Source organism: Ochotona princeps, chromosome 20, assembly GCF_030435755.1.
Source record: "Ochotona princeps isolate mOchPri1 chromosome 20, mOchPri1.hap1, whole genome shotgun sequence".
Classification (NCBI taxonomy): domain Eukaryota; kingdom Metazoa; phylum Chordata; class Mammalia; order Lagomorpha; family Ochotonidae; genus Ochotona; species Ochotona princeps.
The window spans coordinates 32,790,363-33,873,502 of record NC_080851.1 but is presented as its reverse complement, the minus strand read 5'-3'; the positions used below and the strand labels follow the sequence as shown (position 1 = coordinate 33,873,502).

At 40.9% G+C, this 1,083,140-nt stretch overlaps 3 protein-coding genes and 2 pseudogenes across 10 annotated transcripts; 3 read left to right on the top strand and 2 right to left on the bottom strand.

The window, feature by feature from the left end:
* Nucleotides 1-124,455: 124,455 nt before the first annotated feature.
* Nucleotides 124,456-959,132, top strand: HDAC9 (histone deacetylase 9). 8 transcript variants are annotated; one of them, XM_058677966.1, is made up of 27 exons: nucleotides 124,456-124,732; nucleotides 199,956-200,071; nucleotides 510,040-510,102; nucleotides 597,800-598,041; nucleotides 602,276-602,417; nucleotides 603,320-603,446; nucleotides 605,840-605,961; nucleotides 638,089-638,220; nucleotides 643,048-643,163; nucleotides 653,143-653,265; nucleotides 656,220-656,430; nucleotides 656,836-657,053; nucleotides 674,851-675,117; nucleotides 735,235-735,412; nucleotides 746,284-746,417; nucleotides 757,930-758,050; nucleotides 764,143-764,192; nucleotides 789,194-789,301; nucleotides 812,291-812,346; nucleotides 812,582-812,669; nucleotides 819,544-819,663; nucleotides 819,977-820,074; nucleotides 864,905-865,023; nucleotides 911,668-911,801; nucleotides 930,060-930,144; nucleotides 943,805-943,952; nucleotides 958,427-959,132. In XM_058677966.1, the coding sequence occupies exons 2-27, from the start codon at nucleotides 200,050-200,052 to the stop codon at nucleotides 958,464-958,466; spliced, it is 3,264 nt and encodes a 1,087-aa protein (XP_058533949.1). In that variant the 5' UTR covers nucleotides 124,456-124,732; nucleotides 199,956-200,049; the 3' UTR covers nucleotides 958,467-959,132. The 8 variants fall into 8 exon arrangements, with proteins under 8 accessions (XP_058533949.1, XP_058533952.1, XP_058533947.1 ...); XM_058677964.1 differs by having other exon boundaries at nucleotides 124,460-124,732; nucleotides 602,267-602,417; XM_058677969.1 differs by lacking the exon at nucleotides 638,089-638,220 and having other exon boundaries at nucleotides 124,457-124,732.
* LOC101533487 (chromobox protein homolog 3-like) lies at nucleotides 780,230-780,873 on the top strand (annotated as a pseudogene).
* A 71,553-nt stretch (nucleotides 959,133-1,030,685) lies between the features above and the next one.
* On the bottom strand, nucleotides 1,030,686-1,033,100 carry TWIST1 (twist family bHLH transcription factor 1). Its single transcript, XM_058678081.1, has 2 exons — nucleotides 1,031,922-1,033,100; nucleotides 1,030,686-1,031,407 (listed from the first exon to the last, which is right to left on the bottom strand). The coding sequence occupies exon 1, from the start codon at nucleotides 1,033,014-1,033,016 to the stop codon at nucleotides 1,031,964-1,031,966; it is 1,053 nt and encodes a 350-aa protein (XP_058534064.1). The 5' UTR covers nucleotides 1,033,017-1,033,100; the 3' UTR covers nucleotides 1,030,686-1,031,407; nucleotides 1,031,922-1,031,963.
* A 27,216-nt stretch (nucleotides 1,033,101-1,060,316) lies between these two features.
* On the bottom strand, nucleotides 1,060,317-1,060,823 carry FERD3L (Fer3 like bHLH transcription factor). The gene has a single exon (XM_004582566.2). It carries the CDS (start codon nucleotides 1,060,821-1,060,823, stop codon nucleotides 1,060,317-1,060,319), a length of 507 nt encoding a protein of 168 aa, XP_004582623.2.
* A 21,820-nt stretch (nucleotides 1,060,824-1,082,643) lies between these two features.
* LOC101532763 (ATP synthase F(0) complex subunit C3, mitochondrial-like) overlaps nucleotides 1,082,644-1,083,140 on the top strand; it is a 535-nt pseudogene continuing 38 nt past the window's right edge.

The window sequence follows — 1,083,140 nt, the reverse complement described above, 5'->3', positions numbered from 1 at the left end:
ATACACAACTGTACGATATATTGAAGTGAAACAATGAGGTGAATATGCAATTTTGTTCACATCTGTCTTCAATAAGAGCTTCACCATACACAGTTTTTTAAGTCTATATTACAAATACATAAAAGAGGCTTTCCTAGGTCAGTGACACCCCAGTAGAAAGTTTTTAAAACAATTTTTTTGCAATATTTAATTCACTGTTTTTCAATATTTAATTCATAATTATGGGTATTGTTTTGCAATACCTACAGTGGACCAGGCAATAAGAGGCCATGAGAGGTTTAGCAGCTCACCTAGGATCAAGGTCCATGCTGTCAGCTTGCCTGCTCGTTATTGACATTGACCTTTGTCACCTGACTAAGGTAGGGCTTGTCTGCTCCCCCCACTGTACAGTCACTCCTCCCCCTTCCACGCCATTCCTTCTGTAACAGTGCGACACCTCGCTGCTCTTGGCCTGCCGTCTGCTCATGTCAACGTTCCATTTCAGTATATTGCGCAGTTGTGTATAGTAGTAGTATGGCTGCAGCCCATACCTGGTTGGAAGCAAATTTATCAACTAGAATATCGTACCTCCATGCAGTTCCTTTTGCCTTTCTCTTCGGTGTTAGAATTCAGTCACTTCCAGTTACTTAGTTCAGCACCTTTTCCCCCTAACCTTTTCAGTATGGTGGTTTCATCCATTTTTAGTACAGTCTATTTTCCAGAGATCTGCTTACTCCTGAAATGATTTGATTTTTAAAATTAATTCATCGAATTTCACTCTGTGTTGAGAAGTTTTACAAATTTTCACAAATGCGTAATGTCATGTATCCACCAGTTTTAAAATATCACGGAGAATATTTTCACAGTCCTGAAACAGAGAAAAGGGAGTGTTTACTAAAAATTGCTTTCATATATTTGTAGACCGTAAACAACTAGCAATTTTATTGAATAAGCATTACTTCTATGCTGAGAAGTACTGAAAGATATGCGTATGAGTATATAAAATCTCAATCTCCATAATGCCTAATTACCTGGTATTTATTAAGTACTTACCATGTAGCAGGCTCTGTTTCAAGTACTTCACAACATTCCTATAGAACATGAACTATTACTGCTCTCATTTTACAAATGAGTAAACTGAAACCCAGTTAAATTTTTTGTCCAATTTACAGTTAATAGTAGAATCAGTATTCAAAGAAAAAGATAAATATCCAGGTACAATATAGATAGGTACACATACAAACACAAATATCTATATAGGTTTGTGTTATATACCATCTAAGTATGTAGTTAAGAGTTGTAAGTTAAGTAAGTTAAGCTAACTTTAAAAGTGGACAGGAGGGCCCAGCACACTAGCCCAGTGGCTAAAGTCTTCACCTTGCATGCCCAGAATCCCATATGGGTACCGGCTCATATCTTGGCTGCTCCACTTCTCATCCAGCTCCCTGCTTGTGGCCTGGGAAAGCAATGGAGGACAGCCCAAAGCCTTGGGACCCTGTACCCATGTGGGAGACCAAGAAACTCCTGGCTTCAGATCAGCTCAGCTCTGTTGTGCACTCTTGGGGAATGAACCAGTGGATGGAAAATCTCTGTGTAAATCTGACTTGCCAATAAAAATAAAGAAATCTTAAAATAAAAAGTGGACAGGTTTCAACCATCCCTGTCCCCAGGCTCATGTGACTCATAAATTGGACTTTAGTTAAAAGAGGAAACGAGACAAGGTTTCAGTACTCATGAACGGAGTGTCATCTCTGCCTGTTTCTAAAGCTTACCTCGGCTAGTTTCATTTTTACAGAGGAAGAGTGAAATCAAACACTGTCTTTATATTGCTTTCTATTTTACTGGCTTAACACCTAAGGTAAACAAATAAGATTATTCCAAGAACTGTTATTGTTTTTAAATAAGCACAAAGTTTATTTGACTTGCCTCTATCTTTGCATATGTGGTAGTTTTCAATAAGAAATTTAAATTCAAAAGTATTGGTAATAAATATACACACCATATATGCCCCATGATACTGGCTGTGGAATAAAAATGGGAGTTTGATAATACACACGTTGTGACTTTGCCTTTACTATTAAATAGGATTAAGCCTTTCCAGTGCAAACTTACCATTTGCTGATCTTCAGTTTCCTTTTCTGTGAAGTTAGGAGATGGAAATACATAATCAGATCAACACTAATCTGCTATCTACTTTAATACAATGGTTTATTATTATAATCACTGGACATCGCCCTGTGCCTCCAGATCAAATCCTTTGAAAGATTTCTTTCCATTTTAAAGCTATAATACATATGAATAACAAGTTAGGTGCTGGTTCGTTTTCCTCTCATTTTCCTTCTTAGTTCATCATCACCTTTTTACACAAACCTCCCTCCTGAAGGATGGTACACACTGCCATGAGCTATTCTGCATATGGTAATGAACTCCTTGAATTACCACCTTTGCACTTAAAATGAGACACCTCCAATCTTTGACGAACACTGTGTGGAAATACCCATGAACAAAGACATCAGTGGAAATGTCAAGAATGGATCTGGTGTAAATAAAAGCGAATACTCAAACAAGGGGCTTATAAGCTCATGCTGTTGTTAAAATCTATAGGATATGCACCTCGTTGGGATGGGTGAGATTTACACTGTTTTGTTCACTGGATCAGCAAAATGCTGAGGGCTTCACATTTTATTTTTAAAAATAGATGTCCTTTTTGGGTTTCACTGTTGCTGGGGAAGTGTTCTTTCTGTTGCTAACACAGGGCTGGATGTTCTGCTTCGAATGGGACGTGTTTGTTTTGATTGGTGGGAGTGGCAGAAGGATGAATGCAAGAATCTGTTTTCTGGACTTTTCGCAAGCAAGATATCTCCCTTCTGGGTGGAGGCAAATGATTGGCTCTTAACCAGAGAATCATGTGGTGGAATCATGGAATTTGCTGATTTGTTTACAGATTACTCATTAGATCTTAAATGGGCTACCTGTTCCAACTCAGAGATGATGGGGTTATGGAATTTAAGTAAGGAATACCTCGTATTTCAACACTTAGAGCTTCAAAGGCATAAAGGGGGCATTTCTGTCCTTTCTGTTTTTGCCTGATACAGTTAAGCCTCAAAAGGGGAAGAGAAACAGACGAGACCTGGATTCCCTTTCAATGCTGTGATCATATAATTAAAATCCAAGCCATCTGCTATTCATCTTTACACTATGTGCTCCGTTTACAGCAGGAAATCGATGGGGAAATTATCTCAAACAGCAGATTGAATAATACTTTGGCATACATTAGGCTGAAAACTCACTGAAACTGACTCTTCTGGCTGACCTAAGTCTAAGACAGGAACTACAGGTTTATTTTGACTATGATTGTAGTGATCAAAAATTAACTTCTGTGTCCTTATTATTTCAATTGTAGTCTCATACCCTGTGAAAGACCGTTAATTTCTTAAATTTAAAAAAGAAAATTAAAAAGCCTTTACTTTGATGCTTTATCCCTTCCTGTGGCTAAATCATGGATCTTTATGGTTGTACCAAAAATGTTGGTGATACGGTAAAAGCAGAATTGAGACTCTGCTGAATTCCGTATTTGTGTTCCCAAGCAGGGCACTGATGCATGAGCCGCTGGTTTGGGAAGAGGGGACATCTCATGAAGTGTATCTAACTCACCCGATGGCATGCCTAGGCTGTATGTTCGCTGATTCATTTCCCTCCTAGCGAAGTACATTTCATACTAGGTAGAGTTCTTCGGCTCAGACCAATGGAATGGAGCCGTCTTCCTTCCACCCTTGTTCTCCAAAGTGACTCTGAAAGTGACATTTTGAGATAACAGAAAGTGCAGAGAGGAGAGCTCACTCACAAGATGAGAAAAAGAACATCTTAACACTTCACTTGGGTTATAGTGAGAGCAGCCAACAATACACAGCCTGGATCCAACTGACTCTGCTTGCTGATGGTTCAAAGTGCCTAAACATGGGGCATGTTCACCCTCTTTGCTGTTGTTGATTTATCTCCTTAGAATGAAGGCATTGTTTTCAGTAAGGAGATCTCTGATTACACAGTTCGGAAAGGAGCGTTACTTTAATAAGCCACGGGCAGGGTGCTACAAATTGGACATACACATCATACACAGAGATGACATTCTTGGAAGAGGGTAAGTTTAGGATCTTACTCCTTCAAGACTTCTCTGCAAAGAGCACCCAGGAAAGAATGGGACGGGAAATAAGACTGCACAAGGGACTGGAGTGAATGAGAATCAGGGAGCAGTTACTCTGAAAATCCAGAGTTCTCCTTGCTGCCTCCCCAAGGATGTGGCCAAAAGAATTCAGGAAAGGAGTGTGGTGAGGTGGAGTCGGTCACCTGGCCTAGGCCAGGGCTTCCCTGTGGAAGCCTCACCTGTTCTCCTCACGTCTCACAGAGAAAGCCTCCCACACTGACCTGCTCACCAGAGCCAACAAGGAAAGTCATGTTCATTGAATGGCTCCTCTGTCCCAGCTGCATTCTGTACCTCGCTGCCTTTAAACCCCCAAGGGCAAGGTTGCTGGCTCCGGTTCTGAAATGAGGAAATTAAGACTCATTTGTATAATTTGCCTGAGAATCTCTGTTAAACAAATGCCAGAGCAATTTGAGTCAATGTTTCCAACTCAAAACTCTGGTTTTTTTTTTTTTTCTGGTAGACTTCTCACCCGCTCAGTCTCGGTTCTAAAAGTTAATACACCCTTTGGATGGCCAATTAAAACCTGTGTCCTTTTCCCAGGCATTAATTGCTGTTTATAAGCCATGTCTCATGAGAAGCTCCTGAAATAAACCATCGTTTGTGTAGTGGCGACTTGTCCTTCCTGTTTTCCCACTTTTTCCTCCTCTCCAATAAGAAAGACAGGAGCTTGAGCCAAGCAGAGTCACACCTGATCTCTTGATTCGTGGGAATCTAATTACAGTTCTCCAAACAAATTTTACATCTCCTGATTATAAACTGATAATCTCCTGGACTGTTTTTCTCACTGACATGACATTGTATGAAGAGATCTCAAGCAAGTTTGTTTAAAAATTGGAATTAAAAGTATAAATTCAGGTGCCTGCATTGTGACGCAGAAGGTTAAGTTGTTTGATTTTTAACCCAGCTCCCTTCAGATGCACCTGGGAAAACAGTAGAAGACCATACAAGTATTTCTTGGGTTCCTACCTCTCACATAGGAGATGAGGATGAAGTTCCAGGCTCCTGGTTTCAGCCTGGCTTAGCCCCAGCCATGGCAGCCATTTGGGGAGTGAGCTGGCCGATTGAAGATCTCTCTGTCTCTCTTTCCCTCTGTGTGTGTGTGTGTGTGTGTGTGTGTGTGTGTGTGTGTGTATGTGTGTCTCCTTTCTCTCTAACTCTGCCTTTCAAGTAAATAAGTCTTTTGTTTTAAAAAAATGAGTTTATTTTGGCGCAAAAAAACTTTTCTTATAAACAACAAAAATGCATATTATGAAAAAATGCTGCAGGGGATTTCAGAATTGTTCTTGTATGGAAGTGAGCTCATACTTCTTTAGCTCCAGTTCCTTGAACTTTCCAACGCTACCTGTACATTCAGTCAGTCTTACAAAGTCCACTTGGGACCTCTTTATCACTGATGTCAGCCACACTTGTATACTTTGGCCTAAAGTCACGTTATCCCTGCCTTGTGTGACTCCTGTTCGATATCAAGTCTGTCTTTTTATCCTGCCTCTCTTTCTAAGTGAGCTGCAAGACTTGGGCCAGCTTATCAGTTGTGTTCTTAGAAGCTAACTTTGCTAGATAAATGGCATCTGCCTCTCCTCCTGGTTCAGACCCTGCTAGCCTGTCATGAGCACATCCTGTTTCACCTTAGGCCAGCTCCTAGTACCCGATATGTCCCAGTATGGGCTCGGCCATGGGGCTCTGGACCGCGGAAAGGCAGAAAGGGAGGATCTGATGAGCTGCAACCACTAAGGGCACATCACAAAGTATGCACTCACTTCAGCAGCAACAGGTGGACGCTTCGTCAAGATCAAAGTCAATTCCCAGGCTTCTATCTGTTATCCCCAATGGAAATTTATTTTCATTCACATCTGATGCCTCTTTCCTGAGCTCTAGATGGCCGTGTTTACAAATGGGTGATACCTTAGAAACAGCTGAGTACACCAGATAATTATATGGCATGACTTTGACTTTTTGATGTCCAGCTGTGTTTTCTTCTTTTTTTTTTTTAAAGGTTTTATTTGAAAGGCAGATTTATGGAGAAAAGGGGAGACATATACAGAGAAAGAGAGATCTTCCATTTGTCGGTTTACTTCCCAAATGGATTAATTAATTATTAATTAAACTATGGCCAGAGCTGAGCCAATCCAAAACAAGGAGTCAGAAGCCTTTTCTGGATATTCCAAGTGGGTGCAGGGGCCCAAAGCATAACACACACTCTCTCTCTTTTATTTTTAATTTGCTTAGTTCAAGTTACAAATATTAAGGTTTAAAATACGTGCTTAGAAAACGAAGAGGTCTTAGGTATACCCTCTCTGGTCTGAAGACAGAGCCAGCAGAGTATCATCCCAGTCAATTGAAAGCTCCAACATACCATCAGCAAAAATTTACATCATTATGGAATTAATTGACATAGTAATGAGTAACTAAGAAGCCGTTGAACTTGACTGGACAATAAGATGCTGGACTCTATGTTTGGTATACGCTTGCAATGGGGGAATCTCAACTGAACTTGAACTGTGGTTATGCAACAAGGTGGAGGAATCCACCATGGTGGGAGGGTTTGGGGAGGGGTGGGAGAACCCAAGTATCTATGTATGTAACTGTGTCACATAATACAATGTAATTAATGAAGTTAAATAATAAATAATTAAAAAAAAAAAGAAAAGAAAACGAAGAGGTCTTACCCCTGTTTAGTGGTTTTTAAATGTTTGCAGCTTTACCTGTTTGAAAGAGAGAACATGCCTAGCTCGCGATGCATTTCCCAAATGCCCACAGTGGCCACAGACAGGCCATGCCCCAGGCAGGAGCAGGAAACTTAGTCCAGGTCTCCCACATTGTGCCACCCACCCATGCTGCCTCCCAGGTGCGCATTAGCAGGAAGCTAGAGTGAAGAACCAGGTGTGAAATTCGGATATTTCCACATGCCAGGTGAACTGTGAGGCTCAACACCCATGCCGGCACATTCTTTAAAAGTGGCAAATCTGAACTCTAAATCAAAAATAAATAACTATTAAATGACAAAACTACTGTCCAATTTCCAACTTCATTGGTTCTGCAGTTACCCTTATTGATCCAATTCTTTGTGTAGAATTTAGTGGCAGGAAAACCTCCAAGCCGACACTTCTGTAGTCACTGCCAGATACATAATATGAAGTTAAACAACAGATATTTCTCACTATCATTTACCTTAAGTCCTATTTCTCAGCAAAATAATATTCCCAAAAAGCTGTGTATCTGAAACAGATGGTATATGCTTAGTGTTCTTCATGACACTTTGTCTAGTGCAATTCTTTTTTTTTTCTCTTTTTTAATTATATTTTTGACAATCTTTACATAGTTAATTAGGGTTCAAGGGCTACAGGAAAGCAGGTAAGACTATTATTTCCATATTGTTTCCTTCATGTATCTGAGGTAAAGGGGGATATTAAGGGAGAAGCCCCACACAGTCTCCCGCCCACCCCAGGTCCCAGATGTGGGGCATGCTCCGAGATTCTTGCTCAAGTGGTTTTGATAGTTCAACAGTTATGAATTGCTGCTAATCTCACCACTCCAAGCACGATGAGGTCTTTGAGGAATCCACTGATTGACATAGTCCATCATAGAGTCTCCATTTGCCCAGTTTTTCTCTGCCAACATATAGCTGAGGTGGTTGATTGACTTGTTCTGTCTTCTGTCTTTCCATGGTTAGGGTTCTGAGTCTGGCATTTCGATTGGGGAAATCCCCAAAGAAACTTTGGGTGTTCCCAGACCAGATTCTTGTATGTACTAGCAAGTGCAGGGCCTGGCACAGTCCATCACCCCGATCAGCTGGTGGTTGCAATTTCTGGGTTGGTTCTGCTTTCAGCACCGAATTCCACTGGAACCAATGGGTGTTGCAGTCCAGCCTGGTTCTGCCCAGCCACACACTCGACCCTCACATAAACCAGTGGGAGCTACAGCCTAGTTGGAGCGACCCACAATAACCCCAACCCGGCCTGCTCCCTACCCTAGTTTGCCAGTATGTGTAGCAGACTAGTCCAGTCTGTCCCACACCCCATTCAGCTCTCATACTTGTCAATAGGTATTAAAGCTTAGTTCCATCTAACCAGCTCAACTATCCAGCCCTCACAGATGTTGAGTGCCTCTCTGTCTAGCCACCCCAGCCCCCATCCTAGTTCTCTTGCCCTCCCGTGGGAGTGGTAACCCAAGAGGGAGGTGCCCACTATTTCCCTCCCAGGTCTCTCTCACTCCCGGATTATGCACTCTTCGGGTGGTTCTGTGCTTTGACTTGACAGAATCAGCCCTCAGTGCCTGCTTCTGCCAGCTGATGCTGCGGATAAGCCCAACAACCCTCACCCACTCTAAGTTTGTGCTTGCACCAGTAGGAACAATCAGCCCAGCCTGACTTTTCCCTGATCTAGTCCACATGCAGCACACAGGTGTTGTAGCCCTGCTTAGTCTGGTCTGCCCCCATCCCATCTCATGCTCTCCAGCGGGAGTAGCTGTCCAGCAAGGGAACCCCCCCCCCATATTTCCCCTGCAGGCTCTGCTCCCACCCTTCCTGGTTCTCATGTGTGCTGGTTGGGCGCTTCAGTCACATCCAGTACAGGTAACCTCACCTTGGCATTCCGTATTGTGCACTGATTTTTGTCACGACCGAACCTGGCTCAACCCACACTCTGTTCTGGTGCTCGGATTTGCCAGTGGATGACATGAACTGATTCAGCCTGGTCTGCCCCCAACCCATGCCAAATGAATGCTAGTGGGAAACTTTCCATGGCCAGTTCTGGGCTGTTTCCTATCATGCTTCTTGTGCTTACCGGTAGCGTCTGTGTCCTGCCAGAGGAGTTGCCCAGGCTCCTCCATCAGAACCTCTCCCAATGCCAGAATTCGCGCATACCAGGGGGTCCATGAGCCAGCCCTACTCAGTTCACCTCCTGTCCTAGCAGGAACAGTGGCTTTTCCTGACTGGCCTTCAACCCAAGGTGGTTCTTGCTGTTGGATGTTTCAGCCCAGCCATGGCTAATCCATAACCACATACAGATCAAAAATGGCTCAGTAGGGGTTGAGACCTAGCCTAGTCCGTCCCACATCTACCCTGGTCCTCCAGGACACCAGATGGTGTTGGAGTCTGGCCCGACTTGGTGCGTCCAGTCCCAGTTCACACTTGTGCCAAAGGAGACTACAAACCGTATCCTGATTAGACCACAGCCTCCATTCCAGCCCAGGCGCCCCTTGGTGGGAACCCCAACCCAGTTAGGGTGTCCCCTTAGCTCCCCAACTTGGCCTGTTCCCAGCCATAGATCATGCACATGCCAGTGGTTGCTCTGACTCAGCTTGGCTCAGTCCCTTAACTGTCCCGACCCCTGCCTTAGACACTGTGGCTTAGCATCCCTGGCTCACACAGACCAGTAGGTGCAAGAGCCTAGCTCAGCATGACCTGTGCTCCGTCTAGTGCAATTGTTACAATATATTTAGAGGGTCGGGAGGATTCTGATAGAGTTTACACTATGAAGAATGAAAGTCAGACTTCAATCACACACACCAATGGGAGAGCACAAAAGGTTTCCAGCAAGTCTGCTTTGCTTCCTTCAATAGCTGAAACAAAAAGCTTATGGGAATTAGTTTTTCGTACAATCACTCTTCAATCATTTTCACTAATAAAAGAGAAAACGAACTTTGAAAATCCAATAGGTAGAACAGTCTAAAACATGTCAAAGCATGAAGTAAATCCATTCCAATTTGAGTGATTCTGGTCCTGGGTTTTCACCTACACAGGTTACTAATTTCATTGTGTTAAGCATATCATCATGATCCCTGGCAGAACTTCGACTTTGCATGCCAACCCCCCAACATCATTAACAAGAACTTCACATTACTGTTGTTTCAGTGACTTTATCTTCATCACAATCATGCAAACCATCTTAGTGTGCTGGGTTTAGTTTGGACTGGCACAGGTAAATAACTACTTAAAAATCTTCACTTCTGATGATTTGACTACTTTTTACTAGTTGTTCAGCAAAAATACTACAGAGTGGTGGACTTGACTCTATTTCATGGTGGGCTGTTAATAACTTGTCAGCCAGCATGCGAAAATTTACACTATGGAAGTTGGCAAGTACTAAAAATCAAGTCTTAAATTATTGTGTGTCTAGAACTTTTAAAACGACCAAGAAAATGCTGACGATGCATAGAAAATTTAGAAAATGTTATGACTGTTGTATTGTGAATAACAAAATAAAAAATTTAGGAACCTTGCTTCAAGGATTTCAAAACAATTATGCAATTCAGCCAACAGACTGCACACATGACAGGTGACATACTTGTCAATGAAAAAGAAACCAACCAATGTTGTTTGTTGATTGCAGCTATTAAGGATGCAAGAGCTCATCAGAAAGACAAGAACTTGCTATATAACAAAGTCATTAATATTGCATCATTTTCAATGAATTGCATACCACTCATTGCTTGTATCAGTAAAATACATGTTTAAGTTTTCATGCATATGCATTTTCCTCCACACTCTGACTTTGATTGGTTATGACCTAAAATTGTTCTCAGATAAAGGTTAAAAAAGAAAGAAACCTGCTTGTCACTCCCTCTGTTGCTTAGGATTCCTGATGCAAGCACCCATGGATGTTGGTCACAGTGTTTAAAACGGTCCATCGGCCTACCACCTTTCTTCCGGTTGCATGCTCCGCCTGCCTCTCTTACCTTCCTGCCAAGGAAGTAGCTTTGGAATTCACATTCGATTAATTTAGGCACCAATGATGACTGCATTAGCAGGTGACTCCTGCAGCAGGAGACCGTGACCAGGAAGGCGGAGCAGCAAGGACAGTGAGCAGCAGGCAGAGGGCACATCCTGGCGGCGTGGAGTCCGTGCTTTCTGCAGCCGCCGCACACTGCCTCCCCAGCTCCATGGGCCCAGCTATGGATTCATTTTCGCCTAAACACAACATAAAGTGCCTATTTCCTACTTGGGATTTTTTTTAAGATTTATTTTATTGTTATTGGAAAGTCACATATACAGAGAGGAGAAGAGACAGAGAGAAAAATCTTCCGTCCAATGATTCAATCCTCAAGTGACCGCAAATGGCCGGTGCTGTGCCGATCGAGGCCAGGAGCCAGGAACATCTTCCAGGTCTCCCACGGGTGCAGGGTCCCAAGGCTTTGGGTCATCCTTGACTGCTTTCTCAGATCAAAGCAGGGAGCTGGATGGGCAGTGCAGCTGCCGGGATTAGAACCGGCGACCATATGGGATCCTATCACTTTCATGGCGAGGACTTCAGCCACTAGGCAACCCCGCTGGGCCCATACTTGGGATTTAGACTCAAGGCAAAACACAGTGCCCTATTCAGTTCACAGGCTGGCTCCAGTGAACTTGGAAGCTTTTGGAACCTACCTGCAAGCTGTGCAGTTTGTCTTTAAGTCATATTTCCTCCCGGGAACAGAGTTCAAGGCTTCCCCGCTCCCCCGCCCCCACATCTCTCTCTCTCTTTCTCTCTCTCTCTCTCTCTCTCACACACACACACACACACACACACACACACACACTCTTAAACACAGAAAAGCCAAGTGAATTGTCTGTGTCAGAAGTTGCTCAGCCACCCTGTGGTGGTGCTCTGCATCCGGGCGGGTCTGAATGTGCAGTGTGCCATTGCCTGATGTCAACCTAGATTCCAAGGCTCCCTAAGAGTTTTAAATCCCCAGCTGCCTCAATTTTCATTTAATTTCTTCCTGGTTACCTTCTGGGTGTACTAGCCTATTTGTGTATGTGCGATATTGTTAGCACAGCTCTCAAGAGAAACTAAAAGGAGAAGCACTTGTTATTCACTTGACTTGGGTGATGGTGAGAAAGCTGAAAGTGGACTAAAAAAGCAGCATGCCTTCAGAGCCTGTTAAAGTGGCTGACATGTATCGTTAGCAATAACTTGCAAGGCCATAACAGTAGACATTACATTCAGATGTAATAACTACTAGATTCCAATATGATAAGCTATTTCTCAGATATTTTTCAGTTATTTAAAAAAAAAAAAAAGAAAACTTCTAGGTTAAGAGGCCAGTGAAATGAAGTTTCTGGATGGAAAGAATCTTTGCTGACGGTCAATTAAAACTGGACTCAGAATGAATAAGAAGATACTGAAATGCAAGAAACCTATCCTGTCCTCTTGTGATGTTGCTGTCAAGTGAAAAATAATTGCACTTGGTGAAAAGCAAGAGACAGTGTTCCCAGAGCCATGCATTCAATACATTTCCTTTAGAAAAAGCTAAAGCACTTCAGAGGGTGGTTTTGGGCTTAAAAAAAAAAAGTAAGTTATTGCTTGGACAAGCATGACCCAGAAAGCCAGGCAGGTCGCACTCACCTGCCTGAAGCAGTGCTGTCAGCTTCTGTAAGGGTTGTGGGTAACTGTGCCGATTGTACTACAGAGAACTCACTCGCGTTTCCTTTTAAGCCAAGTGCACACCATAGAGCAAAGTGGTGATTTCCTTGAGAATAAATTGACTTGGAAATTAAAATGTGGCATGTTTGAGTTACTGAAAAATAAAATTAAAAACTTGTATCACAGCCTGTATGTATAATATACATGTGTGTTATATATGGTGTGTATATATATGTTATATGGCATATAACATATATAGTATTTTATATATCGTTTATATATATACATTGTATATATTATACACATACATATGCATTATTTTGCTCTCTCGGGTGTATATATTATACACACACACACACACACACACATAATCCTGGCACGTTCAGGGTGAGGATCTAGTCATTGAGCCATCACGGCCAGTCTTTGTATTTCTTTTTTTATGTAAACCAATGAGTTTGTTGGCTTAGAATGTTTAGTCAGTACACAAAAAACAAAGTTGATCCTTATATCAATCCAGAGAAATTTCTATAGCTTCAGGGTCCAGTGCAAAGGCCCAGTGGCTAAATCCTTGCCTCCTATGCTTCAGGATCCCAAATGGGCTCTGATTGGTGTCCCGGCTGCTCCACTTTCCATCAAGCTCCTTGCTTGTGGTCTGGTAAATCAGTAAAAGATGACCCAAAGCCTGGGGACCCTGCACTCGCATAAGAGACTGGAAAAGGCTTTTTGCTCCTGGCCTCGGATCGGCTCAGCTCAGGCAGTGGTAGCCACTTGGGGAGTGAACCAATGGATGGAAAATCTTTCTCTCTGTCTTTCCTTCTTTTGGTAAAATCCACCTTGCCAATATAAATAAATAAGTAAATAATATTTTTTTTTTAAAAAAAGAAAGTTCTATGGCTTCACCAGTTATGCCTGCTGAACATAAACTTGGGCCAGTTTGAGCTTCAAGGTTAGTTCTGATGCTTGGAAGTTCTGTCTACACAAATATCTCTTGCACTATTGACTGCATTAATTCAAACTTGCTCATAAAAAGACATGGCACAGAAAGCTAAGAAATCCTTGCTCACCAAATTGTAACAGTACTTTGCCAGCCTTCACACAAATGTGTACTTGTATTGTATTTGTGGATGTATGTATTTCTGTGTATAGATATGTATTTGCTAAAAGAAAGGTTTGGATGCAATAAGATAAAGGAGTTGCCCCCTGAATATTCCTGATTACAGAACTCAGATTTTCAGGGTCATTAATTACAGCAGAAGTGCAAATAAACTTGGCCTGAAATATTCAGCTTCAAAAAGAAAAATGATATACAAAGAAATCTGGTTTGGAGTAAGAACCAAGTGAATCATTAATCTCACTCACTGAAATGATCTATGTCCTCCACAAGCCGTCTTACCCTACTGTAAGAAGTAGTCACACACCTCAGTTCAAGGAAGATACTGTATATAAGTCACTCTTCTGAAGGACATAGAGATGAAAGTTAAGAAGGCAGGATCCATGGCCAACACATGTGTGGCAGTAACTCCTACCAAGACTGTAGGCACTGAGATGTTCGTGAAACACCACCCACGCACAATGACACCTATTAGAGGATATTTTCACCTCTGTACTTCAAGGAGGAAATTACAAGCAGATGATAATGCAAGTGTGTTAATATATTCAATACACTAACTCCATAATATGTAGAAAAACTACCCAAAAAGAAATGATGGGAAGTATTCTAAGCATTTAAGTAGTTTGGGGTTTTTGTTTTTAAGATTTATTTCACAGAGACAGAGAGAAAGAGTTCTTCCACCCTCTGGTTCACTCACCAGATGGCCATTACTACCCAGGAGCTGGGCCAGACTAACGCCAGGAGCCTAGAACTCCCTACAGGTCTCCTATGTGAGTAGCAGCAGCCCAGGCACACGAGCCATCTTCTGCTGTTTTTCCAGGCATCTTAACAGGGAGTTGGCTCAGAAACAGAGCAGTGAAGCCTGAACCAATGTTCATATGGAATGAGTGTGTTACAAGGAGCAACTTTACTCTCTGTGCCACAACACTGGTACCAGCATTTAGGAAGTTAATATATTTTATGAGAGAAGTGATCAAACAGGACTGTCTACTTTATATATAATAATTAAGTATCTGCATGTTTTTCTTCCATATAGAAAAAACTGAAAATAACTCCATCCATATCTCCCATGTGAGTGGCAGGGACCCAAATATTTGAGCCATTATCCTGCTCTCAGGTGCATCAACAGGGAGCTGCATCAGAAACTGGGCAGCTGGCACACAATCTTGCCCTTCAGTAGGGGCTTTGGGCACCACAGGTAGTGGCTTAATTTGCTGCATAGATTTCTAATTTGTTGACACCAAAACAAACTTATTTCATTTTTAATAAGAACTCTTTGAAGCACCCTATCTATTTCTATAACATGATAAGTCAGAAGCATTTCTGCCAATGTGAGGAACAGATACAGGAGGATTACTGGAGCCACTGCTATTTAACTTCAAACAGAAGTATCAGCCAGTACAATCAAACAAGAGACAATAAGCAGAAATACTGGAACTGGAAAAGAAAAGGCAAAAACATCTAATAACATGTGATACATTGCTATATGTAGAACACAGAACAAAAATTAATGTCAAAAGTCACACAATTTATACCAGGGGAGTATAAATTAAGATATAAAAGTCAATAGCCTTCCCAGAAACCTTAATCACTTCAAATGTATCATGAAAGAGAAATGCTTACACTAAGAATAGAAAGGAAAATATCAAAATAATCTTAGCAAAAAAAATGTGCTAAACCTATATAAGCTTTAACATAAGCTTAAATTCAGAAAGTAGACTGAAGTGATGGAAAGACATCCCTTATTTTGGTGGGGTAGGGAGTGGGGAAGAACTCAGTAACATAAAGACATAAATTCTAAGTTAATATGTGAGTTTAATATGATTTCCATTAAAATTCCCTGAGCTGGCTGCTGTTATTTCATGAAGACAGGTTATTTTAAAGTTCACACAGAATAGGTAGGGAAACCCTATAACAGAAAACCTAATGAAGCTAACATTACATAAAACATACTAAAAAGTCTCTATAATTAAAAAGTAGGGTGTGGATGCACGAATAGAGAGACCAGAAGAAGAGAATTCCACATCTAGAAATAGATTCAAGTACATATGGAATTCAGTAAGTGATAAAGATGGCAGTTAAATCTCTGGAGGAAATGATGGATTTAAACAAAAATTAAATTCATGAGTGAGTTTTAGCCTGGTGTTTATTCTCTGGCTTATAGATGTTCACTTCCCATATGAGACCACCTGGGTTTTGATTCCGGCTTCCTGCTGATGTTCACCCTAGGAGGCAGCTGTTGATGGATCGAGTACTAGGGTCCCTACAAAGACTAGGACTGAGTTCTTGTCTCCTGATTTCAGCCTTAGCTATGGAAATTAGACAAGTGAACCAATGGAGAGAAGACCCATCTCTCTCATCCCCCTTTTTAGATAAATAAATAGATAAATATTAGATATAATATATCCAATTATAAAGCACTAGAAGAAAATGAATAAATTCACTTAAAAAAGGGGTGTGAAGAAACTTCCTAACTCTGACTTGAAACCTAGATTAGTAGGAAATATTTTACTCCACAGCTCTTACTACTATGGGAATCTGTATCCAATGAGAGAGTGAGCCCACCTTCCCTCCCCACCCCACAATGCCACAGCAGGAGAGATCAGCTCCAGTTGTGTGGGATGAATCTTGGAACCACAGGACCAGTACCCTCAAGGACCAGGGCAATCTGGGCGAAACTCTGCCCCTACAGTGCCACTTACCTCATTAAGCTGCAATTCTGCCTTTGCTTCCCTACCTGCTTGCATGCCACCACAGCTGGAGCCTTCTCTAATTCTAGAATTTACTGCCATCTTCCCACCAAAAGGTCACACTTCAACCTCCCACACCCTTGGGTATTGACTGGGGATCTTCTGTGAAAGACACATAATCAGAGTGCCAGCAGATTGTCGCTTGGTAGTTTCACTTCCCTGTACATATACCAGCTAGAATCGCATGTTAGATGGATCCCCTTGCATTGCCTGTTATGCCTATAATTACAGCGCCCACTGACTCTCTTTAAATAACCTCTCCTGGGAGAACCACGCCTCGGGTTTCTTTCAACTTTGCCCTTGGCTCCTGACCTGGTTTCCCTGGTGTCTTAGCTGCAAGCAGTTGCTCTTTGCAGTGACTTTCCTGTGCAGGCCTCCTTTCTACTTCCCATGCTCTAGTTGCTCCCTGACTACATCTGTGTCATCTAACCCTTGGCTTCACCATCAGATTACTTTCTGTTATGCCATAGCAGTCACTGCGGTAGAAATTAGCAGGACAAATAGTGGAACTAGGGGAGGAAGGTCGTTGTAGGCAACTACAACCAAGGCTCAGATCCACCCGTGGCTCACTGATGTCTAACACTATGCAAATTAGTACTTTGATATTGTGTTGGTCATAGGTTGGCCTACCACACTTCACTGCAGGCCAGTCAGTTGACAGGAAGTCAACTCAAATGATGAGTCGGTGCAAGATTTAAGGGTCATTATTGTTTTATTACTCTGTGTCCTGTTTACCTAGTCTGAAAGATGAAAGTACTGACCTAGTTAGTAGAGGTGTTGTAAGTACTGACCTAGTTAGTAGAAGGCTTCCTACTGATGTGTCTCAGAAAGATCCTGAGTTAAAAAAATGTCACATCAGACAGGACAAAACTTTGGTACATCTACTCCATGGAATATTATTCAGCCATTAAAAAGAATGAAATTATACAATTATACAATAGATGGTTCCAACTAGAGACCATTATGCTCAGCGAAATAAATCAATCATAAAAAGAGAAATACTACATGCTTTCTCTAATACAAGGAATCCATCACGCAAATTGGAATATATAGTGGTGGAGTAATGAAGACTACCATATCCAGAAGTGAGGACACAATGCAACATGCATTTCTGCTTCCAAACATAAGATGGACTCCCAACAAAAGTGTTGGATATAGCTAGACAATGGGATGATGGACTGTCTGACATTGTCTGTACTAGTATTGTCGGGGCACCCTTAAATAGCAGACTGATGGAATTGTAACCCCTTTTGAAGAGTGTGACATTATGGGAAAAATCAATCGTGGGATGGAAAATGGAGGAAGGGGAATCCCAGACTATGTAGAATTGTATGATGAATTTCAAAACTAAAAATTAAAAAGAAAGTTAACCATTGCTAGAAGGGGCTTCCAGGGAACAAGTACTCAGATGTTCCATTCTCCCTCTAAGCTTGTTAACATGTTGTGTTCCCACTTTATTTGATAGGCAGTGAAAGAGAAGGAGAGAGAGACATGTTCCATTCACTCATTCACTACCAAAATGCTTGCAACAGTCGGGACTGTGCCAGGCTAAGGCCAGCGACAGAATTTGTGCTGTGCAGATGGCTGACAGAAGCCAAATACTTGAACCCTCTTCTGTTGCCTCCCAGGGTACACATTAGTTGGAAGCTGGAATTGGAAGAACAGCCAGTACACACACCAGGCCCTCTGATAAGGGTTGTGGGTGTTGCCAGAGATAATGTAATTTGCCACACCCCTTCACTCTTTAAATTGAAATGCAGATGACAATGACAATTATAATGATGATGCGAGGAGACTTCTAATATGCAAATGCTATGTTCTGAAGCAATTCTAAATCCTTTTCTATGTATTCTGTTCAAATTCTCTAACCAACTTTGATTGCTATCCCTGACTAGGGCACAGAGAGCTTATGCTGTGGTCAGGGCCATTCAGGAACCTGAGTGGGTCACATCCATGGCATCCATGCAGCTCTGAGTACTGTCTGAAGTGAAAAAAAAAAAAAAATAGTGCCTTTCAAGGTTCTTGCCACACTTGGAATGAAAGTTGTGTGTTGAAATTAGAAGGTGAACTGTATAGAAAAATGAATATGAATTCTTTCACCCAAGCATTATTATCAACAGTACTACATTTATTCCAGCATCTCTTCAATGTCACAAGATATTTCCAGTGGGTTTTGGGAGAAGAACAATTGTGGCAATGAATATTTGAGGTACACAAGTGTTCCTGAAACTTCAGTCCCCATTTGATGCCACTTTCTAGAATTGAGACAGAAGTAGAAACATTGCTACAAGCTCCATTCCACTTCCTAGCCCTCATGTTTCTTTTTAACCCATGTTGGGATATGACATCAAACAACAGCACATGCTACGATAATCCCCAGCATCTCCTGTTTCCTCAGCATCTGAGGCATAAATGAGTTGATGTAGGGTTGGTCAGCACTATTGTGGTAACAGGTTAAACCAACCCCTATGGGTATGGGTTGGAGATCCAGCTGCTGTGAAAGCAGCAGAAGATGGCTCAAGTGCTTGGTCTGCCTGCAGCCACACGGGAACCTTGGAAGTTCTGGGCTCCTGGCTTCAGCATGGTAAAGGCTCCTGACCTTTGTGGACATTTGAGAAATGACCCAACAGATGGAAAAGCGTTCTCTTTCTCTTTGTCTCTCCCTCTCTCTGTGTAACTCTATCTTTCAAATAAACAAATCTTTCAAAAAAATTCTAATCTATGCATTAGGTAATCAATATTGGTATCTCTTAATTGCTTCTTTTACAGGATTTATTCTGAAGGTCTCATTCTATAGCATTAAAGCAAAGCTAATGGAGATCAAACTTAAATTACAACTGTGGTAAGAAGTATAATTTGTTAGATCTATCAAAAGACATAAAATTATGAAAGCAAGCATATCTACCTAAGCGGGTGTGTCCTATTACTTTTCTTCACATAGTACACAAGTCAGACTTTTTTTAAAAAGATGTATTTATTTGGGCCCGGCGCAGTAGCATAGTGGTTAAGGTCCTCGCCTTGCACCCGCTGGGATCCCATATGGGCACCAGTTCTAATCCCGGCACCCTGCTTCCCATTCAGCTCCCTGCCTGTGGCCTGGGAAAGCAGTGGAAGATGGCCCAAAGCTTTGGGACCCTGCACCAATGTGGGAGACCTAGAAGAGCTGCTGGCTCCCGGCTTTGGATTGGCTCAGCTCCAGCCATTGCGGCCACTTGGGGAGTGAATGAACGGACGGAAGATCTTCCTCTCTGTCTCTCCTCCTCTGTATATCTGCCTTTCCAATAAAAAGAAATAAATCTTAAAAAAAAAAAAAAGATGTTTTTATTTGGAAGGCAGAAGCAGAGAAAAAGAGGCAGCTCTTGTATCAGCTGGTTCACTTCCAGATGCCCAGAGCTGGGCTGGTCCAAAGCAAGAACCAGGAACTCCATCTGGGTCTTCCACAGGAACAGCAGGTACCCAGACACTTTGGTCATCACCAACTGCTTCCCAGGTGCCTTAGTAGGGACTGGATCCAAAATAGAGGCAGGACTGGATCCCAGGCACTCCAAAGTGGGGTGGGAGTACCATAAGGTGCCTTAACTTGTTGAGTTCCACCAAAGGACAATATTCATTATAAGAAAGTGGTAAAAAGGATTAATACTTAATGAGCACGTACCACGTGCCTAGCACTGGTCTCCTCTTGACCTCTGAAACTCTAGAGCCCTTCACTCTCTTTCCTTCCTTCCTTCCTTCCTTCCTTCCTTCCTTCCTTCCTTCCTTCCTTCCTTCCTTCCTTCCTTCCAGTAAGCCCCCCACTCCAGCCTTTAAGAGCAGCCACTTTAACAGTACTAAGTCATTTACGTTTGAGTTCCCCGGGTGCTACCACCATGTAACCTTGAATCACTTAAAGCAACATGTGCACAATATCCGCCTTATCATTTAGGTCCACACAGGGACCTGCCACACCCAGGAAGTGTCCTGGCTCTGTAGCCACATTTCTTTATTTTCTTTATTGAGCCTATAAAACTTTACCCATTCCCCCACCTGGGGAGACAGATTTGGATTTTACTTCTGCCTCTCTGATGGCCAACTACGGTGTATACAGCTTTTATTTTCCTAAAGACCAATGACAAAGATTGGTTTGGTAACAAATGTAACTTGCAGATTGACAGTGCTGCACTAAACATTTGATTTATATGATCTCAGATATGAGAAATATCCATGACTGCTCTTCTCTCGCTCTCTTTCACACACACACACACACACACACACACACACACACACATTAGGAACGATCTTCAAAAAGTTCAAGGGAAATTCACACCATCTTTAAATCTGTTTTTCACAAATTTTTGAAGTACCTTCAAATACAGTGTAAACAGTAGCCGATGATCAACATATATGTACATTAGCTCACTTTCCCATTACATAAAGAGCAGGACTTGTTGATGTGATTTTATGAAGGCTATAAAAAGTCTTCTAGCTTCCCTGCATCTACATCTCTTACAGAAAGTATCTTTGTTCTCCAAGTGTTTGCTCATTTCTCCAAGTGAGTTCTATCAAAAAAAAAAATTGGCCTGACCTTTAGCAGACTTCCATGCAAGTTAAAAATTGCTAGAACGAACAATTAGGAGAGATAAGAGGCAGAAGGGATGGACCTGGAGTGCAGAATCTCTATCACGATCCAATCAGCAGCTGGCCAAAAGGCAGACTAGATCAGAGGAGACACAATGGGGAGCCTAAAGGGAAGAAAGAAACAGATTTAACTTTGGTTTGGAATCTTAACACTGGTTACAGGCTACTGCCTTTCACACAAAAGGAACCCGGGAGGTAGCTAAGCGCTGGAAGGCACGCAGGTGGCAGAGCTGGGGATCCAGCCGCATTCCTTCGGATGCCAAGGCCTTTCCACCAGGGTGCCTAGAACGTTGGTGCTCTTCTACGGCACCTGTCTGTGATGAACTGATTTTATTAAGTTCTTGGGTTTTTTGTTTTTGTTTCTAAGATTTATTTTATTTATTTGAAAGGCAGAGTTAGAGAAGGAGAGACAGAAAGAGAGAGAGAAGTATCTTCTATTCACTGACCCAACTGCCCAAACGGCCACAATGACTAGGACTGGTCCAGGCTGAAGCCAAGAGCCAGGAGCTTCATCTAGCTCTCCTGTTTGGGTGCAGGGGTCCAAGAATATTGGCATTTTTTTCTGCTTTCTGAGGTGCATTAGCAGGAAGCTAGATGAGAAGCAGAACCGGTTGCTCATAGGGGCTTCACCATTTACACCACCACATGGACCCTTGTCAAGCTTTTCTTAAAGCAACCTAAATCTAGATTTTTTTTTTCACATCTCTTGAGATCCAAGGCTAGGAGGCGTGGACCATAGCAAGGAAAGTTGGGAAGGGCCAAGGCATGAAGCAGGACATGTGACTAGTGACTAAGCCTGTGGACTCTGGAGCCGCAGGTTTTGGCGTTCAAATTCCAGGTTACTCACTTATTGTTCCTTTAGACGAGTTCCTTAAACTCTTTATCTGCAATAAAGAAGGAATAAGAATACCTTCCTTGTTGAGCTTTTTCATAAAGTGAAGTCACATCTATTACAAAGCTTATGGAATAATGCCTTCCACACAGGGAATGACTCAAGTCAGGACTGAAGATAGTTCAACATAAGTGGTGAGACACCAATGTTGTGGTTGGACAGCAGGGTGAAAACCAAAGGAACAAAGATAATTAAAACCCTCAACAGCAGAGAAAAACAGCTTAATGGAAGAGGAAGTACTTGCCCACAGGTCGAATGAGTGTATAAGGAACAAATATCAAGTCGTCGATGAAAGAACATAGGATCACAGTCCAGGGAGGTCTAGGGAATAAGCAGGAAGTCTCCCTTGCTTTCTTGTGGGGTGGGGTAGCTGGACACTTTGGAGACTTCGAAGGGGAAGCTGTGCAGGTGCCACAACACCTGGCAAGAGCTGGGAGGAGATGGAAGAGAAACTATGGAAACAGATTGAAACACAAGACTGCCTTCAGGGATCCTGGCCTTAGGGGCACAAGAGAAGCAAGGCCATGGGAGAAGGAATGAGGAAAGGGCACTTTGTAGAAGGAAACGAAGATAATTTCTCCTGGAAAAGTGGGTGGGAGGATAAGAATGAGGAAATACTGGAGTAGAGGGAAGAAGCAGCATATTACAGGAGGCAGAAAGGTAAACCACATATTATTTTCCACGTGCCAAATGGCTTAACGACAAACCAGAAATGTGGCCAGGGTGGAAAAACAATTTTGCAGGAAAAGTGTTGGACGTCACTTATAACTTACAAACGCTCATCTCACCCTTGTTCTCTCACCCCCAAAAGCTAAACTCTTCCAAGGGCACACTCACACTCAAAGCTTGTGCCACGCTCAATGTGAGTGCTTAGGCTTTTGGAATCCCTTTCCCACTTGTGGCAGGTGTAGAAAAAACTAGGATGAGAGTAAACCGTTCACTGTATTATGGCTACTCCGTGAATTACAGGTGTTGTGACAAGGATATGATTTTTAGCAAGAGGAGTATGAGCCTTCTAGACCTTAGAACAATTACCTGCCCATCTAAACAGGAACGATTCATGCAGATTTTGACAGTGACCCCAGTGTGCGGTAGCAGCTCCCAGTGTAAATGAACATCAGTGTGGATATGCAGGAAGAGTGAGGCAGGAAGGAAAACAGATTATGACTGGAAGAACTGGGTTGAACATATTTTTATTCCAGGATCTTATAAGGCATTTCACCTGGTCCTTTGTTTATGGAAGTGTTGCATATGTTACTATGTTAAGTATGCTTTCCCAAAGCTGGTTTCTATAAATACAGGCAATAAATTATAGCTTGTTTTACTTCTAGTTGTGTTTTTCTCACGAATAATTACCTTTTTTTGTGTCATAAATGAATAAGTACCCTTTTTTCATAGACACCTGGAGTCTATACAAAAAGCACTAGATGGACTCCATAGCCAAAGTGTTTAGAACTCTCAGGCCGACAGGATTGTTATTTTACACATTGAACTACATTCACATTTCAACTCTAGGTGGCAGCCTACTCCATCATTTACTTCGGTTCTGTTGCTAAGCTGTAGATTCATTCACAGTTTTTCCATGAATGCATAATTTTGTGCAAAAATTAGTCCCTGGCTCTCAGTATCTTTTAAAAATAGATTTGATTTTAGGAATAAAATTATGGCTTGAGATCCAGGTTTCCCATATACCATTCCATTCTTGATTTCACTAAGTCGAGAGAAAAAAAAAGAATGAAGATGTACATTTTAGCCAACTTTTAAAAAAAAAATGAATATAATCCTCTTAATCAAGGCAAAAGTTCTACGACAAAGCTGTGTTTCTGTCATAAAGAGTAGCATTTTAGAATGAATGATTTTCCCATGAATATACTCATTTACAGAAGTATCAGCAATAGATAAGACTCTGGGTTTTCTGAGATTGCTAAAGAGTATTGATTCAGTTGAAGGAAAAGTGTCTCTAGAAGAAAGAAGTGATCATTATATGTTTCTTTGCAGCTCATTGATGAACATTGCCAGAGCCAGAACATCATTAGATCGCCAAGGCCCAAGATACTCAGGCTATCCATGAAAAACAATGCCTCACTCGACTGCTTACCCCCGAAACACACAGGAAATGTTCATGTTGTTGTTGCAAGGGCAGAAACAGGATACTCACAACTCCTGGGATCTCATCAAGCCAACACCTGTCACACTGCACATCGCACTTGCCTTTCATGTCTTAGTCCTAGCTGCAGGAAAGCGCATCAGGGAGTTGAGTTTCATTCTAAAGCTGAAGTTTTGTTTGTTTGTTTGTCACAGGTGCTAACAGTATCTGCTTCTCTGTGTTGTTGTGAGCAGGAAATAAGATAATGTGTCTGCACAGGGATGGGTAGCTGGCGCTGTCTCTACAAGTTAGTCTCATGTTTTTACTAACAAAGCTTGTCGAGCAGAATATCATAGAAACTAGTCAGTGATGAACTCACGAGGAGCCTGTCCCGTGGAGGGGCAGAGGCCTTTGGTCCTCCCCGGCATACCCATAATTTTCTTTGTTTAGAAGCAACACAGGAATGGCAATAGATGGCATGGGCGTGGCAGAGGGTGCTGGTGAGGACTTTAGTCACTGCAGTGTGAAAAACAACAGTTTCTAAAACGTGTCTAGTTGTTCATGAAAACGACCACAAAACCATTTTTACTAAAACTTGGAATGATTTCTGCATTTCTCCTTGATATATATGTGTGTTATATGTATTTATATATATGTGCATATGTATATGCACACATATATTTATAATACGTGTGATTGCAGAGAGAGGTGCATATTTCAATGTCATCACCATCTGAATAATGTATTGAACACTATTCTTCACAGTTTGTGTAGAAATCAAAGGACATGACCCCGATGACACAAACCCTTTCTTTGCTCAAGTTCTATTAACCAATTACTCCCAGTAAAGAGGCGCAAGGAAAAATATCTTCTGTGTTACCAGGGAATTGATCTCACGGCAGAGCTTCCTAACCAGCACGATGTGGATTAATCCTCCAAGCCTCAGGGTTCTTCCAGAAGAAGCCAGAAGCAGTTGCCAGGGGGTCCACTTGACCTGAGCAGTTTAGATCCTCCTGCAAGGTACTGCATCAGCATTTTCATTCTATTTGTCTTCTCATGGAGGGAAAAAAAGACTAGGAGGTATGGTCCTAGAAGCATGCGGTGTCTCATTGTCAAGGGCTGAGGCTATTCAGAACCAAATGCTCTCCTGGTAACCTTCTTTTTTTATTTTAAAGATTTATTCATTTTGCAAAGTCAGACATGCAGAGAGGAGGATGAACAAAGATCTTCCATCCACTCCCCAAGTGACTGCAATGGCCAGAGCTGCACTGATCTGAAGCCAGGAGCCAGGAACCTCCTCCAGGTCTCCCACGAGGGTGCAGGGTCCCAAGGCTTTGGGCCTTCCTTGACTGCCTTCCCAGGCCACAAGCAGGGAGCTGGATGGGAAGCGGGGCTGCCAGGATTATGGCACCCATATGGGATCCGGTGTGTTCAAGGTGAGAACTTCAGCCACTAGACCACCGCACCAGGCCGTCTTGGTAACCTTTCCAGAGAAGAATACTGATCTTTTACAGACGATTATTGTAATTTCTCCAGTAGAACAAAGCCCAATTCAAGCCCATATACCGCTGGGGCCCAGGCTACCCTCCTGGGCAGGTTGCCCACCACATCCGTGTGCATCTCACACTTTTCTTTCTCTTCCCTTTTGGAGATTCATTTCTTTAAAAGACAGAGTGAGTGAGCGAGAGAAAATGAACCTTCCATCTGTTGGCTCACTCTCCCAAAGCAGTCACAGTGTGTGTAGCTGGGACTGGGCAAGGCCCAAACCAGGAGCCGAGAGGCAAGAGCCTGGGATTCCATCTGCGTCTCTCTCCCTCTCTCTCCCACCTCTCCCTGCCTTCCTGACTGCATGCAAATGAACAAGTGCGTAAGTATTTTTGGAAAACAAATTTGGGAAGGATTTGTTCTGATTGGAGGACTCAAGAAAGCTGAAAAAAGATAATCACATTTGAATTAATGAAGTAAAGATAAAGTAGGCAAAGTGGGGGCTGTGGGAAAGTGTCATGGCATAGTAGTCTAAGACACTGCCTGTGGTGCCAGCATCCCATGTCAGAGTGCCAGTCTGAGTCCCGGCTACGCTGTTTCTGCCCAACTCCCTGCTCGTGTTTGGGAAAGCAGTGGAGCATTCCAGGGTCCCAGTTACAGCCCCCCCCCCTAGCCCCTGGAAGTATCTAGGGTATACAACAGTGGATGGGGGCTACTTCTTTCCCTCTCTGTTACTCTGCTTTTCAAACAGCTCTTCGTGAGTGATCATATCACTAGGGGATAAGGAAAGATAGAAGGCAATTATTAATCTCCATTTCATTTATCTGTGAGAAGTATATATTTTTTCTTTTTTAGAAAGGATTGTTTCTTTTTATTGGAAAGGCAGTCCACACAGAGAAGCAAAGACAGAAAGATCTTCTGTCCTATGGTTCACTCCCCTAAGTAGCTGTAATAGCCAGAGATTAGCTGAATGAAGCCAGGAGCCAGGAGCTTCTTCGTGGTGCAGGGTCCCAAAGCTTTGGGCCATCCTCTAAATTGCTTTCCAAGGCCATAAGCAAGAGTTTGGGACAGCTGGGACATGAAAAATTACCCGTATTGGATCCTGGTGGTTGCAAGGCGAGGATTTAGACACTAGGCTATTACACTGGGCCCAGTGTCAGCTTTTTCAAAGACCCATATTTGATACAACTTTAGAATTCTAGACTCAGGAAGACAGCATTGTACAGATTAATACTGGCTGAACAAATGCAGTAATAAAGAAAGTATGAGGTTATTAGCCAACCCCTTAGTTGATCTCATTACCTCAGGTGCCATTGAGTAATTAGCCAGAATATATCTGAAGTTGATCTTATTTTATTATGCCCACTTGGCAACACAATATTGAGAATGGAAGTTAATACCAAAATTTATACTTAGGGAAGTGAATTGAAAAGAACTCCGTGTAAGTGTTTGAAGCAATGGAAATCTGAAAATTGTATGTGCTGGATTTGTGTTAACAGCAGATTTTAACAGCATTGTTTGCTTGTTTGTTACTCCTCAGCTCCAATGACCCGGCAGGCATAGATTTGAAATTTGCAAATCTGAACTGTGCTGATCACGAGAGGTATTGGAGTTTTCAAGTGTCAATCAAAAGAAGAAATGTGGGGGCCCGGTGGCGTGGTCTAGTGGCTAAAGTCCTCGCCTTGAACGCCCCGGGATCCCATATGGGCGCCGGTTCTAATCCAGGCAGCTCCACTTCCCATCCAGCTCCCTGCTTGTGGCCTGGGAAAGCAGTCGAGGACGGCCCAATGCATTGGGACCCTGCACCTGCGTGGGAGACCTGGAAGAGGTTCCTGGTTCCCGGCATCGGATCAATGCGCACTGGCCCGTTGCGGCTCACTTGGGGATTGAATCATCGGAGGGAAGATCTTCTTCTCTGTCTCTCCTCCTCTCTCTGTATATCTGACTTTGTAATAAAAATAAATCTTTAAAAAAAAAAAAGAAGAAGAAATGTGGATCACATTTTTGTCCATTGCTCTCTGGGGCCAGTGGCAGCTTGTGTCATTTTGTCCCGAGAGCTCTTTGGATTTAAGGGAAGTTTCTAAAAATACACCCCTCCAACACCTCACCCCTACCCTCGCCAATGAATGATGTTGGTTTTGAAGGAATTAAAAGCTAACGCCTTACAGGTCACAGGTACACATTACAATTACAGTATGCTTTCCCAAGTTTCATCTGAGCCTGTGACCTGTGTTGAAATCCTGCTGAATTTCACTTTCTAGTTCTCGGCATAGGTTGTTGTTTAGGACTCTGGAACTTATATTGTGTTTCATGGGAAAGGTTAAAACATTTCCTTAACATCACACAGACTCATTCCTGGAAAGATGCACCTTGCATTTGGGCAAGAACAGAAAAGAGAAGAGGGAGAAGACACAAAATACTCTGGGATTTTAAAAAAAAGCTGCACCGCTGTCTCCTAAATGCTCTTGATAATGGCTACCATCTCCTAATTTTCTTTGATATCCTTTTATGTGCCTTGCCAAGGCTTTGGGACATCCTCTACTGCTTCTGTAGGCTATAAGCAGGGAGCTGAATGGAAAGTGGAGCAGCAGGGATACAAACTGGTGCGCATATGGAATCCCTGCTCTTACAGCGGGAGGATTAGCTGATTGCGCCATCACACCAGACCCCTTTGTATGCATTCTAAAAATAAAAATGCGATGACTTCATGCAAAGCAGAAACTTCAAAATCTGTGCTTGGAAATTCAGTACACAGCAAATTCCACACTGGCACATATTCCTAACGTGTATGTGAGATTTAGTGAGGCCACTAACAAGTCTCCTTGCTCCTCTGTTGTAATGCCCCCCAAACCCTTCTCTTGAACAGAGTTCTCCTCCTCCTCCTTCTTTTAAAACCATTTATTTACTTTTATCTGAAAGCAGATTTACAAACAGAAGGAAAGACAGAGAAGTCTTTTATCTGCTGGTTCACTCCCCAAATGGCCACAGTGGCTGCAGCGGGGCAGGTAGAAAACCAGGAGCCTGCAGCTTCCTCTGACTCTCCACATGCGTGTAGGGTCCCAAGCATTTGGGCATTCACCTGCTCCTTTCCCAGGCACATTTGCAGGGAGCTGGATCAGAAGTGGAGCAGTTGGAACTCAAACTGGAGATCATAGCGAACCGCGGGCAGCGCCACGGCATTGGCCCCTCTTCAGGCTGATTACGTAGAATTTTAAAAAAGAAATTGAACTGTCCAAAAACCCCACCATTCAATTGCAGATTCCTACGATCACTCTTTCCTGTTCTTGATTCTAAAACTGCCCATTATGGATGACTGGGCATGAAAGGAGGGTGAACAGGAGAGTGAAAGGAAAGTTGCGCGCCTGTCTAAAGCACTCAGCTCAAGAATGTTAGCCACGAACAGAGAAACTACCCGGAGGCTGTGAAACTATCGCCAGGACCACACTACATACTTAGTTCAGTCCAGATTCATCCCCATTTAGCAAATGCAGGTGCTGCTGATAGTTATGTTTGGTGAGGAATTTTCCATTTAGTAGTCAGTTTTCAAAATAGGCAATTCCTCCTAGTTTTTGAACACCTGTTTAACGTCCAATATCACTAACCTTTAATTCTGCAGTCAGTATTGTTACACTTTCACGGGAACTGAAAAGGGGAAGTCTAATTTTGTTGTTTCCCTGGAAGCAAGCCATGCTGGATGCCCCTTCACTCTTTTTGTGTTCTGCTTGGAGCCCGGTCACACCCGCTGTGCCATCGCTGTCTTGCTGCCCACAGCGCCCTCTTGAGGTCTCTCCACAGGCCCCTCCTACGCCCCATGGTGCCTGGAGTTTGCAGTTCTGCTGAGCCTGTTTGAATTCTGCCTTGGCGAGGAACGCTTTAGTTTCAACTTGTCGACATTATTAAAGCAGATCGCTCTACCTGCTGAGAACAGCTAATTGGAGGAATTTCATTCGGGACCACAAGAAAGAGATGAAATATGCAATTCTTACTATAAAATGAAAGAATTAAACTGGATAGCTTCTTCAAATTTGTTTTATCTTATCTATTGGAGAAACTAGAGATTTTTTTTTTTTCATCTGCTGATTCATTCCTCAAATGCTCACAGCTGGGGCTGACCCAGGCCAAAGCCAGAAACTAGAAATTCATTCTGGCTCTCCTGCCATCGAGAAACTCTAATACCTCACCCATCACTGTGCGTCTCCCAGGGTCTGTAAGAGCCAGAAACGAGTCAGGAGCCAGAACTAAGACAACTAATTACACCCCTCCATGTACAATTTCCAAATTTTTGTATTCACATCTTAGAAAGTACAAAGACACCAGTAAAATGCATCTTAATAATGTATTTCATTTAACACAATGCATGCAAAATATTCAACATGCAATTGATACAAAAATTACCAATTAATATTTCACATGATTGCATGAGCGTTGACATCCACGGTTTATTTTTATGCCTATTGCATGTCTCCATTCAGCCTTGCACATTTTGTGTGTTTTATAGTCGCACGTGGTCCATGGCTATCACTCTAGGACAAAACTCTCCACTTGGCAGCACACTGGAGTCATCCAGGGATATTTTGTGTCTTCAGTTTTAAAAATATTTATTTATTGTTATTGGAGAGGCAGATATACAGAGAGAAGGAGAGACAGAGAGGAAAAGATCTTCCTTCCACTGGTCCACTCCCCAAATGACAGCAATGGCTGGAGCTGAGCTGATCCTCAGCCAGGAGCCAGGAGCTTCTGCTGGATCTCCCTCATAAACTGCTGGGGCCCAAGCACTTAGGCCATCCTCCTCTGCTTTCCTAGGCACATTACCAGGAGCTGGAGGGAACGTGGAGCAGCTGGGACATGAACATGAAGGTGGAGGGTTAGCCCATTGAGCTGCAGAGCCAGTGCTGAATCCTCAGATTTTATAAATGAATCCTTGTTTCTGCTACCACTTAACACTCAGATAGCATTCGATTTCCACAGGCCCTAGAATGCTCTTCCATTTAGTGGTTCACTTCCAAATGTCCACAGGAGCCATGACTGGACCAGACTGAAGCCAGGATTGTGAAACTCAATCTGGATCTTCCACAAGGGAGGCAGGGACCCAGCTACCTGAACCATCACCATTGCTTCCCAGAGTGCCCATTAGGAGGAAGCTGGACTGGAGGGCAGAGCCAGAATTTGAACCCAGACCCTATGATAGGAACAGCAGGTATCCTTGGCGTTAGTTTAACCACTGTGCCAAACATCCACCCCAGGACAAGAGACATCTAACCAAAGCACACCTTCTGGACCAGCTCTGCCCTCTGCATACACTCCAAATGTAACTGGAGTCACTTAGAGGACAGAAGGGAAGAGCAAAGAAGAGGGGCAGGAAGGGAAAACAGAAAACAACAAAAAACAAAAGCTGTTAGTTTTTTAAAATTTATTTATTTTTATTGGAAAGTTAGATACACAGAGAGGAAGAGAGACACAGAGGAAGATCTTCCATCTGCTGATTCACTCGCCAAGTGGCTGCAACGGCTGGAGCTGAGCTGAACTGAAGCCAGGGGCCAGGAGCCTCTTCTGGGTCTCCCACGTGGGTGCAGGGTCTCAAGGCTTTGGGTCATCCATTACTGCTCTCCCAGGCCACAAGCAGGGAGCTGGATGGAAAGTGGGGCTGATGATACATGAACTGGTGCCCATATGGGATCCCTGCACGTGCAAGGCGAGGACTTGAGCCGCTAGGCTACTGTGCTGGGTTCAAAGCTGTTGTATTTTAAAGAAGAGTTGAGGATATTGAAGCATCAAGAGCATGCGACTATCATCCTGTCTGCACATTTGAGTAATGACTGCAAACGTCACACACACACTAAACACAGCTGCCAACGGGATGAGGTACCTGATTCCTCCTCTGTGCGAGCCTGCCAGTGTCCCTGGGTTTCTCATTGAGACAGAGGAGGCCGAAAAGTTTGGCATCCACTCTGCCTAATGTAACCTGGCACTGCCCACGGAGAGTCTTCTGAGACACCCCGGGCTTGCCTGCATAGCAGCCAGATGAAGGTAAAGGAGGGGACAATACTATTGCAGAGCACAGAGAAGCTGAAATGAAAAATTCAGCCAGCACCGTGGGGCAGAGCAGTGGTGAGAGTGGGGTCTCAGGAGAGGATTCTTGCAGTTTCTTATGGCGTGAGGATGGTACCATGAAAGGAGACCAGGGTGTGGCCAAGGAGAGAGACTGTGAGCTGACCAAGGACATCCGCTGCACAAGACACAGCCAAGGCACAAAAGCTAGTTCACGAGCTGGGTAGCAGCTGACACGGGGATTTATTTTATTTTTTTTTTCTGACAACATTTGAATTCTCGAGCAGCCCTACTTGTTCCCATGAACATATTGACTCTGTGGGGACAGAGCCCTCCTGAGGCTCCATTCTCATAAACCTCACTGCTGCCTCATCTCTGAGATTTTGACTCCTCATTTCCTGTCTGCTTTCTTTCAATTTCCTGGACACTTGCCTTTCCTTTCCACTTTCAGTTTACGCTGCCTCTGCCCACTGCACTCGCGTCTCTACCTCATAGCTGGTATCTCAGTAGCATCCTTAAGTGTTCCTTGGCTCTCTACACCTGCACACTTGAACTCTGGAATCAATTTCATAATATTTATTACTTACTTATTTAGATTATAAAGCATACATTTAAGTTGTTGTCTGGCTGCCTAGAATGAGGCCATTCTAAGAATAGATCGCCAATCTTAGTTTTCTTTTTAATTTTCTTCTTTATATAAATTTTATTTTTATGACGTTTACATAGCTGATTAGGGTGGCAACAGTCAAGGATTAGGGGAAAGCAGATAAAACCATTGCTTCCAAACTTTCGGATTCTTCTTCCTGTGTCTGGGGAAAGAGGTGAAAAGCGGGTGGGGGGCGCAGAAGCTGTACCCAGCCTCCCAACCATCTCAGTACCTGGGGTTTCCAAAGTGATTTAAATAATTCTGAAATGCTGTTGATCTCACCATGCCAAGGATGAGGAAGTCCTTCCAAGGTCCATTGGCTGACACAGTCCACCTTAGAGTCTCCATTTGCTCAGAAATTTGCTGTCGAGCTTCGCTGGGGGAGTTGACCAATTTGTTCGGTCCTCTTTCCTCTGCACTGGTAACAGATGTCCTCTGCAGTCCCCAGTGGACTGCTCCATATGCATCTGGTATCCATCCACTACTCTAAGACACTGAGGAAACTCAGTTCTGACACATGCATTCCACAGTCACACCACACATCTGACTTGTGTGTGTGTTTGTCAGTATGGAGTCCAGCTCAATCTGTCACCCACATTAGCCTATGTACACATTGGTAATTGTAATTACTGGTCAGTACTGTCTCCAGCCCCATCTCCTACATAAACCAAAGGTTGCTACAGCCCAGCCCAACCCTACCCACCACACACTCGACCCTCACGTTCAGCAGTGGGAACTGCAACCTAATCGGAGTGAACTCCAATAACCCTCCCCAGGTCCACCCTCAGCCCTGGTTCCTATGCTTGTCAGTATATGTGGCAGACTGGTCCAGTCTGTCCCACATCCCATTCAGCTCTCATGCACATCAGTGGGTGTTGAAGCCTAGCTCAACCAAACTGATCCCGCTATCCAGTCCTGCCTGTCTAGCCAGGCCTGTCACCAACCTTGGCTTCCATGCTCAGCAGTGGGAGTTGCAGCCCATCAGAGAGGTGCCCACAGTTTCTATTCTGGATCTACTTCCTGTCCTGGTTCTTACACTGATCAAGTGGTTTGACAGGATTTCCCCCAGTTGCAGTACTTGCCAGCTAATGCTGCAGCAAAGCCCAACCAACCTACACTTACTATGGCTTATGAATGCACCAGTGTGTATAGAATGTTAGCTCAACTTAGGTCTCCCCTTAACCCTGTTCACATGCAGGCCAACAGATGTTGTGGCCCTGCACAGCCTGGTCTGCCCTCATTCCCAGGTTTCATATTCACCAGTGGAAGCAGTGGTCCAGCAGGGGACCCTCTCATAGCTTCTCCACCAGGCTCACATCAACCCCGCATCCCTGGGTCTGGTGGGTGCTGCAGCCCCGTCTGGCATGGCCTATCTCACCTCGGCATTTGCCAGTGGGTGTTGTAGCCTGGCCAACCCAGTCTACCTCTGGTTCCAGCTCATGCTGGTGGGTGCTTCAGCCTAGTCCAGCCCAGCCAGCTACCAGTCCTGGCCCTAATCTAAACTGGACAGCCAGACCCAGCCTGCCCTGCACCCATCCTGGTTCTCAGATCTGCCAGTGGGCATTATGAACTGACCCAGCCCTGCCTGCCTCCAGCTCTGAGCCATACACATGCCGGTGAGTACCATAACCTAACCTGGTCTGAGCTGTTCCCACCCTTGGTTTTTGTGCTCAGCTGCTGAGACTGCGTCCTGACAAAGGAATTCCCCAAGCTCCTCCATCAGGTCTTCTTCCCATGGCAGATCTCACACACACCTGTGGGTCCTTAGCACAGGCTGACTTAGTTCGCTTCTTGTCCTGGCAGGAGCAGCGGCCCTGCCCAATTGGCACACACCCATTCTGGTTCTGACTATTGGGTGTTACAGCCCAGCCACACCTGGTCCGTGCCCTGACACAGCTTTCACATGGTTCAGCGAGAGCTGAGACCCAGCCCAGCCTGTCTCACATCCACCTTAGTTCTCATGAGCACCAGTGGGTGCTGGAGTCAAGCCCAGTCTGGCACGTCCTAGACCTTTTCCAGATCCATGTCAAGGGACACTGCAGTCTTGTCTAGTCCGACTAGACTGCTCCCATTCCAGCTCTTGCACTCACGAGCAGGAACCAACACCCAGCCAGGGCATCACCTTAGCTCCCCAGCCAGGCCCGTTCCCAACCACAGATCTTGTGCACATTAGTGGTTTATCTGACCCAGCTTGGCATAGCCCATCTCCCATCTTGGCTTCTGCCATTGGATGTTGCATCCCGGCCTGACTCAGCCTTCCCTCAGTCCCAACTCTTGCTTACAGATGCTGCAACCCAGCCCTGCCCAGTAAACTCCCATCCCTGGCTCATGCATCCCATCCCTAGCCCAGCATGACCTGCATTCCAGTCTGGCTGCTGCACATGCCAGCAAGCTAAGGTTGGCCTGGCCCTTCCTGTTCCCACCCCCTCCAGAACTAACCCATATACTTGCTGACAGGTGGAGCTACCTTGTCCAGCCTAACCAGCACCTAGGCCTGAACCACATGCTCATCAGAGGGAGCTATGACCCACCAGTAGCGTTTTCCTAGTTCCCCCAATAGGCTCATCTCAGGACCCAGATCTCACATGGGACAGCGGGTGCTAGGCCCCCACCCGGTGTAGTCTACCCCCGTTCTTCGTATGAGCTGGTGGATGTTGCGGCCCAGTCTGCCCCACACCCCACTGTTGGGAGTGTCTGTGTGTACCACATCTTGGACCAACACAGCCTGTTCCCAACCCCAGTATCCATGACTTTCAGAGGGTTCCACGCTAGCTCAGCCCATCGCTACTCCAAGTTCTTAATCAAACCAGCAGAAATTGCATTTCCACAGGGATGGGTCCACAAAGCCCCCACAGAATCTGTCCCTAGACCTAATTCTGTCATGTGCTGGTTAGTGTCATGGCCCAGCCTGACATTACCACCTCCTGTTCCAACACTCACCGGTGGGTACTATGATCCAGCCCTTCCAGGCAGATCTCCAGCCCTAGCTTTAGTGTGGGCCAGTGGGTGGTGGTCAGTGGTATTCGATGGTAGCTAGCCCAGTCAGATCTCCTATGTGGGCTGGAGCTTCAGTCTGACCCATAAAGGTTTTCCAGTTTTCCCCTCCACACTTCTAGACTTCAGTCCCATTTTTACCTGCAAGTGCAGTGACTGTGTCAGTGGAAGTTCCTCAGAAGTCACGCCTCACCTACAACATACTCTCTCGGTGACTCAGTGATCCTCCCTGCCACACATGCCCTGGCCCCTTCCCCTCATCAATCCGCGGCCCCTGTGCCCAGGAACTCTTGGGTTCCCCAGCCCAGCCTTCTTAAGCCTCATCTTCCACTGGGGTAGTATAATGGCCCAGAGCTCTGCCAGTCCACCAGAGTCCCAAGCTCTTGACATGTGTGCTGACCCAAGACCCTATGCTTTCACACATCCAAAACTCAGGTGCAATCAATCAGTGCTCCCCAAGTCAGTACAGGAGGCCAGCATGCTAACCTAGGTCTCTTCCCTCCTATCTCCCTTACTGCCCAGGAACAAAAAGACATGGAGAGATCCCCAGACTCACTCCGCCCAATTGGGTATGAGCCCCCAGGTCCTGCCACACCCCTACCAGCTCCATCCCCCAGGCCATCTGCAAACCTGGACCACCAGGTCCCCACACGCCTGCCACCCTCCTGCGTAGGCACCCATAGTTGTAAAAATATTATGTGCTGTTCTATATTCTACCTGAAGCTTCAGTGATCTGCCGGTCCTTCTATTTATATTCATATAATCCCTCATATTTATCAAGAACTTCTTGTGATAGGTGTTTTGTAAATACGATCTTACTTAACTCTCACAATCTCACGGCAGGTACCATCGCTCATCTTACAGGTTAGGAAATGTATGGTTTGACAAGGGTATGTGGCACAGTGGTAAGGCTGCTGTTTGGGAGGCTCACACTCCATAGTGGAGGGCCTCAGTTCGAATCTTGCCTGTGCTCCTAATTCAAGATTCCTGCTAAAGTGTGCCCTGGAAAGCAGCAGGTTGCAGCTCACAGCTCAAGCACTTGGGTTCCTGTCGCTCGGGCTTGAAGGTCCCACTCTCGGTGTTAGCCTGGCCTAACCTTGGCTGCTGTGGGCATTTGAGGTGTGAAGCAGCAGAAGAAAGAACTCATTCTGTCTTCTCAAAATAAACAAATACATAGATAGATAAATGAAAATACATTTTAGAAAGGATACTTAGGATTAGAGACATTGTCGTTTACTCCATGGCACAATGTAATGAGCCACAATTCAAAACAACTTCTAATTCCACAAAAAATGCACGTTTTAACCACCTGGAGGCATTGCATACTTCTCAAGGGCAAATCTAACTTTGACTGTTCTTTCTGTGGTTCTCCAGGATGCTTGTCTGCCAGGCTTTTGCAGGAGGTGGTCTTAACCTCCTATGGAGCCAGCTGCAGGTGTCAAGGATTGCCACCTGGAGCAGCTATTTGGTCACGCCTTGCTCTGCCACCATCTTTCCCACATGGGTGTGACAATTATGAAGTCCAGCCCCTCTTTTCTTCTTCTAGGAGTTATCATTTCAACTACTTATTATTCGTTTAACTACTTATCCACATTTTAACTACTATGTATCCTTTTACACTTGATCTTAGCCAAAAGGCCGAGAAGCGATACTACTATGTATCCTTTTAAGTGCTCCCTACTCCTTCTTCACAGGTTGTGAACATGATCAAACGTATAGAAAACAATAACAACTTGGGCACTCCCTCAAAAATCTTGCATTTTTTCCAAGCTGCAGGGATTACCTCTGGCTCATCTTTGAGATGATGAGACCCATGATGACACTGATGGCATTTATCTTGCATAACGCTTTACCCACCCAAACTTTCATGCAAAACAGTTCCTAAACAGAGAACTGTGAAATTTTGTGCAATGGATGAAAAGACACATGTACCCATGGAAGAAACAAATGTTTATCACTGATATGAGTTTGAAATCTTCAAAAGTTCTGTTTGATTTTAACCCAAACTCACCATCTTCTCTTCCCTGCCCTTCTCTATTTCCATAACTGCCTCCTCCCTTCTACTGTGCCTATGCACACACTACCAGGAGAGTGCATCGCATCAAAGGCACAGAATTGCAGAATAACAAGAAGAGCATCCTATTTATCCCCTCTGACTTTGAAGTATTTTCTCCGCTACCACTTTCACCTCATCTCTGGTTGAAATCTAGAGCCAGTCTCACCATGGCTGTTGAACCCTGAAGGTCCAGCTTTCCTCGGGCTGATCTAAAGCAGTCATTCCACAAGCAGGACTCTTCTTAAGGGAGATTGTTAGAACAATTCTACCTGTGTGTGTATGCACAGGTACACACACATGCATGCACATGTATGTGATACACATATTAAAATATGAAACTAACACAAATTGTCCATGGTTTGCCTATTCAAAAATATTTTAATATACAATATGATTACTGTTTATGATGTATTCTAGCTTCCTTGTTATCTGCCCTGACTATTTTGTGATAAGCCTTGCTTGCCTTGCTTATTTTTCTTGGCCCAGATCTTTTTTTTTTTTATTATTTATTTATTTATTTATTTTTATTATTATTGGAAAGCCGGATATACAGAGAGGAGGAGAGACAGAGAGGAAGATCTTCCGTCCGATGTTTCACTCCCCAAGTGAGCTGCAAAGGGCCAGTGCGCATTGATCCGATCTGAAGCCGGGAACCAGGAACCTCCTCCAGGTCTCCCACGCGGGTGCAGGGTCCCAAAGCTTTGGGTCATCCTCGACTGCTTTCCCAGGCCACAAGCAGGGAGCTGGATGGGAAGTGGAGCTTCCGGGATTAGAACCGGCGCCCATATGGGATCCTGGGGCGTTCAAGGCGAGGACTTTAGCCGCTAGGCCACGCCGCCGTTGGCCCAGATCTTATGGATGCATGGCTTTGATTTTTTTAAAAAAGATTTGTTGATTTATTTATATTGGAAAGGGAGATCTACAGAAACAGAGAGACAGACAAATCTCCCATCTGCTGGTTCACACCCCAAATGGCCATCATGGCCAGAGCTGAGCTGATCTGAAGCCAGGAACCAGGAGCTTCTTCTGGGTCTCCCACGTAGGTGGGAGATGACTGAAAAGTGGTCCCAAGATTATGGGTCATCCTCCTTTGCTTTCCCAGGCCACAAGCAGGGAGCTGTTGGGAAGAGGAGCAGCTGGGACACTGCTGGTGCCCATATGGGATCCAGGTGCTTGAAATGGAAGCATTAGCTAATGCCTTTGACTATGAACTCCACTGGAGAACTCTTCATGTGTCTACCTTGCCCTGTGAACCTGATTCCAATGTGTGGGCTCAGATCTGTATCTCCTGTAGGTGACAGATACCCATTAGGGAGGATTTGAAGGGTTTGAAGCACATGTTGCCCCCATTCACATACAGCCTTGATTAGGACCCAGTAAATACAGAATCCTAAACTATCAAACCACATATTTGGGGTCTAAAATGTTAGATTGTGAAATATCAGCTTAAACTCAGATCATCAAAACTTGAGCCACACAATTACATGCTCCATTGTCCCTGTAATAGAATGCCACAGAGTCAGTACCCTCACGTGTCATTACCAAACTCAAGAATTTCAATTGAGTTTTTGGGTTATCTCTCTCATCCCTTCCCCTAATAGCCACTGACGGGCTTCCTAGTTACTTCATGCCATGACTGCCCCTGCCTTTTTGGCCCCATTGCCACTCACTTTTCTGGCACCAGTCACTCGGCCTCTGTGCCTGGGTTCATTACGTGGCAGCTGTTTCCATTACCATCTCATTATTTCACTGAGGGGGAGATGTTTCCATGGTGATGCTGAACTGCATAAGTAGAGATTTTACTACACTGAGTTTTTTTTTTAGTCTACTCAGTGTATCAGTTCGAGGGGAACTGAACTCAAGCCTTCCCAAAAGGAAATGGGATTGTAAATATCTCTTTTACTTCCTGAATCTGTGCTTTTTGTCAATGGACATATGCTATAATTACGAATTCTTGATAGATGGGAGTCCATGAAGACAATCAATAGCTTTTTCTTTTTTATTCTAATTAACTTGCTTTTTTCACATATCCATGGAGACTTCCAGAATGGCACTACATAGAACAATTGACTGGCACTTTTTTTTTTTTTTTGAAACTCTACCAGGAAAACTGAATTCAAAGTCCCAGAAAAAAAAATCCAGGGTGAGAAGTGGTCCAATGACTAATATAATTATTGCTTAAACTGTAATACTGCATCAAGGTGGAGGAATCCACCAGGGGGGAGGGGAGGGCGAGGGGTGGGGGGATTCCCAGAGCCTATGAAACTGTCACATAATGCAAAATAATTAATAAAAAAAATTATTGCTTAAGCGTTGATTGCTTTTACTCTGGTGACTGCTTGATGTGGCAAAGGTCACAGCATCAATGAAGAGATTATATAACACTCCCTCCACATGTGATGAGCGATACTCAATTTTCATTAATTTCTTTGTGCTTCATCCTACATTTTCAGGAGGACTTTATTCATACAATTCCCCTTGCAGTAAGCCCTTCATACTTTGATGTGTCCTAAAAGTAAATCTGTCCATGGCAGCAAATTCTTTTTTATTTTTTAATTTTGCTTTTGGATACATAGCTAAATGACACATTTGTTATTTGGCATAGCAACACTGACTGAAATGCAAAGGCAATGAAAAAATTCTAACAGCATTGATATTGCCAGAATTATGAAAGACATCATTAACTGATGTAAGTACAGGCTGATGATTCAACCAGCGATGGTATGGAATTGAGGTTAATATAGATTCACTAGTGACTTGAGCCAATGGACTTTGATGACCAGAAGAATATTGTTCTCACAATATGCTAATATTGTTGCTGTGGACATTTTCCCCCAGTGGCAACTTTTCAACAAATGCAAACCAATAAACGTCAATAAACCAGGATTCTGTGTAACAGAACACTTCTTGAGAAATGGTTATGTGTTAGATTTCGTGATAGACCCTTTTTCCTGTAGTTTGTTTTTCTTGCTTGCAGCATCACAAGGTAAACATCATTATTCCAACTTCAATCATGAAGCCGAGGATTTTTAAGTAACTCTTTGAGCATCAAATGATCAATATTAGAACTGGGGTTCAAGTCTGTCATGTCTGTCATCTTCGTGGAAGGGATTATAGATTATGAAAGTAACTGTTCAAATCTAAGTAGAATAGGAAAATTTCAAGCAAGTTCTTTCTGAACAGTTACAGCATGAGAATATGATGGGAAAGTATAAAATAGGTAGCGAAAGCTAGCACAAACACCTGCTTTGATGAAGAATTCTATATATTAAGAAATAACAGCAAAATATTTTTAAAAGGTATATTTGTTATTTGAATGGCATAATGACAGAAGTCTTCCATCTGCGAGTTCACTTTCCACATGTCAGAGACCTCTGGGACTGGATGAGGCCAAAGCCAGCATTCCAGACATCCTGATATTCCAGACATCCTGATTCTCCCATCTTCGGGTCAACACAAGCAGCCATTCCCAGGCACACTGTCAGGAAGCTGGACTGAACTCTGAGAAGTCAGCATCCTAAACAGCATTCTATTGAGGGATGCTGACAACCCGGGCAAGGGCTTAATCCCCCAGGTCCCAGAGGCTGCCCCTTAGAAAATTATTATTATTATTATCTTTACAAATAAACCACACATTAAAATGCAAACAAAGTTTTTAGTACATGAGGACTGATTTGGTGGGAGGATCAAGCTTTATGTAGTTTCTCCTCTTCATGAAGCCTCATTTCAAATCCAAATAACTAGGGCGAGTGATGGGGTTCACTACTGGGGTGTCTGCATCCTGTGCCACAGTACTTAGTTCAAGCCATACATGGCTGGTCTGTTTTTCTGGTCTAGCTTCAGGCTAAAGTGACTGGTAGGCAGTGGATGATGACCCAGTTACTTGGGTCCTGTCGTTTGCGTGGGAGACCCAGACGCAAGTCTGTGCCCCTGTGTTGGGCCTGGCCCTGTCCAGTTGCTGGTATTTGAGGAGCAAACCTGCTGACGAATAGATGCTCTGTCTCTCTCTCTTTCAAATAAATTATTGTTATCCTTTTAAAATCAAAGCAACTTACAACTCTTCAGTACTGTTTATTCTATTCTGCAGGCACTTCAATTTTCTGAGTCCCATTTAGAGGAGAGTAACAGCTTCCTCTTCATGAGATACAATTCAAGTGTTCCTCCTCCCTGAAGTGATCAAGTATAATGCATAGAATAATGTATCTTATTCTAGTCCTGATGACCTTGTCTTACTATGCCATTTGGCATGCCCATTGCTATTTTATTAACCCACTGAGTTAGGTTAAGTGATTATGTCTTTCTTAGATGCTCTTATTTCTAGTCCCTGCAAAATTTTGATGTCTAAATTCTAAATTAAAGAGAAGTTTTGGAGGTAATAGTGAAGATGAAGAAAATGAAGGTACTGAAACGGGACTATTAGCCTTTCTTCCAGTTGAGATACTTCCAGAAAATGCTGCATGGAACTAACACAACCAAAGTGTTCACTGAAGTATTTGTGGAATTGAGTTTTTTGGAAATTGCCATTACAGACAACACAGAGCTCCGTTTGACTGCTAGCCAAGCATCACCTGGTACTATTTTGGTACAGTCTATTATTATCAAGAAATGTCTTCACAGAGAGTGAAAACATAATGACCTTTCAGTCCTCCGAGTGCGGCTCAGAGCTCAGTGTCAAAAGACATTGCTACGCCTCACCACATAGCTAGAAAGAAAATTAATCAAGATTTTATGTGCAGATGGAAATGCTTAAGCCAGTTTTATAAACCAATTACTATTCAGTTCCAAAAACCTGTAACTTGTTTGAGATTTAATACACACTGAACAGCCTCAGAACTCCTTGAAGTATAATAATTCAGACTTAATGTAGAATATACGTTGACTACTATTTCTATGTTCTTTGCTTTCTATATTTTTCAGTTAAGGTAAGTAGCGATTCAGGGCCATGCAGGAGATGCCTGTGTGAAATATGTTTTCTGCTGACTGGCCCCTTTACAAAGACTTATGCAGTATATCTCAGTGATATGGTAGTGTTGCTATAGGGCGCCTGATTCTGTATGCTTTGTTCACAATAACTGCCCTAACAATTTTACTCAAAGACAGCTGAACTGAGGATCAAATAGCGAAGTGTTAGTTCAGAATTGGTCATTGGTTAAGCCACCAGAATGATAATCAATGAATCAAACTTGCAGTGTTTTTGTTCTTTTTTGCTTGGTAAACCTATTAATATCAAGATTAATATACTTCACTGTTTGTCTTGAATTATTTTTTTTCTGATAGTATGAATAACATGTGCTCCCAGAATGAAGAGCTAAAACACTAAAATGAAAATAAAAATCACTCATGAGTCTACCCTGGGATTACCACCGTTGACATTTTAGTGTTTAATATTTATATTATAATCTAATTATTATATTTTAAATGTTTGACATAACATATTCATGCAAATGATAGTGATAACATTTTGGCACCTTCTGCTACATCTTTAAAACTTACAACGTATTATACTATGTAGTGTTAAATAGTGAGCAATATAATTTGAGTGTTTTCCACAATTTCAATACATAATAGTCATGAGAATATTACAGACCAAATATAAAGTGCACCATTTTATGGATCTGCACTGGTGCTGTTTTACTACACCCTAAAAATGTTTTGGAAAATTTAAACTCTCCATTGCTAATATTAGGACAACAATTAAGAGGCCATTGTTGGGCCTGGCGTAGTGGCCTAGCGGCTAAAGTCCTCGCCTTGAACGCCCCGGGATCCCATATGGGCGCCGGTTCTAATCCAGGCAGCTTCACTTCCCATCCAGCTCCCTGCTTGTGGCCTGGGAAAGCAGTTGAGGATGGCCAGAAGCTTTGGGACCCTGCACCCATATGAGAGACCCGGAAGAGGTTCCTGGTTTCCAGCTTCAGATCAGCGCAGCACCGGCCCGATGCGGCTCACTCAGGGAGTGAATCATCGGATGGAAGATCTTCCTTTCTGTCTCTCCTCCTCTCTGTATATACGGCTTTCCAATAATAATAAATCTTTTTTTTTTTTTTTTTTTAAAAAAAGGCCATTGTTGTGGCGGTGGATAAACTGTGACTCACATTGCCAGGATCCAATATGAGCTCAGGTTTGTGTGATAGGTGTTCTACTAGAGAGAGTTCCTACCTCCTAACTTTGGCCTGGCCCAGCCCCAGTTGTTGTCATCTTCTGGGGAGTGAACCAGCACTCTCCCTCTCTGTAACTTCATTTTTAAAATAAATAAATAAATAAATCTTTAAGAAATTAAGACAGTCACTAAAGAGTGTAAACTTATATGAGGCTTTTAACTAGTAATGGGGAAAACACAGCCTTTTTAAAGTTTAGCATGAATGAGAGCCCTGCCTTTCTTTCATAAAGTGGATGACGGTGGAAAAGGAAAAAAGGGCATGATATTTCAACTATGGAAGAAACATTCTCAGTTTCAGAGAAACAGTACATTTAAAAATTATTTAAGAAATCCTTTTTAAAAAAATATTTATGTTCATTTGAAAGACAGAGTTACAGAGAAGGAGAGACAGAGAGAGATTCCACCTGCTGATTCATTCCCCAGATGGCCACAATGGCCCCAGGTGGGCCAGCTCAAAACCAGAAGGAGCCTGGAGCTTTCTCCCGGTCTCCTACATGGGTGCAGGGACCCAAGGACTTGGATCAATCTCAGCTGCTTTCCCAGGGCATTAACAGGTAGCTGGATCAGAGTAAAGCCACTAGAACTTGAACTGGCACCCGCATGGGATGGTGGTATCAAAGGCAGAGGCTTAGCCTACTATGCCATAGTGCTAGCAGGAAAATTCTTTTTTAAGAATTAAGACGTCAAGGGCCCGGCGTGGTAGCCTATTGGCTAAAGTTCTCATCTTGCACATTCTGGGATCCCATAAAGGCACTGGTTCATGTCCCGGCAGCTCCGCTTTCCATTCAGCTCCCTGCTTGTTGCCTGGGATCCTGCATCCACATGGGAGGACCTGAAGAAGCTCCTGGTTCCTGGTTTCAGATCAGCCCAGCTCTGGCCATTGTGGCTACTTGGGGAATGAACCAGCATATGAAGATCTTTCTCTCTGTCTCTCTTCTCTGTATATCTGACTTTCCAATAAAAATAAATAAATCTTTTTTCTTTTTAAAGAGTTAAGATGTCAAAATTGCTTTTCACGAACTGTCCATACTTGTGTTCTATTTGGAACACCTTCAGGTAACTCCCAAAATATCTATACTTGGGTTGGACATCACATATACATTGGTTCCATAATAGTAAAGCACTGGTCCAAATAAGCTGACCTAACTGATTCCTACTAAGAAATATTTGCTTTTACAATGGTTACTCAGAGAAGAGAAACCAAGCAATCCTACATATACTTGTAAATATACTTGTATATATATTTAAGTAATCTTGTGATATCAGTTTGTTGATCGCAGAGAACAGGTGGCTCCCTGGGTTGCACATGGGAAGCAGAAAGGTCCAGAGAAGGAAATAATCCTTATATCACCTATGTACTCAAAAGACCCAGAGTACGTAGTGTTTGTTCTATGGACCCTAGAGTAATTCCATTCCTTTTATTCCTGCAAGTCCAGCCTTAACACAGTATTAAACTAAGAAAAAAAATTCCTAAGTTCCAGGTCTGGAGAACTCAGTGGTGAGGTTTGGTTTTGTAGCAGGCCCCTTTGGAGGAAATGGCATTCTCAGACCCTGGATCCTCTTAAACTCACCACATTTCTATTTTGCACGGCTGCTCTGTGAGCACCTGCTTCCTTGTTTGGTACGTTTGTCAGGTGCCCTCTTGATCTCTGCACTTGGTAGCTTCTGCTCCCTGGAAATAACTTCCTCACCATGAAGAATGCTTTCCTTGACAATTCTACTGGACCATCCTGGGCCTCCGGGCTTCTTCTCTATCCAAGGAAGTCCTGGGGATTCCCAATATGCTCTTGGAAAGTACCCGAAACGTCACGCCCTCATCCTGAAACCCCTTCTCTGTCTCTCCCATGATCTGCACCTACAATTCTCTTTTTCTGATCCCCGCATAGCATCCACTTACAAAACTGAAAAGTTTTAGCCTCCCTGCCTGATTTCTTCAGAACTCAGTAACAATTGCATCCAAGCAAGATACGGACTGAAACACACATTTTTCTTGGCTAGGGATTTTGGTGTCAAGTTATACTGAAGCTCTGACTAGCTCTTGGGATGGCTGATTGTAATTCAGACGCTTGATCTTGGTGCATTCGTATTTGGTGAAGGTCAGGGGTATGCCCTCCGAGGCAAGTGTGTGTCGCTTCAGCAAGAGCTGCAAGTAGAACACAAATTTTGTGGAGCATTGTCTTTCCCTTCAAAAATTTGTAAAAAAAATTTTTTAAAAGCTATTCCATATTTAATTTTTTTAAAGATTTATTTTATTTTCATTGGAAAGTCAGATATACAGAGAGGGGGGGAGACAGAAACATCTTCCGTCCAATGATTCACTCCCCAAGTGAGCGCAAATGGCTGGTGCTATACCGATCTGAAGCCAGGATCCAGGAACTTCTTCCAGGTCTCCCACGGGTGCAAGGTCCCAAGGCTTTGGGCCGTCCTCGACTGCTTTCCCAGGCCACAAGCAGGGAGCTGGATGGGAAGTGGAGCTGCCGGGATTAGAACCGGCGCCCATATGGGATCCTGGTGCGTTCAAGGTAAGGACTTTAGCCGCTAGGCCACTACACTGGGCCCCATATTTAAATGCTTAAAAATAAAGCATTATTTTGTAAACATCCTTTCATGATAATAAATTTTTTCTTCATATCACTTTAATGTGCTTGCTACCAAATAACAACACATATTGCACCTACTTAGCGTAAACAAATTACGACGCCTATCCCTCATGCCCAGAGGTTGTGATCTTACTGGTCAGAATGTAACTCGGTCTTTGAGTTTTTGACAGATCCTTAAATGTTCTCTATTCCATATACACTTAAAAACAACAAAAAAAAATTTAATGGCCACAAAGTGCAACTGCACGATAATTGACTTATTGAAAACCCTTGGAGATGTATTTCTGATTGGTAGTTAACTTTTCGTTGTTTGAAGCTACTCTGAAAATCCTTTCAGGAAAACTTACGAGCACATCTGTAGTAACTGGCACGCGTAGGGCCAATTCCAGCTGTTGCTTTTCTTGCACTAACCGGGAAGTTGAATTGTACACTTCCTCCGTTGATCTTGCACTAACTGGGAAGCTGAATTGCACACCTCCTCCATTGATCTTGCCTTTTTCTTGCTTCTTTTGTGATTTATACTTTCTTTGGGGGAGGAGGGCTTCATTTTTCTCTGAGGTGATTGCTTGTCTGATTTATTGATTTCTCCTGCAGACCCTTTGTTAGAGTTGCATGTGCTACATCAATATGTACGAATGCAGCTATTCATTATTATTTTGTCATACTTTTTAGTGAATTTTAATTTTTGTAATTGTTTCCCATTTAAAAAAAACCTTTCATGATTAATTTTTAAAAAGCATTTACTTGAAAGGCAGAATGACAGAGAAAGAAGAACAGAGGGGAGAGAGTTCTTCCATTTGGTGGTTTATTTGCCGGTTGTTCCCAATGACCAGGGCAATGGCAGGCCAAATCCAGGTCTCCTACATGGCTGCAGGGGCGCAAGTACTTTGACGATTATCTATTGCTTTCCAGGAACATCAGCAGGAAGCTGTAGCAGAAGTAGTTAGGACTTAAACTGGCACTTAGATCTGGGATATGGGCGTCCCAGGTGGCGGCTTAACGCGTTGTACCACAGCGCTTGCTTCATCATTGCCAATTTTCTAATCTTAAGAAAATGGCCTTTATAAACTTAACTTGTCTCTTAACTTTAAAGGGAAAAAATAGGAAAATTGAGTGTTGTCTTATGATCTTATGTCAGTAAATAAATAAGATCTAGATCAACAGGACTAATACATGTTACTGAACTGTTAGTTTTATACAAGTTTTACTGGAAGCATACAATGAAAAACAGAAACTACATGCCAAGCTTATCCTCACCCAAAGTTTTCCTTTTGTTCAGCTCCCCTGACACTGAGACCCTGGAATTTTCCTGAGTGTACAGAACCAAGAAGGCAATAATGAAGGCACAAGAAAGCCAGGTGGTATTCGACAGACTCATGGCTCATTTTATTTCACAATCAAATCCAAAACATAGAATTAAAAAATTCTAAAACATAGAGTTCAAAAAGGAGTGAGCTTCTCAGAGTGGGTAGCCTGATATTCATATTTGCTTGTAAAGTAATGAGAGACATAACTCTCAAATCCTGTGGAAAGTCAGCATTAAATTCCTGGCTAATGTTGCTCTGGAAGGATTGTGTTCATTGCCGCGTGTCTTTGAAGCAACTTGAATCTCCTTAGAGTTGTCCTTCAGTTTATGATGCTGAACGTATGGGGCTCTAGCTGTAAGAAAATAGCAGAGAGGAGATTGCCTTGTAGTCTCATTTAGGCAGTTAATTTTATCTTTGTTTTCTTAAGTCACATTTCATTGTGTTTCTCGATGGTGCAAAACTAATTGGCTCTTATCACAGTTACATTACCTTCAAAGGCAGATAAAATTAATGCAAAGTAAAAGATCACTACCATCTGAGAGATCTGGTTAAAAAGGAGACAGGCTTGCATAAAGTGCTGTACAATGCACTGAAAGCTCTGGCAGAATAATAAATCATGACTTTCTCCAGGTTTATCATCTTGGGCTCTAGTTCATTATTTTGTACCATTTGTTTTAACCTTGAGTTGTCCCTACTACATCTGCTCTGCTGTGATTAATTCTGCTGATGGAAATAAACTGTCGAAGGGCAATGCTATACCGCATGACTAATTAGCCTACCGAATTATGTTCATAAATTAACATTTTGTTTTTATGCATTTAAATAAATCAAAGTTGTCCAAACCTTTTTTGTGTAGATCATTTTCATATCCATTTATATTTGTAACCTTTTGCTGGGTCAATTCACTTAATTTGGGGTCAACTAATTCTTAAACAGTATCTTCACTTAAGTCTACTAAAAGCCCATAGCTTGGTTGTTGTCTGTTTGCCCTAGGAAGAATAAAACAGCTTATCTGCAGTAAGCGGTGCTTTCCAGCAGGGCCTCCTCAATAGCTAAGGCTTCTCAGGTCCTTGCAGCACTCAATCTGTCCCCTGATCCTCATCCTTTATGTGTGCAAATAATTGTGAAAAATTAAATCTTCTCATGAGAATCTTCCAGCGCCTTTACTAAAAGAGAAGGCTTCTTTAGGTATCAGAGGTCACTACTTTCCCCCCCTTTTTTTTCTTAGAGCAGTAATCAGAACCAAGGTGCTTGCAGTAAATTTTCAAAGTCCACTCAAGATCGCCATGTGAAAGAATATTAATTATAGGACCAAGATGATTTCAAGATCTGAGAAAGAATGGGAGATGTTTCCATAAATTCTGCAACAGCGGATTCGCTCTTTTCCAAAGACTATTTGAAGATGACTGACTTTCTGGAATACTAGTTCTCTGGTCTTGTTTTAATCAAAGCGGTTAGGCTCTTTTCAATAGGGGGTTCAATGCCTGCCACCTGCGGCAACAGAATAACATGAAAGAAGTCACAATCCCTTGTGTGAATATCCCAGAGTTTTCCTGGAGGCTGCTGTATGTATGTATGCCTCAGTCAGATCTTACTGGCGCCTGCGACTCAATCGTACGCAGCTGTTCTCAATTTGTATTCAGCAATGATACACTGGTAGCCTGAATTTGGCAATGGGTGTATTTATTGCAAGAAAATCTGCAAACACTACAAATCAGGGCTTTTGTTTTCTAGAGAGCTGGTTTGGTAAACAGTTTTCAGCACTCCACTGTTTATAAGCAAGGTAAATGACGCTAGGCAGGTCTCGCAGTAGTATTTAACTCTTAGCCACTTCCTAGCAGAAGAATCTGTGCATTTATGTTCTGGCGTCTCTCCCCCAACCCCACGCTTTACATCTCTTCAGTCCCCTGCTCTGGTGAAAACCAATAATCTTGGAAACTCCTGCATGAAGTAAATCTCTCAGCAAATCTGTCTGATGGAAACAATCAGTAGACAATTACCCCTGGGCCTTGCAACTCAGCTGAGTGAGGTGCCGTCCCATTTTCTACTCTGGGGTTCCCCAATTACTGCACCTGCTTCTGCTTTACAAAGGCGGGGTCACTTTATGTCTTCCCACATTCCCAGTCTTGACCAAGAAAAGCACCACATGGTCAAGTCATTATATAACACAGAACTGAAGCTCTCCGCAGCTCAGTGCCTAGTGTGCTTTCAAGGAGAATAAAAGAGTTGCACATAGGGCACTTCATGCATCCAAAATGCAGTCATTTTGTCTGCCTGTTTCATGCTTGCTGCTACTGTCCTAAGCACTGTGAGAAAGACAAGAGTGCAGAAAATGACTACTTCTTACAGAAAACTTAGAATCTTCTTGTGCATGCCTGGATTAATAAAGCATAGGAAGCAACTAGCAAAGAAGTAAGTACTACATTGTTAAAAACTTGGTTAATGTATCAAAGAGATGGATGAGTCAGGAAAGATGTTATGTAAGAATTTCTGCTGGAATCTGTCTTGGAGTATCACAGGCTATTTGGACAAGCCAAAAGACAGAAGCAGGGCAGTCTACAGAAAATCAACATCACAATCAAAGACATGGCTCAGAGCAAGTCATACATGACTCTTGGGGAATTATTGGGAAATCTGTACAGATGGCTCAATTCAAACAGTGAATTTATTAAATGCAGCAAGCAATGGGAAGCTATTATAGGTGGAGCATCCCGAATCAGAAAATCTGAAATCCAAATCGTCCCCAAATCAGAAACGTTTTGAGCACTGATGTAATTTCATAAGTGGAAAATTCCACACCTGACTTCTGGTGACAGTCACATGAAAAATACCATATAAATTTTCCTTCAGGCTGTGTGTAAGTTGCATTTGAAACCTATGATAAAACATTGTCCTCTTTTTAAAACTTTTGCATATGCATAAAGAGATATCTTGGTTGGGGGACCCAATGCTAAAGGTACGTTCTCTATGTTTATACTCAACTTGTATTGGGCTCTTGAGTCATAGGATAATATGAAATAATAGAAATATGCCAGTAAGATGAATCTATTCACATCATGTTAGAGAAATTGTGTGGGAAAAGATTATTGGCAAAGAAACAGACAGAAATAACTTAGGTGAACCTTTCAGAAGGCACTTGGAGATCTCAACAGGGAAGAACAGGGCAAGGCCAGATAAGAGATAAAGGATTCTGCCTTATCATTGGTGATATATATCTATATATCTATACATCTATATATCTAACGCTATAGAGCTATATCTATATAATGATATAGATATTTATCATTATTTCCATAACATTTGAAGATTGTAATTAACTAACAATCACTACTCTTTACTAAAAAAGCAGAAAGTATCATTCTTTATTACTTTCAGAAAGAAATATTTGTAAATGAGGTCCTAATTTCAGCGTGTTTTCTGACCACTTGCCATTGGATGTTACAGTGCAGTAGTAATGTTGACAGCCTGTTTCTTACGCATCTAGGGGCATACATTCACATGTCTAAAAATGGATTTTGCTTGCTTGAAGATAGATAAATTATTAAACTTTGAAATACACCATTTTAGAGGATTTCTTAAAAATTCCATGCTATATTAGTCAACTTCTGTGCCAGATTGGAGAATATATGAGAAAGCCCTATCTGTAAATCTATTCACGGAAGCAGAGTTCTGTCCTAAAGAAAAAAAGAAAATACAGGCTTTGGTGCATGGCCCCATCACAAGACCAAGCCATTTATGGTTGTAGCAAACTCTCACATGAAATGTTCAAATGAAAGCAATTGTATGAGGTTTTTGTCTTTTGGAGACAATCAGTGGTTCCAACATACACATTAACTGGCTAATAACACAGCTGGTTAAGTAGCATGGACAGGATTAAAGTTAAGCTCTCTTTCATTCTGAATCTCTAGTTTTGTTTTCACTGCTCCTTCACAAAGGTATCTGTATATATACTTTTTAGTGAAATGTGTAAAATCTATTTTCCTATGTACTGCTGTTGTGCAGTGTATATCAGTATATACTGCTGAGTCAACAAAAAGAGGCTAATGCTGTAGCTCTACCTCAAACAAAACTATTTAAAAATATATAATTAGTATGGTTTCCATTTAAAATGCCTCTGAGAAATCCTTTTGGTCTAGGGACAACTGTACAAGAAGAGTAGCCTTGAATCTCATCAACTGATGGCAGGTGCCTAGATGCCTGCATGGAGAAAGGAGTATGGAGGGACCTGCTAAAGTCCACAGAAGAAGTCCTTGGATCCCTCAGAGTGAAGGCCATGGTCACCTGAGGGCAAAGTGGACACATGCGTACCATATGTTAGCCAGAATTGCTACAAATGTTAGTAAGGTGGCATGGGATTTGGTAAGCTAGTTCTCAAGCCGGTTTTTTTTTTCTCTCAATTGTCTCTACTCATCTCACTTTTGAGGCTTAGTATTTCCTAAGTTTGCTTGATGATAAGAATCACTGAAATGAATTGTTAAAACTTTTGTTTCCCTGGTCAAATTTATCACGTTTGTAGATAACATGATATTATTCCTGAAGAAACCTGAACACTCCACCAAAAAGTTGTTAGAACTGATAATCCAAGTCAATAAAGTTACAGGCTACAAAGTAAATATACTGAAACATAGCTTTTTTGAATGCCAATGAACTCACAGGAAGAAAAATCAAGAAGAAATTCCATTCACAATAGCCACGAAACATTACATGCTTGGGGATAAATTTAAAGCAGTAAAAGAGCTCTGCAATGAGAATTATCAAGCATTGATGAAGAGACTCAATCAAGGACATAAAACAAGGGAAAGTTATTTCTTACTCATGGGTTGTCAAAATTGATGTAATTAAAGTATTTATACTACCTAAAGCAATTTACAGATTCAATGCAATCCCTAACAAGACCCCAATGACATTATTTCCAGAATTAGAAAAAGCAATTCCAAAATTCATATGGAATCACAGAACACCCAGAATAGCCAGAAATTGTAAGCAAGGACAATACAGGTGGAGGCATCACACATCATAATACCTGACTTTACAGTATGCTACAAAACTATAGTAAATAAAACAGCATGGTACTTGCACCAAAACCAACACACATCAGTGGAACAGAACAGGGAGCCCATAAATTAATTCATATACATACAGCCATCTGTTTTTTGACAAAAGTGCTCAAATCATACAATGGAGTAAGGACGGTCTCTTTAGCAAATGGTGCTGGCAAAATTTGATATGTATACATAGAGGAATAAAATTAGGTCCACACCTCTCATCACATACAAAAACCAAGTCAAGATAGACCAAACGTATACATTTAGTGTCTATGACTATGAAATTGCTATATGAAAACATAGGGGCAACATTACAAGACATTGATGTAGGAAGACTTCTTGAATAACATCCGGAAAGCACAGACACCAAAGCAAATGTGAACTAATGGGACTACATCACTTAGAAGCTTTTGCACAACACAGGAAGTGATCAGTAGAGTGGAGAGACATCCAACTGCATGAGAAAAATATTTGCAAACCACCTCTCTGATAAAGGATCTCCAAATCTATCAGCAATTTTAAAAACACAGCAAAAAATCCAAATGAGTGGTGGGCAAAGTACTTCAACAGACAGTTCTCAAAAGAAGAAATGTAAATTTCCAACAAAGAGATGAAACATGATTAGCACCGCTATGTATCAGGGAAATGGAAATCAAACCTGCCATATCACCTCCCCCCCATCAGAATGGTAATAATCCAGAACACAGAGAGTACAAATGCTGGAGAAGATGTGGGAAAGGGGACACTTATAAACTGTCAGTGGGAATGTAAATTAGTGCAACCACCGTGGAAAACAGTGCGGAGACTTCTTTACAAACTAGAAATAGACTTGCCATATGATCCAGCCCACTCATTACCAGATATATACCCACAAGATATGAACACAATGAATCAGAGATTCCTGTACCACCATGTTTACAGCAATTCCCGATAGTCAAAATTTGGAATCAATGAAGGCGTTGATCATCAAATGAATGGACAAAGAACATGTGATAAATAAACACACAGTAATGTTGTTCACACATACAAAAAGAAAATTCTATCATTTTCAGCAGGATGGGCTCACCTGGAGGGCATTATGGTGAATGAAACAAGCCAGACCAAGAAAGACAAATATTTCATGTCCTTCCTCATACGTGGGAGCTAAAATTTAAAAAGCAAGCACAAAACACACAAAGGAGTAAAAAGGAAGAAATGTCTGTGTATTTCTGTAATTAGTTTTGCAAGACTTCATTATTTTATAATTTTGTCAAACCAATGGTTAACAATGTTATACTACTACAGTTTTAATGATATGTGATTAATTTAAAAACTACTGTATCTGAGTGAAATGGTCATTTGTTTCATTCAATTATTGTTTATTGCCATTGCTTGTTGTCCCACTAACAAGTCTTTTTGCTTTTGAAAAAAATATATACTTTTTCCCAAGTTTCTCATTTAAAGTTTCAGGAGGCCAGGATTTTTTATGATCTGAAAACATTGGGAATAGATGAGTTAACATTGAATTCAGAAAGCTGCTGTGAATGACAAACATTAACTTATTTTTTGGTAATAATTCGTGACATGATCTTCAAATTAGACACTAGAGCATTCACCGGCAAGGAGCAAACTTTGGAAAATATGTATTTGATGGTGGCTGATTGGTAATTCGAGAAGTGTGAGCACTCCCCTACCTTATGTGACGCAGCCCAGTTTACTGATTTTGGTTCACTCAGCTACTATTCTCCTGCCCATTCTATAACTGGTTTCCCTTTGGATGCGCTAGTACATGATTGTTCCCACCCTGCAGCCACAGTTCTACTGCATCTAATGATTTCTGGCAATTACAGAGTAATCTCCCTATTCTTTTCCCCTAAGAAGTAAAGTTGTGAAAAGAAAAAGTTAAGTGATGTGCAAGAGGTAAAAAGAAATGCTCCATTTTCAGTGTATGAAAAAGATTTTCACTCATTGTTCGTCCCACAATCAGATACTTATTCATGTTCCACAGAGGAGATTCTTACCCGCTATACTGAGCAAAGTGTTATACTAGTAGTATGTAATAACTGCTGTGAAATCAGGGTTAACAATGGATGATATTTCTAGAAAATTAAAAAAAAAGACAGAGAGAGAGAATGGTAAGCATAAAAAATTACCAGAAGAAAGTTACTGGTTGCATAAGAATTAATCTGACTAAAATGCATTATTTAAGACCACTAAATCACAGTTTTATCTTTTCTGATTCACTCAGGGTACTAAGTATAATGACCTAACTGTATCTTCAAAATAGCATTAGGAGTTGGGAGGCATCTTAATAAACACTAACTGAAAGCCACTCTGACGAAAACATCATTAATCATGTCCTCTGATAAGAGGTATTGTCAGGGTTACATTTAGAAATTTAAACTCATACTAAATTCCTGTAAACAAACTGTGTGCTATGGGGATTAGGAAAATGAAGCCGCCTTTGTTTACTACAAATCTAAAAAATATAATCCTTAAGCCAAATTTCTCAAAATGGAACTCATCCAGATATATTTGGTTTCTTTGTTAGGGCAGCTTTCCAGTTAATTCCACTCTGTACAATGCTTTGAATCTCTCCAGAAAGTATTATTTTCATTGCATCATGTATTAAAATCTACTTAGATACTGCCTTGTTTATTCACCATTACATGAAGTTTATATCAATTTTAGAAAAATCAACAAAAGCGTGATAACTAGTACTTCATTATTCGATTCAGTTACTATTCTTACCTTCGAAAGTTGGTTGGATTAGTTAGTCTCAAACTTAAATTCTTTAGTGAAAGCTTATCCAGCCACACCTTGAACTACCCACCCTGAACTTGCTTTCCTAACACCGACTTTCCTATTTTTAGCATCCTTGCTCTCCGGAGAGCCTGAAGGACTACCATATTCTCAAGTACTGGCCTCTTCTTACATTACAGTTCCTCTCACAATCTTTCATCTGTTCTTTCTCATTTTACCATGAGCAGCAAAGAGGAACCAGACAATGTCTTCAACAGTCTCTTGGGAAATCTCAACTAAATATCCAACTTCAGATTCTGCTTCCATCCAAGGACAGAAGAAAACCCAACTGTGTTTTCTGCCACATTATAACAAAGATAGTCTCTTTGTTTCCAATGACATATTCCTCATTTCCTTTAAGACCTTTCACAAACCATATTTAATGTTTCTATCTCTACCAACGATCCACTCATTCTCTAGGATGACAGAAGCGTTCTCTAACCCCTCACCGCATTCTCCTTTAACAATTGTGCTTCTGCAATCTACTCAAAGAAATTTAAGCCCTTGCTATGATACACCTCAGCATTCTTTCAGCCTCTACTCATGAATCAATTCCAAAGTCACTTTTACATTTTTTTGATATTTGTTCCAGTAGCATTCCATTTCTTTTTTTTAAGGCAAAATTGATTTAAAATTTTTAAGAATTAATTCAAAAGTGAAAGAGAGATCTTCCATTGGCCTGTTTACTTTCCAGATACCTGAAACAATTGGAGATGGCTAGGGTAATGCTAGGAACTGACAACTAGGTCTCTGGTGTGGGTGGCAGTGCCCACTTACATGAGCCCTCCTTCATTGTCCTCCCATGGTACACATTCGCAGGGACTTGGAATCCAAACTGAAACTGAGACTCCAATCCAGGCACTCCAATTGGGATGCAGGTGCTCCAAGTGCCATTTTAAACCACTGTGCTAAATACCCATCACTTCTTAGTACTGAAATCCGAACTAGTTTCTTAGGGCTACAGCAATAAATCACTATAAGCAGAGAGCTTAAAGTAACAGAAGCTGGCTCTCAAACACAGTTGTAGAGGTCAAACCTCTAATATCAAGCATCCAGAGGGCTCCAAAGGACAGTCAGTTCCACCACCATTGCCTCTTTTGGCTGCTGGAGAAACTTGGTGATGTTTGGGTTGCAGACCCATAATTCCAATCTCACCTACCTTCTCTGTATCTCTGTCTCTAAACCCTTCCTCTGACTTTCCCTTGAAAGGACACCTATAATTATGGTTAAGGCTTAATCTATATCCAGCATGATTTCTTCCTAAAATCCTAAGTTCATTACAAAAACGTCTTATCCAAATAAGGCTCACAGGTTTGGGGGCTAAGATTTAACTATGCTTTTGGGGATCACAATTCAACCCAGGAAAATCTGCCATCTAGTTCCCTCAAATTCATGTCTGTCCAGATATAAAATACATTCACATTCCAACACCTCCAAAATGTCTCAGCTGTTACATTAGCTCCAAGTCCAAAATCTCACTGAAATATCAGTTCCAAATTCCATCATGTAAATCATCAGCATGAGTGACACTATGGTACAAATCCTCCCTGGTCAGAATTTCTGCTTCTGGATTCCTGAACATGGAAAACAAGTTATCTACTTTCAAAATAAAATTAGTGAGATAAGAATTGTCCCATGTGAAAAGGGAGAAGTTGGGATGATTAAAGGAGTTACTGGTCCTAATGTTGATATCGGGACAAATTCAATTAGGTTTCAAGGTCTGACAATAATCCCCTAAAACTTGATACTTGCTCTACACAAAATATTTGTGTCTCCCCCAAATTCACGTGTTGAGCTGTTTCCATTGTGATGGTGTTAGCAGGTGGAGTCTTTGGCCGTTATTAGGTCAGGACAGCAGAGCCCTCAGGCATGGGATTAGCTGCATTATGAACGAAATTCTCGAGGGTTTCTTCATCCCAGGCAGGAGAGGACATGGTCAAAGATAGCTGTCCTGGAGTCAGGAGGTAAGCCCATGGCAGACACAGGATCTGCTAACGTGTTGATCTTGGACTTCCCATCTTCCACCGTGTGATAACTAAGTTCCTGATGCCTATAAATCATTCAGCTAGGGTGGTTTGTATAACATTCTGAATGGACTAAGAAACTGCTCCTCCTGCTAAGACCTCAGGTCCAGCCTGTGGGCTTGCAGCAATGGCCTTTTGCTCCACCAGGCACAGGGCTTGTGGTGGCTGCTCAGGCTGCTCAGGCTGCCTCAGTTCCCCTCTGGCCTTTGCACGACTCTTGGAAGCATTGCTGTTATAGTAATTCTCCCTTCCCCTCAGCACACAGTGTGTATCCGTGGCCAAGTGTATCTGTCAGCTCACAAGCCATATCTCAAACTTTACCTTTGATTTGTTCCGAGTTTTATTATCCTACTCAAGAAGACCTTTTCCTCTGCCATGGTGTAAACATTATTCCATTTTTTGTCTAGTATTTTACAATTCTGTTTTTTCATAGCCAGCTTTTTGTGATTTATTTTATATTATGTAAGGATGAAATGAAGTTCTGTTTTCTCAGTTAACAGTTATCCAGCAGCATTGATTGATCAGTGTATTATATATCTACAAAATACTTTCTGCCATACATGTGGATTTAATTCCATTTTGATAGAATTATCTGTACACACATTCACATACAGTTGTCCCTTGACATAACAGGGGGTTGGTTTTAGGTTCCTGCTGTAATCATACAAAACACAGATGGGCAAATCCCTTGTATAAAAGGTATATATATGAATACTATTACTAGTATTTTAAGTCATTTTTAAACTATTTATGACTATTCATTTAGATGAATGATATGTAATTATTTATTATACTGCATTGCTTAGTGGATCAAGACAAGAAAAAGTCTGCACACAGTATGAGTTTTCTTCCTGAACATTTAAAAAAACTAACATCACGCATTCACACACTCATCTCCCCAGCTACTGGTCTACTGCCTAAATGCATGCTAGAAACTCAATCCAGGTCTTCCTTATACATGCAAGGAACCTGCTTATCTGAGCCATCACTGCTACTTCCCAACATCTGCATTAACAAGAAGCTGGAGTCAGGACTTGAGCAGAGGATAAAGCCAGCTTTTAACTACTAAGCTAAAATAGCCACCCCGTCAACATGTTCAATCCAAGTTTGGTTGAATCTGGAGGTAAGGAGAGCTAACTAACTTACACACACACACACACACACACACACACACACACACGTATAATTTATACATGTAATTTCCCCCTGCAGTCACTAAATATTGTGTTCTTCCACCCAATACAACAGCATACACTACAGATCCAGCTAAGGAGCCACTACCCAGCTACTCTGATGCGAATACAATCTGCAGAATGTATTATTTACTATCAGATAGTCTCTTGTTTGTGTTCTGGAGAGAATTTTGTCCAAATGATTGATTATGTGGATATAATGATGTTGGGTATGCTTTCTATCAAGAAGTATTACTTGAAGGGATTATATAGGCTTTGAGAGGCTTTTGTACTTTCCAGGATATAACTGAGGCATCAGAATGTTAAGATCATCAAGAAGTCAGACATTGATAAATGACAACTGACATGAAGAAGCCAACAGAAGCGTCAATACCATCTGGATTGGCCAGCAATTGTTTAAGGAAAATTATACAAAGAGCTACTGCAGAAGGCTCATTTCGGAGAACCCCTGGAGCCTGCAGGAGTAGTTGCCAAGGCATGATCTCAGAAACCTATCTCCACGGGGACTTGTGCTGGTAATTCACCTGTGGAGTTGATTCAGTTACACTGTCTTTTTCCCGTAACACAGTCCCTCTGTTAAACACAGTAGGTGTGTGCCAAATTCCTGTAAGTACGCATGGGTCTGTTTCAGGAATCTAAATTCTTAAATATTAATTGATGTGTCCATTCCTGCAACAATACCACATTTTTAACTCCGGAGCTTTATGATTAATATGTTGTAAGGAAAAAACATTTTCAAACAGATCTTGAATAGTTTTGCACATTTTCTCATATGCTTCCAGATGAATTTCAAGAAAGACTTGCTATATTGTTTCAATACCTATAAAGATTTTTTCAAATTCTCTCATTTTGAGAATACTGCTATTCTTACAAAATTGTTCTTCCTATCCAGTTTTTTCTAATGTCTTTATTCAGATAGTTCCTAATCTTCTAGTAAAATGATTTTCAGACAAGTTTGATCATTTGGGGGTTTGTTCCTGGTAATTTTGTAGATTTATTGTGTTATATTATGGAACCATTTTTTAAAATTACATTTTACATTATATTATATTATATTATATTTATGCAATTTCACTTTACTCTCTTCTCTTATGAATTCTGACGGACACATTTTTCAAACATTGAATTTTCAACTTTTATTTTTTTAAAGGAGAGAAGCAGAGACAAGAGATCATCCAGCTGTTGGTTTACTCACCAGATGTTACAACAGTTGGGGCTGGGCCAGGATGCAGCCTGGTGGGTGCCCAGAAATCAGTCGAAGACTTCAAGGTGAGTGAGTGACTCAGACCCTCCCATTGGAGTCATCACCTACTGCCTTCTGCTGTGCACGGATTGGAAGCTAAGGAAGGCTTGAACCCAGTCACTCTGGTACAGAATGAGACATGTCCCTGGGGAATAGCAGATGACAGCTCAAGTATGTAGGTCCTTGCCACTAGTGTTGGAGATCTGGACTGAGTTTCACATGCCTGGTTTGGGCCTGGCTCAGCCTTGGCTATTTCAGGCATTGGGAAGTAACCACTAAATATACCACACGCTCATGTACCACACGCTCACTGGTCCCTGGAAATCCTTTTATAATGATCACCTTTGGAATGGGGAATAGGTTGCTCAGAATTGATGATGATGGACCATGTTTTTTACTGCCCTCTACTAATGTGATATTTGAACTTCCATTATTTTTACAATAAAAAGACAAAACACATCAGGTAATTTAAGTGTTTTTTCACAGATGTCCAGTATACTGTCCCAGAATGTATTGGAGCATTGGACTGTTTCAGAATAATTATGGAAGCATCAGATATTGGTTATACATTTATATCTTGCTAAGGCTATCAGATATTTGGTTACTAAGATGTCTGTAATCTAAAATCAAAGTTTTGGATATTGTGAAATTTCAAAGTAATTATTGAACATATGTTTTCACCCAACTTCTGAGCTTTTCCAGTGGATGGTGTTCTTGGGTAGAATAAGCTCAGGAAGGGTAGATAACAGAATAGGTGAGATGCAGTAATGTCTGTGAAATACATTAATTGGCTATATAAAAGAAAGTACTTATTGCATGAGCTATTGATAAAATCATAAAAGTATTGTAAACATCTTACAATGGACCAGGCATTTGGCCTTGTAATTCAGATGCTGGTTAATATGCCCACATAACACACCCAAGTGCATGCCTCAACACCTGGCTCTGCTTCATTCCATTGCAGTCAAGAAAGATACATGTTATAATTTCATTTTTTTTTTTACTTGTTCAGAATTGGTTTATGGTCTCACAAAAAATGTATTCAACAGAAAGTTCCATGCACCAATGGAAAGAAATTGTATTCTGTTGCCTTGGGATGAAACTGTTTTGTAGATATCAATTAGGTCAATTTGGTGCATAGTATAGATAAGCTTTGTGGTTTCTTTGTAGATTTTTTTGTCTATTGAAATTCGACCTCCTATATGACCCAGCAATCCACTCAAGGGAATTTATCCAAATGAAATGAAAGCAGGATTTCAGAAAGTTATCAGTACTCTTATGTTTGTAGCAGCTCATGTGTACACACACACACATTTTGGAATACTACTAAGCCATACAAAGAATGAAATCCTATCTTTTGCAACAAAATGGATGTGATTAGAAACCTATATACCTAGAGAATAAGCCAGTCCCCAGAAGGAAAATATCAGGTTTTGCCTGATCTGTGGTAACTAATACAGAGTATAAAAAAGTATTATCTAAGTATGTAAGTATAAAAAAGGAATCTCAAAAATGACATTTTGAGATTTGATCACTGCTTCCAGCCTTATCTTACTCTTGAGGAACAGTTTTTCTTTTTTTTTTTTCCCCCTCCTTGCTGTTTGTTGAATTTTTACCTAATGGAGTGTCAAACCTGTAATTGTGAAGTGAACTGAAGGCATGTCTGTCCAAGTTAAAAAAAGGACACGAGGAAGGAGAAGGCAGGTGAAGAACATGGGCCGCAGGGAGGGTCAGATGGGAGTTGTCACCACGCTCCTGAATCAATTTAAAACAACAGCCTCTGGCCGGTGCATGCTAGGAAGATGCAGGTAAGTAGCTGGGATCCTGGCACCCAGGTTGGAGCCCTGGATGAGTTCCTGGTGCCGAGCTTTGGCCATGGGACAATCCTGGCTGTTGCTAAACATTTGGGAAGTAAATCAACAAACAGGAGCTTCCTGTGTGTCTCTTTCCATCACAATCTCCCAAATAAATAATCCTCCTGTACCCCCATCTTTTTAAAGTGAAGGCTTTTTTTTTTTTGAGGATTTTATTTACTTTCATTGGAAAGTCAGATTCATAGAGAAAAGGAGCTACAGAGAGGAAAGATTTTCTGTCTGATGATTCGCTCCCCAAGTGGCTGCAGCCAGAGCTGGGCCAATCTGAAGCCAGGAGCCAGGAGCATCTTCTGGGTCTCCCATGCAGGTGTAGGGTCCCAAGGCTTTGCGCTGTCCTCAACTGTTTTCCCAGGCCACAAGCAGGGAGCTGGATAGGAAGCAGGGCTGCCGGGATTAGAACCTGTGCCCATATGGGATCCCAGTGAATGCAAGGTGAGGCCTTTATCCACAAGACTACCACACCGGGCCCTCAAATAAGTAACTCCTTTTAAAAATGTGCATCAAAAGGAGTAGCTGCTAAGCCTATCACATCCCCTCTCTCCAACATCAAAATACTTTTTGGTTCAGGCTTTTCATGGTTGATATCCTGCTAGCGCTTTTATGTCCACAATTCAGTAAAATTCTTTCCTATCAAAAGATCAACAAACCACCTTAGACTTTAGTTCATCCTTAGATGAAGTACAGGGATTTATAAAAATTCTGTGACTTAATTTAGAAGCTCCAAAAAGTACTTGCAACATCAAACTGACTTTTCTTTTAGTATTCTCAATATGTCACACATGGTTTCAGTTTTTAAAGGAAAACAAAGCAGATTTTTAACTATCTTTAATATTACCTAATTAGGAACTGAATGTTAATGTAAACATTTAAAACCCATAGTTGTTGCATTTTTTTTGAGGTGTTAGGTAGGAGAAATTTTAGTCTTGCTGTTATTTTTTGCTCCTTAGTACTGGCTGTTGTTATACCTCACTATTGCAGGGATTCGTCCAGAATCAGAAAAAGTTACAGATGGAGATGGCCTGAGAGACCACCCACTGTGCTATCCTGGTTCACAGGGAACCAGGACCAGAGAAACAAAGCCGACTGGCCTGGAATCCATGTGCTAATTAGAATGTACATTAGAATATGGGATTCTTCAATTTACAAGGAGGAGCTTTTTTCTTTTTTTCCATTTATAAATTCTTGGACACTAATCAGAATAAAGAAAAAGATTAAAAATACAGCAGAAATATTGCTACAATTGTTTTCTCTTTTACCAAGCAACTACAACAAAGAACTCGAATCAGGAGACTAGAAAAGTCTTTTGCTTCAAAAGAAGATGGAAAACTTTGGCTGGTATTGTGGCACAGCAAGCTAGACCATCACTTGGGATAGCTACATTTTATAACAGAGTACCAGTTTGAGTCCTGGCTACTCCAATTCTGATTCAATTTCCTGCTAACATGCCTGGGAAGCAGAGGCTTAAGTCCAGGCCATCCATGTGGGAGACTAGGATGGAATTTCTGGTTTGGCCCAGCCTCTGACACTACAGCCATTTAGGGAGTGATAAGCTGATGGGACTTCTCCCTCCCTTTGTCTCTACATAACACTTCTTTTCTTTCAGAAACACAAATAAAACTATTTGTAGGAATCAATGAACCATGAGCAGTATTGTCAACCTTCTTCATTATTTTGATGTTTTGCTCTTTGGATCTGTGACATGAGAATTCCTTTTTTACTTTTTCTTTTGTTCTCTGTAGGTTGATGGAGACTTCTGTCTGCTCATCAAGCGTTTCTGACAAAAGTCAGACTGACACCTGTTGAGTAACACATTCTTTCCGTTTAGCATATCCATTCTTTTTTTTTTTTTTTTAGCATATCCATTCTTAATGAATTACTTTGGAAATGAAAACTGTGATGCAGAAAAATGCTTTCACTTTCTGTTTCCCAAGGCAAGTGCAGTCCAATGTTATCTCTACAAAGTTGTTGTGGTTTCAAAGTCTTTTAAGTCAATACCCGGAGTGTGTGTGTGTGTGTGTGTGTATTTCTTCAATAATAGTTTCTTGCTTTACTGGCTATTCTTTTACCCTTCAAAATTCTCCATAAATAATTCACAAAGAGCTGCAGTGGCGCACCTCGTTTGGCTAAGGAGAAAAGAGACACAGTCAAATTCTTTCTAACAGTAGAGAAAAATGGTTGTATTTTCAGGGAAATAAATGCTTTCACTACACACACTTTCAGTTGACAAAATGCTAGATGTTTAGGTGGCAATTATAGTTCTTTGATAAACTGTCAGATCTTGTCACAACACATGTTACAAACGAGGACAGATTTAAATGTCCTTTGTGACAGCTTTGTGTAGGTTGAGCATGTTTGTCAGTTAATTTCAAACAAGGAACATATTTTTCTTTCCAGCAGTTATCTGCTTGTTTATTAGGAAGAATCTTTGTGTCTTTAATCTCACTCATTTGACTCACAGTCCTAGATCATTATCGTACAATTACTGCACCTCATTTATTTTGTTCAGGCAGTCATCCACAATGCTGGGAAAAGCCTGTTTCCCACAGAGCTCTCCATCAGCACAAACGCTGTAAAGTTTGTTTTGTGATTGTTTACAGTTGGAGTTACTGTGTGTGTTTACTGAGCTTTTGGTTGGAAATCTGTCACTTCTTCTAATAGATGTGTGGAGAGGAACTAGGTAAACGAAGCTGAGTGAACACACAGGAGAACAGGAGAAAACTAATGGTTCAGAAATGGGATTTTAATTCTGAGGATTAAGTTAGACTAGTGAAGGCTTTTTTTCTTTTTCTTCTTTCTTTCTTTTTTTTTTTGCAATGCCCTTTGGAATTAAAAAAAAATCCCTGGTGAACTTCAAAAGTCCAATATAAAATAATAACCCTAGAATAGCAATGATGCTTTAAGAGCTGAAACACGTATCACTGTAGTGACAGAGCAGCAAACAGATTCTGTAACTAGCAAACTGCAAACAAGAAAGCAACTCTGTAATATTCATATGATATATTTGAGAGTACTTTAAAATAATTCTTGATCACAGAAATTGTCTTTCTCATGTAGAATATCAATTGCGTTAAATCAATAGAAAAAGTTACATTAATGTTATTGTGACAATGTAAACTCTAGGTATGTTATTTAAACCTCTTTTGAAGACTTTTTCTTTACTCTTGAGTGGTGACCATACTGATCATTGGTGCGGAGACCAAGTATCCATTCCCATGCACATGTTTTGAAATGGTTCTAGTATTCCTAAACATCAGGGACTTCAGGATCATGGGGACGACAACTTTGGACACACCGGCCAAGCACCATTTTAGAGTGCCCCATCCAGAGGCCCTTGGAAGCTCACACTTTTGAGTTTCTGCAGTCCAATGCTCTCCCACTGGGTTATACTCCCTCTATACTGTGAGTTTCTAACTGAGGCACCAGGAGATGGTGGCGCTGCTGTTTGGCAAACTATACTTGTGAGCCCACCTGTCAGTTCATTAGCTACATGCTGTCTCTAATATCCTCTTACTATTGTTTTTAATTTGGGAGGTAGAGAGACGTAGAGGGGGACAAAGACAAGGAGATAGAACTCTTACTACTGGTTCACTCCCCAAATAACTGTTAACACGTGGAACTTTGCTGGGTAGCAGCCTGGATTCCACGTGGGTGACAGGAACCTGGTTACTTGAGTCATTAAAATTGCCTCCCAGGGTCTGTTTTGGTGGGAAGCTGGAATTTGGAGTACAGGTAAGTAGAAAACCAGATATTTCAAATGTTTATTTATTTGAAAGGCAGTGTTACACACACACACACACACACACACACAGAAATCTATCTTCTGGTTCACTTCCAAATTCCAAATGGCCACAACAGGCTGGGCCATGTTGAAGCCAGGAGCCGTGTGGTTTTTCTGGATCTCCCACGTGGGTACAGAGATCCAAGAGAGATCCAAGCATCTACAGCATCTTCAACTGCCTTCTCAGGCATATTAGCAGGGATCTGAATTGGTAGCGGAGTAGCGGGGAACCCCAGCTGGCATCCATATGTGATGCCGATATCAAAGGCACTGGCTTAACCAGCTATGCCACATCACCAGCCCCACTATCATTTCAGAACCATGCTTTTCCACCCTAGGAATGCTCTTTTTCCCCTTAAGTTCTATTTTGTCTGTTAATAATACATTAGTTCTCTTTTAGACAGTCCTTGCTCATGTTCCTTTTAATTTTATATTGCCATTTATGTACTCTATTTGCTGCTTTAAGAGTGAGATCCAAACAGATCACATTTAGCTTGACTCTACCACAGTTATAAGTTAATGTAAAGCCTTACTCTCCTTGCAGGAAATACACAGCCTTTTCCTTCATTGCACATCATGCATCTTGACATGGATGTTATGGCAACGGATTATTATTTTGTTCCTTTTTCTTTTCTCTCCCTGCCCCCCAACAATCGCATTGTTTGTTTTATGTAATTGATGTTCATTAATATTTATCTAGCTTTGTTTCTGAAAATTAGATGCCCATGTCCCATATCACGGTACTTGAGTTTAATACTTGGGTTTAGCTTCCTTCTAGTGCACTCTGGGAGGCAGCAGGTGATGGACAAAGTAATTGGGTTCCTGCTACCACACGGGAGATCTTGCTGGGAAACCTCTGGGTTACTGAACCCAACTTGGTTCTGGCCTAGATCCATCCATTATAGGTGTTCTTGGGTAGAAGGTCTGTCTCGATTTCTCTTCATCTAGAGTCTCTCTTTTACTGTCTCTCAAATCAGTAAATAAATAAAATCAGAAAATGACAACATAATACCTGTTTGGTACGACACAGCTGGTCATTCCAGTATCCTAAGTATTTTGAAATCTCTGCTTTGTGTCTTTCTTTGCTCATAGTCACTTCTTCCTTCAAGCTAGTTTTTGCTTGTCTACTTTGATGATCAAAGAATGTTTTCTAGAAGATTTTTTGAAGTCTAGGTAGTTTCTTCTCACAGAGAGAAACTGTAGAACTTCTTCCTCTGACTGCAGGCTAGAATTGCTGCCAACTGGAAGCAGCACAGTCCCTTCATCACCCAAGAATATCTGGGTGACACTCTGCATAGACATCAGAACCGTGTGAGATTGACCTCAGGTAACACTGTCAGGAGCAGCCTCCCTACTCCCTCTCTATGGTTACCACTAGTTTTGCTCCCCGTGAGTCATTACTCTGTATTGTGGTCATGCAGGCTGCTTTTCCTCTGGCTCAGCCATTACCCTGAAAGTCCGAATTAACAGTTAGGCAGTGACCCCTTGCCTCAGACAAGCCCTGAGTCTTAACTTCCATCTCTGCTGGCCAACAACGTCTCTGAGTGATTATAGTTAAGTCTTAGTGCTTCTATCAAGACATGAGGATGGGGCCCGGCGGCATGGCTTAGTGGCTAAAAGTCCTCGCCTTGAACGCACCAGGATCCCATATGGGCGCCAGTTCTAGTCCCGGAGGCTTCACTTCCCATCCAGCTCCCTGCTTGTGGGCTGGGAAAGCAGTCGAGGACGGCCCAAGGATTTGGGACCCTGCACCCGTGTGGAAGACCTGGAAGAGGTTCCTGGTTCCCGGCTTCGGATCGGCACAGCACCGGCCATTGCGCTCACTTGGGGAATAAATCATCAGATGGAAGATCTTCCTCTCTGTCTCTCCTCTCTGTATATCTGACTTTGTAATAAAAATAAATAAATCTTAAAAAAAAACAAAAAACATGAGGATGAGGTTGTGCCCACATCCCCTTCCTGAGGGCTGCGTGGTGGGGGCAGGAGGCAGTCATGCCCCCAGCACACCTCCCCTGTGCCCAGGGGAGATGCCGTCAGAGAGCTGCCCGTGAAGCAGAGGCTGTGCTGCAGTGCAAAGAGGTTGCCTATCATGCGTGCCTGGGATCACGTGATAAATAGCAGCCAGTGCTCTGAGACCCCGTCAGAAATAGCTCTCTGTGGGACTCCGAGGGGGTTAATACTTAGAATTAGCTATTGTCAGCTTATGCCATTATAATTATACAGTATTTACAGTTCCGACTCCTTTTGGCTGTGCCTGATAGGCCCTTGGAAATGAAGGTTACGCTTGTGTTTCTGAGCTTCCCGGGTCAAAGGTAGCAGACACAAAATGCATATGACAACTGCGCACTGTATATGCTACCTTCTTGTAATTTGTCTTTAAAAACAGTACTTGTGATTATTGTTGACTTTGGCAGTTTACTCCAGTGACAGTCACTTTCTGGGTAAATACATTCTGCTTCATATTCTTATATGTTAATTTACTTCTTATCAATTCAATTCATGAGCTCTAGTTTCAAATAAACCACAGTGAAAAACAAGAAACAGCTTATTAGTGTCAATCTGTTTCATTCCTTTTGTAGGCATAAGAAAAAAGGTTTTGTCAGCAGTTAAGTGAATTCATGATTGTAAGCTAAGATTTTTTCTTTTAATGTTTGTTTATTTATTTATTTAATTTATTTGAAAGAGAGGGGAAACAGGAAGAGGAAAAGGGAGAGAGGAGAAAGAGGCCATGAGGGAGGGACGGGAATAGGGAGGTGGAAAGAGAGAGAGAAAGAGAAAGCTTCCATTTAGTGGCTCACTGCCAAATGTCCACACATCTAGGACAGGGACAGGCTGATGCCAGGATCCTGGAACTCCCTCTGGGTCTCCCACATGGGTGTCAGGACCCAGCTCTTTGAATTATCACTGTGACCTCCCAAGGCACCCAGGAACAGGAAGATGGTATCGGAATAGAACTAGAGTCTAACCCACACTCTCCAATATAGGATATGGACATCCTAAGCGGCCACTTCCATGTTGAATGCCAGTTCCTTTAAGCTAACATTTGGGTTCTTAAAAATTAGAGTTTTTAAGATGGAGTTCTCTTGTCTGAGGCCTAGAAAATGGTGATTAATGGTCTTTCCTAGTGTGAGTGGAACAGAGAGTTGATTTTTTTTTTTAATATATCTTCATGAAGTACAAGGTACCTGGACGTGGGATGCCTCATTGCCAGGGTTTGAGTCCTGTCTCAGTAGATTCAGATTTGAGTGGTTCTGAGTAAATTAACTAACACCTCTTTCCCCATCTGTGACATGAGTTAACAATAAGGGTTCCAACTTGTCAGAGTTGTGAGGATGAAATAAACCAAGGTGACTCATTAGGAGCCACTGATTGTGTGTCGATCACACTGACTTTAGAAACACAAGCAGTTTTTTTTATACAAGGTCCAGAAAGGTGTAGAAGATTTTGAAGAGAGGGAGCAAGAGCCCTGGAGGACAAGGGGCCCCATTTTAGGTTCTTACTTGCCTCCTACAGTGCTTGGTAATAGTGGTATAGTAGCTACATCCACAGGTGGGGCATGCTCATCTTTCATTGGATATCTTCATGCATTCTTATGCAACCACTTATCTTTGGTTATCTGGTTAGAATGAGGCCTCTACTAAAAATAAAGTTAACAGTGGGGGAGGGAGCAGTTAATGTAGCAGTTAAGACGTGGGTTAAAAAACCTGTGGGACACATGGGGGTAAGTTGGTTGGACACTTGGTTTCAGCTCTGGATTCTGGTTTCCTGCTAACGCAGACCTGGGGAGGCAGCAGGTGATACTGATTTGGTCCCTATTAGCCATTTGGAAGACCTAGACTAAGTCTTCAGTTTCAAGGTTCAGTCTTGCCCAGGCTTGGCTATTACAGGCATCTATGGAGTGAGTCATCGGACAGGAAGTCTCTCTCTTTTCAAATAAAAATTTAAAGTTCAGTAATGAAGTTATCTGGAAAACTATTATTTAACCAAAAAGAGAATGATTTCTCAGAGAATAAGTTTAGTTTTTAAACTACCAATCACACAACCTCCTACTTGCACATATAATTTTCATGACTATATATTACTTCCAGTTCTTATGTATTCCATAGCAACCAATGGTGACAGAGAAACACATTCTTTCCATTTTGAAATTCCATAATGAGCCTGCATTCCTCACAGCAAGACATCATGGACACATTCTGAAAAAGGATATATCTGCCTTACTTATAAATATCTCTGGAGAAGAAAGTTCTACAGACTCTTGGGATGATTTGTTTTTTTTTTAAGATTTATTTATTCTTTTTTTTTTTTTTGAAAGGTAAATTTTTATAGAGAAAAGGAGAGGGAGAGAGGGCTTCCATCTGCTGGTTCACTCCCCAAATGGCTACAACTGCTGCAGCTGAGCCTGTCCAAAGCCAGGAGCCAGGATCTTCTTCTGGGTGGCTCTCTCATGCAGGTGCAGGATCCCAAGGTTTTGGGCCATCCTCTGCTGCTTTTTCAAACCATAAACAGGGAAGTGGATAGGAAGGGGAGCAGCCGGGGCATGAACCACTGCCCATCTGGGATGCTAGCTGGCAGGCAGAGGATTAGCCTGTTGAGCTAGAATGCTGGTCCCCAATTTGTTCTTTTGGGACAGGCTCCTACACCTCATGTAAATTTCCCCATTACAGTTGAGTCTCATTCCTGCTTATTCAGGCCTCAGATAAGATAGTAGTTGAGAGCTTCCTCTTCAGACACTTGAGAGCCATTGTTCAAAAATCCTCTGTTTGGATAAACTCATCCTGTCAAGGCCTTCATTGTTGGTCCTATTTTTAAATCCTTTGATCTTTCCTACTGCTCTCCACATCTCTTAAACATCCGAGTCTAAACCATTGTGCTCCGTGGGTCTTACCAGCATGGCATTATACTGGATGTGTCACCTCACATGCCTAACACATAGATACTATTTATACATCTTAGTGCAACAGTTGGCCTTTGCGAGAATGATAAAAATGCTTCAATGAAGAGGCCAAATCATACCCTAGCATTTATCTATGTCCCAGGTAAGCTAAGACTATTAAAGAAAAAAATTTCTGTATACATACTCACAAACACAGTGTATTTTAATTATAAATCATTTATAATTAGACAAGTCCTTTCTAAAATAATTATTTAATTGATAGGCAGAGTTCCAGAGAGAGGGAGACAGAGAGAGAAAGAGAAAACTATCTTCTATCTGCTGGTTCCTTCCCCAGATGGTCAAGGCCAGGGCTGGGCCAGGCCATAGCCAGGAGCCAAGACTTCATCTGGGTGTCTCACAATGATACAACTACCAAGAACTTTGACCATTCTCCACTGCTTCCCCAGATGCATTAGCTTGGAGCTGGATTGGAAGTGGTGCAGCCAGGACTTGAACCGGGACTTATTTGGGCTTCTAGTGCTGCAGACTACAGCTTAACCTGCAGCACCCCCAGCACGAGCTCCAAACAAGTTCTTATCGTTTGAAAAAAGCACTGTGTTCCAGAACAATTTTGAGTTTATTATTACTTACTACTTGATCAAGAAAAAAGAAAAACCAGGGTGACAAAGGACATAAAGGACAGATTTGACACAATTAATTGAATAATATTTCTTTTAGAATGCCAATGGTTCTGAAATAAATACACAAGTCTTGAGTTGCCTTTATCTCACCAATAATATGCCATTAATCTTTCTCCTTATATTAAAGTCTGTATCTGTCTGGACAGCTAAACCAAACTGGGATGATTGCTATCAAACTAGAAACCAAACTGTCAAGATGATGAAACTGAAGAATCCTTGTTAATTCTCTTGGCCTATCAGATTATTGCTTAAATTTATGATTCAATCCAAAGAGTGCACAGCCCAGGTTTTCTCATTTTAATCTATGCTTGTTCATAGATTCATGATGTTGCTTGGCCCAATGACAGAATTTCACTTGCTGCTTTCATTTGTGGCTTTGTGTCTGTAAAGAGATCCTACAACTTTTTAAAAACATTGCAATCAGAGAGGATTTTCATTAAATCTTTCTTTCCATACTTACTCTCTCGTTTTACTGATTAAATCTTTACTTAATTGTTTTTTTTGGAATTGTAGGTGATAGCCAATCATTTAATCGTAATTTATTTATGACTCACAGCAAAAATAGGATCACAGATTAGTAAAACTGAACACTTGAAAAGTCCATTTATTTGCATGTTCTTGGATTATTATTTTTCTCAACAACTAAATTACAAATCACCGAGATGTGACTTATGTGCAAGTGCTGTACAGGGATTTCATGAATATTTAGTGCTTTGTTTCTATTTCTAAGTCTGTGAAGCTTCATAAATCAGCACTGTGTTTGCCTGGTGGCTACAGAGCTGTGATTTTTGTGCTGACTTTCACACAATTCTCATATGAAAATAATTCCTGGTAGGTAAAAGACAAGCTCATATGTTGCTTCCTTTTTTTTTAACCTTTCCAAAATTTTATTTTCATTTATTGAAAAGGCAAAGAAATAGAAAACATTCACTCTCGAAATACCTGCAATAACCAGAGGTGAACTGGGCCAAAATGAAGAACCTGGAATGTAACCCAAGCCATTTGAGTGGCAGGGACTGATGGATCTGAGCCATTATCTGCTGTCTTCAGGATGCTCATTAGCAAGGAGTGGGGCACAAACCCAGGCTCTCCCACATGGAACATAGGTGTTCTCGGTGATTGTTATACTAATCACTGTACCACATGCCCTCCCCTCAATTTTTAAGAGTTATGATTTTCAGTAAAACAGAAGGGGGAAATAAATATATTGTCACTAGCTAATAAATAGTGCGATCTTAGGAAGAAGTTATTTCAGGTCTCCTAATGTGGAAGCACTGCATTGCAACATGTTGCGCCAGCTATTTCTTCCACTTCCTGACTGCAAACACAGGCCCAAGGCTATTCCATGGGAGAGGCGCTCTGTTTCAAACCTGATTCTCAACATAGTCCATCGCCAATGTTTTGTAACTCTTTCCAGACTCAGTCCCAGAAAAGGTTTTCAGTAGTGTTAAGCTGGTGATTCTACTGTAGAGTGTTAGAGAGGTGACACTGGAAACAAGTGTAGGATGTTAGCAGGAATCTTCATGGACCAACCTGATGATATTTGCTCTCACTACGCTCTAGAAGTCACTGTGTTGAAGTCAGGGGTTTTTAAGCTGTCATCCTCCAATCAGATTGAGAACAATACAGAACAAAGTTTCCATGCATTCAATTAACTAAATTGCAGGAGGCAGGAAGGGAGTTTCCAGAGCCCAAAGTTTCCCTGTGGTTAATTAGTCTAAAGTAGCACAGTAGGAAACAAGAGGTCTGGGTAGTGGTTCACACTATTAACTTGAATGTAGTAGGGAGAAGAGATAAGAGGGTCAGTGTAGTGGAACTTGTTTCTCAGGTGTCAGTGCTACCAATTAATCCAGCCAGCTGGTGTTAGCTAATCAACCAGCTGCACCTCATGCCAGTTCTCAGCCTTGGCCGGACAGTACAATCACCTGGGCAAGAAATCCCTTACCCCAAGAATGTGCCCCTCCAATGTCCAATCATGGTGGAGACCTGTGGCTCTACATAATACATTTCCAGACCTGAAGTAACAATGTTTAGAGTTTCCTGCTGGGAAGATTAGTAAGCTGTACAAGTTGCCAATTTCATTACCAACCTCAGCCACTTTTCCCTTTTTCATGTTTAATGGCAGCCGGACTGTGGAAATCTTCAGGCAGGCTTTTGGCCCGGGCTTGTTTAAGTAGACAGTAGGCACACTGGAGTTCTTTGGGGGCACACAGAACAGAGGCCATGTTCCATCAGGTGGAGAGCACAAAGTCAGGCAGAGCAGGGTCAATGCCTTGCTTTCGCAGAGCCCCCAAATAACCAGGAATTCTACCCTAGCTGGAGTTGGCAGCAGATAACAACAACTACTTGCAAACTATATGGCAAAACAAAACAAAACAAAACAGAACAAAACAAACAAGCAAAAAACCACTACTTAGTGCTTCAGGTTTTCACAGGGCAGGAAAGGGCAGGCATGGGTGGTTAATCAATTTTCCCAGGATCATGGTGCTCCCATTCAGCAAAGGTTGGATTTAAACCCAGTCTGACTCCAGTGTCCCATGGTTGTTTGTGTTGCCAATTCACTAGCTAGTCTTTGCTTGTTGAATTTTCTATTGCCTGAATATACTGTTTTTCAAATATGGATTGTGGATAAACCCTTGAGTACACAACTAATGCAAGAAACTTCCCAATTCATCCCCTAAACGTTAAATGAATGTGTAGAAAAACTCCCATAAAATAGCCTTAAGACCTTAGATACCTGGTACCCATTGTAAAAAACAAAACAACAACAAAAACATCCTACAACACTTGGAACAAGGGAAAAGAGAATGGAGGCAGAGAGAAACAGCAAGGTGAATAAGGCACACCACTTCTAATGAGTGCGGAGGGCTGGGACTGCTCCTCAGCAAGTGCAATTGCCAACCTCATGGGATGGTGTCCCCAGATTCACACCACAGCTACATGCTGGAGCAGCCCATTACAGGGAGAAAAGTGACTTTCCACAGTGAACAAAACATACCCCACAGGTATGAAGCAAGTCAGTTTCAGAAAAGGAAGAACGCAAATTCTGATTCCGGGATAGGGGCACATGCACTCTGCTCTATGACAGCAGCACCAACATCAGAGAGCCAATGGGAGCTGCGTGCAGCAACTCAGGCCTCTTCCCTCAGTAAGTGAAACGAGAACAGGGCTCTCAAAGGAAACTGAATCCATTGCTCACCAGTGCGGTTTTTTGAATGTTGGGCGGGGTGTGTGTGTGGGGGGGCTGGGTGTGGGGGAGAAACAGAGAGAGAGAGAGAGAGAAACAGTGGGGATCAACAGAAGGAGACAACTTCACAGAGCATGACAGTCACCGAGAGTGGTCCCATTCACTTCTTTATTCTTAAAATGCTGACAAACAGGCAAGACTTGGCCAAGCCAAAGCGGCTGGGAGGCAGGTCACTCACCAGGTCTTGCATGTGATTGACAGGGTTCCAACTACTCGAGCCACTCCCTGCTTCCTTCTGGCAAGCACATTAGCACAAAGTGGGAATCAACAGCCAGAGTGGGGAATTCCAATCCAGGTGCTTTGATAGGAAATGAAAGCCTCTTAACCAGCTGTTTACCACCAGACCAACTCCCTGAGCAAGGCTTTGGCAAGCAAATAAAAATAACTTCTTAGAAAAAAGTTATATTTGAAAAAATATAAAAAGACAAATACACCGTCTTGTTATTTAATGTGCTAGATATAAAATGAGTCTGTCAAACTGCTGTCAGATTCTCTCTAAATTTTAATTTTCAGTGTCTATTGTCAGAAACTGACAGGAGGGGGTTTGTGGAACTGCACTGGTCCATGGACAAGACTTTGAGTGACACTTTCTTCAGAAGTGAGTCTGACTTTACCATTCTGGAAAGGTTGAACTTCATTAGCAGATGTAAGTATATTCTTCCTAGCAACATCCACCACTCAGTAGTATCTGGCTGAAATACTCCTTCATTTGTGAAAAATGTTGGTTTACAATGTCTCATGCGAGTAAAATGGAAACCACAACTTTTGAACTTGATTTGCTTTAACTTTGATATTTTTTGAAAATGCCAGGACTGGCTAGCTCCACACACCCCAACCTTCAGTGAAGGCTGAATGTCTGAAACAGGAGTAGACAGTGAGCTATTCTCCCATCTTCCTGCTCAGACCTTTCACTGAGACATTTTTCAATCAAAATCAGACAGGCAAGGGGGAGACAAGGGACCCCTCATTCGGGCCACGTGTCTGGTCAGACAGCACCCAAGGATTGCGTGTGATTGTGCTGAGTCAGTGTAAGGGGAAAGCAATATGAGAAGTTGAGTTGAAGGAGTGCAGGTGCAAAGATTGCCCTGTGAAAACTATATGAGGCTTTAATACAAATTTTGACTTATCTATTGAGAAAGAATACAGATGTTACTATTTCTCAAAATAGAAATGTTACTGGAAACTTCAAATAGCATGTAATGTGCATGTTGAGATGGGATACAGTTGATTGATTAGTTAGCACCCGTTTGCCAGGCTAATTGACATCATGGACAGTGCCAGAAATGGAGATTCCATGCCCTTCCTATCTCTTCCCGCGCCATTCAAGTTAATTGCACGAAACCAGTTCCGGAGGCTCCACGTGTGTACCCTGCCTCTCCTGCCTCCCAGGCCGTTCAGGTTCACTGACAGCTTGGAAATGGCTCCAGAGGTTCATGCACCTGACCCCATTTGCCTGCTACTTTAGATTAATAAACTACAGGGAAACTTAGAGCTTCGGCAGCTCCTTTCCTGCCTCCTGCCAATTAATTAATTAAGTGCATGGAAAGTTTGTTTGTCCTGTTTGGCTCTCAATTTAATTGGAGGATGAGAGCTTAAAAACCCCTGACTTCTGGGCCCAGCATGATAGCCTAGTGGCTAAATCCTGGACTTGATTCTGCCCAGGATGCCATATCGGTGCCAGTTTGTATCCCGGCTGCTCCACTTTCCATCCAGCTCCCTCTTTGTGGCCTGGGAATGCAGTCGAGGATGGCACAAAGCCTTGGCACCCTGCTCACAGGTGGGAGACCCAGTAGAAGCTCCTGGCTCCTGGCTTCAAGTTGGCCCAGCTCCAACTGTTAAGGCCTTTTGGGTAGTAAACCAGTGGGCCAAGAGCCTCCTCAGGTCCCCCATGTGAGTTCAAGGGCCAAAGGACTTGGGCCAGCCTCTGTTGCTTTCTCAGACCATTAGCAGGGAGTCAGATTGGAAATGGAGCAGCTGGACACAATCTAGCACCCACTTGGGATGCCTGTACAGCAGGCTGAGGCTTAGTGCACTGCACGACAAAACCAGTCCCAACCCTATAGTTTCAAAACTTGGAACCTCATTCACTGGATATAGAAAAAAAATCTAAAGATCTTTTATAACATCTGGATTTTACCTCTAAACATTGTCCTTTATGGAAGTTTTCTTACATTTTTCTTTGTTATCTATCTGTCACGAGAGTTCTGCATTATTTTATAACCAGATTCGCCATTATGCAAAGTTGACTTTTATGAGGTTCCTTGAAGGATATTTCTATCCTGATGGATGAGGAAACCCATATAATCTCTTAACAGTGTTGCTTGATCAAGATAAAATTTATTTCACTTTTGTGGGCATCACATTCTCATTTCAAAGTTAGATTTTAAATTATGCCTGTTTTATAGGGAAATTCTATTGATTCAATGAATTAGTATTTCTTAAGTGCTTAGAACAATGCCTGGGACCTAATAAATACTTAATAAGCTTTTACTATTGTTTTTAAAACTCTGAATTAGTGATTTTGGGGACTATTCTTATGTAAGTCTCTTCTTGTTTTGTTCATCAGAGGAACATTAGGGTCACAGCTCCTTCTAGTTACTGCTCATCATTCTTTTCTTCTCATATCCCCAATTCTTTATCAGTTCAGTCTTTCAAACACTTACTTATTGAAAGGCAGAGAGAAAGCAAGAGATTGCGATTTACTTCTTAATTATCTACAATGGCCAGAATTGGACCAAAGCAAAACCAGGAGCCAAGAACTCAATCCAGCCATATGCGCGGTAGCCATCAGTTTTGTTTCCAGGGCTCTCTATTAACAGAATGTTGGCTCGAGAGCACAGAAATAGTTATTGAATGCCTGTTCTCTGGTGGGGATTTGAGTATTCTAGGTCACATCCTAGGTATTAGGGTAAAAACCCACTCCCACCATCTTCTGCGTCTTGCTATTTACCTTCATAGCTATAGGTGGATCCATTTGCTTCAGGACAAATTGATGAACTCATCGGTTGGTCTCTTAAATTTTTTTATTCTAAGTCTATTGTTTCAAGGACAGTTTGGAACTGATTGGTGTAAAGCTGGCTTTTGAACCAGTAACTTAAAAAGAAGATAGATTACTCTTGGAGGGGCTTTAAAAAGTTCATGGAGGAGCTGGATTGAGTTCCAGCTCATGTTTTTCACTCCTGTTGCTGTATGCTGGCAGTGGAGTTGGGGGTCATTACAGACATGCAGGGGAATAAACGAAAAGATGGGAGTGATTTCTCTCTCTGGCTCTGTTTCTCTTTCTTTGTTCTTCAGACAGTATGTGTATGAAAATGGAATTTAAAGACAAAAAATACAAGCTTTGTTTGTTAATATAAGCTCCACTGATGCATTTTCATTAGGGATAAAACCAGTCATTTAGTCCTTCCTGGAAGAACTGAGAGTCCTGAGAATTCAGTCACGCCAATGCAACCTGTTTTTTACTTTTACATCATTAACTAAAGAAAAAGGAGCATCCTTTAAAGATATTATTAAGTTCTGTAAATAAGGTGTATGCCTAATGATACTCCATTCAGATACTAAGAAATGGCCCTTGTTTCTTGAGCAGAATGACTAGGGCCATTGCTGTAGTGGAGTTGAATTCCCTGGTGATAACTTCGCTGGTTGTGCTTCTGATAACACTTTAAATATCTTCCTCATCACACTCTCGTAAAATGTAGAAATTATTGCTCCTTTCAGTCTAGAAAGGCAACAAGTAGAATGCCTTAAGCATCTCCTGACCCATACACAATATTACCAAGACCTTTTGTCTTGACCAGCCTGCTTCGGTTCACACTGGGCCACGTCCACCTCCTGTTGGCCATTGCTTTGGTTGTGGTTTTACTTCTGGATGATCCTTGTAAAGCTGTGTTCATCTCCTGTGACAATTCTCAGAAGAAACACGGCAGGATCTTGCTCTTGCTTGTTCAAACATTCCAGTGAAAGCTCTGCTTTTGTTTTCAGCTGCCTTGAGCATAATAGTTTTGGCGGCCATAGAGCAGCAAGTTTGCCCTACTTTGATTTTCAGTTAGAGTTGTTTCAGCTGAGCCATTGGAAATGTTTATGATGTTGGCTGTTGTTTCTGCGGTGAAGCATCAGTCCTCTTTAATTAGGTCATGGGCAAGAGTAATGGTTTCATCCTTGCAGATCTATGTGGACAGTCTGCTGCTGTAGATTTCATCTTTAACATCATCTTGTCCCTGCTATAATGAGCTATCCATGTGTAAATGCTGGTCTCCTTGGTGCACTCTTCCTATAAACTGTTGGTAAAGTATCAGTGACTTTGCCATTCTTCCACCTAGGCCTCACCAGAAATTCAGTGTCTGTCCTTGCTTCAATTTTAGCAGAGTCCATGTTTCTCTGATAGGGGTTCTTTTCAAACTGATGCCCTATGCCTCAAACTAGACCCTGATCAGACAAGCTATTTATAATCAGTAAAATACAAATTTATGTTGATGTGAAGAAATTTGAAACCAATGCATAGTTTTTAAGTAATAGACATTTACAGGAATATGCTATTTCTTATGACTCAAAATAATCGTCAGTGTTACTTTCTGGGTTAAATAATAGGGGTCAATCTTGACATCAGTTACAGCGGAGAATCCTAAACAGGAAGGCATCTTACTCATGTTGACGTCCTCAGAGCCTGGCACAGTTTGTAGCATATAAAAATACACAATAGATGGATGATGAATGAGCAACTCATTCTTGCTTTGGTGCCACATTTCCATTTGGCAACATAACTAAAGGAAGGAACTTCAGGTGTAATTATTATTTCAAATGGAACTTTTATTTTCTGGAAATAAGAACTTCCTATCAACCCAAACATCAGGAAGTATTTTTTTTTTTTATGACTTAGTTCCCACTTCTGATTCATTTTGTGTCATTTTGTTGTGCTTACTGCTTGGTAGTATCAAATCGCTCGAAGGTCTCTGAAGCCAGTATACATGTTCACGCATGTTTGTTGCTGACTATCCTCTATGTAATAAAGTACTTATCCATTCTTTTCTTTTAAAGGTTCATTTACTTAGTTGAAAGAGTTAATAGAGAGAGAGAGAGAGAGAGAGAGAGAGAGAGATCTTCCATCTGCTAGTTCATTTCCCAAATGGTCACAGTGGTTAGTGATGAGCCGACCTGAAGCTGGAAGCCTGGAGTGTCTTCCAGTTTTCCCACGTGGTTGCAGGGGTCCAAGCACTTGCGCCATCTTCTGCGTCTTGTGCCAGGTATCTGTATCACAGGCAGTGGCTTTATTCACCAAGCCACAGAACTGGCCCTACTACCTGGCCTTTGGCTGTGGACCTCGGTCTCTATCTCTTTGTGGGGCTATTTTGTCGGTACTGACTCCATCATGTAGACCCTGAAGACCACCCCCTCATGTCCAATACACTCCTATATCTTCACTGGATCCCCAGACACTGCTTTTTATTACTTCGATGCTAACCCAGTGTGTGCCACAAAATAAGCCCAGATTCTCCAACCAGACAAAAATGGGATAGTTCCTGGCTCAGCCAAGTTTTACCTGTGTAACAAAGTCCTGTTACTTTTGCTGAAGCATGGGTAAGTTTTCCAATAAGAGTAGTATGGTCAACTTCACGTGTTGGTTTGAGGACCAAAATAGATAACACATTTGAAGGTTAAATATATAAAACTCTCCATGAATGGAATGTGGGTACACCCTCACTAAAATGGGTTCACTGATTTTTTCTGGCCAAAGGGATGATGACATAATAGGCTTATGCACATCGGTTTTGTCTTTTCTTTCTTTTATTAATCCAACATGAATTTTGTTTTAAGGCATTAGAGTTCTTAGAATTAAATTTGCTTGGGGATTATAAACATGAAAAGGGAAAAACTTCTAATTTGTTCTGGAATACCACATACTATTTTTTTTTTAGATTTATTGTATTTACTGAAAAGCATAGTGCCACAGAATGAGAGAGATTTTTTTCCTTCACCCCTTCAGCAGATTACTGCCCACTGACTGCAGTAGCCAGGGCTGGGCCTGGTTGAGTTGAGCCTCTCACACGAATGCCCGGGGCTTAACCTCTCGGGTGACCGCAGTAGCCAGGACTGGGTCTGATTGAGTTGAGCCTCTCACACGGATGCCCGGGACCTAGCCTCTTGGGTCATCATCTGGGCTTTCCCAGGTGCATAAGCAGGAAGCTGCATCAGAAGCAGAGCAATGCTTCTGATATCGATGCCGATATCACATGCTTAGTCCTCTGTGCCACACACTGACCCCACACACTGATGATCTGAACGATCAGCAAGTTATTTGCTTCCTTTCTTCCTAAGTATCTGTCAGGGTCAGATTTCAGAACAACAGACAATCAGTAGGATAATACAGAGTGCTCCCAAACCTCGCTAAAGCAAAGGCTTCCCGAGAAGGCTATTCTTGAAAGACTTAATTTAAGCTTTTCCACTTAGCATTTAATGTGACTTATTTTGTGCAATGACAAAGCTGCAGGTGTTAACAAAATCTAAGAGTTTAAAAATGTGCCTGTGGTATATTTAAAGTGACCAAAATAACTTTTTTTTAAGGTTCAAAAATAAACTGTTGACACAAATCACAGGAGAAAAAAACACACTGCTTAAGAAATAAGACTTGTAGCCTTTCATCATTTTTGTTCATAATTAAAGATCTCCCACATCTAGCTCTGATTGCCTTCCAGACTTTTCCAGGGCTCATCCCTCCTCCCAGAACCTCTACACAGACTTTAGCTTACAGAGAGATTTTTTTTTTTCCATTTCTACCTTTAATTTCTCCTTACTTCCTGACATATTTCAGCACATAGACAATACACCAAGTTCCAGCTTTTTTTTTTTTTATTGCAGCCACAGCTGCAGCTTAGGACTGGCAGGTGAATGGATTCTTGGCAAGCACTGGAGAACACACAGTGGGCAATACAAGGAGGAAACCCGCGTGGGGCAGAGACAGAGAGAGTGAGCTCATATCATCCTTGGTGAGATGGACTGAGAGCCCTGTGAGTTGGTGGAGTGGCTAGCTGGTCCCTCTAGGCTGGAACTTAAAGGTTGACCTCAGCTGTCCTGGCCATATGCCTGATGAAAATTAGCACATCCGGGGTGGCGGGCAGGCTGAGTTTTGCAGGTGCACTGGCTGAAGGTCAGCGTGGAGAGGAATCATGAGCCTCACACCTCACTGAGCCTTCAACCTGGCTCTTCTCTCCCCAGCTACTCCCTTTCTCAGGTTTTGGGGCCGAGCCCCCAGGGAGTGGTCTACAGAGAGGAGCTGAGGGGCACATGACGGAGAGCTCCAAGGTGGGCGGTAGACTCTCACTACAAGCCAGCAGGGCAGAGAGCTGGCCTCCTGGAGTCTGTGATGGGGGCAGCACGGCTGCAAGGCTGAATGGAAAAGTATTACTGTCCACACTTCCAAACTACCAAGTGTAAAGAAAGTTCCAGAATCTGGGCCTTTTCTTAGGGAAACAAGAGGATAGCATTTAAAATGTTTTGGAACTTGTTAGAAGAGATGAGTCTCCTTGGGGCCCTTCAGATGGAAGAAACCAAATTATGACTTTTCACAGTATGGGCAGGGGGAGGCACTTCCTTAATTGAGAAAATATTTCTATTTTCAGGGTGGATTTTGACTATACTATCCCCAAATTTAACATCTGTTCCTGGGAAAGAAAATGACTAGATGCAATTCCATTCTTTAAGGAATATTGTACCACCTTCATCTTTCCTTGTATCTTTCCCTTGATGAGCCTATGGAGAAGCAAAGATGACTTGGAATTCTCACAAACTAAGGATGACATAATATTCTTTCCACACAGACAAACTTATCTTTAGGCTGGTGTTGTGGTGCAGTGTGTTAAGCCTCAGCCTGCAATGCTTGCATTCTAGATTGGAGTCAACTCCCCAACTGTTCTATTACATCTGCTGATTCATTTCCCAAATGACTGTAATGACTGGAGCTGAGCCAACATGAAGCCAGGATCCAGGAGTATCTTGGGTCTCTCATGTGGGTGTGAGGGCCCAAGGACTTGGGCCATCTCCACTGTTTTCCCAGACTAGAAGAAGGGAGCTGGATCAGAATTAGAGAAGCTGAGCCTCAAACCGATGCCCATGTGGAATCCCAGCTTGCAGGTGGAGGTTTAACCGACAATGCCATGATGCCAGCCCCAGCTATTCCATTTCTGAACCAACCCCCTGTTAATGTTCCTAGGAAGGCAGCAGAAGATAGCACCTACCACCACAAGGGAGACCATTTTGGAGTTCTTGGCTCCTGGCTTAGGGCTGGATCTCTCTGCTTTTTGATTTTATTTAAAAGGCAGAGTGAAGACACACACACACACACACACACACACAAACACACACACACAGATGAGAAAGTCTTGTGATCCTCTGGTTCACTCCTCCAAATAGCCACAAAAGGCAGGTTTGGGCCAGGCCAAAGCCAGAAGTCAAAAGCCAGGAACCGTATCTGGATCTCCTACGTGGATGCAGGGGTCCATGTACTTGAGTTATCCTTTGCTGCTTTCACAGGCCACTAGCAGGGAGCTGGATCAGATGCAGAGCAGTGGGGACACAAACTGATTCCCATCTCAATATGTTGGCGGCATAGGCTGTAAGGCCACAAGGCCAGCCCCTCCACAACCTTTTTTTTTTTATGGTATCTGCTCCCTACCCCAGCACTATCACTTTCAGAAAGATGTAGCATCTATATGAATCATGGCAATAGAAGACTCTGTGAAAACAACAATTAAAAAATTGTGTCCTAGGGCTGGCACCAATGCATAGTAAGGCTAAGCTTCCACCTGTAGTTCTGGCTTCCCATACAGGCACCAGCTGGAGTCCTGGCTGCTCCACTACTAATCCAGCTCCTTGCTACAAGTCTGAGAATGCAGCAGAGGATAGCTCAAGTCCTTGAGACCCTGAGACCAACCTAGAAGAAGTTCCTAGCTCTTGGCTTAGCTCTGACTGTGGCAGCCATTTGGAGTGAACCAGCAGATGTCTCTCTGTGTCTCTCCTTCTCTCTGTAAATCTACCTTTCAAATAAAAATAAGTAAACCTTAAAATATTGGTCTTCCTAACAGCCCTGTGACCACCAACTGCCTGCAAAATGGGGCTCACAATATAAGATACAGAAAATGATTCTGTGTTAATTATGACTGCATGAAACACTGTCCCCACTGTCATTAAATACCTCCCATTTAAGTCCTACCCTTCCCTGCTCCAGTTTATTAAGCTTTGGTCAGTCTTGTAGCATCACCTTTTGTTTTTAAAATTATTTTATGATACAATTCCATAGGCTCTGGAATTTCTTACCCACTCCTCAAATCCCCTCCCCGCCGCTCCACCTCCCAACTGGTTTTCCCTCTAGTATTTTGATTAGTAGTACTTCGTGAATAGTCACAAGTCCATCATTCCACTATTGAAGTGTTTCTGGACAGTGTCAGAGAGTCCAGCACCCTACTGTCAAGAAATATTCAGCAGTTTCCCTGGGAGTCCATCTTTGGTCTGGGTGCAGAGAGATATACTGCACTATGTCTCCACATCTGGACATGTCAGTCTCGATTACACTTCTATTATACATACCCTTAAATACAAAGCCAGAAAACACTCATTAACAGGGAGAAAGACACAATATTTACGTCAACATGAAGCTAAGCAACATGCTACAGAATGATCAATGCATGACTGAAGTGATGAAAAAAAAATCAAAAACCTTTTTGTAGAAAATGCTACTGCATGACCTATGTGGCAGTGAAGAAATGACAATAAAAACAAGAATATCAATGCTCATGTGATGTAGGGTATCAAAAAACAGTGTTGAAAAGGACATTGATAGCAACAGGTACTTACAATCAAAGTGTCTTATATGAATGATCTATTAATGAATCACATGTTCAAAAAGTTACAAATGAATAGGAAGTCCAAAAAGGTACAATTTACAGCAAAAAATAATTGGATTTGGAACCAAAAAAACCCCTACAAATTGAAGCAAGAAAGAGCCATTCCAAACGATGATGAGCAAACAGCCTTTCAGCCTTATTAACAAAGAGCATCACAAGAGAACAACCACTTGAAATGATAGATGAAAAAGAAATGGCTCCAACTTTCTGCTCTTCACATGGGTCATGACACTGTTGGCATAGACAATAGTAGAAATTCTTTTTGTTGTGTAGGTATGTTTAGAAGCTTCATTGGGAGGTTACCTTTATTCCTTAGTAGAGAAGCATTCTGTTGATTTTCTTTGATTTCTGGTCTCCATTATATCCTTCCTTTATAGGGTTACACTTGTGTGTTTATTAACCTTTACTTTTTTGTTTTGTATTTTCAATGGAAGTTGTTTTACATTAGCGTGAACATATGACATCCATGCTTTTGGGGTTGCCACATTTCACTCAGTGGGACCTATCTGGATGCAAACACGACAATTTCATTCATTTTAACAGCTGAGTAGTATTTCATACAGTAGATGTAACACAATTTCTTTATCCAGTCCTCTTTCAATTGGCATCTGGGTTCTTTCCATGTTGTTTTTTTTAAAATATTTACTTTATTTTTATTGCCAAGTCAGATATGCAGAGAGGAGCAGAGACAGAGAGGAAGATCTTTTGTCCAATGATTCACTCCCCAAGTGAGCGTAATGGTTGGTGCTATACCGATCCAAAGCCAGGATCCAGGAACTTCTTCCAGGTCTCCAACGGGTGCAGGGTCCCAAGGCTTTAGGCCATCCTTGACTGCTTTCCCAGGCCACGGCAGGGAGCTGGATGGGAAGCGGGGCCGTCAGGATTGGAACCAGCACCCATATGGGATCCCAGCATGTTTAAGGCAAGGACTTGAACCGCTGGGCCACCACGCCAGGCTCTGTTTCCATGTTTTGTGATTGCTGATTGTGCTGCAATGAATACAAGAATGCAAGTTCCTTTCTCATGTGCATGTGTTAGATTTTTTGGATAAATTCCCCGGAATGGGATTGCTGGGTTGTATGGTAGGTGAATTTTCTGTTACCTGTATATTCTCCATACTGTCTCCCATAGTGGCTGCACCAGCCTGCAATCCCACCCAGAGTGGAGTAGGTTTCCCTTTTCCCCCACATTCTTGCCAGTAGGTGTTGCTGGTAGTTTTCTGTATGTAGGCCATTTTCACTGGAGTTAAGTGGAACCTCAGTGTTGTTTTTATTTTAATTTCCCTTATTGCTAGGGAACTTGAGCATTTTTTTTTACATGTCTGTTAGCCATTTGGATTTGTTCTTTTGAAAAGAGTCTCCTCACTTCCTTTGCCCATTTTTTAACTGGTTTGTTTGTTTTGTTGTTATGGTTTTTCTGGAGTTCTTTGCGTATTCTGGATATTAGCCCCCTGTCTGTTGTGTAGTGTGCAAAGATTTTCTCCAACTCTATTGGTTGCTTTTTTACTGTGTTCTTTATTTCCTCTGCTGTGCAGAAGCCTCTTAGTTTGCTGTAGTCCCATTTGTTTATTTTGGCCTTGGCTGCCTGTGCTTTTGATGATTTCTCTAGGAAGTCTTTACCTGTGCCTGTACCTTGTAGATTATTTCCCATGCTTTCTTCTAATAGTTTGATGGTTTATGGGTGTAAGTTTAGATCAATTATTCATTTATAATTATCTTTGTGTATGGTGAAAGGTGGGGGTCTTGTTCCTTACTTTTGCAGGCTACTATCCAATTGTCCAAACAGCATAATTTAAAAAAAAATTTAGTTTCACTGCCAATGTGCTTACTAAATAACAGTTTAATTCTGCCTACTTAGATCATCTCTAACCTCCGAATTTAGAATATTGTGATCTCAATTTCTATCATATTGTGACAAAGACACATCATGTGAAGAGTTAGTTTTGCATTAAAGACTTAGCCACAAATCTGTTCAGACCTGAGTTGGTCAGTCTCACAGCCACCTTAGAAGCTGGACCCCTGGGAGCTCAGGCCTTGGCACAAGTTCCCACGGTCACTTTCAAAAATAAATTCGTGAATACCTGGAACGAAATACCCACCACCAACACCATTTGACATCCTGCATCACATAATAGTATAGTGTATGTACCTGAATAGTATTCAGTGACAAGGGTTAACTCATAATACTTTTACATGGAGCTCCACACTTTCTGTGAAACTTAGTTTGTCTATTTCTTATTTTAAAATTAATAAATATTCATTGTTGAAATGTTCAAAACCACAAAGATGTCCAAATGAGTAGGAAACAGTCACTCAAGAATCCTACTACTAAACTGCCATATTCCCAATTTTTCCCTTTTTGCATACTAAAGACTTCATGATGCATACAATTTAATATTCTGAATTTATGTTTAATAAAAGTGCAAGAGATCTCCCTAGTCATTTAAAACATATAGTCAGTATAAATTTTAAACTCAAAATGAAAATGTCTTTGTTTCTTACTCTCATATGAATAATTCATTCTGGTTACAGAAATTCCAAATAATACGTAAGTGTATGTAGCAACAGTTATCCACCACACAGAAACAACTCCAGTCAAGTTTAGCATCTATCCTTCCAAATTTTTGCCCATGCATTTAAACATAAACTTGTATGCATATACACAGATAAATATACATATAAACCAGCAACATTGGGATTGCACATTGTATGCAGTTTGGCCATCTGCAGTCTCCACTTGATACATCTTGAATATCTTAACAACCTTTCATTTCTATATTTACTTATTCTTTATCTTTTAAACAGCTGCATAATATTGTATCCTAAAAAGGATCTTAATTGTTACATTAAAATTGCATTGAAACAATGCACTATAGTGTGGTCAACATGCCCTCTCTGCCCACTGTCATTCCTTCACTGTTGGAGATTTTGTTCATTTCATAACTTTCAAAATTAAGACCAATTTTAGACTGAAAATAATACTGTAATAATAAACTCTATCCAAAAACTCCACACGTAAAAATCAGCTCCTTGAGTTAAAGTTCTACTGCTTCGATCATTGATTCAAGATGTGAAAAAGCTTAAGACTTTTGATAACCGTTTTTGGTAACTCCTTGTTTTAGTTTTAACACCTCTTCTCTATTCTGTATTTTACATAAGATTCTTTTTTTTTTTTTAAAGATTTATTCATTTTATTACAGCCAGATATACACAGAGGAGGAGAGACAGAGAGGAAGATCTTCCATCCGATGTTTCACTCCCCAAGTGTGCCGCAATGGGCCGATGCGTGCTGATCCGATGCCGGGAATCTGGGACCTCTTCCGGGTCTCCCACGTGGGTGCAGGGTCCCAATGCATTGGGCCATCCTCAACTGCTTTCCCAGGCCACAAGCAGGGAGCTGGATGGGAGGTGGAGCTGCCGGGATTAGAACTGGCACCCATATGGGATCCCGGGGCTTTCAAGGCGAGGACTTTAGCCGCTAGGCCACGCCACCGGGCCCTTCACATAAGATTCTTACATCTTCCTTCTCACTACTTTTCAATACAAAAGTATCTTAAAAGTCTTATAAAATTTAAATTTGCAGAGCTCTCATTAATCATGAAGACAGGAGACTTGCTTTCATAAAATTTAGTTTGAATTTAAGAGAGTTGGGTACACAGCTGGTGCGCTTATAAAATATAGAGTTGATAGTGATTTCTAATCCAATCATTTTGTCATTTGTCAGCTTCTTTGGGAAAGGTTAGGACACAAAATGGGAGGTAGTATATTCAGACAGAGGAAATTGGTCTCCGGGAATGATATAAACTGCTTGCATTCTTTAGCAAAGCCTGATGTTTGTTGAAGTTTTCCATAGGAACCTGTGTGTGTCTGAAGTCCCTTGGAATTTTCCTCGAAATGTGTGCATTTGAAGTTGAAATTTCCTGAGATCTTTGTTCAAGGAATCACTTTCTACCTCAGTTCAGTGTTAATTTACTTGTAAGCAAACAGAATGTAGCAACACTATTTCTATCCTCAGAACATATGCATGTTGTTCCATTAGTAGTAATATTTTCATCAGAACATTGTTGAACAGTAGTAAGTGATAACATTTGTAGGCAGTGATCAGAGACTTGACAGCTTCCTTCCCTACTAACATTTTTCCTTTTAAGAAGCAAGAGACATCAATTGAATAGAAACTTAGGAAAATGATGCTCACTCCAGTACCAAGTTGGGGTTGAGTTACTGGTTTAAAACAAGACAAAGCGATCTTCAGATACTGCTGTATCCTTGGTGGCTCCAGCCTACAAGTGACAGTCATAACAGAGAAGAAAATAAAGTAGAACAATGCAAACTAAAGTAGAACTATTACTTTTTTATCACAGAGAAAGTAAGAATTGTCATGTGTGAATGTTTTCAGCGTCCTGCTACACTTCTAACACGAGTACAGCCCTTCCATGTTCTTTTTTTCTGTGTTGAAAGGAGACTCTTTTCTGTTGTTTCAAGCTAAGCCCAATGTTCCTATCACAAAGACATACATGGTAAATGTCTGGCGTGATGGCTATGCTCATTTATCCTGATCTGATCACTACTTATTGTATGCATGTGTTGAAATGTCAAATTATACCCTACAAACATGTACAGTTACTGTGAACAAGGGTTAGCATAGAGGATTAAGCTGATGTTTGAGATGTTCACGTGCCATATCTGAGGGCCAGTTTGAGTCTTGGCTGCTCCACTTCTGTTCCAGCTTCCTGCTAATGAGCCAGAAAAGCAGCAGATGATGCAACAAGCACTTTAGCCCGTCACCCAACAGGAAGATGCAGTTGGAGTTCCCACTCCCTGTCACTGGCCAGACCTAGTCCTTTAGCTGTTCACAGCTATGCCTAATTCCTGCCTCTCTGTATTCATCTGCCAACAGCACTCCTAAGAAACTGATGGAAGGCTCACTCTTTGCCTTCCCATGCCACAGCAACAGATGTACCCTGGGCCCATGCCCTCATTCCCTGGTGTAGTCATAAGGTAATTCTACCTAAATCAGTCTTCTGTGTTAGCACAATTATTTCTTATGCATTCTTTCCCTATCATTTAGTCAAATGGCAAAAAATATCTCGTTTGCTTGATGACTTTTTTGTGTGAACTAATTACTATTTCAATCCTAATCACCTTGCCAGTCATCCGAATTTCCTTTTTAAGGTGATGCTCAGCCACTTTTATCTCTTTAGTTTTAAAAATATTCATTTTTGGGCCCGGCGGCGTGGCCTAGCGGCTAAGGTCCTCGCCTTGAAAGCCCCGGGATCCCATATGGGCGCCGGTTCTAATCCCGGCAGCTCCACTTCCCATCCAGCTCTCTGCTTGTGGCCTGGGAAAGCAGTCGAAGACGGCCCAAAGCTTTGGGACTCTGCACCCGCGTGGGAGACCCGGAAGAGGTTCCAGGTTCCCGGCATCGGATCAGCACGCATCGGCCCATTGCGGCTCACTTGGGGAGTGAATCATCGGACGGAAGATCTTCCTCTCTGTCTCTCCTCTGTGTATATCTGGCTGTAATAAAATGAATAAATCTAAAAAAATATATATTCATTTTTAATATAGTTGAAAGGCAGAGACAGGGAGACAGAAAGAGACCTTCCAGCCAGTGGTTCACTTCTCAAATGTCTGCAATAAACAGGGTTGCACCAGGCCAAAGCCAGGAGCCCAGAATTCTACCTGGGTCTCACACCATGGGTGGCAGAAAGCTCAAGCACTGAGTGACAGCCTGCTGGCTCCTAAGTGCATTGCCACGAAGGTATGGAGTAGCACGGACTCCAGCTATCATCTCTCAGATATGGGGTGAAGGTGTCCCAAGCAACGCCTTAATCCAATGTACTACCACAACGTCCTCTTCGAGTTTCATCTACTTAAATCAGTATCTCCTGGTCATGGGTCATCTGGCCTGATGCCATCCTGGATTCTCATTTATGGCATCCGGGGATTTCCTTTGAACTGTCCCTGCATTGTCTGCTGTTTCCTATATGCCCTGGAATCCTCTTTCTTGATGTCACCTTGTATTTGAATGTCTGAAAATAATTTGTTCTATTTCTCATTTGTTTGATACCTTGGCTCACATGGAACCCTCGGTAATAATTTTATGTCCTAGTTTTGAAGACTTCCGATTTGCATGATTGGATTGAGAAGTGCAAGTCATTCTTGCTCCAGAATCCTTTGTATATAATGACCCCATGATCCATCCAGGTAACATCTGTTTTTGGCACCTGGTTTTGTATCATTTACTCATCATGCTGGGCATTCAGTGGTCCCTTTAAAATATGGAACTTACTGATTATTTTCTTCTTTCTTTTTCTGTCTCTTCCTCAATATGCTACTCCCCCACAGCCAGGTCACTCGGGGTCCTCTAACTTTTGCATCTTTTTCATCTGCTAGTTCCATCTTGTTAGCCTGGGGGTCTTTTGAGAAATTTCCTCAATTGTATTTCTCAGGTTTATTATAGAGGTTTTTTTTTCTTAATAGTTATTTTTATTTGAAAGGCACTGTGAGTGGTGATGTGTGGGGGAGTCACAGATAGAGCTTTCGCAACACTTCATTTCCTTAATGCTCCAATAACCGCAATGTCCAGGACTGGGCCAGTCTGGAGTCAGGCTTCCAGAATTCCAACTGGGTGTCCTACATGGTTGGCATTGGCCTAAGCAGTTGTGCCATTTTATGACGCCTTGCCTGGAGCACTGGAAGGGAACTAACTAGTTGACTGTGCTCATGTGGAATGCCAGCATTATAGGTGATGGCTAAACCTCTTGCGCTACAATGCTGGACCCTATCGCTGAATTTTTCATTTATGCTAGTGTATTTTTTATATCTGAGACATCTTATTTTTAAAATAAACAGCATCTTGTTTTTGTTCATGGTTACTCTGTCTCCTCACATTCCCCTGCAAATATTAATGAGGTATTGATAAATTTTGTTTTCCTGGAATCATTTTCTATAATACATTTTTGTTGTTTTATCTTGTGTTGTTATTATTATTATTGTTATTATTATTATATTAGAAAGGACTGGTCTGAGGTGTCTTTTAATCCTGGGTAATGTCACATTCATGGTAAGTATATGAAGATGCGACTGGAAATTTGAAGGAGATTCATCAACTGCACGGCTTCTTGAGAGGAGTTGAATTAGAAGGCCTGCAGGTGTAGAATTAGGGTTTTCTTCTTTCATTGGTGAAATACATTTAAGAATATTTTCCCAATCACCTTTCCAAGAGCGAAGAACTGACTGCTGGCCTCTAGGAATGCAAGCAGCATGGGAGAAGAAAACTAGGACTCTCAGTATTCACTCGACATGCAAGGACTTAGCTATTATTATCATTATTATTGTTGTTGTTATTGTTAATATTTTCAGAGTGAGGCACTCTCAGCTGAGCTCCCACATCTAAGTGTTTTTGTCTGAAAAAACAAATCCTTTCCATGCCATTCTGGTGAGGCTTAAAGAGAAAACAGAAAGAGAGGCTGTGTCTAATCTGTCCTCACTACCCACAAGTCTGTCCAGTCCTTCATGCCACTGAAACTGCTTTCATCGAAGTTATCGAATCTTTCCTATTGGATTCATTGAACCCTGTTGGCCTGTGCAACAATGCATAGATGTGCCCCCATTCAAGTGATCACAGCCCTGCTGTCTCTGGCTGTCTTCCTGTCGCTCTTGGCATCATCCTTGGTTCCTCCTCTGCCTTCATTTGAGACATCCAGTCAATCAGGTTCTGTCATGTCTATTGTCTAAGTAGTTCATGGATCGCTCTCTGATTGCTATATGATCTGATTTTCCTACATTCTAATATGATTTCACAATTTAGCCAGAAGGATAATATTATATAAATCTGATCATGCCACTTCTATGTGTAAAACGCTTCAGAGTTATTTATCAACATTAAGCCAGTGACTAAGATCCCTCAGCACTTTCTAAGAGGCCCTTTGTTATCTGGCCTCTATTTTTGTCTCTGGCTTCACTCCTTGGGTTGGCAAACTATGTTCTATTGCCACTGAGCTAAATAATAGTTCTCAGGGTATGTCAAATTCTCTTGATCTTTGCCCTGGCTTCCATTGTCTGGAATTCTCTTCTAATTTCCCATTTTTCCTGATCAACCTCACTGAGCAAGTGTGTTTGTTGTTGATTTTATGCATTTCTTTACTCAGAAGCTCTTCTCCATGCTGTCTGAATCAGATCAGGTGTCCTCCCATGTGCTCCAGGACATCCTGTGTTCACTTGGCCAAGCTGTCTTGTTTCTGTGCCCCCAAATTAGCGAGTCTGAGACTTGAATCACATTTGTTTTATTCACGTCTTCTCGAGTTGTCTGTTCATTCTCTGAGGGCAGTATTGCAATCTGTATGCAATTCATGTTATTCATTGCAACTACAATGCTTGAAACCTAGTAAGAGATGTGCCAGTTATCCTGGTTGTTGCCTTGCAGCCATCCCTCTCTTCCTACAAATTCATCAACCACCTTTTCTGCTTGGTTATATGCCCAGGAAAATGGCTCCACAGATATCTTGGCTCTGAGCCTTGTGTCTCTTGTTGAGTTTGGCCAATTAGAACACAGGAAAGTGGAAAAGTCTGTGTTTTTAGTCTCTACCTTCTACTTTCAGTCTTATCCTCCTCCATCCAGTGTACAGAACATGCTCTGTAACAACCACATCTTTGTGCTTCCTTCACTTTTTGCTTCCAGATGAGCCCCCAAAAAGCAGGAATCTCTCGGGTCTTAGAGAGGGCTGAGCTTGTTGTGTTTATTTCCTTGACTACCTTCCTGGGGCATCACCTTGGGGGATACAGCTTCTTGTGAGCTCTTCTGTCTGCAAGACTATTCTGCATGGCAGCAACTACCACCTAATCTGATTAAGGCTCCATGGTATCATCGTTCCTTTGCTACTAGCTCCAAAGAACTGTCCTATTCTACTTCTATAGATCAAGTAAAATTTAATCTTTCTGGAACATACAGGTCTGTTGGTCTTGGCAAATGCTTTCAGTTATGTATTCACCAACACAATCATGACTGTCATCACTGTTCCCCAGTTCTCTCACGCTCTCCCTTCGTGGTGAATTATTCTCTTCCACTTAAATTTCTGGTGTCTGCTGAGCTGGTTTTACTACCTAGAATTTGGCATTTTTCAACAAATATTATAAATTACTATTAAGTATGTAGCCTTTGAGGTCTAACCTCATTCACATGTTGCGTTGCGTGAATGTTTATCAATTCATTGGTTTAAGGATATTTGGATTGTTTTCTGTTTAAATTGATTATGAATAAGGCTACCACACACAAGTGTGTACAAGATTTTGTGTCAACTAAGGCACTCATTTCTCTTGAATAAATATTAATATTTTAAGATTAGTATTATCAATGTATCTGACTTGAGCCTTAAAGTTTTCTGAGTTCTGAATGTATAATGTTTGCAGTCTGCATAAGGGGGTTCCTGACTTTTAACTACAAATTTATCAAGTTGATAAACAGATTAGCCTAGCTGGGAGACTAGCATAGCTAGGGATCTGAGGCTAGGAGAGAATGCACTCCATGTATGGATCACATAGCCTGTGAATTTCCCTGTGGCCAGTGTGTGAGTCCAGTAGTTTGAAAGTCCCCCCAAAACTTGATCTGCAGAAACCTCTGACTTGCCTCTTTTGTGTGCCAGCCCGTACAGGATTAGGTGGAGTGTGTCACCTGCACCAGTCCATGCACATACCCATGGCTGCAGCTGCCTGGTCCTTTCCACCCCAGCCCAGCCAGCCTCATGCATATTAGAGTCTCTTCACATGTGGGAACTTGGGTAAAAAGCAGTCATATAACTTGCTTATTGAATCATAAGGGATGGAGCCCAAATTTGAATCCTGGGAAGGGAACACCTTACTGCATTCCTGCTCAAAGGGAAGAATGGAAGGATTGGTCACAAGTAACACTTTAGACTCCTGCCCTGCTACTGTTAGGAGGCGATAACCCACAGTCAGTGGGTTGTCCAGGTCTATATTCTAACTGTGAATACAAAATGTGCAAATTTATAAGGAGAATTTACCAGGTAGAAAGAAATACATACAATATTTTTTATGAAGGATGAATGAAGATGGGATTAATTCACAGAGGCCTTTGATGGTCCAACAGAATAATCTGTAGTTATAACATACTTGCTTTCTGTTACCTCAAATATAGTGTTGAAGCATAAGGAACACAATAAAACCCTTGACAGAAAATATAACAGCATTCCTTCTCTGTCCCTCTGTCTTTCCTTATAAACACAACATTTGCATGTATTTGTATATAGTTTCAGATAGTTATAAGGGTGCTTTAAAATTGTAATTATGGGCTGACTCAACTGGCTCACCCTCCACCTCTAAATGCCTGAATCCCATATAGGAGCCAGTTCATGTCCTGGCTGCTCTCTTTCTAATCGAGCTCCCTGCTCATGGACTGTGATGGCAACGAGGATAGGCCAATGCCTTGGAATCTTACACTCATGTGGCAGACCTGAAAAAGGCTGCTGGCTTTGGATCGGGGTTCAGTTCTGACTGTTGCAGCTTTTTGAGAAGTGAACCAGTGGATGGAAGATCTTTCTGTCTCTCCTTGTCTCTGTGAGTCTGTCTTTCCAATACAATAACTCTTTAAAAATGGTTGTAACTAAAGAAAAAGTGATATATATATATTTAATTAAAAAAAAGCCCCAGCTAAATTTTTGATCTGAATAAAATACGCTAATGGTAATGAAGTATTTTTTCCTCTTTGAAATTGCAACAGAACCAGGTCTGATACATGGGCTTAAGGGTCCTGTGTTGATTCCATAATAAAGAGAACAAGTTGTTTCTACATTGCTTGACAATTAGCTATGTGGAAATGAGCATTCTTCACTCCCTGAATGCCCTTGAAAATACTGACCTAAAAGAGTTTCAACAGTTTTCACAAAATCGTGTGACAATGTTCCCATCCCTAACACTTTGTGTATAGATGGTGTAAACATGTGTCTGGATTTCCTTTGAGTCACGACAAAGTCAGCAGCAGGGAAGCATGGATTACAGAGGACTGGTCATCCTCCCACCCTGGCCAGTGCTCCTTATTCTAGTCAGAAATGAGAAGGAGAGGAAGGAAACCATTGTGCACTTCTTTTTAGCTGATCACAGTGTGTGGACACTCACTGACTGACGGGGGAGCAATGATCGGTGTGCACTGGGAGTGCACTTTCCAACTCAATTGTTCTGTCTGGGGTGACTAAATCACAACCACAAATGCCACTTCCACAGCAAAGTGCGAAAGAACGATTTGGTTTGTAACATTATATATTTTTGATTGTTTTAGAATTTCCATTTTTAGATGAATTTCTCACTTATGTGAATTTATGAAAGGCAAATTATAACTTCCAGTGTTTTTCTCTCAAGCTACCCACTTACTTTTCCATTCTACCATCCCCAAATTATTTCATTCTATTTAGAAATGTTACGTTGCAACTCTGGGTTTAGGGAAGGTTTGGGGTTTGGGTTCTATATCACAAGCATCTCCTAAATTGCCCCTTAAATCATTGTAAAATTATGCTCAGTGGGTTACAGGCCTTATCAGTAAACCTGAGCAAATCAGATGCAAAAAATACTAGAAGTTGAACTGGTCAAATGAACTGTTTTATTTGCAGAGGTTTAATTAGAAGATATGCAGATGGGACATGATAACATCCTCAAAGATCAACATGACATTAACACTCTCAAATATTTGTAGTGTAAAATTGACTTATTAAATGCATTTATTTAATCAATGTCATCACATGTCTGTGTGCCAGGTGTGATTTTAGGCACTTGGGGACCTGACACCAAATGAAACAGAAACCTAAAACCTCATGAAGTTCGTGTCTTACGGGGATAGGGGAAGACATCATATTCTAATCGATTAGCTTAAAAATGGTAAATAAAATGGAAATAAGTAAGCACTTCTTTCACTGTCACTGAAATAAGCAGGGGAGGGCATAATGAGTGTCAGATGAGTGGCTTGTTTGCCGTGTTAAATAGGGGACTTGTAAATCAATACTAAACCGTCAGACGAGGTGAGCTGTGCCTATTTGGGAGAAGTACATTCTGACAGTGGATTTGGGTAGCAAGCACACAAGGTGGAACAAAGGTCGCAATCTGGGATAGGATACACACATGGAAGTCCTCCTATGCGATGTGGGAATTAAAGTGACAAGACCGGATGTGTTCACCAGGTCTCATTCCCAGTTCCAGAGCGCCTGTCTTTCCTCATGGTGATGGTGCCGATGGCTTGATTCTAGGTGTCCAGACATGCTAGGAGGGTGTCAGATGATAAGGCTAAGTGTAAGCACTTTTCTCTATTGTTACTTTCCATTGTTACTGTCATCTCAGTATGAGTACATCAGTGCCCGGTATGGCTGGCCAGGACTCTCAGGTGTACCAAGAGACAGTGCGCAAATGCCTTTTTCGTAATTCAAAACAAGGTAGAGCAGAAAACATCCAATTCCAGAATAGACTGATGAATAATGAAGAACTTATTAAAGTCATTATGATTTTACAGATAGGAACAATCGCAACTCACATTGATAAAATGTATTTCTTGGTTCTTTTCCCCAAAGTTCCTTTCGGACTACCAACTGAACACTTCCATTTCTTCCTCCTAGAACCTTTATTAACTCTCAGAATCCACTATAGAAGAAAAAAAACAGTTCATTTCTGGATGTAGGCTTTCTTAGCCTTGAACACTCCATAAATAAAACCTCTCCTGACATTGAACCAAATCCATGATTCTCACACGGCAGTTTAGCTTCTACTGTAACTGACTTATCCTCTAAGTGACCAGTCACTGACACCTAAGCACTTTTCCAAGTGTCTAACCAATAGCACAAGTTCCTTTTGACAGACTGTGTGTCACGGCAAGAGTAAGAAAGAGACGGAGAGACCAACAGGATGAGGGGACTTCCAAATTCACACACACTTGTTCTTGATCCTGGATAAGGACGACATGTAGGCTCAAAATGTATTCTTTTTATTTGGCCATAATTTACATAAAGAGAAATGTAAAATGCCAAGAACATGTTGATATATTTTCTTTTTTTTTTTTACTTGTTAGTTTTTTTTTATCTTTTTATGTTTTCATTTATGTTGATATATTTTCATAAGCCTTCTACTCATCTTTACCATCCAATTACTTACTCATGCTAATATAATTATTGCAAACTCTCTTTCCCCACCATATAAATCAGCATCATTGGATAACTGACTATAACTTGTGTCTTTTTAATTTCAACATCTTTCCCTATCCCAGTATTCTCCACTCTTGTGGATACTGTCCTGTGCTGAACAGATCTGACCTGGACAGAGGGACGTGGTCCTCAGCTGATGGGCAGGATTGTGTTCTGTTGAACACAGGCTCCTTGTCCAACTCCATGCCTACTTCTTTGGGCAACGGGCACCCCCTTGGTAGAACTCAGGGTAAAAATGGCTGAGACACCTGCGTGGAGGTTCACAGAGCACCTGGGAAGAGCCAGGCCAGCTCCAGAGCTCCAGAGCTCCTGTGGAGCCAGCCAAGGCCTTGCTGTTCCTACACTGCAGCCCAGCCTCTCCACTGACCACTCAGGCAGCCCTCCTCTTCCCTTTTGGTCCTTGAAATCAGCTTGATAAGCTGTCTGTTTACTAATCTTCACCTCAGAGTGCTATCTGGTGAAAACGACTACAATATATGCCAGTGCCACCTCCTCCTAGAAAACTCTAGAATATTCACAGTTCCTGAGCGGTCCAACCATCAACTGCTTCTCACATCTTCCACCTCCCTCTGCTGCATAGCATTTCCTGGAATTCTGCAATACCACTTTTTTCCAGCAGGCGCCTCTCTAGAGCACTATGTGTGGGGCAAGTGGCTCCTGTTCTTGTCTTCCCCACAGTATCACACACCCAGGCTTCATTCCGCAGGTGTCAGAATTACTGAAGCTATTACATACAACCAATGAAAACTGAATTCATAGTACAGGCAGGGAAGCACACAATGTTAAACCTCTCTTTGGAGGACCTTCACTGATACCATATGGGTCCGTCTTTAGTTCACTTTTTTTTTTTTAATTTTTAAATACCCCATAACATGATTTGTTTTCCAAGCATGTACCGTGTACGTCTTTCTATCATAGGACAATCACACCCTCAACACCCTCAACACGCGTTCTCTTGAATTGTGCCCGTTAGTCTGTCTCAGAATGTGTTATGCTAGTTGCTAAAGTCTGGGCATCCTTTGGACAATGGAGTATGGCGCTTCAAATCAATCCCTCGTGCGATATCCTTATCACTGAGATGGGAAGATCTGTCTCTGCAGTTTCCCCGCTCATTAGTACTGCTCTGTTAAATTGTCTCTAAAGGTAAATGAAGATTCTCAAAGCCAGGATGGCCCAGCCACACCTTCTAAACTAGGAGAGGTCCGTGAGGGCCTGAAACGTGCAAGCTCATCCTGGGGGATCCTGCATATTGCACTCTTTCTCCTCCCCTCTCCCTGTACTTTATCTTTTTATTGGAAAGGCAGATCTACAAAGAGAAGGAGAGACAGAAAGTTCTTCCATTTACTGGTTTGCTCCCCAAGTGGTCACAATGGCTGGAGCTGAGCCACCCCAAAGCCAGGAGCCAGGAACTTCTGGGTCTCCACATGTGGGTGCAGAATCCCAAGGCCTTGGGTCATCTTCTACTGCCTTCCCAGGCCACAAGCAGGGAGCTGGATGGGAATTGGACCAGCGGGGACACGAACTGGTGCCCATTTTGGATCCAAGCACATGCAGTCCGAGGGTTTAGCCACTGAGCCATCGTGCCAGCCCCACCCCCTCTTCACTTTTAAAAAGCACACTTTCCTCACAATTACTGAGTTACAAGTTGCTGTACAATACATCTTATTTTCCAGCCTCTGAAGCTGGGATGTTGTTTTCTTTGCTTTTATTCTTTTCCTTTTCAAGGATTTATGCTTTCTGAAAAACTGCCCTTGTTATTTTAATGGGGTTGTATTAGAAACCAAGATAAATAAATACATGTAAAATCCACTGTATTTAACTCCAGGTTCCCAACAAATATTCTCAAACAGTGGGTGTTTTTCTTTATAGATTCTAAGTTTGTATTAAAGTGTAGAAAAATCATAAATACGAAATTCACGAATTCTCTTCCAAAAGAATTTTTGCTGTAGCATCAATATTTTGTCTGCAAAATTGGGGCTAAATCAATTTGAATTAGGAGAAGAGAGTATTTCTTATAATTCCATATGAAATGTATTAAAGTAGCACTTCAATGTGAGGATTCATGAAGATGGTCTAACAATTGCCCTGTAATTCTCTAGTTCTCTCTGAGGGAGCCAGCTGTTTCATCCTCTCAGTGACGCAATCATACAGGAAAGAAATTTTCCCAGGAAAGCTTTTTTTTAGATTGAATTTATGCCTCTGGTGTTCTGTTTTTTATCCCAGTCTTTGTGAGGCTATAAAGTAACGTATTTTTTAAACTGTGGATGCACTTAAAAATGGTAAAATACGCTTTTCTTACTAGCAAGCCAGAGAGTTAGGGATGTAGCACTTCCTTCTTGAGTCTTAAATGGGTAAATTTGAAAAATGCACCCAAAGGGAGGACCATAAACATGTGGAGGAGCTCTGTTCCAAACTACAATGCCTTTTGAAAACACTGAAGTATGCAACTGGTATAAGGTAACGTTCCAGCAAACAGAGCTGCCGAATTCTGTGTGACAAGTGTTTTCAACTGACACTGGAAAGTTGTCCAAAAGACAGATCAAAGGCTCTTTCTGAGGAGTGTGGCGATGCTGTTGATGGCACCAGAGATTTACAGTTCTCTGGTTTCATCCAGAGAATATTGCTGGAAGGGAAAAAGATGACCAGAGCCTTCAGAGGCACAGTGCTGACACTGCCTTTAGGAAGGAAGCATAAATATCAACAGTGGAGAGAACACACTCAGTTGTGAGCCAACAGAATCAATTCAAACATTCCCTTACTGAACTTGGAGGCTAATCATCATTTACTGACTCCTGTGTCCTGCCGATTTTGCAGTCATCACAGCCTACTTTTATTTGCCATATTTTTTTTTCTAGAAAAACACATTTTTGTTCCAGTGTCTTATTGTTCTATTTTGAACAACCATCCTAATGAAATGACTCAGTAAGAGATGAACTCAATAGGAGATGACTCAAAAGGAGATTAAAAAAATCTTGCTTAATTTCTTTTGCTTTTTTAAAAAAATATATCCAATAGTTAGCCTCAGATCTAAGATTTCCTGTTCTTCCATTTCTCCTAACCCTTCATTTTTGTCTTGGATCATCTATCATGTTCTGAATGTGCACTGGTGGGAGTACCGAACATCCTCTTTTGAAGACGAACAGGAGTATTACAGCTTGAATATGAGGACACGAAATAATGCAAAGAATGCCACTCTGTGAAAAGTACTTCACAAATGAGTGACATTTTGTCCATAATTCGCATGGTTTATTTGGAGGACCCACGTGTGTGCCACCTGCTCTCTGTGATCATTAGCCTCACCCCTGCAGCTACGCACACCCATCCGAAGTGAAAACAGTCACCCCTTCTCACCTGTGGAGCTGGGGCCTAAGGAGCACAAGAACGTCCAGCTACCTTGGATTAAATTGAAGGGGACAATTCAGTGTTCCTAGGAAACCTTGTCGTTCTGGGCTCTGAGGTGCTTCCTCAAAGCAGTGATCCAATCCCACTCTCTCGATGCTAGACAGACAGGGCTGCTCAAGTCAGAGAACCCTGTATGGAGGAGTGATTGAAATCTCCCTCTGATTCTGGGTGAGATTAGGCTGCATCACAGTCCTGGCAGGAGCAAGATGGCAGACAATGGGATAAAGGGGTCTGAGCAACTACTTGGAGAAGTGTGCACAGGGCTCAAGGTGTCAGCAAGTAACTTGAGAAGAACCTGTGACTCTGGTTTTGACCACAAGCCCCTCCCAGGCAAGGAAAGGTAGCTCTCAAAGGCCAGGAATCCAATATGAGTTCATTTCCTTGCTCCCCTTGGTCTTGATCCTTGGTCTGTTTCAGTAATTATAATCTGTTTCACATCATCTTTATTGGTCTTCTTGGCCTCAGTCCCTAGGAATGTCTCTCTCTCTCTCTCTCTCTCTATGCTATTATGGATATTGCAAGGGATATATAGATTGCTTTTGCAAGTCATCAAGTTTATTGAATATGTGTATTACTAGAACTTGCTGACTTGGTGCTGGTGTCTTATGAGCTTCCTTTGTTTCTCTCATATTTCTCAACATTGCATCTTTTGTCTTCTGCATTCAGTAAACTATGGGATTGTTTTGTGTGTGTGTTGCAACTTCAGCACACTGGTTAGCAACTGAGCCCTGGAGTCAAGCTGCCTGTATCTGAATTAGGCTGCATTATTCATTCATTAGCTGTGGGATTTTTAGTGGTAATTAACTTTTCTCTGTCTCAGTTTCCTTTTCTTCAATGATGACAATTATTAGTTCCTAAATTATAGAGTTATGGTAAAAGTTAAATGGAATAATTTATGTATGGGCATCTAGCTTGGCATCTGGTATAGAAAAATTTTTAATAAATATTATTATACTATTATCAGTATTTCCTGAGATTTCTCCCCATAGGAGGACTATACTTTTCGCCTCATTAGGTGAGGCGTGGCCAAATGACTTGCTTCGGCCAGTGGAACAGAAGGGGAATTAATGGATGCGCCTTTTGAGTGGAACTTTTGGAGCCAGAGGACCTATTCCAATGCAGCATTGTTGTCCACGCTGTGCGGAAGTACCTGTAGCACAACTGTGCAAGTACGTGTCAAGGTTCTGGAACAGCAACATGTATCATAGAGGCGACATGCAGAGTCAGTTTCATGGGCATGAAGGATGCAAAATAAAATTTGAATGGGGGGTGCTGAGCGGGCATTTGTATATGTTAAAGGAAGCAAATGATCTCTGATCTCTTTGCCATCCAAATTCATTCTCAGGCAGCTACTGGCTTTTTGTCAGTGAATCTACACACCTTTGTTTATGATTACATTTCAAAGAAAGAAATATCTGTGGATAAATGCATTTACTTTCACAGTAGAGTTGGCCATTTGTTCAAAGACTTGACCCCCAAGCAGTGTCACCCTAAAACGAATCCATGCTACTCTATCATATGTTCCACTACTGATACCCTGTTCAGAGCAGCATAAAAATTTGTGTTTGTTTTACAATCTCTGTGTTTTACTTTTAAATATTTTCTACCAGGGCCTGGCACAATAGCATAGTGGTTAAAGTCTTGGCCTTGCATGCGCCAGAATCCCATCTGGGTGCCAGTTATAATCCCGGCGGCCCTGCTTCCCATCCAGCTCCCTGCTTGTGGCCTGGGAAAACAGTCGAGGACGGCCCAAAGCCTTGGGACCCTGTACCTGCATAGGAGACCTGGAAGAGCTCCTGGTTCCTGGCTTCGGATTAGCTCAGCTCCAGCCGTTGTGGCCGCTTGGGGGAGTGAACCATCGGACGGAAGATCTTCCTCTCTGTCTCTCCTCCTCTTTGTATATCTGCCTTTCCAATAAAAATAAATCTTTAAAAAAATAAAAATAAAAAAATAAATATTTTCTTCCAATGACAGATGATTCGAAAGTTGTTCTTTGCATTCTTTTGCACAGAACGCATAGTACTTACATATTTTATGTTTTAAAAATTATCTATTTGGAAGATAGACAGAGAGGGAAGTGAAAGAGGGAGGAAAGGATGAAAAGAGAGGGAGAGAGAGAGAGAGAGCCATCTACTGGTTCATCCCTCAACTGATGGCAGCAACCAAACTTGGGCCAAGCTTAAGTAATGAGGTCTATGCAGTACCCACACGAGTGGCAGGGACCCAAGAATTTGGTCGAGCTCCTTGTGCTGTTCCCAGTCTGTCAACAGAGAGCTGAGCCAGGAGCACAGCAGGCTGCTGGCATTGCAAGAGGGGACCTAACCTGCTGTACCACCATGCCAACCCAATACATCCATTTTACCAGGATTCTGTTCATATATCTATCTATATCTATCTATCTATCTATCTATCTATCTATCTATCTATCTATCTATCTATCGGTTAAGCATTTGGCTTTGCAGTGAAAATGCCACTTGGGATACTACAGCCAACATCAGAGTGCCTGGGTTTTAGTATTGGCTTCACTTCCAATTCCAACTTCCTGTTAATGTGCAGAAAGCAAGTGACAACTGAACTATCTGGATTTATAACACCCGTGTTGGAACTCCAATGGTGTTCCTGACGCCTGGCTTCAACCTGGTCCAGCCCTGGCATGTGGGGAGGGAATCAAAGTATGGATGATAGCTCCCTCTTTCCTTCTGCTGTTGAAATACAAACATGTGGGGCTCAAGGGTGAATAGGTCACTAAGTCAACAAGACAGCAGCTAATGGTCACCGGGTTACAGGTGGCGAATAAGACGGAGGCCAATGGAAGGGCTCTGGGCGTGAACCAGGGAGGGGGTCAAGTTGTTTTAAAGAAAGACTGATTGGCCAGGGCCATTTCACTCACCTGCCCCTGGCCTATGGGAGGTGGCCTCCACAGTCCTGCTGATGACAATTGGCTCCTAGATCTCCCTTCCTGAAATTCCTGGAAATCCTGGCCTGAGGCTGTTCACTGCTCCATATGAGAGTGTGTATTCCCCCAAATAACCTGGAACTGCTTAGAAGGAACCCCTGCCGTGTCTGTTTGTCTTTTGCGATCTGGGAGGCTGGGTGGTGGGCAGCAAGCCTATTCACTCATGGGGCACTAGAGGAATTTGTGGGGGAGACCCCGCACTAATAAATATGATGATTTTTAAAGATGATTTTTGTTAATCACTCCAAATTTGAGTTTTAGGATAATTTTCTGGATGTACGCTTTCTCCTGAGGCAGTCACAGAACTATAGAAAAGATTGTGTTTTGTCACACGCAATTATAATCATCTTTGGGGAAGGTACATCTCAGTGTCTTCATGTTCAGAAATAACAACTCCAGAATTGACAGCAGCAGGACTAGAATGGGGACAGCAACAACGGAGGGTTATAATGTAACCCTTTTTTACATACTAATCAAAACAACACAACACATACTAGAAAAATCTCTAGCATGTATTTGGGATTGTGGCATCAGAAGACAGAACGAGTTAAAGGAGGGTGGGAGGCATATTTATTCAGTAAACACAGCGCATGGGGGTGATATTGGGAGATCGGTGCTTGGTTAGATCAGAGTGCACTCCTAGTTCTGAAAGAACTAAGATTTGGCTATTGTATTGGGAAGCTTACTAAAAGCTTGGGAAATCTCGGCTTCCACATTTGTAAAAGCAAAGTTGGAGAAAATGCAGCCAAGTGGGAGCAGGTGTTTGGCCTGGGAGCTAAGACGCTTCTTCAGACATTCACATTCCGCGTAAGAGTACCGAGGTCCGCTATCTGGCCCGGGCTCCTCACTCCAGGCTCTGCTATTGCAGACCCTGGGGGCCCGTGGGACAGTTCAGGTGGTTGTTCCTGCCAGCCACATGGGTTTCTGGCTTTAGTCTCAGCCTAGCCTGGCTACTGTGGGTATTTGAGTAGTGAACCATATAGCTCTGATAAATACATTTATACAAATTTTAACTAAAACCAAGAAAATGAACTTCTGAAACAATATAATTCTCAAAAAAAACCCCAGATTTTTTTGAAAAATATTGGATACCACAATATTTTCAGTAGATTCAACTCAATATTTGGGGGGAAATTTGGGGGGGAATCATGGGATATATAATAGGTTAGTGGATTTATTCATTACAAGCCTCTTTCCCTTGTATTTCTGCAGTACAGGGGCTGGAAAAAAGAGCAATAAATAAAAATATTTATTTACTTATTTGAAAATGAAAACTAGATTTACCATCTGCTAGCCTTCTCCAGGTTTCCCAAATCAGTAGCAGGGGCCCAAACACTTGGGAGGGTTGTTGCTTTCTTAAGCCATTAGAAGGGAGCTGGCTCGTAAGAGGAGCAGCTAGGATGTGAACTGGCACCTATATGGAATGCTGGCATTGTAGGCAGCAGTTTTACCTGCTATGCTACAATGCCACATCCAGAATAAATACATTTTTTGGGGGAAAGATTTATTTTATTTTTCTTGGAAAGTCAGATATATGGAGAGGAGGAGAGACAGAAGAAGATATTCTGTCTGCTGATTCACTTCTCAAGTGGCTGCAACGGCCAGAGCTGAACTGATCCGAAGCCAGGAATCAGGAGCCTCTTCCAGGTCCCCCATGCAGATACAGGATCCTAAGGCTTTGGGCTGTCCTCGACTGCTTTCCCAGGCCACAGGCAGGTAGCATGGAGAGGAAGCAGGGCCGCCGGGATTAGAACCAGCACCTACATAGGATCCAAGTGCATGCAAGTCAAGGACTTTAGCCACTAGGCTATTTCGTTGGACCTCAGAACCAATACATTTTGCCATAGTCAATATGGTCTCATTTCTATTTCTCACAACTTAGTAAACTCTCTTAAAAGGGCTGTTTTTAAAAAAAAAAATCCTAAAATTTTCATATTTTTATTCATAGGGCAAAAAGTAGCTGATTCAGTGAGCAATTCAAATTCCAAAAGCCATGTTAACTGAGTCCTTAAAATTATAATGGTAACAGAGCTGAAATATAACCTAATGATTAATTTCAGCATGTTAAAAAGTAACCCACTGGTTCTGTTCTTTCTTGAAATTAATTGGGCTACTGGGAAAACAGTAGAGGATGGTCCAAGTTCTTGGGCTCTTGTACCCATGTCTGAAACTCAGAGGAAGCTCCTGCCTCCTGGCTTTGGGTAGGTCTAGCTCTGGATGTTGTGGCCATCAGGGGAATGAAGCAGAGAGTAGATGATCTCTCTGTCTCTCTCTGTTTCTCCTTCTCTCTCTATTGTAGCTCTGTCTTTCAAATTGAAAAAAAGAAATTATGTATATAAGCTATTTATGTATTTCCTGAGAGTTTTTTTTTAAGATTTATCTATTTTTATTGGAAATACAGATTTACAGAGAAAGATCTTCCATCTGCTGATTCACTCCCCAAGAGGCCACGACAGCTGGAGCTGAGCTGAACGGAAACCAGGAGCCAGCAGCCAGGAGCTTCTTCTGGGTCTCCCACTTGGGTGCTAGGTCCCATAGCTTTGGGCATCCTCTACTGCTTTCCTAGGCCACAAGCGGGAGCTGGATGGGAAATGGGGCTGATGGGACATGAATTGGCACCCATATGGGATCATGGTCCATACAAGGTGGGAATTTAGCCACTAGGCAACTGTGCCAGGCCCCTGATAGGGGGTTTAATTCACCACTTACTATTACATGTGTGAGTATAGACATACATATACCCAAACATAAACTCCAATTTTCAAATATTATCTTGCAGTATCAGCTGAATAGCTGTAGAAATGAGAGACACATATTTCCTAAGCTGGAAATATTTAAATAATGGGTACGAGCAGCTGTTGCGCTGCAGCAAACATGGTTGCCAATTGCGAGGCTGCCATTGGTGAAGCTGTCAGTGCTGGTGGGAGTACTGTTGCTTGGTTTCCAATCCAGCTCCCTGCGAAAGTGTCTGGAAACAAATCAGATGAAGACAGTCCAAATATTTGGGTCTTGGCCACCTGTATGGGAGCTTTGGATGGAGTTCTGGGCTCCTGGAGTTTGCTTTGACCATCCATGGCCACTGTGACCTTTTGGGGAATGCTACCGTGAAGGCAACATCCTTCTGTCTTTGTATATGCATCTCTACCTCCCTCGCGAACGCTCTATCAGGCAAGTAAACACATTTTTTTAAAAGTGGATTAAAAAACCTTCTTTTACAAGAAGCTCACCCTGAGAGCAGCTATGTATATGCAAAGGCTTTCTAAAAAACTGTTTCATAATTCAAAAACTGGGTTGATGAGAACTGCTCTCCATATTCTGATGTGACGAATTGGAGTTCAGAGCCTTTCACAAAAGAGCAATAAGTTGTGATTAAACCTTACCATAGCCCACACATTTCTGCATATGAAAAGAGTTATTAAAACAGAGGCAGCATATTCATTCTAGTTTCCATTCAAAATTTTAGCAAGGGAGAGAAATCCTTAATGGGCCCTGTTACAACCTCTATTACTGCACAGATCATTTTCTTCAGTGGGAATTTCTGAACAGCACAGTATCTGCTGATGCAGACCCAGAAACAGACAAAATTAATTGAAAAAAAAAAGATAGCTACTAAGCCTCCAGAGGAAGTATCAACAACCATGAGAAAAATTATTTCAAGGAAAGACTTTGAGGACATCATAGTCTCGGTGGAAACGGCAGCATTTCTGGAGAGCGTCTCCGTCAGATTCGCAGATGTCTCTGCGTATCAGACTGTGGGCATGCAGAAACCGCCAGTGCACACGGGGCAGTCTGAAGGGCCTGGGCCCCATGCTGCTCGCTCTCTGCTCCCTCCAATTACAGACTCACAAGCTAACTCACTGTTGAACCTCCTCGGGGCCCCAGAATTCGGCACCCTCCTTGCAGGAGCTCTGTTTCTGGGAGCTCGGAGGTACTGATTCTCTGCACATGTTCCTGTGTGACAGTGTTGTCCTTTCTCCTCAGGGCTCCTCTGGCTTCCTCTTGTCACACTCTCCTGTTCCGTAAGATGCGGGAAAGAGTCAGATTCGTTGACTCCTGAAGCCGGGATGTATCTAGGACTCCTTTCAAGTAAAAGAATACTAACTTAGGAATATCAAACCTTGGAATGCATCTGTGCAGACAAGGGTCCCCAAAGACTCAGTTCTACCTCAGCTTCATGGTAGATCGCACTTTGGTAGTATGCAGTGGGAGGAGGATGTCTTCTATCCCCGCATGAAAAAAGCATATTATGAAGAAACTATATATGGGTTTCAAAACTTTTTGTGCAAATATTAAATTTAAATTATACTTTCTTCTTTAAACACATTTATTCAACATTAAAGAATTATAGAGAAAGAGAGAGAGTAGGGAAGTAAAAAGAGCGAGAGAGAGAGAGAAAGAGAGAAAGAGAGAGAAATGTCTTCTACCTGCTGGTTCACTCTCCAAATGGCCACAGTGGAGCTAGGCTGATCCAAAGCTGGGAGCCTGGAGCTTCTTCTGGGTCTCCCACATGGGTGGAGGAGCTCAAAGCCTTGGATCATCCTCTGTTGCTTTCACAGGCTATTAGCACAGAGCTGGATCAGAAATGGAGAAGCCGGCACATGAATCAGCACCCATATGCGAAGCCAGCACAGTGAGGGTGGCTATGCCGCCACCCCGGCCCCTACATTTCACTTTCTATGCATGCTGCTTGTTTTGAATTACTTTCGCATAATTCCACCTGCATTTATTTATTTGTTTGAAAGGCAGAGTTACAAGGAGATAAGAGAGAGAGAAAGGGAGAGACAGAGAATGAGATTTTCTTTGGTTCACTCCACAAATGGCCTCCAAAGACTAGGACCAGGCCAGGTTGGAGGCAGGAGGTCTATTAGAACTTCTGACAAGGGCGATGGACTCAAGTATTTGTGTCAGTGTTATCTTCCCAGTCACGTTATCCAAAAACCAGATTAGGAGCACAGGAACCAGGACCAAATCAGCACTCTAACAAGCGCAGTTTCACTCATGGCACCGCACCACACCACCAGCCCTGCTAACTGTTCTACCTTTATTTTCCCAATGGCATCAGCCTAAAGTTCATATTCAGAGAGCTGGCTTACAGTGTTAGCCACAGTATTCTTCACACAGTGGGTGCCCAATTAATGTGAGTCATAATAAAAGATAGTTCCTTTTTTAAAATTCATACAGAACAATGTTTATTTTTGTACATAAGGGGAAAACAGTCTAAAACACAAACAGCTCCTAAAAGACCGCACCCCAAAGGTGCTGGCTGATGAGAATGGAGTCAGGCACAGCAGTTGGTGGTCCAATTTTAGGAACTCGGAAAGGATTTTGTAATCAGACTGGAGAGGTTAAGTGATGTTGTGTTAATAACAATTGCTCAGACCCCGGGTGATTTCTTGCTTGTGTTAATGTCCTTAGCGGCGTGGGGGCGGTTCTGCTCCAGGGTGTCTCTGTTCCTCCAGAAGTGAAGAGTTTTCTCTCATCTGGAAAACTGCTGATTTAGTAGCTGGGGGCAAAGAGGAATGGAGGACCGGGGCAGGGGGTGGGGCTGGCTGCTGAAGCCTCAGAGAGGCACACAGCACGCTCACTAACATTTCCCATGGCCCAGGCTGTGCCGGGTACCAGAGTAATGAGAAACATGACCCCTTCGGGGGTGCCCGGAATGATTTCAGATGGTAGAATTTGCATAGTAAGTTTTCCTAAAGCAAGCCAGGAGGTGTTTCAAAAAGTTCATGGAAAATGCATCTGATGACCAAGCTACTAAAATGTATTTTTTGGTTTTATTTTTCCCTGAACTTTTTGAAATACCTTTGCCTAAAACAATTACCATCACCTATCTGCCTACCATGGACAAATAGAAAGGAAATGTAGCATGCAGCATGCTTTCTCTGCTAAAATACAAAGACTATAATCAGCTTTATTTTTAAAATTAATTGATTTAATTGGCAAAATTATATATACATATTTCTTGGGTACAATATATTTTAAAATATGCATGTATTGTGGAAGGGCTATATTGAACTAATTAATATTTAGTACCAAACACTTTTATCATTTTTTGGTGGTGTGAACATTTAAAATTCACTCTCAGAAATTTTTAATAAATTTACAAACAATAAATTATAATGTTGTAACCTAGACTTCTTGAATTTTATTTTGCTATGTAAAAGAAATATTTTATTCTGTGATCAGCATCTTCTCATCTACTACTCCACGCCACCCATGGTAAACATCAATCCACTTTCTGCTTCTAGGAGTTCAATTTTGAAAAATTCCTTGTATTGATGATATTACGCTGTTTGTGTGTTTCTGTGCCTGGCTCATCTCACTTAGCCTACATCCTCATTGTTCACACCCATTGTTAAAAATAACAGAATTTCCTTCTTGGAAAAGGTTGAAGCATATTCCAGTGGTATGGCTATTATATTTTTTTATGCACTCACCCATTTATGGACACTTGGGTTGATTCTATCTCTTGACTGTTGAATGCTTCAAAATACAGACCTATTTTCTCTAGGCATACACCTGGTAATGGAATTGCTGGATCATAACGTAATTCTATTTTTAGTTTTATGAGCAATCTTACGCTATCTTAACTTAAACCACTGTCAACACTGTTAGTGTTTCTGCTTGTTGTTTACAATACTCTTCTATGTTTTTGAGAACAGCAATTCTAACAGGTGTGAGGTTGTTACTTCATTAAGGTTTTGATTTGCAAGGCCAGCATTATGGCATAGCACATAAAACCACCACTTACGGTGTCAGTTTCCAATAAGAGTACTTGTTTGTATCCTGGTTGCTCTGCTCTTGATCCCTATCCATGTGAGTGGCCTGAGAAAAGCAGTGGAAGATGGTCTTAAGTATTTGGTCCCCTGCCCATGTAGGAGACCTGGGTGAAGTTGCTGGTTCTTGGCTTGAGCCTGGCTTAGCCCTGGCTTTTGTAGTCATCTGGGGAGCGAACCAGAAAATGGAAGATGTCTCTGAGTCTCTCTGTCTCTCCATCTCTCTCTGATGCTTTCAAATACATATATAAATATTAAAAATCGGTTTTAATTTTTTTCTGAAAGTCAGAAATTCTGAACACTTTAAAAATGTATCTGTTGAACAACTTTTCTTTTTGAGAAATTTCTGTTCAGGTCCATTGCCCATTTTTACTTGGGTTATCTGCTTTGTTGCAATTGTTCCTATATTTTGGATATTAGCCCTTGCAAATATTTTCTCCAAGTATACAGGTTATCTGCTTTCTACTATTTGGCTGTACAGAAGAAGCTTTATAGATTGATTTAATGTTATTTATCTATTTTTGGAGGGAGTGCTTATGTTTTTTAGTTCTTGGGCTCTATTCGAGGGATGATTACCTAGATCAACAGCAAGGAAATTTTCTTTTATTTCCTTTTTAAAAAATTATTTATTTTTATTAGAAAGGCAGATTTACAGAAAGAAGGATATACAGAAAAAAATCTTTTGTCCACTGTTTCACTTCCCAAATGGCTGCAATGGCAGGAACTGAGCCAATCCCAAGCCAGGAGCCAGGAGCCTTTTCCGGTCTCTCATGTGGTGCAGAGTCCCAAGGGTTTGGGCCATCCTCTGTTGCCTTCCTAGAACACAAGAAGGGAGCTGGATGGGAAGTGGGGCAACAGAGATATGAATCAGCACCCATTGGGATCCAGGGTGTGCAAGGTGAGGATTTAGCCACTGAGCTATTGTGCCGGACCCTCTGCTTCCTTCTTGTAGTTTTACAGTTTCATGTGTTGTTTTTAGTAATTGAACTAGTCTGAATAGATTTTTGTTTAAGATATGAAGAAATGGACACAACTGGCGGATATCATGTTGAGTGAAATAAGTTGGATTCAGAAACACAAATACTGCATGTTTTCCCTTATATGCAGGTGCTAAAATTTAAGAAACAAACATACAAAAAAAACCCCCAAAAATGTGAGTATTTGTATCACTGTAGATAGAGATTTGCAAACTTTGGTTTGCTTTGTCAAATCAATGGTTAAGAATTCTATACTTCTGCAGTTTTAATGATCTGTAATTAACTTCAAAATTTACTGTATGTGGATGAAATGGGGGATTTATTACTATGAAAGAATATTTAATTCTGTGAAATGCTTTTTCTCATCTATTGTGATGATTGTATGGATTTTGCCTTCATTTTATTTGTGTAGTGTTTCACATTTGTAGGATTGCATGTTTATTTTATTTTATTATTAGATATTACTAATCTTATGCTACACTGAATTTATAAATTAAAGTTTTAAATAGGTATGTATGTATGTATAGAAAATGCATAGTATGTGTATGGTTCAGTGTTATCTGCAACTTCAGAAATCTAGGTTTTTGGAGTATACTCCATGCAGACTCTCAGTGGGTATAACATTGTATTGATTTTGAAATAGTCTGTCTACCAGTTTTGGGATTCTTTCCCCTATGTATGCAGTTCTGCTTTTGATGCTCTCTGTTGCATTTTTCTTTGTATTCATAGTGTTTTCCAGCTCTAGAATTTATGGTAGATTTTAGAGAACAATCTCTATTCAGTTCTCATTTGTGGTTATTTATTGACTTTCTGATTTTGCTAAATTGTTCCTGATGTTTTAATACGTTTCTGTCGCTGTCCCGCAGCGATGGACTTGGTGCACGGAGCCGATAATAACACGCGTGGACCCCTGACTGATGGTCAAAAGCCGAGGTTTATTAGTAGCATCAGACTTTATACTCTGAGGGTCATATAGGATAAGGGAGGAAGTGCTGAGCTTATCAACAAAACCATTAATACTTGTTTGGAACTCCTTTTGTCTTGTATATTCCACCAGGTGTTCTCATATACATATGCAGATGATATCCAATAAGGTATACAAAAGGTAGCCATTTGGTTATTCTCCTCCAAATATTATCCAACCAACTGTAGTCCTGTGCTCACTGACCTTTTCGGGTCACAATGTCCTCCTACAAAAGTTGTCGCTGTCCCGCAGCGATGGACTTGGTGCACGGAGCCGATAATAACACGCGTGGACCCCTGACTGATGGTCAAAAGCCGAGGTTTATTAGTAGCATCAGACTTTATACTCTGAGGGTCATATAGGATAAGGGAGGAAGTGCTGAGCTTATCAACAAAACCATTAATACTTGTTTGGAACTCCTTTTGTCTTGTATATTCCACCAGGTGTTCTCATATACATATGCAGATGATATCCAATAAGGTATACAAAAGGTAGCCATTTGGTTATTCTCCTCCAAATATTATCCAACCAACTGTAGTCCTGTGCTCACTGACCTTTTCGGGTCACAATGTCCTCCTACAAATCCCCCTTCTGTGTTTTGTAAAATTAGGCCTGAATGATGTATGTAGGGGAAACATGCTCTTGGGAGAGCAGAAAAATGGGGAGAAACAATATTATTTAACCGAAAGCAGAGTGGCACAGGAACAGTGTAAAGACCAACATTGACATACATAGCAGCTGAGTTCAAACATAACATCAAAGTTCTTTACAGTTACATATTGTTTAGCATTAACAGTTTTAAATTAATAAAAGCTTTTCAGGGAGATTCTTAACCCAATTTAAATTTTGCAGTTTATAGAGGTTAAGCACAGTTTTGCATTTAACAATTGAAGAATAGAAAAGTTTTAGGTAGGTGAGCAGGGAAATCCCCAACAACTTAGTGAGTGAGGAAGAATTGAACTCTACATGGGACTCACAAGCAACCCTGATGGTTGGTGTAAGAGAGGGCTGAGAGCCAAGGCTGGAACTAGTTAAGAACTAGAGGAAGCTCCTCCTACAATCCTTTTCTCTCTGAGTGCCTCCCGGGGCTCCTGGCTTAAGTTCCCAGGTCACCAGACCCTATGAGCAGGGTACTGGGCTGCTTCAATCCCTTGTGAGAAATCCAATAGGAAAGGACTGACCTCAGAGTTCTCGGCCTCCAAGGGCACTCATCTTCCTTGTGATCTCCTTGGCAGTCGGGATCCGGTTCTCGATGTCCTTGATGAGGCAGATATCCACTGCTTCTGCAGCGAAAGCACATGGGAGGCCTCCGGGGGTCTCCGGGACTAGGATAGAGGGCTCCTCTTATCCTCCTGCTCCACCCTGAGATCCCCCTTGCTCTATACACACAACCTCCTTTAAGAGGGTGTCAGAGTCGTCCTTGGATGCCACCACAAATTTCTATGGCTTTTCTAATGTCTAAGGTCATTAAAATCTATAAATAACAAGTTACACTTAAAGTCTTCCTCAAACATTCTAAGAAGGTGGAGAATTTCTCTGCACTCCTGACCTGTAGTAGAACCAGAGGAATATTAAACAAATTTAGCTTTTCAGTTCTTAGAGGCAGCTCCACTGGGGGTTCCATCTTCTCCAGGGGCAGTGTTGAGTTCAAGGGAGTTGCAGCACTTTCGAGGTCAGATGAGCCAGTTTTGAGGATCCATCAGGAAATTCTAGGGACAAGAGCATAACCTTTCCCACGGATTATTAGTGTTTATCAAATGCATCATAATGTCAAGGACAGTTGCGCTTGATGCACCAATCTCTTAGGATCCCTCACGTCACCCGGTGTTGGAAGGGGTCTGGCCTCCTCCTCCTCCTCCAATGTCTCCTTGATGGAGATGGATCTTTCAGAATGAAGTCGCAAATTTGTCTTACTGCAGGCGCTTCCTCCGCTGAATGGAGTCCAGGGCTTTACATTACCAGCTGGCACCCACACAGGCTGCAGCTCAGTTTCTGGAAAAACACAAACAAACCCTCTTCCCACAGTTAGCAAGGGGTCAGGACCTCTCCACTTGTGAGTGGCTGGGTTCCTCCATCAAACCAAAGGCATCTGTGTTGGGCCTGCAAGCAGCCTCTAGTGACGCAGAGCTGGTGCTCACCAGGAGACAAAATCTGAACAAAATTTAAGGTGAGTAAGACCAAATTAATGCATTTACAGGGGTAGCATATTCCCCCCTCTGCTTTTAAAGCATAACTTTAACATCTTTGTGATTTTACAATCCTATCAGAAAGCTCTGGGCGTGGCTGCAGGTTGCCACAGCCCCAAGGCAACCTGCTCTTGATAAACAAACAGCAACACATGATAACAATTTGAAACAACTTTTTACAAAGGACAAAATGTTAAGACACACATGTATGCGCGCACACACACAGACACACACACACACTTTTGGAGACTTGAAAATATTATTCTCAACCAAGCTTAGTAGTAGTGTTCACCAAAAACCAGTAAGTGAAACCATTAAGTCAATAGTTTTGAACTGAGAAACTCAGACAAAAACATTGATCATGCTATGAAATCCCTCCATCAATCTAAAATTGCAAATTTCAGTCTTCCCAGCAATACAGCCATGTTAAGAATACATAATTAGCAACGCAAACTAAAATTAAACCTTCACAACTCCATGGATGTATACAACGTTTTGACACAATAAAATTTTACTCCATTTGTTATTTGGCAATAATCTTAGTATAATCCAATAGCCTGGTCAACTGTCTCCACAAAACGGGAGATAGATCCGTTGGCATTCTTGAGGCCTCGTAAGAATACCAAGGGAATCCCTAGGATTTGAAACCTTTGAATTCTTAAATGCTTTTTTAAGGATAGCTAAAAATATCTGAAACAAGATTTGTTGTTGACATTAGCATAACATATGATAGATTACAATTGGTTATTGATGCGAGATCATCACTCAAATATCTTTAAAACAAATACAAAACCTTGACACATTAAAGGCAGTGAGAGATTTGATAACCAGCCAAAAACACAAGAATTACATTAATACATGCAATTAATACATGCAAACACTTTGTAGACAATGAATATCACATTAACTTATACCTTGAAATAATCAAATAGTGTTCGAGTTCAATTTTATACCAAATTATTTATGATAAAATTTCACATTTTTATTAAATGTCCCCCCAAAAAACCCTCAGGATTTACAAAAGCCTAGTATCTTCTTTGAATTCCAAGCTCCCAAAAGTTGCAATGGATATACAGATGAAGTCAGTTTGCTAAACATCTACCACAACAAAAGACCTTGAAATTGGTGATTATTGTGAAAGCTAGCCACTAAACTGAAGGCCAGCTTCCTCAGCATTATAAAATATTCCAAAAGACATGCGGTTACAACTCGGGTACATTAACAAACAAAACAGCAAACATTCACTTTATAATGATATAATGACATCACCCAAACACTCCTTAAAGCAAGAACATCGCTTTTGTTAATTTTAAACAATGAGAACATAATGAGGCAGTGAACATAAAAATTAACTTAATATAAAGACTTGTACTTAAAAATTAGTATACATGATTAAGCAATGCTGTATAGGAAAAAGCGCTATATGAATAACATGCATACACCACAACTGATTGGAATTTCAGCCTCCAGGATTTATACTTGCAGGGTGAGGAGCACAGGTGGGGCAATGAGACAGTGGCAGTTTTAAGTTTGTAGCTTCTCTGCAGATTCCCATTTTGTAAACCTGTGAATGTTTGGGACCTGGGGCTGACCCCTCCCAGAGTCTTCTGGCCACAGGCATCTGCCATCATGGTCAAATTTGGATTTACATTCTTTTTTCCAGTGTTGGCCTCTTTGGCACTTAGGACATATTCCAAGGGAGTGACTGTTAAAAGCATCCGCAGGGTATTTTTGAGTTGAAGGAAGCATTCGGCAATCTTTTCGAAGGTGTCCTGGCTTGCCACAATTAAAACATTTAGCCTTCATTTGTTTTTGAATAGCAAAAGTTTCAAGTGCTGCTAGGCGGGCACGGTGCTTAAATGTCCCTATGTTGCGACAGGCTTTCAGGTAACCCAGAAGATCCTCTCTTTCTTTTATAGGACGAATAACAGCCTGGCAGTCCTCATTCGCATTATCAAAGGCCAGTTGCTTTAACAACAATTTCCTAGTGCCTTCTCCCTTAACTTGTTTTTCTATAGAGTCTGTCAAACGTCTTACAAAATCAGCATAAGATTCTTTGGCTCCTTGAATGACTTTTGTATAACTGCCCGCAAATTCAGACCCAGTTTCGGTTTTCTCCCATGCCCACAATGCTACGTCTCGTATATGCATAAGCGCAGCTTGAGGTAGCTGTATCTGTTGCTCTGTAGTAACCCACTGTCCATCTCCAACCAACATATCATAAGTCAGTTGTCCTCCACCAGGGAGTTGCCGACCTGATGCTCCTAAGGACAGCAGTTTTTCTTTAGCCATATCGCTTCTCCACATTTTCCATTGTAAATATTGAGAAGGAGAAAACCCTATTTTTGCTATTACTTCAAAATCATAAGGAATCCAGTTTGCTCCCTGGCTCCAGCCATTTAAATATTCCCACACATAAGAAGAAGTAGGTCCGTAGGACACACAAGCCTTTTTAAAAGCTATGATGGCATTAACATCTAGGCTTTCATAGGTAGGTTGATTATTTTCTTGACTAAGTATGATTGGAAAAAGCAATCGGAATTCATGAGGTCTCCGGGGAACATCAGTCATTTGGAAACATTTTTGATCAGATTTAAGAGCAAGACGACATGGGCTGATATTTAACTGTTGCTTTATCCCAGCCTCATTTACCTCACTAGAGAAATCCTGTGGTTTAACACTGAAAATTTTCTTTTTCTTAGTTCTGATTTCATTTTCAGTCACATTGTGGTAACATCTTCCAAGTTTTCTTTTCCTAATTTCCCCGTCTGTAGTATAAGGCCTTTCTCTTTTAGCTGCATTACAGTGGCATCTCCTCGTGGGAGGGTCTCTCACACATTCTTTCTCATCTTCATCTGTAGTAGAAGCCATTTCTTTCCTAGCCACATTACGGTGGCGTCTCCCGTTAGGGAAATCTCTCACGGGCTCCTCTTTGCTGTCCTCCTCATCTGTACTATGAGGCGTTTCCTTTTTAGCCATATTACAGCGTCCTTTCCTGTTAGGTGGGCCTCTTAAGGATCCCCTTTCTCTTTCTTCCTTGTCCGTACTATGAAACACTTCTTTTTTAGCTACATTTTGGGGGTGTCTCCCCTTAGAGGAATTTCTTGCAGATTCCCCTTCTAAAATTATAATAATAGCTCTAATTAAAGCCGATATAATCCAAAAACTAACTTGAATATCTTCTATCCTTCCGACCTTTTCACCATTTTTCTGAGTAAAATTCTTAAGTCCAGTTTCTAGTGTCCATTCATCTGGAGACCAAGGATTATATTCACTAACAAGCTCTAAATAAGAATGCAATTGCTGCCTAGTTATCTTCGTTCCACTTTTCACTAAAAAATTCTGCATAAGAGAGATAAAAGACTGTGCCCTACACTGGTTCTGGCCCATTGTCCCACTCACCACTTTCTGTGGGGGTCTCCGCTGCACTTTCTCTTCTTCTTTCAAGTCCCCGTTCGGGCGCCAGTTGTCGCTGTCCCGCAGCGATGGACTTGGTGCACGGAGCCGATAATAACACGCGTGGACCCCTGACTGATGGTCAAAAGCCGAGGTTTATTAGTAGCATCAGACTTTATACTCTGAGGGTCATATAGGATAAGGGAGGAAGTGCTGAGCTTATCAACAAAACCATTAATACTTGTTTGGAACTCCTTTTGTCTTGTATATTCCACCAGGTGTTCTCATATACATATGCAGATGATATCCAATAAGGTATACAAAAGGTAGCCATTTGGTTATTCTCCTCCAAATATTATCCAACCAACTGTAGTCCTGTGCTCACTGACCTTTTCGGGTCACAATGTCCTCCTACAAAAGTTGTCGCTGTCCCGCAGCGATGGACTTGGTGCACGGAGCCGATAATAACACGCGTGGACCCCTGACTGATGGTCAAAAGCCGAGGTTTATTAGTAGCATCAGACTTTATACTCTGAGGGTCATATAGGATAAGGGAGGAAGTGCTGAGCTTATCAACAAAACCATTAATACTTGTTTGGAACTCCTTTTGTCTTGTATATTCCACCAGGTGTTCTCATATACATATGCAGATGATATCCAATAAGGTATACAAAAGGTAGCCATTTGGTTATTCTCCTCCAAATATTATCCAACCAACTGTAGTCCTGTGCTCACTGACCTTTTCGGGTCACAATGTCCTCCTACACGTTTCCTTAATGCAATCATTTGGAATTCTTTGTCATGCAGTTTGCAGGTTTCCTCCATTCCTTAGGGTAGGTTGCTGTTGTTTTGTTTCTTTAGCGGTGCATTTCCCGGATTACTTTTGAACCTTGTGTGTATGAATTGATTTCCACACATGTGAGTAAATAAGGTCTTACTGCAGTTTCTTCAGGATAGTCTTTCCTTTCACTAACCAGCTAAAATAGAGGGCCTGGTAGGCCAACTGATGTGAAACAAAGGCCAGTGTATTGCTGGTGTTCTCAGGTAAGCTGGCTTGGTTCTTAAGCTTGTGCGGCTGGGCTTGGAGTCTTGAGCCCTTGGGTGTGCCAGCGGATATAATTCTTAGCCTGGATCCTGGGCCTGTGAATGAATGGCTGAATCTTATATTCATGGCTGCCACCTGAAGCTTGCTTCTATAGGGGCTGACCCAGCACGGGGGTGGGCCTTAAGCCTGAAGCTGCAGTGGCTGGTTTGATGCTGGGATGTGTCTGTAACCTGGGTGGCATCTAAATCCAAGAGAATTGACTTAGACCTGGGGAAGCCTGGAGCCTGAGTGAGTGATGCTAGACTTGGATTCTGAGTGTGCAGAGTAGTTCTAGAGCCTTACTCCTTTGGCATCAGGTTCTACTGGATTCAGAATGGGCCCTGGGGAAAATGGAGCTTGGAACCTTAGGAATCAAATGGGAATTGGGGTGTAAACTTGATTCCATGGGGGTCCATCTGGATTCTAGAACCACAGGGGCTGGCTTGGTTACCACAGCCACAGGGGTTAGTCTAAAACCTGGAGCTATGAGGTCATGGGAGTGGTTTGCATTCTTGCTTGTGCAATCACCCAGTACCATGAGTCCTGAACCTGCTGGAGGATGGGTTCTATGTTGACCTGGAACAGGGAGTGAACCTGGATCCTGTGCCTGTAGGACTGGCATGGGGTGCCCTGGAGCCTGGAGTTGTGGGGACTGGCCCAGGTATCAACCATTTCACCCACATGCAGTACATTTTTAATTTAATCACAGATCACTAAAACTATAGAAGTATAACATTCTTTTTTTTTTTTTTTTTTAAGATTTTATTATTATTGGAAAGCCAGATATACACAGAGGAGGAGAGACAGAGAGGAAGATCTTCCATCCGATGTTTCACTCCCCAAGTGAGCCGCAACGGGCCGGTGCGTGCCGATCCGATGCCGGGAACCAGGAACCCCTTCCAGGTCTCCCACGCGGGTGCAGTGTCCCAATGCATTGGGTCGTCCTCGACTGCTTTCCCAGGCCACAAGCAGGGAGCTGGATGGGAAGTGGAGCTGCCGGGATTAGAACCGGCGCCCATATGGGATCCCGGGGCGTTCAAGGCGAGGACTTTAGCCGCTAGACCACGGCGCCGGGCCCTAACATTCTTTTTTTTTAAAGACTTATTTATTTTTATTGGAAAGGCAGATTTACAGAAAGAGAGACAAAGATCTTCCATCTACTGGTTTACTCTCCAAATGGCTGCAGCTGTTGGAATTGAGCAAATCTGAAGCCAGGATATAGGAACCTCTTCTGGTTCTCCCATGCGGGTGCAGAATCCCAAGGCTTTGGGCCATCCTCGACTGCTTTCCCAGGCCACAAACAGGGAGCTGGATGAGAAGTGTGGCATCTGGGACATGAAGTGGCACCCATATGGGATCCTAGCACTTGTAAAGTGAGGATTTAGCCACTGAGCCATTGTACTGGGCTCAGAAGTATAACATTTTTAAAAAATAATTTATTTGTTTTTATTGGAAAGTCAAATATACAGAGAGGAGAAGAGATAGAGAGGAAGATCTTCTGTTTGTTGATTCACTCCCCAAGTGGCCATAATGGTTGGAGCTGAGCTGATCTGAAGCCAGGAGCCAGGCGCTTCTTCTGGGTCTTCCATGCGGGTACAGGGTCCCAAGGCTTCGGGCCATCTTCAACTGCTTTCCCAGGCCACAAGCAGGGAGCATGGATGGGAAGTAGGGCCACCAGGATTGTAACTGGCTCCCTTAAGGGATCCTGGCACACGCAAGGGGAGGACTTTAGTCAGTAGGCTACCGCACTGGGGTCAGAAATATAACATTTTTAACCATTGGTTTGATAAAGGTATGAAAGTAAGTTTATAAAACTATACCATGTAGTGGCTTAGAATATCTGGAGAGGTACCCTGAGCTTGCCTCTATGAGGGCTTATCTAGACATTCAACCCAAGAATGCTGGGTCCCAGGGGCCTGTCCTGCACTGAGACCTACTGGGTAACCTGGTGTTGTATCTGAGGTAAAGTCTTGCTCTCAGCTCCCTTTCCTGTCTTCAAGCTCAGTGTGTCTCTCACTATGTTGTGTTGCTTGTGTAAAGTAGAGGCCTGGTGAGGTGGTAATGTTTGAGTGCTCCCACCAAAACTCACATTGAAATTGATTTTCCATGGCAAAGTATAAAGAAGGGATTCTGAGAAGTGATTAGGTCATGAGGAGTTGGTTGTAGGAAATGGATTTATACACTCATTGGTGAGTTGCTAATCACTCTCCTTAGGGGTTTCCTCCACTATATAATGTCCAATATGAAATCAATCAGTAGATATTAAACAGATATCGGTGCTATGTTCTTAAATTTCCGAAAATATGACTGAAATAAACCCCCTTTCTTTACACATTGCCCAGAGAGTAGGCCAACACACATGGGTAATGTGGAACTGGCTCTCTATGCTTTCCCTTGTCTTTCTTCTGCTGCCTGTGCTACACTCACATTCTATAGCAAGTCACCTGGCTTCCTTAGCTCTTGGGAAGCATAGTTATAGGGCAGAGGTGGGAATCATCAGGCCTGTGGGCTGTAGCCTGCAGTCTGGCCCTGCCATATAGTAAATGTAGGTGGGATTCAAAATGCAACAAAGTTATAACAGGCTATTTTTAATTTTTTTTTTTTTTTAAGATTTACTTATTTGGTTCACTTCTCCAGGGACTGCAACGGCTAGGGTTGTTCAAGTCAACCAGGAGCCAGGAACTCCATTTGAGCCTCTCCATTCAAATGGCAGGTGTCAACACTTGGCCATCTTCTGCTGATTTCCCAGGCTCATTACCAGGGAAACGGATCAGAAATGGAGCAGTCAGGACTGGAGCTGACACTCTGGGGAGATGCTGGTGTCACAGGTGGTGGCTTTGTCTGCAGTGCCACACCACTGGGCCCTCGGCTGATCATTTTGCATAGCCTGCAAATGATGTTATAAATATCCGAATGGCTCTTGGCAGTAAAATGTTTCCCCATCCTTGCCACAGGGGGACAAGTACTGGAAAGTCCTGTTCCACTCATCTTGTTGACTTTCTTAGGGAGAGGATTTTTTTTAGTCCCATTCTTGCATTCACACTTGTAAATAGCCTATGAAGTTGAAGGCACTATCCCATCTCAAAAATAACCAATGTACCACAGTAATGAAAGATGTTAACTACCAGAGAAAATGTGTGTGTAGCAGACTATTGGAATTCTTTATCGTCTTGCTTTCTCTGTAAATCTGAAATTGTTCCAAAAAAAATCCATCCAAAATCTGTTTTAAAAAACTACAAAAAAAAAAAAAAAAATGAATGAGTTATCTCTATTTAGAACTCAGTGAAAGAGAGAAAAAAAACAGAAAAAAAAATGATGTCATAAATGCTATGATATTGGTTTGAACCGCAAGTATAGGAACCCCATCAGGCCTTTTTAAAATGAAATGACAATCTTTTCTAGTAAATCATAACTTAAAACATTTGAGTCTCTAGTGGGATTGAGTGAGCACCTTGACCAAAGTCAGCCTTGATACATCTTAGGAGAAAGACAAGGACAGCTGCTTGAGGTGCAGCAACCTTGATGTAGTGTAAGTGAAAGCTAACTATTTCCTGTACCACCTCGCTACAAAGCAGAAGCATGTGTCAGTTCAATTTCTGTCACACACCTCTTCATTATACTAACATCTGTTTTGGATAGTTTGTCCAAACACTTGTGCTTTTGTGGTTTGCACCCACAATCACATGAAAGGTTTACTTGAGAGGCAATACAAGCGAAAGCATTTGCCTATTGTTAAGAGTCATTGTGGGCAAGGAAAATCACAAAGAAAAAAATGTGAAGGGTGGACTCGACAAGTTCAGGACACCATATGAAAAGGCAAAAGGTGAAAGGTCACTAGATATTTACACATCCATATACAGATATAAAATAGTTGTCAAGGCCATTGATTCCTGCTTCAGGCCGGTTGCCGCAGAACACAAAGGCAGAACTTCAAGCACTGACATCCTGACCACTGAAAGGGGTGTGCCTTCTAGATGAGGCAGAAGTCAAGTCCAAGTTCAGGCATCACATTGTTTCAACACACTGTGAATTCCAAAATATTTGAAATGAAGTGACAAGCACCTGACTGCCCTTTCATTCTGGTGTTACATGGCATTAATACTCGGTCTCCACCTGCCTTTTTATCTGACTGGCTGTCACCGTGAGGCCTCTGGGGCCCATTCTTTCTCCAGGCAACCAGAGAACTGGGTTAGATGTCTCTGGTTCTTTCTCCGTGTCATCAGTGAAACAGGCGTGTCTTAGCTGACCTAGAGGAACAGCCTAAATATATGGGTGCATGTACTAGCATTAATTCCTTTGAGGGTCTGAGCATGTTTAGGATTATACTAATTTGCATTTCTGTATCTTTTGTTACACTTTTTAAAAGACATTTGAAAGGTAGAGTGACACATGTACACCGATGTACCTTCCACCTGCTGGTGGTTCACACCCCAGATGGCGACTAGCTGGCCAGAGGGCTGTGAGACTCCATCCAGTGGCACAGACGCAAGCACCTGGACCATTATGTACCGTCTCTCAAGCTCATTAGCAGGAAGAGCAGTTGGAAATGGGGCCAGCACGCAGATGTAAGATGTTGACCATGTGGGGCCTTAACCTGCCGTTCTTTTACAAAGTAATCAGGATTAGTAGTACTGGTATGGGTCTCAGCATGCAGTGATTCAAACTTTCAAAGAGCACTGAAGGGGCTCATTTCACTATTTATTTCTTTCCTTCCTAAGAATTATTTTTCAACTTAAGATGGGAAGAGCAGGGGGGGGGGATGTGAGTCAGAAGGAATTGTCTTTGCTTTGCTGCCCAAGCAGAGGACACAGGCAGGGCCTGGACGCAAGGAGGACTCCCGTTGTGGTGGCGTGGCTTGGATCGTCACCTGCTGTCTTCCAGGGAGTGTGCACTTTAGCAGGAATGTTGTAGTTAGGAGACAGTGCCAGGCCTGGGAGCCGGCACTGCGCCCTGGGACGCACATATCCCAAGCAGCAGCTCTACCTGAGGTGCTAAATGGGCTTCCCTGCTTCCTTCTGTGCCTTGGGTTGTTTGGGCTCAGAGAATGCTCCCCGCCCAGCCTGAGGAAACAGCAACCCCCAGTCACCATATCCCCTCAGGTTTTCCTCAGGTTCCTAAACAAGCCAAACGGAGCATTTTCTTTTCCCAGAGCTCAAGCTCCAAGGCCAAGCGTGCACGTTCCGGGTTCCGCCTCACCTGGCGGACCATTCCCCCTCTCCGTCCCTTCCCCCGACCCCCCAACACCTCAGCTTCACCCGAAGGCCGGGCGCGCGCGACGGGAGCGGCCTGGCGCTGAGGCGCGCACCTGAGCCGCCCAGGACTCCGGGGACCCGGCGGGCGAGGCGGCGGCCACTGGGCTCCGCCTTCGCACCGGCCGCGGCCGCAGCCACCGGCCCAGTGGCCCGCCCATCACCGCGGCCTCGGTGCGCTCCTGCACCCACGGCCCTTCCCCTGGGGAGGCATCGCCAGCCCGGCCTCTCTGCCGCTCCCCGCCGCGGCCGCGCGCCCAGGTGTCCCCCTCACCCTCCTCAGCCCCGAGTCCCCAAGGCCTGCCGGGCTTCTCCACGCCGGGACCCGCCCGCCTTTCCCCGCGCGGCCCCGCCCAGCCTCCGCCGCGCAGGGGCTCCGGGCCGGGCCTCTCCGTCTCCCTCCCACCTCAGTCCCTCACTCCCCTCCCCAAGAAGTGCTATTTTTAGCCAGTCCTCGGCGCGCGCCGCCCCCCGCTCGGCTCGCCGCCGCCCGCGGCCGCCCTCCGAGCTCCCCCCTCCGCGCGGCGGCGGCGGCGGCGCGTCCCGCACCTCGCTCAGCGCGCACCTCGCCCGCCCCGCCGCGCCCGCCGCGCTCTCCCGCTCCCGCGCCCGGCGCGCCCGGTAAGTGCCTGCTGGACGAGCAGCCGCGGCTCCCTGAGTCAACTTTCATTCTCCCCATCAGCCCCCCCTCCCCAATCCCTTTTGGCTTCCTACCTCGCCATTCGTCGAGTGTCTTCGTCGAAAGATGGCTGTTTGGAGAAGGGAGAGAAGTTAGGGGTTCGCGGGCGCGGGGCGGCGGCGGCGGGCAAGGTGAGTGGCTCCCGAAGCCCGGCCCCGGTGTGCGCAAGCCGAAGCCGGTGGCGGGCTGCCGGAAGCTGCGGGGGCCGTGCTGCTGCTGTCCTGCGGATGCGCGGGGCTGCGCGCCGCCCGCCTCGCCAGGTGACAGCATCCCGGGCCGGACCCCGTCGCCGCGCGCCTCACAGACCCCGAGGCCAGGAGCGCGGGGTGCAGGGTGCGGGTGGGCAGCGTGGAGGGAGTCCTGGGTACAAAGCTGGGGGGCGAGGGATGGTTTGGGGGTCTTAGGAAGCCAGGAAAGACCCTGGCGTGGAGGCTGAGCGAGGGGTCGCGGGGCTTGATTCCTTCGCCGGCAGACCCAACACCCGCGAATCGCGTCGCTCCCGCCGAGCCTGACAGGAAAAGTTTGTTCTGCCAACGTGTTGCTTAAGGGAGGACGGCTTCGTTGGGGAGACCCCGGAGGTTCCTTGGTAGTGGCTGTTGGGGACACAAGTATCAAGTCTGAGTAGTAGGGGACTGGGATTCAGAGAAAAGTTCTGCACACTACTTGGGGGTGGTGGTGAGTTTTAGCCAGTGCTTTGCCCTGGCCGCGGGACAGAGAGCTGGCGAGGGGTTCCCGGTCCACCGGACGCCTCCCCAAGACGTGTGGCAGCGGGGACGCGGGAACGCTGTGACCCGGGGGCGTACCCCGAGCGCCCCGCTGCCTGCGCCCTGGTGGCCCTGCAGCCCAAGCTCACTCGTGCGCAAGGAGAGAAACGGGTGTCAGGGCCGAGTGTGAGTGTGGCCTGCGTGCAGCGCGCAGCCCTGGGTGCAGTTGCTCCGACGTGGACTTAGGAAGCGCTTTGGGGAGTTTTGGGAAATTTGTCGCGTTTGGCTTCCCTGCAGGTGTGTGTCCTCCTGTAAAGAACTTTTCCATTAACCATAGCTTCCCCCCCGCCCCTCGGACCTACTCGCCGAGTCTGTGAGAAATGGGACAGCTACAGGTATACATTCCACAGGACTGCTCTGTGTGTGTAAAATATTGGGGGGGCGAGTGAGGAGAGCTTAGAAGTTACACTTGTACCCGAGGAGAGGGTGACGAGTTAATTTCATGTCTCCCCCTCCCTCCACTGGAATCACATGTTTACCCGAATATAAAACCGTGAGTTTTTTTTTTTATCAAGAGTTAAGATTTGTGAATTGCAAATATAGAGTGTGCAATCGTGTTTTCAAATCTTGCTGGTGTTTTTGAAATCGAGGAGAAGGGCGTAAGCACCCCGAAAATGTAAATCAAAGGAAAGAAAACTCAGATCTTTGGAAAGGAAACCTTTGGACATTTGGAAAGGTCTGGATTTTATTTTCTGATGCCCCAGAAATCTTTTGAATCCTGTAATTAGCAACAGTGCAGAATAGGTTGCTGTGAATAAATAGGGACAAGTTTTACAAGTCGTCTTTGAAAACCCTGCCGTTTGGTACTTGGAATGTTTATTATGGAAATTATTGTGACTGAAAATTGGTTGATGAATGCATTTGCTTTTGACCACAGATAATTAGTCCTGCTTATTCTCTTCAACAACTGTTTCAGTTTGGACCAGTTTAATTGCCCAAACACAAGATCACTGATGGAAGCCGTTTGTATTTACAATGCTTAATATGAATATTGTATTTCTGAAAGGGCAGATTATTTTGGCAGTTGTAAACACTAGTCTGTAATTTATCCTCATCTGTTTTGTCTGAGTGGGCAGAACTCCAGATGAACTGCCATTTCTGGGAAGATGTCGCTTTCTGTGGGGTTGGGGGAGGAGCTCATGTGTTCACCTGTGTCAGCTGTGAGCAGGTGCATATGCCGGGTGGTACTCCTGAGTGGGACCTCTGGTGCTTGCCAGCAGCAGGGAGAGAGATGCTTTCCCAACTCTGTTCTGGGGTTGATCATTTTCACTGACCATGGATGTGATTACAGAAACAGAAACCTGTGCAGAGGCAAGTTATGGGTTTTAAGCTAAATACTGCTCGATTGATAGGATACAGAGTGTTTGTTTGTTTTGTTTTTTTCTTCCCTTCCTCAATGATGTCTTCCTGATTCTCTTTCTGCCTATCCGGCCAGACTTTATTGGGAAGTCTGACCAGTCTCTGGCTAGAGATTGCTTGGTATATGAAACTGCAGTTTTCTGTAAAAAATCATGTTGGCTCTTCCAAAATTAATTCTGTATGTTATATATGTGGGTACAGATTTTTATGATTGTTCTGTGGCCACATTAGCCATGGCTTTTATTAGAGTAGAAAGAGTTGTTTGGTGAAGTTACTGTCACCATATGTACATCATTACCTTGTGTGTCAGTGATACAGATGAACTTTTATTTGAAGTTTTAAAGAGTTTCCAATCTTAAGGCCAGTTGTAGATAAAAACCTGTTTAATTAACTACTTTAAGCAATACCTGTATTTCATTTTTTTTTTTTTTTTTTAGTTCTATCTGCATCCGGGGACTTGTAGGCTTATGTTTTCATTTCTTTTTATTAGGGTAACTTTTTTGAACTTATTACAGCATATGAAAATTTACAACTGCTCAGTGGGGAAGGTGTGGTTTAATTTTAACTAAGAGATGGAGAAATAGCTTACAAGGAGAGTCATTTGGTAAACATATGGACATCAGAAAATCCTTCTGTCCATAGCATCTGCACCTTCTCATTAGTGAAATATTGTAGTTATAGACTTTTTTTTGTTATCCAAATGTGATTTTTATTTTTGCTTCAGTGGACGTTTTGTTTGTGTGAAAATGTAGTTTATATTAATGTTTAAGTTGATGGGGGCTTTGATTGCCTGCAGCCCTTTCGTTCGGTAAAGACATCACGCCTGATTTTCCTTGCACACCTCTGCAGGTAGGCACGTTTGCTTTCTACCTTGCTGCATGGTAGCTCTGGATTCCTGAAAACATTTCAGAGGCAGGTAGGCTGACATGATGTTCTCACTTGAGGCTAAGGAAGCAGGTACACTGATAAACCCAAGATTCCACATGATCGGTCAACGTGAACTGAGGGTAGCTTTCATGTACGCTGCCTCCTAGGCCTAGTGCCAGCGGTTCCTACGGCTAACTGTGGACAGCTTCGTGGTGTGTGTGTGTGTGTGTGTGTGTACAGAAAGCAAGCTAACTTTTTATGTTCTTGTTTGTTTGTTTGAAAGGTAGAGTGACAGGCATTAGAGAAAGAGGGAGAGAGAGAGAAATGCTTCCATCATGTAGTTGCCTCCTAAAGTGTCTTCAGTCATCAGGACTGGGCCAGGCTGACACCAGAAGCTTGGACCTGTGGCACGGTCTCCCCCGGGAGAGGTAGGGATCTACAGCCCTGAGCCAGCGTTACTGCCTCTCAGCAGGTCATTAAAAAGCTGGAACGAAAGGGGAGCAGGTCGGACTGCATGCAGGCACTCTTGGCTTGCGCTGTGGCTCAGCTCAGTTTCTGTACATATTTATAGGTGTGAAGTTCAGATTTTTTTTTTTTAAGATTTATTTATATACAGTTAGAGTTACAAAGGAAGAAGGAGAGGCAGAGAGAGAGAGATCTCATTGGCTCACTCCCCAGGTTGGCCAGGCATATGCCAAGCTGAAGCCAGGAGTAGCAGCTTCGTCCCAGGTTCATAGCAGGGGTCCAAAGACTTGGGCCATCCTCTCTGCCTTTTTTTTTTTTAAAGATTTATTTTATTTTTATTACAAAGTCAGATATACTGAGAGGAGGAGAGATAGAGAGGAAGTGGAGCTGCCGGGATTAGAACCAGCGGCCATATGGGATCAAGGCGAGGACCTTAGCCACTAGGCCACGCTGCCGAGCCCCTCTCTGCCTTTTGTAGGCCATTAGCCGGGCGCTGGATTGGAAGTGGAGCAACAGGGAGTCAAACAGGTGACCACGCAGGAGAGCGTTGCTAGAGGACAGTGTTGGCATGACAAGTGGCTGCTTTACCTGCTTTGCTACAACATTGGTCCTTAAAATCTTTTAAATGAAAAAAAAAAAAAAGATTCTGTTTATTTGGAGACAGAGAGAGTGCATGGATGCCAGCCCACACTGTCATCTACTGGGTTATTCTCCCAACTTTTGACAGTGGTCAGGAGTGGGCTGGACAGAAGCCATGGGCCCAGGAACTCACAGAGGTCTCCTGGTTGGGTTTCAGGAACCCAGCGTTATTTGAACCATCACCCCTGAGTCCCAGGCATTGGTGAGCTGCTGGAGTCAGGAGTTGTACACAGATATTGAACCAGGTACACTGATCTGGGCTACAGGCTTCCTTACCACTGGGCTAATGACCTTAGATCACATTGTAACTTTCTTTATTTCCATGTGTTCACTCCCCAGATGCCAACAGTTACTTCAGCTGAAGCTGGAAGCTGGGAACCCTGTCCAGGTTTCCCACATGAGTGGCAAGGACTCAAAGTCTTCAGCCACCACTGCTTGCCTCCTAGGGTGCACATTAGCAGAAATCCAGAATTGGGAGTGGAGCTGGTAGCCCAAGCCCCCTGAGATGGGACACCATCATCATAACTGGTGTCTTACCCGCAAGACCACATCAGATTTTCAAGCAGGCAATACAATAATAATAGGGGGTAGACCCTGCTGCCTGTTGGTGGGAAAGAGCTGCAACTCCTGTGTGTAGTGCTCCACATGCACACACAAATACCTCCCCTGCCCCACACCCTCACATCAGAGTCTCCACTGTTGCAGGCAGTCAGTAGCCTATGCATTGTTCTGTGCCCTGCCCTCCCCTCACCTTAGCCACCTAGCGCAGTCCTTTCATTGATTTCAGCAGCCCGCAAGCTCCCAGCTTGGAAATCCAGAGACGGAAGGCAGAGCATAGTTTGAGGAAGAGAGTGTTGTTACAGGACAGTGGTGGGGAGTCCACTCCAGAGCCAGCCTGTCCCAGTCGGGGGCCGTGTTCTGGATGCCAGGACCCGCTCTTTCTATTAGTATGCTGCTGCTTCCTTTGAACTTTAAGATACCGAAGTAAGCAGAGGCTCTATGGGATCTTTAGCCATTTCTGCCCCTGTGGGTCTCAAAGCACAGCTACTCGTTTGTCTTTTTCTTCATCATCGCCCTAAATCCCTGCTCTTTCACATTCAGCAGAGTCTGTCAGGACAAAGTCCCCACAATCTGGAACAGCCAAGGTGATAGAGGTGCGCTGTTGCAGTGCGCGGTTTGGAAGTGGAAGGTATTCTCTGGGATGTGGAAGAAAGCCTTGTGCTTTCATGGAAAATGCTGACATGTGATCTTAGGGAAGCTCATGTGTATTTGAGGAAAAGATTTTTAGCATTTCCGAGTGAGCAGATAGCACTAGGAGCTTTTTATTAAGTCAATGTGTGTGCACATGTGGATATATCGTTTTAATATCACTCTCCTTCAGTGTCTGGTTTATAGGGACTCGTCCAAATCACTTTCGGTGCGAAATGCTGATTAAAAATAGGTGTCTCTCCAAGTGTGGTGTGCTGTTGACTACAATTGAATGCTATACGCAGTTTGAAAGAGAGGAAGCCTGTTCTTTGTTCTTTGCCGAAGCGGAAGCCGGCATGCCGCTGGTCAGGTGGAGGACAGGTGGGGTTGCTGGAGAGGGGGCCTTCTCCTGCCTACTGAAATCAGGGGAAGGGTGCGCACTGGCCTAGTTCAGCTGCAGGAGTGGTGAGTTCAGTCTGCAACGGCCGCTGAAAGGAGGGTGAGGCCTGCACTGGCTTGGGTCACTCAGGCGTTTGGAAACCGGTCCTGGGGACCAGTCAGTTAACTGAAGCCTTATGGGAAGTTACTAGAGGCTGTTGAGGACCCTGCTGAGGAATGCGCTGCAACAAATGGAGCAACTTGACTGCTATAGGTTTTTTTTCTTAAAGACTTCTTATTGTTATTTTTTATTGGAAAGTCAGATTTACAGAGAGAAGGAGATACAGAGAACAAGATCTTCCTTCCACTGTTTACTTCCCAAGTGGCCGCAACCACTGGAGCTGAGCTGATCCGAAGCCAGGAACTTCTTCCAGGTCTCCCACATGGGTGCAGGGTCCCAAGGACAGCTTTGGACCACCTGCAATCGCGTTCCCAGGCCATGAGCAGGGGCCTGGATGGGAAGTAGATCAACTGGGACAGAACTGGCAACCCTATGGGATACCCACTGTATGCAAGACAAGGACTTTAGCCACTAGGCTACCACTCCAGGCCCAAGACTGCTGTAGTTTTATTTGCTTCTGCTCGGGAGACCACCCCTGGCTCCCTTGGGTCCTTCGGCCTGTTGGTAAGGTCTCCTCCCCGGCTCAGCTGTGGGAAGTTGTGCTTCCAGGCCCCTGTATGTCAGCAGAGGGTCTCTCCTTGGGATTGTAGGACCAAGAAGACCTACAGAGCCGGAGAACACTCTGAGCTCCTGGAGGCTGTGTGTGCTGTGCCTGACAGTGGGACAACATGGTGGCTGAGGACAAGTCCCTCTTGCTCTGCTGTGGCAAGACAGAGTTGTATGCAGTGTAACTGAATGATGGGGGTGACATTGCATTTTATAGTGACATCATATTATACACCAAGGGAGTGACAGACCACCATTTCACCACATTCTGTGAGTTAGAAGCGAGTCATATGTTCTACCTCAACTTAAAAGGGATGGGCCTGAAAAAGGTCACAAGTCACTGAACGTCCCTGTAGGATGAGTCCATCTCATTGAGTTGTTTGTAGGATCTCTGGTGGGATGAGTAGACCTGATTATGGAACCATTTATTTTGGAGCCACTGTTGTAGTATAGTAGGTTAAGCCTTCACCTGCAGTGCTGGCATCCCATGTGGACGTTGGTTCAAGTGGGCCTCTCTGTTTCTGAACCAGCTCCCTGCTAAGGTGCCTGGAAAGCAGTGCTTGGGCCGCTGTATCCATGTGCGAGACCCAGCTGAAGCTTCTGGCTGCTGGTTTCAGGTCAGTTCAGCTCTGGCTGTTGAGGCCAGTTGAGGAATGAAATGGTGGATGGAAGCTCTCTCTCTCTGTAAATCTGCCTCCTGAATACTACTACTACTACTACTACTACTACTACTACTAATAGCAAACCATTTTCTAATAGGGCTCAAAGTCATTCTTCTGAACCAATTCTGTGAGACCCTGTTGCTGCTGACATGCCAGCCTCCATAGTGGAACCTGAAAGGGATGATTCTAAACACACACATACACACACACCAACGCACACACACACAAACATGCACACATGAACGCACACACATAAACACACACATAAATATGCGTGTGCACACATACACACGGGATTCACTTACTCATTGTGAAAAGTGAATGACGATTACTCATGGAGTGTGCGAATTTTTAACCAGCAGAGATCAGAATGAACTGGAAAGTGGTTGGAGACAGGCAGGGCTTGTGGGATTCAGGAGAGTTGCAGAAGTGAGCCCCCGAGTAGGAATGGTGGTGGTGAAAGCAGAGGGGCCAGCACCATGCCACATTAAGCCAGACCTCTGCCTGTATGGATGCTGGTTGGAGTTCCAGCTGCTCCTCTCCTGATCCAACACCCTACTAATGTTCCTGGCAAACCAGCAGAGGATGTCTCAAGTGCCCGGGCTCCTGCACCTACATGGGACACCAGCAAGAAGTTCCTGGATCCTGGCTTTGGATTGGCTGAGCTGTGGCCATTGTGGCCATCTGGGGAGAAAGCCAGCAGGGAGAATTCTCTGTCTCTCTCCTCTAGCGCTAATTCTGACTTTCGAAAATAGAAAGGAGTGGAGGCAAAGTTGAGTGAGGGCTGTGTGTTAGTCTAGGACGTGACGAAATCTCTGTTAAATTCCATGTGTGAGAAGCTTTCAGTGGCCTGTTCCCACCAGTCCTTGCCAGGACCCAGCACTGAGATTGGAACCCAAGGAGCATGTTTCCTGGTCTAGGATGGGAACAGAAGCAAGGGCAACTGCTGCTCATCTGCTACATGACTGATCGCACCGTGAGAAAAAATCATCTTGTGTGTCACTGTTCCTTCAGCTGAAGAAGTCCTGGGACTCAGAACCCACGGCAGCAAACCCTAAACTGACAGTTTGATCCACCTGTTACTGTGGCCCCAAAGACTGTGGGTCCTGGGGAGAGGTGTGGGAGCCCAGAGACTGGACATTTCGTAGGAACTGTTTTATCTAACCTCCGTGGCACCACTGGCAGCCTGGCACCTGTTGACCTCTTGCTCCCTTCTTTCCGCAGTCCCAGGTAAATGGGTCCTTGGGTCCTATTCCATCATCAGGGGCGTCGTCAGGATTTCTGTCCAGATCCTGTAGCAGACACCCTGTACTTCATCAGTAAGGTTTGGAGTTTCCAGGACTGAAGCCTGTTCATCCTTTAAAGTGTGTGCCAATGCCGTCCTGGGTTCTTAGGCTCCATCATCCTTCACTCAGAGACAACTGGATACTGGAAGGTGAGGGTTACAGGAGGAATGCGAGTGTGCTGTATCATACTGCCTTTTATTCCCCGCCCCCACAGGAAGTACATATTATAGATCTCTCTTAGATCTAAAAGTAAGAATAGGGAGTGGTGGCTAGGCGTTTTTATTTCTACTTATCATTTTGGTTGAAATGAAGAAAAAAAAAAAGAAACTCTGGCTCTCCTTTCTCTCCTGTATGTAGATTTCTGCTGCTGAGTTGAAGCAGGGAGCCTCTTTGGTCAGAGCGTTCTTTTTGTAGCTTTTTCCGTAGATGCCACTGTTCTGATCCACTTAAAAGATCTATTGAGACATTCTTCCTTTGTTCTGTTACTCCATCCCTCTTTCTACTCTGCGGTGCGTCTGCATTCTATTCATAGATATTCTACTTTTTTCCCCTGCTGTTTTATGTACTTAAATCTCTCCTTAAAATGGCTTTGGCTCCATTGATCAGAATCATTGGCCCAGATACCCTTGCTGCTCTCCTGTGAAATGTAAGTTTGGGGTGGGACCCAGGCAGTCTCCTAGCTTTTCTGTTAATTGTACTGAGCTGTGGACTGTGCATCCCAGCACAGCATGTATGGGAGCACCTTTGAAGATTTCCCTGAGTGTTTGATTCCCAAGGTACGCATTTTAAGGTGGACGCCTTAAGGAAGCACTGCGATCAGCCTCAGTGAGCTCAGGTGCATACCCACAGACCCCTTCATGTTCACAGGTGGACTGTCCTTTCTGGGCCCCGTGTCAGCCTCTTCCAAACAGTACCTTTCAAACAGGAAGAAGGAACTGCCCCCACCCCATGGGGCTTGAGCGCAGCCCAGAACATCCTGGGAAAACATTTTTCTTTATCCAGGCTGTAAATTTGTTGTCCTAGCTTAGGTCATATTGGACTCTAAAAACCCAAACCCCTTCATATGGCACCAGTTCTTTTGCTCTGCACGCAGCGCACCAATATTGCTGTAACCATTGGCCACTCCTGGGTTTGTACTTAGGAAATCTTCAAGAATTTCAGTGCTAGGCTTAGAGCTTGCAGGTGGCTTTTGCTCTAGAGAAATGGCAGGAGCCTGCCTGACAGAACAGATAGCCATGTAAAGAAAGTCAAGATAGGGGAGAGAGAAAAGTACCATGTTTCAGTTCCTGTATCCCACCTGTCTTGGAATCCCAGTTCCACCTCTGATTTGTCAGAGGCTCTTGGATGCTAACAATGAATATCAGTGGTTTCTGCTGCTTGTGATGTTAAGCATCCTGAATAGCATAGGTGTCTCCCATCCTGCCCTTCAGGTGCTTCTTCTGAATCTCTGGCCTCCAAGACTGGTTCTGTCAGAGTCAAAATGAGATGTTCATGTTTCTGGGGTTTTGTTTGGAGAGAGTGCCCATCATTGCTGTAACTTCTTTGCTCTGCTTTCCTCCTAGGTCCAGCTTCTGCCCCATTTTGATTGGTGATGCCTCCTCTGGTGACTGCAGCTCCCTGCATTCTTTCTCTTTCCTAGAGTGGTTAGGATGATCCCTGCAGTTCGCACAGGCTTACAGAATGAACTGGAGCACTATTTGAGAGAAGGTTGAATTAAAAAAGGTGTAAGATGTTTAAAGGCATCTGCGTTTTGTTATGCTTGAGTCCTGTAGTGGTATATTTAATGCACAGAATGATGTATAGAGATGTTTATGGTCTGTTAGTAATTAACTCCATGGTCCATCGTTGATTCCTAGATGAGGACATAGAGAAGATTCGGCTTCCCAACCAGAACTCTCTCCAGATACAATACTGATGGAAAGTGGGCTGATTTTGCCTAAGACTACCTTTCTGTGCTGTGTAAATTTTTTCTTTGAAGGTTTGTTTATTTATTTGGAAAGGCATAGTTTTACAGAGTGAGAAGGAGAGACAGAGAGAGAAATCTTTTATCTGCTGGTTCACTCCCCAAATGGCTGCAGTGCTGGAACTGAGTCAATCTAAAGCCAGGAATCAGGAGCCAGGAGCTTCTTGCAGGTCTCACACATGGGCACAGGGGCTCAAGGACTTCAGCTGTCTTCCGCTGTTTTCTTAGGCCATACCTAGGGAGTTGGATTGGAAGTGGAGTAGATGGGACACGAACCGGCGCCCATACGGGATGCCCGTGCTTGAAGGTAGAGGATTATCTTGCTGAGCCATGGTGCAGGCCCTGTGAACTTACTGTATTAAACATCTTAAGCAGGTGGAACAAAGGATCAAACATACATACATTTGCTTATCTGTTTCATAAGTTATAAAGCCAGATCCATGAAGAGATAAAAAATTATAAAACCCAAACCAATGGACAAATGTAAATGAAACAGCAGAAGTAATGAAATCAAACCGCACTAAGTTATGTGACAAGTGATTTTGCCTTGTCAAAATTACATATTGCATGCATTGCGTTTGAGAGTATAAAGATATAGCCTCAGATTCTGTTTATGTTTAATCTTTCTGTTTTTTAAATAAAACAAATGCAGAATACTTATTTATTTTTATTGCAAAATCAGATTATATATATATATATGTATATATATATATACAGGAAGAGAGACAGAGAGGAAGATCTTCCTAATGATGACTCACTCCCCAAGTGAACGCAATGGCTGGAGCTTCGCTGATCCGATGTCAGGAGCCAGGAGCTCTTCTGGGTCTCCCACGTGGGTGCAGGGTCCCAAGGCTTTGGGCCATCCTCGACTACTTTCCAAGGCCACAGGCAGGGAGCAGGATGGGAAGCGGGGCTGCCAGGATTAGAGCCAGCATCCATATGGGATCCCAGCGTGTTTAAGTCGGAGACTTCAGCCGCTAGGCCACTGTGCTGGGCCCAGAAAAATATTATTTTAAAATAGGTTAGCAGCAAACAAATTGTATTAACTGCAAGACTTGTTCTGCTGGTTCAGAGTAGTAGGACTTCATACATGACCAAGTTTCTCCCAGTATGTCAGATGTCAGCTTTTATAAACTATCACTGAGAACTCTAACACATCTTTCTTTTTTCTTTTGAAAATGTGATTAGCGTTGTGAAATGACTAAATTCTCAACCAAATGTGTAAGCTGTATCTAGCAATTGCTGGAATGAAGACAAGACTGTGAAATGACTAGACGGTGAGTGTGTGCTGATTTCAGCCACGGGTGCAGGGGTTGTCAAAGGCTTCCGCTACCCTGTGTGTTCTGCCGGAACTCACTACCTCTTTATTTGCTTAGCTGGCTGTGTTATTTGGTCTTCATCTAACACTTGTCTGATTGAACCCCCACCAAAAACTGACAGAATTATGACTTTTATGAAGGACTATACTATTGTAACAACGTGGGGAAAACCTGTTGGGGGATGGGAGTTTTCAGGGGGAGGAAATCCCAAATTTAAAAAAAAAAAACCACCAACAAAATGTGGAGTGAAAATTCAGTGGCAGTGTATGATTTTAAGCTACTGATTCAGAAATTAACTGGAAAGGAGAGCAGTTCCACATCAGACTCCTGCATGTCAGGGTCAGACACACAGGCCCAGCCTTCATGCCAGGGTATTAATAGTGGCATTTTCTATCTCGCACTGAGTCGTTGGCCAGTTTGGAGGCCCCTTGAGGTCAGAGAGAGCGTGCTTGCTATTCTCTGTTTTCTTAAGGGCATTTTGTACGGTTGGTTCCCAATAACAGCTTGCTAATTGGCCCAATACTTATATCTTGTTCTTTCCTATTGTGTTGAGCTCCTTTGATGCAGGGACTGAGAACTGTTCAATTAATGATCTGAATGAAAGGACGGATGGCTGTCTACTCTGAAATCTCATTGCGCATGTCCAGGGGCCTTCTCATAGTTGCATAGGCCACTGCTGTCCAAGAGAATTTTCTGGGATAAGGAAAATATTCCATGTCTGTGCTTTCCAGTACTGAAGCCACCAGGCACATACAGCTTCTGGGCTTTTAAAATGTAGCTGTTGGCACACAGGCCTCAATTTATTCCTTGATTTCGTCTGAATTGTTCAATAGCTTCACATTGCTAACTGACAGCACAGGGTCCTATTGCCTCTATTTGCAGACTCACTTGCTCACCTAACCAACATGGTGTGTGTGTGTGTGTGTGTGTGTGTGTGAAAGAGAGAGAGAGAGAGAGAGAAAGAGAGAAGTGGATGCTGCTGTTGGACTTTGCTATAATTGGCTGGTTGAAGACAAGGGCGCGGGGTATTCTATCAGATTTCTTTTGCTCATTTCCCAAAAGAGCAGCAGCATAGCCCAAGATCTCTTCCCATAACCTAACATCTGAAATGAGGGGTTTCATTTATTTTACAAAGTTTTACTTTCACTTCAAGAGCCACAGTTTCTTTGTGTTCCAGATAGTATCTCTGTTTTAACCCTAAGATTCTTAGTAGAATCGTCATCTTTAGCATTATTTCTGATACGTATGCTATTCTATTCTGTATGCTATTATGTGCTGATGTCAGGAGAAACTCGGAACAGATTTCAGATTTATTGTTTTCTTCCGAGTATCTGCAGTGATTCCTTCTGTCCTGTTGATTTATTTGTGTGCGTTGCTCTTTCCCCTGCTTGGTACAGAAGAAAAACAGAGGAACACCCCATGCATGTAAGTGTATCAAAACTCAGTTCTTACAAGAGGTAGAATCCCATTGTAAGTTTCACAGCTGTTGCCAAACTTCCTGAAATTCCCATCACTGGCTTAGTTGTTGTGTTGTGTATGCACTGTGTGGCTCTATGAGGGCAAGAACTGGATTCAAATTCATCTCCATATAATGGGCCTTGGTGTCGGATGTGTTCACATGTGTTCTCGTTGAATCCTTAGAACACTGAACCTAGTGACAGTGTAGGTGTTACGGAGGCCCACCATGTAGACCCGTTGAAATAAACACTGCTGATAATCAGACACTTTATGGAACCTGCAGTCATTTTGTGCTTCATGGCTGAGTCTTGATAGTAGTCAAACATGGCAAGCAGATGTTGAATTCTTCTGTTCGTCTGATAGGTGTGCAAGAGCACTCCTGCTCAGGGTGGTGTTCACAGAGAGCATATAGAATGAATGACTTACCCTCTTTTCCAGGCACTTTTGTGTGTACTGGATTTTCATCCTGGAACCTGCCCTTTTCCCACTAAACAAAACATGGCATCGCCTCCATATTTCTCCCTTTTCATGTTTATCCTCCTGTGACTTCTTGAGTGTAACTTGTGATGTGCTTTTTTTTATTAATTTATTATTATTATTTCATTTTATGACACAGTTCCATAGGCTCTGGGATTCTCCCAACCCCTCCCCAAGCCTTCCCCTCTTATTGAATTCCTCCATATTGTTACAGTGGTACAGCTTATTAACCAGTCATGATTCCATCTTTGCGGGCATGGACCATGCAGAGAGTCTTATTGACCAGATAAATTCAACAGTTTCATTGGGAGACCATCCTTGATCTGAAAGCAGAGCTGGCAGACTATCATCCCCTCCAATGAAAAGCCACAACACAAATTCAACAACAGGAAGAAACATGGAAATTTACAACCTCATGAAGTTAATTGACATGCTACTGAATGACCATTGTGCTAGAAAATGCAAGTTCTTAACCACATCCTGTAACTACTTCATTAACATCTCAATTTTAGTTTATACATAACCGACTGCTATCAAATTTAAAATGGTTATACGGTACTATTCAGCTGTCTCGTGTCTTTTTTTTCTTCATATTTATATTTAGCAGCTTATAGTATTCAAGCGTGATTTTTATTGAACTTGAACAGTTTCACCTAGTGGGAGGAAAACTCAGAAACAATCTATAGAATTTTTTTTTAAAGATTTTGTTATTATTATTGGAAAGCCGGATATACAGAGAGGAGGAGAGACAGAGAGGAAGATCTTCCATCCGATGTTTCACTCCCCAAGTGAGCCGCAAAGGGCCGGTACGCACCAATCCGAAGCCAGGAACCAGGAACCTCTTCTGGGTCTCCCACGCGGGTGCAGGGTCCCAAAGCCCTGGGCCGCCATCGACCGCCTTCCCAGGCCACAAGCAGGGAGCTGGATGGGAAGTGGAGCTGCCGGGATTAGAACCGGCGCCCACATGGGATCCCGGGGCATTCAAGGGGAGGACCCCAGCCACCAGGCCACGCCGCCGGGCCCAATCTATAGAATTTTATACTCAGGAGACCCCATTTGTTCTTTGATTTGTTACTGCATTCACCTGCCTCATAATGCTGAGGTGCCAGTAGTGCTTTTTGCTTTTTCCCCTAGCCTTTCTTGGTAGTCTTTCTCCTGACATGCCCCAGTGATGCATAGGAAGCTTGGAGCTCTATTTTGGCAAGTTGGGGAAGCAGCGAAGGGAACTGTGCTATGTGACATGTGCTTTAAATAAACAAACAAATAAATACACTTTTAGTTTCCTTAGCTTTTGAAACGATTTTTTGAAAATCTTGCATCAAAATAACTATGAGTGGTTTCACAGAATTTACTCTTGATTTCAAAGATAAACAAAGTTATTTACATTTGAGTTAACTTGCTGACTTTCAAGAACACCTTTTTGAAGTTACTTACTATTCTTCTCTATGGAAACCAGTATTACAAATCCCATTTAAATGATGTTTCTGTAAATGAAGTGGTAAGAAGTACTTAACCCAAATGGACAAATCTAAGTTGTATGGAATGGAGTTTCAGGATAATGGCTGCAAATTTAACTTTCCGGGCCCGGCGGCAAGGCCTAGCTGCTAAAGTCCTCGCCTTGAACGCCCCGGGATCCCATATGGGCACTGGTTCTAATCCCGGCCGCTCCACTTCCCATCCAGCTCCCTGCTTGTGGCCTGGGAAAGCAGTCGATGGTGGCCCAAAGCTTTGGGACCCTGCACCCGTGTAGGAGACCCGGAAGAGGTTCCAGGTTCCCGGCTTCGGATCGGCACGCACCGGCCCGTTGCGGCTCACTTGGGGAGTGAATCATCGGACAGAAGATCTTCCTCTCTGTCTCTCCTCCTCTCTGTATATCCGGCTTTCCAATAATAATAAATCTTTAAAAAAATGTTAACTTTCCAAAATAACAGATATGAAATATCTCTTTGTAAATTTGTAATTGTTGAAAAATTATTTAAAATCCATTAAGATTTATCTTGGACCTGGTGCTATGACCTAGTGCCTAAATCATTGCATGCTCAGGATCCCATATGGGTTCTTGTTCTTGCCGCTCTGCTTCCCATCCAGCTCCCTGCTTGTGCCCTAGGAAAGTGGTGGATTATGATCCTGCCCCCACATAGGGGACCTGGAAGAAGCTCCTGGCTCCTGGCTTTACACCGACTCAGCTCCAGCAGTACGGCCATTTGGGAAGTGAACCAGTGGATGGAAGATCTCTCTGTCTCTCCTTCTGTCCGTGGACCTGCCATTCCAAGAAAAATAAGTGCTCTGTTTCTCTTAATCTACACTGTTATTTTTGCCAAAGCATTAAGTAGAGGTGGGCTTTTGACGCAGTAAGCATGATACCACTTGGGGCAGTGGGTTGTATTCCATCATAGTCTTGGGGTCATGTCCCTGTTGTGCTTCTGATTTCTTTTTCTTGTTACTGAACATCCTAGGAGGTAGCAGATGCTTATGTGTCTCAGTTCTTGGTACCCTTGTGGGTAGCCAGAGATCATGAATACGTTCCTTCAGGCTGCTGGGGAGTGAACCGATTGATGGAAGACCTCTTTCTGCCATTCTGATAGATTTACAGAATTTTAAAAGGAGCAAAACATTTAAAGAGGTTTACACAATTAAAAATATATGGCTAACTTTGCTGTAGTCTATTCTTTCGTACATACACCTGGATTTCTGTCTGATACTACTTTCTCTTTTGGAGGACTTTATTTTTTAAAAAATATTTATTTTTATTATTTTTTATTGTAAAGTCAGAGATATATAGAGAAGGAGAGACAGAGAGGAAAATCTTCCATTCGATGATTTGCTCTGCAAGTGGCCGCTAAGGCTGGAATTGCGCCGATCTGAAGCCAGGAGACTGGAGCTTCATCCGGGTCTCCCACACGGGTACAGGTTCCCAAGGCTTTGGGCCGTCCTCGACTGAAATCTCAGGCCACAAGCAGGGAGTTGGATGGGAAGTGGGTCTGCCTGGATTAGAACCGGCAGCCATATGGGAATCCGGCATGATCAAAGCAAGGATTTTAGTTACTAGGCCGCCGTGCTGGGCCCATGGACTGTATCTTGACATTCTTGTAACACAGGTCTGCTGGTGGTGAATCCTTTCTGGTTTTTTATTTCTGCGATTATTTTTTAATATTCTTTTTTTGGTGAGATATTTATTGTATATAGAAGTGTAGCTTCGCATTGTTTTCTTTTAACACTTATGAATTTTTTACTCCGCTGTTTTCTTTCTTACGTTTTAAAAAAGGAAGTATCTGCTATCATATTTATCTTCTTTCTGTGTTCTAGATAATGTGTCCTGTGGCGTTTTCTCTTGTCCTTGGTTTTGGACAATTTGATCGTGTTCTTGTAGTTTTGTTTAGGTTTCATTGAGCTTCTCATGAGCCATACTGAATATGTAATGTCCCTCAGATTTGAGGACTTTTGGTCATTTCTCCAGGTTTTGGGGGATTCTTTCTCTCTTTGCCTCAGTTTTTCCATTTGCCTGTGTAGTAGGATCACTGATGCTTTGTTCATTTTTCATTCTCTTCTTTCTGTGTTTTTGATAGTTCCTGTGTCTTCAAAATCACCACTGGTAATCACATTTTCTGTGGTTTTTGTGTCCTGATTTATGTTTTTTCTTTTTTGGCGTTGAAAATGATAATGTAAGAAAAATTTCCTGTTCCTATTACTTTTTAACATATTGAATAAGTGTATAACCCTTACTAATGGCCTTGTATTCGCTCTGCTAATTGTAGCCTTGTTCTCAGTTCGTGCTCTGTTATTTTGGTTGACTTTTTGTCATTGCCATGATTTACACTTTCCTACTGCTTTGCATGCCTGGTAATTTTTGATTGATGGCAAACATTGTGGATTTTAACCTGTAGGGTGGTAGGTATTTTTATGTCTCAATAAATCTTCTCAATCACTTTTTTTTTTTCTGGAATGGAGTTAGCTACTTGGAAATACTTTGACCCTTTCTGATTTTTACTATTCATTTCTGAGTACTTTGTGCAACACTTGTAGACTATGAGGCTTCTTTTCTCAGCCGCCATGAATGCTGGCTTAGTTCCCCTGAACCTGTCAGGTGGCTCTGTCTCTGGTCCTCGGCTGTGTCCTCATACACCTGTGCTCATCTGTATCCTGCTGGACAGAGTCTGTATGTTGTCTGTAGATCTGTGTAGCTCTTTCTCCCGCAGTACTCCATCCTGTGATTTCTGGCTGTCTTCGCATATTTGTTTTCAGACATCCATCTTCTCAGTTCAGTTGTGCTGGGCTTTGCCTGTGTCTTTCCCGGGCAGTGACAAGGCTCATGTAATTGGTTGCCCATCTCTCAGTGATCATTATGTGCTATCTAGTGTCTTGAAAACATACTGCTGCTCATGTATTTTGTATTTTTCTGTGTATTTTTCTTGAGGTAGGAGGGCAGTTTTATTTCCTCTTACTCTATTTTGGTTAGAAATGGGTGTGTCCCATTCTTTGTCTCATCTGTGTCATATCTTGGTGGTGTTCAGGGTCATTTTGGTGATCACTCAAGTATCTAGTACTCAATTTTATATGGGTTATTATGATATTTTAATTTCTAAATTGCCTTTAGTGAATACTTGGTACAGTAAGCATATTTTTCAGTAAGTCGTTTCTTGGAAAGACACAGGAGAGAGATTGATTGGTTGATTTATTGATGGAGGGATAGATAGAGGACTTTCATCCACTGGTTCCTTCCCCAAATGCTTGCAACAGCTGGGGCTGCTGTAGTTTGTAGCCAGAGGCAGAAGCTAAACCCAGGTCTCCTGCATGGCAGCCTTTTTCTAAACTTTTCCATAGTTATTTCTGTTCTGTATTGTAATGCTTGATGATTTTACTACTGATCTAGCCATTTCTCACCATTCTTAAGGACAAGGTAGTCATAAGTAAAGTTAAATTTGTCGAACACGATAATTTACATGCTTTTAAGTGGGTAGGAGATGCTACTATAGGAAGTATCATGTTGTTTCAGAAAGGAATTGAAGCCAAGAAGCTTTGAAATGAAATACTCTTGAATCTAGTTGATGTGAATGATTGTGAAACAGCTCATAAATTATTGTATTTTAAATTGGAGCATTTTCTATGGTCTGTTCCTCTTTTATGTTGATTTAGCAAATTCTAAGTTCACGGGTGGGTCTTTAGAATGTTCATATACCAAGTAGTCGTGAACTGTGTGCTCTTAAATTGTATTTTTAATCCAGTGTTGTATTTGAATGATAAAATATAGCACTGTAAAGTAACATGAGAATATAAAGTGTCGAATTTCAGGAGCACATCTTGCTGTAGTGGGTACATCCTGTGACTTCAAGAGTCTCCTGGCAGTAAGGGCACAATTGACTGCAATAATTTAAAAGAATCTCTGAGGTAGTATAGTTCCATATGCTGTGAGAATGTCAATGATTTTTTAATTTCGTAATTTGAGTTTTTAATGTAGTCTTTTGAAAGCTGGTTGTTAAGCATGGCAAGAAGGCTCGAGTTGCTTTAGAATTCTTAGGAAAATAATTTTGTCAGAACAAATTGAAATTAACTTTAACTCTCTTCTGCACTGTTGTGAATATCAGTACTGTGAATCCAAAATTGTGGCAGTGTTACACTGCTGTGTTTCCAATATTTAAGTAGAAAGGTTAGGCTCGATTTATATTCTCTTGGAATATTGAACTGAAATGCAAATAATTCATAGACTTTTTAGGAATGAAATTTTAAAAAGACGAATGTGCTGGAAACTGTCAGGTGTCTTTCAGTGTCTCTTTCCCTGTTGTGTTCAGACAAAGAACCCCTGCATATTAGGAGAGGATGAGCCGCAAGAGAATGAAGAGAATATTTGCTAGCCTCTCTTGCAGCTAGGAATCATACCAGGTGACAAAACGCTGGCTGTAGAATGGAAGCTGGAGGGTTTTACTGGGCTTTGGATGGGTAGCTGGGACACGGGGCTGTGCTGGGTGCTTGCCCTTCTCTCTTGAAGGGTGTGGAGTTGATGGGGGTGGGGTGGGGAGCATTGTCTGAGACCCTGGAGGCCAGCAGCGTAAGGATGGCAGAACAGCAAGATTTTCCAAAGGCTGGGACCGTGATGATGATGATTCCTGGCAACAGAATCACCAAAACCACTTAGCGATACACGCTCTTTCCCCAGTTTTCTGTTGTTGTGGTCTGTAAGATATGTGAATAGCCACCTTTTAAAACCATAAGCGCAAGGGAACCAAGTGGTCATGCTTTGCAGAGACCTAAACTTTGAGGATCTTGTTTTTGTTTATTTTTTAAAAGACAGTACCATCATCTGAGGAAGACAGTACTGTTCAACCTGCCTGGGTCTTCATTGAGAAATTGTTAATAAACTTGTGCGTGCAGTTCCTTCAGGCAACTTTTAACAAATGTGGGGTTTGGGAAGAAATGAAAAGCTAAACTACTCAGCTTCTGCTTTGTTCATGTTCCATTTTGCTGCATTTGGAATGTCTTAGTTGTTAGACTGAGAGTCCCCTGTATTGGCTAGCTTACAAGGCAGCTCTGGGTCTGGGTGAGGTCGTCCCTGTGCCCTGAAGCCATGTGCCTTTGGAATCTCCTATTCTGTTCTTCTCTATTCTTGTTTCCCTCCCAGGTCCCCGCTGGTCTCCCCCTTGCTGGTGTTACATTCCCATCTTGACTTGCTGTTTACTGTCTATGGTGGAGGACACAGGCTGGCAGATTGTGGATGTATTTTTGTTGACAGCACACAGAATTTAAAGAAAGATCAAATTATCGAATTCCTTGGCAATATTTGAAAATCAGGGTATGTAACAAAGTCTAGAATTTGACTTCTTTTGAAATTTTTTTTTAATTTATTTTTATTGGAAAGTTTGAATTACAGAGAGAAGGAGAGACACAGAGAGCGATCTTCCATGTGCTGGTTCACTCCCCAAGTGACTGCAGTGGCTGGGTCAATCCAGGGCCAGGAGCTTCCTCTGGGTAACCCATGTGGGGGCAGGGCCCCAAGGCTTTGAGCCATCCTTGACTGCTTTCCCCATGCCACAGACAGGGAGCTGGATGGGAAGCAGGGCTGATGGGATTAGAATTGGCACCTGTATGGGATCTAGGCACATGCAAGGTGAGGACTTTGACCACTAGGCTACCACACTGGACCCACATTTTGGCTTTTGTGAAACAAAGCCGTATCCTGACTGCACTGCACATTTTACCTGTGGCATTCAGTGGCCGGAGTTGAGTTGAGCTCCTTTCTGCAGGTGAGTCATGTTGTTTCTCCTTCATCCTTGTAGCCACTGCTCCTGTTGCTGATGACTTTCATGTTTTGTATGGTTCTGATTTTGCCCAATATCTTAGTCATTTAAATGTATGGTAGTTGTTATCCTGTATAATTTAAGTTTTTACTTGATATTTTCTTAGATCTGTTTCCTTTTCTTGTTCTCTCCTCCTGAATTCTAGTTCATCCTTTCCATCCTCTCTACTGCTCTCATAATTGGGCAATCAGGCTGCCTTACCTGTATTCTTTTCAATATTAATTTATTTATTGAAAATTAGAGTAAGAGACAGAGCGAGATCTTCCATCTACTGGTTTTGCTCCCTGATTGGCTATAATGGCTGGAGTTGTGCTGATCCAAAGCTGGGAGCTAGGAACTTCTTCTGGGTCTTGCACATGGGTGCTGGGACTCAACACCTTGGGCCGTTTTTCGCTGTTGTCCTAGGCCATGAGCAGGGAGGAGAATCAGAAGTGGGGAAACTGGGACTCAAACCAGTGCCTACTTGGGATGATAGTACCAGAGGCAAAGGCCTACCCTGCTGTGCCCCATTACCTGGATTTCTTACATTGGGATTCTAATATGTCTCTCTTCTTAAATAACTTCTCTAGCTTCCACACTGCGTCTAGAATGAGGTTTCTATCTTCTAAAACAAGAAGCGGTAGAGAATGAGAGGGACAGAGAGAGAGAGAACAGACAGACAGAAAGAGAGAAAGGGAAACTGGTTCATCCCCAGATGCCTTGCAGCGAGGCCAGGACTCTGCTCACTCCAGGTGTCCCTTGTGGGTGGCGTGAACCCAGTCGACAGCTGCCTCCCATGGTGCACATCCGGGGAAGCTGCAGTGAGGAACCAGAGCCTGAAATGGAACCCAGGCTCATGGATATGGGATGCCAGTATTTTAACTGCTTGGCCATGTGTCCATCCTTGGAGTGGACTTTCTAAAATGAAAAGTTTTAGTATGTTTCTAAGTCAACATCAAGGTTTGCACAGCTTCTCTGCCTTCTAGATGGTTTCAAACTCTTCAGCATTGGTGTGAATGCAAAAGCACAGCCACCTTGAAACACAGTTTCACCTCAAAAAGTTAATCAGTGTTACTGTATACCCAGCAGTTGTAGTTTCACGCTGATGTCCAGTGAAATTCAAAATATGTTTGCAAACACAAATATAGTCTGATTTTCACAAGCATTTATAATATTCACCAAGTAGAAACAACTCAAATTTCTAGCACCCAGTGAACAAATATATGGTACAGCTGCATAGTGGAATATTACCGGCCCCTCAAAAGGAATGAAGTGCAGGCCCATGCTGTGCATTAATGAGCTTTACAGATAATCATGTTGAGAGAAAGATCGCACAGTTTGTGCTTCCATGCGTTTTGATATATCTAGAGTCGTGGGGTGGGCTACAGACTGGGTTTGATTCCTGGCACTGCTTTGCTTCTCATTCCAGCTTCCTGCTAATGGACACCCTAGGGACACAGTAAATGATGGCCTAAGTGCTTGGCTCCCTGCCATGCATATGGGAGACCTGGATGGGATTCCTGGTCCATGGCCTTGGCTTGTGTTATTCCTCACAGCTTCAGTCTTTTAGGGAGTGAACCATTGGCTGGAAGATTTCTCCTTGTCTCTGTCTGCCTTTTGACAGATATGACTAAATAAAATAGTTATACAGAGACAGGAAGTACTATAGTGGAGAAGAAATGGGATGTGACAAGTTCTGCGTATGGGATTTCATTTTGGAGTCATAAAAGCTTCCTGGAACCGTGTAGAGCTGATAGCTGTGCAAAAACTGTGGATGCTTTAAGAATTATTGATCTGCATGGGTTAATAGGGTGAATGTTTAGAGATATAAATTAATACTCGAGGAAAAAAATCAGGACAAAGAAGAAGACAAGAGAAAAAGCCCCTTCACACTGAAGGTCCATAAGGATCTGGCTTTCCTGGTACCATGGTCTTTGCTTGGCAGTTGAGTCTTCCAACCCCTCTCCCAGACCCTTCCCCCCCATCTCTTTGCTAAGATGGTGTTGTCACCTTCCGGCTGTTCCAGGAGTTGCCTGTTACCTATCGCTCTTACCTTTCACACAATTCTGCTACCAAAATCTTCCCCATACTTCCTTCCTGAGACCTGTTTCTTGAATCCCTGAGTTCTGTTTGAGTTCTCTTGGAACCCCACCTGCCCTGGAGTGCCCTCTTCCACCCAGGTGTTGGTTTCTTGGGAGTGGATCAGCTCAGTTCTGCAGGGCCAGGTGGGCACGCCTTGCAGGATGAGAAGAAATGAATGTAGATGAGCTTATGTGCAAGAGGAAAATCTAGAAAGTGGCTTTCTCATTCTCAGGGTTTATGCAAGTGTCATGAGTTATAGTTTTTCATGTTTTTTTTTATTGTAAATAAACCATGGCCAGCCAGGTGTGGGCAAGTATGATATTTTAGAAAAAGCATGTCAGTGTCTTTGAAGAGTGTTGATGTTTTGTTTATCTGAGAGGCAGTAAAGGGGACAATGAGATAGAGATGTTTTATTTACTGGTTCACTGCACAAATGTGTGCAGCAGCCAGGGAACTGGAAGTGAATCCAGATCTCCTTGAACAGTAGGGTTCAGGGTATTTGAGCCATCATCCGTTGCCTCTCAGGGTGCGCCTTAGCAGGAAGCAGTATCAGGAGCAGAAATGGGATGTGAACCCAGGTCTTCGTGTGTGGGATGAGTGTATCTCAAGCCCTGTCTGGACTCCTGTGCTGAACTGTTCCCCACTCTCCCCAGTGGGGGTCTACATTCAGCTCCACAGCCCCGCCTCTTGCCCTGGGCACAGGAGTTGCACAACCTAGGGTGTTTGTGTTTCCTGAAATCTTCTGGAAAACCTTGTGGTTCTAAATGTTGACCAGCTGGTTCTTTTTCTGTCTCCATCCAGAGTGGAGTGTCTTTGAGGTGAGCTCTTGTGCTTTTCATTCTTAAGCATCTGTTGAACTCAGTCCCACTAGTCTTCTGGAGAAAATGTCAGGGATGTTTTGAGTAGTGGAACGGTCCCCCTCAGTGATGTGCTATGTAGGCATGTGGGGGACAGACCTCTCTCCGTGTGTGTCTGTGGATGTGTGCTTCTCTCTCTCTGTCCCTCTGTCTGCTTTTCTCCTGTCCTGCCTCTTCCCCCTTTATAAAGGTATTTCAGGAAGAAGGAAAAAAAGTAGCATTTTTCACTTTTATCTGTCTAAGCACCTTAGGAAGGAATTAGATTGAAGACCCAAAGTGAGTATTACATGGCACTTTCTTTGAGAGATTTTTAAAATATTTTCTGGATCTTTAAAGACTGTCTTTTTCTTTCATATGAAGAAATGCCATAATAATTTATATTCTAACACTGACCGGCATTTTGGGTTTACTCACAATATGGTGACTGATCAATGTTTTTCATTTGAAAAAATGTAATTTTAATTCTTCATAAATTATTTCACCATTGGATTTTGCAAATAGACATTCATTTCTATCTTTTAAAATTAGTTTTATTTCTTTTTAATTTAGAGAAAGGCACAGAGAGAGCTTGATCTTCCTTCTGCTCTTTTACTCCCCAGATGTCTGTAAATGCTGGAGGAAGGCTTAACTAAAGCCAGCAGCCAGGAACTTCTGGGTCTCTCCCATGGCTGCGGGGGCCCTAGGACTTGGGTTGTCCCCTGCTGAGCTCCCAGGCCTTAAGCAGGAGGTGTATTGGAAATGGAGTACCCGGGACACAAACTGGCATCCTTGAGGGCTGCAGGCATCACAGGGGGTGGGTTCATCCTATCACAGCATAGCCTACTATGCCAACTTGTGCCATAGTGCCACCTCCCATTTCTTTTATCTTGTTTTCTTTGCATTTCCTGTGTTGGTTTCTGAGACAGACTTGAGTGTAGGTAGGTGATTTAGAAGGCAGAGTCAACATGAGAAGGAGTAGGACAGACAGTAAGTAAAGGATTTGTGTTAAGTTAGTTCTCTCTCTCTTTTTAAAATTTATTTTAGGGGCCAGCATTTTCACATAGTAAATTAAACCTCCATGTGAGTAGCTGGCATCCCATATGAGCACCAGTTTGAGTTCTGGCTGCTCCTCTTCCCAGCTTCCTGCTAATGCACCTGGGAAAGCAGCTGAAAGTGGCCTAAGTGCTTGAGCTCCTGCCAGCCACATGGGAGACTTGGGAAAAGCTTGTGGCTCCTGGGTTCATTGTGATTCGGCACTGGCTGTTGTGGCGATTTGGGGAGTGCACTGGCTAATGGAAAATCTTTCTCTCTCTCTCCTTCTCTTTACCCTCTACCCTATTTACTCTGTCTTTCAAATAAATAATTCTTAACAGAAGAAGAGATAGAGAAAGAGACTTTTTATCTGCTGGCTTACTCCCAAATGGATGTGCCAGAACCAAGAGCTCCATCCTGGTCTCCCTTGTAGGAGGTAGGTGTCCAAACACTTGGGGCATCTGTTGCCTTTTTTTTTTTTAGAATTTCTTTTTAAAGATTTATTTATTTTTATTGGACAGGCAGATCCATAGAGAGAAGGAGAGACAGAGAGAAAGATATTCTGTCCACTGGTTCATTCCCCAAGTGGACACAATGACCGGAGCTGAGCTGATCCAAAGCCAGGAGCCAGGAGCTTCTTCCAGGCATCACATGTGGGTGCAGGGTCACAAGGCTTTGGGTCATCCTCGACCGCTTTCCCAGACCATAGGTGAAGAGCTGCTGGATGGGAAGTGGAGCAGCTGGGCTTTGAAGCAGCGCCCATATGGGAGGTGCAAGGTGAAGATACAGCAATTGAGCTATCACATCAGGCCCTGGTATCTGTAATTTCAGGCTACAAGTCCTACAGCCTCAGGATGCACCCAGATTCAAGCAAAGCAAACGTTCTCAACGTATATGGGACATCATTTGCTTGGTATGTGCATGAAAAATGATTAGGGTGTGAAAAGAATTTGAGAAACTATCACAGGTGGGCTTTAGGACAAGTCATATTTAGATTTAACAGCTTTGAGAATCTGGGAGTAAATAACCTTGTTTTCACACATTGTTTAATACTTTCTATTAGTTTTTTCTGGTCATTGATTTCTTTCCCCCCTTTAATGACATTACATCTGTTTGCATTGAACATTTTTTGTGAAGTGCTAATGTGAAGAATTTCATGCAATCAACCAAGTGTATGACTGGTATATATCAAAGTAATCATATTAAGGACTTAGGAATATCTTTAAATAATATGAGCTTTTTTAACATTGTTTTCAGAGATTCATATTTTAGTCAAAAAGCTGAGTTAGTTTACCATATAAATCATTAAATGATCTTCTATGTATATCTTTCCTTATTTTCTAAGGAGAAGTATATCATTTAAAAATACTTACTTGTTTGAAATGCAGAGTGATACAGGGAGGGAGAGACAAAGTAAGAGGAGCCAGCCAGCCAGCCAGCCAGACCGACCGACTGACTGACTACCTACCTGTTTTGATCCATTGACTCACTACCCAAATTGCTGCAAGAGCTAAATCCGGGCCAGATTAAAACCAGAAGTGAGGAACTCCCTCCTGGTCTCCCATAAGGCTGGTGGAAGCTCAAGGTTTTGGGCCTTCTCATGTACATTGGTAGGAAGACAGATTAGAAACAAAGGAGTCAGAATTGGAACTGGTACAGACATGGCATGCTGATATTCCAAGTGGTGGCTTACCCTGCTGCACTGCAGTGCTGGCCTCAGATCTGTTCAGAATGGTGTATTTTTGGCCTCGCTTCAGGTAATGGAAAGAACATTTCCCAGACAATTCTCAAAGTCAACTTCCAAAAATACTTGGAGTAATGCCACTGTCATTACACTAAGTGGATCCCTTTCAAGGTGAGTCATTTACAGAGGGACAGAGACTCTGCTTAGGCATGTACTTCCTCTGCTGAGTGCTTAGTTTGCTGTTTCGAATGCAGGATTCTGAATTCCTGCTGTGTGCTTGTCCCTGTGGCAGTTGTACTTTCCTTGGGCAGACATTGAGAGTCCAGCACAGAAAGAATCAGTGGTCCTCATCAACCATGACAGCAGGGCCTCTATCAGGTGGGGGAGCTAGCTGAGTGTTGGGACAGTGCAGAGCACCCGTCTGCCTCAGTGTCAGCAAGAGCTCCACAGTGTGGAGATGCCTACAGCGAGCCTTGACAGCTGCAAGAACAAGAAAAAGTGTATTCCATGTCAGAGGTGAAGAGGCATGAAATAGTTCTTCCCTTGGGAACAGAAGTGGAAATGGAGACTGGGAAGAGGATAGCGTACTGACTGTCATGGGCTTTGTCTGGAACTTAGCTTTGAGTTGCTAGGCCTGATAGAGATAATTAAAGAGAGAAGTCCACTGTGGTTGTCATGGTTTGAAGAAGTTGGGTTTGTTGCACTGTACAGTTGGGCTGCGGTAGGAGACAAGAACAAGGTGTTTGGGAGGTGATTGGCTGAGCCTGAGCAGATGCGGTGGGCGTGGTGATGGAGGAACTGAGGGATCAGAAAGGTAATGGGGAGATGAGGGACGAGGGGGATAGAGGTCATCCAGTGCATAGGGGAACTGGGAGGGGAAGGGATTGTGAGAGCTTGGGATTCTCCTGCAGGAGCAGGGCTGTCTGGTGGTTCCATTCAGAAAGATTAGGATCTGCAGGAAAATAGGCTGTAGAGGGGATGTCCTGAGTTGGGTTTCCTACACCCAGTGTTCAAAATGCTTATTGTTCATTTGTAGCTTTAATTCCTAGAGTAACCACTCTTTGGTATATAGAATATTTGATTCCAAGGTTACAGCAAACAGTCAGGATGTTCTGTAAACCTGTGAAGCTTACAATCCAGGGAGAGAGGCAGACATAAATACTTTCTCAACTAATTTCTTAACCTGTAAGTAAGTAAGTAAGAGGAATTCTTGCTCCTAAGGGAGCATACCACCCCTACCACTGGGGGAGGCAAGTGGCTGGTTACTAACCCAAGATTTGGAGTTGGGTCCAGAGCTGCTAATTGAAGGCATGAATGAGACGACCTGGGCTGGGTTTGCAAAATGAGCAGGGAAAGGGGATTGAGTTTAGAGTATCATGGACATTTGAGGCAAATGCTAGGTGATTAAAGTCTTAAAAGGAAGCTTGAAAAGAATGGCAGAGAAGTTGAAAGACATATGGAGAAGGTTGGGAATGTTGCCGAGAGATCAAATAAAATAAACATAGAAAGTTCCATGGTTTTGGAACTACAAGACTGTAGAAAGTGCAGGTGTGGAGGAAGAGTAGGCATACTACCGTATTTCCCATTAGTGCACTAGATCTGGCTTAGGCTGGTTTGTATGAGCTGGATTGTTAAGTTGTGTAAACGGATTATTAAACAATGTCATTGAAATGGAATTATTCTACTTATATACATTATACTAAAACAAATCTAACACATTAAGAACTCGTCCCCCCTGATTATTTTATTGTGATTTTGTATAATCTGTACGTTTTAGGGTTATTTATGTGTATTTTAATTAGTGATGGATATATCATCGTGTTGCACATTTCTTTGCAAATCCTCACGGACTGACTTGATGTCAGAATCTTGAGATGAGTGTGTTGAGAGTACTTACACCACAGAAATGGTTAAATATTTGCTCTAGAGAGTTTGGTTGGTTGATCTTCTAGGCTTGAGAAATTGTTCAGGGCAGAAAATACCTAGGATTATGTTTACAGTAGTTACCATGCGCATGGCACTGAAGAAGTGTTCTTTTAGTATTTGTAAGCTATTACGCAGTTAAGAAAGAAGTTGCTCCTGTTACTGGTGGATGAGGGAACTTCTGATACAGTCATTGTGTTATTTTTGTCTTACTAATGCCAAAGAGACTCTCAGCCAACATTCAGAATGTATCAGATTTAGTATGATGAGAGCAGTGTGTAAGAAACAGTTGGTTCTATGGAATTTACGGTAAAGAACAGTATCTATTTTATGATTTATAAATTATGTGCTATTTTATATCACTTTAATTTGTAATGAACATACACCCATCAGTTTTCATACATACATGCTTCTGCTTCTATGAGAGCCAATTGCTGAACATTTACCAGCATTTAAAGGCTTTATATAGGGCTTGGCGGCATGGCCTAGTGGCTAAGGTCCTCGCCTTGATCCCATATGGCCGCTGGTTCTAATCCCGGCAGCTCCACTTCTTCTCTATCTCTCCTCCTCTCAGTATATCTGACTTTGTAATAAAAATAAAATAAATCTAAAAAAAAAAAAAAAAGGCTTTATATAGGAGTACTTTAAACATTTGTGAAAAAAATGGAACCAAAAGTTGAGTTTATTTCGGTGCAAAAGGACTTTAAAAATCTTTGTGTACTTTTTTCATAATATATATTTTCCATTATCTTTTCGAAGACAAATCTTTGTGTGACTGGATTTCAATATGTTTTGTACCCAAATAAAATTCCTTCTTCATTACAGTTTCCATGAACTTTTTCCAGTGTCCTTGCTTGGGGAACACAAGGAAGCAGGTCACATCTAGAGTATCGTAGCGAAGGGACATTTCCTAGATACTTGGTAGGTTGTCAGAAAGCGTTTGTGGATTTTGGGGTGTTTGTGTTTTATCTTAAAAGGATTTATAGCCCTTAAGTGAAGAGCCAGTAGATTCGAGATGGTCCAGGACAGGGTGAAAGTAAATGGTGCAGGAAGGTGACCAAAGACATGTGAGGTCACTGTTGCGGGAAAGGCAGTGATGAACACAGGGGGAACCCATTCCTGTGCAGGTGAGGTGTGTTCATGTCAGGTGTGGCGAGACCACATTCCTGCATATTACTGTCACTTAGCTCAGTGAATTGTAATGCGGGACTGAGGCCAGATGAGCACAAGGAACTCAGGGAGGTATCACGTTGATTAACCAGGGACTCCGTTACTGAGTAAGAGGTGAGCCCTGTGATGGGCCCAGGGCGAGTTTTCGCGGTGATTTCATCTCTGAAATAGTATGTTATATTTTTAGTCTGTTTTTCTAGGTTGAAATATTTCAATAAAAATGAGAGACAGTTTAAAGGCGCCTCATGCATTTAAATGCCAAGCATTATTTCTTAAGCTCTGCGATGTAATGCCGCATTTCCATGGACACGGATTGAGTTTCTCTGAGATGATCAGAAATGGTGTATAATTGGAGGTTGACTAAAGTGCCTTCATTGTACATGTGGATAGTTTGAACACAAGGTAAAATGTTATCCAGACTGCTGAAGAAAACAAGTCTTATTTTGGAACATGACTTTCTTCAGCTTTATAATTTATGACTTTTTCCCTTGGATTCTTGCTTTTTAACACACTCTTTATATATATATATATGCTTCAGTCAAAAGAACACATAACATTTTGCTTATCCTGCCTCAGCTCAGTCAGTTTTTCACTATTAAAGATTAAAGTTTATAGCCTCTGTTTTCCTCAACTGAAGGAGTGACTAAGGTACAGAGCTTTAGGATATTTGCACAGCCCTTCAATGCTTCAGATCTTTTTAGATCTTTTGTCCCAAATATGTGTTGATATTTTGGCGTTGGTGCTTAAATCTGCGTGATACTGAATACATGTGTCTCTGAGGTTGTCCTTGGTGTCCCCTACAATCATCTAGGTAAAGATCTCAAGACTTTAAAATAATATTCCGCTCTGTGTGTCTGTTTTTGGGGCTAGAACACATTCGTTATCCCGTGCAGGCGGTTAGTTTCTTTTTGTTGATACTACTGCTGGTCCAAACATCATATTCAAGGCAGAAACAAGAGGGGAGAGGGTTGGCCACAGGTGGGTCCTGTTTAATCCCAAAAGCAGAAGCTTTAGAGAGAGACTTCCTATTCTCTCTGGCTCCCACTGGCCAGCCTAGCTTTAAGAGACTTTGGGATCTCCAGTAGAAGACGGTCAAAGTGCAAATATAGAGAAAAGCTTTTGTCAACCAGGTCGTAGGATTTGCCAAAGGAGGTCATCCCAGGTTCTGTTTAGCCCCAGCCTTTGCTGGATACCTATATTTCTGTGGCCAATCTGAAGGCCTCATGATGAGTGAAGACTTGACACAATTTCTGCTGGAGAAGAGGATGCGTTCTTCAGTGTCCGTGGAACAGCCTAGCAGGTAAAGCACAGCTTTAGCTTACGTCCGTAGTCTGCACCAAGTGTAGCCACTAAGAAAGCCCCACCAAAAGAAGAAAGTCATCTGAGAATGTAACTGGTCACACCCTTCCTATCTGGATGACGTCATCAAGCAGAGCTGCATCCTATCCTGAGTTGCTTTCTGCTTTGTGTGGGACTAGGAATCAAGGCTTTTTATTTGAAATATGTTAGGCTCTTTGTAGCTAAGCAATGGTAGAGAAGAGTGAAACCGAAGGTAATTGTCTGTGACTCTGTGTAACCTTCAGAATAGATCTGACGTGAAGAAAGCTCAAAAATCCATGGGTGGCTTAATCTTTCATTATCCACACTTGCAGAAATATAACACATTGGACCCTCTGGGGCACAAAATAATTCTTTGTTTTAGGTTTATGAGGATAATTATTACATGACAAAATTTGTAAGAACATGTAAATGAAAAGCCAGTCATTAAGCTATTTGCAAAACTAAATTCTACCATGAAGATCTAATGAGATACACATTTTTCTGAGATCTTAACAAACCTTAGTGTTGGGCTAAGCTGTTCGTGTATGTTAGGTTATTGCTAGGGATTTGAATAGATATGGCTCTAAAGTACAGAAAGATATTTAATCTACAAAGTTGTAAGTGAATCTTATTTACAGGATAGAAACCTAATTCATTTGTTTTATTAGAGGGTGAGTCATGAGGCCGGTGCTGTGGCTCAGTAAGTTAGTCTTCCCCCACCAGGCACTGTGCTGGTTTGAGTCCCAACTGATCCACTTCTGATCCAGTGCTTTGCTTGTGGCCTGGGAAAGCAGAAGAGGATGACCAAGTCCTTGGGATCCTGCATTTGTGTGGGAGACCTCAAAGAAGCTCCTGGGTCCTGGCTTCAGATTGGTTCAGCTCTGGCCAGTATAGTCATTTGGAGAGTGAAATAGCAGATGAAAGATCTCTGTCAGTCCTCTTCTCTGTAGATCTGCCTAATAAAAATAAATCTTTAAAAAAAGAGACAGAGAAAAAAAATGAGCTAGGGGAGGTGTTATAGGCCCTTGGTGGTATGCTTTTGCAAGGTAGTTCTTGCAAAAAGGTTGCTTATAAAATTGTTTATAAAGTTGGGCCCCACTGCACCTGACACACCTCAGGGTGCTTCCCCTGCTTTCCCTGTGTCAGTGCAATTCCAATGCCCCACCAGCTGCCAAACCAGTGGCTTTCTTGGGTATTTGTTTACCTTTTCTGCCCTTGAGGAGTTCCTATTATTTCCCCTTTGGGGGAATTTCATGCTGAGAGAGGTTAAGTCGCTTGTCCCAAGGTTCAATGTCATTTGATACCAGGCACTTTGCCAACAGTGGCAGATGTAAACTTGTGCCCTTAAAAACAGGTAAGCATTATGCCAAAGATTTTATGGTCATTTAATCTACTGCTTATTAAAATCCTAGAAATTGATATCATTATCACATCCTAGTTGTATAGCTGAGAATAGTTAGAGACCAGTTGCTGCCTCAAGAAGAAGGCTCCCTGGCCAATCCCTGGCTCGGACCAGGTTGTGTGAATCCATGCAACAGCGTCGTCACCTTGTTGACCTGCAAGGGTGTAGTCAGTCACAAGTCTGACTTGTGTATCAGCAGTTCTTTATAAAATGCAAAGTTGGTTGCTAAGGAGAGTATTTCATTCACTTTGTGAAATTCCCGAAAAATCCTCCATGTTTCTCAGTGGTTTCATGCTGAGGCAATTCCCCTCTGGTGGATCTAATTTGGAAGTTATTTTTCTGGTGTATGTTAAAAGACTTGATACAAGTTGTTTTATTTCTAGCAGATAATATGGCTGGAGCTTAGATTATTTCCATTTTCAGGTGATTGGATTGAGTTTTCTAGCATGAAAAATAGCGAAATTTCCGTGGGAAAAAAATCCTGAGATGGGAGAATGTGACACCAGATTTCATCAACAATGAAAGATTATGGAAAGTTATGATATGTGTTATTTGCTCATGTCTCACATGAGCATTAGAATATCACATAAGAGTAAAATGAACAGTTGTATTCCTCAACTATCATTTTGCTTAAGGAATATTAATTGGAAGTACCGTGTGCCTCCTTTGTAGTGGTACTGTGAATTATGATTAGAAGGGAAATGGGTTTGCTGTTCATTCTCACAACTAATCTACCTCATTTCAGAAAAATTCATGTGAAGTTATAGTTCAATCATGATCAATAGTGCTTTGATTTTGCCTCATGTATATCAAACAAGATACTGAAAAGCTGTTACATGAAAAAGAAACAAAGCAACTCTTTTATTCTAAGCACGTTCTGTGGCCTCTCTTTTACCAAATTCAGTGCTCTATTTTGTAGTGATTAACTTACAGGGAAAAAAAATCTGCAACTTCTATCTTGCCTCATGACCTTGGGGAAAATTGGCTTAAATGTATGAAAGGATATTCCAGGCATTGACTCAGACTAAATAAATGTGCTAAATTTGATACAGCGAGTGGGAAATTTTTCTCACCACATGGAACTGCTAATGAGCTTGGGAAGTAAACATGGTTAAGTAGGCAGAGTTGCCGTTTTGTTGTAATAATTCTGAATTGGCCCATTAGTGTGAACAACATTTCCATGAGCTTCACACTTGTACCTTTAAGCCTGGCAGAAAAAACCAGACCTAACACTAGTAAAGTGTACTGTTTCTAGGTTGAAGCGTGTTCCTCCCAGAGATGTATGCTGCTAATACCTCAATTTCTGACTTGTAGCCTCCAGCGCTGGCAAAGAATCAATATCTGTGTTGTGAGGTCCCCAGTGCAGAAAGGTCAGAGTCGGGAGGCGACAGTCAGCAGCTGAGGTTGTGTTGAGCAGATCCGCTCTTGCTGCTCCACAGTCGGGTCTTAGTTGCTCCATGTGTATTACTGTCATGGACATTTGGAAGCTGGGTTCTGCTTTCCCTTTCACCCATCATCTTTGCCTCATGGCTTTCTTTCTCTGTGTCTCATTTGTCTCATCCGTGATGTATCTCAAACTCTTTTGTTTTGTTACATGAAGGAAAGGTACTCAGAATGGAGCGGGACTCTGTTTAGATGGTCCCAGTTTGGTTGGCAACATCAGCCGCAGCCACTTGTACACCACGCCTTCTCCCCACCAGTTTTGTTGAGGGTGTTCACATTGGCTACATCACTTTCACTGAATTCTTCACAGCTGGTTTGATCCAGTGCTTGTTGGCCTTGACATCCTCAGTAGGCTCCATGGATTGCTGTATTCTGTCTTTTTTGTGGCCCACCTAGTGGAGGAGGAAGCTGACAATGGTATGGCAGTTGACAATGGCCTGGGGGCGTCCTTTTCTGAGAGTTATCTGGGCTGTTCCTCTGAGTGCTGACATGTCTGGGACTATTGAAAATCAGATGACATACAGAGGCCTCTCCTTATCCATTTGAGGAGTGAACCAGCGCATGGAAGACCTCTCTCTATCTCTTCTTCACTCTTTGTAAAATCCGCCTTTAAAATAGGAGCCCAAGGACTTGGTCCATCCTCTGCTGCTTTTCCAGGTGTATTAGCGGGGAACTGGATCGGAAGTGGCACAGCCAGGACTCAAACTGGTAACCATATGAGATGTCAGTGCAGCAGGCAGTGGCTGATTCTACTACACTAAAGCACTGGCTCCCCCACATTTTTTATCTTAAAAACTCTCATTAGACTTAAAATTTGCTTAAAAATTTCTTTAATTCTGATTTTTTAAAGATTTGTTTTTTATTTGAAAGGCAGAGTTATACAAAGAAAGACATGGATACAGTATATTCTAGGCAAGGCATTACAAACAACAATTGGTGAGATGGATGGTATTATTATTTTTCATTTTACCATCCAAAGCTTCAGGAAATAGCACGACAAAATTACTAGTCCTCAAATCCAGGGTCTGTTTTACCTCCAAAGCCATTTTTTTTGGGTACATTTTTATTAGACAGAGCCCCGCTGCAGTTAGGTGGACTAATTTATGAGATTAATGATCAATTTGGAAGCTAGGCATTTAGGATCTAAGTGGATATTGGTCAGCATTGGGAGGCTGGTAAGTCAGGAGACACCTGAAAAATGATGTGTTGTGTGGGGATAGCCTTGGCTTGAAGATGAGGCACAGTCTGATGACCCTGGGATGTCAGCATGGCAGGGTCAGAGATGAAACAGTTTATGGCAATGTGTTTTTTATTTTTACGTTAAGTGCTTCTGTAGTTCAACTAATTTTTTTTTCATCCCCATAATTAAGGCCAAGTTTTTTTGGTTGCTTCTATTTGGTTTCAGAACAGGATAAAATCTTCACCATACTCTGTTACAACAATCAACAGTATACTCTAGGCTGAATAATACATTAAAGAACAAGTTCATATATCTCACAGTAGTGAAAACTGGAAGTTCAGAATTGGATGGCTCCATCAGTTCAGACCCTAGTGAGGGCCTTGTGGAGGGTGTCATTACAGGCCGTGAGCACGTGTGGAAGCGATCATGTGGTGAGCCAGAATGGAAGAGAGGTTCAGAAACCAGACTTGTTAACAGCCTACTTTTGCAAGAACTCCCTGAGGTCCTGTGTGAACTACATTAACATCTGCTAGGGTAGCACCCCTAGTGACATAAAGACCCACAATTAGAGTCTACCTTTCAACAGGCCCACCACTGCTCACATCTACAATGTGGACCAAACGTTCAGCACGTGTGCTTTTGGAGAAGTCAGTTCAAACAGCATTTGAATGTTGACCTTTCAGTAGATGGTAGGTTATAGATATTGAACGAACATGCTCCCTCAACTTGAAATGCATGATATGGCCATTCCATGGTGTTTCCTTGGAAGGCAGAAGATACTCTTACCTGACCCTGGCACTGAAAATGCCTCGAAATCGCAGCAAGCAGAAGTGTTTGAGTAGGTCTCAGAAGCAGATCTGATTTGACCAGGCAGTGTATGTTGGTTAGGTGAAATATGAAAGGCTGTCTGTTCTCTGTTAGCTGTGATGTTTGCCATAGAAAATGTTTGTCATGGCACCATGGAGAGGCTGAAGGTACTGGTTCCTCTCCGGTTAAATCTGTCTTGGTTAAATTTGTCTTCTAGACCCTCGGGAACTGTCAGTCTTCTGAAGACTGGGCAGTGGAGTGAGGGAAACAGGAAGAGAGTTGGAGGAGCTTAGCCAGTTGACCAGAGGGATTAAATGGAAAAACACACTTGGACAATGAACAGACACTGGAAAGTCTTACTGTCTAGTTTGGGTTTTCCCAGTAGACCAGTCATGGTGAAGTGAAATGTCTGTTGGACTCAGAGTAAGCATGTCAGTGTTTGGGTCACACCCCTGTGACAAGTAAATGTTATGACTGGGAAGTGATGCTTTGTGGCTCCAACTGTCTTCCTATGTCAGGTCGGTTGGTCTTCACCTTGCTTCTAACCCTTCCCAAACTCCTTTTCTATGTACAAGGCCGCAGGTATCCTACTGAGAAGGAATTTCTCCAACTGTTGATCATTCCTAGGGGGTGTTTGTCATGACATTGTCTTGCTTGTGGCTTTTTGAATTTGCCACTGGAGAACCTTTTCAGCAGGATCAATCAATCAATCAATCTATCTATCTATTTGCAATGCAGGTTACACATGGCTTTGATCTGGAAGTGGATGTATAGCAGGTGATGGTAGCGATGACTGCCATCTTTTCAACACGTATTACTGGCCACATGGCTCATTCACTGCAATGTAAGAAAAGGTTTTGCCTCTTTGTACAAGTGGTGGCAATGTGTGTAGATGTGAAGGCTTATTATTGCAGTGAGGAGGCGTGCTGTTCACATCAGGCTAATGAAAGCCAGGGATGCTGCTTTGTGCCCTGAAATGGACCAGCTCCCCATCAAGGGAAGCACTGCAGGAGTGTTGGGGTTGAGAAGTCTTGCGTTACAGCTGCCTGCTTGTGGAGTTAATGGATGTGCTGGCCAGAGAAGCCGTTATGTCTATCTTGTAACTAATGCCCAAAGATGAAGGCAGTCCTTCAGTGATGACAAATGCCAGCATTCCATCTCCGTGTCTCCATCCTAGTCTTCTTCACTTGAGGGGTGGTCTCCACCACAACTCCTCTTCCATTGAGCTACCCTGGGAAGGCTCCTTCTCCTTAATTTCATTTTTAACACGGAAGAGTTCCTGTCCTCTACCACAAAATTTAGTAGTATGTTTGGGTGGGGGTTAGTCAGTGGGGAGAAAAGATAAGAGGTATGGAGATTTTCAAAAAGTTGAGGTATTATGCTTAAATGTAATATTTTTGGCAAAAATATGTAGTCATAAGCAGTGTGGGTGAAATACAAAATGTATATTTAGACTTCAGTGTTGCTCATACATATGCATTGTTTTTAGATTAAGAATGAGAGCGCTTCATTTTTTTTTTTTTTTACATCTCTTTGTATCTTTCAAAAGCAATTTGATTTGTTCTTCTCCTAGGCATGATGGTGATTTGTAGAGCTTGCTGGTTGTGGAGAAATTGAGGCCTCTGTGGGTGCTTAGGCTGGGAGCTGTTTCTTGGATGATAGTAAGATGCGCCTGGGTGTTTGGGACTTCAAGCATTAGCACAAAATACAGCGATGTGAGAACGGCCAAACTGCACTTTAGGGAGAGATGTGTGAGAGCTCTGCTTTATTTACATCTCTGATCACTGATAAATTTTAAATTTGGGATAAAGTCTGACAGAATAAATGCAATTACTGAGGTTTAAATGGTGGGGGAAATGATTTAAATTATTTCATTTGAAAGCTTGCTTTTTTATGAGTGGAACATGCGGCTTAGGGGAGCTGACAAGACTTCTACCTATATAATGTTTTTTTGTTTTTTTGTTTTTTTTTTTGGAGCTGACTTTTGAATAGTCCATACTGTGACTTGTGTATTGAAGAATTAAGACGGATGCCCTGTGTCGGGTTTTATTTGTTGCTACAATTATACTCTTTTTTCTTGAAAAATTATTATTTATATTTGTTTGTAAAGCAGCGATGTAGGAAATTGGAGATCGCTCATCTGCTGCTTCCACTCCCAAGATGCCCCAACACTTTGAAGCCAGGAGCCAGGAAGTCAGTGCCAGTCCCTCCACAGTGGTGAAGCCCTAGGTGCTGTCACCTTGTGCCTTCCGAGGTGCACTTCTGTGGTGAGTTGGGAGTCGGGAGCAGACCTGGGACCCGTGGATGTGAGCCACCCTAAGTAACGTCTTCACTCCTAATGTCCCTATTGTACAGGGAGTCAGGTTTTGTCCTGTCAACTTGTAATCGTGGCTTCGGCTGCTTTGGCATCTTTTTGTTTTCTCCATATTCATTCTGTCGATAGGAGCACACCAGATGTGTAACTAACACGGTCGGGTACGGCGAGTATTAAGAATGTGCAGGGAAGGTATTAGGGTGTTCTGTAAAGGAGCTGAGAAGCGCTTGAGTCAGCATCTGAAACTCAAGCATTTGGAGGGAGCAGTGCACAGGATGCGCTCAGTGTGGCAGTGAAATTAATGCAAAGAATGGACTGCAGCCATTTAACGTTATCTGCAGAGAATTGAGACCACCGAGTGCCAGCCTTTACTGTTTGATATAAATGACAGTCACCATGATGTTTACAGGCATTTTCTGACCATTGCAATTTATATTTAAGAAGGAAAATATATTGTATTACTACGAGTGGTCTTGGGCACCAGAAATCATGCTTCATCAAACAAACAAACAAACAAACAAACAAAAAACAAAAAACTGATGAGGCCACTTGGAAGGAAAGAGGAGATCTTCTGTGTCAGATCATGCCTTTGATTTGAATTGTGACAGCTAGCTTATGTTGTTTTTCCTCCCTTTGAGGAGGTGAAACTGTCCCTGTATTTCTTCAGCATGCAGTTTTCCAAAGGCCAGCTTCCAAGTCCATGGTGTCAGAAGAATTTATGTATAATTTACAGTAATTACAGTAGGGAAATAGCCCCCATGGCTTTCAGTCAAAATATTTAAGGTAGCGAGAGATAAGTTAATTTTTTTTTAGCAGTTGAAACATTATGCTGGAAGAGACGGTTTGCACCGTTTGTTAAGAGACCGTATGCACATCCACTGATGGTATAACTGGTTGTCAGTCCTTTGTGTAGGTTAGTGAGTGTAGGTTGGCTATGCTACGGGAGGGCAGTATTCCTGTAGGAGCAGAAGGGAAGGGAAAATAGTGAGGCTTGTGGACCTAGGCAGAGTGCTGAGGGACGCTCGGCAGACAAGGGTCACGGGGGACCATATGCATAATTTTCACTTGTCCATGATGCAGGGAAATTAAGACGAGCACACTGACTTGGCAGAATAGTATAGTCATCTTCTGCTATACCTTCATCGGACTCTAGTGTCTCTAAAGAGAATAAGAAAAAGGACAGCTTTAGTTGCTGATTCGTTGAACCCTTGAATTCTGAGGATTTGTATCCATCATTAAATATGAATACTTCTGTAAATTTTTTTTTTTTTTTGCTAGAGAAGATTTTTTTTTCCTTTGGGAGGAAATTTTTCATGTCTGCAAAATGCTACCTTGAATAGTTTTCCATGGCCCTAAAGACTCCGTTGGCTACACTGATAAGTTTTTATACAATGGGTGATTATTTACTCATACAGAGCTCGATTATGATTTAATTCGTAAGGTGATTCCTTCCTCTGACTGGTGGCGCTTTCACATGGAATGCGGCCTGTGAACTCAGTTTTGATTCTGCGGTGTTGTCTGGAACTGTGACTGGTCACAGCTCCTTTTATTCCAAGTGTGTTAGCTGGAGTGGCAAAATACATCCGTCGGTTCAGAGGTGCAAGTCCAAGTGTGATTTTTGAAGCTAATAACTCAGTTTCATTTCTTCTTATTTTCATTATAAATAAGTATACAACCCCCCAATTTAAAATAGGTTGCATTCAAAAGTTCATTTGGAACAGAGTTGTTTGGAGTTTGAAACACTTTTCCATAGAAACAATGTTAGGTTTCCAGGCCAACACAGAAAAGCCAATTTAAACCATATTGCACTGTTTCTGCTCTGAAATCATGATGGGGCCCACACAATCTATATAATATTATTTCTACTGGGAGGTGGGAAAACAAATTTGGTCATTAGTGTGGAGTAGTCCACAACTTAATGGGTGGAGGAGAAGGGGATAGAATTTGGCATTTTAAAGCCACCTTATCATTTTGGCAATGACCCACCTTCCGCCCACCAGTTGTATCTGTGGTTCCTGTTACCTGGAGTGACTGCAACACGCAGAGGACTAAGGCAGGAAATATTGTCTTCCAGGAGTAGTTGTGCCATTCAGGCTGCAGGCTGGACACTACCCATCCTGGATAAGAAAGTTCATTCTTTCACATCAATTTTCATGAGGTGTCTCCAGCAGAGAGAGAGAGAGAGAGAGAGCTCAGTTAAGTCAGCATTCTGGGCTAGGGGAGTTTCTTTCAAATCTTCCTGTAACGTCATGGTTATGTGATGTGCATGCTAATCACAACTACAGCCTCCTCCAAAATATGGGAGAATGAGGAGTGGACTCCCAGAAGACCACCTTCCTAGCAAATTTCCAACAGTGGCCAGAACTCTGAATCCAAGGCTTGCTCTAAACTCATCACTCCACACAGCATTAGCTTCTCGGCCGTGCCTTACCCTTTAAGATTCAGGCAAATTATGGTTCCTCTTCCAGGGTGGACAGTTGGTCCATTTCTGAATATGTTTCTTGGCTAATTTGTGGGGTGTCTTGATGAAGAGGAGTTTTCTGTTAAGTGGACGTATTCCACATTGTCCATGTTGACTGTCCCCCTGGGTCCTTAGTGGTCTGGGGGAGAAAGGGCAGCATCATAAAACCTACATTTTTATTTTGGATTTTTGAACAAACTTTGTGATCTTGGAAAAAAAATGATGTGAATCCCCTCCTCAGACTTGAGTTTCTGTGCGATAAGGAGTGGGATGGATTTGTTTATTCTTCACTTTCCTCATTTAACAAGTGTTTGTGGAGTGCTTGCCTTGTTGCAAGCAGTGCGTTAGACACGGAGGATGCAGCAGCAAGCCAGCAGTACTCTCAGCCTTCTTGCGTGTCTGCATGATTCCCCGGGAGGGGTTCCGGTCCTGACATTTCCTGGGGCTTCGAAGGGATGTTGTATGTGCCAGGTGTTGGGGGAGTTTCTGGTTGTGGCCAGTTCCTGCCACTACTTTTCTTCTGAGAATCCAAGATACCGGTGTCCCTTCTGTCCTGGCTGAAGCGGATGCTTCTGTCAGGGTGTCTGTCTTTTCTGGAATATTCGACAATCTCACAGCCCCCGCCTCTCCCAAAAAGCAGATGACCTTGATCTTTCCTCAGGTTTCTACAGTTTTTCAGAAAAAAAAAATAGCGTTAGCAACAGAGGCAGCAGATGGTGATGGCTGGGGAGGTGGAAGTGGGGGAGAGCTCTGCTCTTCACCTTGCTTTTTGTCTTTTGTACCTGCAGAGAAAGATTGTGGCGCGTAAAGGTTGGAGTACCCTTTCCTCTAGTCTGAGGTCTGCTTGTGTTTTTGATAAGCACACAGCGTGGAGGAATGAGAACTTGGTTGGAGGAGGACGGGTTCCTGGAACAGGAGGTCGCTCTGTCTTCTGCGCTTTGTCTCAGATGCATTCTTTTCAGGGACGTGGCTCTAGACTGGCTGTAGGGTGGGTCAGAGCACAGAACTGGAGAGGAGAAGGACCTGGGAATGCAGCATCATGGGTGAAGAGCAGTGGAGATGGCACAGAACTTCTCATATGAGAGGAGTTTCTGGGCCTTTCCTGAATGTTTGATTTCCAAGAGGAAGTATATGCTTATTTTAGATACTACTATAAACATAGAAAAAAATATACATGAAATGTTGCAGTGAATGAGTACTGGTTTGTTTCTTAAATGATGACTCTACTTTGGAAGCAGACAGTATAGGATTATAGCTTGTGTAATTTTCTGTTCATCTGTCTGTCTGGGGTCGGTGTACCATTCATGCTTTCTCTGCAAGACATTGGATACTGTGGGCCTGATGGACAGTTTGTGGCACTGTTGTCTGTTCTTGTAGCAGAAGCATGGCCATGGACAGTGGCTAGGCTGTGTGGCTCTGTTCCACTCAGACTTTAACCTTTCGTGGTTCCTAAAGTTTCACATCATTTGTGTTACGGGGTACAGCCAGTGCTAGCCAGCACCTATTGACAGTGGGCAAATGAAATTTGGCTGTGTCCCCTACCCTCTTGACCTGAAGGTGGGTCCTAACAGCAATGGAATTCCATCCTCAACCACTCCCCCGTGTCCTAATTTAGCCAGGATATTGAATGCAGCTAAGTCCAATTAGTCTAGGTGTTTTTAGCTACAAGCCCAGTTCCTGTCCATCTCAACGAGCACTAATCAACTCCTTAGCCCACAACACATAGGTATTCGCTTCTACCCACCAATGACTCACCTATCAACTGAGAGTGCACGGTATTGCTTTGTTGTGTAACCACTCCCCTCACAAGCCCCTTTAAAAGGCCTGTGAAGGGCCCGGCGGCGTGGCCTAGTGGCTAAAGTCCTTGCCTTGAACGCCCCGGGATCCCATATGGGCTCCGGTTCTAATACCGGCAGCTCCACTTCCCATCCAGCTCCTTGCTTGTGGCCTGGGAAAGCAGTCGAGGACGGCCCAATGCATTGGGACCCTGCACCTGCGTGGGAGACCCGGAAGAGGTTCCTGGTTCCCGGCATCGGATCAGCGCACCGGCCCGTTGCGGCTCACTTGGGGAGTGAAACATCGGATGGAAGATCTTCCTCTCTATCTCTCCTCCTCTCTGTATATCCGGCTTTCCAATAATAATAATAATAATTAAAAAAAGCCTGTGAAGAGGTGGCTCACTCTCTCTCTCTGTCTCTCTCTCTCTCTCTCTTTCTGGTCAGGTGCTTCTGTTACTCTGGCACCAGGACTCTTGACTGACCCAGGACAGGTAATCCCCTGAGCATGGTCCATGTTTACTGCTTAGATGGGACAACGGATATAGTAATGTTGTTTCTGGTCTGTGCGCTGTCATGAGATCCAGGAGAGGTGAGGCCTAGCAGCAGTGGAGTGTGGGCAGAGAAGCCAGGGAAAGGTGAATGTCTGCAGCTTTGTAAGTGTGTCCAAGTTATTTGTTACATGTCTCTTAGGATAACTTACATTGTTGGGGAAGCTGGGACATAGGTCTTCAGCTTAAGGATGATGAGCATTTGTTCCTCTTTGGATTGTGTTTGGTTGGATTATGATTGGTTGGATTGACATATGGACTTGTGATCCCCAAGCTTGGTTAATAAAAACTCCTTTAATGAAACCTTAGACATGTCTGGTGTGATCTCGCTCCCATCCCGCAACAATTTGCATGTGTCGGGTCCTAGTTTTTCCCATTTTTTCCAACCATTGAAAAGTGGGGTAGCCTCTATGTCCGTGTGTGGCTGTGTGCAGCCAGAACCATGTGCTCAGGTTATCAGTCCTGAGTCAGTCTGACCAGCCCGAGCCTGTTGGTACACATTAGTCTTCTCCCTTGCCTGTTTCATTCTTGAGAAGGGAGCTCGTTCTATGATGTTCCTTCCCACGGCTGCTTTTTGATCCATTTAGTTAACTGCTCTAAACACTTACGAAAGACATAGAGAAAATAGCTGACTTGTCGGGTTTTTATTAGATTACTGTTTGGTTTCTGTGGTTGAAGTTAAATAAGCTTCAGATATTGTCAGGATTTTAAAATATCAGATTTGGCTTTCTGCTAATTGATATGGAATAATTTCTTTGTGAAATATTGCGTCTCGTTGTAAATTACCTTGGATCTTGTTGAGACATGAAAGCATCAGGTGGGTGTTAGTCTTGGGTCAGATTTTACCTCCACAATGAGGCACTTGCTGTTTGCATATCAGACGGGCAGGAATGGGATGACTGTACTACCATTTATGAGCCTTATCCTTTACTTCAAATCAAGTGTTTATTCTCCTCCTGAACTTAATTAGCAGCTAAGGGCTCTGTGCTTTGTATTTTAAGGAGGCATGTGATTTGTTCATTAATTCAAAAGCAAATTAATTATAACATCTTTAGTCACCATCTGTAAACACATGTATATTGGTGAGCTCTCTCCTGCTGAGTTACCTTGAAATGCCCTGTGGTGTTTTATTAGCTTTCAATTCTGTGTTTATTACAGTTGGCTGGAGATTTTTCAATTTACTTTATTGGCCACAGAAAGTCCAATCTTTATGTGGAAATTACCAATTGCTGAGTGAGTACGAGTGTGTGTGTGTGCGTGTGAAGTGCAGGTTATTAGTTTGCCCTAAATGTTTCCCTGCTGTAAGACTGTGTTTTCTATTTAAATGAAAGATGCTTGCAGTATGATTGTAAACTAAAGGTTTCAAGTACCCTATGAATTGTTTTGGTTTAAAGGAGGAATAATTGGGATTCAAATGAATAATCCCATAAAAAGTATTGTCCTAGTCCAAATCATGGCCAGAAAAAATTCAGTGTAGTTGCGTTAAGAGGATCAAGAGTCACTATGGAGGTGTAGGTGTTTTAGTATTCTCTATGTGGAGCCTTGCAGCAGCCTCTTTGGACTCCCAGTGACTCTCAGGGAGTTGGGGAGGTTTGCGTGAAGTCAGCGGTGGAGCTGGGGCAGCGGTCAAAGCCAGCGGCCCATGCCGTGTTTCACCGCTGTTGAAATCACCAGATAGAGTTCAGCTGGTCACAGTGCATCATCACATGATGATTCAGAGAAGCATGCTCCAAATATTGCACGGGATATATTTACAGTAAAAGCTTTGCAGTTCATCTGAAAGTTGCATATATCTGGGCTTCCTGTATTATGATGATGAGTATTGTTAGGACTTGCCGTCTTGTCATGTTCCTTGCTTCTCTCTTCTCTTCCCTGCCAGACACTCCCATGGCCTGTGTTTATTAGTCCCGTTTCCCTCCCCCGCCCATGTTTTTAAAAAGATCTACTTATATATTTTTTTTATTTGCAGAAGGTGCAGAAAGAGAAGATGAGACAGAGAGAAAAAGAGGAAGAGAGATAGAAATCTTTCATCTGCTGACTCACTGCTTAAGTGGCTGAAACAGCCAGAGCTAGGCTGTTCCGAAGACAGGAGCTAGGAAGCTTCTTCTGGGTCTCCCCTGTGGGTGCCGGGGCTCAAGGACTTGGTGTGTCTTCAGCTGCTTTCGAAGGCAAATGAACAAGGAGCGGATGGGAAATGGAGCAGTCAGCACATGCACCTTAGACAGAGGCTTAACATGATTTGCTGGGTTTAGTGCAAATCAAATTTTATGAATCAACTGCCCATTTAAAAAACATTTTATAGCCCAATTTGTTTTACAAAATTACCAAAACTATCTTCAAATTTTATGAAGTACATAGAATCAATAAACAAAACAAACCTTATGCTTAAAATAATCAGTTTTAAAATAATCAATTTTAAATGTAGAATGGCTGGAGAGCCAGAATTTCACATTCCAAGGAAACTTCCTCCAGGTCTCCCACACTGGTGCAGGATCCCAAAGCATTGGGCAGTCCTAGACTGCTTTTCCAGGCCACAAGCAGGGAGCTGGATGGGAAGTGAAGCTGCCGGGATTAGAACCGGTGCCCATATAGGATTCCTGGTGCGTTCGGGGCGAGGACTTTAGCCGCTAGGCCACACCGCCGGGCCCGTTTATGACATTTTTAAGAAGCATTATTTGAGTTCCCAATAGGGTACTTTAACAGTGGGGGTTGCTGTTGTGGTATATCAGGTGCAGCTGCTTTGGAACTCTTCTTACCCATATGGGAGACCAGGATGGGCTTCTATGGGGTTGACGTCTGCCTGGCCCAGACTTGGCTGTTGTAGCCATAGGGAGAGTGAACCAGCAGATGGGAGATGTATCTCTCTCTTTTTCTCTCTCCCTTTTTCTTCCCACCCCTTTCTCTCAGTTCTGCTGCTCAAATAAATAACTACATCGTTGAAAAGTATTTGTGGAAAAATTGAATTACATGATGAATTTATTTCAGTACACACATATTTTGAAACCCTTGTACAGTTTTTTAAAAATAATTTCCATTTTCCATGGACTTTGTAAATGCCACTGTGTAGTGGAAGAGATATTCTTTTCAGTATCCTGCAGTTTAACGGTACGCCAAGGTGGTAGCAGACCCAAGGCTTACCAGTGAAGTTAATCTAAACCAGAGCCTTCCATCCTATGCCAAAACTCTAGGAAATTTGTGTCTTTACCAAAAATGTCTCAAAGTCTGGACTGGAAAAATCACTGGTTGTACGTGGAGGTTTGTGGTCTAGTTTCCATGAGGATTTTGACTGGGACCCTAAACTCTTTTCAGACTGCTGAGCAAGGGTGTTGTGCTATCAGCTATGCTAGGGACCGGCCTGTTTCATGTCTGAGCTTCGGCTTTCTCCTCTGTAGAACCAAGCAGAATTCGGTTGGATTATCTCTGAGCTCATTTATGATTTTGTTATTGGTTCCAGTTGAGTTGGGAAGCCCTAATCTGTAAGAAACTTTTCCAGAAGTACTTGTCAGGACTCCTGGTAGTTAAGTGGTTCCAAGAACCGTTGCAGTGACCTTGTAGACCCATTCGAATAGAAGCAGCGGATCTGGATCGGCTGCCGTCCAGGCTCTGCAGTGAAAGGCACTTGAGTCTATAGCCACACCACCCTGAATGTGCCCAGTCTCTTCTGATCTTAGAAGTTAAGCAGGGTTGGGCCTGTTTAGTTCTTGGCTGGGAGAAATGCACTTAGGTGTGACTGTACATCAGATGGGACAATTTGCAAGATGGAGTAACTTGTTTTAGCTAAACAATGGGTTTAGGTCTTGGGCTACTTTCCATCTTTCTTATGATTATTACATCTGAATCTTGATTTCCTCATTTGGTTTTCTAGGCAGTTTTCACAAGATAGAATTTAAGCACGAGTCACTGGTTCTTAAAAAATGTATTGGGGGAGCATTAAGGTTTAAAGCCTATAGCCTCTTCTTGTTTATGATTTTTATGGCTTTCAGAGAAGTCACTGTATATACATTTATTTAGATCAAATGTTATTTTAAACTTACTAAACTCAGTTGTTTTAACCTTGGAAACATTACGGAGAAGCACTTCTTAATCTGGTACCTACTGTATAAATGATCCCTTATGTTCCTCAGTAGATTTTTTTCCTGTAATTCCAGAGTGCTTTTGTCATTCTGTTATGTTAGATTTCATTTCATTGGGAGAGGTTTTCCTTTATTCATCTTCCTAACCTCACGTGTTAGGACTATAGAACCCATAAATGAGCAAGCATTTAGCATGTTGCTGCTGTACGAATGTGTCTGAAGGAATACACGTGTAGGTTTGACTGGTTTTTATTTAAATTATGACTATCCACTTTTTAATATTAAAGTGTGAGGAAAGCACATTGTTCAGTTTTCAAATAATCTTCAGAAATTTGAGATGCAGAGAGAAGGGGCATAGGAGACAGGCAGGTAGACACACACAGATGTTCGTCCACCGGTTCAGTATCCAAAAGTCCACACTAGTAAGGCATGAGCTGGCCGAAGCCAGGAAGCTGGGAACTGCACCCCGCTATCCAGGCTGGGTGGCAGGGACCCAGCTGCTTGAGCCTTTGTCTTCTACTTTCTAGGGTACACAGGAGCAGTAATGGGGACTCAGTAGTGCGGCCTAGACTTGAAGCTAGGCACTCTAATATAGAATATGGGTGTCTCAATTGGCAGCTTAACAACTACGCCATATGCTTTCCCTGGAATATTAACTTTTATTTGATTAAATGTCTTCCTTTTTGTTTTTGCATAACAGAGTTGCTTGTAATTTCTGAAGTCTTGCAAGGCATTGATTGTAGTGTCCATTTGTTTATCCAGTAAATATTTACTTTCTTCATAAATTACTCCATGAATCGTGCTAGACACAAACAGACATGGCCCCTACCATTGTTAAGTTTATAGTATGTGAAAGAGAAGGAAATAAGAAATTAAACAAAGTTGGTGTAGACTTACACAGTCAGACAAGAGTTAGAAAGGAAAACATCAGATTTTGAATGAGAATAATAGTGTCACTCATTCTAGGTTGGATGTGTTTAAGAGGAACAGACATTTAAACAAACAGCTAAACTCTTGGTAATAAATAGTTCTTGCTGACACCAAAGCAAAGCAAAGAGTGAATAAGTATAATGCATGGAATGAATGTATGTATATGCATGTGTGTGTATATGTGTACATGTATTTGTGTGTATGGTGTAAGTGGAAATCAGCCATATGAACTCAAGGAACTGAAAACAAGCATGAGAACCTGTGTCATGAGAGGATGTGTTATCCTTTGTCCCCAGTTTCCCAAATGTCCTATTCACTTATAAATCAACTTCTTTGCAATGGGAGGGGTTTGTCACAGTGATTAATTTATTAGTTGGGACACTCATATTCCATAATGGGGGCTGTAGGTTTGAGTCCTTTATCTACTCTTTTTTAAGATTGCTATATTGTTACAGAGACCAGAGGGAGGGAAAGAGAAAGGATCACCTGTTGGAACATTCTTAGTCTATATCAGAGTTCCTGATTCAAGTCCTGACTATTCTATTTCCAACACAGCTTCTTGCTGTTGTCTATCCTGGTAGGTAGCAGGTAATGGGTCCAAAACTTGGATCCCTGTTACTCATGTGGGAGACTTTAATGGAGGTCCTGGGTCCTGGTTTACCTGGTCTGTACCTGGCTGTGGTGGGCTTCCTGGGGTGAACCAACAAATAAAACCAGTACCCCCTTCTGTCTCTGACTCTCTCTTACTCTGTGTGTGTGCGTGTGTGTGTGTGTGTGTGTGTGTGTGCTTGTGTCTCCCTGTCACTCCCCCTCCCTCACTACCATTTTGCCATTCAGCTAAAATGAAAACAAATATATAAGAAGAATAAAAGGCGAAAGATTTATACGATATGAAGAGAAACCACTGAACTTAAACCACTTTTTCATTATTATAATTATTTGTTTCAGTAAGGAAATGTATACATAATAGAATTATGTAGCTATCCCCCTAAAATGTGTATAGTCAGTTTTAAAGCTTCAGACTCCACACTGTGTGAAAATCTTCTTTGTCAGCATATTTTACTTGTGTGTCTTGTCTCTGCAAAGTATCTGCTGTTCTGGAGAAGATCACCATTTCTGATACACTATCAGATGAGCTATTCAAGTCTTCCAATTTAAAACATGAAAATTTAAGAATTGGAATATTCATTAGGAGGGAATAATATGTTTAAAATGTGGTTATGAACTTACAATAGGTTTAGCCTATTGTAGGTTAAAAGGAAGCATAAAATCAGTTCTCATAAAACATTTCATTTCAAGCAGCTTGGGATTTTTTAACTTATTACTGTATTTTCTTATCCAGAATTCCAATCCTCTCTTTTATAATGAAGTATTTAATTAAAAAAAAGAAGAAGAATAGTAACAATTTGGTGCTCAGTAGTTCTTTGTATGAAATTAGAGGTATTGACTTTTTGATGGATAGTTAATAGCACTATTTGATTGTTGTTTACATATCCCTAGTTGGTTGAAAATTAGACTGTTGTGATTTGAAAACTAGTGGCACTAATCAGAATCCTTAGTTTTTATGAAATTGGGAGATTGCTTCTTTCCTAATTAGGAAAGGAAATGGAATATTAATCTTCATTTATGTTTGACTAGATAGTTTGTGGGGTGGAACTGGGGATAGAAAGCACCTCTGGGAGGCAGAAAGGAAAAGTTAATATCTTTCCTGGGCCGTACTGGTGGCCATTGTTACTGCGCCAGTGCCCCCCATCCCCACCCCCAAAGGAAAGAAACTCTGGTCCTCCCCTGATAAGGAACGAAGGTGTGATGTTGGGAGCTAGTGAGGGGTGAGCGCCCGCTTGGCTGCCGCAGGGCTGTGACAAGGCTGGGTTTTTTGTCCTCAGAGGCGACATGTACCCCTGCTGTCACATTCGCTTGTCTTTGGTCACTTGTCCTTGGTCTTTGGACAAATGCAAACTAAATCATGGTTGCAGTGAAGAATGGTTGGAGTCATGATTGAAGACACTGCTTTCCCACTTCGTTGCAGGCCAGGGGATGTTGCCATCAAGACTTCAGGAGCTGTTAGTTAAGGCAGAAGAAAGAGAATGGAGAGTCATTGCCTGTTCTCCTGGCCAGGTGGTAATTACCCACACAGAGAGCTGAGGCTTGAACACGTTCCATTCTCTAACATCTCAGTGTCTCTCTTTAGCATTCTCCATAGCTGTTCATTTGCTTCCCTCCCCTTTGCTCTCAAGTCACAGCAATTAAGGGCTTTATCTTGCCTTCAGCGTGCCAATGTGTCTCAGTGACGTTCCTTCTCTTTTCTTCCAGCAATTAGTAGCTTCCAAAAGCCACAACACTTTCCAAATTGCTAACTATAGAAGTGCAGTGGAACTGTATTCAAGGTGTTTAGAAACTCTCACAAAAGATTCTAGTAGTATGAAGAGCAATCGGTAAAATATTTTGTCACACCTGAAGCTATTTAGAACTTGGATTGAAGTTTTCAACGTTTTGTGGGGATCAAGAATCTTAATATTTCTGAATTAAGTGGAAGCAATGAACAGTATTCCAAAAAGACTACCTGTTCCTTCAAGTAAGGAGAAAATTACATAAAGTCATTAAATGACTTTGGCTGAGTGCCTTGGACCAATGAGGCCTTAGTTTTCTTTTCCTTTCTTTTTTCCCTTTTTTTTTTTTTTTAAAAATATTACTTAGTTTTATTTGGAAGGCAGATTTATAGAGGGAAAGTGAGGCAGGATTGCTGTCACAGCTAGAGCTGAGCTGATCTGAAGCTGGGAGCCAGGAGCTTTTTCCAGGTCTCCCACATGGGCATTGGGTCCCAAAGACTAGGGCCATCCTCTGCTCCTTTCCCAGGCCGTAAGCAGAGACCTAGATTGAAAGTGGAGCATCCAAGACCAAACTGGTGCCCATTTGGGATCCATGCCAGCACCACAGCATGGAGGATTAGCTTACCTGGCCCCAAGGCCTTAGTTCTCTTATCCCAAAAAGCAAAACAAAACAAAAAAATAAAGAGCTTGGTCTGATTGAGCCATTAGTAAGACAAGGCTTGCAATGCTCACAGTGAAAAATGACCTTTCCAAATGATATTATTATTATTATCATTATTATTATTAATATCATTTGGTATCACAATCCCAGTGTACCTTCCTTTTGCCTCCAAATAGCATATTTTTCTTCTTTACAAGGAGTCTTCAAAATGTTCATGGGGAAGTACATATATTATAAAAAGTGACCACGCATGGAATTTAAATTTGGGGGGGACAAAAATAAACTTTAAATTCTGGTTTTACATGAATTTTTGGAAGTACCCTTGTATTTTGGTTCATTTTTTTGTATAGCTCCATAAGGCCAGTTGTCTTCAAAGCAAGTCTTAGAATTCACTCAAGTCTATTCAAGTGGACTTGGCTGTGAATGTTGAGTGCTAGCTCGGATGTGAGGTGTCTGGATGCTTGTGGGCATGAAACTGCTCAGCACGCCTGTGATCAGTACATCCAGGACAGTAGCTATGGAAGCATTGACACTTTTCCCTCAACTCTCCATCCTTAACTTTGTCCACACACTGCGCTGGGAATGAAGAACACCGAAGCATAAAGGAATGATTTCAAGTTCAAAAAATCGGCCATAGCATGACACAGTCTTTGGACATTATCACAACCTCACAGCATATTTAGAGCTGTTTCTTCTTCATATCACCCTGTTAAGGAGAAAAAAAATCCGCTGAGCTTCCTGCTAAGTCCTGGTGATATTCCACATGACATTTGAGAAGTCTTGTCAAGTAGCCGTGATTTGAAACTAGAAGCAGCAGCTTGACTTCTTGTCACGTTAGGGAGACTTCGGAGCTAAGTCTGGCAGCTTTGGCATCAGCTTATTTTTAGCAGTGTGTGATATCTGTTTTCTTGGTTATTATCACCGGGCTCAATTTTGCAATTCAAGGCTGCATCATGCAGTGGATCTGGCTGTCCGTGGATACCTTCCTGATGGGCTTGGGTTTTCTTCTTCATTTTGCATTGGCACTGGCACTTGAAACAGATGACCAAGAGCATAAAATTACGGGAAAAAAATGATGGTTGTAGGACAAAACAAAAAGGGAAGGCAACACGTCTTTGTAAATGCTTGCATGTTGGTTACTCAGAAAGAGCTTGTTGTGGGAAAGACGCAATGTTTCTGGGGTGTCATATCCTACATTCTTGTTTTCTTGCTTGAAGTTACTCACGTACAGAATGTCTACTGGTATCTCACCATATCTGTGTTTATGTCCTTATATGCTTGTGGACATATATACTTCTGTCTACATTCATCCATCTGGTTTTTTTTTTTTTTTTAATATCTTAGTGCCACTTCTTCAGCAGGCCCAACAGACTGAAACTTTGCGTTAATTATAACATTCACCCTCCTGGAATTGTTCCATTACAACCATTGTGTGAATAACCTTGTGGAAGTTTCCTGTAAATGTGCTGATCTGTTGGCACCGTCATGTTCTCTGTGTTCCTGCTGTGGGACTGCCTTAAAGTTCAAGTCTCCGTAGCAAAAGGCTTGGTATTTTAAAGACTAAATTCTCTGTGGCTGAGTAATACCAACCAAACCTGTTTTGTTCGTAGGTCGGCTGTGTAGGGTATTACTTTTCATTAATGTCACGGTGTATATTAATTAAGAAGTGTTAGGAAAGGACTACAAGGAAAAGACATGAACCTTTGGCTCACCATATGAATTTATTTTTAATTCTGATGGCTCAAGATCAGGGGAGCTCGTACTTAATTTCCAGCATTAGCTGTGTTTGTGTTTGGTCATTATCAAAATTCATGGGTTGAATGTGGCTTAAAGATGCTCATGCACGACCTTCTCTGAATCAATAGAAATTGCATGTGAATCTTCCGAGGTGTAAATTAGTGACGAGGACTGTACAGCAGGAACGAGAAGATGCATGGGGAGTTGTGAGCTCAGTGACGGGTGCTGCCCATTCAGAAGCAGTGAGAGAGAGTGTGAGTCACATTCAGGTTTCCATCGCCCACTTCACCAGCCCATCCCTGCCCTCACCTAAAAAATATTAGATTGAAACCAGACATATTCCTCTCTTTATTTTCTAGGGACTTCAGAGGGAATTCTTTTCATCCAGGGAGAATCAGGCCAGTTTTGAGAAGCTAAAAATACAGCTATGCAAAAATTGTTTTCAGAGTGGAATTCATTGGCATTTGTTTTTATGCATGACAAGCCCTGAGAATATAGTATTGAATCAAACTGTGATTCTGTCTTCAACGATTTTTGTCATTAGTTAAGAAGATCGACTGTAGATTTTCTTAGGTGGCTTGTAACTTTAAATCACAGTAGCATAATGGTAATAGTAATAAAGAAAATGATGGCCATTCTCCGTATTGAGTTTATGATGTGTGCCAGACTCTACTGAATTATTTCTCATCATTTTTCCCTTTAGATGCTCTTTATTACCTTTCCAAGGGCATACTATGAGCCTCATTTAAAATATAACAAGGTGGAAAACATCTTAGTGGTTTGACAAACATGATAAAAAAAAAATCTTAGGAAAAGCATTATGTCTGTCTGACTGTCTTGCTTTGGCTCTGGGGAACTGTGAAGCCCTGATCTGCCTGCATGCCTGCCTTTCTCCTTTCTAGGACCTTCTGTTGTCGCTACAACTGAGAGTTCAGAGAACCGGATTGGGAGCTGATGGTGGAAAGGAAGCATTTGAGTTCCTGGGTTTGTCTGACACGGAGAGGGGTAGGCTGGAGGTGCAAGCATGGTAAAGATGGGAAGGCAGAGAGCAGGAGGGCACGAGGCTTTGGGAAAGAGGAGAAAGACGCAGACCGACAGTGCATGTTCGGGCTCTTGACCTAAGAGATATGGTGCTAAAGAGAACCCACTAGCAGAGGATGGCAGGTGCACCCTCTCCAGGAACTGGGAGCAGAAGAGATGGAATTATTCTGGATTTTGCACCAGAAGCCAAAGGACGAGGGGCTCAAGTTCATTTCATTATGAATCCCGGTTAACAGGGAAGCACCCGGAGGTTTCTTTTACATCACACACTAGGAAATTGAGACTCAGGGCTTGACTGAAGTTGCTCACTTGCCTGGGTAAGGCTGAAGTCCACAGAGTGCTTGATTCTCTCTTCACACCTCCCTGGGACCCCCACAGTAGTGATTTCTGTTCCGAGACGTAGTTGAGTCCCAAGAGAGAACAATTTGAGCACAAGAATCTTCCACTGGTAAATTTTATGGTCCTTTGTTTTGAAAGTTTTTTTTTAAATGATATGCTTCATAAAGTAAAAAGTATGTTCAAGAATATTATTTAAGGGGCCTGGCATGATAGCCTAGTGGCTAAATCCTCGCCTCGCAACTGCCTGGATCCCATATGGGGACCTGTTCTAATCCTGGCAGCCCCACTTCTCATCCAGCTTCCTGCTTGTGGCCTGGGAAAGCAGTTGAGGACGGTCTAAAGCCTTGGGATCCTACACTCATGTGGGAGACCCTGAAAGAGACACCTGACTCCTGGCTTTGGATCAGCTCAGCTCTGCCATTGTGGCCACCTGAGGAGTGGATCAGTGAATGGAAGATATTTATCTGTGTCTCTTCCTTCTCTGTAAATCTACCTTTCCAATAAAAATAAAATAAATCTTAAAGTATATTATTTGTTTGAGTATTTTCACCATACCGATATGATCTAGAATTTGTATAACATTTTATTTTCCTCTGACTTGGAGCAACTATGGAGAGTTTGATGCTTTACTTATAATTCATGCAAATTACATTTTGCTGTTTCTTTGTGTTGTCAGAGTCAGGAAGAACTAAATTGGCAGGAATGGGTTGTATAAGACATCTGGAATAGGCTAAACCATGGCATCTTGTAGAACAACCATATTCTAATCTTCTGAAGTCCGTTGCCTTTTATATCTGAGGAGGAATTTTTTTTTTCAGATTTATCTGTTTGAAATACAGAATGACAGAGACGGAGGCTCACATATCTGTCATACCGATTATGATTTGTTGCGTACCCTGGTTAACTCGCCGAATTGCTGCCATGGCTTTGGGTGAACCAGGCTGAAGCTGGCAGTCTGGAATTCCTTCTGGGTCACCCAGATGAAAGCCATTGGAGCCTGCAATTCCTGGATTGCTATGTGAGAGGCAGGAACCCAAGATCGTGGACTGTTTCACAGGCACATTAGCAGGGAGCTGGGTTACAGGCAGAGAAGCCAGAACTGGTACTGGCACTATGTTTTGGAATGTTGCACTGCAATCCTAACTCAAGAGGATTTTTTGCCACTGTGAAATTAAGAACTTCAGATGGGGCGATGGTTCTGCTTACTGGGTGTTTTCTGAAGGCCCCCTGAACAGGATCATGTATGTCCTTAGGAGAGAGAGGGGGGAGGTTTGACATACTCACAGAGGCACTATGAACAAGAGGTGAAGACTGGAGCCACCTTGTCCCCGGAAGCTGACAGCTGTAGGGAACAGGTTCCTCTTCGCGGCCTCCAGAGGGAGCTTGGTTTTGCTGATACTTTGATTTGGGGGTTGTTAGGACAGTGACCTGACGTCTGGCCTGTAGAATAGTAGAGGTATGCATCAGTTCTGTTGCTTGAGTTTACCGAGGTGGCTGTCGAATGGCAGGCACGGGAGCAGAAGCCAACATCTTGTGCACAGCCAGCCACCCTTCCCCTGGAGAAGGAGCCTCTGAGGGTGACCCTGGGACAAGCAGGTCAGGCCCCTCTGTTGGGGATGCTGACAGCAGGAGTATGTTTTCTGTTTCCCAGGTAAAGGCAGATCTGGTCTAAAAAAGACATTAAAACATTGATGATTCTATTGCGTTTTTGAAAGCTGTCATACCTGTGGTCTGTGTTATTTTAGAGGGGTTTCCTGTTGAGCCTACCACAATAAGAGAAGTAATAAAATTTGTCACCTTCCACAGAAAAAAAATTACTCTTTGATTGAATCTAGAGAGCATCCCATTTCTTACTGCTTGTTTTAGTTCCAACAAACAAATTAGGAAATTGTATCAATGCCTTGTATTATGTAGGAGAAATTGCTAGTAATTATGTTTAGATAATAGATCGTTCAAGATTCTCTTTTTTATATAGCTGTGCAAGTAATTACATCTATCAAATTATAATAACTCGGATTAGTTTTTTAATTTGAAAGGCAGAGGGAGAGAGAGAGAGCACTAAGTGAGTGTGAGCTATGTAACCTGCTGAGTGAGCTCCTGTCTGCTGGTTCATTCCCCTCATTCCTGCAGTGTCTCTGGGATGAAGTGCTACAGCTCTGAGCTAGGAGCTCCATCTAGATCTCCCCCATGGGTGGCAGGGACCCAACTCCCTTAGCCGTCACCAGTGCCTCTCATGGTTGCTGTAGCAGGATCGTGGAATTGCAAGTGGAGCTGAGCATCAAGCCCAGTTACTCTGAAGTGAGCCATGGGCATTTAATTGGGTATCTTAGCTACCTCTTAGCCAAATGCCCACTTCCTAGCTTTTCTAAAATGCTATTACTTGGCATTGAATACCTTGGAAGATGTTCATTTCTTTCCAATATTAAGGATTGTAACCTAGAAATCTTTGCCGCTGAACAGATGTATCCTTTTCTTTCTTAAAAGAATTAATAATGAAATATCAATTTAACACCCAAGCAGTACCAGGAACACAGGATGTAATTTGGAGTTCGCTCATGTTTTGCATGGGAAGTCAGATGGCGAGGTTCTTTGTGACTGAGTAGCTACAAACACATTCGTCTTCCTGTCCCTTCCTAAAGCTGAAGTTCTGAATGAGCAGCGTTTTCCTTTGGACCGAGCCAGCCGCTGTGAAAAAGCAGCCTCAGCTGGTGGTGAGTGGTGTGTGCCCTGATTAGCAAGGAGACCACCCCAGGCTTCCAGCATGGTAAGGCTGAGCTCAGGGCGTTGCTGCCTCACAGTTTGTTTTGTTCCTGATGAGGATTTTGCAGCGTCCTTTCAAAAGTAAACGGCATTTTAAGGTATAGAGCAGCCGGTCCTGTATATGAACTAAAATTGAAATGTCAATGAGCTAATCATAGGTTGTGGCTAGGACTTGTTTTCCTTTTTTTTTTTTTTAATACACTGGTCACTCAAAACCATGTCAATTCCATAACATTGCAAATTGCTGTTGATGTTATATTGGGACTCTTAATTGACTGTGATGATATTCTGCCAGCTCAAACTTAAGACCAGAAAAGGTCTCCCCAAGAAACTGTTCAACCCATCTGGACAATAAGTAGCTGGACTCTATGCTTGGTATACGTTTGCAAGGAAAGAATCTTGATTGAATTTGAACTGTAATACTGCATCAAGGTGGAGGAATCCACCGGGGGGAGGGGAGGGGGAGGGATGGGGGGATTCCCAGAACCTATGAAACTGTCACATAATGCAAAATAATTAACAATAAAAAAAAAAAAACTCAAAAAAAAAAAAAAAAAGTAAACGGCATTGTACCCTTTCTGGCTCCACTTCATCTGAGCGAGGTGATTACAGCTTCTTAGAATGTACTTTCAGAACTGCTGGAAAATGATCTATTTGAAGAAAGATCTCCCCCCTACACACACACACACACACACACACACACACACACTATGTCTGGTGATAAATTTTAAAGCCTTGAATGTTTTCTGAGTGCACTGGCATGGGAGTTCAGAATGATCTGAGAATCCTGCCTTTAGTGCCAGGCACACAGGGTCTGAGAGCCCTCAGAGCTGAGCCACTGTGGGGACAGGAAGACATTTTGCATAGTAAATATTCTAAAACCGTGGTACTCAGAAAGGAATGTCAGATCCAGGGGAGAGCCAACAGCTCTGCATCCATAGGGCAGATTTTGACAAGGCCAAGGTCTTTGTTGACAGAGGCAGCCTGGTTCATCATCAAAAGGTTTAAACCGATGGGGCATTTGGGCTCTCAGAGGGTTGGGGGCAGGGGTGGGATTGGAATTCATTTTCTGCCTCCTGCTCTGTTCACAGAACCCTTCTTGGAGACTTGTAGCATTTTATTATTAAGTGGAAAGGACAGTGATGTTGGTTCTAAGATATATTTTATTGGAATATTTGCTCTGTGCACTTATCTTAAGGAAATGAGTGTTGCCTTCATTTGACGTATTTATTTGACAGTTAATATGGTAGTACAGAATGCTTCCCCAGAGTCTGTAGTGCTATGTGGCAGAGAACCTTATCAGAGATTAGAAAGAAAGCCCAGCAGGAAGTCTGAGTCCTCTTGATGGCTGGCTATACTTATGCCAAAAAAATGTCTAACGCTCTATCTAATATGTCACACCTGGGTTTGACTTTAGTAATGTTGAGGCTCCTAGGTGGGATGTTAATAAATAATAGTAAAGACAGGGTATCAGGAAATTTTGGAAAGAACACTTTCTGAATAATATGTGTGCATTTTAGAGAATTTGAGAATCAAAAGAAAGTCATCCTGAATATCGGCTCTCAGAGGGAAGCATGGACATTTTAATGCGTTCTGATTCCTTGGTTCCTAGAAAGGGAAGGCTTCCCCACTAATAGCTGTTTCTCATTTGTTCTTGTGGTTACTTGGCATGGAGGAAGGTTGACAACTAGGGAGAGAGAGAAAGAGAGAGGCAGAGAGTTCTGCCATCCTCTTGTTCATCCCACCCCTTCGGATGCATCCAGTGCCCGGGTCAGGCTGGAACTGAGAGCTGGGAACTCAGTCCAAGTCTCCCGTGTGTTTGGCTGCACAACCTTGACTCATGCCTGCTGCCACCCAGAGCCTGCATTAGCAGGATGCTGGATCCAGGGATGCCACCCAGGATTGCTGCTGGAGTGTACTCATTGGCATCTTGTCTGTTGGCTTAAACACCTGCCCTGTTATTATTCTCACTGGTTTCTGCGTTTGGGATCTCTTTCTGACCCACCAAGTCAGGAAGCTTGAGGTCATCATGGACCTTGTATGGTATTATTTATTAGAATATTGACTTGACTAACTTAGGATAACTGATGTTTGGGATCCAGGGAACCACATGATGGATAGAACCTGGGATGCCCTCATTCATTCATGGAGTTGTAATTTTTCTATGCAAGTATTTGAGTTCCTAATTCATGGGTTGACACTAGTTCTTTATTGTCTCAGAACCTTTTGCATTAACCCCCATTGTCTTTGGAGACTGTTGCTCCTGCTTTGAATGTCCTTCTGCCTCCTCCCCTATGTCCTAACCTCAACCCTGTTATGTAATTCAGTCTCCAGTTGTCTCTTATCTGGGGACGTGCGGCAGCTTCCTATCCAGTATGCATTCCTAGGCATACCCCACTCTGCTGTATGCACCATCTGGGACCAGCCTTTTCTTTGTTTTCTAAGTGGTATCCCAGTTACGCCACAGTCTTGTGGAAATCCATTCTATGTCTCTAACCACCTTCGTTTTCATGATGTGCCCTGACAGCTTCTCAGCCCCACTCCCACTGGTCCTCTCCCTTTCTCTCCCCAGTCTTGCTTTCAGCCGCTGGGCTGGCAGTTCCTAGACCATCCTCATATGTCCACAGTGGTTACACATGCTGAACCTTGTAGCTGCAGTACTGCTCAGGCTGTGTCCTGCAGTTCTCAAAACAGAACAGAGGGCCTCTGTGGCATTGCATACTTATTAGAAGCATGTATTTCCAGAGGTGGCACCTTTCTGTTCTCCTCTGGGACTCAGCTCATTGTCACCAACTCTGGGAATACTCGTCATCCTTCAAGACCAAGTTTCACATGTTTTGTCCTTCCACACTTAATGGACAATATTTAGATACTGACGAATTAGGTCAGTACATGATTCTGAATGTTTGTGCTGAGAAGCAATATTTTAGGTGGATTCTCTTTGAAAAGTCAGCAGTATTTTTGGACAGGCTTGTCTGTCCTGTGTCAGGCAGTGGTCTCTGCTTCCTGTGAGTTAGATATGGAGTTAAGTCTGGTTATAGGAGATGATCAATAGAAAGCAATGCATAAATATGCTCATTTCACATGGATGGTGCCAAGTAATTTGAAATAGCACACGCAGAGTGATGTGATCGGATTGGGTGCAGTCAGAATGCTTTGGATTAATAGCTGGTAGGGCCAGTGTGGTGTGTTGTACATGCCAGTGTGTTGTCCAGGTATATACTAATCATATTGTAAGTTAATGCTAGTTAGCAGCTAAAGGTAGTGGGATTCAAGCCTTATTTGAAGAATGGAAGGTGTAAATATTTGAAGGAGACTAGTACCCAAACAATTGGATGATAGTGTAGCATAATGAGAGTCTGAACCAGCTAGGAGACTGAAATAGAAGTTACAGAGGTTTTTGAATTCAGTACAGGAGATGATCTTCTAAATGCTTGTAATTTACTCAGCAGTAGAATGGATGTGGTGAATCGTTGAGAGATCTGTGTTCAGGTCCAGGTGATCTGTCACAGGAGGGTGGGAATTTCCTCTGTAGGAGGGATAGAAAGCTGTTTCTTTGGAGAAGGGTCACAAGGCAGACAGCACAGTCACACGGTTTACCAGCAGAAGATTCCTCCTGCTGATCTTCGGAAGAAATGGAAAGGGACAGGTTCTTACTGAGGAGTCTGATCTCTGTCAGGCGATTGTGGAATCATTAAGGCCTTATGTAGACACAGCCGCTCTCCTACAGCACTATTTCTCATGCGATAGTTCTTAATAATTCACACCTTTGATACTGTTACATAATGGGAGAGTCAGCGGATCACGCCTGTTAGGCATAAGGATGTGGCAGATTGTCATTGCAATACTCAGAGGTGGTGACTGAGACCTGGATGGTCAGGAAGACAACAGGTTTTCTTCAGAGCTGCTGTGACTGCCCTGCTCAGGGCTGGCATGTTGGTGGAACAGGCGTTACATTGTGTGCCACCCAGAACCAAATATAATTAACTTAGTTTTCTTAGGGTGAAAAGAGACCTAGGTTTTCTAAGAAATTAAGTAAGCTTTGTTAGACTAGCAATGGATTGTAATAGAACACTTTGGCCTTTATTTGTATCCCTGTCAAATGTGTTTATGTTACACATTATTCTAAGAACATTCTTGTGTTTATTTTTCTTTCTGGAAAAAAAACAAAAGCTTCGTTCCAGTATTTTTAAGTTATTAATGCTTGCTAGAAAAAGAGTTATAAAGTTTTCTGGCTCAGAAAGAAAAGTAATCAAAGTGGAAAACCCCTTTATTTTTAACATTTTCCCAAGAAGCAGAACAGTCATTTCCTAATCTTTACAGAATGCCCTGCAGGCATCAGACATTGCCAGTAAAAAAAAAAAGGAATTTCAGTGCATTTGATGAAATGATAAGTAAAAGAGGGGAAAATGCCCAACTAAAAAAAGCATGCAAGTTTCTCTAAATATTTACATCTTTTAAATAAATAGTAAAATAAATGGGTTTATTAATTCTCATTGGTACAGAAGTAGACAAAGACATGTAGAATTGTGTTTTGTCTAGATAAAACATTTTTAAAAAGGATTTATTTATTTTTACTGAAAAGGCAGACATACAGAGAGGAGGAGAGACAGAGGAAGATCTTCCGTCAGATGACTCACTCCCCAAGTGACTGCAACCGCCAGTGCTGAGCCAATCTGGAGCCAGGAACCAGGAGCTTCTTCTGGGTCTCCTACATGGGTGCAGGGTCCCAAGGATTTGGGCCATCCTCGACTGCTTTTCCAGGCCACAAGCAGGGAGCTGGATGGGAAGTGGAGCAGCCGGGATTAGAACTGGTGCTGATATGAGATTCCAGTGTGTTCAAAGCAAGGACTTTAGCCTCTAGGCTACGCCACGCCGGGTCCTATAAAACTTATTTAAACACTTGTTTTTCTAGCCGAGCCATCTCCGTTGTTGCTGTTGTCGGGAAGATGATGATGTATCTGCTGTGGTCCCTCTCATGAATATCCACTGGCAAACAGGCCTTTTCACACTTAGGTATGCATTTTTGAAGAATGCAAAAGAAATCCTCCTGATATGAATTAATTCTTGACTTTTTAGACCTTAGATGAAATTGCTTAGCAGGAAAAATAAAAACCTGCTGGTTTCAGTGTATATTGGGAAGGTTATGAAAATTGAGTTAAATATTGATGTTTGCTTTTTGGTATTATTATGGTCTTTTTACTGGCAAGTTGTCAGGGGCTACTTCTTGGGTCAGATCATTTTCTGTGAACTAAGGAAGAATCAGTTTGCCAGTGGACACCTGGAAAATACATCATGTGTGCATATATTGTTTATTTTTTAATATTTGAGCAATACAGAAAAATGTGATTATAACTAATGCTCCTCTGTGTGTCATGTGCTCGTGAGAGATCCTTGCATTTTATCTTGTTTACCTCATGACTTTTTTTTGGAATGACATTAGCTATTTAAGGTGGACTTCTGGCCTGATGGTTACGATGCCCATGTTCCCTCTGGCCTTTCTGGTTTTTATTCCTGGCTCTGGCTCCTGATCTCAGCAGTGTGCTAATGCAGACCCTGAGGGGGGTCATTGTTGGCCATATAGACAACTGGATTGAGTTCCTTGTTCCTGGCGGAGGCTGGCTAGGGTTGTCCATTATAGGCACTTGGGAAGTGAACTGTCTGATGGAAATTCTTTTTGTTTGTTTTTGTTTCTCAGTGACAACAACAGCAGTAGCAAAAAAATATATACGAACATGTGTGCATACATATGTAAATACTTATTTATATAAACACACGTACACACTTGATATACTCTTTATAATTCACTTGGTCTGCAGAATTTGCCAATATTCTGATTGTGTTGTTTACCATTCCTATTTATTTATTGTTTTAACTATTAATATTTATCCAATATGTTTTTGAACGTATCATAAAGTTCATTATTATCTGATCAATGGGCTGTAAGTGTGAGGGATAATTTGTGTTGTTACATACATTTTTGGGAGCTTTATGTTAGTATTATGTAGTATTCTGTTAATTTCTACAGTTTTCACATCCCCATCTTCATTTTCCTGTTGGACAATAAATTAGCTTTCAGGGTTTCAGTTCTTTAGAGTCTTGCTGTGACTACCTTTGTGACTTCTCTCAGGATGTGTAGGATATTTCCCTAGGGAGGAACTGCTGAGTCACCAATTAGTCTGCTGTTGCTGATAAAACAAATCACCCCAAGTGACTTAAAAATGGGACCCATTTTATTGTCTGACAGTTCTACAAATCAGAAGTCTGACACAGGTCTTACTGGACTAAAGTTGAGGTGTGGGCCAGCCTTTGCCCTGTAGCCCGCACTGGTGAATCCACTTGCAAGATCCTTAGGTGGGGGCCTTTCTCCTGAAACTTTCAAGTCTTTCTCTTACTCTATTGTCAGATTCCTCCTAGAGACTCTTCTGTCTCCTTCCAACTGGATCAAGTCCTGGGGAGTGAATTAAGCAGTCCTGAATGGTCTAGGACAATCTCCCAGTTCAAAAGTCATCTGTAACCTCAGTTCCACTGGCAGCCTTAGTTCCCTTTTGTGGGTAAGTGGGCCATTGTTCTGCCTACCCTAGGTCATAGACTACTGTGTATTGTCCGTGAATGTCTTGACCAAAAAGTCTTTAATTGCTGTTGTAAATGGTGTGTATGTGTATACACAAACACACATATGTGCATTTAGTCCCCTCTCGTAAAGTGATTTTGAGAATTCCAGTTTTCCCATTTGCTTGCTAATAGGATTGTAAACTTTAAAGTGTTATTTGATCTGAGAGGTATGATTTGATTTCTTATTGCGCATCTTATTGATTTCTGGCTACTGAGGTTTTCTTCTTGGTTTACTGCCTATTGCATTCGTTTTCTTATTTTTAAATTATTTTTGTGTTATTTTCTTGTTTATGGGTCTTCAAATAGTCTTATTACCAATTATTTAGATTGTATTTTTTTTCTTGGATGGGATTTACCTTTGTCCTTTATAAGGATTTGTTTTGAACACAGACTTTAATTTTGAACTTGTCAAAATCTGTTATTTTTAAAAATTATTTACTTGAAAGTTCAGGGGACAGAGAGAAGGTGAAAGAGAAGGGTGATCTTCCATCCACTTGTCTACTCTCCAGTTGGCCACACAACAGCCAGGGCTGAGGCAGGCTGAAGCCAGGAGCCAGGATACAGGAGCCTGAGCTTCAGCCAGTTCTCCCATGTGGGTGCAGGGCCTGAGGTCTTGAGCCATCTGCCACTGCTTTTGCCAGTCACATTAGCAGGGAGCTGTACCAGAAGTAGAGCAACCGGGACATGAATTTGTGCCCATTACCTACTGTGTCACAATGCCTGCCACAGAACCCGCGGTTTGTAACTTGGTCATAAAGATGCCTTTCTTGATTTCTTTAAATGTTTAACAGAACAAATTGTGCTTTTTAATAGTTTTGTTTGTCTCTAACATATTTCCACTTATCTTTTTGAGATGTAGCAGCAGAAAATTTAATTGTCTCAATTATATATAGTCTTAGAATTTAAAAAATGTGGGTTCATCAAATACTGTAGCTAGGGATAACTTTATAGCTGGCCTGAAGCCGATGCCCAGACTGAGAAAACCTTGCCCCCATGGACTGGCAAGAGCCACATTTCATTCTGTTGTTTTCATGGGCTTTGGAACCTGCCTTGACTTGGAAAGAAGTTTTATGCTGCTGGCACGTGACGTAACTCTTGGTAGAAACAGAATCATGGATGCTGTTTGTATTGAAGAAGGCAGAACAACATTTCCACGCCAGAAGTTCTCATGAGGAGGTGGAGAATCATGCTAATTAAGCAGGGGGGAAAGGGAGTTTGTACAGCAAGGAGTAGTTTACTGTGCCTGTAACGCCTGCTTAACCTTCAGTGTTGGAAGGGCATTTATACACGTAAGAATTTGATATCAACTCTGTTCATATATTTGTCTAAAGTGCCTCTGAAGGTCTTTGAAAAATCCATGCAAAAATGGGATAAAAATATGTGTTTATTTTAATACATTTTAAAAAATACTGGCATATGAGAGGGTCTTTAAAAGGTTTGTGGAGGTCCCGGCGGCGTGGCCTAGCGGCTAAAGTCCTCGCCTTGAAAGCCCCGGGATCCCATATGGGCGCAGGTTCTAATCCCGGCAGCTCCACTTCCCATCCAGCTCCCTGCTTGTGGCCTGGGAAAGCAGTTGAGGATGGCCCAATGCATTGGGACCCTGCACCCGCGTGGGAGACCCGGAAGAGGTTCCAGGTTCCTGGCTTTGGATCGGTGCACTGGCCCGTTGCGGCTCACTTGGGGAGTGAATCATCGGACAGAAGATCTTCCTCTCTGTCTCTCCTCCTCTGTGTATATCTGGCTGTAATAAAATGAATAAATCTTTCAAAAAAAAGTTTGTGGAAAATGCATACCATGAGAAAACTATATATGGAGGTCAGTTTTTTTTTTTTTAAACACAAAGTAATCTTACTTTTGAATTCCACTGTTTCCTCCTCATTGCTGAAGTAACCTCATATGGACCAAAGCCTGTCTGTGAGTTAGGTCTGTGCAGGAAAAGTCTTTAGAAAGAATCCACAGCTTTTCTCTCCGGGTTGCTGTCTATGGTGCTTCCTGTACCGCACACTGCTTCTTCTCTAACTGCCCAAAACATTTGGTTTTCTCAATTTAGTTGATTGTCAGACATGGAAACGCAGTGATAAGATTAAGTATATTACTTATGCCTGAAAGAAGTGTCTAAAGGTTTTGGTTTGCTATTTTTTCTGTTTCCCTTAACAGAGTATCGCAGAGGAACTTAAGAGAGAGTGACAGTTGACAGAAGATGTTGTTGCCTGGCAACTGGCAATTTAAGTATCTGGGAGCTGATATGATTTATCAACCTGATAAACAGCAGGGACTTTAATATGATCTAATGGACTGCTGCAGATGTTGCATTGAGCTATTTATAACTGCTGATCTCTCAGTCTATTTTAATATATTCATACACACACACACACACACACACTTTTTTTTTCTCTTGCAATCCTAGTATACAGAAAGCAAAGGCTCTATTGTTTCTTCTGTGTGGCATTAATAGAAGTCATCTGAAATAAAATGACTTGTTTTAGCTGTTTGTTTTTCTGTAGTTTCTAAGTTTCGAAGGAGGGAAAGAATGTCCTATGGATGAGGTACTGGTTGCGCTTTGAATTCAGACATTCTTTGTATTCTCATTATTACCTTTTAGCAGGTTATATTATGTGAAGTTCAAAGAGAGAGAGAGAGAGAGAGAGAGAGAGAGAGAGAGAGAGAGAAAGAGAGAGACAGAGTGTGTATGTGTGTGTTCCCATCCATCAGGTCACTCTCCATTGCCTGTGGTAATGATAGCTGCTAGGCCCAAGTCATGAATCCAGTCAAGTTTCTGACATGGGGTAGGAGGGCTCAATTGCTTGATTCACTGCTGCCGCTCCCAAAGATTTGTGCTGGTGGGAAACTGCAGTTAGGAGCCAGAGCCTGGAGTTGAACCCAGGTACTCCAGTATCAGATTTGTGTGTTTTAACCATTAGGCCAAATGCCCATCACCATGCTAACTATTTTAACTCTATTGTCATTAATCCCTAGTGACCCTACAAGCAGCTGTTAGATCCAGCAATTTACTGGTAAGGAAACTGCAGGTCAGGATGGTAAAGTAATTTGCCAGTGAAAATATTGCAGGAAAATCAGAGAGGTGGAGTTCGTATTGAGGGCAGACTTTTAAACCAGAGCACTTTTCACTGGTACTGCCTCTCTGTGTTTTGCTGTATTGTTTCTTTATTGTTCAGACAATATGCTGGTTCTGTAGGGGTTTTTCTTGCTTTCGCTCAGTTAAAGTCACCTTGGAACCTTGTTAAAAACTGCTATTTCTTGACCCTTATTTCAAAGATTCTGACTTACGTGTTTCTGAGTTTAGTTTTTAGTGTCTGAATCTGCGTTTTCCTTGGACCACATTCTTGAGAAATCACTGTTACATTTTTGAAGCAGAAACTTTCCTTTTCAGCTCTCAACTGAACATTGATAGCGAGTACACTAGGAGTGCATGTTAGAGTCACATGCGGGTAAAGCTGTCACTCTAGTGCTGAATACAGCCCACAGACTTGCCTGCGTGAAGCTGCTTTGGTCTTCATTTGCTGGCAAGTATGTGCAGGTTAGAGAAGTCCATAGCAGGTAGTAGGGTCAAGTTCTGATGTATTGACTGTTCTTACATGTCAATATATTGTGGAAACTTGGATGCGTTTGTTTCCAAGAAAGCCTGCAAAAAGTAAGAAAGAGCAGGGTCTACAGAAGAACCAGGAGATGGCAATTAATAAAAATCTTAGGCACACAGGGGCTGAGAAAGAGATTAGGCTGAGAGAGGTGCGTGGTGAGTCCTGGAGAAGCCTGTAGCAAAGCAGGTCCAGATGGGAGGACGGGGAGTTGGTGGGTTTGTTACCATATTGAGTTATTATTGGCTTATTCTGTCTTCTTGGTCAGCAGGGGTTATCACACAGAGGAGACTGCTGGGGGTCATTACCAAAGCTGTGACTTTTTACAATTTGTTTATTGTTTTGATTTTGTTATGATTTTTGTCTTTTAATTTAATTTAATTTAATTTAATGTTTGATGATGTTTACATAGTTGATTAGGGCGGAAGGGTCAAGGATTACGCGAAAGTGAGTGAGACTATTGTTTCCAGATTTTATTTCTCTTCTCCCTGTAGCTGGGGAAAGGAGAGGGGAGAAGCTGCACCCAGCCTCCCATCCACCTCAGCACCCAGGGTTGGGGAATGACCACCCGATGTCATCCCAGGTTTCCCAGTGTGGAGCATGCTTCGAGGGTTCTGCTCAAGTGGTTTAGATAATTCTAAAATGCTGTCAATCTCACCACGCCAAGGATGAGAAAATCCTTCCAACGTCCATTGGTTAACATAGACCACCTTAGACTCTCCATTCACCTGTATTTGCCGTCAACCCTTGGTTGAAGTAGTTGACCAATTTGTTCTGCCCTCCTTCCTCTTACATGATACCAGATAGTCTCTGCAGGCCCCAATGGACTGCCATATTCTCCTTCTGCTTCTAGGCATACTTTCCACTGCTCTTTCTAGGTACGGAGTAGGCCCATTTCTCACACATGCATTCCACAGTCAGATCATAGACCCCACAGTTCTGCCCGTGGTTGGAGTGATTCAGTTGGGGGCATCTCTAAAAAAACTTCATGTGAGTTGTTCTCAGACCTGACTCTTATATGTGCTTGAGTGTATGGGATCCATGTTAGACTGTCACTCACATGAGCCTGTGTACACATTTGTAGTGTTGCAATTGCTGTGCACTTTCTTTCTCCACCCCTGTCCTTTAGTAAACCAATGGGTGCAGTGACTCAGTCCAATCCTGCCTATCACACATTCAGTCCTCATATACAACAGCAGAAACTGCGACCTAGTTGGAGCGACCCCCAGTAGTCCTTCACCAGGCCTGCCCCCAGGCCTGGTTCCTGTGCTTGCCAGTTTGCACAGCAGACTGTTCCAGTCTCTTCCACATCCCACTCAGCTCATTGATATCAGTGGGTGTTGGAGCCTAGTTCAACCCAACCCTACTATCCAGCCCACATGCATGCTGGTTGGTGCCACTGCTTGTTTAGCCAGGCTTGCCCTCAGCCCTGGCTTCCATGTTCACCAGTGGAAGCTGCCACCCATCAGAGAGGTGCCCACAGTTTCCCTACTTGGCCCACTTACTATCTCAGATCTTGTACTGGTAAGGTGGTTTTGCAATCTAGCTTGACAGGATCTACCCCCCCACTCCCCGATTGCAGCACTTGCCAACTAATGCTGTGGCAGAACCCAGCCAGCCTGCACTTACTCTGGCTTATGAATGCAGCAGTGGATAAAATTGGTTAGCTCAGCCTGTCTCTCCCCCCAACCCAGTTCACATGCAGGCCATCAGGTGTTCTAGCCCTGCCCAACCTGGTCTACTCCCAGTTCCAGGTCTCATGCTCACCAGAGGGAACAGTGGCCCAGCAGGAGAGCTCCCAAAGCTGTGGCTTCTGAGCAAGAAGAAAGGAATGTCTTTTGTGTAAGGGAAAAATGAATATGTAGGCAAGGTAATTGTCATCGCAGTTCATAACTCTTGTAGGTACAGGTTAGAGACGCCTTCATATACAATGTACGTATGGTATGGTAATGAGCCTTCAGTTCCTACAGCGGTGGTGTGCTTCATTTAAAAGTAATGGTTTGGGCACTATTTGACATATCAATGAAGCACTTTTGAATGCTTTAGAAGGTTTTAGGCTTCTGAAGTGGAGATGAATCACAGAAAGACTTTTGGGTTGCTTGGGGATTTAGTAGGGTGACATCTAGGTTAGGGAAGAGTCCCTGGTAGATCACATTTATGGAGTGGCTTCGGTGGCTTGGAGGTCCAGTTCATTTTTCTTCTTGGTTGTTTAGGTAGTCTAATGCTATTCTTTCTTCCCTTAAGGGTATTGTCTGTCCATGCCTGGAGGTTTGTCTTGATATGAGATTGAATACGCCTCTTACCAGCGGTGAGGGCAGTGAGTAAAGGATTAGTGAAGTCCTGCCTCTACATAGAAGGAGGGCCTTAGAGTTTCCGCATGCTCCCAAGGTGAGCTGTTCGCATGATACAGGAGTTCGTTAGAGCAGCAGCTATGCAGTTCTGTAGGAACAAACTTCATGCTTCTTTTCAAATTCCTACAAAATTAAGAATTGCTGCAGACTGTTTCTGGTATTTTAGTGTTTTGCTTTCCAACAACACCCAACTGATTTTTTTTAATATGAAAGATTAAAGTAAGTATATAATATTCAAAAGCACAGCATATTTCTTTCAAGTACACACTTGTCTTTTTAAAAAGATTTATTTTATTTTCATTTGACAGGCAAAGACAAAGAGAAAGAGTGCTCTTCTGTCCTCTGGTTCACTCCCTAGATGGTCACCATGGCTAAAGCAGGGTCTATCCAAAGCAAGGCACAAGGAACCAAGGACCCCTCCCAGTATCCTACCCAGAGTCCAACGGCCCAAGGACTCGAGCCAGCCTCTGTTACTTTCTCAGGCCGTAAGCAGAGGGCTGGATCAGAAATGAAGCAGTTGAGACATGAACTGGTACCCACGTGGGATGCTCGTACCTCGGGTGGAGGTTTAACTTATTCCACCGTGGCACCAGCCCCCCACGCTTGCCTTTTAAAAATAGGAAGGAGAAATTTTCTAGTAATTAAATCCCGGTTGCAGCCTTGTCAGGATGGAAAAGTGAGCTGCTGACTGCAGGACTCTGGTCCACAGTGCACCTTGGGTCACTATTCTCCAGTGATGGAGTTTGGTCTGAAAAAAAAAAAAAGAAGTTTCTGTTATAATAATAAAGATACTGCAGCCAGTATTTTTGAGAGCCTTCTCCTTGGGATTGTCCTTATCTTAGATTCTCCATACCTTGCAAGAACCTGGGGAGTTAAATGATTCCTGTTTAAGAAACTGAGGTCCCAAGAGGTTAATTGACTCCCAGCCCACCCAGTTAGGGAGACATTTTTCAGAAGGCCACTTTGCTGCAAGGTGGTATTATCTCCACCTTTAAGAGGTAGGTTATTGCATTAAAGAAATCACATATATATGTTTTTAATGTATACATTATTGAAGCTTGAAGAAGGGAGCCATGCCACTCTTAAATTACACTGATGGATAAAGGCCTTTTGTGTTTGGCTAGCTGATCAGAAGCCGCACCTGCTCGCTGGGGAGGCCGTATACAGGAGAGAGCAGGGTTCTTTTAAGCCTGCTTGGCCGGGTACTTTTGTGTAGGGAAGGTTAGAGTGTGAGAGCCACAAAGCCCTCCTGCTGTACAGGTATCAGAGGTTGTCTGTTACAAGTTCCTTCACTTCCACTGTGACTTCCTTTGCGCTATTCTATTTTGGACTTCTGTCCCGTGCGTATTTACCGTAGACAAAGCTTTTTTTTTTTTTTCCCTTCTCTTTTTTAACAGCCCCTTTGGCACCAGTTGAAAAGGAGCCTGCTACTTCCTGCAGTGTCTGGGCATTGTGAGTTTTCTCTTTAAGCTCAAAATTGGCGATAATGGGGACTGTGACTTCCGATTGTCCAAAGAGAGAAGTTGCAGATAGGAGCCTTCCAAGATGATTCACTAAAAATCAATGGAGCGGGGCTTTTTGATAAATGGTCTTTATTATAGGGAGGTTGTTTGGGATAGGACTTGGGTTACTGGATACCCTGGGCTAAATCCAGTGTTTCAGAAATCAATGCTTACTGCAAAAAGGCCTATTTTTATTAGCCCAGGTACTGTAGTTGGCACAATTTCTTCTTACAAAATGAAATATCCAGCAGACCATTCCCGATTATGTTATGTATTTTTAGATGTTACCACTGAACTATATTTATAGTATAGACGACTGAATCCTATCTTAAATATGCAAAATAGATGCATAACTAACCTCCTAAGCTGCGTTCCCTGCTCCATATTACACCCTACAGTGTAGCCTGTGCTTAAATAAGTTCTTGCCAGAGTCTCAGGGTGAACTTTTCATTTGCTTTTTAGTATCAGTACAGAGAGTACATACAAGGTGCATGGCCTACTCAATGACAATGTTCTGCCCCCAGCTCCATGCTGAGGTCTCCATGCTGAGCTAGCCGACCGCTGGTGCTGCAACTGGGGAGTGAAGGCAAAAGTTTTGCATAGGGAGATCACCTGACTCAGATGAGCTGAAAGCAGGTGATGTCCCAGCCTTTGCTGGTGTGCTTGGGGTCTGTTGTGGCATGAGGGAAAGTTAGGTCACCATGGGTGTGGCTTTGGTGTGCACCTTACAATTTCCTGGTCTGTGAGGTGCCAGGATCCATAACATCCCACTTCTTAGGGTAACCTAAGTGTAATCAGGAACATAATGAGCACAGCCCTGCTTCTGCTGCTGAAGTGGAAGAGCAGCAAGGGATCCTGTGATCTCTGCATTCAGTTCCCCCATGCCTGGATGCTGAGGGGTTCTGTTACTTGAGTTTGCAGAGCTCATCTGCTACCAGCATTGATTTTCCTGGGAGGAATAATGAAGCTAGGGTCAATAAAAAGGTGGAAAACAGAACCTTTCAAACTATTTGAGGAATCATGCCATTTGAAGAACTTAGGAAGTGACCACTGGGCAGTTTTTGAAGTAGGTGGATGCCTCGTGTTACCTACAATTCTCGAAGGTACCACTCTCTTTCCAGATGTTGGGCCAAACTTGGAAATATTTTTCTTTGTCTCATCCCAATCAAATGTCTGTTTTCCAGTCCTTCAAAATTCTCTGCTAATAACTTAGATATAAAGATTCTGCCACCAGGTTTGGCAACTCCAAATTCACTGTTTGAGCCCGTTCCTCTCTGTTCACTCATTGTTGAAGGATTTCTTGTACAGCTGGACTGTTCCAGGCCTTGGTATTGGAGTTATGGTGGATACAGTCACTAAACCAAGAAACATTGGCTCACGGTGTCTCTGGAGCCTGTTAGGATAAGATACGGGAATAGGCTGCCCATTCTCGTGTATACCTGTTAACCACTGACCACACTTTCTTTACCAAGAATGTAAAAATGCTCTTAGTTTGTGTCAAACTAAGTATCAGGTTTGTCCCTAACAGATGTGAATCACCTGCTAACCTGTTGATTTTGTGGCAATGAGGGTGGCGATAATATGTATTATTATTACATACAACATATGTAGTGATTCATCCGTGAATGTCATGTGTATGTGTGTACAGTGGATCGGTCACCACTCACTAAAAAATTTAGGAGCACTCTGACAATATTCTGGTTGTGGTGATAACTTTGGTTTTGTATGATTTATTTTTTTTTAAAGATTTATTCATTTTATTACAGCCAGATATACACAGAGGAGGAGAGACAGAGAGGAAGATCTTCCGTCCGATGATTCACTCCCCAAGTGAGCCGCAACGGGCCAATGCATGCCGATCCGAAGCCGGGAACCTGGAACCTCTTCCAGGTCTCCCACGCGGGTGCAGTGTCCCAATGCATTGGGCCGTCCTCAACTGCTTTCCCAGGCCACGAGCAGGGAGCTGGATGGGAAGTGGAGCTGCTGGGATTAGAACCGGCGCCCATATGGGATCCCGGAGCTTTCAAGGCGAGGACTTTAGCCACTAGGCCACGCCACCGGACCCATATGATTTATTGGAAGTAAAAGTGCAAAAATGGAAATGAGCACTTGGCAGCACAGAAATGCCTGTTACATGTCTTTATAATGTGTTCAGATAACAAAGCTTTCATAAGGTTGGAACGTGTCCTGATTAGGCAGTTACTGAAAGGGTTGAATTGCACAAGAGAGTTGTTTAAATTTTGAAAAAGAGTTGACATTGGGAAGCCAAATTGATATTTCCATCCCAGATTTATTTTGTATCTCACATTTGGAGCTATGAAGTTAAAATTCAACAATTACATACCTAGCTACAAATCAGCATGCCAGATGGTTGTTATAAATGCTGTTTGTAGAAGTAAGTGGCAGAGGTTACCACTGTTAAACTGTTAGAAATTATTGGTTAGATTGAGTTGTATTTAGAAATAAGTATCAGTTGTATGAAGTGACAGAATAGATTCAAAACTTTTTGTTTTAAATAAAAGAAAACCCAAAGAAACTGTGCCCTGGAATGGAAGGTACCTTTCAGAGCTGTTTCACTTGCACTCTGTTCCTCTCCCTTGCTGTTTGTGTTATTTTTTATTGATTATTTTTTATTTATTAGAAAGGGAGAGAGGGAGAGAGAGAAAGAAAGAGCTCTCAGATTTACTTCCCTAAGTTCATCAGCAGCCAGGGCTGGACTGGGCAGGAGCCAGGTGTTGGAACTCCTTGCTCGTCTCCGTTGTGGATGCAGAAGCACTTGGGCGATCACCTGCTGGCTCTAGGGTGTGCCTTAGTGGGAAGCAGGAATGGAGAGTAGAGCTTGGACTTGAACCCGGGTACTCTGACAGGGGATGTGGGTGTCCTGAGCGGAGGTTTAACTGCCAAACGCCCGCCCTTTTTGTTCTTAATTTAAGATGTGACTGTGTCACTGAGAAGCAGGAATGTATCAAGAGCGTGTATGACATGTTTCTGGCTACAATGTAAAAAAGTAAAAATGACAAACATCTCAAAGCCCACATTTGTTAATTTAAGAAGTCTATAAATTCAAATCCCAGTGAATTTAATTTCATATTGAAGCAGATGACATCTTGATTATCTATGTATCAGGTTGGGGGTGGAGGGACCGAGAGCTGCTATTATGTATGCATGGTTCTTGTGAAGGTAATACATAACATGATGATATGTCTAAAGTGCTTTGTAACTATAGGGAACTGTGTGAATGGTGTTATTATGATAAATATGACACTGACATTTTTTCACTTAGAGACTCATGTCAGACTGTCCTTTCCTGATACAAAAATACACAGTAATAAGCAGTTTTTGCTTTTCATTGTTCTTGTTCTGTATGTGGAGATGTTTTGCTCTCATTGACCTGGAAATTAAGATTCTTTAGGTAATGCTAATAAAACAAACATTTTGAATGAAAGGGATAGAATAATTATTGAGCATTTCAGATATCCTGAGAAGTAGCCTGCTAGGTCTGGCAACTCTACATAGTTGTTTTAATACTAAATAGCATCTTTCCATTTAGAGACCATTTGAAGTATTATCAGTATTCTTGGTGGGATTATATAGTTCTTCAAAGAAAATATGTATTTGTATCTGGCTTTGTGCATTTGAGCAAAAATAGTAATAACACTTCCCAAATAATGATGGGAAAGCGAGTCACAATAAATATGTTGGATTCCCAGGATAAAGAGATGTACCATTCTAAGAGCTACAGCATCTGTCTGTAAAGATAGTACAATTTAGATATACCGTTTTAGGAAAAAGCTCACCAAGTATAACTATCAAAGCTGCTTCTCTTCTTCTTTCTTTTTTTTTTTAAGGTTTGACATTCCAGTAAACTATTAGGAACATGTCCTTCCAACTCCCTTTCCTCTTGAGTGTCTAGAAGTGGGTGTGCATTCATATTAAAAGCAAAAAGTCCCTTAACATTCTTTTCAAGAAGTCCATCCTGCGAGTGTCACTGCTTAAGAGGGACTGTAGCTATGATTGCTCTTGCTGGAATTAGATTGCAAAAGACTTTTAAGAAAACATGGGAATTGCAGGGGGAGTTTTCCATCACTCTTAGAGTTCATGGCCGATTTGTCCCTTTTTGTAGACTGAATTTTTCTCATCAGCAGGCCCTATCTCAAGAAGGAAATGTTTAAATTTGATCCTAAAATGCTATGTAGTCAGATAAGTAGAAAATGATGAAAATTTCTACAATAATCTTAACAGTAGGCAAATGATACTCATGATGTGAAGTATTTTTCCGGTGTTTTCATTCACTGTTCGTAGTATCCCTGTGCGTTAAGCCCTTGTTTTGTGGATGAAGATCTGGAGTCGAGCTCTGTTGTTTGGGTTTCCTTTCTAGGGTGACTTGCCCTATCCTCTGTCTTACACCGTGAACTCTGCTTATGTTCTAGGTATCTCGGTGCCAGGCCCTCCTGTTCCTTCACTGCTGGCTGAAGGAAGGCCGTGAGTCTGCAGCCGAGCCCACCAGTCCTTGCAGTTCCCGTCATGAGCTCGCCAGTACAGCCAGGTCAGTCTGTTTGCTTTTGCTTAACTTTGACAGATTCTGTGAGAAAGATACAGCTTCATGTTGGCTTCCAACCGAGCGGCCTAAATCGCAAAGACACATTTTTTTTTTTTGTGATGAAGATTGGCTGATGTAATAATAAATACTGAATGTTATTTTCTACAGCTAACACTCTGTCATTATCAACCCAGTTTGCTTTCTGGGCAGCTCATTTTTTTTGTATTGTTGTCTGAGCCCTGAGATACAATTCTCGGCTTCTGCTGTTAACATTCAGATTGCATTTTATGAAGAGGTGAATACTGAATAGGATTGAGTAGTCTTAATTCACACCTACGGTCTTTCCAACCAAATCCATGTCTGTGTGCTTTTAAATGATGCTGTGGGATCTGCACGTCAGCTTGTGGATTTACTCCTGCCTCTTTGACCACAGGAAGGATATTTTCCCTCCCCACCCTTCTTTGCTGCCACTCCTGTTTCCTATACACATATTTAGCCATAATCTCAGCACCTGCTTCCTCTACGTCCAGTGTGGCTCAGGCAGTGCTGGGATCAGCATAGCCAACACCCATTCCTCTAGAAACAGGGTGTCACCTTTGGAACAAATACAAGTTTTGAGAGCGATAGAGGAGAGCCAGATACCGTGTGCTGATTACAGATTCTAAGACCATTTTCTGCTTGGATCATCACAGGAACATTCCCCCCCACCCCTGCTTCTGTACCCTTCTGCATCTCCGTATCCTGGGTTTTGGAACCTTTCTGGATTGAAGTTAATGTAATAATACCTTCAGGGCTCATAAGGGGAGAAATGTGTGCCAACACTGTCCCTCCCTGGCAGCCTGCACTCACATCAGCTGCTCTGGAGTGTCGTGGTCTCGTCAGCTTCTCTGCACGTTTCCAGCAGGTTGCCAACTTGTCTGCTACATTTGGAAGCAGACGCTGTTGGAAAGGATCACTGTGTTTATCTGTCCTTAATGATGCAGTGAATATAGTGCAGACCCCAGTCACAGCCGTGATTTGTCATTGATATCACTTCATCTGACTGAGCAGACGAAGAGTCCCCTAAGCCTCTTATCCATGACACAGGCCAGTGGTCCCCACACTGCAGCAAGCAGCGGAGTGACCCGGAGGGTTTATTCAAACATGCCCCATACCTAGAGTTTTTGAGTTCTGTCTTTTGATGAGTTCCTCTGAAGTGCTGCTGTTACAACTCAGGAACCACACTTTGGGAAACATAGGTCTGGTCATCTGTGGCCATTCCTTTCCATTTCTCCTCTGTCTCCTGCAGAGAGCCTTGTTAAAAAGGGTGTTCCACGAGCTGAGTTGCATATTACTAGGAAGGCATCGTTATCCTTTCAGTTGCAATAAAATTAAAATCATGTCTATGTTATATGTAGATATGTGTGTGACATGTAAATATAGGCTCCATGCATTTATTTGTACCTAAATTTAATGTTGCCTTGCCACGGTCAAATGTTTGGTAGATGTGGAAATATTTGGCACTGAAAGTGGGCATACCAGGTTTCCCCAGGAATATTAGTTTTGTAACATAAAAATACTATTTGAAACTGCTATTTTAATGAGGAAGCTATGGTCACAGTAGTTTTTCAGATAGGAGAAGGCAAAATGGAGCATATATAGGAACACCATTGAGTGAAGTTCATGTAGCATTAGGACTATTGACATTTCAATGTGTAGTTTCCTTTTTCATATGACCATAGAGGTCTCAACCCACTTTGGCAAGTTTCTGTGAATTAAAATGTGAACTTGAGAAATATGCTATTAAAGTAGATGAGTAGGAAATCAGTTTTATTAATCATAAATTGTAAACAGAGATCAAAGACTTGAAATGCACTTTGCATGTATAAAGGTAAGATTTATTTTTCTCACAAACACAACAATGTTCTGCTTCTGGTAGCTTGTATTTTCTAGTGCCATATAGATACTACATGGGGGGGAAATTGCCTGATTGTTTGACTAAGAAGAAGTGTTTTTTTTTCTCTCACAGGTCTCCTTTTCTATTTCTTTGCTATCTGAAAAGAGAATTGGATTGACCTAATACAGTCACTATCCACTTATTTTGCTTTTGTTCCACAAATGGCTCTAAAGAGTTATTGTGCTCTGGGAAGCAGAATAGACTCACTTCAGTAGTTCTGGAAATTCTTTAAGTCAGGGTGTCAGACCGAGCATTTATGTTCATCTTGAAAACTGGTTCTGGGATAGTGTGAGTTCTTATTGTTCCCCATGCGTCAACCCCATTCTTGGAAAACTTTTCGTTATCCTTATTCAAAAAGAGTGGATATTAAGTCTAAAATGTTACTGTGTTGATCATGTTCCCAGTCATACAATCAGTGCTGATTTTTATCTATAGAGTTCATTCGGGTTTGTTTTCATGTTGCTACCCCTGTAGTGTTCTGAGTCACAGTGTGAGATCTCGTTTTTGAGTGCCGAGGAGCCTGAATGGAGGGATGACTTCCTACATGTGGTTGGTGTGGAATGCTTCAACTGAATCATTCATTCATTCTTTTATGCAAAATGTACTACGCATCTATTTTGTACCAGCCAGTCTGGTACCTCAAAAAGGCACAGAAAATATTAACATGTTATTTCAACCCATATTCAGAGCATCCTTTCATGGGAGAGACAGGAAGGTCAGTAGTTTTGATCTGTTCAGTGTAATAAGTAGATTCATGCCTGTGGGACCAGACATTAAGTTCCTGTGTGTAAGTTTGGATGTTATTTCTCATAATTTAGTTTGTGTGAAAGTTGCCAAATCTTACAAGGAAGGATATTCATGCTCATCTGATCTTTTGTTTTCCCAAGCGCATCAAATATTAAAATCTACCCAGGGTTATTTTTAAAATGGTAAGCTCCTAGACTTCGCCTGTGAAGATTCTTACGCTGTAGACCTGGACAGATCTGAAGGAGCTGGGTACCAGATAATGTTAGACACCATGTTCTTCACTGTGATCTGGCGAAGTACGGAAGTGCTTTTAATCTGCCTAACAGGACTAGCATTTCTCATTCTGAGATGGTAAGAAGCAATTAAAAAAAAGACATCATTGAATCCTATCTCAGTGTTAGGATTTGGCTTGTGAGCTAAGGTGATGGTTCAGTTATTTTGCTCTCTGGTACAAAAGAAGTAATTTAAAAGAGGTAATAATCTGGGGAAAATTCTAGTGGTTTCCAAGTGTTCTCTGTAGTTTCGATCTTCTCATTTTTTAAGGAAGGGCACCAGCGAGAGGTTCGTGAACATTCTTTTTCCCTCAAAATAAGTTTAAGCCTATTTTAATCCAGAGCTGATCTTCAGTATACCCCCATGACTGTAGAAAATATGATTTAATTCTGAACATTGCAAAAGACAAATAAACTGGGCTGTGTTTCTAAGATAATTGTGGTATTACTCTTGGCATGGATTAATTGAATTTTTTTGTTGTCCTTCTGATGTGAATGATCTGAAGAAATGTTCCAAGGATCGAACACAGTTTTTGGGCTTCTAGGTAAGTTTGCATGAGAGAAGGACCATAATTGTGTTGAAAAGCCATGTGACATTAATTCTTTAAAAAGCCTGTTGTATGAAAGTAATTCTCTTCCCCATTTATTTACCATTGTGTGAATATTTCCAATGACTGTTCCTGCATATGAAGTGAAAGGATCAGGCTATTCATACAAGCTGAATGTTTGAAGAAAAGTTCATGTTCTATTCATTTTCTCATTTGCTGTTCATTTGCTCATTGGCAAATCTTGGGCAAAAATTAGTTAGGAGGTTTCCCTTCATGCCTTCCTTTAGCTTTGCAGCTGAATTCTCTTATAGAAATGTAGAGTAGATTTAACTAATGATCAAACGGTTCTTTGAAATATAAATTGTTATGGAAATGCTAAATAGTATAAACAATTTGAGGGCATGCATTAATAAAAGCCTCACTGCAAGCATTTTTGAAGAGAACTAATAAAAGCTTCATGGTTCAATTAATACGGCAGAACATCGGGTGTTCTGGAAGCATATGGGACCCAGAAGGCTTGCCCCTGTTTTTAAAATTTACAAACTCTTTAATGATTCACCACTTTTCCTCCAGTGCATTACCCACTGTGGTGCCATTTAGTCATTAAGTAGGAAACGAAAACCAGGACAAAGCTACAAACAAACATCACGATGTCCAAGTGGGTATTTTTTGGTTCAGTTTGTTCACAGTATGTTAACATCAAAAATGAACATATAAATGAACAGAATCTCATGACATAATGAGTAGATTATGCCTTACCCAGATGAGCTGAGTGGGATCAGTTGGCTTTTTAATGAAATACAGGTCAGATCCCATCATATGATATACTGTATAACTAAAATGTATTCAGGCTTCTGGCCAATTATCTATTTTAAGGCATTTTCGAAAATATATTCCAAGATAAGATAAATTAGTCCCTTGAAGTTAGTTGTAACAAAATTTAATCTCAGAGTATGGTTTTAATGAGAAGTACTACATATTACATTTATTAAATATTGTTTTAGATTTTTTTCCTATTAGTTTAGCTTCATAGTTAAGGAATTCATTCTTTTTCTGTTATTTTCTAAACTTTCATTTGTTTACATTTTTCTTTATTTGAACGGCCGAGCAAGAGCCACAGGGAGGAAGACAAATACAGACAGATCTGGTATCCATTGGTTTATTTCCCAGTTCCCACAACAGCTGGGGCTGGCTGGCTCTACCTTTGATAAAATCTCAGGGCTCCTCCTGGATTTTGCACATAAGTGGCAGGGACCCAGTCACTTGAACCGACATCTGCTATATCTTGGGGTGCTTGTTAGGAGGAAGCTGGATTAAAAGTGGAATATCCAAAACTCGAACCGAAGCCTTCTAATGTGGAATGCAGGCATCCCAATGGCATCTGGATCACTTTACAGAGTGCCTACTCTCTTCTTCAGCCATTTCTAAGTCCAGGTTTCTTAACTTGATAGGTTATGGAAGATAACTTGGAAAAAGCCTTTTTCTTATTCTTCAGCTCCTGAAGGACAGTGCTTTCATAGCAAGACACTCTTCTTTTCCCAATATATCCAACTTAGGTTTAGTTTTGCATTTTCTCAAATGTTCTTTTCCTAGTTAGTTTTGCAGGACAATTCAATTTATATGCTTCTCCATTGTTTTCATTATTGTAATGGTACAGACAAACCCTATAATGCACTTCAAACAGGAAAGATAGTTGTCACTCCTACAAAGATCAAATTAGGGTTTTTCCCGAGTACTGGGTGCTTCTTGCCCTAGTGGCTTCAGAGAGCTTCTAACATTGGCCTCACACCACTTCTTCACCTTGTGGCTTATAAGGTCAAGATGCAACTTCACTTGGAGATGTAGGAAAGAAAATGGAAGAAGAGGATTGCTTGTAGTAAGTCTACACGGATATATCACTTCTGTTTTCATCTCATTTTGTAGCACTTAATCCTCCGGCCCTCTCTACTTAGGAAGGAGGCTGGGAAATAGGTTTTAGGAGTTCGCTGGAAAGAAGAGGAAGCATATCAGATGAACATCTGCTCAGTCTCTTGCTTGTTTATTCCTGGGAGGGCAAGGATGACATTACTTACAAGAGGATAAGTGTTTAATAATGTGCTCTTGACTAAGCCAGTTATTAAGGAGTTAAGGAAGTTTCCTTTAAAGCAAGAAAAAGACTTTAAAATTAGGACAGATCAGTTTGCTTACATTTTCTGGGAGTTACCTGTCTATATCAATGATACTGAATAGATGAACATTGCCTAGTGGAGCTATTACAAAACTCCAAGTTCATCTTAGTAGAAAGACTCCAGAAAATAGGAATAATACATATGGTGTGGAGTGTTATGCATCCTTTGTTAGTGTATAACAGGCCAGTTTATATTAAGTCATTGCATATGTACCAAGAAAAAGTCTACCTTAAACAGTATTTGCAGTTCTTACATATTAGGGTGCTGTTTTGGAGCACCTTCATAGTCAGATATGATGACAGACATGTAAGCCAGTATTTGATAAATTCTCATTTTACAGTGATCTTTCAGGAACACAATTATAAAACAGTGCCAGACTATCTTCTGAAGTTCCAAAGCAAGATCTTTCTATCTCTGCTAAAGGAGTGTGGGCAGTCTTCTGTTGATAGCTTTATATAGGGCCTGCAAGAAAGTTCTTCCCTGTGGAGCTGGGGATGTGCTGGTGAGAGGACCAAAACTTTTTGTGTGTGTGTTGCATGTGGTGTGCTTGTCTTGTATTTTTATTGCAGCCAAAATCTAGGAATGACAGAGTGTGTTCCTAGTTTGTTTGTTTGCTTGATTGTACTGCCTTTGTTTCAGGAAGAATTTAAGGTAATTTATGTTCCAGTCTTTTCATACTGGAGTGGTTAGAGATGAGACTCAAAGATGGCAGGAAGTATATTATCAAGAGTTTTGTAATTGATGCTTGAATATGAATTTTATATAATAGAAAACGAACCCAAGAGGACTGATAATCAGATTTGTTGTGAATTTTCTGTATATTGAATGAATGAAGATAAAAATTGAAGATTAATATGTACATTTACATGATTTCATTTTGTAAAAGGCAAAAGTGTGTTTATATATACTTGTATATACAAAGGAAAATGTTTCAAAGGATATACTTTAACTTGTTCACAGTGATAGCCTCTGGGGAATGGGATTAGAGGAAGGGGATTTATGTGGCTGTCTGTACACTGTTTCTAAGACTTAGGGCCTACTGAGTTCCTGGAATGTGAAGGTGCCTTCACAGGGCAGTGATAGGGCAGGCCCACCACCCTTGCTGCTTTCTGCACCTTGGGCTTCTGCTGTTGAAAAGCTTTGGAAGCCATCTCCCTCCCTGTAACAGGCACGCAGTAGGTAGTCAGAGCTGTCGAAGAATATTGAATTATGGTTACACAGGAAATTACTTTACATTAGCTGCGAATCTGTCAGTCTGACATTCTTTAAACTTAAAAAAAAATTCATGTTCTTTATGCACACTGTGTTTAGCACTAATTTATACTTTTATGTTGGGTTTTTGAGGCTCTCAGAAAAGCAACTGCATTAAAATTTGAGGCTTAAATCTATGTATTTTCAATTCTGCTTATTTAAAGTTATGAAACTATAATCACATTAATATAACAGTTGAAATTTTTATAGAGGTTAAATTAAGTCTTAAACTGTCCATGAGTCTTCATCAAAGATGTCTCCTGGGCTTCATTGCTTGACAGAGTTATTATACAGCTCAAGGTAAGGTGATCCGCTTCTCTGGTCTCTGACGGTCCAATGGATTCCTTTACCATTTGCCCAAGAAACTCATTTTCCAAAAGATGAGGGAAAAAACAGTTGCAGAATAGGCCAGCACTGTGTGATTTGCCCTCACAGCTCTCAGGGGACTCTCCTTGGGTTGGCTTTTGTTTGTCATACACGCACAAGTGTGTCTTCACCCTGAATGATGCAACCGTCCAACCTCCTGTGGGGTGATAGCATCCACTGACAATAACCCCATGCCCATTAGTTCATAGCAAACTCTCTCGATCTGCAGGGACTTGCCCCAGTCCAAATGAATGACTAATTCTTCAACTCAACGTAAAGCTCAGGTCCTGAGGGAATTGGGACATGTTAAAGTTGGATTGTTTATTTTGCTTTCAATAACTGCAGGATCATTAAGGAAATGTTTGTATCCTGTTGTGGTTATAGGTTCTCAATATAGGTGAGGAGGTTGTAATCCTTTTGCTTCTGCTACTCATACAAGAACATTTTAACAATTTCATGGAAAAATGGAACTAACAGTTAAGTTTCTTCTGGTAAAAAATTGGAAAGTTTACATAGTTTTTTCACAATATGTGTGTTTCTTAAACTTTTAGAAGCTCTCGTATACACAGATTTCATAATATTTGTGAATAAACATATCTCTTAATTCCATTTTCCATGATTTTTTGAAGTATTTTCATCTTCCTTACCATTCTCTTCTCCCACTCTAAGGACAAAATGCACATTCATTGAGTCTAAATAATCCCATATCTGCTTGCTTTGAGCATTTTGTTATCAACATATTTATTAACAAGGAGGTATGCAGATGCATATCTGAAAGTATAAATAAATTGCCAAGTGCTTAAACACAAGCTTTGGACACATCTGTCCTTTTATTTGTTAGTCCCCAAATCTCTCCTTGTCCCAGTTTCCTCATTTGGAAAATATGTCCTGAATTTGTTACATTGGTGCATAGGAGGCTTTGTAGTGAATTATTCATTTAGAGTTATCACAGATGAGCAGGGCTCTTCCTCTCAGGTAAGACTTGTGACTTCTATGGGGGATATCACTGTGAATCTGATGTCTTCAGCTTGCCCTCTGGTGATCGAATTGATGCGTCTAGCCACCATTTTGCAGCTCTGACACAATTTTCAGTCCTTACATCAAGATTTGCTTACCTTTGAACAAATGGAATTATTCAATCTTTTTTTTTTTTCCTGCCAGCCAGTTCCCTTTACTGTCCCGTGTCACAACAGTGAGTGACCTGGTGGTTTCATTTGTCTGTTGGATTCTTCGACTGTTATTCATGCCAGCATTTCTTGTGTGTTTGCCTCCACCCAAAATTACCCATGGGTATTTCCTGTTGAATGTTGATTACCTATGGTTAAAGGAAGTATTTGCCTTACATGTCTTTTTGAACCTTGTGGTAGAAGCTTTGTCTTGTCCTTTTTGTTCTGTGTTGTTTTGTTGGTTAAATTTTTGTCCGATCAGATATATCACTGATAAAATTGGTGAGTAGGAGGGACTTACTGTTTTTCATGATTCCTATCCCATGCTGTTGGAGGAAGGGACAGAACGTGTCTCTGCAGTGTGCAACATAGTGAAACAAGAATAACAAGACAGCTAGCAGAGGCCTGGAAATCCCTATCGGCAACCCAGCTCTGCCCTAACCAGCTTTGGCACCCTGAGCAAATTGCTTTACCTTTCTGGAGGTTAGTCTTACTTCTTGCTGCTGTAACATACTTCCCTGAGAAATTTAGTATCTCGGTCTTCAAAGCCAGAAATCCAGAGTTTGAACTGAATCAAAGAGTCAGTAGGGCCATGCTCCCTCCCTGTGTACTGGGGGAAGATCTGTGTTCATTGCCTGGGGTGCTTACCCTGTGACTTCACATCTGTGCTCAGATGGCCCTCTTTTCTGTGTGTGTTCCTAGTCTCAGGATGCATATGACTGCCTTTAGAGTCCATCTAGATAATCTATGATAATCTCCCAAGTTCAGAGTCTTGAACATGACTACCACATCTACAAAGTTCTTTTTTTGTCAGATGAAGGAATACTCACAGGTCCCTGGGATAGCACTGTGACTGTCTTTGTGAAAAGTCATTGTTTATCTACCAGGCACCTGAAATAATTAATGCGCTCATGGTATTTGTTGTTTCTGTTCATGTATTGGCCATTCGTTTTTCACTTACTTGTCAAACTTCTGTTTCCTGCCTACCATATAAGGCATGAATTAGGCACTATCTTAAGAATAATCTGCTGTGTCTGAATTTTTTTGAGTTCATTTGAGATGTAGAGAGATAAATGAGTGAAGTTGAGAGGGGGGATAGAGAGTGCTCCTATGTGCTGGTTTGTATGCTTGGAGTGGCTGAGTCTAGGGCAGGCTGATGCTGAAAGTTGGGAACTCAGTCCAGGATTTCCATGTGCTGGCAGGAACACATTGACTTGCATTCTCACTGTTGCCTGCCGGAGTGCACGGTATCAGGAAGTTGGAGTCAGGAGCCAGAGCCGGGACTTGAACCCACACACTGATATGGCATGTTAGTGTCTCACCTGATATCTTAGCCGTTGGGTCAGATGCCTAACTCTGACCATGCCTTTAAGAAAGTTTGTCATGTTCTGGGGAGACTGTCACACTGAGTAAGGTCTGAGATAAAGGAAAGGGAGTTGACCTGATCGCATTCATTCTTTGTGTGTCTCCTTTCAGTGAATCTTAGAACATAAGGTACCACCATGCTTCAGTGCTTATAACTCATTTAAGTAACTCTGGGGGTTTATGTAGCTGGTGGATCAGAAAGTGTTTTGCAGTATAAACAATTTCAATTTGAAAGAATATATTGAGCACAAAAGAAGCGTATCGTTTGACTACTCCCCACCCCTACCCCCACCTCCTCAGGTAATTTTAAACAGTTCTGTGCAACCTTGGCTTTGTGTCTTCATCAACAGCAGAGCTATAAAGATGTCCTTGCCAGTTTCTTGTCTGTGTCTTGTACTTGGCTCTGGGTGGAGCCCAAGGGGCTTTCTTTGAAAAGCTCATCGGGAATTCCTTACATGCTGACCGTGATACAGGCAACCTTGGGAAACAACTTCTCAGGTTCTGATAACTGTGGAAGATGGATGGCTCTAAGTACCATTAAGATTCACAGCAACAAAGTACCTTGGACATGCAAGAGGAGGATGAGGTCATACCTGGACCCAGGGAAACTTGGAAAAGGGAGTTTTAGAATGTCATTGATGGATTTGTGATCTATCAACAGGTGTTAGCTTGGGGAGAATAGTAGGAAGACAATCAATAGAGGTTCGGTGTTGGGGGCAGTGTCCAGGGCTAGAATGTAGACACCAGCTGAGAATTCTTCATTGAAATCCAGCCTTCTATGTCCTAGGAAGGAATATTGTGTGAAGGTGGGAGGGGAGAACATATTTCAGTTGATGGTTGGTAGTTTAATGTACACATTTAAAATTGAGAAGCATGGAGGCCGGTCTTCCATTTGTACTATTGCCCTAGGTCCTGTGAGATTAGCATCTGGTTTCCATGAGAAAAATAAAAACAGGGAGGAAGATTTTATCTAAATGAGGGATAGATTTTGTATAGGGAAGAAGATGCTGCCCAGGACACCCACATCCCTCTAAGGGAGTGCTGGGGTTTCAGTCCTGACTTAAGCTTCCTGCTAATTGCATCCTGGGATTCAGCCCTGTGAGCTTAAGCACTTGGGTCCCTGAAACCCATGTGGGATACCTGGGTTAGAGTGCGGGTTGAATTCTTTTTCATAAGCCAGGGCTTTTCTACTTTTTCTTCATGCTATTGAATTCTTGTCCTATGCCTTGTGATAGGTAACCATTCTCATGCCTATTTTACAGGCAGGGAAATGGAGACTTTGAAAGTGTAATTATCTCCCTGAGTCAGGGCTTCACGGTAAGTGGAGCAAAACCTCTCGCACTCTGATTCAGTTGGCCATATTCTAGAGTGTCTTGTTAACCATGGTTCTGCCAGCTACCAGGAGAACAGCTTAGGGGGTGAAGTAGAGGAAGAGAAGTTTGAGAAGAATCAGGAGGTGAAGAGAGGTCATGGTTGAGAACCAAGGTCAGGCAGGGAAGAAAGGGGGAAGAGCAGTGGGACAAGGACCAAGCCTCATGGAAACACTCGGGCCAATGTGTTACCCTGCTTCATGGCTGCTGTCACTTAATGAGGGATTCATTGTCTTGAATATTGAAGATGATGAACTTCTCTCACAATCCTGATTTTTGCTAGCTTGTGGAAGGGTCTGCATGCTTAATTACAGTTGTCTGAAGGAGACGCATTTAAATTTAAATGCTGTTTTCATTTGGGGGTGTGTGTGCGTGTGTGTGTGTGTCTGAGTCTGATTCAGTTTCGCATCCCTTGGACTTCTCCTGCATTCTGTTTTCCAACTTTCTCAAACTCTCGATCCAAACTCAGCAGGGATGATTTTTGGAAAGGTTATGCTAGCCTAGAGAAGATTGAAAGAACAGATCTCCGTTCTTTTTATTTATATAGTTTGCAAACTAAGATACGAAGGAATGCTTATCTTACCCTCTACCGTCTGTCGGAGTGTCCTGAAACCAGCTTCAGTCTCTCTGTGTACCCTGTTCTTCCAAGAACTGTAATTTAATTCCTGTGTATAATGTGGGCTTCCTGCATAATGTATCCCACCTAACGTTATTAAGAAAATTAATGGAACGGGAATCTCACAAAAGTCTTTGATTACAACCAGGCATAAATAAACTTGCCATAAAGGTCAAGGTTCGTTTTTAAAGTAAGCAATGTGATGGCCAGAAGTAAAGCCAATTTTTTTTAAATAGTTGTCAGTCACCAAAAAAACCCTTTACTGGCTGTTTGAAAAGCACCTGGGAAGCCTGGATTGAAACTGCTGTATCAGTTCACCAAAGAATAATTCAAAATCAGTGGTGTAAGTGAAGTACTTGCAGTGAATGGAAATAGAGTGATTATCGCGGGGCTGTTTTCTGCATCTGGGAAGCCTGGTCCCTATTACATCATGATGTTTGGTCACTTGGTGCGAAGCATTTTTGATCCTAAAGGACCTAATTGCTTTCTGTGTGCGCTGGGAAGCCAGATCTTGCTGATTGGCAGTTCCCAGTTTCTGGATGCTCATTAGTTTCACGTTTAAGCATGCCGAGTGCTTTCATGTGCTACGTCATTTAATCATAGAAAAAGAAAACCTAGATGGAATAAATGCTGTGTTTAATTCCGAGTGTCTTGTTGGCGATGGGTCCTGGGTGTGAATCCAGGGCCATGTGCAGTCCTCACAAAGCAACCCAACAAGAAGATGGTTTTGCTCTTTAGCTGACTAGTCAGTGTTCAAAATGAAAGGTGGTACCTTTTATCCAGGCAGGCTTTCCAGAGAACAGTTCTGACTTTTCTCAGTGGTACCATAGATCCCTTCAAGGACCAGATGAGCTGCAGTTGTTAGCACTGCAGGTGTCTGCCCTGGAGTAGCAGGAGGATGAATAGTCCCTCTAGCTTTTGATTCTGATGAAGGAACGTGGCTCTTAGAGCTTCCTAAAAACTCCAAAACTCTTTCCCATTCTTCACTTCTAAGCCTTAGGGAAAATTTGGGATGGGGAAGGGAGAGAACCCATCTACATTAACATGGATTGGCTTAGTGAAGCTCAACCAATTTGAAGTACAAAAACAAAAACAGAAAGATAAACTTCTGTTATATTCCTGACCCTGTCACTCATGCCTGAATAGTCACTCACTTTTTCTAAATCATCATTTGCTCATCTTTAAAACGGATGTTGTGGAGGCTGGCGTTGTGTAGCCGGTTAAATTGCTGCATTTTGTGTTGGAGATATGGTGGAGTCCTGGCTGATGTGTTCAGACATCATGGCCATTTGTGGAGTGAACCAACAGATGGAATATCTTCCTTTCCCTCTTTGTCTCTCTCTCTTTCTCTCTCTCTGTCTCCCCCGTCTCTGTAGCTCTTTCAAATAAATCTTTTTAAAAATTATAAGTAAAATAGTGGCATGTAATTGTCCCTGAAAAAAAAAAGCCTGAACTTTTGACTATGACACAAAGCTTTACGCATACAAGTACTTATAGAGCATTGTTTAACTGGAAGGTGAGAAACTCCTTTTTTTAAAAAATACCTTGATTTACTCACTTAATGTAAGTTACTCATTAAGATATTTCCAGTGTGACCACCAAAGTGGAATACCAATTCCTTTTTTACTTTATTCCCTCTTTTCATCCATTCATGTACCATACATTCATTTATTTCCTACTGAGTAGAATTCTAAGAACAGGTGCACACTCTGAAGTTTTTGCTGTCACCTTGATGTTCACTGGACAACACTGACTTTCTCAAGACTGAAGGAAGTGAAATGAGATCCGTGTCGCTCTCTGAGATTGATTTACTTTAACATTAGAATGCCAGTTTCATTCATATTGATTGGATTAGTTATGTACATGTCAATTCTCCTTTTCTCAGTGTTAGGACAGTTGTTCATTATCGTCATGCTAAGTTGGGCCGTGATAACAGAGTCTCTGTGGCCTCGGGTGGGTGGAAAGCCATCTGTCTCTGTGTGAGACAGGCAGGTCGAGGATATGAGCTTCGAAGTAGTCCTCTGCCCTGCTCCAATGGACCTCATGTAGGCCTTTGTGACTTCTTACACAAAGAGGGGTTGTCCTGTCACAGTGCATCACATCTGATGTAGGGAGAACTTTCTTTCTTGATGACAAGGATAGCAAGAGAGAGGCTGTTGTTGTCCGGGTGTAGATGATCATTTTCTGGGAGAAGAAGTCAGTGGAGTCGCTTCCCTCACTTCTTCACTGCCTGCTCTTGGGACAAATTATTGTGAAAAGTTTGGTTTGCCTTCATCACCAGCTAATATTTGTTGAATGTGCAACTAAGTGGTGATATTTTTAGAATTAGTATTGGAAATACTTGACCTTAATTCTTTACCTGTTGGGTTCTGTCCATAAACCTTGCCTTAGTGCGATATTCATCACTTATGTCTTTGTTTAGGATTCCCAGGACTTGGTGTACTGCTTAATCCACGAGTTCAGTGAGGAGCTGTTGAATTTCATATGCAAACTGACAAATCTGTCTTCGTTTCTTATCATCTCTTGCAGTAGCCACTTATCACTCTGTCTACTACCCATATACGACTCCCAGTGGCTTAGCAAAGTAAGCTGAAACAAAAAGCTATGACTTGATCAAAAATCCAAACGGAAGACAATCTTATTTCCACCATGATACTGAGTATGAAAAAGAAGGAGTTCGATTCTAACTTTGCCTTGTATTAGGTGTGAAAGAAGAAAAGTTCAACAACTTGGCCATGCTCAGTTTACCCATCAGATAATCTGTACAGACTTGGTAAGCATGTGGTGGAGCCATGCAATAAAATCAACATGGGGAGGCTTTCTGTGATAAAAACCTGGCACCCCCGTTTAAATTTGTTGACAGTATTCCTCAGTTTCTGAAAGAATGACGTGAAGCCAATCCAGAGAACTCCCTATGAATATCATTCTTTGTTTCAAATGTATTTCCTTGTGGTAGGAAGAGATAAAAGCACACAACACGGACAGCCGGTGACTGAAGAGGAAGTACGTGGTGTTTGTTTTTACTCCAGAATTAGTAGTTGAAGAAATAAAAAAAGATTATCTTGCCAAGTTTGTAAAATTCATAGTATGCCTGGAGTATAGGACTAAAGTGGACCTGTTGTTTAATCTTTGTATCTTTTTGATGTTTATGAGTTGAAGTTCTTTTAAAATTTGCAACTTGGAGGCTTTATGTTTTATACATTGTGATGATTAAAAATCCTAATGTCATTAACTACATGCAGAATTTATTTCTTTTTTAGCCTGTGCACTTAGAACCCAAAGGAAGGTTTAGAGGAAAACATTTGAAGTCATTGACCAGCATGGATGATCCTGTCAGGGTTTCATGTCAAGACTGTTGCTTTGGGCCAGACACTGTGGTTTTTAAGCTGTGATGGGAAAAAGTAAACAAGGATTTTCCTCAGCTGTACTAAAAAACATCCAAGTGTGATTCTAAAGTCTTGTTTAACTCAGACGCCTGCTTAGTGTTCCCTGAGATTCCTGCTTAGCCCCGAAGATGAGGTGAAATGAGATATGCGTGTGTGTAGGACAGAGAGATATTCTACTGAAAGACATTAAATTAAGAGGATCTCCGATAATAACAATAGACGCTATTCTAGAAGGTTGAACTATTTTTATTTCCAAGCACAAATGCTGTAGTTTGGAAGGGACTTCTTTGAAATGACTTTCATTAAAATCTAGAGCCATGTGGTTTGCTGCTGCTTGCTGGCGTTGGAGCTGGCTTAGCCGTTGCTTGGTGATTTATTAAGATTCAAAGGTACCTTGTTGATAAATGGGAGTTCCTTTGGTGAATGTTTAACTTTTTATTGTGAAACCCTGTGCTGTCTTCTGTCAACTTTGGCAGTGGTCCTGTTCCAGGGAAAATCTCTTTCCAAAGTCTGTAGTGTGTAAAGTATCAGGGCATTTACAATGAGGAAGAAGGAAAGGGAAGATATTACAAGGTTTTTATCATTTCACTCAGGGATTGCTTTTGCAAAGGGCATTTGCTAGAGGGGGCTATTTTAAAATAGTTTTTAAGGAAAATCTTGATTCTGTCTGGGGGAAGTTTATTTATTTGAAGGCTAGATTGCAAAGACAGACTGACAGAGATAGGTCTTCCAGCTGCTGGTTTGCTCTCTGAATGCCTGGAGCAGTCGGGGCTGGGCCAAGCTGAAGCCAGGAACAAGGAACTCCAGCTAGGTCTCCTGTGTTATGTTGGCGCTCATTTGGTCCCTCCCAGGATGTGCACTGCCAAGAAGCTAGATCACCAGGGTATCTAGGACTCCAGGTGCTCAATGTGGGGTGTGGATGTTCCAAGTAGTGGCTTAACACAATATGCCACAGTGCCCACCCCATTATTTTTCTCTTCATGAATTGGAAAGAACTAATGTAGTCTGGTGTCTTTTAGAGTACGTATTGTGAGCTGTTACTGGGTCATGTCGGTTAAATAGGTTGGAATAAAATAATTGCAACAAGAGTATGGAAAAAATGCAATTGAAAGATAAGATTGTGTTGGAGTAAAAAAAAAAAAAAACTTTTGAAATCTGTGCATAGTTTCTTCATGGCATGTGGTTTCCAATAACTGAAGAACCCTTGTATCAGAGTGGTACACGGTACCATTCTGTACCAGAGTGTACATGCACACGCACACACACACAATGCAAGACAAGGTGTGCAGCACCCATGTGTTAGTGTTGTATAGATAAACCTGCTTCCGCGTAACAGGAAAATCATTTCCCAGTGCAAGGAGTAGTTCTCAGTACTTAAAATTTACTCACTGAATCTCCCTCCCATTTTTTTTGAACCCCGAAGACACTGAAAGATCCACTCACTTGGACTGAATGGATCACCAAGTCTCTCTCTTTTTAGATCTTTGATCACCCATGCGTCTGCTCCAGCTTTTCTCCCCTGTTTATATATATTTTTTGTGACATTTTTGTGACCAGTAATCAGATTAATGCTCGATTGTGGGAGATGACTATCCCTAGTGCTGAACCCCCATGTTGGCCAGGTGGTTGGTACCTGCAATACCCAGTGGAAAAGACAAGAACGCAGTGGTCTTTCATGTCCGTTTGCCTTTCTCCCTCTCTCTCTCTCTTTCTCTCTCTCTCTCTCTCTTTCCATAAGGTCAGTTATTTCCCAGAGGCAATAGCAGGTGGGAAGTTGGAATAATCTGTATTTCAACAGTAGATACAAGTCATCTTTATTTGCTTCAACCCTTGGTTGCAGCGCAGCTCAGCACATGTTCATTGATTCCTCCAAGTAAAGTGCTTTGCCCGTCACTTGCTTGCTCCGTTATGTGAGGAATGAAGAATTTGGATACTAATTTAACCCCCCCTCTTTGCTTATGGTATATGTGGAGAGTTTACTGGCGTGAGAGGTGTTGGGCTTGCCAAAGTTTAAAGGAGATGCTGCTGCCTGCTGTCTGTTAGGGTGTGCCTGCTTGGATTTCTGTTTACATTTTTTTGTCCACAGCTGCTCCTAACATCTTGGCTTGAACTTACCCTTGCGCTTGTTAGGAAGTTCCGCAACAATGAAGTTCACCTCAAATGTTTTTGTCTTATCTACTGTCATAACACATTGATTCATATTGAACTTTCTCCCCGTTGCTATTTTCCCAGTGTCACTGTGCAGCGGGCTGGTGATTTTTCCTTCCCTTTCTGACAACCTGAGAATCAAGGCAGCAGGACCAAGGGGGGCCGTGTCTGGATGCCATCTGGGGCTTTGTCATTCCCACACGGATCCTGCCTCTTGTCTGCCTTTCTGTGTGGCACTTCCTGACGAGGCTGGCCCGTTTTTGCTCTCTCCCTTTTGTTTTTCAAGTGCAGGGAGAGCGTGTTAATTCTCTTTTGGGTTTGCCTACAGGCTGAGTCCGGGCTGCGATGCCTAAAGCAGTGACAGTCCCCAGGTGGCATCAGGAGCCTGCTTTTTCTGGATGGCTGTCGGTGCAGAGCACAACTCTAGGTCCACGCCAGAGGAGCGAAATGGAGAAACAGAGCCCATTTGTGTCAGTGGGTCTTTTAATTTTTAACTACCAGGCCTTTAAAGCTCTGCTGTTTTGGAAGATCACAAGTGGTATTTTGTAGTCAGTTTTACTTGTATTCCTCGTTACTAGTGGTTTTGAATATCATTCCATGTCTTAATTGAATTTTCTTCATGCTCTGAGTTTCTGCTTGTTTCTTAGGTTCATGTTTTCCCCCCTTTTGACTGCCCTATTTTGTTCTTTATTTACAAGATTCTTTTGTGTAGTATTAAAATTAGTTGTTAAAATTGTGGATAGATATTGTCATTTCAACTCTTTTTGAAGTGTAGAATGTGTTCCCAGCTGGGGACCCTTTTCTTACTGCGAAGGCCCATTAACATCATCCGTGGGACATATAAAATGGTCAGCTTAAAAATTAGGCTGCCATAGATTTATTGAGTTTCAAGCCCTCCCTGAAGTCACCTTGTAGGGCCAGACTGTATGCTTTTGGGGGCCTCCTGCAGTACATGGGCCAGATGCTTCCCAGCCCTCCTGTCGTGTGCAGTCCATTCATGGTGTTAGGCCAGCTGTACCACGATGGCCTAGAGTCTCCAGAACTTTCGTGCCATCCCAAACTAGCAAAGCGTGGTCAGGATGCCATAAAATGGGAGGCAGTCTTTGAGTGCATTTGTGTTGTGTAGGCTTAGTCTTGGGGTGGGGAGGCAGGGCCCTCTCTTGCTCACAGAGGAGAGAGCTGGCCTGCCTTCTTTTCATGTAGCAAGTACAAGAGTAGACCCAGCGTACTGCATCCCTCCTGTTGGTTCTGTGTATTCAGAGCTGCCCTGAGGGTATTGCTGCTTCATTTTGAGACATACGCTCCTACCTTACAGAAACAGGTAAGCAGCTGCTGATGGGTAGCCATCTCACAGAGTCAGTCCTGTGTGGCGGCGTCTTTGCTGTCCGTCCGTCCCATGTTGTGTTGAATCTCTGACTGTTTGATGTTGTCTTTTCTGGCCAATGTGTTATTTCCAGCTGTGGGTGGAAATTAATTTTCTGTTGGAAAAGGAAATTACTCACTAGGAGTATGAGACAAGTAGAATATGGTTTTACCTATGGGTTCAATGTGGGTGTGTGTGTCAGGGGGCAGTCCATCCCTGGTGTTCTGTTTGAAGAGATCATGATTGACAGTTTCTGTTTTTTACCTAATATTTTTTAAGTAAAATAAACCCCGGCATAAACATTGATCAGAAAAGGAAAGTCGGTGGCTTCGGAAACCTATCCTCCTCTCATTGATAAAATAATTGCAGCTGGATTTTGCATGGATCCTAAAGCTTGTCTTGGGTAACAGCCTTCTTTGTGTGTCTGAGTGTTTCTTTGGAGCCTTGAAATTTAAAGCGCACAGAGTCTTATGCAAGACCTTAAGGTAGATGTGTAATGTATGTTTTGGCATTATAAACTTAGGAAATTTTTTAAAAGGTAGTGTAATTTTAAAAATATAGTAGGTTACATATATATATTTATATATTTATATATTTATATATTTTTATATATATATATACACATGGCTTTTTTAGGGCCTATTATGATGGCTTTGTGGCTAAATCCTCACTTGAACACTCTGGAATCCCATATGGGCACCTGTTCATGTCCCTCAGCTACTCCACTTTCCATCCAGTTCCCTGCTTTTGGCCAGACAAAGTAGTAGAAGATGACACAAGCCTTGGGACCCTGCACCCACATAGGAGACCTGGAAGAAGCTCCTGGCTTCAATTTGGCTCAGCTCTGAAGCTGAGGCCTTTTGGAGGGTGAACAAGTGGATCGAAGATCTTTGTCTCTCTCTCTGTAAATCTGCCTTTGCAATAAAACTAAATAAATTTTAAAAAATATTATATATATATTGGGCCTTTTAAAAAAGGTGCTTATCCTGCATTACTTGTCACCATTAAGTGGATTTAGGATAGCTCCTCATTATAAAAATGCAAATATTTCTCCTGGGAATTCACAGAGACTAATCCTCAATGAGAGGAAACTTTGTGTCTGCTTTGGTGAGGTTTTGCTGCTGAAGGTGTTTGATTTGTCATGTCATGAGTTCTGAACCAGTTTTCGTCCAGTAGGATTTTGACTAAAGAACAAACACCATTTCCCTTCTGCTTTAGGGACAGTTGGGTGAGAGGCGGTGCGCCACCTCGTGTGCCAGTCCTGCCTACTTCTGCCCAGCCCTGTTCAGGTGGTGCAAGCAACTTCTCATTGTCAGAGACATTTTTGGTTCTTGATTCTCTACCTGTTACCCAGTTATTCTCCTGTTGAGTTGGATGTCTAATTTCTGAGCGGCCTTCTGCCTTGGCTCTAAATCTTTACATCAAAGGTTTGCCTCTGTGTGTGAACAGTTCGCTGGACCTTACTCTATGTGCTCCATTGTCTCTGGATCTTTGCAATGATTAGTTCCAGCGCTTGCAAGACCTTTTCCTTTTACGTCCTCCTGCTGAGTTCATCACCTACATTGCCATTCTTCTTGCCTTCATATAATGCGTCACCGTACATAACCCAGGTTTGCGTGGCGTTCTCTCTTTTGGCCCTCATCAGTCTCCTGGATCAGAACGTCCTATGTTAGCTGTTTGTTCTCTCCTGTGTTCCCTGTACCATTCTCTGTATCTCTCGGAGCTTCGTATAGCATACACTGTGTTGCTCTGTGATTATTTGAATATTTATCCATCTCTGCTGTCAAATCATGTCTCGGGAGTAGCACTTCTGTGTATCTGTTGCCTTGTGCAAAGCAAGTTCTAAATTAGGAGAGTGGTGGAAGGAAAGGGTGAGTACATGTGGGCCGGGCTTATATAGAACAATGTGTTTTAAGCAAAAGTATCAGATCTCTTTGAAGTACAATGCCACTGCAAAGTTAAGGAAGAGAACAGAAATGATCTGATTGGAAATATGCTCACAACATACTCAGTGATGCCTGACCTAAAGAGTGTTCAGGGGATAGAGGGCGTAGGGACCGCACCTGGCTCATGGCTCTTGCAGAAAGCTAGTAGGAAATCCCAACTGCTTGGACTAATGCTGTAGACACAGCAAAAAAAAAAAAAAAAAAAAAAAAAAGGTGAGGAAGTTTGTTCCCATTTATTTACTTTATTATTATTCTTTCTAAAATTTGAGACAGAGAGGCTTCCAAAATCTGACAAATGGTATCCTAAGTGCCTTTAATAGCTGGAATTAGACCAACATGAAGCCAAAAAATCTGGAAATCAGCCTAGATCTTCCAAGGTATGGCAGGGACCCAAGTATCTGAGCTATCACCTGCTGACCCCTGGGGTATACTTTAGCAGGAATTTGGAATGGGAAGTGGAGTTAGGAGAACTCAGGCACTGTAGCATGGAATGTGGGTGTCCCAAGCAGGTGTCTGTCGTGAAGATGAGAACCTTCTAAAAAGCAAAGACATTAGGTAATGGATAATTTTCTCTGTCAAGTTACTGGGTTGTGAATATCCATCGGACTCAATGTTTCTGTTTCTCTGGACTAAAATGTATGTGCTGTTCATTCTGTTTCTGTTGAGAACCCTGGCCAGTGTACAAGAGGTATGGAAATGCATTAGATGTGGGAGTGACAAATGGTGAGGGAGAAAGCAACAGATGACTTGAAATTTGCATTGGGAGTTCTAGAAGGACCAGTGTTTACATGAGAGCTGTGAAGTAGAAATACTGTAGTGGTAGGAACGAGGGAGTTGCAAGGAGCTGGCGATTTTGAAGAAGAATGTATTTGGTTTCTGTTTTGTTAACTAAGTGAGGTGGGAGATGGCAGGATGGTGTTTCCAACTGTTGCAGTAAGGTAAGTAGGTGTCCTGGCATCCTATGCAGCAGGAAAGGAAGTTGGACCTAGATAGACCCAAGTCCACAGGAGAGTGAGGGAGTCAAGAAGAACTCAGGATTTGGTTGAGGCTGTCCCGTGGGAGTTGTGGTTCTGGAGGACAAAGATGGATCAGTGCTTTCCAAAAATTCTTTGGTGAGTAGACTTCTCCTTAGTGCTTGTGGATGGTCAGCCTCCTGGCACCGGAATGTGAACTCCAGGAGGCCACTCGCTCCTTTCTCTCGTACTTCAAGGTTTGGCTTTGATTGTAGATGCTTGTAGGTATTTTCAAAAAAAAAAAAAAAAAAAAGAGGGCTCTAGATTAAGAGGTTTTAGGATTGCTTACCGCTCAAGAATTTTGGAGAAAACTCTGTTGTATTATACTGCAAAAAGCGACCTCCTTATATAACTAAGTTCAGAAAAAAAAATTGTACTGAGTCTCCCTTACCTCTTTCTCAAGTCATTATTAATATTACCCAAAATATTTAGGTTAAATAAATCAAAGCTTTTCTGGAAGCAGTTTTGGGCTAGTTTCTTTAGTAAAATATTGAAGGTGTGATTTAAAGAAAAACCCTTTACATAAGACCCTGATTTTAGTTTGTATAACCTTAAATTATCGTAGCTGTAAAACAGAGAAAAAGTGTTTTCTTTAAACTTGAACACCATGAACAATTTTAGTTTTTTTTTTATGGAAGTTATATTTTATTCCAGAGCTTGTGTCTGTAAAATCTTCTCAAAGATTCCATAGTGGCCTAGTGGCTAAAGTCCTCACCTTGAATGTGCTGGGATCCCAAATGGGCACTGGTTCTAATCCTGATAGCTCCGCTTCCCATCCAGCTCTGTTGTGGCCTGGGAAAGCAGTCGAGGGTGGCCCAAAGCCTTGGGACCCTGCACCCTCGTGGTAGACCTGGAGGAAGTTCCTGGCTTCTGGCTTCAGATTGGCACAGCACTGGCTGTTGCGGCTCACTTGGGGAGTGAATCATCGGGTGGAAGATCTTCCTCTCTGTCTGTCCTCCTCTCTGTATATCTGACTTTGTACTAAAAATAAATAAATCTTTTAAAAAAAGATTCTACATGTATTATAATGAAAAATGAAATCCCTGGTTAACATAATCTTATTTGTTTACCATCCTTCACTCAAACTCCTGTCTTCTTAAAGGATTCTGGGTCTCTGTTGATATCACACAGTCTCATGTGCTTCTAGAGGTCTGAAAGTCAGAGAGACAAAGAGATGGAGATCCTATCCTCTGTTTCACTCTCCAAATGTCTACAGTGGCTGGTACTGGGCCAGACCAAAATCGGGGGTCATAAATATGGAAGCGAGCCCATGTCACCCAGGAGCTAGGTGGCAACTCCATGACTTGGGCCAGTCTTGCTAAGAGGGTTGCTGTTTGCAGAAAGCCAGAGACAGAAATTGAAACAGAGCACTTCCTTGGAAGTGCTTCCATGGAATGCTGCATGCAATTTTTGATGTATGGAAGAGACTTTCTGTTCTGAGCAGTGCATCCTCTGGCCATAGCCAGTAAAAATTGGGATTGTTTGACTAGCGTACGATGTTTAAAGATGGGTGGATGTCTGCAAGGAACAGCTGTTAGATGACTGCTTCCACTGCTGCCTCCTTTGTCAGAGTCTCCGGTTTCAAGTCCTGGCTGTGTCTCTGATCCAGCTTCCTGCTTGTGTGCATTGGGATGCGGCAGTCGTGGTTTGATGGTTGGGTAACCATACCCCATGTGGGACACCCGAATGGAGCTCCCCACCCCTGGCTTCAGCCTGTTTCATCCTTAGCTGCTGTAGGCATTTGGGATGTGAACCAGCAAATGGAAGAGATTTCTCTCACAGTCTCTGTGTGTTTTTCAAATAAATAAATAAAATGTAATACATAGTCTCAGTGTTGGCGAAGGATTAACACGCTGGCCTCCAATCTTTCTAATTTTAAAATGCACGTGTCTTCGTATGGCACACTCTACACAGGAGCTGTTGGTAGTTGAGGAGTGGATACCGTCAACTTCAGTTCAAAGGCATTAAACCACTAACGTTAGAAACGAGCTTTTTCATTCTGGAAGAAAGCAGGCGCTCACAGACTCTGCCTACTGTACGGTTAGGTGTTGGCATTGCAGCCATCAGCTTCTAACTTGCAGAGATGCCAGCATCCTCTCCAGGGCTCTCCTTGTTCAGGGCCCTTTCCACAGTGCACAGCTTCATCCTGAAGTGATGTGCGTGGAACTGCTGAAGTGCTGAGGTTGCTAGTTGTCATTTAATGTCTCTTTTATTTGCTCTGAAGTGCCTTAATTGAGGACAATTAACAGCTAAAAATTCTCTCAGGGAATAGACAGTCCCAACAGCAGTCAGCTTTGTACTTTCTGGATGTAATTCCACCACGCATAAAGCGAAATCTGGAACTCTTATTTCTTTCCAGTAGAGATATTTGAAAAGTATTTACTCTTATTATCTGCAGATCCCCAAATTCTTGTGAAATGGAGTAATTTATCCTTGGATTCACTTTGTCTATGTGCCTGTCTGGCTGAAAGGCATTTAACCACTCCTGTTGTTGGTCTGTGGAGCTCGTAGTCCAGGTATTGTGTGGAGTTTTATAGATATGACAGTCGGCTTTTGCTGCCAACTTTGTTATCAGAGACATAGGAAAGCTTTTAAAAATTAGGACCTAAGCATCCCAAAAGTTCATAAAGCAGTAGTATAACTTTTGTGACACACTCGTTCCCCTTATAAGTCACACTAATGAATGCTTTCCTTCTCAGTAATTCTCCATTTGTAACGTTTTATACCTGGATACACAAATGTAATGCAATTGAACAAGAAAACAGTTATCTGGTGGAAATAATGTACTTATCTCATTGAAACAATTGACTTGTTTAAAAATCCACAGAAGTTTTGCTTCTGCTCACAGTGCAATTATCCGTAATTTGTAATGAATTTCCAGGAAGGATTAACATTCTGATGTCCTTGGATCAGCAGGCGGAACACGCTCGGCATGAATGATAAACCGCTGGGCATAATTCCCCTTCGCTAGCAACTTCTGTTTGGTGATGTTTTGCAGTGGAGAAGTGGAGAAATTGCTTTCTTTTTATCTTTCATTTTTTTGTAATCTTTGAGTTTTGGGTGGATCTCTGGAAAACTACACTCAAAGGCTCTGTCTTCCAGAGAACGCTTCATGTTACCTTGTGGGTTCTGTGTTTGGACCAGTGCTCAAATCCCCTGGCTTTGTTGCAGTGCGTCCTGGCATTTTGGCTTGGGGTAGGCCCATCTGTAGAATCACCCTTTGTTCTGTATGAACCATGCAAAGCTATGTGGAAGCCAGCATGGGACTTTGTTGGGGTTTTGTGGTGGACTCACTGACATCCCTTTTGAACTAACATTGCACGGAGAAAGATGGGCAGGTACTATACATGATGCTTCTATGGTTGTCACTGTTTGACAATACAAAAGGCAAGGGTCCAGAAGTTGCATTTTAGCATGTGACCTTTTCACAGGTTTTGATGTCCTATTTTGATGCTTTATTACAGTTTTCTCCCTTTTTAAGCAGTTTCTGAAGCTTTCTAGAGCAACAGTTTTTTTTTTTTCTTCCTTCTTGAAGTGAAGTTGCTCTGGCTCTTGGCTGATTTCCGTTTTAGGATGTGGAACTGGTGTGGGCTTTTATTTTTTCACTTAATAGGAGCTGCCAAAGTTGGCTACCTTTAGTACAAACAATCTAGCATGCTGGAGCCCACAGGTGCCCTGGAAGTTGTTTGGTTCTAGCCCTGGCTTTATTTCCATAGGGAACTTGGTCCTGCTCAGTAGCTCTTACTGAGAATTACGGCACTATCGAGTGGGGGCTCAGGTCCACCTAAGCAGCCTATGTGCCTGCCCCCATTCTGGGTCTCAGGCCTTGTGTCTCTAGGTAGCTTTCCTGTTATGAAGGTCCACCTAAGCAGCCTATGTGCCTGCCCCCATTCTGGGTCTCAGGCCTTGTGTCTCTAGGTAGCTTTCCTGTTATGATTTTTTTTTTAAAGATTTTATTATTATTGGAAAGCCGGATATACAGAGAGGAGGAGAGACAGAGAGGAAGATCTTCCATCCGATGTTTCACTCCCCAAGTGAGCCGCAACGGGCCGGTGCGCGCCGATCCGAAGCCGGGAACCAGGAACCTCTTCCGGGTCTCCCACGCGGGTGCAGTGTCCCAATGCATTGGGCCGTCCTCGACTGCTTTCCCAGGCCACAAGCAGGGAGCTGGATGGGAAGTGGAGCTGCTGGGATTAAAACCGGCGCCCATATGGGATCCCAGGGCGTTCAAGGCTAGGACTTTAGCCGCTAGGCCACGCCGCCGGGCCCTCCTGTTATGATTTTAATAGGAAGATCTTGATACTTCCTATTAATTAGAGAAATGGCCTGAAAACTTGTTTTATATTTAGGATTTCATTTGATTATATGCCACTCTATTCTCCTTATGTTCTAGGGTAAGTGGTTTTAACAGTCATTTAGGAATAAATAAGGATTGGAACGATTGTTGTGGTGCAGTGAGTCAAGCTGCAGTCCATGACCGACAGCATCCCATATGGGTTTCTGGTTTGAGGCTTGGCTATTTCGCTTCCAAATCCGGCTCCTTGCTAATGTGTCTGGGACAGCAGCAAGGATGACACAAATGCCTTTGTCCCGTTCACACATGGGAGACCCCAGGTAGAGTTACTGGTTCCTGGCTTCAACCTGCCTCAGCCCTGTATATTACAGCCAATTTGGGAGTGACCTTGGAGATGGAAGACTTCTCTTTGTCACTTTCTGTCTTTCCACTGCAATTCTGCCTTTCAAATAATCTTTTTTTTTCTAAATAAATACAGGATAGAGAAGGGATCCAAATAGCTCCTTCACTATAAATAATGCCAGATTTTGGAACACACATGGACCCAAGGCTGAAGATGGTGCTGTGTGTCTCCTCCAGCGTCCCGTTGGCTTTAGCTTGCTGGGGAGAGTAGAGCAGTTGCAAGTCCCTGGTCAAACCCCATCTGTGGGCAGCTCCAGGGAACGGTCAGAGTGACATGTCCACGCCTGTAGCCTCTGTGACACTCAGGCTGGGATGCAGCCACCTTTAGCAGCTCACTGCTTCACCCTTTTCATTGGTGTGTCATTCCTGTTTCCTGTGAGCCTTCCGAAACCATCCTCATTTGTATTTCGCTTCTCTGTGATATGAGTTGTTTTTCTGTGATCCCTGCACAGAATTGGAAAGGCAAAGACAATGCAAGCAGCCTGGGCAGCTGAGTGTTTTCAGTGGAGGAAAATAAGGCAGGCCAGGTGGCTGTACCAAGAGGCGGTCCTTTGGGAATGCATTTGGAATATTTCACAGACAGGGGAAACAGAGACCTTTTTTTGGTTATTCCTAACCAGGTGATTCTTGTAGCACTTTTAAGAAAAGGAAGCTTTAGGGCCCGGCATGGTAAGCTAGTGGCAAAGTCCTCGCTTTGCATGCACTGGGATCTCATATAGGCACCAGCTCATGTCCCAGCTGCTCCACCTTTCTTCTGGCTCCCTGCTTGTGGCTTGGGGGAGCAGAAAGGACAGCCCAAAGCCTTGGGACCCTGCACCCACGTGAGAGTCCTGGAAGAAGCTCCTGGCTCCTGGCTTTAGATCAGCTCAGCTCCAGCTGTTGGCGCCACTTGGGGAGTAAACCAGCAGATGGAAGATCTTTTTCTGTCTCTCCTTCTCTGTGCAATGTAACTTTCCAATGGAAATAAATACATCTTAAAAAAAAAAAGAGGAAGCTGGCAAAGATTTGTTTATTGACTGTCTTTGTTTAAGCTCTCACCTGTTGCTAGTTCCTTACCTTTTATGAACTGCATCCCCAGCCTTCTCTAGGCAGATTCAAACATGCTCGTTTTGCGTTTGTTCTGAAGCTGTGAATTACGTAAAGTTTCAGGTCACACGAATGTTCAGACTTTTTAGCAGACTTTAGTAGATAGATTTCTACTAGATATTGCTGTTTTATTTTTTTTCTAGATGCTTTGTGATTGTTTTCCTGTTATCTGTCTTTGCTTTCTTCAGAATAGTCTGAGGATTGGTTTTCTCTTTTTTAAATTTCATTTATTTTTATTGAGAAGTCAGATATACAGAGAGGAAGACAGACACAGAGGAAGATCTTCGGTCTGCTGATTCACTCCCCAAGTGGCTGCAGTGGCTGGAGCTGAGCTGATTTGAAGCCAGAAGCCAGGTGCTTCTTCAGGGTCTCTCACACGGGTGCAGGGTCGCAAGGCTTTGGGCTGTCATCGACTGCTTTCCCAGGCCACAAACATCCCTGTTTGTGGATGGTAAGTGGGGCAGCCAGGACACGAACTGGTGGCTCTATGGGATCGTGGTGCTTGTAAGGCGAGGACTTTAGCCGCTACTCTAGGGATTTCCCCCCTCGTAGGGATTCTTACCTGTGGGGCATCTCTGGGCAGGCCCTTGTACTGCATCCAGAGGTAAACTGAAAGTAGTTTAAGAGTCCACTGCTCTGAATATTGGAAAGGAAGAAAGTTGTTATGTTTTTCATCCCCCATGGGGTGGAGCTCAAGGGCTCAAGGTTGACACTCCTATGTCAAAATGCAAATTAGTAATAGAAAAATGTGTACGTTCGTTTGACAAGCTTGATGCGACAGGAGCCTTTGGAAATGAAAACTTGTGCAATTTGGATGCTTCAGTTCCAGGAAGACTGGGTGGCTGGCATTGTGCCATAGTGGGTTAAGCTACCACCTGTAATGCCAGCAGCCCATATGGTAGCTGGTTTGGGTCCTGGCTGCTCCACTTCAATCCAGCTTCCTGCTAATGACTTGAAAACAAACAAATAACCCCCCTCCCCCAAACAGCAGATGATGGCCCAAAAGCAGATGATGGCCCAAGTCCCTTGGTCCTATACCCGTGTGGGTCACCTGGTTGAGGTTCCTGGCTTCTGGCTTCTGGCTCCTGGTTTTGGCTTAGCCCAGTGCTAGCTTTTGCAGCCATCTGGAGGAGTAAACCAGTGGATGGAAGGTCTCTCGCTATTCTCTCTGTAACTCTGACTTTTAAAATGTGTAAATATTTTCTAAATGTGCTTTGAAAGCAAATTATGAACTAACAGCAATGGGCTGAGATGAGACCCAGAGAGTTCCGTCCCTTTCTTCCTAGTGGATTTCTTTCCTGTCTGGTATTCTGCATCCTTCTCCCTGGAGAATTTCTTGATGGCAATGGAGATAGGAGACCAGGAAAGGGTGGGCGAGAGCCCTTCTGCAGCCTTCCAAGTCCTTCAGTTCCAAGTCCCCTTGCTTTGCGGGATGGTTTTCTGAGCTCCACGACTCCCGCTTTGCCTTCACTGTTCTTACACTTATGAAGCTTTGCTGTGCTCAGTAGCCCTGTAGTTGGAGGCCAGTGGGATGAAAAGATACTGAGTTACTGGTCAGTGAATTTGGATATATATATTTTTTTTTTCTAAAAAAACATTAAATCTGTTCAGATCTAAGATATTCCAGTGTCTTTCTTAGAATTGGAATCATCATTAAGATGAAATGTTTGTGAAGAAGTGGTTTAAATACTTGTTGATTTTAAAGAGAATGACGTTGCAATTTGCTAGTTCACTCTTCAGATGACTGCAGCACCAAGGCTATGTTGGGAGGACGCCAGGAACTGGAACCTCCATATAGGTCTCCCTTGTGGGTGGCAGGGGTCCAAACACTTATGCCGTCGTCTGTTGCCTTTTGGGATGTGCGTTAGTGGGAAGTTGAAACTGGAAGAGGAGCAAGAACCTGAGCTCTGGGATGCAGGTATGGGGTGCAGACATCCCAGGAGGCTTGCTTATGAAGAAGTGATCTCGGCTGATTTCTCTTGAGTCACTGTCATTTAGTTTCTTGGGCTTCTCAAGCATCAGTCACTCATGGGAAAAGAGCGCAGAAATGGCTGCAGGATGCATGGATGATGTCCTGGTGGGAGGAGAGACAGCTGGAGAGCACGGGCTCCAGAGCCGTGAGGGTCGGTTGAACTCACTTCTGGCCTGGCCTGCTTCTGTGTCTGTGTCTGAATAATGGGTACACTCATCAGTAATGGCCGCTTCAGATATTGTTGTGACCAGTAAATGACGTATTGCGTGTGAAGCACTTTAAAAGCATTTACAACTATTATATATACTTTATAAACGTTAGCTATCAAATAGTATAATCGAGGTTTCCCTCTATTTTTCAAGTCTTTTTCTCAGAACACTTTTATTGAAGAAACTAGACTAAGGAGATCTTTTCTGAGGTGTTGCTCACTTGATACTTTTGAAGTATAACTGTGTATCAGAAGATTTTAGGTGTGGGCCTGATGTGATAGATAGCCTAGTGGTTAAATCCTTGTCAGGCATGCTCTGAGATCCTGTATGGGCGTTGGTTCATGTCCCAGCTGCTCCACTTCCCATCTAGCTCCCTGCTAATGGCCTGGGAAAGCAGTCGAAGATGACCCCACAGCCTTGGGACCCTGTGCTTGCATAGAAGACCCGGAAGAGGCTCCTGGCTTCGAGTAGGTTTGGCTCCGGCTGTTGTGGTCATTGGGCAGTGAACCAGTGGATGGAGGATCTTTCTGTTTTTCCTCTGTGAAAATCTGCTTTTCCAATAAAAATAAATAATTTTTTTTAAAAAAAGATTTTGAGTCTTATTTCTGTATCATCTGATGTTATTTATTTACTCCTTGGTAGTCCATATGAAATAGTGTGAAGATTTCAGATGTGTTGCTTTCACTGTAGGTCTGGATGTAGCGTCTTCGTTGTTGGCACAGACTTTGGCAATGAAAGCATTTGCAGCGTTCAGTTAGAATAGAAATTATCGAGAAAGCAGGCTTCTCGGCAAGCGCAAATCCTTCATGTTTTTGGAGGGATGTGCAGTAGTCTGTTAAGCAGGGGCATAGCAGCCCACGTAGAAAATTCCATGATATAATGTGTCACTGTGTGGTCTTCAGGGATATGAAAGGAAAATTGAAGGAAAAAATTTTAGGAGAACCTGAAAGTTTCACTTTTGTTTGTTTAATAACTAACTTAGCTCCAGAAATACCAGGACAATCATTAGAAAAACAGATTACGTTGAATGCCTGAAGAAATATGTTTGGCAACCCTTCATTTTCTTTTTCTTTTAACATTTATTTTTATTTGAAAGGCAGAGTAAAAGAGAGAAAGAGAAACAAAAAGAGAAAGAGAGATCTTTCTCTCTGCTGATTTATTCCTCAAATGGCTACAGTAGTTGGAGCTGAGCCAATCTAAAGGCAGGAGTCAGGAACTTCTTTTGGGTCTCCCACAGAGGTGCAGAGTCCCCATGCTTTGGGCTATCCTCTAGTGTTTCACCAGGCCTTAGTAGGGAGCTGGATCAGAAGTGGAGCAGTCAAAATATCAATGGGTAGGTGTAGGCTTAGCTTGCTATGCCATAGTGCCAGCTGCAACTTTTAACCCCCCACCACTTTTACATCCACCCACCACTTCCTATTTAATCTCAGATATACCAGATGTCTCCACACAGGGTCATGGGAGGAGAGCTGAGAGGACACCTGGGCTCATAGCCTGGCAGAGTTTTTGACTTGGGTTGCGTTTAATAAAAGTCAGAGTAGAAGGAATGTTGTGTTTTGCAGATGTGGCAGGGGTAGCCTGCCTCCTCTCAGAAACTCCTCATCAGGGTGGTTCTCTTTAAGCTGTGCCCAGAGAATGAATGCAAAGAAAGGAGCCAAAGCTGATGGTCGTCCTGTGCTGTTCCCGGATACCAGCAGCTTCCACCCAGCAGACCAGTGACCAGGAGTGGTTGAAGGGGAATGGGACGGGAGTCATGGGGAAAAGCTGGGCATGCTAATTTTCTGTTTTTCAGCCTTTTTGACAGTGCCATTCGTTTGCTGGGTTTTGTCACTTATAAGCAGTCTTTGTTATTGCTGTCTGTGGAGAAAGTGCTGTTCTTAGGTATTTTTGTTTAATGCTTTGGCGTGTTTACCTTGGTAAGTTTCCTCATTGATTCTGAGCTTGTAATCTGTTTGAATGGTAGCCCAAATACTACATCCAGAAATAGTAGTTCCTGTTAAGAAGTTGTTTTATTTTCTAGTTTTTGCCCTCATCGGTCATCTTTCCTTGGGTCTGGAATTTTAATAATTACCACTGATAGTTTATATAATAAAAGCTAACCTAAATTTTCTCAGTCTTTTACTATAGAATAGGCAATGGAACAACCAAAAAGGAACTGTGTGTCAACATCCCACGTTGTGCAGCTGGTTTCTGTCATGTTCAGTCTGTACTCGGGTGATCTAAGACAATTGTTCAACTCCTTAACGATACTGTAATGGTCCAGTTGAGTAATCATCATTTCTGTGATGTTAAAGGTTAAGATTCAAGTTTTACTATCATCAATTATTTTGCCATCAACACCTCTAACTTGTTTCTCTCAGAGATGTTTATTCAGTTTAAACACTTAGATGCTTTGAAGTGAGTACTATAACATATCAAAAAAAATCAGGAATTTTCTTGAAAGGCAGAATTACTAGATAGAGAGGGAAAGACAGAGAAGAGAGAGACTTTGCATCTACTGATGTGCCCCAGCAAATGGCCACAATTTTCAGAGCTGAATCAGCCCAAAGCCAAAGGTCACAAGCTTCATCTGGGTCTCCCACTTGGGTGCGGGATCCACTCAGGGGTCATCCGGTGCTGCTTTCTTAGGGTTTTAGCAGGGTGTTAGTCAAGAAGTGGAGCAATTAGGACTTGAACCAGTGCCCTGATGGGGTGCCTGTACTACAGGCCACACATTTACCTGCTATACCTCAATATTATTGAAGTGATATATGAAGTGCTGTCTTGATTTCCTTCCTAATGTAACTGGCAGCAGGAATGTATGTATTGATCAGTTTCACTTTTTCAAAAATCTGGACTGTTTTAAGCAATTTAAAAAAAATTTTTTGCATTTATGTAATAAACGTATGTTAGTGTTTTTAGTTTCATTGATTTAATAAGAAATTATTCATTCTCTTGAGTGCGTAATAATTTAACTTCTTTTGAATGCCACTGTAACTGGTTTCTTTTTTGACTAGTGTTTATGTCTTTATTGTGATATCAGTTTTTGTATTTTGTAAATATTAATAAACATATTCCTGCAGTTTTCTTTATGACATAGGGTTTATTTTGTTTTCAAGATTGAATTTTGACAAGATTGGCATATTTTTGTTTCCTTTTTAAGATCAAGTTGTTATTCCATTGAAAAGCACATAATTCTCACATTAATTTTTATAAACAGAATTAAAAACTGTACATTGTTTTTTAGTTTATTTCATAGGCATGTCAGATACAGATTACTGTCTACTGAGTCATGCCCCCAGTGGCTGGGCCAGGTCTGCCCAGTGCAGTTCCTGATATCTCCCAGGATGTGCGTCAGGATTGGCAGTGAAAGAGCCAGGACTCACACAAAGCACTCTGTCCTTGGTCATCTCCTTGTCCAGCGGTGGCTCTACTACTTCACCCAACACCTACCTGTAAGCTAATGCTTCAGGAAATGTGCAAGCGCGCGCGCGCGCACACACACACACACACACACAAATACACAGAGATACAAAGAAGAGATTATGAAAATGACAATATCCATCTCCCACATAAATTATTAGCAAGTCATGGTAATGTTGCGCACTAAATAGCTTTCTTTCTCTCTCATATTTTGAATTTTTAAATTATATTGCATTCTCATACTTAGATATCTTAATGGCCTTTCTAGTCTTTTCACTTCATCCCTTTCAAATGAGGATTAATGGTATTATTGATATGACTTGAAATCAAATTATCTAAATGCTTTACGATGTGGTTTAAAATCCACTCCTCTTCTATCTAGGAAACTGAGCTTCTGCCCGTGGTGTAGAAGCAAAACGTACATATAGTAATTAAAATGATCAAGTTTTCCCATTCCTGGTAAATAGAGTTTTTCTGGGTGTTGGTGTATGAAGATGTAATTATACTGTAACATGATAAAAACATGAGGTGGGGGTGAACAGAGAACTGTGATATCACGAAACAAGCAGTCTAGTTTCACCTTTTTTCATGTTATATTTTTTAGTTCTCTTGAAAGTTCTATGCTCTCTTATTATGTCTGCAAAACATTTTGCAAGCATTTTTCTTGTTTTCATATGATTTCCTCGTCAGCATATTGCCTTTGTTATCTTTATCTCACAATGAAGTCGTAGTTTCTTATAACATGAAATACTTGTTAAAATATTTTCAAGTCAAGTGTGTACATGTTAGGAATAGTATTTGAAATTGCAAGTAATTCTAAGTTTACTTTTTTTTAAAGTTCCCTATTTTGAGGTTTAATGTTCAGAGGGAAGTTTGGTGTACAGACCTTGTTAATATTTTTTAAATTGAGTATGATGTCTCAAAGTGTTTGTAGAGAATACCTGTGGGAGGTTTGATAAGGTTTCATACATGCTTACAGAAAACATGAACAAGTGTCATGAAGTTCATTTTTTGAATGGTATTTCATAACAGCTGAACATTTAACTAGTTAACATTTGAAACCTGTAATAGGCCAATGAAACACATAATGCCAAGAAGAAGGTATAATTTTTAAAAACCTAATTGTAATTTTTGGGAAATAGTTTTTGTCTTATAGAAGCCTGCAAGTGATCATTTTTGGTCATTGCAGCTGTTTATTGGCAACAAGGAGGGGATAAAATAGATTAAGAAGGAACCCCAGCGCAATGGTCAAGTGGCTAAACCCTCTCCTTGCATCTACCTGGATCCCATATGGGCACCAGTTGGTGTCCCAGCTGCTCCACTTCCAATCCAAATCCCAGCTTGTGACCTGGGAGGGCAGCAGAGGATGACCCAAAAGCCTTGGGACCCCCTGAACCAGCATGGGAGACTTGGAAGCAGATTTTGGTTCCTAGCTTTGGATCTGCTCATATCTGGTTGTTGCATCCACTTATGGAGTGAACCAGTGGATGGAAGATTGGAAGATCTTTCTCTCTGCCTCTCCTTCTCTCTGTAAATCTGCCTTTCCAATAAATATAAAATAAAAATAAAATAAATGTTTTAAAAATGTGTTAAGAAATTTTGGGAAATAAACTGCAACATCAAGTTAACAGTCATCTTTGGAATTCTCCTTATATTGGTATAACACATTTGCAATGCAGAATGAAGTTTGTTCCATTAGGTTTCTCTGCTTCTTTATTTAAAAACATTTTTATATTTGCAAATTATGTCAGGAGTAAGTTAAACCCCAGGGACATAAATTTAAAAAAATCCCAGTGAAAGATTGCCTTTGGACTTTCTCTTTGGTCTAATTCTTTTTATATCCAGAAACATGTCTCTTGGCCAGGAGCCCATTATCACAAAGAAAGGGTGGGGTGGGCAGCGTGTATTCCCTACGAGGGTCCTTGAATTTCAATCTTTCAGTTACTTGATTATTATTGTGGTTACAGGAGATGAAGGAATAATGAGGAGTTTGTTTCCTATGTGAATCATAAAAAAGCAATAAAAATATGTGCAGGACCATTGGCTGGAATACATGGATGACCTTTGAAGATTTTTTTCTGGTGAGGCTCTCAGTGTTTTCTGAGGATACAAGAAAGTCTTTTAAGTGATCTATTTCCATGTTTTCAGAAGAAGGTCAAGTGCAGGAAGGGAGTGGCGGCAACTTGATCAGAAGTTCAGTTCCAGCATTTATCTTGTTAAGTTTATATGCTGCCTTGTTCAAAAAAATGCTTTAATAAATCTCCCATAAATATATTCAAATCGATGAGAACATGCGTGCAAAAGGAGAGGTATGTAAAAATTTCATTCAATGGGAAGTCTTAACTAGGAAGGAATATTTTAGGATCTTCCTAGTTTTTGTTGTTGCTGTTGTTGTTATTGGTTTGATTCACGATTTCTTTTGATTTTTGTAGCAAGTGTGACATAGATAGGTGTAGGTGCCATTTGTCCTTGCTACACACTCACACACAGACACACAGTCACACACACACACACACACACACACTGACACAGATACACACACACTCACACACACTGACACAGATACACACACACTCACACACATACTCACCCACACCTCCACACACACACACACACACACACACAGACACATAAATTTCGTAAAGTTATTTAAAATTTATTTTTAGATGTTTGTTATTTTTTTAAAAAGCAAATTTCATTCTTGTTTCTTAGGAGTAATATGACCTGTGAACCTCTTAATTTCTGAACTAATTTTCTCATATAGGTAAGACATGCCATGAAGTCAGAGCTTGTCCTGTGTCTGTGCAGGTGTTTCTCTTTCAAAGAGCTGCCTTGGGCTGGGTACTGTGGCCCAATGTTAAGCTTTCCTTCGGCAGCTTGCCTCACAGATTTGAATGACTGGTTTGAGTTTTGGCTGCTCTGCTTCTGAGCCAGCTTCCTGCTACTGCGTAGCCTGGAAAGTAACAGGTGATGGTTCTAGAACTTGAGTCTGTGCCATCCACATGAAGACCGAAACTGAGTTTTTGGCTCCTGACTTTCGTTTGGCTCAAGCCTGGCTGGTGGATGGTTAATTAGTAGGTGAACCTGTGGATGGAAGATCTCTGTGTTTCTTTATCTCTTGTTTTTCTTTTACTCTGACTTTCAAATAAGTTAAAATACATACATATATACATACATGCATACATACATACGTACATAAATCTGACTGAACCTGTGGGTGATTTCTGTCACCTGCTTTAGGAGTTGAGGAATAAGAAATGTTCTGGAGAGAAGACCTGATGCAGACATGACATAGCCAAGGCTCCGAATCCCCTGTGTGAGAGACAGTTTCACATGGCCCTTACTAGTTAGTACCCGCTCACAACTTGGCACATTTTCTAGGTCAATCTCTGGCTTCTGCTTCTGCTCCAGTATCACTAAGTCACCAAAGCAAAGAGTAACTCCCCAATCTGAAGTCAGTCTTGGCTTCTGGGTGCTGAATGTCTTACTTATTCTAAATCGTGAAGAAATCACCACTGGTGTAAAGAAAACTTTGATCTGAAAGGGAGCATGCTCAGTGGCAGATAGTAAGGTGGCATGAGCAACATGAACACCAAGGAGAGGCAATAAGACACCGTATAAATTATATGACTTGCTTTGTCTCAACAAGAGTTGTGGAGTAGTTTGATCTGCATTGCCTGAAGTTGTTATATATAGTTTAGCTGCCCCTCTAGTAAGCATTAACCCACTGAATAAACCAAAGTGGCTGTCAATACGCTTTGTTTAGCAGCTTGCTCTGTTCTAAAGTTTTGTTTATTCTGCCATTTCTGATTCTATGACCTTTTACATTCTGATTCATCAGAAGCTGTACGTAGTAAGAACTATGGTAAGAGCTTTTGCCTGCCTTATCATGTATCAGTTCTCATAATCAGATACATGTCTTATCAGATGTCACTTCTAACCAACCTGTGAGCCTGCTTAGTAAAAGAGAATGCTGAGCCTCAGGGAGAGGTTAGCCCAGAGTCCTGCGCTAGTCAGTGCAGGGTTTTGGCTCGAACCCAGTGTCCTGCTCTTGAAGTCTGTGTTCTTTTCCACAGCGATATCTTTTGCCGAAGAAAAATTTTGTTCTCTATTTATTAATGACTCGTGGTAAAATGTAATCTTATGTTCAATCTAACACTGCTATTTTCATCTGAACCGGCTTGGGAACTTGAAGCACTGAGCTGTGGATCGAATTGTTGTGTACTGTACAACCGTTTTAAGAAGATCCAGGTTGAATTCTCCTTGGATGCAGTTAGGATGGTTGGGGTTCAATAAGCGGGGGAATTTCCCAACCTTTTTTGACATTCATAGTGGTGTTTTTCCAACTGTTTAAAAAAGTTGTATTTGAAAGGTAGTATTATAAATAATGGGAGACATACAAACAGACAGAGACAGAGATTGTCCATCTGTTGGTTTGCTTTCTCTAATGGCCATCATGGCTAGGGTTGGGCTGTTCAGAAGCCAGGAGCGTGGGGCTCTGTCTAGGTCTCCCATGGAGGTGGGCCGTCTTGGGCTGCTTTACCAGTCATGTTAGCAGAGTGCTATTATCAGAAGCAGAGCAGCTGGGTTTGAACTGGTGTGCTTATAGGACACCTGTGTTACAGGTGGCAGCTTAACCTGGTATTCCATAGCATCAGTCCCCTGTGAAGGACAACTACAAATGATATGTACTATGAGCTTCTCATCTGGTTGAAAGGCAGTGAAGCATCTCATAGAAATTTTTAAAAGACTTACTTTTTTCTTTGAAAGGCAGATTTACACAGAGAAGGAGAGAGAGAGAGAGAGAGAGAGAGAGAGAGAGAGAAATCTGTCTGCTGGTTCACACCTCATATGGCTGCTATGGCCAAAACTGAGTTGATACAAAGCCAGGAGCCAGGAGCCAGAGCCAGGAGCCGGGAGCCGGGAGCCGGGAGCCAGAAGCCAGGAGCCAGGAGCCGGGAGCTGGGAGCCAGGAGCTCCTCTCAGGTCTCCCATGTAGGCAGGAGCCCAAGGACCTGGGATTTTCTCTGCTGCTTTCCCATGCCATAACTACGGAGTTGGATTGGAAGAGGAGCACCCAGGACATGAACTGGCACCCATATGGGATGCCAGCTCTGTGAGGCAGAGGATTGATCTGTTGACCCACCACACCAGCCCCAACACCTCATAGGAATTTTCTAAGATTTGAGTGAGTCGTGCTCAACAGCTATCTGTTGGACTTAAAGGACCACTGAGATCACCTGCCCTGTAATTGTAAATAACGCATGGCTTTTATGGCTCTCACGTTCTTTATGTTAAAATGAAGAAATCTTGAGTTTATAATGATTGCAAATTTTCAAAGATTTAGATGTAATAAAATTTCTTATGAGAGTGACCAGCTTTGAATATGTGTCAGTTTTGTCCTGGAGAGTGAAATCTACACACAGATGAGTCTAGGGAGCTGACATCAGCTTGTCCCACACTTTAAACCATTTTTCAAATGTAGTGTGCATTTCAGCTTCAGATCCAACAGATGTTGACAGGAGTTCACTGTAATGTAAAGGTCACTTCCCAGGCCTGTTTTAAGGCAGGTGATTGCCTTCTCTTTCTGTGCGCTCTGTGGCATGGACATTTCCGGAATCGGGGAAGTGTTGGTTTTGTTTCTAGGGAGTTGCTGTGCTACGTGAAACCAAAACCAAGCAGTTAAGACCAGTGTTTTCCAATTCAAGGTATTCAGTTAAATTGAAATGCTTATCATTCTCGTTCTAAATATGGTAGCAGACTACTTTCTTGTGTTCTAAAGTGACAACTTTATTTGTTTATAAGTCATCCTTTCTATTTATAGCCAACATCATCATTTTAACACTTACTCCTCCGTGACAGCCTGGAGGAAAGGAAAACTACTCATTACCATCTGTATTTACCATGGGCAGGTGTTTATTTGTGAGGGGAGTGTCGAAATGATGTCAAGGATAGGGATGGGCTACTCCCTGATGCGTTTATACAGGGTGGCCTCTCCGTTCGTGTCAGGAGGTAAATGTGACCGTAATTACTTAAACCACATGCATATCGTTACCAGTCAAGATAGGCAGAGTCCCCTGGAGACAGGGAAGCGTGTAATTACAGCTGTGGAAGAGAATGTCTAATAAAAAAAGAGGAAGCATCTCTCTTGGCATTAGGGGCCTACTGGTGAGCGTTGATGTGGTAGCATTTCATCTGTGTTTCACAGCCACTTCATCAACTACACTTCAGCACCTTCATGTTTATGTAAAGACATACTCTGAGCATGACTATAAGTTGTACTTGGTGAGCTTCTGATACTGTTTGTTTTGAGACGCAATGACATGGGCACTTGAAGTGATGTAGATTTTTGTTCTTCCATGTGAGCTTGTTGAACTCCTATGTAAACACCGGTATCGTCACCATTTCCTTGTGCAGTGGTTCTAGTGTGTCATGCCTCTTGAGTAACTTGGCTCTCTGACAATGACACAGGCATCCGCTGGTGTCTACTTGCTGGGCGTCCTGAATGTGTCCCTGTTAAGGTCCTGTTTGTCTTTGTGCAACGCTCAGATTCTGCAGAAGTGTACAGGTAAGATGTAGCCTCTATCCCGACAAGGGATGGCAGTGTAGCTGGAGAGATGTAAACAGGTAGCATTGAAAATGTGAAGGCTGGCCGTGGTGGTCCTTTCTGTTGGGTATGTACGCATTGTGTGAGTCAACAGTGGGAGCGAGCGGGAACCACCCCTGCGAGGAGTGTGGAGACTGTGTCTGAACATGTTGGGTCGGAATGGGGCTAGGAAGGTGTTTTTGGAGGAAAGTGAGAACAGCAGGACATTGAAGGAAGGATAAAGGGGTGATTGCCATAGGCTGAGAGGGAACAGTGCCATGAGGTCTAGGACAAGGTTCAAGGACTCTCTCAGGAGAGGCTTCTGTAGTTCTGCAAAGACTACAGTGTTCACTGGACTGAGGGACTCATGGACAAAAGCTTGCAAAAACTAGAAAACCCATGCTCATCATAGTCTGAAGGTTGTCTTGGTGGTTTTTATCCAGCGTCCAAGTCTGACTGCGTCCTAATTCAATGATTAAGATGATGAAGAATAAGATGCTGAGGACTAGAATGATAAAGATTTAAACTATGAACATTTCTTTATGATTCATGATTTTTATTCTTACAAGATATATTGCCAGCGTGTTCTCATGTTTCTTCCATCAAAATTTGTGCTTACCTCTTTTCTAGTATTATTACATTTTCTAATAGTAACATGAGTTTAAACAACTAATGAGTTATAGGGAGCGGAATTCATCCAACTGATTAAGATGCTTGCATCCCATATCAGAGTACCTGGATTTGATACCTGCTCCAGCTCCCAACTTCAGCTTGCTTTGATGCAGACCCTGTGAGACAGCAGGTGAGGATGAAACAGCTGGATCCCATCCGCCCACGTGGCAGCCATGGACCAAATCATTGGCTTCTTGGGCTACAGCCAGCATCTCTTGGAGGCATTTGGGGAGTGAACCAACAGTTAGAGGGTTTCTCTCTGTCATGTCTGTCTCTCTCTCTTCCTGTCTGTCTCTTTATCTTTCTTTTGAATAAAAGTTTACTAACTGGGTCACTGGTGAGAGATCATGGTCTTGTGATTCACAGCTTAAGCTCAGGAGCCAGAAGACAAGAAGTGTGAGTTCCTGTTGCATTTGTCACTGATTAACATTAAAGGTATTATTTAGCCAAATTAAGTCTTTAGGATAGTTATTGCACCTATTATTCTAGCATGGGCAAGATATGTGGTCGAGTTTCTGATTAAGATATCTTTCTTGGATTATTTCCTGAGAAGAATTCTCTTTCCCGGTGGCCTTCCCTTGGAATATGGAAACAGATCAGAAGAGGCAAGTTCTACAAATTAGATTTCAGACTGTGCTATTCCAATTGCAGTCCCTCCTGTCCAACTGGATGCCACCCGAGAGTGTGTCACTTAAACCTCTTCCTAATTGGAGGTGGTCATTCATTTATTAATGTAAATGCCTTGTGCCTTGGATGTGTGAGTCCTAAAAATACATTTGCAGGGGTAAAAATAGCCCCCTGGGAGTTCTGAGATGCAGCTTAATCAGAACCAGCTGCAAGCTGTCTAGAAAATGCAAGTTATAAGAGCCAGATGGCTTTTGCCCTTTTTGCTTGAGACAGCATGTAATTTGGATAACTACAGCTACGGCAATACATTTTTGCCAGTCACACTGTTTGATAAACATATTTGTTGAGAACAGCCACTTCCAATTAGAGACCCAGTAAAATGTTAATTTATTTTAATAATTTTCTCTCTAGAGTAAGAGGAAAAAAAATATTTCTAACAGGTTACAGAAACACTGTTCACAGAAGATGTGCCAGTGGCTGATTTTCTCTTTTTCCTCTTTTTTTAAAAGGAGTTATTTTTATTTGAAAGGCAGTTTTTCAAAGGGAAGAAGAGAGAGGCGACAGAGACAGAGATCTTGCAGTTACTGCCTCACTGCCCAAATGGCCACAATGACTAGAGCTGAACCAGTCTGAAGCCAGATGAGAGGCACTAGGAGCTTCTTCCAGGTCTCCCACATACATGATGGGGTCTCAGGGCTTGAGCCATCCTCAACTGCTTTGCCAGGCCACCAGCAGAGAACTGGATCGGAAGTGGAGCATATGGGAAACTAACTGGCACCTAAATGGGATGCCAGCTGTGCAGGCAGGAGGATTAGCCTGCCATGGGACCATGCCAGCCCTGGCATTGGTTAACTTTCTGTTTGTGCACTTAAACAATAAGGAGGAGTATTGAAGACCCTAATCCTTCATACCTCCTCTTTAAATCTAGTGTATTTATGAGAGCTGTTGTTTTCTGTGGTTATGAGTATGTTTGTTTCACTTAAAAAAGGACGGGTAAGTTTTGACTTTCTCCTACACAGATTTCTTTACTATATAAACTGATGATAGTTACTGAGTTATCTTCTACACAGACCATCATTAGTGGGCTATTTCTGGGGACTTAACTAAACTGACCGTATTGAGAAGGAATTTTCCTTGGCCTGATTGAGGTCACCAGGACTGATTTACATTGTCCGAGGACTTGTAAACTTGGTCCCTGCTGTTGGCTAAGTTCTAGTTTCATCCAAGGCTTTCTCTGTTCTGTTAAAATAGCCGAATGAGATGTTCAAGGCACACTGTAGGGCCTGACCTCAGATATAGCCTGCTTTTAAGAGATACAAAGCTGGCAGTTCTATTTTCTCTGGTGGCAGCACTTCTGGGAAAAGTACTTTTCAGGCCTGGTCACCCCTCGCCTGCAAGGTCTTTACCACTTTAGGCTCAATAACGTACCAGAAGTTGCTTTTTCTGTTTTCCAGTTTTAAAAGGAGATGGCATTTTGCTTGAAGGACGAGTGATGCTAGAACATAAACATCACATGGTAATAGCCACAGGTTTGTTTACTCTTGCTGTCCTACCAGTCACCATGATAGTGTATGCATTTTTTTAGTCTGTGCCTCCTCACAACATCACCAAGTGTGTGTTTTTCTACTGTTTTTTTTTTTTAAGATTTATTTATTTTTATTTGAAAGGTGGATATACAGAGAGGAGGAGAGATAGAGAGGAAGATCTTCCGTCCGATGATTCACTCCCAAGCGGCCGCAACGGCTGGAGCTGAGCCAATCCGAAGCCAGGAGCCAGGAGCTCTTCTGGGTCTCCCATGGGTGCAGGGTCCCAAGGCTTTTTTGGGCTGTCCTCGACTGCTTTCCCAGGCCACAAGCAGGGAGCTGGATGGGAAGCGGGGCTGCCGGGATTAGAACCGGCACCCATATGGGATCCTGCCATGTGCAAGGCGAGGGCTTTAAGCACTACGCTATCAAGCCGAGCTCTTTTCTAAAACTGTTTTACAGATGAGAATGCCATGTCTCTGAGGTACAGTTACTCAATACCACATGGAAAGTACCAGAAGCAGACCTTGAAGCTAACATTGCTTAGTGTACCCACTCATGATCTTTTTTAAAAAGGCAATTTATTTGAAAGACTGAGTTACAGAGAGGCAGAAACAGGGAAAGACATCTTTACTCCCCAAAGGCCTTGCTGAAGCAAGGTGCCTGGAACTCCGTCAGGATCTCCCATGTGGGTGGCATATCCTGCTGCTTTCTTAAACACCTTAGCAGGAAACTAGATCAGAAATGGAATAGCTGGGACTCTAAGCAGTACCCATCTGGAGTGCCACTGTTGCAGGTGGCAAAGCTTTATCTGCTATACTACAGCACCAGCCACTCACTCATGGTGTTCAGTTCTACCTACTAATCTCAGAAAATTGGCAGTGGATTTACCCAGAGCTGATTATCCAGAGGCAAACATGTGCTTTCGTTCAACTTTGTGTCCCTCAGGGATATATGCCTTAGATGGATATGGGAAAGGCTCTGATTGCTCTCATCCCACCTCATTAGATACATCGTAACCGATGTACTTTAAGAGTAATCCATATCCTTGGTGAAAATCTCATTCTAGTGTCTTGTCAGTATATGACTAAGAATGACACTGGAAACGGTGGGTTTGATGAGCGGTTGAGACACCTGTTGGAATCCCACAGTGCAGTATCTGTCTGGTTCCTGGCTGTGTTCCCGATTCCAGCTTCCTGTGAGTGCAGATACTGGGAGGCAGTGGTGAGCACTCAGAGCTTGGTCCCCTGCCATGCACATGGCCAATTCACATGGAGTTCCAGACTCCCCATGTATAGGCCTGGGCCAGTCTTGGCTATTTTGGGCGTTTGAGGAGTGAGCTTTCTATTTGTCTCTGTTTCTATCAATTATACACAAAAGTAAAAAAAAAAAAAATCAGAAGGCATTACTGCCGATGGATAGTGTCTACAGAATTATATGACATGAACCAGCATAGGAAAGTAGTGCATAGAGTTACCAAAGCTAAATCCAATTTTTATGCTGTTAACACCGTAGGTAATAAGCTAACTTTGTTTATGAATTCAGCAGGTCATCTTTGGATATTGCGCCTGAAGTGTCAGGAGATAAAGCAGATTTGAGTTTATGAATGCACATGAGTGAAGATCCTGTCCGTTGATAAGCTTTCGAAAAGATGTGATTGTTTCTCTTGTGGAAGCGCTGGCATCCTGTTGGTAGGGAAGTATGAAATGCTATGTCTTCAGTACAATGTGAGATGGAAGTTTGTGTTTGTGGAGTGTGGTTTAGTAATGTGCTCAGGCTGTCAAGTGATGCTGATGTGTTTGTTTCTGGAAATGACAGGGAGATGAGAAGACTTTCAGTAAATACACCATTCTGCTCTATTTTGCTAAATATAACCAATTTATCCTAATTTTGTATTTCACATACTTACATTCAGTTAAGGTCCAGATTTGAATATGGAATTGTGTAACTGTCTTGAACCAATTTAAAAAAAATATGTAGCACCTTAGAGTCAGCTGCCTGCGATGCCACATAGGTGTCAGCATCACCTGTGAGTGTTGGTTTGAGATCCAGCTGCTCCAGTTCCCATCCAGCTCCTTATTGTCATCTAGGAAAACAACAGAAGATGACCCACGTGCTGGGTCACCCACATGGGAGACCAAGACGCAATTTGAGGCTCCAGAATTTGGCCTAGCCAGCCCTGGCTGTTGAAGGCACTTGGGGAGTGAACCAGCGGATGGGAAATCTCTTTCAGTGTCTCTCCCTGTATCTATAACTCTGGGTTTCAAATAAATAGATCAGTCATTAAAAAGAAGAAGGTACATTGTAATATCATTAGCTGAGACGTTCTTCAGGGCTGGCAGCATCTTGGTCCTAAATGTAGAAAGAATTGTTTTGTTTGCAGCATCAAACACACAGTATACACAAACACACACATGTTTGCGTGAAAGGTCTTCAGAATGTTCATGGAAAATACATAGTATGAAAACTACAGGGATTTCATTTTTTCACATTAAAACAAAATTTTTTTTATTCTTGTTTTTTCATGGCTTTCGTGTCCCCTAGTGTGTTAGGTTTGTTGTTGATGATGATATGTAGGTTTCTGTGGTTTGTTCTAGTCTGAAAAGAAACAACATATGGTAAGTGGTTTCCTCCAGGATTCTCCATGTTTATCCTGATGTGGGCGATGTAGAAAGGAAGACCTGAGCATCTGAAGAGACCACTGTGTCTGTGTTCTCAAAGAACTTATGGCACCAAGAGGAGTATTGTTCTTGTGTGACTTAAACATGATTCCAGTAGTGTGTAGGAGAGTTGGAGGAGAGTGGCTTCTGAGGAGACAGAGCGGATTGGGTGAGAACCCACTCTGTCCATTTCACTAAGGCTTTTCTTGAATGGTCTTGCTGATAAAAATACAAGTATTGGGTGGGAACTGTTTGTTACCAACCTATGGCTCCATTGGCATATTCCAAGCTGCCATTGTCATTCATGGAAATACATATTGAAACAGTTTATGAAAACACTCTCATTTCTACACAAGGGGTAAGTCACTCATTTGAGTGCAGTATGTCATTATGTGACGAGTTTATATGGAATTGTGTCATTTCTTTTTATTTTATTTTTGTTGGAAAGCCAGTTACAGAGAGAAGGAGAGAGAGAGAGGGAGAGAGAGAGACAGAGACAAAGAGAGAGAATCGCGAGATCTTCCATCCACTGGCTCACTTCCCAAATGGCCATAATAGCCAGAGCTGAGCTGATCTGAAGCCAGGATCCAGGAGCTTCCTTTGGAATGTGTCTCCTTTTCTGAGGCTACATCAGAGAAGGTAGGGTTGACATCCTCAGTAGGCCATATCGCACATCCTAGTGGACAAGGGCTTTGAGAGCTGACTCAGACACAGGTAGAAGGGTCTTAGTCCTATTTCCTTCTGTGGCTCAGAGTTTGAACCACTTCCAACATGGCGACATCTGTTGAAAGTTCATATTGCTCTGCCTTCCCCTTTATCTCCCATCACTTGGCAGGTGGGTTCCTTGCCAGAAAAATCAGTGACATGTGTAAAAATGATGTAGGCAACACCAAGCACATTCTCTGCTTCCAGATTGAAGGCCAATGACCTGTTCTTGCTTTGCTTTGCCAGGTACCATGTCTTTGCCTCTTCTTCAAACTCTACCAGTGGAAACAAAGTTGTTTAATGTTTTGTGACACTTTTTGCTTTGACTATTGAGTTCTTTGTAAAGGGCCTCTGCAGGTACTTTGTTGCTTTGTCCTCCACATCAGACCTGTTGTGGGTAAAGAGCAGAGAACTCTCTGTCTTTGCCTCTCTGTCTGTCTCTCAGTTTTTACAAAATCTGTATCAGGGATACGTTGACAAACAATGTTTGAAGTCGTTTTCTTTTCCTAAGAAAGACTTGCTTTATTGGAAAAGCAGAGACAGAGAGAGAAAGGGGAGAGACAGACAAAGATACAGAGAAAGAAACAGATCTTTCTTTCACTCCCTATATGGCTGCAGTAGCTAGGGATTTGCCAGGCTGAATCTGTAGTCTCCCATTTGAGTGCAGGGACCCAGGTACTTGAACCATTCTCCACTGCTCTCTCTCTCTCTCAGGCACATGAGCAGGGAGCTGGATCAGAAATGAAACAGCTGGGATTCAAATTGGTGGCCACGTGGAAAACCAGAGTTACAGGTAGCAGTTTAACCCACTGTGTCAGCACCAGCTCCAGTGTTGTTTTCTGATTTTTGAATACAGTATGTGTTATCCACAGACATATGGGAAATATAGTGGAGCATGCTTAGCTGTATAAGAGTTACCCTAAAATTTAACAGGGTAAAAGGACAAGCATTTTCTCATGTCGTTTTTGAGAGGTAGGAAACTGGGCATGACTTGCTTCTGTCTCCTGAAGCAAGAGGCAGGCCACCACCTGGAGCAGCTTTCATGTGCAGGCTTGAGAGATGCTTGGGGTCCCCGCTCCCGAGATGGCTGTCGCCAGGGTTGTGGCTCAGAGGCCTCCAGTTTCTCACTAGCTGTTGGCAGAAGGTTTTGGTTTTTTTCCCATGTGATTCATCTCTCCCCTAGACTGCCCGCCTCCTCCAGAGGGTCTGATGCCACTCACCGTTATGAACTACCTTGAGAAATGATGTATTAGGTTGTGTGCTGAGGCACCATGGATTAGGCTGCCACCTGCAAAGCTGGCATGCCAGGTGAGCACTGCAAGTCCCACTGCTCTACTTCTAGTGCATCTCCCTGCCAATGTGCCTGGGAAAACAACAATAGGTGGCCCAAGTGTTATGGCCCCTGCTGCCCTAGTGGAAGACCTGGATGGACATCCAGGATATTGGCTTCTGCTTGGCTCAGCACTGACCGTTTTGGCCGTATGGAAATGAACTTGCAGAAGGCTGATTTCTCTTTCTCTCTCCCTACCTCTCTCTGCAATTCTGCCTTTCAAATATGTCACTTTTAAAAAGTGACATATTACCCCATCTACTGTGTTCTGTTGACGCCCCTTGCAACATTAATACAGCATGGCAGATAATGACACAGGGGAAGGAATTGTGGGATCATCTTCAGTGCTGCCTGCCACACATAGGGATGGATAGGAACCCTAGCCGGTCATTGCTGATCTTGGGTTTTTTTCTTGGTCGTTAGCACATCACAAACATTTTTTTGTGTTATGAGACAGTATTCAAACCTCTGGTTTTCCTGTGTTCTTTTGGCCTGCATTGTGTGGGTAGGGTAACTTATTTTATCTATTAGAATTAACTTATCATTAGATTATTTTGAGTACTTGACTACCATAAATGATTTGCTGTATTTTCTTGCACGTAAACCCTGGAACACATCTTGCCCCATTTACCTAAAATGAGCTTCTAGAAATCCTTGTTCCTGGAACAAGGCAAATAAATATTTTAGGGCTTGAAACACATACTGCTAAAATAGTCCACAGATATTTGTTCCAAATTTGTCTTGCCATTGACGTAAAAGAAGTGTGTCCACGTTCTTGTATGCCTGTCAATGCTGTGTGGAATCTTTAAAAAAGCAATAATCAAAAACCCCAAAGGAAACATACTATCTTATTATAGATTTTTTTTGAGTGCTAATAAAATAGAGAAATGATTTTTCCTGATTCTATTGTATTTTTCTTTAAAGACATGTATATTTGCCATAAATACTAGAAAATGTATTTGAAGTCGTCTTAAAGATGTTGTTTATTTTTCTTTAAAACGCCTTTCATTGAACCTTCTCCAGTAAGGCTGTACAATGGGAATGTTCTGTATCGAATAATAATGGAATGAATGACTTAAGCACTTTGAGATACAAATTAGTGTGATGGTTCCTAAATTTCCCTAACTTGCATTTTATTGATTCAACATTTGCTAGAATAATAGGTTAAATAGTGAAAAGATGCTTACTTTACTTTTGTTGTCAGCCATCTGCCAAAATGTGGTGAGTGTGGGAGAACAGTTGTCGAGGCTAACAGCATAATTCGAAGTTATCTAGTAAAAAAAAAAAAACCAGGAGCACCCTCGGTGGACCCAGGCAGCAGAATGCCCGTTACCACTTGAAAGCTCTTGCTGCCCACCCGTCTGCATTCCTGTTGTTCTCCGTGGTTGTGTCAAGTAGTTCTCTTGCAGAAAAATTTCCTTGATTTTATATGTGTCTGTAGTCTGTAGCAGTTTATTTTGAACGTGAAGCGCCTGTCAGAAGTGTCGAAGTCAGGTGTGGGTAGAACATGGAGAGGCATCCTTGGTGAGGCTGGAGAAGAGAGAGAAGGTCTGCGATCTCTTGGATTGCAGGACCTTTTAAATGGGCAGGTAGCTCAGGGTCCAGCACGGTAGCGTAGTGGCTGAAGTCCTCACCTTGCATGAGCTGGGATCCTATTTGGGCACTGGTTTGTGTCCCAGCTGTTCCACTTTCTTTCCAGCTCTCTGCTTGTGGTCTGGGAAGGCAGTCAAGGATGGTCCAAAGCCTTGATCCCCTCAATCACATGGGAGACCTGGAAGAAGCTCCTGGCCCCTGGGTTCGGATGAGCTCAGCTTTAGCCATTGTGGCCAGTTGGGGAGAGAACCAGTGGGTGGAAGATCTTTCTCTTTCTGTCTCTTCTTTTCTCTATAAAAATCTGACTTTCCAATGAAAATAAATAAATAAATATTTTTTTAAGGGCAGACAGCTCTTTCGGGGAGACTATTTTGCCAATGTCCATGCCTACAATGTCAGAATTCTGCTACTTAAGTAGCAGAATTATGGACTTATGACTGATTATGAAGGGGAATTTAGAAAGGGGTAGGAATTTGGGGAGGGGAGAAAGGAATTCCCAGAGTCCATAGAACTGTAACATGGAATAAAAAAGAAATATATATTTTTAAAAGTGAGTGAAATTCAAATGGGAGTTGACTGTTGCTTAGCTTTGACTGACTTCATCTTTTGTTTTTAATCATTTTGTTTTACAAGGAGGCCAAGAAACACCATGGAAATCAAATGCATATACTCATACTTTTATCATCACTGCGCAGTTTACAGTTTTTCTCTTTTTTTCTGCATTTGCTGTGAATTATCCTGGCCATTGACAACCTGGGAAGGAGATGGTATCGCAGTACCCCTATTTTATGTGAGCGAGTCTCAGCAGCTCATGATGTCTTCCCACCATCCTAATAATCCATCGACAGTGTGACACCTGTTGTACAGATGTGCAAACTGAGCTTTTGCACAGTTTCCACACCAACAGACTATGCATGTAATGCCACAGTCTTATGGGAACCTGGGGACACACAGACACGCGACTCTGGGCAACAGAAATAAGAACAGAGAATATTGAGGTCAGGGTTTTTTTTTTGGTTGTTTTGTTTGTTGGGCAGCTTGAAGATAGGGAAGTTAGTTTCTCTTGGAGGAGTCTAACTCGATCCCTTCCGAGGGAAATGATTTTCTAGTTGTGGGGCTGTTCCTATGAGTGCTGAGGAAGTGAAATTCTTTCCTGTTTTGGGTGGTAGCCTTCCATGTTTAAATGCAATCAGAGCTTGTTATAGTGAAAAATACCTAAGCCCAGAAACAGTGTAGCATATCTGATCTGAGTGATATTCCAAGACCCTTCACTGATGCAAAAGACTATCTTGCTTTGCTTCCACAGGAGTGGTCATGGATTTTTTTTTTCACATGCCTGTAGTTTCTCAAAGAAATGGAGGACCTTGCCACGAATGATGAGAGTGACCTTGATGACAGGTGCAGGATGTATAAGATGTGGGAAACTCTTGGTTTCTAAAATACAAACCCAGCTTGGAAACCACATTAAATGGGCCTGCTTCCTGTTGTTAATTTTTTTTTTTAAACACCCTGCCTGATGTGGCTTGTAATTCTTGGATTCAGGTACTAATGGAGATGATACTGTGATTCACAACCTGGCCTGGGAGGTATGCTTGTGAATTCCTTTGTGAGTTGTTCTTTTAATTATAGTTCTTTGAGAGAGGGAGCTGATATTTAAGTATGTATTAATTCTTGACAAGGACCTTATTAAACCTGAGCAACAAAAAAAAAAGTGTTTAAAAAGGCAGGTAACTGTGAGCATTATGTGAGGATCTGAAACTGGGGCATAATTATTGTGAGCTTTAAATTCTTTTGTCTAAAATGGAAATGCCTGTATTTTCATATTATGAAAGCAGTCGTTTAATGTGAAAAAGTGTTCAAACAATCGCGGACAGTGCGCATTGAAAAGCGGAAGCCTTGCATGAGCTCACCCCACGCAGGTGATTGCTGAGAGCAGCTGCGTGTGTGATGCTGAATGGATCAGAGCAGATAATGTGAACCTGCATTGCAGTCGGCCTGCTCCGGTGAGATGGGCTGTACTGCATGTGCTGTTCCTCCATGTGCCTTTCGGAATTGAAAATTGTTCCTGATTTCTTTTCCCATTGGTAATGACTGATCCACCGGGTAGGGCTTGTTTTGCTGTTTGAACAACCAAGTTAGGAAAGACCTCTTTTGGATGTTTTTTTGGACACTTCTCTATTTCCTTAGGCTGAATCTGTACAAATAGGACCAGTAGGGGAAGTTAATACATTTAAATATGTATCTACCTTCCCAGGATGCTCTTGCAAGGTTTTCCCAGTTTATTGTCTCATCAGTATTGCCAGAGAGAAAGTCTTATGTGCTGTATTATTTTTATTGTTCTTAGGGTGGTATAAATAACAGATTTTACTAGTCAGGCAAGAGGAAAGAATGACATTGCTTTGATTATTGAAGTTGAAAACAATGTCATGTGTCTGCGGGACTTTCTTACCCCTGGGAAACAGCTTGATAATGACATTTGCTCTATTTTCCTGACTGCTTTTTAAATTTATATTAAAGAACTTTTAGTGTATCCTTTGATAGATATGTTGTAAATATTTACACATTTTCTTTACCCTCTATTGTGATGATGGTTTCATAAAATAACCTAATATTTGATATGTGCACATGTGCCATGCTTTTGCTTATGGTTTCTGGCTTTTGTTTGCATGCTAGGAGTAAAAACTCCGGCTTGCCTTTTCTGGGTCCAGAGGTGTTTTATGTATATGCTTTTCTTGAATTCTCACAACAGCGCTATGAGTAGGATACCACGCACTCGACTTTAGAACATGAGTGGGTGAGTAAGTAAGGTTTCAGTGTTTAATGATAGTGTCACAGGACAAGAACAGGCAGTCAATCACTCTAAAATTACTAATGCAAATAAACCATGCCACCACTTCTAAAAGTGCTACCACTTTTTGAGTTTACCTTCGTCAATCAGTGTCGTTCAATTGTTTTGGAATTGACCTAAACGCTTATTTTCGTTTCGCGTTATGCTAAGTGTGTGTGTGTGTGTGTGTGTGTGTGTGTGTGTTTTCCTCTGTGCATTTTGTTAGACTAACAGATTGCTGTTCTCACATTGTTTACCTTAATCTGGTGTTAGAGTAATTTTTTGGAAGGATTTATTTATTTGTTTGAAAGACAGAGTTACACAGAGGGAAGAGAGAGAGAGAGAGAGCTGGAGAATCTTCTTTCAGTTGGCTTTCTGCCCAAATGACTACAGTGGCTTAGGCTGAACCCAGTAGCCAAGAACTACATCCAACTCTCTCATGTTTGTGAAGGGCCTAAATACTTGGGCCATCTTTTGCTGCTTTCTCAGGTGCGTCAGCAAGGAGCTGGATAAAAAAAATAGCTGGGACTCACACTGGTGTCCAGATGGGATATTTTTGGCTGAAGTGATGGCTTAACCCACTGTGCCACAATGCCAGATACTAGGGTAATTTTTATTTCAGAGGAAGACTCTTCCTTGTCCTCCTTTGTTGCTTCTCTCCTGCCCTGTTAGCTTCCACAATTAATGAATCAAAATTCAGTGTGCAAATTCTCCCCTCAGAATAGTTTGCAATTGCATTAATTGTAACTGCATAATTAGCATCATTAAATATTGGTTTGCAGTTCACTAAGATGACATCTTTAAATGAGCATTTTTAGTAAAGTGGTACAGTTGATCTCCATTTAGGTTTTAGAAATTTGATTTGAAAAATACCATGTTGAGTTCTGATTGTGCCAGATGTTGTTCAAATTTATAACAGTGTACCCCTCTAACAATGAGTTCTCTGTCATGAATATTTATGAGGCTGAATTCTATTCTTTGCCAATTTTGCCAATTTGTGTCCTGGTCAAAAGTGGCAATCATTTTGGTGTCTTAATGGTCCAAAGTCCTCCTGAACCAGGTGTCAGTATCAAAAGTCCTATTCTTTAGATTGCAGGCTTCATAATTATTGCTTGTTTGACTCCAAGGTTACCATGTGAAGTTGTATTTGAAACCAGTATGACCAGCCGGGAACTGAAATTCTTCAAAAGTCAACTGAAAGTCACAGTGTGCCAGGGAAAAAAAAGAGCTGAATGTCACATTTAAGTTATTCCCACAAACTCACCAACATTAGTGGGTTGGGTGTTTCCTTGTCTGTGTAGTCTTTCGCTGTACAGGTGGGTTCTAGAAGGGCCTTGGACTTCCCTTGGGTTGATGCTCACGGTGACGTCATACACTCACTGTGCACAGACAGAAGTTCTGTCTCAGCCAGCCAGGGAAAGGAGCCCCGTCTTCACACAGCTCAACCTCGTGCTACAGCAGTAGGAGTGAGTGAAAGTGAGTCAGAGGGATCCCTTTACTTACAAACTATACCATGGAAAGTAATAACAATAAGAGCATGACAGAAAAAAAGGAGGGGAATCAGAAATGACTTATAAAAGAAGTGTAAGCCTGGGAATTCTTTACAGTCATAAAAAGAAGGTGAGAGAAAGCAGGAGAAAGGAAACGGGAAAGGATGGACATTGAAAGCAAAACCAAAACAAAACCCCAAACCAGAGAGACAACTAGCAGAGCAAAGTGAGATGATCAGAACTGAGTCAAAGTGACTCATAATTACAGATGTAGTTGGCTTCCTAAAGACAAAGAAACCCAGAACGCCTCACTGACTTGCTCCCTTCAGCTGCTCAGTATCTACATAAATTGCTGACCTCTCTTCCCCAGAGTGCTTCAGCAGTGCGTTTTGAAGATTATTTTCAGAGAACCTTAGGATATTTTACTACCTGACTGAAAGTGAATAAACAGAAGTGGTGCGTGGCTGCTGTGTACCACTGTGAAGCGCTTACTCTCTCCTTATATAGGTAAAGAGAGAAGTTAGTCGGAGCGTGCCAAAATGGCCACAGGCTTCACACTTGCACTACCGCTTTTCATGAAGCTAAATTTGGAGTTTTCAAAACCTTCTGTTTAAAAATACATCCCCTAAGACTTCTGCTTATTGCACGTTTTGTTCCTTTCCTGTGTATCTCAGACCTACATTTATAACTCGATTAGGAATGCTTTTTCCTTTTATTATAAATGCAGAAGAAAACTGTTAACGATCTTTCCCTGTGCTTTATGCAATAGTAGTAAACTTTGCAAATTTTGAGAAAGTATTTGTTCTTTCTATAAGTCTAGAAACAGTTTTCACAAGAATCTTCTCATGCTCATGTTTATACATATAGTCTTAAATGTAACTAATGAATGAAAAATAAGATGACATAATTTATATAGATATACTTCATTTCAAATAACTTATGCTTCAGGTGGAAAAAGTACCTGACTTTTTTCTTTTTCCTATCATTTGGTTTATTTGTTTCTGTTGGACTCACCAGTTTGTTTATTTTATCCAGGGAAGAAGTGTTCCTTGACTTCATACTTTGAAAGAAATTTTATTTGGTTATCTGGAAGGGTTGGAGAGAAGGAAGAGATGGGGAGAAGAAATGAGAGAGGGCAAGCCAACAGAGAGAGGAAAGGCTAGGGCGGGGAGGGAGAGAAGGAGAGAGAGCAAACGCTCCTGCCTGCTGATTCACTCCGCTAATTTGTTCAGTTCCCCAACTTGTAAGATCAAGCTTGGGTCCAGGCTGCACTGGAAGCTGCAGTCGCAGCTGGGTCTGCCATGTCTGTTGAGCCTTCACCTCCTGCCTCCCAGGGTACACAACAGCTGGAACTGAGAACTGAAACTGGAACTTGAACCAGGTAGACTGATACTGGATGTGGGTTTCCCAAGAGATGTCTTAATCATTCCACCAAATGCCTATGCTTGATTTTGAATAATCATTCAGAATATATCAGTCCTTTAAAAATAGATATTTAAACACAAAATAGTAATCTTTTAAAATATATTATCAGATATATTATGCTTTAAAAAAACCTTTGAGAGACCTGGCATGATGGCTTAGTGCTAAATCCTAGCCTTGCACACACTGGGATCCCATATGGGCACCGGTTCTAATCCCGGCAGCTCCACTTCCCGTCAGCTCCCTGTGTGTGGCCTAGGAAAGCAGTCGAGGATGGCCCAAAGCCTTGGGACCCTTTTCCCTTGTGGGAAACGTGGAACAAGCTCTTACTTTCTGGTTTTGGATCAGCTCAACTCCGGCTGTTGCGGCCACTTGGGGAGTGATCCAGCAGGTGGAAGATCTTTGTCTTTCCTCTTTGTAAATCTTTCAATAAAATAAATAATAAATCTTTTTTTTACAAAAAAGCTTTAGAGATGAGAATATCAGAAACTGTAATATAGTAATTAATTGCTCCTTTTTCTAAATCTGATTAATTAGCCAAATCAGTAATCTACTTTTTAAAATGCTAACTTCTGTATATCCAGTTACCTATAAACGTACTTCATCATAATGGTGCTACACTTTATGTTCCTGGATAAGATAAAATTAGAATATGTGAAATTGGTCTTTGAACTGTTTCCAAGTGTGTAATTTTTCTGCAGTGAGCTAATGGAGGAAAATGATCTACAAATTAGTGAATTCCTAATGTGCTGCCTCATCTGTTTCCAATTTAGGACTTATTTAAACAACTCATAGTGCCATTAATAAGCATTTAAATAGCATATCAGATTGATACCCAGAGTCTAAAATATATTGAAATAGAAAATGTTTGATGGCTGACTGTGTTAAGCAGCTACAACTTAGCTGATATTAACAGTGAGAACAACGTATATGTTAGAAATATGTAATCTATTTGATACAATCAGTAATGTTTATGAAGTCATTCCTACTATTGTCTGGGCACTTGGTAGTACAGAGACTATAATATTAAATTAGATGATATATATTTCTCTGCTTTTCAAAGAGCTTATAGGCTATCCCCCAAACACAATGAAGAGCTATAATTGGAGAGGTTTGAGGTTGGCCATTAAAAATTACTCATCGTCCTTGAATGATTTCTGAGCCATCTATGAAATAAGAGACCATAATGTATCAGATGGGAAACATAGTCTTCTCGTTTAGACTTGCAGAGCTGCGGTCAGAACATTGTGCTTCCTTATACAGTTTGTCCCCTGTACTCCTGGGTCCTCATCTTCAGATGGAAACTGTAGTGGCACTGAGCATGTGCAGACTTTTTTTTTTTTTTTTTTTGGTAATCATTATTCCCTGCTGTGTGACAACTCCATGCACAGCATTTGCATGGTAGTAATTATTACTAAGACATCTAGAACTGGTGTGGTGGGCATGGCATGATGGCTTAATTGCCTAATCCTCTCCTTACAAGTGCTGGGATCCCATATGGCTGCTGGTTATGCTCCAACTGTTTTCCTTCTGTCCAGCTCCCTGCTTGTGACCTGGAAAAGCAGTAGCAAATGTACCAAAGCCTTGGGACCCTGCACCCCCGTGGAGACCTGGAAGAAGCTTCTGGCTTTAGATCAGTTCAGGTCTCGGCTGTTACAGCCCTTTGGTGGAGTGAACCAGCGTGTGAAAGTTCTTTGTCTCTCTTTGTAAATCACATTTCAATAAAAATACATAATTTTTTTGAAGAAACTAGAGCTGGTGTGTGGTATTTGGAAGGCTGTGTGTAGGTGATACTTGGATACAATGCTGTCATATGCCAGGGTCTTGAGCATCATGTGAGTAAGTTATGCACAGGTGGGGTTTCTGGAACCAATCCCTGTATCCCCTGTGGACATGGAGGGATGACTGCACTGGATTTCAGCGCTAGAGGAATTTACTCATCTCGTTCCAAGAGTGGTGAACAACCACAGACATCTCAGTGGGTGGTTGTAGGAACCTGGCTCTAATGAGATGTATGATAGGACAGGAAGGGCATGTACCCATGTGGAGGAAGAAATGGAGGGAGAGGAACTATGATGTAAGTTCACCTGAACATTCACTCCTCATGCGTGAAGGAAACTGAGCACTGGGTAAGACCAATCTTCCAACTCAGCTGTACTGGCTCGGTCAAGTCTAGACTCCGAGGTGTAAAAAATATATATATACAGAAAGCTATTCAATCTGTGACCAGATCACAAAGTGGATTTTGAGTCAGATTGGGGTGACCAAGAGGTGAGCAGGAGGCTTATAACCAGAGCAATGACAGATGGTGTTTAGGTTGTTTGAGGATATATTAGCTCATTATTTTTAGCATTCTAATGAACTGCCTGAGGCAAACTTTATAAAGAAAAGAGGAAAGAGGTTTATCTAACGCACAGTTTTGGAGATTCCAGGATATGGCATTGCCATCAGTTGTAGTGAGTGCCCTCTTGGCTGCATCACACCATGGCAGGAGCACATGATTATTGAAGGAGTCACCGGCCGAGCAGGAAGCCAGAAGAGACTGGTCACCTGCTGAGTGTCTTGGGAACTTTCCACTAGATTCTACATCTGAAAGGTTTCATGATCTCCCAGCACCGTCATCGTAGCAACCAAACTTCCAGCACAGGAAACTTTTGTGAACACACTGAAACCGCAGCATAGCAGGAAGGCCATCCTACCTGTTGCCTCGAGGGAAGCCAAACCAAGGAGCCAAGAGAGAAAGACCTGTGAGTGGCATTCCAGGAAAGAGTGACCGTGGAGATGTTCAGGAGACAAGTAAGATGTTCAGCTGAAGGTGTATAGGAGGATGGTTGGTTATACATGCATAAACTTTATTGCACACCTTTTATTTGAATTACTAATCAGTGGATTTCTGTTAAGCTAGAAGGAAGTTTTGTAATACTTCTAGTATTTAATTTTCTGATTAATGCAATTCCTTTAAATTTATTTTAGTGGGAAATGCTTCTTTTGGTTAGTTGCTGTCTTGCAGTAACTCCTCACATACCATGAATAGTCTCCTGGTTTGTTGAGGCAGTCAGTGGACTGGACAGCATTTGTATAATCATGCCTGTCGAAGTGGCTGGCCATAAACACTGAAGCACCACGCTCGTCCTAAAGAGTGACTGATTTTGCATTCTCATCCACCTAACAGTGTCTCAGGACAGCCCGCAACATCTGCTGTATGTTTGTTCTTCCTCAGCACCACCTCGAAGCCTTGATGTAAGAGTGGACTCCAATTGCATGTTGTAGTTAAAGAAAGTCAATCCATGTACCAGTTGCTTGCCCGCCAATATCAGTTGGTCAAGAGAAATTCCTCCCTTATTCTTTTTTTTTTAAAGATTTATTTATTTTCATTACAAAGTCAGATATACAGAGAGGAGGAGAGATAGAGAGGAAGATCTTTGTCCAATGATTCACTCCGCAAGTGAGTGCAAAGACTGGTGCTGTGCCAATCTGGAGCCAGGTGCCAGGAATTTCCTTCAGGTCTCCCACACGGGTGCAGGGTCCCAAAGCATTGTGCTGCCCTGGACTGCTTTCCCAGGCCACAAGCAGGGAGCTGGTTGGGAAGTGGAGCTGTCGGGGTTAGAACCGGCACCTACATGGGATCCCGGTGCATTCTAGCAAGGACTTTAGCCACTAGGCCACGCCGCCGGGCCCGTCCCTTATTCTTGATCTTAGTCTTTGCATTTCTACACTGTGTGAAGCTTCAGCTTTCAGTGTGAAGGATTTTAGGAAAATCTGTTGTCTTGGTGGCGATCCTACCACAGATAGCACCAGCCCCTGCCTTAAAAATTTTGAGGAGTGAATGTTTAGCTTTTTGGTCAGTTGCCCACCTCTCTCTCTGGAATGTCTGGCTCCTGATTTGAGCTTTCTGCCAGTGCAGACCCTGAGAGGCAGTGGTGATTGCTTGAGTAACACCTGTGGGATACCGAGATTGCTGTACTGAATCCCAGAGGTGGTTCAGGCCTGTCTGGCCATGTATAGGAATGAACCAGCAAATGGGAGTGCTCTTTCAGTCTTTCCTGCTGCTCGTCCCTCCCTTGCTCTGATTCCCCAAGAAGCTTTTTTAAAAGATATTTTTATTTGAAAGCTAGACTTTAGAGAGGAGGAAAGACAGAGGTGGTCTTCCATCCGTTGGTTCACTCCTGAAATGGGCACAATTGCCAGAGGCTGAGCTAATTTGAATCTAGATACGAGGAGCTCTTTTTGGGACCCCAACGGGGTTCAGGGTCGCAAGGACTTGGGTCATCCTCCACTGCTTTCCCAGGCCATACACAGGGAGTTGGTTTGGAACTGGAGAAAATGAACTAGCACTCATATGGGATTCTGGCACCATAGGACTGAGTGCTGTGGTGCCACCATGTCAGCAACATTTTTTAATTTATGAAAACATATTAAAAGCTCATTGCTTACTACCATGATTTATAAGATACTGTTGATAGCTGGTGTTTTGGTTTATGGGTAAGAACAAAGGAAAATTTTAATTGATTCTTAAAGACATTTCCATTGAAAATGAACTTTTACAATTGCATCAACCCAAAATCATTGTACAGCAAATTCTTCTAAACTGCTTCCCATATGCAGCTATTTTAAGACTGTATTAATTTAAAATACAACAAATTTTAAGTCAACATTCTTAGGAACAAGTAAGGAGCCTGGAACTATATCTGAAGAAACTCTCCCACATTTGCATGAAAAAATCTTTTGCAAAGATACTCTTGAATTCCTTAGCTAAAAGTCCTTCACTATCACCTAACAACAGAGCTTGCCGCCTGCTGTCATCTTTCCTCTGTTAGAAGTATTATCATATTATTATCTTTATGCCTTTTGTGTATTGTTAAAATAGCTTCTAAAGAATTTGTACTAATATTTTGAGAGCCTTTGTTTGCACTCTTGGTTTGAAACAGTGTGATCTGGTAGTCTTTACCGGGTGAACTATTATGCTTTGAATCTTTCTTTTAAGTGGCTGTGCCAATACATTTTTTATTATTCATTTTCCCTTGTGCTATAATGATTATGTTCAAGTCTCATGGCAACCTTCTTTAGTCTATATCTGCTCAAAAAGATGTATTTGCATTTCTATCCAGAATAAATCAAAATAAATTTTGCTGAAAGTGGCATCATGTGTATTGAGGTTCTTTTTTGCAATTCCTAATCATTGTGTTTTGTTTGGGGGAAATGTTAATGTTTGGTAGAAAAAAGAATTGGAAGCAACATGAAACATTACCTTTGGTTATAGGTATTTTCATAGAATAAAGGTGATTGCCTGATAATTTGAGTTTTCAATATATATCCCTATTGGTGTTTTGTTATTTGTATTGTTGCCAAGTGACTTTTTGAAGGGAAAATCTCAGAAACAGTTCCATTAAGCTAGTAGATTTATTGAAAAGGAGAGTCAGACCTCAATTTTTTACTTCATATATGCTGCTTTGATTAAAATAATCTTAAACATCTCTATTAGCTTACAGCTCCACGTATTCTGCAATCTTGTTATTTTGCGCCACTGTTGTAAAGGAAATCATTCATGAAAGGGTAACCTTTGGCATAAAAATGATTAAATTATGTTTTTTTCCTGACCTTCTCTGCACCCCTACCCCTGCCATGAGGTTTTCCAGAAAGTTTCTGCCCGGCGTGCAGTGGGGCCAACTAGTGAGAGGTTCTGGCCTGAGCAAGTTGCTGTAGTCGAGTGTTTTTTCCTTCCCAGAGCACCTTTTCTTCTCTTTGTCTCTCCATTCTCTTTGACTATAGAGTCAGTGCTGCTGCCATCTTTGTGCTCATCAGCTGTTTACACTTTCAGGCAGGAGGAAGACTGGTATGAGTAACAGGACTTTGAGCTCAGGAAGAGTGTTTAGTCTAAGCAAATGAGCCCGGATAGGATAAAGATTGCAGCCATGTCAACTGGTCCTACTCTGCCCAGGTGGGGGACAATAGAACTCGCATTTCTAACAGCATCTGGCAGTACACGCTGTCATTCTGGAAGACAGTCAGTTTATCAAGGCTAGTATGGGTGCCCACAAAGGGGAGGGTCCAGGTGCTGTGAATCTTGGCCATTTGAGGGTTCCCTCGCTAAGAAAAAGGAATAAAGTTAGTGAAGATGCTCAGAAGCAGCCATTGGAAGAGCAAGTGCCTGAATGTGAGCTTCACTAATTCTCTGTAAGTTCACCTGTAAGCTGTTTCATAAGCCTGCCTTGTTCAATTAAATCTGAATGGATCGTAAAACTAAGTATTTTTAAGGCTTTTTTAAACAAACTTATTTAAAAAGCAACATACAGAGAAAAGAGAGGAGGGAAAGGGAGAACTCTTCCCTTGGCTGCTTCACTCCCCACATGGCCGCAATGGCCAGAGCTGGGTTGCTCCAAAACCAGGAACCAGGCGCTTCTTCTAGATCTCCTATGTGGGTACAGGAGTCCAAGTACTTTGGCCATTTGCCACTGCTTTTCCAGGTATGTTAGCAAGGAATTGGATTAGAAGTGGAGCAACCGGGACTCAAACTTGTGCCCACATAGCATGGAGTGGCTTTATCTGCTGCACTACAGCATTGACCCCAAAAATGAGTATTATAAAAAGTGAATAGAATGTCCCTGACATACCATTGTCCTTGGGAAGTCATTGCCATTCCAAATGAAAAGGGGGGTTCACTGTAGTCATGGCTGTTCCAAACAGGTTCCAACAGCATCCCTGGTTCCCTGTGTGACGTGCTAGTAGAAGCCTCAAGTGTTATTCCATGCTGGGGCAGTGTTTTTGAGTCACATGGGCAGCAGCTGCCAAGTTGTGTTTTGGTTGCAGAGCTGCCTCTGGGAAAGATTTTTTTCACTGTGGGCTAGCGTTTGTGAAGAGTAGGCTTGGCGTCCATCCTGCTTGGAGGCCAGTGGTCATTAGCTGGCCTGAAGGTTAAATAAGCTTCAAAGTGCTCTCGGATAATACTTTTTCTTTGTCTTACTTCTTAGAACAAGTCAAGGAGAAGAATCATAAAAAGCATACTTTAAGGATTATATTTCCTTCATTGGATGAAATCAGTCTCAAAGAAATAAGTGGCTGATGGGTTTTGAGCTGGAGCTCTGTTGACAGATTGTACAACCTTGATGTGTAATGTTACCTAATAACTGTTGTAATCTTATGTATTATTTTTGGTGAAAGAGGTCGTGAGCTTAAACATATAAATAAGGGAAATAATGGTGTTTCATGTTTGTCCAGAATAATTCTGCTATTGTTTAATTACTTTTTATAAGATTTCAGGTTGCTGGGTATGGGGCTGAGATTCTGCGTGCCATGGTACATGTAAAATCTTTGTGTAACTCTTGGGCAAATTCTTCAAATGGTATACCTGATAATGCCAAAGGAAGAACACCCTAAAACAAGAAATTTAGGGGCTGAACTAGTGATGTGCATCAAGATTGGCTATGTAATTTGCAATGTACAGTGTAAAATGAAAGTCTGAATCCTTGTTAAAAATTGTGAATGCTTTAAGATATCAGCAACAGAGAATTAAACAGAGCGTGGGGCTCTGGGGCGATTGCTGTGCTGTGTCGCTGCCCAGAACAAGTGCTCACTGGCTCTGACAAATACCTGTGCATGGTGTGTGAAGCAGGTTCTTAGGATTATCTTACCTGCTGGACTGCAAAGAATTATTCATGTGATTAGTTATTCTTTGGTCTCAGCACCAGAATGGTGTTTATCCTAGTGCACTGTGGTGTGAACAACTTTTGGCTCCTAGATTCATGAAGACATTACACCCTAAATTCATAAGTTCACAGTACCAAGAGGGTGAAAATAATCCAATGATGGTGATTAGAGCTGGGTCCTTGTGGAAGGTCCTGAGTTCCTGGGGACATGCCAACAAAAGGCAGTTATCTTAGTGTTAGTTAAGAAAGCCTGTGCATGTCCAGCTGCTGCCCCTGCTGCCTGGCTCTCCTATGCTCCCTGCTCTGCATATACTCCATTCTCATCAGGCCGAACCAGAGGGGCTGTGAGGTGGTTTTTATAAGTCTGGGTTTCTCTGTCGTTTCTTTGTTATTTGACTTGATTCTATATGAAATGCTAGCTCTGTGTGAGTGTGTGTGTGTGTTTTAAACCATCTCAAATCCTTTCTTAGGAATACGTAAAGAGAATGAATACAGAAAACTAACTTCTGAGTGGCTTTTGAAAGTTATTTTTAAAAAACTATCATGAATATAGTAGTAAGAGCTTATTTAATAAAATTAGTATTCTAATGGCACAATTATTTCTTAGAGGTTTTATAGGCACAACAGAAATGATCTGGGAAGCAGAAATATTCCAGATAGGCACAAGTACACAATGAGCTTTTAAATAGCTAGACAAATATCTTGGCTTAAAGGTTAAGCAATCAAGACGGTAGGATACCAAGGCTGGGGCTTGGCTTTTATGTGGGGAAGGAAATTCCACTGGGACAAACGAGAGTGGGGACTGACCTGCTGACAGCTCTTCACTGGGACGATGTAGGAGGAAGAACTTCAGGAGGCAGAACTTAACATCCCCCTAAAGTCTCCAGCAATCTTAGTGTTCCATAAGAGTCGGAGAGCTGATCTGGCTTGTGGAGGCCCCGCATTGCATTTACATCCCCAGATCATCCCAGGAGAACTGCATCGCAAGTCCTTCGAGCAAAGCTGCCATGTTCTGTGGTGCAAAGGCTCTCCCTGCTTAGGACCCCTGAAGGATGGTGGCAGGCATTTGGCTTCTTTCTCACTTGGTGACCACTGGGCCACATATGCCTTCTCATTGGGTTATGATGTTTCTACTTCAAGGGGCACCATCTGGGCAAGCATTGAGGACCACTTAACAGCCAACTAATTAGTCTTACGGACAGCTAAATTTTCAGAGCTCTCTTCAAAGTAAGAAATGCCTTTCCTTATTGGGAATAGAGGTATTTCCCAGTAGAGAGTGCTAAAAAATCCTTCGAGTGAATTCTTAGGATGAATGAGTGTTAATTAAAGTGGAGCGGGGAGAGTAGTCATTCTGCGTCATTTTATAGGCCTGTGGGATGAGACGAATCAGAGCCTACTTATGGGAGCTGAAGACTAGGGACACGTGAAAGGAAAGCGTGCTTTTTACTACATGGGCATTGGTTTAATGTAACTGTTACTTGTGTATGTTTGAGTCTTATGCTTCTGTTTCAGATAAAAGTATCAGATTGTTCAGTTCAAAGAAAGTAAAAAATCATACATGAACACGTGGAAGGATACACACTGATGAGTTAGGTAACATGTTTTTGTGATCACAGCATGAGGACAGCTCATTCCCATTGAAAGTGAAATGCTGAGAAATGCTGAGTGCATCTGTGGTTTTTGTGTTTCGTCAGAGTTGTGAGACTAGATTTCCAATTCCATTTAAAAGACTCAGACTGCACTTTTACCTTGAGAATGCTGGGGTCCTGTAGGTAGAATTTCACACTTGGGTGTTCTGTGAAGAGTGGTCTTCCTCCAAGGTTCCATTGGGCCAATGTGTTATCAGCGGTGCCAAGACAAAAAAAAAAAAAAATCTCAAGGGTTGCAGTCTTAGTAGCATAGAGCATAATTGCAGCCCCACTCTGTGGACTTTTGGTTGGTTGGTTGGTTGGTTGGTTAGGGGAGATGTACATTTCATTCTTTAAAAAAAAAACCTAGAAAATAATAGATGTATAGGACACACAATAGATGTGAAAGGTGATGCAGAAAGTTCAAAGGGCATTTATACACAGACAAAATATTTTCATGGTGAGATACATTCTTTCTGCTTTACCTACAGAAGACAACAGATATATTTGTAATTTTAAAGATGATGAAAATATTAAAAGATGTCAAAATACTTAGAGACACTAAAGCAATTCAGAGCTAGTTTTGTGAAGTTATGTACAAGCTGTATACATGGAGTATTCTGCAGAGTGCAGTATCAGAGAAATCCCAGTGTTTTGTCTCTTTTACACAGGTCGAAACTGAGGAGAGTCGACAGTGTATATAAGGGAAAACTAAGATTCAGTTGCTGCCTCTGTGAAATTGACATAACTAAAATAAATGAAATAGTTCTTGTGAAGCACAAGGGAAATTGTAAGGCCCATCTAGGTCAGGGAGAGGCTGACTAGGGAGATAGGCAGATGGGAGGGAGGTGTGGCTGATGCAATCAGGCCAAGGGACTACGATACCCAGAAGCCCCTGCCTGGGTCAGAAGTGATGTTTGGGCCCAAGCAGTCCCAAGGGAACCTATCAGCACTCACATTACCATATAAGGAAAAGTTCTGTTCCTTGCTAGGCCCCAGCCCACCCCACTTCCTGTTTGGATCTGAGTATAAATGTGTCTGTTAGGATTCCTGGGTGCAACTTCCCTGGCCCTCTGCTGTGTGCTGGAACAATGAACTCACTCAGGAGTGCTCCCAATAAAGCTTGCTTTGAGCCAAATCTTAGCTTCATGTGGATTCTTTTAACCTGGACTTGGATAAGACATTATAGAAATAAATACAGAAAACAAGGCAATAGAACTAGACACATCCATGGATGGATGTAGAGATGGATTACTTTTATTGCTTGCTGAAAAGTGAATATTTTAGGAGAAAATTTTGATTACTCTTTGAAATATCAATACAAAAGCAGGAAGCCACTTCTCTTGATATATGGGGATTATTTAAAACTTTTCCTTTTTCCAACTTCTTATTTCAACAGACACTTGCTGGATTATCAATCTGGAACTGCTTCTTAAACAAGGTAGTGTAGCATAATTGGTCTGAAAGTATTTTAACAAATTTGGTAGAAAAAAGTTGTAAAAACTCAAAATATTATTATATTAAGGTTAAGAAGGGTAATTTCAAAAAGTTGAAGGAAATGGACTTAAGCTAAACTTTGATACAGAGTCTTAAAGTTCATGTACAGAAAGGGGTGTTCAAAAGGTCATGGAAAATGGAAGGTGGACATTTGGCACAGCAGTGAAATTGCAGCTTGGGATGTTTGCCTTTGTGTTGGAGTGGCCCATTCCCAGGCGTGCTCATTCTGCGTCTGGTACGGCTGCTGACTGTTGCACACTGTGGGAGGCCAGTGGTGATGGCTCAAGTACTTCAGTCTGCACCAGCCACGTGGCAAACTTGGACTGAGTTCTGGCATCCTGGTTCAGCCTTGCTCTGCTGTAGACCTGTTTCCCCAGTGTTAACTTAGTCCCAAGTAATTTTTTAGACCAACTTCTAACCATGATCCTAAGCTTCCACATTTTAGGAAATTCGAGACTTTTCTGTGTTGCCATCTTTTCTGTGAAGTAGTCACCAGCTGGAGTTAATCACTTCCTCCTTAATGTTCCCTAGAGCACTTCAAGTCTTACTTTTTTTTAGTCTAGTTATTTCTGTTCATGTCTTTATTCTCCACTAGACTTCACAATCCCTGGAGACAGAGATTTGACCCAATCTCTGTATTTCAATCCTCATGATATTCACAACATGTATAATTCATCACATTATTTTGGTTTGAAATAATGGCTTTACAAGATATGTTGTATTTTTTTTCCTGACATTCATTTATTCAAAAGTCGGAGTTGAGGGAGGGAGGGGAGGGACAGGGACAGAAAGAGACTGAGAGGATCTTCCATCTGCTGATTCAGTCCCCAAATGCCTACAACAGCCGTGGCTGGAACCGCTGATGCAAGGAGCTAGAACTCCACATGAGTCTACCGCATGCAGGGCAGTGGCTCAAGTTCCTGGACTGTTTTTAACTCACAGCAGAAAACTAGATTGGAAGCAGAGTAGCAAGGACTTGAACTGGGGATTCATTGTGATACGCCAGTGTTGTAGGTGGTGGCTTAAATTGTGGCACAACACCAGGTTCCATGGAACACAGGTTGTTGACTCTATGCTGTGGATCATTCTGCATTCACATCTGTACAATGAGAAATCTAATACTTGTTATCTGATCCCTGAATAAATCCACAATGATTTTCGTTTCTGTTACCTTTTTCCAGTTGGCTCTACATGCAAACCCGTTTCCATGAATCTCTGAGTGTAGATTCATCCTCAGGAGTTTTGTGCTCTGCTTATTTCAGATATATTGGACATTCCACTAAAGTGAAGGAGCAAGCAGTTATATTGCTACGTACAGCTTTTAAAAGATTGCCACCCCAACAGAGGCTTTTAATTCTGACGGGAATGTGTCTGGAGGTTTCTTATCTGGCTTCCAGACAGCTCTGAATGCAGGGCCATCCACAGGTCTGCGGACCTCAGGGGCTCACCTCTGCCAGGTTTGTCCTCCAGTGCAACGGCAGTGCCTTCTGATTTGAGATGGGCTTTAATTATTTTAATGGGATTATTTTGCTTGTTGGCATATCAAGAAATTGATTTTACACCATTACTCATTATTTTCCATTTTTAAGGACTTGAGTAGAAGCAGCACGGCACAACCAGTGTCCTTTTTTATCTCCTGCACCATTAGTTATGCCGTGGCGGTTCCGGGACTGATGAGACCCTGAGAGGAATGAGTCTTGTTGGGTCGTATGTTGTGTAACGGATTTCACTCTTGATCCTTCAAACAAGTTTCCTTAGAAAGTCATTAATCACTAAACTATGGATTAGTTGGTGGCAATAATGGAAATATAACCAACAAATTGTTCGTGGTTGGCTTCTCTAAAGGTTTGACAGCTAATTTATAAAACAAGTTATTTTTGTACAACAGGACTTCTGTGACTAAAGTACAATCGCTTTGGCAAAGCATTCAGTGGTATTCTGTGGCCTGTGACGAAATGGTACAGACACCAGTCTTCATCCTTCTCTCTTGACTCTCTTCCTCTGCTTTACTGCAAGATTTCAGTTTGTTTACCTGTCCAAACGTATTACCAAGACATACCCTGAAATAATCACATTGACGCGGGTAGTGACTGCGAAACCTGTTTTATCTTGTCAACCCAGAGTCCGTGTTGGAACACTGTCATGTCATATTTTAAGAAAATTGGCAAGCAGGGAAAATAAAGTTCAGGGTTTTTTTTTTCTAGAATTTGGTTTTTATTTTCTGTAAACATTAGATTTAGAGGTAGCAGAGCTCCTGTCTGCTCAGTAATTTTCTGAATATCCCCAAGGTCAGGCCTAGGAACAAGTTGCACATACAGGTCTCCTCTGGGGGAGGAAGGAACCCAGTGAGTTGAGCCATCATGTACTACCACCTGGAGTTGGGAGCTGGAGCAGAGAATCCGTTCCTGGAACTCTGATTTGGGACACAAGTCTTCTTTGCTTAGCTCGGTATGTACCACCTGGTGTTCAGTTTAGAGGGTGATCTGCATTGGTTATATTCGTCCTCCCATACCCCAAATGTTGACATGGAGTACAACAGAATTCTGTGATCTGGAAGGTTGTTCCTTTGCTGGCCCCTTGGCTTGCCAAGTTGGGTGGGAGATTCAAAACTGCGAACACAGTGAAGGTGTTTTCCTCTAGAGTCTTGAGTGCAATTGGGGACCACAACTGGAATATTTAAAATTGTGATTAAGAGCAAAACCTGGATGAATTGGGGAACTGTAGATGGGAGAGTAAGTGTTAGAAGATAGACTGGTCAAGCAAGTTTTCCCACTTAGAATTTTTTTTTCATTCATTATTCTCCGGCAGATGCCACCACCTATCTAACCAGGCCCTTCCCCAGCCCTGGTTCTCATGCTCTCCAGTGGGAGCTCCAACCCATCAGAGAGGTGCCCACAGTTTCCCTTCTGGGGCCACTACCAGTCCTAGATCTTAATCTCTCCAGGAAACACCAGCTTAATTATAAGAATGTGCTAAGAAAATAGATCTGTGTGGCTGTACAGCCTGACTCTTAACTAGCATGTGTTTTTTTGGCCCAGCAGTTGTTGACTGCTTGCTTGTTAGGCAGGAGATTCTCAAAGAGAGTAGAGCCTCATTGTACTGGGAATCCTCACCTTTCAGAGGCTGGGCCATTTGGGAGGCAGAAGCAGGGTGGAAGATGGAGGATTCTGTTTGCTGGAGGATCTGATTTCGAGTCAGGGAATAGCTGAGCTTGTAATCAGGTGGAGGAGGGCTTTGAAAGGCTCACTGTGGAGTTAGTGTTTTCTTGGTAGATGCTCATGGTGTGTAGGTCCACTTGTGGTGTAGTACCCACTTCCCCGTAACGCCCCTTCTGGATCCTTCACTTAGATCTTTTGTCTAGATTCTCAGGATCCTGCGATTTTTCCTGTTCGGTTGATGTCCCTGCTGATTCTCATCTCATTTTAGGTGGAAAATCACTGCTGTGAAGGAATGCTTTTGCTAAGATGCCGTATTTGTTTGTATTTTCACTGATTTTGAGTCAATGATAACTCTACTGTATGGTCTGAAAAGTATGTGTATCATTTTATCAAAAATTGACAATTAGTTGAACCATACCTGTGAGAGGCTCAGGGTGTCCGTTAAGCAGTGTTTCACTAATAAAGAAAACAAAGAAGAGCATGCAAGGTTTGGTTTATAGCACCTGTCGATGTTAGGCTGCCAGCTTGACTCTACTGTATGTGTGATTGGGAATAAATCAGTTCCCACTGATGATGAGTTTGAACAATGGGTGACAACTGTGATGAAGTATGACAGAGCTGCAGAAAGCTCATAGGTAAAGTGCATTATGAAAGCTGCATGGGGCCCGGCATGATGGCTCAGTGGCTAAATTATCCCCTTGTAAGCACCGGGATCCCATAGGGCACTGGTTCATGTCCCAGCTGCTCCACTTCCCATCCAGCTCCCTGCCTATGTCCTGAGAGGGCAGCAGAGAACAGCCCAAAGCCTTGGAACCCTCCATCCATGTGGGAGACCTGGAAGAAACTCCTGACTCCTTGGCTTCAGATCGGTACAGTTCCAGCCTTTGCAGCCACTTAGAAATGAATGACTTTTCTTTCTGTCTCTCCTTCTGTCTGTAAATCTGGCTTTCCAATAAAAATAAATCAATCTTGTAAAATATAAAAATAAATATTATTATTATTTTAAAATATTAATATTTTAAAAAATAAATCAGTCTTCTTAAAAAAGAAAAAAGCTACATGGGTTTCAAAGCTTTTGTTTTTTTACACCAAAATAAACCTATCTTCAAAGTTCCATGGGCTTTCTGAAGTATCCTCATATTGCTAATGGTTAGAAGAAAAAATGTGTATCTCTACATTTTATGAGCTTTTAACTACTTAGGCTGATGAGAAATTATATATTTCGTGACAGAAATGTTGCCTTAAATTTGCCCAGAAAGTCTTTCATACCTTGTTATTGTACTTTACCTTCAAGTGCTGCAAATATGGGAAGTTGCTGTCACATTTATTTTACAGACAGAGCAAGCTGGGAGATGGTCAGTCAAGAACTTGTCCAAAGTCAAGTGGCTGTTAGGAGACAAAGTCTACTTGTCTGTGGAACTGGACAAGCCATTTGTCTTGCTGCTATACTGAGTAATTGCTACTTGATGAGCTGTAGACTGCGCGCACAGAGAGCTGTGTCTACGATGCCAAGGCAATGGCACTATGGATAGACCAGAATACTTTTCATGGTATATTTACTGAGGGGCTCTGCAACTATACTGTTCTTGTGTTTCACTATGTGACCCATTCCCGAGGTGACACAGGTGAAACACAGACTCACGTTATACCATCCCTGGTGCTTGTATTCTTGCCACAAACTCAAAGGAAATTCCTAGAATTGAAGTTAATGAGTTCAGGTGACTCAGGAGAGATGGGTAAGCATTGGTCATTGGCTCTCAAAAGCATGGCCCTCACGATCAGATTATCTGTGTCACCTAGGAACTTGCTTAAATTGCAGAGTCCATGCAGTGATCCTGTGAGGCTGCTGTGCTTGGTCTATCCGCAACAAGTCCTACAGGAAATTCTTTTGTTTGTCTAAGACTGAGAGGAGTCTAAGGTCTTCTCCTCACATCCGTAAACACTGGAGAGGTTTTTCTGGAATCCACAGAAAGAGACAGTCTGGGGGGCTTGTTCCAAGCTGACAGAATTTCAATCAGAAGTAACTGAGCGATCACTGATTTGATTGCGTGTAACTTGAACTAACTCAATTCAGTTGCGTACTGTGTCATTGCAATTGGGAGTGTAAAGGCAGAAATTAAGTTCAGTTTAAGGAAATTAAGATAGTTGTACTTCATGGACACCTGAGGTTATGGCTTATAAGGGAGAATTTCTCACGTACGTGTTTTAGGTACTTGGAAGTTTGCCTTGAAATGAATCAAACATTTGCGATGAACAGACTGTGAAAGCTCCTTCATGCGGCATTCCTGCACTGAAGAGTGGAGACTCGTGAGGTGTGGCTGGGGACACAGCAGAGGTGAAGAGTTGAAGATGGCAAGCTGCCACAGAAGATGGCCCCTGTACGTTTTCCTTGACCGCTGTCACAATGGGCTGTAGCCTGCTGGCCCTTGGTGTCAATGTCCTTGGCTCCATTATGCTTCAGGTTTTTGCTCTTCAGTGAAGTGATCTCAACAGGGTAGCCCACCCCATCCCAGCTTACTTGGAATTTTTCCAGGCTTACAATTCAGATCCTCTCACCCCAGAAATTTTGTCACTCTGTTGCTGATCATTTATTTGAGAGGGGGTTCACACACACACACACACACACACACAGGCAGAGAGAGAGAGATAGAGAGAGAGAGAGAACTTCCATCTGCTAGTTTACTCCCCAAACATCCTCAAAACCCTGAACTGTACTGGGCTAACTATGAAGGAGCTTAATCTGGGTCTTGCACATGGATGGCAGCAAGCCTGCTCTGAGCCATCATTGCTGCCACCCCTGGTCTGCATTGGCAGGAAGCTTAAGTCAATAGCCAGAGTTAGGACTCGAACTGGCTGCTCATCTGGTGAGCCGGATGTCTGTCTCAGTCACTTGTTGTTAATCCTCTTGATACTACTGTTGGCCGTTGCCTTTGCCTCCTCCCTCTGTAAGCCCTGGAGGACTGTAGGGCAGCTGGAGAGTTGCCAAGAAACAGTCACTTTGAAATTTTGAAGACAAAAGTTATGTTCATGAAAAGCAGAATTCAAAGCTATTTTAAGACTCTGTCAAGTATTTCCTACTGATTTGGCAATATCTAGTCATATTTCTGGCACAGCCAGGTTACTAACTACAGTTGATTAAATCTTGGAAAAACCTAACTGTGGAGTGACCGTAATTCAGGAAACTCACATCAGGTAGGATTTGAAACCTTGGTGTAGCACATAATGTGAGAAAGTGGCATCTTAAGAAAATAAGTCCCATTGTATATGGAATAGAATAGAGGGATGAAGAAGTGTGGAGGCTCATGAGGATTCATGGTTGTCCAGGATTGAAGTGATAAGGGCTTCCTAGATAGCTCACGGCCAGAATAAAAAGAAATAATGGTTGTAAGATACAAAAAAGAATATATGAAGTACAATGCTATGTGTGAATGATGATGCATGTTGATTAAAAAATAGGGAAATCTTAATTTTGAAAAGTTATTATTTGTTTGATAGACAGAGTTAGAGGTAATTTCCTACTTGTTGGTTCAATTCCCGTGGCTGTAATTGGGCCTGGGCCAGGTAAGATCCAGGAGGCTGAACCTCTATCCAGGGCCCAAGAACTTGGGCCGTCTTCTGTTGCTTTCCAATGCACATTAGCAGGAGGCTGAATCAGAAGTGGAGGAGCTGAAGACTTGAAATGGTGCTCAAATGGGATATTGACATTTATAGGTGGTGGTTTAACCTACTGTGTCAAAAATGCCAGCTGATGAGTCTGTACTTAGAGACCACAATGACATTGATTTCAGAATGGTGCTAGGAACTGAGATGACTCTGTGCATTATAATTGAAGCTTGAGTGAAAGCCCAGGAGATGGGTGTGGGGTGTGCATGTCCAACGACATTCCCCTGTCAAAGATACTGTGTTGTTGCGTCAGTGCAGAAGGTGACCATCTGGGCAGGCAACTGAGTTGAATAGTGTCCATGGCCGTAAGTCCAATGGCTATTCTTCAGTACATTTAAAGAAAATATTATGTGTGTATTTTTCATGTTTTTTGAGAGATTTTCCCATTTATTGATTTGTTCTCCAAATGCTTGCAGCAACCACATCTGTGCCATGCTGAACCAGCAGGTGCTGGATTGGAAGTAGAGGGACAGGGACTTGAACTAGGCATTTTGAGAGATGGGATTCAGGTGCCCTAAGCAGAAAAGGAAGATACTGTGCCAAATGCACACCCGACTCTGTACATTCTGATGAAATTTAATTACCATGAGGTTATTGCTGTAATTCCTTCTCTTTTATTTTAGCAGTGCAGTTTCAGTGAATCAATTAGAACAATGAACTTGATTGTCCATGTTAATGAAGGAGTTCTTAATTAACTTCTTCATATTAAAAAAACCCACAAAAACTGCCTCCTGAAGGGTCAGTTTACTCCCACAATGATAAAGGAGATTAGAGTCTGAGAATACCGGTGATAGCCAAATCCTTTAATTTTGAAAGCATTTCTAAGTTACAAAGCACCCTTCACTGTCTGAAGCCCTTTGAAATGGGGGCTTTCATCCCCAACTTTTGCAGAAGTAGACAGGTTCAACTTGATGTGACTGCTTGAAAAGACATTGGGTAAACGAAGGAAATTAGGTTCTTGGATTTCTTGACCAGTGCTCCTTGCATGCAACAGGCAGTTGCTGCAGCATTTCTGTAGCACTCTGTCAGCTTGAGAACTGTGCCGTAGCATGCCTGCATCAGTCTCAGAAGAGACTCTTTGAGTGTGGAAGTTACAGAGGGAGAGATGTTTCTGATACCATGCTACAACTTTAGCACCCTGAGATTCAGGTTGAGAATCTTTGAAAAGCTTAAGAACAAAATCAGGTTCATGGAGGGCAGCAGAGAGGATGGATGCTAACATGCCACACCTTCTCGTCTTACGTCCGCATGAGAATATGAGGAGCCTCTTGGTTGCAGGTGCTGGGGAGAGAGCATGGGAAGAGACTGCTGAGAGTGAAAGCTGTCAGTCAGTGGGGGATAGACGGGGTCTGTGTGTGTGTGGGTTTCTTTCTGATGTGCATAAAAGGATGACCAAGGACTTTGTCGCAATTTGGAGATGTCTGCCTTGGTTTCTTTCCTTTATCCAGAGATCTGCGTCACTGACAACTCTGTTCTTTTCAAGTGGTAAAAAAGGAGTTAAAAATAAAATTCTATTTCGGAGTACCTTTGATGTCCTTCAAAGCCATCTTGGATGAGAGGAAATAGAGACAGGGTGATATATTTCAACTGAGCTCGGGTAGTTTTTCCATAATTTCACCCCAAATTGGGCTCAGCTTAAATTGTCCTAAGAGCATGAGGATGCCTTCTGGGAAGGCAGGTTCCCAGAATTTGAACTCCTTTTATCCTGGTGCAGGGTAAGTATGTAAACTAAGACAAATAACACTTAAAGGAATGTCACGTGAAAGGTAAGCAGAGGTCTATGGCTAGGGAGCCATCCCTGCATGGCCACCTTTCCTGCTAGCCATGCAGCCGATCGCTGGCTCATTTGAACCTTATCCAAGGTGCGGATTTCCATTGCTTCTGAAGTTTGTGGTCACCCTGATATCCTTAACAGTATCAGAATGCTCTCCTAATGTGAAAAGGTAATTGCTAATGTTATTTAAGGCATAAACCGTTGTGTTTGATTCTGAGTGCAAGCATGTTACATTTTTCAAGGAATGTGTTTTTTATGTGTAAAACTGTCGGTATTTATTAAAGCTACCAGGTTATTCTTCATGATTCAAGGTCTTTTTTTAAAGATTTATTTATTTTTATTACAAAGTCAGATATACAGAGAGGAGGAGAGACAGAGAGGAAGATCTTCTGTCTGATGATTTACTCCCCAAGTGAGCACAATGGCTGGTGCTGTGCAGATCCGGAGCCAGGAGTCAGGAGCCAGGAACTTCCTCCAGGTCTCCCACATTGGTACAGGGTCCCAAGGCTTTGGGCTTTCCTCTACTGCTTTCCCAGGCCACAAGCAGGGAGCTGGATGGGAAGTGGGGTTGCCGGGATTAGAACCGGCACCCATATGGGATTCTGGCACATTCAAGGCGAGAACTTCAGCCACTAGGCCACGGCGCCGGGCCCCAATGAGTCAAGGTCTTTTTAAAGGCCATGAAACCCTGGCTATAATAATATAATACAGGCAGTTTCCTTTTTTTTCTCATTTATTTTGCTTTAAAAATGTTTTTTAAAGATTTATTTATTTTTATGGTAAAGCCTGATTTGCCAAGAGAAGGATAGACAGAGAAAGACCTTGTATGTACTGGTTCACTCCCCATATGCCCACATTGGCCAGAAGTGAACCTACCTGGAGGTGAGAACCAGGAGCTTTTCTCAGTTCTCCCACATGCATGCAGGGTCCTAAGGCATGAACCATCCTCTACTACTTTCCAAAACCACAAACAGGGAGCTGGATAAGAAGGGGAGCAGCTGAGATGTGAACCGGTACCCATATGGGATGCCTGGTGTTTTTGAAGGTGGGGGATTAGCCAAGACAACTGTTACACCCTTAGATATTCATTTGTAAGGCAGAGTTACAAAGATTTTCGACTTGCTAGTTCATTTTTCAAGGGCCCCCAATAATTGAGCCAATGTTAAAACTAAGACCCCACGATCCCATCTAAGTCTCTCACATGGGTGTCAGGGACCCAGGCACTTGGGCTATGCTTGCTTCCTTTTCAGGCATATTAGCAGTGAGCTAGATTGCAAGTGGAGTAGCCTGGACTGGAACCGACACTCGTATGGGATCCTGGAATCACAGGCAGCAGATTTACCTGTTATGCCCCCGTGCTGGCCCTGAATATAGGAATTTCAAAGGAGAGATACTTTCTGTTGGACTTCTACTGTCAGCTATGTTGCTTTGGTGAATTAGTTGGTCAGTTGTTACTTTATAACTAAGTGCATACTGAAAATATGGAGAGCACATTTATTCTCAAATGAAAATGTGACCCAGCAATATTCACTGTGGCAACTCCTTTTGGCTAACTGCCAGGGTTCCCATGGAAAGTTTATAGTCTGCTGCTCTGACACTGAACAGAGAAAAAGATGTTTCCCCCTTTCATTATTCGGAGCTCTCTTCTCTGTGTTTTTGTGTTTTATGGCTGTTTCTGAGAATTCAACTGGCCTTTCCTCATGGCTGCCTGTTGGTTGTTTTCAGTCTATGTAAACCAGAGCACTGCTATAAAACAAGAAAATAAAGAAGTGTCTTTTTTTTCTCTTATATTAATGGTTTCAAAGGGCCACATCAGCATTTTAGTATATAATGTAGTTAGGGACTTTCTGGTTACTTGGCTTGTCTGTAGCTAAAAAAAAAAAAAAAAAAAAAAAAAAAAAAAAAAAAAAAGAACCGTGTCTTTAGAAAAGCATTTTTCTAATTGCACCACATTCATTTACTAAGATAGACTTGCATGCTGTAGTGTTACATGGACACTGTAACAGAAAATAATAGCTGATGTGTGACATGATGTGTTGAAAAAAGTTTTTGTTTTAGCTATTTGCATGTGAAGAAATGTGAGTGTGTAGTCACCAAAACATTAGCTGATCATGTAAAGAGTTAGTGATGGGGCCTGATGTGGTGGCCTAGCAGCTGAAGTTCTCACCTTGAATGCACTGGGATCCCATGTGGGTGCTGATTCTAATTCTAGCAACCCCACTTCCCATCCAGCTCCCTGCTTGTGGCCTGGGAAAGCAGTGGAGGAAAGCCCAAAGCCTTGGGACCCTGCATCCACGTGGAAGACCTGGAGGAGGCTCTAGGTTCCTGGCTCCAGATCAGTGCAGCCACGGCCGTTGGGCGTGTAGGGGAGTAAATCAACGGATGAAAGATCTTCCTCTCTGTCTCTCCTCCTCTCTGTATATCTGATTGTAGGTTTCTTCCCTGCTGCTTCTGTTTCATTCACTCATCTTTTGATGTATATGTTCTTCGGGTAACTTTCCGTTGTAGTAGCATTCAGATACCAAGTGGGGAAATAATGATGAAAAAAAGATTGATGTGGACCAAAATGCATAATTGTGAACTGTTTGATTTTCCTGTGGATGCTTCCAGAATTTCTTTCCTTTGCTTGTGAGGATGAAGTCTACTGCCCATTTTTTAAAAAATAATCTTTGGAAGGCCTAGATTATTACCCTTAGAGAATGGTCGGTGTTTCATCATATTGGTTAAGGAGGGAGCCTCTCTTTGACTGTGACCTCATTATGAGAAGCCCAGTGAAAGCACAGTGGCCTTAACCTCTGAGTGTGTTTCTTCTTCATGCCATTCAGTGTGGGGACAACTGCACTGCTGCCTAAGCGGTCTTTGTTCATTAGCATCACGTGGAATCCTCGTTAAAGAACGGTCCACGATAAGATGGGGGAAGAAAATACCAACCGAGGCTAAGATCTACCCCTCCCCACCCGTGCTGCCACCCATACGCTTGTTTTGTTTCATTGAATGAACCATGGAACTATTTTAGATGTCCCATTCTAAGACAATGGTATCAATAAGACGCAGCTTAGTTAAAAAATACATATATTTTATCTTTCTATTTGTGATCACATTAAGCTTCTGCGAAAATGGAACACACCGGTTTCACAGCAGGAGAGGATAGATATAGCAAGATTAGAGAGGCAAGATGTTCAGGATTAGAGGGATCTAGTGGCTGAAAGGGAGGTAATGATAATGATTATGCGATAATAGTACTGTTGTGTTGTTTTATGAGGCAGTAACCCAGCTCCCAGGGCAGATAAACCATGAGGGTGACGTCTGAGTTTATCCCATGGAGGGAAATAGATTGTGTTGAATAGCCCAGCACGACAGGAAGGCTCTTCTGTCTTTGAGGCAGGAGCTGAGAAGTACGCTTTTAAAATAAAAATGAGTAACTTCCCAAATATGAGCAAGCAGACAGCTGAGAACGGGTAAAAGACAAGCATGTCGTGCTGGAGAGAGGTGGAGATGGACGTTGCTTTTTCAATGCTGTGCAAACTGGTGTTGTAGTATTGGGTGGAAAAATTCCCAGGACTAAAAGCAAAAACAAAACCTCACTGCTGGGTAGATTGGCAGTTGAAATGAAGCGAGTATTTTTCTAAAAAAGTATTAAGCTGTTGTGAAATGCAAACAGATTTCCATTCTTCTCATTTTAATTGACTGTTCATTTGTGTCTTGAAGAGTTGCTGTGTGGGAAGGACGACATTAGCTATAAGAGCAGCTACAAATGATGCATCATCCTGGGCTTCAGCTGAGCCTGTAGGTCCGTGTTGCTTAACAACACACTGAAAGAGCTAAACCTTTGGCTTGTCACATACTCTTGGGAACTCCTCATTTCTCTTAACATCTGTGTGACTGTCCTGAGACCTTGTTGGTTCTAGAAAATGGAGGTGGATGGATGTTTGGCTCAGTGCTTAGAATGCAGTGTGCTGGGGACATCCCCCATGCTATGTCTATGTGCCAGGGTTTGAGTCCCAGCTCTGCTGCTCGCTCCAACTTTCCGCCAGTGCATGATGGCTACACATGATGGCTCCAAAACTAATATCCCTACCGTTTACATGTGAGACCCAGTTTGAATCCCTGGTCCCTAACTCCTTCCTGGCCGGTCCTGGCCGTGGTGAAATGAGCCAGTAGATGACAGATTGGTCGCTCTCTCTCTGCCTTTCACAGAAATGAAATTAAAAAAAAAATAGGGAAAGTGAAGATGTTGTGCATTGCTTTCTTAAGGCCATACTGGCCCCTTCTGCTGGGCCCCTCTCTTAGGCGTGCGGGGCCGTTGTGATTTCACTATCCTCGCTGGCAGCTCGTTTCCCTGTGGAGCAGCTGGGGACATTTTGCTTTACCTCCTAAAACTTTGGTGCTCAGTGCTAATTCTTCCTCCCAGGCACCCCTTGTGGTACTGTCACTTCCCAGGCTGCGCTGGCAAGGGGGCCCTCAGATCCCACTACTGTGGACTCCCATCTTTTCTGTGCATTTGGAGACTATTACAGCCCCCCAAGACACAAGGCCACTTCTCACACTGAGATTTCCTCTGCTTCTGCATTTCACACAGAAAAGTTTGAGCAAAGGCTCATTTAGAATTTGTCTTTGGGGATCCCATGGAGCCACTGCAGTCTTCTTTAAGCCTCAAAAAGACTGACTTGAAGACCGCTGTTGCTTTCTGTGGTGGGGGGGACTCTCAGGAGCTGGTTCTTCTGTATTGTGTTCCCCTTAAAGCTGCTGGAGGAGAGTAAGTGTGATACTGCTTACCATTTGAGGCCCTTGGCTCATTGTAGGGTCAGTACATGGTTGTGAATGCTGTGTGGATGAATCAAGCTTTTAAATGATTACTGGGAGTTACTTACCATGATTCAATCATTCATTATTCATTGTCCATCTCTGGGGACATCAAAGAACATTTATTGCCAGAGAGTGATGGTATGTGCGCATGTATCCAGACATGTGTGTAGGCACTTTGGACCCAGTGGACAAAGGCCTTGTGAAACCTTTGTTTTAGCAAATGACTTTGAATATATTGAGGAAGTAACTTATCTGGTATGTTAGAAAATCAAGTGTAAGTAGAAACAAAAGTGTGGAAAAGGGTAGGGGAGATAGAGAGTAAGGAGTAACTCACATTTTGAATAAAAGTTGGTCAAGGCTTATGTCATTGAGAAGGCATAGAGAATATCCTGTAGGTGGAAACAGTCTAGGCAGATGAAGCACCTACAGCAAAAGCTGGAAGTGACTTCACATGAAAAAATTATTTAAAGATATGTTCATCTGAATGTCAGAATTATTTAAAGAGAGTAGGACAAAGAGAGAGAATCTTCCATTCTCTGGTTCATTGCACAAATGGCTGTCAGCCAAAGAAAGCAGGCAGGAACTTCTTCCAGGTCTACACTAGAGAGCAGGAGCCATACACTTGGGCCATCTTCTTCTGCTTTCCCAGCACATGAAGAGGGAATTTATCTGAAGTAGAACACTTGGGACTTGAACCGGCACCCATGTGGGATGCTGGCATTGCAGGCAGCAACTTCATCTACTACATCATATCAACCTCTGCAGTAAAGGATTTTGAAGTTTAAATGCAGAGAGTGAGAGAGCCAGGGCAAGCCCCACTTTTAGAGATTGGTAGGCTAAGAGGCTCATATGTTGCAGAGCACAGTGAGTAAAGGTGATTTATGGTGGGAGCATCAGGTCAGTCATGAAGAGCCGAGGTAGAATCCCTGCAAGTCATGGTAAAGACCAGGTTGACATGGGAAACATTCCAGAGTTTAGAATAGTTTGGGAGAGTGTACTGAAGTATGTGGTTGTGAGATTAGGTGGAAGGCAGATTGATGGGATGTTAACAATATCATCCAGCCAAGAGGGAATAATGGCTTAGAACAGATTGGTAGAAGTGACAGTGTTTAGAAGGGTTAGATTCTAGGAGAGATTGGAATCCAGAACCAACAACATGGTTTGAGGCTGGTTTGAAGATTCGAAGATTCCAGTCAAGAGCTGGATGCGTGTCTCTAATTCTAGAAGGAAGACTGGGATCGAGAGAGAAATTGGAGAGTAATTAGCGCAGATGTGCCTTGTTAATGGAGAGATCATCAAGGAATTGAGTAGAGACCACTGGCTGAGACTGGAGCATACACACCCAGTTTTGTGCATGTTGTCATAGGACCTGTATGTTTTTCTATAGAAAGGTTAAATAGATTTGGAAAACTGAGAATTTTAAAGTTGGGGAGTCTATGTAAATAGCTTTTGTTCCTAGTAGTTTGGCAAAACAAGAAGTGTTGTGCAGTGCTTATTTTAAGGTCTTTATAATGCCTAATTTATTTAGATACATTAAAATGTATTATGTATAACTTAGCTAATAAAGTTGTGTCTGGGATAATTAAATTTTAAAAGTATGGTAGATTAAGAAAGCAATTGCAGATTTACTAATTGAGTTTGCTATTTGATGTTTTTAATTTTTTAAATCACAAATGGGTTTTTCAATTTGCTGGAGTAAAATGAGTTTCATGTTTCCTATGTGCTACAGTACTTGAGAAGCAAGCAAACACGTACCAGCCATCAATACCAGCATTGTAGATCAGTAGATCAGGTTTAACTGGTTGAATGCTTTTATGATATTAAAAATTTGGAGAGTTTTCTGAAAAGTAACCTTGTCATAAAGGAGAGATAATCTTTGCATAAGTTGGAAGTCAAATTTTGACATGGAGATTGCTGAAACAGTTTTCGATATACCTTAACGGTATTGGCTTTAAAAGGAGATACAGAAGGAGAAATTTAGACCCACAAAGAGAACTCCTTTTCTGGTTCAATCCCCAAATGGCCTGAAGGGCTGGAATTGGACTGGGCTACAGTCAGTGACTGGGAATTCAGCCCAGGCCTTGCAGGGGGTGCAGGAACTCAGTTCCTTTAGCTGTCACTGCTGCCTCTCAGAGTCTATGTTGGTAGGTAGCTGGAGTTAGACCAGAGCCAGGGCTTTGACTCTGGTACTCCGATATGCGACATGAACATCGAATGGGTGCATTAATGGTTAGACTGATTACCTGCCCTTCACTGCAGTTTTTTGAGCTGTTACCCTCTACTTTATCTTAAGGAACATTGCTCCATAACCAGTTCCCTCTGGTATGCTACCTTCCTATTTCATTTTATATATATATATCTATACACACACACACATATATATACGTGTATATATGTGTACATATATGTGTGTGTGTATATATATATATATATATATATATATATATATATATATTTACAATCTCAATGATTCCAAATGCAGGTCAGTTTTTTCCAAACATTGCATGAGATGTCTGAGTCTTGGAGGATTGGTTCTGCAGACATCTTCGCATCAGGCTGCTGGAGGGAACTTTTCGTGTAACATCTGTGCAGTACCTCCTGTGTGCTGAGCATCGTGTGAGATGCTGTGACGCAGAGAGCTGGGTTCATTCACTAATTTAACCATTCATTATCACATATACAAAATTCTTTGTGTTATTTAAATATCTAACAGTCAGTACTCTGCAGCAGTTGCAGGTAGACATCAGACTTAGTCTCTATTCACAATTTAGTCAAATATCCTACCATTCTGCTTGCCTGGTTTTCAGTCCTAGACCCAGAATGTGCGCATCTGGATTCTTACAGATTCAATTGAGGAAAGAGCTGCTGTGTTAGCTACCCTCTAGATCATAAGAAAAACTCTTTTTTATTGTTGCTGTTGTTTTTTTAATTGGGGGTTACTTTTTTATGACATGATTTTTTAGTACAGAGATTTCTCACCCTTCACTTCTTCTTTCTTCCTCCCCATTCTCCCCACACATATTTTTTCCTATATTATTACAATAGTGTAGTCCTTCAACAATAGTCATAAGTCCCACATTCTGCTATTTAAGTGTATCATGGCATTGTAGGTATGGGCAATGGTAGAAATTTCTCTTGTAGGATTGTCAAGATATATTTAAAAATTTCATTGGGAGTCCTCCTTTTATTCGGAAGAAGAGAAGTGATTAGCTAGTCTCCATTATGCAACTCATCTATGAGACTGTATATACGTATTTACCTATGTAGTTATTTTGTACTTTGCATGAATGTTGCTTTATATCAGAGAGAAATACAATATTTAGCCTTTAGAGATTGGCTTATTTCACTGAGCATAATGATTTCCACATGGGACCGTTTTTTTTTGCAAATGGTAGAATTTTGTTCTTTTTAATACCTGAGTAGTATTCTATGGAGTAGATGTACCAATTTCTTTATCCATTTCTCTAAGAAAAGCACTTATTTTGTTTTCAAAATTTCATATTCTTTGCATTTCCCTTTTGTATTAGTCTGTTAAGTGTCAATGTAAGAAATGCAGAGAGGAGCTAGCAACCTAGGAAGAAGGCGGCTTATCTTGTCTCACAGTTGTGGAGGTTCACTGTTTATGGCTAGGTGGCTCCTTGGGTCTTGAGTCTGGTAAGGCACTGCTTGGTGGGATGTGTGCAAACGAGAAGCTCATGTGAACCAGGACTCAGAGAGAGAGACAGGGGTCATGCTCTCCTACGTGGCCTCTCCTTGTCCAGCCACCATGATCTGATCATGGGAGCTGCGTCCTGGTGTTTTAATATCATCTAATCACTTTTCAAACATTTCATCTTCACGAGGCCTCAACGTTATCTGGTAACCATAAGGTAGGACTTTGGTGGCAAAGTTGCTTGCACGTTGGCCTTGGTGGTACACTCAGACTCATGGGTAAACTATACCACTTATTTTAGGATACTTTTTTTTATAATACATATTTATTAAAAATTCAAATACAGAAATAAAAGCACAATATCCCACCCAGTATACAGACAGCCACATAAATCCCCTTCCTCTAATCCCATTCCCCAGAGGTTATCACTATGAACAAGTTAAATGATATCCTTTGAAACATTTTCCTTTGTATATACAAGTATATATAAACACACATAAATGCACTTTTGCCTTTTACAAAATGAAATCATGTAAATGTACATATTAATCTTCAATTTTTATCTTCATTCATTCAATATACAGAAAATTCACAACAAATCTGATTATCAGTCCTCTTGGGTTTGTTTTCCATTATATAAAATTCATATTCAAGCATCAGTTACAAAACTCTGGATAATATACTTCCTGCCATCTTTGAGTCTCATCTCTAACCACTCCAGTATGAAAAGACTGGAACATAAATTACCTTAAATTCTTCCTGAAACAAAGGCAGTACAATCAAACAAACAAACAAACTAGGAACACACTCTGTCATTCCTAGATTTTGGCCTTTTCACTTTGTGTTACATTCTGCCTGGACTTTTCCATCTGGCAAGTCCCTAATTCTTCCAACAATCAGCTTAAAAATGATCTCTAGAAGACAAGACTTCCCAACTTTTTTCAAGACATAATCACTTCTGTATTTACCTGTATACTTTATAGCTAGCTTCTTAATTGTACTTATCTCACAGTACTGCAGTAATTGATTTACGTTGTTTTATACTGGAAAAAATTTTAATCTTTAAGTAGAAGGTAGAATTTTTTCCAAAAAAGCAAAACCTTCCTAAAATAATCAAAGGGTAATTTTATTAGGTAAGAGGTTATTTCTGAAATTTCTACAAGTGGGAAAATCTGTCAGTGGTTACTTCTGCTACAGTTACCCACCCTGTCTTCCCTAATTAATTCTTGAAATTAATGAATGAACTTTGTATTTTTCCTGGGAAAACACTAATTAAGTCATTAGGCACCTACTTTCTTGTTAATATCCGCCCTTCTTCTTCCAATGAATAGGTTATATCCCTTCTGCAGGTAGAAAACGAAGATGTGATGTTGTAAGTATTTTTAGAATATGAGTTCAATTCATTATTAATAAGGCTGCTAAATTTAGACAAGATTCTGTCCTAGGGATGAGAGAACTCTAAAGAAAGTGAACGTGTTTCCCCAGCTATGAAGTGAGTGATATTCTAGTGGAACAGAAGGAGCTGCATGTTGTTCAGGTGGAACTGCATTAAGAAGTCCTGCTGGTCCCAGTGAGGCAGAAAGAATGCCAGGCTATTGAAGTTGGAACAAAAAACATGCTGCACCAGTAGACTTATGGTTAGTCTAACAAAATATTTGAAAGAGGTTGTTTGTGAGGGACAGAAGGGTCCCTTAGCTTAAGGTTCTAGAGGTTGAAGTCTAAGAGCAGTCTGGGTCTACTGTGTTAGTCTCTAGTTCAGATTAAGTGGTGCTCAGCAGCACTTGTCAAGAGACTGGGAGCGTAAGTGCCTGTGTTCATATGGCATCTCTATCTACTAGGAGATTTGTATTTATTTAAAAGAGAGAGAGAATAACTGATCTTCCCCATCAGCTTTTGTTTCCCAGAAGTATTAGCTTGGAGATGGATCACAGAGCCTTCAGGACTGGAAATAACACTGGCACTCTTGAGGGCAACTTAACCTGCCTCATCATAAAGAAGGCCCCAATTCGGTTTTTTAGAAAGTTACCAGGATCAATTATTGGGGACTCCAGCCTAATGCTCCAGTCTGGCCACCTCCCAAAAGCCATATCATGAAGCACCATAATAGGATGAAGTATGCAGCTGCTTAGGATCATTAATATAAGACTCACCCCTGAGTTTTGGGTGAACATAGTCAAATCATAGCCCATGCCGTACTTAGGTATGATCATTTTGTAGATATTGCTTAGACGCTTTTGTTTCTCTGTGTGGCCACGCTATAAAAGTTGGGAGTGTGCCCGTGTACATGAGGAACAATGGACTAAGGACTAGAAGGAAGTGATGATTCTGCCTGGTATAGAGACTGTTACTTTAGTAAGAATACAGTTCCTAGGCTACCAGAATTGGACCTTGTGGCTTCTTGCACAACAGTGTGAATCCTCAGTAAAAGGCAGACAGTATTTTCCCCTAAGTAGCCACCCAGCCTGGAGGTTCTGAATATTCAGCTGATGTGGCCAGTTAATGACGCTCTCTAGCCATCACCCCTGTTGTCTCACTGTAGCTACAGACTGCCCATGTAGCTATGGGCTTCCTTATTGATCTCCTGCTACCAAGAGGTCAAGACAGCAGATGACCTTGAATCCTTAGCACAGAGGCCTGACATGGAGTTGGTGTTCCATAAATATTGCTTTTAGTAAATAAATTTTCACCCAAATGCCAAGCTCTTTACTATGTAAAAGCTCTAGGGTAGACTTTGGACTAGATTAAGGGCATGGAAGTTCACAGAACACCTTCTTTTAACATTGTCGCAGCAGATATAGCAACTCTGGAACCCAGTTCTTTGACCTTTTTCAAGTAGAGTTTTTGTCTGCAATTTACAGAAAGGATGATGACCTTTTAACTTCTTTGATACTGTCCCCTCCATTCTTAAAATTTTCTTTTATGCATGCTGTTACACTGAGTGGTAGTAGTTGAGTGATTGCTCTGTGTGCAAGTGAGGCATAGCAGTTTAACTATGAGGGCACTTTGCAAAGTCTGTCATAAGTGAAATGAAAAGGAAGGTTGACTTTGGTGTAAACAGCTTGAACCCATCTGTAATTTTTTTAACATGCACTTCCCTTTGACTGTTGGAAGATTTCTCCTATTTCCTGGTTCTGCAGCCTATCATGAGCTTAGTATTTTGTCACGGGCTGGGGTATGAATTGAAGGAAGGAAGGGAGATGCATCATCCATACTTCTGTTCTTTGAGGCTGCACTTTCCAAGGGGTGCATTGCATCTTATTTCCCTGTCTTTGGTCACATACTCATACATCAGTAGTTTTACGTGCTCACAGGTTAGTCTTGAAAGGACTCAAAACTCCTCATCACAGAGCAGCATGAAATAGGTGACAATGAAAACTGCTGTCTGGAGTTACATTGCAGTAGAGAATTTGGCAGAATATGGACTATTGAAGGCCAGCAACAGATGAAATGTGTAGTGATTCTGAAGTGCCATGAGCTGGCCAGAGTCAGTGTGGTTGCTGATTTTGAGAATGGGCAGGACAGCTATTGACCGACTATACAGTAGTGGACAGTGTGTCAGCCTGCCTCTCACTTCATGAGTGACAAACAGTATTTGATGTCGTTAATGCATTGTTAGCATGTGAGCACAGTAGATATATTAGATATATAGAGAGGAGGAGAGACACAGAGAAAGTACTTCTGTCTAATGATTCACACCTCCCCCCCCCAGGTGACCAAAATGGCTATAGCCGAGCCGATCCAAAGCCAGGAGCCAGGAGCTCTTCCAGGTCTCCCACATGGGTGCAGGGTCCCAAGGCTTTGGGCTGTCCTCTACTACTTTCCCCAGGCTATGAGCAGGGAGGTGGATGGGAAATGGGACCACCGGGGTTAGAACTAGCGCCCAGATGAGATCCTTGGCACATTCAAGGCGAGGACCTTAGTCGCCAGGCCACTGTGCCAGGCCCAATATGTTAGCTCTTAATCTTTTGTAAATAATAGCAGTAGTTATTTAATGTAATGAACACACCCTGCCCAAGATCTAGTGTCTCTCTCTCTCTGTCTCTGTCTCTCTCTCTGTGTGTATATATATATATATATATATATATATATATATATATATATATATACACACACACACATATATCACATATATGTGTGATTATATCTATATACACACATATATACATATATATGCACATACACATATTAACCTATACAAGAATAGCCTATGTTAGTATTTTTTAAGATACATGAGGCTCAGGAATAACCTTACAGATATCAAAAGTTACCAATATTATATGTTTGCCATGTTTTGAACGTGAGATTTTTGGAGTTGTATATAAATGATTGCATAACAGCATAATGCTTTTTTTGTCTGATGCTAAGCAGTAAATGGCATTCATAAAAGCAATGATTGGGCCTGGCACAGTAGCCTAGTGACTAAAATCTTTGCCTTGCAAGTGCTGGGATCCCAAATGGACCCTGGTTCCTATCTAGCTCCATGCTTGTGTCCTGGGAAAGCAGTAAAGGACATCCCAGGGCCTTGGGACTCTGCAACCACGTGAGATACTCAGAAGCAATTCTAGGATCCCGGCTTTGGATCGACTCAGCTCTGGCTGTTGCAGCTGCTTGGGAAGTGAATCAGCAGATGGAAGATCTTCCTCTCTGTGTATCAGACTTTTCAATAAAAATAAATAAATCTTTTTTTTAAAGCAGTTAGTGAAGTATGAGGAGCAGTCCTATCTGGGAGAATTGTCATCCAGCATGTTGGCTTTTTTCACTGAGTGGTGTCACGGTCTAAGAAGGCCCAGGAGTCTCCAGCGGATCCTCCGTGTGTGACTTGGAAATAAGGAAGAGAGACTGGGTGGGCAGGATTTACTTCAGTTCCCAGCTGGAGATGCTGGCGATCATTCCTTGCCTTGGTCTTGATTTAATCACACAGTTCCACTTAATTTCAGGGAGCTGGGAAATGTAATGTAGTCCTTTGCCTGGGAGGAAACAGGGTTTGGAAGCGTGAAACACAGTTTAAAAATGGTGCATTGATTTTAAAATTTCTGGATTCTCCATATCCTTCAACATTTTCTAATTTAACAGTGTCAGTGGATCAGATGAAAAAGGAAAGACCAAAACAGAATAAGACATATGAAATGATTTGGCCAATTTGGAAGCATCTATATTTAAAGAGATGGCTGTCCACAGGCAGTTCAAATGGAAATGAAAGGAAATTAATTCAGTGCCTAAAATCTTATGATCCTAAAAGGAAGAATATAGAGTTAGATATCTGGGTACTGCCTTTAACTAGCTATGTACCTTTGAGTCATTTACTCTACTTCCCTAGGACTATTGCATCCAGTGCAGAGTGAAAATGATTCTCATTTTCATCCTTGCTGTGAAACCAAATCTGGTGTCTGGAGAGGTTATGAAGTATTAATTGCTAAACAGATTTTATTTCAGGCTGGGTTGTATTAAGGAAATATTACTTCCAAGACTACTTCTGTCATTCACCTCTGACTCATGGGTTTTCAGTTGGCATAGAGTAGCACAGAAAGTCTTCCAAATATTGTAAAATTGGGGTTTATCTGAGGTAACCTTTGCTGCTTGTTGAAAGTATGCAGCTGAGTAATAGTTCAAAAATAGCAAGTTATTTTGAGGGAGAGCATATGTTCTTTAACAAATAAAATAAGTGTTCTGAAGAGAAATTTTATAGCATATTTAATCATACATTTAAAATAATTTGAATCATGCAATTTTGAGCACTCCATACTTGGATATGAATGTCAGTGCTTTGCTAAGTGCAGTAGTACCAAGGAACGTACGGGTATGTGAAGTAGCATTTTATGAGTAATTCTTATCAACCTAGGAAAAGCACGCTGTGAATAACCACAGACAACCGTCCCAGACTAAATATTTTATATATATTTAATGTGTTTTGCAGAATTGTAAAGATATAATATAAGCACACACATATACATGAGATACTTCAAAAGCTTATTGGAAGATGAAATTAAAGGATTATTTTAAAATTCATGTGTAGTTTTTTCATGATATGAGTTTTCTGTGAACTTGTTGATGACCCTTTGTATTTAGATGGAGGGATGGAGTGTGATCCCAGGTTATCTTGTTTCATAAGTAAAGCAAACCAGAAACTCTCTGTATGCTTAATAATGATCTGAGGCATGATCCAGGATGTGTTCATTCAGAAGCAAGACCAAGTTGTTGTAGAGAGTAGGAACTCATGTAGGTGTTTTCAGGATGTTAACAAAAAGTAGCCATAATATTCATTGCAGAACTAGCCAGTTGACATTCTATAAGACAAGTGAAAACTAGTATTTTATGGGAACTCAGAAAACAGATGGAGCAGTTGTCACAGAATAAGATTCCTGGTGTATTGGAGAAGATCAAAATACCAATATTATGAAAAGGACAATGTTGCTTGATTTTCAAAGGATATATAGAATTTATTGGCATGACATGCATGAGTTACACTTCAAGCAGATAGCAAGACAAGTGAATGACAGAGATGACATTTGGTATGCCTGGAGAATCAGATACCTTGGAGGTGTTTGGAAAGTTGCTCCGCTTGGAGATGGCTTGGCAGCCACACCTTGGATAACCTTGAAAGCTAGACAGCTCATGGGTGATTCGACTGAGACACTGATGGGTTCTTCACTATGAAATCACAAGAGAGCTTTGCAAGTGCAACTGAAACATCTTAATGTCAAAGATGGCTTCATGATTGTCAGCGGCTCTTTCAGAATCTTGAATCAAAGCCCAACTGTGTCTTTTCTTCTACAGGGGCTTGAAGGACTAATTTTATGTGCCCAGATTTTAGATTCTGACTTCTCATATCTGTGTTGGGTGTCCGAGATGATTGTGCCCTATCACCTGTTGAAGCGCCCGACACAGAGGCAGTCATGCCGCTTTTCAAGAAGTAGAAAGTCATATTGATTCTGACTGCAAAGAAAGCAAGGTGCTGGGTGAGTTGTGGGGGCACACACACACACACACATAAAAAAACATGGTGTTAGAGTAGCAAAACATGCATAGTATTTGAAAGGCAGTCAATAAAGCATACACAAAAGAAGTTATGCAGGAATTCAGAATCATGGTTGCATTTCAGAGGAACTCAATGGAATAGAAAGGGCCCTTCCTCCTCCTGAGTGACATGAGTTCTGAGAAGCAGTCAAGGAAGAGGAACCCTTCCAGCTTCTCCAGAGAGTGTTTCTTTGGCATTACTGTAGATTAGTTCATCATCATCAGGAAGTGTAATGACAGGGTCTTTGGAACCCAGACTCTCTTTAAAAATCACAGGTACCACAAAGCGTACTGTATAGGAGTGAAATTGACATAACCTGATTGTGGTTTATAGCTGTTGTTCTTGTACTTTTGAAGAGCAACGGTCTGTTCTGTTTACAACTTGTTGAATTTTGTACTTAGTAGAGGACTGACTTGGAGAAACAGCTTGTCTTAAGCCATACAGATAATATTTAACAAATTAAAAATTGAACTAAAGGTTGACTTGATACTAAATGCAGTTTATATTTTTTTTAAAAATGTACTTTCTTAAAAGATAAAAACAAATAATGAAATTAAGAAAGTGAAAACAAGCCTTATAAAGATCTGTAGACTTTTCCTTTAACCCTAGTACATTAGACAGAATAAAAATTTTGAAACATTTCTTAGAACAAGGGCTGTTTTTAGTTAATATAAGCTGAGGTGAATCCTGCTGTTTTCCTCAGGAGGTAATTAAGAGGAATTCAGATTTTGCCAAAACAAAGAGAACATCATGATTGCAATTTCCTCCTTAAATTAAAAAACAAGTTTCTGTTGGTGTATGAGGACAGACCGTTTTTATCCTTGAGTGTAGTGTGAGGTTTGGTAAAATGAAGTATATACCACCCACTATGCTTTCAGTAGATACTTATTAAGATAATTATATGATAATTTCTTTTTATTCTTTCTATTTTATTTGATTAACTGTTTAGTTTGGGAGAGAAGATAAGTAAATATATATGTATGTGTATGTCTCTATATAAAGACAGTTGGAAACAAAGAGATTCCATCTACTCTTTTCAAAGCCAAGTGCCTGGGAAACACGAATTCAGTGTGAGCTTCCCACATGGTTGGTGGAGGCCCAGTTAGCAGGAAGCTGCTGCCAGAGCTGCCGCTGGGACTCCGGCTCGGGAAGTCCTCTGGAGAATGCCAGCAAAGTGACATCTCAACCACTGCACCAAATCCCACCCTAAGCAAATGAACCCAGTGTTTGTTCTTGAGATCCCTCTGGGTGCTCCGTTCCATTGAGTAATGGAAAAGTGATATTGAAAGAGTAGTTTCAGCATAAGAAAGCGTTACTACTGCCTTGAGAACATCTCCCTGATAGAAGCTCTCCATCTCTGAAGTTCTACTCTGTCAGTGGGACTTGACAACAATTTTCTTCCTATCGTACTGATGTATATTTTTATAGTACTCAACTAATATAAGCCTCTTGAAGAATTACTTAGGTTTTTCTTTGCTGCACAGAATTGAGTTAGGTGTGTTTCCTCTGGAGATACTTAGTAAATATCTGAAAGGGGATTGAATTCTAACTAGAATAATTATGTCCGACCTATCTAACCTTTAAATAATTTCCAATAGGCTAACTTTTTAAGGGAATGAGAGAGAGAAAGAGAGCACAGGAGAGATGCATGCATGTTCATATCTGCTGATTTATTCTGCCCAAATGCCTGTGACAAATGGGGCAAAACCAGACTGATGTGGGAAACTAGAAATGTAGGTCTTCCAGGGCCCCCAATGTTTGAGCCATCACCTGCTCCCCTCAGGGTGTACACTAGCAGGAGGCTGAAATTGAAAGCGGAGTAATCATGAAACTCTGACACTCCTGTGTTGAATGTTGACTTAGCCTTTGGCTTATCTGCTAGGCCTTGGACCTAGGGCTTGCCTGTAAATCTGGTCCAAGCCTTGCTAGTCAGAGTTCTCTGCTGCTGCTGCTTATTCTTTGCATAGTCCTCACAGTCCTGCCTTTGAGAAGCTGAGCACGTAGCACCTGCTTATTCAGTGCCAGGCACTGGTTTTTGAGTTAGAAAAACAATTCACTTAACACAATGTTCTTAGCAACTCTGTCTCCACTTTGGACACAAACTCAGGATTTTGAGACGTTAATAATTTGAGCAAAATGTGGACATTCTTAGGCAGTGAAGCTGGAATTTAGCGCCGCTTACTGAGCTCAAGAGTAACTGTAAATGAATAGTTAGAAGTCAGAAATAACCAGGCCCTTTATTCCCAAAAGGTGGCAAAATGTAAAGAAAGCTGACTGCACCTATTACACTGACCCTGGAAATTGACATGGGTGGAATATCCAGACTGATACTTGGGAAATCATGAAAAGCTAGTGCAACAGCTCAGAACCAAGAATGTTAAGTCATATGTGTTAAGCCAGTGTTAGCACGTGGCTTTATGAATCTGAAAATACAGGTAGACACATTGGATAACTTTTTAGCTATTTCATAAAGTGTACTTAGTAGAGAACCCAGCTCAGCCTCACTGAAGCCAGCTCTGCAAATCTTTCCTACCCAAGACATACAGGGCAACCATGCCCACTGGGACAGTGAGTCCTAGTGTTGCACCCATGTTTGGAAACCCTCGGTCAGAGTTCTATGAGAATCCATCTCTGAAACAGGGCTTACCTTCTAGCAGAACACCAACATGGAAGGGTCTTGGTTTATGAAGAAAGTAGGCTTGCCTTGACTAGCCAGGGCTATGTGGTCATCCTCTTACCATAAGAGAGAGAGAGAGAGAGAGAGAGAGAGAGAGAGAGAGAGAGAGAGAGAGAGAGAGATGCAGTCTTTGTCTGCTAATATTTTTGCCAGATGTGGAGTAAAACAAAGGCAATCTCCTTAACTGTTTGCTGTGATTGATGAAATAAATGAACGAGGGGACTTAAAGGATTTCAGGTATGCATTGTGGCTACCTGTCCTCAAAGTAAAATAGACCACCTATTCAATAACTTCTTGTGTAACGCATTTAACCTTAGAGATTTACTGTTTATTAAAATTGCCTGCCAAAAAAAAATTAGATCTAGCCGAGCAGGTTGACCTATTAAAATAAAAGTACATCCACCAGTATATTATTTTACTAAAGTGTTATTTTAAGACCAACAGGGTCATTTAAAAATGAGTGTACTAAATACTGTGAGTGACTTTATTCGTTTCCTTTTTAGATGAAACCAGAAACAAAGCAATTAACTTCCAAGGGTAAATTAACCCAACACAACGGTTACATATTTAAATATAGACAATAAAGGAAGATAAAAATAAAATCTCAAAGAAACATTAAACCTTCTGAATTTCACCTGTGGCATGTTAAACTATACATCTAATAACTTAATCTGGTACATACAAAACTTAGTATAATTCAAATTTTATTAAACCGAGGACCATAATTTTATCTTTTTTTGGCTTGTTTTTACTTAAATTTGTTCTTCAGTTTTGCTAACGATATCTGTATTTATGGTATTATTTTATTCTGCAAAGAGCTAAAAAATGTTGCTATAATGCCTTCTGATCATAACTGTGTATCACGTGCTAAGCTAGTTTTTATTCAGAATTAAATCTGCCAGATTTCATAGTTAAAAAACAAAACAAAAAAAAAACTAGAAACATTGTTTTCAGCCATGGTCATTAATCAGCTGGTTTTAAGCAAGATGTTCTTTATTAACTCAAAACACCCACAGCAAAATGACAACATATTAATTTTCATTCAAATAACATGAAATTCAATAGCTCACCTCCAAATGCATTCTCATTCTGCAGACCGTTTAATTGGGATACACTTTTACGGTTATGTGAATTGATTTTGACATGCCAAATTCCACCATTACCTTCATATGTGATAAGCCATGCCTTACCTAACTATAGCTAGGGAAAAATTGAAGATGACAAATTGATGGCAGAAATGCCCTGGCACCCAGTCCTTTCAAAGGATTGGGTGTGTTTGGTGTCATGCTGTAACCCTTCTCCTCCTCAAAGACAGAGCCCACAGATGCTCTCTAAGAAGAACACACCGCTAGAAATGTGTAATGATTATTTCATGGTAAGACTCAACAAGCCTGTGGAATTAAAGCCTTTGGTTGCAAAAACCCTTCTCTAAATGAATTCTCCTGTGTTGAGATTATGTGAAAACCACAAAGGAAGATGCTCCTGAGGGAGATGCTGATCTCCACAGCTTTTCATTCAACTATTTAGGTTTCTAATTTGAAGAGACAACCAGTTAGGCATTTTCTGGACACTGTCCTCTCCAATAAATCGTTTTATTGAAGTAGGTAACCTTTGTAAATGTTGACCTTTAATGCTTGGACTGCTGTCTGTGTTTTTAAGTCATCTATAAATTCTACAGAAGAACTTTGTTCCGATGAGCATGAACTGTGATCCATCCAAAGATGGAGAAATACTAGCTAATGGAAATACACAAGTCCATAATACATTAGATTTTGTGTGATTTAGCAAAAATCCATGTAGAGTGCTTTAGTATTTTGTTTATATAAAGATGGAACTGCCTAGCAGTTAAGATGCCAGGTTAGATCTTGACCCATATTGGAGTACCTGGGCTTGCCAGCTGGGTCCAGCTCCTGAGGCAGCTTCCTGCTAATGTAGACTCTTGGAAGTGGTGATTACTCAGGTATTGAATTGTTCCCACCCGTGTTGGGGTCCTGGATTGAGTTTCTAGTTTGTGGCTTGGCCTTGTTCAGTGCTGGAGGCTTTTTGGACATTTGATGTAAGAATCAGCAGATGGAATTTGCTTATATCTGCCCTTCCCCCTCTGATTTTCAAGTAAAGAAGTTTCACAGAATTTATCAGTGAATGGCAAATCAGAGCTGTGAGATGCTTGCCAGAGCTGAATTTGTGGCATCACACATGTACAGAGCCCCTCTGCAAAAGCGAGGTGGGCTGTTGTTCCCAAGCTACTCAAGCAACTTGTCTTTGATTGTATTATTCACAGGTCTATCTGAACAGTACTTTCAGTGATTGCACATGACAAATAAATATACTAGAAAATTAGTTCATATTTGATAAAAGAAGTTTGAAAACACCCGTGCTTTATAACTTAGAGCCACGCCTTTCAAAAAAAAAAAAAAAAAGAAAATTAGTTCAAGGCCCTGTGCAGTGGCTTAGTGGCTAAAGCCCTCGCCTTGAATGTGCCAGAGTCCCATATGGGCACCAGTTCTAATCCCGGCAGCCACACTTCCCATCCAGCTCCCTGCTTGTGGCCTGGGAAAGCAGTGAAGGATGGCCCAAAGCCTTGAAACCCTCCACCCATGTGGGAGACCTGGAGAAAGTTCCCTGGCTCCTGGTTTCGAATTGGCGCAGCATTGGCCGTTGCGGTCACTTGGGGAGTGAATCATCGGACGGAAGATCTTCCTCTGTCTGTCCTCCTCTCTGTATATCTGACTTTGCAACAAAAATAAAATGAATCTTTAGAAAAAGAAAATTAGTTCAGAAAAGTCCCTAGGCAAGCAATAGTAGCACTGGCAAGAATACCAATAGCAAACAGCCCAATTGGAAAATATGGTTCATCTACATGGGGAAAAAATACAAATAAAAGTTATCCCTGGAGAAACCCAAACATTGCAAATATTAGACAAAGAAATTAAGTCAGCTACTATAAATTTACTCAAGAAATTAAAGCAGCCCATAGTTTAAAAACTAAAGGAAGGTAGGTATACAATAATGTTCAATATTCTACACTATAAAATAAAGCTAAATAGAAATTTTGAGGGTTGAAAACTGTTTTGGTCAAAATGAAAAATGAAATTATTACACAGACTTAACAAGAGATTTGAGTTAACAAAAGAAAAGCAAGTAGTGAACTTGAAGAAAGTTCAAATGGGTTTGATTAGCCTGAAGAACAGAAAAGTAAAATAATGAGCAAAAATAAACAGAGCTATAAGTACCTGTGGAATACCTTTAAGTGTTGCAGTGTTGGCAAGATGGGATTTCCAGAGAACAGGAGAGAGAAAGAGGCAGATGCAGTACTTCTGTATTCTCAGTTTTGATGACAAATAGTAGTTCATCCATCTGGCAAGTTCAGAAAACTCCAGAGATAGTACAAACTCCAGTTGATGGAGAAACGCTTCCCCTCCCACCCAACACACACACACACACACACACACACGAAGTAACAAGGAGAGGCTTTCTTTGTAAGACAGATTACTAATTTTTCTTCATAAACCAATGGAAGCCAAGCAAACATAGCATGCCATACTCAAAACACTAATTGAAACATTGTCCACCAAAATTTTTATAGCTAGCAAAATTGCTTTAATAATGGAGACATTAAGCACATTCTCAGATAAAAACTGAGAGAAACTTTCTCCAACCAGCCCATTAGGCAAGAAATACTGAAGTCTTATAGACTGAATTAAAAAGATATTAGATCTCAATTAAAATCCACACGAAAACATGAAGAACTCTGATGTAGGTCAAGATATATGTAAATATAAAAATATGTATTTTTACCCCCTATTTTACAACTACATAAACAGTAGCTATGTTGAAGATTAGTAGTGTGAAATAATTTGAATGCCAACATTTTTACTAAGGTCAGGGGGGAAAGAGCCATATGGAGGTGAACTTATATATACACTACTGAATTTAAGTTGATAACATTACTAAAAATTGAGAGGAAAATTTTAATCAGTAAAATTAAAATAACTGAAATATATTAAACTTATGACCAAGGCATTAAAACAATACACCATAAAGTAACACACAAGAGAATACAGTACTGGATGAACGGGTAAAATGCCGTGACATATGGAAAACAACTGAATGGAAGACCAAAGCCCTACTTCATCAATAATTGTTTAAATAGACACTCTGACACAAGTAGAAATAGTGGAAGAATGCATAATGAAGCATTATCTTGCTACATTCAGTGTATCAGAGACAGTAGTTTCACAGGCATGGTTTAGTGGGAACTCAAAGGATGACCCCAGATTGTTTCCTGGGATAAATCATACATGCCTGTTTTCACAAAGCAGATTTAAATCATCTTTACAGTCATGGAAGGTAAATTCTCCAATAGAAGTGAAATGAAAGTATAAATGAAAGCCAGAAAGAAGCTTACATAATCATTTCAAGAATATTTGGGAATGAAACACACTTCTGAATAGTCACTGGGTCAAAGAACAAGTCTGTTTAGCGATTTATGTGTAAAAGTGAATGGATTAAAGATGTTGTGAGCTCACATAATGATTTTTTAAGGATTTTTTTCCTTTGAACTGTTGGTTAAGCAAAGTACTGCTTCCATGAAGCTTGCAGAACTTGCCTGTACGTAATACTCATTGTAGAAAAGGGGGATGGATGCAGAGGCCACTGAGCCATTCTCAAGCATGGGTTTGAGAAAGGGTGGTTCCTGTTATCTTACAACTATCTTTAAGCTTTTGCTTTGAGTTTATGCTGCACTTAGACAAAAATCTAAGTTGTAAGAAAAAGCTGCTTATGTAAGTGAAATTAGAAAAAAAAAAACCTGTTCTTTTTTTTGAGAATAACATTGACAACACATTTCAGTGACAGGAAATCATCTTCATTTTTTTTTCCCTCTAGGCTCTCTTGTGGTTTAGTGCCACGAAAAGGAGAACTATTTATTTATCCCAAGGATTTTATAACCTTGTGGCCAGAAGTGTCTGTGTTCTGTCTGCCATGGTGAATGGGGTTCAAAGCACACATAGGTTTAGGAATCTTGACACTGGTTGGCAAACAGCAGAGAGTTTTGTTACATGTGGTAGATCTGATTTAGTTTTCATCTTTCAGGGGGTTAAAAATCTTGGTGCTGAAAAGTACTAGAGGTATCATGTTTTTCAGAGCTAGGAGGAATCACTGTTAAGTTTTTGTAAAAGCTACTTATTTCTTTGAAAGTCAGCATTTTAGAGAAAGAGGAAAGGTGGAGACTGATTGATTTGTATCCACTGGTTCATTCACATGGCCTCAGTGACTGGGGATGGTCTAATTCAAAGCCAGCAGCCAGCACTTAGGAGCTTCATCCGGGTCTCCTGGGTGATTCAGGGGCTCGAACACTGTCTGCTGCTGCTCTCCTGAGCACATCAGCAAGGAGCTGGAAGAGAAATGGAGCAGCCAGTACTTAGACCAGTGCCTATTTGGGATGCCAGCATCACAGGTAGGTGCTGAAGCAATTACGCCACAACTCTGGTCCCCAGTATTGGATGCCTGAATGAAATGATTGCACTTTCATTTGAATGTGCATTCGTTCATGTACATGAATGTATATTTCAGTGTAATTTCTGCAAATACTAAACTGACATCCAAAGTGAAATGAGGACACATACAATAAAGATGCTGGGAGTAGTGTCTTGTTAGGTTAACTGCTGTTGTTCTTTCACAGAACTTCAAGGTTAGAGCTCACACAACTACTGAAAACCAAACAATCATAAAGCACCTAAACACCCACAAAGGAATTATATTGTATTAATTCAGAAGTAATTTTCTTTTCTGGAAGTCCAATTCATAGTAAAACACAGAGATCAGAATCATACTCAGAGCATGTGCACAGTTTTTTAGTCTGAGAATTTGTTTTCCTCTATGACATTTAATTTATTCCTATAAATAGCATTTTGTTGTATGTTTTCTCAAGTAGGAATTATAAAGATATTTGCTTATTTAAATTAACAGTCTCATTATATGTCAGCATAAAAGATTTTAGTGACAATAAATTTTTTAAAAATTTACTGAGAGGAATAGGATTGTTTACATTCTTGTAAATTGCTGTAATATTAATGCAATCTAAACCAGGTGGGATTTAGCATCTGTTTCTCCATTCGGGCTCTAGCAGTATTTGTTTTGGATGGAATATATGCTTTCATACGGATATTTTTTTAAAGGAACAAGTATTTCAAGTGCATTTAAAGGTAATTATCTGTATTCCTGACACTACCCCAAAACTTGAGCCATTGTGATTGTAAATGTTAGTTGTAAAGTAGAATTTGACACTGTAATTTTTTCCATACCCTGTTAAATTAAAATCTGTTGATCTGTCTTCTGTTTTAAATGAGCTTTATATCTGTCATGATATTTTATAGTAATGCATTGTTGGGACATATGTTGTGGCATAGCAATTTAAGCCACTAGTTGGGGCTCTGACGTCCTTTGTCAGAATGCCCAAGATTGAGTCGTGGCTGCTTTGCTTCCAGTCCAGCTTCCTGTTAATGTGCCTGAGAGGCAGCAAATGCTGACTCAAGAACTGGAGTACCTGTTACTGACACAGGAGACACAGGTGGAGTTCCTATCCTTGACGTTAGCCTGGCTTGGGTCAAGCTGCTTGGAGAGTGAGCAGGAGGATATAAGATCCTGGTTACACTCTGTAAACACACACACAAACACACACACACACACACAAGTATATGTAAAGATAAATCCACCAATTGGAGAAAAATCACTTCATTACATATTCCCAAATGCTGATACACTCATTGCATGATAGCTATTGATCACTTTCATTAATTACACCATATACCTCATCAGAAAAGTCTTAAGTAATGAGATGGTAGGAAAGCTAATCCAAATGATCAGAAATTAGAATTTTTGCTGGAATGCTCTGCTTCATGAGCTGTAACAAATGTCTCACTTCTTTTCCTCACAATGATAGATTCAATTTGGATAAAATATCTATGAAATAATAAAGTCGTAATACTCTTTCTCAGTTAATTTGATCTTTCACGTAAACGCAGATTTTTTAAGAGATCTAGTGGCTCACCACTTACTTTCAGAAGTGCTTCTATAAAAATCTCCATCTCAACAGCAGAATTATTAAAAATGTATAGTCAAAATCTGAAATTTAATAAAATTAGCATCGCTTGAGTCGTCATTTACATGTGGGATTATTGTGTTGAGGAATACAGTAATTGTTAACAGTGTAGTCCTGCTCGATTCTTGAGAAAGCATCGTTGTTAGTTCATCATTTCTTCTCTTTCATGCAAGAAATGCTCATGTTAATACAGTGGAAAACCTGAAGATTACATCTTAATCTCAGTAGGAAAGTAGTTGGACACCCAGCAGTTCACACGTCATGCCTTTTGAGAAATGGTGCTTTATTTAGAAATACTAATGATGGAGCTATCCAAATGTGGAGAGAATAATTATTGGTTACAGAAATTTTAACAAGAGTTTTCAAATTGAAGATAAGATGGCCAGAATTATATCTGGTTTTGACTTGTATTCTGGCTGCTGATTTATGAAAAAAAAAATCATTAGTGTCAGTTCTGAGGATACCAATCTATAACTTACCTATTGCGCATGTTTAAGTATAATTCATGACTGAAGGACCTGACTTTATCTTGGTATTATAGTGTAGAAACGTTGAATATTTTTGTTAGTTTCAATTTACTAAAATTAGATGCATTCATGTGTACAATTTATTTTTGAAATGTGCGTATACTGTGTAGCACCTAACTGGAACCAATCAGCGTATGAACGACCTCATATGGGTGTGTGTGTGTGTGTGTGTGTGTCTTAACAGTCTCCCCTCTCCTGACCTCTACTTCTATTAACTATTGATCTATACACTGCTTCTATGAACTCAGATGTTCTAGAGTCTTCGTATAAGTGAGATTGCATGACATCCTCCTCTTTGTGCCTGTCTCATTGCACTTTATGTAATGTTTCTGAGTTCATCCATGCTGATACAAATACAGATTTTTGTTTTAATGGCTGAGTAGTGTTACATTTCTCTCTCCATGGGATCATTGCTGGACAATATGACTGATTCCCTTTTTGGAACATTGTAAATTATGCTGCAATGAACATGGGCAGGCAGTTGCTCTTTGGATACAAAGATTTCATTTCCGTTAGGTGTATATTAATGGGGAAGTATTCTGGTTCTGTCTTTTACATAGCTGTGTAATTAGTAGACCATAACTATTAGGAGGATACCTGTCTGCTATCCACATTGCAATGATATCCTGTGCAGCTGTTCTTCCTGTATATTTCCAACTTAATCCTCTGCTTGTGTAGTGCTTGGTAGACTATTGGGGACCAAGTAGTCATTGATGTTGATTACACTCATAATTAGAGTAACTTAAAAATGTGCATTTCCTGATCAATTAATGTTTTCTTTTTCTTTTTCCATGATGCAGTTTTGTAAGTGTAGGGATTCCCCCCTTCCCTCCCCTTTTTCTGTGCCTTTCCTCCCCTCCTACCATTTGCCTTATATTATTACAGTAATCCTTTAGTAACAGTTTTAACATTCTGCTATTTAAGTGTGTCATGGTGTTGTAGGTATAGACAAAGGTAGAAAATGTAGTATCATACTGTCAAGGTATATTTAACTGTTTAACTGGAAGTTCTCCTTTTATTTGGGAGTAGAAATGCCTACTGCAACATTATCTTCAACTTATCTTCACTTCCTGTCATGCTAGTCTCTTATTTCCATGGAAACTTAATTATTAGAACTAATAAAAGCAGGAAAAAAAATCAGACCATTCATATATTAAGGAAAAGAGAAAAAATTAAAAGATTATTTTTCAGATTCTGAAAGGCAGATATAGAGAAAGACAATTAGGAGAGGGAGGGAAGGAGGGACGAAAGAGAGAGGGGGGAGAGAGAGAGAGATCTTCCACAAGTTAGTTCGCTCCCTAAATGGTCACAGTGGTTGGTGCTGGAACAGCCACGAGCTAGGGCCTTCTCCTGAGCTGTCCACTCAGCTGTTTTCCCAGGTGTGTTAGCAACGAGCTGGATCAGAAATAGAGGAGCTGATGTTTGGGTGATGCCCACATGATATTTCAGCGTTATGAGTGTTGGCCTATCCTATGAGACCATAATACTGGTTCTGGAATGGAAATTTTTTTCATGAAATTCTTTTGAAGTCTCAATTTAGTTTTGTATTTCATGGCTATTAAAAAAACGTGTTAGCAATGTCAAGGTTTAATTGATCATACATGCAATGGAGATATAAATTGAGGTCATCTTTTTTTATAACTGTGTATTGTTTTTGTCTACTCATAATGTTTGGCACATAGAATTTGCTTGACAGGAGCATGTTGAATATGTTGAATTTTACTTTTTGCTTTGTGAGTATTTAAATTTATGAATTGCATTTTCAACTGAGTTAGATTATTATCAAACAGGTGAGAGGTAGCCAGAACCAGAGTTTATTTATTTATTTATTTATTAAGATTTATTTATTTTATTATAAAGTCAGATATACAGAGAGGAGAGACAGAGAGGAAGATCTTCCATTCGATGTTTCACTCCCCAAGTGAGCCACAATGGCCGGTGCTGTGCCGATCCGAAGCCGGGAGCCAGGAACCTCTTCTGGGTCTCCCACGCGGGTGCAGGGTCCCAAAGCATTGGGCCATCCTCTCCTGCTTTCCCAGGCCACAAGCAGGGAGCTGGATGGGAAGTGGAGCCTCCGGGATTAGAACTGGCGACCATATAGGATCCTGGTGGGCTCAAGGCGAGGACTTTAGCGGCTAGGCCCCGCCGCCAGGCCCCAGAACCAGAGTTTAAATTTTTTTTTAAAAAGCTCAAAATCACTTATTAGACTTAAGCTCTCAGTTTTCAAATGTAGTTGACTTTAATTAAAGTCTAGAAGGTAAAGAGAAGCCATTGGAAAGATATTGAAACTAAATAACCCGCGAGCTTGTAGTTTGCATTAATGGTGTTCATTACATTACACTGATTAAAAGCAGTGAACCATTTTGCCTGTGTTTATTTTCCAAACTGGTGTTTTCAGTAACGGGGAGGCGGCTAGTATTTGATGTTTTCTGTGATGAGGTGTTTACTGATGAGTTGTTTTGACTTTTCCACTTAAGTTGATAATCACTTAAAGAGAATTGATCAAACAGGACAATGGTCCCTAGAGCTGGACCATTTATTCGAAATTCAGACAGTAAGAGAACCATTGGATAGCTTTTTAGCAGCACCAGCTGTGCTATGGCACTGAATAAATGGAAGACTGAAATAATTGTACAATCTCATTATGTACAGCGTTGCACAAGATCAGGATTCTGTTGTCTAATGCCTGCTGCATGTGGCATTGAAGAACTTGCCGCTGTTGGAGTTTCTGTTAACCGTGATTGTTCACGGCTTGTTGATGTCCCCCGTAGCTCCATCAAAATCATCTTTCAGAACTTCATTGTGTTCTGTGGCAAACTCATGATTATTTTTCTTGTGGGTTTATGTTTGTGTATATGCCTGTACTTATCTGGGTGTGTGTACCATGATTCATACGTGCCTGGAATCTACCAACACAATCAACTGTCGAAATGTTAAAGTTTATATTTCCTCATCTAGGCATTCCGGTGATTTATATCAATTGGCTACTCTGGAGCTTTTGGGAAAAAAATGTTTAAATGTTTTAAGAGGTAATTTTCCAAGCAATTGAGCAGGTAGTTAAAAATATCTTGTTTTCCTTTTCGTGCCTGAGAACATCCTAACATCTGAATGTTTGAAACAAAGTAGAAGAAATGACATTCAATAGAGCTTGATGAATGCTCTATGGAAAATCAAACTTCCACACTCACCATTTTCTGAGGTTTATTAATTAGCGCAGGAACCATTGTGTGTGAAACATGAGCACAGAAACTTGGATGACCTTTCTCATGAGGCTGTTCTGTTGACCTTAATGTGTAGTTTCATGTCTGCTTGCTGGTACACCTGTTGATTCTTACATCTTCTTTAATGCTATAATTCAGATGAAAAGATGTCTGGATGTTTGTCAGAGGTAGACCAGCCACAGCCAAGGGCTGGACGGTGGTTTACAGAACATGTGATGAATGGATACGTGGCTGAGTGCAGAATGACTTGTGGCCCCAATCTGTTGAGGGGGGACGGCATGAGAAGCAGTAACATCAATTCTCAAATAGTATTGACTAACACAACTTGTGTGTACTTCAGGCAGTCTGTAGAAAATATAACTGACAGACAAGTTTACTTTGGCATCAAAAAATTGAGAATCCATGCATAGTTTTTTTATTCTCACTATGTACTTTCTATGAATTTTTGAAAATTCCTGTTTTGCCTAGGTTCACAATTTTTTTGTACCAAAAATTTGATTCCTTTTTCCAAGAACTGTTTGAATTATCTTCCTGTTTGTGGAAGATGACATAATATCAAATGCTCAGTTTTTCTTTCACCACCATTGCATTTATCCTCAGATGTTGAATTTCGCAAATGTAAATTTTCACGCCTTAATAAATTCAAAAAGAAAAGCACTATTCTGAGTATTTTTTTTCAATTTCATTTCTTTTCCCTTTCTTTCTTTTCTCTTCCCTTTTCATTTTGCTTTTCCATTTTCCTCTTCTTTCTGCAGGCTGTATCCTAAACAGCTGTACTGTTTGTACTTACCACAGGCATTTTCCATGTAAAAGAAAATGGCAAGTAGTAAGCCGGGCAGTCTTTTGACTTTTAATCCTGCACAGAGAATTCCGCCTTGTTAGGGATACAGTTAAGCCTCTTTTTAAAGTAGGATATTGTAGCAAAAAGAGGCTGGGTAGCAAGAAGGAGGCTGTGGGTTGCAGTGATTTGTTTTATTATAATAAATGTTTCCAGTGTTTATTATTATTAAGCTTATTTTTAAACATGTTTTGAAAATTGCATTTATTTTTAGCTTTCTCTTCTTATTTTTGCCTGTGGAACTGCCTTCTGAAGATACAGCCTCTATTTTTCAAACTGTTTCCTTTGAAATGGAACTCTAGACTTTGTGAATAATTCTTGCCTATAATTTTCTCATGTTGTCATTTTATCTCAATTGACAATAAAATAATACTAACTAGGATGTTTGTAGTTCACCATCATTATTTAATTTTATTTCCTATTTACATGTCACAACATTTCATGGAGAAGGGAATTAGTCAGTTTGCCATTCATTTATTCATCATCAGTATGTATATAAGGAGCACAGAATGTGTAATGAGATGTGTATAAAAAGAATCAAGAAGATATATTTCTATAGTGAGCAAAAGAGGATCTCTCTAACACTGAGCCCAAAAATAACAGGAACCTAGGAATAAGTCTAATAAAAGACACAGAAAGTCTTCATGTACAAAAAGGATCCTTATGGAAGTCATTTGAGAAGATTAAAAATAAATGGAGACAGATAACATTTTCATGAATTGGAGTAGTTCATGCTATAAATTTATCATTTCACTTCAGATTGAGCTGTGGGTTCACCAAAATCCTAACCAGGAATCTAGCGTACTTTATGGAATATGACATGTCAATTTTCAGGTTGATGTGGACAAGTTAAGGGCTTCAGGGAGAAAAGATACATCTGAAGTAAAGGTCAAGTGTGAGACGTGGGTGTATGTTCCTAGTGGTCCAATGCCAGCTCAGTTGCTTGCATCGCACCTCACAGTGCTTTGCTCCAAATCTAGTTACTCTGCTTTCAGCTAACCTTCCCTGCTACTGTATACACAGGCAGCTAGCAAAAGGTGATGATATTCTAGGCTGCTGGCTGCAGCCTGACCCAGACCTGCTTGCTGTAGGCCTTCGAAGACCTGTGAGGGATGAGGTAGCAGAAGAAGCCATCTGCCTCTGATTTTAACATAAAGTGGACCTGGATAAAAGTTTTAAATTAAGAAGGATAAGGTGGGAAGAATGACTTACGAAGCCATAGTGCTGTGTGTTGTGGATATCAAGGTAGACCAGGCTGCAAAGCCCAGCAAGCAGAGGGCAATTTGTGCTTAGAGACCAAATATGCCACAAGTGACATTGTTTATCAGTTGGAAGGGATGAGTTATTTTCATGTGTGGTACTGGGACAAAATGTTGCAATTGAATTTTTTGCCATTAAAGCACACTTTAGAGTAATCCCAGATGAATTAAGGATTAAAATTGGAAATACAAATTAGAAAATATATTATGATAGAGAGGAGGGAATTTTCAAAACAAAATTTTTATAAGTACTAATCCCCAAAAAAGGAATTGATAATTATGGATGAAGGTTATAAACTTTAATTATAGCATAAAATTAGCATTCTGGATAACACACAAGATTGGCTATAATGGGCCTGGCATGGTAGCCTAGCAGCTAAAGTCCTCGCATTGCACGCGCCAGGATCCCATGGACCGATTCTAATCCCGGCAGCTCCACTTCCCATCCAGCTCCCTCCCTACTTTGTGGCCTAGGAAAGCAGTCGAGGATGGCCCAAAGCCTTGGGACCCTGTACCCACGTGGGCGACCCAGAAGAGGCTCGAGGTACCTGGATTTGGATCAGCGCAGCAATGGCCACTGGGTGTCTAGAGGAGTAAATCAACGGATGGAAGACCTTCCTCTCTGTCTCTCCTCCTCTCTGTATATCTGAGTTTACAATTAAAAAAAAGAAAAAAGATTGGAAATAACCCAATGGAAAAGAGGACAGATAAGAAAAGTCAATTTTGGACCCAGTACAATTGCTCAGTGGCTAAATCCTTGCCTTGAAGGATTTGTGCAAGATTGGGTTTCCATATGGTTGCCAGTTTGTGTCCTGGCTTCTCCACTTCTCGTCCAGCTCCCTATTTGTGACCTAAGAAAGCAGTACATGTACATGGCTTTAAAAAATCTTTTGTACCCAAATAAGCTTATCTTTCAGTTAGATTTTCCATAAATGTTTAAAGTGGTTTCACCCTTTTGAACTTGAATTTTCCTCATCATTCATCATGGCTGACAGTCAAGTGTTTATATTCTTCCATGGTAGACTATAAGCCCTGTGTTTGCTAGGGATTCATGTTTACCTTATCACAAGTGTGTCCTCAGCACCCTGGAGATTATGACAAATACATATGGATTGTATGATTGAATGAACACATGATTAATATGCAATCCTGTCAGGCTGCAATGTAATAATTTATAGGAGGATATCTAGTTGGGAAAGAAATACACTTAATTGATAGACACTGAAAATAACTTCAGAGTGGATAGTTATGTAAGTTTCCTATCTATTTTTGTACAAAAGAGTGACTCCATTTAAAAAAATGTTTGAGAAAGAGAAGTTGGGACCTCAGTTCAGGTGTTGCCCTTGCATGGCAGAAAGCCAGTCGCTTTATCCATCAACGCAGTAGCAAGAAGCCGGCATCAGAACCAGAGCTGGGGTTCTGGGTCATTCTCACATGGATTGCAGTTTTTTCATCAGTGCCTTTGCTGGTAGACTAAATGCTCACCCCTTGGTTTCATTTATTTTAAAAGGAGACAACTACCTTAATCTGTTAGCTCTTTATCCATATACTGCCAATGATCAGGAGTGATCCAGGGCAAAGGGAGGAGCCCAGAACTTCTCTCTGGGTCTCGAAGCACTTGACCCATCGTTTGTTACCTTTTCCAAGCACAGGAAGCTGTGTTGGGAGGAGAGTATTCAGGACACAAACTGGGGCACTGATAAAACACTCACATGGAAATTCTCATTTTCTACTAATGCGCTTTTGAATTCCTTTACTAGAGCAGTCAGCTTGTGTCAGGTTCTTGATATCGTTTGAATACATCTTTCTGTGATTGTTCTTGAAGTGTGACACTCGAGTTTTCAGGAATGTTCTGAGCTGCGACTGATCACCGTTCATGCAGTTTGAATAGGGACATCTGTCTCTGTTGTGGCTTACAGATACACTGTGTATCTGCTTGACAGAGCACTTCTGGAGGGCATTGATTTAAATAAGAGACTGATTTTTTTTCTTTCCATAGCAAATGAGGGGTGTTACATTTTCTAATGGAATAATGAATAGTTGGAAGGGGTAGCATATCCAATTTGCTTTTCCTGAAATAATGCTCACTCACCTTAGCCTTCCTGATATTCAAGTAACATATTAGTAGAAGATTATTTACTAAAGAAGCTTGCTTATAGTCCCAGATGACAATAACAAACTGACTTGCCTTTTCCCTCCTACATTTTTCTTCTGTGTGCTCAACTGTTTATATCCTTAACTCATCTAGTATACTGTTCTTTAAGTAAGTTTGCCTCCTGTTTCGAAACATGTTGTGGTTTTTAAAATTCATTTAAAATTTTTTTTAAAACTTTTTAAAAAAATTAAAGATCTGTTTTTGTTGGAAAATCACATTTACAGGAAGAGAGAGAGAGAGAGAGAGAGAGAGAGAGAGAGAGAATGAATCTGTCTGCTGGCTTACTCCCCAAGTGGCCACAATAGCCAGAGCTGAGCCAATCCAAAGCCAGGATCTTCTTCCAGGTCTCCCACGCAGGTACAGGATCCCAAAGCCTTGGGCCATCCTTGACTGCTTTCCCAGACCACAAGCAGGATGGGGGTGGAGTAGCCAGGACATTGACCAGAGCCCATATGGGATGCCGATGAGTGAAAGGTGAGGCATTAGCCACTGGTCCCACACACGTTGTAGTTTTTTTCAGTATTAATAATTTCCAACTTATTTTGATGTCACCAGTTGTTCGGTAGCCACACTAACATGCTAAAAATAAAAATGGTGATTCAAAGATGAATGAATTGTTTTTCTGTGGAGTGTGGCCTGTGAGGAAGCCCCAGGAGGGGTGGGAAGGGGACAAAGGGCCCCTTGCTAATGACCCATGAGTGGACTTAGAGCAGGAATGGGGGCCTGTGGTGCTGAAGGAGCAAGGCTTGGAAGAAGACACAGGGTAAGCGACTGAGATGGCACCAAGGACGACTCACCCACGTGAGAAGGGGAGTGTGAGCTCTTCAGCGAAGAAGAAAGGGTCGCGGGGCAGAGAGGTAGAGCGTGAAGTGCCCCTGTGTGCCAGAGTGAAGCATCTGGTCCTGCTGGGGAGAGATGAGGAATTACACCTGGAGTACTAGGCATGTAGCAAATGATGAATGTGAAAAAGCTGGCTTTTTATTTATCCCGTAACATGATATCGCTTCTATTACTTTCGATTATTTTTACCTGGCCGTCTTCCACATCTTGCTTGGTACACTGTTCCCCACCCAGACATTCCTAGTCATCGAAAAAAAGACTTGCTGGTAGTCCTTTTTCCTAACGCATTTTTTTCATGTTTCCTAACAGATTTTCTTTAAAAAAAAAATGTGTCTTGATTAATTTCCAGATCCGGAAGTTAATTTCAATGACCAGGTTGCGAAGATTTTGTGAAAAAGTCTCGTTGGTCCAAGCAAGTGGTTAGCTGGTTAACTGATGTGTAGGAAATTTAAATCAAATTGATTATCTCCTTTCTAGACTTGATTGATCTGTCATGGAGAAGTGCTAAAGAAGTTTCTTAGTGGAGGACTTTCGACAGCTGGTAAGCTGGTCCTCCATTGGACTGGTCCTGTCATTGCACTTGCCTCTGTAGGTGACATCGAAACTTTGACCTGGCTTGCAGTGTTGCATGACTAACAAGGGACAGCATTTTGAACTTTGCTAGAAATGTCTTCCTCTTTGAAGAGTTTTGCATGTTATACTTCACTGTTTCCCACTGCTGGATATCTTGCTCCATTTTCTGGACACTTAGCGATTATATACCACTTTGTTCAGCTGCGGGAAGTTGTCCTTTTGTTTTCAAATCAAAACCCATTATGTAAAATGGGTATTTCGTTAAGTAACTTTTGAGTAACCTTTAAGAGGTTAGCCTCATGCCTGGTATCTGCCTAAACAGTTGAATGTAATTTTTTTTTCACATTTAGCAATGATTGGAAAAAAAAACCTTTGAATGGACTGCTTTATTAAGATAATGGAAAGACATGGTTGAGGAAGAACTCCCTGGAAAGAGGTTAAATAATATAAATAGCTCTGCTGAGAGTGCAACAAAGTTCTTTATTGTGCTGTGGCCACAGCAGCACCAATAACTCAAAACAAGGAAATGGAGTTTCATGTTTAATATAATACAGACTTTTCCCTAGAATGTCTGTGGTCTAGGGTTTTTTGGGGATCAGCATGTTTATCTACATATGTCTAAATTTAGACACGCCTTTTATGTAACATGGTAAAAGAGAAGTACTTAAAATTCTATAAGATGTAGTTATTTCTTAAGCAATTTTTTTTTCAGTTCTAAATTGACTTTTAAAACATCAGGAATTTTCCATGCTGAAATGAATGCCCCCAGGACATTGTGAATATGTGCCTGAGAGGGGCGGCATAATCTTTTATGAATTTCACATTTGATTTTAAAAGGTCACTTTGAAAGGTATGAAGAGGTGTTTAGTCATTCAAAAGGGAAACTGATTTTTTTTCCACCAATTGAATATTTAACCCCATAGCAAGAGGTGTATGTGCTATGGGAGTCATGAAACTCAGATTCTGGAAACTCAGAAACATGTATGTGGAAGTTTGGAGGCTGCACAGTATTCTGCATGAAGTTCAAATAAGGAATCTGAAAGGCATTGAACTGCAGTCCCAGGCATGCATGAGATTCAGTTCCTTATTCTGTAATGCACAGCTAAACTTCCCCTCAACCCCAGCAATCCAAGGAGCAATAGAAGCTTATTTACATAGGGAGGGTTGATTGTAGTCTGCTAGTGTTAAAGGTACTTGATACTGCGCAGTCCAGATACAGATCTCACTACCTACCTAGATTTTACACCACTAATCTACCCATGTTCTTACTAAAGAGTAAATACGTGATTGGATGAGAATTTTCCTATTCTAATTTCTTTCTGCCCAGTGAAAATGAAGTGGATGGTCAAGAGGATGGTGAAGGGGGAGCAAAAAGCTTATCAAACAGGTCCTCGGGATCTCCAGTCTGTACTTTTGATAAGGACAGATGTTGCCTGGAAACTAATTTTACAAAGACCTGATTTATGCACTTTGTGTAAATTGGCCAAATATTATTTCTTGCATGAAAATTTTATTAAGGTATTATGAGATCATTTTTCACTTATCTCCTCTCTAGTGTTGAAAGGGGAATTCTGAGTGTTGAAAGGGGAATTCTTAGAGCTTTAAGAAAATAGCTCTGAGTTAGCCTTAAAAATAACAAAAAACCTTAAAAGGAAATGAAAATATATTTAAGGAGCTACCTTTGTCAGGTTTCTTGGCACTGAAATTAAGAATTGAAAAAGGATAAACACTTGAAACTTTTATAGTGAATATTTAAAGGGAGTATGTGGCTAACAGAGCAATCTCGTGAAATCTTATCCTTCCTTTAGTTGTCTATAAAAGATCATTTAATTATGAGCACACCAACGTTTTTATCAAGGGCTGTTATCTACCTGTCTTCTCTCAGTATTTTTCCCATCTCGTAGAAGGAATAATGTGAAACTTCAAGGAGCCTCAGAGACTCTTTGAAGAGTGTCAAGATTACACAATACAAACCTTTGTGTTATTCCGTCTTCTTGATGCTTTGCACCTGGTGGGCACGAAGTGAGAGCTCCAAAGAGGCACAGGGTCTAGTGTGTGTCTTGAAAAGTAGGGTCAGGCAGTGCGGTTTGCTTCCTGGAGGATCATAAGTACTTGGTTCGGCTTTGTTGTATTTGCTGCTACTGAGACTCGAGACTCCTGTTTGGGCTGACATTCATAGTCTTTTTGCAAGGTAAGAAAAATATCGCTAGGGCTTTGTCATAAGTCTGCCCGTTCAGGCTTCTGTGCTTCTTGCGGCAGGATTTAAGGGTACTCTGCCATAGAGATTGAGAGCAGTTGAAAAAGGATTCCATAACTTGTCTTCAGCTGATCAAAATTGAGAAACTGGCGAAGGATTTGCAGCATCCATATTCTTAATTGATTTTTTTTTTCCCCAAGTAAAATGTGATTCAGAGAAGAATAGCCTTAAATTGGACTCCAAAGCTTCAGCATGAGAAATTCTTCTACCTAAAGTCTGTGGCTAAAGCTCAGTTACCTTCGTTTCTCTTGAGCCACCTTCTAAACACCTTCCATTGTAACCATTACCTTGTGCAGAAGGCTGTATTTTTAGCCTTTAAGCAGAGCTCAAGCACTGTATTTAGACATCTGACTTGAAGACTAAAATTTGCTCAGTGAGCAGAACAAATGTTCAGAAAATAACATTTCAAGGTTAGCGTTAGTGTCCTGAATAAAGTCCCCTTTCTTCCTCTTTTCCCTATTGAATGTAACATAAATAATGTACCTTGACTGGCTTTCAAGATTAAAAATCAGAGAATAACTGTGAGCTGCAGAGGGAAGAAGGAGTAATTAAACATTGAAGGGCTTCTGTAGAACAATGGTTTGCCTGGAACTAAGTGTGCATTTTATTCTTGATTCAATAGAATTAGGGATCTTAGAAGGATTTTTGAAAGCTACATAGAAAAAGCTTTGAGAGAAAGGAACAAAAATGAGTATACAGCTACCTTAGAAGATACTATAGGAAACACACAGTCATTGTATGTTGTACTCCTAGAGTTAAGATAAGAAAATATTTTGAATATTGTTTATCATGTATTGCATTATTTGCACATACCCTTGCTTATTTACAGTGTACTGGTCACCATGCAAAGGCTGTTTATACTGGCAGCCTTACTTATTCAATGTTCAGAGCAAGTCTGTGGAATAGGAATTATAAACCTCACTTGATCAATGGTGAAATTATGAGCATAAATTTCTCCTGTTCCTAGATCTATGTAGTTAGTGAATCTGTATCATGGGTATTTCTCAAGGAAGTGCCCAAATGGTGCTGGACTCAGTTTTTGTCATTTTTTTCTTATTTAATTTTAACATTATGTTATTTCCATAATAATTTAAACTTTCCCTTTGAAGTCATTAAAATGGGGCTACTGTTGGGGCATGCCACATTAAATAGCTGTGGCATCCTGTAGGAATTCCAGACCTCTGTCACCCATGTGAGAGATCAGGATTGAGTTCCAGGTCCTGGCTTTCATCTTATTTGGCCCATGCCAAGTCATTGTGGCCATATGGGAATGGGGATAGAACTTCTGCCTATATCCATCTCTCCTTATGACTGCCTTTCAAATAAATGCACTTTAAATAACATTAATAAAGGTAACTAATAATCTTTTTGTTATAGAAGATGCCTATGGTGCATGTTTAAACACATACAGATGTGGAAGGTTACTCCAAAGATTTGTGGAGAGCAGGTGTTTGGCCCAGTAGTCAGGGCATAGACCTTCTTGTCCCACTTCAGAGTACCTAGGTTATCTGGATTTTGGCTGCAGCTCCTCACTTCAGCTCCCTGCCAATGCAAACCCTGGGAAGCAGCAATGGCTCATGTTAGTGGGTCCCTGCTATCTGTGTAGGATACTAGGATTGAATTCCCTTTTTCTGGCCTTGGTTCTGGCCAGTGGCCGCTGTTGTGGGCCATTTGGCGAATGAACCAGTGGTTAGGAGTTTTCTTGTCCGCCCCCCTCTTTCTCCCTGTGCCTCTCAAGCAAATAAATATCCTAAAACATTCCAAGAGGGGGCCAATAGTGGTGGCACAATCTGTTAAACTTCTGCCTACAGTCCTGGCCTTTCTTTTTTTTGGAGAACAGTATGAGATTTATTTTTATGCACAGAGTAAGCATCATTCCAGGAAAATACCAGCTCTTGGCAGTCCTGGCTTTTCATATGGGTCCCAGTTAATGGCCTGGCATCTCTGCTTCAAGGCAAACTCCCTGCTGATGTTCTTGGAAAAGCAGTAGAATATGCCCCAAGTTCTGCCCCCACCTCCCGTCTACATGGGAGTCTTAGTTCCTGGATCCTTGTTCTTGGCTCCTGGCTTCCTCCTGGGCCAGTCCCTGCTGTTGCTACCATTTGGGGAGTGAACCAACAGATGGAAAAATCCCTTTTTTGTCTCTCCCTGTTTTTCTGTAATTTGAAAATAGTAATAATAATAGTAATAATAATAATAAAATGTTCCTTGAAAAATCTTTTAGTTTTTTTTATGGTATGACTTTTTTTTTCTGTACCTTTTGAAGATATGTACATGACTTTTAAAACTTCTTGCACCAAAATAAACTGATCACTTTCAGGGCTGTTTAAAAGGTTCCCTACATACTTTGTCTCTCCTTCTCTTATTCTCACTCTCTCATTATACACACAACCCCTTTCTTCCCCCATTAAACACTGGGCTTATGGTGATGCCATGAAATCTGGGGCTTCTTTCCTTTGTTATGTTCAGATCTTATGTCCTAATTTTTGTTTCAGAACGCATGGGCTTTGTTGTGTGTTTGTCTTGTTTTCATCTTTCATCACTATACCTACAGAAACAAATTATACTATAATTCTTAATCTCATTTATTTCATGATCCTTGAAGATTTTAAGCATTCAGTAATTTGAAGACCAGCAGAGGTGAACTCTCTTGATTCCAAAAACAATGTCTTTGTGTGGTGTTAAATACTGATTTTGTCATTAGCATCAGGTGCAACAAGTGCAACTAATTCCAGATTTTAATTCGGCAAGTATGACACCATGGATCATTTATCTGATCTTTGTATAAATTAATCCCCCAGTATTGAAAATATATGTAAGAAAGCTTAACCTCATGATAATAAATTGAGTTCAACTTTGTCAAGTATCTGGTGTTATAGAGACTACGTAAAGGTAAATTTATTTTCCCCTTATTCTTTAGCTTGGTAAGGAACTCATTGTTACTATTGCTTTAGGCCAAGAATTTTTCTTACTTATTTTGCAATATACTGGAAGTAGTTTTTAATTCTCGGTTTTGAACTTAATCAAAATTTTAGTTGAATGACTAAAATGATGACCAGTTGATAGTTGTTTTCATATTAGCATGAGGTTGATTTCACTTTAAATCTGGCTTGCCAGGGAGGGTTCATTTTATGAACGAGTAGAAATGCTGATCCAGCACGATGGCTCCACTGGCTGATCCTCCCCTCCCTACGAGTCAGGATCCCATATGGGTGCTGGTTCGTATCCCAGCTGCTCCACTTCCCATCCAGCTCTCTGCTTATGGCCTGGGAAAGCAATAGAGGCTGGCCCAAAAAGTCTTGGGACGCTGTACCTGTGTGGGAGAGCCAGAAGCAGTCCCTGGTGCCTGGCTTTGGATCGCTGCACTCTGGCTATTGTGGCCACTTGGGGAATAAGGCGGAGAATGGAAGGTCTTGCCCTGTCTCTCCTTCTCTCTGTTACTCTGATCTGCCTTAAAATCTTAAAGAAAGAATAAAAATTCAGAATGCCAAATTGAAAAATAAAATGAAATTCTGGACCAAAGGACAGCAGAGAACATATTTTTGCATACATGCTGTTTCTTTTGATACATTTTCTATGGAATGTGTGGGAAAATTCAGTGTGTAAAGTATGTGAGGGTGTGAATGGCATGTGCACATTTTCCCAAATTTCCATCAAAATATATTGGACGTTGTGGTATTTTGTTTTCCTTAATGTTGCCTCATGAGCATTTTTTCCAGTATTGTGATTTATACAACTATATGTTATAGCGCTTCATAGATCATCAATTTACCTGGGCCAAAGAGGCTATTCCCAGTTGTTCAGTGGCATTTTGAAGTAATAATGTGATGGAACTTCATTTGCATAAATCATCATGCTCATTTTTAATTTCTTTTTCCTTTCTAAATGATTCCTGGAAACACACCCTGAGAGTGTGAACTCTTTAGAGGATTGTTGATTTTCTCTGACCACTTCCCTGCTTCCCTAGGAAAAATGTTCCAAGTTGCATTCCTTCCACAAATGTTTTTTTCATCAGATGCTTGTCATTCTATACTGCTAGCATCAACTGATAGGTACAGATGTTAATATAGCATCATTTGCATTTATGTAACTAGCAGAGAAGTTGAAGATTATGTATTATATTTTACTAAGGAACACTATACTCATATATAGGAATGTTCTTTCAGTAATTGGAAATTTTATGTTACAATGGGAAGTTTTCAGGTTTATTTGAATATCTGTCAATAATAATAATAGTAATAATAATAATAATATTGTGTGCTTAACATCACCTTAGCTGCAAGTTTCGTGAAACAACTGAGAAGATTAAGTTTGGGATGCTTTCTTCTGGAAGATGCGTTACCATGATACTGAGATTCTCATATCCCCTTTTATGCTGGGAAACTGGTCGTTAGTTTACCTCAGGTTCCCCAACAAGGTCGAAGGGACACATTTCCAAAGGGCCAACATCTGCTTTTGTAATCACAATTCAGACACAACTGCAAGGAAGGAAGGATTGGGCTCACGAACTAATTAGTTTGTACAGAATTGAAATGAATAAACATGAAAGAGTATTTAGAACTCGGGCTTCAATTATCCTATAATTTGAGACAGGAAAAGAGTGAATTTCCTCTCAACTAAGCACCAAGCATGTCTGCATTTCTTACAAAGACAAGAAAATAAAATAAGAACACGTTGGTTTCTCTCTTCCATGTGCATTGTCATGATTCTAAAAAGTTCTTTTCCATACATTCTGGTGGCACATTGCGGTGAATCAGTTGTCGTCGCTGAATTCTTGGTATGTTGTAGTTATATTGTGAGTATCCTTCCTGCGTATATTTGTGTGATTCTGCAAAATGAAAGCTTGTTTTTCAGGACATCATTTTTGGCACCGAGGACAGCCAGCTTTGAAACATTCCTAATTAAATCTTTCTATTTGGGTGGGGGGGTGAGAATCATTTACAGGAATAAAATATGATTTAAGTCTTCATTAGCATTCAGGATAAAGCTGGGATTATAAGAAGAAAGATTTTATGAAGTGTTTTTAAGCTGTGGAGGAAGTTAATAAAGTTATTTTATGGAATTCAAACATGACTCAGCTTCTAATATTAATTTGGTAAATAGGAAAAGGGTAATTACTTAAGCACCTTAATTTTCAAGGTTAACTTTATTACTATTATTATTTAGGTCATAGGGAATTTTTGACTATTATTCTTTGGAAATCCTGGTCATTTTCATTGATGCACAGTTTTTTGAGTGTTTGCTGTGAATTGTGCTGAGTTTTTGTTCTTGTCCCAAGAAAGTGAATCCTATTACTTGGGCACATCCCTCTTCTGATTTTTAACTATTTTAAGATTTATTTTGTCTTTATTTGAAAGAGTTACAAAGTGAAGAAGAGACAGAGAGGTTTTACGTCAGCTGATTCACTCCCCAAAAGGCTGAAATGACCAGATAGGAAACTGAGGAAGCCAGGAGCCAGGAGCTTCTTCCAGGTCCCCCACAGGGGCCCAAGGACTTTCTTTATCCTCCACTGCTCTCTTAGGCCATAAACAGGGAGTGGGATCAGAAGTAGAACTGTTGCAATCAATAATCGCTAAAACATGGACGCAACCTAAATGCCCATGGTTCATCTACTCTATGAAATACTAGTCAGCTATTCTAAAAAATGAAATATAGCTGTTTGTGGTCACATGGGTCAAACTGGAGACCATTATGCTAATGGAAATGAGTTAATTCCAAAGGTCACATATCATATGTTTGCTTGCTGTAATATAAGATAATATTATGTCAAATCTATGGATTTTACCTTATTGTAGCTCCTAGTTATTTGTACCTTTCATAATAAGATCTTGTGATGCAATCCATTGATCAATCATCCGTAAGAGACTGATTGCTTGTCCTCACCTGAGATGCCAATGTCCCCTTTATCGGTGTTATTGCTCCTGCCCATACGTGACGATGATCTAGTCCTTACTGTACCTGCATTAGTGCCATACGGGACACACGCTGGCATTTATTCCTACATGAAGATATTGGACACTCTTTTTCACTGCCCTAGCGTCACAATGATAGATTTGTTACGTATTCGTTAACTTCATGGGGATGAAGGTTGACTATTTTTTCTCCCCATGGTAGACTGCACTTAAGGGGATACATAATGGAAGTGTAGCAGAAATTATTATGTTCATAGGTGGAAACAGAGAGCAGTATGTCCCCATGCATGTAGTATAAGGATGGACTCACAGCAATATGGCTAATAATCTCTCACATTGTTGAGAGACACTTCAGTGGCAGCATGATGGATTTGTGAAAATTCACAAGAGACACCCATTGTAAGACTGGAGGGAAGAGTAGTGGGGAGAGGAGGGAATTTGAGGAGGGAAAAGGGAGACCCCGGTGCCTATTAAAGTATGTGATTAAAAAAAAATGGAGCTGCTGGGACACGAACCTGTGCCCAAATGGGATGTCAGCACTGCAGAAAGAAGCTTAGCTTACTACCCTATGGTGCTGCCCCTCCTCAACTGTAACTCTTACTTCTGGTATTTAGTGCTCGAGATAGAGCAGAAATGAAGATTTGGAATCAATTTCATATGCCTGTCCATTTTAACTGTTGCCCAAACCTGAATGGGTCCAAAGAGTGTCCCTAATTTAATGTGCAGAATGTAAAACTTGCCACCGTGAATTTCTAGCTATATAATATGGTAAAATCATTTTAGAAAACTTAAACTATGTCAGAAATAAAAAGAAATGTGAAAAAAATGACATTTTCAAAGAAAGTTTCTGAAAATGCATGAGTAGGTCCTTTAGAGATGATTGTATAGAATTTATAAGTAGTTGTTTTAAGAAATGGGATCAGCATGCCTGGTTTTTTGCTTTTTGCTCTAAATACTACATATTTGAAATTGCATATTTTGTTAATCTCATTACAAAGTGTTTCATTGAACAATTAGTATCCGGAGCAGAAGATTTTCAACCCAAAGGTTTTGTATTTCTGAAGGATGTTTGACAGTCTTTTAAAACTGTTGATTTTAGGGGCCCGTGTGATGAAAAAGCAGCTTAAGCTATTTATTACTGGCAACATCCCACATCTGAGTGCCAGTTCAAGTACTGGCCGCTCCACTTGTGATCTGGTGTCCTACCAGTGCACGTAGAAAAACAGCAGATGATGGTCCAAGTACTTGGGTTCCTGCAACCCATGTGAAAGACCCAGATCGAGTGCTTGGCTCCTGGTATCACCCTGGTCTGCTGGTCAACCCTCCAGTCATTTCATCTTTCCACTTTCAGCATGGAACCGAACTCTTTGCAGGCTTACTCACAAGTGGCAGGGTGAATCTCGGAGGCCTGGTCCGAGCTCATGCCTGGAAGCACTTGCTTGCTTTATAGATGAATGCAATATCGAGTTGGTGAATCTGTGAGTTTCATTTTAGACTGATGAAGCAGGTGTTACATTAAATAACTTGCTTCAAAAGCAGGTCTTTGCAGGACAGACGTTAAGATGCTCGCATTACATGTCTGAATGCTTGGGCTCAGTTCTGGCCCTGCTCCCCCTGTGATTCTGGTGGTTTCCTTCTCATACGAACCTTCTCAGGTAGCTCAAGTACTCATGCTCCTGAACCCATGTGGGAGACCTGAATTGAGTTCCTGGCTTCAGCCGAGCCAGCCATGGCTGTTGCTGGTGATTGAGGAGTGAATCAGTGGAAGGTGTCTGTGTATCTTTTAGCTTATCTGCCTGTCAAAAAAAAAAGGTTGTAAACTCAGAATGCAAACAGCCTTTGCCTGGTTTCTGCCGTTGCAGATGACCAAATGGTTGGAAAGAGAAGAAAGATCTAATGGGTGGATTACAAGTATGCTGAAATGTGCTCTATCATTGCAGGAAGGGGCAAGAGGGTCGGTTTGAATAGGGGAGTGAGGCTTCTGGAAGGAGAGGAGCAGATGCCTCTGACCCTAGAGGCCCAAAGTTCTTGAAAAGTTCTTTCAGAGGTGAGAGCACAGAAGACATCTGTCTTGCTCATTTTTCCCCTCCTTCTTGTTTTACTAGAACTCTGTCTGTTCCTCTTCTTTCACAAAAGCTACAGAAGTGAGGGGGCCTGCAGGCACAGGGCCGTTCTTGTAAAATGTTGATGTATTTGTTCTCTTTGTAAACTCGAATCAGCGCAGAGAATCACGCACCTGTTGCTCTTCAGGAGCTTGTGTTTCAGTTCGGAAGTGTGTACTTCTAGAGCTAGTCAGAAACTTGACTTCAGGATGCAGAAAAGAAATGCAGTGACCCTCCAAAGTGGTTTTTTTTTTTCGGTGTGTTATTAGGTGAGTAGTCTAGAACTGAGGAGCGGGGTTACTAAGCAGGGAAGAGCAACAGAGGATCAGCAGTAGCCACAGGTTTGCAAAGCCATCTCTTTTGTGAAACCATCCCCTCCTGTGAATGAAGAATAACTCTTCAGACATTTTTTGTTTTTATTGCCACAATCTTCAGGTATGGTGGGATATGTACATCAGAGTGGGTATTTCAGATTTAATTCAAGTGCTTAGAAGATTGCATGATCTGGGGAGACAGGGTTTTATATGTGGTAATATTTGGAGTTCAAGCAACCACAGAAGCATGTGTTCCATTGAAATCTATGTACATTTTCTTCTTCTTCAGAATGCTTTACACCCCAGAAACAGGTCAGAGGATGCTGATTTTTTCCTCTCATCCAGAGGCACACGTATTTTCTGCTTTGTCTTGTGTTTTAATCACGAAGTTCCAGGGAAACAGAGTTATCTGAGCCAGGGCCCCACGTTATGGAAATTTCTAAATCCAGTAACCTGGCTCCATTCCAGGGCAGAATAATTTATCAACAGATGAAGCGCCAGCCACTTCCCACTCATCCTCTGATTGCATTAAGAACACTCCCCTTCCCACCCAAAACTGAGCTCCAAGGAGCTGACAGACACTGCCTGTCTCCCTCCCCCTCATTTCGTTGAAACACTGATTTCTGTAGGCTATTCTGCTTCTTATTAATAGTCATAAAGCTCTTCATTCCTTAAGTGTCTTCTGCTAGAGACTAGACACAATCACTCTCCTCTCTGAGTTATGCTGTTGTTATACACTCGGGAAATAGCAGGGAAATGAGCTGGAAAAGTGATTTTGCTTCTGTAGCATCAGGTACTATTTAACCAGTGGGAGGGACTGATAAAATTAGCAAGTTGACTAACCACTTCCCTTCCTTGTGGCTCTTTAATATTATAACGGATACAGAAAAGTTCAGAAGAACTGGGCTAGTGTTTGAAACCACAGCACGCGTTGGCCAAGAGGGAATGCATAACAGAACGGGTAAGTTTCTTTCTTTTACTCTTTTAAGATAAGGATCTTTGGGTGAAAGTTTTGCTGTTGGACTCTGCAGATGGTCCTAAGAAGTTTGTAGGCTGTGGAGCACTGGACTTGTTACCAGCAGGAGAACGAAAAGCTTCCCAACCATAACAGCAGTAGCAGAAAATGCAACTCCAGGAATGCCTTGCTTGTGCCAGACACAGAAGATGAAGATACAAGGGGGGGTGGGTAAGGAGGCTCTAGAATGAGTAAGCGTTTTGAGAAGCACATTCCTGGATCCTCTGATCTGAATATTCAGACTGCAATTGCTCACAGAGGTGTTGTCTGCTGAGCCTGCATTTCGCTCTGCATTCAGGGGCAGCTTAAGGTCTTCAGCTGTCTTCCTTAGAACTGAGCGTTTTCTCACTTGTAACTGGGATGTGGAAAATATCAAACACAAGCGCAAGCAGAGTGAGGAGTATGGGGGTTCCCGACCCAGCAGGGACACAGCTTCACGTTCATGAGCTCTGGGCCCTGCGTGGATTTTATTTACGCCTCACTTGCACTGAGTTGCAGTAGTTTGAAATGTGCCCATTGTGAGCCTTAATTGGAAGAGGTCGGAGATTGCCCTAAGGTTCATACCAGCTCAGTAATTTAGGTTTCAGAGAAATATTATTGCAGAAAATTGAATTATGAGCTATAGAAAGCAAGACTGTGTTTCCAGTAATACTTGTACCAGTGGGAACAGGATAGGGGACAGCGGTAATATCGTGGGCTCCAAAACTAGGCTGTCCGGTGCCATTTATTGGTTCTGTTACAATGCAGTCTCTCTGGGGGAAGTTCCTTAAGCATTTTATACCTCACATGAGCATGTGTGTGAGAATTGTGGAAACTCAGGGAACATAGTGAATATTTGCGGGCATGACCCCCACCGCCACGGACTGGTCGTAAGGCTGGGACTTGAGAACCATGTCTGGTGTCTGAATGCATTTGATTGTCTTTTAACACTGCCTTTTCTCCTGATGATTTGGTGGTACAAGACCAGAGAGAATCTCCGTGGAGGTCTCTTGAAAAAGAGTTCTGAAAAACACCCGTGTCAGACCTTGTCCTAGCTTCTGCCTCAGCATGAGGGAGTAGAGATTGGGCTGTGCTCTCTGAACGTGTGTGAAGGAAGAGTCTTTGGCTTCCTAATCCTTGCGAGAAGCTTGTGGTTTCATGTCGGCAGCTCTTCTAAACCTGGAGGGCTCAAACCCTTCCCCCTGAGAGGTCTCAAGGCATGCCTACACTTTTCTTCCAGAACTTGAAGCTTCCAGATACTCTTCATTACTTGTGAGAATGGTGAAATCCCAAGGTTTTCAACAAATGAAGAAGAGAGGCCCTCTCTTATTCCTTCTCTATGTTATTACTCAAGTAGTTCTAAGTGCCACTTGCTGGGGGCATTTAGTGTGTGCCTGGCACTGTGCTAGGTGGTTTTCCCATTTTATCTCCCCAAGTGTCCGTTCGGGGCACTTACTAAGTTCTTCACTTTACAGAAAAGGAAACTGAGGCATAAAGAGGCACACCTTTGATTCAACAGCTAACGAGACAACCCAGGTTTTGTTCCAAGTCTGTTTGCGTTAGCCACTACTTAGAGCATTTGTATTTGAGAGACAGATTTTATGCAAACCTATTTATGCAATCAAAAACACATCCATGATTTTGCTCTTGGCCTTCCTAAAGGAGAAAGCCATTACCGTTTCTTTAAAGCACATCAAATGGGGAAGCTTTTGTCTAGCAATAGTTTTCCCACAGTGAATTTTCATAATGCCTAATTACAAGCTGGAAATCTGTCATAAATCTTGACAAATCCAGAGGCGGGTGGGGGTGGAGTTACCGCTGTAATCAAGTAAATATTGAGCTGAGAGGGTAAAAAAAGAAATGCTGTTTTAGTAAATTAACCATGCCTCAGTGGTGGATTTTGTTTTTAAGGCCATTTGTCTCTCTTGAGCTTTTGTAGAGGATGGGTGAAATTTGTCTACGTCAATTTTCGAGAACATGCAGTGCTGTTGTAAAACAAATGATAAACACTGATGTGCTGCAGAAATAAAAATTGGCTGAATCGTCTGGGAGGTACTGAGAACTGGGACATGCACAGTCAGACGTTTTAGAAACCTGCAGTTGGCTCTCAGTGCTTTTTCCTTTAGATTCCGCTGCAGCTACAAAGATAGAACCAAATGTGTGAATGAAGAGAAAGGTTAATCTCACAACTTAGCAGATTTTTCTCTCTGTCCAATAGAACAATGGTGCTCTAAAATTTTTCCTTTTTTTGAAGAGGACACTCTGGAATTTGGAGCTAAAAATGCAAACAGTCCTAAATGACTGTCTTGTATTTTATCAGGTAGTCTGATACACACACAATCTGTAGTCTTTTAGTTTTGTTTTATTTTCCATTCATTGGCTACAGTATTTCCTTTATCTTGATAGTCAACCAAGCTTTACCTGGAACAACATCGGAAGGGATTTGCAAGTATGTATTCTGTTTGTAGAGAAGGAAGGGGGCTAAGGGAGTTTGAGTCTTATAGGTGATGGAGAGCTTTGGACAGGGCCGTTGCTAGAGTGTCCTTGGAACCTAATGCCTTGGGGAAAGCCAAGAGGCACTTTGGTACTGCCAACAGTTTCCCCAAATGATTCCATCCTCTGTTCCATGCACCTCCCAACATATTTATCCACCAAAGAATGTTATCATTCATGACTCAGAAACTAAGAATTCCATGTCTTACCTTTGTACCTTTTTCTGTGGTTACCAACAAGTTCAGAAAGGCCCTGTGGCTTATTAATGTCCATTCTTTGGGCAGTTATGTAATATCTGATGGACTTGGTCACCCTCTACAGTACTGAACAACACCATCTTCATATTACCACATCTTCTAGCCTAATTCTTTGTTAATGTCTTCTTGACACTGTTGTTGGAAAATATTATTACAGATAATATTTACTAAACTAAAAATACACAATGGCCTCTTTGAGTTAAGAGGTTGAAACTTGTAACTGGGCGGAGGGTTACTCAGAGGTACTGGCGTAATTCAGTAGCACAGAGCTAGTAGGTCATGGGAGGGAGCTGTGTACTGTTCAAGTACAATTCAAAGTGGTCTAAAGGCTTATGCAGCAGGTTGTATGACCCAAATAGCGTTTTGAAATTAGTTGCAGCGTGACTATTAAATTGGTAGCTCGCAGGATGAGGCACAAGGTAGTGGGTGGGTATTGGCAGTGGTCAGAGAAACCCCGAGCCATTACGAGGATGTAGGAAGGAAGTGGGTGTGAAGGACAGTGAGGAAAGTGCCAGTTGGGATCCTGTAGCATGAGCAGCTGTAGCTATGGAGATGTCACATACGAAGATGGGGCAAAGTGGAAGAAGTGTGGGCTTGGACATCCCAGTGGAAAAAGCTTCTAGAATATTTAAGGGACTATGTCAAGTCAAATGGATATGCCAGGCAGTTGGTATGTGAAGCCATGGCAGGCAGAGTGTATGAAGTGAGGAAGACTCAGGGTCCTGTGCTCAGCCACTAGAAATTCCAAAGTTCAGAAGTGGAGGAAAAGCAGCTGGGAAAAGATGTGGCTACATAGTGGCCAAAGACAAGGGGGAAAACCTAGTGTTATCCTTTTTTAAAGGAAGATGGAGTGAAAGAAGAGCCTGGAACAGTGGAGTAAGCTGCCTTTGGTGACATTGGCATCCCCTGTTGGAGTGCCAGTTCAAATCCTGGTTGCTCTGTCTCCAGTCTTGTTCATCTCAAATGTGCCTGGGACACAGTTGAAGATGACTCAAGTGCTTGTGTTCCTGCTTGCCTGGGGGCCACCCATTGATGCTCCCACCTTGAGCTTCATCTCCAGCAGTTATGGCTACCAGGGGAGCCAGTGAGTGAATGGAACCTCTCTCCTCCCTGTGTCTGCGCCTGCTTTTCTTCCCTCTGTCACTATGCCTTTCAAATAAGCAACATAAATGTTTTTAAAAAGAGAATATAGTGTATTCAAAAGGAGCAAGAGGTTACCTATGGCAAATGCTAAATTTAATAAATGATCAAATATTGTCATGGAATTAGTAACATGGAGCTTGCTGATATAAACTAAATAGGGAAAAATAAATTATGTCGTTGTGGGTGGTAAATTTTATTGTTGACTAATTGAAGATATAAAAACTATGAAAAAGTCATGTTATTTCCTCAAGTGGCAGTGTATTTGTAAATTAATTATTATATGTTGTATATAATTATTGTATGTTTATTCATGTTGTCATATGGCTGTGTAGTATACCTGTGCAATCTAAATTTGTTTCGTCTCAACTGAAAAATATTTGAACTCAGCACTTTCTGTGTACCTAGATTCTCAGTGTCAGTGCCACTGGGTGGTGTTGCAGGGGGAAGCATAAGGGAGTGGTGTTCACACAGACCAGTCCTCAGCCAGTAGGGCAACAAGATCCCCAACAGTTTTGCTACCCAGGACAGATTTGGCAATGTCTGAAGATCTGGTTGATTTTTTTTTTTTTTGACAACTGTTGGGCAGGTGTCAGTGGCAACTGGTGGAAGAGGTAGGAGATACTGTGAAACATCCTGTACTGTTGCAGCCCACTCTCAGAGTAAAGAGTGATTTGGGTCATGAGGTCAGCCGTAGCAAGATGTGAACCGCATGAGACTTTGATACAGATCTGCTCACTGCCCAGCATTAGGCATTAGCCATAGTACATCTTCTCTCGAATATTTCTGTAGGCATGTGGGAGATCAGTTACTGTCTTTCTTGATCTGTGAATAGGTTTGCATAGTAACTGATCTTTGAATTTGGTTTTCACCTTTAGTCTGCTTTGCAGAGAGACGTGAATAAATAAAACAGCGTGAATCCACATGAATGGTTTCTGAAGAATAAGGAGCATCTGCAGTAGATGCTTAGAAACAGGTTGATTTTCCCCCAAAGAATGTTGAACTTTTTACATTAGCACTGGGGCCTTAGTGTGGAGTTAGTTCTTTTGCTGTTAATATTAGGGAAGGTGTTTCTTTTTGACAAACTCATGATTTATTCAGTGTCATTCATTCATCCTTTAGCCAGTACAACCGAATGCATGGTATATATGAGAGGTTATGGTGTATATATGAGAGGTTATTTCTGTGGAGAGGTTTCAGTATTTAAAAAAACCATTTACAGGGGCCCTGCGGCGTGGCCTAGCGGCTAAAGTCCTCGCCTTGAAAGCCCCGGGATCCCATATGGGCGCTGGTTCTAATCCCGGTAGCTCCACTTCCCATCCAGCTCCCTGCTTGTGGCCTGGGAAAGCAGTCGAGGACGGCCCAAAGCTTTGGGACCCTGCACCCTCGTGGGAGACCCGGAAGAGGTTCCAGGTTCCCGGCTTCGGATCGGTGTGCATCGGCCCCTTGCGGCTCACTTGGGGAGTGAAACATCGGATGGAAGATCTTCCTCTCTGTCTCTCCTCCTCTCTGTATATCCGGCTTTCCAATAATAATAAATCTTTAAAAAAAAAACCATTTACAGATGTGTTCAATTTGTATTCTTATAATCTGTGAGGATGTATGATTTCTTTCAAAAAATAAAAAAAACTTTCACTTACTGTAAATTGATTAATATATTTAATATCGTATTTGGGTTGCCTGATAATAATGAACTTTTAGATACTTATAATTTGAATTTAACCACTAATTGCAAAACCTCTCTGATGAATCCATCACTTACCATAATTAATGCAATTCTGAATTTTTGTTACTGTTTCTTGAATTAATATTTTAATTTAATCCTGTTTATTTAAAAAAATCTGCATACATACTTGCACATTCCAAAGGATAAATGCCTCTGTAGAATAGATTGTCAAGGAGAGAAGTGGAAAAACCAAATCAAATTCAGTGACTTTTTGAGAAATGCTGGCACATGGCTGTTTGGCTTGGCCCCCAGGATGGTAGCAGTGGCACCAGGAGAGAGTGGTAGATGTCCCTCCTGTCTGTCACTGTGTACAAAGAAGTAATGTACGCATTGGTGTCTGGTACAGCTGTTGAGGCTCAACATGGGACACCTGTACCATGGAGGAGTGCCTGGGTTCAAATCCCAGCCCTGTCTCCTACAGAGCCTGGAGACAGCAGCTGGCAGCTCAAGCGGTTGTATCCCTGCTACCTGTGTCCAAGACCTTGCTTGGGTCCTGGCTTCGGGACTTCAATCCGGCTTACCCCTGCTGTTTAATTACTTTAAAAGGGAATAATGGCACCCCAGATCAAGATGACAGTGTTTCACATGGAGCAGAAGCGTAGTGGCTTAGTTCACAGAGCCACAGAAGGAGGCAGGTGCCAGGAAGCATCCAGAGTCAGGTTGACTCTTCCAGGAAATTCTTTGCAGCAAATTCAAAACCTGAACTTGTGTTTGACATGGTAGCAAGGCAACTAAGAGTTTGCTCTCTGTGGACAGTTCAAGACAGGCTTGTAGTTGACATGGTGGACTCTGGAATGTGGGTGTAAGATGTTGCAGTGTAAGGTATATGTTGAAACCATGTCAAGGGAAGAAACATAGGGATATACTGCCAAGGGTGTTAAGTTTTTGGAATTCCCATAGGTCATAGTGGGATGAAAACCCCATATGAGCCATTTGCTCGCTTTTGTTTTAAAATTCAATACCTGTTTATTTCTGTTCTTGTGCTTTCTCTGCCTGGGATTATTGATGGGGCTTGGAACAAGGTTTTAGTCCTGAAGCAAAAGAGCTCAGTTCTCTGAAGAGCTTCAAGTGGCATCATTGCCTGTGCAAGTGGGACATGAGCCAACGTCTTTTCTAGGGCCGCCACTCTGCCATCTACTGCTCCCATTCTGTATGCCCTCATCCACAAATTAAGAATGTGGTCCAGGAAATGTGGAAAATCATGGAGGGGGGGGTCCCACAACTCCATTACCTGCTTGTTAAAGCTAGCACCTGAGAGGCTTCACTCTGCTTTTTCTTCTTCACACCCAGATTTACAATGTTACCAAGCTGGTTATGTTTTTCAGGGTCCTGCTAGGTGCTCCTGCTAATGTCTGAAGTTTGCATGATTAGCAGCACTTACAATATGCTGTTACTGGCCTAATCAGTTCTTTTTCAGGTGATGTTTTCGCTGCCTAACGGGGTACCATGGCAAGTGTAAGGCAGATGTAAAGGAATAGGGTGATCTGAATATTGTTCTTTTCTGAACCATGTTTTTCTAATGTTTATCTTAGAGTCTTAGAAATGTTAAAACCTATAGTTTTGCGTTTTTCTTATTCGAGGTGATTTTCACAAGGAGTTTTTACTTCAAAGCAATTTGATATTTAATTGATGATGTCTTAAGGTTTATGTGTCATTTTCGACACTCTGGTCAAATGCTACAGCTGCCACTTGTTTTAACACTTCCATAGGAGAAATTATAAAAATAAACACTGAACCCATTATACATTTAAAATTAAAAATTATCTTTTCATATGTCTATTAGTCGTTTGAATCTGTTCTTTTGAAAAATATCTGTTCTTTTTTTTTGCCCATTTCTTCACAGTTTTTTTTTTAATTTCTAATTTTTAATTTTAATGGTGCAATTCCATAGAGTCTGGGAAGAGTTTCTCTTAGTTAAAACTCTTCGAGTTTCAATTTTTCTAGAGTTGGTTACCAAATGAATAAAGATCTCTATATAATAAAAATTCAGTTGTTGTGACAGTGTGAGAACGCCTTAGGAGTGTGACACTCCTTCTTTAAAGTAGTGTGTTTAATGTTTATGCAGAATAGCATGATTTTTAAAAATGATTTAAAAATGACTAGCACCTTGAATGTATAGCTCCTGTGACTGTTTTTCGGTCACACTGCATAAAATATGAAGCCATTTTTTGTTTCAGGAGTTGACCTACTCAGAGAAGTTCTGACAATTTCAGTGTAACATATTCTCTCCGTTTTGTGAGCACCTTTGGGGAATGTGTTGCAGAGTCAGGTAATCTCTTCAAGCAGCATCATGGAACCTATCAAATTTCAAAATGCATAGATTTTTTTTTCCCCACTACTCCTGCCTCAGATTTAGTCCTGTGTTTAACGACACCCCGCTCTACTGGTAAGGGCATTTTTCCAGCAGCGTAACTCCTCAGATTGTGTTCTTGGTCTGGTTGTCATTGCATCTCTTTTCCTTGAAATGTGGTGACATGATTTGATTTTTTACAGTCAGATAGAAAAGTTCATGTACATCTGGAACAGTTTGAGAAAAAAAAATGTTAGGCTTAATAATGAGAGTAAATGAAGGGTGCAGTACACAATGATCTATCTTTGTTAAATAACAGTGTCTTATCACCCATGTGTTCTAGTCCTTCTCTTCCATCAAGGAGTTCAGCATTTCAGGAAATGGATCTTGTGTGCATCTTTGAACTTGGTCTTTACTGTGCATGTGCATTTGACAGTCATTCAGTTAAATATTTAGGGAGTGTCAGCTTTCAAAGCCACATGATCAGTTCTCTAAAATCTAAAATGCTTGAGATACTAAGAATCACATGAGTAGGTGATTGTGAATCTCACCATTTGAATTTAAGAGTGTAAGTTACCTAGCAATTAGGCAGAAAAGTTACAGGAGATTAATAATACTCCCTAGTCTGCTTGTTTGCTTGCGTTTGTGGTTCAGTGTTGCTGATTTCATGTAGTTAATTGGCACTTGTGACGCATGCCCATATGCATGGTTTTCTAATTGCGGTTCCAATGGGAGCTCTCTTGGCAAATGTATTTTTGATGCGTCACTTCAGCTACAAAATGAGAGAAAAATATCACTAATGTGTAAGGTGTGGTTATATCTCGAGGTGGGGACTTAGCAGAAAGAGTATTGGCCTTGCAAACCAGCACAATTTGGGCTTTATGTAGAAGTAGCCTTGCGATGTTTACAAACTGACTTTACTTTTAAATGTAAGTTTCTTCATCTTTGATGTCTACTTTGTAACATGTTAGTGGGAAGTTATGGAGTGTCTATACCTACCTTTCTAGCAAACAAGTCCACTTTACTTTCGTGAGTCTCAGTGTCTTCATCTCTCCTGTCTGACATAATGCAGGGAGCTATCTTTCCAGAAAGTATAGAGAGTGCCCACTCTCTCTTGCACTTGGAGGGGGAATGAGTGCTTACTCATAATTTATTTGGACTAATAAAAGCACTGGAAGTATTGGTTGTGTACACCTTTGGTTCCATGTTCCTTTTTTTCTGTGGTTCTCTATCTAGTTGACTTAGCAGCTACCAGGATTTAAGACTTCAGTTAAGAAACTTTGTTTTCTAGTTCCTAATTTGCCACATAGATAGTGTCAAGAGTGATTTTGTCAATTACCCTTTTCATACCCTTTCTAGAAAGCACAGAATTTGGCTGGATAAAATAACATAAAGAAGCCATTAAGAGATTGATAGCTTTTCATAGAAAAGCCAGTATACAGGTTATTGTAATTATTAAGCTTGTGATAAATGAATCCCCAGAATAAAATGGAAATATAGCTGGAGTTGAACATAGGACTGACCAGTTTGGGGTGTTGTAAATTCCAGTTTCCATTCAAGAGAGGTGTGGCTAAATGGCTTTGCTCTTTTCAGTAGCATGTAAGCTGTACAGTGTCAGCAGTGTGGCTCAGCCAGTATGACTCAGCAGGTGAGCCATGGCATCCCATGCTATAGCACTGGTTCAAGTTCTTCCTGCTCTGTTTTTAGTCTGTCTCCCTGCTAAGGTGTCCAAGTCCTTGGACACCTGCCATCCATGTGGAAGGTGTGGATCAAGTTCCAGTGTCCTGGTTTACCTGACTCCAGCCCTGGCTGTTGCAGCTCTGTGGGAAGTGAATCAGTAGATGGAGGATCAGTCTCTCTCTCTCTCTCTCTTTGTGTGTGTGTGTGTATGTGTCCCCATCTCCCTCCTTCCTGTGTGTGTGTGTCTCTCTCTCCATCTCCCTCCCTCCCTGCTTCCCTTTCTCTCTTTGTGCTACCCTGTTACCCCACATTTGAAGCAAAATAAATACATCTTACAACATATAATTTGAGCAATGAGTGTTGCTTCTGTATCTGTAGTTTAAGGGGTCTCTCCAGCCTGCCAGCTTGAGCCTCATGTGGTTTTGATCTTGCTCCAACCATATATTGATAGCAGTCTTTTCTGAGAAATGTTAGAGCAACAAGGTGAAAGGAATCTTGGTTACTAATGACCTTTCCAACCTAGAAACTGGTCAAAGAAGAAATGCCTTCATTGGTTAAAGTACTGCATTTCTTGGCATTTTTGTTGCAGGAGCTGAACATAAACCCTGTTTTGTATGGAACCTTGTTGGGCTTGGCTCATATGGGTTCTGCCATCATTGGCAAATAAGAGATTCAATTTGAATCTTCTACCTCAGTGTCCTTGTGTTTCACATGGTACTACTGTGGAATGATGTAAGAGTTTGACAGCCTAGCAGGTGTTGTGTCCTGCATGCACTGTCATTGGGTTCCTATGTCCAGGTTGTGAGTTAGGAGTGAGCATTTGTGCTTCATGGATGGAAACTTTGTGGAATCATGTCTACAAATCTCCTTTCCAAGGTCCACAGGTAGCGATAGAGCTGGGTCTTCAGGCCAGACCATCTAACTCAGAGGTTTTCAAACTCTTTAGCAATACCAACTGCACTTGTTAAGGCAGGACTTGGGAAATATTAGCCATTCCATCAATGCTGCTACTGTCATTAAATAAGTACCTGTTACAAGTATGACACAACTTGGGAACATGAAGATGCTGAGGCTGTCTATAAGAGGACAGAGATAAAAAAAAAATCAGTAGAATGTAAATACTGCTTGGAAATAAATTTGCTTCTGTATGACCAAAAGGGAACAGGGACATATGAATCCTAGAAATTGTCTCCTCCCATCTACCACATTCTCCCTGTTTTCATTAAGTCAAGGCACATGCACAGTATCACAGAGGGCAGGATGGGAAGCTGTTTTTGTCTTTCTGAGAGCGAGCCATGCAGTTTGTCTGTGAGAAATTCTCCGACAATATGGGGCTAGGACCCTGAGTTGGAGAGAGGTAGGAGGCTGAGGCGTGATTCCTGGAAACCCGTATTTAGCCCTACTCTGTGCTGTGAAACCTTGCTAACAGGGCAGGTTGCCCTAGCTCTCACTTTAATTGGAGCAAGGTAATAGCATAAGAAATCAGTGTACTGCTGGGGTGTCTATTTTGTTTATCTTTTCAAAAAACCAGCTTTTTGATTTGTTGATTTTGTGTATTGTTTTTTTTATTTCTATCTGGTTGATTTCCTCCCTTGTTTTGATGATTTCTTGTTTCCTGTTGTGTGTGGGGCTCATCTGCTGCTGCTTTTCCAATTCCTGGAGGTGTGTGGTTAGTTCCTGTATTTGGCGCCTCTCTTGGGCCTTGACATGAGCTCCAATTGCGATGAGTTTACCCCGTAGCACTGCTTTGGCAGTGTCCCACAAGTTTTGGAATGTTGTATCAGAGTTTTCATTGGTTTCCATAAATTTTTTGATCTCATCTTTAATTTCTTCCCTGACCCATTGTTCGTTCAATAGCATATTGTTCAACCTCCAAGAGTTTCTATATTTCCTTGGGCATTTTGAATTGCTGATTTCCAGTTTCATTCCGTGGTGGTCTGAGAGGGTACATGGTATGATTTCTATCTTTTTGAAGTTATTTAGATTTGCTTTGTGTCCTATCATGTGGTCGATCCTGGAGAAGGTGCCATGTACTGCTGAAAAAAATGTATAATCTGTGGTCTTAGGATAAAAAATTCTATAAATGTCTACCAAGTCCAGTTGTTCTAATGTTTGTACGAGCTCTGTTGTTTCTTTGTTGAGTTTTTGTTTTGTTGATCTGTCTATAGTTGTTAGCGGGGTGTTAAGATCGCCCACTATTATTGTGTGTGTATCTATGTCTCCCCTTAAGTCTGTAAGTAGTTGCTTCACGAAGCTAGGCGCATTGGAATTAGGTGCATATATGTTCACGATTGTAATTACTTCTTGATGGATCAGTCCCTTCACCAATATATAATGTCCTTCTCTGTCCTTTTTGATGTCTGTCAGCTTGAAGTCTAGGTCATCTGAGATTAGAACAGCTACGCCAGCCTTTTTTTCTCGTCCATTGGCATGAAATGTCTTTTTCCATCCTTTCACTTTAAATTTCTTACAGGATTTTCTGGTTAGATGTGTCTCTTGTAGGCAACATATAGTTGGGTGCTGTTTGATGATCCATTCCGTTAATCTATGCCTTTTGATTGGTGAGTTTAAGCCATTTGTGTTTAGAGATAATATTGAGAGGAATTGGTTTTGGGCTGCCATGAGTGTAAGTGTGCAAGTGTGTACTGCTTATGTGGTCATCCTTTGCTGGTGGAGAGGAGACTGTCCATAACCTGCCTCTTTGGGGAAGCCCCTTCCTTCCTGGTGATCTTCATTTCCAAAAGTCTTGAACTTTCCTTCACAGCCCAGTTTTCTTGTAATTTGAATTATTTCCGTGTGCCTCTCTTCTTTGGAAACTACACTTGTCTGTAAACGTTGCATCAGAGCAAACTTCTACCTTTCCTAACCCTGGACAGTGCATCTAGATCTGCTAGACCAGTGCCAACAGGTGTTCCATGAATGGCTGTTGAATAAGAAAACATATGAATAATGTGAGTTTTGAGTTAGACAATGGTGAAGTGTATTAATGCCTTCTATGTTTTCAAGTAATTCTGACCAAAAAAAAGTAATAATAATAGAGAATGGAGTCCTTGGCCAATCCCTAGATTTCCAAAGAAACGCTGAACTGACGGAGGTATGACTCTGTACCCTTTCTTATAGGCTGTAGGAGGTGGGAATTAATGGCTGTTTGGAAATCTTCTCTGTCCTTGTGGAAGATATAGGGAAGCCAAGTTTCTGAACCTTATTTTGGGGATTACTACTTTCCGGAACTTTAAAATTCTTGTCTTTCAAAAAGTAGAAGAAAATATTTCTGAGACCCACAAATATACATGTATGTGGAAATGTTACAGTGCAAAAATATGTATTGTTTATGTGAAGTACAGGGTTAAGCATTTTGCCTTGGTTTTTTGTGAAATCCTCCACTTAAACATTCTAATGGTGTCAGTAACTGACACTGAATGTTGGGAACTTTTTCATCTGATTAATGAACTTGGTTCTAGCCATCTAGTTGAAGTTGATTACTCTGGAAATGTGCAAAACCAACTCTACAGAGGGTATTTTTATACATCAAAGGAGAAATGTTTCTCATTATTTTAACTTTTGTTTTGCAGTTATATTTCCATACATTTATTTAACCATGTGCAAGAAAAGAATTTTTTCTGTGAGGAAAGAGTTAAACTTAATCACTGATCCATGACTATTTCAGCTTTGGGCTATTCATTGCCTGGTCATCATTTATTCTAAACATATCATATTGGGACCAGTACTGTGACTTAGCAGATAAATCAGCAGAAGTGCAGGCATCCAATATGGGTACTGAGTTGTATTCCAGCTGCTCTGCTTCCAGTATAACTCTCCATTAATAGCCTGAGAAAAGCAGTGGAAGGTGATCCAAGTATTGGTCAACTACTATTGGGGCATACCATATAAAAGACCACCAAAGCCCATGTAGAATTTGCGGAGTCGTTATTGGCTAGCTGGTGACTGCCCCCACTCAGAACAGGTCTGAAGGAAATAGCCCCGAGCTGTTGGGGCAGTGAACTTTTAAAACAAAACCCACATCCTGGTGGCTTTTATGCAGGCAAGCAAGCAAGGGCACGGAAGCTACATAGGCAGGTTAGAACTAAGACAAACTATTAGTTTAGCTTCTCAGAAATTGGTTCCACTTTTCATGGGGCCCAGTTCCCAGGACCTGGCTCCTCCTTAGGGGAGTGAGGTTAATCTAACCCGACTGGTTACTGTTGGATGCAGCCACTCTAATTTTTCACCCTGTCACACTACCTCCCATGTGGAAGACGTTCTTGGCTCCTGGCTCCCACCTGGCCCAGCCCCAGATCGTTTCAGGCATCTGAGCCATCTGGGGGAGTGAGTCAGTGAATGGAAGATCTCTGTCACTCTCTCCCCATCTCTCTGTAAGTACGACTTTGAAAAAAAATCTTTACAGCACGCACAAACACACACATACATATCATTTTGTCTCCTAAAGTGACAGTTAATTTGCCTTTAATACATACTTTTGGTTTTAAAATATTTTAAAGACGTATAAGTTTTGACATCCCCTGTAGATGATTGGAGGTGTACTACTTTGTTGAGAAAATGATGTTAGATGTTAATCCTTTACTTCTGTCAGACTTCAACAGATAAAAGTGGAATATATATATATATATATATATATATATATATGAAATGTCTTCAGCCCTTGTTTTTCATTTATTACTGCATCCTGATCTAAACTTCAAGATGAATTTTTATGAATGAATAAGAAGGCAAGAGAATATGGCCCACTCAGAGTCTTCTTCCCCATCTTCAGGTATGCATTCTACGCAGGCTCACCTGCATGTGTAGGTGTAGAAATTGATGTCCAGCGACACCAGGAAGTGTACACAGAGTGACGTGACTGCTGAGGGGTAAGTTAGCTTCAGCCCTGAATCTCGAGTTCCCCCATGTACTGATGGAGGTGCATGCATCATTATCACCCAAGTTTCATGAAACAGTTCCAGTGATTGAATCTAAGCTTGTTTTATGGCATTTGGACAGAACTGAAATATGTCATTTCAAGGACAAGGAAATATTTAGCCTTATATGTGGTACTCATTTTCTTTCCCTTGATGTACAGTGATCCTCTGGTTGAAAAACCTGTTCCCTTCAAGGTCTTTCTAATGAGACCTTGCCTATTCCCCACTCTGCCCGCCCCCTTCCCCCAAATACCCAGTGTCAGTGACAGCTTATTCACCTTACTTATATAGTTCGAGGAACTGCTTGCTTAAATTTAGATACTGTCTCTGATGAAATGTTTTGACAAAGTAATACCAGCTTGATACTATTTAAAATATTTTGACAGATGGGAAAATTGTTTCAGACTGAGTTGAGCAATTCTTTATTGCATTATTTTGTGAGTTAGGGAAAAAATGGTAAAGGTAGCCTCACTGTTTCCAACAATAGCACCCTTCCATTCTTCCCAAGAAGAGCAAGGCATGCATTCAGTCATAGATTACAATATGTGTGCTGTGTATGTTAAGAACTCATGCAACTTAAACAAGAGCGAACATTTGAGGATTATTTCCAAACAGGGAACATTGATTATGCTGTAAGCAAACATAACCTCAAGAACTTTCTGGAGCATTTGTTGGGATAGCATGTTGTCTGAGCCCTCTTCATTAACAAAGGATATCATTGGGAAAGTAGTTCTCCAATATCATTTCTTCAATATCTAGGTTTTTTTTCAAGTATACTTTTGTAATAACAATAATAATAATAAAGTTTAAAACTTTCTCGTCATTTGCAAAGGGAGGAAATGATGCTAGCCAGGTGGATTAAAGAAATATGTAATTCCCAGACCAGTTACATCAGTGTCACTGGGAACTTACTAGAAGTGCTCCTGGAAGATGATTCAAGTACTGGAAGCACTTTTAGCCATATGGGAGACCCAGCTGGGGTTCCTGACTCCTGGCTTCATCCTGGCATGGCTTGGACATTATGGCCTTTTAGAATAAACCAAAGGATAGAAGATTCTCCAGCTCTGCCTTTTAAATAAATAAATCATCTTTTAAAAATGAATGAAATAGGGCCCAGCAAAATGGCTCAGTGGCTAAATCCTCACCTTGCAAGCCCGGGATCCCTTATGGGCACCAGTTCGTGTCCCAGCTGTTCCACTTCCAATCCAGCTCCCTGCTTGTGGCCTGGAGAAGCAGTAGAGGAGGGCCCAAGGCCTTGAGACCCTGCACCCACGTGGGAAACTGAAAGAAGCTCCTGGCTTTGGATTGGTTCAGCTCCAGCTGTTGTGGCCACTTTGGGAGTGAACCAGCAAATGGAAGACCTGTCTTTCTGTCTCTCCTTTCCATACATCTGATCTGCCTTTCCAATAAAAATAAATAAATCTTTAAAACATAATTACTAGAATAAATTCTCATCAAATTTTCTGAAGCTGGCTGTTTTGGAGCCTGGCCAGCTATATCTCAGCAAGTGTCCATCATTATTCTGGCACATACCACCAGCACTTTGCAACTACCCCACAGCGCTCCTTCAAAGTTGGCCCTGGAAGGAGGTGAACAGTGCAAGCAAATTGATGAGAGTGGTCCCTAGGTTAGCCCATGGCTGTTTCTGTTTCTTTGAATCATAAATTTTGGTATTTGTTCTGAGACCAAAGTTAGTTTTGAGAATTACTGGAAAATATCTTTCGTTGTGGGAGGATTTATGATGGTCCAGAACATCGTTAGGTAGCCACAGCATCTTACTATGTGTCTACACTATTGTTTCCATGCATGATACAATAGTGGGGTGTAGTCAGTTAATCATTGCTCTGTATGTCAGAGACATTCTTGCTTTACATATATACAGATTAGAAAGGCCAGCTCTGTATTTCTAATTACAATGACCACAAAGATTATGCATATCCTTAGATTTAATTCCTCATCTTTTCCTTGCATGAAGGGTGACAGTTAAGAGTTGGAGATATTTGAACAATCTTTGCCCAGTCACCATTTGGGGCACCGATCTTCAGCATTTGACTGCAAGATAAAGAATGTATATACAATGATTACTTGGCAAATATAGAATAAGAGGAAGATGTTTCTCTAGGTTTTTATGATAACCCATGAGTTCTCATTTACCAGATGGCTGAGCACCTATAAATTCAATGTTTTCCTAACTAGTTTCATATTGCTTAAGTTTTCTGTGAGGTCGATTTCTAATTCATACTTTTAGGAAATGTTCCAAGTAAATCACTGGTAGTTGGAACATACTTTAATAATTTTCATGAAATTTCGACAAGATCAGTATTTAGTGTAAAAAATGATTTATTTACTTGAAAGACAGAGAGAGTATGTGCTTCTATATGCTGGCTCACTCAGCAGTGCCCCGGCTCAGGGACTGGTCCAGAACAAAGCCAGGAGCCAGGAACTGCATCCTTGTCTCTCATGTGGAGAGTCCCAAGTACTTGGGCCATCACGTCTGCTTCCCAAGCACATTAGCAGGAAGCTGGACTGAAAGTGGAACAGCCAAGATTAGAACCTGTGAATGTATGTCGTTGTGCCACCATGCTATCCTCTTTAGTACCTCTTGCTGTTACCTGTTCATATTGATTTATTTTTACTTCTCACTTCTGCAGAGATGATGCTGACAAAATAGATAATTATTAATGTAATAAGGATTGTGAAGTTAACATGTACAGGACCTCCTTGGTTCTAGGCCTTTCTGGACATGAAGATTTTTCAAAAAAAAAAGTTGGGGAAAAGTAGAGTGGAAATGTATCTGCATTTTCTGTGAAATTTTTGAAGCTCTCTTATCTCGATGCCCTGCGTCTAAGGAGAGAGTTATATTCTGATAAACTCATTGGAAGTTGAAAAAAAACCCGGGCAAGTCCAAAACACATCATGGGACACCCCCGATCAATACACTGTGCAAAACTGATTGTGTCCCTAAAGACCCTGGGGCTAACTGGGGGCTGTGGCCACTGCCACTGCCCAGCCTCCCCAGCACAGTAGGCTAAGAAAAAATGAGCAAATCAGACCCAAGTGAAGGTTTCTGCTGAACCTGTATCACCCTTCCACCACTGGAGTCGCGGATCATCTGCATTTCATGCTTACTCATAGCTTTTCATTTCACAGTCAGGCTATAATGTAGGTTTTTGTTCTTTTACATGAGACCTTTGACAAAAACTTGAAATTTAGTACATGTGCTTCCACTGTGTACATGTTACAGTAGAACAAAGAATGGTGATTCAACCTTTGTAGGAATTATTTTATTTGTAAAGAGGAAGGGGAGAGAGAGAGAGTGCTTGCATCCACTTGTTCACTCTCCAAATGCCAGGACTGGATCAGGCTGAAGCCAAGAGTTTGGAACTCAGGATCCCCCACATGGGTGTCAGAGACTCACATACTTGAGTCATCATTTACAGTCTTCCAGCATGTTTATTTGGAAGCTGAATCTTCCGTGAGTAGCAAGACTGGACCCAGCACTCTCACTGAAATAGGGTCCATGTGTCCTAGGCAGCCTGTTAACTGTCTCACCCACTGTGCACTTCATACATCAAACAATATGTAATATTCTCCTAGGGGAACCTATTAGCTTCTATCATGTTTCACTCCATTAAAAAATACCAGTTGACATTCAGCAGGCAGATTTCATTGTTAACACCAGTGGGATATCTGATAATGTTGTTTAACCACATTTACAGGTGAGGAAATAGATGATGTGAATTGTGCAGGTTTGTCATGGATCTGACTCGGCCTGTTTTCCCCAAAACCCTCACTCCTCACACTGTGAACTGTCTTTCCTCCGTAGTCGCTTTGGACTGCAGTATTGTGAGGTCAGCATAGAGGCAGGCCAGGTTTCTCACTGGTGGAACAGGGAGGTGAATGACTGAGGAAGGCTATCCATTGCAGGCGCTTTATTTTTTCTTAAAGAGAAAGTGTTTGGGGATGCTTTTGTACAACGGCTGATAGAACTTCCTTAGGAGCAGAAATGGCTTTTGCCACCAAGCCCCACTCTGGGCACCAACATGGGAAATTTGCTTTGACATTACCAGGTGGAAACCCCTGGTTGCCCTTGTGGAGTGTCCCCCGGTGAGGAGAGCTTGACATGATTCAGCAGGATGTGTCCTGATTCCTGGTACAGCCAGAAATGTGAACCGCTGATCTGGCTGCGTGGTTTTGAACACAAGCATGACTCATTCCCGAGTGCTTTTGATTTAAAATATGCATTAGGTGAGCTGGTACAGGAGCCGAAGATCAGAGAACTGTTGAGCAAGCCTTTTGTGTTTCTCCCTCTTTTTCCTTCATTTTCTCTGCACACAGTCCCTGTGGCCTCTTTGTCGTGTGGCCTTCTAGGATGTTGGTTCTGGGGTGTGTATGAGCAGTTGATAGAAACATTCTATAGTATTTCTCAGGATTTGTTCCACGTGTGGAAATGTTTCCTCCTTCTTTCCTTCTCACAGCCACGTAGCATTTTATCTTACGATTTTTTTTTCAAAAAGTAATCATGTATTTTATTTGAGAGGGACAGAGAGAGACACTAGTCGTGAACCCAGTGGTTTTCTCTCCAAATGTCTGGGAACCAGGAACTCAATTCAGGTTTCCCGTATGGGTGAAAGGGACCCAACTTATCTCGTAAGGTGCACATAGGCAGGCAGCTGGAATTGGAAGCAGGACTGGGATTTGAACCCAAGCACTCTGATAGGAGTTGTGGGCATCATTAGTAGTGTCTTACTGCTACTAATGCTATATGCTAGACCCTGAGTTTTCTGAAATTAAGTTAGCGGGTCCTCTGTTAGTTGACATTCGAGCCATTCTCAGATGTTTTAAAGTCTGATGAAGTGTCAGTTGCCCGAAGGGCTCTGAGTCCTCTGTGTGGCCTGTTTTCCTGGCAGCAGATTCCTAACTCTCCAGCCTTCAGCAGGGAAGGATATGTTAATGATCAGATTGCTGAATTAGGTCAGGTGCATGTCAGGAAGTGGCCTGGTCTCAATTTTCTCAGGTGGCTATTTTTAGCTTCTGCACAATCATGGTAAGTAATCTTTCTTTCGTACCCTAGAAAAATCTCCTCTTGGAAGATGAAAAGGGCCCTCTTTTTAAAGGGTTCAAGGGATTCAATTTGCTAACACTTATATGGGTGAATTAGAAACACTAAGAGTTTATTTCTAGAAATAGAAAATTTTTGTGCTCTGGAAGTTGTGTCTGCTGTGTTCCCCAGTTGTTAAAAACTTCTCCAAGTTGCTTCCCTGTATTTCCTGAAGCTATACCAGCCCTGTATTTCTTTAAATGCTTAGTTCCTTATCTGCTCTATTCTTTGAAGACAATCCTGAGAGGTTCTGTTCACTTTTACCAAAAAACAAAAACAAAAAACCATCGCATCACCATCTAAGTTCTCTGTCATCCATGCATTTTGAGAAGCTGGTAGCCCATTTTAGGAGAAAGCATAGTAAACATTGGTGAGTGATAATTTTATAAGAAACAAACCAGAAAGGCAATGCAGTGTAAGGGAAGTAGAAGTATGTGGCTGATCCTTCACTACGTGTGTTTCTTACTGGCTTGTAGCCACACAATGTCAAATATAAGAAACTTGGTGCTGTGTCACGTGCCTTGCTCCACCGCTCCCCACCCCCAAAAACCTTGAAAGGCAACAAGAAATAATGCAGATTCTTTGAGAAATGCAATGTTGTGCCTGTCAGGAGATTTATGACCTGACGCCGAGAATTATTAAGGCACAGATCCAAATGCTTGGTTTGTTTCCTCTTGCTCAGCAGAGGAGACATGCTGGCTAACCAGTATCAGCTAGTCAGGCTCAGGATGCAAGACTTGATATCCCTGTCACCATGGGCAAACTTCAGAACGTTTGGATTGTAATATATGCAAATGCTTTTATAATGTGCAATGTGTTAGGTGAAAACTGATTACACATGCCAACAATTTAATTTAAAATGTGACTCTTGAATATTTTATAAACCACTGGAATAATAACATACCCTCAATGAATATTAGGATGTTGCTCCTTACTTTGTGTGTAAATCATGCCGCCCACCTTGTACTTAACACACTGCCTCAATTTATCCTTTTCTACTTGGAGCTTTATGTTTAAATAGAAAATAAATAAAGAGTCAAGCTGAACTGTGATCACATTCACTTGGGAAATTTCACTTAGAGACATTTCCTACAGTCTTGGAGGGATGTCAGGGATCTGCATTGGCTAATTTGAATCTGTGATTTGGTTATATTTAAAATTAAAGTTAATCTAAGTGGACAGAATCAATCCTGTTCTGAATTTAATTAGATGGCCGTCATCCAAGTGGGAGATTATTCTTTTTACTCCCCTTCTATCCTCTTTCCTTACAGGGTGAAATTAATTCCTTTGCCAAAGCATGTTGGACAGTTCCCTAGTGACAAGTTCTATAGAAGCTTATAGCTGCACTGTTAGAAGGAAGAGGCAGAGGGGAGAGAATGTGGGTGAGGAGGCCACTGTGTTCTAGAGATAACGACACAAACGCCCTAACTCCATATCACAGCCCAACCTAGGGGACTGCGTCTCATTGGTAGTGGATCTGTCATGACTGTTTTTTAAATGAAACTCATAAAACAGAGCAGTGCTTCTTTCTGCTGGAAAGTTCCAGCACAGAAAGACAGGAAAAGTAGGGAGATAAATTATAAATTGAACTGGACCTGCAGTTGGAGGATCCTGCTATTTATAGTCAGGTTTGATATGGTATGCTTGGAAATGAGGTAATAAATTGAAGCTGAGGGTTTATTTCAAGTAATAACTCTCTTTTTGACTCTGCAGGAACATGAATAAGACAACATAAAGGAGGAATTTTAGAAGGGTTGTCTTTATGCTTGGGATCTGAACAGGGCATGTTTTAGGAGTGAACTGTTCATACATTTAAGATGTTGCCCTGACAGTTGGTCCACAGGACAGCTGGGCTGACTTGTAATTGTTGATACTATAGGGTGGAAGCGACTTGAGGAGAAATCCATGCTTTTTAAATGGGAAACCTAAATATTGTACTATTTCTGGAGCTGTCCTTTCAAATGACTGAAGTATTAAATGTGTGTTTTGTAATTCAGATTTTTATTCTTTCCCTTGTGTTGTCACAGATAAATAATGTGCAAGGCAGATAGTCCCTCCCACTGGAGGGAGCCACCACTGGAAGAAGAGCTGCAGGGAAACCCAAGAAAAATTCTGTTTTCTATGATTCTCAGGGGGTTAGGTTTGATAGAACCTAATGAAAGCACTGAAATAGTTAGTACAACTACAGAGAAAGACAAAGAGAACCCTCATCTGCTGACTCACTTCCTCAAACTTGCACCAGTGCCAAGCTGGGGGCGGGATGCCATCACCATATATCCCAAGATCTGCGTGGGCAGGACGCTGGACATGCTAGCCAGATCCAAGAATCAAAGCCAAGTGCTGGAATGTGGGGTGCAGCCATCCTAACCGGTGCTGCTAGGTCAAATACCCACCTGGGCGATTTTTTTTTATAAGACCAATGGAAACAAAGAAGTTCATGGTTCCGTGTTCTGTTCCAATACCTGTTGAAAACTTACGAGTCAGGCACTTTTCTGCGTGTTCAACAGCTGATACTCCATCTTTAATGTCTTGTGAAATGTGTCTTCTTAGACTTCTCCCCTTGAAACAAGCAGGGTCCGAGGCACAGCACCATTCCTGCGTTGCCAGGGGTTCCAGAGCCCCTCAGTGCTGAATCTCAGCTGGGAATGTGGGCAGCAGGACTTCTTTAACACATAAGTTTATTTTCCACCTCTTGTTTCTTAATAGTTAACACCTCTCTGCTGTAAACTAAATACACATTCAGTTTGCCTGGGTAAAATGAAGGCGTTAAGCTAAGATCACTGACTTGAAATTTATTTCTGCTGAAAATGCTGAGACATTATTTTGATGCATATATGCACAGCACTACATAATTTAGGTGATTAAATCGGTCCCCTTTGCGGGTGGTTTCCAGGGGGATGACGCCCTACTTTTGGAAGCCGAAAGCTGTGTTCTCATAATGTGCGTTTCCTCTGCTTCCACTCTCCAGCATTAGCTCTATTACGATGGCACCTTTCACAGATCAGCAGACATTCAGTCTCAGCCTTGGCTGTCCACACTGCAGAGCTCCAGGCATGCCAGGGAAGGTGCATTTTTTTTTTTTAAGATTTAGTATATTTTTATTGGAAAGTCAGATATTTAGAGAGGAGGAGAGACAGAGAGGAATATCTTCCGTCCGTTGATTTACTCCCCAAGCGACTGCAATGGCTGGAGCTGAGCTGTTCTGAAGCCAGGAGCCTCTTCCAGGTCTCCCACACGGGTACAGGTTCCCAAGGCTCTGGACCGTCCTCGACTGCTTTCCCAGGCTAGAATCAGGGAGCTGGATGGGAAGCGGGGTCGCGGGGATTAGAACCTGTGCCCATATGGGATCCTGGCACGTGCAAGGCGAGGACTTTAGCCACTAGGCTACCGTGCCTGCCCCCAAGGTTCATCAGATTTCAGGGCTGGTTCTTACTTCATGTCATTAGCTCCCACAGGTTCCATGCATCACAGGCAGCTGGAGGGCTTGGAAGATCACGTGGGCTTCCAGTCCCAACTCCAGAGGTAATGGATAGCAAGTTTGGGAGGAGTGGAGCTTGTGTGCTGGCTTTTCTGAACAGTTCCCACTGAAGGGGATGCTGCTGGTCTGCGGCTCTCCATTTGAGAGCCGCTAGTTCCCTGTCACATGTAAATAGAAGGAAATTAGATCCCCTCCGCTTTCTTTGTGATCTAGCAACTTAATTCTTCGAATGTCCATTCTTTGATTCATGAAACTTATAAAATCTGATGAACAGATTTCTGGGACACTGGGAGAATTCCAGTAAGACTTACAATAATGTAGAAAGATTAGAAATGTAATTGATTTCATTTTATTTTTAAATTTGTTTAAATGAAAAAGAGAAAGATCCGTTTGTCTAATCTGTCTTTTGCACCAGCAAGAACTGGAGCAGGTTGAAGCCTGGAGCCAGGAACTCCACCCGGATCTTCCATGTGCACGGCAGGGGACCGAGTACATGGATCATTACTGCTGCCCCCTATGGGACACATTAACAGGAAAATGGAATTGTGAACAAAGCTGGAATTCATCCCTGGGTGCTAGGGTCTGGTCTTTAGGCATCCCAAGGGGAGTTTAACCATTGAGTCAAATGGCCAGCTTAGTTGACTCCAAGTATTGATCTACTGCTTACAGAAGAACTTTGCAGAAAATGGAAAAATGTGAATTTTGAAAGAAAAATTGCATGCTTTTTTCAAAGTTATTTGACATGAAACTAAATTTGTCCATTTTTACAGACATTATGAACTGCCACATGCCATCTTAGTAAAACAATGAACATAGAGTATGTCTAATTTTTTTTTGAAAATAGCTTTCTCCAGATTGCTGATAATGGTGAGAGCTAGCATTAACACTCAAATCTAGATGGTGGTTAAACTCACAGTTTTGCTCTTGATGACCACGTTTTAAGACCTATTGTGATGAGCTCAATTTTAGTTAGCACTGGGGTGTCATTGTAATGTCCTTCTTGTATAATTCTTTTGTGAAGGCTGGTAAACTTGTGAAGGTCCTTAGGGAAGAGAAATTTCATGACCACAGATTTTAAAAGGGAATAAGTAAACATCAGTTGATGATTAGTGTGTGACTTTCATCTGTAGAGATCTTCCTCAAATTTCAGGGTTAAAATATTAATGCTGAGAAAAATTTTGTAGGCGGTCTTGTTGTGGAGCATCAAAGTTAAACCACTGCTTACAACACCAGTATCCTGTATCTGCGTGCCAACTTGAGTCCTGAATATTCTGTGTCCATCTGCTTGCTAATATTCCTGTGAAGACAAAAGAAGATGGCCCAAGTACTTGGGGTCACTGTTACTCACGTGGAGATCTAAGTAGAGTTCTCGCTCTTAGCTTTGGGCTAGACTAAACCTAGTCATTGTGGTCAATTGGGTAGTGAAGCAGTAGATGGAGAAGCGATCTCTCTCTCTCTCTCTCTCTCTCTCTGTCTTCCCAACCCCTTTTCAAATAGATAAAAAAAGCACCCACTACTTGTGGATATGAAAGCATTCAAAATGATTATCAATGAATGGAATTACCAGATGTAGTTATCTTGGTGCAGAATATTTTGAAACTCATATCTATTTTTAAAAAACAATATTCATTTTCCAAGAACTTTTTGAAGATGCCTTATACAAGAGGATTATGGTTCAGGCCAAAGAATTAACTGAAAGAAGTGTGTGTGTGTGTGTGTGTGTGTGTGTGTGTGTGTGTGTGTTTCATTCAGTTCATTAAAAGATGGTATGCAAATGTATGTATTTTTTGAAAGATGAGATCTTTTCTGTCAAACCCACATGCTGGCTCAGCCAGCGTCACATTTGGTTGTTTTCAGTAACATCTGGATTGCAGGGAGTGTTTATTGCAGTAAATTTGTCTACTTAGACAGCCTAACAAATGAGTCACCTGTGAATTAACCTGTGGTGATTTTGAAAATATTTAGAATTCTCAATTCCTGTCACATTCCTGGGGAAAGAAATATACCGAGATGGAGTCCTAAACTGTTAAGAGTTTAAACCACTGTCTTGTTGATTTTAATCAATTCATCCTGAGCTAGGAGGTTGCTAGTTGGTCACAGTAACTACTAATAATGACAGATTCTTACTTGCAAGATGAAGACATTAAATTGGAATGAACCACTTTTGGCTTTTCCTCCACAGAGATGTGCTTTGATTCTCTGTTTACTCTTTGGTTCTCTGTTTACTTCTTGTAGGAAACCTCTTTTCTTGAGTTGCCTTGTGTGATTGATGGACATAATACCTCCTATATTTTGGGATGTAAAAAAGGTTGTGCATTTTAGAGATGGAGAGTGATTTTGTATGTGCTGATTCGTTTCCCAGACACCTGTCAGTAGACAAGGCTGGGACAAAATGAAGCCAGGAACCTGGAATCTAATCCAGGTCTCCCATGTTGGGTGTAGGAATGCAGTTACTCAAGCCAGATGGCTGCTCCCCAAAGTGTACCTTAGAGGGAAGCCATATGGAGAAAGGAGCAGCTGGGACTCGAACCAAGCACCTATGAGGATGTGCCAGGATCCTAAGTATCCATCATCACACGAATAGGTAAAGAACATGTGATACAAAAAGACAATGGACTGTTATTCAGCTAAAAAAATGAAATTCTACCATTTGCAGTAAAATGGACTATCTGTGTATCAGTAATTCTGCAGATATGGTTATGTAAAACTTTGTTTTTGTCATGGCCAACGATTAAGAATGATCTGCTACTATAGTTTTAATGATCTGTGACTACTTTAAAACTTTCTGAATGTGGTTGGAATTGCCATTTTCATTAATTACTGTTTGTCGCCATTGTCTGTATTCCCAATGAGCTAAGATATTTTTTCCCTTTTTGGTGTTGTTGAATTTCTTACTTAGTGAGGCATTAAGCCTTTGTACTGTAATGTAAATTTTAAATATGTTATCTCCAAAACTAAAAGCAAATAAAAAGAAGAAGTAAGGAAAAAAGAAGTTGGGGAAGGGAATAATGAAATATTATTATGTATATAATAACAAGATTATTGTGTTCTTGGAATTATTATATACACATTACATTGAATCTGTTTAAATTTGAACATTAAAATTTAAAAAAATTAAAAGACACGATAATTGGAACAAAAATATTCCATGGTGCTTACATTTTAGAAGTTTCTTTCTCTTTTCCTTACTGTTCCCTGCTGGTAAAGATTCTTTGGACTTGGTAAAAGTTTCAAACTAGCATCTCAGACTTTAGTATCTGCTCTTTTTATGTTTGTGCATGTAAATGTCAACTAGAAAGCCAAAGAAGCAGTGAGAGTAGCATAATGTATCTACAAATAAAAGCTCATCAAGCAACCAGTGAAGTGGAAACTTGTGAATGTTTTAAGCAAATTTCCAGCCAGATTAAAAAAACACCAGATCAAATGAAATATTTGGAAACCATGCTGTTTGTTGATGCCTATAAATTTAAAAATAAGTCAAACAAATCTGCTATTCTTGCACAGCCGAAATTGTATGATTTCCCTGTCATTATTAGAATGAGATTGCGGTAAATGTCATATTTAATTTTTTTTTTGTAAAATGAATGTCATTTAGTTTTGCAAAAAAAAAATGTGGAAAAGGTTTAATTCAAGAGACTTCTCTTAGGTTACTCCAAAGGGGTTTTAGCCATGCAACACTGAATGGAAAATAAAGATGCGTTTCTTCTCTAAAGCTGGAGCAGTTATGGCAGCCGATTATAACATGCACCCAACATTGTGATTTTTTTTTTCCTTTGGAGCACAAACTGATAAGAGCTATTTTATTTTCACAAATAGAATCTATTTTAGTTAGCAGGACAGGTTGTTGTTGTTGACCAGTTTTCAGTTCCACAATTTAACCTTAGCAACTTGTGATAGCGGTAACAAAAGATTTTTCTCTCGGTTGCCCAAGTTTTCTCAGCTCATGCTTACAGAGGCAGCCTGGCTTTTCACAGGCTCATCAGCTCGTCCTCAGGACAGGCGTCTTGAGGAAATTCTACTGCAGGCCAGTGACCATCAGAGATAATTCTAGAAACAGCCCATTCAGCTCCTTTTATCAGATGAGATTGATTTGGGTGGATCACACACCTCACTGTATCTTTATCTTTTTCCTTCTGAATGCTCCGTGGTTGGTGGCTCAGTCAGTCTGCTAATGACACATATACAAGATATCAAACCTTCACAGCTTTACTGTGAATGACAGAGGTCTCTACTCACTGTAATATGACTGGAGGCGAGTGTCCATGTGCTGATGACCCTGTCCAACCTGGCCAGAGGGAGTGCTGCAGAACCTGTGGCTTTTGAAAGGATCCCTGCTATCCATCACTTTGATCACTGGCAGAGACCTTTTGAATTTGGCAAACTTGGGATTAAAAAAAATGCCATTAACTTGTGGAACTTGAAGGAACTGTCATTCTTTCTGCTGACTCCTATTTTTTTGGTTTTTTGTTTGTTTGTTAATCTTTGATTGCTCATGATGAGGAAGGGAACTCTTTGTAGATGCAACTTTGGCCTTTTAGCTGAAATTCTCAGTGTCCAGATCACTGACGTTGGCTCTTTCTCCCACTTGGTTTCTCTCCCTGAACTCTTCTTCTCCCTGCCACAACAGGTCAGCTGCCACAGTGGTGCTGTGGAGGAAGCACTTTGCCTGGGAAGAACCCTAACTGCCAGTCCCTGTTCCGTCCATGGCTGGCTGTATGATCCCAAGCCATCCTGTGAGCTCTCGGGGGAGTTTGTCAGCATATATAGCTCACCAGTCTCTGGAAGGAGGAGAGAAGGGAGATAGTTAAGGGGTCCGCCAGCGCAGACTCTAAAGGTTGCAAGCACAACTTTTGTAGGTCAACCCAGTTTGTATACATCCTTCTATGCACACGTAGAAACCTAAAGACCCCAGTAGATCTACAGCAAGTTCTGTAGGTAACAGAGGTTTTCCTACTCACATCCCGGGTGGCTTGGATCCCAACAGTGGAACAGATGGAAATTGTTCTTAGTATATCTAACACTTCTTGTCCTAATGCTTCACTTTGATTTTAGCTTTTCTCTGCCTTGTTTAAAAGCTCCAGACCTTCAGAACCCCCTGCTCTTCAATGTCAGTTCATCTACCTCATCTGTCCCCACACCAATCTGTCCAACGTTTTCTAACCTTAACCTTAACTCTTATTCCCTGGGAGAAGTTACATGTGGAGGTGAAAAATGGTGGTAAACTTCAGAACAAGGCATTGTAAGTAGTGACATTAGGCCTTCCTATTGCCAGAGGCATTCCACTCTGGGGCTTTCACTGTGGTGTGGAGGTCACACTGCCCCCCTGCGACTCCAAAATCATTTTCTGCTTCTAGTTTCAGTTGCTCTGCGTCTGTCCTAGCTTCCTGCTCATGTGGCTGGGAAGGCAGTGGAGGAGGGTCCAAGAAATTCAGGCCCTACCACTGACGTCAAAGACCTGGGTGGAATTCCTGGTGCTTGGCTTTGTCATGGCTTAGACCCAACTGTTGTGGCCATTGGGAAGTCAACCAACAGATGGAAGATCTCTCTTTTTCTCTCTCTTTCTCCATCTGTCTTCAACATTCTTCCTTTCAAATGAAAACACATTTACATCAAATTTATAAAATTTGGTATTTGCAAAAATATTTTAGCCACAAATCATTTTGGAAACTTTAGGAATAATTGTCTGTGTGATTGTGTGATTCCAGGAATCAGAAAATTAAATAGGAAAGTGGTTGTTTGATTTATTTCAGAAATGCTATATAGTGCTAACTCCTAGAAAGATAATTTCTTTGAGCCCTGTGCCTTTTCAAAGGCTTGGATTCCTATCTGATTGCAGGTAGCACATGAATAATTGCCTTATTATCTTTTCTTCACTTTCCTGAGCAAGCCAAGTTCCAATCACACTGTGTAGTGAGACATGGATAAAATGTGCACTGGTGTACAATAAACCCAGGTTAATACTGATTTCTGTTTCTTTTATATTGGAGAGCTGTGATTTTCTTTGTAGTTTTAATATTTCAAGTAAAGTTTCTATTAAGAGTAGGGCAGAAATGGGAATGTTAAAGTATTAATTTCATTTTTTTTATTTAGGTTTATTTTATTTCTTGAAAGTCAAAGCTTCAGAGAGAGGGAGAAACAGAGAATCTTCCATCTGCTGGTTCACTCCGCAAATGGCCTCCATGGTTGGTGCTGGGCTGTTCTGAAGCCCGGTCCTCTTCTAGGAATTCCATATGGTGCAGCGGCCCAGGCATCTGGGCCATCTTCTGCTGCTTTCCAAGCATATTAGCAGGGAACCGTATCAGAAATAGCACAGCCAGGACTCAAACCAGAACCCCTAATGGATGCCGACACTGCTGGCAGTAGCTTTATGTGCTATGTTGCAGTGCTGGCTTTCAGCCTCAATTTCGAAGTGGTGTTTAACATTGCAAGTTCAATTTATTTGACTCTTCTTTGAGATTATAGTTCCTTTAGGATTTCTAGAGGGAGAAATGCACAACTTCTATGGCATTCAATTTCCCGAAATTCTTCCTGTCTTGTTTGAAGAAACTCTCACAGTAACGTATAAAAGCAATCAGAAAGGTGATACTCGCATCATTTCTTTTTTTTTTCTTTTCAGATTTTGTACCATTGAATAGTATGCACCTGAAAGGTTGAGGAGTAATTAGAAATTTATTTTCTCTGATTCAGTACTTCAGGATTTGAATATGAACATTATGATTTGGATTACTCAGCTTGTATTTTTCATAATCACGGATTGCATGGAGGAGAAAGGTAGTTTCAGATATTGAAGAAAGGATATTAAATGCAAGCTTCCTGGCCATGAGCTCTCACAGGATAGATGATTTGGGGGGCGGGGCTCACTAGGATTACTACATTAGTTATCACAGTTTAGCGAGAAGCATCTTTGGTTTGTTTGTGAAAATGACTTTTAGCATTTAGCTAATGGAAATGAATTATTTTGGACATAATCCAGCTCTCACCTCCTACCTGGGAAGAAATTGTTTTCATATTGAAATGGTGTAACAGAGAGAGGTAGATTTCCTTGTCTGTTGTTCTCGTGGATTGTGTGTTGGGAGTTGGTTTTGCTGATTGCCGTTTTGATGGTGCATTCAGGGTGTTGGTTTAGTCTGGAGCACACAAAGAAAAACCACATAGAATAGTTATTAGTGAGCAGGGTTTTAAAGAATGTTTCAATGACAAAGTAACAGAGCAAATCTGAAAGAGAGAGAGAGAGAGATGCTTCTGTCTACTGATATACTCTCCGAATGTCTGCAGTAACCAAGGCTTGCCATGTAAATCCAAGAACCAGGAATTCTGTGTAGGTATCCGGTGTGGTAGGGACCCGTATGCTCTGACCATCATCTGCTTATCCCAGGATAAACATTTGTAAGAATGCTGGTAGGAAACAGAGCTGGGACTTCAGCCGGGCATTCTGATACACATCCCAAGTGGTGGCTTAACAGGCTGAGACACAAAACCCACACAAGCAAATGGGTATTTGAAAATAGGACTGCAGGCAAAGTCTGGCATGATTGTAGGAGAGAGAATAGTCACTATTGTGAGACTAGCACAAGAAACAACATGGGAGCGTTCTTGAGAGAAGGGAGGATCCTATAAACACAGAGAAGAACTTTAGGAAGAGCTGAGAAGTTGGATTAGGGAAGAAGATGTGCAAGGAGGGGGAGTAGAATACTGGGAAGGAACTCTGTAACCAAAGGCAGGGGCGGCATTTTAGAACACTCTGACAGTGTGGATGAATGGTGCTCTGTTGGAACAAGTGATGTCACACATTGTCCTGTGTTTTAACCCTTCTGCGGTCTTCTTCCTCCTAGAAAGAAGCAAGCAAGCATTCTAGTCATACAGGTCCCAAAGCTGGGTGGGATCCTTGATCCTTTATGGTCTCCAAGGCCTGACATCTGATCCAAGTCAGTTCTTCCTGGCTCTCTTTTGAAAGCTAATCCAAGACGTTGACCATTTCTTCAAACCTCCACGGCTGCAGCTCTTAGCCACCAAACCTTTGTTCTCCCTTAGCCAGATTATGATGGGGGCTTCTGACTTGCTTGGTCCTTGTCATTGTCAACTGTAACGAACCAGAGTTAGGGGGACCGTGTCCGTGTCACAGCTTTCCTATGGAAGCCCCTTCCATCTGATGAAAGCTCAGTCAGTCATGGTATGCTTGGATGTTCGGTGTCAGGAAATCTCACCCCGGTAGCTCACCAAGAGTCCTCAGGAGAGATTTGAAACCATGTTGGTGCTTTGGCTGCAACCCAAACCAGGCAGGTGTGAATCCTTGGGGATGAAGCCTTGGCAATGTGTTTTTTAAACTTGTTGCCTCCCCTCCCTTTCCTCTCTGCCTCACTTCCCCTCCCCTCTCTTCCCCTCCCCTCCCCTCCCCTCTTCTCTCTGTCTCTCTCTGTCTCTCTCTCTCTATTGATTGCCCATCCACAAATCTCTCACGGCCTGGGTCAGATAGAAGCCAGGAGCCCGGAACTTGATCTCTGGTATGAGCCTGTTTCCTTGCAGAGTATGTATCAGTAGGGGGGCTGAAATTGGGAGCAGAGCTATGACTCAAATTCCTGCACTCCAAAATGGTGAATGGGCGTCTTAACTTTCAGGCCACACCTTCACCCCAGGTTTAGCTTTCAAAGCCTGCATGTTTTCCATATTAGCTATCATCAGTGGATATGTTTCAATTCCAATTCTTGAGTTTTTGCCCCTTGGTCACAAAGAATAGGGAATGTACTCACAGATAAGCGCAGTGCTCTTTAGCAAATGCCGTGCTAGTTGGATGAGTGGATTGCTGCGGGAAACTCAAAGGAAAGCAGGTGTCTCTGTCTGCCTGGTGTGCCGCTACAGAAGTCCCACTGCCTGGGTGGATTCAACAAGGAACCTTCCTTTCTCCTGGTTCTGGATTTTGGGAGGTCCGAGGTTCAGTCCTTTGTGACAGCGGCTATCTGGCTCAAAGATGCTATCTTTTCTCCAAGGAAAGAGTGCAGGGAACTCACTGAGTCTTCCATAAGAGCCCTGATCCCATTTACATGGTCTCACCTTTATGACCTGCCACTTACCAAAGGCCCACTGTCACATGGGATGAGCCCTCATCAAAGAAGCTTTTGGGGTACATGGATACTAAGTTTCCCACACCAAGAAATTACAGGGCCATACAAGTGCAGGGTTATCCGAGAAGGGGCTTCCTGTTGGGACTTAGAGGTAGAGAAAGATTTTCCCAGAGACTGAAGTGGAGAACCTGCCTTCAAAAGGACTTCATTCATTGACCATGGCAGTGGAAAGGAAATGTGATGGTGTGATTATGAGCTGAGCCTTTGGGACCAGGCATGCTTGGGTTACCTTGCCCAAGAAAATGACTTCACCCTGTAGGTCCTCTGAGGCCACATCTGTGACAGGGTGACAGTGCTAATACTGTATTCATTGAGAGAGGAGAGTTGCTTGCTGTGCTTGCATGCTGTCTGAAATCCATAATGGTAGCTTTTGATGACAGCTGATGAGAGCTTTTTCAAAACACAGCTGAAATAGCATTTTATGCCCATGGCTTTTGTTGGGTGCTGTGTACCCTTTGCTACTCATGGTGCAGCTCTGACTAGGAGCTCCACCTAACTGGCATTGGTGAGGATTTCAGTGCTCCTCACCCCACTGCAGAGCTACTGAGTCAAACATGCATTTCTCACAAGATGTCCAGAGATTCATGGTGCATGAAGTTAGAAGAGTGGGGAATGCAGGGAGAGCTGTTGCCTGGGTGTGGCTTGGAGGTCCTTAAAAACAATGTTTCTCTTTTCTAGAAGTAATTACAACACAGGATTTAATGTGATAAGTGACATGACACGTCCTCACCAAATGCTAAAATACAGCAGATTGTTTGAAGCTCAAATTGAAAATAGTAAAAAGTTCTTTTTCTGACTGATAAAGTCTGAATGTTCTTACAATGCACACTTTCCCTTTTCTGCCAGCCTCCAAATGCTGTGAATGGCAGAGCTTATCCTAGATCTGAGTGTGGAGCTAAGTTTGTTCATGCACATTAGGAACAACTGACCCCACAAGAATGAGTTGAATCCAAGGCCTGAAAGAAAAAAGAACAGAAAGTACCAGAAAGTCCTACACGTGACCTGGTTATTATCCGTCTGTGAGATTAAACTGTCCAGGGAAAGGTCATGGTTATGACAAACATGTGAATGAAAATAGGGCAATTATCTTAACAAGATTAATTTTTTTAATTTTAAAACTGTGTTTATTTGAGAGTTACCTGTAGAGAGAGACAGAAAGCCCATCTTCCTGTTTGTTCCGTACACATGCCATGGCCAGGGGCTGGAGCTTGGAGCCAGGAAAACAGCCGAGGTCTTCCACCTGTGCAGCTGTAATGCAGCGGCTTGAGCTGTCACTGTGTCCCACGCTCTGTGTTAGCAGGCACTTGCAGTCAGGAGCTAGCGGTCCAATGCAGGCCGCTCCGCTGTAGAGCTATGGCGTCCTTGCCAGCATCTTAACTGCGAGGCTAGGCACCCTCCCCAGAAAACCAATAAGAACCTTCAGTTTCCCTGCCAACATTCTAAACAAAACATGGATTCATTCATTATTCTCCTTTTAATAGTACTAGCTTCATCTTGTCAGGTTTGCTGCTGTAACTTATCCTAATAGCTTAAAGTTAAAGTGACTTTAGGAGAGAGTAAGTTCCACCTGATCACTGCAGTGTACTTTATAGTTTTTGAAATTCATTTTGCTTAAAACAAAAAAATGAGCCTACCAAATTTGGGGATATTTTACTTCAATTTTTGGTTAAAAACTGAATTACCTAGTGTAGTAAAATCACATGCAATAATTTGACACTGGTATTTGCGATTGTCACTGGCTGTGATTAATAATGTTTAACCAAACTGAATAAGTTCACTTGGAATTCTATTTTTGACTCACTGCTGTAAATATGAGAGCACTTTTCAGATCATGCATTGCACCGTTATGATTTTGATAGAAAATTTTGGAAATTGTTCATTGTTAATTGTTGTTGATTTTTTTATTGTTGATGAATGAGAGACCTGTTAGTATTTTATTTCAAGTGACCTTTTTGCCAGCTGAGATTTTGGTTTTAATTTCTCACAATTTCCTTCAAATTGAAATCTCCTACTTACATTTTTTTTCAAATATTGAATAATTGCCTAAAAGAACACATTTACCTCAGAAAGGAGAATGTGAGGAGTTTAACAACTTGAGAGAAGGGAAACCTGAGAGATGTGTACACTGTATAACAGATAGTGTAAAGTATTAGTATTGTGTTTTTTTTAACTTTATTTGCTTTAAAAACATAAGACTTCTTGTACAATAAAGCATAAGCATGTTTCATCTACAAAGTCAGAATATCTTCCTCATAGAACACGCAGGAAGAAAGGAAAAACACACACATGGCAAAGTAGTCAAAGTAGTATTGTGTTTTGGTTAGTGTGTGATGATGTAGTGAATGACTCACTTCCATTTTAGGAGGTAGCAGTGTTCAGTTCTTCTTCGCCATGACTATGTTGCTGATTTTGTCCGAATGGCAGGATAGACTGGCATGTTTTCAGTGTCTGGTGCAAAGAATTTGATTAGAAAGAGGAGCATGTTGCTATATGATGTGCTCTGTGTATCAGCAGAGCTTGTGAGTAATTTGGATTAGTCATCATATTTCTGTTGTTTAGAGTTCTAGAAACTCTAAGAAAAGGGCTTGTTAGAATTATGCCCTAAGTGGCTGTGTTCTTTGTGATGTTTGTTCATCTCTCTTTCTAGTTATTCCTTTTTGCATAGGGCAGAAAGCCTTACAGAAATCTCCAGGCTCCGTAGAATCTGTGGGAGAGCTGGTGTGTGATAACTTGTTGAAATCAAGTCATGCAGGTCATTTTTCAAGGACCTTTCCCTTTGGCACCCCATTTTCCATCATTGTTCTATCTTCTTATGATATGGGATGCTTCAAGGCATCTGCAGGGCAGAGATAGAGTGGGACGACTTGGTTTCTCAGTTCCCAACTAATGATGACTCGACAGCTTAATACAGACTATCGTATCCAGATGTGAAGATACAGTGCAGTATACTTCTCTACTTCCGAATCAAAGATGGATTCCCAATGAAACTGTTGGATATGTCTAGACAATAGGATGCTGGACTGTCTGACATTGCCTGTACCAGCAATGTGAGGGCACATTTAAATAACAGACTGATGTACATATGACTGCTTATGAAGGACTATACTATCGTAATAAGATGGGGGAGATCATTCAGGGAGTGGGAATTTAGGAAGTGGGTAGGCAAATTCCAAACTGTAAAATTCAAGATAAAAAAAATAATAATAAAATAAATTACAGGTACATGATATCTATAAATGAATTCTTATGTTGAATTCTTATGTGATCTGGTTTTACATTTGACTTGTCATTTTAAAGTTTCATTTGATAAACATCGTTTTCATTTTTAACTAGTACGTTAAGGGTTTATATGATTACAGATAGTTGATATAGGAGAATCATTTCCTGTGACATACAGAGTTACTTACCATTCTTACCATAGTAGCAAAAATGTTATTATTTTAGTTTACATAAGAAGCTAGGTAATAATGGTCAGAACTTATAATGCTGTAACATCACTGATCTGTTGTCTTTTTTTAGTAAGCTTAAGCTTGAGCTGTAAGAAATTACTATTTAACCATTTCTTACCTATGGATGTGACAAGTGAGTATGGATCTACCACATACTTAGAGCCAAAATGTGGAATGTTACACTCATTAAAACATAAAACAGGGCCTGGCACAGTAGCCTAGCAGCTAAAGTCCTCACCTTGAACGGTATCCCACATGGGTGCCTTTTTGTGTCCCAGGGGCTGCTCTTCCCATCCAGTTCCTGGCCCGTGGCCTGGGAAAGGAGTTGAGGACAGCCCAAGGCCATGTGGGAGATCCAGAGGAGACTTCTGGCTCCCGGCTTTGGATCCACTCAGCTCTGGCCATTGGGACCTCTTGGGGAGTGAATCAGTGGACAGAAGATCTTCCTCTCTGTCTCTCCTCCTTTCTGTATATCTGACATTCCAATCAAAATAAAATAAAAATCTTTTAAAAAAGCATAAAACAGAGTGGGTGACACCTCCTCTTGGGTGCAAATTTTTATGCTTAAAAAAGAACAAGAAAAAGCAAAGGAAAAACACATACTCCTGAGGAAATTGTTGTTTTTGTGCCATCGTGTAAATGTGAAAAAGCTAATTAAAACTATTAATAACCAGAAAATTGGAGATACAATTGAGGGACTTCTACCACCTAGAGTTGGATACAACACAGAAAACGGGGTCTTTCAGAAGGAGTTTTCTGTTTTGCAGCAAATATGAAACCATCCAACTTCCTGATTTTAATTAGTGGAGGACAACTTCTGGGCTATTGTGATCTGCTTTTGGTACTTACTACCTTTTTTATTTTTATAGAACTAAATAAAATAGTAACAGCAGTTCTTTGCAAAGAGGAAAAAAAAGGAGGTTGTGTGAAAAGTGTTCTGAGGGACCCGCCAGCACACAGGGGAAGCCTAACATGGGAAGCAATATTTATTTAACAAATGATCATGACTGGAGACATCAGAGTGGCAAAGAACTACAGTTTAAAACTCCCTTCACTTCAGCTCGTTTTTTGGTGAGTTCATTGAAATAAAATGGGATTGTAAAACGTAAACTATGACTCTTTTTCTCTTGGAATTCTCATTCCTGTTGGAAGAGGAAAACTACACAGCAACTTCATGTGGGTAACAGTGGCGGAGAATATGTGTCCTGAGGACTTTTCCCGGTTGCCTTGGCCTTGGCAGCATCCTGGATACAAATGTGCCTGTTCTGTGCTGGGGCTGGACCCACAGCTTCCAGCTATGGACTTCATAAACCCAGACTCTGAGACGTCGTTGTCAGAGATGTCCTTGGTGAATATGCTGAAACCAGAGCTGGGTTCACAGACATGCGTGAATAATGTCAAGGCAGATGTCCTGGTTTGTAATAAGGATTCTTTGCTCCATATTGTTGAGAATACACATGTAAGCGGACCCAGGGCTGAGTCCATGAAGGTTCCTCTCTCAGAAAGCCATCTACAAAGACAAGTCTGCTGGACAAGTGTAGGCCACAGTGAATGGAGTAAATTGCACGAGTCAGTGTTTGATGAGCTTGCCTGCTACTCTGTTGGCTCTGTTTCCACAAAAGTCATGCACCTGCCAATGAGATCAGTTCACTTAGAACTATGGGCCTGCACATTTTTCCTGTGGACAGTGTTTGCTTTCCCTGCAGCTTAGGGTTTTGTTTTGGTTTTTTTTTAAAGATTTGTTTATTTATTTGAAAGACAGACACAGAGAGAAGAGATGCAATAATATTTTAAGCCGCTCTGGTTCACTCTCCAGTTGTTTGCAATGGCCAAGGCCGGGCTGCCAAGAGGCGTGAAGAACAGTTAGGTCTCTTCATGGGTGGCAGGGACAGAAATACATGGGCCATCTCCTGCTACGTTTCCAGGAATGTAAACAGAAATTTGAATGGGAAGCTCTGATAGAAGATGCTGGTGTTGCAGGCAGCAGCCTGACCTACTGTGCCATAGTGCCAGCTCCCGCCTCGTTGATTTAGCTGAGATTCCAGCTCAGTGCTTGGTCCCCAAAAGCACTCAAGAATTGTTTGATGAGTTAACGCGGCCTTTTATCTGCTTTTAACTTATGTTGTCACTTCCACAATTTTGGAAAATGGGTTTGATCGTTTTATTTTGGTACGAGAACATTTTCAGAGCGTGTTCCTATGAGAAATCTTTAAAAGGCTCATGAAGATGTGCCTTATGGAACACTGGTGACAGTTCTCAGAGTTCTGTCGAAGTCAGTTACCACTGAGTTCTGTTCTTTCATTGATAGGTAGAGGCATCTGTTTGCGATTAGCCTTGCTCTTCTCATCAGATGTAGGGAGATGCTTTGGATTGTTTAATGGCTTCCTTTCTGAGACTGTGTATACTTGTGCGTTCTCACCTTTGTGAGTGTACTGATTCCTTTTCCCTTGATTGGGAAGATAAAAAACTTTCTGATTGTTATCTTACTGGAAGTTGCAGATTTGCTTTTCCATGCTTTCTAGTTGTCAGCTAAAGACTTAGATTTTGGGGGACCAGTACAATGGCTCAATTGGCCTCTCCTCTGCCTGCAGGTACTGCATCCCTTTGGGCTGCAGGTTTGTATCCTGACTGCTCTATTTCTGACTCGGATCCCTACCTGTGGCCTGGGAAGGCAGTGGCTGATGGCTCAAGGCGTTGGGCCCCTGCATCCTTGTGGGAGCTCCTGCATCCTTGTGGGTATTCCTAGCTCCTTGAGTTCAGATGGGCTCAGCTTCAGCTATTGTGACTGGGGAAGTGAACCAGCAAATGGAAGATATTTCTCTCATCTCCATCTTTCCATAAATCTGTCTTTCCAGTAAAAATAAACTTTTGTAAAATAAAGAAGGTATAGATTTGGAAGGTTCTTTTCAAAGATCAACCTTCAAAACGAAATGAAGCTCAGAGTGTCCCTAATTCTCAGTGCTTTTCGATGCCACCAGCACGTGTTTAGCATGTGCAGCCTGCCCCTTCGGCGTGTGGTGGTCCTGTTTCAGATGCCTCCAGCTTTGCAAGGAATTTCAAATTTGCTCTTTCTGGTCTGATTTTCACTAAGAGCATTATTTTTTTCCTCCTGAAACTTCTGTTCAGCTATGAAAAACAGCCAATACACAAAATACCCTGTCTGCAAATAGAATAGATGATTTTAATATTTGCCACAATACCCTATGGCATTAGTCTGAAATGTGGACTAATGGCCTGAAAAAGATATTAACTTCAGAAACACTAGGAAGAACTAATCTCTCCAAATACTTCTGCAACCACCAACTTCTGTTTTTTATTTTATATTTCTATACCTCCAGAAAACAAAATAACACACACAGCCAAAAAATTATTTCCCCTCCATCCTCTTCTCCTTTCCTAAAAATAAATTCACTTTTGGTTTGTTACCCTAAAACACATGCCAAAATTCAGCCCAGAGTGAATTTTTGTAACCGATTTAGAACCCCAGAATAGAAACTGCTGACAGTTCCTTAAATGCAGTAACACTGGCAGGTACCCTGGTAATAAATTCACAGGCTCAGAATCCACAGAACAATGAAGTCATGCAAATTGGAGCGTGGAGGAAGAATAATCAGAAACAAATGGCAGAGCAGTAGGTTGTGCACCATGGTTTTAAGAACATAAAGCAAGTAACCCCAAGAGACGCTGAAAGTTGGAGATTAAAAAGGGCTGCGCAGACTTAACTCCTGAGAGCAATTTAAGCTGACCAATCAATTGATTTCTCATTGCTACAACCATCACGTTGCAGTGGAAACTGAGTATAGATCTTACATGTTGTGTGTAGCTTCCAAGTGGTGAATGGAAAATGGAGACTTGAACTGCCTGAGGTTTCAGAATTGCTTTAGCACCATTCCCATCAGTCATTTGGGTTTTTTGTTTGATCTGAGTCAGTCAATAAGGCCATCCATTAATGGATTCTCTGATTTTTAAATACATCTACTAATTGTCTTTTACTTTTTTTGCTAATCTCAGATATCATTGATACGATGGATTTTTTATAGAAGAAAAAAGTGATACAGATAGTTAAGGCCGTACTAATACACATACATATATATATCAATTAAAGATTTAAAAAGCTCTGATAAGTGCAAGCAGAGATGTAGCACAAAAGTACACATTAATTGTGGAAAAATGCAGCTTCTTGATTATGTACTACTGCTTGCACAATGGAACAGACATATTTAACTTTTTCAAGTTCAACTCCTAAAGTAATAGCTGTTGTGTGCACAAGGAAAACAAGATTAAGTATTTTTGAAAACACATTTTCTTGTTTTGTTGCTCATTTTGTTACACGCACCCACCCACCACCACCACCACCACCAAATTCCCAATCTTCCATTCCCTGGTTATCCTTTAGTGGCCACAACAGCCAGGGCTGCAGCACACTGAAGCCAGGAACCCAGAACTCGACCCAGGTTTCCCAGGTGGGACACAGGGACCCAGTCACTTGGACCATCTGGTGTTGCTTTCCTGAGCGGGTTAGGAAGAAGCTTGATGGGAAGCTGAACAATTAGAACTCCAGTCTAAGGTGTGGGCTTTGGCGGTTGGAAGCTTGACCCACTGTACTACAATGCAATGTACCTTTACTCTGAGTGAGTAATATCAGTCATCCTATCTCAGGTGAGGAAGGTATGGACTACTAACTACAGCTATGTTAGGGACATGTAACTGAGCCTTCTCAGTAGACATCACCTGAAATAACAATAATTACAAACTCAAGTTCATAAGAACCTGGCTTAGTAGCATGGTGACCATCGGCTATGCAGAGCTTTGTAGGAGAGCAAGTGTTACCAACTAGTTGTTGGCCAATCTTGTAGGGACAGACTCCGAAGGCAAAGTCCCATGTCCACTCAGTATCATGAAGGCCAATAAGGAAGCCAAATAGACTGAACTCTGGTAACACAAACGATTTTCAGTGGTCAGAGTGTAGAGGCAGGAGATATCGTGTATTGGACTCTCAGTTGGCTGTGGACTGGGGATGATTACAGAGAGGGCAGTGGGAGTAAAGGGGAATGGTATGCTAAGAAGTAGGCAGACTTTTCATGGTTTTTTGGGAAAAATGGTTTGAGGGACTAGTTCCTTTTCTCCTTTTATGGTCCCTTCTGTTGGGTTTCCCAGTGACTGTCACTGAGGAAGTTGTTATTTGATAAGCAAATCATAATCATATTGAGATCTCCCAGGTAGCTCTATAGAGGCTAGTGTGTTAGGCAGCTGTTGACAGGAAGGCCTCCTGTTGTCTAGCAAACATAAACGAGGGTAGGAAGGGCAGAAATTTCACTCAGCTGTGTGTGTATTGCCCACACTCACAGAAGGTCCTGAGAATCTTTTGATGAGAGATGCGTTGAGCCAGATTCTAGTCTTTAGTTAAATTCAGTGGCCTTTCCACAGCCCCATGTGCCATGCATTGAACCTATAAACTTGTTCTAAAGCAATGCTATTGATTTGGGGGGGGCGTTCTAATAAACGTCTTTCAGGATTAATTAGAGTTCATATAGATCTTGATAGTTTTCATGGAGTTATTTCCTATTTACACATTTCAAAGTCACAGCCACAATAAGACGGGTCAGTAAACATGAAATGGTCTGTGTGGCCAAAATCATCTGGAGAATTCTCATTCTACCTCGTTTTTCCTAATGTCTTTGAGTTGCGGCTGAGCTTACGCATGCATGTGTGTGTGTGTGTGCAATATTTTTAAAAAATGAACAGCAATTTTCAGTTACATTTCTTCTGAGATAAAGCTTTTCTTATGCAATCAGTAGAAGATATTTATAGATAATGAATTACATGATTTAAACAATAGAAGGAGGGACCACATTGAAAGCAGTTGATAGTGTCAATATCCAAACTTAGTAAAGAAAAAAATGAAACATATGCTTTTAGCTTTGCTGTACTAGACATAGGATTGAAAACAAGATATTGAGATTCTGCGGTTTTCACTTGATGTGTCAATAGTAAGAGAGTTGAAAAAGTCAAAATGTGCTGATTTACGTGATGAGACACTTTAATCTGGCCTTTTGTTTTTTTTTGCTAAAGCTAAAGGAAGTTACTCATTTTTATATTTATTTGATTGTGCAGTAATTACTTTTGGTAAAATCTGAGAAATCAACATGTGCCTTATAACATTCAGAGGATAGAGACCTGCTATAATATCAGAAGTAGGTGCAAAAACAGACTCTTAAAAAACAATTATTAAAAACTTCAGGTGTTGTCACTTTTCGAAACACCAGTAAATGGCAATTGTGTTGAAGAATTAGAAGGACGACTATGAGCCTTGAGCTGCAAACACCGGGTAGGATGGCAGTGTCCTGTGTTAGGAAACCTGCCTGTGATTCCCAGCCCCAGCGTTTACTCCAGCAGATTGGGAGGCAGTGGTGATAGTCAGTAACTGTGTTCTTGCATCCCATGGGAAAGACCTGGAGGCTTGGCCATGAGGGCGTTGGAGGAGTGAGCCACGGATGGGAACTGGAGCTCTGTCTTCCTCCACTTGTCTTGCAAATAAATCGAAGTTGAAAAATGAGTACAGAAGCTGAAATGAGGTATAATGTTAATTAAAAATTAGATATACGTTTAAACATGATTGGAATTAAACATGTCAATGAGTATAATTTGAAACTAGAAAATTATATTTGAAATGAAAGAAACTGAAAAAAATTATTTAAATCTTACTGCTCAAAATGTTTTTTTAACCAGTAAGCTTTCCAAATTTTCAATAAACCCATATTTTCATGAATAGAAATCAGTAGAAATTATTTCCATTAATGTTTTTGAAAGTAAGATAATTCTGACTCTAAAGCTTGCCCATATCTTTTTATAAGATATACCTACAGGCCAATCTCTTTTTAAATATGTAGGCAGAATTCTAATTATAAATTTAGCAAATTAAATTTCTTAGTAACTGAAAATAATTCACCTAAACCAGGGATGGCTTAGAGAAAGGAATTCATTAGTGATTAATCAAAGGAATAGATCAAAGGAAAAATACTGTATCAGAGATGGATAAAATGTATGAAATTTAAATTACCACCAATTCCTTGGGGAAATATTAATAAACTAGAAAGATACAGCTTTCTCCTATACTTGTCCATGTAAATGTAACCCATTCAGTATCACTATTAGGTGTGCAATGCCACAGGCATTGCTGCTGGACACAGAGTATGTCTCACATTTAACAGCCTAGTAAAGATGCTTGGGGATGTTTGTGTCTTAAAAATATCAAAGGATTAGGGCCCGGCGCGGTGGCCTAGCAGCTAAAGTCCTCGCCTTGAACGTGCCAGGATCCCACATGGGCGCTGGTTCTAATCCCTGCAGCCCTGCTTCCCATCCAGCTCCCTGCTGTGGCCTGGGAAAGCAGTCGAGGATGGCCCAAAGCTTGAGACCCTCACCTACATGGGAGACCCAGAAGAGCTCCTGGCTCCTGGCTTTGGATCAGATCAGCTCTGGCCATTGCGGTCACTTGGGGAGTGAATCATCGGATGGAAGATCTTCCTCTCTGTCTCTCTTCCTCTCTGTATGTCTGACTTTGCAATAAAAATTAAATACATCTTTAAAAATATCAAAGGATTATATTTGCTAGACACTCCACAGGGAGAGCAGAGATTTAAAGTAATCCCACCAAAGATGAAGAATGAGAGGTAAAGGGACCTGGCGCAGTAGCCTATTGGCTGGAGTTCTCACCTTGCATGCTGGGATCCCATGTGGGCACCAGTTTGTGTCCCAACAACCCTGCTTCCCATCCAGCTCCCTGCTTGTGGCCTGGGAGGGCAGTTGAGGACAGCCTGCGTCTTTGGGACCCTGCACCCTTGTGGGGGACCTGCGAGAAGCTCCTGGTTACTGGCTTCAGATCAGCTCAGCTTAGGCTGTTGCGGCCACTTGGAGCGTGGGCCGGCGAATGGAAGACCTTCCTTTCTGTCTCTCCTCCTCTCTATGTATCTGACTTTCCAATGAAAACAAATAAATAAATCTTTTTTTAAAAAATGATAAGAAATAATTCTAGAGAAGCTGTCTCAACAAATTTTGGACGATGTGAGTAAGGTTGGTTTCAGTAGCAGAAATTCAAACTCAGTGTTTATAGGTGAGTGGAACTCGTCACCCTTACGTCCACTGGGTGCAGGCATTGCAGGTATGGGTGAACGTGTGGCTGACTGGAAGTTGTTCTAATTACTACTCAGCCACTCTGTTGCTCCTCTTTTCCCTTTGCTTAACCACCCCGCTCACTAGGAGACCACTCTTCTGAGCAGTAGGGTTCCAGAATCTGATTATTTCAGGAAATTCAGCCACCAAATTATGAGAATCGGAGAAAATGGGCTTACAGGGAGCTGGGAATAAGTTGATAAACAGGAGATTAAAGCGTGCAAACTAAGTATGAGAAATGTCTATGTGTTTTTATTGCCTGCCAGCCATCTTTTAGAACTTCCAGACTTCGAGCCCTAAAGAGAGAAAGAAAAGGTTGAAAACAGGAAGAACATAAAAAAGGAGGAACTCAGGAAATGCATTTAATGTGGGAAATGAAAGAGTCTGTTACACAATTCGACAGTAGCTTTAATTGAACAAGCGGATGCTGCTTTGGTTTGGAGGTGCCTTTTCTCAGTTACACTTGACCCTTTTTCTTCCAATCTTCCGCTGACTCTGTTTTCGCCAGTTCTGGTCCCATATAGCAAGAACAGTGTTTCAAAAGTTCTCGAAACAGGGACACATTGAGAAACCTAAGCATGACTTCATACTTTTTTTTTTTCTTAGCACCAAACTTACCTTTTAATTCCATTTTTCTAAGGTATTATCGAAGTCCCTTCCTGTGCCACCAATAATCCTATGTTCCAATTTCCTGGTTTCTACAGCAGGCAGCATGGTAGTGAAGATCTCCCTTCCTGACTTGCGGATTACTCAGAACCATATTCCAGGGTTAGATTAAGCCAGCATAGTCTTGGTATTGATGGATGTGTCACTAACCGTGGTGCGACACAGGAAGGTTATATTGTTGTTCGTTGTTTTTTCACTTGATCTTAGCCAAAAGGCCGAGAAGCGATGCTTGTTGTTTTTTTCATTGCCTTAAATTCCAAGATTCTGTCGGGGCCAGGGAGAAGGAGATGGGTTAGAATGAGGTATCCCTAATATTTAAAAAAAAAAAAAAGACAGGAAGAGAACTGAAGAAGAGATTAACAGATGAAAGGCAGATCCATTAAATAATGAGAGGGCATAAAGGCTAAAAAACTACTCTTTATCTTTCTAAGAATGCTTCAATTTCTCTATCACAGAAGGAAGTAAGAAGGAACTGTGACCCATGCTGTACACAGGATGGTACCCAAGGGTCGCTTTCCATCTCTGTCAGCGGAAGTGATGAATGGGCTAGGGAGGATGGCAGGTGCAAGGGCGAAAGAAAAGATTTTTGCACTTAGACACTAATGCAAACTGCATTCGGTAGCTAGCAGCTTGTGTTACTTGTTTATCTTACTGTTCATAAATCTATATTGAAAACATAAATTATACAGTATAAAGGAATCTTTAATGCAAAAGACTGTACAGTTTTTGATGAAGATAATTAGAAATTCACCCTCTCTAATCAGAATGGAAGGGATCAAACTTCCCCTCAACTGCTTGCTGTGGAGAGGGCCCTGGAAAATTATTACAGCTTCATGGACTTTAGACAACTAAAGTCTGTCCCATCTCTAAATTAGAAACAGCAATAGCACATAGAACTTCTGTATAAGGTCAAATAGCTGTAATTGTTACCATTGTTATTATAAGCATTTGGCCTAGCCTCATTTTAACTACCCTGTGAGATGCTGCCAAGCTCTGATCATTCCTGTTTATTTCTATGTTTTCATATTTTCACAAACACGGATCCAATTTTAGTCTGTTTATAAGCCACAGATAAGCAAACAAAGCACTGTGCCGAGGACTCTGTAGAGAGGCCTGTGGATACATTCCCCTGCGAATTGTGAATCATGTATTTACTTCAAGTAGGTATTTCTCACTTGGGTACATGCAGATCTTTGTGTTAAAGGCTAGGTAGAGCTGGTGGCTGGGACAAGGTGGAGCCAGGGTGCAGACACCTACAAATGCCCAGTGCAGTGCCCGATGCAGCTGCCCGCTCTTGCAGTTTCGGCGGTGGCAGGTGAGGGCCCAGGCAGTTGGTTCTTGCTCCCAGTGTACGGATGCTTGGATGGGAATCCTGGCTTCTTGGCTTCTGGCAGTGGCCCTGAGCAGTGAGTGTTACAGGTGTTTGATGGGATCTCCCTCTACACTCTCTCTCACACAAACAAGTAAAAATGTTTGAAAAATAATCTAATGTGCATTTGGGTTCGGTTCTAGTTGTGGTTCAGTTGTTATTGATGATTCAATCTCATGTTTGACATCTCTGAAAATTTACTCTCCCGGAATCTTTTATTTTTTTAATTCTCTTTTTTGTAAAATGGCAAACTGTTGACATTGCTTGTTCTGCTATTTTCTTTTGAGGAAGCCAGCTGAACATTAAGTTCTCTGTGAAAAGCGGTGGTACCATACACCACATACTGTCAGTATCCAAAAAGCGACATTCTGATAGTGTGTCACAAAAATGGTGGCTGCATGAGACTCACATGCTGAAGTTTGTAACTGAGACAGACTTGGTCATAATTACCAAATTAAATAGCTGAATAAGGCAAAATGAGCTGTACATGTGTCTAGAAACATAATCTGTTGGTATTTTTGTTAGTTTCTCCCCAGGGACGTTAATCTGTCATATAGGTAAATAATTTATTTCAGCAATAATGACAAAGTAAGGCTGTTCCCTAAAGATTGGCTATCATTTGGAGAAATTCATGAACTACTTGCTATCTGAGATATTTTTAAAATAATTTAGTGACTTTTAAAAGAGGAACAGCAAGTCAGCCAGCTTTCAAATGCTCTCCCTCCTCATACTTCTCTATTTTATTTATAGCAGAGGAAAACCTTTCTTCATTCCTTCCTGTCAGCTGTGCAGAGGCAGTTCTACTAAAATTGGGTAAAGCGTCTCCAAAATACACTGCAGCACTCCGAGTTAGCCTCTGTTAAATAATTTGAGAATGAGGATTATTTTTCTAGCTAAACTGACTTCACGGTTCTCTGATATAGGTCTTTTTTTTTTTTTTAAAAAAGCAGCTCATTTTAAAACTCTCCTGTGTAACACTTGAATTATTCAACCAGGAGAATTTGACTTTGAAGAGCAGTTTTGAACAAAAATTATAATATTTCTTAGACTTTGGAATCTTCTGTTGAAATCATGTGAATTGTTAGGTTCCGCATGCAAGATTCCTCACTAAGGATCTTTCTGGTCCTTTGAGTGGTTTGATGATCCTTTAACAAGGTGAGACTTGCTGGGTGTGCATGTTTTCTAGTGGGCTTCCCTACCATTGAGCCCAAAACCTTGTAGTCAGGTGCCAAGGATCTCATAATTGAATGCAGTTGAAGGGGCATATTTGGGAAATAGCTGTGCACACACCACCAGTTCAAGAAAGATGGTTCGTGTTGACGAAGCTATCTTTGAAACTTGACGGAGATGGTAAGCTTCTGTGTTTGAGTGGACATTAAACAGCTGTAGACAAGGAGTAAATCACTTCACTTGCCTTGATCTCAGTTTCTCATCTGTAAAGATGCTGTCACAGTGAGCCTAGAGTTTAGAAACACGGGATCCTAAGATACCATGAAAATGCTGTGAAAAATATGAAGTATGATGTAGCTACAAGCCATTCTGACTTCGCTTTTGTTTTCTTACCTACAACACAACAGAATTAAGTTGTTTTTTTTTTTTCCTGGTAAATAAGAAGGAATGTTTAAAATTTTGATGTTTAAGGTAATTCACATTCAAGAAATAGAAATATAGTGTGCACTGGCCTGTGATGACAAGAAGGTCAGTTGAATATAATTAACTGAATATGCAATAAAACCTTATAAGTTAATAAATTGAAAGTAAGTGGTGAGGGGTAGGGGCTTGAGGAGGGGTGGGAAATCTCAGGTTCTATAGAACTATATCATAAAAAATAAAGTAGGTGGTGGTGTGCCATTGTTCAAAAAAAGATGGGAATGGAGGAAGATAAATGAAGATGATGTTGATATGATAATGACTGTTAAACACGCACTGAGTCTCCGTGGGCTCCAAGTTTTTGGCTTTCTTTTCACAAGTTAGCTTATATCCAGGAGTTAGACTCTTGCACACAGCAGGTAGTTAACAATCACTTGGTATTTCTAGATGAATAACATCTGTACTTGTTTCCAAGAAGATTATCAAGAATCTATTTGGCATTTTCCTGCTTCTGTTAAAATGTCCTGTGACTTTTCTTATTTATTGTTAATACAATGGCTTTTAATAGCTGATTTTTCAGAGGATAAGCCATTTTGACATCACTGGAATAAATCTTACTTGGTCGAAGTGTGTCATTCTTTGCATATAATTCTGGATTCTGTCTGAAGAGTATTGTTCTAGAGTTTTTGCTTCTTGTAATATGTATCACGATAATGCTATTTTTCTTTAATGAATTTGGAAATATTCAGCTTCCCTCTTCTGGAGATTTACAAATAAGTGGCATAATTCTCTCTCCTCTTTAATTCTTAAAAAAAAGTGAATAGTTTCTATCTTGTGGGACTGAAGATTTTCTTATGCAGAAATTTTAAATTGCAAATCTGTACACTTTGAGATAGTGTTGTTTATGGTGACTGTTTCTTTAATTTGGTAGTTTGCCTTTTTTGAGAAATTTTTGCATGTTTTTATTGCATTTCATGTTATACCATTTTTAAGGTGGATAGAAGCCGGTTGTATATAAACTAAAATTGAAATTTTTGCATTTTTTCCTCAGGAATACACAGGCATAAAGTTGTCAATGATGTTTTCGTAAGTCTCTGGTGTCTGTAATGTGACCATGGCTTCCATTCCTAATGTTGGTAATTAGTGTCGTCTTTGATGCGTTTGGTAAGCTGTTACTGTTATTGTTATTAAGACGGAATGAGAGGGAGGAGTGAGAAAGTGAGGATCTGCTGGTCTACTCCACAAGCCGCGGGGACCGAGGTCCAGAGCTAGAAACCAGGAACTCCATTCTGGGCTTCCAGGGGTATGGCCAGGACTCCACTGCTGGAGCCATGCTTCCTGCCTCCCCCGGTACACAGGAGTGGAATCAGCTGGAGTCAGAACGTGGCCCCAGGCTCTCCGATGTGGGGTGCGGGCTTCCGAGCTGAATTCCCAACCCTGCTGCTCCGTCACTATCATGGATTCTCTCAGTGTTTGTTTTAGTGCATTTCTCCTTGCTTTTTCTGTTCCATAGATTATTCTGAGCTTTCTTACTGCCTTATTCAGTTTGTCCTTTATTTTTTTCCTAAGGTGGAAGCAGAAGTAATTGACTTGAAAAGCTTCTTCTTTTGCAATAAAGGCGGGCATTTGGTGTCACAGAATTTCCCCTGAGTACAACATTTGTGGTGTTTTACAGATATTGCTACGTCATTTTCTCATTTTCATTCAGTTGAAAGTATTTTTGAATGAAAAAGCATCTGTTTGAAGTGATATGTTAATCTGCTTAATAGTACTGGTCACTCTGATGTGTATATTCAGAATTTTGTATGGTTCACCTTAAATTTCTATACTAAAAAACAAAGATTAAAAAATGAAAGCCACCTTCACTTTTGATTTTTTGATCTATTATTGATTAATCCACAGATTATTGTATAGATTTTGGTTTTTTAGTTTTGTTTTTTGTTTGTCTGTTTTTAGTTTTTTGGAGGGGCAGATTTACAGAGAGAAGGCGAGAGAGAATGAGAGATCTTCCATCCTCTGGTTCACTCAGCAAATGGCTGTAATGTCCTGAACTGAGCTAATCTGAAGCCAGCAGCCAGGAACTTCCTCTTGGTCTCCCGTGTGGGTGCAGGGATGTGAGAACTTGAGCCATCCTCTGTTGCCTCCCCAGGCTATAGGCAGGGAGCTGGATCAGACGTGAAGCCACCAGGACTAGAACTGTGCCCACATGGTTTGTTGGCACAGCAGGTAGAGTATCAACCTTCTGAGCCACCACACCAGTTCCAGCCAATTTTGAACCGTTATTGTTTCAAGCATCTCCCACCCTTCAGGGACTTCAAATGCACATATTTTAGGCCACTTAAAATGATCCCACATATTGACAATGTTCTGTTCTTTAAAATGAACTAATTTTTTCTATTCTTTTTTTTTTTTTACCAATAGCTCCTGTTACTATGCGTTTAAGTCCACTTTTTTTTTTGTGATGTTTAATTGATTGTTAGAGTTACACAGTTTGTTTTTGTTTTGTTTCAATTTGTCTTTTACTTCAAGCACTGCGGTTTCCATCTTTGGAGCGCTGGTTTTTTTCCCCTAATGTTTTCTATGTCACTCCTTCAGGTTTTGAACGTGTGAGATGCAGTTCCCTAAGTGTTCCAATGTACATTTTTCCCCGTTATGTCTAGTATCTCTGTCAGTTTGGAACTTATTTTGATTGCTTTTATGCTGTTCATTCATCATCTGGGATCATTGCACTTGTTTGAATCCCTGGTAATTTTTGTTATATGCTAAATACTGCACATTTTACCTTTTTTGTGTGTGTGCTGATTTTATGTATGTGTGCGCCAATACTGTTCAACCTTATTCATGAAGATACTATTATTTGGAAATTGTTTTAACACTTTCGCTTCAAATTAGGCATCCTTAACATATTATGTAATTATCGGTGGGAAACTCCTTCACTTTGCCATCCTAATATCCCTGATTCCTGGGGTTTCCCTTTCCTGTTGGTGGAAACACGTGCTGTTTCTGATCTCTTGTGCCCGTCAGGCTCTTTGATCTCTGTGATTGTTGTGTGCCTGATTCCAGTTAGCTTCCTGCTCTCTGGGTCCTGCTCTACTCAGCATTATGCCGGGAAGGTGTTCTATACAGGTCCCTGCTGCTTTTGGTCTTGCTGGTGGCGCCCTCTCTGGTGGACACGTGGGTGTCCTGACACGTTCAGCTTCATGATTCGCCCTCGTGCTTGCTGGGTTTCTTTTTGCTCTACCAACAGAGACATCTTGCCAGAACTGGAAAGGAAACCGTCTTTGGGTTCATATTGGGGGGTATGATCACCTCTGACAGGACTCACCTTGTTGCTTCATATGTAGGCTTCTTAAAAGTTGTAATTCGAGTGCTTTGTCATTGTCTTCAAAGTCTAAGATCCTGATTCGTTGTCATCTTTTAGATGTTGAGTTTCTTCCTTTTTACCATCAGGGGAACCCGTTCCCAGTCAGTGCTTCAAGTTCCTTGTGTATCTTGTTAGATTTGTGCCTCCCTTTTTAAAAATTTATTTATATTTATTGCCAAGTCAGATATACAGAGAGGAGGAGAGACAGAGAGGAATATCTTCCGTGCATTGATTCACTCCCCAAGTGACCACAATGGCCGGAGCTCAGCTGATCCAAAGCTGGGAGCCAGGAGCTTCTTCTGGATCTCCTACATGGGTGCAGGGTCCCAATGCATTGGGCCATCCTCGACTGCTTTCCCAGGCCACAAGCAGGGAGCTGGTTGGGAAGCGGGACTGCCGGGATTAGAACTGGTGCCCATATGAAATTCTGGCTCGTTTAAGGTGAGGACTTCAACTGCTAGGCCACCACACCAGGCCCAGTGGTGCCTGCTTTAAGGATTGTTGAGGGATTTAAGCACGATGCCATGCTGAAGCATTTGAGTAAGCACATGCAGGACTCCTATCAGTTATTAGTTTTTGTTTTCGAGTCATGTGACCGTTCTCCCTCTTACACGCAGGTATATTTAGATTAAATTCAATTTCCATTTTTGTGAAATAGTTTCAATATGGTAAAGGTTAAATTTGCAAGCAAAGGGTTAAGTGGATCTACTGAGTGAGAGAAAAGAATCCTGTGGCTTCAAAGGCAGCCAGGTGGTAATTGTTAACTTAGTTTGGTAGTTTCTTGGGAGAAATTTTGCTAAGGACCCTTGATGCTCAGAATGGTCTCCCTGTTCAGACAAATTCCCAGCAGCAGTTTCCCCAACTCATTTATTTGTCATTTGGATCCTCTTTGTGCCCACTGGCATAAAATTTCCCCCAGCAAAGGAAAATGCACATTTAGTCCCATCTCTCTAATAGAAACTGGGCTGTTTAACCAAACAAACTTGGCAGCATGGGACTTGAACATATCTCTACAGTATCTTACTCATCAGTTTTTAAATGCTTAGGTCACCAAAGTACACCACGAGAATGGTTTCAGCATTCCCTAAGGTGAAATAAAGAAGCTACTTACAAATGAATACTTCATGTCTTAAGAACTTTTGGCAAGGGAGGTAATTAGTAACTTGCTATTTAAAACCTCCAAGGGAATTCATGATATATGAATTCTCAACATACAGTTGCAATGCGTTAGCCATGATTTCATGGCAACAATATCAGACGAACCAGAAATGACCAGAGTACTCAGATAGCTACTGAAAATTTGCCTCTTTGTGTCATTATGTAATGTTGACAGCAAGAAGGAAACATTGCTTACATTGATATTAAAACTAGAATTCACATTCAAATCTGCGAAGGCGTAGACTGAGATTCAAATATATCCCTTTGTGAAATAGCAAAGTATAAAACATGGGAATAAATTTCTACCTTGATCTTCAATACAAGGCTCTTCTGCCCCTCCTACTTTTATGGATTGCAATAAAAAAAAATGCCTCCCTCCCCATTTACCATAGACTTGGTCTATAGTTACACACAGTTTTGCCCCCCCAAAAAGCCATTTCCTTAGTAAATTCACCTTTGCTTATGTATTTATTTCCACCACAAAGACTCATAGTACTCTCCCCCTCAAAAAAGATAATAACAGATGATACTTGCTACAGGGCATATATCAAATAGAGTGATGTAATTCAGAAATATTTGGGGCAATTTTTTTCAGTAATTCCACTGTACTGAGTCATGACCAAGTTATACCTGTCTTCCAAAGTGAAGAGAAGTTAAAATGTTTTCGTAAGACATATGAGTAATTATTGGAAGAAATGGTATATTAGAAAACAGCTAGTTAAAAGTGAGTAGAGTTCTCATTATAAATAATGTCCAAAAGCAGGGCATTCAGGTTAAAAATAAAATGGAATGAAAAGGAAATTCCTCTGAAAATCTTTTTTCCTTTGGCAAGTGCCACTCTTAGCATCTTGAATCAAGTATGTACAAGTAGTGTTCCGTGGTGAGGATGTCACTCATTGAATACTTAACTGTGTAGTAGGGGTTAGGTTAAGTAGGGTAGAGACGCAACTTGAATGACTTTCCCCAGCAAGTCTGTGAGGCTTGTATTTGTGTCTAATGCACTTTGAGAAGTTAAGGATTTTTACTGGTACGGTAGCCAGATAAGAACTGAGATCAGATTGCCCCATGGCTGAGACAGACTGATAATATTTCAGAGCATTGTGTTCATTTTTAGCCTCCAGAAATAGTTCAGATAGTGTTAAAATAGCAAAGCAAATTACTCTGTTGATCTTAAAAACATTTTTCTTTGCATCCAGAATTATCATTGCAAAGTTGTCAGGGAAGATAGGAACCACATATTTTGAGCCTTTGTTTTGGCATAAAAAAAATAGAAGTTAAAAATCTACAGTTTGTTCCAAGTGCATCTATGCGGTGGCATTTGGGCATGGTTCCAGGGGCACAGATTTAACTTGGAGTTTTTGTGGCTGTTACTGGGAATGTACTGTTTATCAGATTCAGTGTGAACTGCACAGTTGAAGATTTTCTAGCAAAACTTTCTCTTTTTAGCACTTGAAAAAATTTCTTTCACCAACTTTTAACAGTTGATAAGTGAAATGCATCATGAGCCAAGGTCTCTGATGAGCAAATCTATTAAAGCATTATGAGTGAGGTCATTCCACAGGTTTGGGAAAATCTGAGCTAACTTCTGAAATCTGGCCTGGTGTCTTAAGAAATAGAAGAGGAAGACGTATGTAGACTTTCATTGCCGTGAAATCCACAGCTTGTCAACACCTGCTAGGTGGAAACAGGCACTCCTGTGAGCTGTAACAGGTACTGTGCGAGTCAGGTGCATTGGACAACTGTGCATCCTGAAAAGGGTTACTGCATTTCCAACGGCCAGAATTCCCTTTCTCCTGATACCTCTGTGTCTTTCTATATAAATACTTTCAAATGAAACATGAACAGGGAGTGTATTTTAGCATATAGTTGAAAATATTTCCCGTCTGGCTTCTTCCTTGCTTTCAGAAACTTCTCCCTGCTTTATGCTTCACGGTTGTTAATCCATGCAGATCATGTTCAAAGCATCATCCTTCTCCCGCTGCAAACGTCAGACAAGAGCTCGTTGACTACAGAAATCCGACTCCCAGCCTACCACAGTGAGAGTCCTGGAAAGTGTTGATGTAATGCTTTTTTATTCGGTGGAAGGGTGTGATGTCTTGCAATCAGGTTTTTTTTTTTTAAATCAATCAACAGAAATTGAAAAGAAAATGATGGCTTTTTGTGCAATGTACTCAGGACTAAAGAGGGGGTGCTCAACTAGCTTATTCCCCGTGCCCCCAGAACGTTTGGGTATTTGTTTTCCACAGTGGATGCTGTTTCCATTCAGTCATCTCCCTCGGGACTCTGATGATCGCCTGTGCTTCCCTTGGGTGACTGGTTCCCTTTTCTTTCCAGTTGGTGCTGGCTGTTTTCTTCATTCAGCAATGTATTTTTTCTTTTCTCTGTATTTTGGGGACTTTACTCCCCCTGCTGGCCCCTGGCATGTTTCAAAGTTGAGTCTTTTCCAAGAGTTCTCAATGGTTTCTGTTTGTTTTTGAAAAGGCTCATACATGTTTCATTCCAAGTACAGCAGGCAAGTGCATGTGTTTAAAGGTAGATCTGTTAAGTGCTCAGGAATTAATTTTTCTTACTTTTTGTTCCCTCCTCAAAGAGACTGGAGTAGATCAGTATGATCTTAGAATACACACACACACACACACACACACATACACAAGAGATAGCTAAGTTTTTGAATGCTGAATGTATTTGTTTTAATTACAAATCATTTGCTAAAGAGAAGTTGCATTGTGGACCATCATAAAGAAAGTGCCCCTATTCTAATTTAGCAGTAATTGTGCTACAAAATGAGTTCATTTCTCTGGAGTTCATAAACTCTGGTTCAAAGCATCAGTTTCTAGGTTGCTGCCCTAAAGGTAGTTTTGTCCTGCAGTGGAACATGGACAAGCATAAGCAACTCAGACTCCTGTGGTCAGGAGAGTTTGGGAAGGCTTCATTTGATTTACAGACTTGTGGGGTAATGAAGACGTGAGAATCCGGGGACGATGGCTGTTGGCATTCAGGAAATGCTGGTTTACTGCACTCGCTCAGCACTGCCTCTGAACCAGAGCTGAGCACATTTGCCAGATGTGTGATTTTCAGATGCGTCTTCCACCTTCTCTGACGCTGAGTTTCTCATTTTAAAAATGATTTTAATACCTCATCCATAGTTTTCATGGAGGATTCAGTAACTTACACCTTCGTCTCCTCCCCAGAACGGTTGACTTTCACGAAGCAGTACCTATTTTCACTCATTGGTCACACTGTGGCAGTGGTCATCTAAGCATTTGTATTGTAAACCGAGTTATGATGAAACCACACATGTATAGATAAGCCCTGCAGCTGTCCCCTCATCCTGCTGCTTACTGCTGACCCCTCAGCAGGTGGCCTGATGTAGAAGAGCGTCTCCTTAGGTATTCACAGCCTCTGCCCCTTGTCCCTGTGCCTTATTTTATGCTATTGTAATAATAACAGCTAGCCTCCTGTGTGATTTTTCCCTAGGATAATGAAAGTCCTTAAGAAGAGTGGCTCTGTTCGTGTTCACTGCTATAATGTCACAGCCTAGCACATAGCAGCTCAGTAAATATTTGAGCAGTGAACACTGAATTGGGAGGTCAAGTCTGGTGTTCTTTATGCTAATACAGAATATAATGATATTTATTAACATTAATATTTAATAAATATTACTGTCAAATGAATTTCTATTATAGTCTTATGTCATATAATGCTATATACTTTATATGCCTATACATTATACAAGCATGCATTATATACATATACATTATATGTGACATACAATGTTATATACTTAATATACTTGTATACTTATACATTATACATAAATGTAATGTCATATAATACATATAATACCAACATATTATAGTAATAACATTATAATAGTATGAAAAATTCACATGTGATATCTTGGTAATTACCCTAATACTTTCTGTGTTCTTCTCATAACAAAATATCTTGAATTTCAGTCTGTGTATTAATAGGAGTATCACTGTGCAGAAGTTAAATATCTTTCTAAATAAAAGGTTTATAATTTTTAAATAACTTTTTATTTGAAAGGCAGCGTTATGGAGAGAGATGAAGAGACAGAGATATCGATCTTCCATAGAGAAGTTTACTTTGTAAATGACTGTTGGCTAGGTCAGACGGAAGACAGGAGTCCGGAACATCTGGCTCTCCCATGTGGGTGCAGAGGCCCAAGTGTGGGGGCCCCATCTTTCTGCTTGTACAGGCACATCAGCAAGGAGATGGATCAGAATAAGTACGATCTATTACTCTAGGAGTTGTCCATTCAGTATGAACACTCAGGAGCTGCTTTGTACGATTTTTGTGCTGGTCGTTGTTAAGGTAGCCTGAGCCTTGGTAGACAGGTGATTTACTTCAGTGTTAGGAGGATCTGTGCTTGCTGATAGAGCATGTTCTATGCGCCAGCTCTGATTCTCAACATCATTACTGTTATCAGTGATATCATGTAAATTTATGAATGCTAATCCAACAATTTTCCAAGTTATTTTTCTATTATTATATGATAATCTGCAGTTTTCTGTAATGGAAAATTGGACTTACAAATATCTAGAATTATTGCATGTTTATAACTTAATAATTTGAGAACTTGGCCACTTTGTCTTTTATCTTAGAAAATTTAAATTCTGACAACATCATTTCATTGATTTTAAGTCATGTTAATGCTAAATTTTGAAAAGCGAAGGTTTTTGGAGGCAAGCTTAAGTATTTCGATTTCATGGGAAAAAAATCAATTGAAAAGCCATCCTGCACCAGCTTTCCTGGGATACTTGCAAAACAGCTCTTAGATACTGTCAGGGACAAAGTCCAACCCATTTCTCTTTATCACCTGGTATCAATGATAACCTCATCAGTGCCAACATTCTGATTCCCTCCTTGAGGCATCTTTCTTTCTGTGCCCACACTGGGCACTCACTCCTTGTCCTAGTTGGAAGAGCTGTATGCAACAGCAGTAAACCAGGGATGTTTTAGATGCTCAGCCCTTTGGAAATGAGGAGGTGGGTATTTACACATGTGTTCTGTGGTGGGGTTTGCTAAGGCTGTCCTACTGGGGAAGGTTGCTGCATTCCACCACTCCAAGAGAAAAATCCAAATTTCCCAGAAATAAAGGTCAGGAGACACAGAACAGCTTTTTTTTTTATTATTTGCTTTCCAAACAGAGGGGGTATGATTTATGTCGGATATAAGCTTATGTCATAGCTGTGCAGGTGCAGCCGTGAAGTGTGACCCCGGTCTAATCCCCATGGCGATGCTGGCCATTGAGCACATTTGCTTTGTACTCACCGAGCCGCTTTCCCAGGGCCAGCTGGTGTCTGAGCGGAGCCGCTGGGTAGCTCACTGGCTGGGCCTGTGGAGAGAATGCTGTTTTCCAAGGGCAATCTGAAGTACATTCTATAATCATTGAATTAATTGTAGGTTGACAGTGGTGCCTCTGTAAATGAATCTAGAAGTCTCCAGTAACTCCATTCCTTTCCTTCACTAGCTATGTTTCAGCAATAGCTTTTACCATTGCTTTTTCCTCTTTTTTTTAATTGCAGGAAACATAATCCACAGTTTTTCCAAATCAGACAACAGCATGGTATTTAAAAGAGAAAAGGTGGATTTTCAATATAGACTGATAAGGCAACTTATGATTCATTTTTGTTAATGGAAGGAGCTGATTCATATTGCCTTCCATATAATTTCAGGGTGTTTTTTTGTTTATTTTTCCCCAGAGATTAATGACTTAGGAATTGTCTTCATGTCATTCCCCATATAGTATTTTACACTTTGATTCTTTCTTGCAGTGTTTCAATCAAGCAGGGTTTAAATGTTTAAAGCTTTCTATGTGCTATGGATTGTGGGGCAAAAATTACCTTAGAATTAGTAACTTTGTCTTCTTCTCAATACTTTTAATGTAGGGGGAATGTCTGTATTTCACGGAATTCAGGATTCTGAAGCGCAACTCTTTGCTTTGAACCGTTGCTCCCTTCCTTCCCAGCTCTGTAGTTTTGGGTTAACTGTTCTTCATCTGATCTGTAAGAAGGGTGGAACAAACACTTTGTGTGGCTGGATTTTCAACCATTCACACAGGTACCTAGGTTCTGACCAGTCTGTCAGTTACTAGTATTCAACATTTCAAACCGACAGTGAAGAAACCAAAAGTGACAGTCCCTGAAACTCCGCCACTTCAAGTGGCATTTGGGAGCGAAGAAGTAGATGACAAGTCGTGGAGGACAATAGCTCAAGATGAAAAAGGGTTCAAAAAAAGTCCGTGTTTTTTTTTTTTTTTTTCAAACTGGCTGTGGGCACCCTTCAAGCTGGGTTCAGTGATGACAGCATAATCAGACAGCAAAACATTCCCTCTCTGAGCTGCTCCTTTGTGTGGCCTGAAGTCATCTTGCAAGATTCTCAGCTTTTGGAAGCTTTCCTTAGGCTAGCTAGTTAGTCGGGCTTCTCTAAAAAATGTACATGAATAAATAGGCCCTCCAAGCAACAGCACATTAATATTTATCATTTAGCAAAAGCTGCAGCAAGTATTGCTTTTGAAACGAAGAGCCATACATTGTAATATGCGGCGGGGGTGGAGGGGGGAAGCCGTGAGTTGGCTGTGACTTTGAGGTGCACGTTTGAGTGGACGATTTGAGATGAGAACAATTACACAAGCAGGCACATGTGGAGCAGCTGCGTTCCTGGTCCTGCTGTCAGGAATGGATTGGAAGTCAAGCCGGGGAGTCCCCTCTGGAGGGCAGTACAGTCCCACATTTGTTATGGGAACTTTCCAGACACTTTTCAACTTGGCAGTTGTTGTTGAGCCTTGCTGGCCTTGTAAGAAGCTGAATCCTTCCCTGATTTAAATACTCAAAGGAGAGGTCAACGCGAAATCTTTTTTGTTTTGTTTTGTTAAGATGGCCGCCTCATCTTCATCTCTTAACCCTCTTGGGTTTTGAAATGTGCATCCCTTAGCTTTAGGATCTTTGTTTTGGTCTCAGCCTTGTTCTGAAATGCCAGGCTGCGTCCCTCAAGACTATCGTTGACAGCCCCTCTCTATAGGGTCTTGTCCAAGGTCAGTCCCGCAGCCAGCCGCATGCCTCCCCGTACCTTAACAAATCAGCTATTTTAAGAAACGCTCTACTTTCATGAACAAGAACCTTGATAGTTATTGGATTTGTCATAGCATCTAAGGTTTCTCTCGTATCCATACAGACCTTCACGTGCTATTACATTACAAAACCAACTCCTTGTGTCATCAGACCAAAGGAGGAACGCTCGGTTAGCTATCCATGACCCTGCTTGCCGTTACCGCCATGCAACATGAAGTGTTGTGCAATAAAACTTCTATTTACAATAAAACGTGGAATATGTGTTGTCTCCAAAAATAAGGTGATGTTGGGAGGGTTTTTTTTTCCTCTCTCTCTTATGACTGAAGACTTTGAGCAAAGGGCTGGGCATTCTAATAGTTTGTAACTCAGAGTGTCCCCAAAATATGTTAAGTTTTCAGAGACTTTTTTCATGAGCCAAGCAGCTACACACTTCAATCACACAATCTTACAGTGCCACACACACAAAAAAGCATACAACGTTAAGTAAATGGCATCCCCTCTCCCCCCTCCATGCCCCTGAGGTTAGTTATAAATGCCGTTGCCTGCTGCTTAGCAATCTGAAAGCTACTGTCACAATGTTTTTTAATCCCTGAGTGCAAATGAATCACTTATGAGGTTGTAGGAAGTAATTGGTTACATCATGTGCTGTATTTTGCCCATCAGCAGCAGAGCAATGCAAACAGCACGTAAGGGCCGACCCGTGCAATCACACTGCCCAACTTGGTGCAATTGGAAGACTTGCAGTTCTGTCGCTGTCTGTTTAGATCCTGCCCCTTTTGTTTCACGGTGAGGTAGCAGGTACACCAATTTTTCAGAACTGACAAATTCTTCATATTAACCTTCCAGCATCTGGCTCAAGGGTTCCACTTTGCAGAAGCGCAAAGGGCTCGGACTCCTGCGTCTTTCCTTTGTGTTTCAATGTTATCTTCATAATCTGAACCCTGATCAGATTATGAACATTATTTTATTGTTAGTACTAAGATGTGCACATTCATTTGCAGTTTCTGTTGTGTGTTTTAAGGGTGAGGGAAAGTACCAGAAAAAGTTTTTGCTGTAATACAAGGTAGAGATGAATGGCTTAAAGGAAAACCTATTTATAATCATCTCTACTGCATGAACTATAGTAAAAGAGACTAAATTTACTTAGCTGGGGAAGTCATCTTAACCATGGCCATTCGTTGAGTTTCTTCCCATTTAGTATGTTTGTCACTTTGTTGTAACCTTCCTGTGACCTTGTCGTTTATGGGGTAAAGGTAACCATTACGCAATCATGAAAATATGCAGACCCTACTCACCACCTAGAAAGAATTGGTTTCTTATATTTTGTTTAAATTAACACTCTTTGCTGTTTATAAAACTCTGCTGCATGGCACTTAAAGAGGAGAGAAGCATAATTGTTATTAATGTGCAGGTTTGGGCTTTTCGAGCCTGTGTTTTGGGGAGGCGAGTCTGCAGGCTGGATTAATTACAGTGATTTGATTCTCCACTGGTTTTGAATCACAAAGATACACTCTGTTCCTGAGGTAATACTGCTTTAAAGCCCAAATTGCTTAGGGGAAAAAAAAAAGGAGTAACCTAAACATCAGACTATTACTGTTCACCTTGACTGTCTTGTATGGTTTTGTTTTAATTTTCCTTCTCCAGGTCTGAATTTATTCAGTGTCCCCCTTGCCAGGGTCCCATGATCTGTTCTTACTATTTGGACATGGTGAGGGAATTTTGTCTTTAAAAAAACATTATTGTAAGATTTATTTTATTTTTATTGGAAAGGCAGATGTTGCAGAGATAAGGAGAGAGAGGGAGAAGATCTTCCATGGGCTGGTTCACTCCCCAAGCTGCCACAACAGTCAGTGCTGAGCTGATCAGAAGACAGGAACCCTTTTCTGGGTTTTCCATGTGGCTGCAGGGTCACAAGCCTTTGGGCCATTCTCTGCTGCTTTCCCAGGCCATAAGCAGGGAGCTGGATATGAAGTGGGGACAGCCAGGATGCAAACTGGTGCCTACGTGGGATCCAGGTGCTTGCAAGGGGAGGATTAGCCAGTTGAGCCATTGTGCTGGCCTGAGAAAACTGTCTTTAGAAGGCTACAAGCTGGGTCATGAAAAACAGCAGCGGTAGGCAGTACAGCTCTCCCTGTTGTCTAGGAGGCCAGCGTTTGAATTCCTCCCTGCTTGGTCCTTGGGCTTGGAAATGAAACTGTAGCTGGCGGTGAAGGATTTGCATGACTGGCCCTTCCACACACATGTGTTCACAGTGCTTATAAACGGATGGATTAAAAATCCTATCCTTTATTTCCACTCCATTTTCTGCTACCAGGCACAGATCCACCCTTTATTCTCAAGCTGAGTATTCTTTTATGGAGAAATACCTTGCAGATCATGTTAACAGCAGCCATTTTAGGAGCTGTCTTCAAAGCCTATGTCTTAGCACTTTTACAGCTGAAATACAGACTCTTATTAACTCCATTGCACGGCAGCAGTGAAGTATTCTGTCCAGAGGAGCCCAGTACATTCCAGAGCTGATTCCCACCTTAAAGGAATAGCTTTCATCCTGTGCTCTTAACTTCCCAAGGACCTGGGTTCTCCAGGGAGCCTTCACTTTCAGCATAGGTTCATTGTCACTCTGCTGGGAATAAACTATTCCTGACACGTCCCAAATCCAGGTATTTAAAGGCTCATTTTTTAAGAAGTAAGTAATTAAAAGTATCAAAAATTTTAGTTAGAAATGAGTTGCTTATGAACAACGAAGGCCAATCTGAAAACCACAAATCATTGATAAAATGTTTGCATATGAACCAGTGTTTTGAAAGAGAGCCTTGACCCGTATGTCAGAAAGTCTGTCCCCAGTGCAGACCAACCTACCATCACCCCCTAGTCTGAGGTTTCCACAGGCCGGGTGTGAGGCGTTGGGAATCGGGCATTCCATGGATTTCCCTGAAAAGTTTGATTGGGTCATGGATTTAGCTCCTATTTCATGATCGTGGCCATTGGTCATGGCAGGACACTTGCGTGCAAAGCAGGGCAAAAAGGGGCACTTGTTCTGCTAGTTACAGAGTGTTGATTTCCGGACTCCCATATTTCAGAAATGAAGTAAGAGATGTATTCACAGCGATTCTGAAGTCAGTCCATGGTTTCTAGGGGTTGGGGCCTGGAAATGGGAATGGGTTGTGAAGTGGAAGGAAGGATTTTATTGGAGTGATTGGAATATTCTGGAACTGGATTATGTTGTGATGGTTGTGCAGACTGGTTGAAACAAAGCTTAAAAACAAACTTCTAAGAATGGCTTGAACTGTATCCTTGCAGTGGCTAATTTTATTTGCTTCATGGACACCAGTGAAGTTGTTGAAAAGTACGTGTAAGAAGATAAACATGATAAAAATGAGATCCAGAATTGTATTTTCAGACAGAATTATTATTGGCAACCAATTGACGATTTCCTCCCTGCGGTAATTAATTTGAAGTCTTGCACCAAAAGTAACAGAAAACCGAAGTTGAGCCTGGAGTCATTATTTCCTTTTGCCTCTAGGGGGCAGCACATGTGTTTTCATTCAAAAGATCAAACCGCTTTCTCAAGGAGTCTTTCCCAGAGCAGCAAACTTCGGCAATTACCAGGAATGCCAGTGAAGTCAGCTGAACCTTGTGAATTCAGGGGTTCCTCAGAGGGCCTGAACAGTTGAGGGCTGCCCCTTGGCAGCTCCTAAGAAGAAATCCTCCATTCTTCCCTGTCAGCTGCTCCGTGCCACCTCTGGGTAGTCAGTGGTATTCTGGGAATATCTTTGACTGCATTCTCCTGGGGATGATCTGTCAAGACTTTCACACTCTTTTCCCTCTAGAAAGCTGGGATTTTCAGTAAAAGCAATAGTTGGCACTTGCACAGGGGACAGGTGAGAGCCAGCAGAGTGTAATGAAAGTCTGAGTTTGTGTGATCACATCGGGAATGACACGATGATAAAAGGTGACTGCAGTGCCAGAGTGAATAACTGAATAATCACGAGTTCAGGGCTTTGAAATCTATAAGAAAATTTCTAATGCCAAAATACCCTTACTTAGCTGTTTGTATATCATCTTATACCCAGTACAAGTCAGTAAGTCATGGTTAGACGGCAAATCCACTTGCGTGAAATTATGTCACTGGAGGTCAGTTTAAGAAATGGCTGCCTCTTCACCTCCCCACAATGAATTTTCATTATGATCGCTTGATCTATCAAACTAACACCGTTCTGAGATCTCAGGGGACCTTGCAGGCTTTAGAGAAGTTGACTTTGGTGTTGGGATCTGAAGCAGTTCCAGACCCCCTGATTCCAATTTCACTGGATATTCTTTTTTACTGGTATATGCAGTTCGGTGGATAGCATCTGAAGAGTAAGTGGATGATGAGTGAATGAACAAATGAAAAATCATCCTAGCAGCCTTCACAGCCCAGATAGGCGTCGTGCAGGGCGGCCCTCAATGTTGCTTTTTGCCCTCCTTTTTTTGTTTTCCCTCTCGTCTTGTGTCTCCCGTCCGGGTCTGCGACGTGGGTAGGTTGCGCTTGATCTGTTGTGGTTGGTGAACTGTGAGCAGAGCATCAGTCCTGTGTAGAACGCAGAGGGAGGAAGACGCCAGCAAGAAGGCATAGGTCGGCGTGGATCAAAAGCAACTTGAAAACAAGGAAAGGGACGGGGTAATACTTCTTGAGCTGGTTTAGGGAGGCAGTAAAGTTGAAACGACTTTAGATGGCCCCAGTACTGAAGGACTGAGCAACGCGTTCTCACAGGTGGTGGTGGGGGGACAGGGTAGAAGAGGGCTGCAGGTTTGGAGGGAGTTGGCCTTTTGTAGGAACAGAGCAGGTGTCTGGGGTCTCATTGTGGCCCAGGAGGCGGGCCTAGCTGTCCCTGCGGAGTTGGGAGTCAGGACCCACATATCTTTGTGAAGAGTTTGAGTCTTCTGTGTGTGGTAATAACTCTAAGGAAAAGGAAAACAGTGACTTCTTTATCTGATTCTGCAATTTTAATAAATTATTTTTCGTTTTGTTTGAAAGGGAGAGAGAGAAAAGAGAGAGGTTCTAGCTCCGGTGCTCTCCCCAGCAGCCTACAAGGGGCAGGCCAAAGCCAGTAAGTCCAGCCAGGTCTCCTGCAGGGCTGGCAGGGACAGGTACCTGGGTGACCATCTGCTGTGCTTCCTGGAGAGCACATTTGCAGGAAGCTGCAGTAGGGTGTGGAGGCGGACCTCAGACCCAGACCCAGCTGTGTGAGGTGGTGACATCCGCAGTGCCATTTCAGCTGCTGTGCCAAATGCCCACCCTGACTGAGTTTTTGAAAAACATCTTTTTGGTTGCTCCCTGGAGAATGGTGTGAAAAAAGTTGAAGGGAACGGAGGAGAGAAGCCGTTGGAAGCTGTTTGCAATCCAGACAAAAATGTTCTTCACTGAATTTCACCTGTGTTTGAACAGTGGGGAATAGCATCTGCAGAGACACTGATAGAGTCAGCAGAAGAAAAAGGTCTTTAAAAAAGTAAAGATATAAATAGCTTCCTGCTTATTAAATGCAGTTGATGATTGGCGGGATGTTTAGAGTTTGGGGGCACCATCACTATCATGTGTTCCTGGTTTGGTGCCAACTGGCATTGCCTGTGAGAGCTGTAGCAATCCAGACTTCCCCAAACGAGTTTCCCTCTTCGACGGCTGGAATTTGGAAACATTCTGATGAAACAGAGCAAGGAGAACTTGATAAATGTATTTACATATCTCCTAAGACCACTTTGTCAGGAACTTCTCTATGAATCACATACAAGAATTGATTGCTGAGACTTAAAATGTCAAAAAAAAAAAAACCCCACTGCGAATAATATTAAAATGTCCAAGAAAGCTTTGAGCTTTGTAAGCATTTAATGACAAACACACTCTCATTGGCATTCATCAATGACTAAAATATTTCAGCAAAGCACTAATAGCATTTGTGTGTTGTTCCAATGGGGCGAATATTGTTCTTTTTAAAAATTTATTTATTTGGATCTTTCTTTTTAAAAAAAAGATTGGTTTGAATTGGGAAGGCAAATTTAGAGTGGAGAGAGAGAGAGAGAGAGAGAGAGAGAGAATCTTTTATCTGCTGGTTCACTCCCCAAATGGCCACAGTGGTCCGAGCTGAGCTGATCCAGTGCCTGGAGCCAGGAGCTTCCTCTGCTTCTCCCACATGGGTGCAAGGTTTCAATGCTTTATGCCATCCTCTGCTGCTTTCCTAGGCTGCAGACAGGGAGCTGGATGGGAAGTGGAACTGGTGCCCATATGGAATGTGGCTCTAGGAGGTGGAGGATTAGCCAGTTGTGCCAGTGTGCTGGCCCCAGAGAGAAAAGGGTCTTCCATCTGCTTGTTCTCCCTACGTGGCCAAAGTGGCCAGAGCTGGGCCAGCCTGAAGCCAGGAGCCTGGAACTCCATCATGGTCTCTCAGGTGGGTGACAGGGACACAGGTTCTGAACCTTCATTTGCTGCTTTCTCAGGCATGTTAGCAGGGTGCTGGATCAGAAGTGGAGCAGCCAGGACTCGGACCAGCACCCATATGAGATCTCCTAACTGCACAATGTTGTTCTTGGTAGAAGCAAAAGGAATAGAGAAATAACCTTTGGGATATCTCATAACCTTCCCCTAAGATTCCTTCTTGCCAAGGTAGTTACATTGCAAAGCTCACATAAAAGGAGACCAGTGGATAGCAAATCCTGCCACATCAGCAACCCCTCCTGCTGTCCCTGTCATTCAGTATCGTGGCACCTGAGGGACTGAGATGCTCCGCCCTACAGGTGAGCTCTGTGGATCCAGATGGCTCTGCAGCCAATTAGCCTTATGACTTTCTGACCTTCTCTGTCTCAGTTTTCCCTTCTGTTCAATGGGGTTCATAAAAGTGACTACTGTCAACAGCTCTCAGAATGATTAATAGAGTCGTTAGATGGAAAGCACTTAGATTAGCAACTGGCCCTTTTGGAAGCCAGTGTAGGTTGTGTGCCAAGTAACATCAGTCACTCAGTGCTATTTGTAAAGCCAGATACAGTGCAAAATATCCCTCAGGAGATGCATGGCAACTTCTTGGGGAACTCAGAATTCACTGTTTTAGGCACCATCATTTTCTGTTGCCAAAAAAATGAAATTAATAGCCTGGCGCTTGTTATCTTTCCACTAGATTAGAAGGTTGTACAGAGGTTATTGCCCAGTCTAAAGGTATCTTTTGTGTGCCTTTTATTACAGGTTTTTTTCCTCCAATCTTGGAAAATTGAATATCTATGCACATAGACCCACTGTTTGAATGGCAGCTACTGAGCTGTGCTGTGAGTAGCTAGGAGCTGTTCTTGCAGCCCCATCTCATAGCTGGGGTGGCTTGCCAGCTCCCTAAACTCAGAGATCCTCTATGGGATCTTGTAGGCAGTGGCCTCAAAGTCTGAGACTGCTATGGGTACCTGTATGTTAAGTAAGAGGCGCAGAAGCAGAGATCTGGAAGGCATGCGTGTGTGTGTGGCGGGGGGGTCTTTGGCTCACAGAGCCAGCACAGTTTGGTGAAGCATGTTGTACAACCAGGTTTTCCTTCGCTGTGTCAGCCAGCAGCTGAGAACACAGTGTTTACGTCAACAGATCCAGGTTTGATTCCCGGCTTTATGTTTAATATCCCTGCTCCTGCCGTGATCTCCCTGAACTAGAAGACGGCAATAGAACAATGCTGTGCTGCGAAAGTTAAATGAAAGAATGCATGGCTAGCCCTTGTCACACAGTCAGAATCCAAGCAATCCCAGATGAAGTGAGTTTCCCAAGAATAAGAGCTAATGCATCGGGGGGGGGGGGGGGATCCATGTTTGAATCTACAAGATCTTGTGCTGAAACCTGTGCTGTTGAGTTGGTTCCCCGTACTCCTTCACACTGGAGTGATGTGAAGGTGGAGGGCTAGATCTCTGCACGCTGTAATGCTGGATGATCTCTTCTGCCACACGCTTGAGTTTCCTCAGCTTCCCTTCCCATCTGTGGCTTCACTGGGCAGTCTTGTTCCTCAGCCCTTGCTTGTCATGCATGAGCCTGGTCTGCTTTCCCTGCTGAATCTCATGCCTGGCCCCTGCACTGCCTTCAACCGTGCGCTTCAATGGCTCCCTTCTCTGTCCTCCAGCCTCCTCTTCCTTCTTGGTCATCCACTCTCCGCCTTCCAGGTTGTTTTCTGAAAAGTTCTCAAATGTTCTTGGATTCAGACATGATTTCTATTTAGAGAATCGCCAGTCCTGACTTCTGAGCATCTATGTAGTCTTCTATTTTCAGTCCTTTGAAAACGTCTCTGGAGATTCTCCTCTTGTCTCTTGGGAAGCCAGTTTCCTTCCTGCCGTCATTTTCATGTTCACCCAAATGGTGCTTGACAGTTTAGTCTGCTTCTGTGTTCAGTTAGCTGTTTACTCTCAGCTTTCCCTGATGTTGTTAAGCATTTTCCCCTTTATTTTGTCTGCTCTGAGATCTCTTGTCTATCTCAAGACTTACCCTTTAAACCTTTCTCCTAAAACTCCCAAGATAACTCTTGAGCCAAAAGTTTCCAGAGTCTCCCTATTTGCCCTGGAAACAAAGAAAATGTAAAAAAATCACTCTTTGTCCTTCTTTGGTACCTGTGATGTCATTGTCGTTCTAACCTGATCAACTCTTGACCTCTTCCAAGAACCATTTTACCCTTGTCTCCGTTCTGGAGGTTTGCACACTCTCCCCTGTAAGGATAATTCCTTCTTTCTCTGTAATTACTGCAGTGGTCTTGCTTTTAATCATTTCAAAGTTACTGCACACTCCATTACTGACAATTTTTTATTCATCTTGCTGTACCCAAAGAAGTGTTTATTTTTATTCCGCATTAATGCTTTATACACATACATTTATACTCCATGCTATATGTTTTCTTTGCCTCTAATTCTTGGTGGATAAATTAACTCTCTTTCTAGAAAAGTGGCAGAAGAAGGGCCCGGCGGCTTGGCCTAGCGGCTAAAGTCCTCGCCTTGAAAGCCCCGGGATCCTATATGAGCGCCAGTTCTAATCCCGGCAGCTCCACTTCCCATCCAGCTCCCTGCTTGTGGCCTGGGAAGGCAGTCGAGGACGGCCCAATGCATTGGGACACTGCACCCGCGTGGGAGACCTGGAAGAGGTTCCAGGTTCCGGGCTTTGGATCGGCGCACACCAGCCCGTTGTGGCTCACTTGGGGAGTGAATCATCGGACGAAAGATCTTCCTCTCTGTCTCGCCTCCTCTCTCTGTATATCTGACTTTGTAATAAAAATAAATCTTTAAAAAAAAAGTGGCAGAAGAATGATTCTTGTCCATTATTGGTATTTTGTTGCTTACCCCGGAGGATGCCAGTTCCCAGGGTTAAATGCTGGTTCTCTCCTACCAGTAGCTAAGGTAGTGTTGTAGTTCAAAGTTTGGGTTGACTTATCTTCTAGCTGGTTCTTTGTCTCTCTATCTTCTCACTGGTATCAATAATATATGCTTTAGAATATACTAATACTTCTCAAAACAAGGGTGGGGGTGAATATTCATTCCTTTTCTGGCCAAATGCCCCTAAGGGAATCGGCTTTTGCAGCTGTATCCACATAAATTCAGACAGCAGGGGCGAGAGCACACAAGCCTTTCTCCTGAAGTTGCCCAAACTGGGGCTACTCTTTAAAAGCATTGAATTGATTATATATGATTTCTTGTTTGGGTAGAAATTTTTTTTTTTTTTTTTTTTTTTTTTGCCTCAGGAAGAACTTGAAACCTTTAAATCAAATTTCAATTCAAACATTCTCATTCTGCGTATTTGGTAAATAATTACATTCCCTTATATTACACTGGGGGAAATCAAAAAAACCCATTCATTTCTCTTATTTTAGAAACATTTTAACGGACATAATAGGCATAAAATTTGACTGAGGGTTAGATTTCTCTTGGATATATGGTTAATACTACTTCTGTTTAAGGAAGAAAGATCTTAGCTTTAATTCAAACAGCGATGCTCTTACAAATGGGTAATTTTCCAAATTGTCCATAGTCCACAAAACACTTTAATGTACTGTTTCCTTTATTGCAGAGAGAGAGGAGAAAGGAAAACCGTTTGGGCAGAAAGCCAGTTTATTACTGATATGCTCGAGGGACCCACTGCCCGCCCAGGATGCGCTCCTTTGCTCCAAGTCCTGCTGCCGCTTGCCTTCTCTTGGCAGCTCCCCACCCTTGTGGAATTCCTTGGTTCAAGGGGAAGTGCTGACTCAGCATGGACCACTGTCTTAGGCCAAGTCAGTGCTTCCAGTGCTTGGGGGGAGCAAATGGCGGACCAGCACATTCCTAAGTCCTCCTAGGAGCTGTTAGCTCTCCTCCCTGATTATGAATTGTTTCTGGGAGAACAGAATGAGCTGTGAGGCTGCAAATGATCTCATGTTTGTACCTGACCATGTAGCCTTTCTGCATTCATCACCTTCCAGTCCTAGTTCTGAAATTTTACTACAGCCTTGGAGGCACTGAAAGCTCCTTTTGATCACAGAATACAAATCCATGTTGCTTTCATGTGGCCCACCTGTTTTTCTCCATGTACCTGTGAGGTACGTTTTTTTATTAAGCGTGAGAAGAACTTTGGTTTCTAACAAAAATGTCAGGGTTGGGAACTTGGATGACCACGTCAGCAAATCCAGTGTAGAAGTTGAAAAACTGGAGAATTTGGAGATTTATGGCCAATAAAGGCAAGAAAAAGCATTAAATAACTACAGAATATGCAGATATTTTGGCATTACATGGAATATAACAGGTGTGTAAGCAGTGATTCTTCTTTCAGCCTGAGTAAAAATTGGACTGCGAAGGATGAGATTTTTGTTTTCATAGACCCTCTTTTTTCCATTGTAAGTCAATATAGCACACTGCTGACTTTTAAATTTCACATCCTGGCTTTCATGTGGCATTTATGTCTTCATAAGAGTTGCTGCTGAATAGTGAGAGGTCTAGCTTTTTATAAGCAGTCAGGAAACATGCTTTGTTACATTTAACTTGTATTTTATTTTCTTGTGAAAATCCTCAGCAATTATCAAAGTGTTACATTTATGAAGACAAAAGAAAATTGATCCTAAGTTAATTCAAGTGCATACTTAAGGTGCCAGTTTTAGACATGTGTTGATACAGCATATTAAAATAATATGCTCGCTAATAAGCATTTTCCATTTTGGATTGATTAAAGAATGTTTATGTCAAGAAAAGCACATTATGACAGTAATTACCACCATTAATTATAATTAATTCTATTTATCTCTTTTAAGGAAGGATAGGATTTAATAAGGTGGTTTTTCATAAAGCTTTAATCTATTGCTTTTATTTTAGCCACAGTAGATATTCATGTCATTTCCTTTCTCACTTTTTCTTAATGTCAGATGAGGTATATATCTTCTGTAACTTCCTGATCTCTGATCTCAGATACTTCTAAAGTTCATTGTGAGGATTAATGGACAAAACTAGTATTAATTTTGTGTTTTAGAAGAAACAGACATGCATTCATCCTAAAGAAAAAAAAGGCAATTTTTTTTGCTCATTTTGCAGAATTTTTGAAGAGATTACTTAAAAAAGTATTTTGGGACCTTCAGGTGGTTCATTCTCCTAATGAGGCAAACATTTTGAAGTTTATGTTTGGTACTGTGCTGTGTAGATAAATCAGATCTAAGAGCGGCTTGATTTTGAAGTTCTCTTACTCATGGTCTGAGGGCCACTAAGGCACTCCATCTGTTTTCTATTTACAAAATGCGATGTTTTCTGCTTCTAATTTGTTCCCTCAGACGTGCAGTGGTAGAAGGATTAATTAGAGAAGGCCAATGGACTGCATATTGTGGAGGGCATGAAAAAAGACAAAAAGGGACATTACTCGATTTGTCTCCCTTTTTTGTGTGCACATGATCTCCCCTCTGAGATTCTTTCTTTGGTAATTTAAACAAAGGCTTAAGGGTCTTTCCTTTCATTCAGTGACTTGCATTGTAAGGATTTGAACTCTCCCAGAGAATATTTGATTTTCTGATGAAATGCCTTACTGCAAACATTTGCTTCAAAGTGCAGCTTTGCCTAAAGATCTTTAGGTTCAAGAATTTGACTCTCAATGAATTTCTGGGTTCCAGTTCTTGTGCAATCGCAATCCATGTGGTCGTCCACACTGTCCATCAAATGTATTACAAGAGTGCACAGTTCTCTCCGTTACTCCTATTTTTAACCTGTCTTTGTCACACCTTTGTCTACTCTGTAAGTTTGCAAGGTTGACATCACCAGCTTACCCATGGCTGCTTAGACCAGCACTGATGTAAGGCAGGATTGTCAGGGCCGAAATCCAAGCTTTCCAGTTGGAGGCTGAATTCCTGCTGCAAAGTGGCTGTGCAGTGTGAGGAGTGACTGAGACATTCACCCCCAAGATTGATACGACTCATGCAGTTTTAGACCTGCCCCATTTTAGACACCTAAACCTTGTAGCTCTCGTCTCCAGCAATCTGCTGTAACCTTGCAGCCCCTTACCCTACGACACTGTCCACCAATCCCTCGTGGTCTCATACACCCGAAAATTGCCTTCTTGCTGTACAAACACACTCCCTCGTGCCTTCCCCCTCAATGTTCTCTCACTTTCTTTGTCATTTCTTCTTGTGGGAATAAAGACCTTCCAGGGTGACTCTGAATCCGGTAAGTGGTGATAATTCCTAAATGCAGTGTTGGTGATGATACCGTGATTTTGCCATCTCCAAAATTAGAATCAGTCTGAAACCTGCAGCATAGTAACATAAATGTTCAAAATAATGCTATACTGTGTATTAATATTGGGAAAATTTTATAAGTTTAAGGCATAAGGATGAAGAACTGAGTCAACTAGGAAATTTCGAAACAGCAATCTGAAAATGGAGCAAACTATATTGAAATTTTGGTTATATACAATAAAATAATAAAGGACAAGACAGTGATTTCAAAAGACTGATATACTTTTAAAGATTTATATTTTGTATAACATATATTATATATTTATGTACTTTACGTAGTATATGTGTTCTATATATTTGAGAGGCAAAAGAGAGAGACAGAGAGAGTGGTCTTCCGTTTCTGATTCCTTCCAGCTGGCCACCATGTTTGCCTAGACTGAAGCTATGGTCAAGGGCTTGGTCAGGGTCTCTCCTGTGGGAGGCAGGTGGACCTTCACTGCTGTTTTCCCAGGTGCACTAACAGGTAGTTTGATTAAAATGGAGCATCTGGGACTTGAACTAATGCTCATATGTGATTCTGGCATTGCAGTTTCTGGCTTTACTGGCAAAATCACAGTGCCAACCCCATCATATGTAATTTTGCTATTCAGGATGTGGGCCCTGAACGAACAGCATGGGCATTCCCTGGAAGCTTGCTAGGAATTCAAATTCTGAGATGTTAAAAAGCTCCTGGGACTCTGAAACTATATATTAAACAATTTCTCCATGGAATTCACTTTAAACTTTGAGAAGGCCTGGTCTGTGCTGTCAGATGCAACTGAGTGCATAAAAATAAAAGTAAGACCAAACTAACCATTGAATGTTTGCCTGTTAGACTGTAAGCAAAAAATCAGAAGTCATGAAGAGAAAGAGAAACACATTGATAGTTATTAAATTTGTTGGTAACTGAATTTTTGATAGGTTTGGAACTAATATGATGACTGAGAGAGGACTTGAGTGATAAATAGTGCTTGTTGTGTGGGATCTAATTGGTGTTGGAGTAGTATATTCAGAAAGGTTCCGAGGCTAACATAATATAACCATAAAAGAAAACTATGCTTGATGAGCAGTTTTTGACATGAGTAATGAGGGAAATCAGGGTGTGTACTCCATGTGTTCCCTCTCCCTGTGTATAAAAGGTTCCCTGGACACTACATGAAATCATGGAGAGCTGAAGAAGTCACTGCACTGTGAATTCGTGTTAAATCATCTTTGTGCAGAATTATTTGGTCTTTCTCCAGCATTACTCAGCCTGGGCATAGGAGATATAGTCCAAGGAATGGCCAGCATTAAGTTTATTTTTGAAATGCCTGGCTGGGAGGTCTGCTTTCCAGGCAGAAGCGAATGTAGCCTGAATGTGATTAATCCCATATTCTTCCAAGTGTGGTTGAAGGAAAAGACACAGAGTATGGGAGTTCGACCATCAGATCTGCCATCTCTAAGTCATTGGGCAAATCATAGTTAAGCCTTTCTAGAGTGAAAAATGCTAATTTCTCATTTCTGGTACAGGGATAATATTAATAAATCTCAAACAGCATTAAAGAATAAAGGAATGTAACTTAATGCCTGGTATGCTAATTCCTTTCCCCTGAACTACTGTTTTCAGCCTTTTACTTTTATTTCTCTTCCATTTTTAAGATTGTTTGTTCTCTGCAGCCAAAGCAATCAGAAATCATGGATTTAGGGTTGAAAAATGAAAATAGACTTGTGTTATAGCCCTGATTTTCTACTACTGTAATTTAATTCTTATTTCTAATCTCCTTAAATTGCTATTTTCTCTGTGTGTTCTATATGGAGATGAGCTTGAGGAAAATCAATCATGGTGTGTTGTTGCTTTGCAGAGTCATTTTTAGCAAGGCCTATTTAGAAACTGACAAATCCTTTACCAAGTGACTCATGGAAGTGGAAGTCTTTCATAAACAGGAGCAGTTATTAGCTGGCAGGACCCTGTGTGTGTGAGAAGAAAATAACAGGCTGACATAGCTCAGGACCTTGGGAATAAGGAATCCTGGATCACAGTGACTGGTTTCAGACGCAAGAGCTAGAATTTGCACCAGTTCAACTCTTTGCCACAACATAATTTGCTACCATGCTGATCAAGACTTGTGCCTGCTGTTCCGTGGATTTTGGCCTTCTGGTCGCTCTTGATGTAGAACCTTCTTGGCCAACAACTTTTCCCTGAATGCACTCTAAAAGAGCGTAACTGAGCAACCAGGTTGGAGTGCTAATTGTATACTTACCTTTTCCTGTTTTCTTCCAGAAAATTTAAGAATATATGATGCTGACAGATGATGACTTTTTTTGTGCTGGGGCAGAATTTCTTAGGGTCTTGCTTTCCATCTTTGTAGTTTTCTTGGTTTCCAGAGGCAATGGTTCAATGGATTGACTCTCCTGGTGTGTGTGTGTGTGTGTGTGTGTGTGTGTGTGTGTGTGTATCAATTATGGATTCATTTAAATGGCCACGCCATCTGTATGCTGTGTATTTTAGCCTAATAAAGGAAGAACACAGGAAACATTTGAGGTGATTATGTTTATTAAATTCTCCCTAAATTTGGATAGTTTAATTAATGTGCGATTTCTAACATGGAACATGTGTTACCTTCCTGAATAACTTGCTTCTTATTATCTTTTTATCTGTTTGATGTGTCTTCATTTTCTTTTGGGACGTCCATCAGAATACTGCTTTTGGTTAGTTTTCAAAAGTGATAGGTATTAGTTGCAAAAGAATAGAAAGCAAAGATAAGGTAATAGAAGAAATAATCTTATCTAATTCTATTATTCTAACAGAGACATTCTTTTTATTTGAGTTTACTTTTTTTATTTGAAAGATTTACAGAAAGAAGGAGACACAAAAAGAGAGAAATTTTTCATCTGCTGGTTCACTCTCTAAATGGCTAAAATGGCCAGAGATGAACAAGTTTGAAGCCAGGAGCTTCTTCTGGGTCTTCCTTGCGGGTTCAGAGGTCCAAGGGCTTGAGCCATTCTCCACTGCTTTCCGAGGTCATTAGCATGGAGCTGGATTGGAAAGTAAGCAGGTGGGCCATGAACCCTCGTCCATATGGGATATTAGCACTGGAGTTGCACCAATCCCTCACCCCAAGAGCCAGTGTTAATTCCAGTGATTCATAAGGGGTTGCAAACTCAGATCCTTAAAAAAACCAAGGTGAGCTATGATGAATGGTCTCAGTAGGGCATGAGACCAAAGAGACCAGCTTTTACTTAGCTTTGCCAATTTGGACCCTGTGTAACAATGTAGACTCAAATTCACTAGCTGTTCCTATTTTCCAAGAGAATAAAGGTGCAAGGTATTTTTTTAATAACGTGTTCAAAAGTGAAATTTGAGTGGTAAAAGTTAGTGAAGACCCCATAGAAACAAAAATAAAACAGGTTTTGGAAAAATGCGGACATTTTTCTTGCTTTTATGTATGTAAAATGTGTCATTACAAATTGTAATTTTATAGTTTTTGATGTCTGGTTATAATACAGGTTTCCTTTGTCAAGGAATTTTTTCACTGAACTGGTTCAAATCTCTTCATTACTTCACATTTAGTGCTTTGATCCGTTGTTTGAACATCCTTTCCTATGAAAGGTCATCAAGATATCCCTCTCATGTTGTAGTCTAACGTTAATGTGCCTGTCATATTTTAGCTCTTAACTTAGTTGAGACTCTTTTACACAGGGCATGTGATAGGGATCCAGCTTCTTATTGTTTCCCTCGTGGTTACTGCACTGATCTCCCTTGGTCAGGCATGTGCACTGCCACGGTCGCCATAGGTACTTGTCCTGTGTCGAATACACTGCTGTTGGTGGAGTGCTTTGGGTCCTACTAGGCAGAGATTTACTTCTCACGTATGCACTTTGTTATAAAAGCATATTTTTTAATTAAACCGTGCTTTCGATTTTGCAGACAAAAATGCTTCCTTGTGTAACAAAAAGGTGTTAGCTTGGCCCTTACCTTTGCTCTCCCGTCCCCTCTGTGTTGATTGTGAGAATTCCCTGATTCACTGAGCTTCGTGGGTCCACTGCAGTTACCGTGGCGAAGAAAGGACATCTGCAGGTTTCAGACACACACTCAGGGTCGAGAAAATTCAGATTCCGAAATTCTTGTGTAACAAGTGGCCGGTGACAAAGAGGCAGGTGTGTCTCTGTGATGGATGAATTCATTGTAGTGATGGAAAATGTTGCTGCTTAACATGCTTAGTAGTTGGACACAGTGGCTATCTGTTATCCCTTGTTATGTTTGTAAGGGTTGTTTTAATTTATTTACTTGTACTTGGAAGGCAGAGGGAGAGAGACCAATGCAAGGACAGAGACAAGGGGGTAGATGAGAGATACATGCATATATACATACATACACAGGTAGGGATCTTCCATCTGCTGGCTCAATTCCCAAATGCCCTGAACAATCAGACCTGGACCAGCTAAAACCAGGAGCCCAGAAATCATCTGGAATTCCAGTCTGTGTTCTAGTTACCGAGACACTTGAGCCATCTTCCACTGCCTCCCAGCGCACTTGCTCGGAGCCTTATTGAAAGCGGTAAATCTAGGACTTGAACCAGCACTCACTCTGATACGGATTGTGGTTGTCCCAAGTAGCAGCTCAACCCAGTGTGCCACACCTGTAAATTATCCCTTTGGCCCCTGTGCTTTAGTTTAAAATCTCTTCAACCTATTTTTCCCCCACATAGTTGAGTGTTTTCACACTGCTTGTACATAGACAATTTAGAACGTTAAAGTTTTCTCTTTTTTGTCTACTTTGATATTCTTTCTGTGCCTGACGTAAGTAGTAGTCCCACTTTGACATCTTAAAAGAATCAGCTGGCTCATGGTATATCTCCTGTTTTTCTGAATCAGAATTGAAACACAGTTCCAGTGTTTGCAAATGAACTGTTTCCATTCTGCACGGTCTCAGGATAATAGCAGATTAGGAACGTGCTTGTGTACGCAAGTTTTCGTACTTCAATAATCTTTAGTGGCATCAACGTCAAGAAAAAGATAGCTAACAGTTACTGTTTCTGTAACACTGTACAGCGTATTGTCTTCATATGCTTAACGTGCTTTTTGAAAGTGGACTAGGAGGTTCACGTTCAAGGAGGTTTCATGTTCCCTTCCTTTCCCTTCACTCTCCCTCCCTCCCACCACCATTTTCCTTCTCTCTTTAGGCAAGTGCCTTTATGTGAAATCTTAAGACCATGTTGAGGTCTACATCTGATCTCTAGTGATTTATTTACACCATCAGTGAAATTTCTGTTTGTGAAACCGATTTTCCCCGAATGCTGCGGACCCAGCAGTAAAGGAGGCTGTATACGAGGCGGCCAGCGGGGTTGTCTGGAACAGTCCTCTTAGAACGGAGCTAAGGAAGTCAGGAAAAGTGTTTCTTGGTTGATCAAAGAGAGGCAGTGTGCAGCTCTTTGCATCTCTTCGTGCCAGAGTCCCCAAATGGGATTCTTTGAATCAGTGTAACTGCCACTCTGAAGGGGGTGGGGGGGAGTTTACTGAGAATCTTTAAATCATTGTAAGGTAGAAAGGAATTATAAGGTCAGCTTTCCTGCCACCTGCCAATGCAGCAGTTTTTTTTTTTTTAAAGTCGGTTCAAAGCATGTTCAAGAAGAGGTTTTTTTCCCCTAAGAATGTTGAGCCTTGCTTTTGTTTTTATCCCATTACCCTCCCCCTCTTTTCTTGGTGGGGGGAGTGGGTAGGTAACTGCAAACACAGTTTATCAATGAAGATTATGATCACACAAAGAAAAAAGGGGTATGGATTTTCATATTCTGGAGCACAGGTTATTAAGACACTAAATTTATTCTTGTAAAACATTCTGCATGTATTTCTACAGGTTCCCTACCCCCGAGTGGTTACCTTCTTCCTGTGTTCAATGGCAAGCTAGCCAGTGTGGTTCTAGTTAGAGTCCCATAAATCTGTAATGTAATTAATTGCATTTCCTTTCAAGCTAGCAGTGAAAGGAGTAACATTGGCCAGGATTTTGATGTTTTGCTATATTCTAAAATCAACATGATGGTATATGACACTGCTGAAAACATTAATTTAGAGGGTGGTTGGAAATTGCTGAAAATATTGAAATCCATCTAGTGAACCCAAACAGTCTCATTTTTTTTTTACCCCTGTATCAGAGAAATCCAGGTAGTTAAAACTTCAGCCCTAATCTAATTCTGTTTCCAATACATATAAACATGCAGTCATATATATATATATACATACATACATACATACATACATATATATATATTTGGCTTAGCAAGCTGAACACTGCTTCTTGTAATATAAGTCTGTAAATCTTAGGGGAGGGCAGTTGGATCATTGTGTTCTGTAAGAAGTGAAGTCCACCAGAGCCAGTTTATTGTCTGACTTTTATCTAGCCCTTGATGGCAATATGCTGGGTCTTGGTGGCTGCCTTTTGCATGATGGTTCTGTTTGGTCCATAATGGTTTGCCTAATGAGCCATTTATCCTCTTCTAGATGGTGTGCAGTTTCTTCTAACCTGTAATGAGATGTTAGGTAAATTGCCCGATTGCCATTGATGCATAGACTTGTTGAAATATTGCAGAGTTTCCTGTGGGGGCATGGATGAGAATGGCTGTGTCGGGGTTTGGGGCTCCTACGCGTTGAAACTGTAATGACATAAACAGAACCACTTCTGCAGGTCTGAGGTGTCACTGTGAGTTTTCTGGCTAATCCATCCATTCATCTCTGGGGTGCAGAGCTCGCGCTTCGTGCCACTCTTTGCCTTTGTTCTGCACTTTGATCTTGCAAAATATCTGTCAGGTGAAAAGTGTTTTTATTGAATTATGTGTGGAAAGGGGTAGGGTGCTTACTTCAGAAGGCTGGCATGAAATCTGCTAAACAAACCTTGCCAGTTGTGCTGCAGTAGTCGTTAGGGTATAGATTTCAGTTTAACAGTACGTCGGTGTGCTTGTCTCCCCCTGGAAAGCGACTTTAATGTGGAAGTTTAGGTGTGAGAGATTTTATTTCCCCCCTTAGATTGTGCCCTCAACCTTTATGATTCACTTTTATAATTAATGTTAAAAAGGAAACAACCTAATTCAATTTCGTTTGCTAAAAAGCATTAATAGAAGAGTCCACTGAAAAGTGCTTATGATAAAGTATCTTGCTATGCCTCTTTGTTTTACCTCACTGACTCAAGGATTCTAAGAGATAGTAAGTCTGTTTGGGTACTGTTATATCTACTGCAGTACATGTGTTAAAAAACATTAGGGATTCTAAAGCAAAACTTTTAAACAGAGGACCAAGCTCACAGAAAGTCCTGAACAGACACAACAGAAGAAAAAAAAAGCTAGTGAATACTTTATTTCTGCATTTTGTCCCACTGGTCCAGTCTGTTATTTCTCTTTTATTTTAATATTACTAAAACCAGTTTTTGCTTATTTTCTCTGCCAAGTTCATCAAATAGAGAAAGAATGCTGACTCCGTTCCCACAGGTATTGATGCTGTGGGCAAAAAGAAATAGGACTGCTTTCTGTTTTTCAGATAAGCTGGTAACAGGCAAAATTCAGTGGGTTTTGGCTTTATGCTTCTATGACGTTCCTTTATTTGGACATTGATGGATTGGTGCTGTGTGTTGCTATGCCCTGAGAGGTAAGTGCAGGTTGCAAGCCACTTGCGGACCCTTGGGATTGAAATCGAATTGTGTCCTGTCTTGACACCGATGATCTTCATTAATGTGACTTTCTCATGAAAATAAGGCATCCTGGAAATCCGGGTGAACTCAGCTCACCCTGTCAGGAAACTCACACCTAACCTACTCTGGTCTTTCCTGAGACACAGAGGTGAGGATTAAAGTTGTTGAGCTGATTTCCGGGACCCAAGTGAAGCTGAAAGCTGCTTGGCTGCCAAGGTTGAACACAGTGCTTGCACCAATTGAAGCATATCCTACTTCCAAGACGGAATGTGTTGTGTGGATCTCAGTGAGCCATTGCAGGTCCATTCACCCTCTTCATCTACCCTGCTGGTCTCCCAGGGTTCCTCCATTCTGGGACGAGGACAGCATGACAAGTCTGTGGTTCAGGAGCTTGAGATGCTGACGCAGCGTCCTTTCCAGGTGCATATTTCTTCTTAGGTCAGGGCTACTCAGATGGTAACTAGAGATTTTATTCCTTTAAAAGTTTTGACTGGCCTAATATGGGGTCTCTTCAAAAAGTACACGAAACAATGACATGTAAAACGTATTTTGGTGCAAAAAGTCTTTTTACATCCGTGCATTATTAAATATCCATGCATCAAAGTTTTTGCATCAAAATGAATTTTATGATTGTATCTTTCATGAACTTTTTCACATGCCTTATGCTTCCCCCCCCATTCTGAGAGTTATTTTTGAATGCTTGGAAACATTTTATTTCCTGTAAAATTCTAAACACAAGACTAACCTGAGTCTAGACCAAAGCTAGTTTTACTCTAGTCTACCAGAGGTATCAGGAAATTGCTTTCTTGGCCAGCTGAAGCACTCTGGCAGACCTGGTGTGTTTGAGGGTGTTGGGTCAGTGGTGATGCTGTGACAGTGGCTAGCAGTAAGATGCACAAGGTATTTTGTACAGGCACGTAGGTATAAGCCACATAGCCAATCTCTCTATCAAAGCAGTCGGTTTTAATAAGCTGGAAGCTGCGTGTTTTCATACTCATTGGTTCAAAACAAAGAAGTTGGAGTCAAATGACTTTTGTATCTGTAGTCATGGTATTCTCTGAGCTCTGGCAGACATATTCACTTTGCATAACAAAACGAGAGAAAGGCAGTGTCTACTTAGTTTTACGTTTATATGAGCTGAATTTAATTTCATAAAATGTTTAATGAGGATACGTGGTATATTTTACCTGCAAAAAAAGGATGATTTAAAATGTCCTCTTTGAATTAGTTTACCAATTTGCAAAGTGGAGAATAATCACAGTGCTTATCTTTTGCAGTTAGTATGATGAAAAAAAATCAATCTATTTGGAGGGTTTCAATAAGAATCTCAAATATCTACCCTTTGGAACTTGCTGTGCAACTATTTCAGAAATGATGATGAGCTTGTTTTGTTTAAATAATGAATGACTTTTATTTTTTAATAGGATTTCCTAGTAGGTTTGCAATTCCATTCCAGGAAGTGAGCTGTAAATGCCACATTTGCGAGGCTGCTTTGCTTGATAGCAGGTGAAACTGAAAGCGCTTTGGAAAGATCACACTCAAAGTTGGGCTTTTTCGTTTACCAATCACTGGCATTTTCAGTTTACCCTGAAATCGTATTTGTTCGGGGGAGAAATTGGTAGTGTATTTTTTTCTGGCCTTTCAGAAATCCTTACTTTTAAAGAGAACGAGTGGCTTTTTACTTGCGCTTCTTTTTTTTTTTGGTGGTTGACACTTGGTATTTTTAGAACTATGACACATACTCTATAATCAGATATTTAACCTGAGCAGTTCTAAAAATAAGGTAGCTGATATTAATTTGCTGATACTATTTTTTAGAATGTAGTGAATATGAAACAGAGTTATTAAAATCACACAATGAAATTAAAATACTGGTAATTTCGTATCAGATGTGCTTCTTTTGCTTTTAATTAGTGTTTATTCACTGAACCACACCACACATACACGTGTGTGTGTTTAACTGTTTTCTATTATATGTTTATAATACAGGTAGACATACAGACACACACGCATATATATTTATAGGGATACTTCAGAAATATTACGAAAGTAAAATTAAATGATAAGCATTCTGGTGCAGCAAGTTTTTCAAATCCTTGCAAACAACTTATAAAATGAATATTATGAAAAAATTATGCATAAATTTTCAGTTTTTCATGAAAATACACTTAAAATTTTATTTTTCCATGAATGTTTTGAAGTAGTGTGATTTAGATGTGGATAGATAGATATGATATGATATATGGTATGGTTTAGTGAATACCTTTTATATTCCCTGTCCCGTCCTAAATTGTAGTAAAAATAGGAGGAAGCAGCAGTGTGCCAAATAGACAAAAAGGATCAAAATCAGAAAGGCTTGAGGCTGGCACTGTGGCATAGCAGATTGAGCTGGGTGCTGGCTGCCCCACTTCCAGCACCTGAGAAGGAAGATTGTCCAAGGACTTGGGACCCTAGCCGCCTATGGGAGATCCAAGTCAAGCTCCTGGCTTTGGCCTGACCCAGCCCTGGCTGTTGCAAGCATTTGGGTACTGAACCAGCAGATGGAAAAATTCTCTCTCTTTCTCTCTCTCTCTCTCTCTCTCTCTCCCCCTTTACCTCTCCCTCTCTGTAACTCCTTGTTTCAAATAAGTAAATAAAGCTTTTTAAGATTGTTAGGGCCCGGCGGCGTGGCCTAGCGGCTAAATTCCTCGCCTTGAACGCCCCAGGATCCCATATGGGCGCCGGTTCTAGTCCCGGCAGCTCCATTTCCCATCTAGCTCCCTGCTTGTGGCCTGGGAAAGCAGTCGAGGACGGCCCAAAGCTTTGGGACCCTGCACCTGCGTGGGAGACCTGGAAGAGGTTCCAGGTTCCCGGCATGGGATCGGCGCGCACCGGCCCGTTGCAGCTCACTTGGGGAGTGAATCATCGGATGGAAGATCTTCCTCTCTGTCTCTCCTCCTCTGTGTATATCTGGCTGTAATAAAATGAATAAATCGTTTAAAAAAAAAAGATTTTTAAATGCTATTTATTAGCTATATATCCTTGAATAAGGTCACTTGAATTTCCCTAACTCTATTACATGACATAACCTGGTTGGTAAAGTTTTTTTTTTAAGATTCGTTTATTTTTATTGCAAAGTCAGATATACAGAGAAGAGGAGAGACAGAGAGGAAGATCTTCCATCCGCTGTTTCACTCCCCAAGTGAGTGTAACGGCTGGGGCTGTGCCGATCCGAACCTAGGAGCCAGGAACTTCTTCCAGGTCTCCCACGCGGGTGCAGGGTCCCAAGGCTTTGGGCTGTCCTCAGCTGCTTTCCCAGGCCACAATCAGGGAGCTGGATGGGAAGTGGAGCTACTGGGATTAGAATCAATGACCATATGGCATCCCAGCACGTTCAAGGCGAGGACTTTAGCCGCTGTTAGGCCACACCGCCGGGCCCTGTAAAGTTGTTTTAAAGAATAAATGGAATGATGTGTAGATGATGGCTGTTATATAGAAGACACTGAGTCAAAGTTGGTCTGTTTCTTTTTCCTGGGTGGGCCACAACCAGGCGGTGCAGATGGTACTGTGCACATTGGCCCCTGACTGCGGTTGGGTGGTTGCTTTGTATCTGCCTACCTTCCTGTCAATCAGTGTCCAGCCAGGTGTAGGGCTGGGTTCTCACCAGCCCAGATGGCTGACGGTCATTCCGCTTTCTAGCCCTGTGATGAGAATCTGAAGACCGAATCCTGACAGACCCTACCTAGCCACGTAGCCCTAGTTGTGTTAATTAATAGCTTGGAATCCATTCCCTCCAATGCCGTGTGTCCTCTACAGCTGATCCTGATGCTATTATGGGAAATTAGGTGAAGCAATGACTGTGAAAGAATTATAAAGGTGAAGTGCTTTCTAAGTTCTGGCGTCATGGTTTCTCTTTTTTTAAGCGCATTATAGGCAAGATCGTAAAATGTTGGGTTACACCATTGAGAGTTAGCGTTTAGCTGGTGGCTGATTGTGAAGAATTGCTCAGAAGATCTTTGTGACTGTACTGAAGCAGATCTGTGTGTAAAGGGAGAATGACTGAGAATGATCCCAAGGAGATGGTGACCAAAGAAATAAGGCCCTGGATGGAGAGAGCTAGGAGAGGCCGCTGGACAGAGCTGTGAGGCTGCTGTGGGCAGGAGCGACTCAAGGGAGGGAATAGGTGCTGTGATCAGTTATGGAACTTATCAAAATCAATGCAAAGCAGAAATAGAAGTACCTTTCCTTGGGCCCGGTGCAATAGCATAGCAGCCGAAGTCTTTGCCTTGAATGCGCTGGGATCCCATATGGTCACTAGTTCTAATCCTGGCCAGCCTGGTTCCTATCCACCTCCCTGCCTGTGGCCTGGGAAGGCAGTCGAGGACGGCCCAAAGCCTTGGGAGACCTGGAAGAAGCTCCTGGCTCCTGGCTTCGGATTGGCTCAGCAGCCATTGTGGCTGCTTGGGGAGTGAAACAGCGGATGGAAGATCTTCCTCTCTGTCTCTCCTCCTCTCTGTATGTCTGCCTTTCCAATAAAAAATAAGTAAATCTTAAAAAAAAAAAGTACCTTTCGTTCTAAGATTTGAAATGTGTACCTTTTTGTAATAGGTATGCGTCCAAGACATAACTATTTTTAAACATTGCTAAATTTACCCATGAATTTGATGCTGTTCGGATGAACACATACTGTCTCATGCATCCCATGCAGAATGCTTTGATTCATTCTCTTTGATTTGTTGGGACTACTGGCACCTCCACTGATGTGTATTTCCATTTTTCATATTGAACTAATTATTGTTGATTTCCCTTGCCTTGAGAGGCTGGCGATCATGAAGTAATTCTAGCATCATGTTGACTTTGGCACCCTCCGTCTCCTGTGACGCTCCCATCCTCTTGCTTGAATTAAGGACTTACAAGAGATGCTGTGACTGCGACGCAGCCAAAGCAGCTGGTGGTGGCTTAGGGTGAAGAGTCCCGAATTCCTTGGCTTGATTCTCGCCCTGTCCTCCGTCTGGTTGCTCAGACAAATTGCTGTTGATATGCACCCTTGGAGGTTTGGGTAATGCCTTTGATACCTGGAGATGGTGCCTTGAATAATTAAACCACCTTCCTGGGATCTCTGAATGGCTTTCCTGGCCCCCCTAGCGTTGGTCCTAGCCAGTCCCACCCTTTGTGAGTGTTTGGAGAGTGAACTCATTGATGGGAGTTCTGTTTCTGCTTTTCTTTCTTTTTGCCTAACGAATAGGTAGATAAAAGTTGAACATAGAAAGCCTGGAATATTTGGATCTATACTTTTCCTTTAGCCTAGAGTTTTTTAGTTTATGGTCCTTATTTTATCAGTATTCATAGGACCTTTACTTTTTTTTTTTAAAGATTTATTTATTTTTTTTTATTAAAAAGTCAAATATACAGAGAGGAAGATCTTCCATCGCTGTTTCACTCCCCAAGTGGCTACAACAGCCACAGCTGCACCAATTCGGACTCAGGAGCCAGGAACTTCCTCCAGATCTCCCACGCGGGTGCAGTATACCAAGGCTTTAGGCCGTCCTCGACTGCTTTCCCAGACCACAAGCAGGGAGCTGGATGGGAAGTGGGGATGCTGGGATTAGAACCGGCGCCCATATGGGATCCCAGCGCATTCAAGGCGAGGACTTTAGCTGCTAGGCCACTGCACTGGGACCAGGGCCTTTACATTTAAGTAAAATGTAGCCACATCTTAGTTCAAGTAGCTGTAGTAAAATACCACGAACCAGTTGACTCACAAACAACAGAAGCTTTTCACAGTACTGGAAGCTGGAAGTCAAAGACGGTTGGATTCTGGTAGGGGCCTGCTTTCTTGTTCATCCAAGGCTGCCTTTTCAACTGTGTCCTCACATGGCATACAAGTGCACTTACCTGCCAAAGGCCGCATTTCCTAATCATGTCACTTCAGGAGTTGGATTTCAACCTATGAATTTGGAAGGGATGCAAACATTCAATTTCTAGCGATTGAAAATTTACTTTTCTAGAGGCTTCCTTTTAAGATGAACATGATTTTTTTTACAAATATTGCAGATATTTTGCCAGCTAGCATTCATTACCTATATTAACTATTTATGTGTTTATTTTAGAAAACTTCAATCTATTTTCTCCTCTAAGAATGGGAAATGTATTTCGAGTCTAACTCAATTTGTTGAATCTAAGGTAAAAATAATAATTTCACTGCAGCTCTACGGTTCTCCTTAACAGAGTGGATGTGGCACTATGTTGAGTGTGATTTGAAATTTAAATATCAATCTCAAGAATTCAGACATACTTACTTTTCCAAAGATGTGGCATACTACAAACCTATATTGAGCAGCTCTTCTGATTTCTATCCTGTGTTTTGTCCTCCAAAGATAATCATCCCATAATGATTCATTACAGAGGTGAATACATGTAAACCTTTGAAAAATGTATTTGTTCATCTGAAAAGGATTTATTTATATTTCCTTTAATTCTTCAAATTAAAGGTAGGGACTTAATCTTTTAAATAAACGGGGAAGCACATACATGGTTCAGCTTTATGCTTTGAAGAATACTATAGGAGATTTCAGATTCCATAGTGGGTAGAACACATCTGGTAAATCTGGAGACAGATGTTCTTGAGAATCATTTGTCACAACAAATGCAGTTCTTGGGGCTGCAATGGGGCCGAGTGGGTACAGCCACCAGCGCCATAGGGCCTCCCATTTAGGCATGGGTTTCAGTCCTAGCAGCTCCACATGCACTTCTCTGGTATTGGCTTGGAAAAAACAGTGGACGATGGTCCAGGGGCTTGGGCCCCTCTTACCCACCAGGGGGGACGGGAAGAAACACCCGGCTGCTTTGCTCTGACGCAGGCTCACTCATACTAGCCATCTGGGGAGTAAATTAGTGGGTAGAGGAGCTCTCTGTCTCTCCCATTCTGTCTATGCCTTTTACTTTCAAATAAACCAGTGTTTTTAAAAGTACAGGACTTGAATTTTTAAAAATAATTTTGAAAGGAAAATGAGAGGAAGAGGGAGAAAGAAAGCAATTGTTAGGTTACAGATCAAAATAGTTTTAAAAGCAAATACTTTTTTTAAGCAAAAACTAATGGCACAGCTAAATTTCTGAGAGGGCAAGTGACTGGTATATATTTAGACATATGTTTATACATTTGTTTATATATATTTAAGAAACTGCTTATGTTAATATTTAGAAAATATTTGGTTTTATTTAATTACTGATCATATTAAAATAGTTTATTCATATAATACCAGTCCAAAATATCTCAGAATGTGTCAAATTCTCAGTAAGAATATACTAGTCATGCAATAATGTTTTGAACTATAATTTAGGAATCAGGGAGAGAGGGGCAGTGTTGTGGCATCGTGGGTGAAACTCCCACCTGTGACTCCAGCTTGTTTTAGCCCAACTGCTCCACTTTCCATCCAGCTCCCCGCCCCAGTGCCCCCGACACCAAGATAGAGTTTACCCTGGAACAGCCCTGGCTTGTGAACCAGCAGATGGAAGATCTCTCTGATTGACTCTCTATCTCTCTCTGTTTCTACCTTTCAAATATCAGTAATGTTGAAAATATATGACATTGCCACTAATTTTTTTTCAGTATTTCCTTTCCAGCAAGAGAATTATTCACCAAATATTTGGGCAGGCATCTTCCATGTGGCAGGTGCTGTTGTGCAGATGGGGATCAACTGTGCACAGAACGAATGAGGTCCTCCTTCCAGAGTGGAGGAAGACCATGAATAGAAAAAACAAGTGAGCGTGAAGGTTTCAGACAGTGACCTGGTCACACACAGAGGGACGCTGTCTCCCTAGAAAACTCGACTTCACTAGCAGGAAAATTGTTAGGAATGATTAGAAGCAATAATAGGCTAAGAGGATGGGAAATACCCTTGGAAGTAGTAGTTTATTAAAATCTTGTACAAAATACAGTAGAGAAATATAGCAACAAATAAAATCTATTGAAGCAGACACAACAAGGAAGTGTTAAACATTTAATGGAAACTGTGTGTATATGTACATATCAATACATACACATACACAATTGTTTTTTAAATGGAGAGAATGTATGACTAAATGGAACAACCTATGTTTCTGGCTGGAAGGACTGGTTGTTGCAAAAGGTGTTGTTTCTTCTCATATTTTAAAAATACATTTACTGTTAAAAGTGGATGCTAATGAAATTCTTCAGGGATCTTGTAAAGAGAATGTAACATTTGTCTGAAATAATAAGCATTAGAGAAGGGCCATGAATAATTTAAGAAGAGAAATAAAAGGGCACCTGGCCTATAAAATATATGCTGGATGGCTCTGATGGAATTGAGCTGTAAAACCCAGGCACCAGTAACTGGTATATGCATGTGAGTGTCCATCATCATCATGTTCCTTCTTGTCCCCATGCAGACGTTCATTGGTAACTGGTGTTGGCCCATGTCCCCACTGGTCCTGGACGTTCTGGCAGAATGCTCCAGCCAGCACTCATAGGCTCTCAACATTGACTCATGAGTTAGAACATTGTGGAGCCTTAAGCAGATATATGATGAAAGTGGCGTTTGCATTAGGAAAGAAAGGAAGGATTATTGCAGAAATGATTCTGGAAAAAAAAACTGGCCAAGTCTTTGGAAAAAAATGGAGTTAGTCCTATACTTCATATTATAAACTAAAATAAATTCCAGATGGATCAAAGGATTGAGTGTAAAAAGAAAGCAGGAAAAGAGAGTGAAGATAATATAGATATTTAGCTAACATCAAAGTCAAGTCAGCCTTTCTAACATGAAGCCAAAGGAAGAAATCAATTAATAAGGATTGATGTAGGAAATTATTGCAATATCTTAAATTTCTTCAAGTCTTGAAAGTAAAAGCTATGAATTATTTTAGGCATGTCTTACAGTATTTTTTAAAATGCTATTTGGATGTATGTGATACATGCACATGCGTACTAAATAGATTAGATTGAAACACACTGAAATGTTTTTAGTCACTCAGAAAAGAGATGGAAAATTTTGGTTTTTATTTTCTGCGATAAATATGGTACTCTAATGTATCTGGGTTATGAAGGGAAAGGTGAGAAACTAATACTCTTCAGTGTCTAATATTCAGCATTTTAATCATTTTTAAATCTCTTCAACATTTCTTGAAATATGTAATCATCTCCTGCTTTTAGGTAATGAGGCAATGAGATTAAATTAATGCCTGGACAATCCCTCAGGTTGAAGGAGGTGGCGGAGCTCAGTTAGAAGCTGGCAGCTGTGTGAGCCAGCAGATCCTGAGCCATGGACAGAGTTGTGGGTCTCTGTCCTGTTTGATGGCAAAATTAGCTTAAAACCAGGCTTGGCTAGTCAGCAGCAAAAGGAGGCTGATTTTATCCTTTCTGTCCAGTGCACTTCCTTCCACGTACCACCCATGCTGGACCTCAAGGGGGTGATGAGACCAGTTCTGTGTCTTGGGTAAATGGTGCCAGGCTTTTGAGAAGAACCCTGAGTCTGGTAAAAGCTGAATTCCTGCTATTTCTGTTTACTTTTGAAAACCCAAACCTGTGCTTGGAGACAACCCTTTGATCCTTCCTTTCCTGGCTCACAACTTGTGCAAGTTCTTGTGGTTGATGAGAGTGAATGCTTTGTTCCCTATTGCAGACTTTCTGGAGCCCTTCATACTATGTGTTGTAGCATCTTGCTGCAAAAGAGACAGAGGGATGGCATCAAATGGGTGCATTTCAGCCCCAGATCAGAAATAAGTACAAGGGCAGATGTGTGTTGAGACTGTGAATTCCATCAGTTAATTGTATATTCCATAGCTCCTTCTCTCAGGGAGTGTACTTGCTTCCCAAAGCCCATTGTTACTTTTGAATCATGGCTTCGTACGTGAAATGAATGCATTTCTATCAGCTCCCAGTGCCAGTAGTTAGTGTTCAGTTTGGGTCTGGGCTCCTTGGTTTTTATCCTCTGAAAGGAAATTTGCGTATGTTTGGAAAGATGTTTTGCTACTGATGAGTTGCGCTGTTTCCAGGACCTTCCCTGCTTCATCTGTGTGCAGGAGAATGCTGTCTGGGAACTCCTAACCAGATGTAAGAGAATTCACATCACTTATTGTAAGGGCTACAATGTGCTTTTAGCAGTTAGTTTCAGAAAATATCTCTAGAAACAGTGAGAGCCAACACTTTGTTGCACAAACACAAACAAAATCCACGAAAGACTTTAATACTTAAAAAAAAAAAAGCTTAATCTATTTTTAACAATTTTTATTATTAAGAAAGAAAAGAGAGGGTTGGAGGTCAGAGTGTGTGAGGAGAGGCCTCATCTGCTGGGCCACTCCCTAAATAGCCCACAAAGTGCAGCTGGGGTGGACCAAGGCCAGGGACAGGGCACACAGCATCCGATTCTTCCTCTTAAATGGTAGGAATGCAAGCACTTACACAACTGTGATTGCCTCTGGGGTCTGCATCTTCATCAGCAGCTGGAGGCCTGGACAGGGCACTCTCATGTGGGATGGGGGTACCTTCACCACCAGGCCAGATGCCCCTTGACTTTTCTGCCTTTGTTTGTTTGCTTTGTTTTGAAATGTAAAGTTACAGAAGGACACACACACACACACACACACACACACACACACACACACACAGAGGGAGAGAGGGTGCTTCCATCTGTTGGCTTACTCCCCAAATGGCCATGAAGGCTGCAGCTGAGTCGATCCAAAAGCAGGAATCAGGAGCTTCTTCTGACCTCCCTTGTTGATGCAGGGGGCCCGAGGACTTCAGCCATTCTGTGCTGCTTTCCTGGGCAATAAGCACGGAGCTGGATTGGAAGTGGGGCAGCAGGGCATCGAACCAGCTCTTAGATGAAGCTTAACCTAGTATACCGGAGCCAGCTGGATAAGGTGTAGCGTGCTTAGCCTCAGGAGCACTTTTCCTTCTGTCAGTTCTGAGGCTTCCCGATTGTTGTCCCATAAAAAAAAAAAAAATTATCACAGCCCTTGTAGTACAAGTGTGCCCTACAAGTCCTTTCATTCTTTGCCTGTGTCTTTGGTCTGAGTAAATCATAGCATGTGCTATTCCGAGGAGGACACCTAGCCGTGTTCCACCTTCTTTGCTCATCTTGTTTTTGTTTCCTGAATGTCTTCCTCTTCCATCCCTCCCAGGTGAAATCGGCCTGGCTGGGTGGCCTGCTTCGCTAACCAATGAGATCCTGCCTCCTCTCTGACTCTGGCTTTCAGAGCCTGCCTGTTTCTCTTGCACCTTGCTACCATCCTCTTGGGACGTCTCATGCCGTGCCATGCCAGGCAGCTGGCCCCCTAGGACATGGACTACACTCTTCTCATTTCTCAATGTCATGAGCTTGGACCCTCCTCCCCCCACCCCACCTCACTTGGCTTCTGTTTTGTTTAACTCTGGTTTTATGCCTTGAAATCACTCTCATCTGGCACGGTCTGATTTGCAGTAACCCCTCCAGACCGAATCTTCTGACTCTGTGTGTGTCAGTCCGTGCCTTCCGCTGCCAAACCCGAAGCGAGGGACTCAGGTTGCTGTTGTTGAACCTGTGCACCTGCCAGAGAAGAATGACATTTACAGGGAGGTGACATCTGCCACGGCCTGTGTGCAGTGCTTTCCCCCAGTTCCTTTTGCGCTTCAGGCAGTCCGTTCCTGCTCCTGCCTGCCTTTAGGGTGAAGACCAAGTCTGTGGCCTTGGTCTTTCCACTTGTGTTTCTGAGTCCCACTCATGGAATGTTGCCCTGGGTTTTTAGGCCACACGGCCAGTGTGCTGTTGGCAGGGGATCCCCTCCCTTGCTGGGTTCACCCCTCCACCAGTGGAGCAGCTCCCAGGCCTTTTTTATATCCCCGGGTGCTGCTGTGTCTGGCCTTCTGTGGTCGTTGTTGGTCTCAGTCTTTCACTCCAAATGATGAGCTCCAGCTTCTGATCATGAAAGACCCCAAACACCATTTCTAAATCATGTCCCCTGAGCAAGTTGCCGGTTTGCTTTAACCAGAGGTTTTCTGGAAAACTGGATTATGTTGTCGGCCCACACAAGATTGCTGTAAATATTCACTTGTTCCAACTTCTGAACATAAAAGACCCCAAAGGTTGGGGTCCTGTGCTCAAAAGAGCACTTGGCTTTGTATTAGCTTTCAAAAGCTCCCTTTCAGGAGTGGGCATTTGACTTTGGGGTTAAGATGCCCCCATCTTCCACTGGAGTGCTTGTTTGGTTTTGTATCTGGCTCTTGAATCTATTCTCAGCTTCTTACTAATGTATACCCTGGGAGCTTGAGTCGTTGGCTCCCTGCCATCCATTTAGGACACCTGGATTGAGTTCCTGGCTCCTGGCCTTGGCCCCAGCTCAGCTCTTAGCCCAGCTGCTGCTGTTGTAGATGTTTGTGGAGTGAGTTAGCAGGTGGGAGCTCGCCATCAATCTGCCCCTCAAGTAAATAATGAATAATTTAAATGAAACTCCCTTAACAATAACTTGAACCTTTTCTGTGTTACAGAATGGACTGAGTCAAATTGGGGAGTGGGTAGGGGAAGCTACTCTCCCATATTTTCGGTTCATAATTAGTCTTTTTGTATTCATATCGGTGTTGTCAGCCAGTGTAACATATTGGCACTCAGGATGGGGTTTTGCATATAGAAGGTGCTCCATTAAATGTGGTATTCATAATTCTACCCCACCCACTTTTCCATTCCCAGATCTTATTCTTTTCTGCTGTTATAGAATCTGAGTACAATTAGCGCTTTTTCCAAATTGCCTGGGTTGTAGTTCTCAGTCGGAAGCTCGCACGGAATATTTTAAACAGGTGTCGTGTGGGCTTCTCCCGAAATGCCCTGTCACTCCCAAAGTGATACTCTGCTATTTTGACTACTCATAGAAAATGAGGAAGGAGGTAGGCTGAGCGGAGAGAAATTCCAACTGAAATAGTATCTGCAGCCAAGTCAGTGGTAGAGAAACATGGCTTATCTTTAGAATTTTAGAAATAACTAAAGCAGTGTGAACTTTTAAAACTCCTTCCTCTCAGTGGCAAAATAAATGATTAAACAATAACAGTAGTTGGCGTAGGAATCAACTGTTGAATAAAACATCTCCTTTGTCGACACGATTATCTGCCTTGTTGGGCACTATGGATATGGGAATACAGCCACAAATTACATTTTCTCACATTTGAAAGGACCCCTGGCTTTTTTTTTTTTTTTTTTTTTTGCATGTCTCAAAGTAGATTACTGAGGACAAAATATTCTATGGACAAAGAAACAAAATTCACTCACATTAAATTACAATAATTTGGGCCCGGTGCCATGGCCTAGCGGCCAAAGTCTTCGCCTTGAACACGCAGGGATCCCATATGGATGCCGGGTCTAGTCCCAGTGGCCCCACTTCCCATCCAGCTCCCTACTTGTGGCCTGGGAAAGCAATCTAGGACGGCTTGGGACCCTGCACTTGCATGGGAGACTTGGAAGAGTCTTCTGGCTCCTGGCTTCAGATTGGCTCAGCTCAGATCTCTGCAGCCGCTCGGGGAATGAATCATCAGATAGAAAATCTTCCTCTCTGTCTCTCCTCCTGTCTGTATATCTGACTTTGCAATTAAAAAAAAAATTACAATAATTTAATGACCTACACTTTAAAGTGTTCCTAAAATTTTAGTTTGAAATTCTTTTTTTTTTTTAAAGATTTTATTATCATTGGAAAGCCGAATATACACAGAGGAGGAGAGACAGAGAGGAAGATCTTCCATCTGATGTTTCACTCCCCAAGTGAGCTGCAACGGGCCGGTGAGCGCCGATCCGAAGCCGGGAACCAGGAACCTCTTCCAGGTCTCCCACGCGGGTGCAGGGTCCCAGAGCTTTGGGCCGTCCTGGACTGCTTTCCCAGGTCACAAGCAGGGAGCTGGATGGGAAATGGAGCTGCTGGGATTAGAACCGGCGCCCATATGGGATCCCGGGGCTTTCAAGGCGAGGACTTTAACTGCTAGGCCACGCCGCTGGGCCCAGTTTGAAATTCTAATAGTAATATTTTACATTATACGTAGGATGTATGGGTTCATCTTGGGCAGAGGATTCTACTGACTTAGTCCTATGGGCATAATTTATAGAAGCAGTGTAAGTATTTGCACAGCTCACCGTGCTTGTTTGCATAGCTAAAATTATCCAATGGTACTATTTTCAAGACTGACACTGGAACATTATAGATATGTTATCAACAGTCCTTTCCATGGCCCTCTGGGAAAGTTTCTGCTGACCCTGATCCTCTGTGAAGGCATCTGCAGTGGGCAGAGGAGCATGTCTGATTGGGGACTCGGTAGTGGTCAGAGGCTGTTCCTCTTTAGATAGACCTGGAGCCCAGGCCTGGTTTGTTCAGTCTCTGAGGATGGAAGAGGGATGAAGGAAAAAGAGTTTCTGAGGACTGAATGGAGATTGCCTTTGGCGGTTTCTGACCAGGATGCTGCTTCCCCCACTGTCACCACGTTAGTTGCAAGTCCCTCAGAAACGCAGAGGGTTCTAGGGCTGCCACGCGGCATGGTGAGCTAAGCCAGTGTTTGTGATGCTGGATTCTCATAGTGGAGTGTTGGCTTAAGTCTGGCTATTCTACTTTCCATCTAGCTCCCTGCTGATGTGCCTGCGAAGGCAGCAGAAAATGACCCAAGGACTTAGGACCCAGTCACTTTTTGGGGGAGTCCTGGGTAGAGATCATGGCTTCTGGCTTCAAACTAGCCTACTCCTGGCTATTGAAGTCATTTAGGAAGTGAACCAGTGGATAAAAATCTCTTTCTTTCTCTTTTTCTCTCTCTGCCTTTTTCTGTCTCCCTCTCTCTGTCACTTTTAAGTGAATAAAAAAAGAAACAAATAACTATTTTTAAAATGATATTCAATTCCTGGAACTTGCATCTCTTATAAAAAATAATTTAGTAGTAACATGCCAGGAAACACACCCAAAATTTTGCTTAGCATAGTTCTTAACTTTATCCTTTTTCTGTCCTTTCTCTCATTTTTTTTTCCCTCATTTAGCATAGCTGCCTTGAGTCCATCTGAAAAAAATCCACCAGGAGAAGCGATTAGGGAGGCACAGGCCACATATCCCTTCGGGGACACAGCTAAGCCTTTTTTGGGAATGGAAAATGCAAATGGATAGTTGTTGTTCAAAGCCCTTTGTTGCTGTACTTATTTACTCTTTGGGATCAGACACGGTTTGGTTTTTCAGTCTGTGAAATCCCCAAATGTCAGGACTTTGATGTCTTTCGCTTGTACTTACAAACTGACTTTTGTCTGAACTAGTCTTTTTCTTATCTCCCTGTAAGCTGTGCAGGACCAAAAATACACAAGGATGGCAGGGTCTTGAGAATCTTCCTCTGGCGCTCAGCTTTGGTAGGTGCTGGTACTGCCTTCTGAGTAATTACAGGCTGCAGTTTCTGGAAATGTTTTTTGGTGAGGAATTGTCAGCAGTCCACCGTGTTACGTCTGTTGTGTTGCTATCTGATTCACTCAGCCCATGTTCAAGTTTTGGGCCTTTAGTTCCTTGGTCCCATTCCAGTTGAAACTGTCAATTCAGTTTCTCTGTTAAGCTATGTTAGTGTGGTAACATGGAGACCATGGAATAACCAAGTGGGTTCCACAACAGAATTGTGTTTCTCATGTATAAAAGAGAAAGCCTTTTCTTGGCTAGTCAGTGGTTTCTACCGCAAGATGGCGAGAAGTAATTTATGGTGGTGAAGGATGTGTGGGATGAAATGAGCACCATAAATGCAACTGGAGCTCGTGCAGAAATGGTAAGAGACCAGAAGTTGAGATGGGGATTGGGAATTGATTGTTAATATCACAGGATAGTCTGAAAGATTTGACTTTTTTTAATGTAGCAGAGGGACAGTCGGGTTAAAAGTTGACCTCTGTGGTTATGTCCTTTTAAAGAGTCTGTGATTTCCTGAGAATAGGGCTTTTTAAAATTTTATTTTGGCATTTTGTGAACATGACTAACATGTCCTCTGTACACATCAATTAGCACAGTTGTTTTGAAAAAAATAAGGTATTTTTAGATTTCGTTTGTGCTTGCCTCTAAAGAAAAGACAAAACATTCTCTCTCTCTCACACACACACACACACACTCTCTCCCTCTCCCTCTCCCTCTCTCTCTCTCTCTCTCTCTCTCTCTCTCTCTCTCTCTCTCTCCACAAGTAGACAAAAAAATTGCTGAGAAGAGAGACAGTGGGGATGAGGGAAGAGTTGAGAACTGAGATTTGTTTATCTGTTTGAGTGTAATTTCCTTTTGTTGGGAAAAATCTGCTTCAGTTGTGAGTGGTTCTCAGATCACGAGGAGCCCAATTCAGTGGTGCTGTGTGCGTCTTGACTACCATGCCCTCACTGGAAGAAGCTGGCCGAGCTGTAGGGAAGCTTCCAGGCCAGCTCTCAGGCCCCTGCCGAGTTAGGACCGTGGTTCTCATGGGTCAGCACACTTGGTCTCTCCCAGAACCCCTTCAGCACTCAAGGCCTGCTTTTGTCTTCAGTGTTTGATTTTATTCTTGCTTCTTGCCATCTTCTCACCCAGGCCACTTGGTTTTAAAATGGCAGATTTGTCCCTGGTGCAGTAGCCTAGCAGCAAAAGTCCTCGCCTTGAACGTGCCAGGATCCCATATGGATGCCTGTTCTAATCCTAGCGCCCCCTGCTTCCCATCCAGCTCTCTGCTTGTGGCCCAGGAAAGCAGTCGAGGAAGGCCCAAAGCCTTGGGACCCTGCACCCGCATGGGAGACCCGGAAGACGCTCCTGGTTCTTGTCTTAAATTAAAATAAAATAAATTTTAAAGAAAAGGAAATGGCAGAATTTCTGAAGTACCATTTTGCTCAGGTCTTGCCCTGCTATCTCCTACTTGTGCTGGGCATTGTCCATACGATATAGTTCTGGAATGTTGACCATCTGTGCCTTGACCAGGCCAGACATCTTCAGTTCTGACCAGGGATAGAGAAGTTCCTTAAAATCTGTGAGAGCCAGTAAGTGTTCACCGGACAAAGACAATTAGAGAACATTGTGCCCGAGATCCTTGTCTCAGGAATATAATATCATGTGATAATGTATTTTAAAGATTGGAAAATTCTGCCACATGGTGTCCTGTTCAGCTGGGGCTGGCTCTGCGTGCTCTCCACTGCTGGCTGTCATGTCCTTTTATGAGCACAGCAGGTTCACAATCCAAGTAAATCCAAGAGAACCAAAATGGAGGTATTAAGGCTCTTTGCCTTGTGTCTCCACTTTTTGCTCATGATCGCTGAGAATATCAGCTGCGGCATAAGACGTGTGTTACACCAACAGCCTCGTGAAAAGAACTTTTCACCAGTTTCTGAGGTATGTCTTCATTCACGGTGCAGTAAGGATTTTTGACCTTTTTGTTTTCAGGGTTGCGATCACACAGGGTTAGTGTTCAGGACACAATCTGGCGTGAGGTGAACCCTACGTCAATACGGCCGGTGACCAGTGGTCCCCACCCCTCCTTGAGTCTCTTTCTGTCCCCGATACTTTACCCATATTCATCTCCCTTCTACAGAAAATCACTCCCATTCTCATAGCACAGCTAACATCTTCTTGAGTGAGGCAAGCAAGGTAACAACGGGAAAAGCGGGTCTTGTGGAGCACATGCGTGTGTACGCCTTCTCGGCACCCAGACGCCGTTTACAGATTATGTCACCCGAGCGAGTCACCGCTTTGCTTTAACCAGAGGTTCTCTGGAAAACTGGATTACGGTGTCAGCCCACACAAGATCTGCTGTGAATATTCACGTGTGCCTTTCTTGCTTTCAAACAAGAGATTGTGGAAAAATGAGTTAGAAGATCAGTTTATTTTGATCTAAACATTTCTGAAATCTCTACGTATTTTCTGTGGTTTTTTTAAATGCCTCTCTTATTGTCCCATGTGGGTGCTGTTGATCTCAGTTCCTTGCATGCCAAGGTATTTGATAAATGGAAAGTGTTACTATTATTATAATTATACTGTTCTCTTAAATCCTATTCTCATATTGTCACTTTCTCTGACAGCGGAAGTCCAAGTCATGTAATTTTCCCAGATGTGTAAGTGCTTGATCTCTGCATGTTAGTCATCACATCATTTTATTATCGACTCTCTGCGTAGTTTGCCTTATTATCAAGCAGGTCTTTGGCATTGCTTTCTTATTTTCCTAGAGGGTATGGTCCTTTGATTTTCACCTGAGCCATGCTCAGTTGGATACAGTTTGGTCTAAAGCAGTCTGGAGGAGGGCCAAGAGACATGTCCTTGGAAGCTGCCGCTGCTCATTTGCCGAGTTAGACATTTCCGATTTCCCAGTTGACCACAAAGTTTCAAAGACATGAAGGGTGGAAAGTTCTGAATATAGGCTTAGACATGCTTGAGAGAATAGAATTGAAAAGAGTAATAAAATGGTCAAACACTCATCAAAGTTTCTATAATAAACCTGGAGGTACATATTAACATTATGGCAAATGAATTTGGACATAACATGCTTTAATAGGGATATGAAAAATTGTGATATGATGATTCTAAAAATCAGAGTGAAAGGACTTTTTATAAATTTTAAAGGAAAGCATGCATCTACTCGAGACAAAAATAGGAAACCCGAGAATCAGTCAGTGCAAAAGAAAAGTTGCATGGGCTGTGGAGCCACGTGAATTGGGCCAGTAAAGGTCATCAGAGCCATGCTGGACGGATGACCAGAGATATAAGTGGACACAAGTAGAAGGACAAAGATGAATTTGAGAGGCAAGAGGCAAGCAGAATTGTAGAGTTTTGTCCAAATGGTTAAGTCTTAGATGAGGTGAAGCAGGGACAAAGGAAAACTGAAAAGCAGGTACCAGAACATTAATCTGTGGGAGACCAGAGATGTACCCTTTTATTTGTGCTGCCTGTGCTGAAACTATTTTTAAAAGAATGGATGAAGGCAGGTGGGGCTGGGGCTGATGGAGTGGAAGGCTGGAAGCCTAGTTCCTCACTTGGAACTGGCTTCGTCTTTGAAGGGGGTGGTGGCACACACTGTAAGTCCCAGTGCCCCAGTGTCCCCCAGAACTTCCCATTTCCCATTCCTCCCACTCTGACAAACCTGCATTGACCTACCCGGGTGAGGGAAGCTTAGGCAGTTTTGGATTTAGTTTCATGTTTTAAGTGAAACCGCTTTGGCCTTCGTTTTCTTGGCTGTGGGAAATTGTTTCAGAGAAAATTTCCTGCAGGCCGCTTTAACAGCAACGCCTGAACAATGGGCCTTGTGGCAGGTGACATGCATGTGGGGAAGTACTTAGAGTAATTGTGAGTTATTTTTATTTCCATTCATAGATATGTCTTGGTGAAGTTCAAATTATCCATTGGACAGTAGAAGGCAGTCTGTTAATTTAAAGCTTGCCTTTTTTTCCATAAAGCCAAATTTAGGATTGATTCCAGAAGCAAAATAAACAACAGTCTGCCTTCCCATTAAAAATGAGTGTGTCAGATTTCTGTGTATGTAAGTGTTTAAATAATCTCCACTTAGCCTCTCTACAAGTGACCCTGCATATTTAGGAAGGGGTTGTCCTTTTGAGTTTTGTGTGGCCTTTGTGAAAGCGGCACTTATAGACAGGGCTGTTTTAATCTTCTGATTGAAATTCTTATTGGTTTTCACCAACTAAAAAGTGGTGCTCACTGGGAGTGGTGGGACTGTGCAGTAGTGAGAGTGAGCCATGGCCATGACACTTAGAGATATTGCTCGTCATACTCCCTCTGTCATGCCATCAAGTAGCATTAGGACATTGTCAGGGGATACAGATGCCCTACCTTACGGTAGCCAGTCTGAATCTTGACTGTTCATCAAAACCCCTATGGGTCTCATGAAGCAGAAATATAAGGTCTTGTTTTGAAAACTCTGGGTCTCAGCTTTCTAGTGCCCCTAGGACCTGGATCTGTAGGCTTGTGTGTGTGTTGATGTGTGTAACTGTGTGTGGAAAACTTCACAGATTATCCTAAATCAGATCCAAAGATCAAGGATGGCCACACTGAAATTCTTTATAGAACTCTGTGCTGTGAGAACCACATTCTTCAAATGTCTTGCATCCCCAGCGATAGTGGGGTAAAGTTTTGGTAGACCTGTTCTGTGTGTGTGTGGGTGTATGCATGCACGTGCACGTGTGTGTTTATGTCAAAGGACACTTTGCAAACCAGTTAATAAATAGCCAAATACTTAGTTTTTCGACTTTCATTTTACATAATTTAACAAGATCAAGCAAAATTTCCTCTACATTAGATTCACAAATGCTAGGACATAGTGTCTGATTAGCATGGTGACTAATATGAATTGCAGAAAAATGTTGGTCCAAAGAATACTTGGAGAGCTCACTCTCACTACTGCACAGAATACTCCAAAGAATACTTTTTCTGTTTATCAAACACTGTGATATAGGGAGGCATCCATGGTAAAGCTGGCCAGCCATCTTACTGCAAGAAGAATAGTTTTGTGTTTATCAAACACTGTGGTATAGGGAGGCATTCATGGTAAACCTGGCCGGAATGTGAAGGTAGCAGTGAGTTTTAAGCTTAGGATCCTGGTTCTACCACTTGCTGTGTGTCCTGGTGGGTAACTTAACTTTCAATGAGGTTGGTCTTATGAACAAAGTTGTTTCAAGAATTTGAAGAGCTAACGTGTGAAAATGCCTCACAAACATGGAAGAATCCATGTTTACAGTGGACTCATGTTGTGCTTTCTGTTAGAAATGGTGGTGGTGGTGGTAGCTGCAGGTACACCTCAGGAGTACAGAAGACTTGAATTGTGACAGATGTTGCACATTTATATCTTTAGCAACCTCAGCCTCCGAAAGGAAATGGCCAAGAATCTTGGTACTTTGGTGGGGCGGGGTGGGGAAGGAGAGCATTGTGTATTAGAACATTTTTCAGGTGTGATTATTTCCCTTCAAAACCAGATTTCCTCATTATTAATTGTAAATGTATCAAAGGTGTGAGTATTTGGCTGTTGGAATCTGGACATTGCTGGCATTCTGGATTAGGGGTTGCTGCCTGGACTGAAATCAGGTATCTCAGCTAGATTTTAGCCACCAGTCCAAGCACAACCCCCTGAAGTCTATTCTATTTTAGATTCTGTTTTCTTGCACAACACATTGTATTTTCAAATTATGCTATTTCATTTTATTAGGAAGAATGTAAGGACAAGACAGTCTCTGTAGGGGAGCCAGCATTGTGATATATGATGGGTTAAGCCAACTGCTTGAAGTACAGACATCTGATGTGTTTTCCAGTTCCTGTCCTGGGTGCTATGCCTCTGAACCAACTTTCTGCTGATGTGGTCCGGGAAGGCAATGGGAGATGGCCTGGTGTTTGGTCCTGCGTCCGTTTTGGATATCTGGATGAACTTGTGGCTCTTGGCTTTGGCCTGGTCCAGGCCTAGCCATTATTTGTATTTAGGGAGTAAGCCAGTGAATGGAAGATCTCTCTCTCTCTCTGGCTCTCCTTTTCTTTCTCTAACTCTGCCTTTCAAGATTGTCGTGCTTGTGGCTCTCAAATGGTCGTCTTCCCCTTTCCCTTCTGTTGAGAGAGAGACAATAAGCAGGTTAAAAATATGTATAAAATGGTCGTGTAAATGATGGGAACTTTAGAGATCAGCAGGTGGAAACAAGTGGTATTATAGTTGGACTCATCACATATCACCATGGATGTACACATCAGTTACCGATTATATGATTGTTTTTTTGACTTTACAGTTAGGTTTTTGATTGTACAGTGTGCTGTTGATTACACAGTTGCGTGATGAATTGTATAGTTGAGTCATTAATTGTGTAGTCAGGTCATTGGTATCTCCACAACTTGGAAACCATCAGAGCTGCTTGCCACTCAAGCCCTGCACATCCTCCTTTGTTGCTTGGTGGGAGAGCCCTTGGAGAACTGGAGCCACTCCATTTGAACCTGACCCTGCCACTGTAAATTGTTTTAAAAGATAAAAGTGAAGCTGTTAATATTTATCTATGAATAGCATCTGTAAGAGATGGTTCCCCTAGGTTTCAGTTTCCTTTATGGAGATCAGCTTAAACAAGCAACCATTAAAACAAACAAAAAATTTCCAGGTGTGTGATTAGTGGTAATCATTGTATTTTGCCAATTTTTGAAAGATTGCTCAATTCTGGAAATTTTACGTGAGAAATGTGCTTTAGTTGACATGGTCACAGTGCTGTATTCATACATTTTGCCTACTTGGGTGGGTGAGCTTCCTTGGACCACTAATTATAATCTTATTCTAAAACAAATGTCTTCATTTGTTTGTCAGTTATTTTTTGTATTATTTCAGCTTTCCATCTTACACCTATATGCCCCGAGGCCCTTGAGTCAGTCTTCAGAGTCAGAAAAATCAAGCCTTTGTTGAAACTGTCCCCAGTCTTTAAGCAGAATGAGCAGGGAGTTGAGACTAGATTTAGGAGGCATGAGAGCAGATGAAAACAGGACATGATGGGTGTGGAAGCAGACACCTTTTAAATGGATGAGCGTGTGTGAAGAAGAACGGGGGTAGAGGAGAGTGCTGTGTGTCAGTGTTAATATAATTTGTGTTTTCCAAAGAAGAAAAAGGATACTGACATTACAACACTAAATTAATTAAGAAATGTGTTTATCAGAATGCCAGCTCATTTTCAATTTGGGCTGCACAGGGAGCCAGTGATGCCTGTTTGTCGCAGAGACACGGGTGACAGAGTCTGCAAGTGGTGGTCTGAAGCCAAGCAGGCTCTTTATCACAGGGATCACAGGGCAACTTCCTAGGCAGACTTTCAGCAGGTAGAGTATGTACTTGATTCGCTCGTTTGGAAAATCTGAAGCAGTACCAGCCTCTCCTGAGGAGACGTCTGGTTTTTCCCTCCTCCCATGGTAGTGGGTGTCTTTCATAAGGCAGAATTCTGTTCCTGGTAGCCTAAGGCACGCATCATTCAGAAATGCAATCTGTTTTGCTATCTGGCATACTTGAAATGTAAGTGGTCTTTAAACACTATGTCCATATGGAGACACATTCTCCATGGCATCCTTCTTCTATGAGCCGCTAACAAGAAGCCAGTTGTCATGAGATTTTTATCGGAGTTCAAAAGGCAAGTGGCCCATGTGCACAATTACTAACTCATCCTGGAGTGCTGAATCAAGAGGGCCAGAGAAGGAACTTTCCTGAATATAATTTTCATAATGCCATGAAGTAGAAGCCCCCTCCCTGTCCCGTGCCCTGGATTTTCTGTGCATCTTGTTAGAAGAATCCCTGCAGAGGATCTGGGCTGTCAAGAATTCAGTGCCGTTGGCTCCCAGGTGAGGAATCCAAAAACATCTGGGGTCAGGTGATGTTTTTTTCAAGGTTGCCCATAAGCAATATTAAATTCCAACCTTATTCCAAAGTGAGTTTCTATTGCAGGATGACATAAGTTATTTCTTAGCCCTAATCCTAGAAGATATCCCTACAGTTTCAACTTAGAAGTGCTTCATGTAGCTGCTCAATGGAGCTGTTCTTCAACATGCAGTTTTTGGAGAAAGTAAAAGCAACCAAAAGCACTCCTCCAAAAGAGTCTGTCGCCCAGTAGAATGGTTTAGTAGAGAGTACTGTTGGTTTGTTGTAATAATTCAGTGTTGTGCTCAATCTTGTCACTGATGTTTCCTTAAGAAAAATAAGACACTTTCCGTATCAGCTTTGGTGAAACAAAGATTTTGTTCCTGGAAAGCTTTTTGACTTTAAAGCTAAGCTTCTTTTGTTTTCGGATTTTCTTTCTTATTACCTTGTTTGACTGTTCCTTCCACCCTTGCCAGGTTTTCTGCCTGGACGTGTTACAGAGGGCTTGGTAGGTCATCAGACTGGACGAGTGGAAAGATGGAGGATTATAGCTTTGGGTCTGTGCTTAACCTAGTGGTTGAACTGTGTTAGCCAGCTGAGCTCTTTAGGACACATTTCCATCATAATTTTATCATTTAAATATGACTAAACTGAGTTTAGGCAATCCTGATATATATATATATATATATATATTTAAATGTATTTCCCCTGCCAGGTAAGTATAATATGTATATTTAAATCTATTTATAAAATATATATATATAGATATTTTAAAGAATATGGTGCTGAGCTAAGAGTCTCTATGCCGTATTTCAACCCAAGCAGATTTTTATGACAAAGTAATAAACCCCTGGAAACAGGTTTATAATGGAAAATGCAACTTGACCTTAGCAAGAGGGGCCCAAATGCACCTTAGAGAAAGGCTCATTTTTGAAACCTACAACGAAATCCCTTTCTCCCAGGAGTGGTGTCACAGGAGAAAGGTGTATAATAATAGTTGTATTTACCATAAATACCTGACATATTTTATGATGATTTGATTGTATTAAAAAATTTCACCTTATAGATTTTAATAAAGCTGCCTATGGGCAGGGTTATTGCAGATGGATTTCTTTTCCTTTGCCCTACTAGCCTCAGTGGAAAGAAGCAAGCAACCCTTATAAAAGGCTTTAGTTTTTAGTGCCTGGTTAATAAAAAATAATTTCCTCTCCTTTGGACTTGTTCATGAAGCTGAAAAATGACTCCACGGGTCAGTGGTGTGTGGCAAAGCTAATTTCAGTAAGCTTTTTATCAGGTGGGACTGAGTCAAACAATATGGGGAAACTGAACATGCCTGCCTTCTGCACTAGATTTCAACAGTCCCAATGTCACAAAAAGGGAGAAAAGTGACACCTGCTTTGCTTCCGGACTTCTAGCATCACACCAAAGTTTTCCGAATTATAAAAGCAAGAAGGGGAGAAAGTAAAGCATGGGGAAGTTTTATGCTACATTGAGATTGCAAAATCTGATGCTCCTTGCTGCAAACAGAAACTCCCAGTGTCACTGGCTCTGTGGACAAGGGGACCTCACAGAGTTGGCGTGCGTGAAGTGACGCAGGTCAGAGTGCCCTGGAAAGGTTTTGCCACCGAGATGGATTACACTGCTCTGCAAGACGCTGCTTCCCCAAGCACCAGGACTTGTCAGAGGAACATGCTGACCAGAAAAAGGCTGACCCCTCCTGTGGGTTTTCTGTGTGCCCTGCAGAGCCTGGCAGAGGAGTAGGGATGTCTCTGGCCCTCCAGGAAGAGGAACGGGCACCTTACAAAGTTGACAGGGAGCTGGGAGCAGGTTTGCAGTCCTCCCAAGCCTTTGCTCCCAGGAAGCTGAAGGTCCCATTTCTTTTCTATTGCTCCAGACTGGGCTGCTGCAATGAAGCCCAGCAATGTGTATTTCCCAGTACATCCTTATACTGCTCTGTTCTTCATAGAACACAAGGAAGGAAACAGAAACCACAGGAATTTGGAAAGGTGGCCACTGAATCTGTCTTTGATTAGCTTTGTGTCAGCATCTTGCAAGGAAACAGTTTGCTGGCTGCATAAGAGGGCAAACGTGGTGTGCTCCTTGGAGCTGTGGCAAGTGTAGGACCTTTGAAAGATAACCAAAGGACTGTTCCTTTGTAAATTCGGTTCAACATGACAGATAAAAATATGAGGTGTATAGATGTGTGAGAGAGAGTTGCATCATCAGGGTACATACAAAGTTGAATACAGCACTGACCACTGGCTGCCATTGATTGGGATTGTGACTGCCAGGAATGTAGGGAAACTAACAATAAAGATGGGTGTGGATTCAGGCAAGGGTGTTGTAGGAACTGGCAATGACCATGCTCTCTGCCATCAAATGACTTTTCAAATTCCTGGGATATTGAAGCTGTATTATTTCACTGGGAGTTTCCGGGAGATTTGAACTTAAGAAAGAGTTAGAAAGGAGTTGAGTAGGCAGTTCCAAGCATGGGAAGAGGATGCGGACAGTGGCTTATAAGGAAGTTCAGAGCTCTGATTCTTGTTGTGCCTGAACCTGTATATACATGGAGGGAGGTGAAGATGGGTCAGGGCTCTGCTGGGTAGGTGAGGCAGGTGAATGGGAGGGGTGACTGGGGAAAATGAGCTTGAGCCTGGAAAAGGAATGGGTTCCTTCAGGAACTGAACCCAGGAGACCAGAGCTCCGTTCACACGGGTGACAGGAAAGCAAGCCCTCACATGGCTTCCTACTTCTTGTCCACTTTTGTATCCTCTGCATTTACCACATCAAAGGTTTACTATCTTTGTGGGATGTTATTAATAGATAATGTGATACAGCTTTGAAATGGAAGGTTTCCTTGGTTACGGAGGTGGATGGAGTTTGCATCTGACAGACATATCACTCGGACAGGATCTGAAACAGCCGGAACAGATCCAGCAGGTCACCAGGGCAGCAGAGCCCTGGCAGACCAATGATTACCCAGATGGGCATTTTTTTTCCTCGTAAGGACCGTAGTGGCACCTGCTCAGGCTTCCACATCAGAAGGGGTATAAAAACCTCCCGCACGTCTTCGTCGTCAGGGCTCTTCGTGCCTGCAACTCCCCGCTTTCTCTGCCCTCTCCCTTGCGCGGAGAAAAGGTCCGAAAACGGACATCCCTCCAGTAAAGGCCTCTTGTCAACAGTCGGGCCGAGGCTTTTTACTTGTCTTGGTGGTGGGCGAACCTAACAGAAATTGCAGGCTGATAGGGAAACGAAACATGGTCTTTGCCAGGACTCTGTGAAATGAGTTTACGCTCAAGGAGCCCCTAATCTTGTTACACCCAGATCTTGATGCCCCTCCGTTGCAAAGACGTTTACTGTTCACCCTTTCCACCTTTCTACCTTTGTACTGCTCCAGTTTCCCTGTCTTGAAAATGGCATTAGGGAGAAGAAGAATGAGACTGGGAGGAGGGCAGTGAGATTGGGTTGTGTGAACTTGGGAAATTACAGATCTTCAAATTTAGCACTTAAACAGATCACTAAAATTTTGCCGGACTTTGGGCTCTACAAAAGCATGATCTAGGTTAAATTCAATACTGTGTTCCTAGTGTCCATTGCCAGAGCAGCTGTGTAATGTAATTTGTTAACCTGGAGGCTGTTGGGTGATGGTTCCACATGGGAACCCACAGGAGTTTCTGGCTACTGGCTTCAACTCCACTGGGCCATGATGGGCATTCGGAAAATGAACCAGCAAAAGGAATTTCAGTTTCTCCCTCACTCTCTCTTGCTCTTTCTTCCCTCTAAGTAATAATAAACAAAGCATAGCAATAAATTCTTATGCATAAATGCATATTATTTAAAATCATTTACTTGACATAAGTTTTCAAAAATAATAATCTCTGAGTCTTCTCAGATGATAAAAAAGAAACACCTTGATCACTTATCTTGAAAATGATCGCATGCTATGTAATAACTGTGCTCATATCTGTAAGCAATTAAAAATATATCATCAAATATAGGACTCAGCTGGGCTGGTCTTTTTACTAAAATCTTCATCTGCATTTATAGGGCTTGTTTATTTGTTTTAATAAACATCAAATCCAAAATTTGGTTCTTTTTTCCTTTATTTTACTTGCCTCTCCATCTTTCCCAATCTTTGGATTGGGTTCCTCACTCACTTTCTAGAAAACAAACCTCTAAGTTTTATTTGATCACATCTTTTCTCAGCCCAACAGCCACTTCTCTGCCAAAGGAACGTGTGCTTTGTTCATACTGTGTAGCAGAAATCACTTGTTCCCCAGGAAGGAAGCAGGCTGTGCATTGAAGCTTTGCCTCCCCGAGAGACCTATTCTGTGATCTCAAGCAACAAATCCAAAATAGTGTTAATGGCCAAGAGGAAGAGAAGATCCAGAGTGTGTTAGCCAGTTATTGGGCAGTTCCCCATTACGTGGTCTCCAGCATGTGTGCCCAGGCAGTGAACCAGTCCCACAGGTGGTTCACATCCTTGAAGCCCTGTAATGTCAGTGTTACATCCTGCGGAGCAACAGGAAACCTGCACTACTGTTGCTCGGATCACAGCTTGCTCTGGAGACTGGTAAGGGAAAGGATGCTGCTGTCCCCATGTGTCCCAGGACACCTGCTGGAGAGGCCTGCCTGCAGGTGTAGGATCTCTAAGACTGGACCCCAAAGGGTGATTTTTCAGAGAAAGAGCATGGCATTATCAGAAGTGTTTTAAAATTGAATATGCTGGATTTGAGTTCCATCCACGTTCAGTTACTTGTTGATGGGCAAATTTATTCAGCCAACTGTCAGGAGGAGTAACGGGCGCGATGTGTGCAAGATGTTTTGAAAGCATAGCTGATACAAAATTTCTGCTCAACAAATTAAATATTATTTTTTTGCAAATTTGTTCCATAAGAGAATGAATTCTTTTAAAATCAGCAAATAGTGTAGGACAAGCCCAGTTGCTTTTCGCCACAAGATGGTCAGATACAGGATGGTGGGAATGTGTTATCTGTGGTATCGTTGTGTCTACAGTATATAGTTCCTGCTCTATAGAATGTAAAATGGTACAGAATAATAATTGACTATGAAGCACAATACTAAATTTTACAAGGGGGAGTGAATGACTGAATGAATGAACTCCTAACTTGTATCTTTTGGCCCTTGAAGATGTGGATATTCTCTGAGCTGCAGGAACATCTGTCATCACAGAGCACACCTGCTTGCTTTCTGCTATAAATCTTTTTATTTTCCTCCTGGGAGGCTAGTTCACATAAACAAAACTCTAGAAAAGGAAAATAGCTCTGCCTGGCACTATAAGTTCAAAAAAATAACCAGTTTTTGTATATGGGAATAATTCTTGGTGTGAAAGCTGGGCTGGGAACGGGACCCAGGACCTTGACAAATGGCTCATTTTGAGATCAAGGCAGCCTGAAGTCACCCCTCGAGAGTGACCTAAGCAGCCATTTGCATCGTGGTAGATGAGAATTGGGGGGAATTTTCCTCTTTTTTGCCATAATGGCTTTAGATTTTCATATGTCATTGTTCTCACCTATGGGGTCAGGACTTGGATGCCAATAACAAACAATCCTGATAATCATGTGGTAGTTTTTAATGTAGACTTTTGTCAGAAAGAACAAAACAAGGCGTGCATGCTTATTACAGCACAACAGCCCTGGAGAAGGCGCAGGTTGAATTGGAAACAGAGCTACTGAATCCAAATAAAATTCTTCAGGTAGCAACTTCTTGGAGATAAATGCCTCTGTAGACTAGCACAATTTAACTGACTTTATGCCCTCCATAGGAGATGAGTTTTCAGTTTGCATTTGTCTGCTTTACTTCTTGGTGATGTTGGTTTAGGAAAAAAAAAATTAGCCCTGGATTATGGTGGCCTTGCCAAAAAAAAAAAAAAAAAAATCAAGGGAACATTTTTTAGCTTTTGCTGACTTTGCCTTGGAAGCGAACGAGTTACGGCTCAGGGCTGGAACTCTCCCCACTTGTTAATTGGCAGGTTAAACTTTTATGAGTTTCTGGTACCCTGGCAATACATGACTATTAAAATTTGCAGGTGGTTCAAGGGGAGAGAGATGTGAGTTTCTGTGCTAGTAATATATCATAAAAGTGTGCATTTCATGTGCCTGTTGTGAAAATGGAGACTTTAATGCGCTTTCACAATATAAGCTGATTAAGGAATCTTTATGGATCTCATTACCTATGAGCCCTTTTTTCATAGGAACGAAGAAAGCGTAATGCTTACAGGCAGAAGTAGAAGAGAAAATAATTAGCCCGGTGGTACCTCTTTGAGGCCACAAGTTTAGTGTCACGCTGCACATTCACCTCCCAGCCCTTGGAAACTACCCTTGTGGAAGTGGCTTCCACCACATGAAATGCTATAAATCTGGCGGTTTTCTCTTTCTCTCCAGAAGACAGTGTTTGCTTAATTACGCCTATAAAGTGCATTTTAATATAATAGGCTTCCTTTCTGGAGCCTACATTTTGATTAGGAAATGACAAGGCATGTGTTGTGGCTAAGTGATGTGATTCTACAAAACTTACTGAATCAGAAAATATATTATATGATTACACTTCCTGGGAAGCTGTATTTTCTCATGTGGATTTATATGTGGATGTAGGGTGCAAATTAATCATTTCCTTCCCAAATCTAGAAGCAGCTCTGTATAATTAGAAATATGGTTTGTTTTAATATAGAGAAAAAGTAAAATGAGTCAGTTTTAGTTAAGCAAAGGGTGAAAAGAGAACAATAAAAAGTGCTTTACTTTGAATTTTCTGTTTAATATTTTCCTTGACCAATATTGTTTGAGGATGGGATTTCTATTCATCCTAGTGATAAACCATCATTTAAAAAATCATTTGAAATAGTTGTTTTGGAAAGTTAGATTATAACTTAGTTTTTCACTCTTTCGGTAAGTATTTTTATTTGAAGGGGCTATATGTCTTTCCACTTGTTGCTGTGAAAGAAAAACAGAATCTTTCTTGTAAGTCATTTTATATATATATATATATATATATATATATATATATATATATGAATATGATTGTTTTTTAAATGGGCTTGCCTGTGGTCATGGTATAGCCAGACAGGGACAGAGCCAAGGAACCTTGAGACCAGAGGTCACGGTCAGAAGCTGAGACCCAAGAGAGCAGTGGACCCTGGTCTCCATGGACTATGGAGAAACGGCTTTGTGATGGGAGTGGTAACCTCAGGCTTGTGGTTCTGGCTTCAGTTACAAGAACTTGCTGTCTGAAACTCTGCCTGCCAAGACTAATTTATTTTGACGAAGAATGGTTTCTGCCCATGACATTATATATCTATATGTGTATAGGCATAGATACACACATATACACACATATAGTCACATGTGATGTATATACAAACACTATATACTATAAATATATACTATATACATATACGTACTATATACATACACACACTCCAACAAGTGTGTGGCAAATAGTATGAAAAGGGTCTACTTTGGTGCAAAACCTTCTGAAATCATGCATTGTTTTCATAGATAATTCTCCCATTTATCGTGTGAAGACCTCTGTATGCATGTATTTAAAAACTTTTTGTGTCAACATATTACTTATCTTTTAATCCCATTTTTCCATGGACTATTAAGTATGCCTGTACGTAGTGTTGTTCGTGAATACTCTAAGATACTATATTCTTATAAGAGCTCATGAATCAATTTTATGACTTTCTTTAAATTGGATTAGTTTTCAGAATCTCATTATTAAATGTGTAACAGTAGGCCATATAATAAAGTTGACAGGAATATGGCCTTTTAAATATTTGTTTCTCTTGCCATACTTTTTTTTTTGCAGGTTTTTGTTGTTGTTTCGTTTTTAAAGAAGACAAAGGAAGTATTTTGCTTCAGGAAGAATAAATGACAGATTTTTCTTTAGTTTCATGAACTACAAAAGAGTGGGAATAGAAGTAGTCACCCAGCATTTATACCAAAATATATTTTTTTTACATTGTAGAAGTACTATAAATGATATTTTCACTGAGCAAATCGTCCTAGAAAAAGCTGGCGCATTTCATGTTTTACAGAAACAAAAAATCCTCTGTTTGTGTGATGTCTTTGGGAAGCTTAATTTTGAAGGAAATATTACCACCCCCACTACTGCCACCAAAGAGGCAAAAGGGTAGTTTCAGAGCATACAGTCCCCCGGGGCGATGTGTGTGAATCAAAGCCTGGGTTTGGAAAATCCACTTGTGCCAAGTGAGAAGGTGCAAAGCCTCCCAGCAGGGGGTCGTTGGCAGCAGTGCCTTGTCTGTCAGTGTTTGGGAGGTGCTAAGAAGCCAATAAGCAGGGAGTCCCAGCTTGAGGATGTGGTGGATCCCTGTGGAGCTGGTACACAGCTCACCCTGGCAAAGGATGCACACGGGTCCTGGAATTCACTGGGGCCCCTCTTTCTGTCTGTATGTCTTTCATGAAGTGCCTTGCTGAAAGAAGGTATGTCTTCTCCGAGCAACTAGGAAACATCAAATCTAGAATAAAGATGAAGTTTATCAGAGTGGAAGGCAGAGGTAAGGGTTGGAGAGAGGCAGGCTCACCGTAGGACTTCAAACTGCCTTGATGACTGGCTATGTGCTAACTGGCTTCAGTTAGCCTGCTAAGAACCCTGTAATGGAGACCCGAATACCCTACTGGTAGAAGAGGATTCTGTGGTTCAGACCAGTGAAAGTAACCACCACTGGGGTTGATCAACAACTGAAGCCTGAGCTCTAGACAGTGGAAATAAAGTGACCATTCTTGAGAGTGGAAAGTGTGTACCCCATGCAGTGGGGACTCACATCTTCAACTTTAGACAGAAATTATTACATGCAAATTAGCATGAAAGTGGCAGCCATGTGGTCTGCGGGATCAGATGTCTGCAGCTGACATCAGCATGTCTGGATTAGATCCCCTGTTCCACCTCTTGACTCCAGCTTCCTGCTAACGCAAGTCCTGGGAAGCGGCAAGCAAAAGCTGGAGTGCTTGAGTTCTTGCCTCTTCTGTGAGAGACCTGGATTGAACTTCAAGTTCCAGCTTCAATCCTGTCCAGCCCGACCCATCAGTCATTTTGGGGAGAGAACTAATGGATGAGAGCTCCCTCCCTCACTACCCTGTCTATCTCTAATGCTTAAATTAAAAAAAAATTTTTTTCTTAAAAAAATTGAAAGATATAATGACTCACAAAGACTCTCCATCCGGTAGAATCTTGAAAAACTATAAAGGAAAAAAAAACACAATTTTCCATTTTATAACAATATTATTTTTAACTTTTTCAAATTCTCATTAGATGGAGAATCAGGAAAATAATATTGAATTTAAATACTTAGTTTGAGAGTGTTTTGTGAAAGAACTTTGGAAATTAACATGAAACAGATCAGTGGCCAATGTCAATTTGAAGTTTTAACATGTCTGCCTTTCGGTTAACTGACTTAAAATTGGGTTTAGATTGGGAAGCAAATTGTAACAGTTTTCAGTCCACAGTGTCTGTTGAGTATGTCTCCTTTTGAATGCATTTACTGGTTTTTAACTACAAACTAATAGGAAACGTATCACTGGAATTGGATGTACTTGTCAAAGAATAACCAATAGTTTCCTTAGAAATATTTCACTTATGGTTTGGCGTTTGATGCAACAGCATCACAAAAGGAAGACAGACCAAGAAAAACAAATTACTGATTTCCTAATTTCAACTAAAATGTTATAAGGAGATAGAGCAAAATCTTTGGAACACTTGATTCTGAATTGAAGTCCATCTCTTGATACATGAAGATCTACCAGAAAAGTATGTCTTCTTTTACATTTTAAATTCCTAATGTTAATACATTTATTCCCAGTAGACATATACTGGGCATAAAGATGTTGAGCAGTTTCACTTTATGATTGCATTGGTAGCATACTAACGTAACCTCATGTTAGTATCAGCATTTCTGATTGGTTAACACCTTGTATTCAGTTATTTTAATCAGTCTGGTAAGGTATTTGAAGTCCCATTACTGCTTACTTGATATAATTTGGGAGGTAGACAGAAATCTTTGAAATAAAAAAGTGAAATAGAGAGTGCTAGGGGGTATAAAGAAAAGGCTGAAGAATTATTGCTTTGTATATTTCAACCTCTGAGCACAACATTATGAAATACCTTGGTACAAAGCTAAAGCTAAAGTTTATGCTGCATCAAACTCAAATATTTGACATTTGAATTATTATTAGTTAATAAGATTGACTCTGTGGTAGGTACTGTATCTTTTTGTTGGGTTAAAAATACTTTCATATTCAGTTCTTGCCTTTAAATATTTGTATATACTAATTATGATAAGAGATTTCAGTGAAATTGCCGATAAACTCACCATAGACCAAGACCACACAGGTAAAACTTCAACTCCAAAGGAAATTAGTAGGCCAGAGGGAAGAAATTACAAGTAAATGAACGATGTTTAAAGCTGACGTGTTCTACATAAAATGCTGCTGCTAAGATAATTAAAGTGCTTAAGGCTTTTAAAAAGTATAGCTATTAGGCATCTACTTTCCAAATCCATAAAGCAAAAATTACTTGAACTAAGCATAACTGCCAGATCGATTTTATTAAATATCACATTTTGTAAAAGACAACTGTGATGATATTAGCCGCTACATCAGTGATGTCCATTAAAAGACAAAAGCAGGAAAAATAGCAGCTTCTGAATTCTTAGGAAATAATGGAAGCTATGTGTCTTTCTGTCTTCAGTCTTGACATTTTTGCCTTGGCCTAGAGAATCCTAAGTTGGATGTTAAGCTCATGTGAATATTGTATCTCAGTTGGCTCTAAAGGCATCCTTTTCACTGTATATTTTATTTGTGTTTTAAATAACTCAGTAATGTATATAGTTGTACATAGTTCCTTAAATCCTTCTTACATAGTTATAATAAATTATGATCAAGGAAGTGGCTCCCGATACACAAATTTTTGCATCTTTCTGTTTCTAGGCCATTTTTAGCAAATTAACAGTTATGTTGATAAAATATTAGAATATCACCATCTGCACTTTTATGTATAGAAAAACATTAGAACGATAGTACATACGTGTTTCTTGTCAGAAACCAAGAAAAATATAACTTCAATCAGTAAGAGAAACTATTCGTTGTTTCTGGAGATTATCCTGGTGGAGTTTATGGACAATGGGAAAACAGCAACTGACATTGACATTTTGGTTTTCAAGGTTTTTTTTTTTTTCCTCCCCACTCTCAGTCTAAAGAATAGTCTTCCTTGCCAGGGCTTGTGTTTGGCCCTCGCCTCATTCCATACTCTCCTGCTTTCTTCTTTGCCAGTTCATTCTCTTGACCCATCTGCCTTGCCATCCCTTTCATGGGCTAGATTCTCACCCTTCTTCTCTTTGGATCAGAAATCCTTCCTTTAACTTTGCAGCTGAGAAAATGAATTCTGGGAGGCAGTTTCTTTCTGCAGGACTGATGAGTGAGAACCTGGCCTTTCTCAAGATTCTGATGCAGTTAATTCGTAGAAGGTGCTGCCTACAGGCCATGGGGGTAGTTCTCAGTGGCTTCATGTGTGTAAACTGAAATGAACATGGGATTGATTCGTTTAGTTTATACTGATGTGATGGGGCCAGCTTTAAAAGTTGAAAATGTTTCCAGCCTGGCCATCAAGTAGGCCCTTGTTTCTTATTGTGCTTCTTTCTACAGTAAGTACATCACTTGGAATCCCCTTCTACCCACTGTCAATCAGAGTGGGCATTAAACTACCAACAATTGGACTGAAATGATTAGTGAAACGTTCAGGTTTTTATAAAGACATGCTCTCTAATACATGCATCTTTTTTGTTTTATCCGTCACCATCATAATGGTGAAAGACCTGTGATGATGAAGTGAACTGAAAACGTCACTGCAAAAATTCAAAACAATTAATAATAAGGAGTGAGGTAGGATGATAGCATGGGTATGCTCTGAAATATTGCTATACTCATAACTCTATTATAAAATGTATTCTTCATGTAAATAATAAAAAGGAAAAAATAATGAGTAAAGAAAAAATATTCCCTGAAAGAATGTTGCTTGAAGGTTTTAGGTATGATAAGTACTGTCTGAAAACAATATTCAAGTTATTAGATAATATCTGATATCAACATGATAGTTTTTCAAAGGTTTTTTTTAAGAGATCACTAAAAAATGTGAGTTATAAAGTAACTTGGGCTTTCTGTATCTATTTTAAGATTTTGAGTGTGGAAATACTGTTTTTATAAATCTAGTGTGTCCTTACTTTGCTTTTAAATGGATTGATTTGAAAAATTGCAGTGTTGATTTTCAAATGTTAAGTCATCCATAATAGTTGACATTATGTCCTGCTTGTCATGATATATTATCTTTTTATTTATTATTGTATCTGTGTTGCTGACTTTTTATGTAGCATTGTTTGGACTGCGCTTATGAAAGATGGATTTTGGCTTTCTTGTAACACCATTGTTGTTATTTGTTATCAGAATAGCATGTTTCAGTGAAGTTGACGACCATTGCCTTGTCCATTTTTTTGCTGTTGGCTGTGTAGAATTGATATTATTTTCACCAACTAGTTGACAAAGTTTTCAAAGTGGAGTTTTCTGGGTCTGGAGTTTTAATCAAATATTCAGTGTCTAAAATAGAGTGTGGAGGTGATCAACTTATTTATATCTTCTTCAATGAATTTGTCCATTTCTTTTTAACTTGCCAATTTATATGAAAAGATTGTACTTGGAGTATTATCTTCCTGTGTTTGTAATAGTTACAGAATTTGTAATGATGCCACCTTTGTATCTTTCCAATACTTAGAATTAAGTCAGTCTACTATCTTCCATGTATCTTTCTACTATCTGCCCATATTGTTTATTTACAAATACCTGCTGTTATTCTTATTTTATTCTTCTGAAAATTATGTATGTTTTAACTCTGAATTTGTAAATAAGAAGTTCTCCTCTGTTTACTTACTTTGGAAATCTTATCATATTTTTTATGTGACTTTCTTTATATTCCTTGTGCTTGCTGTTCACGGATCTTGGATTTGCAGATTTATAGAGATCATCATATTTAGATTATTTCCTTAGATTTTTTTTTCTCCTACTCCTGCATCCTTTGAGGGCTCCAATTACAACAAATGTTTGCGTTTTTCTGGTGGTATTATTCCTTTTCTAATTGTGTTTTGGGCAATTTTTACTGGTATGTTTCCAAATTTACCAATTCTCTGTTGCACGTTGTCATATAGTCCATTCAGTGTATTTCTCACCTCACATTGTACTTCAAATTTGCCAATATGGAGTTTCTTTTTTTTTTTAAGATTTATTTATTTTTATTGCAATGTCGGAGTTATACAGAGAGGATGAGAGAGAGAGGAAGATCTACCATCCAATGATTCACTCCCCAAGTGACCGCAATGGCCGGTACTATGCTGATCCAAAGCCAGAAGCCAGGAGTTTCTTCCAGGTCTCCCACATGGGTGTAGGGTCCCAAGGCTTTGGGCCACAAGCAGGGAGCCGGATGGGAAGTGGAGCTGCCGGGATTAGAACCGGCGTCTATATGGGATCCTGGAACGTTCAAGAAGAGAACTTTAGCCACTAGGCCACCGTGCTTAGCCCCACTATGGTGTTTCTATTGCTTTGGAATTTTCCTTATTTCATCTTGGCTTTTTAAATAAATGTTACAATCTCATTCTTATCATTCTTAATTGTCATGTCTGTCTCATTGCTGGATCATCTTCTATTTGGCTGGGTTTTTTGGTATTCATTATGAGCTTTAGTTTTCTGCTTCCTTGAATGCCTGATAATTTAGGATTAGAAGTCAGTAACTGTGAATTGTCATTTGTTGGGTCCTAGGTACTTTTGTACTCCCATGAATCTCGCTTTGTTGCGAGGTGCCCTTTGGTGACTGATCGGCAATTTCGAGTTTTATTCTCTAGAGTGTTGCTGTTACGACTTGTTTATAAGAGCCAAAGCGGCTTTCAGCTCTGGACAACCCTGTTTTGACTACTCCAGCCAATGTACTTTGTTTGTGAGGTTTTCTAATCTGGCTGTGGAAGTCAGAACTCATCTGGGTTTGTGTGAGTACTGCGGACTGTTACAAGTCTTTGGGTGATTGTTTTCTGTCTCCAGTAGTTCCTTCACATCTGTACATTTCTAATCTGTTGAATAATTAGTAGAGTGCCTTTACAGATTTGCAAATCCCTTCTCTGTTTAGTGCTCCTCTCTATCCAGAAAACTCTTGCTGTATTCTCCTTTGGACCTTGAGCTCTGTAAGCTCAAGTCTGAGAGTCCAACAGGCACCTCTTGGCCTCTCCTTCCCAACACCATCACTGGAGGCCTTCTCAGGGCTGCAAAGCTAGCTAGTCATAGGGCTGGCCTGCATTGTCTTTGATCTCTCACAATTATCACCCTTTCTTGCCTCAAGTCCAGGAACTTGAAAACCAGTTTTTTGTTCTCCAGTTCCTACTTCTTCATGTAGGTTAAATAGGTGTTTCTTGAGATTTGTGGAACTTCAAGACCAGGTTCTGAAAATAAGCTAAGCCTCACAGAATAAGCTCAGCAGAATAAATGTAATATTTTGGCATTAAATGCAGCTTTATGCTTAATTCTTTTTTCTAATAGTACAAGCCAAAAAAATTACAGCCACACAAGATTGTGAAATATTCTTCAATAAATTAATAAAATAAAATACTTGTATGCAAGATTGTGTAGCTGGTCCCCATTGTCATGTCCCATTATGAATGCTTATCTGTAAGGGAAACTCCACCAGCCCCAGAACATTAAAAAGAATATATGGAGCTTTTAGCAGAACTTAAGTATTTCTATTTAAAATAATTTGTTTAGTTTTGATTATGTTTTCCTACAACGTTGGTGAGATGATTTTATGGTTTGTTGAGTTTATTTTGATAGATGTTAGGTGATCTGGGCTATTGTCATGAATATTTTCTAAGCCATACCTGACAAAAGGTACCAGGTTATCCTGGGTTAATTCAATGTAAAATATTTGGCTTTGACCCTATGTACTGTAATAGTCTGGGAACAGCTGTTTAGCTATGATCAAATACTCATTTTTAACTCACAGATTGATTACTGGAAGACTTTATGTAAGAAAGTAAATATTGTTTCCTTCTTCGGAAAATCCTTGTTTCAGGGATTGTGTGTTGTACCATGTACAACTCAAAGAATCTGTGGATCACAGATACATCCGAATGGCCAGCTTCACTCATCCTTATGTTTCCTCCCTCTTTTTACTCCCTAAGGTTTATAGTTGGGAGAATGAGTTTTGATTTTTGTCATCTCCCAATGTTGTTTCTCTCAGTTGGCTTACCAGAAAGCAGGCATTGGTCCTCTCCCCCTTCGTCTTGAGCGTATAGCAGATGAGAACACTTCCTTTCCAAACACCTGTGCCGCTTACTGGTGTTCTCAGAAATATTCATTGACTGCTCACAGTTCTGGGGAGTGACCAGCACTATTCCTATTTCAAGCACAAAGAAGCAGAGTCTTCAGTGTTAAGCTCAAAATCGCACAGGGAAAAGCGGAGCTCTGTAGGACACCCAGGTTCTCCGTGCTTGGCTGCCTTCATGTGAGAGGCGAATCTTAGCATCCTGCAAATGGTAGCCGTGTTCCTCTCAAGACACTGTTCCCACTCTCCAGGGAGGAGGCCTGACTCCATTCTACAAGCTATTTATTACTGTTGTGTGATTAAAAAAAAAAAAGAGAAGAGAAGGATAAATCACACTCTTGTTGAAATAAGCCTTTTAGGTCTAAGAAAAGGATTAGAAACTGAAGCAAGCAGACATTTCAAAAGAGGCATGACCCTTTTCTTTCTTTAATAAATCTTTTTTTAATATATTTTTATTTTGAATTTTGAATTATGTGATACAATTTTGTATAGGCTGAGATTTCCCCCCCACACACACTCCCATCTCTCATCAGATTTTTCCCATTTTGTTACAATAGTGTAGTCCTTCATGAGAAATCACAATTCTGTCAGTCTCTTATATTTAAGTGTACCCCGACATTGTTGGTGCAGACAATGTCAGACAGTCCAGCATCCCGTCGTCTGCACATGTCCAACAGTCTTTTCTTTCGTTGAGATATTCTAAAAATATTTCCATTTTTGTAAAAGCCTTCTGGTTTCTTTGTGAAAATAGCTGTGAGGATATGTCATTCGATAGATTCATTAAAAATTACAAGTGCACACCATTACTGTGAAAACTTTCTGCACTTTGGGAAGGGTGCAGCCCTCCAGTGATGGCTGCCTAGGAAGCTGGGAACAGCACCTGCGTGCTGTAGCCTCAGGCACTGGCACGGTGAAAATAGCCTCCCTCGTGTCCAAACGAAAAGCTCTGCTGTCCTACAGAAATGTTTGGTGCAGAGACATGGACCTCAGTGAGATAAACAAAGCTGCTAAACCACCAAGATTAGATAAATGACTAGAGTTGTTTGGAAGGCCAGGAAGGAACAAACATTCTCTTCCTAAATGTAGTTTTCCCGCACTTGGGACAAGCACACTATCTGATTACTCAGGAGGATTTATTTATCTTGCTAGACTGTTAACATGAAGTCTGAATTTCAGGCCCAGGAATAGGTGGACTTCCTGAAGTTGCTTTGTTTGCAGAAACCGTCAACTTCTCTCTTGTGACTTTTTGTGATTGCTGGAGTTAGCCAACTCAGAGTTACTGTAAAATCTCAGTAAATCACTGTGGGTTTGAAATCTCAGTCCTGGCATCATCATCTAAAAGTCAACAGAGTACCTGTACTTTTCATGGTTCTAGCTACAGCCTTACATCAGCAATGATTCAGTTTGTCTTAATCATGACTTTTCGTATTAACCACACAAAAATTTGATGCTTCAGGACAGCTAAACTCATCTGATGACATTAATTCATCTGTTTATTGACCGAATCCACAAGTGTGTATTGAATATCTCTTATCTCCTAGACATTCTTCTTGGATCAGTGACTAACTGATGCAAACAAAATTCCAATCCCTGCTCTTAGACAGTTCATATTTTAGTTGGGGGCTTGCCTGAAAGGAGAAACAGACAAACTTGACATTTTAAGTAGTGACAAGGCTCAGACGGCTCAGAGTAAAGTCAAAACAACATTGAGAACAAGGTGCTGGCGTTGTTGCCTTCAGGCACGTGGTCTGCAACGTGGGCATCCCAGATGGGCTCCTGTTCGAGTCTCGGCTGCTTCACTTCTGATGCAGCTCCCTGCTAATGTGCTTGGGAAAAGCAGTGGAAGAAACAACAGGTGCTTGGCCCTTGCCCCTTATGTGGGAGAACCAGATGAAGCTCTTGGTTCCTGGCTTTGGCATGGCCCAGCCCCAGGCATGGGTGACAATCTGGGCAGTGGAAAGCTGTTGGAAGATCTCTGCCTCTCCATATATATATATATATATAAAACTGCCTTTCCAATAAATAAGTAAATAAGTAGAACAAAAATTGAGCAGTGTGGAGTTGTTTGTGTGTCTTGAATGCTGCTCCCTGTTGGATGGCACGGGACAGCAGGTGCAGGATGGTGGCCTATGTGTTGATTGTCAAGGCAGAGATTGGCTGCACTCACAGATTGAATGGAAGAGCCTATACGTGGCAACTCATGATGAGAAGCGGCGTTGATGAACACCTGTCTGGATGCGTGGCTGTCACCTTCACTAAGACTTGCTTTTGATCCTGTTACTGTCCAAAAATGTTCTCAACTCTAGACTTGACTTCTTTCCCCCTTCAGATCTTTTTGTTCTCAAAAAGAAACTATATTGTCATTTGGCTGCTGAATATTATTATTTTAGACCATCAAATCTTTAGTTTTGGGAAGTTAGTTCATATTTTGAATATTCTTAAAAATAATTTGGCATGAAAGCCGTTATTTATGAAACAGATGAATTTAAAAACCACTGCAGGTTTTCACACAAAACCTGCATTAAAATGAGAAAATACAGCTTCTGTTAAAAAAGACAAGAAGAAAGCAGTGCAAAAAGAAAAAAAAAAGGAAATAAAATAAATTTTATTTATGTCTGGCAAGATACAGGGAGCGTTTTCCCCAGCGAGGTAACTTTGGAGCTGGGAGAGAGATTCCCATGTTCGTCAAGTGAAACTTGTAGGGCGTCATTTCCCAAATTGTTTCTTTCACTGCCCTCTTGGTAGCTCGGTGTCACGGATGAGTGCGTTTACCTCACAAGTAAGCATTTAGCTCCCTGAGAACAGACACTTGGCCTTGGCTTGCCACGTGATTAGACTCAGGGTGAGTGCACAAGATTAATGAGGGCCCTAAGTAAAAACAGTGTGCTGTAAGGACAGCACTAAATCTTGAAAGGGTGCCTGTTATTGTTTGTGCAGGCTGAGCCCTGGGCCAATCCTGGATCAGGCGACTGCTGAGGCATTCTGCCTTGGTTCCGTTGCGCTCTCTGGCATTAGGCTGTTCCTAGCTGGAATCCGTTTTCGGGAATCACTGCATATCTGTGTTTTCTTTTTTTTTATTATTAAATTTATTCATTAATTACATTGTGTTGTAATTACATAGAATCTGGGATTCTCCCCCCCACCCTCCCCCCATGGTGGGTTCTGTGCATATCTGTGTTTTCTCACCCCTTCTAGTTGCAGATCTTACTGTGCTACTTGCATTCCACTTGTTCTCCCAGATACTGGAGAGAAGACATCTGGAAGTTAATGTCTTGATTCTGCTGGATTCTCTCTTCAAATCCACAAGCGATTTTTCTTTATCTTGGTGGTGGACATCTTGTGGACACTATGATGATAGGAAAAAAAAAAGGCCCTTGAATGCTTCCCACTCGCTTGACTTTATTCTACTAAGTTCTTTCTTTCTTTGCCTTTCTGTGTTTTCCCAGTCCCGTGTTGAAAAAGCATCACATAGAATGATGAGCTTTACAAAGAACTGAAGCTCAGCCATACACTAGCAATTGAGATTTAATATCACAGGAGAGCTAGGCCGGTTAGAGAATGCACACACAAATTATAAACAAATAAAAATAAACACACACATGAATCTACTGAATCTGAATCTGTTCCTTTCTGCCCAGTTTCCATCAGTGGACCACTCATGGTGGTCTCCAAAGAGTACTGTAGAAAGCAAGCATGAGACACTGATTTTATAAAACAGCACCTTCAAAGGACAAGAAGCTGGGCCTGCAGGGAAGGAAAGCGGAAGTCTGGCAATAGGTCATGGGAAAGGAAGGAATCGCTGTGGGGTTTGGACTTGGAGAGAGAAGGAAGTAGCAGCAGGCTGCAGCCCAACCTGTCATTAGCTTAACACACACACACACACACACACGAGAGACACAGAGAGAGAGAATATTTTTCAGCTCTCTAGACTCATTTCCTAGCTTAAGTATATATTAATAATTTCACTGCTTCTTGACATTCTTGCATTTGGGGATACAGTGGTTAGGTCTTAAAACTTTCAGTCTAGTAGTCCTGCGTTGCCCCTGAAGTGTTATATAAGAAGGATTCTGTGGTGCTAATAGCCACAAATTCAACATTTTTTTTCTATCAAAACTCATTTTATAGCTGACTGGTATTGGGTAATTGAGATGTACTTTACTAAAATTATAACAGGTTTAATCGAGTGGATTTTACTAACATTTATTTTTGGTTTTACAGTCCAATTACATGGCACACTACACTTCATTCAAAATAGTTACTTTTGTTTTTTACTTCAAAAAGCACATTGATTATATTTCCAGATATTTAAAAATTAACAGCTTAGACTGCTTTTGCAGAGTGAGAATTTCAACACATCTTGATTTTTTTTCTTTATTTTTTGGGTGTATATATGTTGTACCATAGATATATTTTATTGGGGGCATCTCCTAAGAGTTTTAGAACATAAATAATCCTGATTTATTTGTCTTAGACATACATAAGAGAGTTGGGTTTCCAATGAATAGATTTTCCATTAAGAGAGAAGGTTTTATTCATAAAATATCACAAGGTGCTTAAAGCTGTGGCGTAACAAAACTGTTTTCATTAGGCACACGTTTTAATTTCTGTGAATTTGTAATATATTAATAGTTGGCAGGTTATTTGCTTGTGACTTTGTGTTTTGGACAGTGCCGGGCAGAATGTTTGCGTCTGCTCCTGTCCATGACATGAGCTGAGCCCAGGGATGGCAAGTGCCTGCTCCTTATTTCTTATTTCCAGTCTTTCTCTGCCTGACCTCTTCGTACACAGGGATGGATCCTGGGGGAATTCAGATACACAGTGTCAAGCCTCTAGGAGCCTGGATCTGTTTCCCTTCTTAGCTCTGGGTGGACAAGGCACCGCTTACACACTGCTCTTAGCCAAGATACCTAGGCCAGCACAGAATCCGACAGAGCGAGAATGCAATCTGCATCATCCCCGTGCCTGCCACAGGGCGAGGGCAGTGTTTGTCTCCCCCGTGGCAGACTAGAGCACAACCCTCTACACAGAATAAGAAAACTCATCAATTCCACAACCATATAACCTATAAATAGCATTCGGGAGCCTTGTAGTCAGTCTTGGTCATGCGGTGTGAGCTTGTGTGCCCTTGGTCTGCGGTTAGGACTTGTCACATTATTGATCACTGACAATAAGGAGCTGCATTTCTCATGCAAACCGGAGAGTTGCCTGGTGGTGTTCACACTTGTTCTAGAGGGTGCAGACAATCAGCAGGTTCTGTTCAAAGACCCTCCGTTCTCCATGGTCTAGTGAAAGAAATCTGAAGACAGGTGAATCGAGGTTCATATACAGGCTGAGTCTTTTCTTAGCTGTGGATACTTGAGTGAGTTAACTTACAGTTTATTTTTCATTTTCCTCATTTGTATAATAAGAATAGTTGTAATCACTTCATCAGGTTAGTGTGAAGATTAAGTAGAATAAAGGTGTGTCACTTAGTAAAATCACTGGATACTATCCTGAGAGGCCAAAGCTGTCCCCTGATGGAATACAAAATGCTGGGGACACGTAGCCCTCCTCAGTTTGGGTTTAATTTTTCTAATAACAAAAGTAATAATGATTACTTGTTATTACAAGTAACAATACTTGAAATACTTACAATAACATAATGGTGAAATACTTGTAATCAAATAAAAATAAAATGCTTGTAGTAAATAATAATACTTGGCAATAACAAAAGTAATTATGGTACTCTGCCTTTATCTAAGCATTTAAAGGACAAAACAAGAAAATACTACTAAGATTGATGGAGTCGGGTTTTAGTTTTTCTGGGAATTCTTTATTGTTTGTTTATTTGTTTATTAATACATGAAAGATGGAGTTTTCAAGAGAGGTTTTCCATATGCTAACCCACTCCTCAGATGACTGCAGCAGCCAGGCCAGCTTGGGCTGAAGCCAGGAGCCAAGGTAGCAGAGAGCCATTTTATTTTTCAAGATTTATTTATTTTTATAGGAAAGGCAGATTTACAGAGAGAAGGAGACACAGGGAGAAACATCTTCCATCCACTGGTTCACTCCCAAAGTGGCTATAGCAGTGGACCTGAACTGATCCAAAGCCAGGAGCTCACAGCCTCTTCTGGATCGCCCGCATGGGTGCAAAATCCCAAAGCATTGTTTACTGCTTTCCAAGGTCACAAGCAGGGAGCTGAAAGAGAAGTGGTAAAGCCGGGACTTGAACCAGTGCCCATATGGGATTCCAGAGTTTGGAGGTGGAGGATTAGCTGGTTGACCTCAAGACCCAAGTTGTTGAGCTGCCAGTACTGTCTTGCAGGGTGTGCAGCAGCAGAAAAACTCAACCAGGCGTGGGTGTGGGACTCGATCAGACCCTGGGAGATTGGATCTGGGTGTTTTATGGCAACGTAGCCCACTGAGTGACAATTCTTACCATTCAACTGAATTTTGATGTTTATTAACACATTGTTTATATGGAGATCTCAGTTTCAGAATTCTTTTTCTTCCTGCTCTAGAAAGGATAATTTTCCACTAAAGTTGAAGTTGAATCATATTATTTTTATTTTTTCTTTATAGTTATCACCGGATCGTGTGACTTTTATGACAAGATCATCAAAAAAGTCTAATGATCTTCCCCCAACTAGTGTTTAATAGTTTTAAAAAAGTAATATAAATGATAATACATTTCATGATTAATGTAGACTGTCTTGTTATTGCTTATTCAGATTACGTAGTCCTTTGACGTTTGTGACAAGGATATTTGTGCATCATCTAGGAGAGATTTATGAAATATTTCATATATGAATTTAACCTGTGGTATGAATGATTTATTCCTTGTCATAAAATAGCCTTCAAAAACTGCAAGCTTGCCTTTCAATGAAATTGCTTCTATAGGAATTTTAGAGTTTTGCAGAATCTTATCACAATTGAAAAATACAAAATGTTTATTTAACAAAATTTCTGTAGCAATTATCTTCAAATCGATGCAAAGTGTGGTAGCCAAATGCAGCAAGTTTATATTTCCAAAAGTGTATAGCATGACTCTAGTTTGAAACTGTGATAAAGGGGCAAATATCAGTGCATAGTAGATTTAGCTACCCTTTGGTCCCTGGCATGATGGCTCATTGATGAAATACTTTACTTGCAGCCACCAGTATTCCGTATGGATACCAGTTCATATCCCAGGTGCTCCACTTCCCGTCCAGCTCCCTGCTATTGGCCAGGGAAAGCAGAAGAGGATGGCCCAAAGCCTTGGGACCCTGTACTTGTGTAGGAGACCCAGAAGAAGCTCTGGTCTCCTGGCTTTGGATTGGCTGAGCTCTGGCCATTGCAGCCTCTTGGGGAATGAACCAGCAGATGGAGGATTTTTCTCTCTGTCTCTCTTTCTCTCTGTAGATCTGCCTTTCCAGTAAAAATAAATAAATCTTTAAAACCATAAAACTAAGTTACCCTTGGGCCTCCTACATCCGTATGTGAGCTCCTAGTTAAAGTTCCAGCTACTCCACCTCTGATATAGCTCTCTCTGAGTGCATCCTGGGAGGCAACAGTTGATGGCTCATGTGCTTGGGCTCCTGACGTCTACATAGGAGGCCCAGCTGGAGTTCCTGGCTCCTGGCCTTACCAGGCCAAACCACAAATCTTACGGGCATCTTAGGTGTGAGCCAGCAGATGGAAGTGGTTCTTTCTCTTTTTTGTTATGCCTTTCAAGTAAATACATTTAATATTAAAAAAGAAAACTAAGACTATTTAGCAAGTGCTCCTGTCATTGTGAAATAGAAAAATGCAGAGTTAAAGGTGGCATGACACATTTTCCCATTCGTAGCTGAGTGGGCAGGTGACATGTGTTGGGAAGAGAGCCGCATTCTGATTTTCCTTTGGTAGAAGCTTGTCAACTCAATGTAGGTTTCATGATTGTCATAATATCAAGAGTGAATGAAGTCTTGTAGATGGCTCCAGAAGAGGACATTCCTTCTTTGGTTAATACGAAGTCACCAGCCAGCAAAGTACCAAGTGGGTTGAAATTCTAGAGAGTTAGCATTGAAATACTCATTGTATGTTCTATTTCCAGAAAAGGTGGAGAAGAGATTTCTCCCTGGCAAGCTCTAACCTAGAGTGAGTTTGTGCTCTTACTAGAACAAATGACAAGTTGCTGGGATGCTGTTCTTGTGATGTAGTTACAGAGGTGAGGTAGTCCTGTCTTCTCACAGGTCCGCTCTGTTAAACAGTGATAATGATTGTATTCCCTTGAGATGAGTCCAGCCCAGCCTGCTTCGGAACCAGGCCGATGCATTTTTCGACTCCGAGGGGGCAGCATGAGAGAGATTTGTTTGAACGTTACAGGGTCCTTGTTGGTTCTCAGCAGCAAATCGACTCTTCCACATATCAGCATAATACCATGTGAATACGGAAGGGCAGAAATACACACTTTCTGTTACCATTTGACTTTTGGTATGAAATTTCTCCTGAATTAATCAGGAATGATTATAAGCTGCTTGTAATTAAATAACTGAACCAGGAAATAGATTGGCATCTATGTGGCGCTTTAGAAATGTCACCAAGTTATATTTATTATCTTTTGTTGCTAAGAATCTGTGAAGGCAACCATTTGTCATTCTCTCTTTCTAAGTGCCCGTTTCCCACGTGACTTTTCATACAAGGGGCAGTGTAGACACATAAAGCTACCACAATCTTGGAATCTTATGAGAGGCAGAGAACCTGAGCATCTTCCTGGAGTACACTAACAATGGCCCCGAGTATAACTAAGTGCAACTTTTATCCGGGAATACCAGTGCAATCTATAATTGAATGGGCACAGGTTATTGACAGACATCAAGGGCATACTAAATTGTACTTTTATCTAACATATGAGCACATGGAAAGAAAGTGTGAAATTTTCATTCAACTCTTTTCAAAGACCAGAAAATGACTCCCTCAGGAATGCAATAACCACACTCTTAGTCACATCCATATCCATAACCTTACACTTCTTGTTTACCACTCTCATCCTTACTTCAAGTCTAGTTGTATACTTTATGAATCCACAAATGATCGCCTTTATTGAAAGGTTTGTGTTATTCAAGATGACTTGTAAAGTTTACTCAATCATCCCTAGCAAGGGAAACAGGAAATTCCAGAGAGCGCTAGACTCAGCAAACCTATAAAATCTGAGAAAGCAGACCATTATTTCTGGAGACATTTCACATAACACTTCGGAAAGCAATGACTAATTAGTTTTTGGTCTTAACAATAGCACTTTCAGAAGCCGTATTTCTCACTTTTATGGCTTTCATATTAGGTAAAGAAGAAAAGTCGCTCTGATGATGAAATATTGGCAATGCATGCACTCGCTTCTCGGTAGGAGCTCAGCTCTTTGATCCTTGGTACAATTACCGTCATTGCCTGGCTTGTATTTACCAGCTGGAGAGTAACAACCAATTGTTGCAGGCATGACAGCGTCCTAGCCTGCTTTACCTCTAGTGGCAGACTGAATATTTCCAACGACAGCCTCTGTTTTCCTGATTCCTAAGTTCCAGTGGTAGTAAGTTAAGGTCCTTCCAGAAGTGTAGGTATTTGTTCATGCCTGCAGCCGCGTCTTTTCCATGGCAGCACCTTTCCTTCGTTCAGGTCTGCCCAGGCCTTCACTGCTTAGTCATTAGCAAAGGTAGGAATTGTTAAGTTCTCTAAAAACATTTGCAAGCTAGGTCTCCTTGTGTGTATTTGCTTACTTTCTTACTTATTTACTCATTCATTTTTGAATGCATTGTATGATATCTTAACCCAGATAGCCTTCCAAAAGTCGTGTTTCCTCTCCTACTCTACAGCCAATGTATTATCAGGTTCTGTCTGGTCCACCTCTGTTGTAATCCTCCTGATCCTGACCTGTACTGTGGCTCCGGCATTAGTACAATAGTCTTAGAATTGTTCTCCTAGCGTTTGCATTCCCTTTGCCCTATCCCATGCTTACAGTTTCTTTTTAAAATTTCTTTAGTTGTGATGAAAGCATTTAGCATTGGTATCTTCTGCTCAGCATTTTTCTTCAACCTAAGACACATTCAATTTCAATTTAAAAAAATCGTTTGAGGATTTATTTATTTTTATTTGAAAGGTAGAGCTAAAGAGAGGGGAGACCCACCAAGAGAAAGATCTTCCATCCTCTGGTTCCCTCCCCAGATGGCTATAGCAGCCAGAGGTGGATCAGTCTGAAGCCAGGATTCAGGAACTTCTTTCAAGTCTCCCACATGGGTACAGGTTCCCAAACTTTAGTGGGGTTTTTTTTTTTTTGTGCCTACCAGGCCATTAGGAGGGAGCTGGCGCTGAAGTGGTGCAGTTGGGGCTCAAATTGCTTTCCACATGGATGCCAGCACTGCAGATGGAAGCTTCACTTTCTGTGACACAATGCTGGCCCCAAGATTTTAAGTTGAAAATAACTAGCATTAACATACATCCAGATGCCAGTGCAAGAGTTTCCTGGGTTTTATGCAAGAGAAAACTGCACTCCACTACCAACCAGAACCATTGAAGAATCCGTACGGTTTCTGATGACTTGAATGCAGCATGTGGCTTGTGTAAGGACTTAACTCTCTCTGAAACACAAGGTGAGAAAGAAGTCAAGCTAAGGGTAAATGGTAAATGGGTCGTGTTGCAAGTCCCTCTTCTCCCCTCCAAGTGCTCTTGCTTTGCTTTTGAGAATTAATGGAATCAGCAGGTTATTTTGCAAAGAACTTAAATATCAAACGCCACATTCAAATGTCTGAAATAGATTGGAGGTCAGGGCTAAAGGGAGGTCAGTGAGGATACAATAGTTAGTGTTCCCAAAAGCCAGCTTTTATTTGATTGCAGTCACTAAATCTATCTATAGACTGTATAGTCTATGAAAATTAGAGTTAAATACACAATATTTTTATACAAATAGGAATAAAAATACTGTGGTATTTTCTTGTACATAATATATGAGAAAAAGTAGTTTTATAAAATCTGTTACTAGTAAAGTCACAAGTGGTACCACTCAATTACAATTTGAATGACAGTTTTGACATTTCTGCTTTGCAAAACATTGTACAGAGACCATTCTTTGGTCGCCTGTCTCAAAGATTTAGTCAGTAATCTTAGTGGAAAAAACCTTGCAGACATTGAAAGTTGGTATAACCCCATTCAGGATTCTTGTAAGCAATGGTAAGATAAATGGGAAGCAATTCTTCAATTTCATTTATCATGAAAGAAAAATCCATATGTGGTTGTTTCGTCTTCACACTGATGTCTGATAGACTCATCTTTGATGAGGCCATCTGTCTTTATGATTTCCAATTGTAGAATTGTCACAAGAGTCTTTGCTACATATACACACAAACATTTAACTTTATTGCAAAGGAAAGGCTGTGAAACATTTAGCATCTGCTTTGATGGTTACACCTTGTGAGTTGTACATTCAGTAGATTATGTTTTCATAAAACTTTGTCTAAAGGAATCTTGATTTTAATACACAATTTATAGTCCAGTCATCCATGTCTGGAAGACTGAAATGCAGAATGAAGTGTACACAGTGGTTGGAATTGTTTATTTAGCGAGAGAAGACGTGACGGATAAGGGGAAGATCTGATGTGATAGGAATGTAGGATTGGCTGGTCCTGTAATTCAAGCCTGGTTGTATGCCATTTACTGATGAATACATCTTACTGCACTAATACTGATCACAAACATTAAGGAAAGATGCTCTTTTGGGTGAACGAGAAGTAGGAGAAGGATTTCAAGGACTGGAGCTTTTATATATGGCTTAAAACTATACATATCAGCACTGACCATTCAGTATCAGGTTTTCTGAGCTGATTTTAATTAAGCTTGATTTTTGAGCTTGATTTCACTTCACTCTAAGCTAAAATGGTCTGTGGAAAAAAAGTCTCTTTTATATATATATATTAGGGTAAAAGGAGAAATTTTAAAGAGTGAATGTATATGTGTGCATGTGGCATGTGTATGTATGTGTTTATATATGTGTAATATATTCAAGAACACTAACGTAAAGCCAGCCAGCCAAAAATATCATATGGCCTTTTTGTTATTGAGGTTTGCTTGAGCTCCTGCCAAGGAACTGGAGCCAGCTCAGCTCAGACCGCTGGATCACTCATGTCTGCCTCTGTGTGACCCTGGAAAGCCCATATTGAGCCTCTGCGTCCCAGCGCTCCTCTGCCATCTGTTTGTTAAAAAGTGCTACCATCAAAATGCATACTTGAGAATCCACAAAGAAGAAGAATGCAAATTTGACATGTTGAAGATGTAACATATGTATTAGATGTTGGTGACTATGTAAATATATGTTATAACCGTATAAATAATATATGAAGAGTTCCCAGAAATCACAAAACTCAATATAAACATGGAAAAAGGATATATAAACACAGTCACTGAAAGAAGAAATTCAAGTGGCCTATAAACAAGTGATAAATGCTTGTGTTAGTAAGTTGTCGAGAATGCGGTGGTGGTTGGAATAGTAGTTAAGCGGCTGGTTGGTGTGCCTGCGTCCTGTATTGAAGTGTCTAGGTTCCAGTCCTGGCTCCACTCCTGCTTGAAGCTTCCTAGTGTGGGATGTATCAGGTGATGATTCAATTACTTGAGTCTTTGCCACCTCGGAGAGACCTAGACTGAGTTTCATACTCTTAAATTCTGCCCAACTATCTAGCTGGTTTAAGCAGGCATTTGGGGAGTGGAACAGTAAATACAAAATAACTTCATGTCTGCCACTCTTCCTTTCAAATAAATAAGTAGTTTTGAACAAATACAGAATATCTTTATTGACCGTGAAGACTGGTAAGCATTTTTAAAGGATTGGTGTTTTTAGTGTTGGTGATAGTATGGGGAGCTGGACATTCTAATAGGCTATTAGAATTACTCTGGTGGCAAAACTTTTTGTGTAAACTGTTTTCAAGATACTTTGCCAGTAATGTGACTTTTGACAGTCTATGTGTCCTAGAGAATTATTTAGGTGTCTCATACAAGCTCATGCATATTGGCTTTTATTTGCCATCACAAAGTGATTGGAGAAGGGTTGAGTCATGATAGTACTATGTAGTAGAATGGGATAGATGTGATGTTTAGGCACCAAAAATGTCCAGGAGTGAGAAGATAAAATTTTGTGCTGTACTACCATGTGTAATATGATGGATTAGTGTTCGTGTGCTGAATGTATTTAAATACCTCGAGGAAGGGTCTGGAGGAAGAGTCTACGGCAAACTTACATGCTTGTCAATCCTAGGAGCGAGGGTTTCTCCTTTTTATTTCCTAAACTTAAATGTTGCTATAATTTTACAGAATTAAATGTTTAGGAATATTTTAAAGCACAATAAAAGTTCAGAATTATCCTCGTCTATGTCACAATGATCATGGTAGATCATAAGAGCATCATTCAAGTGGATGATTTTTGAACACCGACGTTTCAAAGTAATGTGAGTGCACATCATAGCCTGACTTGGCCCTTGGTGTGTGAACTTGCTGAGAGCATACATCTCAGGTAGGTCTGCATGTGTTTGGGTAGTCACCACTTAAGAGGCAGTTAGTTTATCCTGCATCACTCATTGTTTATCAGATTTGGCAAGTGATGCTAAATATTTCCCTACTGGGCGTGGCAGAGAATCAGAACAGGAAGGTTTTCCAATCTAGGAGTTTTGTATGAGTTTTTCATTCTCTCTGTTTCTCTGACTGCACAGTTTGTTTCTTTCTGCCCTTTTCTCATCCCCTCGTATTCTAAAAATAATTTCATGTAAGTCCTAAAAACAAAGTGTAGTTTGACTTGTGAATAGTAGTGTTAAGCTTAAGAGTGGTAAAGCCAGGGCAAATGAGGCTTTGACTGGCTGGCTGTCTTACTGTGGTCCCTCTCCATCGCAAACACGTTCTAGCTTTTCTCCCCATCTCATTTCCACTGTATCAGGACATCATAGGCCTCTGCATCAGTGACACTAATGTGTCCCCCTTGCCTTTGCCCTGGTGACCCCAAAGAGCCCTGGAGACTTGTGCAGCAATTTCAGAGGTCTTAACGCTTGTGACTGCTGTCTTTTCACTAACAGAAGGACTCAGCTATAGTTTGGTAAACCGGTATAGTGGGTTACTGTATGGTCTAAGAGTCATTGGAGAATTTAATTGGAAGGAACTGCTTTGAAGAGATGAAACTTACAAAAACGAAAACATCAAAATCCATGAGGTAGAGTTTCCGCTGATTTTTTTATTTTATTTTATTTTATTTGCTGAAATGTGTCTCCTGTAGGCAACAAATACATGGGTTTTGGTTTTTAATCCGGTCTACTAATCTATGACGTTTGATTAAGCTTAAGCCATTTACATTCAGGGTTAGTATGTATGGGTGGTAATTTGGTCTTTTCATTTTAGGAATGGGTTTGTCATTGATTTAGTCTTCTATTGTCATTTTATTGGGATGTTCTTCCTATTTGCCTTTGGTTTTGTTGGGTGTTATTCCTCTTCTCTGTGAAGAGAACATCTTTAAATATCATTTGTAGGGTAGGTTTGGAAGAGGCATTTTTTTTTATCTTTTCTTTACTGTGGAAGAATTTTATTTCATTTTCAAAGACAAAAGAAGGCTTTGCTGGGTGTGTTATCCTGGGCCGACAATTTTTTTTTTTCTTTTAGAATCTGGAATATGTCACTTCATTCTCTTCTTGCCTGTAAAGTTTCCTGTGAGAGGTCTCCTGTGAGTTTAATTGGCATTCCTTAATAAGTCAATTGTTTTTTTTCACATGCACATTGAAGGATCTTTTCTCTGTGTTCGATTGAAGAGAGCTTGATGATCATGTGTTGTGGTGAAGATTGCTTTTGGTCAAGCCTGTTGAGAGTTCTGTGCCCCTCCTGGATATTGTTTCCCAATTCTTTCTCTAGGTTAGGGAAATTTTCCCTAGTTATGTCATTAAATATATTTGTAAAACCAGTTTCTCTTTCTGTACCTTCTGGGACTCCCATAAGTCTTATATTAGTGTCTTTCAATTTTTGAATACTTTTTTTTGGCCTGATACAACTCTGCTTCCAGCTTTTTGTTTGCTTCCCCCTGATGACAGGAAATATCTTCCACTTCTGAGATTCTTTCTTCTGCTTGCTTCATTCTACTTTGGAGACTCTCCACTGTACTTTTAATTTACTCTACTGTGTTCTTAATTTCTGATGTATCAGCCTTGATTTACTTTGTTGCTGCTATTTCCTGTTTAACATATTCCTTAAATTCTTTGAACTCTTGTATGTGCTTCTCATTGTTGATCAGAAGCTTTATAATGAGTTTTCTGAACTCTGTGTCCCCCATTTTCTCGATGTCTTCCTCAGTGAACTCTGAGGTTGGTATAGGGTTTTGCTCCTTTACAGGGTAGTCTTCAGTAATATTCATTGTGCCTGTGTGTCTTCTTTTGCTCTTGGTCATTGTACTTCTGGTTATCAGAATCTTCTCCTTGGGGCAGATTTTCTAGGAGAAAATGCCTCTTGCTTTCAGATGTAAATTTCCACAGTCCTAAGATGCTGCATGCTAGTATCAATTTTGTGGTCTATGATAGAATGATTAAGGGAAATTATCTCATGACTTAATATTGAACCACAGAAAATTAACCAACCAATACCTTTCCTGTATAAATGACAGGTTGGAAATAGGTGCTTGCGAGAGGGAGCCTTGCATGTACACCTAGTAGAAGGAGCTAACACTAAGTAAACAGAAGTAAGCATTGGTTACACCATTGAAACAGGTACACTTGTTTTTTAAGTTGGTTTTTCAGGAGTTAGGGTCTGTTCTTTTTTTTTTTTTTTTAAGACTTATTTATTTTTATTGGAAATTCAGAGTTACAGAGAGGAGGAGAGACAGAAAGATCTTCCATCCACTGGTTCACTCCCCAAGTGACTGCAGCGGTCGGGACTGAGCTGATCTGAAACCAGGAGCCAGGAGTCAGGAGCTTCTTCTGGTCTCCCACCTGGATGCAGGGTTCCAGGACGTTCGGCCATCCTCTACTGCCTTACCTGGCCAATAGCAGGGAGCTGAAAGGGAAGTGGAGCACCTGGGACACAAACAGGTGTCCATATGGGATCCTGGGCATGCGAGGTAAGAACTTTAGTCGCTAGCCTACCGTGCCTGGCCCTAGGGTTTGTTCTAAAAACATGTTTTGCTCTCCTAATTATAGTCCTGAAGGTGAATATCAGTGAAACTTTCAAGACAGCTTATATTTATATATTTGACTTAAAACCAGATGTTGAACTCCAGGTGATAACTACCAAAGGAAGCAACACCTTTTTTTCAGAAAACAGGGCTCAAGAGATCATGGACAGGTGTAAGGTATAGAAATTAAGTCAATGTTGGGACACTGGCATTCCACATTAGAAAGCTTGGTTTCAAGTCATGGCTGTGTTTAGGATCCCAGTTTTCTATTAATGTGCACCCTGGGAGACAGTGCGTGAGGAGCCAAGCACTGAATGTGTCACCCACGTGGGAGACTCAGAATTATTCCCGTCTCCTGGTTCAGCTGTAGCTGTAGTGAGTATTATGGAGTGAACCTGTGGATGGGAGATCTCTATTTCTCTCTCTGCCTTTCTAATAAAAGAAGTGTAAATAAATACAAAGTGTAAAACAAAAGGTTAAATATATTTTGCATGTCAGGAGAACCTTGTTTGACTTTGTATGCATATGCACACATTCAGTTATTATGCTTTGTGTGTGCTTTTGCATTTTATAGATCTAGAAAAATAAATGTGGTTATAGATGCCTCTATGTATATTTCTGCATAGTCACTACTAATTAAGATGATGATTGACTATCAGCAGTGGTAATGAACTCGGAGTAGAATTCTTAGTGTGTATTTTCGAAATACTCAGAAGTATGTCTTATAGATAGAAGGGAATGGTAGATACTGTATTTTATTCTTCAAACATTGTATATCCCATGCTAATCTTAGTATTTAAGTTGTTATCTCCAGATATATTCACTTTTAAACATATGGGAGGAGATGATGGTATCCTAGATACGCAGAAATCTGTTAATTTCACTTTGTTAGAACTTTTTTCCCCCTTGTGGGTTTATAGCTCTTTATACCATGCCGTGCCCAGGAGGAACTAATATATAAATAAAATAATGCCAATTCTGGTGTCAGATACATTCTTGATACCAAGATAAAAATGGTTCATACTGAGTGACTAGAAAACATTGTTCTGTTGTAATTGTTCTCAGAGTAGGGTTTTGCTAACTGCTCTTCTTGCTCATTATCATCAAGTCCTATTTATAATTTTTGTCACAATGTGACTTCCATCCATTTAATTTGTGTATACTAAGAATAGAAATAGTGTGTTTCTCTCTTTTTTTCCTCAATGACTAAACTCTCATAGTATATGCATACATCTGATAAAAGACTCAAGACTGGGAGCATTAGCTGTATGTTGATATTCCCTAATTTCTTTAAGGTCTTAATAATCATTTTATGGCGAGAGCCTACCCCACTAAGTAGCATGTGTATGCACTGTAGAAATACAAGGGGTTACCTTCACTCTATTACACAAGAAGTCACAGCTTCAGAAAAATGAATTATACATAATCTTAAAACAGTAATCACAGAGCAACAAAGTAATCAGTTATAATCAGTTTTCACTAATCATGAAAGTAGAATTAGTTCTATTAGCTCAATTTATAGCCGTCTTTAAGTAGAAATGTAAATCCAATTACGCTGTTATTTTAACTTCTTTTAATGAGTATCTCTTTGTTTTCCACCACAGGCTGTTTTTAAATGAGTTGCATAATTTGTTTATATGTTTCTGTTATTTTCTATATGATGGTGTTAACCACCTTCAAATATGGAGAGGTTGGTCATTTTCTGCTCATTAAGTTATGTCTCTGTGTTGTCATAGTGCAGGGGATAATGCTTACGTATTTATGTTGTGGCTCCATCTCTGAGTCTTGAGAGGAGAAAGTACCTGTGGGAATATGTTACTATTCCAGAACTTTCAGAGCCACTTTGCAGAAAATTTCAATGCAGTACCATTTTTCAGTGCCGTACTTTGTTTCCTGCGCGTGATAACCAAGCCTAACTGGTTATTGCACATGCCCAGAGGCAGAGCTGTTTTCAGGTAGCAAGGAAGGCACAATGTTGAGTCTTCAATTTGCCTGAATCAAATGCCGCCTTGTGTGCCTGGTTAGTTACATTGATTGAAGATTGAGTTGACAGCAGTAGTTGCAGAAATCCTGAAAATGGTTTCACCTTTTTCATTAGGTGTTGGAAATAAAGCACTTTAACCTTTCAAAACAAAAAGGCTGCCTGTAAGTCAAACACTTTGTGTCTGTGGATGACTAGGCTAGAGCACTGCTTAACGAACTGAATTTGAGCACAAGGAAGCAAAAACGCCCCTCTGGAACAAGGAAGCTGAATTTAAGACCTGTGAGTCTCTGTATGGGGGTGGAGGGTTGGTGAAGCCTCCGTCCACTGGCCAGTCAAGAGGAAAAGATACAGTCATTTAAATGCTGTGGAGGCACATGCTGTGCTTTGCTAAGTGACACACTCATGGACTCACACACAGAGCTTGCACTAACGTTGTAGAAGTGTCGCTTGCTTGGAACTCAGAAGATAGCCCCCAAACGTTGATTGTCACAGAATCTGTTCACAGTGTGCAGATTGGTGTGTGACTTTGCTGCTCCAAACTCAGCCATTTGTGGGCACTAGTTTTGCATGCCCAGTGTAGGGTGCATGTTTAGCGTGGATTTGACAAATTACCCCTTCTCCACCAAAAATGGCTTGGATGTATTTGAAATCACATCTTCTCCCCTTTACACTGTCCTTGTTTATGATGCAAAGTACATTGAACCCGTGCAGATTTTTAATCATAAAAATAGGTATTATTTAAAATATGATGAGCAGGTTATATAAAATAGTTTAACTCCTATGTCTCTCTTTTTATTTCTGTTGGGAAAGCCCTTTTTGTTTTTTTCCCCAAACGTTTTGCTATATATTCACACAAAGTTAACATTTCTGTGTATGCATTTGCACGTTTCAGTGAAAAGAATCTTCGTAAAGTTCATGCCAAATGTGTATTTTGGAAAAAATCATTCATAGCCATCAAAATTTTTCTGCACTAAAGCAAACTTGTAATTTAATTTGCTATGAACTTTTACAGACACTTCTGTATGTGTGTGTATGCTGAAATACTACAGTTTTAAAAATTCAGTGAAACATCAAAGGAGCCCTGAAGGTTAACAGCTATAAATGTTCTCAGAGTGTTTTATTACTTGAATATTATCCACAATGTAGCTGTAATATGATTAGCTTTCTTCCTAATGTTGAATATTTCATTCTGTCTATACCTTTCTGCATTTAAAAAAGTTGCAGAGAATAATTGCGCATTTATTAATCAGCAAATGCTCATAACTATGTGAACATTGCATTCAAAGGGATCTGAATATTTGGGTAAATGCTGAATTCTAATGTTCAAAGATTCTTTTAACCCTATAAGAGAATATAGGATTACTGGTGTCTTTGAAATCATTGAACTATTTATCAGTCCTAGTCTATGATATCTTTGAAATAACTCAAATTTAGATGTTAGTCAGTGCTATGAAAATAAAAATAAGAGTGAATTTAAAATGATGTATGGTGAAATAAATTGACACCTAAAATAAACTGGATGTGAAGAAATGCTTCACACTGTTAATTTGAATATCATTCCTATATTTCATAGAAACATTTTCAATGTCCCCTGCCAAAAATGAGGTCTCTCTCTCTCTCTCTCTTTTTTAAATTTCAGACAGAAAAATAAGTACTGATAATGTTGTGCTACTTATAAAGCAGAAGAGATTAGGATTTATGTGATTCAACTATCATTGTAGAAGCATTTATCATATGCTGCTGTGGAGGGAGCAGAAATGCAGCTAAGTGCCTCACTTTTTAAATTCTTGTGTAGGCTAGATTCTGAAACACATGAGAATAAACATCGAAGTAATGATCGTAGTTGTGCCCATTCATGTGCTACACTTAATATTATTGGCATGACTGTTGGGAAAAAGGAATAATGTTGCCAGAACTTAATAATTAGATGTCAGATACATCTCAACGATGGCCTCAGTGCCATGAAATGCACGTATCTGGTTGTATAAACACTGCACTGGCTGCTGTCGTGTGCATGTTTCTATTTGGTTGTGTGTTGGGAAAGATACAATCAGAAATTAATGTAGAAGAGCAGCCAAACTCTGACAGTTCTGATGTCACAGGAAGAGAGAGTGGAGGAGAGCTTGGCATTTGGCACAGGGAACCACGGCTCGGGACTGTCATATCCGGTATCACTGGCTGCGTTTGGGTTCTGGCTTTGCCTCAGATTCTAGCCTCCTGTTAATGCACACCCTAAGAGGCAAGAGGTGGTGGCCCAAGTAATTGGGTACCTGCCACCTATATAGGAAGGCCAGCTCGAGTTTTGGTTTTTGGTTTCAGCCTGGTTTAACCCTGGCTACTGCAGGCCTGTTGGCAATAGGACAATGGGTAGAAGATTATCTGCTTTTCAAATAAGATGAAAATAAATAATATTTAAGAGAATATTGTATGGGGATCTGGGGGTATTTATCCTATAAAGACGATACCACTATCACTTACAAAATCTTTCAAGAACTCTAGGAAATAAGTCAAATTTATGCTAGATTGCTATACAAAGAAAAACTAAGACCAAAATTTATATATTTCAAGGGAAGCAGTTTGCTTTTAACTAAGTCCTCATTCTGCTTATACAAATAATGAATAGATATGGTACAAATTAAAGTATGAAAGTAAGAAAAATCACCTTTGATCTTACCACCAAGACTAAAGTAGTTTGGGATGTCTTTTTGCTGTATTTTATATGCATCAGATGTATTCTAGTTGGTTCAATATTCAGTTTTAGACCCATAATAGAGTTAGGCTACATAAGGAAAAGAGTGATCATACTTAACAGTTTCTTTTTAAAATGTATTTATTTTAAAAATTTTTGATGCTGATTATATGGCTGATCAGGGTGAGAAGGATTGTGAGTTAGGGAAAAGTGGGTGAAATAATTGTTTCCAAATTCACTGTTTCTTCTTGTCTCTGGGGGAAGGGCAGAGGTAAAGGGGGAAGCCACAGCCAGCATCCCAAATGTCCTGGTATCCAGGGATGGGAAACTGCACCCAATATCAACCCAGGGTCCTGACCAAGTGGTTTGGATAGTTCTGAAATGCTTTTGATTTCACTGATCCAAGGGTGAGGCAACCCCTCCCAATGTCTATTGGTTTACGTAGTTGACCTCAAGTCTCCATTCTCCCAGATTTTTGCTGTCATCGTTTGCTGGGGTAGTTGTCCAACTTGCTCTGTTCTCCTTCCTCTGCTACGGTACCAAATGGGCTGCCATAGTCTCCATGTGCATCAAGGTCTGTGTACACTGCTCCGCATTTTTCACTTCCAGGCAGGTCCAAGTACCAGGGCCAGGCAACCCAAGCCCCACCGGATCCCCCACCCCTGGGGCTCACAAACTCAGCACCCATCACACAAGTGGACCCCTAGACCCTTGCCGGGTGACCCGAGCCCGGCCAGATCCCCCATCCCTGGGTCTCCTGAAGCACCCATTGCACAGGCAGGACCCAGGACTTAAGTCTGGCACCCGAGCCTTGCCAGATCCTCTCACACACCTCCCCCACCCCAGGGTTCACGATCTTGGTACCCACTGACCGCAGGCTGGCATCGCTCACCTCACCTTAACATCCATAATCATATTGTACAGCCTGGCTCAGCCCAGTTCCAGCTCCTGCTGCTGTGTGCTGCAGCCTAACCCAGTATAGCCCCAGCATGAACTGGCTGGTTGTTGCAGGCTGACGTGGCCCTTCCTGAACCTCGTGCTGCTTCTCACATCTGCCAGTGGATGTTGTGAACTGGCCAAGTCTGGTCTGTCCCCAGACCTGTTCCACATGTTATGCTGGCAGGTACTGTAACTTGGCATGGTCTGGGTTGCTCCTTGGTTCTTGTGCTCACCTGCAGGGACTGCATTGCTATGAAGGATTTTCCAAAGCTCTGCTGTCAAGTCTCTTCCCAGTTGCAAGTCTTACACACCACAGTGGATCCTTGGCCCAGGTTGGCTTTGCCCACCTCTTGTCCTGACAGGAACAGTGGCCTTGCTCAACCAGCCCACACCCATTCTGGTATCTGCTGTTGGGTGTTGCAGCCCAGCCACACCTGGTCTGTGCCAAGACACAGTTCTCATGTGGTTCAGCAGGAGTGAAGACCTGGCCCAGTCTGTTCTACACCCACCCTCGTGCTCACGAGTACCAGTGGGTGCTGGCAGGTAGCCCAATCTATTGTTCCCCAGACCTAGTCCACACCTGCACTGAAGGAGGCTGTGGCCATGTCCAACCCAGCCTGCTCTTCTCAATCTCGCTCTCATGCTCACCAGTGCGAATCCGAGCCCAGCTGGGGTGTCTCCTTAGCTCCCCAGCCAGGCTGTTCCCATTTACAATTCGTGCCAGCAGAGATTGCAGTTCCACAATGGTGAGCCCAAATATCCCCCACAGATTCTATAACCAGACCCAAGTCTCTCACTTGCTGGTTATTATCATGGCCCATCCTAACTTCACCCTTTCCCTGTTCTGGCTCTCACTGGTGGGTACTGTGATCCTGCTCTTTCTGCTAAGTCCCAGCCTTGGCTTTAGTGTGTGCCAGTGAGTGGTGGTCGGTGATGGTCAGTGTTAACTACCACAGCTCAGGTAACCTGTGTGTGCTGGTACTTCAGACTGAATCGTCTTCCCATTCTCCCCTCCAAACTACTCAGACTCGGCACCCTTGCTTACCTGAAAGCACAGTGGCCTTGTCCATTGATGTCCCTCAGTAGTCTTTCCTCTCCTGGATATGAACCCTGAGGTCCCCAATCAGCCTCACTTGGGCCATAGCCCATACCCCTTGTAAGCCCACACCCCTTGTAAGCCCACATGCCCAAGTCCTACAATGCCCATGTTGCTTCTGGGCGGCCTGAGGGCTTCACGCAGCGCCATTAGAGCCCAGGACACCCAATCTGGAGTCACCTCTGCCACCGCCAGCTGGGCAGGAGCTTAACTATTTCATAATAAATGGAATATATACAATTTGCTTCAGTTAGAATTTTTTCCCCCTTCCTAATACAACTTTTTTTTTTAACCGACCTCTGACTTTCCATCTTGGTCAACCTGTATTGATTTCTAGATAGCATCAAAAGAGACAATTCTTTTTTTTAAAGATTTATTTATTTATTTATTTGAAAGGCAGATGTACAGGGAGAAGGAGATACAGAGAGATCTTCCATCTGCTGATTCACTCCCCAAGTAGCTACAATGGCCAGATCTGAGCCTATTGAAGCCAGGAGCCAGGAACTTCCTCTAGGTCTCCCACATGGGGGCAGACTCCCAAGAATTTGGGCCGTCCTTGACTGCTTTCCCAGGCCACAGGCGGGGAGCTGAATGGGAAGTGGGGCAGCTGGGATTAGAATCAGTGCCTATATGGTATCCTGGCATGTGCAAGGCAAGGGCTTTAGCTACTAGGCTACCGTGCCTGACCCCAAAAGAGATCATTCTAAAAAACGTATTGCAAATATGGTGCGAACTAATTTGTAACATCAAATTTCCTTTTTGGGGGAAGGGGAGAGAAAAGAATTTTTGTCAACTTGTTGAAAGGACATTGGAAAACAATTTGAATGTAAATTAATGTCTGCAATTCTAATCGAAATTATGTTGTTGATAGTTCAGTAAGACCTACAAGATTGGTAGCATGGAAGAACCTTTAAAAATTGATAGGAAAAAACAACTAAAGCAGATCCTTTGCAGGTTAAAAGAGTAAGAAAAGCTCTTGAGAAAATTGATAAAGCCCTAGCATACATTTGGCAAAACTGAAGTCTGTGCTATGAGGACTTGCCTTATTTATTTAGTTGTTCCTGGTAAGATTCTGAAGTATGCCTATTCTAAGATTCATCATACACCTTTATACACATCCCAGCTGGAAATGTCAACACAGAATGTGTTTAGCAAAAATACATTCACAGCTCCTAAAGAGGAAACAACCCTCGAAGTTAGAATGGAGAAACACAGGATTATGTATTTCTGAGTGGAACATCATATAGCAATGCAAAGGAACAAGCTACTGTTACTTAGAAAAAATACCGATTAAGCTCACAAAGGGATGAAAGATGGCATACCCAGGAGTGGACCAGTGCATGGTGTCATTTCTAGAAACAGGCCACACAGGGGTGTGGCTTTAGACATTGGGCAAGTGTTTAGTTGCTTTGAGGAAATTGTTGACTGAGCGAATCTGAGAGCAGCTGCTGTTGGGCTAAGAACATTCTTCACTGGTGATTACAGGTTCAATTCCAACACTTCCGTATGGACCTGCCAATCTTGCCATTGTTTCACAGACAAGAAGTGTGATCCTATTAATATTGATGGGAGCCTTTGGTTTTTGGCAATTAGTAAAAAAAGCTTTTGCCAAGGCTATCTGTACGTCAGTGATATAAAATTCCTCCAGTCTTTTCCACTTGGTTGAGGTTCTCTAGTATCTCTTCACATAAGTAGCTTCTGTCATCTTTCCTGGGTGACGCACATGTTCGGGAAGTCATCAATGATTCCATCTTTATTGATAATGTACTGCTTTTAAGCAGGAGTGAATTCATTTGATGAAAGTTTTAAGATACAAATGCTTCCTTATTCAGGAGGGCTGCTCTTCTGTCTTACTTATACCCAGTTCATTGTTTCCTCACATTTACCTCTTTAGCTGATATTTTAATAGCACATTTTTTATTTGAAAGTTTCTTTATGATTTTCGGAGGGAAATAAGCTCTACACACTATGTTCAGATTGGTTAGTTTTTTAGTCAGATGGAAAGCAGAAGGATTAATCAGATGGATTTGGGGTGGAAACAGCTCACATCTACTTTCGGAGTACAACAAGACAAAGAAGAATGGAGGAAGAAGAGTCAGCATTCACCGTACAAGGCATTTTTGTATTGTGATCTGAGAAATCTTCAAGAAGTGCATGGAAAATGCATATTATGAGAAAATTGCATAATGGTTTGTTTTGGACAACAAAAATATTTTTTCTTTAATTCTGTTCCCAAGAACATTTTCAATTTTTTGTATATTTTAATTCTTCTTGGAAAGTCAGATTCACAGAAAGAAGGAGAGACAGAAGTATCTTGTATCCACTGGTTCACTCCTCGGGTAGCCACAATAGCCGGAACTGAGCGGGTCTGAAGCCAGAGCCAGGAGCTTCTTTTGGGTTTCCACATGGGTGCAGGGTCTCAAGGCTTTGAACCATCCTGGACTGTTTTCCCAGTCAACAAACAGGAAGCTGGATTGGAAGTGGAGAAACCAGTTCAAGAATTGGCCCCATATGTGATCCTGGTGCATGCAAGGCAAAGACATTAACTACCAGGCTAGCGTGCTGGCCCCCTTAACCCTCATCCCATGAACTTTTGAAGTGCCTCATTGGGGGACAGTTAGGTGACTGATCCATGGTGTCAGTATATGGCATGAGCTTACATATGTAATACTGTGTTGATTGAGAAGCTCTCAGGAGACTCATGAGTGTATTATCCTTGCTTTTCAATGCAGGTTGGCTATACTTCACTTTTTTCCCCTTACTGTGATGCAAAATAAGTTATCAAGTACTCATGGAATCAATTATAATTTTCCTTAGGGAATTCCCTGAATCCTACAGTTAGGATAAAAATTGCGTTTTGCATGTTTGTGGATGAAGATTGACATGTGCCATGTAGTTTTTTTTTTTTTTTTTAAGATTTATTGTTATTGGAAAGCCTGATATACAGAGAGGAGGAGAGACAGAGAGGAAGATCTTCCATCCGATGTTTCACTCCCCAAGTGAGCCGCAACGGGCTGGTACGTGCCAATCTGAAGCCAGGAACCAGGAACCTCTTCCGGGTCTCCCACGCAGGTGCAGGGTCCCAAAGCTTTGGGCCGTCCTCAACTGCTTTCCCAGGCCACAAGCAGGGAGCTGGATGGGAAGTGGAGCTGCCAGGCGCCCATATGGGATCCCGGGGCGTTCAAGGCGAGGACTTTAGCCGCTAGGCTACGCCGCCGGGCCCGTGCCATGTAGCTTTTAACTTTGCAGGTTGCCACCTGCATCTTCAGGTTGTTACACTGAGTTTTTTTTTCTGATAATAGTTACCCATTTCAAGGTTTAATGACCAATACACAAAAACCAGCATGATTAAAAAAGGGAGTGTGTTCAGTCTAGAGTTAGTAGGAAGAGTATGTACCGAAAGGCCACTGCATGCTTGCGAGGTCTCACACAGAAGCAGACAAATATTTCTCTCTTTGGATGTTACATGCACAGTATCGGCGGCTGCTGCCTGGAGTACCAGCCTCAGCAAGAAGCTGAGGTTTGGCAGAAAGGAATCGGCCATGCTGTTCTTGGAGGACTGAAGCAGTGGCGAGGAAGGTGTAGCTGGATATGTGCCACCTGTTTGCCCGTGCTAGTCTAAAAGTTTTTCTTAGTTGTTGAAGTTAACTAGTTCACGGTCGTTCTGTGACTCCTGACTGGTTTCGTGTTTTACAGTCTATAATTTGTCTGTACATATTATGTTATTTTGGATACCTCTTTACAGTTTATTTCAAATAAGTAAATGTCAATTACTGTGTGTGGATCTTTGGGACTAAATTTTGATGTTTGTGGGTAAGATATAGTTTAAATAATACAGTTGCTCAATCTACAGATGACGGTCAGAGTCCCAAGTAAAATTGCCTGCAAGAAAAGGGAAAGGATTCAGACATTTTGAATAAATGGGAAAATTGTTCCTGTTTAGTTGCAGAAATATTTGTTTAGTGTGTGATATTCTCAGAATTAGATTATGCACTGAAAGCCTCATAATCCAATATGAAAATAGACAGATTATTCAGAAAGTGTAATTCTCTAAATTAGTGCTTATAGAATTGCTAACAATTTTCTGAAGCGTTAATTATGGAATTATTAAAAGCCACTTTAGACATCATAAAAAACCTAGGATGAATACATTTATTACAGGAATGCTGAAGATTTATAAAATTAGTTACTTTTACTTTTGGGGCTGAAACATCTTTGATTTAATAATTTCATGAGTTGCTATTTTTGCTTGGCAGTGTTATTAACCTAATTTTAAATAGGCCTCTCTAATTTGGGGATTAAAACTATAGAAAATTTTATAACAGCACTTTTCTAATTGAACAGTTTGGAATGTGTAGCGTTTCCCAGTACTTTGCTTACATTTTCCATGTCAGGGTACTGTAAATCAGAAATTTTAATCAGTTATTAAAGTTTGCAAAGCCAGTAGAGTTGGATTATTGCTTCCAAATTCTTTCTTTAGGTTACAGTAAGTCCAACTGACTACATTTTTGAAAACAGCTTAAAATGTAAATCATTATAAATAAAAACACCATCTTAGTTACTTTCCTGAAGTAAATGCTCACTGAAGTAAAAATTGGAATATAGCAGGAAACTTGCTTTATTAATGAAATTAAACAAAAGTGTCTTGTATCTTATTAAGCAGCTATTATTTTCGACTAGTAACCTGGAAAAGGCAGGATTTGCTAATTAAATTATTATGCAAGTTGTATTGAAGAGTTCTTTATGCCCATTATCTGTTTTCTGTCACTGAGTAGACTATCATAAATTATTTTTTCTTATGGAGATTGTTTCTTGTTGAAAATAAGTAATCCAAATGAAATTTTCTTTTGCGTATAAGAGGGTAGCATCAGAATTTACTTGTTCTCTGCTCACGTCTAATTCCTTGCCATGAGTATACAGATCATATATAAATTCGCAGCTGTCGGCTGTCTGTGAGTTTTCTTTCCTGGTTCTTTATTTTTTTCTGCCTCCAAACAAATAAACAAACACAAGCAAAAACTCCTGTATGCTTGTTTGCTTCAGAGTCTTAAAGTTTTAGATAATCAAACAGAGCCAGGGATATAGAAGTTAGACGGAGTCAGAAAGTCTAGCTCTGTTCTGGTTTGTTCTAAGAAACTGGATATTCTGTAGCTTAAGTATAATAATTTTTAAAAGGTAAAAATTATTCTTTCTATAACTTTGAGGTAATATTTAAAATAACTTTAAAATGTCTATGTCAATTTTTTTAAGACCTGAACTAGTCACATAATTGTGTATAATATGTTGGACTTATTTTTCCATTTTAAATAAATTTTAGCTATGACAGTGATAAAAAACATCTAAATGAAGTACAAAAGCAAGAATTTAGTGTTGGTCTTTCTCTTCTCTTTCAAACTCAGCAGGAAATACCCTTTTGTGAGAATATTGCAGGCAGATCTGTTTGTGTAATAATCAGAAATTTAAAGTATGTCATAAACAAGTGCTTCTCTTTACTCTTTTTCCCAAAACATGGATTAAGCACAAAATCTATCGCACATCCCTAAGAGAGTGTAAGAGGAATGGGCTGGGTTGGGGGGGTAGCCAACCATCTAATTACACAAATAGATTCACAGCACAGTTGGGTCACAAATTATGTTTCTAAACTTAGAAAATGTAGCTCCATCATAAATTATTGAAAAGCACTCTGTGGTACTCCTCCCTACATTTCCCGCAAATTAGATTACCAGGAGCTGTAAAGCATCTTTTGGAAGTGTTTTCCTTGCTGTTTTAAAATTTTCTTTTATCACCAATTAGTGCCAAATTTAAAAGCATCAGCTGTAATTGGAAAACGTTGAAAGAATGGAATAAAGAAAACAAGGGAATTATTTCTACAAGAATATAGAAGCAGACTTTTTAACCTATTGTGACTACTTAACTTATCAGTGAAATGTTTGTTGGATTTTATGGCCCAACTCTCCTTGGTATGTAAATGTTATAATATGCCACATAAATATTGTCCCCACACAGGTCATGTTGATATCAGTTGTTCGTGAGAAAGTGATGGTTGAACTTGAGTAAGATTTGAGAAGATAATTTTATTTTACCATGATTTATCTCCTTGCATTACTGGTCCACATTTGGATTTTGAGTATATGAATATGTCATATATATGCACATGTATATGTTTAGATATATACACATATCACAGTAAAACTCATGAAGTTGATAAACAGTTGATGGGACATACCAGAGAATCAAGTTGTTATGAATAAAGACTGCACTGACTTAAAAGTTTGGTTCCCTCACTTAGCTTGGGATGTCCTCTGTATCATCTTTCATTGACTCTGTAAAATGGGCAAACCACTGCTCTTGTTTGCCTATCATTTGTATAATCTGTTTGTGTAAGTAGACAGCTACATCCCATTCCCCTTTCTTCTGGGCATTCACTAGATTTTTGTTCTTAAATCCATCTTCTTGAAAATTATGAGATAAAATAACCAAATAAGCTTTTGATCGTCAAGGGGTTTTTGAAAATTGCTGCATAGGTCCTAAAGTAGATACACAACAGCATGCCATTGAGAATTCCATGGCTCCGAGTTAAAAAGTGTCCAACTCAAACTGATTAAAGTCAAAAGGACACATAAACAAAGGTCCTGTGGGGCTGACATAGCTGCATTCAGTTGCTAACCATTGTGTCCCTCTTGGGTTTTGGCTGCTTGATGGGTTGACTTCCAACTCAAGTTTTATGTTTCATGGTGTCAGTACAGCTAAAGTACTTGCAAGTTCTGGACTCTTACCCTAGTAGGAAATGTGAAGTGCTCTTTCCCAGGATTCGCTCTGAGCACCTGATGTATATCAGAGGCTCTGATGAGTTCAAAAATCCTTTGCTTGACTTTGCCTCTGGTGCTGAACCAGAAGTGATTACTGTCTGTACAGGTCCCCAAAAATATGTGTGGAGTTTCCTTCCATTTTTCACACAGCGTTTTGAGTGAATTCAGGGTCCACTTCATCCATTTGTGCTGAACTGCTCTTTAAGTTTAGAGTTGTGTGGGAAGATTTATCAATTAAAAGGGGGAGTGCTTTTAGTGAATATATGAGTGAAGAAATAAAACTTATGAGACCTTATGGAGGTATTTGCTTTGGGTTCTCATTTAACATTTTAAAATCACAAAATATGATTTTTCAAAGGAATGAACACATGATCCTGGAAATTTTAATTGTTTCTGGTTAGTTACTGCCCATCTCTGGGCAGATGACCTGTCCTATTTACAACTTGTTTGATTTCTACATAGGGGCTTTGGTAGTTTTATAATTATATATTATAAAAACCTGCTTGCATTAGCTTTCTTTCGTATCAACTGAACTTTACATTTATATTCAGGGAATGGTGAGTCGTTTTTTCTTTGTAAGTAGTCAAGTTCAAATAAGGTTTAATTTGTTGACTGATCAAAAGTATTGTTAAATAGGCTTGGTTCTATTTCATCCAGCATTCTTTGTGGTTCTGCACATTTTTACACTGATTCTTCTCTGCCCCTGCCAGGTGCAGGTTAGATTCCTGCCACTGGAAGAGATTGTGCAGGTGTAGTTTAATTAATTTGGGATGCATGTTCGTGCAAAGACACATACTGACAGTGAGGAACATGATATCTGTGTTTTTTCCATGTCCATGTTCAGGTTGTGAATGGACATGCCTGAATCAGCTGGGGTCAATTTCTATGAAAATATTAGGGCTGACTTGCTTTTGTTGTGTAATGTTTGCTGCCTTACCATCAAAGACGAGGTGTTATGGTGCACCCCACACTTTGATATGTTACACCATGGAAATATTGTGTTATGCAAATATATATATTATATATATATATAATATATATTAATATATAATATATATAATATATATATTATATATTAATATATTAATATATATTAATATATATATTAATATATATTATATTAACATAATATATAATATATTAATATAATATATTATATTAATATATATTAATATATATCAATATATATTAATATATATAATATATAATATATATATATTATATATATTATATTATATATATATATATATATATATATATATATATATATATATATATATATTGTTCTGTGTCATCCTGTTAGTGCCACTATGCTGGAAATTAGAATGTGGGCAAGAAGCACAATTCATAGAAGGAAATGATCAAAGAGATGTGTTGAAAAAGAAAAACCTCAATGAGGCAGAATAATCTCAAGTAAGCAGGACAGTGTTCTCTTGGTCTTGGTAACTTAGATGAGTAAATAAGAAATATGGCTAATGTTTCTGAATTTTAAAAAAAAAAGGTTACTAGGGAATTTCGAAATGTCTGCTAATTATCTGGCCTCCAAGATATACCAGTAAATACAGAATTCAGATTACTTTGTGCTAAAACCAATGTCAAATAACCCATTAATGTTTTTAATATCTTTGTGGTTTACTTTCGAAGAGAGTAACGTTTACTGTCCTTTTGAAGTTTGGGTGCCCCTTCAACCAAGACTGGATTTACTGAAAGCTCATGACCATTGCAGCTCTGAGTTAGTTGTTGACTGTTTTCCATTGCTGTCTTTGATTTCATGAATGAAATTTGCACAAGAGTGTATTGATTGGAAACCTTTTTGCTGTTTGACCCAAGATTGTAAGCTTATAAATGTCCCTCAGCTCCACCCAGAGCAGAGCAGTAGCAGGGAAGCTGGCGGTGTGGTGCTGTGGTCCCTAACTGTCACTCCTACCTCACAGGGAGGGTCTTTCCCTGCACCTTACTGTTGTACCTTAACACACCTTATGTGGACCCTTGCCCTGGAGAGATATAGTCCTTATCTTGTTTCTTTGGTTTTGCATTGGGTGTGGCTGCATGACTTGGTTTCCTAGGCTGTTGGTCAGCACAAGCATTATCCAAGATGTGCTTGACCAGTACTACCGTGGGCTACTGGCCCAGATTCAGAGACCTACAGGTTGCAGGTGGCAGGAGTCTGGGAAGCAGAAATGACAGCCGGTCAAATTCAAAGTAGATGTATCTCTCAGGTTTTGTTTATTTGTTAATTTGATCTCTCCTGAATCTTTTTTTTCAAGATTTATTTTATTTTTATTGAGAAGTTAGATTTACAGAAAGAGACAGAGAGAAAGATTTCCCTTCTGCTGGGTCACTCCCCAAGTAGTTGCAATGGCCGGGGCTGAGCTGATCTGAAGCCAGGAGCCAGGAGCTTCTTCCCACGTGGGTGTAGGGTCCTAAGGTATTGGGGCGTTCTTACTGCTTTCCTGGGCAACAAGCAGGGAGCTCAAAGGGAAGAGGGGCAGCTGGAACATGAACTGGTGTTCATATGGGATCCCTGGCATGCAAGGCGAGGACTTTAGCTGCTAGGCTACCGAGCCTGGCCCTACCTCTTCCTATTCTTTATTAACCTCTTATCTCGGGCCCCTCAATTCGTTATTCTCCTTAGCCCCAAGAGCATGAAATATGTTATTCCTTCATCAATTTCAGCAGGTAAGTCAGATATGGGTTAGCATATTAAGAACTCTTCTTCTCTTTCCAGAAAATTTGATTTATCAAAAATACTATAGTGGGAAATAATTGGACAGGAAAGCATAAAATTACATTAAGTAAAGGGAAAAAACTTTATGAAAATGATGAGTAAATAAATCAAACAGCATTTTGGTAATGTACTTGCTCAGTGGGGTTATTTTTCTGGTCTGTCTTAAGGGAAGGCAATTTTTTTTTTAAACAGATTAGATAAGCTTTATTTTTCTGACTATATTTGACTAAGGGCACCATAGAAAATAGCCCTTAGCTTCTAATTTTCGCTTGATTGCCAGTGAATTGGCCTGGCTAGGGTGAGGTTGTGATTTTCATGGTATTCAAATTACAAATTAGTGTTTGTGGGTGTTGATTTGGGGCATTTTGCTGAAGCCTGCTAGACTCCTCTGAGACTGCTGTGTCTCCCTGGGCTACATCATGTCACTTCCTTATTAAGTGAACGGAAATTGCGTTTTAATTTCTGCACGGCACTTCTACCAGTCTTTATATTCGCCTCTCCTATGGAATCTTCAAATTCCTAGATTTATCTGTGTCAAAATACTGCAGACATTCACTTTTTCACACCTATTATGAATGATAGTGATTGGGAAAGTCGCTGGTATGTTTGGTCCTAATAATTGCAGTTTATGACTGTAATGTATAATTCTAGCTCAAAACCATATGGATGATAAATTAGTGTATAACTTGTGTTTGTCATTTAGCCATTATGGAATTATAGGGAGGAAACAAAGCTTTTGACAGGGATATACTTGGTCTCAGGGAAGGATAAACAGTAGTTTTTCAGTAACATAGAATTTGTGGAGTTGTGATATATACAACCTACATTTCGGGAGGGACAGAGTTCACATTTCTTTATTTCATGAGTTTTCCAAGATCATTTTGTGATATAAAGAGTATATTCTCCTTAATCAATACAGAAAAACATTTGGAGGGAAAGCTTACAGTGTTTTCCTGTAACATATATTGAAGAGGGAAATGATGAAAAAAACCCTAATGTTCTACTGTGACTAACATTTGCAGTTCAACCTGTTTTAATGGAGTCTGCAAAATAAACAGTGATTGCTAGGGAAGAGTGAACAAGGAAGAAAGAGAAAATTGAATTAGTGCCACTGTTTCTGTGGAGAAATCTATGAACCATGGAAAAGAATAACAAGCTCAAACAAATGAAGTCTACCCCAAGTCACATGTGTGTGCGCATGTCTACATACATGTGTGTGTAAATATTCCCTCAGCCATACGTTGGAATTAGAAAGAGACTGGGAGTCCTAAGTATTTTGTAAACTGGTAGCAAATTGGGAGGTAGAATAGGGTTTTCTTTTTTAAACATAGATTGATTATGGTAAAATTATGGAATTCATGGAATTTAAAATAAAGATATATTGTACAATATTAAAGCAGAAATTTGGTCTTTTTGTGTGTGCGGGTGAAAAGCATTTTTATTAAAGACAAAGATGGACATAGAGAACAAATGAGATTCCTGTCTTGTGCTGGTTCATTCACCAAATGCCCATGAAAGTTAGGGCTGAGTCATTCCAAAACTTGGAGCCCGGCATTCCATCCACATGCCCATTGTAGATGGTAGAGGACCCAAACACTTGAGCCACTGTGGATGTTTCCTGGTGTGTACATCGGCTAAATACAAGGCAGAATTTGAGCTGAGGGGTGCGCCTTAAGTGACCACCTGTAATGCTGGCATCTCCCATGAGTACCAAATTAAAATCCTGAGTTATGGATGCTTGACTTTTAATCCAGACTCCTGCTAATATGGATGAGAAAGCAACAGAAGATGGCCCAGGTATGTGGGCCCCTGCTACCCACATGAAGTGACCTGGACAGAGTTCCGGGCTCCTTGACTTCAACCTGATCCATTTGGGGAGAAAACCAAATAGAGGGACTCTCTCTCTCTTTTTCTGTTTTTCAAATGAAAAAATTTTTTTTTACAGATTTATTTATTTTTATTGGAAAGGCAGGTTTTACGGAGAGCAGAGACAGTTCTTCCGACCCTTGGTTCAATACTAAACAACCAGAGCTGAGCTGTTCAAAAACCAGGAGCCAGGAGATTTGTCTGGTTTTCCCACATAAGTACAGGGTCCCAAGGCTTTGAACCATCCTCTATTGCTTTCCTAGGCCACAAGCAGGGAGCTGGATGGGACCTGGAACAACCAAGATATGCACTGCCACCAATATGGGATCCTGGCACATGCCAGGTGAGGATTTAGTCACTAGGTTACCACGCTGGACCCAGAAAGAAATATCTCTCTATTTTTTTAAAGATTTATTTATTTTTATTGGAAAGTCAAATATACAAGGAGGAGGAGACACAGAAAGGAAGATTTTCCATCCACTGATTCACGCCCTAAGTGGCTGCTATGGCCGCAGCTGAGCTGATCCAAAACTAGGAGCCCAGAGTTTCTTCCAGGTCTGCTCCACGGGTGCAGGGTCCCAAGACTTTGGGCCGTCCTCGACTGCTTTCTCAGGCCACAAGCAGGGAGCTGGATGGGAAGTGAGGCCACCAGGATTAGAACTGGCACCCGTATGGAATCCAGGCCCAGAAGTCTCTTTAAAAAAAAAATGCTGACCTGGGCCTCAAACCCAGGCACTTTGATATAGATTAAGGGCTTTGTAAAGGCACCTTAATCCTAAATTAAATGCTTACTTTGCCAGATTCAGATATATTTAGGTTCAAACTGAAGTGATTTTAAAAAGTGGAGGCGGGGAGGAATTTGGGACCAGCTGAGATGGCTTAGTGGATAAATCTTCTCCACACCATCTCCAGGATCCCATATAGGTGCCAGTTTGTTTCCTGTCTGCTCCACTTCCCCATCCAGCTACCCTTCTGTGGCCTGGAAAAGCAGCCAAGAATGGCCCAGAACTTGTGACCCTTCACTCATATAGAAGATATGGAAGAAGCTCCTGGCTCCTGGCTTCAGATTGGCTCAACACCAGTTGTTATGGCCACTTGGGGAGTAAACTAGCAAATGGAAGATCTTTCTGTTTCTCTCCGTAAATCTGATCTGCCTTTCCAATAAAAATGATTAAATAAAAGGGGGATTTTTACAAAATTGTGTCTCTTAATATTTAAGTAATTTTAAATGTTTTTCTTGCCATTTTTTAAGAGGCCAAAATTTCAGAAAGGTTTTAGTAATTGTAATATTTCTTAAAGTGTTAATAGAATTATAATCTAGTTAAATGATTTACTATAGTATGTTATCCGCTGATCATGAATTATTATGAAATTATCACTAGGCAATTTATCTTATTGCTTGTATTTGGCCTAGCGCTTGAGACTTAGTTAAGACCCGTCTGCTCCAGGCACACAGCAGGTGCTGGCACAAGTAGTTGAGCGACTGAATCCTGTGTGGGCAACCTGGATTGCATTCTTGACTCATGTCAGCCTCTGGTCAAAACCAGCCAACAGAAGCCCTTCTTTCTTTCTGACTTCTCAGGAAATACTAAATAAACATTTTGTATTTGGACTGCAAATGTCATTCTGTTAAGAGTTGCATAATCTACTTAATAACTTTAGGGGAACATTCCATCAGAAATTCAGCTGATTATTTTAAGAAGTTTCATTGCTTAATTATTACAAATTTTTATCTGCTTTTATAGGAAATATGTTTTCTTATTTGATTTTTAAAATAAATACCAAGATATACTTCTGTGTAATTTTTGTTCATTTTATTGTGGGTAACTTATTACTTACTATTTCAAACATGGAAATTAAGTAGAATTTAAAGAATTGTAGCAGGAGTGGTCTTGTAGTACTGGTTTTCTTCCCCCATTCATCACTTACAAAGTACAAGTCAGGGCTGGTACCAGGTTTATACAACTGTGGTTTGGATGAAGGGAACTATTTTCTCTTGTTTAGCCAGAAGTAATGCATATTGGATAATATCACTCAAGTGTATTCAAATATGTTTATAGTAATATGATGTAAGTCAGATTTTGGTGATGATATAAGATTATATGGAAGGAATGTGCACATGCAGTAGGCCGTGTGTTAAATGTGTTAAACGCAGTGAGGTTATTGGTCTGTGGTCACTGCACTCGTAAATGGTTGTTTGACTTCTTACTGTTTATTTCTATATAACTCCATTAATTAATAATGCACCACAGAGTTTAAAGCCTCTGGTTCTTCCCAGTCTAGTGGGGGTTGGGAAGTACAGGTGAGCAAAGTGATTGGGCTAGAATCAATGTCAACTGAATCTCTAGAGACCTTGGTTGCCTCCTTTTGTGTGTTTTGGAAAGCCCAAGTTGGAGGATTCTCACACAGCTCTGCAGAGCCACAAAATATGCCTGGAGAATTTCCATTTGGATCCAACTCCTACCACCTGAATTTGAGGTTTTTGTAAAGGTGAAGACAGGTGGTGGGTCAGGGGGAAGTGGAGTGGGGGGCTGAAGCCTGGTGGGAGAAGGGGTCCAAATGTGAAAGTGAGAAGTGGGAGAAGAGGGTAATTCTACCTCCGGGTATGGAAGGCCCTAGGCAAAAATTTTTGAAGATTCTTATTCTATATAAACACTTGGATTAAAAATACACAGCAAATATAAAACAAGTATAGTGATTACTATCTGTATCTAAACAATATAGATCTCTTCTGCCATTTCTGTACTTCAAAATAAACAGCTTTGGACGTGTGTCTAGTATGAGTAACATCTGCAGTCAACATCACTGAGCCATTTTAGAGGTCTGATTTCTGGCGATGCCAAGAAAATCCTATCTTAGCCAAATAGATCTACAGGTTGGCTGCTGCCTTGAAACCAGATCCACAGAAACCAAGGACAACCAGTTTATGACTTTTTTTCTTCTAACATGCCGTAACGATTACCATGGTTTTAGTCAACATACAAATTCTATAGTTCCCTTTGGAGAGAACTGGCATTTGAGGCAGTGTTCCCAAGATGGATATTTCAAGAAAATGCAGCTAGGTATCTCAGTGAATCCGTGGCCCTCTGCTCTGAGATCCTCTCATGCAGAAAAGGAAAAAGAAAACACAGAAAACCAAAAAGTAAGCATTCCTTAATGTTGATTTACTGATTTTTACCATGGAAAGATTCATTTACTCAGGTTTAATTCACTAGAGATCTGTACATTTTTAAAATAAGAATGAAATCACAACGGCGTTCAGAATTATATTTTTAAAATATCATTTTCCCATTTCCTCTCCTGCCTCTGCAGAAAGTAGTGGCTCTTGATGTGTAGGCTTTTTGCTCCAGTTTCATGTTGGGGTCTTTAGGAAGGTCCTGTGGAAATTGACTGCCAGACTGAAATTCCAGTATTAGGGTTTTTTTTCCCCCTTTCTGAGAAGGAAGGAGGCTAATCCTTGTTGTCTTCTCAAAGGCATCACTTAGCTGTGCAATATCCTTAACGGAAACTTAGTGGACTTTTCTGTGTGAAGCCAGGGTGTTCGCCACAGGGCGAATATCTTTTTTTTTAAGGTTTGTTTATTTTTATTGGAAAGGAGGATATACAGAGGATGAGAGATAGAGAGGAAGATCTTTCATCCAATGGTTCACTCCCTACATGGCCGCAACAGCTGGAGCTGAGCCAATCCAAAGCCAGGAGCCAGGAGCTTCTGCTGGGTCTCCCACGTGGGCGCAGGGTCCCAAAGCCTTGGGCCATCCTCTGCTGCATTCCCAGACCACAGGCAGGGAGCTGGATGGGAAGCGGAGCTGGCAGGATTAGAACCAGTGCCCATATGGGATCAACGCGAGGACTTTAACCACTAGGCTATGCTATCACGCCGGGGTCGGGTATCTCTTAAGGGAGAAGATTTTTGCATCCTTTATTATCTAAACGCAGAGGGGCATGCTTCCCTGAGAGTATCAGGGTTGATAGCTACATTTCCCTGGTGATAATCTCTCTCCTCCCATTCTATCTGGCATTTCCTTCCAATGAAATATGCAGGTTCTTGGTGATGCGGGGCACTTTTGGATTTTATAAGAACTTGATTTTCTAACAGTGACTTCTGTAACCTGTCTGGAGGTGGACTTCATTGCTGGACAGAGTCAGAGTTCTCTGATTCAAGGAAGAAGCAGAACAGTAAGGAAGTAAATGTTTAAAACTCAAACTGCTCATAAACCATTTACTTAGGGACCAAGTAGCCACTGTGTGAAATGCCTTGCTTTTTTTGTTTTGTTTTGTGTGTTTGTTTTCCCTTGCATCACTTGATGGAGAAAGCATGTTCAGTAGCATGGCCCTGGGCTGTTTCAGACCAAGTTTTAGAGTAGAATCAGGCCCAACTCTTGTGACATTATGCACATAATTTAACATTGATGGGTCGCCAGAGTAATAATCTTGCCCTGTCAGATAAGGGAAGGACAGAATTTTGAAGAGGATTTTAACCTTACTGTTGTATTTCTTCTTAGCTTCTCTGGCTCAAAAGTAAGTAAAAATAAATAAAAAATAAATAATGCATTTAAAAAATTAAGTAAAATGACCTGGTGTGGTAGTCTAATGGCTAAAGTCCTTGCCTTGCGTGTGCCATGATCCCATCGTGTGCCGGTTCTAATCGCAGTGACATCATTTCCCATCCAGCTCCCTGCTTGTGGCCTGGGAGAGCAGTCGAGGATGGCCCAAAGCCTTCGGACCCTGCACCTGAGTGGCAGTGGCAGACCTGGAAGAAAAAGCTCCTAGCTCCTCGCTTCAGATTAGCTCAGCTGCTGCCGTTGGGGCAGCTTGGGAAGTGAATCAATGAATGGAAGATCTTCCTCTCTGTCTCTCCTCCTCTTTGTATATCTGACTTTCTTAAAAAAAAATTTTTTTTTAGAAAAATCCCTTGTGATTCTTAAGATTTTAAGGAGACCCCAACTGTAGACACCTGTGTAGGTTGCCTTCTCCATAGGCGAAGGTCACATAGCCAGGAGGAATGCAGCCCATAGCTGGCAGGTGTTCTGGGCCTGGTAAATGCCAAATTAATGTTAGCTGTACCAGTATGCAAGCATAGTTGCTGCTGCTTCTCATTGTTATTATTATTTTTAAAGCTCAGTGGGGAAGGTGAAGAGTGGCAGGCTGGGATGTGCCACCCAGCCCCACAAGTCAAGGAGTTGCAGATTGCTGGAGAAGAGAGTCTGTGGAAATGTTGGAAAATGGAAGCATCTGAAGGCGTGCTTGACGAGGAGGAATGATATTTAGGGCTTTCCAGGGACTTGGCCACTGCACTTGGCAGGCAGGCGAGGAAACTGAAAAAGTTTAGATGGGGAAATTGGAGAGTTTGTCTGGGTCAGGCCAATGCACCAGCCCATGTGAGAGACCTGGGCTGGGTTAAAAAGCATCGCCCTCTACCTGCCGATGCATACAAAAGCTGGGGCTGGGTGCAGCACACTTGGCTATTCTAGATGGAAGTAGTCAGCTTGGAGTGTCAGAGAAAGTGGGTAGACCAAGCAGGGTTGGACTGCGACACTGTCCGACAAAGAAGATAAAAAGCTATAGAGGCAGATTCTGTAGGGGAATTTGGGGCTCTTTTCTGTGTTCCTGCAGCACCTGCTGGTTTACACGAAGAAATGGGATGGTGATGGGCCACTCCAGGCTAGATCAGAGAACTCAGCTGAAAGGAACCCACTTGACGCTTGTGGGTGCTGGAGCTGGGAGGAGGCTGGGTGAGCTCAGGCTGTTCTATCTACCAGCACCTGCCAGCACTGCAAAGGCTGGGATTGAGGGCTGATCGTGCCAAGCAAGGCCGTGACACCTGTTGGCACGCTGAGATATAGGGTTGGGGTGGAATTGACCAGGCAGCTGCATCCACAGGTCCACAGGTATGTGCATTAGCTGGTACAGGTGACAGAACAAATCTGACCCTGCACGGGCTGGTAAGCATAAGAGTCAAATCTGAAGTTATCCTACATGAGGTTTCTTGGGGGATCCCCACTAAACTGCTGGACTCAGACGCCGGCCACAGGGAAAATCACAGGATGTGTGGTCTGACCTAAGAGCACATGTATTGGGGGCTGGACCTTCTCAGTTACTGATGCCTGTGCATTAGTCAGCATGCCCAGGTGCACACGAAGGATATGTCAGCTCATCCAGGCCAGCAGGTGTTGATCACTGCCTGGGTGCTGATGTAGTTTGACAGCAAGAAGTGCCCCACTACCCCTTCTCCCCCAGGGGACACAGGAGAAAATGAAAAGAAACATTTGTCCCACAAGCCTTCCTCCATCCCTGACCCTCCCAATCCTAATTTCAGGCCCACATGTGCGTGCAGCCTTCTCAAAATATGTAAACAATATTAAAAAGAATATTAAAACAAAAAAAAGATTTCAAAGGGGATGGCTTGGAAATTACAAATCTGTCCTATGAAAGTGTGTCAGTTTTTCAAATACAGATGTGATAGCAATTTGTTGGTGCCTACCAGTGTTCAATCTTTGATGAATGGATCGTTGTTTGTTAAACCTCCTATTTTTCTTTCTTGTGTGTAGGCTTCTTGTTCTCATTTACTTTTTAAAAAAAATTTTGTAAAATCTATTTTTTGAGATAGACAGAGAGAAGGAAGGAAAGTGGTAGAGGGAAAAGGGAGAGAGAGTGAGGTTTCAAGTTCCCGTCTGCAAGTTCAGTGTTCAAATGCCCATGGAGGGAGGAGTTGGGACTCAACCCGGGTATCCCATGTAGGTGGCAGGGACCAGATGAATTGAATCGCTGCCTCACATGGTCTGCATTAGCAAGAAGCCGAATTTAGAATCTGAACTGGTGCTTGGTATAGAACCAGGTACTCTCTTATGGGACACGGGCGTCTTAGCCAGAGCTTTAACTGCTAGGCTGTACACCTACTCTTTATCTGTGATTGATAAAACTGTGTTGTAGTATCACATTATCATTCTCTTACATTAAAAAAAAATTTAAAGAGGACTGGCACCGTAGCATAATAAGTTAAACCTCTGCCTGCAGCATCAGAATCCCATAGGAACACCTGTTCAGATCATGGCTGCTCCGCTTCTGATCCAGCTCCTTGTGTATGGCCTGGCAAAGCAGCAGAGCATGGCCCCAGTCCGTGGGCCTGTGCTCCCATGTGGGAGTTCACAGTATCATGTCTGGCTTGTGGGACAGGCTTTCAGACCAGCAGTTCAGCTATCCTGTAATTATGATCCTGGGTGTGATTCTCACCTGCAGCTCCTGACAGTAGCTTTCTGTCAAGGCATACCCTGGAAAACAGCATTGTTGGTTCAAGTAATTGGCTCCCTGACACCTGTGTGGGAAACCTGAACTGGGTTTCCATCTTTTAATTTTGGGCTTAGGTGTCTTATCTGAAGAGTGAACAAGCAGATGAGAGCTCTATGTATGTATGTATGTATGTATCTCTCTATCTATCATCTAGTCTTTTTCTTTGTTTCTCTGCCACATAAATAAATAAGGGCGGGCACTGTGGCACTGGGAGTTAAGCCGGCCCTTGGAATACCCACACACTAATTCTGAGTTCCTGGTTTAAATCTCAGCTCCACTGTGCATTTCTGATCAACTTTCTTGCTAAAGCTCCTGGGAGAGAGCAGATGAGGGCCCCTGTATTTGGGTTCCTGCCACCCTCATAGGAAATCTGGCTCCTGGCATGGGCCTGGTCCAGCAAAGTCCAGCAATGGCATTTGAAGAGTGAACCAGGAGATGGAAGTTTTCTCTCAACCTGTCATTCCCTGTCTGTAATTCTGCTTATCAGACCTACAGTGATTCAGGAGTTGTCTTCCATTTTTTGGCACCTGGTTCGTTTTCACTTTCTCTGATCCTACACAGTATCTTAGATAGATGAAAATTAGAAGGTTCAGAATCAAGCCTAAAAATACTAGTCTCTGTATAGCCAAACTTGTGTGGCAGAGCATGATTTTTTTTCTTTTAAGAAAATAATGTATGTATTTTGATAAAAAAGAGAACAGACTTTGCGCAGCTCGTAGTTTTAGTTCTACCTGGTTTGTACTTTTTAGTCGTCTGGTACTTCCGGTGAGTCTGTGATCACACCCATAGATTCAGCCAGACTTCAGCATGATTACTGTGATCTTTGTGATTGTCCATCAACAGCCACCAGGTGTCTAACATTCCACCAGTGGCCTCTGTGACAATCCAAACATAAGGGGGAGGGTGAGAAGTTGTGGAGTATGTGTGTGTGTACCTGTGTAACATAGTTGGATTTTTTTGAGTTTGTGCTGATGGGGAATTGTGTGAGCTTGTGTATAATATTCTGCCTCTACCTCTTTGGGGGCCAACAGTACGTGTTCATGTTCAGGTTTGAGAACTTCTCACTATTATTCACCACCGTGACGGTACAGATCTCATGAATCAAAGAGCAATATTAAGTGTCATATTTGTATATGCCGTTTCTGGGAAACACTGAATTTAGTGTTATTTGGGGAAATGGTGTGAGTTGACCTTTCAAAGTTTACCTTAATAATAATAATAATAAGCACATATTAGATGATGACACCTACAATAGAGAGCTTCTGAGAGCAAGACAAAAATGTGTAGGTGTTCATTCAACAGTAAACATTCCAGTTTCTAAAACAGCTCTATATGTCTTTAAATGTAAGAAACAGCAACCGTGAAACCAAAATGGCACCTTGTCTTAAACTACCCTAATTCGCAAGAATAGCTTCCCTGTTTTCTGGTGTTTGATGTGCTTCCATCAGTTGTCAAATTCCCCTTTTCTTACTATTAAATTGTTACTCTTTTAAATCCGTCAACACCAAAGATGAAAACAGCTTTCACTGTGCCGTTAGACAAGCTGTGTGAGAGTTGCTTAAGGCAGTGTAAGTGGCCACAGAAGGAACATTTCTCTTCCTATGGGGCTATCTGATCTCTATCACTGTGACTCACCTCTGTTGTTTAGCAGAAATACTTTGCATGATACGTAAATGAATGGGTGTGGCTATGTTCCAATAGTATTTTATTTGAAAAAAAAAAACAGCCTGGGAATTGAATTGGCCATAAATTTACTGAAACTATGACTTAAGGCTTTTATTAAAAATGCAAAGAACAAGTTCTTACACTTCCCTAAGCCAGTTTTCAGTAAGATAAGCCCTTTTAATCTTTATACTTAATTGGGTTTTATTAATGTTAGAGTACTATGTTAATATTAATATTATGACTCACATTTGAGTTTGAGGACTTCCATCTCATTTACTTATTGGGATAGCTACCTATTATAGGCTTTTTAGTAAGATTTATTTATTTATTTGTTTACTTGAAATACAGATCAAAAAAGAAGGAAAGGCAGAGAGAGAGAGAGAGAGAGAGAAGAGCACTTCTAGCCACTGATTTATTCCCAATATGGCATAACAGCCACATTTGGATCCTACTGAAGCCAAGAGCTATGAACTCCAAGTTGCCGGGGATCAAGCACTTGGACCATCTGCTGCTGCTCTTCCAGGTGCATTAGTGTGGAGCTAGAAGGCACGTCAAACAGCCAGGACTGCAACTGGCACATCAATACATGATGCTGCTGTCATAAGTTGTGGCACCTGAGGGATTTGCATTTTGCTGGAACACTTGCAGAGAAGTTTGTGGTTTACCACCTTGTCAGATGGGACCTCTATTTCAAATAACTGGCCAAGAAAATTTGGAGAACATTTCTGATGAGTAAAAACCCTCCAAATCAAAACTCAGAATGCAAGGACCATTTTGTCTCCATTTGTTATGAACGCCTGAAACTGTGCCAGACTCAGGGAGGGGAGAGGCTTTGAGAAGTGCTGTGTCATGAGCATCCTTGTATGTTTCCTTACCGTCAACATACAAGGATGCTGTAAGTCCAAGTGTCCTGGTATATCCCAGTAACCCAGCCACAGTGCAATTGTTGAGAATAATTTTTATACACTCTGCCATCGCTTTTGAATCTCCTTGAAATAGTGAATCTGTCCAACATTCACAATTCCAAAACGACCTCTGTATTCTTTATGACTGTATTAGCTAAGGATCCATTTATTAGCTTTGATCAGTAGAGATCAATACTCCCGACCTTAACACGGAAGATACCTGTTAGTAAAATCCACTGGTGAGACTCATTTGTCTGCTGTCTGCAGTACCACCCATTGTCACTCTGCTTCTCACTGTTTTGTGCCTCCAGGCTTTTGTGTTGTGTTGTGTTGTGTTGTGTTGTGTTGTGTACAGCTTTAATTCCTGGAGAGAGACTGAGATGGCCCCAGCTGAGGTTCCATCCTGTTGTTTGGCTTAATTACTTGGCCATTGGGTTAGGGGTACCATTATATAACCGACCTTGTGGGGAGAAAATGAGAGACTATTTGCTAGAAGGATGTGGGAGAAAAATGCTGGGAAGACTCGGCTAGTTTAGACATGTTGATCTTTGGTGCCCCTTTTGTTTGTGTTCAGCCTGGAAATGGCTGTTTACACTCTGGTTTTCCAAACTCCATTCCCACATTTTAAATTCTGCTGTTAATGCAAACCAGGCTTCAGGCATCGAAGAGTCCCATGCAGATAACTCCAGCCCCTACTGTGAGCAGGACTGGGCTGTAATTGTCACAGACTTCCTCTGAACCTGAAAATTTGATTTGGGGCCTCATGTTAGCTGCTTTTAGCTGGAAGATTTGATTCTGAATTTCTGCTTTTGCTTTTAGATCACATTGATTTATAATATCAACTCCTGTCTACTTCTAAGAAACAATGGCCGCTGGCAGGCTTCAAATTAAATTCCACAGAAAGACATGGCACAGATACCATCCAGACTCTGCTCACCTTGTGTTCTCTGCTTAACTGCCACCAAGATAAGCAATGCCCTGGCTTGATCCTGAACTCACTTCACAGGCTCCTTAGAATAGAGTTCTTTCCCAATGATGGCCTAATCAGCAGAATTCTGAGCCAATCCTTCTTGAGACCTCTAGCTCGTATGTTACACATATGTATGTATGATTGTATGTATGTATGTATGAGTTTAAGGGGTAGAGACACAATGATACTCTCTCTGCTGGTTCACGCCTCCACATCTGTGTAACAGCTGGACCCAGCCAATTCTAAGTCGGGAGCCTGGAACCCAATCCAGATCTTTCTTGTGGGTGACCTGGACCCAAGCACATGGTTCATCATCTGCTGCCTCCCAAGGTGCACATGTGCAGGAAGCTGGGATGGGAAGGGGAGCTGGAACTGGATCCAGACTGTAACATATAATGCTGGTCTCTGATTTAGATATCAGCTCATATGTCGCTGATCCTTTCTAAGTAGGTCATGCCTTGCACTTAACTGTGCATGATTACCCTGTTGGGTGTTACTGTTGCATTATTCACCACCTAGAACCTCACTGGTTTGTATGCTTGTTGGCTTCCCCCAGTGGAATGGAAGCCTCAAAGCAGCGTGGCTTTTGTTTGTGATTTTCCCACAGAATGTAGAACAATGCTTGGTAGACTAGGTACTCAATTGTAGAGTGAATGAATGAAGTTCACTTGGGAGTTTCTGAGTTGTCTTTGATACACAGCTGTCCATCTGTGAAGGAATTCAGATAGAACTAACTCCCTGCAGTAGGTCAGAGCGAGGGAGAGCATTCCCACCAATCAGGACTTGTGACTGTGGACAGATGAAACCCCTGGGCTCTGAATCTCTAGGCCCAGAATAAATGCAGACAGGGATTGCCTGTATTACTTAACACCCATTTGAGGAAAGGTGTTGGGGATTTGCAGCGACATTTATACCCATGCTCTTGGGTTGCCCTTCTCAGGAGCTGTGCCAGCATGTTTACAGGGCTCAGCAGAGAATTTTGCCAGGCTGGGAAGCAACACCATGTGAAAGGTGTGATGGAACCTTCGTACAAGGCATGCCTTGTACATGAATTCAGGGCACTTATTTCTTCTTTGTCCTTGTATGAGACCCAGCATTTTTGTCTTACTCTTTTGCACTTAATCCACATAATATGGTCTATCTGTGACCAAAATTCACTGTTCATGTATATGTTGACCAAAATTTGCATTTGTAAGTTTTGCTGGCAGAAGCCAAGCTGCAGCATGAGTCACTAAAATGATTTATGACAGCGTAAGAAATAATTAGTTGTAGAAAATTTGAAGACAATTGATATATTGAGTTTGTCTTTTTTAAGAATTTTATTTATTAATTTATTTAAAAGGTTGAAGGACAGAGAAGAAGAGACAGAGAATGATCTTCCATCTTCTGGTTTATTCTCTTGAATGCTTGCAACAACTGAGACTGGGCAAAGCTGAAGTGGAGAACCAGGAACATCCCATGTGGGTGGCAGAAAGTGAAGCAGTTGGAGCATTGCTGCCTCTCAGATGCATTAGCAAGAAACTGGACTGGAAGCAGAGGCACGACTCCATCCCAGGCAGTCTGATACTGGATACAGTCCCAAGTAGAAGTTTAACTCTATGTAACAGCACCTATCTTGGAGTTGTCTTTTTTCAGATTTAGTTTTTTTTTATTGAAAAGACAGATATATAGAGAAAAGGAGTGACAGAGAGAAAGATCTTCCATCCCCTAGTTCACCCCCCAAATGGCCACAATGGCCAGAGTTGAGCTGATCCAAAGCCAGGAGCCAGGAGCATCTACCAGGTCTCCCATGCAGGTGCAAAGTTCCAAGGGTTTGGACCATATTCTGTTGCTTTGCCAGGCCACGGAAAGGATGCTGGATGGGAAATGGAGCAACCGGGACACGAACTGGCACCCATATGGAATCCTGGCATGCGCAAGGTGAGGACTTTAGCCACCTTGCTACTGCGCTGAGCCCACATCTCCTTCACTAACTTGCGTTTTTTAGAAATGATCTAAAGCGAGCTGGAGGGGGAGATGGTGTTTCTTGGGCTAATACTCAGCCCAAAGCTAGTTTCAAGCCCCAGAAATATCATGCAATTTTTCTATGTATCTAACCATGTATGCATTGGAAGAAACTTTCATTAACTCAAACTTAGGAACAGCAATATTTATATAGGGGACAGTGTCAACAAAATGGCTTGCAATGGTGTATAGGGCAAATGAGAGCCTCTGTGCTATTCTTATACTTCTTTTGCAAATCTTATATCCTTGAAAAAATGTGTTACAAAAAATCAGTAACACTGAATGGCGTCAGACTTGGGCTTTTGCGGCTCAGGTATCTGGGCTGGTTCCCTCCAGATGAGTTTTGTACCAACTATTTCAAGAGTTGGCTTGCTGAGCTGATGAAATGAGAGTTGTAGCGGCATAAAATTTCATGACATAAAGCTTGCATCTATTTTTTTAAATGAATTGAAGGAAGCACCATTTTAAAACCAATGATTTCTATCTAATACATTCCTTTATTTGAGTGCCTTTCATGATTTTTGAACTACATTTTTTTCCCCTTTGCATGGTAAGGCATATTCATTACCAAATTTTACCACCCTTTATGTTCTCAGCTAGTTTAAATGTGTGTGCTTGAAATAGATAATGATTATTTTATACGTTTCTCTTGAGCCAAAATTCATATGCTCTGGTTTCAGATTATTAGAGGATTACTTCTGAATAAGTAACTCCTAGCACCGCTAGAAATCTGACATTCACAGAGACAAAAATGGGACCTCAAAATATTCTAGCAAGAACATGGACTTCCTAGAGGGATAAAAGTGAATGAAAAAGCCACTGTGTCAAGAAGGGAGTGAAGGGAAGACGTGAGAGGGGAAGGAAAAGCAAAGAAGAAGAGAGTGGAAGGGAGAGAATTGGAGGGAAAGGAGGAAAGAAGAGGTGGGCCGAAGGAAGGAAGGAAGGAAGGAAGGAAGGGAGGGAATTAGGGAGGGCAGAGGAGGAGAGGGGGACAATGGGGAAAGGAGACTATCTCAACACACTGAGTTGATCTTGCTGTCCTTACTTCCTGTGAAGTATATAATAGAATTGAACTGCAATGCTGTGTCACTGAGATCACAGTATCCCTTGGGATTGCAGAGGTTCCGGCTGCAGAAGGCCTGGTGTGGTGCTGGGATCTGGTCCATTCCTGTGCTCAACAAGGCTAGGTGGCCAGATCTGATCCACCCATGCAAGCAAACTGCGGCATTCGTAGCTAGCAGGTGTCTGAGAATGGAAAGGAAGCTGTTGGTTCTTCTTGCCGTCACCTTGAACTCGTATAAAATGCCATGCGCCAAATCTTCTCTTCCTTGAATTGGTGTCCACTTGTTTTGTCTATAGGAATGGATGAGCTACATTCTATTTTTTTTTTCTAGGAGTGGAGGAGTTAGTTTTACAGATGGTATCAAGCTTCTGAGAAGCAAAATCTACATGCTATTCTTCATTACTATTCCCCTCTGTCACCTTAAGATATTTCACTATCCTGATCATAAATGCATTTGATTACTGTGGAAAAAGGCTTTGTTCTGTCATCCCCATGATGGCCAAGGGAATGGCTGGACACCAACTCGCTGCTGTAACTGTTACTAACACTCCAGCAAGTCACGGTGCCTCCCCAGCCCTTGCAGCTGCATAATTACACATTGGATCTCCAAAATGAATTAGTTTATTTTTAAAACAGCTAATTGCCTTAGTGGAGTCATGTTTTACCAGAAGCACAAAAGGGTTTTGTTCATTGTGGGAAATTTTCTTCTAAAATGACTGTGCTGGTTACAGCTTCCATGAGTGTTATGCAAAAACAGCTAAATATCAGCACAGCCCAGATGCCTACTGCTGCAGAGCATCCTTCTGTAACTTGCGCATTCCATGCCAGCCGTAGATGAGGGCTGTATACGTAGGGATGGCTGCATGCTTAGGGACAAGGATCCAGTCCGCAGTCTCCTCCTGTAGTCTACGTTAGATCCTGTCTCTTACAATCCATCTGTATGCATCTGTAAGCCAGAATTCTCATTGCATGTTTAATCTCCTTGATGAATAATAATGCATTCTGGGAAGGAAGGACTTCCTTTGTTAATCCAAAACCTGAACTTTTAAATTTGTTTCTTGGATGCCATTTGTGTGAGTCTGTTCTTTGCTGTGGCAGTTGGGAATTCTACGGAATGGCTAATGTATGAACAAGACATGCCTGTTTGGTTTGCGGTTCTGGGGTCTGGGAAGTTCAAGGGCATGCCACTGACTTCTGCAGTGGGAGGGCAACCCAGGAATCTACATCTGTGATAACAGCATTAATCCATTTAGAAGGGCAAAACTATTGATTCCTAATGGCATCTTCAAGGCCCTGTCTCTTCTATAGCTATGATGACAGTTTCAGCATGAATCTGGGAGGGGATTTAAATAGAAGTAGCAGGTGAAATGTTTATTGTGTCACCTGATTCAAGGATGATTGCGGTAAGTCTCCACAAGGTGGTGTGACCTTGGCCAGGTTACACCAGCCATGTCCACAAAGACTAATGGGTTCAGCCCTGCGATCAAGTGGGTACTCACACCAAAGAGGCTTACTCCAAGGGCTGGTGGTGTCCTATGGCCTCTGACCAGCACATTCTGTGAAGTGTGCCTCTCGGGTGATGAAATGTGGTGAGACCATCCCAGATAGCCTCCAGTCTGGCCTCACACCTAACATGAAGAAGTTTCTGGATTTGCTTGCATTGCTCAAGACAAATTTTAACTCTGTAAACTTTAAAGCTTCAAGTATTAGTGGTTGTTGATGTTTTACTTGGGGACAAGGGTAAGAGGGAGGGAGGGAGAGAGAAAGAGAGTGAAAAAGCAAGCAGTCTGCCAAATGCTGGCTCACTCCCCAAGTGCCCGCAACAGCTGGGGAACCTCAGAGATCTGGGAGCCAAGAACTTGTCCAGGTCTCCCAGATGGGTGGCAGAAACAAGACGGCTTGAACCATCACTTGCTGCCCCCCAGAATGAGCTCAAGCAGAAAGCTGGAATGGAGAGTGGAGCCAGGACTCAAAGTGAAGAATTTTGACAGGTGTTGTGGATGTCTTAACTAGCATCCTTGCCTCCAGGCTAAACACTTGGCCCTTCCTAATGATGTGAATGTACCGTCATGTATGAAATAGCTAAATGATTACTTCATTGTAAAACTGATTTTAAAATACTCCTAAAATGCCTTGTTGCTGCCCCTAAAATCCATTCCTGGCATTTAATGACTTTGCCACTTTCTTTTTCTCTTTCATTTTCTGTTCACAATGCTCCTCACAAAATATATTGTGCAAAATATATTGTCTTGAACAATTAAGCTCTGGACCCAGTTTTGTATTGCCACCCAGAAAAACAAAGCCCACAGTTAGCACAGCACGTTCCATTGTTTTTTGATTTTTGCTTTTGAAATTTGCCCTCTGAGAGTTCACCTTTCATGCCAAGTAGGTTTCCAGAGAATTCACCTAACAATTGTTAGGAAATCATTCCCCTGCTGAGAAAAATCATACTTTTCTCCTCATAATGATAGGTGCTCACCTGCTCTGGGACCGAATACTTATCCCCAGACCAGCACTAAGGTGGGCATTGAGTTGTTCAGCTTGTGCCATATTTACTCTGCTTCCTAAGCCAGCTCACATTCCTTCTGATGGCTCAGGCCATTCCTGTAGTTAATTACCTTGCCTTTGATTGTAATATGAAGTTTATTGAGTCTTTTCTAATTCTTGCTTGCTCCCCAAGAGCTTGAATACAGGGAAGTAATGATAGCTCTGAGACCTGACTTGACCCTTCTGAGCTGACAGTTTAATAACTGATAAGAGATGACAAGAAGAGACCAACACTGACAGACAAGGTGGCCAGTTTACATACATGGGGATTCCAAAATGCTCCTAATATCCTGAGGGTTTGGTGTATTCATTAAGAAGTTGGGTGGGAGTGCATGGGTTTGAATTCTGGCTCTGTTTCTTTTCTCAGCTTCCTGTTAGGAGACAACAGGGAATAACTCAAATATTTGAGTTCCTACCTCCCATGCGGGAGACCCAGATGGAGTTTGGGGCTACTAATGAAATCCTGGCCCTAAGTTGTGGGGATTTAGGAAGTGGCCCATCACAAAGAAGATGGATCCCTCTGACTGTGCCTTTCACTAAATTGTAAAATGGGGGAAAGAAAATGTGTGGAGAATGAAATTAAGAGACAGTGTCTTTCAGTGATTAGTTTTTCCAAGTTACATGTTTCATGATCGGCCATATGTATGGATTTCAGAATTTTTTTGCATGCAAAATCATCTTTTCATTTTCCTTGAGTTATTTAAGGTACTCTTGTATACATAAAATTGCAAACAAAGTTACACATGTATTTATTTCAGGAACCAGAGATTGTGCATACAAAACGCAGTTGAGGTGGGAACTATTTATTAAATTAAGGCCAGAATGTGTTCATTTGGCAAAATGCTTTGGTACTAATGAAATAAATATATTTAAGAGTTCTAAGATGATCTCAAAATTCTTTATTTTTATTCTCATTCCTTGCTATTGAAATGTAAAATTTGTGAGGAGTAAAATGCCCAGAACTTAATGTTTATTGTTAAAATCTGCCATCACTCACAAATTACATTTATCACAGTGTTTATGAAAACCAAGAAAACCTTAGAGGAATCATAAATGGTATTTGATCTAATAATATTCTTTCACAGGTTGTAACTACCTCCTACCCTTTCTGTCTATGGTATTAATTTATTGAGATATCTTAATCACGTGTGTGGTGGTTTACATTTTTAGTTTTAAAATGCACCAGCCTCTCATAACTGTACCTGCGTTTTAGAAGTCTTCCACTTGATATGCTAAAACAAAGATCTGTCAATACTTTAATTACCAGAGGGTTACCAACAGGCTTGAAGCATTAAGAGCAGTATTCATTTTTAGAAAAGAAAGTGTCCTTTTAAGTGCAATTTGTGCATTTACTAATTCTGTGCTCACTTTCAAGATGACGGGCTGCTCATTAGCTCTTTCCTTTTATGTTGCGTTACTTAATTTGAAAATCAACGTTTATTTCAGGTGCCAGAGTCATTTCTCATTGTTGATAGCAGAATTTTAATGAGAAAATCTTGAAAAGAATACATTTAGCTTAAATTAAGCAGGAAAAAAAAAAAAAGGGGGGGGGGGAGATAGGATTAACTAAGATCCCATTTAGGATTTTTTTTTCCCAGAAAATTTAGTTTACCTGGCAAAATACAAAATGTTGCTACTTCAAATGGACATGTCTTGAGAAAACTCTGACCTTGGGGAAATAAGACGTTTGTAACAAGGTCAACTTTCACTCTCAGTTCATGAGAGTTCTTATTACTCGATATTCTTACCAAAACTCATTGCTGGTAGACTCAGTTTTTCCCTGTCCACCGAGTTTAAAATGCATCTCCTTGTCACTTACATTTTCATTAGCTGAAGACTGCTGTGCTTCAACCTATTTTCTGCCTGAACTAGATGCTAGAGTTGTTGGTTTTTTCTCTTTTCTGTGAATTATCTGTGTATTTTGCTTGCATTATTATTTGGTTGCATATTTTCTAATACTTGTCAGTACTGCTACGATGTTCTTAGTAGTAATCAGTAGATGAAATATACTACAAATATTTTTCTTCTTTTTTCGAAAGATGTATGTATTACGATCAATACCTTAGCAAGTAAGTTAAGCCTTGGCCTTCAGTACCAGCATCCCGTGGCACAGGTTTGAGTCCCAGCTGCTTCATTTCTGAACCAACCACTTGCCAATATATCTGGAAAAGCAGTGAAAACATAGTGTAAGTCCCTGGAACCCTGCAGCCACATGTGAAACCCGGAAGAAGCTCCAGCTTCTTGGCTATAGACCAGCCCAACTCTGACTGTTGTGGCCATTTGGGGAGTAAACCAGCAGATGAAGATATTTTGGCCCAGCTCTGGCTGTAGTGGCCACTTGGGGAGTGAGCCAACAGATGAAGCACTCTCTCTCTCGCTCTCTCTGTCTGTCTTTGACTGTGTTATGTATGTGTGTGTGCGTGTGCGTGCATGTGTGTGTGTGTGTTCCCTTTTCTCTATATAAATCTGCCTTTCAAATAGAAATAAAAATGTCAAAAATACACATATGTATTTGCTTGAAAGGCAGAATGACAGAGAGGTGCAGAGAGAGAGAGAGAGAGAGAGAAAGCAAGCATCCATCCCTGGTTTTCTTCCCAGATAGCCTCAACAGTTAGGGCTGGGCTGAGCCCGTGCCAGGAGGCTGGAACTCTGTTGTGTTTCCTGTATGGATGGGAACACATGCACTTGGACCATCTTCTGTTGCCTTCCCAAGTTCCTTAGCAGGGATCTATGTTGGAAACCGAACAGCTGGAATTCATATTTGTTGTTCATATGGGATGCTGGCATTGTAGGTGACAATTTAACCTGCTGTGTCACAACTCTGGCTCCAGGGCTTTCTTCTAATCTGTCCTTAATTCTTTTTGTTTTAGAAGTGTCTTTGCAGAAAAAACCATGTTCTTATGCCGCCTTTATCCATCGTTTCCCTGATTTGTGTCCTCCATATCCTTTAAATCCATCCCTAATCTGATGATTGGTATTCCTTTGTATTTTTTCTTATAAAACCTTTGAAGTGTATTCTTATTATCTGGATGTTGAAATTTTTAAAAATAATCCTATTTTGCATATAAATGTGTATGTGTGTTTGTGTGGTTTCACCCAGGTGTTAATAGTTAAACACAGAGAGCAAATTCTCTCAGGGATAGTGATTCAAAACCTCCACTTACCTATAATATTATTACTGATGTAGAGAAGTTTTCATAAACTTATGTGTGAGCATTTTGCTTGTCTGGCCTGGTATCAAACTTATTTTTTTTTTTGTATTGGGACCAGTAGTACCTTCTCTTCAATCTAACTCATCAGAAATCTGAGAGACCACATGCTGTCATTTTGAGATCTTTCAGTATTGGCAGGCCATTTCTCAGAGCTTGGCTATTTCATGTATATTTTGGACTAAATTTGCTAAGAATGATAATATTTATTGAGTTTTTCTGTCCAAGTACATTATGTACTAATTGCTTCATTTTCTTTTGACAGTAAATTCTCTCTCTCTTTTTAAAAGCTTTATATTTATTTGTTTAAAAATCAGATTTACAGGGAGCAAGGAAAAGGAGGAGAGAGAGAGATCTATTCCTATCCGTTGGTTCACTCCTCAGCTGTCCACAGGGCCATGGCTGGTACTGCTGGAAGCCAGGAGCCGGGACCTTCTGAGTCTGTTATGTGGGTCACAGGAGCCCAAGCACTTGGGCCATCTTTTGCTGCCTGTACCGACCATTATTAGCAGGAGGCTGGATTGGAAGTGAAACGGCCAGGACACAAACTGGCACCCACAAGGGATGGTGGGAACTCAGGTGGCAGCTTGTCCAGATATTCCACATCGCCAGTCTCCATCAGTGACTTCTAAAATGAAAGGTGCTTGGTTTAAGCTTCTCTGGGGATTATCTTTATGAACATTGTTTAATATATAAAATGCAGTGGTGGTTTGTTAGTATGTGATATTGAGGTGTGGAAGTAGACTTGTGTGACGGTTTTCGGTTATTTCCGATTGTGAGTCTTGGGGAGGTCTGAAATTCACTAACTTTAGCTCATCTTCCTTTTTCTTTATTTTGTGAACTCATGCATGATTTTTTCCCCCACTGGAATATTGTGTCTTTCTGGACGTATCCTTTTCTCCTCCCTGTTTGTTTAAGCACCAATCTGTTGCCGACAGATTCTTTAGAATTCTGTCAGTGATGCTAGTTAATTGATTTAGGGTTTCGTTTTAAAACACAGTGATTAATTAGCTACTTAGAGCCTGACTTACAATGGCTTGATGGAAGGATTTTCCCACTGCATGACGATGTCAAAGCCATAAGCCCTCAATAGGAACCCGTCTTGTAATTTGGGACATGGGCTGAGTGCCACGTGGTCTAGTTCTGTTTCCTACTGCTGAACAGTGGCGGCAAATGCAGTTCCCAGCCAGCCCTGTGGTCATGAGGTGGGTATTGAAACTGCCCTGTTCTGTGTTGCTGAGTTAGGACCCTTGATGAGTTAAAAGTGATTAGTGTTTCTTTGAGTTAAGATACTTGTGAATGTGCTGAGTTTATTGGGCTCTAACCCCACTGTAAATCAAGGAGCGTCTGTATTTACTATTCACACACCATGCATAGGCAATTGTGTTCAGCATTCCATGTCTTCACAGCAACGCCAGTGCTAGGATGTCTAGTCATAGCTAATATATGGAGAAAACTTAGGATGAGCTGCCCAAGGTCATGAAGGTGGGTATCTCTGAGGTCAGGATCAGCTGATGTCTCGGCTTTGTCTCCGACCTGGTCCTGCTCCTGGTACGTCACAAGTGAGAGTCACAAGGCAGAGTCACAGTGATGCTGATGAGGCAGCAGTGTGTTCTGTCATCTGGTCACAGAACACGATTGGAGAGGCTTCCCAGGAGGATGAGTGGACAGGCAGGACAGATAGAGGCACCTGGAGCTGGAGGAAACCCTCAGAGGGAACTGTGGTGAGCTGTGAAAAGCACCAATGTCTTCCAGCACTGTGCTTGAGGACAGGGAGTCAAGGAGGTTTCAGGTGATTCAATTTTTTCTGCTACAACATGAATTAGCTCGAAGGCAGCTGACAAATAGGAGAGGTGAGGCAAGGGAGTGATGTTGACTCACGTGGGGTGTGTGTGTGTGTGTGTGTGTGTGTGTGTGTGTAGACCTGAGGAAGCACAAGAGTTGAAATGCAGTCATAGCTCTCACCATGAAGCAGTGGGGAAAAGCCATCAACGGGACTGCTGTGCTGCCTGCACGAGCCGAGTTGGGCGCATGTAAGAAATGAACCATCAGTGTGAGCTGCCAGCAAGTGCTGCCGCACAGGTGCCCGTGCCCAGCTCTGGTGACTGTAAGCCTGTGGCAGCGGGCACTTTGTGCAAGCCCACCTGACTGCTGCCCCCTGCCATGGATCTCCACTTCTGGGTCCCCACAGCTGCTCTGAAGGGGACCCTGTGTGTGTTCATCTCCTGTGACAGTTTCTGGCCAAGAGGAACTGCTGGGTTTGGGGCAGGACAGGGAGATTCAACTTATTTTCCATAATAATCAAATTAACAGTAAGAAGTTATGATAATGGTGATGGATATAGCAGTACAGATACAAAATAACTTAGATTTTAGACTCGCTGATAATCCCATTACTTGAACTACATGTAATTTAGGATATAAATTTTCTCTTGAATGAACTCATTATGTTATAACTACATAATGTAGCACAGGCCTACTTCCTTCATAGTGTTTAGGAATTATACATGAAGGAGTTGACTTATAGATGTTACTATTGTCCACTGCTGAATGTCGTGGGATAGTTTTATAAAAGTTGTGCTTGTTTCTGTTTACCATGAGCACTGGTGTTACTGCCTTCCATCATCAAATTGTGTCACCTCAATATCATTACAAAGCCTAAAAAGTTTGGGGTCCAGCGCAATAGCGTAGTGATTAAAGTCCTTGCCTTACATGCGCCGGGATCCCATATGGTCACCGGTTCTAATCCCAGCGGCCCTGCTTCCCATCCAGCTCCCTGCTTGTGGCCTGGAAAAGCAGTCAAGGATGGCCCAAAGTTTGGGACCCTGCAACCGCATGGGAGACCCGGAAGAGCTCCTGGCTCCTGGCTCCTGGCTTTGGATTGGCTCAGCTCTAGCCATTGCGGTCACTTGGGGAGTGAACCATCAGAGGGAAGATCTTCCTCTCTGTCTCTCCTCCCCTCTGTATATCTGCCTTTCCAATAAAAATAAATAAGTCTTAAAAGCCTAAAAAGTTTGAACTGACAGCACTGGAAAAATGACAAGGAAATTTAATATGGGTTGATAAACTGTGCAGTAGCTCATTGTCCTGCCTAGGTAAAGTAAACTGAATTACATATGACAAGTGATGAGCCTGCTATGAAATTTGCCCATCTGGATTGACTCACACTGTGTCATGATGCTTCTTAGCTGGTCATTATTTCATCGTGTCCAGATCATTGTTATCTGCAAATGACGGTGGCTCATTCTACATGCTTGCCCATCATTGGTAGCATTTGCTAAAGGTTTTTTTTTTTCCCCTCAATACAATCATTAGCTGCCTGTTGGAAGCCGTGTATCCTGAGACGTAATCTCTCAGCCAGGAGCTGGGATAACTGAGTGAGCTTTGTATTTCCTTGATGATCCTGTGGCCACAGGAAAGATCAGATTCAGCTCTTTTTGCCCAGAGAAGAGATTCAGGCTGAACATGAGGAGAGCTGGGTAGCCCAGCCTACAGCTTGTCCGGACACATTCTCAGAACATCTCCCTGGCTGCCTCACCTCAGGGATTTCTTTGTAATTCTTTTTCCCCTATGTGGATATTGTCTGTATTTTCAGCTGAATCTCAGCTATCATTCATAATAAATGCTTGCAATGTTATTGTATTAATCAAATGAGAATTGAAGACAACATAAGGATGAAAATATGATGAAAGGATTAAATACCTGGATTATGAAGGACTCGTCGCTAAGCAGTGCCTCTGTTGATTTATTTTTCTGGACCAAGATGGCTCACTCTCAAGAGCACAGTTTTAGGAAGCGACAGGCACGATGTCTTCCTGCCCATAACCTTAGGCATGCCTGGCAGATCATGGGCACCCTGTGTGCGTCCAGTGACACACGACTCCCATGGTCATGCTTGCTTGGTGTGAACACCTGCATCCTTTCTTCCCAGCAGCCCTTGAAACAACTACCATTTGTCACTGCAGCTAGTATTTTCTGCCTAAAATATAGTAACCCTTTACACAAGAACGGAACAGAAGCTCAGGGATAACTCCAGGAGCCAGATTTTCCTAGGTACTGGTCAGAAGCATTACTTTGGCCACAGCTGCAATTTTCCCAGTAAGAAAATTAGACACCGAAGGATGTGTTTGATCTACGCTGCAAAGAAAGATGAAAAGAGAAAGCAGCCTGTGTCTAAGAGTTTAGAATATGTGGTTAGATTTGCAGCAGGAAGAAAGTCGACTTCTGATGTCTGTGTGAGAAAACAAAGGTGTCAGGTGGTAGCATGTGAGTGAATGATGCGAGAAGCAGACGATTGTTGCTGGAATAAGAGAGATCATTTTAAGTCATGAGGCATGGTATCCTCAGGGCTTAGACGTGAAAATGCTGCTTGAGGTGCCTGCATCCCATCTCTGGTGCCCAGGCTTGAGTTTTCACTCTGCTGCCTGAGCCATCTTCCTGCTACTATGGCAGGAAGGTAACCACTCAGGTAGTTTTGTTCCAGCTGCCTCCTTGGGATCCCTGGATTGAATACTCAGGCCCCACACCCTCCCTGACTCCAGGGCCATTATCAGGAGCAGTAGATGAGAATTCACGTACTCTCTCAAATAAATGACTATGTTAAAGTCTTTTAAAGTCTATTATTTTTTGAACAGGTGGAATACAGAGATTCAGACATGATAAAAATGTGGGATAGGTTAAAAAATAACAGCAATAATGAAGGAACAAGCATTATCCCAGTTCCAGTGTTAATCTCCTCACTACAGTAATGTCTTCGGTAGAGCATGCATTCTGACAGTTTCTGGTTGAACTTGTCAGCAGACGTCACTGTTGTCAGAATCATAGGAAGATTTTGGGAAGTGTGTGCAGAAACCAGGAGCAGGTCCGTGTGGTACAATATGTCTTTCTATTCAGCTCATCCCAGAAATTGAATTCTGGGATATATACACATGGCAAAATCAGGGAGATTTTATTTTCCTCTAGAGAATGGTCATCATTAGAAATAACTTTGTTCCTTTTGATGTCAAATTTCTAAAATCAATGCTGTGTTGGTGATTCTGATAAGTTAGCAGATTGTATTATCAGAGAAGGTCATCAGGCATCAGTGGCAGCCTACATACGTTGTCTTCACGCACAGCTTAAAAATTTGGAGTCTCATCTTAATCTGTTTTCAGTGAATTGTTTCGAATCCCATATATTTGAAATTCTGAACGTTATATTGGATGATTCAGCCATTCTTGGGATATCTGGCAATCCACGATTCCGTGGGAAAGAGAGGAAGGAGTACTTACGTTTAACCTAGTCTGGGTATTGAAAACAAACATTGAATATACCAGAAACACAAAGAAAAACTCCTACAATCAGAACTCATATCTGATCTCATGTTGTTTTAATTTTTCATTTTTGTGCATAACCTATATGGTCAAGTTAAATGTATTTTTAAGTGAAAGAATTATTTTAACATTGTATTTCTTAGCAGTGTTTTCTGTCTAGCTTATGAAGGGAGCAGCATTAACTACTCATATTTATGCTAGAGTCCTGTCAAGTAGCCCTCAAAACACTAATTGTGCCTGGGTTATAGTTCCCTTTAACTAGGGTTCAGTTTCTTCAAATCAATACACATTTCCTTTCTTATCTTTTTTTTTTTGCAATTCAAATGATGAAAATGTAGTAAAGTTTCACTCGTGTAGCAACTAGAATTTAAAAATAACAGAATTTGGCTTCCAAGGGATCCATTCTGCTTGTAGCAAGGCCCATTCAGAATTCCCTGCAGATGGAGCGAACACAAGATGACAGCAACAGCCTTACTTCACTGCAGAAAATAGTTTGTCACAACCTCAGGTGAAATAACTCATGTGAGTGTATGGATTTTCATTATAGACTGCCCCCCCTCTGTTTTGAAAGATAACATTTGCTGGGAATCAGCCTTGTGTTTTGAAGATCTTTCTGGGTTGTGACTCCATCACAAATGCAGCCATCGCCGTGTGCCCAGTGAAGGTCCCTGCTCCCTGTGGGTGTTGATACCACTCTCTAGTCCTCATACTGAAACATCAGATATTTTGCAGGGAATATAGCAGAGTCCATCACATACCAGCTCCCCTTTGGCTCTTTCTTAGCCTTCCTTATTTTGCAGTTATTCAGCAGCTGGGAGCGGGATACTAATGTGATGAGAACTGCATTCTAATTTTTCTTATCTAACACACATACACACTTTTAAGAAACAGGGGAAACTGATGAGCTTCCTATTCTCTTTTACAATATTTATATATACTGATTGTGAGAAATAGGAGTTGTCTTAGTTCACAAGATGACAGATGTTCGTGTTCCCATTGGTAAGGGAAGTGAACAGTGTGCCTGAGGAAAGTATTGGGGCAGAACTTGTGGTACAGTACGTTAAGCTGTAGCTTGGGTCACTGGCATCCTGTGTTGGAGCACCTGTTCAGGTTCCAGCTGCTCTGCTTCTGGTCTGTTTCCCTTCGTACGCACCGGGACAGCCAATGGAATATGGCCCTAGTACCTGGGTCCCTCCACCTGTGTGGGAGTCTCAAGTGGAGTTATGATAACCTGGCAGTTATGGCCATTTGAGAAATAAACAGCAAATGGAAGGTCTCATGCATGTACTTCTCTCTCTCATTCTGCCTTTCCAATAATTACATGCAGTAAATCTGTCTAAAGAAACAATAAGGTTCGATAATTTACCCATGTCATACAGCTCATAACTGGCCAGTACGTATCAGAGGCAGAGTTCATATAAATCTTGTCTCCTCCTGCAGTAGCCTCCTCTCCACTAATGAGCCATTTACTTGTGAATGCTGTGTCATTGTCCTCTATCTAAGAGAGATTCCATGATTCACGTAAAGCAAGTCTAGGTTGATATTGAAAGCTGAAGCTTTCCTTTCCCAAGTATCTCTACCTTTTATCTCAGACATACTGGCTTCCCATGTTGGAGCACCTGCTCAGGATGCACCTGCTCTGCTTCTGATCCAGTTCCCTGTGAAGGCACTGGGACAACCAGTGGAGGATGGTCCAAGTACTTGCATCCCTCAGTGAGGATCATAGGTGCAGGGCCTTCATGTTAGAACTTCAGTGTTTTCTGCAGAGTTCTATTAGTGTGTGCCATCAGGAAACTGCCAGAACGAGCCAGTGTGCCAAGGAATGAGTAGGGAGAGATTGCTTATGATAAAAACACAGAATTAGTTGTTAAATTTCCCTAAATCCTTTCTATTAAGCATCATTTCCAATAGAAGAGATTGAAGTAATGCTAACACATTGAATTTCTATTTTCTTTGTGTTTATTGTGTATATATAATACATTATAACAGTAATTATGTCTTATAATAATTGTGTTATATATTATATAATTATATTATATTATTAATTTATATTATATATATTATTTTGAATGCCAAAGCAGAGGAGGAAAATATTTTATTTTCTGATTTACTCCCCTAATGCCTCGTAATGGCCTGACTGGTGCAAGCAGAAGCTAGGAGTCTGGGACTGTACCTGGTACACTCACATGTGTGTTAAGGTCCTATGTATTTGAGCTGTTAATGGGTACCTGCCAGGTTACATCTTAGAGGGCATCAGAAGTAGAGCCAGGATTTAAACCCAGGAACTATTAGCATTCCATTGGACTTCTTGAATACTGTACCAAACATCCAGCCCGTTGTAAACTATTTATTTACTTTGAAAAGCAAAAAGAACCACACACATTGAAACACAGAGAGACAGACAGAGATCTCTTGTTTGCTAGGCCATGTCAAAGCCAGGAGGTGGGAATTCAATTCAGTTCTTCCATTACCCACTACCTCTCTGGGCTCTCGTTAGTAGAAGCTGAAATAGGGAGTGGAGCTGGGACTCAAACCCAGGCATTCTGATAAGGAGTATCATTGTCCCAGTCAACGTCTTAACCATGGCTCCAAAGCTGTTATTTCTTGTTTTTTGGGTCTATGAATGTAAAGCAACTCTAATGTATAATTCCCCTGTTTTGTACTGAGGGCACATAATTAGGTATCATTACGATGTCTTAGAGAGTACTGTCTAAAATATACATTATACCTTTGACCAGGGTGATGGTATGTAGACTGGAAGGTGAGTATTTCTGAGAAAGGAAAATTAGTCTAAAGACAAAATTTGTGGGACACTGGAAGGTGGGAAAGGGAGAGATGAAGAAGATGGTAGAAACCACGTGCTTGACACTGATGTATTTAAAAGTACAATGGAAGTGTAACAATGTCATATGAGTCATCTGCATTAATGTAGATTTTAAATAGTCCTATAGCTATTCAGCCAGCACATGTTGAGTGCTTTTCTTCCCCGCGTAGTGTGGAAGAGGAATGTAGGTGAGGGACAGTTTTCTGTTCCTTACTTGCTGAGATCTAGTGCAGAAAACAAATGTGTCACAAAATTGTTCAAACGCCAAGTGAATTATGTTTTCATAGAAGAACGGATTCGGTCTTCTCTTTCATGATTACCTTTCATACGTGGCTTTAAAATCTATTTGTATTTGCTTTCAAAGGAAGCATCCAGATATAGAAATGATTGTGTACCCGTGGGATATATAATAAACTCGATGATATGGCCAATCGCAAATGTTTGTATTGGAGTTATCTGCCGTTGCTATAAATATTTCTAATCTGTCAAAAATAATTATGTCTTAGGGGCTTGCTGCTTCTTAAATTTGTTAGTTGGCATCCAACTCGATTGGATTATGAAGTCAGAATTTAATTGCAACATCAAAACATGGTGTTGCTGTTTTCAGAGGCAAGCATTCTAGAATTATTTTGATGGAACTTGGTGATAGATAATGGTGTGGTTTGGTGACTTTCAACTTGAAGTTACAGCAAGAAATGATGTGAACACTTGTGTAGATTTTTGATATATGCTATACTTATGTCAGCATGCAAAAAAATAGTCTTATCACAGCTTTCAAATGTGATATTTATTCACATGCTACACATGACTGCATTCATTTTTGGTGTTCAGAATCTCATTTATTTCCAAGTTAGTAAATATTAATGGCACAGTTACATAAAAAGGAGACTTATTCTGCAGAATCCTATAAAATTAAACATTTGTTTCATACCAAGTAGCAAAGATCCGAATATTAATACTGCGTAACTTGCTGGGTAGAATTTATATTTTCACATCCCTTTCATCAAATATTGTGCGTTATCTGGAAACAGAAATATCTTAAGAGCTTGTGAGCTCATGACCATCTTGTACATGTAGAAGTTCCATCAACACAGGATAAGGTGGTCTAGTTCAATTGCTTTTTCATAGTAGATGCTGTTAAATAAGGAAAGCAATGCTTCATTTTTCCATGGGAACCATTATATACTATTTATAGCACAAGCAAGAATTCTTGGTTGATATGTGCTGACACATTTAGGCATACGTAGTACATGCTCGAAAGCAAAATGGTGTTAACTTGCTTAGGTTTCATATGTGAAATACTGGTATTAGAGTTACACATATAATATCTGTTGAAATGGAAAAAAATGTGTCAAAAGTTTATCAGGTGATCTGTGGAAGCAGAGAAGTGTGTCTCAGTTGTCTGTGTGTCACTCAGAATTTTCAAAGTATCTGTTCGTTTATTTTCTTTAGCAGTAGAGAGAGATAAAGAACTACCATCTATTAGTTCACTCACCCAATGCTCACAGCAGCTGGGGCTGGGCTAGGCTGAAGCCAGGAGGCTGGCACTGAGTTTGGATTTCCCACATGTGTAACAACGACCCAAGTCCTTGAGCCATCAGCGCTGCCTCCCAGGGTGTGTTTCAGCAGCAAGTTGGAATGGGGAGTAGAGCTGAGCCCTCCTCTAGCAGGTGCTGGCCTCCCCAAGTAGCAGCTTAACCACAAGGTCAAATGTCTGCCCCTCTTCCCTGTTTTTGAGTGTAATTTGCCACTTGAAGATAGTATGTGGACATTAGGTAAGTATGGCTTGTGTCCTGACCCATATAGGAGGTCTGACATTGCTACAGTTACTTAGATCTGTGGTAAAGTGAATCTACAGATGTTCTTATGCCTTAATTTTGCTAACTTTTGAATACCTCCAAAGAAATATATCCAGGTGCTAATTTGTTCATCATTGTGCTAATGATGATGATCATATGAAGAGGCCCAAGATCATTTCTGCTGCTACAGCCTGCATTTTTTTTTAAAGAGTTATTGTTACGTTGTGGGATAACAACAAGGTGAGAGAAATGCAGAAAAGTAAAGCTGTAATTAAACTACACTTGACTTCAATGCAACATATTTCTTCAGTTATGTATTTACTTCTTTTAAATTTTTTTTTTTTTTTTTTTGGAGATAGACATACGACAAAGATTGGGAGCTCCCATCCAATGTCAGACTTCCTGAATATGGCCAACAGCTGGGAGGCCAAAGCTGGCAGTCAGTAACCCAGTGCAGGTGACCCACTTTTGGTGGCTGTAACCCAGACTGGTGCTTCTCTAGGTCTGTGTTAGCAGGAAGCTGGAGTCAGTAGCTAGCGCTGGGAATTTTACGTGGCTGTTCCAATGTGGGTCATGAGTGTTACAACAGACAACTTAACTGGGAGGCTGAACACTTGCCTTGTGTTTAGCTTTTTACTTATTATTTAAGTAATGTTTTAGCAAGGGTATTTTTTTTAACAATAAGCAATTGTGATAATAACAAAAAACAGAAATACCAGAGTGAATCATGTATTAGTGATTTACTCCAGATCAGCACTTGCCTACTAGAATCTACTGGAGAGGAAATAATTTATTCCTTGTGGAAGTCTTTATTGAGGGACATATGGTGTACCCAAGGTTATGCTTCTGTCTAGTGATACAATAGGAAACAAAATAGACTACCCATTCAGATTGATGATTGAAGCTCTTCTATGTGTAAGGAATTCAATATTTAATCAGCTTTATGACTTTCTTTATAATTTATCCAGTTCTTTAAGAAAACAGATCGGTACTAGAATTTCAGATATTTAATCGGCCTGGATGAAAGGTTTTTCAAAGGTATTTCTGTTGTTAGCAGTTAGTGTAATAATAACTACCATTCAGTGGATTCATTTTTTTCCAGGTATGATATGATTCTCTGTATTTCTCATGACCAGGCTGTAAAGTTAATTGTTTTCCATGAATGGTTATACATTAAAATATAAATAAATAAATAAAAATACATATAAATAAATATATATAAAATAAATAAATATAAATAAAATATGAAAAATTAAAATAAGGAAGACTTACATAAAATTCAATGTTACAGAGTTCCCGATCAAACCATAAACTAGCAAGCATCTCAGCAGTGTTTGTTCTAAAACTGAAAATTCCATGAGAATAGGGACCAACACCCTGGTATTATTTGCAAGTTCAGGGCTTGCACTGTGACTGAGAAATGGTCAGTCTACAAATGACTGACTTTCAAAGAAAAAGAAAAATCCCTTGGTGCTTGAAAAAGACCGTTAAATTTTGTCCCTCTAATTATAGAAGTGTGCGTGACCAGAGTGATTGGGCCTCCGGCGCTGGCTTGTTTGAGCTCTGCATAGACAGGCTCATGAGCAACAGAGTATCCCAGAAGGGGGTACTGGTGCTCTCATGTCCATCACCTTGGCTCCACCAGGCTGGGTGGGTTTGAAGCTGCAGGATCTCTTTCCTTCCTTAAGCTTTGCATTTCTTAAGTATTAATGGTCTTGTATTTCTGTCTCTTACCTAGTTTAATTATTTTCATTAAAAATAATGTTCTTTAATAATACTGGCTAAGTTCAAATTGCACTAAAAAACACTTTATCCATTTATATTTTTAGCCAACTAATTACTGCTTTGGAAAGAATGAGCTAATTGTGTCACTTTCAAACTTCATTGTGCCTCAGAATCACTGGGAGGACTTGTTAAAGTACAGATTCCTTCTGGAGGCTCCAATGTAGTATTGCTGGGCAGGACCGAAGGAATCAAAATTGTCCAGGTGCCTTGGATCCTCCGTGATTCCCTAATAATAGAAGAAATCGTAGGCCGAAAAAGGGAAAGGGTGAAGTTTGGGCGGTGACTTTTTTTTTCCATCAAAGTAGAGTCCAGTGGTTCTACCGGTTTTGTTGTTGTTGTTGATTTGTTTTGTTTTCATCTAGAATCTTCCTGGGATTTTATCAAAGGTCTGTTTTCTCAAACACTTTATCTGCTGATGGAGTCATGCAAGGTTTTTTTGTTTAAAGAGGAGCGGAAAAGGTGCAGAAAGTCACAGAGGGCTCTCATCTGAGAGGGCCCACTCCCTCAAATGCTTGCGCTAGCCGGAGCCTGGAACCAGGAACTCAATCCAGGTTTCCCACGTGACTGGCTTGAGCCATCAGCATGGCCTCCCAGGATCTTCATTAGCAAGAAGCTGGGTTCCAGAGTCAGAGTCCAGCAATGGAGTCCAGGCTCTCTAATGTGGGGCACTTGAAACGGCCTGGCCAAATGCCTGCTCCTGCTTGGATTTCTTTGATGGGGAGAAATCGTTTGCAAATTGGGTATCTTGGAGTCAGTCCGAATGGATGTTCTTGCTCTGAGACAACGTTCAAATAAATGAGCTACTGAAAGCTAGAAGTTGCACACTACACATTATTCCCCCATCTTCATCCCCATCTCGGGGAACCTGGCCTCTTGCCTGCGAACCTGTGTGCTTTTCTTGCTGCGACAATGGGAAGTGTGGGGTTGGAGGAGAGTACTCATGAGTGAGTAGGGGAGCACTATTTACCTGTGGGTTTTTTTTTTTTTAAGATTTATTTATTTTTATTGGAAAGACAGATAGCCAGAGAGAGGGAGAGCCAGAGAGTATCTCCTGTCCAATGGTTCACACCTCAAGCAGCCCCAATAGCCAGAGCTGAGCCAATCTGAAGACAGGAGCCTTTTCTGGGTCTCCCATGCAGGTGCAGTGTCCCAAGGCTTTGGACCATCCTCCACTGCTTTCCCAGGCCACAGGCAGGGAGCTGGATGGGAAGCGGGGCAGCTGGGGTTAGAACTGGTGCCCATATGGTATCTTAGTGCATGCAAAGCTAGGACCTTAACCACTACACCATCGCGCCGGGCCCAGCATTATTTACTTGTTATCAAGTGGTTTGTAGCATGCTTGTAGGGCACCATTCAATATTTCAGGGAAACAAGTTTTATATTTCACATGATGGAATCATAGCAGTTAGTACTTCAGGAAAAGTGTCTGTGTGATTGCGGCTGGATACAAGAAGCATTTTGTGATAGAATAAACTGGGTTTCACCACCCGCCTTGCTGCTTTCCCTGGGGCTTCAGCTATCAACTGTGAGGCTACTTCAAAAAGATGAAAAGGTTTATTGTGGCTCAAAAGCTGTTTAAAATTCACATTTTCCCCCATAATATGCATTTCCCTGAACTTTTTGAATACTGATTTGAGAAGTGGTCATTGTGGGCTGGAGGTCTAAAAATACTTCTGGAGGACTTTTACACATTTCTTGTTTTTTTTTTTTTTTTTTTTTAAGATTTATTCATTTTATTACAGCCAGATATACAGAGAGGAGGAGAGACAGAGGAATATCTTCCATCCGATGATTCACTCCCTAAGTGAGCCACAACGGCTGATGCGCGCCAATCCGAAGCCGGGAATTAGGAACCTCTTCCGGGTCTCCCACACGGGTGCAGGGTCCCAATGCATTGGGCCATCCTTGACTGCTTTCCCAGGCCACAAGCAGGGAGCTGGATGGGAAGTGGAGCTGCCGGGATTAGAACTGGCGCCCATATGGGATCCCGGGGCTTTCAAGGCGAGGACTTTAGCCGCTAGGCCACACCGCCGGGCCCTCTTGTTTTGTTTTATGAGAGTACTTCTAAAGGTTTGTGTGAAAAACTAGTTGAAAGATACACTGGTTTTGAAGAAACAAAATTGGAAATCTATGCATAGTGTTTTATAATATGAATTTTCTATTAACTTTTTGAAATGTCAATATTTACTTGCATAAAAAGGATTAATGATTATCATAAATTCGAATGAGATATTCTTAATAATGTTGTTTCCTCTATCATTTTCTTTTAAGTTAGCTGCTTTTTTTGCCCTTACTTTTTCACTTTTTGTGTATGAATGTAAGATATGATAATTAAAACAATTTTGAAAATGCTTATTCAATTGCATTAGAATTTATTATATTGAGGGCCTGGCACAGGAGCCTAGTGACTAAAGCCCTTACCTTGCACGCTCCAGGATCTCATATGGGCACTGGTTCATCTCCTGGTGGCCCAAATTCCCATCCAGCTCTCTGCCTATGGCCTGGGAAAGCAGTTCAGGATGACCCAAAGTCTTGGGATCCTGCACTTATGTGGGAGACCCGAAGAGGCTCCTGCCTCCTGGCTTCCGATCAGCTCAGCTGCAGCCATTGCAGCAATTTGGGGAATTAATCAGAGGATGGAAGATCTTCCTCTCTGTCTCTTTTCCTCTCTGTATATCTGATTTTCCAGTAAAAATAATAAGTAAATCTTAAAAAAAAGAATTTATTGTATTGAGATTTTGAACTACACATCTATTCTAACCTCACATTTTTTTTGTGTACTGTTGGCTTGGTTTTATTCCTGTCAGATATGTTTTCTCCCAAATCAGTAAATAATTTTAAAAAAATTCCAGAAAGAACCTAGTCATGTTTCTTACCATGACTATTAGAATGATTTTTGAAGAATTAGATCCACGTTGTTAGTACATAGGTTACTAAATAATGGAAATGTAGCCTTCAGTAAGCATAGTGGCTGTTTTATTTTGATTATTTTTCTTTTTAGACACAAGTGGGATCTATTTTATAAGGTTTCCAAGTCCTTTTCACTCCAAAGTAAGTTTCTATGATCAAGAGTTAAATGAAAGACAAATCTGCTAATGAAAAATTTGCTGAAAGAGTGCATGGATAATGTGTAAATTTCAAATTGGTATAAACGCAAGTCCAAATATTGTCTATTTTTTTTAAAGCTTATTTATTTATTTGGGAGGCAGAGAGACACAGAGAAGGAGAGTCATCTTCCATCTTCTGTCAAAGTCAGGAGCCAGGAAATTCTTATCTCTCATATGAGGGGCAGGGGCCCAAGAACTTAACCCATTTCTATTTCCACTGCTTTTCTTGACTCCTTAGTAGGGAAGCAGAGAACCTGTGTCTCATAGCAAGTGTCAGCTTAACCTGCTGTATCATATTGCTATCCTGTTTTTTAAAAAAAAGTTCTGTTTATTTATCTGGAAGAAAGATAAAGGGCAGGAGGGAGAAAGAGAGAGAAAAAGGAGAGGAAAGGAGAATGGTTTGTCTAGAGACATCTTCCATGTACTGGTTTTCTCCTCACATGACTGCAACAGCAGGGCTGATCTCCCACATGGGTACCAGGGACTGAACACTTGGGCCATCCTAAGCGGCTTTCCCAGGCGTGTGAGAAAGGAGCTGAATCAAAAGTGGAGAACCTGGGACTAGAACAGGCCCTCAGTCACAGAATACTGGCACCACAAGCAGCAGCTTCACCTCCTGCACCACCATGATGGTCCCAAGACACATTCTGTATACTATTTTATGTAGAATTCCCTTCCTTGGAAACTCAGAAAACAGATGATAACTGACACTGCTTTCTGGATTTTTATTTATTTTTGCTGCTTTTTATTGTGGAAGCATCGAGACCCTTTTTGTCAAATGTGATTTGAATGTGTTATTTGAACTTAAAGATACATATGCATGTCACTTTTAGTCTAGTTACCCTGTTTGCCACCATTTTTGTATATTCTGTTAAAACTATCCTAAAACCAAGGATAGCTCTCCTCATCAGCAGTATTTATTCCAAAGACTTCACAGAATTTTCTGGATCATTCTAGAAAGGTACATGAAGACAGGACTGGGGAACATGAATGGCAAATCTGTATGTTTAATTAAACAAATCTCTTAGGCCTGCGTCCTTAGTGAGAGCTTTTGTGATCTTCATAACCTGAATTTTTCTCATTTAAAAAGTAAAGAGCTGGTTTGGATTATATGAGTGGATTTCCTTTACATTTTTCTTAATAGAAAGATCAGATGCTTTAACGTGTTTCTTCCGTTCCGCATGAGTCCTGTGTTCCCTTCGTCCTGACCACACTGTCTAGTTGAGCGGAGTCTCCGCGTCAACTCTAGAATCCTTGCAACAAGTGCCTTATCCTTTGCCTTCTCTGTTGCCACGGATGCCATAGGAATTAGATTGTTCTTGCTGATCCAGCTTAGAAAAAAGGAGATTCTGTGACCCTTGGGGGATCATTCTTGGTGGTGCAAAAATGCTAGATCCTTTCTGAGGGTGCATGACTTATTTTTCACACAGGCATCAACTTATAAATGTACAGCAAAGACCCATAGAACTTTACTACTGGTTTGTTTCTTGGTGAATGTCCCATTGTGCAAGGGGGCTAGGAACCTCTTAACTAATAGAAAAACCATTGAAGTGGAAACATGAGGTGTGTATTTTAGGCAGCCAGTACAGATGGACACAGGACTTGAAGAGTTGGATATGGGTCTTATTTTTTCCTTGATTGATGGGTGCAAGGTACTCACTCAGTAATTCTGCCTCTGTAGGAAAGAAAGTCCTGCAAGAAGAGACTGGCATGGTCTTTTTTTTTTCTTTAAATATTATTTGGTCTTGCAGGTAAATTGTATTCAGCCTGAGAGGCTGAAAGTGGGGGAGGAGGTTTAGGTGTAACCCCCTTACCCTTTTTGAGTCACAGGAGCCACTGACTGCTATGCAATTTCTAGCTGGTGCAGAGGGCACACTAGGATTTGCAAAATGGACAATTGGCTTGCTGAAATGGCCAGTGAAAAATCAAGCCAGTCCTTCCTACAGATTTTTATCCCAGGGTGTGCTTGTTTTCCAAAACTACCTCTGCTCAATCTCCTGTCAGTGCTGAAACTAGAAGGCAGAAAAGCTGCTCGAGCCCCAGCCAACTGCAGTGTAGCCAGAGAAACAGGCAACAAAAATAGAACACCAGGATTGCTGTGCGTGGGTGAGGCAGAACCCACATCATGAGCAAAAGCTTCCAGTATTATTTTAGAACCAATACAGAGCTCTGCACTTCTCTCCTCTTTCAAAAACACACACTACAAAAATAAAATGAAATGAAATCTATGTGCATTTGCCCTCTTAGAATTATGATGCTTAATTTTTTTTTTCCTTTTCCTCCCTTGCTTCAGGAGTGAATTGCCGGGATGGAAATACAGTGTGCAGAGCCAGCCTGGGGAGAAGGAAAGAGTTAATAGCTGTTAAGGCCTTGCAATAGAGAATTATGGTTTGAAAGATAGAGGCCGGACAGCTGGGTTTGCTGGGGTATTTTTAAATGCATTAATGCAGGCTCCAATCACTCGGCCATGCTTGACCTATTTTTGGCTCAGGCCGACCATTGTTCTATTTCTGTGCCTGTGGGCCATGCTGTTGTTGATTCATATGCAAATGGATTATCACTAGCTTTCGCCAACTTGAGCTGAGCGAGACTGAGAACAGGGGAAGAGAGCGAGCCACCAGCGGCTAGGAGGAGGGCAAGGCTGAAGCCCCTTGGAGGGCTGCCGACTCCTGCTTGAGGAACTCCAAGCCAGGTTTAATCGGTTTCTTTTTCTTGTGGGGACAGTTCATATATATATATATTTTTTTTTTCTACCTCTTCTGACAAAGAAATCACTCTGAAGCACATTCCTACTTCCCACCTGCTTTTTGTTTCCGGGATAAGCTTAAGGTCCCGAAAGCTATCACATCCACCCTGTCCTTTCTGCTTTGTACACAGGTTGGTAAGGCAGGCGGGGGCAGGGGCGGGGGGAGCATGCAGGGTGAGGGAAGTGTCCAGATCTTTGTCAAAGTGTGTGTCCATTTCAGCAGAAAGGAAATCATAGTGGAAGTCGAACCTCTTGTTGCTTTACCGTGCTCAGGAGAGGAGGGAGGACCAGCCAGGGGAGCTCCCGGGGCCGGTGCGCGCAGAGCCGCGATGAATCTTGCATGCAGCTGAAGTGAGAGTGTTGGAATATGCTGCAGACAATTTACGAGCGTGACTCTTGTTTTCCCTCAGATGGGGTGGCTGGACGAGAGCAGCTCTTGGCTCAGCAGAGAATGCACAGCATGATCAGCTCAGGTAAGATCCTGTTTCATCACCCACAAGGTTTATGTTGCAAGGTTTAGGCTTGCCTTTCCCAAGGCAGCCAAACAGACCACCTCTTTTAAGGAATTGCTTTTTTTTTTTTTTTTTTTCTGCCCGTGTGGATGTTGCTGTTTTCTTGGTGCGTCCATGGGATTCAGCTTAGAGCCCCACCATGGCTTATTGCTGTGCATACTCAGAGTCTGTTTCTGAATGGAGCTGCTAACTATTACTTCTGATGAAAGATGAGACTTGAGAGAAGTGAAAATGTAGTTGGGGCTGTTGTTGCCTTGCTCTGCAACTGGGGAAAGCAGGTCTGGGCTGACTGGGAGTATGCGGATGGTTGAACTTACTCCACCAGGACTTTAACCCTCAGGTAAGTTTACGTGGGGGCTTGGGTTTTAATTGCAGCCTGGTGGTTTTATATTTACAGTTTGCATACAGACACACATCTATTTATAGAACTATCTTCTGCAATGGGTGTTTGCTGCAGAGTTGTAAAGGTAGTTTTACTCTCGCCACCATGTGCCTTTGGCTCGGGAGCCCGAAACGAAACTGTTGGGACTGCAGTGAAATGTATTATTAGCAGATGCTTCTTTTACTTTTTTTTCAACACCACTTGGGAAGCCTTGCACAGAGAAATGTGTTAAAAGCAGGTGCAGCCTCTTAAAGCATAATGGGAAGAGATTCCAGTTCCCACTTTCTCTGTGTGTACCCGCAGAGAGACGGGCTGTGGATGGAAGATGGGGCTCGTCAGCCTTATCGATTTCTGTTTGTTCAGTGAGCTTCCTTTCCAGGCAGTGTCACGGCAAGCAGTGACTGCGTTTCATGTTTATTTTCTACACAGCCAGTCCTCAATGCTTTGGGGACTCTTTATTCCTGTCCACTTTTATGAATGCTTCCACCTAAATTGGCTTCAAGTTCTCACTCAGATCCTCCGAATTCCCGTGTGGGCTGACTTGTAGTTTTAGAGGACTGTGTACATCTCCATGTGGGGAGTGCTCAGGAGAGCTTCCTGAGAGAAAGATTCCACAGGTTGGCTGGCTCTGTTGGTGTCTGTGTACCTTCCATCTGTGGATCCGTGCTTGAGGCCAGCTGACTTTACACCGGTCATCTTCACGGTGATCTGGAGGCACTTTTGTTCCATCAGGATCAACAATAATTTTGTACAGGTTAGGGCTTATTAGTTAATGAGCAGTGTTGGGCTCATTAAAGCGAACTTAGTGGAACTTCAGTGTGTCCTCAGGGAAGGACTGGCAGGGACATCTCCATAGGGACCGGTGACTACACTTAGCATTTTTTCCCTTATAAATAAGGTTAAAGACATTGACAATAGCAGTGGCCCTTCCAGGCTGTGCCTGTGGGCTACCGGTTGGTTCTTTCTTCTCACTGTGGAAGCACACACATGGCCTCCCCAGGCTAACATCTGCTGACCCAGGACCTGGGCACAGGTGTTTCCAGGCATGGCCCTTCCCCATGGCTTGGATCAACGCACACAACTTTCTCCTTGTTTCAGTGGAAATGGACATTTTATTGATTTTTGGCTTATCTTTAATGATCTGTATGCAAAGGAATAGAGTTTTCAAAAGAATAGGTTCTTCAGTCTGCGTTGCTGTTTTTGACACTTAAGGCCTGGCTATTCAATGAGACACTGTGCAGGTTCACACCGGCTCCCTAACCTGCCTGCTATGAAGGAAATTCAAAGTTCTGTTTATTGACAGAATCAGAAACATTAAAAAATTGCATTTTTCTATCATACCTGATTTTGCTTCCTATAATATGTCCTCAAATTATTTCAAAAAGATTTATTTATTTGAAAATCAGAGTTACAAAAATAGGGGGAAGAGATAGTTAGATAAGAGATAGTTGTAGAGAGAGTGACTGAGAAAGGGTAAGAGAACTTCTGGCCACTGGATCACTCCCCAGTGGGTGTCACAGCCAGGGCTGAGCCAGGCTTAAGCCAGCAGCCAGGTCTCTTGAGTGAGTGAGGGGCCCAGACACTTGGGCCGTGCTCCACTGCTTCCAGGGCCATTAGCAGGGAGTCAGCCTTTGAATGCGTTAGTTGGTACGTGAAGAGGCACCTAAATAAGATACTGGCAACACAGGCTGAGGCTTTACTCTGATATTCCACATTGTTAACTCCTCAAATTATTTTTAAGAAATACTTATTTATGAGAGAGCGAGAGAACATGAGAGTGCTCCCACATCTGCTGGTCTGCTCCCCCAATGCCCACAGGAATTCCATGCGGGAAGCCTTCCACATGGCTGGTATAAAGTCAGTGCCTGTGCCATCATCACATCCTAGTGTCCACATTCTTAGGAAGCTGGAGTCAGGTGCTGCAATGGCAGGTGAAATGCAGGTACTCGCAGGTGGGATGGATGCTAGCATCTGAACCTCCATCCTAATTGTTGGGCCCAGTTCACCCAGTTTATATTTTGTGCTGCTCAATTCTCAAACCTGAAATCTTGAGGGATATTTTACAAAATACATTACTTGGCTATTGCCCTGAGAGTTTTTGTTTGAATTGATAGGCAGACATCATGGATATGGGGGTTTTTAAATGTCCCCATCAGCTGTAACCTTTGATCAACTGAGGAACACTTTTGTACAGTATGGAGTGGACGGTGTGCTGGGGAAGCATCAGCAGGATGAGCTGTGTTGAGGGTGTGTTTGCCTTCGTTTAGCCATGCACCTCGTTCAGCTCATCTTCTTGGCCTTCATGAGACTGATAGGGTGAACAGCTGGTGAGATCTTGGGGTCTCCAAAGGGGAAAAGCAGTGTGGCAGCTGCCATGGAGAGCACTGGGAGAAGTGTCTGAGCTTTGGGTTCCAGGAGGCCTGCTGTTGACTGCTGAGCACCTGTTTTGCTCAAGTAGGGGATGATTGTGCCCGACATTGTGCTTCGAGGATATCCACGTGTCTTGGTCTTGTGCATGAGTGTTGTTGCTGTCACTTTCTTTGAGCCCACAGCTCTACTCCACAGTGCCCGATGACTCGGAGTGTAGGTCACCTGGGGAAATGATTTTTGTTGCTGTTTTGATAATCACTTTTTTCTTTTGTTATCTTATATACCAACTATGTGTTTGGCTATCTTGATCTGGTAAGAATTCAGTTCTTAGGACAGTTATTGGACCTAGCCATGAAGACATTGGCTAAGACATCTATATCCTGTATTGGAGTGCCTGTGTTCCAGTTCTGGCTGTGTTCCTATTTTTTGCTTCATACTAAGGTGTGCCTGGCAGCCAATAGTGATGCCTCAGGTGTCTGGATTTCTGCCTCCTACATGAGAGGCACAAAGAGAGTTATGTGGGTCCTGGCTTTGTGCTAGGCCATTCCTCGCTATTGTGGGTTCTGGCTTGGGTTACGCCATCCTGAGCTATTGTGGGTACTGGGGAGTAAAGCAATAAATAGATGAGGGTTCCGGGGCCCAGTATGGTGGCCTAATGGCTAGAGTCCTTGCCTTGAATGTGGCAGGATCCCATATGGTTGCCGGTTCTAATCCCAGCAGCTCTACTTCCCATCCAGCTCCCTGTTGGTGGCCTGGGAAAGCAGTCAAGGATGGCCCAAAGCCTTGAGATCCTGCACCCACATGGGAGACCTGGAAGAAGCTCCTGGCTCCTAGCTTTGGATTGGCGCAGCTCCGGCCATTGTGGTCACTTGGGGAGTGAATCATTGGATGGAAGATCTTCCTCTCTGTCTCTCCTCCACTCTGTATATCTGACTTTTCAATAAAAAAAAAATAAATCTTAAAAAAAATAGATGGGGGTTCCCACTCATGCTCAGACTCTCATTCTGTATATCTCTCTGGCTCTCAAATCTGTGAATTAATAATTCAATGAAATATTTAGTCCTCCCTGAATCTTAAAACAAACTCCTTTCCTTACACAAACTGCAGCACTTCAAGGTAGCGTATGTGTGTGTGTGTATTTATGTACAATGAAACATCTGATTGTATAATAGATGCAAAAATGTTACAGAGTATGTGGTTGTGGGCAAAACCCACCAGCACATTTCTGGAGGTGGGCTCGTCTGAAGCCAGGAGCCTGGAGCTTCTTCCAGGTCTCCCATGTGAGAGCAGGGACCCAAGTAGTTGAACCATCTTCCACTGTATTTCCAGGGCTTTAGCAGGGAACTGGATGGGAAATGGAGCAGCCGGGACTCGAAGCAGCACTGCAGGAGGAAGTTTAATTATGTAGCACTGGCACCAAGATAAATTACATTTTTAAAATTTGACTTTTGTTATGTATTATATATTAATGACTAGTAATTGCTTTAGCATGTATTGTAGTTATATTGAATATTGGGCTATTGTTCAGAGCACATTAGGTACTAATGGATTACAAGTGGTTTATTAGACAATTCTATGTTTCCTTCATATTGACCTATCCAGATAGACATTTTTGGTCAATATAGATTCTAGAATGTTGTCTGCTAATATCTTTTTAGTTTATAAAAATTCCGTAATTTTAGCTGTTGGAATTCAGTGTGAGTGACGTATTTTGCCAAGTTCATCCTTACTTTTGTGGTTTGTGTGGGCCAGAGTAAGCGGATAAGTGTAGCAGAAAGCAAAGCGTATCCAAATATTGACTCTGGTCACACAGCAGGAGCTGGCAGAAGTAGGAGGGCCCTCTAGTTGCCAGGCACACAGCTCAACATGTTGGCCAGCAGAGCTGTTCCAGGCAGCACTGGGGCAATTATTACGAGGGAATTTCCTGGAGTTTGTACAGAATTAATGTACAGCGCATTTACAACAAGGGAACCATAAAAAAAAATCTAAATCTAAATTCTGAATTGCTCTTATGTAAATTTATCTCCACCCTTTCTGAGTCTTTTTGTTCCTTTTGGTGTGATATTGAGAGAAGGTTCATTTCCTTTCAGCCTTCACTTACGTCTACTTGAAAAGCAGGATCTAATTATGAAAATGTACATCTCACAGATGCTCCTGTCACGTCGAGACTCACTTCTAGTATTTCCCCATAATTACTGTTTTGCCATTTTCTAATGCAGGTTATCTTTGCTTGCAAGTCTCTTACCCATCAGGATCGTTGATAGATATCAATCAAAAAGCTGCTGCTGAGTGGGTTCATTGAGAACAGGAATGTGGGTGAGCATTCGCCTAGTCCTGAGGGTGTCACAGAAAACGTTATTACCTGTTTTGTCCTTTGAGTTAAAAGATTCGGTGAACCTCCTCAGATGACTGAAGGCAACTGGAATTCTGAATGGAAAAAATGGCTTTCAGTGGTGATTTTGAGTTTGGAGGTTAGAGAGTTGAAAAAGGGCCGCATCATGTCTTAGATAATCAGATGAGCTCCAAAGAGCCAGCAAATGAAACCTGCTCCCACCTCTCCAATATCCCACAGTAACGGGGTGAAAGCAAAGTGACGCAACCCAGTGCCAATGGCCTTGGAATCAAAATTAAGCAAGGAAAGGACATAAAAGCAAGAGAGTTGTTTAATCAGAGTGGGGCTACCTCCTCCTGGGCCGCCTGGGAATTTTATTGGCCAGTAGACAACTTCCTGAGAGTCAGGACACTCCTGAATGCCAGTTGGGATGTCCTCAACATTTTTGTCTGTCCATCTTTTCCTTGATGACTGAAGATACTGGTAGAAGGTAGAAAGACCAGGCTAGAAACTAGTGAAAGGGAGGAAAGAACAGATTCTGCCCTTGGGCAAATGGCCTGTAGCTTCTTGGAGTGAAATGCCCAACTGCAGTTGATCTTAAAGACTCTTAAAGACTTAAAGAAGAAAAAGCTCAATCACCGAGGCCCTGGGTGTGTAACTGCCTCCGGCAAATGGAGTAACTTTAAAAGAACATAAGTGCCCTAGCACAAAAGCTCAAAGGTGAAATGACAAAACAATGGGATGATGATTTTAGAGCCCAAAGTATCCATTAGAAATAGCAGGATTGGGCCCAGCGGCATGGCCTAGTGGTTAAAATCCTCGCCTTGATGCACTGGGATCCCATATGGGCGCCAGTTCTAATCCCGGCAGCTCCACTTTCCATCCAGCTCTCTGCTTGTGGCCTGGGAAAGCAGTTGAGGATGGCCCAAAGCCTTGGGCTCCTGGCTTTGGATCAGCGTAGCACTGGCCATTACAGTCATTGGGGAGTGAATCATTGGATGGAAGATCTTCCTCTCTGTCTCTCCTCCTCTCTGTATATCTGACTTTCCAATAAAAATAAAATAAATCTTAAAAGAAAACAAACAAAGAAAGAAATAGCAGGATTGAGAATGCAGCATTGTGGCACAGTGAGTTATGCCATTGTGAGATGCTGGCATCCCATCTGAGTGCCAGTTTGTGTCCCAGCTGCTCCACTTCCCAATCAGATCCTTGCTAATGATCCTGTGAAAGTGGAGGATATGGGCCCGGCGGCGTGGCCTAGCGGCTGAAGTCCTCGCCTTGAGAGCCCCGGGATCCCATATGGGCGCCGGTTCTAGTCCCGGCAGCTCCACTTCCCATCCAGCTCCCTGCTTGTGGCCTGGGAAAGCAGTCGAGGACGGCCCAAAGCTTTGGGACCCTGCACCCGCGTGGGAGACCTGGAAGAGGTTCCTGGTTCCTGGCATCGGATCGGGGCACACCGGCCCTTTGCGGCTCACTTGGGGAGTGAATCATCGGACGGAAGATCTTCCTCTCTGTCTCTCCTCCTCTCTGTATATCTGGCTGTAATAAAATGAATAAATCTTTAAAAAAAAAAAAGAAAGTGTAGGATAATGGCTCCAGTAGGGGGATCCCTGCCACCCACATGGGCAACCCAGAGCAAGATCCTGGTTTCTAGATTTGGCCTTGCCTGGCCCAGCCATTGTGGTCATTTGAAAAGTAAACTATGGAATGGAACATCTCTCTCTCTCCCTGCCCCCTCTTTCTCTGTTTCCGTAACTCTTTGAAATAAGTACGTCTTTAAAGAAATAGCAGGGTTCAGAATAGACTCTAGTGAAAAGCTTTATCAACCAAGGTCGAAGACTTTAAATAATTGGTGTGAATGAAAACAGAAAATGGGTTCATGAAATTACAAGGAAGCCAGCCTTGAAAGGCGAAGGCAAACGAACAAAGGCAAATAAAGTAAGACAAATTAATTATTGTGGAACTGAAGAATGATAATTTCACTGAAAAGGAAAAAGAAAAATCTGAGACTCAGAGAACTCCCCCATGTTTTAGAAGATTTTGATACAAATGAACAGCTCAGTCATGTGCTAAGGAAGCTCTCCAGAGAAACAAAGTTATTGAGGGATTCAGGCAGATATGGTGGGCCCCACGAGGGCAGGGGATGGTGAGGAAACCATGTAGGCTCCTGGGATTCACCCAAGTATTAAGGCCAGAAGACAGTGAAGAAGGACTTACTTTACCAAGGTGATTGTGAAATCCAGAGTAAAGAAGTAGACAAGCCACAAGTTCTCAATCATGAAAGCAAATGCTGGACAATGAATGATACTAAATTACAAAGGAGAAAAAAACAGCAAAATTAATAGAAAGAGCCTTGAATCCACAAACTATGGAATTGTGGCTATTAGCAGAAAGAAAATGCTACAGTGGGGTAATAAAATATTAAGTAATATAAACCTATGAAAGTAGAAACTGGGGCAGGAACAATGTTGACAGTGTGAACCAGCCTTACGAATTGAAGGAAGGTGACATGAGGAATGCGAGAAAGTGTACCATCCTTCCCTCTCTAAGCAGGGACAGACTTCCTGCTGCTTAAAATAGAAGCACATAGTTTTAAAAAACAGATTCCAAACATACTATTTTTAAAGCAATGGTTTATTTAACCTTTGATCTTTGTGGATATAGCATCGCTTATGGTGGGGAAGCACTTAGTCCTTTGAGAGTCCCATTGCAGTTTTAAATCTGCTTAATTTGGTTGAATTTAAATTTGGTTTCCTAAAATAAAAAAGAACATCGATGATATGATCTTATTTTTGTAAAAGTATTTTTAAACACTTTGCTTTCATATCTCCCCAAAATTTGTATCTTAGCTTCAAGAAGTTCATGGAAAAATACAAATTATGGAAAAAAATATGCATGGATTCCTAAATGTTTTACACTAAAATCAACTTATCATTTGATTCTGGTTTTCCATGAGCTTTTGCAAAAATCCTCCAAGGTAAATAGAAATTTCTAAAATGTTGGCGCTTGTATTTGTATGTGGCAAAGGGGAAAGGCTTTTGCTTTTATCATTATGCCTTCTAGCATGGTGAGAAATTTTATAGTAGGCATATATGTGTTCTAGCTTTTTCTTTTTGTTTTTACACATTCACACGCAAAGTTGTTATTCTAGAATACTAACAACAACAAATTGAAAATAGTAGATAAGAAAGTATGCTGGTCCCCGTGGCAGGCAAAAGAAAACTTCAGTGAGAATGACTAATAGGAGAGTGATCCTTCAGTGGAAGGGCTGGATGGTCAGGTGCTGAATGATGTCATTAGCATGCAGATTGTTCTTGGGACCCCACTCAGCCATCCTGAGCCTTGGGTTGTATGATATTAGCTTGGTCCCTACAGTGGTCACAAGTTGACTGTAGCATTTCCAGACATTATAACTATTCATGCATGACAAATTCCAGACAGAGAAGGGAAATTTTGCTTCGTTGGGGTCTCTTTTTAAAGAAAAAAAAAAGTGTTACCCAGGACTTACTGGTCAAATCCTTCACCTACCCGTGCTTCAGCCAGTTGCTGAAAGGAGTAGGGACCCTTGGCTCAGCCAGGGAAGGCAGACACGTGAGCCTATCGAGCTTCTTTTGAGAAATATAAAAAGAAAAAGGGAATCATTGTTAACTAGACACCAACGATATTTTCTGCTGTATGAATGTTTGCAGTTTTGTCTATTTTTTTTTTTTGTTTTTGGAGACTATATAGTTAAGTCAATTAAAATTATGCTGTGTGTCGTTTTTATGAAAACAGTATGAAACATCTTCAAAAACTTCGCAGAAAATCTGTATGATGAAAAAAAATGTGGATTTCAAGTAAACAGCTTTTATGGTTTTATTGAAGTTCCTCTTGTTTCTGCTTAAATACTGCCATAACTTTTTACTAATATTGAGTAGATTGCCTTTCTAAATGTTGATTGTTAGAAGTGCCCCTTTCCCGTTCCTCCTCTCCCCCTCTGCAATGAAGAAGACTCAAGTAATTGTGGAAGAAAACTGGTTGTCAAGGTTATAAGCCTATTTTGTTGTTGTTTTTAGAAAAGAGGAAAGTAAACTTTGAGTAACTGCCTTTATTGTGAGCTTGCATAGAATATTGCTTCAATGTTGGCTTTGAGGGATACAGAAAACTTTAAGAGAAATTTAATACTGTGTGAATTGTTTTCCATAGATGAGAAGAGGGTTGTCTTTAAAATATTCAGAGCGCGATGTTTTCTCCAGTAGGTTGTCATAGTTATTGCATTTTAAGAATAGGGAACCATTTTTGCAATATGGAATGATAACTCTATTTTAACTTTTTTTTTCTGAATTGGAATACTTTGCAAACAGTTTAATTGAAATAAAAGCTTGTGAAAATGTCTTCAAAAAGCATTTTCAGGATAAAATTCAAAGAGATGTTGGCATGTGCTTCTGATCATGGTGGCTTTGAATCTGTCCACTTTAGGCTTGAGAGGAAGTTGGATGCCAGTGGTCAGCTTGGGATGCCTGCTGTCCTTGCTGTTGGCAGTTTTTCCCCTTTTTAGTCCCAGGAGGCTGGCAATGAGGAGGTGGAAGGATGAGAAAATACTTTGTGTTCCTAGTTCCCTTCTTAACTAAGCCAGCTGCACAAAACACATTTAATTTAAACAACATTTGTACAATAAGAAATGACCTACACGTAAGCGGTATCAGAGTGCATTATGCTTAGGATTACTGTAACCTGCTATGGTTCATGAAGAGAAAACTAAGTCATTCTTATGTTTTCATCAGAATATTTTTCCACTCATTATCATAATGTTAACTTTCCCAGTAAAATAAGTGATGTGCCTTTTATGCGTAGCGCTTTTAAAATACCCAGTAATTAAATCCAATGAAAACCACTTTTAAGGAAGAAAGAAATCTACCAAACCACAAAGTGTAACTAGTCATTTACTTATGATTGAACTCTTTGCATGCTGATAAGATTGGAAATACCCACAACTTTATTTTCCTATTTCTCCTCATAGCCTACCACTTACATTAGAAACTTAAAATTCATAATTTATGTTCATTGTTAAGCCAATTGCCAGCATGTGGATGTTATTTCCAGTTAGATGAAGGCAGAATTTTGGTGAGTGTTTAAGGCATGACTTATCCAGACCATGTTCAAATAAGAGAATGTCATGAAATTGCTCCAAAATTTGAAGTTCAAAATAAAAAGCAAATAGGGAAAGTTCATTTGTTAACCACAACTAACAAAAAATCAAAATAAAATTTTACATTTTGTATACTTCCTTTAAATGAGTTTGTAGCTTGAGACTCAGTGCAATAGTAAAAATTTACTTGCCCAGGAATTTTTAGGGAAGCCTAAGGGGGAAGAACCAGGAGACATTCTTGATGTGTTGAACATTGTGTTAACTTTATTCCTCTTTAAAACAGACAAACAAACAAACAAACAAATAAACACACACACACACACAAAAGCTCCCTGCTTGTGGCCTGGGGAAGCAGTGAAGGATGGCCCAAGGCCTTGGGACCCTGCACCTTTGTGGGAGATCCAGAAGCAGCTCTTGGCTTTGAATTGGCTCAGCTAGCACTGATGTGATCACTTTGGGAGTGAACCAGCTGATGGAAGATCTTTCTGTCTCTTTTTCTCTCCATAAATCTGGTTTGCATTTCCAATGAAAAGAAATACTTTAAAAAATTATGACATTGAGTAAATAGCATTTTCTGTAGGTGACTTAAGCATACCATTCACCAATTAAGTAATCATATAGTTCTGCAAGAACTAAACCTTTGATTTAAATAAAAAAAGTTTTCTACTCTTAGTTGCTATGATCATCTTAAGCCATCCTTTTAAATCAATACATTTTAATGCATTATTGATTATCATACTAACAGCCTACGTGATTTATTGTCTGACCAGGAGAGACCATGAAATGAATTTAACCTGTAAATGGCCACATGTCTGCACCTCTCCAGCAGGCTGACTCCTTCGGGTCAGTTATTCTTAGCCTTGGTATTTCTATCTTATGGCATCGCAGGTCTAAGATTAGTTTGCTAGGCGTTATCATGCCATCTGAGTTACCTCCTAATATAACTCTACACTGGAATGATTATTTATAGAAAGAGCATTCTGTCATTTTTGGGTTATTTCTAGTAGTTTAAATAAAGAAGAATAACATTCAAGTGAAACCACAGATTCCTTCCTGCTGCCAAAACAACACGATAACTGTCTGCTTAAGGGGCAAGAACGTTGTTTAAATGAACGTGGGGTGTGCTTACAGAATCTCTTTCTGCTTGCCACCTGAAGAGAAAAGGGAGGGCTGGGTGGTGATGCCAGAGTGCTTGTGGGAGGGCAGAGAGGCTGCCTTGATGCTTTCTGTCACAGAGCACACAGGACTTGGGTTGACGATGACAACGAGAGACACACAGCATTTATTTTTAGAAACAGCCATTGCTAAGCTTTCTCTTTGGTGCTTCAACAGGACTCCTCCTGCTCCTGAGGGTGGTGTAACACAATATAGTTTTCCATTTTCACATTGCAAGAATGATTATATTATTGTAAGATCATTTTTGCTTTAAACTAAGAAATCTGGATTTTATTGAGTTCCTCTGATAGATTTTCTTTAATTCCATGAGGATTAGGTTCAACTGAAGTTTCATAAAAAGCAAATGCCTGCTACTTTATCACTATAATGAATATATCTGTTGACCCAAGATGTAGAATCGAAATGAATGTATGCTATAAATGACTTTCAGTAATAAATTCTGTATCTGATAAAAATATCAAATATGCTTCCATTTTTACTGTTACAACATTTAAAATATAGCTATAAAATATCATGATTACAGTGCATTACTGTAAGCTGTTGGTTTAAATAGAGTAGATAAAAAAAAAACGGTATTTGCCTCTGCTTGCTGATAGCTCATTCCTGTGGGACCCAGCAATTCCCAACCATGATAAGCTGTTCAGTTTTACACTGGGTGAACGTTTTTGTTTTCTTCAACTGTGTACTTTATTTAGACTTCAGTTTCCTCTAAAATCAGAATTGTGATTTTTAAACTGTTAAATTTGCGTTTTTAATTTGTTGATTATTAACTCATTTTTGCTAGAGATTGAAAATGTTAAAGTAGAATGTTAATATCCTTCATCGTGCATATGGGCCACAGTGTCTGAGAGCTGGTCATTTATAGATATCTTTAGGAATATTCATAATTTTATCATTAATTTCATACTAAGTCATATTACTTACTAAAATGCCAGATTCTTTATTTAAGATAAAGGTTTTTGTATTTCTCAGAGGTATAAGGAACCTATTGACCATTAGGGATTTGCAAAATGAGAGATGACAAGAGGACACACACAGAAATGGCAAGGAATCTTAAAAAGAAGCCTGTTTTTGCAAATATTCAAAGGTGGAAGTGGAAGCCGTTGTAGGATAGTATAGCAGGCTGTGGCCTGGCCACTCTTGTAATAGCCAGTTGAACATGTTGGGAGTATCTGAACTTCATTGGAGCTTTGGGATCTTTGGTGAAATGGTCATTCATTTGCTTGTTTTTTTTTTGTTTGTTTGTTTACATGTATTTGAGAGCCAGTATATCTCTGTAGACATGGTGGGTACAACTGTGAAATAAGACGGGAAGCACATGCCTGAGCTGCTAGCTGAATGATGATTGGGTAAGGCTACCTCAGAGAGTCACTGACACTGGGAAAAAATAAAAATCCGACAGTGGTTTGAAAGTGACTAATGGGCGCATGGACTAGGACTGCATGTCTCAAGAGGCTGAGCCGTGAGGGGAACACATTTCCAGAAAAATTACATTGTCCCTCCACATCACACCAGATCCAAGTCATGTAGGTTGAAAGCATGATTGAAATGAAACTAGAGGTGCCACGTGCAGTTGTACCTGCTTTATGATAGAGGTGGGAATCTCCTTCACAGGTAGGTAGACAGAAGAGCCGGAGAAAGGCTGTTGGCCACACTTGTCTCTGCAACCTGATGGCTGCCCTTTAATATTCATCTTTGTGATGGAGGTAAAGGCCTTCTTAGAACTTTCTAACCTTCGTTCTTCCCACATGCTCGTTTTTGTTTCTCATTTCAACTTCAACCACATGTATGCCATAAGTTTTTTTAAGATTTTTTTTTTTTTATTGGAAAGACAGATTTACAGAGAGAAGGAGCAACAGAGAGAAAGATCTTCCGTCTGTTGACCCACTCCCCAAGTGAGCACAGTGGAGGAACCAAGCTGAAAACCGCAATCTCCTTCAGGTTTTCCATGTGGGTGCTAGGTCCCATTCTCCACTGCTTTCCCAGGCCGCAAGTGGGGAGCTCTATGGGAAGGAGAGCCCACTTGGGATCCCAGCAGTTGCAAGGCAAGGATTTAGCCATTGAGCTGTTGCGCTGGGCCAACTGTAACTTTTCTTTTTTTAAACGCAAGTGCTCTGAGCCATTGTGAGATGTTCGATGAAGCAAGTGGTCCCTCTTTCCTAGGGTGCCACAGAGCAGAAGGGCGGTGGAAATCAGAAGAAAAGTTGAGCATTTGCTCAGGAAAACAATGATGACACCCTTTTAAAAAATGCGTAAAGCACAATTATTTATTACACAAGTATTTATTGCATACCTACAGTGAGCCTTGCATTTAACTGTGGTAACTCATGGGTCTTATAGCACCTGTTTTAGTTGACTGGAGGACTGCTTTTAAAACCAGATATTCAGAGTACAGTCCTTATTGTGTTGGCCAGTGGCTAGTTTTGTGACAAATCATTGCAATAATTGAGTAAGGAAGTTAATCATGAAGGTGACAGATCTATTTTTGAAAAAGGAGAAACAGCAGTGTGTGCTAAGAGCTACTTTCCCCTGCAAAGGTTAGGCTCTCGTGTGGATAGGCTACCGTGATGGACATGCCCCAAGATTGGTCTGACGTTATCTCACACGCTTGGCACCTTATGGGGAATTCCCCTCAACATTCCAGTTGGTCTGGGTCAAATGGCATGAAAGTATAGAAGAGAGCAGGAACTGTTCTGGAGCCGTTTTCATCTCCCCCGACTTCTACCCTGTGGGGAGGTTAGGGAAGCCGTGATCAGCAAGTCATTGTTGCTTGCTGCAGCTTTCAGAAGTCTGGGCCTGACCCAACTCCTGGCAGATGTGCTGTGTGGCTTCAGAGTAGCTCGAGCAAATAGTTAGAGCATCTTGATCTTTCCCACCAACACTGAGCTCATTTAATCCATCTGTCCTGAGTACTTGACAGCTGTGTTTTAAGTTTGGCTTCTATTACTTTGTTATTGTTCTCTCTTCTCTCTCTCTCTCTCTCTCTCTCTCTCGGTGTGTGTGTTTGTGAACTAATAATCAGGTGTTTCTTTTTTTTTTTTCTGAAATTCTTTGCTATTCTCTGCTCACTGTTCTGCCCTGGGGTAATCCTTGATTCTTGTCTGTGTGCACTGTTCCCCAAAGCCATTATCCTCATTGGTTCTTACTTATCTCTGTAACATTTGCCCAGTAATATGTGTTCTCTCTCTCTCTCTCCTCTCTCTTAATCCCCGTAGTACTTTAGACTCTGAGACCATTTCCATCTTCTGTCTTCCACTGCAGTTATTTATGTGCATGCGAGTCCCCTCCCCCCATTAGGTATATTACAAGTTCCAAGAGGAAGAGGATCATGTTTTTCTTCTATTTTTATTCCCTTCAGTGCCTAACACGAAATGGGTCCCTGAGACAATTTTTGGATGAGTGAATGAGTGATTAAAGAGTACAGTGTTTTTGCACAAAGTCTGTTTTTATAAATTGTGTTTATATATATATGAATATATATATTTAGAAATGATGTATTAATCTTTGTGGAAAATAGCTCCCTAGTTCCTCTGTAGATTTGAAGAATGGAGTCATTTGGGGGGTGTTAGTGTCTTTCGTTCAACAACCACAACTCGTTGTGGAATTAAGTCAGGAAGCACCCTCAGTGGTTGGCCTTTGGATGTGAACCTTAAATGTTCAACTATTCTTAACAAAGGGAATTTGGGAGTGTTCATATTTGGTGTGATTTTTTTCAATGAATAACACCAATAGAAATTCCATAAGATACATGACTGATTTCACAATGTGAAGTGTGAAATGGCTAATTTAAGACTGCTTGAATATAAATGCATGCTTTTTTTCTATCCAAGAAGCAGAATAAATTTAGTTGTGAAAATGACTACAGGTATACTTTTATGTTATTCAAATACCACTTCATATTTAACACTGTGTTTCTCTTCTGTGATCGTTTTGCACAGAGACAGCTTTCTTAGATAAAGGAAAAAATGGATTTTTTTTCTGTTAGCAATTATATAGTTTTAGAAATAATTCTGCCCTGGAATTGTTATTTAGAACTCATCTGCACCTATACAGGTAACATTTACTTGGCCATATTTTTAAAAATAGAGGGAAGAAGAGATATTTTTTTTGAGAAATAATTTTGTCAGCGAATTTTGAGTGCCAATGATGCCATCAATTTTCAAAATTTATCTAAAGTAAAATGTCATACCCGGGAATTCACATAGTGAGATATTAAGGAGCGACAGATGGAAGGGGTGAATCAGTCTTCATAACAGCTATTCAAAGAAAATAGTGAAATAAATAGATTGACGTCTAAGTGACAGAGACATGGTGAAGGGAAGAAGTGGAATTAGAGTAAGGAAAGATACAGGTTTTTCAGTGCAGTCTTTTTGCTCTGCTTTAGCTGTACACTAGAATAAGGCTGTTAAAATCCTTAAAATTGAGTTAGTTGACAATATAAGCAGAAATCAAGAAAGGAATTGTATAATGAAAATAAATTTTATAATGCAGATGTTGAACCCAGCTTAGTCCAGGCTGCTGGCTCACCGACTGAGTGCCGGTGCTCCATCAGCAGCTTGGTTCGCATGACAGCTGTGTTTTCTCGTGATAGGGCCAAGGTGAGTTCCCAACTGGCATAGCAATCATGTGGAGATAGAATCGAGTGTGATCTGCCCTGGGATGCAGAAGTATTCCAGGGCCTTCTCACCTCTGGACTTAGCCACCGAATTCATGGGAAGAACTCATTTGTTTATTTTCTGAAAGGTGAATATAAAAGCATTAGAAAAATAATATCTGATATCAATTTTAATTTTTATATGATCAGAAGGAACATAAATGTCTAAGAACTGATGAGTCAATGTAATAAGACACATCACTCTTAACCTAATATCCTGTTTATTAAGTGAAAATTCTCCCATATCATTGACCTTAAAAAAACTCAACAATCTTGTTGCTTTTCAACAAACCACCCAAAACTTGAGTCCAAAAATCATTCTGCAAACTGTGCTGTCAGTCCCTTTCTGGGGGATTAGAAAATCTCTAACTTTTTGGAAGATGTGGGAGAGACAGCGTTTTTCTATTTCTTTATCTTCTGTCCAGTCAACTTCCTTGGGCACAGAACCAACATGGAGTAGAGATTATCTTTATACTTCGCTAGTCTTAGATGCGAGATTCATTTTCTCCTCATTTCTGCCAACATTGGAGATTATCAGACTTTAAAAACTTTGGCCAAAGTAAGAGGAAAAATTGTAAAGCAGTGTATTTTTGTATGAATTCCCTTGACTTGTGCTGGGATTATTAGCCATTTGGGTTTTCTTTTATGGAGAGAAAATTCCAAGAATGTGACTGTGGTTAAAGGGAAAAGGCTGTCAATGGGTGTCATTCTGGTGTTCAATTAAGGGACAAAAAAATACTGTGATGAACTCATTAGAAAAACATTTTATAAAATTCAATACCCTTTGAGGGTAGAAGCCCTTATAAAGCCAAAATTAGGAGAAGAGAAAGTAACTGTTAGTGACCAGAAAACTATCTGAATCTTTAGATCAGAAACAATTTTAAAATATGTTGGCTTGGAAGTGGTGTCGGGGGTAGCTGGCTAAGCCTCCACCCGTGGCGCCTGCATCCCATGTGGTTGCCAGTTTGAATTCTGACTATTCCAGTTCTGATCCAGCTCTTCACGTATGGCCTGAAAAGCAGCAGAGGTTGGTCGGAATGCTTGGGCCCCTGCACCTGTTTTGGAGGCCTGGAGGAAGCTCTTGGCTCTCAGCTTCAGGCTAGCTCAGCTCTGGCCATTGTAACCAGGATTTCCTTCTCGCCCTGCATCTTTCTTGCAAGTGAAAAAAACAAATAAAAAATACATTCTCTTTGAGGTAGAAACTTTGAAATATTCTTGTCAGTGATGTAAGAGACATTACATAATCAAAAAGGTATTCATAGTCTTAGAAAAAGTTCATGGAAAATGGGTATTTCTGGAGAAAGTATGCATGGATTTCAAAATGATTTTTCAGTAAACATTATGTTCTATGTTTATTCGTGAAATTTTTAAAGATAGGAATTTTAAAGGAAAACAAACTAATTGAACTAATAAAAATTTCAGTTATTCAAGACCAGGTCAATAGATTTAGAAATTGAAAAGATTGCTTCATATCAGAAGTTGCTAAATATAAAATGTAATGTAAATGGAAGCTATTAATGATAGTAACTAAAGTTTTTGAAGAATTTATGAAATTACTCAAATATATATGTATAAATTTGATCAGATTTGAGATATTCTGAATTCAACGAATAGGAAGATTCACTTTAAAATCCACAAACCAAGTTATTCATGTCTTTGTACTTACAAAATTTTCATATAAAATATGCATACCCAATGCATTATAATGTAGCAGTCAAACATGTTTAATGTAGTATAAAGTAAATTTCATTTGTACTTCCATTCTACTAGCTGTCAATTTTCTGCCTCACAGATAGCCTAACAGCAATTTTTTTTGAACTTTACTCATGCATCTTGTGTCAGAGTAGTACCACTTAAAATTGTGATGGTGGGGCCTAGCACAGTAGCCTAGTGTCTAAATCTTCACCTTGCACACACCGGGATCCCATTTTGGCACCATTCCTGTCCCAGCTGTTCCACTTTCATTCAGCTCTCTGCTTGTGGCCTGTTAAAGCAGTGGAGGACAGCCCAAACTTTGGAACTCTGTACCTGTGTGGAAGACCGGAAGAAGCTCTTGGCTCTTGCCTTCGGATTGGCTTGAGTTCAGCTGTTGCAGCCACTTGGGGAGTGAACCAGTGGACGGGATATCTTTCTGTCTCTCCCTCTCTCTGTAAATCTGCCTTTCCAATAAATATAAAAATGAGTAAATCTTTAAAACTAAGATGGTTGAGTTCAGAGGGCTTTAGCGTTGTGGTTGAGATGCCTGTTGGCATGCCTTTGTCCCATGTCTGAGTGTTTGGGTTTTAGACTCAGCTCTTTGTGCTGCGGCAGCTGTTGCAGACCATGGGAGGATGCAAGTGACAGGTCAAGTAATTGGATTTCTGGAACCCAGCTTGGAGACCTGCATTGAGTTCCAAGCTCTTGACCTCAGCCTGCTCTAGTCCTGCCCCTTGTGGGCATTTGGGGACTGAGTCTGTGGGTGACAGCTCTCTGTCATTCTTCCCTTTAGATAAAAATGCCCAAATTTGTATATCCCAGTAGGACCTGTCAGAAAACAAGGCATTCTCTTTTCTAAAATGTAAATGTAAGAATAAGTATGCACAAATTATGATTGTGCGCAAGAATAAGAAGGGATAACTAGAACTCTTGTCATGTGAATCTGTATTATTAACGATTGGCTTGAACAAAGACATGGTGAAACAGATCACAAGAAACAAATATCAGACAGAGCTTTCAGAAAAGGTTTCGCCTGGAATTTTCCACTGAATATAAGGCATAGTTGCCTTCTCCTGGCATTTATAGATGATGGTTACCTAGATCACTCTTAAGGTCATAGATATTTGGTTGCAAGGCTATCTCTTCATCATACACTGGAAGTAATTTCGGTCAACAGGCCAAAAAGTCCAATAATACAATTGACATATGATATTGTAGATTTTAGACATAGAAACTCATTCAACTCTAGCTTGCTTGAACTGTGTTCCTTGTTCCGAGGTTTGAGTGCTGTGCCTAACTTTGGTTTTGACATTTTATCTTTTCCTAAAACTGTGGTCTGATCTCTTTACCAGGGTTTGTCCGGGCAGCCTGAGTTGTGGCACTGCAAGTTAAGCTGCTGCCTGTATTCAACTCCACACTGCTCCGCTTATGATCTAGCTGTGTGCCAAGGCACCTGGAAAAGCAGAGAGAGGTGGTCCAAGGGCTTTTTCTTCTACCAGCCACTGGGAGACCTGGGTGGAGTTCCAGGCTCTTGGCTTTGGCCAGTTGGGGAATATAAAGCAGTCAATGGAGAATCTCTGTCTTTCATTCTTTTTCTGTTAACTCTGCTTTCAAATAAATGAATAAATAAATATATAATTTTTAAAGCACTGTGACAGAAATTACTACTCTTTAGTAGAAATTTCAGTCACATACCCAAGTGCATATTGAGGTGTTCATTGATTCATAAAGTAACTCAATTTCTTTAATGCGTTGTTTCAGGCCAGTTGCTTAATGGATAAGAAATTATCATAAGCTTTTTTTTCTTCCAATGTATTTTAATCATAATTTGCTGAATAGAAGCAGTGTTTTGGAATAAGTTCTACACAATCCTTAGGAAAATTTTTATTCATAAGTTTTTATAACATTTATACTTTATCTGGTTAAAATTTAAAAAGAGAGAAGGAGATTATATTGGTGGCTGGTTGTAAAGTCATATTTTATTGGGTTTTACACCTACTGTGGGTGATATTTAAATGATGCCAAAGCTACATGTTGCAATCCAGATAACAAGAGTATTTTTTCCCTCTTTCTTCTTCCAATCTTTTGAAATGTGATGCATGGAAATTTTTCTTTCATATGTTAAGTGTATCTCATTGCTGAATTTAGTGTGCTTCACTGAAGTGCTCACTTCTTTGCCAAAAACACATCAGTCATTCACAAATATTCAGTATTCTGAGAATGAAATTTTTTTTTTAGCTACTGGGTAGATGGTGAAAGCCAGTTTGCAAAGATTTCTAACTCTCCTAGTGATGCATGGATTATGTGGAATATAAGGCTAAGGATTAGCTCCAGGCGTGTTGGGTGGAGGCCTAGATGCAGAGCTGTGCATGCCGTGATACGGTACAAGTCTTAGAGCCGGGTAACCGACTTATGGTCACTTCCTTCCCTTTTGTCAGCGAAGCCAAAAAGCCATTAGGAGCTTAGAAAATAAAATTCATTTCATCCCTGAACACTTTCATTACCATTTAAAGGAAATATTTATAAAAACAATGTCCCGGTAGTTGTGATTTTAAACACTTTATCATGCTTGCCTCTTCCTGGTGGGCCACTTTCTGTAACCTGAATTTTCAACATGTAGTACAGATACAAAATAAGATGTCAAATGATCTAGTTTTTCACTTTAGCTTCAATTTTATTACTTTGGCTTCTAAACTGTGAGTTAAAAGGCCTGTCAAAAGTATTTCTTTTGGGAAAGGTATAATTTCCTTCCCAGTGAATAGACACATCTGGAAAGGACATCAAATGCTTAAGGCCCTGAAGTCTTCTCATTGGTTCCATCTACATGGTGGCATCATCTCACTGCTTATCACCTGTTTATACAAGTGGCACAAGTTCGTAGAAGGTATGATGCAAGGGCCTGGCACAGTAGCCTGGTGCCTAAAGTCCTTACCTTGCACACTCCAGGTTCCCATATGGGTGCCAGTTCACATCCTGGCTATTCCACTGCCTATCCAGCTCCCTGCTTGTGGCCTGGGAAAACAGTAGAGGATGGCCCAAAACCTTTGATCCCTGCACCCATGTCGGAGACCTGGAAAGAAGCTCTTGGCTTCGTATTGGCTTAGCTTTGGCCATCGGGATCTCTTGGGGAGTGAACCAGTGGATGGATCTTTCTCTCTGTATATCTGACTTTCCAATAAAAATAAAATGCATCTTTTTTTAAAGAAGATATGATGCATGATGGAAATGTGTCCCAACGGCATTTCCTTCACCTGCTGCTTCCTGCTACAGTTTCCAGTGGGGTGTGTGGTCCCTTGAACATGGTCAGACTCCTGTATGTTGGTTAGGAATGGACAAGCCGAAGAATCAGCTAGTGAGTTTCCTGGGCTGAGTTGAGTTCCTTCCTCCCTTGCTTGCTTCCCTCTGGCATGGTCACATGATAGCACAGCCACTGGCATCACTGCACAGATTCGTTGTAAAGAATGAGATGTTTGCTGTGCCACGTGCTGGACCACTTGTGCTGTTCTGTTTTCAGCCAGCTGATGAGACCATTTGTTTATCTTGTAGGATGAGACCCTGTAGAGGAAAACAAGGAAAGCCAGGCCACCTGAATTCCAGAAGTGGGACGTTTTACTTCTTTCCTTGTATTCTCACTCCTCTGTTTTTATGATAGTAGGAATGAAAATGGGCTTAACTGCAGATAAAAAACAGGAATCTGAATACAAGAATCTGCTATCATATACTTAGGAACATTTTTAGTTTTGAACGCTAGAGTGACAGAAAGAGGGGAGGGGATATAGCCTATTTGCTCATTCACTCCCCAGGTGACAGATGCTCTGCTTTGCAGCCAGGAGCCTGGTACTCCATCTGGATTTTCCCTGTGGGCAACAAGGGCCTAAGCACTTGGCTCTGCTAATTTCCTAAGTGCATGAGCCGGAAGCTGGAACAGAAATGGAGCATCTGGGTCTACCCTTAGTGCCTTGATATGGGATATTGGTGTCACAAGTGGTGGCTTCATTCACGACACTGACCCTGTTAAGGATACTTGGCTGTATTTGTCTAGTAGTGATTAGAATGACAGCTGTTTGTGAATTTTAAAATTTGTCCAACTTTTTAAAAAATTTATAAAATACCAATTTTCCTTTTCATTTAAAAACACTTCTGTGTTAACAGATTTCTTTGTTTATTTGAAAGGTAGAGTGACACAGAGAGAGGGAGACATACACACATACACACACAGAGAATCTTCCATCTGCTGATTCACTCCCCTAATGACTGCAGCATCAAGGACCAGGCCAGACCAAGCCAAGAGTCTGCAACGCTGTCTGCGTCTCTCTCCATCATGGGCGGCAGCCTTCATCTGCCATTTCCCCATCAGTGGAGCCTAGATTCAAACCCAGGTGCTCAATTATGGGATGCAACTGAGGTTTCAAGTGGCATCCTGAGCACTGTGCCAAATGCCTGCCTTGCCCTTTCATTTTCTTTTCCCCATTCCTGAACTCACATTCTCATACTTGCAACATTATATTGTGCTTATATATCAACTTGTCATTATTTTCCCATTTGCAATGACATTTCATGAAGGTTTTCATTACAGAAACATATTCCATGTATTATAATTGAGCATTTCTTAGGTAGTGTGGCATTCACTGATCTACCATCTCCCACGGAGTTTGATTTGTGCTGTTTTTTCTAACTACACTGACTTCTACTGATGACCCAGTCATCTGGGGACCTCTTCCATGAGCAGAGCCACCAGTTTGAAGGAAACCAGAAGGACACTTGAAAAGTTCTAGAATCTGATGAAATTATACACTAATATAATAGTATATGCATGGACTTTTTCCTTGGAGTGTCGCTAACATGTCTCATTCTCAAAGAAAAATTTAAATCAAGTAAATGTAAGTGTTCATTTTTAGAGTGATGATAAATCTCACCAGTTGAGCTCTCAAATCCAGGATTAGAGGGTGCAGGTAAAAATTAGAGGCGGATGCTGCTAGAGTGCCCGATAGCAAGCAAGGAGCCCCTGCCAGAAATTGAAAAAGTTGAGATACAACTAAAAGAAGCAAAGAAGAAGGTCTACCTGATTCTGTAAGAACTCACCGTTGTGATTAAATGAGTTGAAGGAGTTGTAGCATTGTGTTGCAGCCAGTAGGTCTAGAAATGGTTCTAGCTCTACCACGTTGGTGAATGTCTTTAAAAGCAGAAATGTGTCTAGTATGTTTTGGAAGAGCTCCTTAAAAATAGTAAAATGAAATTTTTTTTGAGTCTGGTACAGTGGTTCAGTGGCTAAATCCTTGCCTTGCATGTGCTTGGATCCTGTACGGTTGCCAATTTGTGCCCTGGCTGCTGCACTTCTAATCCAGCTCTCTGCTTATGGCCTGGGAAAGCTGTAGAGGATAATCCAAAGCCTTGGCGTCTCACACCCGCTTGGGAGAGCCAGTAGAAGCTCCTGGCTTCTGGATTCAGATTGCTTTAGCTCCGGTCGTTGAGGCCACTTTGGGGTGTGAGCCCGTGGATGGAAGATTTTTCTTTCTCTCTCCTTCTTTTTAAAATCTTCCTTTGCAATAAAAAATAAGTATTTTGAAAATTATTTTGATATTTTAAGAGAGAAGCTTCAGATATCTGAAATGCTTTTATTGTACAGTCATGCCTCTTGAAATTAAACATGAATCCAAGATGGGAAGTGTAACATGTAAATTTGCATTGTGACAAAAAGTTGAACCTTTATATCCCTAAGTCCTGTGCATGTGCTATTAGTTTTGCAAGAATCTTTAGTCTTAATTAGTGTAAAATTATCCTCAAGCTTGGTTTCAAAGCCATATTTCATATATCAATGTGAAAAAACGATGCTAGCAGAAAATATAGATTACATACTATGCTTTGGAAAAAATCTATATTAATGAGCTTAAGAATGAGGGAATCCCAATTCATTCTAGGTAGGATTTAGGTCACTGTAATCCTAGCCAGAGAAAGTTTAAAAGGAAGGATGCTAACTTGGCATTCTACGTCTGAAACAAATGACAGCTTGAACCACTATTTTTCATTGCATGGCAAACAGTAGTTACCAAAGGTTGAATTCACTAAAACAATATCTGCAAAACATAATACATTGTACAACCCAAGAAGAAATACCCATAATCCAGTGAAAAAAAATTGGTGAAAGTCAACTGAGAACACACTGAAAGAAAAAAAAAAAAGGAAAAAACCAAAAAAGGTTAATACATCTATGAGAACAGAATCACCTTTTCATGCTGAAAGTCAGTGAGGTGATATTTTTGTTTTTATTGTAGTAATAAAATGTGAAACAAAGTAATACTTCAGTGTTGTTGAAACTAGGGAAGGAATGGTTACCCTCAGGCATTAGGGAAGGGCACTCTGAAGGAGCATAAATTGGGAGTTCTAACAAAATTAAAACTTGTACACCCTGCAATCCAGGAATTCCATGGAATTGCTGAGCACAATAAAATAAGACCTTTTTAAAAATCCACTTGCAAAATATATTTGCATAGACTTTTGAGTACCAGGACATTTCTCTTGTTTTAAGAAAGTGATGCTTTTTGAACAGACTTATTTATTTATTTGAAAGACAGGATTACAGAGATAGAGGAAAAGACTGAGAGCTTCTATTCACTGGTGCCTTCCCCAAATGACTGCTGGAAGCAGGGATTTGGGGCAGTGAAGGCAGGAACCTGGAGCTCCTTCCTACTCTCCTTTATTGGTAAAAGGGGCCCAAGCATTTGGACTATCTTCTGCTGCTTTCCCAGGTACATTAGTAGGGAACTGGATGGAGGTGGAGTAGCTGGCACTTACATGGAATGCCATCTTAACAGGCAGTGGTTTAATTTACTGAGCCACAGTGATAGCTCCTAGCATATTTCTGTACAACTACTAATACTGAATTGAAGGCAATTTAGTTACCCATCAACAAGCACAAATAAGTTGTCATAATCCTTCTATTTGAAATGTCATATAGACACTAGCATTAATAGGCAATATCTGAATCTATTACGTAGAAAAAAGGGCAAGATATGTCACTGGGTGAAAAACGTGGGACTATGTAGTCATCTCAATGAACAGATTAGTGTCTATTGTGGTAGAAATAGTAAAAAAGAAAGTAAATAAGAATATTTTAACCCAAAGAGAAATGACAGAATGAAAAAAGACAGTTGAAGAGAATGTTTCAAAAGCGATGATGTACAAATTTGAAGCAGAAAAGTGTTTTTATAGCAGTTTTTTAAAAAGTATTAGTATATTTACTTTAGCCGTAGAGCTCACATATCTACTCACGTTTTAAATACAAATCGAAATTCTTGCCTTTTGAAGGCCACCCCTTGTCTTCATAAACTTCTCTGTACTTTGTTATAATGTTTTATTCTCTTGTTTTACTTTCCATATAGTTCACAGTTATAGAAGAAGTGGGTCACCTGTTAACTTACAGAAATGTCACTCACTATTAATATCACTTTGCAGCACAGAAAAATTTTCAGCATAATTAGAGGCAACCAGCCTGCTTAGAGTTAGTTAATTGAGTTATAAAATTCTAAAGGAGTATGGTGAACTAAGTAGACATATGTATTCAGAGCTTTCTGTTCTGCTTTTTCATCAAATGCTTCTGGCACCTGGGTTTTCTCAACTGTCCTTCTGTTAAAGATGGTTTCTGAATTGATGTCAACAGGAGTCGCGTGCTGTGGACCAGTGAGCACTTCATTTATAGAATAGGATCTGCTAGCCCATGTTGTCCAAATACACAGGCCCAGCACCTTCATTGTCTTGGAAGGAGTGATCTGATGCCCAGCATGCAGAGTCCAAGTGCGCTGGGGCTTGGTCCGACAGCATGCAGGAGACTTTGTGAAAGTAGATAGCCCAGGAAGCTAGAGCCCCACTCTGCTGTGTCGACACGTCTAGAGCTCAGAATAAAACCGAACTTCCTGCTTTAGCCATAGCTGGGTCTTAAAATAACCTGAAGAAATTATAGTTCTGATTACATAGAAAGTGAAGGACTTAGAACATTCTCCTAATAAAGCCATGGGAATGACACAAAGCTTAGTCATCGGCAGTCCTTCTCTAACGGGAATTTTAGAGAGAAAAATAGAGCTTTGAAATTGGATAATTTGTGAAATCTTGCCTAATTATTTTAAGAATGCAGAAAAATCTTTCTTTTTGGCCAAAAGAAATGATCTGGAATTCAGTTATGAAAGAACAGGCTTTTAAAATGTTTGATATCTCCAAGTAATGAAGAAAAATCGTGTCTTAAATTTCATTCTGCTGGAAGTCTCATTCTTGGATGTCTAGCTTCTTGCATTTTGAATGGACGAATTTAATGTGATTTCCTTTTGGAAAAGTTATGAGATGTTTAATTCTGTGTTGGATTCTATCTACCAGGCTACAGATTTTAAGAACAAAAACACTTCTTGATTCATCTTAATTCCCCAAGAGAGATATACCAGATGCCTTGAGATTGTCACAATATAGATCATTTACACAGAATCAGTGCCCAGTCATCCTTCTATCTGATTAGCACACCATAAATAAAATAAGCAAAAGAATAAAATCTCTAATAACCTCATTTTAAAATATTGTTATGCTCTGTTGCATCTCAGCAATTCTATGCTATCACAGACATATTTTATTGTCCCACCAGTTGCCATGCTTATTTGTTTGTAACTACCCCAGGTGATGTCAGTTCACGTAATATTTGCATTGCAGCCATGTTAGGGATATGACCAGTCATAAATGATAAACTAGAGTTTCCAATTCGTAGGAAAAATGATAACACAGCAAGTTAAAATGAGTCTTTCCTAACATATTTACCTTTCACTTGTATAATTGTTAAACAGATTTATTTATTTTTATTGGAAAATCAGAGATACAGAGGAGGAGAGACTCCCCAAGTGGCCACAATGGCCAGAGCTGAACCAGTCGATCTGAAGCCAGGAGCTTCTTCCAGGTCTCCCACATAGATACAGGGTCCCAAGGCTTTGGGCCATCCTCGACTGCTTTCCCAGGCCACAAGCAGGGAACTGGATGGGACATGAACTGATGTCCATATGAGATCCATGCTCATACAAGGCAAGGACTTTAGCCATTAAGATACCGTGCCGGGCTCTACTTCAATTTTTAAAAAACATTCAATTAATAAAATTTCCATAGATAGCTTGAAATGATTTCAGTTATTGTTACTGTTAAGTCAGTTGGAGCTTCACATTTTTTTTTCTGAGATTTCTGCCTGAGATTTAGCACGGTGTCTTGCAGCAGGAGGTTGAATGAACATTTGTTGAAAGGAAAAATCAGTTATTGAAATATTTTGTCTTCTGTTACCATCCTTGAGAAATGGTGGTGAGACAACTTGTAGAAGTGACTAACAACTACATGCATACAGAAGACAGGATGCAAGTCTCCAAGGTAATCAAGACCATCAGGAGGATGTTAGACCAAAATTAACACCGCGAAAAATGTGTTATGCATATATTACAGCCCACGTGTGGAAATCTGTTCATTTATAGAGATTGCCTCTCTGAATGGCTAAGTTGGCTCTGCCAAGTACAAAAAAAAAAGTATTACTTAGGGCCATTCAGAAGTAGCGACCACACACTCGAAGACATTTTTAAATCAATAGACACTTGATTAATACATACCTATTTAAATATGAGAATGGAAGTTTTTAACAAAGAAAGGATGTGGATGTAGAGGGCCCCAGTGTTAAAACTCTAGCCATGCATATCCTAACGAGGCAGAATCTTCTAGAAATATATTCATGTTTCACCTCCAGCTCTCTCTGGCCACATTTTCAGTTCTCTGGATCCTGAGGATTAATCCCCAAGTCCTTCAGCTTTCTTCCTAGACCTATAGCTGGGCAAGACTTATTGTTTTAGCTTCTATTCAGCTGTGTCACAAAGTCCACTTACCAATACTGAAAAGAAAATAGGAATGTTTTATATACATATATATGTGTGTATATATATATATTCCTTATATATATATATGAACATTCCTTTTTTCTTATATATAAGATTATGATTTTTATATATAATTGTGTGTGTATATATTTGTATAAAAATCAACAGATAAAGCCTGCCTCCATTATTTCTCACTCGCCCTAAAACGTTTGATTGTCTAGGTCATCAGGCAATTGGAATGTGTTAAGGGTATGTCTCAGGAAGGAATCTGTAATTCCCTGAACATCTTTTAAAAGTCCTGAGCTTCCATCGCATATTATTTCATTCATCCTCCCCCAAAGCCCTCCTTGTTGTGCTAAGATGACTTACCAGTTGAGGAACCTGAGTGCTGAGAGACTGAAAAACTTCTAATTCGCAAGGATTCATGGATATCCACTATGCTTAGACCAAAGTGAATGATGTAGTGTCTTGCTTCTAGAAACACACTGTCTAGAGTGGAGGGAAAAGGTGGAGCAGATGTCCACAAGCTAGAAGAGGCAAGAGTGAGCACGACCGAGACACTTTCCTAAGGAGAAAAATGAGGGCAGTTATTCAGTGTGCCTGAAGGTGCTTGCAGGACACAGCCAGGGATGTTGCCATGGCGGAAGCTGTAAAGGCAAGGGGAGAGGAAGAATGACCCTTTGTTTCTGTGCAAACACGTGACTGTGAACCTCTAAAGCACTGGATGCAGGCCACCTATGTGGTCAGAAATACTCTATGGAAATATGACTTTGGCTATTGAGAGAAGACGGGACACTTCTTAATTTTAAGTTTATGTCCTTGTCGTTTAACCATTAACTGTTGCTTGTAAGTGCCCAGGCAGAAACAGTGAGAGGCTAGTTAAGAGCAAATGAAAGGAGAGAAATGGAGGAAGCAGGAATGAATGCTGAAGGAAATGAGGTACATCCAGAGTGACTCTGTGGCCATTATTTTTGCATTCAACATGTCTTTTTTTAAAAGTGTTTTGTTTAAATTGAGAGGCAAAGAGACAGAAAGAACTCCCTTCTAGGGGTTTATTCCCCGAAAGCCCACAAGGACTGAAGATGGGCTAGGCTGCCAGGAATTCAGTTCAGGTCTCCTATGTCAAGGGCAGGCACATGACCGCTCTCCTGCCGCTCCCAATGTGTGCATTAGCAGGGAACTGGAATCAAGAGTGGAGCCAGGACTCCAACAGAGGCAATTCAGTGTAGGGTGAGAATGTCCCATTTGGCATTGTAACTGGCAAACCAAATGCCCACTTTTCCACAGGTGTATTTTAAGTGTCTGTGTGTCAGACATAATCCAGTTGTTTACATAGATAAGGGAACAAGATAAATAATTTTGCATAAGTGACTTTGTGGTATTGAAGTCTATGTACTAAGTGGGAGGAGTATATATAATTTCATGAGTATTTCAGAAAGTTTTTGGAAAGTTGAATTGAAAGATTTTGGTGCAAGCAATTTGAAATCCATGCATATAAGGGTCTCCTCAAACCTCATGGAAAATACCCATTGTGATTTTACATAGGTTTCAGAAGTTTCTTCATGGAGAAAAACTTATCTTTGAATCTTCTTTTGCATGTTCTTTTAAAAGTACTCTTGAATGTATGTGTTAGGACACAGATGATAAAGGATAGATTTTAATAAGTTCCGTTGTTGGCCAAAAAGTCATAAGTTCCTTTAAGTAAGGAGCAGTAAGTAGGCCAGTGAAAGGCAGTTCATAGTGTATGAGTTAGGAATGTGTGACGGTGTGACTTTGAGTGAGGAACAAAGGTTGTGTGTGTGTGTGTGTGTGTGTGTGTGTGTGTGTGTGTGTGTGAAGTTCAGGCTTTCTCTAAAGGCTTCAAGGAAGATTTCCTAGATGAGAAAATACAGGAGAAATAGAGTGAGTGTTTTCCACATTCTAAGTATTTTTCTTCATATTGCCCGCACTGGCAGGGGTGCATATGGAGCTTGGTGGGTACCGCTGAGTAATTGTTACAAAATGATGAGAGTAGCAAAAAGTACATAAGTTTTGAGATTTATTTATTTATTTGAATGTCAGAGTCACACACACACAGACAGAGAGACAGAGAAAGGGACTTTCCATCCACTGGATAGGTCCTCAGGTTGCCGCAATGACTGGTGCTGGGCCAGTTGAAAGCCAGGAGACAGCAGCTTCATCTGGGTGTCCCACGTGGGTGACAGGGACCCAAGCATTTGAACCTTCTTCCACTGTTTTTCCCGGGCCATTAGTAGGTACTGGATCAGAAGTGGGGCAGCTGGGACTCAAACCAATGCTCAAATGGAATGCTAGACTGGCAGGCCATGACTTGAACCGCTATACCACAATGCCAACCACAAAAGTAGAAATATATTTGGCAATAAAAACATAGAGGAAAAAAGCCCTTGGCTTCCTCATGGCTTAGTTAGTTGCAGGATGGATGCACAAGTACTAAAGTACATACATCAAGCCTTGGTGTACAGTCGCTTCTCTGCGCATTTACCAGTGTTGTTGTATGTGACGAAGATGAGCATGATCAAATGCTGGGCATGTCTGAAGGCTGAAAGGTAACCATTTGTGTACCTGACAACTCCAACCGTGATGTCAAACAAGAATAGGATTTTAAACTCAGAATTATTAGTGAGTTGGCAACCTGAGATACTAACTGTTGGTGTTTTTCTAATGTAGGAGCCCGAGATCCTTCAGCCATCCATGTGCCCAAAAAGCCTGTTCACCAAACCAGGTTGAGAGGGCCTTGTCCTGATGTTGTTAGTCTCCAAGTAAGGCAGGCAAGAAATATGGGCAACCGTGTGGTGAGGTGTGGTGACTTCATGCATCTAAACCTCAAATGAATTGTTCAACATGTTTTGAATAAGTCAGTGACAACTGAAGTCCACTTTTGGGGAAGAAAGAGGATTAGGAGTTTGTGGATATGTATTTGTCTCTTTTGGTGACCAAAACAAATTAAGAGTGAATCAGAGGAAATGGATGTGAATTATAACAATGCTTAATATGATATTGTTATCCCAATGCTAGAGTGTAGAGAGGTTGGATGTAAAATATTGGGTCGAAGGAGAATTAGATGGTAATAAAACATAATGACTGATGTAAATAAGAACTAAATATGTGTATATAAAGGGAAAAAAGATCAAGGGTGTTTTTAAATGGTTCATGGGAAATAAAATTCAAAGATGGGTTTATTTTGGTGTAAACCATTTTGAAACCCATGCTTATGACGGATCTTCAGAAGCTTCATGGAAAATGTGTACAACAACCCTATGCATTAGATTTTAAAATGATTTTGTTCCAAAATGAACTTAGTCTTCAGTTCCATTGCCCCCTAAAATTTTGGAAGAAATAGCGTTTGTATACAGAAGAAAGTTTCTTTTCTAGATGTGATGGCTTCAGTGCACTACCAAAAAAGATATTTAAAGACTCTAAAGTTACGTCTCAATTTAATGGTAGCGAGACCCGCAATTCTTTTAGTATGCCACTCCTTGCAAACCAAAAAAGCTTAATGCAGAGTGCCATTTAGCTTAGTGGCCAATATAGCTTCATCCCACGTTGGAATTCCTGGACTCATTTCCTGGCTTCAGCAGTTGACTCCAGCTTTCTGCTGATGCTTCCGTGGAGGGAGTGATAGTGCATCTTTGCCACCCTCCTTAGAGAACTGGATTATGATCCAGTTTCCAGGCTCAGCCCTGACTTCAACTGTTCCCTCCAGGAATACCATTGTAACATTTGGAGGGTGATCAGTGGGTGAGAGCGGTTTCCTTCCAACTACTTGTACTTCTGTCTGCCAATAAAAAAGGCCAATAAATTGACTAGAATCAGTAAGCTCTCCTGGAGTTGCATGTTATCCTGTTCTGCTTCTACTGTTTTTACAATGGTAAAAAAAAAAATCTACTAATTACTTGATAAATTTAATTTCAGAGCAAATGTGCTGACAGCTGAAAAAGAAATGTAATGATTTGGATGGAGGCCAGATTCAACACTAGAACAAATAATGTTGGTAGCTTCTAAAAAAATAACAACTAATGAAAAAGATCTCATAGCATTCAATATTTTAAAGTGACTAAAAATACCAAATGTTGTTTCTTGATTCCATTTCCTACTCAACATTTCTTAATAGCTTTGATGATCATACCAGACTAATTTTTAAATTTGCTGAGAGTATTCCAAAAATAAACCTTAATTCTCTCCGTTAATCTATATTCCTTTAATTTATCTATAAACATTGGTAAGATATTTCTGCATCTATTAAATAATGTTTGATCTAAATTATTTCTGCTTAATTCCTAGTTTTGTAAGCAGAGTTGCCTTACTTTTCAGGTATATGTTTGGTTATTATTTGAAAGGCAGAGAGAATGAAAGCTGCTGCCCAATTTACTCCTAGATGCCTATGGACCAAGATGGGACCAGAGCTGTAGCAGCTGGGAACTCAGCCCAGCTATCCCACCATGACAAATTATTCAGGCCAACCCTGCTGCCTCCAGGGGCCTCTGTTAACGGGAAGGTGAAGTTGGGAGAGAAACAAGGAATGACTAATGAGGGGTGTGGGCATCTCAGCTGGTAGGTCCATCCAATACCTGTGGCTGTTTCGCCGATCTGAACTACAGATTTTATATATGCCCCATTTTTAATTTTCAATGTAGAATGGAAGGTATCATTTAAAATTAAAAATTCTGTGGAATCATAGAATATAGTAATGGCTTGTTGAAAGTAGGGCCACTGTTTGAGGACAGGACCGCTGTTTGCTGTAAAATAAGACTGGTTTTACTTACAGCATAATACACACAGTCCACTCTGTTTTCCAGAAGTCGGGAGCCTTTGTGTCCCATTTAATATGGAGAAAGGATGCCTTCTGTTTTTCTGATGTATTTCTTGTACTTTCCGCACGTGATTTCTTGCTCAGCCAACTCAAGTCCTGTGGTCAGCCCTGATTTCTGGGATAGCCTCAGTTCTGTGGTCGTGCCCTGAGACACCATGCTCTGTAAGACAGCAGTTACTACGGACAGAAAGGCTTTGCTTTTGTGTTCTATTACTCTAGTGCTTACAGAATCAATTCCCCTAAGAAGCCCGCCTGGGAAAGAGTCACAAAGCATTGCTGATGTAATTTAATAAGGTTATGGAGTAGACTGTCGCCTAAACCTGGTGACACGTAGTGTTTTGCTGAAATGGTGCAGCAGAATTGTTAAGTCATGACTGAGGATTCTTGTTCTCAATCTCTTTTCTCCTAGATTAATGTGTAAATCCTGCCATTAGCCACTCCAGCATCATGTTGTAGATCACTGCATTGTAGGTAATTAGAACTTAGTTTCAATTGAATATGATGGTTTTAAAACATTGAAGGGAAGGTATTTTGTAAATGGTAGAAAAATCTGAGTTAGACGATTCAATTGCTACCAAAGAATGAAACGCTGGAAATGATAAAATCCTTGAAGAAGGTGGGGAAATCCAATTCTTGCCAGTGTGTCCACTAACATCTTATCAAAGTCAATCTCCTCAGAGGAAATTAGAGCTGTTCTTGGCTGCCTGCTGCAAGAGCTGACCGAACTGCTTCAGGAGCTGACTCTGTACAGCAGCAGGAAGTCTTCCGTTGGTGGCACCTGTTCTATTTGTAGTTCAAAGGATCTGTGGGTTAGCATAGCTCTGAGGACTTAACAAGAAACAAACTCCACTGAATCTTAGCAATATCCTGAAGTCCGGCCCAAGAGGAAAGGATATACAGGATCAGCAGACAGCATGGGGGATGGGGACAGATTCAAAACTGAAGGGGTCTGAGGTGGAATGTTCAAGAATGCTCTGTTGTGTCAGTGTGACGTTCGGCTCAAGCTCCTTTGGAAAGAAGAGACACACCAGGAACTGGAAGGATGATGATATTCAACCTTTGAGTTTCTGTCGATGAAAGTTAGCAATGTAAAATGCTTTGGCAGAGAGAAAGATGAACGTTTAAAAGAATAAGGAATAGAAAAGAGTTCTTGAGGTTATAAGTGAGAATAGATTTAATAGTGAAAGGTGATTTTTATGTGATCCTGGGCTGGTCCTGCTTGGGGGCTGTAATTAAGGGTGAGAAAATGGAGGGACATCAAGACAAGGAATTAGGGAACTTCAGTGACTACTGACATTTTTGTATCCATTGAAACTCTACCCTGTACTGTTTTCTGAGAAAACTTTGTAATAGAGTGAAACTGACATGTCTTTTGCATGGCTTTAGTTAAATGATCTAAATTTCGCTCTTTTTTATTCATCCCACTTGCCTTATTCTCCTCCTGCCGTACCTAATTAGACTTATCAATGTTGCTGAAAAAATTTAAGCGCTGAGAAAATTTCGGGGACTCTCTGGGGAATCTCATGAGGTTTGAAAGCCACTGAAAGAAATACTGTGGCTCAATGAGGAAGCTGTTAGATTTGTAAAGATGTTACCCAAAAAAAAAAAATCCCTCCAGATTTTTCTCTAATTTAACATTTATAATACAAAAAAAATCATTGTAAGAAATTTAATTAGGATAAAACACTGGGTATTTTGTATAGAATTTAGTACATTTTATTGAGTACATTTACAGAAAATGGTCAGATTAAACTTTTCAGGAATCAGCTTGTGAATTTTCTGCATTAATTTATTATGTGGGATTTAAAACATGAACATGTTTAATGTGTTACTCTTTGGAATTCTAAGTCATTTAGAATGTTTATCCTGCATATGAGGGTACTTCAGACATTTTGGGAAAAAGAATTAAAAGCTAGATTTACTCTGGTGTATATAATGTTGAAATCCATGCCTACGAAAGGCCTGCAAAAGACTCATGGAACATCCGTTTTATGAAAAAGCCATGTGTACATTTCACAGCAAGTACATTTATCCTTTAATTCATTTTTTCCATGAACATTTTCAAGTAGCTCATTTGTCTGTATGGATATGTTCATAAAAACAATTTTAACTTGAAAAATATTCTTAACTTCTTGGAAAGCGTTTTCTCTAAAGAGTATAGTTTGTCTTCTAAAACACTTTAGAAGTCAAAATTAACTTATTTTTCATAAAGTGCATATTGAAGCTCATTGAAAGAATGATAAGTGCTGATGTAGCATTTAAGGAGAAGTAGTATGTTTATGTAAGTGGAAGTGGAGGAAATGATTAAGATAAACCTATATATTCATAGGCCCAGTTAAGGATATGGAGTCTTCAGTCCAGATGAATCTTTTTATCCTTTACTTAAAAAAAAATAAAATATCACATCTTTGTCTTTTTACTTATTTTGACAGTTCTTTACACAGCATCAGAAATCATTTAACAAATTCCTAACCATATACTAGGAATGTTAACCTTAGTAAAAATTTTATTCTAGGAAGTTATTTCCGCATGTGGTAAAATTTTACCAGTTAATGCTATTATCACTATTACTAATACTATTATCAAACTAGTGTATTTATCAGTAATGATGCTATTATCCATGGTAGTTGTGAAGGACACACAAGAAGGTAAATCAAGAACAAGATTGAGGTAGTATCCCGATGACTGTGTTTCAGTATGCTTCTTGCTCTCCTCTGTTCACTTCAGCTTCAACAGTTTCCTGTCCTCTCTAGAGGGTGGATGTTTGGAATCTTACCTGTTTACAAAAGAGTCACATAAGTAAAAATCCAGGCTGAAGTAGCTAGCATAGTCATTAGGTTTTCCTAGGGTGCTTGGATTGCACTTCTGTTTTCTTCCTTACTCTCTTTGCTTTCCCTATGAATATTTAGGTTCCCAAACAATTGTCCAAGCGTGAAACCTTTCTCCTGCTGTGACTCAATAGAAGACGGCTTCAGACAGCTAAACAAAATGACTGGAATAGGGAATCTCTGGGGCCAAGAAGAAACTTAAGACAGCAAATAACTAGAGAGACAGAGGGTTTTTTTTTCACCTCATATAAAATCTTTTTAAAAAGGGGGAAAAAAAAACAAATGAACTTTGGATGAGAAGTTGCTGAAAGAGTATGAAGTTGCATATTTTATAGTCATTAACTTTTTGTTTTATTCCAACTTCAGAGATAGGTTATATGTCACGCCTTGTGAATTCACCATCTGGCTCCATGCAGCTTCCTGTGGGATTTCCCCTAATGTCACCCACTTCTGACTTATTTCATGTTTTTGAAAATGTAAATTGCTTAATTTTGTACATAAAACATATGTGCTTAATTTTATATGAAATATACTTTGTGTGTAGATGCGCAGATGTAATACTTGAAAAGCATTGAACTTTAAAAATAGACAACTAATTCTTAAAATCCAAGTGTTTAGAAAGACCCATGGATGAAAAGAGATGATCTTCTGTCTCGCCAATACTTACTTCCTAACCTTGCTTCCTAGATTAGTCTCATTGTAACAAGTTCTTGCTTTTTTTTAAACGATTTATTTATTTTTATTGGAAAGTCAGATTTATAGAATGAAGAAGAGACAGAGAGAAGGATCTTCCACCCACTAGTTTACTCCCCAAGTAACCTCAGCAGCCAGAACCAAGCCGATCCGAAGCCAGGAGCCTAGAACTTCTTCCAGGTCTTCCGTGACGGTGCAGGGCCCGAAGGCTTTCAGCTGTCCTTGACTGCTTTCCCAGGCCACCAGCAGGGAGCTGGATGGGAAGTGGAGCAGCTGGAATACGAACTGGTGCCCATATGGGATCCTGGCGTGTGCAAGGTGAGGACTTTAGCTGCTAGGCTACTGCGCTGGGCTCCAATTTCTTGCTCCTATAACTCTGTCAACTTCAGTATCTATCATATTCTGTATTTATTCACTCTTCCTCCTCTCCCATGTCATAAGATAGTTATATTTAATATTGTTAGTATTTCACTGAATATTTTTCATTTCTATTGTTGTTCGGTCAACCCAGGAATAAGGTCCTTTATGGGTGTAAGTTTCTGACAAACTGTAAATTTATGGAAATATTCCTGATTAAGTAGTGAGGCTATACTTTAATTAATGTTTGAGTTAAGAAAATATAAATGTAAACCTCTTGACATAATTTGCAAGAAAATGTTGAGTGATTTTCAGCCTTTTACTTTTTTCAGAACCTTTCCTCTGTTGTGCTAACACGTGTGTAATTAAGAGCCAAATAAGAAAGGACTCTTGAAGAACACTTTAAATTAAAACCGTGTAAGTGGCCTTTTTCTCAGACTGACAAAAAAATCAAGCAATCCCAGAGTAAATGTTTGACCTACAGGTTGTCTTTTGACAGTCCTCGATAGACAAAATGATGGACTTCTTATAAATAAGAAAACGGAAGGAAAGAAAGCTGTCCGTTCCCTTTCCACATTTCTTCCTGATTCATCAACTATACAAGCATAATTAACCTTTTATGTGCCTGTGTCAGCAAAGCTCAATAGCGCTGGTCTCCCAGAACCATACTCCTGCTGTCTGAATTATATAGAACTCAATTTCCATACAAACAAGTAAAGCGAATCTGTAAAAAGTCGATGTGCAATGAAAAAGGTACTCTGTGTTTTTCCAAAATTTTGATGATTCTGGAAAAAAAATCAGAAACTGGATTAAAATACTTATATCTTTGCATTCTAGCTCCCCAGGGACACTATTTGTTACAGTGTGATCACAGACTCTCCAAATGTAGACATTTCAAACGCTAGATTGAAATAGTTGATTATTTCCCACTATAGGAGTGGGAGGAGGAGAATTCCGAAAATCATTTGTACTTCCTTAGTCTTTATACAACCTCATAAACATTCTTATTATACAAAATCCTTGTTTCTCGTTTCCATATTGATAGTTCGGGCATTCAGTGCCGATTACACAAGTTGGAATTCTCCATGAAGTGGTAAATAAAAGTGTCAGAGATCAGGTATTAATCCTGCACGGTATTTGTTCTTTGTGAGTGTAAAGCGCTCATCCAAACAGTCGGACACTCACACAGGGAGTGACAGTCGTCGTCTTCCCTTTGTCCCCCTGCAAGCGCAGCTCCGTTCGCCAGCTTTTGCTTTCTTGCTGATTCTGTCCTGAGGTTTTCCATACTTGTACTCATACAGAAAATTCTTAGTTTATACATTTGGAATATTCTGGTTTGTTTCCATGCCCTGGGTGTGAAGAGGCTACTGTCAATACACATAGGAAGTGGAATTAAAAGGAGTAAACAGTTTTGGAGTCCAGGTATAGTTTATCCTAATTTGCAATTAGTGTGACCGTGGGAGAAGATTCCTGGTTATATGTCGATCATGTATGTACATGCACATGGTGGTATACTGAAGTACCTGCACACACACACATACTCCTACATTTTCCCTCTACATGCAACCCACTAGTTATATCAGATCAGCAATTAGTACCTCATTAGTGTAACTAGTCGCATGTTATTTCACGTGCAACCAAGCAGTGTTGCACAGCCATACCATTTTCCTTGTTCTCAGTCTCTTTCCATGACTTCATGCTAATTTGTAACCTTTCATTAACTTCATCATTGTTTTCAATTTTAACTTTTATTTATTTGGTTTTTTTTGATTTTTAAATTTTATTTAATTACATTGTATTATGTGACACAGTTTCATAGGTACTGGGATACCCTCACCCCTCCCCACACCCTCCCCCCATGTTGGGTCACTCCACCTTCTTACATAACCACAGTTCAAGCTCAGTTGAGATTCCCTCACTGCAAGCATATACCAAACATAGAGTCCAGCATCTTACTGTCCGGCCTAGTTCAACGGCTTCTTAGGGAGACCCTTCCCATGTACCATCAGCAAAAATTTACATCATTATGGAATTAGTTGGCATAGCAATGAGTAACCAATATGTTAAAAATAAATGCAAGTTCTTAACCACATTCTGTGACCACCTCATTGACATTTCAATTTTAGTTTATACACAACTTATAACATAACATACATATCATTGCATGTTTTATATAACATTATATCATCTTAAATTAAGGCAAAAATGTGGTATCTAACCTTTTGGGATTGGCTCATCCAGAAATCCATAAATGTGATACACCACATCCAAAAACTGAAAAACGAGAATCACATGATAGTATCAACAGACGCAGAAAAAGCTTTCGACAAAATCCAACATAATTTTCTGCTAAAAACCCTAACCAAGATAGGCATAGATGGAAAAATCCACAACATAATCAAAGCAATATATGAAAAACCCAACGCCAGCATCATACTGAATGGAGAAAAACTGGAACCCTTCCCACTGAGATCTGGAACAAGACAGGGATGTCCGCTTTCTCCGCTGCTGTTCAACATAGTCCTAGAGGTACTTGCTGAGGCCATAAGACAAGAGAAAGAAATCAGAGGAATTCAAATGGGAAACGAAGAAGTCAAACTTTCACTATACGCAGATGACATGATTTTTTACATAGAAGAGCCAAGAGACTCAATACAGAGACTGCTAGAACTATTTCTTTCAAAGGCAAAGAGGTAGAGCTCTTCGATCCACTGCTTCATTTCCTGCTTGCCCACAGATGCCAGGACTGGGCCAGCGTCCTGAAACTCAATCTCCTGCATGGGTGGCAAGACCTGAGTACTTGGGTCATGACTGCTGCCTCCTTGAGCATGCAGGACGCTGGGCTTGAAAGGGAAGGCAGGGCTGAGACCTCTGTGGTCCACTACAACATGCATGCATGCCATGTGGCGTCCTAACTGTTGTGCCAGACGCCTGTTTGTGATTTCCTGTGCTTTGCAATCTCTGCCATATGCTTGTAGAGTAGTTTTCATACATGCAACACTTCCACTCTATTTTCCCTTGGAATTTTCTTGTTGTTTTTTTCTTCTTCTTCTTCTTTTTTCTTTATTACTCACTTACTTGAAAGGCAGAATGAGAGGAGAAGAGAGAGAGAGAGAGAGAGAGAGAGGGAGGGAGAGACAGGTCTTTGTTTTGCTGGCTCACTCGACAAATGGCCATAACTGTTACAGTTGGACTGATCCAAAGCCTGGAACGTGTGTGGATGTACGGCCCAAGCTACACCACAGGCAGAGGTTTAACTTGCTATGTCACAACACAAGCCATGGTAGTACATTGTTTCTAAGAAATTTCCTAAAATAGACTATCGAAGGAGCCATTATTGCCATAGACCTGATATTTTTAAATCTCTGATATTTTTGAGGATCTTGTTGGATTCATGGCCTTGATGAATGTTGTATTGATATTCACATGATGCATTCTAGAAAAACAACAGCAACAAAAACCTCTTCCACTGAGAACTCAGCTATGCAGCAATATTGTATTATTTGCAACAAATACCAGGACAAATACAGCATCAGAACTGGCTTTGGAATGTCTTTGTCTTGCATCTACAAATGTTTCTCTAGGGATAGTCTGTAAGGACACAGAGCAAAAAAGCACTTACTTCTGTTTCCTAACCAGTTACACTGGCTTTTGGAATTTACATTCCAAACTGTCAAAAGTTAAAAAAAATACAACAGAGAAAAATACAAGAAGCCTCCCAGCAGGCAAGTGATCATCACTGAGACACCCAGCGTGGAAGAGGAGGAGAGGGGAGCCAGATAGACAGCGGGACTCGAGTTCCGATGAGGAGCTGGTGGCAGAAACTCTAGGTGAAGTCCAGATGTCTACTGAGGTTCTTTCAGTGTTATGCGCCTGGCCTGGCTCTTGCCATCAGTTATTTCATTTTGTGTAGAAGTTAAGTCCATGCTGAAGGCCTCGTCCAGGTGCGTGACAGGTGTGGATGAGCCCTAGAAGTACTACCACCCAGAGTTAGCCTGCAGCTGAAGATTGTCAGGAGGTGTTGTATAAACATCGCTACTTCCTTGCCCCTTGGTGAAGTCTGAACTACGTGTTGTGCACTGGAGACCACAAGTCCTCGGTGGCAGGAAGCTCCAAGTCTCCACCTAGGTTTTTGGTTTACTAAGTTTGTGGTTGCCTATCTCTACTATTCCATGTCTTTATTCTGCCACTGGTGCTCTTGCAAACCAACCACGTGCACGGACATTCTTGCTGTAGTTGAGGAGAATAGAACATTAGCCTAGTTGTTGAGATGCTTGTGTTGCACATTGGGGTACCCAAATTGTTTGCTGGAGGATCTGGCTGGTGCTATTTTGCAGGAATCTGTTTGCTCAGCTGATAAAACTAGAGAGTACTGTGTATCCAAGAAGGTAAGGCACCTGCGTTGCCTTTCCTTGGACTGCTGAGTGCAAATCCCTGCCAAGACAGACCTGGGGATTAGACAGTGATGGATCAAATAATTGGATTCCTCCCTGTTGTCTAGGAGACCTGGAAGTTCCCAGACCTGCTCCCAGCATAGTGGAGGGCTTAGGGAAGTCAACCGGGAGATGGAAGTGCCCTTTCCATTTTAAATGAAACAAATAAATGAAAGGAGGAGGTAGTAGTTGGGCTTTCTATATTCTAGATTCTGCCCCTGAGGATTCAACCTAGGGTTCCGACAACTACTAATTACAAGTAGTTTTTCAGATACTGCACTGAGCAAGTACAAATTTCTTCTTGCCATTTATTAAGCAATATGTTGTAATGTCTATTTTTATAACATTGACATCCTATTAGGTATTATAAGCAATAGATGATTTGAAGCAGGAGGGCAGATGTAGCAGGTTCTATGCAAATGCTATACCATTTTATGGAAGGTACCTGACTGAGTATCCTCAGGGTATTCAAGTCCTTTTGATTTAGCTGGGAAGACCTGAAGCCCATTCCTGTAGACAGATACTAAGAAACAACTCTATTCAGAATTGGTGGGTAGTTTTATGTTCCTCAAGAGGGCATTAGTGTATCTATAGCATGGAAAATATTCAATTTTCAGGAAAATGCAATGAGTGGAAATATTCAGTTACATGCAAAACTTTTTTTCAGAGCATGAGCATTGTGTATATGTTCAAGGAGGGTTTTTTCACTTAAAATAGCTAATAGAATACAGTTCCAGTGTTTGACCTGTACTTATATGGAAATTTAAAACACACTAAATGAGTCATCCAATTAAAATTCTCCATAAGCAGATAATGTTGTGAAGATGAAGGGAAAAAGAGGTTTTATTAAAGAAGTAAGATGTTGTTAACTCAAAAGTGTTCAATGGAAACCTTCCCAAGCCTCTGTAGATTCATGGAGATGAACTTGAGCAGAAAGTAATGAAATTAACCCCCATTGTATGGCATTATGGCTCTTAAAATGTTTAACGCTTGACACATGTATGAACTAGGTATTTACATGTGTGTGCAAGCTTTTCTCAGCTTCTCCTGGAAGTTGGTTGCCCAAGATCCTGTTATTTCTGACATACTTCCACGATTTCCTAACTCTTCTAGGATTACCTGAAATATGGGACAAAGTTGCTTTCACTGTAAAATAGCCATTTTGCTAACAGGAGTGATTGTGGGGCACATATTTTAACTGTAACCTGAATAAAAATTGTTTCCATGCTTCTCCTTCCTGCTTTCTCATGTTCTGATGAAAAGTAGAGGAAAAGAGTAAGGGATGAATTTGGGACAAGTGTGGGAGAGAGTTAAGTTCCTCTGCCAGCAGAACAGAGGACATTGACTTGTTATAGTTGTACCTGGAGGAGTGGAACTGGACAGAGGAACTGGAAAAACAGTAAGAGGAGGAACCAGTAGGCTTAAAAATAGACTCACCTTGTTTGTATTTTACAGTGTTTTGTGCTGTATTCTTCACCCTTAATTGCACAATACAATCAAATACCCAAAAAAGGTCTGCATGAGTGGGTTTATTTATAGGGCTCACAGAATCTACCTTCCTCCTTCCCTCCCTCCCTCCCTTCCTCCCCATCCCTTTCTTCCTTCCTCCTTTTCCCTTCCATTTTGTTTCATTCTCTCCCTCTTTCCCTCTCTGCCCCCTTCTTCCTCTCCTCTCCTTCCCTCCCACAGTAGGGTAATTTCTGTTAGCAGCAGGTTCAGTGCCAAGGCATGAATGGCGGTGGAAACGCAGTGCATGAGACAGTAGTTCAGTGGAGAGGAGCGACTGTAAGACGTTAAGGCCCTGGGAATTCCCATTCATATGGTGAAAACCATTAGACTTCACGTGTTCAGTGGAATCCAATCTGACTTGAAAGTTTCAGGGAAAGCAGCTAACAGCAAAGTAGATGAGCATTGTATGTGTGGGTGCCCATGGACATTTGTAGCTCATGAAAATGCCCCAATTGTGATGTTGAGAGCCTGAGCTCTGGCCCAAGGACAGAGATGTGGCCCAGCTTCTTTCTGTGCCCCACACTGCCAGCACCTCTGCCAGTAACTCCTGTTGAGGGTGCTGTTTCTGCACCTGACACTGCCACTGCTCTGGGCTGTGCTACATGGGTTGACAAGGCCTTGCTTTGCAGTGGGCCACCCGGACCTCCGTGGCACTGATTTTGTTCTTAGAGAATAACTTCATTTGTTGTTTTCCCTCACAATCATCTGCTGTTTATTGTTCACTTCCCTGGTGTTACCATCTCAATTGCTTTTCTGGTCATGCTTTCGCTTTTATTCTGCCACAGCTTCCTACTTTGCAGTCCCCATCCCTGACTCAGCAGTGTGCATTTATGTTGTCTTCTGTCCCCACCAAAGAAAGATCCTGCTGATTAGCAACTCAGTGTAGCCACAGCCTTGGAAGGGAAGCAGTCTTGTTGAGTATATTGGTGTGTTAAGGAGTAAAGGCAAAATACAGGAGAAGCAGTTATAAGAATGTATTGCTTTGCTTTCTTGACATTTATTTGGAGGGAGGTGGAAGGATAGTTTGGCAGGAAGAAAGCATGTATTTGAAAACCACATATTCGTGGGCAAGAATTTCCCTTCTGTTTGTTAATAGCTAACAGCCATTCAGCTGCCCTGAGCCCCAACTCTTTTGGAAGTCCATGGTGGTATTATTAGTCTTTTGTGCAACAATAAGTGCATGGAAATTACCTCTGGCACAGTGACTTTAATATGCTGGTGATGTGGATCAGTTATGATTACCTTAGTGTGATCAATAATGCTACTTTAATGTTTAGTTACTCTTTTCCCTGCATGGAGTACAAGGAGGAAAGAAACATGGAGGAACCTGGCGGTGGTCTCCACAACACCACGATGGAGGGGACCGTCCCCAGGGATCCCACGGGTGGATCTGCTGCACTTTACAGCTGTGATGAGATGATCCTTTCATCTCCTGACTGCATCCCCCAGATCCACATTCTCAGTTTAAAACAACAGAAAAACCTCCAATTCAGAAATCTTTTGTTCTACTGATTTCAAAATAGTTATTTATATTCATCTGAAAGGCACAGAGAAAACTCAACAACAACAAAAGATAAAGGGTGATCTTCCCTGTGCTGGTTCACACACACTCCCGCCACTGGAAGCTATCAAAAGCCAGAGCTGGGCAAGGTGGAAGCCCAGAGCCCAAAGGCAGTCCAGGGCTCCAGGTGAGTGGCAGCAGTGGCAGGCATGTAGCTGCTGGATCCATCATCTGCTACCTGTCTGAATGCACGTGGGGAAGCAGTAGGAACAGAGCCATGATTGAAACCCAGACCTTCCCATGTAGACAAAGTGGCAGTGGAGATTTCACACTGTGCCCAAAGCTTGCCCCAGGGAAGGCTTTAGGAAACACACGAGTAGTAATATCCAAGGAGTCACAGTTCAGAGGAGACATGCCAAATACATGCAGCCCGGGACACTGGATTGGATCTTGGAACAGTGGAAAGGCTGTTAGTGGAAACTGGTGACTTCTAAATAAAATCTGCATTTCGTAAATAGTATTGTACTCATGGTAATTTCTTAGTTTTGACAAATGTCTTATGATTATGTATGACGGTATTTCAAAAAGTTCATCGAAAAATAGAATTAAAAGATATGTTTATTTTGGTACAAAAAAGTTTTTGAAATCCATGCATTTTTTTTCAGTGTATGCATGTCCATGAACATTTTGAATTACCTCTTTCAGATGTTAAGATTAGGTGAAAGCAGGTGACATGTATGTAAGAATTTAACATACTGTCTTGGCAATTTTTCTCTAAATCTGAAATTAGTCTAAAGCAGAAGGAGAAACTCTTTTTTTAAACTGAAAATGTGTGTGTGTGTGAGTGTATGAAAGATAGAAAGAGAACAAGACATATTCCATATATACATCTTTCACATATGTTCACATACACACATATACATAATTTTCCATGCACACACATACAACATACATACATACATATTTCCTTATACACACATATGTGAACATATGTAAAGACACATGCATACGTATGCTCAGTGTCTGGCATGGTGCATGGAGCCGATAATCATTCATCTGGACTACTGAATGATGCTCAATGGCCAAAATTTATCAGCAGCTTCAGACTTTTTAGGCCTGCGTGTCACATCCACACAATGGAGGAGGATTTGAGGCATTTACATCTCAACAGTAACTGGGAGTTGACTTGAGACCATGGGAGTTCCTGCACCACCGCTTGTGAAGGGAAGCACCTCTCTGATCTGTGATCTAAAGCTGAGGATTAGGGAGTTCCTGGTTTGTGCATTTCCATGTCAAAGCAAGACTGCAAATAGCCATGGCTCCACACTGGTAAGGCATCCCAGTGTTCCCTCTTAATCAGTTATCTTCCTATAGATCTAATCAGTTGTCCTCCTGCACACATGCAGTGGTAGAGAACAGACCAGTGATTGGTTGTTAGTTTTGGGGATGGTTCTTGTCTGCTTCTTGACTATGATTGTAGTTACATGAATGTATGTAGTAAGTGCATACACCTACATAGCAAAAAAAAGATCCAATTTTATTGTATGTTAATTTAAAACTAAAGCAACAATATAAAGGAAAAAATGTGAACAGAAGGAATAAAATACCATTGTAACAAATGTGGCAAAAAGAAAAAGATGATACTTTCCGACTTGTGGCACTGTCACCATCAGACTGATAAAACCTTGTCAAATGTGTTTCATCCTTTTATGTAAGAAAGGTCCGTGGCTTGGAGATAGCTTGTGCAACTCCCCAAGGCTTCATTTGTTCCGATCAAATCCTGTTGTGAGATTATAAGGGAATGGAAATAATCTGACCATGGTATTCCTAGCCATGTTTGTGGGAGTTAGGTGAATAGAGTTAGATAGATGAGGTCATTGAGGTGGATCCTCTCCCCCAGTTGATTCCTGTTGGCTTTATAAGTAGACAGAGAGAAAGAGTGAGACACAGAGAGAGAGAGAGAGAGAGAGAGAGAGAGAGAGGTTGAAAACGTACATAGAGTTGTATAAATCCTTTCTCTTGCTATGTGCTGCCCTGGGATTCTGCCAGCATGAAGGCCTTCACCCGATGAGGCCCTTGGACCTCCAAAACCATGAACCAAAATAAACGTCTTTATCCTCCATAAAGTAGCCTACCATAGGTATTTCATTGTAGAAACAAAAAATGGGTTAAGAACACAGCTATGTCCGACACTTGGCAGTGGACAAGACGTTGATATGTCCTGGATGTTGAAGGAAACTCTGTTTCAAGACAGGCCACACATTGACCATAGAGAGTTCTTGTGAGAAGTCAGGCCATGGACATGAACACTAGACAGTAGTGAAAGATTTACATAATTTCCAGGTACAGTCAGTACGGTATTGAGCTGAGTGAACAGGAATGGCATAAACTTTAAAGATGTAAGACTTCCACAGATGAACTGGAGATTTCCCTAAAGGGGAACCTGAGAAATCTTCTTTCTTAGTGATGCCAAACTGTTTTATTTTAGAAACAAAGGGTCTATATAAGCAGTTTGGTGTTTTTATTTCAAAATTGAGATATTATTATAAGGATATTATGTGTGACTCTTCCAAGAGCTCCAGAGATACACACTAGATGGAAACTTCCCTTTCACATCTTCTAAAGAAAAAGAAAGGCATTCGCCTGTAATGTTGCTAATAATTTCATGTGATTAGCAGAAGAGAGCACCAGCGAGGAATCCAGGTATCAAACTCGACCCAGCTCATGACATGATTTCTAAATTAATGATTACTGAACTGTCCCAACTGGAACCAAACATAGAACATTTCAAATACCCAAGAAACTCTATCTTTTCCCCCTGAAAAAGTCTTAAAATACAAATGTTTATAACACTCCACTTCTTTTTTTTCTGCCAGGAAATAGCCTTGTCCATGCCTGCCAGTTGGCACCCTGCCCCTTGCTAATGTGCATGGATGGTGTCTTTTACTTTGCCGCCTGCCAGCTGAACGTGACCTTGGCAGCCTTATGTGCCAGCCAAAATTCCAGAAGAGCAAAAGTAGCACTTGACTTCCTGCAGCAACCCTTTGAACCACCAAGAATGCCTTGCGTGTCTCGCCACGTGGCAATAGTCCTTTTATCAGGTGGCTCATAATCTAACTGCAAGTGGAGCTTAATTATTTGTGAGTGTGCCTCGAACTCTGTTGGAATTCTGATATAGTTACTTAATTTTGTTGTTGGAATGGCCTGACTTGTCTAAAATTCTCTATTCTGGCCTACTGTTAAGACTTCATTTGCTTGCAAGCCTCTTCGTAACAAACATGATAATTAATTACATGGGGTTTTGTTTTGAAATATTTTTGTTGGAAGAAGAACAGGAATTCTAATTTTTTCCAAATAATTACTAAGAAACAACAGTCCTCTATAAGTGAATTATATGTCTGAATTTTCCGATTTTGTAGTCTATTTAATTCTGACAAGCTTAATAATATATTTAATAGCAAGCTGCCAGTGAGTGGAGTTAGATAACAACATATGTTCAGTGTGTTCAAAATGTTAATAGCATCATGTCTGTGAAAACTTGATCTAAATAGATATATCTATATGGAGCTTGGAACTCAGAAAAGTAGTGTAGGCCAGAGAGAAAAATTTGGTGTAAACAAGATGAAGTTATATCATAAAGGATTGTATTTTCATGGGACTGTCCGATTCCTTGTTGCGAGAGCTGTGCACTGTATAGTAGGCTCTTCTTTGTCAGCCCTGACTTCTCCTGATGGGACAGAAGGCACAATACCAGCCCCTCTGGAGGAGTGCACGTTATCCCTTGCAGCTTTTGTGCCTAGCTGCAGCTCATGCCTCCAGCTTCCTGCCAGTGTAGACCCTGGGAGACAGCAGGTGATGGCTCAAGGAGTTGGGTTTGTGCCACTTGGATGGAGTTTTGCAACTTCAACCTAACCCAGTCCCTGTTTCTGCCCACCTTTGGGAATAAATCAGTGGGTGTGAATGTTCTCTTTGTGTCTCTCAAATAAATACTTAAGCTTTCAAAGAAAGAGATGTCTCTGGAAATTGTCTGTGGATCAAACATCGCAAGCTGAAAACTACTGGTTAACTTGTTCCATAGGATTATGAAAAACATTTACAAAATTAAATCCATTTTTCTCCAGACCTTCTCATTCAAAGAGGTCAAGAGAAGGTGTGAAGCAACATCTGTCACTTTTTTTTGGCACATGTGGAATATGGATAGATGACTAACTTTTCCATTCCCTATTTTCCTCATCCATATAATAAATAGGTTAATAATCAAACCTCCTTAACAGATGTGTTGTTTTGAATGAACTAATATAGTAGAAAACATTGAAAACAGTTCCTGGCTTATCGTCTGCTTCAGTTAATAAATGTTTATAATAATTAACCAGTAAAACTATCAGCAATAGTCACACTGTTCTGGAAAACATGCAGATTGGTTTTTTCCAAAGCCTTTGTGTAGACAATTTGAAAGGGGGGACGAAGAAGCAGTAATACACACCTTAAAAGGATTTCAGCATCACCGGAAGCCAAAAAATCGAACACGACAACAAATGAGGTACTATTTAAATCTATGAAATTTGAAATGACTTAAAATTTTTAAAAAATCTGTGAGAATGTGGCAAAAGGTCTCAGTACACTGCTGATGGGAAAATACATGGGTGTACTTTTTCTGTCTGGGGTTTCATTGAGCAGTGTACATCACAACTATAAAACATATCTGTTCATAGTGGAACTCTAGTTACGGAAATGTAGCCTAAGGGAGTAATAGGCTCAAAAATTCATGAATAGATTTTAATTATTGCTCTCTGTTATTTCTAATGGGAAAATCAGAAGCATCCTGGGATTTCTGTAATCGCTCGTGGTACACCTAGCTCTACCATACAGAGGTATCACATTTTCAAGAAATATTTAATTCTAGGGCAGATACTCTCGTAGGATGGCCTTTAGTTCAAAATGTCCCTGTTCCTTCTCATATGAAAAACTTCAGGTATTCAGGAACATGTACACCCACCCACACACTTTATAAGGTTATTTTTTGACAAACACTGTCCATGTGTCTGGTCAGTGTTTTCTTTCTAGGTTCCTTTTGAACTTGGCCTAACTGGTATCTCAGGAGATTCTGATTCACTTTCAATCGAGGGGTGATCATTGGTACTTGATGAGCTCATGGTAGTGCCTCTGAGGTGTATGTGAATGGTGAACTTGCATGGTATAGAGGCTAAGAGACCGACGACCGCTGCCCAGCGACTCATCTCTGCTCATGCGCTTAGAATTTCTGGAACAAACCTTGTCTCCTTGGAGGCAAGACAGAGGGTGGAGGGAAAGAGAATCCTTCAAGATAACTCCTAAGGTTTTAGGCCTAAATAGTTGAGTGGATTTTTGGATTTCTTCATGGAGAACACTGTGAGTGAAGGGCATGCTTGAGAATGGAAATATTCTTGGATTTTGGCTTTGTTAGGTGAAGCATGGCGTTGGATTCAACAGGGAGATGTTGGGGGTAGTGATAGAGAGACCAGCCCAGAGACATATGGGTTTATGTTGTCAGTTGATTATATGATATTAAACTAAATTTCTCATATTATGCATAAGGATAGCACTGTGATCACACTCTGCAGGAATATTTGTGAAGGGACAATTTGAATATCTCTTACATTTTTGGCTGCTGCTTATTGCCCCTTTTGCCAAGCAATGCATGCCCTTGCCTAATGATTGCATATCTGTTGGAAAGAGGCTTTCTCCTTAGATTTAGTCACTGCACTTTGTTTTAGGTATAAAAAGAATCCTTTCAGTGTAAGAATTTGGTTTCACAGGATAAACTCAGTTGAAGAAGCAGTCTAGGCACAACAGGACAAAGGTAGCTTTGGAGAAGGGGTGAGGCCCCCACCATGCGACACTGGGGGCAAGATGTTCTTTGGCTCTTCAAGTTGTCACCTATCAACATGGAATAAAAACTCTCAGCGTTCTTGTGCAGATTAGTCCAGTGAACTGATATCAGGTGTAATATCTTATGTAATATCTGGTCTGGTACCAATCACCAAAGGAGGGATATTATAACATGTGACTTTTCTATTTCAGCTTGACCCAGCCTGATGTTTTCCTTCTCCTGTGTCTCCTTCTCATAGTCTTTCGTCTTACTTTAACAGATGAACTGAAGCCTGCAAAGCATTCCTCTGCTTTTGAATGGCCTGGGCTTCAGTTTTGTTCCTATAGGTGGTGGTATAGTGGTATATATATATTTTTTTCTATAAGGTGTAGGGCAACAGTTCACTGAGAGATGTAAACCAAGCTGTAGACAGATTCCCAGCAGGGACAGAACTGGAGAGGGAATCCAGTGAGTCACAGGCCATATTTCAGTCTTTCCCACCAAGCAGTACTCGCAGTGTGACATCTGCTTGTTGTGTATTCCACCACCTTTCTCAGTTGTTACACTTGATCCTGAATAATTTGAGATCCTTGTGGATAATCACATCCCAACATAATCAGTAGAACTGAGTACCCGTATATTCCTGACTTGTCCTGTTTTCAATGCAGTTCCTTGGAGGATTGCAGCCCTCCTGGGCATGCTGGTTGATGGCCTTCTCAGTTCCATTTCTGTGGTCTAGACCTAATCATAATTGTTGAGCACTTTGAGCCTGACCTGTTCTGCCCTTTTTTTGCAGGGGCTGATACTAGCAGACCTCAGTTCCTTGGTTTCTTTGCCAACTGTTTCTGTCTCAATGGGCGGCACAGGGTGGAGGCTGAGATTTGTATGGCTTTATAAATAGGCTCCATCACCCTCCACATAGCTGCATTTTTGTTGTTTGAATTCACAGAACTCATCTGTTGGTTTTCTACCCCAAATGACTGCAATAGGAATAGCAGGGTTGGGCTGAATTCAGTAGTTGGGAATGCAATCCTGATCTCTCTTGTAGGTAAACCAGCTGCTTGACCTGCTGCTTCTCCTTGTTTGTATTAGCTAGCTGGAATTGGGAATGGGAGCTGGAACTTGAATTCAGGTACTCCCGTGTTGGATGAGAGCATCTTAATGTCTGGGCAAAAAACCTCTATGTTGATGTTTTCATTATAAGCTTTTTCTGAGGAAGCAGAGAAACTCTGGAGGGATAACATGAGGACTGACAAAAATGTCATTCATTTCAGGTAGTTGTGTGTGTTGGATAATGGGCTGTTGGGATCTCTCTCTCTGTGTCTCTCTCTTCTGTGTCTCCTCCCTCCACCCATCCTCCCTCCCTCCCTCCCTTCCTACCATTCTCTCTTTCCCTTTCTATCTCGCAATGTGATACAGAAATAGCTCTCAATACTCATCAGCAAAAGAACAGAACGGGATGATAAGAAAATTCACAGGAACTTTAGGAAACATTTTACTGAGGAGGAGATATGTGTAGTACATGAACACTTAAAAAAATTATCAGGGGCCCAGCGTGATGGCTCAGTGGCTAAATCCTTGTGTTGAATGTGCCAGGATCCTGTATGGGCACCAGTTCATGTCCTGGATGCTCCACTTTCCAAACCAGCTCCTTGCTGGTAGCCTGGGAGAGCAGTCCAGGAAAGCCCAAATACTTGGGATCCTGCATTCATGTGCAAGACCTGATAAAAGCTCCTGGCTCCTGGTTTCAGATCAGCTCAGATCTGGATGTTGCAGTCACTTGGGGAGTAAACCAGTGGATGGAAGATCTTTTTCTCTGTCTCTCCCTCTCTCTGTAAATCTGAGTTTCCAATAAAAATAAAATGAATCTTTTTTTTAAAGTCATCCACAGGGTAAATGATATTAAAATCATGGAGGGGTATCAATATATACCTGTTAGGGCAGCTAGAGTAAAAAAAAATGCTGAAAAAGACACAGAAAAATAGGATTACTCAGACATTGCTGCTGGGAGTGTAAAATGATCCTGTCATTTTGGAATACAGTTCAAATATGTTTTAAGAATATAAAAGCATACTTGCCATGTAACTAGTAAGCACACTGCTGGAAATTTAGCCTATAGAAATGAAAACTGATATCTTCACAAAAAGTTGTAGTTTGTTCTTTTTAGCTTTATTTTCTGTAGTGCCAAGCAGCAAATATCCACAACATTCTTGACAGGTGAATTGCTGAATTCTGTGGGCCACCCATCCTCTGGAATGCTACACAACAAAATAATGAATGAACCATCTATACAGACAACAGCTTGGATGCCTATGAAGGTCATTATATGGTGTGGGGAATCCCACTTGACAAGTTCACATACTTTATAGTTCCACTTTTATTTTATAGTGTGTAAATGATAATTTCTGGGGCCAATATGGCACAGCAAGTTAAACTACTTTCCTTGAAGCTGGCCTTACATATGGGAGTACTAGTTGAAGACTCTGCTGTACCACTTGAATCCAGCTCCGTGTTCCTAGGAAAGCAGCAGAAGATGGCTTAGGTGCTTGGGCCCCTACCATTCATGTGGGAAACCTTTATGGAGTTCCTGGATATTGATTTCAGCCTGCTGTTGTGCATTTGTGCGCTCTGGCTAATTGAGAATGTAGCCAGTCCAGTGATTCTTGATAATAATCTTTGTCTCTTTTGGTACAGTTCCCCCCACCCCCCCCACACACACTGGTAAGGGCAGTGCAAAGACTTTGAGATAGCTTACCCTTGTCCTTTAGAAATATGCTGCTTTGTTTTTTGAAAGACAATATTCTTGCTCCGTTACCAAGTCTATTATGGCTAATTAATTTTCTGTGATTTTAGCTTGATATAAACATCTTTGAAAAATGCAAAGCAGAGCTTTCCGTAGCTGTCTCGTTGTTCTGTAGATGATCCGCCTTTCGTTTGTACCCATTCCTTTTCCTGTTTTATAGCAGTTAGGGTCACTACCGGCGTCACTCTTCTGTACTGTTCCTTTCTTTTCGTTCCACTCTGTGATCTTCCCAAACCATGTCTGTCCCATTCATTATGTTCTATTCCGTTGTACTCAATAAATCTTGCTGTGGGTTTGGTACATGCCAGGTATTTTTCTGTATGACTTGGCACATTCCAGTGAACACAAGAGACAAAAATGGATATATATATATATATATATATATATGTATACATATTTAAAGATTACATTCCAAGAGTGGGAGGCAGAATTAAATATAGTACATAAGTAAATTGTATAATGCGTTAGAAGTTAGTAGGTGTTATTGAAAAAAAGAAAAAGTTAAGCAGATGGGATGTAATGAGTAGGGATGGAACCATGTGGGAAAGTATGAGAAACCATGAGGAATTTCATGAGGAGTTATCAGAGATTATCTATGCCACGGGCATCAGGATGTGCCATGCTTGGAATGTTTTAGGAGCAGCAGGGAGACAAGAGGATCTGGAGCCTGGGAGGGTGTGGCTGGAGGTGAGGTCAGCAAGGGGAAAGGCCTGGGTGACATAGGACTGTGAGGGTCTAGGCTTTCACTCTGAGCCAGCTTGTCAGCTGTGGCAAGGTCTTCAGCAGAGGATCACACCGTCTGCCTTACACTTTAGGACATCATTAGTCACGTGGAGAAAGAAATTGGCCAACACCGTAATGTTCGTAGTGGGGGTCGAAAGAAGTGGTTGTATTATGAACAGCAACAATATTCAGGCTATTTTGAAATTGGAGCCGAAGAGATTTCCTCATGAATTTAATGTATATTGTACAGTAGCAGAAGGGATAAAAGATGATTGTAAAGGGTTAGCCCGGAACGGCTGGAAAGGCAGAACTGCCAAAAACCAGGAGGGAGAAAGACTGCATATGGATCTGTTTTAGGATGGGGAAATTGTGCACATGATGGTGATAATGCCGACATTTAGACCCACAAGTGGCCATTGCTTATGGGAGGACGGAGGTCTGACTGTGGAGTTCAGGAAAGGGGTCTAGACTAGAGACATGGTTGAGAGTTGCCAGGACAGAGTGGCATTTATGAGATTATATGAGATCACCAAGGAAGTGACTATTAATGAAGAATAGCGCTAAACAGGGAAACTTCACAGTTACAAGGTCAGGGAGGAGAGAGAGAAATCCAGGAAATGGACAAAAAAAACCCCAACCAAACAACAACAACAACACAAACCCCAAACAAACAGCTCCTCCGAGGACCCCCTAAAAGTCTAGCTTCCTCTGAAACCAGTGAAGAACCAGTATCAAAAGTGATCCAGGTACTAAAATGTGTCTCTTGCCGTCAGTACAGGTGGGTGTGATATGATTCACTGTGTTGCTGCACTCTTGATCTTATTTTTATTCTATTTTTGTGTTAAGAAACAGGGTTACCTTTTATTTGGAATTTAGCCTGTAAGAGAAAAAAAATAGTTTCTTTGGTTGTTCATTTCGATCAGAAAACTCAACATTGTTTTAAGAATCAGGTTTGGTCTCGGTGTTGTTCCTGTGATTCTATGCCTGATGTGTTAGTCACAGTGGATGATGGTATGATGTTACACCAATTGCAAGGAGCTAAACTGGAATGTATTTATGTTGACATCAGAAAAAGAAAGTTTCTTTGTTATCATTATCCTTGTGATTAGTAGCTTTTATAAGTAACATTTTAAAGTTTTCAAAGATTTATTTATTTTATTTTTATAAAAAAGACTGTATTTACTTTTGATTGGATAGGCAGATTTACAGAATGCAGAGACAGAGAGAAAGATCTTCCATCCTCTGATTAGTTCACCCCCAGAATGGCTGCAACGGTCAGAGCTGAGCAGATCCGAAGCAGGGAGCTTCTTCAGCTCTCCCACCGTGGGGGCAGGGTCCCAAAGCTTTCTTTTCTTCTTCTTTCCTTTCTTTTCTCCTTCTTCTTTTAAATCATTTATTTTCTTTGGAAAGTGAGATTTACAGAGACAAGGAGAGTCAGAGAGAAAGATCTTCCATCTGCTGTTTCACTCCCCAGTGGCCACCAAGGCCAGAGCAGAGCCCACATGAAGCCAGGAGCCAGGAGCTTCCTCTAGGTCAGCCACACAGGTGCAGGGGCCAAAGCTTTGGGCCGTTGTCTACTGCTTTCCTGGACCACAAGCAGGGAGATAGAAGGAAAATGGAGCATCCAGGACACAAACTGGCGACCAGATGGGATCCTGGGGATGCAAGGCGAGGTCTTTAGCCACTAGGCTACTGCATCAGGCCCTATCCTCCTTTTCTTTCTCAGGCCATAAGCAGGAAGTTCGCTGGGAAGTGGCACAACTGGAACAGGATGCAGATGCTTGCAGGTAGAGGGTTAGCCAACTAAACTATTGCACTTGCCTCAAGATTTGTTTATTTTTGAGTGAAGCTCAGAGTTACAAAGAGAGTGGGAGAGACATGGACAGGGAGGGATGGAATGAGAGAGAGAGAGAGAAAGAGAGAGAGAGAGAGAGATTTTATCTGCTGTTTCACTCCCCCAAATGGTCACAGTGGCCAGAGCTGGGCTGGTCTGAATTCAGGGAGCCAGGAGCTTCTTCCGGGTCTACCATGTGCATGCAGAAACCCAAGACCTTGTGCCATTTGCCGCTGCTCTCCCAGGCCACAAATAGGGAGCTAGATTGGAAGCAGAACTGTGGGGACTTGAACCAGTACCACATGGGATGCTTTCGCTGTAGGTTGAGGGTTAATGTACTAAACCTCTGTGCTGACCCCCAAAATAACATTTTTTGACTATGTTCTCTCGACTGCCTGTAGATTTTCAAAGATTAAACATTCAATATGGAGTTATCAACTAATCCTTTTTGCAACAACTATGATTAAATGTGTACAGAAATTGATTTGGGGCGGTGATTGGTTTCTGAAAGTTGCTACCGAAGAACTCCATACAGAAGTCTATTTCTGAAAAGATGTCAAGGATTTATATGCCCAGTTCAAGTTATTTGGGAGACAATCATATCGGTTTTTTAAAATGTAAGCTTCTGAGTCCACCGACCATTTGGAAACCTATATGCAAGCATGTGTAGGCCTTTTCCTCTATTTTTAAGTGCAGGTTTGCAAGCTTCCACTAATTGATCCAGTTTTGCCGAACACACAGATTACTCCCACAAACAAACTAAACAAACACAAATAAATGAATAGAATAATATCAGCACAAAGCTAAAGGACTGGACTGCTGAGAACAGTAGAGAACAGAGCTAAATAAACACAGGCTTCTTCTTCTTTTTTTTTTTTTTTTTTTTTGAGTGAAGTTCCAAAGTAAGCCAGAGCTGCTATTTTATTCCAGGCAAGAAAAAAATAATGGCCCGGTTTGCTTTATTTTTCTGGGAGCAGTTTAACTGTTGCCTGTATTTGACATCGTCTTCCACATCTTTTGTTGGAAGGGAATGTGGCTGTATATGTAGGTGTGGTGTCCTCAACCACCACGTCTGTTTTCCTGCGAGATGTTGCTTAGAAAACCATTGTCTGGACAGAAATCGGACAGTCACACTGCAACACGTTGCACACATTTTGGAGTGTGTCTGTGTGTCAGCAGCAAGCAAATGGAAGAGAGGCGACTTTTTTTCTTTCAGATGGTGATACCTTACCAGAAACTGCTAATGAACACATGCTAGAAAACCCTTTCTGATCCAAGAGTACCGGCTGGGAGTTGTTTCCAAAAGTGGTTGCCTTTTAACTCCTTGAACCTTTTCTTATTTCCTATATCTGAAGTGGGCTGTTGAAAGAGAAATAGCTACCGCAGACAGGTCTTCGTGGCCGTGCCAGTGTTATGCATGTGTCCCTCTGTGCGTGTGTCTGGGATCTGTGGGAACCATTGTGTATTTTGGCACAGCCCAGAGCAGCAGGAAGGCTCTGCGATCCGGGCCGCTTTCATCCTCCTTTCCACCCTCACAACCTTCCTGTTTTACGATAATTCTGAAACTTAATGCTCTTGCTACTTTTAACTCAGAGCTGTGTTTATTTCCCCATGGCCTGTTTTCTTGTAAAATAATAATAATAATAAAAAAAAATCTTAAGATCCTTATGTTCTTAGGGTGCTTCTCCCTAGCCCAAGAGGAGCACGGCTGCCTGAAAGCCACAGTGACAGTGTTTTAATCATGTGTCAAAACAAAGTATTAAGAAATAATCATGGAACTTTGTTTTGAAAAAAATATGTTTTAAGGTAATGCATGGTGCAGACCTCAAAGATGCCATCCAGGCAATTGCTTACAAACCGTGGTAGGTGAACTTAGCATTTCAGGTTGCACTTCTGGTCACATGATGAAGCTCAAGCTGTGACCAATGGGGCTTGATGTCCAGGTGACCCTTGGTGTGGGATTTGGGCCAAGATAATAAAAAACTCAATTTTATCAATCTTGGATGACTCTGGGCATGTTTTGCCTCTGTGGCAAGTGGTGGAGGAACTCTCAGCTGACTGGATTCCTCTACTATTCCTCATAGTGAATCATTTGATACGTAGCCACCGTTGAATTTATTTCACTCACTGGCAGCATCCATCTTTTTTATTTCCATGTAAGACCCTTCAGGGTGATGGTACATGATGAGAGTTGGAATAAAAGCCAGGAGAGCTGGTGATGTGCTCTCAATATTATACTGACTTTGAAATGTTACTGATTTCCTTTTTTATTCCATCAGGAGGTACTCACTGTACATCTAGTTCACATGAATTTGTTGGGATAAGGGTAACAGACCTGTGAAATACCATCTTTTTCTAAGGAACCTCACAGCTTGGCTTATTGCTTCTCGAAAGAGGAGAGACTGTCAGAATTGTAGGTGGGGATTTTTTTAAACTTCACTAATTTTTAAAAATTTTTAACATGTTAAATGCTTTATTTTTTTCAAGTTAATATAACCTCAACACAAAGACTACAGATTCAATGCAGTCCTTACATACAATTCTAAAAATATGATAAAACTTGTTTTTCCCTCCATCCCCTCTTCTGTCTCACTCTTTGTTTTAGAACTTTTGACAAATTTATTTTACATTTTTGCCAAACCAGTGCTTAAAAATGATGCACTGCTATGATTATGTAACATTTACTGTGTGTGAGTGAAATGGTCATCTTTTCTTTAGATTATCATTATGGCCTTTGTCTACCTCCCCACTGAACTAGGCAGGGTGTTGGCTTGTTTTGTTTTTGTCTTCACATTTTACTTGTTGAACTCTTTATGTGGTGGGTCAGTTAGCTTTTCATTACAGTGTAAATTAAAAATGAGAATCATCTCGGAGATTATTTTTAAATTTTGTTGTTTTTTAATTTTGGAAGTGTCACAGAGAAAAGGAGAGAGAGAGCTCTCCCTGCTGATCTACTCCCCTGATGGCGGCAGTGGCTAATGCAGGGCCAGGACAAAGCCAGGAGCCAGAAGTTTCAGCCAAATGCTTCCCATGACAGTGCAGGGGTCCAAGCCTGCGGGCCATCTTCCACTCCTGTCTCATATGCATTAGCAGTGAACTGGATCGGAAGTAGAGCATCCTGGACTTGAACAAGTGTCTTTATCGGATGCTGCTTTTACCTTTGACACCACAACATCAGCTCTGCGTCTATTACAGGAAGTAAAGTTTCCCTGTTCCCTGTCCCGTGACTATTTGTAGCATCATTTATCATATATGTGTGCTTATTCCAGTTCCTCCGACATGGCTTTTGCCACAATCCTTCCTGCACAGCAGAGTTGGAAGTTCTGAAGTGTCTACTCCATGGATCAAATGTGACTTAGGACTAAATGTTGCAAAGCACATTGAACGAATGATGCACAGCCACAACCCCAGGAGAGACAGGGAACTGAAAAGCTTGGCAGCTGCCGGTACGTGCTGTGCTGTAGCCAGACCACTTGGAAAGCTCTTGCTCATCTTTTCTGCTGTCACTTTCTTCTTCTGTTTCCCTCTTATTTTTTTTTCTTTCCTGGATAAAAAGATGCTGCTTAATTATCCCACCAGAAGCTCTTTTGAACTCTCTCTTTTCTCAGATGGGGTTAGAAGACCCTGACTTTATTCATTTAAATGCTTGGGTGTAACTCCCTCATTGTCACCCAGCATTGTGTATTGTGTGTTTTATTGTGGACGGGAACTTTGCTATGTGTCTTTCCTGCCTAGTTACAATCTATGTTTTTAGTACATGTGCAATGAACTGATCCAAACTGGACAGGTAAATATGGAAAGTGCATAACATTGTGTGGCTTGGCTGTTTCTTGAAAACACATTATAGTGACCTTTAGAAGTCTCCTTTAATGTGACTTTGCTTGTGTGTGTGTGTGTGTGTGGAGAGAGAGAGAGAGAGAGAGAGAGAGAGAGAGTTTGCTTTTTCTAAAACCATTCTCATGCTGTGGTATTGGAAATATGATTTGGTGCAATGCTTTTGGGAAGACATTTGGCCATAGGTATCAAGAGCTTTACAAGTTGGTAGCATTTGATTCATTAATTCTGCTTCTGGGAACCTCTCCTAGGGAAACCATTCTAATTATGGAAAAGGCTTTACACACAGGAGTCACATTTCAGCACTTTGCTAATAGCAGATAATTGGGAAATATTAAATGAACGGAGGGGATAAAAATGGGAGATTTCCTAATCATTGACAAACCAATTTTTATAAATTATTCTGACTGTTTTAGGCATTGTGTGGCAGTACGATCTAACTTTTAGATCAAATTATTTTGAAATGGGAAAATAAAGAATGTTGACCCATAATATGGTTAGCAAATGGCATATCATCTCATTCAGCATACACACAGACACAAACATATCCATAAAGATGTATGTATACAAAATGATTTGAAAAGGAAAATGGGAATACATAATTAACAGCAGCAACCTCTGTGTGTTGCGGATTGATGTTTGTTTTTTTGTTTTTTATTTATATTTCCTAATTTTTCACTGAAATCACCACACTTGTAATCACAAAGGATATGTTAAAACATAAGGAAGCAAAAATAATCTAAATATCTCTCACACACAAATTAATTAAAACGAGTCTTTCTTCTAGCTTTTTACATATGCAAATAGCATTTATGACAAAGTTTCATATCATAAGGAAGTTATCTCTCTTGTAACAGCTAATGCAAACAAGATAAAATTATTTTTTAAAATAAAGGTGTATTTATTTTTATCGGGAAGGAAGAACTACAGAGAAAAGCAGATATAGAGAGAAGGATCTTCCATTCAGTGGTTCACTCCCTAAGGCTGCAGTGACCTGAGCTAAGCTGATCTCAAGCCAGGAGCTTCTTCCAAGATCTCCCATTTATCAGGGGGTTCTATCGTCTCAGCACACACATACTGATAAATGGGTCCTCATGAGAGTTAATTGTGTCATGAGGTACCATGTGTTCGAGGAATGAAGGCCTTTTTTAGGGAGCTGGACAGGTTCCCATGAGGATATTTGATACAGTGAAGCCATCCTCCTTGTCAAGCTGCTCCCTGCTGACATCCAAGGTCAGGCCATGTGGTTCCACCTGCTCTGTTAAAGACATATCGTGGGACCTGTACCAGATGTGGCTGCCAGAGCTTGAACTTTTCAGCCTGTAAGAGCCAGCTCTTGACGTAAACTCCCTTGCTTTACAAATTAACTAGCTTTGGATATTTTGTTATAGTGGCACAAAATGGATGAAGTTGGCTGGGTTCATGACTTTTCATGAAACCATGCACTTTGTTCTTGTGTTTGCCCTTCATTGCTTCCACTGCAGTATCAGAGAGGAGCTTCTCAGGAGGGAGGGAGGTTTGTTCCAGCCTCCATTTTGGAGGTCCTCATTCTGCAATAAGACAGCCCTGTTGGTTCAGGCGACTGACTGGTGAGGCCACAGACTCCAGGGACCAAGACTTGAATACATGGGACTTTGGGAGGACATGCAAGTTGTTTTCCAAATCACAGTACCCATTGATTCCACAGTTATCCATGGAGCATGGTCTTGTGTGCTAGACATTTAGAATGAGAAATGTAAGAGCAAACAGCCCTAAAGGTCTTTCTCTTACCTAGTGGGCCTAGTTGAAAGTCTCTTATGATGCAATGTTATATGTGATATCAAGTCCAAAGCATATTTTCTTTTCTTTTTTTTTTTAAAGATTTATTTTATTTTTATTACAAAGTCAGATATACTGAGAGGAGGAGAGATAGAGAGGAAGTGGAGCTGCCAGGACTAGAACCAGCGGCCACATGGGATCAAGGCGAGGACCTTAGCCACCAGGCCATGCTGCCGAGCCCCAAAGCATATTTTCTATCTAAGTAGTATTTACTGCATTTCCAGATGTTTTCTCACCTGATTTCTGTGTCATTTCCAGTGCTGAAATAAGCAGCCAAATGTTACATATGGAAAAATGTTCCTCTGGAAGTAAATTAAATATTTTAAAATTTATTGCCATTCATCGTAATACTTAACTCCACAAAGCTTCTGTTTCTCTGCTTCTCCACACATTTTATGTGTGCGTTAAATTGTTGTTAATGCTACATAATTCCACAAAAAATGAAATGGATTCTCCATCAATTAAAATGGTTTTAGGGATAATATGACAAACCATTTCTTGGAATAATCAAGCAAATCCAGGAACGACTGTTTGGTATGTTACTGGTTTTACCACAATTTTTATTTTCTCCCAGGGTATCTGACTATCCGTCAGCAAGAAAATATCCCTGCTTCAGAGTTCACTTAGGAAGTCTATGATATTCATTGGGAAGAATGTTAAAAGGATTTCAGTAATATTTTAATCTTTGAGCAAGATGGCTCTGCCGTGAAATTCACAGCTACTTTTAAAAATGTATGATTGTGGTTAGTTTTCGTGCCAGAAGAAGCTATTTTGGAGTCCTGTTATTTCAACATTTTAGATCCATTTGCCCTGTGATATTGACTTAAAATTCTAAAAGCAGATGTAGGTCAAAAGAGATTTTGTAAACAGTTTTGGTGTCTTATCCTGGGGCTCTGACGACTTGGAAGCAGTCACTTGTTTTTCATTGTATTTGTTCTAAGCTCTTCTGGTATACTCAGTTTTCTTTATGACACCTGTAAATAAAAACATTAAAGCAAATGCCTGTTTTTCATTTTGATATTGAAATCTCTTTGTCCATAATACACAGGGATAAATGTAGGATTTCATGAAATGCCAGGATCATGAATAATAATATAGAAGCCTTTCACAGGAGTGCAGTGTAATGAGAGGAGTGAGAATGGGCACGTTGGCCTTCTACTTGATCTCTTACAACATTGAACTGCTTTGAGCATACTCTTACTTCAAATTGAAAAACAAAGAAATATATTTTTACTTATTTCCGTACAAAGTACAGGTTCTGTTTGGCCTATTACACACTAAGAGCTAATGCTTAATTGAATTTTTGCATTTATTTCTATTTACAAGTAAGCCTACCAACTGTTCAACATCTAGCAGTTAGATGCTTTTAACAGTATTTGAGACTTGTAATATTAAGCAAATTAAATGTCTTAAAAATGTGTTTAAAGACTGTTTTGATGTTTGTTCAGGACTTTAGCCCCTTTGCTTTCATTTACCAAAGGGCCTCCAAACAGGAAAAAAAAGTAATTAAAAATTTATTGGATAAAACTTGTTTCACAGTTTCATGTAATGCCACTTCTAGCCACATTTGATGTATTTCATTTTCAGAATCCTCAGAAAACAGCCATGACTTTGCCTACTAAAAATAAAAAGTATATTTTATTCCTAAACGTAGCATCTTTGCAGTTACTGACATCAAAACTAGAAAGAGAAGGAACTGTAAAAAACAAAACGAAAAACAAACAACAACAACAACAACAAAACAGGGGGTAAGACATCATTCTGTTCTTGAGGCCTGTGTCATGAGGAAACCATATAAATGATGTCCTGGGCTCTGGAGAAGCCATGTAGATGATACCCTGACTCTGGGTTGTATCTGGCTTGTAGTAGGGTTCATTAGAATACCACATTCAGGACCAATCCTTGCATCCGCACACTGCCTTGCGCAGGTAAGGAATCAAGGCTGTGTTGTTGTTAAACCAGTGTTCTGACATTGCCAAGATGATACATGGACTGAATCCCTCTTTGTGCTAATTCATGTCTCACAAATGCTGTAATTTCTGTTTTAAATATTTGGGCTTTAGAGCATGTCAACAGCAAACCGACTTTTGTCTTCTTCTGTCCGTTCAAACTAGCACTGCAGGAGAAGTCTGGACTGATCCCTAGGGATGAGCCGTAGGCCCTATGACTTTCAAGGTCAGGTTCAGATGATTAAAAGTCCTCAGAGTCCTTTGGTCTTCACTGGTTTCAGTTCAATAATAGGCCAGCAGTCAAACTTAAATGTTTTTGCTCTATCCCAGTTTAGAGGCATTGCATGGAGGAGATTGCAATAGGATATGAAAGTGTTTTGTTGCCTTCTCTTCCAGCTTGGTAAAGAGATAAATGGGGAAGCTGGAAAGGACAGATCAGAAGGCAGAGAAAGGCCTTGTGAGCTGACACCTTCACCTTGGGAATGTGTGTGGTTTTCTTCAGGGTTCACTCACCCACAGATCCCTGATCAAGTGAAATACCCATGACTGGCCAATTGTAATTCCCTTCTTCCCACATTGGCATTAGCCTATAGATTTTTAGAATACTCCCACTGAGGTTTCCTCCCCCAACCAGGGGTTTCTTTGTGAGTGGGTTCTAATAATCTCTTAGGTTACCAATGTTTTTCTCTTTCACACCTGTCCTAGATATGGTCAACACAAAACACATATGCACCGAAGACCTGCTGAGTAGGTGGGAGATGATTTCTTAGTGGGTAAGGTAACTTCTCTTCCTTGGCCTGTTAACCATTCAGTTTCTCAGTCATGAGGTAGAAACTGCTTCAGCCACCCCCAAAACTGCAGTAAGCCAGAACTTCTCTATCTTCTTAGAAGTCCTCACTAATCTCGCAGTAAGGAACAGGCAAGTCTCACTTTACACAAAAGGGGGTAGCAATGGAACATACTGAAGGCTCTTGCATAGACTTCTCACTCTTTTCTCTTAGGTTCTTGGCAGTTTTACCATAGCTCTTTCATCCAGTTGAGTAGTGAAGCTCAGGGTCTCCATAAAGGACTCCAGTTCCTCCTTTTTGACCCTGTGTTGGTGGCCTGGGATATCGGAAGTAATGGACACCAACTTACCCATGGTCTCAGCCAAAATGAGAAACAACTATTTAGTCACAATTTTAGAAATACAACTTTTCTTCCCTAATGTAGTTTAGGAGATTTTTTTTTTTACACTCAAATATCACTTTATAAATTCTGTTTTTTCATTATATTTGTGTGTTAGAAGCAGTAATGCTGGCTACACAACCTAAAGATAAGTTTAGATTCGAAAGAGAAGCCAAGTTGACCCAAATCTTCAAGTTTCCCTGTGTTTGTTTTGATTGATTATTCATTCATTTGAATGGATAATACATAATGTGGTATGAAATCTAAAATATGCCCAAGAATATATAATGACAAGCATGTCTTCCTTCTGCTCTGGTATCAGGCACTCTGTTCCCTTTCCAAGGGGGAAAATGTTTCATTCGTTATTTTTAGGATTCTTTTTTGTTTTTTTTTTTTTCAAACATTTCTAGAAATCTCAACGTTCATGTGGGTAAGTGATACAAAACGGTTTCCTAATGGGTTCAGGCAGGCCTGACTTCGCTGGACCTATGTGTTATCTATTAGCCGAGAGTTGGCAAGAGTGGCAAGAGCCTGTGCTTACCTTTGTGCAGATCCCATCTGGAAAGTTGACATTGTAATACAAGACGTGGGAAGTGGGGAAGCCACTGGACATGTTCACTTGGAGTCAGAGAGGGATGTTTCGTTGGAGTGAGGAGAGAGTGAGAGACCCAAGGCAAAGAAGCCAGTGTGGAAGCCAGTGCAGTGGCGCTCAGATTACACATCTGGTTAATAGTGCTTGGGCCTCTCCTACAGGCATTGGCCGGCAGCTGTTTGGTTAATACACTGGAGCCCTTGAACCCAGCATGCCGTGTCTGGTAACCTCATGAAACTTAAGTGTCAAGCTATGAATGAAACATGAAAGTGAATCTTTTCTCACTTAGAAGATCTGTTGCCTTGGTTATTTGTGGCGTTTTAAGACGATGAGTTTGTGTATGCTTTTAACAAGTGTAGAGTAGGTATCTGACTAAATATATGACCATAGTCTTTGGTCTGGAGCTGGACACTGCTTAGGACACCCTTATCCACCAGAGGGTCTGCATTCGATCTTCTCTCCAGCTGCTGAAACTGACCCTGGGTGGCAGTGAGCATGGCTCAGGCATAGGTTCCTGACCCCACGGGGGCGGGGATTGTGTTCTGGGTTCCCAGCTTCAGGTTTGGGCCTTCTGGGAGCCTCTGGGGAATCGCCCAACAGATGAGAGCCTACACTGTCTTTCTCTGTGTTTCTCTTTTTCTCAAATAGTAATTTTTCTAAAAAATGAAATTAAAAGTATGACCTGTGCAGCTGTAATGAGAACACAAATAAGTCATTAACAACTTTCAGTGAGCATACTCTAAAATTTCTTAGGAAAAATTTAATAGTTTCCAAGTTACTATCCTTAATATTTCTGAAATGAAGCATTTTGTGTTACATATTATTAACCCTCTTGCTACTCCTAGATCTCAATTCATTTAAGCAATTCAAATTATTTTAATTTTAATGTGTTTTAGTACATTCAGATGATTGTACAACCATCAGCCCAGTCTAATGATAGAATAAATTTGTTCCCACTGAAAGAAAACTCATCTCATTAGCACCTAATTCTTGTTTTCCCTTTTCTTTTTGGTTTATAAGCAGTCACGAATGTACTTATCTGTGTCTTCATACATTTGCCTGTTCTAAACATTCGAGAATAAATGAACTCACGCAGTCTGCGACCCCTTGAACTATTTTCCAGCGGAAGGCACTATTTTCTTGGTTAGTCCATATGTGTCATTATTTTGCTTACTTTTAATATTGTCAAATGATATTCCATTGTTAGATATACCACATGGCATTTATTCAGTCATCAATTGTTAGTTCTTTGAATAGTTTTTTTTTTTTTTTTTGCTTTAGGTATTATGAGTTGTCCTGCTATGAGCTTTCACATACAATTTTTATGCTGCTATCTTTTTCTAAGCTTTAGTTTTTATTTATTAGAAAATGCCAAGTTAGAGAAAGAGATGCTCCCATCGGCTGATTGTCTCTGCAAATGGCCACAGCATCTGTGGCTGGGCCAGGCCAAAGGCAAGAGCCGAGAACTTCATCCGCATCTCCCTCGTAGGTACAGACATGCAAGGGCTTGGGCCGTCTTTCACTGCTGTCCTAGGCACATTAGCAGGTAGCTGGGTTTGAAGTGGAGCAGCTGGGATTCGTCTTCATGTCCTGCCGTCGGATTGTACTTTGTGACTATCTCATGGTGGTCCTGTGTCTGTCTGCCCAGGTGTTCACTGTTTGTCTTCTTGTTGTTTTCCTTTGTTTGTACTGTTCTTAGCTTATCCAAGATGTTTCTGTGTCATCCAGCCTCTGCTGTCTTGTGTACTTCAGAGCCTCTTTCATAATCTGTATTTTCGTGATTTCTATGTGTGTTGTGTATAAGATGCCTTGCACAGTATCCTTTATGGAGAAGAGTTAATAAAAAGGCTGTTTATGCATTTTAAATTGTTGGTGGAGCTTTGTCATATCCTGGGTCTTGATTATCTCTTTCCTCAAACACAGCGCTTGCAACCAGATTGTAAATGTTCTGTGAGCAATTAGTGTCTGTTCTTTCTTGTCTTTGTGATTTCTGAGCCCACGAATTGCAGAAGCAAGGAAGCTGAAGTAACTTACAACACCCCAATTTAAAAAAAAAGTGCTGGGCATGATTAGAAATTAACCTGTCCTATTTTACATCTGTCAGTTAGTGACAAATACCAAATGGTGACAGTTTCATTGAAAAGTAAATCAGAAATTGGATTTGTTTTCCAAGTTTGAAGTAGTCCTGTCATTAGTCTGCTTCTGTTAAGCTCCTGAAGTCTTTTTTAAGGAAAATTGTGTTTCCAGCTTTATTTTAAATTTTGATTTCATCTGTTTCATCTACTTGCATACAGAGTGGAAGCTGGCATATTACAATCCAAGCTAAGTGAAGAATAAGTGTGTGTTCTAATATACAATGCAGGATAGAAAATGTCAAATATTTTTCATGCTGTACAAAATTATGTTTAGGTTTTTCCGCAATATTTTTTGACACATGCTTATTATAATGATCATTGCAACTCTATTCTGATTTCTTTTGGTGAAAAAAAAACGAATTCAATATTCTATTGATATGACTTATTGAAATATTATCCAGAGTAATTATTACTCAATTTTTAAAAAAATTACTTATTTTTTATTAGAAATGCAGATTCTCAGAGAGAAGGAGAGACAGAGAGAAAGATCTTCCATCTGCTGGTTTATTCCTCAAGTGGCTGCAACAGCCAGAGCTGAGCCAATCTGAAGCCAGGAGCTTCTGCAGTTCTCCAACTCTGGTGCAGGGTCCCAAAGTTTTGAGCCATCTTCCACTGCTTTCTCAGGCCACAAGCAGGAAGCTATGTGGGAAGTGGAGCAGCTGGGACACGAACTAGTGCCTGCATGGGATCTCAGTGCTTGCAAGGTGAGGATTTAGCCATTGAGCTGTTGCACTGGGCCTTATTGTTCAGTTTCATCTCCCTCCCCCCTCCCTTTTTTTTTTCCTGCAAGACTCAGCAAGTACCCTTCTGCAGAAGATTAAGTTCACCCTTGGGCTCCTTGTCTCTCTAATTCTCATCATTTCTCAGTATAAAATCTGAGTGCAACAACCGTGTCACAGTTTTCAATGTATCCGAAAGGTTTGAGCCTACATTTATTACATTTCATTTTAAAAGCTTCCCATGGCTTGTTTTTCATATCGTTCAAAGTCAAGAATCTGAGTCCTTTTTTCAATGTTAGGGACATTTCTGAGAGTCGTATGTTCTGAGTTCCTTCATATCGCAACTGCACTTGCACACAAGATGACTTAATCAGCACCATATCAGAAGACAGCTTGCAGTGTTTGCCATTGTGAGTTGGGCCAGCATATGTCCAAAACAGTTGGGATGAAAAAAAACTGCCTTGACTTGAAGCCAAATTAGAGGAGGAAGGAGGAAGAATTCTGTGGCTGTGTAGCAGGAATAAGTGCTTTGGACAGTAAATAGAATGTCTGCAGAAAAAGAAGATGGTTGGTAGGGACCCTTCCAGCCTCAAGGAAATAAATGGTCAGGAGTGTTGTTTCACTACCTCGTCAGCATGGCTGGTCATGTTGCTTTAGCTTGTGTATGTAAGCCTTTGTAAGAGATGCAGTGTTTCTATGTTAATCAAAAAGGGGGATTCTAAGTTATTTATTGTGTAGATTCTTTTCCTTCTTCCCAACTTCAGTTTCCTGATAATTGTTTAGTTATTAAGCATCGTGGCATACTTTTACTGTACAAAAGATTTCGTAGAATCAAATGACTAGTCTGATTTCTCTCAAACTGAATACTTCATTGCTTTATAACACGGGTGGGCAGTGTCCAGCCCCCTGGCCATGGAAAGCCTGTGAAGTCGTTGGGTCTGGCCCTGCCAAGGCATCTGCAGCTTGGTCTAACTATAGCGGGCACATTTTTGTAAGTTGATAATCATGTATGTCCAATGATTGTTGTAAGTATTAAGAAAAACAAATGAAGACAGTACCTTTTATTTTCACAAAAATATGAATTTTAAAACATTTTTTACACCACATTTCCTTGAGGAGCAACTTTTGTAGTAAAAGATGTTTTTGTATAAACACGAAAAGTATTGTTTGCCATTTAAAATGGTATGTTCAAGAAGTCTCCAAGCACCACAGTTGAGGAATAAAGCAATTCTGAACCTAAATGAGGTTTATATCTAAGGCAGTCCTGCCCTAGTGTTAATTTTAATCAGGTCAAGATTTGTCTTCCATGGCTCCTACTCTTTTCTTGGTGGGGATTCCTCTCTTCTCTCCCAGCACTCTCCCTTTATTTATAATCATCACATTTTTTAAAATTTGGCTTGAAATTCCCTAAAAAAGGTCAATGGAGATCAAGGATTGCTTTGTCTTCTTCCTGATGGAGACTGAAACAATTAAATTAAGCTTACACACACACACTCACACACACATGCACTGTCTAATTATTTTGCAATTGGCAGGGAATGGTTCTGGCACCAGGGAGGGCCTAGAAATCTCAGCTTTTTTCACCCGTGTTTTAAAATAATCCATGGAGTTCTAAGAAACTAAGACCCATGGAATGGAGTGGTCGGGATTAACCCTAGGACCTCAGAATTCTTTCTGCCACACTCTGCTTCTAACCTTTGGCCAAGCCAATTGGGCTTGCGTGAGCCATCCTGAGAATACTGGTGACACGTTCACAGATTCGTCGTGCTCTAACATAGCTGTATCCCGTGCTTGGGGCTACCAAGCAGGATGGAGATGTGTTGAAAGCAATGTGGATATATGTGGTGAAAGCATTTGCAGAGAAGCCTCCCAGGTGGGAAGTAGGTTTGTAGCTAGAGCTGAAGTGAGCATGCAGGGAGCAGGAATGCAACAGGCTTTGAGTCAAACCTGAGTCTGGGCTCTCAGCTCACTGCATCAGGCTTGGCTTCCTCTTGGCTGAAGGTGAATTTTTCTGCAGAAGGGCTGTCATTTGTACCAGTGGACATCTGCTGGGCCAGGCCCACCTGCTGTCCAGACATATCCAGAAACTTCTGACATTGATTTGGCCTGTGCCCTGGGTTGGCCTGTGCCAGAACTACCGTTGGGATAATAAACCCAGGGGAACTGCCTGGATAAGGTTAAGGGAAATGGTGCCAATGTATGAATTTCCTTGCTGGATTAAGAAATCACGTGCAGTTCAACCTCATACTCCTCTGTTCTAGCACGGGCCTTGAACCTGAATATTCCTCACACTGGTGTATTTCTCATAGAAGCAAGAAAAACTGCATCAGTTTTTTTTTATTTATTTCTTTTAATGAACCCTACTAATATGTATTTCCTTGTATTTTCATGGATTGCAAATTCTAAGCTATTCGTTTCAAGGATTATAAAAAGATTACAACAAATTTTTGTGGAATAATGCATTCTCAAGCTGTTGAATGTTCTACTGGTCTGATCCAAATCATATTAAGTTAACATTATGAACTCTGGAAAATAAATAAAAGCCATTGGCTTCAGAATGGCTTTGGTAAGCTCTATGATTAGCAATGTATTTCTTATGATCTTGGGTTACATTAATTTAAAATTATATTAATATCTGGGAGAACATTTGGGTAACTATTCCTTTCCATATGCTTTTTCCCTTTCAATACTCAACAACCAGGATTATTTTGTTTGAGGCACCACTTTTTTTTTTTTTAAGTGGTTTGGCTACAGATCTATCGTTGGAGTGTAATAGCCAACCTTGTATTTTTATTATTCAGCTTGGAGGTACATATGATGGTTCTTTAAAACCTCAGCGTTTGAAGATATTCGGTATAAACAAAATCAACCCACACATTATTAATAAAATTTAAATGTCAAATAAACTCAATGTCCTTTAATTTCCAAGCATCCCTCTGGTAAATTCATTCAATGCTGATTTCTCTAAGATATAGGGTAATGGATCCCATATTTATTTGTAAGCTTGGGAGTTACTTAGCAATTCTACATAGATTTAATATTTGTAAGCCTGGGAGTTACAATGCAATCCTACATAGATTTGAACAGTCTGTGTTTTGCTGTGTTTTGCTAACATATTTCAGTTGGACAGTATTTGTTGTACACTTTGCGTTTTGTAGATGTGTTATCTCTGCCTCATGCTAAAAAGATCATTTAGGAGGGGGAATCCACCTGAAATTTTTTAAACCGAGTATTACACAATGTCTTTCAATTAACATTTTTTTATTGTAGCTTAACATTTTATTTTTAAGATAACATTTTTAATTTACATGGTAGTCAAAGGTTAGTTCTACTAACTACAGTGTTCAACCAATAGAAAAGCAAAAAGACCGTAGTCCACGAGGCGGTTACACAGGGACTTTAAACAGTCATCAAATGAAAAGATGTTCAGCTTTACTCTTACAGATTTAAGTGTTCCAAAAGCACAGAACTATAGACATGTCTAACTCCTAGAAACTTGTTGGACAAAGATTTTAAGCAAGTGAACACTTTCCAAGTGTTTAACCAATATGTGAAAGAGAATTAAACAATGTTATCTGTGTGACCTTGGCAGAGTTATGATGGCTGGTCCAGCTCTCATTACCCTCATCGGCTCCCTGCCATGAAAAATCCGTGCAAAACTCAGAGCTGGTCCAGCACACCCTGCTCATTAAAAAAGGGCATTGTTCTTTCGGTGTTTTGTCTTCTCATTGACTGCCTCGAGTGAAGGCCAGAGTGTCAAGGCCCTCAGTGCTGCTTTCCTATGGGTTGTTCTTTGTCAGCGATTTCTGTTTCGTACTTATTTTTGATGAAATCAGCTCTCATAAGTGTTCCCATTTTCACATTAAACCAGTAATATGGAGAGGAAGGCTGAAAGTTAGATCATCACAGGGCTGTGGTGAGAGTAGAAGTTGGACGAGCATCTGGGCAGCTGTGTGGGCCAGCATTTCTGCTGGGGCAGATGGTAAAGGTTTTTGACTTCCAGGCCTTGCTTTCAGGGTGGCACCGAGCTGTGCCTTGGCAGGGCAAGACCAGCTGCAGGAGGATAACACGGAGAGGAATCCGAGTGGCCAGTCCTGCTTCCCTCATGAGCAGGGACATTGGAATTCTTGTACCTTTCATGTGTCATGGCATATTTTTTCTATTAAACATTTTCCCCCAACCACTTGAGTGGTCCTCAGGTTGCAGGCAACAGCCATGTATTTCATTCTAGCCAGAGATTGCTGACATCATTCTACAGAATTCTGGTCATTTTTGTTCCTTTTGCTAGTTTCTGTAGTTTATTGCTTTGGTAGTTTTGCTTTTGCTGAGTGGGCCACTTCAAATTGCAGACTGATTCTGTCCAAGTTGTGCTGAAAAAAAAATGAAACCTGTTCTATAACGCTGACAGTTCTCTCAATGCAAGCTAGTTCTGTAAACAGATGCTAAGTGTTCAGCCAGAAATAAAAATTTAATGAGTCTAATTAAAAAGAAACTGCAGAGAAAAATTATTGCATTTTCTTATAACAAATTATGGGTGTCTAATTAATGCACATTTATTTATTTATGCAAAATTAGATTTTGTTCTGACATGTTCAGGCATTTCTTTGAGAAGACTCTTATACATCTAGTGAGTTATTTCTGAATAGCCGGAGATTTTTCTCTCAGAATGTGCAGAGAATCACGGTGTAAATAAAGCAGTGAATTAAGAAAAAAAAAAGCCACAAAATTCGATCATCCTGTCAAATCTTTTCTCACACTGTCAAAAAACAGCTGCCTCTTGTTTTTGTTACTACTTTCTTCAATTAAAAGACAATCTACAAATTTATGAACAGCCCACTCAAAGCTCATTAACATTGTTTATATGTAATTATGATCCAGTATGCCTACTTCTGAAATACTCACATGCGATTGAGCCTAATCAGCTGCAATGATAATTTCATTAGTAGGAGACTTTCTTGTGAATCAGCCCATCTCAGGTAAGAGAGTAAGGACAGGGTGAACTGAAGGGAACAAAAGCAAAGAAAAAGCAAAGTGTGTGGCTGCAACATGGTTTGATTGTATCGCTAAGAGAAAATGGTAAAAATACCAAATTGGATTTTCTACGTATGAAATTGTGTAAAGACCATTTGAATACATATGTTGGGGAAGGTGCTTATAGTCACCTGACACTATGTGGGAATGTATTCAGTTCCATATCTCTCCGTGCAATAAATAGCCAATTAACACATAACATGGATTTCTTCCCCGTGAAAATGAAAACTCTGTATGTTATTTTATCAAAAACCTTTTCAGGCTTAGTTCTACCAAGTCTTATTCAACAGGGCATCATGGGTGCTGGTTTGTGGAACTTCCACAGGAACAGAATGGAAACCGTGGTTCAGATCCTGGCCTTGGCTGTGCCTCCTCGTTGCTGCGTCAGTTGGTGGCTGTGGGATGCTGGCCCGGGGCCCTGTGGCATTCCTTTTCCTCATCCTTACATGAGACTTGTTTTCCTGGTTCTTCCATAGGTGGCAGGCAGTGCACACTCCCAGTGGTTTACACAGGACAAATGAATTGTCATATACTTTATAAAGCATTCTGCGTGTGGATGCTTAAGATCTGAAAACTCACTGTTTTTGAATTCGCATAACCGAAGTGCCTCCTGGCAAAAGGTAGTTGGTACTTGTAAGAGCAAACAGGGTGCCACCATGTGGCAGTAACTAGAACATATCTGCCAGTCCACTGTATGTGTCTTTAAACGATGCAATGTTAGATGAATTTCTGTCTGAACATTTGCTTTTAGCCCAAGTTATATGCAGAGTGGAGCTTAGTTTTCTCGAGCTGAGAGTCCTTAAATTCCCACAGTTCCAATGTTCGTAAAATTAGAAAGCTGTCTTTTTTTTCACTGAAAGAGCAGTAAGGAGGTTTGCACCTGTTGAATCTATCAGAATAAGTAACCAAAAAAATTGTCACTTTAGAATAGAGGTTTTCAAACTGAATTCCATGGATTCTAGTGTGTGCTTTTTTGTGGGGGTGAGGGTGGGAATTAGTTCCTCCTCTCGCCTCCCCTCCTCACAAACATATTCTTTCCTGGTTTTATATGTGAGAACTATTCAAAGATTTTATTTGGAGAAAGTGTCTAGCAAGCCATTCAAAGAAAAAAAAATTAAAATACAAGACAGTGCAATCCTACATAGAAAGTTTGAACAAGATGATGACATTATTATTATTATTATTATTATTATTGGTAGTAGAGAGTTTCTCAGAACATACGAGGCAGCTGAGTTCTGTTCTCATCCTGAAGGAGTGAAAGCTAAAAGAGGTGAAGGGTAAAAGACTTTAGAATCCAAGGGCCCAGCGCTGTAGCCTAGTGGCTTAAGTCCTCGCCTTGAATGCTCCAGGATCCCATACGGACACCAGTTCTAATCCCAGTGGCCCCGCTTCCCATCCAGCTCTCTGCCTGTGGCCTGGGAAAGCAGTTGAGGACCGCCCAAAGCTTTGGAAACCAAAGCCTTAGGAACCTGCACCTGCATGGGAGAACTGGAAGCGGTTCCGGGCTCCTGGCTTCAGATCAGCACAGCTCTGACCGTTGCAGCTGCTTGGGGAGTGAATCAGTGGATAGAAGATCTTCCTCTTTGTTGCTCCTCCTCTTTGTATATCCGCCTTTCAAATAAAAGCAAATAAATCTTTTAAAAAGACGTTTGAATCAAAGTGTGAAAGAAGGGAGGCGTCACATTTGTGTTTTCTGCTCTTTTTCTATTTGTCCCGCATATTTTAATGTATGAAGGCACTTTGAACAGTTTTTCGGGAAACAGCATTAAAAGATAAATGTATATGGTTCAAAAAATTTTGAGTAGTTTTTTTTCATAATATACATTATACACACACATTTACTTATTTATTTATTCCTAAATTTTGGATTCCCCAAATTGTGGAGATTTTAGAAGGACTTCTTTTTTGAAAAACAGTTTTTATTTGAGATGTAGGTGCTACCCTGGCATTGGGGCATAGCTGAAGTTGGAAGCTGTGACCCAACCCAGGTCTCCCATGCTAGTGATAGGCTGAGAGCCAGGTGGTACCCCTTGAGCCCCCACTGTGTTTGCCTGTGCCCTCCTGCATTGCTGGGCAGTAAGTGGAAAGCTGGTGTTTTCACAGCTTAGCTTCCGCAGCTCCGTTAACCCTTTAATTCCATCTTTCGAAACCTTTTCAAGTGCTCTTGTCCATTGTCGCGTCAATGCTATGAAGCAGTAAGGCTTTCAGAAGATCTTGAGGTTTTTTTTTGCAGTTGGTTGAGGATGGTTGTTTCTTGTTGACAGCAGGTAAGGATGATAAACAAAACAAAATAAAACTTTTTCTAGTGGAGGAGCACACAGTTCTGTGATTTCTGGTAGAAGTGTTGGAAGACACTGTGAAAAGGATTCATCTGCTGAGGAAAGAGGTGACATTTGTTCACAAAGAGGGATTGTCTGGGAGAACTGTTGTTTGGTGAGCATAGAAGTCAACTGGGATTTACTGAGCTGACAAGACCTGCTGTGTCACCCTGTTCCCCAAGGGACCCACTGGCCTAGACACTGGATCTTCAGGAGAGGGAGGCCTTGCCAGCCATCCTCACATGGTAATCATGTAGTTAGTTTTGACTATCAGTCTAGGAAAAAAATATGGGAAGGGGCAGTAGGTCCGTCTTCACTGCAGGTTCTTTGAATATCAATTGGCTTGAGGTGCCAGCGAGGAGAGTTTATGTGGCTAAATTGATGACTCTCTTAAGTTATACATGTACTTCCTATTTTTAAAACACTAAAATTATTGAAATGTCAATGAGGTGGTCACAGAAGGTGGTTAAGAACTCGCATTTATTTTTAACATATTGGTTACTCATTACTGTGTCAATTAATTCCATAATGATGTAAATTTTTGCTGATGGTATGTTGGAGCTTTTAATTGATCGGGATGATACTCTGCTGGCTCTGTCTTCAGACCAGAGAGGGTATACCTAAGAAGCCGTTGAACTTGACTGGACAATAAGATGCTGGACTCTATGTTTGGTATATGCTTGCAATGGGGGAATCTCAACTGAACTTGAACTGTGGTTATGCAACAAGGTGGAGGAATCCACCATGGTGGGAGGGTTTGGGGAGGGGTGGGGAGAATCCAAGTACCTATGAAACTGTGTCACATAATACAATGTAATTAATGAATTCAAAATAATAAATAAATTAAAAAATTTCTCATCTGTTCAATGTTTTAGTTTCAGGTACCTTTCTATCAGATGAAATTTTTATCTTAAATTTCAAAACTAAGTAAATTAGTCATTTCACTCCTTATTCCCTTTAAGTTGCACTACTTGGTTTCACTTCCATAATGCCCAGAGTTCAAGAAAGCTTTGAGTCGATGCTCAAAGGATCGATAGCTAGCAAACACGGCAGTGTGTATTACAAACCAGTTGGCAATTCATGTTTGTGTTAGGGTTTGTTATGACTACTTAATTCAAAAGCATATTTGCAGAGAGAGAGTTTGAATTAAGTAAATCAAAATAGTAAAGACTTTGATTAAAAGTTAGCTCGCTTTAACTTAAATGTTGATATTTCAAGGCCTACTGATATTTTAGTCATTTGTGGTTATTTTTGTTTCCTATTCAGACCCCTGGGAAATAAGAGAATGGAAATTCAAAGACCAGATTGCTTTCTGCATTTATTTTCTTTTCATTTATGCCGTGTATTAGTGCACTTTAAGCTACTACAGACATGTAATTTGAACAGAATCACTTCGAGGGAGAATTATATCTTTGAACTAATCACGTTAAAAATTCTTGCTCAAGCAATTACTCTTTCCATATTTGACTATTTACTCATTTTTTTCTATGATGATTCTATCACAAACAGTAACAGAGGAAAATCAGTTAAGAATCACTTAAGATTATTCTATTACTAACGTGAAAATTTCAGCAGGATTATTATTAAACTGAAACTATACTCTCTGTTTTGTCATTTTTGATGTTAGGCATTTTCCATTTTGGAATTATTGTCCAGAAAAAAGTGTGCCTTCTACAACATCATAGTTTAATGAAATTGCTTCACTAGGAAGGATTGTAGGGTTTTACAGCTGTTGGTTTTTGTTGACAAAATGTCAGATAACTTTGACTGAATAATTTTAGGAGGATTTGTCTTTTGTGATTACATTTATTAGTTGAATTCTTCGTCTTTCGAATTGGAGACGTGAAGAATGAGTTTCCACTAATGGACACGAGGTGCTTATATATGTACTAAGCGTTATTGTTTAGATAATCCAAGAGGTGACCGCAGTGACTCCTAATGAGGCATGTAGCCCAGACTTGTTCCACTTACTTTCCTCTCTGGCCTCGTCTCCAGCTGGGATGGTTGTCATCTCAGCACTTCGAGTTTTAAGAGATACGGTAGAGCCTAGCAAAAATGACGCTTGAGTGGAAAAACTTGTAGGATTTTTTACATACACTTCACTATTGTGCGAAACTTAAGTCATGTGTCAAATTTAGTTTAAGGCATAATGTTGCAGTATATGTATCTGCAATCCACATGGTCAAAAATCCCAATCAAAGTTGCTTTAGATTTTTAGAACTTTGTACTTCAAAAATGTGCATGGGTGCTTTTGATTTTGTTCCCGTCGCGTTCTTGTGGCTATTAGCCATCTACACGGTCACTCACTCATTCATTCCAGGCTCGCACGGAGGAGGGCTTACTATGTTGTGATGTTATGCTAGGCACTGAAGTCGCAATCTCTACCCCAGTGGAATTCAGAATAGAAAGGAAGGTGGGCAATTGAAAATGGTAAATTTATGGGTAATTAATGGGCCAACTCAATGGACTCAGGAAGACATCAAGTCATGTTTTAGCTAAAATATGAGTGATAAGTAAAAATCAGCCTAGATAAACAGACTAGTGTCAGGTTGTAGCAGGAGAGAAAATACCAAGAGAATCCCCCAAATTTGAAGAGTATGGCATGTTTACAGAGCCAGACATTGATCAGTGTGGCTTCAGTGAGGGGAGGAGAGGTTGTGGTGATGCTAGAAGCAGACGTTAGAAAGGAAGCAGGAGCAAGCCAGCTACATGGAAAATGAGCCTCCGCTTACCTTCTGTGGGCCAGGAGAGTTTCAGAAAATCAAGTTGGTAAAGCTGGCAGTGCTGATGTGGAGACTTGATGTCCTCCCAAAACAGTTTAACATAAAAAGTTTGCTTCTATCATCTGGGTCTAGAAAATAAAAGGGAGAAAGTAAAGAGTGGAATATCACTGGTTGGAAACAAGTGGTGATGGCTGCATGTGCCAGGGAAAGGAGAATGACAACTGTTGTCTTACACATGGGTCACATGGTTAGCAGTAGTCATGTAGAGTGTCTACACTTAAGACAGATTTAGAGCGAATGCCGTAGTGGAAATGGACTACCATCGAAGTTCTAGAGAAGCTGAAGCAGGCCAGGTGGGCTTCCAGAATTACCACCAGTAGTGTCATCATCCACGCATGCTTCCTTTGTTTAATATTTTATTATTTGTTTATTTTTATTGGAAAGTCAGATTTGCAGAGAGAAGGAGAGAGGCAAAGATCTTCCATCCGCTGGTTCACTCCCCAAATGGCCCCAATGGCTAGAGCTGAACTGATCCAAAGCCAGAAGTCAGGAGCTTCCTCTAGGTCTCGCACATGGGTGCAGTGTCCCAAGGCCGTCCTTGACTGCTCTCTCAGGCCACAAGCAGGGAGCTGGATGGGAAGTGGAGCAGCTGAGACATAAACAGGCTCCTATATGGGATCCCGGCACCTGCAAGGCAAGGACTAGCCATCGGGCTTCTGCGCCGGGCCTCTAGGCATGCTTTCTACGCTTCTTGGCCAAACACATTATCAGTATTTAACCGGGCTTTATACATATTTGCTGAATTCAAGAATGGGTGAAAGATGTTGGGTGTAGCTCCTGTCAAGTATGAAATAGCACCTTCAGTATTGTTTTAGATGCACAGCTCCCTGTACAGTGTCTGGTGTATTCTTTAGACAGGGAAATAGAATGCCCAGAATCTGAGACTGTAGTGCCACAAAGGACCAGAGGGGCAGGATATACGCAGGTCCCAAGCATGGCCCTCTCTGCAGTCAGCCTTCATGACAGTACAGCCAAAGAATGTGAAGGAGAAAATACATATGAAAATAACACCATTGTATTTGATGATTTTAAAACTGTTGTTATAAAGGACAGGACTGGGAAGTTGTCACAGGATTTTAAGGTGGTTTCAATGAATTTTAGTTAAAGAGAATGAGAAGGTGCTAAAAGCAAGAGACTCTTCCCTCTTCTGGCCACTTTGGTTTAAAATCATTAGTCTTATGGAGGAGTTGGAAACACAGAGAAAGTGGGAGCAGGAAAGGGGAGGGAAGGACAGAGAAGAGGTGGGTGATGGGGTTTAGGGAGGACAAAGAAGGACAGAGGTGGGACAGGTGAGAGGGAGAGGTTTCAAGAGAGGTAGTCGGTTTCTCTCTTTAGCCTCTCTGTCCTGTCACACTTTCCACCCCCACCAGACAGAAGCTTTTCTTCACGCTTCGCTTCTACCTTAAAATATCTGGTGTTGGATGATGCTCACAAAATAAGATCATGGAATTTTATTTTAGTGTTTTAGTGTCTTGAACCCCTCAGAAGTAGTTGGCTAGGCTTTTTTTTTTTTTTTAAGAGTAAATTTGGCTCTCCATGGCTCCCCCTGGGGGTTCCAACCATACTTCATGCTTTGTAGAATAGTGAATTGTCCTGCCTACCTTTCTGACTTTATACCACCTGTCCAAACAGGATCCCATCTCGTCAAGCCAGTTGCAGTATTTTTTTTTCCTTTTCCAAAAGAATTTACTTTGTGTGTATGAAAAGCAGATTGATATTGACATAGAGAAAAGGGAGTAGGGTTAGAGAGAGCGAGCATTTGTCTACCCTCTGCTGGTTTGTCTGCGAATGAATGCAGAGGTCGTAACTGGACCAAGCTGAAGCCAGGGGCCAGGTCTCCCATGTGGGTGGCAGTAGACCAGGTACTCGCATCATCGTTCATTGTCTTCTTGGATACAATATCTGGAAGCTGAATCAGAAGCAGAGCAGCTGGGACAAGAACTTGTATTCGCTCTGGGATCCCAGCGTCATAGGATCATAGGTGGTGGTTAACTCACTGAGGCACATCCACTGCTCCTGGTATTTTGCATGTTTGTTTTGCTTTTGTTTTTCACGTACTGTTCTTTCATCTTTCATGCCTTTTAATGACATAGGGAACATCAAGCATGTGTATTAAATCTGTAAAGGCTTTCCTGACTCTTCTTGAAATAATGTATGACTTCTCTCTTTTTGAAATTCTTCTTGTAAAAAAAATAATAGCATAGTAGATTATTTTTGCAGCAAGTGCCTCTAATCCTCAGAACTTCATCACCTCCTCACTACCTGTGGTGGATGCTGACCTGTGAGTTCTTGACGAGCAGGCATCAAACCATGCTGCTCACCTTTATTTCCATGAAATTTAGCATATTGTTAGGTTACATTTAAAAAAAGATTTCTTCAGTTATATAGGTGAGGAATGAAGACATGGATAAGAGAATTAGTGTAAATTGTGCCTTAGAAATTGGTTTTGAGAGGTAGCAGATAATAAGCCTAGATGGTGTGGTAACAGTGATGCATTTTGTTGGGCAAATAGTATTTTAGGAAATTTAGTGTATAGTACTTAATGTAGATTGAAAGATGGAGAATGTAGAAGGACGTAGGCAATTTGGGTAGCCTTTTGGCACAGCAGTCGATGTCAGAATGTGTGGGTTTGTGTCCTGGCTTCATTTCTTATTCCAGCAGCCCCTGGGAGGCTCAAGTAGTGGTCTGCAAACTAAATTGAGTTCCTGCTTTGTTCTGATGCAGACAAGGCCCCTGGCTGTTGTAGGCATTTAAGAAGTGAGCCAGTGAAGGGGAGATCTCTACCTGTATATCTCTTGCTGTGTGTGTGTCTCTTACATTCAGGTGTTTCAGCAGCAAGCTGCGATTGGAAGCGAAATCAGGACCTGGACCCAGGCTCTCTGGTATGAGATGAGGAAGTCACAGCGACAACTTAAGCACTAGGCCAACTTCTTCCCCAGTCGGAAGCAAAAATATTTGTACTTCATTAGAAACATAGAAAGAGAGAGAAAGTGAGCATTCTTAAATGGGCTCAAGTTCCAAATGTCCATGGCACCTGAGGCTGAAGCCAGCAGCCTGAATCACAGTCTTGGTAGTCCACGGCAGTTAGGAAGCCAGGAATTGTTTGGGTCTTCCCAGGCACTGCATTAGAGAAAGGTGAAATTGGAAGCAGAGCTGGCACCAGACCCAAGCACCCTGACATGGGATGCCAGCATCCCGAACGCCATCTTCATGTGGCACCAATTGTCCACCCCCAAATCACTTTGATCATGCTTGCAGATAGACTCCTGAACTTCACTTTCACCCCGCTTGCTTGTTCTCATGCACTGATCCCTTCAAACTCCCAGAACTCTGCGTGGGGAAGGAGTGGCTCCCAGGGCTGCAGCAGCCTAAAGAATGAGATAGTAACTTCTAAGAGATGAGAGAGCGGTGACAGGCTCTTCTTGACAATCTCACAGCCCATGTCCACCGCTGTCCCTCTTGGCCAAGAGCCTTGACCAGGTGTCTGACCCCTTCCCATGTGGCAGCCCCCTGTGATCCATCTTAGCACAAAGAACAAATTGGCTCCCAGACCAAAGTTGTCGGAAGGAAAGTGAAGTGATGGGGGTGAAGCCTGGGTCCAACAGGGACTTCACTAAGCCATGGATGAAAGCAATAGCAATGAAAACTCATGGAAGAATCCTGCAAACAGGGGCATTTTGGCTTGAGCACTCTGGAAGAGCCTTCCAGAGGGTGATGAATCTAAAACAGGTGGGATGGTTGCACAAAGGCACACTGTGCTACCCACAGGTTAGCCTTCAGCCAGTCCTCCAGAAAGCATCCGTGTCCTTTGCAGAAGGCTTATAGAATAAACACCTTGGGATATTCTGACTAGAGTAGAAACAGTTGCACGTGTGCCTGTAAAGAGTTTGGTTTGTCAAAACTTGAAACTCTGTAACTTGCTCTTCGGGACCGGATGCCACTGTCAGTTCTTACGAATTCTGGTTTGGTCGAAAAAGTACTGAAAACAGCAGGACCAGGCAACTCAACCTGCAGGAGAGGAAGCTTTCTTGCTGGCACTACCTGGTGAGCTAACGTCAGTGCCTATCCTGGTCCTGGAGTTTCAGAGATGACATGAGAGCAGCAAGACACATGTTGTTGTGTTTCATAGAACCAGCCTGCCAAGTTAAAGAGCAAATCCTGCAGCTAAGCAACATAGATATGAGCCAATTAGTAATAGAGAAGATGTCTACGCCTTCTGTGGAATTTGCCATGTGCTTATACTACCTTTGTGTGTCATCCTCTGAGGAAATTCTGAGTTCAGCTACATGCAGGCAGCTATTCCGTAGTCAGTTCTGGACTCAGCGCTACCAGTGGTAGCTGTTTTTTGATTGGATGATACTGAAGCAGGCAGCCTTTTCAGTGTGCACAGTCAGCAGGCCAAGACTCTCACAGGTCTCCACCTATGATAGGAGTGGCAGAAGAAGCACACTGGATGTAGAGCAATGTGTATTTCTCCCCCTATCTTGACATTTTACTGCCTCTGTTACTTTGCTGATACACATGCTAGTACAGCCATGCCCTTGGTATAAAGAACTCAAGCATAATTTGGCTCTGGGCAACAGAATGACATATATTAAGAATAGTTACAGAATTATAATTGTATTTGCGATCTCAGACATATAGGGTGAGTCCAAATGAAACTAACTGTATCCAGTTCCGTTCTCAGGTGTGCTGTGAGGTTTTGAGACAAGCAACCATGATTACCATTAACTGTAGCACTCTTACTTGTTGTTGTCAACTTCCTTCTAATTCATGTGTCGCTGGCCACCTGTTCTAAGTAATTTGTGAGGAATTTGCATGTTCCCAGATAAGAGATGTTGTGAGTAGAGATTCATCACTGTTCAGACAGGAAGCTAATTTTTTTGGTAAGTATGTTATTTCTGCTTATAATAGAGCAACTATGGACAGTACATTTCTTTCACATTCTGTGATAACGGAGGGACTATAACTTGTGGAATCCCAACCCTGGCATTATGTTACTGTTATTGCTTTTGGGAATGCTTATTAGCCTGTCACCAAAGATGTAAGAAAAATCCACCATTCCTTTTGGAAAATGATGAGCCTTTGTCACCCACTGTGTAATTAATGTTAAAGATGGAAAGAATGGCTGTGATACAGTTATGATTAGGCAGAAATGAGCTATTGTCCAAGCACCAGGGGCCAAATCCAGCAGGCCAGAGATGACCTGCACAGACCAGCAGCTTGCTGATTGCCATTGCTCTCCGAGTTTGATGAAATATTCATGCCCGTGCTCCCCTCCCTGGGAGCACTATTGATTTCTTGTATAAACGCTGCTATATTTAGTCTAGACAAATGGAATGCGGATTGCTGCTGAATAAATTGGATGAAAGACTGGGATCTTGCCTGCCGCTTTCTCTCAGTCTTGGGCAATTATTTATAATCAGGAGCAGTTTTTGTAAGTTGAGGGTGATTTTTCACAATTTAGTGATTAGTGCCTGAACAAAGGCAACAGTTAGACACAATCATTTCTGTTGGGATAGCAGGTTAAGAAGTCAAATTACCCTCTGAGGTTTACAAGAACTGTTTCAGAGGCTGGCCGGGACACCACCCCGAGCCCCCCAAAAACCTTTAAGATGCCTTCCCAACACACACACACACACGCACTTATCTTTTTTTTTTTTAACATTTTTTAGTGGTTTCATGTTAGTAGTTTATGAATAATGCGAGAGCTGGCAAGAACAAACCCCAGGGACTTTTGACTTTTTATATTTTGTCTTTATGGGGTTAAAGTCTGACCTTTGTTTATGAAGATTTCCCTGTAAAAACTGAAGGCTCTCATTTGCCTTTGTAATGTAAAAAGAAATGAAATAAATCATTAACAAGCGCTGCTTTTACTTGGAGTTATGCCAACCCTTTAAGGTGACGTTCTGAGTCTCATGTTACTCTGCTGCTTTGGTTCCCAAGTTCTGTCCTGGGCCCTGTACTCTATAAGTCGGATGGATCTTCATTACTTCAAAATATGTCACAATTACTTTATTTCACAATCATCATTCACCAGAAGGCATTGGTCACCAAAATCTGGTTTATTAAGAAATCGTTTCCCATTTTCATTAAAGTGACATAAGTGAACCACAGTAAACTTTTGATCAATACTTTGAAAAATAACCAGGGTTAAGCAACCCAAGATTGATACTAATCTATATACATGAACATATGCACACATTGTGTGATTCAGATAGCAAGCAAGGGCATATCATGTTTTACCATTTAAAGCTGTAACATCTGAGGCTAGCATTGTAGTGTAGTAGGTAAACCTGTTACCTAATTCTGCTTGGCTGGCCCTCACCATTGCAGATATTAGGGGGAGTAAATCACTGGATGGAAGATCTTTTTCTCTCTGTCTTTGACTTTCTAACTCTTCCTTTTAGTAAATAAATCTCTCTTTTAAAGATTTATTTATATTTATTGGAAAGGCTGATTTATAGAAAGAGAGACAGACTCACCAAATGGCTGCAACTGCTGGCGCTGAGCCGATCCAGAGCCAGGAGACAGGAGCCCCTTCTGGGTCTCCCACGCAGGTGCAGGATCCCAAGGCATCGAGCTGTCCTCGACTGCCTCCCCAGGCTACAAGCAGGGAGCTGGATGGGAAGAGGAGCAGCCGGGATTAGAACTGGCATGAATATGGAATGTCAGCACTTGGAGATGGAGGATTAGCCAGTAGAGCCATAATATATAGAAAAAATTGAAGTCAGGATTCCTTAATTCATAGACAGTAGACTTATAATCCACCTGAGTACTATCTTTGTAGTTCCCCAACCTGGAGTCTTGAAATCCTAAGTTAGTTACCTATTTTTTTTTAAATAAGATTTATGTCTGTATATATGAATGCATGCAAGTATGTATTTGAAAGGCCAAGTGACATACAGAGGAAAGATGTTTCATTCACTTGTTCATTCCCTGATTGGCTGCAACAATGAGTGCCAGGCCAGGACAAAGCCAGGAGCCTGGGACACCAATCCAGTCTCCCATGGAGGAGGCAGGGACACAGGCACTTAGCTCATCCTTTGCTGCTTTCCCGAGTGAATTAACAGGAAGCTGCGTTATAAGAAGAAAAGCTGAGACTGGAATGGGTTGTTCCGATGGATGTCACAGTCACAGATGGCAGCTTTATCCTCCGTGACACAGTGTCAACCCCTGAGTTAGTTACTGGAACTAGATGTCATTTGGAAAAATAGAAGAAGAGAGAGAATGTTTTGTATTCCCATGCAGAGTGCAACCATTTTACAGGTCTGTGATGCAAGCTTTTATTATAAGAACTTGATGACCAACATAATTAAAAATTCCAATATAGGCTCATGGGGTGGGGGCAGAATGGGCAGAGGTGTTGGGATTCCTATCATTTCAAAAACATTTTAAATATTTTGAAGCCAAGCAGCTAGAACCAAACCTGGAGCTTTAAAGAGGTCCATAAATATATATTGCCTCAAAAAATTTTATGGATTTTTAAAATCTTTTTGAGGAATTTATTAATATGCTAAATTCTTGAGGTCACTGTAAATGCAGGATAATTACTACATGCATGCAGATGCATGGTAATTACTATAACACAATGATCAGTTTCCATGTTAATATGATGTTAATGCAAACAGAGCAGATTCAGTATAGTCCATAGATAGAATCCTGATAATACAATGATACCTTCCCCTGCCAACTCTTCCTCCCAAGGCAGAGAGGCAGAGTTGTCTCATCCACTGGTTGGCTCCCCCAAAACCCATGATATCTGGGGCTGGGCCAAGCTGAAGCTAGGAGCTAAAGCTTCATCCAGGTCTTCCCAAGTTGTGCCAGGGACCCAACTGCCCAAGCTTTCACTGCGGCGCCTGGGGTGCACTTAGTAGGAAGCTAGAATTGGGAATGAAGTTCATGCATTCCAATATGGGATGCAAGCATTCCAAGCAGTGTTTAAACTACGGTGGCAAATATTTAAATACAGTGCCCCTTATCTAGGCAATTTAATTAGTTATCATGGTCTCTATGTGAAGCTTATTCCTGTTTCTTAATGTAGCAGCATTTTAATGTATTATTTATTTAACTTATTCTTGTAGAGATTTGTGTATTTTTCTAACAAATGGATGGAATTGGTTTTATTGGGTTTTTTTTTTTTTTGCTATTTTGATTCTAAGAATACTCCAGTAAACAATATGATATTAAACGTTTTTTCTCTGTCAACATTATTCCCTTGCTGTAAATGTCTGGGGTTGGCAAACTGGAATCAACGGTAGAAATACTCAGCGGCTGGTGGTATGGTGCTCTGGGCTCATTAATGGTGCTCCATTTTTATGACTAACTTGCGTTTGTTTTGCTTGCGAAGGTGATTTTTGGTTGCATTCTTTGTTGTTGCCCATTTTATGAAGATGTTAGTGCTTTTATTTTCTAATATTCACTAGAAATTCTAAACCATCTTATTTTCATATGTGTCCCTAGTTTCTTTTGTCTTGTTAATCACTCCCTATTGAAGATTTACATCGTTACAAAGAAAATTCCCATTTTGGGGTCATTTCAGCAAAAGAGAAACAGTTGTGGATGGCTGTGCTGTGTGCCATTTAAATGCTTTGGGTATGTGACCTCATTCATTCCATGCTGTAATTATTCCCAATGAACACAAGAGGGAACTGAGACCTTGGGAAGTTGACAGCTTCCTCAGAGATACGCAGGCCAACAGGAGAACGGGGACAGCCACGCAAACTGTTCAGGCAGAGATGGAAAACTGGCAAACCCGGATGTCAAACTCCATTTACAGAAGGAGTCTGAATTGTTCCTGTTGTTTCCAGACCTGGAATCTTCCAAATGGCTTTATTTTTTTCTCAGTTACAAGTTGGGTTACTTCTTTGTTGTCTGTTTTCTTTCCTTTTCATATCTCACTAATACTTCGGGTGACTCTCAGGAGTGGATGTCCTCTTCCAAGAAACCAGGCAGTCCCACTTGCCGTGGACTCTCCTTGCACGTTCTGATTGTCCAGAGCCCACCCTTGTCTTCCTTCCTTAGCCACACATTGCTAATGCCTCCTGAAGAAGGGTCATCCTAAAGACACTCAGCGACCATTTTGGCATGGGCAATCTTTTTTTTTTTTTTAATATTTATTCATTTTATTACAGCCAGATATACACAGAGGAGGAGAGACAGAGAGGAAGATCTCCTGTCGGATGATTCACTCCCCAAGTGAGCTGCAACAGGCTGATGCGCGCCGATCCGAAGCCGGGAACCTGGAACCGCCTCCAGGTCTCCCACGCGGGTGCAGGGTCCCAATGCATTGGGCCGTCCTCAACTGCTTTCCCAGGCCACAAGCAGGGAGCTGGATGGGAAGTGGAGCTGCCGGGATTAGAACCGGTGCCCATATGGGACCCCGGGGCTTTTAAGGCGAGGACTTTAGCCGCTAGGCCACGCCGCCGGGCCTAGCATAGACAATCTTTAATCACAGCAGACGCCAGTCATAAAGAAGGGGGTCTCTGGATTCTCCCCTATCTGAGGTTTTCCTGATCAAACCACTTCATTAGGAAGCATCCATTTTCATTTGCTAGGATAGTGCTAGGAATATTAGACACACAGTATCTGGCTTAATTTTTGCAAATGTAAAAGTTTACCTTCAGTTGTGATTCTCAGAGTGGCCCATCTTGTTGACATACTTGGGTTAGTATTTTTTTTTTTCACTAAATCCTTAAGTTTCCTGACATCCTTCCTCTGTTTATTTTAGGAATGAGGTAACGGAGATACGCACGAATTGAAACACAGCACTTAGACACTTGGCTACTTTCGCTCCTTCCCTTTGGTCTGGTGCCCTTACTGTGGTTTATTCTCCTCTACCACATTAAAATGCAGATTCTATTCCTCCTCTGCTGGGTCCAACAACCCTGTAGCTGTTGTGCAAGCTTCACTGTTCAAGGCAGATCACATCTTCCGACTGCAGTTGAAGTGCTCAAATTCGGTTGTGAGGAAAGTTTTTTTTCCTTCAAATATGGCAGCATTCAGTAACAGCTACCTTATTTTGGTTTTTATAAGAGGACCAGCAAAAGACATTTTTCTGAATGTCTTTGATACCAGTGAGAAATGGCGGTTGTCTCTTTGGGAAATGGAAATGCAAAGATTCCACGGGTGAGCACTGCTCTGTGAACTTTCACATCTGGCTCCTTCACCACAACCAGTGCACAGAAGACCTTTCAGGGTCATTGGCAGGAAATGATCAGAGTCGTGCACGTGAAATTGGTTGTGCGGGGTGCACGGCCTTCTAGGTTGTTCTGGAACTCCTGTGCTCCGGTCCTAACCCTGCCCCCACTCCCTTTCTCTTTTTCCTGGCTCTACAGTGGATGTGAAGTCAGAGGTTCCTGTGGGGCTGGAGCCCATCTCGCCCTTGGACCTGAGGACGGACCTCAGGATGATGATGCCTGTGGTGGACCCCGTGGTGCGGGAGAAGCAGCTGCAGCAGGAGCTGCTGCTCATCCAGCAGCAGCAGCAGATCCAGAAGCAGCTCCTGATCGCCGAGTTTCAGAAGCAGCATGAGAACCTGACGCGGCAACACCAGGCTCAGCTTCAGGAGCACATCAAGGTAGCAGATGTTTCTTTGTCTGTGACCTTCCCACTCAGGTGTCTGCACCATGACACTGGCAGAAAGTGCCCCCTGCACAGGCACCGGGTTGGGGGAGTGATGTAAGACCCCGAAGTACACTGCTTATGAAGAAATGTTAAATGTATTAGTGAAAACTTCCGGTAAGTATCTGCTGAGCACCTGCTTGCCTGTTTAGCAGGGCTGCCATTATTTGTTTTAAAATGACAACAAAATGCCATAGGTTGGATTGCTTATAAAGTGACCTGCCTGGTCCATGATTCTGGGCCTGGAGAGGTCAAGCAGGAGGATGTCAATGTCTGGCCAAGGACCTCCTCTCTTGGAAGTATCACAACTTGGGTGAGAAGCTGAGAGGACAGGAGGGGATGAAGGGAGAGATGGCAGGGTGAGAAGCTGAGGTTTTGGTAGCACTCCTGTTCTCTCTCGGTCTCTCAGGGCAACCAGTCTCCTCCCACCAGATGATACTGATGCCCCATGTACAATGTGAATGCATTTCTGAGAGTGGGGTCCCCAGGACCTACTGACCTTTCAGGAGACTTAACGGCTCAACACCTCAACACTACCTAAGTGCCCAGGGCATGTGCATCAGGAAGATACCCTCAGACCACGTGGCAGCCACAGCAGGACCTCTGCTGCTCCTTTGTCCAAAGGAGGGAGAGTAACTCCTACCTTCATTTGGGATCCTGCCCTCCATGATTCTGCTTTGTACCTCGTGTTTTCTCCAAAAGGCACATATATTTATATAAAGAATACGCATACACCATTGACTGGAAATGATGAATTAGTGCCTTTTGTGAATACAGAGATTTTTTTTCCATTCAACTTGGTCTATATGTTGACATTCTAAACATGACCTTATTTTCCAATAAGAAAAAAAATTGTTATATATATATATATGTATATATATATATATATATAGTCAAGGTAATAACATAATAAAAAGAGCTCAAGGAATTAATGTGTAGGGAAACTGCTACAAATATTCCCAATATTTTTATAGGCTATAGAAAGGAATTTATTGGGAGAATTTTGGGAGGATTTGGCGATTTTAGACTTAAGTTCTTTAAACCGTTCCTGATGAAATATATCCATATCCAAACTTTTTATGATGACCTGTGTTATTATCAGGTTATTTTAGATGTTTCTAGTTATATTTGTCTATTTTGTTATCTTTAGAGATAGACATTGCTTGGCTTTAATTGTACGGTGTCTTTCAACTTTTTAAAAATGTCATCTGAGAAGAAGACTTCTAATATGTTTAAATATGTATTTAACTGGGTATTATGATAGTGATTTGGAAGTAGTAAATATTTATAAAACTTTCATATTTCTTTGCAGCTCCTGCAAAATTGTATTCAGTGTAAGCTAACTTATTAATGCAAACTGTTACATTTATGCCATTGTCTCTTGTATTACAAGCGTTTCACTGTTTTGTGCTTACTAAGCACATGCACACTAAGGTGGGGACATACAGTTGACCAGTCTAGGTGAACATTCTGTAGTTTAGCTGCTTCACTACTGTAATGTTTGAGAAGGTAAAGATGCTGTCTTTTCTGCTATGTTCATTCCTACCTCTACAAGATATTTCCTCAACCTAGCATATCTGTATTATTTTCCAAAATACATGATGCAGATAGGTCGATTTCTCTTCCACTAGTGAACTTGAAGAACCTTTAAATGTTAATCATCTAAACTATATCTTGGAAAGAAGAGTGAAAGTTTTCTTTTGGGTCTTCTGTGGGATGTGTAGTGTATAGCTCTGTTTTGAAGTATTGGGTACCCTTCATTGAGTTTGTAGACTTGTTTTTGAATGAATGCTGAAATGTTATTGCAGCTTGACCTTTGAAACGATCATGGGAATATTGATGTCTAGATCTCTTCCTCCAGTCTGTCCTGGTACAGTGGGATGGCAGTGATGAATGAGTCAAATTACATTGCTCCCCATACATGAAGATCTAAGGATCTCTGGAGTTTATTTTGCTGCTGTGTGTGAGTCATATCGCTCTGGGTGCAGGGTAGTGCTCCTAAGTCACTCCTTCCTTTATGTTGGGTGCATTCTGGAGTTAATTTTTTTTTGAGATTGTATTTGATTTTACTCAAAAGTTAATTGTGAAAAGTACACACTTATCATACCTTTGGCCCAAGCGCAATTGTGTATTAGCTGTATTGATACCTGGAAAATATTGGGAAAAAGGAATAAATGATTTTGAGATAGCTTAAAGGAAATTTTAGCTTTTAATATAGTTTCCTAAAGTAATAGATGGCTTTTGCAGAAGCTAAAAACATACTTAAATCTTTCTTTTAAGATGAATAAGTTTTTGCTTCAATTCATTAAGGTTCTGTTTGTTAGTTGCTTGGGGATAAGGCTTGATGCTGGAAGAATGTTTGTCATTCGTCAACACTTTATTTGTATAAGATACATAAATGTGAATTAGCTTTGTGAATCTTTGGCTTCTGGAATAATCAACCTCTGTTGCATTACATTTAAGCATCTCATTTTTCTACTTGGCAAACTGAAGTGGAGAAAAATAAAGTAATTTTTCTTCAAGGTAGACAACCAGTAAGGGTTGCCTCCAGATCTACCCCGCCTGTTGCCCTGTCTGTCTTCAAACCTCCTAAGTCACCCGGCCACTCTCAAGATCAGAACATTTGTAAATGGAGGAGTAAACTTCTTCCTATTGTTAAAATGTCATTTCTGCAATTTTTGGTAATGCATGGTAAATATGATCCTTATAAGCGTTTTAGACTCCTTAAGACATGGAGCTCTGGGTGAAGTACTAAGTCAATTTGTCTAACTCTGTTATCTGTATCATCAATGGTAAGGTAGAGTTTAACAGGTTAGGTGTTGTCTGCTACAGTGTAACACCTAGAGTCATTCACTAAGGAACTGCTGTACCAAGGCCGAAACTGCAAACTGTGGTCTTAGGAGCAGTCAGAAATGCTTCTAATCCCGTCCTCCCAGGAGTGATGAGGCTTTCCTGGTTGATAGAGTGTCGATTTTCTGTTAGTCGACAGCAACTCTGATGCTGTTCTTTAGAAAATGTTTATATCGTTCTGTTATTTTTCAGTAGAAAACTCAGAGTTTTATGTACCCTACTAAAGCCAAAACCAATTTCTTCACGAATGTTGCTAGAATCTGCTGTTAAAGTTGGTAAGAATAATTAGTGTGCTACATGCTTGAGTATCACGTATCGTAGGACGTGGATGTGTGTGGCAGATTTTCCTCTAAGTGGAGGACGCGCAAGTCCAGTTCTGAACAGCTCAGCACGTTAGCAGGCCTGTAGGTGTTAGTGATGTTAGAGCCCATGGAAATCAGAATCTTCAGTTCTCCTCCCATGCGCACAGCTATGTCACAGGAAACCGACAGAACCAGACGGCTGCTAAGAATGCTCCGGTGTTCATCTTATTCGTTGCTTGGCAGGGAATTCAACCATTTTGGAGAGCCAAGCAATAGGGTATTAAAGTGTTGTTTGATGGAAGCAAGACTTCCCTGACTGTTGAAGCTTTATCTGTCCTGGGGAAAGAATAACTTTATTTTTTGCTAGAGAAGAACCTGTTATAGATATATTGATATATGGATATAAATATATATATAGAGATACATTGATTGCATTGGTGTCTTGAGAACTTACACGTTTTTAAAACATCTTTAGCATTTGTTCTATTTGCTTCATGACATGTTCTTTTAAAGATGCATTTAACAGAAATCTAACAAAAAGGTTTATTATTTGTATATTCAGCAAGTCATGTGAGGACAGGAGTTAGACTTCCTCCAGATGAACTCACATTGGACCATTTTTGTTCACTTAGATGATTTCCATGCCATTTCTCAACTGAAGGTTCCATTATTTGTGTATCATGAAGAAACTTTGTAAAAATTGAGTTTTGGGCATTGTCTTTCATGTCCATCTTGTGCACAAAGCAAAACAAGAAAAGGATCTAAAGAGTTGATAGAAACAAAATGACCTTGGTGAATTGAATGGTTAATTTTGATGTGGGAGTGCAGGTGAACGGAGAAAATTTGCTTGCCGACATGTTAGAAGGCCATTGTGGGCCTAGTTGCTTGTGTTCTGTTGGCTAATTTGGAGAAAAGCGTGTAAGAATGTAAACCAAAGCGCACACGTTCCACAGGCTCATCATTTTGAGTCAGTACTAACAATGAAACCTAAAGAAATTGCACACTCTCATGTCTTTCTCTTCTCGTAAGTTGCAACAGGAACTCCTAGCCATAAAACAACAGCAAGAACTCCTAGAAAAAGAGCAGAAACTGGAGCAGCAGAGACAAGAACAGGAAGTAGAGAGGCGTCGCAGAGATCAGCAACTTCCTCCTCTCAGAGGCAAAGACAGAGGACGAGAAAGTAAGAGGCGCCAGGGTAACAGGTGGACTCTCCCCTCATCTCTAGCCGCTCGTCGTTCGGAAGGAGCCTGATAGAGTGCAATCCAATGGACCCAATTTCTGTCTGTAATTCAGACAATGAGTCGTAAAGCCCTGACGTTCACCCGTGCCCCCCTCCTTATTTAATCTGCAAGAGCATCTCAGAAAGTCAGCATAGCGTTATGTTGGCAGAGGTGCTGCTTTCTGTCCAGCAAAAGCTGCTGGGTTTAAGGATCATCGTTAGGTCCCCATGGGCTCACAATGCTTTCCTTCCCCATGCCTAAGCAATGACTGCTCTGGAAGGCAAGCCTTGGCTGCCCGCAGTGTCTGCTTGCTCAGACGCTCAGCGGAAAGAATTCTCCACCAGAGGGAGACATAACCAAATAAGTCCTGTGTAGGAGGTCAGTTCAAAATCAGGTCGAGGAGAGGCTTAAAATGTGATGACTTGGCCTGGAATTGTCAGCAATATTTATTTGGTTAACTCTCAGAGGGGTTTAAAGAAAAGTTAATTTTTTTTTTTCGAACCAGCCACTTGGATCACTTTAATGTATTTAAGGGACTTGGTACATTCCCCCCCAAATTCTTGATTCGAGAACTATTTTGGACGTCAGCAGTATTTTGAAAAACACATTAATTCTGGGAATTCCCTTTCTGCAAAAGCAATTAACTAAGTCATTGATGGTCTCTTGAAAACTGGCAGTTGAAGCAGTGGTTACAAAGCATCCCTGTGCCATTTGTTCCAGCCTGGCTAGGCACTGCTTTCTTCCTTTGGTAGGAAACTTTCTGGCAATGACACTGCTGTTTGGTTCTTGTGAAATGTGTTCAAGCCTGTGAGGCCCCGACTCACGATGTCCCTCTGTTTCCGTGTGCCTGTGTGTGTTGCAGGGGCAGTGGCGAGCACAGAAGTGAAACAGAAGCTTCAAGAATTCCTGTTGAGTAAATCAGCAACAAAAGACACTCCAGCTAATGGCAAAAATCATTCCGTGAGCCGCCATCCCAAGCTCTGGTACACGTACGTGCGGTGTTTGGTAGTTTTCACGTGTGGGAGTGGGGTAACCTGTCGGGGAGGCGTTGAGGACTTGCACAGCCTGTTCACAAACGTTGGGGTGGCCATCGCTCAGTGGTCCTGAGGCCGTTTCTTGCATCCTTTAAGGATGAGTCTCCTTTTCTGTCAACTGAGGCTATTCAGAACTGCCCTCCAGGAGCAGTGCTGTGAAGGCTGGCACAGACAGTATCTGTGCCAGGGGTCCCAGAAAGTTCATGGAAAATAAATGATTATAGAAAAGCTGTGCATGAGTTCTGTTTTTTTTTTTTTTTCATCAAAGTAAGCTTCACTTTTCATTTTTCCTGAGACTTTTCTAGAGTCTTTAGATAGGTTCTTTTCTGAGTGAGTAGCTGACATACGGGATCGGGCATAGAGATTCACTTGTTCTGTCCTCAGCTGTGATATGCAGAAAAGATTGAAGATTTAGCAGACTCTGATTCTGTTTCACTTAGATATAAAATGGAGGTCAGAGCTATTTTATACACGTTGTTTGTTTGTTTGTTTGTTTGTTTTTGAAAAACAGAGCAACAGAAGGTGGTGCTGGGGGTCGTGAGCTTAAAATCCTGTGTGCTGGTTCACGCCTCCACATGGCCACAGGTGTGCTAGCTCAGGCTGGCTGGAGCCAGCAGGTGGGACCACATCCACGTGTCTCACATGGCACTGCAGACGGCAGCCGGTTTCTGCTGCTTCCAGCAGTGCATCTCAACAAGAAGCTAGATGGGAAGCAGGCGCAGAACATAATCCCCAACTCTAGCAAGTAGATACCTAATTTGGTTGCATTGAAATTGTCAGCATCATGGGAGTTCTAGTTCAAGAGTTACTATATTTACAAGCCTGTTTTTTTGCACATGTCTTTCCTTCTTTCCATTCAAAGCTATATAACAGAACAGCCCTGGATGTTTCATAAGTACTTAAAAACTTACCTACTCGATTTCTACTACGTAGTTTGGTTCATTTGAGACACCAGTCTTCAAGGGAAATGTTGAAGCATTCAATTAGCATCGCAAAATATTTTGACAGGAAGACCATTTTGTTATCTCACATTTATAATTCATAACTGATTCATAATTCCTTCAAAAGTAAAGTCTCTTTTAAGAAAGATGATGCCATTTTATAATGGGAAGCATCTCCTTGCAGTTTGCTAGCTGAAAACTCTTTAGCTCTTTTGCTGAGTATATGAAAAATATTTTTAGAACGTTCATTAACAATGGAATTGATGGATAAATTTATTTTGTGAATAAAATTCTGAAATTGGTGTGCAGTTGGGTTTTTTAAAAAGTTCATTAAAGTGCTTATCATGAAAAAAGTATGTATGATTTCAAAAATATTTTGCACCAAAATAAACTTGTGTTTTGATTCAGTTTTTCCACAAATTTCTGAATTACGTTTCTATCACAAATGACCTTAGCCTAAGGCCCAAAAGCGATTACCTCCCTGTCACAGATGGTTCTCACATGTTAACTGCAGTCCTTGGATTGAACTTGAGTATTGTGATACTCCAGAAAAGCACGAACCACTGATTTATGGGATCTGAGTTGGATACAACGTTTGCTGGTCGTAGTTAGATAAGCTATAACCAGTTAAAGTTTGAGAAGGCTTGACTCCAGTGAGTGAGACTGGTGCAGTAACCACTGTAGTGCTGACACCATGCCGTGTCCATTGTTTTTGTGTTATAAATTAATTGTAGGTGTTTACTGACCCTGAATAATCTAAATTCATACCTATAACATATGCTGTGGTAACACAACTACAGCACCTACTGTATTCATCCAAGAAAGAGAAAAATGGTTGTAAATCACACTTTAATATTGGAGAACAATGATGTGATATGTGTGTCTTCAGAACAGCTCTCCAAGGGAGGAGACCTGAGGATTTCTTGGCACAGTACTGCCTCCTCAGTGAGAAAGCCACCCTCATGTTCTTGTATGCGCTTCCTAGCAGCTCTTAGAAAGCCAAGTCCTGAGATGTCTACACATTGACCTTGCTAGTTCCACATTGTTGGTTAAAGGTCAAGATGACAACTTTTCACTAGTGTGACTTAAGGAAACTTAATCCAGTAGTCTCAGATTATCGAAAACTCAGAGCGTGGGTAAGTTCTGTCAGTGAGCAAACACATGTGCCTATGGGACTGCATGGCCAGTCCAGGATGGGCATTCCTTGGAATCCTGTGACATTCCGTCACATCCTTCACTGCAGCGCGCTGCAGCAAACGTGGTTGCGTGAGGCTGTGGTTTGTGTACACTGAGAAGAAAGAACATAAACACAGCTGAGACGCGTGTCCACCATGTGCAAGTGATTACTGCTGACCAACATGCCATCAAACTCCAGAATCAACGGGGGCCCTTCTTTGTCTCTTGCAGGGCTGCTCACCACACCTCATTGGATCAAAGCTCTCCACCCCTTAGCGGGACGTCTCCATCCTACAAATACACGTTACCAGGGGCGCAGGGAAGCAAGGACGATTTCCCCCTTCGCAAAACTGGTAAGAGGCTTTTAACAAGAACCCTGCTTGCTCTTGTGTGTCATACATCTAGTTTCATTTTACTGCTTTATTAGAAAATCAGAGGGTTCAAATCATGCACGTTTTACCTGCCCTGGCTCCTCCATAAGCGTTCCCTAGAGCATGTACCCTGCGCATGCACACACACGTACACACACATCCCCATTTATATTTCTATATCAGTTGATTTACAGTATAATCAAAGTCTCCTTTTTAAGGGATTTAAGTTTATCTTATTTGGATTTGAGACAAATTGCTTTCTCATTAGCAGTACAGAGTAGAATAAAGAAGATCAGAGTTTTGATTAAAAAAATTACTCATTTCCATTAGTGAGAGCCTCTATAATCTCCAGTTTTTTTTGTTGAGTCATAAACCATTTACTACAAAAATGGAAATAATAACTTTTTCTTTCCTGATAAGTATCTGAAAGCCCTATATTGCAATTGTCTGGTGACAACAGGTAAGGCCCAGCCTACCTCTGAGGAAGTGACTTGCCTAACGTCTCACAGGTTCTGCAGAACTCAGAGCGGAGATTGCTGCTAAGACCCATGCAGTCATGTTAAGAGATGATGAGTAGAACTGGTCCAGTTTAGTCAACAGCGCTGGGCCGGACCAGCTTTTGTCTTGTTTTCCCATAAGAACTCTGATGTATATGTGTCTGATGTTAGATGCTCTATTGCAGCAGACAGAGAGAAACATAGATCTGTTATAGTTATTCAATATCCTTTGTGGACATTCTGTTCTCACTGTTACAGTGTTTGTCAAATATAGTTAGAGACAGTTGTAAATTATAGAGCATTTGTAATCCCCGCTGATCTGAAGAAAATATTTGTGCAAGATAGATTCATGTGTTGTGTTTAACTCAGGTCTTCTTAAAGATTCGGTCTATATAATTTATATATGAAAGGTACAGAGTGAAAATGATTTCAATAATTATGCTTCTTTTCCCAAGCAATTTTAAGTAATTAAAATTGTAAAAACACACATTGAAGCGATTTCCTGTCACATAATTAACCTTGCAGCACCATAAAAGTTTAAATATAAAATCAATCACGAGTAAAAATATCTCACCTACCAGCTAGCTAATATTACATCAGGCACTGAGAAAAGATACTTTAATATTGCTAAACAATCTATGCCATTTTTTGTGTAGTAGCCTAAGGGTTTTTTTTTTTTTTTTGCATTTCTATTCTAAAATGATAGCTGTAATAAAATGCTTCAAGAGTAACCTTTGCAAAGGTAAGGATTGAGTTTTATGGATTGCATCAGAATGTCATAGTATGATCAGATTGCCTTTCTTATAAATAAACTTCTCTGGGATAAAAGAAAGAAAGCAGGGTGGATCTCTTTCCATTTCTAAAACATGGACTAAAGTTTATGAAAACGAAGCTCCAAAGGACGTGCATTTTAGAAAGTGGGACTTTGATCTGCCACCCTGACACTGGCTTGTACCCGTGGCATGCGCAGGAGCTGCTGACAGGGAGTCTGTGAGTGTCGCCCCAGGCCTCAGGGCAGTGGCTGGCATGCAAGAACCCGAGGCATCATTGAAAGGAGAGAATATCCTGGGTCTCCTTCCGGCAGGAGGTTGCTGATGAGCGATTCAGTGACAGGCACAGAGCAGACTTCCACCCTGCCGAGCACGGAAAAATATGTCCTTGCCACTGGGAGATGGAAAGCTGACTACAGAGCTGATGCTCGCTTTGAAAACAAGTGGCATTTGGGAGCAGTTAACATCCAGAGAGAGAATCTCATCTTTCCCAGTACTTAAGGACAAATACTAAAGCCCCACATGTGTGTCCTGTTGTTTCTGTGAGAATAGCCGAGTTGTGCCTTGACTAGAAGGGAATAAGAAACTGCTAAAGGGGAAGCTCAGGCTGCAACCCGATTCAAAGAGAAAATCCTGCTCTTGTGACAAGTTTCAGGCCTTTATTCCAACTATGAAAACATCAGATGTTTTCTGTGTTTATGTAATATCTGTCTGTATATGATGAACTATGTATAGATGAAACATAAATATATATGCATGTATGTTGTAAAAAGCCTCCGTCTTTTCCAGTAGAATACTTTCCATATTTGTCCATTATTTCAAGTATCTTTCTTTTTATGCTAAAAATCTGATATTTAGAAAGTGTCAGGCTGCTGATCTGTAAAACCAAACATTTTCAAGCATTGTAGTGATAAAGTTCATGAACAGCCGTTAATACTTTAATATCTCTACAGGGGTTTCAAAGTATTCCTTAATTCGATTCCCATTGTCTGTTTAAGAAAAGTATAATATAATTAAATGCAGATGTTTTCTACATACTATCTGAAATATTTCGAAATCCTCTTCATTAATCTCAAGTAGGTGAAAGGCTTCCAATTTAGGCAAATACAATCTGGTGGATTTTCAGTAACATTGTGACAAAAATTAGACATATATTTATAGAAGAGTATTGATAGGTTAAATAGAAGAGTATTGATAGGTTATCCAATAAGAAGTTTTTTCCTGTTTTTTTTTCTATCTCAATAAATCAAAAGTTATTACAAGCAAAGAAAACAAAAAAAAATCACCACTATAAAAATATGTGATGATTGTGTTCACTATTTAAGATGGCTGTTGTGTAAGGCTGCATCATATTAAATAAAATCCACAGTATCATTGATCATGCACCACATTAAATAAAACCTAAAGTAGTGTCGTTGATCACAGAGCAGAAATACTAGGACAGCTGTTAGAGTCATCCTTTTTTGATTGAAGCCAGATTTTCAAACCTCTGTTTTTAACTTGCATTTCACAGAACTCAATCACAGATTTAAATGAGTGGATTGTATCTTTTGATCTGCCTGTAATACTAAACACATTTAATTTCTTTTATATCTGGATCCATACTGAATTGCTAATATGTATGTAGCCAGATTGAAGAAAGGAATACTGGAACCAGGGTAAGAACCGTCCTAAGGATGTTAAATTGATTAAGGTAGCCCCGGGGGCACCCCTTAAGCAGGGAGCCCAATTTGGAACCTGTCTTGACCTTTCAAGACCTGGGAAGACAGTGCCTGCCTAGGAGCAGTCAACCACTGAAGACCCCTTCGCCTGCAGAGCGCTGACCTTTGTCGTGCAGGGTGGACCTTTGCTTCCCATCCCTCGGGAGAACCTGGTTGCTCTCAGAATGTGGGCGTTTTAGAAACATCAGAATAATACTTCCATTGGCTCCAACATGAGCCAATTTGTCCTTTTAGAAGCATACATGGGTGGGTCTTTTTGACCCTTCCTGAAAAGTCTTCGTGTCATGGTTCTTGAAGTTGAGAATAACCTAACTGTGTTTAAGTTTTATTTCATGATCCACACTGAAATTACCACTTCCTTCACAAGGATATGTTGATGTGGAAATTTGGAATATTTTACTTAATTTTATGCTTTGGTTGAAAATACTATCCTGCCTACAGTAGGTGATTTTTTTCCCCCTTGTATAGTGCACCGTGGCCTGATAATAAGCTATATATAGAGAGGAAGCTGCTGGGTCAGGCACCTTTGAAATAACACACATTTCTCACAGAGCTATTGCTCATCTGGTGACTTTGAACTGACCTTAAAAATTGTTTGAGTTGGATTCTGTTCAAGTGAGTGTGTGCATGTGTTTCATAAAACGGTGTGACAGAATTTTCTAGAGGTTTTATGCTTCTTTATATTGTTGAGGTCTTACCCAGTGAACTTGGCCTTTCTTTCAATGTTACAATCTTTTCCACTTTAATACTCCTGAACATTGCAAGTTGGCGGGCTAGATGAACCTCCTAAAATGCACAAGCTACATAAAACATGGCCAGGCTGATGAGGCTGTTCCAGCCCCACTGAATCGTTCATTTTAATGGTCAAGCAACACGGGGATAAAGATGAAAAGGGTCCAGAAGTCAGGTAAGGGTTTGGACGGCCAATGCCATTTTCCAGATTGAGTCCCTAGGAAAGAAGGCAGAGCTGAGAGGGATAGTCATGTCTCCCCTGGGAATTGCAGTTTTGTCGTGGTGTCTTGGTGACCTGTTAAGGTTACTAAAATCCAAAATTAGGACAAAGAGGTTTAAGAAATAACGCTGTCTCTCTCCTTTTTCCTGTCTCATCTTTTCCAACTTCTCTGGGTCTTTGGTATGTTACTCGTGTGCACACATGAATGTGCATACATGTCTGTAAAGACAGAAGTAAGATAACACTCAGGCTTATATAAACGCTTGCTGGAAGTCTTATTCCATGGGTAGGGGCTTGGCTCCGGGATTCAGTTGCTACCTTGAGGCACTCACATCCCATATCTGACTGCCTAGGTTTGAGTCTCGTCTATAATCCCTATTCCACCATCCTACATATGCATTCCCCAGGAAACAGCAGGGAATGGCTTACGTAGGTAGGTCCTTGCCATTCACATGGGATATCCAAACTGGGTTCTTGTCTCCTGGCTATGGCCTGTGCCAGCCGCACCCAAGTGCTGTGGGCGTTTGGGAAAGTGAACCAGTGAATGAAAGACCTTTATCTCTTGCTCTGTGTCTGCTATTCAAACAGAATAACACTAAATGAAAAAAAAATTTAACCAAAAAATCTTATTCCAAATTGGTAAGCACTAGAGCATTTTAAGATATGTTTGAATTCTATCTTAGCCACACGGTCATGACTGATCTTGCTTGGAATAGTAGATTTATTTGTCTCACCATAAATTTGACACTCTCCCAAGTGTTCTCTGAGGGCTCAGAGGTCGTATGGCACTGTCATACAGGCTTTTGATTCACACACACTCATGTGAAACCCAGGTCTTCAATCTTGGGTAATTAATTTAACTTCTTCAGAGCATAATCCCCCATCTGTAGAAATCAGCATGAGAGCTGTGCTTGATTCACATTTATGTAGAGGATTCAGTTGAGTAAAGCCTGTAGATCATGGATGAGGGCTACATCTTTAATCATCATAAAGTCCTTAATATTTTTTTTGAAAAGCAGATTTACAAAGAGAAGGAGAAAAACAGAAATTTTCATTCACTTGTTCATGCCTTAAGATGGCTACAATGGCCAGGGATGGGTCAGGCTGAAATTAATAGCCACAGATGCTATCTGGGTGTTCCGCCTGGTTGCAGGAGCCCAAGCACTTGGGGTTGTCTTCTGCTGCTTTTCCATGCTGACCGGAGGGAGCTGGATCAGCAGTGGAGTAGCTGGGACACGAACCAGTGTTGTCATCAGATGCCAGTGTCACAGGCAGCCCGACCCATTGTGCCATGACTTTGTTGGAGTTACTTATCAGATCAGTGAAGTCTCATTCATTTTCCTAAGGTTCAGTCCAAATCCCTTTGCTTGTGCGAACTCTTTTCAAGATCTTGCAGTCCCCTGCCTTTACTGAGAGCATTAAGCTGAGGAGAAGGTAACATTGTCTTTTTAAGCCGTGTGCAACTCCCAAGGCTGACGTCAGAATAAGAATGAGGGTGTCAGTTCACCTTGGGGCTCCTCCGGCATTGCAGAGCCCATTATGGTGCCCAGATGTAGTGCAGACTGCTCTGCCCTTCAGCATGTGGTGAGCTCTAGTTGATGCTCTGCTGTAACTAGGCCCAGGCTAAGTTTCTACTATGGGTTTTAGTTGTGAAGGAGCAGAATTAACTTTTGCAACAGTATAAGATTTATTTTTTTTTTTAAAGGCAGGCAGTACCGTATTGACACTCCCACCACCCCTCAGTTTTCTACTTTTAAACTTCTGTTTACTTTTACTGAATTGAAAGGCCAAGCGACAAAGAAAACATCCAATGACCCGTTCACTGCCTCCAAATTCCAGAACAGCTGGGGCTTGTGGGTGGTGGAGAGCATCACCTGGTGCCTCCTAGGGTGTGTGTAAACAGGAAGGCGAATCCTAATTAGGGCAATGACAGGAACCCCAGCTGCCCAGGTGTAAGATGCTGAGTCCGATGCCCATGACAGGTGCTTGTAGTCAGTCTTGCCTCACTGTGTTGCAGTTGTTCCAGTTTCTATACCCCGTTGATGCAGTGTTGTTAACACAGCCCGTGGTTTACTTCACGGTTTAATAAATACGTAACGTCATGACTTGTTTGTACCATTGGCTCCTACTGCAGCCTTGTTTCACCCATTTTCAGAAGTCCCTGAGTTTCTGCTCTCCGTCCCTTGCCCCACCAACCTCTGATACCCACCAGCTTGTCCCTGGGTCTTACCTTCTGCGGAATGTCATGTGAGCGGGATTATACAGAATGCCACCTTCCATACTGATGTGTTTCACTCAGCAGTGTGCATCGTAGATTTCGTCATGTCTTTTTGTGATTTGAAGTTCAGTTTTATTGTTGAATAATGCTCTTTTCATGGATTGTTTCAAAAAAATCAGTTCTCATATTAATGCATATTTTGGTTGTTTTCAAGTTCTGGTGCTAATGAATAAAGCTGCTGTAGATACCCAGGTACAGGTAGTCAGGTGGATGAATACCTATGGATTGTGGAGCTTGAAAATGTGCTTAGCTCTGTAGGAAGTGGCCAAACTGTCTTTCCAAGCACCTGTACACTTTGCATGCCCGCCAGTCACAGATTAGTTCTTTTTGCTTCACATACAAGCCAGCACTTGCGATTTCACTTTCAATTTTTTTTCAAGCCACATATTAGATAATTAGTTGCTTCTCATTATAGATTAAATTTATAATTTCTTAATAACATGTGGCGCTGAGCATCTTTTCATATAACCATTTGCTTTCTATATATTTTCTTTGGTGAGGTGTTTATGTATTTTACACATCTTCATTGTGCTGTTTGTTTAGTTATTGCTGAATTTTAGCAGTTCTTCATTTATTTTGGGTATGAGTTATTTACTAAATACATAGTTTGCAAACATTACCCACCCAGGATGGATGATTTGTCCTTCATTTATCTGTGTATGTTTTTAAGTTAATTCATTTATTTGAACGGCAGAGTTATATATAGAGAGATTTTCCATCTGCTGGCTCACCAATGACTGGGGCTGGGCCAAGCTGAAGCTAGGAGCTGCTCTGCTGTGTCTCGCGTGGATCACAAACACTCAAATACTTGAGCCATCTTCCAGTGCTTTCTCTGGCACGTCACAGGGAGCTGATTTGAAATGGAGCTGCCAGGACTGGAACCAGCGCCATCTGGGATTCCAGTGTCATAAGTGGCTGGCCCCTTATCGGTGTTTTTTAAAAAGCATACAACTTTAAATTTAATAAAGTTCAGCTTATCGGTATTGTTCTTATGAATCGTGCTTTTCTAACTTCATCTCCAAGAGTGCGTTGCATGATATATGATCGTGTTAATGTTATTCTGTTATTTTCTAGAAGTTTTATAGTTTTGTGTTTTACATGTAGTTCTGTTATCCACTTTGACTTAATTTTAGTGAAAGAAGCTTTTCATTAGATTCATTGCTTTGTATTTGGATGGCTGTGAAATTTGACAAGATTGTCATCATCTTCCAGGGCCTAACGCTTGTTCTTATATTGAAGGTCAGCTCACTGTATTTGTGAATGTCAGTTCTGGGGTCCATTTTCTGTTCTTTTGTTACTTCCACGCTATGTAGCGATGTTAAAGTCAGGTAGTATCTGTCTTCCAACTCTTCTTCAGTAACTTGCTGGCTAATATGAATATTTTGCCTTTTCATATCAATTGGACATAGGCCTTGATATCTAGCAAAAACTTTATGGGGGATTTGACTCAAAATATGTCGCATCTGTTTTTTGAAACAAATGATTTATTTTATTTATTTCAAAGGCAGAATTATAGAGAGAGGGAGAGACCACCACAAATCTTTCATTTGCCGTTTCACGTCTCTGGATGGTCGCAGTGGCCAAGGCTGGGCCAGATGGAAGCCAGCAGGAACCAGCAACGTCCAGGGCTTGGCCAAGTGGAAGCTCGTAGTTTCGTCCAGGCTTCTCATGTGGTTTCAGGGGTCATGGAACCTGGCCCGCCTTCCACTGCTTTCCCGTTAGCAGAGACTGGATTGGACGTGGAGCAGCTGGGATTCAAACCTGTGCCCATATGGGATGATGGCCCTGACAGTATACTCCACTATACTAGAACCCTTGACCCTCTTCCCTGTGTTGATCAAATTTAGGAGAATTTTTATCTAAGCACTGTTATTCTGTCCATGAACATGACATGAATAATTAATATTTTTAAATTTAGATCTTTTATTTTGTTCACAAAGTTTTATGGTTTACCTTCAGTAGATCCTGTCTAGAATCCTTGAAGTTAATACTTAATTTATTTTTCGGTGTTAATTTTAATATTGTCTTTATAGTTTCACATTGCAGCACTTCGTTGCTGATACTAGGAAAACAGTTGGCTTCCCTATATTAATCTTAGGTCTTGTAAATTTTCAATTGAACAAGAGAACATTTTTCTCTGATCTTCACTTAGAGAACCTGCTTGGGTTCCTGGAAGTAAAACCCATGGAAGTGTACGGTCCCCTTGAAATCTGTCCCTAGAGATTTCAATGTTTAAGCTAATCTATCCTCAGCCTCCAGCAACTTGTGACACCAAAAATCAACCAAAATAACGGTTTCAGTGTTCTTGCCTGTTCCTGACTCTGTGGCTTTTTATCTCAGCGGTGACTTGTGTTAGGGTTTTTCCTGCATCTCCAGTTTCACCGTGTGCTGAGTTCTGAATTCTCTAAGGGATTTAAGAAACTCCATTTGATTTTTAGTTAGCTTAGCTTTTTACTTACGCTGAGGATGGAGGTGCAGAGTATTAAGCTGTTTATAAATTGGGGATGAAAAAAGAAATATGATGCTGACTTTTAAACAAGGAGCACAATGAAATAGATGTTTAAAAACCTGCCTTTTCAGGTCTTTTACATGATATCTTTCTATTTTGAGATATACATGATGATAATTTTACAAAGAATGAGCCTCCATGGTCCAGATTGTCTCTGTTCACCCAAAACATGATTAATAAGTCCCTGTGTTAAGAACTGACGTAGAGGGATCCGTGTTGGGGTGCAGCAGGTTGAGCCTCTGTTTGGAATGCACATACCCAAATGGGAGCACCGATTCAAGTCCCGGCTCCTCCACTTCTGATCCAGCTTCCTCCCTGTGCGTTCTTGGAGCCAGTGGATGCTGACTGCAACGCTGGGGTCTCTGCCAGCGTGTAGAAGACCAGGGTGGAGATGTCGCCTCAGCCTTTCCTGGAACTGTAGGTTGGGGCCATTTCAGGAGCAAGCTAAATGGTGGAAGATTCCCGTTCTCTCTCTTCCTGTCCATGCTATCCCCAACTAATCTTTTTATATCATGGTCTGCCTTTCAAATATATAAATAAATGATTTTTAGAAAATAACTAAGGAGACTGAAATAATATTGTTTCGTGTTTTGGAAGAAATGCGACATTTTCTGCTAAACTATAATGCAGAATGCTTTAGCCCATGATTTTTTTTTTAATTCTGTGTCATCTTCTTCTTTTTTTTAAAGATTTATTTATTTTATTATTTTTTTATTCATTAATTACATTGTATTACATGACACAATTTCATAGGTACTGGGATTCTCCCCCCTTCACCCCAAACCCTTCCCCCATGGTGAATTCCTTCACCATGATGCATAACCACAGCTCAGGTTCTGTTGGGATTCCCTAATTACAGGTTCACACCAGACAGAGTCCAGCATCCCACTGTCCAGTCAAGTTCAACAGCCTCTTAGGGAGGCCCTCTCAGGTTTGAAGGTAGAGCCAGCAGAGCGTCACCTTGATCAATTAGAAGCTCCAACATATCATCCGCAATAGTCCAGGTACGATGAGGCTGGTTTATTTATTTTTATTGGAAAGGCAGATATACAGAGAGGAGGAGAGACACAGAGGAAGATCTTCCGTCTGATGATTCACTCCCCAAGTGGCCGCAATGGCTGGAGCTGAGCCAATCCGAAGCCAGGAGCTTCTTCAGTTCTCCCACATGGGTGCAGGATCCCAAAGCACTGAGCCGTCCTTGACTGCTTTCCCAGGCCACAAGCAGGGAGCTGGATGGGAAGCGTGTCTGCTGGGATTAGAACCGGGACCCATATGGGATCCCGGCACATTCGGGGGGAGGGGGGGGCGGGGGAGGGAATTTAACCGCTAGGCTATTGTGCCAGGCCCATTTGTCTTCTTTTATCTGTGATGTTATTATTCAGTACAGTGATTTCTGTTGTTTTGAAGATAAGTTTGATAAGATATGGAATCAGAACAATAAACAATACCAGTAACAAGGCTTTGGAATTATAAAGTCTTTTTGTTCATATTTTCTTATTTTTCTTGTAATATAAAACCAGAGATTTAGTAAGTACAGAAAAATAAATTAGTCGTTGACCATCTGGGAAATTAGATATGTTGCCTTCTTTAAAATTGGATTTAGGAGGCATTAATTGGGTAAGTGGTTAAGGTACTATTGGGTATGCATGCATCCCATCACACAATGCTTGGGTTCTAGCACAGCTTGCCAATCCTACCTTCATGTTAATTCACATGTAGGAGGTGGTAGAAATTAGCTCGAGTAGTTCGGGCCATGAGACCTGCCCAGGAGGTCTGGAATGAGCTCCTGACTTCTGGTTTCAGCATGGCTCAGCCTCTTGTCTGGAGGGCAGTTGGCGAATGAAGCTCTGATGGAAATGGATCAATAGCTTCTCCCTTCCTCTTCTTCCTCTCAAATACAAGCCTCAACAATGCAGTTAGGAGTTCTTTATTTAAAAGAGGTGATTTTCTTTCTAAACAGACTTCCTTGAGTGGAGCATTCAAGTTATGAACACTGAGCAATTTAAAAATCCCTTTCATTTTAAGATGCTCACTTTTTAAACAAAGTTTTAATGGGATTAATGGTTCATATATAGTTTAATAATACGTTTTGGTTTTATTTTACTTGTAATGGTGTGCACGATAGTTCTGCAAGTCCCAGTTGGTGTAATTCCATTTCTGATTTAATTCCTTTTCTTGTATTGTCTTTAATTCCTTTTCTGATTTAATTCTTATTCTGAATAATGAGATTTGTTGTGACAAAGCAAAACTTATAATGTTTACTTGTCTATTAAAATCTTCAAAAACATATTAGGAGTTAGAGTTCATGGGAATTTTTTGACTCAGGCATTAAATATGATGTGGTTAGAATAAATAAACAAAAGATTTAAGTACCACAGTTCAGTGAGTGAGAAGCTGGCCGCTGGGATTGCATGTATGACTTGCATGAAAAGTCATTGGAGCTAAGACCTAGTGTCAGTGGAGAGCAGTGTGATAATCCCCCAGCCTTGCAGGCACTTGAGAGTCTAATTCAAATCCTTTGTTTAGGGGGGAAACTAGTGTGGAAAACGTTGTATGATCTGGAAAGACAATGTGTGGAAATTGGTCTCCTGGCTAGGTCTTGGATGGTAACCGTGAATTCCAGCTGGACACAGTCGCTTGGAGCTGGGCGGCCTCTACACAAGGCAGGACTTCTCTGAGCCTTGGGTTTCCCAAGCATCAGGTGTGGAAAATATTGGTCTTTCAATGTTTCTAGGCACTCAAGAAAATCCTCCATCACAGAGCAGGGCACAGGGCAGTCTCAGTGCCCATCGGCAGGATGCATTATCTAGAATGGTGTCGGTGGTTTAGATTGTTAGTTGTGACCACATAAATAAGTTCTTAAAAAATTGGAGTGGCAAAAAAAGAGGCTCGAGTTCTTAATCCTGTCCGTAATCCATTGCCAACTGATACTTTCTGATGTCAGATTTCCCAATTCAATGGAAATTGACCACATTTTACCTCAGATTGTATATAACTAGGAAATATGTCATCCATTCACTTCCATAAAATATGTAATGAAATATTAATGATTTTAAGACAACAAAGGAAGGTCTGTGCTTTTGCATATTGTATCTCAAGTCTGCACCAAATGCCCAATTAGAAACAGGCAGGGCAGCTTAGATAAGATGGGATTGAGAATTTGGCAAACAGTAATAATTGAGACTTCAAAAGAATTTAGCCATCTGTTGTATAGCTGTGAGGACAATTGGAGAATGACTTTTCATTTGTAACGTTCACACTGACTGAAATTGAAGCACTGGGGACATATTCCGTGTAAACATGTACACTTAAATATCTGTAGTCATAAATGGTGGAGAAGAAGTTGAGATAACTGATAGGTTATTTACAATTCGATTTTTGTCCACTCATTTAGTAGGAAATGAAAGTGTCCCGTATGGCGCAGATATGGGTTGCGTGTGTGTGTGTGTGTGTGTGTGTGTGTGTGTGTGTGTGTGTTGGGCATGCTAACTACCATCTGCTTCCTCACATTCTTACTTAAGACAGCATATAATAACAGGTTATTGCACATACAAGTTTTATCATCGAGTGCCTTTATCTTTGTTTATGTCACCACGCTCCTCTTTCCTGAAACTGCTTTATTTTTATTTCAGCATTCATATTGACTCTTGCATTCTTTGCCACCTGTTTAGGTAGAAGAAGCATTCAGAACTCATCTTTCATAAAGCTATTTTGAATATTTCCCTACTTGGATCATGGTGAATGCTACCATTAATCAGATGTCAGTGGTTAGGTACTAAACTTCTTAGTGTCATTCTCCTTCATCCCTGTCAGAGGTGGTAAAATGTCTGTGAAAAGAATGCCTTTAAGGTCTTTTTAAAAAAGTTTAATTTATTTATTGGAAAGTTAGATATACAGAGAGGAGGAGAGGCAGGAAGATCTTCTATCTACTGATTCACTTCCTAAGTTGCCGCAACTGCTGGAGCTGAGCCGATCTGAAACCAGGAGCCAGGAGTTTCTTCCAGGTCTCCCACATGGATGCAGGGTCCCAAGACCCTGAGTCATCCTCAACTGGTTTCCCAGGCCACAAGCAGGGAGCTGGACATGAACCAGTGCCCATATGAGGTTCTGGTGCATACAAGGTGAGGACTTTAGCTACTAGGCTACCGTGCCGGGTCTAAGGTCTTAATTCCGTATTTTGAGAACCACATGTCATGCAGGGCCTCTTACTGAATCTTAAATACATTGATATAAGTAAAAGAAGTAGTTTCAACTTTAAAGAGTTCACAGTTTTGTAGTAAGGCAAACATAGTAAGTTCCTGACAGGTTACTTGAAAATTAATTTAATGTTTGAACCACCTTATTTCTTAACATCTCCTGTTTCACATTTCCAGATCATATATTTTATTGAATAAAAGCAAAGATTCAAACCACTTAAAGAATATAGCTAACAAAAAGAAAATGATTAAAACATTTTGCAGTTTGAGTTTTAAGTTTCTTATTCTGAAATATCTATTTTAATTTTACTTGTATTTTATATAGTGGTTTGTGTGTGTGTGTGTGTGTGTGTGCCATTGGAGACAAAAAGGCAAAGAGAACAAATGAAACTCCCACCTGTTGATTCACTCCTCAAATTCTTGGGGTGGCAGACACCTGGTGTCAGTGAAGAGTATCTTGAGCCACCCTCTGCCTCCTTTAAGGGTCTGCCTTTGCAGCAAGCCAGAACTGTGCCTGGACACTCTGGTATGGGAGGTGGGCATCCCATTAACTGCTGTGCTGAATGCCAAGCCTGCCACCGCCCCACGTGTATTCCAAACTTGGTAACGGAATCACGAGACAGTCTCAGAATATATTCATCTGCCATAACTGTGTGCTAGTGATCATTGTGCGTACACTGGAACTTCCCAGCAGGATTTTCCATGATGCAGGATAAATTCCCAACTCAGCAGCCCTGTGTTACATGGGATCCCTTGCAACTGAACTTCCGAAATGTGGCTAGTGTGACTTGGAAACTAAATTGTTTTGGGGTACTTGGATTGGTTTGAATCTAGAAACGGGTGCATGTGACTTGACTGTCCTGTGGCATTGCACAGGTCTGGACCAAGGCAGTGTGAGCCTTGCTGCCTAAACCCTGCAGAGTTGAGGGCGAACTTCACTTGGCCCGTGACGTGGCCCTGGACGTGGTCTTCAAAGGCTTGGAATGCAGTAGGTGATTGCTGTCAGATACCCCACGCTGAGAGGGAGACCCTGGACCATCTTCTTCCTGAAAGGCTGCTCTGGTTCAGCTCCTTATCCTGTTGAGCAGCTTGCGGTGGCTTTCCCATTTGCCTGGGCCTCCCCTCGCTGGGCCCTTCGCCTCTGAACCTCCTGTTCACCTGCGCAAACAGCCTAAGCCCTGCATTGGGAAGGGAGGTTTCCCGGCCTGTGCCTCCCTTGCTGTGTAGCAGAGAAGTTGTATGCAGTCTTTACAGACCAGCCACAGTTGTGTGGTATTGCTGCCTATGCTTCCCAGCTTGGGGACACCGCTGCTCCATTCTGTGACCCTCAGAGGCAGGGTGAGTGGCCTCAGCACTGGGGACCACATTATGTTTTTATTTGCTATATCCATGTCTTTTTTTTTTTTTTGACCATGGTCTATGATTACACAACACAGAATAGATAAGCATGTCTAAGAAACAAAACACAAAACTCTTACTGTGGATGCTGTTTTTCCTATTGTAGTCTCATGGTAATTTTTAAAAGACTTTTATTTATTTTTATTGGAAAGTCAGATTTACAGAGTGAAGGGAAGATAGAAAGATCTTCCATCCACTGGTTCATTCCCCAAGTGGCTGCAACAGCCAGACCTGAAGAGATCCAAAACCAGGAGCCAGGAGTTTCTTCTGGGTGTCCACGCAGGTGCAGGATTCCAAGGACCTGGGTCATCCTCAACGCTTTCCCAGGCAACAAGCAGGGAATGGGATGGGAACCACAGCCCATATGGGATCCTGTTGCATATGCAAGGCGAGGATTTAAACACCAGGCTACTATGCTGGACCCCTTAGTTATTTTTAATTAGTTTACTATTATTTATCTTAAAATGCTGATAGCAGAAGCAATTTATATCAAATTCCTGACTTTAATGTAGGCGTTATGTAAGTTTCATTACATGAATGCTGTTTGGCCCGAGAAATGCACTGATTCCTTTCCAAGATACATCAAGCTTTGGAAGTAAAAAATATCAATTAAGAAGAGCATGTTGGGGCCACCATGGGGGGAGGCACCACCTGTGATGCTGCTATCCATGATAGGAGCTGCTGCTCCAATTCTAATGCATCTCCCTGCCAGTGTGCCTGGGAGAGCAGTGGAAGTCACCCCAAACTTTTGGATGCCTACACTCCTGAGTGCCAGATCAGAAGAAGCCCTAGCTCCTACTTTGCTGTGGCCCCGCCCTAGCAATTGCAGCCATTTGGGCAGTGAACTAGCTGATGGAAAATGAGTGTTTCTGTTTTTTTTTTTTTCTGTCCCCACAAACTCCCTGTCACTCTGCTTTCAAATGTATTAATAAACCATAAAAAGAGGAGCATGGTAATTAATTATGTGGTGATGGCATTTTAGGTACTCAGACACCATACTTTGATACTGGATTTTGAGATCAGGAACTTATGTTTTTGACATGGCTGTTTAAAGGTTACTGTTAATGGCTGAGTTGATGTTGTAGGACTGACTAGCTACTGTTGTTTAGTTGTGTGATTGACATCATTCTACTTTCTTATTGGCTGTGCTGAAATCCTGGAAGTGCATCTCATTCTGTTGCCAGTTTTACAGAGAAGCTCAACAGCTCTCCTTGGTGCCATTTGGTTGTCCCACTACTATGTATGCTGTATGTACACATTATGGATAATGCCAGGTTATTGAAGATAAAAAGTTTTGTGTCAGAACCTGCCATATATGCTCTGTACAGGAACTGGTGGTGTTTAGTATCATTGAGACAGTTTCCCTAAGTGAAAGCCCACACTGTAGCCATCCTAATAAAAGTATTGAGTTATAACCATATAGTTGTAGATTTGCAAGTCAGCTTCAGTCCACTGATGAATGGGCTTCAAACTTGCTAAGAAAAAAAAAAAATGCATTCAGGCTGTTCTTTCCAAGGCCAACTCTGACCAATATTTTCCCTTGAAAGCAAATTATTTTAAGCCACAAATTGATATATTCTTCCTACATCTAAATATTTAATCTTTGCTCTGAAAATAAAATATCCTCATGTTGAGTTTCCCATTTATATTTGCCACAAGCAAATAGAAGGGCTAATTTGTTCACTAGTGACACAAGTATGAAAAACTGTCCATGAAAAACTGTGCCAAAATAGGCCGTTTCACAGTTTCTATCCACAACAAAATGCTATTTTATAAATCGGTTAGATTTCTTTAGGGGAATAAATAAATTATGGAATATAGCTACTAGGCATTAATCTTATGTGTAAGCAATTAATTGATAGCATAAGGAAGCCATTTGTATAAGTTTCATTTTCGCTTATAGTGTACATGAAGAATTTTTCCCAGTTTTTTTTAATTTTATTTTTTTAAGACACACTCATTATGTTTCCAGTTGTCCCTATGCAAGTAGCTTGTCTTTAGATTTGCGACTAAGCTGATAATTGTCTTGTTTCTTACTTGTTGCACATGTTATCAGAAGAGACGGGGAAGAGAGAAAAGCCACAGAAGCGTGGGGCAGGAGGGGGATGTGCGAATGAGTTCTGAAACACTCTAGGCTCTCCACAGAAGGTGAGGAGAGACAGGATTCCGTGGAGAGGAAGTCTGCTGCAGAAGACAGAAACAGACAATAAGTATTGGCTATATTTTTAAATGTAGATTTAATAGTCTGTTGGAGAGGCGGAAGGAAGGCATGAGAGCAGGGCAGACATTATTTTCTAGTTGCTGGTTCGCTTCCCAAATGGCCCAAACAAAGAGGTCTTGGGCCAAGTAGAAGCCAGGAGCCAGGAGCCATGTATTCTTCGACGACAATACACTTGCACCATTTTCCAGTTTTTTCCCAGGTGGGTCATCAGGGACCTGGGTAAGAAGCAGAGCAGTTGGGGATGTTGGTGTGGCAGACTGCAGCTTAATGCACTGGGCCACAAGCCTCATCCCATGGGTGCAGATTCTGAGGAACGTAAGCAGAAACAAGGACTTTGCACTTCCAGTAAAATTCTGGTGGTAATTTCAGAATGTTAAAAGGCTGATCCTTTAGGGTGATTAGGAGGAGATGTTTGAGTCTGACCGGTAGAGATCATAGTGTACAGTCTAAGAAATGGTGTGCTTTATTCAGATGGAAATGCAAGGTGACATGGGCCAAAGATGACAGGTGCTCATTGCAGCATCTTGCCCTGACACCAAGTGAAGTCGGCCTGGCTGCTGCTGCACAGAATGAAGGTCCAGAGGGGCTGAAAAGCACTGCTCAACCCACCCTGGCCTCTGTCACTCCCACCGCGGAGCTAGCTGTCTTCTAAGTCGGTTGTTCCTGAGAGACGTCTGCCGAGTGGAGTGGGTGGGGAGGGAAATGAGAGAAGCGGCTTTGCCAGCAGCTCCTCTGGGCCAGAGGTCGTGGTCCCAGTAAGCCCATGGGGCTGAGGATGAGATGGTCTGTGCTTTTCGGGAAACTCAGAGCCTGAGGCTCGGGCATGTTGCTCGCTTACCACACTAAGGCAGCACCGCCTGTCTTCCAAGTGGCATGCTCTTTCTATCACTTGCAGAAAGGTAAAATCCATTCCTTCTTGTGACAAAGCAAAAATGCTTAAAAAGGGAGAGAGCTATATGTTGTGGTGAATTTTTCTTCATCTTTTTGTTGTCAAACTTTGCCTCTTTTGTCATCCCACGTGTGATTGAGTTCAGAATAGTGTTTGCTGACCAACTGGTGTGTTATAGGTATTACGCTGGGTTATGATGTTACAGAGATGTGTCGCCTTTGTTCTTTTTTAATTTTTAATTATTTGTTTTATGAGAACAGTTCCATAGGCTCTGGGATTTCCAATCCCCAAACCCTCTCAATAACATAGGATTTTCCCTATGCTATTGCAATATTACAGTCTTTCAAGAACAGTCGTTAAGTCCTTCATGCTGCTATTTAAGTGTATCCTGGCATTATAGGAATGGACAATGGAAGAGAGCCCAACATCCTATTGTCAAGATATATTTAGCGATTTTATTGGGAGTCCATCTTTGATTTGGAAGTAGAGACGCACACCTCAACAAGATAGTCTTTATTATACAGTTCCTCTAGAAGGCAAAATGTACATGCACGTTTACCTATGTATCTATTGATCTTGTATTTTGCATGAAGGTTGCCTTATATGAGAGAGAACATGCAATATGATTCCAAGTAGAGACCATTATGCTCAGTGAAATAAGCCAGTCCCCAAAGGACAAATATCATGTGACTTTGTTCTTTGGTCTCTTCTAAGAATTGTCAGAATACACCAGTGACTCCCAAAAGTCAAAGTCATTCGGTTTTCTCAGGCTTTTTTTTTCCCTGTATTGCTGTGGCGTTGACCGCTGTGACACACTGACAACGGAGTCTGAACTATGTAATTTTTGCTACTATGTTTCAATTGATTGACTCATCCCCAATAATTTTGACTGATGATTTCTTCATATCTGAAGTCAGTGAAATATGAGATGTCCCAGATTCCTTTGTCAGAGCACACACTGCAGTGCAGGGGACTAAACGCCTGCTTGGACCAGATCACATTCCATCCATCCATCCTGGTAGGCAGATGTGATGACTCCTGTGCTGGGACATCTTCCACTGACATGGTAGACTTGGGTGGATTTCTCGGCTTCTGGATTTGTCCTGGCCCATCCCTTGTTTATGGTGAGCCTTGGAGGAATGAATCAGCTGAATGAAGAGCTCTCTCAGTGTGTGTGTTTATCTCTCTGTCTCTGTGCCTTTCAAGTCGATGAAAACACACCACCGAGTAGTTGTAAGCAGCTCAGTGTCCTCTTCTCCCACGGTCTCAACTTCCATGTGTTGTGGTTGTTGTCACCACATCAAAGCCTTCAATGCTCCTTCTTCTCCTATTTTTTAAAGATTTATTTATTTTTATTGGAAAGTCAGATATACAGAGAGAAGGAGAGACAAGGAGAGAGATTTTCCATCCACTGGCCCACTCCTCAAGTGGCTGCAACAGCCAGAACTGAACCAATCTGAAGCCAGGAGCCAGGGTCCTAAGGCTTTGGGCTGTCCTCTACTGCTTTCCCAGGCCACAAGCAGGGAGCTGGATGGGAGGTGGAGCATCTGGGACACGAACTGGCGCCCATTTGGGATCCTGGTGCATGGTAGACGAGGACTATAGCCATTAGGCTATCTCGCCGGGTTCCTTCGTTGCTCCTTATTGGCATGTCTTTTTCAGCCTGTGTTCCTGACAGTAGGGTTTGATCAAGCATTCTTGCAAAAAAATATGAAGACTGATGAGGACCATTTCATTTTTCCTATTCCAATTCTGTTGTTCAAATTCCACGTCCGTGAATCTCAACCCTCCTACCTTCTTGCTCCTTCTGATTCCTCGTTCTGCCAATACCACCCTTTCCCCCCGCCCCCTCCCAGGCGTGCAAACTTGAGTCATGGGTTCTATTCTGGCTCCAGCATCTTTGCTTTTGTCTAATGTAGCATCAAGATAACACCTTATGCTCTGTCCACTTTCTTTTAAGTAGGAATCATCATTTGATTTATATTATTTTGCTTCTATAAAACCTAGTCTAAGGTTACATAGAACAAGTGTTCGGTAAATGTTTGTTGGAAGGGATATCTCATTTTTCTTTTCTTGCCTGATGTTTAGTACTCATTAAGAAATGGTAAATCATAATTAAAGCCAACACAATAAGAATCAGAGCAGCATTTTCTTTTCTGCACTCATAGCTCAAGTACAGCATTTAAACCACCTGAAATAGAATCAACTGGTTAGAAAATGTTGTTCTCTGAGCCCCTACAGAACATAAATTCAGTGAAAATCTGTTCAAACCACAACTCTAATTAAAGGTTTTAGCTGCCAAATAATATGTTCTGGTTAAAGCCAAGTTAGTATTATGGAGTGTTTCATGAATAACAGCACAAGCTTTGTACTTTGCTGTTGATTTTCTCATGGGAAACTCATGGGAAGGAGACTGATACCTCCCTGTTGACTTTAACTCTGAGAAAGGCAATGCATGCTGAAATTGTGCATAATTCTCTTCTAAAGAAAAGGAAATCACATTTCAATGGTTTTCCTCAGTGTCTTATTGAGTTATGGTGGGTCACAATTATGTCCGTTAAATTGATTTACCAGATGGAAGGGTATATTTTTTATTTAGCTGATTAAGTTGTAGGAGGCTGGAATTATATTTTGTACCATAAAGACCATGTATAAAAGCAAACATATTTTAATTAGCTGCATTTCAAAACTAATTAGAGGTTTGAACTTGCTCTCCAACCTCTTTTAAGATACCTTGAACTGAAAAAGAGAATTTTTTTCTAGAAATAGATCTTATCATAGAATATTTGAATTTAATGACTGAATATATAAAATCGAATTTCTAAAAAATGAATAAAAAATCACTTAAGTTTTGAAATTGCTGGCTTATCATGGTTCTGTGTTATGTAGAGTATTCCTAGTATTTTGGAGTTAAAGGAAAGGCTAATTAACACACAAACCCTTATAGAAATTCTCAACTGAAAGATTTAAATGAACAGTTTCAATTTTTGCTTTTTTTCTTTTAAATCTTCTTACAAATCAGCACTTGTAAATGAGTTAATAACTTATGTAAAATTAAACCTGAGAAAATGCTAAACAGTAATAAGTAAATTATTTTTGTGGCAATTTTGGTAAGAGATAGACATATATATTTAATAGTTCTCTTTAATATTCTTCCATCATGCACAAAACCAGTGCCATGGAGGGTCAGCAGGGCTTAATCTAATTGCAATCAACACATCAGGTACCTAGACTTCCAGTAAGCTCCCTTGGATTGCTGTGTTGTCTTCCTGCAGCTAGTTGCAAACTGTCATCAACTTGGTAGTTTTAAAGAAACACCTGTGTGCTGTCACACAGTCCTAGAAACTGAGGGTGGCGTTCCCTGGGATAACATCAGGGTGTCTGCTGAGCTGTCTTGCTGTCTGGAGATGCTGGGGGTCACCACATTTCCCTTCCATTTGCTGCTTCTGGTTGCACCTGTGTGCTCCGACTGTGGGTGCTTCTCTACTTCCGAGCCAGCGGTGATCGGGCTAGGCTTTCTCCCACTGCGTCATCGTGGGGCAACAGTGGCCCTTCTCCTTCTCTGTGCAAAGGACCCTTGAGGTCACACTGTTCTGTGTGTGCTCATGTGCGTGATCTCCCTATGTTTGCAGGAGCGCATTAGCAGCCTGTACCTCTACCTGTAACTGTAATAGCTCTTAATCGTGGGCAGCGGCACACGGTCCACCCTCCAGGTCCGTGGATTCCACCACTGTCTGCGATTCAACATGCGCAGGGACAGATGCTTTTTAAAAGATTGCCTCTAAGGCCCGGTGTGGTAGCCTAGCGACAAGAAGTCCTCACCTCATACGTGCCAGCATCTCATATGGGCACTGGTTCTAATCCTGGCAGCCACGCTTCCCCTCCAGCTCCCTGCTTGTGCCCTGGGAAAGCAGTTGAGGATGGCCCAGAGTCTTGGGACCTTGCACCGGCAGGGGAGACCTGGAAGAAGCTCCTGGCTCTTGGCTTCGTATCAGCTCAGCTCTTGCCATAGCGGCTGCTTAGGGAGTGAATCAGTGGATGGAAATTCTTCCTCTCTCTCCTCCTGTCTCTCTATATATATCTGACTTTGTAACAAAAATAAGTAAATCTTAAAAAGAAAGATTGCCTGTGTGGATCATGTGATCATGTGGAGACTTTTTCCCTTCTCATTATCCTATAAATGATACAGTGTAAGAACTATTTGTGCAGAGTGTACACTGCGTGTGGCCTCATAGGTGAGAGCTGGTTTCTGTGTAGGTTATATACAGTACTGTGCCGTTGTATTCATGGATAAGATACTTGAGTCCTTGCAACTTGGTGTACCCAAAGAGGGTGCAGGGCTTCTAGAACCAATCATTTAGCAAGTTCTGAGGATGGAACTTGGGCATTTTCAGGGATGGGAGGGAATGTTTTCTGCCTAATCTGCTTGCTGAAGAGTTTTCCTTAAGGTGATACTTTTCTGTACTGACCTTCAATTCCCCATCTCTTCAAAAATTTCCTTGACTTTTGTTTAGGGTTTTTTGGGGAGTTTGTTTGTTTGTTCTTAATCCAGTCACTGAGAGAAAGTAGAATAACTAGGAGATATTAAACTTAAGGTCTGGCAGAGAATCTCTGGGGAGTTGGAATTTTTGCCTTTATATACCACTGAATGGGCTAATAGGTGTTTGCATATAAATTTCTATTGTAAGGAAAATTTAGGATAGAAATAATACAGCTATGCAACTGATGATACTGGGACAGGATTGAAGGACCAAGAATATTCTAAAACTGCAAAATTCGCATAGTGATTGCAAAAGCAAAACTGGCAAAGGAAAGCATGTGGTGATTGTAGACCAAATGGCTTGGCAGGCTTCGAGTAAGGAAAAGAAGTGGCATTTGAACTGGGTTGAGAACAGGCTGCTCTTTGACATGGGTATACTCAGCCATGGTATTTGGCTCTGAGGAGCTTTTAAACCTAGTTGGGTGTACCTGGCAGCTGAAAGTTGTGAGAAACAACAGTTCTAAGCAGCTGTAGTTGGACCTTGGGAAATGGATGTACACTGTAAGATTGGATAGAATCACTTAAAATGAGCACAATAATGGCATTCGTGGGAAAAATCATCTTCTATATAGTGAATGCATCAAGAAATCTGGGAGGGGCCCGGCGGTGTGGCCTAGCGGCTTAAGTCCTCGCCTTGAACGCACCGGGATCCCATATGGGCACCAGTTCTAATCCCGGCAGCTCCACTTCCCATCCAGCTCCCTGCCTGTGGCCTGGGAAAGCAGTTGAGGACGGCCCAAAGCTTCGGGACCCTGCACCCACGTGGGAGACCTGGAGGAAGAGGTTCCTGGTTCCTGGCTTCGGATTGGTGCAGCACCGGCTGTTGCGCTCACTTGGGGAGTGAATCATCGGACGGAAGATCTTCCTCTCTGTCTCTCCTCTCTGTATATCTGACTTTGTAATGAAATAAATAAATCTTCAAAAAAAAGAGCTCTGTAGAAACATCACTGTTGGCATTTTTTTTTTTTTAAAAAAAAGAAATCTGGGAGTCACACTAACTCCCAGTTCTTCTTCATCTCATTCAATATTAATCTTTTAAAAATATTTATTTTTATTGAAAGTCATATTTACAGAGAGAAGGAGAGACAGAAAGATCTTCCACTTCGCTTCCCAAGTGGCTGCAATAGCGGGAGCTGAGCTGTTCTGAAGTCAGGAGTTTCTTCTGGGTCTCCCACGCGGGTGCAGGGTCCCAAGGCTTTGGGCTGTCCTCTACTGCTTTCCTAGGCTACAAGCAGGGAGCTGGAGGGGAAGTGGAGCATCTGGGTTACAAACCAGTGCCCATATGGGATCCCGGGCACATGCCACTAAGCTACCGCGCTGGGCCCCAATATTTGTCTTTAGTATGTTTTGATCTGAAGCTTGCTGTCAGTAGTATGATGCCTATTGTTCCAGCTGTTCAATCCCCGTTCCGACTAGTGATCAGCCTTTTATCCCATCATGTTTCTGTTCTGGACGCCCTCCATCTCTCTAAACCTTAAAGCTAATCTTCCTGCCTTCTTGTTTAAGAGCCATCTGATTGTGCCTTCGTGTGTTAGGAATACGATAAGAAGTTTGTGTGAGAGCTGACAGCAGTGCCACACAGATCAAATTTGTGGTTCTGTGTGGGGCATTTTCTGAGCACAGGTATGGACTTTCCTGACCATGTGATCCTGACCTCTAGACTAGTTTCTTGGGAGGAACTCTGTTCTGTCCCACTACGTGTCCCTGTCAAACCTAGAATTTAACCAGCATAGAGCCATCAGTTGTAACCCCCATTCTTTTTTCTCATCAGCTCACCCTTTGCTTACATAACTAGCTCTTCTCTGCCACCCAGACACAAAACATGTTTAAAAGTTTACATTTCACAAATAGAACTACTTTCCGTGATGTCGCTGTTTAAAATAGTATAGCAGACATATCTCATGGAGGAGGTAAATGAGACTGCGAAGTATGTCATGCAATTTTTTCTCATGCTTGGATCAGAATTAGTTGATTCACAGCAGAAGATGGATAGTAGAATGCAGTAGTTAATTCTGTATTTTTTATTTGTGTGTAGAGAATTTTAGCATCCAGAAGGAATTTTTTTTTAGAAAAAAAAGATTCAAAGATACCTGTAGATTTAGACTCTTCTTGGCATAGCACATTATAAAAGGTTATGAAATAAAAATTCAGAAGTAGATCTTTATCGTAAGCCCTTGAGTATCAAGTTAAAAAAAAGGAACAATATTTAGACACTGGATTGTAGGGAGTCTATTTGTAATTTAGCTTCATTTAAATTAAAATTCAAAACAGTGCCATATATATCCTCAAAGTTTGCTTTTTACTTAGATAAATAATGTGCTTTGTATTGTTTTTAATAAAGTGACACGTAAAGGTAGCCTAAGCTGTGCGGGATATAGACTCTTGGATGCCCGGATGGGGTGTTTGTGCTAAGATGTCTTCTACATTCCAGATTTAATCCATGAGAGCTACATTGGCCTTAATATTTATCAGTGCTCCAGTTTTACAGTCAAGGAAGTTCACCTAGCTCTCCTCTCTGTGTGGAAACCCACATTTTTAGTCTGAGATTCCTAGCATGCATAAAAATGTGCATTTATTCGTTTCACAGCTGTTTTGTTAAGATCCATTATGAGTTTGAGTGCTACTAGTCCTGGCAATAGGTACTAATTCTAGGATTGCATCACCATTCTCAGTGCTGTTGGTGGTAGATTGAGTTAGGGGAAGCCATGAAGCTTGGGCAATATTACAGGGTTTTGAGGTTAGAAAATATTGGTGCAGATATGAGACTATGAAAAAAAAAACCTTGGCATGCTTAAAGTATAAATGAAGGAAGTAGGTATTAGAGTCTTTTTCTGGAGTCAGCATGTACAGTGAGTCAAGTTACTGTCATCAGCATCTCACAGCAAAGTACAGGTCTAAATCCTGGCTGTACCACTTCTAACTCAGCTGCTTGCTGATGTTCCTGGGAAGGCAGCAGACAATCGCATGAGTCCTTGGCCTCTGCAGCTCACAGGAGAGAACAGGAGGAAGTTCTTGGCTGCTGGCCTGGCACAGACCTTTTTGTGGTAGTCCTATGTGAGAGAACCACGGGTTGGAATCTCTTTCTCTCTCTTGTCTTTCTGCTGCTCTTTCAAATAAATAAATATTTCATAAAAAATCCATATCAAAAGAGGACTTTCATTTGACCTGGAAGCATTTGAGCCTGTAGAGATGGTGAGAAAAGAGTTGTGAGGTACAGACTGCATAACCTCTGAAGGGTTTTGTAACTACTCTGTATTTTGCTTCATATTCATATTTATCCTATAGCTATTTAATAAATTTAACAAAGAATGGGACCCACTAAATAGGTTAAAATTAAACTAGCAATGAAAAAGATAAATATTTCATTACTTTAAAAAATGTGTATTTATTTGAAAGACCAAGTGACAGATTCTCCATTTGTTGGACTTCAACAGCCAGGGCTAAGCTAGACCGAAGCCAGGAGCCAGAACCTCCATCCTGGGCTTGCATGTGGGTGGCAGGTGCTCCACCACTTGGGCTGTCTTCCACGGCCTTATGAGGTGCATTTGCAGGGAGCTGAATTAGAGCAACTGCTGAAACTCGAACTGACATTCGGCAGTGGGATGATGGCATCACAGGCAATGTGAGAGCTGGTTTCACAACCTGTAATTTTTCTCTATCAGGATCACATTGTTTGACTGAAGTGTCTTTCTCTTGGAAGTAACATTTTGCACCTAAAAATAAGAAAATTGTTTTTCCTGTTTGCTTTAGTGTCAGAAAAGAAGTATGTAATAACTTGTGCATTCATTTATTCACTTAACAAACTTACTGAAGCTCCTGTAAGTTAGGACCCTGACACTGTCTTCTGCTGCTGCTCTGAGCTGCTTCTAATGACTAATTTCCCATGTATATGCATGTTTTTATTCTAAAGGATATTGTCCTTGTTTTCATTGGTCTTGTGTGCCTGAGAATTAAATTCCTGTTTCCCCTGTTGGGAGGACATACTCGTAGATGCAGAAACAGACTTATAGACATTGGTGCATGTCACACTGTGCAACATCAAGGTTATCATGTGTTTCAAGGAAGTCAGTTTACATGTAAATGTGGGTGTAGAGTAGAAGATGTAGCCCAACAGAATGTTTTTAAAAGAACATATAATTGCTTGGGAAAAGATGAATGGTAAATTTCTAAATGAAAATGGAACAATTAAATTATTTTATAGATTGTTATGTATGATTACCTTAAAGACTCATAATGAATTATTAAAGAAATGATGGTATGCAGTCATATTTACTAATATTCAATACCAAATAATTTTATATATAAACACAAAAAATATTTTAGCAGATGTACACAATTGCCCTATTCTTAAAATTCTCAAACATATGTACCTTACATAATCCAAAGAAAGCGATTAATGTATCACTACAGTGTAAATAAGTTTCACATGAGCGATAATTATTAATAGTTTTTGAGAAAGTAATTCTTTCAGCAAATAGGCATAGCTGGCATATTTGCAACAGCACAGATCCATTTGCAATAAATGCCTCTTAAAGAAAAATGGTACAGTGTTTTCATGAAATTGCATTCATCTGTTACTAAAATATAGCTTGTTATTAGAAGCTAATATTCCTCCCAGAATAATTTTTATGAAATGTTTGTTTGTAACTTATACATTATCAGTTACAATTAGAGAGAGATGAGCAGTTTTGCTACTTCACTTCAAAATACATGAAATCTGGCTTACAGTGTTGAACCACGATATCATCCAAGCCAATAAAAAATGGCGGAACTTTTAATAGTAATTTGTCTTTGAATAAACCAGATTTAGAGGATGTACAGTGTCCTCAACATGTTTCTCATGATAGCAAAGGTGCTTTGAGCAGCTCACCCACTGTATAAATTTCTGCTGTGTTAGCCTCAGTGAGATAAGTAAGGGGCAGATGGCACCCAAGCAAGCCTCATCTCCCTGAAGGACTTAAGGAACAGGGTGGGTCTGGTTTTAAGGTTCAGTTCCAAGTGACTGAGCACTTGAATATGGAGCTCCTAACGGAGACCCTGTGAGTGACAGAAAGCAGGAGAAACCTGGGAGAGTGTGGAGAATTCAATAAGTCATCCCATAGGTCAGAGAGCAATAGGCAAATGAGGTTGGTGATGAAGGCTTAACCTTCACCTGTCAACGGAAAGCTCAACAGGCAGTGCAGGAGGAATTCTTCCAAATATTCACTAGAGTAAAGAAACATTTATTAATCTAGTGCTGCCAGGAAGGGTTGGCGTTGACATTCCGGTCTGGTGAGCCCATGCTTCTACAAAAGGTAGCCTGTCTGTATGTTTCCATACATGTACAACAGGGACAGCCCATATGCACACCAACGTTTTAGCTGGATGACTACTCTAAGCCTTCCTGTGGCTCCGAATCCTAACTTGAAAATCTCTGTGTTGCTTTTCAACATTAATATTCTTTCCCCAGTTTTTGTTTGTTGTTGTTGTTTTCATCCTCTATTACCCTGTTTAGTCGGCATCAGGGAAACCATGTGAGAATAGAGCTTTGAAATACTTTTAGCTCGTGAAGTGTTTTACAAATGTGTTCTATTTTCTTTGGTTCCATATTATTTTGAGTAAAAAGATTAAAAAAGTTTTTGATCTGTCCTGTTTATCTTAATGTGGGCATTTTTCATTTCAATGATGACAGTCAATTTTTATGCAAAGTTTTCATCTCAGCAGACAAATGCATTCAGATGGGCGCACACATTGAAAAGCTCGCCTTCTGTTTCTGTGATTAATTGAGATGTAGAGAGTGATGGGTGTGGAATAAAAATAGAAAGGCAATTAGGGCAACTAGGCATGAAATACATTCACATACAAGCAGAAATTCTCCCCAGCTAGTGGTGTTTTTCTAGGCTCTGAGGATTCGCATCCCATTAGCAAGTCACTGGCATGGAAATCTTCAGCCTTTGGGGAGATCAGAGCATTAAAAATGGAATTAACTTTAACTGCAAACTGAGCCAACAACACGAGGTCATTAGTTCTACTGTGTGGATACGGATCATGCTGGGCTTTGGTGTCTGGCTTCCGAAAAGTTAGCAGTGAATTTATAGAGCATTACAAAGACTAAATGTGATGGGGAGTTATCCTCCCATCCTTAACCCTCATGATGCTCATTTCTCATATTAATTACGCTAAACAAGTATTGAAGTGTAAACAAAAGTTTTTGCTAGATCCATAGGAAAGGGGCCTTTCCTCAGAGAAGATACATGTTGTGTATTTTATAAAGATAAAGAGATATTGTGCCAGGAAACCTGAGTTTTTAAGAACCTGTGTGCTCAACTGAGGAAGCTAAGAAGATCACAATGCCTCCAGTGTTATCTTTCCTGAAACTGAAAATTTTGTTTTTAATGGATATCTCCAAAACAGTCAATAATTAGAAAGTTTTTAGCAGTTTTAGTGGTCAATAATTTCCAAGTACAAAATTAATGGAAGTGTCTAATATGTTCCAACTACATAATGCATTATCTAATTTCAGATACTCTCCCTACTTCCCTGTTTTTCCTTCCGCTCTCTTTGAGACTGATGGATTTTGTTATTTCTAATCATTCTGAAGTAGCATAGTTATGAATAGCTTCTGCTTACTTTTGCTTACTCATGGGTTTCTCACGCTTATTACTATTAACAAGTAGGTTAAGAACATTCCTTGTTGAGAAGGTGGTCCTGTGCATTGAGAGATGTGTGATAACATCCCTTGCCTCCACTCACTCGATGTCCGTAGAGCTATCTATGCTCACCACTAAAAACGGCTCCAGACTTCGCTACCTTGTCTCTTGGGTCCAACATCTTCATGGTTGAACTGATGACACAGTTTTATTTGTTTCTACAGGAACTGCAAGGGAAGTTGGACCATAATCACTCAGGGTTCTGGTAGGCAGCGTTCCTAAGTTGCCAGAAACATGGGCTTATACGAAACATTTATGCTTAAAGAAACTACTTAGGCAGGCAGTAACACCAAGAAAAAAGCAGCAGCGTGGAGCCATCTCTGCTCCCTAGAAGAAGGTGTTCTTGGGCAAGAGGAGCCAGAGCAAGGGACCGAAGACAGGAGACAGTGCCATGATGCATGACTGTCATATCCAGAGAGGTTTAAACATATGAATATAAAGTTTGTCCCAAAGCGAGACAGCTCGAAGTGTGGAGCAGACATTTAGATGCACACTTGTTTGATGGCCAGCACTACGGATTGTTGTGTCAGCTGACTGACATGAATGAACTGATGGTCAGCTTACTGCCAGGGGTTTAAGGTCACTAACTTTAGGAGGTGGTAGGTCTAAGTCTAGAACCCACTTGTCATTCCTGTCCTATTCTTTGTTTTCCTGTGTTGACCAACCTAGAAGATTCAAGAGTTGTCTATCCGACCCATTCTGCAATACAAAAACACAGGAATGAAAATCTTTTTTTCTGAATAGCTTGTGAAATTTTAAGATTCCGGGTAGCGTATTTAAATGGCATATGCTTTTCCAAGCTGCTGGCACATTTTCATCTTGAGTGCAGATCCTCGGCCCGTAGCTAGAGCTGTATGTCAAGAGTGGGCAGGGAAAAGAGGATCAGGAGAGATGAATCCCTATCCTAGCAGACCATTCCTGGTTGTGTAAGTATCAGCAGTAGCACCAGCAGCACAAGCACTGCTTTCCCTTCTTTCACATTGACCCAAAACATCTCGGTACTTCTTTGGGCTGTAATAGAATAACTACAACTTGTGGTATTGAGGCACTGGTAGACCTTTGTTTTTACAATGAAGAACTAACTTCCAAGCCTTTGTCACCAAGATGTGGTGCCTCAGAGAATCAGCTCCACATCCTCTCACTGATAATACACTGCCCATTCTACTACATCCACTGCTATTTTTTTTTGGAAAGTTATTTATGTATTTGAAAGGCAGAGAGACAAAGAGGGTGGAAGATGGGCTGTTGGTTCTCATCTGCTGGTTGACACCTTAAATGTTTGCAGCAGCCAGGGATGGGCCAGACCAAAGCTAGAAGCTGGAAGTCAATCTAACATCCTTCAGAGTTCACAGGCACTCAGTTGCTTGAGCTGATTGCTATGTCAGCGTCTGCACCCACAGGAAGCTGGTGTCCATGCTCTTTGTGGGCCTGTGCTGTGTACTCCTTCAAGCTTCTAACTCCCCATCTAACTCTACATCTGGGAAAGGTACAGCAGATGCAAATATACCTTGTACCTTGAGAGTCCTAATGCCTTTTTTTAGATTATTAGATGAATGTTTTTATTACTTACAACATTCAGGGACATGACTGAATTTGTAACGGAATTGTGAAGTAAACAGAGATAGGGAATCAAGTCCCAGTTAATGCAATCTCCTTTTGTCCCTTTACTCCTGAGTAATTTTGGTGCTACTGAGAGCCAGGTTTCTCCAGTAAGGCAAATTGGACGCATACCTGGAAGGTTTGCCAAGTACCTTGGTATTTCACCAAACTGCCCACCTTCTTCGCTGCAAGGCAGGAGGCCGAGCAAGGCCTACATTTCAAGTGTCTCGTCATTTTGAGGTTTCTCCTCTCATCTTTCATGTGTCTTCAAGCACTGGGTTTTTTAAAAACTTTTTTTTTCTGTATGTTGAAGCGTAGAATCAGAGGCATAACACAAAGAAATAACTGGTGATTTTTATTTTTGTATTTGAACTTAATCTTTGTCTTAAGCTCCAGTTTCACCTGACCATTCTAAGCAAACGTGTAATGCAAAAGTGCTCACGTCAGTTTAAAACTGCAGGGAAGGGCAAAAGGAAAGAATAGAAAGGGGCGCATGTACTGATGTAGAAGTCTGAAACCAAAAAGGAAATATCTGGAGTGCCCCTTTTTGATAATGTTTGTACTCTAACAAAAAATTCAGATCCCTTGAACGGAAACATCCCTGCTGGTCAAAAGATCTCTCTGGCATACTGTTTGCTGTGGATAACCCCTAGTGCTTTTGCACCCATGATTTCATAGTCTGTATTGTAAGTATATATAAGGAAAGATGGAGCAGTACTATTTTCAGTACTTGGACAGACTTGAGTCAGATCACCTGGGGACAAATGCTGGCTTGATCCCTTTCTAGTTCTGTAGCCTTGGGCAAGTCACTTACTCTCTCTTCTGTATTTAGTGTCCTCACCAACACAAGACAATTTTAAATAGTGTCCATGCCACATAGATGTTTTCATACTTACACAAAATAATAATGACAAAATTTTTAGACCATTCCTGGAAGACATAAGACATTATAGAAATGTTAGTTGTTTTCAGAAATATGCCTTATTCTGTCGTTATCATCATCATCATCATCATCACTATCGTAACTGTTATTCTGCTACTGTTACACAGAACCTAATGTAGCTTTTCTCTTCCCACAAATGATGATTATTTAAGAACTTAATACATAATGATGGAGCCTCGCTATTTAACATAAGTTAAACCAAGACATAGTAGCATCAGTATGACTAATATGCATTTATGTTTTGGACCCCATGCCTTAATTCAGGCTCTCTGTTCTAGAACCTGGCTGCCCTTGCTTTCTGGCTGACAGCGTGTGAAATGTCCAGAAAAGCTTTCCACAGTGGATCTGTGTGCTTGGTGTGATTACGCCGTGTTTTCCCAGGGTCTTAGGTTAGACTCTACTGAGCAGGAAGGATCCCAGGAGTCCGAATTAGACATAAATTATATGCTACTAGGTATCTTCACATTACCAGACGTCAGGTCAGGGACTCTTACAGCCACACTAAGTTACTGCTTTTCTGGTTATTGAGTTTCTCCCTGGAGAGAATTATGAGAACTGACAGTGAACTGTAATAAATCTTACTCTGACCCAGAGGTAATTACTGATCACACTTCCCACTAACAATCCCAGTTCTGATAGAGAAGATGAATTGGAAGTTTATTTTTGTTCCTTTTTCACATTCACATTTAGGGAAGTAGAAAAAGCATTTCACGCATTTCATAAAAACAATTACTCTATTTGTGTGTCTCATGAATTTAGTCCATGCCTTATGTACATGTTTGAATTTTTAATTTAAGGGTAAGAAGAAACAAGAAAAAGGGTGCAACTTTTTTTTTTTTTAGTAAACACAGGAGCACTGGCTCTCTATTTTTTAATTTTTATCTATTTTCTTTGTCTCGCTCCCCAGCCTCTGAGCCCAACTTGAAGGTGCGGTCCAGGTTAAAACAGAAAGTGGCAGAGAGGAGAAGCAGCCCCTTACTCAGGCGGAAGGATGGAAATGTTGTCACTTCATTCAAGAAGCGAATGTTTGAGGTGACAGGTAATTGAGGACTGGGCAGTTCTAACGCTGACAAATGTGGGTCATAGGGATGGAAAAACAAAAAAAAACTAGTTTAGAATCAATGTACTTGTGGGCATAAAAACGGATTTTCAGGAGGACTATATCTTGAAAGGAAATCATATTAAAACACACAAATAGTTCATTATACCTGGCTGTGCTTTCACCTACCGGGGTTAAACAGGAAAGGAATGAAAAATCAAAGCTCCGTGTCAATCAAGGCGAAGGAACACCAACACTCCCCGTACTCTCAGGAACTGGCAGTCCGTTCTGGGTTTGCCAGCCAGTGTAACTCTGATTGAAATTTGATCAGAAATGAGCAGGGGCAGGTCGGAGAAGAGCACTTCTCACACTCAAACACAAATGTACAAAATACATTGGGGAAAATTAAACTACATGCACCAGCAAAGCTTTGACTTTTCAACAAATTTGCAGAACTCATAAATGACTGTGTGTGTTTACTAGTGAGCTGGGACTTATAGCAGGAGGGGAATAGATTGCTTTGTATGAAGGGGAAGAAACTGTCATTTGTAGTAGTCTCAAATGGTCGAGTTCTTATTTTTTTTTAGCTGCCTGGTTAGTAGTGGGGTGAACAGGTTAGGAAATTCAACCTGATGTCTTACAACACCCCTCAGTCCCAGTTGTGCCTGGTTTGAAATTAGAGCAGACCTAATGATAGACAAACCAAAAAGACCAGCCAACATGGTAGACCACTGTTTATTGAAGACCTCATTAAGGCCATGTCAGGCACCTGATCATTCCCTTGGGCTACATGAAGAGATGACAGTTTGCCACCATGTTTCTCTCTTCTCAAAGACAATTTCCTTATACTGGTGTCATTGGTTGATCTTTAGTTCTCTATGCGTGTGTATTATCCTTTGTAGTTTCTTTTCAAAAAAATTGCTTTCTCTGTGTTGGTCACTGCAATTGCTGGTGAAGAAAGGAGATAAAGAGAAGGCTTTGGAAGTGTAGGTGGACATTTTGTGCACGATTTAGTGGGAAATGCATGATTTCCTATGCCATCTTGTAGGATGATATGGTCATATAAACGTATTAGTATAATATGTGATTTTTTTCCTTGAGGATTAAGAAATATTAAAGAAAATAAAGGCCTTTCATTAGAGTGTATATCTGTTTTTCAATGACAGTGGCATCACCAATTTGATCCATTGAATTCTGAGTTGTAGACTTTTTTTTTCAAGAAATGTTTTATTGAAGGAAAGTAAAAGTCTTATTTTCCTAAGAGGTTCTTCAAAGGAAAGAGAGGGGTTGGAAGGACTCTGTCTTGAAAAATGTGAGATAATTAAATGTATTATCTTATATAAATGGGTTAGGTGTTCATTTTTCTAAGTGGAAAAAGTAGGCTCCCTTTAACTGTAGCTTGAAGAATACTGTATAGATATCACTAACATTTTACTACTTGATAATCTTAAATCAAGGGTCCTATTTATTTATAATGATGAGTGTTTCTATTTTCCTGTCTCTCTTTGTGGTCATGGTTTTTACAAGTCTTCCTTTAAATATTTAACAAACTGCAGTGGGATGCAACCCATTTGCTATCTGCTGTTATTTGTAAGGATCATGATTTGCTGAAGTTTTGCTTGCATTTCTTTACATTTAAAATATGCTTGCCTTAATGTTGTGAGATATTGACTCCAATTTTTGTCTTAGGAAATAATGTGTATGCATATAGAGATTTATGGTTTATCAGACATGGATTTCTGGTCCGTGAGCTGGGGCTGCCGGCTGCCTTGGTGGATAGTGGTTGTGTCTGGTCCGTGAGCTGGGGCTGCCGGCTGCCTTGGTGGATAGTGGTTGTGTCTGGTCCGTGAGCTGGGGCTGCCGGCTGCCTTGGTGGATAGTGGTTGTGTCTGGTCCGTGAGCTGGGGCTGCCGGCTGCCTTGGTGGATAGTGGTTGTGTATGGTACACTGCAGTCATTTCTCAGTGCCTTCGTAGACCCTGAACCACCTGCACTCAGTTGTCTTCACCTGTGCTTTCTCCTGTCAGATCCTGTCCAGCATGACACCTCCTGGTTCTGTCACAGTGGCTTCTGCCTTGAATCTTGTGTGATATTGTGGTGACTCCTACTTCAGTATGAATATGACATAAAGTAATATAATACAAAATGAGTAAGACAGAATGCTTGAGAAAAATGTTTTTTTTTAAGTGTAGAAATGGAAATGATATGGAAATGAGACATTAACAAGAAATCAGTACTAAATCATACTGAAAAGACAAGAATTAGAAATCCAGAGAAAGAAACTCTAGAAGAACAGAAGAGAGATGTGTTTTCTTTGTTGAAGAGAGGTGCAAAATATTAAAAAACAAAGCAGTTAAAAGTAAGCATTTAACAAACAAGTAAACAACACAGGCAAGAAAGGTGGACAGAAAGGCAGTAGAAACTTGCTTTAACCCCACAGGGAGTAAGTGCTGGAGTCAGAGTCCTACGGTAGTCTCACGTTTTCTATGGTGTCGTGGGAGTTCCAGTGTCCAGGAGTCAGAGCCTTGGTGAGGCAGGTTTTGAAGCTACAAGTGGCAATGCATCTGCACCAAGGTAGGAAAAAAAAGGAGGGGAAAAAGCATGGTTGTTACTGGTGAGAGTCAGGGAGTTGAGGATGAGTGTCAAAAAGGCAATGATAGGAAATTATGTTGGCTTCATCGTGGAGCAAAGGGACAAGCCAACGTGGTCATCTCTGTGGAAGAATTGTGCAAGAACATCTGGAGATATTAGGTCTGTGAAAGATCAATGGGTGTGTCAACTGAAATGATTGTAGTCAGACAGATGAGAAATAACATGAGAACAAATGTAAGGGTGGACTTTGTGCTACAATGGGTTAAACTGCCTCTGGGGATGCCCATAGCCCATCTTGGAGTCCTGGTTCAAGTTCTGGCTACTCCACCCTTCTAATCAAGCTTCGCTAGTTCACACGGGGGGAGGCAGCAGATGATATGGCCAAAGTACTCGGGTTCCTGCTGTTCATGTGTGAGATCTGTGTAGCATTCCTGGCACCTGACGTCTGCCTGGCCCAGCCCTGATTATTGTGAACCAATAGAAAATTTTTCTCTTTCTCTTTCTCTTCTCTCTCCCTCCTGATCTCTGTCACTCTGCCATTCAAATACATTTAATTTTTTTTAATTGCATGTTTATTAACTTATTGAAGTGAGAGTGAACAAAATACCAAGGACAATGACAAAAAGGAGAAATCAGCAGGAAACTGGTATTATTAGAATGTGTTGTGTTTGGCACCTGCGTTAGGGAGATTAAAAGTGTTCAATCGTTCAGAGGAACTTTGAGATTCATGAGTGCTAAAGACAAAGATTTTATTTTAAGAGAATATCCTTCCTAAAAGTGACGGTTGAATTCAGAATACTGTGTGACTTTGACAAAGGCAAGAAAATGGTCCAAGGTGACACACTTAGGGAACTGTTGTGTGTAGCAGCTGGCAAAAGGAGGAAATGTCAGACATGTGAAGGTTAGTGTCAAAGGGATCATTTTGCCAAAAATCTTCGGGTTGGGTGGCTTCTAAGAGTCGAGCTGTGGGTGACAGTGAGTGAGCCTTACTGTCAGGACTCAAAGGGCTCTGTAGTGCTGGGAGAGATGCTGCTTCTCAGGAAATGCTACCACAGTGTCAGGCTCCGGAGGCAATGCCTTCTGCAGGAAGAGAGGGCCTGAAGATCCAGGCAGCCAATGGGAGGACATCCTGAAATAGTGTGAAGGATGGGGTAGAGGGAAGAGCAAATGTGCACTCAATGTAGCAGGAGACAAAGAGCAATGCAGTGTCTTTGAAATGAGGAAGAAGAGTGTAAAAGCTAACTGTGAGGGAGAAAGAAACTATGCTGGTAGAAGTTCTAGCAGAAGCCTTTGATTCTTGAAAAATCTGAAGTCAGAGCATTTCTGAAGAGTTAGTCTAACAAGATGTACAAATGAAGCAACTAGGAAATATTTGAAATAACTGAGCGAGAGGCGATTAGAATTAGAATTCCTTTACTAACTGCCATACTTAATGTCTTCTCCAGCTATATTTTCATGAATTAGAAACTTGCAAATTTAATTACGTTACTTCATCAGTATGTTCATTCTTTATAAGCTGAATTGTATAAACCATGTAGATTTTATATATGAAAGGAAAATATGTGAATTAAGTAATCGGCATTATGCCCATCTAATATTTGTTCAAAGGAAATTTGTTTTTGTGTTAGGGTGTAAATGTTACATAGCACATATGCAGTTTCTCATTGATGGAAAAAATATTGAGTAATATCAAGGTCAGATGACATTGTACAAGACTGTACATCAATGCTGAGATTTTTACATTCAATTTTCTTCATATAACTATGGTGACCAAAAACTATAGTCTTACAGTACATCCAATAAAGAGCAGTTTATAGAGCAGCATTTAAGTAGATTTTTTTTTTCAGACACAACAGGAGTAATGCTGTAGACCTCATGTGTTGGTGACATGTTTTTATTGCAGGTACAGGTTTATTGTTTCTGTCAGTGGTTATAACAGAACAAGAACAGGCGAGAAAAAATTCCTTTCTTTGATTCCTCATCCAAAGCTCCCAGACCCTCCTAACCCTGTGGCTTTACTTCACTAAACACCAATTGATAATGTCTTGTCATTTTTGCCATGGAAGCAAAGTGGGCACAAGTTCTATGAAAATTCAGACGTGAGCAGAATACTTTTTTAGCTCATCATTCATGTGGGGCAACAAAAAAATTTCGGTGTTGCGTGTGACTTTACAGTAACTGAAGTTCATCTGGATATGTTTTTCACAAACATTTTATATTTCACAATATTTTTCAGAATCTTCCGTCAGTAGCAGCTCTCCCGGATCCGGTCCCAGTTCACCAAACAATGGGCCAACTGGAACTGTTACTGAAAATGAGACGTCGGCTCTGCCACCGACTACTCACGCTGAGGTAGGGCCCTTCTCATTTGGATTCTTCTAGGAGCTAAATTGGATGTTCTTGAGTTTTTGCTACCTAACATATATTTCTGAATTGAAATGTGGCTTCCAAGTGGTATTTCCGAATTGAAAAATATTTAGTCCTACACATTATAGCTCTATGCAAAAATAACTGGTATTTACCAACTAATGTACATGCTATCCACTTCAAAGTGAAATAACTGATGATCAATAAATTATTCATGTAGAATATGTATTTATTTCATAGGATTGAGTAAATTCAGTCTTGTGTTAAGGTCACCAGAGATGTTTGCATAGCAGTCTGTGTTGGAACATATGGAAACTGAATCCTTGAAGATGTTCTTGGTAGTCCTGGGAGAACACTGCCCAACAGTTGTGGACCTTACTGGCCACTCTGCTGGGTATTCTAGAAGGAATAGAGCCACTGCTAAGGGGAACAACTTAATGAACATCTGACAGAACAACTGAGACAGGCGAATTTGATCCATGTTCCCTGAGGAGTAATGAACAAGTACGATAAAAAGAAGGACTTAGAGCCCTCCCTGAGCAAACCTTTGTGGAAAATCTGTCAAGTGACAGCCATTTTGCCTGGCAAGGGGGCTCTAAAGACGGTTACAGTTAGAGGAAATTACGGTACCACATGATGTCTTGTAAACAAGAATAACAGACTTAGAAGAAGATAAGTGAGGAACTCTGTGTTGTTTCTGGGTTAGGATAAGCAAAGCAGCACTCTGCACAGAGATGCTTGTGAAACCAGCTATTTTGACATCAGCGTGAACTGATTGTCTTACTGTTCTTTTCTGTCACATTAATAGCTGCCGCACTGTGCTTTGCCCTACACTGGGGCAGGTGATGTGGTCACTGCTCACGTACAACTCATGTCCCAAACTTCTTCCTTTGTGTTTTATGGAGTTGCAGATGTTTGTTCCCTGCTCTGATTCTAGGATTTCCTCTATAGCTTTCCTGCCATGCAATTAGCCTCCCCTGGAATGTTCTTACCTACAGGGCTCCCTTGGCTGTCCCCTGTGGTTGCCCAGTTTACTCTCAATAGTGATCTTGACCCACCAAAATATGTCTTCTATACATGGTGTCAAAATGGCTATTGCTCAGAGAAAGACTGAGAGAGAGATCAGGAGAGGGAGAGAGAGAGAGAGAGAGAGAGAGAGAGAGAGAGAGAGAGACCGAGACCTATACCCACATATTCACTCTCCAAATAGCTGAAAGAGCCAGGGCTCAGTGAGGCTGAAGGCAAGAACTAGTAACTCCCAACTGAGTCTGCCATGAGTGACAGGGATCCACCGTCGGGGCCATCATCTGCTAGGTTTCCTGGCGTATAAACAGGGAGCTGGATCAGAAGCAGAGAAGGCAGAACTAGGGCCCTTCTGCTAGGATGGGATGTTTGCATCTTACAGAGCAGTTCCACCGGCTGTAATGCAGCGTCAGCCCCATAAATGGTCATTTCATTGTGCTGCTGGGTTGCTTTTGAAAGGATTTTTGTACCTAGGTTCATCAGGAGTATTGACCTGAAGTTTTCATTTCTTGTTTCTAAATCAAGAAATTGCAAACTCAATCTTCTGTTGTGGGACATAATTTAAGAATTGATATCAACTCCAAATGTTCAGTTGAATTCAGCACTGAAGCTGGACTCTTCTTTGTTGGGAGACTTTTCCCACTGATTCCAGTCTTTCTACTTGTTATTGATCTGTAAGTTTGGTATTTGTTCGCAATTCAGTTTTGCTAAGGTGACCTGGAATTTGTCCATAGCTTCCAGATTGTCAAATCTCTTGCCGTACAAATGATCATTATCCTAACATTCTGCATTGATGTCACATTAGTTGTGCTACTTATCTGATTTTTTTAAAATCTTTTTTATTATTAGTGCAACCTTGACTTGCTCAATTTTGTTTGTCTTTCAAGGTACCCACTCTTCACTGGTCTTTTTGTGTAAATCTTTAGCCTCTATTTCTTTTCTTCCCCTGGGTTTCATTCTTTCATTTCCTTCTTGAGTTTTGATTTGAATTGTTCTAATTCATTAAAGTTGTAGTGATAATTTCATTTTTTTAAATTTGACAGTCTCTCCTTTTTAATGTAAGCTTCCTCTCTTAAGGCTGTTTTTGCTGTATCCTGCAGATTTTATTATGTTCTGTTTCTATTTTCATTCAACTTAAGAAGTTTTAAAATTTCCTTCTTAAATTCTTGATCCACTGGTATGTTTGAAAGCAAACAATAGCAAATTTTAAAAATAGAGGTCATATCAAGTACCTTTTCTGACCACAAGGCAAAACTAGGATTCAGTGATGAGAACAAAATTTGGAAACTGCAGAAACACATAGGAAATAAGCAGATGACTGCCAAGCATCCAAAGGGTTAAATAAGAGTATATTTTTCAAAGACAAAGAGACTGAGGGTAACAAAACTAAAACAATGTTACATTTTCAGGAGGGAAGGAGAAGAGAAATATTATTGAGTTCTCATTAAAGGAGACAAAATATTATTAAATTATAAATGTATGCACATATTGATGTATCCATAATATTTAATGCAACATGAAGAACAGCTAATTACGTCCTGGTGAGATTAGAAATAAATGGAAAATGTCATGGTTGTTCTTTACCACAGGCTTTTGTGACCTGTCCTATTAAATGAAATGGGATGGAGTGTCCCATATTGTGTGGCTCTGCTTTTAAATTTTATAAAAGCATGTATTTGTGTGTATGTATGCACAAAATTAAAGGGGTTTGCTTATACTGCTTTCACCTTATTTATATTCCTAAAATTTTTACTGGCACGAAAGATCTGTTTAGATGCCCTAGCTGGTGAGCTAACTGTAGAGCCTATTCTCTCCCTACAAAGCTTTCCTTCCACCCCCACTGTTTGAAAAAGAAAAACAAAACAAAACAGAAGGAAATGTGATTTAATGGAGTTTAAAAGGGTAGAGGTATTTCTTCAGGTCAGTGACAGGACATTCACCTCCAAAGCTGGAAAGACTAGTTCAAAAGCAGGCAGCGACAGAGCCCATAATGAATTAATTGTGTGCCTGAACTATGATCCACAAGGCCAGGTGGACAGACCTTTCTGCACTGATGGGCAGCCTCTCTGTGGCCCGGAACAAAAAATGCAACCCTGATGGCTACCATGTGGTTTTCTGCTGCCTTGCATTTGCACACCCCGGTAGCTTAATTCGTGCTGGATAGAAGAAGGGACAGCAGAATTCAGCCCAAGAATGAAAGCAAATTAATACCCTGGTTTGGTCGTGCTCTGTGCTTCTTCTACCTAAACTGGAGAAAAGAGTGGAAAAGTATTCTCAGTCATAGTTGATTAAATCACATTTAGAATTCAGTATGATTTTGACAGATGTCTTCTAAGATTAATAATAGTGTTGGTGAGAGAAATATTTGGGACTTAAGAATCATTTGCATCATTTTGGTCTCAAAAACTGAGCTGTGTATTTCATCATTCTACTGCCTTCGCCTAAGGAACATGAGTGAGCTTTCATCATAAAGCAATACAATGATGTAGGTTTGAATTAGCTTCTGTATTGTGTACCCAGTAAGTAGAAAAGCAGGTTACCTAATTCAGAGTTCTTGTCAATGAATGAGATTCCATCCAGCAAGATCACATGCTTTAGACATAGCAAACTAAAGCTGTATCTAGTGATCATGATCAGCACATAAGAAGAAAATGTGTATCTTACCATTCATACTGTCTGGACAACTTTAGAGAAAGGAGAGAGGTAGGAGGAGGATTGAATCCTAAGGCAGGGTGCTGGAAGCCACTGTATATGGGTGCCTCCTTCAGAAGACTCAATGCTAACTGACCGCCAACCTCTTTGTGATGACCAAGCTGCCAAACTCCCCCTAACCCTCCATTTCTTAACCTAATAAAAGGTGGTGAGATGTACCAACACCAATTTGTTGTCAGAAATCCACATTTGGAAGGCAGGCAGTAAATGGCGAAATTGGAAACAAGTTTGTTCTGTATTATTATCAATGCCGACTCCTGGTAGGGAAAAGGCATTAACTTGTTTGTCTCCAAGCCAGCGGCTCTCATGTGAGCATGAGTCTCCATCTGCTCTGACCACTGCTGTTCCATTTCTTCTATTTCTTACATATGCTCTGTCCCAGAACTCAGAGTGCTGGAGCTCCTTGCTTTCCTCATTTGTAAACTTGGTTGGGGAGCCGAAACCTCAAGCGTTTCTATTTCCAACTCCAGTCAGAAACATCTTTACCTATCTAGTTACTTTATTGCTAATATCACGGGTCTGTGGGTTCAGATATGTTTCCATGGATATCAACTCCATTACTTGAAAGTCAGTAAATTTATTTGATAGCTATTTCAACAGTGGCCAAGCTGCTGGTTTATTTCTAGTTGAACATTAGTGGCTGTCTCTACTCTGCCATTTCTAAAATAATTTTTTTCCCAGCAGATACAAATGATTTTCTAAAAGGATTCTGATAATAAGGTTAAGGACTCTAACATCATCTGAAATGTCGTTTGTTTTGTTGTTGTCTCACACGACTCATCTGCCTTTTGTTTCATTGTAGTTGTTGTGACTTCTGCTGGAAATGTCACACTCCCTTCTGTGTGGGTGCAGAGCTATGGTCTTTGATGGCAACAAATAAAACATGTCCTTGCCCTCCACGTTAGAGAAAGGAGGTTGTGATGACAAAAGAATAATTTACTAGGAATTAAAATGAATCAAGATTGTAAAGCAAAAGGAATCCAAGAAACCTAACGATAAATGCAAGGTTTTGCAAAAAAAAAGTTAAATGCACAGAAATATCTATTTTCTGCCCTAATAATCATTTTTTAATAATATGTTGTAGATATCCAATAAATATGAAAGTTAGAGATTCTTGCAAATTAAACAATTTTCCATTTATTTATATAAAGAATTCATTTTTACTAGCTTTCAAAGAGACAATAATTATGATCTTGAGAAAGACTGTAAAACTTATAGACAAACATGAAATGATTAAGAGATTTATTTTTTTTAATAGGACTGTCTTTGGACAGTCTAGATTTGGGGATATGTGAACTTTTGTTGTTGTTAATTTTTTTTTTTAATTGGAAAGACAAATTTACAGAGAGGAGATACCGAGAGAAAGACCTTCAATTTGCTGGTTCACTCCCCAAGTGGCTGCAAATGGCCAGGAGCCAGGAGCTTCTTTCAGGCCTCCCATGAGGATGCAGGGTTCTAACATTTTGGGCCATTCTCTACTGCTTTCCAGGTCGCAAGCAGGGAGCCGTATAGGAAATGGAGCAGCCGGGATATGAATCCAGGCTATCATGCCGGGCTCCTGATGTAAGCTTTTATAGGCAAAGGTGATTCAGACTTATAAGCATGTCTTCTTGTGTTCCATTCAATTAGACACGAATATTCCTGATATGAAGCCAACTGAAGCCCAGGGAAGGGACGTGGGAGCTGGTGTCCACAGCAAGTCATTGTAGACCTCAGGATAATGTACTTGAGACCAAATCTCTGTTCACCCTGTAGACCACTTCTCACGAAACTCCGTGTATCTGCTTTGCCATGAAATTCTGGCAAAGTAGTTGACGGTTCACAGTTAGTAGACCAGCAGGCGTCCTTCTGTTTCTCTAGATTTCTTCATCCCCTACTTCCGTTTTCCTTCCTTTCAAGAGCAGAGTATCTCCTGTGTTTCCGTCTCAGTTGGCACTTACACTCCGTGCACTTCCAGCTTTGTTCTGATGAATGATAGTGGTTGTATGAGTAATGAGCCCCCTTGTCTCCCTCATTCCATTTCTTGCTGTTCCACAAAGCATGTCTAGTTGTAAAAATGGGTAGTTTACCAACCCCTTAAACTCCACAGTGTGCTCTATTTTACCTACGCTATGTATTCCATATCAGTACATGTTCTGCAGGTCTCTCCCCCTCATTGACTAAGAAGCTTCAGTTGACAGGCTTTCTTGAAATGACCATTCCAAGCAGAGGGATCATTGGAATGTGTAGTATTGCTACGTTGGTTTTGAGTGCTGAATCACTCACTGGAAATTCTGTACCCGTCTACCGTCACACCAAGGTGTGGGGCATGTCGATTTTCCAGGTTTCCATTACATTTGATGATGTCTATTTTTATAGTTTCTTCAAGTGTTCACTTTTTTATTTATTATTTTTAATTCGTTAATTACATTGCATTATGTGACACAGTTTCATAGGTACTTGGATTCTCCCCACCCCTCCCCAAACCCTCCCACCATGATGGATTCCTCCACCTTGTTGCATAACCACAGTTCAAGTTCAGTTGAGATTCCCCCATTGCAAGCATATACCAAACATAGAGTCCAGCATCTTATTGTCCAGTCAAGTTCAACGGCTTCTTAGGTATACCCTCTCTGGTCTGAAGGCAGAGCCAGCAGAGTATCATCCCGATCAATTAAAAGCTCCAACATACCATCAGCAAAAATTTACATCATTATGGAATTAATTGACATAGTAATTAGTAACCAATATGTTAAAAGTAAATGCGAGTTCTTAACCACCTTCTGTGACCACCTCATAGCCAATCCCAAAAGGTTAAATACCACATGTTTGCCTTAATTTAAGATGATATGATGTTATGTATAACATGTTATGTTATGTTATGTATGTTATATGTTGTGTATAAACTAAAATTGAAATGTCAAGTGTTCACTTTTAAAGAGATTCTGAGTCTTATTTCAAACTGGTAGTTTCTGAGTTTCAATAAATAATAGATGTATACTATAGAATCTTCAATCTCTATTGATCTCAAGTGCAAATGTTATCTGTAAGAAATGCTTTTAATTGAAATGATAAGAAGCAACAAAAAGAAATAAAAATTGGAAGGACTTTACTAAAATATAACTAGGCCTCCCCTAAAACTAGCTCCACTTATACTGCCCTTCCTAACTGAATACTCTACCTCATGAAATGCTAGTTACTCATGTGGCCCCTGGTTTAAAATTGGTACCCTTTTCTGTGCACCTGAGCAGCCTGCATTTTGTGGGGTTTGGGATATCTTTGTACACCCAGCATCTGATGGCATTAATCTAAACAGAGAAGTCACCAATTCATTGCTTTGTATAGGCTGAACAATAGCCACTCATATGCCTAATACTCTCATTTTAATCTAACTCTTTAACAAAAGTTTCTGGTTCTGAAAATATTTCCGATTAAAACCATCTTGCGCATGTTGCCAGCTGTGAAATGTTGGCATCTTAGCAGCATAGCACTGTTTTAAGTAAGGGCTGGATGACTTTCAAAACTCTTTCCTGGAAAAACCCTGGCTCTGCCTTCAAGTCTGTGTGAGCTCAGCACACTGCTGATGTGGCGTGGTCTTCCAGCCTCTCAGAATACCACCTTTGCTGTCTCTATGGCGTGATCCCCCACCAGCGGCTGGCCTGGCTGTGGTTAGTGTCTGCACTTGGCAGTGTATGGCCATGGTGCCAGGCTTGATTTAGTAACATATGTGAGCCTGGTACATATGGATTGCCCGTGTCAGTAAGCCAAGGTGAGGAAATACATCCTTAAGGAAGACGGTTCAGGAAAAGTTGCGTTTGAGTTCTGGAAAGTCTTTTTCTAGTGGCAAGCATGGAAGTTGGCTTCCACTCAGTGCTGGTTTCCTGCTCGGTATAGATCGAATCTTTGAAGGTCTGTTCCATTCATTAGTCTCTGGGGAAAACCAGAAGCCTCTCTTGGACATGGGGGATGCAGAACTGGCTTGGTTTTTGAGGAACTATCTCCATGATATGCACAGGCATGGCTCTCTTCCCAGAGCTGGTCAGCTGGTTCCCAGTTGTACTCCTCACTGCCTTCCCATAAACACCTGGACCTGCATTTACCTCCTCTTCTTAACAGCTGTTTAATTCTCCCTTCTCCCTCACCCCTGGGTTCCAGTCCTCCAGTTATCAAATATGCCAGCTGTGGCAGCACTGGCACGCATCCTGTGGCCTTGATCACTTGCACAAGCTTCATGGATCGCCTCCTTGGGCAACAGAATTGGGGAAAACACTGCTCATCTGCAACATACACATAGTGGTAGCTTCACCGTGCCTGTGAGGAGTCAGTGGACTTTCAGACAATTTCTGGCACAAGCTTTGGCACCCAGCACATGCAGAAAATCGGTGTACCCTCACAGGAGATGAAGCTAACCAAGTTTTCTATGAAGCTGTAGGGCTGTGCTGTAACTCCAGTCCCCAACATTCGCCACCATTGTTACATCAAGAGAAAGCAGTCTTAATTCTCATTCCCTGCAAATCTGCTCCCCAGGATGAGAGAAGAGGTGTCACAGAGATTCGTTAGGAAACAAAGAAACCTCTTGTGGGAGGTGTCTGGTTGTTCTTGGTGGTGTTCCCACCTTCCACCACACATCCTAGTGCTGTGCGAAGCAGATTCAACCTCAAATAGGTACTAGACATTATTGGAACAGCTTCTATTTCCATGTTTCTCTTCTGTGAATACAGAGAAGTCAATAGGCTATCCTTTCATTTTCAGTGATTATTGGTCACCACTAAGATCATTAAAATATTTTTTCCTCATAAGCTCCCTTGGATCTATTCAGGCATACATGCATATCCCAAACTTGAAATTTACACTAAAAACGTATTAGTATAATCACAACGACGTCTGATTGATAGCTCCTGAAGTAAAATTAGTCTCATAGCTTGTAATTTTGTGATCTTTTCCAACAAGCTTTGTGCTGTGGGGCTACTTGAATCTTGTCAAGGAGTGAGTGCGTCTGTAGTTAACGTTGTGAATTTCCATGCACAATATTCTGACTTTTTTTAAAAAAAGGAAAAAATCCAAGTTAGCCTGTAGTTCAAAGCTGCAGCGAGAGAACTCTCTCTATTTAGCCTTCAGCTCTTATTATGTTAAGGCTGGGACTCATCTGCAAACAAACGTATGATTGAGATGATGTTTTGCAATAACATCCTGTGTTTTCGTGGTGCATCACTCTTTGGTGACATTCTGAGGTTGCATTGTATGAGTGCATGATATTTTTTTTCCCCAGTTAATTGATATCCCAGGTTTGTCCAGAGGAAAATCTACAGCTCCCCCAAACATGCTTGACAAGTTATTATATTTACTTTAGTCAAAACCCGTGTGTGCAATATCCCTCTTGGAGGTGGTCTATTATTGGAGTCCCATATGCTTTTTGTTTGGGAAGAAAGCAGTCACTGTGTCATTCTGTTACATGGAGTATTCTTTTTCAGGGATGTTGTTCCCTTGGGGACCATATCAGGCCAGAGTTCCTTGGTCTAATAAGACCTTTGTAACTCTTCGTTGTATAAAGGTTCTGGGAGGGAAGCAAGAGTTAAACAGAAAATGTAATTCAAGCAACCGTGTTAGGCCACATGTGGGAAAACATGACTCTTAATATTGGATTAAAAAAAAAGGTATTTGTTGTAAAAAGACTATGATGCCAGAATGTTCGGGGTCTTTCAGCTGAAATGAAGGCTATTTTTGGTGCTGGAAACTCAAAACACTTACTTTAGTTTCTGAATATGAATGATCCAAAGAATGTTACATGGGGTATTCATAAAATTTTGCATTTAAAAAGAAGTGATTCCTGTGGAAGCCCACTATGCTGGTCTGTATGTTGTGTGACTTTTCTCATTGGCAAAAATGGCATCTTGGTTAATGACCAGCACAGCATTGAGTACATGTGTTTTCCCATTTAGTATTACAGAAGAGGAAAGTACATAGGCATCAGAATTACCAAATTCAATCATTGTATGGCACCAGTAGACATAACTGGAATTTGTGAAGAAGAGTTTTGCAATGTGAACAAAAAAGTTCCTCAAACTTTATAGCTATGTCTGAGGAGAGAGAGATGCTTATTTCATCTTGACATGACAAATGTTGGATATAAACAGCATAAAATAAGTGCTTAATATATTTGCTGTTTGGAATAATAAGTCCTCTTTTTGAAGTACGAACATTTTACAATGTTTTTGGCATTTTGAGACTCTTTCTGAATTTTTTTTAACAGCAAATTGTTTCACAGCAGCGCATCTTAATTCATGAAGATTCCATGAACCTGCTAAGTCTTTATACCTCTCCTTCTCTGCCCAACATCACCCTGGGGCTTCCGGCAGTGTCGTCCCAGCTCAATGTAAGTCAATGGACAGCTTCAGCTTCAGCTTCAGCCACCGCTCTAAGCCCTGCTCTGTATCTGATGAGGAAGTCCCTATCACTCGGTGCTTGTATTCAAGAGCACTTCAAAAGAGTTCCTGGAAAACGCATGTTATGAAACATTTGTGTGTGGATTTCCACTTTTTTTCTTTTGTTTTTTTGCACCCAAGTAAATATATTTTTAAATTTCATTTTGTCCCAGATTTTTGAAGCTCCCTCAAATTTAGATTTCAGAGTAAAACTTTGACCCTATCAGTCTCTCTTACTATTTGCTGCATGGTGTAAGGGTGTTCGGTTTAGACTGAAGTCCTAGATTCTGACTTGTTTACAAAGTACCATATGAAAACCATAGCTAAGACTTTTTTATAAAAAGGTTTGTAGCTTTTTTTTTTCTTTGAAAAAACCCTTCGTACAGACGTATAGTAGTCCCACACAAACCATTCCATGCAGTGAGGTTCCAGTTCCCGTTTTCACAGAGGCAGCTGGGTTTTGCAGAGGTTGAAAGCCCCCCAGCTCAGAGCTGATCTGGCACAGACCTCCGGTCCAACCCATGCTGAGGGGCGTTGCTTCCAAGCAGTGGCACATGCTGATGTGAATCCTTTTGTGAACAACTTCAGTTTGGAAATGTAAGTCACAGACTCTGTAGCTGACTCAGAAAAACACCTCTGAGAACAATATTAAACCGCTCCCAGAAGATTCAACAGGAAACAGTCAGTATACAAGTTCTGACAACTGAACTAGATAGGATCTTTTGGAGATAATTGTCCTGCTAATAGAAGATTGCAAAAATTACTGTGTGCCCGTTCCCTGAAGTAATGTCAATGTGACTTATTCTGAAGACTTGTGAAGCTTATTCAGAATAATTAATCACTGACTTGTTAGCAAACTAAATTATACACACAGAGGCCATGGCACAAAGTAAATTAAAAGAATTGGCTCCAACCCTTACCACCAGTTTGATCAGTCCTTGACAGCAAGTCCAGTCAAATTAGCAAGTATGTTCAATACATACAGTAAAATCATTCTAACATCTGTGTTATCATATCTGGGACTTTTAAAGTATTGCAGTGTTTTTTTTTTAAATATATGAACCCGGGATCTTACCCTGTTGAGGAGAAACCACAACCTAAACACTGCTTTGTATCGATGCATCAAAGAATAATGACATAAACCCGTCAGTTCAGTTATGCCCCTCTAATTACACATGAAGTATTTGCTAATAATTGGCTACAGTGAAGACAAAAAAGGATTAGCTATGAAACTAAACATGTACGTTCCTGATTATAAAACCGCATTTTCCAATTGTCCTCTTTTTCCCATCGTTTCTAATGAAAAGCAAATACTAACTCAAACACTTCAAGACACGTGAATAGGCATTTTAATTCCAGCACTCTGGCATGTCTGAAGTCAGTTTTCCCTGGTAATGCACACACGCATCACTTTTCATGTGGTTAGGCAACGTTTTTCCCCAAAGGGCCAAGCACTAAAGCTAGACCATTTAATGTTTCATTGGTGATACAATTTGGTACCATTGGATGAATAAACCAGTGTGGTTTGGATTAGAGTTGCATTTTTCTTTGCTTCCATTTTGGTGTGGATAAGGCCATCACAATTAATTTTTCAAGCTCAGCATTGCTTTGGCAGAGGGATCTCTAATATTCCGTCTCCTCCTGAATAGTGGGTTCATAAAAAAAAAAGGTCAGGACAAGGAATCATTGTAAAATTAAACATTGCATTGACTTGCTCTGTGAGTCAGACAAACCATTTACCTCTTTGTCCTTCAATTTCTCCATCACCGAAAATTGCTTTGCTTCCCTGGTGTGCAGCAATTTTGAAAGATGAAACACAAGTTTTGAAAAGAAACATGCCTCATAATTTTGGGGTATTAGACTTCTGCTTTTGTAATTCCAAAATGACCACCATTCATTAAATTCTTTGAATAGGATAATTCATTATTGCTATTGATGATATAATTATTATTGCCTTATTACTGTGTTATCATACATTTCAAGTTCTTAATAGCGTTTTTATTTGATATCTAATTTCACTCATACTTTATTATACAATAGTATGCAGTGTCATTTTCAATATTTAGAGATTTGGAGATCTGTTATGAGTTAATATAAAATGCACATTTAAGTCAAATTCCTGCATATTTTGGCCTCTTTTTATTAAGTCATTCTAAGAATTTCATTTTAAAAATTATATATTGGAAACCTACAGTTCAGTGAACCTCCTAAACAACATGTCACAGAAGGGGAACTTGTTCCTTTTTATGAAAACTCCAGTTACCCACTATTTATCTGCAGTTTCTTGAGGCCTTGAGATAGTCTATTGTCCAGTTATTTGAGTAAAACTCCTTTTGCTTAGGCAACATATTTTTAAATCTTTTAGAAGGAAGCATCCCAGTACTTAAAACTGAATGAGATTTAAGAAGTTGATAGATAGAAATCAAATATATTAATGGGTTTTAGCATGATGTGCTGATATATGCATTGGAAAATGGCTTAATCAAGCATACACACACACACACACACACACATATATATATATATATATATATTATTTTGTGGCAAGAATACTTAAAATCAACTCTCTTGAGCAATTTTTTTAACTGTTCATTATACTCCTTTAATGACAGTCAACACATTCCTCAAGAGATCTTTCTAAATTATTCTGCCTTGTGAGACAGAATCTAGCATCCTTTTTAATATTTTTAAGAAGCCATTTAAGTTGCTTCAACCCTATGTTCACGTGTCCTTGTTAATTTAGTTAACTTAAATGATATGCTGTCATCCCAGTTCAGCCAGTAGAGAAGATGGGTTGGTTTTGTTTTGAGAAATTATGGCATTTGAAACTGGTCTAATCAGGTGGAGCCCTTATGACCCAACACGGATGGAAAAGGATTAACATCTGTATTATTTCTTTGCACAGGCTTCAAATTCACTCAAAGAGAAACAGAAGTGTGAGACCCAGACGCTCAGGCAAGGCATGGCGCTGCCGGGACAGTATGGGGGCAGCCTGGCGGCAGCATCCAACCATCCCCACACTGCATTGGAGGGAAAACCAAACAGCAGCCACCAAGCTCTCCTGCAGCATTTGTTACTGAAAGAACAAATGCGACAGCAAAAGCTCCTTGTGACCGGTAATTACGATAGGCAGATGCTCTGATGGCTTTTCTTTTATTGGAGATTCAGCGGAGGACCTCTCTAGCTTCTGGCCCTGCCCGAGATGGATGGTGCCATGCAGACCTGACACCTGAAGCTGTGGAAATGCTTGCTAACCTACTCTGTCCCTCCAACTCCACAGCATGCGCAGGCAAGAGGTGCTCAACACAGACATACCTGACTGCACCAAGTGATGATGGATCCCGTGGTCAGGCAGACCTGCCCTGTGCATGCAGCCTAGCCTTCTTTGCATGCTTGCCTAGTAGTGTCATCGCTTCCCACTTAATGTATACCATGCATCTGCTCTTAGGGCCTTCATGTTCTGGTCTTAAAATTAGATACACACACACAGAAAGAGAGAAACAAATACATTTGTCTTTCAGGTGGCGTTGCCTTACACCCTCAGTCTCCCCTGGCCACAAAAGAGAGAATCTCACCTGGCATCAGAGGTTCCCACAAGCTGCCCCGACACAGACCCCTGAACCGAACCCAGTCAGCTCCTTTGCCGCAGAGCACGTTGGCCCAGCTGGTCATTCAGCAGCAACACCAGCAGTTCCTGGAGAAGCAGAAGCAGTATCAGCAGCAGATCCACATGAACAAAGTAAGCTTCCCCACCAGGTCGGAGTGCTGGGAGCACAAGGGCGGTCATGGGGGGACTCTGCACTGAGAGGGGGGCCAGGTACCTAGCAAGGGGGCATCAGGGCACTTGTCATTTCCGTCTCTGCTCTCTGGGCTCTAAGACACATTTTCAACAGCAGCGGTTTCACCATGACTGTGTTCTTGGGACCTTTGTAACAACCTTGAGATTATGGATGAACAAATTCTTCTTAGAGCAAGGACCTGTTTGATTGATAGATTGATATTGCCTCGTTGTGAAAGGCAAGAATGGGAAAGATGAAGGTAGCTTACAAACACTTGTTCACTCCTGAATTGCCAGCACTGGCCTAGACTGTTGGGGCCAAAGTAAGGAGCTAATATTCCAGTTTTGGTCCCTACGAGACCCAACCACTTAGAATATTATAACTGCTACTTCCCCAGATCTGTCCTGATGGGAAACCCAAGCAGGTGTCTTAGTGGCTGGGTCAGACATCCACAATCTGAGAATTCAGGGAAATCCATCAGCTCCCATGAGCAGCTCCCTTCTTTTGGATTATGAAAAGGTTCCAGGTAAAGTTGAATGTGATGCCTGGATGTATCAACGTTTGTGCACAAGGTGACAGGACAAAGTTAGCTTATAAGGTATTACTCAGTAGCATATAAATTTTGATTATTTCTCGGTATCCCCCTTCCCCCACTTCATTTCTAAAAGTATTTACAACAGTTTCTCAGAAACTTGTGACCATTTTTGGCAGCCGTATTGTGGCTGCCATGCGTGGGGAATGTCTGTATCATACCATGTTCTTAGGAGACCTCTCCTGCTGGGGCAACCACAGGCAGTGACTACCATGCAATGCTATCAGCCAAGCCAGGCCAGAAAAACATTTTCTGCAGATGTGTGAGCAAGATGACATTCAGGAGCTGGGGGTGGGCAGCTTTTTCACTATTCTCTCTTGTGATTGGCTCATGCTAGTGGATCTTCCCTCCCTGTTCCTAGGAAATATGAAGAGCAAGAATATGTCCCCTGTTCTTGTAATCATACCTCTTACCGGTGTGTTCCAGAGGTTCAGGAGGCCTGCTACTGAGAATCTTTGCCCGCTGTGCTAATGAGTAGCCAAAAAGTTGGCTTACTACGAAATACTCTATTGCATTGCTGTATTAAAAGCAAACAAAATAAACCCACACAAGCAAAGATCTAACTCTCTTTGTCCTGTGCTGGGTGTATCACCAGTATCGCTGGAGTTTTTTCTCTTTGAACTCTGTCGTTATGAGGGCAGAGCCTTCAGGGATCATGGAGGGAAGACCACACCACTCATCCAAAATGTGTCTGACCCAGCCCTTTGCTGTTCCCTGAGTGTGAGTGTGTGCCTGTGGTGCTAGGTTAGGGGTGCTGGCAGTGCCAAGTGTCCTTCCCAACCCGTTTTACAAGGATTGCAGGTTCCATCTGAGCTATGCCAGTGTAAATGCTTCAGCATTTCTCTGAACATTGTCTGTCTTAACATTGAACATTTGTTTAACATTGTATTGTCTGTCAAGTCCATCTCATTTGGAGAAAACCAACTTCCTGCTCTGTCCCCTGGCAGATGGTAGTTGACATGAATGTGAGAGCAAGTTTTGGCTGTGTTGGTGTTGAATTGGACTTGTTGGTTATGTTTCTGTTTGTGGTCACTCAGGACATGCTAAATTAGTAGGAATTCGTGCAAATTTACCCAATGTCCAGTGATAGAAATGTGTATGAGTGGAGGAGAGTTTGGGAATTTTATTCTGCATTTGATCTGGAATTAGGTTTGTTTGTAAAATTCATGTCCAGTTGTAAGCATGTTTTCCTGGCACTCTTGATACTTTTTGCTAGAAACAGGTAGGTTTGTGTAGTCTATGAATAAATTAGATAAATTGGTCCTTTACATTCACAGCCTACGAGCAGTTTTTACAAATGCTTTTAAGAATATTTTCAAATACAGCTCTTTCACAATCTATTGTTGCCACTGTTTCCAACCCAGATGGCATCCTGACATCAGGATCTTTCTTTGTAGTATCACCCTCTGGATTTTGACAGGCGGATACTAACCTCGGTCTCATGGGTAAAAATGAGATGAAAAGCAGGCATTTGCATTTTAGCGATGAAAAAAGCAAATCTTATCAGAAACCTTTCTTCCCATGTGGAGCTGATTCCTTGGAATCTGTTCAGAATTCTTTCCAAAATGAGAAACAAACCTACACTTTTAGGTACATGTTTGTACAGTGGTTTGATTATTAAATCTTGTCTTAATTAGGCAAAATGAAGACCAGAAAACTTCAAAGTGCAAAGTTGATCTCTCCATGTTAACCCCTCTCAGCTTGGGTGTTTAGATCACTCACACAGGTCGCCAGTTGGCTTTTCTCCAAGTATGTATTCCATATGTTTAATCAAATGGGCATAGGCACATTGGGTATTCTCCAGATTTTGTAAATATTTTTACCTGCCCTCGATTGTCTACAGGAACAAAGAAGAATCTTATTAAAGGAAACATTGAACATGGGTCTTCCTCTGCATAATTCACATCAAGAAGTGAATTTGCTACTATGTGTCCTGAGTAGGAGGTGATCAGGATCAGGACTTCTATCCCCCACTGGATCAGGGCCATAGCTTAGATGCCAAAAGCGAACACATTTCTGTGTAATAATATATGTGTGCCCCCCTTTCTAACCACTTAGGATAGCCATTAGAAATGACCACAGAACCTCTATGTCATCATCTCCCACTACCACTCCTGAAACTTTATTAAATCCATTCAGACTGCTGACAAACAGTTGACATCATACAAACATGACCCTTTCTCTGGGGATACATATTTAGAAAGCAGAAGAGCATACGGAGATGTAGATATGTAAACAGCACATTTAAAATGTCTTTTCCATTCATCTCAAGTTTCTAAAGGACTTATTTTTTAAAAGGAGTTTAAGGAGGCAAAACATGAGGTGGAAAGAAAAAGATAAGTAGGCTTAGTAGGTTTGTCTCTAAACCTACATGAGATTAATTTCCTGGCTGCCATTATAGGGACATGTTTGAACTGCTAATTATCTTTTGAACAAATGGAAATGAACTTATGCTTTCCGGAATATAATTGATATGATGATTGACTGAATAAATTTTGAATAAGCTCATATCTCGCTGAAAGTTTAAAATATTTATAAAAGCACCCATTTCTCTCCACTGTAAGTATACAATGGCGATGATGTTACCAAATACCAAATAACTTGCCTGAGAATTTAGTGCATCCGCAGATTATTCTCCTTTATAATTATGGTGAAGGGCCTCGAGGGCGTAGCAGAAATATCTCTGGGTTGTTTACACAGTTTTTTTTTCTTGTTACGTCTTCCGGAAGATAATGGGGAAAGTCCAAGGAAGTACTTAGCTGCAGATGAAACTCGGTCAGAAATGATTTATCTCTTATCAGGAGTCTGAATATTCATAGGAAAGCCATGGCATACAACATTCTTTTTTTGTGTGGGGGTGGATTTTTTGACCCTCCTACATTTATAAGATCAGAAATAAATAAGTCCTGTTGTCAATCTATGATTTGTTTGTGCTGCTGCCCTTTGTAGGCTTTTTAGGAAACCATCAGTTTCTTTATACCAGCGTCCACAGACGGTTGCTACTTTCGCCAGCACGTTTTGGTTTTCCTGTTAGAAGAAAAGAGTTTCTAAAACAGAATTTTTCCCAAAATACAAAATCACAAACAAAAAGTAATAAGGTATTGGTAATTTTCTCCTGAGGCGATTTCAAGTTTAAATAATAACCTTATTTTTTTTCTCATAAAATTAAAACAAAAGACACCACAGTTACTTAAAGAAATTGATGGTTTTAAACCACTGCCCAAACAATAAAACAGCAACCCCTTGTCGTGTGAACTTGGGGCTTTTTGTGATGATACATAACAGTGTTCTGAAATCTCAGCCATTTTTCGTAGGGAAACTTTTAGAAAGGTGTCAGCCACGCGCATCCCCTACCAACATTATTCTTTGAATCATTTCTGTGGCACAGTATGAACAGAGTATCACTGATTTGTGCCTAAGAGATTCTAGTTACTGTGAGGTTTAATCTTTTCTAATGCTCCATGTCTTGCATATTTATTCTACCAAGTTCTTCTGAGTATAAATTTAAAAAAAATTCTTCCTTTGTGTATGGTTGATTTGTCTGGTATAGTGATCTGTGTCACAAATCACTGGTTGCACCCTTCCTGTGTGCAGACACGGTTTTAGGAAGTAGGGAAACAGTATGCTCCATATTCCCACAGAGGTTATAGCAGGGGCTGCAGCTGCAGGAGAAGTCAACTATTAAATAGTGAACTATTGACAAATGACACAAGGAAGGACATTGATTTCTATGAGGAAATAACAGTTGATTCTTACTTTAGTATTTCTCTGGGTTGTCTTTCCCAAACTGCATCTTTGCATATTTTTATTCTCTCAGTCTTTCTCTCTCTCTCTCTATATCTCTCTCTCTCTCTCTCCCTCTCTCCTCTGTCCCTCTCTCTCCTTCTCTCTCACTCCCTCCCTCCCTTCCTCCTTCTTTCTTTTTCTTTTCTCTCCCTCCTCTGCTTTTTTTGGTAATACATTTTGTGATAAATATCTTATGCATTCCTATGACTGGATATCAGCCAACACTTCTTTAAAAACGCATGTAAATCATGAGATGATATCTTATATATGTCATGGTGTGGTCAAGATATATGTATTTATTATATATTTATTGCTGTGAAACTTCGGTATTTTGACACGAGTGCTATTTCATCATAATAAAAATGTATCTATGACAAGATGAGTAAATGGAAGGTCAAGCAGATGTCCTGTGTGGCTGTTGTTAAAACAGGTAGTTGCCTGGCCTGGTCAGACACCTGAGTGAAACTGCACTGAAGAGCTGGGTCTGAGTAACTAAGGAGCTTTCATTTGCTTTTTTGGAGGATTTTTTTTTTGCTTCATTTTAGAAGCCTCTTATGTATTCCTTTCTTCTACTGGAATACTTTTCTAACATTAGCTTCATGTTTGTCCTCTATCTCATGAGTCAGGATCATCACCTATGCCTCTCCGTGAGAGTGTGCCTTCCTACTCCCGGTCCCATAGAGACACAGTTCTATATACATGTGTTTTTGCTTTATAAAATGTCTCTGAAGCCAGTTGTAGTATAGAATTATTTCATGTGCCAAGACAAAAAGCCAGTATTTTTGTCTAGGGTGGACTAAATTCAAGAGCAATTCTATATGGATGTATATCCTAAACAACTTACATTTTTTAACTCTGTAAACAGCAGGCGTACATTCATACATACAGTTGTATCCATGGCTTTCATAGAAGCCATTTATAATTGTAAGCATAATTAGATAAGGACCATGTACTAAGCACTGCTCCTTTGTGGCACCTAGTTCTTGTCTACCTCCGCTCACCTTCTTTGTTGCTATTTGTATCTCACCAGAATATTCTCCAAAAAGGAACCTTGAGCATGCTTGCCTTGGCATTGAAATAACAGCAACTCCCTTTTAGAAGCAGGCTTTTGGGTTGAACTCTATACATATATTCTACAGTATTTTAATATTAGCAACTCAGATTTTTTTTGCCTCCAGAGCTGGAATTCTCTTACAGATCATGTGATGCAAGCATCTGCCCTAAACTCCTTTTTGCTTGTCATGTCAGGTTTGCTTTTATCATCAAGCAGAACATGAGCTTTTCCTTGTGCTCGCTTTTATTCCCAAGTACAGAAGCCAGTTGTCAAAGCAGGGGAAGCACATGCATTGAAAGGAAAGTTATCTCATTGTGTGTGCATACATACATGCACACACGGGCGAATGTGTTGGCTTGAGTTTTCAAGAATAAAGAAACCCCACTTCCAGTCATGCTTTCCAACTTTCCATGCAATGCTCCCTGCCTGGCTACTTACCTGGCAGTCTCTATGTGTGGACCTGCGGCTGGGACATTCTGATACCCTTGTTGAATTCTGAGGTTTTCCTGATGGTGCAATGTGAAGGCAGCCCAGAGCCAACAGCAGCCAGGCCACATTTCATTCTTCCCCCTCATGTCGTCACGTTGCTGTATTCTTTAGTTGGGGCAACCAGCTTCTCAGGAATACTGAACAAGCTGAAGCTGGAAGTCAACTGACTTCATCAGTCTCAACCAAAAGGCAGTTGTTGGCATCTTGTCTCATGGGTGGTTGGAAAATGCCTTGTTTTACATTTTGAAAAATGGATGAGTAGAAACTTGAACTGTGCTTTCATTTAGGAAAGAAGGCATTACTGTTGTCAGTTTTAATTTCTGTCCATCCACTTGACAGCTTGTTTCCATGCTGAGTCTTTTAATCACCAATTTAGGATTACATTTTACCCATTACATGGGTAACATATTCAAAAACTTTAGCAAGCGCTGAAAGGCAGCCTTAATTTTACAACCTTAAAAAATCTCCTGGATTATTTATCTATCTAGAGGTTTCCAGAAGAAACTTTGCCTTTGCCTTGAGGTAGGTGCCATTCTTCAGTGTATTTAGATTCTTAATGGCATAGAATGGGCTTGTAAAACTCCCTGATGCTACAGGACCTGCCAACCTCATCGGGGGAAATGGGTATAGAAGCATGTATTTCACTATGTGACCGTAATTACAAGTTGGTGGTTTATAATATGCAGAAAATGCCTCGTTGCTTTATTATTAGCAGTGATGAAATCATGTGTTTTGAAAAGAAATTGACTATTTCAGTGAACTAATGTGGAGGAGCCTTGACCAACAATCCCATCGCTGCTTTCCTAATGTGAGGGTGGAGGGAAAGGAGCATGACTTTTCCTCTTGACTCTGCACCGTGCGCATAGTTGGAGGTGCTTTTACCAAGTGAGAAAAACAATGGCTAGGCAGGGCTGCGAGGTCAGAAAATAGAAGAAAAATACCTGGGAAATTAAACCCTGTGAGTAGTTTGATGGATCTTGATTCCAAGCAGTTCAAAGGTAGACAGAAGTGAAACAATTTGATTGTTTCCAAACCTTGACAAATAGTGTCATTTGACCAAAGGAAATAACCAAATCTTGCTAAGGAATATTTAATACAGCTGAGTGATTTGTGAACATAGATGTCAGTGTATTTAGCAGTCTGCGATGATTTTTAGTAACTTGTAAGTTTCTGAGTTTTAATGTCTCTTTCTTCTGTGTCATTTGGGTCCTTCTCCAGATGCCTAATGAAATCCGAGAGGCCCCCGTGACCCTGAAATAACTGGTTGAGAGTATTCCCATTGCTCTAGGTGAAAGCTATGCCTGAACTGCACAGAGTTGTGTAACAGTGAACTGAGTTCTATCAACCAGCAAGGAGAGTTTGCACAAAATCGATTTCTGGCATGGAGTAGCTGAGGATATTCCATGAAGATTTATCTGTTGGCAAAAACTTTGGTAAAAAGCAAAAAGAGCTCTTTTCTCCCTTGAACTGCTAATTCTCATCAAATATATTTATGCAATATATAATTACTATGACTGACAAAACTGGGAATTCTCAATAGCCTTTTCCAAGAGACATTTCTGATCCATTAACACAAACCATTTTTTTTTTTAATTTTGCAGTTTTGGCTAAGGTATTCAACTTTGTGATCCAATAAACAGTCTTTCATTGGCAAGTGTTTAAACCATGGGCTCCCTGGCAGGATGTCTCTAGGAGTGCCTTGTAAGCCTGGGGAAACACATACACAATCCAACACAGTATAGATATCCTTGTGTAATCTGAAGGGTTTGTTCTCCTTATTCTGCTCATAAGTGATCGTCTGGAACCTCCTGAATATTTCCAAGACACACATTTCTCACTTGTTGCAATAGTGCATCAAGCTGTTTTGTTGGAAACCAAACCACCCATGTTTTTCCAGGTTCTTCTGCATGTCTGAATCCACCGTGAAACACACTTTGTTTTGTCTTTGGAACTGTGCGGCAGCTATGATTGCATTTTGTTTTGGAGTTTAAATTACACAGAGCAGCATGGGGTTTTGTGTGTATGTGTAGTTCAAAATGTGTTTGCTAGATGCATGCAGTCCTGGGATTGCAGTCAAGACACTCCCAAGCTCCCCTGGTGCTGCTCCTTGGACACACACCTCAACTGCTGACCAACAAAGAAACAGAAATCACACATCCTTATGATGGTATTCTAAGGACACATGGACATCAGACCTAAATTATCAAAAGCACAGAAGATTCAAAGCAGAGCAACATAAGGGATTACTGTTGCAGATCATATCCTATAGTCTAGGAATGAACTCACTCTGTAAGACCATTGTCTCTGGCCCGAGATCGTGAAAAGTGGTTGAATTCTTGGTATTATATAGAAATATTGCTGTTGAAACTCTACTTTCTAACATTCTTTAAAAGACAAAAAGTCCGGACACTTCTGGGTCCACATTTCTTTGTGATGACTATGACCTGGGATTGGTTCATGGTCACTTGCTTGCTTTATAAGTAGTATGTGTTAGGAGAGACAACTATATAGGGAGAGCTATTTCACTTCCTTCTCTTCCAGCCAAATGACCAGGATTGAGCCAGTCAAGCCTGGAAGCTGAGAACTCAGTCCAGGTCACTTTCATGGCCAAGGAGGACCCAGTGACTTGAGTTATTGTCTGACACCTCCTGGGATGTGCTTCATTCAGAAATCAGAACCAGGAGTGCACCTGGCTTTTAAATCAAAATGGATCATGGGGGACTTAATTGGCATTTTAACTGCTTAGGCTGAACACCTGCCCTTGCTCCTTCCTTTTAAGTGGTGTTTGCCTTGCTCTGAGTTTACTGAAGGAAAGGTTGGTTCAACAGACAGAGATACTTGTGATTCCAAGATCATTGTTTTTGCAAGCTCTTCTATTCTGTGACCCACACCAACACCATGAATGGTTAGCAAATAAGAATAAGGGTATAATTACTTATTTTGCCCCTTTTTCTTCCTCCACTAAAAAAGTGAATGGGGAAGAATATATGCATATTATATATATATATATATATATATATATATATATATATATATATACATACATATATATCATATGTATTCTCTAGCATATAAAATGATAGTTTTATTTTAAAAAAAGAAAGGCAATCAGTTCTTGCTCTAGCAATAAACGCAGAAGTCTTGCTAGACTCTCTTGTTGAGGATTTTCTGTCCTGAAAGGACCAGTCTTCCTGTTTCCACTTTTGCCTGCCTAAATCCAATCTTGTAATAACAACCAGAAGGATCATTTAGAAATGCAAATCAAAGCATGTATCAGTATTGCTTGAAACGCTCCAGTCGCTCTTAACGTTTGTCGTTTAAAAACCCAGACACCTGCACATAGCCTACAAGGCTGTCAGGCTTGAGCTCCGGCCCCTGTCCTCCCCTCCTCTGCCCCCAGCTCCCACTCCCCTCCCCTCCTCTCTTAGCTCCAGCCTCCTCTCCCACCCTTGTGGATTGCCAGGCCTTCCCAGGACCCAGTCACATCCTTGAGGTTCACCTACACCTGTTCATGGAGTCTTTGTTACTCATGCATACCTAAGGGACACAGACACCCACTTCTTCTCCTGCCATTCCATGACACTAAGTTAAATATCTCTAAATGTCTCTCTCTCCCTCTTCCCCCTCTCTTTTCTCTGTAACTCCTTCAAGTAAACTAATACATCTTTCCAAAAATTGTTAAAAGAAATATACAGGAGAAGAAAGATTGTGCTTTCCTCTACAGAAGGCAATAGTTTTCTAAGTTAATTAAATATGAGAAAATTTTGGACATCAGAAAAGGGATATTTAAATTGCAGGCCTTGTTTCAAGTAATCATTTAGAGTAAAAAATATGAAGGAGTATTTATGAAGCATTTAGTCGGTCCTCTTTAATACTGGTAAGAAAGGAAGCTTCTGTTTTGACGTTTCATTATGTCAGTCCTGAAGCCGCGTTTAGGAAAGCTTTTCTGCTACTCAGTATTGGGTATTTTTGAGTGTTTCTCTAAGATGCACAAAAGTGAACGGACACAGAGAATGTTGGCTCAAAGCTGGCCTGCCCAAAGTAGACCTCTGCATTTGAAAACTCTCCAGGCTCGGCTCGTTGTTCATGGGAACAGTTGGTACATACCTATCTGTGAGTTGAGACAGAATTTTATCATTATTTTTAAATCTAGTTTCCTTGGAGCTGAAGAGGGAGAGGTTTTATTTTCTAACAGAGGAATATTGCATTTAAAAAAAAAAAAAAGAAGAAGAACCAATGCTATGCCCGGTGTAAGATGTGTTTTAAATCTCAGGCAGAAATCAGCAAGTGATGAGTTGTTTTGAAAGTTATTTTGCATAGTTTAATTATCTCCTTCCAACATGTATGGTTCATGGTTATTCAGTGTTAGAAGTCAAATTTACTTCTGTATTGATTGCCATTTCATGTTTCAAATCTGAAAATATTTTTCAAGGACACGAAAGATTTCTGAAAGAAAATTAAAATGGTAGAATTTAGAGATAATGCATTTGAAAACAATTATATTCACTTGTCAGTTTATATCAAATGATGTAAAGTGCAGTGACCTGCGTGTACTGATGCACAGATCAACAAGGTGGTATTTAAACATTATTTAAGGGATTTATATCACGTTTCTAGAGAATAAATATCGTCTCACAAGGATTAAAATCACTGAAATTGTGCATCTGGGAGGATCACGATCTCTGGCAGGGATCAGTAACCAGGGAGAGGCTCAGCCATGCTACCTGAAGGCAGGAGGAATTGGGCCCAACTCCCAGGCTGTCTGCCCTGTTGTGTGTCTGTGTGAGTGTGTGTGGCAGTGCATGTGTGTGACAGACGCCCAGCATCCATGGGCTGCCTGCAGCCTGGCCTAGCACCCTGTCCAGTGGCTGTCCAGGAGTGTGCAGAAAGCAGAGCTATTCTGACACTGGAACAAGAGGACAGATGAGAGCGGAACGGCAGGCTCTCAGCGGCCGCCTGCTTGGTCTCTGCTGGGTCCCAGCTGGAGGAGCTCACCTGGTGCCGGACAAGCGGCATGCGGACTGCGTTACAGATGGCGCCTCCGGAGAGACTGACACGGGCCTGCCCACTGATCTGTCACACAGATGTTTCGCCTTCTGCTTTCTGGCCAGTGCGGCAACTGCTCTACCTTGCAGGGGGATCACCACCAGATGTTCAGCTCAAGAGAGAGCGCCGATACCCCACTGAGAGCAGACATAGTGCTACAGCCCGGGCCACGCCGCAGCAGTACAGACTAGAACAGGGTTCACCCGTGTCATCTTGCGTGCTGACGGTCAGATCTGTGGTTCAAGAACACAGGGATGGCAGCATGATCCAGATGCTTACAAAGAGCACCTAGGAGCCCTTTCTTTTCAGAACTTTCAAATAAGCTGAGCCTGGGAGGCAGGATTTCTCTCTGACTTTTGCTTGTCGAATTTCCTCATTGATGTTAACTGGCCATTTTCCACTCTGGCGAACTGGGCTGTTTCCACAAAAACAGCTTGAATCAAATACCTTGAATAAATAGAAGAAGTGTCAGTACCCCCCCTCCTTTGCTTTTATATGGCAAAACCAAACCTAGGACAGTCCTATTCATTTCATTTGTGTTTTGTGAATTGTCATGAGAGCACATTTTATTCCAGAGGAGACGTAGGAGTGGGAGCTTTTGATTTTGCTAATGTTGATGTCGCTTCAAAATGGAGGAAGAGAAGTTTCAAGACGTTGCTAAACATATCCTAGATTTTCAGATACTGAAAGTTCCAGCTAGGCAGCATGTAATGTATTAGATACCATGAATAAAATAATGGAAGGGCCTGGCATGGAAGCCTAGTGGATAAAGTCCTCACCTTGCATGCTCCGGGATTCCACATGGGCGCTGGTTCTAATCCCGGTGGCCCCACTTCCCATCCAGCTCCCTTCTTGTGGCCTGGGAAAGCAGTCGAGGACGGCCCAAAGCCTTGGGACCCTGCACCCATGCGGGAGACCTGGAGGAAGCTCCTGGCTCCTGGCTTTGGATCAGGCCATTGTGACCGCTTGGGGAATGAATCAGTGGACAGAAGATCTTTCTCTTTGTCTCTCCTCCTCTCTGTATACCCAATAAAAATTAATAAATCTTTAAAAAATAATGGAAACACAAAGGGCATGCCCTCAAGAACTTTCTACAGTATTGATGGAGACCAACAACAGTAGCAACAATGCCAGGCAGTCTATAGAGAAAACATTCAAGAGGTAGCTGCAGAAGGGGCTGGTCAGGCAGCTGAGGGTTTCAGGAAATGGCTGCACTTGGTTGAATAGATTGAATAGAAAAATTGAGTGAGAGAGAAGACAGCATAAATTCTAGATCTGGGGCTCATGCAATTGGATAATGTGTTTGACCCAATGAGAAAGACTCGGTGATGAATACATTAAAGTGCGATGAGCTGAAGATTATCTCTGAGCTGCTTAAGCTTGCCGCATTTCTTACCTGTTCTGAGTGCAGCGCACAGATTCAGCAGCACCTGAGCACGCAAGTGCAGAGCTCAGGACAGACTAGAATTCTCTATAGTCATTCAGTTATTTGCAGGTTATTCCTGTTTCAAGGAAAAATGCCCCATGGAAGAACTTTCTCAGTTTCTACCCTTGCTGAAGAAATTACAAGTTCATATTTTGTGATCTCAGAAATCACTTCTTTGGGGCATGTGATTCCATCTTTCTAAATTCATGGTTTTGAAATCATTATTAGATATTTTTCAGCTGTCCACCATTCTGTAACTATATGGTTTCCACTTGCAAATGTTTGTCTTATGGACCATGAGGAAATCCTATTCTTGGAAAAAGGTCATTTTTGCCATTGCTTATCCAGGCTGGCTTTTCTCTCACTGCTTTAGTGTTTTCAGAAGGTGGAGGGGAAGCTGGGAGGCTGACGGGAGCAGCTGACCCGGGTTCCGGACACTGAGGGTCGTCAGGCCTGACGCCCCATGTGCATCTGCGTCAGCACGGTTGATTTACAGGCTAAATGAGGTGATCTCTGGATACGTCCATAACCTCAGAAAAACATTAACAGGTCAGGTTTCAGAAAGTTTTCTATTCAAGTGTGTAAACACACACACACACACACACACACGTAATGAGCTTGGAAGGGTTTCCCAGTATTGGAGGTTTTGTTTGACTTGCTTTCTCTCTCTGAGAGATCATACACTAGTAAACGAATCCTCATTTTTTTCTTTCTGAGTTTTTTGTCGCACTAGTGAAAAACTACTTTCTGGCTTTCCAAGGTGCTCTAATGTTTTGGCTTATTTCTCTTTCTTAAATAACATGGCATTGGGCCCAGCACAGCAGTCTGGCAGATAAAGTTCTTGCCTTGCATGCACTGGGATCCAATATGGGTGTTGGTTCATGTCCTGGTGGCCCCGCTTCCCATCCAGCCCCCCTGCATGTGGCCTGGAAAAGCTGTCTAGGATGGCCCTAAACTTTGGGATCCTGCACCCACGTTGGAGACCCAGAAGAAGCCCCAGGCTCCTGGCTTCTGATTGGCTCAGCTCCAGCCATTGTGGCCACTTGGGAGGTGAACCAGTAGATGGAAGATCTCTGTATATCTGAGTTTCCAGTAAAAATAAATATTTAAAACAAAACCAAAAAATAGCATGACCCCATTGACACCTATTATTATCTTCTTTTTCAAAAAGATTTCTATTTTATTTGAAAGGCAGATTTACAGAGAGAGACAGAGAGAGAGAGAAAGAGAGTGGATCCATTTGCTCATTGCAAATGTTTGCAATGACTGAAGCCAGGAGCCCAAGAATTTCATTCTAGTCTTCCATGTGGATGCAGGGCTCCAAAGTCTTGGGCCATCTTCTGCTGCTTTCCTAAGCACATTAACAGGAAGTTGGATTTGAGGTGGAATAGCTGGAACTCAAACCTGCACCCATATGGAATGCCAGCTGTGGCTAGAGGCATAACCTACTACACCATGCCACTGGCTTAGTGAATATCTTCTTTAAATAACCACTTCATTTGGCAAGTGTGCCACCATTGCTGACTTGAACACAAGGAGTCCAGTGGTGTGGACAGTGGTCTATTTGACATGGATTCTAGAGAGAATAAGGAAAGAGGAGTGACAGTGAGGGGAAAGAACCCCAGGTGTTATATCATACATGGGGAGGGGTATATTCACATGGTGGAAGGGGAAAGGAGGCTTTGGTGAAGAAGGATGATTCTAGCCAACATAGACCAGTCAGATACTCCATCAGAGAGGAAAAATATGTGATGGGTACAGCGTGGACCATCGCACGGTGGGTGGGATCCAGAGCATAAGACGAGTGTCTGAATGAGAACTGCAGGTGTTTGCTCATTGTTACAGTGGAGAGAGTGAATAGGACAGGATGGTCAATGGGGTGATGACAGGTTGCCGTGCCTCTTTTCTGATACACCTATTTTCCCAATGAGAGAAGAAGCAGTGTGTCATCAGGGGAAAAGGTACAGGTAACAGGTGTTAGAGGCTTGGGAAGAGGGAGGAAGAAACAGCCAGACTAAACTGACTAAACAGAAGAGGTAGAATTTCTGCTAGCACCGAAGACCCACTGGAGGCTTATTGCTGTGAGTTTTAAGAGAGACACTCAGCTCAAATGTTAATTGGCTAATTGTATTGTAGTGCACTTGGCTGCTTGAGTGTGGCAGAGGTGTAGTGTTAACACCCACACTGGAAAGTCTTTCTTCTCCAGGAATATTAATTGTGAAGCTGACTAAGGGATTGAAGATGATACAAGTGCAGCCCATTCTAACCAGAAGGGACAGGAATTGGATGGCATGGAGGACCCAGGGGAAGCGAGGGATGGTTGGGCACAGAGAACCCTGCAAAGACAAAAATGACACCAGAGGAGGAGAGCTGGGAATGTGTCCAGTTGCTGATAAAGACCAGGTGTAAGGTGATGTCATATTGCCAGGAGCTTAGGATGGAGTGTTGTGGATGACAAGACAGGCAGTCTAGCTGCATGGTAGCAGGGACCAGGCCGCAGGGGAGAAAAACCACAGAAAATTTCTTCTTAGAGTGTGGGGTTTATAACTTCTTCATGATTACTGTCAAACTCCCAAAAGCTCAGTCTTGGAGTCAATCCCTCCCCCAAGTAGCAGGGACCACGTTTTAAAAATTTTACATGAGAGTCACAGAAACACAGGCAGTCAGGGATGGCTCACACTGTTTCACTTGCCTAAATCCTACATCCGCCAGGACTGGACCAAGTCCAAGCCAGGAGCCAGGGTGTCAATTCAGGTCTCTCCTGTGGATGTCAAAGACTCTGTCACTTGAGCCATCATCACCACCTACCCTGAAGAGTAAGCAGAGACTCTGGACACAGCCCTGTGTGGGCACAGACTGTACATTTCCTGGCTGACCTTCCATGTGGCGCCCTCAGTTCCTGCCCTGTGACTTCATATTTTGTTATGGTCAAGCAGTCCTTACTGGAGGATCTTTGGAGCATCCCTCTGAGGCACCTGCTTGGCCCACAGGTGTCCTTGGGATCCCGTTATTGGGTAGTTGAAATTTGGGCCTTTTTTCTCCAATCTCTAAGTAGTTGGCCAATTATTAGGTATTTAAGATTAGAAGAGCTGATCAGTGTCAAGAATTGGGAGGAAAGTCCTGTGTATGGCTTTGTAAGAAGTACTTATGGACATGTAAAGTGTGGCAAGATAAATATTCCCTTTATGCTAAACACTCAGACATTTTAGACACAAAGCTTGGAAACACAAAGGAAATTCATGATTAAGTTGAATTTCTTCATTTTGATGTTGTTTTTATTTATTTGAAAGATGGAATTAGAGAGGAGAAGAGGAAAAGAAATCTTCCATCTGCTGGCCTTGATGACCAGGCTGGCCAGGCAGAAGCCAGGAGCCGGAAGCTTCTTCCAGGTCTTCCACATGGGTGGCAGGGACCAGATTTTCCTGCTATTCCCAGGCCATTAACAGGGAGCTGGATCAGAAGTTAAGTGTCTGGAACATGAACCAGTGCACACATGGGATGCCAGCATCGCAAGCAATGGCCTTGCCTGATATTCCACACCAGCATCCTTGATATGGGTTTTGATGGTTGTGAGTTCTTGTAGCTTGATCATGTCTTACTTCGTATTGGGTGATTTTTAGCATCACATGCGATTTATCCTGCTGTGGATTCTGATTCCCCATCCCACAAGATCATATATTCTATCATTCTCTCTGGCTTCATGCTTTGGCATTTTCCGCTGGTCCTCAAACTCCATCAGCCTTTCAATTACGCAGATACATCTGGCTCTTGGTCCATTCCAGGATGTCAGTCACTTTACTTTCTGCCATTTGTGTTGCCCTCCCCCAATACCTGTCAGACATCCACCTGGCCCTTTGCATCTGGCATCCTTCTTCCCTCACCTTGAACTCAAGCCTTCCCCACGGATCCTTCCCTGCCATTCCCCGTTTCCCTGCTCTTGTGTTGACAAATGTGTACTGCCATTGCGCTCTGTGGATCCTTCCTCAAAGCCTTAATGATATCTGAAAATAAGAGTGCATCTATCTGTTTAATGATTTGCAATGCACTAAACTAGGAGGGCAGCAAAGTAGTTATTTATTGTGTACTTAGCATAGTGTCTTCTACACGGTAGGTACATTTGCTGAATGAGTGAATGAAAACTTTGAATAAACCTACCTACAGTGAGATGAACAGGCCATTCGAGCTTCAGGAGATTGGAGGAGTATACAGGACTCTAAAGGGACTGCTGTTCGAAGTCCGAGCACATGTGTAACAAAACGTTAAAACCTGGGCTTAGTTGTTTTTTTTTTTTAAACCTAGCTATGTGTGAGTGGGAGGTAAACTTGCATTTTTACGTGAAAAAGTCTCATTCATGGTTTTCGTGTTGGTCCTGTGAGTGTGCTGTTAATTGTGATAATAGCATGTTGCTTACACAGGCCTTGACTTAGCAGAGCTCTCTAACCACGCTTGTAGACACAGTTCAAGATATGCAGCTGACCTCTCAATAGGGCCATTGTGAAGGGAAACCCAAGGCCTGTGTGGGCTAAAATCTCTAGACAGTTCCCTTGTTCCTAAGCTTCGATGCTGTAGTGTTTTGTAAGTTAGGTATGTTAACAAATTATCCTTTGGAAAACCATTACACAGGGAAGGAATAAGCTTAACACTGAAGAAATAGCATATTAAATAGATTTCCTTTAAAAATGTTCTATGATTATTTTTAAATTTTTTAAATTTCACATGATTTGCCTTCAGTTTGACTGTTTGTAAAATAGTTTTGTATTTTCAAAACATTTTAACTTGTACAGAGTTTGAAGTTCAGAATTTTAAAATAGATATCTGTTTGTTTTAGAAATACATGTAGGAAAGTGTTTCATCATTTTGACTGTAATTTGACCTTACATGGAAGAAAAAAAGAGAGGCAGAAAGGAAGTTTCGGATTTACGTTACTGGCTTAATGTTTATTGAAAATGTTAATTGGGGAACTTCTTTATGACACCCTTTCCACTTGCGAGAAAAGAATCCTTCCAAATTTTATTTTGGATTACATTGATTCCGCAAAACCTGTCCTGTGGACATTTCCATTTGCACAGACAAAATTTCTTGACCTTTTCCCCCATTGTCTTTCTGTGTGCATTTGAGAGTAGCCTGTGCACAAAGCAAGCACTGGCTGGCCTCACGCCCTGCCTGCCCTGCCTGCCCTGCCAACACGCAGGGGATGAGGCCAACCAGGACCCTCGGTGCCTGCAGCTCCATTCTGAAACCGCCAGTCAGGGCTTGGAAACCAGGGTGTTCTGCAATAGAGTGGTTAGGAACCAGAAGTGTAATTTGCTTTGCTGTTGCCATCCAGACCTATTGAATTTTGAACCCCTGAACACTCTCTTCTAGCTGCTTTCGAAATCTATTGAACAACTGAAGGCACCAGGTGGCAGTCACCTTGAAGAAGCCGAGGAAGAGCTTCAGGGGGACCAGGCGATGCAGGAAGACAGAGCACCCTCTAGTGGCAACAGCACTAGGAGCGACAGCAGTGCTTGTGTGGATGACACACTGGGACAAGTTGGGGCTGTGAAGGTCAAGGAGGAACCAGTGGACAGTGATGAAGATGCTCAGATCCAGGAAATGGAATCTGGGGAGCAGGCTGCTTTTATGCAACAGGTAATAGGCAAAGATTTAGCTCCAGGATTTGTCATTAAAGTCATTATCTGAACGTGAAATGCACTGTACGTTTTGGTCAATGGATATCATTTCCTCTCAGTTTCTGTCTCTGGATGATTCTCTTTTCTAACTCACGCAGGTAAATGTGTATCTCTCTAGAGATCTCTTCATAGACTGACCTCTGTGTAGATAGCAAGGGTTCTTCGAAACTCCTCTGATAAAGAATTGCCTGTTACATTAAAATTGTGCTACGCCATCGCCAGACCACAAATAGGCTTTCCGTTCACGTCCAAGCGATCTCTGTGAGTGACCGCTAAGCTCTGTGAGTGACTGCTGTCTTGAGTTCATCTGTTGAGGTCGATGACTGCTGAAGAGAGTCTCCCAGGCTGACTGGTGAAGCATTCTATGCGGTTTTGCGTTTTTCAAACATGTAGATTTCAGCATTCACATCACTGAACAGAATGTATCATAGTGCAGTCCTAAACGCTGTCCACGGCAGTCTGCACCTTTCTTCCCAACCCCACCTCACCTCCACCTGTCTCTCTTATTTTTTTGTTCTGTTGTTGTTAGAAATGTTCTGCTCACCGTGCCAGTAGTCTGAGGTTATTGTGTAGATTGCAGCTGAAAACATTAGGAATACAGCTGGTTTGATCTATGTAGATGCATACTGCAGCGCTATTTTAAATAGTTCTTGATGTCTCACGTGGCACCGCCCATTTGACTTCTGCATTGTGCATTTTGATTCACTGTCTACTGAGAGAAAACAATCAAACGAAGCAGCTGCAAGCGTGGTTGTGAAGTCATGTGCAGCTTAGGGTCCACTGAGTTGCTGCATCACAGCCACCATTGCAGAAAACATGGCAATGGTTTGATTATTATCTGACGTCAATTTCCATTGTGAAAGGAGGTGTATAATAGTTATGATTCCATAATGATCTGACATGAACATCCCGTGCCGACTAGGCACAGGTGGTTTCCCTAAAGCGTTTGCTTGCACAGAACGCACCTTCCGGAGGATAATGTCCTCTGAAGCCACAGCCTATGCACACCTTTGAAGGCAGCACAAGACAGGGTTGACTTTCGTCAGGTTCCTGCTGGTCTCCGACAGAAGACCAGGTCTGTGAGGCTGAACAGGAAATGCCTTGTGGAAACAGGAAGTCCAAGTGATTCATGTACTGAGGAATGTAGGGGAGGGGGGAAAAAAACTCCAAGGATAGTGTTTTCCTCTTTCTGTTTTTAAAGGGCAGTCTATGAATTGATTTATTGTCTAAGAAAATAACACCCCAAGTAGGGAAATTGTTACGGAAGCTTTTCACTGGAACGTTTCCTTCATATTCCCTTTTGATATGTTTACCTTGTTTTATAGGTTTACTTTTGTTAAGCTAGTTAAAGGTTCCTTGTATTAAGAGCCCCTTAATATGGATAATCCAAATCGACCTAGAATCTTTGTGAGGCTTTTTTTTCTATTAAAATATTTATATTTCTAAATCTGAGGTATTTAAAGGTATAGTATCCTGTTTCAAAGGAGATATAGCAGTTTTGCCAAATGTAGACCTTGTTCCACTGTATGTTATTGGCACGTATTGTTTACATTTTGCTGTGATATTTAAAAGTATCTCTTTAAAAATGTGACTGCGGAAGATACATTATCCTTTTTTAAAAAAGTCTCCATTCAAATTAAAATAACTAGAATTCAGAAAGTTTAAAACTTTTCCACATAATGAAAGTCCTTCTGATAATTTGCCAAGTAGCTAGAACAGACAACTTGCCCAATCACCAAAATATTTTAATATTTTCCTTCCTATTAAAATGACTTCTTGTCAGTGGTTTTGCATTAAAAACATGGCATGCCTGAGATAAAATTGTATATTTTCTCCATCTCATAAATATTCATTTTCTCTAAAGTCTTTTTTCAATCTCATAAAAAAGGGATAGTGCATCTTTTAAAATACATTTTATTTGGGGAGGAACATGTGGCTGAGCAGACTTTTGTATCATATTACTTCAAAGATATGTAATCACAAACAAGAACAACCTATTTTTTATAATGTCATTTGAGAGAACTTCATCAGTTGAGTTGGTGGACATTAATTGTTTGAATTTGACAGACTTTGAATTTAATCGAGAAACTGCCTGGAGCCAGAGTAAAGGAAAGCTGGGCTTAACGAATCTTAGAACTAATTGATTAATGTATCTTTTCAGATCTACTGTATTTATTATAATTTACACCCTCGACGGTGATCTCTTGTTCTGTGTTGTAAATATATTGTTTGTATGTTTCCCTTCTTGACTTCTGTTATAAGTCTCTTCCTTTCTCAAATAAAGTTTTTTTTAAAAGATCCCCTTTCATATATTTGGCTTTGTGTAAATAAACGTGATACATTTAATTGAATTTTAAGCATGTGCAATAGGTCTCACACACAGAAGGATATTGCCATTCTTTGTTGAAATGAGAAAATAAAGTTCTTTTGAGAAGTTCCTTCTAATAACATTAAAATAAGTCCTACGACCTAAACTGTTTATGTCAGCCATTATCAAATAGCAAGCACACATAAAATTTGATTTTCCTTTATATCCAGTGTGACCTTTTCCATGACATGTTATCATCCTTGATATTGTTAAAATGTTAAATTCTAAAAATAAAACTTGATATAAATAGTTTCAGTCCCCAATTTTGCTCAAATTTTTTCCTAAAAATAATTAGACCAATCCCTTAAATATAACAAGCACTCAATATGTGTTAAAATGAGTAATTTTCCAAGAATCGTAATAATTATGTCTATGACAATGTAATGTGGAGCAACATGGAGAAAGTGGCAGTGTATAAATTAAAAGAGCAAGTAGCGGTTAAATGCTTGCTCCTCTATGGTAATGTTTCTGTAATACTGGTCAGAAGAATAAGGAAGCTAAGTCAGACACAGATAGGGCCCCATTCATGTCACATGAGCCCTTAACACTTGGTTCCTCTGCTAATCTTTGCTACCAAAATGTACCAGTCAGCACTTCATAATGAGTTACTTGATATTCAGTTCATGGGTTTAAGGCAATTAAAAAAAACTATAATTAGTTTGGCATAATCACTAATAATATCATAAAAATTGATTATTTTAGTCACAGAAGTATTGCGTTGCATCATTATTGAACATGCCAAATGAGTTTTCTTTCCATGGTGCCATAAATGTGGTGATTCGACCAGAGTTCTGGTAATTGCTTTCATTCTAGTAAGAATTCTGAAGTTTGGGCTGTAACAACTACAAGATTAATTCACTACCAGATCCTAAAATAAAAAACTAAAGGCAGCAGTTGAATAAAGGTTTTATAGTATATATCTAATGTATGAAGTGTTAATATTAATAATAATAGTAATAGTAATAATAATAACAACCTTCAGTTAAGGTTAGAAACCCTTTTTTTGGAAAAATTGCTTCTGCCGGGGCTTAGAACAGGTAGCTATTGGATTTCTTCTGTTGACAGTAGAGTGCTCTATTCTCAAAGATGAGCTACTTTGTCGCAGTTTAGCCTTCTACTTTGATAAATCTGAGGATAGCAGTTAAGAAACGTTTACATTTCCATACCCATTTTTTCCTGAAGCGTGTTATACAGAAATTCAGACACGGAGCACCTTTTTGGTAGGGAGTAAGCTAATACTACATTCACACAATATTTGTTACTATTTTTATAATTTTTTTGTGTAAGGTAGAGAGGTGGATTGGCAAGGGTTCCTACCCGCTGGCTCACTGTGCAAATGCCAGCAAAGGCCTGTTCTGGCACAGAGCTGGAGTTGGGAGCCGGACATGCAGTGCTGCTCTGCGGTACCATAAGAAGCTGATTGTGTAAGCCGATATCTGCTGCCTCCCAGTGCCTGCATTGACAGAAGCCTGGAGTCAGAAACTGTAGCCAGGAATTGAACCCGGGCACTCTGAAGTGGGATGCGGGCTATTTTAACATGGTGTTTTTATGTGGACTATGTAGTGACTGACACATTCCATAGTAAATGCTACAGCAGCTCTAAATCTGTGGGTATACATTTGAGCACTTCCAATAGTGATTTAATTGAACTCTAAGTTATAACCAGTCAAAATCAAGGTTGGAGGTGAAAGAGAAGGAGTTAGAACTATCATTCACTTAATTTTTAAAAATATGATTACTCTATGTCGGTTTCATGGGGAGCGTATAAGGGGACAAAGAATCTAGGCAAATGAAACGGATATTGGGATATGACTTTTCAGTCCAGGTAAGAATGAGTGAATTTAGTTTTCAAAAGGCTTGTATGCTCATCACTACATCTTTTCTAACAGCTTCTTTGAAGTTTACACACTTTTAAACAATGCAGTTTTTTCAGATCATTTTAATTTTCAGAAAGGCGTTCAAGTAGGACAAATGCTCAGTGCCCCAGGTTGGGTTGTGAGCACTCCTTACCTGTGAGCTCATTTAGTCCCACAGCAGACATATGGGATGAAGTGTATTGCTGTTTTGTTGTAGACATGACTGCATTGGAGCACCAAGGAGTTCATGTCAAGGCCCCCCCGTTGGTGTCAGTGTAACTGTAGCAGAACCCAGACTTGCTGGCCCCAGACTCCTGGTTCTCAGTCCTTACCAACCAAACCTTACTGGGTGTGGACAGATTGTGTTCACATGCGGATACATTTCTTCTGTGCAGTTCATCCACTTCTGCCACTACTTCCTCCCATTTCCTCCACCTTCCCATCATTTTCACTCTCTTCCCACATTAGCATGTGGGAGATTGCTAATTTCTTTTCATAAGTCCTAAGATGTAGGATCTTTTTTTCCTGATCCACAGATAAGGGTTCAAATTCTTGAATACACTGTACTCAAACATTTTTAAGCATGAATATGTGTGAGTTTCTTATTTCTGTTTGCAGCAATTCTTAGGATGGAGATGAACATTCCCCCTGTGGGGGGATGATTTGTGGGGAAGGGATGTGGCCGGATTTAAAGAAATAGCAGCTACTCCTTGCCCTTATCTCATTCCTCCATCAAGGCAGAACATCCAGTTTCTAAGCATGCAGGATTCTATCTGTTCAGAATTTTTCAACCCAGGATAATATCCTCGATAGTCATTCTGAAATTAGTCTATCCAAAATGTTGCAATAGGAAACACAGTGACAGGCCTTGAGTTCAAGACTTGCTGGCTGGTTTTCTACTTGTAAGGTTCATGAACATCCTTCTGAGGAAAAGTCTAGAGAGTCTCAAAGGTTCTGGCTTGGTGGTTCTCCCAGAACCTCAGGGATCTACATTCCATCAAGTCCTGTGGGAGGCTATGGTTCAGAAACAGGGCTTTGTATCATATTTCCTGTTTCTGAGAAGAATGTTATTCTGAGAAGAATGTTCATGGGGATCACATTGAATCTGTATATTACTTTTGGTATATGGAGATTCTGATGCTGTTGATTTTGCTGATCCAGGAACATGGTAAGTTTCTCTTCTTCTAATCCTTTCTTTTAAAAAATATTTTGTGATTTTCATCATAGAGATCTTCCACAATTATGTTTAGGATAGTTCCAAGTAAGTTTCTTCTCTGCTATTTGGATTGTACTTACAGTTCCTTTCTCAACCGCGGAGTCATTTGTGTGTACCAGTGCCATTGGTTTATGTTCATTAATTATTTATCCTGCTACTCTGCCAAATTTTCTTATGAGTTCCAAAAGTCTTTTGATTAAATCTTGTGGATCTGTGTAGTAATCGTGTCATCGGCAAACAGGTATAATTGTAATTATTCAGTTCCAGTTTGAATTCTTGTAATTTGTTTTTCTTGCCTAATAGCTTTGACAAGAACTCCAAATACTATATTGAATAGCAGTGGTGAAAGCAGACATCCTTGTCTAGTTCCGAATCTTAGTGGAAAAGCTTCCAGTCTTTCCCCATTTAATATGATGCTGGTGTTGGGTTTTTTCATGTATTGCTTTGATTGTGTTATAGAATGTTCTTTCTATGCCTATCTTGCTTAAGTTTTTTAGCATGGAATGGTGTTGGATTTTATCAAAAGCCTTCTCTATATCTATTGAGATGATCACATGGTTTTCATTTTTCAATTTGTTTATGTAGTGAATCACATATATTGATGTGCAAATGTTAGACCATCCCTGCATGCCAGGGATGAATCCCACCTGGATTGAGGATCTTTGAGTTGAGGATCTTTGCATGTTTTTTCATGAAGGATATCATTTTGTAGTTCTTTTTCTGTTGTGTCTCTATCTGTCGTTGGTGTTAAGGTGATATTGGCTTCTTAGAAGAGTTTGGAAGGATTTCTTCCCTGTCTATGGTTTGGAATAGCTTCTGGAGGATTGGGGTAAGTTCTTGAAATATTAGGTAGAATTCTGCAGTGAAGCCATCTGGTCCAGGGCTTTTCTTGGTTGAGGGGAATTGATTACCAATTTGATCTTAGTCCTTGTTATATGTCTGTTTAGAATATTAACTGCCTCATGACTCAAATTTGGTAGATTGTATGTGTCCAAAAATCTATTCATCTCTTCTAGGTCTTCTGATTTGTTGGCATATTGTTGCGTGCAATAGTTCCTAATAATTCTAAATGGGTCTGAGTATCTGTTAAATTTCCTTTCTCATCTCTGATGCTCTTGATTCATATTCTCTCCCTCCTTTTTTTTGATTAGTTGGGTAGTGGGGAATATATTATGTTGATTTTCTCAAAGAACCAACACTTTGATTCTTTGATCTTAAGTATTGTTCTTTTGGTCTCTATTTGGTTTATTTCCTCACTTATTTTGGTTATTTCTTTTTTTCTACTAATGTTGGGATTGCTTTCCTGTTGTTTTTCCATCTCCTTCAAATGAATGGTTAGCATGCTTGCTTATTTATTTATTTTCATTTTTTCAGTGACACATTGGTCATTCAGTAACATGTTATTTAACCTCATGTTGTAAATTCTCTGTTTTTATTCCTGTTGTTGATTTTGTTTTATGGCTTTTCATTTAAGGGGATATATAGTAACAGTGTAATAGAGAGTATCATGTCCAGATGTGAAGATAAAATGCAGTATGAATTTCTACTTCCAAGTCAAAGGTGGACACACACTTTCTCTCTCTCTCTCCCTTTTAAGTGGATTATTTTTCAAAGAGATAGAGGTGAGAGAGGGAGACCAAGTTCCATCTTCTGATTCATTGTCTGAATGCCTGCAACAGTCTGGACTGCTTTAGGACTGGTCCACGTGGGTAGAAGGAACCCATGTGCTTCAGCCATCTTGTGCTGGTTCCCAGGCTACTTTAACCAGAAGCTGGATGGGAGCATGTGACCTGAAACTATAACCAGGCACTCCCCTAAGGGGTAAGGGTGTATTAAAAATTTGCTTAACCCACTCTACTGCTGGCCTATACAACATGTATGTCTGTGTCTCTTCATTTTCCTCTTTAACTCTACTTTCCTTATTCTCCACCTGAAAGTAGTACTAATACAAATACAGACCTTGTTCATTGTGGTACTCTGCTCCCATGTTCCCATGATGTTTAAACCAACCCAGTTACCTCGGTGTAAATACCATTTTCCCATTCACTTTAAAGGTTTCCTGGGAGTGATATCCTCACAGTACAAACTTTCTACTCTTACGGGGCACATACCCTTCTCAACTGAATTTATGCACTTAAGCTGCAAGGCAAATTTCCAATATGGAACTCCAGTCGGCAGACACGTCATGAAGCTTTCATCCCTATCCTGAAAAAGACTTTATTATTTTTTTTTTTGTGAGGGTATTCAGTTGTTCATTCCAGTGTAATTTGCTGATCTAAAGGTATAGTGCAAGAAATAACAAGCCCGTGTGTGTGCGGTCACATGCCTGAGAAAGACTTTAACTTCTTCAAGAATCTGCTCTGCTTTCCCTCTCAGCTGCCTGATTTCTGCAGCTCATCAGAAATCTCACTTTCCCCTGGAATGAGTTCCATGCAACTTACCAGGCAGTCCTTCTGTACTCATCACTTGGGTAGCACTGACTTTGTTGCTTCTGAAACCAGACAGATGGACTGTCCTGTGTCCATCAGCTTCCAGAGCAAAACCCAGGGAACCTGAGGAGAGCTCAGTAAACTCCACTCCAAAAATGTTTGCTTTTCATTTCTCTTTATTGGACATAAATGGTGACAGGTTATTTTGCTTTATGTGATGATGTGCTGTGTGTGTGAAGATCTTGCTGGATTATTTCTTGTGCTGAATGTTCTCATTAGTAATATTGTTCAACTGACTTTAGTAAAATTAGTTAATATTTAATTTCTATTCTTGGCTGGAGGTAAATGAAGGAATTTTTTTCCTCTTGGTGGCTTCATTGTTTGTATTACTCAAACCAAATTGTTTAGTCATGATTTATAATCACATATGAACATTTGGTTATTACTACTATTTCATATCTGGCACATAATTTTGGATAGAAAATAGTATCTCCAATAATATTCATAATCTTCATACTATTAATTTTTCTGTTTTAATGCAGACCGTTGATCATTTTTGGAAATTAGAGCTTGCAAGGAAGACGAAGTCATTCATATAAATATTCCTCTAGGAATAAATCAGCCTTATCCTTATTCATGTCGAAATAAAACACTGTTGGATGTGTAAATGGATGTGCTATTTTGCTAAGGAAAGCATCAAGCCTTGAAGTATGGAGTTGTGTGTTGTTTTTTGAGTTCCACCTTTGTACTGCCCACTGAGTATAATCTTTGATTGGTTATGACCTGGTTCTAGAGGTACCTGCGGAGTTCTGACTCAACTTTTGTTGCCTCTTTGCAACTCTGTGGTATAGCATTCCACCAAGTTTGTTAAGTATCATCAACATTTTAAAGTTTTCATTGGGGTGTTGTGAGCCTAAAATGGGTTAACCTGTGCAAGCGCCAGCCTAATGGCTGTGTGGTGAAAATGAGCAACTGCTAACAGTTTTGTGAATAACATTTGTAAGGTTGTCTTGAAAGTTTAGTTTTATGTCCTGGATAGGAACCTACCTTGAACTTGGTTTTGCTTTTTAGTCAAAGCTTTTTTTTTACAGTAAATAAAAACTCCAACAATGGGTTTCCCAGTCTTTTTTCTTGTCCTAGCACGTAGACACAGAGGCTGAGATGATGATTGGAGGGGGCTTGCATCGTTCCACACTGCTCCAAGATTCAGAGTAGCAGTGGGCCTCCGGCAAGCGGTTAACAAACTGCTTGGCATGCTCACATCCCATCAGAGTGCCTGAGTGGGAGCCTTGGCTCTACTTCTGATTTCAACTTCCTGCTCATGTATACCTTGTGAGGATGATGGCCTAGCCAGGTCCCTTTGATCTACATGGATCCAGATCAAGCTCCAAGCTACTGGCTTCACACTGGCTCAGAAATGAATCAGTGAATGCAAGAATCTCCTTCTATTCCCATTTCTCATTCAGCCCCTTTCTCTCAGCTTTTTTCCTCTCTCTCAGTCTTTTTCTCTTCATTCTCCCTCACCACTCTATGTGTTTAAAATAAGATATATAATGTATGCATATATATATATATATATATATATATATTCTATTATACACACACACACACCGTTTAGAATTGTGTGTGAGAGAACAGTTGAGAATTGATTCATCCTCTGCCCTTTCTGGACTCAAGGGGAAATGCTCTAATTGGAAAGTGCTTGAGGAGACCTGAGACTGTGACGTGCTTATTTTGCAACTCCGCTGCCTTGCCTTTCCTTTCACTTCCCATAAAAAGAACCCTGTATTGCGTGAGACTTCAACTGAAGCCAACTCTGAGCATAGTGATCAGTGGGATCATTTCCACTGATCAGGGAAGCTCTTTGTGTGGGCTTGGTCTATTCCCAGGTCTTCTCCTTCATCCTGGCTTCATTATCAGAAATCTAGCCATCCACGAAAAAGTGAAATCTAGGAAATCAGTCTTGCCTAGAAGCTGACGTGAGATTCTTGTCGTGTCTGCCTTTGGTCCCAGCCTTTGTTAGTAATCAGCTCGGCATCAATGCGTTCAGTTTGAAGTTCTCAGATGTCCCCTGATGTTGAACATCTACTCAGGGGTTCAGTGGCCATGTGTGTATCTTCTGCAAAAATGCCGATTGCACCTGTTCAATTGGAGTGTTGTTGAGCTTAGGTTTAGCATATACGTGGGGTGTTTCCCATTTCTACATATACATTCTATGAATATTTTCACCAGACCTATAGCTTCCCTTATGTTTTGAAGAGAAAATATTTCAATTTTGATGTGTCTCATTTTGTGATTTTTTCTACATTGGTTATTTCTTTAGTGTTCTCCCAAATAATGCCTGATTTTTTATGATTTATTTTTCTAAGTTTAGTTATGACATTGAAGGTTAATATCTCCTTGAGTTGATTTTACAAATGATAAGAAACCAAAGTCCTCACCCCTGAGGATATCAACTTTTTTCGGGATTCCTAGACTTGCTCTTTTGAATTCTTTTCATGCCTTTGTTAGACTCAGTTGAGCAAATACGAATGCAGGTTGTTGATCTCCTTATTGTATTACTTTGATTTCTGTGTCTAACTTTATACCAAAGCTGAAGAATGAAGATTTTTGGTACTCTCTCATGAGTCTGCTCTTGAAAGAGTCTTTTGTTTTCAACAACACACATTTGTGATATGCCTAAATAAAGTTTTCTTGGTGTGATCGTCTTCTTTGTTTCTCTGACATTCTCAAATCTATGGGTTTGTACTTTTGGAAATGTTAGGAAGTTTCAGGCTTATTTCTAGCATTTTCTTGCCCTGACTGCCTGCCCTCCCCACCCCCTTTGAGGCTGCTGGGCACACACAGGGTAGACTTGCTGATACTGCTTCTCTAGTATCTTTTTTCCTGATTCTTTTTCTTTTTATATAGTTTCTCTTACGGCACACATCTTTTCTTCTTAGTAGATCAATTTCTGTCTGTTTCATACATTTTTAATTTAATAGCTTATAGTTTTCATATATAAGCATCTCTTGACTATTTTGTTAGAGTTCACATTTTAATAGTTTTTTAAAAAATCCTGGAACATATTTAATATTTAAAGTTCATTTTGTGCTAATTCTATCTCTACTTGCAAATCTGCAACCAGTGCTTAATTTCTCTCTTGAACATGTAAACATTTAGAAAACTTAGCTGTCGGACAATTTAAATTTGTTGCATCTTTTTTTCAAGAAAACACCTCCTCTCTGAAATTTTCTAGACTTGAAAAAAAAAAAAGAGCTTTCTGGAGGCTTGTATTTTCTGTCTATTCTGAGCAGCATCTATTGGGTGTCCTGGATGTTGACAGGATTAAGAGCTCAGGGAAGTACCCATCTCTGCTTGGCCTTGGGGAGGATCTGCAGGTCCAAGGGAGGGGAGGGGGGGGGAGGAATGGAGAGGAAGGGAGGGGAGGGGACGGAGAGAGGGAGGGGTTCCCACCAGTTTAGAAGCTGGTTATGTGCTATATTCTACCAAGTTAATCCTTGGCTGTATCTTGGCCGTTTTCTCCTAGTCAATGAACTTCTCAGATGTTTGATCATTTGTACATTTGCATCCCATTTACCAAGGAACACGTGGGAGAATATGCATCAATATGTGTACACACAAACCCAGCACAGGTTGCCTGGGCATGAGCTCATGTTTCAAATGAACTTTTACCATCCTACAATTATGTGTATAAACCAAATGAAAACAATATTACCACAACTTTTCAAAAACCTTTGAATTTCAATTTAACAAATTAAACTGACTTTTTTTTGTTGTTCTTCATTCCTTCTCTTCCCTTCCCTTGCTTTTAAAACATTGAACTTTCGTGAATTGAATGTATGTTTTAGTTCTGAGATCATGAGCTGTGAATTCAGCCAGCTGTTTATGATAGTAACACATAACCTAATGAAGATGTTTTAAGACCAATGTGAAAGCATAAAGAAGAACATATTTATAATATCTGACTATTGCCTACCATAAAAATGATTTTACCTAAAATTTGAATAATATTTACATTCCATAGATAGCAGTGTAATTTCAGTATTTCAGATATCTTTATTGAGGCAGAATTTACACCATAGAATCTAAATATTTAAAGTGAAATCCAGCAGTTTCTGGTGTTATCACTGAGCTGTACAAGCACTGCAACCACTGCAACAGTACTATCACATCGAAAAAACCTCCATCTCCCTGGGTTTTCATTGCTCATTTCGCTGTGGCCCTTGGCAGTCACTGGGCTTTTCATGTTTGCCTTTGTTAACATAGCTCATCTCATATATTCTTCCTGCCTGGCTGCACTTATATCCCTTTCCACCACTGTTTGCCCGTCCCCTTCTGCCTCAACCACTCAGGCCTCTGGTATCCACCATGATGCTTGTAATACTGTGAGATTAACATTCATAGAAGACACATGTGGAAGCTATAGTCAGCAAAACAACATAATAGTACATAAAAATAGGCAAACCGATCAATGGAGCAGAACAGAGAGCCCAGAAGTAAATCCACTCATTTATTTCCATCTGCTTTTCCAGAAGGGTTCAAATAACACACACGGGGGACAGCGCAGTCTTCTCAATCAACAGTGTTAAAAACAGGGTATTCACATGAGAATGAAATTATACTCATATCTCCTATTATACACAAAGACCAATTCAGAATGTATTGAAGAGTTAAATGGAAAGGCCTAACACTGTAAAACCTCTAGAATGAGACAGAGAGAGAGCTTCACAGCATAACTCTTAGCAGTGATCTTTATTTTGTTTCTTTGGGGGAGGATATGACTTCACAAACAAAAGTAGGCAAATGGGATTATACCACACCAAAAGCTTTTGCACAGGAAGGGGGGAAAAAACAAAGAGCCAATATACAAAAAGAGAGAAAACATTTGCAAACTATATGTCCAATAAGGGGTTAATCTATACTTTTTTTTTTAAAGAAATCACACAACTAGAAAACAAAGAACACTGTATAAAAATCAATGACATACCTCAGTGGGCGTTTCTCAGAAAGAGACATGCAGATGGCTGATATGTACATGTGGGAAAAAAACACTTAACATCATGAACTATGGAAACATAAATTAAAATTGCAGTGAAGTGTCATCTCATGCCTTTTAGAATGATTATTACAAAAAGCCACAAAAGATAACCAATGTTGATGATAATGTGGAGAAAATGGAAAAACTACACACTGCAGAATACTGGTGGTGGGATTATAAGTTAATACAGGTGTCATGGAAAACAGAATGGAGCTTTATCAAAAAATTAAAAATGCAGCCTGCATCGAACAGCTATTTGTTCAGTGTACACCTTCACCTCTGGGAGTATGTCCATGGAGAAGGAGACAGGACGTTCAGAGCTAGCGGAATTTTCATGTTTCCTATTCAGGATGGGCAACACTTGGAGTCAGCCTCGGTGTCCATCAACAGGTAAATGCATGAAGTAAGTGTGGGACACACAGATGCTAGAGAACTATTTAGTCTTGCAGAGGAGTGAAAATTTGCCATCTGAGTCAACAGGAGCAACTGAATGTCACTCTCCTCATTTGTGCCAACGAACAGAGTCTTATCTGTTATGTGTCAAACAGACAAGCTGTGGTTGGACGTGACTGTACATTCTCTAAGTTAAAGTTGCTTTGCAATCTTTTAATTCAGGGTCTCAAAGCTGGCTCATTCCCTTTTTTATATTTTAAAGATTAATTTAATTTTTTTATTAGAAAGCTAGATTTATGGGAAAAAGGAGATATTCCTACCACATGTTCAGGCACTAATGCCTTCTTCTGGTATTCCAATTACTACTTCATCATTCCTGTTCTTTAAATTGGAAAGCAATGCCAAGAAAACCATGATTGATAAGAATGATTGGCACCCACCAATTTAGGGATCTCATCCAGAAACGTGAAATTACAGATACATTTAAAATAATACCGTCTTTGAAAAAACTGAGTTCCTAACAGCAAACAGAAAATTATTCTGTTGAGTGAGAAATTGTGGGAATTTTGTGGAAGGGCGTTTTCTCAAAAGCTTCTAAAGTCATTTATTTCCTTAAAAGAAAAGATTGCCTAACCTTCAGTTGGATAACAGGGAAGGGAGTATATGTGAGCACTGGAAAATAAACAATAGAATTTGTTTAATGTTTGATTCATCAGTATTGATTTTATTTGATGTAGAAGTATGCTCTTCAGCAGTCAGGATGTTGGCTTCAGTTACAATGTTGGGGAACCTTCAGGGAATTCGCCTTTTCAATCTCCTGAGTTCTGTTGGCCTTTTGCATGGCTCTTGCAAGTGAACTAGGACTTTGGAGACATTTGGCATTCTAACCTAGGCCCAGGGACATGCTCTGAGATATGCAAATTCTGACTCTTGGCTGGTGGGTTGATACTGTGGATTGATTTTAATGCTTGCACTCTTCTTAGCCTAGTATAAGAGATTTACTGTTACAGTTTGTGTGTGGCCAGCTTTGGCATATGGAAAAGCTGTTTCCTGCTATTTAATTTAATTAGCCCAATCACGTGCCAGCCTTCGGGCATGTCACTCCGGACCTCTGAGGGTCTTTGTCTGTCAAAGAGATGGACAATATCTTGGCTTTGTTTAGTTGCTCAGGATGCTGCCGATAAAAACCACTGAGATTCTGACTGTTTGTGTAACCAAATCTGCCTTTTTAGCATTTGGCTTTGATTTTGTTTTACAAAAAAAGATGACATTTTGGCCTTGGGGAAGTGGAACAGAAATACTGAGGGTATGAAGAAGAGCTGTTGCTCTCTGTGGCATAATAGAATGTTGAGAATACCTCATTTCATCAGAAATTCCTAGGAAGTTTGCTATTGCGTTATGTTTAGAAACTTGAGACCATTATTATTGCTTCATTTTAAGCTTAACTTAGATGACCGTCATTTTAGTTCAAACTCCCTTTTTGGTTCATAGATATATCTTAGTGATTTTCTTCATCTTGGCACAATCTCAAAATCTTTCAGTGACCACATAGTTGAAGAAGAATCCATTTTTTTAAAAATTTTTCCAGTCGAGAATACTCATGTTTCCTTTTGTATGTAATACATTGATGAACCCAGTTGGCCATGTAACCTAACAGGGTAATTCAAGGGTATTTTGAATTTCATTTGTTTACTATCACTATATTCACAATTTAAAAATCGTGCTTAATTATATTTAGCATTCTGCTTTTCTGGTAGTTCTTAAGTTTTAAGATTCGTCAAGAACATCTGAAAAGGAGTGGATTTAAAACTTGACACTTCAGTGTAGGAATGTGAATCTCACTGAAGGCCTTGATTTAAATTTCCAGCCAAATTAACAGCAGCGTCTTGGAGACAATGATTTGTCCAACTTCATAAAATTGTTTGCATATTCGGATTGTCTAACTATGTCTACTGGATTAGAAACTCTTAGGAAGAGACACATACACCTGTTACCGCTTCAAGAGTATTTGCCCAGGTTCTTAATTGTGCACTAGGAATGTTAAGTTACATCAAATGACACCTAGCCAGAGGGTGAACTATCATGCTGGGGGCCAGCACACAGAGCTGTTGCTGTCATCTCCTTCCCCTTAGAACAGTCAGTGGGACCTAACCAAATAGATGATGGCCTGTCTAAAAGGAAATGTCCTTGTGTACAGCTAATAGAATCATTATTTTTAACAGATGAAGATTCTTTCTGAGTGAATTACTGAAAGATTTCATTTTGGTAAAACAAGTATGACCCTTACTTCTGATTGCTTTTTCTAGTTTAGAACAGAGGGTATACAGTTACAGCAAAGACATTAAAACCTAAAGTTGTAAAGCTAAATTCATTATACATTTTCTAGTGATCCTGTCACTGACCTGTCCCATGTAACATGTGTTATTAACAATCCTGCAACCTGCCTTGGGTTTTCCACTTGTGTAATTGCAATTATATATTCAACAACCATGTTAACATTGCATTCTTTTTAATATTTTATCATAGGTTCTTCAGTGTAGCACACTTAAAACTGCAATGGTTATATCTATTCTGAGATTTGCTGCACTTACTGGTTCTTTAAAAATGATTAAATTTTCATTTTATTTTCCCTTGTATATACAATTTGAGTTTGTTATTTTCCAAGGGTATCACACATACTACCACCGCACTTCAGTTTTATAATAAAGCAGAATGCACTTAAGAAAATTCATTTTGCTGCTGACATGTTAAGTATCAATAGGCATTTGACCTTGAGGGATGCTCATCTCCTCTGAAGCAAGTGCTTTATGATTCAAACACAGTCCTTTTTCCTGCAGGCTTAGCTTTCAGTTTTAAAATATTGAGTTAAGAATGTTGTACACTGTGGCATGATTGCCACTGAAATGAAACTGATAACCAAGTAGTAATTAAAGGAAATTATTTCACATAATTAACTTAAATCAGGATTTTAGGATTTAACAAAATGGCGCAACCTGTTTCTTCTATAAAATGTAGTGCTTAGAGACAGTAATTGTATAATTCCACAAAAATATCTAGAACTGACAAACTATGTCTAAGAGTCAATGCAATGAGTCTTAAGAATTAAATTTGATTTGCAAAACACTGAAAACCCAATTCTCTCAGCACTTCATCCTACACTCCTATTTTCATTTGTGAGGGGAAGACTTGCGTGCATGTAAACCAGCTGCTGTTCAGTGTTAGGTCAGGCCAAATTAGCAGGTATCACTGAACCTGGATCTTGTACCAGGGACTACCATATAGAACCACACACAAATAAGGGAGCCACATGGGCGTCCAAATTAGCTGCTTCTCCCAGACAGCCTAGTAAATAAATGATGAACATCCCATGTCTCTGGTGTCATCATGTTAAAAAACGTGAATCCCAAACATGTTTCCACTCTTGATGCAGATTTTGCAGCTTGTGAGTTGCTGAATGGTGACGCAAATCCACGGCAGGCGTCTGGGCTCTTCATGGGAAGCACAGCTCACTGTGGGGAGAACCCATACCTCTGTGTGTGTGTATATGTGAAGATACTTTACAAAGGTCATGGATACAGGATTAAGAGTTCTTTTTGATTCAAAATAGTTTCAAAAGTCCACACATCACTTCTTTGTAGCACACAGTTCCTGCAAACTTTCTGAACATCTTTCGGGTGGGATCCCAGAAAAGCACCACCCTTAGAGCCCATCTTCTCTCCCTGTCATCTTTCCCTTCAGTTTGGATAGAAATGAGGTCCCGTGTTCATAAGAACACTCTATTCAGTTTAGTGTGGTTTTCTTTTCCTAGTTGCTTCTCGTTCTCAAAACACTCCCCCATTTTTTTGCTGTCAGACGAAATACGATTGACTCTCCCTTCAAAGATTGTTCATGCAGAAAAGGCTGTCCTGCACTTTCACTGTGACTCCCCACAGCCTCTAGCAAGGTGGATTGGAATACGGGAAACAAAAAGACACCAGTGCAAAGCTGTGTCCCAGCTCACAGACCTATAGGTAGTTGGCTAGAAAGCTCATTACATGAAATGTCAGAATGTTGTGCTGTGCCCTCAATATGTCTTGCCATGGCTTTCGCCTCCATACCCAAAGGAAGCCGTCTCTACCATCAGACTGACTCCTGCAATGGAAAAGCTAGGACTCTTAATCTTTGTCCCTTAGACGCTCAGTGGGTGATGTGTGAACTCAAACTGGCTGCTGACCTTCAAAAGGCCACTCTTTGCTCACCTACTGTGGCATGGAAAGAGGTGACAATCCACAGCTTCTTGACATCTGTCAGGTAGAAACCCCAAAAGTGAATGACCTCTTTAGTTTGAAATTTCTCTCTTCCTTTCCGTTTATGCTCATATGGTTTCTTTCAGGATTCTAGCCGAAGTTTTAGAAGCCTGTTGAATGTTTTTTAAAATGTCGAGTGAATGCTAACTTACTATTTTGGAACGAGAATTGGCAAAGTGATTTCCTCCTCACGGGTGGGGTGGGAGAAATACAGTCTATGCTGACAGAGTTTTTGATGTTGCTCAGGAGTGAAAATAGCTCCACTAAATTGGTCATGAAATGAATGCAGAAATAGGCAGCGTCTGCCCGTGTTTAAGGTTTCAGCTCTGGGGTGGACATTTGTCATAGAAATTAAAACACCTGCATCCCTGATCAGGGTAATTGAGTTTAGTACCTGGTTCTGGCTCCTGACTCAAGCTTCTCGCTAATGTTTACCCTGGGAGCCAGTGACAAGGACGCAGTGAGGGGTTCCTGCCATCCACATGGGAAACTAGACTGAGAACCCAGCTTCTGCCTCCAGACCTGGCCCAGATTCACCCACTGTGGCCATAAGCAGAACGAACAAGTTGATTGAGGTGCTCTTTCTCTCTGCCTCTGGAATGAAATAATTTCGTGTTTATCACCACAGGGATGTTAGATAATAACAGCAATAACAATAACAGATAGTACATATTGAGAGCTAAGCAACCGGCGAACACCAACCTAGTCATTTTTGTATCAACTTTACTGCTCATCTCTTATTTACAAGTAAAGAAATGTAGGTCTTGAAATGGCAAAACAGTTGCCTGAAACAAACAAATGAAAAATCAGCTTCTAATGCCTTTTAGCTTTAAATTATGTTTTAAACTTTTATTTAAAAGGAAGAGTTACAAAGAGAAGGAGGAACAGAATTAGCTCAGCTGATCCAAAGCCAGGGGAAGAGATTTCTTTTGGGTCTCCCATAGGCGTGCATGGGCCCAAGGACTTGAAACATCCTCTGCTACTTTCCTAGGCCACAAGCAAGGAGCTGGTTAGAAATGGAGCATCTGGGAAAGGAGATGCCAGCACCACAAGTGGAAGTTAAGTTTACTATGCTGTGGCACCTACTGCTCTAACTCCCATCTTAATCCACAAGCTTGAGAGACTGGCCTAACATCTCCTAGCCACATCCGAGAGATGCTGTAACAGAGACTTGGGTCTAACTCACAAATCTGTGAATCAATTAAAATCTAGTTCTTTCCACTTCAAACTCCATTCATAACAGTACACCCCATTTGCCTCACTCTCCCTGGTTATTCCAGTGAGAATGTGCTAGAATATGTAGGAAGCAAAGCAAAAACTAGCAACAAAACTCAAGACAGACAGAAAGTCATTCTGTGGGTGATTTCCCAGTTGAGTTGCTGCTATTCATGGCAAATACCTTCGTAAATATTTGTAGCTATTCTGTTGAACATACATCTTGCATTACAGTCATGGCTTAGAGGACTGAAGATGTCATTTATGGAATCCCCAATGTCTCAAAGCTCCCTTTCCATATTTGCTGTGGCATTTACTTTATGTATTGAATTTTAAAAATGTAAATATATGTTAATTCCCTTAGCCTCTTCATATATATATATCTATAAAACACCGTTTTAAGTACGTCACTTGGCATACATTCTTCACAGTTGACTGAAGTCTCCTGAACCTTCCCAGAGGATTTGGCGGTTTTAACTCTGTGTATCAACATTTACACAAAAGCTTCTCCTCTTTCTGTCCATACTTACAGTAAAACACCACGTGGGAAAGAATGGCGGAATCCTCTCTCCTTTGCTTGTGCATATCCTCATAAAATAATTCAAGTAAGCTAAGGAAAACCACTTCTTCATGTAATGGCGTAGCCGCTGTGAATCTCAAGGAATTTTGAATGTTGGAACACAATCTCACGTGGCATGAATAAACTCACTAACTAGTAAGAGGAAGTTGACATTGATGCAAAAGTTAGTGCTAGAGGAAACGAATTCAGTGCCACACAGCAGGCACAGCTGTAGTAATACTTTGAGTTTTCATAATTTTTATAACTCTGAAACATTGAGTTTTCCAAATGCCATATGATTCAATATGAATATAGCTGGTTAAGAAATGTTAATGCTTTGCCACCCTATCAAAAATTTTAATGTGCTATTATTTCAGTATTATCCCATTTCCTTGGGCAATATCATTTCTAATACAAGAAATAAGCTATTGAGTGGATAAATTAGTAAGTCACAAAACTGATTCAAGGAGATACCTTGCAAACAAACTTTCAATTCAGCTCATTCATTCTTTACACCTGTACTATTCAAAGTGACTGTAGTGAATTTTGCACTCTCCCATTTTTCACAACCCCAGACATTATAATAAATAAAATACAGAATGATTTTGGCAATACAGTACATGTCAGGTATCTTTGATATTTACTATGGAATAAATCTTTGTGGTGTGCAGTGAGCAAATCCAAGGAGGTGACCCCAGGGACCTGAGGGTTAATGAATAGCCTAGGAAAGCCTGACTCAAAATGAGCAGGAATTTAGGAAGAGTTTGGGACTATTTGGACGGATGTTTTATTGTGTTTGCTCACCAGGGAGTCATTTTCTTTCATTGTTTGTTGAGTTACGGCTCTGTCTAATAAAGATCATTTTAGCCTTTACCCAATAAATTTTCCTCTTTATTTAGTATCAAGTCTGGCTGGACCTCTTCGTACTTTATAGAGTTTTTCCGTAATGTAATGTGAGCAGCAATGAGGTAGCATCAGCCTTCCCCTCAGAAACCAAGCAAACACGCTGGAATCCCACAGGCAGCGTGTGTTACTGGAAAGCACAATGAGAAGGACAATGTGTCTGGAAGCTTTTGTGGAGGACAGTTTTTTTTTCCCCCCTGATTTTGATATTAATTCTTTCTGTGCTCAATGAGGGGATAACAAATAGAATTTGGAAGCAGCAGCATAAAGTTTCAGTCTCAGAAGGCTAGAATAGGTCAAAGCTGTGTAGAAAGCTATGATTTTGTTCAGTCTTGTCTCAGCTTGACAAGTGACCCAAGGAATGCAGTTTTAAAATTCTACATAATTAATGCCTTGTCTCCAATATGTTTATATTCAGATTTATTGAATAATATGGAAATGCACAAAGGATGACAGACTTAACTCCAATCATACCTACACTTAAAATGTTTGGCTTCAGCAGGATTCATGAAAGATTTTCTGTGTGTTAACAAGAGCCGTAACTTGGGATATACATAGAGTTTGTACAACACATTGTCTCCCTCTTGTTTATTTATTTCTAAACTTCCCTCTTCCAATGCCCGGTTGTTGCTCCACATGTCCTTTAAGAGGGCAGAAGGTGCAAATGATTAGACAGCTATATTCCATTGCTTCCATCAAAAAACCTGAAAACACAAGCTACAAGCACACATTCAGGGAAACGCCGTTGGTTTTTCTTTAAATAGGAGCGGGGCAGAGGTCACTAGCTGAAAGGAAGTTGACATGACAAGGACTCTAATGATTGTTAGGAAAGATTAGGACAAGAAAACCTCTTTGAGACACTAGTACTGTTGATAGCTTAATCAGAAGAGCCATTTCCCACTGCAGTAAGCTAAAATATCACAGACTTACAGAAAGTCAAGACGTGGTAGTATAACTTCATGAAATTTTCAATAACATTTCACTTTAAAAATGCTTTTATTGCATTGCTTCTAAACTTCCTTCTCCCATCTACATGAAATCCAGTCATTAAAAACAGTTAAGTTAAGCACACTTCCATACATGGAAGACTTACCTTCTAAAGTAACTTAATAGCAAGAACACTTATAGTACACAACAGTTGGTTGCTAAGTGGCTGGTCTAAGGGAACTCATCTTTAATCTGCATGTTTGAGAAGTTTATTTTCCAAGCATTTTAGCAAGGTCCAAATGGATCCATGCTCTCCTCTCATTAGAGGCTAAATCATGAGTCTAAACCAAGATGTGAGAGCTGGAGATTTCAGGTACCTTGAGTGCCGTGACAGTTGCCAATGCTCCGTGAGGTCCATTGGCTCTTTCAGCAGGGTGTGTCTCAGAAGCTGTGTTGTGAGAGCTGTGTTATGGTAGCTGTTGCAGAAGTTTTATTTTTCATTTTTTTTTATTTTTTAAAGATTTACTATTTTTATTATAAAGTCAGATATACAGAGAGGAGGAAAGATAGGAAGAGCTTCCGTCTGATGATTCACTCCCCAAGTGGCCGCAATGGCCAGTGCTGTGCCGATCCAAAGCCAGGAGCCAGGAACTTCCTCCAGGTCTCCCACATGGGTACAGGGTCCCAAAGCATTGGGCTGTCCTGGACTGCTTTCCCAGGCTACAAGCAGGGAGCTGGATGGGAAGTAGAGCTACTGGGATTATAACCAGTGCCCATATGGGATCCTGGCACGTTCAAGGCAAGGACTTTAGCCACTAGGTCATGCCGTCGGGCCCTGTTGCAGAAGTTTTAAATGGTCCAAGTAGAGCAACTGAAAAACAGAAGAAAATGAATGATCATAAAATGATTTGATCAGGATCATTAAAAACTGTATTGAAAGTTCTCTTAATCAGGAAAGTCTTTTAACCAAAGCCTGCCTGCTGTTCTGGGAGATTTCCACACTCAGAGAAAAGGTTCTGTTGGTTGAAGTCTCAGCAGCAATGTGGATTCTAGCCAATGTTGTGCAGCCAAAGTACAAACAAGAACTAACAATCAGCATGAGGCGATTTATGGTCCTTTTTGTACTTGTGGTGATCAGGGTCATGGGCAGCCTAGTTTTCTTTTGATTTAGAGAAGATGTCATTGGTTTTTGGTGGCTGTTATACTCTTTTCTTGTAGCTATAGTTGGCTGCATGAAGCATTTTTTAGTGATTGTAAGGCCACTTAAGAGGTCTGTGTCTTGTATGCTTTCAGTACATCATCTTGCTAAAGCACATCCTGGGAGCAGGTGAATCTTCGAGTTTTTGGTTCCCTGTCACCCACCTGGGAGATTTGGCTTGAGTTCTGGACCCCTGGCTTTGCCTGGGCCAACCCTAGGTATTGCATGCGTTTAGGTAGTAAAACAGCTGATAAAATATTTCTCTGTGTGTGTGTGTGTGTGTGTATGAGTTTGTCTTTCAAATCAATAGTTATTTTAAAAAGAATAAGAATTTTTGAGGTAGTGACCAATAGCTACCCGGGGAGAGGGAATAACCCCAATTGCCCACATTTTACTGAAGACTCACATTCTTGTACAGACTATCTAAAATACGATGCAAGTTCCATTGCATTATTACAAGCATGCTTATATGGGTAACTGTAGACCTGAAGTTAAGATTTATTGACATCAAATAGTAGTATTTCATCCAATAGGCTGAGCCCCTTGGAGCAAGACCTGGAGACAGAGAGTATGCAATGAATGAGACTGCATGTCCAGGGAGCAGCCCTGCAGGTTCTGTTCCAGACAGCACATCATGCCTGTTTCTCATCCTTGTCTCCAGCAGCCCATTAATCTCATGCTAACCAAGGAGATTGTCATCCATACTTCATCTTCCTGAATGCTAGCTGGGAGCTGAAGTGCATTCTGGCCTTTGAGTAGACATGGTGAAGAGGCATTGCTGGTACTCATATCCCGGAATACATAACAATTTGCATTTCTAAAACCCAAATGTTTGAAAATGTTTACCTATTTTTAATTATTTTAAGGGAGAGAGAGAGATATATTGAGATATTTTCCATTTACTATTTCAGTCACCAAATTCCTGGAACAGCCAGAGCTGAACTAGTGTGGAACAGGAATTCCAACTGAGTCTCCCATGTGGGTGGAGGGACACAAGTATTTGAGCCATTAAGTCTTGAGTCCCCTAGGATGCACATTAACTTGAAGATGGATTTGAGATGGAGGCAGGACTGGATCTCAGGCATGATGTCTTGGGGTGTGAGCATCCCAAATGGTGGCTTAACTTGCTGCACCACGATGTGGAACATACCCCACAACTATTTGTAGAATGTGTCAGCAGGGAGGACCAAGGTGCTTGCTGTTTGTTTGAGCCAGGATCCAGCTTTGCTTTGCAGAGTGATTCCGGAAAAGTATACATCACAATTCCTTTCAGATACTTTCATGATATTTGGAGAGGACTGTGTTCAAGTTCCTGTTTGAACTTACAACTTGTGTGTGTGTGTGTGTGTGTGTGTGTGTGTGTGCATGCTTCTAAGGCTTAGCTTATTTATTTGAAAAGCAGAGAGGGAGAATCAAAAAAGAAGGAAATCTCCCATCTGCTGGTTTATTTACCAATGGCCACAACAACCAAGCTGGGCCAGAACAAAACCTGAAACCAGGAGCAGCTACAGGGGTCTCAACATCGGTGCAGAGGCACAAGCACACAGGCCATATTTGATGCTTTCCCAGGAGCACTAGCAGGGTCTGGATCAGAAATGGACCAGCCAGGACTCATATTGGCATCCATGTGGGATGCCAGCACTGCAGGCAACAGCTTTACTCGCTAGGCCTCAACATCATCCCAATGGGTGCTCTTTGTATGTTTCAACTCCTTTCTGAAAAAGAACTTTGTGTTTACCATGGCCAAATCTGAAGAAAGTCACTCCTTCAAAGTAATATGGCTGTGCTGTTCTGCCTTCCTTTCTTCCCAGCGAAGAGATTATTATAATTACTTAGGAAGAAGCTGCTCTCTAAGGTTGATTGAAGATTGAATGAAATAACTAATTTTGAAAAGAAAACATGTAATTTACAGCTAATTTGTTTCAGCAGTCTGCCTTTTTTTTTCCGACGAAAGATACAGTTTGAGGATAATAGAAATATTTATTGTCCTTTAAGGGTTAACCTACTATCTCTTTCTAGGTGTTTTTACTCCATGCGATTATAATTTTTCATAAAAGAAGTATAGGCAATCCAAAAAGATCACTGATATTATGAGGTTTGATTAATGCACGCTTATTTCTGAATGACTGTTGTCCTGCAGAACTTTTAGCAAAATGCTGACTTTGTTTGGTTTGCAATACTTACATATGCATAGTAGGCCTCCTCTTAACTTTGAAATGGACTTGTAGAACTATAGTCTCAGGAGATACAGTGTGTCTAAAATGTCTAGGCTGGGTCTATGCATTCAAACTTGTTTCTGCCTAAAAAGGGTTACTTTTTGCTTCCTGACAGAAAGAAACTTATCTGTAGGTTAATATGTCCCAACTAATGTTAACAAAGATGATCCAGAGGACGAACATTCACTTTGCCAAAATTTTCTAATAGGTTTGTGAGTCAATTCATATTGCTGGTTTGGATCCAACATTCATTTTGGTACCTTTGAGAAGAGCCGTTTTGGTGAGCCAGGTAAAACTAAATGAGATGTTGACTTTTCCATGGGCTATTCATATTTTGTTACTGTGAGACTGTAAAGGTTGCTTTGCTGATTCTGGCTTGGTAGCATTTGATATGCAGGTTAAGTGGAAGAAAATAGAGACCACCTGAAACTTGAATGTTGACCTACAACTGTTACTGAACATATATTCCTTTTGGCTATTCTAAGTTTTATCTCTGTTTAAATTTTGTATCATTATCTTAAAAGCAGAATTACAGGTAAACAGAGACACACAGGTAGCAAGAGGAAGAGGAGAGAGAGATTTTCTATCCACCCATTCACTCTGTACAAAGCCGTAAGAGCCCGGGTGATGTCAAGAATCAGGAATTCCGTCTCTGTCTTCCACATGGTGGGCAGGATCTCAAGCATCCAAGCTATCTTCTGCTGCCTTTCCCATGCTGCTGGCAGGGAACTGAGTCAGAACTGGAGCAATCAGGACATGAAGCAGTGCCCACATCACATGCGTGAGCCATAGACAGAAGCTTCACTCGCTGTGCCACAGCACTGGGTCCCAGTCATGTAGCTCTTCTGGACCAGATATGATCTGAGCTAGTTTAGTTGCAATAGGCAGAGGTTCAAAGCATCAGAACTATTCAGTTGTGGCAGGAAATGTTGATCCCAAGCAGATGAGATGATCTAGACGTATGCAGGAAACCACTAACAGGTCTCCCTGAGAGCAGTTTGTGTGTCACAGCGCGGGGTCAAGAGGTGGTGTAGCTCATGGTTGGGTCCTAGCTTTGCCCTGTTTAGTTGTCCTGAGGCCTCATAAGCTCTGAGAGTGTCAGCTACCTCATCTTTGCATACTGGGTTAATAACTGCTGTTTCCCAGGGTCGTTGGGAAGGGAGCTACAGAGAAGACAGCATATTTATGTCCACGCATGGAGACAGTGCTCCATGTGGCAATTGCAGCCTGGAGAGGAATGAAATATCACTTTCGTTCAGAGCACCTGGAAGGAGAAAGCAAGATGATTGAAGAGAATTTTCCAAACTCTGTTTTGAAATATTACTCCAGAGAAATATTCTCTGGAAATGGCATACTTTGTAAGCCTCGCTTAGACCTCCGAGGTACTGTAGCAAATTAATGGCTCTCGGAATCTGCATCAACACACTGATGTGCATCATTTAACATGACTTAAAAAGAATGACTCCGGCGTTTTCGACATGTTCCATTCTGTAGACCACGCTATTTGAAATAGGATAGCTTTCAGAAGCAATTAACTCCTCGCATCTTAGTCTGTAGGGAACAACAATGAGGTAGAATTCAAGCTCTAACCAACCCTCTTGTGTAACTTTGGGCGAAGTACCAATATGGGAGGAGGAAGACGTTGGCCTTAGTCTGTTTATCTTCTATCAAGTTTGACATTGCTCCGTAATCCCTCTCTTAAAGGACAACACACTAGTGGATATTTGGCTGCTGTCTAACGGTTTCTCAGCACGCTGTGACTCCGTGTGGTTGTCTGCCGCACTCGACTTGTGTATGACTAAGGGCACTCGGAGCACCTGGAGCTTAAAATCTAGTGTCTTCCTCCAGCACTCCGCAAACGTGTTTACTTATACTTTCTCTTAAATAAAGGATGATTTTTCCCCATCATTTTTTGGATGGGGAAAAAATCCTACCTTATAGTTCTACTTTGTATTGCCTTTCAAACAGTCAGAGTCATAGCTTGCTGGTAGATGTGTTTGCCATTTGATGTTCTGTGTTCTGTAATATGTTGTTGATCAGGCCTCTTTGACTGCTGTTATTTTTTTATTGCATTACTAATTACATAACACAAAGTCTAATATATTTTTAAATAGTAGATAAGAAAGCCAACTCAGACTGCTTAGGTAGGTAATATTACAGCACCGAGACAAAAAGGAATAATAAATCAAGATGAAGTTGTAGCTGACACTTATTTGTGAAAAGGTGAAATGACCAAACCCAGCCAAAAAAAAAATCTGTTTTTCTTCAGTGTAATCTACTGTAACTTTATGTCAAATATTATTATTAAATTCCTATCTAATTCCAAGCATGTTTTTTAATTATCACATCCTGGCATGAAAGAAGAGATGATATTTAAGACTTTTAATTGAATTATGGACTATTTTAGTTTTTTGCTATTTTATGAAAGTTGTAGGTTGCAAGTGGTAAGAATCTGTCAAATAACTGGTATTGGGGGAAAGTGGCCATTTATTTGTTTTTTTAAAAAAAGATTTATTTATTTTATTGGAAATGCAGATGTACAGAGAGGAGGAGAGACAGAGAGGAAGATCTTCCATCCGATGATTCACCCCCACAAGTGACCGATCCAAAGCCAGGAACCAGGAACTTCTTTCTGGGTCTGCCTCGCGGGTGCAGGATCCCAAAGCATTTGGCCATCCTTGACTGCTTTCCCAGGTCACAAGCAGGGAGCTGGATGGGAAGTGGAGCTGCCGGGATTAGAACTGGCTCCCATATGGGATCCTGGCGCGTTCAAGGCGAGGACCTTAACCATTACACTATCACGCCATGCCCAGTGGCAGTTTGTTTGTACAGAGACAAAGGCAAAGCCCTCACTACAACCTGGGTGGCGGGGGAGAGGAGAACGAGTCAATGCTGCTGGTCTCACAGCACAGGTTGAGCAACCATCCGGTAGGGGCTGCTCATACAGCAGGGAGCCTGACTGTCCTTGCTACATTTCAGTACTCCAAGGAGGCTGGGATTTCAAGGCCACTGAAGTGTCTTCCATTGAAATAACCTCTTCATGGACTCCAGAAGTGGCCCAGGCTCTGCTATCAGGTGTAATAACATAGCGTGTGTAAAATTAAAACCATATTCCAGAAGCCACTTACCACGTGTCATCTGCCTCAACGTGATTCTTGCAAGCAAGATTTAATAGGTTGCTGTGCATGGGCAAGTGGGGACATGTGATTGCTTTTCCAAACAGAATGAAAGTGTAGCTAAATTGTTTTTAAACACTGATTTAGAGAATGAAATTGAGGGTGGTAAACTAGTCGCCAACTAAAGCAAAGCAGGCTGGAATGTTGCTAACCGTTGGTACATGCAGAATCCAAGCAAAACATCTTGGATTGCTAGTACCGTAATAAATTATAGTTTTCACATTTGTATTTTCCAAGTGCAAACAGCAGTAAGTCAAGCTTGTGAAATAAAGACTAAACGATGACATTTTTTATTCAGCCGTACCTATTCTGACCCGGCACACTGACTGTGTCGTGACACAAATTGGAAAACTAAGGCTAAGGAAGCAGCGGCTCCTGCACAGGTGTTACATGACCAAAACTACAAGTGCAGATGGGCGAGAATGGCTGAGGGAGCCAAGGGGTTAATGGCCACAGAGGATCTGGTGGCTGTAATGATTTCTCTTCCTTCTTTTGTCCCTCTGCCTTCCCGAGAAGACCCATAGCACATCCAGCTGACACCCAAGGGGCTATCTCATTTTCTCCAGGGTTAATTTTCTCTCTCGAACATAATGAGATTAATGACTGCGTGGCGATGGTGTCCCGGGAATGTTCAGAGGGCAAGAAATGTCAAGAACTGGTTTATCTCCAGCCTGCATTCGTCTGACGCAGGGCACCCCAGTTATCTTAAAGGATGAGGGACTTCTGAGGGATGAAGGCAGTCCTTACACTCATGGAGCTGGCCCCTCTGCTTCTAAAGGGAGTTCTCCCAGGCCAGTCCGGTGCAGCAGGACTTCCCTGGGTGGAGGGGATGGGCTAATTTATTTCTCCATGGTGTCCTGGAGTGTATCTGCCCTGATTGACTCCCTTGATCTTGACATCAGTCACTTTGGAGTCCAGATAATGAAAACTACATTAAAGAGGCCCTTCCAGTTTATGCAAATGGAACTTTATCTTCAAAGGGGTAATACCCTTCAGAGAGTGTCTTTGCTGTTTAAAAGTATTAGTAAAAGAAAATGTGTCTGACATTTCCTCCCTTCCTCTCCTTGTTTCCTCTGGCTTTCCTAGGCATCGGGGTGATGTTTTTCCACTCTATTTTATTAAAAATCTAAGTTTTCTTGATGTTTCATTGAAGAAAGTCAAATTGAATTTAACTCTGAGGTCACTGCCTGGAATGTGCAAGGGCTTAAGTGCTACTCAAGTGGTATTCTAAACAAGTGAAGTCATACACTTTAGGACTCCTTGGCACTGGGGTCTCTTAAACCAGCATGAGCAGAGGAAACTCAGTCTCATAAATATTGCTTAGGATGATGGTACAGAAACAGCGGCCCAAGTAGCCATCGTATCTAAGAAGTACTTCCGGCTACCACTCGAATTGGAAAAAATTGGAATTGTGATATTGACATGGATTCTTTGGGGGAGGAAACAAGAAAGGGTGATCACTTAGGAAATCCTGGAATGTAAATGTTCTGCTGTCTTTTCTGCTATGCCATTGATTTTAAAATGACATCATAAAATTATCAACAAGATGTGGTGAAGATTGCCTGTGGTTGGCACAGCACATGATGACTCCACTTCTTGGTAGATGGATTTGACGAAGTAGAAAGAATCTTCTAATGTTGCCTACCACAGCAACACTTGACATCAGTGACGTAAATGGGGCTTAAGAGATTCATGAGAGAAGGAGCAGACAGTTTGTACTTGATCATGTTGCCAACATTAGAGATACGGGAATGATTTTGACCTTGGTGTCAGGTTTGCATTCGTTGCTATTCCAAAGTCAGAATGAATAGCTGGTTTATGGCTGTCCAACGGGAACTTATCCTCACCTGAACTTTTGTTAACAACAAATCAAGTAAAAAAAAAACAAGTATAACTTCAGGGACTGTTCCTTTTTTTTTTCCTATACATAAGGAATGTCTGCCTTTTTTTATAGTTTTCTCTCACATTTTTATTTGTGTGCTGGTATTTTGAATATTGTGGGCCTAGATGGGAAGCTGCTAACTGAAAATAATCCACATACCACTGTGCACTCCTGTGATTATATTTGCAAGTTAAATTCTGCAATGGCTTTTGTCATAATGACACACCGCATCTGAGAAAGAGTTCAAGTGAGAATCTTTGGCTTTTAATAATATTTCTTCTTTTCCTTAGTATTTTAGTAATACTATTTAGAAATGTTATTTCCTTAGTATTTTCTCTTCCCTAGTATTTTCCCATCAAATAGTGACTCTTTGGTACATATGTTTACACTGGCGTTCAAAATGATGATTTCTTAGAACCGGAGTTTTACTACAAGTTAATCACTGAAACAAGTTGGCTGAAAAATCTAATAATGTCTCCAAATATGAAGCTGCATCATTGTACAATTATACAGCTATATATTGGGAAGTTTTGCATAGTAATATAGCTATGTATGCCATAGATATATTTTAGTGTCATAGAAAACATTATGCATTATATAGTAATAGTTATGTCAGGATAAAAATGATTCATATGAGGTCGTTTTTTTTAATTTAAGATTGATTGATTTACTTATTTGAAAGTCAGAATGACAAGTGAGAGAAAGAGAGAGACTTCCACCCACTAGTTAACCCTTAACTGGCTGCAACTGCTAGGTGTGGGCCAGGCCACAGACAGGAGCCAGGAACTCCTTCCTGGTCCTGCACGAACAGTGGCAGGAATGCCTGCACTGGGCATGTCATCCCCTGTGATTGTAGCTGCCCTGTGTTGAGCAGCTGAAATTTGATCTGGCCCTGTGCTGGACCCCAACATCAACAACCGGAGTGGTTCTTCTTGATCCCCAAATGAGAAATGTCATAACAGTTCAGTTTCAGGTGGCCTATGGCAGAGATCCAACAGAGTAGAACTAGGGGCTCAGCTGTGGGCAGGAGAGAGGATCCCAAAGATGCCTGCTGGAGCAGAAACAAGCTTAGTGAACGTTTGAGGAGAGATGAGAAGTATCCAAACGGCTTCCTTTGAGAGATGGCTGCAGAAGCTTCCCTTCTGCAGAGAGGCAGTTCCCGGGCAGCTCCCCAGGGATTATGTCCAGGCAGAGGTGCCAGACAAGGCCTGGCCTGTGCGGTGTAGGCTCAAATCTTTACACTTCTCAGAGGCCTTTGATAGTGCATAATCGTTTAGAAGATTTGGCAAAGACAGACAGCCTAGAGACAGGGAAAAATCCCCCATAATACTCACTCAAACACTGTGAACACCTTTCCGGGATCCTCCTTCCCTCTCCCCCGTTCTCTTTCTCTCTCCTAAGAATGATCTTGCTGTTTTGCAAAAAAAAAAAAAGAGTAGTGTTTGTTCTCTTGGATAACTTCTGAAACTTTCCCGGTAATACTGTCTTGCTTGACCACCTTGCACCTGTAATGCCACCTGCACCGGACCTATTGAAAGGTTTATCTTTGAGAAGTGGAATGCCTGATGGGATCAGATGGCTGGGCTCTGTCCCTTGAGTAACCAGCAGGAGACCTCAGTCTTTGTAGAACCTGTGAGGGAAGCCCTGTTGGCAGTCTCCTTCGAGCCAAGCTCAGAGTTGAAGCCCCTGTTTCTCCAGCTCCTGATCGCTCCCCAGGAGAAGTAAACAGAATCTTGTTCCGCTCACAGGAGCCCAGCGTTTTCATTTTAGGGTTTGGATATCACATGGCATGGATGGCCAGCCTTAACGTCATGTCTTGAAGAGGGCAATTTTGAGAGGAATTATGGAACTCTGTGTGGTGAATGCTGAGCTCACCTCCTCGTGAAACTGTATGGTGAAATTGAAACTCATCCCTGAACCAAGGATGCCATAAATAGTACTGAACAGACCCGTTAGGAAAGGAAGACATGTGTGATTTTTAAGGCCTAGGAACAAGCAGGAATCTTAATTATTTTCTAACTTTTTTCTGGATTTAAGATTTAATGCTTAACATTATGCTACACTTACGTCCTAGGAGACTTATATACTCATATATCATTTTGTCTTGAAATCTCAAGCATGAAATTCACGACAATGTTCATTATATGAGAGGGAAAAAAAGGTACACCTATATGATATAACTTAATGAGGCCATAGTGATATAGCAAATAATATGGCAACCTCCAATTGTTATGCTTTTGTCAATAAGAGAAATGGTAAGATTCTTCTCTCTTGGTCTATCTGAAATTGTGAGTGCACATCATTACTCTGAGACTATTTTACAAAGCACATTAAACATACTTTTTGATCGCCCTAAACTCCATCAGTTGCTTCTGTGAGCCTGTGCTGCTGCTCCCCCCGTCTACCCAATACCTAAATAAACTTTATCTTGCAGGTTGAAAGACCCTTTCCAAAATTCCTCATTCTTAATGCTTTAAAACGCCCGGGCTCAGCAAATTAAATTACACCATTTTTATCTGTTGTGATCTGTTTCCTCCTAGGCTTTGTGTTTACTTTCCTGCAGTAGCTGACATCAAAATGTTTTCTGGAATGCTGGGACTAAATAAGTTATGCTTAACTCAATATCTAATGCAAATAGCCCTTGGGCATCTTTAGCAACACAATCATAAAGGCTATAGTTTCTTTTAATAGCTTGCCACACTTTGCTGATATAGTATTTCTCTAATCACCAATCTTTACGTGCCTTCCTGACCTTGGAGCTCTCTGCCCAAATGGCTTTGTGCTATCAAAGGCCCAAGTCACTGCAAGAGTGAATGGCTTTCATTTTCCCCCTGGAAACTTCCGGTTCCCGGCATCTGTAAAGAATTACTGTGGGGGGTGTTTTGCTGCCTAGCGGCCACTGCTCTATCCAATGGAAGTGACTTTTCCCAGAAAGGTCATGGTGGTCAGCCATAGGTGGATCCTGCTTGCAGAGAAGGGGCAGCTCTGACTTTTGTATTCTTAAAAATCTCGGTTGCAACATTAATTCATCTTGTTAAAAAGCCGAGTCACATTTTGCTTGTGACAGATTTCAGCCAGTCGTGGCATACTCTGTCATGTCATAAGGCCGAAAGGTTAGCAGAGAGCTCCGTGAAGTCCTCCTATTTGCTGGGGAAAAGGCAAGTCTCCATTTACAACTTATGCAGGGGGTTGCTTTTCGGCAGTGCACACAAATCCATCTTCAGAACCAGTTACAACACCTCCCAAACATACCCAGGAGTGATGCTGGGCTCTGGTGGCCAGCTATGCACGTGGGCTTCCCATGCAGGCCTTATTTCCCTGGCTTAGCCAGATGTCTTGGCAACAGGTAGCATTTCCAAGCATGCTGGTGATTCAGTGAGTTGTTTTTAATACTTCTTAGCTTCTCTGTGCTTTTGGTTCTTAAAAGGCAGAGAGGAGCAGGGATGTGTATTTGTACAGAAATAACACTGAAAATCAGCCAGACTCATGAGGCAGGTCAGTGTTGCTAATGAGAAATTCTTGCTGAATGTAAGTTGGCATTTTAAAAAAATAGTGGAGAGGAATAAAATGCAGAAATATGTGTATGTCATATAACTTCATCCACGGATCTATTTATATAAATTCTGAATAATCTTTTACTGGAGTGATGAACACCCACATTCTTCTAACAATATCCACCATCTATAATTTGATCTAAATGTCTTAATTTTTTTAAAGGAGAATATAATTTTATATATTAAGCTGTCTTCCATTAAATCAGGTTCTGTTTATTTTGTATAGATTTAAATTCTACTGAGAATTACATCTATTAAGATGGAAGTTTCCTTTAATTTTATAAAATCTTCTATGATTTTGGAAACTGTCCTTTATAATCTTTACTTGTTTTTCTTATTTCACATATAAAGCATACAAAATCTTTACAGTATCAAGTTAAAATTATATATGCAATCTTGTGGATAATTTTTTCTCTACACATTTTAGCAATTTTCTTCATCATGATATATGAATATGATTTATAACCATGTGTTGTGTGTGTGTGTGTGTGTTGAGTGTGATGTGTGTGTGCATAGCCCAGTATAACTTAAGGAAATCTGTATGTAGGAAAATAAATCTTGGCTGATGCCCTGATGGTGGAAGATACATGAAGAAGAAAAAAGCCTTTGCTATGGAGACACATAATTTTGAAAATTCTGAGATCTTAGAACAGTTAGTGTATTTGGATACTTTCTCCATGTGTGATTGTGTGTGTGTGTGTGAGAGAGAGAGAGAGAGAGAGAGAGAGAGAGAGGCGCTGGGTGTTTCTGGAGGTTTTGGATTCCTGGGAAACACACTGGCATCCGGTGAATGGGCTCCCTTGTTTTGAGTGCCCTAATGTGACAACCCCTCACCGCCTGCCCCGACCCCTGCAGCCTCTCCCTTCAGGACTGGTGCCAGGTCGCTGACCACTCCGGAATTGAATTTCCTGAAAGAATTATAGCAACTCATTTGCTCATCAACACAGGCTGGGAGTGGGGTGTCTGCTGTCCTGTGTGTTAAGAACAGGCATCGCCCTACATCTCTGCTGAATTTATGCTGAGTTTGGGAAGAGCAGTATGGAGTTTTGTCCACTAACCAACAGCCTGAGAATCAGTGGCCGGAGACCACTGACACCCACTGTGTCTCAGGAATGTGCAGACAACCAGCAGGTCTTCTAGGACAGTCCAGCGTAGAATCGGATGGCTCTGAGCAGCCTACAAGGAAGGGTGGGGCTGAGGATTGCTGGGGTCTCAGCCTACACAGTAATTCTCTCTGCAGGAGACTGCCCGGTTGGGCTCACAGGGCATACATACCCCACGGGATTCCAGACCCCAGCAGGAGCACTCTGCATTGGCAGGCACTTTCTGAGCATCTGTTGCCATCTCTCTTGGTCTTATTTTCTTGGCTCAGAGCATATCCCACGGTCCACTGGAGAGTCATGAGGGGGCAGGTCTCATGTAAGGACAGGTTCCCTGAGGATGGCACTGTCTCACGCTGCCTGCCACCTTGCCCCTGACTTCTGAGATCCATGGCAAACACATACAAGTGAGCGCTTTAATGTCCGTTACTCTGATACTTCTGCCAAATTTCCTGGCTTTCCTGCTAGAATTAAGAAACCTGAATGTCTGGACACTTCCTCATGACAAGAGTCATGCCAGAGAGATTGAATTTTCATCTTTAAGCAAAATCAAAACAAAACAAAACAGCCAGAGGAACGTTCTCGCAATTAAGCTTTCTCCCAGTTCTGTTGGCACATCGTTCTAATCATTTGAGATATTTAGGAGAATAATGAACGCATGTGTGTCACGAAGCTGTGATGGGGTGTGCCAAAAAGGCACTGTAAGATTCTCGCATTGATCACACATGTTTATCCTGTTGTGCCATCTGTTTAAAATAAAAACAACTCCCCTACGCCTAGCATATCAGAACTTGGTTGATCGGGGTCTACGCGTGTGTTGATGACGGTAGTATCTTATGGGTTAGTCATGTTTATCAGGGTTTTTGTCATCATCTCTTCCACACGTGTGCCTTGTGCTCATATACGCTCTATGCTTTTTCTATTAGAAGAGGTAGTAGGTTCCCAAACCATAATTTTTAATTTCACTCAGTAGTGATTACAAGTGGTCATTTCATTGTGGGAAGACAGAACTCTGGGTAATTTGTGGCCAAGGATACCCGTCAGTATCTCCCCTGCCACTCCATATGGGAACCCTTCCTCATTACTTCATGTATGGAACAGCCAATCCCCAATAGAAACCCCGAAATATTCTAGACTTTTGTGTGCTATTCTGCACAGATAAACAGACCTGAATCCAGCGGCGCAGTGGAGAGGGAATGGCATGAGCTGAAATGCTGGCTGTTCATTACTGCCTCTGCAAGAGCAAAGTCCTCCAGTTTCTGTGATTTCCTGGAATGATGTGTTCTGCATGAGGCTGTAGACGGTCTCGGAGCATGCCAGTTCCTTGCCCTCGCACTGTCTGCCACTGAATGACAATGGAGTACAGGCAGGCATCATTTGGGAACAGGGAACCCGAGGATTTGGACTGAGCTGACAGTTGGGGACCATGACCGGACAAGCACGTTGCACCAGGAACATAGTTTTCTCCTCTCACCCATTCTTCTGTGTCTGCTTTTTCTGGGGCATCTGCATTTTGTCGCCTCCTGACAGCCAGGACGCACTGCCTCTTGGCATGTGTTCTTCTTTCCAGCAAGGGGCACTCCGGGGCCGGGATGGATTCTTTAATCACACCCTCAGAGCTTTGGGTGGATTTACTGAGACAATGGTGCTTGCAGCCCCTCCAGAAAGTGGACATAGGGTGCAGAATGAAAAGGGGCAGGGAGGGCCCAGGCCACCTGATTCTGGGAGGCAGCCGGTCGTTTGCATTCATTGTTGGATGGCTTAAATTGTCCACGGGTCGGCATCTGAAAAGCTTCAGGATGAGCATACGATTCTCCCTGAGAGAACCCAGGGCCAAGCTAATTACGAATAAAGAGGTGACAGGGAGAGGTGGGGAGTAGGTCTGGGTAACTTCACAGGGTGAGAAGCTGGCATGGCAGGGAGGCGTGGGGATATCTGGGAAGTAACAAAAATGTCACAGGGCATTTAGAATGAGCATTCCCCTCTGCCCAGCTTGGACACTTTGCAACCCAAACTGAGGCTTTGTGCTGCGGGACCCTGGGCCTGGCCACAGTCATCCCAGTGTGGAGTGCCACTGCCTGCTGCAGAAGAAAACTTCTTTCTTCTGAATCTGCACATCCCTTTGGGGTCTTAGATTTTCACACACACACACACACACACACACACACACACACGCTGTAAGAATCTTAAAGCTACTCTGTGTTGATGACAAAGCACACAGAGTCAACGAAATTTTACATGTTTTATGGTAACTAGCATTTTGAATTGACTCTTCTTTGAAGTCTGCTTGATTGTAACTTTCTTAAAGCTCTCTAAAGCAATTCAAAACTTAGATATTCTGAGTATGATATTTGTTTTCTGAAAAGAAACATAATTTTGATTTTTTTTTTAAAAAATGTGTATCTTCTAAAACAGAATGAAAGCTCAGAGGAAATTTCTAATCAAAGATAGGATGGCATTTTGTAGGTGGTGATGTGATCATCTCCCTGATTTCCTATTTCTACCAATTTATAATGTATATGTAATTCAGCAAGTGCAGTTTCTCCTGCACGATTGACTTGAAATTAAATAAAATGAATCAAATAGCAGTATTAGTGCAGTGCTGATCGTGCGCGCTAGCAGGCCTTGAAGAAGAAAGACATAGATTAGAGTCAGTTTCGTTTGCAATTTCTCTTCCTGACTGTTGCACACAATGCAGTAGGTGTGCACGTTCCAGTCTGGAATATTCCCCATGTTGTTTAGATGCAGTGGCCTGTCGCGCACGTTCACAGGAGAGTCCACAGTGGAGGCATGGGAGATAAAATAGTGGAGGGACACGAGCCGATGCTGGGTCCAAATACAAAAGGAAGGGAAGCTGTGAGAGCCGCGGACCCTCCCGGCCCTGGCAACATCACATTCCCCTGCTTCCTCGAGGCAGGGCAATGCCAGTGTGAGTCGGGTCTGCCCCTCCACTCACAACACAAACACACATTCAGTCTCTGGCTAATTTTAGCCACTTCCTTTTGCATGTCCCCACCATCAGGTCCTAGGCCAAGCCCTGACCTTGTGCTGCCTTGACTAATGTGGCATCTCCCGCCACTTCTGGAATGAGGAGGAAGAGGGAGGCTTGGAGAAAAAAAGAAACAAAACAAAACAAAACAAAAACCCTCTTCCACATGAAGAGCATCCCTGGGACTCCCAGAACAGCGTCATCTGTCAGGTCCCCTGGAGGGACTCAGTGGCCTTGGCACTGCCATTTGCGGGTAGGCACCCCGCGTGGGCGCTGAGCTTTGGCAGGTTCTGCTGGTCTCCCACAGAAAAGAGTCTTTCACAGTCACTGCTCGTGTCTGACCCTTGTTTTGTTCGTAGACGTCTACCATGCTTTGTTGACTTTGGAGAATTCTGGACTTCGATTCAAATTACTAGAACTATTGTGAGTTTTGTTGTCGTTGTTGTGACTTTGGTGAACTTCAAATTTCAACATTCCTCCATGTACTGCACAAAGTCTTTTTCACTGCAGCTCATTTTTCTTCCAAAACTTTTTGGAAGTAATTCTAACTATTCCACTGAATTTATATTTCTGGGACTTTCTCAGAAGATGGACACAGGTCCATTGAGAGCCCCATCCTGGGGCAGTAAGTGAGCATCCTTATTTACTTTGATCTTGGGATTCTCTTCTTGTTGGTGCTTCAAAATGAACACACACGCACACACACACACACACACACACACACACATAATTTGGAGCAAGGGAAAAGAAAAAAACATCTAATATATTGTCAGGGTTCGTGATACGGCATTATCCAGTGTTTAAAGATGCTGCATTGTTATCTATTTTATTACTGTAGACTTTCTTTTTACTTCTTAAAGGTTTTTTTTGTAACATTTTTTTTATTTTGCATTTTTGAATTATGTGGTGCACTTTCGTATAGACTGGGATTCCCCCGCAAACTCCCACCCCCCGAGAGATTTCCCCCACTTTACTGCAGTGGTATAGTCCTTCATAAGGAATCACAATTCCATCAGTCTCTTATTTACGTGTACCCGACATTGCTGGTACAGACAATGTCAGACAGTCCAACACACACACACACACACACACACACACACACACACACAATTTAAGCTTTTTATTGGAAAACCAGATTTACAGAGAGGAGAAACAGTGAGAAAGAGCTACAAGTACTGGTTCACTCCCCAAGTGGCCACAGTGGCTGGAGCTGAGCTGACCCGAAGCCAGGAGTCAGGAGCTTCTTCCATGTCTCCTACATAGGTGTAGTGTTCCAAGATTTGGGGCCATCCTCTGCTACTTTACCAGGCCTCAAGGAGGGAACTGGATGGGAATTGGAGCCACTGGGACAGCAACTGGCACCCATATGGGATCCTGGTGCATGCTAGGCAAGAATTTAACTGCTAGGCTACTATGCCAGGTCTGCTTTTTAAAATTTTTAAGATTAATTTTTGAAACACAAGGAGAGAGAAAGAAGAGAGAGAGAGAGAGAGAGAGAGAGAGAGAGAGAGAGAGAGAGAGAGAGATATTTCACTCCCAGTATGCCTACAACAGCCAGGCACCTAAAACTTCATCTGGATCTCCCTCAGGTTCTCAAGTACTGGGCCAAACTCTGCTTCCCTAGTGTGCTAGCAGAAAGCTGGGCTGGAGACCAGGGCAGGAATTCATCACAGGTTTCCTGTCTGATGTGAGATATGGGTTTCCCAGGTTGTGGCAGAATCCATTATGCCCCTGTGCCCTCTCCTGTGCCAATCCGCGCTAGTGTTGAAACAAACATGCTGATGGATGGCCAAAAAGACATGTGTCCCTCAAGACCAGATGCTGATCTGTGTACTTGAACCTTTTCTGCAGTCTTTCCCACGTGACCGCAAAATGTTCCAAACTGCTTGCATTTGTGCTACTAAGTCTATTGTTCATGAATGACAAAATATCTATCTCTTTTGAAAGTTTTTCCCCTTTTTAAAAATTTTTTTGTTTTTGCTCTCTCTGAGCAGCAATACAATTTTCAGATTTCCACTGCAAATCCAAACATTTCAGTTGTATCATTAAGTCTGCACGTGCTTGCCATTAGCTCAGGATGGATAGCCTAGAGAGGTGTTGGGAAGGGACCTAGAAGGGTAGGAAAGCAGGGAGTGGACCTGGAAGGCCAGAGAGGAAGCTGGCTGCAGTCGGGAGCATCTCTAAGTGTGTCGAGCATGCAGGAACACTGAGTGAGATCCACGCAGGAAAGTTGCTTTGACCTTGGGAAAGAAGTCACTGTTCACTTTAATGACCGAAATCTACCTTGACAGGAGTCTTAAAATGGAAGGAAGAGGGTGTTTTTCCAAGGAGAAAAAATAGTATGGTTTTGTCTTCAGGGAGTGTACTGATGATCACAGAAGAGAGCCTGAGGACAACGCATGAGTCATGGACAGAAGACAGAAAGGAATTTCAGAATGTTCATGGGAACATGAAATGAATGTCTATTGGAGTGCAGCATGGTTTCTCTTAATACATTGTCTGCGTCCATTTTTATGAAGACCCCATCCCTTAAGCAAGGATTTTAAAACTTGGCTGCCCCAAATTAAATTTGTCTTTTCATTCTAGTTCCTATGAATGTTTTGAAATATTGTTGTATAATGAAATAGTATATAGCCCACAAAATCTATGTATTTATAGACTTGTTAAGGCTAAGGAAAGTGCTATAAATGAATAAAAACAAAAACAAGATGTCAAACATCACACAGTGCGTGTTGACGTACAGGCTTTCTAGAGGCAGACAAAAATATTTTAAAAATCCAAAATACGAAATAATGATTGTCAACTGTACATTGTGGAGGTTAGTGGTAATTGTATTGCTCTTTGAAACACGATGTCCAAATGTTTTGAATACATATGACTTCCGAACATATAGGAATACTGTTTTCCAAAACCCACAGCTTGACTGAGAGAGAACAGAGAAAATTGTGGCCAGAACTTAAGGAGAACATGAGGTTGGGGAGGGAGAGGGGTAAGAAAATGTGTGTGTGTGTGTGTGTGTGTGTGTGTGTGTGGTCACCTGCGTGTGCATGTTTGTGTTTGAGTTGGAAGCTATGAGAACATTTTTTTTGTGCCTGGAGAGGAGGCAGCCAGTGCATTGGAGAAGGCTAAAGATACAGGAGCATGGATGATTGATGGAGCTCGTCCTGGAGGCAGCAGGAAGGGATGGAATCCAGATCACAGGTGCTGGGATTAGCTTTGGCTAAGAGGAGCGACTTCTCTTCAGCTGAGAGATGGGGAAAAGAAGGAAGGATGGATGTGGGTGCTGATAAGAGCGTAGAGGACGGGGGAGAAAGCTGAGGGAGTTGCTGTCTGCCGGCAAGTATTTCCTGTGTGATGGAGAAGGTGAGGTCATTTGCTGAGTGGGGTCAAGGGTTTACGGAGAATGATGGGGATTTGGAAGAGTTGACAAGGGAAGAAAGGGAGGGAAGGGGCTTGGGACATGTAGATAGCTCGGCTGCGTGGCAGGCCAGCTGCAATAGGGGAATGGGTCTGAAAGAACGGGTACCAACTTGTGTATCTGCATGACTTTCTCTAACAGCCCACTGCAACCATGAGTTTAAATGTAGACAAAGCACGTGGTGAGGCTGCTCATGGGCTGCAGACTTGGCAGAGACAGACAAGCAGGGCCATAAAGACCTTGTGCATACAACACAGAAACAAAACCAGCAGAGGGCTAAAACAATGGGAGCCATAGGAAGTGTACAGGTGGGAGTTTTGGGGTTCAGGGAACAAGAGAAGATTAATCATGTGGAGGATTAGGTTCCAGTGGGGGACGTTGGAAGGTAATATTTTGAGGGATGAAGGAATGCTAGATAGAGATTGGAGTTGTGGGTCAGCGACTTTCAACATGGACTGTGGCTATTGGATGTACATAATACATATGAATATGAAAATGAGCAGAAGGTCTATCGGCATGGATCAAATCACTCTCTTCATCAGTTTATACACACATCACAAACACACATATGCCTGTGTATGCACACTATATATGTACAGGCAGCCCTCCTTGTACACACTTCCACATCTTTCAATTCAATACACCATGGATCAAAAATATTCCACAACAGCAAAAGCAAAATGTGATTGTAAAATATAAGTTGTTTATTCTATCCACTAATGCCTAACCAATGTAGTGTAACATTTATTTACACATCACTTAGAAAACATCAGAAAATGTGTGAGGTTATACAAGAAGTCTTCCAGAAGTTAATGGAAAATGGGCATTAACCTTTAATTCCACAACCCTTTTGAGGCTCTCTCACAGGCAAATATAATTTTATTTTAATAAAGAATTGACCATCTGCTGACTGTTTTAGCCATGGTGGTCCTGGAACTAACTCCTCAAGCTTATCAAGGGATTACTATAAACTAATATATATGATGGGAAATATTGTTCCAAAAATAGTATTCATATCAAATAAACTCTACATCAAGTAAAAAGAACATTGGATCTTGTTTCAACTCCCTTAATTTCTCTGGATAGCTACAAGTAATATTTTTTGGTAGAAAGTGGGTGAGGTTTTATTTATTTAGCAAGAGCATGTTAAAAACTAGATTAGAAAAGCTCAGATTTAAACTTAATCCACTCATTCAACAAATATTGGGAATAAGATTGTGAATGCACACACTCTTCTCTTGTGTGTTTAGAAAGAAATGGAGGAATTGTGAGATGATCCATTGACCGGGTCCTCTTCTGTCTCTTGGTTCTATTTTTTTTCCCATTCCATAACTTAAGTAAGAAAAGAGTTCTCCTTGGCCCAACCTAAATAAGTTAATGTCTCCTGAGAAATGTTGGGGAATGACTTATATATTTTTATTGGAAAGGCTGATTTACAGAGAGGCGAGACAGAAAGATTATCCGCTGCTGATACCTCTTCACGTGGCATCTACGGCTGGAGCTGAGCCAATCCAAAGCCAGGAGCTTCTTTCAGGTCTCCCACATGGGTGCAGGGTCCCAAGGCTTTGGGCCATCCTCGACTGCTTTCCCAGGCCACAAGCAGGGAGCTGGATGGGAAGCAGAGCAGCCGCAACACAAACGATGATGATTATGGGATCTTAGCACATGCAAGGGGAGAATTTAGCCACTGAGCCATTGCACCAGGTCCTGGGGAAAGATTTCGAATGCTCTGAATATAATTTGTTAATGTCTAATCTTATGTAGCTTTCATATCTGTTTAGCTGTTTGAAATCTTGAATGCCTATTTATACTTCTATTTCCAAATTGCTGTTTTGCATACTTACATCATATGCATATGCATAAGCCCATAGATATATGCTCCCTCCCTATGCATACATATGTAATACACCCGTACAGACATATTTTTATAAAAATGCAATGATAAGAAAAATATTCACACATAATAAAAGCCAAAGAAGATTAAATACCTGGAATACTAACTAATCAGTCTTCACCATATTAGGGCTGGTGTCCATGTTAATACCTCTGTTTGTTTAGCAGGTGGATTTCTTTCAGATAGGGGAAATTATACCAAATAGTAAATTGTATCAGATAGTCTTTGATGGGCTAAGTAAAGAAAAACATAACAAGGACAACCATCTAAATCATAACTAAGTACACTTGGGAGAGCGGAAAAGTCAAGGCAGCAAGCATATCTTGTTGCTTTGCTATTCACTGATAAGAGTTCAACAGTTGTATAAGTGTGCATTCCTGTATACCTTCATGCATATAAAATATAATTTTAATATCGCAATCACCAATCATGTCATACATTTCATATTTGCATATACTGTTAAGAAGACTTTCTAACAATAAGTTGATATATTCATATTTTTGGTGTTCTCCGAAGACGTGGCAATACTTGTTAGCATGTCTGACAGCTTAGAATATGCCTAGCACTGAGCTAAATATTTTTAGTGGACCATCATTTAACTTTAGTAATCTTTTGCATACCAAAAGTACACGTAAGTGTACAGACAAATCACTTTTTCATCATCTGATCATGTTCATAACCCACATCCAATAACAGCAAGGCATTCCTTGTGCCCCAAGTAACTCACTCTTCCTCCTTTCTTCCTTGGCTAACACGTGACACAGGAGTATATTGTTACTTTCTTGGTATGAGTCAGTGAAGAAATATTTATTACTGTATGCCAAATGACTGGACACCCACACAGTTTTATCCTCTCCCCGTGTATTAACTCTCACAAATAGGGAGAATATTAAGTTGTTTTTTTTTTATATATCTGGTTTGCTTCACATAGCATAATCACCCAGTTGCACCCAGTTGATTGCAAGGGTCAGATTCTGTTCTTTGCACAGCAGAGTCACGTTCCGTCATGCGCACATGCCATTTTCATTATCCAGCCATCAGCTGATGGATAGGTTGATGCAATCTCTTAGCTCTTGTGAATTCAGCTACTTTAGACATGGGACTGCCTGTTTCTAATTCGTATCTATCTTCATTCCCTTTGTACATATTCCTAGAAATGGGGTGGCTCTGTCAAATGGGAGATACATTTTTTTTTTAAAGATTTTATTATTATTGGAAAGCCGGATATACAGAGAGGAGGAGAGACAGAGAGGAAGATCTTCCATCCGATGTTTCACTCCCCAAGTGAGCTGCAATGGGCCGGTGCACGCCGATCCGATGCCGGGACCAGGAACCTCTTCCAGGTCTCCCACGCGGGTGCAGGGTCCCAAAACTTTGGTCCGTCCTCGACTGCTTTCCCAGGCCACAAGCAGGGAGCTGGATGGGAAGTGGAGCTGCCGGGATTAGAACCGGCGCCCATATGGGATCCCGGGGCTTTCAAGGCGAGGACTTTAGCCGCTAGGCCACGCCGCCGGGCCCGGGAGATACATTTTTAATCTTCTGAGGAATCACCATACTCTCTTCCATAAAGATTATATATGAATTTATAGTCCTGCCAACTGTGTATTAGGATACATTTTTCTCCATATCCTTGTCAATATTGGCTTGTTAAATTTACATGTCATTTAAGTTTGACAAAAATTTCCCTCTAGTAAATATTACTATTTTTCAAAGTTTACAAAATGGAAAAAAGTTGAACAAATTATGTTTCAAGGAGAAACTTGTCTGTGATCGTCTGTGCTCTGCATTGTCCCAGGTAGAGAGGACATTGCCCCTGCCCATCAACTCATGTTGATTCTGCCTCCTAAATTGCTCTGTCTCTATCCCACTGCCATACCTGGGTATGGCCATGGTTAACTGGATACTGTGGCTCTGCTGCCTGTGTATGGGACTCTGACTCTGTAAGTTGGTTATCTACATGGCTGCTTGGTGGTTAAAAAAGAATAGTTCACACTTGTGACAATTTCCAGTTATTGCTGTCATAATAACTCCCACCACCATACTCTGATACAAGAGCTTGCCTGATTCACTATCTCTAGAATGCCTCTTGCCACACATGTAAAACTGTGGACTCATCGCAACCGAAACGTACGTCCAGGCAGGCAGAGGATGTGTGGGCAGGACCAAGGACATGGAGCTCCCCTATTTAATGACTGGTCATGCCTTCCTCAGTTTGGCCCCCAGTCAGACCGGCGATTCCCATTTTCAAGTCAACTGTGGCAAAGGCTGAATATAACCAGACTCTTCCACTCCTTCGTTACTCAGGCACTTTCAGATTTTTCTCCTCCTTCATTGGTACAGCAACTCCCTCCATGAATCTTAACTTCAGACCTAATGCCTGAGAGAAGAAGTGGGCTCTGGCTTGAACAGTTATTGTAGTATAGGCAACAAGCATTGCACAGAGCAGCTGTCAAATACCAATGCCTTTCTGTTCTACTAGTTTACAATACTGCCTCAATGTCAATATAGAAAAGCTCCTTTTTACTGAAAGTACGGAAGACCTTTTCAGGTATACCTGAAACTAAGCTTGGTATCCAAAAATGATGACAACCATTGTAGCTTAAACTCACACTGTGAAAAAGAATTTTGTTGCAAGCCAAACAATTAAAAAAATGACATCAGAAAACACAAGGTATTGTATGTTTCAACACCACTGTTCACTGATATGTTTTAATACCAGGACACCAGGAAATAAAAGGTGTTTCAGTCATTGATATGTTTTAAATGAAATAAAAGCAAATTTGATAATAAATCTGATCACATTAATACCTTACCAATATGTATTGCATTTTAGACTTACAAATGTAATATAGCTTTCAGTGGAAAATTTTTAGGTAGTATAAATCTTAATGTGTATTTACATGTGTATAACAATATTATTTTCTGAATAGGTTATTCTTATTAGGCAGGAATTATTTTCATGATAGGATTTTTCTATAGACTCTATTTACAACTACATCTGTTAACTAAAATCAAATAATACCAGACAGATCCGTATATTAAGTTGTTAAGCATTGTCCAATCATGCTATACTATTGTTTCTTGGTTTCATTTGATGAGCAGAACTAAAATCAAGTCACTAGCTTTAACATAAATTGGTATAATATCAATGCAAACTAAATGGCAAGACTGAGAAATATGATGCATTTGTTTGGTAGGCAACCGACGCCTCAAATAATGGTGTGGAATTGACACATCTTTGCTGTGGGCTAAGTTATTCGTGGAAACCATGTCATTGGAATGATGGGTGGCAAACATAGGCAACCTGAAAACAAAACTTTGAGACTAATGCAAAGGATAATAAATAAGAATAGTGCACAGGATGGTAAGCGGATGAGGCTGTGAATATCTTAATTAGCTTGATTAAGCTGTTTCAGAATGTCCTGGGCTCTTCAGAAGGCTCTGAAAAAAAATTCGCCAAAACTTCCAACATGTTACCACCAAAATAAACTTATATGATAGATCCCTCTTACACACAAAATACAAAATCATCTCAAGGTGGACCAACGGCCTAAATGTGAGCTGTAAAATCACTTGAAGAAAACATAGGGGTTTGAAACACTTCAAGGCAGACTGTAGACATGACTTTTTGGATAAACCCCTGAGAGAGTGAGCAGCAAAATAAAACTAGACTAATGGGATTCTCTTAGAACTCAGAAGCTTTTTCACAGCAAAAAACCAATTAATAGAGCAAGAAGACAGCAGATTGAATGGGCTAAAATATGTGTGAGCTATTTTTCTAACAAAGAATTAGTATCTAGATTACGTTAGAATTAAAAAAAAATCAACAGCAGCAAGAAGAAATGGGTGAGAATCTGAATAGATCTCCAAAGAAGACTAACACATGGCCAAAATATACATATATATACATATATATGTGTGTGTGTGTGTATATATATATATATATATATATATATATATATATATATATATATACTCAATTAAGCTGTCTTTTGGAATGCCTGCCTGCATAGGAGAGGGCCTGACTCAGACATCAGCTCCTCCACTTCTGATCCTACTTTCTGCTAATGTCAGCCTTGCAGCCAGAAGACAGTATCGCAAGTGCTTAGATAATATTTATTACATGTGACACCAGGAGTAAGATTCTCACTGAGGAAGGTGATCTTTTCCCTATTTGGTGCTATGTACCAGGCTACTGTTGACATGTAGAGTGAAAAAATAGTGTATGTTTTCTCTCTCTCTCTCTCACTCACGATTTCAAATAAAATGGAAATAAATAAAAGTTCTTTTGAAATGCTCAACGTGACTAGCCATCAGGGAAGTGCAAATCAGAACCGCCGTGAAATATCAGCTCACGCCTATGAAAATGCATTTGAGCAAAACTAACATAACAAATTCTGGAAACTATGTGGAGAAAATAGAACAGTTAGCTCCTGCAGGTGAGTGTGTGAATTAGTATAGCCACTCCAAAAGCAGTATAGAAGAAAAACTAACTAAAAATAAAATTTCCATATATCAATTCCACCACTAAGTAAATATCAGAGACATTAAATTATTTTATCAGAGATGTATCAACTCGAAATGATTGTTTTAGTATCATTCAAAATAGCCACTTTATGAAATCAATCAAGGTGTTCGTTTGCAGATAAATGAATAAAGAAAATGTGAGATAAAAATATATGTGTGTGTATAAACACAGTAACAATGGAATATTATTCAGCAATAAAAAGAAAGAATTCCTGTTACTGGCAACAAAATGGAAGACTAGAGGTTATCACATTAACTAAAATAAGGCAGTCACAGAAAACCAACTATCCTATATCATCCCTTATATTTTGGAAATTAAAAAGCCTCAATTTGTGTGGAAAATGTTAATTACTTGAGATTGGAGATTACTAGTTTCTGATGCAGACGCAGAGACAGAAACTTGAAATAGCTTGTCTTTCACCAATGCTTGCTTTGGGAGAAAGTGTAAAACGAGATCAAGTCCAACATTTTCTGAAATTTTAGTGTTTGATAATTTGCACACAAATACTAGCGTGGAAGAGCAGTGATTCTCCTTATACTGGGCTAGGCTCTCCTACTATGCACATGAGAGGTTCTTCTTATACTGGGCTAGACTCTCCTACTGTGCACATGGGTGGCTCTCCTTACACTGGGCTAGGCTCTCCTACTATGCACATGGGTGGTTCTCTTTATACTGGGCTAGGCCCCCCTACTATGCACATGGGTGGTTCTCCTTATACTGGGCTAGGCTCTCCTACTATGCTCATGGGTGGTTCTCCTTATACTGGGCTAGGCTCTCCTACTATGCACATGAGAGGTTCTCTCTATACTGGGCTAGGCTCTCCTACTATGCACAAGGGTGGTTCTCCTTATACTGGGTTAGGCTCTCCTACTACCCACACATGGATGGTAGGGTTAGTGAAATGAGATGTTTTCTTACATGGAGAGAGTACAAAATCTCTACAACAGTTCTGCTTCAACATCAGTTCTGATACTGTTCTCCTGACTTAACGTGTAATATATTATGAATTTAAACAATTTATTCATGACATGGTATCGAAGTCAAAATCAGTATAACAAAGAACCTAAAAATTCTAATCGATGTGATTTTTTTTCTTATGACCACTTACTCCATATATTTTTTCTTAATCTTGTGCTTCATAATGTTAAGTTTTAGATTAATGGCCTGCCTGGGAAAGCTATTGCAATGTGTCTCCAGAAAAATTCACAGATGCGCATTCTCTGTATGATCTTGCATAAAGTTTCAGGAGTTTTAAATCCACTGGAGTTCTCCCACAGATCCTTGACTGAGACCATCTATTCAAAACAAACCCATCTTATTCCTGTGTCTTACACACCCATGATTTATATGGCTTGTCATCTCTCTCATTATGATTTATTTTATATCTGGACTGTAATTATCAGAGGGGAGGAATAAAGGGAAAGCTCGAGAGATTCATCATATTCAAACGAAACCTCTTCCCGCTTTTTATCTTCAGGCTATTTTTCCTGGACTGGAGTGCCATTGTTCTGCCAACCAGCTGGAGGATGGTAGTCCGGGCCATGGTACAATTTCAACTACCTCTGGGCTGTTATGTAGTTAAAAATAATTGTAATCTGCTGCCTTGATTGCTTTTTTTTTTCTACAGGCAATTGTAAAATCATAAAGCTAAAAAGCAAATGAAGGAACAAAATATAACTTCTTTAAAAGTTACTATTGTGAAATAAGTTACTCATTGTAGACCAGTTATTTATTTCATTTCACATTTTGAATGTGGTTTCTTTTGTCTTCACAAACAGGGCAAATTTTTCATTGCCTTAAAAAGGTTATTTTCTACGAGCACTGCAAAATAGCCTGACATTGGCATGCCTAAAGTAGCCACGCTTTCATGGCAATAAATGTGCGATGTACCAAATGCTTATTTTCTGCAGGAATTCTCTCTGAGGATAAATACCTACAACAGTAACAGAAACCCGTTTGCCTTCTATCTGTACACGTAGTTACTTTTTTTTTTTTAAGATTTATTCATTTTTTTTTATTACAGCCAGATATACACAGAGGAGGAGAGACAGATATACAGAGAGGAGGAGAGACAGAGAGGAAGATCTTCCGTCCGATGATTCACTCCCCAAGTGAGCCGCAAGGGGCTGGTGCGCGCCGATCCGAAGCCGGGAACCAGGGACCTCCTCCGGGTCTCCCATGCGGATGCAGGGTCCCAAAGCCTTGGGCCGTCCTTGACTGCTTTCCCAGGCCACAAGCAGGGAGCTGGATGGGAAGTGGAGCTGCCGGGATTAGAACCGGCGCCCATATGGGATCCCGGGGCTTTCAAGGTGAGGACTTTAGCCGCTAGGCCACGCCGCCGGGCCCCATGTAGTTACTTTTGATCAATATTCTAATCAGTTGAAGAAAAATGCTTTTCAAATGGTTCAGTTTCCAAGTTGATCAAAGGTAGGATTGGACTAAAGTCCTAAAGAAATTGCTGGATCGCACAGTAACAATATGCTAAATCTCTTGAAAATTCACCAATTATTTTCCAAAGCAGCTGCATTTGACCATTTTACCAGCAATGTGTGAAAATTGCAGCTTTTTTTCCTAAAAAACCACTCTTAGTATGAGTTAGATCTCCTTATGTGACACTCTAGTGTTGATTTACCTATTTTTGGTTGCCTTTATGTTTTTCTTATCTGGTTGCCTTTGTATCGATTATTGAATTATACAAATGCTTAGTATATTCTGTATATAAGTTTCTTATCTAGTATATGATACAGAAAGATTTTCTCTGATTTGTGGGTTATCTTTTACTTTTTTGACAATATCTTTTGAAGCAAAAGCTTTTGAACTTCAGTGAAATTGAATCTTCTTGTCACCTGTCCCTTTGTTCTTACCTCTGCATTCCTTCTGAGAGCTTTATAGCTTTTATCTTATATTTAGTTCCAAAACCCATTTGGAATGAATTTGGGGAACTGTTAGAATGAAAGGATTCAGTTTTATTCTTTTGAGAAAAGAAACGGTGATTTCTTAGTTGTACCAGTTCCAGGTGTTGAAAAAACTTTAATGGGAGAGAAATGTTTAAAATACCATATTCTCTTGGCATGTTTGTTGGAAATCAACTTACCATGAGAATAAAGGCTTATTACTTGAATCTCAACTTAATTCCATTGATTTGCATGCCTATCTGAATTTATGCAAAGACCATACTCTTGATTACTGTATTAATGCAGTAAGTTTTGAAATTATTGTTTTATTCCTGCCTTAAGTTATTTTCATATAGCACATATTGTTTGCGTCATATTTCCTTTGATTCAGAAACTAGGTATAAATGGCTATGTCTCTCCATTTGCCAAATACTAGTAAGTTTATTTGCTTGCTTCTACTCTTACCTAAGAACTAAATGTAAGTAAAATTCTTGCGTATTTTCAGGACCTCAGCACATTGTTGTGTACCATTTTGCAGTATTTGTATTATTTTCTTAAGTTTCCACATTTTCAATTGGTGTTTTTTCTTCTGATCTAAATCCATGTTTTAGGTAACCGGTTTATATCATTCCACTCTAATCTCTTAAGATTTGCTTTTTCATTTATTGGAAAGGCAGGGTGATGAAGAGAGGAGGGGAGTCAGGGAGAGGAAGAGAATCCTCCAGTTGCTAGTCCACTCCCCGAATGACCATAGCATCCACAGCGGGGTCACGCAGAAGCCAGGAACCAGGAGCTTCTTTCTGGTTTCCCAAGAGTTGACAGGACCCATTTTGGGGCCATCTCCTACTGCTTGCCCAGGCACATTAGCAGGGAGCCAGTATAGAAATAGACTAGCTGGGATCGAACTGGTGCCCACGTGGAGTTCTGGCCTCACACGCGGAGGCTTAATGTGTTTTGTCACACTACTGGGCTTCCGCCCCGATTTCCTCTCTTCAGTGTCAGCAATTGTTTCTTTAATGAGACGAATCCAGCGATAATATTGAAACCCTGAGGATAAAATATATTTCATTGCACATGTATTGTAATCCTTGGTCTATCACTGAAGTCATTGTACACACGATTGATATAAATTAATGCGTATGTTATGAATATGAAGACTTGCAATGGATTAGCATACCTCAACTTAATAAAAAAAAGAGCATTTGCCTAGTTATTTCCTTTTCCCCTTCTTGTTTGTTTTACATTTTCTCCATTTATTACTTCATTTCTCATTTCTTTTTGCATTTCCCAACATAATTGTTTAATGTGGTCTTACTGATAAAACTAATTTTTGCATATTCACTTTCATTTGAAAGTTAGAGACAGACAAAGAGAAATTTTATTCGATAGTTCACTCCCCAAATGACCACAACAACTGGAACTGGGTCAGGTCAAGGTCAACAGGCCAGAAAGATGACCACATTGAACCTATAACATCCAGCTTAAGAAATAAAGCCTGTGATTGCGAGGGGAATTTTCTGGATATTTTGCTCTTTTTTTTATGCCTCTCAAATCCATTCTGTTCTGAATCTACTGCCTTTTTCACATATTTCATGATATTTTATTCATATATTTCTCACGTTTATTTTACTTCAAAGCCAGAGCAACAGAAAAAAAGAAAGAGAAAACCTTCCATCCATTCCTAAATTCCTACAGCAGCCAGTGCTTTAACAGACTAAAATAGGACCCTAGAACTCAATCTGGTTCTCTTACATGAGTGGCAGGCTCTCACATATTTGAATTATGATCTCATGGCTCACAGGATGCATTAACAGGAATCTACATTGTAAGTGGTGAGGTTTGGACTTAAACTCGCTCTTAAGTATGATACTCAGGCATCCCGAGTAGCTATTTAACCATCTCAGTCTTAATACTTGCTCATTATTTGTATTTTATTATATTTGTTCACTTACATAATTAATATGTAATATTAGTTTGCCTAACTAACAACAACTGTCATATATGTATAACTTTTGCTTTACCCTTACCATGTTGTACTATGGTTTACTGTTCATTTTCATTTTAATTAAATGTTGGTAAAATGTTCTTTAAAATGGTTAAAATAATTTACTTTCCTCATTGTTTTTCAGTCATGATCAGTATTAAGCAATTTGTAAATATCTGATCACTGGGATAAGACTAAGATGGTGTTTCAGGGTTGTTTTAATTTGTATTTCCCTAATTACCAGTACAATTTTGCAATCTTTATTTATTTGTTGGTTTATTGAGATATGATTGTCTAGGACATTACAAGTATTTGTCCATTTTTCTGTTCCAATTTACTTTTAGGATCTATGCTTTTGCTATGGACAATAAATATACTATTTGTCATGTTTTGCATTTATTCATCCCCAGCCTCTGGCTTTAGTTTTGCCAACTTGTAATAATTAAGAGTCTAACTTTTTTTTCCTTTGCTAAGTTTAGAATGATAATTTTTTTAACTAAAAAAAATCAAGCACTTTGCATGTTATCACTGCCAGATCTATTTTTGTGTGTTTTGTTAGGTAGGAATCCAAATTCATTTTTCCTCTCTGTATAACCAGTGATGTCCTGTGGCAATGTACTTTATTTACCTGTTAACACGTGGGCTTCTTCTGTTCCTGGGACAGTGAATGGGGTGTCTATTCCTTCCCATTAGCCTAATCTTTTGCTAATATTGTATCATCTTATTTTTAGCTTTTATATATGGTATATGTCTATGTAGGCCTGACTTCCAGAATTATTTTTTTAAGAAATGCTGTTGACTATCTCTGTCTTTGGTCTCATACAAAATTTAAGATCAGCTGAACAATTCCAGAAATTGTAGATTAATCTGGGGATAACTGGGATTAGAATGTATCTTTTCATCTATTTAGATCGACAATACTATGTTTTATGGGTTTAAAAGGTTATCTGTAGAAGTTTTATGCTTTTTGCTTTGCTTTGTTCACATTTTGCCTATTAGTTGTTTTCCAGTAGTTCTATGAATGTGTGCTTCTCAAAGATTTGCATTATAGATCCACATGTCTGTAATGTTACTGCATAGTGCCCTGCTATGGCCTTTGGTATTTTTTTAACTGAAGTGTATTTCTTCTATTTTATTTATTTATTTAAAGATTTATTTTGTTTTTATTGGAAAATCAGATATACAGAGAGGAGGAGAGAGAGAAGAAAGATCTTCTGTCTGATGGTTCATTCCCCAAGCAGCTGCAATGGCCAGAGTTGCCAATTCAAAGCCAGGAGCCTCTTCCAGGTCTCCCACATGGGTGCAGGGTCCCAAGGCTTTGGGCCGTCCTTGATTGTCCTCTCAGGCCACAAGTAGGTAGCTGGATGGGAAACAGGACTGCTGGGATTAGAACTGGTGCCCAGCATGTGCAAGGTGAGGGCTTTAGCAGCTAGGCTACTGTGCTGGGCTCTATTTCTTCTATTTTATATGGCAGCATAAAATTATTGCTTTTTTAATTGTGTTAATATTTGTTTCACAGTTTTTTTATAAACATTTTAACTTGCTCTGCCAAGGAATATAGCTTTTAACATCTTCAGTTCACCTTGACTGCCTGCATCAGTTACTCGATACATTGGATAATTGCTATTAACTGTGCTTAGACATGTAAGGGAATTTGCTTACTGTATTTTATTCTTGTTCAGTTTTTTTCAATGCTTTATTTTTTTTCTTCATTTATTTTTAGATGGACTGTTGTTTGGTTTTCTTCTGTTTAGCAGTTTTTGTCACTTTAGAGTTATGCATATTATTTCTAATTATTTAATAGCTACTCTTAAATTATTAACATGCATGTTTAGTTTCCCAAAGTCTAAAATTAACCAATATTTCTACATCCTTCTTGAGTAGTACAAGGACTTTAAATATGTTAATCCCTGTCAGCCTCTGGCATCTTGCAAGATAACCTCTAGGGATATATAGAATTCCTTTTCTTTCTTTTTTTGTTTTTTGTTTTTTGTTTTTTGTTGGCAGGACACTGTGAACCAAAAAGAAAATTTAATTTAGTCAAACAAGGAGACATATATTCTTTAAGGAAATGGCTGTGGAATACAATTCACAAAGTAAATTTAGGATTTAATTTTAGAACTGTTTTTCTTTTAGTTTTAGTTTTATCTTTCATTAAGCCAGTTTAAATAATTCTAATTATTTCCCAGAATGACTGTGATATTTGCTGTTTGCTAAAGCTGCCTGATGCTCTTGATTATAGCTGATGAGGTTCTGCCCACATGTCTGGGAACAAATGGAATCTTCTAGAACAAAATGGATACCCAGATGCCATGAAATAGAAGCATTTAGTCTTGTTAAAGTGTTCATGTCCCAAGTTCAAAGTGTCTGAGTTTGGTGTCTGGCAGTACTCCTGACTGAGACTTCCTGCTGTTACGCGCTGGGAGGCAATAAGCAATGGTTCTAGTGGCTGAGTTTCTGCCACCCACTTGGGGGATATGAATAACATCCAGGTCCATGTATCTCTCGGCACAGGTTCCACCACTGAGGGCACTGGAGGAGAAAGCCAGCTGCTAAGACCTTTCGCGTTCTCGCTCTTTCTCCATTCAAATAAACCAATAAAACAAAAGGCAGAAAGCATGGTTATTAAAAAATACAGAACTTTAAGTTTCCTTCACCCCATGGTTTATCCTCCTGCAAGGCCTATTTGGCATACTGTCATCAAGTAATGACACCATTCTAAGCGAGACTATGGCTCTTACCCCTACCTCTCCCCACCCTTTCCCGACAAATGATAGTACCTACATCCCACGACCTAGAAAGGCACAGGCCATGATGGCATTGATGCCGTCCGGGTGCTATTGGAAATTCACAAAACAGGTGCCTGGTAACTCGTCTGTTAAAGTGATTTAGCAGCTTTTGCCTGTGGGAGGTAACAGATGGTGTGCAGCCACAGCAGCCTTGGAACACACCACAGGAGGAAAATTCGGTTACACACTGTGGAGAATTTCCCTGAATGGCACTCTGGAGATGTAACTCGTCAAATCCAAGTCCCTGGTGAGGTCACTGGAGGAAAGAAAGACTCATGAGTCCATAAGAAATTAAGTGTATTCAAAAGATGTTTTCATTAGACATGTTTGGGGGCAAGCATGTTTCTATGTCACCCAACAGGCATGCCACATTTTCCAGTAGTACAAACTGTATGTTAATTGGGGTTTTCTTACTATTTTCAATAACAGTAGGTTCTAAAGTGTTCAACCTTTAAATTTTCTGGCAATTCAGGAAAGGAACTTTCATACTTATTTAAAAGTGCAGAAAACAACCATCAGGCATTTATCTCTCATTAAATTTACTGACAGAAAAAAAAAGATAATATTAAAACTTCTGATCAATTTCAGCTAAAACATATCTCAATTTTCATTAATAAAAAGATGCTTTGAATTTCACTATTTTTCCTAAAAGTTGTTTGTTGAGGGCAGCTGTTTTACCTTAACAGTTGTGCTTTTTGAAGGACAGCTCTTTCACCCTAAGGACTTCAGTGTCAGTGTACCCTGTGGGTGAGAGGGACTCCACCACCTGAGTCATCGCCTTCTACCTCCCATGCTACACAAAGTAGGAATCAGGGATTGGCTGTAGAGCTGCTACTTTGCTAGGAATGCTGGTGTAACAAGGGCGATACCCTCCTGAAACGAAACGGCCCTAACCTTTCATGATGGATTCATGTCTGGCCCCAATCACGTGCGGTTTACTGCTCGCTGCATCTCTGAGCATACACATTTCTTCCAGTCCACGCCTTTTTGAAAGCGAACATGTATTTTTGCTTGTTTGTTTGTTTTAGCTTTCATAATCCCATAATGGAAGAAGGCTCAGAAGTACTTGACTCGTGTTGGCTGTGAGGTCCAGTGGTTATGAATCTGCTGTTAACACTGTTTGAGAGTTCGACTATTTTAAATGACATTCGCCATTTTTCTTAATGTTTAAATGTAGGAGATAAATGGAAAACTTGAAAACATAAAAGTGTAAGAAGAAAATTCCCCAACGTGCTGGAACTTTCCCCTGTGTAGCTCTTGACTCCAATATTAGCTCATTTCAGGTTATCGTGCTTTAGAAATTCTTCTGAGTGAACTTTATTAATTGGTTTCCTGTTAAGAGTATTGATAAAATACTTCTTTGTTTTATCTTTTGCTTATTGTGAAATCATAAGGATGGATGGATGTCTCATGTTTAACACTGCATGGGAGTGCACAAGGGTAACAGGTAAAGCTCAGATCCTCATGGACCTTAAAAACTAGGAATAAGTTAGTGTGTAAACTCTGGAGTTACCCAGTAAGGTCAGGTGCCTCATTTCATTCACTGTTCTGTCTGTGCAACCCAGCACCTGTCCATTGCCTTCTGCTGAGGTGGCAGACAACAGGTAAGTGTTTGTATGTAATGAACATAGGGTTACTATTAGACATATGTGCTTGTCCCTGAGCTATATAGTCATATCCCTAATGGTAGATGCTGGCGAAGGAGGATATAGGTTGGAATATTATGAAGTTCAGTTTTAATATAATATTCATATCATGCATATAATTTAATAAACTCACTTCATTATCTTACAGGGCTTCTGTAAAATCTCAGGAAAGGAAGAAATATGCCATATATTTTTTTTAAGATGACAGTGTGATACATGTAGAGTCTTTAGAGTATTGATCAATTTGTTAAGACATCAAACACTGAGTAACCCGGTTATCTACACATGCTTATATTATTGGAAAGGATACCACACCTTTTAACTTTTATATAGCTCTTCTTTATTGTTGTATAGCTGGTTATTTACCTTCTGGAAAGTATATGAAAATATAATTAAAATAAAGCAAAGAGTAAATTCACAGATGAATTAGTTTCTGGTTCACCAAATTTTCAACATTCTATGGAAAGAGATCAACAGACACATTGACACGCATGTACAGCTCTACACACGAGTGTATCTATAGTTTCCTTGAACTCTTCCATTGGCTGAAGTTCAGTTTATCCTTCATGTTTCAAACTATCACTTTGTTGTTGGCTGGAATTCTGTGCTTTCATCTCAAACAAGAGTTGTTGCATGCACTAATACTGATACATTAAAAATAACCAGGCACAGCAGTCGAGTGCCACTTGGGGTACTGGCATTGCCTGTGGGCATGCCGCAGTCAACTTCCAGAACTGTTTCTTCCAATCCAGTGTTCTGAGAATGTACACCCTTTGAGGCAGCTGGTGGTACCTTAATTGACTTTGGTCTGTGACACCCACTGGGGATGATAAGACTATTACTTTCTGTTCTCCTAGCTGTGACCGGACCTAACCCTGGCTGTTGGAGGCATTTTGGGGTGAGAAGCAGTGTATGGAAAGTGTTTCTATATCTCTCTTTGTTTCAACTGCAGTAAACATAAATTTCAAAAAGAATTGTAAGACTAAGGCAGGGAAAAGGAGAGAGGAAGGAAAATGGCATGAATCCTGCAGGAGGGGGACCACATGTGATGTGGTTGCTCACCTAGGCTCTCTGTGAATCCAGAAGTACACCTTAGAGCACATGTATGAGTGTGGATGTGAAGCTATGAAGGCACCCACAGAGGAGAGACAGTCACGTGTTGATAAGGAAGAGCAGGGACAATTAGGGTCAGTGTAAGTTAGGTAAAGTAGATGGAGTGGCTGGAGACCATGGTACAATTAGAGACTCACACTTTTGAACTTTGGTTTCTTCATGACAAGAGAGAAAAAAATATCATCATTAATATACAATGATAAATCCAAAAAATGACAGTGTAGGCATAAGATGTAATTTTAACCTTTCTTTCCAGGAGGGGACCCCTGCAGATCAAAGTGCCCATGGCTCATAGACATTCTCATGGGGCACTGGAATTGATGTTTGTTGTCTATAACATACAGGGTTTCCGCTTGAATCCAGGAAATGACATGCAGACTTAAGGCTGAAGATGAAGGGTGACTGCATTCTAGAGAAAGTTGCCTTGATGGCTCGAGGAGGCCCATATATCACCATGGCCATCATAAAACCCATTTATCTTAACTTCTTGTATATGGCAGAGTTTAGGGAGAGAACTCTTGCAGAGAGTAACAGGATGCTTGATGGCAGTAACTGATCATTCAAGGAGTGTCTGCATTGGTTTAAGGGTTAAGGAGACCACAGAAGAGAGAGAGAGATGGATGGTAATCAGAAACAATGAGGTAGATATTTATTCATGTATTTGTGATCATATGCAGATACTTCCTTTTGCTAATGGAAGACCTCCCAAAGTATTCATGACAAACTTGTGTTCCCATAATCTTTACAAACCCTATGAAAGGAAGGACCATGCCCATCTAAACTGCAGTATCCTCAGGGAATTGAACATGGAGACAGTCGCATAAACAGGAGAGATGTGTAGACTCTGTTAAACTCACTTCAACTAGAGCTAGATCCCAGTAACTCGTCCTGATCCTCAGACCATGTATGCACAAAGCCTCAAGGATGTAACAAATGCTCTCCAACTCATAAAGTTGGATTATTATTATTAGGCAGAACAAAATGGAAGAGCACCAGAAATGTTCATTACAATTTATTTCAAAGTTTTAAATGATTCCTACTTGGTTTTCAAATTGGGAACTCTCTGCCCATAGTCTATGACTACGTTAATATCCATGATCAAAATGTATGTATTTTTATGGAGCATTAACTTACATCATAAATAGAAAGTTACAGCCACATGAAGTTGCTTATAGCATCTTGGGAACAGCTATGCTACATACAGATGTGTTTACATTCTCACTACGGGAGCCATTTATACAGTTTGGATGTACCAACCCTTAAACATGAAAAAAGTGTGGTATACAGTGAACTTATATTTGTTGCTAGGAGAGCTGGCAATCCAACAGGAAGTTGGACTTTACAAAGGAGTGGTGATGTTTGCCTTAAGTATTGAAAGTAAATGCTAGCCAGGTAGATCAAAACAGAAGAATATGTTTATTATTAAAATTATAGGTGTTAGGGGGCAAAATTAAAGGACTAGCCCCATTTACAGCATCTATGGATATGTGACAAACATATTTTGTGACATTAGTCAACTGTTTCCCAAGTGGGCTAGGCAAGACACAAGAATATTTTGTGGAAAAAGGTATTTAAAAGATGTTTATTTTGCAACCAAGAATTTTTCAGATACCGAATAAGTTTTTCATACTATTTCCACAAACCTATTGTCATGCGTAAAATCAGGATAAAAGTTATGAAGAACTTGATGTTGAAGAAAGGAAATATTTGCCATGCAGTTTTGATGATTAAATTAATTGTGTTTTTGGAGATGGAGATCACCTTTTTAGAGAGTAGAATAGGTCTATCAAGGAAATCTTGTAAGTTTTCAAACTCTGATTCTTTGATTCAATAACTTGAGAAGTATGAAGGGTAATAATCTGCAAAAATCACCGAGAAGATATTTAATTCTCTGTGAAAGAAGCACATAATTTTAAAATATTGCGATTAGACTGTACAAACCCTGAGAAATCCACTGTCCTCCGCCGTCATATGGCGACTGTCAGCACATCCCGTTTGATTGACAAGGCTTAGAGCAGCCACGATGTCACCGACATTGTTACAGAAACACATTCAGGTTAGCATTTTGACACCTGAGCCCTCTTGGCAGTTGGAAAGCAACTACAGTGCGCTCCTGCCTTGTCCGGCAGCTTTGGTGGGCGGGCAGGGTGAGGGGGGAGTAGGCGCGTATGCAGAACCTCGGGATGAAGGTAGAAATGGGCCCAAGCTGATGTTACTCTCCAGGTGAAAGGTTTGTTGCTTTCAGTCAGTTCCAACTGACAGGCTTCCTGCCACCACCTCCTCCTTCGCCTGCCCGTCAGTGTGAAAACATCTGTTGAATGGATTTATTGACTGGATCTTGTTTTTCTTTTCTCCCCCTTGCTCTATTTTTCCCCCCTTCTGCTTCACACCGTTTATTATGTCTCTGACCTGATGAACTTAATTTGCTGACATGTCGCTCTCAGTGTCTCCCTTCATCCTGGTCTCATGTTTCTTTCCACTGTGCTCTTTTCTTGGCAGCAGCCCTTCCTGGAGGCCCAGCACACACGTGCACTCTCGATGCGCCAAGCTCAGCTGGCTGTGGTTGGCATGGATGGATTAGAGAAACATCGTCTGGTCTCCAGGGCACATTCCTCCCCAGCCGCCTCCAATGTGCCTCACCCAGCAACGGACCGCCCTCTCCGGCCTGGCTCTGCAACTGGTAGGAATCCCCAAAGGCCTTCTAATAGGCAGGCAAAATGCACCGTTCTTGTAGGATTAAACTGATTTAAATGCTCTGAATAACTCTGATAGGAGAATGCTTCATTTTAACCCAGCACAGCCCCCAATTTTATGAGGTTATATTGGCCATAAGACAAACAGCGCATCTGATAAATCTTGGGCTTAGTATTAATAGCCTCATAAATTGTTATCATTCAAGGGCCTGGAAAATGCATCAACAGGTGCATGGGTCCCTACTGGAAATAAAAATCCCACAGCATTCTTTAACAGTGTTTCTCCAATCTGTGGCCTTCCAGCAGCCTGGCCACTAGCAAATTTATGGGGCTTGGCTTCCTCATTGCACTCTCAAGACGCCCTCTATTCCAGTTTGTTTTCGTGTGGTTTTATTTCACTGTTGTCTTCTGACTCGCCATGCAAGTGACAGGAAAGTCAAACAGTGCCAAAGCTACCTTGCTTGATTCTATGTATAAGGGATCTTCAACCAGTTGTCAGAAATGTGTGTCATGAAAATGCTGTGCCTAGATTTGAGTAAAGGAAATGTGTGCGTCCAAATAGACCTATCTGGATTCCATTTTTCCATGGACTTTGTGAAGTACTCATGTGTTTTATTCTCATTTTCACTTACTCTGGGACCTCTGGGTGGGCTGTATGATTGACCTCTCCCTTTTCCCGCAGCTGCGTTTGATATTTCAGAACCTGGCCACAGAACAAAACAAGCCCGTGGAGGGTCAAGTCAGGAATGTGTACCAGAAAGGAAGGATGCTGTAGCCTCAGTAAAGCGCTGTAAACTTAAGTGTGGGCCATTAGTCCTGTTTGTCTGCTGTACCCTCTCCCTGTTGGCAAACCGTGGTTGATGAAATGAAAGATATCCTAGCCCCCAAGATAACAGAACTTGGAGGCGACGTGGGAGAGTTCGTCTGTACCTGCCCAGAGGCTCTCATGGGTTATGATTTATTTTTGAATCGATTTTCATGATTCAGAGAGTATGCTTTTGTGGCTTCCGTGACCTCATGCCAACTTCTGTGTTTGGAAAAGTTAAAATACCTCTGTGGAAATCCTGTTCCCATGCCCCGAGATAATTTCTTATAATCAATGCACTCAACAGCCAAGTTCTGGCGCTGTCCTGCAAGGTGGCATTCCACGCTGGAACTGCAGCCTAGTGGGTTGTTTTCACTGTGTTAGCACTGCCTTTGATATGTTTACTGCCTAGAGCCAACCAGATCCGCTTGGGCAAACCTGTACCGTTGCCTGGCATCCTTAGAAGCCGTTTGTCGTAGCCAGGTCTACCTCTCTGTGTTCAAAGAGATTTTTCCAGAACAAGAGACATGAGTAAGAATCAAGAACAATCTTAACTTAAGTTTTTGAATCCTCTGTTTCTCTACTCTTTTGTTTTTGAAACTGCTTTATTCAGCCTTAACATTTTATAAAACACAAAATGGCAGCTAACCTATTGTGCATTTCCTGTGACTAAAGCAGTCATTCCTAATTAAAAAGTGAACTTACTTATAAAGTTTTGCATTACTCTTACCATGCAGGCTGTAGTCTATTGTTAGGAACCTATGGAAGACACAACATAGTTCCCTCGTTAACAAGGGATAGCTTGTTTCTGATACTGGGTTCCTCTACTTCTCACACCTTGCTTCCCCATGATGGAGGCAAGGCCTCAGAAATTTTGATAACACGTTGTCAAGTCCAAGTGCAGTGGAGTACCATAGCATCATGGTATTTATCCCCAAACCAAATAGGACACTGGTCTTCGAGTCCTTTCGTACTTAATGTGTCTGATGAGGAAATTAGCCAAATGAGAGATTATACACACGTATATTTGCACATGCACAAGTGTGTGCACACACAAACACGTACACACCCCATGGGATTTTTATCAACTTTTAGTCAAAATCAATAAATAATAATTGTATTCTTTCACTAGCTGGCAATGAATAATAATTTATTAGTTAAGATTTGGACTCGCTGGATACGAATAACATTTTAATTATAGTCCTATTAGAGAAAGGTTAGATCACTTACTTCTTTTAAAGATCTGTTTATTTGAAAGATAGACTGAAGCGAAGAGCCAGGAATTCTTTTGGGTCTTCCACACAGGTGCAGGGGTCCAAGTGATTGCGCCATCCTTTGCTGCTTACCCAGGCCATTAGCAGGGAGCTGGTTGGGAGGTGGAACAAGTGAGATTGAACCTGTGCCCTAACAGGGGCTCATGTTGCAGGCACCTCTACCCAGACACCATGACATGGGCCCCAGTGATGTAGTTCTTTATGAAGCTATTTTAAAAAGTTTGTGGAAAATATAATTATAATTAACTTTTTTTAGTATCACACAAGTTTGAAATTCATGTAGCTTTTGAACTCTGATACAGCTGAGTAATCTGATGATTGCCTTATCTGAACTTGAAATCTGCTACAACTTTACACTTAAAAACATAGAAGAAAAAGATACTGGGAAGTTTTTGAAATTGCACAAAGTATGTAATTTATGATAATGACCTCTCAACTGACATTGGGATTACACTGTGTATTGATTTGTAAATTACATTAAGTTCTATTCCAAATCCAAAGGAAATCAAATGCACTATTTTCTCTATATTCCTCTTGATATCGATCTGGTTTTGATCCAAACTTAAATTTCCCCCATAACCTGCACACTCTTAGAAGTCTCATGGTGTCAAACACCACTTCCGTGTCTCTAACATAATCATGTCTACTATGAGTGCTTACAGCTTCCATTAGCACGTTAGACAATGACTTGTTTGTGAATGTCAAACCCATTTATTTTAAAGTCATGCCATTCAAATCTTCATTCTCCTAATGGACACTTCGCCACCTAGAAGATGCAACACACGACTATTTTGTAAAGGACAAAACAGTTGTCTGCAGAAGGGTGTATTATCTTAGTTGTGGATAGTCTCCAGTCCGTTTTCTGGAGGTTACAAATGGACACCAAACAAGAACTTGACAAATCCTGTGCCTGGCAGTCCTAGGGGGAGCCTGGAAGAAACTGTTTCTAGGCAGATAAGTGGAGCCTGATTCCTCCTGCTGCTTTGCTGGTCATGAGGATGTGTTGTAGAATCTGCCTGCCATGTGGTCCAGTGGATTGCATGTTATGTTGGAATACGGCACTGCTATCCCATTTAAGAGGTGCTGCTTGGTGGTGTTTAACACTAAGCATGGTGTAATGAGGTTCTGACCAGCAAGAAGAGAACAATGTGTTTATCTTCTCTGCCAGTCATCTCTTGCACTCAGCTATTCCCGACAGAGACGTGGTTGGCCAGGTGCACAAGAAAGCATTCAAATGATGATAAAACCGAGCTAGTTGATACCAAATATTATTTACTAAAACACTGATGCAATTGACAGGAGATTTGATATGCTTTATTTTCCCTATCACCAATCATAATTTATGATCTTATGGATTACATTCCATAAGCTGCGTGAGAAAATTATGCCCTTGAAAACAAAATCAGCTTAGTGAAATCTAATGTAGAATAGTTATACTGTTGAAACCAATACTTATGAAACTTATTAAAATACATGTAATGAAAATGATTTTTAATTTTGTGGAAGGTACATCATGATAAAGTGAAAAATACTCGGATATTTCACGGTGGAAACAACAATACGGATCCTTTTAAAAAAAGATACTTTTCCAATTCAGGGCTATCTCCAGCATACCCAAGTTTTTCAAGTTTCAATTTTGTATTTATTTCCTTCAGAAACCCACTATGGTCTTTAGATCTTTCCATCAGAAACCATGATTATTTATAAACAGGGAATTACGTTCCAGTGAATTTTCTATGGTGGAAGAGTTTGCTTTGTACACCATCACCCAGGTCTTTGAGGCTGTGGGGGATAAAGGCAAGATGGTCACTGTATATATTTATGTTATTGTGAACAAATAAACCAACCAACATGCTAATGGATGATAGTGACTAGATATGAATTGTGTGAAATTGTGCAAAAAAGGATCATTAATATAGTGTGTGAATTTGGGTAGCATTTTTGTTATTTGTACAAAAATTGATACAAAAACTATGAAAGATAATCACTCATTTTTCTACCATTCAGAAATTAGCACAATTAAATTCTTATGTTTTCTAGAGTCTTGGGGTAGTCTTTTGAATCCCTTTTTGACAGGATAACAAAAAGTGTGTTGTGCAGACAGCTATGTGTGTATGTTAGTGTGCCTGTATTTGTGAGTATGTGTGTATAACTCTACAACATGCTTTTGTGTATTTGTAATTGTCTTTTTGTACTTGTACTACTTGTACCTACTGCATATATGTGTGTATCTGTTAGTGTGTCAGTATTTGTGAGAATATATGTATAAATGATGTGTGTCTATATGTTTATGTATCTGTGTGTATATATGTAGTGTATAGGTCAGTATATGTACTTATATGAGTATATTTATGTGGATCTATGAATATATGTGCATGTGTTTATATGTGTGCATATGATCTTTTTTTTTTAAAGACTTTATTATTATTGGAAAGCCGGATATACAGAGAGGAGGAGAGACAGAGAGGAAGATCTTCCATCCGATGTTTCACTCCCCAAGTGAGCCGCAACGGGCCGGTGCTGTGCCAATCTGATGCCGGGAACCAGGAACCTCTTCCGGGTCTCCCATGCGGGTACAGGGTCCCAAAGCTTTGGGCCGTCCTCGACTGCTTTCCCAGGCCACAAGCAGGGAGCTGGATGGGAAGTGGTGCTGCTGGGATTAGAACCGGCGCCCATATGGGATCCCGAGGCTTTCAAGGCGAGGACTTTAGGCGCTAGGCCACGCCGCCGGGCCCGTGTGCATATGCTCTTACAAGCAACTACTGTTACTACCCACATCAGAATGGAGACATTAATTTTCAAATGTTATTGTTTAGTATTATTTATTCAGTTTTCTGACAAGTCTTATGTTCAGCTTTCGTTTTACTAATTCCATTGTGCTTTTAGTTAACTTTAATCTGTTTCTTTAGCTTTGGGCTCCATTTTTCCATCGATTCTTAATATTTGAGGATACTAAAACATTTTCTAAAATCTTATTTTGGTTTCTATGGTAAATCATGCTCACCATCCTAAATAGTATAAATGATATTTCCTTTGTAGTTTCTTGTAGTATACTCTCATGTCCCCCCCCACCCTTTTTTTTTTTAAAGCTTTTTCCCACTGCTTACTCATTCTTGAATGTGGAAAAATCCAGAGATTTCCCCAGGAAAAGTGCAGTGGATCTTTGGCTATACTTTTTTTGCCAACGTACGTGCTGGTTGGCTCTCTCTCCTGGCACTATGACTGTAATATCTACCCTAGTTCCTAGGCTCTAATAGACTTTCATGGAGTGGTAGTAAGTCCATGCTGGGAACTTCTATTGCACCTTGCCTGGTTTTTGACACCTTCGTGAAGTGATTTACATGACAAGCAAAACAAAAGCCTTTAAGTCTTGGGGATTGTTTCTTATCCAGTGAGAAGCATATTTTACCATTTAAAAAAACCATTGTTGGCTATTACACCATTTGCAGTACACATCACAATTCACACAATATGCAAAATTGTGTCGTTCGGTACCTTTATTTCTGTGAAAAATGTTTCTAACATTATAGGTAGAAGAATGGAAAGGGTGTGATAAGAAAAGTGTAAACAAGGTCATAATAGGCTTGACAAGAAGCAGTAACGGCCCGGCGGCGTGGCCTAGCGCCTAAAGTCCTCGCCTTGAACGCCCCGGGATCCCATATGGGCGCTGGTTCTAATCCCGGCAGCACCACTTCCCATCCAGCTCCCTGCCTGTGGCCTGGGAAAGCAGTCGAGGACGGCCCAAAGCTTTGGGACCCTGCACCCGTGTGGGAGACCCGGAAGAGGTTCCTGGTTCCCGGCATCGGATTGGCGCAGCACCGGCCCGTTGCGGCTCACTTGGGGAGTGAAACAACGGATGGAAGATCTTCCTCTCTGTCTCTCCTCCTCTCTGTATATCTGACTTTGTAATAAAATAAATCTTTAAAAAAAAAAAAGAAGCAGTAACAACAACAGCAGTGGATACAATCAGTCGTGTTAAGTAACATGTAGTTCTTTCTATCCATTGTGGTCATTCTGTAAATTCTAAGTCCATTTGTTGATCCAGAGATACTTTTTAAACACATGTCTGAATTCCTAGTCCCATGATTTCCTATCCCCTTTATTAAACAGATTTTTTTGAAAGTGAATATAAGCACTACATTTGCACATCATACTTTCACTGCTGGGCCATTAATCAGACATAATCGTGTGAGGCTGCTGGCCTTTGAAATAGGGTGAGCATCAGGTAACCGAGTCTTGCAGAAAAAGTGCCTTGGCATGCACAGGGTCTGAGCCTGCGACTCTAGGAACATTTTAATAGGTGATATTTCACAGATATCTTTGGAAGTTGTGAAACTTCAGACAGTTACCAGAAAGGTAACATGAAGGTGAATGTCAGAGGTAGGAGGAAGGATCAGGAGTTTTAAAGCTCAAGATTCTAGGTTCAAGTTTCCTGGTAGACTAAGTAGATTGAGCCTAGCAGGTCTTACTGGACTCAGTATAGATCTGAAGACGTAAACGAGTTCTATGATTAACACTTGGCTTAACTCTATGAAATGAATAAAGAAAGACACTGCACTACAAACGTCATATGCATTATCTCATTTAATAACATAGAAACAATATGAAATCCAAGTTCATCTAAAAAAATTGAGGTTTTTTTAAAAACAAATTGCTAAGGTTTAAAATGAGGTACAGATTTTAAGACTCTGTTGTGTATTGGAAAAGTCCTATTTTTAAACTTCTACCCCACTGGTCAGGAGAAATATTACTCTGTTGACTTGGGTTTTAAGTGGAAACCAGTAGGACAGAGAAAGACAAGATCAAACAAAAGTAAAATTCCTTATGAATCTCAGAGAGAACAGAAGGGTTATTAAGTACTTGTTTCTTAGAAATAATAGGACAGGAGATGGAGGGAGAAGGGAGAGGAGGAGGAGAGCTAGAGAGAGAGAAAGAGAGAGAGAAAGAGAGAGAGAGAGAGAGAGAGAGAGAGAGAGAGAGAGAGAGAGAGAGAGAAGATATGGAGAGATGGAGAGAGGAGATGAAATTTGAGGTTAAAATTTCACCATGCGGTCTACCTGTTAACACCTCATTGATATGTCATTAATGTAAGTCAGTAGAGGCCTGGGGTTCCAAGTTTTATTTATTTTCCTTTAAATTCAAATAGGTTTCCAAAAGTTGCTGGACTTTGTATTATAATCTCCACATAACTGGAAATAAATTCCAGCTACCTTATCTTGTTTCACAAATTTCGTTTTCTTGGCGATGGATTGTGGGGAAAACGTTACTGCAAGGGGGGGATTATTCTGCAGGTGAATTTGGATGTATCATGACATGGAATACAGAAGGTTAAGCAGCGTAGTGAATAAAATCACTCCTCTTAAGCAATGTATTTCAACAAGATAATATTCTCTTTGTTTTCATATTGCCAGTAATTTCTTTCATTTTATGTGGTAGTGAAACCGTATTTGAAAACAGCTAAAGCCATTCCTGATATGTAATGTCGATTTATAACTACTCAAGGGATGAACCTCAATTGTGAGGACACACATGCACACACACACACACACACACACACATATCTTTGTATTTTGAGCGACATTCTTCCTCCCGTCAGCCTGCTTTGTTCTCTGCCTTCCTTCATTACTTAAAAATTATTCATGTTGTACCTGTCCATAAGGAAAAAGGAAGACTGTGCAAAATGCCATGCAGAAATAGAAGGTAGAGTAAAATAAATTCTTGTATTATAGTGGGAAATAAGGCATAAAGTCAAATTAGAATACCAAATAGGTAAGACCATGACATTACCAGAGTTGAAGGGAATCCACCAACTGATTCATCAAGAAAGGCTCTATCATAGAGATATCTGGCTTAATCTAGAATTTATTCATTTACCTTTCTTTCTTTTCATTGAGACATACTTCTCTTTTTTTTGTTTTTTCCTTCTATTTTATTTTTAATTTTATGATACAATTCCATAGGTTCTGGGATTTCCCTTACCCCTCCCCATATTATCTCCCCACAACTGATTTCCCCTTTATTATTACAATAGCTTAGTCTTTCCTAAGTAATCTAGAGAATCCCGCACCCGATTGTCAAGATATATTCAAAAGTTTCATTGGAAGTCCATCTTTGATTTGGAAGTAGCGATGTATGTCTTCATATCTGGATATGATAGTCTGTAGTACACAGTTACTATACATTCCCTTAAATGCAAAACCATAAAACAAACTCAACGACAGGAATAAAGTTGAAAAAAATTACAGCACAGTGGAATTAAATAACATGCTATGAATAACCAATGGGTTGATGAAGAAATTAAAAAGAAAACAAAGAAACCTTCTTGGAGAAAATTATGCTACTCTGTGATCTAGGAGTTAGTGAAGAATTTAATAAGAGAAAACCATTTTGAAGAAATGAAAATAACAAAACAATCAAACCCACGGGTTTCAGCAAAAAAAACAGTATTAAAGGGGTTATGATCTTATGATTTCATGAAGGTTGCCTTATATCAGATAAAACATATGGTGTTTGTTCTTTGGGGGTTGACTTGTTTCACTGAGCATAATGGTCTCTAGTTGGGACATATTTTTAACGATCCCCTTTCTTCCAAACATTTTTTTTTTTGAGTTTGAGAGTTCAAAAGAAAATAATACAACTAATAAACTTCTATTTCATAGGTCTTCTCATCTAGTGAAGGAAATGTGCAATTGAAAAATTATCCAACAGCTACATAATGGTGATAAATGTTCCAGAGAAAGCCTAGGGGTTGCTGTGAGGGAATGCGGGAAATTGACATTGCTAATGAGCCTGAAGGAGCTGAAGACATTCACCGATGAGGGTTGCAACGTGAGAGTCAGGGAAAAGCAATGGATGGAAGAAGCACATATAAGCACACATATAGAGTCAAAGGCTGGTAAAACGTTGATCTTTTTAAGGCACGGAAGGGAGCGCTTTGAAGGAACAGTAGGGATAAGAGGAAGGAGGGTTAAGAAATAAAGCTGGAGTGATGGCGAAGGGGAGCGTTTCAATCCTTTCAGTGAAATCACTGAATGGTTTAAGAAAGACTTACTGTACTGTGTAGCAGGTGGAACACAGTGAGACCAGCTTGCCCATTACGAGGCTATCTCGGGGCCCAGATACTTTGGGTTGGGTATGGTTTTGGTAGTGGAGCAAAGCAAACACGAGTGATTCAAGATTGGATTTGGTAGGAAAATTGATGCCCGCACCTCAAGGTTCATGGAGAGGGGTTGTTCCGCGGGCACTCGGGTTACTCACAGAAGCAAAGGGTGAAATGTAGAGTCTTTGGGAAAAAGAACAGCACTGTGTTTGATTTGAAAGCGTGAATTTAAACTCAGCTATCTCTCTCAGAACCGAGAGATAGCTGAAGGGAGGTTTGCGGTGGGCGGTGGGATAGGCAGGTGCACGTGTGTGCTGCTCACAGTGGAGGTCAGGGCTGGGGATGAAAGAACAGAAGACATGGACCAAGAGGTGGGGTTTTTGAAGCCATTTGAGTCTTAAGAATGGATATTATTTGGCCCAGTTAACGGTATTTTTTTCTGAGAGATAATTTTTACCATATGGTTTTCAAATACATATGTCATTCTTCTGCATGATTTTAGTACACTCAAGGGAAAATATTCCCCCTCTCTTGGGTAACATTCCTCTAACACAATAATGTAAGTCAAAGGGAGAATGAAATGTATTTAATTAAATACACTTTGCAATGTAAAATACTGGTACTTATCTGTTCTTTGAAAAGATTTGGACAGTTTTCTCATTTCTTGTCTTGGAAACTCTCCCCGCACCCGACACAAAATGCCTGTAGATGGTCATTTATTGGCAGGGATCTGATGGGTTAAATAATTTCTTTTGGCAGGAAATTTTGTAAGTAACATGTTTTCCCCCGAGGAATCAGGGTTAAGGGTGGAAATCTTTTTTAAAGGAGCCAGAGTTATAATTATCATCTAATTTGTTGCTTTAAGAAGTCCTATTTTATATGCCCCTAATAATTCATTTCATCAAAATTTTATAAGATCTTTCCCATCATACTGTTTAACTGAAACATGAAATATCCTGACTCCCAGCAATTGAGAAGCATTCTATTCACTGTGTATCTATGTAGTTTCTACCAAATGTATTATAACTGACAGTCATTTTTAAAAGCAAAGACATCAATGGTCCCTAATATTGTTAAGATATACAGTATCTATGCTGTCTAGCCAAAGATATAGATTATGAGAAAAACGCAAATAAAGAAGAAAGACTGCACAACACTGAAAAAGTGCTAAACAAAATAGCCAAGATACAAATGACAAAGATACAGTCCTAACCTGAAGTAAGGCTGAACACTAACTCATGATGTGATTCCAAAATGTAAAGGGCAGCTCACCTTATGGCTTTGGAGAAAAGAGTAAAAGCTTAACTGAATGATCCAACAAAGCTAGGTAATGACTTAATATGTTGGTAATGTTACAGTATGTTTGTTTTAACTGGAGGGTTTTCGTTGTTTTGATTTTGTTTCTGAAATGCCACCATCTTCACCACATAACAGGTGTACAAAACTAGGATGTGAATTCTGGTCGGTCCAAGGACTGATGCTTGTGTGTTCCTCTGCAAATGCCCAAGACGACAAGGTCTGAGGCGCTCCTGAGAATGAGTTGATGTGTTAATTCTTTCCTTGTAAAAGTCTACTTTTAATAAAAGAATGGCTTGTTTGAAGTGGCTGTGTTATCTTTTAATGTGTATCACCTCCCTGTACTCTTCCTTACCCTTGTGCTGTGTTTTCTTTGTCCTGAAGGAATTGCCTATGACCCCCTGATGCTGAAACACCAGTGCGTTTGTGGCAATTCAACCACCCACCCTGAGCACGCTGGACGAATCCAGAGCATCTGGTCACGGCTGCAGGAAACTGGGCTGCTTAACAAATGTGAGGTAATCCTGAATTGGCCACACTCCCTCACTTAAATAAATCATGTAAAGAGGCCCATCTTCATTTGGCCAGGACTAGAAAAATGTTAACCACGTAACACAAACACTGTGATAGATGAATCATGGTAGACACAAGTAGCATGGAACCTGCCACCTGCCACTGGGCTGGGTACACAGTAGGGACTCAATCAGTGCTGATGGACAGAGCAGCTGCCTGATGTGTGTTCTATTGTGTACACATGGCAGTATTGTGTACACATGGAGTCATTGTGTACTCATGGCAGTATCTACTCAGTCTGAGAGACTCCCAAGTGCTAAGTAATTTTTTTCTTGTTTGTTTTGATTTTCGTTATAAGCTGCAGCTTGAACTCAGATAAATGCCACTTTGACCTCATGGAAGTAAATGGAATTTAATGATCAATTGTTGTTTAACCAGGAAAAACTACTGTTAATTATGGAGGTGTCTGATATTTCTATAATTTTAGGTAGACTTTGGAATAGTCTTCAATTTATCATGCTTCTGCAGTCTCTTTTCTAGATATTCCTGACAAGCTCTACTTTTCTTGGGGAAAATCTATTCCTTCAATGTTTTCAAAAGTTGAACGTGAAAGTAGTAGCAACTCATGAAGGCTCATTTTCAAATTTGTCAAAAGTGTAACGGCTGAGTGATTTGACTCAGTTGCCATAACTGTGCATTGGTTCCCAATTTCAGCAAATGTGTGCATTTGACTCTAAAATATTTCTCATATATTGCCTCCTATTGTTTTGAAATTTTTTGATGACCATTTTTGAAGGAGGCTATTTTAAATTCAAGATACTTTCCAGACACTGGAATTTCAAAACGTCACCTAACATGTGGTCTCTGTTCTCATGCATCCACATTTCAGCATGTTGCTGTTTGAGCCTATTGTCCCTCTTCTCAGAACACAGAGCTTTTAAATGCTCAGAAAAAGATTCAGTGGATAATATTTTGACTGTAACTATGCCGGGAGAAATCTAAAACATCGAGATCATATTAATTTCACTATCCTTTAACAAAGTAAGAAACATCTTTTGTCAGTACTTTTCAGTGCTGTTTGCAAACTACTCATGATTATCTGCATATATACATTCTAAGACCAGGCTTTTAAAAATGACCATTAAATAATTGTTCATGTAGTGGGTCTGAATTGACAACTTGTCTTTTTTAAATTTAGATGAGTACATTATTTTTAGCAACCCCAAGTGTAGTCAATAAAACCCATATTCAAATTCCATTCAGTGCAAGATAAACTTGTAAAATGTATTGGCTGAGATAGAAATGCCAAAGCAGACAGAACCCTGAAGTTTGAATGCATTGCCTATTTTAGGTGGAAATACAGCAAACTGGTCTCTTTTCTTTGCAAGTTAGTAAATACAATTGATCTGAGAAGATAAAAAATTCTAAGGATAATTTTCTGTATGACTTTTCTCTTTAAAAGGTGAATGATGTATTCCATTGTACAATGGAACAAACTTGGCTATTTATTTTTATATAAAATCACTGATGATATGGTTGTTGAATCTTTTCACAATGGAGATAGAGAAGGAATATGGAGAGAGCAGGGTGTGCATTTGGACTCAGGGTTTGTTCTATGCTTATGATAAAATTATCAAGCGTGTTTTATACTTAAAGCTCTGCTTTTCATTAAATGTGCTCTTTGCTAAAAATCCACAAAGCAAACCAAAATGAGCTAGATTTATTTCTCTGTGTTTTTTCTTTTCCTGAGAGAAGGTCTATTATTCATCTTTTTGCCAATGGCATCCATATTCTGTGGCAGAAGGTTTTCATATTCTTTGGTTAATTTTAGAGTTATCTTCCAGGCTTTCATGTTTTTGATAATGCAATTTGGAGGCCAAATCATTCTGTTTTATACACAGCCCCATATGGAGCACACAGAGTAGACCAGCAGGGAGAATTATTTGTCAAAGGCAGATCTTCGTGAGCAAAATGCGCTTATTCATGTGAACATTCTTGTCTCACCTGTGTACCTGCTGTGGATGCTTTCCTGGTTGCCACTTGCTCTAGGCTCTTTTCACCCTTCTGCTTGCATTTTTATACATGTAGCTTTTTCTAGCAAATGGCCTGGCCTCAACTGCTAGAACTAACAATAACAGATCAGAGCTTTAAAACCATTGTTGGACAGTGCTATTCTTATGGTCTATGCTGTGAAGAATTCATTGTGACAGGAGCAGAGTGTAGAAATAAATGGAATAAGGTTAGGGTTTAACACTGTTGATAAGCTCTTAAGGTCTTTCATCTTCCTTTTCTAGTCAACCTTCTTTTTCAAATCCTTGTACATGACATCATTTTGTTCCTGTGTTATTGGAAAGCACACAATTCATTTATATAGCACATCTAATTGATAGTAAACATACGATGAAATGTTAGCAACACCATGGAGCTAAAGCAAATGAGGGAGGGTAGACCCAACCCAGTAGTGTAGAGTCTTCCGGTAACATTGCTACACAATATTAGAAAATAATACACTTGAGGGTCCGGAGTGGCAGATTTGCATGATGGTATAACAGAACCCAGTTCTGTGTTGTAGCTGGCAGCTGACCAGGTGGTTGCTTAAGTGAAGAGCTTGTTGTCCAGGTGCAATGGTTTACTTCTGCATTTTCGAAGCTTCTGCATCATGAAAAATATTGCACTGCTCCCACCGATTCCTCTCACTTTTTGAGGTGTTAACATGAACCAAAACCCGAGATGGGATTTCTAAAACCTTAAAAAAATCTGTTCACAACAAGGCATCTATGAATTGACTGTCCTTCTGGCTTCTGTGTGTAAATGAGCAAGATTAAATTTTAGAAATCAGGAACTAATCACAACCCAAAGTGAAAGAACGCTTTCCTGACTTTGTGCGTGTGTGTATATATGTTAGGTTTTTCCAGAAGAGAGGAAGAGGAAATAAAAAGGTAACAGTGAGATCAGTTTATGTCAGCCTCACCCACTCCGAAGCAGTAGGAAGGATATCACTATCTGCTGTCATCTTAATCCCATCCCTTTACTTGACACAACTGAGACAATGGATGCGTGCTCTTTGTGAATAAACTTTGAAAATTTTGATTCGAGATGTTGAGTCTGTAGAGAAAGCGTGAATATATTATTAAACGCTGTTGTGAGGGTGAGCATCCTTATGTCTCATGCCAAATTATTTTGAGAATTTCAATGTTGTAAACAAAAATCTCATGAAAATCAGTGTTGTTAAGCATCATGAGACACATCGTGAGATGTGTGATCTAGTGGGGCTACTCGTTTGTTTAGGTGGTTGGCACTTGGGTGAGTTGACAGGGCAAGACCGGTCCTACCCCCAAACACTTCCTGATTAGAGATTCTGAGACTTCTAAAGACATCAAAGTCAATGACAATTTGTACCTATAGGAGTTCACTGACTCACTCCAAGAGAGGAAACTGAATGCTTGCTTGGGTGTGAATGCTTTATTTACTAATACACCCCAAGTTCTTAAATCACCACAATCACTCTTTCTAAATTGGTAGGAGAAGTGTTACAAGTTGAGTTGAAACTCCCTTGCCTCATGACAGTTAATGCGCGTAAACATGAGGACGGCTCCACCTACTGGCTGGGGTATCAGCAATTTTCACCTGGTCTGTGTAGCCACCCATAATTACAGGTCTCGTTGTGCTTCCAGAGATAAACCTTTCCAATGTTAGTGCACATCCTGGCTGGATGCGCAATCAGAGAATACTGAGATCCAACCTCATAGTCTCTAATTAGGTACATCTAAACCGAGGTTCAAAATGTTGTATTGTTGGCATGTGTGCAGGTTATGTGATAGGCTGTAAGTGTGGATACCACACCATGTGAGCCCTCATCTATCAGTTCAATGGTATGGATCAGTAATGTCAACTTCCCGGGTACCTCTGTTAGGACATAAGGAACTAAGGGTGCTACTTGAGTGGTCTTGGTTGTTCTGGGAGGTTGTCATCTTTGCTACACCAGAGATACAAAATTCTTTCTAAGACCTATAATTGGCTGTCCTTGTCTACCTCAATGTACCCACAGATTTAGGTTCTTTGTGCCAGTGCCACTCTATTTCTTCCCTTATTGAAATGTTGCTGCTTAGTTTAATGATTCTGCTGAGAGGAAAAAGCAAAACTAGCAACTTTCTTGTCACCATGAGAAATGGATCTAACAAATCAACGGGTACTCTGTACTGACAGGAGCCCTGAGGATAGGTTGTTGCAGGGTTTGTGAAGTGTGTCTGCTCTTGGGCACTCTGAGGGTTAACAGAGATGGACCCATCATCTGTTAGAAATGCACTCACAGTTGTTTTTCCAGAAGTGCTCCTACTCCCAGCCCCACCAAGCCACCCACAGACATTTGCTTGCTCTCACATTTGTTTTGAGAATAATAGCGTTTTCTAATGCTTTTGTTGGATTGCACATTATGCGGAATTTGCATTGCCTCTTTGTGACTAATTTTGAATAACTTCGCTTCGCTTAATTCATGAGCAAGAACACTAAGCAACACACTGTACTGAAATGTTTAACTCTTTTATTCACGTGCCAACATAAAGTAATTGCAAAACAATCCTGGGACACAAAACCAAGCTACTGTTGCTCCTTCTGGGGTTTCACAGCAATCCCACCGAGAAAAGTAGAGAGCAAGTTCAAGTGGGAGACGCGCAGATTCCCAGGAATTCTGGGACTGCTTTTCCTGCACACTCTCCTGCATATGCAGGTGACTGAAAATACCTTTCGAGGAAACTAATTAAGGAAGGGCATCACTGTGTAGAGGAACACTTTGAGAACAGTCAGGTTTTCTCACATCAAGACTGCAAAGCAGTGAGCACTGCAAGTTAATGGCAATTCAATTAAACATTTGCTTTATGGAGTAGCCTAACTAGATGGCAGCACATAACAGCTCACTGTTATGTTTAAAAAATAAAATTCATGGGTTTGTGTCTGAGATGCTAAGCACAAAGCAGTTAAGAAACTCAAAACATGGAGTCCTGGGAATTGTCCCTAAAGGTTATGTTGCAATGCAGTGCTATTGATGCAGACATGATGATCTAGGTAGGTGGGATCATTGCCACGATAAGCACTTGCATGCTGCAGTGGACTGGACCCAGGCAAGTGCATGCCTCCAAAAGTTAAGCCTGTAGTTTATAGAGGGAATTAAGATGATTTGGAATTTGCCAGAGAGGAAAACTGAATGGGGAAACACACAACAGAAGAATAGAAAGTAAGATGGCTAAAATGGGAAAAAGAAGTTTTGAAGCAGCAGCATGAACACTGGCTAATAAAGATGAGTTGCTGTATATTTTCTCAGTCCTGTGAGAATGGCATTGCTTCAGTGATATGAACTATTTATTAAGAGAAACTTTGTTTCCTGCTGATGGCTGTCAAAAGGCATTTCTTGGTACCATACCCTCTACGCTGCTTACAATTTTGGAATTTACACTACAAGAGATTCACTTGCATAAAAATAATGAAAATAAACCGATTAAAAGAAAAGAGAACTTTTTTTTTCTTTCTGATGAGTATAGTGATTTAGAAAGAGTTTAGCATGTGGTCAACATTGTGACACACTGTACAGAGTGGGAGCCTTTGTTGGCAGTATCCCATGTGGGGGTCAGTTCCTGTCTCAGCAGTTTCAGCTTCCATCCAGCTCCCTGTTAGCAGGCTGGGGAAGAAAAAGATGGCCTAGGTGTTTGGCCCTCTGCACTCATGTGGAAAACCCAGATGAACATCATGGCTCCCAGCTTTGGTTTGAGCCAATCTTGGTCATTGCAGTCATTTGAGGAGTGAACCAGCAGATGAAAGAGTCTCTCTCTCTCTCACCCTTCTCTGTAACTTTCCCTTTAAAGTAAATAAATAAATCTTTATAAAAAGATTTATTACATATGTGTTTTACCATCCTAGAGCTTTACTACTGAATAAGACTTGTATAAAGTGTATTAGAAATTGCTTTGTGTCCTGAAATATTTTAAAACTACAGTAAGAGCTGAATCATATAGCATCCAGACAAAATGTAAGGCATTGGATATTTGAAGACAAAGTAGACTTTTTAATTAACCAATGTGTTTTAACTATTGTAGAAACCAAAAATATTTATCAATACAGTGTCATTATCTATATTATTCTTATTCTTCTTATTATTATTATTAATTACAGAGAGAAAGCATGGGCAGCCCCTCTAATACGTGATTCTTGACCTATGTCTTCCTTTAGAATCCACTGTGTGGTTCTAAGGTATCTGGGTGTCTAGGCTGCTCCCAGACCAAGTAAGTCAGTGGCTCTGGAGCTAACCCCATGATATCAACACCCCTTGTAGACCTGCCAGCTAATTCCAAGCAGCAGCTGAGGTTAAAGACTTTTGTCACAGGCCCTGAACTTCTTAAGATGAAGTTCAAGAGGTAGAGACCAATGGACAAACAGACAAAATAATTGAAGATGAGAGAGTAACAGAAGCATGCGTTGACCTTAAAACAAAAGGAGCATGAAGACAGATGGGCCACCAGTGGAAAAAAAAATTTTTAAGGACTGGGGAGTAGTGTTCATCATAGGAAGGAATGTGAGCTCTGAAAATGATTCTTATTTTTCAGTTATAACTCAATTTCTGAGAAAGGGACTCTAAGGGATATTTCTGCAGCTTGTGAGAAACTTCATTGTCAGGTTTCTTCTTTGCCTCAGCATGGTCATTTATCATTAAAATTATTTTATTTCCTTACCTAAGAAGACCCACCAAATGAAAGCATATTTTTGTTGAATTTTTATCGTGTGTTAGAATCTTATCATTTTAGAATGAAAGAGGACATCAAAATACTGCAATCCATCTTCATTAGTTTTATCCAAGGAAAGAAGATCTGGCTGGTTCTGGTCAACTAAGGATACCTCAGTTCAGTGGGCTGGGCATCAGGGCCACCACATTGCAATTTACTGTCTTTGTTTGGGTGGGACCACGTGAGGCCTGCTAATCTGCCTGCTTGCCTGCCTCTTAAAATTCCCCTTTGTTTGTGAGAAAATATCTGAACAGAACAGGAGGGCTATCTAGAAAATAACTGTACAGTTGTGTGTGGGGGAAGGCTGTTAAAAACCACCTTTTATGTGACATTCAGGGAAGCCATTGGTTACAACATTTGAAACTGTAGGATATATGTTTGGATAGGAGACCACTATGAAACCACAATTTTATTTTTATTTTTAAGAGCTTGAAGTATGTCAAACATTATCTACAGACTGACTCATTAAATTGCTATATTTGTGGCAGAGAATAATTTTAACGCCGAATAGCTCATTTATGATTTAGTGCAGAAACTCTGAAAGTCTGCAGCCCTGTGAATATTTGGGAGAAAAAAAAAACTACATTCCTGTATTTAGGGACAATGGATAAAACATTTCCAGAAAATGAGCTATTTCAGCAGACATTCTTCCTAATATGTCACCACTTTGAACATGATTAAAGAAAATGGAGTCTCTCGCAGCACAGCCAGGTACTTTGACTTGTCAAATTGAAGTTGGACATTTTCTCTTAGTTTGGAACTGCCACAAAACGTGCCCTTTCATGTCCTCAGTAATGCCCAACCAATGCAATGCATCTGTTCTGCTAAATTATTTCTAGTTCCCTAACCAAAGGCACTGCTTTTTCATGCATTTTATCATGATTTTATGCCCTTTATTATATTTTACAAAAGGTTTTGATTCCTCCAGGGCCAATGAGAACTGATTAGGACACTGGCTTCGATCCAGGCTTTGAACATAGGAGGGCGGGAATAAAACTGTTTCCTTTTTTCCTTGCTCTTTGGCAGGAAAAAATATATATATATATATACATATATACATGAATCTATACCGTGTGTGTGCTCTGTGTGTGGGTGGGTGTGGGTAGACTACATTTTATCCTGTCACAGTAGGACTTTGTAGATTGTGTTCAGGACATTCCTTCTGTAATTGAGTGAAGCAATGGCCTTTCTTTCGAAAAGGCTCTTTAAGAAAGAATTGTTGTGCATTGTAGGACTCAACGAGGTCGTCGTTTTCAATGAGCCAAGCTTCCTACCCAAGTGTGGAGCATTGTGGGCTCTGATCTACCGGGGTTCAGACCAGAAAGATCCCCAAAGAGCAGAAGCTCTTCTTCTGGAAAGATCGCAATTGGCTGCATGTCACAATGAATGCAGCTCTACAACCCAGTGTTTGCTTTGAGATCATGAAAGCTTACTGACAGGCTGGCTTTCCTACGACCTACGTTAGGTGGTTATGACCCATTTGAGTTCCAAGCAAGAAACCCTCCAAGTTAGTGCCATTCCTCGTGTGTGTGGAGTGGGTTGTCCCTGTATCTCAAAAATCCTAGGTCAAATATCCTAGACAATTTTATACCGACATCCTGCAAACCAGTTATCCATGAGAACAGAAATCCATGTCTCCCTAATCAGGAGTGTCGGAGCTGTATATGCAATTCTGTGACTCAGTACGATCATGACCTTTCTGGCACGAGAGTATCTTGTGAGATAAATTAAGGGGTAGAGGGCACACAGAAAATAGAACATATGGGACAGGGTTACATGAGAATATCTCATCTGAAGCATGAACAAACAGAATCCAAATGACCAATGGGAACAGTTGGAGATGCTGCTGTAAAAGAGAAGGTTACATGTAACAAATGTAAGGCATCCTCTGAACAGAACTGTCAGAGATCTTCTATGTTGAAAAAAAACTGAGATCGTTGCCATTTCGGCATTTTCCCTTTGCCATTCACTAGGTCCGCAGAGCAGGCTCTGTGTGGTCTGTGCATCTCAGGCTGAGGTAAGCGGCATCCCCCAGGTAGAGACCTTGCCCTCACTGCATTGGTTTCAGGTGTTATCCTCTGCTGAATGGGCATTTGGGCACTATTTTAGTGGGACTTTCTGGCAGGTGGATGTGAGTGCCTCCTTGTATTTAGTGCAATTATTTTTTTTACAGAATAATATTTATTATAGTAATAAAAAGAGCTAATTTAAAGTACTTGTTGAAAGTCAAAAGGAAGTAGAAGGGGGGGGGGAATCAAAGTGAACATGTGCACCACCAGTAAACATTTTAATAAAAGAATGAGAGCTGGAGTATGAACTCGAAGGCAACACCCGGATTGAGTAAATGCCAGATGGGCAGGGCCAGATGCTCTGGTCTTACGGTCAGTGGAATGATGTCTCGTCAGGGGATGACTGAAACTCAGCAGGAGTCACCAGCACTTGAGCCACTGTCAACTATAGTGACACTTGTTAGCATATGATTCTTCAAATGTGTGATGGAGTATTGAGTCGGAGGGCTGGTGAGACTGGAGATTGAGGAAAAGGAGTCGTGACAGGCATGAAGGGTACGCAACATAAATGTATCTGACTAGTGTAAAAATTACAGACTGTTTTCTCCCCTTAATGGTATTGAATGTTGTAGCAGGGGGAAAAAATTCAATTTAGAGCTTTAACAAAAAACAACTTGAGAGAGAAAGAAGACAAAATCGATGGGAGATCTGTGCTGATCATCAGAATGTGGGTCTGCTGGTTGGCAGCAGTCCTGACGTTGTCTGCGACATTGACATCTGTGGAGTGCCTCCACAACTCTGATGTCAGTGGCAATGGACTTGAGAGCTCTAGAGAGAAGAGAGCTGCAAGGCCTGCTATTTCATGGTCTTTGTTCTTGCTTCAGACTGGGATCGCTTGTCAGAATCTATTTTCCAGGGCTCAGCTCATTCCAGTTTTGGATGCCTCAAACCGTGGAGTTACCACCACGTAACAGGGGGGGTTTCCACCCGCTCACATCTCACCAACTGTTTCCCTTTAATATTGACTTTGAATTTTTCTCTTGCTCATTTTTTCTCTTTGTCATCCCACCTCTTCTGTTGGTCTGATTTCCGTAAATGTTCGAGGGTTGGAATTTATGGATAAGTCACCTATTTCAGTAAGATACTTATTGCTTGAAATGATGGCAGACCAGGGGCTGTCATGTTTGCCTTAGTCTTTAACATTAGAATTCTCATCTTACTTATTCAGGAATAAACTTGCTAAAGTATATTTTAATTGTCCTAGACATGTAAACTGTGCTATATGATGCTGAGCAATTGGTTGAAAACAGGCAACTGCAGTGCTGTGGTGCTGAAGATAATGCCAGAGGAGTATTTTGGCTTACAATTTTAGATTTGCCTTCTGTCATTTCCTTTCTGTTACCCCAGAAGCTCTCCACCAATCTTCCCTTACTGCAACCTAACCGTTTATTTTCAGTGACAAGCCCAGCTCTGTCTTCTGGGTCAGTAAGTCCCATGTCCCCAGCCTGCTCTGTCATGACCCTCATATCAACATTGCAGAGCTTGAAAGTGTCTGCAGCCCCTGACATGAGGGAGGTTGACTATGGTACCCAGAGAGAACAGGTGGCTTCGCCTGCCATTTCTGAGTCAGCTGATGCTTCTTTGGTGTGCAAGATGGAAGGACACATCCCCTGTTCAGATTCTCTGTAATTTCACTGCATGTCTGCCTTACCACTGTTTTCCACTGGTGTTTACTAAGTGGCATATGAATGCTGTCTATAATTTTAGGGAGCACAGCAGTTACTGAGGGTGAAAGTGATTGAGCTTCAATCCCTAGCATGATGTTTATCAGGCCAGCTGAGAAGTGCAGCCAGTAGCAAACTCTACCTATTTGGCTAATTGAGGTTTAACTGAATACGCATTGGCTGAAGGACGAAGGTGGGTCAGGTGAAGTAAGTCCCTTCTCAGCCTGAGTGTAAACCATTCTCTGAGTGTGAACCACTGAGTGTGAGCCATGCACAGTAAAACATCCACAGCAGTTTTGTGTCTGGCATTTCCAACCTCTGCTTGATGGATGCTTTCACAAACCTGTTAGAAAGAAAACACTGAAAAAAGTTAAATACATCCTGAATACGTACAAGACTGTATCAGGTTCAGAAGATATTAAAACACTCTTCAGTTGTCACAAACATTTCTAAATACTTACTTTTTTCTATGCTTACCCTCATCATGAGCCATTGGTCATGAATAGCTATCCATCCCGTGGAATAATTTCTGAGTAATGTTGGTCTAGATTAATATTACAGTGAGTTATACACAGATTAAATGATTAAGCCACAGATCTGTTTGATAATTGAATATGCTAAAGATAATAGTATTTAGTTACATTCTTTGAGATATTCCAAGAACTTCAGTCAGATGTAATATAAGATGGGAACGAGCGAACTTCTCATCTAGATGGTAGCCTTTTTTTCATTTTTCATTTTTAAGCTGACATTTTTGCAAATAGATAAACAAAAACCAAAGCTGTCTGTATTTGTGATAGATTTCCCTTTGATTCCCAAGGAGCGTATGCTTGAGGTCAGGTGTCTGTTCAGGTTCCAGAATCCACTGGAATCTTGCATGTGGTCATTTTTTAATCCGTACTTGGGTCCAGTACTCAGCACATCAGTGTCCTAGTGATGTCTGGTGAAGTTCAATCATGTGAAATGTGTCTCGTTGTCAGTGGAGTGCTGCAAGCTTCTGCTGTTCTCTTTCAGCGCATTCAAGGTCGGAAAGCCAGCTTGGAGGAAATACAGCTTGTGCATTCGGAGCACCACTCGCTGTTGTACGGCACCAACCCCCTGGACGGCCAGAAGCTGGACCCCAGGATCCTGCTAGGTCTGTACACTCCAGCACTGTCGTGATTCCAGGGCTGGTGTCAGCTCAACGTACGTGGCCAGCAGAGTGGCAGAGGGTCTCTCTGGACCATGAGCCTTACTGTGGAAGTCAATGCAGAGACGACACCTGCATGGGAAAAGGACAATGCCTATTTGCTCATAAGTTCTTCCTCATTTGAATGGCCTTTAAGTAATGTGTTTTTACTTATAGGAAATATACACTGTGTGATTTCTTACAGTTTGATGTGAAGAGCAAAAGAAGCTTTAACATTCTTTATTTTTCATCTCTTTTTCTGTTTGTTTTGTGTGTTTTAATTCTTTTGTTTTATGTCCTTAATAGACAAAAGGCACATAACAATGTACTTTGTATGAAAATCCTTAAAGCTGTACCTAGCACACTGCATTTATTAAAAGATGGCATTTAAATTCTGAATGCAATTTTGTTAATTCCCTACCTGTGGAATTAAATTGTACAGTAAAAAAGTAGCAAAGTAATGAAGATAATTTGTGTAATGACAAAAGTGGTGAATATACTATAAATGAATATTATATTTAATGTTTTTGGAACTTAGCTTCAGATTTTTAAATAAAATTTTATGTTGCAAAGCTTTAAATAAGCTTTAGATGCAACAGATTTGTGGAGAAAAATAGCCTCATTTTAGCTGCAACAATTATCTTATTGATAACTTTTTATAATTAAATAACTACAGATCACATGGCAGTATCTGCTGAATTGATCCTGTTTGAAATTAAAAAGGCACATTAGGACTTTGTAAAAAGTTCCCTGTTTTCAAATAAGTCTATTGAGTGAGTTCCAAATTATTTGACTCTTTCCCCTCATTCACATTTAAAAATCTTAGCTGGTCCTAAAGAATTCAGAAGCTAGTGTGTGATGTAAAGGAGATAAGACTCATGGAAAGGAATTAGGAGGAGAAATGAGCCAATGCTCTTTATTACAGTCATGATTTTACAATGAGTGGTTAACATCCAAAAGCATTTGAAATGAAGACATTGGGATGTTTGTGTGCACTTTGTGCTTTTGCATGAATAAAAGAGAGGGGCCAACCCTGTGGCCTAGCAGTGTGGCCATCTGCCTGCAGCAACAGCATTCCAGAAGGGTGCCCATTTGTGTCCCAGCTGCTGCGCCTCCTGTCCAGTTCCCTTCTTGTGGCCTGGGAAAGCTGCAGCAGAGGTCGGCTCAGCTCCTTGGGCCCCTGCACCTACAGGGAGGATGCGAGGAGGCTCCTAGCTCCTGGCTTCAGATCAACTCAGCTCCAGATATTGCTCTCTCTCTCTTGCCTCTTCCTCTCTGCGTAAATCTATCTCTCATATAAAAATAAATTTTAAAAGATTAGAATAGATAATGGCAACTTGTGAAGAAATAGGTAGAAATGGGAATGTATATGCTAAGATCCAGAAGACATATTGCTAAAATTTAGTAATGGAAAAATATTTACTATTACATGATATAGATGTGTAATATGTAATAGAATTAAAACTATATGTCCATAGAATTACAAATGAGTCAATCTGAACAGGTGTGCTTTGAATGCGTTTTCTTAATTCCATGGAAGGAAGCAGTCTCCGTATATATAGATACTTTTTATGAAGTCTTTTTGCTGTGGATACTGGAAAATAAATCTTACTTTAATATGAATTCATCATCTCACTCAAACAACCACAATGATAAAGCAAACCAGACATTGTAATTTTCATGGTGTTATGAGGTCAAAATAATCCCATGGACACAGTTTAATTATTTTTATATTTACTTAAGAGAAATCAAGTAGAAACAGTACCCCCACACACACATTTCTTTATGCTTTTTATTAAGACCCCAAAGCATAAATAAACTTAGTTGTAGCACAGGTACTCATGGACTTCATGAAAACTGCGCAGATTTGCTCATATCTTGAATATCAGCCATGCAATTTGTTGGAGAGGTGTTTGTAAACAATTCTGACTCTACATTTTTAAAGACATATTTGTGAAAGAAATTAGGTCTAAAATTTGGCAACGTCACTCTTTTATTTCTGAAATGTGTCAGTATCACTGTTGATTTGTTTTTATTAGAAAGTCAGATATACAGAGAGGAGGAGAGACAGAAAGGAAGGTCTTCTGTCCACTGATTCACTCCGTAAGTGGCAGCAAAGGCTTGAACTGAGCCAGTCCAAAGCCAGGAGCCTGAAGCTTCTTCCAGGTCTCCCACATAGATGCAGGGTCCCAAAGTCTCAAGCTGCCTTCCACTGAAACCCCAGGCCATAAGCAAGGAGCTGGATAGGAAGTAGGGCTGCCGGGATTAGAACTGGTGCCCTAATGGGATCCCAGCACATGCAAGTCAAGGGCTTTAGCTGCTAGTCTACTGCGCTGGGCCCAATATCATTGTTGATTTTTAACCTCACAGTTTTTCTTTAAGCTTGACAGCCCACTGTCTTCCACAGACTGATACACACGGGTATTCCTGTCTTTCTTGGTTTTGCTTTTTCTGTTTGCTTTGTGTTTAAAGTTTTATTACCCAAATGTAAAAGAGAACACATGGTATTTGTCTTTTTTTTCCAGCTTATTTCACTCAACATGTTGTCCTTCAGCTGCTTTTGAAAACACTTGTTTTTTTCCTCAAAACACTCGATACATATTTTGTCTTAAACGTCAATGATTTAGAAATTATCTTAATATACAGCTTAGAACAAGGACAAAAAACCTTCTCATATAGGTACATGATGAAAGCACCTGTGTCAGTAATTATCTTGGCAATGTTTAAAAAATGTTGAAAATTTTTTTATGTGAGAGAGTACCTGCCCAGTGGTTCACTCCCCCAGATTCCTGCAATGGACCGGCTGAGACCCAAGCTGGGAACTGGAAACACAGTCTCTTTTCCCGTGTTTGCGGCAAAGCTCTAGTTATTTGAGCCATCTTAGTTGCCTGTCAGGGTCTGCATTAGCAGAGAGCCAGTATCAGCAACTGGAATCAAGTATCCAACCGAGGCCTCTGGACCAGGGTGCAGGTGTCTCAACAACCATGCTAAACACTCGCTTCCATTTTGAAGACTAGTTGAAAGGAGTTGCCCATTGACCTCACTGACTTTGAATGTTTGGTGGGAATTCATGTCCCTCGTGAGTGATGTCCCTCGTGAGTGCAGTAGTTTTAGCATCGTGTGTGAATACAGCTACTTGGATGATATGCGGTCAGGCTCTGGTGCCCAGCACACAATTCAACTTTGATAACATTTCTGAGCTTTTTCATTCCCTCGATGGATACAGAAAGTTAACTAATTTCCACCAATAGTGATTCTAAGTGAACAGTTCCTTTCTTTTTCAAAGCTTAATTTTTCATCTGTTTTGTCATTGTTCTTTGTACAGTTTGGATCTTTGTGGCTTTTTTTTTCTTAACACACTGTGAAGATCAGGTTTAAGCTGCCAGGTATGAATGTATAGAAATACAAAGTTATCACAATATTTCCTTCCATTCACTCTCTTACATCCTGCTGCTTCCTCAAACACGACAAACCACAGATGGAATATTTTTTTTTTCCTAACTTAAATGGACAGTTGCTCTTGATGGCTACATAGTGAATGTTCAGTGTGACCATCAGTCTGCCTTTGTATCTTCAAAGACACCTGCAGATTATAAAATCATTACATCTGAAAGTCAGATTTGAAAGGCAAAATAATGGAGAGAGAGAGAGAGAGAGAGAGAGAGAGAGATATTGAGAGATCTTTCATGTACTGGTTCATTCCTCAAATGAGACAAAAGCGTGAACTGGCATGGCCAAAGTCAGGGGTCAGGAACTCCATCTGTATCTCCCAACTGAACAACAGAGACTCAAAGTGATTACAAGTTCATCCACTATTTCCAGGCACAGGCACAGGAATCTTGCTAGGAAGTAGCTAGAACTCCAACTAGTACAGGATGTGATGTCACAACAGCTGCATTTCCGGTTCTCATCATTTTATACTTGGAATTCAGTCCATTAAAAAGGCAACGTAATGGAATGAAAAAATAAATTCAGTTAATTTGGTGAATTAAAAATTTTTTATACACTTGTAAACTGAAATCGGTCATTGTTTTCCCATTTTGTATCATATAAACATTAGTAACAAGTATCTTAAATGATATTTTGTTTGTTTCTTCAATTGGGATTTAATAGTTTTTGAATTTTTCATTGCCTCATAATATTTTTTTTCCTTTTTCTGTAAACAACAAGTTCACACATTGAGGATACATGTACACATTTTAATTTTAACATGAAAGCAATCTTTAAAAATATTCAACAATACAGACATATCCATATCAGAAGCAACAAAGAAAAAATAGCCCTCTCCATGCTTTCCAAAAATATTTTTTTAAGATTTTATTTTATTCTTATTGGAAAGTCAGATATACAGAGAGGGGGAGACACAGAGAGGAGATCTTCTGTCCATTGATTCAATCCCCAAGTGACTGCAACAGCTGGAGCTGAGCTGATCTGAAGCCAGGAGCCAGGAGTCTCTTCCAGGTCTTCCATGCAGCTCAAGCGTCCCAAGTCTTTGGGCCATCCTCATCTGCTTTCCCAGGCCACAAGCAGGGAGCTGGATGGGATGCGGGGCTGCTGGGGACATAAACCAGTGCCCATATGGGATTCTGGAGCTTGCAAAGCAAGGACTTTAATTGCTAGGCTACTGCGCTGAACCCTCCAACAATTTTAATGTATTTATTTATCTGTGTGTTTCAGTATCCCAGTTTAATAATATATTTTTTTCTATTGACTCCTCTTTCTAAATGAAGATACCTATCACTAGACATCATTTTGTTGGTGCACTCATTTTTCTTTATCATTTTCCGTCTATTACTAAGTACATTTGAGGAATTATCATATACTCTTATTGCTTCCAAAATAAATTTGGTCCCGTGACAGTAAAGCCTATTTAGACTTAACTGACATACTGTGTGAATTCCACCGCAACCCTGTTCTCCATCTTAATTGTTTACTTCACTAGTCTTCAGGGGAGCCAATGGATGGGACAGAAACATTGGAGGTCCTGCAGCTGATCTACCGAGTAAACCATAGGACTCACTTCAGAGTCACCTGTGTGGGAGACAGAAATGCTCATAACTGTTCAAAGAGACAATGATATTTCAGGTTTTTTGAAATATATTTTTAAAGAAGAGCTTTTATATTGATATTGATGCATCTCCAAATGGGGATTGTATTTGATATTTTTTTAAAGGTATGAATGTTAGAGAGGTTTATTGGGCTACTTGACCTAGCTATAGCTTAACTAGGCATGCTCAGTTATGTCTGAAGTATAAAGTAAAAATAGGCCTGTCTATTTGAGAAGATAGCTTATTTGTGTCTAAAATGACAGGGTGCGCTTTCGGAAATTTTGAGTCTCAAAACGTATCACAGGAGGAATTACTTTCAGCAAATAGCTGAATTACCATAAATTATATGTAAGTATTATAATCCATTGTATGAGCGTATAAACCAATTAAAATTTTATGGCCCATATTATAACCATGCATTCTCTACATGTAATAATATTTGTGTTTATTGATTTGGAATTCTTTGTTTTTTTTTTTAAGATGTATTTATTTGTATTGGAAAGGCAGAATCTCAGAGAGAAGAGACAAAGAGAAAGGTCTTCCATTTGCTGATTCACTCCCCAAGTGGCTGCATGGCCTGAGCTGAGCTGATCTAAAGTCAGGAGCCAGGAGCATCTTTCCAGTCTCTCATGCAGGCACAGGGTGCCAAGGACTTGGGCTACATTCTGCTGCTTTTCCAGGCCACAAGCAGGGAGCTGGATGGGAAGTGGAGCAGCCGGGATATGAGCTGGTGTCCCTATGGGATGCTGGTGCTTGCAAAGGGAAGATTAGCTAATTGAGCGATCATGACAGACCCTTAATTTGAGTGAATAACTGTTTGTAAATACATATAACATTGGCACTCTGAAAATTGATTTTATGGAATAATTGTTTTAAAACCTCAGTAATTTCATTGTGTGTCACATGATAAATACCCTGTGAAATAATATTACATACTAGCAAACATTAAAAATTTTAATGTATTTATTTTCCCAACTTATATTTATTTTTCATGTCTTTTTTACTGTGTAGGTGACGACTCTCAGAAGTTTTTTTCTTCCTTACCTTGCGGTGGTCTTGGAGTAAGTATGAATGGGTTTGCTATTCTCAACTAACACAGAGTTACTCACAAAATCTGTGTTTGTGTGTCGGTTCGGTTGTGTTGAAGGCTTCAGTAAAGATTGTGTCAGATTGAGCCCTGGCCCCATTGTAGGCAGAGCTGGGGGCCAAGCCAAAACATGGGACCCTATGTTCGCAGAAGATATGGAATGTTGAGCCAAGAATGGGGTGCTTCTCTCTGTAAGTTACTGTGTGTTATGACACAGGTCTCTAGACCGCTGTGTTACTGTGGAAAGATAAGGCAAGTGGAGTTCATTCAGAATTCAATTTTTGACAGAATCGTATAGGCTGGACAAACACATTTCATTCCTGGGGAAAGTGACATTAAGGGCACACAATGCTTTGCATTACGGGGCATTTTGCTTTTGTATCCCTAGGGGCTGTTTTTACCTTCCATAATTAAAGAAAGTCGTTGACCCAAGATATTTACACCTTATTTCAAGAACAAATTTGTTTAAATCCTATGAAGAAACTAGGCTACGTTTCTGTGGATAATTAGAACGTACTCTCTAACCTGCAACTGATTTAAAGTTAACCCTTGCCAGGAACAAGCCATAGCCTGCAGCCTAAGTGCTGAGTCATGTTAGGACAAGGTACTTCGGCATCAGGCTCCTGAGCACTGAAGTATCTAAATCAATTCGATTTCTTGGATATGGAAGGGGAAGGAGGGGAAAAAAAACAAGCTGGACTGTATCACATGCTTGATAACTGTGTGTGTGTGAGAGAGAGAGAGAGGGGGAGAGAATACATAGAATAGTGCTTGTTAATATTCAAGGCAGTCTTCGTTTTTTATTTCTTGGGAAACGTTGTGTTTTTAGCCATCCTTAGGAGACACTCCTGGTCTTTGGTTATCATTTAATTTTCACCTGTGTGACAATCATGATATATTCACATACAGAAGATGCTTGTGAGCTTGAAGTGACTGCACTTGGCAACATGGGGGCACCGGGAAAGCCGGGGGACTACTGACCTTGCGTTTGTCTTAAAGTGCAGTTTTGGTTCGGATGATCTAAGACGGATCTGTTAGTTTCACTTCCCAAAAAGCTCACCAAGCCTAACTATGAAAATACCTTGCTATTTGCTTGAGATTTTTAAGTTCCTTCCAGTTGGGTTTAGCATCCACCTGCTTGCATGGACTTTTAGGGACACTCCCTGTGGCAGTAGGAGGCCAGAAAACCGCTGGATGTTAATAAAGAAACCCTGACATTTGTATGTGGTCTTCAGAGTGCTGGTCAAGCAGTGTCATGGGCAGACAGTATTTAAGGTGCTGTTAATTACATCCTCCCGAGTTGCACTGCGGTGCCTCGATCTCTATGTGTGTGCATGCCTGTGTGTTTGCTTGGGTTACTGCGCTGTGCCTCATTTGGGGTCCCCTGTGATCGCACTACAAGAAAATGCTCCAGTGGCAAAAAGGATGTTTGACCCACTCCCAGGCCTTGATCGTTGTGTACAGAAGTAGATAATTCTGGAACTCTGGAAACCAAAGCCAGGGCAAGGCTGCTTTTTGTTCTCACTCCTCAGGGTACCTCCCTGCGCACAGTGATCATTTTCTTGGCCATCTGAGCTGCTGCTGTGTGAAGAAATCTTGAAGTCATTTCTGCCTGCCTTCCCCCCACCCCCCATTCACTTGATAGGCCACAAGAAAACCCACAAAGGCAGGGACGAGCAGGCTTTTATGATAATGTCGTCATCAGCTCCCAGCTTCAAACGCTTCTGCGGCTTTTGAGTTGTCATTTATAACTTGGAACTGCATCGACCCAGAATTCCCCTGATACACTTAGAGAAATTGATAACAGGCCCCGAGCTGCTTTTATGGTGCGGGGGAGGCGACTGCGATCACATCACTATTGGCAGGCAATATTATTCTTTGACATGGTTGTAAAAGTATAAAGGGGCTTATGGCATTTGTTTAGATGAGGAACGGGCTCTCAAGCTGTGCTGGGGTTTACGGGACCAGATTAGTGAGAAGCCAAGGGAATATGATGTTTGCAAACAGGATATGATTTTATATAAGTTTGGGTTTCATGCCCGTGCCCTGGGGAAATCCCTGCAGACAGCAGAGAATTCCACTTTTATCCTACAACAGACGAGCTCCCGGTGCCAAAAGGCAGAAGAAAAAAAAGGGAAGAAGAAGAAGAAGAAAAGAAAAAAGAAACTTGGGTGGATCAGTGGGCACTGGGAGACTGCAGGAGTGGAGTCAGCATGAGGGTGTGTGCATGGCAGAGCAGTTCGCCCCAGGAATGCGGAGGCCCGGAGTCGGGATGCAGCTGGGACCTGCTGCACTGGCCCAAGCTGTCCCCACCACGAAGCTCTGTGCGGTTTCCCAGGGCCCCATGTGCTACAGCCGCCCTGGGACTCTCTGGACGCAAAGTCACCTTCTGATGACCAACTTGACACTGCGTTGTCCCTGCTCCATTTAATCCCACTTAGATTGGACTCATTCACAAGGGTGATAGCTGTCTTTTTGTGGTTGGGGGAGGGCAAAGAGGAGGAGAGAGAGAGAGAGAGAGAGAGAGAGAGAGAGAGAGAGAGAGAGAGTAGGTGGTTAATTTAAGGTTTCTTTCCATTACTCTGAGGTTTCCTAGTGACGTTACACTTATCATCCTCACTTACTCCATAGACGGCTGATTGACATGAAGTGTTTGAAGTTCTCTTTCATCCTGTCAAAATTAAAATGTGAGCTCCCGCTTTGATAAAAGTATGCTTGCATGTGTATCTGCACACAGTAAATGCGCATATGTTGCCGTTCACATGTTGATATATATATACCAATGCAGAAGAAAACTGTGATTTTTGCCTCACGTTTATACCTCTGTCTTGCTTTTCCATTTATTGTAGCATGTTCATTCTTCTAGAAAAGTAAACAGCTTTTAAGGGAAGGCTTTGCAAACAGGTGCTTTGGTTTTTTTCCTGTTATTTGTGACATCGGGAAAATGACTTTTATTTTATGATCCACTCCATGGACATAGAGTTAAATTCAAAGTTTGGCTAGTAATACATCACACTGCTGTTATTTAGTTTATTCTTCTTTGAAACAAAACCAGCATCTAATTTTAGAAATGTGCTTGAGAGGTAAAAAGTGGAAAATGACAGAAAGAGAGAGAACTACTTTCTGCCACACTCCCTGAAATGCAAGCAACGCATGAGGGCCAGAACTGAGTGCTTGCAACTCACTATAGGTCTGTCATATGGGTGGGTAACAGGACGCGATTCTTGAACCATCACCTGCCGCCTCTCAAGTCTGCATTTGTAGGAAGCCAGAATCAGGGCGGAGGTGGATATTAAACCCAGGCACTTTTCTGGCCAATATTTTAGAAGGTGTAGGTCATGTCACCTGATGATGAAGGAAGAGCAGAAGCTGTGTTGCCTGTGATAAAGGAAGCTGTGGGAATGCGAAGGTAAAGAGAGGAGACCACTCTTCTTGGTTGCTCAGGGCCTACCTGTTGCACTGATTTGGATGAAAATTGCACTATGGGATCCCAGAGGAGGTGCTTCCAGTTGAGTAAAGAAAGAAGAAGGACTCCCCTAAGTCCTCAGGAAGAATCAAGCATGGATGTGCTTGTGTGAGTTGCCGTGTTGTGGGCTGGGAGAGGATGCTGAGGGCACAGGGTCAGGGAAGCAAGGGGAGCATGGACTGTTCAGGCCTTAGTGACACACTGTGTTTTTGACCATGGCACCATGCTGTTGCCAATTAGTAGATACACTTTTTCCTTTTTAAAAAAGAACAAGTGGAGATGTTTGTGCCAAAGCCTTGCTTAACGTGGACTCTGCAGTTTCTTTTATCCTCCGTGTATTTCATCCTGGGTTGTTCCCATCCGATTACCCTGAGCAGTGCCTTTCATGACATCAGCAGAAGGAGGCGGGGAGGCATCTGATGTTCACATGCAATAATCAGGACAACACTGATTTCCTCGTATTAATGCTCGGGCAGTCCTGGCTTGCAATCAGTGCTTCATTTCCTCCCTTTGCTAAAACCAAGAGATCCTAGTCCTCTTCCCTCCAGCACTGCACAGGATCCACCCTGATTGGGCATCTCTTCTTCCCCACCTCCCCATCCTAATTGTATTTGGATTTTCATTAGTTTTCAACTTGATGCAGATGATACCAGCAGGAATCCCCTAGGGCACCTGGAAAAAAGTAAAACTGATAAGCTGCCTTAATGAAATTGTTTGAGAATTTTCATTTCATGTTGTGGATTCCAAAAAGATCATATTGCCCCAGATTTGGAAAACACTCCACAATATTATTCAAGCAAGGGCATGCCTTCCAAATAACAAAGGCAGTTCCAGTATTGCACAGATTATGTTAATCGTGTATACTCCTTAATGGTCTCAGGGAGGTAGTCAATCTGCTTACAGAGATAAACACACACACATTACTCTGTGTTTACTACACGATGTGAACTTTTATAGGATCAATGAGCATCTTATGTCCACTGCAGGAAAGAGGGAAATTAGAAAGGAAACCCTAACTTCCTCCTTTAATTCACTTAGTTGTAGCATCCCATCTGCAATCCAGTCCTTTCAATTGCTTTGACGTTATGGTTAAACACAACAGGATGCATTTTGAAATAAGAATACTCCATTTTCTTCCTCAACGTAAATACGACTATCACAAAGCTATTAAAATTCTTCCGTTGTGTTGTCAGCATGAGAGTCCTAAAAACACTGCCATCAAAAGTTTACACATGTGTCTTTGACATTCCAGGGGCCATAATGCTTATAGGGGGCAGACACACACAACTTCACAAAGTTTGCTGAAAATTGAAATGAAAAGAGAGAAGTAGGGCTGGAGGGTGAGCATTGGCCCTGGCAGTTAGGATGCCCACACTTCACATCAAAGTACCCAGGATGAGGTTACAGCATCCCGGCATTGCATACCCTAGAAAGAGCAGTGATGCCTTCCTGGTTGGGTTGCAGACCCCCATATGGGAGCCCTGGACTGAATTCTCAGCTGCTGGCTTTGGCTCCAGCGTAGCCCCAGCCATGGTGGTTCCTGCAAAGCCAGCACACATATACACATGCACAGTCTCCACTGGCCTCAACAAATTAAGGATAAAAGTAAAAACAAAAGAAATGGTTAAAATTTTGCTTTTCACTTCGTCTTCAACATTCTCCCACTCCTTTAAATGAGTTATCTGTTTGTAAACTGACTTTCTTTGGTGCTTTGTCCCCATGAACTTCTCATAAGACATTAGTGATTGTTAATAAAAATATAATACTTTCGTTCAGTGAAGATTTAGAGTGATCAAATGAGATTGCTTATAATTATGTGACTTCTTGAAACATAGGTAAATATAAGCCCAAATTTTTGATGCCCAAAATATGGATTTTTTTTCTTTTCTTGTATTCCTACCTGAATGTTTTCTGATCCAGATAGGCACCCTGATCATAAAATAGAAGTCAATATATAACACTGACATGGCACCGTTAGCTTGTATTCTACCTAAAGCTTAGTAAAGCATAACTATGAAATTTTTTGGCTGTAAACAATAGCTGATTTTCTCTTCAAATCTAAAACTGAAATAAATTAACTCGCTGTTTGGGCTTTGTGCATGTATTCAGAACAGAGTTCCCAGAATTTAATATCATAGCTCAAAGCAAATCATAGCTCTACTACTGCATAAAGTCTTATTTTAACATAAAAATAATATGTAAATTAATGGAGTTGAATGACCAAATGATGATTCGCTTATCAACAAAGCATGTATTAAATTCTTGTTTTTATGTAGACTTAACAAGATTGTTACTGTTTCAGAAGTTTATGCATCAAAATACTTTCATTAATTTATTCTGTTATAGTCTAAAAGGTGATTTACATGGTATGTCGTAGGTTTTTACTGTAGCTAACTTACATGTTAGTTATTAATATGGCCAAGTAAGGACTTCTTAAAAATGCTGCCTATCATTTTCAAATGTGACCTCCCAAAGAAATTTAAAACTCACAAATACCTATAAGTAGAGAATTTTTTTGTGCAGCTTGGTATTCTTCCACTTAGCCATTTTAAAGACAATTTTCCATTCCTTCATTCATTATTAAGTAAACACATCTTGAGGGTCCTCTGTGTGTGATGCATGGAGCAGCATCTAAACTCATGTTTTCCCTTTCATTTTTTCACTTTTTATTCTCTGCTTAATACCACGTGTCTGCTTTAATGTACTTGACACTGGGTGCCAATGTTAATCTTCTATTTTCACTCAATGAATTTGATCGGAGTGATATGGAAGCTCACAAAGATGTGGATAGAAGGTAATAAGCATGTGTAAACAAAGCTCAAAGTAGTTTGCTAAAGACATGTCAACAGAATAGTCTTCTAGTCCATCTTTCTGGTGGTGACGTCAAACCCACACCCTCAGAGCTGTGAAGTATGCACACAGTGCTAGTTTCTGATTCCATTAACAGCAGGCATGAAAGAAGTCAAAGTCCTGTAGTAACTGCTGTAGACAGTTCTCCGTGCTTTTGGTGGTTGAATTAGAATCAGCAGGATCCGTTCACTTGCTTATTTTTCACACACACAAACACACTCCAAATACTTACTCAGTACTAATGTGTGGGGAGATGTGGGTATAGATAGCGCTAAACAAAACAGGAAGAAACAATATCTATATGGATATTTACATTCAAATTGGTGAGACAGATAAGAATGCATGAGAGCAAATGTAAACACACGTGTGTGTGAAGACATATAAATGTTAACGAACAATGGAGGCAAGGTAGTGGTTGTAGAATCTGCACGATTAAGGCCTGGAACTGGTGGTTAATGTTGGAATACAGAATGGACTGGTGAGGGGTGGGAAAGAAGTTCTGGTATTTTACGGTATTTGATTTAAGAGGAATTCAGAGACTAAAGAAATCCTTGACAAGGGTCTAATGCTGAGGTGTGTGGGGAAGCAAAGGAAGTTAAAGTTGCTCTCACCTGTGGAGAATTGGGCACCCGTCCCACCCCCTTCCTGGTTTGTTCTACAGATGACACAATGCACCTGGCTTCCCTTTTGACCCCTGGGACTGAGGGTGGTGACAGGGTTGAGGAGACAAATTAGATTTACAATAATCCAAAATGCTGAATCTTCTCTGTCCATCTGATTATTTAGCAAGTTGGGGGTCAAGCAAACTTATTAGTGCACTAACAGATCTGGGCCTCAACAGGAGGTGCAGGCCAAATGGCTCCAGTTCTAACCAGCATTATAAGCTTAGGAGTTCTCAGCCCCTGGGGATGTTGCATGTCCATATTTTCCTATTTCAATTACGCTGCCTCAGGTTAGGCACCACACTTCAGTATCTACCAATTTTCAAATCTAATGAAAACGTTCTGACATTTGCATGACATTTTCCAGTCCCTTTTGCAACACATTTCAGAGGCTTCTTAGATGACACTGTTACCTGTGGCCTTAGTTGCCTTGGGCTGTTTTCTTCCTGACTTATATCTGAACTATAAGATCTAGCCTAGATTATTTGCTGATCCTAGTTAGTTGATGCATGGGCCAGAGGATGATGATTCTAAGTTTCCATGTGCCCAATTTTGGGTTGCATGTGTATTGTGCAGCAACAGACTTTGTGGTTCAAGTCCTGGCTGCTCCATTTTCTATCCACCTTCCTGTTGATAGCTTGTGCAAGCATCAGCAGATCAAGTCCTTAAAGTTCAAGTTACAGGGATTCCTTTGACTAATACCCATTTGTTTTGCTCCTCAGTAAACTCAATGATAAATGGGATTAATTGGCAAAACGAGGTTGGCTCTTCTACAAGACTGTGCTCACATGATTTTGAACCTCTTAGATCTCCAGAATTGACTTAATAGCTGGATTGCCCATTGCATAAAGGGTTGAGTTAGATACCATGGAGTAGGCTGGGCCATAGAGAATCCTTAAAAAAAAAATCCTATTGTAGAACTAGGCTGATTCATGAATAGCCATGTTCTACGCAAAACTTCTAATCACTGCCCTGTTCAAGTTTTTAAATCCTCCCAATAATCACAGAGGTCTTAATCTCAAAATGTAACTGAGGCTTTTCTATTCCACAGAAAGGGAATATAAACTCAAAGAAGTGTGGAACTTGCTCAAATCATACAATTAGCAGTATGTGATGGGGAGAGATGGCTTGATTCCCATTCTCTTAACCACAATACCGTGCACGCAGAACTCACCGTGATTTCCATCTCATAGGATTGTCAGCACTCCTTTCCCAAATGGCACTAGCCCTCATCATAGGAAAGCACACCTACTTCTCTTGCCAAAAGCATTCTCTTTTTTATTGAAATTCTTATGAAGTATTAAATCCATGCACTCAAATATCATCAGTCTGAAATAGAAAAAAAAAACTACACAGCTGTACAGAATATCTTAGCCCTAGCTGGAATATTAAAATACTTTCTGCCCTTGGATAACACCATTGAGGCATGAATGAGAGGAATCTCATGTTATACAACTCCTGAGTTACAGTTCATTTTGTTAAACTACTCTTCATCAGAAAAGGACTCTACTGTGCACTATTTACTGAATGAAGGCATTGGCGTGTTATGAAGTCCTGTTAACAGGGAGTGCACATTAAATTAAATGAAGAAGCAGTAGGAAACTGTGAAAATGGTATCCCTTGGCTCTAATTTATTTGGTAGATCTGACCAGCTGTTCCCTGAAACTGAATAGCAATGACGGAGAACGTTAAATCCTTTGACTGGCCATGGAACCCACAAGAATCCACATATTACTTGACAATTCTGGAAGCCCACTAGTATCTTCCATGAGGGTCTTGAGAGTCTCTAGATGTAGCGTTTTTGCCAGAACAAACATATGCTCTCCCCTTTCTTGTTCCAAGTAAGTGAATAGCAAAGGAATTTTTTTTTCTGTAGATGAAGAGTGGCGAGAAATTGCACACACAAGGTCAGTGGAGCTGCCAGCATGCAGTCAATCATACTTGGAGATGGTTTGTGGCACAGCCGTAATGCACACGGCATGCCCCTGGACTCTCCAGCTGCTGCACTAATAGTTCACGCCTTCTTTCCATATGGAATATCAGTCACAGTATTCATTCATCATATCCATGGCCTTGCTTGGAATCTGAAGGTCTTCCCTGAGCTGCTCTGTTTCTGTTTCATCTCACCATGACTAAAGAACCTAAGGTGTGTGCATTATAACCTACAAGTAGTCCCAAGGGAGTGAACTGTCATTCATGTCTCCCTCTTGGTGTTGAACAAAGGAGAGAAAGCATGCGAATTCACCCACCCATTGTCATCATAAATCCATCCCAGCTCCATTTCAAGGGTCTCAGCGTTTCAGCAGAACATCCAACGTGAAATGAATAAATACGTTCAAGTTGCTGGCATGTTGCAGCGCACCGGGGAGTGAGACTGCCGTTGCTACAGACTGCAGAGATGAATGAATAATGCACTTGAGAACATCAACGTGAAGATGCTCAGGCCAGAATTATGACTCAGAGTATTATCATGCAGCAAGAAAAAATGAACTATCACCCCACATTATAGAGGGCCTTTGAGAAGTTTTGATGCCGCTGATACTGAAGTAACCATGGACCTAAACCTTGAATAGTGTCATAGTTTTAGAGGGTAGTGTCCTTCCATCTAATGCCAGCCTGAGAAACCAGCAATTATTTGGCTCTATTAATTATTAGCTTCTCAAGTTCTCCATCTCTTCAACTCTGATTAGAACTAAATACATCTTCATCTTTACAATATTATGGAGATACACTGTAGTGATATAGGGTATAAATTGTGGAAACGGCTACTGATATGTAACTCTACAAGTTAGCCCTGAGTAGCCTGTGTTCTCTAGAGAGTATGCCACAGACTGCATGATCTCTAACTCCTTGCAACCTTGAGTTCTTAATCGATCTGTCTACTCAATATCTGGTCTACCATCTGAGTTACAACAGGATCAAAGTCATGCCAGGTGGGCTGATATGGTGAGTGCATGTTTCAGGATTGAATCATTTGGGCACGAAATCACGGTTTAGGGATTCCAAACGCTGGATTATTCAAATCTTCACATTTCAGTACTTCCAAAATGTTCTTCCAGCTCTGAAGTGCCGGGTCCAGTGCAAGAGACCTGAGTGGGACCTTGCATTCTCTATTTCTCATAAGAACTCAGATGATGTCGAGGTTGCATTTCCATGCTCTGCACTTGAGAGCCAAGATTCTGTGAGACCACAATAGGGCCAATCAGTTAATGGAGCTTTGGGTCTTTGCCTAAGCAGTAAAGTGATAAATGAAATGTGATTGATCACCCTCTCTGGAGATGAAACATGGCATAGCTGGGTAGTAATACTTTATCCAAATCTGAAACAGCTTCTTAAAAACTGTATTTTTTGAAACATCAGATAGCCAGCTCTGATTAGCTTGTCAATGGGAATCTGATTGACCAAATCTTAGGCAGGCTGTCTTTCTGTGGTTAAAAAACATATTACTGAGCAGGGAAGTTTCTAGGGAAGGCTTGGAGGATCCATGACCACAGCAAAGGCCGCAGTTGGTAGTGAAGAATGATCACTGCAGGGTGATATACAAAGGAGGCCAAGAAGGCTGGGTAGAGCTGAAGATCTGAGCATAACAATAACCAAAGAAATTGGATAGGCACTGACTCCTACTGTAGGACCCAGATGGGGAAGGGATTCTGGTACTGTACTTTACATGTTCGCAGCCCTAGAGTATACTAGAGAGAGACTAGAGAGAGAGAGAGAGAGAGAGAGACAGAGACAGAGAGAGACAGAGAGAGACACAGAGAGAGAGAGTTCATGTGTATTTGCAAGGTAGAGGGACAGATCCTCAGAAAGCTCCCATCCACTGACTCACGTCATAATTGCCCACCAATGCTGTGATGGCACCAAGCTCAGGCCAGGATCCAGAAACTCCAGGTTTCTTGGCAGTAGCACAATTTCTTGAATCATCACTGTTGCTCTGTAGGGTATGAATAGAGACTAGAGTCTGGGGTGGAACCAGGCAATGACCGTAGATACTCCAGGAGGAGGCCTGGGCATTGCAACTGGCATCGTAACTTCTACGATAAATCCCTGAGCCCTCTTATCCATATTTATTAAACATCTGTTATTTGTCTAACCCTGAAGGCAGAGTGATAAAAACATCCAAATCCCTGCACTTCTGGTACTTACATTAGTTCTCATGGTATGCCTTTGGGAAGAGAGCTATATAACCAACAATACGGATGATCTTTTTAAAAATCCAAACTAGTCTGCCTAGGGATGCCATGACAAAATACCAAGTATGAACTGGATTAAACAACAGAAATTCACTTTCTCCTAGTCTTGGAGACTAGAAGTTCAAGAGCAAGGTATTAGAAGATTTGGTTTCTCCAAAAATTATTTTCCTAGATTTCTAAATGGCCGTCTTATGAGGTCACATAATTATTTCTTTATGCATGTTCAGCCCTAGTAGCTCTGTCTTGTCTTGTAAGAAACATAGGCAGTATTAGGACCCACCCTTATGATTTCATTTATTCGTAATGAATACTTCAAAGGCCCTAGCTCTAAAAAGAGTCCCAGTGAGGGTTAAGACTTCCACATAGGATTTTGGGACAGAAATCCAAAATCTTTACCCACTATTTAATTCTGATCAAGTCACTGAACTTCTTTGCAGTTCCTTCTGTTCTAAAAAGTGACTAGTAACACCATTACTAGTCTAGCGGGAAGAATACAGTAAGTAAGATCTGTGAGATGCTTAATGGCATCCAGTATCTAGTAGGGTTTCCAACCTCATTCCTCACATTTTTCTTTATATGCTGAACAATGGTAATTATCTTTTGCCTTTTGTGAGTAACAAATTTGGCTGTGTTACCAATAAATAGCATTTTTCTGTCTCCTAAGTTCACTGCTCCCACCGCTTTAATGATCATGACCAGAAGTTTAATATGTACTGCACATTTTAGTTTTAAGATTAGAGGATTTAGAATAGCACAATTTTGAACTTCCTAGATTTCTTATAAATGAGACTAAGTAGATATTCTATTGAGTATAACATGGAAATCAGAAAGTTGGCTTGAAATTTCCATTTTACATATGTAAAATAGTATAATCTACTGAAACAAAACTAAAATGTCTTAAAAATTAAATGAAGCCACAGTATTGATTTTAATTATTTTAGATCATTTTAAGTTATCAAGTCAAGATGCTGTCTGATGTTTCTTTTTAAAAAAATCATTTTAAATGATAGAATGCAAAGTTTAAAAGGTTATTTGCCTTCTTTCACAGTTTAGCTTTTACACAGCATGTCTCAAATGGCACAAGAGCTGTAGTATGATAGAAAATCTGTTTATTGAGTCTGATGGTTTCTAGGATCAGTAGGTTTCTAAGGTCATTTGATCATTATTTAAGCTTAAACTCAATTATTCAGATATTCCTTGCGTTTCCAGCAGCAGCTTAGGGTAGCAGCACCAGCTAACTAAACTGTGTAGGATTGGATGGGGCACATTTACTTTCCCAACATTTACGGTGAAATGTTCAAGGCATTTGAGGAAGAATCTTGTAGCATATTCACCGTGCACAATGCATATGAAACACGTTTTGTTACTGGGCATGTTAGTTTTATATTGAACTCTGGGAATGTTTCCGAAAGGGATCAACAAGCTGCTTTTAGATTCTACAAAGGAGACTGCCTAAATTCCTTTTCTTTTAAGTCATTCCCTTTCCATTTGAAATACCTCCACAACCTCTTGCAGGACAGGTAGCTTAATCTCTCTCATGTGCGGCTTCTCGGAGTATTAGCTTTGTTTCCAGTGCCAGTGATTGAACTATGCTGGATGTGCTTGGAAAAGCCTGCAAAGGCCGGCATTCATTCAGGAAACTCCAGTTGAACTAGATCCATATGTCGCTCAAAAAAAGGGTAGTTTTCTGATTGGAGGTCGTTTCTGACTCCTAGCATTATCACAGATGATTTTTGTTCTTTGATGTGCTACTAAATAAAAAGTAATGCTAAGTACTAAAACTTAGGGTTTTTTTTTTCTCTGTTACTGTTATTTGAGAATTTACTATTTCTAGCATTGCACTGCACTTAAGCACTTTACACAAATGGAAAAATTTAATGCTAACATGGGAGGGTGGTATTATCTCCATTTTCTTAAGGTTTGGGTCGATTAATGAACTATTCTATGTTTCACTAGTTTACAAATAGAAGTACAAGTTTTCAAGGTCTCTAATGCTCCAGTCAGCAAGATAAATAAGTAATTAACCTTCTCATCACCAAATGTCCTTGGCAATGATACCACCCAAAAGAATGGGAAAAGGTAGAGGAAAATTTTCTCCAAAAATTCTTTCTAATATCTATTAGCATGCACTTTAGAAGCCCAATGATGTCTCCAAAACCTGAAGTTATGGAAGTTTGAATGTGAAAACTATTGGTGAATTCCTAGAAGGGTTATCAGCAGATAACTTGGTGGACTCCAAGAAAAAGTTATCAGAACACATTACATTGATAAGACCAGCACATTTCCAATCTCATTTCCAGATGCACCTTTTTTTTTAACCTCTTTTATTCAAAGTTCTTTATACTTTTTGGAAAGGAAATCTTTCTCTATGAAATCAATGCTTTTCCACTTATCATGTGCTAAAGGACAAACTTCTGCCTGCTATTATTTCATGTCACAGAGCCATGATTTAAAAATACAAATCATAAAAATCAGATACAAGTGACTTTCAAGATAAAAACGCCAGTTAATTTTCACTGGCTTTCACCACTCCATGTTCTAACACTGTCTTTAGGCATGGTCTGGAATCCTCTATACACACACTTCCCTGTGTTGGAGTGGTTGCCGTCCTCAGACACCCTGCCCTGAGAAGTCTCAGGTTAAACATCAATGCATGCCATAAAGGAAGCAGCCCAACTACTTCCTCTGAGAGGCTTTGGCTTTTGCTGCCTTCAAGTTTTTAAACTTTGTGTAAAAATAAATCACCCAGGACAGCAGAAGTCATGAGCTGGCAGACCAGGCACTATATTTATTTTTTTTTAAAACCATGACTAGGGATATTTTTCAGATGAATTCTTGTCAGTAGTTATAGTTGTAAAATTGCACCTAAGAATCCAATATCTAGCACTGCCAGCGAAATTTCATGCCATCATTCCCTTACGACAAAATGGGTTAGAACTCTGTAACTTTTACTCTTTTAGACAAAAACGCAGGCACTCCCAGTGAGCCACAGTCCCACCCAGGATACTCCTCCCCCACTAACAGGACAAGACATGAGTCTGAACTCAGCACTCATCTGAACGTGTTGGCTGCAACTTTCGTCCATCTTCATGACGTCTACATACAATCATCCCCAGACTCGTTTTCTCCTTTTGCCTTGTCCTTGACTGTGGACTCCAGTTGACTCCAGTAGGCTGATGTTGACCAACCAATCTCTTTCACACAATGAAAAGTTATGAAATTCCAATGAACATATAAGTTCTTCTTGCTCCAGATATCAGGAAATATTATAGGGGGAATGTTATTTTTGTAATTGTTCTCTGGAAAGTCTAAAATACTTGACTATGTATAACACCTATGTATTTATGTCTAATTAACTTACTTAATTGTTTTGTGCAGCTCCAATAACTTTTTTGTATTCTGATGATTACTTTCATGTGATCAATCTCAGAGTGACCAAGAAAAGAATAAAGAAAAATGAAAGGCAGTAGGTGATTGCTCAGCAAAGGCTTACAGAAATACAGAGACCACTGAATCAAGGGGAAACTCAGGAAGCAGGTTCACAATTAAAAAAACCCTAAATTGATCTTGAGTTTTACCATTTTAATTGGTGTTCATAACTCACCGCTGGGTGGCAGCTCTGTGAGTTTTTATACTCAACTCTCAGAAGCTGAAGATGCGCATCAGAGGAAGCAACCAATGAGAAGGAAGGGTATATCCATTAGCCTTTTTTTACTATAATGAAATTCTGGAGAAAACTAGCAACGAAAAAGGTTTATTTTGGCTTAGGGTTGTGGGAGTTTTTAGCCCTCAATTGTGTCTCCTTGGCTTGTCATCCAGTGGTAGAGTTGTTGGTGGCAGAGCTCCAAGGTCATGCAGAGCATCACACAACAAGAGGACCTGTTTATAGCCTTGTCTCTATGGTTCCACCGTCATGACTCCATGTAGTCTAGGCACTTCCTAAATGCCTCATCTTTGAACACTGAAAGCAGTTTAAGCATCCATTGTCTTAGAACCATTAACTTAAGACTTGAGGTACCAAACATTTTGAAGAACATTCACCTTGGGCCCAGCGCGATAGCGTAGTGGTTAAAGTCCTCGCCTTGACCGTGCAGGGATCCCATATGGTTGCTGGTTCTAATCCCGGCGCTCCACTTCCCATCCAGCTCCATACTTGTGGCGTGGGAAGGCAGTTGAGGATGGCCCAAGGATTTGGGACCCTGCACCCGCTTGGGAGACCCAGAGGAGGTTCCAGGTTCGCGGCTTCGGATCGGCGCAGCACCGGCCGTTGCGCTCACTTGGGGAGTGAATCATCAGATGGAAGATCTTCCTCTCTCTCTCCTCCTCTCTGCACATCTGCCTTTCCAATAAAAATAAATAAATCTTCAAAAAAAAAAAAAAAGAGCATTCACCTTGCAAACGAGTATCCAAACCACAACTTTCAATATGGTGAGAATACTCAAAAAATATAAAAAAAGGTGAATAATATGTATTTTTGAACAGAATGAGTCATGGCTGATGAAAAGCATCTGTTTGTAGCTTGTCACAAGTGCAAGGACCAATTCAACATTGTCATGGACTACCGTTTCTCATGGGTCCCACTTTTGGTAGTTAGGAAATACCTGATTTTCTGTTTGTTTTGCTTTCATGCCCATGATTTTGTGATACAACTTGATCCTTTATTTCGTACTGATGTTACATAGATTATTGCTTTTTGAAATCACTGAAATGCCTTGTGGTAACCTTTCTTTAATCGATTTAGACACAATAAGGTGAGGCAACAATGAAAGAATCAGAGCTATGAAAAGCTTTTCCTGGCTCTGCCTTCAATCCGCATGAAACTTAAAAAACTTACGGAAGAATGATGCTTAAAAATAAATCTACAGTGGAGCAGAAAAACGCTTCCACCAAGGAAGAATCCAGTGACTGTCCTCACCCTCTTCTTCCCGCTCCGTCGCTCAGAACGTCAAGCCACACACGTAATAGCTCTTCAAGTATGCAATCAAAAAATGGCCTCCAACAAAGTATAGTGCAAAAAATGGGAAAGAAACAGAACTGAAGAGTAAAGCGGCCAAAGAGGCAGAGCCTGAAGAACTTGCGTTGGAGAAAGTGTGGTCCATGGGAAGACAGAATATTTCCCGAAGTAGGAGGGATTTACAGATACTGACAATACTTGGGAACTTGAGGAAAACTTAGATTGTCCAGAGTTGATTGAAGCATTTCTTAATTCTCAAAAAGCTGGCAAAGGAAAAAATGGTACAAAAAAAGAAAATCTTTACCTGGCAGTGACTCCGATGAGAGTAAATCAAAGGAGAAAAGAGATGCCCAGACAGCAGCTGATGCCAGACAGCAGTGCAGAACTGGCGCTCCCTTGAGGTGGAGATTCAGGGGAGGCTGACTCAGTGCCGGCCAAAGAAGCAAATGTGAAATGTCCTCAGATTGCGATTGCTTTTTTATGAACAGAGACTAACTCGGCCTTCTTGTCCAGAAGATGAAGCTCAGTAGGTGTCTGCATTGTCAAATATATATGTATACGTATACACATATGTATATATAAAATCTAAGTCTTGGTTTTTGATTTACTAGCATGAAGAAATAACCACATCTTAAGCAAAATAAAGTTTGATATGTTGGTTTGAAAGTAATTTTGAGAGAGTTGTGATTTTTCTTTCTTTCTTTTTTTTTTTTTTTTTTTTTTTTTTTGCATTAGTAGCACTGGTTACTTCTAACAAATTGGAAAAAAAAAAGCTTTCTGCCATTGCTTCCTTTATCTGCAAACAGTTGCTGCCTTGGAGAACAATTTTTCTAAACATTGTTCTCAGTGTCAGAACCTGATTCTCAGCTCATGCCCGAAGACCATTTTTTTAAAAAAAATTTCATCACAAAGTCAGATATACACAGAGGAGGAGAGACAGAGAGGAAGATCTTCCATCCGATGATTCACTCCCTAAGTGAGCCGCAACGGGCCGGTGCTGCGCCAATCGGAAGCTGGGAACCAGGAACCTCTTCCGGGTCTCCCACGCAGGTGCAGGGTCCCAATGCATTGGGCTGTCCTCGACTGCTTTCCCGGGCCACAAGCGGGGAGCTGGATGGGAAGTGGAGCTGCCGGGATTAGAACCGGCGCCGATATGGGATCCCGGGGTGTTCAAGGAGAGGACTTTAGGCGCTAGGCCACGCCACCAGGCCCCTGAAGACCATTTTGGGTGGTTGTGTGCGTATGTAACAGAATTTTATAACTGATTTTCTTTCTTTTTTAAATTTCATAAAAAGAAAAACCATTGAAAGACTCTGTTGTTGAAATGTCATCCTGAGCAACCTAAGACATAAATCCCTTCAAATTAAACTATGAAAATTGTCATGAAGCCAAAGCTGTTGGAATAATGTTGTAAGTCACTCGGACAGGTTAAATAGTTGAAGAGATGCCATATCAGAATCTGTCTCTAGATCGACAGTCGTAAGTACCATGGCTCATACGATCTTTATTGTTACTGATTAGTCTCCCCATTCAGGTGAGAAAGGCAGACCTCCTGCTGCCCTGTGAAAAATGAAGATAAATGAACTTTGGACAATTTCTTCTGGCAAGCCATTACTTTGAGAAAGTCAAAATCCATGTGCCATTATTGACTAAAATGAAATTCTAAGACTTGATTTAGAGATTGTCAATTTAGGATCTGCTATCACACTGGATAATTGGGTTATCACAATGTAAATCTCCGACCTGCATGCTTTGTGTTTGTCTGTCTCATTTCTTACGTGGAGGCCCAATCTGTGCTACTTGAGTTACTAATTCAACAGATGCCAGGAAAAAAAACAGTAACTGTTGTAATCAAAATGTTGTCCTACTGTATTGTTTCCTTTGTTGTAAATGCTGGTGACCAGGGCCCGGCGGCGTGGCCTAGCGCCTTAAGTCCTCGCCTTGACCGCCCTGGGATCCCATATCGGCGCCGGTTCTAATCCCGGCAGATCCACTTCCCATCCAGCTCCCTACTTGTGGTCTGGGAAAGCAGTCGAGGACGGCCCAATGCTTTGGGACCCTGCACCCATGTGGGAGACCTGGAAGAGGTTCCTGGTTCCCGGCATCGGATGGGCGCACACCGGCCCGTTGCGGCTCACTTAGGGAGTAAATCATCGGATGGAAGATCTTCCTCTCTCTCTCTCCTCCTCTGTGTATATCTGGCTTTCCAATAATAATAAAAATCTTTTAAAAAAAATGCTGGTGACCAGCCTTCAACAAATGGTTTTCTTTACAGTGGCTGACATTGTGGCATTAATGGGTTAAACAGACACCTGCAGTACACACATTCCATACAAGCCTCCCAGCCCATTGTACCCTGCACCCACAAGAATGATCTTGAATAAGCTCCTGGCTCATGGTTTTGGCTGGCACAGTTCCATGGTTGCAGCCATTTGGGGAATGAACCAATAGACGCAAGATCAGTCTCTCTCTATTTCTTTCCCTCTCTTGCTCTCTAATTCTGCTTTGCAAATAAATAGAAATAAATTATAATAATAAAAATCTGTTGCAGCATAATTCTGTTACATAGAATTATTGGAACAGAGTCAGGAAAAGGACAATTTTGATAAAAGTTAATCTAAATAAAAGCAAGAACTCACGTACAACTTTGGGAACGTAATGATGAGAGGACCGAGTGCTTTCCCCCTCGGCTGCCTTGGTCTCTTCCCTCTCACCAACTCTAACCCTCTTGGGTACATTCTCTCTTTGTCTTTCCTTCCTTATTTTGCTCTATTTTCCCTATCTAATTTAGTCAAAGAGTTGAGATGGTTTTCAAAGCAAACAACCTTAAGCAGGGTGATGGGTTTTCTCTCAAGTAGGTGTGGTGATGAGTTCCAAAGTGAAAATGCAGTGGGGGGCGGTGTGTGAGATTTATGTGCTGTGGTCACTGGGAGTTTTACTCAAACAGGACCACAAATTTGGCTTTGAAATTTCTGGCAACATCTTCAGGAAGGAAGTGGTGTTATTGGTATGTTTCTCACTATTTCAAGGGCAGAATTTCTCAACCTAGGCATAACTGACATTGGAAGCAAAGAGTTCTTTGGTCAGATCTGTCCCACATGACTCCCAAAATAGCAAAAATCACCTTTGTTAAGAATCACTGGTCTAAAATCATGATGAACAAACTACTACAGTTAGGGAAATCCCAACTATCATAGGTACAACTTGCAACATTTGATTTTTTTTAGTATCTTAACAATTTTAATAGAAGTTCAGTACCTTTAAAGAGAAGATATTCATGGAGATCTTAGTGGGAGATTCTCTATATTCTACTAGAATCATTACAGTCTAGTTTTTAAAAATAATTTTCTTATTTATGTTACCTACTGGATTTTGATTTTACTGGCATAAACACCAAGATGAAGTAAGAGTTAAGACTTTTCAGAATTCTCATGTCAGCACCTCCAATCAGTAGTCAAAGAGTTTCTCTGAATTTCCTACACAAAACTTAGAAATAATCATGTCTGTTTCTGTGATGTCCTTAAGAAATGTAGGAGTTTGTAGAAGTAGAGAACTTAGCACTGATGATGTTTGCATTGTTGAGAAGGATGCATACCAGTATGGCTCTGATTAGGGTGGGAAGGGTCGATGAATAAGGGGAAGTGGATGAGACCATTGTTTCCCATCTTCTTTTGCTTCTTTCTGTATCTGGAGAAGGAGGGAGAGAGGGGGAAAGCTGCCCCTAGCATTCTAACCAAATCATTCCCTGGGACTGGAGGACAGCAGCCGATATCATCCTAGGGTCGCTGATGTGGAGCATGCTCTGAAGGTTCTGCTTAAGTGGTTTTGATAGTTCTGAAATACAGTTGATTTTGTTGCTCCAAAGATGAGGCAATCCTTCCAAGGTTCTTTGACTGATATAGTCCACCTTAGAGTCTCCAGAAACCCAGGTATTTGTGATCAAAGCTTGGCTGAGCAAGTTGTCCAATTTGTTCTGCCCTCCATCCTCTGGTATGTGCTTAATGTCCTCTGTAGGCCCCAATGAACTGTCATATTACCCATATTCATCTGGTATGCCATCTACTGCACCATCTTAAGCACTGAGGAGTCCCAGTTCTGTCACATGCACTCCAATCAGTCCACAGATCCTACAATTCTCACCTTGGTTGGAGCTCTGAGTCCAGCAGTTGAGTTGGGAGTTCCCCAAAGAAACATCATCTGAGGTGACCTCAGACCTGATTCCTGGGTGTACTAACCAGTATGGGGTCTGGCTCAGTCTGTCACCCACATCAGCCTACACAAACAATGGTGGTTGTAATTGCTTGATCTGTTCTGTCTCCAGCTCTATCTCTTATGCAAACCAACAAGGCTTCATCCCAGCCCAACCCTGCCCACCACACACTCGGCCTTCAGTTGGAAAGACACCCAACAACCCACACCAGAGCTCCCCCCGCAAGTCCTGATTGCTGCACATGCCAGTATGTGAAGTGTTAGCACCTGGCTTCCACCAGCGTGGTGGTGGACTGAGGGTGCAGGCCTGCAGTGGAGTTGGGTGATGGTGATGGTAATGGCAGAGGCATTTAAGGACATGGGCTAGTGCTCAAGCAGGCAGAGCAAGCATAGGGATTTCTGCAAGTGCTTGATTCCTGGCTGAGGGCATGAAGGTGAGGGGGGAGGGACACCTAGGTTTCCTGGCTGGCATGGTATGTTGGTGGACTGGGCTTGGAGAACTGTGACCATGCTTGGATTTTGGGTGGGTGGAGGGATAGGGACCCAGGCCAATATGCCAGGAAGCTGGGTTCCTGATGGGCAGGCAGAGCTCCAGGACAGCAAGCCATCTCACTTCCCATCCACTTCCCAAGACTAGGATTGGGAAGATTGAGCTGGGGAACCCACGTGATTTCAGGTGCAGGGATTGTGTAGCGTTCAGTGAAGTGGGTGTGGGGATGTGTGTGAAGGAGGGCCACTGAATGCCTGGATCATAACAAGCATTCCATGATAGTAGGATGAAGATGGTTATTACTACTTTTATTTTTTTTTTTGAACAATAGAGAATTTTTGTAGAGTAAGGGAATGCATAGCGAAAGTGAAAAGCATGAATTAGTAGGTCTTAGTTTTTATCCCTTTCTTTGAAGGCTCCTAAACGGGCTTCTGCTGTGCAGTGGAGTGAGCGTAGCCTCCTTACATTCCACATCAGTGTTTACTTCAGTGCTGCTCCTTGCTGCTGTCTCTGCTTCTCTGTGAGATTGCAGCAGGTTCTTGCACATGTGGCTAGTAATTGGCAGGACTCAGGGTTGATGACTTGATGCATCCCTGTTACCTTTCTAGCCCTTTGCTCTTCCTACATTAATAGTTCTTCCATAGAGAATGCATCTTTCTAATTATTTCAGTAACTTTGGGATGTATCTAATAGGAATACTGCCATATACATCTGAACATAAAATGTTTGATCATCTCCTGTTTGATTTCTCTCTTCTCTCCCTCCCTTACACCTTTCTTTGCTTTTCCCACTTCTTCCTTTACTCTTGCCTTCCCTTCTGCGTAAGAACCCTGCTGGCCACTTGTAATGCAGGTTATTGGTCACCTGAGATCTTGACATTCCAACTCTTCTGGATTCCACAGTCACTGCATTCACTTCCTGTTTTATGGTGATAATTTTCAGATTGATAAAAAAGTGTTCATTTGCATTTAAAAACGTGTTTCTCTACTTATTCATTTAAGATACAGTAAGACCGGGCGGGGTAAACTGGAGGTTGAGACAGATTGACATACAGAGAGTGTGCTCCCATCCACTGATTTACTTTCCAAATGCCCAGGATAGCTGGGATTAGGCCAGAGAGAAGTCAAGAGCAATGAACTCAGTGACTGGCAAGGATCCAGCTATTTGAGCCAACATCCCAGTCTCTCAGGGTTGGCTTTAGCGGAAAGTGAGAGTCAGGAGCCAGACCTGGGAACCAAACCCAGGAACTGAAGTGTGGAATATGGCATCCTCAAGGGTCAAGCTCTCCTGACACTGACCCTAAATCACCCTAAACCGCTGTTCCACCCCACTGTCTAACCTAATATTTTCAAAAAGAATTCTCTTATTCATTCACTCGCCAAGTGGTTGCAGTGGCCAGGGCTGTGTCAGGCTGAAATCAGAAACATAAAATTCCATACAGGTCTTCCTCCTAGGTGACAGGATCCAGGAGTTTGGGCCATCTTCCATTGTTTTCTCAGGAACATTGCTAGGGATCTAGTTCCTGATTAGAGCAGAGAGGACTCAAACTGAAGTTCTGATACGTTCAGTTGTGCTGGAATTGCAAGATGTGGCTTAACATGCTGTGTCACAGTGCTGGCTTCAGATTTTGTTTGTTTAGAAGTAAATGAGGTAATGATGAATCCTACACATTGCTAAAGACAACTGGGGGAAAACTTGTTGAATATGGGTCAAAGCCTCAAGTATCTTTGAGAGAAATAACCTTATGTTTATTATAAAAAGAGCTCCTAAATAGGACTCACATACACACTCAATGAATATTAGCTGAATCAGAACAAAACTTTCTTGACCAGTAGATAATTATACATCAAGTACATGGCACAAAGTATTTCTGCAAGAATGCTTTGGGAAGAGGGACAAGCAGGTGGGTTTCAACAAAGATCTTTCTGTCTATCTAACGCACCTTGAGATGTCGTTCTTGGCTTCTGGGATATTTTTGTAATAAAATAGAGTGTTTTTAACTTTTGGAAGGAAATTTGTCACAGCTTTAAGACATGAAGAAGGAATTAAAGCATACAGTGTATTCCAATGTCAAAGAAAAAAGGGTTAGGAATTCTATGGTTTTGAATCATCAACTCAGTGTCTGGGGCTTCCATGATTTGTTCTATCTTTGTTTGCCTTCCTGATAATTTAGAATCTGATCAATGTTGAATTTTCCTTGGCACTAATAAATATGTAATAGTGAAAACTGATTAGAAACCACATGAGTTAATGAAAACATTGGCTTTTTTTACTTTTCAGTGTACAAGCTCAAATAACTACTTCTGTCGACTCACCAAAAAAAGAAAAAAACACAACAGTTTCAATGCACAGGTCATATGATTAGTTTTCAGGGCACACTTCAGTGCTTCCTCCTCTCTTCAGAAGATGTGTTTGTTGGCTAGGATGGTGTTTGCCCTGATACAAAAGCATGGGATCTGCAGAAGTGGTACAAAGGCAGCCTGGTGGGCTTCAAGGTCCTGTGAGGGTTCTATGAAGCGGTAGAAAGGCAGTAGAGGTCACGTAAGTGTTCTCTGACCAGCTGAATAGCCTGACGTTAGGCTCACTGACTTCTTAGCTCTTTCCTATGTGCTAAACATCACAGAATGGGTGTAATAGTAACCGAAACAGATGTAGCCACTTGATTGTCACTTACTGATCTCATATTTTAAAAAAATAGTCTATGGTTGTTATTTTTCACAGGTAAGGAAACCAAGGTTCAAAAAGAGTCCATGAAACTGTCCAGTGTCATTCAAGTTTTAGTGATTAAAGCTGAGGTTTCACCCCAGCAACAACCATGGTATTGTCTAGAGAATCTTAATTTGTGTGCATATATTGATTATTGCCATCTATTATTCATTATTAGTTATCATTATTCTTAATCATCTATTCATTGTTCTCGATAGCATATGAATTGGAGCTCAGATAATGGGACATGTATGCATTAGGATTATTTACTGTTTCTTGGGATTAGGCACTTGAATTTAATTTTTACTTTATAAAACATGCTTCCTCTGTGCAATATTCTTTCCTTTGATCCATTTGGAAAATTGTGACATTTATCCAATCGCAATCTTTTGATTTTATTTCCTTTTGATTGAAACAATGCATGTGTCCTAAGATGACAAGTTTCTGATATGGCCAGTTTTCATACGGCAAAATACTTAAATTGTGTACCGTAGATGATAATTATAACTCATCACTGTTGCATATTTTCTGTCTCATTATACCTATATACATGAATTCCAAATACTCCGCAGCAAAATATTTTTATTCCAATTTCCACATTTGGAACTACCCTGGTATATGTTCTCTTAATACACATGAATGCAAGAAGCTTTTTATAGAAAGAAGTCCAGCATATTGGTACACATTTTGTTTTGATAATAATGTCTGTAGTTCAGCACCAATCATATGCTTTACCAGCCCATCCAGATTTAATAATGCTGGCACCAGCTGCCAGACTGCAGTAGGTGTTAGAAATTCTAAGTTTGCACCTTGAAAGCCCAGGTACTCTCTACACTTTGCTGTTGCTCACCGTGTGTGGAGACCACACACTCCTTTCATTCCATCGGAGAGGCCGCCCTGCCGCTGCTTCAACTCCCCACTCCCCGCTACTGCTACCTGCCCCATAATTGTCTTTGGCTCCCTGGAAGCCTGCAGTCAGAAAAGTATTTGCATTCTCCCCTCTTCACTCCCCCACCCCCAGCAATTGCAAATCCAACTTTTATGTATAACTAAGTGCTCTTGGTTTTTACTCTAGCGACTACTGGGGCCTGGTTTCTAGCAGGCCTGTACCGGAGCCAGATCCAGTCTATGTAATGCTGTTTGTAATGAGAAATCTAAACAGGGAATGGCAGTGAGGCATGGCAGGAATGTGTTTCCATTGGAGGAGAAGCTGCAGAGAAAATGTATAAGCAAAGCCATGTCCAGAAGGCCTTTTCTGCTGGCCAAAACGGAAGACTGATGTTATTCTGCATAGGCGGTTCCCCTGCCAGCCCTTCCTCACAGATTTGCTTTCTCTCCCCGCTCTCCTCCCCCTGACACCCCTGCCCCTTCCGTCTTTCCCTCTCTCTTTCTCTCTGTCTCTCGCTCGTTCGCTTTCTTCTCCTCCCTGCCGACTGTTTGCTCAGGTGGACAGTGACACCGTTTGGAATGAACTTCACTCGTCCGGCGCGGCGCGCATGGCTGTTGGCTGTGTCATGGAGCTGGCTTCTAAAGTGGCCTCAGGAGAGCTGAAGGTGAGGTCTGGATTGCGTGAAGTGTGGGAAAGCCAGGGAAGAGGTCGAAACTGAGGTGTTGTTGGTTGGGAATTTCGGAGAGGGCGGGATGGTCATCTACGGAGAAGGAGGAGGGAAGAGAGCTGCTGGGTGCACGCGGAGGTGTGAGCATCACTCCTCTGCAGGTAGGGAGCGGCTCCCATGGTCTCCCTCCTCCCCAAGAATATCTTGCGGTCAGGGCTTGCTGTGTGTTTAAGACCATGGAAATGGAGAGACCAGCCATGGTTCAAGCTAAAAATACTCTTAGTATATACAGACCTGTCATGCCATGCTGGCATCTCCTTTGAAGTGATTTTAAAAATATGATGACTGAATAGAATATATAAGCTCTGAATACCACCCAGGGTGAAGGGAGTGGGTGGGGGAGAAAGGTAAATACCAGACGGGAAGCCTGGGAAGGAAGAAGGAAATTGTTGATTAGGAGGGTAATGATCCAAAGTATGTTTTTCCATGAAAGAGCTTCAAAAATGAGCGATGCTTTATTGTTCTTGTTGCTTTTTATGGTCTCTTCTTTTCTACGTCGCAAGAGAAGAACAATGTCCAGCCCCCAATCTTGCCTAGTCTAAACAATTTATAAAAGCCAGAGACCTGACAGACGTTGACATTTTATTTGGTATTTTAACAGTGCAATTTAAAGGTATGCCATGTGAGTCTTCAAGGCAGTTACCCCCAATAAAGGTTGTTGGTGCTAACACGCCTTTTAATGCACTGCTTCGCACACTTCATAATGCAATCTGGGTGGTGATGGATTTGGTATTTTTAGCAACTTGTGGGTCTAATGGGAAATACATTACCGACAATGTAGGCACTGTGAGTTGTGTTAATCTAAAATAAATCGGATTAGGGTTATTTTTCTTTAAAACTAATAAATTTTTATTCAATTACACCTGACTGTTCCACTGTGATTAAAGTGTAGGGAGGAATATGCCCCCTCATAGTGCATTATGTGTCATGGCAAGTTCGGTTCTGGCTTTTCATCTCTGAACCTACAGCAAAAAATTTTGACACGTTCACCATCAGGACCTTCATTGCTTGTTTGGGAGAGTGTGGAGGTCATTAGAATGGTGAATCGTCTTCTATTCTTACTTTTGATAAAGAACAATTTTTAAAAAATGGAAAGGAAGCAACCCCATGGAGAGATGTTGACTGTCTCTCAGTAGCATTTTGTGAATAATTCTTCCTGTTGCAGTAGCTTCCTTTGTAGTGTTGCAATGGACTGACATTCATAAAAGAATACTTTAGGGGCATGTGACACAGAAGGCTGCGCTGCTGTTTGGGCCACCTGCAGCCTGTATCCCAGTGTCTGATTCCACTTTTCATCAGGTTCCTGCTAATGCACACTCTGGAAAAGACCGGGTGTTGGCGTACACCCTTGGGACTTGCTACTCTTAGAGGAAGCAGGAATCCAGTTCCTGGTTCCTGCCTTTCTCTGGACTCCACTCTGGCTGCTGTGAGCGTCAGGGAAGTGAGCCAGTGGCTGAATGGGATTCTCTTTGACACACACACACTCTCCCTTCTCTATTGCTCATTCTGCCTTTCAAGTACATTTTTCTAAAATTAATAGATAATCAGTTTCAAAAAGACAGTATTTGGTGGTGGTGAGGTCTCTAACTTTCAGAAGAATTCAAGTGAAAGACATCATCCATGCCACACATGATAACTTTTAAGATGGTTCATATTGCTCCATAGAACGAAGAAAATGAACTATACAAGTTTTCACAAATCCTCATTGTTTTAAAGTCAGTGGAGTTACAATCCCTCATTCAGAAGATGCCCCCAGTAGCATGCTCATGCATGACTCATGCACATCCCAATCATCATCATCATCAGTCTCGCTGTGGGTAGAGTTGATAAACACGTACAAAGAGAGCTGAAGCAAAGCCTAATTCCATTTCCAGAAGCTGGCTATTTCAGGTAGCCAATCATGGGCAAAATGTCAACAAAATATGGCACAGCCATGAGGCCCCAGCTGTGCTAACATTGGCTGTTGATGCTGAGAGCAAGAATTCAGACACACGTTTCTCTCTTCCCGGTGAAGCAAGCAGCAGACAGAGTTAAAGAAGAATGGAGGGAAAAAAAAGGGCCAGGCAACCTAGCAACCAAGAGAACTTGGTCCAAAGACTGCTGCTCACATCCCGTGCTGTTAGTTACAACTCATGTCAGCTTCTCCGTGCCGCCGCACTTTCCTGTGCATCCTTATCTCAGTAAAACAGAATAGTAAAAGAAGTATTCTTGGGCCCTGGATCCAACTTCAGAACTGAGCTTTTTTCATTGTTACTGTTCCGTTCCTTCCCATCTTTCAGAACCAGGGACGCACATTACACTGCTCTATGGTAAAATCATCCATTTACACTCTTTAACAGCTCTAAATGTGTTTTAACCTGTATAAAAATTGAATGTTATTCAATGTACTCTTTTTCAGCTTTGGCTTATGTTCAAATTACCTGCGATTCATTCATAATCATCTCCTGTGTGCAACACTTTGTTTATTATGTCAGCTACTGGGCATTTTTGTTGTGTCCAAGACTTTGCTTCCTTGAGCTGTGCTGGATGAACCCTCTTGCTCATGTCTTCTCTCTCATTAGAGCAAAACGAAGACTTAAATAACCACTGTAAGTCAGCCACTTAACAAACTTCAGTTGAGGATTCCAGATGGGATTCCAGGTCATTTTTCCACAATGATATTAGCAAAAATATGAGCTTTAACTTCGAAACATTCTTTCTGCCATAAAAGACATGGCAAAATGGCAGTATTGTCAAAATAAATTTTTTTCAATATTCTGAAATTAACCAATGGCTTATAACAACTCAAGATCCGTGTTAAAAAGGGCAGCTGCCTGAGACTTCATAAGATCCGTGAGCTGTGTGCCCTTGCTAGCTCTGGGGAGTGGGAGGGTAGCCTTGAGCAGTAACAGCCTGTGCACTTCATGAGAGCCAGCACCTTGGCAGTCCGCAATGTGGGCATTGATGTATATTGGGACTATAATTTCTTTTTAAGACTCATTCCCAGAAAAATTGTTATTATTTGGCTGGCATGGCACTTCTAGGTAAAACCTGTGTTGTAAGGCTGTCTTTATGTAACCATATTCACACAATGTGGAGACCATTTTCCCCGAAGCTTTCATTGAAAAATAAAGGCAACCGATGAACTTCGCAGCTGCCTGAGATGGTGGGTCGCGGTGGAGGAAAGCAACAGGCTAAGGAAAAGCTTCAGAGAAGAAACTGAGTGTGGTGTGCATAAGAGCAAGGGAGAGACCCTCAGAGTCCTAAGACTCTAGAAGGCTGCAAACAGTGGGAATGTACAGACAGGGATGTTCACATGCTGGGGAAAGATGGGAGAAGGCCCTAATCCCTCACCTCAAGTTTGAGTTGATGTTCTGCTCCAATAAAAAGTAAAGGCAAAGGTGAAATATGAGCTGACTGACTATATGTCCAAATAGTCTCTAATGTAGACATAGGTCTTAACCAAAGCCAGGGAATGGAACACTGACGCACATGGAAACTTAGCAAATGCTGGGTCACGGTTGCTCTGCTGACTAGACCCCTAATAGAGTCCAATGTGAAAGAGAGAGAGAAAGAGAGACCTGTGCTACGCAGTATCCTCAAGCCATAAGAACTCCTAAATAAATAAATTCTGAAATGTATCAAATTACTTATAAGGGAATCTTGATTAGACTAACTCAACAGAAACTTTACAGTCTAGGAGTGAACTGGATGATATAATTAAAGCACTAGGAAACCTTGACAAAGAATATCCCACCAATGTTATCCTTCAGAAATGAAGGGGAAATAACGCACTCAAACAGAAACTTAGGGAATTCATTGCCACCAGACTGGCCTTATAAGAAAAGCCAAGGGACACCAAAAGACAGCCATCATGAAAACACAGAAAGTACAACATTCATAGTAATGCCAATCGATTAAAAATAAAGGAAATAACAGAGAGTTTCTTCTCTTCAAAACACTTCCTTTGGATTAAATCATTCAATGACTCGTAGATCATACGGCAGCATCATTTTCTTCAAGAAGGTTCTTGATTTTCATTTCTTCAGCTACACATTAGTCATTTAATAGCATGTTATTTAACTTCTTGGTGTTGTAAATTTCTTTTTTCTTCCTGTTGTTGATTTTGTTTTGTGGCTCTTCATTTAAGGTGATGTATAGTAGCTGTGTAATGGAGACTGTCATATCTAGTAACATGTCATTTAACTTCAGGCATTGTAACTTTCTATTTGTTGGTTTTGTATCATGACTTTTCATTTAAGGGGATGTACAGTAGTTGTGTAATGGAGACTGTCATATCTAGTAACATGTCATTTAACTTCATGGCATTGTAAATTTCCTCTTTTCTTTCTATTGTTGATTTTGAAACATGACTTTTCATTTAAGAGGATGTACAGTAGCTGTGAAATGGAGACTAACATTCAGATGTGAGGATGTAGTGTGGTATGCATTTCTGCCTCCAGACAAAAATGGACTTACAATGAAACTGTTTACTATATCTTGACAATAAGATTCTGGACTCTCTGCCATTGTCCAGGCCCGCAATGATGGACATATGACTGAGTATGAAGAACTATATGTTAGTAATGATATAGAGGAACTGGGGGGGGGGAGGGAACTGGGGAGGGGATAAGGGAATATGAAACTGTACTATAAAATAATAAGAATAATAATAAAATATATTAAAAAATAAAGGAAATAAACCTTATTACAGAAGTTGAAAACCACGAAGACTCATGAAAGAAAAAAAAAATAGAATGACAAACAAACAGCCAGGAAATACCTCACTAAATACAACTGTGTCTTGATTTACCAAATAATACCTTGAATGCTAATGTAATATTAACTACTACAAAAGTGAAAATATTTAGAATAGCTGAGTAAATAGGAACATAAGACCTAATGATATGCCGCCAACAGAAATTAACATTAACCCTGTAGAAATGCATAGAGCAAAAATGAAGGCCAGAAAAAGATATACTACACAAATAAAGAACCAGAAACAAACACTGGCTACATTTATATTAGATAAAATCTGTTATAAGTTAAACATGATGGAAAGGGACAAAAGCTACTGCATAGTGATAAGGGGGACACTCTCCCAAGATTAAATAACAATTGTAATTATATATACACTGATTCTGGAGGACTCACCTGTATAAAGCAAAATAATATATATATGAAAGGAAACAGTGACCCAATACGGTAATACTGAGCTGCTCACGCAATTTGATCACTCAGTAAGCAATCAACAGAGAACCATCACAATTAAATTATGGAATAGACTAAGGGACCCTAAGTGGTATTGACAGAACTATGTCCTTAACGTTACAGGAGTTTACTGATGTATCCTCTTCAATCTCAGTTCGTTTCTTCTCTTTGCTCAGTTTTGTCAGAAATTCGTCAAATTCTCATATGACCAATTTTTAGCCCTTTTAGATGTAACTTATATTTATAAATTTCCATGCTTTCTTTCTTTTACCTGGGAGGGCTTCTTGAACGTTTCTTTAAATTACCAAATGCATCTAGTAATTTATTTAAAAAATTACTAATTTTATTTAGTAAATATTTGCTCAATTCATTATTTTTCACTCTTCAACTTCTTGTAATTCGATCAGGTAGTACCTAACAAAAAGGATACATTCTGAGGAATTCATCATTAGGCAATTCCTTCATCACATGGATGTTAAAGAATGTACGTACATAGATTTAGATGAGACGGGTCAATCTCTTGCGCAGGTGTGGACAAGAGACTACCGACAGCCTATGACAGTACACTGCTTTGTAGTTAGCTTTTTATGTGACTAGGAATACATTCTAAGCTAGTGATAACGATATGGTGCATTATAATAGATAGATGAACCAAGGATAGTCATTTTTACCGTTATCACATGTTTTTTACTGTATATGCAGTATTTTTTTGTGAGCAGCAGCACAATAGATTTGCATACCCACAAATAGATGTGTAAAGCATTTAAGTACAATGTCATGGCGGCTACGACATCACTAGGTGATGGGGATTTTCCAGCCGCATTAAAATTGCGTGGTACTGGGATCGATGCACTGTAACGGGCAGGTTGTCATGACTGAACACTGGTATGTGGTATATCAATGGGCATGCATTAAAGCAGTGTTTCCTCTAAGTGATGTGTTATATATTTGAAAAAAAACTTGATAGTTTGCTCTTAAAAGGTCTTAGTTTTTATTATTTTCTGTGCCACATGTATGTTGTAGTATGTTTGTTACAAAAATATTTGAAGGCCCAGTGCAATAGGTTAATTAATGGCTAAATCCTTTGCATGAGCTGGGATCACAGTCGGATGCCAGTTCACGTCCTGGCTGCTCCATTTCCTCACCAGCTCCTTGCTTCTTGGCCTGGCAAAGCAGTAGAGGATGGCCCAAAGCCTTGGGATGCTGCACCTGCATGGGAAACCCCCAGAATGTTCTTGGCTCCTGGCTCTTTTTGAATCAGCTCAGCTGCAGTATCTGTAGCCACTTGGGAAGTGAACCAGTGGACAGAAGATCTTTCTCTGTATCTCCTTCTCTCTGTATATCTGTCTTTCTAGTAAAAATAAATAAATCTTAAAAAAAACCCTGTTTTTGAGAAAGAGATACTGAGAGATACAGAGAGATTGACAGAAAGGACTCATCTGCTGGCTCATGTCCACAAAGTCTGGGACTGGGTCAGGAGAGCACTGGGAGGAAAGAGCTCTGTAGGTCTGTCCTGTGAATGGTAAGCTACCAACTACTTACACCATGACCTGTCGCTTATAGGAGCATGTATTGGCAGGAATCTGTAAACACCACTTGAGCTAGGGGCTAAATGCAGACATTCTGATATGCTTTAAAATCTACAAACTTATGCGTGGGTGTAAATTTTTTTATTTTACTTTATTCGAGAGAAGAGAGAGAGAGAAAGAAACAGAGAGAAAAATCTCCTATTTGCCAGTTCACTCCTCAAGAGTCACCACAGCTAAGGCTGGGCTAGCCTAGAGCCAGGAGCTGAGAACTTAATCTACGTCATTGGTATGGGTAGCAGCAAACCAGGTACTTGGCACTTTCCCTGCTGTCTCCAGGGTGTAGTGCAGCAGGAAGCCGAAATCGGAAGCAGAGCCAAGGTTACATTCATGCTGATATAGAATGGAGGTGATCCAGAAGGAGTTGTGACTACTGCACCAAACACGTGTCCCTCAAGCAAATTTTGCTGAAGTTTCTTCTACTCTCGTGAAAAAAGTCATTGGTGTTTTGGCAGGAATTGTATTGAATGTATGAACTGTTTTGGTTGCATGGACGTTTCAAATTTTTTATAGAGAACAGATTTTATTTATTTCAAAGATAAAATTCTAAGATGAAAACCCTGTTTCTTTCCTTCTCCCTTCTCTCTCAATCTTCTTCCTTATTTTCTCTTTTCGCCTTTAATTTTTTTTTTTTTTTTGCAAAAGCATAATTTCAGTCCACATAATTGTCAGAGGCTTAATACACCACTCATTATAATAGTCAACAAGTAAAATAATGTGCAAAGATCACAGTTGCATAGGAATATAAGCAAGTTAGAAGATGTCCATTTAGTTCTTACCCTTTTTTGTGTGTGCTCTCTATGAAGTAATACATGTCAGAGAAAACATATGATTTCTGTATTTTGGGGACTAGTTTACTGCACTAACCATGGATTTAGGTCCTTGATCCATTGTGAGCTGATTTTTGTATAACATGTAAGGCAGAGGTCTTGTTTTGTATTCTTGCAGGAGTAAATCCAATTTTCCCAACACCAAATTTGAAGAGACTGACCTTTCTCCAGGGACTGATTCCAGCTCATTTGTCAAAGATTAGTTGGTTGTAGCTGCGTGGATTAATTTCTAATGTTTCTATTTTGTTTCATTGGTCGCCATGTCTATTTTTATGCCAGTACCAGGTTGTTTTGATTATAACTGCCCTGTAGTACGTCCTGAGATCTGGTGTTGTGATGCCTCTGGCTTTGTTTTTGTTTAAGATTGCTTTAGCTGTTTGAGGCTTCTCATGTTTCCATATGAATTTTAGCTTTTATTTTTTTAGATCTGAGAAATGTCCTTGTTATTTTGATTGGGATTGTATGGAATCTGTAAATTGCTTTGGGTAGTATGGGTACTTTGATATTAATTCAGCCAATCCAAGTCTTCCATGTTTTTGTCTTCTTCTCTTTTGAATATTTGGTAATTTTTACTGCAGACATTATTCACATCTTTGATTAAACTTATTCTAACCTTTTTTTTATGCTTTTGTAGCTATTGAATGATACTGATCTTAGAAGTTCTTTATCAGCCACAATATTTTCATGTATATAAATACTAACAGTCTTTGCCTGTTGACTTTATATCGGAATACTTTACCAAATTGTCCTGTGAGATCCGATGACTCTTACTGGAGTCTTTTGGTTCCTCTCTTTCTATTGGCTTGTGCCATCTGCAAATAAAGATAATTTTGCTTCCTCCTTTCTGATTTGCATCACTAAATTTATTTTTCTTTCCTAATGGCTCTGGTGAAATTTCCAGAGCTATAATTAATAGCAATACTGGCAATTGGCATCTTCCTCTAATTCCAAATCTTAGTGGAAATGTTTCCAGCATTTTTCTTCACTCAGTATGGTGTTGTGCACTGCCTGTTGCCTGTGGTTTTGTCATATATTGCCTTGATCTTGCTCAGGACTGTTTCTTGTGGTACACAATTTGCTTAAGGTTTTTCATTATTATTACAAAGGAGGCTGTATTTTACCAACTGCTTTCTCTGCACCTGCTGAGGTAGTAATATGGTTTTTATTTTTCAGTTTGTAATGTGATGTTTCACCATTACTGATTTGCAAATGCTGAGTCATCCCTGCATACCTGGGGTAAATCCCATTTGGTCTAAGTGGATAATGTGTGCATCTTTTCATGACATTGATTCTTCCAGTGTATGAACATGGGAGTACTTCTACTTCTTTGTTTTTTCATCAGTAATTTACAGTTTTAATTGCAGATATCTTCTTAGATGAACTTTAGGTATTTTAAGGTTTTGGGAATAGGTTGCTTTTATGAATCTTTTTAAAGGTAACTCACTCTTGTTGTTTCACAATGCTACTAGTTTTCTCGCATTCATTTCTTGTCCTGCAACCTTGGAGGATATTTAGTTAGAACAGCTTTTTGTTTCCGTTTTGATGTCACCATATGTCAGTTTGACAAGTTGACTTCCTGCATCCAACGTGGATTCCCTTCATAATTTTTCTTGTCTAAAATCTTTGCCTAGAACTCCTCAGTAGTAACAATAACAATAACAATAACAATAAAATGAATGCAGGCATCCTCATCTTGTTCGAGATCTTAGAGGAAAAACAGAGCTTTATGGTTTCTGCATTCAGTTTAATGCCTCTTGTTGGCTTGTTTTATATGACCTTGATTATGTTGAGATATGTTCTTTCATACTTTATCTTCTCGTAGTATTTGCCATGACAAATGTCTTTGAAGAAAAGACAAGCATATAAACTTATCATTGTTTCCATTCTTTGATAAGGTGTGTAAATTTTATTGATTTGCATATCATTGAACTCTCCTTGCAACATGGAGATGAATTTCGCTTGGCCATGGTGAGTGGTCTTTCCAATATGCTATTGGATTTTATTTTGAAAACACATGCATGCATTTTCATCAAGGATGTTGGCTAGTAGTTTCTGGTTTTTGTCGAGCGCTGTCTAGCTTTAGTATTAAGTCAATGCATGTCTCATAGAATGAATTTGGAGAAACTTCTTCTTTTTTGGAAGGTAATTAAAAATGATTGGTATTTATCCGATTTTAATGGTTTGTTAGAATTCAGCATTAAAGACGTCTGGTCCTGAACATTTCCATTATGGTAGAATTTTAATTTAATTTCACTATTGTTTATTGAGCTGTTTAGATGGCTGTGTTCCACCATAACTCAATCTAGGTAAAATGTATGAGTCCAGAAATTTTGTCATTTCTTCTAGGTTACCAAATATGTTGTCAGATCATTGCCTACGTTAGTAGTTTCTTGCAATTATTTGGATTCCTGCTGTGTTATTGTAATATCTCTCCTTTCAACCACTATTCTGTGCATTTGGATCCGCTCACTTTTTCCTTGATATACTCCAAAGTTTTTCAAAGCTTGTGAAATACCTGTGCCTCCTATCAGAAAACCTGAGTTTGGTACTTGCCTATGAATCCTAACTCCTGCTATCTGTTCATGCCGACCTTGGGGGGCAACAGTCATGACCCCTGCAATGAGTCCCTGCAACCTGTGTTGAAGCCCTGGATTGAGTTCTTGGCTTCTGGCCTTGATCAAATCCTGGCCTTTGTAGGAAGTTGTAGGAATTTAGGGAGTCTCTCTCTCTCTCTCTCTCTTCCTCTCTGTCTCAAATAAATAAATATAATCTATTTCATCTGATCTAACAATGGCTACTCCTATTTTCTTCTGTTTGTGTTAAATTATTCCATCCTTTATTTTAGTCTATAATAAAGATAAAATGAGCTGCTTGTCAGAAATGAGAGTTGTGCCTCTTTCAACCCACCACTCTACATTTTTTACTTGGGTAATCTAATCTTTTTACATTATGGTGATTATGGATAGGTTAAGTCTGATTGCAGCATTTAAATACCTGTTTCTTACTTCTAGCTTATATTCTTGAACAGTAAGAAGCTTATAATCTAGCTATCTTATAATCTGACTAGGTGATTTTTTTTATTACTGTGTTTTGATTGCTTGTTTACTTTTAGTATGGCTATTATGATTTTGTTTTATAATTACAATAAAATACACAAAAATGATAATTTGATCCTAATAAGCTATTTTTGGACAATAACAATTTAACATGATTATATGGATAGGCAAAGGGACAAAATGATAAACAAAATAATAAAAAATGTTAATAAAGAGCTCTGATGTCTGTTCATATTTTAATGTAGTTACTATGTTAAATATGATTTAGTTGTTTAAAGATATACTTTGCATGTTGTGTTTCCATCATGGCATTCTGACTTTCTGTAGTTATTCCTTTTAAAAAGTACGTTTTTCGGGCCCAGTAGCGTGGCCTAGTGCCTAAAGTCCTCGCCTTGAATGCCCCGGGATCCCATATGGGCGCCGGTTCTAATCCCGGCAGCTCCACTTCCCATCCAGCTCCCTGCTTGTGGCCTGGGAAAGCAGTCGAGGACGGCCCAATGCATTGGGACCCTGCACCCACGTGGGAGACCTGGAGGAAGAGGTTCCAGGTTCCCAGCTTCGGACTGGCGCAGCACCGGCCCGTTGCGGCTCACTTGGGGAGTGAATCATCGGACGGAAGATCTTCCTCTCTGTCTCTCCTCTCTGTATATCTGACTGTAATAAAATAAATAAATCTTTAAAAAAAAAAAAGTACCTTTTTCATCTCTGTTTTGATTTCCCTCTTGATTTTTTTTTTTTTTGGACTGGTTAATTCTTTAGGAGTATGTTGTTTAACTTTCACGTATTTGTTAAATTTCCATTTCCTCCTTTTGTGGCTAATATATGGTCCATTGTAGAGGATGTTCAACGTCTGCGTTCTTGGTGTTGTTGGCCAGAAGCATCTCTATATGTCTGTCAGTTCCGTTTGACCTCTAGAGTTCACTTGCACTTTTTTAATTCTTGTTTTTTCCCTGTTTGGATGATTGATGTTCTAAGAACATCTCTAAGAAATGAGACAAAGACACTAACTCTTGCTCCTTCTACTCAACAGAGCCAGAGCAATTATACAAGAAAAAAGATAGAAAAGACATCCAAATAAGAGATGAAGTAAAATAGTGTCTGTTTGGATATGACATGCAAGTACAGTATACACTGACTAAAGGTGTAGATTTTTACTGCTATGATACCTGGCGACCCCCCCAGGTTAAAAAATATTTGTACCTCCCTTGTGTCCTTTGATACTCTACCCTGGCAGGAGTAAATATTCACCTGATTTTTGTTATTTAAAACCTATTTTTTTCCTGTCTTAGAGTTTCTTATTTATGGCAGGTACAGTGCCTAGTGCTCTTTGCCTTAAGAAAATATCTAAGTGATTCATCCATGTCATTGACTATATCAGTATTTTGTTAACATTTATTGCTCAGTCTAATTTGTGTAACGACTGTGCAATGTGTTGCTTCATTTTGGTTTTGGACGATTGTGAATACTGATGATAGAAAAGCATATTTTCAATCTGTTTTTAGATATATGAATATATTTGTATCCCATTTGAGCAAATGCCTATGAACAAAATGACTGCATATTACATTAACCATATGTCTGTTTCTATAAGAAAAATAAACTATTTCTAAAGTAATTGCCATTTCCTCCATAGAATCTGCAGTAATGTCAATTCTAATTTCTGATAGAGGTAACTTGTGTGCTCCATTTATGATTATTTTGGGTAAAGATTTTAACATTTTTTGTTTCTGTTTAGCAAATTTAATACAGTTCATAGAACAGTTCTAGAACATTTTCCCTTTCTCCATCTTTTTCTCCAGAGGCTTATCAGTGTTTTGACACAACTAGGCTATGATCTTGTGACTAATCTTTATTTATTTTTTTGTTTTCTATTTCACGGATTTGAAATTTGTCCTTTTCTTGCTTATACTGAGATCCATTTGTTATCTTTTAGGCTCATGTCTTTTTAATATCATTCAATACCAGCATCTTTATGCTATAAGATTTTTTTAAATGTTACTTTAGATGAATCTATGTATTTGCAAATGTTATATTTTAGTTTTCATTTCATTCAGAGTGCTTTCAAATTTCTTCTTCAGTTCCTCTGTGACACAGGAATTATTTTGACGTGTATTGTGTAGTGTGTCTGCAGTCTTTCCAGATGTCATTCTGTATCAATTAATTCCACTAGATTTATTTTGGACGGTTTGAAAATTTTTATAATACTTTAAACCTTTATCTATACTTATATACCATCATGAGAATGCCTCCTTATACCCTTTCTGGTTTTTATCATATATTTTATTTTTGTATATTGTAGAGGTCTTCACACTGAGTTAACATTCTTTTCTCTGAAACAGGTGAAAAGTTTTAAACAGATTCAAGGTGTGTGTGTTGATAGGTGTTTGTATGCATGTATAATGGAGCATGCACAAGTACAAAATAAAAATAACATAAATTTTATGTTATCCCATACGATGAATATACTCGGTACTCTGTATTCTTCCAGACAGGTTTCCATCTGGTATCATTTCCGTTCAATCTGAAGAATTTCCTTCAACATTCCTTTTATTGCAGTTCTCCTGGCAACAAATTTTCTTATCTTTTGTTTCTACGAAAATATGTTTCTAGTCACTCAATCTTTGAATAGAATTAGCATTTTATTTATAATTCTGTGGTGGTAATTAATTCACACTCAAAAGCTATCTTTCCAGCATACTTGTTTTTCCCTTTTTCTTGATGATGAGAAATTATGATAAAACCATGATTTTAATGACTGATCTACTTGATGATTTAATGAAATTTTTTTCTCCAGCTCTTTTTTAGATTATTTTTGTTTTCTAGAATTTTCTGATTAGATGCAGTATGCTTGATATTTGCTTACATTTTATCAAGCTGGATATTTTTGGTAAAAATTGGAGACATTTTAGTAGGATTTCATCGGTTTTTTGCTCCATTCTGGGTATCCTGCTCTTGAGGGCCCTGTTACATGTTTCTTTGATTATTTCAGAGTCTTACCGGACACTGAGGCCTGTTCATTTCTCTTAGTCTGGGTTCCTTCTTTGTGTATATCTGTTTAGATAATTTTTCATAGTCTATCTTTTAAGGTCATTGTTCTGTCTTCACTTTGGACTAATGCTATCAACATGATTTTTCATTTCATACATTGTATTATAGACTTGGAATTCTATGTCTTGAGGCTTCCAAATATTTTTCTAAAACTCCCATTATCATCATCATTATACCTTTATTTTCCTCTTGGCCCTTTAACACCTAAATCATAATGGCTTTCAAGTCTTCATCAGATGCTTGTGAAGCACCAGGATTCTGTCTCTGTTACATTATTTGTCACTTGAATGTTATGATTTTCTGGGGTTTTTTTGGAAGGGTGTCTCTTGTACTATTTAATTATATGCTAAACAATGTGTTTTTGAAAAGTTCAGGTTAGAAATGGCTGGTTTCTTTGGAGCTTAATTCTAAAAATGATTTTTTTTGTCACAGGTTCTTCAAAGGCTTTTCACAAAGCTTACATTTTTGTTGACTTATTAGTTGTTGTTACTTTGGCAAGACTGTGGATTTTGCACATTCTTAGTCCTCCTAATCAATTGTAGAATTTGAAATCCAAGTTTAAAAGAATGGCGAAGTTCTGTTTCAAATTTTATATCTCACACAGGTAAAAGACAAATGTTGGTGATTAGGATTGTGGCATCTGATAGTTATTCTACTTGATTCTTCAACTTAAGTGAGGAACAGATGTATATATTGATAATATAAGTATCTTCACTGCTATCTACACATCTGGGAAAGGGAACAACCTTGACAATTATCTGTTTATTCTTGTGGAAAGCTTTCTTAACTTACAACATCTGATTTCTTATTGTATAGTTGTCCTCTTTTTTGAAAACTCTTAAGTCAATCCGTTGAGATGTTACAGTTCTGAAAATTGAGAAGCCAAAAAACACCAGCTCTTGTGTGATTAAAAGCTGAGTCTATTCAGGGTCTGGCGTGGTGGCCTAGTGGATAAAGTCTTCACCTTGCATGCTCTGAGATCCCATATGGGTGCCAGTTCTAATCCCGGCAACCCTGCTTCTCATCCAGCTCCTTGCTGGTGGCCTGGAAAAGAAGTAGAGGATGGCCCAAAGCCTCGGGACCTTGCACCCGCGTGGGAGACCTGGAAGAAGCTCCTGGCTCCTGGTTTTGGATCAGCACAGCTTTAGCTGTTGCGGCCGCTTGAGAAGAGAATCAATGTATGGAAGATTTTCCTTTCTGTCTCTCTTCTGTGTGTGTGTGTATATATGTACACACAGATATATAGTTTTATATATATGTATATATATATATATATATATACATATATATATATATACATATATATATACATATATATAAAACTTTCCAATAGAAATAAAATAAATCTTTTTTAAAAAGCTGAGTCTATTCAGTATGCAGAATCTTGATGGAAGACCTGACTCCCATTTGACCTGCCTGTGGTGCTCCTATGGGAATATTGATTTTTTTTTTTCTGTCTGTCCATCTACTGTCTTGATGTCTATTAAACTTGTAGTTTTCTGTAAACTGCCTAGTCCATGGTAGCTGAGTAGATCCATTTCCGGGTTCTTCATGTGTGGCTGGTCATAAACTCTCCGGGTTTCATTACGTGTGTGTGTTTAGCTCATCCTGACTAAACTGTTCTGTGTCTTACATAACACTCTAATTAGCTATGTTGTAAATCCTCCCAAATCTTACTGTATCTTTCTAAGTTAGAGTTACCTACTTTTCCCTTTGAATCAAAGTCTCCATAATGTAAGTTGGTAAAAAAATCTTTCTGGAATAACCATTTGTCTCAAATTTAGCACTGACATTTTTTTCTACTCCTTTTGAAACTCGGTATTTCAAACTCGCACCAAACAAATAATGTAAGATGAAAATATCTTCCAAGAAATTTTATATTTGTATTTGGTGGTACTAAATTTGATATGCACAAGTCCATATCTATTGATCTTCATATATATTTCTTTTTTGTTTGTTTCAATCTTTGTAAAGCTCACTATTTTATCTTTTTTGATGGTATTTTCCAAATTCAATTATTATACATACTTGGAGAATGAAAAGGCTTTAGAACTTCTAATATTATATGGAAATAAATTTAATACATACAGTCACAGACATACATAAATGTTGTAAAATGAAAAACTGGTCAATTGAACTGATATACTTTTAACATGATGCTATAATACTACCAATTCTAATTTCTTTGTTTGAAATTTTTATTTTATTGCTTTGTTTTGACTCAGTTGATCAAATTTATTTCTTGGTATTTATCCTTTTTTTTTAAAGTGCACAGCCATGGACAATTAAAATTTGGTGTGAGGAACATTCATATTCAGAATAAGAAAAAATGATCAAGGTTAATATTAGGTACTGAAAGAATCTGAAAATAACAATTATATAAAATACTTAAAGAATCCATTCTAAATAATTTTGAATTTTCCAAATGTAATTCAAAATACATGCACTAAATGTTGTTAAAACGTCACAGCTTCTATAGTTGGAATACTTACTATATGAGTATGTTGACAGAAAAATATCTGGTTCTGGAAAATTTATTCTCATATCTTCTTTTTGCTGTAGTTTATTTTTTGAAACTTTTCATACTGACAATCCATTTATATGATTTTTTAAAATCTGATTTTTTTAATCAACATGGTCCAAAAACAAGTTATAGTTCCAAACATTCAGCCGGTGGAGTTGTTGGACCTCATCTCTGATGAAACCGCTAGCTGTGAACTGAACAGATTTCTGAGTAGCTCTCTTCTTACCAATATCCGCATCCTGATGATTTCCCCCCTTGGACAAGTCTGTTTCCCAGTGACTCCATTGTTGTGCTTTTCATCATCGGCTCCACTGAAATGACATATAAGGTAAGCACCGTCACGTGCTCTGTCTCTCCAACAAGGAGCCTGATTTGTCGTGAATGACTTTAGTCCAGTCTGTAGCCACAGGTTTGCCAGGGTATAGACACTGTGGACCACAAATGCCAGGTTTCCTAAACACTGCTTTCCAGTGCTGTCATCGCGCTCCTTCTTCCTGGACTCCTCAGGGAGCCGCGCTGGCAGCTGTGCACACACTTTGAGGTCTACTATTCGGTTAACTGCTGATGCTGGGCTCCTGTTTTCTTGGCTCCGTTGAGCTTTCTCAAAGAGGCAGAATTGTATTCCCATATGTCCCGTATTGTTTTTTTGGCAGATCTCCCTCCTTCCCCTAACTTCTCAGATTCTAGCATTCTTGGGACAAACTTTGTAAGACATTTTCCCCTTGGAGACTATAGATTAATAGCACTGATTTTAAAGCAACCTTGTTTTTATAGAAAGTTCTTTTGAAGGCTGAAGTTAGCTGATTTTAGGGGTTATATTAGCATGTTCCAAAATATCATGTATACTGGTGAACTACAGCCAGAGGCAACACGGACGACTGACCTTAATTTACCAGATTGAATGTCAAATTTTACAAATTATTCAGATATCCTAAGGACATTTCTGTTAACCGAGTGGTCCTTTTTCTCATAAAAACTCACATGTTAAAACAAGCCCATGATGTACAATCTTCTAAATAAGGCTTGATTCTGACATTAACACTGGGAAAGGAAGCATTCTGCTTTCGCATTACTGTTGCCACAGTATCAATCATATGGAGTAATTTTTCATCACAGAGACTTGTGTAGCTCAGGAGGAAGAATTCAGGATATTTCAGGGATCTGCACTTGCATAGGAAATGGAATGGGAGCTCGTATCAGGTAGGTGAAATAAATAAAGAGCTGTGTCTTATTCACGATGGTGAACCCGAGATCGCAGGCTGTTTAATAATTAACACTGAGCTGAGCTACTCTGAGCTATTCTGGTAAAAGAGAATCAGTCACAACTATTGCACCAGTTCTTACAAGGGACATAGAAGTGGGGAAGGGGAAATGGCAGAGGAATGGTTTAACCTTTTTACTCCTGAGTTGGTTGTTGATCCAGCTTCCAAATGTGAATACTATTCATCCACCTTACTATTCAATGTTGTCAACCAAGTTACTGTGTTTAGCATCCATTGAGCAATCTTAAGTTTCTTTCAGCAAAAGAATGGAACCTTGTATCATTGTGTTGAGCTTAACAGCCTCTCTCTTGGTGGAAAGGCAGAATTGAATCAAGTTCAAATGTGTTATTGTGTTTTTGCCTTATCCACTTTACCTGAGTGGAAAGGGAAAATATCCTTGTAAATGAAATACTTATGATAGCAAGATGAACAGTGTTTTTATATTCCATTAGCACCAAGTATTTTAATACCTATCAGCCCCCAAAACAACAACAACAAAAAGCCCCGCTAGGATCAAATAGCAACAATAAAGAAATAAACAAATGGAGTTTTAGCCTTAGGAACCTGTGAGAACTCTCTCCAGTTAAATATTTCAAAATTACTATGTCATTGTCATGTTATGGATTTCTTGACCTGTATGCAGCATAATATAGAGAATCGGTTTATTTCTATGACTTTAAAATTTTAAAGTGTTCAAAAACAATCACTGCCTCTTGTTTTTATTAATTCCTTTGTTCTGTCACCAGGAAGGGAAGTTTGTACATGGCCAGCAAGTTTGTTGAGAGGTCAGAAAAGCTACCTATGAGCAGACCAAGTTTTGATGAAAACAAAAAAACCAAAGTGTGCTATCCTTGGCCCATCATGCAAGTGGCAGGTCGTGGCTGCTCTCAGCACAGAAATAGCCTATGCACAGATATATTTGATCCTTGTAGTTATGGAATAACCAGAAGGTTAAAATATCCTCACCTATTCTTCTTTAAAGAAGACAAGCCTTGACCTCTGTGTAGGTAAAAAGTGATTTTTTTACATTTAGTAACACATCAGTAGGAGTCTTTTCGGTGTAATCTTGGTTTTGGTTTCAAGTTAAATTGTTCAAGCACATAAAGTGTTATCTGTGAATTTCAAATTTAACAAAACGTTTTGGGAGTAAAATTAGTATTGAAAGTAAAAATTCAGCCATCACATCTTTACTTGCAGATACATGCTCTAGAATTTTCCATGTTCTGCTTGGTTTTGATACATATCACATCACTGAGCACTGATACTTTAGTACATTTAGAAAAATGTTAAGGGTGATGCTTTCATAATGGGAGGTAGTTACTGAACTCTAAATTAGTGGTACACTTAAGGGGGAATTTAAAAACAGAATCCCAGCGAGCTGATCTGACATGCTCAATTAGTCTTTGTTTAGGAGACATTTATTGTACAGAAAACATTTTTTTCACAAGATGGACTTCTTCCATTTTATTCTAATACTTTCCTAAAATAGTTATATTTTAAAATATGATAAAATCAAATATTTTATAAACTACTTATAAGAAAGAAGCACAACAGTATAATTTTTTATTATTTTTGAATTTTAAATTTATTAAATTAATTATTATTAAATTTTAAATTTTATTATTTTTATTTTATTATTTATGAATATCAGACTTATGGTTCTCACTACTGTGGTTATTCAATTATCCAGAACAAATAAATAAATATTGGGAAGTGATTAATCCCACTACTGGATAGTATGAATAGGTAGTGTTAATGGTATAACCCAGTGCTTAGTATTGCTTAACATCTGTGTACATGATCTGTGCTATGCTGGTTCAGACCATGCAGTTAATGGCTGATTCCAGACCATGATGCATTCTTGGTATATCATTGCTGTCAGAGATGATTGATCCTTGTATTCTGTGAGTTTCAAATCCACATTACTCTTGCTAAAAGAAAAACTGAGACTAATAAAAAAAAAGTTTCTGGGACAGGGCAATCTTGCAGACCAAGGATGGGGCAGTAAGAGAGTGTACCATGGTTTCACTGGTGTTGGCTGTATTTCTAACACTCCTCAAGAAGTGATGGTAATGACCTGACTGGCATCAGATGCCATTAACCTCCTGTGGGCATGTTCTCATCAACTGGAAATCTGTGATGGGCTGACGTTCAGCTGCTGGGATTGGTTGAGACTATACCCTGGTAATAGGGTTTATGGTCATGTTAGGTTACAGTTTGTTTCCACACACACCTAAGGTATAACTTACTATGAGACCTGCTTGAGTTAAACTATTTCACCTAAGGTTTCTGCCAAACTTATTTCAGTTTAGGCTTCTGTGTATATTAGAATAAATAGTGGTTGTTAATCATCCACGGGTCACCTCTTGGCCATGGGTTGTTCGAAACATGAAAACACAGATTTCCGCGGTCTCTGTAACAGTATTATTGAGTGCAAAAAGAATAATGATCAAATTATTCCGTACTTTCTGTATTTTTGGTATCCATCATCGCCATAGCAGGAGACTTGGTTTATGTGGAGTCAAAAGAAAAGTTTAAATTGGCGGTAGTGATCTTTTTCTGCCTGCCTTTTATTTGCCAAGGAAAAGTTTTGCTCTGTATATAAGGAATAGAAAAATAAAACATTTTTATATGCTCATTCAAAAATGTGAATATCATGTTTATGACTGCTGATCCAACTGCCTGCTAATACAGCTTCCCATGGAGTGCATTAGCAGGCAGTTGGATCAGCAGCAGAGATAGGATTCTCCCATTTTTCCCCCTTGGCCATTGAGAGGGAGCTGGATCAGAAGTGGAACAGACAAGACTACCACTGATGCCATTAGGGAATGTCAGTGCTGCACATGGCGGGTTAGTGCACTATTGGACTACACCAGCCTGGGCTGCTCTGTTTCTAATCCGGCTCTGCTAACGCAACTGGAAAATGGCAGATGATGAGTCAAGTACTTGGGTCCCTGCCACGCAGAAGGAAGACTCAGTTGGAATTCCTTGCTCCTGGATTTGACCTGGCCCAGCTCAATCTGCATCAGTCATTTGCGGAGCAAACAAGCAGTTGGAAGATTTGTTTCTGTCTCTCAGTCACTCTACCTTTCAAATACACGAATATTTCGACAAAATGAAGATGTGGTCAAGGGTGTTGAATATTAATGAGGAGTCAGTAGGCTGAAGGAATAAACATATCGTTGGATTCAGTGGCCTTTCATTGGTGACCTTCATCAGAGAGTGTTGAGTGGATTAAGAGAGTTTCAAGAGAAATCAGAGGCTGATATGCAAGGAAGAGGTGAGAAAATGGAGAAAAGACAATGCAGGCTCTACTGCTTTCTCAAAAACTTTGGCCGTTGAAAGGGAAGCCAAGTGTGGCTGGCGGAGGGATTAAGGATAGATTATTTTGTGTGAGAGGTCTTCAAAAAGTTTTTGGAACGTGTTTATGGTGAAAAGTGTAGGGCACTAGTGTAACAAGCTAATCCTCTGCCTGTCAGTGCTGGCATCCTATTTAGGCGCTACTTTGATTCTGCTTATATTCTGACTGCTCTACCTCCCCATCCAGCTCCCTGCTGTGGCCTGGGAAAGCAGCAGATGATGGTCCAAGCAAGTCCTTTGGTCTCTGCACCCACATGGGAGACCCACATGGGAGACCCACATGGGGGTCCTGAGTTCCCAGTCAGCTCAACTGTGGTCATTGCAGCCATTTGGAAAGTGAATCAGCAAATGGAACATCTTTTTTGTCTCTCCCTCCCTCTATAACTCTGATTTTCCAAGTAAAATAAATCAATCTTTAAAAAAAAAGAAATATGCATTTACTTATACCAAATTTACTTACACCAATGTTTAGCTCATTTTTTCCCTAAGTTAATAAATTTGTACTTTAGAGGCAGAGAAACAGAGAAACAAAGAGAGCTCTCGTCCTTGACCTGCGTTGGCACAGCTGGGCTAGGACCAAAACTGGCAGCTGGAAACTCAGACTAGGTTTCCCGTATGGGTGGCAAGGTCCAGTGATTCAAGCATCAGCTCTTATCAGGAAACTGGAGTCAAGGAGCCAGATCCAACAGCCACTCCCAGGTGCTGCATTTAGGAAGTTGGCTGTCCACTGAGGAGCTCTCTGACCTTTGGCAAACTTGTAGGAATTAATATTCAGAATTACCTCCCAACCTGCTTGCATGATGAGGCAATTAATTCATCATGGGAGCAATGCTAGTATGACTTAATTGTCTGGTAAGTTCCTAACTCTTGAGATGAAATTTTATTGGAGATGAAATTTTCAGTAAGTGCAAGTAATTTAGAGGGACAAATTCAAACTACCAAAACTTCTACTATGCTTTTTGAGATTTTCATTATATGTAGTAACTAAAATATATAGCAAATTAACGTATCCAGTGTTAACTACTGTGATGTTTTGGAAAAGATAAATCTATGTGTGTTTAAAGACCTAGGAAATAGATCAGTTTTATCTATGCCTTTTTGCTTACATTGAAAGATTTGGAGGAGAAACAAACAAATCAAAAAATGTCTGGGCTGCATTGCAATAATTTCAGAACCTTCAGCATTAAAGAAACATTCTCTTTTGAGCATGTTATTTGAATCATAGTTAAGTGAAAGTTGGTGTGGACCAGGTGACAAATGATCATTTCTCACATCAGACAATTCAACTTTGCTGAGCGTGCTTGCTTTGGAAGGATTTATAGCACTCGGCCTTGGTGCTGGAGTTACTTCAGCTTTCCACGATGCATTCCAAGTAACCGGGAGGTTAAGGCATTCCTTGATCATGGATAGATCCGTTGTTACTCAGCCCTGGAATTCCTTCTAGAATTCCAGGATGAGGACTAAAAATTGACTTACAGAATCCAATAAAGTTGCAGGTCTTGGCAGGCTTCCAAGACTGGAAGACATATGCTCTCCATTGTGTGCTTTTTCACCTTTGTGACTTTCTTTTTGGGTCTGTGTGAGCGTGTGTGTGTAAATTTATCATTGTGCTGACACAAGAGTGGAAATCACTGTTGAGGAGATCCAGCTAAGGAATTTTCACTGTGGATCTTTGCTAGGCTTTCTGAACTTTGACCAGAACCTGCACTAAGAGTGAATTTTTCCTCCCTTTGTAGGATGCTGATGTCATAAATTGAGAAGTTGTTCTTGAAAATGAATCATGCTAGTTATAGCAGCTGATGTGCCTGTTTGCCAGCTAGGTACAATTCCCCAGTCTCTGTTCATCCCCTGGCTCTGTGGGGCTTTCCTTTTTGAGACAGGATCTGGAAAAACGGGAAAATATTTATTGTGTTTGTTCCATCTATGGCATGCTATTGAGGGCAGGCAGACAAACTCAGAAGTGTCTAGAAGACTTGGGTATTGTTTGTGTACACCTGATGCCCCGTCGAGCGTAAGAAGGCAAGCAGTCCCCCTGAATCTGATCAGGGAAACCCTGTATTGTTCTTACAGAATGGCTTTGCTGTTGTGAGGCCCCCAGGCCATCATGCTGAAGAATCCACGGCCATGTAAGTACCAGGGACTATTGCCCATCCACGGTTCCTGGCGGTCACCTGCCCTGTGCTTGTTTCCGAAGTCTCTAATTGTTAGCAGATGGACTGAAAAATCTTGCGAGGTACTCCCAGAAGCAGATTTATGGCTTCAGAGATCATATAGCATTTTTTTAAAAAATGCTCTGAACATTATTTATAATGGTTTTCCTGGATGATTTGCTTTTTTATTTCTCTGTTCTCTATTCCACAGGGGATTCTGCTTTTTTAATTCAGTTGCAATTACCGCCAAATACTTGAGAGACCAACTCAATATAAACAAGATATTGATTGTAGATCTGGTATGTATTGCTGACCAGAGCTGCCTTTTCAGTGACTTCAGATAAAAGGGAGTGAATGGATTTACATTTCTCCGTTAGGTTGTGTTGCATTTTAGCACTTGCAAACAACTCCAGGGTGTGTTTCCTTTGAATGTGGAAACTCATTAAATTCAAGATTGTAGTTCTGAAACCATAAACATTCACGTTTCACTTTCATGGTGTTAACTGCAATTTAATGAGAAGAAGGCGCAGATCAGGGCACCTTTTATGATCCTTAAATGAATTGATACTTCCACAGTTAAAATAACCCAACAGAACCTGAGTTTACTTTTCCCTGCAGAATAAAGACTTTAACTAGTCAGATGTGCTGGAAAGAATGCTGTTGCTTTGGTAACCAATTGGCCACTTCCCCTGGTTAGCAGTCACACTGCTTGTTGTGCAACAGTGGTGTTATTAAAGCAAGTCAGAGTGTCACTCTTTCTGAACACACCTCAGCTCTCAGATGCCAGTTCGGGATGACTCCCTGCAGGAACTCCGGGTGATTAAAAATCTGGGGCATCAGATTAGCCCTATGTTTTCACATAATGCATTCATACACAGTGGACTTATAATTTGCTTAACAAATGGCTTGTTTAAATACAGATGGCACTTGGCATGTTGTCTATGTACATTCATGAATAATGAACTGGAGATCTGCCCTAGACAAAAAGGACCAACCCAAGAAAAGACAAAAGAGAGCTGAACGGTGATTTATGAGGTCCGTTTGCAGTTTGCCTCCAGTTCATGAGGAGGTGTAATAGGTTGTCTGACAAAGCATAGACAGGAAATGAACCCTGGCATCCAAGCCGAACCTGCTACATCTGCACTTAATTAATTTTTGCAGGTGATAAAAGATTTAAAGGCAAAATATGTTAAAGGTTTTTTTGAAGTGCAAGGCTTAATAGTCTAAATCTTGCTCATATCTGCACTCATAATTAAATCTTATTGGAAGTCATGGCCTCACCCTCCAGCCCTCTGATTGGGCTAGGCAGGCACACCAATAGGTACAACAAGCTCCAAAAAAGACATGTGAAGAAACAGTTAGGTTAAAGTGAAGAAGAAAAGAATGGATAGCCATTTCTGGTTTCTGGAATGAATGTTTTTCGCATACTGTTTTGCAACCTTCCTACAAGCTTTTGGTGCAAGCAATACTGCAATTGAAATGTGCAATCATTTTTCAAGCATGATAAGCTTCAGGGAGGTCATAGTTCACCATTGGAGAAATGTGTTGAAGGCCGGCCTGGATATAGTACAGCAGCAAAATCTCAGAATTTTACAAAAATGAGACCATCAGTACTTTAACCAAATGCATAACCAATGATATTTTCAGTAGTTAATAATTATGGTTTTACGTGGTTTAAAAGACATACATTTTAAGAAAGAATTTAGTAGGCTCCTACTTCTATAAATTTTGTGTCTGAAAGATAACCCCCAAACTGGAATTAGCAGATGGTGGGGAAAATTTTCTTGAACCTTTTTGAATATGACAATATTGGAAACTGATTGGTCATCTGTTTGTCCTATTCTGTTTGAAAGATTACCTATTCATTCCTTTATTTACTCATTCATTTGAAAGTCAGTATAACAGAGAGACAGAGCTAGACAGAAAGAGAGGGAGAATTTTCATCCAACAGTTCATTCTGGAGACATCCACAATATCCAGGCCTGGGTCACACCAAAGGTAGGAGACAGGAACTCCGTTCTGATCTCCCACATGGGTGGCAGGTACGAAGTACAAGGGTCATGTGCCAGTGCCTCCCAGGTGCATTATCCATAAACTGAATTGGAAATGAGGTAGCCAGGACTTAAATTCACACTCTGATATAGAATGCTGCTGTCTTGAGTGGTAGCTTAACTTGCTGGACCACAATGCCTGCCTCTGTGCCTCCTGTTTATACTCATCTTATGGAAGAAACTCCTTTGTTACTTTATGATAGTTCTTTGAGGATAATCAATAGCCATTAAAATCCCCCTTTGAAGTCATATTTGTATATCCAAATACAGAATGAATGGTCAAATAAATCTGAAAGTTAAACTGTCCAGTTCATAATAGATGGATAATTGTTGCTTCACAAAATTCACATGGAACACTCCGCTTTTGTGCACTTACAGTGGGGAAAAAAACCCGCTGGAGACAATCTTATACAGTTTATAAAATGAGTGGCTTGGTAGCTCCAGGAGTTTCCTGTAAGATTACTGGCCTTTGATTATACATTTGCTCTATTATCCAATCACAAAGGGTACTGATTTCCCAACAGGCCATGGTAGATGAATAGTTTTTGTTTCAAATTCTCCTAATGTATGAAGTTCTGTCCAGAGGGTTGCCTCTGAGATCACCACCAACCCACAGATTCTTACTTCCAAGTCTTCCAAAATCTGCAGCTGCAGGGCTACTTGGAGGAAATTCACATCTCTTCCAGCTGCTGAGCAGGAAGTTTGAAAGTGCCGCGTGGTGCTGAGGTATGCCTTCTCCCTGGTTGACAGGTCAGTTCTGCAAGTTCCCTAAAGAGAAGAGCACAAAGCAAAGGCCCTTCCTCCCCACACGTCTGACGTCCTGCACACTCTTAGCTGCCAGACATTAGGGAGCGCCCCAATTTCTGGAACCAGCAGAAGGCAAACCTCCGTCATTGTATCACAATCAGTCTTGGCACTTTTGTATGTGTGGTAAACACCGAGCCAGAGTTCCAGTTCAACTCCTCCCTGCGGCCGTAGCCCCATGCAGAGGCACTGGGTGTCTTGGGCAGAAGCGATTCGGGTTGCTGTGGGGCAACTCATTCCTTCACAATCAGATTGGTGTGGAGAAGAAACAAACTAGCAGTTGTATTCAGGGCAGGAACCTGATTCTCGGAGGATCTGCCTGCTTGGCAGGTAGCTTTTAGGTGCTGTGACTTGTAGGAGACAATAGTATTAATTTATTTTCATTCAAAAGGCAGAAAGACAGAGGGAGATCTTCTATAGAGCAGCATTGGGGGCATATATTCCAAGAGCCATGTAGAGCCCACAAAATCCCTAGCTCTGATCCTGCCAGGAGAACTTTAGGCAGGATTTCAAGGTCAGCAAATTTAAGGCAAGCTCATTCTGTAAGCTGATAATTTCAGATGGCCTGTGAATGATGTTATGAACATCCAAGTGGTTTTTGCCTGGGGAAAAGTTCCTCACTCCTGGACAGATCCAACCTCTGAATCCCCACAAAAGTCTGGGTTGGGCCAGGCCAAAGGGAACAAAACAAAACCTTTAGAACTCTGTCCAGGGCTCTCACAAGGGTAACAGTGACCCAAGTACCTAAGCCAACACCTGCTTAATGCACACTACTCAGAGTGTGCATTAGCAGGGAGATGGACTTGCTAGTGGGGCTCAGGCTTAATCCAGGCACTCTGATAGGGCATCTCAGTGTCAAACACTCATCAAATTGACCTTGAGATTTTCTTTGTAAACAAGAAGATACTTTAAATGTGTTCAGATTTGGAGAAATTCTTTCGTTTCTGAAGTCCATTTAGTTCTTTGTAACAATAAATCTCTACACTGAATAATGATGTAATCACGATATCTGATGGACTATAGGAATATGATTTATTCAAACTGTTATGTCATGGTAATGACAATATTGAATGTAAGTCCTTGTGTTGAACCAATTTCTAGTATACACATATTAACCAGTAAGATTTCAAAATGATTGTGTTAGGATCTCTAAACATATCTTAAATGTGATGCGTATTTGCAGCTTCTAATTATCCAGTTGAATTCATTTCCATAACTTCTCAAAACAACCAATAATTCTCTTACCTTAGTTTTTGCTGTCTGAAGAAAAAAATATATAGATCACCATGAATTATCAATAGCTTTTATGTATTACAACAAGTAAAATAGAAAAATATACTCTGAAGACTATACAGTAAAGTATTGCTTCAAATAAAAGACACACGTGGATTGAAGCCTAATCTCTAAATACTGGATGAATGGGAATAGGTACGAACTCAGGTTTCCCCAAGCATTACAGTGGAACTATTTGTTTTAGTGAATACTGTCTGAGGAAAAAATATCTACAATCAATAGGCAAAACTCAAATTTTTTTTGTTCAGGGATTTATGAACTAGTAAGGATCCAACACATTATGGAAGAACAAATGCATGATTTTATATGTGAGACATACTGTTTCTTTTCTTTGACCTTCTGAACTAAATATGTATAATGCCCCCAGAGAAGCAAATGCAACAAGGCAATATTTTTCTACTTTTCAAATTTTGACAGCATTTATGCCTAGAGCAAACTTTTTCTCCCACTCCTAAAATTATTCATATACAGGGAAAATGGCATCAATCTTCAATGTTGTTTATCATGGTATTTTGTATGTCCATTTTCTAGGTATCTCATACACGAAAGACATTTCAGCTTTGTTTCATTTTTGTTTATATGGAGAAAAGTAGCTTTATTATCTACTCCTTCCTTTCCTTGAATATTCAAAAGAATGCAGGAATTTATATTTTCAATTGGATTTTTTTCCTGTGTGTATATCTCTAGAACAAATTTCTGGGATGATGCAGATGTGCCGAAATGTCATAATTCTGCTATTCATTGTGTGTGTGTGTGTGTGTGTGTGTGTGTGTGTGTGTGTGTGTGTGTGTTTACTATAAAAACTGAAACAGAGTTACTGCTTGTGGGCACTGTGCAGAGCCTGTATGGGGCAGTATTCCAGAACTCGCTGAGAGAAAGCACATCCCAGGGTAGTGTCCACTGAAGGACTTCTGGGCTGGTGCCTGGAGTGAAATCCACTTATAGAAACCTCAGTCAGCACAGGAATGGCCAACTCAACTTTTGGGCTTACCAAAAGAATCAGAGAGTTCACAAGTGTAGGTTTAAGTTAACAGAGTAAGAACTAAGAGCTTAGCCCTTAGAGTAAGAAATGAACTCAAGATCTTTCAACTTCTACCCTCGATGGTCTCTGAAACTTGATGAATTTGTTTTATAAATTAGGAAAAATACCACACACTCCCTACAAGCTTAGGAAAAATGAAAGTAAAAAATACTTTTTCTGATACAAATATGCTGAAATGCTTGAAGATTTTCAGAATAAATATTTTCAACAAAGTTTTTGAAAACAGTTCATATAATTATTAAATAAGCCATATGAAGTATTTAATGGACTGCCTAACTAAAATTGGATCAATCATTATGGAAAATAGTGTAATTCTTACTGATATGAAATAGAGGACAGTGGAAGTATGTAGTTAAAGTTATAAAAACTTTGTATGATATTTTTGTCTGAATATTTTAAAATTTGTTATTGATTGGACAGAGAGTTAGAACTTGAGACAGACACAGTGGCATGACTTCCAATTGCTTGTTTCTCTTTCCAAATGCCTACAACAGGTGGGGCTAGGGCAGGCTGGTGCTAGAAGCCTTCAGCTCAGTCTGGGCCTCCCCCACGGGTTACAGAAACCCAACTACTTGGATGATCACCTACTGCCTGCCAGGATGTTCATCAGTAGGGAACTGGAGGCAGAGCTGGTTCCTTGAACTCAGGTACTCCGACATGCAATGCAAGCATCCAAGCATCATATGAACAACTTCCAAATGCTCACACCTTAAGTCTTTTCTAAAAAAGACCAGAAATTATACAATGACAGGTGTGTCAGTAACACCCGACTGAGTAAAAACATGCTCGTCATTAATATCTAGCTCGTTTTATTTTGTTCAGTAGATATTAAGAAGCGTACTCATTGAGATCCTTACCATCTGATTTCTTTCAATGAACATATTTTAAAAAACAATAATTTTTCTTTTTTTCCCATTTCTTAGAACAATTCCACTATGTCTGTATCAGAAAACAACAAAAATCAAATAAGATTTAAATGATCATATACACATGCCCTAAGAATGTGTTATTTAAATGTTTAATGGTAGAGACTTAATTATTTTTTTTAAGTGGGAAGGAGGACAGGTAAAAGGAAGGGAAAAAAAATAGTAAACAAGGATACTGGGAGGCAAGCCATGATATAATATTAGATTTAGGAAAGTTGGACAAGAGTGTATAACGCCCACTGCTGTCTTTCTGCTTTGGCCCAAATGATTTAGGAGCTCATGAACTCAAGCTCCTATCTCTTCTACTCCTACTGTCATGAGTTTACCAAAATGAAGTATGAAGCCCTTTTTTTTTCATCTGGCATTCTTTTGAAGTGATTCCTAACTGCTGAGGGATTGCTAACGAACTGAAAGCTTCAAGAAAGCCAATTTATTCAGCTGGTTGCAAAACCTTTGACCTTCACGGTGTAACTTGGCAATCCAACACACACGTATGCTTAGCGTTCTGTCATGAATTGAGAAAATGCTGTGTAAGCCATGGGCCTTTTTGCAAAATGCTAGTTTGTAGTTTAAACATTAGTCTGTTCGCCGAGGCCAATGAGGCTAGTTAATTAAGCCTGAGAGGTTATGAACTGTTGGCAGTTAATAAGTCATAAAATTTCCTCATAAAGCAGGATGCGAGATTCCATCACTGAAGCTAAGAGTACACAGAGCCGGTGTATAAATATCTAATTGTACCGAAGCACTGGGCTTTCTCAACAACTGCTCATCTGGAGTCTCCAGGGCATGCTCGCTGTGGTTTCCTGATTTTTAGAAGCCAGTTTTAAAAATGAGTGCATTAAAGGGTAATTTGCCTGAAAGTTCAGGAAGTGCGGGGGGTGGGGAGGAGGTGTGGGGGTGTGGAAGCAGGCTGAATGGGAGAAAGAAAGAGAAGACAGTTGAGAAGACAGAAGGAGAGTGGCTGGGCTGGAAAGACAAGAACCCAGAAATCAGAGGAGATGCCTCTACGAAGAGTTAGTCATGGCCTTGTTGGTCATCTGTGTGTTTTTCCCTGTAGGATGTGCACCATGGAAACGGGACCCAGCAAGCCTTTTATGCTGACCCCAGCATCCTGTACATCTCACTCCATCGCTATGATGAAGGCAACTTCTTTCCTGGCAGCGGAGCCCCAGATGAGGTTCAGTTTATTTCTTTAGAGCCCCACTTTTATTTGTATCTCTCAGGTAATTGCAATGCATGATTACCCCTCATTTTCTTGTCCTTGGCTGGTGTTTTAAATTACACCAGATTACCAGATTGTCCCATAGGACCGGGAACCAGCACAGAACAAGTGCCTGACCCAGAGCACCGGCTGTCAAGAGAGGCTGAGCTGATCTGACACAGTGTTTGATGTTGATTTCAAGAGCTCCCATGTGTTTGTTTTCTTCTGCTTGAGCATGCTTCCCTTCGCCCTGCTCTCCACCCACAGTGGGGTATCTTTCTCTTCTCAGGTTGGAACTGGCCTTGGAGAAGGGTACACTATAAACATTGCCTGGACAGGTGGTCTGGATCCCCCCATGGGAGATGTTGAGTACCTCGAAGCATTCAGGTTCGTTCCACTTTCGCTCAGAATGGGGAAGATGAAACACTGAGTCTGTACAGAAACAACATCCAATGTGAAAGATCAATGTGAATTTTATAAGGTAAAATAGTGCAGCAAAGTCATGTAGGAAAAAAAAGATATTACTATGAAGGAATTCTGCTTGGAAAATTCTGAGGTGTGCTATCATAGACATTACGGGGTCTCATGCTCTGCAAAGTCCTGCCCCACCTGCTCAGCCTGGCTCAGCAGGCATTTCTCAAACTTCATTGCAGCATAGAATTCTTGTCTGTTTTCATTTTTTCAAGATTTATTTTATTTGTGTGAAATGCAACATGGCAGAGGCAGACAGAGAGAGAGAGAGAGAGAGAGAGAGAGAGAGAGAGAGAGAAAGAGAGAGAGAGTTTGGTATATTGGTTCACTCTCCAAATGGATGCCATGGCCAGAGCTGAGCCAGACCAAAGCCGGTAGCCTACAACTCCATCAGGGGGTCTCCCAAGTGGATGCAGGGGACCATGTACTTAAGCCATATTCTGCTACTTTCCCCAGGCACATTAGCAGGGACCTGGATCAGAAGTGGAGCAGTCAGGACTTGAACCAATGCACCCACACAAGATGCTGGTATCCCAGACATTGGTTTAACTTGCTATGCCACATGCCGTGGTACCATTTAGTATTTCCATTCTAAGATGTCTGTTCATTCTAACAACATTGTCACAGGCTGCCTTATTTAAGAATAGAGTAAATGACTTGTAGATGCTCACTCTCACATCCAAATATCACCTAATTAATATATGGTTTACACTCTGATTTATTTTTTCTAAAGAAAAATTTAGCAAATAATTTTATGTGTGGTGTTTGGCGTAATGGTTTAATTGCCAGTTGGGATGTATTCATGTTTCATATCAGAGCTACCTATCTGGCTTCCCATGCACGTACACTCCAGGAGGCAGCAAGTCATTGTTCAAGGTCATAGATGCTTCACTCATATGGCACCCCTGGGCTGAGTTTCATTCTCTGAACTTCAGCCTGACCATGGCCTGGATGTTGTGAGCATTTGGTTTTGTTTGTTTTTAAGCAATTTACTTATTTTTATTGGAAAGGCAAATTTCCATAGTGAAGGAGAGACAGAGAGAAGCATCTTCCATCCACTTCTGTTCACTCCCCAAGTGGCCACAATGGTCAGACTTGAGCAATCTGAAGTCAGGAGCCAGGAGCTTCTCCTGGGTCTCCCATGCAGGTTCCGGGTCCCAAAGCTTTAGGGTTTCCTCTACTGCTTTTCCAGGCCACAAGCAGGGAGCCTGAAGGGGAGTGGAGCAGCTGGGACATGAACCCATGCCCATATGGGATCCCAGTGCTTCAAGCGAGAGCATTAGCCATTTGAGCCATTGTACTGGGCTCTGTGATGAGCATTTGGGAAGTGAACCTGTGACTGAAGTATTGCTCTCTTTCTGCCTCTCAGATAAAATGAAAACAGAAATGGAATTAAAGGCTTTCACTTTTGAAGATGGAATTTATTTTTTATTTTATTATTAATATTTTAAAAAATTTTGTTCACTTTCTTTGAAATGTGATCTTATTGAGAGAGAAAGAGATGAAGCTTCCATCTGCCGGTTTGTGCCTTAAATGGTTACAATAGTCAGTGTTCGGTCAGGATGGAGCCAGAAGCCGAGAACTCCATTCAGATCTTCCACGAGAGTGGCAGGGGCCCAAGCCCTTGAGCTGTTTCATGCTGTTTTTCCGAATGCATTAGCAGGGATTTGAATTTGTTGTGGAACAGTCAGGAATCAAACCATTGCCAATGGTGGCTTTACCCACTGTTACTATGCTGGCCACATGGAGATGGAATTTTAAAATTGGATATTTTCTCTTTGTATTTTAAGAAACAAACACTTTTAGAAAGCTCTCTTGATGAAGGAGAGTGATCAGATTTTATCAATATTTGCTTCAATTGCAAGATGCTACGTGAACATGTTACTTGATATTGTAAAATGTCTCAGACACTTATCTTAGTTAAAAGCCAAAGAAAACAGCTGCATGAAAAGAATCATAGAGGTAGTAACAGTTTTGAATTTGAGTCTTTATAAGAAAAGTTATTTTCAAATAATTTCAAATATTTCAAAGAAAAAAGATCTTCAAAAATGTAGAGAAATAATGAAAATTTTCAATATGTGAAATTTTGGTGAATTTCTGCTTTCTGTATTTTATTTTGTCATTTGGAGATCACTTTTCATCAGAAACAGAGCCCAGGAAAAATAATAAAGAAGAATACTCATTTTTCTGAGACTGGCATGGTGCCATCCAGGCTAAGCCTTTGGTTGCAATAACTGGCATTGCATATGGGTGTAGGTTTTAGTCCTGGCTGTTCCACTTCTGATCCAGCTCCCTGCAAATGACCTGGGAAAGCAACAAAAGATGGTCCAAGGCCCTGGGCCCCGGCATGCGTGTGAGAAAGCTGGAAGAAGCTCCTGGTTCCCAGCTTTGGACTGGTCCAGCTCTAGCCATCGCAACTATTTGAGGTCTGAGCCATAAGAAGAAAGACCTGTCTCTCCCTCTCCGTCTCCCCCTCCGTCTCCCTCTCAACCCTGTGTAACTGCCTTTCAAGGAAAATAAATGATTTTAAAATTATAATTATTATTCAAAAACTGCATTTTAAATCAGGACTTATCCTGACTTGGTATTCAAGGTATGAAGGAAAATTCTACCCAAGTTTCAGCTGTGTATCCTGGGGAAAACTCACGCAGACATGCTTACAATATTTATAGAAAGTTACTGAAATTTATTTATTATAAAATTGAGTCATATAAAAAGATTTTACCTTTATTATTTTTTTGAATTGTCTGAAGAAACTACAGAGGTTTCAGGGTTTCGGGTTTTCTTTGCCTACATTTGCAACTTCACAAACATTGTTAGCCTTTTAAAGTAACTGTAATGAGATAATAATTTTAGTATTTTATCACAGTGAACAGACCGCTTAGAAAGTTAACCTGGTGCATGAAATTCTCAACATTACTACTGTGTGTTATCATAGTCAATATTTATCATGCAGAGTTTGTAGATGTGTAACTATGCTAATGATACAACAGCCTTGAGTCAGGTGCATCGAGGAAGATTTCTGTTCTAACATCACAAGGTGAGTAGAAGATGAGACTGTCTTTCACAGAACTGCCTCGAAGACAGCCATTCCCATTAAATAATGTGGACAGAGATGTGAAGGGGATGTTACTATTGTGTGACAGAAGCGGGGCCAGTGCTGCCGAAAGTGGGTCACTGTCACGAACGGCACCTTTCCTGCCTGAAGAGTGAATGCTGTATTAGCAAACTCTTGTACATTGTCTGTTATGGGCACCCTTAAATCGAGAAGTGCCGTTATTTGCTTATACAACAGTAATTTAGTTTTGTGGCTTTTAATGTTCTTAGTTATTTAGGAACCAAGCTCAAACTATAATACCCCTCGTAATTTTGAACTAGACCCTTGTTTGCTATTCAACGCTTCTTACTAGAAACAGTTTTTGATACTATGGATGAGTCAAGAAGGGAATCCTTTATGCAAAAAATACTTGCTGGAGATATAATCTGTGCCAGGCACTATGGCAAACGCTTAGAATTCAGCACTGTCTTGGCTCTCAGAATCTACATGGAAGTGATACTTACTGCGTTAGAGAATGGAGGCGCAGACATGGAGAGGGAAAGGGAGGAGTTCTTGCTGAGGTTTCAGGAAAGGCCTCATCAAGTGCTGTTCAAACTGTAATTTCAGGATGCTAATCATTTTCACAGTAAAGTGTGTGTGTTGAGGGGTGGTTCATAGTAGGACAAGCAACTAGACTGAAAAGTAGAGAGACTAGAAGGGTATTCCTTGGCTCAGAGAATGGTATTAGTGGAAGAAAATGGACAAAGCTTATAAAGCATTTGCAAGCAAGGAATTGTCCATCTTTATCTACCATCTATCATTGTGACTGCTTATGTATCTATTTACATACATACCCATCATCTATAAATATATATATGTAATTTATCTTCCATCTGTCCTAATCTGTCATCATAAATCATGTTTATCATCTATTTATATCTAATCTATTCCTCTGATTTTTCCCTTTCATTTGGTGGGAAAATGGATCAATCTTAAAGCCTTTAAAGACTAAATTTATCCACCTTGTGTGTATACATATGCATGTATGTATGCATGTGTGTATAAATGTGCATGTATGCATGGATGGACATATGTGTGGGTGTATGTAGGTACATGTGTGTATGCATGTATGTGTGTGTATTTGGTGTGTATGTATGTATATATGTATGTATCTATCTACTTATCATTTTTCCATCATCTGTCTAGCCCCTCTCCCTCTATGTGTATTTGTCATGTTTTGTATATTAGCGGATCCCCAAATAATTTTTGATGCAGTATTATTTTCATCCACTTATCCTTCTCCATGCAACCCTTGAGGTGAGGGTCTTCCTGCCACGAGTGTGTGGAAAGCCGCCCTCTCTATGGAGTTTGAATTGAAGTGGGTCTAAGATGCCTGCTTCTTTTCTAGCTGAAATATGCCTGCTCGTGTGGCTCCTGTTATGTGCTTTCTCTATCACAGAAAGAAGTGTAATAAATCTGCACATTCCCATACTTGCTACCAGCGTTCGTGATCATTAAAAGGCGTGATAGGATAGTTCAGTAGTGATTTCTTCTGAGTAGTTATCATTCATCCTTGAAATAACTGAAGAGCACACTTCTGATGTTTCATAAATTTTAAAAGCAATCGGTAATATCAGTATCTTTTATGTCCAATGAAAGTATGTCTTCAAGATTGTCATTTTATGAAACAATTATTGCTATTTTATTGAATGCTTGGGTACCAGGGCCTAGATTAGAAATGTTGTAGACATTAGAGTTAACAGCAAATACTTTGTGTAAATTACGGAAGTACTGACCGCACAGGCCATGGTGTGACCTTGGTTTGGTATTCTAAAAATCTGTACTCCTTTGCCCACCAAAATTCTACTATCTTCTAATGTTGATTACTAAATGAGTAATAAAACACAGTGAAATTTTAGCAATAGGTAAGCGCTCATGCCCCCATTATTTCTCACAGTTCACAAAGGCCTTAATGCACAGTGTGGTTGGGAGCTGCTCGATAATGTTGGGAGACTAAGGGATTGAACAAAAGCATGAGTCTGAGACGAAGTGGACAGAGTGGCTTTGGAAAGCTCTGGAACTCAGTACACCTAACAACAGAGTTGATATCTCAAGGAGTGGTACCTTTTTTTAAAGATTCATTTATTTTGTATTTGAAAGTCAGATATACAGAGAGAAGGAGAGACAGAGAGGAAGAGCTTCCTGTCCATTGATTCACTCCCCCAAGTGGTCAAAATGGCCAGAGCTGCACCAATCCAAAGCTAGGAGCCAGGAGCCTCTTCTGGGTCTCCCACGCAGATTCAAGGTCCTAAGGTCTTGGGCCGTCCTCGACTGCTTTCCCGGGCCACAAACAGGGAGCTGTATGGGAAGGGAGCAGGCAGGATTAGAACCAGTGCCCATATGAGATCCCAGCACATGCAAGGTGAGGATTTTAGTCACTAGGCTATGACACTGGGCTCAACGAGTGGTGTCTTATAAGGAACTGTGAGCATCCATTCATTCAAATTTAAGGTGGTTGAATATCTTCTAATTCAACAAATGTTTTTTCTGAATGACTACTAAATGATTTCTTTTCCAACTATTACACAGACTTTCTAATGTTTCTCTGTTCTCAGTGAGCAGTGTTTGCCCTGGTTTTTCTAAAGAATCTCTGTGAGCACTGGAATCTTAAAATGGTTCTTTACTAATGTAAGACCATTGGCATGGTTTGTGTACAGTGGACAGGAGACAGTGGGTATCTCATGCTTGTAGTTAAATCTAATGAAGAAAATAGCTACAAGTGTTTGAAACATAAGCAGTATTTTCCAGTGTAAAAGATATTAGTAGTCCATTAAATTATGCCTTTTTCTTTGAATGAACAAATGAATAAGCAAGTGAGCCAGAAATGGTCTCTGGGTAGCCTTTTCATTTCCAAAGAGAAGTATAGGCAGTTTTCTGTGTCTAAGGAGTCTCCCACTGTGGATTCAACCAATTTGAAACCTAAAATAACTTAGCAAAAAAAAAAAATCTGTGCTAATAATGTGGATTTTTTTTCTTGCGATTTTTTCTTAAATAATACAGTATAATGGCTATTTATATAGCATTTACATTTTGGTAGGTATTAATGATCTACAGTAAGATACGCATAGGTTGTATGTAAACATTACGTTGTCATATACAAGTAACTGAAACACCTGTGGACATTAGTAACCTTGTGTGGCGGGGAGATTGACCAAGTCCCCACACATAGCAAATGCTGAGTTTACAGGCTCCTTAAATTCTGAAGGTTTAGATAAAATAATACCAAGCCATTGAGCTGACCTATGGGTAAAAATATCATAGCTCTTCAGAGTTACAAATGCCTTTGAGCTGAAAACAATTCCTGATTTAAAAAAAAAAATGTCTCTTCAAGCCAGTGTGTAATCTATAGCTAAAACTGCCTTATATAATTATCATTAAAAAGGAAGATTTCCAAAGGAAATCAGTCCTTAAACATCCCAAATATTAACTCTTCTGGAAAATTCTTTTTTTTTTTTTTAGTTTGCAAAGCAGGATTTATTTAGGAAGAGCAGGGAATACGATTCCCATTCTAGTGGCAGGAGGCGGCTTCTGGAGAAGAAAGACCCAGGGAGATCCAAGAGAGAAAGAGAAAGATCTCCTTGGCCCAGCGGCGTGGCCTAGTGGCTAAAGTCCTTGCCTTGAATGCACCAGGATCCCATTTGGGCGCTGGTTCTAATCCTGACAGCTCCACTTCCCATCCAGCTCCCTGCTTGTGGCCTGGGAAAGCAGTCAAGGACGGCCCAAAGCTTTGGGACGCTGCACCCACATGGGAGACCTGGAGGAAGTTCCTGGCTCATGCCTTTGAATCCGCACAGCACCAGCAATTGCAGTCACTTGGGGACTGAATCATTCGACAGGAAGCTCTTCCTCTCTGTCTCTCCTTCTCTCTGTATATCTGACTTGGCAATAAAAAAAATAATTCTTAAAAAAAAGAGAGAAAGGTCTCCTACCATAGTGCAGGAGGGGGATCTAAGGAAGGAAAAAAAAGAAAAAACAAGAAAACTGTGGAATGGTGTCTCTTATATACCATCTTAGGAGATTCACTCAAAGGGCAAAAAAAGAAAAAAAAACTCATTCATTCATAATGGGCAACAATGTGTAGCACCTTGTCCAGAACCAAAGACATGGGAAAGGCGAAGCTGGTAACATCCTCCTTCCATTTTGATGATAAGCTGAGAACTCAGGCACCATCTTTCTGAGTGAGGGGATTGATCTGTTCATTCTGTCCTTTGGTTCTCTTTCAAGGGGAGAAAGTGCTCTTGGAAGCGTGAGAAATGGGACAAGCACAATTTTATATTGTAAAAGATAATTTCACCAGTGATCAGAGACCCTAACTGCCAACTATCCCGTCTGACTCTTCACATTCCCTCCTTCAGAAGAAAGGGACCCTACCTGCTACTAGGGACAGGGGGCGACGTCCGCTGTATCTACTTCATGCTGAAAAGGGGCATTGTTGAGGACCAACAGCAGCTGGGCATTCTTCAGGGGTTTGATCTATAGGTCCCCAGTAGAATGTAGAAGTCATCAGCGGTGCCTGAAGTGTTGTTTGAACTCTGAGTGCTTCTTTTGTTATCTGAGTCTAGATAACAAAACATAAGACAGTTATACTCTTTTCCACCTAGCAAGTGATGGGTTCCGCTGGAAAACCCAATTTGAATACTTGAGTTTTAAAGCTTAGATGTGAAAAGAATTGCCAGGCTTCAACCTTTGTCAGAGTAAACATTAGGCCTGAGAACTTTAAGACTATAGACTAGATTTATATTAGTTTAAGTTGACTCTTTTAAGACTCAAATTTTGAAGCAATTAGACTCAATGAACACAATGGAATGCATCAAACTTTTCTTAGCTGCATAAAATTGCTAATCTGGACCAATGAGAAGACACAGAAACAGTGAAAGGATTAGTATGTGGCATTAGTATATAAACCCATCACAGGACAGGTAAATGTAAGCTGACTTCAGAGTTCCCATGGAGTTACAATTTTGTCTAGCATTGACAATTCTGAATTTAAAAAAATTCTTTTGGGAGAACATATGGAATTATAGCTCATAATTATTTAAACTCATTTGCATTTTGAAAGCACTGCAATAGTTTTGCATCTAGGTAGGAAACGGACAAAAATTAGATTTTTTAAAAAAATTAAACTTTAGCAACTGCTGTATACCCTGAGTCTGAGGAAAATATTCAGCCTAGAACATAAAGCACAGCACTGAAAACATTTCACTGCAAGAGTTATAATGTAGATGGCAAAGGATTTAAACTAGTTGTGGGAAATCCCTGAGCCCAAATGTTGGCTTCAGTGAGGTTCTCGGTATGCCAACTGAAATTGGTTTGGAGAGTGTTGTCTAGTGGAGGAAATATTTCATCAACCTTTGTGCTGTTATGATAGACAATCTACTTTTTCTCTCATGGACGTAAGGCATCTCTCCTTTTTCAAAATAGAATATGCTAGTAATTGAAGGCTTTGCCAAACTTCTTTGTTCATGCAACCAAATGGAAGCTTAGGATGTTAGTGTTTTTCTGTGGAGCTGAGCTCGTTGAACGCTTTGAGCATTCACAATCCCCTGCATCTCCTTTCCCTGCTGTGTGTTTGATACATGCCTGTTTATTTGTAAAACATGAGGGGAATTATAAGCCATCAATACAGAAAATGTAATTTGAACAGGACTGGATATCTTGTCTAAGTTAATCAACGAAGCTAAATCCCTGCCTGACCCAGAGCCTTTCATCTAGGCCCGCAGCTTTCCATGGCTTCACCCCTGCCTGCAGCAAAAACAGAAAAGGTATGTTTGTGAATAGAATAAAACAGAGATTTTTTGCTGTCATAGTTACACAACAGGTTCTTCTCAAACACCTAATCAGTTACTGGTGGCCTACAATTTCCTTATGGAGTTGTTGTGTTTTCCATGGAGTGATGGTTGATCATTTAGGGCATGATGTATAAATAAACATTGTGTCTCATTTTCTCTCATGCTATTTTATCAAATGGTTAATTTTAGAATATTCTATTCATGTGCATAAACTGAAAAGGAAATTACTATATTCTGACTCAGAAAGAAAATTAGACTGTAAGTATTTATGTCTTTTCCTTAAGTAATGACAAATAAGTAAAAATTATTCTTATCTTCATTATATTTTAATATAATCTCAAGTCACCGGAGTGAAAAGTCATTGTAGAAAGAGTAACATATTAGTGCATAGAAATAAATCTTATTTGGATTGAGAACAATAGGAACAATAATGTTGATATAGGCAACATGCTAATAGAGGATATTCATATTCATTGAAGACTTAAATCTTATCATGTTACGGAGTCAAGTGCTATCACTTTCCAGATGAAGATCACACGTCTTTGAGTCTCAGGAGGTTTTCTGGTGACATGATCATCATTTCCAGGGATTTGGTGGCAATAAGTGTGACTAGAAACACACTCCTTGGACTCCACTGACACTGTCAAAGGAGCGAGTGACAAAACCAGAATAGAGTGGACACTCCTTACAAAGGCAGTTTGTTCTACACTGCATTTCTGTTGGAAATACAAAGACTAATCTAATGATTTTTTTGCTACCTGCATAGTTTGTCTAAAACATTTATCTTTTACTCATCTTGACATAGAAAGAGACTCTATTAAAGTCTTGCAACTCTTTTAAAGTTTTGTTTATGTATTTATTTGAAAATCAGACATTTAAATAGGGAGGTTTAGAGGAGAGAGAGAAAATCTTCCATCCACTTGTTCATTCCCCGGATGACTATAAGAGCTGCATGAGGAATCTGGAGTCAGGAGCTTCTTCCAGGTCTCCCATGTGTGTAACAAGAGCCCACACAATTGGGCCATCTTCCACTGCTTTTCCTAGTTTGTTAGCAGGGAGTGGATTGGAAGTGGAGCAGCCAAGACATGCCCTCACTCTTACATGGGGTTTTAGGCATTGCAGGCTGTAGTTTTACTTGCTGCATCACAATGCCAGTCCCCTATTTTTTTTTTCATTTTAATAGCCAGTTTCATTTTCCTTTAACCTTAAAAGAAATATTTTTTGTATTACTATTTTTTAAGGATTTTTATTTCATCTTCACCTTTGCTTATATGTAAAGGTTTGGTTTCTTTAAAATTTATTTATTTTACTTAAAAGTCAGAGTTAAGGAGGGTGGGAATCATTCATCCAATGATTCCCTCTCCAAATGGCTATAATATCCAGAGTTGAATCGGTCTGAAGTTGGACCTGGAAGCCAGGAGCTTCTTTGGGTCTCCTGTATAGATGTAGGATTTGGGGCATTCTTCACTGCTCTCCCAGGCCATAAGCAAGAAACTGGGTTGGAATTAAAGTAGCCCGATATATAGAACTGCTACCCATAAGGGATGCCTATACTGCAAGCAGAGGATTAGCTTGATCTACTACCATGCCAGCCCCATGTATACCTGATGTTAAAGTGGGATATAATTGAACTTTAAAAATATCAGTTTAAATTTTAAAGGGACATAGAGTAATAAATATTTAGATGCAGTTTTGAAAATCAAAACTTGGTGTTGTCATAAAAAAATCATCTTTGATATTATGAAATGATTTGGTGTCTTATTTGTCTATGAGAGCTGTGGTTGATGCTTCCTAGTCTTGCAATGAATTCTCAATTGCTAGTGACAAGCAAATAAATTATTCTCGTGATAGTATGTATTTTCCCAAGGATGCCGAGGACATTTTGGGGAAAAGAGTAGAATTTCTTGAAACAATTTGCCAATATGAAATACTGTACATATCAAATTGGCCCTACTACCATCCTTCCCACAGCATTTATCATAACTCACAAATCAAGCCCACATTTTCACTTTCTGAAAGATTTGGTGAATAAATAAGATGTGGGCTTCAAATCCAAACATGTCAATCAATCTTGGAAACAAAGTAGTAATGATTTTCATCTATTAATGTTTTATTTCCACAAGGAGCAAGGCATATGAATCTGCAGTTTGTGTGAGCTGCAAGTTCACTCATTGTTCAGCTTGGATTTCTCTATGTTCAGCTAGTTGAGCTGTTCCAAAAAGTTTTTTAAAAAGCGGACCACAAGAGAAAGATCCATGGGGGAAAATGTTAGATGGCAGTTGGCTTTATCTTCTCTGTAGTTTCAGAAATGAACCTAGTTTAAGAACACTTCCCTCCCCCCTCATCTGTACAACATATTGTACCAATTTTCATCAAAAAATTACAATTTCTCTAGGTGAGTGTCTCTAGATACCCTTAGAATTCCTGCTCTTTGACCCTGGGAGTAAAGTGATCTTAAACACACCTGTCTTTCTCGAGAAACTTGCAAAGTTGATTTTTGAGCTGAGCATCAAAGAGATATGACGTTATTAGACAGTACAGAGCTCAGGTAAAAAGTCCAGGAAGTGCCTTGAAGTGCTTGAAGTTTTAAAAGGCACATGATGTCTTCCGTGAAGAATCCTGTGGAATGCTGCAACTAATTTACTATTACTGTTATTGCTATTACTATTTTAATACCTCAAATCAACTTTAAGATTCCAAACAATATTATTGGCTCTGCCTCACAGCATACTAAACTCAAAACTATCTAGGAGTCCATGTAAAAAATTTAGCAGTCTTCCAGATCATAAGGAATAATTACAAAGAGTGACTGTTTGACTTTTGTCCCTAGTAGATCTCTGTTAGAAAGAAATTGGTTTCTAAAAATGATACTTTCATTTTCAATATTTAAATTGAGATCTAAAACCTTTGCCTTACAAAAATCTGCTCTGTGTGTGTGTGTGTGTGTGTGTGTGTGTGTAATACTGTGCAGTATCAGGAAATTTAATTTTTCCAGAAAATATTTTGGGAATAATTTTGAACCAGAAGCAAAGGACCCTTATGTTATCTAGCAGGTCAAATCACTTCATGAACTTAAATAACATCATCTAGAAATGAAATTGTTTTATAGCTAATAGCAAACAAGATAATACAATGAACCGATTACACAGCTGCATAGTTTTCAGATTTCTAGTTGATGTTTAAAGATTCTGCCTCATTTCCTAGTAAAGTAGACGCCTGGCTCATTTATTTTCTACCTCAATTGTTCAGCAATTGAGCAGCTGCTTCCTAACTACACTTGAATGTGTTTGACTTGCAGAGTGGATGTTTTCTTGAAATTCAAACTCGCACTCTCTTTCCATGATTTTACACTTGAAGATTATTGTAACTAGATTTGTTATATGACAAAAATTTTCAAAAGAAATCATTTTTGTTTAGAGATGCTGTAACTTCAAACTTCTAATTCCTTTTTCTTGAGAGCTAGAAAAATATAATGGTTTAGTAATATGAAATTATGAATAAATAGATAAAGAAATGATTCTCATCCAACCCCAAATCTTCACAAAATTACACTGGAGGTGCAGGATTGAAGTCTGCAATTCACACCATTTTCTGCTGGGCAGGACCAGTCGATCAAATCTTTGCATGACAACGAACATCTGGCTGATAGACTCAGTTTTCCATATTTCATCCCAATGATTTGATGTCATGTCAATGGAACTTCTAAATCAACATCTGTTCTCGTTTATGCAGACATTCAAACTGCTTTGGCACTCATCTGAAAGGGTGATTGCTTCTCCTTGTATCTGTTACGAATATACCCATCTTTCTTGTGGGTACTGCAATACTGGGTACTTGTTGTCTAAACATCTTCTGTGCCAAAGAGCAGCTCTGATATTATGAAGCCATATGGGGAACAGTGAGCTGTGTAACTTCTGGTGGGAAAGATGTAGCAAAAGAACGTTCCAGCTATGATAGTTCATATTTCACAGTTTTGAAAGTGGGTGGGAAGGAGGAGGGGAAATGATGGAGTTACACTTCCAGCTCAGATTTTAAAATCTATCCACATATCACTATGAGTTTATTCTGAAATAATGTTTACATATGCACTTTCCCATTATGGAAACAGTATACTGCAATACAAAATAAAAACAACAGTGATTCCTGCAGAATGTATAGCTTTATTGGTTCATAACTTCTGGAAATTAAAAAGCAGTGTCGAAGTTCATGCAGTGAATTAAATTTGAGAACCCATTAAGCACACACACACACACACACACACACACACACACACACACACACTGGAATGGTAGCCAAAGGTGAAGAGATGAAGAGGAATTTATTCCAAACAAAGAGCAAAAATACATGAGTGTAGATTTATTATTTAAAACTTTTATAGCCTGAGGAGAGCTTGGGCTCTTTTTCTTTTGTGCATTTCACTTCGAGAAAATTCTCTCAGGTGTTAGAGTTGTCTCATTGGCTTTGGTTTTGCTCTGTGTGTGTGTACTAAGTTGTTGCTCTTTGTACAAGTTTTGACATAGTTCTTTGCTTTTGTGTTCCAAGAGTTCAAAAGGAAAAGATGACGTAGAAGTGCTTCAGAGATCCCTCACACCATTAGCAAGTGCCATAGCAGGTGGAAAATCCAGAAACAGAACAGCAATATGTGGTGTGTACCCTATTTGATTGACTTGGTGTAACTTGATTGATGAAGTTGTAAATTATTCAGAGACCAGGAGTTAGCCAAAAGTTCAAGCTATTCCACTTACAGTGTGAATATGTAACAGTTGGTGGAAATCAAAGGACTCCCTCTAAAATTCAGATGCAAGATATTTAATTAACACAAAGGCAGGCTAATTTGTTAATTTGGTAGCAATGATATTTAAAAAGAATAATAGATATGTTCTCTACTTTTACCAATGAGACAGACAACAGATCTTTGAAAATGTACAATGAAAAACCTGTGCGCTTCCTTTTTTCTGATACCAGAGATATATTGATGCTTTAGTTTTACTTTTGCAGAAACTTGCTGAAATACACTCAAGGAAGATTTGGTACAATATTCTAAATAGGCTTTAGAAGAAGAACTGAAACTATAAAGATGCTGTCCCACTGCCAGGTTTGAGCATACAATCCCATACCAAGTTTGAAACTCTTACATGACCCAATTTAAAATTTTCTTGTTTCGTAATCACGTGGGAGAAGTGTATTGCTCCTTGTAAAATACCTGCATGCTCTCCTTTGGGTTGGCTCCGCGCCATAACTGAGCTACACGGTTGCCTCCTCGGGCTTTATGTATTGTTTAATTGTCTGCGTAAGGTGGATGTTCTTACTAAAAGCCTGGTAGTTAGGATAAGATCCAAGTGTCATTTTAAGAACAACAGAAGCAGAGTTGTTCAATATCATAGTTTATTTTCATAGGTGTGTTCATGAACATTTGGATCTAGCTAATGAGCTTGCCGCAAATGTTTCTTGTAATACTTTAAAAAAGAGCATCAACAACAGCAAGCAAAATGCTAGATTTTAATTTTTCTCCAATAAAACAAGGTAAGATAAGCCAGAAGAGTCGTGAGGCCATATGGCTGTGTGCGGGGCAGGCAGGCAGAAGCATCTGGCTCTGTGTCCACTGCAGTCTATTTTGTTCCGAGGAGGAGGTTGGTATGAAGCCCGAGGAAGCTGAGAGACTGGAGTTCGCTGGCCTTCTGGGTCCTTGAACAGCCTGTGCAAATGGTAGTGTAAATCAGAATTATGAAGAAAGCTCTTAATGTCTCCCCTCTCTCCACAATCCAATCGCAAGGTAGCTATTGTAGCTTAAATCAGCCTGAAAACAAATTGGATCTGGACAGAGTCTGCAGTCCACTTGTGTTGGTGTTCCGTGTCCTTTTTCTCCTGGATGTTTCCTTTTCTGCAGTGGCATCACCAAATCAATGAGTTCTCAGAATCCGGAAAAAAAAATCACCATGTTTTCTCACACAAGCCTTCAATACAAACAGCAGGCCAGGGTTCCATAACTCCTCCCCTCCCCCATGCTGTTCGTGGGGATGGCGACACAATCTCATACAATTTTTAGGACGTAACGGATCTCATTAAATTTGGACTCTCGCTATCGTGTCGATGTTTGAGGAAATATGATTATTGACAAAAATGTATGCCTGTTATACACTATATCACTTCAAAAGGAGAAAGACCATTAGGACATAATTGCATCAGAAACAGTATACACATTTGGCTGGTTTATAAACTGTCACTTTCCAAGGCACTAAGACATATAAAAGTTTCCAAAGGTTCCATTATGACCCTATTTCCAACAGTATTCTCTGACAAACTAAATAAATTACTGCATGTATTGGACCTTTGAGGCTTGGGGCAAAGAATGGAAAAATTATTTACAAAAGCTTGAAAATATTTAATCACTGGGGGGGGGGGGCAACTGTGTTTTAATTAGCAGGTCCTCAGGCCATTGGCCGAGTGCAGGCTTTCTCAAACAGCCACACAAATGCACTGAGTCCTGTTTGCCAGCCTTAGGGTCAGGCCTGAGATGAAACAGATAAGATAATTGGCTCTAATGAAATCCAGAAGGCCTTGGCTTTCTTGTTTGAGCTTGGATTTGAAAAGTGCGTGTGGAAGTGAGGCTTAATTCAAACCAGAACTGAGCTAGGACCGTTTCTCAGTGACTTTGATATTGTTTGAAGTTCTAAAAGTGTTCGCCACACCACTAGCCTGCTGGGCTGAGCCTCCTGGTACCCTTAATTACTAAGCTTTATTGCTGACTTTACTACACAGGAAAGGGGCCATTATATGTTCCATCAACATCAGCTCTTCTCAGATTGGAGGAAAGGGCAGGGTTAAAGGCCACTGTAGGAAGGCAGAAACTTCACTTTGAGGTAGTCAGATCATTTACCAGTGTTGAATTTCATCGTTATGCACATACATTCCTTACAAAACAGAAGCCCAATTTCCATTTTTTAAACAAGTGATTACTTTTCAAAACATTTTTGTTTGTGCCTCTCTTTCGCAGAGAGAATATTTATTTTTAGGGCCTGAAAGGATTGCATATGATGTACTGAATTAAAAAAAAAAAACAACAAAAACACAGAACTATGACACCTCCCAATTAATCATCGCACCAGCAGAGTCTGGTTGGGTTCTGTAATAATGAGGATTATTATGAATGCCCCTTTGAAGTGGAAACAAGTTGAGGAACCCTCCTGTGGCGTGAGAGCTGTCCTGACACCCTGAGGAATGAGGAGCCTTCGGCAGGCCCTGTGCAATTAGATCTGAGCCTCTGGAGTTGCTTACAAAGACACTGCACCGAAGTGCTCCCCACACAGTTCACAGCTAAGCGCAGAAGTGAGGAAGTCTCCCTCTGAGCTCCGCAGGGCCATCTCCTGGGATGCCCTCCTTCCCCACCTTGCTGCTGCTCTGCTTTAGGACCAGCTGCTAAAGATGGATGTTGCATCGGAGTCAATTAATAATTACTCAACCCTTCACCCTCTCAGAGGAGATCTGCTCATGCTAGGAAAGCCCAGGGACATGGAGTCTGGGTCCATTTCCTGTCCTATATATCACCTTAGGGTAGGAAAGTCATGAGTGATACCATCACATTTGGCGCTCCATGAAAGAAAAGAGTAAAACATTTCTGCATTCTTTAAGTCCATTTAACATGAATGTGCTCTGATTTCATGCATAAGCCTAGTGCTCATTCATGCTATTTTTTGAGTATTCTACTGTACAGGCTGGCCTGGATACTACTAGTTCTCTGGTAGACTGATAGAGTCCTGGGCTTAATTAACCATATCCAGAACCCAAGGAATTGGAAAGTATTGAAAAGACGGAGACTATGTCACCATCCCCATTGGCCAACGGCTGCTAAGAGAAATTAAGGAAGCTATTGACAGATCCATGTCCATGATGCTTGAACATAATAGCAGCCTCAGGATTTTGTTTTTGTTTTTCCATTAGGCACAATTATGGACTGGATGCTTGGTTTCTTCCAAAATTACACATTGACATTCAACGTGGTATTCAGTATTCAACACTGACATTCAAGGTGGTATTTGGAGATGGGGCTTTAGGTGGTAGTTAGAATTAAATGTGTTCCTGTGGCTGGGCTTTGCACTGATGGGAGTAGTGTTCCTGTGTGAATTTACATTACAGCGACCAGGCACACATACTAAGGAAAGGTCATGTGAGTGCAAGGCAAGATGGTGACTGCCTGGCAGCCAGGAGGGGCCTCACCAGAATCTGAGCCTCTTAGCAGGCTGGCTGCAGACTGGCGGTGGGCTGGTTCCAGAAGTGACAGCATAGATTTCTGTTGTTTAAACCCTCAGTCAATACTATCTAAAGATCAAACAGCCCATTAATGGCAGTAAAGCATTTTAAAGTTGTACCTTGTTAAACTCTAGATATTAAGAATGATAATAAGGTTTTCTCAATGATAAAGATATTCCACTGTGAAATCATCTCCTTAGAAATGTGTATTTTATACATTCCGATAGTGATTATACATTAGATGATGTCTGATCTCCTTATATTATATGAAGATGGGACAGCCAATTCCCTTGATCCTTGGAAATATCACAGAAACTGGCATTCTACAGAGCACAAATTGAAAAATCATCATAGGTAGCTCATGCACTTAGAAGATTATGGTTGTTAATTTCATAAATAGAAAGGATAAAAGTAAGTAGCACACATCTTCCCTGAGGCATCTCATGGTCAATATAACAAAGACATAAGAACATGATGTCACACGGTATACTATTCTGAGCACTTGAGTTGTCTTGTCTGTTTGCCACTGGTTTCAGCTCAGTGGGCCTTAGATAACACATACTCATAAAGCCAAAAATGGTGAGAAGGAGAAACAGAACCAACAGTGGGAAAAGGCAAGGAGTGTCTGTTTCCTCTGATGTCACTGTTAAATCATCCAGTGAGTTTTCCTAGTGTAAAGTTACTGCCGTTCAAAATTATAGCCCATTAGTGATATTTTACAGCCACTGTGTATATTTTGATTCAGTTTAAATATGGACACATATCATCCACATTTATTTTATATCAGATGTGACACATTGAAAACATAGATTTTAAAAACCTGAAATAATTAGCAGCTATTGCAGTGTGAACATAAAATTGTTTTTATGCATAAATCCATTTGCGGGCTATTTTTTTAATGATTTCATTTTGCTTAGGGAACTAAAGGAGGAAGTGATTTGGTTATCTCCACATCAGTGAGAGTAGAGTATCTGTGATATGAATACTCTCCCCAACGAGTGAGCACTCTCCAAAACAACACAATCAAAATTAATGTTAGAACTTTTCCTGGCTGCAAAAGAGTTTGAGTTTGTGAGAAGATCCTATTGATATTGGGGTATGACGATGGCATTTTGCTTCCAAAGATAACATTTCTAGCTATTCCTGTGTTTTGAACATTATTAAAGCACAATTAAGGGTATCACCTAATATTCAAAAGATATGACAACCATTAAAACTGTAAGTTAAATCTTTAGTCATTTGCTTAAATACTTTGTGACCCTACTGCGTAGGCAAGCGTTCCACCCATGTCTTTAAAGTGTCTATACTGATTGAATTTTGAAAGTCCAGGTACAAACATAAATCAGTAAGCAAACTCAAAGCGTTATTCAGCATTCCAAGTGGTTCTTTATGATATTTATAAACTGATGAAGGAAAGACTCCTCTTGAAGATGAGTGCAGCTTCCCTCTGCTACATGGGCTCTGCTACCCCCAACCCACCTGTGGGGTCTTCATGGGCTCTGCTACCCCCAACCCACCTGTGGGGTCTTCTTGGGAACTTACGACACAGACTCTTGTCCTTGTTCTGGGGAAAGCAGGGCTGGGACAATCCGCTTCCTAACAGGACAGATTCCTCCCTAGAATCATCTTGCAGATCATTCATGGGTTCTCCCTCCCCCCGCTTGCTGGGCAAGTGTCTCTCCAAATCTCAAAGCTCTGAGGCCGTGGTGATGTTGTGATCATGTGATATTATGTCTTTCAACATTTTTCTGGACTAGACAACATGCTTTCAGGACAGTCCAGCAAACTAATGGCATGGTCCCCAACTCTCTCACCATGGATCCAGAGTGGGAAGCTGAGTGACTTCTCGTCTTAGCTCAACAGGGACAGTAAGTACATCAAACATATCAGAGTGACCAACAAGCAGCAGAAATTCATGCCTTATCACCTGGAAGCTTAGGAGTCCAACATCAAGTTGCTGGTAGATGGCTTTCTGACCAACTAGCTGAGTCCTCCTTGCTCAGAAAGACAAAGAAACCACACCCTAGAGCGGCTTTTTGAAGAGGATGAATCCCAATCTGGAGTGTTTTGTTCAAATGACCTAGCCACTTCCCCAGGGTCTCACCTCCTGATACTACTTCCTTAGGATTAGAATCTCAAGTCATGCCTTTGGAGGACAGTCTGTCAGACCAAAGCAATCCCCAGGGCAAACATGAATGGACCAGGGAGTATTGGAGGTGGACTCCCCTGGGCCTGCTTTTCCCCATAAGCTTCTAGCCTTCAGTGTCTGCCTGCTTGGCTTTTAAGGCCACTTGGCTTTACCATAACCTCTTTTTAATGATCATCCAACCTTTGCCTTCCCACGAAAGCTTATTTTTAATTTTCAAGGAATATACGTGAAAGGTCAAAACCTAAATTTACGTGATGTCATTCTTCTGAAATGTTCCTTAGTGTGGTGATTTATGTGACATCATCCAGACGACCTTCTAAAATTCTGCTCACATCAAATGTCTGTAATTACTTACTCTACTAAAAATACGCTTTTAAAGTAAACCACTTTGTATTTTCCTTTTTTATGGCAGCATCAGTTCACAATTGGCTTCCTGAACATATATATATATATACATCAGACTTCCTTTTACAAGGCCTAAGACTAGTTACTCAGTAAAGCTGTCTTCCTTGTTCCCTGCAGACCTGTGCCTGTGCAGTTTAATGTTGATCTTAACCTGCAGAGGGCGCTCTCCTGACGTGTCTGCTGAGGGCTGTTGCACCAGCTCTGCTCTGTTCTGGCTGCTTGGCCCGTGTCTCCCTATAGCTTTTGGTGCTTTCTGAGATCATTCATGAATATGAATGTGCGTCGAGGTGCCTTAGAAACAGCCGACCTTCTTTCTTCTTTGTGCTTTACTATGAGCTAGTTACTGTGTAGGGAACTGAGGAAGTTCCCTGGTTGGGACTGAGAGTTACTAAGGGGCCACGTACCTGGGCTGTGTGTAGGAGCATGCACACAGGAAGAGGAAGAGATACTGATCCAAGCCTTATGAAAGCAGCCGTTCTTCTGCAGGCATACACAGGAGCCTGGGACATGAACAGTCAGGCAAGATTGATGGCAAACAGTACGGCTGTGTTATTTTGCCTTCTTGTGCAGACACTGGTTTGGGAGTGTCCATCTTGCACAATTCTAGGAACTCTCAAAGACAGAACACAAAGGCAAGTGTTTAAGAATAGATCGATGGAGTCCACAGGGTCCAGGTCAGTGAGGGAATCTGAAAATTAAGTGGCACTTACTCCATGGTCAGCATACTTTGGTTTGTATAAACAACGATGCTTTGGAGGAGTGTTGGCTGGGATGGGAACAGTGCACACGGCACCGGTAATGAGTCACAGGAAAACAGTACTTCTGCTAAGTAGGGAAGGAAAACAGAAGCTCCATCAGCGCGGGTAATTCTAAGAGAAACTGCTGACAAGGCACGATGTTGACATACAACTTTCACTGAGATACATTTTTCATGTAAGGGAACATGCCGAGAACATCAAAATAAAGGAGTTCTCCAGCAGTATATGGCAATAGAGATCAAACAAACAAACAGGAACCATGGAGTGAAAATGATGAATTCAATCACAGTAATACAACAGAGCAAAACAGGCAGAGAAATCAGTGTTCAGGTGGGGAGCACACACTTCCTGCTCTTGGGTGTGAGGGGCCTACACCTGTTTATGAAACTGAGGCTGCCCTCCAAGTTGGCCAGGCTAACTTCCCTCCTAAGGGGCAGAGTCACTCTAATGCAGTTCACATGTAGGATGTTTCATCTTAACCAGGATGATTTATGTTAATGAAATGAAACAGAGAAAATACGCTTGAGATCCTAGCCTCCTTTTAAAAAATATGAAAGAAATATGCCCAGGATTTTTGTATGGTTATATTTATTAAAACAAATGGAAGATGTCAGTACATACCAGAATAGATTTGTAGGTGACTCCAGAAAAGGTTAAAACCATTAGGAAAAAAATGGGCTTTGAGGTTTATCTTACCAATTTTGAAAACTCTTAACAGTAAGAACAGGACTAGATGGCTCTGATATGGAGCATCAATTCTAGAGTAATCTCTTTTGTGATTCAGAGTATTCCTAACTGGCCACTAAGAATAGGGTCCTTAAATAGAGATTCACAATCTATACTCAGAACAACTTTATAAAACTAATTCTGAAACTCCTTACTGACTCTGAGGATTAAGCTTTTGCCTTCTTTACCTTTAAGGTATTTCTTTGCAATAATTTAAGAGTGTGAGTTCTAGTATTTAATTGTTTTCGCCCTTCTAACAAAACAAAAGTGGGCATGTTCATAGAAGTTACAAACTTCAGAAAGGCTCTTTTCAACTCTTAGATTTTATTAGTGTTCATTTGCCTGTTCCTACACGACATGATTATGTAATTAGATTTTGTGGAAATTCAATTAGTCAAATGAATACACTTTTCAAAAGTAAGTTGATTGGCGTTTTTCTTTTCTCAGAAGCTACCTCTTGGATGGAAAACATTAGATAAAAGAATAATTCACATGTCTGGTTATCTTAACTGCTGATTGAATTGCAATTTATTCAGCTGATTGTGACATTTAGTCAAACCAGAATTAGCCCAGAAAGAAAAAAAAAGAAGTTTAGGAACATATTGACATAATCTTAATTCTTTTAGTGTGAGTAAATAGTAATCTATTTTTGGAAGACTTTTGAAGTCAAGATTAAGGAAGTAAAACAATAATGCTTGTATTATATTAAAGATTTTTTTCCATTGCTTTGTGGGCATATTTCATCAGAAATTTACTGAATGTGATGTAGCTGTAATTGATAGGCATGCCAGTATCCATGACAATTGCATACCTGCCAAATGCATGACAAAAATTAAGAGGAAAAGGAACACTTGCAACATATTTCCAAGAAATGTTTAAGTCCATGTGTGGGTTGATCTATTTCTCGTTACCATTGTACTTTGGAAGCAGGAGTTTAAATATTCTTTTGATAACTTGGATTTTCCTATGAAGCAAATGAGTTTTTGATTGGCTCATGATAGTGACTGCAATTGTGCCGATGTAGGTGTTGATCATTTCATGAGTACCAAGGCTGCGTCAGTGTGTCCTGGAATGCAGAAACCAAGTCTATGATTATGCAATAACATTATCAATCAGAGGAAGGGTTAGTGGAAAGGAAAAGAAAATACAAACATGGCGGTAAGAGAGAGACAAAGAGAAATGAGGGCAGAGTACAAAGACTTGAGTATGGAATCCTAAAAGAAAAAGAAATCAATGGAGAGCAGCATAGAGGGGAACAGAAGAGTAAATAACCAAATTACGAGTAATTTTTTGTGTTCTTTTCCTATCATCTGTCATCTCTTCTTGTATGAAGCAGAGAAAGATCGCATCTACTGGTCTTAGTCTTTAAATGTTTGCATTGGTTGGACCCAGGCTGCAAACCTGGTCTACTGTGAGTGTGGCCAGGGCCCAGTTAGTTAAGCCATTGCTGCTGCCTCCCTGAGGTTGCATGGGCAGGATGCCAGAGTCAGGAATCAGTGTCAGAAAGTTAGCCGGGGCATTTACATATGGGATGCAGGTGACCCCACAGGCATCTTACCCAGTAGACTAAACATCAGGACCCTGTGGGGATATTTAATAAAAAGTAGATCAGAGTCATGACAGCAGCAACACCATAATAAAAAATCATTAATGTCACCATTTTCAGTTACTGGTATTGTATCATGGTTATTGACATGGTAGCTCTTTTGGTCCAAATATTTTGATGACTTACTTAAGCTCCCAAGAGAGGCAGTGTGATCGGTGCTTCTAAAAATTGGCGAAGTCTTGGGCTGTTATTGTTAAGCCTTTGGAATATCACCGAGGTCGAAAAAGGACTTTTACTTAATGGGAAAACAGGTGAAATTAGTCACCATATGATTCATGTCAAATTTCGGAAGTAGAAGGAATTAGTGAGAAGGGATTCTTCAATCACTAACTTCTACTCTCCAAAGCCAATATCAGAAACCAACACAGTCAAAGGCCATTGCTAAGTCAGTACATGGCAGAGCCTGATTTCGAGCTCAGGGTTTACTCTAGCTTACATACAGATAATTTTTCTAAATACATATCCGCTCAATTCTGTCTCACCCTAGGGTTGTGCTGTTATTTTGGATTTTTAGAGATGTATTTTACTTTTACTTGAAAAGCAGAATTACAGAGAGAAGGAGAGACAGAAAAAGAAGGTCTTGCATCCATTGGTTCACTCTCCAACTGGCTGTAATGGCTGGAGCTGAAGCAATCAGAGTGAATGCAAGAGCCAGGAGCTTCTTCTGGGTCTCCCATGTGGGTGCAGGGGCCCAAGGACTTGAGCTATACTCTGTTGCTTTCTCATGCCAATATATGTGGGGTGAGTAGGAAGAGAGAAAGAGATCTTGCGTCTCCTAGTTTGCTCCAAAAGACCTGCAACAGGTCAAAGTTGGTCAAAAGACAGGCTGAAGACAGGTGTTAGAATCTGACTCTGGGTTTCCGACATGCATGACAGGAGCCCAACTACTTGAGCCATCACCTGCTGCCTCCCAGGGAGCTTTCCCAGTGCGAAGCTCAAATTGGGAGTGGCACTTGAACGCAAACCCAGCCACTCTGATACAGGATTTGAGTCATTGGAAGCAGTGTCTTCAGCACTGCGCCAAATGCCTCTTCCACATTGTATTGTTATAGGTAAGGGAGGTGGAAACTTGACCGATTAGTGGCCATTCTTTGTGAACCTAACTGCATGTTTTCCCTATTTGGGGAAAATAGTTTCACTTACTGTTTTCCACCTGCACTGCTGTCAGTAGCTCAGTTCCCCTTCTTGTCATTGCAAGGTATCCTTGAGTGTTACATCTTCAGCAGGAACTGCTTTCCTGCTCACCTTCTGCAGTCATTGTTCATGATTCACGGCACCCACTGTGTTTAAATGCAAGGACTGTTCTGAACTGGATCCCTTCTTGCAGCTGCCAGTGGTCTCACCACTTCTTAATACGTTAAATGTAGTTTGACTGTGGTTGCTAGTCCCTGACCTTTGTGCTTAAAACTCTGTCGGTTAATGTTTCCCCTTGCATAAGTCAGAAGGTAGAGAGGGAAGAAGAGAGAACTCCTTAGCTGTCTAACCAAATGGTAGCCGATTCTTCTATTGACTTGGCCCCTGTTTGCCACTCCCTGGGACCAAGAGACTTTTGTAGGAATGGAAACATTTCTTCTTTTGATTCATGTGCAACTTCGTCTTCCTTGATATCATGCAGAGAATCCTGAGTAGGCAGAATAATTGTAAGCATTACAGCCCTTCATGCCAATGACCTTGATTCTGTGCTGGGATGATTGTCTAATTGCAAAGAATTCTGCACAGACCGCACGAGTAAGGCTGATATTTGCTTTCCACACAAACGCAACATCTGTTGTATCTCTGGAGTCAGGTTTTGGTTGTGGGAGCTAAACCCTGCTGTTCTCTTAAAACGCGTGTTTTGAAAAGAAGAAGGTTCTTACAATAGTTTAGCCCTGAGAGATATCACATCACAGGTTTCCACTAATGCTTCTCAGCCCTCACAAGAAACTAGGAGTAGCAGGCTAGATTTTGGATTGTGGCTCAAATCCCTCAAATAGCTTTGGAAGTCAGAATCTATTTTGCTGTTTTGGTCATTATGATGAGCAGAGGAACTTGGGCCATGTGGCCATTTCTGCATCCCTCATGCTACTGCGGAGAAATGGTCCCCGAGGGTGTCCATGTGACTGATGTTTGAAACTCTACACGTACAACCTCTGGTTTCCTGATTTTGAACTTAAATTACACAAAAAAAGAAGACTACTTTCTATAAATACATTTGTGTCTTCTCTAATTTGAATGTATTGGTTTCTGACATAAATGACAGGAAAGAAAGAATTTCATATGCACTAATCTTTTGGAAATAGCACTGAGATTTAATCCATGTATTCAATTAACCTTTCCGGGGGGGCAAGTAGTGATGGTGAACAATACCATCACATGTAATATCTATTTGGATAGAAACTATTTCTACTTGGGACACCTGTTTTCTCGTTTGCCACAGGATAATGCAATGGTCTGTCTCATTACCTAGGTTGAAAGGAGTCTGACTTCAGAAATTTGTGGTCTTAAACGTCAGTTCTTCTACTTGCTGTCCATTTGACTTCGGGCAAGTTGCTTAACACATCTGAGACTCAATTTTTCACACCTGCAACATGGGAGAGATGAACAAATATACTTTCCAATATGTTATGTGGAATCATTGATTTTATTCATGCCAAGCACAAACAATAGGGGCTGGCAGGTGGTAAATGTCATATTCTTGGCATTGTTATTATCACAATTTTCATAGAGACTTGCTAAGTGGTAAAGCTATTAAGGGACAGTACGTAGCTAGGGAAAAATTTAGATTCTTTCTAGTTTGTACTGTGCTTCCATAGCACTTCTCATTTTTAATACTAAAGAGTATTTTTAATACGAAAGAGTATTCGTAGCCATGATGTCACCAACTAAATGCTTTTCTTCCAGAGAGGAATTGCTTGTGGTTTTTAATCATGACACTCACCAAGTAGAGATTGCATGTTCCCTTCACAACTTTTAAATGTTTTACTCCTAACGCAAAGACTATGCTAATTGACTGAGGATTTTATAATTAATTTCAGTAGAAATAACCATAAATGCTGTCATGAAAGTTACATTTGTATATTAAATTTATGTAAATGAGGGGCATTCCAAACATTTGTGAAAATTCACATTATGACAGGGCTTGGATTTTGAAATCCTTTTGTGCCAAAGTAAACATCTTGCATTCCATTTTCCATAAATTTTTTGAAGTATCTTGTATACGCTAAAGTTTACACAATTAAGGCAACACAGTTCTCAGCAACACAAAAGATAAATATTTGTGGGAATAAGGGAACAAAGAACAGTATGCTAATCTGAGTCTTCCAAAAAGACAGGTAGTGGGCATAGTCATTACGACATCACGTGGGGATGGCTCCATCCCATTATCAGAGAGGGCTGGAGTTGTTGATCTGCTCCCTACATCAGCTTCTGCCCATGCGTGTCCTAGAAGGCAGCAACTGGACCCTCACATATTCGGGTTTCTCCCACCGACTTGAGAGATCTAGGTTGAGTTCTAAGCTCCTGACATCAACCTAGGCCCGTTATGTCTTCTATCGGCATTTGGGGAGTCAACTTGTGGAAGAGTGTGTTCCCTGTGTGCATCTGTGTGCTCACGTGCACGCACGCATGCCTGTCCCTCTGCCTTTCAAATAAATACAAACGTGAAGAATAGACTGCCTCAAAGCCTCACTGCTAAGGTGTTTACATTCTATGCGTAGTGCTTAGGCAAGTACTTAACACAGTTCCAGTGTTCTGCTCACGTGCCCCCCAGGATGCATCAGGTGATGGGTCAGGTAGTTGAGTTCCTATCACCCGTATGGGAGACATGGATTGAGTTTCTGATCCCCGGCCCCAATTGGTGAAGTGTTGGGGAAGTGAGCTGGTAGACAGAAGCTGTCTCTCTTGAATGATACATGCACCCACATATGTACATTTACATGCACACATACATGATACAGACATAAGTTCAGTAAGAAATTGCCTAAATGAGGCTGCACCCAGAAGTTTGTCTTCTTTAGGACATGTACCTGCTTCTGATACTGACGCTGTGGAGCTGGAGGTGTGCTTCCGTGGCTTTATTGGAACCCACTGGTATGCAAACCAACAAGTGGAATCATTACAGTCTGTGTATAGGCGTCTTGCCTGTGAAATTATTTCAGGCCAACATTGGTTTCTGTCAAGGAGGACTTACTATTTCTGATTGTTCATGTATCCATATTTCCACAACAGCTTCCATTTCTTTAATAAGCTATTCATTGGATTAGCACCTATCCATGTAATCCAAACACCAAAGGTTTCGTTGGAGCCTGCCATGGCCTTCTTTAGTCACATTGTCACTTGATACTTTATCTATGTCTTTGAACTTTGCTCCTTCCTGACCTGGCCAGTACTATGGGCTCCTGGATCTCTCCTGGCAATGTGAAGGGCTCGTTCTCTTGTGTTTTTTTCCTAACAGGACCTCCTCTGGTGGGGGTGCACTTGTGGGGTGCACTGGTTTGAGTCCAAAGGTACCAGTTTGGTTAGAAATCTGATCCACATTTATAACAGAAAGGCTTCCATTGATAATCTGGACTTTAAAAGATTATGTTAGAGGATAGTTGGAAAATGCAAATACAAAAAAGTGTGTCACACAGAATGCTGCTGGTGAAAGACAGTATAATGACTTCATTCTTAGTATAACACTTTCTTGGTATGTAACAATGTAATTCTAGTGTTAGTAAATAGTAAAACTTAATTTAGATTATGTTTCCATTAGAAAATTAGTTTGTAGAAATCTTGTAAGACTTCTAATTTTGACAGCTGATTCAGGTTGCAAATGCTAAGTAGAGAATTTTTGTTCTCACAAAACTATTTGACTATATCAATTCAATGAAATAATTGCAGAAAGTAGGTGTCATTTTCTGAGAAATACAGTTTTTAGAATATAATGTTTTAACCTCATTTAATCCTTGAACTCTAGGAAGCATTTCTGTATATCTACTCAGTGACTGTGAAACAAAACTTCAGAAATACTGTGCTGATTAATAAATGCTGGTTATAATTTTAGCTATAAGTACCACTGGTATTTTTATTATATCTTATTATGAAATGGTATTTTAATTACCAAAAACATGGAAAATAAAACATGAAAATAATTACTTATAATTATAAATCTTGATATAGTCTTGAATAATTTTGCATATTAATTTATTTGACTCCTAAATATTATTTTATGTGTTTTTGGACAGTCTATGACACTCATTCACTTGTACTGACCTCCTAGTATACCATATTCACAGTTCTATTCAAAGTGATAGTTTTTGTGTTTTACCTACTTTATATTGTTCTACTATGTTTTATTTCTTCTCTTGCTCTTGTTAACTTACTGCCACTGCTTATTAAATATGTTCTGAAACATGTTGGAGGGTTACCAATTATTAAATTACGGTTGCATATGTGTTTTGACCTACAGAGTTGGGATTTAAATATTAATTCTAAACACCTGACTTTGGTGTTTATAAAATCAGCAGTATGTTCATTTCCTCATGTCCTTATTTAAGTCTTAAAACGTTCTTAAACCCAACATATTATTTTAGTCAAACTAAAATATATTTTCTAATGGCTCCTCAGTATTTAATCAGTCCCATAATGGTGAACTTTGAAAGTATTCCCGTTACTTTAAATATTGAGAAGACTTAAGTTCTACTCAATTTTATCTTCTTCCTTGAATGATTAATTCTCATAATTGAATTAGTTGTCAACAGATGTGATAATACTTTAGGTTTCTTGTTATAAACTACCCAACTTGATTTCCAGAATGGTTACAGAAATTTATAGTTCCATTGATAACATAAAGGGGCATTAGTTTCAATTCATTTTTGCAAGGGAAAATTCATTTTTGCAAGGGAAAATTGTTAACATTTTGGGAAAAAAATCTTTGTAATTTGATAAGTGAAGATAGCACACTCATTTTGGTTAATATATATTTTGGGAAAATCTTTTAAACATTTAATATTTAACTAAAATATTTAATGAGGTTCATATCAATTTATTATATATTCACTTGTAATGATAGTTTAAAGAATTGGGTTTTTGAGACTATTCAGTTGTGTTTGTATTTTGTGAATGGCTGCAATTTTGGAAAAGGAAACAACTGATTTTTTTACTGGATTTGCACTTCATCATCTTGTGTGGTTTTAGCTCTAATGACTCGTGTGCTGCAATGGCCACTGTTTGAACTTGACTCCCTTCTGAGGAACATGTCTTGAAAAGCATCTTGCTCTCTCCACTACTGTAGCCAGCTTGGCTGAGGTCTTCATGTTGCCTCTACCCATGTTTCCATGTGTTCCCGTCTTCCTCTGCCTTTGCTTCTCTCCCTGGAGACAGGGAAACCTGGCCTTTCCCGCTCTTGTGGTCTCTGCTGACCACTCGTGCCGTAGCATCAAGTTCCTCTGAAGAAAACAATAGTCCACTAATGCATAGTTGCTCCTCCATCTGTGTACTCCTCAGCCTGGTCTTCCCTTTTCTCCCTGCGTTCCTTGAATCTCTCCTGAGCAGCTCCAGTCCAGTTTTCAAATCTTCACACTCCTGGATATTAGGGGTCATACGCCACCCACTTGTTTATTTTTTTCACTATCCCATAGCATTGGTGATTCCTTTACCTGGAATTTGTTTTTCCTAATGGTTTTTTCTTTTTAATAAGTAGTCATTTTTTAAAATGTGAACTGTTGCTCCTTAGAAGGCATAAAGTCAGTTAATAGATCAAGACTTGCATTTATAGAATATATTAGAAAATATGAGAGTGTAATTATTATGCATAGAATACATTTTAGTTGTTTGCATATGTATACTGGTTCATGAGGTAAAATGTATTTTTTGGTGTTGACTATACTTTGAGAATTTGGAAACCCATTAAGCTATCGTTTAATACTCTGATATTGTCCCATCTATAAAATTTTTTCTTCATGTTTTAGAACACTGAGTGATTTCTATGTCTACATGAGCCAGTATTTTTAGGAGAAATGTCATTTGGAACTGGAAGAAAAATGTGCACCTGGATTAAACAATGTAACTCTTTGAAAGGGGCAGATTTGTTCACAGATTTATTTCACACATGAATCAATCCTGACAGTATGAAATCTGACATGTGGCTTCTTGGCATTGAGTTTCTGTGTAGACACTCAGTAAATAAAAGGGAGATGGACAAAAGGATGAACAAATGAACACATCTTACAATAAGACAAGCTTGGCAAATCACCTGCAGCTATTTTGTTTCCAAATTGGAATACGGCAAATGCAAGCCAATTTGAGTATAGAATCTGCTGTACGTATCTGCTTCTTGGAAAGGCTTTTAATAGCTGCTAAAACCTTGTCCATGTGAGATTGTGACATTATCGTGCTCATAACTGCAGGCTGAGTGCAAAACGCCTACAGACGCCCAGAAGAGAATCCTCTTGAAATCTCAGCTTCTACACGTGTGCACATCTCTTTGGCATGCCCCGGTATCGCAATAGAGCTAGATGTCAATGATGTTGTCCCACCAAATGCTGGCCTGGCCTTGGGATTGAGCTCCACTCCACACTCTGGAACTCCATTTAGGGCCAAGCTCTTTCTTCTTAGCTTCTTTCTGGCAATGCCTCAGGGAACAAGGATTTAGGTTACTAAATGAGCTTGCCTTGTCTTGTTCATCTCACGTTGTTATTCAATTAAAAAAAAAATCTTGGTTCTGCTGCCTCCCTCAGAGAGGCCACATCAAAAGGTAGAGTTCACCAAAAATAATACACACTTTTTCCAAAGACACAAACAGTTCCTTGAAAAGGATGTCATGCTGTAATTTGTTTTGTGAATTGTATAAACCACAGAACATTTACTTACAGTAAAGTTGGACTTTTCTTTTTCCTTCTTTTATGCTTACAAAACTCCATCTTTTCTTTTTGAAAAAAAAAGGTAACACACATACGTATATATATACTTTTATTGTAATATTGAGTTTAATTTTTCACCAGTCTCTTGGCCTTCATGCAATAATATTTGATGGAATGCAATCACTTGTGCAAAGACCAAAGAGAGGCCCATTTGAAACTTTACAAAAAGAATGGCCTGTGCTGCTTATAGCATGGTGGGAAATGCAATATGTGTACTAAGCTCTCCATTGCACCATACCGAAAGCAGAGAAAGCCCTATGACTGATTTGATGGTAGTAACATCTCTTTAGGGATTTTTTTGGATCAAGAAAGTAATAATAACAAATGGGCACATAATTAAGTTTCCAAAGTGCACGTGTCACAAGCATCTTATTGTGCCCCCATAGGGGGAATTTCTTATTGACTTGAACAGACCTTTCTTCTACTACAAGCCCATTAAAAAAACCGGCCTTCTCAAGTTCACTAAACCATTCTCTGCTATTTGCTTTGCAAAAACATTTCACTGTCATTTACGCTCCATTTTCTACTCATTAGAGCGATGTTTTACTACCATCAGGTTACTATGGAGATGAAAATAAACAAAGATCTGGGAAGTACGTGTTGACTTTGCTCTGCCTTTCTTGCAATTACAGCTATTATGTCCTTTTTCGATTTGATTTGATTTTCTCCCTTGGTTATTCAGTTGGTCTTCACTGTAAAGCAACAAGATTAAAGCATTTTCATTTGTGTAAAGCCTGTGCCAAACTTTTCATAAATTCTTTTCATGTTCTTTATGAATACAATAGGCTGAAATGATTAAAAAGAAAAGGAAAATAATGGAACATTGAAGAAGGAACAAAGGAGGAAAAGAAGGAGTGTGTGTACAGGCATGAGCAGACATGGGAGCAGAAAGTTACCTATGGAGCTAGCATCTCTTCATCCATGGGAACCCAAACGGGCAATGTTTCTACCTGGGTAACTGTGACTTTCTTAACAAGGGGTTAAGAAAGAATCCACAGTTCCTGTGGATTATACTGGAGAAGAACTTTGTCCTCCATCCATATTGTGGCTGAGTGTTGGCTTTCTAGCATTCATTCTTCGGTTAATTGGATAGCAATAGAGGGGTGGGCTACTGTTCTTTCCAGCTCTAGGCTTAGAGTTTTGGAAGACCTAACAGTAATACTTATGCAACTAAAGACGTAAGATCTTGTGTAAGTTACTGGATCCACATTTGGAATCATAATAAAATACTTCTGGAGAACCGACATTGCAAAATTATGACCACATTTTGGCATATTAAAATCTATGATATTTATATACTTCCACACAGTAATGACTGGGAAGCAACATATGTAAACATTTCCAGAGTGCTTCGTGTATTCCTCAGAAAAACAATGTTTATTTCAACAAAACTTTAATAGTAATTCCGAAATGATTTTAAATAACACCAAACTTAACACCTCTCAGAATGTCCTCATTCTAGGTAAGATTTCAGTACAGAGTTCAGCCAAAGCAAAATCTGTTAATTCTATTTCCATGGTGTTTATACATGGTAACTAGATAAGAATTACTTTATCCATTGTGGTAGACCAGCAATCCTACAATTCTGCCCAGTTTGCTATGCTTTATTGTAGAGTTTTTGCCTAGGGAGGCAGGCAGCATCATTGCACATTCAAGGAACAGTAAATATAAACAATTTATTGTCTTGAACTCACCCACTATATCGCCATGTCAGGAGGAGATACTGTAGAGAAATACTTATCTCCCTGCTTTCAGCTCATAGACACATTGAGTAATATCCCTGAAATAGTCAAAATATTACTGGATACATGACACATGTTACGCGAGGAAAAACACCTTACTTTTCCAAGATTTCGTTCGTTTTTATTTTTAAAAATTCTGTTTCTGAATCTATGTGGTTAACTTATGAAGCTTATTCATTTTATGTAAATGGAAAAAATAATTATTGTTGAAAAATAGGACTAAAGTACCAGTGGCAGTTTAACTTATGAAAGCAGCATAAATGCTCATATTTAACTTTAGTTAAGGGGCACGGTGGGTAAAGCCATCACCTAAAATACTGCCATCCCTTATGGGAACCAGCTCATGTCTCAGTTGCTTGCTCCCTTCCAATCCAGCTCTCTGCTGCTGCTGGTTTGGGAGAAGAACTGAAGATGATCCAAATGCTTTGGCCTGATAACCACATGGGAAAATTCAAAGAAGCTCCTGACTGCTGGATTCTATCTGGCCCGGGCCTGTCTGCGAAAACCAACTGGAAAGTAATCCAGTCAATTAAAGATTTCTCTCTTTCTCTCTTTTTCTCTCTCTTTCTCCTTCTATAACTCTGACTTGATAAAATGTGTGTGTGTGTGTGTGTGTGTGTGTGTGTGTGTGTGTGTGTAGTCTTCCTTGGTTGTTCAGTTGATCTTCACTTAAGGTAACAAGATTAAAACGTTCTCATTTGTGTGAAATTCGTTCCACTCTGTCTCTCTCTGTCTCTCCCATGGCTGCATTGTTTCCTATCCATATTCTTGATGCTGCATCCTGGGAGGCAGGCAATGATGACTCAAGTGGTCTAGTCCCTGTCATATGGGAGACCTATCCAGATTTCTGGGATATCCCAGCTCCTGACTTTCGCCTAGTCTAACCTCAACCATTGCCATGGTTTTCTCTTATGTAAAGCATTTGCAATAGGCAATTGAACAAAAGTAGAGTACAATGGCAATTTCCAAGGTCTGGGGCAGGGGGCAGGAAATGAGCCTTTGTTCAGGCTGTGAAGGTTAAAGCTAGGCAAGATAGTAAATTGCAGATGACTGCTTCCCCACATCCTGCTTAAGAACAGCAATACTATGTTGTATGTACACTTAATTCTTTAAGAGTGTCCCAAGAATGGAACTGGAAGCTCAGAGGACTATTGCTAATTAAGTGACAAGTTGTCATCCTTACTTTCTCCCTGACTCAACTGTTCTATTAATAGAGGCAGAAGTTGGCACTTCAGTTTAGGAAGTTGAGTAAATTCTGGAGCGGGGTGGTGGTGATGGTTGCACAATGGTGAGTTTACCTAATGAAACGAAGTTTCACACTTTAAAAACGACTAAAATGTTTACCACAATTCAAACATTTTAACAGTAAAATGAGTCCCTTTGGCAGGAGTGAGTCAGGCACAGCTGTGAGTAGAGACCAGGAAGTGGGTGGCAAGATATGAAGCGAGCAAGGTGCTGGGCAGCTGCCCTGACCAGTCACATGAGGGTCATTGAGAATGAAACCTGGCTTTCATGTTGCAAGGTATGGTGGGGGTCTGATCCACAAATCCACCTGGCTGGCCGCTGGATTGAGAACAGGTAGACAGTAAAGGTAAGAGTGTGGACACCTCGTTCAAAGCCGTGTCTGTCATCCCAGCACACAGAACTGCTGGCACAAGCCAAGGTGATAGCAGTGAAAATGTTGAGATGTAGTGGGTTTCTGGATCTAATTTGAAAGTGTAGACAATAGGATGTCTTGATGGATTGGTTATGGGTGAATGAGAGAGAAAAGGGAGAGGAAAGAGATGAGAAATCGAGGCAATAAATGAAAAGAGGAGTGGGGAATGAGACCGTGTGTGTGAATGTGTACATGTGTAGGCTTCAAAGCAGTCTTCCTTGCAAACTCACATGCTAGTGTGTGCCACTTCCAGGACTGTCTGTGTCATGTACTTTTCCCATGCTTACTGCATGGCTTTCTGGTTTTGTTGTGAAAAGTGAAGGTTAGGGAAGAACAGGCTCTGCTCAGGCTTCAGCCAGGGGAGCAGCTGACTCACTTACCATTGGTGGGCTTGGAGCTACCAGCCCTGACCTCCATGCCCTAGTGTCCAGGGCGATGTCCATGCGTGCAAGGTTTCTACCCGGATCTCTGCTCCATCCAGTGGTGTGGCGGGACATCAGGAAGCAGCCGGAGCCCAGCAGCTGCCCGGAATGTGTTGAGCTGCTGCCTTTGTCAGCGATCCAGGCGTGGACTGTCACGGAGAGTTTTCCCTGGGAGTATCTTTCCCTTGTCCTTTAGGCACAAACATCAGCCAATGGATGGAAAAATGTGCGTACTGTAATTTGTGCTTTTGTTTTTGGAAAGGAAAGCCTAAAAAGAACAAGAGTCCTTCTACCAGTTGGAAATGTGTAATTTTATAATCTGATGCTTTCAGGCCGTGACCTGCAATTAGACTATAAAGAAAAATGTTGGCTTGGTTGTTCACCTCTAATTCACATGTGCATGATTATAATATACCGTTATAAATTACGCAGAGAGTCTGAATCTGCTGTCTCAGAGGTGACATAAATCAGATCATGACACTGCCTACCCCAGTCTCTTAGCTTTCCCTTCTCGTTCAAATGAAATCCCAAGTCCTTAAGGTGACTTCCAAGGCCTGACATGAGCTGGCCTTGGGCCACACTTCTGACTCCATTTCCAGTCATCTCTGCCTTCATTCACTCAGGTCAGGCACAGTGGCGTCCTGGGTGTGCCCTGAATACCTTCCCGCCTCAAGGCCTCTTTGAACAGCTGCCCTTGTTCCTTATTCCTCATGAGCTGCCTCATTGGGCGCAGTTCTGGGTCCCACAATCACCTCCTTGGAACAGCTAGATGCACTCATCTCTATGCTTCTACCACCCATGGCTCTGCACAGCTTCGTCCTCACATCATGTTTGCTTGTCTGCTTATGTATGCTCTCCAAGACCAGAAACTAAGGACCACTGTTGCTATGAAACCTGGTTTGGTATGGTGCTTGGTGTATGATAGGCGGTTGGTATAATGATTGTTGAGTGAAGAAATGGAATGAATTGAACTTTCTGCAGTTGTGCAATTGCATTTATACGAGTATGTACTCTCCTGTTCCTATAACACTCACCACCACCCCCAATCTCTTCTTCCACCCTTCCTGATTCTAAGCTCTGCTGCCTCTATGTGGGGAATGGAATTTGGCCACCTCCGCAATTGCTGCCCCATATGCATCACTTGCTTGTCATAGAAGACTTTGTCACCTCCCCCAATGCTCTTTCAGATGGCCTTGACTTTACCCTCATAACCCATCTGCCTGAACAACCTTCCCCTCTTGTCTTCTGACAATCTTCTACTCCAATGTCCAAACTCTTTTCATGTATCCACTTGTATTCTTGGTGGGTTCTCTCTCTCTCTCTCTCTCTCTCTCTCTCTCTCTCTCTCCCATTTGTTCTTTGGCATGTGTGTGTGCCTGGCTTTGCACTATGTCATTCTTCAAAGTCAGGTTGTTTCTTGTCTTTCCTCCAAGTCTGTGGTCTGCTTAAGGGAAAAGCTACAATTTGTTTGTATTTTTGAAGCTCTTGTTCTGTCTCACTTCTTTCCCCAGAGCAAGGTCTGAGTAACAACTGCTGATACTGTTGACGAACTACACAGGCTAAAAATGTTGATACGTTTTAATGCTTGAGTTTACAATTGGTCTCCCTTAAATCCAGGGTAGTTTTTCTAGTCTGCTCTCTTACAAGTGAACAAGTCAAGCGACTGGGTAGCATCTTGTGCTGCTCACTCAGCACATGCTCGAGTGAGTCATGGGAAATTACTGGTGTGGTTCAGCTTGAGGACAGCATTTCACTCAACATCAGTGCATCCCATGGTTTGGCCATTGACTTGAGGTGAAACAGTTCCAGGGATCTGATTCTAACTCAGGATGTTTGAAATATGAAAAGTCATGCAAAAAAATGCAGAATTGGAATCTTTCCTTTTTGCTGTGTTTAAAACTTGGTCAAATAAACTATACCTACTGTAATAGTCGTGGTATCATATAGTTTTTTTTTTTTTAATTTGACTCTCCCAAAATGAGTCCAGCCAGGTGAGCAAGACATGCTGATAAGAAGGAAGAAGTTGTTCTTCAAGTGCAGCATACCCTAATCACCAGTGATAAGAAAATTAAAAATAATGGAAGCTACGGCTGCAATCACTTGTTTTCTGGTGATGAAATACATGTACTTATCATCATTGAACTCTATTTACTATTGGCATACCAACTAATCCAATCTTGTATACCTCTATTTTTTTGGTTTGCTGATTTGCTGTCTTGGCTTGAAGCAATATATCATCAGGTCAATGTCTCAGAAATAGTGCTTTGGAAATAAAGTTCTGTAATGTTACGTATCTTAAAGTTGCATATTTGAGTAAGAGCATGGAATGTCTGAAAGCAGATTTTCCTCTGATAGTAAGGATTTGTGTGTTACTAAACAGGACTTTATGGTCAGATCAGCTTGTTCTTTTGAGATTACTCTTTCTTAAGGATGTCTGAGTATGTGAGGATTCATCTAAGTGCGTCTTTTATTTTTAATGCATAGAACTTCACATGATTTGGACTTATAAATCTGCAACTGAATGCTTACCAGTTCCTGAAAACTGTCTTCTGTTGCGGATAGCTTTGTTTCCTGTCTTTTCTGGACCCTCTCAGGAGCACACTCTGTCCAAAATCAGGACTTCTGCAGTAATCATTTATGCTTCATGTTTTCCATTAATTTTATGTTTTACTTACTTGCTTACTCTTCCGAGGGATAACTTCAATTTTATATTTTCAGAACTTATGTTATTCAGATATTACAGTTATCATTTTAAAAGTTCATTTTTATCTGAAATTTTATGTTAACATGATCTTTGTAAATATTCATGGCGTTATAGTACAATATTTTGATAAAAACACATAGCATAGCTCAGTGAAGCCAGAAAAAAAAATTGGCTTTCATTTTCTTTATTTTGTGTTGGACCCTGCCAGCTGTCTTCTAGTTTTTGAAAATATATTCAATATTTTAGGTGAGTAATATACTCCATTGTGCCATGGGACACTGAAAGTTACTATTTTCTGTTATCCATTCTGCAAATTCCCTCCGTTCCCCACAGTCTTTTCATTTATCATGAATGGACATTGAGGTAGAGTCCCTATCTTTACAATAGTGAAGAGTGCTACAGTGAACATGGAGTTGCGTTTTTCTCTTTCACAGGCCTGTTCATTTCCTTCAGAACACACTGAAAAGTCAAGAGCTGGATCAAACGGTGCAATTATGTTCAGTGTTTGGAAGAGCACCCGTGATGCTCTCACGTTAATTCCCTCTGGCAGAGTAGAGGTGTTCACTGTACTTCATAACTTTCCTCAAATTTATTATTTGTAATTTTGAGCATAGATATTCTAGCTAGAATGTGGAAATATATCAGTGTCTTTTGGGTTTGTACTTCATTGATGAGCAGTGGTATTGCATATTTTTTCATTTGTTTATGGGTCATCTATAATGCTTTTCAAAAATGTCCAGGTTTTTTTGCCCATTTCTCAGCTGAAAATTTTTGTTGCCACGCTTGAGTTCCTTACATATCATTCATTAGTCCTTTGTTGAATGAATGGCTTGCAAATAATTTTTCTTCACTCTGCTTCCTTGTTATGAAGATTTGGGGTAATCCCATCTGCCAACATATGACATTTTGCTTTTATTGTCTGGACTTCTAGAATCTTAGCCAAAAAAAAAAATCTTGAAGGTGTCAGTGTTTTGAATTATTTTTCCCTATATCCCTTTCTAGTAGCCTGACATGTGGCAGTCTTACCATGCACAATTTTGATCAATAAGAGCTGATTTTTGCGAAGGGTTGAGAGATGAGATGGAGGTATATGGCAAGCTTGCAAGCTTCAGCGCTCTCTCTCTCTCTTTCTCTCTCTCTCTCTCTCTCGCTCTCTCTCCATAGATGGTGTTGCTGTTGTAATTCTTTTCACAAATAACTGCTCAGATTTTTTTCATTGAATTTTTTTTACTAGTATTGGATTAAGTTTAATAATGTCCATTTTGTAATACTGGATGGTCTGGCACTAGAGGCGCATCCATTTAGCATCTCTCTGTTGACTTGGTCCCTTGATTATAACAGTGATTTTTTTTATCTCTTCCTTAAATATCTCGTGTATCTTAAATGTATTTTCTGAGGTGAGTATAGCCGTTTCTGCTCACTTTGGGCTTCTGTTCGCATGGAAAACATTTGCCCATAATTTCACTTTCAGTCTGTGTTTGTCTACTAGTGACTGAAGTTGCTTGCAGGTGGTATATTATTGACGTTTTAGAACACTATGCAGTAATTCTATATAGGGAGTTTAGTTTATTTACATAAAGCATGATTGATAAGTAATGAGTTAATCTTGTCCCTGAAAATTGCCTCTATTTGTTTTGCATATATGAAATTACTTTTCTAATCAGTGTCATTCATTCACATTTTCCTTTTCTGTCTGTCGGCTACCTAAACAACTTTTTGTTAGGTCATGCTGATGGTAATGGGTTACTTGAATGTTTGTCATGAAAAGTTGCTGTTATTTATTTCTTTTGGAAAGATGCTTCTTCTGGGTAAAGTATTCTTGGCTGGAATTTTTCTTTTCTTTTAGGATTTGGAATATATATTTATCTTGCATGCTGGTATGTTAGGTTTTTGTTCAAAAGTCTGCTGTTATTCTAGTGGGGGGGTTCTGTAACAGTCTGTGCCCTTCCTCTGCGGATTCTAGGGTTTTTTGCATTATACTTTCTGGAGCTGAACTAGCATGTGTTGAGGTGAGCATCTTGGCTTGACGTGTGTATTTTCGGGCGGTAGAGGCCTTCTGTACCTCAGTATTTGTGCCATTCTAAAATTTTCAGCTATTACTTCATTGAATAGGTTTCTGTGCCTTTACTCTTGTTCTCTCCATCACAAACTTTCACCATTCAAGTATTAATCATTTAATACTCTCTCAAAGTCATGGGAGCTGTTTCAGTTTTGCTTCCTTTCTTCTCTTCCATGATTATGATTATTATTATTGTTATTATAATTATAATGATGATGATGATAATCTAGCATCCAAAAGATCTCTCTTCATTTTCAGATATTCGTTTTTCTGTTTGACATCATCTTTTTTTGAGGGTGTCGACTCTTACTTGACTTATGGAGTGCTTCATGTCTAAGACTCTCATTTGATTCCTTTTTCAAGATCTCTTTGCTCAACCTCATTTGTAACATACCTTACTTTTCTAATTTCTTTTAACTATATGTGGCATTCTCTTTTATCTCTTTGGGTATCCTATCATTATTCTACTGCGTCAGCAGTCATTTTGTTAATTTGTTTTTTGGTGCTTGATATCAAAGAACAATTCTGTTCCTTTGTGGGCATGATATTGACTTGATTCTTCATACCTCCTGCATCCTTGTCTTTTCTACCAGTGAGTGGATCAACTGCCTCTCTTGCATTGAAGAAGTGGTTTTGTGTATTGAGTGCTTTTTCCTGGAGGTTTGTCATCAAGTGTCGTTTTGGCAGCTTACACTGGCTTTAGTTCCAGTAGGGTGACCAAAAGGAGTCTCCCTGTCTTCTGCCATTACTGACAGCAATGATGTGACAGCTCCTGTCACTTCCACTTTGGCGGTGTGTGGGTGTTTTTAATGGTGACTGGTGTCAGGGCGATGCCAGACCCACTTCCTGGATATGTGTACACAGCTACCTTTGCCCATTAAGCCAGGAAAGGTTTATGAAGGGAATTCTGCATGTCCTGGTCTGGGTCCTGGGCATGGTTTTTGACTTCCTGTATCTTCCAAGATGGGGTGGGCTCTGGAAGGAAGTCATGGTGGAACAAGCGTTTGGATTATTCACCAAAGCTGTGTTGGACAAGGATACAGGCACAGGAAGGACTGGGGCTGGCCCAAGTCCATGGCAAGTGTATGTTGCCCTCGGGCACAGGGTAGAAGAGAGTCAATGGCTCTGGGTCTCAAGAGGCCTGGCCTTCCAACTCCCTGATGTGACAACCACCCTGCTGCACTGGACACTGCTGGGGCTGAGCTTGGGGGATCACTGTTGCTGCTGGGAGTAGTTGCCTTGGTGCAGCTGTGGTCATGTGTGCTAGTGTGGTGGGATGTCTGTGGAGTCTTGGTGATGGTGATGTTCAGGGAATTCTGTCCCCAGGAGCAGTGTAGATTCTCACAGTGAGCTTCTGACCAGTCATCACCTTGCTGCACCCTGTGCTGGGGAAAGATGTGAGTTCCTTCTCTGAAGTAAAGTTACTCTGTGTGTCCTGGGTAGCTCACCTCTCTGGCTCCAGAACTATGACAACTGTCCATTTCTAGTGTGGCTAAGATTGCCCACATCCAGCATTCCTGGGGATGAGCTCTGCCGGGCAGGATCTCTTTTACGCTTTATCCCCAGGGTGTGGTGCTAGCAACATGTTACTGGTGCGCTTTGTTCCACTCTTCATGCTGTCATCCCAGATGTCCGTGTCCTGTGGGAATCCCCTAGCTCCTTGCTGAGTTCTGGAGTTCTCCCTTAGGTGCCGATCTAAAATAATTTTCATATATATACCTTTTGATTTTTCTCTATAAAGGAGGAAATGAATATTAGGTTTCTCTCTTCAAGCCTTCTTGTTCACAATACTACAATCAAAGTTGTTCATCTTTCAGTAAAATCCCTTGTCCTTTTATTATTCCCTTGCTTATAAAAGCGTGTCATTGTGCTAAAGCCAAAATATTTTCTTCTATCATTTCAAAAGTACTGTTTCTGCTGCTCGAACTGCCTCTGCTTTTTTCAGAGTCACATATTTATGTTTTAATCTGTTACTGTTTTTCATACCATTGGATTGCCTCATATGCCAGGAACCCCCTGCTCTTCTACTGTTGTTTAAGAAAGTACAGCTGCACAGCTGCTGTTAGTTTTCCCTGTGGCTATGTGAAAGGATATTGAGAACCCTATTGGCTGGTAGGAAGGAAAGTGCATGGATCACCAAACCTTATTTTAAGGTTAACATTCCTGAAGATGGCTCATGGTCTCTGAATTTCCTTTAGTAAAAAAAAGTAAGGATCATACTTCGGTACATGAATACTCATATTCAAACACTTTCCTTTGCCACACATGTCTTTGCTTTAACAAAGAGGCCTTCTGGGTCCAGCACCGGGTATAGGTCAGAGATCTGAAAGCTTGTCTGCTCTGCTTCCTTTTTGGCTTCCTGTTAATGTACCTACTAAACAGCAGAAGTGGGACTAAATACTTGAATACCTGTCATTCATGTGAGAGACAAGGATGGCGTTCCAGACTGCTAGCTATGGCTACGTGGAGAATGAACCAGCAAATGGAAGAAATCTCTGTCTTTCAAATAAATTAACAAGAAAAAAATGGATTTTCTTTTTGGAAAAAAGGCTTTCTGAATTTTCTGCGTGGTTGCTTGCATACAGGATGTATAGTTGAGGTGTTGGAACATGGTCTGCTCTTCCTGTCTGGCACTGCTTTGCTATGTTTTCAGAACTTCGTCTCTCTTTCCCTTCATTCTGTACCTTGCCATCTTTCATCAGCAACCTCCATTTTTCAAAGAAAACTTTAAAGGAGCTTCTCTAAGGATTTGTTCTCAGAGAAATGTTACCAGTTATTCCCAAACAGTACTGCTAAATATTGTTCTTATTTGTTCATACACCATCTTAGTTCATTTTGGGTTGTGCTAACAGAATCCTGAACTTGGGAAATATACGAAGAAGAGACATTGTTTTGGCTCACAGCTTTGGTGTCTAGATTGTGGTGCTGGAATTGAGTTCTGTTTTGCATAATAACTCAGTGGGAGGGCATATGAACATGAGCTAGACAGAGGGAAAGAGGGAAAAATTACGCCAAACCTATGTACTGCTTCAGCCACCAATTTCTGTGATAACGGCATTGACCCATTTTTCAAAGACTCTGCCTCTTACTACTGTCACAATGGTGGTTCACTTTTCAATGGAGCATTCTGTGTCAACAATCTGAAAATATTCAAAAGTTATCACACCTTTAGACCAAAACAGTGTTCAAAACATAGTAGACACTCGGAGCCCGGCGGCGTGGCCTAGCGGCTAAAGTCCTCGCCTTGAACTTGCCGGGATCCCATATGGGCACCGGTTCTAATCCCAGCAGCTCCACTTCCCATCCAGATCCCTGCTTGGGGCCTGGAAAAGCAGTCGAGGATGGCCCAAAGCTTTGGGACCCTGCACCCGTGTGGGAGACCCGGAAAAGGTTCCTGGTTCCCGGCTTCGGATTGGCGCGCACCGGCCATTGCGGCTCACTTGGGGATCTTCCTGTCTGTCTCTCCTCCTCTCTGTATATCTGACTTTGTAATAAAATAAATAAATCTTAAAAAAAAAAAACATAGTAGACACTCAATACAACCTTGATGAGGTGAATGAAGCAACCAGACCAGTATCTCAGCGTTAACCATGTGTGCCATCTGGTTCTTCAGTTTGATAGGAGACACACAAGGCACATTACAGCAATGTATCCCACATCTGTTTTCTACCACACATCACTACTTTGTCCAGTAAACACCATTCAGACACAATTTCAGGAGTGTGTATTTCTCACTAGAAGCAGTCTATCAGGTGATATAAGATTCTTTTCCACCTTTTTGTGGTTTTGGAATTAATTAAAATCTATAAAATTGGTTTTGTAAGACAGCATTTTTAAACTTGCTTGAAATTATGAAAATCTGTATGTGTGTGAACTCAGGAATTATTCCTATAACAAATGTGCTGTGTCTTAAGAAATCAGTGGATTCTGTGTATTTGGAGATAACTGATAAATGTATTTCTCTGGAAAGAGGGAAAGATGTGCTTATGAACAAATTATTTGCAATGGCATGAAAACCTACTCCGTTTCATGACTAATTTCCAATAAAAGGGCAAATTGCTACTATCTGTTCTGAAGTTAGGAAACATTATTTTAAATCTTATGAAATAATAGAAATTTACAAAAACCACATACAATAAATGACTGGTTCTCTTAAGTGAAACAGGGAAATAAGGGAATTAAATATATGTGCTGATTTTTTTTTAGGAAAACTGCAGCATAAGATTTGGTTTCATTGAGAAAGAAAAAAAAGCTTCATGTATTTCTGCCTTATTCCCCAAAATATAACTGTTTTAAAGAGTCTTAACGGATTGAAAACACAATGAAAAATACATAATAAATTAAAGCGAATATCATGTAGTTTCAATGGTGGGAAATTTCTGTATATGTAGCTTCCCAGTTCTTGAGAGGATGACTCTGGATGGTGCTTACATGAACTTAAAGGATGAAACTTGAAAGACACCAGCAGAGTTATTATAGAAAATTGACACATTTATGAGTTCAGTAACTCCTTGTATATGACATACTGTTTATATTTTAAAATGAAGTTAGCAGGTGACCATTGTAGAAAATCTGAAAGACTTATACACCAATAAAACAAAAGAAAATAAGCTAATGGTACTGACACTCAAGAATCACTGTTTTGTTATTTATTTTAGTTATAGCCCTCAAGCACAATGCTGATTTCCTAGTTTTTAGGTTCACTGTGGTGTGCAGTTTCCATCTTTCATTCAGTAACTGTTGACATTTGAATTTTTATCATGAGATTCTAGTCTGGAAGCTGACACCCCATTAGAAAGGGGTGAAGGAGCCCTGAGAAGGCTGAAGAGCGAAAGTGTGGACGTGTGGGCGTGAGGCCAGCAGGGCTGCTTCCTGGATGAGGCTGCCACATTCCTGGTGTTTCTGACCTTGGACTCACTGAACATGATAGTCTGGGTTCTATTAAGGGGAATTTTGTGTTTTTTCCTTTGCAAGAGTCACCCCCCCACCACAGCAAGTATTTAAAAATGTTGAAACAAAAAAAAAGCCAAGTTGGGAAAGCAAATTTTTTTCTGAAAGAAGTTTATAGTTCAAATTTACACTGAGTTCTCCGCAACTGGAGCAAGTCAGGTTTTCACTAAACCTTTGATTTACCTATGTAAAAGATTAGTCACTCCCTTAGAAAAAATTTTTTTCTTTTTTATATAGGTAAGGGAATAAAACATGTGCAGATGTGCATGTAATATGATGGCTTTTAGGATGTACCTGCAAAATATGTGTTGTTGTTTTTTCGATTTGGAGAAAAAAAGATGAAAGAAAAAAATCTTGAGTTTGGATGCAAAAATAACAGTAATTCAGAATAAAGGAAATGATCCATGTTTTGATCCTTTTAAATGGTGTTCCTTTTCCTTCTTTTTTTTTTTAAATTCCTAGGAAGTTCTTAGCATTGTGCAAACCCATTTTCAATGAACAATTTTTGAAGATATCTGCTCTTCTGTGTGTGATGCGTTGCCTTTTTGACTGCAGGACTGTTGTGATGCCGGCGGCCAAAGAGTTCCATCCAGACCTGGTCCTCGTTTCTGCAGGATTCGACGCATTAGAAGGCCATACTCCTCCTCTGGGTGGCTACAAAGTAACGGCAAAATGTAAGTACTCTTCTAGATGATGTGACACGCATGGCATCCTGACGCTGCCCTGATCTATCAGATGGACCTGACCTGGCATGTAGGTCTATGAAATTTTTATTAAGTTATGTGAAGATGATTGGATGGTGTTTACTGCGCTGTCAGATTGATGTCTGTGTGGAAACAGACCTTTCAAAAGGGTCAGGTTAAACAAATGGAGTCCATGGGGCACATCGGAACATTTATAGTTTTCAGGTTTTTCAAAGGTTGCTTTGTAAAAGAGGAATAATTGAGGATCGGGTATGCAACATGCAGCTCATTGGCATGAGAAGCCATGAGCCAAGCAAACTCACTGGTCTGCTGGCAAGGAGAGGAAAGCACTACATTGATTTCATTATATATTTGGAGTGAAAACTATGAGGGCACTGTGAATAGGTTGTTGGGGCCATGGAGTTAAAAGGCAAGCTTAATTTGTTGCAGAAAAAGCTTTAAACCCATGAATGACTTTTTCATAAAATGATATTTCCGTTCACATGTTTACCATCTCTTAGCTGTTTCAGCAATGTTATATTGTCGCAAGTTTGAATACACAACTGTTCTTCTTGCTTGAAAACCCTACATGTGAATATACCTCATTTTCTCCTGGTCTTCTATGAGCTTTTGGACTGGTCTCCAGAGCAGTCTGTCATCAGACGAATAAAAGAATTCTGTCTTGTAGTATATTTGAATAACATGACTTAATACATTTGAATTAGAAAGTTTTCTTGAAGAATAATTTGATTGCTCTCTGAGAGTGAAAGTAAGACATGTGTAGAATCCATGCATGCAGATGTATACTGGCTTTGTGAATATCTGCCAGAAAAAAAAAGACAAAAAACTAAGATTACACCAAGACTAGGATCCACTGTTGTATGTTTTAGGTGCAGTCAAAAAGCAAACACAAGACAAACTGTCCAAATAGTTTTCAGTGGGAGGGATGAGTTTGGAACAAGTGTGCTGCATAAATTAATTTGGAAAGAACCAAAGAAACAGCATCATGCCAAACTTTGTTTTTAGTTGGCTTCTCATGTGAGACTTTTCTTAACTCTAATTATTTCAGTAACGTTATTAGGTAGTGACTATTTTTAGCATCTATAATTTACCAAAGAATCTTGGTGCCTTGTTGTCTATTGAAAACATATTAAAACGGGCAACTCCACAAAGACAGACAAAGCATAATCATTCACATTTTGCAAAAGAATGGGAGAGAGAGAGAAGTTTGCATGTATCAAATGTCTTTATGATTATTTTTGTTTGTGTGTTTGTTTCTTCACAAAGCTATTTTCAGTGAAGTCAATGTTTCCACTGCAGGTAAGACTGGTGAATAATTTAGTTGAACTAAAGAAAAATAATTGTGTACCCAAAGCTGAGATAAGCCCGAACAATATAAAACACATGGAGAGCAAAGACACAAATCCAGAAAAAAAGTATTTCTTGCCATTACATCGAAAAATGTTCACCAGGAGAGGGGAATGCCTCTCCCTAGGTCTTTCTCATTGCCTAGGAGGTACATTCTGACATGTTTTTTCCTCAAATAATGTGGGTGAGACTAACCTTTTTCTTCTTTTGGTTGTTGGTTTTGGGTCAACCCAAGTTCAAATGTCATCTTGGAATGTAGACCAGAGAGAGACTTTTCACTCAGAATTATATAAACTTTCTTGCCACATAACTGTTTTCTAAGCAAAGCAAAGAGACCTAAGGTTTAAGTGATACCAGAATTGACCTTTGGAAAAGATATATAGTGAAAGGAGAACATCTTGGCTTCCATACTGTATTCAAGGCTGCCTGAAGTAGTTTACTCATCTCACAGAGGAGGAAGACAATTTCTTTTACCCTCTGCCATAACTAGGCTCAAAACCTGATGTGCTTGTCCTGAATGTGCAGTGGGGTGAAGTTGTGTGAGGCCTTTACTGTATGTTTTTCCCTTAAAAAGAAAATCATAAGATTTATGAATACAGAATGCATATGCATCCTCTGGAGAAGCAGTCGGGTGCCCCACAGCCCTTGGATACACAGGCACTGTGTGAATTGGACAAGGAGTAGTCCCAGAACACTGGTATGAGAACCAACACCACCTGCCCCCACATCAGCTCACCTTGGCTCCTGTTCTGGAGGTGCTGCCATGGTACCTGGGGTAGAAGCTGGGATCACCAGGCAGCTCTGATGCCTTCTCAGTGACTCTGCCCTGGATCAGCACTTGGTACTTTTTTCTTTATACCTCCGGACAGGTGTTTTTCTACCATTTTGACATAAATGGTCCAGATGGGGATTTAACATGGGCTAGTACTGTCCCCTGCCAGCAGCCATCCTCTCTCTGGGGAAAGATCCTAAACAAAGACAGAAATGAACTGTTTAAAGAAAGGCTTTACAGGATATATCAAAACAAATTCTACTCCTAATGGTTTGCAAAATTCTGGCAAAATCCAGCTTGCTGCAAGTAGAAGATTGGATTATTTTAGGTTTTGGTTTGCAGGGTGCTCTCCTGTCAGAGTTGCTAAGATTGTGTATTTTAAATGCCATTGAATCAACCTTTTAAGATAGATGCTCTATTTGCTATCTCTAAAAGGAAAAGAGGAATCAAGCCAAAACATTTGGGGCTTTTGTTTGTTTTTACATATCTTACTGATTGGTTTTTAAAAAACGGTTGATACTATAATTAAAGTCTTAAATGTTGAATGATTTAAAATTAAAGGTAACTCTAGCCATTACTATTTTTCTTTCTTGTTTCTTTAAATACCGTGTTCTCTGCTATGGAGCTATAACAAAAATATTGAATTGGTCTTTGTGAAACTTTTATTTACATTTAAGAATAGTTATGTATGCATCTGAATGGCAGAGTCACAGAGAGGGAGGAGAGGAGGAGTGAGAAGAAATCTGTGCTTTCACATTCCTCATATGACCCCAAGGGCCAGGTCAAAGCCAGGAGCCTTGTCTGTGTTTCCCACGTGGGTGTAGGGACCTGGGTACTTGGGTGGTCGTCTGCTGCCTTTCCAAACCATTAGCAGTGGAAGAAATTGCAAGTGGAGCTGCTGGGACACAAACAGATGCTCACATGAATGTAGTTGCTGCAGACAGTGGCTTAGTCTGCTATGTTAAATAAGTTATCTGATGGATTTATTTATTTAGATCCCATGTGATTCTCTCAGTTAAGTACTAGAGTTAAATGTCATTCCTGAAAGACATTAAATAGTTCTGTGTCCTGACCCAAATCAACAGAAGAGTTGACCTTGGAGTTGTCCTTTTATCTTCCGTAATTCTCATATTCAGACACCACTGTCTACAGGTTGCAGCATAAGACTGTTGTGACTAAGTAGTATGATATCACAGCATCCCGTAGATGTGTGTAGTATCGCCAATGGTAAGAAAGTTTGTTTAGTAAATTCATTTTACTCAGAATTCATCTTTTTTTTTTCCTGCTCAACATCCACACTCTTCTGTATTTTCACTTGTGCCATATAGTGAATTCATTTGTACTAGTTGCTTTTATCATGTGAAAAAAATATGTCTTTGGACTAATTTAAAATTCCTGCGAGAAGATAGCTCCAGTTGATAAAAAAAATCTGTATTCATGTATTCATCTATAAAATATGTTCCTTAAGTCAACATTTTTACGGTTCTTGAGGTCCAAACCATGTCCCTCACCAAATATCTGTGTGACTTTTGACAAGTCATCATTGATGGAAAAACTCCAGCAACACTCAGCATCTTCACATACTCTCTTCTCCTTGGTGGAAAATTTTACTCTTGTTTGGCAATCTTGTCATTCCTTTCTTTCCCCCTGTGAATGTCTACAGGACAGGGAAGAGCATTCTTTAGGGTCAGATACTTGTAAAAATGTATTTCTATGTAGTTGTGAGTTATCCTTGGGGAAGTACAGAGATTCCTTGATTAGTCAATCCTGCAAAACTAGGACTTCAGTCATTGCTAGCCTAACCAACAATAAGTGCCAAGAAGTAAACTGCATTATTCCGGGAAGTCTTACACACTGATACTGTATTATCATTATGCTTCATCCTCTTTGTCAATACAACAATCTCTTTAAAAGTTCATGAAAATCATAGTATGAAAAATTATATGTGGGTTTCAAAATGGCTTGTGCCAAAATAGACCAACCTTTTAATTCCATATTCTAGAAACTTTTTGAAAGACCCTAAGACAGTTAGCAATACCATCCACCTATTGATTTGATTTCTCTGTGAAGTTGAGTATAGACTGGATCAAAACTTCATTGTTGTCCCCTCACCATTGTCACTTACTTCTGTGTAGGCTATGGATCACACATCTATATTTTCTGTATTTTAAGTAACATAGATTTATGATCCTAAAAAGTGTTTCTAACAATGGTCTTTGCCTTAATATTTTCATTTAATAAGTGAAAGAATATTAAAAATAGTTTTAAAATTATATATGGAGGTTATGACTTCTTCATGATAGTAGTCCTTGAGCAAAATGCTGAGACCCAACTGTTAACCTCTGTTAGAATATAGCTACTGAAATAAAATCATTTAGTTTCTACTCATAAAAGCAGAAGGTAGAGGCTGATGACGTTATTTGAATAATCGACTTAAAAGAATGTGAAGAATTACAGGAGAATGCAGAAGGACATTTTGTTGCCAGAATATTCATGCTCAATTCTCAAAATGTGTTCCTCACTGACTTTACAATTGAGTATGTTTCCTAGTGAGAAACAGAACAATGCAAGGAGAAGCATTTCAATATTCAATATAAGCAATATTAACAGATTAATTCAATGCAAGGGATAAGTTAATACATTTCTTCAGTGAAAGAAATAAATGAGTAATTATTGTGATTTGATATCTTTGGATTTACATTGTTGATTTTACTTAAAAAATCTAAATAGTCAATTAAAGGCATGTAAGTAGAAAATTATTTGATTGTCTTGGAAAAATGATAGTATATTTAAACATGTGGTATACAGCACAAAACTTGCAACATGTTTGAAGATACTTCAGAGTCCTGTTTGAAAAGAATGCGTATAGAATGGCCAGAAATCCAAGGGCAACTAAAATCAATGTGATGCTTTTACAATATAGAATTGTTATTTTGTTTATATTGATCGTGCCTACCTAAAAACTGTGCACTTTTTCTTGATATATAGGGCTATGATCTGTTATTTGTGCTATTAATATGCTGATACAAAATGAATTATCCAGTATATTTTAACCAAATGTGCCAAGTGAATCACAATATAGAATCAGAAGAAAACACAACTAAGAATCAGGGGGGAAAAAACTCCACAAATTGGTACCAGTCCAACTTTAAAAGCTTGTAGAATTGCCTAAGTGGGCTATGCCCCTAGGATACAAGATGAGTTCACTACAGGCTCATCAATGCATCTGATAAACCATATTAACAGAAGAAGGGAGGAGAACCAATGCATACATCAATACATAAGGAAAATAATATGACATGAACACATATCAAAGCCAAGACATTAAAGCAAAAAAAAAAATCAGCTTTCATGAACTACAGTTATAGAACAGTACTTCAATTCTCTTTTCTTTAACATTTATAGTAAATTGGAACTAAATTCATTGCACTATAGATGAAATGTCCAGTTTTCCAGTTTTACAGATAAGACCTAGAATTGTAAAACTACAAGGAAACCTATCCTTTGCCACACAACAAAAGAAAAACTGGACATTTCATCTATAGTGCAATCTGGGGATTCACAGTACACATCATATAATAACATTTTAATGAATTTAGTTCCAATTTACTATAAATGTTAAAGAAAAGAGAATTGAAGTACTGTTCTATAACTGTAGTTCATGAAAGCTGATTTTTTTTTTGCTTTAATGTCTTGGCTTTGATATGTGTTCATGAATAATTATATGTTCTCTAAATTCCTATACAGTGGTCCATTAGACACTTCTGCCCTGGTATAGTATATGTGCTCTCCCATTAATAAGGCGTTGAGTTGGGTGCAGATTTTCACTGGGATTATAAACATTGACATGTCTTTTTTTTCTATCAAATTTAGTGCTACCATTAGTATTTCAGTTGCTTTAATAACTCTTTCCTTTGAGCGTTTGGTACATACAACCATGGAGACGGGGTCTTATGGTAGATCTTGTTTCAGACATCTGAGAACTCTCCTTACTGTCTCCCAAAATAGTTAAACTAGCCCACATTCCCACCAACAGTGGTTTGGGGTACCTTTTTCCTCACATCCTTGTAAGTCATAAGAAAATAAAAATCTTGTCTTTTGTATTTAAATGGACCCAACTGGAAACCAATTTGCTTAGTGAAAGGAGCCGATCCAAAATGACACCTATCATATAGTTTACCTGATCTGTGTTTTTGATTAACACACTGAGTACTGAGCATTTCCTGCTGCTTTCCTGGGCGTACATTGACAGGAAGCTGAAATCAAAAATGAAGCTTAGATTCAAACCCTGGTACTTCAATATGGGAGGCTGGCATCCCAAACAGCATCTTAACTGTTATGCCAGATACTTGTCTCGGGTTATTTATTGTAATCATGAAAATGAAAGAGATTTTGGGTCTGGCACAATTACTAGTGGGTAAGTCCTCACCTTGCATGTGCTGGCATCCCTTATGGATGTCAAGTCATGTCCCAGCTGCTCCACTTCCTATCCACCTCTTTGCTTATGGCCGGGGAAAGCAGTGGAGGATGCCCCAAAGCCTTGGGACCTTGCATCCACGGGAGAGACCTGAAAGAACTATTTTTGCTCCTACCTTTGAATTGGCTCAGCTCTGATCTTTGTGGCCACTTGGGGAGTGAAATAACGGGTGGAAGATGTTTCTGACTCTCCTTTTTTTCTGCAAATCTGCCTTTCAGTAAAAATAAATAAATCTTTTTAAAAACCACAAGCAACAGAGATCTCTAGAATTATGAATGTGAAGTTGCTACATCTGCTTTGATCACTGTGGGTGGTTTTTTTAAGGTTGGAACTTTTACTGTGAATGGCCTGAGATCAAGTTAATGTATAATATTGCCATTTTTCCTTGATCTTTTGCTCCTTTTTCTACCTTACCACACCATTGAGTGTCTATGCCATCATTGTTTTCTGCCACGTATGATGCACTCTTATTACCCTATAAACTGTCTCTCTACACTCCACCCTTTGTTCTCCCTGCCCTCCCCGGCTCATCGAAGCAAACCATCCCATTATGTCAGCAGACCTGATTATGTCAGGATCTCTCTACATGAGGAGATGCTTGGGTTTGGGACCCTCTCTCCCTCAGAGAATTAGCTGTTTTCTCAATTCAGATATCATCTTTCCAGCCCATCTTTCATGCCCAATACGCTCTCTGTCCTTTTTCCTGTCATGGGGCATAATGTCATTATTAAAACTGTAGCACTCTATGTTGGTAACTACCATGTATATGCTCAGGGCCAGCACATCACGTAACTCTTGGACTAGGTTCCAAGTTTACCAACTTTCTTTGTTTGAATCATTACTCCATTGGGGCAGGGGGAACTGGGGCAAGCAGGAGAGTTCATACCTCAGATGCTTGTGTTCAACATCGTAATATCTGGGTTTGAGTTCTGATTTGAGCTCTCGACTCCAGCTTCCTGCTAATGGAGACTTTGGGAAGCAGACATTAGCTGAGTCCCTGGCACCTACATAGGAGATTTGTACTGTGTTCTTGGCTCCTGCCTTCCAGTTTGGACCGGATCCTGCCACAGCCATTGTTGACATTTGGAAGTAAATTAAGAAATGGATGATGTCGTAGTACTTCTCTCTCTGTGTTTCTCTGCCTCTTCAATAAGTAAAAATGATTTTTAAAAAGAAATCATATCCTTCATTCAAAATGAGGACATTTACTTCAAAGCTTTGGTGTATACATATGCATTTTCAAACTCTTTTCATGAAAAGCATCCATGGTGTACCTAGCCTTTGTTATTAGAAAAAAATAAGAACAGTTTATGAGTTTGCCAAGACATGATGTACAATGGTTCAGAGCAGCGGACTCTGCAATGCAGCTTCTAAGACCCACAGGTGATTTTGCAACTTTTCTATTTGTGAGACTTTGGGCAATTGATTTAACCTTTTAGTGAATGGAAGTGAGACTGCCTATTTTTTACATTTGGGAGGATTCAGTAAGAGCCTATTTTAAATGTTTCAGCCTAAAGACTGGTGTCTAGAACACACTCTCTTAGTGGGAGAGGGTCCCGGATTATTCTCACTTTTTAGAAGTATTCTGGATTTCAACAAGCTTAACATATGCATGGCATGTTACTGTTGCATGCTGGAGTTCTTCTAAATCTGTGTTTTTATAACAGCACAAAGAGCTACAAAACTTTCACGTGTCTCGTCTATTTTTAAACTTTCATGAACTGCTTTAGAGCAAATTATACCATCTAGGACTTTTTGTCCAAAATGTATTTTTTTGTTCCTTTGTTTCTGAGACAGAGGCAGACAGTAAGACAGGGAAGGACAGAGAAGGAAGGATGGAGAGGAGAGGAGAGAGAGAGAGCACTCCTCTTCACTGAGTCACTACCCAAGTACCACAGTGACTCCAGACTGGCCTTGGTTGATGGTTTGGCAACATGGCATTTCAATCCAGTTCACCCATACAGGAGGAAGGATCCTAACTAACTGACCAATTGGCATAGTCTACTTTGCTAGGAGGCTGGACTAAGGATGCAGAGCTGGTGTTGAGCCCAGGTGTTCTGATATGGCACCAAGATCTCCTAACCAGCATTGTAAAGGTTAAGCTAAAGCCTTCCTTAACTGTCTGACTTTTAAGTGCATGAAGTTGACATTCAGATAAACACTGAAATCATGAACAACTGCTGGAAGCTTGGAAGATGGTGTCTGTCCATGGGATGTATACCTCATACTTCTGTGAGACATGTCAGCCTAGCTGGCCAAGTTCATAATGCAATGTGGGACCCAAGGCAACTTTGTTCACCCAGCAGTTCCATAAATATATCAAAGACTTTCCTCTCTCTACATAGAAAACCCCTTGCCCTTGCTCAAGATAAAAACAAGAGATAAAACCAAGGGAATGTTTCAACTGGAGATCAGGATTAAAACTCACTTTGCAACTGGTTGCTGTTTTCTGAAGCAGATCTATTTTTAGACTATAAAATCAGGAAATATTCTGCATTATACACTTGTGAGCCTTACTATAGGAGTTTATCTTGGACAGAATAATGATATAAGCTTCAAATAAAGATAGGAAAATAGACCGATAACAGACGAGGTGGAGCTAGTGATGAAAAGACAGAGGAAAGCCCCAAGATACCAGCGTTCAGGCTGAGGTAGTGCACTCGGGATTTAATAGAGTTGGCCGACCCTTCCTTCACTCTAGTCATGTAGGTTATTTTGGCGAGTCTCTCTGAGCAGGGTTTTGTAGCACATATTTGTGAGCTCTATAAAACCCAGGCATCTCATTTAGAATCACTTATCTCAGATTCAAAATGAGTTGCCAGCTCTGTTCATTTATTTGCAGTGCTCTGGATCTGCTATAAACAGTTTTCTAGGATGTTGTTATTTTTAGTCAAAGGTTTCTTCCCCACAGCACTGTCCTTATCCATCATATTTCCTTCCTCTTTGAGGGTAATCATCTACATAACGCACATCAGAGTCCCTCCAATCACTCTATTACCCGAGTAGCCAGCAGAGGGAATCATTCATTAAATGGAGTTAATTTCAGTAACTGACAGGCGTATGAAGTGACTACAGAGAGCAGCAGTGTCGGGCTCCTTGGGATAGTTCCAGGAAGGTTGTCTACTTTAAGAGCTGCATTTTATTAAAGCTCCTGATGGTTCTTGGAACTTTTCCTGTTTTCCTCAGTGGTCTCCGGGGGACTATTTGGCACTAGGGTGCAAAATGAGATCAGCAATTAGGGAAAGACACCACTGCAGGCACTTGAAGAGTAAATCATTGAGTGCTAGACTTCATAGCTAATAGGTACCAGGCCAGAGCCATAGCCTAAGGAGGCTGGTGAATCCGGCTATTCTTTCCAGTCTGCCCACAGACTGGACTGTGTGACTGCCCACAGAGGTGGTGTTTGGGTATTCTGCAGGAGGAAGGGTGATTGTAATTATAAACCTCTGCATTGTCCATAGCCATCTATCTTGGGGCAGCCCCGGAGCCACTTTCCACAGTGACAGTGACACTGGTGTCACAACGACCTCCAAGTTCTCCAGGGGAAGGAAACCACCACCTCTGAGGTTAGTAGAGGACTTGCTGCTGAAAACTCTTGACAAACAGAAAAAGAACTTCTTATTTGAAAGGCCAAACTTCCTTTTCTTTCTCTTTTTTATTTTTTTTAAAGATTGAAAATAAATCTAGCTCTTTAGGCTGTGCTAGAGAGATGGACACATACACATACACAGGGAGAGAGAGAGACAGAATATCTTCCATTCACTGGTTCACCCCCAAATGGCTGCAGTGGTGGAGCTGGGTCAGATCTAAGCCAGGCATTTGGAACTACATTAGGGTATCATACGGGGATAGCAGCAGACCAAAAGCTTGGACCATCCTCTGCTGCTTTCCCAGGTGAATTAGCAGGGAGGTGGTTCCGAGCCAACACTTGAACCAGCATTCACATGGGATGCCACTGTGCTACAATGTCAGCACCGAAAGCCACTTTGTACCTCCAGTTCTCCCTGTTCTGAGTACTTCTCTTACTTCCATGTAGCAATCAAAACAAGAATGGAGCAGAGTCAGGGGAAATAGTAAGCATTAAAGTTAGTAGAAGAAACATCAAGTAGGAAGTAGAAGACCTGTGTTCTAGTCCTCATTCAGAGACTAAGGATCTTTAGAAGGAACAGCTACATGTAGTTATCACTTAGAAAATGGCATATTTTGGACAAATAAAAACAGGGGTTTAAGAAGGGCTGCAAACATCTAATAAGTGATTCTAATAAACAGTAATCATTCATACTTTCTCTAACAATGTCGTAAGGTAAGTATAACCTCTATGATTCTCATTTTCCAAATATTGAAAATAAAGCATTAAAAGCTAAACAAAAACAGCCATATTTATGAAAATGCTGGAATCAAGAATCCTAGGAGGCCTGGCTTAAGAGCTAGTAGCATGTATTTTTAACCTAGGTTTATGACAGAAATTGACCTTAAAAACAGGCATATAATACTGTCTTTGCCTCGCTCTGCCATTTCTGCTGTTTTCTCTTCTTTTCAGTGAGGTTGTGTGAGTGGTGACCATGCCTCTGCCATGAAGGATTTGGGGCCTTGCTTTGTAACACAGAAATATGTAAACTTAAGCACTTAATCAAGGGACAGTACAAATTTTGAAGAAAATGATTGTACAAGAATAAATTCAGAAGGGTCAGGGAGATGTACTTGATTTTGTCCTAACACCGTTAAATCTTCCCTCTGTTAAACAGATAAAACTTTTCTTTCTTACTAGAAAACTAAAATATATAAAACTTTTCTTTCTTACTAGAAAACTAAAATATATATTCCAAGGATAATTACCATGGAGTTTCAGCAATCATGTCAAACCTTTTTTGTTTATCTCAGGCATTTACTTGTTGCTTCTCATCTCTTTCTTTTGAAAGCCTACACAGATTCAAATTGAAGTTCAAATCAAATATACAAACACAGATTTGATGGGAAGTTGATATCGTATTCATAAGATGAAAGTAGGGAGAGAGTTCAATTTTATGGTAAGTGGGTGCTGTAACTGGTAAGAAGTAACTATATTTATAAAGTTAGGTGAAATGGATCCACTGACAAACTGGATCTGGACTGAGAGAGCTTGGTGGGGAGTGATGACTATGGAATAAAGGATGTCTCTGGGCTTTGGGGTCTGGGTGCTAGAGAGGAAGAAGTTGCTGTTTCTGAGATGGTGGTGTAGAAGGAGGTTCCTGTTGACCTTCAGGTACTCAGTGATGTACTTGTTAGATTTAAAATCTTTCCCAGGTATCGAAGTGGCGCCACCAAGAAGGCAATTGGAAATAAACACTTTGAGTTCAGGATTGAAGTGAGAACTACAAATATCAATGCAGTTGTGAGCTACCTGTAGCTGGTATTTCTAGCCTTAAGCCCAGGTCAGATTATGAAGGGAACCAGTGCAGGTAGAGAATTCTGCAGAAGGAGATTTGTGACATGCCAGCAGTAGCAGAAAGGAGTCATGAGGAGGACCCACAGGAAGCATGGCTCTCTTCAGCAGCGTGGGCTGACCTAGGGCCCTCCTGAGCTAAGTGGTCCAAGTAAAAAGCATAGTTGGAATGCATCAAAACTTGTTAATAGATCAAATAAAACAGGGTAGGCACTGATTATTGGGTGCAGTAGCATGGAAGCCAATGATGACACTGGCAATGAAGTGAATGCGAAGCCTCAATCCACATACACATGCCAGGCATATGCCTGACGACATTGTAGGTGCTGGAGCTGCATCATTGTGAAACCCAGAATAGGTAACTTCACCACAAAGGAAACAAATAAATGGATCATATAGTAGAAGGAAGAGATCAATTGCATGAATATCTTAAAATGCTAATGCTAGAATTACAACATATTTCTGTGAAGATGATAGTGAACTACAAAAAATTGAAACCGCTAAAGACAGAGGAGAGGATTGCTGTAGACATGCCCTAGAGTGTGAGAAGGGAATGAGCACTAATATGCAATTAAAAGCATTAGGTTTGATCCTAGGTGTAGTAGCAGAAGAGCACCTGGTTGCAAAGCAGCCGTGTGAAATACATGAAGTATGTATCTGATCAACTTCTTTTGTCAGATTGGAATTGAGGTGATTGCTGAGAATTAGAATGGGGAGAAAACTTTGGAGGTTCAAAAGCAGAAGAGATGATAGGACATGGTAGTTTTGCATGGTGCCAAAGGGAATCTACAGAATAAAATGGCTTGAAATAACCCAAAGGGCCCATGGAAGTTGCACCTTAAAGGGAGACCAGTCAACAGCCTGTCACACTCATCAGCCAGATTCAGCATAGTTGAATGTTAACTTGGGTTTAACTAGATAAAAGAGGCAAGGAAGTGATTGGGGGTAGATACCTGGCCTACTGGTTAAGATTTCCATGTCCCATATCAGAGTACCTGGGTTTGATGTCTGGATCAGGCCCTACACACCCGCTTCCTCCTTCTGCAGAAGCTCGAAGCCAAGGGTGATGGATCAAGTAGTTATATTTCTGTCACTTTCATCAGATATGTGGAGTGAGTCCCCAGCTCCTGGATTTTCTTGACCCCGCTCCACCCTTTGTGGTCGTTAGGGGAGTGAAGGAGTAGATGGAAGATCTCTGACACTCTCTCCCTCAAACCCACGTAAAATATAGATTTTGAAAAAAAGAATGGAGGGAGAGATGACTGTCTTGCAGAATTGTTGCAGTTGTAGCAGAAAAGGAAGTATACTGAAAAGTTAATATGGAACAATGAGAAGAGGAGGATGGTTGGACTAGATGTTAGCGAGGGATGAAATAAATGACACAGATCTTCAGAAGGAGTCCTAGTCTCATTCTCAATTCACTACATGAAGACAGTAATTTAGATTTTTTTCCAGGTGTTCTTTGTCTCAGTAAGGATCCTATCTCTCTATAGAACATGGAAAGAATTTGGTCACTGACCGATGCTAACATTTCCTTCAACTTCAGGCATATCTGGACTTCCATGGTGAAGCCAGATAGTTCCCATTTGATCTGAGGCTTAGTCTACTTTTTCTTTTCTTTTCTTTTCTTTTTTTTTTTTTGCCCAAGTGCTAGGAGTTTTCTGTTCATAGAGACTTCAGATATAACCCTGGTATCAATAGTGTACTCTATTTAAGTGTGCTTAAACATCTTCTGCATAGGTACTCCAATGGAAGGGTGACAGCGTACCATTATAGATTCTATGACCACAGCAAAACAATCCATTTATTTTAGAATAGTGGAAGCTTCAAAAGGGAATAGATTTAGGTTTCCGTGATGCAAAAGCAAACACAGAAGTGAATACTTGTGAATACTTTTCCAGACAGGTAGGACATTCTAGCTATTATCTGTGAAAGAAGAACATGTTTGATAAAACACAGCTGATGCTGAAACTCATGTTTTATACCCTGTAGAGTCTTAGGTTTCCAGAATAGATAGACAAGAAATGTTGGTATTTGTTCCTGAGACACAAAGGAGGGAGAATTTTGTGCTTATTGGTTTGAGGATTCATTGACATTTAACGATTAAAAATAAGAAAGGGAAAATGGCTTCTTTTGAAGAAATTTTGTATTTGTTTCCCTAACTCTATAATGACTTTGCTAAAAATGCTCAGTTTGGTCAGGCAGGACTCATTCACCATTATCTTTAAAAGCCCAAAGTAGAAACTTATCTTCATTAAGTGCCACTGAATGTCTGGCACCACATAACTAACCAGAGAATTCAGTAGCTTAGGGTCCAAGGGATGCCTCAAGTTCAAAGGAACAGAGACATCCTGTTTGGTGTTGTATTTCACTCATGCTGTTCAAAGTGCCCAGACGCTCTTAAGTGTTTTCTTTCTCGTTTTGAGCATGATCTTCTTTGCCTTGAATAACACAGGGCATAATAAAACCCAATGTCAGACCAAGTCATTTTCACAATGTGTCATGAGATTTTATTTTTAGGTATAAAGGTCTTCCTTTGTGTAGAAAAGTCACTTTGTTAATGATGGCGAAAGCAGGTCATAAGCCACCCTCAAGGACCTGTGGCTTGTTAGAGAAGTAAAGAACATTGCTTCAGACCAAATTCCTTCCAAGTGCAAATTCTGTTTGTGAAAATTTTACTACAAAGGATGTCTATAGAAAAATAATGAAGATAGAAAATGAGCTCTAACTTGCCCAATGAGGAAAATGCATTTTGAGTTCCTGAGACTATAAACATGGACCGAGTTCAACTAAGTGTTTTAAAATACCTCTCCATGGGGGACATCTCAAAAACTGAGCTGCATGTAATGGGTCCTTCAGTTCACAAAATGCACAGACTTATTCTTTTTCTCAGGGTTGAAGCCATGCCCTAAGGCTTCGCTGAATTTCCAAAAGCTAGTTTCTACTACCATTTTCCTTTTGGGGAAAAAAATTGGGCCCAGCATGGTAACCTAGTGGCAAAGCCCTTGCCTTGTGCACCAGGATCCCATGTGGGCACCGGTTTGTGTCCTGGAAGCCCTGCTTCTCATCCAACTCCCTGCTTGTGGTCCTGGAAAGCAGTTGTGGACAGCCTAAAGCCTTAGGACCCTGTATCCATGTGGGAGACCTACAGGAAGCTCCTGGCTCCTGGCCTCAGATTGGCTCAGCTCTAGTCATTGCAGCCCCTTGGGGGAGTGAATCAGCAGACGGGAGATCTTCCTCTCTATTTCTGCTCCTCTCTGTATACCTGACTTTGCAATAAAAATAAATAAATCTCTTTAAAAATTGAATTTATAGAAACATATCTGCAGAACAACATATAGCCTAACTGAATTATTTTTCAGAAATAGCTTTAATACTAGTTTTGACATTCATCTCTAATAATTGTCATTAGTATGTTTGAATAATATAAGTCCTGTATAATCTTATATAAAGAGAAATTTGAGTATTATTAAGGACAAAATAGTGATTCTACCAAATGATCATTTTCTGAGTAATCTCTGTGCATTGAAGCAATCTTTAAATTAGGGATACTCCATGTTTTTTGAAATATTTTTTCCTTTATTCACTTAGAATTAATCTGCAAGATAATAAATGCAACGAGAACTCCTATAAACCACTGGTGGAATTTAGTACAAATTGCTTAAAAGATGCTGTGGGCGCTCCAACTTCTTACTGTTTAGCTTGCTACCTTTATTACAAACTGTCAAATAAATCTTACAGGTTGCCTACAATTTGACCATGTTCTACCGGATGGGGTCTGGTTGACTTGCTTGGTTTGGCAACTCAAAATGAGGAAAGAGGGGATCTAATTTGCCATATAATATTTTTAGAAATAGTCTCCTTTTAAAACTTTTATTTGCTGCTCATTACATGTGTTAAATGGGTATAATCAAATTTTAGAAGTGGGTTATAAAACAAATGTTATGTTTCTCCATCCCAATGCTCTTTTAAAATTTGGTAATTTTTCACATCGGTCATTCATTCCAATGAATTTTCTTTGCCATGAAGGAACCATGCACAAATCTCATGCCTTTTAAGACTGTCTGTGTGTGATCCTGTTAGTCAGGTTTTTAGAAACTAGCATTTACAGTGTAATTTATGAATCCATTCATCTATGAAATATGGAACAAGGAACGGTAACATACGTGTTTTTGGTAGGTACATAAAGTATTAAAGCACATTCCATGCATTGATTCAATTGTTTCTTCTAGATTCATGCCTCCTTTTTTCTCTTTTTCTGGTCCTCTCTCTCTCTTTTTCTTGAGAGAAATTCCAGCTGCCACATCTGGGACTGCGCCAATGCAAATCTAGGGGCCAAGAGCTTCATCAGGGTCGTTCACAAGCAATGCAGAGAACCAAACACTTAGGCCATCTTCTGCTGCTTTCCCAAGCTCATCAGCAGGGAGCTGGATCATAAGCGGAACAGCCTGCACAAATGGGATGTGGAAACAATGCACAAATGGGATGCCAGTATTGCAAGTGGTGCCTCAGTAGCTACAATGCTGGTCCTACCTGGGTGCTCTTACAAAGTAATCTTTTAAACAGTTCTCAGCAGAACTGGTCCTTAGGTATTGAATCATTCATTCATTCATCTATTCCATTTAAAACATGTGTTGAGTCACATGACAAATATGTGAACAATCATGGCAAGATAGATGTAAAATTCCTGTAATAACCTTTGGAAACATAAGTGAAGAAGTAGACCAGTGCATCTGGCTAAGGAAGGATGTAACCAACAATGTCATCCTTGGCCAATTTGTATAGACAGTTTAGGGAATTTCACAGAAGTAAAAAGAATCAAAAGTACATAGCATTTTTTTTAAAGGTTTTATTATTATTGGAAAGCCAGATATATAGAGAGGAGGAGAGACAGAGAGGAAGATCTTCCATCCGATGTTTCACTCCCCAAGTGAGCTGCAACGGGCCGGTGCGCACCGAACCGATGCCGGGAACCAGGAACCTCCTCCGGGTCTCCCACGCGGGTGCAGGGTCCCAAAGCTTTGGGCCGTCCTCGACTGCTTTTCCAGGCCACAAGCAGGAAGCTGGATGGGAAGTGGAGCTGCCGGGATTAGAACCAGCGCCCGTATGGGATCCCAGGGTGTTCAAGGAGAGGACTTTAGCTGCTAGGCCACGCTGCCGGGCCCAAAAGTACATAGCATTTTAAAAGAAACTAGTGAGTGGCCCCTTGTGAACAGTGTTTGGGCGCATGAAGGAAAATGGTTATGAACAAGTATCCTTTTCTCAGGGGGTTCCTGAGCACAAAACAAAGTGAATTTTAGTTTAAAAAAATGGAAGGATGCAAATCCCTCTTTTATCTAACTTATAGACTCTCAGGAGGATTGGATAGCCCAGGTCTGCGTACGTGTGTGTGTTTATTTACCTTCTACCTATGGTACCTGTCACCTATCTTACCTGTGTCTCTCTCTGTCCATCCACCTGTTATCAATCTACTCACCATGGAATTCACATTGACAGCCTCTAAATGGAACAGATGACTAAGACATTTTCCTTGTAGAAACGTAAGTCTAATTAGATGTTTAATGTGACCAAGAGGACAGGTATCACCAATTTCATTTTATGGTGAGCGTTGGAATTGATTCTGTGAAACTGAGGACATTTTTTTTCGTTATACAAAGTGATTAAAAGGACATCTTAAAAATATTCACTGACAGAAACATGCAGTATCCCTATAAAATATAACAGAAGGCATAGAACTTTTTCTTTCCAAGTGCTGTTCGGTTTATGCTACCAAACCCTATGAAGAATGCTGAGTTAGGAAGTTATTGCATAGGGAAAGTTTCCAAGGAATGGCTTAAGTTTTGGAGTCTCCATGAAGCAAACTGTTATTAATGAAAAAGCATGTTTTAATCTTAGGATATATTTGCTATGGTTTCACTGATTGAAAGCATAACTTTTGCATGAGGCAGAGATTTCTCTCTCCAAATCCAAATGTTAATTGGCTGTTGCATCAACAGAGGGCACTTAGCAGTGCTCACACTGCGCTGAGCTCATGGTGGTGAATAACAGCCAGTTTGCCTCAAGTAATCACCTGGTGCACTACGGTGGACACCAATTTCTCTGCAAGTTGCTCACACTCTCCTTATACTTGAGCATGAGCGTGGTTTCTTGGTTTTTAATTTTTTTCATGACTTGGGCACAGGGATTCTCCGTTCCACCTTCCCATCTTTCTTTCTTCCCCCATATTATTACAATAGTATAGTCCTTAAGCAAGACACAGGTCCTTAATTCTATTGAAGTGTATCATGATATCACAGGTATAGACAATGATAGAAAATCAAGTATCCTATTGTCAAGGTATACTTAACAGCTTCATTGGAAGTGCTCCTTTTATTCCAGCGATAGAGACTTTTTTTAAATCTTCAGTGAGATTCATGAAGAATCCAATAGCCTTGGCTAGAGCATGTTAAAAATATTGATGGACAGACATTGTCAATTAGCATCAAGTTTTAACTAAACTTAGATAAACTAAATAAATCAGCTCTTTAAAAATATGGGCTCCACAAGAAAAAAGTTTGAGTCCATTGGTTTGGTTGAATTAAAATTAATCTGATTTTAATTATTCCTTTAGAAATCATAATGACTAGGCTAAAGAAATAATATTACTACCATGGATCGATGTTCTTTAAAATTGATGTCTGGTTTTCGAGTTCTTCAATGTAATTTGTCAAGTAATAAGAGGTGTGGATGAGGAAAGGTGAAAAGATGCTTTATCATAGCTGACATTTAATGAACTACACATGCTCCATGACCTGCAGACAGAACTGATTTCATTCTGCACAAAAAAACTGATATTAGCAGGAAAAATTAACGTTTCTGGTCCACATTTCCAGATCTCAAAAACTGGGAATGTATTGTTTTTTGAGATGCAGAAATCTTTGAGAAAGTTGATGCTGCATGCTTTACTCTTTAAGGAGTGACCAAAAGGAGTTTCTCAAAGTTTTACAATTTGAATTAAAATGTACCAAAGAATCCAACCAGTCCAGGACCCCAGAGGGTTCTCTCGCTTCCAAGGATGTGTGGATGTATCCTGAGCTTTGCTTTAACTGGGACAGTCTTATTTCAAGTCTACAAAATAAAAAAAAAAAACCTCCATCCCCCCCAACACACACACAGACACACACAGACACTCCATATTACAATGCATGCTTATCTTTGCCTGATCACACACAATCATCGTTTTAGAGATCAAAGGTAACTATGTTGGAAACCTATATCCTGAAGGTTGGGAAAGTTCTACATTGCTGACATTGCTAAGAAAGCTGCTGGGATGGTGTGAAAGTGATGAGTTAGCAGACTCAGGAACAGATGACCCCTAATTACCCCATGGGGCTAAACACACAAATGCCCACCTCAGAGACGCCATACCTCTGCCTTGTCTCTCCCCGCCAGGCTGGCTCTGTTATATTAAGGGTTATTGCCTTTTTTGCCCTCCCTGCCATCTGCTTTTGAAGTCCATGGCCAAGAAGGCAGTGAGAGAATACCGTTACGAGAGAGGTGTTTGCTTAAAGACATGGTCGGGACAAGATCCCTGGGACGCCTTGATGATCCGGCAGGGAACCACAAACTCCAGCCAGAATCTTCTAATCTTGGAGCATTCAAAACTGCCCATCATAAAAGCCTAACGGGCTGTCCATCTGAGTAGCCTGAAGATAACATCGGAGAGTTATAGTCTGGGAGGAAGACTGGTGACATGAAGCAGTAGCCCTGGAAAAGCCCATGTGGACCGCCCACCATATAGATATCCCTGGGTGCTGCTCTGTCATGCTAACTAGAGCCACAATTTTCCCAACCTTTTTTCTATTAACTAAATGGAATAGACTTGGGAAGAAATGGGTGAAACCCATCCATTCCTCAGCTCGCATGCATGAAGCTGTTTTTGAAGTTTGGGACCATGTTAGGAAATATTCCCACTGGCACAATCAAGTGAATTTTTGTGGCACATTTTGACTTCTTTTCAAAGATTGCTAAAGTTCTGTGACATTAATCACAATTGTCTAATAAAATAGTGCAGAAATTCTCAACAAGATGCTCTATTCCCAGGGCTCTAATACTACGGGAGATCTGAGCCTGTGTGTGTCTGTGTGTGTATGTCTGTGTGTGTGTGTGTATATGTGTGTGTAAAATGTGTATGTAAAATATGTTTCATCCTGTGATTCCTTTTTATTCTGCTTGGACAGAATTAAAAGGCGGGAGAAAAATCCTTCATTTCCAAATGTGTGCTAATTTGTCTGCATTTCTAACATTAGCAAAAGAAAAACTCAGTTTGATATTTCAGCTGCCGGTTGAATACATAATCTAGTAGAGGCTTTACCATTGTTTGTTTCTAGTGAGCCTATACGCTATCATCAGTGAACTGGGAAAATCAAATGCCTACAGGGGACTCTTTTTCCCTCTCCCCTGCTACACAGCTCCCAAGTCATGGGCCTCTGGAAATAGGGATAGTGGTCAAATTAACCACCTAATTGCTTGACTTCATTGGACAGCATGGCGATTTTAGCATGTGTAAGTATGGCCATGAACCAACTCTGTTTAACTACCTTGGTTCATTTTATCCATTTCCTGAACATTCCATAGGACTGTTTACATAACCAATCCTATTTAATCACAAAAGTAGATTCCATATGCCAGTCCAATATTTTTCATTCAATCTTTTTCTAAATTTTCAGATATGCATAGATGTGCTTCTAATCCACTGTATTTAACAAGAAGCCTTCTTTTTCATTTCTCCCAGGGGTTGGTCATATGATTCAATGCCAGATTCAATGCAGTCATGAGATTTGCCTGGGCTTACCGACTTTATTTTCTACCCTTTCAATAACCCTGTAAAGTGGCAGGGGAAGCATTACCTGCAAAATGGCTCTGAAACAGGAAGAAACAGCCCCCATCACAACCCTGCTGAGCCGTGCAATCAAGCTGCCCCAAGGGCCACTTGCTGCTGCGCGGCTGAGGCTCCTGGACACCCCCCAAACCCTGACAGAGCTGGCCCTGTGTGGGAGCCGGCATGACAAGCAAGCTTCCTACTCTCCTTCCTAACTTGAACACATTTTTATGGGCTTTCAGAATTTGTTTAATCAGGTCTGAGGGCTGGCCCTTCTGACTCCTGGGGCTGTTCAGTAAAAGCCTGGCCACGTCAGTAAAAACCCAGCCACGTGGCCTTCGGAAAGTGACCGTGCTGAGATACACTGAGACATGGATGCCTTCAGCCAAAAAGAGGGAGAAATGCGAGGCTTTGGCAGGGAAAACTCCCTGCGTTTGAAACAAATGCATGTCAGGAAAAGAGATTTCCCCAAAGATTCGTTTGGAATAGAATCTTCAGGATAATGAAGATAAAGCACTTTTTTAGAACTCCTCCTAACAATATATCATTCCTCAGAGACGTGCCTGTGAGCAACTGAAGCCATCGACAAGGGGCAGGGAGAGTGATGGAACGCACTGCATTGCTGAAAATCAAAATACGCTTGCCCCACCTAGACAGCTTTTTGGATTTTTAAAATATAAACACTTTGCTAAGCTATGACGTTCCCCCATGAACAAATGAATCACGTTTTTTTGACTTGAAGATTTGAGGCATATGAATGCTGAGAAAAAGAGACATGTCTTTTCTCCAAACGTAGAAACTCCCAATTCCAGGACCCTCACCAGCCTTGTTCCTTCGAGAATTTTCTAGCAAGCATAGTCATCTACACCAGGGTCAGGAGATTTATTTACATATGGTGTTACGCAAAGGGGTGAAATGGAATACATCTTTTAGGAGAGGTCAGGCTGATATAATAAAACATGATACAGGCAAATATAAACAGCCATATCCAGCCATTTTCTGGCATGAGCTATTTGTGAATAATTTGCATGTTCAGGCCAGAGAATCAATGCGATCATCAGAGCGGGGGAAAAGGGAATGCATCGATAGCTAGTGGGACTTTAGCCTAGGCAAAGGGACCAACCAGCCTTACATTTGGGTCCCGATTGGTCTTCATATGGAGGATGTGATTTGCGACAATTTGTGATTAGTCCTTAAATTCAGTTTTCTCATTTGTGAAATAGCGCTAACACCAGTACACGATACAAGCTTACACTTGTAAACTTCCCTAAGCGGTGTAATTATTAGATCAAAAGTAGTTCATCAGTAATAATTCTTTCAAGTTCTAATCCATTTTCATCTTCCTTCACCTTTTTATGACATCCTTCCTCCTTCCAGTCTTTCCAGTAGACGCCAGTGGAATTTCCTTTCATCTGTTTTCTGAGAATATCCTGAGCGTTTCTGTTTTTAGTGTCTTTGATTCTCTTTTTTACCATTATCTCGTTGGCAGGCAGAATTTGACCATGAATGTGGTGAGGTTTCCTGAAGAAAACGTTAACAGTTTGCCTGTACTTTTTTTTTTCTTGCCTCTTATTTTCTCTCATGTTATCCAGTTACCTTTCTGCCAGACACCAATTTTTCTTTTCACTAACATCCCAAAATAAGCCCTGATAAAATGGAGCATCTCCTCCATTCCTAAAATCCTTTATCTTTTGTTGTCAGTCACCATTAGCCGAGAGTGCACCATTTGGCTCACTCTGGCTCAGCATCTTTGTAGTCAAGAATGCTGCCCCTCCCCCTACACACACACACAACTCTATTTTATCAATCTGGACTCGCTTTAATGTTCCAAAAGGAATTGGAGCCAGATACCTCATATGTTTTTCACCTCCATGTGACCTTTATACAACTGACAAAGGATGGAGAATCGGAATAACGCTGGGAGCAGAGATTCTGCTGAGTGTAGTTTCAACAGTCATCATTGCAATAGGCACAACTCTGTCTTTCTCAAGGCACTCAGCAATGGGAACATACTGCAGGTTTGAAAATATTAAAGATAAAAATAGTTATTTCTCAACTTTTTTTTCAGTAGATGAAGTTTACTTTCTACTTTCGTGAAAGGTAGGAATGTTGCTGGCATGTCTTGATTTTCTACGTCACACTCCTATACAAATGGGAAGGCGTACTCTTCTTTGCACTCCTGATACAACTTCAAAAGGAGAACGAAGGGCCACTGGCGTTGGCAAGTGAAGGAACACGTGGAGGAGAGCGCAGGTGTTTGGTGCCATGGTTAAGATGCTCCTTGGGATCCAAACATTCCATGTCAGTGTGCCGGGATTCAGTGCTCAGATCCCCTCCTGATTCCGCCCTCCTGTTAAGGCACAACCGTAGAGCATCACATGATGGCTCCTGTTCTTGAGTTCCTGACACTCACATGGAAGATTTGAATTGAGTTTTGTGATCCTATATTTGGCTTAGCCCAGTCCTGGCTTGTTACAGACTTGTGGGGAGTAAGCCACTGGGTGGAAGATCCCTCTCTGTGTATCTCTTGCGGTCCAAATAAAATAAATGTTAAAACCAGATGAATCGGGCCCGGCGGCGTGGCCTAGCGGTTAAAGTCCTCGCCTTGAAAGCCCCGGGATCCCATATGGGCGCCGGTTCTAATCACGGCAGCTCCACTTCCCATCCAGCTCCCTGCTTGTGGCCTGGGAAAGCAGTCAAGGACGGCCCAATGCATTGGGACCCTGCACCCGCGTGGGAGACCCGGAAGAGGTTCCTGGTCCCGGCATCGGTTCGGCGCGTACCGGCCCGTTGCAGCTCACTTGGGGAGTGAAACATCGGATGGAAGATCTTCCTCTCTGTCTCTCCTCCTCTGTGTATATCTGGCTGTAATAAAATGAATAAATCTTTAAAAAAAAAAAACAACCAGATGAATCAAGTAACATGAAGAGTGAGATATTATATTAAGGTTGTTAAAATCAGTGTTTTAACAGTAATTCAGAGTAGTTGTGATGGTCAGACTACTGTGTTTTCACTGTGGTGAGAAAGAGTAAGTCCCCTAAGGCATGATCTAAGCATTCAAGGAGGTTAAAACCCATTAGGAAAAATAAGCAATTTGTGGAAGGACTGGATTCACTCTGCAACTCTTGGACCAAGTGTATCCCTCATGTTCATTCATTACCTGAGATCTGTGCTTGCTAGCTCTTCCACATAAGTGGGGAGACATTAAGCCAACCCAACCTCTTCTGAACCGGTTGGAATCTCTTGTTGCTCCTTCTGTTCTTGCATCATGGGGAAGACATGGTCTTACCATCTCTCTGCCATTGGCTTGCCAGCACTGGGAGGTTTAATGCAGCATTGTACCCGGAGCAGTAGGTGAAGGTCAGTTTGATGCTCAAAAACTACGTTAGGTATATTTAGGATTTCTTTCCATTGTCTTTGGAAACTCCTATTTGTTCTCTGCAAGGTTAGGAACATGTCTAGAGTCAAGACAGTGGAGACAGTGTGACTGTTATGATTTTACTTTAGTGTTGTGTATCTATTTCCTACTAGTAAGCTTATGTTAAGGGCGATTGCCTCATCTAGCTATTGTCGGTGTTGCTGTGTGAAGTACTACACTTAGTGTGTAGTGAAACCCCTTTCCAAAATGTGAACAGGTAAGTCTGAAAGTTTCTATGTGGATAAGCTTTCCTCACAGGCGAAGAAGCTGAACTTATTTCCACTGCACATCAGATAAAACGGTGACGTGGTAATTTCCTGGAGTATTTCAGCCACCTTTTCACTTAAAGATGCCGTCTTTTGAAATATATTTAACCCAGAGGTCCCACTCATTTCTCATCCTTTTCTTTCCCCATTTATAACTGGAGTTGTTTTTCTGTGTGGAGTTATTGAGCCATTTCCTCTTCTTCCTCCTGCGTCTGCTCTGCTCCATCACCTTGTAGTCTCTGGAGCTAATTCTTGCCTCTCAAAGAACTTGGTGGCCATGTGTTTATAAAATACACAGCTCTTTGGTAATGAACACTTGGATTCATTAGGAGAGCACAATTTTCTACACAGCTACAAATGTGTGAAATATGAAGAAGAGGCTTAGAGCATCTTGAAGATTACATAGCATTTACTTCTAGTTGGAATGGGGAGGGTGAGGAGAGCAGGCAGGATGGGAGTGGCCGAAGAAGTCTCTCCCTTTGCTCCTTCACAGCACCCAAACACGTGCAAGGATGATCCTAAAGGTATTGCCAGAGGGCCTCCTGAACCACTGTGCTTAGATTGGAATAAATAGAAAAATCTTGCATAAAATACAAATTCCTCATCTTGACAACCAGAAAATTACAATCTGCCAGCTTTTTGTTCAACATTAACCATAAACTGTGAAGGCCACTGATAGAAGAATGTTATGATAACAGTCAATAAGACAAAACCATACTACACTCTTCTTAAAGATTGTAGTCCCTTGAGGGACTTAATGTGGATCAGAAACTCATGACCTAGAGACAGGACAGTTTCAGCATAAACTCGGGAAAAGAAAGAATGCAAGATGAGAAGAAAATCTTTTTTTCCTTTCACAACTCTGAGGCAGCCTGCTAAGAAACCAGCTCTGTGTGTGTGTGTCCAAGTGCTGAGAAACCACCAGGAGGCGCTATGCAAGAAATTCTCATTAAAACCCGACGAGCGGGGGCAAAAGGGGAAAATCTATCCTGCAGGATATTAAGGGTCAGGGTTCTTTGTTGTTGTACTACTTTTTGTTTGAGCATGAAACAAAAAAAAAAGCCGATTTTGAGGTAAAGGTGGAGGAAGAGTCTCAAAAAAATCACTAGAACACCGTGATGTGGCCAAAGTTTTTTCACGCAAAAGAGAGTAATTCCCAGAATAACTCTTCAACACACTTATTATTCAGTGAGCTACAATAAATGTTTCAGCAACTTAAAAGCTTTCTAAAGACGGTGGGTACAAGAGCTCTTTAAATTCAAATACACCAAAAAGGAAAATTGAGTCATTTTTACACAGACACTTCCCTTCCTTCCTATGTCTGCAAAAATCATAAGGAATTTCAATGATACAGATTTAAGTAAACGTGAAATGTTATGTCTTCATGGGGACTCAATAATTACTATCACTATAGCAGATTCACTCATCAAAAGGACCTGAAAAAACAAACAAAGAAAGATTTATATACTCAGCCTGGCTGAGATCTTTAGGCATCGGGATCCCATATCGGTGCCAGTGTGTGTCCCTGTTGTGCCACTTCCCATCCTGCTCCGTGCTTGTGGGCTGGGTAAACAGTAGAGGATGACCCCAAACTGTGAGACCATTCACTTGTGTGGAAGACCTGAAGGAAGCTCTTGGCTGCTAGCTTCGAATCAGCTCAGCTGAGCTGTTACAGCCACTTGGGGAGTGAACCAGTGGAAGGAAGAACTTTCTGTATCTCCTTCTCTCTGTAAGTCTGCCTTTCTAATGAAATAAATAACACTTAAAAAAATCTACTGACTGATTTGAAAATCAGAGCTACACACACACACACACACACACACACACACACACACAAATATGTCTTCCATCTGCTGGTTCACTCCCCAGATGGCTGCAATTGCAGGGATGGACCAGGGCAAATCCAGGAGCTTCATCTGGGTCTCACATGCGGGTGCAGGAGAACACTTGAGCCATCATATCCCTGTTTTTCTACAATCTAGTAGGAAGCTAGATTGTAATTGGAACAGCCAGGACACAAATCAGTGCACTTGTGGGAAGTCTGGCCTCATAGCAGCCAGCTTTCCCCACACCACAATGCTGGCTGCTAAGAGATTTGTTGAGATGGTGCTATCATGCATGTCAAGATTAACTCACTATGTTTTGTCGAGTCATATTGCTAGCGTAGGGTTTCCCCAGAGATTTTTGTGATTATGTACTGTTCCACAGGCAAAATTTGACAAAAGGTGGGTTATACCCACATCCCAGAAATGCAAAGTGAAAGGGAAGATCTTTATGATGCCATAGCTATGCCTTTTTGGGGCGAGAGTGGGGACAATGATTGCCAGTATTTCAAACCCCAGTGATGCACAGTTAATCCTCTAAAGAGAACAATCTTATAGATTATCTTAGTCCTGGCAGGATGGTGACATTTTGAGGGTAGGCATTGGAATGTCTCTTCAGTTTTAGTGTCACCCGGATGCAGGGAGGGCTCAAGGTGACTTCCTTAGCATTTGTTCTGATCAAACATACAAATTTGATCTATACCATATGGTATTTTGTTGTGTATACAAAATAGGTATATTAGGTGTATTTCATTCCTTTTGTAAGATTTTATGATACTGCATTGTAGTTAAGATTTTATGATACTGCTTCTTGGAACAGTCTACCAAAAAGTCTGTGCTTAGAAATTATGGCAAAAATTGCAAGAACTTTCATAAAAAGTGGCGTACTTCCCTAGTGCCTGGACTGTGAGGAAGGTGTTAAGCCTGGACAGGCTGAAGAGGCAGGTACTACAGTTCCACCGAGAGCATGGTCATGTGCCTAAGCATAATGTCCTAGCAACAAACAACTATGTACAGTGCTAGACAACTAAAGAGATTTCATAGATGTTGCTGTGCAGGTAAGTAGAAGTGAATATTGTCTCTTTTGAGTATGAGGGGAGTCTAGCATTCTTCAAGACTAGACCAAAGGCTGGATAAGTGAATATAAATAATGCAATCTTTTCAACACGTGGCTAATTTCCATAATCAGACTTTCTCCAGTTCTTATCCAAATCTCTTCCACATCCCTTCTGGAGCCAGAGATCTTTATTTTTTATGTCTAAAATCTGTTTGTATTCAACACAGTCACTCATGTCAGAATAATATAATTTAAGTTACTTGACATAGAAATGTTTTCCGTTTGCACATAGAGGTTGTCAAAGTAGAGTGAGAGGAAGTTTGGCCAAGCATTTGATGATTATTTCATACTTAAGGGATTAGGCTACTTGATATACTGGACACCTCCCATCCAGACCCTGACAGATCCAAATTCTAAGAGAATGACACTACAGTATAGTTTACCACCATGCCTTTTTGAAAAAGTACATATAGTTTTCTTCCTGTTCAGTTTGGACCACATGTACTTGATTCTGTCCCAGAAAATCAAAGAACTCCACCCCCAGGTTCTTAACTCCTACTGACGTCTTACAGTATATGCCTGTTTGTGAAAGATGTGAGAGGTGACTCTGTGGTTGTGAAGATGCTGCTTGGCTCCAGGTAAAAGAGAAAGCAAAAAATCTTGAAGATGGAAATGGAAAAGGAAGATCAATACACTAATACTCAAGGAAGGAATTAATCATATCATGAATTTAAGGAAATCAAAGTACTTTCAAGTGGCAGGAAAATGATTGGAATTCCATACATCTTAGTTTTTTAAATTATTATTATTGGACAGTCAGATATACAGAGAGGAGGATTTATGGAGAGGAAGATCTTCTATCCACTGGTTTATTATCCAAATGGCCGCAATGGCCAGCCCCAAGGCTTTGGGCCATCCTTGACTGCTTTCCCAGGCCACAAGCAGGGAGCTGGATGGGAAGTGGAGCTGCCGGGATTAGAACCGGTGCCCATATGGTATTCTGGCATGTGCAAGGTGAGGACTTTAGCCACTAGGCTATAGTGCTGGGCCTGGTTCCATTTATCTTAATTCTCCCTTTAAGATTTCCAAAAATGTTTCAACATGTTGGTTACTCATTACTATGTCAATTAATTCCATAATGATGTAAATTTTTGCTGATGGTATGATGGAGCTTTCAATTGACTGGGATAATACTCTGCTAGCTCTGTCTTCAGACCAGAGAGGGTATACCTAAGAAGACGTTGAACTTGACTGGACAATAAGATGCTGGACTCTATGTTTGGTGTATGCTTGCAATGGGGGAATCTCAACTGAACTTGAGCTGTGGTTATGCAACAAGGTGGAGGAATCCACCATGGTGGGAGGGTTTGGGGAGGGGTGGTAGAACCCAAGTATCTATGTAACTGTGTCACATAATACAATGTAATTAATGAAGTTAAATAATAATAATAATAAAGATTTCCAAAAATGGACAATTGACAAATAATAAACTGTAGTTTCCAAGTTTTGCTTGAAATTCCCAAGACAAAATAGAGTCAAAATGACCACCAGAAATAGTGAATTAATTCTTTTGACTAATCAGGAAGAGAACAATTGGTAAATTCAGTACCCTGCAGGTGAATGTTTAAAAAGTAGCTCTACTAGCAACAGAAAACATATGAAAAAAAAAATTTTCCCTGTTCCATAACCTGAATGTTTGTACTCCCAAATTAATACGTTGAAACCAGTTACCAATGAGTGATAGAATAACGGTGGCAGGACACATAAAAATGAGAGGTGTGCCCTCCTAAGAGGGTTGCCCCCTCAGAGACCAGCCATGCCCTCTGCCCATGTGAGGGCACAGTGAGAAACCAGATGGAGATGTGCCAGTGGAAACCAGACACTGAACCCTCACCAGACACAGAATCCATTGCCTCTTGATCACCCACATGCCAGCCACCAGAAATGTGGGAAACAAATCCTTCTGTCTCTAGGTTTGCAACATTTGGCATACTGGTTCAGAAACTAAAGCAGCCATTTAGCCTATCTCAGATCTATGTGGAAGTCATTAGGACTGCTCAAGAAGAGAGGGGTAGTCAGAGAGGGTTTTCTATTTGCATGTACACAAAAACTTAAAGCAAGCTCTAAATCCTCCTAAGTAGCAGTCATGTGGGCAATGAATTTATTAATTCAGGTTTTTGTCTCTCATGGATAAGAATATCAGGTGGAGACTGGTATTATGTGAAAATAAGAAGTTAAAAGTGACAGTGAGGAGATAAACCCCTTCATGTGTGAGCATGAGCTGCCCCACAGAGAGAAACACGCCTCAAGAATAGGTCAAAGAATTGCCCATAAACTAGAAGAAGGGAAATCAGAAACCATAGCTGTGAATGGGGAAGTCTCAGAGTCAGAATAGGGGAGAGTGGAAGCATGCCATCCCAGTACCAAGGAAGGAGTCAACGCAATAGCTGCAAGTGAGGTCCAGGACAGAGGGAGGATGATCTTTTGGCTCCCACTCCTTTAATCTCCTCTGTGATGTGGGTCCTGGTGTAACAGTTCCATCATGGGAAGGTAGATACTTTTGGTTGCCCGGTAGGGGTATGGAGGTTGGTAACCTATGACCTCTGGCTCCACACAGGGCTAGTTGTAGGCCAGTTTCTGGTTCAGCAGACCCAGATAAATTGTTTGCCTATTTATCCAACATTAGCAGCCGATTAGGTAAAATAAATAGGAAGTTTTAAGTTTAGCATGTCTGATGCCTTTGTTTTTCTGTATAATTTATGTTGTGAATGTATGTAGTCTAGCATTTACTAACGGCTGCATGTGTACCAGGATGACAACGCCCTTCTTTGTTGTCATCAGCTGCCATGAGTCAGCTTGAGCTCTCCTCAGCACCCACTGACTGAGGCACTGATTTCCTATTTCTTGACATAATAAGGAGTCACTATGGGCAAATGGAAGGTCAAGATCTAGGATGAAAAGTATGATTAAAATGTTTCTGATCATTAGTGACATAGCAGAGAAGAAACGGTGGAAAAGTAATTTTACTTATAAAGATGGAAACAGAATAAATTGTAGCAGTCCCTTCAAAAAACTTTTAATATTGGACTACTCTCTGTGAGAAGACCAAGTAGAGATGATAGGAATTTGTAGATTATGCAAGATGATTTGGACTAAGAGTTTTTTAAAAAGGTTGTTGGGTTACAGTGTTCCTGCGTGCCTGCTTCAAAGAAATCCTCACGTTGCTGACTGGCAACATTAAACCCATTCGTTTATGTACGTGTTGGTATGTTTGGGGAAGGGTGTGTGCATTTGCAAATATGGCAACTGCCAGGACAAATTTGAAAATCAGTTTTATGAAGAATTCTTCAAATCTTTTGTGAAGATCTTTTGTAAAGCGAGCATGGAAGCCAAGTAGATTTTTTTTTGGACTGAAAATTTAAACTTAAGGTGTCTTTTTTTTTTTTTTTGTCTTCCTGCCAAGAGAATTGGGTAGTTTAAGAGTTCAACCCTATATAACAAGGGCTTTTATCGAAAAAGATGCCATTTAGTATATTGCTCTGGATTTCCCCATTCCTTTCTTGTCTTCAGAAAACCACGCTAAACTATTTCTTAGTTGAATAAAATAAAAGTAGAATGCCTTCCTTTGGAGAAGAAATGAATAGCTGAAGATTGGGCTGAAAGGGGGAAAAATTACAAAACGTTGTGTGCTACAACGGAGCATTGGAAATGAAGCCTAAAAAAGAAATGAAAGAATGACAATTTGTAAATCAGGGGTCCAGAAGTTCTGTTCTATGATTATGCTGCAGTTTAATTTCTTTATATCTGTCTGCCATTATAAAAAAAAAAAAAAAAAGAAGAAGAAAGAAAAAAAGAAAAAGGAAAAAAAAACTTCAAAGGGCCCCGCATGTGTTCCAAATCAGGGCTTCAGCGCTGATGTCTGACAGCCCAGAAATTAAAACGAAATAAATGTGCTGTTTAACCTCCCCCCTTTTTTCCAATAGCAACAACAGCAACAAAATCACTTTTGTATTTATCAGATTATTATTTTTGTTTTGTTTTGGTTCGGTTTGTCTTTGTTACGTTAAAACTCCTGTCTCCGGAGATACTTTTTCATTTGCCAATTATGGGTTTCGACCTGCAAAGTGGAGGTCTCCCAGAGACTTCTGAGATTTCAGACCCCGAGCGAAGATGCCAAGTCTTCAGCATGCCCGCTTCTGGGACGTTTCCTGTACATTAAAACAGATTTCTGCCTCCCCCAGAGGAAGCGGGGAAAATAAGCGGGGTTGGGGAGTGGAGGAGAAAGGAAGGAAGACAAAGAACCCTCGTTGCTAGGCTGGACCCAAACACCTGCGTTAGACTGTTCTTGCATTTTCTTTGGGTGATGGAGAAAGACATCTCGGACGAACAAAGACAGACGTGGGGATGGTTTGTGTTTGAAAGTGCATGAGCGTGAATATGAAACGTCAGTCACTGGCCAGAAATTTGGCAGCCATTTGTTTGTGCGTCCAAGAGAATAATTAGATGGTGACCCAAGAGTTCCGTTGGGGTAGAGGGCGGGAGAAAGGGAGGGGGTGTGGGTGAGCATGGGTGCTGGGCTGGAGAGGATTCTGGAGGCTGAGGGACTTGGATGCCATCTGCTGTGATTTCTTGGTCTGACAAACAAGGAAGAGAAAATATGGCATCTCAGCGTGACCACAGCACAGTACCAGGGGTTGGGAAGTATTGCTGACTCCTCTGCTGCAGCCGATGAGGTGAACCGACCTGCAGCCCAGAGTGACAGACACATAAGTGCTTTGGGGTCGAGGCAACTTTCTCCCTGCCTCTGGGGGCCATTCCTTTCCAACTTACCCCACTGCCCTTCTCTGTTAGTGGAGATGAAGAAAGAAGCAAAACATGTGGACAAGTAGCAACTGGGAGAGAAGGACTTCTCGTCTTTGTAAAAGCAGAGTGGAGAAAAGCAAACCGCTCTGGGAATATGCTAAGTTTACTGGGCTTGAGTTCACTCTCTTCTATCTTATGAAGCCATCTCTCACAGGCTGCACATCTGGCCCACACAGCACTCCCGAAGGCTTGTTCCTGGACCCAGAGAGAAACTGTCCTGAGGCTGGCTGGGCTAGAGTCCGTGTTTTGTTCCTATGAGCTTACATTGTGAGAGTAGACCATGCCCAGATGGTCAGGATATATATGGGTTAGTTTTTTGTTTTCTCCTGGAATTCTCTGATGGTATGTGTTAGATGGAACTAGTTGGTGTGAGCTGCGATGCTTCCTTAAATGTGAAATCTTGACCCAGTCCTTCAGAAAGAGCCAAGGGAATGCAAACCCTGATCTCCACGCTCTCACAACAGCACCACAGACACAATCAGGCATGGGCAAAACTCAGGTTGAAGTATGGATACTCTATCATCTCTGTGTCCCTCCGGGTGTGTTGGGAGGAAAATTGGCTGTGGCATTTTTTCAGTAAATGTGACTGGATTGATTTCCTGACTCATGCACCATAAGTGGGGAGGTTGGGTTACCTTTTCAGTGTATCTCAATTAAACCGAAAAACAAGGAAAGTTGTATTTGTGAGAAAAGATGGTCTCCGATGACCTGAATTTGCTAAGCCACCTGTGTAGCAATCAGGGAGTGTTCTCTGAGTGCCTTGGGCACAGCAGAACCAGTTGTTGTGTGATGCTATGCATGCATGGGAGAAGAAGGGACCATGGGTGCAAAGTATGATAGAAACAGATGCTTCTCATTTGGCAAACCCTTTGCTGGCCCTCTCTGAATTCTTCCATGACCCCCAGTAAGTAAGTGTGTAATTCTTCATGTATTCAACCTTAGGTGTTGATATTCCCAATTTACAGAAGAAAGGATTGGGAATTGGGGACATGAAAAAGCACGCCTGAGATGACACTAGCAAGAGTGAGAGAGATCATGATACAAACTCCAAAATCTACAGCATGTTCCAGCAGAAAAAAACTATTCAGAAATATCAGCTGGACAGTACCAGCCTTGGTTACCATGACAAATGATTTGGGTCCTTTTCTGCCATCAAGCTAGCTTGGGGGCTTGTTTGTCATTGTCACTGGTACATGCTAAGGTTCCAAAACCTAGATGCTCTAAGTGGTCCAAAATCCGAGCATCAGAAGGATGGAGTGAGGGCAGGATGGTAACGTCCGTATAGTGATTGGACAGATTTAATTAGAGTTAGTGGATGTGCCCAGAAAAACCGCCATTGGCGATCTCTGATTGAAGATTAGAGTTAGAGAAAGAAGTAAGTGATGCTGAAAATATCTGCAGGTGGGCAGTTCTTGAATCAGGAGAGTGAAGAGCTGAGGACAGAACCCTGTGGGTAGCCATGTTGCTCACTGTGGTGCATGTAGAGGAGCCAGCATCCAGGCATGGAAGGGAAAGAGCAGAGAAGGAAACCTAAGAATGTCATAACCTAAGTCCAGTGGAGAAAATCAGTCATAAAACAAGAGAGACAAAAATGTTGAAAGTCAAGGGTATTACTCAAGAAGTATGCTAGGTCTTAAAATATCTGTTGTAATATTCCTTGTCTTTGATCCTCCATTCAAATGAAGCCTTACCCTTTTAAGTAGCATATAGCAGTGAAATGAATGGATCACAGAAACCCTTCCTTCAATAGCAGTCATGATTGACATAAAGGCCTAACTGTGAGGAAACTGCAATATGCTTGGAGGAGAATTCATGATTTTTAGTAATGTAAAAAGCAGAAGACAATTTACATGACATTTTACAAATTATTGTTTTCCAAGGAACCTTTCTGATATGCTAATCTAATTATTTATCGATGGACATCATGTTAACATCTTATTTAAAACTAATCAAAAGACTAACCCAACATTGATAACCAGGGCTGGTCTTAATGGAAGCCAACAGTTCCCTTTAAGTCTTTACATTCTGAGAACCAGGATGTGGTTTCATTCGAGAATTGTTCCAAATAGGAATGAGCACAGATCCAAAATTATTACAGATGCTTTAGCCAGTTTCCTCTGAGTTTAACAAACCCTAACATTCAAATACTGAGATGAAATCCTACAATCTAAGGCTACCTTGTAAAAACAGCTATTGGTGTAAGTGCACTGTGTCAGAACCCTTCTGGAATCATGAACTCATGGGCCTCAGCAGAAAGAGGAAGACGGGGAGGCTACAGCGCAGCTCAGAGTGAGGAACAGGTGAATGTTCATGTTGAAATGCCACCTCCATATACCGGGGAGTGCATGCTACTATTTTTATTTCTGTGTCTATTTAACTCGTTAGGAAACAAAAGAGAATCTTAATTTCTTGGTTTTTATTCCTTGGCACACTAAAATTTTCACCTGCTATCAACCCAAGTGGCAAGGTTGGAGGATGTTTTCAAGATGTTGTTATTAGTTGGTTCTCAGTTGTTGATGCAGTTAGATGGACCTCGATAGAGAGACTCAAACCTCAGTGGGGGAGACATCCATTTATTTTAAAGGCAGAGGCTAGATTCGCTCAATTACTGAAATTGAAAATTGGTCTGGGATGAGGCTCAGAAATCTGTACTGTAAGAAATACCAGTGAGCATCAGATTAGCCAGAGGTTAGTTTCACTGATTTAGTCCAACACCTGTATTTGGCCCTCAGTGAAACAAAATCCTGGATTTGGGAATTGGTTGACTCAATTAGCCACAAAACTGGACTAGAATTTGAGTAATAAGACACCTGTAACTGCTGAATGATGTTCTCCAAAATCGGAATCAGTAGTGCCACCTTGCTGTGATCACGGATGCATTGTCAAGGCAGACTGGATCGTCTTGCTAGCAGCTAACATGTTTTAAGCATTGAGAACTGACGAATGCTTTAAAAGGATTTAAGCAGCTGGAGGAGAACATCTGGGTGTCTTTTATGAGAAGTCATTTCTCTCTAATGAATTTGTCTGAGGATGAAAATGATGATGATGAGTTACACAACCCTTCTGAGACACAGCGGTTATGATAAAAGCCGTATTCCTTGCAGAGTCACTTTGAATTTCTTGTGTCATCTATGATTAATTAGATGATTCTGAGTACTCCGTTAAAATGTTTTGTGAAGCTGTTGGGGCAATAAAAATGTGGATGGTAATATATTAGTCAGATTGTTAAGCTTTTTCATTTCTCAGGTCTGTCAATTGATACCCAAAATTCGAGACTGTAGCCAGTTTTAGAAAAATCTGAACTGACAATCCAAAGAGGAAGCCAAAGACTGGACAGCTGCGGGTCCCTCATGAATTCCAGTTTGACTCACCGCCTAGTGCATCTGTGAACACATCTACTCTGAGAATCAGTTGCCTAATCTCATTACAGAGCCTTGTTGAAAGATGTCCATGACCTCCTAGTTCTAACGACTCTAGAATGGCCAACAGAGTGTTCCTCCCCATTTGTTCTAGAACATATCCAGCCAGTCCTAACAGTCCTGATAATTCCGTTCTTTGATCTACTCACTCTGACTCTACACTCTGCTGGCTTCACCTTCTCTATGTTTCAATCCCAGTCTTATCATCTTTCTTATCTTCCCTGTGTCCTGAAGTATCTGCCCTGAAATGCCATTACCTTCCATGAAATTCCCTGTTCCCACCAGTAGGAAGTTGGGGTGGTATTTTATGTAAAGGAAGGTTTGTTTGGCAGTATGGCCTTATTAGCAAAAAGGAAAGACTCCCTTTTCATAACAAATAACTCCAATTTGGGGAAAAAATAAATAAATAAGCAAAATAAAAGATACCTGCCAGATAAAAATCATGGTGCAATATTTTCTGAAATATTTAATGTTATTTCCCATAGGATGAAATTTCTAATGAATATATGAGGGATCTCTATTTGAGTCTGCCTTAATGTGCATTCAGATTAGTTTTAATGGCAGGTGCAAATAATCTTAAACAGAACAAAACCACATCAATAATTATAATGTGAAGAGTAACCTCTACCTCATCCATATTGATAGATTGGATGATGGCATTGGTGGACATTGTGTTGGATCCTGACCCTGTTGCCCTGTTGGTTTTCTGCCAAGATATTAGAGATTGGATTGCCTTTTTATTTTCAGAACTACTCTGTTTTGCATATAGATTCTCATGAGGTTTGCTAAATATGGTGATTTCCTTTGCAAATGTTCTTTAAGGATTTCCATTAAAGAGTGATTTATTTTAAAAATGAGAAATAACAAATTGGTAATGGAAGCCCATGTATTACAGAATTCTTAATCGTTACCAAATACATTTAGAGCCATTTTGTATTTATTTAACATACAATTGCTGTCTAATTTAATCTAAATTAAATGGTTGTTTGAAACCTGCAATTTGGAGGGTTCCTGAGCCTCTTTTTATGGCAAGAAAAATAAGAATTCATCAGTTTTACCCAGAGGGTAGATACTTATCTTTTAAAATCAGGTATTTGAGTCTTGAAATCAAAAACCTAGGTCACTTGTGTAAGCAATTCCAAGGAATGTTGTTGGCAATGAGGCGTATGTCCCCATTTTTCTTACACGGGAATAATTTGTTTTTCTACCACTCAACAAACCTTTATAATTTGGCTGATACTTACCCAGAATGCATCAGATACTGTACTGGCTGAAAATATAAATTTTTTAAAAATGAATAGGCATTAATCCCTAAAAAAAAATGAATAGGCATTGCTTCTCTCCCTTTTGGCTAAGATTAAGTGTAGTGTCTGTTCTCATCAGCTTATTAAACATTAGGAATGGCTGTTAGGTAACTATGAAAATGAAAGGAACACACTACTGGTAAGCTTTTCAGGCAGTGATCAGTTATATCTGTTGCCTTGATCATTATCATCTGTGCCGAATTTGGACAGCGTTGCCCTGAATTAAATCCCCACTGATGTTGAAATCCAAGCTTAGACCCAAGGATTAGTTTGGAGGGGAATTGAGTGGCTTTTTGTGTGAGAAAAGGGAGCAGTGTGCTTTCTTTTCACATTGGAAAAGATTGGAAAATTCAAAGTGAGTTATCTCTGTAAAATCATTTTTTGTTCATTTAAGTTAGTGCTTGAGTAACAAGACTGAGTTTTAGTCATTAACAATTGAGTATTATAATTCAGATGAAATTGACACAGAGATGTTCACACTAACACCATGTCAGTAAAACTGCTGTTGAGGTTTCATTTGAAATCAACTTGTCTGTAGCTGTGCCATAAACTGACTTTATTGCTTGGGCAAGTTCATTTCCTTAATACTCCTTTTCCCAGTTGGGTAGTTGGCTAAGATTGTAGGTGATAATGCATGCCAAACACTTTACATGGTGCCTGGTTACAATAACACTCACTGACATTCCTCTAGAAATGACATAAAGGTAGAAGACACCTTTGCTTTGCTCTCAACTACATCTTCATTGGGTAATATTATTCTTTGGTCACCTTAGGACTTTCTCAATAAATGTTTTTTAGATGTATGAACTTGTTGCTGTAATGTTTTTTGGGCCCATTTCAAGATGTTTCTCTTGCTTATACCGAGCCCAGCAGAATTCCCCATAATTTTTGCACAGCTGCAAAGGGAAGAATCTGTGACTAAAAGGACGTAACTTTTCTCTGCTTTTATCTGGAGTTGAACCTTTTCCCCAGACATTCTTCTCCTGCTCCAGCCTGACATGGAGTCTTGGAAAAGAATTTTATCTTTCAGTTGGCCACTGACCCTTTTTGTTTTCTTAAAGAAAGAAAAATGAACAGTATAACAGCATAGCCTTTTAGGCATGATTTTCTCCTCAAATTGTTTTTTACAACTATGGGCCCTCAATAAAAAAAAGGTGAGTCTTGTGGTTAAGAACATTGGCTTCAGAAGGGGAGATTTAAAATGCCAGCTTTGCTGATTTACTTTGGAAAATGTACTTTACTTCTTCGTGATCGTTGTTTCATCTTTAGGGAGAGAATTGTAGTAAAACCTTGTTCCTATCATTTGAGAATTAAGTAAGTTGTACAATGCTTAGAACAGAACTTACTGTATAGTAAGCGCCATGCATAAAACTAAACTCTTTTCACACAGTCAGCCAGGTACACATGATCTACATTCCCCTTCTCAACAGTTCATACATCAGTAATTCAACTCATGTATCTTGAGAACACTAGCCCTGTGTGTTACTTGGCATAGAAAGTCAGGTAAGATGAAGTCCCTATTCTGTAACATGCTACAGCCTACTAGAGTGAATGGACATATGAAAAACTGTAGGGTACAAATGGGGGTGATAGGAGTACATCAGAAAATACCTGTATTGCGTAGGACATCCAGAATGCAGCTTCCACTGAATTTAGAGGAAGAATAAGGCATAAGCAGTTGGCAAGTGCTGTCCTTTTAACAGAGCACTGATTCTCTGGCAGAGTTCACAGCTCCGTGAGTCTTGCACTTGAGGAGAGTTGTTCTGTCTACATCAGCCCTTGAACCTCATGACCCACGGATTTTCCCTCCAGGGTCATGGAGAAACTGAAAGCACTGACTATATTCCTAGTCTTTTATCACAACTAGAAACTCATCATAATCTTGATTTCTTCCCCAGATCTAACAGATGCTCTGGCTTTGCCAATGTGCCTGTCAAATATTTTATTTATTTATTTATTTATTTATTTTGGGGAGAGAGAGATTTCCCCATTCTGTTGGTTCACTGTCCAAGCGTCTGCAAGGCTGAAGCTGAGAGCTGGGAAATCATCCGAGTCTTTCACATGGGGGCAAGGTGACAGGGTCCCAACTGCCTAAGCCCTCACCTGCTGCCTCCCGGGCTACTTTCTCAGGGTGCTGGAGTCATGACTGGAGCTGTCTTAAATTCAGGTACTTTGATATAGGATGTAGGGATCCCAAGTGGTAGCTTAACCACAGCGTCAAGATCCCTCATGATCTTAATTTGTTGCATGAAATGGAACAAAGCTACTAATGTTTCTTAGGGCCATAATACAAGGTACTTTTGAAAAGCTTGTATATAATCAGGATTAGAATATAATGTATATTTTCTGATAACATTTTGAAGTACCTTGTTAGATTTAGAAGCTTACAATTTCATTATCTTATCAACTGGTGGTTCTCTGGATCACAAGTCTATTTGCGCTCTCAACTTCAGGCTGGATGTTTCGTCTGATGGCTTTGGGGACATATTCTCTTCCAGCCCGCTCAGGTTGTTGAAGGAAATTCAGATCCTGTGTTTGTCAAAATGAGGTTCTCAGACAAGTCTTTTTTTGTTTTCAAACCAATATGGTAGCATCAGAAGCCTCAAGCTAAAGCTTGAAACTTCTATTGCTTCTTCTTTTCTAACTGACTAGAATAAGCTTTATCTTTATCTATTTATTTTTAAAGATTAATTTATTTATATTGGAAAGGCAGACTTACAGAGAGAAGGACAGACTGTTCACTCTTCAAATGGCCGAAAATGCCGGATCTGAGCTTATCCAAAGCCAGGAGTTTCCCCTCTCCAAATTCATCAATGCCCCAATTCCCCTTGTGATTTACTCATTGAAAATCATATCAAAATATTTTGGCCACAGCTCAAAATAGAGGTGATGAGGGGACAGTTGGTTGATTCTATAGCTAAGATACTTACATCCCATTTGCAATTGCCCAACTCCACATTCTGGCTCCACTTCTGGTCACCTTTTCCTTTTGTTGTGCACCCTGGATGTGACAGGTGGTGGCTGAGGTCCTTCAGTACCTGCCACCCACCTGGAAAACCCAGGTTGAACTTCCAGCTCCTAGCTTTAGCCTGGTCCACTCCTGACTGTTTTGACCATTTGGGGAGGGACCAGCAGGTGGGAACACTCTCTGTCATTCTGCCTTTCAAACAAATAAAATTAATAACTTGAAAAAACACACAAGGTAGACAGTTGCAATACACCCTGGGTCACTGGGAGTCCTTCTGAGAGTACTGCTTCCCACAATATATAATTGAAATGGAATCAAGTGAACTTGAATTTAAAAAGCTAACTTTAAATTTGCTAATTATTTCAATGAACATGTGTAAGCATTTACTCTACCCAGTCCTATATTTGAAAGTAATAAGTCTTGCAATTTTTCCCCGTGAAATGAAAGTAGAACTAAGTAGAACTTTTTAGTAGTTCTACTAAAAAGTAGAACTAAGCTGTCTATAAACATAGCTTCCTATTCACCAATCTTTTTTATTCTATATTTTGTTCATTTTAGAAATTCAAATTCTGTGATCTTATACTGACATAATCAAACAATCCTAGAGTGGTTTGCTAATAGAAAAACTAAGTAAATGAAAACAATGATACTTACTGACTTGTGCTTTGAAATTAAGGATAGGGCTGATGGGTGAATGCAGTGGAGATATCTAATTTCATTTGAACTAACTAGCAGTATTCTTCTGGTGTCAGAAATGGAAAGCCAAGGCCACAGTCTGCAAATGGATAACCCTGCAAGTATTTAAACGTATGTCTTTGATTCTCTTCAGGGTCTCCTCTAATCAGATGGAAGTCCTCCACCTGCTAAGCTTATACCACTTCACATATAACAACTTTCTCTTTGTTAAATCACACTTATCCAAATACAAGCCCCTTTCATTTTAGCTCCCTGGAAGTCAGAATCATGAGTAAATCATTCATCCATGTAGTTTCCTAGCTACTATTGGAGTATGTACTCAGTAAATGTTGGATGAATCTGAGTAGGAGAAACCACTGCAATGAGACCCTCATTGCTTAGCCTGAGCCCAACCTGCTCATTCCATCATCCGTGCCCAATTATGCAGGATCATCCATGAGAGAATAGATCCCATGTGTCCGACACATTATTGAAAACAGAAGTCAAAACCAATGATTCAAAAACCAAGTTGCAGTTGGGGTTTGGCATAAAATGATTTTTGTGGAGGGGTGGGAAGGGATAGCCCTGGGAGTCTAAAGCATTTTCTAGGGATTTTTCTTTTTCCTCACTGGTTTTATACTTGTGTATTTTAAGGGAAATTTAATTCATAGGCTGATGGCTTGTTTACACTTAGCACATTAAAGCAATGATTTGGAAAAAATCATTTAATGTCTAGGAACTCTTTTGTAAAGTAATTCTTTTTGAACTGGAGATCCTGAAAATATGGCCAGTGTTGGTATCTGGGTTGGCAGTAGTTAACTGTGGGAAATGTACTCAGAATGATTTTGCTTCTAGCTTTAGTCTCGTTGTGTATTTGCCTCTGTAACTCAACTTTCTTGATCCAAGATTCCTCATCCTTTAAAATCCTTAATTGATTTATAAAGTCACTCTTGAAACTCAGTTCTAGATGTAAAGTTCCAGGAGTGAAGACTTTATTAAAAATACAAATGCCCAGCACCTGCTCTGTGCTAGGCTACGTCCAATATATGAGATACTAGTTTTAAATGCGTGAGGCAGAGTAAATATTGTTTATATTGATAGGTTTGAAAACCAAGGTTCAAATAGAATTAACTTACCACGTATCTATCTGAAGTAACATATTTACATAGACACTTCGGCACATAGTACCTATGAAGTTAGTAATGATTAGTGGTTGCATTACAGATTGGTAGGCTAATGGATGGTCCTAATAGCAGTCAGCTTTTCTTGCCATTTTTCGTCTCTGGAATTCCTGAGGATAAGCTCTCTTTTACTGGATTAAAGGCACCAAACGTGTCCATTGTCTCAGACTTTGTTTAGGATATTTATTTGCTTTCCAAAGGTGCTGAGAATATAAAGCCACCTCCTGAAGCATTACTGACTGAAAAAGGGATTTTATTGCAGTTGAAAGTAACGTCTTTAAAACATATGCAGTATTTATGGGGCCTGCTTGGAGCACGCCAACTGAAAGATTTAATTATAATAATCTCCATATTTCTTCCAAAATTGATTTCCGGTTTCAATGAACTTGGAAAGCATCCTGGGACATCAAATAAGTAAAGAAGTTAACATGGAATGGATCTTCAGAATATGTTCATAAATTTACATTCTAAACATGACCAGAAAATCTAGATCTTTGCCCATTATTAAGGTGATACTTTAATGAAAATTTTTCATTTGCATGAAATAAACCTTTTGGCCACAGATGAAAGGATTTTATGGTAGCGACAATGGTTTTGTGAGTGTAGTGATCCCACCATCATCAGGAACGAATCACAAGTGCCTACCATATGAATTACAGCTCTCCGAGTCTTACAAAGGTATTTTTGTGGAAAGCATTTCGCCCATCTGCAACAATCAGGTTCAGCTTTGAAGTCCCGGCTGGAGAGGCTCAGGATCCAGGAGAACGCCACATGCTGCTACCTCAACGGCTCCCCCTGCTTAATTTTGACTGCCTTTTTTCTAAGCAATAATAACATGGTAACTTAACGACAAGGGGTTTCGGGAGGAAAGACTACGGTTTTTGTCATTAGACCTCACTGTACCTGCATTCTTCAGTAATCCCTTCTGGATGTAGTGATTGTGGACGTGCGCAATTAAATTTCACATTAAAAAGGAAGACGAGGCATGACTGCTTTGATCTCGACTCTATTGAATATGCAATGGAGTCCTCATGAACCATTGAGGCCTAAATGAAACTAACCTGTCAATAAGTAAGAGCATTGATATTGAGACTTTCTAATCACAGAAGAAAGGATTAGAAAAGCAGTACAAATCATCATAAGGTAGTAGATACTTCGTGAGATGTCACTGCTGCTGATCTTCAGCAAACAGCAGCAAGGGGTGGTGAATTTACAATATTATTTTCTATTTTTTAAGGCTTTCTTTAAAAGATGCACGAACAATAGGGGAAGGCCTGCAGGGAATGGAGGTGTGACATCAGTAGAGCCGGGAAATCCATAACAGTCACCACCCATCAACACCCAGCCACCTTCCTCTGACAGCTGGCACTGGCTCTGGAGTCTGAGCCAGTCTGTTCCAGGACAGCAGCACAGAAGTGGGCACTATGTTGTAGGGTGAAGAAAGCTCCCTTTTCCAACTACAGCAGAGCGCCTTCTGTCTGGTTTCCACGGAAACTATCAATACTGTGACAAGTTTACGAGAAACACCTTGTCCTTCTGTAGACCTACGCTTCAAAGATACAGCTAAACTCATGTAGTTTATGAGTGAAATGTAGAACACGCCGACTGTACTTTGTCCCTACTTCTTTTTTACATGCTTTCTATTGATGTTCTAGTCGTACTTGGCTTACAAATGAAAAGAGAATTGAACACCGAAAAGAACTTTTCACTCTTAAATAATATATAGTAACACAAGACTCAGGTAAATACTAGCATCGTTTTGATCACACACACAGGGATATTGTTTGCAATCTTACATGTAAAACCGAAAACCTAAAAGCATTTAGAGTTCTAAAAACAAAGTGTTGCTTGATGCATTAATGTGTTTATAATGATAGTGGATGTGAAAAATGTTCCCATGAAATTGGCATTTTTAAATGTAAGGTAAAAATTTACATGGATATTTTTCATTTGGAAGACACATATAATCTCATGTATGCCCTACACAAAAGGAGGAATTGGCTGCTTCTAATTGATAGAATTTTGAATTAATCATTATAAATAATTATATGATTATCTGCTGATTGAACAATAAATATACATGTTATTCAAGTGCTTTCAAAAGGGTTCATGAAAAACATATATTGTGAAAAATATCTATGCGTGTACCAAAATAAGCATTTCTTCCAGTTCCAATTTTCTACAAACATTAAAAATAACCCTTATATATTATATTTACTTTTATTCAGTTTTCTCTAGCATACATTTTCCAACTTTCTGTGACAAATGTGTAAATTTTGATTTCTAATGCTTTTTAAGGAAAATTAAAATGAAGCTGATTAGGGCATGTTTTCTCTTTGACTCTATTAGTTCAGTTAGTTCTCTGGGAACTCAGAAATATTAGACAGAAGCATCCCAAACTCCATGGAAAAGGATGAGTTTAGTGTCTGAAGAGGTAGTTGCTCAACACATAACTAAAATTTAACCTTAGAGTTTCAGCATAGCGTTTGGGTCTCGGATAACTTTTCTGAAATAGTAAAAATGCTGACATAATCATAACTTTTTAGGCAGAAGCAAACCCCGCAGAGCATCAGGAAATCAACTTAAAATTCATAACCTGAAATTGCTCCCATACTCACAGCTTATTTCATACTTCTTTTCAGAAGCACCAAAATTGAATTTGTTTCTAATAAATTAATGAAACCAGCAGATCGCAAGCTAAAAATATGTTGCCAAACCCTTCTCTCAACAGTATCTTGGTGTTTGTAGACACCAGTTCAGCTGTGTTTAGTTATAGAGAGAAATGACTTGTGATAAAGTAGCTTCCTTCTCATGCTTACGACTTAATGCTGAGCAGACTCTTTTTAAAAACAACCAGTCTGCGGGTAGGATTCTTTCTCAGTGGGAGAAAACCTGGTAATGACTGGATTTTATTCATGCCTACTTCTAGAAATATCCAGGGGGAAAAAAATGAAGGCACTAGATCTTTATGAACAAAAGTATTTTCGAAGATTTGCTTGTTTAATTGAAAGGCAGGATTTTAGAAAAAGACAGAGATAGACCTTCTATCCATTGGTTTACTCCCCAAATGGCTACAACACCCCAGGGTGGGCTAGACTGAAAGCTGGAGCAAGGAATTTCATCAGGGTCTCCTGAGCGGATGGCAGGGCCCTCAGAACTTGAACCATCATCCTGAAAATTGGAGTACTGACATTGGGAGCTACTCTTGGCTGACTTTACAAATATTTCTGATATGTACAATAGCAATGGGGACAACAGAACATGGTGTAATAAAACTAATAATTGTTCCTAAATTCCTTATTTGGAATGGAAAAGAGGGCATATGCCCTGTATAATTTCATTTTTTTTTTTTTTGCGTCCCGTGAATGTTTCGTGCATGCAATGACTACACACAGATTGAATTCAGCGTCCTTGGTCCCTGACTCCAGAGATCACATGGGAAACATGTGAATGGAAATAAACCCTGTAGGTAAAAGAAAAAGGAATTTGGATGGAGATCAAAGATAAGCTTCATTCTGCTCTTTCTTTCCACTTTTTACTATCCCATCTAAATTTGGTATTTTATGAGACTGTTCTTTTCATTCCCAGAGGAAGGAGTGAATTTAAATCAGATTTGGGGCTTTCTCTTTCTCTCTTCTTTGTGTAATCCATGTGATTGGATTTGCTCAGTAGTAACTTTAGATTATTGAATTCTCGATTTCTATGAAACTTGTAGTGTACTGAACTTGATTTAATTTTATGTCTTTAAAAATTGTCACTGTAGTCCTGGCTAAGCTTACAGAAAATGCTGTCCAAAATATTTAAGTGTAATAAGCAGAGATGGGTACCTGCTTATGAGCATTTAAAAAAAATTAAACTGAAACTAACTGCTGTGTTTCTGATTCTAACTTAGACAAAGAACATATCTAAGCGTTGAAGTTCAAAATATTGATCACATATTTTCTGAATGCTCATACTTCTTTTTATAGTCATCTGGTAAATAAGATAGAGTTCAGTGTTGTCAGCATCATTCCTAGGTTGTCTGTGTAAAAGATGCTTATTGGCATCATTACAAGGCACTTAGGAAGTGAAAGATAAGAACTTCTTGAAAGCAGTTTTTAGCATAATGTTAAAATTCATTTTAGGAAGTACTTTTCCCAATTACTTAAGACCATGGGATAATTGTAAAGTGATTGCTTTTGTTTCCACTCAAATAATAGCTAAGTGGTTAAAATCAACATTTTACTGTGCTTCAAAATACGGGGAACTTGATTCATCCTGATCATGACTCATCTTGAATGGTGGATTAGAATCGGACATCTGGACCATTGTTGCTCCTGGGTGAATATCCGAATGTGTTCCAAGGATTAAGATAATAATATTTCATTGATCCAAAATGGAACCAACTCTGCTGAATTTGGAACTCTTTCTTGTTGGACAGTTTTATAGGCTTCCATTTAGTTATGCCAACTATGTTCCAAGGATTTCTTTCCTGAGCTAACAAGATACTGTGACTCTTTGAGAGAAGAACAGAGACAGGCTTCAAAGCAGTCTAATGAAGTCATGATATTTCTAAGCTGTGGGCTCTTGAGTTTTGACTGTCATTTGTCAAGTACAAGATAGTAACAGAACTCACTCATTAAAATTACCATGAGCATTAAATGAGTTATAGCATGTAGCAGTTCAGAGAAACCACTTGTACAGAAGAAATGCTCAGTCAATATTGTACTCTCACAATACCTTTGATTTAATAACCTGAAATCTTTTGTTTGTGTTATGATAGGCTTTGGCCATTTGACGAAACAGTTGATGACACTGGCTGACGGACGCATAGTGTTGGCTCTGGAAGGAGGACATGACCTCACGGCAATCTGTGATGCATCAGAAGCCTGTGTCAACGCCCTTCTAGGAAACGAGGTAAAAAAAAGCAAAAACACAAAAGACCAGGGGTAAAGGGACAAGGAAGCTTGCATGCATATTATCACCATCTGTTTTTTTAATGCCATGGCCTCAGCAAGTTCTCAGTTGCTCCCTAAGAAGGCACACAGACAGGAAGTTTACAGGTTCATTCACATGATCTGCTAGAATGTGGCCCCTGGACTAGAATCCACATGGCATTGCCTTCTTCAGGTCATTCACAGAACTCAAAAGTGAGTAAAGGCAACCTGGAAGAGAAGAATGCTTCGTCTGCAGACCCAGCTAATGAATACCGAAACCTTTCATGAGAAATAAAACCGAAAATAATTATCTCTTGAAATTACCTATAGGATGACTTAGTTTGGGTTGGGAGGGGAGAGATGCACAACTGTTTGATAGTTTTTGTAAGTAGAGTTTTCCACTGTTTAAAGGCTCTCAATGTTAAGCATCAGATATCACGTACATTTTACAAGTAGTGAAAGTGAGTCCCCAAAAGACTGAGACATCCTGCAAAGACACGAGCCCCAATGCAACAGATCTAGAATCAAAATGGCCAGTGGCCATTCTTTTACTATTGTATCACATAGCTAAATTTTAGCATATTTTTTCTGACCACTTTGCAGACTAGAGGTTAAACCACTCTTGAGATCAAATTCCAGGTCATTGCAAATCTGGGGGAAAATTAATTGTTATTCAGCGAGTATTTTCAAAACTGTATGTATTCATTAACATTATCAACTCACTGATTTTGGGCTTAATACATGGTATTAAATGACTATTATATACATAACATATATATATATATATATATATATATATATATTCCTAAAATATCACTTTGCTTACAAAATAAGTATGTATCAAGTATTTTTAAAAATTTACTTTTCACTTCTACTTTAACAGCAACAGGTATTATTGCCTATAGTATTCTTTACATTGAACAAATCTGTAGAACTCTCACTGTTATCATTATTTTGCAGACCAAAAGTACTTCAACATGTTTGTTTTGTCATATTTATTGAAAAAAGTTGGAAAGTTTTTAATTTCAAGGAAAAGCTTATAAGAGAAAATTTGAGGACCGCTTAAATCCTGTGCTCCGCTGTGTAATTTTAGACAACACAATAACCCAAAGGGTGCAATTAACTTATAGTTTGTATCAACCATAGACTGCTGTTTCGGATCATGCATGATTCAAGGTCACTATGATTTTCTGAGATTTTAGAGTCTTTCTGACATTTTTGCGAGCCAGTAAGGTCAAGCTACATGCTGTGTGTGTGTGTGTGTGTGTGTGTGTGTGGTGTGTGACAACATAGGAGTGAAAAAACAAATGTTATTTCTATTCTTTTTCATTAACTGTGGAACTGCACTGTTTGCCTCCAGATATTTTCAGTCACCTATGCTTTCAAATTGTACTTTTGATTTTATAAATATTATTTATTTGCTTTTATTAGTTTGAAAGGGGAGAGAGAGCAAGAGAGAGTGAATTGATATAGAGAAGGTGATCTTTCATCTGCTGGTTTATTCCTGAACAACCAGAGTTCCACCAGGTCAGTGCCAAGAACCCAGTACTCAATCTGGGTGCTCCATGTAGGTGACAGTAGGCCAGGTACTGAGCCATCCCTAGGACGACCATTTGCAGGACATTAGCATCAAAGTCAAGCCAGAGCTTTTACCCAAGTACTGATGTCTGAGATGTGAGCATCGCCCAAAGGCGTCTTCGGCACTTCAATAAACGCCTGCTCTATCTTACTTGATTTGAAGCATAGAAACCTTTTTGCAAAGGCAGAATGGTTTTCATATTTGCACTAAAAAGGTCCACTCCAGATGTGCAGAAAGTCGGAGTAGATTCTGATTGACCTGTGTGGAGAGGAATGTTAGCTGATTGCAAAAGCCAGTGATTTTTTTGACTCTGTAGAAAATGGCTGATTTGTGCACTGTACAGGTGAAATTCTGTGTTTCTGCTCTTGTCATCTAAATTGGGGACCAGCTCTCCCCGCAGAGCTTTTCTGATGAGGAGGGAGTCCTGTGCCTCACTGTCGTTTTCTTTGAGACAAGACATAGTTGTGGTTCAGATATCGATTTGTACAAGGGTCCATGGCTTCGTCATTTATCTGAAAGTTACTAAAAAGGCAGATGGGTGTATTTTGCATCCTCCTTCCCCTAGATGCCCCTTGGACTGGGAAATCTGTGATCATTTTAGCACACGTGCCTTCCCTGTAAATAAAATACACTATGACCATAGAGAAAATACAGACACTAACCCGATGCCACTTGATGTAAAGTTTGAGAACTCTACTTTTTCTCTATGTTTTTAGAAAGCTCAGCCCTGAGATGGAAAAGGAAATGAAAGTTCAATACTACCAATAGTGCTCAAGAATGAGCTACACACAGAAACAGAGAATGATGGTCATCACTATGAAAGAATGTGAAGGCAGTGTCTCGTACTAACAATGCTCAGGAAATCTAAGGCAGACAATGGGAACATGACAGGGCCCAATCGTCTCTTGTCATTAATAGCTTCAGAAGTGAATGCCCTAAACTCTGCAACCACAAGACATAAACTGGCAACATCAATTAAGAAACAGGATCCACCTATTTATTGCTTTCAAAATACACACCTTACCAAAAAAGAAACACACAGAAAGTCAAGGTTGTAAAAATGTGTTCCATATCTAACAGAAAACAAAAAAAGCAGAATGACCATCCTGGCATCAGACAAAACAGAGTTTTTCGTGAAAAGTTTAATTATTATCATTGCTTTAATTCACCAGTGATCTTCCATACGTTGATCCAAATGCTCAGTGACATGTACTGCTATTAGGAAAGTGCTAAGAGCCTGGAATTCCATCCAGATCTCCTACGTGGGCAACAGGACCCCAGCTGACTCCCGAAGTGCAAAATAGCTTGAAGTTGGAGCCAGAGGCTGCAGACGGGTTTTGAACCCAGAAACTGATATAGTTGTAGGACTTTTAATCACTGGTTAAAACACCTGAATAATCCTTGATTGAACTTAAATCTTCCCACGTGAGAGTAGAGTTTGCGAAAAAACATTGAAATGACTATTTTTAATACATTTTTAATAAACTGATGTTAACTGAATCCTTTATAATTATTTTTTGGCTTAACAACTTAAATAGCACTTGTGCCATTTCCATGGCTATCTTCAACAGCATAAGCACAATCTAAATTTTATTTACCACGCATTAAAGGAAAGGAAACCTGAACAATCTGTGTCTTTCTGTTTTTTCCCCAGCAAGGTTTCTTAGGATCTCAAATGCAAATATTTTTTGGCAAGATAATTCAAAGATGTAATAGATGAAGTTGGCATGCTACTCATAGTAAAGTAACTTCTGTAATATCAGGTATTAAAGTACATAGCAAAACAAAACTAAGGGAAAGAATGATTTTCAAAGTGAAAAATGTAAGAAAAACACTGGCGTGCTGTACATTATAACTCATTTGGAAAAAGGAAATGAAAAGGTAATACTGGAAACAACTCAAGAAACAAAGAGTTCTTCTCACTTTCATTGACAATATAATTTATAATCCAGGGCCTGGCTTTCTGTAATTTTTTCTAGGTCAAAGGTCATTATGTCCACATTGAAGTTTTAAATTTCATTCCTTTTGAAAAAATAACATATAAGGCAAATTGCATGTACCTCCACCATTTTTTTAAAAAGTGCCCATGTGCACTTTTCACAGTAATTTTGTGTGGTGAGCTCTAGGTAAGAAAATCAAAAGGGATGTCTTTCAGATACCAATTATTGAAATTTCAAAACCCAATTTCCCCCCAACACTCTTTTCATGTGATTAATAGAGCAATTATAACTCATTATCTGGGATTTCACTTTGCAAATAACAAAATGCTGTACAACTTGTGCGAGAAACACTGGCAGCACCAACTTTGGCTTCTCAACACTGAACATGCAATTGAACTCCAATTAGAAAGGTCAAGAAGTGCCTTTTGGGGGGACTCTGCACTTTGTCAGATGTATTTATCCATGTGTAGAGGATTAGAATTCATAAACATTTTGCCGGTTTTTTGAATGCTATTTCGTTTCCATGTTGTTCTTGGCCAAGCCTTGTCAATACAGCAGAATGCTGCTGCTTATGGCTTATTATCAGTAAAATAATATGCATTACACAACCCAAAGGAATTGTAAAATCAGCAGGAACCACTGGCCCTGTGCCTCGGTGTAGACACATCAAGGATACCGGAAACCTTGATTCTTAAAAAAATTTTTTTAAATAAGTTATTGGAGCATGGCACTGCAAGCCAGCATTTTCTGCTTTTCAAGATACTTTTTGTTTTATCATGAATGTTATCTATTTAGCAAAACATCCCTTAAATATTCTTTTAGAAATATGTACAAGAACAGTCAAAACAATATATTCCTGGATTAAAACTAATTTAAGCATGGTACAGGAAATTCCTAGAGGCAACTGATTTTGAAGATGTACCAGAAGTCCATTTTTTAAATTTTTCTTGGCAAAATTAAAAACTTATCAGTTCAATCAGTGTCTGATGAATATTTTTGAACTTCACTGAAGCACTTAGACATACCAACTTGGGGCTTGAAAGTCATTCAAATGAATGAGCAGAATCATGAAGTTGCTTGAGAAGGCAGCTGAGCTGCTTCTTCTGTGATCGGTCATATCATCTGTGGAACCAGTAATAAGACCTGGTGCGGTACCCAAGGAAATCTGATTTTTGGTAATCTGTATTTGAGCCAGTTGGCAAACAGTTTCACAGTTGCTTTAGCACCAAATTTGCCTACTGTTATGCAAAGCCAATTAGTGGCACCCTAGGTTGCCTCCTCTGAAAAGGATTTCTCCCAAGAGGTGAGAAAAGCTTTAAGCCCTTGCCATTCCTGCAGAATCCAAATGAAAACATTGAAAACCTTCAAGTAAACCAAGGAGAGGACAGACATCTTTGGACAGTCAGTTGAGAACATGGCCATTAAAGACCACCTGTCAAAACAGAATGCATAGCATAACAGCAATTCCTCTCATTGGATCTGTATACATTGTATACATTTATTGAAATGTCACTGTGTACCCCATTGAGAAACATAAAGTCTGAAACTTAAAAAAAAAAATAAGGCCTTCAGATCTGGAAATGTTAGTCAACTTGATATACTCATGATTTGGTAGGCCATACATGTGTACCACTAAAATAATAATAAACACAGTAAATAGCAATAGTAAGCTTGTTGGAGAAAAACATGTTGGTCAAGACACTATAGCCAAACAAGTTTTCCTAGACCATACAGCCTCAAGTACTGAAAATTCAACACTTGGAATGTGCAGCAAACTTTTCCTCACTGTCTTTCGTTTGGCTTTTGATTTCTTTTTCCTTTCTTTTCTCCATCTAAATGTGTCTCTCCCTGTCTCTCTATACCTCTTTGTCTCTCTCTTTTCCTCTCTCTCCCACTTTGCTTTTTAATAGCTGCTGCTGTCTCCTGTTGAGATGGCTCCCTGCTTTCATTTGACTTGGATTTCACAAACAGTGGCCAAACTTGGTGACTGTGTTTGTGGATAATCTTTTTAAGATGACTTCTTGCTCCAAAGCTGTGGAAAAACTCTCGTGAACTGACTGTAGTAAGTGTTGACATGCACCCCTGAGGTGAACTCTCTAGATTTTGCTCTCCCAGTTGCTCATCAGGGGTTTGTTTGCCTTGGACTTGGACTTAGAAAGGTTGTTTTGTCATCTTTTTCATTCTCTAGATTATGTATGCTGAGGCTGGGTCCTTTGGGAAATGGGTGTGAATCTGGGAAAGCTTACAAGCTGCTAAGTAATTGCAATTCATGAAGAGAGGAAGGGACAACTGAAGATTGGTGCTTTTCCAGGGTCTTCTTTTCAGCCTTGCCATACTAAAAGGGAATGTGTGGACAATCTAACGAGAGCAAAAAAAACGTTCTCACAAAGTGTTGTTTGGAGATGCATTCAGGTGTAGATAGGGCCTAGCATGTTGCATTTCTTATAGTCAGCAAATCTTAAGAGAAATGAGTCTCCAAAATGATTGTGGATGCTGAAAAATTTGTTTTCAGTAAATGCATCATGATGTGGAAGTTATCCAGATCATGTGAAACTGCTGACACACATCTTCTGTGAGGTTTTTCACTACATTCATTTTTCAGGAAATTATACAAGGAATGTGGGCTGGGACTCTGGGTAATTAATAGGTTATGGATTTCTTCTTCCACCAAAGAGCGAACATGTTACAATTCTTGTTTGTTCACCCCTTAAATAGCTTTTCACTGGGCATTGATTGTGCTTCCTAAAGCAGTAATACAGTAAAATAAAAGTGCCATGCTTTGGAAATGTATCATAGGACTGTATTTTGTGGAAGTCTGGAGCTGAACATTGAACCCAGGTCTCTCACATGGGTGGCAGGAACCCAGCCACTTGACTAATGAACATTGCCTCCTACGGAACTCTATCAGGAAGCTGGAATCAGAGTTGGAGAACTTAATATCACTAGAAACCACTTTCTCCATTGATTAATAAATGAAATTGCAATCTATTGATGATATAATGGAGCTGGGTGTTTATGGCTTGTGAAACTGGATTTTGTATATCCCTTTGAACCTGACTTCAGAACATCACAATAGGAGCTTCAAAGAAACTATGATGGAAGGATTAATACCATGAAAATCAGCATAGTATACAAATCAGGATTTTTTTTGACAGTTAGCTGTTTAACACTTACCAGTGCACCACTGCCATGCAATGTGACAAAAGGTCCTGTACCAGGAGACTCAAAATTTGGAAAAAAAAATGTGATTCAAAATATGTTCATTTAAAACATAAGGAAAAGGTTTGAAAACATAAAATAAGCATATGAAAGAGAGAAATAAGTACAAATGAGGAACAGAACATCATGAATCAAAGTAAATAAAACAGGAAGCTTTAGCAAGTGGAACTGTCAAATTTATACTTACTTGCAAAAGCAAGAGGAGACAACACCTTCTGTACAAAGCAATTAATGTCCAAATTAGGGGCAAAATAAAACATCATAAAAGCTTACATTCAGGGTTATTGAAACTTTAAGTTTATATATATTTATGTATTTATCTATCTATCTAATTTTTATCTATCTATCTATCTATCTATCTATCTATCTATCTATCTATCATTGTCAACCTACATAGTGTTTCTGCAACTCCAAGGTATAATTTAAACTTTTGTCAGTATATTCGACAAGCATATCTCAAAAGTTAGTAGACTATGGAATAAAATGATATTTGCTTTGTGCCCCCCCTGAATCCACAGAGCTTCTTTTTTTATTTCAATATTTGTACTCTTGATGATGCTTTGAGAACCTCTTGAGTATGCATAATCTTATTTAATAACTAGACGCGTATGTTGATAGTCAGTTATGCAATGAGTTGCCTTCATGGGCAGGTGTTGTCATTCAGCAGGTTCAGCCACCACTTAAGTCGCCCTCATCCCATATCTAAGTGCCCAGTTCAAGTCCCAACTTGCTACTAACGGACACCCTGGGTGGCACCAAGTGATGCCCCAAGTTGTTACCCGGGTGAGAGACCTTGATGGAGTTCCTGACTCCTGGCTTCAGTGTGGCCTCAGCTGCAGTGAGTGTACTAGCAGGGTGATGAGCTTTGTGTAGGCTCTCTCTCTTCCTCTACCCTCTGTCACTTTGTCTTGGATAAATAAAGGAATCTCTCAAATAAAACAAATTATATTCATTATCCTCTCTTGATAGACACTTGATTTAATGACATTTATATACTTATTTATTTTCAGTCGTAAACAAACATTTTGATGTCATGGATGATTCAGTACAACCTTTTAAAATAAAACATTATAATTTCTATTTCTGATTTGATTTCTTTTTTCCTTAGCTGATTGTTGTCATCGTTGTTTGAATACGCACTGCTGTGCAAGCTCTTCATAGTTGCTTGTCTTCGAAACTATTTGGAATTGCTAAGGAACAGGCATTGCCTCGTAGTCTTCCTATTTCAAATTATCAGACGCTTCTCCAAGCCATTAATGCTCTTGATATCAAATGATAAGCATAGCAATAGTGCTATTCTCTGTCTCTCATTTATGGGCTTCTTTCATTGCCATTTGCCTCTTGGTTCTCTTGTTACTCCTGCAGACGTCTGAGCTTTGTCTGACTCATGCTCATCAGAGTCATTTCTTTCATACCATGATGTCACCCTCCGTCATCCACGTGAAGCCAGGATGCAGGAAGATCCAACCTGAATTATCACAATTGTCTGTCCCAATACACTCTGATTTTCCTTGACTTGCTCTAGTCTCCATGGTTAGGGGTTTTTGTGACTTCAAACAAAGAAAACAGGGTACTTTGAGAATGACTCATGAATCACAATATGGATAAAATTGTAACCAGATTTGCTTATGAACTCAAATTGAACATATACAACTAATTGCAGACATCTCGGAGATAATTATTTAAACGAGAACTGAAGTTTAACCACCAATTCCTCCTCACTAAGGAACTGATCATCGTTCCTCCCTGTGCAGGCTCAGACCTTTATCACCATCTTGTCTGCTTGGTCTCCATCATCACAATTTTCCAAACTTGTACAACATCTTTGATCTTTTTGAATGAGTTCGTTGCATGTTCTGGAGCTTCCTTTGAAGTGAATTTGTGGCCTGTATCTAAGAATGTTGTTCTTGTTTCAAACATGAAACTTCCTTTTGTTTCTCAGATGCAACATGGGATGGAAAGAACATGGACTGAATACCAGACCTTATTTCCTGCTCTCTTACATCAGACATCTTGTTTTGTCTTCATTTTGTTGCCTTGAAATTGTCTATGTTCCAAGCCTGGGAGGCAGCAGGTGATGGCTTAAGTAGCTGTGTTGCTGTCATCCCGTATTAGTACCAGATTAAGTTTCAGATCCCTGGGTTGGTCCGGTCTAGCTCTGGTTGTTATGGGCATTTGAGCATTGTATCAAAGGAGTGAAGATCTGTTTCTCTGTCTCTGCTTTTCAAGCAAAAATGTAAATAGCATTTTCTAAGATTTGGGGGGAAATGGAGTTTTAAGGAATTAGTGCAAAAAATTTGAGTCACTTTCAAGAAGTTGAAACACATTGCCTCTTATGCAAAAATGACATGAGTTTCAAAATCGTTTGCATCAAATAAAAATAAGTCATTTCATGCCCACTTCAAAAAAGAGAAGTTGAAGTTTTATTTCCTTTAGTATGTGATACAGAAAAAAATATACAAAACATGAATGAGTAACTCAATGAAATGTCATAGTGAAATCTGAGTCATAATCTGGATCAAGAGAAATATTAATCATTTCCCTTTCTCCATTTTCAGTCAATATTCCCTTTTATTCCTTAAAACAGTCAATTTTATAACTTATAACCCTAAAATTGCTAATTATTAAACCTTATATATACATATATGTCAGGTGTGATGAATCAATGGCTCGATGTTCACCTTGCTGGCACACGAACCCCATATGAGTGCCAACGCATGTCCTGGTTGCTCTGCGTCCCACTCAGCTCCCTACTTATGGCTTGGCAAAGCAGTAGAGCATGGTCCAAAGCCTTGGGACTCTTCACCCTCATGGGACATCTGGAAGAAGTTCCAGGTTCTTGGCTTTGAATCGGCTCAGCTCCAGCCATTACGGCCATTTGGGGAATGAAACAGCTGATGGAAGACCTTTCTGTCTCCTTTCCATAAGATCTGCTTTTCCAATAAAAATAAATGTCTTTAGAAGGTTATATGTGTGAAATTATACAGCACGCATCCCTTTGCTGAGTATTGTTTGAGAGATTCCAACTTACTCCATCAGCTGTATTTTGTTTATGTTCATTGATACATAAGATTTTACTCGATAGAAAAGGGTCTTTAAAAAAATACTATCTTTTACTTAGCCATTCCACTTTTCATTAGCTTGGGAAGATTTTTCCAGTTTGGGATATTAAATGTACAATACTGGGATGAGCTGTGTGCAGTTTCTTAGTACATTTATACCTGATTTCTATTAAGTATCTGGAAGTGGCATGCATGTATTCAGTCTATCAGGATCAACAGACTTTTATGATTGCTACAGTTTATTTTATTTCCAGCATCATATGACTGCTTCCATTAATTCATACACTTCCCATGCTAAGTAATATCAGATTTTTAAAATTTCCACCATTTTCTTGGGTGTGAGATGGTAGTTCATCACGATTTTTGTGATAATGTTAATAAGGTGAAGAAGTTCAGTAGATTATTTTGATAGACATTTGTGTGGTGCCTGTTTGTGCTTTTCTCCACTTCTAGGCTATTATTTTTTTTCTCTCCTTTCTGATTTGAGCAGTTCGGTGTAGGTTGTTGAGGAACCATTCGTGGTTTTAGATGTTGGAATACTAATTCTTTTCAGACTTATACTGGTGATATTTGGTAAATAAAATAACTTTCTAATGAAGTACAATAGTTTCCTTGACAATAGTTTTGATTTTTTTCTGAATTCCTAATGTCATGAAGCAATCTTCTTAAATCTTTCTTAATCTTTTAAAACATTTTACTTTTGATTTCAGTATTTAGATTCATGATTCACTCAGAGTATGCCATTCTATGTAGGATATGAGGTGGAGTTCAAATTTGTCTTGTTATCAATCTGGAGACACAGTTACCCAGTATCACTTGCTGAAAAGGTTGTCCATTTATTAATCACCCATTATTATAATAATTATAATTATATAAATATATAATTATAATAATGATCACCCATTATTTTGTATCAATACTCCCATTTCTCTGTTCTGTGGATCTTGTTGCCTGCTCTTGTGACATTAATGAACTATCATACAGGACAGTTTAGTATATTGTAGAATATCTTCTAATTTATTTTTCTTCTTCTAGGCAGGCTTGATTGTATTTAGTCTCTGAATTTGCATGTAAAACTTTAGAATCAGCTTGGAATATACTTATAAAGAAAGCATGCTTGTAAAAACTGAAAAAAGTAATTATCTGACCCATCTCAAATAAATTTAGACTAATATCAGGTAAATTTGCATTTAAGTAAAAAAGGAATAAGATAGCAAGAGAAATACTTGGTAATGATAAAATAGTTCATTAACTCAGAAAGTACAACATTCACAAATTGTGGACCCAGTGCAATGGCTTGATTGGCTAATCCTCTGCCTTACAAGTGCCAGCATCCCATATAGGTGCCTGTTTGTGACCTGGCTGCTCCACTACCCATCCAACTCCCTGCTTACGGCCTGGGAAAACAGTGGAGGATGGCCCAAAGCCTTGGGAACCCTACACCCATTTAAAAGACCCAGAAGCTGCTCTTAGCTTTTGGCTTTGAATTGGTTCAGCTCTGACCATTGCAGCCATTTGAGGAAATCATTCTGTCTCCTTCTCTCTGGAAGTCTGATCTGCCTTTCCAATAGCAATAATTTTTTTTTAAAAAAATCATAAATCATGTATGCAACCTTACTTCAAAACTCTATCAAGAAATGATTGGAAAATGCAAATGGGAAAAATAAGAGAAACTATGACAGTTAACATATTTTAACATGCCTTTCTCAGTAGCAGATATTTTTACGAAAATGTTGTTTAATAAATGGCTAAAATGTTTTACAAGTGATATGGGATACTATTTAGCTATGAGGGAGACTGAAGCCCTGTTTGTTACAGCATTTGTAGTCCAGTAGTACATTCTATTAAGTGACAATTATCTGTGCATAAATCTCACCCTATGTGGAATCTTAAAACAGGCGATCTCATATTAGTAAAAAAAAAAAAAAAAAAAAAAAAAAAAAAAAAAAAAAGTAGTTTCCAAACGCTTGAATGTGTAGGAACAAGCAGGAAGTTGGGGAGATGTTAGTCAAAGGTTATATATCTGCTGGGAGGAATATTTCTTAAAATGTATAGAAGAGACAAATATAGAAAGCAGACAAGTGATTGCCAGTGATTTGGAGATGGGGAAGGGTATGTGGGAGGAGGAGAAATGGGAAGTAACTATTAGTGGTCATAATGTTTCTTGTTCTTTTTTTTTCAGTAATGATACTGTCCTAAAATTGTAATAGTTGTATAACTTTGAACAAACTAAAAGTACTGGACTGTATACTTTAAATGGGTGAATTATGTCATACATGAGTTACATTGCAATAAAGTTGACTTAAAGATAGATGGGTCATAAAGATTTAAACACTTTAATAAACTTTCCTTAATTCAAACATAAAAGAGACCATATATTAATATTGAGTAATATTCTTTTCAAGGACATTTCTAATATTTTGGAAAGTAGAATATTACTGGGGACAAAGTAAGATTCAATAAATTTCAATTAATGGAAACCATACAGTATTTAAACTCTTACCATGGTCAAATTAACCTAAAATCAATAGTAATAAATAATTATAAGGTCTCATATATTTTAAGATACCTATTACACTGTAATTATTGCATCAAAGAAGAAATCACAGTGCAAATTTATAATGTTTTGAATTAAATGACTATGAAAATATAAAAACACTGATATACAGAGTTGAATTTATGTTAATGGTTTTAAATATATATGGCAGGAAAAAGAATGAAGTTAATGATAAAAGTTGTATCTCAACAAATTAGAGAACCAAAGATGCAAAGGAAATTTAAAAAGAAAAAAATAATAGCATAGAAAGCAAACATAAAACATCTAAGATCTAAGCAGTCGAAGGTTGACCCTTTGAAATGGGCAATGAAATTGGTAGAACTCTACCGAGAATGAAAATAAAGTGATGATAAGAAATCAAGGAGATTTCACTATAAATTTTAAAGACATTATAAGAATTCTAAGAGGATATTGAAAAGCTTTAAATAAGTCTTTATACAAATACAACCTGACAAAACTGAATAAAGACAGAACATTTGAATGGGCCTATAATCATTAACAACACTGAATAGAGTTTTTAAGAAGGCAGACAAGAGAAGCACCCATAGGAACAGTACCTGTCTGCTGATCCACCTCAGACTTGTGTACCACCCCATGACTGGGCCAGCTTGAAGCCCACAGACAGAGGCTCAGCCCTTAAGGATGACACTGACTTGAGTTGGTGCTAGTGGCTTGTAGGATCTGTGTCGGCAGGAAGCAAGAGCCAAGTTCTGGAGGAGAAATTGAACTCAGGCACCCCAAAGCAAGACATGTGCATGCTAACTGGAGTGCTAATCTAAGTACTTGTCCTCATATTGAGTCTTTAATACTAACGCACGAGACCCATGTAGTTTCCCATGTGAATTATACTAATAAGTTAAGAAAAAATATTAAAGGGAAAGAGGAGAGGGAAGTTCATTTACCAATGGATATTTTCAAGCCTTTATAAAACTCATAGCAGAATTTCCAAATAGTATAAGAAAGGAATATTAAAGAGCCAAAGTCCAAAATAGTAGTTATCAAATACCTTAAGTACCTATAATTAAATTAATTTAATCCCACTAATGTAACATATGAGCTTCCCAAAATGTCATTTTGATTTACCACATTAAGAGAATAATAAAGCATTGAGATATATAATCATTTCAGTGAGTATTTCTAAAGAATCTGATAAACAATCATAATGAAAACATTTCTTCAGGTAAAGAATAAAAGGAAAATCAATTTTCTAAAGTGTATCTACCATATATTCTATAGAAAACATCGCATTTAAAGATAAAATATGGAGGGCCTGGCACAATGGCTTAATTGGCTACCCCCTCACCTTGCAAGCACCGGGATCTCATATTGGCATTGGCCGCTCCACTTCCCCTCTAGCTTCCTCTTTATGGCCTGGGGAAGTGGTAGAGGATGGTTCAAAGCCTTAGGACCCTGCATCCATGTGAGAGACTCAGAAGAATTCCTGGCTGCTAGCTTCAGATAGGCTCAGCTCTGGCCTTTGCAGCCATTTCAAGAGTGAACCAGCAGATGGAAGATCCTTTTCTCTTTCTCTCCTTCTCTGCTTTCCCAATAAAAATAAATTTATCTTTAAATTTTAAAAAATAAAATATGGAAAATTTTCTTTGAAATAAAATTAAGAGATAATTATCACTTCAACATATCACTGCAGATTCGTGTAGAACAGATAAGAAAGTAAATGAAAAGTGTCTAGATTGGCGAGGAATAGATGGTATATAATTATATACATGGAGAATTCTACAAAAATATTTTAATTTTGAAACTGGCATCATGGCATAGTAGATAAAGCTGTGGCTGCCACAAGGTCATCCCATATAGTAGCCTTACTTCCTTCCAACTCCCTGCTAATACACCTGTGAAAGCAGAAAAGGTGATCTTAATTGCTTAGGCTCCTGCCATCCACATGGGAGTCCTGGAAGAAGCTCCTAGTTCCTGGTACCTGACTTCTACCTGGCCATTGAGGACATCTGGATGATAAACCAGTGGATGGAAGATCGCTTTCTTTCTCTCCCTCACTCTGTAACTCTGACTTTTGAAATGAAAGACTCTAGATATTGTAAAGGTCTCCGTTCTCTTATTGGACAAGATTCATTTCAATCCCTTTTGAAATCTCTTTCTACTTTATCTTTGTGTTACTGTGTTTTCATTGTGTTCTATTGGGAGTGGGTTTTCTCTCTCCAGTTCTTTCTTGCTGTTCTTTCCCATGTATTGGCGTTTCTGACTTGTGAAAAGATCTGCCCATATGCCAGTCAACTCATCAGTGTGTATGAAAGAGTAACTGGCTGGGAGCTTCTCAGAAGCGTTTCAGGTGCATGCAAGTTGCTCTATCAGAGAATCGGATAAGCAGACAGCGTCAGTCCTTGAAAGTACCACCGTTTCACCCAAAGAAGGGTAGAGAGAAGTCAGAGGGAAGGCACAGATAGAGCTACAAATGGAAACACTTGCGTATTCAGGGAAACGTTGAAACTTACATGAAGGCTGACAAGAGTATGAAGTAGATGGGGTGCATGCTCTTTTTCATGTTCCACCTCTAGCATCCTGTACCTGCTTGCTCTGTTTAGCTTCTTTTGTGTTCTGTTCTGAATCAGGAAAAGAACAGCTAGCTGATTTTTGTGTCTCATGAATGCAAAATGAGTTCTGAAACTCTTAATCAAGGGTTTCTCCAAGGATTTCCCTTGACTGTTTGCTTTGATGGATCTTGGCCAACTAAACTGATTTTTGATGATGCAAATAATCTGAATCCAAACAACCTGGAAATTACCCCTTCATAAGATAATAAGGACCACAATTTTCTGTGGCATTTTAAAATGGTGATAATGCCTACAAACTCCATGTTATATTCAGCTTAACCGACATCTGAATTGTGTCAATACGATAGAATGACTTCTTGTCAAAGATTTCAAAAAATACATTTCCCTGTTGCTGAGCCTGAAAACTGGTATGAAGCGTGGCTGCAAGCAATGCTTGCGATTAAGCCATAGATAGGACAGAACTTCGTGTGTCTGAAGACTGTGAAAATTATCTAACATATCTTCTAACTCTATGATAATTAGTACTTATGTAGTATATCTTATAACTCCTTGATAATGAAGGATATTTAAAATTTCTCCTAACATTCCTTATATCTTCAGCTGCCTTATCTTTTGTAATGTTTTGCAGGCAAAGAGGTTTTGCAAAGATTATTTCCTTATTTATCGTTTAATAATTCTGACTAATGGTGATTAATCTGAGTAGTCAGTGGTTTTGCTCCATCATATCATCCACGCTAAATCTAACAGAATTTTGCTCTGAATCTATAAAATGTGCCCATTTATTAAATATGATATCATGACTCAGTTATTAGATTATAAATAATGACCAGTACTCATAAATATTTATCAAGTGGATTCTTCAATCAACTGGTTTTTAGTGCTTATAATGGTGAATGATTAAGTCAACAAGCCTCCCCCCCGCCAAAACACAACTTAATCTGTGGTCCCTACATACAAAGTTTTAATTTTAGGAAAATTGACTCTCTGGGCTGTCTGCTTCCCAACTGGGAGAGCGTTAGCCACTGCCATTTGTGCAGGACTCCCAAAGGGCAGATCAGTCTGAATCCAGCTCTGTCTGTGTGTACACACTCAGAATGAAACAAATTGGGGCAATTTACCGAAGGCTAAATCCTCTAAATGACACTCACCTAAAACACTCAGGGAAATGGTTTGGGAGGCTTAAACGATCAACTTCATTGCCTTAATTCTCTGGGTACCTTTGACAAGTAGACACATGAAGATTCCAAATTGAAGATACAAGCTTGTGCTTTTACTCCCAATACCCTGAATCATATAACCTAGTTCCTAAAACAGTTCAGACACCTTAATATGGGAGGGGTTCCAAAACTTATGCTTTTACATTCCTGATCTGCCTGTAGATTTCTTTTTTTAGAAAATGCATCTTTCAATTTCTCAGCATTCTCATCCTGATGCCATAGGGGAACTTTTGGGAGCATTAAATATACTGACGTCATGCTTGTGCTTTTGTCCTCAACATGTGAACATACTGTGACATTTCAAAACATGTTATCAGTAAAGCTTACTTGATTTCTGTTGAAAATGATTTTCTCAAAACTCTGGGAAGGGAATGAGAAGCAAGTTCTGGAGGAAAGTGTCTCCCCACACCCTGTCTGTTCCTTGACTACAGGGTTTCCAAGGAACTCTTATTTTGTGATTCAGTGGCCCTTCTAGTTAAGAGGGTATTACTAAGTTAAGAGATTCTTCAAGATATGATCAGACATATCAGATTTTAAAAAGAAATCATTTCAGCAAATTTGAGAGTTTGAGATTTCAGGAATGTTCACTGACCCCAAGATGTGGTAGTGTTTTTTTTTTTTTTTTCCTCTCATCCAACTGTATTGCAAATAAACCTTTTGATGTTTTAAAGGTTTTTCTTTGGCAGCTAAGAAAAACACTCTGGAAAGTTCTATTTAGTGAATTTGCCGGTGTATAAATATCCCAGAGCTAGTCTGTTATCCCCTGGCATCTGGAAGAAAGGTGCTATTGTTTTAGATTTCGTGATTGAAGTACAGAATAATCAACTCAGAGAGAGCCTGGGGGGAAGATTCACTCGCACGTGCCCTGGACACCAGCAATCCAAGGGTTTCCACAGTCTTGCCTACAGATGGAGAGACATAGAAGAGTCCAAGTTTTGTTACATCTAGGGACGTGTCCATGCCACAACACAGAGGTTTTCAAACACTCCTGAGAAAATGTAAAATTACAAGTTGAGCTTGTTTTAGTGCAAAAAAAAATTTTTGAAATGCATACATAGTTTTTCTTGTTTGCTTGTTTCACAATACACATTTCCCATGAATGCTTTGAAGATTCCACATATGTCTGGATTTCCAAATGTTTTGCAGCAAAATAAACTTAACCTTTAGATTTCATTTTCCACAAATCTTTTCAACAATCCTCCTGTAACCTGACTGCCAATTTTAATTGGAATCTGTAAGTTTAAACATCGCGAAGCAGTGACGTTTGATGGGTCCTTTTGTTTCTGCTAGTTTCCTTGCTTGCTAGATTACAATAGCAGGACTCCTCTTGCAAGACCGGAGCCACACAGTTTAGGCTACAAATTGCCAAGTTTATCATCAAGGCCTTTCAGGGTTGCATCCTCAGACTTAATTCTGACAAATATGGGTCTTACATTATTTGAAGCTCCTCTCCATTCCAGGCAAAGCAAGGTTTGCAATCTTATCCATGAAAAATCAGTGTAATTCCAGAAGACTATGATGGGTTTGCGAGAAAGGAATTTATCCTTGCTTGCACGCAGTCTGTATCCTAGTTATTATGAGTAGCATTGAAGTCAAATGAAATAATTACCTTACCTTTGATTTTACGTGGATGTTTTCTCTACTTTGGTGGCAGTTGAACAAGAGCAACTGTCTTGAGCTTTCCACTGAGAAGTATTTGAACTGACATGTGCTTAAATGTAAAAGCACCACAAAAGGGGTCAGGTACCGCCTGTTCTGTCTAGAGCAGCATGCTAAGGTTTAATTTGCGGAACGCAGCTGCACTGAAAGACAGGATAGAATCTGCTTTTTGGTGAACCTACAAAAATGGCACGAATAACTCAGATATTTAATGAAAAATATGCAGACATGCACCTGCTTCAGGGGTTCGTAGATTAATCTTGTGACAAATAGTCAAATTCCTTGGAATTTAAATACATGGATGCCAAACAGGCAATAAAACTGGCTGCACTTTTGAAACTGGTGTCTGCGGAATGCTAACCACTTCTTGGAGCAAGCTTTTCATGAGGATTAGGTTGGTTCCCTTCGCTTTGCCTGGGTGAGATTCACTGTGAAGTCGCAATGTTCCGCTCATGTTCTTATCTGTTATTCCTGCAGCTGGGGCCCCTTGCCGAAGATGTGCTTCATCAAACACCGAACATGAATGCTGTTGTTTCTTTACAGAAGATCATTGAAATTCAAAGTATGTCTTCCAAATTTTTAAATAAATTTTCTACTCAGGTAAAACTGAAGTTTTATTTTGAACTGGAGCACAAAGAATCACGCTCAAGATAATGCTAATTGGCACATATGCTCTTACCTAAATGTCTTATTGCATTGTTCTTCTTTTGTTTAGTGTTATCATACTCAGAGATTCGATTTTTTACAATCTATTTTTCTCATATTTTGCAAGTACTGGGATTTTTTCCATTACTGTATTAAGCATTTATGCAAAGCAATGAAGTAAATATAAAAATCATGATTATGTAGTTCGGTCTTAACTCAAGGCAATTTATTTTCTAAGGATGTTGGTGTTCAGGAATCAGTTGCTGGTTTTATTGTCCAAGAAAAGAAAAAGTTATGAGAAAGTCCAACAACCAAAGCAATATAAATCAGATATTTAAACTGTTTAATTTAGTTTCTTTCCTTTCATTTATTGGAAAGGCGACAGGGAGAAAAACACAGAGATACAAAGAGTGTGAAGAGAGTTCTTCCCTCCACTATTTCACTGTCCTTAAAAGCCAGGGCTGAGCCAGGCTGACACCAGGAGCCTGCTGCTCTGTCCAGAACTTTCACATGGGCGTCAGGGACCCTCGTCCCTGAGCCATCATCTACTTGCGTCCAGGTTGTGCACTACCAGAAAGCAACATCAGCAGTCCAGTAGCCAGGACTCGAACCAGGCTCTCCAATACAGGATGAAGGCTTTACTGTTATACCATAACATCTATCCCAAATGTGATACTGTTCTCCTTTTTACTATGCATTTCCCATCACACATATGCACAGAGAGAGAGAGAGAGAGAGAGAGAGAGAGAGAGAGAGAGAGAGAGAGAGAGGAAATCAAGTACACACTACTGGGAAGTTAGCCTAAAGATAAAAGTCAGTGTTCTGCAGAACTGTTCGGGGCTGACTGAGGAAGCCCCAGCCAGCTGTCTGTCACCATGAAACTGCAGTTATAGTTTGACACATTTTTTTTCAAAATCCATGCAGTTTTTTTTAATAACACATGCTTTCCATGAACTTTGTGAGGACCCCCTCATATGTACCCCAAAACAGTTTAGGGTCATAACATAAACAAACTATCCATTTTCAGATAACATAGAAATAAATATTTAAATGCTTGAGCAGCATCTCTGAGATAATATCCCAGGTGAAAGGACTGGCAGAGATAAGGGAACACTTGGAGGTGATTTCAAAAAGTGTGGTAAAATGTACTGCCCTAACCTCGTTTTCCATTCTGGATAGATTCAGCAGGTTCATGACCTGTCACTCCAGATCTCAAGCCCAGAGTCCAGAAGTGATCCTTGGCAGCCTTCTGTTCCTCTCCATCCCTGTGTCTCCTTTCAGATCACTGACATATAAAATTATCTTGCTCATTCATCGTTTTGTCTTTTATTCTGAGCGCCTTTTGCTATTGCAGAGTATGTGAAAGTATTTTTCCTATGTATTCTAGAACATCACTGTAGCAAATACTTTTGAATTCACTCCTTGAGTGTTGATGGTTGAAGAAGTCTACAGCCTATGAAATAAGAGACAATAAAGTTGATGATTCCGATGGTACCAACATGTAGAGCACTAAGATCATGAGAAGGGAAAATCTGCTCCATCAGTCCCTCTCAACTAGGCACAAAAAGTGCTGAAAAAGAGAAAAGTTCTGGAAAGTCTTCATGGCAATGATAGAGCCTCTGTTCGCTCTTACAGTCTGGACTGAAATTAGGGACCCTGAATAACGAGCAAGCCGAGCCTCCACCTGTGGCACTGACATCCCATGTGGGTGCTTGTTCTCATCCTGGCTGCTCCATTTCTGAACCAGCTCCCTGTTGGATCCGGAAAAGCAGCGGTGCATGTCCCAGGTGTTGGGCCTCTGCCCCCACATGGGAGACCCAGAGGAAGTGCCTGACTCCTTGCTTCAGCCTGCCCAGCTTCTGTCTGTTGTTGCAGCCATTTGGGAAGGGAATCTGCAGATGGAATCTCTCTCTCTCTCTCTCTCTCTCTCTCTCTCTCTCTCTCTCTCTCTCTCTGTCCTCCTGTCTCTCTGTCCTTCTCTCTGTAACCCTGCCTTTCAAAGAAAAATAAAAATGAATATTTTAAAAATAAACCTCTCAAACTTCATAATGCATGGGGAAGTTGCACCAAGAGCTCTTGGTTTAGCAAGCAATACTTGATTTCCTTACAAAATATCAAATTGGCCTTGCTTCTACTTTCAGCTAATTTATACCCCGCTCTTCCACTGCAAGTGCCTACATAGGATTCTAGACCCTGGACTAGTATCGCCAATTCCACATGGTGAAGAAGGTAATCAGTTTGGCCACCTCATTTGAAGGGTCCTAGGGAGAAGGAGCGTCTGTGCCATGTGTGATCCCTTCCTTGTTAAAAATCTTATGAGTGATGTTGAGAAGCTGAGAACAGAGCACTGAGTAGCACAGGCGGCCTTGCTGCCCACAGGGTCCTTGGCACCTGTGCAGGGCACCTGTTTGAAGCTGGCCCTGAAGGCAGTCTTTGTTGAACAGAAGCGTGCGTGTCGCACAGTCACCCAGGTACTTCCTTTCACACTGGGGAAGTGTTCAGGTCACAGTCCACCTTCCACTCCAGGTTCTGATGAATTCTTTTGTGCTGCCCTGGGGACTACGATCTCGGGAAAAACATGTCCATGTGGGAAAGGGAGGCTTGCAGCATGTGGAAAACATTCAGGAAAGTTCCTAGATAGTCTCGTCCCCAGGCACATGGCAAGGTGCTGACAGGCTTTCCACCTCTCTTTGAGGGCTGAGGCCCCCAGCTGAGGCAATGCAGGTGCTGGAGCCAGTGATTAGCATTGGCCTCTTGCCTGGCCACATGGAGGGGAGGATTTTGTAGCAGGATCATCCCTGTTGTCCTGGGATTTTGTATGTTTCAGCCTGGGCTGAGGAGAGTACAGCAAAGTAGGCTTTCCCCTGGCGGATGAAGACCCTCCCACGTCCCCACTGTTGCCCCTCCATAGGTCAAGGACTGGCTATATCTCAAGATGATGAACGAAAACTGATGGTCAACTGTCATGGTGAGGGGATGACAAAAGGGATGATGAGTTAGAAAATATAAAGTTTCAACTGCCACATGATTTAGATTCCATTTCTGGGTCTCAGTCTCGAAGAACTGAAAGCAGCATTGGTTCTTGAAGCAGTCCCCTGTTCGCAGCAACACCGGTCACAATAGTCACAGGATGGGAGCAGTGTACATGCTCATCAGTTGGTGAATGGAGAAAGAAAATGTGGTCTCAGTATATGCACAATGGAATGTGGATTATCCTTCTCAAAAACGGGAGAGCTAGGGCCAGCATTGGAAAAGCTGCCATCTGCAAAGCTGGCAGCACAAATGGATACCAGGTCAGCTCTTGGTTCCTCTATTTCCCATTCAACTCCCTGCTGATGTTCCTGGGAAAGCAAGCAGTAGAGGATGGTGCTTCTCGCTTTGGCTGACCCAGCCCTGGCCGCTGAAGCCATGGAATATCAGATGGATATCAGATGGAATAACCGATGGATATCAGATGGAATAACCAATGGATATCAGATCGCTCTTCTCTCTGTCTTTCCCCTTCCCTCTGTAACAATGCCTTTGCATAAATAAGCAAGATTGCATTAAAAATTTCATGAAAACTATGTAGTATGAGAAAAAGTACATGAATTTAAGATTTATTTTCATTGGAGAGGCAGATTTACAGAAAGCAAGAGGGACAGAAATGAAGATCTTCCGTCTGCTGGTCTTTCCCTACATGGCTGCAACAGCTGGAGCTGAGCCCATCCAAAGCCAGGAACAAGTACCTTCTTCTGGTCTCCCACACAGGTTCAAGGCCCCAAGGCTTTGAACCATCCGCTGCTTTCTTAGAATGTAAGCAGGGAGCTGGATAGGAAGGAAGCAGAGCAGCCGGGATAGGAACTGGCACCCATATGGGATGCCGGCATTTGGAGGTGGAGGATTAGCCAGTTGAGCCATTATCCTAATCCCTGAATTTCTTCAAAAGAGCTGGGACCTGCAATATTGATGACTTAGCATAATAGTCATTGATACTCCAGGTTGTGTGTGCCAATGTTCTTGTTTATTTGCTTGCTTGATTTTAGAGCATGAGAAGTGAAGTTGCTATTCTCTGAATATATCCTCCTTTTTGAGTAAAATTGGAAAAGAGATACCATTTGGGAGTTGCTGGAGAATGTTACAAAACTCTATTGAACTGACTAAAGGGTCAGTTATCCTAAGGGTGCCAAGTGCCCACAATACTCAGCATACTCTTGAACTTTCTACAAAAGTAAGAAGCAAATCAGATTTTCCCTGGAAGAACTATTTGCCACCTGCTGCTAGTCAGGGCTGTGCTACATTGATATGTTCTGTATGCACTCCTGGCTGAATGGTTTCTCTCCTCTTCCTTATCATGGCTATTTTTCATTCCTATTCTTCCTCTTTCCTCTTCTTCCTTTTATTCTCCCCTGCTTCCTTTTTTCTTCTTGTACTTGCAGCTCAACAAACGACCCATAAAAATAACATTAGATGCTAGGGAAGAAAGCAGGATCCTAACTGTAACCATTTTACTCTTTTTTCCCTTTTTTAAAATTATATTTTGGCAATCTTTATTAATTAGGGTAAAACAGTACAAGGGCTATGGGAAAGTGGGTAAGACCGCCATTTCCCTATTGTTTCCTTCATATATCCGAGGTAAAGAGAATATTGAGGGAGAAGCCATTTTACTCTTTCTTAAGCTTTTTCTAACAGGGGAAAAAAAACTAGTTTGTGGAAATAAATGTTCAGTAAAAACTCTTAATATGCTAGCATGGATGGTTTACGTATGTGCTGCTGAATTCTCTTGGCGATGAAGGGATCTGGATACTAATTAATGAAAGAAAGTGAGTAAAATAAGGCTTGCTCCTAAGGTAGTAGTCCCAGCCTCCTTTATCTGAAATGCCATTTCCAGGCATTCCTCCTGTGGTTATAATGCAGTCTACCTACCCATCCTCCAGGGCATTTACATCAGGCAATCCAGGAGAAAATCCAGATTGTTTCTAAGCTGAAAGGAATTTGTATACATCTCATGTTGGGGGGGAAGTTGTCCAGTATTTGAGCCTCACGGGGCCTTGCACACATTTGAAAGGGTTGTTTCCCTAGATTGCAACATGTGCTGCATAAATCATCTCACTGCCTTTGCTAGCTTCTTGACTCCACACCCAAAGGCTAACCCTAACTCAAAATTTCCTCCCTCTTTTTGTCCCTTCTTGTTTCGTGGAGATTTTTCCATCTTTTCCTTTTAGGGCAATCCCTCATCTCTTTGCTCTCTTGTTTCTCTCTGCTAGAGATCCAATGGAGATGGGCTTGAAGTCATTCACCATATTTAAACTTGGAGGGGTTTGAGGTTTTTGTCACAGACAGGGAGGGAGCAATTCAGATCACTATGTCGTAAAAATATGAGCCTTTTCAGGGATTATCGTCAGATAGAATTGAGTGGTTTGATTCAGAAGTAGAATTGGCATCATACAGGAATTCACTGGCATGGAGCAGATGAGTACTTGGTAAATTTCCCGACTTGAAAAACTCAGAAGGTGGTGATAATTAATTCCTACAACTGGAAATGTTGGGGGAAGAAAGAGTTGGAAGCAGAGAAGAATTTGAGTTAGGATCAAGAAACTTCGCTGATGGAGAGTCTTAAAATTCAGGGGAAAGGTCACAGCATCTGAAGGAGCATCAGGTTTTCGCTACCCTGAGGCAGTGATGTGGCACTGGCTAAAGACTTGCACAATGGCAACTGTGCAAACTGTTATCAGTGAGCCAATCAATGGCTGCTATGTACTTATATCCATGCTGGGCACTGTTCTAAACACTTTTATTACTGTAAGTTAACTCATTATTGAATCTTCTCAACAGTTGAAGGTATAGGTATTGTTGTCATTTGCATTTTTACAAGCTGAGCAGAATGAGGTACACCAAGATTAATCGACTTACTTGAGTAGAAGCACAATTGTTAAAAATAGGTATTCTCCTTCCAGAGTATTCCCTCTGAAGCTTCTATATTACACCGTATCAATCATTCATTCTTCTTGAAATGTTCATGTTTTTTTCTATTTGCTTCAGCAGTAACATTTTCATGCAAAAAAAAAAAACTAACTTAAAATTCAGTATTTGAAAATTTCTGTTTGATTTAGGTTTAGTCGTAGTCAGTTCTGGAAGTTTAGTGCCTAGTGACAAGAGATCAAGAAGCTATGAATCCACTCTGGAGCCACTTGTAAACTTGCAAAGTACATCTAATCAGAAAAAAATGCAGGGATTGGCAGGATTTCAAATCCCTGCCCTGTTGAGTTTAAAGCTCTGACTGCTGTCAGGTGTGAGCTGCTATTTGTCATATATTCTTTGACTTTCTACAGAGGCCTTGATGTTGGAGCCCAGGGCCAGGCAGTGCTTCATTGAAGAAAAGCAGCATTAAGCATTTTCCCACTATTAACCCTGCTGACCCTCGCTTGCATCAGAGCCAGGTCAGACTTGTGCACATGGCTTTTGGAAGGTAGATTGTGGACTTGTAATTAGCTATTCTCTGGAAATGTTGAGACTCTGGTTATTGTGCAGTAGAGGCCTAATACCAGAATAGAAAAGGAAACATGTGTCACCTGGTTAGAGACTTAACTTTCTTGGTCATTTCTCTTTATTCCATTTGCATCTGCAATATAAGGGATTTTTTTGTTTTTCTTTGCTGTTGTTCTTTTGTTTTTCAGTCAGATTTCTACTAAGGCAAAACTAATCAAACCAAGAGAATAAATGAAATGAGGAATGGTTCTGTGTCTGCACAGACTATTTAAGAAAAGCAGTGCACCGAGATTATGTTGTCAACTCTTGGCAGTGCTGTGTACACACACACACACACACACACACACACACACTACTGCTCATGGAAGCAAGGTGCCTAGAAAATCAAGTCTAAGAGAAGATCTTTCTATGAACATTTACAAAGATGATATCTCGTCCTTACACAATCATCCCTTGCATAGTTAATTTCCTCATAAATGAACTGTGAGTTAAAAAGTTGAAGTAGCTCATTGAAGGGCTTCTTACAGGTACCCAATAAAAATCAAGTTTTTTTCTCCTTTTCTGGCTGTAATGTAAAAACACTTTCTTCTACTAAAACATCCATGTGGTGCTGGATGCTCTGGTGCAGCACGCAAAGTTGCCAGTTGGTGTGTTTGTACCCCATTTCACAGTGTCCCTTTGAGTCCTAACCACACTGGTTCAGCTCCCTGCTGGCATGCCAGGGAAGGCAGTAGAAGATGACCCAAGTGCTTGGTTCCAGATACCTTTGTGGGAGATCTAGGTGGTATTCTTGGTTGCTAGGTTTTTGCTGGAGAAGTTTTCTACCACTGCAGTCATTTAAGGAGCAAACCAGCAGATGGAACTCTCTGTGTGCCTTTCAAATAAAGAAATAAAACTTCAATAAATAACATACCAAAAACCAACATAGCTAACAAAGCATCTGTGGAACTTCCCTATTCCTACCCTATTGAAAAAAAAATGTGCTCTTCTAATCTCCCTCGTCTCCAGTACAGTAGCGCAGACGCAATCACATGTCTTCCCTGAGAGTCGGTGTGCTCATCAGGATCCTGGATCCTGGCAGTTGTTGACATGTGCACTGAAGAAGCTACTTAACTTCCTCATTACACAATCCTGATTTTTTCCCCTAATTTGTGAACCCTGCCCGCTTTCCACTTATTTCTAATGTGCAACACTAAGAGTCACCTGACTCTTTTCACTGTTCACTCTGGTTTAGTGGCTAGCTGTAAGGGCTTGGAAAAACGTGTGGAATCATGTGTCTATCCTAAGCTTTGAACTAGATCATTGACCCCCAGAGTCCTCTGTGCTACTGCTGCAGTCATTCCGAACTCAGTGGTAACCATTAACTCATTTTCTGCTTCCTCTTTTTTTTTAATATCATGCACTTAAACTTCATCCATATATTTTTGAATATATCAATACTCATTTCTTTTAACTGAAGAGCAGTGCCCTATGCATGAGCATGCCACTGTTAGTTTTTTTACTCATCTATTGAAAGGCTTGCTAGTTAGATCTACCTTTGGATGACAGTGATTAAAAAAGAAGCTGCTATAAATATTCACACACACATTTTTGTGTAATGATGAAATATTATTTATCTTGAGTAAATACTCAGGAGTTAAGATTGCTGGGTCATATGAAATATTTGTTATAAACTTAAGAAACTATACCTTACTACTTTAATTATACATGTTTCTGGGTGTAGTATGCTACATCTATGCTTGGATTTAATGTGTGGTGATAAGAGACTGCTACAGTCCTCAGCTTTGTGCCTTTTCTTTCACATCAACTAAAATTTGTTCACACTCGGCAGTGTCTGCTGTTATCTTGGTTTTTAAGACACTCAAAATGGATCTCATCATGGCTTTAATCTCCATGTCTTTGACTTTTGAGACTCTTTCACATGCTAGTTGGAATCTATATATCACCCTTGTTGAAATACTACTTTAAATATTTGACCTCTGTTCCTGGTCTTATCTTCCTGCCAGTGCATACTCCAAGAAGCAGCTGATGGCTGTAGTAGTTGGATACCTGCCACCCACAAGAGAAGTCTGAACTGCTTTCCCAGCTTCTCTATTTGTTACCAGATTGGGCAGGGACAGAGACAAAGAAAGACAGAAAAATTCCCTATCACCAACGACCCCTCGCTGCCACTTGAATTAATTTTTTAAAGTATGTATTACAAAGAAGTTATGGAGCATCCATAACCCCAGATTCCATACAGAATCTACAACGCTTGGTTGTTTTGTAAATGCCAGGTGTAATACTGAGTGTGAAAAGGATAGAATGAGACTCTGTTAATGCCAGTGTCTTTTCTTATGAGATCATCTTGTGTAATGATAAAAGGTGGCATCATTCAAATAGCAACAACATAGGGGAAAAAAATCTGAAAGAGGGTGGTTCTAAGTCTCCCAGAATGATGGAGGAGAAGGTTTCTGGGGTTGGTAGATTTTCAAAATGATATGAGTCTTTGACTGGAAAAAATGTGGCATAGAGGAGCTGTTTCCAAGCAAGGCCTACACAGTTCACCAAACACCTGCTGTGGTTTATACTGATATCTGGCTGCATCCTACCTGTAAGACACTTCTCATGGCTGCAATGGCCCTCCCCTCCACTTCTTGACTGCCTGCATTCCATGATCTGCTTTTGACCTTGTTTTGTAGATTTGTGCTGTGTCTTACCTCTGCCAGATAAAACAAAAATGCAGAATAATGAAGGCTGAACGGTCCTAAAAATAAAGAGTGCTGAAAAGTAAGATGATTCATAATCCAAGAAAAGGGAAGAAAAATGAATTTAAGGGTGTGTGTACCTCCAGTTTCAGTGGAAAACTTCTCTTGCCAGTTTTATTGCCATAGAAGGGAGATCCTGTTGTGACTGGCTACTAATATTTTACATTGTGAATAGAAGCTCCTGAAAACTCTGTAAGGAGACATTGGGTCATTTTTTCGTATGTGCTAGTGGGGGTTTTATTCTCATACCAAGGGATATGATTTTGCTGCACATCTGTTTCTGAAAGGAAAAAGGCAAGCCCTGCTTATCACATGGAATTACAACCTATACACCGTGGGGTTTGCAGCACATGGTAGAGTCTATGCCGTGCTTACTTCCACTTTAATTATTCTCCTTTATAAATAGGGACGGTGGTCTACAGTGCATTATTAATGTAAGATTTTCACTTGTTTTTATACACTTTGCCAGGGGCCATATTGCATTTGAAGTTCTGAGTCGTGTCTGAGCCAGGAGCCTCCTACATTTGTATAGAAGCCAAACTTTTCATTTTTAATCTTTACTTTGCAGGATATTTTATTCACATTATGTTTCATCCAAAAAGGTCTCAACTGTTTAAATTATTTCCAATAACTCACATGTACATAGGTCAAATTTAAAGAGCCATTGTCACTTGTGCTGCTTAAGGCTTGTTATTAATGACTCATACTTCCTGCCCTGACTGTGTTTGGGGAATAAAAGATATTTGTTTTGTTTGTGGCCAAGATCTCTCTTCTCTTGGAAAAAAGGAAATGATCCTTAGTTGCTCTGGAAGTGATTTATTATCTCGAAGTAAATGTTTTCTGATCCATCCAAGGATTCGTAGGTTCATGGAAAATCAGCCATTCTGCCATATCAAATTTTATTGTCATATCCAAGAGTGATACGCAGTATGAGAACAAAAGTTTCAAAATTATTGGGTTTAAAGTGGAAGTAAGCTTTGTCATCAATATGCCACTACTACTCTTTTCTATATGTTTGGATTATGTCCCGAATGATCTAGCATGGGGTGTGCCACTAGCATGCATCTGCATTCTGGAAATCTTGACTTTTAGGCCAGAGCAGGCATCTTTTCATACTCTTCAATGAATACTTGCCTCCATTTATTGACACTTTCGAAAATGACTTGTCTAGTAAACAGGCACTTGCAGTAGCATAAGATTATGAAAAATGAACATTAGACGTAACTAGTTTCAATACAGTTGTCTCACTTTGTGCAATAAACCCACACCATAAAGTCAATAAAACATGGGTCAATGGAGTCAGAAATCTGAGCAACAAGTAATTTGCTATTATCAAATATTATTTCATTGACTATTTTTGTATTTGAAGGAACAGGATGGAGGAGACTAAGTAAAGGAGGACTGCAGGCTACAGATGAAGAGAAATTTTAGAACTGGGAGGTTTGGAAAAAGATTTCAGCTCCTTTGCTTACTAGACATATGAATTCAAAAACCAGTCCCTAAAAGGGCTTACACAGTGGTGTTGTTTAGATGAAATTACAAGGAAGAAGTGTGACAACACCCAGAATGTTCTAGGTACTCAATAATGCCATAGTTTGCCCCATACTGTACAAGCCACATGAAATATGCTTACCAAAGCCCCTAGGTTGTGACGTCATGGGCTAAGCTGCTCCTGCCTGCATCTCATATGAGCTTGGGTTCAGATTCCTGCTGCTTCATTTCTTGTTCAGCTCCCTGCTAATGCATTAAGATAGCTGTTGAGCACTGCCCTGTATTTGGGTCTCTGCACCCTTGTGGGAGACTGGAAAGAAGTTCCTGACTCCTGGCTTTACCCTGGCCCAACCCTGAATGTTACAGTCATTGGGAGACTGAAGAGTGAATGAAAGACCTCTCTCTCTCTCTTTCTCCTCCCACCCCATAACTCTGCTTTCTAGTAAATAAACTAAACACTTTTTTTAAAAAAATTGGCCCATTATTAGTCACTCTGCAGAACAGAGGGAGGATGCCCATGTGTTTCAATCACTTTGTAACCACGGGATCCCATGAAACTTGTCACAGCAGTGTTCAAGCATAGGTGGATAATGGCAATTCCAACTGCGTTAAGATTATAATGACATTCTGATTTAAGGAAATCAGGGACTTAAAATGGATCCATCAACTCAGGAACAATATAAAAGGCTAGATATGTGTGGAACACTGAAAAAAAATAGGGTTACATTTCTGATGTCTGCTTCTTAAACCTCTCTTAACACGTCCTCACTTCTACTCTGTCGCTTCCTTGAAGCACAGGCATCGTTGTTTCAACCTGGGTGTGAATTTGCTCTTCCTGTCACTGCTCTCCTCACTGTCTAATAATCATCAGAGAGACCTTTCCTAAGCCTAACCTGGAGCTTAGAGTGCCTGGATCCCGTACAGCAGTCCATGGGTATGACAGCCATCTCCTGTTTTCTGTCGCTGCAGGCTCTGGGAGGCAGCACATGAAGGCTCAAGTACTGTGGTTCCTGCCATCTGGTGGGAACCTGGATGCTTTTCCTGGCTCTCAGTTTTGACCCAGGCCCAGCCCACTGCAGACATTTAGAGAATTAAACAATGCATGGGACCTTGCTCGCTTGCTCACACTCTCTCTCCCTCCACCTTCCCCCTTCTCTCTGTCTCTCAAAAACAAAGATTGTGTTTTAATTAGATCTTGCTTGCCATAGTAGCCATACCCATCTTCCTTCAGACCCCTCCTGATCTCCAGGTGCACCTAGCTGTTGCCCTTCCTACAGTAAACTGCAGACTCTAATCTCTGTAGCTGTATACATACTGTTTCCTCCTCATCACCACCATGTTCCTCTAGTTTCATTACACTGACTTCTGCATGTCTTTCCTGTACTTGAACAGTTGTGATATTTTCCTGCAAATCTTTCCTTGCTTTTATAGCATGTTAGTGTACATTCTGCTTATTCCTTCCCAAGAATCACATGGGTCCTTAACATACAACATTGCCCCTACCAACTAATAGGGTGATCTCGTGGAGATAACGCATTTGCTGCTGTAAGGAAAGCATTTTCAGCTCTAAACACCGGGAACAGCCTTAGCTTTCAAAAAAAAAATGTTAGGCTTCTGACTCACTGACAGAATTGCTACGATACTGTAAAAATTAAAAGTGTTGTGATTCGCAGAAACAGGTCAAAATTGGCAGTCATAGCACGGGTAGCAGTGGATGGAAGTTTGGCCGAAATGTCTTATTGGCATGAAAAGAGAGATGGGAAGTCTGAGTCTCCATGGTAACATGACATCCATTCCTGGTGAAGCCCTAAGATATAAACAAAGGCCAATCTGAAAATGTTGGATCTGGAAGGGATCTCAATCAGTGCTTCTGTGTCAAGAGGCAAAAATAAAGACCTGGGAAGCGTTGCTTCATGAAGGCAATGACCACACGCAGAGCTGGGTCCAACTCCGCATTCATCTGTCTACTGTTGGCATTTGTGTTATTTTCCCCCGTTGCAAAATCTGTGAGCCAAGTTGCCGCCTAATTGGTCATGCTTCAAAGATAGCTCTAACCCAGGGACACGTCAGCACGTAGGGCAGTTTCTCCTGCTGTGATTGGAGGATGGTCCACACCACAGAAAGAACTTAGCGCCTGCAGGAAGATCAATGTCTGCTCTACCTGATTCATTCCGCTGGCAGGTTCTCATGACTTGATCTTCTGTCTTCCTCTCTTCGCCCTCTGGCTCAACAAAAGGAATGTCAGTACGACAGATGGCTGGGTTCCAACACCAGCAAGTGCATATATTAAAGTTTTAAATCAATTATTGTTCTAGGACACACCCTGAGGTTGAGAGAGAAAGAACATCCAGGATTAACAAACTTGATTGTTCTGGCAAAGTTGTTATTCAATTCACGCTGGCATGGTGGGGCTTTTCTAATATTTTTCTCTCTTAGATTTGAAGTTCATAAAAAAACCTAATGGTTAAAGAACCATTTCTAACATTACTATTCCACTCATTTTCTCTTTGCAACTTCTACCTCCCAGCTCTCTCGGGATTTCCCAGGGGGTCAATAAGCCCAGAATCTGCCCACATCTTTGCAGAGATAGCTGGCAGTCTGGCATGGAATACATGGGACTATGGCCTGGTTATCCTACCTCTTATTACCCTCTAAGCAAGGGAGCATTTGGGCAAAGGGGAAAAAAATCCTCCACAACTTGGCATCCTTAGATCAAGAAAAAGACTTAACTGTAACAGGAAACCAAATTACCACTGTGTATAACATGAAGAATTTTAACTTAATGACTGCCCTGCCTTGGGCTTACAGGAGTGTGGTGGTGACTGCTGCTGTTACTGAAATTCCTATAAAATACGATGGTGTTTTTTCTAGGCAAGTACTGGAAGTCTGTAAGGATGTCGGCCGTGCCAAGGGGCTGTACTCTGGCTGGCGCTCAGCTGCAAGAGGAGACAGACACGGTTTCGGCCTTGGCCTCCTTGACGGTGGATGTGGAACAGCCCTTTGCTCAGGAAGAAAGCAGGTATGAATGTGGGGGAAATCATTCCACGCTAAGACTTGGGGGTTCATCCCTGTCGATTTCTAGCGTACCCCTGGCCTTCCTTCACCTGTCTATTCCACTCGCAGTCTCCGTGTCTGTCTGCTGCACTGCCAAACACTGTCTTCCCTAAAGCAGCAGGTGCCCCAGCTGTCTAGTCTATCAGATGATCAACTCTTGAGAAAAAGAACTAGACCATGTGTTTGCCTTCCACAAGGAAATAGAGGAAATGGGATAGAGGAGGAGAAAAGGCACTCCTTGGCGGATGAGTTAGTGTGGATCATCTTGAAAAGAGCTGCTGTGGACTTCTAGTTATCACTGTTTTCTCAGATGTTCTTTTATAAATTTGTTAAATTTTTATTCGAAAGTCAGATATACAGAGAGGAGGAGAGACAGAGAGGAAGATCTTCCATCCATCGATTCACTCCCCAAGCAGCAACGATGGCCAGAGCTGAGCTGATCCAAAACCAGGAGCCCAGAACTTATTCTGGGTCGCTCACTTGGGTGCAGGATGTCAAGGCTTTGAGCCATCCTATACTACTTTCCCAGGCCACAGGCAGGGAGCTGGATGGGAAGCAGGGCCACCGGGATTAGAACCAGCACCACCTGTATGGGATCCCGGTGTGTGCAAGGTGAGGATTTTAGCCACTAAGCTACCACACTGGGCCCCCAGATGTTCTCTTTTCATTCCTCTTATCATTTTGAAATCCTAGATTGACTAAGAGTAAAAGAGGAGAGCAGAAGCTAGAAGTGGTTGGTGCTAGTCAGGGTGGCAGCCACAGTGCATACAAACTCTTTACAGGGTGGGACTCCAAGGCCAATAACAGGATAGGGATGGGAAGTGTTTTCAAATGGAACAAGACTGTGTATAAGGGACTACGTATATGTGGGTCTAATTTCATATTATCTTATGTAAATTTCACCTGAATGTAGCTTTTGGGGAAAAACAGACTGGGTTTGCTGGTTCTCTTTTGAAGCACTAGTGAGTTGGCCCATCTTAAAGCTTCTTCTCATCCTATTTATGGACAGTGATACATTTCGGATGTCTTTCAAGTCTATATCACGGATCTACATTCACATTGCTGTGTCCTCTAGTGGATTCCAAGGTCCTGCTTCCTCTGATGAAAAAGCAATCAGGTGAGACTTGGCTGAAGCTCAGCCAGCTCACCCTTCTAAATTGCTTCTGAGGGGGAAATCAGACTCCCTCCGTCAATAACATCACCATTAATTACACAGATCCCGCTACTAGTGCATAGGTTGGCAATTTTCCCAAGAATGCGCAAATTTGAACAGTCCTAGCTCTTGCGCTTTTACAGGATACTTCGAGCTTAATGGATTTAACATCTTGTTTTGGCCAAGAGCAGCAGATAAACTGAATAAGAGATTTCATATTTAAGTAATTATTTTCTGCTGCTCTAAATGCTAAAAGAGCAGATTACCAGTAGTCAGAACAGTTAAATATGACTTTACCAAAAGAGTATCTTCCTATTGAGATCGGGAACATAAGGGAAAACTTATTTTACATCTTTGATAATATGAACTAGCTCCCTGCTGTTCCCAGCTAAGAAGCGAACCAAGTTCATAATCCAAAGGTGTTGCACTTATTCCCAAGACCAAAAACCGTTAGTTGTCTGTCATTGGAGGGCTATAAAACAGAGGCAGCTAACATCTGTTCACGTTGGATATAAAAGGAACAGAACTATTCTTTAGAATTCATTTAATAAAGAAAAACAAAGTTACATTCCAACCTGGGTGAACTGAAATGCAGACAGTTTTACTCATTAACTTGCAAAGCTTAAAATAATTAACAATCATAAGTGATGCTATGAGCTCCAAGAAATATAAAAAGCCCAGCACTTTGGCAGGACATTGGCTCTATATACTCACATGGTTGTGCTGAGAATCTCCACAGTTTAACTTCAGCTTCAGTTCACTGTGATCTCTAAGCTTCAGCCGATGAGCAAGAAAGCCTGTAGCTTGGGTTCGAGTTTTAGACAAACTTTATCTACTGTGATTAATTTTTCTTGTTGGAAGAAAAATGACATTGCTTAAAATATGTCCTGTGACTTTGAATTCTTTTTTCAGTAAAAGAAAAAAAAATTCTTTGAGAACTAGACTTTACATTTCAGTGACTCACGCAGGAGTTTCTGCCGAGAGTGAGAGACCCTTGGTAGTCCTAGAGCACACTCAGGGAGATTGTCTCACAATTGTCTCCTATTCGCCACAGGAGAGATGACTGTCAGAACAAGCTAATCAGAACTATCCGTGTGCCTTTGTTGTGAATGCGATATTATAAGCACACAGGAAATTGAAAAATTAGAAAAATCAGAGAGCTAAATGGATGGAAAAGAGTGAAGGCAAGATTCTTTTTATAGGAAATTCTTGCCAATTATTTTGGAGGGCATATTGGTGTTTGGACTAAGATGACTCACTTCATACTAAGATTTTGGGCAAAGCAGCTCTTTTCCTGGCCAACTCCTATCTGACTCATCTAGCACTGGTGAATAAGGGATAAAATGCTCCTGGCTAGGAACCATTGTAAGTATTTTTTGTTCATTTTTCTTGGATGGGGGGTTGGTGACAACACAGTGAAAATAGTCATTTCATTTTTATAACTGAATTGATGGATCTTAGAGGGAAAAAAAATGTGCTAGTCAAAAACCTAACATGTGAGGATTCGTTTGGGGGGTAGTTGGCTGATGTACCATGTTCAAGCATAATTTTCAGGTGACAAAACACCTGAACAACAAGAAAGAAATGATTGATGGCTTGCCAAAAAACCACAACTCTTGATTGTCTCAAGGTGCATATTCAAAGATGACGTAGATAGATCTGGGCGCATGTAACGCATCACTCAGAGGGAAAATGGTGACGTTCGAGGCTTTTTTTTTTTCTGGTTGCTAGGCAAGCGCCACTTAAAATTGGTGCTTTGCGCTTGAAAATACATTTTCAGTGCTTTTACTTTGGACAGGAACAAGAAGTACTAAAATTTATTATGTACACCAGCTCAGGCCTTGCTGCAAATGAAGCAGAGGTATTCTCTGAAAATCATGATTTCAGGATGACCGGTTCTTACGTTTTTAAAAAATTTTTTGAAGTTTTATTATTATTATTTTGAAAAGCAGAGACAAAGAGAGAACTTCCATCTGATGAAAGCTGCAACGAACAGGGCTACATTTGGCCAAAGCCAACAGCCGGAAATTCACTTCCAATCTCCTGTGGGTGGCAGAGATCCAGGTACATCAGCCATCACTTGCTGCCTTCAGGAAACTGGAATCGGGTCTCCAATCGGAACTCAAACCCAGCCATTCCAACATTGGACTAAGGCACCCTGAGTGGTGTCTTCACCACTAAGCCAAACATCACTGAGAACTCTGAGGTCTTTAAGAGCAAATTACATTCTAGATTTCCTGGTTTTCTTTAAAAATTCTTGAACTCAAAACCAAAATGTAAAAAAAGAAAGATTTTTCAAATGTCAGTTTGAGCTGTTGATAATGCAGCTCATGTTTGATTTTTAAAATAGGATGTGGTATGATTGTTATTTAATCATTCAATTTTCAACGTTGGCAATCTTTCTCATAAAATAGACAGTTTAATATTATTACATAATACAGAGACATGAGTAAACCTATGATTCTGAGTCTATTTTTGATTTTGAATAACTATTTTGTTGGTGAGTATAAAAGCATAACAATAGAAGTAGAAAATGCCTTATATTTGAACGGTTTGCCAGTAGGAACAAAGTCATTGACAATTATGTCTTCCTGAATCTGACAACTTCTTTCTAATGCATCTAGTAAAACAGCTAAAGATAGTCCAAGAGCTTGGGTCCCTGTCCTCCACAGGGGAGATCAAGATGGAGACCCAAGCTGTTACCTTTGGCTCGGCTCAGTCCCAACCATTTGGGGAGTAAATTAAAGGATGAAGCATCTCTCTCTTGCTCTCCCTCTGTCTCTTGTTCACTCTCTATAACTCTACTTTAAAAATTAATGAATAAATATTTTTAAAAACAAAAGAGATATGGATCACTGCTTTTTAAGGAATTATTTGATTTGAAAAGTGGAGCTATGAAAAAAGAAAATATAAGAGAAGAAAAAAAAAAGGAAATAAAAGCAGAGCTATTCAGAGAGGGAGACAGCTCTTCCATTCACTGGTTAATTACCAAAATCGATACTATGGTTAAGGCAAGTGGGTCTCCCACATGGTACAGTGGCCCAAGATTTTGGACCATTTTCTGCTGCTTTCCCAGGTGTATCCGCAGGGAACTGGATAGAAGTGGGGCGTCTGGGCTATGGATCAGCATCCAGATGGGATACTAGCATGTCAGGTAGCAGCTTTACACATTGCATTACAATGCCAGTCCCTGAGTCACTGTTAAGCACATCTTCATGTATACCCTACTTAGGAGTATGTGTTTATTCAGCAATACCATCCATTGGGATTGTGTCTCCTAGAAGCTAAATATTGCACACATTATACATATATTTTTTATTTTTCCATTTAATAGCATTATTTTGATCACTTGTTTATCAAAGCAAACATTCCAATATAAATTCAATTTTTAATTTTCATTCAGTTTCAACAAAGTCTTAACTGGAAAAAATGGGCTGAGATAGAAAAGTTCATGATGACAGTATGGACAGCTGGCTCTCTCATGTCTCCACTTCCTTACTCTGGTGGAAGCCAGCATTACAGTCCTATTTCCAGTGGCTAGTAAGGTTGGGGGCACATACAAAGCCTAGCTTTGTCTGCTAGGAAGGTCTGTTTATGTATTTTAGGTTTCATTTCTGTTCTGCATTCTTTATAAGATAACACTTAATTGGAAAGTAAAAGAAGCAAAACTGAGTAGAATCCTAGGTAAAATGACATGCATGAATGGGTTTAGCTCCTGTTCCTACACTCATCTCCATTCCCTCACATTCATTCTAACTACACAGAAAGAGTATTACCTCACTCCTGAGACACCTTGCCCGAGTTCTCCAAGCCTAGCTGAGAACCCAGTCTCTTTGAATTTTAATTTTATTATCTTAACAATAGATAGATAGATAGATAAAAGAAAGTTTGTGAGAATGAAATGTGAGACTACATCCCAGGAATTTAACACAATTTGAACATAGTAAATACCAATAAGTGTTGTTTTTGAATTGTATCCATCATTGTTCTCCATAGAATTAGCATTTTCTCATAATCCAGTGATATATGACCTAGTACTATAAAGGCTATGCATGGGAATACATATGTTTAACTGTTCTTAGAGGTAAAACTAACTATTTGGTCATTGAAAACAATAAATTGGTCCATTTAACTAAGCTGATCAAACTCAAAGGTATTCACCATGTGAAATACATTGTGGGTACTAAACAACTATGCATCTAGTACTAAAATTCACTGAAAGATAAAACTTTGCTAAGATGTTAGCAACATTTTATAATGGTATCCCAGTTCTACTTGTCCATTTACTACATTTTTTGAAGGATTGTGTGTTCCTATATTTTGATAAGATTCTTCAAAATGCTTATAACATTAATTGACAGTGTTCGTGTTCAGAATGTGTAGGCTAACTATAATCCATGGCACTCTTACATCATAAGTACGGGATGGCTGAGGACACAAAAGGGGACGAGGTGCTCAAAATATTTGTTAGAATGAAGAAACAGGATTGAATTTCACAAATGAGAAGAGTGTGACCACGGTTGGTGTTACATTACATGCCTGCATTCTGAACAGTAAAAAAAAAGGCGGGGGCACTTGTGAGTGTATTGAGTTCATCTGCGCCTTAAGCATATTTGGTTATTTCTATCTGCCAGACAAAGTGCTTGGAGCCAGGGTCACAAAGTGATCTTGAGTCCTGAACAAAATGTACATACTAGGGGACTGGAGTGGCTTTCCACTGCTGACACAGACCTTGACGGGGAAGTTCATGCCTTCAAACAACATTAAGTTTCCATAGGTCTGCAATCCGACTCAGGTTTCACCAAGTTGAAAGCAGAGTGTTGGCAAGATTGCACTTTCTCCTGGAGACCCTAAGGGAAGAGCTAGCTTTCTGGCCTTCTCCAGCATCTAGCGTCTGCCTGCATTCTTGGGCCCAGGGCTCCCTCCCTCCATTGGCAAACGCAGCAATTTTATATCCCTCTTGTCTTGTGTCAGGGCAGCCAAGAGGTTTCTGGATGTGGACTTGAAGAATTCATATACTGAGACTGCATTTACCAGGAGAATTTAGAAAATGTCCCTACTGCAAGATCCATTTTTAGTTTTATCTGCAGAACCGGACTCCCAAGTCCCGGCACTAGGGACTGAACATCTTTGGGGGAAGTAGTGTTTTCTTTCTATCACAGGATCAAACACGGAGAAGCAATTGCATTCAGCATTTTTTTTTCTCATAAGATTGAAGTAACACCATCCAGAAAGAAAGAGGAGTCAACATATAGCAAGAATTGGGGAATAAATCATATGAAGGGTCAAATAAGCCAGATTGGGAGAAGCTAGTTGAGAATAAAGGCATTCAAGATCAAGACAGTAACTGGAACGCACTGTCTACCTTTTATGGCTCCTACTACTGATGGTCAATCCAAACTTCAGGTCTCTCCAAACTCTTATTGTGCATTATTTATAGTTCCCATTTTCACCTTAACCTTCTCTCTACTCCATTTTCTGCACGGGAGAATATAAATCAAAACAGGTGGAAAGCAAATTTTGTGATCCCTCTTAGCTGAAACCCTTCCTGCCTTTTGATTTGCATTGACAAAAACCCTAGCAGAACCCTTAAGTACTTCCAGATTGGTCCCATGCCTATTTTACACCTTATTTCTCACAAGTCTCTTTTTTGAATTCATAGGACTTTCAGATAATAATGTACACACATCCTTAGATTTTTGCCCATATCAAATCTTAGGACCCAGACAAATCAAACACATCTTCATCTCCCAAAAACTTTACTTATGTCCCTTTCCAGTCAGTTCCACTCCTTCCAAAAGCAACTGGTTGAAAATTATTTTAACACCATAGAATAGTTTTGTCATTCTTTAATTTCACTTAAATGCAATCAAGCATTTCTATCTGGCTTCTTTAAAAAAAAAGAGCTTATATTGAACATCAGAATTACAGAGATAAAGAGAGACCAAAGACAGAGAGAGAGAGAGAGGGAGAGAGAGAGCATCTTTCATGTGCTGGTTTCCTTCCCAGAGAGCTGGAGTGGTCTGGGCTGGGTCAGAATAAAGCCGGGAGCTAGAAGTTTCCTTCAGGTCACCGGTGGGTAGCACGGCCTGAAACACTTGGGTTGCCTTCTGCTGCTTTTCACAAGGCTTGTTCATTGGAATGGGAACATCCAGGAGGAACGTGAACTGGCACTCATGGTTTGCCAGCATTGCAGGGGACTGCTTAACCCACCATGCTGCAAAACAGGGTATTTTTTACTCCTCTAGCTATAAAGTTTTTGAGAACTACCAGCACCATGGACATTCAATAATCATTTATTTATTGCTGTTCATTTCACCAGTGTCTTAACACACCATAATCTGTTTGTCCGTGCACTCATGGATGGATGTTTGCCTTGTGACTTGATTTGGGGAAATTATAAAGTTTTCTGTTTCTGAAAGCATGATGGCTTTAAATACTTCATGGAAGTAAAAATATACCATGTTTGTTGTTTTGTTACTGACATACATCACTAAACATTATCTCCTGTAAGACTATCCATGTTATAGCATATGACAGAAATCTCTCCTTTTCAAAGTTGAATGATATACTATTGTGCACAAACCATGTTTTCTTTACTAATCACCCAACCATGAACAATTTTATACTGGTTCCACTACTTGACCATTGTGAGCAGTGAACATAGATGTGCAAATGTCTCCTCAGAATTGCACTTCACATTCTTCAGGATATATATAGGCAGAAGTGGGGTTTCCGGATCATACAGCAATTCTTTTTTAAAATTTTTTGAGCAACTCAAACCTCTATGAAATTTTCATTAAAAATTGTTTTGTTAAAGGGCACAATCACTCATTTGCTTGGATATACTGCTAGGAGTGGAATTGCTGGATTTTAGAGAATGTGTATGCTTTACTTCCTAAGCAATTGTCAGACGGTTTTTCCGAATGATTTTTCTATTTTTCTCCCCACCCCCTGGGAACCAGTGACAGCTCTTACTGCTATAGATTATGCTATATCCATACCTATACTTTGCATAATCCATCTTTATCATTTGAGCTTTTCAAATGTGCGTAGAATAACCTCTCAGTGTGGGTTCAATTTTGTTTCTTTGAAAAAAATCGCATTCACTGAGTGATTTATCTGCAGCCTCTTTCCGTCTTTTGCATTTGTTCTCCCACTATTCGTTGGCTCTGTGACCGTAATTCACACAATAATTCCTGGACTGCTTTGAAGCAGTATCCTATTGACATTCCCATCAGGGTTTCTTTGGCACATGCCTTCCTCACCATCTGAAGCATTCCTTTACTCTTCTTCCTCCTCCCATTGACTTATGTCTGTCCCAACATGGTTCCTTTTTTCCTTTAGATCTCACATCAGCAGATCAGCACCCCCTGATCAATATTGCTCCTACTGTATACCCTTTCATGTCTCACCAGTTTAAGTATTACAGTTCTGTATGGCATAATAGAAAATGTATCAGTGAGTTGAGTTGATTAGCTTATGTTTCCTCTTATGAGCTCTTTTAAACAGAAACTATTCATTCAGTGGCTTATTATTTCTGCAGCACAAGAATAGCGTCTGATACCTGCTAGATCCCCAAATACTGGTCTGTTAGTAGCAGAGGACCAAAGCTCAGAGACATCAATGAGTACCAGACTGCAATCTCTTGAGAGTCCTCACGCAATGGGGTAGAAAGGATGAGTATGGTGATTTGGGGAGGGAGTTTAGATATTATTGTAGAAATTTGGGTGGCACCCTGCTCTTAGCAATGAAGTATTCAAGCAAGAGAACCTAGGTTTGTGTTTTTTTAAATGATGGAGAAGGGGCCAATAAATTTCTAAATTTCTAAAGAGAAATCCAAAAAATCTTGTGTGGATTATGGTCATAAAGCCAACTAACAGCAATAAAAGAAATGTAAGAAAAAGGAACAGACTATGAAAAACTTGCTGAGGAATCATTCATGTGTGCTTGGCACTGAAATGTGGATGTGAGAGTACAGCCCTCAGTGTCTGTGTGATGATGCTGTTCACTGAGAGGGGTGAAGAGAAATGGAGCTAAAATGATTACTTAATTGTTAGCGACTAGTGATAGAAAATGGGAAGAAATTAAATAATAAGACAAACTAGAATTGGCAGTGGGCGCTGTTGGAAAATCTATGAGGGGGTGGATGTTTTGGCGTAGTGGATTAAGCCACCTCTAGAAAGGCTTACATTGTATAAGAGTACTGCTGGAGTCCCTGCTACTCTGCGTCCCTGACCTAGCTTCTTGTTCATACATCTGGGAAGGCAGCAGAGGTTGGCATCAGTGCTGGGGTCCCTGCTGTCCGTGTAGAAGCCCCAGGTAGAGCTCCTCGCTCCTGGCTTGTACCTGACCTAGCTCTGGCTGTCCTGTGCATCTCACTCTTTTTCTCTCTCTCTCACATTCTCTATCTCTGCATTTTAAATCAATCATGTGTTTAAAAACAAAAAAAAGCAGGTCTATGAGAATTTCCCCTAAAAACATACAACTAGTTGTGTGTTCCAGAAGGGTTTTGTGTGTGTTTGCTTTTGTTTGCTTTTTTTTCCCTACACAACCATCTGATATAAGTGAAAACATTTCTGATCATACATGAGGTGTGGAACTAAAGCACCAGTAGTTTAGTCTGAGAGTATTTATGGAAGTTTTTACTCTATTATTACACATTCTTGCTTTCTTCTTCATTTAGATTACTTCTAAACAGTATGAAATCATCCAAACATATTTCTCAAAGCATTTCAGAAATCACGCATGAAATCTACTCTTTAAAAAGGAAAATGCTATGAAATTGAGGGAGGAGGACAACAGAAGAAAAGTGAATGTAGACATAAGGGAAAGATCATCAAATAAAATTAATAAAACACATGAAGACAAAACAACACAGTATAAAATGAGTTTATGAATACTGGAAAGGACATGGCAAACAAAAGCAGTGAACTAAGCAGGCTTGGTGAGGAAGCACCCTTATGAGAGTCCTTGGATTTTCTGTGTGTGTGGTTCAAAGAAACAAAGCCTTCAAGATTTGCATAAACTCATTTATCATCAAAGAAATGCAAATCTAAACAAGACGTTGATATATAAAATGATTGCAAACAGTCAGTTAAAATACAAGGTCAATGCAGGATGTGAATTCCATGTGGTCAGAGATTTTGGGTTGCTTTGTTCATAGCTTTGCTCCTAATGGCTAGGACAGAAAAAAAGCACAGAGTAGATACTGGGTAACTAATACAGGAATCCAAGACAAAACCAGAAACTTGAGTGGTGCCCACCAGGACAGAGATATGAGGCCTTGGAGGCCTCACAGCTTTGGGCAGGTTAAACTATGGCAGTCGTCATAAGAATGTAGCCTCAGGGTCCGGCGGCGTGGCCTAGCGGCTAAAGTCCTCGCCTTGAAAGCCCCGGGATCCCATATGGGCACCGGTTCTAATCCCGGCAGCTCCACTTCCCATCCAGCTCCCTGCTTGTGGCCTGGGAAAGCAGTTGAGGATGGCCCAATGCATTGGGACCCTGCACCCACGTGGGAGACCCGGAAGAGGTTCCAGGTTCCCGGCTTCGGATCGGCGCGCACCAGCCCGTTGCGGCTCACTTGGGGAGTGAATCATTGGATGGAAGATCTTCCTCTCTGTCTCTCCTCCTCTGTGTATATCTGGCTGTAATAAAATGAATAAATCTTTAAAAAAAAAAAGAATGTAGCCTCAGTTAGTAGGCACAAGACATATGCCCTCCTAATCCTACCTCTGGGGATAGCTGGTGAAGACATTGTCATTTAGGTTCATCAGAGTACAAGTGTTATACACCTCCCAGCATTGTGGGAAGAGAGTTAGTGTCCAGGGTTGGGGTCCCTTCTTAAGAATGAACAGTGAAATTGTGGAGAATGCAAACCCTGTGGCTGTTACATAGTAGTTACCAGATGTAGATGCAGTAAATATAATCACATGAGTAGGTCTAACAAATGCATTCCTGAGTGAGAAAATTAAGAATTAGGAATGGTATATAAAGATATCTACATGTGTGTAAAAATTAAATCTATATAAACTTAAAATACCTGCTTACGCTAATAGATAGCTTTAAAGAATCCCTTACAGACAAAATAATGCCCACAACAAGTATTTGATTTCTTACCTCTCGGAAAGAATTGGGATGGCAGGAATTTATAAGGCTTAAATTAGATAATTATTACAGCAGAAATTAGATCATATTACAGAAGAGAATGTGTCTCACTAAATAGTGATCTTACCTCTAAGTTAACAAGTATCATGTAAAATATAGTAAGAAAAGAAATATCACTCTAAAGGAAAATGAAAGCATTCGATTTTGTATCTTAACTCCAGTCAAATTCTTGTCTTTCTGGTTTCCATTTTGTAAAACCAACTTACACTCTGATTCCTGGACTGAATTGATCCTTCTCTTTATAAATGGAATCTTTGCTTTTCGTTAGGGGACTGTGACATTTGCATATTATCATAGAAATGTGTGTCTTTCAAAAAAATGTGGAAGTATATTAACATTCACCTTTGGTGGGTTGAGTTTCTCCTTAGTTCTTAAGGACTGTCTCTACCTCCCTGCCTGCAAGTAGAATTAAATTGACACAAGCAAATACTGCAAGTCTCTGCTTTTTTTCCCACAATTATGGGATTGTGACTCAAAGTGCATTAGGTATGTGCTAGAGGTAGATCAGTCCTCAGAATACTGCTTCTCACTCCTTCCCCTCCAGCCATTAAATGGTTATTATTTGTTCCCTTCCTGAGCCAGCCATAATGGTGACATCCTTATGGTGTTTTCTTGATACAAATGTATACATGCAAAATAGTCACTTAGGACAGGATTGAAAGCTAGGACCATCTCCACTGGGAGCTAATGGTGTGAGGAGCAAGACTCTACAGATCAACCCAGATCAACTACAAATCACTCAATCAATTAACGCTTTACAGTTCATACACTGCATAGTCTTACACTCACTCAATTCTCACAAACCCAGGGCTGGTCAAGGACAGGAGACTCCAGAATTATTGACTTGCTCAAAGTGAAATTTTAGAAAGTCCCAGAAAATCAGGATATTTCCAACTTGCTTTGCTGATTTCTCTGATGCAGACATAGAGAGTTTCAGTGTGTTGGGGGTGGGGGGGAGCGGAGAGAAAGAAAAAAAGAGAGAGGTGGGGAGAGAGAGAGAAGAAGAGAAAGAGACTCAGAAAAAGATGGGCAGCAGTTAACAGACTACTTTCAGAATAGGGACTATCAGTATGAAATAAGAAGGAAAAAAGCATGTGATGAACAACTTTATAAAGTATCCTCAGGCTCTTTGTTGCAAGAGCAGAGACCCAGTGTTTGGCCAATGACTGTGTTTTGGTGTAGTCTATACTCACAGGGCCAAGGTTGAAAGGTATAGAATGCATAGACCCTCCACCAAAGGGTGAGCCGTGTGCTTCATATCTGTGGTCCATCACTGTGGTCAGCATCCCAGGAACTCCTGGTGTTGTTGGAGGGAGAACATTCACTGGCGATTTCAGATTAGAGGCAGAAATCTTTGGTGTTCAGCAGAAGTCACAGGATGACTTTTCTGAAACTGTGTTGTCTGCATATGCTTAGATAGATAAGTTTTGATACAAACATGTTATTTTACCAGTTTGAATATTTAAAAATTTTGTTCTTGTTGCAATACTGAGAGATTTGCATAAAAGAGATTTTAACTAGCAATTTTTCTCTTATAAATGCTGGTTACTTATCCATATCCTCCTTATTCTGCAAATTCCTGGATGGGCTACAGCTGCCTATGAAATTGTTTTGTTTTTGTTTTTGTTTTTGTTTTTTATTATTCCACGTGGACCCTTTTAGAACATTCTTTTTTCGGCAACATACAATAATAAATGTCAATGTTTATTCTGCATTTTTTAAAGGCAAAATGAGTTTTAGGCCTTTGTGATTAGCATCCTGTGGATAAAATCTTTCTTTCAAATGTTTTGCATTTATTATAAGAATGTTAAGCTCACACGCTGACTGCTTTGATTAAAGAACGCATTGAGCTTTTGACTCTTTATTCTTATAAATCTGAACAATACCATGGCAAAAGCATCCGTTGGTCTTCAGAAACAGCTGAGTTTTAAACAAAGCATTGCTTCCTTCTAATGTGAAAGCAGTTCATTACAAAATTCCGGAAAAGAGATAAATAGTAGAACGAAGGAAATGGAAACTACCTAGCTCTGATTCCACTGTCAGGAGGAACCCACACAGCAAACGCTTCGGTTCCGAACGGGAGCACAGTGCGCTGTTCCACACAGTAGTACAGGGTTGGTGGATGACCAAGAGACGAAATGGAGGCAGGAAGTAACCGAGGTGCTGTCGCATTCATTATGGGGCCCTTCTCTTTTTCTTACCGTTCACAGATTCTGTAAGAAACATGCTTATTTCTCTCTCATGGTTTACACCTGAAACGGTTAGCTTCACAATAGTGCAGTCACAACATTGGCAAAACCGAAGCCCTCAAAGGCTGTAAGCCGGCAGCTCTCGTCCCAATAATGTTTCCACGACAATTTGTCTCATCTATCTGCATTCCTGCTACAATCGTGTTTCTGACTAAATTAAAAATCCTCCTAGAAGTTTGCCTTGAAACACCCTCAGAGTGTTACCGAATGAAGGTGAAATCGCTAGTATAAATTTTCCAGCAATGAGTTTTGGTTTTTCCCGGAGCAGAGCCCTCCACCGGAGATGCTGAAGGAATCTATTTACACACAGCCATAGCGCATTTCTTGTAACAGGGAGGGAAAAAAAGAACTTGAGCCTGCAGCAGCGATTTGCTAATCAATTTCAGAATCTGATTTGAAATACCTCCGGCAGGCAGCCAATCCCACTAGGAAACGACAGAAGCGAAAACTGGAGCCCGGGAAAATCTCCTTGCAGAAGCTGGTGGGGTCCCTTCCTCTCCTTAGTCAACTGGTTCCATAGGAAATCATTACGAATGCTTCTCACATGAAATATCACAGCTAATTATTTCAATAAATGATTGGACTTCGTGCTAGACACAAAACATGTACGTTTTGGGAATCTAGAGTTATAAAATATTCTGACATGTTTTAATATAAACAGGAACATGTCCAATCATTGCTTGGATCTAAACTGTTTTTCCACTTGACATTTGTTTATACTTCCTAGGAAAGAAACTCTATTTATGGATAACTGAATAACGCAAATAAACATCAGAGAGAGCTGAAAAATCAGCTTTGATTATGCATGAAAATCTACAATGTCATTGTGTACTCTTATGCCGTTTTCTGATTGCCTGTTTATTTTTACAGAGCTGCTGGTGAGCCCATGGAACAGGAACCAGCCTTGTGAAGTGCCAAGTCTTCCCCCACCCCAACTCCCATATTTCCTGTGTGTGACATCACTTGCCCCCACCCCATCCCTGCACCCTCAGACAAGTCTGCTCTGCTGCCTGGGTGGCACCGATTCCATGCAACATAAACACCGGGCACAAAATCTTGAACAGCAGCTTCACTTGTTCTCTGGATGGACTTGAAAGGACGTTAAAGATTCTTTAAACGTAACCGCTGTGATTCTAAAGTTACAGTAAACCACGATGGGAAGAAACTGCTTCCAGCGTGCGTTCATTAGTCGGAGTGACCCTCTCCCAAACACAGAGCAGGAGCTGGAAACAGCCAGTGCAGCACTTAGCTGTCGTTCCGTTCAGAAGCTGTGACAGCCAGGGAGATTTTAGGGCAAAACCTGAAACTTGGTTCTTGACATTCTGGTCAGCTTTTATTGGGTTTGTTCTTTCTTGGTCAGTCTTTGATTGTTTACAGGATTTGCTTTCAACTGTGAACGGATAGCAATCCCACGCAGATTGCAATGGGCTTTTCTGGTTTTGTTTTTCTGCTTTTGTTGCAACACGGAGTTCAGCTCTTCCTGGTAAGAAAGAGTTCAAAATGTAGGAACAAGGATGGGGTTTTTGCAGTGGAGTTAAAACACGCTGAATCTTCAAGGTGAATGCCAAGGGACCCTCCCACACTGGACGCAGGGGTGTCATCGTGTTTTTTTTTTTCTTGAGAAAACTCACCCTGCTTCCCTAGTATCCTTCTCATGTTCTCACACATGGGCGGTACAACGAGGTTGGAGGATGGGGCATCCTTTCGCCACAGAACTCAAGCCTTCATCTGGATGACAGAAGTTCTGAGTATATGTTCCACCAACTACTTTCAGTGTCTGTAAGAACTTTTCAAAGATGGTCTCAGTTGGTTCCAAAACTATCAAAAACTTACTCTCTTACTTATTGTTATTACCCCTCCATCACTTCCTTTCTCCTTTCATTTCTTTCTTCCTGTTGAAAAACTGAAATTTATCTATAATCTCCCCTATTACTTTGGGGCTTTAAGTATTTATTTGTTTACTTTCTGAGTTGAAGTGTTGATTTGTCAGACTGCATTCTATTACCTGTGAAATCATTGAGGCAAATATAGCTTAAGCATTGTGGCTGAATTTTTTAGATCTTTGAAATGTGTCTATGAAGGTGCTGCCTGTTCGAAGTCAATCTGAATTAACCTAGACATTGTGCCTTCATGTGAAAACAAACAAAACTTAACCTTTACACATGTTGCCTTAATGTCAGAGGTTTAAAATAAAGGACATTCATACTTTTTTTTTAATTCCACCTACTAAATCTAAGTAGGCTATCCCCTACCTCTAAAAATTCTGTTTCGATGTTAACTCCAACAGCTGAAGACATTGAGGTACAATACCTCACAGTATTTAATATCTGACAATGCTTTTGAAAGAGTCGGGTTTTTTTTCCCCTAACTCAAAGGATATATTAAAGCCATAAGTGAAGATTGTCATGCTTTTATTCAGAAATCTGAAAGGAACCTTAATTAAAACAAGGTTTTAGGGCAGGCATGATATGAAAGATAGGAAACAATATGGTTTTAGTTAGCGAGGACTCAAACCTGTAAATCAAAGATGAAAGATTTCACTCAAGTAGAATTATAGAACTCCCTTTTGTTATACAGTCAGACCATATTTTTCAGGCACTTGATTTTTTTAGGATTACCATTTTAATTTTAAAGACTTTTATTACATATACAAAAATGGCTCAATACTTGGTTTAACATCTTGGAAATCTGAGACACCCTTTGAAATAGGACATCTGAAATGGAATGTAACTGAGTATTAGGTAAAAATTGCTTTCATTGCATAAAGGGTTAGGTCACTTTTGATTCATAATCATAATGAATTTTTTATAAATTTTAGTTTCTTGATATTTTCAAAGGAATATGTGCTAATCATAAATGCATGAGGAAATTTACTTAAGCAAATTAAAATGGGGAATACAAAATCAAAAAAAAATTAAAAAGAGGTTCCCATCTTTTTAAAAAGGAAAGTTATATGTATTTAAAAACATGATTGTAACATTTTAAAATCACTTCATCATTTTATCTATCACTACCCATCAATCTTCACTAATAATCTTAAGATGTTGAATCAGAAAATAAAGAGGTATTGTGCAGATGAATTTAATGGAGTTTTCGACAACAATTTAGCTACATGTTTATGTGGTGCATCGCTCTGATAAAGCCAGATCACCAGGATGTTCTCATGGTGCTTATTTTATGGTTGCTTGAATGATTTAACTCCGCCTCCTTCCCTATGACACTGGCCCTAGTGGGTTGCAGGGAAGAGCCACTAGGGCACCTGGCAAGGCAGATGAACCCTAGAGAAGATTCAACACAGCTGGATACGGTGGCAACAACGGATTGCTGGTGTTTTTCACTGTTCTGTTACAGGATGAGCAGGAGCCTGAGGACAGAGCAGGGCTTTGGAGCATATCAGCACTGCTTTTGAAACAGATCAGCCCTTTTTGAACCTGAAGTTAGCTTTCCTCACATAAACATTCTTATTTTATTTTTCAAAGTAATTGCCTATGGGAAACTGGCTGTACCCTCAAGAAGGCGTCTTTTTCTGACCTTTAAGTTGAAGGAAAATCACAGGTTGCCTGTCTTAAGACAGCCCACACATGGTGAATAAGAGTCATGAAATGTACAAGCAAACATGCTAGGAATCTAATAAGATTTCAAAATAGGTTTTAAAAACACATAAAATTAATGTGCCTAGTTCTACAGTAAAATTTGAGAGTTATATATTAAATTTTAAAAATATACACTTTCATTTGACAAGTAAGCAAAATGTACCTTAAATGAAAACACAGGCTGTATTATTATTGCTTAGTGAATGGGGGGATATTTAGAGACAAAATATTTTTAAAAATTTTAACAAATTTATAGTATCAGCAGTACAAATGGAAGTCAACTTTTGGAGAAAAGAGGTACTTGCGAACTACTACTCTAAGTCATATTTCCACTTCCTATACCACAGATGAAATCTCCCCTTCAGTTTTGACTGCTCATGACACTCAGTAAAACTTGGTGACTTTGAAAACGGGTTGTCTCCTCATAGCTAATGCAGAAATCATGACACAGGTCTTCTCACTGATCAGTAGTACTTTATTTCCTGAGATTAATCATAAAACCATGCAGGTTTATTGGGTTTCTTTTACAGATCCTGTGTGGAAATGAAATACAATGATGCAAGATAAAGTCTCCCTGGAAAAAAGTTCTGTTATATAGGTCTCTTCATGCTGATTTTTTACTTTAGTAATTATATTTTGTACAAGTTATTTAAACCTTTCTTGCTACCTACCCAAGGAAAGTTCACTCTCAATTCATCACCATGAAAAGTGTGTTAAAATGCTAACAGACACCTAAGAAGTACAGCAAACTTGTCCACTCCATGAATCTCCCTCCGTCATCACTCCTAGTAACATCTACCTTAACACTCTTCTCTTGCATTAGCATTGGAGCCAAGGGTCCTGCTGAGACTAATTAAATAAAAGGAAAATGCATCCTTTCACTTTTTTTCCAACAAGACGACATCTTTCACAGTCAGATGAAGTGACAGGTGATATTCTGTTGTCTTCAGAAATGGCCTTCTACGTGGTCATGATCAAGTTTATTTGTGTTCCCCAAAGGACACCATTCCGCTGGCCTCTGGCAGTAGGTTGTGACGTTCACTGTCTTTTGGACACAAGACTCTGAACTATCACTATCATCAACACCATCACTAGAAGATACAAGGTCATGTGGGTGGCGCCCATGCTGGGGCGTATGTACAGTGAAAGTCACTACCTGTCCTTCTTACTAGAGTGCTTGGTCTCCAGCACTCTAGAAGACACATCATGAAGTGAACCATGAAGATCAGGCTCCTGAGGATCTGTCAAGAATAGAATGAACCCACACAGGGCTTAACAACTTGCTTCCTCCAGGTCAATCACAATTTGTTTCACCCACAGTATTCCTTGTTGGTTTTATGGGTACATTAGGCAGCAGGAGTTATATGTTTGTAGACAGTTAAACCTTAAAGTATTGATCTGGGTCTGTTGGAACTCAGTCTAAAAGGTAGTAGATGTGCAACAATTTCTCAGATCATTGTATCTCATAGCCTGGCGCAATTAGCAAATGTATGGTGAATTCACTGCTTAGTGCAATCTTTCCAATTAATACTTTTCTTGCCAGTCTTCCCTACCTCCCCTGCTTGTTAGCCAATGACAAATTCCTAGAGCTAAGCAATCCAGAATAATCTGGAACCTTTGTTTCTCATGGAGAAATAACCTTGACAACTTACTTGCTAGAACACAACTGGGCATATGTCCTTTAGTCTGCTTTATATAAAGGTCTCCTGGATACACTTAATCTTCATTTTTAATCTCTCCCTTATAAGAATCATTCTTGTTCTTTTTTTTTACTATGCTCATTTTAAAGGAGTGAGTAGGATATTGTGGGGTTTTTTCCCTTTGCTCTAGATCTCTTGATTTGGCACATTGTTATTATTAATACGGAATTTTTTCTTTGTGTTTCTAATGGCTTTCTACCCTTCTTTCCACTACCTAATTCAGCTGTGCTAGTTGTTGCCTAGAAAAGATTGTACTGGCAATGCCTTGGTACTCTGAAAATGTCTTCTGGAGATACACCTCCATGCATAGTCAACCACCTGAGGAGAAAAAAAAAGCAAATTATATAGTTTAACTCAATATATTTTTTAAGTAAAATATTTCAGAATAAATCAAAGCACTTTGGAGCTGTTTCATTTTCTTGTTTTGGTTTCAGGCACATTAGCAGCAAGTTGCAACATCGGGTATAATAGAGAAGGTCACATATTTTCTGGGATGCTGTGTACTCTACCCTTTAGCCTTCGTTTTAGTTCTCTTGCTTGGGAGTTGGCATTCTGTAACAGTTGATGGAGTTATTGAAAACTAACTGGCTATTAATTCTGTTGCTGTCAATTTGAGCAGAAAGTAGGCAATAAAAATCTGAAGATTTGAAATTTTACCATCTAAGGAGAGACGATGGCTCTTCCTTGAATATGCAAAGCTTATTTTCATGTTTAAAAAGTCTTCATTTGTTCTTAAATTATAAGATTCTCAAACACATTTTGGCTATACAGGGCTAGTGTCTAGCTCCGGAATGTCCAGGTTTGGAGCCATTTTTCTTTCAGTGGTTGCTGGACATGGCAACTTACTGTTAAAAATGAGCAGCCATTTTGTGGCTCACAGTGGTGGCAGTTTCTGTCATTTGCAAGCGAACATCCTGATATTTTCAATAGGTGGGCATGGCAGACAGGAAACACTGTTTCTTACTGTTCTGATTAAACATTCTAGACCGGTCTTGATGATGTGGATACCAATAATCTGGAGTTTCGGGCTCCATGTAAAGCTAACATGTCTTTTCTACTGTGATCTGATCGTTGTTGCTGTAATAAGATCAGCTTGTTGCTCTCCGTGCATCAGTGGTTTTGCCCTGGATTTTCTTGGCCAGCATTCACCAAAGCTGTCATCCAGAGCCGCTCAGAGAAACACACGTTGCCAAATGTCTTTTAAAACTGTGCCAGAAGTGAAGAATAATTACTTAATAAAGGATTGACACCTAGTGACAATACCATTGTTGAATGTGCTCATGAAACGCTCACCTTCTTTCAGATTCCTGTTCCGTGTTTGGAAGCGTAACGGTGTGTTCCAGATGCCTGTTGATGTTGATGCTGTCATGACTCTCCTTCAAAGAGATTAAAAGTTTCCCTTTGGTCTTTGTGCTTTCTACTGAATTAGGTTCTTTTCCAGGCCTACATGAATAGAAGCTATTGGAAATAAAAGTGTTCTTACTTTTCCACATCCTGGATTTACCATCCGGCTTTGTTTATCTGATATCTGACAAATCTGTGTTGCAGAAATAAAATATTCTTATTTATGAATCACTGTGACATACACTGTTCTAGTTTTTAAGAAGTGAGATTGATTTCTGATGAATGAAGAATTCACGAAATTGAATGAAATGGGGTTGGTTGGGATAAAGAATAACAATAATCATACCAATTAAGCATCGTGCCATAACTGTATGTCTTCATGTGTGTGACAACTCTTGATTACAGATGAGAACATCAAGCATGGACAAAAGTAACCTGCCTCATGTTAGAAGTAGTAGACAGTGTTTTTTTTTTTCTGTCTATCTAGTTGTACCATCTCTCCTCTTTCCAAATGGCATAAATGATGTGTCAAAGAAAGCAAATTAAAGGTATGCACTAGCTGGAATCTGTGCTTAACCATCACAATACTCTACAATCAATCACCGGTAACCTTAAGAATTTATTAAATTAAATAGAGTTTGTGATTGTGGCCAGGTTTATACAGTAAGTACAAGTTACAAAAAAGTTCTTTCTGTCTATATTTCAACATCTTTCTTTAATCTAGCCAGGAACCTGAAATGTGTTTGGAACACACACTCTACAAACTCTTGAACTCTATTCTAAGACCAATACTCATTTTTGTGTTTTATAACCCCTTGCAATGTCTAATGTTCTAAAACCTAACTATTTCTAGTGGATGATGGTTTGGGTTCCTTTTGGGAAAAGATAGAAATATTTTGTCTAACGGAAAGTAAATTCATGTTGAGGTGGGTGGGTTGAATCCAGTTTCAATGGTAAACACCTTTGGTTTAATCAGATTTGTCAAATGGCAAATGCGACTCCATTGCTCTCTTTGTGTGTGTGTATGTGTGTGTGCACGCATGTGTGTGTTTCCATGGTGAAAGGAGAACAATTGAGAGCATGAAGTACAGAGAAAAAAATAATAAGGAACATATCGGTTTTTTTTTAGTTAGCTGCAAATGGAAAGCTAGAGAAATATCTTTGCCACTTAATATTTCACTGGTGAACTCAACATTTCTAAACTCTGCATTTACTCCTCAGTTTTGTGATATCAACAGGCTCAATAAATGCTTGTGACCCTCTGGGCTGACCGGAAGCATGTTGTGCTATGCAAACCTGACAAACACTTTGGGGAAAATTCACAGTTGTTCTCACAAAGGCCATAGGTCCAGGAAAACAAGATTCAGGAAGATGGAATTTTTTTTCAGTTTCTTTAAAAAAATTGGAAAGATAATTTTTTAAAAAGATACATTTACCCCAGATCAAATCAAATCTAAAGTTCTTAGCATATCTATAACACACAATATTAATTCCAAATAGAAAACTAGGGTAAATTTTAAAACATGATATCATTTGACATATTCCCCTAAAAATGTTAACACAGCAAGTCAGTGTAATAATGTAACCATAATGTGTCTTTTAATAAAAATGATTAAATATTTATGAATATTTGTTCTTAAGATGGAAAGCAATATATTCATATATAATGAGATCACTTCTCTTAACAAGCATAATTTGGGTCTGGTGTTTTGGGATAGCAGGCTAAGCCACAGCTGGTAAGTCTGGCATTGTGCGTGAATTTCCTGCTAATACACCTGGGAAAGCCAGGGAAGATAGCCCAAGTCCTTGTGTCCTGTCACCCATGTGAAAGACAGGATGGAGTTCCTAGCTCCAGGCTGGAACTGGCCCAGTTGGTCTGTCAGACCATTTGTAAAGTTAACCAGCAAATGGAAGATCTTTTTCTTTTCATCTTTCTGTTCCTCTTTCTGTACTTCTGCCTTTTAAATATATAAGTGAATCTTTCGATCTGTAATTCCTGCCCCAATCCCTGATCATTAAATCCTGCAATATCCATTCATATTGCTCTTTAATAACACATATTTCCCAATCCTTTAATCCTTTGGGGGAAAATATAATACTAATGGCATTTAACACTTTTTTCCCAGTGCTTTCATATAAATCTCAAAAGTCCTGTGAGCAGAGTGACTCAATAGATGAGCCCATGAGAGCTTAAAGGCAAGAAGAAAGCTGACTGTCAGTGTATTCAATAAAATTTCAGGCACTGAGTGCCTGCAATATGTAACAAGTGGGACTGGCATGATTGTGTAGCAGGTTGAGTTTCAGCCTGCAGCATGAGCATTTTACATGGGTGCCAATTTGAAACCCGGCGGCTTCACTTTGCACCCTGCTTTCTGCTAATGATCTGGGGAAATCAGCAGAAGATGGCCCAACTGCTTGAATCCCTTCCATCCATGTGGAGACCCTGATGAAGCTCCTGAATCCTGGTTTTGGGCCTGGCCCAGCCCCAGTCCCAGTAGTTGAACTGGTAGATGAAAGACATCTCTCTGCCCCATCCCTCACTCCCCCTTATTCTGTATAACTCTCATGTATCCAGTACTTTCTCAGGATGGAAAATGGCAAGAACATTGGTTGAATGAGTTTATACAAATGATACAAGTTTCATTAGTACACTTCTGATTTAACTACAAAACAAATAACACACAATAGCATCTGTTTGGGAACTGGGTGAGGCTAAGCCTTTAAAGAAAGTGTGCTCTGGGTTCATTCTCCCAGGAGGTCAAGATACAAGACATTCAAGGAGTACAGTTTTTGTCTTAATGACATGCGATCATATTTTCAACTGGAATGAGCAGACCTCACCAAGAGAGTAAATACAACTTGGTGAATCTATAAATGTCTGCCCATGTCTAATTCTAGCAGAATCACATCCAGCTAAAAGCATGTGATATTGAGAGAAAGGAGGTTGATCTGGTAGGCAAACTGAAAAATCTTTAGAAATTACATCCTTAGTTCTCGACTTTAGTGTGTCTCCCATTATTTCCTTGTGAAGAAATCAGCTTTCTGTAATTTCATCTGTGATGATCAAATCCTGCAACAATCAATTGTGCCTCATTCATATTACCGATATGAAGCCAGGAGCTTCTTCTGGGTCTCCCACGCAGGTACAGGGTCCCAAGGCTTTGGGCCATCCTCGACTGCTTTCCCAAGCCACAAGCAGGGAGCTGAATGGGCACCCATGTGGTATCCTGGCGTGTTCAAGGTGAGTGCTTTGGCCAATGGGTTACCATACTGGGCCCCTTAACAGTTATTTTTAATAAACAGAAGCAGATAGGGCTCACTCCGCACTTCTTATCTATAATAATTTTTTTATTTCCTCTTGCCTTTATGCTGTTTTGACTAAATTCTCCTAATTTTTCAGATTTTATTTTATTAATCTGTATCCTATAAATCTTAACTTTCACAGGCCACATTATTCATTCCTGGGAGATGTAACATTTCTCTATTAATATTCCAATGTTTTCATGTCCCTTTCTAATTTTTATTTCCTCCCTTTATGTTTCTTTTACATAATATTCATTGTATATATTCAGTTTATGATGTGTATCTGAGTATCCTACAAACTCAAATACTCCAGTGTTTGCTAGTACTGCTGTTCACTCCACTGGGAGTGCTTCACGGACAGCTCAGGTTTTGTGTCATGTTTATGTGCAGGCTTTCCTTGTCCTCTAAATTGGAGACAAACCCATCATTGGTGGTTTTGCTTCCAGTATGTGTTCCCTTTTACAAAATTACCAATTCTTTAACCATGTAACTCATAAAAATTTAAAATGTATGTCCGTGATCAGCCTTTCTCAGGAGAGTGTTCTCTGCTCAGCATCCACAAAGAATAATTTCCTCCTGATAAATCTCGTTTCTTTTGTGTTTACCTTACCACTTTGGAGACAGCCTTTAGATGATCCTGGGTACACTGTGAACATACATGATGAGATGTGCATCTCTGTTTCAGTTCTCAAGAAATCCCAGTGTTTGGCTCTACGTGGAAAGGGACATGAGCCCTTTGGCTACCTCCATCAGGAATAACCCTCAACCCAATTCCAAGCTACTGGAAACATCAGTTCTTCCCCTTACTACTCCAATTTCCAGAGTATTTTCCCTACCTGATAAACTTTCTTCAACAGAACCAGCAACCCATATGGGTACCAGTTCAAGTCCTGGCTGTTCTACTTTCGATCCAGCTCCCTGATAAAGCAGCAGAGGATGGCCCGAGTTCCTGGGTCCTGGACCCATGTGTGAGATCTGGAAGAAATTCCTTGCTCCTGGCTTTGAAACAACCCTGCTCTAGCCATTGTGGCATTTGGGGAGTGAACCAGCAGACAGGAGATATCTCTCTCTCTCTCTCTCTCTCTCTCTCTCTCTCTCTCTCTCTCTCCCTCTCTCTCTCTCTCTCTTTCTCTCTCTGTCTTCCCTTACCTGTCTATAACTCTGCCTTTCAAATAAAAATAAGTAAATCTCAAAAAAAAAAAACCCAGAATTGTTACATTTTACCTGGCCCTTCACTTAACGTAACATTGGGCCCCAGGCTCTTTCTATGAAATGATAGGATTAAAAACTTGATTGCAGAGCTGGCTTTGTGACATTGTGGGTTAAGCCTCTAAATGCAATGGAATGTTCGTATCTCATATTAGAACACCAGTACAAGTTCTAACTGCTCTACCTCTGTTCCAGCTCCCTGTTAATGGGTTTTGGAAGACAATGGGTGATGGTCCAAGTGCTTGGTTCGCTGACACTCATGTGGGAGTGGCCATTTGAGGAGTGAATCAGTAAATGGAAGATCTCTGTTTATTCCTGCATCTCTCTGTCACTGTGCCTTTCAAATAAAGACACAACTTAAAAAAAAACTGATATCCTTGGGTTCTCTTAGCTCTGATAGTCTGAATTCTTCATATACATGGAATTTAAACTTTTGTTTGATGCTTATTTCACCTCTGTGACGGTAGGGTGCTGGGAGCAGTTCCTTCTCCCTGTGTGTGTATGTGTGAGTATGTGTACTTGCTGAATCATATGGTTGACAACAAATGAAAAAGAGGAAGGACTAAGAATGAGGGCTTCTAGTCTTAACCTTGAAAATGAAGAGGGGATTGCACACAGGGAGAATTTTGTTCCTCCCAGAACATGGCAGGAAAACACATACCCGTTCCATGCTGCAGAGTGAGAGCTGCGGGCTAAGCCTTGGCAGGGACAGACTTAGCTAACATCTGATTTCTTCAGTTTTACAGTACACTCTGTGGCCATGTTAAAGTTCAGGCTCTGCATTCCTTGCTGGTGAAAAAGAGATTTAGTGAATGTGCTGCACGCTCTTCTAGCTGTGAAATGTCACACATCTTCCTCTTCTTTTGGCTAACCTTTATGGAGCACCTTGAATTTGTGGTACAGATGTATCTTTCAGCCTAACAAACATTCATTGAGAAAGAAGAGGAGCCATCATCGTGGGATGAACTCAGTTTCCCTCACAAAAGAATGAGCAAGCACACACACACACACAAAGATGTGGGATTTTTATGAATCATATCCTGTAATTTTTCATTTTTTCCAGCTACCTCCTCTCAGAACAGAATCCAAGAAAACCAAAGAAAACTATTTGTGCTGTGTGCAAAAATTTTGCCAAATTGAATTATACATTTCATCCAGCCAATTTGATGAGTTGCTGGATGCAATTTGCAAATTTGTATATGGGCAAAAGGAAATAATGTATTTGTTATATATGAAAAGCATAGCGTTTATCACAAAAGCATGTTTTGCAAGTGTTCAGGGATATCACTGTATACAAGGGCTCCTCAAACGTTTGACGGAAATCTGCATCATGAAAATGCTATGCATAAATTTCAAGTTATTTTTACATCGAAATAAACATTGTTAATTTTTTTCATGAAACTTTTGAAGTACCTCAACTATGCGTCATGTACATGCAGACATGAAACTTGGCTACTTACCATATACAATGCAGAATTTTGGACAGCAAACATAGTGAACTGTAGAATGATATTCACAAACTGTATAAATTAAGTAGTTTTGTAAAATTACATTAAAATGTTAGGAGCAGGCAATATGGCTCAGCAGGTTAAGCTTGCCGTATTTGATGCCTACATCTCATATAGGAGTGCTGGTTCAAGTCCTGCCTAATTTACTTCAGTCCAAGTTCCTTGTTACTAGAGTTGGAAGGCAGTAGTAGTTCCTGTTACCCATGTGAGTAGTTCCTGTTACCCATGTGAGCCAGATGGAATGCTTCACCCAACCCCAGCTGTTTTTGCCATTTTTAGAAAGAACCAGCAGATGAAATCTCTCTCTCTCTCTCTCTCTCTCTCTCTCTCTCTCTGTCACACACACACACACACACACACACACACAAAACCTTTCAAATATATAAGTAGATCTAGTCTTTAAAAAATAAAAGATCATGGGGCTGGTTTTGTGCAGGAGATTGAGTCCCCACCTGTGATGCCAGCATCCCATTTGAGCACTGATTCCAGTTCAGACCCCTGCTAAGGCACCTGGGAGAGCAGCAGAAGATGATACAAATGTTTGCTGAAAGATCCTGATGGAGTTGAGTTTTCCTGCTTTCAGCCTGGCACAAACCTGGCTGTTTCACCAATTTGGGTGGTGAAACCATGGAGAGAAGAGTCTGTTTCCCTGTCTGTAAATCTGCCTTTCAAATAAGTAAATATTTTTCAAAAATAAAATATTAGGTATGGATATTGACTACTTGATGAGCTTTCAAACATTCCACACTTGGATTCTATATAACTATCCCTTATTTTTCAAAATAAACATTCAAACTGTAGGAGGAAATCACATCAGCAAGATAACGAAAGAGGATAACCCAGGACCTTGTTCATTCATAGAAATAATTTCTAAAAAGTGCTCAAAATAACTTTCAAGAGCTCTAGAAACCCAGTGAATCATTATAGAGGCCAAGCTTGGAGAGATGATGTCGCAGAGTGAAGTGGTAATTACCTCTGTGGACACAATGAATGCTGTTACAGAACTGGGTTCTGAAGTGAGAACTACCTCCCAGAATGATGGAATCAAATGGAAAGTTTTCACAAAAAGGTCAGAGACATACTACAAATATTTAGTCGCTGTGAAGGTGGCATCTCATATTGTAATGTCACTCAGGCTTGAGTTTCCTCTGCTCTAGTTCCCATCTAGCCTCTTGGTTGCTAACATGCCTGGGAAAGCAATAAAAGACTGTCCAAGTTCTTGGGTCCCTGTAACGCAGGTCGGAGGGAGAGCGTGCATGACGTCCAGCTTCAGTCTTGCCAAACCCTAGCTGCTGTGGCCATTTGGGAAGTAAAACAGAAGACAGAAACTGACTCTTTCTCTCATCTTTTCAAATAAACACATCTCTTAACATGCATGTATCAAAAAGACACATATTTTTAAATCTAAGCACACGTACAGGTTAAGAGTGTAAAAATAGAAAAGTTGAAAATGGTAAAAAAAAGAGAACATGGTAGTAAAGGTATTATCTAAAAAAAGATAGCTTTTCAGTAGAAAACAGTCAAAGGAAACCAAGAAATATGCAGTGACATGAAGGTCAGTTCAGAAACATACAATAATCATAAATATCTACCGAACCAACTGACAATATTAAAAAGAGAAACAGAAGAGTCATAGCAGGAGTGTTTGGCATTCTATCTCTGCATTAGGTATAACAGCCAGATAGAAAACTAACAGGAATTTTGGTCTTACATAAAACTATGTATCAGATGAATTTTACAGACATAAAATTTCACCAACAGCAGCAGGTTACACATTCAACTCAAACACGCAGGGAAATCCTATGGGATGGATCACGTTTTAGGTCATAAAGGAAATCTTAACAAATACAAGAAAAGTCGAACCATATCAAACATTGTTCCTGTCAATAATAGAATGGATGTATAAATTAATAACAAGGAAAACTGGGAATTTCACAAAAGTATGCAAATCAAATAAAATATTCTTAGCCACCAACTAAGAATTTGCAAACAGATAAAAATTATATCTTGAGATCAATGAAAGTGAAAACAGAACAAAACTCATGGGCTGTGGTGAAGGTAGTGCAAGGAGGGAAATTTACAACTAAACATTTTAACAAGGAATAAAAAATGATTCCAAGTCACCAACTTAAGTTTATAAATCTAATTAAGAATATACCTATACAACAAAATATTGGACTCTCTACTACTGGTTATACCTACAAAGTCATGTCACATATAAAAAGCAGAACACTGGAGTCAAGATTACAGCTAAAGCACTATACTATTGTAAAACACTGGGACAATGGGGAGGGGAGAAGAGGGAAAAAGGAAAGAGGGAAGGCCTATACCTACAAAATTCTAAAATGGAAAAAAAAGGAATTTTTGAAACATTAATTAGAAAGACAGAAATAGAACAAACCAGGGTTGGGCACTTAGCGATTTTAAGACACCAGTTACAATAACCACAAGTCGTATTGGAATACATGAGTTCAGTTCCTGCTCCCGTCATTTCTTGCTAATGAAGACACTAGCAAGCAGTGGTGATAACTCATGTTATTTGGCTCCTGCCACCCATGAGGAACACCCAGACTGCATGATCTCTGCTCCTGTTTGATCTGACCCAATTCTGAGCATTGTGGGCCTTCCAGTTAAATGACTGCTGTATAAAGATAAAGCTAAAAATACACTTTAAAACTGATTGGAGCTCTTGGACCATGATTAGTGGAAATGAAAAATGGTGCAGACTCTGTGAGTATTCCTAAAGAATATATCATACATAGAATTTCACATGATCTAGCAATTCCATCACTGGGTGTGTGAGCCAAAAGGATGAAAAGAATGATCGCCAAGTGATATTTATACACAAATGTTCAGAGCAGCGTTACTGAAAACAGCTCAAATGTGGGAGGGGCCCAAGTGTCCATCTGCATCTGGATAAACAAAATGTTACACTTGTACATGTGATGGACTCTAATTTGGCCTTAAAAGGGGATTAAATTTTGACAAAACTATACCTGGGTAAACCTTAAAGACATGATGCTGAGTGAGATAAGCCAATCACAGGATGCCAAATGTATCTGGAAAAAAGTTTCCTTGTTGTAGCCAGATTCATACAGACAGAAAGAAATGTTGTCAGGGGCCGGAACAAGAAGAGAGTAATTGTTCAATGAATGTGAGTAGCATTTCAATTGCAGCAAATAAGTCCTCTAGACCGAAGGAAAATGTTAATTATTTAATGCTATTGAACTATACATGTAAATTACCATAATACAACACATTATGTTATTCATACTTTACAACACAAGAGAAGTATAACTTGTGGTTTAAAAAAAGTGGGAAAAATTCAAATTTGAAAAAATTCTTGTGCCTGACGGCTGTGGCCTAGCGGCTAAAGTTCTCGCCTTGGAAGCCCCTGGGATCCCATATGGGCACCGGTTCTGATCCTGGCAGCTCCACTTCCCATCCAGCTCCCTGCTTGTGGCCTGGGAAGGCAGTTGAGGACGGCCCAATGCATTGGGACACTGCACCCGCGTGGGAGACCTGGAAGAGGTTCCTGGTTCCCAGCTTCGGGTCGGCGCAGCACCGGCCCGTTGCGGCTCACTTGGGAGTGAATCATTGGACGGAGGATCTTCCTCTCTCTCTCTCCTCCTCTATGTATATCTGACTTTGTAATAAAATAAATAAATCTTTAAAAAAACCTTGTTAAAGTAAAGGAGGAATTATGGATGGACAGACTTGAAAAATAATACAGGTGTCAATTTTTTTTCTTTCCTTTCAAGTGAGTTGAATGTTCTGTTGAAAGATACTAAACTGGGCTCAGAAGACGGTAATGCATATTACTAACTTCCAGTATTCATGAGTACTTTCAGTGTAGTTGTGTGTTGTTTTATGCTTTGTAGGTGAATGCTACAGTGACCTTTACAGATAAAAGCATAAGAATAAGTGAGCTATAATTCCTTATTAAAGTGGCCGTCATGTCTGGTGGCAGATAGCATAAGAAACATGATTCCTGTTCTCCTTACAGCAACATCTTTTAAATAATTTTTGCTTTGGCGTAGTTTTTCTCTGTGGGCAGTTTTCGCAGTGGAAGTGAGAGATGTTTGAGCACTCTCCCGCTTCCTGTCCATGTAGGAAAGAAAAAAAAAATCTACATATGACTGTCTTACTCCATTCAAAACCTGCCACACTGAACGTGTTAGTGTTGTTTCCCAAGGCAGTGAGAGGTGGTGGAATGTGCAGACGAATACACAACAGACAGCCCACCCCAGTGCATGTTAGCTTTGGCTTTGTCGAGAAAGAGCTTCTGCGCGTGGCAGTTGTCACAGTAGGCTTTTCCTGTCATTCAAAGGAAACACTGTCTGGAATGTTAACTTGATAACTTCGATTGCTGCCAGCCAAATCCTAGCGAGGGGTAATTTACCAGAGCTGCTGCCTTGGAAGCCAACTGTAAAAGGTACTAGAATATCACTGGGGAAAAATGGTCCCAGCTAACTCAGGTGTTCTTGTGGGATTTCTTATATAACCATTAGCTGGTCCTCAATTCTTTGAGACAGATCACAGCCCAGAGCGGAGACGCAGGCTCCCCAGTTCCACACCAGCCAGGGTTTATGGGACATGTCTGTTCTGGACACATGTAGGTGCCTGGTGCCTCGCCTGTCTGGATCCCTGGGATCAACGGGGCCAAAGCCGCTTGCAGTCGGCAGTCATGGATCAGACAGAACATGTGCCGTCTGGTTCTATCTACAGATGGAAACTGCTCTGCTGGTCTTCAGAGAAGTTCCTAGGCTCGTAAATACTACCAGAAAACCAAACAGCAAAAAATAGGAAATAGCTCTATCTGAAATCCAGGGGTGGAGAGAGGCATGAGTGATAGGAGACGGAATTTCACACATTCAATCCATAGTGAGCCTGAGTGGTGGGTGCTGGAATGAATAAGGTCAAATCCAGGAAACAAAACCAATTCTGCATCATTTGAAATGTATCCCATTGACGTAGCACATTCCTAACGAAGCAGCCAAAAATCATTAAAAGAAAATTAGCTTACTTAAAATTTTGCTGAAAATATTTTAAGTCAGGATAACAACTAAACCAACGGTACTAAACAAAATTTAAAATTTAACTATTTAGAATTAATTTGAAGTGACCCTCCACACTCTGTTTAGAATTCCTACAGTGTCAAGCTAGTTCTGGATTTAAGAATGAATGCTATAAAACATCTCCAATGAATGTATGCTGTATTAATGCAGGCCTAGGATAGTAGCTGAGAGGAGTTAGAATTTGACTAAGCAACAGAAAAGTCAAGTACTTTGGTATATTGACCTTCCTAGTTGTTTTAGAGACTTTCCAGGTGGGATTGTAACTTTTGCCCATCAACCAATTTCTCATCCTACTGTTGTTTCAATACTAAATGATTTCCAAAGCATCCAGCACATTGTCAATTTGTGCTCAGGCTATGACAAATAAAAGGCATATAAGATATCACTTTATTAGGGACCATTCATTTGCCATGTTGGCAGATGGGGAAAAGAAAATCAATGTTAATATGAGAAGCATTTCCAACCTCTGCCCCTTAGGCCCACAAGTTCTCAAATATATCAGCTGTTATTAACCCTTACCAGAAATAAATGCAATGTTGCAGGGCGATGGATTGAGAGAAAACATGGTGATCACAGGCGAAGCCACCAGAATGGCTTACCTCTTCAGGGCTCTATGTGATTCAGGAAATTACTGCTGGGTATAGAAGGGATTAGAAAACCAACTCTGGACTAGAGTCAGCTCAAGTAGTCAGCACTCTGCCCTAAAGGGATTTACAAACTTTGGATTTATAGAGGCCAAGCTTGGAGAGAAGATGTCGCAGAGTGAAGTGGTAATTACCTCTGTGGACACAATGAATGCTGTTAAAGAACTGGGTTCTAAAGTGAGAATTACCTTCCAGAATGATGGAATCAAATGGAAAGTTTTCACAAAAGGGTCAGAGACATACTACAAATATTACAACAAACAAGAAGAGGAACCTAGCTTATATACATACATATATTCTTGTAATAAACATAATAAGCCCTATCATACTAGAAAGTTCCAATTAGCTGTCTTCTACCCTTGGAATGGTTCTGAGATACCCCTTCAGGCTCCTTTGATGGAACAGAATGGAATTCCCCACGGTAGTAAAGCACGCATAGCTGGGAGGATCCTCTTGTCATGTTTGCAGAATGGGCTGAGAGACCCCAGAAAAGTCAGCCCAGATCATTCAATTTACATCAGTATGAGGCTCGCTGGTTCTCTGTGCTTCCGATGCAATTCTATGTGTTGTTAAAACACTTTCACTTATTTCACATCGCTGGTCAATTCACACCATCTGTGTATATGATGGGATCAACAGTGTTAATTTCTGCAAAATAAAGTTTGAGGTGATGCTACTTGGTGGCTTATTGTTTTAATGTATGGGTGTAGATAAGATTAATAGAGTAACTTCAGAAATATAAGTTAGAACAGTGCCCAGCATAAACTGCCACTTCTATCATAGAATCCCATATAGAACTGCCAAAAATTTGTAAACCAGCATCCTCTGTTTGAGTGCCTGGATCAGAGTGCTGCATCACTTCTGATTCCAGCTCATCGCCTGGTGATGGCTCAAGTGTTTGATCCTAGGTTGAAGGCTCCTGGCATTGGTTTGGGCTACTTTGAGCTGCTGTAAGCATTTGAAGAGTGAATTCAAAGACAGAAAATTCTGTTCCTCTCTTTCTCTCTCCATCTCCCTCTCTCTCTCCTCCATCTCTTTCTCTCTCTCAAATGAAAATGATAACAAACAATATTAAAAATATTACAACTCTGTGTTTAAAGGCAATAACTCATAGTCCAAGCTACATGAACTTGCTTATTTCTTTGTAGGACTTTGGTTTCACATTCAATTTTTTCACAGTAAAATATCAGTATAATTACGTTACAATTGCCTTGATGACAGATTTAAGAAGAATCCACTTCCCTCTAGTCTTCCAAAAGTTTCTGAATGAATCCTCAGTTTGGGGGAAAGGTTTAAGCTTTCATGCCAAAGCTTTCAATTATGTGATAGATACATGAGAAGAAATTATTTGTATATAATCTTAAAGGCTCAGATTTATACCCACTAAGGCCAAGAGCTTTTCACTTGATCTACTCTCCCTTCTCCTTCCACCTTATACACTACACAGAGGACCATAATTCAAAGTCATTGCAGTTACTCAGTAAGTCCTGTGCATGTCATGATAATAATAATGGACAATCCCAATTGCAAACATTTATTGGACACTTATAAAATGTAAAACTCTGTGCTAAGCTCTTAAACCTTGTAATCTCCAAGAAATAGGAACAGGGAAAGACTTCTTAGAAAAGACGCCAAAGCACAGGCAGTCAAAGACAAAATAAACAATTAGGACTACATCAAACTAAAAAGCTTCTGTACAGCCTTAGGAAACAATTAATAAGATGAAGAAGCAACCAACGGAATGGGAGAAAATTTTTGCATACTACACAAGTGATAAGGGAGTAATAGTCAGGATTCACAGAGAGCTTCAGAAACCCAGGGACAGTAAACAAAAAACAAAACAAAACAATCCTGTGAAAAAATGAGCAAAGGAAATGAACAGACATTTTTCAAAAGAAAAAGAACAGATTCAAGTGACTAGCTAATATATGGAAAGATGCTCAGGCTCCCTAGCGGTCAGGGAGGTACACATGAAAACCACATTGAACTACCACCTAACTCCAGTGAGACTGGCCTACATTCAGAACTCTACTAACAACACCTGGTGGTATGGCTGTGGGGAGAAAGGTAACCTCCTTCACTGCTGGTGGGAGTGTAGGCTAGTACAACCACTTTGGAAATCAGTACGGAGAGTGCTTAGAGAATTGCAAATAAACATGCCATGTGACCTAGCTCTCCTGCTCCTAGGAATACATCCGAAAGAAATGAAAACTGCATATGAAAGTGGATCTGTAATCCTATATTTACAGCACCACAATCCACAATGGCTAAGACATGAAAGCAGTTCAGATGCCCATCCAAATAGGAGTGGTTAAAGAAATGGTGGTACGTCTAATCCACGGACTATTACTCAGCCATTTAAAAGAATGAAATCATACCATTTGCAACTAGAAGGTTCCAGCTAGACACCATTATGCTCAGTGAACTAAATCAATCCCAAAAGGAAAAATAGCATATGTTGTCTGTAATATAAAAAAAAATCATGCAAATTAGGCTTTTGTTTTTCCTTTTTGTTACCCATGCGTTGGTTATTTGGCGGCACATTTTTTCAATTCCATGGTGCTGTAATTTTTGTTGTTGTTTTAACTTCATACCTGTTGTTGACCTTATTTCATGGCTTTTCAGTTAGGAGAATGTGTAGTGATGGAGTAATAGAGACTACCATATCCAGATGTGAAGATACAATGCAGCATGCATCCCTACTTCCAAATCGAAGATAGGCTACCAATGAAACTGTTGAACATATCTGGACAATGGATGTTGGACTGTCTGATATTGTCTGTACCAGCAATGTCGGGGCACACTTAAATAATAGACTGATGGAATTATAACTGTTTATGAAGGACTGTACTACTGTAACAATATGAGGAAAATCAGTCGGGGGTGGGAATTTGGGGGTGGTGGAAATCCCAGACTCTATGGAATCGTACCATAAAATTAAAGATTCAAAACAAAAAGCACACTCTGGTATATGCTGCCTCGATAAATGACAGAATTTCTAATTTACACAGCGAACTTTCACTCACACGTCTCAGAGTCCCGCAGCTAGTGAATGCCAGGACTGAGAATGAGCGCCAAGGTCTTGGCTTATGAAGACTGAAGGACTGAGGCTTAAGCAAGCTATTTTTAAGTCTGTGCTTTTCATGCCTAACATCTGGGCTGCAAATGAAGGGCAAATTCAAAATATTTTCTCAGCTAACCATCACTGTCCTTTCTACTTTGGCTCTTGATGCTATTTCCTGACGCTAATGATTTAATCCGAAGACGATTGAAGCGAAATTGTGGATACGAAAGAGCAGTCTACAGCCTTACGACAGCCATCCGCTTTTGTCTGCTGTTGGGAATTCTCCAGAGGATACATGCAACCCATGATCTCAGGCACTGACCCATCAGACTGACCTGTTTCGCTGTGATCAGTTAGGGGACTGCATGTAGCTGTGGGGCTTACTTTCATCCAAGAGGATGAAAAAGAAATTCTGCTAGACTAAGCGTCCAGGAAAACTTTTCTTTCTCAATAAAAACCGAAGATATGTGAGGGTAATTCAGAAAGTCTGTGGCATAATATAATTAAAAGGTTAGCTTATTCCGGTGCAGAAATTTTAAAATTCATGCAGTTTTTTTTTTCATCCTGTGAATTTTTCAAGCACTTCTAAAAAGGAATGGTTTAAATTTGGAAGACAAACACACAGAGTTCCCATCTGCTGGTAGGTGGCAGAAACTCAACTGCTTGAAACATCACCCAATGTCTGCCACGGTGCGCATTAACAGGAAGCTGGAAAGAGGAGTCAGAGCCAGGATTCAAATCCCGGGACTCTAAAGCCGTATTCTGGTTATCTCAAATGCCAGGCCAAATGCATACCTCCCTTTAACTTTCTAAAGATGCCTTGTGAGCATGAATGTCAGTGTAACTCTAACTTTCATTTTCTGCGATCTTTTTGAATTGCCGCAATCGTGGTTTTGCCGCTATTCTTTTCTTCTTTTCTAGAATATGCCCACAACATCTGTTGGAACAAAAACCACACTGTGACCAAGACGCAGCAAGAGTGAAAGGGGAAGGCAACAGGTGAAGTGTGGTGACAGAAAGAGCTTGAATAGCTAACAGCATGTCAGAACATATGCCATGGGCAACCTACCACAGACATTCCTGATGCAAGTGGAAAACACAAAACTCCTTAACTGTGAAAGCTATCCAGCAGAGGTTTTCACTTACCTATAGCAAAATGGACTGTTAACTGACATAATCGAAAAATATGAGCCACAGCACATTTCTTGCAAAATAGCTCATCACACTGAAAACCATCAACTCCCACAACACCTCTCTTGACCCTACCACTGGGGACGAGCAAGCCCTTTCTCATCCAAATGGAGTCTTACGTTGGACTCAGTTGAATTCAGAAGAAAGAAAGGCCACAGCAGTGACTAGCAACTCAGGGGTATCTGTTTAGGTCATGAAACATCTTGTAGACTTCAGGATGGCTGGTGGATTTAAAACTTTATGGGACATTTTAGAGCAATAAAGATCCAGAATGTTGAAACGAGTCCCTGGTAATGTTGGCAGAAACGACTGTGAGTAATCAAAAAAAAAAATGTTGAACTGATAGAATTCTGTAAACATAGGACTTATTAAAGTGAGGTCTCATGCCGATTCTAAATTATTAACGTTAGATCAACAACTAACATTAATGGGGGCATTCACAACTTCAATGTCCTCAGCACAAAATGTTTTCAAGTTTTGTTCTGATGTGCAGCCTGATTGGATGAATTCCTCTGATGAACAGCCAGATTAGATGAATCCTTCTATACTTCAGAATTTATTTACTTGAAATATTTCCCCACTGTGGATGTAATAAGCCAAGGAAATAGTAATTCCGGGTTCCTCTGTATTTAGGAAAGTTCATACAGTACAATTCGGAGAACATATTTAAGATTCCTAGGAAGTCTTTGATATTTGATTCAATTTCTAACGAGGAAGTAAGGATAAAGCACATTTTCAGAGATTTATCTTTTTTAAAATACTAATTTATTGATTTGTCTGAAAGACGAAGTTAGAGAGAGAGAGAGAGACAATCTTTCATCCACTCGCTGACTCCCCCAAGGTTTGAAGCTGGGATGAGTCAGAAGTTTCATCTAGGGCTCCCATGTGGATAGCTATGAACTCAAACACTTAGACCTCCTTCTTTCCACTTTTCCCATACTGTCAGTAAGGCGCTGGATTAGCAGCTGCAATTTGAACAAGCACCCATTTGAGATGCCAGGGTCACAGGGCGTGGCTTTACGTGCTATGCCACAAAGATAGCCCTAAGACTTATCTCTTTTAAAGAGCGTTTTTCTCAGGGTTAGAGCTGTGCAGCTTGTAGCCAGGGTCTCAGATGGGTGCCAGTTGGAGTCCCAGCTACTCCACTTCTGATCCAGCCTCCTGACAATGACGTGGGAGAGCAGTGGGGTGGGTGTTGGTGTCCTAATGGTTGGGGCCCTGCACTTGCATGGAAGACCCAGAAGTTCTTGACTCCTAAGTCTTGGCTTTGGGCCAGCCTAACTCTGGCTGTTGCAGCCATTTCAGAAGTGAACCAATATGTGCAAGTTCTCTGTCTCTTCTCTGTAATTTGGCCTTTCAAATAAAAACAAAACAAAACAAAACAAAAAGAGCTTTTTCTCATTTTCTCTGATATACTTTTGTGTAAAGGTTGTGGCTGATAAAAAAGTTGTATTGTTTTACCATAAAAATCATTATTAAAATGCTTTAAAATTTCAAAGTTTTATTAGCTTTCTCAGCAAGAAAAAAGACAATGGTGTGACAAGTGAATGTGACTTGTTTATCTGACCATTTGTAGCAAGACACATGTAATTATTTAAGTGGATGTGATTCAATGTTTGGGCATCCCTCAAATTACAATGTGAAAATGATTTTAATCTATACTTTTGTTAGGGAGTTCAGGAGAGGCCAGTAAGGGGTAATTTGAAACACATTGCACAGAAAAGTCATTTCTTTGGTACAGACTATCTCAGAGCTATCTGATTAGAAAAGTTATGCAAATACATTATTTCCTTGATGATATTTTTTAGTGTGTGTGAAATTTGCTAATTCTTTGTGTTTCAAATGACAGGCTTTCCATCAGGTCATACTATGGAGACATTTGAAGGCTGTGGATAAAAATTCTGTGAGATATTAGGAGGGCCCAAAAACTAAGCAAATTAAAGTAATTGCTTTAAACCATCCGAAGAGATTGTTAAAATGGATTGTTTTCAGAAAACAGATTGTTAAAATAGAGTATGCTTGTTTGGTGTGTGTAAATGCATGCATGTGAATGTTCACACACACACACACACACACACACACACACACACAGAAGTTTCCTTGTAGTAGCTAGTAAGCTAACTTATCTACAAAACTAGCTTCATATTTCATACAAGCTTAGCTCATGGAAATGTCACCAATGAAATAACAGAAAATAATTAAAACAAATTCTAATCCTAATGTTCTCTTTATGAAGCAGTCTCAGCACTTCTCAGCTGCTTTCCTAGATCCTCAATTAATGAACATTTCTTGTTTCGATAGCTTGTTTTTTCATTCCAAATAGAGTCATGTGAATTGAGAATCGTTGCCCTCACTTTGCCATTTACTTTTCAATCAATTCAAAGAGTAAATTCCTGTAACGAGGTAAATATGCCACGTTATTTCTACTTCTGATGATGCCTATCTCATAGTAAGATAAAATACTCCCTCTTTTCTTTCACTTATTAGACTTATTAACATGTGATCATTGAGCTTTTGTATTTGTCAGATAACTGTACCTTAGAATATATCAGCAAACTAAAAAATACCATTGCTCTAGTAAATTTTATGCTCTAGCCTGTAGAGGTAGCCAATAAACAATGAAGACAATCAATAAACACGTTTAAACAGTAAGGTATTGATGGTGGAAAGGGAAGGGAGAAAAAGCAAACCAGGGTGAAGGTAACTGAAAGGTATAGTGGTAGAATACAAAAATGGCAATTTTTGGTGGAGTAATCAGGGTATTCTTTATTTCCTGTGCTGCTAAATGCCTCTGTTATTATTCATTCCAAAGCACCAGAGAGTTTAAAAATAATAGCAACATATCTTTTTATGTAAGTTTTTGAATGTGTTTTATTACTCCACGATACGGTTCCATAGGCTCCAAGATTTCCCTGTCCCCCTCCCCAACTCCCCCCAGACTAATTTCTGCCATGTCATTATAATACTGTAGTCCTTCATAATCAGTCATAAGTCTAGCATTCTGCTATTCAAGTGTATCCTGACATTGTAGGCATGAACATTGGCAAAGAGTTCAGCATCCTGTTGTCAAGGTACATTCATCAGTTTCATTGGGAGTTCATGTTTGATTTGGAAGTAGAGATGCACACTGCATTGTTTCTTCACATCTGGATGTGATAGCCTCTACTACACAGTTACTATACATCCCGTTAAATGAAAAGCCATGAAACAAAATCAACAACAGAGAGAAAAATAGTAAATTTCCAACAATGTAATGTTCAATAGCATGCTATTAAATGACCAATGTATTGCTGAAGAAATGAAAAAGAAAATCAAAGACCTTCAAATGACGCTATTGTGTGATCTATGAATCAGTGAGGAAATTCGTAAGAAAAACAAAAGCTTTTTTAGAAAGAATGAAAATTTTAAAAAATTATTTCAAACCCCATGAGACCGAGCAAAAACAATGTTGAAAGGGCTATTGATTTTGTATTTTGCATGAAGGTTGCCTTATATCAGAGAGAACATATGATATTTTGGGGCAGGATGAGATTGACTTGTTTCCCTAGTTTAGACCATTTGGTTGTAAATAGTAGAATTTCATTCTTTCCAATGGCTAAGTAGTATTCCATGGTGTAGATATACCACAGCTTCTTTATCCAGCTAAACCACTTCTGGGAATATATCTAAAGGAAATGAAATATGCATATTAGAAAGGTATCTGCAATCCTAGATTCACAGCAGCAAAATCTACAATAGTAAAGACATGGAAACAACCCACAAAGCCACCCAAAGAGGAGTGGGTAGCAATATTTCTGAATATTTTACCAGTGTCTCTCATGGTCAAAGTGGGCTGAAGCACAAAATTTGAGCGAAGATTTGAAGAGGTGTCTTTTGTGAAAAAAATGTATTTTATGCATTGTTTAAGGATGCTAATTTGATATTTTTTATAATTTCCTTTGCTCTTTTTTCATTTTTATTATTTCTAAACCATTGTAAACATATTTTTAAATAATCTGATTTTTCTAGTATCTTAATATTTGTGTGAAGTACTTGTTTCCTTTTGTATATATTTGTCCTGTTTTTACAATTCTTCTCTTCTGTACAATGAGCTCCTATTCATGGGTATACATCCGTGAAAATGTGTTGAAACCTGCTGGCGGGTTTTTCCTGAAAGAGTGTATGTCTGCTCTTGACATATGGGGCTTTGCAATCAGGAAACAATTAAAATTAAACACTGTATCAGGGATTATCAAAACTCTTTCGATAAATACAATTAAACAATGTTAGTTTGGGTATAAACTGTTTTAAAAATTTATGCATAGTTTTCTTTCATCAGGTGCTTTTTCAGCAATTGAAAGATCCCTCGTAAGTACAGATTTTCAACTCATTCAAGGAATACAAACTCATTTTGCAAGCTTGGTGAGAGTTAGGTTTAGTTGCAAATCCTTGGAGGAATTTTTTTTTTCTTTGCCACAAACCAAGGCAGAGATTAATAATGTATTTTGCAATCTTCTTGACATCAATGTGGATGAAGGATTATATTTACAATCAGCCTAAATTTTCATTATTAATATAAAGTGAATAAATTTCACGTGTTCCATGAAACATATTAAGGAGACATCTATCACTCCTTCCTTTCTTATCTCCCCCTTTTTTTCCACCTAATTTTACAATAGCAATTTTTTTTCATTTCTCTATCTCCAGGCTTAAATGCCAATAGCTAAGGATATCAACAGATGGCAAGTAGCAGGGGGAAAAAAACTACTGTTCTTCATGAGGATAGACAAGAGATGTAAATAACCATTAAATTGTAGGATGTTAATCTCACTCATAATGATTTTTTTGTACTCCAACTATGAGTTATCACAGATCAGGGAACCATACAATATCTGTCTTTTTGGAACTGGCTTATTTCACTAATCACAATGGTTTCCAGTTGGATTCATTTTGTTGCAAAAGACAAAATTTCATGACCTTTTTCCTGGCTGAATAGTACTAAATGTGGTGCAAATATACGACATTTTCTTTCTCTAATCATCAGTCAATGACTCTCACGGTTGATTCCATATCTTGGCTATTTTTAAGTAAGCCGCTATAAACACAGGAGTACAGATAACTCTCTTGTGCTGATTTCATTTTGTTTGGGTAAGTTCCCAAGAGTGGAATGCCTGAATCATATTGTAGATCGATTTTCAAACATCTGACAACTTGATTTTTTTCTAAAGTATAGCCTTAGAGTTTCTAAATTTATCTTCTTACCTTACAATCTTAACATATATATCAAAAATCAGTGAAGGGAGGGTATTTGGGAAGGAAGAAGGGGAAATCACAGAGCCTATGGAACAATATCATTGCAAAAATCTTATCATAAAGATGCCTCAGATGGGGCCTTTTATCCACCAGGCAAAAAGTTGGAGCAACATACAAAATGAACAAACATGGGGGTTCACGTTTAGATTTTTACTCTACGTTTTCCCCAGATTCATACAGAGAGGCAGGAACGGATTTATTAACATTAATAATATCAAGATTTGGAAGAGAGGATATGGTTTAATGCAAGCAGCTTATTTCTAGGACTTTAAAATATTGAATGTAAGGCTGAGTAGTTTCATTCCTCAATGTGCAGTTAAATAATTCTCTATTTGAGGAAAGAGTGGCAATGTGGGTAATATCACAAATGCAGCTGCAAAAGTCTTACGTAATGCACATTTGATAATAGCATCCCAGACTCCAAAAAAGGTCTGATTGTAAAGCACATGACTCAGAGGGAAGAACTAACGTCGTCAGTTACTTAGCAGTACTAACAGAATCCATGAATCACAAGATGATCGGCATGTGAACATCTGCAAGCCCACCTGTGTTGTCCTTGTAGAAAGGTTCCCTGGGTCCTCTGGAAGCAGAATGAACAGATACACAAAGGTAGGGAAGGAAGTAGAAAGAACTTGTATGAGCACAGTCCCTACCAAGTATCAGCCAAGTCCACTGTTGTGAGATCTACAATTAGGACAGTTCTCGGACGAGCATTTGTGATCCCAGCTTGACAAATCATTGGATGTTGGCCCCTGGGAAAGTGAAATGTCAGACCAGATGTTCCTCAGTAGCTGAAATGAACACTGAAGGGTCTGAGAGATGCCTTCTGAGCATCAGAGGGAGCGTGTTGCACCAGGGTCTAGCAAAGAAGCTCCATCGTCCTAATGCCTGGAGACAGTTTGGACCTAAATACTCTGATTTCTCCAAAAACAGACTCTTCATTATGGAATCAAATGACACATCAAATGATAGTTCTCAAATGAAAATTATGATCAGAGAACAAAAAGTATAGACAAAAGATAGGTTTAAAAAACTCTAGCACAGAATGGGAATAATGAGCAAATTACTGTGTATCCAGCAAAAATGATACAAATGGTCTAGGTTACTCTCTTCATTCGAATGGGTCTAGACTTACTGTGAAGCTATCAGCAAAGAAATGAAGGACCTTTTCTGTTCCAGCATAGATAGATTCCAATGGTCACTAACTTTTAGGACCAAATTTGAGTAGGATCACAGGGAAACATTTCTCAAAATCAAGTCTAAAGGCACTGGTTATCTCTTATAAGCGTACCAGCTCAGCTTCCAGATATAAAGCATATGAGGAAATGAGTCCACTACCAAATTTACAACTCCACAGAGTGATTCTTGAAGCCATCAATCAGCTAATTTACAAGGTGGCTAGGAGCCAGTCACTCAGCTCGATCACACCCTGTGTTACAGAAACACAGTGGGATTCATCCTGTCGATGTGTGGTCATGTTTAATTAAAACGCCTGTTTATTTAGATGTGTGAGTATCCTTACAAGGCAAACACACAACCCATACATCATTCATGCACACACACCACCTCTGCACACAAATGAACAAGAATCATACATGCACACACAAGCACATGCCACAATCATCATAATTAAAACACCAACTTGTTTAGACACACAAGCATCCTAACAGGGCAATCACACTCTCCCAGGAACCAAACTCTGCATAGCACGTGTCCCTGCCCTCCACAGGGCTTCTGTGTGATTTTTCACACAACGTCAGATTCTGTGGGTGGTGCCATGAGTACTGTTGGGAGCCAAGCCTAAGTCAGAAGGTGGACATTTCATTGTTGCTTCAATCTTTCACATCCTTGAAGCTTGCTAGTAAGCCACCCACGAAGACATTACTTTGGATGCCAAGATTCAGCTTAATCCAGATGGTAGACACCCCAGTTCCTCAAAAAAGCTGTGCAGTGCAGTGTGATCCAGAAACCCTTGCAATGCTTTTGTTTCTTCAGGATTTCCTTATCAAACGTGTGTATGTGTGTGTGGTAATAAAGAAACCAATAAAGAATCTTCATCGCTTAGTTACTTGAAAAAATTGCTATTTCTCTGAAAACTGGCATCCAATTTTTGAGAAAAGAATTTGATAGATTATATGAAGTATTGCCTAAAGCCTGTTATGGGTATGCCCAACCATATTGTGGAAATGAAGCAAAGAAGAGGAGTGAGCTTGAAGAGGTGAGGAGTAGATTAAGACTATAGTCATGTGCAATGTTAGTACACTCCTTCTAATACTGCAAACCTCAAGTTTATGAGGTCATAATAAATGAATGGTTACTTTTTAAAAAAGCGTCGCTGACATCTTCCACTCCTGGTCGTATGCTGATATTTTAATGATGCCAACATCTTGTCATTTGCTAGAGTATTTGGCAAGATTACGTTCAGAATGTTCTCAGAAAAAGTTCTTGTACTTTCTTGTGTGTACCCTGAAGAAACTCAACCATTACTAAGAAAGAGAAAAACAGCAAGTTTCATTTTCTAAAGACTTTTCTTTCAAACTTTGTTCTCCAAAATGCTCCAATCTTTTAGCCAAAAAAAAAAAAGAGAGAGAGAGAGAGAAGTTGAGTATAGCACAGGTTGCAAAGAACAAGATGTGGGTTGATTCCTGCGGCATCATCCCAGATGATCAGTGTTAAAGGGAGTCTATGCAAAGTAGCCAAAGTCATGGGAAATGCTAGGTCCTTTTGTATGTCCAAAATTTTTATTTCCAGTGTTATTTCAGGTGTTTTGTGCACCATGTCTTAGGTTTCCAGTGACTGCAGACTCAATTCCTACAGACATATGTGGCAGTGTTGGCTATCAAGCACTGTTCAGGATCATATACTCCACAGCCAAAAAGGATGCTCCAATGTCTTCATATTTACTGCTTCAATGAAAATGTCTTTGTACTGTAGATAATGTGTTTATTTAGAACTCCTCATTCTTCTAGGGAGTGCCATTTCTTGCCTCAGGAATTTATTATTGCAACCTTTGCTTTCTCTACATCTTTTCTAATTTGTTGATTTCACAATTTAGTTGATAAAGGGGACTATACTTGGTCATATTAAATATGGAAGGTTAACCACTGCTAGATTTTGACTCCTTCAATAGCATTATTGCTGTATTTATACATAGTTTTGCTTCAAAGAGTACAGCACACTTTGACTCAGAATACAATATCTTGGCTCATTTGCAGCCAGGATGACAAAACCCACGGCAGTCACTGCACACTTGCCCAATTTGACTTAATGGAGTGTCAACTGAGATGTGCAATTTCAAGCTTGTAGTGATTGGACACTCTTCTAGGAGGGGAGGAAGTGATACCCATTAACCTGTGGGACAGACTTAATTGGGAGAACTGTCTAATGGAGACATCTTCCAGATACTCTGTGTTTAAACATAATGATGCGTAATAGTGGTAACTACCTCTGAATTAGGAGAGCAATTCTACTACATCACAAAATAATCAAGCCAGCAAAAGGTGTCGCTTTCTTACAACTTCAGAACCTATGTTTCTACTTTTCTAAAGTCTTACTTTCTGTGATGCTGAGGTTTTCTCAGTACTTTAGCCCCAGTGTCATCCTGAAATTCTGTTTCATACTACTTTGTTAATTCAATTAGGGGTATGTTTACCTAGAATGTCTTAGAAAATGCATGAGAAAAAAATGAACATTATTGTCAAAGGCCCATCTGTGTCAGGAGCCCGTGTCTGCAGCACGGGTTTAAGCATGTACAATCTCCTATGAGCCTCACAATATATTACTGCTCTGATTTTGTATGTGGAGAACGGGGAACTCAAGCATTCTACGTAAAATCCTTGAATTGCACTTCAAACAAGCAAAGCAAATTGATCCCGCTACCTACTCATAAATCGTAAGATCAATTTGTACTTTATAAATATCAGGAACCATAATTTATCAATTTACAGTTTTAAAAATAATCTTATAAAAAATAGAACATTGAAAACATTTCAAGTCTTCATCTATTTGATTCATTTCTTGTAGCTACAGATTCCTTGAGCTTTAACATACATGAATGGACTGCTGACATTCAGCTGCGTCTCTAAATGATCCACGCTGAATGAAAGGCATTGCTACTTCTACATCTTCTCACTCACTAGTACGAGTCCATTTGATAATTCATTTATTTACTGAAACAATGCATAGTTTCCCACATGCCATTGAAATTCAAGAGCTCAAAACTAAATCACAGGAAAATGACAAGTTAGGCATTATCTTACCAACAACAGTGAGAATATACTCTAACAAAGAAAAAGAAAAGGTAGAATTAAGCACTTTTAGTTGTCTAACAATTAGAAGGCACATTGCTAATATAAAGCATTTATTTTAAGTTTTGCTGAGCTCAACATCCTTTCTTTCAGCCTAGCTTTCTGGACCAGTCATCATATTCTGTCTTATATCTGCAAACCCTCCCAGAAAATGCTGCCTTTTGCCAGCATTGAGAGAAACGTAACACCCATTCTACGCTCAGTTGTCTCAAAGAAGAAACGATGACAAAACATTCGTGCAACATCAGAATGAAGAAAAGAGAGTGGAGACAATTTCCCAAATTAAACATCCAAAGATTTGTTCAGGAAAACAGAATCAACTGATCTGTGCACATTGATCGAATTCTCCCTGACACACTGAGCCCTGAGCGTTGAGAACAAGGCCAAGAAAAAAAAAATCATACTTCCCATACTGGCTGCACATTTTCAGAAGCTGAGTCAACATGCTTTTCTGTGAAATTACATTGAAGAAATGACACAAATTGGCCCAAATTATTAATTATCAATTATTCCAAATCACAGGTAACAAATTATTTCAGCAGTTTCTTATTGGCCGGGTGATCATCGCTTCACATTTTTGTTTGGTTAAATACAGGAAGCAGTGCCTGAGTGTGTAGAGTTCATGAGACCCAAGGCTGAGCATGGAGAAGACAGGTGTTCACACATACAGAGGACCATGTCTGTTAGTCCATATTTGAGGGTAACACAGTAACTAACTACAGTCACACATATGAGATCAATCAGTTTTCTGCATGGAAATATATAGAACACAGTTATTTCTTCTGTTACAAACTCTGGATGAGATAATTCTATTATTATTATTATTATTATTACTTTATTTTTACTGCAAAGTCAGATATACAGAGAGGAGGAGAGACAGAGAGGAAGATCTTCCATCTGATGAGTCACTCCCCAAGTGAGCCGCAACGGCCGGTGCGTGCCAATCCGAAGCCAGGATTACTCCAGGTCTCCCATGCGGGTGCAGGGTCCAAAAGCTTACTTTCGGCCATCCTCTACTGCTTTCCCAGGCCACAATCAGGGAGCTGGATGGGAAGTGGAGCTGCCAGGATTAGAACTGGCTCCCATATGGGATCCCGGAGCATTCAAGGCAAGGATTTTAGCTGCTAGGCTACCGCGCCAGGCCCTGCATGAGAAAATTTAAAAACTATACACTTTCCTACTGACCAATGTATGGGGGACGAGAAGAGACAGGAAAAACAGGTTGATGCCCTGTTGATGACTGTCAGATAACCTATTGTTACACAGTATGGGCAAACATTTCTTGAAAATAGTCAAAATGGGGTCTGGTGCGATAGTGTAGTGGTTAAAGTCCTCGCCTTGCAAGCGCCGGGATCCCATATGGGCACTGGTTCTAATCCCAGCGGCCCGGCTTCCCATCCAGCTCCCTGTTTGTGCCCCTGGAAAGCAGTCGAGGATGGCCCAAAGCCTTGGGACCCTGCACCCGCGTGGGAGACCTGGAAGAGCTCCTGGCGCCTGGCTTCGGATCAGCACAGCACCGGCCCTTGAGGTCACTTGGAGAGTAAATCATCAGATGGAAGATCTTTCTCTCTGTCTCTCCTCCTCTCTGTATATCCGCCTTTCCAATAAAAATAAATAAGTCTTAAAAAAAAAAGAAAAGTAGACAAAATGGGCTGCTCTGTTACTTCAAAATATCTGAGAAAAATGTTTATTGCTAATTATAATATTAAATCTTTCAACAAAAACTTCAAATTTCAAAAAGCTTACCTCAACTTCCCTGAATTTGAATACCTCCCTTTGCATTTTGACATTATTGTGTTGTATTTTGATTCTGTGGAAGAAACTGTCAACATTTGGAGCTTCTGCATCCCCCACAAATGAATGTTTCTGAATGCATGATGTTACTAAGCCATAAGTTGAAAAAAAGTATGAGATACACAAATAGATTTCAAAGAAACATTTGGCAAAGTAAATTGATATGGTTTCAAATTCCAAATTCAAAATAAGATTTTTTAAGATTAAACAATTGAGCTTTGGTGTTGTATCAGAGAAGACATTGACAATTGTCTTAATAGGTTTGTAAAATAGTCCTTCTTTACCCAATTTCATATTTAATGAAGCCAGAATTTTTCAGTAAACGACAATAAAAATAGTATACTGCAAAAAAAATTGAATGCAAAAGCATGGTCTAGCTGTCTCTCTCTCTCTTTTTCTCTCTCTCTTTTTGTTTTTTATTGTTATTTATTTGACAGGCAAAGAAAGGCCCTCATTTGCGGGTTCATTCCTCAAATTCCTGTCTTTGGGCTAGACCAAAGACTTAAGTCAAAAACTCCTTTGGTTTCTGGATGATTTTTATTATTATTATTATTATTATTATTATTATTATTATTATATTTCTATTGCAAAGTCAGATATACAGAGAGGAGGAGACAGAGAGGAAGATCATGGTTGGCAGGAGCTCCAGGTGCTTGCCCCATCATGTGCCCCTCCCAGGTGCACTAGGAGAACACTAGGTTGAAGAGGAGGTGGGACGCCTGGTCACACACTGCTGTATAGCCTGTGAGGGTCCCAAGCAGTGGCTTCCCCCATCATACCACATCACCCATCCCCAGTTTGATTTTCTCAAATCGATGTTTAAGAGAGTTGCAAAATCATAACACAGTATCACATTTTTTAATCAAGTGTCTTAGTCTTCCAATGGCTGGGTACTCTTTGCAAGACTCCTGGTACCAAGAAACAACCTTATTAATGCCATTACAACACAGCTTTGTGCTTTTATGTGATGTTCAAGATTCTAACTTGGAAGTCCCAAGCTAGGAACTCTGTGATTACAACACTGGATATTGTGAGTCCCCAGAAAACATCGATTTCAATGGATTTCACAAATGAAGAAAAAGAGCATTATTTAATCATCTGAAAGAGTGAGTGTGAGAGAGGTAGAGACAGAAGGATCTTTCAGATTGTGAGTCACTCTCCCATACATTCACAATATCAAGAGTTAGGCCAGGCCAAAGCCAGGAGGCGGAAACTCCAATTGAATCTCTCAAGTTGGTAGTAGGAAGCAAAGTGCTAGCACCATCACCTCTTGCATCCCAGATGTAATACCAAGTGGCTGGATGAGGACCATGGAGCAGAGGAGACTTGCTCGAAGCACTTAGATATAGAGCGCTTTGTCCCAAGCAGTGACTTAACTCACTGAGCCATAATCCCAACTCCAAAACCAAACTCTTGAGTGACAAAGTGATTTGCCCATCATAGCACTACTACCCTGGTCACTTGCTTTAAATAAACAGTTTCTATGAATATAAACAAACTGGAAATCTTAAAGATGTTACCCCAGAGAGATCAAGAGACTCATTTCATTCTAAAGGCTCACACAGCTCTGACTAATGTAAACGTGCTATAATCTGGATGTGAATTCACAGGGTCGTTCAAAGCTAGATGATCCAAAACAGACTGGCTCTCCCATAAGACCCATCTTAAAGAGGCATGTCAAATATTTGCATGTACAGCATAAATCCTATTTTGTTCATTCCATCTGGCACTATCCTCACTTCTTCCTATGCAGTATGTCACATGCTCTTCCTTAAGTTTACTGCATCCTGGTTTATGATGTGGATCATTCTTTCGAATCTTACCATCTGAGTCCATTTCTGTGCTGCAGTGAGCAAGTGGGTCACGATAATGATACGATATCCAATCCAGAAAACTCTTGATGTTCCACATTAAAGCAAGGAATCGGGTGTGGATGACTCAAAATTATGACTAATTCAGAAGACATTTACATTTGCAATGTGTTTTGTGCTAACACTAAACATGGACATAACTATGTTTCAAATGTTCTCTTCAAACAGATGAAATCACCCTCCAAATGTCTCGTGTCTCCTTGTTTCTGCTGCTAAATTATCCATACCTCATTGCACATCCTCGCTTTGATACACTTCAGAGTATTGTCCAGAGGAACACTTCTGCTAGAATTCTAAAAATGACAAATAATATATCTGACAATAGTAAATATTTACTTCACATGTGACTTCTTTTTAGGAAAAATTCTCATTGTTCCTGGCTAATTGTCTCAATTCTTCATCAACATCCTTCTCCCATAGCAATGTTGAGCTGAAACAAAATTCAAACCTATGTGACACAATCCTATCCAAGTTTCCCTACAATTCTTATTCCTTTTCTGAAAAAGCAAAGCTGTTTACCTACACAGCTGAGTCTGGAATGCAAAACTCCTCATTTTAAATTTGCTAGGATTTGTAGAGTCTTAGTGTTTCACTTTATAAAGATGTATTGTAGTATGCATCTCAGCTCCCGAATTTAAAAAAAAAAAAAAGACTTACAGTGAAACTACTAAACATACCTTGACAATTCGTACTAGATTTTCTACCATTGCCTATATCTATAAGCCATGATACAGTTAAATAGCAGAAAGATAACCTTGCAACTGTTACTGAAGGACTCCTGTAATAATATAGGGAAAGTGATGGGAACGGAGAAAGGGGAGGGGGAAGGGATTCCAAATATCTACAAAAATTATCATGAATAACTCCTAAAATATTACTCTAGATTTAACATGAGTTAACTGAGTAAGCTCATTTAATATGACTTCTGATGACTGTTAGATGTTGAAGTTACAGAAACATTTGATTCTTTAAACTTACAGAGCCAATGATCTCAGTTATCCTTTGTTATCATTCGTCTTAAGCAATGACTAATGTAGCCATCAATTCATATTTTCAAAGAATATTATAGTCTAATTTCTTCTTCTAAGTTTTTCTTCACACAACATATTTTAATAATGACAAACTCAGTCATCACTCCAATATATCCAGGACGGTTCTCCCTGTGGCCTGGAATGGCTTTAGTTCTTCTTGGGTGGTTTTCAAGAATAGATCCAGAATGTACTGGGAAGACAACATCCTGAGATGGGTCTGTTGCAGTTTCACCACCCCCAGACTAGTCTTCAATGCTGTCAGCTGGCAAAGTATGTCACTTTGGGCTGCAAAACCCAGGGAAGTCTGGGTTTTTAGGTTCCCCAACTGTGTCTCCCACCAGCTTTCCTGAGCCTTAGGGGTGGGGCTGACAGTGATCCTAGTCTGATTGTCTAGTGCTGCTTTCTGTAAGTAATAACTTAGGTATAGGTGGAAGTTTTCTGGAGACTGGCATTGTGGCGTAGCAAGTGAAGTCACTGCCTGGGATGCCTGCATCCCAAATGAGTGCGGGTGGGTGTCCTGACTGCTCCACTTTTGGTCCACTTCCCTGCTAAGTAGCTTGGGAAAGCAGCAGAAGAGGCCCAAGAAAGATCCCGTTGAAGCTCCTGACTCCTAACCTGGCCCAGAGCTAGACATTATCACCATGTGGGGGATGAACCAGTGGATGGAACATCTTTCTCACTCTTTATATTCCCCTGTCTCTGTAACTCTGTTTTGCAAAGAAAGAAAAAGAAAGGAAAGAAGAAAATAAAGACGGAAAGAAGGAATGGGGGAAGAGAGGGAGGGAGGGAGGGAAGAAAGAGAAAGAGACAGCAAGCATCAAGATTTCTGTCTTACAGACCTGAGACAAGTTGGTAAGCTGTGGACACATCTGCTTTGGAGTATGCATCCAACAGATTTATAGCTGGGTGTAGTAGAGAATGTTTAATTGTTCCCCGTGTCTGTTTGTTCTTTCTCCTGGGCACACAGTCAGTCTCATACTACCTACAGTGTCAGTCCACTAATGGAAGCTTGGTGCAAAATGTAGATCCAGAAACTGCTTCTTTCATCCACAGAGCTCCTTTGGAAGTCCGCTGTGGCCTAAGTGACACTGTTGATTTAAACCCAGGGAAAGTCCTTTATCTGTTTAATGATCAGTAACAAACTGTTATAGACAGGCAGACCGCTGGGGGACCACGATATGAGTGACATTAACCCTGTAGACTCCCTTGTAGTGAATTCTAACCAAGGAAATATCAGAGGAAATGGGCCTTGCCACTTCCAGAGCTGTGCAGGGAACTCCCCCACATGACAGGTTTCATACTGCTCTCCATTATGCAGTGACTTTGGCTATCATCTGGCTAAAGACAGCAGGGTGCTAAATCCCAAATTTGTCCTGCAGACACACCTGTAATTGGCTTTACATGCACAAACATAAGCTTTCTATAGCACTTACTCTGTTGTAACAACTTGGTATCATGCTAACTATTGGATCGCATAATCCCTCTTCAAATAAGGCTCATCAACTTTACAAATCACTCGACTCTCTTTTCTGATGATTACCTGATTTCAGAAAGAAAATAAATGGACAGGATTTCAGGAAGTTAAAAATGTAACCATTTTTTAATGCATGAAGAATGTATTTTTCCTTTAACATTTTCAAAACCAAAGGTGAACTTTTCACTTCCCTCAAGCAGGACTGGATTATCAGCTGGCAGCTGGGACAAGCCAGTTACAAGTGCATGTAAGTCCTTAAGATCTTCTGAGGACACGTTGACCTGGAAGTAGTCTGTCTTTATGATCTAGGATTGATGAGGCTCTGCAAAACGGGCTATTGCATTAATGGGGACACGAAAGCTGTCCTTCTTCCCATAGACCATCTCAGAACACCCTTCCACGCCGAGAAAGTGCTGCTCAAGATATTTATCATTGCTTTTTACGTGCAGAGCTGCATTTGTATTTATGTCTCTTTATTTTACGTAATGCACATCTTGTCTTAATATTAGCAGTCCCCACAGAGGCAAGGAAGACCTTACTCGTTCTGTAAATCGTGTCAGTGACTCCTAGAGAGGCAATAATGACAGTCAGAATTTACTGTGTGTCACATGCTGAGCTGGAAGCTTCCAGCCCATTGTCACTAATCCTTATAAATCCTCTTCAGGACCTGTGAGGGCTCAACAGGAGGGAACTAAAGGTGGTTGGGGTCACTCCTACACATTTACCACATAAACAAAGAAGAGCTGTGATTTGTATCCTACAACCCTTGATTTTTCTACCACCTCTTTCTTTTGGACAATGTAACTTGTTTGCTTCTATATCTTTCCAATACCATGTTTGCTAGCATACATTATTTCTGATGACCTCATTATTTATGATAGTAGAATTATACTCTCAAATAACTAAAAGGTTATTTTTGGTATCTTTACCTGAAATTAAATGTTTCCCAATGAGCTTTGCATGGAATTGTGATAGATATTTTTGGTTAACCATGAGAATTCAATCTCTTGTAAAAATTCAGTATAGAGATCTTATTTGTGGACCAAGCTACCATACTAACACAACAGACAGAAAGAACCAATAATTCTATGTTAAGTCCAACATCTGATACAACACACAGTGCAGCAATTTTAGCTTACTTCCCAATCTCTTTACTCAGAATCATGTTTAGCCAAGCAGTCTCTGAAGTAAGACAGACTTGAATTTTGAGTTCAGATGTTCCATTTACTGCCCACATGACCTTGAGCTGTCATGGGCATCAATTTCCTCACGGTCCCTACTAAGGAAATAAATATATGTAAACCAGTGAACCCAGTGACAGAAAAATGGCAAGTGAACATCAGTTAAAAGCTCCATGTTGACTTTGAAAAACAATAGTGGCAGATGGCATCATAAAACTTTCATATGTTGGGACCGGCATGATTGTAAGCAATGGTATCCCATATGCACACCAGATCATGTACCAGTGGCTCTACTTCCCACACAACTCCTTGCTTATAACCTGGGAAGGCAGAATAGGAGCCCCAAGTCCTTGGGACCCTACACCCATGTAGGAGACCTGAAGAAACTCCTGGTTCCTGTCTTTGTGTCAGCTCAACTCCAGCTATTGCAATCACTTGGGGAGTGAACCAGCAGATGGAAGATCTTTGTCTCTGTTTCTCCTTCTTTCTGTGAAGTCTGCCTTTCCAATAAATAATAAATAAAAAATCTTAAAGAAAACTTTCACATGCTGTACATTCTCTATTCCAAATGTTTTTCTAAACTAGAAACTTTATCTTAAATCATTCTTGCTAATGACATATTATAAAACATTTTCCAAATGCCTCAAATCTGTGCAATGGCATAAAATCTAAAATTGCTTTCCAAACTGACTATGCAATGACAAATTTCAAACACAATGAGGGACAATGCAATGTTATAAATTGACATTTGATGATGTACTGGTGTGTTTAAACAGTATCCACCCAGTGAAATATTTTGCAAAAAATACTTCGAACACTGAATTTTGTCATCTTGAAAAGATAATTCCAAAGAGTTTCCTGTCTCCTCCACATTGTAGGACTTTGTGTTCTGAAGTGTAGGAGGAGGAGTAAAACAAATTTTAATAAGCTTGTCTAAATACAAACCAATTTTTTAAAGTAACATGAAAAATAATTGAAATTCTTCAGCTGACCAGATATTTAACACATTCATGAAGTTCATCTTTTTGCAAACCCCAAACAAAGCAATTTCTCTATATAAAACATTTAAAATATTTTTATAGTTTACTAATTCTAAATTTGATGGCCAAACAAAAAGTTTTTAAAAGAACATGGTTTACATAGCTCTAACAAAACTGTTATAAAAATAAGATACTGGAATGCGAAAGAATACCTTGAGAACAACACTAAAAGATAAAGAAATTAGTCCTCACTTTCACATTTATATGGATTTCCAGTCATCTCTCTTTGTATACTTTAATTGCTCACAGTTAACATTATGTAACTACATAATTTTGCATCTCATTTTTGACACAGTGTAACTATTTTTAGTATTGATAACTACTACCAAGTAGCTACTAGTCATCTTTGACAGTCTCTTCCCTCGCTGGACTCTGTTACCACAATTTTACTCTTGCTTTATGTGAGATCGACTTAAAAAAAATAACAAACAGCTTCACATGTAGCTGAGATGACTGGGTATTTGTGTTTCTCCACAAGTCTGGTTTCCCCTAGCACAGTGGCCAGTGCTTCCATTCATGCTACTGTGTTTGACGAGACTCCATTCTTTTTCTGGCTGCATGGTACTCCACAACGCAAGGGCTCTGTTTTCTTTACCCATTCATCAGTGGATGGATGACTGGGTTGATTCTATGTCTTCACTACTGGGAATAGCAAGGCAATAGACAGAGGAGTGTGCATATCTTATGAACTAAGTGGATGTATCTCCCTTGAAACTCCACGTAGTAAGATTGTTGTTCTAGGTTTTGGGGTTTTTGTGGAGCCTCCTTACTGTTTTCCATGATGGTTGAATTGACATTCCTGCCAATAGCATCCAAGCACTCCCTATGCTCCAGTTCCTCGTGGCACTTGTTATCTGCCCAGGAAAGAAAAAGAGAAAGAAAAAGTTGGAGAATTTTACCAGTATAAAAAACTTCTGCTCCCCATCAATGGAGGGCTAGTGGTAACCTGTAAGACTGAAACAAAGTAGTAACAAAAACAAACACCCTGAAAATAATTATTCTTAAGAAAGGGCAGCAAGTTCTAACAGACTTTTATGAAAGGAAGACATATAGATTGCCAAAAAAGAATATCATTAATAACCATGGAATTTCACCCAGTCTGATTATATTACCTATTAGCAAAGAGATGAAAATGTTTTAAAGAAAAGCAATAGTCATATATTTACAGTATAGAGACTTGTGTGCACATTTTTTGGTATGTATTTCTCATTTCTTGTATTTTTTTAAAGGTTTATGTTGTTTTTGTCAGATAGTCAGATATACAGAGAGGAGGAGAGACAGAGAGGAAGATCTTCTGTCCAATGATCACACACCAGGAGCAGGAACTTCTTTGAGGTCTTCCACACAGGTGCAGGATCCCAAGGCTTTGGGCCATCCTCGAATGCCTTCCCAGGCCACAGGCAGTACTGCCAGGATTAGAACTGGCACCCACATGGAATCCTGGCGCTTTCACAGAGAGGACTTTAGCGCCGTTAGGTCGCCGTGCTGGGCCTCATTTCTTATGTTTTACTGTCACTCACAGTTTTTGAATTTCAGATATGGACATTTTTATTGAATGAGGTTTGTTGGTGTAACCCTAAATGATTATTTCCACATATTTAAGTTACATCCTCACAGTTCAGAGAAATATATGAGCTCTTTTTCTTTCCTCCTTTCAAGCAGTTATTTATTTTCTTAATCTGAAATGCATTCTTGTTATGATTCTAGGTAGGCTAATTTTGTTCCGTACCTATCCATTTTCCAGATATTATATGTTGAGGAGCCTCTTTATTGTTGTTGTTGCTGTTTTCACTAAACCAGAAATCTAAATTTAAATCTAAATCAGCATAGTGAATTTAAATATGATTAAAAAGATATATACTTGTATTTTGTCTATTCCAGTAATGCAACTTACTACTGTTCCCTATAATCAAATTGCTTTTCATTGCAAGCGTTAAAATATCCATCATTTTGCTCATTTTCTCAGTTACAATAATTGTTTTTTTAAATTAATGTTGCAGATGTTTCACCAAATATTTCATTGGAGCTATGAGAAACTTTTGATATGCATGGATCCCTTTAATAATTAGTTTAACTAACCAACAAAACGGCTTACTTACTTACTTAAGTGCCTAATTCCATTCACAAAATGATAACCACCAGGCATTTCTTGTGTAACTTGTATTATTGATATGTCACTTTTTTTAGTGGTAAACTACTCTGGATTACTCTGCCTTGGTAGAAGCTGAAGTTTCTCAACTTCCTGTTTTTGTCACCTGTGGTGTAACAGAGTGGTGAAAATGCCAAATGTATGATAGTCCAGTCATCTGAATTTTATTAAAATTTGTTGAACTTCCTCTGTCCTTTTCTGTAAAATGGACATTTAAAAAACACACTAGACAATTCTGTTAATGAATTCAGTATTTAAAAATGAGCATGAGTGGGCTGACACTGTGGCCTGGAGGTTAATCTTCTTACTACAGTGCTGGAATCCCACACGGATGCCGGTTTGTGTCCCCAGCTGCTCTACTTCCCATCCAGCTCCCTGCTACTGTCCTCAGAAAGCAGAGGGAGCTGACCCAAGTCCTTCAGCCCCTTCACCCATGTGAGAGATCTGGGAGAATTCTTGACAACCAGCTAAGAATCTGCTCAGCTTTGGCCATTGCGACCATTTGGGTTGAACCAGCAATTGGCATGTCTCTGTCTCTCCCTCCCTCTCTCTAACTCTGACTTTCAAATAAAAATAAGAAATAAACCTTTATAAAAAAGCATGTGAATGTTGTTTCTCTTCTCTCTCAAAGAACAAGATTAAGAAACTGGGTTATTTGATTAAACATCCAAATATTAACAACCATTTTCACTGAAATCTACAACAGTCAGTTTTTCACAGACGTCTTCAAGTGCTGTGTACTAATTAAAACCTGTACCCTAAGCTTGGACCTTTGTCTGCCCTTACTATTTAAGCAATTGCCTCAATTTTTTCATGACTCCGTACTTCTATTTGTCTCAATTTTCCAAGTTGTGAACCTCACCAAAATTTAGTACAACATGTGAAAATGGTTAATATTATCATCTCATTCCTCTTAACTTCAGTTATTACTCATTTTTTCAGATATTGTTATTTAATGAAACATTTTATAATGGAGGAAATAATGTGAATAACTAAACTAGTCATGTGATGAGACTTTTGCCCCCACCCTCCAAGAAAATGCACTTGTTCAATCCTTGGGGACAGAAGCTTTAGCAGGTCCTGGGCCAGAAAGAGAGATCACAGTCTCATAGAACCAACTGAATGCAGCAATGACAGTAACCTCAGCAACTTCATCCAGGTGGCACTTAGTAGCATATGGAATAGGTGTCCCAGTCCCGCAGGTGTGGCATCTAGAATCTTATGTCAAGGTTCTTGCCTCTGCAATTTCAAAAATCTCAGTGTAGGGCCCGGCGCCGTGGCCTAGCAGCTAAAGTCCTCGCCTTGAACGCCCTGGGATCCCATATGCGCACTGGTTCTAATCCCGGCAGCTCCACTTCCCATCCAGCTCCCTGATTGTGGCCTGGGAAAGCAGTCGAGGATGGCCCAATGCTTTGGGACCCTGCACCCGCGGGGAGACCAGGTAGAGGTTTCTGGTTCCCAGCTTCGGATCTGCGCAGCACCGGCCGTTGCGGCTCACTTGGGGAGTGACTCATCGGATGGAAGATCTTCCTCTCTGTCTCTCCTCCTCTCTGTATATCTGACTTTGTAATAAAAATAAATAAATCTTTAAAAAAAAATCTCTGTGTATACCCTATTTTCCACCAGGGTCATGCACAACAGGCATGGATGGGGGCCAACATAAATGGGAGTCATCCCCCAATCCCACCCGCACTCTCTTTCTGAGCCTGGCCTGACTCTGGGAGCCTGATTGCCCAAGCACACCCACCCGGGCTGTGTAGCTCTCTTGTCCAGCAGCTTTCAGATTTAATGTGAGCACCAGAACCCAGTATTGCTGCAACCCCAATTACCTCAGCTTTGGCAGGTGTATCTGGTCATGCACACCTTCCTGGCTGCCAAACGGAAACTTAATTTCCATCAGTGCTCCTGACTTCAGCACTAGTTCAGCCTAGTAAGTAAGCATTGACTTTCATGAGTGTTTATTCACACATTAGGGAACACAGGTGATGGATCACACTTGCTGCATTTGTACCTGGGACTTTCACGACCCTCAACATCACCACATGGCTATTATCAAAAAGACAGAAAATAATAAATACTGGAAAGGCTGTGGAGCGAAAGGGAATCTTTACACTCTTTGGTGTGAATGTAAATTAATACAGCCACTATGGAGAACAATAGTTCCTCACTAAGTTAAAATTCTATTTAATCATATACCCAGGCTATTAGCCATGTAGGTATATAGCATAGCATAACAGAGTGAGCACTTGGACAGTGTACCTGTGATCCCCTATTCAATTCTACAATTGTCAAGATATGGAATCAATGTAGGTATCCATCAATGAATGAGTGGACGAATAAGTGTGCTATAGAATATTAGTGTACATTCAAAACAAGGAAATCTTGATATTTGAAGCAATGTGGATGGGACTGGCACTCATTAAGTTAATGAGTCAGACACAATAAGACAGATGGCATATGTTTCCTCACACATATGGAAGTTAAAATAATAGCAGTGTGTGTGGCAGAGTCTATGTATTCAATCCAAATTTGAAATCATGGTTACTAGAAGATGAAAACGGGAGATGGGGCTGGAGGAAGGTTTAATAATGGATACCAAAAGACACATTCAGGCGAACATGACAGGTCCTAGTGTTTCAGAGGAACAGTGGGCTCATGCCAATGTGTAACATATCATATAAAGAACTGGAGGAAAGAATATGGTTGGCTGCATACACTAACGAAAGATGAGGAAATAGAAAGGCTGGTCTTTTGGTATGATTGGTTTAAGCTATGAATCAGTGTTGAAAAGCTGCATTGTACTACTTAAAACTGTGAAACATGCTCATCTATGATTTAAAAGTAAATTTTTGAAAAAGCAAGCAAGAAGTCTAAACATTTGAGATGAATACAAATGAAGATGTAATGTATCAAAATTTAAGGGACAAAGCTAATTCAGCATTTCCATGGAAATCTATGTTTGCATATGACCATATTATAGGAGGAAAGAGGACATCAAATTGAAACAAAAGAAGGAGAAAGGCAGTAGTAAACATTGTCATGGGAGCACAATGGACAGAGAATAGAGACACTACGGAAAAGAGTTTCTGAGACAAAAGTTAATCGAAATGATCAACAAAATTGACAAACCTTTAGTTAGACTCACAAGGAAAATTTGATGACTCAAATTAATATAATCAGAAATGAAAGAGGGAATATTTCTGCTGACCTTTCAGAAAGAAAAATAACTATAAGGAAATGTTACAAATAATTATACACTGATATACTATTAACACAAAAAAAATGGGTGAACTGCTAAAAGATATAAATTATGACCTGTCTAGTTCGTGTAGCACTATAGCAAGTAAGGATTAGAAATGCTGATGGAAAACTTAACTATAATGTAAAACTAGAGCCAAGATGACTTCATTCTTCAATCAAACACTAAAAGAAAAGTATCCATTTTTTTCACAAACTTTTTTTAAATAAGGGGAAAACAGAATATTTATCGACTCAGTATGAAGTTGGTATAATTCCAACCTCAAAACTGAAGACTGTGCAAAAAAAATTTATGAATGGGATGCAAAATTCTTCAAAAAAAACCACAAAACATCTGAGTGTAACAATGTATTATATATAATATGTATGTATACATACATATATATGTAATTTTAAATATGAATGTATATATAGTCATAATAAAGAGAGATTTATCCCAGGAATGCAAGGTTGGTTAGGTAACTGTCTGAAAACGAATCAGTATAATTTATCATAGTGATGGAGTATAAAAAAAGGTACAATTTTGTCCTAATAGACTCAGAGAAATATTTGACATAATCTGCTATTTCAAGATAAAAGCATTCAGTCCATTAGGAACGGAAAAGAATCTTCTCAACCTGCTAAAGAACATCTACACAAATCCCCACCGTTCACACCCATACTTCACCATGTACCACTGGCTTCTTTCTTACTACTGGAAGATCTAGCCATGGTAATTCATTAACATTCAGAAACAGCAGGAGCGCGGGCTCACATACTGCAAATTCCAAACTACATTTCCTTTCAAAACACAACAGAAGCGCAACTGAGTTCAGTACATTTGTAGTACCAATACGCAACAATCAGTAACATATAATAGTTAGCATGCCATTTGGGTTGGCTATGGCTCTGATTCTGACTTCAGATTCCTGCAACACACTAAGAGGCAGCAGGTGATAGCTCAGATGCTTTGATTTTCTGCCACTATGTGCAAGGCCCAGATTAAGTTACAGAAAGCTCAGACTGAGTTCGAGAAGGCCCAGATTGAGTTCTAGATTCCTGAGTTTGGCTTGGCTCATCTACAGTTGCTGTGGGTACTTGGGGAGTGAAGCAAGGAGATAGAATATTTCTCTCATTTAGTCCATCTTGTTCTCTTCATCTCTTTGCCTTTCAAATACACGATTTTTAAATACATTATCTTTTTAAAAAAAAACAGTATTTCTGCATAGTTGCAATGAAAAATTTAAAATGAAATTAAGAAAATTCAATTTACATTAACACTAAAAACAATAGTTTTATGCTCTGAAAACTGCAACATTGTCAGAGGAAATGAAGGAATACCCATATTAATTGAAAACAAACTCATGTTTAAAGATTTGAAGATTTAATATTTTAAGATGACAATACCACACAATTAACATAGACATTTCATTGCTTTTTGTATTAGAATCTCAACTGACCTCTTGGTAGAAATTGGAAAGCTGATTTTAAAGTATATGCGGAAATTCAAGGGACCAGAATAGATGGGGAAAAAAAATCTTGGAGAAGGATCAAAGTAAGAGGACTCCCATTTCTCAGTTCAAAACTTACTACAAAGCAACATTAATCAAGACAGTATGGTGTTGGCATAAGAATAGACATATGGATTAAAAATAGAATTGAGAGCCCATAAATAAACTCATGTGTTCAAAGTGAACTGACTTTCCATAATGGGTCTTAGATCATTCAGTGGGAAAGTAATAATGGCTTTGATAATCCATGCTGGCACAACTAGATAGTCAGACGTTAAAGAATGATGTTGGGCCCTTACCTCACACCATATACAAAAATTAACTCAGAACCGATTAAATATCTCATGTAAGTGTTAAAACTATAACACTCTTTAAAGAAACTTAAGGACAGTTCCTATGACCTTGAATGTGGTGGTACATTTTTAGATATGACAGCAAGAGCATGTACAACAAAAGAAAAAGTAAATTGAGTGTCCTTGAAATTTAAAAAAAAAATTGTTTGCTTTAAGTAATGTTACCAAGAAAGAAAAAAAAATCCACAAAATGGATGGAAATAATGCAACATATACCAAAAAATATCTAAAACATGTAAAAAACACATCATCCAAGTCAATGACAGAGAAACAAATAGCCCCCTTCGAAAAGGGGCAAAGATTTTGAACATACAGCTTCCCAAAGAAGATATATAAATGACCTATTAGCATATTAAAGTGTAACATTAACCACTAGAAAAATGCAAACAAACTATATGAATCTACGTTATACACACGAAGTGGCTGGACTCAAAGAGCCAGCTACCAATTGTGAGTGTGAAAAACTGATATCCTCATGCAAATATAAAATGGTCCAGTGACTTTGGAAAAAACTGAGGCAGTTCCTAAAATTTTAAACATATATGACTTCCATTCCCAGCTATATATGCAAGAGAAAGGGAAAGATATTCAAATGAAAAATATGTACAGAATTGCATGATTGGAGTCTTTATTCACATAATGGCGTATGTTTACAAATAGTAAAGTAACAGCATATTTTAAAAACATAAAAATATGTATTTATAAATGATACCTGGTATTATGTATAATAGAAAGGTAGAGTCTACAATTCTACCAACTGATCAATATTTGAAAAATACATATCATGATTATGACAAATGAACTGTTGATTGATACTATGGTATTGATTAAAGACACCATGCTTAGTGAAAGACACCAGTCACCAAAAGACCACAGGTTATCCGATTCCATTCATATTGTCATGAAATATTTAACATAGGCAAAGTGATTAAAACAAGAAGTACATTAATAATTGCTGGGATTAGAGGCGGGTCAGGGGCAAAAAGCAGCTGCATTGGTCAGGGTTCTCTGAATAGAATCCACAGGCTACATGAGGCGTCTTTAGGAAGAACCTGGAATGTGTACCACATTGTAATCCTTTTTTCTATGAACTACTTTGAAGTTCTCTTAATTAGAGACAGATACTGGGAAGGGGGTTGCTTGCCACGAGACTAAGGAAGACTAGTCCCACAAGGGGGACTGTCTTCATCCTGGACAACCAGAAAGGCTGGCAGCACGCCTCTGCCCAGGTCTGAAGTTCCCCGAATCATTGAAGCTAGGCAAGTTACCCTCAGCCCAAGGGCGAAGGCCTGAGAAAGCAAGTCCCAGGCTCCAAAGGCAGAGAGCTAGAGCACAGGAGGAGCGTGAAGGAGGGCTCCAGGAAGGCTCTGGGTGCGCCCTCCTCTGCCTTGTTGCTGTGTCAGGGCCTTCAGCGGAGTGAATGGTGCCCCCCCACACCAAGCGCAGGATGTCCCCTGTGAGCCCACTGTGGGCAAGCTGACCTCAAACCCCCTCTGCTTGACGCCCTGTTGAATGCACACCTAAAGGGAAGTCTCCTGGGAGATCACAGTGACTAGTCAGGGGCTTCTTTCTAGGGTGATGAGAAGATTCCCAAGATGACAACGGTCCTCGTGATGCCATAATGAACTGAGAACGGCTCACTTGTCCAATGTAGATAGGCAAACTCAATGGTATGAAAACTATGATTCAAAAAAGCTGGAAAGAAAGATGTACTTTTCAATGTATCAGTCATAGAGTTGAATGATTTGTAGAAATCCAAAAAAGCAGAGACCAATTTTTTTTTTTTTCCTTTGAAGGCTGGTGTTAATTATGCCTGTGTTTCTGATTCATTTACATGCAGTTCATCAGCGTGGTTTCTAAGCAGGCATGTGATGACTAAGGGGGCTGATAAACTTTTTATTGGGTGAACCTTGGCTGGCTGCTTGCCTTTGTTCCCCTGAACCGTGATGCTGCGCTTGACAGCATGCGTTTTAACTCAGTTCTGGGAAGGTTCATTTCCAGTTCCAAGCGCAGAGCTCAGGAATTGCCAGGGACTCCTACATTTTGTTAAAAAAAAAAAAAATGCGGAACACATGATTTCCTTATAGCTGAGTGATGAAAGCGATTACATGTGACACTGATGAGCCAGATAGCAAGTTCAAATGCCAGGCGTTTTTAACCAGATGCAAAGGAATACACAGTCCCCTTAACAGGCCTGGCCCCAGTCCTCCTTCCCACGGCTGGAGCAAGGGGAAGAGGGTGACCACAGGGAAAGTGGCCAAGGAACTGGCCCCAGGAGGGCTTCTACTGACACTCCCTTGTGGTGACACCAACTAACCCCCCTAGACAAGTCACGTGGGAATGTCGTGCAGAATAATGAAACAACATAGGCTGTGGAGGAGGCTGGTGGAAAAGAGAAGAAAGATGAGTATGGTGGAATTCAAGTGATGTTTCACTTTCCCAAGACTGACAACATTGAAGGCATCTTGTGGGTCAATTCCACGTACCTTGCTCTCCTAGCAACCTCTTGGAGTAGCAAAGCTTGGTGTTCACTGCGTGTGAAGAAGACTTCAAAGTGATGACTTCCCTCAGTCTTGAAGTCTGTCATAATTTCTCTGTTTCTCTGCTTTACTCAAACAGCAAAAGAAGTAGCACCATCACTTGCAAAGAGTCACATGCAAAAAGCAGCTGCATTGGTCAGGGGTCATTCATTCTTAATAGCAGTAATTCCAAAATTCTTTGAAAAGAAATCTACCAATATGGTTCTTTCTTTATTTTTAAAGATTTGTTTATTTTTATTTGAAAGGCAGGTATACAGAGAGGAGGAGAGACAGAGAGAAAGATCTTCCGTCTGATGATTCCCAGGCTAAGTCTTGGCCCTTGATTTCAAGGAGGTGGTCAAGCTCAGCTTCTCTTCTGACCTAATAGAAATCTTCCTAATATTATAAATCCAGAAACAGCTTGACAACCCTTCCCACAGCTGGGAAAGAGCCATCCTGACTCCAACTTTACTTACAGCAAAGCCAGCAGGAAATCCAGATCCACGAAGGGACAGAAGGAGGTGAAGGGGGAAAGCACTGATCTCAGACAACTGATACTACTTGCAAGTCCAGCCTACTCTCCCACATCACCATGCCTACACACACACACACCCTGGCACAGTCCAAATGGGAGAGGACTTCAAGTGCGGGCCAAGCTCATAAGAAATTCCAGTTTGGGGTAGAGCATTGGTATACTGGCTGCACTGTCACCACGCAAGCCTGAAACAGGAAGTTGAGGAATTCTCAGTTCCCAATACACACAGCACTGGAAAGGAGGTGAAAAGTCCACAGATACAGTTATTCTTTTCCACAAAAATTCCTGCGCTGTTTTGGGGATGATGATAATAGCTACAATATTAACAAGGGTGAGGAGCAGTTAGAGATTAGAATGTGCTCCTGGTCTGGAGCCTTCACATTGATAACCCCATTTGACCTGCTCCTGCTCCAGGGAATAGTGTCATCATGATCTCACTTGGCAAGCACGCAGCACTGTAGGAAGACTGGGCCCCTTGTGCAACATTGCATTCTGAGATGGCATGAGGGAGGTCTGAATCAGAGACAGGCCTTGGAGGCCAAGGGCGTCACTCCTACGTGGCAGTACGAGGCAGGTCAGAGGCAGATGGACCAGACTCGCGGCCTGGCCACTGGTTCAGATGGTCCAGCAACTCAGCGACAACTCTCCGTATACAGTGAAAATTATGACCTCCAAATATTTTTTTCCCTACCCTTCATTAAAAGCTAATCACTAGCATTAAATATGGAGGGAAAAAGAAAATTTGCTGAACTTAGAACATACTATACTTGTGGCTGGATCTAAAGAAGTCTTTCAGCCATCTAGACAATATTGAATTCCTATTTTTAAAAATCCGGTGGGAGCGGGATTGAGCATCAGGAGAAACTATACGAATACAACTAAAGGGGCCTATATAAAGTACTGTAAAGTTAAAAGAAAACATGTCTCCCTGCTTAAAGAGTTATAGCTGAGTTTCTCCCTAAAAATAGATCAATCACATAATTTAAAGAATTCCTCTGGAGGGAGAGGGAGGGGACATGAAGAAACAGGAATATTTAAAATATTAAAAATCCTTCTAGAGGCTTGAGAACAAACACAGCCTTTAACAATGCGGGCAGTGAGCCCAAACTGCCAAGTTGCCTTTGGGGATAGAGACATTTCACTGCGTTCCTGAGTGTCTGTCCAGCAACACAGCCTGCTTCCCGCCTCTCCCACCTCCCCTGCAGTAAGCCGTCCAAGTCGCCCCATGTGAAAAAAGTGAGTTGGGGCTCTGAGGCCACATGCTGACACTGAACATCTGAAACGGGCTGACTCACGGGCCTCGTGAATCTTTTCTTCATTGTCCTGATGAATAAGGTTAGTTCAAGTCAAGTTCTGAGAAAAACCAGTTGAGAAAGAATAGATGAAGTGTTTTTTTTTTTTCCTTCTTCCTTTTCAAAAATACCACCCAGCTTTCTTCACTGCACATGCTGCACAATACTTGCCAGCAAGTAGAATAGCATCTTAATGGATTGTTCTGGTGGGGGTTATTCAGATATTCTTAGGTTTCCCTCCTCATCTATGTCTCCAAACCTGGTCCCAGTGGCCATTTTGAGTAAAAGCAAGATGGGGTACAAGTGAAGTCATGCTGTGTATTCGATCTGACAGGCTTGAAGGGAGCACTTTGACTCTGTCAGCTAATGTCTATGGAATGCTAGGTGAGTCACCCAAACCTTCTTTGTTTGTAAACCAGGGGATATATGCATAACTAGTTTGAGTCCCTCTACATTGGAGATAATGTCGGTAAACTAGTTCCCAGTTCATTATAAGGATGCAGAATTACACATATCTACAAAAGAACCCCAACAACACCCTGTGACCAAATGTGAGTCATTTCTACCCCTAACCTCCTGAAATGGATTGTCTTTCCTCTGGGCAAAGGTATCAGCCTAGGAGTTGACTTCTACATTTCTTCTTGATGAAATAGCATGATTCTTTCTACTGTGAAATACCCAAGATACAGGCAGAGTCATCTAGAAAGAAAGAAAGAAAGAAAGAAAGAAAGAAAGAAAGAAAGAAAGAAAGAAAGCAACAAACAAGCAAGCGGGAAGGCCAACTGCACCGCACTGAGCTTAGTAGAGTTTGAACAAAGGTCTGCTTTTCAGCGACTTTTGCAATCGCCCATCTTGGCCTCTCCCCTGCCTCCTCTTTGCTGCACCATCCCACAAAAGGGAGGTGAACTGGGTAGCAGGTTACTAAAGGATGCCTGCCAGCAGGAAATGATCTGGGATGGTATCAGTTAGTTCTCTCTCATTCAGAATTTGTAGTAAGCAGAAAGTCAGAATGCTGGACCAGCGCATCAGGAAATTCTTTACACTGCCCACCCCCCTCTTTCCACATCTGTTGCCTCTTTCAGAATCCATCTGCTGAAGTTCAACAGAGTCCCCAAGTTTCCTCCATTAATTTGTCAGTTGGCTATTTGTTGTTAGTGACCTTCTATTTGGGGGAGATAAAAGGCCCCCCCCCAAAGACTTTTCAGAATGATTAAAAAATGTTTGCAGAGGTAAGAAAAAAAATGTTTGCAGAGACAGGAACAGTATCCACAGACTTTTTACCATCTGCAAATCCAGGCAGTTACTAACATGGCCCGTTTTTGTTTCTAAGCTTTTTTTCTGTTTCAGAAAGTAGGCGAGGTTTGTTTTTTGCCAGGTTAGGCTATGGTGAAAGAGGGGAAGACCAGGGCCAGAGGTGTTAACTGAGCCATCCTACACATAGGTTCAGTCTTCAGCCTCCTATTTAGTGCCTTCCCTTCCATGCAAGTGCACAAAACCTGAGCTTAGGTGTGCACATTCACCATTCTTTGACAATGTTATTATATCAGCTATTTTTAACAATGGTAACAGTTGGGCTGCAATTAGTGATCCATCCAGGGCGAAGAGTTACTTGTGTATATGTAACCCGTTGCCTTAGGGGCTGTGGTATATGGGACACAGGTGTGCTCTGTTAAGTCAGTGGGATTCAGGGCAATTAATGTTCTTTTCTCCTGTCGCCTATTTAGCACACAGCAAGGCTGGCCTGCTCAGAAATCCTCATGTGATTCTTGATTGCATTACAAAATATGATCAAAAGACTCTACCTCAATGGGCATGATTGTGCTGCTTGCTGAAACTCAATGGCAATTTATTTAAATATGATACTCCGCAGGAGGACTCCTTCAAAGAAAAGGCACAACAGGCAGTTTATCATTTCCATGCAAGGCATTTGCAGTCACTGCCTCCTGAAAGCACTGGGGGGAAGCCGGGATGACAAGAGTTAAAATGTGATGGGTGCACAAGTCTCACTTTCTAGGCACAATGAGAGTTATGTTCTGGAGTTCATAACTTGGTGGTCCCTCCTTAACACAAATCAGCCTTCCCACCAGGGGAAAGGGATGGGCGTGGGTGGTAAGGAAATTAGGAGCGTGGATTCTAGACAACAATGTATCTGAGACAGTCGGGTGATGCAAGCACATCAGTATTCAGTGTGTGGCAGAGTGCCGCTAATTCACTAAAAAGCTAACTCAGGCAAATATAAATTAAAGCATGTGCAGGATTGAATTGCCAAATAAATAAATAAATAAAGAGCAATTAGCATGGCAGTATGTGCACATGTGCAATGATCCTGTTTGATGCATCTTCTACTCATTTACTTTGTTGGAAGGGAAAAAGAAAAATCAGGTCAACAGAAGGAAATGCACAGCTCTTGGCCACTACAAAAGCATTTCCAAACATTGACTACGTTTGCTATGTAAATGTGTCGTCAAGGGTTCTTCAAGCCCATGGCCTCTGACTTGCAAAGCTGTGAGTTTTTAACTCTCAAAGTTTAATCTTTAGCAATGTGTTATTGACGACTTGTATTCAAGGGTTCCTAATTCTCTCTATTATTCTCTACTGTTCTGCCCTATTTTGATGGGGAAACTGAGGATAAAAGGTAGGTTTAATGATTTCGATTATTTACACACAAAAAATAACCCAAGGAAAATCATGATGTCGGATATGTTGTGTGGGAAATTATGATTTTGCTCTTGAATCTGGAAATGTTGCATCACGTAATAGTTACTCAACCACATTTTAAGCTTAACTTTTATGGTGTTACACAGAAAGCAACATGCTCTAAATTAATATAGGAAGATTACACTAGGGCCAAAAGTATTTGTAGCATGCCATGATTAATCCGTTCTAAACTATAAAAATTATTCAACCACCAGTTTAAGAGATGCTTACAAATTTCTCATTTAACACTTGATAATTTATTAGTAGTCTTCTGAAATCGTTAGCACAGACAGGAAAACTACCAAGTTTCAATACGTTGAGTTGTATGCTAACCAGCAGATATTTCTTAAATATATCATCCACTATATCTAATTTTCACAAATTGCATTAAAAAGAGATAAGAGCACTTCCAAAACAAGCAAGGAAACAGAAACACAATAATTTCTATGGGGAGGCAGTCTGTCTCAAAATAAAACTCATTTTTTTCCTCTTAATTTTCAAGCTCTCTATGCTTTATAACTCATGTAAATGTATCATTATCTTTCTGATTCCAAACATGAATAACTGATACATTTGGAATTACTACCTCTTTTTTTCATTTACAAATAGAACAAATAATGTCATTATATTTAAAGCAATGCATTGTTAATCAGTTAATTTTCATTGATTAACTCCTTTAACAAAGTCTAACTCAACAGAAATATGTATTATTTATTATTTATCATTTTTATTATTTATTACAATTTATTATTTTCAACAGAAAAACCAAATGCCATTATTCTTACAAAAGTGTGCACTTTGAATAACATAATCTGGTTTTATAGACTTAAAGCATGCAAGAATTGTACTCAATCCAGGCAGATATTTTGATATCAATTTTATTCAGTCGCTAGAGTGAATTTTGAATTGGTTTCTTCTAAAATAAAATCCTTTTAAATAAAAGCTTTCTCATTAAAAATTCAAAAAACACTTTCCATAATGAATAATAATAAAAATATTTAAGCAGAAACTGCAGATCTTAAGGACAAATTTTCTGTGATTTACGTAATTCCAGACTCCAACAGCAAATCAGAATGAGGATTTGCATCTACAGAAATGTGTTTCCTTGAATGATGTGTGGATTTCAATTTTTCTATATGAACATTGGTAAGGAAATGGTTGACACATAATACAAAATTTTTGTCTCATGTGTTATGTACATAAAGAGACCTAATCCTGGTGAGCAGCACAAATCTGTGGTTCTTTCAGCAACATCAAGAGTTTATAAGCATTGTAATATCCCTCACACACCGCATGCCCAGAGAGTGCAAGTAAATCCTGCTTCAAAAAACTCCTTTGAGAATATCATTGTGACTAAACCTGGACTGTTCAGTCCAGATCAAAGTCTACAGAGCGTGTGATGAGTTTTCAGTTTGTCATCTCCATCCACGTGAAGCCAAGATTAGACAAGGACTGGTGTTGATGAAGAGTATTGTTTCATATTAAAGCAAAAGTGAATGTTACGGTCTCAGATAAACTGCACTGACCACGGCTGATTCCTACCATATCCAATATCATCCTTGTCTCTGTTCTTGTTGTAACATGTATGTCTGTGTGCGCTGGGTACGACCTGTCTCATTCTCAAAAGTCCTAAGGTTCCCAGGACTCAGAACGAGAACACAGCTTCTGCGTTAGCTCTTCATTTCCTAGCCTTTGGAGGACTTCGGCAAACCCATACCATTTTTTCAGCACTGTTTTTTTTTTTTTTTAATTTTTTTTTTTGTGTGTGTGTGGTTTAATATTTCTAAAAGCAGTAAATTATTTCCAGAGAATGTAAGAAAGACAAATTTCTCTGTGGTTAGTGACCACAAAACAAAACAAGAAACAGAAATACGCCAGCGCATGATCCTAAGAAACGTTTCAAGTTTTAAACTCTGACTTTGATATCCTATGTGAGATAGGAAATTTGGATGAGAAATTGTGAGCGGGTGTTTTAAAGGAGACTCTGGACCAGCATGCATTCCTGTATCTATCATTTTCACAATTGCTGAGTGTGCCAGTTGTTCTGGAAGCAAGTTCACTCACTCTGTCTCATATGCATCTAACATAGCCAGGGACTGTTCATTAACATTGATACTGGCTGATCAAGATATTTTATGAATGATTTGAGACTGACTTGAACCTCCAATCCAAAGGCTCCACAACAACAACTTATAAGGAATATAAACAATATAGAGAATAGCAAAGTGAAACCATGGACATATGAGATTTTTTAACTAGAGGTAGAGATATGTCCCTGTTTTCCAAACTCAAGTGTTTTTTTAAAGTTTATCACTGTAACAAGGCTCAGAAAGAATTTTCCGGTTTTTAAAATGATGCTTCACTTTGCAACCTTCCAGTTCTAATCTCAGGAAACAGCATTTTAATTGATCCAAGAGATTCACAATTTAGTCTCCTACAAACAAAACAGAACAAGCAAAAACACCTTGAAGACTCCATTAGAAATAGTAATTCTGAATTTTATTGTATTGGGGTATTGTCATCAACGTTAGATCACGGGATGACAGACTGATAACGGAAGTAACTGTACAAGCCATACCCTCTCCCTCTGCAGGATCACTGGTCAGTTAATTGAGTAACACAGCTAATATCACAGCGGAGGTGAAATGCCTTCTTTTTACCTAGAAATGCCCAAATTGTCTCACTTACATGTCAGGAGTGGTATTTTCATTTAGAACCAAATGAATAAAGCACAAAGGCCTTGTAACCATAGAAGGGAGACATATGAGCCAGTCAGTAGGGAGACGCTAATGGCTGGGTGATGAAGAAAGAAGAAGCGCCAGCACTGTACGCAGGCCATTCAACAAAGTCAGAAACACTGTCAAGCATCTTTAATTATGTCCTCCCGCCTAACCCTTTCTTTTCATCCAGTTTGACCTCATCTAGAGAGCTGACTCTAAGCACGCGTGAGTTCGCACACAAGAGAAACCAGTAAAGACAAAACTCAGTACAGATTCCAGACCCTCGGATTCAGGCACAGTAAGACAATCAAGCTTTCAAACTTTTTTTAATCATTACTTTCTTGTTTATGCATATTTCTTGTGTAGCAGATCAAAACTAAGCCAGGAACCCAGGTGGCATGCACAGATAAAGAACCTGGGCATATGAAGTCAATATTTTTATCCCCAACAGGGCAAAACCAATGTCCTAAACAGAACAGGATTTCTAAATTTTCTTGCATCTGAGACTCAAAGCTTTATTCAGAAAATGCATATTCAAGATGATCTTTAAATAAATAAGTATAATTAGGACAGAGTAATGACAACCTCCGTGTGTGCAACATTAGAATCAACCAGAACATTATTTTTTTTCTGGCATTATATGAGGGAAAACAAACAGAAATAACGTTTTGTTTAATGGACAGTTTTTGTTTCAAATGTGTAATGATTTTCAGATGAAAACTAGTCCCCTTTATTATGAAATTCTAGTATATACATTTTCCTTCAAATAGTTCCTCTCACTGGGATAAAACCCTAAATTTGTGTCCATCCAAAAACTTGGTGGGAGTCCCTGCCCCAAACTTGACAATGAGTCTTAAAATGAAAGATGAATGGTGTTACGGTGTCTCACACGGACCTGAAAACACAGACGCTAATAGGAATAGCATAGATCTGTACACCGCGGTGCTGCTTACTTGGTTTACCATTCAAACAGCTGATAGTGAATCTTATGACAGTATCATGGGGAAAATCAGCTAGGATTCAGAGCTTTTCAATCTAATGAATATGATTTCAAACAAGTGATTAAGTCTAGAGAGAAGAGGCAAAATAAAATTCCAGAAAAGAAAACGAAGAACATTTGATTAAAGTTTTGTCAAGCTTGAAATAATGAGAATAACTTGAAGAATATGTTTTTCAATGTGTGTATGTGTGTATATGCATACGAGTTTGTGAGTGTCTATGCCACATTACCATTCAAGATAACCAAAAGGTCTCTGCTCCCTGGCTGAAATCATCTGGTGCTTTCTGCCTAAAGGGAATGGAACTTTAAAAAAATGCCCTGCTGCTGTCTATGGACAAGTGCATTCTTTCTCTGGTCCCATTTAGACACATGTCTCGGTCTTCTGCATTGCCAATGCGGTTGCTCTTTTCTGTTTTGCTCTGGCACCTTTGACTGATGTGCACAAGCATGCCTTTTCATAGAGACCTTTGTTCTGAATGGAGGAGGAGCAGGTAGGTGGAAGATCCGGGAAGCAGCCACATGAATGGCCTGGTCCGTGGGCTTCCATTTCCAGCAGCAACAAAGACTCCACTGTGCACCCTCAGGTGCTTCGCTTAACCTTGCTGTTGTCACAACCACTCCACCTGCAGGTTCCATAATCACCTCTGCCACCCATCTTCCTCTCTGAGTTGTTTTGAGAGTGTCACAACTGCTCACATACCTGCTCCATTCAAGAAGCCAGCAATGCCCTTGGCCCTCTGAATATGCATACCCAAGTGCAAACCCAGTTATGCAACTATGTCCAACCAAGAGTAGCATTTCCTTACTCAAAGAGACAAACGGCAGCCCACTGAAGAATGCCGGACTCAAACAGCATCCTGAAGGCCTTGGAGATTCCCAGATGAAAGGCTTGCTATAAACACAGAGTTTTGCTATTACCTAGGCAAAGAAAAATGCACGCATTTTCTGTCAGCATTCGAGAGCCAAGTATGGTGGTGTCGTCTGCTACCCTTTGATATTTCGTTTGCATTGAGTTTGATGACAGTAGAGATAAATCCTCTATTTGGTGCTGTTGGATCAGGGCTTATATTTCAGTTGTGTGGAAAATGACGAAATGAAAGAGAAAAGCCTTTGAAAGAAAGTGAAAATAAATGTGATAGCCAAAAGCCAGATAATAGAGTATACTTAAAGGCTATTAAGGAGCTGCAGTCAGGATATCAAATGCACACGTTCTCATCCTCTGTGGTCAGCTTACTATGTGGACCACCTGCCTTAAATTACACAAGTTCACCACATCCCTGGAGTGAGGGGTGGGGAGATGAAGAAGGAGAAATGTGGGGGTGGAGAAGCAGCTTTCCCCATTCATACTAATCATACCACGTTAGAATCTGTTTCGAATGCCTCTTTTCAATTCACAGCTACACGTCAGTCTGATGTGGTCACTGTGTGTCTGTAATAACATGTGCCTATAAGCACCCTGCAGTTTCAGTTTCTCAGCAGATGTGGGTGGACAGATACCCTTCAGTTATCAGCAGTTGTGCTGTGACAAGTGACAGAACAAGGCGGGGCTGTTTACAGCGTACTAACATCAGACAATGGAGCTCTCATTGGCCGGATGGGGAAAAGAGATAGATAGTCCAGGAGAAGCTGCTTCAGTTTGCTCGAGAGCAGAGTCCACGTGGAACTTCTGGAGACATCAAGTGGAACCAATTTCATAAACAGTAAGATGCACTGGTAAGAAGTGAGTGACATTTCCCATTCAACTTATTCCCAACTGCTATTGGAGTGCCAAGTCTATCACACACTCTTAGAGGATGTTCACTGAGCAAGAGCGACTAAGTCCAGAAATAACCCCTACTATGCAAGGTAATCCATAATCTCCTATAAAAGGAGGTCCCATCTTCAAATAAACAATCCCATAGGCAACGGCAACTCTGAGCTCTAGAGCTATCTGTATTCTAAAAAGCTTAGTGAAATTAAATATTGGATTCATGTTTTAATCAATGTCTCCCTTTCTCCTTTTCATTCCACGTACCAACTTTATGGACAAGAATATAAGTCGCCCTACCATGGCAGAATGGAGCTGTCAATACTTTCATTTTCCAGCTCTGTTGGTTGGAGCGCCTGCCCTCTCCACCTCAGTTTTACCTGTAATGGTGCTATTAGTTCAAGTGAGCCCAAACACCACATGGCTCATGTTTAAGCAAGATGCTGAGATTATATTAGAGACTTGGAGAGACTCCTGTATATAAAAAGCAGACAGTTGAATAAGTGATTATTAACCTCCAAGATGCTGCTACAAATTGATAGGGGGTGAGGGGGAAGGAAGAAGTGAAAATACAAAAACACAGTGTTCCCAGAATCACTTCTATTCAGTGCACTCTCAGAGCACTGAATGCAGAAAAAATTTCTTTCATTGTCCGTTCCTGTTCTTGCACAGATAATGTTCCCTACTTTGCAGAATATCAAGAAAAAATGGAATCGAGCAGCCACTGCAGGGTCTCCAGCGCACAGGAAGCCAACTATTCACAGTTGAGAGCAAGGGTCTGTGAGAAGAGGTGCCTTCCTTCATGGTCATGGGCACAACATGGCCCCTGACACCTGTTGCAGTACCTTCCAAAAATGATTTCTGACTGAATTATCAGTTGCCTGTTTAGGGAAGAGGGAGTCACAGTGGTCATTCATGCTGCCTGTTCCTTGCAAAACAAACAAGCAAACAAACAAAAAAACTGGTAGGACAGTAATCATTCCACATTGTATATGCATGTGATTGATACGATGTTTATCTTTCTCTGCACAGTTGGAGAACTGAGTAGTTCTTGTGCTGGAATAAATACTGTGGCTGTTCAAACAAGCCTGGCCCTCTTTACTTGAGCTATCTTTCTGAATTCAGCTACTTACAGCCTGATGACAGAGTATTGTTTGCATTAGAGATGCATGCAAATCCAGCAGTAGAGCACGTCAGGTGTCGTAGTGGTGTCTCAGGACACAGGTGAAACAGGCCTCTGGGGTCACTTGCAGAGTAAGAAAAATCACTTAGGACCTCCCTTCCTTGGTTCTGCCGCTTTCTAGAATCATCCCCTGGGGGTCAATCATTGCTCCTGGACTTGCTGTCCAATGAAGAGTTTCTGCACTTGCTACTTAAATTGGTCTTCTTTCTCCATCACCCTTAAATTGATACAAGTATTCTAAGCAGTAATCATCTTTATGAAAAGTCAAAAGCTGGGCCCCGTGTGGTAACCTAGTACCCTAAGTTCTTGCCTTGCACGCACCAGGATCCCATAGGGGCATTGGTTCATATCCCGGCTGATCTACTTCTCATCCAGTTCCTTGCTTGTGGCCTGGGAAGGCAGTGGCGGATGGCCCGGGTCTTGAGATCCTGCATGCATATGGGAGATCCAAAAGAGGCTCATGGCTCCTGGCTTTGGATCAGCTCAGCTCTAGCCGTACTCGCCACTTGGGGAATGAACCAGTGGATAAAAGGTCTTTCTCTCTCATTCTCTGTCTGTAAATCTGTCTTTCCAATAATAATAAAAAAAAGAATAAATCTTTAAAAACAAAAGGTAAAATCATTATCTTGTGGTCTTTTTCCACAAACAAGAGTTTGTCAGAAATGGTGAAACATAAAAAAAAAAAGAGAGAGTTGGGGGAGTACACTGAAAATTCCATGTGCTCAAAGTGTTTTAATTTCAGTAAACATCTTATATTCATCCTTGTATTGGTATCCTAGCCTTCCCACTGTGCCAGGTGTTAGGTCTATCTCTGCTTAGTCCTGGTCTTTGCTGATTCCTGGGAAGCAGCTGGTCTACCACAAGGGAATGATTAGGTCTGATACTCAGGTGATTTCTGGATCCTGCTTAAAATCAAAAAGCATGTCTTCAAGGAGAGAAAAAAAAAAAAAAAAAACGCTGGGCAAACCTAGATTAGTCTTGGGCAAATGTTTCAATCATGTTGAAAATCCAGTTCTTAAGGTAAATAGAAGTCCTGAATCCGGTGACTCTAAACACTGAGAGAAATGTAGGAGGTCAATTGATCAACAAACAAAGAAGGTATGTCAACCACCCTGAAAGCAATGCTTGTTCTGGAAGCAGACAACCAGCCACCCAAGGCAGCTGCTGAAGGTGTCGGGAAGAAAAGCTCAGGGGCAATTAGAAATAAAGCGAATGAACCCAGCCATGTGTCAGGGCTTATGAAAGCTGTTGACCAGAGGGCTAACTTGCAACTTACATGTTGGTTCTTTGAGTCTTGTGAAAGCTATAGGACAAGAGAAAGTGGAAGAAGCAACAACCAACATACACAAATTTTGCATATTGTTCCAACACACACACATCAGTCTTGCTAATCAAAACCAACTATAGGCTCAATGCCACCAGGTCACTTTCCCATATCTACATCTCTAGCCTGGCAAAATTAGAGACCAGGAAGAAGGTTTGGATGAGATATTTTGGAAGGCAATTTTTAACTGTTAACAACAAAATGGCCACATGAAAGTACACTACCCATCCCCCCCCCATTCCACACTGGAAAAAAAAAAAACATGTGCTATCATTGATAGAAGAGCTTTCTACAGAAAACAAGCCAGACACAGGAGAGTTGAGCACCAACTCCTTCCTGCACACAAGGCACACACAGCTTCTTTGATCATCAACCTGTGTTTCATGCCAGTTGCAGAAGGGAAATTTCTGTGATTTGTGCCACCTTAAGAGGGCTATAAAGCTTTGACCAGCAAATACAGATGTATATTGTAAGATTTCCTCTGGGTATCAGTGCACACTATCCCATTTTGGTTTTGATGAGTGCTCCGACATGTTTCAGAAGTAATTAATTTTTTTTTAAATTGACATTTGCACCTGCTATCTAAGGAGGTATAGCCTTCAGGTAGTGAACCTCGGATAGGTTTGAAATTGGGAGAGTTTTGCAATGTCATATCTGTAGGAGCTTGAATAGAGAAAAGACAGGAGGTGAACCGAATCTTCTGGTGCAGTGCCCAACTGTATGAAGGAGGTGAGTTCAGAGGAGAAACAGGAGGGGACAGGCCAACACAAAATGCACCCTATCAAATTAGGACGCGTTCCCCACGAACCGATCCACTTGGATCTGCCTCCTCCATCTGTAACTTTAGGAAGGAGGAGAGCATTGCAAGGGAAAACAAGTTTGTTTAAACACCCTTTCACCCAGGAAACCGGGATGACTTTTAGCACGGAAAGGCAAGCCGCTGAGCGCCAAGGCATTAACGTCCAAGCAACTTGCAGGAGGGATGCTCACCTACCCTCTGAGTCAGATAAGGTTCCCCCCCCAAAAAAAAAACCGCAGAATCTCCTGCCTTTGTATGGCTGAAAGCTCCGTCTTCCGCTGCCGGGACAAACTAACTGGTCTCCTTCACTGCAGCGCTCCGAGAGCCTGCGCCGCTAATCCGACGAAAACAAATCCTCCCCCGCCCACCCCGTCCTCACCCCCCACCCCCGCCCTTACCCACCCTCCCCCCACCACCACCAGTGCCCAATCCGTTACATTTCGCAGCAGAAGAAATAGCCGGAGATTCTGGGCGCCTTCGGAAACAGCGTCACGGGCAGCGACTGTAGGCAAGGGCCCACGCCTGGCCACCCACCACCGGCGGACCAATGCTCCAAGGCGCGCTCTCGCTCCGTCCGCTCTAGGGGGTCCCCTGGGCTCGCCTCCCAGGCCGCCTACGACCTGCGTCCCAGCCGAGGCGCGCAGTTCAGCTTTTCAGCTTCACCGAGCTGGAGCTCGCGGTAATTGAGTCTGGAGGGTTTTATTTTCTTTGCCTCACCCGGCTGTCCCGAACCTGCAGGGAACTTTCGGGGTGGGGGATATATATGTATTTACATCCCTTCCCATGCCCACCCCCACCCTCATCTTCTGATCGTGGCCTGCGCCTCGGTTCCCGCAGGATCCAGCAAGGCGATCCACTGAGCCGGGCTCCCAACGGAGGGCTTATCGCCGTCCCGCTCTACATTTTGGGCTGGGGGGGGGGGGGGGGTCAAATCGCATTAGCGCCAAACCACCAACGGGGCAGCAGAGCAGGTGGCTAATTGTATAAACCCGAGTCGCTGGGACAGTCTTAACCCAGCCGGCGGGTAACTTGGTTTCTGCTCCGCAACTTTGCCATCCCAAAAAGCTGGGCCGTGGTGGGTTCGCGCCTGCTCTGGGGTGGGGGGGGGGGGAGCGACTAGTGCTTACTGCCCTGCGCGGGCTCAGGCTCTCCCCATCCCTCCCTGGAGGAGAAGAGCTCTGGCATTTGGACGTGTCAGAAGTGAGCTTTTTGCCGTAAATCACCCTGAGAAGCATTCCAATCAGACCAGCGTCCAGAGAACGCTTAGACAGTCCACCTCCAGAATCCCAAATCAAAGTGCAGCTCCTGGAACCATAAACACCTATTCTAGGCGAAATCCCATTTCCCTGGCGCTTGCTAAGACTGCAAGGAAAGGAAAGAGTTGGGGGCGAACGTTCCCGCGCCGGTTCAGGAACTGAGTCCTAATGTGGTCAGCAGCATGCTAGGAGACAGCGCACTGTGCGCTTCCGCGCCAATCAGGACGCCTTTTCTGGGGGTCGTTGGAGGCTACAGGACCCGGGGCCCTCGCGTCCCCTCGATTTCTCCACCGCGAGAAGCAGGTGTGAGAGTGCCCAGGGCGTGGCACGGGATTGCAGTGCCAAGGACTGAAGGTGTTCAGCACAGGTTATACCCCAGGAGAGGCAAAACCACGCTAGGCGCAGTTCCCCCAGCAACACAGAGCCCCGCTGCCCACACAGAGCCCTTCCAGTTGTCCCTAACCCTTCTGTGCTCCCAGGCTCCCTCCACTGTGGATTGGAGGTCCTTGGTGGGAAGCTCAGGATCCCAGGAGGCAATATGTATCAAGCCGTCTCCTTGATCAACCCAGAGTGTATTGATTGTACGGAACCTCCTCGAAAAGCCGCACGAAACTGGGATGGCCAGGCCAGAATGTGAGCCCAAGGCCAGGGGAAGGGAGCAGCAAAGGCTAGCAAGGACACCCCCTTCCCCGCCGCCCTACCCCGGAGAGGGACTCCTACCCTGGAGAGGGGCTCTGGCTTTGAGCCCTCAGAGGGAGGACCTGCTGGGGAAGGCACGGGCGGCATGGGGGCTTGGGGATGGGGGTGAGGGTAGATTACTCGCCACGTGTCCTTGACTCCTCAAATCCATTCCTTAAGGGGTGATTTATGATGGAGGCTCTTTGATCAAGGACGGTTAATCTGTCCCACCGCCTCAGAGGGCAGATGAGGCTGCCTAAAAATGGCCTGACTGCTCAAGGCCTCAAAGGATGTCTCTCCCCAGACCCAAAGCCGCGTCTTTTTTGGGGGTGATCTGTCTGCCCCACCCCATAACCCCCCAGCTGCCCATCCCCCATTCCTTAGCTTTCTTCCTCTACCCCTGATTCCGTTTGCTGGGTAAGCTGCAGCCACCTCCGGCTGATTAAGTCAATAGTGCAGCTCTGGGCAGGGCAGCAGGGAGTCCAGTAGGGGACTCCAGGCGTGGCATGTGCCCGGTCCTAGAAGACCTCCAGCCTGGAGAGAGCTGGCTTCCCAAGGCGCGGGTGCGGGCTTTAGGATTGGATAGGCGACCCCCCCATCCTTCTCAGCTTCTGGTTTGACCCAGGGAAGGCAAGCGCTGGGGCAGGAGGAAGGCTGAGTTCCGGGCTCCAAGGGCTGCCAGGGTTCCTCAGAACAACCCGAACTGGAGACAGAAGGAGGCGGCAAGAACGCAGAGCATGAGGGGATCAAGTTACGGATCTCCTGGTCCCTAATAGGTAAAGGAAAAGCGGAATCTCAGAAGCCGTTATTACTAGTAGGCAGTGTGTGTGTGTGTGTGTGTTGGCAGTGTTTCATTAAAACCATATCCTGAAACAAAGACTGGTTCTTTCATGTTTCTTTGCTTTGTTATTCCTCTAACCGGAGTTTCTTTTAAAAACATAAACAAAAACACAAAAAGACAAACAAAAAAATTAAAAGGACATTTTTCAAAATCAAAGGGTCCCTACAGTTGTCTGCCTTCCCCCCTTTTCTCCAGTCCTCTGACCCTGGTATCATGATCACCTTGTGGATTCTCTCTGATACTCCCGCTTCAGCTGGATGATATTTAATAGTCGACTGGATTAAATATTGCAGGCTCCAGCCTAGTCCAGGTCGTGGACTGCAGCCTCCACATCAGAGGGGGAAAGCTGATCTATGAGATGTGTTTTAAGTTTCAGTGGATGGGGGCCTGGGTGGGGAGGAGGAAAAGGGAGAAGGATTCTCCAGCTTTCTTTTATATGTGACCCAGACCAACATTTTAAAAGGTGTGTATTGATGGGGTAGTGGGAGCAGCCTGGGTGGGATGAGAGGAGTGGTGACCTGCACCAGGGGATACCAGAAAGGTCCTGGTGTCCTCCTGTGAACACGGGATTAGCACAGGAACTGTTTTAGAGAATAGAGTTCTGGAAGGTAGGCTCTGCTGCAGGGACCCACAGGAACAAGGCACTGAGTCCAGGAGCGGGTGATTTGCACAGATCTGAGGATACATTCCCCGGGACAGCTGCAAGCTGACTGTTAGGAACAGCCACAATGCCCTGATTGTTGCTAAGTGTCCGCAACAAAGCGAGAGAAGAGAGAAGACATGCAAACTGTTGCCCAGTACTGTGCGTGCTTAGTGGACTGTCTGGAAGTCCCAGGAGAAAGCTTAAGGCAGCTGAGCCTGAAGTGCTAGAGCTGAGCTGGGTTGGGCAACCCCCCAAGGAGATGATCTGAGGATTTCTCCAAGTCCAGCATGCTGAGGGGAAGGGGGGTGCGGCATCATCAGGTACTGTGAAACTCACTCTAAGGCCATATAGCAAGCTTGGGGATGGCTACACCCCATCTGGCTTATCTAGTCTTGAGCATAGAAAAAAAAATTGTCAACTCTTAGGGGTGATGTGATTACTTTGAATCGCTTCCAATTCTGACCACACTTGTAGGAAACCCAAGAGAAGAAGATACACTGTGACAGTTAAATTGGATTGAATATTGGGGAAGACTATACCCTTGCCTTTTAAAGTTTGTTTAGAGAGCTGCATGGGTGGCTATGCAGTACCATATGCCGGGCATGAATGTCAATGAGACTGGGGTTGGGGGTGGGGAGTGGCCATGGTGTTACAGTTAAAAGAACCATGGCACACAGCTCATTTCCAATGAAGTCTTCATCTATATGCAGCATGTCTTTGAATCCATTCTATGTGCAGGGACTCAGGCCCATCCAGTGCCACATGTCCCCACAGGGGAGGCGCTCAGACTGCTCATTTATTTCAGTTCTGATGAAAAGCCAAACTTGCCTCTCCCTGAGAAAGCAAGTCTCCTATGTAGAGAATTCTTGTTGTGGAGGGAGGGAGGGAGGGAAGGAGGGAGGAAGGAAGAAAAGAAAAAGAAAGAAAAAAGAAAGAGAGAGAAGAAACAAGAAAAGAATAAGAACTTTTTCCTTCAAGCTGGTCCTTGATCTCCAGCAGGAAACCCACCCTGCCGTGGGTTAAGATGCAGCGAGAGGGAGTCGGCCACGCTCATCTGTCAGCCCATCCCAGCATCTTGCCGATTCAGGGTCTGTCAGGCCTGGCATTCCTCTGCTCTTATCACTCTCTACCCCTTCAAAAAAAGGCAATTGATTAGTTTCAGCTTTTCCCAGCCGAGATCGGATCCGTTTCCCAGGATCAAACGTCTGGGGAAGCCGACAGAGAAATGCAGGGGGGCGGGGAAGGCAAAGAAGGAAAACAGGAGGGCGGGTTGTGCGCCCTCCCTCCCCCCACCTCTGCTCTGGGACCTGGAGAGAGGGGGCATCTCTTCCCTTTAAGGTAAACATTGAAGGGCAGAAAAAAATAGATATTTAGGAAAGGAGGTGGATGATTTACGCCTGGATTTTCCTGGGAGCATTGCCCTGTCTTTACAGGCGTGGCCCCACTTGCGACCTACGCATCTGTTCTCTTCCATGTGACAGTTCATGAAAGCCCTCACATCTGGGCGAGATCAACTGCCTTCAGGTACCTGCCTCACTTTGCGCTTGTCACGCTCTTGTCCCCCACCCCCCAACCTTCATCCCCAAGCCCTGGAGCCCTGTGTGCCTGGCTCTTTCCTGCCCATCTCAGTGGTCCCGAAGGCCAGCCCATCTGGTCCCTTATGCTTCTGCAGGCAAAGGGAAGTCTCTGGCTGACCCATGCTTCCTCCTCCTGCCCATGGCCTTGGGCTTTGATTTGCACACTGGCTAGCAGCAGCAGAGCTGCACCAAGCCCAGGAAGAAAGTCTCATTTCGATCTGGGCTACCAGACCTCCCAATCCCAACCCAAGACAACCCAACCAACCACCTCCTGGCTGGTTCGACAGTCCTGTAGGCCCTCCCCGCCACCCCCGCCCAGGGGGAGTAGGGCAGGATGACCTGTTACACACCTATCCCTTCGCCGGTGCCGGCACCGGGTCTGGTTGAACCTAATCTCTGGGAGCTTCTGAAACTACTGAAACTTCAGCTTCACTTGGGCGCCTTCTGCCCTCCTCCATGACTGCCTGCCTACTGCGGTGACTGCAGTAAACATCGTATTACTGTTTCCTAAACTACATTTTTTTTCCCTTTGGAAATTTCTGCCGGCCGGCAGCACACTTGTGGGCCTGCCTTTAGCTTACACCAAGGACAATTGAGTCCTCAGAGGTTTTGGAAAGCAAAGGAAAAGACGGGGTAAAAACCGTCCACGTAAATAAACATGGAGCAGGGCCCTCCAGGCGCTTCCCGGCAGCCGCAGCGCGCGCCCCGCAGGGCGCACCAGAAATCCCGGCTTCCCTGTGCCTGGGGTTTGCGGCTCCAGCTCCAGCTCCGGCTCCGGCTGACGCTGAGCATCAGGCATGATCGCGGCCCAACTTCCCCACCAGGCAGTCTGAGGGCCCTGGAGTCTTGTCTCCGAACCGGGAGAATCTGGAGAAGAAGGGAAGGTGCGTACCAGCGGTTTTCATCCGTTCCACCTTCCAGTGACCTGCCACATTGCGCCGGCCCACTTTATAGCCATCTGGGAATTCCACACATGCCTTAAACGCCAATTACACACCTTCTTCAAAGGATACGTGCTTTGATTTGCTAAGAACAGTAAGTGGGCCCGCGTCCTGGGGGCCTTTCCTCTCCGCACCCTCAAGACTCACGCGAATGGAAAATGGATTCCAAGCGCCCCACCCGCACCGCACTTCACCCCTGGGTTCTATTTCGGCCGTATCCTTGTTCTCTGCCCCTGCTGTCAGGACAGATCCATAATCCTCCTGCTGGAGTTTCTTAAGATTTAGGCAGCTATAGAACGAATAACCAAGTGAGACGTCTGCGGATAAACCCGAGGGGGTGGCCGTTAGGAAGGGACCCATTTCTGACTTGAGCTTGGCGCGCGCACTATACTTCCACTTTTCACCGGTGTTTGGGCCACACGCTGGATGACAATAAGGGCAGAAAAACTATGGAAACCTGTTCCTTCCGCCTCCCCACCCCCACCGCACCTGCGGAAGGATGAGAGGGGTTGCTTCAGTCCCCCCGACTTCTGCCTGTCGCGTAGGGGGAGCCTGTCTCTGGAACTGGTGTGCTGCAGCCTCGCTCTGCCTGGCTCCGCGGCGGCGGCTCCTCTCGCTACCCCAGCTACTGCTGACACTTGGCACCGCAACCTCCAGAGCAGCAGCCAGACCTGGGTCTCCCGCGCCTTCCAAGGTGTCCGAGGAGGTCCCGGACTTTGGCCCTGTCGTTGTGCCCGCCAGCCTAGCCTGGCCCAGCTCACCACCCACGCAGCGAGGTCTGGCCCGCACCCAACACAGGTGAAACCCTGGTTCTCCGTGGACTGGTATGTGGTTTTCCGTGGCGTTTGTTCTCTCCCACCAGCCCCCCCCCCCAGCAGGTTTGTTTGTTTTTCTTCAAATTACAGATGCAGGGAAAACCGCCTGACATCATGAGAGCGGGATGGGGCCCTCACTCTGAAGGATTCCTGGGCAGGACTTCAAGTGAAATCATATGCCTGCGAACTTGATACCGGTCTAGAGAAAATAACCAGCTCTGACTTGGCCAAACCGTGGAATGTGCAAAATGCTCCACTTAAAAAAATTTTTTTCTTCATGCAAGAATCGGAGTGTCCCTTAAAAACCTGCCTTTCGACCAAGGGCCTGAAGACTGAAGGGATGGGCAACGTTTGGACCTTTGTAGACCGCGGCGACAAATCGCATTGTGCGAGTTCCTGCTTAGCAAACGCTATTTTTCATTAATTACACGCGCCACCTGGTATACCTGTCCTTGCATCCGCAGCACGCGTGTTTGCCTCTGTTCATACAAACAGGGGAATGTGGACACACCAGAGCCGAAGGAATCGCCTTCCCCTCGCTATTCAATAGGAGGCAAAAGTGACTGCACCATCCAGAAGCCCAGTGTTTCAGTAAAATTGGTTTCTTTGGCCCTGGCTGAAGGGTTGTGAGAGCTCCCAGCCACGGGACAGCTGGAAAGCTGCAGCTTCTGATCCCGGTAACCTCACTCTGTGTGCTGGTTCCATAAGGGCAGGAGGTGAAGTCAAAGAGCTGTAGGGAATGGACAGACACCTCCTTACTAGCTGAAAGAAGTGCTACCTGTTAGCGGGTCCTGGTGGATTTCATTGCATGAAATCTTGGGGTTGTATTCTGGCAGTTTCTGTTTTGCCGTGAACTCTAGCCATTTAAAGTACAACTCTTTCCCCCACCTTGTAACGATTCATCTGTGTATTTCTCTGAAATTGTCACGGAAAATATTGCCTTTGGTTTAGTACTTCATATCACGTGACTTGCCTTTTTTTCCCCCCTGCTTTCTTCCCAAGTGTACCCTCTTACAAAAAAAATAAAATAAAAAGAGGTGCTTGTGGGGTAACAGGGTAAAACACCAAAAAAAAAAAAAAAAAAAAAAAAAAAAAAAGCAAATGGGCTTTGAAACGTCTGCTTGCTGCTGTTATTATTAATATTAAATCCAGAGTTAGGATAGCATTTACCTTCTCTGTAATGATGGTCATCTCCATCCTGGTGTACTTGCAGATATCTGAAATATCAAATAGTTAGACCAAACTGGTGAACAAGGACCTGCCCCCAGGAGCAATTCGGAAATTGAAGGTGGATGATATTCTTATGGGAGAATTAACATCCTGGTCCTCTCATCCGCCCAGGACACTCTTCAAACATTTCTACCCTATACATACATGTACGCCACGAACCCACCCACATACCCCGGAAATACCCCCACCCATAATCACCCTCCGTTTTCTTATTTGGTAAAGGATTATTTTAAAAATCCCACCAAGATTCCAGTAATCTTTGAGCGTAAGTAAATGTTACCCACTCCTTGCTGAAACATATGGTCTAAAGTATCCTTCATAATAAATTTACAACATTGGAATATCAGCATTCTGAGGCCCTGTACAGTGGAAATCAAAAACCTTCTAGTAAGAAAACAACCTCTATTTGAGGCATGCAAACAGCTTCTATTTAGACCCATGCATTTCCCAAAGTCACCATCCTGTGAGTTGAGACACCAACATGATTTTCCAGTGTGGAACCCCCCAACTGCACCTGTGCACAGTAAGCTGGATGTGAGAGTTAAGAAATCGGTGATGAAAATCCCTGTTAGTAGTGACCTTAACCATAAAAGCCAGTCATGTTTTTGGCCCAGAATAATTAGAAAGAAATAAAAATCAAGCACCGTTTGCCCTTTGTACTTATTTGGTTTCATCTCTGTGTGTTTAAAGAGGGAAAGCTCTGTGTAACTTTTGGGCATAGATATATTTGTTCAGGAACTGACTAGAAACAATAAGTTGCAATTTTAAAATTGTAAATTACTTCAACCGTTACCAAGAAATTTCAGGTTCATTTTTTTTTTTTTTGTCTTTTCCTAAAATCTTTACAGGAAGCTCTGAAGATGGATAACATAATAAGTGCTATGCTTTTTAGCAGATAGGACAGCCCCAGAACGTGACATTTATCCGTGCAGTCAGAGGTAAGTAAACAGGGTTGTTCCCGCCTAATTAGTCCAAAGGAACGTTATTCTTTCGCATGCACTTGCTAGTCCTGCATGTGTGTACAGACCATTACTGTCAACATTTTCCACTTTCAGGAAAACGAACCTACTATTAACGAATCCTCCCAATGGAGTGGCCAAGACAAAACTACACAGTAACAACGGAAAGTAATTCTGGTTCCATCCCGCTTGTCTGACAGTGTTACATGGCGGCTACCACCTTCAAATGTTATCGAGCAAATCTGTGAAAATCGGGCTCTCTGGGCCTTGACAAGGGCTTGAAGAGATGCTGCTGAGCCCACTAAACGACAAGCTGGAATAATAATAAAGTCATCTTTTGAAATAGCACGCCTGTGCCTGTCAGTAGCTGGTTTATTTGAGTTTTCCACTGCTTTGTTTATATTAGTGCTCAATCCCTCCTGGGTGCCTCTTACAGTTCAATAAGCAGGTATTCACCACCCAACTGACTCCTGCGCTGAAAAAAATATAGACCAAACTCTAAAGTTCTTAAAATTTTCAATCATATTTCTTTATTGCAGAAAAATAATATACAAAGATTATTTACAAAAACAATCATAAAAATATGAATGCATTTAGACATCGGATCTATCTGCATTTTTTTTTACCATGGGTCCTCAATAAATAAATAGAATGTTGTTTTTTGTATTTTAAGGTTTTTTTTCCCTCAGAGGAAGAACAACAACAAAAAGTGGAATTCACTGACTGATCTCCGCAGGCCAGTTTGATCCCAGTATATATTTATAGATATTTAAATTCCTAACGATGCTCTGAGAACTCCACTGACGGTGACCTTTTTTAAAATGGAGGAAAGTCCGTGGTGAACCCCTTTCTTCCAGTGGCTGATGGGCACGACCTCTCGATAATGCATGCATGAAAAAAATAAAAACATTCTTCGTCAAAAAAAAAAAAAAAAAAACACCAAAAAAAAAAATCCAAAACACACAAAGGAACACAAATAACGGTTCAGACTTATATCAGAATGTGGAGGATGGTGCCGCGGCCCTTGTGGCCAGCGCTGTCCACCGGCCTGTCTCAAGTTTTCTTGTTTAAGAGTGCGCCCCACGCCCTGCTGCTTTGATTTTGGGTTCTCCGCTCTTCTAATGTCCAAGAGAATCTTTGGCCTGATACAGTTAAGTGTTAGTTACCCAGCTCCAGAGTCTCTAGAGTGCCCATCCTGTCCTCCTCTGGAAGCAAGGACATCTGCAAAAACCCAGAGAGGAGATGGGGAAGGGGGTGGGGGGAGTCGATTATTGCCGAGTTCTCTGCGGCCGCAGCCTCAGTCCGGCGCGCACCGCTCCGAACGCCCGCCGCCACCGAGCGCTGCGCCGCGCAACCTGGAAGGATTTCAGCCCCGGGGCAAGAGGAAGTGGGTGGGCGGAAAGGAGGGAGGAGGTGGAATTTGGAAACGTTTGTTTTCAGGAGAACGAAATCTGCAAGCCGAAAACTTAGACAGGCGCTGGCACCACAGGGGCTGTCCCGCGACTCTCCCGACCTTTTCACGGTCTCTCCGCTCGCGCACACCCACGCACGTGTAGATCCCCTGGGGGTACCCTCTCCCCCTCCCCCACAATAACGTATTTCCCCAGCTCTCCAGTCGGGGTCCAAAGGTTCCCTCCAGGGTGGACAAGGGGAGGGGAGGCTGCCAGGAGAGCAGGAGTCCGGCGCTCGGAGGCGGACAGGGGACAGCGGCCAGCCGCCAGGCGCAGGTCCTTACCTAGGTCTCCGGCCCTGCCGCGGGGGTGGGGAGCTCCGCCTGCTAGTGGGACGCGGACATGGACCAGGCCCCCTCCATCCTCCAGACAGAGAAGGCGTAGCTGAGTCGCTCGTGGGCCACGTAGCTGCAGCTTGCCATCTTGGAGTCCAGCTCGTCGCTCTGCAGGACCTGGTAGAGGAAGTCGATGTACCTGGCGGCCAGCTTGAGGGTTTGGATCTTGCTCAGCTTGTCCGAGGGCAGCGTGGGGATGATCTTGCGCAGCGCTGCGAACGCCTCGTTCAGCGACTGCGTGCGCTGGCGCTCCCGCACGTTGGCCATGACCCGCTGCGTTTGCAGCTCTTCGTAGGACTGCGGGCTCCCGCCGCCGCTGCTGCTGCCGCCGCCGCCGCCTCCCGAGCCACCACCACCGCCACCGCAACCCGCAGACTTCTTGCCGCGCTTGCCCTGGGCCGGGCTGCCGGGCTCATCGCCGCCTCCGACGCCCCCGCCCGCGGCCCCGCCGGGCCCCGCGCCGCCGCCCGCGCTGCGCCGGCTGCTGCGCCGCTTGCGCCCCCCGCGCTTGCCGCTCGGCGGCTGCTGCCGGTCCGGTTCCTCCTCGCTGTTGCTCAGGCTGTCGTCGGCCGGCGAGACGGGCGAGCTGGACACGTCCTGCATCATCTCTCGGGCGGCGACGAGCGGCCTCGCGCGCCCGGGGCACACAGGGTGGGAGGCGGTCCGGAGGAGAGGAGCAGAGCGGGGCGCTTCAGCCCGCCAGCTTCCCCAGCGCACGGCGCTGGCCCCGGGCGGTGCGGCCCGGCGAGATGCGAGCGGGAGGAGCGAGCGGGAGGACCTCCGCGGGGAGGACGCGCGCGCGCGCGGGCGGAGGAGGAGGCGGGCAAGAGGCGGGCGAAGGGGGTGGGGAGGGGACGGTGTGGATGGCCCCGAGGTCCAAAAAAGACGGCGCCCCAGCGGCCGCCCGCACAGCCGGCTTGGCCTCCTGGAAACCCGGCCGGTGCTGGCGAGCCCGCGAGGTGTCTGAGAAGTTGGGCGAAAGCTGCAAACTTGGCCACTCTTATACCTCTGCACAGGCGGAAAGTTTGGGGGCAGCAGTGTCATTGGCCTGACGTTGGGGAGGAGGGACTTTTCCAAGTTTTATAGGAAAGTTTCCGCTTTCCAGCCCCCTCCTCCAGCCCTGCCCCCTACCCACCCCCCCCCCCCCCATCCCCATTCCTTCGGGTCTAACAATTCGTCCTCCCGAGCCATTCAAAAACGCCCCGGCCCCGACCGCCGGCCGCTGCGCCCGCCTCCTCGCCGCCCGCCCCTTTCCCTCTCTGCCGGCCGCGGGGCGGTTTCCTTCCGCGCGGAGACGCGTGGGTGGTGCACCCCGCAAACCCCGATCGCCGCACTGGGAAGCGGCCGAGGGGGCTCGGTCCCGTCTGCCAACGGACGCTTGGCTGTGACAGCGGTGGTGGCAGCGGCTTCCACACAGTGGGTGATACCTCATCTGGCCTCGTAGCCCGTTAGGTCCACGGATTGTCGCGGCGGTGGGTGGGGGTGGGGAGTGACCCGAGAAACTGTCAGCCGCTTAGTCCCCCGTGTAGTTAGGTACATGGACCCTCCAGCTCTGGACATACACGCCCCTCTAACCGGGGTCCTAGGGCCAAGCGTTGGCGGGCGCGTCGCAGGAATCGTGGGCGTTTTCTTGGAGACGTGGCCGCCCCGCTGAGGCTGCGGACTGCAGCGCCCCGGCCTGCATCGCCACCCTCCCCACTCCACCCCTACCCCAGCAGCGTTTTTTTCAGGTCCCCAACCTGAACGCTGCCCCGGCCTCAAAGGACTGCGCCCCGGAAGCGGACACAAATTGTTCCTCCCGCGCCGAGGGACGCCCTCCCCGTGGGGACGGGAGCGGGGCCGGTGCAGTGCCTTGGCCGCGCGCGAGGCCTTGATCGCCGCCAGCCCAAGGTGGAGTTGGACCCTGTAGCCACTGCTTCACCACCACCCTGCCCTCGAGTTGGATTCTGCACGGTGAAGGATCCTGAGGTGGGGGTGGGGGCGAGGGGCGGCGGGATTCGCTAGCGCCTGGGCACCCGGCCCTGCACGCTCCGAGGGCCTCGCTGCCCAGCCCCCTTCCTTGGAGTTCCTGCGGGCTGTGTTGGGTCCAATGGCCCACACGCACGGCCGAGACTTGGGACAAGTTTGCGTTCAAAGCGTGCCCCAACTAAGAAGTTAGAATAGGAGCTCCCCCACCCCCAGATGTTGAGGCAGAGCCTGGGGACCTTGGAGGCCCAAGAGTTTGTGGGCGGGAAGAGAAACGGTGGTGGGGGTGAAGCCCACCCTGGCCTCGCCGTGCGGGTCTCTTTTTTTCTTTTGGAGCGAATCAGGAGCAATAACCGCTTGGTGTCCCTAGAACCACAAGTCAACCATAGGTCATCTGGTAGTCAGGGTTCGGGGGCGTGTTGTTTTAGGGAGTGGGGTTGCGGGTGTGTGCCCGGAGCCCAGAGCGGGGGCGGGAGAAAACCCCTTCCCTGAGGCTGAGGTCGGCGCAGGGAGCTCCCCTCAGCAGACGGCTCGCAGGCTGCAGCCGAGCACTCGGCACGCACCCCTTTCCCGGCTGCAGCGAGGGTCGCGGCCGCGGGTGTCAGGCGGAGTAGGCGGGAGTCGCGGCGACGGGCGGGCGGGCCACGTGGCTGTGCCCCGCTGCGGCGGCGCTGCGCCTGGGAGCCCCAAACTTGGGGGTCTGCAGCGGCGGCTTGGACCCCAGCTTTTTGTGTTTTCCTTTAGAGGGGAGGCATGGGGGGGAAGGGAGTGGAGAGTTGGAGTTGTATATCTCCTGCCCGGGGTAGGCGCTCCCTTCTCTAGGGGAGGGAGCCGTGCGTTACCAACACCCTTAAGAACAATGCCCAGTGTCTTGGGCCGGCCAGCAGCCTGACCCCCGCCCCGCCCCGCCCCGCCCGCCAGATTTTTGTTTGTTTGTTTGTTTTTACCTAGTGATGCTTTCCCCGGCGCCTGAGAGCGATTTCACTTGACCTGCACTTGGTTTCCACGCGGCTTCCCGCGGTTCTCCCAACGGAGTCACCCTTGGGCTGTTGCCCTGCCGCCTCGCGAGCCTCCTCGGTGGGGGGAAGCGGTTCCAGAATCTGGCCCAGATCCTGCTTCCCTTGGTAGCAAGCGTGGTTCTTTTTTTGCCTGCGAATTGGCAGAACAGCCGCGGGGTTCTTGGACAGGTGACTGCGCAAGCCGAAAAGTATCCACTTTGGCCACCTGGATGCTGTGGTGGTTGTTTAAGATCAACCCTTAAGGCTTATTTTGTTTGTTTCGTTTTGCTATTGTTGTTTTTATGTTACCCCACACTCCTCTTTTAGCTGTTTTCTCAAAACTAAAGAAAGAGCTCCAGACTGCTTGGTGGCAGCGGGTGTACTATGAGAGAACCGTGGGCACCGAGTAAGGGGAAGCCTACCTGACTGGGGCGCACTGGGGAAGCAGAGGAGGTGGGGGAGGCAGAGGGGAAACCTGGGCCACAGGCTCGCGGCAGCCGCAGCCGGGGGTCATTAGCCAGCCCGACTTGCAAAGTCATCAATCTCCGAGACTAGTTCTTAAACAAGTCAGCCTGGCCCTTCTCCAGCCCCTAACCTTCTATGGGGATCAAGAACTCCTGGCCACTGGGCACAGGGCCTTCCCCCGGCTGGGAGAATTCTTAGAGTTTCAAATGAGTGCCCTAAGACCGGAACCATCCTGGCCACTGAGTCTCCCAGGGATCAAGACTAAGGATCTGAGCTTGTAGGAGAAATTCCCCTTGGATACTTTGGAGGCGTGCAAGAGAAGACCAACGTGTGGTCCCTTCCCCTTTTAGAAGTGGGGATTGGATGTCTTTGATTAGCAGGAAGCAGCTTGCATGGTGAATGGCTGCTTGGGAAGGAGTGAGGGTTTATAGGCCCCCTGCATTTAAGCAGCGGCTTGAGGACTCTCCGGGCCCAAGGGTGCCCTGCTCACCTTCAGCTGTCTCCCACCTTGCATCTGAATGAACAGCTTTTCCTTGCATTGTGTGCTGGGGAAAGGTGAAAATTTCGTGGTGTTCGGTTTAACGTAAGAAAGCACGCTTCATTCTAAAAACAAAATAATCCCCCCAAATCCCAATCTCCTTTCAAAAGTCTCAGAAAGTCTCTTTGAACTCAGCCTACGTAAGAAACTGTCAGTGGAGGACCTACTTTCTATGGGAATGCTAGACTAATTGGGATACCACCATTTTTTGTTGACTTCTAAAATAAAACACCTGGAAAAAGTTTTAGCTTAAACTTTTGTTTTCCTCTGGACTTGGATCATTATCCAAAATAAGCGTTGTTTACAAACTATGAACTTGGCGTGTTTACAGTGTTTCCTGGAGGAAATGTGTGTTCTGCTATTAAAACGGGGGAAAATATTGTTGGAAGTAACAGAAATCTCTTGCACATTCAGGTAAGTATGACTGGAATCAGACACTGACATTCTGTTTGCGGCCACCAGTTACACATGGCGTAGTCAGGAAGCCGCCGGTTTGGGGAGTTGGAGGTTGCGCAGGAGGAAAGTGGTAGTGTTTGTGCCTTTCTCCTCAGCTGTCCACTGAGCAACCTGCTGCCTATGTTTTAGTGCTGTGAAACCAGCTCTCCGGACCGCGCCAATGAAGCAGGGGCGCTTTCACACAGAAGAGGGCGCAGTTTGGAGCCTGCAGCTGAAAGGGTCTCAGAGGAGATTGCAGGACTTGGAATCAACGCATCTTGCTTTGGACTCTCCCCCAGGAATTGCCCGGTTTGCTAAAGACAAGAGAGGAGGTACTTGCTGTGGAATATGAAGCCTGTGTCAGCGCGGGTGACTTCCACAGCCTTGTAAAAGCAGATTCCACTGTGATGCAGCTCACCTCTGAGATGTCTGTGGGACACTGCGCTGTGAAGTAAGACTTCACTTTCTTCTCCCCTGAATGATGGTTTAACTCATGAGCAGCAACTGATGCTGCTTTCTCTTTCTGGATTTCTTTAAGAATAAAAGATATGAAATGCGAAGATTTTAACCCAGAAAAATGAGAAACAAACAAACAAACCAAAAAAAAAAAAAAAACCCAAAACCCCAGAAATTGGAGCACTTCAAGTGAGCCAAAACAGATCAGAAACAGGAGAACTTCAAGTGAGTGGATGATATTTTCAAGTAAATACTGATTTTTAAAGTATCTCACATTCAGGATTCAAAATGAGGATGGGATAAGGGGAGAAGGGTCTAGCCTCAGGATCTGGGACAACATGGGATCTTGAACCTTCTTAAGCAAACGGGCGTGCAACCTAGAGAGCTGCTTGGTAAGCATGTAGAAAGACTTGTGGCCCCAGCACTGTAGCCTAGTGGCTAAGGTCCTCGCCTTCCCTGTGCCTGGATCCCATGCAGGCATCAGTTCATGTCCCAGATGCTCCACTTCCCATTCAGCTCCTTGCAGCCATTTGGGGAGTGAACCAGTGGAGGGAAGATCTTTCTTTCTGTCATTCTTTGTCTCTCTGTATCGGCCTTTCCAATAAAAATAAGTCTTGAAAAAAGAAGAAATAGACTCGCTTAGTTCAGAGCGTTGCTGAAGTAACTGATGAGATAAAGTGAGAAATACACAGTTACTCTTAAGGTTTTGTCATGCGCATAATCATAGTACGAGGTAACTATACTTTTTCATAATCATCTGGTGGTAGACAACACAAATATGAAGTGAACAAGTTTAGATTCTCTGTTATTTCAATTACATTTGGCTTTCTAATTACTCATAACTTTCTCCTTTCTTCACTTTGGGGATTTTTTTTTCTTTCTATTTTTTTTTCCCTTCACAAATGACTTTTCCTGAAGCCCTGAACTCCTGTTTCCATTGTTTGGTTTGCCTTTTTCCTGCAGCAAACATGTTGTTTTTGCCAGTGACCACAAGAGGACACAGTTTCCCAGAGAACTTTGCTTAAAAAGACTTTGATGGAAGAAGAAAACTAACAAAACAGAAAGTACCAAGCAATTAAGGAAAGCCACTTTGAGAGGTGTGCATTTGCTTTTGGCCACTTTTGTTAATTTTTAAAGCCAGGAACAGGAGTTGAACCTCAAGCTTGCTATCTTTCGAAATTTTACTTCTTATTATGGAAACTGAAAAGTCTGCGTTTATGGAAACACACCAAAGTCCCACTAATGCAGTTGAGAAAAAATTATTGTATACAAGCAGAACTTTGTAAAAAAAAGAAAATCTCGATGCCTTGAGGTTGTATTTATTTAGAATTTTACATTTTTTAAATTAGTTGACAATTAAAAACTTATTTAAAAATATGTATGAGAATATTGTTTGTTTTCAAATGTGTGTGTTTTTTCCTTTCTTCCTGCGTGTTCCATGAGGAAGATATTCTGACTTTGTAGATGAAACATGCTTATGCTTTATTGTACAAGAAGTCTTATGTTTTTAAAGCAAATAAAGGTGTTTTAAAAATTAAAAAAAAAATATGTATAAGAATTTCAAATGACTTTTTAGTTTGGCATTTGGGGTGTGTTTACATGGAAAATAATCTGGAAGCTGTTTTATACTTTGCTAATTGCAATGTAGTACAAATTACACACTAGTAGCTGAAATACCTTAAGGTCTTCTTTCTCAGTATTTCTGTTGAATTATTAAACACAATCATGGATTTCATTGACTGTGTCCTTCCTTCATCGCTTTCAGAAAGTTTTCAGAACATTTGATTCCTTGACAAAGTGGATTATGACTTGATGCTTTTCTAGAAGCAGTGTGTTAGTCTGGTGGATTTCTGTGACAACCAGGATGGGAAACGCTCCCTCTGTTGGAACTGACACCTTTGCTATAGATTTGGGTCTTGAGGGAGCTATGGGCACGTCACCAGTCACAGCCTTTGAGACCCTGGCTGTGGGACTGAGGAATGGACCACAGATGCACGGGGGTATAAAAAAGTCAAAAAGCCAAGAGGAAAAAAAAATAAGAGAAAGGAGAGATGAAGAAGAACTTGGAGAGTGAGAATGTTGAGGTAGGAGGCAAAAAGCCCTGAGCAAGAGGAAGAAGTCAGAGTTTCACTCCTCGAGGTGCAGACAGCCTCGTAACCTGTCTGGTGGCGCTGGTGTTTGTCCCTGCTCAGAAGAGTAGCTACAAGTAGTTTCTTGTCTCTGGGTGTGGACGTGTAGCTGTAACAATCTTCATCATTTTTGTTGACACCACAAGAGAAAGGAAAGATGGCCAATCTCTGCTAATATTGTGGCAGGTGGTTCTCCACAGAAGAAAACTGGATTCTGAGCAAGACCAGTACTTTCCACCCCTGAGTGTGGTGGAGGGGATTGAACCAGCCTTTCCACCCCCGAGTGTGGTGGAGGGGATTGAACCGGCAAACCTGTGCCCAGTCTCCAAGTGCAGCACTGCACTGTTTTTAATTGCCTGTCCACTATTGTTGCTCTACCCTTCTTTCTTTTCTTCCTTCTTTCCTTCCTTCCTTTCTTCCTTCTTGTATTTTTTAAACAATATTTATGTATTTATTTTAAAGAGTTGTGGAGAGGGAGAGAGAGAGAGACAGTGAGAGAGCGAGCCTTCATCTGCTGCTGTCTCTCATGTGGAAGGCAGGGACCCAAACATTTGGACTATCTTCCTCTGCTTTTCCCATGTCATCAATGAGGAGCTAGATCAGAGGTAGGTGCCCATATAATCACAGGTGTGGTAGGTAGTGGCTTCTGCAGGCCTGAAAATTTTAGCTAAGCTGATGCTTATCTGTCTATTGGAGGTATTGTCTGCTGCTAAAGATGATAGTATGAGCATATTGCTAATGTTGGATCTCAGGGTGGACCTCACTTGGGGCGTAATATTGATATTCATGAGAAATGATATTAGCTGAGAATATAAAAAATCCTATATAGCTGCTTCAACTCCTGGCTCATTAGGGATTTTCCACTGGACCTGCATAATGCAGGTCAAGTTGCGTTTTTTTTTTTTTTTCCTGGGGATCAGTGAGGATCACTGTTTCTGCACTCTAGCTCAGATGCCTCAGAAGAAGGCTACGTTGTAAATTCCATCTTCTTCCCCACTAACCCCTCTCAAGACATTGGTTCTGGTTTCCTTAATGATACATTCAGGAGACCTGGTTTCAAGTAGTACTATTTCACATCAATGTGTTTATCCTTCTGTTTTTTGTATGTATTTGTTCAATTTTGTTTGAAAAGAGAGAGGGAGGGAGGGAGAGAGAGAGAGAGAGAGAGAGAGAGAGAGAGAGAGAGAGAGAGAGAGAAGAGAGAGAAAGAGAGAGAGAGATTGAGTTCCATCTGCTGGTTCATTCCTGCCAAAGCCAGAAGCCTGAAACTCAGTGACAGAGATCCAAGCACTTGGTCCATCACCTGCTGCTTTTGATACTGCGCATTACTAGAAATAGTAGAAAGCTGAAATCATAAGGAAAGCTGGAACTAAAAGCAGGTATGCTGTACCACGTGTGGCTGACCCAAGAAACGACTGGTCATGCCAAACACTGTCCTGATTCTCTTGTGCTTTTCAAAGATTTGTTTATTTTCACTTGCAAGTCGGAGTTTCAGAGAGACAGAGAGAGAGAGAAAGCGAAAGAGAGAGAGACAGAGAGACAGAGAGACAGAAAGAGAAAGAGGAGGAAAGACAGAGATTTGGCCATCTTCTGGTTCATTTTTCAAATGGCTGCAACGGCCAGAGCTGAGCCAAGTGGAAGCCAGGAGACAGGAGCTTTTCCTGGATTTCCCAGGTGGCTCAAGGCTTTGGACCATCTTTTAGTGTTTTCCTGAGCTACAAGCAGAAAGCTGGATCAGAAGTGGTGCTGCCAGAAACATAAGGAGCACCCATATGGGAAACCAGCAGCACAAGCAGGGGATTGATCTAGCAGATTGTCACACCGGCCCCTGATTCTTTCATGTAACAAAAAATATATGAATGCCTCTGGCTGCTAAGATTTAGTTCCCAAGACCAAGGATGTCATAGGAATCAAAATAACTTATACCCTAGAGAACTAAATGATGTGACATATGTTTGCCAAGGAAGGACACTAACTTCTGCCTAAGTTGATAAAGGTGTCTTCAGGCTTGGGAAGTCACCTTAGTGCAATGGTGGCCTCCAAACACACTTCTGGGAAGGCTGTCCCAGATGCAAAGGCAAAGATTCACAGACCACGGCAAACTGCAAGGGGTATAACTAAGATGCACTTGACTTCTTGTCTGGTTCCTTGAAAACACACAACAGGAAAGGGAATCTGTGTCTTAGCTGACCCTGATCAGATTTATTTGATCAGGCAGGAAAGATCATACTGCCCAGACCCTGTGAGAATGTTACTGTGTCCCGGGTTTTTTCTTCTATCTCTGTATCAACCTTTCCTGCTAGCATGATGGTGATCAGGCTCACTTAGCTGGGCTCTCTAGCAAAGCAGGTTAAGCCCTTACTTGGGATATGCACATCCCATATCAGAGTGAGACTATTTTGCTTCTGATTTATCTTCACTGCATGAGGTTGTAAAATGATGGCCCTGCCACCCACATGCGAGACCTTAATAGAGTTCCACCCTGGTTACTGCGGACATTTGGAGAGTGAGTCAGCCAATGCAAGCAAGCTTCTCTCTCTCCTCACTCTCACTCCGCCTTCTATATAGATAAAAATAAGTAAACATGAAGTTTCTAAGCAACAGTGGAGGGTGCATGGGGATAACATACACTGGCTCTGTTAGGGAGTTCCAGTGCAGATTCTCAAACCCACTGCAAGGGCTGCACACTATGTTTGTGAGCTTATCTTTTGTGTTGACCAGAGGATGAGTGAGTCAGATCTTATGTCAAAAATAGAAAGCTGGGCCAGCGCAGTAACCTAGCAGCTAAAATCCTCACCTTGCACACATGGGATCCCATATGAGCGCCAATTCGTGTCCCTGCAGCCCGGCTTCCCATCCAGCTCCCTGCTTGTGGGCTGGGAAAGCTGTAGAGGATCGCTAAAACCTTGGTATCCTGTACCTGTGTGGGAGACCTGGAAGAAGTTCCTGGCTCCTGAGTTTGGGTCAGATCAGCTCCAGTCATTGTGGCCACCTGGGGAGTGAATCAGTGGATGAAAGATCTTCTTCTCTGTCTCTCCTCTCTGTATATCTGACTTTTCAATTAAAAAAATAAATCTTTAAAGAAACATCCAGAATGCCGATTTAAGACACAGTGGCTCTGGGTTTCCTATGAGCTTCTTGACTCTGACGCTTACGTGATTCTTCTGTGCCCTCCCGTTTCATCTTTTTACCACGATGTCTGTCTAGCTACTTGTTTCTATATTTAATTTCATTCAGCCCTTGCCAGAATACCATTATTCTGTTCATCAGAAATGGATATTTATAAATAATATGACATGTAAATATTGCTGTTTTCTTTTTTGAAAAAGATGTATATAAGGAGAGCCAAGTGTTAGGTACTGGCAACAGCTGGAGCGAAAGCATGGAAGTGGGCGGAGGTATGGCTCTGCCACAGCCACGTTTGCTATAGTTAGAGGCAGAATGAGTGCAGGAGTAGCTGGAAATAGTGGAAAGCTCCAATTGTCTTTGCTGTGAAGGTGAATTGGATGTCATTTGAAAAATTAAAAGGCACACTTACTTAGAAATTACTGAGGAGTAATTAAACCTGTGAAGTTTTTCTATACCACCTCCTTATAACTCTATGATGCAGTGAGTCCTGGAATCTGAAAGCAGTTTCTCAACAAAGGAGAATGAATTTTCGTCTTGTTCTGGAAACTGCACATAACCAGTGGTGGGACTTTAACCCTTGTGACAGCATTGAGGGAAATAGACAGTCAGGTGGTTTGAATAGAGACAAAAGGGATGGCCTCCTAAAGCTAACTCATACTGTCCATGGTCATGCTTTAAATCCCTCAGAAATCACTCACAGTGACATAGAGGCATTGTGTTTTGCAGGCTCCTCTCTTAAATGACCAAGTCAGCAAGGGGTGGTGTACCTTGCGTCACCACATCCTCCTTAGATTGTGTTGTGTTTTTCTCAAGACAGGTACAACTCAGGAAGCCTAAAGATGGTGAGAAGTTTCAGCACAGTAAGATGCTGGGAAGAAAGCCAGGGCACATCTGGAGGAAAGCACAGGTTGTGACATTCGGGCCGTTAGAACTTTTTCCAGCCTGAGTCTTGGTTGAACACCATAGGACTATCAGAGCCTGCCCTGCCTGTCATTTAGTGTGGCTGATCCTGTCCAGTTCTAATTTTGTATTCAATTCCAAGCAAATAGGGTGCAAGGAGATAGTGAGGAAGTCAGAATCTACTAATTGTCTCTATTCCTGCAAATGAATGCCTTAGGACCTCAACATGTGTCTTTCACACGAGGTCACTGTCAGATATAAGCCAAGAGCAAACAATAGTCCACATCGAACAGGCCATTTAGATATCACTGTGTTCAATAGTGGAAATGTTTTCAGGGGAGATGAAGTGTAGCCAGTGTTGATCATAAAACTGAAAATTTTTAGTAATGGTCGTCAGCATCCTTCATGGCAATTTCAACTTCACAGCCAAGTCTTTTGGACTGGAAAGAAATATTTTCCATTAAATAGATCTTAAAGGGAAGAATCAAGATGTTAATTTCAAAGCTCACGAACAGACCAGGAATCTCTAAGGGGTAGATACATACATGATGTATACATTTCTTTTTTACAGAATTAGACTGGTTTCCCTTGAAACATCAGAAAAAGGGAAGAAGCCTGGATATTGAAAGAGAACTAGCAGATTGTTAATAAGTAGTGAATCAGGCCTGATTCCTGACTCCAACCTGGTTCGGGGGTTGAAATTTCCTTCTTGTGAGCTAGTTACAGACTGCTTGTTGATTAGATGATCTCTCTAGTGCTGTTGTTCCCAACAGCCTTGATGTGGAACATGTAAATATAAAATAACATATATATATATATATATATATATGTTATTTTATATTATATAAAATATAATATTTTATATATTATATATATATAATATATTATATATATATAATATATTATATATATTATATATATAATTATATATATTATATATATATAATATATTATATATTATATATATTATATATATATGTTATTTTATATTATATAAAATATAATATTTTATATATTATATATATATATATATATATATATATATATATATTCTATTTTTATCCCATCCGGTAGCTCATGTGATTGATGGGCTCACATGTCCCATCTAGCATCTGTAGAAGTTGGCTAAGTAAAGTCCTGCCTTTTATTTCAAGCTCTTTTTAGTGAAGATTCTTAACCAATCTGGAAAACTCTGTTGTGAGCAGAGCTGAATGCATAGCATGCATCCAATAACTATTTGATGGATTTTTGTTAAATTGGTAATGAAAGTTAACACAAGAATTGGATGCACAACAAAAGCAAGAAAACTCCATCTGATCCAACCCAATTTAAATGTAAACGGAGCCCACATCCTTGCTCCCTTTCACTGTCTCCTCAAAATGACATTTATGTGCTTGTTTAGTTTAGAGCTATAGGGAAGAATGACCATGAACATCTGACTTGGGAAAGGAGAGTCAGGAAATTGTTCACCTTCTTGATCATTTTGTCAACTCCTCCTTCCCAGAGGAGGCATTTATACAGTCCAATAACTTTCTTAAACTGAAATAAAATATAAGTTTCATGGCTCCTTTTCGTATACTTTCAGTAGAAAACATATGATTTGTATGCATTGTTGCAGAAAGATGTCCTGAGGAGAAACTTGAGTTTTATATGCTAGCGGAAGAAATATAATTGATGAATCCAAAGGCTGTGTCAAAAGCCATAAAAGCTGTGGGTGTGAGAAGGTGCGGGAAGGAAGATGGGAGCATGGAAACGAAGGGCAAAGGAGAGAGTAAACACAATAGCTCCATGGTTTCTACATTTTTGTTATACATGATCACTTACCTCAGTGCCATAAATTAACGGGAAAAACAAGTAGGATGGTAATACAGCTCGATATATTTAAAGCCAATCAGTAGGTGCTCTAGGAGCATGAGAAAAACAACTGCAGTAATACTTCACCAACTCCCCAGCGTACAAAGGGGGAAACTGTTGAAAGAGGCAAGTTCTCCTGGACCTACGCAAAAGCAGAGATGTAATCACAGCGTTACACCTTGATCAGGAAAATGGTATAAATCACAATTTCTGACTTGGAAATTCTCCAAAATGTATAGAATTTTGTTTCAAGAGAACCTCTATTCCTGAATTAAACGTCATAAATCTGAGGAATGTATTCACTTTTGTCACTTGGTCCATTTGGTAGTAAATTTCTTGAAAGCCCCAGTGAAAAGGGTCCAGGGTTCCTCAGACTTGGGCTTGCTCTCCTGTTAAGAGAGCCCTCCGGTTTGCCCACACTGCCCTCTTGACAACTGCTCTTTGAATGTTTCGCTTCAGTCTTGCTGTTGTTGTTCTGGGCTCCTTTATCATGACAGAGCAAATAAGCAGATTATTTCTTAGATTACCACTGAGTAAGAACATTGTATAAGGACCCATGGCATTTAACCAAGAAGTTCCGTTTCCTTGTTGTGGATGTGCTTAAATAAACATGGTTTATTATGGATGTATGCACAGAGAGGGAGGGCAGGAGATCATGGGAAAATATCAAACAAGATTAGAAAAACATCAGACAAAGGATGTAGAAATGATCCAGTGACACTATTTGAAAGATATTAGCTGAAATCATAGGAACTAAGAGTGTTTAGGGCCTGGGGTGACAGCTAAGTGCCTAAATCCTCACCTCCAAGTACCGGCATCCCATGTAAGTGCCCCTTACTGTCTTGGCTGCTCCGCTTCCCATGCAACTCCCTGCTTGTGACCTAGGAAGGCAGTGGAGGATGGCCCAAAGCCTTGGGACTCTGCACCTGTGTAAGAGACCTGGAAAAAGCTCCTGGCTGCAGTCTTTGGCGCTCAGCTCCAGCTGTTGTGGCAATTCTCGGCTCTGGCCATTGCGCCCGTTTTGGGAGTGAATTAGCAGCAGTTAGAGCATTATCTTTGTTTCACTTTATCTCCCTAAATCTGATCTGCCTTCCAACAAAAATAAATGAATCTTAAAAAAAAAAAAGAGAAGTGTTCAGTTCATGTTTGTGCCACATCACCTTGCACACCCAAATAATGCCAGCCCTGCTCTGAAAGCATGATATGCAAATGTATGCCTCATTAGTATTAGCAAGGACCTACCATATAGCAACATGGGTCAAGACTATCAGTAGGGTTGGAGATCTTGGGCTAAAAAATCCAGCTCTACCACAGAGAGAAAGATCCTCCATCTACTGGCTCACTCCCCAAGCAGCCCTACGCCTGGAGCTGAGCTGTTCCAAAGCCAGGAGCCAGGAGCCTCCTCTGGGTCTCCCATGCAGGTGGAGGGCCCCAACGCCTTGGGCCATCCCTTACTGCCTGCTTATGGACGCGGAGGAGCTGGGACATGAATTGGCATTCATATGGGATCCTGGTATGCAAGACAAGGATTTTAACACCTAGGCTACTGTGCTGGCCTGTTAGAGAGGCTTTAAAATACTGATCTGAACCTGTTTCCCGATCTGTAATGTGGGTACATTGCTCTTCATCCTAGTAAGTCTCTAGAGAGGTCTGAATGATACAACCCAGAAAGAACCAGTGTAGCACAGTGCTTCAGTAAATCATCTGCTAAGGCCCCGGTGCTTTGAGGGTCTCATCTCTGTATTGGTTGGTGGGAGGGGGGTGTCAAATTCAGAAAAAGAATCTGTGGAAGAAAAGGTGCCTATAAAAGAAGCCAAAAAAAAAAAAAAAAAAGCAGGTTATTGAAGCCCGGTGTGATAACCTATTGGCTAAAGTCCTTGCCTTGCATGTGCCAGGATCCCATATGGCAGCCAGTTCTAATCCCAGCAGCCCCACTTTCCATCTAGCTCCCTGCTTGTGGCCTGGGAAAGGCAGTCGAGGGTGACCCAAAGCTTTGAACCCTGCACCCATGTGGGAGATCCCAAAGAGGCTCTGGGTTCCTGGCTTCGGATTGACTCAACTCAGGCCATTGCGGTCTCTTGGGCAGTGAATCAGCAGACAGAAAATCTTCCTCTCTGTCTCTCCTCTTGTCTGTATATCTGATTGTCCAATAAAAATAAATCTTTTAAAATTTTTTAAAAATTAGGCTTACTGTTCCTTCATTTTGGATTTACCTTTTATTCCCTTAATCAGTAGTGAAGACAATAGTTGGAAAATAGTGAGTGGGTATCCATGTTTCTCTTTTCTTTCTAGAGTCCACTCACATTTTCATAATCTTAAGAATTGATTAACTTTTGGCAATCAAACACTAAAAAGAAGAATTAAAAATCTGGTGTCAGTTGCATAAATCAATGGGCAGGATTTTGTTTGGTTTGAATTAGTTCTCTCTGGAGCTAAAACTGCCATATTTTAGGTATTAATTTAGCCTAAGTGGCTCCCACTTAGCTGTTTGGGTTTCTATGGCGACTTATGCTCTGGTTTACTGGCATATCACTGTTTCCTCACCTTTTCATTTCCTGAAATAGCACCAAGTACAGTATCTACATTTCGACTAATATAAATCAAAGCACATGGTTCCTTTCAGTAGAGCCCTCTATTTCAACACGTGTGCAAGAATTTTCCTTTTAAATGCATTAGACATCTGTTATTGCTAATGGGTATGCAATGTCACATGTTAAAAACAATAAAAGTTATTACAAGCAGTACAAGTTTTAAAGATTTTGAAATTATATTAGAAAAAGTGGCTGTTTTTTCTTTGGTACTATGGTGAAGTTTCTAAAGCATGAATATGGACAATATGTGAAGCTGAATTTGTATTTGAACATGAAACATTAATATATAAAGCTTTTTCAGGTCATAATTACTGGCCCTAATGAATATTTTTTACAAAATAAATGTTAAATGTTTCACAGTGACTATGTAACTACACACACAGGCACACACATACCACACACCACTTTATACGTTTTAATTCGCTTGGGGCTAAGTCGGAAACAAAACTGTAGCACTTATTAATTGCCAAAAATTCTGAAATTTCATTAGAAATGTTACATTTATCCTGGATGGTTAGTAAATGCCTTGAAATTAGTGTAGATCACTGTTGGCTAGCTTTGGTAGGAGTGTGTGTGTGTGTGTGTGTGTACATCAATTATGGTTGAATTCAGCTGCATTTGAAATGTGTAGTTTCACCAAATTTTCCATTTCAGTTTCAGTGGAATTAAAATTTATGCTTTCTAAGTGCTTTTGCTTGGATGGTTTAAATACTGCTCATTTTGTGATCAATTTAATCCATTCCTTTCTCAGTTCTACTTTGTTTTTTAAGGGAGGACTGTGAACTATGTGCTTATTTGAGGACAGACTGATACATGGAAATTAATCTTTTTGTAAAACCCCATGTTTCATGTGAAACAATAGAAAAACCTGGAAGCCATGCCAGGCCGTCAGGAGGTGCATTGCTAGAGTTCTCTTGGCAGGCACAGAGGCTGCCTTCAGGGTGTCTCTAGGGTGCCCACAAGTTTTAGCTCTTTCGTATTCAATGAAAAAAGTTAGAGAACAACACCTCTAACCCGGTTAAAGACCCAGTCTCAATGTTCTCAATCAAGTAGCAGTGTCATTCATGCCCTTCACCTAAGAGGGGAGCACTGTACTGTATTGTTATTTTTGGTTTAAAAATTGTATTATTTTTCTTTTTTTTAAAACATGAAGCAAACCCAGGAAACAGCAGCAGCAAACAGAATACCAGTTCTCTTCTAAACAAAAAATGAACACGTATGCCTAGAGAGATACACACGCATTTGCTATCTGTATGTTACACACTATATCATATAAAATTGCAAATAAAACCATGCCTTCCAGATTGTTTTAAAAAATACGTTTTTTTCTTATCAATCATTGGAATAATCTTTTGGCAACACAAACTATTCCTGTCTGTTTGCTTCTTAAGCGTTGCAGCATTCCAAATAAGGGGTCACATTTTTACCCAGCTAAGCTCTGTTCTATATTTTGCTTTGATAAGCCTTACCAAGCTGCGTAGTCTTGATGGCTTTCTTAGACTAAGTTCCTACAGGTGAATTTATATAGGCAAGTTAAAGGAATGCACAGGATGTTATATAAGAAATGGTTTAGATCTTCACACTCAGCCAAGATTTGAAGAGTGCTCCTGAGTCCTTGGAACGCCTTTCTTGATATGGTCAATTACCTGGACTTCAAATACTCCTGAGTCTCCCCAAGAGGAAGCCGATCCGCTCCCAGGGAAAATTCTGTTTTTCTCATTAAACTGGTGACCCTCATCTAATCAATGAGTGTTCTGTAGGCCTCCCGAATGGCAATTCCAGACACTTTTTTCCACCCCTGTCTGGCTGTTGGTCGCAGTCATTGTGCTCAGGCCTGGTACGCTTACATAGGAACAGTACTTGGGGGGAAACATCAGAGCCATTCCTGGACTTGTTTTCAGTGTCTACTAGACACTAATACTCATTTCAATACCTATGAGGTTTTTTTTTGTGTGTGTGTGTGTGTTTTTCCTTAACTTTGTTAAGCTGTAATTGACAAAAATTAAAATAAAAGTGTGATATCTTGATATTTGTTCTTAATGCATCTCTTACTCCACATACTTTGGTAATGGGACATTGGAATTCTGATTAGTGATTTTCCAAGATATGCTGTGTATTGGATCTCCAGCATTTACACATTCTGCCTGGAAGTCTACACCTGGCCTTTAACAACATCTTCTCATGCCAAAGCTCTTAATGCTGTTGTAAGTGATTATTTTCATTAAATTACATTTCCAAGTATCACTGCTATCTTAGTATAGCCTAAATACTGAACTTAGGATAATTTTTGTGTTTTAAATCTGCTAGTTTGTACTTTACATTAACATGTGATTCTCACTAATTTTGAAGAGGTACAGTGCAAATTTTCAATGCATAATCATAGCTTACAGCAACTTTTCTGGGTAACCAGGCTTTCATTTTTCTTTGTGTTTGATCTTCCGGTCTCTTTTTCTAGTTCTTTTTCCAAGATATTATGCATCTTAATGAATCATAGTCACTGTAATACACCACAATCTGTTATATCCACCCAATTCAGCTTTATTTAGTCCTCCCTATCCAGTCTCTCTCCATTCCATTCTCTTCTACCTGTCTCAGCTTCTAGTGATCACTACTAAATATATCTTTGGTGACAAAGATAGAGACTGTCAATAGTCATTATTATTATGACATATGAAGCATATAAGAAAAATATTCACATGAGTGTATAAAAGTGAAAAAAACCAAAAGGGGAAATGATACACAATTTCTTTCTGAGGTTTGAAGTAGGAGTAAAAGTAAAATTACATGCGCAACAATCCATTCTAAAGCACATGTGAAGGTATTCTGGTGGAAATGACTGTGTGTGCATGCTTGCATGTACATGAGTCATGTAGTAAGGGGAAGGGGTTGAATTGAAGTTCTGAGCGTGTCTACCACAAGACCCTGAGGTTTGGCCAGAGCTATGGTACATATTTTCATGTGGATGTAATTTGGGAATGTTGTGTTGTGTTTTGTGTAATGCTTTGAGTTTGAGGCATTTTCAACCTGTTTCATGTTAACTTTAGAAGCAGTTGATTGCATTTGATGAAATGTAGTATACTAATAAGGAGTATGAAGTTTAATTTGTGGTTCTGTCATATTGAAGTGAAGTGGCATGCAATATATATATTTTCTAACTGAGCTCATCTGCTCTACTTTCAATGGGCTTTGGTGAGATTAGGTCAATGGATGGTGATGAAAGAAATGGTATGGCATATTCAATAAGATATGCAATTAACAAGACCACCACTTGTCAAATGCATGTTAACTATAGTCACTTGTATTTTTGGCTGAAAACAAGAACCCTTGGCTAGAACACTTGAAATTGGGTATGTTTTCCAAGTTGGAAAAAATTGAGTAAATTTCAGGAAGCCCTTTACCAACAACCCTCAAATGAGATACTTGATGTTTAATCAAAGCTTTGAAAGGGAACAGGATAGTTAGAAATTCTCTCAACTTACTAGACAGTGGGAAAAATTATGCATAAAATGCTACACTGAAAAATGTTACTCTTTTTAAATGTTGAGAGATTATGTGCAAGTTAAAGCTAATCTTTTCAAATATTGTTTTGTAGTTTACACATAGGCCTAGGTCAGAGGCCACAAAGCTCTGTCGCTAACAGGTCATGAATCTATCAGAATCAGGGTGTGAAACAATCTACATAATGAAGAGGCTACAGTCAGGAATCAAAGTTGTGAAGACTCAGTATAAATAGCAGATGTAACCCAGGACGTCCAACGGCACGCTCTGGATGTCCTCTGTGGTTCCAGGGAGAGCTCTTTCTCTTTTCCTTCCAAATCCCAATCCTCCCTGGGTGGTTGGTGTGAGACTCTCTCAGCTCGCCTCAAACAACGCATGCTCGGCTGATTCCCATCACTCCAGATCAGGGAGATGCTTGTGCTTAGAACCGAGACAGTTCTATAGCTCAGCTACTGCTGCCAAACCACAGCTCTCCAGATGAATTTGTTCAAATGTGGCTTCCTAGATGGTTCACTCTTATCACTTTTTCATATGAAAGGCTTTAGCTGCTAATGTTTGACATTAGTTTTGCGATGTAGAATTCACAGTGATTGTGCCGGCGCACAAAGATGCTGATTAGTCACATATGCCATGGATCATAAGTCTTACTTTACATTTCTATGCTTAAAAACAAAAACAAAAATGTCATTAAGACAGCAGCTTAAATTGGGTACAAAATTTCACATTTGAAACTTTTTTAAAAAGATTTTTATTATTATTATTGGAAAGCCGGATATACAGAGAGGAGAAGAGACAGAGAGGAAGATCTTCCATCCGATGTTTCACTCCCCAAGTGAGCCGCAACGGGCCGGTGCACGCCAATCCGATGCCGGGACCAGGAACCTCTTCCGGGTCTCCCACGCGGGTGCAGGGTCCCAATGCATTGGGCAGTCCTCAACAGCTTTCCCAGGCCACAAGCAGGGAGCTGTATGGGAAGTGGAGCTGCAGGGATTAGAACCAGCGCCCATATGGGATCCCGGGGCTTTCAAGGAGAGGACTTTAGCCGCTAGGCCACGCCGCCGGGCCCCACATTTGAAACTTTTAAAAAATATTTCTTTATTCTTGTTAGAAAGGCAGATTTACAGAGAGCAGAGACAGAAAGATCTTCCATCTACTTGTTCAATCCCTAAAATGCTGCAACGGCCAGAGCTGAGGGGATCTGAAGCCAAGAGCCTCTTCTGGGTTTCCCACACAAGTACAGGGCCCCAAAGCTTTGGGTCATCTTCCACTACATTCCCAGGTCTTAAGCAGGGAGCAGATCAGGAAAGAATTGGTGCCCATATGGGATTTTGGCACTTGCAGGTGGAAGATTAGTCAGTTGAGCCATTGTGCTGGCCCCATTGTCAAATAACAAGATCTAACAGTGAACTACAGAAGGCAACATGATCACGTGAATGTGATTGAGTGAATGATTTCATTATTTCTTTCTGAAGATAATTTTCATGATTTTCTCAAAATATAATCTAATGCCAATCCACATTAGTTGCAATCTATACATAATTTTATTTATTTGAGATGCAGACAGATTTTAAAAAGAGAGAGCAAACACATTCCCATGTGCTCATTTTCTCCCGTCTGCTCAGATTATTCTGGGTCCTTGGCACGAGCCTCTGGAACCCAGTAAGTTGAATCATCATTGCAACATCCCAGGAGGAAGGTGGAACGAACCAGAGCTGGACATTGAAGTCCAGCATTGTCTTAGGGCACACAGGTATCCCCCCCAAAAAAACCACTAAGCTCAATGCTTACCCAATGTACACTATTTAAGATGATTCTGGGGGTGGGGGACGGGGCAAGGCAGTTTAAGCAAACACCTGTGAAGCTGGAATCCTATATGAGTGCCAGTTCAAGGGAGTCCAGGACTGCTGCACTTATGATCCAGCTCCCTGCTAATGTTCCTGAGAAAAAAGTGGCAGATTGTGCCCCACCACCGGGGCAGACCTGCCTTTGGCCTGCACCAGCCTGGCAGTTGTGGTCGTTTGAAGAGTGAACTAACATTCTCTTTATCCCTTTCTCCCGCTCTGTTCTTTTCAGATGAATAATGTAAATCTGTAAGAACAGAGTCTGATTTTATTTGTCAGAAGCAGGGCATGCTGTTGAATATTGCTTTTGTATGTGTTTGTAAGAGCCCCGCTAAAAGACTGAAGCATTGCTTTGTTCTGCATACACACCCATCATTGGAATACCAGGAGCAACCATAGCATCACTGGCTAATTTTTGCTGTGTGAGGTACTAAGCCCTTTGTAGTACCTCTTTCTTATGTAACCGTATATTGATGATTTGTACATTACAGAGGAGAGCTGAAGCATGATGTGAGTTACCTAGTTTACCAAATCTCAGCAACAGGGTAAACATATGCTATAAGTCTGTATAGGAGAATATATCCAGCCAAGAATATTGGTGTAGCCCAAGAGACCCACAATCAGACCCTCAACCCTTTTGGGACAAGGTCAGAATTGAAAGGTGAAGCTGGATTTTAATTTTAGGATTCATGTAATTATATGCACAGAATGTTGGTTTCACTTTCATGAAAATCTTTGAAGAATGGTGCAAGTCATGCATCAAGTGATCATCAATGGCTTCTTAAAAATAGTGGTAATTGGGCCTGGTGCGGTAGCCTAGTGGCTAAAGTTCTCGCCATGCAAGTGGCAGAATCCCATATGGGCATCAGTTCAAATCCCAGCAGTCCCACTTCCCATCCAGCTCCCTGCTTGTGGCCTGGGAAAGCAGTCGAGGACGGCCCAAGACCTTGGGACCCTGTACCCGCATGGGAAACCTGGAAGAGGCTCCAGGCTCCTGGCTTTAGATTGGCTCAGCTCGGGCCATTGTGGCTTCTTGGGGAGTGAATCAGTGGTTGGAAGATCTTCCTCTCTGTCTCTCCTTTCTGCATATCTAACTTTCCAATAAAAATAAATCTTTAAAAATAATGATAATTTACACTTGTACAGGCCTTGTAGTTCAAATGGTTGGCATAATATTTGTCTAAATTTTTTATTTTAAAGCTTTGAAATTGCTATAGATTCACAAGATAATGGAAAGATGAGGAATAGTTATTAGTTTTTTAGAACACTGCTTCTAATTAATTATCTCAGAATCATTTAAATATAACCTTAGTGTCTCAGAGTTTTGTCCTTAGAACCTTTGATTCAGTAAAAAAAAAAAAATTTGTATCACTGTTTGGTAGATAATTGAACTCTGGAAAAATAACATTTTTCTATTCCCTTGTGTCCTTGTCACCACAGAAATCTTAATATTTTCTATATCCTGAAATTGTGATTTAAGAAGATTTTGCATTTACATTGTGTCATATACAAACAATGCAATACATACATTTATAGAGGTATGACTTATCATGTACATTATTCTATCATCTGGACCTAACAACACAAGTGTTTGTTGGTTTTCCTTGAGGGCAGTTGTAGTTTCTGCAACACTGTATTATTTAGGAGATTCAATACCCAGTCAGTTAAAAATCTGACTAGCAGCAAATATAGATTGGTATTTTACTCTATTTTTAAGAAACCATGAAGTTATCTTTAGAAAAGGAATAATGAAATCATACACCCAACCATATTTACATGACCAGGTTGCCTCCTTTCCTTCACAAACTGCTTGATCTTTTTCCATATTCTCATAGACATGTTCTTTCCTTTTGAAGAATGGAAATCATAAACACTGTCTCTGACAGCTGCTTTGAGGTCATCTACATTGGCTGGCTGCAGGTGCAAATCTCCTTCACAGAGCCCTAAATAGAAAGTTGTAAAAATTTGGCCTTTGAGGGAGCCATACCAAACCAGGCTTTTGTAAATTTATCATCCGCAAAATGTGTTAAGGTGCTTTTGATCTCTGAAGGCAATATCTTTTCAAGGGTGTGGTGCTTATATGTGACCATCCGTTCCCTGTTAGGAATCTCAGGATCACGCTGGTTTCAATGAGGAATGAGGGAAGTTTTTAGGATGTACACTGACAACTCAATTTAGTTCAGAGTGTTAGCTCTTGTTGAAATCCGATTATGAAGATCAAATGAAAGAAGACAGGTGAATAGTGTTTTGAAAGCAATAAGGTACTAAGCAAACATAAAGCATTTTTATTAAAGTGGTTTCTTTTTGTCCCATCTACCAAATTCTTAATGTTGCCAAATTAAGTGTGGTGTCCTCATCAAATGCTAGCCACTACATGGATGTCTCCAAGTGCATTCACATTTGCTGTGCATTTCCTTGTACTTTTTTAAAGGAATAGGCTATAGCAACAGAGCTACATAGTTGGTGTAATAAAGAAAGCTATGGATTTTTATAGCTTTTGGTTTTCAGAGGCTTGAAGAAGTTTTTTCCATCTTTCTGGTATTTCATTTTTGTCAGTTTGCATTGCCTCTTTCCTTTCCTTCTCCTCCTCTGTGAGGTTTGGTTTTGAGCTTTGGATTCAAAGAAACCCCAAAGTCAAAACAAAATGGTCGGAACTGCTGACTCTTGTTTTGTAACCTTTTTTTTTTTTTTTTAAATTCCACACTCACAGGAAGAGAGAGGGTGTTGGCCAGAAATGGGGCCCAGATTCACCCAAAATATTGGCAAAGTTCAGTAACCTTTCAGTGTACTTGGGCCAAGTTGTAGATATATAACGAAACTTACATCATTACATTAACTTGATTGTGTAAAATTAAGTGATTGTAAAATCATTTAACATACAATACCACCCAAGAAAAGTCAAGTTAGCCCATAACTTCTCTTGTTCGATGTAAAATAATAATAGAGTTTATATTTTGCCTTCAATGGGTGCTTGGGAAAATGTTAATTTTTAAAAAGATTATTTATTTTGAAAGACAAAGTGATAGAAAGGAAAGACAGATCTTTCCTCTGTTGATTCACTCCCTAGCGTGTGCAGCAACCAGGGCTGATTGAGACTGAAGCCAGCAGCCAGGAGCTCTGCCAAGGCCTCCTACACGGCTGGCAGGGCCTCTAGCACTTACTCTGTCTTCTTCTGCTTTCCTGGGCCCAGTAGCTGGGGGATGCACTGGATACAGAACAGCGAAGACTTGAACCAGCCTGCAATATGGCATACTGGCATACCAAGATGTTGGCTTAACCCATTACCCAACAGTGCTGACCCCACTAAATGAATTCTTCCTTTTATAAAAATTATAGGAAGTGCACATGTAGAAGGTTTGTGTGGCTTTGTTACTCCTGGAGATTTACAATTAAGAAAAACATATATAGCTTAGCATGCTCGGGATCAAGTTTAATTTCAGAATTAGGATAGTATATGCGCTGACAAGCAATTCAAGTACCTCAATCATATGTGAATTCAGGCAACATCCTGCCAGCTGGATTTTTGTTTTTGCCAAAATCTCCTTCTGCACTGGACAGCAGACCAGTGATAATTGTCCTCAACAGTTCCTGTGCATTGGGAAAGGTTTTCCATTATTTTTATTTTCTTTGGAAAGTTTAATTTTGTAATATATGATTTTATTTAGATCTTTTAATTTTACCTATCTGAATATGAACAATAGTCTGATCATTATGGGGAACTTAGTTTGTGCCCAAAAGACAGTTCTTTGTGGAAGAATATACAAATAAACTTGTCTTTATGCAATGTCTGAAATGGTATGTATCAAATCATAGGTTGTGGTTAAGAACTTGTTTTTTGTTTTTTTTTTAACATACTGGTTACTCAAAACCATGTCAATTCCATAATGTTACAAATTGCTGTTAATGTTATATTGGGACTCTTAATTGACTGGGATGATATTCTACCAGCTCTAACTTTGGACCAGAAATGGTCTCCCCAAGAAACTGTTCAACCCATCTGGACAATAAGTAGCTGGACTCTATGTTTGGTATATGTTTGCAAGGAAAGAATCTTGATTGAATTTGAACTGTAATACTGCACCAAGGTGGAGGAATCCACCGGGGGGAGGGGCGTGGGGAGGGGTGGGGGGATTCCCAGAGCCTATGAAACTGTCACATAATGCATAATAATTAATAAAAAAATCCTTACCATGAAATACATGGAATGTTTTTGCCTTATATAAAGAAAATAATTAAAAAAAAACAAAAATAACTAAGATTTCCAAAACCAGTTGTACAGTTTTTTGTGAATACCATTAGATATTTTAGAAATTAAAAGTTATTGAAAAGCCCATGTTTGCTGATTTTTTAAATCAGTTTTAGTCTTGAAGACAAAGACTTAAGGCAATTTTAACACATTGTATGTTGTATTTTTTAAAAGCCTGTATTAAAAAGTGCAGTGATTGTTGTGGACCTGCTCTGGGAAAATCCTATACTAAAGCATACTGCTTAGAAAAGTTGAGTTTCCAGATATGAACCTGCTCTGAGTTTAAGTTTGCAACATGAGTTTGTTGTTGGTTTCTTTTTTTTTTCTTATCCCTGTTGGGTGACTTGGTGAAAGAAATAAATCAGTTACTTTCTTTGCATTTCCTATTTGTTTTCAAATTGTTCTATAGTATAATGCTTATGAGAATGCTTTAAAGGGCCACACTGCAGAATAGCTTCTAAACGTGTAAAAATCTTCAAAGATTGAAGCATCTCTAACCTGTAATGGTTTTAAGAATGCTGTTATACACCTAGTAATGATGGGAAAAAACACTGTTTCTCACGGTTCTTGAGGTATTATTTACAATACTAAAGGTTGTTCATCACAAAAGTATCCGAAAGTATCGTGAGCTTAAGGATGTGACGGAATTGGACAGGGTATGAGTGGCGGGACTGAGAACAATGGATAGCAAACATTCGCTCTTGAAGACTCCATGATGTGGAGGGTACCCAGCGTACACAGACACATATTACTTGAGGTTTCCAAAGTTAGTTCTTATGATAAAATGCTAAGGACTCTGAGATTCATTCGCAACACCTTTTTTCTCTTTGTCAACACTTGCTGACATTGTTTTTAAACTCAAATGGTTGACTTCTAGGTGATGTGGGAAAAGGAAGGGAGATTCCACAAAGCCTGAACTTGGAACTCACCAGGATCTGGTGTTGCTAAACAGGAGGGACAGACTGAAATACTTAACACCTCCTAAGAAGATTGACAATGCAATAGTATTTTATGATGAGCTAAGAGATAGCTGTTTTCCTTCTACATATTAAAATGGATAACTTAAAACATCATTAAAACAGACATGCTGTTCTAAATCAACAAAACATTCTCTGGGAAAAGAAGAAAAAGGAGATAATGTGCCATTTTACTTTACAAAAGTGATACGCACTTCTATGTTCAAATCTCAGTTTATTTTAGGAAAAATGGCATACACCGGTTTTAGAGTTCTTTGGTCTTCATCTGCAATTTTTCTGCCCCTTACCTGCTTTGAAAGGCACAATCAAAGAAAAAATCCCCACGGGGATGGGAAGGGTCAATTCAGAACTGATTCAGTTGCCATGGAGTGGAGACCTGGGTACAGGTTCAGCTGTCAGAAGCCTAGGTGAAAGTCTTGAGAGACAGGAAGTCCCTGTAAGGACGATGGGAAGCAGTGTGAACTGACAGAACTCATAGGAAAGAAATCTGGTTGCTGGTTACTCTAAACTACTCAGAAATCTCTTTTCTAGGGATCTAAAAGCAGGCAATTATAGCAGACAGAAAAAAACTCTTAGGGGAATATTACTTACAGCATCATTTATTTATGTATGAAAGTTAACAGCTGTCCACCTGTAAAGGATTGGGACTAGATGCATGCAAACCCTGAGGTACGTAACCAAAATAATATCCAAACAGAGCTCTTTCAGTAATGTGGAGTGCAAACAATACCAACTGTCAAGAGTATCACGGGTGTGTTGGACATATTGACTTGGTAACTGCATGGGGAAAAAGAAGGGCTATAAGGAAATTGATGAAAACGGTGATGGTATGATAATGGACAAGACCTACTTTTTGTTGTTTTAAGTGTTTCAGTATTTCCAGGATGAACATATATTGCTTTTTAAGACAATGGAAATTCTAACAGTGTGTAAGTGAGATGAGTAGTGCGGCACGTATGAGCCGGCATAATAAAGACTGGGAACACTCCTGTGGGAGAGGGTTTCCTTCTAAGGACTTCTGCCTTAGGTGGGTTTTATCCACTCTCTCCTTCTGACGGTCCCCACTCTGCTGTTCCTTGAGTTGCCGCTTGGTGGAATGGCAGAAGGGCCAAGTTGCAAAAACCTGCTGGAAGCTTATCACTGCCTGGTGCAGGCTTTTGGCAAAAGCATCGGAGTGCATTTCCATCCTGGACTTTTTCCAACTTCCCTTGTCCCTAAGGGACTTTAGGAAGCAAGCTACCGTTGTCTACCTACGGCAAACAATGCAAAAAACACGCGCCAGGAAAGACCTGGGCCCTTTTTGTTGGTGAACAGCATAGGCTCAGGGGCGCCTGAGGTCCCTAAATGATCTGTCCCGAGTGTCCCGCGCACCCCGGCTAGGGCTGCCTCTAGCTCATCTTGGTGGCTCCAGGCGTGGAAGGCCCAGTAGAGCACTGTAAATGGAAGGAGTCCAGCCGTGTGACTTGGGCCAGGCGGCACTGTCCCTCTGAGACAGCTCTGCGTAGTGCTCTCCAGTCCCCAGGTTCCTGTTCTGGAAACCAGCTGGAAACAGTGGTGGGGGATGCGCGGAGGGGAGAGGGGGAAGATGGAAGGATAGATAGGGAGGGAGAGAAGGAGAGAGAGAGAGAGAGAGAGCGCGCGCAAAAACGCTAGGGAGAGACTTGTCACCGTTGATCCCAGGTGACCTTTTGGTTAACCGGTCCCCTGGAGTGCTCCCTCCCCCCCCCCCCCACCAATCTCCTCTTTGTTTCTGTACGAGCCGGGGAGCACTGGAGGAACAGGGATGGGGCGCCCCTTGGCCTATCCGAAAAGCTAGGTCCGGGTTTCCGGTCTGCAGGCCCTCCCTCCCTAGGCGTGGATGCGAGGGTTGGAGCAGGATGGAATTTTTGAGGCTTAAAACAAAGCAGGTCTCTCTCTCTCTCTCTCTCTCTCTCTCTCTCTCTCTCTCTCTCTCTCTCTCTCTCTCTCTCTCTCTCTCTCTGGTTTATCACTCCTAATAATAAAAAATGCAACATGAAGAGAACTCCAAAGTCAGCCATTGGCAGGAGGGCCGGGGTTGCCAAGCCTGTAAGTACGAGTGAGTCAGGACCCTTCCCCAGGCTCCCTAACCTCCGCCGGGCATGCAGAGGGGGCCACTCTGGCAACAGCTTTTTCCAAGAAGACGACCGAGCGAAGCTCGAGGGAGCCCCCACGTCCAGCCTCGGGGCTCCCTCCTCACCTTCCCATTGCACCCACCCGGGCGGCCCCTGAAATGTGCAGCGGCGTGCAAGCGCCTTGCAGCATACCCTGCTTGGGGAACCGGTACCCCAGCCCCAGGCCGGCTCAGCTGGTGGGCTGCTGATCGCAGCGCTCCAAGAGCTCCGTCATGAAGGAGATGTAGACGATGGCCAGGCGCAGTGTTTCGATGCGCGACAGCCTTTTCTCGTAGGCGAAGGTGGGCACCTTTCTCCGCAGCTGATCGAAGGCCTCGTTGAGGTTGAACATTCGCTTTCTCTCTCGGATGTTGGCGGCCTGACGCTGGGCGTAGGTGATCACCCTTTTCCTCCGGGGGCGCCCCAGCAGCGAGGCACCTCTTCCGCGCTCTTCTTCTTCTTCCTCCTCTTCTTCTTCCTCTTCTTCCTCCTCTTCCTCTTCCCCGTCGTCTACATCCCCTTCCTCAAAACGCACCAGCCCCCTCGGCCTTCCGTTTGTAAGTACGAGGGCTGGATCCCCGAAGTGCGCTCCGGGCGAGTAGTCGCGGAAGCCAGGGCGTCTTGGGGACGCCAGGGACAGGTCTGCGACGAAGTCCAACACAGCGGCGTCCACGCAGCTCATCCGAGAGGCCGCCATGGCTGAGGCGCCACCCTGCAGCTCTTGGAGGTCTCTCCTGGAGGATGCGGTGTGGCTGCCTACCAGGCCTGAGCCCGCATCCGCGCGCGCAAGTGGCCAGCGGACATTCCTTTTTGTAAGGAAGCTGGTTACAGGATTAGTTGCACTCCCGTGACGATTCTGGCCAAAGCCCATCCTTGGAGTTGGTGGAGGCAGGCAAGTTTGAGGACGCGTGGATAAATGCAAGGTGCAGGCCTAAGGACCTGGGCAGGTCTGCGCAGCGACCCCGAAACGCTTTATTCTTGACTGTCAATCTTCAGGTCTTACCTGCCCGGCCTTTTGTGACTGTCTTCACTCCTAGGGCCAATGAATGCGTCCCACACTACTAGTCTCCCGCCGTTCTCTAATTCCCTCCTGGGTTTTCAAAGCCGGGATGTTTTCCACCGTGGTGACTTCTCCTAGACTTCAGGGTAGAAGACCCGAGTCTTGCCACCCTCTCTCCAGTGGAGTGGAGCAAGTGCTCGCGCATTTAATGATGTCCTGAACAGGGGCCCAACCCGGTCAGGGGCTCTAGGAAAGTATTTGTTCTGTATCCCAGCGCAGCGGCAGCTGAAAGGCAAGCTCTTCCATTAGCTTAAGTAAGCAAAGCTGGGGGGCAGGCACGCATTCCCCAGGGTCGCTCTTGGAACCCGCAATACTCTTTTTTCCCTCCAGCACAAGTTAAACACCCCCCTGCCTTGCCACTGAGCCTGGATTCTCAAGTCTGTTTGGATGTCATCAACCTAACAATGGGGATACTTAACTTGCCCTTCCCTCCTCAGTTACTCCTGTAAAGTGGAGAATTTTATTCCCAGGGGAAAAAGTTACATAAAGTGGGAAAGGGAAAGTCAGCGCGGTGTCGCCTCGACGGATTTTTACTGTAACATGGCCAGGTTACCAGACAAACAGCAAACCCTCCTCCAAGCCGAAGGACTCCAGTCTGCTTTCAAACACGCCGCTGATCGTTGATGAGCCAGTCATTGTGAAATAGCTGACCAAGTGTGTGTTTGCACAGAAACATCCTGAGACTTCCATCTGTCCCAGTTTCCTCCCTGGCTCATATCTTCCGACAGAACTTAACAGCCGATGCCACAGGTCATTGGCTTGTACTACCAGGAGATAGTTTTGGTGTTGTTAGATCGTTTTGGAAGTAGAATAGATTCTAAAGTTTATGTCATGAAAATGAAATTGTACTGATTTTATGTTAAGATATTTCTGCATTTATTTATTGAGAGGAGAGAGAGCGAGCAAGTGAGCACCCATCCATGCTTTGCTTCCTGGGAGCCAAGAAGGGAATCCTATTTGGGTGACAAAGATCTAACCACTTAAACTCATCCCCTGCTGACTCCCAAAAACTGTGTGCGAAGCCAAGGTGGAACCTGCATCCAGGCAATCTGATAAGAGGATGAAGTTGTCTCAGGAGGGTTCTTACCTGCCAACCCACACACCTACCTCCTTCCCTAATATGTTTACAAAAAAAAAAAAAAAAAAAAAGTTCTTTTTTCCTTTTTGTTAATAGCTATTTGTATATTACTCTAAGTGTTGGGACAAAATGAGTTGACAGAAAATAAATGTAATTGTGGATTAGAAGACAGACCCTGACAATGGGAATTCGGATTTATTCTGTGTAGTGAGAACAGCTAGGGACCTGGATCCGAAGCGGTGTTTGAGCTGTGCGGGCTCCCTCAGCACATTGGACAGCTCCCAGAATCACTAATTTATAATAGGTAAGCACCCTTCCCCACCTTCTCCCTAAGTCTCTGAGTAGATTCTATGCAATACAATCTTACATAATTGATATTAAACCATTTATATCTGAGCTCTCCCTTGAGTTTTTGGTGTCTTCATTGATTTCTCTCTTCTTTCACTTCTGTTTACACTTTACTCTCCAAATGGTATTGATAACACAGGCCAAGAACAATTGAAACTTGCAATTTGTGTACCCAAAAGATGTCAGTGAGGACGAGAAATATGTTAAATGTTTCCCAGCAGCTTTATTTTCTACAACCTGTACATCTAGATGCAAGTGGATTAAGTACCTTTTTAAAAGACAGAATTAAGTTTAATGATAAAATATGTTGATGCTTAGAAAAGGGAGATAGATACAAGTGAGTTATAAAAGGATAATTATGTAAGATCATGCTGTTTTGATAGTCAAATTAGAAAAAACACAAGAGTCAGAAATGCTCATGAGACATGATTATGACATATACTGTAGAACAAGAAAACTGCAGATCCAAGGTTTGAAAATGACTGACCTTTTCCATCTGTTTGATTATAAATAAAATTTATTATAGTTATTAATGGTTAAAACTAATTATAATTATTAATTTCTGAAATTCATCTCAGGGCTAACTTGGAATTATTTTTCTCTGTTAATTTCGAAGCATCAGTATCATTCTAAACAGACATTGTGGAGGGCCTGTACAGTTGTAGAGCTAGTTAATCCTCTGCCTGTAGTGCGTGACTGTATATGGGCACTGGTGTGTGTTCAGGCTACTTCATTTCTGATTCAACTCCCTGCTTATGGCCTGGGATAGCAGAGGAGGATGATTTAAACCCTTGGGTACTAAACCCATATGGGAGACCCAGAAGAAACTCCTGTCCCGTAGCTTTGGTCAGGCTTAGCTCAGTTAGCTCAGGCTGTTGGCACCATTTGGGGAGTGAACTAGGGAATGGAAGATGTTTTTCTGTCTCTCCTTCTTTCTAATAAAAACAAATAAGTCTTTAGTAAGTCTTGTCGGTGTTTGATTCATATATATATATATATATATATATATATATATATACACAATATATATATGCAATCAGTAAATTTATCAAGTATTTTAAAATAATCATCCTATCAGAAGGAACCATAATTTTCCTTTCTAGATTTGAAACCTAGATCATGAACATTATGATAAAACTCATTTAAAGTATAAAGAAGTTAAACCCAATCTGGTTCCTCTGGGTTCTAGCCCTACAGTTTGTAGTTATTCAGTCACTTACGTGGAGGATCACTTTTTCCGTTCATTTTAAGAGATATTTATGTGTCTTATGAGAGAGAGGAGAGAGTGACAGCAAGAGAGGTAAGGAGAAGAGAAGAGATGAGAAGAGAAAAACTAGCAACATCAACAACTCTGGTTTACTTCCCAAATGCTGTGAAATCCCAGGAGCCCAGGAACTAGGAACTCAATCCAGATCTCCCACATGGGTGGCAAGAATGAAACATTTCATCCATCACTGCTGTGTCTTGGGGTGCAGACTGCCAGACAACTGGAGTCAGTGGCCAAAGCCTGGGATAGAACCCAGGTACTCCTGATGTGAGACCCTGGACTTCTAACTGGTGTCTTCATCTTACAGCCAGACCTGGAAGTATTCTTACTTGGTTAAACTTTTCATGAATTTTGCTGAAAACATGTCAGGAAATTACCATAAAATGATAGTTTTTCTTGCCTGGATATATACCTTGTCACCAGCATTAAGCAGTTCCTGTATACTTTACACCAGAATAAAAAGAGAAAGGGCTCTCAAATTTCTCAAGTGTTAGGTGCGGTGATCCAAATGGTACAGAAATGTAGACAAAAAATTACAGTAAAGCAAATAGCCAACACTCTCAAATGTGTTGAAACATTACCTTTCCTTTCTTTTTCTTCATTCGTATGAATCATTAAGCTCTTTTAAGGCTAATGATAGCCATAGGACTAAGGTTGTTGTTTGTTTTGACTGCAGGAAGAAGGACCCAAGATGTATTCCTTTTTTTTTTAAAGATTTATTTTATTTTTATTGCAAAGTTAGATATACAGAGAGAGGAGGAGAGACAGAGAGGAAGATCTTCCGTCCGATGATTCATTCCCCAAATGACTGCAACAGATCCAAAGCCAGGAGCCTAGAACCTCCTCCAGGTCTCCCGCATGGGTGCAGGGTCCCAAGGCTCTGGGCCATCCTCGACTGCTTTCCCAGGCCACAGGCAGGGAACTGGATGGGAGGTGGAATTGCTGGGATTAGAAATGGAACGCATGTGGGATCCTGGCGTGTTCAAGGTGGGGACTTTAGCCACCAGGTCACCGCGCTGGGCCCCCAAGATGTGCTCTTTTCACTTGACTTGCATTCCCTTCCCGTTCAATTTCAAATTATGTATAAAGGTAGCCGTGGCTGATTGCAGCTAGAGAATATATAGTCGAGTGCTTCATCTCTCAATTTAGATTTTAAATAAACTTTTTGAGGTGTAGAACTCATTCATAGATCCTGAAATTCACAATGTACTACAGAAGAATGAATTTTCACAAAGTGAATATACCCGTAAAATTGGTGCCCCAAACATAAATAGAATATTTTGCTGAATTTGAGGTTGTGTAAACACAAGATAATTCTGAAACGTATTGCCTGAAGCAATGTCACAAAGTGAGAACCTACAGTAATGAATAAGTTATCAGCACTGCCAGTCGTTAAATGTGCCCTTAGATATAATACTTCTGAGTAATACATTACTTAGCTATTTACTAAGCTGTTACTTAGCTAGTATTAACTTAGCTATTTGTTGGAAGTTATCTAAATATAAATAAGGTCCTACACTCCTACACTCTCTTTTCTGTCTTTTGCTTTCTTTTGGTTTATGCACACCCTTCTCAGTGCTTAGTGGTGTTTCATCATGTGGACACATTATTCTTTGCATGCTTTCTAGTCCCTTAGCTATCACAAACAGCAACACCCTGAATGTTATTACGCATATCTTTCTGTGGGTATATTTTATTTAGTCCCATCAGGAATACACCTAGAAGTACATTAGGTTATGTGTATGATTAGCTTTATTCATTACTGTTAATGTGTTTTACCCATCACAAGTGATGAAGTGGAGTTCCAGCTTTCTTATGTCCTTATCAAACCTTTTCCAGTGTTTGAGTGAGGCACACACATGAACATTTGGGTATTACACTCTTGTTTTTAGGTTTCCCTGATAGCAAGTAAAATTGAACACCATTTCATCTGACTAATTAGATTTTAGCTCTTTGGTTCAGTGCATGCTCACCTGTTACTCTAATTTGTTTTTCATTATTGTTATTATTTATGTTTCTTTAATTAGAAAAATTATGTGTAAATAAACTGAAATCTAGGTGAGACTCTGTGCATGCATGTGTGTGTATGTGCACACACGTGTGTTCTCTAAACCATTTGAATTTCAGGTGCTTCTTGTGTTATATTCAAAAATAATTTTTATTTTTTCTGGATTTTAACATTTTGTGGTAATAAAATATACATAAAATAAAACTTGCTAGGTTGACCATTTTAAAAATTATTATTTTTAAAGATTTTATTGGAAGGCAGATTTACAGAGAGATAGAGAGAATGATCTTCCATCTACTGGTTTACTCCCCAAGTATAACAGCTGGAGCTGAGCTGATCTGAAGCCAGGAGATTCTTCTGGGTCTCCAGCATGGGTGCATGGTCCCAAGGCTTCTCACTGCCAGTAATGGATTCTGGAGCATACAAGATGAGGACTTTAGCCACTAGACTACCATGTCAGGCCCTGTGTTCATTATTTTTAAGTGTATAGTTCATTAGTATTAAATACATTCGTATGTACGAGGATGTATAAAATGCAAACTTCGTATGCCTTAAATAACAGTTCCCCATTCTGCTCTTCTCCCAGCTCCAGGAAACCACCATTCTATGTTCTGTCTGTGTGGAACTGATTACTGGATATCCCTACAGTGGAATCATAACACATTTGACTTTTTGTAATTAGGTAACTTCACTCAGGACAGTGTGTTTGAGCATATGACAGAAGTCCTTAATTTTTAAAGGCAGAACAGTGTTCCATGGCATCTACCATGTTTGTCTCAACCATGCATCATCCATCGATAGACACTTGGGTTGCTTCCATGTGATGCTGTGGGTACCGACACTTTGAACGTGGATATCCACACATCATTTGGAGATACTGCTTTCTACATTCTTTCAGAGTGTGCTCAAAAGTAGAAGTGCTGATAGTATAGACGCTGTTTGTTTGAGGAACTGCCATAATTTTTTTTCATAGCAGTTGCATCACTTTCCATTCCCACCGACACTGCACAGGAAGGAATCCACTAGAACTCATCTTTAATCTCTCTTGTTATTTTCTAGATTTTTAAGATGTTAAACATCCTAATGTGTAGTAGGTTGCATCTCATCATGATGTTGATTTGCATTTCTCTGGTGATAAGCAATGTTGAGCATCTTTTTCATTTGCTTACGTGTTTTTGCCATATTTTCTTTGGAAAATATTTCCTTAAGTCTTTTGAGATTTTTTTGAATTCGTTTAGTTATTTTCTTTTTTTACGGCTATATTGAATAAAAAATTTACATGATTTAGCCCACATATCTTGCATTTTCAAGCATGGTATATATCTAAAAATATTCTGAGAAAAATAATTTTTCTGCTGGTGTCATTAATTAAAAGTAGTTCTTCACATATTCTGGATATTAATCCCATATTAGATATATGTTTTGCAAAGATCTTTTTCAACCCATAGATTCGTAGATTGGCTGGTTAAACTTCCCAATGGCCGTATCAACTGGGGCAGAGCCATGCCAGTGCCAGGGTGCTGGAACTGCATTTGGGTCTCCCACGTAGGAAAAGGGACCAAGCACCTGGATCATTTTCCGCTGCCCTCCAGATACAATAACAGGAAGCTGGATCATAAGTTAGCCAAACGGTACTGCAGCTGCACCTCTTGTGCCACAATGCCCACCCAGATATACTATTTTTCTATTACTTAGTGACCTTATGTCATATTTAGGAACTCTTAGTCTATTCTGATGTTATGAGGGTTTCCTTTCATGCTTTCATCTAAAAGCTTACCCTAGCCCCCCAGATTTAGAAATGTAAGCAACATAGAAATACCCTTTGTATGATTTGACTGAAAAGGGAGTGGTGAAAATTATTTTGTTTTCAGTCAATATCAAATTGACATGTCAGTTTTTGTTGGAAAGAGTATCTTTCCTTATTAACCATAATCATTTTTATTAGAATATTTCTAAACTGAATGAATGCTGGAGACCAGCTCCAGCTGAGTTCGGAGCTGAAGGGGTGTGTGTGAATCAGCAGGAAAGAAGAGGAGAAGAGATGTGGACCACTACGGCATGATGCTCACAATGGACAACTCAAAAAAACTGCCTTTATTTATACAGAAATCATCACAGATTTTGCACAACATCCAATTGTTTCATTTTTATTTTATGGTTAAAAGAATGATTATAAAAACAATCCTAAAATACATTATTATTATTTTACTTCAAAGAAAACATTTTCAGCAAACCATTACCCATTCAAACCTGTAGTCGCCTGGCTGATGCCAGGAACTCCATGGTTGGCAGTACATGCGGTTACATAGTGACAGGTGGTTTCCTTTTGTCCAAAATCAATTTTCACTAAACCTATTACTTAAAATATCAAGAGTATAGTATTAAAAAGAAAATTCACAAGCAAAAGGAACTTATGAAGGCATATATGTAGATTCTTTATTAAATCTTACCATCAGTCATATACTAATTAGCATCACCTTCACCTAGTACTACTAGATTTAATTATTTTTTGTTCTTTTGTTAAAGAGTAGTGAGAGGGATCAGGGCAACTCAGCCTTTCTATGTACAGAGGGCCTTTACAAAAACTTCTTTTTATCTTTTAAACTGTTTTCTTTCCCTAAATGCAAGTGCCAATATAAGGTAGAAGTTCTAAACCACTTTTTTTGGGGGGGGAATTCATATTTGTCTCCCTTTAGAAGATGCACCATATACTTTCTGCTTTCTGTGGTGAGAAACCAAAATGCATCATTTCATGTGTTTTAACAGTTCAAGGCTGTACAATAAACAAACTTTTTGTACCCCCATGATTGCCATCTGTTAAAAGATATTATCAAGTCATTTCTTGAGGAAAACATTACTTATATTAGGACAAGCTCCAGGACAAAGGTGGGCACATAACAGGATGTTTGGGGACAATGTGGGCTGAATTGTACTATAGTATGCTTTTAGCTGTGTGTCATTGCCTTAAGTTGCTAAAGACGCTTTTACCATAACATGATTGATCAGTTTGAGATGTTATACCAGACACGGGAATCATTTCACATTTGCAGAAAAACAACACCCTCAGGAGAATTCTATAAAATATCAGAGAGGTGATCGAGTGTGCATGCAATAGGGTGAGACAACACTGAGGTGATTAGAGACATGCTGCTGGGCCTTACCATGCAGCTAGAAATGCCTCGTAGCCTTGCTAACCGAGGAGCTATGTTCATCACACTCTCACTACTTCTGTCCCAACTGCATGGCTTCCTGCAAATGAGCATTTTTTTCAGTCCTTAGAAGGTCTGATCAAAAGTTTGATAATTGTAAAAAAGAAATCAGTTCTACATTTTGACTTTACCTCTAAGTGTAATTGAGCAATTCTTGCTTGTGTTGAACTTAATTCCTTTTATTCACATTCACATTCTAATTATGAATCTAAATGAAGCCAAGGGCTTCTTAGGATGCTGCAGTTCTGAGATGAGAGATCTCTTTAGTGGGTGAAACTTGTTAGCTGCTAAGAGCTCAGTCTGTTTTGCTACCCGTCAACTCTGCTTTGCACAGGCAGTATGCAAATCGAACAGCATGACTGTGTTAGGACTCCCGAGTTGTGCTGACCTCTGCCCTATTTAATAAGCCTTTCTTCATATTCCTTAGCATACTGAACATAGACACTTATTGAAAGTACACAAAAATATACATGAATTTGGAATTTTTGAATATGCTTCCTTATCTGGGAATGGCCGAGGTGGCAGGGAGTGAATAGGGAGTGTACAAATACTCCCGAGGCAATTCACTTTGAAGCTTCTGCCTTTGGAGTTACATGAAAGGTGATGGAGATGACCAGAAAGCAGTTCTGTCCAGGAGATGTGCAAGTCTAAATGTGCTGATTTCCTCTTCCAAGTGTTAGTATGCCAGGTGCATTATTATAAACTAGCTGTAAGGAAGGATGAGGCAAAGGGCCAGAGGGAGCTGTCTTTTGCTTTGCGAAGTGATGCTCGTGATCCCAAACCTCACAGCCTAATTGGCCACATTCAGTGGAGTAGAAGCCGCTTAGGAGACTCCTGCTTTACACCTCCCCTGGTTTCTTAATCCTGTAAGAGACACTCCTTGTTCTCCAGTGTCTACCTCCTCTGTCTTCCTTTCAGTAGGCGACACATACACATTGAAAAGGTAAACACCTGTCTATCTTCATGTCAATGGGGGAACAAGCACAAGTGATCTGTGCAACTTTAAGTTGGTCTTTTGGCAAGGACATTGTTTGCCCTACGCTGTCTTGGTCTTTTGACCTCTTCTTCTTTTTTGAAAGCTTATTTATTTTTATTGGAAAGTCAGATATGCAGAGAAGAAGAGAGACAGAGAGGACGATTTTCCGTTTGTTGATTCACTCCCCAAGCGGCTGCAATGGCCAAAGCTGCACCAATCCAAAGCCAGGAGCCAGGGGTCTTTTCTGGATCTCCCATGCAGGTGCAGGGTCCCATGGCATTGGACTGTCCATCACTGCTTTCCCAAGGCACAAGCAGAGAGCTTGGAAGGGAAGTGGGGCCATCAACATTAGTACTAGAGCCCCATGTGGAATCCGGTGCGTGCAAGGTGAGCATTTTAGCTTCAAGGCTATCATGATGGACCCCTTTGATCTCTTCTTACTGCATGGATTGTTGTTGTTGGTGAGGTAAAATTAGCTATGTGACAAGCCATCACTCCAAGGCAGTGTTTGGAAAACTTCTTTTGTAAGGGACAAAGAGTGTATGTTAGGTTTTGAAGGCTTTGTGGTCTCTGTCACACCTCCACAAAGTATGCTATTGTAGTGTGAGAACAGTCACAAAGAGTACATACACAGGTAGATTGGAGACAAGGCTTGTTCCCTGATATCTACTCGAGGGGTGAACAGTGAGAAACAGGCGTTTGAGGTGATTTTACAAAAGAAGCTGCACCTCTCAAATACATGTTAGTAGGTAGAAATCATCGTGCTTCCAGGGTATCTCATATAGTGACTGAAATAGTGTGCTTTCTGCTAGCACCTGGTAAACTACAAGATGATTTGAAAAATTAAACAGATAGTTAAGCACTTAACATACCACTCAAAATATCATTTATAAAAGTCTCTTTAAACCAGTGATGACATTTTTGGCGTCAGGTTTTTCTTTCTTATATGAAAGAATTCTGTTTCAGTTAGCCTTCAGGATAAACCTATTTTCCAAATTTTCTATTCCTATTAGTTCTTAACGCTAGTTGTTGTTTGAACCCTCTCCAAATTCTTCACTTCTTTCTGAAAACATGTGGAAAATTGGAGAAGTCCCTAGGAAAAAATATCCCTCAGGATGCTATAAACCACGAGCCACCAATAATCCTTTCTTTCTCATTTCCTATACTATGTATTTGTATGTTATGCTTAATAGTGCTTTACTTTTTAATAAATGTTATGGGCCTTACATTAATTCTTATAATCCATAAATTCTTTTGTATATTTGGGGATTAAATGGTACATGTGTGATTTTACAATTTAGTCATTGTTGAAAGCTTTTGCTGTTATTCTGATTATTTGTGCTGGAGGAAACTATTATATTAAATTGAAACATACAAAACTGAGTCCATTGCATGAAAAAAACATACAAAACTGAGAAAATCAAGCCATCTTAATCACAAAATGGACATTTTAAATATACTACTTGTATTAATATATAGCAGATTGAGGTAATAAGTCTTACTATTGTACTTTAGATCTATTTCACAGTAAATATATACATATATATATATATATATATATTTTCAAAAGACACTCATTAATTACTTACAATGCACCTGCTTCCAGTGATATTGGTCTAGGAGTTTGATAGAAAGCAGCAAATAAGCACGATTAAAAAAATGTGTTGGGGTGGATAGGTGTCACGAAGCAAATTATTCAGTTCTAACTGTGGCAATTTACTACTTTCAGTGAGGTCATCATGCAAATGTATGATTTTTGAGTAAACACTTTGAGGCAGTAGAACGTTTGTTAAGTTTCCACGGAGACAGAACTGACATTTCCAAGATGATACCATTAAAAGATGACTGAAATATTGGAGAGACATCTTGGAAGTTTCCATGCCAGAATAAAGTGAGAGAGCTAAGGAGTTTTGCTGGGCAAGATATGCTCCTTTGGAACTTTGTGAAGATTTACTTTGAAAGGATTAATCAAGCTCACATGTTGAGAATAAACCTCATGGGACACAAAAAAGAGACAGGAAAACCTGTTGGGTATATGCAGTTCCTAGGTTGGCAGTGGTCCCTTCGATGTAGAGTGGTTGTGTTCTGGATATATTTTGAAGACAATTCAATAGTATTTACTGGTGAATTGTTTACAGTGTGAAAGGGAAAGAAAGGGGGCCAGGATGGTAGCTAGGTTTTCACCTGAGCACCTGGGGAGAAAGAATTGAGATCAACTTACACAAGAAAGATGTAGGGAGAGAAGATTGGAGGCAAGGTGAAGATCTGGAGGTCAAACTCAAATGTCTTAAACGTAATATATTTATTTAACAGTTAGGTGGAGACCCCAGGTAATCTTCCGTCTCTCTCAGGTCAAAGCCATGGTCATGTCTTACAAAGGGCTACCTGATACACAATCAAGAATTTGCTTCACTATTAATTCTCTTTCATTACACCTTAGTCGTGCTTTTTAAAAAAAGTTACTCAGACATTGTCTCCCTCAGTGTCCTTAAATTTCTTCTGCCTTGAACTCTTTCTCAGATATTAATGAACTCCAAGTTTCTTGGGAAATTACATCAGAGATGCATTCTGTAGTATGCAGCTTGGCTGTTCCTTATCACCCTGTGCAGATTTCTCTCTGCTCTTACATTCCTTAAAACGACTACTTTGGCTTCAACTCTCCATAGCACAGTAATCTTCCTCCCTGCTCCAGCACATAATGTACTCACCATTTGTTTATTTTCAGTTTCCTTGCCTACAATAGGAGTTGTTGCTAGCCATGCAGATACACTGCTTTACTTGGCTTCAATGAGTCAGGTTGTTATGCCATGCTTTACCGAACTAATATAGCGTTCGAGCCTAGACCTTGTCCTTTTTGAACAGTCCAGCACAAAGCAAATGCTACATTGGACATTTCCACTCATGGTGGACTTCTATCCAATATTATTTCAGAGCTGTCCATTGCCTCTGCTGAGATTTTTCTCCTTTAGTTTTGTGCCATAATCTGAAGTGTTTCCTCCTCCAGGTCCTGACTCTTCTCATCTTTTCTTAGCTATAACATCGGTATCAAAGCCTCAAACTTCTTCCAATTTACTGCTCTTTCTTTCCCTTTTGTGTTACACAGGAGTTGCCATCTCCTCTGCTCTCCCTTCAGTTTCTCTAGCATTCTTAACTTGGCCTTATGTCCTAGTAATTTTTTTTTCTTTTTTATGGAGAATCCGAAGGAACGTGGTGATTTCTGGTAGTCTTCTGAGTAGTGAAACAGGATCTGGGGAGTAAGTGGCCATTTACGTGGTTAGCAATGAGGATCTCATCCTGGGTGGCAGGTGGGATATAGACAGTCCCTGACTTGCAGCGATGGTTCATTTGCTAAACATTTCATTGGGGATGACTGGAGAGCATGTTCCAGTGGAAGGGATTATTCTGACTTGTGTAATAATCAGGGTTTGGAAAACCGTGGGGGATATAAAGGACAATGGAACTGATGAGCTGTTAATAAATTACAGTGATGTTCTGTTGAGGAATAATGAAAGTTGCAATCATAATGATTTCAAAAGAAGTGCCAAGTCAGGAATTCTTACCTCCTGTGATGAGGGAGTGCGAATAGCTGAAAATTAAACTCAGGACTTGATATTTGAGTTTCAAAGATATGGAAATGCTTTTCCAAGGCAGCAAAGTTATTGCTGAATTACCGAACAAAGGGCACTATGTAGACACTCTGGTCTTTTTTTACTCAGGAGCCAGCTGGCGGAAACAGATGATAAAGAATAAGGGTAGAGTTTTTATTTTTTAAAGATTCATTTATTTTTATTGCAAAGTCAGATATACAGAGAAGAGGAGAGACAGACCGGAAGATCTGCTGTCTGTTGATTCACTCCCCAAGTAGCCCCGCAATGGCTGGAGCTATGCTGATCCGACGCCAGGAGCCAGGAACTTCCTCCAGGTCTTCCACAAGGGTGCAGGGTTCCAAGGCTCTGGGCCGTCCTCGACTGCTTTCCCAGGCCACAAGCAGGAAGCTGGATGGGAAGTGGTTCTGCCAGGATTAGAACAGGCGCCCATATGGGATCCTTGTGTGTGCAAGGTGAGGACTTTAATTGCTATGCCACCACGCCGGGATGAGGGTAGATATTACCTGGAACTTCTAACTGTGTGGAAGTCCAGTAAGCCACTGTGGTCCTTCCTTGGTTGGAGCATCTGGGAGGAGTGTTACCCTAGACTCTAACTTCTCAGGAAACAGAAAAGAAGCTGTATTGCAAGTTCAGCTTTCAAGACTAGCAGAGATAAATCTGTTTTTTTTTAAAGATTTATTTATTTTATTACAAAGTCAGATATACGGAGAGGAGGAGAGACAGAGAGGAACATCTTCCGTCCAATGATTCACTCCCCAAGTGAGCCGCAACGGCCGGTGCGCGCCGATCCGAAGCCGGGAACCAGGAACCTCTTCCGGGTCTCCCACCTGGGTGCAGGATCCCAATGCATTGGGCCGTCCTTGACTGCTTTCCCAGGCCACAAGCAGGGAGCTGGATGGGAAGTGAAGCTGCTGGGATTAGAACCGGCGCCCATATGGGATCCCGGGGCGTTCAAGGCGAGGACTTTAGCCGCTAGGCCACGGCGCCAGGCCCTAGCAGAGATAATTTTAAAGTGGTTGTCTTCCAAGACCAGCAGTAATGATTCCGAAATTTAGAACGAAGAGAATGAATGGAAGACTAGGCATTCCAGTCACAACTTAAAAAAAAAAAAAAAACTGCAACCAATGGCATTATAGTTGGTTCCACCAACTTCTGTTTTCTACTTTTTCTCAGAAAGACCAACAGACTCTTAAAGGAATGCTTTGTGTGTGTGCGTGTGTGCTGAGATAAGTCACATGGCACAAAAATGAACTCAGGCACCGTTACAAGATCATCATTTACAGCTCCCTTTTAGAAAGAACTCATTCAACGCTGAGGAGTACAGTTGGCCAGCCGCCTTAGATCTATAGAATTCACTGTATCTTTTGCAACATAATTTTACTGTGCAGTTTTTAACCAATGACTGAGGATGGTAAAGATAATAAAACCTAGCCATGCTTTGTCCGATGTGGGGCTCCTCTAAATAGAAGAACCATGTGCTGTCAGCTAGCATGCAGTGACTTTTGCAGCAGTCTAATCTATTCTTCCATCTGCTTCCTTGTCTCCGTCCATTCACAAAAACTAGAGTTCGTATCACAGAAATTTGCTTGCTCGAGTCTGATTCCTCCTTCTATATTTCACAGCCATTGTCCTTCCCACAAGACACAGTAACCACTGCCTCTTCAAATGAGTCTCAGCAAGAAGGCAGCATTTCATTTGACTCATGCTTAGGTCAGTTTCCAGCGCCATGAGCACATCCGTCAAGAGGTACACATTAAATAGATGTTGGGGGGTCATGATGTGAAACACGCTCGTTAATTATCTCCTGTACTTTTTCTCATTTGATGGTGGACTTTTCCCAGGACCAGTATTATAATAACAATAATCAATAATGATATAATGATAATTATTTTTTATTATTATAAAACTCTTGTTATGTGTCAAGCATGTATTGTGTTAGCTCATTTACTGCTTACCACACCTCCGCATGCACATTGATCTCTTGCTTCCATGGTCTTCAAGTGACATTCCAGTGGTTCAATTCACGATAAATGAATGCTAAAGCAGGGATTGGTTTATAGTCTGGAGCTCAGGGGTTGGATCCCGAAGTTATAGCTCCTCTCCCTAACATATGTCTCCATCTTTTTGATATCAGTAAAGAGGCTAGTACAGTAATTTATCAGTCATCTGACAGTTCTTCTATGATCTTTTCATTCTTAATTTTATGTGCGTTTTCTTCAGAGAATTTTTATCTTGTTTTCTTCAGTGAAAACTATTTCTTTGACTTCATTAGCTATCTTTATGAAACAACTTTAAGTAGTGGTACCAAATATAGAATTTACATGTATTTCTATACTATATTATCCCTTCTAAATTTAAGTGAGATAATCAGAAATGCTGGCTGTGTTGGAAGTAACAACTTGAAAAAGTTTCTGTAACTGTTTTCCTGCTTTTTGACTCAACAACCCTTGGACTGGGTTTTACTTGCCACTGTCTTTAGCCTCTTTGTGGCTTTTCATAACTATCATTTGAAGATTACAAATGGAAGAGGAAAATCATTACTGTGGTGGAAACCATCCTTGCCTTTATCTTTGTGGGTCCAGGAAGAGTGTGATCTTAAGGAGAACTGTCATATATCCTGCCCTAGTCTGAGGGAAAATTCTAACTTTCAAAACAAATTTTCTCTTAGTCCAGCCAGGCTCACTATTGCACCATTCATTTTATTTGATATAAAATATTTGATATAAAAATAAAATATAGCATAAAATAAATAAAAATATTTGATATAATCTTATTTCTTCCTAGAGAGAGATTCTTTTAATGTGTAAAGTCTAAGATCCAATGTTGAGGTTAGTTATTTCTTTCTTTTAGAACCCACTGACATTGACACATCATTAGCCCAAAGGCTCTTCATTTGCTTTAAAACTTTTAAGATTTATTATTTATTTATTTATTTTATTGGAAAGGCAGATTTACCGAGAGAAGGAGATCTTCCATCCACTGCTTCACTCCCCAAATGGCTGCAATAATAGAGCTGAGCTGATTGGAAGCCAGGAGCCAGGAACTTCCTCCAGGTTTCACACATGGGCACAGGGACCCAAGGTTTTGGGTCATCCTCTACTGCTTTCCCAGGCAAAAAGCAGGGAGCTGGATTGGTAGTGGAGAATCCAGGACAAAACTTGTACCTATATGGAATGTTGGTGCTGGCAGGCAGAAGATTAACCTGTTGAGGCAATGTGCTGGTCTCCCCAAAAATCTTTTTAAAGAAAGGTGCTCTTATGGATCCAACATTGACTGGATCCATACTGCTCTTCTGGAGCCTTCTGCTTACTCCTGTTCTTTTAAGTTTATTTTTTCAAGCCTATTTAACAAAGAGAGAAACTGTGCTTGATTTTGCTGGTTTACTTTTTGCATGCCTGCAATACTTGGGTCTAGCCTGGAGTAAAAATTGGGAGTTGGGAACTTGATGCGCTTTTCCAGGTGTGACAGGAATCTGATGACCTATGCTATCCCTGCTGCCTTTCTGAGTCCACATTAGTAGGAAGCTGGAGTCACAACCAGAGCTGGTGTTGATAAGGGGCACAGATTTTTTAACCATTGAGGTATTTGTCCTGTCTCTGCTTGCTTTTTTCCCCATGTAGGAATGGAGTCTTAATTTCTCTCTCTGTCTTCAAAGGCTTCAGATATTGTGAAGTGGTGGATTTAATCTGTTAGTCTCCATAACTAACTGACTTTGAAGTAGCCATTGAGACCATTATCATGAGATGGACTATGTTCAGTCTGTATTTCCACTTGAAGTCCTACTTTACCAAATTCTACCTTGGAGAGTAATTGACCTTCTCTCTTAATGGATTAGGTTTTATACAGTCAAATTGTTTCAGTTTCTTACAAGGTATAGTGATAATATATGGTAGCTACATGGGGAAGGACGAGGGCCATTAGTCACTATACTGGAATGTCAAAGTTTCTAGAGAAAAAGATGGTCAAATTCTTTTAAAGCTCAAAAAATTAGGTGCATTTTTAAAAAGACTTATTCATTTTTATTTTCTATTGGAAAGGCGGATTTACGGAGAGGAGAGACAAAGATCTTCCATCTACTGGTTCACTCCCCAAGTGGCCACAATGGCTGGAGCTGAGTTGATTCGAAGCCAAGAACCAGGAGCTTCCTCCGGGTCTGCCATATGGATGCAGGGTCCCAAGGCTTTAGGCTGTCCTTGACTGCTTTCCCAGGCTACAAGTAGGGAGCTGGATGGGAAGTGGAGCAGCTGGGATACAAACTGGCATCCATATGGGATCCCAGCACATGCAAGGTGAGGATTTTAGCAACAGGGCTACTGTGCCAGGCCCTATATGTATGTTATAGGTAAAACAAGGCCTGGAAGATTTGTTTTGTTCAAATTAAGCTTCACAGTCTAGTGACTTTGACCTTGCTTGCATATCATGTGTTATAGAAAGCAAAAACTTTAATACAATTGCGAGTTGCCTTAGGCATGGGCAAGCTAACAACACTGAAAATAATACCATAAGAATTGACAAGCTGAAAACATTAGAAGCAACACAATAATTTTTAACCTTTGTCAATTTGTTTTCTCTAGTCTGAGAATATACATCTCAAATACATGATATTAGCAGGGAGTGAGCCCCTGGGGCTGTAGAATTTCCAAAGTTTCTATGTTATAACTTTCTGGTTGCTCATTTTTGTCATCCTCTTATATTTTTTAAAAGATTAAATATTTTTATTGGAATGTCAGATTTACAGAGAGGAGGAGAGACAGAGAAGATCTTCCGTCCATTGATTCACTCCCCAAGTGCCTGCAATGGCTGGAGCTGTGCAGATCTGAAACCAGCAGCCGGGAGCCTCTTCCAGGTCTCCCAAATAAGTGCAAGGTCCCAAGGTTTTGGGCCATCCTCGACTGTTTTCCCAGGCCACAAGCAGGGAGCTGGATGGGAAATGAGGCCACAGGCCGGGATTTGAACTGATGCTCATATGGGATCCTGGTGTGTGCAAGGCAAGGACTATTGCACAGGGCCTCCAGAATTGACCTTTTGAAAAAAACAACAAATAGGAGTTTCCATTTGGGGGCCAGTTGGATCAAAAGCAACTCAATTACCCTGCAATCTGAAACAAACAGAAAATTGACAAAATATACCAAGAGAAAAAAAATTCTCAGATGATAGCACTTTCTATTGCCCTGCTCTGCTTGTAACATCTAAGTGGCAGATGTATATTCTATTACAACACAATACAATATTATGTAACCATATTATGTAAATAGAGAGCAAATAAAATTCTCCTCAACATGGATCACAGTTCTAGCAGTTCTAAGTCACAAAGTTTAAAAAATTATAGAAAAAAATTGTGTTATATAAGTATCCAACAGCACTCAATGTGATTAGAAACTGATAATCAGGATTTCATTGTAATTAAAGTTTTTGCTATTCAACCAGGAAAGGCATACCATAGATTAGGGAAATGATTCCAAGTTATATGTCTGCATTTTTAGGAAGTGTATTTAAACTATATTTTAAAATACTTTAAAACTCAATTGAAACCCAAAATAATGCTGGAAAATTCCTCTTATGAACACATGCAAAAAGAAAATACATTTGTGATAATAAGCGCATTAAAAGTGGTACAGTAACATTGATCAGTAGAGCCAGATAATTAAGCTTCAATGGCATGCCATATCACACCTATAAGAATGAATAAATTAAAAAGCACTGGCCATATTAAGAATTTCTTCTGAATGTCTCTATAACTGCCTTGAATTAATAAGATGCAATTGCTCAGTATGCTATAGTATGCATCCAAGATTCACTATTGTAGCATAAAGGCCTGGAGAATGGGGCTTCTAGTGACTTGGGAATGAGTCCGCATTCCTGATTCTGCCTAATTTAAAAGTTCTTATCAATTTAAAATTTTGGTCCTAGTCCTGGATGTTTCATTCCCTACCCAGTTCCCTGCTAATGTGCCTGGAAAAGAAGCTCCTGGTGACACGGGTGCCTGGGTTGCCACCATCTGTGAAAGACCAGAGGGACTTCTGGGCTCCTGACTTCATCCTGGCCAAGTTCTGGTTCTTGAGACCAACTGGTCAGTGAAACAGCAAATGGAAGGTCTCTTTGTCTCCCTCTCTATTTGCCATGGCACCTTTCACATGAATATGTAACAAAATAAAATTCTAGTCCATTACCTAATTATCCATTTCCTTAATCAGTTTCCTGTTTGGGCATCATCTGAAATCTACTGAGGCTGTTGTGTGCATTGTGCACATGATAGTTTACGTAAGCACAATTTTGTGGCATCCAGTTTGTCATTGCTTTGGTTGATTTTTGGTGACTACGGAAAAAGCTTTCATGTAATAAATCTGTTTTAGTGGATCTCACATAACGAGCACACTTTTAAAAATGTTTTGATTACATTTGTCATCACTATGTAATCTATTGTAATTCTCATCCTGAACTTCAATGGAATTGAATATGATTCTATTATGTCAAAGCTTGGAAAAGTCTCTCTTTGTGGTGAACAATTAAAGTGTAGGACCAATGGTTTTAGTAAATAGACTAAAAAATATGAAAACCGCATAACCCAAGTAGTTATGTAATACTAAACAAACTTTTCTGAAACATATTTTTGAGGCTATATTCAGTCCAGAATTCTTGGAATCAGCAGTTTCCCATGGATTATTTTTTTGATGGCTAAATATTCTGGCCCTCTCATGACTGAAATTATAGTTGAAATGGACTGGAATTTGTGTGACAGTAAATTTCTCTGATTTGGGTCTTCATTGAGTGTTGTGGTTGACTAGTGTGTGTTTTTTTAATCTTTGTAATATTAGAAAGAAGATTTAGTTCTAAAGTTAAAAAAGTAAACAAATAATTGCATTCTTTAGTCTCATGTAGAAAATTTATTTAGGATTCTGTAGAATATGAAAAATAATAGACATGTTTCACTTCAAACATGAAACGAATATTTTTGCAACCTTACTCAAATAGACATTATAAGGTGTTACCTTGTTAAGATTCAATAATGAGATTCTATGTAACTTTTAAAAAAATATTTATTGATTGGTTGATTAATTGATGAATGATTGATTGGAAAGGCAGATTTACAGAGAGAAGGAGAGACAGAGAGGAATAATTTCTGTCCATTGATTCACTCCCCCAGGAGGCCAAAATGGCCAGAATTGAGCTGAATTGAAGCCAGGAGCCAGGAGCCTCTTCTGGTTCTGCCATGCGGGTACAAGGTCTCAAGGCTTGGGGCTATCCTCAACTGCTTTCCCAGGCCACAAGCAGGGAGCTGGGTGGAAACTGGGGTTGATACTGCACCGAGCCCAATTCTATGTGACTCTTAACTTGATGGAGAACATGCATGACAGTTAATAATGATTAACATTTTTTTCTGAGCATAAGGATTTGTAAGTAGCCATTTATGTGTACTTGAATAACATTGTTAACCTAAATTCAAACTGTAGCGTTAAAATACGGTTTTATTTTGGAGGTTAGTTTGTGCTCATTTATGTGATTTGCAGTCAGGACTAGTAGTTTGTCAGCAGTAAGCAGGTGGATTGCCTTTTCAAATATTATTCTGACATTGATTTAATCGTACAAATCAGTGTTCCCTTAATTGCGCTTCGCCAAACATATCTATATTGTCGGAAAAGTAATATTGGTGGTATTGTGCCCATTTTTTAATCATATCTTTTTGTTCCTTCCTGTTCTTTTCTACAGTTGTTAGTTGAGACTTAAAATTACCATTCTTGCAATAAAAGTTTGGGCATCTCAGGACTTGTAGACTTTCTCTAATGATATGTTGTGTTATTAGGAAAACTCATATCTTAGTGTCTTTCTGAGGTGCCAATTCAAAGACTTCATCTGTTTCTTACTATTTGAATTGATAACCCATACTTAATTTTCATGCCATTAGGAAGGAGCAGTATTGGCTCATGTAACTGGTCCCTGCTGTATTTGTGGGAGACTTGGATTAAGTTATTGGCTCGTAGCTTCAGTATAGCCCAACTATAGCCACCAAGGTCATTTGGAGAGTGAACCTGTGGTTGGGGGAGCACTCTTTCTGTGTGTGTGTGTGCCTCTCCAAATTAAAGGAAAAGCATGTTGACAGTAATGGTGAAATGCTTTAAGAATCTGGTGTGGTCTGTTCTATTGGTCTTTGCTTCTGTTTTCGTGCTAACACCAGGATATGTTTGTTTATAGAATTATGATATATTCTGGAATCAAGTAGTGTAATGCCTCCTGCTTTATACCGTATGATCCAGCAATCCCATTACCGGGTATGTAGCCAAAGGAGATATGATCAGCTTGGAGGAGTTATCTGTCTCTCCATGTTTATTGCAACATGATTCACAGTAGTTAAGAAATGGAAGCAACCTAAGTATCCATCCACTGATGAATAGATAAATACATTATGTACATACATAATGGGATACTATTCAAGCATAAGCGGATGAAATCTTGTTATTTGTGACAACATGGAAGGAGCTGGAAGTTATCACCTTAAGTGATATGAATCATAGGACCAGTGCCATAGCATAGTCGGTTAAGCCTCTGCCTGTGGTGCTGACATCCCATACTGGCACTGTTTTGAGTCCTGACAGCTCTACTTCTGATCCAACACCCTGCTAACATGCTTGGGAAGGCGGTATGCTTTATACCAAATTGATTGGTTTCTGGACCCATATGGGATACCTGAAAGAACTGGATCCTAGCTTCGGGTCAACCCAGTTGCAGCTGTTTGGGGAATGAACCAGCAGATTAATCTCTGTGTGTCTCTGTCTCTGTCTCTCTCTCGTTCTCTCCCTTGCTCTCTCTCTCTGTAATTCTGCCTTTAAAACAGAAATAAATAAATCTAAAAAATGTATAGAATCCGGCCAACTCTCTGCTCTCGATCAGGGAAGAGAGGATCCCACGAGGTGTGTCACACAATCCTCCTGCTGCACCATGCTGTGCTGCCCCAAGATTATAATAAGATGTTTGGCTGTGCTAACCTCACCTGCACCCCTGCTTTGAGCTAAGAGTTACATACAGACCAATTTCTACATCACTGTTGTCTTGACCAGCGGTCAGGACTAGAGAGGTCTCTGTATGTTTAATGGAGCCCACAATGATGTGACTCAACTAATCTGCAGGGAGTCTCAGACCAGCGCAATCAGCAGAGGCATTGATAGTGCTGCCAAATTTATTGGTGCAGGGGCCACAGCAGGAGTGGCTGGTTCTGGTGCTGCTGTTGGAACACTTTTTGGCAGCCTCATCATTGGTTATTGCCAGAAACTCCTCACTGAAGCAGCAGCTGTTCTCTCACATGCTGTCGTGGATTTGTCTTGTCTGAAGTCATTGGGTCTCTTTTGTTTGACAGTTGCTTTTTTGATTTTGTCTTCATGTAACAGAAATTACTTCTTGAAATGTCGACATTCATTAATTACGGATGTAATTCTGTGTATCTTTAATGTGTCTCCGAAAACTGTAG

Bases quoted from the DNA above. Each gene is read 5' to 3' on its own strand.
- TWIST1 (XM_058678081.1), bottom strand. From the start codon at position 1,033,016: ATGACACTGCTGCCCCCAAACTTTCCGCCTGTGCAGAGGTATAAGAGT.
- HDAC9 (XM_058677964.1), top strand. From the start codon at position 200,050: ATGAGCTCGCCAGTACAGCCAG. The intron at 764,193-789,193 runs GTAAGTATGAAT...CTGTTTGCTCAG, and splicing joins TACCTTGCGGTGGTCTTGGA to GTGGACAGTGACACCGTTTG. The intron at 930,145-943,804 runs GTATGTCTTCCA...TGTTTTTTCTAG, and splicing joins GAAGATCATTGAAATTCAAA to GCAAGTACTGGAAGTCTGTA.
- FERD3L (XM_004582566.2), bottom strand. From the start codon at position 1,060,823: ATGGCGGCCTCTCGGATGAGCTGCGTGGACGCCGCTGTGTTGGACTTC.